Source organism: Linepithema humile, chromosome 4 (assembly GCF_040581485.1).
Source record: "Linepithema humile isolate Giens D197 chromosome 4, Lhum_UNIL_v1.0, whole genome shotgun sequence".
In the NCBI taxonomy this organism is placed as follows: Eukaryota; Metazoa; Arthropoda; class Insecta; order Hymenoptera; family Formicidae; genus Linepithema; species Linepithema humile.
The window spans coordinates 21043488-21968504 of NC_090131.1; the positions used below are offsets into that span (position 1 = coordinate 21043488).

The window sequence follows — 925017 nt, forward strand, 5'->3', positions numbered from 1 at the left end:
AGCCATACGAGACTTTGATTCATTATTGCACAACACTGATAAAACAGTTACGCAATTTGTAAATTGTTACATAAATTTATATTTTTATCAATTATATAATAATTTATCAATTCTATAATTAATCAATAATCTTTGTTGCACGCAGATACTAAATTCTAAAATTATTTCAATAGCAGTTTTATTTTACAAACTTTTGAATTTTTATTCAATTTGATTCGATTGCAATAGTTGCAACAAAATTTGCTCAATCCAGAGATTGTGTTCATTTTACTCGATTTTTTTAGTTTATATTACTGAAATACCGTAATAAAATAAAAAATTTTGTAATTGTTAATTTTTTTTATAGAAAGAATTTTTGTTAAAGATTAGAGGGAATAATCCCCGAGATAACATTCATCACACTCTTTCCAAAATATTCACAAACGAATGCGCGATGAATTTCTCCTGAAAGGGTATTCGCAACAACTCTCCAACTTATTTTTTATTAAAATTATGAGAAGTATGTCCTACATGGTATTAAAAACGTATCTGTTAATCAAAATCTTTTTCATATTATTTTACTAGCTTGATATATTATTCTTTTCAATAGAAATCACTTTATAACAGCGGAATTAGTTGCACATTTCGGGCCGATTTCCGAGACAACGCCTCCTGTTCCCCCATTACCGCCCGGCCACTGGCGACCGAGCCGGCGCGATAGTTCTGGCTCAGGAGCGTTTTATATTAGAAATAAGCTGGATTGTTTTTTTCAGGCATCTTTCAGGAAATTGTAACATTTTCTTCACTACATAAATAATGTTTATTTTTATTAATACATAATATATATATATATATATATATATATATATATATATATATATATATATTTAATTATTAATGAAAATAAACATTATTTATGTAGCAAAGAAAATATTACTATTTTCTGAGAGGTGTCTCAACAACCCAGCCTATTTCTTACATAAAACGCTCCTGCGCCAGAGCTATCGGTGGCTCGGCCGCCAGCGGCCGGGCGGTAGTGGGGGAACAGAAGGCGTCATTTCGGGAATCGGCCCGAAATGTGCAACTCATTCCGAGCGCTGCTTTACAGCATTCAACTTTAACGAAAGCTGAGTTTGACAATATACCCAGATAGTACCGAATGTTCCATGAATGTTCGTATATGATTTAAATGTTCTTTCTCAGGAATATTCGCATAGATGTTCCTTGAACTTTCTTGGAATGTCCTCAATATTCTATGAATATTCGTATAGAATGAACACAATAATATTTATTGATGGTGGAAAACGAGCTAATATATATACTAAATGATGAAGAAAAGTATAATTATTTATCAAAATAATAGAAACTTATATAAAAAAATTAACAGATTTGAATTTTTAGCCTGTCAGAGTATTATATATAAATAATAATTATTATATATTTATATATTTATTATATAATAAACAAAATAATGCATTTTTTAAAATAAAATAAAGTAAGTAATTTTTACATAATAATTTGTAAAAATTATATTACATATCTATATGCTTCTAGTGTTTTTTATGCTCGTACATCGTGATTTAATGAGACATTGTCGTAGTAAAAGAGTAATTACAAATTTTTATATTATTTTATTACCTTTTTGGAGTAACATATGGTATTACTTCTAATTATTTAAAATCCACGAAAATATTGCATAATTAAATAGAAAAGACTAAGAAATTATATTGCATATACCCAATAAACATTAGGACATTCTATGTACGTCCTATGTATATACATATATCGATATTGTATAATCTCTGTATATACAAAGAATGCAAAAAGTATGTACATCGCATATTCTATGTATGTGAAATAATTACCACATGTATGTACATAGGATGTCCATAGTACATACATAGGTATATTCCAAAGATATGCAGTGTACATTCGTGGTATATACATAAGGTATATTGTTTATCTATGATCTTCTAAGCGAAACATAGATAATTTGATACCGTCTCGAGATCGTAATAAAATATCATTTGTTAATTTGACATCTTTTACACTGCCAGTTGCTACAAAGCGAAACCGCCGCAATAAATTTACTATTGCTGCTCCCACGGACAGAAAAGTATATCGTTGACCTTAAACAAAAATATAAACAAAGTGTAAAAAAAAGTATAAAAAAGTTGTTAAAACAACATACTACAATATCTATACGTAAGTATAAGTATACTAAATATTCAATCAAACTCTTTTATTATTTATTGTAAAATATTCAAAATCTAATAATTTTAAAACATTGAAAATTTAAATTTAAAAAATTATAAACTTTAATAAAATAATAAACGTGTACGTTATATGTCACGTGTATCACCGATGGCCCACGCTGCTTTTCATTCAGACTGTTTGATATTTTAAGTATAAAGAAATACATTATTACAAAACATTTTACAACTTATTTCTCTTTGTTCTACATTATTTTAATAATACATCAATATTAAATTTATTACAATACATATGTTTTGAGCTCAAATAATAAATGCACCAGCGTGGGCCATCAATAGTCACGGAAAACCGGCTTGGTACGGACCGTGTTAAATATGTAAATATTTAAATATGTTATTGGTGTAATATTGATATTTTTTGAATTTTTCAAAATTAGTTTACATCATTTTCAAAGTAAAAAATTTTTAAAAATTTACCTGGGCAATCTCTAAGACCTGTGCCGAATGGAATGTAAGTGTACCGATGATGACTTGACGAGTTTTTGGGCGAGAATCGTTCAGGAATAAATTCCTCCGGTTTATTCCAATATGCAGGATCACGATGAATAGTAAACACTGGTATTATAACGTAACACCCATTCGGCAAGACGCATGATTCTGAAATCAACGCGTCTTCGTAACTCACAAACTTATTTTTCTTCATTGTGACTGTTGTGTTACAAAAAATATTGCACTATACAATACCCAGTTTAATATCTTCCGTAAGTTGTCGCGCAATTATAGGTGCTGGAGGAAACAATCTTAGTGTTTCTTGAATCACCATATTAAGATATCGAATGCTCGTGAGACGCTTGGCATCAATCTTGTCGTTTCCGAATGTAAGCAATATTTCTTTTCGCAACTTTTCCTAAATAATGAAATACATAATTAATAAAACGGATATCTGAAGTAACATTTAAAAAGTTGACTAACGTGTCTCATAAGAAATGTGAAAAATAAAATTAATAATTTTAATCTATATATTATACAATTATATATGTATATGTAAAATGATTTATCATTATAATGCAAAGACAAATACAATTTTTCTTGTTTTATGTTCTGCATATCACATTACAGTTTCACTAACTTGTATTTCTGTATGTATTCCCAACAATAGAAAAATAAAGGATGTCAATTCCATAACTGTATTTTGTATCTGTAAAAGATAAATTTATAGTAATCTAAATGTACTTGTACAATTTTTAACTATTTATACAATAAGTGACATTACAGCCGCATAGAGATTGCGAATATCGTCATTTACGTCTTCATCGCTCACCGCGCGGGATTTACCCGTAGCATCATCAGACAGTTGCTTTACATAGTTCAAATAATTGCTAGCAACGGATTTTGGCTTTTGGAGGATCTCATTATCATAATTTGGAGTATCGCGTTCCACTGATTTCTGCAATATTATCTATACATATATGAAATAATACAGTATATTAATTAATAATATGTGTTGACAAAAATTGCCATTATATGTAATATTATTAGAATTATCGTGCTTTAGTTAATAATATTCAGTGACATACGTACGCATATTTTTTTCATAAAAATAAAAAACATGATAATGTAATAAAATAAGTAATATACAATTATGTAATTCGCGAATCTTATCATCAACTTTTATATGTATTATTATATGCTTGTTGCTATGATAAAAAATAAAAATTTCAAAAATGTGTTATAATAAAATGAAATATAACATAAAAAATGTTGATTAATACCAAATGCACTAAATGTTTTATATGATTAAACAATTATACAAGAAATATTTGAAGCTTACTTTATGAACAAAGTTTTGTATCATTTTTTGACCAACGGATTGTTGTTTCGCGTTATCGCTCAGAGAAAAAATCCATTCCAATTGTAGCCATGGTGTTACCACTTTTTTATATACATATTTCATTAATCTGAAAAAATTATATATTAATAATTGAAATATAAATCACACGTCTTCAATAATATGAGATCTATATACCTTTCTTGCCAGTACAGTAGTTCATCATATTCACCTTTATACGCCGTTCCTTCTATACCTCCAATTGATGCTGTAATATTATTTAACTTTTATATTTAATTATAGCATTAATTGTAATTGTATCTATAATAGCAACTTGTTACAAAAATTTGTTATAAATCAACATATGTCATGTTTGCACAATTTTCACCTAAATATATATCAGTCACGTATCGCCCTATGTACGGCTTTATGTCAAACGTATGACCACCAACTTCTTTTTCCAAATAATCCCCACAATAATTGCTATAATTATCAAAAAATGTTATGTAATCAGACACTGACTTGGCATTCAAAGAGGATTGTATTATTTTGCGCCGTAACCTATGAGCTGCACCTACAAATATTAATTACAGTATTCAATAGTAAAAAGTATAGTATTGTATCAATATATTATTATAACTATATAAACAAATATATAAATAAATCAAATAAACATTCGTCATACTTGAACATAGGCGTAATACCTGAAACTCTGATAATTCCGTTCCCAAGAAGTGGAGAATACAGTTTCATAACTGAGCTTTTGTAATTGCCGTTCACGTTCGCAAGTACGACCTGCGTATTAAAATTCAATATATTATATTGTTAAAATAATTATTTTCTCTAAACTTACCTTATAATCCTCAGGTTTTGCGAGTAGTACAAATAAATCTGTTCCGAAACAAAAACGGCTAGGGCTTCCATATTTTTTAGTAAACGTTAACAAATAATTTACTAATTCTGCAACATTATATTTTACATTTGATATTGTTTACACAATTGTGATTGTTATTGTTTGAACATAAATTCTTTTTCTTTGCATTATAAAGTTACATTATTTAATTAGATAAATAAAAATATAATATTTAAATTATAAACATGAGAAAAAATATTTTATTATGTTGAAATATTAATATTGAATTCGGTTAATCTATTGAGAGCATTTTATTTACCTTCATATTTCCAAGCAATTTGCAGCGTTTTGATAAACACTGTCAATATAGATTCACCAGGCAACGAAAAGGCAAATTGCAAATTTCTTTTTAATTTGTAATATTTTTTCTTGTTAAGTTCGAAAAGATACACAAGAAACAATATTATGACTATTACAAAAAGCATATTTGTAAAGATGTGTGTGAAATAAATATATATTTTTTAAACTTAACTTGTAATATTCGTTGTATAAATTTGCAATAAATAAAAAATTGTTATTAATTATTTATTTTTCTTGTAAATTGTTCGATAATTCTTTATTTTTTAATTTTTAATAGACTAAAATATTCGTGTAGACTAATTTTCTAAACTATTAATTAATTAATTAAATGAATTAAAAACTAATTTAATTATCACATAGGTTTTATACGCGATTATTATTATTGCTTTTTGAAATTTACTGTTTAAAATGATAGTTTAAATGTGATAAGCAGATAGCGCACACCGCGGTAGTTACAATGCAACTGAAAATCCAGTTGTGAAACCAGTCTTTTATAAATAACAGTGAGTTCGTGTTAGTGTCTGATACAAGACACTTTTTTCGACTTTCTCGTATGATATTTTTTTATATTTCTGTTTTAATAAAAAAAAGTTTTCGCCAGACGTCTTTAAGTGACGAACGCGTCACAGTTCTTCGTCTTCAACAGAGCTCGGTATAAACTGCACATTTCAGCCGAATTTCATGAGTCCATGTCCACCGTCTACGTCGACTCCCCCTTCTATTTTAACAAAAAGTTGCTTGACAACTGCAATCAAGATGTGTATCCTGCTTTATATAGGGCGCATTTGGTGGTCACGTAATGCGGTTAACCGCCAAATATCAAATGCTTTAAACACGATCTTTAGATGTAATCTATCGAATATAATTTAATAATGTTTTAAGATTATTATATCATAAATAATATTTTAAGATTATTATATCATAAATAATATTTTAAGATTATTATATCATAAATGTAATAATAGAAACTTTATTATTGAATTAATTATTTAAAAAGAAAAAGATCTTAAAAATCGCGTTTAAAGCATTGATATTTGGCAGTCAAGAAATAAGGAACCTCTTCGCGTTACGGATGCGCCGTGCCTGAGGCAAAGCACCGCACACCTTTTATGGCTACAAGTTGTCAGACTACTTGTTGCCATTGAACTCTATAACATAGTAGAGAAAGTCCTTCCATAAGAATCAATTAGAAAGAGTCCTTCCATAAAAACCAATATAATTTTCGGGCCAAGGATAGCAATAGTAATTGTGAGGTGTCTGTCTTTTTTTACGTTTATTACGGTTATTAAAAACTTTTCCAGTAGCAGTTAATGGCTGTTCGTAATCTCATTCGTAAAAAGATTTACAAATTTTCTGTAGTTTGTTTATACTCATCACATCTTGGAAAAAGAAAATGTCTTCATTTTTAACTTTTAGTCTAATTTTTTTTAGTTTAATAAAAAGAAAAAAGTAAAATTTTGAACAGTTTCTGAATGTATCAGGGAATCAAAATGTACTTTTTTCAATTGATAAATTTGTGAAATAACTATAAAATAAAATGGTAAAAAATCAGAGAAATAATAGCTAATCTACGATGCAATAATTTTGCAAACTTTGAGTTATCGAAATGAATGCTCATGCCAGCACTGATATTCCGAGCAAAAGTGTTTGAAGATACGGAAAATTTTAATTTAAAAAAATCAAAAATATAGCAATTTAAAGATGTACAATGCAGATTAATGCTGGATTTTCAAATAAGTAACTTATTTGATTTGAATATAATTTAATGTATTTGTAATTAATAAATAACAATGTAATTTAAATCGGCAAAAAAAAATTCCTGAGAAAAAATGATATAATTGGTCAGATGTAAACATATATAATTATAATTATATATGTTTACATCTGATCAATTATACCATTTTTCCTCGGGTTGGTACATTAAATAATTAATTTCTCCAGCGCGCAATATTACTCTTATTCTTTCAATGCTTTGGTTAACGTTACAATTACGTTACATAACTCACTTGATAATGCTTTGATTAACGTTACATAACTCACTTGATAAACTTGAACTAAATCATGAATCAAATCAGAAGTTTTTTTTTGTTTGAATGTATGCATGATTTTTTCTTGAATTTTATGCCTTTACATAATAACAATGAGTCGTAAATATGGAAAAATATTGTGTGTATAAAGTATTAGCCCAGATAATAAGGTGTCGTTATTATAACGTCATTTTTTTAATCATTGGCTACGTCAAATTAACCTTTAAAATGACGAAAAAATGACGTTAAAATGACAAGTTACAAACCATTAACGTCATATCTATGACGACATTTCTGGAATATAAGATGACGTATATACAATATATAAAATTGGTGAACTTTGGCCATTTTTCAAAATTTATCATTTTTTCAGTACAAATCCATTAGATTCTTAACTCTTTGTCAATTTTTTTCTCGGGAGGAGAATTATTCGTATTTAGTGAAGAGTTTTCTGGAGAAGATCTCCTTAGTGGAAAAATTAAGAAAAAAGTAACAATAGTAATTTTTTATCATGTTTTAAAAGACATGCAGATTTCTTTATATACGTCCCTGATAGCACAGAAAGATCCCAGAGACATTTCAGAAACGTAACATTGAAACCTTTGAAACATTTAAGTAATGTTCCATAAAGTTTTTACAACGTTCCAGTAAAAATTCCACACAAAATTTTGTTTTTTTTTCAAAATTTAGAGGATTTACGTATTTAATTTGACTTACCCTACCTACACACGAGCAAACTTGCGGGAGCAATCAGACACCTTGTATATTATAATTATGCATTATTCTTTTAATTTCCTTATTTTACTTAAAATACAATCTAATTTAAATATCTTTGCATCTCTCATTTTACTAAAACTGTACATATTTATATATAGAGTAAAAATATTTGATATGTATTAATAGCTACAAATCTTTTAAGATGTTATTAAACATTAACACTTCCTACAGATTAATAATTGTCTTGTTTTTGTACGGGAGTTTTTGCAAGACAGAGATGAAAGTGAAATAACATTTTTTAAGTACTATAGGCAAAGTGTTTAAAAAATAATATCTTTTAGAGAGAAAGCAATCAGTACGAATAGAATTGTTTGTTTCTGCTATTCCACTGAGTTCGGACAATTTAACAATTAGTAAGCCGAATCGAAGATGCTATAAGGAGCCGCGCTTCTTTATCAACAAAGAGTAACGATAGTCATATTGCAGAAATTTTATCGTTACATATTGAGGCCATACGAAACTTTGATTCGTTATTGCACAACACTGATAAAGCAGTTAGGCAATTTGTAAGTTTTTACATAAATTTATATTTTTATCAATTATATAATAATTTATCATTTATATAATTAATCTTTGTTGCACGCAAATACTAAATTCTAAAATGATTTCAATAGCAGTTTTATTTTACAAACTGAATTTTTATTCAATTTGATTCGATTGCAATGGTTGCAACAAAATTTGCTCAATTCAGAGATTGTGTTCATTTTACTCGATTTTTTTAGTTTATATTACTGAAATACCGTAATAAAATAAAAAATTTTGTAATTGTTAATTTTTTTTTATAGAAAGAATTTTTGTTAAAGATTAGAGGGAATAATCCCCGAGATAACATTCATCACACTCTTTCCAAAATATTCACAAACGAATGCGCGATGAATTGCTCCTGAAAGGGTATTCGCAACAACTCTCCAACTTATTTTTTATTAAAATTATGAGAAGTATGTCCTACATGGTATTAAAAACGTATCTGTTAATCAAAATCTTTTTCATATTATTTTACTAGCTTGATATATTATTCTTTCCAATAGAAATCACTTTACAACAGCGGAATTAGTTGCACATTTCGGGCCGATTTCCGAGACGACGGCTCCTGTTCCCTCATTACCGCCCGGCCACTGGCGACCGAGCCGGCGCGATAGCTCTGGCTCAGGAGCGTTTTATATTAGAAATAAGCTGGATTGTTTCTTTCAGGCATCTTTCAGGAAATTGTAACATTTTCTTCACTACATAAATAATGTTTATTTTTATTAATACATAATATATATATATATATATATATATATATATATATATATATATATATATTAATTATTAATGAAAATAAACAATATTTATGTAGCAAAGAAAATATTACTATTTTCTGAGAGGTGTCTCAACACAACCCAGCCTATTTCTTACATAAAACGCTCCTGCGCCAGAGCTATCGGTGGCTCGGCCGCCAGCGGCCGGGCGGTAGTGGGGGAACAGAAGGCGTCATTTCGGGAATCGGCCCGAAATGTGCAACTCATTCCGAGCGCTCCTTTACAGCATTCAACTTTAACGAAAGCTGAGTTTGACAATATACCCAGATAGTACCGAATGTTCCATGAATGTTCGTATATGATTTAAATGTTCTTTCTCAGGAATATTCGCATAGATGTTCCTTGAACTTTCTTGGAATGTCCTCAATATTCTATGAATATTCGCATAGAATGTACACAATAATATTTATTGATGGTGGAAAACGAGCTAATATATATACTAAATGATAAAGAAAAGTGTAATTATTTATCAAAATAATAGAAACTTATATAAAGAAATTAACAGATTTGAATTTTTAGCCTGTCAGAGTATTATATATAAATAATAATTATTATATATTTATATATTTATTATATAATAAACAAAATAATGCATTTTTTTAAATAAAGTAAAGTAAGTAATGTTTACATAATAATTTGTAAAAATTATATTGCATATCTATATGCTTCTAGTGTTTTTTATGCTCGTACATCGTGATTTAATGAGACATTGTCGTAGTAAAAGAGTAATTACAAATTTTTATATTATTTTATTACCTTTTTGGAGTAACATATGGTATTACTTCTAATTATTTAAAATCCACGAAAATATTGCATAATTAAATAGAAAAGACTAAGAAATTATATTGCATATACCCAATAAACATTAGGACATTCTATGTACGTCCTATGTATATACATATATCGATATTGTATAATCTCTGTATATACAAAGAATGCAAAAAGTATGTACATCGCATATTCTATGTATGTGAAATAATTACCACATGTATGTACATAGGATGTCCATAGTACATACATAGGTATATTCCAAAGATATGCAGTGTACATTCGTGGTACATACATAAGGTATATTGTTTATCTATGATCTTCTAAGCGAAACATAGATAATTTGATACCGTCTCGAGATCGTAATAAAATATCATTTGTTAATTTGACATCTTTTACACTGCCAGTTGCTACAAAGCGAAACCGCCGCAATAAATTTACTATTGCTGCTCCCACGGACAGAAAAGTATATCGTTGACCTTAAACAAAAATATAAACAAAGTGTAAAAAAAAGTATAAAAAAGTTGTTAAAACAACATACTACAATATCTATACGTAAGTATAAGTATACTAAATATTCAATCAAACTCTTTTATTATTTATTGTAAAATATTCAAAATCTAATAATTTTAAAACATTGAAAATTTAAATTTAAAAAATTATAAACTTTAATAAAATAATAAACGTGTACGTTATATGTCACGTGTATCACCGATGGCCCACGCTGCTTTTCATTCAGACTGTTTGATATTTTAAGTATAAAGAAATACATTATTACAAAACATTTTACAACTTATTTCTTTTGTTCTACATTATTTTAATAATACATCAATATTAAATTTATTACAATACATATGTTTTGAGCTCAAATAATAAATGCACCAGCGTGGGCCATCAATAGTCACGGAAAACCGGCTTGGTACGGACCGTGTTAAATATGTAAATATTTAAATATGTTATTGGTGTAATATTGATATTTTTTGAATTTTTCAAAATTAGTTTACATCATTTTCAAAGTAAAAAATTTTTAAAAATTTACCTGGGCAATCTCTAAGACCTGTGCCGAATGGAATGTAAGTGTACCGATGATGACTTGACGAGTTTTTGGGCGAGAATCGTTCAGGAATAAATTCCTCCGGTTTATTCCAATATGCAGGATCACGATGAATAGTAAACACTGGTATTATAACGTAACACCCATTCGGCAAGACGCATGATTCTGAAATCAACGCGTCTTCGTAACTCACAAACTTATTTTTCTTCATTGTGACTGTTGTGTTACAAAAAATATTGCACTATACAATACCCAGTTTAATATCTTCCGTAAGTTGTCGCGCAATTATAGGTGCTGGAGGAAACAATCTTAGTGTTTCTTGAATCACCATATTAAGATATCGAATGCTCGTGAGACGCTTGGCATCAATCTTGTCGTTTCCGAATGTAAGCAATATTTCTTTTCGCAACTTTTCCTAAATAATGAAATACATAATTAATAAAACGGATATCTGAAGTAACATTTAAAAAGTTGACTAACGTGTCTCATAAGAAATGTGAAAAATAAAATTAATAATTTTAATCTATATATTATACAATTATATATGTATATGTAAAATGATTTATCATTATAATGCAAAGACAAATACAATTTTTCTTGTTTTATGTTCTGCATATCACATTACAGTTTCACTAACTTGTATTTCTGTATGTATTCCCAACAATAGAAAAATAAAGGATGTCAATTCCATAACTGTATTTTGTATCTGTAAAAGATAAATTTATAGTAATCTAAATGTACTTGTACAATTTTTAACTATTTATACAATAAGTGACATTACAGCCGCATAGAGATTGCGAATATCGTCATTTACGTCTTCATCGCTCACCGCGCGGGATTTACCCGTAGCATCATCAGACAGTTGCTTTACATAGTTCAAATAATTGCTAGCAACGGATTTTGGCTTTTGGAGGATCTCATTATCATAATTTGGAGTATCGCGTTCCACTGATTTCTGCAATATTATCTATACATATATGAAATAATACAGTATATTAATTAATAATATGTGTTGACAAAAATTGCCATTATATGTAATATTATTAGAATTATCGTGCTTTAGTTAATAATATTCAGTGACATACGTACGCATATTTTTTTCATAAAAATAAAAAACATGATAATGTAATAAAATAAGTAATATACAATTATGTAATTCGCGAATCTTATCATCAACTTTTATATGTATTATTATATGCTTGTTGCTATGATAAAAAATAAAAATTTCAAAAATGTGTTATAATAAAATGAAATATAACATAAAAAATGTTGATTAATACCAAATGCACTAAATGTTTTATATGATTAAACAATTATACAAGAAATATTTGAAGCTTACTTTATGAACAAAGTTTTGTATCATTTTTTGACCAACGGATTGTTGTTTCGCGTTATCGCTCAGAGAAAAAATCCATTCCAATTGTAGCCATGGTGTTACCACTTTTTTATATACATATTTCATTAATCTGAAAAAATTATATATTAATAATTGAAATATAAATCACACGTCTTCAATAATATGAGATCTATATACCTTTCTTGCCAGTACAGTAGTTCATCATATTCACCTTTATACGCCGTTCCTTCTATACCTCCAATTGATGCTGTAATATTATTTAACTTTTATATTTAATTATAGCATTAATTGTAATTGTATCTATAATAGCAACTTGTTACAAAAATTTGTTATAAATCAACATATGTCATGTTTGCACAATTTTCACCTAAATATATATCAGTCACGTATCGCCCTATGTACGGCTTTATGTCAAACGTATGACCACCAACTTCTTTTTCCAAATAATCCCCACAATAATTGCTATAATTATCAAAAAATGTTATGTAATCAGACACTGACTTGGCATTCAAAGAGGATTGTATTATTTTGCGCCGTAACCTATGAGCTGCACCTACAAATATTAATTACAGTATTCAATAGTAAAAAGTATAGTATTGTATCAATATATTATTATAACTATATAAACAAATATATAAATAAATCAAATAAACATTCGTCATACTTGAACATAGGCGTAATACCTGAAACTCTGATAATTCCGTTCCCAAGAAGTGGAGAATACAGTTTCATAACTGAGCTTTTGTAATTGCCGTTCACGTTCGCAAGTACGACCTGCGTATTAAAATTCAATATATTATATTGTTAAAATAATTATTTTCTCTAAACTTACCTTATAATCCTCAGGTTTTGCGAGTAGTACAAATAAATCTGTTCCGAAACAAAAACGGCTAGGGCTTCCATATTTTTTAGTAAACGTTAACAAATAATTTACTAATTCTGCAACATTATATTTTACATTTGATATTGTTTACACAATTGTGATTGTTATTGTTTGAACATAAATTCTTTTTCTTTGCATTATAAAGTTACATTATTTAATTAGATAAATAAAAATATAATATTTAAATTATAAACATGAGAAAAAATATTTTATTATGTTGAAATATTAATATTGAATTCGGTTAATCTATTGAGAGCATTTTATTTACCTTCATATTTCCAAGCAATTTGCAGCGTTTTGATAAACACTGTCAATATAGATTCACCAGGCAACGAAAAGGCAAATTGCAAATTTCTTTTTAATTTGTAATATTTTTTCTTGTTAAGTTCGAAAAGATACACAAGAAACAATATTATGACTATTACAAAAAGCATATTTGTAAAGATGTGTGTGAAATAAATATATATTTTTTAAACTTAACTTGTAATATTCGTTGTATAAATTTGCAATAAATAAAAAATTGTTATTAATTATTTATTTTTCTTGTAAATTGTTCGATAATTCTTTATTTTTTAATTTTTAATAGACTAAAATATTCGTGTAGACTAATTTTCTAAACTATTAATTAATTAATTAAATGAATTAAAAACTAATTTAATTATCACATAGGTTTTATACGCGATTATTATTATTGCTTTTTGAAATTTACTGTTTAAAATGATAGTTTAAATGTGATAAGCAGATAGCGCACACCGCGGTAGTTACAATGCAACTGAAAATCCAGTTGTGAAACCAGTCTTTTATAAATAACAGTGAGTTCGTGTTAGTGTCTGATACAAGACACTTTTTTCGACTTTCTCGTATGATATTTTTTTATATTTCTGTTTTAATAAAAAAAAGTTTTCGCCAGACGTCTTTAAGTGACGAACGCGTCACAGTTCTTCGTCTTCAACAGAGCTCGGTATAAACTGCACATTTCAGCCGAATTTCATGAGTCCATGTCCACCGTCTACGTCGACTCCCCCTTCTATTTTAACAAAAAGTTGCTTGACAACTGCAATCAAGATGTGTATCCTGCTTTATATAGGGCGCATTTGGTGGTCACGTAATGCGGTTAACCGCCAAATATCAAATGCTTTAAACACGATCTTTAGATGTAATCTATCGAATATAATTTAATAATGTTTTAAGATTATTATATCATAAATAATATTTTAAGATTATTATATCATAAATAATATTTTAAGATTATTATATCATAAATGTAATAATAGAAACTTTATTATTGAATTAATTATTTAAAAAGAAAAAGATCTTAAAAATCGCGTTTAAAGCATTGATATTTGGCAGTCAAGAAATAAGGAACCTCTTCGCGTTACGGATGCGCCGTGCCTGAGGCAAAGCACCGCACACCTTTTATGGCTACAAGTTGTCAGACTACTTGTTGCCATTGAACTCTATAACATAGTAGAGAAAGTCCTTCCATAAGAATCAATTAGAAAGAGTCCTTCCATAAAAACCAATATAATTTTCGGGCCAAGGATAGCAATAGTAATTGTGAGGTGTCTGTCTTTTTTTACGTTTATTACGGTTATTAAAAACTTTTCCAGTAGCAGTTAATGGCTGTTCGTAATCTCATTCGTAAAAAGATTTACAAATTTTCTGTAGTTTGTTTATACTCATCACATCTTGGAAAAAGAAAATGTCTTCATTTTTAACTTTTAGTCTAATTTTTTTTAGTTTAATAAAAAGAAAAAAGTAAAATTTTGAACAGTTTCTGAATGTATCAGGGAATCAAAATGTACTTTTTTCAATTGATAAATTTGTGAAATAACTATAAAATAAAATGGTAAAAAATCAGAGAAATAATAGCTAATCTACGATGCAATAATTTTGCAAACTTTGAGTTATCGAAATGAATGCTCATGCCAGCACTGATATTCCGAGCAAAAGTGTTTGAAGATACGGAAAATTTTAATTTAAAAAAATCAAAAATATAGCAATTTAAAGATGTACAATGCAGATTAATGCTGGATTTTCAAATAAGTAACTTATTTGATTTGAATATAATTTAATGTATTTGTAATTAATAAATAACAATGTAATTTAAATCGGCAAAAAAAAATTCCTGAGAAAAAATGATATAATTGGTCAGATGTAAACATATATAATTATAATTATATATGTTTACATCTGATCAATTATACCATTTTTCCTCGGGTTGGTACATTAAATAATTAATTTCTCCAGCGCGCAATATTACTCTTATTCTTTCAATGCTTTGGTTAACGTTACAATTACGTTACATAACTCACTTGATAATGCTTTGATTAACGTTACATAACTCACTTGATAAACTTGAACTAAATCATGAATCAAATCAGAAGTTTTTTTTTGTTTGAATGTATGCATGATTTTTTCTTGAATTTTATGCCTTTACATAATAACAATGAGTCGTAAATATGGAAAAATATTGTGTGTATAAAGTATTAGCCCAGATAATAAGGTGTCGTTATTATAACGTCATTTTTTTAATCATTGGCTACGTCAAATTAACCTTTAAAATGACGAAAAAATGACGTTAAAATGACAAGTTACAAACCATTAACGTCATATCTATGACGACATTTCTGGAATATAAGATGACGTATATACAATATATAAAATTGGTGAACTTTGGCCATTTTTCAAAATTTATCATTTTTTCAGTACAAATCCATTAGATTCTTAACTCTTTGTCAATTTTTTTCTCGGGAGGAGAATTATTCGTATTTAGTGAAGAGTTTTCTGGAGAAGATCTCCTTAGTGGAAAAATTAAGAAAAAAGTAACAATAGTAATTTTTTATCATGTTTTAAAAGACATGCAGATTTCTTTATATACGTCCCTGATAGCACAGAAAGATCCCAGAGACATTTCAGAAACGTAACATTGAAACCTTTGAAACATTTAAGTAATGTTCCATAAAGTTTTTACAACGTTCCAGTAAAAATTCCACACAAAATTTTGTTTTTTTTTCAAAATTTAGAGGATTTACGTATTTAATTTGACTTACCCTACCTACACACGAGCAAACTTGCGGGAGCAATCAGACACCTTGTATATTATAATTATGCATTATTCTTTTAATTTCCTTATTTTACTTAAAATACAATCTAATTTAAATATCTTTGCATCTCTCATTTTACTAAAACTGTACATATTTATATATAGAGTAAAAATATTTGATATGTATTAATAGCTACAAATCTTTTAAGATGTTATTAAACATTAACACTTCCTACAGATTAATAATTGTCTTGTTTTTGTACGGGAGTTTTTGCAAGACAGAGATGAAAGTGAAATAACATTTTTTAAGTACTATAGGCAAAGTGTTTAAAAAATAATATCTTTTAGAGAGAAAGCAATCAGTACGAATAGAATTGTTTGTTTCTGCTATTCCACTGAGTTCGGACAATTTAACAATTAGTAAGCCGAATCGAAGATGCTATAAGGAGCCGCGCTTCTTTATCAACAAAGAGTAACGATAGTCATATTGCAGAAATTTTATCGTTACATATTGAGGCCATACGAAACTTTGATTCGTTATTGCACAACACTGATAAAGCAGTTAGGCAATTTGTAAGTTTTTACATAAATTTATATTTTTATCAATTATATAATAATTTATCATTTATATAATTAATCTTTGTTGCACGCAAATACTAAATTCTAAAATGATTTCAATAGCAGTTTTATTTTACAAACTGAATTTTTATTCAATTTGATTCGATTGCAATGGTTGCAACAAAATTTGCTCAATTCAGAGATTGTGTTCATTTTACTCGATTTTTTTAGTTTATATTACTGAAATACCGTAATAAAATAAAAAATTTTGTAATTGTTAATTTTTTTTTATAGAAAGAATTTTTGTTAAAGATTAGAGGGAATAATCCCCGAGATAACATTCATCACACTCTTTCCAAAATATTCACAAACGAATGCGCGATGAATTGCTCCTGAAAGGGTATTCGCAACAACTCTCCAACTTATTTTTTATTAAAATTATGAGAAGTATGTCCTACATGGTATTAAAAACGTATCTGTTAATCAAAATCTTTTTCATATTATTTTACTAGCTTGATATATTATTCTTTCCAATAGAAATCACTTTACAACAGCGGAATTAGTTGCACATTTCGGGCCGATTTCCGAGACGACGGCTCCTGTTCCCTCATTACCGCCCGGCCACTGGCGACCGAGCCGGCGCGATAGCTCTGGCTCAGGAGCGTTTTATATTAGAAATAAGCTGGATTGTTTCTTTCAGGCATCTTTCAGGAAATTGTAACATTTTCTTCACTACATAAATAATGTTTATTTTTATTAATACATAATATATATATATATATATATATATATATATATATATATTTAATTATTAATGAAAATAAACATTATTTATGTAGCAAAGAAAATATTACTATTTTCTGAGAGGTGTCTCAACACAACCCAGCCTATTTCTTACATAAAACGCTCCTGAGCCAGAGCTATCGCGCCGGCTCGGTCGCCAGTGGCCGGGCGGTAGTGGGGGAACAGAAGGCGTCATTTCGGGAATCGGCCCGAAATGTGCAACTCATTCCGAGCGCTCCTTTACAGCATTCAACTTTAACGAAAGCTGAGTTTGACAATATACCCAGATAGTACCGAATGTTCCATGAATGTTCGTATATGATTTAAATGTTCTTTCTCAGGAATATTCGCATAGATGTTCCTTGAACTTTCTTGGAATGTCCTCAATATTCTATGAATATTCGCATAGAATGTACACAATAATATTTATTGATGGTGGAAAACGAGCTAATATATATACTAAATGATAAAGAAAAGTGTAATTATTTATCAAAATAATAGAAACTTATATAAAGAAATTAACAGATTTGAATTTTTAGCCTGTCAGAGTATTATATATAAATAATAATTATTATATATTTATATATTTATTATATAATAAACAAAATAATGCATTTTTTTAAATAAAGTAAAGTAAGTAATGTTTACATAATAATTTGTAAAAATTATATTGCATATCTATATGCTTCTAGTGTTTTTTATGCTCGTACATCGTGATTTAATGAGACATTGTCGTAGTAAAAGAGTAATTACAAATTTTTATATTATTTTATTACCTTTTTGGAGTAACATATGGTATTACTTCTAATTATTTAAAATCCACGAAAATATTGCAGAATTAAATAGAAAAGACTAAGAAATTATATTGCAATTACCCAATAAACATTAGGACATTCTATGTACGTCCTATGTATATACATATATCGATATTGTATATTCTCTGTATATACAGAGAATGCGAAAAGTATGTACATCGCATATCCTATGTATGTGAAATAATTACCACATGTATGTACATAGGATGTCCATAGTACATACATAGGTATATTCCAAAGATATGCAGTGTACATTCGTGGTATATACATAAGGTATATTGCAAGAATGTGCAATACACATTCGTGACATGTCATGAGGCATGTATATTCTATGTATATTTACGCTGTGATCTCGTTTGAACATACAAGTCATGTATATCCGTACGATGTCCTACGAATATCCCTAAATATACGTAAATTCATGTATATTCTATGTATGTACATAGTATATATGTACAGTACGTTTTTTTCACATTATAAATATTTCATGTATATAAGATATCGAATGTTTACTGGGCATGTGCAAACATCTTTTATTATTGTACAGTGATTGTAATACATCAATGTATAATAATACCGTTTAAAACTGAAAATTGAGCTACTAAGCCACTAAAAGAAATATCCATCAGTAATAATCCATCATTAATAGTAATCATGTTATCAGTTGTCATCAATGATCGTTTATCAATGATCTTCTAAGCGAAATACAGATAATTTGATACCGTCTCGAGATCGTAGTAAAATATCATTTGTTAATTTGACATCTTTTACACTGCCAGTTGCTACAAAGCGAAACCGCCGCAATAAATTTACTATTGCTGCTCCCACGGACAGAAAAGTATATCGTTGACCTGAAAGGAAGAATATAAACAAAGTATAAAAAAGGTGTTAAAACAACATATTACAATATCTATAAAGTATACTAAATATTCAATCAGACTCTTTTATTACTTGTTTAAAAATATTCTAAATCTAATAATTTTAAAACACTTAAAATTTAAATTTAAATTTAAAAAATCATAAACTTCAATAAGATACGCAAATATTTAAATATGCTATTGATGTAATATTGATATTTTTCTAGATTTTCGAAAGATTGGCTTGCATTATTTTCAAAATAAAAAACCAATTTAAAAAAATTTACCTAGGCAATCTCTAGGACCTGTGCCGAATGGAATGTACGTGTAACGATGACGAGTTGACGAGTTTTCGGACGAGAATCGTTCGGGAATAAATTCTTCTGGCTTATCCCAATACATGGGATTACGATGAATAGCAAATATTGGTATCATAACGAGACATCCATCCGGCAAAACGCACGATTCTACAATCAAAGTTTCTTTTGTAATTTGAAAGAATATATTATTGTCAACTTTATTTCTTTTATTGAATATTGTGTTTCAGAAAACGTCACGTTATATAAAAATACCAAGCTGGATGTCTCCCGTAAGTTGTCGCGAAATGATAGGTGACGCAGGAAATAATCTTAATGTCTCTTGAATCACCATATGAAGATATCGTATAGTCATGAGACGTTTGACATCTAAATTGTCATTTCCAAATATTGTTAATATTTCCTTTCGCAGTTTTTCCTAAAAAATTAAATGCATAAATAATAAAATAAATATTTAAGAAAATTGAATAACGTAGTATATAATAAAATTAAACAATAAACTAAGCAAATCCATATAATATAATTATATGTATAATATAGTTGATGTATTGTATAAATGAAATAGTCTTTGCAATACACACAGATAAGCAAAATACTTTTCTTTCATGATCTATTCTGTAGAATAAATATATATATATAGTAGAATAAATAAATATATATATATATAGTTAGTAATTTTACTAACTTGTATTTCTACATGCATTCCCAGCATAAGCAAAGTCATCGATGTCATTTCCATAATTGTATTTTGTATCTGTAAAAAATGTTAATTTACTGTAATGTAAATGTACTCGTATAATGTTAAGTTATTATATAATAAATGACATTACAGCAATATACAAACTGCGAACATCGTCTATAAAGTCTTCATCGCTTACAGCGCAGGATTTATTTGTTTCATCATCGAATAGTTGCTTCATATGGCTTGAATAATTGCCAATAACGGATTTTTCAAAATACTCACTATCATAATTTAGACCATTACATTCCATTGTCTTCTTCTGCATTGCTATCTACATATATATTAAATAGCAAATTGTATCAGTTAATAGTGTTGACATAAATTGCAATTATGATACTACAATTTTCTTTTGCACTACAAGTTTAGATAGAATAAGATATGAAAAAATAAATTTGTTTAATACTACATGCATTTAATGCTTTATATATGATTGAACAATTAATAAAAAAATGAGCTTTACATTATAAATAAAATCTTGTACAGTCTTTTGAGCAGTACACATTTTTTTTTTGTTATCGCTCAGGCAGAAAATCCATTCTATTTGTTGCCACGGTTTTATTATTGTCTTCCATACACATTTTATCAATCTAAAAAAATTATAAATTAACATCTGAAATATAAGTCACACAAACACGACAATATAAAAATGATATACCTGTCCTGCCAGTACAATATTTCATTGTATTCACCTTTATGGGCTGTTCCTTGAATACCCGCAATTGATGCTGTTAATATTTATTAAGTTAAGTTAATATTTATTAATTTTTATACACTACTCCACAAAAAAATAAGAAACATTTTTCAGATGCTCAAAATCGAGCAATTTTCAAACCGCTGAAACTCGGTAAAAAATTATTGCAGACAGAAAATAAAAAAAGCATTTTAAAGCATGAAACCTGTACTTTTACATGCTTTAAATCGTTTTCTAGAAATTTTTTATGTTTATGCTTCTTAGTCCAAAGAAAGAACACATTATTTCGTTGTTAATAAACAAATTTTTTCGCAAAATTTATGACATGTATCAAAAACTACAATATTTTATCTACAAACGCGTTTTTAAATTTTACTACAATTTTTTTGTCTGAGTTACGCGACTATAAAACCAACCATACATTTTGTGAAAAATAACATTTACCATCGGCAGTGTAGCATTAATGTAAAAAATATAGGTTTAGCTTCAAAGTCGTATAACTTAGCCAAAAAAATCGAGTAAAATTTAGAAACATACGTTTTCTAAGTAAAATGCTGCAGTTTTTAATACTTGTCATAAATTTTGAAAGAAAAATTATTTTATTTAACTGCAAAACGTATGTACGTAATTTTAAGAACAAAACAATATACCTTTTTAGGCTTAGAAATGTAAATATTAAAAATTTCAAATTTCAATAAAAAGATCTAAAGCATGTAAAAGTACAAACTTCAAGCTTTAAAATGCTTTTTTTTAATTTTTTGTCTGTAATAATTTTTTATCGAATTTCAGCGATTTGAAAATTGCTCGGTTATAAATGTTTAAAAAGTGTTCTTTATTTTTTGTGGAGTAGTGTATTTAATGAAAATTTTTAAATGGCAATTTAAAAGTAATTTTTATATTTAATTATATTATCAATTATAATTATATACATAATAGAAATTTGTAATTAAGGTTTATTGTAAATCAAACCATAAAGCTTTCAAAGTTTTTTAACATAATTTTTACCTAAGAATATATCAGCTGCATATTGTGCCATGTACGGCTTAATGTCAAATATATGACCACCGATTTCTTTTTCTAAAAGATCAGCACAGTTGTGGCTATAATTATCAAAGAATGTTACATAGTCGGTTAAATATTTGATATTTAAAAAAGGCTGTATTATTTTTCGTCGAAGCCTGTGAGTTGTACCTACAAATGTCAAGTATAATCTTGAATAAAGGGAGACAGAGATATTATGTAATCTTTTTATGTATTATTATTTTCATAATTATATAAAACTATATGTACATAAATCAAGTAAAGATTTATTATATTTGGACATGATCGCGTAATACCTGAAGCTCTGATAATTCCGTTTCCAAGAAGTGGATACCATTGCTTGGTGACTGAAGTTTTATTGTTGCCGTTTACGTTTGTGAGCACGAGCTGCGTATTTAACTCAATGTATTTTTGCAATAGTTTCAATATTTTTTAAAAACTTACCTTATAATCCTCGGGTTTTGTAAGTACTACGAAGACATCTGTTCCTAAGACAAGACGACTTAAAGTTCCATATTTTTTAGTAATTGTCATCAGATAGTCTATTAATTCTGTAAAATTGTGTGTATATTTTATATATAATATTATTTGTAAAACTACGAGATTGTCACTGTCAGAACGTAGATTATTTTTTCTTTTTTATATAACTTGTAAAAACAGATTTAAAAATAAAATTAAGAATTTGTAGTAAAATTATATTATTATGTAATTTTATAATTGTATATAAATTAATAATAGATAATTTTGTAATAATAATAAATAGATACATTCAAATTTTTGCAACATTTAATTTTTGCATCCTTGTGCAACTAATAAGATATAGGTTTCTTTATATAAGCCTGCATAAATGTATATTAATCAAAATTAATTTATACTTAATTAGTTATTTTCAATTATTGGCAGATTTAGTTGATTTATTCTGACATTATAATTACAGGTATGTTATTCACCTTCATGGTTGCAAGCTATTGCCAACGACTTAACAATAGATAATAATATAGGTGCACCAGGCAATGAAACAGCAAATTGTAAATTTCTTTTTGTTTTGTAATATTCTTTTTTGTTCAGTTCGGAAATAAACAAAAAAAGTAAGATTATGATTATTACAAAAAGCACATCTGTAAAAATATTGAATGTTTTGTAATTAATAAATTATGTTAAAATTTGTTTATACGTGTTCTTATGTATTGATGGGATTATACATTTTATACATGAATATACTCAGAGCTGAAAAAAATTCGATATTTGGACATATGATTTAAGGACATATGATATAACATAATTTTTAGTGTACAAAAGTAAAATTATGCAATAAGAAAAGTGTAACTATTATATAAGCAGATTCTCTTGTGTAAAAAAATACTGATACATTTAAAAATAAATTTAGTAAAAAATAATAATGAAGAAATAATAATTTATTGCAAATATATTATATTATAAAACATGTAAAAATTGCTTAGTCTATTTCAGAATAATTAGTTTGAATAAAAGCTTGTATCAAACATCTATAATTTCAAATCATCTATATAAATAAAGTATAAATCAAATATAGTATAAATTAAAAACTCAATATTAAAAAATTAATATTGATATGATCTTAAGTTGTATTTTTTATTCTTAAGCTTAACTTGTGTCATTTATAAGGACAAAAATTATAAATAATAAATTTCACATTAATTATTTTTCAATAATACTTACACATTTTATTTCAGTTCAATGGTTCCAGTTTTTAATTTTCAATAGACAAAGATATATATATCAGGAGACGCGGTAGTGTCTCCGGCCAAGTTCAAAAAACTTACTATATATATCTAGATCTAATTTAATAAAACAAAAAAATTTTAATTATTGTGTTTTTTACATTTATTATTGTGTTTTTTACATTTATTATTTTCTACTAATAAAACACTGTCAACACACAGTAATTGTATTGCAACAAAAAAATAATGTAAATCGCAGAACAGACTTGAGTATTATATAGGCAAAGAAGTGGCGCCAGTAGCGCCAATACAAAATCTAAATTAAATGTTGTAGATGAAAAAAGAAAACAGATTGGTTTAGCTTAGTTATAATGCTTAGTTAATAATGCTTTTGTGGCATTGTGGGGGAAGAAGAAAAAATGTCTATATCTGGTGGGGAGTTTCTGGAGAGGGTTTTTCAGCAGAGATTAAGAGAAGAAGGTCATAGTGATTCTGTTACTACATTTTGAACAAGGCAAAGTAATTTTATTCTATAGAAATTTGTTTTTCTATCAGGAAAGACCCAAATTTTCTTCTTGCCAAATTAAAAAAATTACCAATTGTTTTTATCAGAAACTAATTCTAATATGAACTGAATTTCATATCGTAACAATTCATAACAATTTAGTTCTTAAAATCTAAATTTAGAATTAAAATCTACAGACAACGCTGAATGTAATTTATTATTCACGTATGAATAATTAATAGTTAGATACATATAATAAGGTAATAAAAATAGAAGAAAATTGATTATTTTTTTCATTATCTCTTTATCATTATATTTTATAATCATTATTTTTCATAATTATCTTTATCTGCTTTTGTAATATTATGTTCATAAGATTGAATATAGAAAATTCAATTAAAAAATATGTATTGACTTATATTTAATAAAAATAATAAATCTACAACCAGATTAATTTTCAATAGCTCGTTTTAAAGAAGCGATTTTAATCTTCAAATTTATGTATATTTGCTTTGCGAAAAAAATTTTAACAACTCTATGCAGTCGTTTAAATTTGCAAATTTTTCGAAAAAAATCAACGATTTTCATTATCGTTTAAATCACATTTCAATTTTTCACCTTACTTTCTAGTGCATTTTCGAGGAAAATAGATTCATGAAGATGAAAGTAAAGGCTTCGTTCTTTAAAACAACTTTCCAAGAAAATTGTTGTATAATTTTTTTTCGCAAAGTTGTAAGTCCAAAGATCGTTAATTTCTCGGCAGAAATTTAGTGATCCTTTAATTTTGCTATTAAGTGATATAAGTATATATATATATATATATATATATATATATATATATATATATATATCATAAAAAATATATATATTATACCAATATATATATATCCAATATAAAAATATATCCAATATAAAAATATATATATCATACCAATATATATATATATATATATATATATATATATATATATATATATATATATATCATACCAAAACATATTTTAGGATAAAATTTGTTTGCAAGGTATAAATAAATTTTTCATTGGCGAATATGTTAATAAATGTAAAATAATCTGTCTGTTAACAATACTATACGATATAATATACATATAAAAAGAATATAAAAATAATATATAATGATTCGATTAGAGATGAAAGACCTTAATTACAGTATCGATTCAGTATAAAACTTTTATAAAACTTTTTTAATAGATATTTTGGTCAAAGCTGTACACACTTTATCAAAGCAGAACGCTCCCCATTTATATTACATTTTAAAGTATAATCATGAGATACAGATAAGCTTTATCGGCAAGCATATATATTTATGTTAATAAAACTCCATTAATAAATAAAAATGTTGAGAATTTATGAATATCTATATCTGTAATATGTGCATATATTTTCTTTGCTTAAAAATATATTATTTTTATAAAAATTACAATTTTGTTTACGTGTGTGCACAATTATGTGCGCTGTATACTCTATATACTATAAATCGTTTTAATGCTAAATGCAGCAACGGATAATTTGAATAACAATTAAAAAGTCCATTAAAATTTCTATAAGCTATTCAGTTGAAGAATTGTTACAAATTATCATTTTAACAATGTATATGTATAATTTGCATAATGTACTATTTAAAATAACGTTTTAGAGAAATTGTTTTAATTTATATAAGATTATATAAAAATTAAGTTTTCAAGAAATGTGTTACTTTTTTTAAATAAAGAAAAGAACATTTTTTTAAAGATACTTGTGATTTAATAGATATTCAACGAATAAAAGAATCGATTACATTAATTTTCGAGCCCAGTTTCTTTTTAGGTCAAAGTGTGTCGTAGGCATATTGCGAGGGCGCCAGTGCACGTTCATCGCAAGCACATGGTAGTAACAGAGGTCGCTCTGAGAATCGCGAGCTTTCAAACTCCACAGCAGTCAGTCGCCAGCCGCCCGTGCTGTATCAACCGGGAGTGGTATTCTCTTTCGGTCAAAAAGTTTATTTTTTTCATCATTATTATAAAGCTTGTCGTAATACCGGAAACATCAGATTTACACTGGTAAGTGATAAAAGCAATTAATTTGATGGATCAATAATTATACATCAAAATTTTTAGTCTATAAAAGCGAAAAGTAATAAACAAATAAACCGCTAAACTGACGCGTTTTATTTTTTGCAGAAAATCTTATAAACTTAAATAAATTTTTATATATATTTTTGAAAAAAAATAGAATTTATAATTATTAGATTTGTACAGTAATCAACAATAATCATACGTTCACGCAAGGATCAATAAAAGCGTTAGCCATATGCACTGCCTGATTACAACTTCTCTTTTTGTCCAGCTGTGGCTTGTTACGTACTAGTTAATTAGTTTGTTGGGCGTTAGCAAAAAGACGCGTAAGACGACTTAAATTGGAGTAATTACAATACATTTATCCATTACGTTTTTGCGAAAATCGTGTAGAAAAAAAATTTACATAATACTTTTATTACATATATGTATAATTTTATCATTTTAAGGAAAATCAAAACAAATCTTTAATATGCGATTAACGAATTTTGAAAAATAAATATTTTAATATTTTAATTTCTCTGAGCTTCTTTATGTGATTGCATGTAGAATGCTGATTATTTCTTTAATAAAAGGACATTCAGTCAAAACGGCATTTACCGTCTTATAGATTTTATTTTTTACCTTTGTTCTATTTATTCTGTTTTACAAATTTTTACAAATTATTTTTTATGCATTATTCAAAAAAATAGAATTTTTCGAAAATTCCGATTTAATAATGCTGTGTTTTTCCAATAAATGCATTGTAATATTAGCACGTGGACTCTGTATTATGCGATCGGCATTGATGCGATACTTTGCTGCATAAAATTTGTTGAATATTTAGAATAACATGTAATAATAATATAGTACATTTAAACTATAATATAAGTAAAAATTGTGTAAAATTTAATTGTTTAAATATGTACAATTTTTAAAGAACTGTGTTATATTAAAAGTGTATGTGTTCAGTAAAACCAATTTTCAGAAATCTATTAAATTTTTGGGTCACCATTATAGTTTAAATATGATGCAGTTGTATAATGCATCACATGTTGAGCTTGCGTAATGATATTAACAATGCATTTATCCGAGAAGCACAGCAAGTAATCATCAAATTGGAATTTTCGGAAAATTCTACCCTCTTGAATGATGCATATTTCTCGATAACGAACATTGCAGCTTCCTATAATCGATTTTATGTACCACGACGAATAATGGTTGACATGATCAGCGATCCGTCCTATCCGTCTTCCTATGTAAATGATTCGGTACAAGGAACGGAGATCACAAGCCGTTCTATTTCCATCATAGGTGTGCACGCCTACGAACGATTTGCATTAAATGACAACGATGAGAACAACGACGGCGTCGCGATTAAAATTCATCGACTTATAGATCCCTCGGCTAGCTCGTTAATCGAACGTCATTTGGAATAAATTCATACAAGCTCGCAAAAACTATGATAACCAATAAAATTTTTCATTCTATTAGACAGCAATATTTCCATTTCAAATTATATTACTTAGATTGTTCGTATTTTATTATTTAAATTCACGTTAATGACAAAAAAAGAACATAAAAACACATAAATGCGTTTATCTGCTAAATTATTGTCATGCTTCATTTTGTGTTAATGTTATGCGCCAATAACTGTATTATTTATTACGAATATATATCTCTTCCTCATCAGACTGTTCAGCTGGATATAGATTTTCAAATTGCTTCAAGGATTTCCGTATCTTCAAACTAATCTACATTAATGCGCTTAGGAAGAGGAAGTTCTTGCAGTTAAGTTGACGTAGTCTCATCTACAAAGTTGCATTGTTACTCGTTTAGATTAAGAAACGACGCCCCAATTTTACATACGAATGTGCAAGTAAAATATTCGTAAGCGAGTTAATGGTACATACAATAAAAGCTCTCATCACACGTATGCCTCGTAGACTTTTGTTTTTACATCGTTTTCTGGAGATGTGAGCGGAATTAAAGATAAATAAAGACGATGCTTAGCATTCTATCGTCCAAAAAATGGCTTACACGTAGTGAGCTTCGTGTACCTGATGATCTCAACGATAAATTCGATGTACTACGGAGGAGAAGAAGTACGTGCCAGCTTTGCTAAATGTCCAGCATACTCCGGTTACTGTCGAGCGAGTCGCTTTCTGGATACAGAACCGGTCGTATTTCGCCATGCTTTAAATGGCAACGAATTGATCTCGGCTAACCTTTTAAAATATTCCCCGATAAACTGTGCTCGAACAAAAGGTTGACCTGAGAAACAATCTCGCCGACTCGATTGCACACGCGAACAAGAGGTAAGAATTCGTAAGATTTCTTACGCCTTTCGCGATTTCTTTCAACTCTCCCTGCATACATCTCCATCGCGATATCCATTGTTCTTCCGTTTACTCGCTAGACTTTCATGATCTGACGTACGTATAGTTCGCTTTTAAATGTACGGCGCGTGAAGCACATCGATCAGACGGCTCAGCTTACGCGCAAATAATATCAAAAGTGGAGTTTTTCGATACATATTTCTTTACATCCGTATTGCAAAATCACCAGCTCTGTGTTTTTTATTACAAAATATAAATATTGTGATTATTTTTCTTTTATTGTAATAGAAACTATATTCGACATGAACCGTAACTAATGTGTATTTTTTAATAAATGTTTTTAATATTTACATTTATATTTATTTTATTCTATTTATCTTAGCTTTTTTATTTTATTTTTACAGAATTTAAAAAAAAATGCTTGACAAGAACAGAACAGATCTTGTTCTTGATGGATGTCAATGTACACAAGATATTTTAATATTTTTAAATTTTAAATAAATGAATATATTCTCACTCTTAACCTATAGGTAATGTTAACCAAAATTGCGAAACTATACTCGGAAACTAGGAACCATTAATACCAGGGATCATGTCATTAGTACAGAGTACAGAGACTTACGACTCTACGGTGGATTATCTGTAATACAATTCGCCGATAAATTCGTTAATCCTACCAACTTCTGCACTCGAGAAGAACACGGCTTTCATTAAGTCAATTTTATAATGTTTCCTTAAAAGGTGCTTATTACACACATGGGTGCTATGTATCTTTTATACATACATATGCGGATACTGTATATTCAAATAATGTAATTAACCGTGAGCTATAATTTTCCGTCGATTTACGTACATCGGGCGTGCAACAAGCTTCAGTCTCGCCCCAATCAGCTTGTGATCGATAGCGATCATGGTTAATCCGCGGCGAATACTACAACATACTACAATAGTTTATACGCGCTGGTAAATTGCGCGTAATCAAGTAAATAATCTTCGACATCGCAAATTGCAACAACATGAAATTCCACAATAATTTAAGGATCCGCATTGCTACAGGAGGATTAACATGACGAAGAATATCACGGTATTTTCATTAATTTGTAAATCGATGGCTCTACAATGATGACGTGTTCCATAATAACAGAGAAATTTTTGCAGCTTTTAAAAAACGGTAGTTTCTCTTTCCACGCTGCACGAAAAGCGGATATTGAATTATTCTTTCTTTCCTTTCTTTGTTAGAAAAAGGAAATTGCACTCGTCAGAAACAAATATAACAATTGTACTGAATTTGTAGACAGATACTTTGGTAACGTGAAGTTTTCATCGCGCTAATGCTCTTTGCCGATATTCAGTTGAATTACTCATATAATTTATCAATAAACTTTGAGCAATATTAATTTTGCTGATAAACAAATACAGGCAATCAGCTTAAAGTTAAATTAAGAAATTAAAGTTAAATATTGTTTTAATTCGCTCATTTTCTGTTAATGGTACTTTTAACATTTACATATGTGCGCGTAAAGAACATGTAAGAAACTTTGCAGACATTATGAAGGCATTATCTTTATACGTGTACTAACATTATAAGAAAAGATACATAGCACGTAGCAGAATCACCAAGCTAAATTTTAAACCGGGAATTTTTGTTAAAAACTTTTTTTCTCCTTTTTCCCCCTTCAAAAATGTTGATAAATGACTCTTTTGTGTTGGAGCGTGTTTGCGAAATACCAGAATATTTGCATTCCGCCATTATAAATATATAGCAATTAGTTGTCAGTTACGAGTGGAATAACATACGATCCAACCGTAATATATCCTCTTTCGTCTACGAGCTTCCCGTACCATTTCGCTCTTCCGTCATTGACCCTCTTCTCCCGCGTTTACTACCATCGATCGCGGCATTCGTGCTATTCGGCGTTTTAATCCCTGTTATTTTTTTTTTTTTTATTATTGCGGCGTCGAGCAGCGCGTGTCATCCGTGATGATTTATCGGCAGATCGGGAGTCGTTGCTTACGTGCATTTTTACAAGCTGTCTCATTAATGTAACTCACTTTGAGTGATTCTGATTATTCAGGATTTGTGCGAAGACCCGAGAGTTTAGTGGAGAACGTACAAACACTGCCAATTTCCCGCCGTAAATATTATAAAATTGCGTTTGCGCTTTGGAATTGTCAAACTAGCTCTTGTACGTGTCCGCGTAAATCTCTCGCATGGTTTCTCGCCGCGTTTCTTTCACGATATCGGTAACCCATCGGCAACGTGACATCACGAGCGGCGAACAAGATCGATCGATTCTGAGACGTGCCGCGAGTTAAACTCCCGCGAGATCCGACAGTCGAGTTCTCTCTACAGTCCCTTTGCTGGTTGGAGAACTCTTGTGGAACCTGAATCCCTCGAAGCGAATCTCGAAAAAGTGGATATAAAATGAGTCGAAAGACGAATGAAATGGTTGTCCTTTTACATTTCAAACCCTGTACATTATTTCATATTCGAGACATATCTCATTAGCGCGAGAGATTATTATTACATGAGGAAGGATAATAATTAATTTAGAGTAAAAATTTTCGATTTTTAGTTGCTCATTATCCTAAGTTAAAATTACGTGCGGAATTTGACCTACATTATATGCAGAAATACTGAAAGCTTTTAATTGCGATTTCCCCTCAGTGGCAGAGATTTGGTACTGTCTTGATTAATATAATTTAGTTTAAATTGTCTCATATTCTATAAAATATAGTTATAAAAAATATAACAATATAACGATGCCATTGTCATCATCTCCATTTATCCTATTATTAAATATGGCGACGACACATTGTTTTGAATATGTTTTGGCGTTGCACATTATAAAATGACGGTATAAAAAAAACGGCTTCGCGCAATAGTAACATCCTTTAAATTAAAATTGAAAAAAAGAACAAATAACAAAACAGGGAGATAAAATGTGTTAAAAGAAAAATATGTCAGATTATCCTTAGACACAAATTTTTTTCTATCGATCACAATTGCGAATGTGGTGTTTTCGAAAGTTACATGTGTCAAGAAACGCTGAATATGCTCTACCGGAAATGCTATACTAATAACAGAGAACGTGGCGAGCTACGTCGCGTATACCTCAACTGCGATTTCAGCAGTAGCTTATGTGATTCGTCGCGTCATAAATATCGGTGGGAAACGACTTCCGGGAACGTTGTAACGGATTCCGTGCTGCTTCCAAAGCCGAGAAGCAGTATCGTTACTCCAGGGAAAATCTTTGGAAGTCACACATATTGCAATGCCACTGCCATTGACACTGTCTTCCTCCATTCGACTGTTGTGTGCACGTAAATTACGAACTATCTAATCGTAAATATTTCATCCATCGTCTTTGAAAAGAATTATATTCTAGAACGCGTATGTTATAAAATTAAATTATAAATAATATTAATATTAAATTATATTAATATTAAATTATAAAAAATACGCAATACGCGACAAAGACGATACAAAGATGCAAATTTCCGAATATATAAAATTTTAATGCGTATTATAAAAAATTAATAATATTCAAAGTTACAATAGTTATTATAAAGAAATAGAATAAATTGTAAAATAAACAAATGCCTTGTTTCATAATAAATAGCAATTTTTGTCGCGGCCAAAATGAATGCGAGTAGAATTTCGAAAAAGTGCGCCGGCTATCACCCGCTCGATAGCAGTGAAGTTTGCATTGCAAATCTACTTACGTTGTTATTCGAACACAATAATCCAGCTATTTACTGGCCAGATTGAGTGCGCATATTTCAAGATGGAAATTGTGAAGGCGCCCGCTTGCCTGTACGCTTTTTTCGGGCGAGATCACAGTTTCTGCTCTACGACCGCAAACTGGCTGCAGCTAAATCCCTGAGAAACTGCAAAAGTTTCACTGCCGCTAGCTCTCCGGTGCTATGTGTTGCCGTTCTCTTCTAACCAACCGACATATTACTTCGTCTTCTCCGCTTCGTATTTCTTTCTCCCTTCCCTTCTGCTTGCGTTCTGCTTTTGTCCGTTCAATCTTTGCTCTTGATAATCGTCCTACATCTTTGCGGCAGGAATATGCCAATATTCTGTCGAAGAAATCTAACGAGCCAAACTTCATAACGTCGATTCCATTAGACGCGCGGACGCCTTCGAAAACAATATACCCAAAGTTTGCAGAGAGTTGGCTGTTGTCTGCTCCGATTCTCAGAGCTTACGGAACATCACCCGTAGGGCTTGCAGTTCAAATTCTTGCGGTGTGAATAGTCTTCTGCAAATTTTTCTGCCACGTTTTCGCGCAAATCTGTTAGCTCGAGAAAGCTATTCCTCTTCAATTTTCACGAAATGCACTAGATATTACATCGTATTTTTGTATCGTACAATAGCACATATTATTTGTCTGTATTTATCAAATAAATCAAATGTCGCATTATGATGAAAGATAATACTCTATATCATGGCATGTTTAGTTTAAACTAAACACTATCTAGTGCACGTTCTCGCGGCGATTTGCTAATGAACGCAAAATTACAGAACATTGTGAGCTCATATTGCATTTGCACTAAACTATGCTCATTATACGTCGAAGATTGTGTATAGGTAGCGCGAAATTTGATAAGCGATATTTGGTATTTGAAAATTTTATTAGGACAATATTAAACGCAACGTTCCGAAAATGATTGCGTAATTATTTCATAACAGCAATGTATATTTCTTCCCTTTTAACACGAATCCCCGAAATTGTATTTCGTATCTCGTTGCCATATTGATTTCTATTAACGTTCAATTTTTGTAATACACGTATCGCAAATTAAACGTAACAAACCAATATTAAATTTTTATTCGCAGAATGATACCTGGTTCTGAAAACCTAGTTACGCAAATTTTGACAAACGTTATTTTATTATCAATCTTTCTGTTTTTCTAAAAATCATATCAAGATACTAAGTTATTTTTCCATTTTAATTTTTAATTTAACTTTTCTAATTCTTTTAAATACTGAGCAATTTATTTTTAATAGCTACTGTAACTAATTGTTCTGCTAAACAGTTATACATTGTATATTTGAGATAATAACATCAATATTGCATTTCGACACTGGGGTGAATCTATCTGAAAGATCTATTTCACAACAGCACAGTATGCAAATTGTTGTTGAAATAAAATGCATTAAGCTTTCAACGTATCTTTGTTCTCTCGCTACTCCCCTTATCCGTTTTTTTTTGTCTTATCCATTATGTATCACAAAAAAAATCTGACACTTATGGATAAAATTGTACTCTTGAAACACGAGCAGAGCTAGGCGTGTCTCTAGTAAATTTTCCATGAAAGATGAATGGGTTTTTTCGGGAGACGAAATCGCGTTTCCTTCGCGCGTTTTCCTCCCCGTTTGTTATACCTGCCCCTCCCTTTGAATATGGGTTTAGAAAAAAGAAGGCGGATGCATCTCGCGGGGTAATAAAATAATAAATTTCTAGCTCGTACCTAAATTCTCACTTGTTACGGATGTCATCGCATTTTTCTTGTGCGTTGTCCACAGTAACTTCCATTTTCGTTTATTTCCGCGCGCCACTCCACGAAATGCACATATACGAACAAAAGCAATACAAAACAACGTACGCACTGCGGCAGCAACTATGAGAAATAACACAGTCGATATAAGTTCTGGTAGTTGACTAAATTTTAATAGAAAAATATAATTGTAATATATTCAATCGTACGGTTTTGACGACTCAAAAAGTCGAATTGTTCATTAATTGTCATTGGCTATTTTACAAAATATATTATACACGTAAATAGAAAATTTAAAAGAATGAAAAATTTATATAGAAAGATAATTTTGTATAAGTAAAAAAAAGTAACAGCGTTCTGCTTGAGAGAATTTTCTCTATTATTGATCTTTCTATTTCGAATCAATCATTTTTAATTAATCTATCCGTTTAATTTGATATTCAATGTATTGATGAATATTAAGCAGATCTAATTATTTGTCTATTAATAATTCAATTATGTTTTAATCAACATATCAATGGAACATTCAGGTCACACAGTGTTTGTATCCTTCAGCAATGTTTGGGTTTCAGATCGAGGAGGAAGGGAAAATAGGAAACTGTGTGGATAGCCTCTTCAACAACTCTGACGGCATCTCAAAAACCTCGGGGAATGCGAAATCCGATGGACAATGACAGGATCAGCGTGGGGGTCGAGGTTTCTCCTCGTACTGGCCGCGATTACGATCGTTATCAGCGGCAATTATCAGCGACATCGCGACAGATTTCATCTGCGCGAGCAGCTCGTTAACGGTCACAAAGTCACCAGGAATATCACTCAATTGCAAGGTGCGTTATGTGGTGATACGATGTAGTTCGTTGCTGATATAAATACCGCAATTATTTTTGTAGCGCATATCAAAACGAAACGTCAGTGAAATAAAATATTACCGGCAAATTATTTTACTTTTCAACATAGCAGCTCCTCCACTTCGCATTTCGCAACTTCTCGCGTTTTGATTTGCAAACTTAATTCTAACAATTATAAACAAAAAAAAATTAATTAGACTTGTATCACGCGACCGTGTAGAAAATTGGTGCAGACGTCATTTGATATAGACGTCATTTTGAGCATATTGAGATTCATGAATATATTTTGTCGCGTAGAACAATTCAAATTCAGAGCGTAGAGAACTTGAACTTTAATTACCCGTTCCAAAGTTAATCACGACGTGACTAAATCGAATGAGAAACTGAGCCGTAAAAGTGATACGTTTGGTGCAAAAGTTAGTTGAACTTTCATGTACCTCGCCCTGCGCCAAACTTGAGAGCATGGCCAAGTTTCGATACTGTATAAAATTTTACGATGCAACGCGATCTAAGGCGATTAGATTATTTCTAACACTGACAACTAAAAATACTTTAAAACACGTGAAAATACACTAATTTTTGACAATTCAAGGTGTGCCTATGATATTAAGATATTCGTATCATAAATAAAAACTGCGTCTGACAGTTTGACATCTCTAACTGTTTGATAAAAGATTAAACATGTAATTAAAATACGAATAATAGTTTACACAATAAGTAACCTAATCGTTAAAAATATTATTTAAATTTTCCCTCAACGATCATGTTGCGTAAATATCTAGATATGTTAAATGTTTCAAATTGTTCAAAATTAATGCAATTGTGATGTCGGAACGTTATAGTGAATTTTGCTAAAGCAAAAAGTCAGTGAATAAAAATAGAATCGCAAAAAAGGAGAAAATAGAATCATTAAGGTTAATATTGTAGATTCTCTTGTTCGTAGACGAAAAATTATTTTCTCCGTGAGTCTTGCTGCGATTGGTAAATTACACATCGAATGGCTACATCGTCGATTTCCGATAGACTACAATCTCGTATCTGTATTAGCTTGACCGTTCGGATATTTACTTTCTGTAGAAGCTTGCGCTAGCTTTCTCGCTCGAAAGCTAGTAAAGAGATGTACATCCGCCCTACATTGCTTTATAGTAGCTCCTGGATTTCAATGTTGAACCGATTAGACTTTAAGAGTCGTTCGCTACAGTCAACCGTTCTAGAACTCTCATGCAAGTGCAATTTCAGCTTTTCATAGCCGTATGTGAAAAAAAGTTGCGCGCGCTTGAAACGAGCGCGCATTTTAACATCATTTAAACTCTTTGTTCCTCTCGAAATTTATTACTTCAAAATATTAAAAATTTCGTATATAATAAAAAATATATTAAAGTGTATAAAAATACACAAAGAGCGTTCACATTTTCTTGTTTACTTTTACATTATTAGTTTTTAAATTAAAAGAGAAATACATTTTTTTCTAGGACTCTATACAAAAATATATAATATAACTCGCGTATTATTCTGTTTTATTATCACTCCGCTTCGTAATAGCGCTCGCATTATACTAAATCGTTTAGAATAACATGTACGGTTGTCATTCTTAAATCCTCATAAAAGTTTAACTCTGTCGTCGCTACGACGTTTTCTTAGAATCCGTACTTACGCTGATGTGGCGCAATTTTATCCAGGGCTTGAAAAGATTTATTATCACAATCACTGTATTAGAGTTAATATATTATGATATATAAATAAGCAAAAAATTGTTTTCTAAGAATGTTATATTTTTAAGAATGTTTTTAATATTTTTTAAGAATGTTTTTTAAGAATATTTAAAAAAATATTTTTTGCATTGAACAGCTTCTATTGTTTGTCGCACATTTTATGCATATTTTTCTCCTTTTGTCTGTATATATATATATTGTGTAACTATATAGATTGTATTCGATGTGTGTACGATACTGCCGCATCTGTCAAGACGAGAAAGTCGCATCGGGTAGTCCGGAAGTTGCTCGATGAAATATTCAATTCAAAATTCGTTTGGTAACTTGTCATTCGATTGTGCAAGTATGCGTGAGTGCTGACTACGTACATACAAACTGTCTCGAGCTATTTACAAAGTTTGCCGTTGCCAATCCGCGTCACACATTTTACAACTTCGACGCACAGAGAATCGGAAATGAAATCTTCCCATTCCCTCTCACTAGCACTTCCTTATTTATGAATTAGTAATAACTTAGAGAAGTTATAATCATTAACAGCATGCAAAACAATTTTTCCGATTTTGCCGCAACGAATAATAATTTTGTGAACATCAACGTAATCCGTGTAATAAAAAGTAGAACAAATTTTATACATGTGTATGAATAAATAATATTTTTGTGCTTTAACTATTTTGCTACGAAGGATGTATATAATCACAGCATTCTAAAATGGTTCACTGCTGCAATCAAGCGCAGTTATCTGTAAAATCTAAAAAATGTTAGAAGTATATACATGCCGTACTAATTTTGACATATTCTTGAATTCGGCCAATCGATCGGACTGTATTCTTATATTGGTGTATCAAAAAAATTAGTTTTATTTTTGGCGATTAGTTGACGATATCTCGCAAATCAATCACCCGAGATAAAAAATTCTGAACTTATGAGAAAACCTGGAGTCTCAATTTTCAAATAATACTTGGTTCAACTCACTGCGGCGTTCTCTTCCATGATTATATTTTTAATGATTCTAGTCCTGAGAGCAAATTCAACAAGAGGTTTACTCGGCTCTACTACCGGTCGACTAGTTGGCTGATTAGTTGATCGTAGTACGTACAAACTGTCTCATAATAGTATAATAATTACACAACACCCATATATACACGCGTGTTTATTCACCAATAATGTGCATGCGCCGGATTTTCAAAACGCTATAATAAATTAACGTAGCAACACGCGGCAAAAAAACATTCTCCGTGCTTTGCTTATACTCAATATGTTAGTATACATTACTCAATATATGTTACATGCAATGCATTTCTTCATATTATGACATAAATACACATATACATACGTATATAGATTCGTAAAATATAAAATAATGTATTATAAAATACTGTCTAATAAATATAAAATAATTATTTATTTGTAAATAATATTAATATTTAACTCGTGATAAATAGATTATTAAAAAAAAATAAATTTATTAAAGTTACTGATTGCAGAGCAAAAATATAAATGCACTAAATTCCACACACACACACAAGTTACTTCCTTTTAAAAACGTAAATATCATTTATATAAAAAAAAGTAAACTTCTATATTTAATTAGATATTTAAATTTTTGCAATACATCTACATTTTTAAAATTCTACTGCTTTTTGTATTCTATTATTGTTATATATTTATAAATATTATAAATTATTTATTCAATATTTATAAATATAAGTAAATAGATTGCATTGACATAACAATTGCATTAAAGTAATATCACTGACGTAAATTTCTTTGTAATATTTGACACATCAAACGAAACACAACGAGACATTACGAGGCACAGACAGTTATTGCACACGAAACTTCTGGTTTGTAATGAAGCGTACAGATACGAGACATGTGGAATGCGTAGCGGAAAATGGATCTGACCATATGAAGCACGTTTGACCTATTTGTCACACCACGGAATTACAAATTTAGTTCCATTATGCATACTTCGTGAACTAGATGTAGTGATAACATTGCATAAGAAACGATGCATAAAAATTCTTAGAAAGATGATACAAATTGATAAATAAAAATAGAATACTGCTAATATAACGCCAAGTTAAAATATCTTTTCAGTGGCTTTAAATTAAAAAATTATGCTTTTAATATTTCATATTCTACAAAATACGAGCAATTGTAAATATACTTAATTATAGAATGTAATTAAATTATCCGAGAATTAGCTCTTTCTTCCGTTCTTGCAACATTCGTGCAACATTTCGTGCAACATTGAAATTCTTCCTTCACCGTGGAAGTGGCAATCCAATTAAGCAACTAATTTTAACGGTACAAGTTGTATGAGGGAGAAATGAAATTGCATAAATACTCGGACGCACAACATCGTGGTAACGCAGTGATGGAGAAACGAGGAAAGGACGCGCGCGGAAATGCGGCCATGGTTGGGCCGCAATGGTTTAATATCGCGCATCGGCCGGAAGGATTACCCAGAGGATTACATGCAAAGTTCTATCGTTACGAGCAAGCATGTCATCTTGTCGGAATTGGCGTAGCGCCGCCTGTCCTGCGAGTATCTTTTGTCGCAGGATAAAACTTGTCGTCGCGAAAGGGACAACTTGTCACTTTAATAAAGTGTTGAATCCGGTGATATTGGTTTTCCGATGATTGATAGGTCATATCCTTCTTATTACTTACGAGAGTAATTACAACTTTTGCGACAGGATCCTTTGTAATCCGCAATTTAGGAACAACGTTGTTTCTCCGCACCGCAAAGTTTCTCAACATGGTACCTTGCCGTGTGCAGACAATATATAATTTCAGACGTCTCGGAAGAATTTTGTAAAACGATTTTGCCGGTGAAAATTGATACGTTGAAGTATATTAAGAAATATGATCGTGGAGCAAATACGTGATATACACAAGCGTGGTGTTCGAAATTCGAAAGCAAAAAAAGATTGCATTTTTCTCCACATAAAAAGTCTTCGCGCAACTTTCGGCTGCAGTCGAACACTGGTCCAAATTATACGGATTCCTTTGGCTTTCGTAATTGGATTTACGTCGGGCCTGTAGAGCAAAGTATGAGAAACTCCCAAACGTCGTCTCATCCGAAGGATCGCGGAAGCATCAACAGAGCCGGCACTGGCCGATGAAAAACGAGCGACAAGACGGATGGTAGCATCTTCGGCTATGCTAGCATCTTTGCCATAAGGCGATGTACGGAAACAAATGATCTTCTGGATGTATATTTATTACGTCGCCGTTGCACGACCTCAATTGTGTAGTAGAATCCGGTCGAAACCGCGCGCCTTGAATTCGCACGAAAGAGAAAGAACGAAAGAGTGAGAAAGCGAACGCGGAAGAAAAACGGGATGAAACAAACGGGATTGCAGACTTCATCTAAAGGTACATGTGAACGTAACGTGGCGCGCGCCGCTTCAGTTTTTGCGTAAAAGAGTCGACAATTTTCTTGAGGAGCGGATGAAAGACACGAGAGTGCATTTGTGTTATTTTATAAAGTTACCCTCTGCCTTACAATATTGTTATTTAGCAGCTTAGTGAACAATATCACAAGAGTGGAGTGGAGTATATTTTTATAGCATGCAAATGACACGCGAGAATTGGCGCAGACGGTACGTCAAATTAGTAATTCGGGCGTTAAATATTTTCAGAGATCTCATCATCTCTAATTATGATCCTCGCCCATAAATATCCGTATAATTCGAATAATGAAACTCAAACGTCGTTTGGAGACCTGATTCTCCCTCTGGATAACAGTAGAATTTAAATTCGGTCACTTTAAGCGGCACGTTCGTTCCGCGTCCCAATTAAGACAGTCTCGTCGCAATTAACGATTGCGAAGCAGGCGTCCATCTGAAATGAGATGGATTGCAATAATCGATGAGGAACTATACATAGATCGATAATAAAACACTTTGGCAAACACTCCGATCTCGGCGTGTCGTGAGAGAACGGATTTTCTGTTTGTGGGTTTAGTTGCTTGCCATTAGCGCTAATGAAAGGTACAGTGATTTCGAACTTTTTCCATTATACGTTAACTCCCGAATGCCTAATGGACACACTCTTGATTAAAATTGTTTTACACGATTGTGCAGACTGCACGTCCGTTTGTAACACGTCGTCAAGTGTATTTTGCGCATTATATTCAAATCTCGTCTTTGTAGGCGCATGTATAATACTACCGCAGGGTACACATGTGGTTTAGAACCTGCTCGAAAACATCGAACGCAGAGATCGTAACACAAAGGCGCATTGTGATGCACCAAGATATTACCGTATCTTCGAACGTTGTTCAGAAGCCTATAATGCTTTTTTAATGTCGTTCGCGATATGACTATCTCGCTTCTGTCTATCAAACTGTTTCGCAATCTTTAAAGTAGATTATGTGCAAAAATATCTTCATTTTACTTTCGTATAAAATATATTATTTATTAAATTAATAAATAACTATATGTGGCAAAAAATTACTATACTCATATAGAAGTATAATTTTCTTTCTTCAACAAGCAAAAATAATTTTTGAATGTATATAAATAATTGCATTTGGTAAAATATTCCAACTGGATAGCGTTAAATTTTACGGTAATCGTTAAGAAAATTGCCTGTTCGTGTCGCTCTACGCTTGGATTCTCAGAACTTTCGCTTATTCGTCTGTACTTTATGTACTTGTGTTTCGTCACAGACAATTAATATCGCGCATCGAGAGAAGCCGCGAAAATCGTCTCCTTTACAGAAACTCGCGCGAGCACGGTTTTATCAGGTCGCAGCTGCCGATTCGCATTTACGAACCAGATTATATACGTTGAACGCGTAACGCCGCGGCAGTCGTTTTAGTTAGTGGCACTAAAGTCTCGGAGCCGGCTTATACACATCGCACTCGAGCAGCAAAGCAGCACAATCTGCGCTTTTGCAGGAAGGGACTGTAATGCCCGGTCCAGAATACAATTAAAAACGAAGACCCGTTATTCTCAATTGAGAACAACGCGGTGCTAAGTGCTCGCACGGCAGAGAACGTAAATCACATGGATTCTTTCACGCGCTACATTTTCCCGATCTTTTTATTCACATATCGTACAGCGGCTGTACCTGAATTTCAAATAATCTCATCAATGTATATTTAAAATAAAATACATATTTGAGAGAATAAAATATTTCAATACAATATCAAATGTAAACGTTTACATTTTATTTCTTTTTAAGAGATAATGAGAAATTTCTTTATATTATTTATACAAATAAACAAATAATCAAACATTAACTAAATAGTAATTAATATTTGTGACACGTGAAAATCACGTGTAAAAATAAATTAAAGAGAAAATACTGGAGAATAAAGGCAAAGAAGACTAAAAAGAGATTTTAACGAATGTGAAATATCGCAGTTATTGCGAAAGACATTTAATTTTCTGCTCCGTTAAGCCTGATCGTCCTACTGTCTTGATTGGATGGTAATAAATTGATAGTGCTATGTAAACGTTCCGAAATGTACATTCTCCACGTTCGCTTAATCCGTCAGGTCGTCGATATATCTGCGTTATTTCAATCGATAGATTGAATTTACAGAATTGTAATCACAAACTCGTGAAGATGCATAAATAAATTCCGCTTGTGCTATTAGTAATATCAATTTGGAATACGCGATTTTACTAATAATTTGTGTGCACTGCATTGATAACAAATAAATTGCACAAATTACTAAAGGTGTATTAAATTAGCTTCAGCGAATCATGTAAATCCAATCAATATTATTTCTTGCTTAATGCTCTTCAGCCATTATCAATATAGTAGCAATTGCCATAATCTGATAATAAATCGATCAAATCTCGATAACACTAATTTAATTAAATTTAGTGTTGTTGATGGTTACATGATTTCCAATAAATTGCAGTCGCTTCAAGAATAGTAAACGGAGACACAAGATTTAGAACACTGCGAAGCAAACAGTCTAATCGGTATTCTTTAAGTGATAATCCTTTAAATTTGCTCATTTCATTAAGGCATGAGCTGCGAAATCTGTGAAAGAGACAAAGGTAGACGTTCCGAAGACATTTAGTCCTTTCCCGTTAACCTCGAGCGCTCCCACATAATCGAATCAATAATGGATGGGTGGCTTTCTTCGTCGACCGGAACAAATCGAATCACTTATAAAGTTTCGGTTTTAAAGATATACGTAACAATGAATGAATCATTCATTGTAATTATAATTTAATGTACATACAATGTACAATTTTCAATGCGATATATAATAATGATTGACATAAATTTTTTTCAAAGAAAAAATATTATTTCTCGATTTACATTAATTATTCATGAATACATTGTAAGCGATGTACCTAATTTCAACTTCAGAAACAAAAGAATTAAAAATAATCACAAAATGTATAAATTAAGAGAAAAATAAAGTTAATTGTTTGACTGACCTAGATTAATTCGAAAGAACTTTTGCCATATACTCCGTCAAGTAATTCAGTACTTATTTCTGTACTTATTTCTCAAGTTCTTCGGTCTTTTACATCGGCAATGTATTACCGTCCTAGTGTCGTCTTTGAACTTTCACGTCTTATCTCCTTTCAACTGCTATGAGATTATTACGAAAGTGCCCGGAATAAGGACGAATAGGTTTTCAATTTCCGCGATTTCGCAAAGGTGTGTACGACGGTGGACAATCTACTTTTAGCTACGTGTCTGACACAGAACAAGAGATGAGCTTGTACCGCGGCTGTGTAAAATCGTATAGCTCCGTCTCTCTACGCAAGCTCGTATTGGGTAACCAGGTTTTCGACAGCCACGAAGAAAATCAGGGATTGACCTCGGTGGACTTCGGGATCGTAAGAAAGCGCCGTTACGCGCTCACCAAGAAACATGTCGGTCGTTCGTGGAAATTCTCTCGCAAACGACTTTTCAGGGTTAGGTAAGAGATCGGAGAGCTATGGCTATTACTATTGTTTTAGTAGAAATTTTACAGATTTACGAATTTTTGTCGATACAAATTTTCGAAGATATCACAATCGCGCGCCTGACAGCGAAGTTACTGCTATTAAAAATAAGTGAGTACGCGATACGGAACGATTTTTATAAGAATAAAATAAACTTATAGTATTTAAGTGATTAATATCGTATGTTATTTTTAAAGAATACACTTCTTGCAATAATTTTAAATGCACATGGGCTATAAAACAATACACAGAGCGCAACGAAGAAAAGTGCAGCATCTAGATAAAATACCGCGGGTACCTTGCCCACAACTTTCCAACATTGTGTCGTTCGTCGCGGCGCAGCCACCTGCTCACCATTACAGGATAATTGTACCTTTTGTGTTTCAAGTATCCGTAAAATTTCTGAGTGCTTCGCGAACCACGAGCGAAACCTACACGCGGTTACGAAGCGTGCGAAATAAAAGGTCAAAAGGTTATTCGACTGCAACTTTATTTTGCGCCTCTTTATTTCTTTGCTCTTTGTCCCGTTTCTAAATTCTCCAGATATTTTCTCTTTTAAACGATCCCTTTATCGTGTCCGAGAACCACAGTACGAGTAACCGTTCATCCGGAATATCTAGTGTTATCGAATAATTAATAGGAAAAAAACTGAACCTATTATATTCTACTGAAAATGGTTCGTTTTACGACGTTTTTCTTTACCGTCCTTCTTTCCTCTGCTTTTTAATTGCAGCACATTCGCTTTGGAGCCAAGCTCAACTGCACCTCGCTTTACGCTGAAAAATCCAGATTACTTTAAAGTTCGGTTTTTGACAATAATCGAATAAGTATTACTCGGTTACCGCCATCTTACAAGTGTGACAAAATCGTGTTTTGAAGCAAACACGCTGTATATAGTGTACTATAAAACGTCGACATAAATTTGGTAAATAGCGGCAATAAGTAACAGCAAAGTACAGTGAATAATATCATTGTAAAAAAGAATAATACTAGACATTAAAATTAATCGCTCCGTACTCTTATCGGATAATATAGATGTGGCACGCAATATTGTTGGCAGGTAATTCGAAGAATTTTGATAAATGTTTCGATAATAAAGTTTACAATGCACCATGTGCGTAAAAATTTTACAATTTTTTTTGCAGCGTGTCGAAGATCATAAAAGATTAAATTCTTTTGTGATAACTAAATATGTTTTTTATAACTTATAATATATGTACGTTATAACTTACATGTGTGTTAGCGTATAATAAGATTGAGAAAAATAAAGGATAGAAAAGGGGAAATTTTTTACTTGCAAAACTTGACTCGTTTTAAGCTACAATATTGTACTTTTTGAAGAAAAAAACATGATTAAATAAACGACCTAAATTTAAAAGTATCTGAATATGCTACATTTTTCGTCCTAAGCATAGAGAAAAGTCACGGCGGATAGTAGATATTTTACCATCTGGTGGAGACACAAAACGATCAGCGGAGCGAATATGCAATTTATTTGAACTTACATGACGTACTCGCGTTTTTCGTGCTTTTCAACACGAATCTCGCGTTTTCATGAGAATCCCATTACACTCGCGCCATTCAAGCTAGATGCTCCGGCGGCTTACGCGAAAATCTTGTTGAGATTGTATCTTGGAAAACATAGATCGAATCTTTATCCACGCTTTCTACATAGCAAATCTCTCGCCACTTAAAAGCTAATATAAGAAAATTAAGTGCAGCAACATCAATGCTCAAATATTGTACCACCATCGATATTAGAAATATATTCCGATAGCTGTACAATTTAGAAATAAGACAATAATTGAATAATTCATTTCAGAAGAGATAATCGCCAATCTGCCCCCGTTACGAATTCCGCGTTTGAGACATCACCGTGTGACAGATTGGGATCCGTATTTCGAAAATGCAGATGGCCAGGGTATCAACGGCTCGCAAAATATAGCATTGCATCTTGGAGCAACAGCCTTTCTCGATTGTCGCGTTGCTATGCTCTCCGGGAAAAAGGTGCTTATCAAGTATCGGTGCTTGTCAATTATTCACAGTACTATAAAATCGATACTATTGTAAATGATTAATTTGCAACGTAATGTTCAAATATATTCAGGATTTAAAAATATTTTTTTATATATATTTCTACAGCTAAAATATTTTTTTATATATATTTCTACAACTTTAATATTTTATATAAAGAATTAATAAAGAATTATATAGAGAAACGTCTCTTGCTTGCCTCTACTTGCTTAGAAATCCCGTCTGACTATATTCGTGTCATAATCACTTATCGTATGTGTTATGCAATGCTGCCTAAGATAATAAATAAATATTTTGCGAACTACAGGTCATGTGGTTACGACGAAACACCGAGTGGGCATCTCTCCTAACTCTCGGTAATACTACCCACATATCGGATTCGAGATACAGTGTGAGCTTCCAGTATCCAAACAATTGGAGATTGGCCATCTCCGGCGTGCGGAGAGAAGATCACGGAGTTTACGTTTGCCAAGTGAATACGCATCCACCGAGAATGCTGATCACGAACGTTACCGTTCTTGGTAATGTTCAAATATGTTTTTACAAGAGAATAAAAAAAGATCCAAGCATGTGTGCAATTTTATAAATACAGAAACGGTTTAATCGATAAGAACATGAGCCAATAATGAGAAAAATGCCATAACAATACAGATATAGCCTGCAACTGATAGTCATGCGAACGCGAAAAGAGCTAACTACGTACACTGCCGACGTCGTATAAACTTTTATTGATCATATAACGTTCCGGAGGTTTTATTTTGTTTTTGCATTTGCAAGTGCTAATTGCAACATACGCCGCGCCATTTGTATATAAACAATTCTTTGACTCATCGATCGATCATTTATTTTGCGTCTTACTCCAAAAAGCAAAATATTTTAAATCCGTTTACTGTAGACGCTTGTAAAATATCTCCAACGGTACATCTGCATAACGAGAAATAAACATTTATTAGCCGTCGTGCGTAAATACGGTAGCAAATACAGTACAATGATGCAAGCATTGCTCGACGAAATTTTGCTTATAAAATTAAAATAAAATTTTGCAGTAAAAATAATTATAATTAAATATAAATTTTAATATTATATTTCTGTTAGATGTATCTGATAATTTAATTTCGAAACAGTTTCTAGTATTACGTTTATTTTTAAATTTGCTTCAAATAATTAAAATATTTTACGCACATGTATCATTTCTACAATATTTGCATGATAATAAGAGCGCAAAAATAAATCATAATGCTTTAACGCTTTGGAAGTTGAATATTTTAGATAACTTTCATCTGAATTCTACGTGTGGTGTCCGCGGATGGTTTTTTGAACGATATATCACAGAGCATTGGTGTAATCCCGTGATGTCGGTTGCCGCGTGCACATTGTTTTCCATTTCGCGACTCCAAATCCACGTCTATACATCGCAAATCGCTAGCACTCACAATGCGCCTAAACAGTAGCGTTGCGAATTTAAATTCCACCCTCGTAAAGATTCAATTACCGTGAGAAAATCTTACGGTATCCTACTCGGAACAAGCAACCCGCAGTTGTATCACGTAGTGCTACTTGTGCAACGATGCGACTTTATTTTATCTCGCTTCTCTCGCATCAGCAAATACGTCTGCGTGTGCCGCTACACGTATTTATAGTGTTTATTGTATTTACGTGTTTATAGTAACTTTTATCCAAACAAGTGTTCTCTTACGCTTAATTATAAAATAGAGATGTCGATTAAGTGAACGTGAAAGAAAATAAACGTATAAGAAATCAAAATCTTGTCCCAAAGTATGTTGTCGAATAAAGATTCGGATGAAAATTGCTAAAAATCTGATGTTTGTAGGTTTTACTTACAGCAATTAAATTATATCGTTTATTAGACGCAATAAATCAAGAAATAGAAAATATGTAAAATAAAGAAAATAGAAATATGAAATACGTGAAATAAAGAAAAGAAGTTTTCTCGTCAATCATAAATAGTATCCAATGATACGTCTGTGTCTTTGCAGCGCCGGATATTAGAATTATTGACGAAGCCAGACACGAGTTACGGGATCGGTACTACAAGACCGGAAGCGGAATCGAGCTAGCGTGCGTCGTCCAGCCGTCTTGCCCCGACTCGAGAGTACCGTATCCCGTCTGGCGGAAAAATGGCAAGATGTTGCCGGATCACGTCAACGTTTATCACATTAATGGGTGAGCATAAATCGTAAGTGGCAATGGATCGAAGAGAGCTTCCGAGGATGGGGGTGAATGGAGCTGCATCTCGATTTGCATGTATACTTGTGTAGGTGCGGGTGTTATCTATACATAGAGAGATACGCATATCGTCACTCTTATCCTCGCGCAATGCCAGGCATTACCTTCTAAAGCCCGGAGGGCGTACGCGTTGACGAGCTTCGAATATGCTTTATGCTGTACAAATGCCACGATTGAGCTTTCTTGAAACGCTGCGACACACATTGAACATTTATCTTTCTTTCGGTTGGACCGAACTGGAGCAATTTAGTCTTTCTGCGAATTTTATCAGTCACTAGTGCCAAAGTTAATTTAAAATCAAGCTCGGTTGAATTAGTGTTTAAGAGTTATCTTTTAGGCACGCGCGTGTTCGATTACGTGACTTGAGTAAAACAATATGTAAAGTTACCATGTAATTTACTTTGTAATTTTTTATTTAATATTCATATTCAATTAAATTGATTGTAACAGAGATATTTCATGAAATATTTATATACGTTTGAAGATTATATACTTTTAATGCATTTCCATCTTTTATTGTCAAAATTCGATAAACAATGGCTATTATTACAGATATCACATAAATGTCGCGTGTATGCTATGCGTATAACGACATATTGCATAATACCGATTTTTCAGGTCGAACGAGGACGTGGTGACGAGGCTCCATATCGAACGAGCGAAAAAGACTGACAGCGGGGAATATACGTGCTCAGTGAGCCAATTCAGCACGACCGCGGTGCACATTCACGTCCTAAATGGTAAATTAAATAAAAGCTCGCCGAATAGAATAGAAAAGAATGACGAAAATAAATGGTATTACACTCCATTCTTAACGTCATAAATATTTCTATTTTCCCTAAATAGATATTCTTCAACTATGTAATTTATAATAGTAATCTCTAAATGCAAAATAGTTCTCATCTTATAAATAAGAGAAAAAGTATTAAATTAGACATAATTGAAATAACATTTTTTGCTAGATATAGGTAAAACATTATTATAATTATAATGCTAACATTTTGTTATTATCTGCCTATGTTGTTATAGGAGAAAAACAAGCTGCTGTTCATCATGATCAATGGAATGCAGCATATAGCAATCATCATGTAATTTTTACTGAGTTTTGTGCTATGCTTGCGAATTTTCTTCTTTACATATGGAGAAATTATTCATTATAAATTTTATTTCTGCAATATAAATTAAATTTATATTGTGCGGAATTGCGTCAACTTATATTTCGATGGCTCTTCCGTAATTTGCAACGTTTGCAATATCCTTAACAATTATGTGTTCTTGATTACTATACGACAGTATTATTGTGAATGCAAATCATTAAATAAATCTGTATCAATATTGTAAGACCATAAATACAATAAATATTGATATTAAAATAAATATTGTATTTCTATACTTGTCTTTTATTCTATACTTTTAGCAGTCCTCTCTTTCCTAAAATATTAAAAGCATCATTTTCTAATAAAATGCTAATTTTGTAAATGTTTTAAATTATATATAAACTTTACAGGTACTACTGTTTTTGTATCATTATCCACTGTTTTTTTAATAAATAATCTTTTAAATACCGTAGAAAATATACTTAGCGATAACAGATTATACAGTTAAGAGTAAAAATCTTCCTGTACCGATTGATGTAAATAAAGGTCGCATAAACTTACAAGCTCTGACCGTTGCAAGCTCTGGTACCGGTTTACTGTACCAATAGTAGAAAACAATATTATCTAAAATAAATGATTTTTTATCAGCTTTAGGCAAAGTAGGGCCACTGTTATCTCTACACAAATATAAATATATACACTTATGCTTATTATATAACAAATATATTATTGAATAAGACTAAAATCGAATAAAATCGTAAAGAATTACGAATATTAAATTGACCAAAAATATTATCTTTATTACTAATGTACAACACGTAATATATCAGTAAATCGCTAAGAATATTTTTGCATTACATATAATCCGTTATATTGAAGAATGATGATACAATAAAAGCTTTGTTGCATTAGAATAAAGTTTGCAAAATGAGTGGCTTGTTAAAAGTTAATACTACGTTAAAAGTTTTACAATATCCATCATCATCAATATTGTTAATAGGAAAATATGCAGTAAAATCTATCTATCAAGTTATAGAATACATCGTCCATAAGTTGAATGCGTCTAAATTAGAAGAGTTGCGCGTGGCTCTCTCGCAATACTTCATTATATCCCCTAACGCGTCTTCGGTATGCTAGTATATTTCTTCGTATCCGTTATCCGCAACGCCTCATCGCACAAAACCTTAACCAAGTAAGTTCTACAAGTTCTTTGCAGTTAGGCACAGTCAGGTATCTCGCTCAGAAGCTTAAAGGTTTGCCGTACGGCCACAAACTTCTGCGAAATATTACGAAATAATTAATGTAATTTCGGCGAGTATTTGTACGCAAGGTTTTTTCTTGTTGATATAAATATTTCGATTAATTCTACGTATCTTTATAAATATAGTTGCACACTTTTTTTTATCAATTAAAATTCTTTTATGCCTAACAGAACGGACTTTATCTTTTTCAATATTCTGCAAAATCTTGTGACACGTTGAGCGCGAGCGTATCGATCTAAGATACGACGGCACTGCCCCACACTTTCCGCTGCCCATATTTTTAGCCTTTTAGCCTTAATGGTGCCTTTCAGATCCACTTAAAAGAATGTTTATAAAATATGATGGGCGCGGCAGAAAACTTGGACTGTAGTCGTTCGCTAGTTGGAAGGATAGAGTAAGGTGTATGCGACGCGGCGACACCCATAAGCCGGCTTCGTCAAAGTTATCGAAGAATTTATCGCGACGACGAGGTTGGATACAAACTTTTATAACGACATATAAATCGCTAGTCTTTGTGAGATCGATCGCTTGGTCGATGGCTTTTCGTGGCTTATGAATATTTCCAGAGGTCATTGTCTCTTGAGTCTAGGTTGCGCGTCTACGATCAAGTTTTCTAGCTTTTAGAAAATACGTTACACTAAAAGATTAATAACAGATTGAAAATAAATTCTAAATATTTCTTTAACAAAAAAAAACATTTATTTAAGAGTAATATGCGTGCTGCTTAAAGAATTTGAGCAGGTCAATTACAATGCAGCATATTGTATTTATGCATATGTATTTGTTAAATTCTTGCTTGATGGCTGAGTATCTCGAGATCCGTATTAAATTTTGTAAACAATATCAAATATATATAAAAATATACGTATATAACAACGTTTTAAGAAAAAAGATGTATATTAGAATATGTAAAATCTGTTGGTTTTTCGATCACAGTAGTACGAGTTAAGATTGGACCGACCGTCGTAGTAGTATAAGTCAAGATTGAACCGACTGTCGTCTTTTACAATCCGCTTTTCGAGAGTTGCCCATTAGGTTTTTCCTGTTTATTTTGAAGACTCCGGAATTTGCGTATATAATTCAAAAGATATCTAAACAATGATATAGAAAAAAATAAAAACTAGAAGCAAGATTGTCGGAATACGCGCCGCAAAAACTATTATTATAAACTAATATATAAAAAATACATTTCAGCTACAATTTTATTTTCTTTAGTTTGACAGAATATATAAAAGAAAGGAAAGACTTTAGATTACATAAAAAATATTAAAAATATATAAAAGTAATTTTAAAAAGTTTTTAAATGAAAAAATTAATCTAACAAGATATCTAAAATATAAACTTTTGCCTCTTGTAATCTTTAGTTACGAATCAAGGTAATTAGTTACCGAATTGTCGTGTAAAGCAATCACATCAGCTAACTAGCCGATTGCAACAAACAGAAATGCGGTAGACCAGTAAAGAGAGGGTATGCGCAATGATGGGGATTAGAGCAAATACATTGCCGCAAAACTTTCCGCCGGGTTTGTCTGCATCCGAAATGCGCATCCTATAATTAAATTCCGCTGGTCAATAGGAATCGACGAACAATCCAATCGGTAAGACGAAAATCGTTCTTTTAACTGAAGATAAAACCGTTGTGGGAATACCAAAAATTTCTCTTCGCCGCTTTCCGCAGGCAGAGAAAAATCGTCGGAACGGCAACGACAAATCTATTGCGAGGGGAATTCTACGTTTCTTTTTCGCTGACTTTTGCGCGAGTAACTCAAGTACAACGATTACATGTGCTGCACGGAATTATCGATCGCCGTTCGATGTTGGTAAAATATAAATAGAAAGCAAGTAACATAGCTTTTGAATTTTATTTGTTAACTCTCGAAATCGCAATTTTGTATCAAAATTTTATACGATATTATTCACAATATTTTGTGCATTTCCATATCGTCGTTTTTTTTTATAATAATTTTAATATAAAACATGATGCTGCTAGATTATCTGTCTATACAAATATTTTATCTGGTGAATTCATTTGCGTCTAGTGTCCTTTTTCTCGTAAATTGCTCATCAACACAATGTCTGCCGACGCGGACTACATTGCATCAGTTATCGCTCATTTAAACTGTTCTATTTTCTCTAAATTATTCCTCAATGCCCGGGGATTAGCGTAACCGGTTAGAATAAATTTCAATGCCGACAGACAGTTTTAATCGCCGTCTTTCAGCGCGTCAGTCTTCCCTCTTTGCAAGAGCGTAAACTCGTGGGACCAAAACTCCGAATATCTCATTGCACTCTTTATAACGGCGTTTATTCACGTTTCTTGCAAGTCATTGACGTAAGTAAAAATCTCTTTTAATATGTTTAATAAAATATGATTCCTGTACAATCAACAATATAATTTTTGTCATAACATTTTTAATATTTTCTTTGCGTATATTTTCAAGGATTTATCTGATATAATATTTATGATAAAAAATATAATTTAATTATTTAGTAAAAAATTTTAATGCAAATTTACGTACATATACGGCTATAATATGCCATGTTTTCATTAAAATAGAAAAATTTTAAAATTTATTTAACATTTTAGTAAATAGAAATGACAGACTTACAGTTATAATTGCGTACTCATAAAATTAGTTAAATGTTTTGAAAATTCTAGGAAATTTTTTAATAGAATTTTTAATAAGAAGTGAGAAAAGAGAGAATAGACATATAAAATAAATTAGATATGTAAATTATCAAAAGAAATAAATATATAAGTTCTTCTATCAAAAGAACGTAAATAAGTATGCGAATAATATATGTATTTCTAAAGTAATATATACGAAATAAGTTTTAAGAATTTTTAAAACGCTACATTTTTCTTTAAAATATTTTAATAAATTTTAAAACAGTTTTTTTATATTTAATAAATTTTGTGAATCATTGCACTTGTACCATTTATTCTTATCATTTATAAATCTCTATTATTTAAGGTTAGATCATTAAAATCAAGTATTTCGCGCAACGCAAACCAACTCATAATGCACAGCAATCACAATTATTGTGCATTATCAATATCGCTGCGGCAGTCACAAGGGAATACCTGTATCCTTTCTCGACATAGTGTAATGCGTACACAAACCACGTGATGCGATTTAATACATGAAATAGACACCCTCACATGCGGCAAACGTGTACACGATGCAATTGTAAATAGCCACTTTTTCTCGCCCGTATAATTATCTCTGTTTATATAAATTGTTTCCACCATAGCAATGAATCCTTCTTACTTTTTCTCGTTAAGTCTCGCATATGTATGCTAATCATAATGCAAATGAATGCACAAAAGTGTAATAAGCAGACCAAGTATCATTACATTTAAATTTAAATCACTATACATTATTAAACTACACTTTGTCGATGTAAACTTGAAAATTTTATCTTTCTTCTCTTATTTCCATTTTAAATATTATTACTTAAATTACATATTACAAATCACATTTTGAATATTATTATTTCATTTTAAATTTTACATTAATTCGGTAATAACTTTTCTTTTAATTATTATAAATGTTATTTGTGTTTCTAAAAAAATATCCAAATATATTTTATTGTTAATACTAACATTTCAGTATAGACAGCGTTTTGACGTGACGTTTTTTCACATAAGAAATTGAGTTGCAACTTTGCAACTTTAATTGTATATAGTTAGCGGCGCTGTAAGGATTCACAGGAAATTTTTGAAAAGCGAAAAGCTAAAAACTGCAAGAGGACGAAACGACCTGGTTCTACTTAAGTGCAAAAAGAAGGCCTCTTGTGTATGGCGCATCGCCTTGGGATAGGAATAAGAAAACGTTTGATTTATTGCAGCACGTCGAGGTTCAAAGACTTCCCCTCTGCTCACGCTATTAGGATCATGCTATCTCGCACGAATTCGCCAAAAACCTCTCGTGTAACCGAAGGGCCAAGGCTCCGTAGTTTCCGGTTTCCCGTTTCCTGACCCAAGGCCAACGGCAATTGCGATCCTTAATTCTCAGAATTCGCTTTGGCTCAGCCTTTGATTCCGAATGCGAGACTTCCAATGCAGAGCTTTCTTGCGCTCTGACAATCGGTGCTTTTCGCGCGCGAAGGGCCGCCGTATTTCATTTGACGGTTCTCTTCGGTCGAAGCTATCTCGTGATTTTCTGGTCGATTCGGTATCGACGCGATCGACCGAGTTGTGGTAGCAACTTCCTGCGTCCGGTTTCCTGCCCCGAAGGAGTTAATGACGGTCATTCGGCGTCTTATCACCGGAATATTCTAATAAGGCTCGCGAAGTCTGCTCTTAAGACAGCCTTTCGGAGGCGTAACGATCGATGCGAAGTCTTCGAATACTACTGTGAATAGTTAGCATTTCTCTAACCACAAATAACTGAGATTTATATTACGATTCGTCCGTTCTTTACATTTTGGTGTTTAATCAGGGTAAATCAGTACGCGTCGTTTACGTATCAAAGAATAATAGTTTTTCTGTTTAGTTTTCTCAAGAATATTATTTACTTTTATAAAAATATTTATTTATTTTATTATATGTATATTACAAATAATTCTAAAGATATTAGTTTTCTTAAAAGATATTTTTGATTGTAAAATTTTAATAACATGCACGAAAGCGTGCACAATTTCAAGAAAGAAATTTATCAATCCTGGTACATAATATACTGTATCTACATATCAGTATATTATCATATAACTTCAAGAATCTGCTTTCAAAAACATGCTTCTCAACTGATAACTCGCTGCAATTCCGTATCGATCCGAAGACCATCGCTTTTACAAAAGCTCCATACATTATAAAATTTAGATGTGTATGTCTGAGATAATGTAGTGGTAACGTGACTAGCTTATGTAACTGATTACAATATTCAAATTTTCCAATCTCCATATCTACGCATATTCACATGTCTACATATGAGTACGCGCCTATACGTGAATTCGTCTCGACAAAACGCTGTATATTCTAATATAGCTGAATAAAATGTCGGACTTCGAAATATGTTTGAATATAATATCTTTTTGTTGAAAATATTTTTAGCGTTCACGAGATACACTGGTTGCGAAAAATAATTTCCACTCTTTTCGAACCAAATGTTATTTGGCGAGATAATTCGTGATTAATTTAGATTTAATCCGCGGTTAATTTGTAGTTACAACAAAATCCTACAAAATCAATGACGACAATAAAGCAATCTAGATCTGAGATGCGGTAAGGGACAGAGGCTTTTGCAGGAAGACGAGCAGCTGGCGATGTGCGGATAACCTGCAATTAGCTGAGATATTATCGTGATTGGCGATGTGCTCGGGTAAAGATCTATCTATTACTGTCTGTGCCACGCCACTATCCATCGTTCAACCGTTTTCACGTGGTTGTGCTGCTTCAACCATTTTAATTGCTTTTATTCCGACGACCTGATCGGCCGGGCGATGCCCGCCCGAACAAGATACGTCCGCGTCATTTATCAGACGACCTTATTCGGGAAAGTTCGAAACTATTTCTCGACCCTGCCGACACCGAAGCCTTGCCATTCTTGCGTGGCAACCATGCGGTCTCCAATGTCGTCCGTGACATGAATTAAGTTTATTCGCAAAAGCGCGCACGTGCGCGAACGCGAACGCGTTTGTAAAACCCAACACCGGTTTTTCGCTTGGCGATCCACCCGCGCGGACAAAATCTGAATCTGATTCGCGTAGACATCGTTTATCAAGCTCACGTATATTAGATAAACTATTATCTCGTCCATTGGTATTCAAGTTAGAAAAGTTTATTCAATATCTCGAATTGTTAATAGTTTATGTACCAGAAACGAAGATAATATATTATAAGAATTCTAAAAGCATTTAAAATGCAAATTTTTCCGTGAAATTAAAATTTGTGATAGTTTCTGTGAATTCTAAACGCTCTATTCCGAAGATTCATTTACGTGCAAACAGATGCAGCGTACTTTGTTTTGTACAGTCAAGAGTATAACTGCACTGTATTCAACGTTCTCTATGGCATCACAAAGCAACGCAACTTTCTTTTGACGACCTGCGCTTCAGACGGGGAGATTCATTCGCACGTAGAAAATGCTTACCGGAAGGTAGTTTCGAATTGCGAGGCGCGTTATTAAAGTGTAAGCTTGAAAAATGACGGTGTGTAAAAGTCAAGACAAAAGGCGCCGCTGGCGATCGTCGCAGCGGATAATAGAGGAGCCGCGAGCATCGAGCAAAGAGAAGCAGCGAAAAGCGTGCGCACGAGACGTGACGGAAGCGCTCGGGAGAAAGAAGCGAGTCGAGCGAATGAAGAGAAGAGATACGATGTTGATAATCGAGATGAGAGAGCCGTTGTACCGCGAGATAAAAGTTATCTCGCAACAAGCTGGAAAAATGCACACGACCTCGTTCTAATCGTGGCGCGCATCGCTGCACATACGATCACTTCTCATATCATTCTACGCAAATGTATGCAGTTTCATTCTCCACAGATACATGCACTCCGGTCCTACAAAAGACAAACGGCAAGTAAAAAGAATGCTGCACAATTTTTGCGAAAACTATTTTTTGCTGTGCGACCGTCATTAAGATCCAGTCATCCGGTCTTGATTTACCGGCGCAGTTGAGACTTAATTAACGCCGGACTCCAGATGCATCTCCGCTATCGCGTGTAATTTGTCTTAACGCGAATCCGACTTAAGAGCGACTCTCTCTTTTTTGGGAATACGTTATTTTCTGCTTTCGCTAATGAACTTGAGCACAAATTGCTGCTAAAACGAAGGCCCGGGCATTCGAGACGATTCAAGACGCATTAAGCCTTATTCAAATGAAAAAGACTCCCTGAGAGAATTTAAAGATATTTTGCCAAGATACTCGAGTAACGAAAATCACGTGTGTTTGTTGCGAAGACGCTTTTTCAAGGATTTACTTGTCACAATGTCATTACAATATATTGAAACAATTTAAACAAATATGAAAAACTAGATCGATGTCAATACTGTGTCGCGAGTAACGTAAAAACATGTTACCGGATATGCATCATTCTTTGTACTCTAGATCGTTAGTATCTTTTAACAATGCACCCTTTCTATATCGTCGTTATTTCATAACAACGGTTGAAATAAAAGAGCATAGAAAACGCGACAAGTTTTCTGCAGAACGCATGAGAAGGTATGTATCAGCATTTCTGCGATGCGCCGCTGCGTGAAACATGACTTTTAACGAGCCCGTTGGACTAACCCCGTTTTAGAGTTTCCCCGTTTCCTACGAACAACCATAATTTTGTTGGCTTCGTTCAACTCTGTAAATTACGGTGTTCGCAACATGATTACCACGTGCGCTCACTTTTCAGGGAACTACGTTTAGCGAGGTATGTTTATCATGGCGGCAAAATGTTACCTAACATACACACCGCACCTTGTCTCGCTAATTAAATCTTTCATCATAGTTAAATTGATATGTCGAGTCATTTCAAAAGCCTTTGCATATTTTTCTCTAAGTTTTGTCACAAAAATAAATGTGCAACAGAATGGAATTATTTGTCAATGTAATTTTCCTTTTTTCCCCAATTTCTGTCCATTATTTTACTAATTGGTCTATGTCCTGCACCAAAAATTCAATAGAATTTCAATTAATCTTTCCACTGTTAATCTGTATCGGATCGATAAACATCGGCACCGTGGTGGCACTCATATACGGGCACTAATATAAAGCGATATTTTAATTCAGAAAATTTGATGAATCTCTCTCTCTCTCTCTCTCTCTCTCTCTCTCTCTCTCTCTCTATATATATATATAATCTTCTTTACTTATTAAATTAAATATAACTATATTAAATATATGTTTTTTTTCCATTCTATTATGACGTAAGAGTTGAACAAAATTTTTAAACACGCAAAGAACTATTGAAATGACCTGATATTAATTTGCAAATAGAATGACGATGTGATAAATCTTTAATTTCCACGGATTAATTTACGTATGTATCAATATAATCAGTATAAAAGATTTTCTCGCTTAAATATCTCTAATACGATCCCTCTTACAACTATGTTAGACACATTTTTTCCAGAAAAAATAGCGTTAAAGCGACGTTATGTATAAAGATTCATTCTTCCGTGACGCGGTCTGCGGATAAAGTTGGCGAACACGACGTAACACTCGGCCCGATGTTCTTTATTGCACGGTCACGTACAACCGCGATTAGCTTTGTGGTGTCGTCGCGGTTTAGTCAGTTACGTCGACAAAGCCCTCTTCCGAAATGGTCCAAGCCGCGCTCTTCAAAGGTACAGAGGAATTTAGCGAGATAAATGCACTCAGACGCGGGGTAAATGGCATGCCAATGTTCGTAGAGTTACACATGGCTCACTGATGAGAATCCTCGTGCGTTACATCCTTCTCGATCGTTATTTCGTACTAACACGCAAGGTGGTTGGCTGAGGGAGGGAGGGAAAATTTATTTACAAACTTCTACTTCCGAGCCGATTTTACAAATACCTGTTCGAGAGAGGTATCTCGTATTTACATCGCATTCAATTTATCTAGATTTATCTAATTATTTTCTAAAGCTTACATACGATGATTGCAATTAGGACTTGCGATCAAAAGAAATAGAATTTTTCAATAAAGTTCGTTTAAGTGCAGCTTGTAACGTATTGTCTTTAAATCGGTATTTATAAAATTTTACGCGTGATCCATTCTGCTGTTTTCACTGATAAAATAGCCTTTTTTAAAAATACTCTAAATCGCACAGAGCGTACAGAGTTTGCGGATTAAGAGCGCTCAAAGCTGGCAACATAAAACGAATGTTCTGGCTCGATTTCGCTTGATTCAAGCGCGTATGTCGGTGAGCTCGATGATTGCAACTAGGACTTGCGATCAAAAGAAACAGAATTTTCCAATAAAGTTCGTTTAGATACAGCTTTCAACGTATTGTCTTTAAATCGGTATTTACAAACGTATGCATGATTATATTCTGTTTCTCAAAGCACAAGTTAAATATTACATATTGATGCCAGTCTCTTTTTTGGCTCTCAGTGAAAACAACGGTAGATTAATTATACTGTGTAAGTATACATAAATGGCGGCACGCGATATTGATTCGTTCTAACCCATATTCAATTTAATGCATTTTGTAAGTAGCTTGCATGAAAGTTCGACTCACAATAAACAGTATTTGTGTTGAAATGTTTCATATGACATTATCAATATCAATATTTTAAACAGATCGATATAAAGTGAAATGAGATACAATCTGATAATATATTTTCGTTTATCTGTCGGAGAAAATTATACTGATGTGTTAATTCAGGAAACAAACAGTATTTTCAAGTTACACACTGCAGTATGCATATGCCGTTGTGCAAGAGTATCGTACAGTGAAACCATATATTTTCCGCACGTCTCGTTGGATACCGACGTTATTCCGTAAGCTCGCTAAGAAGCAACAAACATTACGAGCAAGGTGTCGCGAGCACGTGTCGCTACGCCAGTTTGACGTACCTACAGCTGGCCAAACACGCGACATCGCACTTCCATGTATAACCTCCGCCGGCGATCCATTTGCGCGGTCTGTAATTTAAACAGCACGCTGACGCTTGTATTAAGCGCAATGGCGGCACGGGGTGCTCTTGTTTGTCAATCGGGACGGGGGCATAGCGGTCTGCCGGAAATCGAATGCAAATTTGATAATTTCAGGTCCGCGTGTGCAACGCTCCTCACTTTACTTCGATCCGCGCATTATCGCTTAAACGCTATATGTAGCGTCCCGTGTTGCGTTGCAGGCTCTTCGGTTTCATATTGAGATGCATTTATGCTAGATAAACAATGTAATTTAGTCCGGGATTGAAATAGATCATGAGAGAAGAATCTCTACGAAAATAGATACTTTAACGTTTTCGACACTTCAACACTGTAATTGGAGAGTGTGTATGTGAACGAATAAATCTCTTTTAATATGAATCTAAATCTTAAGAACTAAAAGATCTAAAAATTTCTACCATCTTCAAGTTATAATTATTACGATATCATTATAATCACATTTAAAACTACATTAATAATCATTTAGATTTATCGATATATTAAATATTAATATGCGTTAAAACCTATTGCCTCGATCAAACAGACTTCATTTGACAAATTTGCGAACAGCAAACGCGATGACCTGGATTACTGATAAAAAAAACTCATTCGCATTAGTATAGGCAGTTTCTATTGGTAAAAAAAATGTACGAACGTTTGCATAGTATATAAATCTTTACATCTTCGAGCACAGTGCTGCGCACCTTTCTCTCATTAAACAATAACTTCCATTATGAAAATTTTCATCAGAGTGCTGTCGGGAATACGAGTCACGTGCGCTTGAACGATAACGCTAATTAGCGTATCGCGATCGGTCGAAAATAAATTTATCGAATTGCACAATCGAATACACGTATAATTTATAGATACTTTTTACGAAGCTATTGGGACCGCGTCGGTTGATTTCCTTTGACAAACTTTATAAATTAATTACGATTGAAGGATGGCAGTTCCAATTAATTTCTGAATAGACCGTCTCTCTCGTCTTGTTTTAAAGTACCTATTTAAAATGTTGGTAATATCGTGTAACTTCGTTACAGCTAACTCGTTGAACAGTTTTGTACAACATTGTAGTAACAATACTTGTCTATTAATTATTTTTATGTTTCCTTCTCTTTCAGGGCTAATTATTAATAATATTGTAAGAACTAAGAAGTATGTACGTGTATATCGTCAGTATATTAAAGATTTCACCGCTAATTCAAATTCTTCTTTAAACTAATCTACGAAAATAAGACTTATTAAATAAATGCATATTAAATTGCTTCATTGAGTATTCATCTGCGTGCAATACCTTACGCTTCTGGAAGCAGAAACAACTTCTTACGCAAATTGGATTTTCTGACCAAACTGTTTGGACCGCTCAGTAAGACCTAAACAGTCTGTTGACTTGCGTTCCAAAGCAACCTTAATACGTATTGAGCGATCTGACATTTCTTGGTAAGCTGATGTTTATTGTATATTGAGTTGAGAAGTTATTAGAGAAATTCGGGCTGCGGATAATTAATTTCGCAACGCCGTCTAAGGGTTTACAAGTTCTTCCCAGCTCTATATAATATAATTATATCGTTAATTCCATCAACGATATAACAATCATGAATTTATGGTGCACGATGTTTTTCACGCATTTATTAACTATATGTTTGAAAATTCTTTAAGAAAAACGTATACAGAAAATATGTCGTGTACTTAAGTAAATATGTTTATATTATTTTATACATAGTCTTTCAACTGTAAATTTCTTCATCGGAGTTTAAATTTAAATTTTGATTTGAGATCAAAAACGCTAATTAAGAAATTATTTGACCTATTTACAACTCTAGAAATTTTAAATCCGCAAACGACATGTGTTAAATTAGTATTATTTCATTAAGTGCATACATGAGTAACAAATACGAAAATTACTTAACAAAATAATTTTGTAATGCTTTGAAAGTGCCTCTCTTTGACAGTTCATTTAATCAAAATAATCTCTCTCTCTCGAATAAATCATAATAATCATAATAATCCTTCCAAAGCTCGTGTAAAAGAGCCAGTAAAATTACGAATATTATTGGTATAGAAAATATGATCAATTCTCTATATGTACTGCATCTATAAGTGCATTAACCATAATCTCTATATGTACTGCATCTATAAGTGCATTAACCAGAACAAATTACTGAATATCTGCAGAAGGTACGTAATATAATATATACGATACATGAATAATGTGCGTGTGGTGAAAGCGACATTTCTCTAATGCGTGAGTTTTTCGAGGACGCTCATAATTTACATTGTATAAATTTTCCCTCAAATGCACGTTATAATTACAAGTGACAAATGTTGCAAAGACTTTAATTACGTTAAACCATTAAAAGCATAGTTTTACGCAGTTTTCACAGAGAAAGAGGCGTCATGCTGACGTCTAGTCTTTTCAAAGAGATGTTTTTCTATCATGAAAACTGCCATTTAAAGGACAAAACAACTGCAAAAAGATCTGTGGATTGCTGTTAATTACGTCTAGGATTAAATATCTCTTTAGAGAGGAACGTTATATTAATCTCTGGAATAAACGTCAACAACAGCCAAAAAGGAAATTTTCCGTGTAATATTATATTCACGTTTTCAACTACTCATATCTTACTGCGAATCTATCATTGCCATTGATTGTTATCTCAGTTTTAACTCGTCTATATTGTTGCAAAACATTTTCAAAAAGAAAGCTCTTGTGAAAAAAAGACAAAGGTACTCAACACTTTTGAAACGACAGCGCACTTTGAACAAACGACAGAAGAAACACTTAGCGAAAGAATGTATTTGTGCCGAATAAAGTACTCAGTTTGCGACCATAATCCCATTTATCATTCCTTTGCGCATTCTACCGTGCCATCTAGCAGCCATTGCTCGCGGAAAACATCATCTCGTCGTGCGCGAAGCAATCTTCTCATCTCGCAAAGTTAATGTCGGCGCGTGTTTGTCGTGAAAGCAGGCTCGCGGGCGGAAGCCCAGCGTCTCGTAATTAATCCGGGTCGAATCAAGGATGCGCTGCTATTTAAATGCGCGTTCGATAAAACCCGGCGGGCACGAGGGAGAAGAGAGTAACGATGGCGGACCGTAACGCTTAGCGAATTGGTGAGAGCCGCCAACTGGAAGAAGTCGCCGCGCCGCCTAATTAATAATTAAAATATCCTGAAACACGAGCCGTATCGTTTCCCAAAACATGCCGAGCAAAACGAGCCAAGTGAGTTAATTACCTATATCTGAGGAGTTTTAATTAAAGTTTCCGGAACCGCTTACGGTATGGGCGTTGGGCGCGGAATGTAATGCAGGTATGTATGAGTATGTGTGTGCGCGCGCGCGCGCGTGTGTGTGTGTGTGTGTGTGTGTGTATGTGTGTATGCGCATGTTAAGTTGTTGAACGCGTATTTACCTGGCAACCCTTGCATTTAGTTGGCGATAGTTTCTACGTTTGTTTGTGCGGCTGATGCTGCCCGCTGAAAGCCAGCCATGTCAAACGGCGCTGCCACGGTAAGGAGAAATAGTCGACGTTTGCGTTGACACAGCGTTAGCGATACGTTGCGGTGCGTGCAATCGTTCGCGAGAGACGCTCCTCTCAACAATATTTTTAACGTTTTCATTAGCACTTTGTTTTCATAAACCCGATTTTCACGTCAACATCGCATTATACATGCATTAACGCTATAACGATCGTATACTTCGGCCATATGTGCCACAAGCGTTGTACAACACGTTATAATGTATTAACAATATGTTAACACGGACGATCCTGGAACGATCGATATTTTGTTGTCAATACCTCCATATATTGACGTTACACATTATCTTTATGTTCGTATCTTATAATGGCAAAATGGAGGCTCGTTTTGCAAATTGCAGAGCTCGGTAATTTTCAGGACGCGAAATAGCAAATAGAATGTATTATATAAAAGGCAAACTTGTAATATGAATGAGAACGGCGCGAGTCTGTGTAATATCTATGTAATGCCGCTTTAAAACTTGCGCAAACGTGATCTGAATACAATATTGCTATATGTATACGCTTGTTAATTAATGAGCATCGCACTGGAAAATTCTATTTCATTTGTATCGATTAATAACGATAATTGAACGAAGACGAGTCCATACCTCATGTACATGCACATGAAGCAAGGTACTGTTAATTAAGACAGCACGCAATATATCCCTCACTCTCGGACACGTAGCCGGTATTAATCGTTTTGCACTCGTGTTATTTCATGTCCCGCCACATGTCCTGTATTTAACGAGCGCTTATATCTTCATCCTCCTCGAGTTTTTCTTTCCCGGCTGTAATGGAACGTACATCTACCCGCCCTTCACATCTATGACCTATCTCTTCGCCCATCTCTTTCATCATATCGCAGGACTATATAAACTGCGAACTATTTTCCATCGCGTTTTGCATAATTCCATACACCGTCGACTCGATATGCAACGAGGATCTATATGCGTGCGTGATAAACCTTTAAATAAATACATGTATAAACATTGGTGTAACGCAATTTGCGAGAAGATTTCTGCAAAAACAGCATACGCGCGCAGGAAATAGCGCAGGAAAATACAAAAGTTCTAAAATAGAGATACAAAGCAGTGAATGGAAGCAAGTACCTGTGAACTCCAGAAACAGGTGGGCGAGCTGAGAGAAATAAAAAAACTAAAAAGAGATGAAATAGATAAATAGATACGTCGATGTACGGTTAGCAGACAAATGGATTCATAAATAAATATCGAATGACAGAAAATGAACCGAAGGAAACGTGCTCGCGCGCGTGAGAGAGACAAAGAGGGGTAGAAAAGAGAAATCATATTGCACTCGGATCGAAACAAAGCAAACTACATAAAATGATTTGCCAAGACTGCAAGAATGTCTATTTATGCATGCATAAATATATAGATATACGGATGCATGTGCACTTGTTCAATAATCGATTACCTTTTATTTTACGATATTCCGTGCATTTACACTCGTAGCAAACACGACGAAAAAAAAACTTCTCGACGTGTCGCAATAAAAATTTTTGCTTGCATATAATTTGTCGTTGCTTCTCTTCATGCAATTACTAAAGCACAGATATACAGGACCTCTAATTAATTCGCTCAATGAATAATTCAAGCCTGGCGAAGCATTGGAATCGTAAATTTGCCTACGTAATTTAATAAAAGTCGGTCATAAATCATAATGTATTTTCTTTTATACGAAAAATAAAGTTGCAAATTGTCTGAGGTTTTATAATATATTATATAAACGTTCTAAGAATAATAAAATTATACTGTTTATATAGTATTGTTAGCCTTCTGAGATTTATCGCGCTAAATCTCATCTGTCATGAATTTACAGTGTACAATTTCTTGACATAAATATCGACATCCTCTATCTTGTCATCTTAATTAGAAGCTACAACTAGTAGCACAGCAAAATTAGATACATTCTCCGGAGACTCGTATCTTATCGCCCACCCTGACGGTGGTTTGGTCTCTGCGTGAATTTTGCCAGAACGAGTTAGAAACTACATGTCAAATAGAATACATGTAATCTAAAAATACACTATCTAAAACCGTAATATACTGCTTATATTTTAATTTCTATAGAAAGAGATTTTAAGAAAGAACTTTATCTTCTCTATCTTTTTTCTCTTTTTCTGCAACATTTCTGCAAGTTGCGATTTTACATGTGTACGTAATTGTATTTACGCAGAATTATTATTATATTATAATACAAATGTAAAGTACTTTTTTATATAAATACACACTTTTTCTTTGTTTTTTTTTAATAAACTTCAATGCGTTCCACTTTAAAACAAGTGGCAGTTGCAAGCAAATATCAAAGTTTATTGTTATGCACAATGTGTCGGTTCGGCGTGATGGTTATTATATAGGAATGCAAAGCTTATTGAGTATAACACGCTCGTCTCACTCGTTCGTGACTTTTACATTCCCACTACAGAGAAATGAGATAAAGAGGAATATTAATTTGCGCGGCACGTTTCTTTCAACGAATCTGCTCTTGTTCCAGTTTAATATCTATACACCCATCGTGTCTAGAGAGAACGCGAACTTTTATCCAACCTGTCCGACAAACTTTTCTTTGCAAGTCTACTAGTCCTTTCCTCTTAGCGTTAATATTACCCTCGTTTCGCGGCTGCAATCGGGATTGTAGTTTCTCTATTCACGAGAAAACCATGCGCGCGTTACAATATCGACTATAGAAGAAAGAATAGTATAAAATATACAAAAGCAATGTTAATTTTATTTAAAAATTTGCAATATAATTAAAAAATTAAAAAATTTTCAGTTTTACTCGAATTTTATCTTTCAACAATAACCACTTATTTTATCTTTAAATAATATTGACAAAAAAATAAAGTTGACATTCAGTTTATGTATTACTTTTCTTGTATTTTTCTGACTGCTATTCACACACGGTATAAACGTAAACGGTGAAACTATATCCATTTCCATCAACGTATTTGTAATTTGTTTATGCAATCATATATTTATGCAGTTTGCATAGTTCTGTGCAAATACGATAAAATTTAATAATGTGCATATTACGATAAAATTTAGTAATTAACACGAAGAATATCGATACATTTTAAAGTTCAGCACACGTGATACTCGAAAGAAGCACGCGAACCATGCAGCGTTAATCATCCGAGACTGATTTAAACAGCATTTGCTCTCGTAATATAACGTGACGTAATAATGAGGAAGAAAATGTTCGAAGTATTTTGTTAAAAATGTTTTATAGCGCATTCATAAATCATATTAACGCATAAACATTGCGGAAATATTAAACAAGGTGCGAAGAATCCCATAATATAATCAAAAATACATTTCTACTGAAACATAATATCCCGTGGCGGCGCTACATCAATCTTTTTCGGGACAGTCTGATGTTGCGCGTGAGCCTCTTACCTCGTTTTCAAAGGTACGCGTGCATATCTAATGTCGGAAATCAGATTTACTTCGGAAATCAGCTTACAGCAAAACCCGTTCACCGTACAAATTCTCGTGCCCATGGCGATCGCGTGAATTAGTTAGGCGAGTTTACCGACCCTGGGCGTTTAACGATTTTGACGATACTAACTTCAATCGACGAGGGATGCGTCACGGCGTTTAATTGTTTCCAAAGATATATCGACTCTGACTATAAGCCAACGGTAATATTGTTCCGCGAATGGTGAGGAAGATAAATGTCCGGGCAGCCAAGAATAAAGAGAGAAAAGGGAGGAAAGGGCAAGTGAGGCGTGCCTGTGCAGATACGAAGAGAACGCAGCGGGAGTAAGCGTCTGCACGACCCTCCTGTGGCTTTACGGTTCTTCCACTCTGAAGCATAGAACAATGGCCCAGATATGCGGTCTCGTATCATGAATATTTAGCGTGCGAGACGCAGTGGACAGAGCAGTGGAACCGGACATACCACGCGGCTATCATATTTTCTTTTTCTTTCTTTCCTTTTTTATAATATTTTCCTTTCCACGCATATTGTCCGACGTGACCCACGGTTCGGTGGGTAGTGTAATGCTTGGGTAGCGGATAGCGACAAATATATATGCAATATGGCAGTATGGCAATTTTTTTATTGAACCGAAATGATGAAAAGATAATCCTATAATACTACTGTTGCGTCTACGCCGAGAATTTTTTTCATATAAAATGTTTGTTATACATAAGAAATTATAGAAAAATGCTAGTAAATAAAAGAAGGATCTGCTGACGCAACGAATGAAAGGAGAAAACAAGAGAGTCGAACCGTATATTTCCGAAGTATTCATAATTGTTCTTCCTGGTTTCTTTTTTGCACACTGTTGTTCAATTAAACGTTTACTTTTTTATATCGTTATATTATTCGCAAACGCGAGTGTGCAGTGTTAGTATTACACATATGTGCCGCCAGCACGACCGATTTCGGGCGCAATAAAAAATTAATACACAAATAAAAAAAAATTAATACTTTGTGTTTTATTTGTTAGAAAAATTTAGCTAAGAATATCTGGTTAAATATTGCTTTTTTTGCAATTGTGAATTATTTTAACAATATTTATAGCTTGTTTGTACTTCGCAGTTTTGATAAATGCGTAAACATTGTAAAAATTTGCGTGAAGTAGTCTCGTTTGCCATTGTACTATTATAAACAAAAGAATTTTTTATATATATATCAATGGACGCATTTTGCTTTATCTGTCGTTCGCAGTACAAATAAAAGTTAAATAGTATAAAAGCTTGCGCAGGAATAATGGAATTAATCTTGTACTGAATATTACATCTAAATGTCGCACACATGCTGTAACTTGCATTATTAAACCATACAAGAAGGAAGCTGAGACGGAAAACAAAAAAAAATTAGAGTAATTACCAAGTAATTACACCAGAAAATAGAAGAGCTTGGAATTTTTTGCAAAATCTCATTGGGTTACACGGAATTATTTTTGCTACTTATTAATAAAGGTATTATATCTTTCACTATTTCAGAGTTCTATCAGATTTGTCGATTTTAAGTTGAGAAAGTACGAAAGATTCAAAAAATTAAAATTCATGTCTCTCGTATTAATGAATATGCTTTGGATATACATAGAGTGTTCTAGACCAATCGTCCCTTAATAGCAGATTTCTGAGATTATTTGAAGACAAAAATCTTTATATCAAAATATCGAGGCTGTAATAGTGGTGTATATATCAAAGAGGCATAAGTATTATAATATAATTTTGCCAATAAACAATGGAAAAACAGAGAGAGAGAGAAAGAGACAAAGTTGCAGTAGATTTCCGCAAGAAGATCGAAGGTCGTAAGAAACACGTTTTTCGGGCCCGCGGTTCCCAAGAGGGTTGTTTGGCAACTGGCCAGCATAGCTCAGCTCCTGTCTCATCCCCCCTCCCCCGACTCTGTCCTTCCACTTTCCTATCTACCTTCGCGTCACCCTTTACCGTCGCACATCCGGCAGTGGCAGTACCGCAGTATGAGAAGACGCGCCCAAACTCGAAGGTACTTAATGGTAGTCGACGTTAGCGAATTTTAAACGAGACTGTCGATATGATGCACGACCGTTTGCGTCGTAACAACGACATCGAGTAGCTCTGGGATTAATGTTGCCCTTGATGACGAGGGTCATGAGAAACTGATCGATAATTCTCCAAGGGATAATTCTAAACGGGCGTGTGCACATCGCGTGTTATATCACGCACGTGTTATCCTGCAAGAAATTCTTCGTTTAATCATTTGAACATCACGAAGAATATCGATTTCAATAAGGAAGAAAAGGGCAAACAAGGTAACGTTAGGTGAATATGCGTTTAGCAATAAAATTTCATAAAATTTTCCGGAAGGGAATTGTTTACACACGCTTCAACTCGTTATTGCATTATCAGTCGATGTATGCAACGATTGATTGAATTAAAAATACAACAGCGATATTTGTAAACATAAAATTGCAAAATCAAAACATAATGGTACAAGACAATAACATGATAAAAATGTAGCGAAAAAATTATATGAACGCACGCTATCATATATAAGCTCGACGCTCACCTGAGAGTCGTTGAAAGAGAGTCGTTGAGATTTGGAGAAGATTATATAAAAGTTGGTTCCACTAAACCTCATCAAGCGTGTTAAATTGGATATCCAATTTGATCACAGTTCTCTCTTTCAACGACTCTCAGATATCCTGCCTTTATTTATTTTTTTTAACCGCTTAAAGTGAACAACTATGATCAAATTGGAAATTCAATCTAACATGCTTGATAAGGTTTAGTGGGATTAACTTTTATGCAATTTTTTCTAAATTTTAATTGCTCTCAGGTAAATTGAGATACACGACATGGATAATAACGTGCATTTACATAATTTTCGTTATGTTTACAAATATTTAAGTTGTATTATTAGATTTTGATTTTGCAACCTTATATTCACGAATATCACTTTTTAATTCGATCATTATATACATCACAGATAATAACAGTTTGTAAACTATTTTTTTTTGTAAAGGATCCCGCACGATTCTTATTTGTGATGTAATCAAAGACACAAGAACTATATGATATTATAAATTTATACAATTTCACCGAAAACGTTTTCCCAAAAGAATCGTATCCTTTTGAGACACAATGATAATTCAACAGAGTCGATAAAACATTAAAATTTTTCTAAATATTAAAACAAACTATTTGTATATATATAAGAATTAAATAATGAGATAAGGCTACACGTGCATTATAATTTCGAAAGAAAGTGAGTGAAAAGGTGGCTAGATAAGTAGGTGCTTTCGCTCGTCAAAAATGTCATTCGTACTAAAATGAGGTGAGACGCAAGACAAAAGCTTCGTGTAAACTCAACTAGTGGCGAAAATGGGGAATCTTTTGCAGAAGCTTTCCGGGTCGGTTGATGGGGAGACGCCTGCATGTAGTTGGTGCTGCTTTGAGGCACGATTTAATATGACGTGGCGGCTGAGGCATCCAAAAGTATCTTGAAATATTCAGTTAACGCTCGTGGCATCGTAATGGGAGAGAACTTTACTTCTGAGGGCTTTTATAGCACCCGACAATTCCGTCGCATGCTGAGAGATACATTCATTCCGAGACAGTTTCGCTCTCTTTATCTTTCACTCGGCTGTCTGCTGATTTTTCTAACTTTCTTATCCTCTCGTCCCACTTTCTCACACTCATATAGTGTCGGAATATTAGTCATGACAGTACACTTGCGTATTGAATCAATTTGCGGGAACTTTAGAAGGATGAAAAAGAAAACGAAGTGTATATTTCGATATTACTGATTAATCAGATTTTGTTTAAATTATTACATAAAAACGATTATATGAAATAACTTGTCATAATGTTTTAATAGCAAGATTGCTATGATGCTTTATAATGAGAGACCTTTCTTTTGTGCGCAAGCGATTTCTTTTTCATAAAATATTTTTAAAAAATTCAATAATGACTTGCTTTTGATATTTCTCGACATGTTATCGCCGTGTTTATCGTTTTATTCCATAACTTGTATATTGCTGCACTGTCACGTGTAACGTATGCACGATGACGCCATAAATTTCATCTCGTTCTCCCAACGGAAACCGAATTTTTCTCGCATTCGCGCACGTGCGTTTCCACTTGTATTTCTCCCGCTGTATTTCTCTTTATCGTTATTTTGCCTTGATACCGTTCCGCTCGGCCGTTCTTACGTCAATATTACGTAAATTGACCCTAAGCGACGTAGAAACTCCAGTGGGAGCCAAATGGGTCAGCAACGAATCGGGCAACGTGTATAGCTAACGGAATTTTGGTGCAAAAATTTAGTCCACTATCGCCGCGCGACAATTCTGCTTTTTTTCTCCCATTTTTTGTTGCGTTAAAAGGCTGGAAGAGAGCTGAATATAGAGATTTTGGTCAATTCACCCAGCGGAATAGCCAAAAGTTTATTTTTAATAAAACAAAAATCTACTGTGGTATTTACAAATTTGTAACATATTGATATAGCATTGATTTATTTATTTTGTGTTGATATATTTTGTTGGGAAAAATTATTATCAAAATTTGTAATTAATCTTGCGAATTCACGCCTGGGTGAACTAATTCGTCATGTACATCACGCGTGACGCTATTTTATTTATTTTAGCCGCTGTTGGGTTACGGCTCGTTTAATCGTTCCTTAATGTCGTATTTCGAGACACGAAACGGAGGATTGAATCGACCAACGAGCTACGAGCAAAGTCAGCGAAGAAAGGAGCGGGCGCCGTGTGCTGTGCTCGGCGACAGGATTGAAAGCGACGTGGTTTTGGGACTTGTGGAATGAGAGCAGGGTGCAACTAAACGGACGAGTTCCTGAGTCGCCGGGGCTGACCTCGGTTGCCTGTAACGGACCTACTGTTTGCACAGATAAGAGTAATTAATGTCTCCTCGGCTCCGACTTCGCAAACGGACGGGCGCCTTTTACCAACTGCGAACACACGCAGGATAGAGAAACCTTCCATTATTCGGGCAAGGGTAGGAATAGTTAACGTATTAACGCGCACTTTCATTCAAGCGAGTATATATTGCGAAAGTGAAATAAGTGTATACCGTGATTAAAACGGAAAAAATCACACCTACGATAAGCAAGCTTATTTCTTCGCTCAACATACAACGCATTATTGACATATTTTCTTTTTGCGGTGAACACGGCGACAAATGCAAAAACAAACTTGGTCACCTCAGTGGTTTACCCGGAAAACCGATGCAATGCGGATCTCGGTTGGCTTTACCCAGAATCTGAGACCACACTAATCGCGCAAGTTAATGTCGTTTAAGTGAGAGTCGAAACATTTACGATATCATGCAAAGGATTAAACTTACAATTTCATGGCGTCCACAAGGCTAAGCACGACTTGAATGGATTAATATTGCACGGTTGTCGGTTAAAGACAATGGTTCGAACTTAGTAACTTTCCTTTATTACGAGATCTTATGATACTGTTTTCGTTTTCTTAAAGTGGTTATTTAGATAAGCAAAGAAATAAAAAGAGTCAATTTTATAATATTACTGTATAGATATGTCATGCATAATTAGATTTGAAACATAAATATATTTTAAATTAATTAAAACGTTAATTAATAAAAATTATTTAATAAATATTTTAAATTAGATTAGATAAATTCGAAAAATTGCTGCTCAAAGATTTGCGCATTAGAAATTAAATGATTCTTATATTAATAATTGATAATAATTGACATAAATTTTTTATAAAATAAATCTCTCTCGTCTTTATATATTATTTATTTAATTATTTTAGTAAGAGTATAAGCAACGTCTTTAAATTGACTTTTACGGCTGAATAGTAGATGTGTAGTTGCCTGCGGCAACTCCAATCTACAGAGAATCCGGCAACCGACTTGACGTTAGCCCGTGACCGATCCTACCGGAGACACAAAACCGCGCTTGTCACGCGAAGCTAAATGCTACTCAAACAAGCAAGGGGCCGGTTCGCAATTCGCCGTAAAGGATTAACGTCCTCTTCTCTAAAGTAACTTGTAGTTTGACCTTTGTCAGATATCGCGGTTGTTAACCCTTGACATAGATATGCATCTAATAAATCACTATGTATTTATAATATGTATATCACATTTGAAGTGTCTACTTTTGTTATATTGTATTTAAAAAATTTGTTATAAAAATATCTACGTATCATTATATCAAATTATTTCAAAAGTCTACGTAATTTTCCGTGAACTATACTGCAAATATAGATATACAAAGGGAGGAAATTTAATCACTAATTTAATTTCTTTCTTTTTCAAAAATCTCTTTTTATCGTTTCTTTAATTAAAGTCTAAACCTTATTTAAACAAATTCAATAGAAATTGAGTATAAATAATTTTTAAAAAAGCAAAGATTTTTGAAATAATCTAGTATTATTTTAACAATTTTTATCGTATACCAAATAGCACTTATCTCTGTTTTTAATAATCAGATGCAATCAACTATCTATACAATAATTGTGTGGACAAAAATATGAATCTGTAAATGCTATCACGAATAACTTTCTAGAAAATTTAAAATATCAAAATAAAAAGTGGTTTACAAATTTTAAATTCTATTAACAAATTAATAGCAATACCATTGCGTAAAAATTGATTTTAACAGTGTCGAAGTAGCGCAGGTGGCAGAAAATTTAGGTAACCATTTGCCTATGAGCCAATAGCTAGCAAGTACGTGTATGAACCAAGCGACCTCACGCCTCTCGCGCTTTGTCATCGTTTATTCACGACGCGCAGAGAACCGCGCTAATGGCCTAACGAACAGAACATTTGGCGCGGGTATTGTTTTCGTTTCGATGAATTTGTATGCGACCAAAATAACGGACGTGAAAATAGTGGGCGGAGGATATCGGTGGTGCTACCACGTAAGCATTGTATGTACACTAAAATTTCGATATACTCAACAAATTATAACCAGTGGCAGGTTACGAGTTTTACGCACGTCGTGTCACGTTGCAAAATATAAAAAAAAAAATTTGTAGAGAAAGTTTTCCGGTGTATAATATATACATGTCATAATATATTATTTTTATTTTTAGTATTTTTAGAATTTCAAAAATTTATTAGCCGAATAAACTGATGCTGACAATATTGAGAATAGGCACGCACTTTTACATAGAGCTATGATTTTTCTGGCATAGCTGTCCAATCATATGCAATTTCTTTAAATTTAGTGCATCGAAGGTTTACCATTTAAAAGACTTTGGTCGTACGAAAAGATTATGTTTACGAGATTACATATATTTAAATACCTCAGTTAGCGTAAACGGAGCTCGTTGCATGGCGTCCGACGTGATGTGTAATATATTTGCACTCAGTATCATGTAACAGCGTTTAGTAATGCGAGGACGGCTGGGGAAATCCTCTCAACGCCAGTCAAGAGACGTTAAATAGTATACCCGCATGCACAGTCAATTTCAATTTTAGCATTTCAACCCCGCGAGTGACCCTAACATTAAATTCTATTCGATTGAAGATTTCAACGTTCAAAGAGCAAAATTATGATAATGTGGTGGAAATTAAATTTATAGCACGAAAATTTATAAACAAAAACTTTTGAATAATATATAATTTTCAGTGTTTATTGATGTGACACGGTAATATCAACTACGATGACTTGGGTACAATTAAAATTTCTGAAAATGAACCAGAAAGATCCGGACAGGTGCATTGTAGCGACGTATCACACCGTCAATAATTTGAATGAACATTTTGAGGAGATTAAACGTGACATTACGAAATGGATGGTACAAACCTATTGACTGGATAGGTCACCTATAGTCCAAATTGACGTGATGTGCATGTTTCACTGGGCAAGAGGGGACCGACAGGCTGATCCTGGCTTACTCGACCCAGTAGACCGAATGCAAGAGATGACGACACGTTAATTGTTTGAACGTTTTATTCATACGTACATCCACCACGGTTATTCAATGTCTACCAATGTTAAAAGATAACGTAACATGATACAACTTTCGTTTCTTTATTGCAACCTTATATTATGATATCAACGGAAATTATGTGAATTGTTTTAGGAATATATATATATATCCCATATATATATATTACCACGGCTATATAATTATAAAATATACCGGGAATTTTATTTTTTATTAGTAAATGAATACATAATCAATCGATTTTGTATGTAACATTTTTAAGAAAAATTGACCTTGTGACAATCGATCAAGATTTGCAGCTATAATATTTGTAAATCAAGAAATCGAAAAAAGAATGTATGGTACAATCCATAGTATTAAATATAAATGATGACACGCAAAAAAACATTTATTTAAAGAAAAAGTTTGACTCCATCTCTCGCTTCTACCATTTCAATTTAATATGAGATATATTCCAATGAGAAACCTCTTAGTTTTAATTTAAATATTAAACGTTCCATTAATAAATAATTATATGTAAATATTTTTATAATTTCTATAGAATCACAATTTTCACGCTTTCTTCAATTAAACATATTTAAATAAATTTACCTGTCTAACTCTTCCATTAATTTTACAGAAAATAGCGTTTATACGGTCGAAAATTTGCGATGAAATAAACCGGTATTTAAACATGTTTTCAGAGATATAAATTATGTCCGTTACATTTTTAATGTCATGTGTGGGAGGAAAATGTAAAAGTGCATACAAAACTTTACGCACCAAAATCTACCGCTCTCTAGCAAAGCAAAACTAATTTTGTTAACGATCTAAACGGCCCGCAAATGTTACGAAGTACTTGACATACTAACGCGTACCGTAAAATTCATCGAGTTTCGACGAATTAAAATATTCTTCATTCAACGTTTATCCCTTAATAGTCGCTATGGAATATTGACGTGAACTATTTCGTTAAAAGGAAATATGCAACATAAATCCCGGATCAGACTCTGAAGAGAAAAGAGAAGAGAGCGAGTGAGATGCCCTTACACCAAATGAAAGAAGACGCCTTGGACCGCTCAAAAAAAAATATCCTGGCGTATCTCATCTATCGCTATTTTATTTAAGTAGACAATTTGAAATCAGCAAAGGGTTCTCCTTTGATCTAGGATCTCTTTTTTAGTTGGTTAGATAACTTTGGATCGACTTGCTTGCTTCCTCTTTTTCTCTTTCTTTTTTTTAAAGGCGTGTAAAAGAAGATTGTACAATGGCACCAGAGGTGTTACGATCGATTCTGATAAATTCATTCTAAAAGGTTACAACATAGTGGAAATTTGTAGCGTGTAACGCGAGATAGCACCTCTTTCTCGAGTGTAAAACTTTCTTGCAAGAAGTCGATTTTTTGTCGTGAAAAGTGGTATCTTTAGTGTAATGCTTTACGCAAGAAACTCTTTTGTAATGTCGCGATTGTTAAAGTTGGTATAACGTTCTGCTATTAATTAAAAATGCTCATAAAGAATATTATGCAAAAGATGGGCACAAGGTAACGCAAAATTAATTTATTGCTTTAATGTATGCATCAAATGTAAAAATACTGAACACTACAAATTTCTTTATATCATAAATCGCAAATTTAAAATTTAAGTTCTATTTGATTTCAATGTAATAACATAAATTAATAAAATAGAAATTGTAAATACAACTCACAGATTCTACAATATGATTTAATAAATTTGTTTATTCTGAAACTTTGTTTATTTCCAATTTTATTATTTATTCTCATTTAAAAAAAAAAAAAAAAAAAAAATACTATTGCCTCTAAAATGTATTTTTTTCAAAAGTATTCTATTACCTGATTTTACGTATCGTGTTTTACACTGTAAGCTCGCTATTACATACTGTTTACATTATCATTATATCGTTACATATTATTTTGTTATCCATATTCTCTAATAATTCTCTAGAGAATTAATTCATTTCGCGTACGTCTCTTACTTCCAACAAACTATTTTCCGTTAAATCAATGTCTTCATTTTACTACTCATCGATTTACTGATTCGCTTTCCATTTATTCGCTCTAATATGTGCAAGCTATTATCATTGCTCTTCATCAATTCGTTCTTTGCCGAAGAAACCGGATTCGTATCCACTTCCATTATACATAATATCAACGTAGCTGACGTAACTGACGCTTTCATTATACCAAGTTTATCGCGCTTTTACTTTTAGCAAGACAGCGTAAAGTTTGTATGCTGCATATATGTATGATACAATTGCAATTTACTAAAATAATAGTTAAACTCGAGTGTGGTGGAAATGCAAGTGGTTAGATGCAGGGCGGGATTGAAGTCAATGAAAAGGAATGGATCGGTATAATGACCGTAATTTTTTTGCGTCGACTCCAGCGTACAAACCTACACATGTAATTACAACAAGAAAGTTAAAGTTCACGAATGTACCGTGATCTCAGATGGATCAACGTTGTTATTATGATACTCGGTTACTATTGCGATAAGTGAAAAGATAATTTCTTGAATTTTAGCATAAAATGGAAAAAACTGAGAAATGCCTAAATATATTTTAGTTTATTCTGTTTGGCAAACAGTTCTTGGGCAGATATGCAAACGACTACAAATACTCATATACCGGCATTTAAGCTAAAATATGGCAGAAAAAATAAACGATCCACCAGCCAAATCGTACTTGCAAATTTTGCCCACATAAACAAGCTGCAACTGAATACGAACACCTTCTGTATAGACCGTGTATTTCAAATTTATGAAATGCTTCTATTTAATCCCGCGCTTGCGGAACGTCCGTTTAATAGCTATCGTCGTATGCGGTCTCTAGTTAACTTTGAAGTTACGTTTGGATTTTTAGCGTTTTATATTCGAGATCTATGCACTCCATACAGTTCCATAATCCTCTTGTAAATCGCAGTAGAATAGAATTGATAATTTTGCAAATAACAATATTTAATTGCACGCACCTGTGCCTTCGTTTCTCGCGAGTCTTTGTAATTGAATTTAGAATTATCTCTCGGATGCGAAATGTCCCGATGTCTCCTTCCACCCATTATCGCGAAATTTATGGCGGGACAACGTATTCCGAGGCAGATGACAGAAAATATTCCAAGTGCCTACGGTCGCGCCTAAAGTTGACCTAACGGATGTGCAAACGACTACGAGAGCTCGTGTACGAGTTGAAAGGCGAGGGTGCGCAAAACGCATACCTCCGCCTGTTCGGTCGCGGGTATTGTCGGGACGCGCTCTCGACACCGCGACGCACGACGTCGCGCGTTATGCAACTGACTGCGGGCCAACGGTGTGCAGCCGTTAGCTTCATAAAGCAGCTTTATCTAGATCGCCCGTGGAGTTACGGACTGAAAGTACGGGCTATTAACTCGCAAAGCAGCGAGAGAGTGCCTGCCACTGTGTTGAGATAGATGCCAGTGCTTCTGACAACTGGCTGAGAAATGTTTATTCTCGCCCTACATATTGGCTTCTCAATGCTGATAATTATTTCAATAATATCGAGCTTATTATATTCGCAGCACGATTGTTTCACGTCGCCACGAATTTATGCATCTACAAACACGCACTTGCTTCATTTCGTTTTTTATCTTCAAATCGTACACTGTATACTTTGTTAAATGTTGTTGTCGACAAAATTACACGGTTGTGCTTTAAGATGTATATTCTTTAGAGAATACCGAGACTAATGATACGATGTAGTAAACGCGCATGACTATTATTGCTCTGGGCTATTTACAGTACTTGAGGATGATGCTATTCGTAGTGCTAGCTGTCTCTAGGGTAAACGCTACCGCGGAATAACTAATTCCCGTGACAATCTAAGCAGGACAAATATAAAGAGAGAATTCGTCAAATTGACACGACTCGATTTAATTATCTTCTTCTTCTTTTTTAATATATAATTATTTCGAAATAATATAACTACGTATTACGTATTACTCGCAATTTTGAATAAAGCTTGCTATTTCGATTAAAACATGATGCAATATGCAATAAATTATGTAAATAATTATTTAAGAATTTTAATAATCATGTATTAAATGAGTTGCATTGTAACACATTTAGCATAAATTGTAACGTGTGTGTGTGTGTGTGTGTGTGTGTGTGTGTGTGTGTGTGTGTGTGTGTGTCTGTCTGTCTGTCTATGTTAATACAATCATATTATACATATTGAGATAATGAACAAGTAATTATACTCATCAGCTAGAGTACAGTAGTTTGTTCCTCTCACTACGGATTCCGTAGACTATTATGCATCAGCTTTACCGCAGAATCGATGAATACTGGAAACTCGAATTTATTGCCAGTTACGTGCAATTTACTTTTCACGAATTTGCGACACGAATTTGTCACGCTGCAATACGTGAAACACAAACGCGAGATAAAACGCACTTTACTGCGAACCATTTGCACACATATGGAATTGTGACCCAATATTATAGGTATATTAAACTATTATCTAAGATAAGCTGATAAGCTAAGCTATCTAAAATAAGCTGATAACCTAAATTATCAGAATATAATAAATTATATATGAAAATAATTAGTTAATTTTTTGCTATTTTTTGCTTTAAAAAGTAATTTTTTTGCTCCAACTATTAAAAAGTTATGAAGGGCTAGATAACTTAAGATTAAACTACCAAAATCATTGTAAAAATAGCGTATACGCAAGTCAAAACAAACGATTAGTAATACCTACATTTTTTGCTATTTTTTTTCTACATTTTACTTCCAAAAATATTTTTTTGCTCCAACTTTTAAGGAATACCAAAAATACAAAATGTGGCGTTCAAGAATAAAGTGCATTAAAAATTAAAGCAAAAAAAAATATTTTTGAAAGTAAAATGTAGCAAAAAAAATAGCAAAAAAATAGCAAAAAAATTTGGTATTATTAATCTTTTGCTTTGACTTATGCATACGCTATTTTTACAATGACTTTGGTAACTTAATCTTAAATCTAGCGCTTCGTAACTTTTTAATAATTAGAGCAAAAAAATTACTTTAAAGCAAAATTACTTTTATTAAATTACTTTTTAAAGCAAAAAATTAGCAATATATTTTCATATATAATTTATTATATTCTGATAATTTGTCTTAAATAGCTTAATATATCATATTATTGTCATCTTACATATTCGGCGATCTATTCAACACTATACGTACATTTAAAATCAACGAGATAAATGATAATTATATTGGCAATAACGTAAAAGTCATTAGATATTTACACCTACATAACTATGTTTCATTCAATTCAATTCACGATAATTCAATTAAATATTTAATACGTAATAATACGTTCTTATTTTTTGCAATCGGCCGTTACTTTAGTCAGTACTCTTAATAAAAATTCACACTTGTTATACATTTATAATAAGTAAAATACTCAATTTATCGTAAAGCATTTCTCATTTTGCTGAGATAATGCAAAGCAATTTAAAAAGAAAATTATGTCCATCAGAAAAGGTTATTAACATATTGATAATCGATATCGATGTTACGTAAACTGTCTGGATGTATGAATAAAGATAAGATGTTTATTTTGACGTTTTCTAACACACAAGACACTTTATATATCATTGATCTCACATAAAAGACATATTTATTCCAATGTTCCACATTGCCGATCATATGTCTAATACAAACGATGCGTCTCTCAGATGATGCGGTTTGGCAATATTGAATTTATCAACAGATAAATTGATAATTAGTCTTTTATAGGTGTCTTTGCTGTATTGTTCTGTCATTAAAAATGTAATCATTGTTTGATAACGAATACAAATGCAACACTTATAATTGCAACATTAATTACTCCGCACAGAAAGAATACTTTTGCTGAAAGATCTAAAAATTGTGCCAGATACAGATCTAAAAATAAATTTTGTTGGACAATCAAAATTTATCAATAAAGCACTCGATCTTTTCTATATCGCAGCAAAAAGTTTCGAGTGCTCTATTGATAAATTTTGAATATCCGACAAAATTTATTTTCAGATCTGTATCTGGCACAATTTTTAAATCTTTCAGCAAACGTATTCTTTCTGTGCGCCGTAGGTAAGAATTAGGAAACGACAAACATATCTTTGTCTAATAAAAAGAATATTTTGGACAACCATATTGTCTGAGAAATTAAAAAAGCATATGTCAAAATTAAAACTTGCGATCTTTATTAATAAAAAAAAACATGAATATTACGACCAAAAAAATTTGAGTGCTTTATTTTTAACCGTTGTTTTTATACCAGCATTTATATGCATTGGAAAAAGCATGGCTAAAATACGTATTACAGATTAAATTTACGTAAACCAAGGGACGCTACAGCTTAATGTGGAGCGCGGTGCGCAAAACGTTAAGCGCGCTTCCGCTTATATACGGAAAACTTATACACTGAAAAATAATAAGATTAATTTTTTTTTTAATTAAAATTTTTTACGTAAGCGCCATTTACTGACAATTAGTGGCGTTTTGAACAAGTTCACTTTAATAAGTATTGGTATTTTATAAATATCGAACATTTATATTATACGAATTATAGTGGTCGAGGTGACAGTAGCATTTAGTGCACCTCGTAATGAAAATACAATAAAGTAACGAATCAATATCAAGTTGTTATTTGTTTCATCAAAAAGCCAATATCTTGATAAAAAAAGTTATGTAGAAGTAATATCAATATTTATTTCTGTATCATCTCTATATCTTTAAAATTCACGAAAACAATATCCAATGCCATCCAGAATGCATCGTTATCATGGCGTTCTCTTTGTTCAAAAAGCGCTTATTAGCGCTCACGTTTTCACTGCTCTATTCCAATAAAATAAGAGTTTGTAAACAATATTTGTCACAATAACGTTATAAATGGTTCTCTGAGCAAAAGCATACACACAGCTAAAGCGAACAAAATAAGCGACGCTTATAAGCGCTTAAAGCGCGTAAGCATTCAAAGCAGACTGTATCCATAGACTTAAAGAGATAAACTGCGCACTCTTACGTAAAGACTAATGATATATTGATAAAAATTTAATATACAAGTATACTCTCTCCGTCAATGTCTGAAGAGAACAATGGAGGATGAGCAACAAAGTGAAAACAGAAAGAGAGAAAAAGGAATGATGTGCACAAGAAAAGCAATTACTGCTTCTTCTCCCCATCGACCAATAATTGGATAATCGGACAAGAAAAGCATATGATACCTATGATATCTATTACCCTCTCTTACTAATGCTGACTGCTTCTCTCTAACAAAAATGCGCAATCTTGAATAGCAAATTCGACTTTATATAACATTTTTTCTCACTTGTTTTCGGTTGACCATTGTCGTTTGCATTTAGATTGTTGACAATTTCATACAAGTGTCTAGTTAACAAAAGTTTATTAACTATTGACATCGCACCAGTGCATGCCAACCAAATTCGCTGTAAATATGATCGATGATTGATGCTATACATTGATGCGCCAATTTGCGGCCGTGATAATAGCTTGGCGTCTATTCAGAACGCATATTAAAAATGTATAACAAGTGTGAATTTTTTTCATGTGTACTGATTAAAATAATGGACAATTGCCAGAACATATCATTTCTCGCGGATGATCGCGATTAATTGGCTGCACTATGGATCGAAGTCGATTCCAGAATATAAATTCCGATTCAATACATATCATGTTTGCGCGTATTTCTATTGTAGCATGTCGAAAATTCAACTTGTCAGAACATTTAATCTAAAACACAATTGTAAAACGTAGTCGGCGTTTGCTTCACGCTCTTACGACATATACATACATGCAGTTTGTTACAATGATGTGGGTGGTAACGTTGTGTCACAGAGAGTGTTTTATCTCGTGTTTTGTACTCGTAGAACGCAACGTGACACATTCACGACGCAAATCCATGTTATTCTTGTGCAAGTAAAATGCGCAGGTTAATTTTTATTCAATACTGCATATATAAGAGTTTCGAAGTTTATGCAGAGCTGTTTAAAGTGAAATCTACAATACTTTAGCTGGTATAATTATTATTTGTTCATTACCTAAAGATATACATAATTGCGATAACACATATAAATAATTATATTTATTAATTATTAATTTTTGTAAGACCTGTCTGAATGTACTTATTAAAATATTCATTAAATATTTATTAAAATTTTAAAATAATTATTCACACAATTTATTGTATATAATTATGCTTTAATCAAAATAAGAATAATTAAATATATCCATAAAATGTATGATAATTTATAATAATTAGTAAAATGTATATTAATTTTTCCAGTCAAAAGTGCACTTATTTAGGATACAACAATCGATGATTTTAAATCATCCATTCATTATTTTTTGTGCAATTACAAAATATGTTTATATTATCTATTGTGTTTTTGTTCGCTATATAATTGCTAATAATATCGGCTATATAATTGCTAATAATTGCGCTTTGATATCTTTTGTCTACAATTTTTACAAATCAATAATAAAATAAAAAATCACTCACCAGAACGATGCGCAGCAGCGGAGTTGTGATTTTATTGATCTGCAAAGCTGATCTCTATAACATACAAAAACAAATCCAGATTAAAGCTGCGTTCAAAATGATTAATAGTTATGAAATAATAATTGCGCACACTAAACTTTTTATTCGTTTATCTAAGCAAATATCTAATAAAATATTTATTGAAAAAAATTTAATTATTTAGAATAATATATATGTCAACAATTTCTAATAATCAAAAATGAATATTAAATATTGTAAATTCGTTTTCATTAAATATTTCTAATATTTTGTGCGAAACATTAATTAATACATTTCTTTTTACATGCATAAAACGCACAAAGCGTACCCAAGTAGTTTAGGCATAGCATAAACACGACACAGACGACGTAATGCGATACACAATTCCTTACGTTCAAAATATTAATTTCCATAACTAATTTATTATTGTATTTTTCGTCTTCTATCGTATCGTGTCTTTAACATTTTTACCTGCAGATTCGCTCTTGTATCTTTGTAGAGTAAAAAGTAGTGCATAATTATGTGGCTTGTTTAAGTTGTGCAATATTGAATAAGCGACCGGGCATATAAAGTAATAATAATTACTATATAATTAGATGAGCAAATTTGTTGTTTAAATTTTATTTTATAATTTCTTCGTCGTTTCAAATTTTTATTTTTATTTTTATATTGTACATAATTAAACCGCAGAGCAGTCTAGTTTATACTTACAAAGATGTTACGAAGTATAAAGCGCTGACGGTGTAATGAACAAGAAACGAAGAACGAAGTTTAACTATCTACATACATTCGACAAAATTAAATATTATTGTAAGCGAAACTTTATATTCTTATACTATATAAATAGAATTTTTCTTGTATGAAGAAAATTTTGGCTTTATTTACAGTTATGAAGTATTATAGTTAATAACAAAAGTAAAATTTCCAACCAAGCTTTGTAAGCTTTGTGAAAACAAAATAGAGTCTTATAAGATATTAAGGCAGAAATTTTAGATCACAATTTTTATGAACCGCTTTACTATCTTCGTTACAATAAATTTTATACAACGAAATATAAGTGTGTTTGTTAAATTTTTATTTCGAGCACCATAGGAATGAGTGTTATTTAGAAATAAACGCAATATCCGTAACGTCGTAAGAAGTTACGAGAAAGCGTGCAAAGAGGTATACGATCCGTGTTATTGGTATCGCGTGGCTTCATATCTTGTTTATCCTGCAATGGGATTGGAAATTGGATCACTCGCATACAATGCTCTCTTACGTCTTATCGGGCCTTAGATAGATCTTCTCCAAGTGTCGCTCGTCCACCTCATTCGATTCACACTATAATGAGCACTGAATACCTCTTGTTTCCGTCTCACTGAATCAAAGATGTTACAAAACTTCAAAATATTTTATATTTGCGATCTAGGTGCAAACTCACTGTCTTCAACAGTTTTCGAATTGGACTTGTATATTTTATCGCATTTTTTAGTTTGAAAAAAATTACAAGTATATACAAGTTAAATTAAAATAATTAAAAAAAAAAATTTAAGAAAATAAGTCCTGCATCTCTAAATCTTTATTTATGATTCGTCGTTCAATGAACTATGTAGAATTGTTTAAAAGAAGGAACGTATTACATTATGATTAAAATAAATAAAAAATTATTAATATAAAATATTGATATTTTTAATATTATTTTCTCAACTATTGATACATCACAATCAATACAGTTCAAAAATTAATAATAAAATCGTATATCAAATTTCAGCAAAAAATGTTTACGATAATCAGCAACATTTAACAAACAAAGAATGCCAGCATCGATAATTAATCGTTTGTCTTTGATCATGATCAAGACTGATGACATGCAAACACGGGCACTATTTTGCGTATTCTCGCACATCTAATATTTCACCCAATGCTCTTTACAACGCCTGCCGAGCCGTAGAATGCAATCGAAGTTATCCTGTGTGTATAGAGCTTCTGCGTTGCTTACCTTCTAATGGAATTGGAAATTGGATCACTTTGGTACAACGTCCTCTGGCGTAGCTCTATTCCTTGGATGGATCTTGTCGAGAGATCGTTCGACCACTCCATCGCGCTGACAGGATTGTACTTTATCCGTGTTCAATCACATAGGGTTTGAAAACTATCATAGTAGATCGCAGAACAGAGCGAAACGTAACGAATATGGGTGAACAGAGTAAATGTAAATATTAAAGCATTCTAGAACACACAATTTGAATACCTCGCACTAAAATAGAAATAGTTTTCAACAGTTCTTTGCTCTTTTCAGAAAAATGATTGTCTATCAAAATTGACGTTTAGTTTGTTGTATTCTGGTATAACATGTACAATACAGAAAGTGCAATAATAGCTGCAATATCAACAATAATCTAATTTTTTTTACACATAAAGAGATCTCGCGTAACAATCGACGGTATACACAAAGCAATTTTTCGCGGTTGCTAAACACATTTAAATTGAAACGTTCAATGATGTATGTGCAGAGCACTTGGCCCTTTGTGTAGGTTGCAAGAGGAATTGAAATTGAAGCGCTCGAGCACAATACTCCACCATGTTTCTCTGTTCTTTGAAAACATCTCATTGACAATTCGATCAACCTGGCGAACTCATGTCAAAACATTGTATGTATATGTCGAAGGTATAATGATTATTTGTCGAGATGAAGCAGCAATGAATTCGGACCGAAGAAAGACGCTCCTCTGTTCACAAATGATACTTTTCTTATAAACAATCATATTTTTGTACAATTACATTGTCATATAATACTTCTAATAGCGTCAAGTATAGGGAAACTAATTAGATAGATGTTTCAATTATGGCGCGAGATCATAACCAGATACAATTGGAGAAAGGGATCTGCAAAGATGTAGGAGGAGATAAGTGAGATAGTTCAATAAGAGAGAGTGACAGACAGGCCGTCGCGGATGCTTCCTTCGGCAACTCGACGGAACGCGCGGAAACTCAACGAGTCTCTGGAGCTGAGACTCGCCTTCGTACGAGTAAATGTACGAACAAAATGAAACGAGGACAGTTCTCGCATTCGTACATATGTCGCATACCGATGTACCTATGTATAAAGGAGCAACATATAGATGCATATGTGCGCGTATTTATGCAAGACTGTGAACGAATCGCAAGTACGATCATTAGGAGTTTACCCGAGTACGAAGGCGACATTGGATGAGACGCTTCCGCAGTGAGTTGCCGCGTTGGCAGTAATTTTCAAGCAGATAAGCTTCATGTCTCTCAGAAGATAGCTGCTCAGTGTAATCAGCGGAGCCTTAATCTATCATTTTTTTTTTCCTTTTTCTACTTAGGCCAGTTCATGTTATTGGATAACTAGAAGTCGCATTACTTAGATTCCCTATGATTTTGCAGCAATTTCTTTAATCAATCAAAAGATAACAATGTGTTTCAATATTTTAAACAAATTAGAAAATTAGATATTGATCTGTTTTGGCTTTATTTTTTTTATTACTAATAAAAAATAATTAATGTCTAAATCAATGATTCACATAAAAGAATAACAATGGTAATTTGAATAATTTAATACATTATCTCGCAAATAGACAAACTTGAAAATATATTAATTGAAAATTATTATTAATCAAATTTATGCGAATAAATTATATTCCTATTTTACAGTTGATGGATTATAAAGGATAGAAAATTTGTAAATGGCTATTGCGTTTTGGCAACGAAATTAATTTATAATATGTGCACTGGAAAGGCATTGTAACGATCTTTCTTACTCGAGAATAATTATTCCTGCGGGAATAATTAACATATATGTGCATATATATCTAGTCCAGACAATGACACGCATTAACGAATAATAATCCGCTTTGTGTCAAATTTGTCTCACATCGATAACAAGTGAAGCAAAGTTTCGTGAGATGTACGGCCGTTGCGATATAAGCAGATGTGTTAATCTTCTTATCGCCAGCGTTCAGCTGACGCTGGGTATCGAGTGAAATATAAGTACGCCTGACATATTTCGTTGCGCGAACGTTAGCAAATACGACATTAGTCGAATAAACCGTTTTAGCTTGACTTAATATCGCGCCGATATCTGGAATAAAGCTCAGCGAAGCTGTCGTTGTCGTTGAAATGTCGTTAGTCGACTGCCGTGAGCCTTTCTACTCCGATTTTAGATCTTCGATGCGATAAAAGTGCAAAATTTTGTCAGTCGATCGCTATACGACATTAACACATTTTCGTCTGTGAGCGCCGGCGGCGCATTTATCTCGAATGCTACTACTGAATATATTCGTAAGTAGTAGAAAGTAAAATGTATTCTCCATTTAACACGCATCTATGCGGCTGAAGTATTGAAAGTTAAGTAATTAGTAATTGTTAAATTAACGACATGTATATGAGTAAAAGATTGTTTAATTATGATCCGTTGTTAATGTTTATATAGTGCAATATTTGCAGATAAATTTTATGCGCAAAAAAAATACACGTATCAATTGGGGGTCTTTTTAAAAAAATTAATCGCAAAATAATTTGATATGCTCGAATTATGCATCTGCAGAACAATAATGATATCTTTATTATATAGTTTAATATTTAATGTTATCAAAATTTTTTTCTCAAAATTTTTTATCAAAATGCGAACACAGTTTCTTGGATTTTCCATCGTTTCAGAATGGCATTGCACAACATTGGCGGAGTTATAAAGTTACCAGTTTGAGAGAGAGAAAAAGAAATTTGAGTCGACCATTAAAGTTAAATTAAATACAAAGTTTATTGTATGCGACGTGGTTATTCAATAAACGAAAACACACGGAGTATAGAAAAAGTCCCGGACTTTTTAAATATCTCAAAAACTAAATAGTTTCGAACAAAATGTGAAATACTAAATTGGTGAACAAAGATTATAATTATGTTTTAAAAATTTTAATTACTATTTCAAAAATATCTTGTGATCAGTTAAAAAAATAAAAAATAGAATTTTTAGCATTTAAAATGAATAGAATTTAAAGCATTTAAAGTGACGTTACAGGTGTGTGTGTGTGTGTGTGTGTGTGTGTAAAACCTTGTTAATACTATCTAAATCAACTATTATTTCATAAACCACTTAAAACCTAAAAATGTTTATATGTAACATTTTTTCAAAAATACTCAATTTTCAGATATTTGGAAATTTTTTACACTGTGTATATGAATGTGTGTACGCGTATACTATTACTCACTTTTTTAATTGCTTTGTCAAGCGTTACATACATCAAATGTCATTCTAAAAATGTAGTATAAGTTAAAGAATATTTTTATAAAATATTGACTTTATATAAATTTATTTAAAGTGCATTGAGCGTTTATGCATTCAAATACGGTAGATTTCTACCGTCAAAGATAAGTCGTTAAAGACAAGTTATTAATTAATAAAGAGAAAAAGCGCAAGGAATACCAGAAAGAAAAAGAAGAGGAAAGGAGAGAGCGAGAAGAGAGATTTGCGACTCGGAAAAACGGTAAGACTACAAATAAAGAACTTTCAGAATAGTTTATCTGCACTCTGGCGAGTAAGTTAAATTTCGAATGACGATTCTTGTTTGTCAGTGCTCTTTCGAACGACGACAGAAGGTACACAAGGTATACAAGGAATGAACTCTGGGGAAGCTTGATAAATACCCACTAAGTTGTCTTGGTTCTTTTGATCGGAATTGTCCTGCGTCACAATCGTGCAAGATCCAAATCGTATCTATTTTCTGATTTGTACAATTAAACGGCTAATTTATAAAAATCTTTATAAAAGATCTTTCAACGGTTTCACGTAGAAAACATTTGATTCTGTTCAGTAACTTTACAGCGTTCATTTCATGAATGAAACAGACTTGCTGGATGAGAGATGATCGTTATGGAAGGTACTTAAAGCTTGCGTCGACAAATCTTTCTTACTCGCAATATATTCTTTAACCTCCTCTTTTCCTAGGGTAGAATAATATTTATAAAGTACTTGAAGGCTGGCTTTCGTTCAGTTTGAACTTCTCGCCAGAGATTTAATACTGCTTACGTGCTTTTTCGGGATCGTCAAACATGCACCGAATTTTCAAACAAAAATCGCATTATTTATAACAATAAGTTTTGTTTAATTATCGGAAACTTTATGTTAAAAAACTTACTTACTTTATGTTACTTTATGTTAAAAAAAAGCGTCTGAAAGATTAGAATTAAGTTAAATATATGTAACCTTGTGATTTAAAAGTATTACAAAAATAAAAACAACATAATTATTGCATTGTAATCTAATTGCAGAAAATCATATAATTATAATATTGTTTATATATGTATAATTATTAGTTTCATTATCTCTCTTTCTAAATTTTGTTAAGGTAATATAAATTCTATTCTTTCACAAGTGTTAATGCTAGATGGTAATCACTTAAAAATATTTGCGTAATACGTTCTTACCCGGTCATTAAAGACTCTTTAATTATATGAAAGAGAGCAGGAACAGTTATAATGTCTAAAGATAAAGACAGTTAAGAGAAAAGGGAAGGCAGTTGTAAAAGTTGGATGGTCAATAGGGATTTATCACGCATAATGTTCCCTAAGAGTTCGTATTTTTGCATAATGATGATATCGTGTAATTGACGATGTGATTGCAAATATCACAGCAGAGTATACTTAATTTTAAACAAATATGTATAAAGATAATAAAAAAATTTTATTTATTTACACAATATTTGCTGCAAATTGATAAAATAATTTGCAGCGAATAAAATTAAATGTTAATCAAATTAAAACGTCAATCGATTAAAATAATAAAAAATATTTTTCTCTTTGAATTGTATTAAGAGCAATTGACTTTACGAATGGAGATAAAACTTTCGTTAATAATTAAGAAGCCAGAAGTACGAATACGAAGAAAGCATATAAAGAAAAACATTGATTACAAGTTCTGTAAAAGTCTCATTCCTAAGAAGACTCTTTTACGAACAATGTCAAACAAAAATAAAATTTTTGCAACGACGTTAATTGTCCTTCAAAATGACTAATGATATATTTTCACGGTTGGCAATTATCGTTAACGTAATTAATTTATTATTACAAAATCTAAACAAGTGCTTTTCATTAATATCTTAATATCTTTTATGAGTTACAAACCGATTAAAAGTGTTTTGAAACAAGTAAAAAAAACTAGGATTTATAACAAAGATTTATAATAGCGTTGACATTTATATCGTGTTAACACTCGTGAATAAAAGAAATATTATATTTTCATCAAGTGTGTGTGATGTTTGCGGCGTTTAATTATGCTGCTACTTAATTATTCATAACTTCCATAATATTAATACATATATGCAGCTTGTTACCGGTAATTAAAATTTGCATTTCCGTCTATTTATACAGTTAATAAACTTTAATTGTTGTTGGATAAAAATCTAGGCTTATATCTAATCCATATCATAAGATATCATACAGATAAGAATTATATGTAACATTCTTACTTCTTTCTTTTAATTCAAGCATTTTATAAACACGACATTCAATAATATTGTTAATTAGTTAATATTATTTACAGATTAAACTTTTAAATTTTTAATGATTTAAAGAAATAAAAGATTCAAATTGTAATGCTAGAAACAATTATACAAATTAAGCAAGTCAAGTTATTTACAATCAACAAAAACAGAACAAAAATTATAATTAAGATTTACTTCATATCAAAATGCGGGAGCTAAAGCAAAACAAATAAAATACACGTTAAACGAACATAGCGCCTGTCACACGCCGCGCGAATAGTTAAACACGTTACAGTCGTAGCTACAGGTTGTTACAATATTTCGCGAAACTGAATCGGTCGGTTGCCGTATACACCTCGAATACACTGAACATCTTTCACGACAGAAGACTACGGACTTCGTCTCTCAAACTCTTATTGACACGTACCGTGATGTACGTGTCGATAGAGAATCGAGAAAAGGAGCAAAAGAAACATATATTCTCGGTGGACCAACTGCCTCGCCATCATCTTTAGTTTTCCTTCGTCTTATCCGACCTAATTTTCAAAATTGTTAAGTATAAAGTCATATCTATAAGCTCGATTATAAGCAAACTAGTAATTGCCTGTATTGTATGCTGTTTGAAAAGAGTTAGATAGTTAAAAAGTATTAAATCTACGAAATATTTCTAAAATACATAATTTATATCCTGAAATTTCGTATATTTTATTGTATATACAAAATTCAAATTCTACTTTTGTTATAAATTTTTTATTTAGCGATAAAAAATTATTAAGGCAATTGCTGGCATTCGTTTCTTCATATTGCACGTTGCCAGCATTTCCGCAAGAAACATAAAATATTTATGTAGACACACCTATTGAGGAGTAGTGAAATTTGAAATTTTACTATCGAAAGCAGCAAGTACTTTAGTTCTTGCAAACTAAAGTACGTATCCACTTTCTGCCAGGTGCAGCAGCTTGCGCATTAAATCAGGCAAAATAAAGAGATAAATGTTGGAAACAGTAAAATATGCATTTCGAGCATTATTCAGTCACGACATACGGACGGCAATTGGCAATATTTTTATACAAATGGCAATTTCCTTAAACAATCACCTGTTCTATATTACTTAATGAATTTAAGAAAAATCAATCTACAGCTTTGTAAATGACGATTGAAAAGTGGAAATCAATTTTATTACGCGGTACTATTTAAACGTATTTATAAGTGTAACATTTACGCGTAATATATTTTGTTAAGCTTTTTGAAAACGTTTTTATTCTATGCGTTATCAAAGAATTACATTTAATGTTATATAAGTAAATAATGTTGTTATCCTTGTGGATAATTTTGATTGCAAACCATGAGAGCATTTCGTGCATTAAAATTAATATCAAATCTAATTTGGCTTTATTTTCTATATTATATTATATTCGTAATTAATGTATGCAAATTCCACTATTATAACAATAATAGTTGTAACAGAAATTTGTTTATTTACGTATGGAATTACATTTTATCTGTATCTGTTTCAATTCTCATCTGGACAAAGATCAATCCCATTCTCGTAAAGATAATTTGTTGCCTATTAAAATCGAATCTATGCGCATGGATGGTACAATGCGTGGATTGTTCGTTTAACGATACAAATAAATAATAACCATTTTCGAATAGGTATAGGTAGTCGATATTATGTCGACGTATTCGCTGCCATACCGCACTCATAGCCATTATACTACATTATACTCTACTACGTACAGTCATCATTTTATGCACGCGACCATCATTTCAGGAATGCAATTGGAGATCGGTATTAGCGTTGATGCACGCCTGATTCGAATTGACGAATCTTGCGCTTGAATGAACATCAATCGAATTTGCGCTTAACAAATTTGCCAAATTACTTTTGTGCGTAACCATTATGACATCTCAAATTTTCATTGACTTGATAAGTCGTCAAAAGCCGAGAAGGACATATACACATGAATTAAAATAGTATTTGCATATTTTCTCTCTCAGTAAATTTACACAAAACGCGAATAATATTAGGTACATGAAACATGAATAATTTTACGGAACAGAAAGATATTACTGTAAAGACGTTTCAAATGAAATATATTGTTATTATTTGTACTAGAGTGTCACATAAAAAAATTTTATGATAACATTTTTCTTCATTGCGCAAAATATTAACCCACGAGAAGATGGGGTGTGCAAATACTTTTTTTTACCACATTTATATTTGCTCCCCGCAACGTTAGCTGAGCTAACATACGTAGTATGTTGGAGATTAATAGCTATGCGGTGACCAATAACTATACCGGTTTTATCCCATTTCTCTTCCCGCAGTCATACAAAGCGCGTTTATAGCGAAAACATTTATAGCGGAACAAGATTACGGGGAAACGAAACACTCAATCAACGATGTAATCTAATTTAAGCTAAATTGGAGATATATTGTATACATGGCAGCCTTTGCGTGCGTATTTAAATAGGTACGTTACATCGTTCGCAATATTCTCAGGAAGCATAAAATGAAAACCCATCTAATTAATTTTGTACGAATGTCTCGTGGACAAAGAATGATGTTATCAAAGGATCAAGCTAATTGTCAAAAGATGAATTAAGTTACTACATATCTATTCGATAGAAAATTATTAGTTTCTTTGATCAAAATTTGCCATTACAAATATATCGTGTAATTTGCAACAATTTTCAATGAGTCAAAAGAAAAGATTGACGGAATAAGAAAGTGAGTTTTGTGTGTAAGAACAAAAGACAGATTCGATTGACACGTCAAGTAAGAAAGAGGTGACACGGATCGCAGATCACAGAAAAGTATTCCGAACCGCCTACTGCTTCCGCGCGGCTCAACGATGGATTAGTATTAAAGAAAAAAAAAGAAGGAAGAGGATCGAAACTCTGAAGTCGCTGCATCGCGAAAAGGAAGAAGCCTACGTGTCGCAACTTGAGATCGAGCGAGGAAAAAAGCGAAGGAGACCGCGGAAGAGCGAGAGAAAGAAAAGGAACGAACGAGAAAAGCTGTGCAAGAGAGAAAGGACCGCGTTGGAAGAGGAGCGAAGGAGAGAGCACGGAGACTGCGTGAGAGTGGGAAAACTCGGCTGTACGGGGGTGAGGCAGAGAAGCGATAGAGCGAGGCCGGCGGAGGGGGAGGCACGACAGAGACAGAGGACGAGGGTTGGTTTGCCGAGCTCAGTTACGCCGCGCCCCTTGCGATGAGCGTTACACTACATGAGTGAGATCGCTGCGTCTCCACGAGAAAGCGATCCCTCCTTTCTTCTTCACTATCATTTTCTTCTTCTGCCACGGTAGTGCGAATAACACGACGCGGTTGATGCGTCGAGAAAAAAAAACTCTTGCTTCGTATAAAAATAGGTAGCGCGATAGATGCACGTGTTTCTCTGTCAAAGAATTAACACGCGATTTCGTCGACATACATCAATATCTGCAATCCTTCTTGCAATAAAAACCGTAATGTTACATAATTTTATCAAGCGTAAATATTTAGGATAAGGAGGATACAAAGGGACCGCAAGATTCCTGTGGTCTCACGCGGAAGGGTGTGTTAAACGCGAATAAATTGTTCGTGCGACCGAGAACACGCGACATGCGTTGACGGATAATATCGTTTTTCGCTGCTGTGTATAATGAACAATGTAATTTCTAATTAACAATGTTGATCGAGTGATGGCCATATTTATTTACTCGAAGGACATTCATCAACGTAAGACATTTTTCAAATCAAAATAGCTCAATCGTAAAGCTGTGCAAATCGTGTGCAATTCACGGAAAAGAACTTGAACTCTCGCCGTTTGAAGTCGAAGCCCATTTAAATTCCGAAAGCGGACGAATACTTGCAACGATGTAGAGGCGGTGTGCAAAGTTTTGATAGATAAGATACTTTTTTTAGAAAGTAAAGATAAACATGATTGAGTGATCGATGCGTGATTTCGCTTGAAAAGTTCTCCGTTAGCGGCTAGAAAGATATGAAGCAACTTTGAAAATCTCTGCTGGTTATGCAAATTCAGATTGGATGAAGCAAAATTAAAGCAGAGGTTCGATTTGGAGAATATTCATCAAAGGTGAGCAATTCATATATTTCCTACGCATGACTTTTAGTCATTTGTCTTATGATCAAAGAATTAATGTACTGTTTTTATGCGCGCTTTTTATTTTGACACAATATTAAATTTTTATTGTTAACGTATTATGTGTAAAAAATGAAATAAACAAATTTTTATATCTCTATATCGGGTTTTTCACAGCAATATTTTCTACCAAAATAAAAAACTTTATATAAGAGTGTGATATAATAGAATTTAATATATCTATGTGAGAGATACGTGATCGACGAGTATAGTTTTGATAGAATAGAAAACACAACGTTACGAATAAATCCGACAAAATTTTTAAAATTGTGCATGCGCGTAAAATTGCGCTAAAAATATATTATATAATTTTTTTCAAATATACATGTACTTGCTGTACAAGCATTGCCTTTTTAACAAATATACGTCGAAAAATATTTGCGCAATTGAAACCGCGAATAGAAAAAGAGCCTTTTCTTTGAAGTAACGAAAAGGATAACACCGAATTCCACATTTGCTCCTAAAACTTTTTTTCAGCCGCAGAAACTGCCTACAGTAAACTAGGTCAAAACACAAAGCGCATTGGCACACTGCATCTATTTACGAACTATGATACCGCAAAAAAAGTAACCGAATAAATCTAAGTTTTCTGGCATTATACGCCGATATTTATGTATAAATCCGGATTTGAATTATCCGCAAAACAGGTCAGTTGTAAGTAGATCTCGGGAAAGCAGTTTTCGCGGACAGTGAAGTATCTTTGTTGCGGCGAACAAATTATTACGGACAATCAATTGTATGTTCCGCGGCAGTCAACGCAAGGTAATGTGGACGGATGCGCAGGAAATCGAAGACGGAAACTTGAACGAGCTTTTAACCATCTGGACGGAAACGTCGAGAGCGCAGCAGCCAGTCGAATCTATTCTTTGTGACAGTTCGAACTTGCTCGATTTAGGCGGCCGGGCGAACGAGTTCGAGTTTTAAAAGTCAAGCGTGACTCAAGTTTTCCAGTCAAGTTAGTGGAAGAGAATCATCCTCATGTGTGCGTGTGCGCGACAGTTGTGTATGTCCCGCTATCGAATCATCTATGACGTCTAGGTCAGACGACCAAGACCGATAGAGGAACTTGAACTCGATCACCGACTTTGTCCCCAATTGCCGATTTCCGTCTACTAAACGCTTTATCCTTCCTGCAAAATCAGCCGCCAAACGCCAATAACTAGATGAATCAAATTAGAATTTAATTTAATTTTTTTCAACGCTACGTTATCGTTAACAATTTGTAAGCGTCATATATTTTTTAATAAACTCTGCAAAAATACGACACAAATTATATTTTAGTTAAATTAAATTTTATGATTATTTATTTATTATGAGAATATATTAAATTTCATGATTCTTTTGTCGTAAGAGAATAATGAATAATGTATATCACAAAAACAATTTTTTAGCAGCACACTCTAAATCCGGGATCAAAAGATTAATCATAACAAGTAGTCACAGTAAAAGAAATAATATAAAGATAATCCGCATGTTGAGTTGTCAAGTATTTTTGATACGTTAACGGCATATATTATGTAAATTTCGTTTGCTCAAAGTACGGAATTTCTCTCGAATGGCAGTCGAATAATTTCGATTTTAAACAAATTAAAATCGTTGCGGCTAAGCATTCTATCATCCGATTTGCAGTTTTTCGCGACAAACGGAGGAGACACCGACACTGTGAAAATCCGACGGGCTTTCCACTTTTTGTCAAAAGATTGGATGATTAATCATGCCGTCCTATATCCTCTTGTGCCCTTCTCTGCCTGTGTGTGTCTACACCTACGCAACACGCAGTTATTTCCGCGCGCACATGCGTCACCCGGTCGTGTACCTTTTAGCGAACGAGAATTCATCAATGTCTAAAACCGGAGTGAAGCCTTCGTGAGTGATTGGCCGCGGCTACACCTTGTCGCTCTCTGTGTTGTTTCATTCCCGAGTCTAATATTTCTGATCTAATAGTCCACTATTTCTGACACACATTTTTAGTTACTTCTGAACTGCGGCGCCTGAACCGAATAAAGATAAATAATCATCAGCGATATCAGTGCTAGTTTTGCATTTAATTTCTCTTGCAATTTATTTTCTGCTGCGTGCTTGACTTTCAAAGAATAATTTTACATTTAATCACACATAAATTATTTAAGTTTGTCATAACTTTATTATCTCCACAAGTTTTCGTCTACGCTTTCAGCTTTAATCAATGTTTCTTAACGAGTTTATGACTCTTTAACGTCACTCAAAACTGTCAATCAATTTTTGCATCAAAATTGCATCTTACCAAATAAAAGAATTCTGATTTTGAAAGAGCAAACTTTTATATTTAATGGCCTCTGCTAAAAGATTGAGTTATCGTCACATAGTCGACAGATTTTTTTTATCAGTGACGAAATGATCTTACAAGAACCAATCCTGCAATTACGCCGACTCTCTCCAATACGATTTATAGCTTTAAGCACATAGCTTTACCTGACACATCAACACTGACCCCGCTCAACGATTTCATCGTTTAATCCGCATGAGATAGGTACGTATGATTAGACGATTCGGCGGAAACGGAGAACCATTCAGTATCCCGTGTGCTTATCCGCGCGCTCGCTTAAATGCGCGGCTTCCGCAGCTCATGTTAGCCCGAATTCACTACGGCTGGTCGATGAGCTTATGAGCTTTTCGACACGCGGATCAACGGGATCGAGGTTCGCCGAACAAGAGGACGACATACCCCCAGCATATATGTATCGCGGACGATCGATTTCCGTACCTCAAATCGTTTCCCGATCTCTGATTGAACACTGCCGTGTAATGTCGTACGATATTTAAGTGAAAATACGTCTGCATGCGATTTTCGGTATTATTCGACAGCCGAATTTTCTAAATTTAATTATAATAATCGACATACTCTTTTTCTTTATTCCTCTGAAGAGTGTATGATTTGATAGTACGCAACTTTAAATCTGCTTTAGAAACGAGCGCTTACGAATTTGCACAAAACTGTTGAATTATTCACATTCGTATATTTGTTTTCAGAGAAGATAGTATCGCAACCGTAACTTGCTCAAAATTAATTATGTCGACTTACTTTTAATTAATTTCAGTCCTAACGACATTCGCCGTGAATAATATTTTATACGCGCACTGTATTATAATTGTAACTATATGTCGTTAGAGAATTTTGTATCAAGTTTGTAATACACTACATTCATCGACAAGATAAAATCGTCTAATAATCGAATCATTCAAAGACGATTTTTGCATCATACATTTATTAATTGTGCGAATTTAATAATGTTGAAGATTAGAAAACAATATGCTTTATGCTTATAAGCGTTGCCATTGAAATTACATAATATATGTTTGATAGAGACGTTCACAATGAACAACACATGCTATGCACATGTATAATAGATTAATCATATATCAGGCAGACAGCGTGAAATACAGAATATGTAGCGATCAAATATAGATGCAATTACGTGGAATCGATTGACCGACCGCGTAAAACGGCCACTAGCCATGCTTGTTCTAAGAATTTGCCAAAATATTGCCACTTTATAAATTGAAAAAAGAAACTAAAATTTATTCTACATAATAATCTATTCTAATTTATAATACGTTTTTTTCTTAAGGCAACTACAAGTATCAATGTTAAAGTTTATGTATAAAAGTAACCACTTTGTGATATCGTTTTACATTTTTTTACGTGATTACGTTCCAGTGACAAATTTTTGCATTGCTTGCGCGCGAAAAATTGACTGCGCCGTACTCGCGCGATTTCACGGTGACTGAGTAACATGAAATAGCTTCCCGAAATTACTTTCTCGCGGCGCAATCCGGCGTATCGTTCACTCTCTTTTCACTTAATACGATACAGTTTTGCATCTCTATAAAAGAGTTCAATCAACGAGTAATCAGATTATATCTTGCCGCTTATTCATTTCAGCCAATATTATTCTACAATGAATATTTTCTCGAAATCATGTGACTCGCTGTGTCAAAAAAATATACAAAACTGTAACAAAACTACATCGAGCATTGTTAGATCACAAAGCACACTAAGTTTAATCAATCATAAACAAATTTTGCACTTTATCTAAACAAACAATACAAAAAAGCTTTAATTCAATTTAACGCTATTCGATTAGATTATGCACACGTTCACAAGTATTACAGGCAATTTTTAGTTTCGCAAGTCTCTCATATTTCGTCGACTGAATAGGCGAGGTAATTACTAAATCCATCACAAAATATCGCAAAAATCAGCAGAACCGCGTTTCCAATATTTCCGCGTATGAGTAAATTGAAGTTGTCGCTTTCAACATATTAAGAGTTTTCTTTTCATTTCTTTCCGCTAAAAATCTGTCGCTTCCGTTCATCTGCGTGTTTGCGACAACGTTTATTCCTCTTATGCCCGATGGTACTTGCTCCAGGATGTTAATTTGCAAACAATTCAGTACAAATCACGAAAGGAAATGAGTTTACTAAAAAAAGGCAACAGAAAAATTCATTTTCCACGCTGTTTGTCCTGGACGTCGTACCGAGATTTCGAGCGCATGGCTGTTTTCTCTGCGTTCTGTGTTATGGGCGCGGGAATTGCGTCTCATGCTCGAATCAAGAGAGACGCGGCAAGTACCCTGGGAACGAGAACGACAAATGAATTTCAGCGTGATTTCAGCTTTGTAGTCTAATTTAAAAGATAATGAGCAGAGAATTCTGAAAATCGCTCGAAAATCTGTCCACTGCAGTAGGCTTGTTACGACTTGTATGTGTCAAGCTTGTAGCTTATATCATTAATTATCCTTTCTATGACTTTATAATCTTTGCGACATTGACATAGTTACGAAAAACTCATGATAAATTATGAAAATGTCAAAGAAGTGTTGAGAAGATAAAAAACTTTATAAATTTTATTAATTTTTGAAAATTATTTACTTAATTATGCAATTGTTTACAAATTAGTTACAATATCAAAGAACGTTTCATTAATTATAATCCGCTTTAACATTCAATTTTATTATACACAAATGCATACATTATATAAGCCACCATGAGTTTCTCGTTACTTCGCGGAAGTAGTAACGCACGCATGCGGTCGTAAGTGACAACTTATCGATGCAAACTTAATGGCACTGCGAGAATATTGAATAACGCAGGGCGCGTACACTATTAAACGTAAATCAACATTGTGAATGTATTAATTATCCCGCCCGCAACAGAAGCGCGTTTCCAGAATCTGACAGTTACTCGTGGGGCTGCAATTGGTTAATATGTTTGATGATATTATTTCTCCAATTAAAATGCAACACACCACAACATCCGTGATATTATTTCAATTTGTGTTCTGACATTAAAAAATATTGGAAATTGTTTAATTAATTAATTAAATGCATACAATTGATTTAGAAAGATGTTTAACATAAGACCGTTTAACTTTTTGTAAAAAAAATTTTCATTTTTGTGTAATTATTTGAATAAATCAAACAAATAACTAAACCATCTTCTTGAACGTTGATTTAAAAAATTTTAACTTCCGCGTTTATGCACCTGTCGATAACATATCCATATTTTACTCCCTTAATTGAAAAAGTTAATGTTATCGTACTATCTAACGTAACTGATGTAACGTTTTTTCAAAACGTCCTTTATAAAGAATTCTTACAATTGCCTGGAATAAATAGGAATCAGTTTTGTGTACAAATTGAAGAGGAAAAAATACAAATTAAAAGAGGGAAAAAATGTTGGAATGTGCAATTGTCGTCTGCATACCTATTTGTTTGGCACTGTACATTGAAAATGCTCTCAATGCGCGATTTATGCGAACTGGAATGTCTACTTCCGACCGTTGCTCGCAAAAAGCAGTTGTAAACATATAAACATAAGTAAATCGAGAGGAAAAATCTGCGGAATGTATTCTAACATTCGATAACAAATTTCACGGATTCTCGTAACTTCCTATCAAATATTGATTTCAAAGAGCTTCGAATTTTTTAAGCCACGTTGGCATTTTTTCATGTTTTTTATTTTTTATTTACGGTTTTTACAACAACGCAAGCAGTTTCTCTCTCTCCCCCTTTTCTCTATCTCTCTCTCTTTCTTTTTCTCTCACGTCAAACTCATAATTCTTTCCATGGTCAGAAATACGTGCCACACTCGTGCAGCTTCGTGCAACCGCGGCAGAATACATGCGAAAATTCACATTTCCACAATTCTGTTTCTTCCACTTTGAATAAGATAATAACGCGTTTAATGTAAGATGTTGTACTAGAGAATTCCGTGAAAATTAACAGCTTTTACGTGAAATTATATAAGCAAGAGTGGTTTAAACATATTTACATTGTCTTTTTATTTATGTTTGATGTAATCGTGACAATAAACGATAAGAAAATACGCTGGTGTTAAGGCAAACATATTATGTTTACTTAAATATGTTTTCACATAATGTGTTAATTGCATATTGTATTAATAATATAAGAACGCGTAGCACCACAAGTAAAAGATATGTAAAAATAAGATAAAAAATAATAAAATAAAAAATAAAAATTATATACTTATAATTTAGTCTAACAATAACTACAAGAAAATTAATGCGAAAGAGTGAAAAGCGAGGCATCAGAAAAATGTACAAACTGTCATCTGACAACATTTCACGTTCGGCTGTCAGAGTTTGTTCTGTCAGGAAACGAATAGGACAACGCGGGTCAAGAGTGACGTGTATATTATAACAGAATCTCGTATTCAGACGGGTTTACACATTGGAAGGGTGCGAGAGAATTGAAATGCTAAAGATGAGTAACACGAACAGAAAGATATGAATCTAAAAAAAATTCAGTATTATCTTGTTTATTCAAGCCATAATTCTGATATTTTTCAGATATAATTCGAATATAATTAGCGCTCGTTAGTCTATTTAAGTTTTATCAAGTTTTAATATTTTATATCTTATTACTTATGATTTTATTTATTTATGCATAGCCTGATAATATATTATTCGGATTACAAAAAAAAAACAGATTACTGATTTAGTTTTTTAATATCTTGGATTTAAAAAATTCTTAAATATATGAGGTAAATCTCTGATTTATTACTACTTTTTCCATAAGCCTGTTCATATTTATATGGGAAATGGTTGGGTTTAAAGTACTCGCTATCATCAAATGTGGAAAAAAGCATCTGATACTTCTCGTGATATGTTCTCCAAAAAAAAACGCTATATTTCCACTGGAATATTTTGAGATATCCTCGTATCTCAAATGATAAAGAGCCACGTTAAAACCTCTTCAGTCCTTCTGCCAGCTAAATATCACCAACATAAAGCAACTATATATAAGATGTGAAATCTCTAACACTTTTATAGTGTTAAATTTAAAAGTATTTTGCTATATATAATAGAGAAAACAAAATTATACTTGAAAATCGACCGCGTCGCATGTGACCATATTTCTCAATTATCCATAAAAAAGTTATTTGTTTTAATGATTTTACTTATTTTTTAAAAGAATTTTTACTAAATCCTTTTACTCATTTGCGCGTCGTATGTATTATGATATACATCTATGTGATATCAGTAGCAAACTCATTAACAGAGAAAGTATCATTTTGGTTAAAAAGAAAGCGTAAAGTATAATTATCTTTAAATGTTTTTAATCACAATGAATGATAAACAAGTCGATCAAGAAGCCATTATCGTTAAATATGCTAATCACGGCAGCGACAAAGCCGCTACGGACACATCCTCGTCTTAAGTTTCCACCGACAACATCCACTGAATTGCTAACCACCGTACGGACATCAGGCGCGGCAGGAGTTTGAAGAACTTTCGTGACGAATCTCGTTTCGACTCGTATTCGCATAATTTTACCATTGAACACGGCCGAAGTACGGTGTGCGCCGCATTCCATGTCGCTCCTTTACGAGCGTCTCCGTTTCCCGTGCAACCCTCGCTCAACCCCGTTATCAAGGTAACCTTGTCGCACTCACCCACACTTTATCGCATTCCCTATCGTTTAGTCTATCTCTCTTTCTGTCTCTCTCGATCTTTTCTCGCGCGCCAGTGGCTCTCTTCGCAGACTGGAATACAAATTACCCGATAGCGTGTCGCCTCACGAGTAAAGTAGATAACGGCAATTAGAACATCATCCAAGGCACAAGAGTGGCATGAGTCTGAATCGTTTAATCTCGACCCTTTTCTTGCTTGCGAATGGTTAAGACATATCGGCGCAACGAAATTTCGTCGGCTGTACATCGGCAATTATATTACGTCGTTTAAATGTCGTTGTATTAACGATAAAGATAATCAGATCGACCTACATCCGCTAGTAACGTCAGCGTTTAATGTAATCAATTTGCTGAAACAATGTTCAGTTATGGCTCTTGTCAATGGAAACAATATTTCGTAAAAAATATAAAACTTAATTTTTCTTATTTTTACTCTCATTTATAAAATTGAATTTACCTTCTATAGTTTTATTATTTTAACGAAATAAAGAATTTTGACTTTATTGATTAGAAAAAATTTTATTAAAATTTCTAAAATTAAAAATATTCTATTAATTACAATTATATAACAAAAAAGTTAAATTCAATAATATGGTAATATAAAAATTTATCTTCAAGTTACAAATAAAATTATTAAATTTGCATAAAAAAAATTATTTATTGTTTTACAATAATAAAAAAATATTTAAAATAGCACAACAATAAAATACATAAATAAAACAATAAAATGTACATAATTTTTTATTTTATTAATTGAATTAATTGATATTATTGAATGAAACTTGTTTGATATTATTGAATGAACTTGTTTGATAAGATTTATCTTGACGATAGAGATCGACTATTGTGAGATATAAATAAATGCTCAAACTTATACGTCGAAGAATAAACTTATTCGTAAAAATTCATGCGCATTGAGAGTAAACAGTATGTTCCTCTTTTACTATGCTCTTTCCAGTGAATATAAAATTACTCAAGCATTGCTATAATTCAAAAAAGTAGCAGTAGTAAAAAAGAATATATGGTCAGACTTGTTACGAATTGGTGCGACATATAACTATGTTTGTTTCATTAATAGATACATATATATAGATGTATATGTATATAAGATATAGATAGAGATCGTTAAAAATACAAAAAATGCATTATTTTTAAAAATAATATTTGTTTTTGTAATAATATCAGATTTGTAGCGTTGAACGCAGAAAATTTAATTAAAAATATATATCAGGAAATATACACAGTGTGTACAATAAATTTTTAGATTATTAAAAAAAAAACTTATTTTTTAGATGAAAATATATAAAAAAAACTTTTTAATAAATTTTGATTAAATTTTTCTTTAGTAAATATGTTAATGTCATCAAAAATATGCCTGTTACAACAATGTCCAGGCTTGCAAAGTGTGTCACGAATTTTTAAATATCTTTGATGTCTGCAAAACGTCTTTCTTTCAAAGACGTTTGAGTTTCGCGAACAAAAAATAGTCCTATGGCGCCAAATCAGGAGAATGTGATAGATAACAAAGCACGCAAACTTGTATACGGGCCAGAAATCCCAGTACAGTGGCCGTCAAAAACATCGAAGATGTCCAAAAGTTCATGGCACACTTTCTGCAGGCCAAAAAAAGACTTTCATAAGTCGTTCTAGTCGTTCGTTGACTCTGCTCTTTGTTGTACCGAAGCTGAAGGGATGTATTTCAAATAAAATAAATTGATTTTAAACATAACTTTTATAATTTTTCGAAATAAAATTAAAATTAATTAAAATTTATCTTAAAGGAAGAATATCTATTAGTCGAAGAATATCAATTGTGTAATTATATTTTTTGTACCCGTAAAACATGAATTTATTCAATGTAAATTTATGCAACGTAAATGTACTTGCATAATTTTAAGCTATTATATAATAAATGGCATGCCACATAAACTCTTATATCATCTGTCAAGTTTTTTCATTCATCGTGCAGAGTTTTATCAATAACATTATCAAAAAGTTGCTCTACATGATCAAAATAATTGTTAACAACAGATTTTGGCTTTTGGAGAATCTCATTATTGTATTCTAAAACAACAGTGTTTCGTTGAATTATGTATATGATGTACATATACATATAGCAAATAGCACAGCATGCCTCAATTAACAATGTTGACAAATTGCAATTATCTTACTAAAATTATCATGCTGCAAATAATATGTCGTACAGTTAATAATATCGCAATTGCATAAGCATAGTTTGAAATGACAAATGTAATACATACGCAAATGTCATTTATATCATAAAGAAATAAGATTATCAAAAAATTATAAACAAATATAATAAAAATGTCAGTGAAATCTGACTAAAGTTTACGAGTCTGCACCAAAAAAGCCAACGAATATCTTTGCTGAAATAGAATCCTTTCCAAAATAATTTTTCGGACTGCTATATTTAAATCTCAGCGTTTCTTTTACTCTTCGTAATTTTTCCCAAACTTACTTTGTGTTATAGCTTTTGTCGTTTTGTCTCTCATTAAATTTGTATTCTTTTCAAATATCAAAGTTTTTTCTGATCTGCGTAATATTTCACAAAGTTACTTTGTATTATCAATCATTTCCAAAACATTTTCTTTTGTTAAGAACAAGAAAAAGTCTCGACCTACAAAATATGATGTAGAAGAAATGTTCAAGCATATAATTTAAATAATTTAAAAAATATTCCAATAATTCTTATTAAAATTTATTGTTGTACTGCAAAATTTATTTGATTTAATAATACAAAATAACTTTGTGAAATATTACGAAGGTTGAAAAAAAACATTGAAATTTGTGTATCTCAAGAAGGTGGCTTGGAAAGGATGATACGTCAGCAATAAAATAGATACTGATGATATTGTGTCCGTTCTTGCACTATATCACCAAATCTTATCAAGAGACATGATCATGTCTCGTGCCAAGTTTACACGTCACATGCAGCAAGATCGACTATGTATACATATATATACACAAGTTAGCTCTTGCAGAGTATATCAAATTATCAGATCTCAGTAACGCCTGAGCCGATCAAGCTCTTTAGCCAATTAGGCTCAATTAACAATGTATTCAAATATTATGAACAAAATATATTATTATTTTAGACGATATATAAAGAGTAATAATGTAATGTAAAGAGTAGTAATGTAATAATACCAAATTCAAAATTAGAATTGGTACAGTAAGTCATCATAACTGTCGTCATCGTGCACTGTTCTCATCAAATTTCTGACACAAAGCTGCGCTGGCAACCTTCATAGTTGACATACTAACTGTTCTCGCAGTTGATTTAGCAAATTTGATAGCTTCATGTATCACGAAAGAGAAATAGATGACGATTAAAGATAATTACAGTTAATATTATAATTATAAAAATAAATAGTGTGAAAAATCCAAATTGACTAATTGTCACGAATTATAAATTATGAAAATTGATTTGTCACATTAACACAAAAGATTAAAACGGATTAGAAGATTATCTTATCGAATAAAAAAAAAATAGCTTCTGTTTTTCATATTATCGCATTTTTCGTGTGATAAATCTCATTGGATAGCTGAAATCTCTGCTTCGTCGCGACTAACAATGAATCTTATTGGAATTCACATTGCCGCGCGTGTTTGTAAGTTTGTCACACAAAGTTATTCGCTAACACACTTGTTGTTGCGTGCGGCTCGCTTAGGTACTCTCGTAGATCTTCGGAATACAAATGGGTTGAGCTATCTCGAAAATAAGGTAGATAACAGCAATTAAGGTCATCATTGCAACTGCAAATGTAATTCTAATTTTTGGTTGTATTAAATTATAATTAAATTCTATATATCTTTGCACTTTTAATATATAATTTGTAATTTAAAAAATAAAAAAAGTATATGAAAAAATGTGCATATATAAGCAATGTGTGGCGAAGCAATTTGAAATTCAAACTGCGCTGACCGAGTAGTCGCTATTACAATATGCGAACACTTCGTTAAATGACTTGGCAGTCAGAAAGTGTCATTCCGCTGTCTGACGAAGCAGAAGTTTCGCAAAAGCGGATATCCATGTCACGTATGTAACCAATCGAACGTTTTCGATAGAGTCGACTCGAAAATTGAACGTTCGCGGCACATAGAGGCACATAGAGGCGAAACTTTTGCGGACAAACTCGCGCTTAGAGAGTTTCGTCGATAGTTTTGATTTCGTGGCCCTTCGCAGTAACTAGCTGGCAAACGCAGCCGACACAACCACTCTCACATTCTCAGACGAAACTTCGACGGTGCCTTTTCCTAACGCGCGATTTTACGCTGCATACGTGTCGATTGGAATGAGAGATTTTCTTAAACCGATTAGATGCATATTTTACAGGCAATTTTACAGTCTTTTTGATCTGATATTTTTTCGATGAGTTTGCTCCATGCATTTAATTATATACCATTGAAAATATCATAATGTTTACGCGAAGCATTAATTTTTGTATTATTAATCCACGTAAAATGTAATCAGAATACCATAAAGAAACTTTTGATAGTTACTGCGTAGTTACTTCCAATAACGCTTTCGTCTTGTCTATTTTAAACAATCCGATTACAACTGAAAGCGATTAGAGAAAAAGAAAAAAGCGAACGCGTATAGATATTCGTATTATTGTAGTGTATTCGCGGCAAGCGGCGCAAATCGAAAAGAGGCAAGCGCATATTCGATAGTGTCAATTCAGCGATAGAAGGAGTCAGCTGTGAATTCATTCAATGGGAGGCAACCGTTGCAACCGCCTCGTGGTGCGCACCGGTGTGCACTCGGTCCCCGATCCATGTGCCGACGTAGCTATTCAGCGGGACCAAATCGCTGAGCAAAGCGATACTACAAGCAGGAGATTTTGGTAGATATATCGATATATGACTTCATTGATTCAATGCATCTGCTTTGTTCCGGAGCATTAAAGCAACGCTTAATGGTGCGCCACGAATCAGAGCTACATCTAATGATCTAATGATCGAAGACATTAGATGATGTGAATAAGATAATGCCCTTCCGTAAGAAAAGCAGAAATAAGAATCATTTAATTTAATTTTTGCAATATTATCATATTGTAACACACTTTCTCTCTCTACTTCTGCAAATAACGCATAACATTATCATAATCAAGTGATTAATTTTTATAATAGATTTGACGATTTATCCCGCAACATGCAAACGTTATTATAAATTTCATAGCGATTTGTGCGCGCGCAAGCACGTACGAACATGGGCTTCGTATGACACTGCATTTCATAAAATATCGAAATTCAATGCAATTCGTGCAATTTTTCTCTTCGCCAATATGATCTTCTTCCGCAAGATATTTTCATTGAACATGTATTATGATAGCAGTATGGACATTATCGTCCTACGTGAGATACAATATGCGGTTTCGCTAGCTGAAATTACGTAGCGGGTAGAGCAAGACACTGCATGTATGTATATAGAGACGAGATCTCATGCACGTGTGTAATAAGCCACGATGCGCATTATGCGGCGCTCTAATGCTAGAACCTGCCCGGCATACATTCTTTGAACACAAAATATGTGCACGCAAGCGCAGCGCATTATATAATTTGCGCACAGCCCCGCCGTGTTAAACAATGCAGAAACGAGATTCCGTAGGGTCGCATATTAATGCCTAATTGTTCTTATACCGGACGACGACCCCGCCGCGGATACGTTTTCCTCATAAAATGTTTCCACCGCAAAGTACAATCGTATTGTGCCGCCCATCGCAACCACGCGCGCATGCACAGGCAGCATTGCCATTCTCGTCATACGTAAACTATCACGATTGTAAATATTTCCCCGTTTAAAGCAAACGCTTTGAATCGCGAGTAGCGGGTCGTGAACCGCACGGGGCATGGAAACAAGTAGCCTATCTAATTGGATTAAACGTCGGAGTGCCTTCGGTAGGGCGATTAGAGGATAATCGACGCCAGCGCGCGAGGTATCCTCTTACTAGATTAGGCGTTAAATAGTGTTAAACTGTAATTTCCGACACTTATCGCCAGGTGTTGCATCTTGACGGTTTTTTCGACAGACATTAAAATAATTAATTGCATTTTGCAGTGCGGATGTTAATTCACATGTTAATATATTATTAATTCCGTGTATATCAATAACCTAATCCATTCTCTTTCAGTATAATGTACTAATTTTCGATTGGCCTCCGTACGCAAAAGCGACACGGGTGCCATTGAGTTCGCATACCCATCCTCTCTTCTCTCAATAACTCTTCTGAACGACTATTATGTATGCATTCTCTCCCACATCCGTTTTTGCCACTTTCCACTCCATTCAATCAACGTGCAACATCGCTCGTTTGTTTATCTATCTCTCTCTTCTTCAACAAGAATTCCGTAAGTTCTAATTACTCAAACAACTGATGTCGAGACAATCGATATCATTAAAAATTGCCGGTTCTTTGTTAGTTGCAAAAATCATTTACAACATTCATTCATCAACAACATTTAGACACAAAAATTTATTGTTATAAATTAATCATGTTACGTTATTTAATTTCATTATGTTAACATTGGGCGTTCTAAGAAACTGTTTCAATTTATAGGAGCAATCGAAAAAATTTAAGTGTCTCTTTTTAATTGCTCGACGCTATGCAGATTTTTTGCTTTGACTTCATTTGTTACGATCAAGGGAAACATTCGCTTTTACTTCTTTGAGACATTAATTTCCGATCGACTTTTCCAATGCAAATGCTCTTACCATAATTATTATGCCACGCTGAAACTCGCACAAAGTTCTCTCCTTCGCAACGTCACCCTTCACGCTTTCGGTATCGTCTAACCCTCCACTTTATTAGTTCACTTAACTGCGTGTGCCGTCTATTCATTCACGCACATACGCACACGTAAGCTGATACTCGCGTCAATTTACGCAAGAGCTTCATGAATATACGAATGTATGTCGTGTCACGTTTATGAACACGTATCTTTCGCGATATCTATCACATCTGCAGTTAGTTCAATAAAAGCGATTGATCTGTTCACGTTTAAACGATCTAATCGCAAGCTTTTCGCGGTTGACACGTGTCCAGGCACAAATTTATTACTCTTAGATGTCAATCCTTTAAGATGTATCAATATCAAGCATCATAACTTTTTTTGTAAACTGTTGTATTGTCAAATTTATTGAATTTTTGTTGAAAACTTTGTCAATAAAGAAAGTAACAGAAAAAAGAAAACAAGAATAACAAATTTAAGTATTTTAGGCAGGCTATAATTCGCCGCAGAATTTGAAATAGAAATATCTACTTATAATATTATATGTAATACAAAAAACATTTAAAGAATGACAAATACATATACGCAAAAAATATATCGCTAATATTATCAATATATGTTTCGTACATGTGTGTATTCTAATTCCACAAATGTTTTCTATATTACACACGGCATATAAAATTCCGAGTTGATTTCTATCTCTAATTCTGTCGCAAATTATAAATCGTCTAAATTGCGCTTTAAGAAGTGCGCGGTCGAAGGGTTTAAGACCATCTGTCGTCAATCTCTCGGTCTCGAGTGATCGCCTGGTAAGTGCCGGATAATCTCATTTCGCTATTGTCATTCGAGTACTCGGCATCCTATTGCTCGTGAGTGATATCTTATCGAAATTCCACTTCAACCATCGTGGCATTTCATTCCCATGAGAATAAATGTACGGCTATTAGCAGGTATCTGGCGGTAGTTTCGAAAGAGCGATGGATATCCATACATTGAGATTTCGACTTTACTGTAAATAACTCTGATCAATCGGTGCTCCAATTTTAGAAAAGGCTGCCATTAATATCTTTTGCAATAGATAATATTGATTATCATAAGATAAGAGAATTTGTCGCAGTTTTATGCGGCGCGGGCGCGTGCGCGGCAGATACAGATATTCATTTTACTTAATGTTCGTTATCAACATTAATGAGTAATGGGCAGGGTGTTATTTGAAGATGGTCGAAAATTTTGCGGTGATTTTTACCGTGATAAAACGAAGATAAATGCTGCCGGACCAATTAGGAAAACTGGGACGGGGCTGTCATAAAACAGAACTCGTTAAGCAAAAATATTAAATTTTACTTGAACTGGATCAGAGCCAGTATTTGAACGCGTATCGGTGTCCTCGAACCGCCACCGCGCCTGCCTATTTCCATTTTGCTCTAGGGCAATTCTACTATGAGTTTCAGCGCATACATCGGCAAAGTACGTTTTCCACTATAAACGATCGTAACGCAACATCGAAAAATCAAACATATCACATATATTCGTTAAATTCGAGTATTTAGACAATATTTACTTCAGTATTTGTGCAACTTTATGAATTATACTGCATCTTGTGTTATTAAGACGCAAATATTTTCTTATTTCAATGCAAAATGCATTTCATTTATAATATAATATATTATTGACAAAAAAAAATACAATTAATATTATATTAAAGATAATTTAAACTTTTAATTCACTTTCAAACTTAATTTATCATCGGCTAGTACTGCGCCGTGCATTTTTCACAAAAGAGCAGACAATTTGACAAATATGTCGCATAAAACAGTCTTCTTTTAAATAGATAATCTCCCTTTCTCTCTGGGAACAATGAGAGACGCGTAAGAGTGCGCGGTTACTGAAGTCTTCGTGAGTGAGCTTCACGAAACCTCGGAAAACTCGAAAGCTCGCCATCTCAAGACTACGTGAAACTTGAGAAGCATGTACATACGCACACAGTCGATGCTCGCACACAGAGGCGTTCCCACGTGTGCCCATAAGTATATGTTAGCGCTGAAATGTTAGGGCGCCACGCGTGTCTGTAGTTACCTATACGTGCGCCGCGCATCAAACATTCATTCGGCTGGTAGCACGAAATGGAGTCTCGGCTTCAAGCACGCCCGTGGTACTCGGGTGCCGAGCATTTACCGATCCTTTCGCCGACTATTTTGCACCCGCTCGGGATTCACGAGAATCCCGGACTGAGCACTCGGGCAGAGTCGATCGACCGATCTCCGCTGAGTGGTTTCTATCGGATTCTTACGTTACTCCGTAGCTTACGTTCGAACTCTCCTCGTATCCTATGTATCAGGCGGCGTTCATCTCCATCTTCTGGATATTTAAGAACATTGCCCTTTGCCTCGCGACGCATTAACGGCACCTTCGCGTAGAACGGAAAAGTGTTAGAAAACATGTACTCCAAGAAATAGAACACATTGAGCGATGTGCATTTATTTTACTTCGTAGATATTTTACTTTGAGCGGTCCGCATTTACAATTGTTAAATAATTTGCGGTCACCGTGCGAAATATCTTAGTTGATAAATATTCCTTATTCATACAGCGCGATCCATCTTCGGGAAATGACTTTTCAGTATTCGTTACGCGAACGTGCGAACAGCGAGCATTGGAATGATTTATAATTTCGGCCGCGTTTTCGAGAAGTCAGAATTGCAAATATTCAGATGAAAGTGATTAACAGCAGCTCCGACGCAATGGCACAGTTTACTTGAGAAATTTATAATAACTTTGACGGAAAGACTTTTAAAAAATATTACGTATTCTGTTAGATACTCCTCTGCACAGGCGAAGTACATAAATACTAAAAATAGCTGAACAATAAGTTGAATAAACAAATTATAACACTACTTTGTTTTAATCTTTTGGTATCTTTTTTGGAAATAATATAGGAGATAAATAAACAATTTGTTACTTAATTTGCATCTCTCTTGATCTTACATCTTCGATGTTAGCACCGTATCGTTTGATAATTTTAATCCTGATCAATGTTGACTTTGGCCTCAACTTCTTATTCCAGCAATATCACTTTAAACTTACCCGCGGATATTTACAAAAATGCAAGCTTGCAAATCTGTGAATACATGATCCTATCTCGTGGAAACGAGCTATGCCCGCGGCTGCGATCTAGTTCGTCTTCCGTGTCACCAGAGAGGCGGAATAGCATCACGAATGCAATAAAAGCATGCTCAATACGTTTAAAACGCGACCTCGTTGTTCATATAGATTTTTCTGTTCACCATAATATATTCTCGAATATGCCCATCGAGCAAAATTAAAATGCTAACTTGTGACGAAGTTTTATCTAACCAAATTTTTCGTACCAAAATGTGCATTTTGCGATACCTGCATATCGCGTCGGTTATTAACATATAATTTTCAACATAAAGCTTGATGAAAACCATCAAAATTGCGAGTTCGGTTAGAATACCGAGAATCAACGTTTCAAAATATGGAATAGAAGTTTCTGCGAGTAAACTTTTAAATAATTTAGTAGATACTGCGCTGATAAAACTGTCGCGGCGATTTCCATAACACTTGCAAATTCCGGGACTATATCGCAGTCGTGGATCGTAGCTGACCTAAAAACGCCATAGCGTAGATCCTGTGGCCCACACAGAAAATTAAGTCTGCAATATTAATTCTGGAAGCGGCTAGCAAGACAATACCGTACCTCTTTTATTATCTTTCGTAATAATTATTTCTTTTTCCTTTCTTTTTTTTGTTTTACTACTTATGTTTTAGTAATCTGCATCATTGCATAGTTTATTGTTTAAATTCAATGCAAAAAATGACAAATAGTTACTTAATGATAAATACAACAAGTTATTTATCAAGTAAACAATATGTGTCATTTATCCACTAATTGCTTATTGCTAATTGCTGAATAGACTCTCAAATTGCACGTCACATATTACATTCAGTCACGCGTTTGCCTTTTCCATGGAGATCTACCACATTTAATTGCAGATTTGACAGATATTGATACAGATTATACAGAAACACACGTACCAATTTTAATAAAACATTGTAATGAGAATGTCTGCGATAGTAGAGATATCCACGGGAATGGAATTTGAATTTTAAATCCATTAGAATGCATACCGGGAATTTTAATACCAGGTTAATGATAAATGTCCTAATATATATGCGAGAAAATGATTACCATCGTAACATTATAATTATTATTCGCTGTAGAGTGTTGCGTCATATATTATCCTCGCCGCTTCTACTTAATGTTATTGCAATCGTTTATAATTGATTTGATTACATACATATATGTATACATCGGCAAATGAAGAGAGTTTTCATGCAAATTATCGATGAAATAAAATGCGCGCATTTGGCATGAAGCTTGGCAAATATGACAAATACGAATAATATTGTGTATTAAAACAATACGCTCAATTATAATATATTGTGGAGTTATTAATAAACATAATTTTAAGAATTTTCAATAATGAATTAATGGGTAAAAACAGATATACGCGCACGTATAAAAATATAAAATTTCAAGAACTGTTGCATGTCAGAAAAAAAAAACGCAGATATAAAAATGAATCACGTGCTATTTTGATAATCATATTCATTTTTCATGTTTTAAATATTCGTAAAATTTGAGTACAATTGTTAATTAAATTGCTCTACTTGCAACGAATGAGTTCATTAGTATTCTACGCTAGTATTCCAGATATTCAACAAAAACAAATTAAACAAGTTTTTATTACGAATTTTTCTCAATAATACAGAATTTACGCCGACTATTTGACAGTGTTACTTCGTTAAACTTTTTTTAGAGAAAGATTTAATTTTCTTACAAATATACTCTCTTCTAAATCTTAATGAGATTAAGTATGGCGTGAATATGACGAGAAGAGGTATTACTTACTTTGAGGTCGATCAATAACCAACGTAAAGCAGTTCCAGCAAGCTGGTATCGTGTTAATGAATTTACTCACGTGTTATCTACCCATTATTTCGTCATCCAATTATGTATATATATATATATTAATTTCCTTAAACGTTTCAGTTAAATATATTCAGCCATAAGCACACTTTCTGTTATCGATAATTAAATGGTACAGATTTCGATCTATACTAAAACGAAGCCAAAGAATCGTATGGAATAATTTCGAAGCATCATTGATCCTAATAGTGACCGTTGGTCAGAATTGTAAGTTAGATTAGTAAAAGAGGTCGCAATTAGTATGCAAATACGGGCGCACAAGAGTGCTCCACTCCGCGCGCTGCAATCAAATGATCTCTATAGGCTGATGAATATATGACGCATCTACTAATGCGCCAGACACATACACGTGCGATATATATGTCTCTACGATTTGCTAGAAAACTGATGTTAATTACATTATTGCATTATCAATGTCATTAGACGATGTTTAATTCGTTGGCTAGAATGAAAATGAAAATGCAGTTAATTCTAGATTAGGACGCAAGCCAAGTCTCTTTCAGTAATATTGCCTCCTCATCCAGAATGAATTTTTTACACGCAAGCTTTCTAATTATTATTAAAAAATAGAAAATCTAAAACGACAAAAGCTCCGCAATAAATAATTTCAACAGAGCTAGTTTTATTTCTATTTGCATAATAAATTAAATGGAGGAAAAATATAGCGCATTGTCTTCGAGGACGCATCACACACTGTGATCGCAACAACACGCGTCGCGGCAGCTGGTCGGTTTCTGTTATAAAACAACTTATGAATAATCCTGCAATGCAAATGTCGCTATTTACTATGCCATACGTATGGTCACCGCCGTTACGTCGCGTGAATTAATTGGGACGACAAATCAAGTGGGAGGAAAGTGAGCGGTGGAGCAAGGCGAAATAATACTCGGAAGAAGAAGATAGAACGGGCACGCGCGCATAGCTAGGTCTCCGCGTTTTAATATACAAAAGTGCATGCTTTCCAGCTATATTGTGAATAGCCGGACTTCCGGATATTACCTCGGCGAGAAGAGCGGACTCGTGCAGTGCCGTTCGTTGTTCGAACCGCAAGCCTTAATTATAATAATGCGCATAAAACGGTCGCTCGAACATGTCGGGACTTAACCGCGTGACCTATGCCGTCAAAAGGATCAGCGGGAAGGATGCGGTAACGTCATAGTCGTTGTCTTCGTACTCTGCGTAACCATAGATTAATGCGACACAAATGTGAGGATAATCAGAGAGTTTCGCAATTAACACGTGCAGGCGCGCGGAATCGAGTTAACGCGCGGTTAACATCACGGTGGTTTGTAATCAATGACGAGACCGTCACGCTCCGCCCGTCTCTCTCAACCGCTGACTGCCTTCTATAGCTCGATCCATCTTCCGCAAATGTAAGTGCGGCATTTCAGTACTTTACGGACCACAACAACTTCCTCGTTCTGAGAATAACGTTCAAAGTTTGTAATGGACTTGGCGTTTCTTTACCAAGCGCGTCGCTTAGAGTAATCTGTCGCTTAAAGTAATCTGTCAGACCTGCGCACTTAAAGCACTTATTAAATGACGATTGTTAAACAAAAAAAAATAATTTTTGTCGCATTTTTAAATTTCAATTAAATGTACATTGTTTTTAAGAGTCATTATTGTCTTGTGATTTTTATATATTAATATTGTCTGATTAGTCGTTCTATTGGACAAAATATAACACGTTGCTGATTCGTTTTATTAATGCCATATTGCTATTCCACCGTCGAGATTGAATTACCACAACTTCAAAACACATTAGTTCTTATTCAGAACGAATAAATGCTTAGAGCACGGCCGCTTTTCAATGCATCATCAGCCATCGGCTGTCTAAAATTTAGGTAATAGATGCTCCATAGCAAGATTCATTTCGATAGTTATGCGAGATTAAACCTAATATTAATTCTATCGATATATTCTAATAAATGACATGAGTTAATGCACGCTGTTCATTAACTTTCTACATAAAATAATGCTGTTGATTAAAACCGATCGAAACTTATTCACCGTTCACAAAACCATATATATACACACATGTATGTAATATCGTCTATCCATTTAGTCGCATAAACTGCTCGTCCAACTGTCTACTCTACATACACATGTAGCCCATCTCTTTGAACTTCAACACCTCGCTTGTTGGGCTGGTCATAAACATAATCACTGCATCAGCATCGCAGGGTGGTAATCATGCGCAATTGTTAATAAGCGTAATTCGCGGTCTGACGTTTCGTGACAGGCTAATGGCATTGGTTTCCACGCAACCAATGTCACTTGTGAAAGCATCGCATTTAAAGACATGACTCTCGCATTATCTCATTTAAATTTAATAAATCCAACTAACTGTCATCGCTTGTCATTCCATTTTAACTCAAATCGCGCATGGTGTTCACTGTACATTCACAAAATTATAGGTAACATATTGAGGGACAAAAAAAAATGCTTACTCCCCAGGGGGCAACATAGCAAATTTTACAAATAGTGAAAGCACAACATATAAATTTCCATAAAAGTGGCAAGTGCTAAATTTCTTTTGTACGAACGTCATGAACAATTAGATAAAACATTGATCGCTAGTATACTATCTGTCAGACACGAATAACGAATAATTGAGATGAAAACGTTATGTCACTGTGAATGACATCACGATCGTAGGATTGGATGTCATGTCACTGTATCATATTGCAATGTGTGAAAAATATGAATACATATGCTACGAGGAAATGCATGGAAAAAGACAAATATTGTCGTGTTAAAATATTTTTTGCAATTTATGTCTTACAATTAGTTGTTAAAATTACGCATGTGTATTGTGCTACGTATGTATATATTCCGCGCACGTGTGTATATTTTTTACATTTTTTAAAATGCACGATCAGAAATTTAATTATATTATGTATATATACAGACATCAAATTCCAATTTTTTTGCGTTTATTTCAATTTCTAATGTACATAATTGCAAAATGTCCAGAAATTAAATCTGTTTTAATAGCATATTAATAAAATGTTACTCACTGATAGAAGAAATATGTTTAATGATGAACGAATGTCACAATTGATAACGTACGATTAATAAATATTAATAGTTTTATCGTTAGCTAATCAATAATAGAAATTCGTATACACAATCCTACGAATGGTGGATAAAATCAAGCTGCAAAAAATACGAAACTCGATTGAATTCTGCCATCGAGCAAGATAGCAGATCGTCTCCGCCGGTTTTTGAGAGATCCTCGACGATGAGATAGCAGAACTTGTACAACTTATAATTGGATCTTTGCGATCAGACAAGGTACAAATCAGGTAGTGTACAGCTCAGCACCCGCATTAACAATGAGATGACAGACAGATATAAGATTCGATTCGCCGGCGCTTAAAGAACTATTCACAACTTGAAGTGATCCCTCTTTCTCTTTCTTCCCCTGGCCCCTTTTTCACTACCTTTCTCTAACGCGTTCCATCGGTCCCTTCGTCCTTCCATCTCGTCGTCGTCGGCTCCGTTGTACTCGAAACTTTCTCTGAACTTTGTAAGCCCTTTGAATCGTCGAAATCGCGAAACTCGCCGTACTGTTTCTAACCCCTCGCCGTTGATCGTCGTCGTAGTTTTATCGAAATCCGCGAACGATGCGAAACTGTGAAAACCGCATGAAAAGCAACGTTGAGACAACTACCTCTGTGTGGTTTAATAGTCGAGTCCTTTTGCGAGGTGCCAAGTTGGTACATTTTGCTCTGGACAGTTCTACCGCAAAACGAGGTGGTTTTCAACTGCGAGATATTTTGAAAATTTCGTCCAACTTTATTTTACAGTTTAAAATCTTCCATCAGTTTATGAATTACGCGTATATCTCATCTTCTTGTTAAATATTCATATTATTGACGAGTTACGTAATATTATAATTTAATTAAAATGTATAAGTTTCTCTAAGAATAGCTCGATAATGCTATTTATTCACAAAAAAAAAAACTGCTAAGAGTAAGTATTGATTGCCAAGTCTCAGAGTCTAGGTCGACTCTGATTTGCCAATGGTTGGCAATCGGCCAAAGCTGTTTCCGTAGACAAATGTCCATTCAACCACGAGGATGTAATCCTGTTTACTTTTTGTTTTCTTTGCTACGCTTTCTCTTCTATTTTGCCCCACATCTTGGAAGTTAAAATTAATCACATATAGATAAGTATCTCTGCGCTATCTACTCAGTATATTTAAGATCTTTAAAAATCTCCACCATCTCTTCGTATCGCATGAGAAGTGCTCGCCCTCTTTTTTTCCCCTCACTTGTAGTTCTAGGTGCCAACATTTTCCGAGCAGAACAATTTCGCACGTAATTCTACTACAAAAACAGCATTGCGTTATACAAGTATACTTTTGTTACAGCGCTATCGTTGCGAACTAGAAATTCTTACCTACGTTTTTACTCACAAATGAAATACTTCTTGGAAATCTCTCTTTCTCGACTTATCCCGTCGCATTCGTAATCCTCGTTCAAACCGAGAGCTCAAAACTGTCCATGGAAAAATGAACTTTTTAAATTGCAAGTACTTGAACACGCTCGGGAGCATTCGACGCTTTATCGCTCAAGTTTACTTCGTTTATAGTTATTGTTTGAATATTCTCTTAATATAAGCTAATATAAAACGTGCGAGAGCAGAGAATAAAATGTAAAAATAGGTTTTTCCTACCCGGACTTAGATTGCATAGTCTCAAGCGTCAAGTACTTTTACCTAAATAAACATCAAGTGGCACAAATAACAACAAAAAAATGACACAGAATCGTAATTAAAAAGCGGCGTATACTGAAAACCGTGCCTCTCGCGGGCGTTATCGAGAAATTCCTCGGGAAAAGGGTGAGAAGCCCGGTGAAACACGGTAGGATGATCGTGGGTGCGGTCGCCTGTGGTTTTGCAGAAGGAGTCAGCGCGAAGGGGTCGTGGTATATGGCCGACTTTATCGAAACCTCAGATTTATGACATCGCCGGTGCAAGCGTGAGACACATCGGGCAAGGTTGAAACCCCCGGCGTGGAAAGAGAAACTGCATCTCTCGTTGGGGCTTTGTTCTCGTTTCTGCTGTCAATACAGCCTGGCCGCGTCATGTCGCGTTATATCTTTTTTTAGACTGGGTTAAACGTACACACAGCTGCGAAGTGTGCACACAGAAGTGCAACGAAGAGAAACAGCAACCGAGTCTCTCAAAACTCACTTCTCTTACGGTTTTATTCACTTTGTTATGCGTATGCGGGCTTTCATGACGCGATACGACGCGCGCTTATTGCGACAATACCGTGGTATTACCGTAGGTGTGCTCAATTGGATATATTTTTGTGCTCTATACATACGACGTCGTATTGTATAGTACGCTGCATTGCAAAGGTTCGTTGCAAAATCGTCTCTTGTAAGTATTCAATTTATCCAATATATTCTTTGACGCGTACAGACGCGCATGAAACACGAGAAAGCGGGCAATACGTTGATAAAATTACATTTCGCCTTTGAGAAAAAACCGGTAAAAATAAAGAAAAAAGTATAAGTAATTATTTATCGTTTGTTAGGATATCCTTTGACTTTCGCGATGTATGACATCTGATATACAGATTTAAACAAAGTTAAATCTCACGGTTGAATTTGATCAATAAAATGCAAAAATTAAATTTTTCAACAACGCGTATTGTATATTCGAGTCGTAAAGAGCATATTTGAAGAGTAAACTATTAAAATAAGTTAATACGATTTTAAATTTTAGTCCAGCATTAATTGAATGATATAGCATGGCGATAAAAAATAAAGAAGCGATTTAAACGCTGACAAAGATCCTTCATTCCTTCATCAAAATCTACAGAGTGCGACTCGAGAGCTCATCGAGAACTGTATTGTGCCAGGAATCTTGCATGGGACAAAAAGAGATAAATCGAACGTGAGCGAAATATCGGATTTCGTGATTCCTGGACTTTCATTACCCGCCACAGGCTATCCTCGCAGATCGCGTGTGGAATAAGGAAAAATCGAAGAGAAAGGGCCCTCGTCGCAGCATCTCGCGCGCGACTACAACCGCATCTTCTCTCCGAGCTCGTCGTCCGATAATTGGCGTCGCCGTTGGCGCTCCTTCCGAATTTCTCATGGGACGGTGTCACTTCTCATTTTCTTCCACCATCTCGATTTGCACTGTTTGTGGTTCTCCAGGCAGCATTTTCGCAGCTGTATATGTTGCGTTAAATACTTTAAAATATATTCAGTGCTTTCTGCTACACTGCATTATATTTTAATTGTTTAATCGTTCGTAAATTTTTGGCAAATTTTTTAATTTAGTCAATTCTTTTTTCAACAATGATCAAAGCATCGCTGACTATTGGATTGTGTTTCAATCGAATAATTTTACAATTTTCTTTTTTTATAGGCGTAGAAAATGTTTGAAAATGATGGATATGTTATTTTATCAATTTTTTTTATCGAGATCCGTTCGACCATTGTGCCATAGGTTTTCATCAACATGAATAACCGTAAAAAATACCGTTCTATATCAAAAGTCCTTTTGTGTATATGGGATAAAATTGTTCACAAGCATTGTCCTGAAATGGCTAAAACGATGTTCGGAGATGTAGGTATAGCTTACAAAACTATGTTGTAACCAAAGGCGCAATTTCGCCGGGAAATGACGGCAATCGTGCAACTCATCTTGCTCGCACTCGAAAGCTTTTCCTATTTTCCTCTCTACTTTATTTTCAACGCGGGCCCAAAGATCGTGCGCGCGATTTATGTACACGTCCTTCGAGAGATGTACAAACGACGTCGTTTATTTAAGCGCTCGAAAAGATTACTCGCGGCTCGTGTTCTCAAATCCTTTCTACGTCCGACCAATTCGTCTTCGTCTGATTTCTACGCACGTTAACATCCCTCTCGAAGGCTCGCTTCGTTTTTGCGCTCGTGAGGTAACTCCGACTCGTGTAGTTTCAATTTTAATGTTCCGCTATTGGACGAGATCGCGGAGCGCTTTAAGATTTGATTTCAAACTCTTCAGATGGCCACTCGACATCGGCTAGCAAACTTAAACTTTCCATTTGCTTTTACATCGAAGTTTAATGCGTTCGAACCATTTCGCTACGTTTGCATTTTCTGTTCAGACTGACACAATTTAGTTTAGTGATTATAAAGTAGCTGCTTGTCACTTTATCTGAGGTACATAATTCATGCCGCAATTCGTGGAATTTTTAATAAGATTAAAAACTTGCTACGAAGAACCGCGTTTTATTCGATGCAAAACTCGATGTCACAGCAAGTTCCGAGAATATACTTACGTTTTGTTTATCATTACATTTATTGCGCAGCAGTTATAATGCGTCGGGCATAATAAAAGTCTGAAATTATCATTAATTGTAGCGCTCATACTTTTACGTAAAATATAAATGTGATTTACGTAATTATACACGACATATGTATTCAGAATGAACCAGTTTTCAGCACTTTCATAAATATAATTAGTTACAATTTCAGCTGTTTTATCATTTCATTGAGATTTTTTTAATTCTTAGAATCATTACTTGCAAATAAAATACAAAAATCGTCTAATAAAATCATCATAAAATACTTTTACACATTTCAATTCCTCCAATATAGTATTAAAAGAGAAAAGAACAAACTGAATAGTAATAATAATCAGGATAGCATATATACATAATTGGCGCGAGACACGACCAAGTCTCTCGATACTTTTCGCACCGAGAGAATTAAGATTTAATCTCAATATTATTCTAAAATTATTAAAAAATTACAAAGTGCATATATTATAAATTTCTTCGCCAAAGATAAGTATTTGAAAAACTAGGTTAAAAAATTATTAGTGCAAATCGCGCTTGGTAGAACGAATGTCAATTTTGTATCTGGAAATTTCGTCGTTACATCAGGATCTGAATAAGAAAAAAGATCTTACAATATTTGTGCATTAATTTGAAAGCTTTCAGCATACGAAAGAAATAAAACCTTCTTGAACTTCTAATGGAAGATCTAGTGTTGGCCTTATCTTTATGCATAATAACAATTTCGTATGATAAGTTCACGAAATTTATTTCCGATTAGTCTCGTTTTCCCTATAAATATATCAATGGAATAAAACAATCAACATTTTTAAATAATCTCACTAAATATTCTAACAAGATTTAAAGAAGTTTGGAATAATTCTATTTTCTCGATACTCGATTCAGATTCGTCTATACATGAAAAGTAAAATAAAATATTGCTTCATGTATTGTAATCATTATTAACGTAGCCGGGAAAACATCAAATTTTATCCACGTTGTAAAAAAGGCAAAAGTTAAATAGAGAAGAGTTAAATAGGTTATTTAACTCTTCCGCGTGAGGCGAATGAAGACAGAACTTTTCATTTTCTTTTTATACTATAAAACGAACAATGGTGATGCCCCATAAATAGCTCATCCCAAAACGATTTTCTTGATTAAGATCGAACGACGCGAGTCTAAGCGAGCAACGCGCTATTTTACGGCGATCGGTCCTATTCGGCCGCAAACTTTCGTACTCAATTAAAAGTTATAAATGAGAATACTCTTCCGTAAGCCCGCCTTCTTGTCCAGTAGAGCATGCACCTGCTCCGATCCAGTTAGCCGATACTGTAGGACAGTAAAACTAGGCTAGATGTCTGCGCGCATCTGGAAATACTCTCTTCGAATCCCAGATATATAGTTACTACCTCGAAACACGATTAATGAAACGTTGTCGATGACACAATCGCAAGTGGAAATTAGTCGATCTGCCGAACCGTGTGCTCCGAATCGTGTGCACCAATCATTAACATAAATTTCCATGGAAATTTTCCACTTCATATTGAATTCCCCGATCGGCGTGTCTAATACAGTCTGATGAAATTTACTTTGTCTTCTCGACGCGGATTCGAATCTACCTTATTAAAACGTATGCCGCTCGATAGAACAAATGTTGGCAGGAACGAAGAAAAACTGATGGAATTTTAATGTCCATGTGAATTTTTGCACAAGTCTTTCTTCTGTCTATTTTTTTGTGGAATAAATAAATAACGATTATATCAATATATTATAACAAATAAATGTTTATAATAAGATAATTATGCGTACAATCGCGTGATCATAATTAAATCAAAACTTTCTTTTGTGAAAGTATATAATATATATATTAAAACTCATTTTTTAATTTTTTAATAAACACAAAAAATATTATATATAAAAAAAATTATATAAATAGAGGTAGAAAATCATTATAGTAATATAATGCATAGTTCTCTTTACAAACAATAATAACAGAAAATAATAAGAACCAGGATAAACAATAATAAAAGAAAATAATAAGAACAATAACCAAAAGTGCAGTTATCACAACGCAAAAACTGCTAATTACTATAAATTAATGCACAAAAATTACAAAATTACGTTTTGACTACAATTTCGACCTTTTCAATTTGACGGAATATAAGGAAAAAGATTAAGATTACATGGAAAATATTAAAAATATATGAAAGTGGCTACAAAATAAGAAAATAATGAAAATTTACTGTTTAAAATTTTTATAGATCAAAGCATAAAAGCAAACATGTAAAAAAATTTATTATTTTTTCCTACAAAAGAAAGGTTTATCATTTTATATTATTTTAGACAAAATCGGAAAATGATTCAAAAGGCAAAATTCGCCCTTAACCGGCTTAAGGTACAGTCGTATGCGTTTAAGAGTCTGTTAGAGAGAAAATGCTGCAAAATTGATTCCGAATAAACACAATTGTGTCGGTACAATCTAAAGATAAAATAAAAAACATGTTGGATTAAAGTATTTATATGCAACGAAAGGATAGCTTAATCAGTGAAAATGCATAGGTAGCTATGTAGTAGTGTAACGCATGTATGGTGATGAACGCGCGAAACTCGTTATTAACTCGCGGTAACACGGTCGGGAAAAAGGCGAGGGGTTGGCCTAATGAAATATTAACGACTTGGACGATACGGGTTTCCGCGAAATTTAAGCGACATAATAAACGTTCCCCGCTTGCGTAACTATCTATTCCACCATTATTTTTTACCGTGGTCTCATTCCACTCTAAGTCGTTGTATTAAAGAATTTTTGCGCCAGGCGTTGTATTTTTTTCATCCCAAGCAGCTACGGCTTCTTTCTCGACTTCTTCAAAGCTAACCTCCTCCTCTCTCTTTTTTCTCTTACATGCAAACTGAGTACCGTGATAATACGCTTCGTAAATTCGCGCTAAACGGATCTTCACCGCTCTGCACGATGTCGCAGATATGGTTAGTCTTCTCGTAATCTTGAACGGTAATTTGGAACAGAAAATTATTACTGATCTTCAAAGTTGCCGTTTATTCTCACAATTAATAAATCGTTGCCCCAAGAATTTATGGTTAATGGCATAATGGCGTAATAGCGTAGAGAACGTAATAGTTTTATATCTTTTTTTCACAGTAAACCACGATAAGCTCGTATATAATTCAGCTTCGCAAGATTAAAGCAATTAACAAAACTATGTAATAGCGAAATAATCGGTATTATGACACATTTATGTTTCATGGCTTTAATATAAGTTTCCAAAATACGAAAAACGCAAAAAATTGTTTATAAAATGTAAAAAGTACATATAATAATCTTCTTTTTCATTAAACTATAGCGCACGTTATTGAGATAAGTAATTTCAACGATACTATCAGTCTGCACAGAAAAGATAAAAATATTATCAAACTCAAGAATATTGTGAAATCTGGGATATCAACAAGCATTAATAAGGTCATTGTGATAAATCAAGTAAGCATAAGATTTTCGAGCAAATGCCAAGCCGATTTCAGTAATACAAGGCACATCGAATAAAAGTCTTAAAAGATTTATCCTGCGTTTCTTTTGGACATTGTGCAAAAAAGTGTGGACAGAGCGGCGATTGTACCATATCGAAAGATTCTGCTTTCTATTTAATCGATTGGAGACAAGCCAGTTATATAGTTAATCTTGAAGCATGTAACACATGTGTACATATATGATTAGTATGTGTAAAAAGCGTAAATGTGTTACGCTTTTTAATATTTCTAAAATTTAAGTATGTTAGAAAAATTTCAGATTTTCTTCAAAATCTGTGATTAATAATAGTTCAGATATAAACAACAAAACTTTTTAGACTAAATTCAAATTTTGTTTCGGATTTGTCGATATTCTATTTGTGTATCCTAAATTCTGGAATGTTTACGTAGTAGTTATAGAATTTTATTTACATTTCAACCCAGTCGCTATATACAAATTTTTTATCGACAGGCAATTTCGTTAATCGTATAATGGATTAATCTCTTTCCATGTGTGAACGGATTGAAAAAGATAATCCAATCCATCTGAGCAACATTCATAAAAATTTCGAAAATTGCCAGCGTGGAACAATCTAAATAGAAAACGCATACAGAGGATAATGTAGTTGGATTATACACGTGTTTTTAAGTCTGCCTTATGTGACGCATGCTAGTTAATTAAAATTTATCTGATTAAAAAAACCTGTGTTATGTAGCGGTCTTAATCCACTCTTAAAAAAGAACGTTAAAATATACTAATATTTTATTATGTACAATATAATTTTATGCTTTAGAATCATCTATCATAATCATATTTAATAGGCTTAGAATTTTAGAAGTCACATTTTCTTTATTGCGATGCATTGAAATCTTAAATAAAGAAGTAATCTAGAATGTAAAAATGTACATTTTATACATTTTCATATGTAACTCTCTAACTTAACAAATGTTAAGATATATCATTATAAGGCATAAAAATGAATAAAATGTACATTTTAACATTCTAGATCACATCTTTGTTTAAGATTTCAATGCATAACAGTAAAGAAAACGTGCATTCTCTAAAGTTCTAGGCCTACCCAATGTTATGTTTGATATTTAAATGTCACCTCTAGATTCTAGTCTATAAACTAATCACCTATAAACTAATCACTAGTTTGCTGCAACTTCCCTGCGAGAGACAGCGAGAGATCGACAATCTCATCGACCATTCTGATCACATGTATCACCTGAGTGATTCCGAACACAGGCCGACCGATTACCCTGCTGCATCGCAGGTCATGTGTGTGTTCTATGTAGGTCGATGCAGTACTACGGCGATAAGCTTACAATACCACATTCTTACGCATGCCGGCATGTGCCGCCACGAGCCGTACGCATTTTTTTCTGAATGTTTTTCCAATATGTACATCCGCATCTAATTAAAGTGATACGCCTGCCGGATTTTCAAAACGCTATAACTCAGCGAAAAATTGACGTAACGACATGCGATAAAAATTGATCTCGGTTTTTTATGCTGCAGATATTTATGCACACTACACATGCTCTTGATGCCCATGATATCCATATATGTATTAGGCTCAGATAAAACTCGAACATTTTATATATCCGAATTGAACATAAAAATGTATTTTTTTGACGATTGGTCAACTCAATTGATCTCAATATCGCTCGTGTATCTCGATGCATCTGTATATTGCGACATACAACGCCGCGACATTGTATTATCGGTATCTATACATATTATAAAAATATATTGTATAAGGAGAGATCTAAAATTCGAATTTTCATGATTATTTTGCCCTAAAAGCATGACGCGATGACGAGTTCTCCCGAAACAAAAATCCGGAAGTTAGCAGTCTAACTTTGCATTATATGCAGGGCCGCATTTATACTTTTGGAGGCCCCAGGCGCAACATCATTATGAGGCCTCAAAAGAACAAGTCTATTTCAATTAATCAAATTCATACGCATTTTTTTTTAAGTGTTTATTGAAAATAAAAGTCGACATGCATTACATGATGCAAAAAGGCGAAATTTAATAAACAATTACCGCTTACAAATATTTCAGCGGCCTCTAGTTTTTATATTATGAATTTAATATTTAAAAGTAAGTATTTTATTTTGCAACCATAACTAGGCTGTTTTTTATATTGTCATTAGTGAGCAGTAAGATTTCAAAATGAGGCCCCAGCTTGCGCCTAATGCGCCTTATGGTATATGCGGCCGTGATTATATGCACTCTCGCGTGTACGCAAATTATATTTCTCATTTGAGAAAAGTTCGAGAGTAACTATCTTAATGTTTTTCGCAAATGTTAGATAGAATTCGGCTCATTTTCCACTATTTGTAGCCATTTGTATTGATAATTGATCATTATTTCATGGTCAATTATTTTAACAAATTAAATTTAGTGTTTATGACCTATAAAATCATCGATACATAAATTCATATACACTTTATCATCGAGCATTATATGTCAGAATTTATTTAATATGCAATAAATTGATATAAAGTGACAGTAGTATAAACTGACAAAGCGATTTTTTCCGGTATATTTTCGACTAACCATGCTTGATTAGCCAATTGAAATAAATGCCACATCTATTACCTGAACGGAAAATAGAGAAACGGTAATCAAGTTTTATCCGGTAATATCATCATCTTTTATCAATATCTATTTGTAACCATTTTATGTCATATTTCCTTTCTCCCTCTTCACATTTATTTTATTGTATTTATTTTATTTATTGCATTACTTTTTTTATGATATTTTGTTAAAATCCTTATAAAAGACAAATTCAAAGTAAATTTTATTTATTTATTACGAACACTATAATATTCTTTACGATATTTAATGCATTACACTCGGATGCATGCTCGACAATTGCATCTACGTTTCGAAATACAGCATGTATACACATGCGTAATATATCCATCGCAGCCGCGAAAGCTTTTACACGACTTTGTATCGCTATGAATCCGGCGGTCAGAAAATTTTTCACACCGACGTTTTATTTCACTCGGCGTGTAATAAATTGATGCTGCATCCGAAAATGGGGGAAACACGCGGAATCACGGCCGTGCCGTAATTCACAGGTGACCCTCCCCGACGCACCAATGCGAAGTCGAGCGCGTTTTACAATTACACTCACGGTGACCTCGCACCCTCGTAGCTAACCGTATACCGCATTGCCATCGACACCTCGATCCGCTGCCCTCTCATCTAAAATCGAAGAGAATTAATGGAAATGACGCGACCCATAAATTTTGTGCGACAACCGCTTATTAACGCGCGATACGCCATCGAGTGTGCTTTATATATAAGATAATACGTCACGCATGTTGGAATTTATATCTTTGTACTCTTCTAGTGAAATTGAAATCTCTTTCAAAATAACCAAAAACACATAAAAAAATATTAACAATTTTAAAAGGTATATCAAATCGTTATCAGCAATTTTATTGTTCTTGAGTTAACATAGAAATTTTATTGATTATTACTGATATTATGTTGATTAACGAATAATTGTTTATAAAAATAATATAAAAAAAAGATATACATCTCGCGCAAAAAATGTTTATTTTATTACTTCATAAATTTACGATTTTGTTCAATCATTATGCAATTAAAATAAAAATAATGGAAATTCAATCATCTCTCTCAGCATTCGAAATATTTAATTATTTTAAAAGATTTTGTATATTTTTTAATAAATTCTATAAACAGAATGAAATTAATTAGTATAATTTCTCGATTTTCCGACAACATCATTCCATCGTTTTACAATTAGTTCATATTTGAATTTAAAAAATTAAGAGGTTTTGATTCAAAAAAACTTGTGATATACATAGCGTCTTGTTTGGCGTCAGCGGCGCGAGACCAATTATGTCAAGTTTGTGAATTGAATTATCACCTAGTAGACATATGCGATAAGGACTCTTTACCGCGACGTTTAACCGATAATAATAGATCGACGAAAGCGAGCTCTGTATGCGAATCTGACGGCCTGTACACGAACGCACACGAGCTACACGATCCTTCTTTCTAGCACCGTGGATCTCTCTATTCAATTTATCGGCACCTTCAATCGAGTTCCGAGGCATCTGGTACGTAGACGACGTCGATGACTCTTCGATGCCTCTCTTCCTCTCTCGAGGCTGACACACCAGACAGCACTCCGACCCCTCTACTTCTTCGCCACCTGCACGGTCATCGATACTCCATTAAACTTGGGTCGGCCGTCTTTTCCAAGGATTTGCGCACCATTGGCTGCTCGCACCACCGTACATATATGACCAACAAAGAAAAACGCTTTGTGGCGAGCGAAACGACTTCTTGTACAGTAGTTCCGTATACTCTCGACAAAGGAATTGCGATAGCGATTGACCTGGCAAGTGAGAGCAGCTCGGGTCTTGTTTGCTACAGATACATAAGGAGGCACATTTCAAGTTGTTTTCTGTGAGAACAAATCACTTATTGAATGAATTCTCATCTTTCCGAGAAAAATTTGCAAATAATTGTCGATCGCAAAAACACGCAACTATAATGACGACGATCACAAAAACGATCTATGATTTATAATGTTGCCCATCGCGATTATCGGATCGATATAAGTGGATTCGTCAGAAAGTCGCTTATGCGAAAATGTTCCGGAGCGTTGCCGCGACGAAATGAAATTACCGAGCAGACCGGAACGACCAGAGCGCCAATTAGCGTGGCATTAATTGAGTCGGGCGTCGCCGTTACCGTCGAATGACGTATACACACGCGGACTCGTACGTACATAGGTTGGTCCGCATAATAAATTTCCGCAGTGACGACCTTTCGGCCGCAAGAACGACGCTGACAATTCCATTATCGTGATTATCGCCAAGGAGAGCTGTCGTAACTAATACGCACATATGTATGCTCGCCTATGTGATAATTATAAAAAATTAATAAAAGAGAAGCAAACGTAAAAGTTTCTAAAAGTATTCGACTGGAAAAGCGACGTACTTGCGCAGTGTCAATAGCAAATTATTATATGTACAGTCGTGCACAAAAATTTATATTTTATCTTTATTCGAAAAATATAAAAAATATATAAACGTGATGTAGTAAAAATTGCAATTTATACAGTACGATTTTTTTTGCAGTTTAGATCACTTTTAAAATATTTCACACCCTGAAATTATATCTACCCACTGCAAATAAAAATATTTTTGCGGAAAATGTAGAAATGTGAAAATATTATTGTTAGTAATAAAACGTTATTCTTTTTATTAGAATTGTTTTCTACTAGGTCTTGCTTTCATATTGCATGAAGTGAACAATATAAACAAACAAAAATTAATTAGCTTATAGCAGTTATTCATGTTTCCGATGTAAAAGTCGAAAATATTTTTAAAATAAATTTCGTATATGTTTCTTATTATATTATATACTATACGTGTAATTGATACAAGGTTAGAACGACTAATACATATATCAATGTTGCTTTTAGCATTTCTTATGCATTATAAATAGAAAATTTTTTTATAATGTATGACTATATAAACAAATATAAAAGAAAATAGAATGAAAATCAGAATAAATTGCAAAGGAAGAACTAACCGAGGGCGCAGTTATGTATAAGCTTGCCAACTAACAGTGAGAAAAGTTTATGAATTAATCTCACCACAAAAATTTACTTTATTTACATCGCAGTAATCTATATCAAGGTTCATTAAAGGCACTTCTGCATGGAACAAAGTTAGACCGCAGGTAATACTCGCGCTGAAAATAATTGGACCGTTCTCAAAAGAAGCGTAACTCATAACTACATGAATCTTTCTTCTTCATTATGCACATTTTTTACTAAGTCAAGTGCGCCAAGTTTGCTCTAGCTGTTGGTATCTACGCAAGATTACTCGGACGTAATCGGGAAAGTCGCGATCTGGCAAGCCGCCAAATCGTTTAGACGTTACTTTCTTTTGCCGTAGCAATATTTCAATTTCCAGAATACTTACTAAAGAGTGTGGAGAAAAAGATGGAAAAATAGGAGCTGAGAAAGGAAATAGTATTGTAGGTGAAGTTGCATTTTCGAGACTTTTCAAGACATTTGTAAAAGCCGATAGGATGATCCGCCATGAAAATAGCAAAAGAGCAGCGAAGAAGACAGGAGAAAGAAAATAGGCACTATGCCATTAAGCTTTCGCGGGAGTTAGATTTTTACACATACCCATACATATGCGCGCGCATATATACATATATTACACATGTTAACATAATATATGATATAAAGCATAATTAAAAAAAAATATATATATGTATATTAATTAATATTGCTCTGTTTATCGCGTTTATATTTCGCGGTGTACTGTGTGAAATATCTGCAAAAAAATTATTTAACACCAACGCGACGAAATTATTTTCCATAATTAATTATTCCATATTTTTTTCGTATCATATTATAATATTATATGCACCATATTATAATGGTATGCACATTTAAGTAACGTAAATATTTATACGAGAGACGGGTCTCGCGGGAAGTTCACGTGTCACATGCAACGAGGTCGACCATGTATACTTATACGTGAGTCGGCTGTTTGAAAGTACCTCAAATTATTGCATCTCTCAGTAACGTCTGGACCAGTCGAGCTTCTAATAAATTTAACCGATAACGCATTTAAATATTATATAAGTTCTTTATTTTGATTCTGCATATTCTATAATGAAAGACGTAATAGTGTGAAGTCCGGATTTGCAAATTTCACAGTCGTCGTCGTTATCGTCTAGCTGTCATCGGACGCTTTACGGTTCGAATTTCCGTGACAAAGCCGTGCTGACGGCACTCAGAGCTAACATACGAGCCGCGCTCGCAGTTGATAGCGTATTTGACAATTTGATTTGACAAATGGGATTGCATGCAAATGTCAAGAAATAAAGGGCATACACATTACTTTCAATAGTGTAATATTTAAAAAAAACATATCTTTTAAAAAATTATCTTTTAAAAAAAAGTAAAAAAAGCCAAGTACATGAGCCTGTCGAAAAAACTGTTGTACATACATACAATATATATCCACCAAAAAAAAAATGACATCAGAATCTGGGATGAACGGAAAATGAAAATCAAGCGCAAACGCTTGTCAAAACAACTATTGTTCACACACAAAATAGTGTGGTCTATGGAAAAAAATGTATGTAAAATTGTTGTTCTATAATATATATATTTTTATATAATTATTGCAATAATTGTAAATATATAAATATAATATTGAATATGACATTAACTTTGATATTTACACATAAGTTAATTTCAGTAGGCAATTCATGTGAATTTAAGTGGAAAAACTAATGCGTTCAATATCAAAATTTTACATATATAATTGGATATTCTTTTGTGTCAAACGCTTAAAGAAGCTAGTGCGAAATATTTTACATAGAGAATTCTATCTAAAAGAGATTTTATCCGTAAGTTGCAGAAAAATTTAACGAAAGTAAGTTAAAGTAATTTAAAGAAAGTAAGATTAGAATATAAATTAGAAGATAAAACAAAATTTAGAATCTTACAAGTAAAGACAGAAAGAAAGAAAAGAGAAAAAGAGAAGAGCAAGTACAAAGTAATATGAAATAATTATTACAGATACCGTACTTCTGTATCAATAATAGATAGAAGAATCCCTTTCTATCAAAGCGCATAAACAATCATGCTATTACGAGCGAAATTCTAAAGACTACGGACGTGTATTTGATCGATGAAGTACAGGAACACCTGAGCTTTTCAAACTACACCCACGTCTTAACTACACGTTTGTGTCAAACTTCAACAATGTACACAAAGTAGATTCCGCGTGATAGAAGATGCCTATCAGAGAACTGATTCGGTCGGCCATAAGTTGCTGTAACTTGTACGACGGCGGATGCAGAATTTTGACTATCGATCTAAACGTTCTCCAAAGTTTGCTACGTGATTTCAACTTGCAATTATTCCTGACGTTTCCCCAACCCAATTGGCGCAAACCGCATAATCCCTATTTCATATGTCGTTGTAATCGAGCGAATTCTAACAGCCGATTACGTTGAATTGTTATCCGATAATAATTATGCAATTTATGCATGCTACATTTTGTATTAATTCTGCAAATGTTAATATGTATATGATTCTTTAAATATACATTATGAAAGCGTAAAAAAACTGGCTTCAATATACTGAATACATTAATATCATTATTATTTTACAATTGAATGTAACAAACATTTGTGAAAATTTTTAACATTATTTACGTTGTTCGACGCTGCACTATCTATTCAAGAATTCATCGCGCAATTCAGCATTGCTTTTGCGTATTTGCATCTACTAAGATTTGCCCGTCGATTTGTCAGGTCTGAAGTGAATGCGCAATTTTAACTCCTAGCTACCGCGGATGTCGCATCAATGTGCTGCGGTCCAGCCGCTGTCCAGACCGCTTGTGCATAATTTGCGCTTTATGTACAACGCTGTAATCAGCCGAATTTGAAAGGGCGTTCACAGTGTATCGTTATGTACATATCTTGACCATACATACGTACATTGGCAGATAGGCCATTACCAATGGTAGTGACCTGTGTGTATATAGACGCGAATTGCCCATTTCTGTGATTACAGATTGACCGCCGTTAGAACGGACGGTTTCTCAGCTGCCAATTCGGTATGGCGCATGGTAATCAAACAGAACTTTGATATTGGATATGTTAGATGCGTTTATCTATAAATTAAGTAATCCTACTTCAATTTATAAATGTACAAATAAAAAAAATTGGGCTATGAGAGTTTTGTATGAACAGTAATCTTATCGCAAACAAAAGTTCGGTTTTACAAGATTTAAAAGCATTTTTTCGATAAAATTAATAAGTGAAATACTCAATTAACATGTGTTTGTTTTTTCTCGAATACCAAATATTGTTTATCATATTTTAAAGGAGATTTAGAATTCTACTAAGAATCTATTGAAAACTATGAGTTTCATGTAATATATTTTCAAATTTTCGATTTGATTTACGTATACGTCATATGACTAAAGTATAATTTTTTAATATCATGATAATGTGCAAGTACATATACGTAATGCTAATGTTGCTATAAAAGAATAGTTGGTAAATCCATGGAAATATCGTTTGCGTTCTCTCATGTATGCGTATATCACAATTTGCGCGTAGAAATTCCAATTTGTCCTAACTTTCCGCATTCACGCATGCACGAGCCGAATACAAGGAAAATGTGCGTCGGAGAGAGATGTGGAATTTAGGTCGAAACTGAGAATCGCATCTGAGTGCGCTATGTCAAGGGGAACCCTCAGGTCGGAATGGCAATATACGCTTGGTCTAATCACTCGAAATTACCGGCTCTTGAATCTTGATATTAGGCACATGTGTGCCTTCAATCAAAGCAGCGGCACGAGAGAGTTGGGCACAATCTGCGCTTTCTGCCGGTTTCAATTCCCTGTATCGCTCTCGGAACCGTGGGACCACTTATTACTCATACAAACCACATATACACTATTGTAGTTTTGGATACGTTACATTATTCTGCAAACAAACATCATTTAAGATGTTTCCTCCTTAACTGCTAGGAACTTTCTATTACCCGATTAATAATAACAAATAAAAAATTACACGAAGAAATGCATGTATCAAAAATTTTGTCGACATTTGTATAAATTTATTTATAGTGTAATTTAAATAAGATTATCGTGTCGACATGTTGAAAAAGATCTTTGAGAGAAACTAAAGTTGAAATATGAGCAGCAAGAGAAGCGATAAAGATAATTCATGGCCAAAGTCATTTTCATCACACATTTGTAATCGCATATTCTCTGATAAGTTGCACACGTTGAAGTTTAGTAGCGAATAACAAGAATACAATGTTGAGAATCAAAGTTTCGACGATGACTAAGGCTCACATTGTTGGAGTAATAACCATCGTTAATGTAGCATGAAAACTGTCACTTCTGATGTATTCAGAAATATGCGGACTACTCGTGTATTCGGAGCATATGTCGCGCTCATGTCGCGCACGCAAACATAAAATAATTCCATAAACTTGAAAATTTCAATTTTCTCAACTTTTTATAATAGATTGATGATGATAAAAATATTATCCGGAACGTATCGCGTTTCTTTCGGTCAGACCTTCCATTGTTATTACTTACGGATGAACGAGGACTGTGACGCAACGTTACTAGCAAAAAGAAACCTTGTTTCCGGTCTTGAAACTCTATATATAAAAATGTAAGGCGATTTCCGCATTCCCCATCTTTCGTCTTCGGGATTTTTCTACTTTGGCCAGTTTCCAACCGCCGCTTTCTAAGATTGACGTAAAATCTGAGGTCTTTGCATGACTACGTTGTTACAATGCATTAAATTATTTATGTAAATAACTAAAGTAAATTTAACAAAATTTTTTTATTTTTATGCTTCACTGTAAGAACTGAAATCGATTTCTATTGATTATCCATGAAATAATATATGCAAATAAATAAAATTTTACAATGAAATAATTTGTAAAATATTTAATGCATACTTTGAAATTTTCTTACGTGTCATTTATTCGATCTAACTTAATTCCGCTAGAAATCGTTTGTCAGACTTAGTGAAAAGATTTAAATAATTCTAACAATGAATATCAAATCAATAAGTGTTAAAATCTCCTCTTATTATTAAGAAATTTTCAAAGATATAACTAAATCGAGTAATCAGAGTCTATTAAGATCTTTGCTCCTAGATGACGGCAGCATAGAATGTGTTTTGCTCATAAACACGCCTACGTACATACATTTGCATGTAAAATAGGCAGTGCGCCAACCATGCATTGTACCGCAACCATAGTTTGTCCTAAGTAAAGCTACGCCGTACGTCGTCTCGCACTCTCGTTATCTGAGATGCAGGCTCGCAGTTAGAAGAGTACGTCGCACAAGTTAAAAAAGTATTGCCTGCGAGGTGTGTCGGGCAGAAAAAAGTGGACGATAAGTACGCAGCGACGTAGACGGAAAAATGGCGAAAAGAAAGCCGACGAAGTTAAAAGTTGACCGTGCTAACCTACCCGTGACGTTCTCGGCTACTATCTTCTCTTATCCTGGCGTCCATCACGGCGAATACCTCTCCGAGTAATTGATCTCTATATTCCTTTTTTTCTTTTATGTTAAAAAAGTTCTGTGCGAAAAATAAAAGGGTACTTTTTGGATTTTCCTCTTTTCCTTCCGCCAATTTTTTTCTTTCCGATCCCTTAGTCGTCTCATACAACGAGTCTCGCCTTCAATCTTCCAGCTGCTCCCTTTGGACAATCAAATAAAGCTCAGGAGATAAAAGGAAGGATAAGTGGGCGGCGAAGAAACTCCACCTTCGGTGAAAAGAACCTTTGAAACACCTCTACGTCAACGCCGTTTGTCCACAGGAAAAAGATGCTTTCTCCTGGGAGTGCCGTCACTGACGAAAAAAACGGCTCGCGAATCCACATTGTTGCGATCCGCAAAACGTTTTATAGTCCCGGCGTAACGGAAGATATCCCTGTAGTGCCATCCGTATCCCCATTGTGTCATTATTCGCAAGTTAGATTGTGCAAAAAGGTACACGTGAACTAATTACAAAAAAACGTTTTAATTGCTACTAGAATAGACGATTTAGTGAACGGCCAGTTATGAACATATAACCATAAAATCTAATTTTATTTCTGCAATTACGTTAAATAATATAACCACTTTTCGATAGGAGAGTTCCCGTTGAATATGCTGAAGATAATGTTGAATGTACATTGAAGTCAGATCCTTGCAATTTTACGTTTACATACGATAAACGCCGCGGGAACAGAAATTTTCACAGAGAAAATATTGAACCCGACCGCTCGAGGAACAAATTTCAGCAATTTTGTGCGACAATTTTAGACTCCGCGTGACAGATAAACACGGCATGATATTTCTATCAGGAATATCCTTGTGAAAATTAGTTGGATCGTATATTTGGCGTCTTCGCAAGTAATTTTTAACAGCACAAGTTAGAATTTATATAATTCTAACGCAAACACTTTATTTTAATCAGTCCTCGGAATAAAAGCAAGTTACTTCGATATGCAACAGTTTCTCAAATTCATTTTTCAATTTTCATCAAGTTTGGCGAGTGTCTTCGTGTCTGCGTATTTCAGAACTCCCTTCTGTAAAATGATCTGAGTTGAAAGCAAAAGATCGCTCGGCGCCTTGATGTCGCGCCAGAAAGCACTCTACACTATACGTCTCGAATAAATTAAAATCAAAGCTAATACGGTGTTTCGTGCCGTTATGACTTTAAAAGACTATAGGTTGTTTATAATCGCAAGCGAGTGCAACAGTTTTAAAGAAATTGCCAAAATTATTTTGCGCAATTTTATTAAATTAATATAATTATTTCCCTGTGAATTTTCGATAGCCACTTTGCGAGATAATTGCATGCGTGTTGTTATGAGGATATAATTATTATGCCCTGTTACATTTTGTCATGAGGGAAATTGTTTTTACGAAACGAAGCAGCTCGATACTAATTTAGTTACGCATTATGTCACGGAACGGTTGCGTTATTTAAAATATATTATAAAAATTATGACGTTGCACGAGTCAAACTAAAATATTGCCCTGCGTTGCTAAAAAGACTTCAAAATATTATATAAACTGTGTATCGCATAAAGAATAAAAACATATTCATAAAAAATTGGTAATGTTAAGGACCAAAGGGTTAAGAAACTCATATATCTACAGCTTTCTGTATACCGAGATCGGTCGCGTTAGATGCACGTGAGTGTGTCAAACGCCGAGCGTCGATTGTATCTCTATGCAATATGTTACGTCAGAAGGCAACGCGCGGCGCGGATACCGTGCCGTGCGGTGAACCCCAACATCGAGCGTTGCTTCCTATCGTGCACTCTGCCAGTGCGATGACCGTTGTTTCGCACTGTGCCCGCTGTTATATCGCGTTTCGGGATCTAAATCAATGCTCGTCATTGCAATTAACACGCATCCTGCTGCAAGATGGTACAACATCCTTGCTCGACGAAATTGGCACGGTTGTGCATCACCGAAATAACGTCAACTGCGTAATTATATTATATCGCATTCATAAATACATAATTATAAGTAAAACGATAAATCAACAAATCATTAATCATTTATAACACAAATTCCACTTTTAATTGGATGCTTTTCATATGCTGTGTTTGCTTGAACGAAATCAGACTGTTAGCGCACCTTTTATAAAGATTTACATATGTTTTAAATTATGTTAAATCTACATTTTGTCTATGAATCATGGAACAAGAACAAATTAAATTTTATTCAACGTATATTGTTAGTTCCTCTATTTGCGGGGAACGAACGGGAATGCACAAAACGGACGAATCCGTGCAACGATTAAAGCGAAAGTGCACTCGCAGATAAATTTTCTCCTCTCACGCCTGCAGGCATTAAAGGGTAAATTAAAGTAAACTCTGCGGATTTAATTGGTTTCGAGCGCAAAATACTTTTATACGACGACGGTTGCTTCGCGTATAGTTATTCGTGAACGTTAAATATATCGTTGCCGTCAGGCTAGACAAACGGGCGTAAGAGATGTTGTCATAAAGTTGGACCGATAACACTAGCCTGACGTATGCAGTTAGCCGAAAAATTGGATCTACTCACGCGAACAAAAAATGCTCGGAAATTATCGGTTCATCGCGAGAAACGGCGCTTTTAAAGGTAATTCGATAGTTTTACGTTTGCCGGTCGATTCGGATGATATCTTAATGAAATTAACTCCGTTCAATGCACACGTTTCTTCCTGTTGAACTATTCTTGCTCTAACGAAGTAAATTCCAATAAGCGATATTTATTTCTCTTTTGTTTTTTTTGTTGAAAATATTGACACATCTCTTAATATTCCTAGAATTTCAAAATTTAAAGTTCAATAGATAAATTTTAACACATTGTGTGTGTAAAATGTTATTAATGAGAATAAGTAATCTTAATTTAACCTTAGTTTATACTTTCCAAAACCATACAAACTCGGATCAATAATTTTTCAATTTACAATTTATCGTTTTAAAAGCATTAAAATAATAAAGAGATAGCAATGATATTTCTGAAATAATAATAAATATCGTATATCACTTATTTGCCCTTTCGAGGTGTTTTAGAAGTAATGGGTTTAGTGATGTCTTAGAAATGATAGTATTACGACCGCAGTACTGATTGTGCATCTCAGGAGAAGCACAAACGGCTTATATAAACTATAGTGCGCGCAGTAACGTGTTCCCTTTGTAAGAGAACTCGAGATAATTATATCCGCGTCCCGCGACTACACTTTGCTCCATGGATAAATAGACTTTACACAGATATAGTTACCTGGGCAAGTTCAGGTGGGAATATCTTCATAGTTTCATTGTGTATTACAATACAACAGGATGCTAGAAATGCTTCCCTATATATAACAGATAAGTTTACTCGCGAGATGAGAGTATAGGCAGATGACTTTGGGCAGATAGTTTAACACGAATAGCCACTCTCAACTAATTGCAAGTAGCGGTATGTGTCGAAAATACCCAAACAAGATAAACAACTGTCAGATTACCTAATTTGCGGCATAAATTTTGCATAAAATAATTTCACCAGAATTTGATAAAAATAGAATCAAATCGAGATTGATGCGTATCAAATCGAGATTGATGCGTATCAAATCAAGATTGATACGTCAAAACTTTAATTAATTCTTTCAGATAAAAATCTGTTAATCAAATAATCCACGTATAAGTATAAAAACTGATTGAAATGCCGACCACTGCGGATACCTTTGTCGACAGTCTGTTTTATAATGATGATCCTGAAAACTTTACGTTCCGGCTACGAGGCTTTACATCTGCGAAATCTAATCGTGCATTTCGCCGCCATAGACATAAAACCGGCATTATTTCTCCCCTTCTTAGCAACAATTTTCTTTATTGCTAAATTTGCTTAATGTCGTCATGAAACTTCGAGAATCGAGATCCAAACACGAGTATGCACTTTTGGTGAAATAAAAAAAAAATCTGCTTGAAAGATATTCAAAATAAAATGGTTGGAGCGACACGCCTCGGGTTTTACGACACCATTACGCAGCGGACTATAGCTTTGTCAATTCTTGGAATAAAATACGGGTGTAATCGATAACATGGCAGTGAAAGAAATCGCGAACTGATCGCGATTCTAAAAACGAAATGGAATTAATGTAGCGTAAAGTCTGTCGAAGAATAGCTTAAGTTAAATAGCACTGTTGCCGTTTTGTGGACTGCCGCATAAGTTACAGTTAATTACTAAAGTTAAAAGCGCGATGTCCAGCGAAATCACGTCGACATTTCAGGCATTGTTTCAATGGATATTTTACTCTCGTTTTCCTTTTTTTTTCGTAAAGCATTTTCTTCGCTTTTTGTCGACAATTTGTTCGACGTGGCGCGATTATCTGAATGATTACCTAAATCTATCTTTAATGAAAGCAATTTAACCAAAGAACTTCGAAGCCAAAATTCGCTAATTACGAATGTCAAGTTTAGAATATAAAGAATCACCAGCTGGCAAACTTTTCTCTCTCACATTATGCGTTCCATGTCTTCGTGGATTCTTATATACATATTCCTCTAAGTTTTAATTAAATTAAAGTTTTCGCGGAATCTGTGAACATGCAATTCTTTCACTACAACATACAACAGCTTTCGCGAAGTGTGTCTCTTCCTTACTTTTTCGTGCACGCAAACTTTATGATAGGTCTACTAAATTCCTACAATTATATTAGCTTGGCAGTAGTATTTATTCTTTTTTATTTCTAGATTTCAAATTAAATATTTTATGACAGAAGTTAATTCAAGATTGCAATTTATATTTTTATGTAGAATTTATTAATATAATAAAATATGACATTAAATTAGCTATTTCTTATTTTCTCGTCGTACAATTTTTTTTTTTTTTTAATTGAAATGCTTGAGTATTTGAATCTTTTTTAAAGAGGAAGCATTTATGGAATGTGCTGACAATATAATAATTAGGCGCGGCCATTATTAACAACGAACAACGTCGTCGAGGGCATTGAAATTGAAATTCCACGACGACTGCCATTTTAAATGCTTGATTCGTGATGGTATTTCAATAAACTCGCGTTCGATGCGGAATGACTTGACGCGAACAACACGTTTCGCCGATAAATATCGACGTCACAATATGCTTATATGTATACATATATATTATACGCTATATATAATATACGCTTACAATTTTAATAGTGCAATGATTAATTTTTTATAAATAAAGCTATATAGCTCTTTAGAAGATCTATTTTAGTGTCATTCTATAGGTTTTCTAAAGAAACATAGTCCTTTTTCTCAAAAATTAGGCATTACACTTTATTAAAACTAATGCAAACGTGATTTATTTAATTAGTCAAGTCATTAAAAACTCATAATTTGTATATTTTTGCTCATTTGTATGCAAAATGACTTTTTACTTTTTAAAAGTTTTGTGTATATAATTATCTTTTTGCAGAGTTGCATAATCTAAACAGCGGTAAATATGTTTTTTAATAACATCAAATGAGTTTGTATACTCTCTTGTAGCTTTCTAAAAATGTTTTTATCGCTTCTCTCACAATGCGATTTGAAACATTTAAACAGGATATGTCGCAAACTGACATATTTTATGGTCTGTGTGTGACCACATTTGATGTATTATACATTAATAACTTAATAAAATGTTTCAACACTGTCAAAAATTTTTATTTTTACAAATGAATAATTAAGAGAAAATGTATGTGTACACAATGCAAAATTGATTAATGGACGGCTTTATTTTAAAAAATCAATACGGTCATCATTTCGACGTTTGGAAAAATTCAGAGAAAACTTGGCAAAATATAATAAAAAAAAACTCCATCTTCCAAAATAGTTAGTTATATTAAAAAGCTCTTCCAAGTTTCTTTCTCGTTATTCGTGTTACCAACAAGGTAAGGTCATCAGGATATAAATTCGAATTGATGGCGTTTACTTGGCGAAAAGGATAGTGTATACGAGCACGGAGGAAGGCGAGCTACGTGCGCGTTCGCGACACGTTCCGGTATTACAAGCCATGGTGCTTTCGATAGAGGAAAGGTTCTCAGGGAAGGCCCCTTACCATGTGCCGCATTACGGTTTAACGGCGCACAGGATAATGGCACCAGTTACTGCAAGTTATAAAAGCAGGACACTTTGAAAGCTTCTCGAAAGTCAGTATGCTTGGATATCTCGTCTTCTCTGTTCGCTTGTCCGTTTGCTTGTAAAGCTATATACGGTTTCGCTGGAACTTATTTAATGCGGAATGTTGCTCGCCGTGTAATAGCCGTAAACACACCTATACACGGAACCGCGGCTAGCATACTGACGCTCACATAAAGCCTGATTTTTTACGCAGTCGTTGAAGAAGCGAGAAACTGCAGCTTTTTACGTACGCATGCAGAAATACGTTCGCGAGAATATCTCTCGTTCAAACGTTTCGCGTAAACCAACCGAGATGATGCATAGTGTACTGCAGACACATTGCTATATGGAAATTTTCCGAGAAAACGCATCTTGATTAGATGCATAAAATATGACGGTTTGAATGTGACGGCAAAAATATAATGGTGATAAGAAAAAAAGATATTATCTCGTTTTTTTCCTATTTTTTCGTTCATCATATTTTAATCTGATTGTCAGACAAATAATAATCTTTGTACACACCTCACGTTTATTATGATAGATGCTCTGAAACAATTTTTGTGCAAAAATTGTTAAATTGAAATATTCTACATGAAAATAATTTGCTTAATCAGTGTAGCAAAAGCATTATATTTATGATACTTGATGTATCACTGTACGTATATCATTTTAAAAGTTTTCACGTATTTTTCTATAAATTTTATTGTCAAAATAGAATTAATCGTCAAAATAATTTTCCTCTTTTTGGACAATTTTTGACAAATAATTTTCAATTGCTACATTGATTGATCTATTATATGTTAATTCAAAAATTTCAATGGATCTTTAAGTAAAAAGGGCTTTGAAAACGCGACGATTTTTTAAATTATCTGATATTATTCTCGATCACACATCGAAGTTTCCTTTCGAAGAAGTTTTGCCTCGGTTTTCACGTCTGTAACGCGCTCACACTTTCCAAGATCGCGAGGAAGGATGTTTACGGCCATTCGCATCATAGCCGCTTGCCAGGTTTATCTACATTGCCTCCTGCGATTGGCATCCGACGCGCTCGAATGGTTCTCGATCGAGCTCCATGACACGTTATCCGCAACGCGGCCGTTCGCGGGTACGATTATGTCTCCCAAGGAATGGCCTCCAATTTCGTGGTGCTGCTTCGCGCGGCAAAGAAATGCCTTCAAGGGTTCACATGAAAAGCGCGGGAGGTCACAGATTTCCGACGGCGGAGAGCAAATATCTATTTCGGTATCACCGTACTACATCCATTGTCCTCGAAACACGATAGCGCGGACTACTTTCTCGGATGAGCGGCTATGAATTGCGTTTATCTTATAAGAACGCCCTTGTAATCTTTTTCTAAATCCTTTTCCAATTTGTCCCATCTTCATAATTTCATTTAATTTGATGTGCAATACGTGTATGATGATGTCACCAATTACAACTGATTAAAAAGCCAATTAACCAACCTATATTGCTGCAAAAGTAAGTTTTAAAGCTCCAGTGGCAACGCAAATTGCAAGAGAACAAAATTGCACTAACATTTACGTAAAACATAACGACGTACAGATATTCTTGAAAGTCGAATAGAACCCTAACTTGCACTTGGAATTCAAGTGAAACTGTTGACCCTTTAATCTTTTAACTCTATTATCTGTCTTAATAAAATCAAATGCATGGTGTATAAAACAAAAATTTGCAAGAACATGTTAAGTTCGCGAAAACGGATAAAAACGTTTATCGATCGCCTGTAACGTATGTGAATTTCGCCTAACTGTTGGAACGGTTAATCCGTTTACAAAGCAAGCAAAAGACAGAAGGCATGAAAGCCGTTGTGTTATCAAGGTGTACACATTGATCTTAATAAGAGGATAGTCAATGAAAGCATTCACTGAAGGTGAAGAATCATATTTTACCTTTAGAAAACAGGAAATGAATATTCTTCTATCTTAAAATAGAAACGTGAACAATGACGGCAAATATGAGAGTTTTCAAAAAGTTGTTATTCATAATACTTTTATTATATTTATTATAAAAAGTCAAATAATAGATTTTAAATTTGGTAAAAATTTAAATAACGGTTTTTATACAGATAGTTATTTCTTCTATAAAATTATTATATTTTTCGATATGTTTCTTTTAGCAGTCCGACAATTTTTTGATCTCGAAAAAAACAATTTTTTAGTTGTGTTTAAAACTAAGAGATTTTTTTGAAAATTTTAATTCGCCCTCATATATTAACGACTTAATGACAATATGAATTTTATTGCGATATTTATAACTTTGCATCAACTCTCAATGGCGTTATTCGCAAAAAAATTCCGCGTTGTCTTTAAATAAATATCGCACACATCCGTATAGATGAAAAGAAATTCTTCTATTGTTATAGTCGTCTCATGATACAAAATTGCGATAAGAATAGAAGAAAGTACGCGCGATGCGGAAAGCTACACAGATGTCTCGCGATCTCCTCTTCATTTTACAAGAACAATAGCCGAAAAGACGAAGTCATACTCCTACATAAAAGATCGTCGACTGGCGACAGAGATATCTATTCCCGAAGAAAAGAAAACTATCCGCAATGCGGTTCAATGTGAAATGTAGCATATACAATAAAGGAACTAGTGCAAACAATGTCAAAAATTCAGATGAGACAATTGTCGACATTTAACTCTTAAAGGTATAAATGGACCATACCTTTCGTATCCGTGCTATTTTGAACTTGTTTATGTACTAAAATAAAATATTGAATTGTATCTCTTTTCTTTTCAAACATGCAGTCATCTTTTAAAAATCTTAAACTAGGCGTATAATTTTTTTCAACATTTTTTGTAGTCTTTGATAATTAAAAAGTCTAGATTCAAATGACTCATAAATGTGCCACGTAAGGTATCAATAAAGCTAACAAGCTTGTATGTACATATACAAGATTTTCTTGCTATTAGTCTGCTGCAGAGGTGGGCGGAGACTATCGAAAGAACATCCCTTCAAGTATCGAGTTCTCTGTTTTCCCATCCCGTAACGCTGGAGCGCCAAGAAAGATATATTTTCCCCGAAGGTTTTCCATCTAGTCACCTTACCCTATCTCACCGCTATAGTGTCAACCATTTTCTAGGAGTCCTATCAAGGTGAGAGCTCTTAATCTCAGGACTCGCTAGGAGACAACGGCGAGCGTACCTTGCTTGTGTCGTGTACATTGTGTTTACGCGCGCAAAGAGGAAGGAGGCGGAAACGTTCCTTCCGCATTTGTCTCGTTCCCAGTTACCTTCGCGATAGCGCATAGGATAAAAAGAGCATACAGAAGGAACGCAACGAAGGAGAAGGCATTTGTAGACGGATTTCGCATCCGTGTTGCCACGTGAGTTTGACTCTAAGGCTCTAAGGAATAAATAAACAACTAACGACAAATCGAGCAGTCAGCGATGGAAATCGTTAAATAACTAACGGTCCAAATTCTTTAAGAAAAAATCGTACTACGTGTTTTAATGCAGAAGATAAAATTTATGGAACATACATCATTAAATTTTCCAATTGGAATAAACAACCAATTAACATTCTTTTCATTAAATTTTTATAAATTTTTATAAATATATACTCTTGATTTATTTATTCGTCAATTAGACAAGAACGAGTCATTGTTATATTTTCATAAAAGACACGCAAGAAGATGCGCTGAAAAGCAACGACCAGGAAACATTGTGTATAATGGTCGTGGCAGATCGCCGCAGCCAACTGGCCGAAGTAATATATGATATTTACATAGTTAAATTAGTTGACCCAACGAGCACAAAGCAACTATACTCTTCAACGACGACTTTCCGTCCTGAGACAAAAATAAAAAGATCGTTTAAATATTAAAATACGTTAAAAATTAACGGTTCTTAATAATTGTACCCGACTCCTCTCAAGATTGCGAGGTTTATCTCTTGTAAAATACTTTAAAAGCCAGTCGACAACACGGCAATGCCGGAATAGTTCTTGCATACCTTCAGCCGATCGACGCATGCCTCAACGAGACGATAAAACTATCCCGAATGCGTTAACGTCTTTTCATCGCGTCTTTCTACATGACGTACAGCTGTAATTATTTTCTACGGCTATAATTATTGAATCTCAAAAATTGTAAATCGTTCATTACACGATAATTTATTTTTTTATTTTATATTATTCGACTAAAACCGCGTTGCGTTGCACAATTCTTAACCGTTGCGTTCTGTGCGATCACGCATGTCAATCGTCGACACACCATTCTATTCATTCGCTTTTAACGAGTCTTGCTGGCAATCAAATGGACTTCCACGCTGAAAGACAGGTGCTTCCAGCTGATGCCCTTCACCAACGGTGAAGGGACACAATATGCTCGGAAAAACGCAGTCACTTTGAATGAACTTGGTACATAAAATTTCAATAACCGCTTTATTTGCGAGATTAAATAATTTTTACGATTGAAACATTGTTTATCGAAAAATAAACGATGTAATTCTACGTGATAATTAATAAAACATGTATGATTAATTATTTAGATTCACTCAATTTAAAGAAACATTATCGTTGTGCGATATTTTCGATAATCTATAATTTATGTTAGGCTAACCGTATACATTTTACATTTATTTAAAATCTATTCGCTCAATAATATTAAAGTAAAATAAATTACTCACCGGTACGATGCGCAGCAGCGGAGTTGTCGTTCTTTGACGGTGTTTAGATGCAAAGTTGATCTGCAAAATAAAAAAGTAAATCCAGATTAGTGTTCAAAATAATTAATATTTATAAAATAATTACTGCGCACATTGAACTTCATATTCGTTTATTTATGCACACGTCTAAAGAATTAAAATTTTCAAAAATATATTTTTTGAATACAAAAAAAAGTTTAATTAGTTGAAATAATATGTAAAAAATTTCTAAGAATGGTGAATATTTATTTACTATTATAAATATTTTACTAAATATTTAAAGTATTTTAAATATTTTATATTTGCTACATTATATAATATTTTATATGCAATATTTTGCGAATAACAAATAAATGAATTATTGCTTACCGTAAAGTTGCTCCGCCGGCGCCCGATGCTCCTCCTGAACCTCCTCCTCCTCTCAGTGATCCTTCGAAGCACTCACATTGAATCACACGCGTTCGCGGCGCATGCATTGCTCGCATGCGTACCTGAATACGAAAATCGCGCGATACTTAAAACGGCACTCCCGACATCACAGGCGAATCGAACCGAATTGTCCAAGCTGTGACGTTACGCGCGAATTCCGTCCGCGTTTCAGACGACCACATTTACCAATTGGGGCACGATTCTCTCAAAACAGAAGGCAAAAATAAGCTCGAAGAAGATGAGGTGATTAGTCATCCAATCAACCGACTAGATACAAGACATCTGAAAAGCAATCGGTAGCGTTTGACTAACTCCGGTAGCCGTCCTCGACTACCTTCGACAGTCCGGCTATCTGTACAACTAGCGCGCTGCACGTAGAACCGAAGATTGCCCTGCCGTAGTGGAGATTTTATGATTGAAACCGACCTTTCCCTCCCCCGAGCCAAGCCTAAAGTCAAAAAAAATCGTGTCCCAATATTTGTCATACAGCAAAAATGCGTTCATCTATAGATTCGCTACAACTCTCGGCATTAACGGCACTCCCGACGCGCATTTTGTTATACTATACGACGGAACGAATATATTTTGTAGCACCGATTACGCGCACAAAGTTGATCTGCAAAATAAAGAAGTAAATCCAGATTAGAGTACTGTTCAAAATGATTAATATTTGTGAAATAATTATTGCGCACATTGAATTTTATATTCGTTTATCTATGCATACAGAATTAAAATTTTTAAGAATTAAAATTTTCAAAAATATATTTTTTGAATAAAGAAAAAAGTTTAATTAGTTGAAATAATAATATGTAAAAAATTTCTAAAAATGGTGAATATTTATTTACTATTATAAATATTTTACTAAATATTTAAAGTATTTTAAATATTTTATATCCGCTACATTATATAATATTTTATATGCAATATTTTGCGAATAACAAATAAATGAATTATTATTTACCGTAAAGTTGCTCCGCCGGCGCCCGATGCTCCTCCTGAGCCTCCTCCTCCTCTCAGTGGTCCTTCGAAGCACTCACATTGAATCACACGCGTTCGCGGCGCATGCATTGCTCGCATGCGTACCTAAATACGAAAATCGCGCGATACTTAAAACGGCACTCCCGACATCACAGGCGAATCGAACCGAATTGTCCAAGCTGTGACGTTACGCGCGAATTCCGTCCGCGTTTCAGACGACCACATTTACCAATTGGGGCACGATTCTCTCAAAACAGAAGGCAAAAATAAGCTCGAAGAAGATGAGGTGATTAGTCATCCAATCAACCGACTAGATACAAGACATCTGAAAAGCAATCGGTAGCGTTTGACTAACTCCGGTAGCCGTCCTCGACTACCTTCGACAGTCCGGCTATCTGTACAACTAGCGCGCTGTACGTAGAACCGAAGATTGCCCTGCCGTAGTGGAGATTTTATGATTGAAACCGACCTTTCCCTCCCCCGAGCCAAGCCTAAAGTCAAAAAAAATCGTGTCCCAATATTTGTCATACAGCAAAAATGCGTTCATCTATAGATTCGCTATAACTCTCGGCATTAACGGCACTCCCGACGCGCATTTTGTTATACTATACGACGGAACAAATATATTTTGTAGCACCGATTACGCGCACAAAGTTGATCTGCAAAATAAAAAAGTAAATCCAGATTAGAGTACTGTTCAAAATGATTAATATTTGTGAAATAATTATTGCGCACATTGAATTTTATATTCGTTTATCTATGCATACAGAATTAAAATTTTTAAGAATTAAAATTTTCAAAAATATAATTTAAAAAAAAAACACATATTTGTTTAAAAAAAAATTTAATTAGTTAAATAATAATAAATATATAAAATATTTCTAAGAATGGTAAATATCAACTATTGTAAATATTTTACTAAATATATAAAGTATTTTAAGTATTTTATGGGCGCTACATTATATTAATATTTTATATGCAATATTTTGTGCAAATAAGAAATAAGAAATAAATGATTAATTACGCAAACGTTGTTCCCCCGCGCCCGATGCTCCTCCTGAGCCCCCTCCTCCTCTCGGTCCTCGCAGTGCAAGGCACTCACTCGCGTTTGCGTCGCACATGAAAATCGCCCGATATTTTAAGCGATACTCCCAACGCGTCCTTTGTCATTTTAAGACAAAGATGTAACTGAAATATTATTGCACGGACTACGTGTTCGACACTCTCCGCGATAGATTAGACAGAAAAACATGATACGGAAAACTGTGAGAAATAATAATGGTATTATTGAAGACGATAACGCGCCGATACACATTTACCTCGTATAAGTGCCGCCGTGCGAATAATAATGGTACAATGAGAAGGTCGTGCCGATTCCGACTTAAAGGAATGCGAGAAGTGGGGGCCACAATGTTTACATTGATACACGAACGCGCGCGCGAGAGAGAGAGAAAGAGGATGTGCGCGCATACCAAGCGTAACGACGAAAACAACCCCAACGCGTCGGTTTCGAATAAATAAATGTTTGATAATTGCTCTGTTTCGAAACCAACTATCGAAAGAAAATTAACCCGTATACTTTATGCGAATTAACATCACGAATTTGACACGCTACGGTACGTGAAACGAATACAAGTTAAACGTACTTTGTGTCGCAACACATCCATACATATAATTATAGTATAAAACGATATAAATTGACTCTACAATGTACACTCATAATGAATAAAACAAATAATGATAGTCTTGCCTAAAAATAAAAACCATTATGTACGCGGATACGTACGCGGATGTGTGTGTGCGTGTGCGTGTGTATGCACGATCATTACTCGATATAAATCCGACGTCCTGAGTTTTCTGCAAGTTACACCTAAAAAAATACATTACATTTTAATCTTTCTGAGCAATTGTAGCGATCATTTTGCATGTCTAAAATTGTTGTGCATTAAAATCTGTACTTACTGATATTCTAACCTGCTTCAATTCACGGACGACCAGACAATCAATGAAACGTAGTTAATTATGAATATTCGCGATAAATACATACCTCTCAACAATCACCCGTCACTTTAATCGACACTCCCGACAAAAGTTTGCGATTTTATGCACATTTATTACGTAATTATTACGGATAAAATATGCGATTAAATAATTTACGTTTTTACTTTGCATTCCGTTGGGCGCGAAAAGAGTGAGCGGAAAAGATGTCACTCACTCTAGCGGTCAATAGAGCAATACGCGTAACAGTCGGTAGGACACATGCTCCTCTACCGGCCGCTGCGAACTTTAAAAACATCGCAGAGCGTGAATGTTTCACGAAGTGAATGGCCGCAAGAGGGGAGACCCTTCGGAGCCATAACACATCTTACTTTCACGAAGTGTCGATTCTAATCGCGTTTTTTATCCGCAATAATTACATAATAAGAACGCATAATTATTACAAATTTTTGCCAGGAGTGCCGATTAAAGTAACGGGCGATTGTTGGAATGTATTATTTACCGCGGAAATTTGCGATCAACGATGTTTCCTCGATCGTTTAGCGGTCGATGGATTGAAAGAGGTTATGATTGCAGTGAGTAGAGATTTTAATATGTAAAATCATCTATAAATTCGCTCAAGAGAAATATAATGTATTTTCCATTAGAGATGTAGCGTCTATTCAAGAATTCATTTTGGGTAAATGTAATTTACCAGTCACGGGCGACCAGAGAGATGAATTGTCGTACAAAATTGCAAAAATTTTTGACAATTTGAAGCGTACGTATTACATCTAAATACCATACACATGTAGTTATATCTTTAATTATTAGAAATGTGCAAAAACTTAAACATATGATTAAAAAATTAAATAATGCCCTCTGCAATACATAAATTAATAAAAATATAACTGTTGCTTTTTTACTAACTCATAATTCGTTAATATATAGCTAACAACTATTATTCAGAGTATTAAAATATAATAAAATTGCATTATAAATATCACAAAATTTTTTTAACAAAGTTATTAAATTTTTAATTGTATACTGCACATATACATATATGTATATATGTATATATATATATGTATATATATATATATATATATATACATACATACATAATATATACATGCATAAATATATAATTAAACAAAAATAGATTTTGATTTTTTTAACACAAGGGATGATTCTTGTTTTATAATTTGGAATAAACAGTAAACTTTATCTTTTATTCAAACATTTTTGGAAATTGGGACATTTACGATAGATTTAATGTATTATTAATGTCTTAAAAAGTATTAAAATATCTAGCTTTAAAGATTTTAATAATTAATTTTATATTTTATATATAGCTAAGATTCAAACGCTAGAAAAATGAAACACATGCTCACTTAATCGAATTCGCAAAATAAATCTCGATCGAGAGTAACGTTCATGATCGTCCCATGGCAGAAATACAGTTTTAAAGAGCCATTATATTAGCAATAGCGGAATAAGTTCATCGAGATAAAATTTTATTTCGTATCGTACAGCGATAATTTCCACAAAATGTATTATACGAAATTACATGTAAGTACCGAGGGAAGGGCCTGGTTAATTCTTGTAATAAAATCCTGACAGGTATTTGAGTAAAGGAACTGAAAAGGCGTCGGTTGAGAATCTTCCCGTGTTACAGCAATCTAACTCGACTGTACTTCTACCACGGCGCCTAGATTCGATTTCATCCTGTCGAATCAAATGAGAAGTCGTGACTCTCGAGACTTTCATCGACTCTATTCTCGTCGAATTGGGCCGATAACTTTCTCAGGTTCCCCGAGTACCTTTTAATCACGTCTAAGAAATTTCGAGTTGTAATTCTAAAAAAAATATGTAAAAAATTTAAGAAAACAAAATAATTATTATTTACAATCTATATAACTATCTAGAACTCAATTGCGGTTTGTCTATTTAAACGGTAGACTGTGAAAGACTGTAGGTAGAAAAATATGGAAGAGAAAGAAGGTGCGGTTGTCAACAGTTTACTCTAGAGCGGACAAATCTCCTGCCTCTGGGACAAAATGCGTCTCGTAAATATATTTGCGATACCAACCACCTCTGATTCTAGTCACATATATATAGAGCTAAAAAAGATGTTGGAGTTTTGAATTAAATATTTGATTTTACAATTTAACAAAGAAGCGTAGAAAGTTAATGCTCTCGAGATGTTATTATTGACATATTATAAAAAAATTTCTGAATGCATATAATATTTAATCGATAATTGAAGTGTCAAAATCAATTAAATATAATACTTGGAATATTTATAATTTATGAAAATATTTATATAGTAAAATTGAGATGCAAAAATTATGATTGTAATAGTACTAGTTTTAATAAATTATTGAATGTTAGATTATTAGATTATAGATATATATTATGTTATCTGTTTATAGTTGCGTTAATAAAAGATGAAAACATTTGTTCCGATAAAGCTTTGCAATCTTTGCACAACTAATAATTAAATAAAAATAAAAAACTTAATAAAGATGAAATTAATTTTATCTAAAATTCTCGATTATTTCACGTAGGGATGAGAAGGAAAATTTTCTTAACGATGCTATTACTTATAAAGCAACCCGCAGCAAAAAATCTAAATGTGCTAGTATCTTTTAACGATCAATTTTTAAATCAAGAAGCCGCAAAAGTTTAGAATCTCCTACTTTTATTAATTTTACAGAGAAAACGTTACGACGTTAAGTTAAAAAAGCGTTAAGTTTTAAACATTAAGTTTAAATGTGAAAAAAAAAACATTTTCTTGAGTGCGCTAGTAAGAAGGCTAAAATAAAAATGTTGCCTCGAACTAGGCAACCGTCGGTCGCTCCTGATCTTTTCAAGCTTACCAATTACGCGAGATCGTCGTTTTTCTTACTTTGATCGAACAAGAGATCTTGAAATGGAAGGTGCGGAAGCGAATTTATATTCTTTTCCGACGTGGCGCAGGGGAAGTGCTTGGGGAAAAATAATTAACCCCTGATACTTTTCTCTCTCCCCTCTCTTCGAATCGGGCGTCTCGTTGACAACAAAAATTATGGCTCGCGCCGGAAAGTAGCGTCGTCCTGTCCGCGGGTCCTTTTCTTCTCTCGTTACCGTTCGATCGTACTACGCACGTCACGTTCTAGGTTTTTGTTTCGTGTGCCGCGCGCTAAGAAATTCCGCTCGTTCCAACACGTTTCCGCGCGCGTTCCAATCGTTCTTTATTAGAACGCACATATATAACGTCTTTCCAATAGTCCAATGAAAATAGCTTCGGCGGTTGCTTGCTATTCGCACGTTCGATTGGAAGATTCGTAGGAGAGAAGATTCTTCTCAGTTAAGAAGAGACGATTTCTTCTCGAGAATTTAATTCTAAATTGCCGCAGCCTAAAAGAGAAAATGGCTCTTCTATCTTTGTAGTAGAAAATTTATTTTGCAAAGCGATCACTCTTGTTCCTTTTTTCGAACATTTACATGAACGTTAATTTATCCTCTTCAAATTCTTCGAACGAGGCTAAAGTAAAACCCGCAAGGTGTATTCGCTAAATGCATTTTGATGCCAAAGAAATCAAACTCCATTTACTGAAAACAAGTTTCAATATGCTTTACTCTTTGTAAAGTTTTCACAATAAATTATTGTTATATTAACTATGTATACACGTCATGCAGTTTTATATCGCGGATATCTGTACGCATTTGCGAAGCACGACCAATATCGTTATCGAAACGACAGGGTTAATTAAAATTGCAATGGATATGTTGTTATTGTGTCGCATCATATGGCTGCAACGCTTTATGTGTGTAAAATTACACAAATAATTATCGCGCTTAAATTTCTAAATTTTATATTTCTTGCGAATTTTTCACTTCTTTTTGCACTTGCTACTTACTAACACACACACATTTCAGCTCGATTAATAAATCAGTCCTTTCAATACAGAATAAAATCGCAAGTCGCGTCAACATTGCGCTATCAAAAAACTGCTAGACTTTATTGATTTATTTTCCAGTATTTGTGTAACTGGGTTGAAAGATCAATCATTCGTGACAGTTACGACAATTATTTGCTTCAAAAATAGCGATCGCTGGTCTCGCTACTCTCGCAGTAGCGAGCTTTTTTCATCCCCGTGGCGAGATATATTCCTCTGCGCGTCTCGCCGCTGCGAAGACAGACTGAAAATGTAGGCGTCCCTATAGATTACGTCACCGCTTGTGAGCTGTTAGCGGGCAAGGGCATTTCCTATCTGCACGTGTGTAACTTTTCATACTCAAAAGCGGGATGAGCCGCAAGGCAGATACGCGCAACCCGCAACCGCTGTTGCACGAGCAGCAGCTACGTATTCGTTTTTTTTATCATCTCTTTTTCCCCAACTATTTTGCGAGATAATAACGATCTATAGTGGTGACCTCGCTACTTCCTCGCGAATCACGGTGCTCGTGTATCAAGCGTATCAAAATGTGATAGTTACATACACTGAATCACGTCGCGTCACAAAAGTGCGTCTGTGCACGCTGTATGAAAACATGTTGACCATTTTATCACTCTTCATATCCAGTATCAGCGAGCATTACAGGAACGTGTGAGGTCTCAATTTTTTTATTAACTAGCCAGCTCGGTCAGCGTGTACCAAAATGACGACGGACTCGACGTAGCGAAAACACTGTGCGGCTCTGTTGTGTTAGGTGAGAAAGTGGAGCAGCAACAGGGAGCATGTCAGACGTCGGATATACATCGGTGCAGTTGCGTGGCTGATTACAGCCGTTTCCCCACCTTCTCCTCACTCCTTCCCTCATCCGTACAAGGTTTTAACTACAGTGGAACGAAGTGCTTCATTGTTAAAAAAGAATCCGTACGGCAATTTATCGGGAAATTCAATTCACTGAATAGGATTCCATTCAAATATAACTGTTCAGTGTGGCGGAATATTCTTCGCCGACCACTTTCCTTATGTCTGTGGCTTAACGCAGAATAGCGAATGTCATTTTTCCGTCGCGCGAAACAGAATATCTTTCGTAACAAGTTCCAACAAGTACGATCCCTCGCGAGGGACTTAATTCTAACAATACGCAGAAATGGAAAAAAGCTATTTAAATATGAAATAATATAACGTCAGTATATGAGATCTATTGGAGTTATAAAATGTCTATTTGATGTTACACGACGTAAAGTTTACTCAACAATTATATTAGAGTTGGCCTGAAAATAAAACTGAAAATAAAGTAGTGACAATTCAGACTTTATTTTCTCTACAAAGTTTTTAACTTCTATAAAGAATCGCATTCGCTATAGCTATGAAGTACATCTTACTTCGACTCCAAAAAGTGATATTAATGATTCTTGCATTAAAAGATATGTAGAGATAATAAAATAAGAAGAACTTGATAATTATGCTAATCGGCAAGTCAAATTATCTTTATGAAGACCGACTTCAGACTTCTAATGGAAGCGATGGAAATGTGATATGATGGAAATTCTATCGTATCCGTCATTTACGCTTTTGAGAATGTTTACAGTAGTAACAGTAGATAAGGGCGCGTATGTTTCGTAACGGAGTTAATAGTTTCCAGAGAGCACGGCTAACAGAGAAATACAGTGAAACTTACGACCACATTTAGAATAACACATTTGTAATTTATATGGTTTGATAGAAGACTAACCACTGGATATTAAATACATTCGTTAAAGCAATAATGATATTAAAAATAACTCGACAAAAATATTTAATATTTTTATTTATTTATAAATCAAACAAATGACACATCTTTTGGAATTGGACAGGTTTCACTGTTTTTTGCGCGCTACATGTCTGCCTATTGACTTTGCATCAACGTGCAAGTTCTGCGAGTTTTATGAGTTATCAAAATTTCCCTCCATGATCGTTTGCTCGAATTAATGACTCAGAAACATATTCTAGCAGTAAAATATGATTGGTAATTACACGAATGAACGCAGAGATTGCAGCAGCACAACTTGTATCACGAAAGCGTGTACGGCCGGTGCACTAATGCAATTCCCTCGTTATCCCGCGGGTCTCTCGCGTTTCGTTCGATTCCAACGGGCTTTTTTCAAATCTCCGCTAAAGACATCGACTGAACTGGGATTGCGGCACGGATGTGGAAAAACAAATCGCGTTACGCTGATTATCTGTGCCAGGTTCTGGAAGCCAGAGGGAATATCGAACAGCGTAGCGATGGCCGAGTGGATGACGATATGCGAGACCGACGCGTAATACGCAGAAAGAGAGAAATATTTCAAAAGCTGCGTTTATCACGAGCGACTGGAAGAAAGAAATTTTCTCCGTCATCGCGGAACATCAAAGCCGGTTTTAAAAGTCGATTTTCGATTTGTCGGAAAAATACGTTTCCAAGGACTTATACAAGCGGGCAAAACGTATTCTCTGTATTAAAGAAGAATTTTCATACACGCGATCTCGCGGCCGAGTCTATTCATTTCTTTGTTTGTGAAAATATACTTGTTACGAATCATCCGTTCGTAAAATTCGCTTGCACGGCTCAATCTGAACAAGATTTCTTAAAGTCGACTCATGCGGAGTTGATTTCAACTCGACGCGTCAATTTGACTTGACTCGCGGGAAATGTTCTTTCCTATTTTGGATGATGGGTCGCCGAGCTTTCTTTCCGCCAACTCCGCCGCTTTCTAAAATGTTGAATCACTTACGGATCGGTGAATTCAATGCATTCCTCTTTACTCTTTCTGGAAGAGAAATTTCAATCGCTCGATATCGCAAATTCTCGTTCGAATCATCGCATCGAGAATAACGACTCGAAATACTAAATTTACTACAATCTTTTCCCGATTTATTATAATTCATTTACATTTTAGTAATCTTTATATTATTTCATATTTGGACTCAAGATCGTTTCGACAAACAAGAGAGAATAGATGAAAGAAAAATATTTCAATTTTTTTAAAATATTTTTTTAGAGATTATAATCACACACTTTATATATATATATATAATAAATTTTTACACGCAAATTATTCATCTTTATTCATGCAGTATACCCACGACATATTCACGCGCGTGTCCCGTGTATAATATTGTATTCTGAAATCTCAAAAACCGCGACGAATAAGCCTATTCCGAAAGACGAAGACTACACTGCACGAGTTTGAAGACACGATCCACGGAGAATATTTCCAATTCAGTGATCCGAGGATTACACAGCCAGTATAAGCAGAACGGTTCCGACTCCTAAAAACTGTCGTCAAAGCGCACAAGTAGCACAAGGCCTCCTCTGACCAGTGGACTGTGCAGTAGTACGACTCAACCGTTCGCGAATCGATTCATCCAACGTTTCTGCCCATCGTTCACCCGTCTTCGTTTATCTTGCGCACTCTTCTATTTACGCTATCGTTTACTTTGTGCCAGACAAAACACAAAACGCGATGCAATGAGTGAACGGAGGAACTCGCCTATTTTTCATGCTGCATAGTTCGACAATACGGATGTTCCACTATTTCGATTTCTGGTTTGCTTTGTATTCGGGAAAACTAATATCGCTTTTTTATACGCTGCACTCGCATCACCGATGACAAGTGAAGAGGATTAAAAAATGACACTGCAGATACATCAGAATCTTTAGTACGTAATTTTTATCTAGCTCCTCGTGGCAATATGTGGAATATCCTTTATATACTATTATATTTTGCAATATTATTGTTGATCAATCGAATGTTTTTGATAGCGCAGACGTATAGGAAAGAGACAAAAATGTCCAGAAATACAACTCGATTGGCTAGTGTCGATTGTCGCAAAAAATTTCTTGTGCACTTATTTTCATTTTTATTTTATTTATTTATTTATTTTTTGCAAAATAAACCGCAAAATTTATTGAATATTTAAAATAACAGTTAATTCGATATTTTATCGTAACTCAGTCAATAGTGTAAACTTATCCCATCGTTATCGATTCAATACCCTTTTCTTTACCCTTGCAAAACATCGCTTTTTAACGAATTTTGTATTTCAATTTTAGCTTGCTTTTTACTCGACTGAACAAAGCCAAAGTGAATAGTGAAAGCAATTTTTCCTTGCTATTCTTTGTACCTATACTTGCTGTTGTGGCTTTGTACCTTCTTTATATCAATAAGAGAAGACATTGATCTTTTTTACTAGCATAGTATACTCGCTCAAAAACAGCGCATATAATCATCGTATTACTAATTTTTACACCTATATTTCTCTTATCTATTTAACTTTATGTTATTTCACAAAAAAAATTTTTTCTCTCCTCCCCTTTTCATACAAAATATAATACACGTGGTTGCGTTAGGGTAGTCGTAAATATTATTAGCTACCAATCTTCCTCAATCAACTTCTGTTCCGCGCGTGCGAAGAAATAAAAAAGAATGAAATAGGATTGTGCTTTTACGACGCAGCAAGGAAAATAGTGCCAGAATATAGGTCACGGCCGAGGCAAATCAATTGGAATTGAATTAGTTCCAAGCAATAAGCTGAAATATGTGTTTTAATTAAAACGATTTGGTCTGTATTCCTAGAAAAAAGAGCGAAAAAAAAGCACATAATTTCTCTAGAATAGCAAATTTCAATAAAAAATCATAATAGATCTGACTTGTTTGACGAAGTTTTATAAAAATTTTATAAAAGTAATCATTGGTATAGTAATTTCAAGATGTGCTTTTGAATAGCAAATATAGTGGTTAATTACACAGTACGTCTCAAAAATAATGAGATTGACAATATATCAATTCAAACACTGATTGTATTGTAAAAGAATCGTTCATTTTATTTAAAATATTTTTTTCGGCATTAATACAGCGTAAAGCACGGTCAATCAAATAGATTTTTAGAAATCCGTTTTCGAAATCGTCTCAAGAATCTTTATTACGATTTGGTCATTGTAGCGAGTTTTTTTCAGCAATATTTTGAATTTTTTGAGATAGAAAATAATTGCGCGCGCGCGCGCGCGTGTGTGTGTGTGTGTGTAAATAGCCAAATCAGATAAATACGGTGAATAATAAATCGTTACTATTTGTTTTTTGGTTAAAAGCTTACGTACGACCACAGTACGATATGCAGGTGTATTATCATACAAAAGAAACCAATTTTCGGCTATCGATATTTGAACAAGGTTTCAAAATAACCAGATAAACGCTCCAAAATAACCAGAAAATAGTTATCGTTCATTTTATCTTCTGGAACGAATTTCCGAAGAACATTGCTCTCGGAATTATAAAAACAAATGAGCATTGTCTCAATTTATGACTTTTATAATAAAATCGCAATTTTTTTAGTGATGCTTAGTTTATAGATCAAGCACATACTAAAAGCACATCGCGTCTCGTCACCTGTTACGATAAAATTTAACGAGTTTGGGGTTTTCGGACTGTTTTAACGATGAACACTCGCGAGAGTGTTTCGCGCATTTTTTGATTCTCTAGTAATGAATGCGGTACAAATCGAGAATAGATCTCCCATTTGTTCAAATTGTAACGTAAAATGTTATAAATCGTAAATTTGATACGCTACATTTTACACCAGCATTCGCACAGTCAAGTCGACTGCCAATATTGACGCACCCTTTTCACGAAATCTTCTTCCATCAATGTCATTTTCGGACGCCCCAATCATTTATCGTTTTCTAAATCTTTCCTACCGTTTCTAAATCTCGCGAACCACTCAAAAACTCGTGCACGGGATAAACAATCGTCGTCGTAAACTTGTTTCGACATTTCATAGGTTTGCGTCGGAGTTTTACCGAGTTTAAAACAGAACTTGATATTGGCTCGTTGCTCCGAGCTTTTATTTTCGTGACGAGGTGCACTGTCATTTTGACCGCTATAATTCATATAAAATATGTTTGATACTTATGAAATAACAATGAGAGACTGTTAAAATAAGTATAAAGCTAAATGTAATTAATTTATTCTTAATAGGCAGCGTTTATACAAAAAATAAACCCCGATATTTTTCAAGCTATGCATATAATAATATCAATATTATAGAGTAGTGCGCGGATAATGCATCGCTGTTCAAAATTCGCCAGAAGGATTAACCGGTAGATAAAATTGTTTGTTTAGGCTGTCCCTTCGGTTGATCCTCTGGCTACTCCTCAAGAGACGAGAGAGACTGTGCAACATAAAACGGCCTTCTCACTCAGGTGCTAAGAACAATGTAGTAGATCCTAGGTTAATGGTATCCCCAAAGCGTGGGAAATATATCTACCCGAAAACGAAAATCCGGGAATCGGGAAAAGATGAGCGGTTGGACATGGGAATCTCAAGGGGATGAATTTTATGGATTAACCGAAATTGAAATGCGTTATCATTACTGTATTCGCTTGTGAACATAAACAGATGTGTTATATAATTGTATACGTTTGAGAATCTTTTTTTCTCTCTTTTAAGAAATAATCTTTGAGATAAAACCATATAAACGCGTGGACACGATTGGAAGTACAACGTGTCGCAACAGAAAGATATTGTATTTCCCGTTGAAGTTTTTACTACAAAGTACATGCATTTAAATTATACTAAAGCAGACAAGCAATCCGAGAGTAAGGATTACTTTCGCAAGAATATCCAATAAGTTTATGCAAAGACTGATTTATTCATCCCACAATTCTACTTACGGATAAATGTTCCAATTTATTAGTATTACAAGAGAGAATCGTACTGTATAAAAAATTGATTATCTTTCGGTAAAAATTGATATTAAATGTACTTTCAAAAAATTATGAAATCAAGACTCTTTTTAATTAGAAATTTTGCAAAACTCAGAAATACAAAATCCAAACATACAGATGAGTACTTTTAGTTGTAATAATATCATGAATCGAGATATTATGATAAAATCGCGAAATTTTCTAAGATATCGCGTTAGAATGACAATCAATATATGCAAGTTCATATCTTTACACTTTTATCTAGCTATATGTACAATAAGTTTATAAAAATAAAATTAAAAATAATTACAACATATAGTAGATAATTCAGTATTGTTTTTCAGTCCGCATTAACATGTTTGCGAGCGTACTGATATACTCGTACCTATGGCTACTCAGCGCTGCTCTTTAAAAGTAGTCCATCAGAGCACCAGAGTAAGTTTACGTTTCTCCGTCAACATGGCGGGTTAAAGTTTACGGAAGCCAGATGGGCGCGCTGTTAGAACGGTGCTTTCGGCTTAACGTAGTTTACTATCAAACACAATATGCAGTTATTTTAATGATTTATCACTAAACGCATACCGATCTTTCAGTTTAACAGTAAATTGGCTAAAGGCATTAGTGCGCCCTTTCTCCGTTATTTTTTTTTTGTGTTCGATTGACCTTGCTCGTCTGCACTTCGATTATTACGATCATACACGAATGATAAGTGATCAAAAGTTACTTGCCATTGATGCAGTGCATGCCAGCAATATTTGTTAATAATTAAGTACTTCCTTAAACACTTAGTGCGCATTAAAGGTAGCCTGTCAAATACGCCATGTACAACATTATTTCTGTAATTCCAAGATCTTGGCCTAGTAAAGCCGTAAAAGTAGTTTAACAACCCTTTAGACGACATCTGACTCGACGAAACCTCTCATCATAACGTCAGGCATGTCATTCTGCGTGATATCCCCAGCTTTAAAAGCGAGATATATCGAACGGTTCGTATAGCCGCATCGACGCGAAGGGAATACATGTAGCTTGCCAATAATTTTTGCTTGGAAGTATCTTGAAGTTGATATGTAAGCGACGTTGATTTATATCGAACGAAAGGTTTTGTTCTTCCTTTGAACTAGTTAGATAAAGTATATTTAGAATTAACTTTTTTCTCATATATTTACAGATATTATATAATTAAATACTTTTATTCAATCAAATGATGCGAGAGCCGAATATATAAAAACGTTTAATCATGCGATTGTATTCACAATATGAAAGTTGTAGCGTTTCTAAGTGATTATCTAAATTTTTTTTATTTTACCACGTTTCATTGCATACAACTTTACGCTAATTACCGATGTTTCTTATGTTGCAGTCAAATGGAATGAAGTATTACATATTACTATGCGTCGTTGAAGAACATACCAGGAAGTTGCACACTGTTCAGCATGCAGTGAGTAAAACTACATAAAGTATTCGATCAGCGTTCGCTTTTATCAAGAACTCACCGTAACATTTGCGCATCGTACAATGTGTTATCCAAATTTTCGGTACGCCGCTAATGTGCGTATGTACGAAAATACGAACGGCCGGGTGCATACAGATGCGCGCTACGTGATCGAAATTTCGTACGGCCTGGTAATCAATGCGAAAGCGACTAATCAGTTACCACGCGCACGCGACGCGCAAATTATCGCGTCTAGAGTGACGCAAATTGCCGTAGTTGGGGAAGGGTCGAATAAAAATAATGTGTTCTACCGACGGGATAATAAAGAAGGGCAGCGCCATAACTTTGTTAAATCTGTGAATTCTATTAAAATTCACGACGCGAAATTAGTACATTACGACTTACAAATTTATGAAATACGAGGTAATAAAAATAAATGTGTCTACAATGTTTGCACTTTTTCTCTTTCTCTCTCTTTTATACTGCGCGCAATTTCATGTGACTAATGTTCAAATGCGAATCTGTCCAATCAAGCTGAACGGGTGAACAGCCATTCGCGATTAATACAAACGATTCTTCCGCAATCGACTGTAACGCGCTTTGCGTGTTATTATCTTGATTGTTGATTTCATTAATGCATCGTGTACTTACAACGTTAATATGTACGCGACGGGAATATTTATGCGTATATACATACGTATATACATATACGTATGTATAAATATTTACAAGTGTGTTTGCAATCATTTCACTCGTGTACTTATGCATCGCCGCGTGTTCGCGGGTAACGCTTGATTGATTGCACCTGAACCTGCCGCTAATTACTCGACGTAACATTTCGATTACCACACGCAACCGGTTAACTACACCGATGTTTCAACTGATTAATATCAGTACACTTAGATTAATGTACGAAGAGAATGGCAACAATGCAGACCATTGAGTGTGATTAATTACCGTAGAAGATAATGGCGTTTTTTGTAACTTCTTCTAATATTACCAACGTGCGCGACATGTTTTCACATGTTGTATTAAAATATCTCGTCGATAACATTAGTAATTGTGGAATACTGGATGCAATTTTTGAAATTGTCGCGGAATATTGAGAAACCCTCTTGCAACACACACACGATCGTAGAAACCGATTAAGCTAATTGTCGGTCCTATTAACGCACGTGTACTCGTATCTGTAATGTTATACATCCGGTGACTCTATCTAGATGCATACTGCACGTGCGCAGCGTGATTCTGCATCTACATCAGCAGGCATCAATAATTCTAACGCTATCACGGTTCCAATCTATGCGAGGAACGAATCATAAAATAATCACGATCCATTACACACGACTCAATTAAGATGCGCGTTATGTTTCGCGTCGTCTACGGTGATATGTGCTAACGCAATAATATAATCGTTCGAATTGCAACAATTAGCTGGATCGCGCGGTATTAATTTAATATTAAATTAAAATAGAATCACAGCGATTCGTCAGCAATTTTCCGTACACCGCGAACGACGTGAATCGAAAATACCTTCCGTGTCATGCGGCATGAATCGAAAATACCTTCCCTGCAATCGACCGCGACGATTATCCGGCCATTACCTTAATTGCCGGCGCCGCTTAATGCGCGTATCCACGCGCGTATAGTTATTCGGATGGCCAACGCTCCACGCACCGGTCACCATATCCGGTATCGGTCTTGCACATCGGCGTTCGCCGTTGGTTTGGCTTCACCATCCCCGGGGAGGCGTAGCTCTCGCGAGTGTCAGGTCGAATTGCCCGGGCCAACAGGAACCCGGCGAGTTAAACGAGCAGAGATCCGTACTGGGACATCTACACGAACGCGATTGCGTAGAGAAGAGAACGAGAACTTTGTCTATAATCCGCAAATAGGGATTGTAACCGGAACACGAATCTCGTATCCAAAACGTGAGTTGCGTGAATGAGATAACAGCTACTGTCGCCTAAATTCAGGACTGTGAGAATTCTGATAAACAAGATGCATCCGATTCCTATCTCGCGACAAGACATAGTTGATAGAAATTGACATTTAAATAACTTTTATTAATATATAATAAGTTTACATGCGGTGTACATTTTCCAAAATTATTTGAAATTATTTTGCACATATATTTGTGCACTTTGCAGAATTGCAAATGCAGAATTTAGTATCACTAATTAGAAAGTCGTTATATTACGTATAAAAATATTAAAATAATGTTATCAAAAGAGGAATGCTTTACGAAATATTCCATATTTTATGTCAAAAAATATTACGATAAAATATGTAGAAATCTCAGAAAGTTTCTAATGAAAAAACATCCAGCGTTGCAAAAATACACAATAAAGAATAAGAAAAATTTAAAGTAACTTTTATGTGATCTTGACAATGCTACCCATTTTTTAAAATTATCTCTTTTACATCAATATTTTCATTTCATCTATCACTTAAAAAATTTTATAACTTTTGTATTTAACATTTCTCTCCAAAATACTTAGTGTTTGAGATATTTAAAAAATCCGAGATTTCTTCTACACTCTGTTTGTTAAATAGTCAGTGTAATTTGCAAAATGAGAGTAACAAGATTATATAAAAATTAAATAAAAATTACACAACATAAAAAATTTAATAAAAGCTATAAATTTTATACATATTGTAAAATTATATATCACGGAGAATGAGTTTGCATCTCTCTATGAGTTTAAATCTCTCATATAAAATCTGTATGTACCTATGTACTATAATATGCTGTAATATTTAATAAAAGCTTAAAATGCAATTTGTCTTGAATTTTGTAATAAAATTTACAATTGTAGAAGATATGCAGTAAATACGCAAAATGACTTTCAACTTTTATTACTATCAAAAATTATTCTGTGATTATTATGTGATTTTTCATTAAAAACAATATCTTTATTCCATGTTTAATTATTACTAAAACAAATTATTCTGGAAAATACAAAGAAATAAAGCAAATTTTACTAAAATGGCAAAAATTAATTGCTAAATGTTATTCCATTTGCAAGCTCACTACACATATAGACAACATTTGAACATTTGGATACCTCGCATTAATAATTGGCAAGTGTGATTAGATCAGATGCTTTGCCAGTAGAATTTACGCCAAGTATATCGCGTAGCGGTAACCAGGATCCGATTAGAAATTCCTGAAGGGTTATCCGCGAGTATGCCCGACCTGTAGAAAGGCATCTAATCGAATATGGTTGTGGCTTACGCGTAAATTATGCACTCCGACGCATACTACGCGTCGCATCGCTCGTCCATTATCGGGAACGCGCGACAACGAGCTACATGGTAAGATGCCAAGGCATGCAATAATATCACCGATGTGCAATAATATTGCCTTCAGAGATCGGTATACTTAATACCGTAACTCATTTTTTTCATAATCGCTGCAGTATTATTGTAGTACTATTATATTCAAAAAAAATTAGCGCTTTCTTTGTAAAAATTATTTTAAACACGAAATTGATTGAAATATAAGTAATACTAAAATATCACTTTGAATTATATAACAAAACAAAAGACCATAATATATTGCAAATGATTGATACGCTATATGTTTAATTCTAATAAATTATTGTAAACAATATACATAGCCTGTCAATTATCTGAAATCTGTTAATTATCCAAATAATAGCATTGTGATTTTATTCATACAAAATGTATATATAATAAATATAAAATTTGTCAACGGATAAAAAACTTATTTTATTCAAGAATATCGTATTTACTTCTAATTTGATATATAAAAATATTCTATTCAAAAATTATTATTTTATTTCAATTTATTTTAACATTATATTTTTACAAAAATAAGGATTGTATTGATTTATCCATTAAATTTAAATAAAACGTATTTCTCTTCTTTGCGGTATCGACTGCGGTATCGTCGCGACTGATATCCGCTCTGATCAAAATTTAACGAGTCCCATCGTGCGGAGAGCTCATCTTTTATTGAACACTGTCAGTATATATAATACTCAGCATTAGTAAAGTAGCATATTATATGAATGAGACAATGCGAAGCGAATGGATTCGCCACATATCACAAGTGTCAATAAATGAGGACATTGCAAAAAAAAGCGAGCAGGCTTGTTACAATAACTGCACTTTTATTAAATTTGAACTACAAAAGAAGTAGATCAAAGACAATTCGACCTGGGTGGCGTTGACATTGATAGGCATTGAGCGTGGGTTATTGCGAGATGCGCTAGGTAATAATAACACTAACCTCATGTGTCATCGTTAACCAATCACAATGACATTATCTTTATAGCAGTTGCAATACAAAGAGAAAAAGACAATCGCGAACGATCGAAGATTATTATTTGAGCGAACAATGTGTTCCACAAAGCGTGTAAACAGATTTTCCATAAAAGACCTATCCGAGCCAAGGACGAGTCTGCGACTTAAGAGCACCCACATATATTTACATGGTTTTACGTGGTAAACTATAAATTGGAATTAAAACCAGAGCACGAGGTGTGTGCAGCCGAGCGAGTTTTGGAAGCTTTCCAGAAGCGCCGCGTTATTGACGCTGCGGATCGAGTGAAATGCGGGACGCAGAAAAGTGCGGTTGCACATACGGTAGCGCAGGATGGAATCAAAATTTTGTCCAAACTTGTTAAAAATAGATAAATAAAAAAAAAAAAAGAGAGGAAAAAAGCGGGCAACGCAGACCGTATACTGCACCGATTCCGATGCGTACGCAGGTGCGACATAGTGCGGCGCTTAGCTCGAATGTGGTGTGCCATTACGTTGCGAGTTTATGGCGCTGTCTCGGTGTAACCGCCATATCCCGACTACTTCGCTAAAACGACAGAAAAATATAACCCAGTACGTCGTTATAATTAGTCCCCCATTACGCTTAACGTCCATTAATGTCGCGTAGTTTCGAAACGCCGCGACATATATGGATGGTGTGCGACGGACGGGCGGGGTTTCTATGTGAGAGGCACGCAAGCGTGAAATTTCGTCGATGCTAAATCGAGCGTATCTGCCATTTCGATGTCAATTAATATTCCACGCTCCGTTTGTACTAATCGCTCACACGAAAGTCCGTTCGTGCGAAGCGCAAACTTAAGCTAGGTTCAATGATTTTTCGAGTTTAAGTTTGTACGCCGCTATATCGAGATTATGTAATTAATACAATATTCATGAATCCTTTTATTTCAGAATGTAATTCCTATTTTGTTAAACTTGTGTGTGTGTGTGTGATGTGTGTAGAAATAAAATATAATATATCATATAATATGGGCTTGCCGAATTAATTCAGAAAGCAACGTATTATGAAACAATTAATATAAAATAAATTTTATGTTTTTGTTAACAAGCTTGATATTATATAGATTTCCCTTCGATAAATAATAACAGTCGAAACTTTAGGTATCAAACGGGATAGACTTTAAACGCCATGACTGCAATTAATGTGAGAATTAAATTTCTATATATTTTAAATGTTCGCTACTTAATTGGAATTATCTCTCAATTAAAGGTATCGTTAATAATTGTGACATATTTTTGGAAAGATTTTGAAATAGTAGAAATTGCAGAGATGGAATATCATTATACTTCGAATCCATTAACGTCCCAGTTTCGAAAAAGTAGCTCAGCGATCAGCTTTCCGTGAGATTCGCACACGCGCAAAGATTTCTTGCCCGTCTATTATCCTCAACCGCCATTAATGCTTCCGCATGCTTTTTACTGCAAGATTCAGAATAAAATAGAGGTTTGCAGGAAAAAAAGTATGGTTCTTGAATTCTCCTAACGCGCAAATTTTAATATTCACGAATCATTTCACACGTTTGTGAAAAATTGTTGACTAAGATTAAAAACAGATTGATTGTCTGATATTAGATTTATATTTCACTGCAATTTTAGAGATAACTAAGTATTGACAAAACCTTTGAAATATTGATAAAATATGTATAAGCAAAGATTACATTTTGAATCTTGTTACTGTATCTATTGCAAGTTATATCGAATTTATTGCATCTACCGCAAAAAAACGTGAAAGAGAATGAATTTTTCCTATCGTATATAATTTCCTAGAGCGCGAGATAGTGTGATTTATTACACTTCTCGGATACTCGCCTCGCTTGTCATGATTAGTCAGAAGAGCTTATCGCAACGATACCTTTTGCTTCAATCTCTTCGCTATAATTGAATATCTCGGAAATAAAAGTTGCTCACTCAAGGGCTACTTTATCAACAATCACCTCGTAATTTTGTCCGAAAACCCTTCATCTTGATTAACAAAATAGAGAATACTCTAACTTAGCTACCTAACGTTCAGCTACCTTCTCCTAAACTTTCTATTGACAAGTATCGCTGTGATTAACGAGAGAGAATACTTAGTTGCTGCAAAATCTTGGATGACTTAAGAAGGGTCATCCATAATGCTGGGGTTACACAAAACGCTTTCTTCGATTCGTAACAACTCTTAATGGTCGCGATTCATTCGGTATGCGTATACAAATTGCCAGGAAAGTCTGGCGTAATCTATCCTCGTTCTTCAAGTCTTTGCATGGATCCAAAGAACTCTTTCGAGTCAGTGTGAAAGCTTTTTCCTTCAATTTGAGAGCAGAAGGTTAGCAAGCAATTCGAAGGCGTTCGCGCAACGTGAAGAACTTTTTTGCCGACTAAACGCGCACAGATATTTAACGTCACTCGCTGGCCATGTGAAAATTCTGTTCATCAATAATGATTATTTTACATTATTTTGTAGGAATTTTATTTAATTTTATGATTATTTTATTTATTTCGAACGAAAGACGGCATATTTTCTAGATACAGTTCGAGAAACAAGTTTTGAAAGAACAGATATTGGTGTTTCTTTTAAATAGAATTCTGGTAAAATGTTCCCAAACGTTACCCGAGAACACTGACATATTTGGCAACGAAATTCAATCTGCTGACCGAATTTTCTACTCACGGATTTCCAGGGCGAATACCACACAATGTTGTGATGTGTACAATATGTGAAAGTTATCAAAAACATACATATGTATATTAGAATACAAACGTTTAACAAGTGATTTATTATTATGAGATATTATTATTTATTTTTTGTAAAATATAAAGGAATATGGCTTAAAAAATTAACTGTAATTGTTGATGCAAAAAAATTAAATTTCTTAAATTTTCATAATAAAATAATTGGTCTACATAGAACCTAATATATAATACATCGATCCCTCAGAATTTCTTATATATATATATATATATATATATATAAATGGAACTCTCAGAATATTATTTTATTTAAACATTAAATTATCTTTATGATTAAAAATTATGATTATGATTTTTATGATTTAAATAAAATAATCGCATATTGTATTCATATGTTATCATAAAATTTATAATAAAAGAGAATATTTTATAAGTACATCTTGAAATGGGAAATGAGAAATTTATTCAAAATGTTAAATATTACGTTACGCATTATGGGATTAAAGTTACATATAATTCGAATAAAAACAAAATCCAATTAAAGTTTTATGTCGGTTGTACATTAACATCCAAAGCTATCAAAAAATTATTATAATACAGTCAGTATCGAAAATTGTATACAACTGTACTATATAACTCCTTATTTTAACTGATACAATTTTCATTGTGTTAAGAGAAGCCAATAGTACATTACGTTTCATTGTCAATTTTATAATAAATAAGCAGAAAAAGAGATAGCGATAATCCTAATTCAGAATGCAAGAAATGTAATCCGCGAAATCAGTAAAAAGAGATAAAAATAAAAAAATATAAAAAAAGCATATTGAATTACTTTTTCTTTATTTGTTAATTTGTAATTACATTTTATTAAAAATTATTATTTGAAATCGATACACTATTGGCAGTTAAATATTAAATATTCATTTTATTGACAAAACTGCAATGGCTATGTTTAAAATTAACTTTTTCAAAATACGTTTTTGCAACTTTGGTACAACGAAAAGCAGAATCAACAAACAAATGGAACGATTTATGGAGATCTTTATGGCTTGCAGAGGGTGTGTCACGAACTTTTGAATATCTTCGATGTTTTCGACTGCCGCTGTATTGGGATTTTTGGCTTGAATACAAGTCCCGATGCTTTTCGTGATCTATCATATTTCCTCGATTTGGCAGTGTAGAATTATTTTCTGTCCTTAAAATTCAAATCTCACTAAACAGAACACGTCTTGAAGACAAAGCAGATACTCGAATGTCCGTGACATATTGTTTGCAAAGCACACAAAAAATCTGTATAATTAACTATACACTTATTATATCAACAACTGGCCGTATTTGAAATAAAATAAATTGAATTATTCACGCATAAATTGTAGTGAGTAGTCGAATATGATGACAAATCGCATTTTTGGAGAAAAAATAGTGCTTATTGTTAGATTTAAGCGATACAATCCTAAGCAGCTTTGCAAAACAATTCAAGAAGTCGACAGATCAGAGAAAATTCGGAGGAACAAATGATCAGACAAACTAAGCGGATTGGGCTGTGAAGACAAACTATCAGAAACATATTCTACGCACGGACTCAATAAATAACTTCTCGGTTATATTCGCATTATTTTTGTTCAATTGATATTTTTTATTTACTGGCCTTTTCCTTCTGCGCCAATTATGCAATACGAACAGGCAATATCAGACTATATCATCCTTAACAACCACTAAACAGTCAACAAAAATGCAAGAAGATGCTTTATAGATATTATGATACGTGTTTTATCGTATACATATAATTAAGCAAATTGTTTTCTATATACAGACATAAATTTAATTTCAAATTTAAGAATTATTGCCGAACAACTCAAAACAAGTATCACAAAAACAAGAATGTAATAAAAAATTAGTACCAACATTTCAAATAATATACATTAGTTGCATACTATAAAATACAGAATGAAATGCAGAAAAATCTATTTTTTAGAACTTTACTTGTATGTCATTCTAAAACCTTGTGTAATGGCAAAAAACAAAACAGATATAAATTTAATGAAAAATACTATTGACTTTATAGTACAATCTGTTTGAAAATTGCAAAAATCATGTATGTAGTTTAATACTATTAGTAACAAAAACATATAATATTATTAAAACTTACTTTATATATGCGTTATAGAAATCTATAAAAAGACAAATACTTCGCAAGTTAAATCATTCCAAAAATATGTATAATATATTGAATTAAAAATATTGAATGTATATGTGTGTGTTTGATAAAATAATGATTATGTAGAAATTATTTTAAGAAGAAACTCTTCTCTTTTTATTTGTCCAATAACATTTGCGTTTTAGTCTTTACGCATTTGGTTATTTCAATTTTTCCGTCGCATTCAGTTACGCGGTAACAGATCAAGATTGTCATACCAAATGTGCGTTCACAAATACATTTGCGTCTCCCAGCTGCCGCCATTTGGTTACATCCGTTTCAGGGATTCTTCTCTGGCATCGTACTCGAGAGCTTCATTCGGATCTCTCTCTCTCGTGCGACATTTAGTCGCTCCACGAAGTAACGAGAATGTAATTTTCCAGAATGCATATTATTATCACCGGCAGGACACATCGCTTGCCACGGCTTCATTCCTTGCTTCGTTCGCCGTTTTCACGATAAACGTACATTGCATTTCCACGCTGTTTTCCCGCCCTTTTATTCAACTGTACGCTACAGCTGGTTTTCTCGTTAGCCATTCATCTTTCTTTTGCATCAAAATCATATCGTTTCTTTCATACCTTTTCTCAGTCTATCTCTCAGTTGTTTTATTTCATATTTCTGCAAATTGCGACGGCATTTTGTGTGTTTTCTTATGATGCAATATGATCTAAGAAGAATGTGACCGATATTTCTTTATTTTATTTATTTTTAAAAATTAAAAAAAATTATACATATAAGTACAAACAAAAATATAATACGTATTACATCAGGATGTCGTGCAGCCTAACATTTTCATGGCATATTATATATTTATTAACATGAGACAACATATTTTTTACTAATAAGGCTATTTTTGAACATAAAGTACGTTTTAAAAAAAAAAGATTGTACGTTTTTATAGGCAATCTAAATACTTAAAAGATGGTAAAAATGCTTTATTTAAATCTATTAAAAAATGGTTTAAAGAAAATAATCAAAACTGTATTCTTCAAGAAGATAACGATTTCTTTAAGTATTCAATTATTCTGATAAAAACTGAACAAATAAAATTCAGGAATTACATTATTAGTAGTTTAACTATTTCCGAAAATTTTCTGCAATATTTTTTTTATTTAAAACAACATTATTTATTGCATCACGACAGTACGCGAAAGATTAATATCTGACTGGGCAAGGCATTCAAGAATAGATTACACACGATAGATAGCGATCATCTGTAGAACAATGCTACCGACACTAGATGTAATTTATCACAGTACATGATAACGCAAAGAGAGAGAGAGAGAGAGAGAGAGAGAGAGAGAAAGGGAGAAGAGAAAGGAGAGAGAGAGAGAGAGAGAGAGAGAGAGAGAGAGAGAGAGAGAGAGAGAGAGAGAGAGAGAGAGAGAGAGAGAGAGAGAGAGAGAGAGAGAGAGAGAGCGAACAAGTTTGCTTCTGTTAATTCGATAGTACACACTCTCGCCACTAAACTCATCATCATCTATCCAAAATGTATATATCGTCGTTCCGATATATCGATGTTCGATAGTTAACGCGGTCAATAATTTTAATACACTATTTCAGATTAAAATTCTGCTTATTTTCAATTATCAAGTTGCTGCATAAAGATATTATTGATGTATCATTTAATATTATAGAAACACTCAAAAAGATTAATATTCCACCCGCTAAAGTGCGAAAAGATGGATTGCAGAGATTAGCTAGATAGGTAGGATTGTTCCAACAGCAGTAAGTAATATCTCCATCAGTCGCAATTCATCATGGCTATGTTACGGAAGTGCGAGATAGTTCGTGTCTGGTAATGCGGCAAAGTTGCCGCCTCTGGCAATAGAAAATTAATCTGAATTTTCTCATAATCTTGTTCAACCTGTCATGATGTAGTTAAATCAACGTTTTCGATCGCAACTCAACTGTCAAATAAAATTACACGTGTGACTTTATAAAAATTGCAAATATTTACATTATATGAGATGATGCGTGTGCGTATGTGTTTTTATTCGCTGTTTAGATATCTCAGTGATCACACCTCAATAATATAATAAAATAGAATCAATAAAATCTCTATTCAACTTAATGAATTAAAAAAAATTTATATTTAATTCCCGTTTTATATAATATTTTATTTTATTGTATATTTATTTTTACTAAAATTTGTATAAAAATACGCAAAGATTTTTTTAAACGTTTCTAATTCAAGCGTCATGTTATAACATGTTTTATTCTATTCTATTTAGCAGTTACAGATATAACAGATTAATGCAAATTAGTTTCCAAAGTACCTTATTGACACTAAACCCGATTTTAAAATTGATAATGCAAATTGTACAACACAATACAGGATAAGAAATTATATATCATGTATTGTATTTCGATATGCATCATCCATATTAAATGAATAATACCTAACGGCCGTAACCGTACAAACTAGCAGTTCGTTAGTTCGGACTCGGGATCTCTCGGACCTGTCAGCTTAGTGTATCTATCTTTCAGCTATTCCATCTCCCTCCATCATCGGAGGTAGCTTTCTCGCGAGAACGAGCGTGCTCGAGTTTGTCCCGAGAGTTCCGCGATTTAATATTCGAGCGTGTCGCCTTGGTATTCAGTGGACAGATATTAGCATGTAGAGCAGCGCTACGGACCAAGTTTCACGATGGATTTGCTTCCGCTCCGTTGTACGGCGAGTGTCAAACTCTATAGAAAACTGACTAGAATTTTCACGCTTCTAACGAGGGACTGCTGAGATGCAACGTGAAAAAATATTCACTTGATATCGAAGGATGGGAAGCAACTACGGAGGACACGTGTTATAAAAATAATATTATATATAATATATAATATATAATAAATAATATTTATAAAAATAATATTACATCATCGCAATAAAACAGCTGCGCAATATTATATTTTATTATTAATATTAATAACAAAATTCTTACGTAAGATATTGATATTTTTAATTGATGTAAGATTCCAATTTTCGCAAAATTTTTTTAAACGCGTGTCTCTGCAAAATAACGCGTTATATACACATATTTTAATATAAGTATATTTCATCTCTTAAAATAAATTTTAAATCCTCAACGAAAGTCGATTGACGATGGATATACTTCATTTTCAGTATACCGATAAAATTTCACCGTAAAAGACATCGGCACGCCTTCATCAAATCGTCAATTCCATCTGTCAATTTCGCGTCCACCAATTTAAAATCGGAGAAGGTGAAACCTCTTTCATGGCCGTGCTTGTCGCCGCTCGACATTTCCGACTGCATTGCGTTCCGCCGGATTAAATGATCTCTTTTTCAACCCCGTCTCTCTCGTCGAGATTCACTTTTTCACTTGAACGTAGTTTTTTAAATACTTTTATGTCAACTCCCACTAAATTTTTATCTTACCCAATATGTTTAACCATGCTAAAAACATGCATGCAATCTGTTAACAATTGTCTACATTGTGTACATCTTTTTATTTATTTTGCCTTTATTATTATATAATAAACCGTGTGCTTTTCCTATATATTTTCCGCATTTAATTAAAGTACTAAATCCGATAACTTGTAAATCTTGATTCAGTGACATGATTATTAACTGTTCGGAATAATTCACATACGCTCTTAATCCCTTTTCAGTGAAGGATTTCCGACAAGTAAAAATATGTAATCTCATCAAATTGGTTCAGTGGTTACGCGTTTCAATCAAAATGAATGAATAATAATTGTACACAACATAATTTTCTTCAGATATTAAATCATTAATAATTTTACACAAAATTAATATTTTCTATTTTTTCCCCAAAACAAATTTTTTGCTACAACACTACATTAAAATATAAAATATTTTTGATATAAAATATACTGGGATGATATGACAGTGTCATTTCATTGATGCGCATATCGCGTTCGACACTCGTTCATAAATCGGAGACAATGATGAATCGACAATGCCAATGCGATACCTCTGCAGAAATATAACTTTCCAAAAAAGAATACGCGCTTTCTAAATTGGCACACAATGTATATAATACAAGGTGTCATATGTTTCACTGAACTCTTGTATTTTTATGATAATACACCGTATTTTATAGAAATTTTATTATTTTTATTATTGAAACTTTAGACAGAAAATCTTTCGTATTTCAATATTTCTATAATAATACGCTTTCATATACTTCTGCGTAGAATAATACTTTTTTATAATAATATTCCTTAATGCTATTGGTCTTAACATTCGTCATTGTACAAAAGCTATGGAAGTATAATATTCATAAAAAAGAAAAGCGTAGAGATACGAAGCGTCGCAATCGGCACGGTAGATAACCGAATTAACACGCGATAGGATAAACGTCGATTTATGAGTCTGTGCATTCTGCTGGAAAGCTCGACGGTGAAACTTTATCTACGGGTAATAAAAGTCGACCGCGCGCGGAAAACGATCGATACATTCCTGTTGTCGATGAACCGACAAAAGCTTTAGCCGCTCTCGGATTTTCAAAAGAGTAGGCGCACTCTCACTGTTCTCGTGCGAAAATTTTATAGGCCATTTTGCTACGACGGTTATTTATTACGTTCACGGTTAATGCGTCGCAGTTTCCAATCTGCAATATGCAGCCGTCGATTTTTAGCAACGTTCTAATAGAATAACTGCGAATACGGATGGCTGATCGCGACCGCTACCCTCTACTTTTGCCCCTTTCCTTCACCCTGCCATTTTTCGTTCTTTCGAACACCTTTTACATGCTAATGCTTCCGCTCGCTACTGCGAATATCATACGGGTTCTGAATATGAAATAGTTTGGAATTTGGAAAGGAAGAAACATTGTCCCGTTTCAACCCGATGTTCTTTTATCTTCCTCGCCCGTGACGTGCCGTCGACGGCACAGTTATCGTGATGCTAACAAATTGCGAAACTATCCCATGCCTATCCTGCTTCTGAAGATACGGAATAAAAAAAATGCGAAACTCGAATCGTACACACGGTAATCAGCGCTCACCGATATCAATCGGCATTATTTTCGCAGGAAGTTTTGCAAGACTGTAATTTAATGCCACTCGAAATATCACATGGCAGCTGTACTCGAGCGAGTAAAGTAATAATTAAACACGTAATTGCGCAAGGGATATTAATTATTTTCAAATTCGATTCGCAAACGCGACGCTAATTTTTACAAGACTGTAACATATAATTTAATATTTTAGGGACAACTTATATACACAGCTATCGGAACTGTCAGATATGCGCGCGTGTGCTCGATTGACGGTATATCGATAATTAAATGAAAATTTCGCTCGCTTCTGTTTTTAGACCGCTATATAGGATCACGTGCGACCGATCGACGTCACGAACACACGCTTGTACGGTAATAAATTAACGAGCAACCAAACCTCATCATAGCTAATCCCATATCGTATCCTATTCCCGCATTCCCCCTAATATACGCTGCAACGATGTAGCCTTGTCAATTGCCGTGACTTGATACTAAAATCCTGGATATGGTGTGCATGTTCATCGCACACGCTCATGAACAACATGTCAACGATTTGTGAATACGTCGTTGAAACAAAGACATCGATTAGAAATTTATTACAAGCTCATATCGCGTGCATATACTGCATTCTGCCTGATTTACAGGCGATTTAATTTACCTCAAATTGTGAAAAGCGCCATAATAATGTACAATGCATAAATGACTTGTACTGGAAATTAACGATCAAATTTCGTCATAAGCACCTTTTAAATACTAAAATTTAATGAGAAAAAAAACGAATGTTCTATATGATATTCTTTATATCTCTAACAGTAAGATAAATGGTGACTGCATAAATAGAATTCCATATTAATCAATCAACATCTTTGTTCTATTTATATTCATGCAAAAACTGATAAAGCATACTGGATGTGAAAATTACACAATTGATACATGGATGCAGTAATATTGCACTTATGGTTCCACAGTTGGATAAGATGGGCACTTATGCCAGCCATTTTCTGAATTTACATTTCAAACATCTTGCGACCAGGCGAATGCAAGCACGCTCCCGGCAATATTCACAATGAAAAATTACTAGGCGATGATCGGACACGCGCGCGTGGTATCACCACATGCATGCACAACGGCATGAGTCCGAGCAGCTGATTCGATTTTGACGAAGCTACCATCTACACGGCTGTACTAAAAATGGAGATTCTGGAAATTTATGGTTTTCATTTCTTGGACGGTGTGTCGGACGTGTTACTCGCGGTGTACGTGACGAAAATATTCAACTAGCCAAACGATGGCTACGTTCTTTTGAAAGAAAGCACGCGCGTTCCACGGCCGAGTACACAGGCATGTAAGTAGCATGTCGTAACGGCGGTAGTGATTTTATACCATAATGGGAAAGGCATTACGTTTGCCATTTTTCTTTCAGCTCGTGCAATGCGAATAAAAGTTCAATAAACAGCGAACCCGTTAATCGAAATGAACATTCAGAATCAACTGATAAACTATAATTGATAATTATTCAATAGGCATTTAATCGATTGCTCTACAGCTTTGCCTCTTTTATTACTATTCTGTTTTTATTTCTAAATGATTGATATGCTTTATTTTCTTTTTATTTTATTGCATTTATTCTTATTTTATTGAATTTTTTTCTAATTTTGAAATATTTACGTAAGAATTCTCCAATTTTCATTCTTTCGATTAAATATGTTTTATAAAAGCGAGTTTCAGATATCATTCGTGACTGCTCGTATTCATTATTACCTTCTTTTGCAGTCCTGAGTGAGATAAGAAACATTATTACTCCGCTATAATCATAAATATGACTCTCTTTTCACAATATAATGGGCTGTTTGCTGGAGGCCATCGAAATAGATCGAGGATAAAAGAAAACACGGTACCATGTGTGCCAGGTATCTAGATCCTATGCTGTTTGTACGCCAGAGTGAGAATCGACCGCAAAAATATCTGGTCTCGCGAAGGAGGCCCATTTCCCAAGACGACGTCCGACTGCTTTCGTCATAAGGAAGCGCCGACGAAGTGAATTGGGTCGGTGCTCTCTCGACGATCGATCCCTGGTTGTACCCAGGCGTCGTTGTCCTAAAGGAAGTTCAAAGTTCATCGCGGACATCGCGGACATTACGTCTTTGAAATCCGGCAGGATCCCTACAAAACAGTTGTCTTGTAGGGAGCTGCTACTGTTGCGATTCCAAAATCCCTTAAAAAAAAAACAGCAACCAATCGGCAATTAATCGAGGAATTCGACGATTTCCTTTTGCTTGAGAGAACGCGATTCCATCAGCTTAATGTAATAGTGATATATTTATAAAGATAAAAAATTATCGTCATTTATATACAAAGTGTAGAAAAAGTTCCAAATCTTTTAAATATCTAAAGCGTTTTCGAAAAAGATGTCAAATATAAAAGTTGTAATGGTTTAAATGGCGGAGAAAATGAGATATATATATATATATATATATATATATATATATATATATATATATATATATATATATATAATATTGATGTAAACTTTTGTATTTAATATTTTTCAAAGACTTTTAATTTTTAAGATATTAAAGGATTCTGAGACATTTTCTATACTTTGCACATATAGCGAGGTGAGAGAAGATATTAACAAATACCTTAAACACAATATATAGTATAATTTTTCCATTTTCCATTAAGAAATAATTTCCATATTAATTTAAGAAACAAAGTAAGCTGGTCGTATTAAAAACTAGAAATTGTGTAAAATAAATTTTCTCATTAGAAAGTCTCATCTCTGCTTTTAGTCAATTATAAATCTATTAAGAAAAGAAAATTTGTAATATAAATAAATAAATACTCTTTAATGTTTTTGTTTTTAAAATTTGTTTCTTTACATTTACTTTCATAAAGTAAGTTTAATCAATTCTCTTACACTCCTATGTGCATTTCTTTAAATTTATGACACCAAAGTCTGTTCTAAAAACAGACATAGTGATTACTATTAAAAAATAAAAATTCTACCAAAGACTACATTGGCTTAAAAAATCTTCGCTTTGACATTTCCGCGTTTTAAACTCGATTTTTCTGTCTCTCTGCCTGGACGATAAGATTTCATTTATTTCGCTTATTATATCTACGTAATAGCGAATATGCAGCTGTGTACGTGTCGACGAATATACAGATAACCTGTGTTCGCTCTTTCACACAGACGTGGAAAAGAGCCACGAAGAGACTCGTGGAATTCTCCTGGGAAGCTAGAAGTAAAAGCGATTGCCCCATGGTACGAAGAAGTTGCGTCTTATTTCTGCTGCAGGGGCACAACCGCGGAAAGTCGGACGACCCCCGAGAAGAGGTTATTATCCGTTACGAACCATCGCGACATGAACGAGTTGCGGCGGTGACGAAAAATGAAAGACGAAGAGAATGAAGGCGAGAGAACTAGAAAAGGAATGGCTCGAAAGAGAATAGAACAAAGAATGGAGACGGAGAAGTGGAAGGAAAGAAGGCAATGGGCGGAAAGGAAAGAGCAGAAGAACCCTCGACGTCGTTGTCGCCGCCCTTCTAGAAGCCGACCTATTCTACTTCGTCTTTCCCGAAATTCCCCGGATTCACACCATGGAATTCCAAGTTCCCGACACGAAGGCACACGTAATGCTAAGTGGCCTACTATTAAAGCTGAAAGACTATGACGCGAAAAAGAAGGGAATAGTGATGTAGACATGTACTTATGCGAAGCGTTATTTCTCATTGCGATGATGTGCATTTGGGAGACAAAAAACACGAGAGAGAATTCCAGAAGAATAAGAATTTAACTATCGAATATTTCTCATGTTGAAAATTGTAACATTTGTCTACGATATTTGTTAAAAATAGAGTAGAATTTTATCACATCGATTATGCAGATTGTTAAGTAAAAATATATGATATAAAAATAATGTATTGATAATTTGTTACAGATGATATAAAATCTACAGACCGCTTCATTGACAGATCATGAGATATTACTTATAAATATATTACTGTAGTTGTTATTTGCCAAATCAAAACATAAATCACGACTTTTTATCAAGTTTTTAACGAGAATTTTATTAGAATTTAATAAGAATTTTAAAAATAATATCTCCATAGTGTGTTGAGTATCATTAAATATTAATGTGCTTTCTCGCGTATTTCTCGCATCGAATAATCGAAGAGTAGGACCGTGATTATCTGGTCTTTTATATAGTCGAAACACATATTCTACAGAATCATGAGCAATTTTAATTCCGAGAATAACGGCGAAGTCGGTGTGATTAACATATCTGTAGCTGCAGGATAGAGAAAAAGGAAAGAATGGAAAAAGGAACGAGTTGGAAGATGAATACACCACCGATAGTTGAAGGAGCTAAAAGGAACAAAACTGCTCGTGAAGGCGAGTAAGAAATTGAAAGAAAAAAAGCTGCGGAGAATGAGACGGTAAAAAAGACGTGAGGACGCCTCGGTATCATTGCCGTAGTTCTTACAACCATAAAATACTCCATTCTTTCATCGTCGAAATTCCGCGATCTAAATTTTTGAAATATGTAAATGATCGCAATTATCCGAAATAAACAAAATATTGCTAAGATAATTTGTCAAAAAATATCGATGAAGATGTAATGTACATATGTACATTTTGGATTTCTAATGCCACACATGTTAAACATATCAATAATGCCTTACGTTTAAGATTTTTTAAATTCAACTTTGAATTTAGCTTTGGATTGATTACTTTTTAATGAATTAACAAGCTACATATTTGAATAGCTCTAGATTTTTTAACTGATAATTATTGTACGCAACTATTTAAATATTCATACATTTGATCCGGAAATATCTAACTAAAGGTCTATGACATTAATGACGCCGTGTGTACACACAATGGTAATATTTTATGAAAATCTCGGAATCAATGCATGACATATTATATTGTATTCAATTTCACAAATTCTGCGTACCATGTCAATGCCAGTTTGCAGATGGTCCTGATTGAGAAAGATAAATGGTCAAGAGTAGACGTGATATTGCCACAAATATATGTATAATATATAAATTTTAAAATACATATAATGGAAAGACAAATATCAATTTTATATATTCTTTCTACAAATCGTCTGTATTTTTTATATGTAGGATATTAATTATATTTTATCTTATGTACTTTCATTACTCAAACAAAACTTAATATAATTCCTCAATTTACGAAAATATTTTACATAAAGCAATTACCCAAAAAAACACCTATATCTAACTTCAGATTATATAGCGCTTAATTGAATTTTACACAAAAAGATCCGTTTGTTTTAATCTGCAATTAAACTACTATAGATTGTGTTTTCATCGCATAAAATCGAGAAATATCAGGAGCACGCTCCATCGTCGAGCTCGAAAATTATGGGCATTGTTGCATAGACGGATGCGAGGCGTGCGACCTGTAGTAAAAGAGCGAGTACAATGATGAACCGAAGACAGCGATCGTTTTTCATCGTATCCAAGGATATAGGAAAGCGTGCAATCTGTTCCGGTAGCGCGTGAGTAGAATCGATTGAGAGGGATACGATGAGGCCACGCTAACGCCAGGCTCTCGAGTTCCATTAGGCGCAGCGCTAACGCCCGGTGGTCCGTGCAGCGGAAACTCTCCATCGCGCAACGCACGCGACATGCACTCGCAAGCGGTTCGTGCTTTGATAACCGAGCGCGCAAAAAAGATTCAGTGATATTGATCATTGTCCATTAAATTATTATTGTCTTGTGATTTTCCGAGGCTCTCTTTAAAAACGGTATTACCTTTAATTGAACAAAATGTCCGAAGGTGTTTATGGCTGCTAGCTAAATGGGGAATTCAGGTTTTGGCGAAATACAAAAATATCTACCGAATTTTTCTCCTTTTTGAATGGATATAAACGTTCTGTAAGCTATGGAATGGCACGTGAGTGGAATCAACTGCGAGTTTTTAAAGCTACTCGACTATGATTCTCACAACGCGAATTCTTTTACTTTTTTCGTGATTAAAGCGCCCATTGCTCTTTGCTCATTGTAATTCCAGACATGTTCGTACAGAAATTTCGAGAGGCGCGACCAAACTTCTCGTTGTTATTTTAATTATAATTTAAAATATTATTTAACATATATATATATATATATATATATATATATTTATTTATTATATCTTATATGTATAATTTTTTAGTATAGCATTTTTCGATCACAAAGTCTATAGTTCCCTCTACTACCTTTTTCAGTTTTTCAATTGCAGCCGTAATTCAATTACTCGATCAATAGGGGATCTCCAGGCGTATTTTCTCTGACAATCCTTCTCTCTCTCTCTCTCTCTCTCTTCCTTTCATACATCTATCTGACTTTGATAATAAAATCACGCGATTTCCCAGCTGATTGAAAGCTCGTGATAAAACCATGAGGTGGTAAGAACGATAAGCAAAGATCGATTCTTTTTCCCCGAAGATAGTTAGAGCTATCGATACGAGCTATTTCGACGTGGCGCGTGAGTGGAATCAATCGGAAGATAGGAAAGCAACGCTGGCGGTGTTGTAGCGTCGAAGTAGAAGTTCCATTAAGCTTGAGCGACTCTAAGAGAGATGCAGCTCTCTTCGTACACTCGGGCAACCTCGCGACCGAGCAGCGCGTCCTTGCAGCTGCAAGACGATCAAGCCAAGTTTCCCAGAGCTCGGACTCTCGTGGTGTTCTTCGGGACAATGACTTGTAATTAAGGGTAAGATCGACCGTCTGATATTCCACGACGGTCCGGAAACTACGGGGCACCGAAACATTTTCTTCTTAATGGCCGGACAGCGATCGTCTGGTAAAAATAACGATTGAGTTATTTATTTTATGCGATTTTATCTCGCTCGCGCTAGCTCTGTTAGTTTCAAAGCACAAACAGATTTTCCAATGTAGAATTTGTTAGTTTAAAAGTCTATATTGCGTCACTAAACCCTAAGAATATTAATTTGAGAGTTATTCAAGCTTTTTCTCTAATTTAATTTTTTTTTCTCTCTTTAACTGCGGCTTCTGGTAAATAAGCTTGTTTTTTATTACAACCATGCTCTCTCAACACAAGTATAATAAAATAGATCTTTTTAAAATATTTCTCTTTCCCTATTTAAGAAATTCGATAATATTTCGAAAATTTTTCCAAAGTATTTCTGCAGACAGAAAACGCTCTGACACTACATCAATTGAGCAATAGTGCTTTATAGTGCAAAACTTTGTGCACACAATAGGAAATTCCACAGATGTTCCAACTTTCGATTCCTGACAAAGCGATTCTGGTTACACATCGTGCCTTTGGTACGCACAGAGATCCCGTCATACAAAATCGTGCGAATCGACTCGCTTATCGAAACAAGACACGAAGGCATGAAACGCGCTGCGAAGAGTGACGGCGAAATAAGGCAGCATAGACAACGTGAAGAGAGACGTCTCCTAAAGACGCTCGAGCGCGCGAGGTTCGGAAATTCTTCTGTTCGTGAAGCAGGGAATTGAGAGAGAAAATGCCTCGGCGAAACTGGATAGAAACGGCGCCGTCGGTTGTCCGACGCGTGACCGGAATACCCGGCGCGTGTCCTTCTCGAATTTCGCGTCTCTATTCCCGAGATGTCGCCGAGCCTCGTCGTTCTGCGTCTCTGCACAGCTTTCACTGCGAGAGACTTGGGATCAGAATCAAAGCGTCTGTTCGACAGAGACGACAAACTGAACTAAACCAGCGCCGAAATTTGGTGCAAACTGATAGATCCTTTACGACACCATCATCGATCGCATTCGGCGATATCACGATTTCCGTAGTCCCGATTCCGCAGTCTCGTTCTTGTTACACGCTCACGAATGAAATACAATATCGGTTGATATTGTTTCCGCAACGGAAACCAACTATGCTACGCGAGGTAAGCGCGTTGTGATATCGTGCACGGAAATAAGCGCAAGGGATTTTCCGGAATTCGAAGCAAACGAGCTATATGTAAAACATATGTAAAACACTGAGGTAGAAAATGCTATATCGTGAACATCGTAGTACGCGATGAACTACGCTTTTATTCGTATATTCTCGATAATTTAACAATTTGCATTGCATCACGCATTTGATCGAAATTCTGAAGAGTTAATTGCGATGTCAGGAAATGATGTTATCGGAATATCACATTATTTACGTATACGCGTATATCAGTGAAACCTGATAGTCTGTCACGAGAAAAATCAGTGAATCGATATAGGATCAGCATTATATCCCTTCGTAGCATTGTGTTCCTTCGTACATCCATCCCGAACCTACAATTTGTTTCCGCGTCTCCCGCGCCATCCTTCTTGCTCGGAGTCTCCGTTCTACGAAACTTTCACAATGTAGGAAAGTACTTCTGCGTCAGTAAAAAACTAGTAACGGAACAAAGTGCTTCGTGATCTGCCGATGTATTAGATAGCTGTGCGATGTCCGGTGACGTATCTATCGACGAATCGCAACGCGGCCTTCCGATGACTCAGCGAACCAAGATAATGATCAATCTACTATCGGCGATTTTGAGCTTATAAAAACGATGGTTACCGATAAAATATTTCAAGTGCTTTATTTATCATTTCCATGTAAATTAAGCTCGGTAATAATTTAAAAATAGCCAATATGAAACACGATGAATAACATTCGTCGATTATTTATAATTGGATCAATTATTTTATAATTGGACCGCACGGTTTGCATTATTGCGAGATTCACAATGGATCTTATTTTCTACAAGTATCTACTGCGGTATTACGTGCTTTGCATAGTACGTGCAGAAGATAAGACGCAAAAGACGATTGGCATAGCAAATTGTTATCGTTCGATTATAATATGATAGCAGTTTCTTACATGTAAAAGCGCGTATTACCTTGATTACAATTTTTATCTACTTTCTGAACTGAATTTAATATTCTAGCCCATATCGATTTAATTTTCCTATCAAAACAATTATATAAAACCCATCGTCTCTGAGAAAATAAAATGTAACAACAAAACGAGTTATGTTCGGTTTCGCCATAAAGTGTAGAGAAGACATTTTCAATTAACAATTGAAAGAATTCTTTGAGCATTCGATTAAAATCAGGCATCATAATAATTCTATTAAAAATTAATTATATAATTAATTGATTAAAATGTAATTATAAAAGCTAATGCAATTTTTCTATTTTATGTTATCTTTAATGTTTTTATTGATATGCAGTTAATGAAATAGCAGACAATATTAAGAATGTGAAAATACATTTATAAATTATATATTTATTTTCATTGTCGCAATCAAAACAATTTCTCGTTTATCATTACGTTCGCGAAAAAGCAGCAACGTAGAAATTGTACTGTATTGTTCATTATTATATTTTGTTTATTTTCCGTGCTTATGGGTCCTTTGTCATATTCGCAGGTCTTATTCGCATGGTAGAATTTCAAAAGGGGATTTAATTATTTTGTTAAGTACTCCGGAAATGTCCTAGCAACATGGCGGTAAGCGCGACCGGCTCTTGTATTTATTTCTAGCTGCAATTACGTCAAAAGAAACGCGTTCTCCTATAATCTCTCGTGATATCGATTGCACAGAGTACCAAAAGAATCATGTATTGAATTCACGAATCGGTGAAAACAAATTCTAAAATCCGAAAGCGTGAAATGAGGAGTATTCGAAGGTATGGCGTGTGAGAAAATCCAGTGGAAAAAACAGAGTTGGGAGAGACGAGAGTGTGAAAGGAGAAGCAAGAGGAATGAGATATAGAGAGGGGGGGAATGAGAAGTAAAAAAAGAGGTGCGAGGTAATTAGCTGCCTTTCTAAACTTGCGCAGCCGGTTGGATCAAGTACTTTTCTGGAAAAGTGCCTAATTCCACGCTCGACATACCCCACAGAGGTCGACGACCTCGCTCCACCACAGTCATAGCGCCTTCGACCCTCCGTTCATCTCTTCGATCGTGCCGATCACTTCGCTCTAACCCGAGCTGCTTTTTTTGTAAACAATCGAAACCTCTTCAAGGGAAATTCGAGGTTCTCTGGGCACACGATACTCTTTCCTTGTCCATTAAGAAGATCGCCCATCGTCAGAGTAAACAAACCTACATTGTACCGCAAAGTTGTTTTTACGTTGGTTTCTCTCGTGATAAAAGAAACATGACCAACTAAACGCAGATTTCGGTGAATGAATTCTTTACAAAGCGAGAATAAATAAGCAAATTTGAGAAGTGAATATTTTATCTTATTATGTAATTCTTTTTTTTTTCTATCCACGGCTTTCAATAGTTTGTCAGTGTTATTCGTTTTTGCTGCGTCGAAGGTATATCATGATGAAGCAAACAGAACGAAAATATTGTCTTTCGTTAGGCGAGAGCAGCAAATTCAATCAGTTTGTTAACTGATTACGCGGCACCGATGAAACGGGACACAATTTTTCGAGACCGCGAGGGAAAAAGGGGTTATATACCCGCATATTCGTGTATAAATTCGTCACAGAGTGCGGCATGTGCTGCAGTACACGCGTATGCAGCCAGGCAGTGTAATTCGGTCTCGTAAAAATGCGCACCGCCTATCGCAACCATGCCTGGATTTGCCCAGGGATTTAAAAGGTTGCTAATAACGCTGTAAACTCAATGTAGCTAAAAAGCAACCGTCTATTGCGACTGTTCTCAGTTCCATATTTTTTCACATTCAATGTCTCATCTCCTTCGTCCCACGAATATGATTTCGTGCTATTCTACGCACAGCATTTGTCCGAGTTAAATTGTTTTTTTTTTTTTTTTTAAATAACGTCGATATAATAACGAAATCCGGTTATTAATCATCGCAGAAGTAATTCCTATAACAACCTCAAAGATCTAATTTCATACGCTTGTTTTATTTTACAATATAATATTATGTCCGTTTGAAATATTTATTTTCTCTGATATTGCATGATCGCAAATGACACTTATATGTAAAAGAATTATTAATTTTTTCATCATCAGTATAAAAATGTTTTTATCGTGAGGTTAAAACTTAGTTAAATCTCAAAGTAAAGCCGTAATCTCGTCGAGGAACAATTATTTAAATTCTACACGCTCCAACAACATCGTCCGTAACGTTGTAAAAATAATGACATTTACATTGATTTACAGGGTAATATAATATCACAAAAACTAAGTGAAAGCTTTATTTTAGCGAGAGAAGAATCGCTTTCCATCGGTAGAAAATACTTGCTTTAATTCAGCACCAGGTTCTCCAATTGTGCACCAATAAAAAGCCAGCCTTATCACTTGGGAATTGAAGCGGTTAACTTAACTAGATCTCTTAAATCAGCACGCTGAGATTTTAATCAGTCCTAGAAGCTTCGGGTGCGGTCTCGACAGTCTCCTTCTTGGTAGATGGTATGTTTCTCTTTCATAAGCGCGACTAAAGAGTCGTAAAAAAGAAAATCAGCGGTCGCCCGCTAAGACTTCTTTCTAGTGCCAGACTTTTCCTCACCATTTTTCTTATTCCTCCGTCTCGTTCACGGTGTATTCCCGTAATTTTATTTATCATTCTGCAGAACGCTTCATTCCCATCTCTAGCTCTGTTCTTTCACGCCATTTTTAATAATAACTCTGATTTCTCGTAATTTTCGTAAACAGGTGCCAACTATTACTTTGCGACACTATAATGGTAGTACTACGACAGTACATTAAATTAACGTTTTATTTTACCGAGAAAGAAAAGAGATTCATATTTTGCAACTTTTTGATGCTGAGATGCATAAATTTAATAAATTTCAAAAGAGAGAGGTATATATAGAGAAAAAAAGAGAGAGGAAGAGAAAGAGAAAGAAAGAGAAAGAGAGAAGAGAGAGATTATGATATAAATTTTTCATCAAAATTTTTTATTTAATTTTTCAGCAAACAAACTGTTCTTTTTTGCTAGCATAAAAACTGAAGGGTTGAGAGTAAAAATCAGGTAAGTTACAATAGAAGCTACTCGTAACATTGACGGTAAAGTTAATAATGTTTTTAAAAATATTAAGAACAAAATTAAAAATAAATGTTTACGGCAAAGATAATTGAATTATATTACACAAAATAATTAAAGTTATTCTTAGTGAGAAATTTTTATTTTAAATAATAATGCATGTATTTGTATCCATTTTGCGAAAAAGATCATTAAATTAAAAGATCATTTCCTGCTTTTTGACTGTAATTTTCAATCTTTTAATTGATTTGGCAAGAGTTTATGAGACTATTTTATATTGTTACAAAATAATAAATAATAAAATTTTTTATATCGTAGCATGTATTATATCCATATTTTATGTATATAACAAAGCAGTTTTATACACTTTTATTTCACATTATTTGCGTGCAAATAACACTATAGTTTATGGTTCCTAATGTTATTTTCTTATCACTTTATCCCTGACTCCTCTGAACTGTAATAAACAGCAGTTTTTGAAACGTGGCCTTAAAGGATTACGATGGCAACCTTCAATAACTCTCGCGACGTTCACTTAGCCAAGTAACTCGGTTTCAAACACTCGGAAGCTTGTGCGCCGACATAGCCGACATAGCCAAGCATCACGAGCTAAACTTCGCTTTGTCCGACGCATTGATCCGAACGGTATTAAAAGACCCGCGCACAAAGTGGCAACATACACGACCGTGGCTTTTTCAGCATCTTCATTGCCTTCGTTACTCCGTGAAGAGCGAAGGCGGGGTGGAAAGGAGGAGAGTATCGGGAGGGAGAAAGAGAGAAGGCATTGTACCTCGAGACCGAGCAGCTTTGTAGCTGCGGACCAACTATTTAAAATCCAGCGACGCTACGCGATGCCGATAATCGCTATGCCCGCTGGGCGTAATTAGAGCGGACCAGACGAGTTTATTATCCCTCCTTTGAACATCCTAACGAACGCCTCAGAGCTACGCGAAACGCACGTTATATCGGACTGTCTTCGGTCCACTCAAGAACGCGAATTGCAATACGTCGTTGTTGTCCGCTTTAAGTGAAACTATGGACCGCGGAATGTCCTGTCAAAAGTGCAATCGCGGTAGTAATGAAACAATGCGTCATACAAACAATACAGTGATATACGTCTGTCGATATATGCTTCGTTCTTTTAGAACTATTGATGTGTCATCTCGTCTTTTCAGCGAGATTAATCCACGACTATGAAATGACGTTCGATAGAAGCAACGATATATCTTCCAGATATATAAATGCAAATTATTCTCAGTATTTGAATAACTTAATTGCACTCCTTTAACACTAAAATCGCGAACATGTCATTTTTCTCTCCTATTAAAATTTAAATCTTTGTCGCACTTTGAGGTTTGACTAAAAAGTCAATGATGTTTTTCATTTTTTATCAATTTGAATCTGTAATATTTACAAAAAAACTTCAATTCTGTCAAGCATATAATTTTGAATAAAAAATTATTTGTAAAAATATTACCTCACTTTTTTAAGATATATTGAAATTTCTACGGTTCTGATGTTAATTAAATTTTATTTATCAAGTTTTACATATATATATATATAGATTATAATATATTATTCACTTCTTTGTGCACAAATGTTTATCAAATTTGCAAAGAAACACCAATCATCTAACTGCGTTATTTTATGTAACAATAGATAGAAATAAACGCTATTTTCCTAAAATAAGATCAAATAAGAATTTGATACAGATATCTGTTCGCGAAATACAAGTATCCGTAAATACTGAAACTTTGGCTGCGTTCAACTATACATATGAAATATGAATAAATAAATTCCTGTAACTAAGTAAGAGCACAACTCCTCGCTTTTGCCTTTATTCATACGGCGCATTATCAAAAGTTTTAAAGTTACGATTCCTCGATGCCGACAAGGGGAAAACGCTGGTTGTAGAGAAATGAAGAAAAGAGGAAAAAGTATTTTTCTCTTTCTCTCTTTCTCACACCGTAAGAAAAAGCAGTAGAAGTCACAGACTTTCTTGATTTTCTGCGCATAAACGGAAGCAGATGTAATTTGGCCTGGCGCCGCAGGGTGAAGAAGATTAAACCGAAAAAGAACCAACGACCAGTTTAATCATAATAATTCTAATTACTCGACAAAGTCAGAGAAGAAATGAAGTTAACAGAGAGAAACAGATGTGAGAAGACGACGACAAAGTGCGATAGATTGCAAAAACGATGAGAAGAAAATCTAGCTAGCTAGCTAAGTGCGACTGACTTATTCGTAACGTCACACGACTACTGTTCCTTTTTTCGCGGATAAATCATTCGAAGACACGCAGACAGAAAAGCAAATCTTTTCTAAAGCCGCGTTAATTTCCTACTCGCGCAGAGGAAGCTATGCGATCCGACGAAATTATACTTTGCCTACGTTTCCTGTTCTTTGTCGCGATAATCAGACTCATCCCATCCGCTTTTCCCTTTCCCCTCACTGGCTCACCCATCATTCTTTTTCTTCCTGCTCGGCTACTTGATCCATTCTTTCAATTCCATCGACCTCATTTCTCGCAAAGTCATTAATTCTAATTTTCATTCACTCTTTCCGTACTGCCACTCTTTTTCGATAAAATGAGAAGTTTGCATCATCGCTAGTGACTATCAATTTTCTTCCCTATGAACAATTACGTCTAACGATTATTTTGACAATTTTTAATCATTTATTTAAGGTATCTTCCTTCGTTTTTTTTCTGCTTCACATAGATTTTATATATTGTATTAAATTATAAATTTTTTCATAGACAATTTTTGTGAATGATTATAGATTTTGATCGTTTTAAATTTATTACACACGCCTTTTATTTGTAAAAAAATATAGAACGCAACTGTAAGAATTCACGCTTATCTAATCACAAATTTACCGACATAAGACGAAACATAAAGACGACAGGTATTTCGCATATTTAAATGTGCTAAACAGAATCAGAGGAATCCTCCTTTTCCGACGCGCTCATGCAAACCAAATAATCGTAGAATACATTTGGACAGCGGTACCTTTTGGTTCGCTTATCTCGTTGTTCGTAAATATCATGGTTTTGCGATTCAATCCGCATGAATGCTCCGAGCAAGATGGTAGTAAGAATTCTTTGTGCAGCTTTGATCGTCGCTTTCATCATCAGTGCATCCGTGCAACTGACGAGTCGTAGCATTCGAAATTCGACAGAGTAATAAGAAATTACGAGCCACGACATAGATGAAACACTATTAAATATGCATAACAGATTTGAAAAATTTTGTAAAGTAACGTATATGACAAATATTTTTTAAACACATAGATTTATATAATACATTATATAAACATGTGACTTAGACAATTTTGTTGAAGTTAAAGATTATTAAATATTATAAAATTGGGATCTTGCTAAGCTTATATATATTATTATTCAATTTAAAATTTTTTTTTAAATATAATTTTATCTAACGATTTTATCTAACGATATGCACACGTAAAAAATTACTACTGGATAAATTCACAAAAAATACCAGTTATCAACCGTTGATTTTGCTGTCAAATATTTAATCATCAAAATAAATGACTGTTTGACGATAAAACATTTATGTAGAGTAATGCATTTGATGTTGCACCGACCAAAGAAATGTTTTGCAAGTCATAAAAAGTCCGTTTACAAAGAGTGTCAACTTTCAAATCTAGTTTGCACGAAAGCCACACTAAGTAAAAGAGACGAGTAACCATTGCGATCACAGTTGAGAGATGATAAATGTTCACACGAATCTCGTTAAGCTTTCAATTTTCTCGATTTACCAAAAGGACACATTAGCAAAGTGCACTTTTACGCAGACATAGAAATGCACAATGTATCTCTTTTATGAATTTGTAGGTTGTTATTTTCCAAGCTGCAAATATATATAGTGTGATGCGCAAAATTAAAAAATACAATAGGTTAAAAAATACAATATTTTAAAGTAAAATCGATTGCATATTTATGCTGAAGAACTTGTTCAAAATAATATTTTTGATATTTCGCTATAAAAAAACATTCTGCATTTTGATGTTATATCTTTTTAACTTTTGTTTTTCACACTCAAAATTTACAAAATTTAAGTAACACAAATACACGGGATGAAAAATAAATAGAAAAAAATTGCATTAAAGCTGCTTGAATGGTTGTCATCGTCGTTTTCAAAGAGAATGAATATCCTACGAAACGTCGAAGTTTCACCCCTACGATCTCGATAAAGAAGCATGCTTTATTTATGGTACATGTTCCCTTATGCATAATATTTTCTACTCGACGAATCATGCGATACGTATACAGAGCAACATCTGCGTAATAATAATGAAACTTGGTCCGCGCAGAGTCACAGAAAGCATCAGAAAAAAAGTTTTCCAGTCCTATGGGACTCGCACGTTTCTTTCTTTTTAAACGCGATATGACTTCTTGATATTGAACATGCCCCGAGCGAGGCATCGGTCACAAGAAAAGATATAAAATATCACATTAAAAAAAATCGTATTATTCTGAAAAAACAATAGATTGGATTTTGATTTCGATTCTCGGTAACCAAGAAAAAAGAAAAATGAATTTATTTAAAATATTTCATATTCAATGCTTCAATGTTTGTGCAATCTACTTTAAAAACAAATAATAACTTAAAATTGCCATTTGCCAATGACATTTTGTCAAATTATATTGTCTCTCTCTTATTTATTTCTAAAGTTAAGTAATTAAATAAATATATACGTTAAACAGTTTTATATTTCTGGTATTATTAAAGGTGGACTTCTAAATACATCATGTATTTGCAAGTGAAATTGTAAAGAATGGTAAATGTAAAAAAATATGAATGCATTGAATTTTATGTAGCGCTATTGGCGTCCCAACTGGCAAAATTCCATTCAAATTCAACGTATTTATATTTATTTACAGTGGTTGTTTACATATGCACACTGTAAAATGGCATGCGGCAAAACACAAATTTTATGAGATATTGATAAATATATTCAGCTTTTTCTATGCATATTTAATTCTATTTCAATCTAATTTATATTATTGTCCGAAGAAATCAAAAATTAACTTTGAATAAGTTTTTATGTGACCTGATGTGGAGAGAAATTCAAACGATGGTTTTGTGCAATAGTAATACCCTTTGAGTTTTGCTCTTCCTATAAGAATAAAAGCTAACATTAAAGACGATGACTTTCTACCCTCATAAACACCCCATTACCAAATCCAATTTTCACGAATGTTTCGGAACGGATAAAAGAATAGTAGGGGATTGATGTGATCTTGATCGACGCTTTTCTTTATATCAAGAATAGCAACTTTCTCATGTGATAAGTATAAAAAGTATTATGACACTGTATGATGCAATGCAATAAATATAAATATTACAGTATCACAACACTAAAGAATATTTTGTAAATACGATATACATATGTACAGCAATATCTTCTTGAAGGAAAGTATAAAGAGAAACTCAGGAATAAAACAACCTGATGTCTTTGAAATATCATATTTTTGAGCGATTTCTAAGATTTTTACTTTTGTAGCGAACTATTTTCAATTATAACTCAAAAACTAAACTTCGAACAAAATTGTACAAAAGAAAAAATCATCATAAAAATCGCTCCAGAATATGACATTTTAAAGACATCAGATTATTTTGAATCACTGCCTTTATAATATATAATAATTAAAACTATAATACTAAAATAAAATTAAACAAAAGTGAGCAAACAATAAATATAAGTGAGTTTTCCCGTAAAATAATATCCATAGGCATAAAATCAAGACTACTTTTGTAAAACACAGTTTTACTTCATAAAAAAATTATGAAGCTTTGTACGCTATGATTGTGATACTATTAGAAATTAAATCAAATAAAAGATATCTTTTTAGTGTGTGAAAACTAATTGAAAATTTAAACAAGTGATAATCTGTAAATTTTACAATGAATTTTTGACCTAACTATTTTCTGAAATATCATCAACAGATTTCGCAATGGCATTGTATCTCATTATATTCAATGAAGTTTCTATAAGATATTGTCATAAATTCTCGATTCTGATGTGTACGCGCGCGTGCGTGTGTGTGTGTGTGTGTGTGTGTGTATGTGTGTGAGACTTGAGAGACGTTTTCTCTTAAAAACTATTATCTTGCCTAAGCGAAAGCTGGAGGATTATACTAGAACCGACCTGCTGCCCTTATTATCCTTACAGTAGCTGCCACAGTATATTACATGGGCTACATTATGGTATATTGAATGGCATCGTAATGCGCATTAAACATATTAGATCGCTATACTGTAGCTATACCAGGTAAAAGCACGAATAAAAAGGGATGATTTATACACCGTCCCACGTGCAACGACGGGGATTTTTTTTATGTATAAAAATTTCTCATCTCCGTATTTTTAATTTTCTGCCACGCTCAGTCGTGTTGGCTTACGTGTATCATCGCGCACATAAATAAATCATTGCATTTAATCGTGTGTAACACGGTGAAACAGATTATCAAATACTATTCACGTGCCATTCGAACGTTACGATAGATGTAAATTTATACGTTAGCATGACATCAACGACACAATATACAATCGTCCGCGTTGCGTGAGCAATATGTGCCGATACACGTCTGACCGACCTTTTATTGTTTTGAAATGTTCTATTATTAAAATCAAGTTATTTGACCCGACGTTCTCATATTCATTTTATTTGAACAATGTAACTTTGTTCGTGCATCTCGCAAAAATAAACGATGCGATATTCTGACGATCGATTGGTTTTTTTTTTCTTTTCTTTTTTCTTTTTCTTTTTATGTAAACAGCATAAAACATATGATATGATCACTGTAGACCACAATTTTCTTCTGTGAGCAGTATTGGACAGCAACAATCAATAAAAAAATGAAATAAAGCAAGAAGCGTTGTATGTATAATCAATGCGATTTTTCGCATCATCGGACTATGTTGAATAATTAAATGCATGACATGCGTTAAATATCCATAATGGCTTGTAAGATCATCGTGCCTACATTATATGTCTATATACACTCAAAAAAATGATCTTGCAATAATAGCTAAAATTTTCTAGGTGTAAAAAATTAACTAAAACAGATAAATGATTAGCAACTGTTGTGATATTGCATATGTAATTACTTAATCAGTTTAGATGACAGAAACAGAATATATATCTGTATTGTTTGTGAACTTTAAAAAGAAAGTTTCTCTAAAGCGCCTATCTATATAAGATCAATCACGTGTTAGATTATGCAATGAATAACATTTAGCAATGGTACCTAAATTTTTCAGAAGCTATTGCTAGAACATTACTGCTATAAATTCTATATGTGACAAACAATGTTTTCACAGATACGAAAAATAGCGATACATTCTTGTTGCGATATCTAGAAATCTAACTACATCAGCGAAATATTTTTTTGAGTGTAAGACAGCGCACATAAGCTATTCGGTATTTTAGTAGACTGTGCTATGTTCGAAAGAAATATCAGCAATGCCTGCTTTTCGCGCAAGTACGGTTGAAACGTATTTTATCATGGCAAATAAAAATATTCCGCCTCGCCGCCGGGTACTCTTCGCATCCTGATGGGAGTCGCAGCGAACTGGCAGAAGCAGCGCAGCATTATGCAAAGTTCATTAAAACCGAGCTCCAAGAACGGCCGCGGCGCAGTCTCTCTCTCTCTCTCTTGCTCTTTCTTTCTCTTTCTCTCCTCCTCATATCGCTTCTGAAGTCACGGAAGTGACGTTCCATCCTCTACGTTAAACTTGGCCAACTTTACCTGCCGCCATCTTCGCTCTGCCTGTAAACTTACTTGCACCTCTTGACCTACTATATAGAGTGATTCGTAGCGCGACGACAAGTTGTACGTAAAATGCGGTCGCACAAGTTGGTTGGGCAGTAAAAGATTAACGAGATTACACGTCTCGGTCGCTTTAACGCGTACAAATACATCGCCGCATCTAGACGTTTAGACGTTTCTCATTTTTCTTTTCCTGCAAATTACTATGTACACTGTTAATTTCCGTCTGTAATTATTTGGTGAAAGAGTTTAACGAAAAATATTCAACAACATTTTCTATCATGATATATAATGTATAGATAAAAATTTTTATTTTTATTTGCTTCTATTTCTTTGATAAAATAAAATAAAATTTTACGTAATAAAAGCACTTTCATATAAAATTTTATGTCTTTTTTGATAACTCGTATCAATAACCTTGTATAAAAAATGATGAAAACATTTTACGAATAATTACAAATAATTTGGCAACTGATTTCTATTACGAGCGTGTTATTATATTTTATTGGAAATTTATTGGATTTAGGTGACTTAATCACGATAATCTCACGGACTTTCCGCATTCTACACACATAGTTTATCAAAATTATAAGTTAGCGCGTGGCACCTGGCGATCTGTCCTGTTATGGGAACATAATTATCGGGTAATATCACCGCACGGAATTTCGACCTGTACAGTGCGGTAGTAAAGTATTTGCATAAATCATGCGTTATAAAGAGCAGCAGTGCCGCTCGACATGGCTACAAAGAAGAATAAATCGAGAGACGTCGATACGCACATCTAAATATATCTCGCGTAAAAAGTCACGGGAAAATGAAAATTCGCACGATAAGAGTAAGGACAAATCTGCGAGAAAGTACGAGTTGGACAAAGTTTGCGTGCGCGCATGAATTTCCGCGAGTATTTCAAAATGTCGTTCTCGACTTCGCGACAAACTACCGACATGTGTTAAACGAGCGTACAAATGAAATTTTCGATATCGATTCAACCGTTGCCGCGGTCTAAGCCGTCTGTAACGATGTGCAATTGTGACGAGCGAAAATTCTAGCTGTTTATTTAGCCACGATATGACTGGCATTTTCAAAGTACGTTTCTGCATAGCAATTGAAGTCTAAAAATACAGCAATTTTGTAGAAATATTAACACAAATTGTATGAAAATGGAAGCGATTATACAAAATTGTATGTAATTATATAACCGATATGTATATATTAATTCACTTAATAAAATTTCCCGAGAAAGTATATCGCGTGCAAATAAACTCGGTGTTAAAGTCAAATATTCACTTATAAAGTTGTAATATATGCGAAGTACACGCAAGCAGGTGATAAATATATGAGTAGTGTAAACAAATTCGGATTTGCGTTTCAATATGACTCAATATAAAATCATCAAAATGAACATAAATCGATTTATCATTATAGGCGCAAAATGACGCGTCTGTAAAATCCAACGTGTATATCATGCATCGATTATTCACAACTAGCACACATTGATCCTATTTCCTCATTGAGCATGAATACATCAAAATCATTTGATTAAATTTTATTTAATTTGTGAAATAATTCCGACGAAACATTTTATATGCATTTATAATTTTAAATAATAAACATAGATATCGAGAAGTCATTGATTTTTATTTTAAAAGTGTCTTCTGTTTATTTAGAATCAATTAATTTTTAATTTAAATAGCAAAGTATCAATAGTAATCAATAGTAAATTTAGATGAACTTTATTTATTTTAAACTTTACTTCAAAATTTAATTATCAAAATGTAACGATGTTTCTCGAGGTTTTTTCTTAGAAAAAGTAGACTTCAAATTAAGGAATCACTACCGATAAAGTCAGGGATTTAAAACAACCTGTATATCTTTATAAATTAACAAGATAAGAGTTCTACAATGTAACCAATTAAATTTCGCGTGCTGCGCAGATCTTACGGTTCGAAAAAATTGTTGAATTCAGAACTGTAAAAGGAACGAATCGAAATTCAAAATCAATAGCTAATATAAAACGAAACGAATGTAGTGTATGTAGTAGAAATGGTACGTATGCACGTTTGGAAAATTTTGGCACAAGCTACGATTTTCAGTAGAATAAACTAACGACGAAACACTATCGACGGAATCGACGACGACGAGAATCGGTCCGGAGACAAATAAATTGCAATGATGGGGCAGTCCCTTTTCCTCTATTGGTGCACTCGCACACGTACCGAAATATATCGCTTGGAATTAATAGCGCGTCGTGACGGCGCATCGTCGCAAGGGAGATTTAAGTCCAGCGGTATATCGGTTCCTCGCATCGTCCTCGTTGCGCACCGATTCGCAGTGACTTGCGCTTCGCAACACGTCTACAAAGATATACTACCTTCTAACAAGAATCACGAAGTGATATAATCCAATTTTATTTAATTCCTCCTGTGTCTTGATAAAAAACTCAATAAAATATCTCGATCAAATTGATTATTCTACAATCAGTCTATTCTACAGAAGTCTACAATTAGATTATTTCATCCTGCATAAATACATTAGCTTGTATAACTCAACCCTATTCAACAATTGTTAGGATTATAAAAATTTTGGTACCAAAAATATGTTCCCTACTAAATAATAAAAACATTGCTTATTAGATTCATCATATATAATTAGAAAGTATATACAAATTCGATGCAGTTCTGAAGAAGCAACTAGTCGCGTTATTTAATGCAAACAGCTTTTAGTAAACGCCATACTAATAAGCAAGCTTATGTTAGCTTACGATGCGACTTGGAAACTGGTCAGTACTTGAAGTTGTTAACCGCCAGTTACATCGGTGTGAGCTTTGACGAAAGGGTCGATAAGCAAGCTGTGCAAAGGGCTACGTAACACGATACGTGATACGTCTTGCTCCGTGTTCTAAATTGCCGTTGCTTTTGATTCTGCTGCGTCGTCGAAATCGAAATTGGATGATACGTGAGAGCACAGATTTCTCGCTCGTGTTAAACGGATCTCTTGATCTAGTATCCTAAACCAATTTTGTAATTATTGTTTCACGTTACAATTATATAATTATATAATTTTTTGAATATTTCAAGATACGTAGAATATCAATCTGATAATATTCAGAATTTGTTGCAAAAAACATTGTGAGAAACATTATAAAAATTTAGAAAAATTTCTTGCTTCAAAATAATGTAAGATTTTTATTAGCCAAAATAATTAAAATGTATAAATTAATTAATTAACAGAAAAATAAAATGTATAATTAGTTTAATTTAATGAAAAATTAGAATAATAAAAATGACGTTCTTGCGATCACTGCAACTAATGCAAAAACTTCAGTTTCAATTCTCAGTTCGATCTTTACAGTTTTAAAAATTTCTACAATAATTTTTTAAAAGTTAAACTATACGACAGAGATATTTAAAATTCTCAAAAAATAAATATATCTAAGACTCAATAATCTGCGCGCGTCGAATACATAATAAATATGATGATGGATCACTTGTTTTATTCAATTGCTTTCGCAGTGTTCAATTATGCTTTAATTGAAAAGCAAAAACTCTTGCGCGCTAACCAGTAAGGAAAGTTTAGAAGTTAATACACGTAGAAACGGCGATACTTTTATATTAGCGCGCCCGACTTACGAGCGCTAGTGTAAAATGAGTTAATTATGTTATGGCAGCGACGACGCGCCACACTCTGTACCGCGCGCGCTGCTTCCTCCTTCGTCGTTGTTATATCTCGACGCACGGAAGCATCCCGCATATCCAGATCTTGCATTTTACGCGCGACATTCACTTTATAAGAGATTTCTTATCTTTATTATATGTCATTGTTCCATTTGTACGATTTATTTGCTTTAGGGCTAATTGCTTTGTTAATAATTATAGCCTTCATTAACATTTATAAACAAATATTGAATGTTTATTTGTTTCAACCAATTTTGGTAACATAAATTTTGGTATGACTAATCACGATTAATAATTTGTGCCCAATAATTATTAATTAAGCTCGGCGAATCACGTACTGTTGATTTTTAAACAAAATTGATTTATCGCTTAAAACTCGTGCTTCCGCATATTCTTGACTATTTTGTCCACGATTCAACGTCGAAATTCAACGTCGTAATAAAGGAAAATTTTTATGAAAATTTTAATGAAAATTTTTAATATACGGAACAGCGCTACGCCGGAATTTCTGATTCTCGAATTATTCAACACGACGAATTAGCAAAACGGAGCCGGAAAACCGTCCTAGTGTAACAAGCTCAACTACTTACTCACGATTTTCGCGCCTGTATTTCAGATGACGACAATGTCGAGGCCGTGGTACACAGGCCGCAGCAGCAGCGGGAATAGATAAGGGAGCGAGAGGCCGCGCCAGCCGAGCCAGTCATGTGTAGTGTCATGTGGCTCCTTCGACTCCTGACGATCTACCGTCTGGCTTACCTTTCGGCATCCGACACGCACACGGGTGAGTTTTAGAGACTCAGCATTGCGAATTGCGCGTCTATGTGTAAAGCAAAAATATATCCGTGTTATTTTCGCGATAAACATTCCTCCATGATTCACCGCAAGATTACCACAACACAAACCGATCGCATCGCGAAATAGATGAGCTAAAAATGAGATGAGAATAATTTCCACACTATAAAAGCAACAGAATTGAAGAGGGTTTTATGAAATCGATTTATAAATCACGTGTGAATCATATTTGTGACGTACGACTCGCGCCGTGATGTCGAAGTAATAACAAACGTTTCGCATTCCCAGTGCTTGCCCGCACACACTGACGTAGAGTGAGTTATGGTACACACAATGTCGATTGCCATAAAGATCGTATCGAACATTTTGAATTGGTCGTGCGACCTTTAACACGGAATGTGCGCGACAACAACCAGCAGTAAAATGCTATAATTTTGTTGCGCTACCACAATTGTTCGCAATATGAATCAGCGATGCGATCATTAAATTACAAAAAAAAATTCATTTGTTAGTTAAATTTCGAACAAAGTTAACTAGATTATAATCGAGCAAGCCCGCACTGGCTCAGCTCGAGAAACTCGAAAACTACATATATTACATTGTAATACGTGACACACTTTCGCTACCTTCATTTATATGTAAATTTTGTTCAAGCGAGCATATGGGAATATTGGAATAATATAAGATATCGTTGTTAAAAAGATATGCGAATAGAAAATTGTCGTAAGTAAGATTTATGACACATGCAGATGACTCCCATGCGTCGTAACATACTTTTGCAATTCTACATTTTCAGTCTAGAATTCCCACTTCTGTGTTGTGCATCCTTACCGTTCGCTATAATCCAACGCGAAACTAGAGACGATGCGATATTCACCGTGCTTCGTACACCGTTTGTTGATATCCAAGTATTATTCGATGAAAATAACGATAATACTGTGTCGTTTCGCAAAGAGCTTTTCGCGATGGACGTTCCTCTGTGATTCACCGTAAAACCATTGCGACTCAGAACGTGCAATAAATCATCGTTGTTTGTTGCGAATTGTCATTTCACTGAGATTCTTATCAAATATTGTATCAGTTTCTAATAATTTCTTGTGATAGAATTTCACAATTCTAACAGTATAAAATATCTATTCCTGCTTTGTCAATGCAATATTTTATTTATAGTCTATAATCTCGACACAAACAGTACCAAATAGTCAGTAGATATAGTTTGATCATCAGAGGAGATTGTGTACTATTTTATTGGTATATGAATTTCGACAACATGACCGGTCGAGTTTGCCGATACAACTTAGACATGTTGGAAACATTTGACATTATAATATTCAGATATCATACATATATATTTACGAGCACATGTAGCGTGGATGATTGGAGCGGAATCTACAAGGATTCTAAAATATACGTGCCGTGCCCGCGGAAGAGCCTATCTTCGCAGCGAGACGCGAGATGAATCTCCATGAAATTTAGATTACGCTCGAATATAAATCCTGGATGCGACAGTATGTAAATCCGAGAGACGATAATAACATCCGACCGTTTTCCCTTATTACCTCATAGCACCGCTATGTGACACGTTGTTTCGCGTTACGTCGTATCGTCACGGTTGATTAAGAGAATTAATTAAAGGTTTCATCGATAAATAATGTAGAAAATGCACCGTGTAAGTATGATATTTCGTTAGATGTTATTAAAATTTAGATGTTACCAAAAATTTCAAGAGTTTTCTTTTGACTGCCCGTAACACTGACGCTGCACATCGTGTTCGCGTACAGATACACAGACAATGATCAAATTCGATGAAAATCCGACTTTTTCAAATAGCCAAAAATATAATAAATAACATTTTTTAAAGAAAAATGGTTCAAAATTGCCACTAAAACATTTTTTTTTAAACTAATCCTAGGATGGAATATATAAACATATGTATGTATATTTATTACGACGGTGAACGTCGTCAAAAATATAACGTAAAGTATAAAGCTTCTTTGATATTTCACCTAAATAAAGTACCTTGTTCACTAGCGAAAAAAATGTAAAGTGGAAAAGAAATAAACTGTGTATCATTATGAATAACCAAGTATATTACAAGGGTAAGTAAGCTACAATTTTTTGGCTTCTGTTCCTTTTTACATCCTTGGCGTGGCAAGACAAATTTCTAAATACTTTTGTGGCTTCCAACACGCAATAATTTATTACAAAATATTAATAAATAAAAAATTAATTCTGTTATGAAAACATTCTTATATATTTTAGAGTAAACTATTTATTACAACCAAAACTTTACTCTTTAAAAAAAGGGGAAAAATGAGAATTAGAAAGACGATTGCATATATTTGCAATTATTACGTTTTGTTGAAAAGACAACCTTTGTGTCCTAAGCATTAATTAAAATGTATTGCACACATTAAATTAAATCATCATAAATTATCATAAGCCTTTCATCTTTGTCTATTTCTTCCGCGTGCGTCTACCTCGTTCATCGCAACGCGTATCCTATTTCGCTGCCTCTTCCCGAACTAACTATGCGATTTACTTCCGAGGTTGCAGCGTAATCGTTAATAGTTTATACAACGGCGTGCATGTGCGGCTGGAGAATTTCGTGACGATGCGGTCTCTTCTGCTGAAGACACGCTATCTCTCGATAGAAGCGGTTATTGTTCCCCGTAAGACGGAAATGTGCCGCGCGAGCCCTCGTTTCCATCTCGGCATTGTCAGATGCAACAGCGCCGGTTTGCATGATGCTGAGAATGAACGCGGAACGTAATTACTGAGAAATCCCATTAATATGAGAACGTAAAAAAGAAGACAAAGGACCTTTCTCGGATTATTGTTTTCATAACAAATATTTTACATCAATGCTGCGTCGATAACTGAATTCGAATACAAATTACATTCTATCGGATCGGGCGTTAATTATTTCGCAATGAATTTAGGATTATCGAAAATGTCAGATACAAAGTAATGTTTATCGAAATATTAGCTCACCCCGTGTACTCTAAATTGCAACGAATAAATTTATTACACATCGCAATTAAGCCTGGATCACACGGATGTATAACGCGACATTTGAATTTTGTACATCAACAATAATAAGATTATAGTTGTAATCTCCGTAATCTCGTATAAACAGCATACAATTCAATCGTTTCTTATTATTTCTGTTACTATGTGTTGTACCATGAATATTACACTATCCTATTATTATTATGGTATACAATATGATAATTTCTGTTACGTTCTGTAACTTTGTCAAATTATAAGAGTAATTGAAATTTCGAGCTTATCACGATGGATTATAATTATAAATTTCAACAGCAGCGCAGCTTTGTTTACCTTTTTAAAGCCAGCGAAATAAGAGAATGTTAATTTTACAATTAGCGTGACTCCCTTACTCTAAAGACTACGTAGTGACTACGTAGAGAAATTCTCCAAAGAGAATTGCTATAGTCGCAAATACTGCCGACCGACGCGTTCCTCTGCCAAGCATAGCGTCACACGGAAGCTTGGATGCGTCTGGCGTGGACGTTGAAGCGCGTGCAGAATTTCTAATCTGCTCGGTACACCGCGGACGTGGGCGCGTACGCAAATCATGAAAGTGACAAAGCGATCGGCGCGCCGACGTGGGCAATTAATTCGCTGGGAGATCGATGAGCAATCGTAGCGCCTATACGAGCATCGCGAATTGTAACTACCACGTACTTGCATACACCGTGTAAATGCATCTACGTCGAACATACCGAGGACGTTCGTGCGCGCGTATTCGTTAATGATACGATGGCCAGCAGCAGCAGCAACAGCAGCAACGCCGGCCATCCGTTCTCTTCCACGATCGTCCCGCTGTTCGTTGTGCGAACAATCTTTCTTTCTCTCACGTTCTCTCTTTCGCTACGTAGACAGACTAAATCCAAACGTTACGTCAAATCAATACGACACGTTTGTGTGCAGAACGTATTGACACGTCGCGTAATACACGCGCACGTCGCGTGCGTGGCTACATGACACATGCAATATTCGCACCAAGAGAACGTGCAACCGAACGTTCCGCCGTGAGTCCATCCGCATACCTGTGATTCTCGTAATTTATAGCATCTGCAACGCATTGCACCTGCAACACGTTTATCATAAAGCGGCCGATTCCACGAATCGGCCCCGCGAATGCTATCGAGAATGTAAGGTGCAATATGTTCTTTATATTTGTAGATATTGTACATGGAGATCAGATATAAGGGAAAACTTACAAAGCAAACGTTTTGTGACAAATTTAGGTTTATAGAAATCTAAGGAACAAGTAAGAATTTTAGAAACAGCTATTTGTTAACAGAAAAAAAAAACATTCTATATATGTTAAATCAGAATATCGTAAAGATCGAATCTATATCCCACTTTCTTGAGAAAACTGTAAGCGCGCACACTGCGAAAATCGAGAAAACGAGAACGAACGCGAGACGAGGTGGATACATAAAGAGTACTAGTGGACGACGTTGCTAATCAGAATTATTTATTGTGGGTTAGAACATACGATTGCACCATGTATTCGCAACAGTGGCTGTGTCGCCAGTCTCTGACCATGTTCTCGAATATAAAATGGAAAACATGGCACTTAGAAATAATCATAAAATAGTTGAAAACCACTGTTCTAAAAGAGATATTCTCGGATCCAACTCGAGGATTAAAGCTTATGATACACGCGCATTTCCCGAGTAAAACAAGATCCTTCGCTCATTTACGCAACATACGCGAAATATATGAGTGTTTGCAGACTACATACACTTAACTTTTTCGAATGCGTATTTCAATACAAAAGCATGTTGAAAGCATCCACTGGCTGAAACGAGAGAAATCCACTTCTTCACAAAAAAAGTACAATTTCTCAATTGTAATCGGCTTTAAAATTGTCGCTGGCTCTATCTACTTTTCTATCTACTATCCATTTTCAAGTACTTCAAAGCGCGTACGTCAACAATCGTACAAATGCAATTCTTCAATATCCGATTTATTTCGGAAACTTTAAACCCACAGCAGTTAAAGAAAGTCCAGCTTTTATCACGATTTTTATCTCGCATATTTTGTATCTATTTTATATTTTACATCATTATAAAATTCTATATAATTATACATAAGATAAATTAATATATATGTAAAAAAGATTAATATTTTTGTACAATTTTGTCAATAATTGCGTTTAAAATATAAATTATTTAGATAACGTTTAAATAAAATATATTTTCTCACTTTGGAGCGTGTTCTTTGCGCCAAGATTTCGCGAGTATCTAATGGAACAAACTCATGTAATTAGTCGCGCCGTGTAATCTAGTATCCTGTGATTGCAGAATGTACATCTCTTGCCAACAAATGGTTGCAATCAGCTGGTACCAGCGACATACCGACACGGCTATCTTTCTTCTGTTTAGTATCCGAATACCGGACTTCGAAAGTAAAATTACGCCGTACTCCTCTTGAATGTTCGGAGATTAACGATATTTCGCCATTTAGTTGTATTGTTTGTTTATAAATCGCTGTGTCTCAATCTTTCTTCAAAGTTTTCGAAGATGAATTTATTACGTGTATTATCTCTATCACAATTCTTCAGATTCCCTAATGTCCTGAATTTGAATCATTTCTCGTTAGTCAGATGCAACCCCACGCGACTTGCAAAGTAAAAGAACAGACAGTTACAAATTCGGGAAAGGACTGTGATTTATTGCGCCTCATCATCTTCTCCCCCATATATCTGTTGTAAGATTACGATGGAGAAAATGAGCCGAATATTGCTATGAGTAAAAATAACGTGACGAGTAAAAATATCATGCACGAGGACGTTCGTTTACGATTATTGAATGCGTGCACGCGTAGATTAACAGCCGTGAAATCTCGCATCGGAATATTTAATCCTTTGTATTTAATAATAAATTCAACATTTCATTCATATTCAATAATAAAATGGAAAATTCTCAATTGTGAAAAGTAAAGAAAACATTGAGTTTTATTATAAAACATCAAAATATACTTCCAAATTTAATAATATTTTATATTTTATACTGTCGACACCCGAACTGTTGGAATAAAATATTATTATATATTGATTCAACTCATAGCTCAACTTCCGAATTATTAAAGATCCGCACGTAATGTATAAATTGAGACATCGTTTTCCATAGCTATTTCCATTTTGAATTATATCTCAACTTTCATCGCAAATCAATCGAATGTGCACGAACGAAAATTACGTACATACCTGCACGTACCTACCGCACATTTTTAGATTCGTTGCGTTGCTTAACAACGCGACTACATCAAAGCGAAGTCTTCAATTTATGATACTAATGTCAATACAGCGTATAACGATTTTCATATCCAAAGATATGAGAGAGAGAAAGAGAGAGTGACGGGCCGCCAACTGGATAGATTCCTCTCAGTATCCGAGACACGCTTCCAACAGTTCCACCGGAATTTCCGATCAGTTCTTCTTCCCTGCGGCGGGGGAGAAATTTCCGTGATCCAGAGAACAGAATTGGCGCGGACGGCACGAGCAGGAAGGAAGAAGCGACCGAAAGCATACGAAGGCGAAGAGAACGAAGGAAAAATGCGTGCGAGAGAAAGAGAAAGAGAGGAAGCGTCAGAGATGCGACGAGGAAAAATCTTGCGCGCGCGCGCGCGCGCAGACGGAAAAGAAAATTTCGCGCTCCGCGGCATACTGATCCCTTTTGACGTGCGACTTCGTCGCGGGATTGCACGCCGCTCCCTATATTTCTTTCTTTTTCTGTCGCAACGCCGCGAATTCCATGTTCTGGATCTTTCGGGGGTTGCCGGAATTGTCGAAGGTTCGGGAAAATTCGCCCGCGCACCTATCGCTGACTCGATGAAAGTCAGGATTACCTGTGCAAGTGCTCCAATTCGTCTCTGGTCGTGGAACAATCGACTGCAGTGGGCTTTACGTCCACAGCGCTCTCAAATAGAACTTCTGTTGGAGTTACGTGATAGGACTCGTGAAAAGGAAGTCAGTATCCGGTACGTCAAATTTTTCGATATATCCTCCCTCTTTCTCACCCGCGGTTTCTTATATTTACAATGCTGTTGAGACTCGGACATTTCTTGAAATACGTCTATTTAAATTTATATTTCAAAGAAATCAGTTGTCGAAACTGCAAAAAACGTAATTTTTTTAAATTTGGAATTAAAAATTTTTATGAAAGTATTATAAGATGCTTTCACTAGATACAATGACACAATTACGTTGCAATGCAATACAACGATACAATTATGTAACATTGATGCATTATGTATCGATGATGCATTCGTTTTAGCATAAGCATTTAACAAAATACATAATAAATTGTGCAATTATACTTATAATTATGTATCAATATTCATTTGAATAAGAAAAAAGATGAAAATGTTGAAAATATATTCTGGAGAATATATTTTCCACCCTTTTCGTTTCCTAGACAAAATTTACGACTCTTTCAATATCACTCTTAAAATGAGGTGTGTATTATTCAAGACTGTACTGAAAAATGTGGGACGTATGTGATCACCGTTAGTAGCAGTAATATCAGCAGCGAGAATACCAGAACGAGAATATTGTGCGTTTGTTGCGGCCATAAATGCATATTTACGCCGATATTGCCCATTATTGGCAGGTTGGCTGACTCAATGTCGATAACCTGAGCGATGGTCCAAAACGGGAAAATGGCAGCGAATCGATTAAACAGAGTCACGAGTTACGATCGGAAACGACGAATTGAATGCAAAAAGCGGGATGGGAGAGAATCGCTATTATAATATGAAAATATATGCAAATATAACGCAGCATAGTGTCGTAAACAGTCATGACGATTCGAACAAATACGCGCCGTGTGTATTTAATATATGCATTATCTGTTTGCTAATGACTATAATAATATACAATGCTTGTCCTACATTATGAAATATATTTTTCACATTATGATATATATTTTTATTATATTATATCTCTTTGTTTTTATATTTATATAACGAAGCAATAACTAATCTCGTATCAAAACGGAATAATGCATTTCCTATTACTCATCAATAATTTCTGTTACTTTTGTGAAATAACTTTGCATTAAATAATATTCTCAAATTTTTAATTAAATCGCATATTCCGTTCACACATGTTACAGAATTGCCTCTGGTGACGGACTCGATTTCTACGAAATCGACGACGGCGGCGAAGCGATCTGTGCCAACGGATGCACCGATGTTGAACTACATCTTTGACACGCACAGCACTCTGAATAAGCATCAGCATCATCACGATCACAAATGGGGCCCTCACTTCGAAGGCGAGAGCTCCAACATCACGGTGCAGGCTGGCGCTAGCGTTACCCTCGACTGTAGGATATCGTTGCTGCAAGACAAAACCGTAAGCACGAAAGCGTACATGCTCGGTCATTTTGTTTGCTCCTTTCGCGTCGCCCCTCGTATCTGGTCGCCCACACCTTTTAATCACTGCTGCAAATTCATAGCGCAATAATTCACGACTAATCTCAGAATATTTTGCCTTGTTACACCCCGACGTAAGCTACGTTTAGCTTATTATGATTAATCTGTCGGAGCGCACGGGCGCGCGAGTGTTCGTACATTTTATACTTCAAGGAACGAATTTAAGGAGAAATTCACGTAATCTCTGCTAGTGACCCTGTTATATTCGTACGCGTAATCTGCACGTAATAATTCAACGGTAAACCTGAATGAGTTTAACTCTAAGTGCAAATAATTCTTCTTTCGTTAAATTGTACAAAGTTTTTGTTTTATTTTTATTCTTGCAATTGTTTGACCCGATATGGCATAATATAGTCATATTTTGTATTAGCCGTAAGATCTCGAAAGATAAATGTAAATATTTTTAATTGCAGTGATATCATATTGCACTTTGAAAAACTTAGCGTCATTTGTTAGAAAAAGATCGGCGAAACACTAATTCTGTTGCAAAGCTACCGTTAAGAGAACTTTATTCTCAAGTATTAGTATGTTCAATTGGAATGCATTTATTGCTGCCTGTAATACAGTTACACATCCGTTTTCCCATTATCCATGCTTTGAACTATAGAACAAATTATGCGGTTATGCCAGATATCGGTTATGTGCACATGAATCTCCCTATCGCTTGAACAGATAATATCCTGTTATCTGGCAGCAATTTATACTATAGCTAACCAATACCACAAGATTGCAAATTATATAAAATTAAATATTTGTGCATCACATACTAAATTCTTATCAAATTGAACAAAAAAATTTATTTTTTATTAAATTAGCTATTTGTTATTATTTTAATTGCGGAAATAGAAAATTTGAGTTTTCTGGTACAGAAATAAGAATATATTTAATTCTTGCGTTTTATCAGACTAATTTATTATTCTTCTAATTTATTATTCTAATCTAGAAATATTCAAAAAAATCAAATCTTCTTCATTCTTTAATTTTATCAGAATGGTAATTATTCTAACAAAAATTAAAGAATTAAATATTTTAATTATTGTGTCTAGTAATTCTATCTTTATTTTTATCAGAATAATTAATTATGTGTATATTTCAAACTCAGTACTCAATACAATTTTTAAAAAGATGTTAAACAAATCTATTAAATACATAAAGGGTTCAGAGAAAAAGTGAATCAAGTCCTTTTTTAAATCCATATGTAAATTAGAAAAAACTAAACAGTTTTCACTAAATGAATTAAAAGTGAGTGCAAATATTTAAGTTAAAATTTAGCACCTATAAAAAACAGTGTACGTTTTGCAAACAATTAGAACAACTTTAACTTTAGAACTAATTTTCCAACAATTAACAAAAATAGACTTGATCTACTTTTCCTCCAAATTTCTAATACGGCTCTGATATTAGAATTACTTATATATTCCTTAAAATATACATATCGCACATTCGCAAGAAAGCAACAGAAATAAAAAATATTGAATTATTCATGAGAGAGAAAAGAAGGAATTACGTTAATAATAATGTTTTCTATTAATAATATTATAAATTAGTTTTTATTTCAAATTCTGTCGCAAATTATAAATCGCCTGAAGCAAGCTTGATTTTACAGAAAATAATTTCACTTGTCTGTGCTTGGTTAAATAATAATTTTAAAGTTAATTATTTACGGCAGTATTAAACATAGCGAACTCACGCGGGAAGTGTTTGAATTTAACTTCTATCATTTTTCCCAAAGGCCGATATATTTAGAACATAATTCGCACATAAAACAAAATTCGAAAAATTTTATCCCGTGTCACTTTTTTTGCGGGTGTGCGATATATATGTAAAAACACATTAATACAGTTTTTCACGTTTTGGTACTATCTTTTACATTTGAATGAAATAAATAGACCTTTATTGAGGTAAGCGAAAGTCAAGAATCGATGATCATTATTCACGCCTTTGTCGATACTATGTTAAGCGTGATCATAAATGTGCACTCATCTTCAACCCTTCAGCAATAATATCCGATTAACTCCTGCACATACCAATCCATATAGAGAATGTATGATATCACATACATTTACTCGGTAATACATTATTCGATTCCAGTTACAGTATAGTGGATGGACTACAGTTACAGTATAGTGCATCCACTACTTCGTGACCGCCGTACTTCAACCTGCTGTTCACACAAAGTCATACAAATCTCGATTGATCGTCCGATTCATTGTGTGAATTTGTTTTATACAGATAATCCAATTTAATAACAAAGCGCGTGCTATTTCTTATCTAAAGAAAAAGTAAATTAAAAGGAGATATTTTTCATTAAAAAAATAGTCACATTACGTATTGTTAAGAGGATACATGTCGAGTTGATATTCACTATAGAGATATTCACTAGAAATACCGCGCTAGATTGATTCATTAACGGTATGAATACATGATCGATGACTGTCTATTAATCATGACATCAATGATTCCTATCGTCATTGAGAATTTAAGTGATTATTGATTATTATTGCAATATTACGATGGAAACATTCATCGGGGTCGAAGAGATAAAATAAAGGTTGCAATATTACGATGTAATATTACGAAGGTGCAATATTACGATTAAAATATTCATCAGAGTCGAAGAGATAAAATAAAGGTGCAGGTTATCATTGATTCTTTATTTTCGGTTTTCTTGAGAGAGACATAGATTTACTAATATTTATTATATAAATGCGCAAAAAATAGTACCAAATTAACTATACAAATTATCAGAAGAGAGAGAGAGAGAAAGAGAGATTGTGAAGAGATATTATCGTGGAAAAAACAGGATTAAAGAGTATTTATAAATTGTCCTCACAAAGTATAAATAATAAAATATGACAATTTTATAAGAGAGAATAGAGTATACAAAAGCAAAGTGAAAGCAAATATGACTGTGATATCGTACAGTGACTCTGTTTCGTTATGCGATACGAATTACAGTCAACGTTTGATATACTCTGCACGTTATTTTAATTTCTTTACTATCTTAATCTTAATTATCTTGTTCTTCATTCTTTATTTCCTTAATTTTAATTGTTTTAATATTTTATCTTTTCAAATCAATATAGCTTTCTCTATGTCTTGGTTCAGACTCTCTCATCTCGACTGGTCGGCATTAGCATTATTAAAAGATACTCCTAGAAATAAAAAGACTATGCGAACGACAGCACATTATCTTACAATTATACATATCAATCAGTATCTTTTTCTTTTTTTTAATTAATAAATATATAAGTAATTCCAATATCACAGCTATATATTTCATAGATTGTTTAATATTTTTAAAAGGTATAGTTTAATAAAATAATAAATTATTTTAATAAAACTAACGAATTAAATATATCAGTTCGACTTTCATATTCAAAAGAATCAAATTTTTTTACAAAAAAAATCGCGGCGTAGTAAATATTTGCATATATCGTAAGAGTTGTCTATACAATCGGAAAAAATCTGACAACGGAAACGATTATTTATACACCTGTTGATACTTTCATGCGTGATCCTTGGCGTTGATCTATAGCTAGATACATCTGGGTTGAAAAAATACACAAACCTGTTTCTTAAAGCCGATATACCGCGAGGAGATATCAAAATATTAATGACGATTATTAATAACATTTCAAAACAACTCATGAAAATAAATTAACCACGAAATTCTTTTCTCAAGAAAAGATCTTCCAGCACAGCAATCACGTTTTTTTTTTTTAGAAAAACTGCTTTGTACTCGCAGGTGTCCTGGTTGCGACGACAAGAAAGTAGCGAGAAGATGAGTCTGCTGACGGTGGGCCAGCATACGTACACGGGCGATTCGCGATACACTATCGAATTTCAGTACCCGGATAATTGGCGTCTGCGTATCAAGCGTGTTAACAGCAGTGACGAGGGCCAGTACGAATGTCAAATCAGCACTCATCCGCCAAAATTCATTCATGTCAATCTACACATCAACGGTAAGTGATAATGTGAACTAACTGACTTCTACCTAACGTCAACGAAATTGCAACGATATAATAATAATGATAATATTACACTAAAAGTCGTGCAACTTTGTGAAAGAAAAAGATTTATCTTTGCAAATTTCCACTTTGCTTTTGTTTTGGATAATGTTAATGTTCTTCGTACAGCGTGGATTTAAATTCCGTATTTAAAATGTCACTTGTGGATTATTCTAAATGAACTCTTTTTGAAGAATTTCGCACGATTGTTTTATTCTCTTGCAAGAAGTGGGGCAAAGAAGGAAAATCTCACCGCTGTTTACTTTCCCGAGTTTATATATGTCTCTTTTTTTCGTTTAACGCCTTTTTATTCTACCCGCACCGTGCCCGAGTTCGAAACGAATTTAATGTAGCATGACGTTACGCGACGAGTAGAAAGATATAAAAGAGATTAAAGATAGTAGAACGATTGTGATGTAGATTTTACTTCGTCTTTTAAACGAGAGATTATGTATGTATTTGATGGAACAACACAGGAAACTACATTCCTTGGAGCATAGTAAGGGCTCTTACTTAATAAAGTTAAAGTTACATGCGCATGCATATATGCACATATACATGTCTCGCATATATGAATAGATGTAAATTCAACAATTAAAATGGCACTGACATTACAATTAAAAAAAAAAAAACTTACTATTGAACCATATCTTTCTCCAATGTTATTTGCGCTCATTTAAATTAATAAGAGAAGAAAAAACAGATATGTCTTCAATAATATATTACGATTCAGAGCGACATGAAGAGTAGAAAGAAGAAGAGAAGCTCGAAGCAATCTGTCGATCGGAGCAAATTGACTTTGTTCGCAGTGTTCTTGCGGTAGAGATCGCTTAGAAGGATAATTGAAAACGAAGTGTCCCGTAGAACGTAAGATAGAAAGAAGAAAAAGACCATGGTCTATTTGGTTCAGAAGAAAGGCACAGTGCAAAGCGACAGAACTTCATCTCGTTGCGCAATCCGGAATGAAATCGAGATATGTCTTACCATTCGACGAAATGAAGGGATACGAAGGTAAAATGCCATTTGAAAACCAAGGATGAGAATGAGGCAATGGGAAATTGTAAACGGCGGAAGATTTTAATAAACGTGAAGGAAGAAATCTAATTTTAAAAGTTAACGATCGACAATAAGACCATAGAAACTAAGAACCGGCATCAGAGGACGATAATAAAGGTAGATAGCGGATACATTTATTAGAATCTCAAATTAAAGACTCAAAAAGACGCAGAAATTCCGTACATATCTGTATACCGAAATAAATTCTTGATATAATTATTTTGGGATTTTTTATAAAATGTTTTCATAAAATTTTTTATAAAAAATCCCAAGATACAATTTATAAAAAAAACAGCAAATCGAGTCATATAAAATCTGACTCAGACTTTCAGCTGAAGATGATACGAATAAAGATGCGGTAAAAATTCTAGTAAATTTATCCATACATAGCGTTATCACTTATTCGCTTTCGCCAAATCGCATAAAATTGATTCCTGATAAGAAAGAATCCCAAAATAAGAGCTTATAGAGAAGCATCCCGCATGAATTTGCGTATCAATCTGAAATAGACGATTAACGCGAGTATTTTGGGATTTTTAATTCAATTATGTAAAATATCAAGACTCTCAAAACGACAACACACAAAAAGAGATACGGCAAAAATTCTGGTAAATCTATTTATACAGATAGAAATGCGACATCGTGCTGGCGGCACCGGCTTTTTTCGTTTCCTCGAAATCGCATAAAATTGCAGACTTCACGATAAAAAGGATCGCGGAGCGGAGGTTTCCTCCTTTACTTATTTCCCGGTCCGTGCGCGCGCTTTTGCAGATGTGAGATTATATCGTAAGCCTTCGCCTCCATCGGATGAGATGGTGTAGCTCCCTCATGTTATAGCGGAGAAAATCTCCTAACGCGAGTTCAAAGAGATTATCTGCTTAAAATCCTCCTTGCACTTAATCTTGTAACACATTTCTCTATTCCTTATAATTTGTCGAAATAATTCCTGCGGTATGTACGATAATATATTCGCGTCAATTATGGAAAAATGCTATTTTTTATTGACAATTTGTAATACAATGGCGATGACGCTGTAGTGGTACTATTGACCATTTATTTTGCGCTCCCTATTATCAAGATATCATTTGGCGTTCGTACAATTAAAGTTTAATCGTTTCATGCCGCCGACACTTTTGTGCGCGGCCCCTCATGCGATCGTTTGTTACGCAGTTTGAAACGTCAAATACTGTTGAAAGAACGATATATAGTCGAATCGCGCGTTCTCATTGCCCCCAGCCAATCTGTTCTCTTTTTGTATCTGTTTAACTTTGAAAGTTAAATTACGGCAAGCACAATTGTCAATTGTTGTGTGAATCTTGCAATCGCGTTTTATCGATGGGTAAGCATTTGTAGGATAATTAACGCAAGATATATGAATGCATGCCGCCTGGTTATTATCACGCGTTCCAATTGGTTATTAATGCTACTTTTTTAGTCGAAATGAGAAAACAATGTTATTACAATAAATCGTTACGTACATGGATATAGACATTCATCAAAAAAACTTCATAAACGAGAAAGAGAAAAAAAAATGTCTTCTATCAAAAAGTGAATCGATTAATCTTTTAAATGTAATTATTCATAATTATTTATGAATGATGAAATATGATACGCGGAATGATGTAATTAAATGATAGAATGAAAATTAATATAACTATGCTACAATGAAATGTGATACAAAATATAAATAGCGCAGAATTAATGTCTGGGTGACTGTTAATATAATGGCATGAAAATGATTTACATATATTCGAGAGACAACCCAAAATATAATTACTATATAAATCGATAAATCGTCATATAATTAAATGCGCAGCATGTAATTCCATCCGTTTCTTTTGGGGGCGTTGTCGTTGCGCCGTTCTCGAGAAATGCTTTTGCTGGGGCGGACGCACGTAAGGCAAAGGATCAACACTTAATCCAAGAGAGAAGAGGCTGAGACTGCCACGAGATAAAGTAGCCGAAATTTTGGTATGCAGTCCTACTTCCTCGACCTTTACCTATCGTTCGTCTTCTCATACCGCCGCCACCGTCGCCGATTTCTTTGGCAATTTAGTCGACGCTTGTCCCCTTTCCGTCAAGATGTTAATAAAAAGAGAAGCGGAGGCGAATAAGAGCACGCGCCAGGACGGCGCACTTATATCACGGATAAAATATAACTTAATTTGCTTTCAACTTTTAAAAACTTCAACAGCGAAATGGATGTGCCTTACAGATTCATGCAACAGCGAGGAAGATACTTTGCCCAAGTTCCATCTCTCACGCATTTTACGATAATGCGATAAGCTGAAATGTGATGCACTGATAATGACTATGCGAAAAAAAGATATCCTTTTCAATAAACGTGATCGCACATAATTTTAATACTCTATTTTAATACTCTATTAAATTTTAATACTCTATTAAAAATGATTTCATCCGTCTATCTGACCTAATCTGATTTATTCAACGAATATAATTATAGATTATATATATACTTTGTATTATAGCGACGTTCAATACAGGCAAATATAAAAGATTTAAAAAGTAGCTCCTCTCCCATCTTTCCCTTGCATTTCTTTTTAAACTGCATTTGATCGAAGTTCCATTATTCGTACTAATTGCGAAAACATGTAGTACCTCGAAATTTGCAAGCGTTAACGCGGAATTATCGAGTAAAGGAAAAAACAAAGAAAATAAGCGAAAAGCATATTTTTCGGACATGGTGGCGGAGAATTTTGTATCGCCTCATGAAAAAGCGTGCGGAATAAAATGCGGCATACCTCAGAGAGAGAGAGAGAGAGAGAGAACATAAAGAGAAAAAAACGAAAGCACGTGAGGGAAGAAAAAAGGCGAGCGCGCGAGAGAGATTACATTTCGCGTGATATTCATGAGGTCGAGCACCGGGTCGGGAAGAACACTCTGATCTATCTCCGAAACGTTTCCCTTTTTCGTGATTTCTTTCGGTGGCCGTACGTTGCGCGGCGGACACGAGCTCGTAGGTAGAGCGTACCCCAGTTGGAAATGGTCCAGCCCAATGAAAAAGACGGCGATGCAGATATATACGAATGAATTGGGTAGTCTCTCTCTCCTCCTCCTCCTCCTCCTCCCCCCCCCCCCCGCCTGGCCACTCCACCTGATAGTGTTGGGTGCACGATCGTGTGGACAGGCCAATGACGTCAATATGAGAGATATTTATTGGGCCATAAAGTTAAATATTTGAAGCCGAGTTCGATGTAATCCAATATCACGTTTGTGTATACGGCCGAATTTCATGACGTGCAAATTGCTCCTCGGTGAATTCGACTTTACAAATAATGCTGATCGTGTTAGAATAAGGACCTTCCAAGTAATTGCCGGCAGGAATTGCAAGGCAGAATCGCATCGTAAGTACCATCGATAATGAGAGCGATATGCATCCCGTTGCGACATATATGTCATGGTGAATAAAAATCATTCCGCGTTTACGAAACTCGTCAATTTCGATGTTTTAAAATTATTTTTGCCGATTAATTAATTTTTTCCACGACAAATAATGAATAATTATGAAATATTTCTTCACTGTGATGCAAATTAACATTTGCAATTTAATTTACCGCATCATGTATACTTCAAGTTGCGGAAAAATACAATATGTAAATTTCTTGAAACAAAAAGGCGATTTTTTAATGGAAATTCATTGTTCATGAATTGGTTGCGACAATGTCGCAATATGTAATAAGATGACTTCTAAATACAAACTGCGATGATACTTGATGTATCATACGATACATATATAACTTTCGCGGAAGTTGCAGTATACTGTTTAAAGCAAAAGTAGTGAGTACTTTTACCTTAATATAGTGACTCGAAAACTTGAAGAAGATGCAAACTTTAGATCGTGAAAATACGCTTGGAAAGTAACTGACTGCATGTTCAATAATCTTTCTTTTGTTCATCAAAATTATATAATGTTCGGCACATGAAAAACGCGGATATGGATAGTTAAAGATGTTATTGTCAAAACAATAATATTATGTTAACACCGTTGCCGATTGAAAAATACAAATTGATAAGTCTTATCTTTAGGCCTAACACATTTAATCGGATTTCAGCGCCGTCCGTCCAAATAGTGGACGCCTTGGGCGAACCACTGCGGGACAAGTACTACGAAGCTGATAGTACTATCGAGCTACTATGTGTCGTGCGTCACATAGCGATGCAGGTGCAATACAGCGTCGTTCAGTGGCTCCATGGCAACAGAATCTTGAACTACGACACGACGAGAGGCGGAATCAGGTGACTCAAACTCTTAAATTAAATAAATTTTTTTCCTACTTAATATCAAAGAAATACTCACATAGCACAAAACATCCTGGAGACATCTTAGAGATATCCCGATATCCTGAGAATTGCCTCAGCATATCCTGAAGATATCCAGGATGTGCCCAGAATGTTTTTGTGCAATCTGAGTAGAAATCGCTTCTTGCTCAAGTTGCTCTTATTTCGTATTTAAATTGTCTCCTATTCGTCATTTATTGCGTCAAAGCTATTATATATTACGTAAACATCGTATTGTTATACAAATAACATAGATATTTACTGATTTAAACTGAAGTATCAATACATTTCACTTTATAATGCCACAAGCACATGGAAATATAAAATTAAACCAGTCTAATGAAATCTTACGACAATATGCTATACTGCGAAAGTCGCGTGGCGCGAAGAGATCTTTAAAGTTAATAGCTCTATTATACGAAATTTGCTTGCGCGAAGTCGTTTTAGCTCGAAATGCTTTTCGACAAATATGAGGAATGCATAATCTAAACGTCAGACAAACTTCAGATGCGGTTATGCGAGCAAAGTGTAATTAATTCACGAAACTTTTCCTTGTTTGACGAGCATTTACGCACGGTTGAAAGACTCTATGTCAACTGGCAGAAACGGCCGTAGGAAGTCAAATGTGTGTAGATCGCGCGCGCGTAATTCTCGCTCTTTGTATGTCTCGCAGGAACGTTTCACCGAGGCGTTGAAAAATACGAGTCGCTTCCATCTTGCGTCATGGATTATATATTATTATAGATTCCTACAACTTGGCTGGAACAGTAGAATGTCAAGGGACCGATTCTAGCGTAAGAATTCATTATCCGCGATCCGTATAATAGCGACGAGACTCTCGCCGGCTCGTTCAACTGTCACGCTGAATAAAACTCAGACAGAAATAAGAAAAAGACAAAAACGACACGCCGTCGTATTAAGCTTCGTTAATATATAGTTCATTCCACGTCGTAGGCCAATGAGACATGGATATAAAACAGTTCCATTATGCAACGCGTTCTGTTCGCACGCGTTTCGTTCAAATCTCGCGAAAGTAAAAAAAAACTCACGAAATTTCCCATTTATACGTTGTCGCGTATCCGCGTTTTTGCCGTCTCGTCCAGCATCGTTTTGTTAAGTATGATAAACGATGTAATTTATCACGTTGAATTATGCTCACAGCTGCAAATCTCAAAAATTAAAAAAAAAAAAAAAATAAAACAAGATGAAAGATTAACATTCACGAATAGCAGCGTTCTTCAGTCTTTTTTAAGAAACCTATTTATTTTTCTACTTATTTTTTATTTTATATTTCTGATAAGCATAAGTTACACGTTAATAAGAAAAGTTATAAATACCTCTATTTTTTATATTTCGAAAACTTTTGAGAAAATTTTCAGAAGATACTGTCAGTTTAAACTTACACAAAATTTTCGCGAAACCCTTACTCGCCCGAAATTTATCTGTGACAGAGCCCTGATGTAGAACGGTGAATGTCATCGCTTCCAATACACCTTTTCGCTCGCGATTTCCCGAGCCAGAATACGCGAATCCCCAAAGGAGTCGAAAATACGTGCCGGTGGAGTGCTCATACGGCGGCGTACACGGTGGTTGATGACAGCAGCCGCGAGAGTTAGGACGGTGGTGTGTCGACGAGAAAAGCATCAGCGCGGGTGAGGCCGGTTCTCGGTCGACGGGACCGATGCTTTTGTGGGCCCAGTCTAACAGTAAAGTTACGTTGCCGGTGAGACACGGTGGGACAGTAAATGAAATTAGTTTGCGTTGTGCGCTTCTGTACATACACAGACGACTTTACACACACGAGGTCGTGGATCTCGTTGCGAGAATAGAATAACGTCCCTCTGCGATCTACATACCTAGCAACCATGCCGCATCGGTACTAAATATTTTGTCACTCGAGACACATTAAAATATTAATTAACGTTTTTGTTTAATTCTTTTATTAAAAATAAAAGAATTAAAATTATTTTTGGTAGATTGATTAAAGTCAGTTTTTTACATCTTTCTCATTACTTTTGATAATTTTTGTCATCTTTAAATGTTGTTGCTGTCACGATAATTGTTTTAATTATATTTCATAAGTCGGACCTGACTATATCTTACGCAAACTGGCTTAAATACTGTTCTTTCTCTTTCTCTCTCTTTTGTTCATCCGTATGGAACACGACCCTGCGTGGACCGCAAACCGTAAACACGGTGCACATGAAGCCACTGCATGGCACTCGTTATTTTTCCCAACGTAACAGCGTCTACTGTGGCGAACGAGCGAGAATTATTGCTATCTCGCTTAATTTAACCTTTCGTTTAATTAATCACCCACCGTCGACCTGACCCTCCTATAATTTAACGACGCGTCGCTGATGGCCTCACGCTTTTAGATACCCCATTGTCGGTTCCAGTGCACCAAAGCAAAAAAGGTGAACAACGTTGCGGTATTCTCGTGAAGAGAAATTTTTATTAGAAACAAGAAGAAAAGTGATGAATTTAAGGAGATAAAATTCCTACCTTCGAAAATTATATATTTATTGATGGCAATACCAAAATTTAAGTAACAGCAAAAGACAATTACCAAAATTGTTATATCCTTTTTCATTGAATATACAGAGATATCCACGAAAACTGAATTTAGCACTTGTTCTGTGTTGAAGATAGAAAAAAATAGTAGAGGTAAAAATTAAATGGTATAACATGAAAAATTTTTCTATCAACTCACTTTTTTCTGTAAATGCAAACAGTGAATAAACGAAAAAGTCGATAACAAAAATTTTTCATGTTATACCATTTACAATTTTTGCCTCTACCGTTTTTTTGTAATCTTCAATAGAATAAGTATTAGAACTCGACCCAGTTCCGTGGTCCATTCTGTATATATTATTCTCACATTAGAGAGAGTTACAATAATTACTAAACGCGTGTCAAAAATATAATTATTTACCAATCATAATTTGGCTTTTTACCTTGAGCAAAATAGACTAGAAAATCTTCTGACATTATACATATACATATACTGAAATTACTCTTTTTCTAAATTATATTATTTCCAAATTATAGTTTAACTAATTTGTCTAAAGTATTGAAAAATATATTAAAACATAAAAATATAACAGTTCACAAAAATAATGTAATTGTAAGCTATGAAAACGCAGCGTTTCTTATATTCCACCTTCCGAAGTTTTTAGAAAAGAAATACGAGTATTATACTGATAAATAAATAGATATTAATTAAATTATATTAATACATATTAATCGTTGCTAAACTAGCAATATATTCCAAATTAATAATTAATCGAATTAGTTACAAATACTATTAAATTTGAAGAGAACGTGACAATGAATTTATTGCGCTTAACATTGCATTTAATCGCATTAAATTGCACTAAAACCCTTGACGGTGTAATGATCATGAAATAGAAGGGAAGTTCCGCACGACGGAAAATAGCATTTTATGCAGTGTCAAATTACATTAAATTTTCGGAATCGTAATTAAACCTCCTCGTTAGGACAGCGATAGTACAAAGCGTGGGCGTAGTTGACCGGCGTTAAATCTAATTTTCCACACCGTCGAATTAATGTTATATTTACGATCAATCTTAATTCATCCGCAATGTAGGTTTAGCTTGAGCCAATCTATGCCGTGACAAAAGACATATTGCTTGCTTGAATACATTAATGATTTTTCCGTACTTTTGTTTGTCAGGACAGCACAACGATCCATCAAGCGCTCGCTAGTCTTTACGCGCGATACGAAATTAAAGTAAAAAGGAAGACAACAAAAGAAAGAAATAAAATCGATACTTGTGACGGCGAAAGCATCTTGAAGAGAAAAGAATTTTGAAATATTATACATACATATTACATCACGTCAAATTTTACGGTGATATATTCATATATAAATATATTATAAATGGAAAGAAATGCTATATGAAAAACTATTTTTAGAATATTATGGAAAAATCGCTAAGTGCAGAAAAACATGTTAACTTTAATTAAGAAATTGGTATTTAACTTCACCATTTCTCACATGAAGAAGAATATCTTCTGCCATTTATACGTCAGTAAATTCATAGTATAAGCTTATTTTGATTTATTAATTAAATTAATAATAAAAAAGTAATTATTTTATTTAAAAAATTTAAATTTCTTTATATGAAGATTTAATTATATATATATATATATATATATATATATATATATATATATATATATATATAGAAATCGATACGCGTAAAAATAAAAAGTAGGATGTAATTAGTTTCGTAAGTTGCTATTTCCATGTCGTCTAGTTTCTCACGTTATCACATATGAAGGTGCTAACGGGTTGATTATTGAACTCATTTTACGCGGTGGACGCGTCCACGCTGCATCAGCAAAAAGAGTATCCGCTGTGCCGCGACACCACGTTGAATGATAAATTGCTAGTATTATACAGTACCGACGCGTTTTGGCTGATTTGCGTCGTGGACAGAGAAATGGCTAATCGCTTATACGGGGTTAACAGCCACGTCAATTCATCGATCAAAGTAATGTCCCGTGCGATTAATCATTGTCATTTCAGCTACGCTATACGGCGTTACGTATTGTCAATTTCGGGACATCACGAAAAGAGTAATCAAACTTCTGCGAACGTATTTGCACGAGACTATGTGAAAAACCCAGATTTTACGCTTGCTTGTTTTGGTAAGCTTATCGGTGAGAAATAAAAAAAAGCACAAGTTTAACGAGATTATAAAGAAATATAGTTTCTTCCTGCAAACAACGTTTAATTTAGTACGCGAGTCTCCCGATGCTGTAATTATCGTGCATTCCGCAACTTGCACCAATTGCCATTTATCATTGCATTAAAGTTACACGGACTATACATACAGTGGAATTTTCACCAGTGACATTAATCCTATTACTTAAGCTTGGTACGCAGCTCAACTTTATTCACAAACGCAGTAATTAGCAACGCCAGGCGAATAATTAGTAGCACTGTGAAATCTCTTAAAACTACTACTGAGAAATTAGAACTTCAAATCACTTAGAACACGATAATTATGATAGTATTCCAAAAAGTAAAGATATACAAACGTAATAAAAATTTTAAAAATATATGCAGAATTAATTTTTATTGTATTCTCATCGTTACTTTCTGAACTTCTTTACATAACAATAAATGTATGGTACATTTTATTTGTACCTATTTAAAAAACATAAAGGCAACCATGTCTAACTTTGCACTTGGTTCCGCATTTTTCTAAGCTAACTTTAAAATTTGCGATAATTATTTTCAAGTTTTATTTTATTACAACAGCATCGTATCTTGCGGCATCTTTGTATCAAACTAATTGTCAAGCTCTTTCACAAAGCCCTCTTACATTACTCGATTCAGGCGTGGATGCCCGGCGTTGCGGATAAACGAGCTGATCGTTCACCCTAGTGTTCAACCGGCCGGAGGTAACGAACGCGACAAATTGCAGTGTAGGAACTTTTTCGATTAAAGTCTCGCTTGTGCCGGCGCGATTCAAAACCTCTCTCGGTCACGACGAGTTTCAGCGTGACACGCAACCCGGCATAAATAAGGACGCTCCGCGAAGGGTAAAGGTGGAGAAGTGCTTGTAAAAGGAAGGCTTTGTCTCTCTGCGGGATTTCACGTTAAACGTTGTAGAACGTGAAAGCAACGACGACTGCTGAACAGCAATTGCGCGACACGTGGGATCGTTTCGTGAAAGCTGTATGGCAATGCTGTCGTATAACAGAACATTCCGAATAATCGCAATGCAACTAAATAAAACGATTACAGTAGCGATTATGAATCAAACCCCAAATTGGATTTGTTCGACGATTGTCAAGATCGTATTTAAATAATTTGTTGTAAATTTTGTCTTCCCCTTTTTCTCTTCCTATCCTGCCCTTCTTCTCTCTGTCTGTCTTTATTCTTTATAAACTCGAAAAAGTTGTCATAACAAAATACCGTAAATAATATCTATGGATTCCGCTCCAAATAAAGTTGCAACTAAATATAGTCTTTTAAAACAATTCGACGTAGTCGACCGTTAAAAAGCGTAAGGAGACAAGTTTCTGTTATCAAATAGCACTTTCAGAACTTGTATTGCTCTCACAGGACACATGACACAATGACAATACAACGGGACGGTAAAAGAGCGCATACTTTTGTCTAACGCGGTCGCATCTGACGTGTACAGAACACGAAAAGCAGATGCTAAAAATTCCTGCTGTAAAATATTTATCGTACGTTTACTACTCTAAATGTCAAGTAGCCTTTAAAAGGGCGAATTAGTAGTCCGTGTAACACGCAACTACAACGCAATCATCGTTAAGGCAAACGAGACTGTTAACAAAATCGTTCTAAGTTTTATTATTATAATTTAAAGAAAAAATCATATTTAACTAAACGCCATGGTAACTGCATTTATTTTGAAAAAGTATTTCGGGGAATTATAAAAATATAACATAATTAATACAGCTAACTATATTAGCTGCCACCTTCCTTCAATATCCGTTGCTCTACCACAACATGCCACTTACACCTCCCACATTCGTGAAATGTTCGCGTGAACGATTCTGTTTTTCTCCATCAGTTTCTCACAAAAATAGAAACGTCAAGTACGAGAGCAATTTTCCACAAGACATCTTTGCAACGTGGTTGCACGAGAGCTTTTCTACTGAAAGAAAAACCGAGTATACTTTTGCCTGCAATTAGCGCACTTGAACGGAGTCTCATTGCGTCATCGCTCTTCTTTTCAAAACGCAATCGTAAAAAAGACGAGATCCACATTTACTGCTACATTTAATAGTTTATGCAAATCTAATGTATACATCGTTCCCTGACGTATGCGTCAATGGAAAATGAATAAGATATTCGCGTGGAAATAATGCTCGATGAAATTGTATTGACAAATATAAAAGAACACAAAAGAAAATCATTAAATATAAAAGAATATTATTAAGCGCTGCATTTGCATCTGCATTATTTGGAATTTTTTCACTTTTTATCTTCAACAACTTAAGCAGAAAATTATATTTATTCTTCGATAAAACTTTCGTAAACGATACATTGTGATAACATTACTATATATCCAGCATCCAGAAAAATAGATTCGCAAATTGTTTGCATAAGATTAAAATATCCAACTCGACTCAACGGCAAAAAAGACCTATTTAAGCCAATATGAAACACACCATTTGATTCGCTGACTCTGCGCAAATATTTCTTCGACAGTCGGAGCTTATTATTCGGTTTATTGTTTGCACGAAGCAAAGTATAGACTAAACTATTCTTGCGGAGGCCGATAATTATGGCTCGATTTGCAATTAACTCACTTCCTCTACTGTAAAAAAAAGTTGACGTAAAAGCGTGCGAACACGAAGCGCAAGTGCGCCAGTGAGAGATGGAAAAAAGCAGGAAGAAGAAAAACGATTCGAGCAAAGTGATGGAACGTTGGCGATTAGTCAGGACAAAGAAAGCGTGGCGCAAAGACAGAGAAACTGGCGAAATTGAGGAGTTCTCGTTAGCCTTAGGAGATTCTCTTTCCCTTTGCGTCACAGCAAGAATCGCGATTTCGCATTCGCAATTTTGCTCGAAACATTTCCATCAAAATGTTATCGTGGTCGACATATATCTTCTATAGCAATCTGCTAATTATCACAGCAGATCATTCTTGTAATTGTTGAAAATACGTCAGTAAAAACTTGAAGTAAAAATTTGAAATATGCAAATTCTCACCGAGCATTAGTGCCAGGGAGAAAACACATATATATTTGTACTACTTTCAGCCATACACAAACGAAAAGTATTCCCAAAAGTATTTTTAAAAGTATTCTCAAAAGTATTCTCTTCTATAAACTCATGCCAATTTCAGATAATTCAGAGAATGCTCATTGTATCTAAATATTTGTGCATTATATTTCAAAACTATCTGATAATTCAACATTTTCAAATGTTTGGCAAATATAAATAATTCAACGTAAAGTTAAACAATAAATAATATTTTATACAATAAATAAATTGATCAATAAAAATATAATTTTTTTACTAGCATAAGATATCAGATTTTTTACTAACGGATGCATCCAAGCGTATGATCCACACATTCCATGTAAAGTTGTCTCTAAAATTCGCGCAATCTCATGTATGTAAGCATACCTGGTCGCCTGTGTATATGTACAAAACATGTACCTATGTCGTCACAGCACAGTACGAACTTTTCGTCAACGATCTTCCGAGATATTCAAATTTCAACATTGTGCATATATGTTATAGCGTGAAAACGGACCTAATGGAAGAGGGGGCCAATTCGACTCTCAGCATAGCTAAAGTCGGACCTACGGATAGCGGAAATTACACGTGCCAGCTTACCACCATGCCAGACCAACCTGCCACGGTTCACGTGCACGTTTTAAACGGTGAGCATACTTTTATACTTTGATATGATATATTGCTCCTGTCGTCCAAACACGCCAAACTAACAATGCTGTCTTTCAACAGTTTATTTGCGCTATTTAAGACATATCCAAATATCTTTTTTATTTACAATTGCTTTTATCAAATTAAAAATTAGTTGTTAAAATACTGCGCGGGCAATTATGGGATTATTTATAGAAGTTCGTCTAAAAAGATTCAATGACTGGCAAATAGAATAACAGGGTTATCGTACGAAGGAAATTGTTTCTGAAATAATTCGCAATTTCTCGACATCACCGATGTACAGCATTCACACTTGCTTCTTTGCGAAAACTGCAAACAAAACGTTCGTATATGCCTAGCTCTTTCGACATTACTGCAGACTCGTAGACTATTTATTACTTAAAGCACGTACTCTGAAAGCATCTAATATTTATCTTGAACCGTGCTTGTGCGGATGCGCCTAAAAGTCCTGTGATATTTGACTCCTATGAGAAAGTCTTGAAACTTGCTGTAAAGGATCTTCTTAAAATGCTTCCGCGCGACGAAGCTAAGTCGAATTTTCTAACTGCGCGGACAAACTTTACACGGTTACTTTGATGTTACAACCTACGTGTTATCGTTTCCAAGCTAATCTCTATTGAATTTTCGTTGCGTTCCCTGAGCTGATAGAATGTCTTTGTAAGAAAATCTGTATCTTTACGAAGCTTGTATCCATTTTTTTTTATATCAAATTTTTCAGATAGATATTTGCAATTTGAGAGACATTTATTATTTTTATAAAACTAAAATTTTTTTAAATTAAAAGTAGAAAATGAAACAATTTTATTTAATTTGATAAAGAAAATAAATCGTGGAGAATTGAAAATAGAAAATATAGAATTCTTCAACTCCTCGAAAAATAGTTTTGATTGAACAGAATAAAAAAAAAGAAAAAAAAATAAAGATATAAAAAAATACAGAAATACTCATAATCATAGGATATTTCTGTCTTGCAAGAAAGATATTCGCGTGATACGATCGTCGATGACGAATCGTTTCACGACGAAATTCGCGCCGCGCGCAAAATATGCGAAAAAGTTCTTTCACAAATTCAAATGCCTTCCGCATGACATACGATCGTGTCTACGTCTCAACTGTGTGAATTGTATGCCACGGGAAATTCGCGGTTCCTCAGGAATCTCATATACAAGATGACTCGCGCACAAATGTCACTTCGATTAACTTCCGCTATAGCTTGATACAAGCGCTGCACGTTCTCAGTTGGAATCGAATTATACAAGATGCTTCCTGATATTTACATTATATCGCTCGAGCTTGCATTATGACTGATGTTTGATGAACGCATGCAAATTCGATCAGATCTCGCGTTTAATACAGAAATGTTTGCGACTATTTGTCATCCATTTTGATCAGCTCCGAATATGTCGCAGACAATGCGAGACACTGTTGTATTTTTATCATAGTTCAACAAAATACTGTGCAAATATACGTATTCCGGCAGACCATTGACACCAGTTTTTAAATTTGCGATATGCGATATTTGCGGTGCACAAAGAGTAGTTCTCATTTCAGCCATTACTATTTCACAAAATATCCGAAAGTTACCGGAGGAAGGCCCACTCTCGCGAGCGTGTCCTTTCCTTGTGAGTGTGTTTGACGCTGTTTCAGGAGAAAGTTTAGCCGAACTACATCATAGCGGTGCACAGGTCACCCGAGCAGGTGCCGCGAGTTCACCGCTATTCTTCCTGGCCGCCGTTTTGGCCCGATCAGGTCAGGTGCTCAGATGAAGACACGACGAGTTTGCTCGAGTTCCACGAGAGAGCCTCGTGTTCGGCGACGACAGCGTGACAATGACAAAGACACAGTGCTCTACAATGTCGAGCGAGAGACGGTACCGCTTGTACATCGCATGGACTTTTCTATCATCGTGACACGAAAGTGGACACGAGGGCCAAAGAAGGAGTGTTACGTTAACATATTATGTTAACAGAAGGAACATAGAAGGAACGGTTGGCTGCGTTGCTTTTTTTCTTTTTTTTTTTTTAGTATGTTATTCTAAACGTAATATAAGCTATTTGATTTTCAGAATATGTGCGCGTCTATATCGCAGAAGAATATCTTTGTCAGTTTCTCTAACAGAATTTTATTCGCAAGTGACCGTTTATAATTTGTAAGATAGATACTTCAGTGAATGACCGGTTAACATTTCTATAATTAGTTAATTTAAGACCTTTAAATAATTTGTTTAAACATTATTAAAGTTCAAGTGATTTATCCGCTTTATATGAAAAAGAATTCGAGATAGAACTTTTACTTTTATATGCTGCATTAATATTTGAAGAATTGAAATACACATGTACGCATCGCTGATATATATTTTTGTATATGTACGTATTCCCTAAGTTTTTCAAATATATTTTGTATTAGCACATAAAATTATATGCATAAAATTCCATTTCAAATTCTGTCATGAATTATAAATTCTATGAAATTTAATTAAAACTAATTGCATACTTTTTTTGTTTTTAGAAACATTTTATATTGTTATTGTATATAGAAGAGAAAGAGTATGGATTTAACGTTTTAACTGCACATTAATTAGAAATAAGTCATTCACTAATGCGTCTATCACATTTAGCGACTCTCAGTTTGCTTTCTATACCTGTACGTTTTTATAAAGCGATCCCAGAAAACGACATATTATCACAAATATGACATGCTTATCAAATATATCCTCCCGAAGAATATTGTTTGTTTCATCGTAAAACGATACAACAACACGGTATCGTTATTTCAGCACAATTTGTTCTCGTGACCAAAAATGACCAAAAACTGTGGTAGAAAAAAAAGAGCACAAATCTGTATATCAAATAACCAATAACCGGTAAACGATAAAAGTGCGTAAATTGCTAATCAAACTACGTATTGGAGTGACCGGTTCGCGTATCACTATGACTGTGATAATCGAGACAAATTGCGCTGCTCAATTCGGCCTCTATCTCTATTGTTTCATTCACATCATATGAATTTACAAATTAAAAATCTCTGAGGATCTATCGAACTATTTTTAGCGCAAAATTTGCAAATTTTTCAATTAACAGGATCATGAATTTCCACCATTTCGTCCAGTAATGTTATTTTATAATTGATAATTTACAAGAGCGACAAAATTGCACCCAAGAACGGAAGACATCGGTTATCGATCCATCGTAATATTGCCTATGGATAAGGAGATTCGTCGACTATTTCGAAATTTAATTGGTTTGAATTAATAAATAATGTATTCAAATATGATAAATGAATATGTTAAATATCGTTATAAATTTTATGGACTTGTGACAATTTCTAGTGAGAAATGTAACGATTAAAACGGGTATTCAATCGATTGTGATTGCTTGCTAATATCGGTCCCCGTTCTTCGCGACAGGGTGTTTAATATTGTATGTTTACAATAAGTTTTATTTGTCAAAACACATTCAGATGTTGTCTTTTATCCCGTAGCACACGTGAAAACAAATGTCATTTCATATTTAGCAAAATTTAATTCCTCATATGTGCCTCATATTATATAATCTCACACAGCAGAAATTACAGCAGCATTTAAATCACGGCTTGTTAAGGCACCATCTGAATGTGCGTTATATAGTGAGAATGGTACACTTGTCTTTCAAGCAGCCAACTAAATCTCCATGAGAGATTGTGTGAGACAGAGAGAGAGAGAGAGAGAGAGAGAGAGAGAAAGAGAGAGAAAGAGAGAGATCACGTGTTATAATATATGAATTTAAACTAAATCTAACGTTTTTCGTGATAAAAACGAAATCACGTAATATATGACATGCATTTTACAAAAAATCGTCTTCTCTTATTGAATATCTCACGGCACTAATTGTAGAAACAACCTGGACGAGATTATCTTCGATGTAATACAGGTAAGTGTAACTTACGTCTTAAGGTAAATATAACTGAATAAGTTTATTTTAAAGAGCACACATAATTATTTTTCATGGTTGATATCATTTTGTTTCTCAAAAAATTGTGTCATGGACTATGTCAAACCGCTTTTTTCTTTTAGTGTGAAAAAATAGTATTGATAAAAAATAAATTATTATAATTATTATTATTATACAATTATAAAAGTAGTAGTATATACAAATGAGTAAAAAAAATCTAAAATTGAATAATAACTAATTAAAAATTTTTAATTTTAAAAAGATAAAATGTATAAAATAAGTTCAAAAATACAAAATATATGTCAAAAGAATATAATCAAAATATAAAGGACGAAGCTCTAAAATAGCGGTTTCACAAACTCCACGATATTCAATTAAGAATTATAGACACTCTGAAAACTCTTGAGATATAAAACTGCATAATATATTTTTAAAGCACTGTTTTGTGCTGCTTTTTTAGTTTCGCAAATTGTACGTATGTCGAAACTGATACCTCACGCTTACGACCCGCACTGATGCAAATTGATCACGTATATCATGCGTCACGTATTCGGTATAATTGAACAATTTTGCCGTGTTTCACGCGATAACTTACTCGAATCAGGAGAAGCATCGGACGTGATTTGACAACGGCTGTGCATCGCGCCACGCACGCAATGGGGTGAAGAATCGTTGCTGTAAAATCTCGCGCGAGAAGTTTCGCAAATCGAACCTGACGAATTAGAATTCCGCACGTATAGTTGACGGTGATGACATCAGTGCCTCCTCCTTTAGTTTGTATCGCGCGTCTCGTTCAAACGAGACATTTTCTCGCGCTCGGAACATATTCGATTCCGACGACAAGCGCCATGTAGAATATATACGTGAGATTTTCATTGATTTGAAAAGGAAGGAAGAAAAATCTTCAACATTACCTATTTTCTTATGAAAAATTTCGGATAAAAACTATTCCTCTAAAAACTTAAAGCTACCTAAAACTCCCAATGAAAGATTTGTGATAAAAAACGGACATGCGCGATTATTTAATCACAAGCACATTAAACAAAGAGAGAAACAGCAAAAGTAAAACAAAAATTTACTAGAGTTTTCAGACTATTTCACGAAGTCTGAAAACTGAAAAAAGCATCCTAGTTCAATGATCCAAGAGAACGAGAGGAAATAACAAGCATGGATAGCACTTACCTTTTATGGAAGATATGTACGATTTGGTCCATGTCCAGCTTCAACTGGCACACAAAAGCGTTCCGCATAAACGCACGGCTGCTTTCACGCCCGGCTGCGGTCAAGAGACGGGTAACTGTAAAAAAAGTAACAACCGCGTGTTAAATTCCAATGTTTACCGCTATCTTTATCCGGTCCCTAACAAAGATTTCACGTTTTATCAAAGTTTGAACGTTATTATTAAAAACCAAGACGAAGCCAGGCTCCGTTCTGTCGACGAGGCAAGATCTATTTCCGGAGCGACGTTTCGTATCCTTATCGTACCATCGTGTGCGCATAGTATAAAACACCGCATTCTCTGCGTCTCCATTCCATCGTCAGCGCACTTGTTTGCGAGATACACCGAGAATAAGTGTACGGGAATGCACGCAGGAAGTAGCTCGGGTCGCACCGACAGATTGAACGTGGCTCCATCGATCTCCTCGCGGTAGGACCTCCAGGAACTCTATTCATCCGTGCGCGTGGACTGCCGACACCCAAGAACGAGATACCTCCTCGTTCCTACGTTCTTCGTAACTTTTCACGTTCCCTTTCGACGGCTCGAAAGCGGCGCCATGGCATCACTTGGAAATCTTTCGCAGATGTTACGCAAACTCTGCCAAGAATTCTGTGGAAATAAATTCAATAATATTCGTCTGCGACGAAAGCTTTATGGCTTGACACTGGTCAAATAAAAGACCGACATTTGTGTTATTCGTGTGAAAATTGCAAAGAATATACGAAAAAAGAATATATCAGTTGTAAATAAGTAATTAAACAGATCATATTAGATTTGTATTAGTTTTGATAAAGTATAGTTTTAATACTCCAGTTTCGACATCTTTTTCGTCTACAATAATATTTGGAGTACTTTGTTTCAGCTGTAGCTGATAATAATTTACCAATTTTCATTAGACAATAATTTCAAAATTAATTTCGCTGTATATCCGCGTATAACGCTTCCAAGATAAGTGTATCCGAAAGCGATATGTTTTCCTTGTCTTTGGATTACCATTAAATCCGTGATTAGATCAAATTTATGCAAATCTTAATTAATTCCGAGCATATCGCGCGAACACCATAAAGGCAAGAAATATGGAAAAGAATTGATTATCACATTTTGAAAGTTTTATCGAATAAGTCTCTATATCTACGAGATGAGATTTTGCAGCGCGCACAACACGGATGTTTGCAACTTTTCGCGTTTGCCTTGAAAGAACGGTCGCATCGGGGCACGCGTTTCCAGATTTCCAAGCTAGCTGATCTAACACAGCCGGAGGAAAATATTCAATACGCAATAGTGTCGTTGCTAGTCGCGTAACTTGATTCTCATGCATTTTTCACGCCACACGTGTCTATGCTGCCACACAAGCCAAAGCATGAACAGTTTGCATAGAAAATCCGATACGCCAAAAAAATGTCGCGAATCTTTTTCGAAGAATAACTTTTATATCTCTGAAGTTATATCTGACCATGTGAAACCTCGCAAAAGTGTTAGATGTCGTTTATATTTTACACGATAAAAACTATTAAAAAGCGAGTGACTATTTAACAATTTTACCGACGATTTTCGAGACGGCGAATAAATCATTTGACCTACAACTATAAGCACAAACGGACGAATCTAACTAACTCCAAAAGATGATCGCGTGCCTGTCTATCCACATTTCTAATCAACTTCTGCATGTTGCACGCTCGTGTCTAGTGGATCTCAACAAGCACGAATTCGACGATTTTGTGGTATCTTTTTTATATGTAACATAACAGACATGACAAAATAGATTCTCGATAAAGATGAGTTTTTAATTGCACTAGACGCGCAATGTTGCAAGGATAACAAGACAGAGAAGAGAAATTCTCATTTTTAGAAAAATTGCAATATTATACGTAGATAACATACACCTATATACAAAATGCGGCGTGATGCGGCGTGATGCGGCGTGATGCGATGATCATCGTGATACATATAAATATAGAATGATTCCTTGTTAAAAAATAAGTCAAACTTTAGTAATTAAATGAGCAACAAAGTAAGTTGTTATTATCACTGTTGTAAGAAATAAATATACAGCACATATAGAAAAAAATTCTAAAGATATTTTCCAATAAAAATTATTTAAAATATAATTCATTATGTAGAGTATTGCAATAAAATTACAATTATCCTTTTAGGACTTTTATGAGCGAATAATATCAACGGGTGGTTCGCACCCGCACGCTTGGAACGCTTTAGCAATGGATGCGGAAAACATGCAACTTTACGATGCGACGCTCGCGTTGGCGGCGCGGAACAAAATTTATGAATCCCTCCGGTTCTTTAAAGAATTGATGACAAAGAACCATATTGTTCAAAATGCAATATCGAAGTTTTTAAGATCGGCGAGATGCCGGCACTAGAACTCCGCATAAAAGTAACGATAAAAAAACATTACAGTTAAAAAAATGATTCACTGTCGCAAACACGAATGCAAAGTCTAATAAAGCGATTAATATTAAAAGCGAAAAATTCTGATATTAGTAAATGCAACATTGCAATTTGTAAAATAAACTTCCTGAAATTAACACTTGCACTAATTGTGCATGAATTTCGATACGATAAATGATAGGATAAATGTGTATAGATAATAATTCAATAAAAAGATATGTAATTGTCTTCATGTGCTGTAGCGTGAATTTATGGTTGGAACGATTAATCCAATAAAACATAATTGCCTAAAATTATTATCTGACGCATAACGTACGAGCGTTTGTTTGTGTAAATTTCCATCTCTCGCGGCAAAAGGGTTAACGCTTGACAGACTCGAAGCGTGTTTTATTAATAGCGGAAAAATTTAATGAAGAATTTTTACACATCGTGCAGCATGCTGTCAATTTAGCTGCACACTGCACAGAGTAACAAGCTGTAAAATTTTCAACATACCAATCTAACATAAAACTGCTCACAACTTGCGCGAAATAAATAAATCGTTTTTTCATAGTGCTGTAAAAATCAGGTAAGTACGAGCGTTATATTGTTACGAATTAATTGTTATCTTTCTGCTGTGACATGGATATTTTAAAACTTTGATATTGTCATATTTCCGTTACAAGAAAATCCACTGTCACGTTGACAAAACTGAAAAATACTGCACAGCATGTATACGTTGAATTTCTAAAATTTAAATAAATATTTTACTTTTTAAATAATCTAATATATATATTCAAACTATGCAAGCTTTCTTCAATTATTTAATAAAAACGAAATAGAAAAAAAAAGAATCTAACAACACACGTGTAACTCAAAAAATAACTGGAGAAGAGCAGTGGGAATCATTTAATATTTCGTTGCCAGATGGAAATTTCTTAAAATATGCTTCGCCAAGAAGCCCAGTTTATAAGGAGAATAAAATACCAAAGCGTGAAAAAGACGTTACATACACCAGCAACGTTAAAGGCGTGTACAAAGTCACCAAGCAGCCTTACATCGTAAGAGAGCTACTCTCGCGGGAGCTGGACGCAGCGAGATAGCGCGTTGGCGTCGGTGTTATAAATCGCCGCGATTTCATCCTGTTCGCGTTGTATATGTCCGGAATGCATCTAACCGTGGTCGCGCACACCCATGCAGGTCCTGCATGCGTGTAGCTGCGGGTTCCGCACTCAACTAAGAGAGGGAAACCTGGAATTATTAAAGAGTGACGGTAAAACGCGCACCAATGTGACCCAATTAAGTGCCGCGACTGGTTTTACAGGCTATACTGCGGAACGAAGAGATTTATAAGTAAAATTTTCAATCGCAGTACACGAGAACAAAGATTGGTCTACCATTCATTCATTTATTTAAGATCCCTTAAAATATCCAGTTCAATGTGAGCAGTAAGTTTCGTGATCAGAGAGGATCGCGATAGAATTTTTGATTCAAGTTAAAAGAGACAATCTATGTGAAATAAGTATAATATTAAATTATTAAACTATAGTTAAACTGTAGTCTTAATCTTTTTATAAAAGATATAACGATTTTCAATATGAGAGTGTCTACACAATTCACGTGTATATTACTTAAATGCGCGTAAAATAGTTAGGTGGTAATCTTTAAATAAATCTTATAATACCTAAATACAAAAAAAGATATGACGAATGTGTGAACATGACAAATAGCATTTTGTGAAATTTGCAGAAGACATTTCACTGAGTCTTACTCACAGTAGAACAATTCTATAAATAAGATTGTCGAAGCAATGTCGACTCGCGATACGTCTCGAGTGCTCGCGGTCAGTGAGCTTTGATTAATGGCAACTGACACAGAGTGTATACGTCTTGCAGATGATATCACGCTTGCTACCTCCGGAAGAGGTTGTCTTGAAATGTCATCGATATCTCATTGGCACGTATATGCATTATACGACATAGTTACATGTAATGGAATATGTATAATCTGTAATCGATAATCTCAATTATATCCGGATAGTAGCTATAACAGTAAATGCTCTAGTTTAAGGATATTGTTAAATAATTCTACCTTTTGTCTATATTTAGTTCTACCTGAACAGAAAATCTCGAAAAAAATACGCGATGTTAATCGCGATTAGATGCTGATTATATTTTATTACTGGAATCTATATTGGAATTTTACATGTCTTTAATCCAAGCTTTGAAAAATCTCAATATAAAATAAGTATAAATTTAAATTATCAAATTGTAGTTCTAATTCTTTTTAGAAAATATAAGGATTTTAGATGTGAGATGAATTATATGCGCACGTGTGTATGTGTGCGTGCGATTGAGTGAGTAGTGAAAAAATATTTAGATCTTTTAATGCTGTTAAATTTGCGTAAAAGATATATGATATTTAAGATTAATGGCAAAGAAAAAAAAGTTGCTTGAATTTATAATTCATGCCTTATAAATTACACACCTATTTTTTTATACATATATATTATACAATAAAATGTATCAATGTTGAATTTATTTTTCACCGCATTCAAGTCGGTATTTTTCATCGCAGAGCGATTTAGTGCACACACGATCCATCAATCATATCGGTGATGTAGATATGGTTGACGCTCTGTTCACATGTGAAAACGTGTTTACACGGAACGCATGAAATGCGACATTTGTTTATATTCATTTATCACACATCGTCGACAAACGATAAAATATATGTAAAGTGTCTTATTATGCAGTTGAAGCGTCTAATTCGAGAATTTATTTCATCGTTTAATAAAACTGTAACGTGAAATAAGATTGAAATAAGATATTGTTTATAATAAGATATTATTTATAATATTGTAAGATAAAAAAGATTATTTAGATCTTTCAATTAAATTGTATCAAATATTAATTCTTACATTAGTTAATTTTCTTAATATTACATCAGCGCATAATAAAATAAAATAATAACAATAGAACTAGCTAGACATCATTTTAAAAGAATTAACACACTTTGCAATGATAGCTCTCAGAAATCAATTGTTGCGGTGTCGCTCTCTCATTCCTATTTTGAATAATTTGAAATAAATCTGGTATATATTACACGCGCCAGAAATTATACGATTCGGTAACAAGGGAATACTCTTCTATTCTATCATCGTAGCACACAAACGGCATTTCTGTCTTTATCTCGTTCTTTCATCCTGCCTGTTTCTGTATGACAAGTTCTCGAGAATAATTTCGCAACTATGAACTCAAATATTTTCACCACATTCACCGAATTGTTGCTTATAAACGATTCAAAGAGTCAGAGTATTCTTCTCATCGTAAAAGTAATAATATTACAATGAGTTAGTTTCAGTTATTTTTCACGTCTGCCTAGCTAGCCCCCCCCCCCTCCCCACTTTGTACAAATTTAATTAAAAAATTATATAAGTGTATATAAAAAAATTATATACACTCAGCCTCTCCATCTATTAATAACAAATAATGTCGAAAAACAAATACGCAGGATTTATGCACTAATTATGCGCTGTTATATACAGATGATTTTTATTTTTCGCTGCAACCCTTAAGGTACTTTCCTCTTGAAGCGAAGAGGAGATTATCGTATAACTCGTTAAAAATTTCAAAACTGGGGAAATTAATCAAGTACGATAAGTCTTAGAATCATCTCGATATAACAGCGCATAAATCGGAGACTTATCGTGTATAGTTAATTTTCTTAGTTTTGCAATTTTTAACGAGTTATATGAGAATCTCCCCTTTCGCTTCAAGAGGAAAGTCCCTTAAGGGTTATAGCGCAAAAATCAAAATCATCTGTATATAATAGCGCATAATTAGCGCATAAATCCTGCGTATTTGTTTTTCCCAGCCAGTGAGCTGTCCACTCAGCCTCTCCACAAAAAATTTCTTTTTACTAAATTAAAAGACCACAAAATTTTTTCTTTATAGATTTAGTGAGCGTATAATTAGTGCATAATTATATAATTTTTTTATTGTATTTGTACAAAGTAGAGGCTAGCTAGGCAGACGTCTATTTTTTGCAGTTTTAATGAAACTTAAAATTAAATTGTACTAGATTTTTAATCTCATTTTGTTTCTATTAAGAAAAACATTTTCGACACATATTTTATACGAGTCTCTATCAATATTTTGTGCTGTCAATATTTTGTACCATCAATGCATTGTTACTCGTTTATCAATTACAGTACATACTAGTTATAACGTGTGCATACGTCGACATTATTAATTCGCCTTCCAATTAAAGTGTCACGTCGTTAAGAGAAATTTACATGCGCACGAGTCAACGGTGGATGAAAAAGAGCCCACCGATATTCGCCGCAATATTTTTGCGCCCGCAACACTCCCACGAGCTCGATAAACAACGATACCGCAACGAAATGTATATAGGATCGAAAGGAAAAAGAATAAATGGAAATACAATAGGGGACGAAGGGCTTCCGCACGAATAAAGAGATGAGATCAATCACCGCAAACAGCTTCGTAAGGTAATAGATTCGGACTAGCACGTGTACGAATACTCCTTGGACAAATAAAAAAGAAGACAGATAGTAATATAAATTGCAATAGTAATATAAACTGAAAAAAATTTAAATAATTTTGATCTTTTTATTTCGAAGTATTCTCGCGAAATATATGGATTTGGCGTTATTCATAAAGCGAGGAGCACACAACTTCTTCTCTCCCCGCAGCAATCTGACTGCGCAATTCATCGTCTGTTTATTAATTGCGGGTAATATTTCGTAATTCTGGCGGATCATAAATATCATCGTCGACATCTCGTTATTCAATATGGAATATTACTCATCACTATGGCACTGAGTACTCGATTGCGGCAATCCGAACTATTGTCGTGTGCCGCTGAATTATGGAGTCAAGTTGCAAATTCGACCCACAAAAAATGTCATATTCGATATCAACAAGCCCATCGACCACTTGATTATTTTATATTTCAGTAAGATGAATATGTCATATTTTTGTCTGTCGTGATAAACAGGAACTTGTATTATTGATGTATCAAAAGATTTGTTTACTGTCGAATTAATGAATTTACACATAAAAAAGCCACCTTGATTTTCTGAAAATTTACACATATTTAACATGACACTAATAATCGATTAATTTGCTAAATTTGTCAAACTCTATCAAATGCAAATAATAAAACAATTTATGGAATTTGCAAAAGCATTCTGCATTGCAAAAAGCATTCTGCATATCTTATTGCAAACGCTTAATAAATCAAAGCATAAATACAAAACACAAATTGTATACTCAACATCATAATAGAGATTTATCTATACGTTTCATCTAGATCTTTTATCAACATGATTCAATGATTTTACACTTATCCAGCAATTCCTATATTCTGCACATGTCAGTGTCGTTTACCCACAAACAAGCTGTCGTAAAATATAATATCATCATACAGAATAATACAATTTCCCCCGCGATATGCATGTATACGTAATATTCTTTACGTGCTTCGTCCAGGCTTAAACGGCGAGATGTCTGATTTACGATTTGCCTTTACTACTCGAACGACTACTTGAAGAATCTGCAGAGGAACGCACCCAACCCCGAACCCAAGTTAAATTGAACCAGAGAGTGTATCGAGGTCGAAAATCGTTTCGGGATCGCGGCAGACCCTCGCAAGGATCGCAAAACTTCCTTCTGGTTCGTCAGCGGTACACCGCTGAACCAGCTACTGGACTGGACCATGTGAATCGGGTCAGCTCCTATTTGAAATGCATCGGAAAATCGAGCAGAATGAAAATAGTCTGCGTAAAGCATATTATAATTCATACAATAAATAGGTATGATTACATTTTCAAATTTTTCTCGAAAACTAGATTAATACTAAAACAACCGCAACGCTAGTTTCACCGCCAAGTAATTTTTCATCGTCGCAAAAATTAGCGATATTAAGATCGATCAACAAAGCGCGAAATGGCTCCAGACCCTATTCTCCTTCACTATTTATTTACATTCGAAAGTTGTTGCCACATAACGTCTAAGAACCCCAAAGATTCGAATTTACGTCCCGAACTTGTAAATCTCCCTTTGATAAATGGAATAAAATTTCTCGGTCTGTGTACTTTAAGTCACGCTGAATGCGGCGTAATTTATTCAGGCTAAATTTGCAGCAATTCCAAGTACGATAAAGGAAAGTTAAACCCCGCCGTTTCCCGCGAAGAAATTAGAAAGAAAAGCGGAACTTACAGCAAAACTTGGGTGACTTTACGGGAAAAGTTTTGTCTCTCCTTGCGCATCGACCAAATAAAAATAAATGCTCAACGAGACATATCAAAACGATGATTATAACGTCTGCATTGTAAACGATTCATAAATTGTGCTTTATATAATATTTCTATACTCTATTTTTCAAGGCGAACTACTGAACCGAAGCGGAAGAAGCTACATTTAACGGCGCAGAAAGTTTCGTAGAAAAATTTCAGTAGGAAGATTCACTCGCAATTTATTTTCTATTTCCAGCAAAACAACTTTTTCAACGATCGTTAATAAGTTCGAAAATTTAATTAAAAACAGTTACAACTTAGTTGAAGCTACCGAGTCATAAAGCCTTTTTCGTAAGAGACCTCGGTACAAATAAAAGTGCATATTTAATCTGCAAGCATGAGATTCCTTTTATTCGTAGGAGTACTAAAATAAATTAGAGACAAAAATAAAGCTCAGATTGTTAATTCTTTTTTATTGTTTTTTGCAAACTTTTCTTTTTGAATATGTAAAGTTTATTTTGTTAATCGCAATAAAACTATTGAGATCGAGCTACTTATGAAAAAATCAAATAATAATTTTAACTAATTTGACTTGAAAGCATTTAGAAAGTTCTCATATCTTAAAAAGATATATATTTACCTACATATATATTTTTAATCTTATTAAACACCAAAGCGCTATAATTTATAATTTAAAATACTAAATATAACATTTTAATTTTTATGATACTTTAAAAACTAACTATGATATAAGTATATTTAAATTAAATAAAAGTTAATTAGTTATAAACTTTTATGAATACTAAATGTATAAATGCAAAAAGTAATACAGAAAAATAAAAATACGATATATTATTTGCTAATAATGTATCTAGAACGAATAGTTATCTTTCTGAAGCTTCACTATGTGAATCTCAATATGTGATATATTTTTAAAAGGTTCAACTCTTAGATTGACACAGATAGTTCTTCAACTACTTATGATAAAGATACATGTGTATGCACATCTCGCGTATACGTAAGAAGAGCAGGGACATGTCCCAAGAGGCGCATTTACGAGCTGGATAACATTTTACACGGAACCGAGCAGTGAACGTCGAAGCGATGCTTTATCGGAAAATCCGTTACGTAAAATAAAAGCACCCCGAGACTTTGCGACGCGTAGCCGTCGCTCGCTATAGCAAGAGATCGAAATACGAGGCAGGCGGGCTACGCGGTTGGAGTAACACTCGTGTATAAATGGCATGCCGATTCGACAGTAACTTAGAAGAGATACTGTAAAAGGAAACAAATACAACAAGATCTTGTTGGAAAAATTTTGTCGACACTGCAAATGCAGAAAGCTCATGTGTGTATAGCGACATCTTAATTAATCCTTAAAAAAATGTATGATATATTTTTACGTTCTATAAAATATATTTCAGTCTTTTACTAATTAAATTACTAATTAAATTGTTTAAAAATATCACCTTCTCAATTTCGTACACTTTGTTCTGTCTCTGTTGTAATAATATTTGCTAAAATTATAACGTAGGCGACTGTTTACTACGTGTGTTTCGCTAACTCAAAAACTTGTGCCGTGAAACGAATAGAGAAACCGCAGAGAATCACAGACGACGGTCGTAGGATGAAAAAGCTTTGCGGAAATCCTGATTTATCGCTTCTTCTCGATCACTATTGATATCCTTGAGGGAGGCACAGACGCTGCATAATGACGTCGTCGAATAATAACGTCACTGCGGGATTCAGTTCACGTTCTCGCAATTTTATGTATCGTGGTAACAGATGAAAAGAGCGAAAAGCTTCGAGATAGATCCAAAAGTCGAATTATAGTACATTATTTGCGCGCTCTAAAGCAGAAATCCACTAAACACGAAAAACGATAATTACAATGCCTTGCAATAACACTGCCCCGAGTCTGTTGTTTGAAAAAAAAATAATAGTCTCAAATTTTTTATGTCTGAATCCAAATTTTTATATTTATAACTTCTTAAATTTATAATTACTGTTTTGATAATTTAATGTAATCTCAACTCTTTTTTTCTATTGTTAAACTGTTTTCATTTTGTCAGACTGTAGAGAACACGAAATTGGGCCAAAATGTTTTTGAATATTTTACTTTATATTAATTCGTAATATTTTTTATACCCGACATCCGCGTTTCTGGTTTTCATAATCTTTTTTTTTATATTTTTGTAATCAACATTACACTTCTCTTTTTTATATCTTGTTTTTATTTTTATAAAAATGCTTTAAGATAAAACGCTAGTTACTAAAAAATTTTTTTAATTGCATCGTAAATATGGCTAAAGCTATTATTTTTGTCATATTTTTCTTTGACTTTCAAATCTTGATATAATATGCATTTTTTGAGCTAAATTCAGATTCAGCACACTAAAAATTATTCTTATTTTAAAAAAAATAAAAAAATATCTAGTTTAACAAGACAGTGTAATAGATGTTAAGTCTATAATTCGTGTTCTCAAAGATATATCTGTTTATTATTTTTAATTTATATCATAAAGGCTCATTGCAGCATTATAGTCAAAGCATACATATAACAGTCGTACTAAAGAAAATGTAAGTCTGAAGATATTTCACGAGACAGAAAAAGAGAAAAACAAAAAAAGACAAAGAGAAAACAGTAAATCCTGAAATAAGTTCTTAGATAGTTTTATGTGTATTGTTACAAAGTTTTCATAGCTGTCCTGCGCGCCACAACGCAGTATCACTAATTGTGGCAGAATGATTTATCGGAGAACTAGTATATAAAATCACTTTACGCGCGCATTTCAGATTTTGAAACAGATTTTATGCTCACACGACTATGCTATTTTATTACCCATGACGGATCCGTTCTCAAATCGAAATACGAGAGCTTGCCAACACCATATTATGACGCAGCGAAAATATTATGCCACCAGAAGTAAACATCAAAGTATTCTATATATACCTATATATATTAGTGAAAGATACATATTCTAAAAATGTGTTATTTGATAATTAAAAAAAGACTCTTGATACCTTTTAGTTATTTTATAAATATATAAATATGTGATATTTTTCGTGATTTCAGAAAATTATTTTGCAATTATATTATTTTTATCTTTTTTTTTTTGTAGTATTAAACATAAAATATACAATTGCAGTTTTTATTATTCAGTGACATAATTAGAAGCCGCACATTTGATTTCTGAGTTTTTTAGATAATTTTAAATGATTGAGACACGCTATAGTTATATTATTATAAAATCCAAAAAACAAACTCATATACGACAATTCTGAAATAATGACAGAAAACGACACCAAAAAATACATACTTAAAGTATGTATATACTTAAAATATATTTCTTATAATAACATGATACCAAAACTAGTGTTTTCAATTGTGTCTACTTTATCCGATTAACAATGTAGTAATACAAATGAAAGATAAGTAAGAGTAATTTTAGCGTTTGTACAAGAGCAATATGTCGATCGAGATAACTCGATGACAATCGAGTTTTTACAACATATATGACTTGAACAACGGAGCCGTTTTTGAAAAGACACGTGTTATAGGTCACATAAAATCGCTGATTTAGCTAATTGATATGACAAGAAAAGAAAATAAAAGGAGTAACTCCTAAAAAAATAATTATTACATCTAAAATTAATTTACAGATTCATATTTTCTCTATTTATAATCTATGACATAACGTTACATAAAAAACACATACTAATCAGAGTAGATAAATTCGAATTTCCAGATCGTTCGAAGTGTGAAATGAAATTATATTGTTATGTCTGCGCCAATGGAAATCGACATATTTCTGTCGTGACACTATATCACGAATAATATTGAATCGATTAAAAATAGATATTAACCTTCGCCTGTGTATGGGGGCGGTTACCGAATTATTTGAGACCGAAGCGCCGCGGCGCGCCGTTTAATTTACAACGATAAGACGGACAGCGTCGAACTAGTATTTCTACAGTCAATATATACGCAGTATTGCGTAAAATTTCAGAGAGGAAAGATGTGTCTAAATCCAAAAGTATTACATATATAATTTCTACAGTCGGAATACACGTAAAAGTCGGTATAGTTCACGGCGGACCCGATTACCGCTTTCTCTATCCGCGATTCGCCATTCAAGGATAAAATAATTAAAGTTGCGTTTTAAAAAGACAAGAATTTTACACAAGCTTCGATAACATGAAGACATGATACAAGCGTACTGATTAATTGATTTTTCTATGTTAAATTGTGTTAAATTGAGTGTTAAATTGAGCAGTTCTTTCTATTAAACTTGTTTCTTTTCTAAATTGTGAAACTGATTTTGATAAGCGTTACTGAGTAAAAGCGTGTAAGTCGTTGACGTAATAGATTACAAGGCGCAATAATATTATATATAAAAAAAATGCAAATTTATGTCAAGATGCAAATAAGATGCAAACTAAGTTAAAGAAATGTGTTTATGTTAACATTATTGTGTCCCCTAATTAAGAGTCCCGCGTTGTATAAGTAATTTTTATATTTACTACATTCCATATCGAATGCGTAAATTCAAATTATTTCATGAGAAAATATACCTAATTATTTTGCCTATCAATAAAATTTAACACACTATAGATATCGCATAATTTACAAAAAACAACTTTAAAATAGTATTCAATGATCATTAAAATTCAACAAATTTACAACTTTGTTTCTCAATATTTTCTTTCATAGAATATAGCATGAAGAGGAATACATCACATAAATTTTACACATTTTAAATTAAAATTTGAAATTTTAAGAAATCGGAAATGTAATGAGTTTTATTAACATATGTTAATGTTTTGCCTATCAACAAAACACAACATTAAATTTCATAAGAGAACTCATAAAAGAGAAAAAAATATAATTTTAAACAAGGTAAAATCCAAACTTTTTTTATGTATCTTACATGGAACGTTACGGTAATTGAATCTTTTACATATAAAAGTAAATAAAATTAAAATTGTAATTTAAAAATGCATTATTATATAAGACACTTGGAGTATTTATACGTATAATATATGTAATGCACCAAAATTTGTACAATCGCAAAAAATTCGCAAATTCGATCATGCGACAAAAGAATGGAAAGTCTATTGAAAAAATCAAAATCTAAAACAATTAAATCATTTTCTACTATTTTGTACATTTCATATTTAATGATTTCTTATTTAATATTAATTACGTAATTCCAAAAGATCGTCATTATAATATCACAATTATAATGACAATTTTATTGTTACATCGAAATCTAATAGTCTGGCTGGATTTATTCAATCCAGATCGATTTCTACCTATGAAATTTAAAGCATATACATCTATACACTTTGTAAAAAAATTTGTTGTATTCGAAAAAGACTATATTAATAGCTATACTCAGAAAATAAAAATTGAAGAACATAGAAGCGCCTGCGGTAATAACATTGCACGATTATTATATTTTGCGATCGAATCAAGGAATTATCATTAGTTTTTACCGAAACAATAAAAAGAATTATTACATATTTATAATGGAATATATTACTATAAAATAATATAAATAAGCAAAAAAATAATAAATATTTATTTAAAATAAATGATTTCTCTTTTTTAGTTTTCTTTTTTAGTTTAGAATTAGCAATACTTAGTGGTTTTATAATTTTCAATTCATTTAAATTGCTCTTTCTAATAACAACTTTCTAAAACTTTTAATTTATTTCATTATATTTATTTAAAAAAATTTTTTTTTCCTCACAGATACGCTGTCTATATATTTTATATAGACTATACTTCTATATAGACTTCTATTTCTTGTTGCAATATAAAACAAATTATTGTTACCAATGTATGCAAAAAATCGAGTAATTGATCGATACTGAATATCGCTAATCGGCATCATTGACATAAATTCGCAATTTAACACGCAATATTTTTTTGTATACTAATACACAAGGATAAATTTATCAGCGAATATTTAATTGCTATCGATAGTAACAGAATGCTGAATGGAATGTCCAGCCGCGCGGAGAAAAGATCAAGGCGACGAAGGAAGACGACGCGAATAAACGAGTAAGATAGCGTCGCACTGATTTTTCATCGATCAGTCGAGTTTATGCAATGTGAATGAGTGAATGTCATTGCGTTCGCGTGCGTAAAGTAACTTGTAAATTCTATATGTCGGAGCAAAACTATCATCGCATTCATCTGTTTTAACAAGACACGTGTTGCTTTAAGTTCATCACGTTTATGTTCAAATGTCATGTTAAAGTTCCGAACTTAAAATGTTAAAATGCTAAAGAGAGAGAAGCTTTTGAGAATATTTTATAGAATATATATAAATATTTCTTTTAAAGTTTGTTTTAACAATTTAAACAATTAGTGACGTGTCAAAATGTTGAGAAAACATTTTCGAGTGTAAAAAAATCTATAAACTACAAGTTTTAAAAAATGTTTAAACAACCGGCAAAGTTGTGTAATTATATATCTAGGGAAAAAATTATTATCATGTGTGATTTTATGTGTATAACAAGTTTTTTACGCGATATATATTTATATATTGCGTAACATATAAAGTTCATCAAGGAAGAATCAGAAAGAATCCATGAAGAAACTGTCAGTTGCAATTGATATACTATTTGCAATTGTGTATGCAAAAGACAAGACGACTACAATAATGAGCTAATTGTTTATTATTTTCAAGTAAAGTATGTCTATAACTTAAAAATAAAATAATGCTAAGAATAATTATCAATACACACAATTAGATATAAATATTATACATAAAACAAATAAGCAGAAACATATGTATATAATTATCTATACGCGTAATTTTCTGAATATTATCAATAATATAAAAAAATATTAATAATAAAAATATAAATAAAATTTTATACTTGTACATCGAATTAGAAAAAAGATATCGATTACAGTGAATGATCTGGAAATCATTTTTCACAAACAACTGTATAAAAGATCAGAAAAATGTTCGAGGTTAATTTTTTGTCAGAACCAGTTCGTGTTTCTGTAGAAAAACTCATGCATAATTTAACATCGCTCGCAAGTTACTCTAAATTACTCGTTTGTTGTCAAAATGATAAAATATTAAGATCGATCTATTATTAATTTTTATCAATAATTGTTCCGTTTACTTATTTAACTTTATATAATATAATTATTCGATATAATAATTAATTTTTAAAAATTATTATTTTTTGGTAAAATTATAAATTATTTACACTTCTTTATAATAAAACGTCTCTCTTTCATATGTACATGTATTAAAAATTATTTAAATTAATATATTGAACAAAGAGTAATTTAATATAAGAAAGAGACATATAAATTAACTCAGACTACAACTAATTTTTCATGCTACTGACAGATTCTTCCAATGGCACAAAACTTGGAATATTCTCACAAAGTTTAACTTCCAATCAATTTAAATTGACAAAACATAACACTTAAAAAAATTTCTAAATTATTACAGTGTTTATAAGACTTCTGATAAATCACTGATGTTCTTCAGATATCTTAACAATGCTCGCAGGAGATTTTGGTTGGATGTTATTCCGATACAACTATAATACTTCCAAGGTAGAACAGAACTGGATTCGTTATCTCATATTATTTAAATATGTATAAAGTGACCAACCGCATTAAAATCGGAGGAACGAGTTTAACGAAGCCTAAAAAAAAAGAAGTATCAGCGCAAAAGACGTCAAATCGTCCGCGGACAAGAACCCTGAGAACATCCTTTCCTTCCACTTTGGAAGGCCTACGCGGAATATGCATCTCATTTCTTAAAGTGACCGCGTAGAAGACATAAGTGCTGCCAACATACAGCCGTCGTATCTTTCGATGAACCGAAAACATCGTCCAGGGAAACGAGGTGCGGCCGACGAGTCCGAGAATGAAGAAACTAATAATGATTATCAACAGCAACTCGTCGAACGCTATCGACAATTCCACCCTTTATCCCTGCGAGAACTTCACCGATTTCATCGATCAACGATATCTGCCGTCCAGGAACGTTACGTGTCTGCAACACGCGCCTAAACTGACCAAAGAAGTGTATCTCAGAGTGATCATATTGGCTGTCATGTCAATTCTAAGCTTGGTCTGCAACCTAGCGACGATCTACTCGATCAGGAAGAATCGTCGAAAACAGCGGAGCTACTCAGCGATCTACACGCTAATCCTTCATTTGTCCGTGGCTGACCTATTGGTTACCATTTTTTGCATGGCAGGCGACGCAATCTGGAGCTACAATGTCGCATGGTTGTGGGGCAATGCTGCATGCAAGATTTTCAAGTTCCTACAGATGTTCAGCCTATACCTGAGCACCTTTGTACTTGTGCTAATCGGTATCGATCGATTTGTCGCGGTGCGATATCCTATGAAAGGTTTCAACATGTCGCAAAAATTCTCGCGATGCGTTCTTCTCGTTTGGATGCTATCCTTCGTACTCGCCACTCCACAGGTAAAATATAATCACTTTATATATTTTCATTTTATAAGTCAATAGAAACGGAATAGAAATATAAAATATCTATTACGCATATGCTTTGCATATACAATTAGACATTTAATCTTATCAATTATTTAATTTGGATTTATTGTCTAATTATATTTATGTCTTGTATCTAATAACTTCTTTAGTAGTACATAAACGTAAATTATCCAATTTATCATATATTTCTTTATCTCAAATTTCTGTTCTATATTGTGGCTTAATGTAAAAACAATTAATGGGACTTTTTATCTCATAAGTAAGATGTGCTGTATAATGACCTTTTTAACAGATCTTTTATAATATAATGCAATCTTCTGCTTGTTATACAGCATATTTTGTTTAATCTAAAAAAAGACATTGGCTGTTTTTGGATTAAGTTATTCATATATAAAAATTTCTATTATCCAAAAACATTGAATTTTTATTTATAGAGAAAGAATATGATGTGCGCGCGTATGATGTGTACATATACATACATGCATTTCTTTTATAAAAATAAGAACTAATTATTTTTAAATAGCTTGTTGCTACAATAAAGTAGAATTAGATACTTCATGGAGTTTACTTTTTCAAAATTATGAAAATATGTCATTTTTCCACAATCATTGATTTTTATACAATTTAGCGACGACGATCACAATAAAAACATGTGTTAACGTGAACACTTTGTATAAAATGCATGGCTCGGACTTTCCTCTTATTTCATTAAATTGTACGCTACATATTCACATTGCATTTCATTATCTCAGACTTCATGCATAAAGTAAAGAAACGGTTTCATATTTTAATGCGACAATTATTACATTATTAATATATACATTATAATATATACATTTAAAATACTTTAGCAATGCACTCTCAACACATAATCATCATTAAAACAATTATTATAATGTTACATGCACTGATTTTCTTGAAAATCAGTTTTTTAGCGATAGTAATTTACAACGGCAAATTATGTTGTTGTGAATACATTCAATCGATTCAGATTAGAAAAAATAGACATTACCATATAATCAATAAATCAGTTTTGCTGTCTTAGATAGATACTGTCTTAGAAACAGACAATAGTAATTTTTTATTAAATTTTTTAGAAAAATTTTACTGCGTTTATGCGATTTTAAGTGATATAAAATACAAAATTACAAAGTGAAATTGATAGCAATTTAATAAGTCGTTATTTAACCTGAACTGTAGTTGTAAGAAGAGATTAAAGATTCTAGATAATTGGCAAATATCAAAGATCAAACAAACTTGACGCAGCAAACAAGTTTTTGCCTTAGGGTGCGACTCGATTAAAAAACTAAGTATTACATGCTTATTGCTCATCATTTTTTTAGAAAAATTAGTTTCCTGCATTATGGCATATTTTAAATCGTCTTTAATGTTTGCAATACATGATTGGCGTAAAGTACAAATACTTTTTCCTACAAACAAACATAAAATATCTACTTTTTCTTTTCTTTTTACACTTTGAAGATATTTAGAATATCGTTTCCATTATGTCAAAACTATGAATGTGCAAATTTTAACCTAATCTCGTTTTTCTTTGTAAAATTTATTTTGTGCTACTTGATCTTGTATTTACAAAGCTTCAGAGCCTAGATACTTAAAGTATTTAAAGTATCCTATGCTCTGAAGCTTTGTAAATACAAAATCAAATAGCACAAAATAAATTTTACAAAAAAAAATGAGGTTAAAGAAAATTTATACATTCATAGTTTTGCATAAGGGGGACTATATAAATTTAAGGTCTTTTGATTAACCTACCTGGATTAAATGTATTGTCAATATATATTTCTTAAACATATTTATTCATCACAACACGTGACAAATCAAGATTATTTCTAGATTATATCAAGATTATATTGCATAAGAATCTAGTTCAGTAAATATCTCACATTTCCAATATTAATTTTAATCATGACATAATTATGCTTTGATGATCAATAAAGAAATACGTTGGCGGCTGTACTTTTTCACCGTTAATAATCGCAGTGTCATGATATATCAATGCCGCACGATATAACTTGTAATTATTATAATAGATGCTTCAATAGAAAACTATAAGCCTTGATTCTGTCTTGGAAAATGTCTCATAAGTGGATTGAAACTGCAAGCTTCATATAAAACATGCATATAGAAATAATCAGTATAAGTTTTCTAAAGAATAAAAATGACATAAGTAAATCTCAATAAAATTTTATAGCAATAATCTGATTTGTCTGTCAAAATCGAAAAAACTACAATCTAAACTACTGACAACAACAATTTACATAAAGTTTCTGAGGAAAAAATGCAAAAATAGACATTCTGCATAATAAGTAAGAAAACAAATTAATTTATAATATATATTCTAGCACTTGTTCTGTGATAATAGAAAAAAAACGGTAAAGTTAAATAGCATAACATGAACATTTTTTTGTAAATGCAATGGTGTATCAGAAAAGTGCAATTGTAACTTTTTTTTAATGGAATTATATATTTCTTTTTGCATAAATAGATTCTTCTGAATAATCCATGTATAAAAATATCAGAGTAAGATGCTCGAAAAATAAATATTTCATGAAATATTAAAATTTTTAGGTGAGCTGCTTTATTCAAGATATTATTTAACTTTTGCCTCTACCACTTTTTTCTATCTTCAACAGAACAAATGCTAGAACCCGGCCCAGTTTCATGGACTACCCTATATATTTATATGATATTTCTCCAGATGTGCAGATGTGCCAGAAAAAAAAGTTAATATTCTGCTAATATGATATCAGTCATTATAAAAGAAAAAAAAAATATTTTTATGATCAAAATTAAATAACTTGAAAAGCTGTGATGAATAAAACATGCATAGGCATAGTAAATGTTAATTAAAAAAATAACATAAAATGATTTCATATTTTAATATTAATATTTTTAATTGTGATAAAAATAATGTGTTTTTTTTTAAACTTTTAATATACTTTTTTTTCTATTTTATCTTTATTCTATATGCATACTTACTAATTTGTTTTCAATTTTTTTTTTATTTTTTTTTTTTTTTTTTTATTATTATTATTATTGGTACAAGAAATATTAGCATTTCTTTTTAGGACATTTTACACATCTGTCCGCGCATATGCAAAAAATGCCATTAAATAACATAGCATTTGCATTAATTCCTAATCATTCGATAATATATCTATGTTTTTAACATAATTATTTTAGCGTAAAACAACTTTTTTATAAAATTTTTTATTTATACTTTGACATATTTTATTTAGTAAAGATACAACAGTAAAATGCACAGCTAGTTAAACAAATAATATTTATCACGTGAATTCTATTCTTTGTTCAACATATACAACAATGTATATGTATTCAAAATCATTAAATTTTAGAAAAATGGCTCAAATAGAAATAAAAATAAAAGTTATTTGATTATTGTTTAGAATATTAAAATTATATCATATATATTATTATAATTTAGATAAAGATATATTGCTATCTTATCGTTCCGCAGAGTCATATTCGAACAATTATTTTGTTCAATCTCGACAACCGCAATGTTTTTGTCAGTCTCTGTCGTAATCTGTTCTGATCTGGTTAAAATATCACCATCCAAGTTATGTTTGATCTTGGGCTCCCTCATTCCATCGTGATGGAACGTGAACGCATTTTCCAACGTCTCTGCACTTGCATCTTTTCTCATGCTTCTGTTCTCACTTTAGTCTATATTCTCGAGATTTCGTCAAGCACTTTTTCTTTTATATCTTCTTTGACTGATCCTAGCATCTGTACTACGTCGTACTCTGTGACCTCTCGATCGATGAGTTTTTCGCTGACGATACTGATCTAACAAACCGATTTCTTGAATAGCCACTTCCTGCCGTGCAATCTCGCTATCAGTCGGCAAACTGTAGTGACCGTCACTTTTCTTCAAGATACCATAAGTGACTCCGCGCTTTAAGGTATTCTGTATCTGTGATAGCAAATTCAAAGTGTTCGTGTACATAAAGCCTTTCTAAAATGAGTCTTTATGTATTAAGAGAGAGTTCCGAGCCTTGCACAAATTTTATAAAATTATAAACGCTGCATGACAATTTCTGATAAAATTCGTAAATTAGTCAATTTTGAAATTTGAACTATCGCATTGATCATGGAAAAATAACTAAAAAAACTTATTTTTATATTTTGCTTCTTCTCTATGAGATATTTCTATTTATTAAAATATTTATTTCATATCATATGTTATACATTTTTTATAAATATTTATATAATAAATAAAAACTTTTATCACATATAAAAAGTATGAAAAATAAACAGAAAATAAAAAAAAAGAACGCGCTTTATATACAATTTCTTTTTATAATAATTTTTACAAGATGCCATAACTTGTTTTTGTTCATGAATAATTGCAATTCAAAGTCACAGAAGTATTAAAAAATTTAAATAATGAAGACATTCATTAGCTGAAATAATGAGTAATTATAAAAATGTCATACTTGTAAGTCAAGCAACAGGACTTGTAAAAGATGTGTGATAAATTAGCTTTTCCAATTTTTAAAGAAAGATTTGTACGTTTTAGTGTCGAATGAAAAAAAATAGAATCAGATATCAAAATATTTTAAAAGTTAATTTAATCAATATGATAGCAAATAATCATCAACATGTATGCAAAAAAAATTCATTTATTTTAGTATATATTTATGTAAAAAAAAACATATTAATTAAATGCGTGTCATTTAATTACTATCATAGAAACGCAATAATAAATTTATATTAAATATTTCAGAATTTTAATACAGAAAAAATACAAACAAAAAGATATCAATAAAAGATGAGTCTTCTATTACTTCATCGACTGATTGATCTCATGTTGCTCGTATTTATTAATGTATAAGAATAATCCTTGAAAGTAAAACAGTGAAATATAAAAATTTCACATGTAAAAATAAAATATAAATAAATTGCATAAATAACACATACGTACACGCGCACGCACACGTATATGTATAAATAATTATATAATGTAAATTTGAATTTTTGAGATTAAAACACATAACTATGTATACCACAATGTTTCACTTAAAGATCATATTAAAAAATTGGAAAATATGATCAATGAATACTTGATATCGCGCTGTTGTAGTTGGGATATTATAAATAGAGGAAATATAGTGAAGAATTTCTCGCGACGTAGATCCTTTGAGTTCACAAATGTTCTTGATCGCAGAGATCACTAAACCAAGGATTTTCATAGATTCATGAACCATGATGACCGCACAATATAAATTTCTAATGTAAATTAATAAAATTGATAAAATGTTTTAAAAACTAAAAAGAGTACATACAATTTTTTTATTTTAAAATATATATGCAGTTTTTCGAGTAAACTTACCGGGGATTTTTTTATGACAGAGTTGATTCTTCAGAATGTCGATTATTTATTAGAAAAAATAATTTCTTAATCATTGAGCATTCTATAAGGATGAAATATTATAATTAATATGTTAGTATAACGGAGACGGATAATTTTATTCATTAATCCTTTTATCTTTTAAGAATATTGTAGTTTGCATTTTGACAATTAATTTGTAATACATCACATTCTGCGCTTTCTGTATAAAGTATTCATAATGATAACTCAATTAATTTCACAAAATAAATTGTCTTTAGTGGAATAAAGAAACGGGATGTGAAAAAGAGTAAGCTATATTCGCGTAATACACATATATCTATATATACATATATATACAAATAAGTGACATAGATGCTGTCAGACGCGATGTAGACGTTGCAACTTGATCGAATGCTATCTCGTTCTCAAGAAGACTGATTGCAGATAAGCTCGAAATTCGATTTAACAAGGTGTCAGGTGCACCGACCGAATAGCGAATGCAGATCAATTGTATTCTTGTCGAAGTTACCCGTTAGGATCGAAGAGAATAGAGATCGCGAGTCCCATCATTAAGTTAAAGAATAATGTCGTCGTCGCGACAAAAGAAAAGGACGCGGCGGAGATTGATGATAAACGTGTATCGTGACAGACCGAGACGCGAAGAACGGCTCGCTTAATCAATGCACTTCTCTTACTCCACGAGATTCTTTCACGACAGTTGTAACCTTCACCTCGCGTCTCATTCCAGTATTGTAATCTTACCGAGAAAAAACGATAAATTTAAAGACTCGATTAGTCTACCAAATGCAATCACATCTTCGGTCGAAAGGGCAAATCGATGAATGAATTTTAATATTTACAAATGAATGTTGAAAGTGATATTAGCTCTGTTTCTCTTACAATAAAGTTCGCAAATTCATTTTTTTCTTGTTTACATTACGACGATTTACTTGACAATTGGCTGTATCAACTATTTTCATCTTAAAGTCCTTTTATGATGCAATATATGAAATATCTTCACACTTGGAAGCTTTTCTGGAACTCTTTTGGCATTGCCTTTATGACTATCATTTCCGACACATCATCAATTATATTTTTTTCTCACAGCTTGACTCTTATAAACTATATCGTTTTATGTGTGTGGATTTCAAATCCAATTCTTTCTTTATTTCAAATTTAAGCTTTCTTAAAAATTTCACATTTATCTTTCGCTTTAACAATATCTCCATCGCATCCGCCAAAACGTAAGAACACATCACTACAATAATTTTCTCGAATTAATCAAAGTAAGTTATTGTACTAACAATTACTTTGAAGAGTTCATATTATAACGCGACATATATTTCCTCCATAAAGCTACCACATACTAAGGAAAAAAATGAGTTAGCGAAAGTTTTAATTCTCTTCCAAAAGTAAGTACTTGTCAGACCTCGTATACTTTCTTGCAATATTCAATTATCGTCCATAATTTATCGCTCGGAGTAAAAGCGTACATTGATTAGAACGTATATATATACGTTTTTATCGCATCCTGTTTATTTTTTATTAGAGATGTGTGTACTTTTCTCCGCCAAAGATAATTAATTTTGCAAAATTAATTAAGCTATTAATATTTTATTATTTTACGTCGAAAGCTCAGAATGTGATACATAACGAATGGTATTTATATACTCAGCCAACATTTTGCTCAGATTTACTTACTGGATATAATGATCATTTAATTGTCGAGATGCAAACTACAATTTTTTAAAAGATAAAATATTTAATAAATAAAATTATTTGTTTATATTACACTAATGTTTATATTGTTCCATCTTTATAAAATAACTCATCATTAAAAATTTGTTTTTCGCAACAAATAATTGACTCTAAATTAACTTTGTCATGCAAAGATCTCCGATATAAATCCATTAAAAAAATTACATATATTTTAAAATAACAAATTTTCATGTCTTTTCCTTCTCTTTCATATCTAAAAAATTTTGTCAATTTGTATTAAAAATTCATATTATGATTATCATACATTAATCTACAAAAATCTTCGATGGTTAATGATCTCTACAATTAACAACACCGGCTTACTTTCTCGATGTATTATAAATTCAATGATATGTGTCTACACTTTCATATATTTGTGCTTTGTGTCAACAGGTCGCAATATTTCATGTTGCACAAGGACCGTTCATTGAAGTATTTACACAATGTGTAACACACGGCTTTTACACTGAAGCCTGGCAGGAACAACTTTACGCTAGTTTTAGTCTATTTTTTATGTTCCTTTTGCCATTAGCAATTTTAATTATTACATACGTATCTACAGTGATCACTATCTCTCGTAAGTATTTTTTCTAGCATTCATTGCAAATTTATATTATGCATACACGCGTAAACACGTGAGCGCGTGCGTAAAACATACATTTTAAAATATATTTATTACGAGGATCATAGAAAATTTTTTTAACATTGTTCTTAAAAATAAATATATATTATAAAAATTCAAAGAATAACTCATTTTTCTATATAATTATTGTATTTTTTTAATAAAAATCTTTCAGCAACTCAACAGCTTTTTGATATCTCGAAAAAAAATTTCTTTTGGGAATCTTTTGAGAAATTATTCAGTTATGTATTACAACTTTAAGCTTGCTGTCATTAAAAATAGATTTTACTATATTTTAATGATAACTAGAATAATAAGTTTAATACTGCATAACTAACAATAAATTTTAATAATTAAGACCTAACTAAATAAAATTTTTTTCCAAGAAATTTAAAAGCTACCGGGATTGCTAAAAGAAATATATTAATAAAAATTGTAAACTATAATATTAAAAAATTATTGTTTGAATTGTTATAACAAATACATATTTTTTAATAACAATTCGCCAGAAATTTTTTAATCCATTATACATACACATGCAACACACATTTTTAAATAAATATGTGCATAGTAAAAGTTTATATAAAAGTAAATGTGTGGAGAATTTATTAGCATATTCGACAATTTTAAACTTAATTATGCAAAAATATAAAGTTTGCAATAATTTTCAAAATTAATTGGATGGAATTTGTGAAAAAATACATTAATATTTACAATTGAACAAATTGAATTGTGTGCGAGAGTAGTATTTTTTTCATTTTCAATAAATAAATTAATAAGCTTTAAAGATGAATAATAAGAACTCAATTCTAAATTATGATATTTTACAATATCACAATTATTATATGTACAATTTTACAATATGTATATTAAACTAAACTATCTAGCGTTTTTTCAGAAAGTCAGAGAAAGTTTAAAACGAAACCAGCGAGAAATGTCACATATATTAGAAATAGTTATATAAATAGGAAAAGAATAATGCACCGAGCAAAAACAAAGTCATTACGTATCAGTGTTGTCATCGTAGCAGCGTTCCTGATCTGGTGGACGCCGTATTACACGATGATGATAATATTTCTGTTTCTCAATCCCGATGAACACGTTAGTATATTTTAATTAAAGCAATAAATTATATGTCTACATTGAAAAGTCAATGACGTGATGTTTTCAGCTCAGCGACGAGTTACAGAGCGGAATATTTTTCTTCGGCATGAGTAACAGCTTGGTAAATCCCTTGATATATGGTGCGTTTCATCTTTGGCCGCAGAAGCAACGGCAAGGCTCTTATCAAAGGTGACTAAAATTTACGAGGATGTTCGATGTGTCATATCTCGAATTTCATCCTTTCGCTCTTTATGTCCGACATTCTGACATGTATATATAAACATGTTTATGTCACAACAAGATTAAATACAGGTTTTGGTTGGATGTACACGAGTGGCAAAGAAACTCACGGACACGGCATCAATTTGCTCTTACATTTAAACAAGGTAATAATAAAGCAATGCAAACATATCAATGACATTAGATCACTGTACATTTACAATACAATATATACGTTTGCATTGGCTTTACTACTTGAATAAAAAATTTGAATACTGTTTAAACGTGTCAAATTAACGCAGTGTCCACGCATCTTTTTGCCGCTCATGTACAGAAAGCGTTTAGAAAAAAATTGTGTTAACTTTGATTATAGTAATTATGCAAAGATTTAAAATATTATTGTTAAAAATAATAAATAATTTGCCATTTTATAAATGTCACAGATTTCCAATAATTTAGAAGCGATTCTAATTGCTGATATTGTTGCAAATTGTAGATCTGACTTTGCATTGCAACAGCGAAGTAGCAGTATTAGAAGGAAGTCACACGAAACGCAAATACCATTCCTCTCTCAAGACAGTGGCTCAAAAATTATTCCACAACAACAACAAGAGGTGTAATATTTTATCAGATTTGATTGTATTTTATATAAAAACAAAATGTATCAAATGTGTTGTGAAAATAGCATGGACTATACGAAATGACAGGTATCTGTGTGCATATCTTGATTTAGATCTAATAGCATAAATATATTGCGACATTAAGCAATGCATAAATTTCAATAAAAATTTTGCGAGTATTATTAACGATATTTTATGTTTTATATATAGATGTAGCATATTATCATCAAACTAATATCATATCTAATATACTATGTAATAAAACTATATTTTTATTATAATCCTTTTCATTAATTGTTTATGTTATTTTAAAAGCTCACAAGTAATAATGTGCATAAACATAAATATTTTACGTATATTGTAAATATCTTAAATAAAAAGTATATTTAATCTTTAAACAAAAAATTTCAGCAAATAATTTTCTTATCTAAATAATAAAATTATGTTAAAAAAGTATTTTTAAAGAAATGTATTAAATATATGAAAATTATTGTCATATTATTAATCTTGTCCTACAAATAACGGAATAAAATGTAAAATAAAGATTAACACTCACCGATATGTTGATGAAGACTCACACGAACCTGTAAGATAATAAAAAATATATCAAAATTATAGTTGCATTTAAAAGAAATAATTGAAAAGCAATTATTTTATGTACAGAATTTTTGATTTATCTTTTAAGCAGATATTTAATAAACAAATATCACATGTTAACAAGAAATAAGTTTTAATATTCATAACAAACCAATAATACAATATTTAGAAATATGAAATGTAATAAATAACTTTTTATCGAACGTTTTAAAAATTCAAAATATTTTATATGCAGTGTATTATACATAAAATACCATGAAAATGTTGACACAATAATAGAATTTTGCAAATAATAAATTATATACCTCGCGATCACAGGACATCTTCCAGGCCTTCTTCTCCCTTCCTATGATTCTCTCTTACTTGCACTTGCACACACACACACAAATACACTACACTACACATGCACAAATACACAAATACACTACACATTATACACATTATACGCATTATTAAATACACTTTCTCTTTCAAATCTAACTGGAGTACATATTATTAGGACAATCCAGCATTGCTTATGGCAAAGTTTCATCATTTTGTTCGCTTTATTAACACTCAAAACAAAATGCCGGCGACGCCGAATACCGCATTTTATCACATCATACGATACTTCCCAATGAGAAACACAGATCGAAAAAACACTGATAGATGTCTATTAGATGTCTACTGGACGTCTATAAACGTCTAATATAAGTCTTTTCGGCATTTCTCACTGGGTTTATATTTTCACCGTTACATTTCTCGACATTTTCGACCATTACATCCTGACGATTGCACTTTGCACGACACTTCGTACACTTTATCACGTCACAACAATTATACAATAACTTTTACAACACTCACGTTATTAATCACACTTACAACGCGTATTTCGTTACCTGGATTAAATAAATAATATTGAAAAATATGACCGCACGAAACACAACTTGTTTGACACTTACTCCATAATGACTTTCCATAAAGACTGAAAATAAGGCGCGCGCATATACATTTCATATATTCTTTCCTTGTCTATTTAATTTGTGAAATTAGTTATATTTCACACTTATATTTTCAACAAGCTATCAATTATAGTCAACTAGTCATTGACAATGAAATATATTTTAAAAAATCCTATTCTAATTAATATAAAATAAACGCCGTTAATTACAAGAAAAGGCTTTATTATCAATAATGTTAATAAAGAAGAGGAAGATAAAACATGTACGCGCGCGCGCTTTCAGTATTCGTCACGTGACCTATTTTAGTTCAAGCAACGTCCGAATCTAGATGTCGTTGAAATTGCGCGCGTTTTCCCTAACCTTTCAAGAGGAAATTGTATCTCTCATAACCTACCATAACCTGCTGCAGCCGGCACCATTATAAGCATGTTTTGTTAGAAGTATCTTGTATGTAAATCTTATAATTATTTATATTTATCAAAAAAATAAGATTGAGAGAGAGAAGAGGAAAAATCTGAGAAATGTGAAAGTATCGTAATATCAAATACAACAATGAGTAGTCAGATATGTGAAAATGAACAAAGTCTTTGTAATAATAACGTGTCGGACCATGTGGGATTACAAGTGACTATGCCTATGAAAACAGAAAATGTATCTCCTAACAAGACAGCTAATCTTCAAAATGATTGTAAAGATAAAAATTTGAATAGTCCTGTGTCTAATACTATTTTATCATTTAATGAAAGAGAATTACAAGATTTATTGAAGAGCCCATTTAAGAGTCCAAAATATAATAACCAAGAAAAATTCTTACAATCTAGCAACACAACTCCAATGAGCAAAGTAGGTTCACAAAAGAAAAGAAAAAATAACGCATGTGATGACAATGATATATTAAATTCAGAATTATATGCAGAACATTTTAATGACTTTGAGGCAATCGATATGTTACATGATTTAAATTTTGTAGCACATTTTGAGAATACCAAACCATCAGATATTTTGTTATCCACAATGATAGATGCTGATACAAATGCACAAGAAACTGATGAAAACCTGATAGAAATAAATAAGGACCCACTTAAAGATCCTCTTTCTATTAGTGATCACGAAGAAAGAGATAGTGATACAACACTTACAAAATCAAAATCAAAGTATTCAGTGCAAAAAAGAAGATCGATTCGTCTTTCTAATAAACGAACTAATAGTAATACTACCAATACTAATACTAATACTAACAAATCTTTTAAAAAATACAAAGGCAAATTAAATACAAAAGAGAAACATCTTTTAGAAGAGTTAGAAAATATTGCAGAACAAGAAGAATTCTCATTAACTGTCATAAAAGTTAGTTGGTTGTATCAAATGTTACATACATAGTTTAATTTATATGTCAACTAATTGACTTATTTTGTAATATAATATTTCCAGAAATTGCTGGTACTACATATAAAACTAATACATAAGGTGCCTCCACAACATAAAATAGAACTTACTGGAGCTCATGCACCAACAAAAGAAGAGAAAAGATTATTTCAAAAACATGGACCACTTCGAAGAGGTCCATACTCTCCAGCAGAGGACAAAATTATCAGGAAGAACTGGAACACATTTTGCGACGTATGTTTTAAATAATATATAATTTTATTACTAGATTAATATATTTTATTATAATAAATTATATTTTGTTTAGCTTCATAATTGGGATCCAAAAATGATTCAACCATTTTTATATTGGAGGCATAATATGAAATATTACATAGATAATGTGCAAGAAAGACAAAGATTTGTTCAATTTTTGGCAAATGGATTACCATGGCGGACTCTCTTTAGTGTTTACTCCAGATTTAAAACATTATATAACAATAAAATCACTTACACTCGGTATGTTTTAAATATTTTAAATTAAGCTTGAACTTACTCTGCTCATATGTAATTTATGTTTTAGATATACTTCAGAAGAAGATGAAAAGATTTTAATGTATATACAGAATAAACATCTTAACGTACGTAATACTAAATATATTGAACTGGAAAAATTATTAAAACGAACAAGAAGATCAATTATTAAACGATATCGATTTCTTAAAAAGACTAAAAATAAATCAAAAAATGAATGTAAGTAATTTATACTAAGATAATGATATTTTTCATTAAATATCATATTTCTTTATACCATTTTTCTAAAATTTTCTCTATAATATGTCCACATATGTATATAATAAAATTTATTTAATTTAATTGCAGCATCAGTAAACATTAACTGGACATTACCATTGATCAAGGAGTTCATAGAAAATTTACTCGATGTAACGTTAAGTGAGGATATAGAAGAACTTAAATATGCTACACTGCCTAAATCAGTGTGGCAGAAATTGGAAGAAAAACTAAATATACACGAAACTGTTTTAAAAACATTTTGGCAGCATCAATTGCATTTACAATTATTTAGTACGGGTCCTATCTACTTAAATGATATTAAGATAAAGTTAATTGAATAGTAAGTATCATACATAATCATATCCATGTATTCTTAACTAGCTAGGATTCTGTAATCTTGTCTTCTCCTTTTGTTGCTCACATTTACCAATAATAGCCTCAATCATACAAGCATAAGTAAAATAAGAATACACACGAGATTAAAACTATTTTATTCCATTATTAATATAAGTGAGAATTAAGAAAATTTATAAAAAGATTACATAAAGGGTTTGTTCAATTTTCATGAGATAAAAATAAGGATTAATTAAATTACATTTATTGCAAAAGAAATTAGTTTTAATACATTAATTTAATACATTACAAAATGTTATTGAGTCAATTTATAAAAATGCATTTAATATTACAGTATGTATGGAAAAGGAATATCAAATACTCGTGAGATTATTTGGCCCAATGTTGCACGGCATTTTGAAGGAACAACTGCGGCATTTCTCTGCAAAACTTTTTTCTATCTCGTCCAAGATTGTAATCTGAACAACGTGGACAATTTTGCAGGTAACAAAATTATTTTATTCATTTATTATATTCCTATAAACGCATTATGAACAAATTTGTATAAGAATTTTTGTGTTTACAGATGTTATAGAATATTTGTATCATACTAAAATTTCCGAAATTCAAAATGCTCTGATGGATAAATTCTTACCTAAAATTGTATATGAACAGGAAAACATTTATATACTAAATGAAAAAGGTGATGCAGTCACAACTGAGTGATTTTTATACTGATGATTAATTTGTATTTTATGTATTACTTGTATTACAGTTGATACATCTTTTAATACTATAAATTACAGTACACTATTTTTATATCTGAAATAATGTATACTAAAAATACAATTATGTCATTCTAAATTTACATACTATTTGAAATATATTTTTAGATTTGAATTTTTAGATAAGAAAAACACAAATGCTATTATTATGCAAATACCTGTTTAATTAAAAAAGTGATACAGTGACTGATAGAAAAGTCTCTGTAATAACATACAAATATCACATAAAGTGTAACTTTTATCCTTTTTCTCGTTGTCTTGAAATAAATTCACATTTTACTTTTTCTTTGATTCCTTCTCAAGTGCTTTTTCTTTTGCCTTTTGATATAATGGCACAAGCTTACCATCTTTAGCAAGAATCTTCAAAAGTTCCATAATAAGAGGTAAATAATTATGTTTTCTTCTAATATTCTCTATCTGATATCTTCTCGATTTTGTCATTTCTTCCTCGATTAGCGATTCTAAACGATCCAGTTCTGCAGGATCACAAATGTTGGCTTTTTGTCTTTCGTATACAGTTTTTCTGTCTGTTACTATAGCCATTAGATTGAAATGAATTTCATCTCCATTATACCTGTTCATAAATGTGTTTACTTGTATATTATACAGCTGACAAGCAAGCTATATATGTATGTTCATCTTTGCAAAAAATAATTACATAGAAGTATATGTCACAACTTACTTCTTTATCTGCTTCTCAATTATAGGCTTTGCAGCTTGTACCCATTGTTCTCCTACTGGGCATGGGCCTAAATCAATTGGTCCATCTTTTAATCCATCTAATTCATATAAACGTCCATCAATCGGAACATAACTTACAAAATGAAACACATCGTCATCCTTAGATGCTTGTTTTGAGTCATATTCAAATAAATTTTGCCTAAAATTTGAGTATACAAAATAAAATTATTATCATGGAATAATAATAATAATAACATTAATATTAAGATAATATTAATAATGTTAAGTAATTGATTGAAAAGAATATTACCTGGAGAAAGAATTATGCACTTCCCGTATAACATCAGAATTGCTAAGGGCAAGTCCACGCATATTTGCATCAAAACTTTGACAAAAATTTTTAAATTCCTCTAAATTTGGTCCTAAAGATATGTCCGCATGTTTACAATTTAATAAAACACTCAATATGGCTTGTGTCGCACAAGCGTTGTTTATTACCTAAACAAATCATCGTTATTTAAAATCATGCATATCATATATTACACGCATATTGTTACTTTAAATAAGATTTAAAACCCTTATTGTTATGATAAGCAAATAGTTATTTACATAAACCCATAAAATTGTCATAGTATAGATCTGATTAAATAATTACAAAATTAATTTTGTCCATATATCAAATACCAATTTTATTCATATACCATATACCAAAACATTTATTGTTTTACTATTATAAAGTATAAAGCTAATTGTTAACGATCATTTTTTATTTATTCATCTTTTCCCATTATAATTATTTTAGGTACCTGTTTTGCAAAAAATATTTTGTCCAATCTACTATCTTGCACAATACTTCCTGATAGTTCATCATCTTGTATCCATTTGAATAAAAATATCAAACCATGAATAGGCCTATGAGAAATGATTTATAACAGAATAAGTATATGATTTAAGAAATGATTTATAACAGAATAATAAAAAATGACACTACAAAAATCAATAGTCAATACAATCAATAAAGAACACTCTCTTCTAAATTACTGACATAAATTTTGTTTTTATATATTTTTTATATTTTACACTTAAAATCAAACAAGTACATATTATGGAGAACAATAGAAGCAATGTGAAAAGTGTAGTTTAAAAAATATTTAATTTGTCTTAAACTGTCTAATGAACTTTACACCGTCTTTTAAATAAAAATTATAGTTCTTATACAGAATAAACTTACTTCAATTCATCGAATTGCTTATCATCCAAACTCCATAATTCTTCCACTTGTGCTCCTTTGACTCCTATAGATATAAAATAATATATATTGATCTATTTACACAAAAATTTCAATTTTATAGGTTATAATCGCATTGGCATAAAGATAACGTTTAAGATCCGCTGCGATCAAATTGACCCTGTGTGTAATTGAATTGTAAATGAAAACTACTGAAGAAGTTTGAATTACCGAATTCTTTAATTAACTCTGTAAAGACGCCAGGATCACTTTCAATGAGACACCAATTTCCTGCTGAATCCGCCATATTTTATGAATTATAACTAAGCAAGCAGCAAGCAGCATGAGAAAGAGAATACACACATGCGCAAGCTACATATGCATGTGAGCTCCGCACTTCGGCTCCTTCGGCTAGCTACGGACATTAGAAAAGAGCAGACATGTAGAATGGCCCTATCTTATGGTCGATTCATATTATATCAAATGTCCTTTTTACATCCAATAAGAAAATGTATTTTCTAGAAACTTTAGGTAATAATATTTTTAATCCGTAAAAAATTACAGACTTTTTGTCACTAAATAATTCAATGTAAGTTCTCCCTTAATGTTTGTTCGCCATTTTATTTGTTTACGAAGTGTTACATTTATTATGATCTAAAAGATTCGACTTCTAATTGTCATCAGCATTTATTAACAACATAGATGATTCATGGTGTAATTGTTTAATATACTTGATGACAAATTTATGATGCTTGATATGAGATGTCAAATTATATCAGATTATAAATTTACAACATACGATAATAGTGCGAGTATATTTTGCAATTAGTGTCGTATCTACGCTTTCAACATTTTCCACAAAGGAAAATGTGGATTTATTTTATATTAGCCGTTTTCGGCATGTTTGACTTTGCAATGGCTTCCAGTGGATTTGATTTCGGCGACACCCTAGCATTAATTCTGGGCTTAATCATCGGGATTGTCGGATTTTTCGCTTGCATGGGGGCTTATGCAAGGAGGCGTAATCACTTTGAATCTTTGTAATGAATTGCAACATTATTGCAACATTTGTAAATATGTTTAATGGTAAGTACAATTCCATTTGTACGAATATTTATGACTTGCCAAATGATAAGATGTATGTCTTATGCTATGTAATAATGTAACATTACAAGAAAGATTTCTTATATCAGAGTTTAAAACTTTACATTAATATATTCAGAAGTTTACTTAGAAATTTACTTTTACTGATTTGTCTTCAAAGAAGTAACAATGCCATGCTTATTCTATTATATTTATATATATTATTACTATTGACATTAATTTGTTGAATAGTACATAATTTTTTCCTTTGGTATGTTTACTGAAATAAAATATGATACTTGTATAGTGACATTTGAAAATATTCTTGTTTTATCATTTCTCGCAGGTAGGTAAACAATATACACTCCTATAAATATGGAAAACAAGAAATCCAACCTGTCAAGAAACATAAACAAAAAAAAAACAATTTGAAATCTTTATGTATATTAAAGGATAATTCTAAGAAGATGCTTGTTAAAATATATTATAATAATTGCATTGAATTTATGTATCATAATTATCTCTGTTATAATAAAAAGTATATGAAATGAAAAACAGTACTATATTATTCCAACAGTGTTACATATATTATAAGAAAGTGGTAATTCATCTTTATTACATATCAGTTTATTTATTTCTTTTTATTAAGTTTACAATTTATTAGTAATTTTAACATTTAATGTCTTTTAATAAAACTCATTAGTAAAATTTCTACACGTTTCTTATAATATAATAATATTGTATTTTAATAACTGAAATGTATTGATTAAAAGTTTTTTAATTGGCAGTAAAACTTTCCAGCAGATCGTAGATATTTGAAAAAAATATTTTTGTATTTTATAATGTAATCAAACTGTTTTTTGATTAAAATGTGATTTTTTAAAAGTAATGATTAGTTAATATTATACTTTTTTAAATTCATTTCTTTGTGAAATCATTATTTTACGTAATTCTCTGTTTGAAATCTTGCATTTTCCTTATAACAGATATACATATTTAATAGAACTAAATTCTTAATTTTATATAATGTGACAGATTGTGTGTCATTATTAGTGTTGTGCAAATGTATATTAATAAAAGTTTTAACATTTTGTGTGAAAGTAAAATATTACAATTAATTTATCTCCTTGATAATATATGTATATCAATTTTTTCAAATATTTGACATCTCTTCTTCAATTTCAAATTCTCTTTTTGAAATTCAATCTTTCCTTTCTTGAATAAATATGCAGTTAAATATGAAGTAAATAATAAATTGATTGTGTAAAGAATAATAAAGAACAAGAGTTACTTTTCTTATATCATTTTTGATTTTACCTATAATCAGTCTTTCTTCACAAAAACTCTGTTCCATATGCTTAAAGACTCAAAACATTTAATCATTTAGCATGTAAGAAAACTATACCTTTTTTTATCAAGGTTTTGAAACAAAATTTATGACTGGTATAAGATTATTTTTAAGAACATTTGCATGAAAAAATACTTATTGATTTATAAAGATTTATAATTGATAATCAAATTAAAGAAAATTATACTTATGCCAAATTATTTTTTCAACTAGTGAAATCAAAGTGATGTAATGTATGTTCATTCAATTAATAATCTTAACCAACATTTCACTTATTTCTCTAGCATATAACATGTGCAATATCTACTAAAAAATGATTATATTTATTTCTAATTCGTTAGTCATTATTTATATAAATGTTGCTAACAATTCTGTATATTTACCATTAAATCAATCAATGCTGGGCATACAACTGTACATGCAAGCTGCAGAATGTAAAAAAATATCAGCTATTGTTTGTTTTGCTTCTTGCAGACAATATCCAAATAACAAGTTTATAATCAAACTTTATCAAGCTCAATTCTTCCTCAAGACAACTGATAATAAATTGACACTCATGATAAATTTAGTTAGCATAAAGTCCAGGAAACTTTGTTGCATTACTTTATGTATATATATTCTTTGGTAAAATCATAAAAAATATTTTATGACATAAGAAAAACCGAACAGTATTTTTGTTAATATATATCTGCATGTTTGTATGCATAGGGATAGTTAAAATTGCACTTACTCTCTGAAAATGTTTTTAAGTGCCATTCTCCAGATAAAGCTCCGTTTTTCAACTACTTACTCTCAGTTTCATATATGTATATCAACCGGGTTTGACGTAATAAGCAACTTTTCATATGAAATTGCACGACTGAGATTTGTTAGACATAACGCAACATCAATATCCGAAGAAAGAAAAATATGTAACCAGCTATATGTGCATGGACTACTGAAAAAACCTCCCAGCAAGTAAAGACTCAGTTAAGATTAATATCTATTAAACTCATACACTATATATAATCATGACAATTAGGTGAGTACATGCCTGCATCTGTCATCTTCTCTGATAAAATTATCGTGTAAGGTAATAATCTATGTCTCAAGTCAGTGTAATATAATAAACTATTGCAGTTCCTATAAGAACATTTCAACAGACTTTAACATAATATTGTGACATAAAAGCATCAAAAAGAAGCCTTGTATTTAAAAGGAAGTTTAATCTCAGCATCGTTCAAGATAGTCATGAGTATCAAAACGAATAACTTAAAGCACTTTTTTCTGAATATGATAATGTGTGTAGTATAAATATTTGACAACTGAAATAGTATTTAAAATATTAATAATTGTCATATTATTAAAGAATATCAATTAAGACAGTTTTTTTTTCAAAGAAAAATTGTATACATTATGTTTTGTTGGGTGTTTCAATAATATCCATAATAATGTAAAGAATTTTCACTGTAAATAAAAGATTTGTATGCAATTCAAAAAATCGATGATCGCGAATTTTTTGGTAAGGTATATATTCAGCAGTTATTACAATTAAAACTGCAATTGAATGTTTCACTGCCCGAAGTGACGTGTCACAGATCATTAAGAACTAAAAATTCTCTAATTCTATGTTGACAGTAATGTGTTAACCAGACCGATTAAAACGCTAATAGTCGAACTGCCAACAAACTGTCGTCGATGATCTACACAGATGGCATCGGATAATTTCTCAATTATTACATCGTATCAAAATAAACAACGGTAGTCAAAACGGCTACTACCAGCTTTAAAAGAAGATAATAATCATCAATAGTAAACGAGATATATGGGTTTGCTAACTAGTAACACATGACTTTTCTTCTTTAATTGAAATAGGCAAAATCGCTAGAAATACATTAAAGCATAACAGTGACTATATTAATCATATCTTTCTCTGCCTATTTACCTCCGATACGTATCCGCACAGTCATACTCATACACACAGCGCGCGCATTCGTGCATACATATTCATACTTGTATATACGTTGCACTCTATCTCTCTCGTTTCTCTTTCATTCTCTATCTTTCAACTCTTCTTCGAACCTTGTCATTCGATCTCTCTCGCTCACTCAGTCTCTAACAGTTTGTTTCTGACACATCCAGCATACAAAGTAACAGTTATACATATATATCGAGCAGAATGGCTGTGTGCCATTTCGATCGTAAGACTAGCGGAGGCCTGTACTAATGTGAGCTGTGCTACTAAAGGAATCGAGCAATAGTAGAATCCCTTAGAGGTCTCAGCGAAGGAAGATTTTTTTTTCATTTTTTTTCTTTCGTTTTCTCTTTAACGCATCGAAGCACAGTACATGTAAAGGCCTCTATCTCAAGTTCCTGCGTTACATTCGGAAAACTTGTATATACGCTTCTTTGCCCTTCCGCATTATTTCCGCTTTACTTCCGCTGCGAGGCACATATCAGAATAATATCATGCACACGCTCAGATAGCGAGAATATTTGATATCTTGTTTAATACATCCAAGTACGTCGTACATCGAAAAACATGACACTTCCACTCACGCTTTTTTTTTTTTTTTTTTAATCCGCCTTCACATCTTTATAATAATGTCTAGCAACGGCGCGCGCATTTTATAGCAAATTATACATTTGGATTACATTTGTGATGATAAAATGCGAAACTCCGAGTAGACGATACCGAGCATTAAACTAATGAGCACAGATCGATCGGAAAATATAGAAGCGTGTGAACCGAGTGTTACGTTATTGATCCGAATGCAAGGAAGGGACCGTCGAGTTCTCGACGGTGGTTGAGTGATGCGACTCCGTCGTTGGAGGCGTATCGTCGCGCGAATTTGCTATGTGAGACGCAGCGGGTGTCGCTGGCTGAGATTGAGTCGTCCCGGTGGGCGGTGCGTATATCAGCCGGTATCCAGCTGGTAGAAAGAAACCACCGTGGGGGGTGCAGCTAAAGGTTTGAAAATTCGATAACGGCTGACTCTCATGATATTGAATGTAGGCGCCCGTCGAACTAGGTATCGGTAAGGGCGCCGACGCAGGTAAAGATCCAGTCACCGACGTAATATTCGTCCCCTCCGATAATATAGGAGCGAATTGGTACTGTGTCGGATTACTAATCGCCGGACTGTGTGTCGAATCGATGCTTTCGCATAATATGTCATTCGAGCAGTTATTATTCTGCTGAGAAACTACACTTTGTATATTTTCGGAAGGCACTACTGGAATTGGAATAACATAAGCATGTGGTATTCCAGCTGATGCCTGCTGTGGCTGAAGCTGCAATGGCGTCTGCTTCAATTTCTGCATGGCCAGCCGTAAAGTCTCGTCAGTGTCCGGATAGTTGTTCGGACCTTTCTGCAATGGAGTCTGCGGCGCTGTGCTGAACATCAAATAGTCTTCCGTGCCTGGAATTCTAGGCCCTATAGAATGAACAAAATAATACAATATGCGTTATTGTACATGCATATATGCACACATGCATATGTATAATGGAATAAAATTAATTCATGCCGACCAGAGATATTTGTTGCAACAGTGTGATAAAGCAACGGATGGTGCTGATGCTGATGAAGGGCGCTTGCTTGTTGCTGCTGCTGAATAAGCAATTGTAACTGATGTTGTTGGAAACGTTCCAGCTCCTCCCTGTGTCTTCTTTGCAATGTTTCCAATTCCAGAGTTTGCCTATACACAATAAAAATATTGTTAAATACGCCTCATGAGTAGTAATTTCTGTAATTTACGTTCAATACATTTTGAACTTCACTTTGTATTACAGATATGTTCCGTCATATTCTGCATAAAAGATAAATTTATATTCTTTATTATTTTTATACATGTTTCCTACATTCTAAATAAATACTCTACCTTTTTATAAGCAGTTGGTATTCTTCACTCGGTGTAAGAGCTACAAATCTTTCTTCTTTTTCAATCTACAATATTAAATAACACAATGATAATTTTAAAATTATTAAATTACAAAGTTCTCTTTTATAGCACAGCATATTTTGTTACAATTAAAGTTACAAAATAACTTACTTCCATATTCGAAATATTAGTACCATGAGTTGCCTGTACAGTTGGCGGAACAGAATTCTCTCGACTATGAGGTACTTGTGCAGGTACACCTGTAATACGCGTAAATACGCGTAAATACGCATCATCCATTTCCATGAAAATATTCTTATTTAATAAGTTTAGTTATTATCTGATTTTTATTATTGAAATGATCTCTTACCATGCAGATCATCTGTATGGTAAGAAGGAACATTTTGCCGTTCTAAAATTTTTAATTCTTCCGCTTGTTGCAATTGAGCTCTCGTCGCATCAGTAGACTGTTGTTGATTAACAGTAGTGTTACTATGAGCAGGTGGGCCCGCAACTTTGGAAACCACAAATCTCGAAATTTTTCGGATAGGTTGTGTAGGATTCGCCTTCTATTCACATAAAATAATATCTCAATATTAAAAAAAATATACATAAAATAATTTCTCGTGATATTTTAATTTGATTATATTTCAGAAAGTAAAAAACATAACATTGACTTCGTCTAAATATCAAATAAATAATCGTAAGTAAATTTGTTAATTAAATTCGTACGTATAAAAGAATAAATATATCATTAAAAATATTGCAGAAAATAAAAATTACCTCGTTACCGTCCTGGAGTTCTGTTTGAATTGGAGTATTGGTACCAGATCGTGGTGTCACAATGTTGGGAGTGACAGTAGCCACTGGTACTGTTGAGCCTGGAGCGGTCGTCAGTAAATTTTGCGCGGATTGTTGCATTGCTACAGGATTAATCATCGATAATGGCTGCGTCGGAGCTGCTGCAAAAATTGATCCTCTATGGTGGATCTTTGCCAATTCCTGCTCCAATTCCTGCAAACGAGATCCCGGTCTTTGAGCTCGTATCTTTGCATTCTCTTTGCTTGGGCTCATAGTTTCAGACCCTGTAGGAGCTCCCGGCGTTGGACTATCGAGGGAGCATTCCACATTCTGTAAACGGATTGTTTTGTAAATACTTTCATGGTGATAAAAAAAAACTACTAGTGCATTAAGTACAATATTCCACGGAGAACTTACCGTTTGAGAAAATGCAAATGCACCAGAGTTCTCTTGGGTTATAACGGAGCCTTCGTTAGTCGCATCAACTTGCGTGTCAGGGAGAATAGTAGAAGAGTGTATTGTCGTTTGAGGAGATAATGGGCATACCGCATTCGCAGACGAAACTGGCATACCGATATTATACAATTTCTGCTGCAAAGAATGCATGTACGCGTCGTATCCTCCTACTATTTGATGATTATGAGGCGTAGCGGGATAGCTTATAGGTGGTGTACCGACGTTCAACGATTCCGACGGCTGACTAGTCAATTGCACGAGTTTCTGATGTAAGTCAGCTATGGTTTGCGGCCCTGTGCCATTTCCAATACTCCCCATGCTGCTCATATCTGACACTTTATCCAATGAATTCTGTTGACTGAGTTTGCGGTGTTGCTGCTGCTGTTGATATTGTTGTTGCGACAACTGTTGTTGTAACATTGATGTAGAATCGATAGATTCAACGAAAGTGTGTTCAGGCGTCACATCGTGACTGGAGTTCTCATTCTCGGACATAAGTAATTGGCAATCGGAACTAGTACGATGTATACTGAAATGAAAAATTGAAACTTAATACAAATTATGACACATTGCTATGACAAATTATTAGACCTTTTACGTACATTATCGAACAAAAATAGTAAATATGCATACCAATTTAAATTTGAAGAGTCCAAATTCTCGGTTTCCAAATATTTTACTGGATTCTGCTCTGGAAGTTTTAAATGTAAGTTTGATTGTTCTATTACAACGGAAGATTCGCTATGTTGCTGATCTTGTACAGTCTGTTGTTGCATTTGTGATTGCATCGGGATCTGTTGCAGATGCAATTGATTTTGAAGTGGTTGCAGCTGATTCGGTTGTATAAGTCGCATCGGTTGCTGGAGAGGAATTTGATTAGCAGTAACAATCCACTTTCCTTGAGCGATTGATTGTCCCGCTACAGTTTGAAGAGCCGACTGCATCATCTGTGTTTGCAGATCAATTTGTTGAGGGATTGTTAGCGGAATTGATTGCAATATTGGTATTTGACTCTGGTGAACCAACTGCTGATTTGGAAATGCTTGTTGAAAGTTTTGCTGCGATTGATATCCCTGATGAATAATCGGTCCTTGATAACTTTGTTGAATAGGCGGCTGAATCTGCAATTGGCTCGCTTCCGGTTGTATAGGTTGAAAATATTGTTCAGATTGCACAGGTTTGTAATCGATTAACGTAGAAGTGTTTGAGATGGACGTTGGCTCGTGGCTGGTTAAAGGATGAGGTGTGGCGGATTTGGATTTTGGATTTGAAAGTATGTTCGCCAAGTTTTGCGCGAGATCAGGGAGTGTCGAGGATACCTCTTTCGTTTTGATTGTGGCTTTGGGAATAGAAACGTCCGTAGCTACGGCCGAATGTACAGGAAGGGGTACTGGCATGGACGGGGGCACATTTCCCGAAACATGTTGCACATTCTGATGAGTAGTCTGAAATTGTTGAGCAGTTTCCACGCTCTGCGTCAACGGCATTGTACTCTGCTGGTCTTGCGCAACAACTTGTACATGCTGCATGTGCGCTACGGGCACATTAGCCACTGTCACACCTTGCCTTTTCTCTTCAGATATATTGGACGATTCCGACAATTGGGAGTCCACAGACACGTTCGACGCGGTAGATATACTCGATACTCTACGATTTCGATCGTCTACATTCGGTTGTATCGACTGCATGTGTCCCGACAGCATTACGTATTGCTGTGGTGGCTGCACTTGTTGCGGGACGAATTGCTGCACTGCTGGACGTTGGGCTTGCATCTGAGCTTGATGTTGATGCTCTGCTTGCACATTCTGATGCGGCTGTGTTATTACACTCTGCTGTATAGGAATCTGCTGCTGTATCACAACGCCAGGTTGCATTATCGCCTGGTTCGGATACTGCGCCTGTGCTTGAGCCATTCCGTTCGTGTGAAGCGGCTGCTGTATCTGCGGCATCTCTTTCTGCGAATTTACCGGCACAAAGTGCTGCACGCCAGTCTGAGGTATTTGCTGAGTCGCTTGCTGCGAAGTTATAGCGCCTTGTAAAATTATAGTGTGCTGCTTTGATTGTCCGAGTGTTGTAGTTTGTTGCACATGTCCCGTTACTTGTTGCAGCGTTTGCACTTGAATAATATTTTGCTGCATTCCGACCGATTGTTGCCCTTGCTGCAAAATCTGTTGAGTGTTGTCTGTTTGTTCCACGGTATATGGAACTGCTTGCACCACTTGATCATTATTGCTAGCTTGTTCGTGCACTGTTATATTTTGAGTATCCAACACATTCACTTCCACATGTTCCTCATTTTTTAATACAGGTTCTACAATCGCGGTAGGCGCGACAGATTGAACTGCTGATTGCGATGTTGCGATATTGGTACGATCCACGCTTTCGTTAACGGAAGATTCCTCTTCAGCCGCGATATTCTTCTGCTCAACTACAGGACTAACCAAGAAGCGAGAAACTTTACGCACTGGCTGTGGTACCGTCAAAGCGGATACCTCTGTAGCTACATCAGACGCACTTGTCTCCTTAGCCGTTCCAGATTCTTTCATATCCACTATATCTTGCTGTTCTTGAGATTCTTTCGGTGCGTCACTTACATTATTCGCACTCACCATAGCATCCTGAATTTGAGTTTGCGTTGCAGAACCTTGGTAAGATTGGAAAGGCGAATTACTAGTGTCGTCTTGAATATTGTGATGCGCTTCCACCACTGTTTCTGCAGACGTTGCAGAAACAATAGTTTCCTGGGTGTCTGTTGGATCACTCGGTATATTTGTAGGTGTTAAAGTATCGGTATTTTGCGTAGACGTAGATGACCTCCTAGAAGCCTCCGCTGACGTATTTTCGGCGCCTGCTTGATCAGGTGTTTGAACGGTTTGTTGCTTTTCCGAAGTAGCGCTGGCAATATGAGAAATAATTTGGTCGATCGGCAATAATTTCGTCGGAGTGGAAGTGTTTGAAGTTTCGTCTCTCTGAAATAGATAAAACATTCGTTATTATCTCAAACATATTTATTGGTAATAAATATAATAAAACAATAACTAATAATAAACAGATTAACAATTCTGCATCATCAGTTTTTAAATAAATATTCAATTTCACGATTAATACCATCCATTTTTAGAAATATTTTAAATAAATTTTATATAATTTTGTCTTATACAAAATACTTAAAAAATATCTACGAAGCAGCAATGTTATAGATTTTATGAAAACATTTTCTTTTTACTTTATATACATTGAAATATAACATATCTCACTAAAATATCATGCAATATTGTAATAGTGTGATGCACAATATGTTCATACATGAAAAAAGTGTCTTATTGCAATATTAATAAACTCAAATCAACATTTTTTATAGCATATTTCAATATGCTATCAGCAATCAACAATAAAATAAAAATACATAAGAATCTGATATAAATTGACACGTTCAATGAATACAGCACACAAAATAATTATTTTGATGCATATAACATTATAACACGCTATATAACACAATAATGTGAGATGATCTGCGAAAAAAAAGGATGTAAAAATATTTTGATACATAAATACATAGAACCTGAAAGAAAGTTCCGAATTTCAAAAGCTTTTTATGTGCATGGAAATCAATTTCTTAATTATGGCCTATTCAAAATATTTTCAAAATAATTTTTTCCCGTGTGGTGAGAAAAAAATTACTATCATAAAAAATTGAATTTTTTCCAAAGATATCAAAACTTTCTTAGGTTCGTAACATATATATAACGTAAACCTATAACAAAATTATAATGGCCTAAAACTGTGCAAATCTGGGCGTAATCCGTTGCTAGTGTAACAAAAACGAGATGCGTAAACGTCCACGATTGTACGATTCTGAAATACAAGAAAAACAGGAGAAAGGATGGTGGGATCGATGAACTCACCGAACGGTGCCTACGATGGACTTTGTACGACGATCGGTGGCTGCTTTGACGTGTTAGCGAGCCATGTCTCACCTGCTGCGTCCAAAACCATATACAACCAATTATATGCACACCCTTAACTCTATATTTGAAATATATGCTCCATACAAAGTCTCCTATATTATTCCCCTCTGCTAACACTACTGTCCTAGATCATGGTTTACTTTCTGATGGAAATGTAAATTGTTTGAAGAGAAAATGATCACACTAATTATACGAGTCATCACATTAAACCCATTTACATGATCAGAGAACACATAAAAGTTTTATACATAAAAGAGTGCCCAGTGAAAAATATTAATGGCAGAGAATTCTGTAAAATATGATGCAAGTACCGTTTATACCATCTATAGCGTTCTTAATAACGACATATTAATATTTAATTTATTTTTTAATTATTAGAGAAATTGTACCTTGGCTGTATCGAGACTGTGGTCACGGTCCCTAGGACGTCGACTTGTAACAGGACTTCCACCGGCGGATTGGTCGGGAGGACCGTGCGCTACCAAAGGTAGGGAACGTGTAGGGTCCAAGCGCAACTGCTTGACAATGTCTTCGATTAATTCTATAAATGTCTCGCATTGGGACTGTGGCAATAGATTTTCCGCTACCTGAATATCAAGAGAAAAAGAGATATGAGATAAAAAGTGACATGTCAGATAAATCAAATGTTAAGATTATCGTTCTTACCAAATTATTGGCAATGTCCGTAGGCACCATATCATCTCGATCAAATTTAAAAGTAACAGTCTTTTGTTTACTCGTATCTAACTGACACTCGACGGTCATTGATTGCCCCTCGCCACTACTAACAGACAGAACTGTCAGTTTAATGCCTGGCTTCTTACGTTTCGTTCCCGAACGCTTCACTCGACTTCTCTCGGAAGCGGCAACACTTTCAGAATTTTCAGGCGTAACTCTGGAAAATAAAATACTTGTGGTTAAATCTCGTTCTCTCAATTATTTCTTATTCATCTTTATATTCATTCTTTATTTTAACTCACCCATCATTTGACGTTGTAGGCTGCGGCTGCGGCTGCGGCTGCGGCTGCGGCTGCGGCTGCGGCTGCGGTTGCGACTGTGGCTGTGGCTGTGGCTGTTGCTGCTGTACAACGTTCGTTACGACTGCAGCAGAGGTGACAATTTGATCTTGCTGTAAATTCATCGGTGTGTCCGGTGGCAGAGATTGTATCGAATCCATCGTGTCCTGTTTCATCAAGGTAGACCTGTCGGTCGTCGGGCACTGATCTGTATTCGCAATGAAATGTTGTTGATGTTGCTGCTGCAGACTGGTGGACGTTTGCGCCGGGACATTTGTAACATTCGACGTCATTGAGAGAGAATTAGGTATAACATTCGCACTTTGCGAATATTGCATTTGTACGAGAATATTTTGCTGAGACTGAGGCTGATGATTGGTATTGCCAAGTAAAGCGGACGCACCCTGCATATTAGGGATCGTTGAAGTCGGTACATTCTGTATGTGAGTCACAGCAGACGAGCTATTGACACTCATGCCCGACGGTATGGGCGCTTGAACCTGCGCCGCTGGCTGGATATATTGCGACTGTGACGATGCAGCCACTGCAGCAGTCGGTAAACTCGCATGTGAGTAAATCTGCGTCGCGGTTTGCGTGGACGACAAGATCTCTATGTGGCCGGAAGGATTAGTGGACGTGGTGTATGTGTGAAATATTTGTTGCGGCATGGTTTGCTGATACAAAGGACCGGTTGACACATATCCCGAAGAGCCAGTAGCATTCTGCTGATAATATTGCTGATTTTGAACAGGCGGCGAACCAACGGGATGTTGATGCAGCTGCTGTACATGCTGGACTTGCGGTTGCGTCGCGTATTGCTGTTGTTGAAGCTGTTGGTGCATATGCTGCTGCTGCGACAGCATTTGCATTTGAGGTTGTATTTGTTGCTGTATCTGATGAGGGATCTGTTGCGGAACACCCATCTGATTCAATTGTATATATTGCTGTGGTTGATGTAATTGTTGCTGTGGCTGCTGTATTTGCTGTGGCACCTGAGAAAATGAAGGTTGACCCTGAACATTTTGCGGGGTGGAACACTGCGGAGAATTTGCATTCAAACTTTGCGGAACATGTTGAGGATACTGTTGCTGTTGCGATTGCTGATACTGCTGCTGCATTTGTTGTTGATATTGTATCTGCTGTGCTTGTTGAGGCTGCACGACTGACGTTTGCTGTTGAATTATCGGTTGCTGTTGAACCAACTGAACCTGCTGAGGTTGTAAACTGTGCTGTTGAGCTTGCTGAGCGTTCGATTGCAGTTGTTGTTGTTGAATGGGCATTTGAGACTGTTGTAATTGCATCGGAACTTGACTTTGCATCTGTATTCCGATATTGGACTGGATTTGTTGTGGCTGCTGCTGCTGTTGTTGCTGCTGCTGCTGCTGTTGTTGTTGCTGCTGCTGCTGCTGTTGTTGCAACTGCATTTGTTGAAGTAACAATTGCTGCTGTAATAAGCTTTCGGCACTCGCGGCATTGGCTGTGACATCTGTGGCCGTGGCAGTTTCCCTATCCAAACGCTCTTTCTCTTCCTTGGCTTTACGTTCCTCTCTTTCTCTTAACAAGGTGGTAATTTGCGATTTCAACATCTTGGCTACTGCTTTAGCGTCTTCCTCTAGTATAAGACTAGACTTTGCCATTTCTAACGCTACTTCCTCAGCATTATCCGCTTGTATGTCAAAATCGAATTGTATCGCCTCATTTTCTTTATGTTTGTTACTGCGCTTTTTAGGATCCAATACTCGCAATCTAAATTCAACACGTGATAGTTCAGTATCTGCAACTGCTGAATCGCGTGACACCATTTCCAATTTTAATCCAACGTCATCAGCGAAAAATTCATGATTGAGCAAGTCCTTAACAAGCGGTCGCTCTTCTTTCTTCAAACGTATACACATTTCTATAATATCACGTACTTCCGGATTTTCCACTTTATCATAACTCTGTGGCTTAACACCCTGTACGATAAAAGTAAATCGTCATTCAAAAAAGGTAAACATGTCTTCTATATAAATTCTATATAAATTCTATATAAATTCTATATAAATATGAATATTACCACTATTCTTGAATGCTTGAATTGTACATAAAAGTATTAATATGTACATATATTAACTCACCGATACGACACGTTTATATATTTGTGCTGGTCCTGTACATTCGGAATATGGATACTCGCTAGTAGCCATTTCAAGCATACACATTCCAAAAGCATAAACGTCAACTGACTCGTCATAATGCTCTTCGTACATTTCGGGTGCCATGAATTCCGGCGTACCGATAACGCTCTTCGCAAAACTGCGATTCTTCAGTGTTGCAAGACCTAAATCACCAATTTTTACGCTTCCGGTTGTACCCGTGATAAAAATATTATCACATTTTAAATCACGGTGGATAATGGGTGGTGATCTAGAATGAAGGAAGCTCAAGCCTTTCAAAATTTGCCGACACCAAGATTTCACAACTTTAGGATTGATCTTCTTAAATCTCCTCAGATACCTATTATAATGCAGTCAATTAAAATACATACATCTTAAAATAAGAAAGAAACAAACTTTAGAAAAAAACAAAAAAAAACTTACGTTTTTAATGTTCCTGATGTCATAAGTTCAGTGACTAGTACAATATATTTCCTACGAGTAAGTGTAACTTCCCAATAATCGTAAAATCTTACGATATTCGGATGTTGCAATCCTTTCAGCATTTCAGCTTCTTCCCTAAACCTTAATCTCTCTGTTTTATTCAACTTTTTCTCCTATAGAAAATAAAATACTTTTAATTCTCGGGTAAAAATATCTTATCTGATATTTAATTTTCAACTATGTAATAAATTAGTATTATATATTAATATCCAAAAAATCTCTTACTGACCTGCAATTCGCACCAAGCTACAGCCACACCTGTTTGAGTATCTAATCCGCGATAAACGGTCTTAAAACTGCCACGGCCAATTTCCTCTTCGAATTTCAAGAATCTATTGTCCGGCGAAATACCTACAGCTTTCTCTTCATCGTCATCATCCTCGACAGCTTGCACTTTAACTTTCATTAATAAATTTTGCACCTCTTCCATCGCCATTGTTTTCTGTGACAATTTCTCATCCGCTTTAAAGTTTTCATCGAGCAATGGACCGATAAAGCCTTCCACCGTTTCTTCCTGCACAACTATATCCTTTTCAGAATGCTCTTTCATTTTCGCCTCTTCTCGTAAATCCGTATTCTGCACTTCCTCCATCTCGGTATCTAATAGCGGAACTTTGCCTAATTTACTTAAAGATTCATGAAGCGCCTGTGCTGCCACTATATCGCTGATGCTGGTGCCATCATCATCATATATCGTCACTCTTTCTTCCTCCTCTTCTTTGTCTACTTCCACTGCTGTCTTGACATCCGCTTCCGTTATATCTTCCGGTACTTTTGATGTTACAAATCTCGAGCTCTTAATTACTTCCTCACTTAATCCTGCATTACTCTCAGTCTTCCTCTTATCGGTGGTTACAGTCTTCAGAGGATTTGCGGTTTCTTGATTTGCACTGACGTCATGCACACTATCTGTGTATCCTATAGGTTTTCTACTTTTCGTTTGTTGATTATTACTGTCTGTGGAATTCATTTCTGTGTCCGTTGATATCGTAGCATCATCTAAATCTTTTTCTACATTAACTGCTTCGATATCTTTACTACTATGATGCTCAATCATTTTCTCTGCAGAATTTGTATTTCTATGTTTCACAATTTTTTGATCGCTGTTACTACTAGATTTGGCGCCAACGTTAGAATTCGACAATGGTCTTTGCTTATTATTTGTGATACTTTCCTGATTAATAGATTGTGATTTATGTACTGTGGATGATCTTATTGATATAGAATTTTTTTGTTCAAATTCATTTGAAGTCACGTGTTGTACATCTGCAGCATTTTTTGATAAATCAGTACATTCTGCGAGGGTATTGTGTTCCACATCTGCTTCTTCATTCTTGCTGAATTTTTCTGATTTTACTTTATTAATTGGTGTAGAAGGTGTAGAACTAGATCCTGTAATATAAGAAATTTTTAATTAATGTCTGTAACACATATAATTTTATTTTAAAATGTTTAATCTAGAAAATTTTACCTGGTGTCGCAAACACATTCTCTGTTGCTGCAATTGCTTCTTCAGCATCACTAAAACTACGATCATTTTCATGATCTAAGGATGACGAATTTATACTTTGAGTAGATGACTTTTCGGAAATATGTAGAGCAGATAGTACTTTCTTTTTGGAAGATGGGGAGCTGGTTGCAAGACCGTTACTAGTTACAGACAAAGAATCAGCATTCTGATCATGTCGCTGCGATCGAGTTTGCTTTTTAGAGATACTAGCAGAGCGACTTATATTGGATAACACCTGCATAAAATAAAACAACATTAAATCGCACTTAATGTTATTAAAATACGTGACAGCAATTTGTTAATCATGGTATATTAAATTTTGTTAACTAGTGAATGCAATTTAAATCAAGTAAACGCAATTTAACTTACCTTTCTATCACCAGTAGCATTGGCACTAGGACCTGCCTGCGCGACAATAGATAGTTTTCTTTGGCGTCTATGATGTGCGTGGCTGTGGATCCTTTGAGTAGTGACAACTGCGCAAGGGCCTCCACTTTCCTGAGAGGCTAAGTGGCCCACTGACAAACTGATACCACTTTGGCTGCCACTACCTCCACTGGCCACCAACTTAGGACATAAACTAGACAAGCCACCACCAGTTCCACCCGAAGAACGTTGCCTATTTGTCTCATACCTGAAATTTCACACAGATCATATTTTATGTCAGTGGCATAGGATATATATTTTATTTCACACAAACGAGTTATTTAAATAATACCAATTTCAATCTAAATCTTTGGATTTTTATTTTATTTAAATCTTAAGAACATAAAATTTTACTCAAAAGTCAAAATTTACTCAAAATATTAAATCAATAATTAGTAAAATAAATTATTGAGTTAATAAAAAACTTGTTTTCATAAAAAAGCGTGATGTTTGCATGTACATAAACAACAAATATGATTAGATGAATTATTCATAAGTTATAGTAAGTTACTTAATATATATTTGTATCTAATATTTTTCTTGAGTACAATTTTATTTTTTGGAAGTACATAAAAATTCTGAGAAAGGAGATTGTAATATAAAAAGATATATCATATTTGTTATTTCTATATTTGCCATATATACATGTATATATAGCACATATTTCTATATAATTGTGCAGTTAGTGTTATTTGTAAAAGCATTTTTTTGGTAGCAGTGATATTAATATAGTGATAGTAAAAACAAACTTACTGTGTACCTATAATTATTTATGTGCATTCTCGATTATCTAAATAGGATTTAATCGTAAGAAGATTGAATTTGTGTATGTAAAAAACTATTTTTAATTTTGAATGTGATATTAATGTCTCTGATCTTGTCTTATAAATATTCATTTTACTTTGTTACAATCAAGAAACAATTTTGCACATATATAAACCATTTTTTTTTCTATTTGCATTCAGATTTTATTTAATTCATAATAATTTAAGTAAACTCACATATAAGTGAGCAGATTGTTTTCAAACAATCTAATATATAAAATATTTGTCAATAATTAATTAAAATTTTTTATTTTTTAGCATTAAAACTGAAATTTATTCAGAGTTTTCAGATGATTAATTTATAATATATACAGAAACTTACTTTTACTTTTTCTAAGATTATCAAGAAACAACTACTTAAAAAAAAATCACATATATGCACCATCAATAATAAGATTTTATAAAACAGCATTTCAAAACAGAAAAAAATCAATTGTAATTAGAAAAAAAATTGATCAATAATAACAAAGTGAATAAGAGGTTGTAACAAATGACAATGTAAAAAGCATGATTTTTGATACAGACATCATTATACCTGTCCTGCCTGTTGTGGCCAGAAGAGAGGAATCCACGCACTGTATTGCCTATAGCTGCTCTCTTTTTAGTCTCCCTATTTTTTTCTTTGTGCCCCCCAGATCCAGTGCTCACCTGATGATCCTGACGAATACTTTTATCACCCTAAACAATGAAAAAAAATAATACGAAAAATTATTTAGTAATATTGTAATGTAATATTATTTCTAATATCTGAAATATTAAATTGGAGTTTTTACAATTTAATTCAATAATATAAAATCTATTTCAAATATGCTTAAGTTAAGCAATAAAATTTATCAAAACAAGTTGCAAATTAGTATAAACATCTATAGTATATACATAACAATATATGTATAGTACATAATGAAAACATATAAGTACGAGCATCTATCTTAGAATCTCACCTTTAAACCGAGAAATTTTATGTTTAAATTAGTATTCGTGCTTGTTGGAACAGGACTTAAGTCACACCGAAGTCGTCTGTGCGATTTTTCAACTACTGGTGGATCTTCGTCTGCTTCCAACTGACTTCCAATCGAGAAAGTATTTGATTGTGTTAATACAATATCGTCTGTACTATGCTTATGATTGCTGTTCACTGAACTCACTGTCTTGCTGTCATTGTAGCATCTCGGCATTGCACATAACCAACTTTATTTAAGATTCTACTTCACAAAATTACTTCACCTATATTCCTTAGGTTTTTTTGCTTAACTTTGTTTCAATGTAAAGTTAATAAAACTCATACTACCATTGCCCCTACGAGATAATCAAATTAAAATTTTTCTGACCAAATTTGTTCTTTAACAAGCAGTCTTTGTTAAAAGATTTAAAATATCCGTATCTGTAACATTTTGAGTCTAGGCTATAGATCTTGCCATACTAACTGCTGGACTCTTAGTTAACAAATTTCTGGTACCCAAGAAGTTGAAAGAATCTGAAATCAGAAAACAATTCAATACAATTATTGCAAGTAAATTCAAGATTAAATTGATATTTATGTTTCAAGTATTTCATTCAAACAGTAAATTAAAAAAAATGTTTTAAGTACAAAGAGATTAAAAAAGAATTACTATTAATTAGAAATATATTATTTCAACTTTTCTAAAAATTTGAAGTAGCTTAATACAGTTCAATGGGAATCATTAAAACTATAATAAAGCATAAAATTTGACACATTTATTATTTCATAATAAAAAGAAAATCTATACTATAACCATAAAAGATATATATTTAATTTTATGCATTAACAAACTGGTGCTTTTAATTACAGATTTATCTATATTTTGTGCATATTGTATTAAAATATTTAATAAATTACATGACATACAAGTGCTGCAATTTATACAGAAATATTTCTAATCACTTACTACCTTACAATGTATAGATATTAACTGAGTTATATGAAAGCTATCTATTTGATAATAAAATAAAAAAATGATAGACTGTGCAATCGCGATGTCACGAACTGGACCTCATCCATAAATCAATTTGTTTCGAAACTATCAACACATTAATCAAGGAAATTGCAGAAACACTCAGTGTTTTGATCGAGAATCATACTCGTGAATGACGAAAGACATTTATGCCGTTAAAGCTAAAGAATGTTGTCAAGCACCGCGTTTGAAAAATATAACAATATACAGAAAAATCTCGAAGCACACATATGAAATGTGCGTGTTGCACATCTCACCGACAGTTTGACGGCACGCACCGTTTGATACGGGCGAGAAGAAGCCGCGTATACCAACGTATACGGCAATCAAGGGAGATTGCGTACACACACGTAGACACAGCGAGACGTACGCAATCAAATAAATGCAACACACATTCGTAACCACGCACACACAACGCAACGCACGACGACGTATGAGGCACGGCGCAAGAAAGAGATAATGTGACATCTATCCCAAAAATATCGCTTGTCGGCGACACATTTTGCGCATTCCACGAACGCGACGATCGGCTGGGCAGGCGAGGTGGCGCCGGGACCGCGACACTCCGTGGCACGTCATGCGGCGCGCCGTTATTTTTGACTGATAAAGCGATCCGTCGCCAAGATCGCCGCGCGCGATGTTACATGTCATGCGGAGAAGAGAGGAGAGAGAGGAAAGAGAGAGAGAGAGAGAGAGAAAGATGCACGAGAGAACCAACACAGTTACCTACTACTTCGGTCTCGAGCTTTCGTACGGGGTAAGAACGAGCACCCATCCGCTCTCACGTATTCTCATTACCTCCGGCACAGAGCCAGTCATACTAGCCGTGCGGTGTATCAACAAACAGCACTCGTAAATCCCTTTAGCCAGCCGGTACTCACATTTGTGTTGCAGAAAATTCGCCCCGACTACACCCAAATAACCACCATTTTTTTTTCCACTGAACCGCTACGCACTCTCACGGTGCTATGCGCAAAATGCGGCTGATATACACTAATCGACGTAGCTCGCGGCGGGTTTGCCGAGCGCCGGAGGAGGCTTTATCGCCTCATAAAGCCTCGCGCGCATGATGCTAGGTGGTGCCGCTGCACTTGTCCATAGGATACGAAAATAAGAGAATGTAAAATGTATATGTCATTTTAAGGGTCGACAAAAGTGACAGCTCGAGTCCAAATTGATTTTGGCGACCTCATGTGAGAAAACTAAGAAACTACGGATGACAAGGACAGACACTCTCGCGATCCTTGTCTCTCATGCAATTGCTCTGTCCGAGATACGAATACAAGCTGAAAATGCTTTTTAGACATCTTGTGACAGAAAATAATGGCGTAGTAAGGCTAGCGAGCGCTCGCTTATCATACATTTCGTATTTACATATGCATAAAATGCATGTATATATGTATTTAAATTCTTAATAAATAATACGTGCATATTAAAATAATTTATTGATTAATAATGATACTAAAATATATAGAAGAATAGAATTTATTATCAATAAAATACAGATGCTTGATAGATTTGCGTTTTTACTTATTCTATTTCATACAAAATCAAACATAATATAACATGTGACCAAAGACTATTGCAATGATTGGTTATTCTTAATCACGTGATGTCTTCTAACGCTGAAATTGAGCGTAAGCGTAAAAAGGTACCTTTAAGATAACCCTAAAGGTATATTCAGCAAACTTGCATAACTGCATAACACATATTCGTAAGAAGATCAACCAATCACTCGTCGATACAAGCCAGGCTCACGAATACACGAATACACGAAAATGAGACCAGTGAAATGAAATCGCTATATGCAGTCTCGCGATAACTCATGATTGCCTACGATAGTCTGTGTTGATCCGCGGACACGCGGATACGTCGGGATATATTCATTTGTTCGGGCCGTTTGCATCGTTATTATGTAGATGACACCATGAGAAAAATTCGGAGCTGAAAGTGATAACCTCGGTGGATACAGCGCAAATAGTGTCGCGGGGAAAATGACTCCTATCGTTTTGACGAAATTCTAGGAATTCATGAAACTGAAAAAGCGAAAGAGTCTGTGCGCGCAGTGCGTGAATATGCCAGCCAAGGTCTCTAAGAAGGTCGTCGGCATGATCATTCGAAGCCGAAAGTCCATTATGAAGGATGGAGTAATCACGGTACTAAAGATTTTCGTCACAAGCTTCACCTTAACATAACTTCGACACCTCTTCACTCTTGCAGTAGTTGGCTGCAGCCTAGCGCTCCCTCTCACTCTGACTACAATGCATCCATATATCCAAATCTCTGTTTTGTCTTATCCCGTTTTATCTTTACGTACTGTCGCTTAATTAGTACTACGAAAAATTTATTTATGTATAAACTTGCACCCTGTGTATGCTTAAATTAGTTAAATATTTGCACAAAAACATCCCACTCTGGCAATAATAAAACACTCTTCTAGTGATTAAATTAATATTCAATATTACAAATACATTTTAGCAAATTATAAAACCAGAACGTTAACATTCATAGGTATTCAATCTTTGATAACTGTATATATATTTCTATATTATCTAAAAATTATTCGAGAATATTAATTAGTTAATTCGCATTTTTTAAGTATTGTCTCAAATTTTTATCTTATTTAGAATTGTAACGTTACATTTAGGAGTTATAAAGATATGTACACGCACAACTTTACATATGTTTTACTTTATGTTATATATTTTTTATTACACGTAAAGTAAAATATAGTGTATATAGTGTACAATTATAAACGGATAGAGAGAGAATCACAACTTATATATATAATCTATTATAATATTTGTTCAGTTGATTATATATATATAACTCGCTTCAACTTTATTTTTGATCTGTGAAAATGCACATTTGTGTCAAAAATGATATATATACATCTATATATATCATGTATATGATATATATGGTACACATATATATATCATTTTTTACATAAATGTGCATTTTCACAGATCAAAAATAAAGTTGAAGCGAGTAAAATAATTTACCATATTTTAGCTATCATTTAGTTAGTGGTTAAAAAATAAGTTATTTTTTTATGTTATAAAGAATGATTTTTGAAATTATATAAAATCTATAATTTATATAAACCACAATAATCTTTCTTTGCTTGTCATTCTCTTATCTATTATGACGTAAGAATACAATCTGCTTTTCCTTAGCTGTGGGTTTGAAATGTGGTTTTTGTTAAATTAATATTCAACAAATCTATAGCTGAAAAAATAAGGACTATATCATGGTATGTTATTTTTTTATCACATTTAGTATCATATATATGTGTGTATATATATTATATATATATATATATATATATATATATATATATATAAGTATATAAGTATATATATATATATATATATATATATATATATAGCGCACAAAGCAGACGAGTGTCGCGCGCATCGATCAATTATTGCACACGATGCATTCCCAATAACATTCGATTAGAATATCATAGAGAATGCATTTTACTATAAAACACTGCGAGCTTAAAAGCTTTTTTTCGTGATTCATTTGTGAAAAAAATCGCAGATTTAAGTGTGCCGATTGCCAGCTGTTGGCGTCATTGTTAGGTTAGGACAAGTCTAAAGTTAGCTTGAAGAGATTGTAGGCTGTATCGCCAGGGGTTAAAAGAGAGGGGAGGGGATGAGTAGAAGCACAGTTGCAATGCGGAGGTTTGGTTTCTCGTGTAAATTGTCAAACGATATGAGTGGACCGCGCGAAGGATTGACAGTGTATCGAGGGATTTCGAATGGAAATATGTGATTGTTAGAGATTTCGTTCAACAGCCGCTGACAAACGGCTGTAATTTCAAGATACGACAGAGATACGGGAAAGGAAGCGAAAAACTCCGTCCGTAGCACGAAGCCGATGATCAGCCAGTCGCTTTTGGAAACTTCCAATGTTAAAGATCGCGCGCATCACGAAGACCGCTCGCGAGCCATGCAATATCGTTTGCGGACGGCTTCGTGAAAAACGCGCTTCATCGTTAACCAAGTAAATCCCTCGCGTTCGCGGAATTCTGTGACGTCACGCGTCGCGGCTGTGCGCGATCAAGTCAAGGCCGTGCGAATCCATTCGTCGATGGACTCGGAGGAAGAGCGGCGCGTGTTAACGATGCTGTTCGTTTAACGCATCTCTACTTGTCATGAGGAAAGATATGTCTACAAAGAGAGAAAATATTTGCGATGCATAAAAAGAAATACTCAGTTCTCCTAAGCTTCAGTTTATCAGCGATGTAATTTCTTCGTTGTGAATCGCTTTCCTCTGTGGATCTCGTAACTTGCCAAGAACCTAATGACGTACTGATTTGGCACTGTACACGAAATGACAGAGAGCATACGATGTTAATTATGTCATGTAATTAGATGATCATTGAGATCCTTCTAATATACTGTAAAATATATACATCAAAATCTAAATACTATTGAACAAATTTTAGAAGGACGCAACAGAAAAAATGTATTGGCTTGAGCTTTGCACTGCCATAATGAAGTTCAAACATTGATATAATTAATTGCCAGAAAGCTAAAAATCATGTCATGATCTTATAAATGTAATTAAAAATAAGAAAGCACATGACAACAGAGTGATTTATTGCATCTTCTGATTAATTAATGTTTCTTATTAAAACTCACTAAAACGGAGTGTATGTGTGTATGTATATAGATAATATATTTGCAGAAATTATAGCAGATAAATATAAAAACCGATGCATTATCAATCAAAGTTTTATATAGACATTGCTGATTTCGATATGTGTAAAAAACAAATTGCATATATAGTGAAGACAAGCAGCCTTGTTACAATTACCTCATTTGTATTGCAAATGTAACGTTGGTAAACCAAATAATAATGACAAAATAATTGTGTACGTGAAGAAATTTATAATATAATTAAGATAAAATATAATAAAATACATATACAGTGTATGCATCTCAATTACAGTGCAATATACTATTTATTTTGGACATTAAATGAAAAAAAAACTATGAAAAATGTAAACTTGATGATTAAAGGAAAGAAATTGAGAGTAATATTAAAGAACAAATTAAAATTTAATTTAGAACTGCAGAAATAGTACTAATATGACATTAAGAGAAGATCATCTATTTCTTTATTGCATATATGTAAACAGAATGATAACAAGAGCATCAATTAAGATGTGAATATGAAAGAAAATATATATAGTGACATTTCTTAGGGGTCATGCCCCCTGGGGCAAACAGTGGAACAGAGGGCTTGGGCCCGTCCTGTTCTGAGATACATAATAGTCAAGATCATGCTGTAGCTAAGCTCACACCTCCTCTTACATTTGTTCAACAATGCTACAGACATCTCAAGGTCAGCTGCTAAAACATCATAAATATTATGTATTGGGTAGAGAAGGCCATATCCATTTATCGAAATTTTACTTTATATCTGTGGTGTTGCGCTATATACATGTGTATATATATCTATATGTAGAACTGCTATAGAGTGTTACACATTGACACAATAATTATATAGCACATTACTTAAGGACTATCTCGTATTTATATCTCATATGTAATATATTATTTTATTGTTATTTTTCAGAGTTCCGGTATTGGCGAGGCAAGCGTGTATCATGCATTGGTTGTAATATTTTTGGAATTCTTTGCGTGGGGATTGTTAACCATGCCTATTATTTCGGTACTGAATGAAACATTTCCGGATCACACGTTCCTAATGAATGGCTTAATAATGGGAATTAAAGGAATCTTGTCTTTTCTTTCTGCGCCACTGATCGGTGCTCTCTCTGATGTATGGGGTCGAAAATTCTTTCTACTCATCACAGTGGCCTTCACATGTGCACCAATTCCCTTAATGAGCATTAATACATGGTGGTTTTTTGCCATGATTTCTATCAGTGGCGTATTTGCTTGCACATTTTCAGTAGTGTTTGCATATGTTGCGGATGTAACAGAAGAGAATCAAAGATCGCTGGCATATGGTTTGGTACGTGTAATTATACATTACTTGTGTATTGATAGAAATAATATCTATATTTGTATATACCAAGATTTTATATTAAAAATAATAAGAAATAAGATAATATTTAATAATGTTGAAATAACTATTTTGTTTATTAGGTATCGGCAACTTTTGCTGCAAGTATGGTGATAAGTCCAGCTTTAGGTGCTTATATCATGACAACATATGGAGAAAATCTTGCCGTAGCATTAGCAACAGCTATCGCAGTGTTGGATGTGTTTTTCATATTAGTGGCTGTACCTGAAAGTTTGCCTGAGAAAGCACGTCCACCAGCACCTATATCATGGGAGCAAGCTGATCCATTTGCAGCTCTTGGAAAGGTAAAAACTTGATATTGTATTTAATATTTTATATGTTATATTTTATAAATTTTATCAAAACAGGCAAATGTAATAATTATTTTATGTAATGCATAATTTTCAGGTATAAGAATGTCACATAATCGTAAAGTAAAAAAGATATATAATTTGCTTTACAGGTTGGAAAAGACCATACTATTTTAATGCTATGCGTTACTGTGTTCCTGAGCTACCTTCCTGAAGCGGGACAATATAGTTGTATATTTGTTTACTTAAAACTGGCTATGGGCTTCTCCGCTTTCATGGTGGCTATATTTATTGCGGTGGTGGGCATTCTGAGTGTGGGAGCGCAGATTATATTAGGACCCTTGATGAGAACACTTGGCAGCAAACACACTATAATGCTTGGTCTGTTATTTGAGATGTTACAACTCATGTGGTATGGATTCGGCTCAAAAATGTGGTAATAACATTTCTTTATTTGCACTAATAATAATATCAATATCAATAACTAATATAAGTACTTAAGCAATTAAAGTAATAATATAATTTTCTACATTTTGATGCCTACTTACATAATTTAAATAAATAATATATCAAAATATTTAAAAAAAGTAAACATTGGCTATTTTTACTTGGCTAATATAATAATATATTTTTATTTTATTAAGATATTTTGAAATGACTAGACAATATATATGTTATATATATGCTATATTTTATTGAATTAATTCAATTAATTATTTCAAGGATGATGTGGGCTGCGGGAGTGCTTGCTTCTGTATCAAGCATTACATATCCGGCAATTTCCGCATTTGTATCCATGCATTCTGATGCCGATAAACAAGGATTAGTACAAGGCATGGTAACCGGGATGCGTGGTCTCTGCAATGGACTTGGTCCTGCTATGTTCGGTGTCATATTCTATCTTTTCCATGTTGATCTTAACGATGATACGCCCAATCTTCCCTTAAAACCATCATTCTTGGATGAAACCAACAGGACAGGAACGAGTACACATCTAGATATAATGCCTCAGGTACATACATTATATTTACAGGTAAGAATAGTTTCTTTTTGTTAGTGTCTGTTTTGTATCTTATACATGCAGTATACTGACTCGCTAAAAGATATCTATGTATTTATGTGTGTATAAGTATACAAGTAAAATACTAATATTATTTAAATCGAAAATTGAAGCATTGATTAACTCGTATTTTCCAGCTTGTACCAGGGCCGCCGTTTGTATTTGGTGCATTACTCGTGATTTGTGCGCTATTGGTAGCTGCGTTTATTCCCGAATCAAATACGATGTCAACAGGATCGTTGCATCATCCATCTACTTCCCGGAGGCCCTCCGGTAAATACGCATATCAGAAATGTACGTTACAGGTTGTCAAATATGCTAAATGCCAAATATGTTTATGGTGATGGGATTCTTCAAAAATTATCGTAATGCAATTTTTTATGGATTTGTCGATTAATAGCGCATTGAGACTCGGCACATTATTACGTTTGTTCACGAAAGTTGTATTATATACAGATAGTGTATAAGGATATCAAGAATTTTCAATATTGTTAACCGTGCAATATAAGCCTTAAAAAAAATACTTTTTATTTCAGGTTTGTCTTTGGATGTTCAGTACGAAGCAGACCGAGTGGGAAGTGGAAGAGGAAAAATCGGTCCGCTATCACCACTAGTCGATAATTGTAATTCTGCCGCACTATAGTGTCTATTGAAACAAAAAAAGTGAGGCAAGCCATAATACTTGATGAGAATGTTCTAGCCAAGTGATAATACTCCATCTTTAATCGGAGATGGAAAGGTCGTCGCTATGAAGTGCACCTGACTCAAATCGGGACTGCAATAGAATTGTCTATATTGTATTATACTATTTGTTTAAGGCAGTAACTAAAGCTTGATTTTAGAACTATCGATGGAACTTAATGTTTAGGTTGTGACAAGTTTCCACAAGCAGTGCTTGTGCGATAATACGTGGGTTGATCTCAAAGTCGAGTATAATCGTATGACAAGCATGTTATGTTACAAAAGAAGAAAAATGTTAAATTAGCTCTTCCTTTTCAAGATTTTTGCGCCGACTATTAAAAATCAGACGTAACGACAGCTTATGCAAAGTATCAGTGACTCCTAATTTATGCAGCTTGCCGACGGCACAAAACGGCACATTATAAAAGTTATAATCAGTATTTTATTAGACTTATAACTTAATAATTCAGTGTTTACTTTTGATGTCGTATCTTTTCCTCTTGTGTATTTCGAATTTATGTTACCACTTTTTATATCAAATGCTAATGTAAATTGCAACGTATTTTTGCATCTCCATACATTTATAGCGCTAGAAATAGCTTTTACACATTCCTTATAAACAATAATTTTTGCACACGAAAAAAGAACATTACAATAATTGAAGAGGATAAAAATTGTTTCAGTCACCTTTTCTTTTTGTATAGATGCGATATAGTGATTACTTATCCTTTTTGTAAGTCACCTGATATAATTTAGCTGATATTTGTAGATCATGTAATCCGTCTCTTTTTGCACAAAGTATTTATTTTAATACGTAGAAATTATGAATATAACGAGAAAGGCCTCAACACATTAGGAGCAGATTATATAAAGTGATAGTTTGTCTCATTCTAAGGCAATGATAGACGTCAATACTATGAGTCATAAAACTGTATTATTAATCATTAATTGAAAATTGATAGTACTTTTAAATTATGCGTGTTAAAATCGGAGTCATTGATGTTAAAACGACAAAGTTGTATGATAGAATAGGGTCTTGTATATATTATACTTTATTTCTATTTTATAAGAATCAAGACCTTTAGGAAACATCTGTTTTCTCGCAGTGGCATTGATTTTAATAATTTAAATTATCATAGACACTCTAGTATATTTACGTAAGAAAATTGAATCATTGCAAAATAGCTTGTAGAAGACGAAAGCAATTTTAATTATTATACTGAATTGAATCTTAAAATCATTGTTTTCTTAAAATCGATTAATCTCCATTAAAACTAACGAGAGATTAATAATAACAAACATAAATTAGTTGAGAAATAACAATTAATCCAAAAATTTCTGTAGATACCCGCGTATAATATGCAATGCACTCCTACTTAAAAATCTTTAGTTGTTTTCATATCTTGTAAATTTTAATATTTTTTCGAAAAAGTTCAAAGATACATAAATGAATTAATGAATAATTTTATTATCTTTATGAATAAAAGTATTTTGATATATATATATATATTTATAATTTTAAATCATTTATACATTTGTTAAAAATAAATTGATTAGAATTGAAGGTTTCGATCAATACGGTAAAAGTACATGGCTTATGATCTTTGTCGATTGTATCAAAATTACGTGCGTTTTCTAGAATCTAGCTGTCAGTAAAGTATTACAGAATGAAATAGAAATTGTGGACAGATTAAACAGTGCAACTGCAGTTCTATAGTTTCAGTTCGTATTTCCTTAGAATTACTTACAAACTCGTTCTCATACAGTGGAGTAAATATACACGATTGTATTATAAATACAAAGCAGAAAACAGGAAGATTATAATATTAAGAATGGATATAAAGTTTAGAATAAGTCATGACTCTATCGTGAGTTAAATAATTGTATGTATAATGTACGATGAATGCATTAATAAAAAGTGATTATTTTTAAGATAAATAAAAGTCTCACATGAAAAACATCTGTAAAAATATAAAACAAAATATTCAATCACATTAACTGAAATAGTAAACTGGAAAGAGTTTTAAACATATTATGTAATCGAATAACTTCAAAATCAGACTTTATTCTGATATATATATATATATATTAATTCTACAATTATAAATTAAATAAATTAATTTTATATATATTGCTATCAATTGAATTTAATATCGCTTAAAATCAATCATCAATTTTCTATATCGAATTTAACCACAAAACCAATAAAGATTGTACAAATTCATTAGTATTAAAGTATTGATAAATAATAGTAATCATTTTCCGTTTTATACAGCACAATTGGTTGAGAAAGATTTATATTACATTGGATAGAATACTAACTGTGTTTTGTAAAATACATATCAACTTGTTGTGTTGTCCCACTTTGCTGCATAGATTCAATTGCTTTATTAACTATCATCTCTGATGTTTCTTCTGTTATCTAGAAAAAAATTTGTAAAATTTGGAAATATACAATGTACATATGTCATGCTATATTATCATGATTATTATCACGATTTAATTGTGATGGTCTTACATTATTAATAGTATCCAATACATTGTCTATATTTTCACACCTTAATAATAGCCGTCTCAAAGTGGTTAATGTAACCACAGCAACAAATACTAAAATTCGATATGCACCAACTGTTATTTTATCCCATATCCTATAATAAATAAAAATTTTAGTAATCATCCAAGTACTATGTAGTATTAAAGTTGCAGTATAATTTGCATATGATAATTTAGTACATATATACTTAGCAATAGATCCATCGCATATTATGCCAGCAAAACACGAATAAAACCATAAATCATATGGGAGATTATAAAGTGCATCAATTTTAACAAGATGCTTATATAATTCAGCATCATCTCTTTCTAACAATGTATATGTACATTCTTGTAATTTGCCCACTTCCTTTTTTAACTTTTCCACATGTACAAAGAGTCCAGATAATATCCAATACATATCGACTAGTTTCTCTTGTTCAGATTCAATATCAATCACATGCCATAGTGTCTCAGCCATTTTACTCATAGCTCTTAAAGTAAAAAAATTTTATTTTTATATGAAATTAAAGCAATATTAAATGGTAAACAACAAACCTGTGTAATGGCGATTCCAACTGAGCAGTCATGTCAACTTTTGCTCTTCTTGTACGCAGCAGCCACATTGCTAGAAATACTAGATGAGGTTTTGTACAATCATCTATGATTTTTGCAATCTTTAATGCTTTCTGTAGGTCTTGAAATTCTATTGTACGTTGAGTCATTATAAATTCATGACTTTCCACATAAACTGGTATAACATCAAGTAACACTTTCCATAAGAAATTTCTGTACATAGCAGGCACAGTAAATCTTAAACAAAACTGCTTCAGTTTTGTTTTGTCAAACGGTCGTTCTTTCAATAATATCTCCAAAGACTTTTTCTCTTCGACGCTACGAAAACCAACCTGTTATTGAAAAATAACATTAAAATATTTTGTTGTAATTGCACAACAATCTAATGGAGAAAAAGTTTTATCACAATAGTGTGTGTGTGTGTGTGTGTGTGTGTGTGTGTTTCATACTTTAATTGCAAAATTATATGTATTTATGTTTTAAAAATGCTTACTTTCTCATAATATGATGAACGAAAATTTCGTTCATCTGTCATTGTTGAGTGCCAATCTCGTCGAAAGTAGAAACAGAGGTAGAGATAAAATTGTATTAAAACTAAATAATTGGATTGGGAGCATTATATAATCTATCTACATGATAATAACTCGATGTCGTGCTCTTCTTTTTACATGAATTGCTATTTAAACATCCGACTCTGTGTAATATGTATATGAGCTATCTACTACACTTGTATATATGTATACGTAACACAGATACCTATGTCACATGCTTGTGCATGCCTGTGTTCATATAACCTGCAAATTCCAAAAATAAATTATTGTATTTTATATATGTAAGTTTCCGTGCTTTACTATTTTTGTGAAGAGTTTTAAATGACTTTTTGTATTACGTTTTCTCAAATTAAAAAGATTAACGTTTTTTATGCACATGATAATGATATTAATTACTCTATTCTTGTTATCATTACATCCACATGTTATTACATTATATACAGTCATAATTCTATAAATATTTGATATAATAAATATTATGATTTACCATATGACTTATTATTTTTATTTATTTATATATAATAGGTTTTTGAGTCTGCTATGATATAAACTTTACTTTTTTCCATAATTCTTGCTGTAAATTCTTTTGCATTATAGCAAAGTAGTAAGAAACAAAGTAAAATTTTGGAAATCGAATATTATAAAAGTGCCCCTATGCCGTTAATTGATATGAAATCTATAAATATATATTTCTTTTCAGTTAATATAATTATGTCTCAAGAAGAAAAGGATTTGGATGTAAATAAAGCTTTTGAAGATTTATTATTTGCAGAGGAAATTGCACAAGAATCAAGCTACGAAAAAGGTTACAAAAGTGGCAAAGAGCAATTATTAAAGGGATATCATCTCGGATATCATAGAGCTAGCATAATTGCTGCTCAATTAGGATATTACAGTGGAGTTTTAGAACACTATTTACAGAATAATGACACTAATTGTGAAAAAGCAGTGGTGATAGCCAAAAAGCTTTTAGAAGATATCCGCAGTACTTTTCCTGATCATCAAGACGACAATTTGGATATTCTAAAAGCTGTAGATAATATTAAATTGAAGTATGCCAAATTCTGTTCATTAGCCAAAATTTCTCCACTGTATCCTGAAGCAGAAAAACTTGAATTTTAATGTAATAATGGCGGAATACCACAATTATTTTGAAAAGACATTGGATTTTATTAATAGATATAAAAAATTAATAGATTGTCATTTGGTTGATTTTATTACTGAAAAATTATGGGACAAGTGTTTACCAGAAAAGCTTAAATCAGAGCTTGAAAGTATTGATACAAACGATGATATTTGGACAGAAAACAACATAAGCTCGGAATTAAATAATTTTATACAATTAACAAAATCACTTTCTTTAGAATCGTGTCCTGCTGTTATATGCGTAAACAATTTGCCAAAATTGTTACCACAATTTTTCAACCAAGAACAATTGGTTAAAAACCAATTTAACCATGCAACATCCGAATTTATGAGTACCAAGAAATCATATGAAATTGAAGTTCTTGGAAAAGTTATTGCTGAAATGGCACTTTCTACTAACAGTTTAGTAATAGATGCTGGAGCTGGAAAAGCATACTTGTCAACATATTTATCAGAACATTTCAATGTTCCTGTCTTAGCAATTGATTCATCGCAAGTTTGTCACAAAGGTGCAATAAATCGTCAAGAAAAGATTAAAAAAAAGAGACAATCGTCCCTAAAGGTTTGCATAAAAAAATATTCAATTATGTTGAATGTATAGAATTCATCATAATTTTACCAAATTTTCATATTTTTTTTCATATTCTTTTTAGGTTCGATACATAGTTCAAGAATTAAATGATATGACTAATTATAATGAAATGGTGAATACATATTATCCTAATTGGAGTTTAAACAAAAATCTCATTTTGACAGGATTACATACCTGTGGAGGACTTGTACATTCTGTAATTAAAACCTTCTTATGTTCAAAAGATATTAATTTGCTTTTTGTAGTCCCATGTTGTTACCATCTAGCAGATGAATCATTGAGTGGACGTTGGAATTTTTCTAAAAATGCTAGAATGTTGGCTCAACAATCTATTGAAAGGAGTAAACATAATAAACAACTTTCTCCTTCATTATTTTACAGAGCTGTGCTACAAGTTATCCTGCATTCTATGGGTCAGTTTTATTCAACAAATACATTTGTTATATATTTTAAGTGATCTAATTTTGTTGTTTTTAATAGGCTATTACAACACTAAAGTAGGTCGTAATGGTCCAGTGGATAATTTTGTGAATTATGCAAAATGGGCTCTATCCAAAATTGGAGTAGATAATAAACAGGTATGTGTTACAGAAATCATTTTGTAGATTACCATTTATTCATTTATTGACAAAAATTTTACAAAATATATATTTTTAGATACCTTCTATCACTGTTCTACAGGAAATATATGAGAACCATGTACATTTTGAACAAAAGTTGCATATCTTTCAAACGTTAAGAATATATATGAGTTCAGTGGTGGAGGCAGCTATTATGTTGGATAGAATAATATTTCTGCAAAATAATACCGAGAGTTCTAAGATTGCTATAGTACGCTTGTTTGATCCAACACTCTCACCCAGATGTTATGCAATAATGGCAACAAAGTAAATATAATAAATATAATAAAACGAAAATCATAATGTAAAATAAAAGTCATAATATAAAAATATAGAAAAGAGATATGCAAAATCTTAAAAAAATAAAAAATTTTACAAATTAACTTGATTCATTTTTTTCAATCTTAGTATAAGCATAAATAATTAAAATACGAGTAATTTAATATTAATAAAATATCAATAATTTAACATATATGCAAGCAAATTTAGTATAAATTTAGATGAATGAATTGTGTATAAAAATATTACTCTGTATCCTCAAATTCTCCTACTTGCAGATAATCCATGACAGATGAATATCCTTCTTCCTGTGCAGTGGGGGCTAAAATTCCTGTAGGGCGAAGTCCATTTCTGGTTCGACATATACTACAATTACATAAGCCTCTACAAGGTGGACAAGCCCAGTCCTAAAAAATTGCAAGTATTATGGGAAATGTTCATGAGTAATAAGATATAATTTTTATATAAAATACAATAAAATTGTATAAAATATAACCAAACTTACAGGATCTTTTAATGCATCTGCAGCATTTTCGCCATACCTTCCTAATAAGCATGGTCCACAAAATTGTCCTCTAACACCTACACATTCTCCTGATCTACAAATTGTTTTTGTATCTAAAGTCTTCTGTCTACATTGATGACAAGAAGTACCGTTGATTTTACAATATGTTTTCTGGGTACTTTTCTCTGCTACATTTTCTAACATTTCTTCTGTAATTTCATCCACTGATGGTATATTTTCTGAATCTGATGATTTTCTTGTTCTGTAACCTCTTCGTTTTCGTTTATTTTCCACATAGCTATCATCATCAGATGTGTCATCTTTTTCCTCTTCTTCCTCTTCATCCACATCACATACAATTTTCATCAAATCAATGGATCGTTGAAATGGCTTTGCCCATGGAAATAAAACTTTCAACTTTGGTCGATTGCTTTTAAATTTTGACAAATTGTTTTCATTATTCTCATCTTCGGAATCAGATTCACTGCCGTTGGATGTCATTTTTCTGCTTCTAGTGTTGTACTTCCGACGAAACTCCAGACGTATTCCATTGTTTCTAAAATCTTCCAAATCTTTAGTAGTTCTGCGTTTTTTCCTAGGTGGTTGATTTTTATTATAATTTTGCTCAATTGAATGTTTTTTCTCTAGTTTTTTAATTTCATCGGTTTGCTTCTTTATGTCTTTAAACAGCTCTGCAAACTATACGAGAAACATTATTAATATGAAGAAAACTGTAAAGATCGGTTAGTGAGGTTATTAATCATTTCATCGAGAGTGTAAAGTACTTACAAGAGTTTTTCTCTCTGCTTCATTTTTTGCCCGAAGGGCATCATAATCATTTTCATCCATATGTTAATTAAAAGGATATGAAAAGATATCAAAATGAGAAAATAACTCTTTTGTAAGGACAAGTTATATTCGTTTCGATACGTTTCAACAGTTAAATTTTTGAATCAGTTTAACGTAATTCCAATGAAGTGGCGTACGTGTTGTAGTTCTGACGGAAAAGAATCTATAGTCGATAAAAGAGAGCTTGAAAATGTCAGTATCATAGCTAGATAAATAAATCTTTATATAATTTTTAACACATATATACGTATATTTTGCACTATCATAATAAATCGATTCTTATTCCATTATTAAATAGCGCTAACAATTTCGCTGTAACGACAAAATTCGTCTTGCTGTGATTGCTTTGACTCTGTTTTAAACTACACATATATCTTGCTTTAATAACTTTAGCAGTAATTTCATGTTTCTGTGAACTTTTTTTATTTTGCAAAAAAAAAACAAGTTTTACTACTTATCAAAGTTAATTACGGTAGTGAAGTTTGAACGTTTTCACATTAAATGCATAGCAGGCGTGATAGCAATTACAGTTTTGCTGTGACAGCAAAAATCTTTCTTATCATGTAAGAAGTTAAATCGTCATCATTTATTTAAAGGATGTGATCGCAAAAATAATTCATCTCTATTTCACGTAAGTTGCGTATAAATTCATACACGTGATTCGTGTATAAATTCATACAAATTGATTTTAATTTCCATGCGTTTCTAACAGATTGTCTCTTTCATAAAATACGAAGATATATCATAAAAATGTTATTACTTCATTGAAAACGTTATCGGTGATAATATATATGACAAGAGTAAACGTATCACGGTGGGAAAGTAATAAGCTGGTGTGGCATACGTGTAAGCGAGAGACGTATAGCGTGATGTTATCCAGTGCTACTTCGACACTCTTGTACACGATTAAGATAAACAAAACTTGAACTAGAATCGCAGAGCACAATCATTCGTCAGTCCGAGTAGAGCCACTGGGGTAAGTTTATTGACGTATATAACCGTATATTATACGTATATTATATATAATATAATTTTAAGTGGTCTTTAAAAACTCTGACCGCTGGGAATATATTAAATAATGGCCTCTGAAAACATAATAAGAATTTATACATTTATTAATTTAGTAAATAATAAATAATTTTTCTCTTTTAACTTTTTGATAATTAATTTACAATTCTGTACAAACATAAAAATTTTTAAACTTTGAAAATCAGGAGCAAAAGAGTCAAGGCAAGATGTATGTGCAAAACATATATTATAGATATATGATAAGAAAGATATAAACATAATCGGTTCTGCATTATTAGACCATCTGCAATGTCATAACAATTAGAAATTGTATATACATATATTTTAATTTTTCAGATGCATGTGAAATTGGGATAGTTCTGTCATACTTACACTTTATCATAATCATCATTGAGAATAGCAGCTGTGAACACTTTGCTTCAATTTATGACAGACCACTTAGCTTATGGTCGAAGAACTTTAATATCCAATCTCTTAGTTGTGGTTCATCACCAGTTTATTGTCGTGCGTCTTGATTGACAAAGAAGTAACTCAACAATTCCTTCAATGGCTCCATTAGCGAGAATAGCGCTGCTAAATATCAAAGGACCGGCAAGAGCATTATTATGCGCCCAATCTCAGGTAACGTATTTAGTACTAATTATACTAATGTGAATATTAAAATGCAACTATTATTCAATTTTACTACGTAAAATAATTATATTTAGTATATTCTTAAACATATATATTAAAAATATTGTTTTTTAATAAAAAAATAATTTATATTTAATTTATTTACAATTAATTTTATTCAAATTTATTTAAATTTTAAATTTTTACATATATTTCTTTTTTAAAAATAATTTAAAATACTTACAAATGGTTTGAAAATGGATAACTCAAACATTTCTCTCTCTCTTTTTAGAGCATACAAAACAATTGCTGCAAAACAATTACATCGCAACAAGTGTTCGATCGTGAATCTAAATACGGTGCTCATAATTATCATCCACTTCCTGTGGCTTTGTGTAAAGCTCAGGGTGTTTTTATGTGGGACGTCGAAGGTAAAAGATACTTCGACTTTATGAGCGCTTATTCAGCAGTTAATCAAGGCCACTGTCATCCTAGAATCTACAAAGTAATGGTCGATCAAGCAAAAATTCTAACTCTAACATCTAGAGCGTTTTATTCTAACGTCTTGGGTGAATTCGAAGAATATATTACAAAACTTTTCGGGTACGCAGTGTTACTTTTGAATTCTGATATATTGATAAGATTAACTGATACGTTATGAAATCTAAAGTATGAGATTAGTGGAAGTAAATGTATTTGCATTACAGATAAGCTATATATATGTGATACATCTAGTGTTATATCTGAAAATTTATTAAAAATTAAGAATTACAAAACTCAAAATACTATATGAAATAAAATTAGATACTAAACTATAATGTAATTTGAAAGTTTCATTAAATAAAGACAGTTCCGATAAAAAGTATTGTAATTTATGTATCACGCAATAATTTATGTAGTTTTGTGCTTTTTTTAATACTTTGTTTCTGTTCATTTTACTGATAAATGTAAGATCTTTAGACAAAAAATTAAATACTTAAATAATTTTCCTGAAAAATTTGCAATACATTTTATTAATGCATAGAATTCATCAATACTTACTTAAAATACTTAAAATATTTCGTGCCTTAGATACGACAAATGGCTACCGATGAATACAGGCGTGGAAGGTGGCGAAACAGCATGCAAATTGGCACGCAAATGGGGATATTCCAGCAAAAATATACCACAAAATCAGGCCAAAATAGTATTCGCGGAGGGTAACTTTTGGGGAAGGACCATGAGCGCCGTTTCCTCGAGTACCGATCCGACCAGCTACAGTGGTTTCGGACCGTTCATGCCAGGCTTCGAGGTCATTCCCTATGATGATCTTGCGGCGCTTCAGCAAGCTCTCACCGATCCGACTGTCTGCGCCTTCATGGTGGAGCCTATCCAGGGTGAAGCTGGGGTTGTGGTTCCCAAGGTAACATCCTGTATGAATATTCAAATGTGAGAAAACCAGCAATGTCTAATCTTTATCCTTAAACTTGTTTTCATTTAAAAAAAGGAGGGATATTTGAGAGGAATCAGAGAACTTTGCACGAAACACAATGTCCTATGGATCGCAGATGAGGTGCAGACCGGTCTAGCTAGAACAGGCAAACGACTCGCCGTTGATCACGAAAATGTGAAACCGGACATTCTTATTCTCGGTAAGGCCTTATCCGGCGGGTTTTATCCCGTTTCCGGTGTGCTGGCGAACGATCCCGTCATGCTCGTCATCAAACCTGGCGAGCATGGATCAACCTACGGTGGAAATCCTCTGGCATGCAAGGTCGCCCTGGAGTCGCTTCACGTTTTGGAGGAAGAGAAACTCGCAGAAAACGCAGAGAAACTTGGTCACGTGCTTAGGAATGAACTTAACAAGCTACCGAAGGAAGTGGTCACCTTGGTGAGAGGAAAGGGTCTTTTAAACGCCATCGTCATTAACAAAAAACTCGACGCCATGAACGTCTGTTTAAAAATGAAAGAACACGGTCTTTTAGCAAAACCAACACATGGGCACATCATTCGGTTGGCACCACCATTAGTTATCACGGAAGACCAAATACGCGAGTGCGCGGATATTATTTCCAGAACTATTCTTACATATTGACAATTTAATCGTTACATGTCTCACTCAATTGCAATTGTTTTAACATAAATATATATTTTTACTAAATATATACTAAATATATTTTATGAAATAATTTTATATATTTCGAATACAAATGTCAAAATAATGATTTATTCTCGATACATTATATCTATATCATTCTCCTGAGTTACTCGGTATATGTGTGTCGTATGTAATTTAATAAGGCTTTAACTGAGTGCAATGTTCGCCTTGATCTTTATCTGCTATATAAAAAAAATTTGTTTTGTTGTTGCTTTTGATAGATCATGCAGTTATCAAGTAATATACTACAAGGATTAAACAGCTCACGATTGCATTGACGTATCTTCGTTAAAAATTGTGCTTATTTATGAAACGATTAAATGCTACATATAAATACAATGCATTCATTTGACTGGTCTCTCGCGACAATTTTCTGTTCCACAGAGAGAAGCTAAATATACCATGTTGGATGGAATCGTTATCTTCGTAAAACGTTAAAAACTAACATGGTGAATAAGTTATTCATTTACGTTCCTGCTATTAATAGCTTAATGTGATAACATTCATTCTCTACGTAAATAACGATGTATTTCTAGCGTAATGACATGGGGGATTAATGCAAGATAAAATGTATCGAGAAATATATACGTATAATGCACCAAATGTTGTAATTATATATCAAATGGTATTTTGAAATAAAATTTTATACTTTATTTCAATCAATTCATTATATCACTATTCTTCATTTTAATTCTCTTTTAAATATCTAATGATGTAAAAAAATGGTCTAACAAAAGTATTTGAAATTAAATTTTACTTTCTTAATATGTCATTAAAAGAGATTAAATTGTTCATTGTTACTTGTTTACTTTGGCACGCTGGCGCCTTTATTCCATTCTGTGTTTTTATCAGATACGTCTCCAATGGTATTTATTCTAAATCCTTCTGTCGCAATGCTTGTGTACAAATAAGCTCACCAGTAAATAAGCAGTCATATCCACCGTATCTTTTGCCATATCTTTCGCCTCTTTGATATAAAAGCAAGATCAGCGAAGTTGCCGTCAGACATCTTACATTCATACCTGTGTTAAAGAGGTAGTACTTCTTGTATAACAATAAAACTATTTTCTTTTTTATCTCTACTCTATTGAATATCTCTCGACGTTTTTTTATCTGCTGGTAAAATTTTGTTTAGCTAGAAATAGTCTTCACATTAAGATAAAAATAAAATGTAATATTTTCAGATAAAATAAATTGTTTTTAGTAACAAATGGCTTTCAAATTGTCAATTCCAATTTTATAATTACCATTATTCTTGAAGAATATCTCAATATTTTAATTGCTTTGATTGATCATATTCCAATAGTAGTAAAACAAAATAAAACAAATATTTGTACATTAATATTTATCGATTTTAAACAGGAACAAAGAGAAAAAACGTGACCATGCAATCTGTGCGACAAAGATTCTTCAATATTGTAAAAGAATCGGACAAAAGAAGATTTTTGAGTTCTCAGCAAATAATCGATCGTGATAATAAATACGGTGGCATTCATTTCAAACCATTACCGATTGTTTTATCCCGAGGGGAAGGTGTTTATCTGTGGGATATCGATGGAAAGCGTTACCTCGATTTTCTGGCGGGATTCTCAACCGTCAACCAGGGTCATTGTCACCCGCGTCTGGTGAAGATCATGAGAGAACAGGCTGGGAAGCTGACACACACATCAAGAGCCTTCTATTCGGAACCTCATGGCGAATTGGGAGAATATTTGACGAAACTTCTAGGATGGGATCGATTTTTACCCATGAATACAGGTATAAATTTGCTTAAGAATCACGATATTTCCTAAAAAATAAATATTAATTCGAATCTTAGTAATTATCGGAAGACATCTTAGTACCGTTTTTAAGAAAATAAAGAATTAAGAATTAAGAATAAAGAAAATTTTTATTACCAAACAACGCGAAGTTAAAGCATTTCTTTTTCTATAACAGGCGTCGAAGGTGGTGATACGGCTATAAAAATGGCCCGACGCTGGGGATATAGAATAAAGAAAGTGCCCAATAACAAAGCTACCATTGTGTTCGCTGAGGGAAACTTTTGGGGTCGTTCATTGGCGGCTTTGTCAGCCTCGACAGATCCGAACTGCTATACAGATTTCGGACCCTATGTGCCGCTCTTTGAGAAAGTACCGTACAATGATCCGGTTGCTCTGGAACAGAAATTCCAGGAAAACCCTAATATCTGTGCGTTTATGATGGAACCTATCCAGGGAGAAGCCGGTGTCGTTATACCTACTGTAAGTTAATGAGGAATAGATAAGTGCATATTGTGAATACATAGTTTAAGTGATTAAAATATTATTATTATTATTATTATTATTATTATTATTATTTGAAGTACCTTGCTTGTTTTACTGATAAACAGAAATACTGTTTTTATTATGAAAGATAGCGCAGCTTGAGGATTTCTTCTTATTATCAATACTTCATAATTATTTCTCTCAATTCTTTCGTGTTTTTGTTTTTCAGGATGATTATCTACAACGTGTAAGAGAACTGTGTACAAAGTACAACGTTCTATGGATCGCCGATGAGGTGCAGACTGGCCTTTGCAGAACTGGCAAGCGCTTGGCAGTTGATCATGAAGGTTACAGACCGGATATTCTTATTTTGGGAAAAGCACTCTCTGGCGGCATGTATCCGGTTTCTGGTGTTCTAGCAGATGATCAGGTACCTGAAAAAAATTCGTTTATCTGTTAAAACCATTCTACATTTCATATATTTCTTTTATAGATGCAACTTTATAAAATCTAAAATATGTTAATAATAATTATTTATATTTTAAATTTTAAATAAAAATCTTAAAATTTTATACAAGCGATAACGTATATTTACTCTTATGTAGAAGCTCCAAAGTACTGCTGTATCCGGTATTAATCGCTATCATTCAAAGCGATAAAGATCTTTTATCCACGCTGATCATTTTTCCAGATAATGCTTTGCTTGGAAACGGGTTCGCATGGAAGTACTTTCGGCGGGAGTCCGCTCGGAAACAGAGTTGCCTTGGAAGCAGTCAAAATCTTGGAAGAGGAGAACCTGGCAGAGAACGCGAAGAAACTCGGCAACATCCTGAAAGAAGAACTGATCAAGTTGCCAAAAGATATCGCGACGGAATTTCGTGGACGTGGTCTTTTAGCCGGCCTTGTAATTAATAAAGGTATTATACGATCATAAATCAATCTTTTGAGTTACTGATAAATTGTTAACAAATGAAATTTCATCGTGCGATATGAGCAAAGATAAAATATTTATTGATCCCGAATCATATCTTGCAATCTGCAATTTTATTTTATTTTTTTTTTTTTACTTACTTTAAGCTCTAGAGAATTGTGTACAAAAGACGAATAATATTTCTACTTTATGTAACGAAACATTGAATTTTATTACAACTGCATAATACACTCGATGAATTTTTTATTTGCAGAGTTTGCCAATGGTTGGGATATCTGTCTGAGGCTGAGAGACGCTGGATTGTTATCAAGACCTGCACATGGTCAAATCATTAGAATATCGCCTCCTTTAACGATCACGGAGGAGCAACTGCGCGAAGGAATAAATATTCTCACTACAGTCCTCAAAAGTTACAAATAAAGGACTTTGATTAACAAAGGATTTAAAAAATTTCACCAAAATTATACGAATCGAAAATAATTTTCTAGTTAACAGACAGAGATTACTTCTATTTTGATACTATTTTATTAATTCCAGACAATCTTGAGAGCTTAAATCTAGATTTCTATATTTTTGGGAATACATGGAAGTGATGATAAGAGAGTAAGAATAAGTCAAAACGAAATTTTAAAATTATAAAATATGTATTCGCAACGATTATTTACATTTATATATATATATATATATACAAATTATAATTTATATTTATCAAATAAATTATATATGTGACTCATTATGTTTCTTTAAATGCCTTGTTAAACTAAAAGATTGCGAAAACATTTGATTACACTGATTGCATTTATATGTCTTTGAACCGGTGTGTAAATTTAAATGCCTTTTTAGATGATTAGCTAGCTTGAATCTCTTCCCGCACAATCGACATTGATGTTGTCTCAAACTACCGTGCGAGGCTTCATGATTTTTAAGATGGCTCGATTGTGCAAATCTCTTGCCGCATAACTTACATGCGAAAGGTTTTACTTTGGTATGAATACGCAAATGTTCAACTAAATTACCTTTTTGGGCAAAACGCTTGTCGCAATATTCGCATTTATGCACTTTCGACGACTTGTGCGTTTGTAAATGCATCTTTAGATTATAATTATGGCTAAATTGTTTATCACAAATTTCGCATTGCACTAAACCTTTTCCAGTGTGAAGTCTTTCGTGAGCTTTCAAGTTTTTCAAAAGCCGAAAACGTTTATTGCAAGTGTTACATTCAAAGTCTTTGCTCTGTCGTGTATTATCAGTTTTATTGTGAACTTTTATATGTTCCTCTAAATACGATGGATATGGAAATATCTTATCACATACCTTACATTGATGTATATTGGTTTTCGTGTGTAATCTCATATGTGCATTGAGTTTGCTCTTCGATGTGTAAGCTTTACCACAGCTTAAGCATTTAAATGGTTGTTGGCCAGAGTGAGATAATTGATGAGCAAATAATTTCGATTTTTGTAAAAATTGTTTGGAACATATCTCACACTGATACTTCTTTGCATGAATATCTTCCGTATCTTTCATGTCCAAAGATTGCTTATAATTATTGTCAGTTGGACATCCTTGATATTCAATTATGAGTTGCTTATCTTTTTCCGATGCCTTTATAAAACTTAAATTTTCTGCAATTGATACATCATTTTCGGAATGTATCGTTATATTTTGTATGCGTTCCGAACTACTTTCCTGAACACCATCCAGATCAATATTCTCAGGAAAGTTTATATTCTGTATTCCGTCATTATCATCTACAGTGGACTTTTGATAAGATAAATTTTGAATAGGATTATCGACAGAATGAATAGATCTTTCGTAACTTAGATTTTGAGGAATGTGATTAGAATTTTCACAAATCTCTATATTTTCATTATCACACGATATGTCGACATTCTCCGTACTATGTGTTATATTGTGACTTATTAACTGTCTCCTATTAGTAAAAGTGTGATTGCATAAAGAGCAATGTAAGGCACAGGCAGCTCGACTAGAGCTTTCTTCATTCAACGACATGGTATGCATCATATTTGATCTAACTAGTGGAGACAATTGTGTGCTTGGTATACTATCATTAACAAAGTTTGAGCTGACATGAGTAAAGTTAAGATATGGATTTTGAGATTCTACGATGTGCATGTGTTGCATAGGTATGTTATCCTGCATAAAAGGCAAATGCAACCGATTGTGGGCACAAAGTTCTTGATAATTCATAAACACAGCACCACATTCCACACATTTTAATGTCTTATGAGAATTCTGCACAGGTACAAACCCTTGATTTTGTTGATTTTGATAGAGCTTACAGCCAGAAACAGTAGTATACGATGTTAGTCCAGATACCTGTTTGAACATATTCAAATATTATAATAATATAGCTACATGTGTATAGCATAAATTTGTACCGTACCTTTAATGCTGCTTGTCTCAAAGCTCTGTCTGCTGCACGACACTGTTCTCTGTATAAAAGGGCTGACTCTGCTCTGGTGACACAACGATCGCACATCTTTTCAGGTAAGCCATCTCCTTGCCAGACCTACAAACATCAGATGTAAGGTTAATCTTACATAAGTTTACATCAAATATAAAATAGAAAATGTACTTGCTTCCAGGCACGAGAGAGATCGCAATTTAGCGGCGAGTGAGGAACCAGCCGGACCCACGAATAAACACACCATTTTGTCACCGTCTTCTCTCAAGCATGTGCGACACAATTTACTAATGTTTTCACTGTCGATCTCCTTCGTGACTATAAACATTCTTTTATCGTTCAATAAACAGCTATCTCGAAAGATATTAGACGATCAGTCTTCATGACACACCGGGAAAGGTTATATTGTTTAGCATCTATGTACATCGCCATATTTCATTCGTTTCACTTTGTTGACACTAGATGTCGTCACTACATCGTAACCGTTACCGCAATGAAACTGCAAAATTGAGAAAAGCGCGAACGTTCAGTCAATCGGTCATTTGAAATGGCGGCGATGAATCGGCTAGACGAGCGGTAATCCCATCTCCAACAGATTAAAATCCACATTGATCACGTCCATCGAGGCTTTATCGCGGCGATGTGTGATGTGGGACACACGTATGCGCGATACATGACTATTAATTCGTGCCGAATTTGCATCCGTTTCAATACAGCCGGGATATTGACTCGTGCCGGAGGCTTTTGCTAGCTTTCACTACACAGCCAAGGTAAATTGTTTTCTTTTCATTTCATATTGGTATTTTGATGTTTGGTAAACACGCCAGCGCATCTAGGCGTTGCTTGCGAACGGACGTAATCCGTATTTTCCACTCCACTCTATTTCACTGTAACCTGATTCAATTGTCTCTCTTTTGAAATCATCGCAGGAAGTTTCAAGAAACTTCTATTTTCTAGCATATCTATGTACAGGTTATTTTATATATGAGTATACAAAATATTTTTATATATAGTTTATATAAATTTAATTTTATTATTTAAATCAATTCAGTTAATATTGTTTTATATAAGTTACATATTTCTACAAAATTATTAAATTTTTAATATTTATATATACATTAATTTTTTTATATTTAACACAAATGTTAAGAAATGAAATAAAGAACCAAGATATTACATTACTTACAATTTTTACAATAATATATGAATGAGACAAACGAGGAATTCTAAATATTGAATTTGTATTGATACAATCGTTTGACAATTCGTTTAACAGAAATGAAACCATTTATGAACAATTTCAACAATAATATATATAGTTCGTTTTATTCATAGTGATTTACGATGGTTTAAATGTATCCTTATGATCGCTGCTGACAATATTGATTCCATTAATGAAATCGGCGTTTAAATGGATAATATTGACAGAATAGTAATTGGATAAATAACATTATCAATAAATACATACATACCCGACTAATTTATATTGCCAAAAACGCGCCACTGAAATTTATTCCAAACAGTAGCGATCGATTGCTGTCGATCAATGCATATGTATTATGTGTTTGATAAAATAACTCATTGGCTTTTTTAATTTCAATTTAATTTTATAATATAAAATAACAAATATTGAAATCAATATATATTATCAATATTGATTTAAGTATTAGTCAAATTTTAATTTTAAACAGATAACTAAGATAATATTATCAAATCTCCTTTTTTTTCTAAGATACAAAAAAGCGACAAAAATACAAATCAATATATCTATATATAATAGTACAATATATAATTTTTAAATATTTTCTTTTAAATAGCTGTAATAAGATATTAAGATGCAATATCTGTTGCATAATAGTACTAAAATAGAGAAACAAAAAATATCTTTTTTTAATTGTGTCATAGAATTTTATATATGTTAAAATTAAACGAAAATATCGATTTGTAAAATTAATAATAAAACAATTTTTCTTAATTAAAATAAATGCTATACATTTTTTAAAAATATTAAAGAATATAAAAATATATTAAAGAATAAAAAAATTAGAGCGATAAATTTTTAATCAAGTATTCCCGAGAAAAATGGTATAATATGGTCAGATGTAAATATATATAATTAGTTATGAAAAGATCTGATAACATGTAATATTTTATATGATCATATAAAATTACATATGTTATCAAATATTTTCATAACTAATTATATATATTTACATCTGACCAATTATCATTTTTTCTCGGGTTTCCTGGATATTTTAATTGAAAATGATTAATAGGAAACATATATGTATATGACTGAAACGATGGCACGCGTAACAATAATCGATATATCACTGAAAAAAAATATGTTGCCAATAACTCGAATAGTCAGAATTTTGCAAAATAGCGTTTTAACAACACGCGTCAGTTTTTGGTAAAAGCGCTTGTGAATAATAGATTCAACAACTTCGTCCAATGATCTGAAAGTTCGCGGCAAATATTGGTGTTTTGCTCATGAAACGCATATCGTAAATATCAATGACCGAATTTTCCTCTAAAAAATTAATCTTTCCACGTAAATACGCAATTTCTGTAATTTCTAAAACAAAATTTACACAAGCATGTAAATATGCTGTATAATTATTATAAATACTTATAATATAATTTTTTAAATAAGTTGATAAAATTACAAGACTATTGTGTATTGCTGATAACTCTTTTTAACTTACAATTAGCGACAACAAAGTGACCGTAAAGAGAGCTTTGAATTAAATCTTCCATGAAGAAAAATTGCATGTAATCATCATTGATAAAAATATAATTTAGCATATAGAAAAAGTGCAAGGAGAGAATTCTCTGAGTGACTTTGATGGACGAGGCTAAATATATTATTTAATTACCTTTTGTTTAAACTGCTACTACGAATATAGCGAGATTTTCTACTCGGGAAGTATTTCAATCTTAATGTAGACTTAGGATCTCTATAAGCAAGTTTCGACACGGGATAAAATTCCGATAATTTCCTGATTGATTTATTAGAAAAGCGCATCTGATTTTTGCGTAAGATAGAACGTACTGTAGAGAGAGAAATCTTATCCGCATATAAAATGTACAATATATAAAAGTGATAGGTTTTACGGAAGTGATGCATGCGAACATGTAACCACACGTACGCGAATACAATTTATCATAAATTTACAAGTTGTTAGGATATTTTAAAAATAACATTTTCGTTAATATTTGTTATTTATTTCTAAGAAAATATAAGGAATAATCACCACAAATATATACAAAACTGAAAAAATGTAGCTATACATTTATATATATATATACATGGTTTCCATGTACATACATCCGTTAATAGTAGATTCCTGAGGTTATTTGAAGAGGAAAATCTTTATATTAAAATAGCGAGTTTACAATAGTTTTTAGATGGAAAGTGTTGAAAGTTGACCAGTCAGTTGTCAAAAATTTGCGCGCTTAAGCACGTCGCGTATTGATTTTAATATCCTTACCATGAGAAACCTCAAAAATTTGCTATTAACGGGTAATACGGTTAGTCTGAGACATTTTGTATAACTTATATTATTTTTAAATCTATTCTCTTAATGATATTAAAATCAAACAAATTGGATTAACGTACTGGCACGATATGCAGCAGCGGAGTTGTTCTTGTTTAAGTTGATCTTTAACATACAAAGTACCTTTAAATTATAGCAACGTTTAAAATCATTATTTAAGAAATAATTATTACGTATATTATACTTGTATTCATCTCTCTTTCTTTTTTTTTTATGCAAATATTTAATAAAAGAATTCTATGTTCTACCTAAAAACTGTAATTTGATAATTAATAATAAATATGTTAAAAAATCTAATAACCATAAATATTAAAAAATGCAAACTTTTTATTGAATATTTCAAAGCTTTTATGTGCGTTACATTATTGCGCTGTATAATATTTTACGTGCAATATTTGGCAAATAACAGATAACAAATAAGTGATTATTTACCCTAAAGTTTCTTCACTGATGCCTAATTCTTCCTAAGCCTCTATTTTCTCTCAGTTCTTCCTATTTGTTATCTGTTATTTGTCAAATATTACATGTAAAATATTATGTAATGTAACACACATAGAAACTTTGAAATATTCAGAAAAAATTTGCAATTTTTATAATATTTATGGTTATTAATTGATTATAGATTTTTTGATAAATATAGAATTATTTTATTAGCTATTTGCATAAAAAAAGAGAGATGAGTAAAAGTGTAATATGCGTAATAATTATTTCTTAAATGATGATTTTAAACGCTGGTATAGTTTGAATGTACTTTGTATGTTACAGATCAATTTGTGAACAACTCTGCTTTTGCGCATTATATCGGCAAGTCAATCCAATTTGTTTTATTTTAATATCATTAATATAAATTGATTTAAAAATAATACAAAATGTCTCATTGTCAGGCTAACTGTATCACCCGTTAATAACACATTTCTGAGGTTTTTCATTTAATAAGGATATAAAAATCAATATGCGATGTGCTTAAGCACATGAATTTTTTAATAATCAGACTGATTCCCCTTTAACATTTTCCATCTAAAAACTATTGTAGCCTCGACATGTTGGTATAAAAATTTTCGTCGCCAAATGACTTCAAAAATTTACTATTAACGGATGATACAATTGGTTTGGGACACTTTGTGTGTGTTTGTAAATTGTTCAATAATTTATTAAATTGCATAGATTGCAATTAAATTAGAACATAAAAATTAAAAAAATTAAGCTTGAAGCTTAAAGTCTTATTATCTATTCAGTTCAGAATTAATCCTAGAACACCAAAGTGTAACAAAACTTTTTTTAGTATTGTTAACATATTACTATTGTTATTAAATAAAAAAATAAATTTAAAATTTTAGAATGAAAGATCTAGCTATGAAAGATTTCTTTTTCTCTTGATGATGCAAACAAATAATAAAAGTTTGGTGTTCTTAGACTTAATTTGCGAAAAGCCTTTATTTTTGCATTGCTGTTCTTATACTTATAACAGATTGTGCGCTTACCTCGTTTTGACTAAGTTTTCTGCGAAAATATATCGGAGAAAGTTTTCAACAGGGATACCACTGATGATGATTTGGAAAAAGATTCTCGAGAGTTCTTTATTCTCGTCGCGAGACGCGATGATAGAGATTGAATTCCCTCGCTTCGAGACGACGGTAGATCCATACGTCTTTCGCGGAAGATTCGATCTCTTGTGCGTGCGTGCGCGGTATGTATTCGCGAGCCGTGATTTAGACGAGTAAGAGAACGGGAGAAATTTCTTTCGAGCATTTCTCGAACGAGTTTTCCAACAAATTCGATCGTCGAGCGACAAGAAAACTCGTGCATGTCTGTGCCATTATCCGCGAATGCGGATTATTGCGTATACGTTCAAGCACCCAACGTGACAAGTGCATCGCGTTCCTTTCTGTTTATTGAGAGTTTTTCTGAAATATAGAAACATTTTCATTTTATTCAATATACAAACAGATACTTTCATGTAAATTTGAAATTTTCGGGAAAATAATGATGGTAATTAAATTTACTAATATCAATAAATAAGCCATGTCATCAAACATTAACGAATTAGCATAGAAACTATTTTCAATTATTTACATTTATATATTTATGTACATTATATAATAATATATATAATTATATTCCATTTATTATTTTTTTATTCATGATTTTAAAGATCTAAAAATTATTTAACTGTTTTAAAGTTGGCTAATTTTTAAGAAAAACATAATTTTTTTCTTGTTTTTAACTGGTAAACATGTTTTTTTATGGTAGTGCTAAAATTTATAGAATTTATTATTAAAATGTTTAAAAAATCTATATTTTTTCTAAAAAAAGAGTGCTTTTTAATCTTTATTTGACTTTTTGTATCATTTTTGTTTGTCAAAATTATGAATCTTACATTATTGCAAAATTACACTTTGAAGTGAATGATATGTTATTCGTCTATTCGTTTAATCAGATCGACGAAGTTTAAAAATTAATTTTTATATTTTATTTTTATCGGTTAAACGTGGGTTAACGTGTTGATTTACAACACGGGAAACAACCAGTTAACAAAATTTCCGGCTAATTAAAACTTCCAGTTTCACCTGCCCTTTCAAAAGTTTGTGCTGAATGGTAGACGGAGCATGGGAAAAGAGTGATATAGAAGGACGAGTTGAATATTGTCGGTGTATAATTTTAATGGTTCATACAATGTGACTAGTTCTCTGGGGACAGTCGTGCTAATGCGTTTTATACGTACATGTTTCGATATTCCCCTTGATAGACTTCTCTCCGCGCGACCTTTCTGTATTCTTGTCGACGTATGTACAATACTAATACATATCTACATGGTACATAATTAACAATTCATATGCACAATAATTTGCGATTTCTATAACGTGTTTTATAGCCGCGTACAGCCGTCGAAAATTCCACCTAAAATATAAGATAAAATGCGTGAATAAAAGGTTCAAGGATTTTATTATTTATAGGATTTATTATTTATATTATCCGGCAAGAGCTAAAAACATGTTTTCATAAATGCAGGCAAGTTTAACATTGAATCAATTTTCACCAACAGAACACTGAACAAGTTTTAAGTATAATAATTCAAATCCTTTATTACTATTTTAAAATCTTTACTTTTGTTTAAATTGGCTCTTTCTTTGTTTTAATTGCATTGTTACATGTCCCATCGCGTGGTTATTCATATAGGCGTAATAGCTTGATTTTCCGCAACTCGATGTCGCGTAGACGCGCGAAAGCGACTCGTGCCGGTATCTTATATTCCTCAAACAGACGAAGTAAAACCCGCAGCATCGAATGCAATTTATTTTCCGGGAGATAATGTCCGTATCAGACGTCTTTTTCCTCGCGAGGCCAGGAATAAGCGTGCGCGACTGGGACAAAGTGACAAAGCAACAGAATGAGGGAGAAGAGCCAAGGGTCGGAGGAGATGAAGAGAAAGAACGAGAGACAGAGAATTGAATTTTCACATACACGCAAGCGCGGTTCTAAATAAACGTCATACTGAAAGCCGTTTGAAAACGCGAAGACCGGGTTCTCATTTCGCTTCTTCAAAGAGCCAGTCTAAAGACATTTTTTTTCTTAATGGTTAAAGAGCAATAGTCGTATATACGATAGCCAACTTTAAAGTTCACACCAACGTATCGTAAGTCTGTGACTGTTATTTTTAAATGAGATTTCCATTGAAATTCATCCGCTCGAATGGAGACGGCGCGACCTCGGACCTTTAAGCTTAAGCGCTAGTGAGCTATAAGGTATATTTTTAATTTCCATTAGTGACCTCCACTTCTCACATTTTTGACATTTAAATATTAGATTAGACATTTAAATATCCTCTAATATTTTCATGCAAATCCAACGTAAAATAAATTTAGTCCATTGTAATCGGCTTTAGAAAACGTTCTTAATACTTATAAATGTCACCGTAATTTGAAGACTATTTCCTTAAATCACATTAATATACATTCAAGATTCATTATCAAAGATATAAGTATCTACACGATATTATTATCGGTGAATACACATTTTATCGCGAATTGCTCTACTTAGGATACATTTACTAAACTACCGATAAGAAATCTTGTTTTTTCATCCAACATATTTGGCGGCTTTCGCCCTTTGGCCCGAACTGCGAGCAGCCAGTTAAATTTATCGGCGACAGGAAAATGGATGAAGCGCCTCAAGAGAATTTTCCGATAAACGAACAGAAAAATACGAGGAAATATGATTTAACGCGAAAATAGGAACTTAATCGACTTGCACTCACGATTATATCTACTAGCTGTAAATTATTGTAATAATAGATTTTTTTTTAGACATTCATGAACCGTTTACCTAAAAATATGTGACGAACATGTGCCATTTCTTCGAAATTTCGAAACTTTCACACATTTTATTATTTTATTTCAAATAAATGAACAACTTTAATATTATTTCAGCTAGACATGCATTAAATTTTATGAATCTTTAAAAGATTTAGAGAGCTATTATCTTGAAATCAGAAATAATGACGATCCACGATTGTTCGCGCCACAACTAATGCAATAAGCGAAAATTAACTTTAGAGAATACACACGAGTAATTCACATGTTTATCTATAGATCTTCTATGTAAAATATGCGGAAAATTTTTAAATCTATTTCACAGATGCCGGTTACGGCAAAGAGAATCCGATGCATAAAAGTCATACTCTTTGTTCGCGTTTTGAAAAACTATGAGCTGTTCGCCGTTTTTCGCAAACATAAAATGCAATTCGGGTGGCCGCGACATGGGTATAGGGAATAATGTACATTTTCACGCGACGCGACGTATCCTGGATGATTTTTTTTTTTTGTACGCAATGCGAGTACATGTGTGTAGCAGGGGTGAAGCCGGTAGTCGCACACATATATAACATGGAATAATAAATGGAGAATCCCGAAGGGGATTTGTTTGACACGCCGCAAGGTACTGGTGCGGTCACCCCGTAGTGCTATCCATAAATCATAATTCGCCCCGACAAAGTATAAGGCTTGAGCATCGTTACCGCGGACAGTGATGGAGTTTTTGTAGTACTTTGCACTACTTTTATTATCCGCGTATCGCGAGATTACTCAATGTCTTTTGCCATTCATCTAATTGTCCTCATACCGCTATATATGTAGCGTAGTAGAAGAAAGGAAACAAGGTGAAAGCCATAATCAGAATGACCGCGTCGTTCTATCTATCAAGAATTTTATATTCTGTTAGATCTGTCATCGCGAAAATATGTAAATGCTTTGCTATTCTTTGTTATGCCAACTTTAAAATCAAGCGAACGACCGTACATGTAGAAATAAATTTAACGTGACTAGATATTTTTCTTCTATAATAAACGTTAACAAATGTCAACAAAATAATAGTGAAATATGCAGAAGATAAATGCATAACATAAATAAAATCACGACGAGAACATAATGTTATAAATATATACAAATATAAGCTTATTGTTAGCCTGACGATTGAGAAATGAAAAAATTGTCTTGATAATTTATAAGCGTCAAATATTGCACATCGAATTGCAAAAATATCGACTTGCAGTAGCTCGCGGATAAAAATGGATGCAGTGTCATTGCAACCAAAAATAGAACAATGGATCCACTATCGGTTTCACCGTTCAGTCATGAAACTGAATGCAGATAGATCGGTTAACTCCACGCGCAAACTTCCGAGAATGGATTTCGGAAATGAAGATCACTTTCAATCACTAAAATATGCAGCTGTCATTGAGAAAACTGAAAAGTTCTAGCGGATAGAGATATCGAAATATATGCTGTCGATATGTAATTCCTTCGGGAACGAAGTTCCCTGATATCGATATGCGCCTTACGTGTGGGATTTGGCCCACGAGAAAAAGGGAAACAAACACACAGTCGCGGAAATACAAACGGGCTTGCGCCGTTATATCGTACAAGATGATCTCATAGGTATGCATGAAGCATAACGAGTGTCGAACTGAGCCAATTACGGGCCATAATTACGGGATTGGTCATGCGGGGGTGGCCGTGTCTCATTAGCCCGGTTCTTCCTTGCAACTAACTTGCCCGCGCACCGGTCGTCTAATTTGGAAAGTTGTTTAACCGAAAGCGCTTACCCATGCACCCAGATTGGGGACACTGCGCGCGCTCGATGTGTATACACACGCTGGAGGGTCCAGGATGGAGGAGAGCGTATCCCTCGGGAGACTGCGTCTGATATTCACGCTGCGGCACACGACCAGGCTACTGCAACTTGAGTTCACCGGGCAAACATTTATAATTTTGCTTACATGCTCCATTTTACTTTTTCTTTTTCGCGACGTAATGCTGTTACCCGCTATCCGGCATCTCATTATTCGATAAATATTTGCTATTCAAATATTTGACAGTGATAGGTAAGATAATACAAGAATGAGTCAAGAAATTTCCGAAAAATTATTATAAAAAACTAAGTAACAGTCTTTTTTTCTTTGCATAACTCTCGTGTTTATTAACACACCTTTTCCACGGTTTTAGATAGCTTTTTTATTTCTCAAAAAAAAAAATATTTTACTTAAAAAATTATCTAGTTATGTATTGCAGCTTTAAGCTCGTTATTATTAGGAAAGCGGCTTCCATTTCAATTCAAATCCTCTCAGATTTTTTTTAATAATCCAAATGGGTGGTAATTATAGATGATGCTAGACTTAAACTGTGGAGAGAATATGGTAAGACACTTTCCTAATTATGACGAGCTTAAAAGCTGCGATGCAGTTAGGTGACTAGATAATTTTTTAACAAAAAAAAAAAAAAAAAAAAAAAAAATTGCTGATGCACTAAAGAAATGTGTTGAAAAACATGGCAATGTATTATGTAAAAAAATATAGTAGCGTTTGAATTTTTATAATAAATACATATTTTTTAATAATAACTTTGCAGAAACTTGTTGACGCAAATGGTTTGCTTTAATATTCTAATGCTTTCACATTTTTTTTTAGTGTTGCACCAGTAATGCTAAAATTCAAGAAAAATGATATACGAGAGTGCGTTGCATTATCGAAATAAAGTTTGATCGCGAAAAAAGCGCAGGACTCGCGAAACATTCAACTAGTCGCGAATTTATGGTACAGGTCACATCGGGGCAAACAATGGCGCATCTATTTAACTTGCTTCTGTGCTTGCGCGCAAAATGGAAAGATAAGCGTGTAGGATTTATACGTCAGCGGCGTTTCATAGCGATGACCGACGCGCACATGTGCGATCGTGATACCGCGGACGCGTCGTGCTGTCCACCAAATTGACATGTTTCTGATCGAGTATGTTTTTCTACGTTTTAGAATCGGGATTGACTCGATTTTTACTCGTCTAAATAAGAGCCGTTTCCGTTCACTCGCGATATTCAAGTAAATGGTATGCTAACAGACAAGCTCGCGATTAGTTACCGCGGTGTCGGCGAATTGCGCTGCGGCAAATAGCGCTTGCAGGTCGTTCGATGGCACATTGCGGTCCCCATATGCAAATCAAAATAGGTACCGGAACCGCTTCCGAACGTAATTTACGGCAACGAAACGCTCGACCGTGCCATCCGCCCGGCTCTACTGCCAGAAAATGCATTACGACTTGAATAGCCCGACCGCTTGTTTTTCGATGTCGCGCGTAATTCGTTGGTGGCCTAAAGCTTAAAATATTATACAGGAAATTATTACAATGAAAGCCACAATAATGTGCAATACAAATTAGGCTGCTGTATTTTCGAAAACAAGATGTGCATTGATATTGCATTTATAATTAATTTTAAAAGTCTTTTGTGTTAAACATATTGCATTTTATCAATACTCCTGTGAAATTTTGTTTTTGACAAGGATTATGATTTTACGTAATTTATTACTACATATTATTAATGAAATTTATTTGTGAAATATCTTGACTACAGTTTGGCATAATTTTTACGATATTATGAGCTTACGCAGTCACGCAAATTACACGGTTAAAAGGATAAAAGTTTAGCAACTATCACTTTGATGAACAAGGAAAGTTTAATATTTTAAATTCAAATTCTGAAAATTTAAAAAGTAAAAATCAAAATTAGAACGATATAAAATTATAATTTAGCACGTAAAATAATATATTGTTGTATTTATATTATATATTGTCGTCTGTTGACCTACTTTACCAGAAATTCGTAAATAACATTGCTTGACTTCCGTTCGTATTATCTAGATAAATTTTCAATTAATTCGATCACGCGCGGTAGACGTGCCGTTTCGAAGAGACACGTAAATAAATAGATCAATATTGCGATATGTGACGTTTGCACACGCACACACGCGTATATAATTTTACATGGATATATTTATAAAGAATACCAAAATAAAAAAGTGACACGAAATGACGCGATACCATGGGAATTTACATACTATGTCACAATGGGTTACAATACCATTTAATTCATTTTTCACCAGAGTAATGGGGATGAACACTCACGGGGAATTATACTTTATCGTTTGTGCGGCATAAAAAGGCGCGGCCTATTACCGAGACCGCCTTGATGGCTGGGCTCTTAATATTCGCGCCAATTATTCCTTTCGATCGGCAGCAGCGCGCCGAAGAGGTTCTCTGTTAGCTCGATTGTGGCAATATTGATTCTTGCGCCTGACACAGGAGCCGAATCGGGCCGCAGCTCGTGGCGCGGCGTTATCGCCGTTTAAAACCACCGGTCGACGTTCTGATGAACCGCTCGGCAATGTTTGTCGAGCGCGCCAGAATAAAATTCGCACGATATTCATTTTTCCAAGCGGTTTCGCGAGTCACGCCAAATGAATCGGAAATATATATATTGCGTTATGTGGTCCGCTTATATTGCCGTGTTACATATTTTGTCAAGATACCGATATCAGCTTTAAACCGTTTCTTCGTCTACACTGCAAAATACGCTACGCTTGTGTGAGATACTGTAACGATAAACAACGCAAACCATTATTTATGACTACTACGTCACGATGTTATACATCGTATGATTATTTATAGCAAATGCAACGCCGCGAATCTGATAAGAGTCTGCGACACACAATGCAAATCTATATGTATAGAGTACGATTTTTATACCAATGGATTACATGATATCGCTTAAAAATCGTATATACGACGTAGAGACTCATTAGGAGTTAGTATGTCTCCATTATGGTATAGCCATTTCGTAAATTATGCTCGATTGTTCAACATATACTTACGGTACACAATTCATACACAGTATCTTCTTTCTGTTTACGCAATTATCGAGATGATATATTCGCATTCCATAATGAAAGTATACCTAAGATAATTAAAGATGCCTAGTGTATTTAAAAACTGTTCTGCTTACAAAAGTAATGGTATCAGAAAATTGCGCGTTTATGGAGAATAAATAACGCACGTATATAATAATATATTTGATACAATTCTATTATATTATTTTTTTAAGATTAAATATATATTATACGATATAATCGTAGAGTCTATTTTCATAAAAAGAGATTTTCAATGAATAATAAACGTTTTATCGGTTTCAAGCGGTTTCGTATGCCACATTTATTCTGTATGTATTCTTTCATCTGTTACCGCAACTCGATATTCCTAATTTTGGATCTATATATCACGGTTTAGTGCCATTAATCAAATGTGAACAATTCGCCTTTAGCGAAACGAAATGGGTCGGTAATCGATAACGATAAAAAACAAGTGTTGTTGAGTAGACTCTTTGTTTACCGTATTGCGATCTCGCTTCTGTTTTTGATAGTATAGGGCACGTTCGCTATATAGGTAATTTTGCAATAATTGATAGTATAGGGTACTTTCGCAATATACGTAATTTTGTAATAATTTTTAGTTTGTTTAGTATAGAAAAGAAGACTGAGAGGTAGCTTTCTTGATCGCAGTACGGTGACACTAATACTTGTATCGCTTGTATATAATACAAACTTTTACGAGGTAGATAATTCTGCGCTTCTCCTTTAAAAACTTATCGCAAAATTGCCTATATCAAGAAAATACTTTACTTTACCCTATATGTATAATCAGTAATATACAAGGTGGGTGAAAGAGAGGCGAAGGATGTTTGAAACACTTTTTTGTTCAATTATGATACAGAAACAAATAGCGATTGATCAAAGAATAATTAAGAAAAATATTAAGCTTTGATAGAATATCTCTCTATTATTTTTATGAACAGAACAAATCGTTACCTGTATATTTCATCTATTATTTTTATTAATCAAGAACAGCAGCGTTGCGGAATACAAATGTGATTATCGCAACTGCAGGGCTGTGAATCTGGTTAATGAGAGCATATTGAAAAATAAACATATGGGCTAAGCAAATACCAAACGTGCGATTATACCATGTTACATATTTACGCAAGAGCATTGAGATATGAACTGCAATTTCACGTCAATGTTGCAATGAATGAGCCTGCGGCAGCATTCGTGCATGCAGACGTTGTCGGTGTTGTGAGCGAATTTCACGAAATATTTCAAGTTCCCAGTTCCCAACAGCGATTAGCAAATTGTACTCTTGCTACTTATATGTCACAATTTTATGCAAATACGACATTATGTCATATCACTCTTTACGATACATGTTAAATTTATTCCGTCATTTTTATAGGACTCCGATAAAAGAGTCAAACATTTTACATGTCCAAACTGTTCGAACAAATTTGAAAGAAAAAATGTAAACATCAAATTCGAATATTTTTTAACATACCTTCAGCTCGAAAAGTTTATTATTTAATGTTTGATTTCGAGATTCAAATTGCTTGAAATTTTTGAGAGCTATAAGTAATAAATAAATAATAAATTTATTTTAAAAAGACAAGCAAGCGACAGGAAAAATCGAAAATTCTGCTGTTAATTTTTTATGCCATCCACCGTAGTTATATTAAATTCAAAATATTTTCCTAAGCTTTCGTTATTTCTAGATACAAAAAATAAGATATGTTCGCGTTTTAAAACATTTAAGGCATTTGATTATCTCGTATTATAGCAAATAAATAAAATATGTAAATTACACAATTAAAGATATATTATATATTCGCACGGGATGAAATGCCTGAGTCGCTAATCGCGGAAGCTGATTAATCCTGCGAATAATAAATCAGTAATTATTTGTCGGCAATAATCTTATAATATTTGTCGCAATTGCGATTTAAAATGTAATAACAAATATATGGAGCAATTTTCCGCTATCATTTATCCTGCTTGAGTGCCGTTATGCAAATGGTAGCAAGGTGATAACGCGTAGACAACAGCGCACGTATGCTGCATATGCCGTGTCGTAGATCACAAAAGACATATAAGCAACCACCGACATCGTGAGCTAGCACCAAAATACTTTAACACGCAGTGGTGTTTATGTTTTTTGCGACTACGCTTGGCGTACGTGCGCTGTTGACACACAAGCAGAGTAAACGATAGTGGAAATCGCTAACAAGTATTTTTCACATGTTTAAGATTTATAATTATTTCTAACATTCATTTAAAAGTTTTAGATTCTTTTAATTAATGTACCAAAGCTAGATTTTTTTATCATACGGAGAACTTTATATAAAAAGTTACTATGTACGGCAGTAGCCGCGGTCCATGGAGGCATTATAAAAATTTTTACTATGTTTTTCACACGTGAAACACAGTAAAAATTTTCGGTCCACGCGGCTACACTGCCGTACATAGTAATTTTTAATATAGAATTTTCTTCGTGTACATTGTGTATGTGTACATTAATCTTCGTTCACTTTTGCTTTATTTATCATTCTCAATTACCACAATATTATCGTGCATTGAATTAAATATTGTGAAAGATAAATAAAAATTAAAATTTATTGCGCGATTGATTATAATCGAAATAATTAAATAATAATAATTATTATTATTATAAACAAGGCTCTGCAATGAAACTCGATTATTAATTCATTTCGTGGAAAATGAAATGTATTTTTTTTAAACGTTTGATTATTTCGTTGGATTCGCGGCACATTGATGACGAGTGTTAAACGTAACGTCGGTGTAACATGAAATTGACAAAAAGGTTTTCTAGTACCTGGCGAGCAACCGGGACAATTGCTGCACGAGTGGTTCGTGCAACGAACGTTAGCCTGTCGAAAATTATTGTCCGCCTGGCAGCCTTGACGTAACTGTATGTTTTTTTTTGGTCCTTTTTTTATTACACAGGTGTAAGTCCTTCTCTTATCGATTAACAGATAAGTGTCGCGGCGCATCACATTAATACGCGCGACGAAACGATTTAACGGATAGTTAAATAGAATTAATTATAGTTTCGTGAAAATGCGGTAATTAACAGGCGTGAGAATGATATCACGACTCACCGCGCCGTACGTTCTATTTAACGCGAAATTCAGGGTTATTACTCGCCACCCTGCGGAAAAGTTACGCCACGCGCTATTAGCGTTTCGTTCACTTTCCTCGAAAACGAGCACTCTTTTTATTGATGAGAACATTCCGGGAGTTTTCTGCTCTGCAAATCTGCACTTCGGTCGTCTTGCGCGGTTTTGCCGCTAAAAAATGACACAACTCTTCGCGACATAAAAGCGCAAAGTTCGTGCTCAAGCTAATCGCTTGAACGTGGAAGTTTCGCTTTTGTTTTTACACCAGGTATTTTTATTGCATCGTGTAGTGGAAGATTACTTCCGCAGTTACGTGGTCGTTGCAACAGGTAGACACACCCCAAAAAAGAAACTTCTTGACAAGTATTCGATAAGATAAAGCTGTTTTAAACTCCTTATCCAATGAAATTCCCTTCGTCGCGTGACATTTGATTATGAGACGATCGCTAAGATTTGTACGTGATATATTATTTTCGTGCACTTCTACTACCGTGATATTCGATGAATACTACCGAATATCGCATAAATATTATCAATAAGAACGTTCGTTTTCATGTTGTAATGCTGTTTTATTGCCGAGTGCAACAATAGTTCATGCATTACTGATTGTTCTTTACCCCGGCATTGTAAACACGCGAAAGATGTGATTAAATGAAACAATGAACCGCGCAGCATAACAGCAGGTGTTCTAAAGAATAATTAACGTGACACGTGCGATCGACGAGCGGCGTATTGTACCTGCACAACGAGCGCTGTACAATTATTAAGAGGTCCAAATAACCAGCAACAAATTTTTCACCGCTTTAATAATGATTAATGCCTTGCGGAATTTTCAACATTGCCAGAATACGAGCCAGAATACGAGTCGATTTGTCCACCGACGACCACCAATGCAGTAGGTTTTCGCTAAAATAAATTTGATCAGATTTACGTAATTTGTTTAACATCTTGCTCAGCTTTTTAAAAAAAATTTATTTATTTGTTTTATACGTTTATTGTTCTATAATTTGTCTCATATGCTGTCAATTAGACCCGAATTGGTCTTAAGGGATTCTTCCGCAATCGTTGCTCGTAATGAATCCGGTTCAGAGCGCCGAGAGACTCAATTAGACTACGTCCAAAGAGAGTCGAATGACCACAGCTCTGAGATTCCAGGCAGTCACAAGGGTCAATTGCATAATTCGGCATAGCAGTGCAGTTGATCTATCCGCCCATTCGCATCGGTGCGTTATTCTCGAAAGAAGACACGAGCGACAGAATCTAATCTCGTTATCCGCCAACGCCCTAAACATTCTACCGTTCGAGAAAATTATTCGCTTAAACCGGTCTTCACCGGTTTAATTGATCGCGAACGGATTGTTGAGAAGTTTAATTGCAGGGATGCTGCTCTCCGAGACCCCACGGGGAAACGCGTGGAATTGAATTTCGTAGAGTGCCCCAGGGTCAACTGCGTTTTCCGTACCTTTGGTTTTCGGTCCTCCCGTTGGAAAAAAAATAAAATAAAATGACAAACGAAAGTGTCGGGTGAACCTCTAATTTGGTAGAAAACCGCGATAATTACGGTAATTCGTTGCGAATAAACGTGTACAGCATGCGACACCAAACGGCTATGGTCGAGCGGATCGTTAGCGACGCGCTTATCCTCGTAACAATATTCAGGTTTCCTTAGCAGCGTGTACTATATGTACAAGGACACTGCGTATTATTAATGAACGTACATGTTCATTTTTCAACTTTTCCAGTCAAATCGAAGAGAATTTTCCGTGGCTGGATTAATGAAAGCCACTTCTTTACATAGAACGACTGTGGAATTAATGTTAGATTAAGGAAAGCCATTTGCAAAATGTGAAACGACTTTAAGCATTTATGTCGTATACGTGTGCAGAGTAAAGTAGTATAATTGCGAGATACATAGTTTTTCTCCGTTGTAAAAATTGATTATTTATTTAATGATTATTTAATTGCTGCCGCACATGTACAAAATTGAGAATTTTTTTCTTTTTATTGCGGGATGTTGTCGCATTTATACATATATTTCACTATTATAATTATCTTGATTAAATTTACCTTCTATTTACAGTCGTGTAATATTTGTACATCTCTTGCAGTTTCATGTAACATATAATTTCCGTAGCAGTGCTTCACATGTGCGTCTGTACTGTCGAGCTTCACAGATTACAACGATTGTTGAACCTGCAGTATATTGCCTCCCATGTAAGAGGTCTAACTATAATTGAGATTCCGGGATACGTCTCAATACGAGTCACGAATTGGCTTGCGAATAACGTTGGATAATTGTGGAGAGATGGTGGAGATGTCTCTCTCTCTCTCTCTTCCTTCTTCCCCCTCTCTCTCCTTCTCTCTCCCTCTCTCTCTCTCTCTCTCTCTCTCTCTCTCTCTCGATGTGATGTTACATCGAGATAGCAGACGAAGGAGTAATAACAATGATGAATCTCTCGTGTATTCATGGTAAAGCAATCGATTTCGGCGCAAAATATGCTAGTCAATATTTATGAATGAAACAAAGATAGGTATTGCAATAATATTTTCCATTCTATAAATGTTGAAAGTGTAGGAACATAATAGAAAACGTGCAAAACACTTAAGACGTATTTTAATTGGCGCGACAAATCAATACATAAAATGTAAAAAGTCTTAAATAGAAGTGTTTGCATTTATTTTTCTTCCGAATTAAACCGGTATGATATGTAACAGGATACAATAACTCGCAGATCCGTACAACCAAATATTTCCAAGTCCCTTTCCAAATTTGTTATCGCGAGCTCAAGATCCTTTGGACCTCTCGTTTCAGCTGTCTCTTTAACTCTCTCGTTGCGATTTCGTCTCGCGATTCTTTTCCGAGAAATCGGGTCTCCCTTCTTCGAACTCCTGATGTCGCTTCTCATTAGAACAGCTGACTCGTCTATCCCTGTTTTTTAATGATTGTTTCGAGCCTATAGTTCGGCTGTCGTTCCTGACCTCGAAATCTGTTTACTTTTCATTTAGCTATACGTTTTCAGCTTGCTTCGTCGTTTGTACCAGCGTATTTTCGATAAAAGTAAGATTTTTATAAAAGTAAGAGCTACAACATTGATCCCAATGATCAAATCAATGATATTTAAATATGATAACATATTTTCTTCGCATTTCTTCGTATATTTTGATTAATTTTCTTCTAATGCTTGTAATAAAATATACATTTAATTAGTTTCTGGAAATAAAACACCAGTTTAATTATCTTAATGCTTAGGAAAAAACATGAATAATAAATTTACGTTGCATTCTATCGTTATATATATAAAGATTTTTTCATATTTTATTATTAGAATAATTACGTGTTAACAAATTGCAAGCGAGAATTTTAATTGCAAGCGATATATGAGGAATATGAGATATGTTACATTTATAAGAGATAAGTTAAATACGTAGCATTCATGTAATTATTAAAATGCAATAATACATGATCTATATTTTGAATATACATATAACTTGGAATATATGAAAGTTAATTATTCTTGCAACTTTTAAGCAATGTGCAATTACTTGAAAATGCAATTTGGTTGTATCATTGTAAATTAGAAATGATTAAACATGATAACAATTTATATCCAAACATACATATAATAAACCAACATATACTATTACGTAGACGCGCCTTTTTAATAGAATAAGTTGGATTATTTTATAATTATTATCTGCAGTATAGAGTTACAGGCTTCTAATTTTGAAACCTGTATATTAATTCCAAAATATATCAGACACACACGCACATTGCACTTATATTTTTTGCTTTGTTCTAATACATATAGCAATTTTATAATAATAATTTCAGGCTTGAGATATCAGACTTTAAACAAAATTAACTCTTATGCATTTATTTTCTGAAGCTTATTGTTCTGAGCTTATTGTACTGTCATAAGGACATAATAATAAGAAATATACATTGTAAAAAATATTTTTAATAACGTAATCTAAATCTAGAACTTAAAGAATTAAATATAACTAGTGACGGTATTTCTAGTAATCGTTAAATTTGTTTTACGCAATATTTTTTATAATATTACAGGAAAAAAAATCATATCTCCGCGTTTAGAATAAAAAGATACAGCTTGTGTTTCTTTCTTTCTAGGTTGAGAACAGAAATCGGGCACGGTATATTGGTCGCGCGTTCCTGGTGAAGATCAACAAGTAGTATGAACTGGTGGGAGAGATCTCTGTTGTGTTTCCCGGAGAGGGGCTTGCTGGTGCGGCCTGGCGCGGGTAGAGAGCGAGGTCGGATGAGTGGGGGTGCATACGGCACGGCGCTGTACGGGCGGAGGGGGAGAATTCCAGTCAGGCAAGCGAGTGAGAGCGAGCGGAGAGGGCGAAGTGTACGCGTTCTCTCGTAGCGTTCTCAGTCGGGTAGGCGCGTTTGCACGGCGTCGTTGGTATATACGGGCGTATCGTGTCCTTGTTTGCGGGACGGCGCGCTCGGTGCATTGACGGTGAAATATCGGCGCGAGTGTGACGTGTGTCTCTGGCTCGTTTTGTTTGATTTTCGCGAGAACGTCGGAAGAAAAATCAAAAGAAAAACACGATGAGAGGCGTGTGTGTAAGTGGTGTATAGTGATCGTTGAAACTGATCGCGCGTAGCAGAGTGAGAGCAGCCATCGGTTTCGCAAGAGGAGGACAATAGAGGAGGACTGCTGGTTCGCGGAAACGAAAACCGTTTGAGAGTGAAGACGACGGGACGACGGGGACCGTTGACGATGATCGAGAAATATGTCGGACGGCCCGGGGCGAGGCCCCGGTTTCTCCTCATGCAACCTGTCTTCGTCATCGCTGCCTATTTGCTGCTCCACGGAACTCTTGGTGAGTAAAACACATTTCTTTCTCGCGCGTTCCTCGTCTACGCGACGTGTCGGTGTACGTTGGTGTGTTTAAATCTGAGCTCACCGCGCATGCCCGAGCGAGATTTGTATTCGTGTTAGTGTACGGTTGCGCGAGAGGGGAGAGAGAAGCGGGAGGATGGTTCTTACAACGGGGCCTCAGGCCACGTTCGCTGGGACCTACGAGCCGCCGTCTCGATTCGCTGAAACGGAGCACGCACTGTTGTGAGCCACCGTGCTCCCTCTTCTTGTTAGACCGGCACGTCCGAGGCGAAGGAAAGGTGGAAGGTACTACGGAGAGAAGCCGGTGTAGTTGGCGGTACGCGTACCTTCGCTCGTGAGAAGAACGCGGACGCCATGGACGCCGATCGCGTACCGAAGCATAGAATGCCACGTTTATGGTTACTTTTCGGAAAATCAAAATGGAGTTCCGATTATTATCATCCGACGTAAATGAGACCAACAGACGCTTAGATGAAAATATTGGATGATATTGCGGACAATGGCAGATGTAAAATTAAAAAATTTCATATCAAATATGCTTAAAAATTTGTGTAACAAATTGAAATTCGTTTGTCAATACAGTGATTATTGGACAACCACTCTCTGCAACAAATATTTTTATAAGAATAATTTTATTATTATTTTTAAGATAATATACATTGATTAGTTAACTGGATAAAATTTAACATAGCATTTTAAATAAATTGCAACAATGCAATATACAAATCGATGTAAAAGACATTATTTGCGAAGGTTTATGATTGAAGTTCTCACTTTTGTTCTCATATCGCGGAATGTCGGATAATAGAGTCGGATAATTGGGGCTCTATTGTGCATGATTTTTTGAAACTTGATTGATACAAGTTTTGTAAGCTCATCATTTATCTAACAATAAGTAAAATTTCGTTATATTGGGTATATATATATATATCAATTATTGTAACTTATATATATCTTCGAGCGATCGTGGATGGTCGATCGCGAAAGCTGAAATCGCGGTTAATGGTTCTTTGCATTGCTTACGTAATCGTGTACGAGGATACGGGATTAATGTTTAATCCGCATATTTTTCTTAACACAATACACATTTAAAACAGTTTTTTATAACAATAAATTTGTTTAGCAATCGTTATAACCACAATTTTACGCTTCGCAATTTTGTTAATCATGATGCGCGTTGCAAACGACGCGTATGGTGCGGAAAAGTAGCGAAATTTTAGAAAAATCAAGTCGCCTTAGTGTAAGCTAGGTGAAAAGTTTAAAAAAAAAAAAAGAAGAGAATCGCCCGTCAGTCGATTTGCACTCAAAGAAAATGCACTCGAGCGAATAACGTTGTTTCGGCCGCACGTGACACTAGAAATGTAGGTTCGCGAAAAACTTTCCTGTCACGATTCCGAGACAACGATCGATCACCGGCGGAGGAATGTCAGAGGACAGTTACTAATTTTGGCCCTGCGATTCGAATCGTTAGTCTGTTTTCCTCTAGAATTACCTGATATAAAAAACTGAATTATTATTCGTATTGTTGTTTGACAAACTGTCTAATTGTCCGACCAATTACGCTCGTGATTCATGCAATGGTAAATTTTTGATGAAGGTTATAGAAGTTGATTGTTATAAGTCTCATTTTCCAAGAACTATTTTGCTTGCTATCTACTTAGAATCGCGTGTAAGCGCATTAAGTTCCTTTCAATTATACATAAATGATATAGTTGACATCAAACAAGAGAATTACTTTTTATTGACGTTTTGTATCGTGAATAAATTTCTTTTGATATGTGACATTACATTATACGCCCGGGATGACAATTTATGTCAGTCAATTTTTTTAACAAACAATCGTACAATTTTTTAGCGTAATTTAATTAAATATTTTTAACTAAACGTAAAAAATATATATTTTTCATCAACTTCTTACTTTTCTACCTAGTTCTCCGTTGTTTATAAAATATATCCTGCTCGTAATTGAAGTATTATATGTATACTTTTAACCCAAGCTACATGACCTTAATAACTTGAAGGGTCGCAAAACTAAAACAAAAAGTAAAATAAACGTAGAAAATATTTTACTGCAGAAAGTCAGTTTAAGATTTCTTCGAATATTACTTGGAAAAAAAGGGTAAAATTTATAAACAAAATCAAAATTTGATTTGAATGTAAATAAAAGCGTTACAGCGCGGATAAATATCACGGAGCCACAAGGATCTCTCTTATGCATCGCAGAGCTAAATGAGGTAAACTTGACAAACGGCCGGGGTGAGCGAAAGCGAATTGGATAGAAATTGACTCGCAGTCGCCGCTTGTTTACCTGTAAGGAGGAAACGAGCACAAAGGGTTTATACACAGAGAGGTTCTCGTCTCGATGACGTGGTCGATCCTTCTCTCGCTTTAACGAGATAGTTTACCGCCGTGCCAGGTGACGCGATACGACTTATCGCTGCGCGAATCGCGAGGGGGAGCGAAGAAAGGAGACGTGTACTCAGCTGTTGTAGGTGTGTCGTCTCTTTCCTCGTTGAAATTCTCGAACGCAAAATTAGTTTAGCCGACACGCCTAATGCGCGCGGTGTTTGTCAGCAGAGCGTAGCATATTGATGCGAGTCGTGGTAACCTAGTAAATTACAATGCGGTTGTAAGACGTTCATCTCAACTTTCGTCAAACTAACGAATTGGCGCGAGTACTAAAACATCGACGCCTGTCTTAAGAGATTTGATTGATAATTAACAAATATTATAATAATTTACATGCATTAAATTAGTCTTGCTCGACACTACGAAACATTTATGAGGAAAAAAGTGATTAAGAGTGATTAATTGTTAAAGGAATTTGCACTGCTTATAAATCAGTTAGTAAATGTATTATAGAATCTGTGAATCGATAATCTTAAAAATACTCTCATAATGAATTAAAGAACAGATAGAGATATATGGCAAATGATATTTTGACCTCTTAGATCAAAAAACGGTATTTCCAAATCTTGCATTATCTTATAACTAATATTGACTGTTCTTGCTAACTGTAATGTTCCGGAAGTTTTTTCACGACTTTAGCTTTTTTAAATTCAAGTTTTATTGTTCAAATAAGACATTGCTGCTATAAAAGAATTGTGACTTAAAATTGCATTTTGCAACATTTTTAGCAAAAGATTTTAATATACCAATACTGTTAAATTTTTCGTTTCTTTCCGGGAGATCTTTTTCCTGGAACCGTCATGTCGGGCACAAAGGGTTAAAAGGCCAAAGGCCACAGGCAGAAGCGGGCGAAGAAATGAGTCGCGACCATTATCGATCTCTCCGTACCGAGTACCTACTATAAATTGCGCCGATTCGGGCGGGCAGCGTTTCAGATCGTCACGCGCGTCGCGCGTGTATCGTCCGGGCGGAAATTTCGGCCGGGCGATTGGCAAAATTGGTAATTGGATAAAAGTTAGGACGTGCCGGGTCGTAAAAGCGGAGTGAAACGGCCTTTCTTTCGGCCGGAACTGCAGGAAAGCATCGTAAACGATTTGGAGGCGCTCGCACGCGGGCGAAGAATAACGGCGAAAGAGGGTTCTCGGAACCCCGGGTCTTGTACTGTGTTGCGGTTTTATTACCCCCCAAGCTTCGGCAGTATCCGCCCTATAATCCTCGAAAGGTATTCCGGTTGTCTTTGTCTCCATATTTGCGTGATTCCGATTTGCGGCAGCATCCTACCGGAAAGTAAAGCGTCTACAGGGTATTTCAGATCATCTTTCATCCGTAGATTCTTTGCTCAATGTCGATTTTTTTTTAATGAGAATATCGAGACAGATTATCGTTTATCGCATTTGTCATTTGTTTTTATTTTTCAACCTCACACATTTTTACAATTGATTCTCATATCAGAAATCTTTTAAAGTCAATTTAAAACTAGATATAAATAAGTTTTATGACATATTTCTGATATTTTTCATTATAAAGAGTTGTTGGGTTTTCAATATTTTTATCGAAAAAAAGTCAATAATACAAATTGATTGAAAAGAAGTGACTTTCTTTCTTGATGGATCTAAAATATTAATGATACAAATATATAATGGGACTGATTTTTTTTAAAGTAGTATAAAAAAACATTTATTTAGAAATATTATACCTATTATTTTACATATTTCCCCTGGAGTTCGAAACATTTTTCCTAAAATTTCTCGGAGTTTCTTTTTCGAAGATGGTTTTTGGGTACATATTCCAGTTTTGTACATTCTCGCCGTTATTTTTAAAATCTTGACCACTCAAGTCCGTTTTAAGTTTTGAAACTAGATGGTAATCACCTGGAACTAGTTCGGATTGTAAAGAGGATCAGAAAGTAAGTCCCAATCCAAATTGATGGTAGTTTCTATTGTTTTCTTAACAGTATGTGGTCGAGTGTTGCCTTGCAGAAAACAAACATTTTTTGGGTTTTCCTGTGCTTCAAATTCGAAAAAGGTATAAAAAAACTTCCAGAAATGTGAGAAAAATGTCTCAAACTTCAGGAGGAATATGTAAAATAATAGATATAATATTTCTAAATAAATGTTTTTATACTATAATATTAAAAAAAAAAAAAACAGTTTTATTAATATTTGAACAATCTAATATCTTGTATATTATTACATATACATTTTGCTTAAAATTTTTTGCGATTATGACGCGTAGCACACAATACATTAGAACAATATATAATAATATCATTCTATCGGCTGACAAATTAATATTTCAAAACAGAGAGAGTATTAAACGAACCAATGCCACTAAATTTATTGGTTTCGCGAAATGATTATCGTCAATTTACGGTCGTTTGTTGTCATTTCATCGATCGAATTGAAAGTTCAGTTGTCCGTTGTTGCGCTTCTCGGTTGCATGCTCAAGAAATAATCGGCTTAGCATTTCTTATGCTTGAGAATTGAAAGCGATATATGTATACCCGAGATCATATTTGTTGGCGCGCACACGTAGCTCTGTGAGCGACCGCGATTCCCAGACGGCCGTCTGGATCGGTGTTACTTTTATTAGTGCTAATTGACGCGAGATCCCATCTGAACATCTTCATTCAGCCAATCACAGGCCCGAACATTGTTTTGCACCAAGATTTGGCCCGAGTAAGCGAGAAGCCTTCGGTCTCGCTCGACTTCGCTCGACGTGATTTTAAGTGCCCTCAGGTAAAAGTTCGCAGTTTTCTTCCTTTAAGTTGAATTGTTCAGATTTTTCCGCATCTTTCCTGAAGCTTTGTTCGAAAGAGCGACGTAGCGCTTTTATTCAAATGCCTCCTATACATTTTATTGAAACAACGATGCTTCTGAGTTCCGTTTATTCGTATCCGGAGGTATCGTGCGCCGAGTGTAAGCAATGTCGGTGTAAAATATGGCACAGCTTTGAAACAATGGAGACGTTCCGCGCTGCTTCTTGAAAAGGGCGACATAAGTTAAAAAATTTGATTTTGCTTTTCATATTCGCACGCATTGCAAAAATAAATATACGTATACGGTATGTGCGCGCAACTCTCAAAAGAAATTACTATTATTCAAATAATATTATAAAAAATCTTTACAATAATTTTTTTTTTATCACAATTCACACTCTGGGATTTTATTATTTCTATTTCTTTGTATTATTTTTAAAACATAAGTTATCAAAAGTGTGACAAAAATCCCTTTGTAACCTACTGCCCTTATTTTATTGTTAGTCGATTGGAAGTTGTAAATGTCGGTACGTAAGCGACGTAAACAAGTGTACAATCTAGTGCGGATTATGCAAACACCGGGAAAACGCCCGGCCAATTCAACGAGTTACGTTAGCCATGGTCACTCGAACGGATACGGTACGGCTTGTCGACCGGAAGAGGAAGGGAGAACGGGGCGTACTTTTCGACCGATCTCACGAATCTCTCGGCCATATTTTAGGGTGCACCAAAGTCGCTTACTCCGTGAATCCCGGGAACATAGAAATCACGCGGTTGGAAGTTCGGGCTGACTTCGAAAATGGTGCGCGTAGATTCGCGCGAAGATGGATTCACGTGCCGAGAATGGTATTCATATCTGTCGCCTTTGTTCCGCGAAGTAATTGAAACTGAAACGATTTATTGTGTGATCAGATTGATAATGTAAATAAGTTATTAATTTTATTTTATAACGGATTTTGTATTCTAGTTATTAAGAAGCTATTTTTAATTTATAGTACGAATCATTTTTATAATTATTGCTTCATATATTTTTTGGTATGTTATTGCAAAAACATTCGCTAATAGTCACAAAATCGCTGCGTATAAAAATTTTTGAAATTTAGGAGCGATAAATATACGAGAGAGCGTCTTTCGTATAAGTTGATATTATTTATTAGATAATTTTTCTTCAGTTTTTGTACTTTTTTGGTTAAGATAAGCCAAAAAGTAGGCGACAAAATTTTGATACAATTAGTTTATTGTTGTTTAATTTTAAAAATTCTTATACATAGCAATTTTGTGGCGCGTGCAAATGTTATTACAAAGTTCTTCTAATAACATACCAACGAGTGTACATGTAAAACCAGTGTATTATTTCGTGGAAATTCATAAACTATTGAATTTTCAGAGTTTAGCTCCATATAACTCTTACAAAAATACTTAAATTATTATAAAACTACACGAAAACGTTTTCAAACTTAACAGAATTTAAAAATTTTTTAAGATAAACGGGAAATGAAAATAAAGGAAGAAAGTATATAGGAATTACGAAAGATAAAGGAATTTTTGTCCGATAAATCGAGATGTGTCAGTTTATCTTGAGTTATTTCTGATGATTTAATGATTAGAACTGTTTGTTTAAAAATAAAACCAATGAATAGTTTATGAGTTTCCACGAAATGATACGTTAGTCTCACACATACAGTGAAATCTTTCAAAAGTACATATTCTGACTACGACGTGCCGCGACAACCGCTAAATTGCACCGTTCTCTCAGTTAAATACGTCCGCGGATTAGCGGCTTAAGATTCCTTGCAGAACTTCAGCTCGGATTTAACGGCGCGAGTATGCTGATTTAATTGGCCAGTCGGGAATGAGAGCGGTGTGCGGTCTAAGAGGACCGGGGGAGGCACTTGAAATCCGCGATTGTTCGCGAAATATTCTGCGAATTTAATGGGTTCCGCTTCCTGCGTGCCTTCCTCGCCGATGAGACAGCGCGAAAGACGGTGTTAGTCACGATTTGCGTTGAATCATCTCTCGATTTCTCGATTTGAAGTGGGGCTTACCATCTTGTGGCATAACGGTACACGGTAATGCAAATCGGCGCCGCGGCCTTGTTCGTGCGGTTGGTATTTTAGTTTCGAGCAGTTAACTAAAATCACTGAACGTCAGTGGCGAAAATTCAATTAAACGCTCTATCCGCACTATACATCCATCCCATCTGTCGGTCAACTACGGACCGTACAAGAGCGCCTGCGTTATTAACTGCCTTTGCGAATTGACTCACTCGAATATATTTCTCTTGCCTATAGCAGATCGCTATATGTTTTCGGGCGAACATCAAGAATTGGAAATATCCGTATTTTCCTTCAACTCACGTTTTCACTTCGCATAACGAAATATACACTGCTCGTGTTATTTAGATACCAGAAAGATGAGAAATGTTTTACGTGTCGAATCCTTGTCTAATTTGTAATGCTAGAAAGATTACTTCATATATTTATTATATGCTATTATATTTAATAATATTCAGCGCATACAAACATTAAAAACACATTTAGGACAGAAGGAAAAATAAATTAAAATAGGAAATGACAAACTTATTGCTCCTGGTGTTAAAAAATCACACGGTGTGTTAAATTTTTTTTTCTCTCAAAACGATCTGAATACGTTTTTAGCCTGGAATCTTAGTCCGTTCCATCGAACGAATCGAAGGTACGGACGCGCGATGGCTGGAAGAAATAGTGAGAGTGAGACGGGACAAAGGTAGAAAAGAGAGAGACTAACGGTCTGAAAGACGAGGGAGAGGTAGAGAGGAGTCGAGAGGACAAAGAGCGCCTGGGGTCGCCGGCCGTTTGTTGTAGGTGCAGCGTGTGTAAGACAGTGTTTCTCAACGACCGGCCGATCGTGTAGGCTCTCTTGAGTTGTAGGAGGCGTGCGGGACAAGAACTTCGCTAATAGTTTGGCTCATTGTCAGTGATTTATACTATCCTTTCTAAGTTAGAATATTATTTTCCAATAAATATAGCGTGATTCACTTTAGTTATATTTTTATATAAAATATATTTTTTTAATTATATGAATTTGGTTCAATTCTTGCTCTGCACGTTTTATATGTTTTCGTATGCGAGTAAAATTAGAGTACAAATCAACTGTCGACGGCGACTCACGGTTGTACGCGGCTTTTCATTAATGAGTGCTGGATATATTTAATCTCAGCGTGAACGTATGTATTCGTGATGTTCTCGTGCAAAAACCGTCACAAAATACTCGCAAATGGTGATATACCTTTACTTCCTCAGTTCCTCGCGCGCGCACCACGAGTGGCTTAAATACTCAGCCTAGAAAGACCGGCGCTTTGCTCTTGACATCGCAGGATTATGAAATTAATGCCACGTATTATGGCACTTGTGAAATGTTTAGCTTTTCCAGTGTTGTATTACAACTGGGAGCGATCGTTAGCTTTTCGTGCGGCTCTCAGTTATTTCGTTTACGGTTAAAAATGTCATATTTTACACGAGTAAATTTCTTGTAGTCAAAACAATTTTTTCGATTAAATAAAATTTTTATTCAAATTTTCAAACAAAATTAAGAAAATATTTCTTCGCGCGTTTTAAAACATCACTTTTAAACATATATTCTTATCAGATAAAGCTTGAATTATTTTAATCTATTTTTTTTACTTTATTTTACTTTATTATATTTTAATCTGTTTGTGGGAGATAGTTTATATTTAATTCTAATATCTGCTTTTTTTAAAAATAGTTGTTATCGAGAATAAAATAATTCTATTTAATGAATTAAATGAAAAATGGGACGACTATATATAGTATTATATATATGTATGTGTGTGCATGATGCGGGCTTTGTGTAATGCAAAAGTGCATCGTGTTGAGAGACGCTGTCGCAAAACGTGCGGCTGCAAACGATAGACTTCTCGGCCACAGGGCTGCCTCAAGTCGTCGCGAGGCCCTACTGGTGATTCCACGATATCTATTATAGTCGGTTGTCAAATCATGAGTTCTGGCTTTTCAAACAAACTGCCATATCCGGCCTCACCTTCGAATCCGTGTAATCTCGTAAGATAAGCGTAATATCGATAACGTATCTACGATGATATGGAAAAGCATACGTTCTTGGCACATCATTTATATATATTTTTTTAAAATTCTATTTGCAATGTAATAGAAATAAAAACTGTTCCACTGTGGGCAATCGCATATCGATTTTATCCGGAATACTTCCGGAATACTCACGGAAATACGTGACCGGCCGCACTCACAGATATGTAATGCGGTAAACATGTCTTTCGACGCGAACATATGAGAAACTTTGCTCGCGATGTAACGCGCGTTGGGGAAAAATGGCATCCGTCAAATTTTATATGCGGCAAAAGTTTACGAGATCTCCGGCCGGCACGGCGGCCTTAATGGAATTTACCTACGGTGGGCGAAACGTTACGGGCGCGCGAATGATTTATAAGCCGGGTTCCCACTGTCTCGAGGAAACGCGTACCCTCCTCGGGGTCGTTAAGATTGATTTTTTTTACGGGGAAGATAGATCGCGCTATCTCTTTCAATTACAGCGAGTTTAGTCGTCCGACGTTCCGAATGATGCGACGCTCGCCCGCTCGCTTGCAGGGAAAACAAAGTACTCGAGCGAAAACTCGGGTGGAAAAAGAGGACGGATTTTTTCTCCTCGTTCTTACCGTCATTTCGCAGCAAGCACCTGTGCGCGAGGAAACTAAAAATGGACTAAAGTAGCTCGGCAAGTTTTCGCGGCGGTTTGAAGCGAGAGGCAAATAGGACGAAAAAAAAGACCCGATTGTCGAGAATTTAGTTGGGAGCTTCAGGTCGTGGCATGAAATATTTATTTTTTTTTTTTTTTTTTTTTCTTCTTATTTGTTCGTGCCGCTGTCTCTATTTCTGTCCCTTCTCCCAATATTCTTTCTTGCTCCGAGTGTCGCCAGGACGACTCGGCCTTGTGAGGTACTCGGTAGATGAAGAAAACCAGAGAAACTGGAGTTCGATGGAGGGGCAAAAGGGACTGTCGAGTGATTCAGCCTGCGACGTGTAACGTGCTCTCGTGACTTCACGTAGAATTCTACAGTAATGTAGCCGCGCGTTCCGGGATCCCCGTTTGTAACATAATTATCTTATTTGAAGAAAAATATCCAATGTAAATTCTGCTATTTTTCTCCGAATGATAAAAGGAAATAATCGCTAGCCGCCGTCCATTCTCGTTTTATTCTTATCTTTTATTTCTATTACAATTAAGTAGGATTCGTAAAGAAAATATATGTGGCCATTGCACAATATAAAAAAATGCGAACATATATTGAAATATAAAGCACAGATAGAATAATTTATAGCGGTATAATTTTTAACCTCTTTGTACATTGATAAAAATTTTTCTACTTAAGTAGAAAAATATTAAAAATAAAAATTTTTATATTTTTAATTCGCGTTAAATAATTAGGATAAAGTTAATTCTATGATATGATCGTGTAAATGCTACTTCACCATCCTGTTTTCTGAATATTCGGTTGCAATCGTTGTTGTCAAAGATGCTTTGCATACCGTGAGTATCGAAGGCGTTACGTTTCATCACGCGTTTCATGAAGCGTGACGCATAAACATATACAAAGCAAAGAGCCTGGATAAATCGCATTGCAAACATACCGAATGATAAATCACGGCGTAAAAATCGTCGGTTTATGTAGGAAATATCCGAAATACAAAGCGAATAATAACGCGAGAAAAGCGTAACTGAAACTTCACGTTTAATGTCGAGTTAGCGATTAACTACTCGGTACACCGCATTTAGTTTATTCAGTTAACCGCGTTGATCCCTCGCCGTGAAAATTTACGCAACGAACGAACTGGCAATCACCGCGTGTTTTAATGTTAGCGTGAATGTATTATCGCCATCCCGCTTGTTTTATCGATATTTCTGAAAATCCGCGAATATATGTGTAACACAATGTCCCGCGGCCGTGTATTCTTTCTCTCTCTCTCTCTCTCTCTCTCTCTCTCTCTCTTTCTTTCTCTCTTGCGTACGCGCAAACGATAAATTGATGGGGGATAATTTTGGCGCCAGTACGCTCACGGGACATTAGGAGAGGAGCCTTCGGTCCCTGATGCGGCAGCAGTAATTCATGTCGCAACCATTATCGTCGAATCCGTTCTAATTGGCTGGATTTAGCGGTTGCGCCGCGGAGAGTTTAGAAACCAGTGACCGTCCGTCAGAAATGACTGCCCGAAAGCGACGCCGACGTCCGTCCAATTGCGGGTGAAATACATTTGCATTCGAAAATCGCCTCCCCGCCGCCGCCGACGACTGTCAGTCGCTCATGATAGACGACGAAGCTCGTGACACGCGTGGACAGAGCAGCAATTTACATGCAGATTTTCTGAGCACGCGTTCGACGTCGTGTTCGATCGAGTACGTTATTCTTAAATCTGTTTCGTCGCAAAAATTTCTTGATGACTATTGATGAACTTATATGCCTCAAATTTATGTTGTAAATTTATGTTAATCGCACAGTTTTATTTATTAAAGTATGTATTATATATTAATAAGAGTCGCAAACGTGATTGATGATGCGTGATTCATTTAATTTACTCAAATTTGAAGTTTGCATCTAACAAATATTTTTTAAATTTATTTTTTAATATTAAATGTATGAAATATATTATGAATGTGTTAAAATTAATTACGCGCCGTCAATCATGTTTATGGTTTTTATAATCTATAATAAATATTTTAATAATTAAGTATGTGTAAAGAGAGATTGCATCATGTTCGTTTGTTAAATACATATTTAAAATATACATAATAATTATTACGCTAAGCCATATTTTTGAAAATATGTTTTGAGATGAGGATTTTAAACGACAATGATGAGAGAAGTAATAATTTTGTTCTAAAATTTTGTACAATTTTTTTCTATGGAGCGTATAAGATATGAAGCGCTACATGATACTGGTTTGACGATAATACATTTAATCATTTATATGATTCATCTTTAAGTATATATTCACATAATGATACGTTATCAACGTAGAATAGAATCGATGCTTTAACGTTTGTCATCGTCGTCGTTAGGCTTCATTAACGTACTTATGAAGACGACGAGCTCCTCGTGTTTTCTATGCAAAAGCGCGGAATTGACTTGTTTGCTTTGGCCGACTATAAACTATAAACGACGAAAAGATAAATCTATTACAAAAACTTGTGTGGTTTTCACTAATTTCTTTTTGCTCTACGAAATAGCCCTAAGAAATATTTAATTAGAAATATATAATCTTTGTTAATCTTCTTGATTAATCGTGTATAATAATCAATTTGATTAATACATGATTAATTCTCTATTGATTGATTTAATCTTATTAATTAATTTATTACTACTAGCTATTCTATTGCAATTTCTATTGCATCTGTTTGCGTCTCAATTTTTTCAAAACTTAAATTAAAAATTACCGTTGAACCTCAGAGAGAAAAATTTGTTGATTTGAATTTTAATTAGTCATATATTTTGATGAAAGCTTATTTGTAAGCCAAAATATTTTAATATTTATTAAAAAATATACAAATATGCGCACTGTAATGTAGCACAGATAGAAGCGAAAATATGATCTACTGCGATGTGGTGACCGAATGGTCGTAGAATTGCACAAAGGACGATCATTTGTTTTGATTAATGGGAAATGGCGTAAAGTGTACATATGCATAATACGCACTAGAGAGTAACAAATACTTGATCAAGATAAAAGCAACGATGGCAATTAAATCCTGTAAAATTTTCGCCCCAAATAATTCGACGTTTGTACGTGTAAATTTTGCCGTTTACCACAAAGTGAATTTATAGGAAACGCGAGAGGAGGCTTACTTTACTATCATTTAGTTATTGCAGTTGCCGGTATGCGCGCGTGTATTGCGTCGAGAATTTTGTCGGTTTTCTACCTGCTTCCGCGTTTTCTACTTCTATTTACAGAGATAATTCAGGTGAGAGAAGAAAAGAATCACTTTAACTGCCGTTACGAGATTTTTGGTGACGATAATCAGGTGAAATTGTAAATTGCTGCAAATGAGGCAGACTCACTCATGCAAATTTTAACTCGCTGCTCATCGCGGCGACTATTTTTCGTCTATATAACATTTTCTAGTTTTTTCGAACATAACGATTTGGTCGCCGCTCTTCTCGTGAAAATTATAATTAATATTGCATTCAGAACGGGCTACAATATTATCGTCCCGGAATTACATCTGACGCGTATCATTCTATATATTTTTTTTTCATCTTGAAATTAAAACAATGACAATACTGTCATTTCGGTCGAAAATTCTCAGCGTCGCAGAAACTTTGGTTGTAACAATGCCGGTTGTATGCAATATGGACTCTTGCGTTCGTAGTTCTAATTACCTGCGACTACTGCGAGAGGAAGATAGAGAGAGAAACTGAGAGAGAGGAAGAGTAGCGAAATTGCCTTTCCAGACTCTCGTCTGCCGGTGCTTGAATTAGCAACTTATGGTACGTCATGCCACGTTTAATTTACCGTTCTTCGCTAGTAATGCCGGCGCTCCCGGAATCCGAGGTAGCGCGTAAATAGTTTTTCGATCGTGACGCTTTAATTACAAGATACAGTCGAGATATTTCGCCGTTGTTGTCGGTCTGAATGCAGGCCCTGGCCGGCTGTTATTCAAAGAAAGAAGGAACGAAAGAAAGCGCGGTAAAGGCTGGAACTTATTGAAAGAGAGAAATTGCGCAAACTTTTGTTCCATTTTGCATTATGATAAAAGGAATTCTCTAAGAATGTACCAGCGAATGAAAAGTCTCTAGAAGTTAATAGTAAAAGGTCCACTTTTATGTTCATTACGTTTGTTCATTGTGACGTTCGTTATAATGTCAACTGTGTACTTCCTCTGTGACTCCTTTGTATATTAATTTTATTTTATAAATTATTACGCATATTACTTTTTACATTCAATTGCATAATATCAATTTTTCACATCATCTTTTGTATTAGTAGTATACGTAGAACAAGTCAGCTATCGTCGTTTCATTCTTTTTAACGTGTTAATAACAGTTTGCCAAATGCATATCACTGTGCTTATCGTAGCTCTGGAGAATTTCGCGACAATTTATCAAATTTATAAAATATAAATTGTACCTCGGGGGGCATTTTCCTTCGCGCGTCTACACTGCGCTGGATTATAAGCGCCACTGTGGGAAGACACTTATGATCTCGGTGCGTCGGAATACCGGAAACGCGGTGATATCGCTTGTTTCACCACACGACGATGCCTCGCTCGCGTTACATCACATTCTACGCTTCCGTTCGACTAATTCTAAATAGAGGCCACGGCGGCGGCGTAACACGGTTGGATAGAGATAAGATCACTGGTGTATGTGTGTCGTAAAATAAATATTCGTATCCCCGTACGGCGGTTACTGCCGTTCGTTTCGCTTCTTTTTTTTATTCTGCTTTTTTTTCGGTACGTTACGGAAATCGGGCTCGAGAACAAAAGCAAATGGAATCGGCCCGTTTCGCGCTCCACCAGCGGCAGAGCGTGTGTTTTGCTCGCGTTACTGACTGTTTACACCTTATTACCTTAGGAAATGGTTTCCGCGTGCGTGGCCGTCTATAAACGTATCTTCCATGTTTTTTTTATCTTTTTTTTTTTTTAAATGATGCGACCGTCGCTTGCAAAACTGAAGTTGATTCATTAGTTCCGCGTTGTTTTTGTACATTTGTGTGTTTCTCCTTTATTTTACTTTACAGTTTACGATTGTGGAATACAACGTAAATAAAAATATCACCAGATGCATCCATAATTTCTGGCTATTTTGCATTATGTGCGAGATCGCGGAGAGCTGACATACGGCCGAGCGGCGTCTACGATCCATTCATCTTTTTTACCACGTATCTGAATGGAATATCAGCGGTTATATTTAGGCTGCGTGTATGGCGCCTGCCGCTACAGTTGTTCAGAATAAACTTGGTACGCTTATGAAGATGCAACACGCGCGGCGAACTATAACTTAGTCAGGGGTCTATATTTGTATCTCTGTAGGATGATGAGGAAGCGAGAGGGGAAGCTAGAGATAGAGAAAGAGAGAGAAAGAGCAAAAGATGTTGCTTGCCGCAATCCGCGAATAATTGGGAGAAAAAAAAAATAATGTTAGTTAAGCGATAAAAAAGTCAGCGTTATACATCTGGTGACGATCGATATCGATGAATTTTTCGCGAAAAGAACTTGTTCGTAACAAGCGCATCGACCTGAGCCTCTTGAAATTTAAGAACCGATCCTGGATGGGCTCTATTTTCACCACGCTTGGCGTATGCCAAGCCCTTGTATGCTCGCTTTCGATTGGTGTTAAGTTTCCTGCACCTGTAAGAAGTATAATCTGCAGAGTCGACGACGATCGGAATGCGAGAAGTGCTGGATAATAAAAAGTGCTAAATTCTTTGTTGTAGTATTAAATTATAAAGACGAGCTGTTAAAAATACACTAAAACGTATTCGCATCGTGCAGAATTAACATTTTTGTTTAAAAAAAATGAAAAATATAAATCGTATAAAAAGATTTTATATTTCATTGATGTTGACATATGTCGCTTTGCATAGTACGAATGCTCCAAAGCAATCTGAGGCCTATATTCAGATTCTGAGCGCCTATTTACCCGCTTTAATATATACCGTGGATTGGAGACTAAGCATCAATTAAATCAGAGGATTATCATGCGTTTGCTTCGCATCTTCTAGTAGTCAGCCGGAATTCCGTTCGTCGCGTTAATACTCCTGAGGGTTTAAATGTATTCGGTGGAGACGCAAACGCGACGTCGACGTTATTAAAGCCCGGGTAAAGCCGGCGGCTGTCTCACGATGCAGAGAGAGTCGCCTCGTCGGCGTATATCTGTCACTAGGTGTATAGACGAAGTAAGAGCGGATAGCCGTCGCATAGCGGTAGCCGAGTCGAAAGGAGAACCGGATCTCCACCATGCGCACTACCGCCATTCGCCATGTCATTCGGGATACTTGTTTTTACGTTTCGGCAAGCTTGGCGAGCTCGGCGAGTAGCCGCGTGAGAAAAGAGGAAAGATTTGCGCGGGATCAGCGCGAGAGATAGACGACTAAGTAGCATCGTCCGACGCTAAGAGGAGAAGAAGCTTTACCCCGCTTTGCCGGGGCATCGTAACTAGGAATTTAAAAGTTCGCGCGAAAGAAGAGAAGCACGTAGGCGTTGGTGTTTTCTCCGCGGCGAAGTAGCTTTTAAACGAAAACTCATGACTGACTAGCCGAGATGAGCTCGGTTTTAAACGAAAATCGAGAAACTCGTTACTTCATCTGTCGATTTTAAATCTCATGCGAGAGAAAGAGGAAGAGAAAGAGAGAACACCTTTCGAACTTTTTGCGAAACTGTTACTTTCTTTCTGACAAATGTCTTTAATACGAGTATTATGTCACATTTATATCGAAAGTACACTTAAATATTGATATTGAAATCTTAACTTGTTTATTCTGTCAAGCTTTTGATAATATATCATAATATATTAAAAATTTTTATGCCATTATTTTTATATCAAGTTATTTGTTCACTCGCGAATAGACATATTCGATACGCAAAGCGTCTTTTTCTTATATTTCATTGCAAGCATTTATATAAATTAAAATTTTAATATTTCTACACGTAGAACATAATAGTACGGAGAGAAAGAATATCCAGCGTCATAAACAATATGGTTTTACAGCAATGTTGAGTACTTACTCCATATTCTCAGCACCGTATACATGACGATAAAGTACGGCACTTATACCTTTTAGTACAGTAATAACACAGCACATGCATCCTTTCATAAAGCTCAGATTCGTAATTTCGTGCATTTTAATGAGCGCAAACAAGCGCATGCATTAATATTCGGTGCGGGAGGTTAATTTGCGTAAATTTGCGTAGCGTTTTAATATCCTCGTGGAATTTTATATTTTTGTCGGGTTCTAAGCAAAAATTATAAACGTTTTAATACGTAAAAACCTATAATCTGAGAAATTTAAAACATGAAAGAATTTAGTACGCGCATTTCTCCGTTGCTCTTTTTATACACGAAAGTCGATAATAAAAAATCGCATGTTTGACGTCTAAAATGACGTTTCGCCTCTTAACGATTCGCTTCACATCAGGAACGTTGAATTTGGCGTCGTATTCGAGACGTGAACTTCGAACGAGTTTCATTAGGCGGATTTCGCGAATTAATTCCTCGGAAAGCGACAGGTGGATAAAACGTACGTTCGTGTAGTTCGCGTATTCCACGTATACACCGGGAGCGACGTGTAGTTACTAGAAATCGCGTGCATTCGTGTATATACGGTGACCTCTTATAATCAAAGTCGGAAAAACTGGTCCTGAAGCGGCGTAACTGGATTACACAAGTCGACTGTACCGGTTGGTTGGTTGCTCGGTCGGTCGGACTGCGATCATGGCTACGGCATCATGCTCTCGGCAATGAGATTCCCTCGTGATACAATCTCGAACATCACCCGTCTCCGTAAGATTTTCCTCGTCTTCCGTTTTGCTTACCGCCGGCAGTGAGAAATTCAGGCGGCGCGGCGTCGGCACCTTTCGCGAAAGGAAATAGGCCTCGTAATCGTGGCCCCGATGGAGCGAAGGGTGAATGGCGGTTGAGAAATGTGATTAATTATGCTCGTAGGTACTTAAAGTCCGACAAAAGCAGCAGTTTCATAGACGATGTCGAAGGAAATAGAGAGTAATTCGCGTAGACAGAGCACCATAAACGTTGCTGCGCGCGGTTTCAATAAATAATAAGGCGAGAAGGTCGTTTTCTTCTCTCTCTTTCTCTCTCTCTCTCTCTCTCTCTCTCTCTCTCTCTCCCTCCTTCTTCGCCGCTTTTCCTTGAAATGCGATGATGTCAGTGTTATTTTCTCGAGGAAAGCGAGAGACCGATATTTCAGTCCGGGCGTTACACACACCAGGCGTGACGCTGTACTCAGGGTACGATTCAATTCATCCTGGAAAGAGGAAATCTTGTGCCGCTTCCTTTTGTGCATCCGACGCCGTCGCAAACTCGTCTTTCGCTTGCGACACACTCGGTGCGCTAGTAACAGCGCGCCACTAGCCAGCAGCCAGCGGACATTCCGCTCGCGCTCGTCGAGTAACGTGTGGAAATGGAAGGTCAGCGAGCAGTCAACTCCCCGAGCTGTTGTACGTACGTACACGAATAACAGTCACTCCAGGGAGAATGGTTAAGTGGGAATATAAGCTGACAGATACTCTTGGCGACGTTGCCAACATCAGAGCCAGCACCGCGTGTACATATACCTCTCTCTCTCTCTCGCTCTTTCTCTCCTGCACACCGTTCCTCGGACAACAGCGACTACACGCTTGGGTGCGAGTGGTACGGCCATGCGTGTGTGTACACACAACTGTCCGCGCACTCGCTCGCATGGTTGCGCGTCATACTTTCCTACCGCGAGAGCGTGCACTTGGGAAAAATACAGTCGCAACGACGTGAGAGGTGCCCTAGAATCTGTTGCTCGCGAGTTTGCCGGCTTTCAATGGCGCCGCCGAGGCGCAGTTACGATTAATTGAATTACGCTTACGGTCGAAGTACACCGACAGGGATTTCTTTCCTACCGAAACTAAATAAAGTTACGAAGAGTTGCGTAGTTAACATACTGTTTTGAATTTTAATTTCAATTTCGAAAGCTTCACTGATGAAAATAATAATATTTTAATAATATTTTCATTAACATTTTTGCATGACTCGGGGAGATAGGGGCGTAATTTAGAATGGCGGATGTATATACCATGGGTAGACTTTATTGCTGCATATTACTCCGTGTTGGTTAGACACAGGTATCGTGCACACGCATATATTGCGCGCAATATACACCTCGTATAAAGTAGACTCGGGAGAGGATGGAGAAACGAAGAGCCGGTTGTGCAAGCCGGTCGCGACTCGCTCGGGATGCGATCTTCACGGACATTTACTCTCACACGTATCCGCGGCCTTCGTAGTGGCTTCGTCCGCGAGCATTGCGCGATACATATATATATATTTTTATTTAACGATTCTTTTTTCCGATTCTCTTTATTCTTTTTTCCACCGTTAATTGCGGACGATTTGCGGCTTTCTGACCATGGACGATTAGATCGCAAGCGCGGAAGCTCACGAAGATGGAAATGCTGCTCGTTTTTCACGAACATCGCCGCGCGATCTCGTGGATGTAAACGCCAGAGTTCCGCGAGCTCGACAGTATTTCCGTGCGGCATTTTTACATTCATAAATTCTCCCGAGAGGATACGCTGCAGGAAACTTTTGTCACGTGCGCGCTTTATAAGTGATTTATCGTCGATGGAAATCTTAATATCCGATACGGCCGCTATTCGTATGCCTCGCGCATCGCGTTTCACTTTGTGCGACTGATATCTGATATTAACTTTTCCGATGAAGATGTTAATTTTCAACATAAAGCCGAATGTGAAAACCTTTACGCGTTCCACCGATAAAAATTCTTTTACGCGCGGCGACTCCCGACTTTATTACAAAAACACAACCCGGCTTGTGATGCATGATTTATGATTTTATATACACATGATTTTTTCTAGTTCCACTTGAGTACACCTATTATTTTATTTATTTATTTGACTTTTTCAAAGTATTTTAGAACATTTTTGTCATCCTGATTGCAACCCCAATCCGTGATTCCATTTCTTTTTCTACTTCTCTTTCTCGAGCGCTTTTGTGACAAGTCGCGTAACCAGTCATTCGTTTGATCAAAGCTGCGTACACGAGAGGAGGGTGATTAGGGGGTCGAATTAGAGAGCACAATGTACCTTTAGATTCGCTGCTTTTTGCGTCGTCATTTCAAATGAATCCGGCTGTCCCGGATGCAAGAGATTTCCGATTGCATCGCCAAATGGTTCGCAAAATGGGCGGACCTTTTATTGTCGCGCATATGCGCGCGTAGCTCAATTTGCAGAACAAGATGTTATTATGTCTGACGATACTTTCATTCAGCGTGAAAATGCAAAATTTTATCCAATTTCCACCGTAATAATGATTATCTTTGACATTCGACATTTCCTAATGCATTTTACAATGTGTATAATATTGCGAAGCGCGCAATATATTTATTCATATATAAGCGGAAGTAAGAATAAGTAGATAAATAGATTAGACTCTCTGCTTTGAATCGACGGATTCATTTGCTCTGTAGAACAGCTTAACGCGTTGGGATGATGACGTCATCGAAAGCTGCGCATGAATGGTAGTCTTGGGTAATCTTGAGATCGCCCTGTCTTATTGAAGCGCTCGTATGGATATCGCATGATCCGCTTAAGCGCAAGAGATGGATAAAGCTGTCAGTCAATTTGGGAACCGTGAAACCCTTCTATGCATCTGAAATGCTTAATTAGCGATTCAAGGTAATTCTGAGCCGTGACGTGCGTGTTATACTATTTATTCCCTTGTATCTCTCGCGGAGAGCATCAAGTGGATCAACGCGAAGAAAATCACCTTCTTGTTAATTATTCCATAATTATACAAGCTATAATTATTCACATTTATATAGATGTGCGCTCCTTCAATTTCGTGGTTAGAAGTTAAGTTCAACAGATAATGAAATTTAATAGCATGTATTATATTTCGCATAATTTATTACATCGGTAGATCATATAAACGCAATTAGTTGTGTACTGTAATATATATACCTCTACCCTCGTAAAACTCGTATACATTGCTTTATGAGATTGGATCTGTTATGCTGCCGTTGATACACGCCATTAATCACTCTACGTCATGTCATTTTGTAGCCAGCAATAATTAGTGAAATTAGCCGAACTCTAGGAAACTTTGTAAAACAGAATTTTGGTCGTCCGGTTTCTTAGAAAACAGACTTTATTCGTGCCAGACGATATCGTACAATCTTGCTTAAATATAATATACTTAATAAAAAGATATAGTAGCGTATATCGTGCTAAGTACATATTTTATAGATTTACAAAATTTATTTATGAGAAATATATAAAATATGTATATATATATATAATGTTTGATATATTCAATATATAATTTATTTATATTTTTACAAACGTATATGAAGTGTATAAGCTGATTACAAGCATATTTAAACTGATATTATAAAAATAATATATAAAGTTTGAATGTTAATGAAAATATAATTTTAATTAAAAATGCATAAATGCAAATTATATTAAACTTTAAAGTTGCGTTATTATCTCTAATTTTTAAAGAAAGGTCGATACAACAAATTTACATAATTTAGCTGCAGCATATAGGATGCTTTAAATGAAATCATAACATGGTAACGAAAAAAATCAGGATTTTATTCACGCGGTAAATAAAGTGACGTTCTGCGAGACTTTATAAGACGAGAAGTTTATGCGAAAATACTGTTCGCGATGCAGTTGGCGGTCGTATTTTCGCTTTCTTCTCCATCTCAAACTTTTGAATACGAAAAATGTCACAGATTTCCGGACGAGAAAGCTTTCATTTTTACATACATCTTTCTTTTGACCTTTTGTCCTCGGTTCTCGACTTGATGTTTGCGCGCAATCAGGTCTTTGCGAGAATGTTTTTCTCGACGGTAATCAGTAGCACGGCCACTTTGTGCCGCTAATGCAGGTGTCGTTGCAGACATCCCGGCGGACCGCCAAGTTTGCAGTGCACAGCAGTACATTTCCCCGTCGTGTGAGAAAAATCGTTGCCTTCTACCGCGCGCGATATTCTCCGTAATCTTTCGGGCGCTCCAGTTGCGCCGGGCATCATCTGCTCTTGCAATTTTGCGGGCAGTCTCTATAGCGGTTCGTTAACGTTTCCCACACTGACGCTTGATTTTCACGACTCATCCTCATCCGTAACATTTTACCGACTGTGAAAATGCACGCTCTTCAATATGTAATGCAAATATTCGTGATTTTTGAACATTTCCATCGCGCGATTTCGACCGGATATATTTCTTGATTACAATCGATCGACCATCAACGGCAAAGGTGAGTTCTATTGTCTTCGATATTGCTTTCATGTTCATGCGCTGTCGATAATTTACAATACGCAAATTTCGCGAGTTACTTTGCATTGAACACGACGTCCGACTTTGCAACATATCTGAAATGGAATTCCTCTGATCTTCGATACGCGATACCTGAGAATTTGTATTGTCAAAATGCTTCGACTGTAAAACGATCCATAACGCCGGGCGCGGCACGTCGCGAAATAAGACGGAAGGGGGGAAACTCGCGTCGGAAAAACGGGGCGATTTGTTTCTGCCTGCTTTTCAATTTTAGACATCACCTGTCAAAGAGAGATATCGCAGATTTGTGAGGTTCGAAAGCCGGATCGAAGCCGAAACTGGGCCATATAACCGGGTGGCGCTTACATTTCGTCGTTTGCTCGTAGGGTTCACGTTACACCGCGCTATCCACCCCTTCTACCTCTCCTGCCCCTCGACGCGAATATGTCATGATAGATGAGAGGAAATTCAGGGAAGGCCGCTCTTGCCTGTGACAGTTAACTCTGTGTACGAATAGTTGCTTCCCAAAGGGGGATCCTTTCCCATGCTCGGGAAGTACTGTGTTTTCCGTTGCCTTTGTGTTAATTCTGTGCTTTGTCTGCGGAACGCGCGCGTGCAGAGATTCACAGGTCTCCGGGTTGGCAAAATTCTACCGATAAAATGGGCTCGTGAAAACGTTCCATCGGCAAGCCCGTATCGCAGTTTTTATTCCGGGATTAATTAGAGTTACGTTCGCGGCGGCAGTTTTTAGCATATGCTAATTTTTCGTTTGCGAATACGTTCTTCGCGCAAAATACCATATCTGTTCCAATTACTAATTATTAATATTGAATTTTACTTGTTTCATTATATTGCCAACGTAATCCTTTGATGCTGTGGGCACAGTTATATTATTATAATATTACAATATTGCTAGTTATTTCGTGTTTGTTCTAAATGCAATTAAATTAGCATAATTTATTAATTGAATATAATATTAATTCAAGATAGTTCTTTCTGACATTTGAATTAATGAGTCTTGTGGGGGTTTATTTGTATAGAAAAAACGTGAGGAAAAAAAAGCACGCAAAATAGCATCGCGCGCCATTACTTCGGAATTTCGAAAGCAAGAGAAACCGACCGAGTCTTTATAAAATCCGGTTAAAAGTGGGCGCTGGCCCTTCCTACAAAGGCTCTCAACTTGGGCTTTCAGCCCACCGCCTGCCGTTTATCGTCCGCGAGAAACTGCCTTTTCGCCGTTAAGTCCCGTGTTCTTTCTCTCTTCTTCCCTCTCTTTCCTCTCTGTCTCTCTCTCTTTGTCATTCACCCTCGGTCGGCTTCACCTTCGGCCTCGCCTTCGCCCTCGCCTTCGCCCCCATCCTTGTTCTTTTTCCCGCGGCTCTTTTTCGTGCCCACCAAAGCGCAACGAATACACGGGACGGCGGCTTTGCTCTCTGCCTTCTGTAACGCCGGCGAACGAGCGAGTATTCCTAGACCCCTACGTGATGACACGTCCCGCGTGTTTAGAACGCGAACGTGGCTCGCACACATAACGAATGCGAGCGTGCGATCCGGCCGCGACACCTAAATATTTTTTCATCGCAACTGCGCCATTCCGCGCGGCCGTGGCTCCGCCACCACTTGTCTCTTAATGCGACACATCGTTATATCGCTGCTACGGTTGAGATTCGCCGTTTAGTCACTCGTCCAAATAAAGAAGGAATTCGTTTTTGCGATCGTGAAACCGAATAAAGAATGGAATCCATCATCGTCAGCGAACGCGAACGAGCGCTCAGGGTGATATTCCTTGTTTCTCTATTATTATTTTGCTTATTATACGACGCCGTCAGACAGAGAATGGGTGCACCTGATGCAGTTTTACATTATGAATATTACAGGATTGCATCACAATAATGTACTGTTTCATCCAAGAAAATCTACGCTTTGCTTTGCGATGTCACAGTTTTTTCCCTTCTTTCTGTGTTTTTTTTTTTTTTTTTTTTTTTTTTTTGTTATTTCTTCCCCCTTTTTTTATGCGGCAGTGTTCTAATTTATTCCCCTTCTGTAGCCGTACTAATTTTTAGACTGACTCGGCACAGAAAGTTAATGCTAACTGATAGCAATTTCACGGAGTTCGCGTTGTGCGTTGGTAAATTGTAAAATCTGTGCGACGCTCGTTAAAATATTACAGCGTCTCAGCGCTCAGCGTGGTTTTCGCGGTATCGTGAAAGTTTTAATAAATCAGCGAGCGCGTTGTCACACCCCGTTCGAATCACTAATTAACGATAGCGGTTGCTAATACGACCCTACGTAAGTTTTCGCTTCATAAACGCGATTCCATTAGTGTTAGCTACGTAAATTCAAATTCATTAACATGCGCTACCTAACCGGGACACAAATTTCGTTCCGTAATCAGATATTTGTGATTAGTTTGTAATTATTCCATAATGAGACTTGCGTTTCCCACTATGTCGCTGATGCGTATATTCGCTCGGTAAAGTGGGAAATAATGCGCAAGAAACGGGGCGTTGGGAGCTTCCACAGTTTCAGAAAAAAAGGGGTAAAAGTTCAATCACCGGAAACTTACCGCACAGGTTTTCTCGTCGACATTACAGAAAAAAGTGTTGCGCATGATTATTTTTAGAGCGCATGAAATGGTTCGTGGAAAGAAGAGCAGATATTTCTCTGGTCTGGTCGAACGTATGCAGCGGTTCGCCGCGCAAAGTCTTTAGCCGCAATGCTAATCGTAAATCGATAACCGCGGATGTAGTTAGAGCAAACAACTTTGCGCCCAAATTAGATTTGCCGGAAAATGAAGTCGATACGCAGAGGCAGGAAGAAAGAGAGTCGTTTGAAGAAAAAGCACGCGAAATCTGCGGCGGCGGTCTTTATACTTAACATTTAATTTCACGATCGAGAAAATTGCGGCTGTATTCTAGAAGCACACAGCGTGCGAGATTGTATTATACATGCCGATGTTATGATCACATTCAACAATCGCGTTATATGTTGAGGATATTTAATCCATTTAATTTCATCATTTAATCCGGATGCTAAATATCGACGTTGTTTTGAACACACTTCGTTTAATTTTCAATATTTACCATTGTTTGATCTAAATGATATATGTAATGTAATGATGATGTAATGAGAATCACTAATGTGACAATCTCGTATATGCAAGTATTCTGTGAAATGAACGGAAGAAATATTAAAGCCAAATGATTAGAAGACGTGATCAAAACTTCCAAATGAGATCCCTGTGGTGCTACTGCCGACGTCAGTAATTCCACAGTCTCAAGAATCGCTCGTGGCCGCCACCGCGGCTTCTCCGCTTAATTATCGAGTGAAAGCCCTCTATTCGGTGGAATGAATCACAGGACCTACTCACGCTAATCGCCTGGCTATCGAGGATCGCTTCGTTTCGCGCTCAGTACTTATCGGGAGTGCGGGCGTGCGAGGGCGAGCTATGACCGATTCTCTCTCTCTTTCTCTCTCTCTCTCTCTCTCTCTCTCTCTCTCTCTCTCTCTTCTTTCTCTCCATTCGAATACTCGACGGATGTCAAGTACTTCGGTGCTTGGCACGTGTGGTAACTCCATGCTTCTCCTCTGCACTACGACTGCACTCAAACACGGAACGGTACGTTGTCATTCACGCGCAACACGTACGCAGGACTCGCTCATTGAATTTCCTTTGAAGTCCCGAAAGGGCAATAGCAGGAAAGAGGGACGGACGGGAGGGATGAGAACGGGAATATACCAATGCTGGTGGAGGCGTGAGACAGAGAGAGAAAGAGCGGGAAGAGCCAATTTGGCTTTTCCATTTGAATCTTTTTAACGCATCGCCGCTTCCAACGCCTCGTGTAGCGTATATATTAATGGCACTTTTAAATGCCGACTCTTTCCCAGTCTAGCGTTACATTTGCGCGACGCATATGCACACATGTGCTGTTCACTTCAATGCATTTTTAGAGTCTCGCCTTTACGTTGAATGTTTCTTATCGAAGAAAATGGATTGCGCCAGCAAACCAAAGAGCCGATATTGTTTGAACGCGCCTCGTTTATTTTTCAATATTCCATAATTCGGTACAAACAATATAATAATCAATAATGATATTATTATACATGAAGTTATTAATTTATACATAACGGACAAAAATGTGTAGACTGGATGATGTAGCACTGAGGAATCTGAAAACAAAATATTAAATATGGTATTTTAATGAATGTTTTTTGGTTTATATAAGCGTATCATGTTATGTTAAATTTAAAAATTTAATTTATAAATTACATGATAAAGAATATACGATTATACAAAAGAGAACAATTCTCTTATATGCATATATATATATATATATATAAAAGAGAACAATTCTCTTATATGCATATATATATATATATATCTCTCTCTCTCTCTCTCGTTATTTCAGCTTTAGTCTCTTATTGTAATTAGATACAACTATAATTAGTGCGTGAAGCGCCGGCTTCTGCGTACTGCGAAAATTTTACACCGCCATATGCGAAAATTGATTATCTCTCATGCTCCCGCGGCTACATATACCTATTCTACGCGTATACGCATCCCCATAATCGCGAGTATTTTATCCACATTCGCGTGTTACACGACGGATGTGCTCGCACACTGCGAACGCGATAAGCGACGCCGACGTAATGCTCTTCGTGGAAACGCCGAAGTTGACTCGTATCAGGTATACCTCGGTGCTGCGGTGAATGTGCCGCGGCGACTCCGATGACGTCATCCGCATTCTTGACTCTCGTGTCACACATTACGATCGTTAGTCAGGCTCTTGTATGGGTTCCTTCTCGCAGCCGAGGCGTTGTATTCATATATGGATTCATATAGGTTAAATGTCGCGTGAGTCGCCCTCGCTTCGTTTTACGAGGATCGAATTTTCATCGTCCTTTGACACGTCTCGAAAAAAGTCGCAATATGATCTATCTTAATGACAAAAGTCACAACATATCTATAAATATTTCCTTTTTTCCTGTAATGATTGCAAAGAGTTGCAACAATGTACAAGATATATGAAATATACAAACCATATAATGATATGGGAAAACTTTTTATTACAGTATATATGACTTTAAAATGGCAATTATATAATTTATATGAATAAATTGTATAATTATACAATAAATAAATACGGGTGTTTCAGTAAATTATAATTTTATAGATTGATTTATTTAAATAATTTTTGTAATCGCAATTATAAATGCGAATGCTTTTCTATTCTCGCGTCACGCACATATTGATAAGATTACTAGCGTGAGAATTTACGCACGACTTCCTGTTGCGCTGGGCACCAATATCGCTCCCACGAATTCTTTTATCGCCATTCAAGGGTATGATATGATTAGTCGCTATTGTTGTAATACTATATCTCCGATGAACTTCCGACGATCGGTTGTCGATTCTCGATGATAATGCAAAACGCGCAATAGATGGTTGATTTTTTTTCTCCGAAATCACTACAAATGTTTTATGCATCATTCGTGTAATTGGTTACTGGTCAGCGTTGAATCGGGGTGAAATTGTTTCTAAATCGTTGGCAGAGACCCGTTGCCGACATTTCACAGAGCATAGTGCACAAAACGTATCCAGCGCCCGTGGCCACGCGAATCCGCAGGGAATTATGCTGCGGCTGTACGGACGCGCCTCGTATTATTTATGGGGTCGCGTTCGGTTATACGGTGGGAATATCGCTATAGACACTTTATATACACGGGTCACTCCCGCCGGTTCTATCGCGTGACGTTTTCGAAGGCGAAAGATGACAAGAGCCGGAGACCGCGGTAACCTGCATAATGTAAGAGCTCCGACGTCCTATACAGAGAGGAGGAGTCCTGCCACGAGACAGGCGCAGCGGCCCGAAGTTTGTTACGCGAAACTTGCTGGAAACCAAATCTTAGGGTGAGTTTCCGTAGCCGATACTACTACCTCGTCCCTGTTGCTATTGCTAGCTCGTCGTCGTCTCCATCTCGTTCATTTCGATAGTTGATCTTCTCGCTTTCGCGAACAATACTGCGTGGCAGTCTATCGTGGGAAAACACGGGAGGGGGGCGGGGGGGAATAGGGCTATTGATTACTACCACGTTGCTTTATAATTAATGTTCCGCATCGACAAATCCAGTGCTCGCGGCTTCGAAAATGAGTACGTTTAAAATTTATGGAGACGATTTTTATTATTTAGCGTATTGCGCGCGGACGATTATCACTCGGACGTGTCTCGTGCTTTGCATATCGATATGCAATAATCATCGCCGGTGCGTAATTGTTGACTCATCATTCGTCGGAATGTATCGTCATTTCTGACAAATTGCGCACTCGTTTATTTCACTTTAAACACATCTGCGCATCAATTATAATTACATCTGCCAATATTTTCTCGATATCATATTTAACAATTTCTGTCTTTAATTTACGGTCGTATTTACATCACTGCAAGCTGATTTCCAGCTGCCATAACTTTTTGGAAAATTTTAGAATAGAATTTATAGGTTTATTTTGGAAGCAATAATTAAGAAAATCAAAAATAATTTATTCAATAGTTAAATAATAATTAAATTATAGTAAATTAAATTATAGAAAAACTTTAAAAATAAGTAAGAGCAGCAGCATCTATTTCTAGATATCGATACCTTAAATCCAAAGCATCGTGACTACAAATCCAAATTTTACAGGAGACATTAGAAACTGTTTATTTATAATATATTCCGATTAATTTGTCAAACTTTGAATTTAAAATTAAAATTTTAATAAACAAGTTTTTGGGATTATTTCAAAAAAATTGAAAAAGAATAACAATACTATTATAATAAGAGAGGAAGTGAAATTGATAAAAAATTCGAGATAAGGGATTTTGGACTTAAGGTATCGATATATTATACTTCTTGTACAGATTTATGTATTGCCTGTAGATGTGGCTTGCTCTCTGGACGATCAAACAAGGGGCGTTACCCCGTACTGTCATTTCTTAGTATGATAAATTACTACGATGGGGCGACGATGCTCTCTGCGACCTCGGTCTAAGGGGAGCAGTGTACGCGCACCTGTTACTACATCGGTTCGAGCGGTAATGAATGTAAACGTTCTCCCCCGGCGCGACGCATTAAAATTGAATATGCCGCAGAAAAAGTCACGGGCCCTCGCTCCCGTCCCACACAATCGCACGTGTATTGCGAGCCGCCCGCGAGCGCGGACTCTGGAACGCGATGGACGTAGGGGATTTTGCACTTAATTGTCCCTTCGCCATAACGTGAGAATAGCGAACAAAGGGCCGTCGCATTCGTGAGAAACGCGTCGGATGCACTTCAAGCGCGGGGTCGGATCGGCGCTACAAAGCCTCATCGCAAACGGTGAACGCATTCCGAGCATAAAATTGATCTAAGACCGTCGTCGTAGTCATTTTAACGATCGCAATAACGGAGTAGCGACGAATGGCGTGTAATTTTAAAAGGCATTCTCGACATTTCTTTTCTATACTTGTCGTACGTTCCTAAAGCTTAACACGCGAGCTTGTCAAATACCTCGTATAAATCGAATCGATCAGTCGATTAAAGACGAATTATCTACGACATTCATTTTTTAACACATCTACGAAGCAATATTGCAAATCGCAGAAATCCCGTTCGGAAACAGCGGGTCACCTCGTGACCCGCAATTGTGGAAAGGAAAAGCGACGGATTTCCGCCGTGCCAGAGATTGGATAATTTTCAGACCGTCGCGCGAAAGCGGAAAAGAGGAAGTTGGAAAGGCGATACATCGCTTTAGCGGGAGCTACTAATATGCCACACCGGTGTGGTAATGAGCTAAAGTAATGGAGATTGGTGCACCGTGAGGTCATGCGCTGGAGTCACTCGCTTCCCACTCCCTTCCAAGTCATACACACGTGTGTACTTGGAGGCAGGTGCAGGTCTTACATATATGTGCATGTCGCATATATCTTATATATATTCGCTAGCGACATATAATAGAACGTATATACATATATGTATGTACGTATACATATTTTGTATATGCATCTATATATTTTCGGCACACATATATGTATACGTATAATAGAATCCCATAATACCTCTTGCGCGACATAAGACGCGCCGGGAGTTGCAGCCGCTCGCTCGCTCGCTCGCGCGCGCGACTGTCGCGTAGGTGGCTAAGTTAACCACTAACTCATTAATGTAAGTAGCTGGAATAGCTTTCCCAAGGCGGAGACGGTGTGTGACAGTAGCGGCGCTAGAATTGCGACACTCTCCATCGGGTCGAGCTAGCCATTGTAAATTGTAAGGTAACTCAATTAGAGGAGAACGCTCGCGCGTTTGAGAGCTCCTCGTGGCAATGAACGAAAGGATGCTCTCTTTTATATACTCGATCTCGCTCGGACAACTTGAATTCACGGACGCACACGAATTCGCGTACTACTTTAAAGTATAAATCTGGTCTGAGAAGCGGAAATGCGGCCGATACGTCCGCGGAATATTCCATCGGATCGGAGTGCACGAAATGGCCCACGGATTCATCGCGCGTTAACGCGTTGGGGGAATTTTCCTCCAGTCTTAATTGAATTTCGTCCAATCCGATTTCCAGGTGGCGCGTTCGCTCGGTATTAGTTCTTTTGTTTATTTAGTTCCGCTGAGCGTGGAGCCCCGGAAGATGAAACGCACGCGCGGGCGACACGGTTTCATTTAATTCGAGATTAGGTATCCCTATCGACTCGGCGGTGTGAAATGTATGACTATGATTAAAAGTAAGTCTCGAAAAAAATTCTCAGCCGGCGCTCGCAACAGAGCACGTAGTAGCTTCGTAATAATACTCTCTTTTCCACTGAAATAGTCCGCGAAATTTTCCTACAAGTATATCTACTTACCAACGATTTTGCGCTCTCGTTGGAGAAATTCACTAATTTTATCTCATAGCAATGTGATTCCAGACGCACTAACTTAGTACGACTTTAGTGACTGACCAAATTACATCGCTTCCTCTATACGCTTGAAATTCCGCGCGCTTTCCCCGCGCCTGGAATTTCAAGCGGGGTATAGTGGAATGGGAACAAAGGCCCGATGTCGGTGAGCTTCAAAGTGAGTGACGGAACGTGAGTGGGAGGGCAGACACGCTTATTTAAATATTTACCATTAGCGATTGCACTCTTGACACTTAGCTCGAATAAAGGAGCAGTCGTGATGAAGCCGGGCTGTGATGTGGTTGACGTATCATTTCGCGACTTGTGGCTTCTAAATGTATTTCGCTTTGCGTCATATCCCCTCGAAATATCTCTTGTTCTGTATTAACTGCGTGAGTCATGGAAATTGCACAAGTCGATCTCTCGGCAATTTCCGGCTTTTGTACTTAATACGAATGCTTAACCCGTCGATTATTAGTTAAAATCTAATGCGCAGATGAAAGATGATTAACATTTGAACTTTTAAATTTTCTCAAATTAATTTACGAATGCATTTTAGAGAAGACCAATAAATTGATATAAATATTTAAACGTATAAAAGTATAAGAATTTGTAGAATAGTATTATTCGTCATTTTGGTAATAATTGATAATTCTTATCACGGTATGATGGAAAAAGAGAAAAAGATCACGGTGGATTATTATTAATATTTATCAATGTTCGAGTTAATATAGCGGACAGCTCGTTAAACTTATTAATCCTGCGAGTTATTACGGCCTTTCGATACCAACTAGGATGCACATTCATCTCGTATCGAAATTATTACATTGCGTGATCGAAATAGTATTCGACATCGCATGCCGCGGCGATTATCCTGCACCTGTTATATATTGACCCGCGCTGTATCTCGTAATACAGGTTACTAGATCATAATTATCATCGCATACGTGCCAGTATGTTGCAAGGCTTAATTAGTATGCTAATTTTCGTTCGTTCCCGCGATCGTGCGATGTTTTGTACTTGTATCCTCTATTTGGGATATACCCTTATTTAACACCTGATTTTAAAGGTAATTTATATGGTATTGTATCTGAGATACGTTCTTTTTTGGCAAAAATGTAATATTTATCACATTCTGTATCGATTTTTATGGTTTTAATATATTAAATATTTAAAATTAATTTAGCATTATTATATTAAATATTAATCCGAGCCAATAAATTGAATTTTTTATTTTTAATTGAAATAGATTAAAGTGAAAAAGGGGTTGAGTGCCAGAGCAGAAAACTACTAGCTGAAAAAAATATATGTCATGTGCAAAATATTTTGTTAATCTCGATATCATTGTTTTGTAGCACTTAGCCTAGTTTTTGTTTTAAATCTTCGAATTATTAAACTGCACGCAACTCAATCACGCTTTTTCGTTGCTGCGTGCGATGCATCGGGCATAGATATATAAAGCAAAAAACTGATTTAAAAATCCTTTTTTGATACAGTATCCGAACAAAATTATTTGTTACATTTTAGTCTCTTGGATTCTACGATTGTGTTTTAATACTGTATAGAGATTCCGAACGTTACAGAAATTTCCACATGCAAGAACTCTGAGTTTTTTCTTTTTTTTTGCGGCAGAATAAACTGAACCCGTTAGAATGATTGTGCGTGACGTAGAGTAAAATGTAACGGATTACCACGAGTGTATAAAATGACGCTGCCCTATCGAGCGCGCGAATTTTTATCGGAAGCGAACGAGCGATCGCGCGGGGGCACGTACAAACGCCGATAAAAACTTCACGCGGGCGTGAATCCTTTTCCAACTATTCGGGGGCCGGTTGTGCACGCGTGAAAAAGAGAGAAAGAGTCTCTCTCTGCATTGAATAAATATAGATGCGTCGGAGCAAGCGTGCGATGCTCGTCGTTAGAGCGTCAATACTCGGGGTCCGCCAAATTGCCTGTAAATCCCCACTTTTTTTCTCGCTTCGCAGATATTCGAGATTTATGCGGGACACCCTTTTAAGCGTTTTGAATACAAACCGGATTCGCAGATGGTGCGCATACAAACTAATACCGGGTGGCGAAGCGCGCGGACGACGCGCCGCAAAGCGGGCGGCGGTGCGTGTGCCGCTCGCGCGGAGAAATTGAAAGGCAACGAGCGCGCGCGCGATGTTTGCTAAATATTGAAAGTTAGCCGTTTTGTGTGCAAAGGCGGAATGGGGAACCTCGTTAAGCGCTCGTTATTCTGTAAAAAGCGCGGCTAAAAACCGGGAACGGTTGTCGTTTGTTGGGCTACGAAATAATTCGTCACTCACGCGTTAAAAGAGCGGCCAAATTAGTGAATACATAACCGCGCTGTTACACGACCCATTAAAAAGCGATTCAGTATTTTTTTCTCTTTTCTTATTTTATCGTCGACGGAACGCGCGTCATTATCGTCGGAACGCGCGTCTTCGACGACGTATATCCATTTCCGCGTTTACGAAGGAGCGCGTGACGGCCGATCGAGTCGATTCCCTTTGTTCGCCGTGGTCGCGCACGATGACGAGGACGAAGAGGCTTTCGTGAAGGCACACAGAAAGGAAATGGCCGCCCGAGGGAAGCGAGACGAGACGAGATGGCTGTTATTAGAAGCGGAAGACGTGCTTTTAAATATCTCGAATCACCGGACCTTTTATCTCCGTCGATACGTGACACATATGGTTGGGATATGAGCGCATTATACCCATGTACAATATTATGTAACGTCCATCAAATAATGAAAGGTCCAAATTTTTTTTATTAACAGAAATCGATTTTTAAAGAGAATTTGTTTTAAAATCATAATGCAATTAAAAAATTTTTGAACGCAGATATTAAAAATAATTGAAATTTTATTGTATAATAAAATTTTATATATACATATATATGTATTCATAAAATGCGTCACATATGTGCGCGCAATATTATTTACTAATGAACAATCCAACTAGCGTATAACGATTAGGTGCAAAAATAGTAGCGAAAAACATGTGGTTGAATAATTACTCGCGATAGCAGTTAACTCGTTAGTACAGTCGATAGAATGCTACACATTGGTATTTACATCGAAAGTGGCTTCATGCTGAAATTGCCCCAGAAATACCCGGATCTCATACGGAATTCGCAGTGTCGTTTCCAAAAAACGCTCAGCAATTCTTCCAATGCGCTTTTATCGTTTAAATGATTTTCGCACGTCGTATAAAAGACCGTGCAGCGAAACGTACATCCGCATATAAAATTGCGGTATCTAACGGACGCCGTGGACCAAATAAAATATTAAAAAAAAACAACGGAAAAAAAGGAAAAAGAAATAACAACGCAAACGTGAGCGACGTTATCTACTGGAGAACATTTTTACAAAAATACACGCGAGAACACGACAAACACGAACCCTACCCCCAAATTGAATTGCGCCGGTGACGCTGTAGTAAAAACCCGAGCGTAGTACGAGACTCTTTTATTTTTCGGCGATCGCTGGACCGAAAAGTTTGCTGTGTGATTTTCGGCCCCCTCGGCTCCTGAAGTCTCGGTTGGCCATTAGCATCCCCGTTGACCATTACTCTCCGCTTTGCTTTTTCTCCCCGAGCCGTTCTCCGCGCATTAGTATATTGCCCATACGCGTCTGATTATACTCGAGTGGATCGTAATTCGGCACGACAGTGACAACCATCCCGCGAAAGTCCATCTTTCGCGGTGTGGCCGAGCGCGCCGATACGGCGCAATTAACCCGCCTCAAAATGAATTTGCGACAGCCCGCTCGCCTGCGCTACTCAGGATAATTGGCTTGAAATATCCAGCGAATACTTTTATTCCATCTGCGCTCTTTCCATTTTTAACCCACGGGGAGCAATTACCGCTGCCAGCGGGCGAAATTATTCGCCGAATAATCTAACGCGAGAGACGAACTCGTTCTTGCGAAAACTCAGGACTTCGCGACGCTTACACCGACCGGGTAATTAAGTCGCTAGGTCGGCAGGTAGATAACAATAGCCGATGATGACGAGGTGCGGTTGTCCTTTTTCGTCCCGTTGTAATTCTATTGTGGGTGGTTGATTCGACGAGCGGCGATAGAGCGAAGCGGTTTATTAAATGCATGCAACGGGGCTCTTCGCTGTACTTTGTTATCTTTTTCACATAACGGATTGCAGTAAACATCTATTACGTTTCGTTTTAATTGCATCGTCAAGCCGACGTTGTTCTCGGACAATTACACAACAATTGCGTGCACAGTCACGGACTTCCAATTTTTTTTACTCGACATACTTATGACAATAAAAAGACTAGTTTATCATGCCCGCCGCGATAATAAGTCCACTTAGGAAATTATGCGATATCTCAATTTTCATAATAAATAAATTTTATGTGCAAAGTATTATCTCGCAAAGAATGAAAAAACTCGGACTGTTAATTTAGTCGCATAAATCACACAGCGGAGAGCGAAGTCATTGATTTTTCGTGATTCAGAATGCCGGACGTTACATTGTATTATTAAAAGAATGTTTTTTCAACATTTTTCGGGAGATCATAGAAGCGCGAAGTGGAGAGAAAGAGAGAGAAATGCGGATTCGGATGATCGAAGAACCGTATCCCTTATCGATAATCGCTAATTTAAATAACGCGATAGGTTGAAATATGCAAAAATTTCAAAAGAAAGAAATAATTTGGACGCCATCATGTAGATAGGAATGAAAAAGGAAGAAAAAGCGTTTCCTCGCGATAGAACGTACTCAAAATGCACGGAACGCCTGAAAGATCGATTACAATTTAAAAGTGGAACAAAAAGAGTTTTTTTCTTCTTTTAATGAAGGTATAAAAGTCAAAGTACGGCGCGTACATTCTCCTGCATATCGAAATATATCGACACAAAGATGAGAACAAATCTTAAAAATCGACACACATAAAGTAGCTTTTAGCTGGTAATATACATGAATAATGTGCACTTTCGCAATTTGTGGATAATACGCAATTTCCGTCGCATGCTTCATTATAATATTCATATTTGTAACAATCCGGCCGACATTCGCGTAAACCTTGTTTAGGTAACCTAATTTTTGCAAATTAGTAAACAGGATTCGTTATCGAGAGAATATAATTTTATGGCCCGCGAGACGGTATATTTAACGTTTTCGTCATTTCCGCTCTGTGGCCTGAAGCGAATTTCATATCACGTACCATAAACGAAATAGTCTGTAACAACGAAATTTTGTGTAATATACTGCTGTATCAACAATTTAGCGTTGGAATATATGAGAGAATTTTGTTACGAAGTTTTACACCGGCTCCCGAGTTCCTCCGCATTGTTCGCGATGAATTGTTCCTTACAAGTTGCGATAACAATAAGGATAAAGAAATGAGTAACATTGAGAAACGAACAATGATCCAATAAATATCGGAAATTGAAGAGAAAGAATAGTTAAAAATTACGTAATTAAAATTTAAAACTTTTACAATTAAAAACGAGAGAATTAAGCGTGAAACATATTTCCGATAGTAATACAACGTATCGATAAATGCAGAGCGTTGTTATCAATTGATATTAAAAAGTTTTTAAAATCAATTGATATTAAATTGATTTAAAAATTTTTTTTTTCAGTTATGTTTTTAAATATATGTTTTAATGTCTGCGCTAAACTTGGTGTCAATCCATCGTAAACTCACTCGTGGAAAGATTAGGATTTTTGATGCTATTTATATATAGGATAACGTGAATCAGCGCTATATAGCGCTATAACGCCATATCGTTTGCAGAAATTTTGGATTTACGTCCAACTGCAAACACATGATCTTAATGGTTCTCCTACGGCAATTGGCGGTGATCGTGCGACTGACGTCAGGGGATCGTCATTTCTCTCCCTCTCTGACAGCGGGATAATCTAACGCCATACCAAATATTATGATATAAGACGTATTACATTCCTGTTTCAAAATCGATTAGTTAGAAAACATAGAAAATCTAGAAAATAAAATAGTATATAATATTCCCACAACACTTGTTATCACATTGCTTTGATAAAAATAACACAATTTTTCTAGATCAAATGTAGGTTTTATTCCTTCGTGAAGTAAAATATAAAAATTGCAGTTTACGATTAACATTGCATTTGAAACGAGTCAATATTTCCAATGCCGCGGCGGCAAGATGTAAGTTCATCAATAAGTCTTATCGTACGCAATCATTGAACGAATACTACCAGCATTTAGCCCGCTAAATGATTCTTTATGTTCGGAGTCTTTCATCGCGTATCGGGCCCATATGGCGCAGCTGGAATTTTCCAGCGTTTCGATTGGAATGGAAGGAAATCGTCGCAGGAAATTGCTAAATCCGAATGAAACTACGCGGAACATTTACGCGCATTCGTGGGATGGGCGCGCGATATTGAAAGCGCGAAACCGATTGAGATAAATACGATTGTTGGGCGCGCGCACGCGAACACGACAGACTCGCTTTCGTCTTTATCATCTCCGCGTGTAGTCCAAGCGTCGTGAAAATCAATTTCTCAGATAGCGGAGCCCGAAAAGGAGCGAGCGATGTCTTCGAGGCTTCGATTCGCGGACGATTCATCCTCAATGGTCCTCTCGAGACGGATTTGAATGAGTCGCTCGCGATGCTTTTCGCTGAAAGGGACGCGCAGTGATCGTAGCGCGTATAGCGTACGGGTCTATAAATACTATCTGAAAAAAGGACTCCTTTAAACCCAGCTGACGACGCGACTCACGACGCGAAGTGCATGCATACGCGATAATTTATTTGTGTGTCCCGAGGCGTGTGTCGGGTGCACCATTGCACAGGCGTGCGTGTGTGTGCGTGCGTGCGAGCGAGCTTGAAACGAGTTCTTGATGCGGCCGGATACGTTACAGGATAACTAGCCGGAGTCTTCTAATGACGCTAAAAATAAATCCCGCGTGCAACGGGCGCGACCCGAAGGCCGTCTCCGCGTGTCTCGCTTGCACGCACAGCGGGCTCGGTCGTCGTGCGTGCGTTCCTACCATCCTGAGGAAGTCTGTCGAAATATACAACCTCGCTCGCTATAATGATAACTGGGAGCGAGGAGATAACCAATGTCCTTTCTTTTGTAAGCAAGAGAAAGGGAATGTTATGTGTGTGCACATAGCTATAAAATATTCGTCCTTCTACATTCAAGTCACGAAATGATATTACTTTTATCCCCTTCGAGAATATTGATATTAACCAGCTGAAAGGGATGGCACGGTACCATTTAGACCTTGTATCGTCGTGATATTCTTGGAAACGCGCAATTTCTGACATCGGTATGCCATTTTTTTTTTTTTTTTAGGGAAGAAGTTTAGGCAGCTTAATTAAGTTCTACTTTTCTTTCTTCTTTTTTTTGTGCTTCTTGCCGGGAATGAAATTCTTATCGACCGGACTTACTTGAGATCGTACGCTTTTTATTACTCTAGTATCGAGAAGGAAGAAAGTAGCGTGACGCTGCAGCGGAAATTCTTGGAGTGATGCGTCATCTTGCATAGCTGTTAGATATTCCCAAGGTTGTACGTGCAATTATGCTGAGAGAAGAAGATTCTAAGCAGCGACGTCGAGTTTGCGATAGAAACTATGTTAAGAATGAGTTTATAACTTACTTTATACATATTCGCGAGAAACCATGTTGGGTTGCCACGTTATATATTCATTTGCAAATCAGATCTGTCTCTGAAAGTTTTTAAAATCATGAAACTAAAAAAATCAGCGTAAAAATATCTGCAAAATTGCTCTTTCTCTCTTTCTTCCGGCACAGATTCTAAAAAATTGTAATTTCTCTTATGATAATTCTTGATATAGTGAGTAAGAGGAATGCCTTCTCCAATCTAAGTTTCTCGTTCCATTTTCGAATCGGGAAGTTTTATTATCCCCGATAATATTGTACGACACGTTGGGAAATGTCCGCGGCACGACTTCGCGAACTCAAGTCCACCGTCGGTCCGTCAATTTGAAATTCAAAAGCGCAAAAACATTTGTCGCGCAAGTTCGAAACTGCGTTTGCACCGGAATGGATTTCTATCATTGCAATTTCGTGATTCATCTCCTTAAGAAATCGCAGCGCTTGGTTATCACATTTGCCCGCAATTCCATTTATATCGTTTGGGTAAACTCTCGGGTGATCGATAAGAGGAACGCAAGCTGAAGTGTGTTTTCTATGAAATATTAAATCTATCTTCATCCGCTGTTGACTTAAATCGTTGTCATCCGACGACTTTATCAAATCTTGTTCTTTTGTAAAAAAAATTCTGTTACGGTAGGAGGGTCAGTCGGAAAGGCAAATTGTCGTGACGTTTTCCCGTTGCAACGATGCGACGCGAGTTATATTCGAGAGTGGGGGCGCTTTTCGCTCGCGTGCTCTTCCAAACGACGGGGAAAATTAGGCGAGTGCCCTGCACGGCACGGATTCGAGACATCTGGCAGGAAAATACACGGCGCGTAAAAAATACGTTCGTCAGGGGTGTAATCGCGAGGGTCAACTTGCCCGTGGGGAGGACCGTACGTGGTTGATCCGTGCTCAGACAAGACTCTTGATGGGCACATCAATGGCAATCCCCCCCCCCACGAACCGCGACATCATTCGTGTTATTTTCCAGGTGTTGTATATTATCCCTTTCATCGTTGCTCTTCGAATGTAATCGATTATTTTCACGGAATATTGTCATTTGTGCGTATTAAACAATCCGAGCGATGCGATATTGAAGCGAGGAAGGTAGGGAAATTTGTTCGAGTGCATTCTTATTTTTCCACAAGAACTAGTTGCATTAATAATTTAAATTAAACAAGTCCGATTCCGACAACTCGCTGTTCCTCTTCTATTAAAGTTTGTACTTATGACGTGAATAAAGAAGATTAACTTTAGCAAAGTTTGTTGCAAGTGATTACATCAGTGCAGTTCTTAAGGCAATTATTATTTAAGAATCTATACGGACAAGATTTGTCCCCCGAATCATTCTCCTTCCGCGATGTTGTTCAAATTTAGTGTTAGAGCTCCTTTTGTGTCCCACACTTGTATGCACGCATGCGATAGAACGGGAACTGCCCGTGAATGGGGGGAATAGGTCGAGCAGAAGAGGGGGAGGGGGAACCAATAGGACAAAGTGGATTCTCGGTCTATGAGTCACCGTTGCGTACACTCGAATATACGCGTACACGCAGACACCGGCGACTCGCTGAATGCACCATCGACCAGCTAAAGCAACGAAGGGAGAGAGATTGAGGGAGAGCAGGAGGGGAAACATTATTGTGGAAAATGCTATGTGTGGCAGCGAGATGGATAGAGAAGCGCGGGCAGAAGCGAGAATAGAGGTAGGTCTCTCAACGAGGGAGACAAGGGTCGGAGGTCCGTTCCGCGCGAGTTAGAAATAAGGACGGAAAAAGGGCCGAATCTCCGTGGGGATAGCTTATCGATCTGTATTCGTTAACTGGGGCCCTTCGCGAGAAGCCTACCGCCTCTCGATCACGAACACGACGGGGCAAATACACACCCTCTGTATAAGGGATACTATCTGCAATTACGACGTAACATCATTTAATGCCGAATGAAACTGTCTGATTCTTATCTCATCACGTCGAATGTATTTTTCACGCTACAGTACAAATTAAGGACTATTTTTGCAAAGCTAGACATTTAAAGAATTGAATATATTTCCGCAGCTGTGTGTAGAAAAAGAGAGAGAGAGAAATAATTTTGGAGTATGTAAACATTGAAAACATTAATGAAAGCATGAAAAATATATACTCATATTTAACATATTTAGCACAATTTCATCAAATTTCAAACAATTTGTTATATTTTAAAAGATATAAATTAAATATAAAAATATAAAATAAATGATTTAATTTTGAAAATGTTATAACTATTGAATTTTGTAAAAACAATTTTTGAAATTCAGCATGATCAGCGGATGAAATTCAGCGGATAATCGATTTATGGCGCAACCTGGTTTGTTGTCACGCATCGTGCTATCAATTTGATTTAATAAAGATGCAGGAATGTCTATTGTCACGCGACGCGTTGCGTTACCTGTCAGGTTGCTGGACGTTACTCGCGCCAGGAAACAACGGGCGATGGTTTTGTCAGGAGCGCCAAAATCAACGTGGCATATCGCCGTTCATCGCGCTGACATTGCGTCCGCGGACTACCGACGACTGTGAGTGATGAGGGGGAGGGGGGAGTTCTACCGAGATGGAATATTTCTTGAAATCTTATTCAAATAATTTCAAATAGAAACCCGCCGTCCATTCAGTGAAAAATTTGCGCAAAAACTTGCGCCATAAAATTTTTATGAGATCTATTCATTAAAAGTTTACAAAGTTCGAAGAGTTCCCGATAGTCTCGCCAAGTTATCGGTATACAGTAAAATGTAAGTTTTCTTCAAAATTAGATGTTATTTCGTCTCTACCCGGAACTGACCGCGTTTCTTAATGTTCCGTCCCGTTGCAGTGGTATGAAAAAGCGGTGGTTTTTGCGAGCACTACCGTCTCGAGTTGAATGACACTTGAAATAGGAATGCAATCTCTGCATATTTGATATTTTTACTGACTTCGACATTTTGCAGAAAGTATCCGATATTACTCGATATCTGCCTTTTAGCATCGAATTTATTTCTTCTAATGAAACATACGTTACATATCGTCGCTTATTCATTGGAAACTTGCAATGTTATTTTCCACGTATGATTCTATTTATTTTGTTACTGCGTAAAAGCTGTTAACAACAGGTGGAATAACCTAAACGGTAAAATAACATACGTTGTAGTGCAATTATAGGAAAACGTATTATTTTAAACAATTTTGCACTATTTATTTAACAATTTCATTATCCATGAATTTACGCAGACTCCTCGTACGCCAAGATGGAGTTCGGAAATAGAAGTTCTTACAAGTTTTATCCTCAGTTGAACCAGCTTCTGCTCTATATTACAATAGATCCGCGTTTCTCATAAAACCGGAGTTGTCTTCCATTTTCGCATAATTAACGCTTGTTTGAATTTCGCGAGCGCTAGATGTTGGGAGTTTACTACGCGAAGAAAACTAATTTCGATATTAATTAATGCACGCCGACAGTATTGCTAAGAAATACGTCTTTAATGCGCGGTACAGAAAGCGGAAAAATTTTTTGCGTTATCGCGCATGCAGTACATATACGTCCATCAAATTTTAAGGTTGTTTAAAGCATCCCGAGCGACAACATCAATGTTACGACCGCGAACAAGCGGCTCAGTGCATCATCATTCTTCATGACGTGCGTTCGCGGCATGTAAACGAGCGAGTGTCAATTACGAGTTTTAGCCTAGACTTCAGCGGTGTTCGTCAGCTCGACGCCAATATCGTCGTGCTATTCGTAATTATTGAAACACACTGTAATCGGTAAAACGCGCTATTTGAAATAAAGCATATATAAAGTTTATTTATATTTAGCACACAAGAGTGCGCTCGTTTAATATTCAACTTTAGCTGATTTATTGTACGAATTGAATATATTCTATCTCAAAATTTAAAATAAATTTTTAGATCAATACCTCATATTTTTTAGCAAAAATGTTCGAATTGACCTCGATTCGACAAAATTCTTTTACTGATTTTTATCGCTAAAAAAAGTGGAGTTCAACTTTTTTGTATTCAAACTGCTAATTTTTGTGCGCGAAATGTATTTTGGAATACGAGTGTCTGACAAATAAATAAGTATTTTTTTGTTTCTTTTTTGGTTTTTGAGAAATAGTATGTGTAGAATACATTTATTTTATTGAATTTTGGATGAAATATATTTGTGAATGAAAAAGGAAAATTGTAAATGGAAAAATGAGATATTTTTGAGGAGAGATAAAAAAACTTTCCGGAAAGTCATTATTAAAGAATATTTATTACAAAAATCCACTCATATTCCTACGTAATTATCATGTTTTTCATCGTATATCTTTCAACAGTCCGGTAGCTTTTTAGTTTCTCAAAAATATATTTTTGTTGGGGAATTATTCAGTTATGCATTGCAACTGGATTAAAGAAATCTCTTTAATATAATTAATATACTCACCCCTGCACACAGTCCATATTTGACATTGTCAGATTCGGATCATTAAAAGATTTAAGAGAACCGGGCTTGAATGCAGAATATCGTTACATATTTACATTACATAGTTATATTTTTTTAATTGAGTGCAAATTTACACCGCAGTGCGTAAAATATTTTCCTAAAAATAAAAGAATTTTTTTTTAAGAATCAAAAAGCTATCAGACAGTTGAAAAAGTACGCTATTGTTTGCATTTTGATATTAAACATGAAATAAAATTTTAATAACGACTTTTTGAAAATTTTTTTGGTTTATTCTTTTGTTTCACTGATCACAGAAAGGCTAATATTATATGATATAAATTTTGTTGTTACGAAAATCCTATTACTACGTAAATTCATATAATACACACACGAGTTTCTCGCGCACGATCTTCTCTGCTTACGCTTCTTTTGTCTCTCTTTTGTCACTGTCGTCTGGCTGATAACTCGCTCGGACTGTATAATTCATGCTTTTGTCGCGACGTCGACATTCCGACGACCGTGGGCTGCTATGATTATCGAGAATGTTAGTCTAGCGCGTTTATATACACAACTGCAATTGCGGCAACGGACTCTAAAATCGCGTATGCATAATAGCTCGATTTGCGACCGCCAGTAAATTAAGTAATTTGCCTATCTAATTCTAAAACGGCTCGGTTCATCGCCGTCGAATTCTGTCGATGAGCTGTCAACATAATTGATTATCGCAAATGGTGTATTAATTCTGTAGCAGAGAGCGAATTCATTTTTTATATAGAATTAAAAATTTCTACTATATTGAATAAAACTATTTCGAAATGTAACGTTGCACACGCGCGCGCGCGTGTGGTTGTTAACATGATCGTGTCACACATTTCCCTCGAGTGCTTGTACCCACTGAAACGATTTTTTATATCTCACATATATTAAATTTATAATGCTACTTTATGTCCCGCGTTTAATGTAAAAATGTCGTGTAAAGCATTAACCGATATACGTCACCGATAATATCGCGAGATCGCGCCGATGGAGAGTTTTAATTCGTTGCCAATTAAAATCCATCGTGTCTTGGGCGATGGTGGTAATTTGGCGTTTTGCGGTGTAGTCGGCAAGGCTCGACACGATATCCCATCGCCTTCCGCGATGCTCGAGTAGATTGTAGCAACGGGTGCAGTATAAGTCGAAGCTCGAAGCTCGTGCAAGTTCCGATATCGCGTGTTTCGTCCGACACAGTTAGTGTGCCTTGAAACTCGAGCAGCTGCATGTGCCCACGTATAGGAGCGCGGATATATAGTTCCGCACGTCCTCTCGCTCGATCGTAATTTTCGGCAGCGCGATAAAATGTTCCCGATACACTTCGCCACGGGCCTTTTTAATTTCGTTCTCGGCTCCCCGATTATTCATTGTTGTCGACCTCACCAGTTATCGTACGTACTCGAACTCTGCAATTGTTCGACTAAATTATAAACTGCGAAACTTGGGTAACGTCGGCTCCATAATAATCGGACTGTGTCATTTTCTTCACTTTCACTCGGCGTTTAATGTTCTAATCGGAATCTTGAGAAGAAATTGCGTGCTGATAACAGTAGTTGGAAGTTAAAGTCATTCTTGATCAGTTTCCCATTTCGACATTTCAATGTTTCCGAGATCTTATTATATTCTGGATATTTCCGTTACATTTCCGTTACATTTCCGTTACATTTCTGTTTGAAGATCTTGGCGCAATTAAATCTTGAAATAAGTTTACTTGTAATTGCTTGGAAAAAATAAAATTTTATTTTCTTAAATTTATTTCTTTACTTTTATTACTTATTTACGGTTTTAAAGCTTAAATGGGAAAAGAATTCTATAGTATGCGAACAGGTTGCTAATTTATTTTAGAATGAAATTTTATCATGGAAAAGATTGGAATAAAATTTACGAATGGAATAAAAATAAATACTTTGTTTTTAAACAAGATTACATACGCATGATCTCAATTTGATAACTGTCGTTTCTACTATCTCAGACAATCGCTTTATCTCGCGTAATTTAATCGCATTCTACGTTATCGAGATATCCGATAATGCAAATCACGATAATCGTGATGTGATATTATTAGAAATCCGCTAGAATGGTCATTTTCTTCGTCCTCGGGCTTAGGAGAAATTGCGTTTCTCCGAAGCGCGCGCGTTTCTTCCACGCCATCCTAATGATAATACAATTTGTCATTTAAGCGAGCCGGATAGCTCTGTTCTACTATTAGATAGCGACGGTTCAAGCGGAACGCGCTAAGGTTAGCGATTAAGAGAGGGGTTAAACGATGTACAGGTAGTCGAACGGAGTTATCGTCGGAATTAAATTGCAGCTGAAAAGCGCGGAACAGGACGGAATGAAATGCCCTTCATAGCGCGAGATGCATTTATGACCGGGCGACTTACGAGCGCCGCGGGATACTGCAGCGCGCGCTCACGGCGAGGAAATTGAGAAGACGCTTGACGCTGTAAAAAAAAAAAGAAAAAATACGCCAGTCGCACTGTATTCAAACAGCGCGAGGTTAGATGAATGACGCGAAACTCAATGTAAATAAATTACGCTTTTCCCGACTTCATTCATTTGCGATGTCTATCCCACGATACAGATTACAACTTTTGCACGCCTTTCTCCTCATACTTTCTATTCGTAATATTGTATTACATATTACATGCGCAGCTGAAGTGTACTCATTGATTTTCCATAAGTGCGTGGATACGCTCGATCCGTGTGTCGAGGCTTTCGGAATACAAAATCGCCAATACAAAGACGCGCGATTTTGTACGCGCGCGGGTAACGAATGCATCCGTATTTTCGTGCGATGCCGGCGGAAAATTTCATTTCTTCCCAATTTCAATCCCATACGAATTCACGATGTACTCGCGGATACGAGCGCATCGAAACCGGAAGATATCGTCGCGTATGTTTCTCTCGGTCGCAGAGCCAAATCGCGGCGGGAGACGAGCTTTCGAGATGCAACGGCGGGGCGTAACGGTGAAGAATAAACAAGCGGAAAGGGTATACGACACGATAGGGACGACAGATAAAAATGTTTCTTTTGCACATCTCGCGCGCACGCGCGCTCGCGATCTCTATCTCTCGCATAACGCGCGTCCAATCACTCCGCGCGCCCGTCTTTCGCGGCGGAGTCCGCGTCCGGAAAATTGCGGCGGAATAAAAGTTTATATTTCGCGTAAAATATACGCGCCGCCGCTCCGTGCGCCGTACCTATTTGACCGCGGAGCTTATGATCGCGTTCAGCATCGCGTGTATTTATGGCGGATCTCATTCCTTTCCTCGTGGAACATATTCCTCGGTATGATGCGGCGCATGCACGGATGAATCTCGATGCCGAGAGCCGAGAATCTCGAGGTGCCGCGCGTGTAAGCGCGCCCCAAGTTTCCTCCTCCAGTCGAAGTTTATAACTAAAGTTCAGGCCCTCTCTCGAGTATTCTCGACAACGCGAGGGAGGACTCTTCCGCGTCGTCTCGTTCACGAAGGTGGAGAGGTCTCTGGAATTTTTAGAGCGTGAAATGCGGCGTCCGAAATTCATCTTCACGTATTCACGGCCGCGCGCGCCCGCGCCGCGTGTGTGTCGATCCTCTCGTTTATAGATGGATCGGAATGGTCGCGGTGAGATTCGACGCGAGAGATGATGCGGGCCATACTCCAACGGGAAATTAGCCTGGAAAGCGGTGCTCGCAGCGGCGCTTCCGGTAATTCGTACGCTCGATAATAATTGACGTAACGAGGACGTCGGAGGCCGATCAATGGCACGATCGGTATACGCATATATTCCCGCGGGGCAGGATTATGGCACAGTACGGCCGGGCAATCGCTCGGGATCGACATGGGCTTCTGGGACGCCAAAACAGCACACGGGTATTATGTCTATTTCGTCTGCCGTTTTGGCGCATAGTGTTGTAGCGCTTACAGCTACTTATTATTTCATGGATTTTCGGTCATTTAATTCAATAAATTTGGCGTAATATTTCACTACTAAAATAGCTATTGTTTATAATTGTAGAAATGTAATTTACGTATATTGGTTTCCGATATATTTATCCGATAATGTTTACTAAGGCAAAATTAATTTTTGTATCGTACATCTAATTAACAAGAGTATGAACTGTATAAAGAGAGGATGTCTTTCTCATGGATGTTTTTATTAAGGTGACGTATACGATTATCATTGTATACGTCGCCGAAATAGCTTAGTTCGGCTTCAGTATTCCCGCCGGGTGGATCAAGAAGCGTTAGGTAGGACGGCATGAGCATCCAAGTCTTCCCCTTTGCCGCCCGTCGCGATTATATTGCACGGCGGCTCTATCTCCATTAGCACGAAGCACTCCTGCAGGATACGGAGACGGAAGCGACGTTATACAGGATGTCCTAGCGAACATTACATGTACAGAAATATATATATATATATATATAAAACGAGCATTGTAGAAATTAAGAGCTTCGCATTGTATAGAATATTTAGAATATAGAAATCTCAGCGAAATAGCAATATATTGCATCGAAAATTTATAGTTTAAAGTTTCGAGCATTTTTAAATACAAAATTTTTGGAGATTCAAGATTCCGAAATTTACTGCATCCTCTTCAATTAAATGAGCTCTTTAAAGTTAGAATGAGCTTCAAGAAGAAAGACTCGATTAATTTGGAGATAATGCAACGGAACTCGTAATTAAGATTCTTCCGGAAAAAAGAAAATGGTACAGTTACCTTGAATTACAGTTCTCTACCGGACTCCTGTACAACTTCGGGAACTCTCATGGCATATCTACATCGAGACATGCGTGTACATATGTGCGCGTAGATCACGGAAGGTCGAGCATATATACGTTATATCTATGGATGTGATTTATGAGACCGTGCTTGACTTCTGCAACATGTTTGCGCATGCTGCAGCTAATCCGTCGTCCCGTTTCGTCTCTTCCACTTTTCCTTTGAGAAATAGTTGAACCATTTCGGGCAACACGAGTTGCAAATATTGTCCCGTGTGCAATTTGTTGGCATTGTCTATACGTGTACATTAATTTCTCTCTCCACTTCTCTTTCTTCTCTTTCTTCTCTTTCTCTATCCCGTTCTTTCTTACGCCATTACTTCGTTAAAATGTGATATATCATTTGGCGAACGATGTAATCCGAGACCATTAAAGTGTGCTACAACTATAGAACACGTTAAGAAAGAGATTTGGATCGACAAACGTATACAAAGAAGTCTATAGAGAATTATCGCCGACACATTTATCGTCTTCTTTCAACACTCAGAAGTGCAGAAAAGCGTACAATAGATCGAGGAAATAAGATATACGTGTCTATTTTTCATAAGAGAGAATCGTATAACGATTTTCTGTACAGTGAACGATAAGAAAAGTATTTGCATGAGTGATTTCAATTTATTTACATATATAAAATTTATTTTATTGATTGTTTGATTTATTTATATCTTAATTGATACCATCTCATTTTTATGAATTATTTTCTACAATATGCCTTATTCATTGCGATATAAGATTGGTGTGATAAGTTATTATAATTTATTCTTTTTTCTCAACAATACCGTCGTTTTTCCGTGTGCCTTGTATCACATATCCGGCTCTCGTTTAATCTATTTCCTCAAGTCTTGAGATCTTCTCTGAGAACAATGTCAGAGAGTAGCGCTCTTGTCATGCTTACTTCCGTGAAATTTGATGCTTAGATGCGCGTTCGCGTAAACTTCATCTCGTTATCTCTACACAGAATATTCTAGACTTACCAGCAATTTTTTAGTGAAATGTCTAGTAATAAGACAATATAATATTTCTTCGTATCAATGTAAATATCATTCGTCATTTCTTTTATTAACGCTTTGAACCAAAATAATCCCAAGCGAGAAAACATTTCTCTTTCTCTCGTTTTCATCTCCCGTACAATATAATGACCTCGTTATCTAGATCGATTTGTGACTGTAATACGGCTGCTATATTTCATTACATCAATCTCTGTACCTTCGATAAGAATCGAATCATATTCGAATATCACGACATGTTACTTTCAAAAGTGGAACACGCTCATACGGAATGAACGCGCTCGTAGCGCGGAACGATATGAAATAAATAAGGGCGGGCTAAATTTGGAGCGCCGCGTTTCTCATGCAGTAAATGATTACGAAGAAGCCTCGCGCCGCAAGTGGATGGAGCTTTATCGGAAAACCTTTAGAGTAGTATATAATGGTTGCAAATTATCTCTCCGCGGGTTCCTCTAAAGGTATTCCGATTATTAATGACGTTCCCGAGTATTAGGTGAAATTAAAGCGGTCACAACGAGCGAGCGGGAGACACGCGCGGTTCCTGTAAATTATCATTGCAGTGTCATAGCTGCTTGCGTCCCACATGCCGTCGCCTAAAATATTTCCGTATGAGGCACGCAGACACACACCCCCTGAAAAACGGGCCGGTCGCAACGCGCCCGCCGACATTCGCAGCGCCGCATCGCCGTACGATCGGCCGTAAAATCAACATTGACATAAGCTCCGGCACAAAGGTACCACATTACGCGCCGGGATGCACATGCGCGCGATTTTTCCAGCCGTGTCTCCGACGTGCGATTACGTAGGGACGAAATTGGATTACGGACTTTTACGTGTTGCCTCGGCTCTTGCCCGCCAGACACGGATACATACCCTCGTTTACACGGTGTCGTACAGCGGCGACACTATTCGCTGATAACGATACCATAGTCGCGACAGCCGATGCCATGAATGTTTGCTGTTCGCGAGCGGAAACTTTATGCGAGTAAAAGCGTATTTTCTCGCTGTCGAAAAATATTACAATCTATTCGCAATTTTCACGTGAAAACTTTAAGTACTTGTTAGAATCGTCTCTATCGATGCTACATTCATTAAACATTTATTAAACAGTCAACATTTAGATATATCGATGAATATGCGTAATGAATATGTGTCATGTTTGATCAGATTACACTTTCGCATAATGTTTCAGCTATTTTTGATAACAAAGACCGTGAATCATTCTTCTGGTGTTTGCGTAGGTATGTGTATAGGTGTATATAGTAGTATATATATGATAGGATAATAGAGACGTAGGCACACGTTCTCTTATTCGACATCTCACTCGACGGGTTCGACGCTTTATTGATTGCGCGGCGTTTGCGAGAGGGCGATTTGAGCCTTGTCCGAAAGAATTGATATCCCGCGCGAGGCTGTGTTGCCTTGGACAACAGTAATTTGCAGAAGATTGATACGTACGTTACAAGTACACAATCCCTCGCGCGAAAATATCGGCGGCCGTCAGCCACGAACGACAGTGTATTGCCTCTCGACGTGGCGCGCGACGGGGAAATAACGAAATTCCGGGCTTGTGCAAGAATAAAAAGCTAATTGATAGATATTTCATAAAACATCAGCGGACGCATATTTTCGCGCGCAACGCCGTCCAATGGCGTTTTCTCGCCGTTCTCCAAGCGGAATCTCCGATAATATTTGCTCATTATTTCGCGAGTAATTTCATTGTTAATTTAATTTCACCGCCTGCGTTTCCGCGTCTCCGATCACCCCGTCTCGCCTTCGAGTTTGCTCTTTCTGCTTTCCGACTCGCGGTCCATCTACACGTTTCCCCTCGACGATGCCGCTCTAATATCGCGGTAGTTACGACGTTTGAATTGTTTGCGCAGTAGGTCGCACTAAATGGGACATCGGACATGAGAGAAGGCGCGCGCGAGCGAGGCACCGACGTACGCCCCGAAGGGGGCGCGCGAGGACGGGGAAGACGAGAGAAAAATAAGCCAGTAATAGGGAGATGGAAGTGGTGAGGAGCGTTCGCTGAAACTTTCTACTTCGCCAGATTGAAATTGTTTTTCATCGCCTCTCTCGGAGCCGAGGCGAATGTAGGCGCTACCGCGATTGCGCGCCGGGGCGAATTCGACCCTCCTTTCGCTCCCTTTGCCATTTCCTTCGCCCGTCACCATCGGTACCCGTCGTCTCTCGATCTATTCCATCCCTCTTCGCTAACGCCTCCTTCGAAATTATCGCCCAGTTTTAATCGCGTCGTTGACGGCCGTGTTATCTCGTCGGCGGGCGCGTTTGCGCCCTCGAGGAAGCGTCCTACATCGACGATGAGTGTGGCGTGCACGCTTCCGACTTGGATTACAGGCACGTCCACCAATCCCTCAGGAACCATATCGCCCGAAGGACACCGTTTCATTTTCGTAGCTTTCCAAAATGTCCGTTCTTCTCGCGCGAGAATATCCTCCGAGGAATTAGAACGGCGTTCGGCTATTAGCTGGTGAACACGAAAATAGAGCCCTGCTCTCGCTTTAAAATTATCGGCGCTGTGAGGCACTAACAGCTTCGCCAGTCGTACGTATAGTCACTGTTAAGTGGAAAATATCCTTCCCACGTGGAAACATTCGATCAGCAATCGTACTTACCCAGCGGAGCACTTGAATGCAAATAGTGATCAGCGTCCGCGCTCCGATCTACCGGTTAAGTTCGTTAAGCCTCGTTTTATCTTCATTCCTCATGAATTGCTCTTTGTCCGGATACCGACATGAGAGATTGTCAAAGACGGTCAAATCGGCTTTTAACGGTTGCGATTCATATATTTTATCGATAATTTTTTTTTATGTGCATTCGAATCAGCACATATTTAATTTTTTCCCCAATATTTTTTGCTTAGTATTTAATTTGATTTAAACATTTTACATATTATAACATTTCACACAAGAGAGATAATTAAGTATTATATAAAAGACAGTTATATTTTATTATATTTAATAAAAGCTTATAATTTCTAACTGATTCATTTGTCGGGTGATTACAGTTGTTTTTAGCGCAAAGCACATTGCATCGCGCCATGATCTGTAACTGTTTCAAACAAGAGCAAGCTGATGCAAGCGGAAGAGTTAAGTCAGAGAGAACAGTGTTGGGAAATTACCGTGGGTGTAAGGGGTCGGCGAGCTAAAAAAGCTCTCTTATGCCGCGTTGTCTTCTCATCAGAGGCAGCTACGGGATCCGTATAATTTTATACGAAACAAGCAGCGCTACATCATCGCGCTCATTTCGCGTGCAACTATTTTTACATTAATGTACAAGCCACCGGAGAAACAAATGACGGCCGTGACGTAGGAACACCCGGGAGGAATTTTACGATTATCATAAACACGTTGAGTGGGATCGTAAATATAGGAATACGTATAAGCTGCCTAACACAGCGTTTCTCGCTTGCGATGATGACACAAGAAAATACCGTAATAGTGATTATTATCGGCGGATTAGATATTTTAAAATTCACGGATGTCCTCTTCTTAATGACAAATTCTCTAACGAGTTTGAAGACGATTTTTTGTCATTGAAATCTATCATTGAAAAGGCGAGTTTTGAAATAGTAAATGTGTAATTCGTATCGATATACATATAGGTATGTAAATGTAGGCTATCGTCCAAATACTTCAAATTCCGAGATAACTATAGTTTGAACACAATTTGAAACAATGTTGATAAATTCTAATGGAATATTACAATACTGATCTATATTATTTGTAAATTACAGCCAACTGAATTTTTCCATAGACATTTTCGTACGCGAAAATATCTGTAACGATTTATGCGAATTATTGTTTTATTACAGCGATTATTGAATTAAAGGTTATTGCTTTTTAATTCTATGTTTCCAATTGGTTTTTAATTGAATTATAGATATATCTCCCGCGCCAAATCCTCTTTATTGTTCAAACCGTTTATTACCTCTCCTTTGCATTTCTCTCTTTATTATTCCGCTTCGTTTACGTTGGGATACGCGTATAAATTATGCCGCCATTCCGCGGTAAATTATCGATTTTACAGCATTCATGCCAACGTACATAATTACACGGATCGCAGCATTGTTGCGCGTAGTGGCTATTGCTGACGCAGTAGTATTTGTCAATAGCGTAATCGGGATTGAAAAAAAAATGTTATAAGGGTGATGGCGATATATGAATCCTTAGGGTACGTCGGCCGGTGTTGCGCAGAAAAGATGGGTGGGAATAAAAGCGCAGAACTACTAAGAGGAGGGAGGATCATGCGGACCCCACGTTGATCGAAATGAAATTTATGTTACAATATTGACCGGTTGCTTCACTCTGCAGCCGTTCCGTTTTCAAGATACACGAGCATGCATAAGCGTCGGCATGCTGCTACTCGAAAAAAAGCTGTAAAAATATTGATAACTGATGCTTTTTTTTATATCAATTAAAGCACAAATTTTTTTATGCTCCAATTAATTCGTATCGCTCCGTATTAATGTTTTAATACTACACGAACACTGTATTCGCGAGATTTGCAAATTAATGTCGCGAAAAATAAATTCCAGAGCGCTATGCAAGCTTTTATAATTTCAGTCATATTTAATAGAGAGAACCAACCTCTAACTAGGTGAGCTATCACTGTGATTACAGCGCAGCTGGACGTAAAATTTATATTTTGGCAAATATATCTCTCTGTAAATGTTTGAAATGTATATTTTTAAAGTAATTATGTCGAATTTTCGAGCGATGACATGCAGCCAATAAGGCTTTGATGCGACAAGCATAGAGTTTACAATTTTGCACAGTTTGACTTTGCAATTAAAATATTTCTGTCAAAAATAATTAAAAAAAAAAAATGTTTCGATTTTTATGTTTGCATATTATACGTTATGGCATTAATGAAAATATGACGCGTCTTAGATCGGCTTAGACGATGATTTTCCAAAGTCGGCGCCCGTGCATTCTCTGGCACACACTGGCTGTAATCTATGTATGCATATGCGCTAGACACAATATGCGGCGTTCGTATCCGAGGGCACGGCATGGATGTGCACACAGTCGTGCAGCAGTCGGCACGTGACCAGGTCGTGAGGGGAGAGAGAGAAGTTCGTTTTGCGGGGGGGGGGGGGGGGGGGGGGAAGGGAATTGAGCTTCGTCTCGTAGTTTGACGGTGGCGGGATCCCGAAGGGAACAACGCGGTAGGAGTCTCCCCATACCACTCGTGAAAACCAAAGTCGGATTCTGTGGGGTGTTACGGCCTGTTTTACGATATTAAATCACGCCGCGCGATCCTCTTCTCCTGCCGTGCCGGTAAACTTGTTTCGTCGACGGAGACACGAGCTAACGTAGTAAGATACAATGGGCGGGCTACTGGAGCAGACGGAAGGGTCGAGCCCCCGCAAAGTGACACCCTCGAGCTAGCAAATTGATTCCATTTGCATAGCGCAAGCCTATTGCACATTCAGCACGGTCGCGCCGCGTGGACGTCAAAACGCACATTGCCGGCTCGCGTTTCTGTACATACAACACGAACGTGTGATAACGGTCAGCGTGTCGGATAATTTTAATACGCAGGAAGTCCCTGTGCGAGAACAATAAAGCGAGTGCAGAAAGAGAAAGCTTCAACTCTGAATCCTTCTGTCGTCAACGCATTATCATATAAGTTAAGCGAGCTTGAAACGTTGCCTTAAACAGAATCTTTAAAGAGAGGAAAATACTTTTGCAGTTAATTATTATTTGACGAAGGAAAGAGCGCTTAGCTTATGTCAAAATATATCACTGCTTTCTATGTATTATATTTTACAATAAAACAAGCGCGTTTCACAGACTTGTATTATTGATGCTTTCACGATAGTGTATTTTAATGTTTTTCGGTTCTTGATTAAACATTAAACATTATTAATTGTCGAAATATTAATGAGAACATATTTCTGTTTTTTTCTTCCGATTTTTATTTTTCTCTAGAATAAAACATGTAAAAATATGGCTCTACATGAAATAATAGGATCATGAGTTAATTCTCACGCCGTATCACTCCAGTTTGGAAATGTATACATTGCATCGTGGATTTTCCATTGTTCTTTCATGATATTATTTTCGTGACGCCTACTAAAACGTTTCAGACAATGCAGTCAGAATAAAATAATATTTCAAATGAGAAAATTAATATCTAAATATATCCAGGGAAATTACATTGAAATTAATTCACTCGACGGTCAGAGAATATTATAAAAACTAATGGGTTTTTTCCATCTTTATATATATATATATATATATATATATATACGAATGTAATATATATATATATATATATATATATATATATTACATTCTAACTTTATGATGTTCATTAATTTTTATATTTTTAAATATCTTTAGAATCTTTTGCGATTCTTCATAATGCACCTGTACAAAGGGCCACGACTGCATCGCGAGATGTTATAAAGCATTCACGGCACCAATTAGGAGTCACTGCAGGAGGCGTCGATAACGATCGCTCTCTCGTTTTTCGTAACGAGTCGTGTACGCTCTATTACACTCTCATGCGTTTCTGTCACTAGATACGGGCGCGCTCTGCCTTCTCGCACGCGAGATCGCAGACGCAAATTGAACGTTCGCGCGATATTAGTGATACGCTACACATGTCTTCTGTGACACGCGCCACTCCGTTTGAAATTGTGTACGTATACGCGACAAGTCCGACGAACCCTTTGAACTGCGCTTACGTGCGACGTCTAATCGCGACCTTACTCTCTCGCATGAAAGCTCGATCAATTGCTTCCGTTGCGTTCTCGCAAGCGCGTCACATGCCCGCGTCCTATTAACATCTCTCCAACACCCGCTGCAACGATACGGTGCCTCGGTATAATAGATCTGCCGATCTCGTTTGCACCGGCAAACGGCGAGCGTGTGTCGCTTTTTGTTTGCTCTGCGAGCGTCGCGACGGGCGATCGCGCGATGCACGAACGAGGGATGCGACAAATTTCGCGATGAAAAACGCCGCTTCTTCAATCTGCTTTTTGCCATCGGGCCGCGTGACTGCGCGAGACTCACGAGCGTCGATGCGAAAAGGTACGCTTTATCGGCTGGATCTTTTCGTGTTACATGTAACAATTGTCGCATATATCGACGTATGCGTGCGGTCGGCTTTATGCGGGATCTCGTCGCTCGTATCGAAGCCACGCGCCTTCGCCGCGCTGGTCCGGCCACCCGGCCGGAAATGGAAACGGAATTTCGCCTCGATTTTATGCGGCAATAATACACATACACACACTCGCGCGACATCCCCACGGTCAGATTTAATCTGGCGCCGTAACAAACCCAATTGACATGCGGCAATTTGTTCTGTGTAGGATGAGCCGCGAAATGAAATTATTAAATTTGAGATTGCGCCGAGTGCTTTTTGCGGTGCTTATGCGATCGGCGAGCGAACGCCGCGTGTTTGAATCACTGCAAAAGCCGACGCCGCACCACCGCGCAGTTATTAAATTCGGAAAATGTACATTCGCCCCGGCATGGAGATTACACGATCGTAAAATATGATAGCGTTAAAAATCTTTATTGCAACTATCTTGATTCTTTTAATCAATTTTTTTTAACTTTTTTTTACAAGCGATATTAAGGATTATGCGTCGTGTCGGGATGGAGCGCCGAAAATCTGCTTGAATATACATTGTGAAAGTTTTTTTTTTTTGTTATCTGAAGACATTTTCTACGACATACATTAATCTGCAAATATTAATGTCTCGATGTTAATTGGTATAAAAGTCGAAGCTATAAAAATATTTAAATCTGTTTGGATCAAGCTCATCTATAATCCATTTGTCGTTTCCTGCTCCACTTACATTTACGTTCAAAATTCTCCTTGAGCACGCCGAAGAGCTGAATTACGCGGCGCACAGTTTTGGCATAATGTAGCAGCCGACATTCTCCAGAAATAACGTTAGCGACATCAATGAACGAGACTCACAATGTAATTCGTTCGAGCTTTCTTCCGTCGCGCGGAGACGTAATTTATTGTTCGCTTATAGATCGCCTTCGCTTCTTTCCGTGCGCTTTCTTTGCATCGCGTGAGCCAGCGGGCGAAGCAGCCGTAAAATGCGTTTGTACCGTGAAAACGGCGCTACGTGCAATGCATCCGCTGCGGAATTTTTAATTTACAGTTGGCATCACGTTTTGCCGTCGATTTGCCAAGACATAAAAACCTGCCCGAGCGCCTGTAAAATCAGCTGGTGCCGCTATAAAATTAGGATCGGCATCGCCGCGCCGTCTTTTTCGCGTATTGTACAGAGGGAGTGCACATGGGAGTTGCTCATTGCAACGAATTCACGCGACATTTGGTAAAATCTCTGTGAAGTTAGTTCCTCTCCCGACATTTGAAAAAAATTGGAATTCTGAGTGTCTCCGAAGAGTTTTCAGAGTTCTCAATTGATTTTGGAAAAAGTTTCGTCCTTTAAAGCCGTCCTTTAAAACGCCATTTGAAAAGCCGGGTGATCAATTCTGCAACACTCATTTTCTAAAAGTTGCACTTTTTTTTTTAAAGTTTGGCGGAAAAATTTGCAAAAAGTTTCACGAATAGTTCTAGCAAATCTATTCGAAGTTTTTCGCGTGATTTCCACACAGAAGAATGCACGTGATGCAGCGTCTGCGTACTCGTAACACATACGTTTTAGGTGCTCTCCAGTGGGAAAATGTGGAATTTTCAATTCTCTTAAAAAAACAAAAAACATGTTTTTTTTCTGAAAAAATTTAATCTTCCAATTAAAATTATACATTTATTTATATAACATATAGTTCTAATTGTCACACTTTATTAAAATCAAGAAGATACAAAAAAAAAGTACAAAAAGTAAAATTGAAAAATAACATTCGATACAATTTTCACAACACAACATTCATACAATTTTTACAAAAGTATAATAACACATATTTATCTATAGGTGTGTCGCTTGAGTATACGCGTGTGTGAGTTGAGTACATTCAATTTATTTTTTCTGCTATGCGATTAGAATTGGAATTTCTGTTTATTTAACTTTTTGTTTCTTTTAAATCGATAATAAGAAATATTGGAAAAATTCAATTCTCCATCGAGAAGTCTAGATATTGGAAGCTCTATAATTTTCTCTTTGAATTTTTTCGCTTTGCAGTTTCGCCACTGGTGGTATTAACGTTCCGCGATTAACGAATTTTTACGGCTGCCTGTGTCTACCGAATTTTACGCGACATCATTCCATTCTCTTGGCGAACGCTCTGTAAACCTACAAAACTTTTCTCGTGAAGACACGAATATTTAAACGCGCAAGCCGCGATAGATATAATTCAATGATTCGATATTTATGGCACAAAAATCGATAAAACTGTCTGAATTGCCAGATGTATCTTTAATCGGTTTTCTATCTTCCTTGATTCTGCGATTCCTTGAACAAGAAATGATTGGTATAAAATCATGAAGAAAAGATTAGAATTGAATACGATATCGAGTCAAACACTATCAAGACAGAGCATCGCGAACGACGGACATCGCGAACAAATTCAATTCCTTTTCGGGCTTACGGTTTTCCGCGACACACTTTGCACGATAAAGCAATGAAATGCTCTCGGATTAAGCGGAAGGATGATTCCACTTCTCCGAGTTTGAAACTGATCCGAGACGAGCGCGAAACTGGCGTTAACTTTCTCGCGAACTGTAAGCTGCAAATCAAGGGGGCGGACTGCGATTAAATCATAATTCCTTGAGGACGGTTTTTCGCATTGCTTCCGGTATAACGACGAAGGGAATATTACTGTGAATATTCAGTTGAATAGCTTGTAAAGAATCATGAGTTCTAGTTTCATCATTTCAACATGTTTTTTAATCTTTCTTGCTCTTCTTTTTTTTATGGTTTTTTTTTTGCTTTTTGTATAATTTATCACAACATCGCACACATACATGTACAAAGTACAGTAATTTGTATAACTTGACGGGAAATATCTACATACATTCTTTTCTCGGTGACCTCTGCCTTTCAACGATGTTTGCCATTTATCATTAAGACGGATCAAATTCCGTACATTCTGGGTAATCTTTTCATAGAATATTGGACAAATTCTTCGAGCATCAATATAATAATAAAGCATTGCCTGTTTACGTAATCGTCGTTTAGAGCTTTGATAAAAATTCTTTTGCAAATACTGAGAGCCACAAATCCGCACTAAATAGAATATCAATCATATTTGCATCGCCCTGGTCCAATGAACACATTCGCATCACATTCATGAAGCATTTCTTCAATCTGTGTCGCGTATAGCGTATATGGTGAACACGTTAATCGCGTCAGCCTGGGCAAAACCCTTTGTGTTTCCTCATTCGGCGCGCCGAGCGCCAATCCCATTTATCGACAGTCCCTTTTCGTTCTTCCCGAGCTCGCGGGAGTCTCTCTTTCGTTTCTCTACGCTCAGGAGCCCTTCCCGAAATTAAATTCTACTCTTTCACGCTTCCCCTGCCTCGTTACGTACAAGTTGCTTCGCTCCCCATCGTCTGGTTTTCCCTCTCCCTCTCAGCAACGTGAATAAAAAAATAGTCTGCGCCCTTTCATTCGCGTAATCTCTGATCGAATTATTTCGTTACGCGCTTATTCCTTTGTAAGACTATCGCTCATTAATTCTTCTACGCGCGTACACACAACGCATCTTGTTTGTATCGGAAAATTTTTTAGTTTTACTTTTTTTATCCGTATTTGTGTTTTTCTCAAAGTCGATTCGAAAAAGTACTTTGCGAATTAAAGTCAGAGCGCTGCTTTTACCACGCGCTCAGGCTTTTGTAGCCGTTTGTAAATCATGACCTCTCTGAAAGCTGCGCTTTTTTCACTAAATACGGAATGGAGTGATGTGTTCAAATCAATACTATTTTTTCGTAATTTATAAACGGACATCTTTCTAATGACAAACTATATCTTTGTTGTTCAAATGTGTTGTTGAAAATGTTAAAATAACAGTCGTTAAATTTTATAATATTACTTCTACCTTTCAGATTGAATTAATGAGCGTCAGCCAAGAGAGTTTATTTTTGTGAAAAAATATTTATTTATCTCTCTCTTCTCTACACATGTATATCGTAATATATGATGTAATATAATTTTCAACAGTTTTATGACTTCTGTTTTGTTTTAAGTTTTATTTTCTTTTTGTTTTCAGGTGAGTACAAATGATCCACTGCTCGAGAGCCAATTATATGCTGATGGATTGATTAATGCTGGAAACTGGTAATTAAACAATATTTCATATAACAGCAGCACAAATATTTTATTTTTTGATATTGCTGTATGGGATGTTTTTCCATCTCTTCGTATTTTGTTTATTTTTTGCTCCTCTTTTCTCGTTTAACGCTCTCTGATTTTATTATTTCTCCGATAAGCATCGCTCTTGATAACAGAGTACAAACTTGTTGTAACATAAACTATTTAACATAAATTATTAGCAAGTCGTTAAATCGAGAGTTAATCGAGATCGCGGTACGTATAATAATTATACGCGCATGTATATTACATGCGCTCATTACATGCGTTACGAGTCAACCGTAAGTTCACGAGGGCGAAAAGTGGCCTCGGGGGTATCATTTTAACGTCAATGAGCCGTCGCTGTGATAATTTGCATTTTGCTGCGCCAGGTACATCGTTTGATCGCAAACTGTAGAGGTGACTAATTGCTCGGCCTTATCTTAACAAACCGAATGAAAACCAATTCTGTTTTCTGTTGTAACATCCCGTTTAATGAGCGTGAATTAATTACCCCACTTAATGTTGTTTGACCATGTAGCTCATTACAAAGACGGCTAGTTCTTTCTATGCATTAAACGTACGTGACACGGCGCAAACAAAAGACGTGTAAAGTGGCCGTCGTGTGCAGCGGTGGAAAACGGAGGCAACGACGTTAGGGAAGAAGCGTAGATTTAAACAGTTAATGGCGCTCCTATAGCCGCGATAATCTTTTTCCGATTTGCACGTGCGCGCGCACGAGTTAATTCTTGCTGCGTGCGAATTTGCAATGTCGGCAAACGGAACTGAATCGTTCAGTTCTGCCGTACGTTTTCTCTCGTCTCCGGCGTTTTCTTTCTCCTTTGTTATATGAGACGGTTGTTACAGGTATTTCCGCGCGGTCGATAGTTGAAAAAGAAGCGTGCATACTATCGGAGCTATTTAACGACGCTTCTGCCGGCCGTTCGTTCTTTATAATAATAAGCGTTCCTTTAATAATGATTGAACCGAGAAAATTGCACCGCTGCAATTACCCATGTCGCTATCAACGAAAGCTCTCCACCTCGCAGGCGTTTTTAACAGACGTTAGGCGCGAGACTGTTAATATTAATGTTTGAAAATGTTTTACGTACCGTGAACGCAGAAAGATTTTCAATTTTTCACGAAATCTATCACAATGAAGAACAAGATTATAAGTTCGCTTTTGCGAGTCTTACATAAGCGCGCGCGGTACATATTTAAATTGCACTTAAACTTTTGTATCGGGTACCAGAGGTTAAAAAGTATGTCGCGCGTGGTAAAGTTCACTCGATTTACCTCATCGCAACGACACACACACCTATATACATATATACGCAATTTGTCTCTTGAAATTTTCAAACCTTTTCCACGAGGCTTTACACACGATATTGCCCGCGAAAATGGTGCCCATATCTCGGAATAGTCCTAAATAAAGAATGCGGTAACCGTGCCGACAAATCCACGGCGAAGCTGTTGCTCAATAAATTCTGTAGAGATAAGACGCGTAAGGGCCGAAGGCAACGATAATTTTCGAATTACTGGAAACTGCTTAAGAGTTGTTTGCGGTTTGTGAAATTCATTTTGAGAAGTTGCTCGTGGAGTTGAGGGAGTCTATCTACAATTAATTAAACCTTAATTAAGTGATTAAAGTGACTGACTGTCGACTACCAAAAATGGCTATTTTGCGAAATTTCTCTCTTATTTATGCATTATTATTCTGGCAGCGAGCAATTTATTGATCATAATTATGATCAATGAAAGAGATGTATTTTAAAAATAGCGTTTGACATAAATTCGTACGATTGTTCCTTCAACAATAATAACATCAATTTTCCATCTAATAATAGAAAAGGGTTTTTTTTTCAATTTTCTTTTAGAAGAATAATTTAATTTTTTTTAATAGCGCATACTTCATTGTACTATTCGAGTTTTTCTTACGAGTGGATGACACTATGCTAATTCAAGTCGATTAGTTTTCCTTCCGAGACTCGAACTTTAGGCAGATGGGGTTCTTCAAAGTGGAGGGATCTACACTGATTTACTCGTTCGAAGATCTTTCTTCCGCCTTGAAGGGAAATTTCCTCTACAGCGACTTTGCTTCGGGTCTACTTCATTCTTTCTTATTCGGCCGATCTTCTCTTCCGAGTCGGCTTATTGCTCGCAGTCACGGTTCTTATTTCTTCTCTATAGTACGTACAATCAAGCACGACGACCGATTTTCCTTTCATCCGCTCTCATTACTGCTTTCGAGATTCTCCGTAATTTTCCGAACGCTCCAGATACATTCGATATCGATGGTTTACAATCGGGGTGCAAGTATTTCGAGGAGAATCGGGCGAAAATTTTCCCCAACATAATACGAGCGGGGAATTACGTACGAGTGGTGCAGTCATTACCCAGAAAGTAATTTTAACATCCTCGTGTCGGCCGGGCTTCGCCTGACTTCATCCAAAGGTGGCGGCGGCTGGTGAGCTTCACGCGAGGCGGATCCCGTAGCTATTACATCGCGTCTGATCCCAGTTTAAAGCTCGCGGATGTAATCGCGGGAAATGGGCAATGGCGGGAGCTTGATCTGATAATCGCACGCCGTTGTTCGTGCCCGTTCGTATTCCCGTTCCCGTTCGCGTCCGCGCTCGCTCGCCAGCGGGTTTCGTCCGTACGTCTCGTGCTTTTATACATGCGGAAGTGCCGCCTCACGAGTGCACGATAATTGCCATGTGGTAACGTCAGTTCGCTTTGCCGGGGCGTTATTACGTGTACGGATCGTTTTTTTCTCTCATTCCCCCCCCCCACCTCCCCCCTTCGCCCCTCTTATATCTCGAACCCCCGTGGCTTACGCGAGAGAGCGCGCGGAGAAGTGACCGTCGACGGGAAATTACAACGGCGTGTTTGCCGCGCCGCGGACGAGATGTTCCATGTTTTGCGAAATAAAACGTCCCTCGTTCTATTGTACGATATAGTTCTCTTGATCGAGCGGTACCGACTATTGTGCCGCTATGAGGCTATTGTGTTGCCCTCGGGACGGCGGGCATGATTTTTCCAGAAATGAAATTTGTCGGTATTCCGTTCACGTCGCGCATGCAAATCATCCTACGGCATCGTAATGTCTTCTCTTTATATTGGATCAGTCTCTTGCCGAATAAAAATCACCGTCCATCGACATGACGCTGGCCGGCCGGTCGGCTTTGTGCGCTGCGCGTGTGCTTCCGGGGAATGTGAATCATGTAACGATCGCGAGTGCGGTATTTTTCCGAACACCGCGCTGCTCTGTGTCTTCTATCTTCCGCGGGAAATCTATTTTTCTCCCTGCGCTGCGTCAATCGCACGTTTATTCCTATCGAGAGAAAGTTTAATCGCGCATCTATTATTGTTTCTGGAATCTTTCGAACACTTTTCATCGCGGCACCACGTACAGCCACAATGCGGCGTACCCGCCGCGCGCAAGCGCCATTATTCTTTTCGTAGGGCAATGGGCTTTTCGCAACAACTGCTGCTACAAATAACAACGTATTAATTTTACAGCCTCGCGCGGCTCTGCTGCCGCCGCCACCGTCGACGTCTGAAAAGAATGGCGACGAATCTCAGTTTTTCCGCAATATCTCGCTGTCCCACGCGACCCCGTAAGGTAAAAAGAGTTATTGCAAAAATTCTACGAGAGATTCTTTCTCTCTCTCTCTCTGTCTTTACAAATTGCATTTTGCACATTTCTCTCGGTATATTCGCATTGGGGCGCTCTTTTGTCCTTTTTTTATTCCTTTTTTTTTTTTAAAGTGCAAAGTGAACAACGGGACGAGAGTGGTGGCATGCGAATACCAATGCGCGAATAAAGTGCGTCCCCGCGTTCGTCTTTCTCCGGCGGATACTTTTAACGAACACAGCCGGAATTATGTGCACGCGGGGGATGCAAATGTCGACCCTTGTCCAGCCGCGTGTCGCGCAATCCTGCCCGCTACGCCCCCCGCCACATCCCAGTTCTCGCGTGTACACGTGTTGCTCCGACATTCCCGGATACCACGCTTCCCTTCGTGTCGGGGAAATAAAAGTGACGTCGTGAGGTTAAAAACAGAGGCGATGCCGCTGTACGTGGAGCGTAAAAATAGGGTGTCGCGCCGTATCTAAAAGGGACTGAAAGCTCTGACCCGTTAAGCCAGCCACGGGGTCACCGGTTATCTGCGTCTTAATGCTGTGCTATTTAAGTAATCCGCGAGATAATCATCTATCTTGGCTAGCAAGCCGGTTAATGTCAGGGTGACACCGGGGATAATAACGACCCCCAAATACGTTACGCTAACGTTTCATTTTGATACGATTTAAGCCCCCAGAAATTGATTAATATACATTCTTTTTAATTTTAATCAAATCTCTGTAGATTTATTATTTTATTTAAAGAAATTAAAAAATTGTTATTGTATATAACACAGAAGAAAGTTGAGAGTATTTGTATACTTGATAAAATTACTTTGTAATAAAATTGAGTGAAATCAAGTAAAACTGATAAAATTATGCAAAAATGTGCGCCAAGACCATACCATGTTTTAACAATGTTGTCATAATGTATCGCGTTCGAAATGCCGCAACGATAAATCTGCGAGTTTCTATGTAGCGGTTTACGTCACGGTACATTGCGATAACATTGCGAAGTTATTCGCGGCAAAATTTATGCGACGTATTGCGTTTTAAACGGACCAGAGCGCTTTATTTTCAGCGAGTAACACGACAATTTAAAGTCGGCCCACACGGCATTAGCTATCGATGTAAAATGGAAATGCGATCGAGTAGAGGACGGGCCGCGTTGCAATAAATGATGCCGATAAGCGACACGGTTTTCAGGCAACGTCGTGTCTTTCCGCTGTCGCGCCATTACTTATGGCACCACCTGTTTTAAATTTCGCGGGTCTATAGTTACGGAGTCCAGCCGTGAGATTTATGTCGGAACTATATTTACACGACAATGCCGGGTATAACGATCGAATAATGCTGGCGACATTTGTGATTGTTTCGGAAAGAATCGACTTTCTCGCGGAGAATGACAAGAAACTGAAAAATACATTGAGGCGATATTTTCGTTCGCGATATGTATAAAGCGTACGAGGTATTGTAGCGAGGGGATAAATTTTTTGGAGATGAAGAACACTAAAAAAATTTTAATATAATGCACTCACGCGGAGCAAAGGACAGAGATTTTCCTCTTGAAAATGGCATGAAATTGCAGAGACAGAAATTAATTCGCTCGGTCAAAGTACGCCGCGATTCACGACGACGGTCCGCGAGTCGTTAGTCCAACGACTCGCGGACCGCTCGCTCTTTTTCGCCGTGCCTTTAGCAAATTGCAGAAACGAGTGCACGAAAGTGGAAAGTTTAAAGGGAAGATGTGCGCGTCGTGTACACGTCCGAGAGCTTGCTCGCGTCGCTCTGACGAGGGTTTGCGCTAAAGTTAGACGGGTCATATACGCGTGTAGAGCTAACGGGAGAGAAATAGGAAAGTTCCTTTGAGAGCCATGATGAAATCCGAGCAACATGGGTGCCGAGCACCCGCATATACGCGCCGGTCCGACCGCCGTGTTATCAACCGAAGGCTATCAAAAAGACGGCGCCGCACTGTATGTACCCGGTGTTCTGACCTCTCGACGTTGACGTCTCTTGCAGCGCAAGATCCTTTTTCCGACTGCGTGGCACGTCGTGACACGTAATCGGTGGCTTGACCGAGGCGGGCGGGCGGGCGGATACTCGCCGAAGACCCTCAGTAACGTTATGCTATTTAAACGGGGATACGGATTATCGGAAAAGAGATACGAACGTATCTCTCTCACTCGCGATATGGATACGAAGTTTTAGAATTGTAATGAGCGGGTCATGGAGAGAGAAACGTGAGGTACGGATCTTTTTGTTGCGCGCTTATGCGGGCGGGAAAAATAATGAGATGAACGTCGGTTAATCTTGGGCTTTTGTTTGTTTAGCTGAGAGAGAAGAGAGAGAGAGAGAGAGAGAGAGAGAAGAAAAAAGACAGAAATTGATATGACGTCGCGTTGTAAAAACGTTGCGGATAAATTACGGACGGCAAGTTCGTCGGCGGTTTAGGCTTTTACACACGCGAGGGCAGACATACCGCGAACGGAATGTTAGAATAGAAAAGTGAGTGTTTCTTTGAGAGAGGTACGTCCTGATGAAACTCGACACGCGAAAAGCATGAATGCCTGTACGCTCCGTCCGCTCGCATGTCGCTGGCCGGGCCGAACGCTCTCGTATTTGCCGCACCGTTATAAGTCAGGGCGCAAATATGTGTGTGTCTTTGTGTGTGTGTGTGTGAGTCTATGCGTGGATTTACACGGACATGTCGGTACCGACGCGCATTCACATCGTCAACGAGTGCATCATCGAGCAAAAGCGTTAGCTGCTCTAAAATTTCTGTAACAGCCGGCGCACAAACACACGCATCAATGCGCAAGTACGTAATCACGCTTGATCCGCAAAGCGCTGTTGCTTACGAATCGATTAACGTAACTTATTGCGTTCGTATATCACCGGAATTTTGTTTCAATGCGTTTACCTGTTATAACCGCACACGCAGATTTAATCATCAAATCTGCGTATTCTCAGATTAGATTTCCACATGTTCCGTAATATGTTAAACGATGGAAGTTTGTCATTCGAATTTAATGGGCGAATCAAGGAACATCTATAAATAACTAGTTTGTTAATTTACTTGTTTGTGATATTTATCTGTATTGGATGTATAGTGTTTTATCATTAATAAGACCTATTTCAGAGATGAATTTAACACTAAAAAATAATAAAAAATTTTTTTTATAAATCTGTAGTTATTTGATTTGTATAAATCTGTAGTTATTTGATTTGTATAAATCTGTAGTTATTTGATATTGTTCTTGTATTTAAATACAGGTTGTTAAAATTCTACATGTTCCGATATAAAATACACAATAATTTGAAAAATAATATGTCAAAATTTGCTTAGTCGAAAACAAAGGAGAAATTGGACGTACATAAAATTGTTGTCATTTAAATGGCAAATTCATTTCTGCAACGGGTCTCATTAATAACGAAACATGCTGTACAATCGTGATGTCCCGAGAAAAATAAAGAAAAAATAAACAATGACAAAACCGACATTCGCCGACGTTCGTTCATCGCTTCGTCTCGACCCGACATGTTCGATATGTATCGGCCACGTTTCTCGACGGAAAATCTGATGGCTGGTATTTCGAAGGGTTATCGGCCCCGTACGATCTTCCAGTTCTCATATATCTCGTATCTAGTTCGTATACCTTTTCCTAGCGGTGGTAACACCACCGCTCCTACTCGACTAAGTGTAGTGTCAGGAAAGTATAGAGCAGCGTAGTAACGGGCCTGTAATTATAAGCGAACCCTCTCTCTCTCTCTCTCTCTCTCTCTCTCTCTCTCTCTCTCTCTCTCTCTCTCTCTCTCTCTCTCTCTCTCTCTCTCTCTCTCTCTCTCTCTCCGCAGCCCCGGTCGGTCGACGGCCCTATCATTCGGTTACCTTTTGTACTTTGACTAGTACCTCCGGTATTACCCTCCCCCTTCCCTCCGGCCCATTCACCACCGTTGTTGGTCATCTATCGCCGCAAGCAGCGTCGTTGGGCGCCATCGCGCGACCATTGACCATCGACTACCGCAGATCCCTTTGCGGGCAACGTTCAGCCCGCGAAATAACACGATACCATCCCGCGGCGCGGTGAGAGGTTTGGCGGGACGAAAATGTGTTCCGGGTGTGTTCGACCGTTGATGAAATGGCACGGCGCGACGCGCGGCTCACATTTGACCGGACAAAAGAAATCCGCAATGATTACACGCCCATTAATCTGATCGCGCTCTTTGCGGCTTTTCGGTTTTTCCAAAGCCCATCGGCGGGGGGGACAAGAATCAGAATACTTCGCCCTGTTTTTCGGGTGCGCGTATTTTTATCACGGCTGGAATTCGTAACGCGATACTTTTATCGATCGATCAATCTGGCGCGCAAATAACATCGTTGGATAAACTTTTTAATCCCAAAACGCGAGAGGGACAATTGAAGCGCGCTTGAAGTTACAATATGCGAGCTGCAATAAAAATCGATACAATAATTGCGATTCATTTATGGAATTTTCTTTGCCGCGAGATCACGGGAAGAGTTAAAGCATTTCATTGCGTCCATAGAATAATTATACGTTGGATGTATCGACTGAAATATTCTATTACATCTCCAGCAAATTGTATCGGCAATTCTGTATAAGCTATATGTTTCTTAATTGTATATACTCTGGATAAAAATTGCTGGTCCCTTTTCCTGTGTCGCCCATTTTCTTCTTCTTTTTTTTTTTTTACATGAGCGCGCACGAACGAGCGATGGCCAACTGCGACAAAAGGAATTCATGATGATTGCGCAAATTATTTAACCTCGTTGCGAACGTTACATCTTTCACTATTGCTCTCGTCACCCGTTTTAAAAGGCAAATTGCGCGTGCGCCATATTTTTAAGGGGTTCTAGCGTTTACGCGGTATTTGTGTGTCGCTTCCACATTTGCGTATTTCGGTAATATTTCGCGTGCGACGGGATACAGTGAGGCCATTATAGAATCTCTGATTATCAGTATAATCCGATCATCCTTAATGGAATGGACATTCGATAACGTTGTGCAGTAATAAATTCCTGATCGCTCTCTCGATAATCGTTTTTGCAACTTTTATTATTTTATTCGCGGTGCAATGTAAATAAGCTCGTTAGTCGTCACAAGTACGACAGTGGAAATAACGTAGTATTTCATTTTTAATTCATGAGATATTAATGAAAATGCTATATTCAATGCAGCCGATCTGATCCGATCCGGCGCGGGAAGAATACAAAAGGAATCCGCTATGGAGCTTTATCGAGGAGCTTTGTTACGAGCCATTACTCCCTTCTCTCTTCTATCGCAACTATAAAATTGCGTCTTACGCTTGTTCGGAAAAATTTTCCCGCTTCTGTTACAAGCTGTGCAACTTTGTTATAAAGAGCGATCGTTATCCGTCCAACGAGTATACCTTCGATGTGTCGCCCAGGGCGCTATTTATCGTACTTTTACGTCAATTCACCCTTAATCATTGTACACTAGTCACGATGCGACATTCTCTTTGTACTCGCGACATAATCGACAATCGACCGCGGGCTGTCAGAGAAAATAATATCTGTCGCTTTAAATTGAATTGCGATATGCTTAGGCGCACAAAAGGCCGAGGGCGTTAAAATTCATCTAACGCGTTAAATTTTCTCAGAGAATGTTGCATGTTCTCTCAGCATATTCCCTTAATTGCAACGATGCAGATGCTTTAACTAGGGCAACATCGTTCTTAAACGAGATTTCGCTCAACGAGTCGCGGCAAATCTTCAGGAATATTTGACTTGATTGTCGATGTGCCGCTTCGCAATAGAACGGCGTGCTGTGCTGCAAGCAGCAGTAAGCTGCGCTGCATCGTTATTTTCCACTTTCTCTCAATTTCTTGCTGTTTTCTCAAGTCGACCCTTTCAATTAACCGCAATTCCGCACGAGATCCGCGCTTAACGAGCCGAGCCACTCGCAAAACAATGCGACAGCCGCGCGCGACGCCGTTACTTACACGAGTGTCGCGCGTCCGATCGAGCTGATCGAGCGAATTAAATGGACCAAAGCGAGAAGAAATGCGCGACCGCACATTTAACTTGGTTAGAGTCAGCTAACAGTGTTTTCTTCAAGATCTTGTCGCATCTCGTTTTGCGTGCATCGATCGCCAATTCGTTCCGATTCACGCGCATCGGGACAAAAATTGCATTCTCACCGGGACAGCCGGCTTGATGGATGGAATTCACGTTGAGTTATGATGTATCGCGGTTACTTAAGACGCGCATCCATAACGATCATTGACACGGAGCGCAGCGGCGAAGCGATAAGATAGAAAACGCGACGCGACGTCCGTCGGCCGCAAAAGTTCGCTCATAACCGGGCGCGATCGGGCGGCATACGAGCGCGCGCGCGCGCACAGATACGTTTACTATTTCACCTAGCTCTCCTCGCTGCATCGATCGTTTCGTATTTTTGCCGCGCTATTTGTGGGACGTAAATGTATTTATTTCGCATATTTACGATATTTAATACTTCGTTGTTCCACTCCGCGTGCTCTGCACCGCGGTGAACTTATATAACAATTTTCTGCGCGATAGCTCAGCGATTTATTAATTATTCCGCGTGGCTATTTCTCGCGCGAGATAGCTGCTGACGCGCGAGAGAAAGAAATACATTGTGCGCGCCGACTTGAGAATTTCAATTACTATCTGCAGAACTTACAATTAGCCTCGCGACTATAGCCGCGCACGCGGTCGATCCGCGATTTCGTAAGTGGGATGCACCAACAACCGGGAAGCGCCTACGTGTATATGTAACGATTATGCGGCGCTCGCAGTCGATACACCACGCGGCTAACACTTATAGTCTTTCACGTAAGCTGTACCCGGGGTGTGTTTCTGAAACGAACCACACAGCCCGTTATACGGTAGAACCGTGTAAAGTTCTGCTTGGTAGATCGCGACGGCGTAAAAGTTTCACGCGAACTTGCGCGTATAATCTTTTACAGCGCACTCTCGCTACTCGTATCTGTCTTATCATATTATTATCCTCGCGCTCGCTTTCTACTAGAACTCAGACAAAAGACCCCGAGTTGCTCGAAAACTTTGAAACAAAAATTGTTCGAGCTTTTTAGTTATCGGATAGTCGGAACAATTCGAGTGATCAGTAGTTTATCCAATCGATTTCTAATTTCTGAAGATTCAATTATTCAAACAATTCATCGGCATCGAAAAATATTCAAACGAATATGGTATTCATTAAAAACAGGAATAGCTTTTGTTCGGACTTTTTGCAATACAGTGCTTAACTTTACTTTGCTAATTTGATTTTTTCGTTCAACTTTGAATGAGACTCTTGCATATCTCTGCACCCGAACCTACTGCAGTTTCAATAGATCCGCCAATTTAAAATTTGAATGGAAAGTTAGATAGTTTGAATTATTCGACCACTGGAAAATTCTGAGCACTACTTCGTACGAAGAACTTGAGGCTCGATTGCTACTTGAGGCTACATTGCGTTCAATCTATCAGCTCGTAAATCCGGACGGGCGCGTGATGTTGCTCACGCCGTACGAGGCATTTCGTTCCGTAATTTCACGAAGGCGAGATTTGGTGGATAAGAGGATGGTGGTTTACGAATCGCCCGGTAGATTCATCCGGATAGATACGGTTTCGTAGGCCAGCGGTGTAAATGCCATCGGGGGCTGTGCGGACGGAACAAGCCGCGCGCGCGCATAGATATAACCGTATATCATTGTTCCCTGAAACTTCCGTGAGCTCCTGGCACGTCCTGCCGCGTGATTTCAGAACGAGCGTCGTCCACGTGTTTCAGCTTCGCCGCTAAACGAGAACTCGGCCGTAGATAGGATACGTATCGCGATTAAAATGCGCTTTTATGAGTTTCGCGTGTGTTCCTGGCCGTTGTTTCGGGAGCTCGCTCGCTCGCATCGCGTCGGTCAGCTTGCGAAGCAACTGCGAGAGCGAGAAAGAATAATTTGCAGCGCGTGAAATGAAATGGAAATTTCTTTCGCCTTTCCGGCATAAACTTCTGCACCTCGACACGCATGTATAGCGTCCGCTCGGCGTTTTTTGTCATCGCGAATAAAATCTCGACTCCCAACTCTCACTTCAAGGTGTTCGTTAACCCGCGGCAGGCGTGGTTCGTAATCTCCTTTCGTTATACTTGCAAAGCTCCAATAGGTCGTTAAGTTCCCCTCGCCTCCGTCCTGCCCCCCTATTGCCTCAGTCGATGGCTTTAGCTGTGTATAAAGAGAAGTCAGTTGCCGGTGACAATTAAAAGACCCCCTTTGCGCACCGTCGCGACGCGACGCGACGCGACACGCAGCTTTCAACGGCGGAATTTCGTTTGTGCTGAACGGCGCGGAAAAAAGCTTGCTGTAATTATCGAAACATTGGACGTGCCGCGCATAAAAGATGGTTTTCAATTACTCGCTAACTAGAAATGCGGGCTGTATCGCGTGACTCGTTCCAAAAACACAGAACGTCGGCGTGGTTGCTTTGAGCCGGAGGCCGGACCACGATACATTCCACAGAGAGATATTCTTTGCCGGTGGTACAGTTAAAGTGTCGCGATAGAATTTTTACGGGAAATGATTTCGGAGTGGATATTGCTGTGCAACGAGAGACAGCGAGCGTGCGATATATTTTGAATATCACATGCGTTTTCAATCGATGTAGAAAGAGAGAGGGAGAGGGAGAGAGAGAGAGAGAGAAAGAGAAAGAGAAAGAAGCGCGGTGAAGGAGTGAAGAACCTAAGCTTCTTAACCTGAGCTTAATTCGGCTCGCGTAATCCCTCGCCAGCGAATCTGGACATAAAGTCCGTTGCCAGCTTGCGAATGAACACGGAGGGCCGGCAAAGTTTCCTTCGTCCTTAAGACCCGTTGAATGCGCGCGCAAGTAATAGGTCCGCGGTCGGATAATACGACTTACGCGTCTTCGCTAATAGTAGCAGCGTGGCCCGGAAAATCTCCCTTCTATGTGTTCACAAAGTTTATTTTTAATTAAAAACGATGGTAAATTATCGTTATTGTATCACTCGGTATATATCGTGACTTTTCGTCTACAAACTAATTTATACCGTCGGTCTATATCGGCCATTCATAAGAGTGAGAGATATTTTTATATTATTTTTAATTAAAAATATGCTTCATTATTATTAGACCGTATATCACAAGGATCCAAGCGACGAATGTGAAATTTTGATGTTTGGCGTATAAAATATTGATCGTTTTGACAAGAGAGATACAGGCTGGTCTGAATACAGTTTTATATTCGTATATATCGAATATAACACGCGGCCGTCGATACGTATCGGCCGCCGCTGCGCGAGAAAACGACCGAGATTTTATCTCTCCCCCTCCATCTCTTCGATATTCAGCTCTTAAAATTATTCAAGCCGAACGAATCAACGTGCGGAAAAGCCTCTTCGCCGCAAAGGCAAAACTGCCTTTATCTGCAACGCCTGCGTAACGTCGAGATGCGACGTAAACTTGAAATAAATAACGCGGATTCGATGCGAGCTCGTATTTTTTTCTGCACTCTAGGCGATAAAAGCACCGATTGCGATAAAGATAATCTTTATAGAGCGACTCGCGTCGCACAAGCAAAACCGTAGAAAGTGTTTAGTCTTCGACGGAGAGCGCGTGGCACGATACGATCTCGGCATTGAACAATGTCGAAGCGACGACGGCAAACCGGCGGAAGAATATCGGAAAACGAGCGCCATCGGGACGCGCGCACTTTTGTGTTCGTCGACATAGACATAGAGCGAAATTGCAAGCGCGCGCTCTCTCGGTCTTCCTTTCCCCTATACGCCGCGAGAAAAAGGCAAGGTAAACCGTCGTTGCTTTTTTGCGGTTTCTATGTGTGTAATAAAACGGATAAGAGGAAAGTGTGGTTTATGGTTCACGAACACGTTACATGAAACGTTACACGCACATGAAAATATAAATCTTAATTATCTATAGAAAACACAACTATCTCCCCGTAAAACTCGTATTTTTATTGAGCGAAAAATTTTATTAATGTCGCTTCCTGCTGAAATTATAAATTTAGAATGCGCAATAAATAAAAAAATAATCTTACCGTTTGAATAGAAATGGTGTAACGTCTGACATATTAGATTAAACTCTTGTTCGTGCAAACTAGTATAAAAACTAGCGTTGTGTCGTTGATTCGAATCGAACGGGAATGAAATATCGGATAATCCCATTGGATTCATTACGATTCCTGAATAGTTATTCTCTTTTGTTTCTACTGGGAGAAACAGCGCTAGTATTATTATACTACAACTGGATGTTATCGGCTTTATCGTTGCACTTTATTATATGCACTACAAAGGGGCAAGATTCTTATCTGCCGCTTACCGATGATTCCTGTGTAACAACAAATCGAGAGATTCTCCAGAGTGCACTGGGAATTAATTTATATTCTCATTGCTGTAGAATTAACCGGCTTAACGGTCAGTTAGTTACAAAGTTGATTGTGCGAGTAAGTATCGAATGTGGGAAGGAAAGAAAGGCGTTGTTATTTATTGCTTTATTATTTCAAAGAATTATTGCTTTCACGAACAGTGTAGAGAAAATACCAATTTATGGGACCAACAATGTAAAATATTACGTTAAAAATATTCCGTCCGTTACGCGCGTGCACGAAAATATGCATTCGAATTATTTTCAGTATAATTTGTGAAACATAATTAAAATAATCATTATTATCTCGCGTTATTTTTGCCGAAGCGTCGAACAAATTCATTTCATCACTTATTGAAAATATCTGTAACCTGAAAACAAAGTAGTAGAATAATTAATAAATAATATATTATTTTAAGCATGAAAATTATATATTTTGTTTTCTAACGTGTTTCTTAAACTTTAACGTTAAAATTAATTAACCCAGTTAATCTCAGAGCCATACATGCATTTATCATAAATCCTGCTAATTTTGTACTCAGGATTAATATGGCAGGACGCAAGAAATTATTATTGATCGCTCACTGATGATATCAGACTAATGATAAACTGAGACAAATCCCATGACACATTCACCTACCAGATAGATAACTCGTACATGCATGTCCATGGCTGATCCTCAGCGGTATACTCGATTAGAAAAGCATCGATTCCATGGACGTTGATTTCTCCTATGAAAATATCGCAAATCGTAAATTTTGTTGCTCCGGAAATTCGACCGCGTCGGCCAAGACGGGGATAATCGATATGCTTTATCATGTTGAATTATTCAAACCTTACACAGCTTATTCCACTTTTGGCATTGGTCGAATGGGAGTGATCTTACCGCGTCCGGAAGAAAAATTTTATGCGCGCGCGAACGTATTGTTCGATCGTCAGCGCGCGACTGCGTGGCGAATGGATGCGTCATCTTGATGCCGTAAATTTACAACTTGAATAATCTTCTGTCTCTTCTTTATTTATGCTTCGCGCCGATCATGTACTTTTATATTTCGAGAAATATCTGATCGTTAAATTATTTTGGATAATATTCACAACAAAGTAAAATTATAAACCATTTTAAAATGGACATGTACGTTAAAACAAAGAAATTATTAATTAAGTCTGATAATTAAAATGAGATTTAAACAAGATTTTAATATAAAAATTATTTATTCTGGAAAAAATATCTCTCTGAAATATTTTTCAATATTGAAGCAACCGGAAAGCTGTGTACGAAATTGTTGTGGGTTGTTTGTATTTCTTAGCAGCTATATAGATATATACATGGGTAATTTTATAAGCAATTTTTATGCCGATCGATCTCTGGCGCGCTGAAGTAGCTCACGGATTCGTCCAGCAATCCCCGCATCCTGCGCTCAATTAACTTTTGCCGTTTTGAAAAAACAAACAGCGGAAGCGAGTTTCTGTCGCTCTCTTCCGTCTCCTTTATAAAACTTATAACTCGCTAAATCTACTTTAGGACTCGTAGTAACGATTGAATAACGAAGAAGAGGTCGAAGCGTCGTGTTTGTATCTGCTAGACTTAAGAAGATTTATTCCTATCTTCTCTATAAAGTTAACCAATTATTTTTATAAATACTGGAGAGAAAGTCTTTTCTATTTATAATTTGAAATCTTTTCGTTTTATAAGTTAAAAACTTAAATTATTTAATGTTTTGTCCGCTACTAAAAATTTTCTTTATGATTTATTTTCAACATTTCAAAGATATTGCAATGTATGATTAGACTTTATACATATATTAATATTAACTGGAAGATTAATATTTATTATTAAAAATTTATTTAAAAATTTAAAGACAGCGAATCACATATTAATGCGCTTTTCGATATCATTTAATAAATCCGTCGTTCACGTCGTTGAAAATCCATTTGCCGAAAACGCAGTAAGATGACGTTTCTTCGCAGGAAAGAATATACAGTCGTTTGAGATAGAAAATTATACTGCTACGCGACCTTCCGCTAATTGCCAAGCTCCGCCAAGCTTTTCGCTTATTAAACCGGCGACGATGTCTCGCGTACCGGCGAAACCGCGTTGGATAATTTACGAGCGAGCGTTGACAACGTAACCATCTGATTCACGTGGAAATTTGTCGACTCGCGAGGACAATTTGGCATCATAAATTCACGATTCGCGACGGTGCTTGGTTACGAGACTTCGACGTAGAGAGTTTTCCGGCTAAATGGTGCATCATCGTCACCGCTGGCGCGTTCACTTTCGCCCCACGTTATCTCTCCGACCCCTCTTTCGAGCCCTCTTTCCTGACGAGAGCGCGTGACTTCGGGAATTCTTGTTCCCCTAGAGGGACCGGGACAGTCACTCTCGTTCGTTCTCCGTGCTCTCGGGACGATCGTTTGGCTAAATAAATGATCGGCTGGAAAGTCATTTCGTTACTTACGATGTTTCCACCCAGGGTTTGAGAGCAGGAAAGCTGCGTCGGTGGATTGCGAACGTGGGGTGCTCGTAACTCATCCCTTTCCTCCGAAGTCATTCTCGCCTCTTATATCCGCGTTTCGCTCTTAATTCCCTCGCTTCGTGGCCGAAGCCTTCGAGTGCGAATCGATCGGGAGTTATTGTCCGCCGCGCCGCCGGTCGCCCGGCTAGCGTTCCCCGCGAACGCAGGACGATAAATTACGTTCGCAAGCCGCGGCGATAAATAACAGGGAGCAGCACGCGGATGGCGCGCGTTGCGGCAAGAACCGACGTTCCTGGACGACGGAAAGCCAGGAAGCGCGAGATGGGACCTCGCAACTGTCACGAACACGCTTACGAGTTATCAGCGGTTAAAGTTCTACGCGCTCTATTGCAATGCGATACGACACGAACTTGCGCCGAAGATCAACCGCACGGCGGCCGTTGTTTCCATTTGTGTTACTTCCATGAAGAGGAAGGGACGGTCTAATATGCCGCCCTTAATTTCCTGCTACGTCGCCCTCCAATTTGTAATCTTTCGTCACGTGCCGCTACTTGAACACGCACTTTCGTGCCTGCGTTCGTTTGTTCGGAAGATGAGACTAATTTCCCGTTTCTCGAGCGGTTGATAAGGGCGTGTAGTAACGAGATACGAAGACCGAGAGGGAGAGAGAGGGGAAAAATCGAGAACATTTGCGCCAAGATTGAAAAAATTCGTTTTTTTCCGTTTGGAGAAAAAAAGAGGGAGATAGAACGATAGAAGAGGAGAGAGAAGCCGAGCGAGATTCGAGTCGCTGCTTAATCCTCAGCCAGAGTTCTTTTGTAGAACGACTACTTCCGCCGGATGAGACGTTACTCGAAAGTAATCCGAGAAATGGAGCTGTGTGAGTGAGAGCACCGGAAGGGGATTTTAAATACAGCTGCAGTCGCAGTAATTGATGGATTAAATGCTATCGCGTCGCGCGGTTATGCGCAGTCCACGTCGCGATGCACGTCGTACATATCGTACTTTACTCGCCACTCTCTCACCGTCCGCTGATAAGCAAAGTTATTTAATTGCTCTCGATGCTGGTACTAGACCATCGGATTACACATATGGCGAATTGGCGTATTGCACGCAAATAAACCGTATATGAAACGATTTATAGACGTTTTCTGGTAATTATATGGCGGAGGATATCGCCGGAGTTATACCACCGTTCTTTTTAACGTCGGGTGTAAATCTTTTAAGCGCGCGGATGAACGCATGAACCAGGTTTGCAGGTTTACGAGGTATACGAGCAGATGCAGGTATTCCAGTCGAATTAAAAATAAATTGAGTGGTTTCCTTCTGGAAACTCGTCGATTCTCGAAATAGACTGGCGAATATATATACCTCGACTCCCCGACGAGAGGTATCTGTTGGTAAAATTTCTTCGTTCTCTTATCGCGGTTAACCCGTGTCGACGTAGACAAGTCGGCAATTTCACAGCATCATATTGGTATCTAACAAAAATCGCAATCATGTTTTATTGCCTGTTGAACGTCTTATTATGTAACAAATTGCTAAATTTATATCGCGCGCGCGCGGATGTGTAATTTAATATATATTTAAGAAAATACATTTTAAAATATAATAATTTTGGAATTATATATAATATTTTCAAGATTTGTTTGAATTTTTTTATTTTTTTTATTTTATTAAATTATAAAGCAAGAACGTAGTTTTTTATATTATTTATATTATTATATAATTACTTGTAATGGTAATTATATATTATTTTTTGATAAATAGATAAGGCTCTTTTAATATTCAATCAATTGGTTAATGTATGAATTAATAAAAACTGAACAAGAGGTTGACGACGCGAGATTATTTAAAGATACTTAAAAATGTTTTTAAATTAGTAACTTATAGATGACTAAAATAAAAGTGTCTTAAACAAGAGATATTTTTTCTTGCAGTTTTAAAAGTAGTCGAAAAGTGGATCAAATAAATCTTCGTTGGTTAATGGAAATCGAAATATATTTCTGAATATTTGCATCGCATTAGACTTTTTTTTTTTTTTTTAATTTGCACTGTTGCTAATTTATAAATTTAATGTCGTCTAATGTCACATTTTAATTGTTCTCAGATTAATATCGAAAGACTGACAAAGTAAGCTTTTCTCTCGGAATTCTTAACTCTACTTCCCCTTTAAGTGCATCTTCCCACGCTATAGCGTGCAATCGAGCGTTCGTCATGAAACTCGTAAATATCTTTATACGAGCAGGTGTATCGAAATATCGTATATGTTGCTAAACAAAGATGACGGATTTGCAGAATCATGAAGCTATATAGTGCAGCATCGCCTGTATACATTGGATAACAAAGCTATGTTTATTACCGCATTGCATTTATGATTTTTATACGCGCAGAGTTACGTGACAGCTGACCAATTTCGCAATAAACTCGAGAGAGTACCTTAATGCGCCAGTTTTCTTAAGGCAATCTATAACGAGTCGCAGTGATATTCTTCGTCATCGACCTCGACGACAATTTTATTTCCTTTCCGTGTCTCACGACTGTATTTTTACACGTCTAGGCAAGTTCCATTGATACAGTTCTTCCCCGAAGCGCACATACACACGAGAACTTAAGAAGAAATCGGAAATATTATGACACTTTGATGAACAAAGTATCATTTAATATCTCCGTGTCGTATAAATGTGTTTTCTCATATTCTACCGTTTTTCGCTGAATTGTTTCCCCCCCCCCCAAGCTTTTCTAGCTTTTGTACGTCCATTTGTTTAAAAATTTTAGCTTTTCAGAAAATATTTAAAACCTATTCGCATATGATTATCTTGAAATGCAGTTGTTAATATTTTGTGATGTATTTAAAGTGCTTTTAAATTGTAAAGTAATTAAAATGTAATTAACGAGCTTTTGCTCATTCTGCCGTAATATTGAAAATACAACAATGAAAAATATATCAAAGGTATTGATGTAAAATATATTTCTATTCTACGGTGCAATATTATTTGCTACAATTCAGATAGTCAAATGTCAGCAATGTTGACACCTTTGACAACAAGTGTGATCAAATTTATTACTCTTTTTTTTTGCCAATATTGCTAACGTCTATCTGAGAACATTAATCGTTATTAATTGTATTGTAACTTTTATGGCCAATTAAGCGATTATTGCATAATATGGTGAGAGTAATTTTACTTTGATTAAGTCACGTACAATTTTAATGTCTGTAGTTTAGAATTTTAAGAAATATATGTCAGTGCAACATACAGGTGTAATTTTTTCTCTTCGTTTTTTTTCCATTTTTTCCTCTAGTTTTATTTTTTCAGTAAAGTCAAGCATGATGATGAAAATAATCAACTGTAACACAAATCTCACTTCGCGACGCAGTTGATTACATCTCGTATTACGAGACATTCTTTTTTCTCTCTGCTCGCTTTACGTTCAATATAGTTTTTCTTCATCGCTACACACGCTGCGTCGTTCTTTCGCGCGCAAGGCACTCGGTAGCACGTTTTCACGCCGGCTGTAACCGCTCGACCAACCGAAAATTTACAGCCGCGCCTCTCTATTTCGAGAATCGCATTATGTTATCGGTCGAATTCGACGTGTACACGCGCTCGGAATATTCCTAACTAGCTTGGAACCGGCTGGAAAAGACAGAAAAAAGTTTAACCCAGTTTCAGCAGTGGCCATTTTGGCTCCGTGACAACAGTCCTCGTCCCCTCAGTACTTTCTACTTCCGTAACTAGGACCACCGACGCGGAATAACTTTCGTTGTTGCGAACTTTGCGATTAACGATTTCGTGAAGTATCGCCTGAAGCGGATCACGCGGAAGGATGGATGTGTCGGTCGAACAGCTAGGATTCAGCTGTCGGAAAAAATATTTCTTACCGTATCGTTTTCCCCGTAATTTCGTACCGTTGTTTTGTTGTGCGCACTAAAATCGCTGCAACGTTGTAGAATAAAATTTTTTTTCTCGCTCCGTTTTCGCAGAATCGCTGCAGGCAATTAATTATGCCCGGTTGATTTCTTTCTCTCTCGCTTAGCTTTTTCATAAATATCTATATATTGTGAATTCAAGATAATTTTCGAATTTATTTATTTTTTCTGTTATTTCTTTTACTGTCGATATTTGCTATTATTGCTATTAATTTTGTGTACTTTATTATATATTTTTCTTATTACTTTTATTAAGCAATGCTTGTTTGTTGTTGTTATTTTACAGTAGTTTTCAAATGGTGTATGTTATTTTGATTCTACTTGTGTAATTTTTGTATTTATTCATCGCACGTCTGAGTTTTTCTCATTGCAAAGCGTATAATCTTTCTTTCTCGTCATGCTTACGTACATCTTCACTTTGTGTGCTTTGCATTCGCAGCCGGCGTTATTCAGGAAGATTACCAGAGGCAGAGTGCCGCTGCACCTGGCCGCTTATGCGCTTCGATTCCTCAAGGCCAGGCTTATGCTATGCACGACGCCAGGCTACGGAGTCTTATTTTAGCCTCCAGGGTCGCGATTTCACCCATAAATCCGGGGATGAAGAGCCACGGCACGCGAGCTGCTCACATCGATCTCTTCGAGTTTACACTTCTACTTTTGCCGCGTCCGCTTCGTAACGATGTTCCAATCAAATTTCCAGTTCCCCTAGAACCCGAGGATGTTAATGCCACTCACTCAAGCATTTTGCATTACTTTCTCGTAACTTTGTATACGCTCACTTTATTATGCAAAACTCGTATCGATCTTCCTAGTGAAATATACGAAGTAAATTTCACGCGGTTCGGTTTTTTTTATGCAGTTTTTGATGCAAATATGCATACCCATCGAAACTTGATTATTTTATCAAAAGTGAAGCGTACAAATAGGATTGCGATATAATTTGAGTACTTATTTTATTTTATTAGGATATCTTTTACCGAACACGCTTTTCCATTATATTTTCGCTCTCAAACGTATCTTACTTTGTTAACGCGTGGTAGAACTATCCGGAAAGCGCCGGTATAATCGAGACTTAATGGCCCATGAAATAAAACGGATCGCGCGGGACGTTGACGGCGAAGGCGTGGGAACCGGTAATGACGTACTCGGATTTACCGAAAAATGAGAGCGTCGAGAACGGCAAAAAGGATATAAAAAAGAAGACAGACGCGGAGATTTGCGGAAGGAATACCGGTTTTGTGACTGCGAGCGTTTCCGGCTTCTTATTGAAAAATATCAGGAAGGAACAAGATATCGCCGAGTGTTGCGTTTCTGATTGACGAGAGGATATAAAAGGATGGTCAGGCCGGGCGAGAGCGGTGGTTGCGCTCGCCTGTTAGGGGTAGCGGTCGGTCGGTCGGTCGGTCGGTCGGTCGATCGGTCGGTCGGTCGGGTTGGTTGGTTGGCCGGTTGAAGGGAAAGCAGACAGCAGAGTATAATGGCGAGGCTAACGAATGGTCCCGAACGACCGCAATTGAGTTCTAAATTTAACTTGGTGTCAGAGGTGGATTCGCCGTATTCTAGGATTTCGCGGGAGCACCCGATCCGATTCAATCCGAATTCTGCTTCTCAGAAATCTCGTGGACCATCAAACCACTTATTCCCCATTCTCCAGCAGAGCCCCCGAGCGGGTGCACTCACTCGCGTCGCACAATGGTGCGGCGGTTCGATCGATCTTATTATTTGACCAAACGAGGGAGCGATTATTCGCCCTTAAGTATCGAACGGACTCGGTGTACCTTCTGCGAGCGCATACGTTAGGGCGTTCTTCGCGGCTAAATTACTTGCGGGGAAAGTTTCGCGGACCTTGCGCGAACGTAGACCGCAAAGCAAACAATGTTTAAAGGATTGACGTAACTTGGGAAGAGTCTCTCCGGAACTTTATGCTCCCGCTGAACTTGAAAGCACTCGCAATATTCGAACCGAGACCGTTTATAGTTTATTCAAATAAATGGGATAAAAAGAGTTTTTACTAGTTACGAAAGGTTTTCAATCGTGTATCAACGAATACTGCGAACTTGTTCGAACCTAAAGCGAAAATAAAACAGAATATTTATTGGAAGATATAAAAAAGTGAAGAAGAAACAGGATGTTACGGAGCGATATTAATATCTTCAACCAGAATGTTGATACGTGGACTTTGCTCAGGAACTTCAGGTTTCATGCTGATTCTTTATACACGCGCAGTGGGCAGAGTTGCGCAAATTACAGCGCCCAAGTTTCGCAAACTTTTCGACTGGAAAGACGAACTCTCCTAAGGCGCAAAGTTCATATTTCACCGAGAATGTATAAGTACGCACGTATACATATTGTTCATACGCATACGGGAAACATTGTGCGCGATAGGTAAAATAAGAATGGGGGAGCCGTATAGATCGCGAAAGTCACGTTCCTCTTTTCCTTCTCCTTTTCCGATAATAGGAATTGTATTCACGTTACGCAGTCACGGAGGAAACTGCAAGAGGACGAGCAGGGCATATCCTCGGTGCTTCCCGAAACGGGCCACGTCAACGAAATCGCGCAAACATCCGCGCCACGTACGGCATGGAGCGTTTTCTCTGTCCTGCGACTGACACATTTTCGCTCGGCGCATATCTCGGTATTCGTACAAACGCGTCCGGGATAATGGCGTTACGATGACATCGTATATTATTTCCGCGGGAGAGCGATTGTTCACGGTGTTTGACAGCATCATGAATCAGAAATCGATCAAAGGGCCGATGAACGCGCACCGTGCGATGAGCATCGAAACGTCTCTCTCTCTTTCTCTCTCTCTCTTTCTCTCTCTCTCTCTTTCTCTCTCTCTCTCTCTCCAGCGAAACTTTTTTCTCGCGGTTTTAATCCCGTTGTCGCGAGTGAACGCGCTCTCATTCGAGAATCGTTTCTCTCCGCGACAGCCGGATATGATTCCACGGCCGGATATCGGATATGTACACACATAGAATCGGGCGCACATCGGTGACTTTACTGTACGTGTAGCTGCGCCGAGGAGAAGGAAGCGGCAGGAAACCGGCAAAGGAGCGCCTGTACTTACTTCTCACGGGCCGCAAAAGGGCACAATAAAGCGCGATATTAACGCCGCGAGCCGTCGGGCTGCAACTAGGATGCAATCGCGTTTCCTCATCCTTCCCCCTCCCCCCTTCCATCCTCGTCATCATATTGCTTCCGCTTTTTTGGTCTGATAGAGACGCGTTGTTCGTCGCCTTTATTGCAAGCCACGTACCACGAAACCCACGACGCTTTCAACATTAAAGGTCCGAACGGCGCGGGCGAAATCGAGCATGCCGTTGGTACGCCGTAATGAAATTATCCTCCTTCCGAGGCTGCTAAATACAACTAACAGTGGATCCTGGCGGATCCTGGAACTCGCTGTGAAATTACTCGCGCTTCCGTTGCAGCTATAATCTCACATAACTTTCTTATAATCCCACGGTTAATCCGTAATTGCAGCCACTCGATTACGTAATTCTGTATTAAAATTATATCTAATGTTATTGTAACAGCAATAGAGAAATGATTTATTTCGCTGCGGAAGGCAACGATAACCGTCAGCATCTTCGTATTTAAGCCTAACCGAATGACTTTGACCTCGATTCGAACTGGCACACATTTGTCTCGCTCTTCGTCGACTATCTTGAATTTGATATCCTTTATTTCAATCGTCATTTCTCTCCGGATCTCGTATATAAAATTCATCCGTTTTCGACATGCCGAATATATCGATCAGCTCTCTCCACGTGGCAGGCGAACGTGACTGCAAAGCCAGCATTTATGACAGGTAAGATGCACTTTCATGAACGTCATACGTTTCGGTATTTTTCCCCCGTTCTCGAGTACATCGGTTACGATTCTATTGTATTTCCCGGCTCTCTCTTCGCTCCCCGGTCTTTTCTATTCCTCCGCGTTCTTCCCTTATTTGTGCTCGCACATGCACTGAAATCCTACTTTCGTCCTTCTCTTTCATAAATTTCTCGACGCGCGTTAGGTCGACCTTATTTGTCAACGGGACGGTCTCGTGACGCTCGACCTACCTACGCGGCTTATCTCAGCTGTTTGACTGGCGCATTTACTTACCCTCTCCCGTTCGAAGGGATCGGGGGATAAGACGCATTTGAAATAGACAATAAATATCTTGGGATAAATCCCCATCGATAAGGGCAGACACACGGATATTTATCGCGCCGTGCGGACTGTTCCGCTCGCGCCAAAGCACCGTTGGTTCTCTATCTTATTGTCGATTTCCGTGCACCGGACGTCCGATTCGCCGGGCGGCTTCGCACAGTCGGATTTGCGCTTCGTGTACACTCCGATCATGCAAACCCATGCAGATAAACACAGTTGCAGAAGAAGAGTTTTCTACATAAAACTTCCCGGATGCGCGCGCGAAACTGAATACTTGATTGCATGAAGCGGACGAGTCACTTTGAAATATTCCAGAAGAGTGGAAAACTATACGAAACATTGTGAAATCTCGTCCAACACTTTAACATGAAGAGTAGAATAATCAAGATTTTATTTTCACGATTTTGTTACAATTTTTTTATTCCTCTTCATCCGCTTATTCGCTGTGTGTCGATCAATCGATTAATGTTTCGAGGACGCTGAATTCATAAATAGTCCGTTTTTAAGATAAGCGTGTTTGATTCCAATGTATTTAATCACCGTCCATGCATATATCGGAAGAGTTGTGATTTAATTACGCTGCTACGGAATACGTATGAATATATATTTCTAGTGTGAGATACACAATGAAAAATGCAACATATTCAAATGATGGCGCGTATAATCTACAAATTACGCTTATATGTAGAATCGCTGTATTGTAATGGAGAGAGAGAGAGAGAGAGAGAGAGAGATTTTTTTTTGCGATTAATTTTTCACTGTATTCCATACACACCTCGCGGATATCAGCGAGGTTTGTATGTGTTTTTCCGTGTATCAGCGCTAAAACGGGAGGGTATCCCTTTTCGTCGTGCTCTCGTATATCTCGTCGGCGCACACACGCGACCGGCGGTTCACACGCGGGATATTAATTTCGATATCGAAATCAGATAGTGCAGCCACGGCGCGAAGTGCTGGGAGTTTGGACGAAGTTTCGATTCGCCCGCGATCCATGGAAATGAGATTCGCGCAGTAATACCGATATCGTTGCCGGGAGTATCTCTCGCTCTCCCCTCCCCCATTCGGCGTATAACGCTGGTAAGCGGCGACGGTTGGTGACGCGGTCGTGTCGAGTTATTTCACGGAGCTCGACAGCGAGCCGACGACAAAGTTGATATCAATTCTTCGCTGTGACTTGAGGCGATTCTCAGATTGTCGCGAGAAAGCACTCTTGATTTTCCTCAAAAGCGGTTTAATATCCGCCATGAAACTTTTCTCTGTTTTATAGTCGCAACTTTAAACACGATAGCCCGAAAAACCACTTTGCCGCGTGTAACCGACGAAGGATAGCCTCGGCAGTAGCATCGGGCTTGACGGTAACGTCAAGAGAACGTAGAGTTATGACATCTTGAATTTCAGACCATAAATGTGTGTGTAGGAGATGACACGTCAACTCGAATGATTCATTTAGTGACTGTGTTTCAACAAAGAGGCGCATCGATATCCACCGCTCTCGGTCGTTCTCGGTCATTCTTGTCGATATTCCTTCGTGTCATCTCGCAAGTAACGCGGCGTTATTGATGCCAAAATTGTTCGCTGCGGCAATAATCGACGCGCACTACTAATCCCATTCGCTTTTGCAGCGTTTCGATTGGACGCGATGCGAAAGATGATTAGCGGTTACCGTGGAAATGTCGGCGGTTGACAATTGACGCATTATTATCGACGACCTACGGAACGGATCATGTGATCTCCGCGATATGTAACCGCTATGAGATTTATTGTTTGTCCTTGGCAACGTCGCTTCAACGAGAAATTAAACATTGCGAAGTTAAAGACTCGCTTCGATGTAATCACACGGAGAGAATCATTCGCGTGACGCGGACGAAAGAGCGCGTAGGCGTGTAGGATTGCGATATAACAGTTTATAAGTCATCGCTACAAAGGTGAACTGAGCGGCAATTTGGCGGAATTGGATATTCGTGATGACACGCACGCAACTTGACGGCCTCATCACCCCTTCGGTAGTAGAATTTACGGGAGAGATCGATAGCTTGGAAAAGTCTGAGACGCATACGAAATAACGAGCGATCGCAAAAATTTACCAGACTTTTGTTAAACGGCTATTTTTCTTAGCAACAAGTGTCCCATTTCTCTTACGTCGTGGAAAAATCTTGAATATCTTTGTGTCGCGCAAGATGATCAATCATTCTTCCAATATAAATAAAACCGGATGGGATCAACCTTCATTCATTGTCAATGCGTGCGTGCGTGCATTTTTTTTTTTGGCATTTTAACTCTCGAGAAAGGCGGACGACGAAAGATGATAGTCAGGTTAATCTTGAATTGTACTATTATCGGGCGATTGAAAATACGTGACATGCTTAATGCACAAAATAGATTAATACGAAGAACTTTAACTTTCGTCAATCGAATTTTTATAGCGGTGGCGCGGGGTCTTTATCGAATTTCAATATGCTGCGCTGCCGTATCGATATTTCATCGAAAAGAGTTATTTCTTCGGTGTGAGAAAATACATCGCCGCTGCCAAGCGGTTACTCTGATTACGCCCTTTGCTTCGTGTTTTCAATCCGCAGTTACAAGAATATTTATTTGCAGGCTCGGGCTAAAACCCGCTCTATCGACAGGATTCCTCGCCGTTTGCGTGAGCGAGAGCGTGCAGGCAGGTGTGGAATAACGAGTTTTGAAATCGCACAGACCGGAAATCCGCGCAATCTTACTCTATTCGTATCTGACAGTGGCGTATTATTATCTCTCTGTCCGTCACTGCTGTAAATTCCGCCACTAAAAAATGTATCGGTATATATTTGAAATATAAACTTTTATTTATTCATTGTCACACAAATACGTGAAAACGGATTAATTCTTTGGCGCTGTCACATTCACGTTGAACTAGAAGGATAGATTTATCGATTTTTGAATAAAGCCGTGAATGTAATTGTCTGGAAACAATTTCATTTGATTAAGAATAGGTCATTTATGATTATGAATAGCGCTCGCTCGCATGACAGCATAATAAATCGGTAGAAAACTCATTTATCTGGGTCATTTGTCTAAAAGTGAATGTAAATTAATAACGCTTTCGTCTTTTTCTTTTTTCCATTTCGTAATACAGTTCGTCATCCGTAGGGATATATTGCGACAGAAGTAGAACCATCAATACGTTATCGTTGACGAAGTTTTTACTCTAAGCGAGATTGCAGCGTCACAGCACACGGACACTTCTGCCGGCGTTATTAATGTAATGACACGTCGAGCTATAACAGTTGTTCCATCGCTTGACCGAAAATCGATCAAGCTCGAGGATCTAAATTTAACATTTCGCTATTCCCACGTCGAATCTGTCGCCACATTTCCTACCGCAATGTTAATCACTGATTATTTTCAATTATGTCATTATTTCTCGTCAAACATAACATCTCATTTATTTTCCGGCAATTTACCTGTCGCCTGCTGTCGAAAGAGAGCCTCTCGAAAAAAAACAACGAAATAAATGTTTTCATAAAAGAAGTCACTGCATGCTGCACAATATTGTTCATACGTCAGAGAAGAAGCGATTCATTTCATTAGTAACAGTATTTCTGGCTCATCCGATAATTAAGTGAACGAATTACGAGTCGTTAAATAATCATCTAATATAATTTTCTTATTAAGTAATAAATATATGCAGCTAACGATAATTAAATGAGGAAAATTGTTAAATCAAAAACGTCAAGCGACGAACAGAGAACTTCTACTTTATTTGCGATGTCACATGTTTTGTTTTTGCTCGATATTGCAGGGAAATATTTTAAACCTTCAATGTTCTCTCGGCACCGTTCTTCTGTTCGTTAATTTTACACGCGTCTGTTAAGGATTACTGCATCGTTGCGTTATTAATTGTCTTAAAATCTATTACGGGAAGCTTAGGAAGAGGGGCAAGCGCCTCAAGCTGAGCGCCGAGCTGCTGTGTGTGTGTCACTACGGATAATGGAAGGCAGGCATCGTCAGAATACGAAGAATACATAATGCATATTTAAGTACGAAACGGAAATACGAAACAACACGGGTGCGGCGGTTTCGCTTGACATCCCGTCCGCGATATCATTTCGAGACAATTACGTTCCATCAAGTACGTGCCTTAGGTTGACCTAGCTTCTTGATTTGTCACGGATTAAAAACAATTTCACAAACATTCGATTACAAAACAGAAGCATCTACAATAATAATAATATTAATTATGAAATTAATTCATGGCTGCGCCTCTCGAATACGCAATTGTTTCACAGAAGCGTATCGGCTTTTACATATTTAGTCGACAGGCCGTTTATTACAGCCATAAAATCCACTCTGAAACATGCACGACAATTATGCTGCATGGCAGTATAAACGCTGAATTAATGCCTACTTTGGAATCAGATAGCTCGAAGCCCAATGCGGCGTAGTGTGTCGAAACGTTATCGAATATCATGCGAGCAATGCAGAAATGTGACGCGAGGAAATTTCGTCCTATTTCAGAAAGTTATGCTTCCGTGAAATTATAGAAAATTTCAAACTCTATAAAAAGTGTCAATAAGTGATTGATATTTGGATTTCAGAAAATATTTTTGTATTAAAAGAAAATTAAAAAAAAGAAAGAGAACGATATTCGATTGCGAATCTATACATTGTACTGGTTTTGTAGAAACATCGATATGACATTTAGATATTTCCGCAAAATTGTTTATTGCGATCCATTGTATTGGGACTCAACTTTAAATGAAATCAACGAGGATTTAATCGAGATGCGTAATCATCGGCATTGTTAATACCGCAAATGAAATCGCTTCCGTGGATGTGAGCCATCGATAATTATCGTAATTAAAATCATACGTGCGAAATGATACGAATCTGATATGATTAGTTCGTCGATGTAATCACGAATTTTTATTTATCCAATAATAATATTTGCGCAAAGTAAAATGCGATTTCTGCGATCGAATTCAAATCGCGGCGTAATTTTGATATCAATTTGTGTAAAGTGATTAGCGCAACGTTTTTCTCGAATAATGTTCGTATTTGTAAAATGAAGGAATTAATAGCGTTTTGTTTATTGAAGCGCAATAACGAACGTGGTAATCATAATCACTATTATGAATAAATTAAATAATAAGCTGTCATTTAATTTATTTATAATAGTGTTTGGGAGTTATGGGAGTATTAATTGAAATGTTCGAAATCAAATTTTTATTGAAAAGTAGGCTGAAAGAAAATATATTTAGAATCTTAAATTATCGCGAAATTTAAAAGACTTTCATCGTTTAATTATTTACCGCGTCTTATCGGGAACGACGATGTATTCTTGATCGCTTTTCGCAGTCCCCTTCTCTTTGCCCGCCTAAGTAACTTCTGTAATGCCTGCGGTAATTCAAGTAGAATGCGGTACACGAGTCAAGTTTCTATAAATAGGCTTTGTTCGATAAAGTCGGGACACGAGGGACTGCCAAGTTCGCCGATGTCGTCGGTTAAAAATCGTGACAAGTATCAAGGGCATGTTTTCCGTTACTCCGCGAGTGAAAAATAGCGCAAAATTACGGGATTGGGTTTAGAAACATTGCATGAACGATAATAAAATTTTATTCCTCCATCTTAGTAGCGGATTTTTCCACTGCATTATGGCTCATATTGCTTACATCAAGTTGGAAGAGAAACTGAACAAAAAAACGCAGTAAAACATTTTGCAAGAAATTTCGCGTTTACGTAATTCAAAGGAGATTCGCGTGATTTACGTCCTTATTGTAAGTGGGCGATAACTCAGGTGTAACTGCCGGCCATCACGAAATTAAGCGGCGCTTCCACTCGACGCCGCTATCAAAAGCCTTATCGAGCGATGGGCGGTGTCGAAAACGTGAAATTCCGTGCGATCGGCAGTCTTTATCCTAATCGATTTCACGCCAACGTCAAGATATCGATCCTGCAATGATATTCTACTCCATGGAAAAGGATGGACTCCTGTCGTAGAAAAGACTATTCAACGTTCGTCTCTTGGATTCGACAACAATGCTGCATATACAATAGACAATAGATCGTAGCGGGATAACAATGCCCTTCCGCGGAATGTATCGCACGAATCGTTACCGAATGTCCATGTACATATAGCTGATCGAGGGTGTTCCTTTCCGTTTCGAGGTTCGGCACAATATTTCAGATTACAAACGGCCTCGCGCGGCGAGATCCCGGAAGTATCCGCCTCGCGCAAACGCTCGACGCGAAGGAACGCCTCGGGCGCGCGATCGCGCAAGTTCGAGGAGCAGAGAGAAACCGAATGTGAGATATTCGCGCGTTAATCCTTCTACCGGCACGAAAATGACAATGAGCCGCGACGGACAATGGATCCGGAGAAGAAAACAATGCCGGAAGAGCGGGATGGCGGAGGGGTATATCGAGCGCGCGGGAGCGAGCCACCACGTCGTCGTTCCGACCCTCCTATATGGTCTCTTTGTGCGGACAATTATTCGACGTACAATACTCCGCTAATACGTTTCGAATGAAGTCGATGGGGTCTTTGCACTTGCGATAGTAACGCCAGCGTGAGCGTCGCGTCGCGTCGCCGTTCGGATATACTTAATTAATCGCACGCGCGAGGCTATATCGTTGAACGCTCGACGAAGCAGCCTTACTCTGGCTTCAATTCGCCTCGCTCAACTTTCATGAATGAGAACCTTTGTTCTTTGCGTACGCGGCATCCCATGTCTCGGCATCTCGTACGTTGGACAACGCGCCGACCGAATTGCGAGTGTTCCGTGTCTCACACGGAAAATATCGAAGATTCGTTTAAAACCGAGACCACGCTCAAAGAAAGTACTGTGCGGGCGTTCGCGTGCAGTATAGCAGCGGAGCAATTTCTTCGCGCTATCGCTGTGGTGAGTTCTAAGTGGCTTCTAGCACAAAATGGAAAAGTTTTAGCAGTCAGACCGTTGTGTAGATCAAACAGACCCACTATATTAACTCTTTGTTCCCCGGTGAAAGTATTAGTGGGCAAGCTCACGAGTTCTCGGATTTTTACGTGCTTACGGCGGACAACAATGGGGAATCTTGACTCCGCAGAAAATTAGTTTCGAACATTGTCGAAGGAGCAAGAAATTCGCCGGATCGTCGTCGTTGGATAATACGGTGTCGGGTAATGCGCTGTTAGAAATCCAGTTGAAAAATAGAAGTCGGGCAATCGCAAAGGAATTCGTCATAAAAATTCCACATCGCTGATTTTCTGTGGCTCAGGTATCATACGTAGCCGGAAATTTCTTCTTCCGCCACTTCCTACGTATCTCGCAGGTTTAAGTATTTATTGCCATCTCCGGCGGAGATCGAGCACTCTCGGTCGCGCGATACTTTATCTCGCGCTCGTTCGTAACGCGCGGCGGCATCATTATGGCTGTATTCGGGAAACGTATAGGTGTACTCGCGGCACACGCCTATATCGGGGGTGCACGACCGCGAGGCGCGCGCCCGTTGATTATTCTATATATCGAGGTGTCCTATACTCATCCGAGCGGCGGGATGCACAACGCGACCGTTGATAATGATAACCGCACACGCGATGACGACGACGTCGACGACTACAACGACGACGACGACGACGACGACGACGGTGGCGGCGGCAGCGTTTTACTATTTTTTACGACACACAAGAACGCCAGATGGAGAGGATGACGTAGAAAAAGAAGAGCGCAGGTGAGAGAGAACGATGAGAGGTAGTCGTGGCCCGACACGACAGGTCACGCGAAGCTAAAATTTCATCCGACGACACAAAAGCATTTCAGCCGTGATCTCCGCCGTCTCTCTTTGTGTTCACGTTCAAGCGGTGTTTTTGGGAATGCGGCATTCTCCGCTGGTCAGACACGTATTATGAAGCTGTTTCTCAGACATATTTTTTACCATAATGTTGCTGTAAAACGTTTATTCTTAAATAACACGATTCTTATTTTAGTATTACGAATATATTCGATTTTATAATAAATATAATCTTCGTCAATTTCTGTCGTAAAAGAGGCTACCGGAGAGGCTAAAGATAACTGCTATCTCTTAATCGAACTTGGAAAGTTCAATGATGTTTTCGACGTCTTCAGCTATTTGCGACGCAGAACATTAATACAAAAGGCCGGAGTTGTGGGAATAAGCAGCAATTCGCCCGCGCAACATGTACTAACGCTTTTATGGTGTGGAAATAAATCCGTTCCACGCGCCCGTTATAGCTTGTACACTTACAATCGTCGCCTGTTGGATTATCGTCGTGTCTGATTCTCAATATCAATTATTAATTTTGAGAAATATTTATTGACAGATCTATTGGCAGATGCCTTTTCTTGGAATTCTGATTAGAGAGACGTCCGATATGTTTGATAAGAGATCAATATCCGTTTTTGTAACGATCATTTCTCTACGCATTCGATGTAATCCGACTCCGTAATCTCGGTGTCAATCACTTTTACGGTGAGATGTCAATCAAGCGGCTATATTCCGTATCACGGGCAAGCGTGGGATGATACATATCTCTACATGCTCGCTCTTTATTGAGGCTACAAAAGTGACGACTTAAAATTTGCGTTTTATGAACGGGCGTTACTCTGCGCCTTGCTTCCAAAACCGCCCGGACACGCGTGGAAAACGCGCGGTTATACTACTAACACACATCTTTCAGCGCATTAAATGAGGCAGAGTCGACAACGCGTGCGGCTTGTAATAAATTATAAAACGTGGCAGTAATGTGCTAGTCTCGCGACCGTTACGACGCGTGAGTGCGCTCCGTGATTTCGACGCTTGTCTCGTAATTTGTTGACGCATGTTCCAAATGTTAACCGCGGCGTGTCACAACAAAATCTTGCGTTTCATGAGCTCGTGACAACCGCGAGAACCATTTGACAAAAATCAATCTCGACAACTTTGCCTTTATCTATAAAAACATAACACATGTCAATATCGCTTGTAGTCGGAAATTTATTTCATGTAGAATTTCTACCTTTGTTAATTAAAGATTAAATATGAAATACTAGAATATTCTATTTCATGAAATTGTTTTATCTTTAATTATTTCTCTAATTACTGAAATCTCGTTTACTCTATATTTAAGATTAAACTTTTCGGTTAGATTCGGATGTCGGCTAATGCATATATTTACTTTCTTTATGAGTAGCAAGACCTTTATCGGGATGAGGTGAATAATGAAGCGGATTTAGAGCTGTTTTTTCGTTCGTTAACTTCTAACAGTCCGTTTTAGCTTCAATGTTTCATACATTGTCTGTACCTCGACGCATATTTCGTGCTATTACTCTCGCACGTCTTCACGCCGACAAATGCGAATGCAAGGGGAGAGGTTCTTACACGGTGACTGTTTGCGCGACTGTTACATCGTGCAAATCCGCAGCAGCACGCACATATACGATTCGAAGTCTCAGCAATTTACGACGATAATTCCTGCTTTTCGTTGGCGCAGATAAGCGGCGATAAACCTTATAAATGCTTCAATATGTTCTCTTTTATGCTTAAATTTATGCGAGTTCTTATATTACATGTACATATCAGGAATCGTCAAAAAGTTTTGTAATTTAATATGATTCAAAGTATATATTAAATATTATTTTCATTACGATATCTCTAAAAATGTTATATATTTTCAAAATTGTTCAGACATTTTGATTCAATTATTTTAAAAGTTTCTGCGTTTTTAAAATTCTTTTATATTAAATTGTAGCGAATCTTCACAATAAAAAGACTAATTGATGAAACAATGAGAAAAAGTAATAGGAAAAATAAATGAAAATTACATTTTCAATTAATGCCATCTTTTTGTATATTTATTTTCACGATAAATTCGTAGAAAGAAAGGTATGCAAAGACTTTCGAAAGAACCCGAGTTTTCGATATATCGTCTTTAAAAGTTGGAGTCATACTGAATATCGAAGATGAATGTTTTACCGTATATATACCTATCAATCTGTAGAAGACATTATTGGCTCGTACAACATTGATAACGAAGATTTGAATATTTGATTTGATCACAACAATTCACTAATTGGATGTCGTTATTATTGAAGACCTTTAGATACCGTTCTGACCTGCGGTAGGAAAAAAAAGAACGAGAATTAGTCTTAAGAGGATGATGGAGCATAAGGATTGATTAAGTGGCTAAAGATCGACCTCGATATGCCGCGTGAGGAATATCAAGACTGCCACGGCGCACCGGGGAGCGCAACATATGATGGCGTGCTGCACAAGCGAGCGCGAGAGTGACTCGGGCCTTGCGAGGCCGCGAGGCAAAGTAGTCGGCAAGTTGGTTTAATTGAGTTAGGCGCGGCGACAGTAATCCATAACGGGCACACACAGGGGAGTCGAGCGAGCGGGCGAGCGAGCGAACGAACGAACGAACAAGCGTGGGCGAGAAGCGTTGAGAGACGACGGTCATCGGCGGCGCCAGGTTGGGGAGAGGGCGGAAAGGTGGAGAAATACCGCGGCGGTATTTCCCTCCCCTCGCGTGTAACGTGTGTGCGAGGCCTGGTTTAGCTTCGATTATCGATACGGAATGCACTTACGGTGCATAATGCACCCACGAGGCAGCACACGTTCGCCCGCAGTCAGGCGTATCCGGGTGTCCGCCCGCTCGTCCGCCCGCGGGCCCTTAACGCGTTATTTCACGTCGCGTATGTACGTCATTCCGCTCGCTTTTTACCCCTTTCGCAACTGACGTCGGCTATAATCGTCTATCGTGCTGTACATGCCGCATCAGCACGCCGGGGATTCTCGATTGAATCTTGCGCCGCAACACCGAATGAGGCACATCGTAATATTTTCGCTCTTGTCGAGTTTCTAAAATAAACTGCGATGCAGGGTAAAATAGGATATTCTCGTGATGCAAGTCATTTTGTAATAAGTTTTTTTTTTTTACTTAGGAAGAAAATAGATAGCTACGTTTTCCTCGACGCAGCACGGTTAACACGACGTGCCGTTTAGTATCACAAAAATCCGAACTTTTAGGAAATAAAATAACTCTGTGCTTTTTATTTAATTCTCAAACAATACTTGACATATCGATTTTATCAATCAATCAATGTTTATTAAGTTAAACTTTTTTCTGCATTTTTATGCTATTAAAAGTATCACTATTACTACTATTACCAAAAATACCTGAAATATAACGCAATATTCAGTTCACAATGGACCTGGATGCGGTATAAAATAGATTGCCCAAGAGGGCCAAAGTAGATTGACAAGGGTTGAAAAATTACGACAGTATTCTCTATATCACGAAAATACCTTATTTTATCCTGTATCTTCGTGCCCTATATATCGCGGTATTAAGGTTATATCTTTTATAGTGTTGTATAACAAGCGGTCGTGCAGAATGAAGATCGATGTTGCCCACCCCGGTGGGTGCAGCAATTTACAACTTTTTGAAACTCCGAAAGAATCCTTTTTTTCGAAACCTACTTGACGTAACGTAGAATCCTCAATTATCACGCGATCGTCGCTGATAACGGATCGCCTAGAAGCAGTATCGTTAGTATCGTTAGTGTTACTTTTATTACTCTCTATACTTCGTGTTTTTCAACTTTTTATTTATGTATCTCGTTTTAAATCGAGGAGGGCACGTCCGAGTTTCACATGCGTGCCGTTACTTATTGTCACGTTGGTGCATCAGCACCGTGACGCGATGACCTGATTATCGCGTATTAATTCTCTCTTTGGATAAACCTCGTGAACAATGGTAGGCGTGTGCCGCACCCTTCCGCGGGTGATCTTTTAAGAAATTAACTGACAACGATTCGCCGCGCGCCGTCCCCCCGCCGTTTTCTCGGCAACCGAGCGTCGCCGTCGAGGATATTGCGGAAAAAGATATGGGATTTGGGCACCCTCGAGGATTCGCAGCTACGAACGAACTGGGTCGCGAGCACGGAGCAATACGTCAAACATATTCACGCGACGTAGCTACGGCGCACGGAAATGCGTGCACAGGATAACCCGAATTTGCATAAGCGTTAAGCTAAACGAAACGTGCGCCCGCGCGCGACGTATAAATACCCTTCCGGGTTGTCGTCGCGTGTACAAGCTGGCTTTAGTCGCGCCGGCCTCGCGAGACTATTAGCCATCTTTCCCTCGAAAACTGCTGCATGTCGTTTCGCAAGAGATTAGCACGCGGAACTAATTCACTTTTCCGCATTACGCACATACGTTAACACATCTTTTCTCACAACGTTTTAATTAAATTGCAACTGGTCGAACAAGCGTGTCCATCTCTCGACATTTTGATTCTCGCGTTTGTATTTTTGGAAATTATTTAACGGGGAAGAGCAATCACTGACCGAATCTAATTAGCGAGCTAGCTCGTGACCCGCCGCTTTCCTACTCCATTTCTGCTCGGCGTGCATCTAACTTTGACAATAACCCGAGTGTAATACTCGCCCGGAATCAGGGACGGCGACGTGTTTCTCGGTATCTTCTTGGATCTGGCCCGCTTTCAGCCGGGCTGTTGTAATCTTCACCGCTCGTAATTGATCCAATAAATACGCGATTCTGGGCAAACAATCAGACAATATCCAAATCGGTCGCGCAGGAAATTTCGATGTTTCCCGATGCACGGTTATTGCGTAATGCGCGACAAAAGCTTCTTTTGCGCATGACATCACACTCGAATCGCGGGGCGATTTTTAATTCTTTTTTTTTTTTTTTTTTAATAAATTTGTCGGGCATTCGCGCGCACAACAAACGGCTGCGATTACGGGTTGAAAAAGTGGGGAATACAATTGGCTTCGTTTTTAATAATGAGCGCTCGATACTATCGGGATAAATTCGTTTTTTGCTATTCGTATTCCGACGCGGCGCGATTGTCCAGAGATGCGTATCAGCCGCTTCAGGAAATATCGCGCGCGGCTACGCCGCGACGCCCGGGCGAGATATGAAAAATGCGAAACGGCTCCCGGGCCGATGCGAATCCTTTTACAGTTGACGCTTTTCCGATGACGTCGCTGATAACGCCACGCCGACGATAATACCGGAAATGGCATCTCCCGGGGTCGATCCTGTTGTCGCCGCCGCGACTGGCCAATTCGCGAAACACGTTATTTGAACGCGCTCCGCGCGTGAGGGAAAATCCGCATTTTCATAAATTCTTTTTTCCCCCGCATCCGACGCGAATTCTCAATGGCACGTATGTATATATGTGCGCGAAACCGGGCGGAATTATGGGTTGCGACACGTCGCAGACGGGAACTCGTTCGTGCAATAACGCGGAGAAAAAACGATAAATTTGGAAAATGTTTTAACCCAATTAGATAAGTTAATGATACGTTTTATCGCGGGGGCACTCTCGCTGAGATAAACCTGCCATGGATACGAAAAATAATAATAATTATCCATACGTAGCGTATATTTAGGCGAAACTTTTCGCTGAAACGCGCTTTTCGGGTATTAGCGGAATAACTGGCGCGGCACGCTCTGCTCAAGTACGAACACACAACGCCGCGCAAACACAAGCCGCGTGGCTCTGAGCGGCTTCAATGTGCACTTAGTGAAATGAGAATTAATAATTTCCGCGACCCGTATATCGCCTGTGTGTGTGTGCGCTGGCGCAACGATGTCTCACCGAAAAAATTTGCGATATAGAGCGCCGGCGATAAGGACCGGACCGGACCGACGCCAGCTATACTTTTGCCGCTTTGGACTTATCGCGCCGGTTGTTATTCGCCGGTTTGGCGTGGTGGTCATTATCACGCTCGCGGAATGCGGATAAAGCGGGAAACAATGAACCGGCGCGGGATTTGTGGTGATTTCTGTATTGTAGTTTCTTTTTGTCAGCTTCGCCGGATATATGACTCGCGCATGCAATGAGCAAAGCGAGCGAAATTGCCTTCGAGAAATTTGTCAGAATCGTTCTGATGAATTAATTAACGAGTTTCATCGGTATATCTCTATAAATTTCTCGTATTCATGAGCAGTAAATAAACTGTGTCGATGTTTTCACAATTCTCAGCTGACGCCGGCGCGCGATCGATCGATTATCGAAGAGCAATTATCACAGCGCGAGCGATCAACTTCTCATTTACTCGACATCGTGGAGCAAAAAAAAAAAAGATTTGACCGGCGATTGATGAGATTGGACAGTACGGGCGCTACAGATATACGAATGGAGAATTTTTCGTAACTCTCGGATTAGTGAGCATCGCGCGTTGCCACCTCCGGAAAAAACGGGAGGTAGGAGAGGCACGGTGTGGTCGAATTCAATAAATCTCGCCCGGCGATAGTTTCGATAAATGGTTTTGATACGGAACACGGGCGGACTCCATCCCGTAATCCGCTATAACGTGCCTGGTTTTCGGCTTGTGACATCAATGTCGTTGAGCCTCTTCGAGCACAAAATAGAATATAGGACGGCGCGATTGACACGAATTCCTTTCAACGACACGCGAATACGCGAATACTGTCTCTTTCTTTCTTGTCTGCTTATCTGGATGAATTTCTCTTGTCATGTCTCTTATTTCATTACCCCTTCCTACGCGGCTAGCTAAATTAGACATAACTTTGTGATAATCATCCGCGTGATTGTAATGAACAAACTTTATTTTCTAACAAATATAATATGATAATGGCTTTCCGAATCGTCGCAGTTGTTGGTGCGAAAATACTTTATTTTTCATGTCGAAAACTATTCGTTTATGTCGAGACATTAAATATACACCGATCTCAAATTGAGATATTAATAATATACTAAAATTAAGTGCATTTATCTCACAACGGAGAATCAGAATGTACAAATTAGGCAAATATAAGAAGGAACAGCGAGAGAAAAAATATTAAGACTGAGACTTAAACCGGGCGAATGTTTTTATTAAATTACTATTTTCTAATCTTTATAACATTTTCTGCATAACAAGAATTAATTGTTACATTTATACAATTTTTTATTTATTCTGATAGTTTTAAAATAACGATGATACATTTAATATTTATTGAAACTTGTTAAAATTGATTCGGATCGCAAAACAATTAGTATTATGTTCTCTTTTCTCAATTTAGATTTACAATTCCTATTATTTCTTAATCCCAATTTTTTTATAAACTTTTTCAAAGTATCGTGGATTATTTATAATAAAAGACTCTTTACAATTTTACAATATCAGAAATTATGAAGCGTATGTCTGATACTTGCGGTATATAAAATATTAATACTAATTTGTAAAATATCTATTTTCTTACTTGATTATTTTATTAAATAATATTTTTGAAAGCATATGTGGGTCGCGCGGAGGGCATCGATCCGTACTTGCTGGATGGAGAATTAATATCCATAACTACCGCTGCGTTGTTCATGATAAATGTAATGAAAAATGGCAATCTTTGTTGAATATGTCAATGCATTTTCTCTCTGATATTTGAGCGCAACGTTAGAGAGAGAGAGTGGATCTCGTAAAAAAAATGTGCATCAACATTTATGTATATCACTCCATTGATGCGCACAGTCGAATGGGATTTGTGATCACTGGTGCTAGTCACTAGATTAATCCTTTTGATGAAGCAATAATTGGTATGCAATCCTGTCGCTGTTTGCCTTTTTTTTTAAATAATTTTGTTGCACAGAATTCACTACGAAAAGCGGTTATTGAAAATTGCGGTAAAATACAACGCGGAAGCTGATAAAAATTTTCCGCTAATACGCGAAGCTTGCGAGCGAAGTGCAATATCGAGCGGAAGTACTTAATGGATTTCTGGCGCACGAAAGAACTGGGCTAAGAGATGCTTTCTTCCGCCGAAGATATTTAAGGGAACGGACATCATCGCTGGATGAAGCGGTGATGCTTAACGCAGTGACTCTACCGCGGAAATACAAATCCCCTCTACAGATGTTGCTTTTAACTGGAGCGGAACATGATAATGGACGAAGTGTTAATTTCTATGTTTGAGAGGATGAATTGGTTTGCGGCACTGAGTGATGCGCTCGATCGAGTCCGAATGATGATAAACTCGTGTATGACGTCAACGATTTCAGATTGTTTCGAACGATTTCGAGACAGTGCGCGAGCAAGGGAGAGGACAATTTCCAATTCAATTATCGAGAGTTTCACGGGTCATTCTTCAATCGAGGAGTTATGTCCACGATCATGCCTACATTATACAGTTGTGTAACATTTTAATATATGCATAAATCAGATGCGTGTCGAGTTTCTACGAGAAACATAATTAGTCTGCAATGAATAATCATTAACGTCGCGTGGATTGATTTGCATGGATATGCGACTTTCGCCAATCAACATCGCGCGCAAAAGAGCGCGGTGGGAAAACAACTCAATGCACTCGGATAGAATGTTGGAAAAAATCTGCGCAAGCGATTTATGGTCGAAGATATCAGCCCTGGCTTCCCGCTCATTCTGTCGCGTGTTATTTATTTTGTCACTTTACCATATTTCGTAGTGGCGGAGCATGATTTGAGGGTGACCGTTCGCGAGCCCGGCGAAATTTTATGCAATTCCACCGGTCTCGCTTTTACGGCGGCACAAATTTACTTAAAATTCGGAATAGAGCCCGACATTAAGTGCGGTTAAACCGCATTGTGGCCTGGCCATACAAGCCGTAGGAATGGCAGCATTTCGTCGCCGTCACATACCGTGGTCGGCTGGTATTAACAAAAGAGTGACACGAAGCGTTTTCGTTTCCGCTTAAAAGTATTGACGTGAAGTGTTCGGTAAAACGAACGCCGCTTTTGACCCGCTTTTCTTTCGTGCGCTTTATTTTGGCCGAAGGCGACAAGTTATTGCCGATATTATTGTCATATTAATGTTGTTTGTTATTATATTAATTATTTAACATATTTCTCTCTTTTCTCAATCAACCATGCACTATGTAAGCAGTCGCTAACAAGGTGTCTCTGTGAATACTTTTGTGCGCTTAACGTCTGCATTTTCTTCTACGCGCCTTCCACTTCGCCTTTGTGCATTAACTTAAAGAGACTCTAATGCCACTTTAGCAACGCCTACTTTACGTAACTTACGAATAGTTTTGAGATAGCGTAAGCAGTTAATTCCGCCGTACATTCTTCGCTCTTCGGTGTTGTTAAAATATACATCTCTCCGCGAACGATGCATAAAGATCCTTACGCGAGGAGAATCGCCCAGAGCTATGTAATTTCTAATTCAGTTAACAATTTCGGCAGTTAGGATCTAAATTTAGTTAGAATCGTTTCACATTGCGAGTTATAAATTTTCTCACGGAAATATATTTTGCTTGCACTACACCGTTTTACGCGCGCACGAGTGTCATCGCAATTGTGGGAGTGAAATTTCGCAAAAATGCGTATCGGGGGAACACTTGATATTTTAAATCGCGCGTATGTAAAATGCATACCCGGGAGAAAATTCGCGCACAAAATAGACGCAACAGGACCAGTAATGCAAGCTGAAATAATTATTAAGCAGTTGAGTGTGCCATACATTAGCAAAAGCAACATTTATTTTAAACATTAGAAATTTAACATTTAGAAGAACATATATTATTGAATATATTTGCGTCCAGCGGAATATATTTTTATCGACTCAAATATCATACAATATCCGACGAAACACAGTACAGACGAAAATAGATATTTGAATTCTTCACACTACAATATTTTTATATATATTAAATGTATTAATTAACTATCTGTTGTGCAATATACCATGTTGCAATGTATCATGAAATAAATTCTGAATTACTGCTTTGATAATCTTGCCTTTGATAAATTCTCTTTGTGTACCGATAAATTCTCTTCGCGTGCCGTTATCATAAACATTATTGATAAGAAGGAGAGTTCATATTTATCCTAATTTGTAATCAAATTCTTCTCATATATGTGAAAACGGTGTCACGTGTAACGCGTTATTCCTAAAACTCGAACGAGGCTTTAGGCGATCCGCGCCTATCCGAGCGGCGCAATATCCCTAATGGGCGATATCGTCATTCACCTTCCTTTCTTTATGTTACAGCGACTGCAACGAGATTGAGGCACTCGAGACACCTGGACGTGAGATCGCAGTATCAGGGCGAGGAGGTATTAACGGTGAGTGCTTCTCGATTCGTTCTTGATTCGATTTCTCATCTTCCCCACCACTATCATCGTCTCGCACCACTTACACTCCCTTTCCTTCTGTCTCTCAGACATCAAGCCCGGTTCCTTTTACCACCACAGATCCCGGGGATGATCTACTAAGATCTCCGTATAAACCACCTTTCCAGCGCGTGGATAATGGATTCGTTCTCTTTCTACCTCGCTGATCTGCCGAACAGTTAAATATTTACCGCGCTCGTCAACAGTCGCCTCTACGTGACGCCGACGAGCGTGCCTGAATTTCTTGTCAGTCGCTGAATACGTACAGAGTATAAAAAAAGTCGCGATCGCGCAAATACGGCATTCTTACTTCGTCATTTAACGATATCTTAATCATTTTCACGAAATCTTGGATTCAACTGCAATTTGAATTGCGCACCAAATGTATTACCTTTTTATTTGTATTTAAAAAATGAATAGTACGATACAACTTTGTTTATTGTAAAATTTAATTTTTTTATTCTTTGGAACTCACGAAGGTAGCGACGGGAACATTAAATTCCGTTCAGAAAACAAATATTTTGTTTCAATCGATTTTACGGAAAAAAAGCCGCAAAAATAAATGGTTTCTGACGGTCTTCGGATATTTTTTTCGTCACTGTTAAAACATGAAACTGCAACAGCGAAAGCATCTTACGTTTGTAGTAACGTGGAGACGACGTGCTCGCCGGCACGACGCTATTCCGACCGATCGTCTTGCATAAATAATTTGTCGCAGACGGGCGAAATCACTCGTGATTCGATGAATAGGCGCGCTACGACGAATCGCGCCGTACGTTCACGCGGCGTGGAGACACTTCGGCGAGAAGTGCTTCGTTGGCGACCCCTGAGACTTGCTTACGAATCGCTCGTAAATCGTTGACGTTACACCGAAGTTCGCTCGGCAGAGCGTGGGATATTTAGGAACGCGAATTGCGGACGGAGAACTATAGAATCTATTTCATGTGCGAAATTCGTTAGACGGCACTTCGACAAATGGTAACCGAATGAGAATTCGAATTGCTGGAACTATAATCGTACGGAAAAGCTGTTTGAGACCTAATCTTGTCAATTCCAAACAGATAGGTATCGAAATTTCGCGCAACCGCAATGCAATTTGTGGTTTCCATGTGGCGCAGTACCATTTAAATTTTCAATGTTTTATTTGAACATCGTCCAACTCGCTGTGAAGCTGCGGAGGTTATAAATTAATATTATATTTGTAATGTCTCGTTAATTATAAATATCACATCCATATTATTGTATATTATTATTTAATAATGTTAATATTATAAGAGATTCTATATTAGAGATATGTTTTTAAATCATTAATAATGCAGCTCAGCCCGGTTATGTATATAAAGATTAATTTTCTATCACGATAAAATTCATTTACTGAAAAAAATGACACGCTTCATTACTTATTTATAGAAGCTTAATTGGTTACAATCTTTCAGCTTTCAATATAAAATGTCCTCTCGCTGTAACTTAACTCTGATTAAATTTTTCTTAAGAAAAGATCAAACACAAAGTACTTAAAGAATAATAAAAGCTCACTGCCGGTGCACTCTTTTTTTTTACCGTATTACGAAACACAATTTCCTTGTAAATATTACATTAATAGAGAGTAATGTTTAATGCTTGGCCTTTTTTAAGGAATTAAATTTCGTCGCTTTTCTTGCTTCCTAAATCCATCCGAATCGAAAGTGATAATCGCGGTCAAGCTCGTTAATCCTTTGTTCATATTGGTCGTAGCATAAGGATTTCGCGAATAATCGCGTGTAACAAGAGCTCTTTCGCTTTTAATATTAGTTAACAGTCGAGAATCTCGTGACCGTGCTGTGTGCGTATCGTCTTGGAATTCGGCGCAAATATCTTGGGCGAAAAGGGACAGTTTGTTCAAATATTATAATACAAAGATGTCAGTTATCTCAGCGATTTACTGCTGTGAATTCACTAAAATATCATAGCTAAATAGAACATCGGAAATTTAATTAATGCAACGACACATTTGTGTCTCGCTATCTCTCTACCGAAATAGCGATTTAGCTAGCACGTTTGCGCTAATTTACTTTTTCATTCTCGTTCGAGAGCTTTTTTCCTCTTTAACAGTCGGTCGATGCTCGAAAGCAATTATCAATTCCAATCGACGAGTTCTTTCTTCTCGGATAAGTCTGCACGAATCAACCGCGAATAGCATAACGGGGTTAATATGCTAAAACGCGGCTAACTTGTTTATCGTTAATGAGACTGGAAAGTACGAGAGCGAGCGCGCCGTGCCGCGCCGGTGTTATATCGAGGTAGCGCACGAAGCAGGCAGAGTACTGCACCAAATTCTAAACGATCTGATGAGAGAAAGAGGGGTTCGCTAGACACCGAGGCGTGCCTCGCTGCGCGAACAAACACACAGCACACGCGGATTATATTTCTTACCGAACGTTGTTTACCCGGGAGTATCGTTATCCCGTGAGACAGAAAATAGTAATGAATATTAATGCCGTGACCATTTAATTACATTGCAGATAACGGCCTAGTCGTGAACGCGTCTAGGGAGAGAGACTCAGGCGTTATTATAAGCGTTCACCCACACTTTCGCGCGATAAACGAATAAGTTCGCTTATCGAAATCCATGGATGAAAAAACGGTGAAAAAAAAACAAAACATCAATATGCTAAATATATCTATCAAACCCGTTTTAGATAATCTACATAATTTGCAATCAAATTTAAAATAGAAATTTTCTAATACACCGGAGTGTCGCGCGAAACTCGGAGCATTGAGAGGAGCAATTTTTGTCGCGTGTCAATTTTTCGCCGTGCTTGTAACATTTTAAAAATCCGACGCGCGTTCTTCGAAAATAAACGCGACGCACGTGTACGCGTTGCGTAATGTTACATAACTACGATACTACGATCAGCCTACGGTCAGCTGATCAGTAGTAGTGAGGTCGCGGTTTTGCAGGTCGCCGACCTATGTGGAATGCGTGGCTACTTCAACGATACCATTCGAGATGCAACACCAGTCGACACGGGTCGATACAACTGTCAATATCTTTGCGCGAAAAAGTCGCGGCGAAAAACAAGTTGCATTTGAAAGTTGAGATCACTTCTGACAAGAATTCTAGATTCCATCCAAAATTGTTATCTTGAATGAGTGGTTTGCGCGAGTATCGTCGCTTAATCGCGAGAATCAAATTAACCCTTTCGATACGCCAGTTTCGCAAGGCGCGAAATTGTCGCGCGGCAAGTTTATAAATTAGGATTACATGTATTGTTTGGCGTGCGTGATTTGCATCACTTGATGGCTTCGCAGTCGCAACGAACATTTCTCAGACAATGTATATACATACGCCCCGTGGCCGCAGCGATCTTCGTACATATGTGCTCTTCACTCAAAGGATTCGGAAGCTTTCAACTTCCGATATCATCATTGAGAGAAGCAACTGCGCGGGAATTCATCTAAAATGAGTTTTGTTTGTAAGATTATAAATTTTTAAACCGATCGTGCGCTTCGCACACGTTGTTATCGGCATTATTATTATTCGATGCGTATCATATCTTGGCAGTTTGAAAGTTAAACGCGACATCGGTCGATTGTATATTACATACGTTAAACGCCACTGGATCGATCCTAATCGCGATGAAATGGTAACACACCGGACTTACGAGGGTAGTTGCGGTCATAATTTATGAGAATATAGCTCTTACCGCAAGATGCAACAGACCGCGTAACGTTGTGCAAAGCCGTGGAACTTCACTAACCTTGCCACATGTTCTAGATCGCCAACATGCATGATTATTACAAAGTGCCTGTGGCAGGTACGGCGCCCCGTTTTTTCCACGCCCCTTCTTTCGCCCTCCATCTCTCTTCCTCTTTCTCCTTGTATTTCCACCCCTCTCGCGAGCTGTTGGATCTTTTATGAGAAAACGCGACATAATAGACCGCTGGAGTCCGCGCCGTGATTAATGGCGCTTGGTTTATGAGGAGCGCTTTGATTTATCGAGCGCCTTGTACTCTAAAGTCTCGCCCGCGCGCGCGCGGCGCCAAGTTTACCGATTAATCCCCCGGACATCTTTCGGGGGAGAGAGTCGAGCCTCGCAGCCGACTAACATTCGCGCTAATAGCCGTCCGTTTCTCTTGTGCTTTCAGTCCAATGGAAATCACAACCACAAGCCGCTGTTCTCCAACTGCTCGAATTATGCGCCCGTGGTAAAGGAGGAGGAACCGGCTGGCACAGTGGTGATCCAGGTGCAAGCCGAAGATAGAGATCCTGAGGACGAAGGAGGTACTGTAGCGTAACGCGACATCATCAAATATACCGCGTCACACAGCAAAGCGTCGGCGGTGAATTGTGCGCGCGGTGAAAAAAAAAAAATGCGCAAATTATTTTCACGATTCTCAAAGTTTCACGACCGCGAATCAGGACGAGCGGAAGAAGTTCGAGGAACGTGCTTTTCGTTTGAGCTTATTTTTAATTATGTGTCAACACGCGCGTGTATGCTGTATACGTTTCTAATGATTTATCGGGAAAAGTAATGTAACGGTATGATATAATAGGAACATCGAATATCGTTTTAGTCGGAAATAGATCGAATTAAGCGGGCGAAAATATCTTGCCGTACTATTGGTTGGTTAAGCATAAATATGTACTATTTTCAAACAGCGTAATATATGTCGAAGTAACAAGAACATAAGTCGTTAATCCGATTATCGGATGATTGTACACTCGTGAATTTTCAGGTACCATTACGTACAGTTTCGTGACTGCTCCCGACGAGAAGCTGAAATTCGAGATCAATAATAAGACAGGTCTCATCAGGACGACTCAGATGCTCGATAGGGACGAGCCCGCCAGAGAGAAAGAGGCTTACCTCACGGTACTCGCGACCGACAATGGAAGGCCGCAGCTGGATGACGTGTGCACATTTAAGGTCACTATCGAAGATGTCAACGACAATTCGCCCGTCTTCGATAAAGTGGTATGTCGCTAATCGTTCCAAGTTACGAACTCGTTAACAGATCGAATAAATTGATCGACTCTTTACGGTTCACATCCACGAATAAATCCGGATGCATGCGATACGAATATACGTTTACATTATGCATATGCCGCAATTACGCGGGTATAACAGTCACAATTGGTTTGTACTAGAAAAAGATTTACCTAACAGGTCAATATCTTACTTTTTTTATGATGTTATCGGAATAATAATTTCTTTTTTAAAAGATTGACAGTATTATTTGACAAAAATTGTTTTGAAATAAAAAAAGAATTTAAGTTTATGATACGTATGCTCCATTTATATATATATATATATATATATTATCAGACCGATATCTTTTTTTATATTACCATCAGAATAAAGAATTGATTTTTTTTGTAAATAATTATTTTTATTTGGCAGCATTAATTGGCAAGAATAATTCTGAAATAAAAACTGGATTTGAGCACATAATACGTATACTCTATACGTATTATCTACATATATATTATTATCTATAAGAAATTCTGAAATAAAATATTTTTAAAAATTTCACACGTTTGCGGAAAAAGATGGACAGAATTAATTGAGTCCATTGTATTGATGTATATTTAATATATATTTAATTTTATTCTCCACATGTTGCACGCATAATCAATGAGCTAAAGCCATAGATCGTGAATTGGTTCTCCTGCAGATTACATTTTTTTTTCATAGACTAACATATCGTTACTATCTATTACTAACAAATACTAACAAAACTAACAAATATCGTTACTATCCTACTAACAAACTCTGCTTGGATTTCTTTTTGTTTTATTTCGATCCCAGGTCTTCCGTGGATATGTGTGGAAGGTTGGTTTCGAATTTGTGCGGTGTAAATGTTGCTCGATGTAAATGAGAAAGATAAATGTATAATTTTGTTGTTTTACGTAGAACTTGTATATTTTATAATCTTAAGTAGAAAGAGTATTTAATTTTTACTGAATAAAAAATATTTTTTGATTTAATCGTCTGAATTTAAACACAAGATAAAAATTTGCATCAACATGAAAAACATATTATTCGCTGACTAACAATAACTGTGGCAAACTGTTTGCCATATTAAATATGACGAAATGCATCCCACATTCTTTTCTCTCGTGTTAAAAGAAATTATGCATGTATGTGATATTTTAGGTATGATAACGCACTGTGAGCACGATTAATGTGAAAATTGCATGGAATGCATCACGCTGAGTGCATTTTGAAGATCATGTTGCGCATATTGTGTCATAGTCGTTTCCCATTTAATGCATTTCGGCTTGTTATGCAGGCATATACGGAATCTGTGCCGCAAGATTTACCCATCGGCCGCGAAGTCATGAGAGTTTCCGCAACCGATATCGACGATGGCAACAATTCCGTCGTACGATATAAGCTGTCACCTAAGAGACAGGATGATGGTGTATACTTTCGGATCGACCACGAGACCGGTGTCATATTCCTCAACAAAGTTATAGACGTAAGTAACATGGAGGATGATGTTAACAGGAGAGCGCCTATGAATAATACTTAATGCTACTATTATTTATGTTCCCTCGAAAGTAGAATTTGTAATATTTTCACAATAATTTAAACAGTTATAATAAACGCTGTCTTTTTTTTTAGTATTGTTTGAATTTCTATATTGTTTCGTTGACCAATTTTGTTGTATAAATGTGTGCTTTTAAAATAATATTTTTACTAAATATTTAACATTTTACGCGTATAACGCCCGGAGTAACATTATTTGTAAAAAAAGTTGTCATTATCAGATAAAATTTGTTACTTGATTTATTAAAACTAAAACACAACATTGTGTGTGCTATATGCACGCATTTAAAAATATTAAATATAATATAAAAAGAAAAACAACTAATTAATATAAAATTTAAAATGCATTGCATTAAAGAAAATGTACATTCTAAAGTTTTAAGACTATTAAATGATATAAGATTCTAAGACATAAAAATGAACAAAATGTACCTTTTATTCATTTTTATGTTTTATGATATCATTTGGCAGGCCATTGAAATCTTATATTTTAAACAAAGGAATAATTTAGAATTCCAGAATATAAGATTTCAATGCATCGGAGTAAAGTTCTAGATTTAGCGAATAGTATGATATAAAATTTGAAAGTATAAATAAAGAATAAATAAAATGTACATTTTATTTATTTTTATGCCATAAAATCTTATTTCCTATTGATATAATACATAAATTTATATAATTTATTATATTATGATTATTATGGATTTGTGTAGCGGAGTCCAGATTATAAATTCAGTATGACGGCCACCGCTAATGATCTTGGCGAATATCCAAAACCCCAATTCAGTGTCATTGATCTTGACATACGGGTTGTTGAATCGCATAAGAAAGCGCCAGCTTTTATACCGAGGTCAATGGAGCCAATTAAACTGAAGGAGAATTTCAACGATTTTGATGCCAGCATTATCAGTTTAAAAGCAGTTTCCAACATTGACAACTCAACTAATTCAGACAATTCGTATCTACTCTTTGAGCTTGTTCCTGGTAGAACGGAACAGACCAACAAGGGGAACACTTTCAGGTAGCTGTGAATTGTACTTATTGCTTGTTGTTGTTTTCTCAAAGCAAAGTGAAACGTGTTCAAAATTGTGACACGACTGAATTTTATGTGAATATTTTTGTTTTGTACTTATTAGATTGGAATCCAACAAGGACACAGCGGATATCAAGCTCTCTCACACCCTGGATTACGAAAGTAACACCCAGTATTCGTTAATAGTACGAGTACAAAATAAGTATCAGTTGGCCGCCGAAACGGTAGTCGATATCGAAGTTCTCGATGTAAATGACAACATTCCAGTCTTCCGTGATATTAAAAAAGGAAGCGTGTTAGAGAACGAAGACCCAGGAGTTCCTGTGATGCAGGTGCGAGCAATCGACGCTGATGGAACGTCCGCCAATAATCAGGTATTGAAATCAATGTAAATGATGTTTTCCGTTTTAAGAGCATCTTTTATCTTTTTGCGATTGTGCGTCAAAGTTTTACTATATCCTACTGTAATAACACAATATCTCCACTTGATTGTTCAAAAGGTCAGCTACGAGTTGGATAACTTTAAGGACCTCTTCAAAATCGATTCCCGAACTGGCAATATTACGACATTAGTGACGTTCGATAGAGAGAAGGAGGACACATACAACGTCAAAGTAATAGCAACGGATAATTCTCCGAGTGCTTTGTTCAAAACTGGCGAACACAATAAAGGGCAACAGGTGTTCCGAATCGAAATTGCCGATAAGAATGACAATGCACCTAACTTCACTCGAAAGGTGTACACCCATAATTCGATTTATGAGAACGCAAATATTAATGCGCCCGTGACTGAAGTCAAGGCCATGGATGCCGATACAGCAAGTCCTGTCACGTACAGAATCATATCGGGGAACAGCGAAGATAGTTTCTACATCGAAGGCACAACGGGAAAGATTCGCGTGAAAAATTCGTTGGATTATGAAAAGATCACCAAATATAATTTGACTGTATTAGCGTACGACGGTGTGTACAACGATACGGCGCAAGTTGAGATTTTTATCGAAAATGTTAACGACAATCCTCCACTTTTCGGACAGTTCGAGAAAAATCCGGAAATAGATGAAGAAACATTAGTAGATGGTAAGATGTTAATTTTAATCATCTTCAAATGATAACTTGAAGAAATCAATATAACAAATTTATCATTATTGTTTGTTTAGGCTGTATCACCACTGTGAACGCTTACGATCCGGATATCGAAGATAGGAGTGCCGACCAGCATATCTCCTACTTTATCGTTAAAGACGATCAACTACCTTTTATAATGATCGACAAATCTGGTTGTATGAAGTTGAAGAAGCCATTAGATCGCGATCCGCCGAATGGTTATTCAATGTGGACTGTAAGTCAATTGTATTTATCACGCTAATATTTTTAAAAATTGACTTCTTTTCTTCATCTCTCATCGCTCTCTTTGCAGATTATCGTAATGGCAAGAGACGAAGACGGGTCGACCACCGCTTTACAAAGTTTGGTAATGGTTAACATCACTCTCCATGATATAAATGACAACGCACCATTTCTCGATATGCCTTACCCCGTTATTTGGGGTGAAAACAAGGATCCTAACAAAGTAACTAAGATAACCGAGCTGAAGGCACGAGATTACGATTCTGAGAAAAATGGACCACCATTCAAATTCCGAATTGACGATAGCGCGGATGATGAAATTCTATCCAAGTTCGAGATCCGCGAAATGAATCTCCATGCGCGAGTAAAATTTGATCGGGAAGAGCAGAAAAGCTACGATATACCGATAGCGATTACGGATAGCGGCATGCCACCAATGACTGGTACTTCAACACTCACTGTGATTATTGGCGACGAAAATGACAATGCCATGCAGGAGGGTTCGAGTTCTATATTCGTTTACAATTACAAAGGAGAAGCTCCTAATACAGAAATTGGACGCGTTTATGTTAATGATCCGGATGATTGGGACCTGCCAGATAAATCTTTCGACTGGGCTCCTCATGTTTATCATAATGAATTTTATCTAAATGCTAGTAACGGCATGATCACTTTACTGTCGGGCACATCAAATGGCACCTTCGCATTGAAGTTTATCGTTACTGAAAAAGCCTATCTTATCGATTCGCATCAGGTATACGCGTACGTGAACGTCACCGTTAAGGAACTTCCAGAAGAGGCTGTGGAGAAATCCGGTTCCGTGCGATTTTATGGAATAACTGCGGAACAGTTCGTAGAACCCGATGAGTCTGGCATTAGTAAGAAGGAAATATTCCAAGAGAAATTTGCTTCCATGCTAAACACATCGGTCGAAAATATCGATGTGTTCACTGTGCTTTATTCACCTCATTACAACAATAAAAGTTTGCTCGATGTCCGATTTTCGGCACACGGCAGTCCGTATTACGCTCCCGAGAAGCTAAATACCATTTTAGCGCAACATTCGAAGGAAATCGAAAAAGCGATAAAGGCGGATATTCTAATGGTGAACATTGACGAGTGTCTATTCGAGAAGATTCATTGTAACAATTCGTGCCGTAATTTCTTGAATACCAGTACTGTTCCATATCCCGTTTATACCAATACCAGCTCGTTTGTCAGTGTTAGAGCGGTTATAGATCCGCAGTGTACCTGCACCGTAGCGGAACCTATCGTCTGTTTGAACGGTGGTACACCTCTTGGAGAACGATGCGAATGTCCGCCTGGTTTAGAAGGACCGAGATGCGAACTATTGGGTATCGGTTTTCACGGAGACGGCTGGGCTATTATGCCGTCGCCCGGTCAAGCTTGTGACGAGTCACATTTGGGTAGGCGACTTAAGACTTGTCTATATTTGTCATTTCTCCATTGTTTGTTTGTATTTTTATTTATGTAAATAATTATTGCAGGGTTGGAAATAACGCCATACGTGGACAATGGGCTAGTATTTTATTTCGGTCCTATAAATTACAATCCTAAACTTGGAATTCAAGATTTTATGGCTTTAGAACTTCAGCAAGGCTTTGCTGTGTTATATATCGATTATGGAACGGGAACTGTAAGATTAGATCAGAAACAAATCAAATTAACAGACGGCAAGAGTCACAGAATAGACGTTTTTTGGAAGAAAACTGTAAGAATTCTCGTTATATTCGCGTATTGCCTTATTCAGAATCGAAATGTAACTATCTTATTATGCTTGTTTTTTCCAGTCTATAGAGATGCAGGTCGATAAGTGCACCATATCCGCTTGCATGAGTCTCACCGCACCGCAAGGAACCAATGAATTTTTAAATGTTAACGGCCCGATGCAAATCGGTGGTACATTGAGCAATTTAGCGCACTTGTCGTCACATTTAGGCTGGGATCATAAACCAACTAGTAAAGGATTTGTCGGCTGTATACGCAACATGACATTCAATGGAAACGTAAGTTAATGACAAAAAAATCGAATAGAAAAATTGAAGTTAAAGAGACTTAATTATTTTCTTTGATTCATTTTAGACGTACAATTTGGGTATGCCATCGCTATCTAGAAATGCAGATCCCGGTTGCAATCACGGCATGGCGAAAGCCATCTCATTCGGCATTGATACGAACTTCATAGTAGCCATATTAGTATGCGTGCTAATATTGTTAATATTACTCGTGGCGGTAGTTGTTCATAGAAGGAAAACGGACGATTTGTATAAGGATATGGATGACATTAGGGAAAATATTATTAATTACGAGGATGAAGGAGGCGGTGAGGTTGATACAGGATACGACTTAAATGTGTTGAGGGCTATTTACGATGCACCACCTATCGATTCGAAGATAGCTCCGGTTGGCCTGCAGGGTCGAGGTAGCAACAAATCTTTGTAAAAATATTATTTACATAGATTTTCGTATATAAAAACTAAACGACAAAATTTTTTAAAGGAGCCGATGAAGTTCCAGACATTTGTGGTTTCCTAGATGGTAAGAAAGAAAGCTGCGACAAAGATCCCGATACAAATCCATTCGATGATGTAAGGCACTACGCTTACGAGGGAGAGGGCAATTCGGAAGGCGATTTATCGTCGTTAGCATCCTGTTAGTATATTAAATATCAGAAGACATAAATAAAATAAATAAATATCGATGCATCTTGATTTCTCAATCGGACTTTTTTATTCAGGTACTGACGATGGAGATCTAAAGTTCAATTATCTGTCGAATTTTGGGCCAAGATTCAGAAAGTTGGCAGATATGTATGGAGAAGACCCAAGTGACGAAGAAAGTGACGGAGTCGGTGAACGAGAGAGTGAAAGTTGGTGTTGAGTTTTCTTAGCTGATAACTCCGTAGATATAAAATTTTAACGCAGGTAATTATTAATTATTAATATAGTAATATATATTAATAATTAATTATTTGGATTATTTATTTGCATAATTTATCATATTTCGCGGTCCAGCAGGAGCCTTCCCGCTCTTTTGTTTCAGTATATTAAAAGTTATACGTACTTAGCCACTCGCACGTTTCAATATTTTTTTATTATATAAATAGTGATAAAAAACTACCAAATTTAAAATACTTTTTTTTATTGTAATTCATATTTTTTTTATTAATAAACATCACAAACTTTTGCGTATGTTCTTTTTTTTGGACAGTCAACGATAACGATTTATTTCTAACTAAAAAAAAATAGAGGATACGTTTCGGAAAAAATAGTTGTGAAATTGTTGTTTTTTTTTTAATGTAGCATATCAAAATTCTCATATAAACGATCGTTGTTTTGTTATTAGAAGACGCACGTAGCTTGCAGATTCGCTCTAGCTCGTGTGATCCACGTAACCATAAGGACAGGACATACATGCCGCAGGATTTGCATCACGCAGATCTACGCGTTTCTACAGCCTTAAGTTCCAATAATGGGAAAGAAAGGAGGCTTTACTGTACTTAAGCGGCAATCGTGGTCTCATTCATCGCTTCAGTAGTTCATCAGACGAAGAGATGAAGAGCGTTTAATACGCCATCCTATCAATGCGACGTGTAATTACAAGCGTGATTTATTGGCAAACGGAATAAACTTTATCGTGAGTGACTATATAGACGCAATATAAATTCCGTTTGCTCGCGAAAGTGACACGTATCTCATATTGATCCTTAAAATGAATTTTTATATCGTGTCGATAAAACTTAGCGCTTTATGTTATAATTTTACACTAGAAGTGATATATGTGTATAAGTGGGGCGAGAGAAAATAGTGCGTTCACTGTACGTTGCGCGGATATGAACATTAAAAGTTCTCGATTATCGTGTTCTCGTTGTATGTATTTCGACGAGTTGTTGGACAATCGACATTTTCATGCACGGTTTTTTTTTTCATTTTGGATGTAATTATTTGAATATAATTGTGACGTATTGCAATTTGACATTTATAATAAACAATGCCGTATGAGTTAAAAGTATCAAAATAGATTCTGCAATATAAATGTTGTATTATGTAAATAATTTAATGCTTCGTCGACTACGTCCTGTTCGATGACTGAATCATTATTGTTGATTAACAGTAAATGATGTACGGAGATATTCTCGAGATTTGTTAAGATTTTCAAAATAAAAGACAGAGAACTCGCATAAGTTGATACAAATCTGTTTTTTTTCTCTCTCTCTTTTTATTTCGAACTTTTTGTTTTAAAAATTTTTTAAATGGAAGCATTATGCATGCAGATATAAAATATACAGTTCATTGATAATAATATATAAGTTTTTCCATTATATAAATGAGAAAGAAAATTGCTATAGCCGATAAAGTTGACGAAGTATTAAGCATATTTTTTAATTGTTTATTCATCATATCAGAGAGAAAGAGCTATTGTCTATTTTGTTAATATTTTTTTAACATTGCGTAATAGCGACGAAATGCTATGTGACTGACTTTAGAACTCGCCGTTTAAAGAAACTTAAGTAACTTCGTAAAATCGCACGTTGACTGCCAGATTCAAGAGATCGCCATTCGTCTGTGTGTTGTTTCTTAACATTACGTGCATTCCAAGTAGCAAAGAAAGCTGTAGTTTTGTAATGAAACTGCATGCTATTTAATAAAGCGTGAATAATATATTGCAGTTTTTGTAACTAACAATTTACAATAAAAATATGATTGCTGATTTGTATTCTTGAGTTTGGCAATCATCAAGTTACAAGGTTTCGGAACTATTTTTTATACGTACATTATATAAATAAATAAATATGCATATATATATGTATACATACACATACATATATATGTATATATATATGTGTGTATATAAAATACATGTACACACACACATATATGTATGTATATATATATATATACATATATGTGTGTGTGTGTGTACATGTACTTTATACACACATATATATATATACATATACGTGAAAGAAAAATGATAACTAATGTCAAAGCGATCAATGAAATAATTATAAAAGGACACCGATAACTCTTGTTATGAAAATAAAAAGAGGGTAGTGCGAATAAAAGAATAAAAGGGAAAATATAGGTAGCATTACTCTACTTTAATTTAATTTATATAGTATTTTAATAATTACATATGCGTGAGTGAGAACAAAAGTGTACATGATATATGCGTATCGATATTATCTGTATTATCAGATAAACACGTACGTACGCATACGAATATTACGTACGTATTGTTATATTCGATATAAATTTCAAACGCAAGTATATACACACATACATATATACCTTTTGTATGTATATATTTTTTGCGAGAATTGAAAACATTGTTCTCACTGCAAATTTGTCCGTAACGTTGTTCTGCCACTAAGATTTTATAAGCAGCAAATCCGAGTATTCCAAACAAACAATGCGATCGAATGTAGACAAAGCAGAGTACCGACGCATGGAGATCGAGTGCCATAGCGCGCTTTGGACGTTTATCTTTTTCCCTGACGGATAATTCCTATCAGACGGCTCATAAAATCTCTACGTATCGCGACTTACAAATAATTCTGGGATGATGAACTGTAGCCTCATCATGGAACTATTTGTCAGTGTCTTTCATCAATCAACCACTATTTCATAATACTAACTCGTCATCATTTTCACTATATCTTCATGCGTTTGATAAGTATTTATGTATATACACATGGATGCTCTTACTTTTAAGTTTTTTGTAAAGGCACGATGGTATATGTATTGTCTGCAAGTGGTTACGTTGAGCTGTACTCTGGAACAAATGCTCCTCGGTTATTCGTGTTCTTTAAGCTTTACCGTTTGTTTTTATAAATCAACGATTTATAAAAAATTTAATGGAAGTGGAATTATTTATTAAATATGTTTTGATACTTGCATGTAACATGATCATGAGCACATAACAGAACGAATATTTTAATATTAATTAGGAATTCATTAAGAAATTCACAATTATATTGACGAATTTTGTATAATTATATTTAGTAAATTTTTAATAATTCGCACATTCTGCAAAACTATGTATAATAAATAACTGTTAAATCATGTTCATGTACATAAAATATAAAATTGACTCTTGCTATTGCATATTTTATGTGTAATCGCTATAAACTGCCATAACTAGATCAAGAGATACTAAAAAAAAACATCAATGTCATCATGTTCTTTTCGTTAATTGGTTCTTAAAAATTACTCAACGTACCGTGCAGTCTTAATACATATCGTAAAATTCAACGCATATATGACATACATGATAAGAAATACAACTTAAGCGGACGTGATCTCAAGAGTTGGGAAGTGGATGTTGGACGTTCCTCTAGAAATATGTATGAGCTACTTAGGCGCTTGCCATTGAACAACGATTACAGCAAAAGATGGATAAAATGTAACAGACTCATAATTTAGTCATTTCTAGAGAAACATGAATTATTATATCTATATTTGTATTAAAATTTAATTTTTATGCATTGTCGCAATTTATCCTTTACTTTTTTCTTTCACTGAGGCAATATTTGTCAAACATTGTGAAAAAAATGTTACTTCAATATAAAGTTTGTATGATAAAATTAAAGGTAAAGATTAATCTATAGGATTAATGTATAAAAATAACTGTAATAGATTAAAATTCGTCAGTTGAGTCAAATTAACTAACGGTGATATTGCTCGAGTTTTCTTTATTATTTTGTTAATGATTAGCTAATTACATGTATACAAAAACATGAGAATTTTATTATTTTCTGCAAAGATAAGTTTTTAATATTTAATTAACCTTTTAAAATATCTTCGAATACTTGCCCATATTAACAAAATTTATATAATCATTGCTTCACTTCATAACACTGTAAAAAGTTAACACGAATCATTATTTTTCATCACTTTCATATGCCTATAATTGTCATTTCTATTATTATTCACAAAAACAATCAAATCATTACTTTTACTTTTATCGTAATAGATCATAAAATATAAAGAGTTTGTAAATGCTGTTGATAAATGTTTACTCAACACTGCCTTTAAGTGATAGACAAAGATCATGGATTCTTTGACGCGCGATCTAAATAATTATATCTTGATTGGGTCTTGATGTATTATGCACTTTAATAATATAACATACTGTAAAAAACATAAACATTAGATCTGAAGATATATATATTATATATATATCTTAAAAAATATATATATATTATATATATATATCTCGCATGAAGAAAATGCGCGCGCGTACACAGGCTTGTACATTATCTAGAAAAAATAAGAACTATTGCGAACCATTTAATATGTGATAATCGACGGCAACGCATATGAGCGCACCATTATCCTTTATCTTCGATCCACCTTTAGCTCGAGAAAATTGTGTAATTTCTTTTTTGTAGAAATAAAGTGAAATTCGAATATATATGCTTTGTTTTTTTATTTTTAATTATTTCGTCCATATCATACACAGTCGTCACAAATAATTCAAGAAATATAATATTTCAACTACAATAGTACTACGATACCTCGTCATGAGAATTTAATATAGCGTGTTAGATATGTAATATCACTGATTGGTGAAGTAATCGGTGAGGCTTCGCATCCTGCTATGTCCCTTGTTAGCAAATTAGTCGGAAACCTTTAAGCGTCATGGTCGCATGTACCAATTTCGTTTGGCAATATATGTTACAAATGACGCAAGTAATGCACAGTTTACTTTTCTGGACGTAAAATTGCCTTACCGTTAATTATGTATAAAATAATATTTTAAATAAAATATTATTTTTATAAATATGCTATTGTATAAAAAAAAAATAGATTTTTTGATTTTGTATCGATACGTAATTCCCTTCTTTTATCTATGGTAAAGTTTAAACGCAAAACGTTAAATATACTCAATTAGAGATATTTTTCTCTTCATTTACACAGGTGCAAATAAGTTAAATATAGCTTAGTAATTTTTGCCATGACATTCTTTTTATGAACAGTTAAGCAATTAGCAACATTGAACTTGATTTATTTTACTCAAAAAAAATATATAATCTTAGTTTTATAATTATAATAAAATCGTATAAATTAATCGCACGATGTAAAAGATTGTAAACATGTTACTAAAAGAAAAATAAATTTTATTTGTCAAGAAATAAAATAAATTTTATTTATGTTGACTTTTTCGAAATAGATTATATAAAAAATTTTATTCTACTTTATTCATTTTTTACATCATCAGTTATGGCACATATATGTATATAAAGTCTGAAGATCTGCTATATTAAAATTGTATAATTCTATATCTTGATGTTGCTGACATAGCAGGTGAATATTCAATACTTAATTGAAACACTTACAATTTCAATCAATTCTAATTATCCGTACTTGTTAAATGTATACTCATATATGCGTGCAAGATAACCGATGGCATCGAGATAATAAATTCGTAACTGTAAAGAAATATAAAAAAGAATCAACAAAATTATAAAAAACGTGTAATTATATCTCTAAGTATAACTCTCTGTACGAGATGTATATCACTTATGGATTCTCAATCAGTCTCAACTTCAGTACTAAAATAACGTGAAAGACAATCTCCAGATGACTTGCGAAGCGTAAGATTCAACGCCGGCGCAGAGCTTTCATTATCCCTCTAGGACAGTGATTGAATCTATTGAGATGTTGTAATGTGCGCGCGTTGAAACAAGGGGTCAGTAATGTATAAAAACAGCAAACGCATCTTAGATCTCTCATAAGTGAAATCTCTCGTACATCGGCGTTACGTTGTCTCGCGAAAAAATTATTGAATTCTATACATCTATTTATATAAGTGTTATCATGTGAGTCCTTTTTTTAACTTTTGTGGGTATAGTGCTATTTATTCTTTTTCGTTACAAAATTAAATTTGTTCATAATAAATGCAAATAATTATTTGCTATACAAAATGGTGATAAAAGAAATGCAATTAATGACTTAATCATATTTTACACATCAGATATTACGTACTCGTGTTATCATATCATTAATTATTCATTCTACGTGTATTCATTACGACGCAGGTGATATAATAATACCACCTATGATGCAGATATTTGTGTCAATATTTAAAAATATTTTATAAGCTCAAGCTTTTGTAATATTTCTGAATCGGTATATTTTTATCTTATATATTTATAGAAAGTACAATAATTTTCACTGTTACAATAATACAATGTATATTTATTGAAAAAACTTTTTTTAAGGTTTTGTAAAATGCCAATAAGCTTACTTGCTATAGCATTTCTCTTCTTAATCCTTATTTCGGATGGTGAAGCTCAGGTAAATTTTTCTACTGGATGGGGTCAGGGTAAAAGGAGCCAAGATATGCGGGTTAGATCCAGTAACACGGATTGTTTATCGCAAAACACGTCACTGGAACAGTTATTAAAATTATATTCATTTATTCAGGTATGAACTACGAAGGTGTGAAATTAATCAAAATATTTATTGTTATAGAGCACAATTGATATCGTTGCGTATATTTCTTGATGTTCATTTCACTTCTAGAGAAATTTCGAAGTGCAGTCTTGTGTGAGCTTTCGCAGGATACAAGTGAAAAAATCCAAATAGTTTCTACTTTATTTACATAAAACAACGTTTCAAAAAAAATTTTATGTGCGTTGAAAGAGATTTATAAAATAATATAATTTTTATGTCGTAATAATATTATATTTTATGACTTTTTCTTTTATCAACTATATTCTATTTATTTTGTTATTTGTCTAAATTCAACTATCTCTGTTGGAATTTGTTACTCATTAGCAGATCATCATTCAGATCTATTACAATGTTGAATTAACAATGAGATCAAAATAAAATTTAAAAAATATATAAATAAAAGATTATTTGAATTTATTCATTCGTACTCAATATATTTCGATGGCTTGCATAATCTTTACTTCAACTACTTAACTTGTTAATTTTTAAACTTTATTCTTTTAATTTTGATAAAATGTTGAACACGTAAATCATGAAAAATATGATTTTTGACATTTGCTTGTCACAAATATAGCAAATGTGCATTAGTACAAGTAAAATTGATATTGTTATTCATGATTTGTAATATTTACAGATCGAAGCGCAGAGGATCTTGGATTGTCAAAACTTGAACAAATGAATCAGGACAGCATCATTGTTCTTATGAAACAGATTTGTGCCAGACTATTCCCAGAGCCTAAACTAAGACAATGATATTTGAATAAATACATTATAACTGCACAGAATGTTATAATTTCTAATTTTCCTTTCACCGTCATTAATTAAGAACTGATGTACATGATACTAATGTTTTATTTTATTTATCTTATCGTATCATGACAAAATTTTCCTATTAAAAGGCATGAGCATCTGAAACTGATTATTGCCATCTGCTTGTTGCATGCTTTGTACATATTTATTTTAGTTAATATTGAAACAAGTGACGAACGACGTACAGCCGATCTTTTTGCAAAAAAACATTTATTATCGCAAAGTATCTATCTATTATAAACGTCGCATTATTGCAAATGTAGTCTTAAAGAATAAACGGATATTAATTGTAATCTGAAACTAACAATAAATATATTATATACATATATATTATACAATAAATATATTATATATATATATATAAATTAATAATAAATATATTAAAAAGTATTCTTTTACAAAGCTATAACTCCTTTTCCTTGTTTTATAAAAATACAAAAAACATCTTCCTTAGTATTTTTTGCCAGATTTATCACAATCCCATCGCTTAATATCAGAATCATCTGTAAAGCTTTATCGACCAGTCAGTACACAATCATAAATACACGTAAATTGTGCTTTCAATTGCACTCAATTGGAAACAATTCGAAATTTGTTATTGCTTTATCATATACGTGGATCAAATTAACAATCATATATATCTATATATATATATATATATATATATATATATATTAAAATCCTACACGCGTAATTTTTCCACAACTCTGTGGAATCTCATAGGATACAGATCGTGATCATCGGTTATTTCGCTACTATGCAGTCATCAAATGCTTGACAACGAGGTAAATAAAGTTTTGGCATTTTAATTTCGATAATTCTCTTCAGTTTGCTTTAAGTGAATAAATAATTATATCTTATTTAAGGATATTATCTTATACAATTTTTTAAATTTTATAATTTCATATTTTTTTAAATTTAATATATATTATTATTATTATTGTTTTATATTTAAAAAATTAAAATTGATGTATAAACTAGTATTCAGTTCTTTAAATAGATAGCAATGTTTTTCCACCATATAAAGTGGTAAAATATTATATAAATCTTTCACTTACAGATGAACTGGATTCCTATAATGCTGAAGATTATTGGTCTTCTAATCGCATTTTTAGCCTTTTCTCACGGTGATCTTAGTTCAGAAAATTTAAGCCTTCGACGGAAACTCTATAACATTAAAAATGGTAAACTATTACAGATTCTATTCCATAACTTTTGAAAAACATAGAATGACATAAATTGATAATGATTGTCCCTTTAAGTTACTAGCTTAACGTTTTCTTTATATTGTACTACGATTTTAGATTGAATAATAATATATAGAAAGATATGCACGCGCGCGCGTACATGTATATATTGCGCTGCCTCCACTAATAGAATATCAACTTCATTGATATATTATATGATAATTATGACAATAATAAATAAAATCCTTTATTTTTTACTATTTCAATTTTTGTTTTATAGAAACTCAAGTTGATAATAATGTTCTCGGACCATTGTATGCACGTTTTCGAAAACCGCAGTATTCTCAACAATCAAATGGCCGATACGAATGTGTGAAACCAGGTTTCTACGCTGATGTATACGATTGTAGAAAGTATTATGAATGTGTAAAGGTTGAAAACAACAGTCGCCATCAAAACTTTCGTCAATATGTTCACAAATGCAAGAGCGGTGAAGTTTTCTCGTATGCAAGTAGTACCTGCACGCAACCCCAAAAAAGTGGAAGGGCAGAATGCAGTGACTATCCGCGATCAAAGGAGCAAGACAGTACAGGTAATGATTCACTACATAAAACAACAGAAACACAGACAGAAATACAGACAGAAACATCGGAAGTATCAAATTTTTAACACTTAACAGAATTTTAAGCACCTCCGAATGAATAACAGAACAACGATAACAGAACAGAATTACATTAATTCCTTTGATAATTATACAAGCTTTTATTATGCAAATTAAAAAATATTAAAAAAATTATAAATTTATCAAAATATTATTAATTTAAATTGTTAGAAAAATAAATAAGATATGAACACTATTAAAATTCAATAAAAACATGAAAAAATAAGACAACACAAAAAAAATTATTTTAATTAAACAGTAGTACTAAAAAAACCATGAAACAATTAAGATAATTTATGATTCATCACAAATAATTAATTAAAATAAAAAATATTTAAAAAGTAATATTTCTTGCAGATTCAAATCGAAGACATAAAGAAAACCAGAGACGAAAAGAAAGAAACAGACACAGAAGTGAAAGTTCGCAAAGTAATAGTAACAGTGAAGAACATCACAAAAAAACACCAAAACCGACAACGAAAAAAGAAACCAACAGAGATATAGAAAGCACAACTCAAACAATTACCACACATCACACCACAACGAAAAAACATTCAAGAAGCAAAGAGGAAAGCCAAAGCAGTGAAAGCACTGAAGAATTGGAGAAGTCACAGATTTCTACAGAAAGTCAATCCAGCAGCAACGAAGATAATAAGAGCAAGAAAAAAGAAAATAAAAAAGAGCACCAAAAAGATAAAAAACATAAAGAAAAAAAAAAAAATAGTAGCGAAAGTAGTAGCAATAGTAGTGAAGAACGTCAAACAAAAAGACCAAAACCGACAACCAAAAAGGAAATAGAAAGCACAACTCAAACAATTACCACACATCATACCACAACGAAAAAACATTCAAGTAGCGAAGAAGAAAGCCGGAGCAGTGAAAGCACCGAAGAATTGGAGAAGCCACAGATTTCTACAGAAAGTCAATCTAGCAGCAACGAAGATAATAAGAGCAAGAAAAAAGAAAATAAAAAAAAACACCAGAAAGATAAAAAGCATAAAGAAAAAAATAAAAATAGTAGTGGAAGTAGTAGTAGTAGTGAAGAACGTCAAACGAAAAGACCAAAACCGACAACCAAAAAGGAAATAGAAAGCACAACTCAAACAATTACCCCAAATCATACCACAACGAAAAAACATTCAAGAAGCGAAGAAGAAAGTCAGAGCAGTGAAAGCACCGAAGAATTAGAGAAGCCACAAATTTCTACGGAAAGTCAATCTAGCAGCAACGAAGATAATAAGAGCAAGAAAAAAGAAAATAAAAAAGAGCACCAGAAAGATAAAAAGCATAAAGATAAAAATAAAAATAGTAGTGAAAGTAGTAGCAGTAGTAGTAAAGAACGTCAAACAAAAAGACCAAAACCGACAACCAAAAAGGAAATAGAAAGCACAACTCAAACAATTACCACACATCATACCACAACGAAAAAACATTCAAGAAGCGAAGAAGAAAGCCAGGGTAGTGAAAGCACAGAAGAATTGGAGAAGCCACAGATTTCTACAGAAAGTCAATCCAGCAGCAACGAAGATAATAAGAGCAAGAAAAAAGAAAATAAAAAAGAGCACCAGAAAGATAAAAAGCATAAAGATAAAAATAAAAATAGTAGTGAAAGTAATAGCAGTAGTAGTAAAGAACGTCAAACAAAAAGACCAAAACCGACAACCAAAAAGGAAATAGAAAGCACAACTCAAACAATTACCACACATCATACCACAACAAAAAAACATTCAAGAAGCGAAGAAGAAAGCCAGGGCAGTGAAAGCACAGAAGAATTAGAGAAGCCACAGATTTCTACAGAAAGTCAATCCAGCAGCAACGAAGATAATAAGAGCAAGAAAAAAGAAAATAAAAAAGAGCACCAGAAAGATAAAAAGCATAAAGATAAAAATAAAAATAGTAGTGAAAGTAGTAGCAGTAGTAGTAAAGAACGTCAAACAAAAAGACCAAAACCGACAACCAAAAAGGAAATAGAAAGCACAACTCAAACAATTACCACACATCATACCACAACGAAAAAACATTCAAGAAGCGAAGAAGAAAGCCAGGGCAGTGAAAGCACAGAAGAATTGGAGAAGCCACAGATTTCTACGGAAAGTCAATCTAACAGCAACGAAGATAATAAGAGCAAGAAAAAAGAAAATAAAAAAGAACACCAGAAAGATAAAAAGCATAAAGAAAAAAATAAAAATAGTAGTGGAAGTAGTAGCAGTAGTAGTGAAGAACGTCAAACAAAAAGACCAAAACCGACAACCAAAAAGGAAATAGAAAGTACAACTCAAACAATTACCACACATCATACCACAACAAAAAAACATTCAAGAAGCGAAGAAGAAAGCCAGAGCAGTGAGAGCCGCGAAAATCCAGGATCAACGCCACAGATTCCTACCGAAGGTCAGTCCGGAAGCAAAGAGGATAATCAAAGCAATGAGAGCCGCGAAAATCAAGGAACATCCCCGCAAGTTCCTACGGAACGTGAATCTGAAAGCAAAGAAGGCAATCAGAGCAGTGAGAGCCGCGAAAATCCAGGATCAACGCCACAGATTCCTACCGAAGGTCAATCCGGAAGCAAAGAGGATAGTCGGAGCAATGAGAACGGCGAAAATCAAGGAACATCCCCGCAAGTTCCTATGGAACGTGAATCTGGAAGCAAAGAAGGCAATCAGAGCAGTGAGAGCCGCGAAAATCCAGGATCAACGCCACAGATTCCTACCGAAGGTCAATCCGGAAGCAAAGAGAATAGTCGGAGCAATGAGAACAGCGAAAATCAAGGAACATCCCCGCAAGTTCCTACGGAACGTGAATCTGGAAGCAAAGAAGGCAATCAGAGCAGTGAGAGCAGCGAAAATCCAGGATCAACGCCACAGATTCCTACCGAAGGTCAATCCGGAAGCAAAGAGGATAGTCGGAGCAATGAGAACGGCGAAAATCAAGGAACATCCCCGCAAGTTCCTACCGAACGTGAATCTGGAAGCAAAGAAGGCAATCAGAGCAGTGAGAGCAGTGAAAATCCAGGATCAACGCCACAGATTCCTACCGAAGGTCAGTCCGGAAGTAAAGAGGATAATCAGAGCAATGAGAGCCGCGAAAATCAAGGAACATCCCCGCAAGTTCCTACGGAACGTGAATCTGGAAGCAAAGAAGGCAATCAGAGCAATGAGAGCCGCGAAAATCAAGGATCAACGCCACAGATTCCTACCGAAGGTCAATCCGGAAGCAAAGAGGATAGTCGGAGCAATGAGAACGGCGAAAATCAAGGAACATCCCCGCAAGTTCCTACCGAACGTGAATCTGGAAGCAAAGAAGGCAATCAGAGCAGTGAGAGCCGCGAAAATCAAGGATCAACGCCACAGATTCCTACCGAAGGTCAATCCGGAAGCAAAGAGGATAGTCAGAGCAATGAGAATGGCGAAAATCAAGGAACATCCCCGCAAGTTCCTACGGAACGTGAATCTGGAAGCAAAGAAGGCAATCAGAGCAGTGAAAGCAGTGAAAATCCAGGATCAACGCCACAGATTCCTACCGAAGGTCAGTCCGGAAGCAAAGAGGATAATCAGAGCAATGAGAGCCGCGAAAATCAAGGAACATCCCCGCAAGTTCCTACGGAACGTGAATCTGGAAGCAAAGAAGGCAATCAGAGCAGTGAGAGCCGCGAAAATCCAGGATCAACGCCACAGATTTCTACCGAAGGTCAATCCGGAAGCAAAGAGGATAGTCGGAGCAATGAGATCGGCGAAAATCAAGGAACATCCCCGCAAGTTCCTACCGAACGTGAATCTGGAAGCAAAGAAGGCAATCAGAGCAGTGAGAGCCGCGAAAATCCAGGATCAACGCCGCCGATTCCTACCGAAGGTCAATCCGGAAGCAAAGAGGATAGTCAGAGTAGTGAGAGCCGCGAAAATCAAGGATCAACGCCACAGATTCCTACCGAAGGCCAATCTGGGAGCAAAGAGAATAATCAGAGCGGTGAAAGCCGCGAGAATAAAGTAAGTACACCACAAATTTCAACAGAAAATCAATCCAGAAGTAAAGAGGATAGTCAAAGCAGTGAGAGTCGCGAGGACAGAGGGACGACGCCGCAGATTCCTACAGAAAATCAATCTGGAAGCGAAGAAGGCAACCAAAACAGTGAGAGCTGCGAAAATCAAGGATCAACGCCGCAGATTCCTACGGAAGATAAATCGAGAAGTAAAGAGGAAGGCCAAAGCAGTGAAGATGTCAAAGATATAACTACACAAGTTCCACATTGTCCAGATGGAAATAAGAATGATTCGGATAAACCTGTTTCAGAGTGTACTTCTCCTGGTTTTTTTCCAGATCTTCATGATTGTGCAAAGTATTATAGATGCGTTAAATTGGAATCCAATACCTTCAATAAGTTCGAATTTGTGTGTCCACCTGGAATGATATGGGATGAAGATAAGACAAGTTGTAATTTTGCATGGGCTGTTAAACGGTTATCATGCAAAAGTAAAGAGGGAAATATACCTGAAAAAAATAATGAAACCGACAAAAATGGAAAACAAACTACTACTGACTTTCCAACCTCTACCGAACTTTCGACTAAGTCAACTACTCCTACGGAATTCATTTGTCCTATTGGAAATTTGACTGGAGATCAAATTCTTCTTGTTTGTCCTACTGGTTTCCGACGTCATCCGAAATACTGCAATCTTTTCTATCAATGTACTATGACAAATAGTATAAATGGTAAAATTGTTGTATTTATGTGCCCTGAAGACAGGATTTTTGATGATAAGAAAATACGATGCGTGAAGGATATTCGTAAAATCCTTTGTGGGCATAATAGTTGTAAGAGATTTGATTCTTCAACTACAGATATGCCAAAATCAATCGTGAGTATAAAATATACATTATTTTATTATCAATACATATAAACATTTGAAGATGAAAGAACAAAGCTGAAGAATGTCAAAGTAACCAATTAAATACTGAAAAAAGGTCTTAATACCAGTAAAAAATCTACTGGATAAACATTTTCAAACCTAAAATGTACAAAAACATTTAAAAATTATAGTATTATTTATTATTTGATAAAATGTAAAAAATATGTATAGTATATATTATAGTTGCAATATTTAAAGATGATTGTGTGAAAGTTTGCAGATTTGTTTTGATTCTTCTTGTCTTCAAATTTTCATACATTAAGTTTAAATACATTTAGATAATTTTGTCATTGTGATTTCTGATTAGCACACTTTTCTAATTATTATTAAAATTATTAATATTAAAAAAGAATTTAACTGAGAATTTAGAAATTATGTTTAACTTTATAAAATTATTTGGATAGAACTTTTCCTTGTTTCTTACACCATAAATTTTTTCTTTTTACTTATTAATAATAAAGTACACATATATATGTTCTCTAATGTCCATTGAAAAGTATTTCATTCTTTTAAAACTTTGAATTTAAATATATTTTGATTCAAAGCTTCATTAAAAAAATAAAATAAATAATACTACCAAAACTTTTGATAGTTTTATTATTTATTGAGACTATTTCAATCAATGGTCTAGAATATATTGGAGGAAAAGTAAGAATCTTCTAATTACAACTGTCAAGTATTGATTGATATAAATTTCACACATATCATTGTATCTATTAATGCATCATTCAATTTGCAATAATTATGATATTGCAATTTCTTGTAAAAACATTTATAAAATTATTATTGTCTTACCTGTAAATTGTACTTATGATTAATTTTTATTTTCAGCTACATGTTTCCACAAGGAAATTATGTCCAGGAGAAGGTCATTTTCCTTATAGTAAAGGCTGTTCAAATGTATACTACAAATGCAAACGTGATTTACGTGGTGTACTTCAAGGATATCTCTTTAAATGTCCACATGGAAAGATATATTCATGCAGTTCACGACGTTGCGAACGCAGTAAATATCACTCAGGATGCAAATGGAGAGATAATAATAAAAAAGATAATGGACAATCTGCATTTTCCAAAGGATTGTATATTAGCCATCAAAAGATGTTTTATGTTCGTCCAAAACTACCTTATCTGGAAAAAAATTAATCGTTAATCGTATAAAGAATAGAATATCGTATAAAATCTAGCATTTTTGCATGTTTATTAATATACATAATAATATAAATCATCGTTCAATTTGACAAATGGTTATTGTTAATATGTTTCCAAAATAATATTTTATAAACTTTAATGCTTCCAATGGGTATTATGAAGCAAAATTATTATATATTATATTAAAAAAGATTGTTATAAAGAATTATTATTGATTAACAACAATGAAACTGTTTCCTTCCTATTCCCGCTTTGTCAGCTTTCGGAGATTCTGAGTAAAAAGGATTATATACAGTAGAAAGTCATACACAGAGAAAATTTTATATCAAAAATTACTATGTACGCCAATAGCCGCGGATCATAAAGAAATGATAAAAATTTTTACAATATATATGAATATATATGTAAATAAAAGAAGGTACTTCTTAATTTATTATTTTTTTATATATATATATATATATATATCTTCTTCACTACAATGGACATATAATACTATGAACAATAATAACATTAAAGTATATAATAATTTGAACAAAACTTAATCAGTGTTTATTGAAATATTTTTTTAGTTTAAATCTTATATATGGAATTACCGTAATTGCACTAAATTATTACCAAAATTATTACATATATGCAACAAAAGTGTATTGTTTTCTTTTCTTTGCGAAGGAGGGGAAAATCTTCGAGACATCCTGAGGCTCGTGCCCCATGCAGGATTTAACATACACCAAGTGCAATGTGCATGCCATCTACCTGCTAAACCCTCCCCCCTGCTGTTACCCCCCGACCTTAATGGGATAGACCCTGGAATACTTGTGGCACTACTTCAAGATCCATTATTCATATGACCTACCGCACCATGTGTTGACAACGTTCCCTATAATCTATAAAGATATTTACAAGCATTAGTATTGTAATAATATGTATAAGAATATTTATAACAAACATTATTGTAATTATATCTAGATAAAAATCGATTACTTACGAACAATTTCTATATTTCATAGTATTTACAGTCATGATATTCATAAAAAAATGTTGCATATAAAAATATTCCTTGCACCAGGAACAATGTGTTCTCATCACAATTCCATAATCTTTTCAAATATGCCTGTTTTAAAAGTGGCTACATCGAAGAACGGCCACCACAGTTTGAATCCAATAGATTTTTGTTTCTCCGGAAAAGGTACACAAGGAATACCATGCTGTTCCATATGTGGCGCAGCTGCTATATGTTGTTCCTGGTGCAAGAAATATTTTTGTATGCAACATTTCTTTGAGGAATATCATGATTGTAAATATTCTGAAATATAGGAATTGTTCGTAATATTGTGGATCCAGAAAATCACAACCAATATTTTTATCTAATAAAATATTATATTCTTCCGGAACATTCTAATAAGAGATCCGAAAGATAAAAGCGCTGACGATTTAGTCCAGCATTTCCAGCTCATACGAGTTATCGAAGAATCGTGCAGCATAGACACGAACAAAGTCCGGTCAAAAAGACCTTCAAAATTGCAAATGATTGCAATTTTGGAGAACCGGGGCTGTTGCTAGACATCCTCTCTATCTAAATTCTAACAAGTATAAAAACGCCGTCGCGAGACCACGACAGTGAGTTGTAACAAATCTTTGAAAGAGTGCGGACGTATGTCACTTTGAGTTCCGAATTCAATAACTTAGAAACTATCTGATACTTTAATATTTGGGATACACCTACATATCGGGACTTAGCTGTAAGACAGGAACTTGTAACAAAGAAGAACTTCAAATTTGGAAGAAAATAAAATATATATAAAAGTTCTAGAAATTGTAGTTATATAACATCTCTGGTCAAAGGTCCTCCTTGCGGATAATATGCAACAAAAAAATCCACAACGGTAAGTAAAAGATTTTTATCTAGATTACGATCTAATTACGATGTTTGTTATAAATATTCTTATACATATTATTACTAATGCTTGTAATGAATATCTTTATACATTATAGAGAACGCTGTCAACACATATAATGTGGTAGGTCATATGGATAATGGATCTCAAAATAGTGCCACAAGTATTCCAGGGTCTATCCCATTAAAGCCAGGGGGTAACAGCATGGGGGGAGGGGGGGGGGGGATTTTAGTAGGTAGACGGTGTGCACATTGCACTTTGTGTATGTCGAATCCTGCACTATCTTGGGGCAAGGGCCCTAGGGTGTCTTTCAAAGATTTTCCCTCCTCCGCAAAAAGAAGAAAAAAGCTCTTGTATCAGAGAATATCATCATAGATGTTCTCTTACAATGAAACTTTATACACTAAGGACACCTCTATTTAACCACATTAATTATTTTAAAATTAAATATTTAAAAAAAATAATTTTTTTTAATTTTGTTAAGGTGGTTAAATAGAGGTGTTCTTACTATAAAATTTTTGTATAAAACATTTTTTGATATCTCGAATAATTTTCGAGATATATCGTGAAAAGCAAAAAGCCATTTTACATATAAGAGGTGGTTTACCTCTTAAAACCATTTTTGGGCAGCAACTGAAAATTTTTTTAATTCATCTACTGACCTCCCCTACATGTGTGTAAAGTTTCATCAAAATTAGAATTTTCGGATTCGCGAGATTCCCTTGTAAGTAAAAATTTGTGACTATTTTCGTAATAGCATTTTTGTAATAGCATTATTGATATTAATTAATTAAATGGAGCACTTACGGATATCGAAGAAGTAATTAAAGAGCAACTTTTTGGTGTATGTTTCAACATAATTGTTCTTATTCCCAACGTCAACTTATTACTGGTCTCATTTTCCACTCTTATCTAAGGTCCTTTGTGCACTGTCGACTAGTTACCGGCGACTCGGTCGTCGGTGACCACTGAGCATATTGGAATTTATAGCGATTACATAGCCGCTAGCCGTCGCGACCAGCCTTTGTTTCTAGTCTCTCGGCGACCAAGTCGCCGACAACTTATTGTTAGTCGACAGTGTGTAAGAGGCCTTAGTCAACAGCGTCAAGAGTGCGCAAGGGATTCTGATACCGATAGCTGCCGATAAATATTCCTACAGCAGCATTTAGTTTGATCAGGTTAGTGGCGTTAGTGTCGTATATCGATATTAGCGCTTGCGATTCTCGAAGTAGTTAGTTAAATGTTTTCGCGGTGATTGCAAGGTTTTTATATACTCTCTTGTGTGCCTGCGTGTACTTTGCAATTGATGGCATAAATTACGAATTTTCACGTAATATTTAGTCAAGGAAGAAATACACATATATGGCATACATATACATATGTTTTTTGGTAAAAATGACACATGTAAGTAACTAATATTGCTAACACGATTGTCAGTAACGTGTAGAATTGTAACGTGTGAGAAACTACAGGATGAAAATATCAGTTTATTAATACAGAAATGATCATGAAGAGTATGTTGAGATAGTTTCTTGTTTTTTGTTATAATCTGATATTTGATATATTATTTTTTATACCAAACACCGTGTAGTTTCTTTCATATGATGTCTGCATGTAAGGTTACTACACATTTCACATTATTGCAACCACATGAATGTTGTGTTATTAAAAATTTATAATATTTTTATAGGTTCCATAATTTATGTATATCTATAATATTTTTACACAATTCAATTACAATGTGTGATAAAGCAGAGGACTTTATTGTACATTATAAATTTTCCTGAGAACATATGTCTTCAAAATAAGACTATGAGAAATTTTATTAATGTTTACAACGAGAGAATTATTTTAAAACTGATTTTTAAACAACATTAAACATTCAGTATATGTATTACTAATTAATAGAACAAAATGGAACATATGAAAGCAACACAAAGCCTAAATAACGAAAAATTTAAAATATTAAAACATCTTCCTATCTGTACAGTTGTACTACATGATATTATTTTAAATCCAGAATTAATTCCACAAATTTATCGTGGGCATTTATTAAGAAAGCCACTAAAACTGTTAAAACCATCATCATCATCATGTGTTAATACATCTAAACGGTCTAATAATATACAGTTAAAAGAAAAAGTACAGAAACAAAATACTGTAGAGAAAGAAAATTATATATTGACAAGAAGTCACTTCAAAAAGAGAACTCAAAGGAACATTGGAGGAAGAAATCGGAATAATAAAACTCAAGTGGATTTAGAAACAAACCAAGAGTCATCGTCATCAGACCAGTGTGAAACAATTCAACCAAAACGTGGAAGACGAAAGCAACGAGTAATAAGTAACAGCAGCAATGAATTATTTGCTATTAAAAATAGTAAAAGTTCTGATATATCTACATATTGTAGTCATGAATGTTGCAATATTGAGACATCAACTAAGAAGAAAAAAAGTAGATTAACTTGTAAGAAAATCCTATATTGTGATGAATCAGATGTGGCAAATGGTAAATTTATTTATATTATTTTATTGTGTAGTATAATACCCATAGTCTTATTTTATGAACTTATTTGTTACAAAATAGGGGATACAAGTGTGGAATCAGTTAAGGTGGGTCCTGATGATACAAATTGTTTGGATAAGAGAAACTTAACTTTTGTTAATTATAATAGAAAGATGGAAGGAATATTTACAGAATCTATCACACATATGGAGTGCAACAACAATTTACACCCAACTGATGTTACCAATGAAACAAATCATGTAGTAAGACAAAAACAATCCAAAAAGAAGCAAAACAAGAAAGGTATGTATATGTTATTGATCTCTTATGTCTATATAGTAATTTCATGAAAAAAAGATAATCTAATATTAAACTTTTTCAAAAATATTTTAATTTAATATTTTAGATGTATCCTTAAGTGTAGTTAACACGGAGTTAAGCAATAAAATTTATAAATATATGAATACATTAACCAAAGCTAATGAAAACATTAATGGAGATGCAAAATCGAAAAATTTATATCTTTCTAATAATGTTTCACCTACATGCAATGATAAGGATGAACAAAACAAAACACAACAAAATCAGCAAAAAGCAAAAACAAATTCAAAAAATAAAACTACAACTGTAAATAGTACAGTACCAAAAATAATTGGAAACAATATTTTACCAAAAGGAACAATAAAAATTATTAATAAAAATAAAACAAACATCAGCTCACAAAATAGTGCTTTTATCAATATTTTAAAACCATCAGACTCTTTATTAACACTTAACAATAATATGAATGAAGAAGATAAAAATAATGGACTTTGTAACAAAATTATTAATCACCATAACTTAAATTCTTTGAAGAAATCAAAGAAGAGCACTTGTAGTGATGTAGACATGTTTGATGCTGATAATGAAAAGACAGTAATATATGAAAACTTTGTTTCGTGCCAAAAACAATCAAGTGGCTTATCTACTGATGAAATACTTGAGAGCAAATCACAAGGCAGTTGTAGCACAGAAATAAATTATAATGAAGACACATTAAACAAGAATACTTCAAATCTTATGAATAAAAATGAAAATTGTGATACCAATGTAAACCAAATTGATACCAAATTAAACCTTATTAGGAAAGAGAGAGCTGTAAATAAAAATCTAAAACGTACCGCAGAAGAAGATGCAGATTTTAACTGCAATCAAAAAAAGAAATTAAATAGAAATAGTTGGATGGAATATAATGGAACATTGATTAAGCCAATAAATCAACAATGCAATGACCTTATAAATACTGATATGATTGCAACAGCACAACCAAATATTGTATCCAAAGATGAAGAACTTAATTGTAAGCAAGACAATGACTTACGTAACCAATTGAATTTAAAGAGATCAAAAAGAACTAACATTCAGGAGCTTACATTTGAAAGAGAATGTAATAATAAAGACAGTACAGAGTTGGTTGAGCAAATAAATGTAGAAAATAAGAATGATACAATTATGACAAAAGAGCAAACCAAAGAATATCACAAAAAACTCTCTGTTGAGAAAGAACCAACTCTTAACGAAACTTGCTGTGAAGAGGAAAATAATACCCAAGTGAATTCACATCATGATTCACATAATTCGCCTAACATGATACAAAACACAGAAAAAACCATGAATAAAAATACTAAAGAACAACATATAAATGACATTGATAATGGAGAGGATGGTGATTGCATTTTTCTTTTTACAGATGAATCATTTGATGAAAGTCTGTAAGTATAGACTAAAAAAATCTGACAGAGTTTGATAATATATAATGATATTATATATTATCAACTTAATTTCTAAAATTGTAATTGTAGTTGTATTTGTAATTTTTTGAATATTAATTTGAGTTATTAGAATAATAATTACACATATATATTGTGCAAATTTAATTATTTTTACAGATCTGAAGATCCAATTTCACATAAGAAAAACGAGCCACATAAATCTCTAGATTCCAATGAACCATACAAAATGAGTGCAAATAGTTTTGATAAATATGTAAAGCAGAATAAATGTGAGTTTAATCAAGAGTATGCAAAATGCAGAAATGATATAGAAAATAATGCAGAAATGAGTAAATCTAGTGAAGCAAAAGAACTGTCTAATAAGTGGGAAAAAACTTTGTGTACAAATTATATACCTAGAATTGCAACAAAAGTTACACCACCTATAATTGGAAACATTGATCAAACATATGATAAAGTTAAATCAGTTGTCAATGGATATTGCTTTTCAACATTGAGAAATGGTATATGTTGCTGGCCGTTGTGTAAATTTAATCACAATGTAAGTATAAATATCATATATATTAATCTATTATATTGTCTTTTTTCCTGGTCATTTTATGTAGTTACTTATGTTGTGTTTTAATTAAATTAATTTTAGTTCCAGTATCTTATTAAAGGAATTTGTTTAAATGAACCCAGAACAATTTTCGAAACATTACAAAATGTATCAGCTACAAATTTTAATTTTTTTTGTGAACAAATGTATATAACATCATTAACAAAATTATCTGTGGAGCAGATTTTAATGATATATACAATGCTATGTGATTACAATTTGAAAAGGGAAAACTTTACATTGTCAATAAAATGTATACGCCATATTGTCATGGAATTATTAAATAGAGAAGTATCATTAAAAACAATTGTGAAAAGGTTAGTGGAATACATGCCTGTTAAAAGTGCGGAAAAAATCAATAATATATTGAGTTGTGTAGATGAGCATGTAAAAGTTGGTGAATATTGGAACACAGTAAAAGTTTTAATTTTACAACCAAGTTTCCAACCAACTAAACATACTATCGAGAAGATATTAAAGGAATGCATAACCTATGAAAACTTAATGAATATTCAAGATGTTAATGATATCTTAATAGACAAACTTCATCCTACATTAATGTCAGCATTAGATAAACATTTAGTAGAATGTTTCAAAAATTTGACTAAGAAAACTATGAAGAATTCTCCTTTACCATTAATTCAAAATTTTGGAGAAAATTCAGCAGCGGAGAATATTGCTTCTCCAGATTCAAACGCAGATGAAACTTTATTACAAGTGGAAACTCCAAAAAAATACGATATCATTGCTGTCACAAGTAGTGATGTAAATACATCTTATATGATACAACGTATTGGTAATAATTCTATATATTTTTATTAATTTTTATGAGACATTTATATTGCTATTACATACGTCTTTTTCTGTTTTAGATAATTTACCCGATCCACGATCCATATACAGAGATCATGAACGTCTCTGGAAGTTTTATATGGATTTAGAAAGATTAAAAAAGGGACTTGCACATAAAGATTATGATTACGTTATTGATATCTTAAAAAGTTACAAAGAGAAAGAAGATGAAAACCACTTTTTTATTCAGTCGTGTTGTAATATATTTCGAACAGAAATAAAGCATTCAGAATATCACGTAGCAAACATCATACGTCGTACAGGTAATAAATATATTAATACTAAAGTACACTAATTAAAATATATAGAATATATGTACGTTAATATAAGTCTTTTACGTCGCAATATTTTTTTACTTTATTCCCTCTTTTATTTTGATGATCACATTGATGGTTACAATAAAAATATTCAACTTTTATATCTATAAATTCAACTATTAATACTGCACACATATAGAGATGCGATTAATTATAAGCTACTGCAATTCGTATGTATTATCTTGTAGATTCTAAGTAGAAAAATTACATATATAAATATATAAAAATTACATACACAAACATTATGATTTTATACTTGAGATAAATTAAAAATTTTTTACATTTTGATTTATTAACATTACACAATACACGATTTTTTTAAATAATGCATAAACTATAAAAGGATTCTTTATTAGTTTAATATTTTATGGTATAGTCATTAGACGTACTTTTTATGTATCATGTATTACAATAAAGTAAATAAAAACCATGATAAATAAACTTTAGACTACAATTCTTATTTATATAGTCTTACCTAATTAATTTTGGACATTTCAGTCCAAACAGGCACCTGCGGCATTCTAAGTGAAACCTTGTTTAACATAGGATTAAATATACTGGTCAGTTTAATAAATAAGGAGGCCTGGGGACTTGCACTCTCATTGATTCCATCACTTAATATATATGATTTATTGCATAACGCAGAATTTTTTCTGCTATCGGCTGAGGTTTATTTAGGTAACAAGAAGACTATAGAAGCATTTGATTTACTCAAATGTGAGTTTATCTTATATACATTTTTTAATTCTATTTTCTTTACAAATTTTAATATATACATATATATATATATATATAAACACAGGAAAATATCTTAACAAGAAAAACTAAAATATAAGATATATAAATTCTTAATACTTATATTTTTTCCATATTGAACGTAAGTTTTAATCTTTAACGAATACTATTGATTTATTAAGACAATAAGATTTGTTATAAAAAAGTAATAAAAGTAAAGTAGTAAAAAGTTATAAAAAAGTATAGCAGTTATATCCTAAATTATTATTTTAATATTTAATTCTTATTAACTTTTTAACTAATAATAAATCTTATTAACTAATTGTATTAATAAATTATTTATTTTTCTATATTAATATTTACAGACAAAAACATTATATGTACGAGTCGTGCTAAGTGGCATGTTAAAAGCACTATTAACGATGAACTTGTAAGAAACAAAATAATGTACATTCTCCTGGATTCATTTTGTAATGAATGTTTTGAACACGCCTTCTTTCTTTTTCAATTTTTGCTTAAAGATCAATCCAGTCAGTATTATCCAATAGGTAAGATAAAATTTTTATACGTACATATTTTTGTAGTTTATTATTTTATCATTTGCTTTATTATATATTTATAACTATAATATATATATATGCTATATTATACTCTCAATAACATAAGAATAAAGAATTATTTTACTATTTTTAGACTTATCCCGTTACGTGACCAAATTAATAATATTATCTTTATCAAAAATGAACACGACTTTGATCACAGAAATGAGCAACTTAATACTTAAATATAATTTTGCATTAAGTATAATAACGTGTCGTGCACTAATTTCAACATTAGTTCACATAAACGAAGCGTTAGCCAAACAGATCTATAATTATGCAGAAGGTATAGGTATCTATTCAGCAGTAAAGGTAAAATTATATTATTTTATTTTATTTATAGTTTCATATCTAATCAATTCATGAAAAGTGTATTTCTTTAAATAACTTTAAATAAGTTTTAAATTATTTTTTATATATATAATGTATTCATTATATACATTCAATATAGTTGTGGCCAGTAATATATGTCACTATAAGTACTGACTTAACAGAAGAAGAAGTGTATCTTATATTCCTGCAATTGGTAAAAAAACTTTTAATGAATTTTGGACCTGCGATTGAGTTTGCTAAACCTTATCAAATAAAAGTATACCTTATCTTAGAGGTAAGCATTCACTAAACATAAAATTGTTCTTAAAGAACAAAATTAAATTCAGAGCGTTTTATACATATCTGACATCCACACATGTCATGTATGTATATATCAGTAGCATTTTTTCTATTTTATGTTTTGTATTATTTCATATCTTGTCATTAATTTACAGATAAAATCAACGAATGAACAATTTTCTTGCGCCGACTCGCAGAACTGTTACAATAAGAAAGCTATTATAAATACAAAGGCATTGGTGGCAAAAGTTTTAAAAAAACGATTTGATCCACCTATATTATTAATGCGTAATGGTAGTCAAGGTAGAATACATAGATTACAAAGCACAAGTCTTATAAATTATTTGAAGTCAGAGCATTGTTAGAATTAAACTTTTAAGCAATGCAATCTAACAGATTAAAAAAGCAATCCCTATTTTTTTAAATTTCCAATTGAGAAATAAATTAAATTTATTTTACGTTCATATTTTATAAATACATTTGAATTTACATTAATTTTATAGTTAAAAAATTTTTGTTTATGCAAATTGATACAGATAAAATATTTAGAAATTATTACGTGAAGATTTTATTTTACTTACAACTTTTTGAAATAATTTTTTGATTTATCTTTTAATACTATGCAATTTTTATAAAATAACTTTTTGTTTCTCTATATTAGTTTTTTATATAGTTATATATGAATTGTGTTAAATTCATTAAGTTGTAGGTACATAATTTCTTCTATTAATTTTTATTTTTTATTACAGACGCATTAATTGTAACTTTATTCATTTTATTTCATACAAGGACATAAATGTTATATTGTAACATGTAATTTTATACATTAATTTTGATCCAGAAAGTTATAATTATTCATTTACTCTCTATGAAAATTATACAAAATATGCATAATAATAAACAAATATATAAATACTGTATTTAAACTAAAAAATTTTTGTATGCGTGATAATTTACATCGACAGTGCACATTTACTAGGTCTAAAATAATAGCATAAATACATAAACATTATATAATTTCAATATTTTATAGTGAATACACATATTTTGATATTGTTATAAATGTACAATCACAGCTCTTTTTTTTTAAGTACAAATAAAGTTATCTTGAAAATATTTTTATTATATTCCTAATAATTAAACATCCATTATAGGCTTCTGATACAGATATTTGTTTTTAAATGCAAAATAGATATTTTGAAAAGAGAGAAACATGATCATAATCATAGTCATGATCATAGTCGGAGAAATTCTTTTCTCTGTTTTAATTATATAAAATGCTTATATATATGAAAATCTTTATATTTAAATTTAAAATATTTTATAAAATAGTCATTAAATAGATATTATATTATTGTTATGTAATCTACATGACAGTTTCTCAAGAAGGATTCGTATTTAAATAAACATGTAAATGTTGTATGTAAGAGAAAAAAGCAATTTTCTTTACATTTCCATACGTGTAATTTCTCAATTCTTTTATATGCAAATTTTCATCATCATGGATGAATAAAAAATTTCTTATTACTAAATTAATTTTTCAATACAATAAAGATTAGAACTAATAAATAAGTACTATGTGCATACATACATAATATTCAATCAAACTCAGGTATATCATCAAAAGAATAACCAGGTACTTTCTGATATGCTAAAATAACTACCCTCATATGGTAAGCCCCTGGTATAAACATCAAGGCCCCTAAGATTATCACTGGCCACATCCGATCTGAATACTGCAACATAAAAAATATTTTTTTTACAATATATAACTTTGGCAGGTATTAAAATCATCATTTCATATATTTCCATATTTTTAATTTTGAAACAAAATTATTTTATACTTGCTTACTTGCCTACAAAAGACAATATAAAATTTTAAAATGCTAAGCTTTCTAAATTTTATAGTATAAAATACCAGTACTTAAAATTGAATAAAATATACATTTTAATATTCTGGATCATTTTTTTCTTTAAAATATAAGATTTTAATGCATCGTAGTAAAGAAAATATACATTCTAAAGTTCTAGATTTACCAAATGTTATAATATAAGACATAAAAACGAATAAAATGTATACTTTAACATTAATATACATTCACTTTTATGCTTTAGAATATTGTATCATTTGGCAGACATAGAACTTTACTGCAATGCACTAAGATCTTATATTTTAAAGAAAGAAAAGATTTAAAATGTTAAAATATACATTTTATACATTTTTATCCCTTATAATGTTATATCATAACATTGGTTAGTTAGGTTAGGTTAAAACTTTAGAATTTACATTTTCGTTACTGCAGTGTACTAAAATTTTATATTTTAAACAAAGAAATAGTCTAGAATTCTAGAATAAAAGATTTCAATGCATCGCTGTAAAGTTCTAAGCCTATCAAAATGATAGATATAAGATTCTAAAGCATAAAAATGAATAAAATGTATGTTTTAACATTAATGTACATTGTGGAAAAGTGGTAACAATGAACTTTGACATTACCAAGATATACTAGTTACAGGACAAGGACTAGTTGTCCTTTTTAAAGAGAAGAATAAAATAAATCTTACTTTTGAATCAATGTGTCCGCTCACGATCAAACTTCCCATAATAAGCATAACAGCTCCTCCAACAAATAGAAGGGCAGCTAATGTAATAGCCTTCCATGGTATCTTTACTGGTGGACTTACAAACTATCAAAGAATTATCTCTCTTAATTATGTTAAATATATATTTTATAATCAATAAAATATTAATATATTTAAGAATAAATAATTAAAAGTTCTTATTAAGAAATATAATATAAATAACACATTTAAAAAAAATTATACTGTTTATTTACTTGTGAATCAAAGAAACCATTATCGGTTTCTCTAAGTTGTGTGTAATCCACGTTGTCGAATTGTGTGTCACTTCGAACTTTCTTTCTGCACATACTCGCTTTATGGATATAATCTGGAAGAAGAATATTTATTAATCTCATTTGTTGAAAGTGATATTGTTACATATGATCCTATCTATATCACTCTAAATATATCATATATTGAATTTTATATATGTGTAATTATATTTCCTGAAAGTTAGATATGTTAACTGTCAATTCTATGCACATAAAGATATCAGCACATGTACATAGAAATATTAAGATGATACCTATATTATGTTAATTTTAATATATTAATATATGTTATGCTTTTTGCTCAAGTGTAATTAAGTTTATAGCTTGAAAATAATAAAATTATCATTAATCTGAAGCATATTAGAGTACATTATTAAATAAAATATAACTACATAATCATTAATATAGTTTTTACATCACATAGAAAACAAACTTACAAAATTAGTTGCACAATAATTAAATGTCATATTTAAAAAACTAACATTAATTAGATTTTTGGTGTATTTTCTTTTTAAAATTTTAATGTAACGTCCATGAGTACAGGATTTCTTTACTTACATATCTTATCTGTTATATTGACAGATAAATAATAAGCATACTATTACCAAATTATCTCGTGACACTCATGTTGGTGTGTTGAACATTAATCATACTTCCAGCAGGTAAAATTATACACTGTGTAAGTAAAAAAATTCCAAATAGTTTATGTCAAATGTATATATGACGCTTATGACTTTTTCTCTTTTTACTATTGCTATCATTTACACGACAACAAAGTTATGCGTCAGCAATAAGTTTTGTTTGACGAGCCACTCGAAGATGGTGTTACTATATTCCCTGTTCACCACTGCTACCTATACAGTAAAAGTGTAACTACTAAAAATCAGGCGGGAATTACATACAGAAAAATAATCGGAAGAAAATCTCAACAAATACAAAACAGAAAATTAAATAACAAATCGAGAAAAATGACATTTAAGGTACAAATTCGCTAACTAATTAGTGAGCTTCAGTTATTTCCAAATGATTAATATAATAAAAAATATATAAATCTCTATTGTTAATTGCGATTAATATGCGTTGCGTAAAAATCAAGACTTACTTTTTACAATTAGTATATTTTTATAATTAGAAAATTATGGAGGGCTAGATATTATATTTTTGTTAAATACTGTATATAAAAATTTGAATTTTCTTGCAACTTGTTTGTTTCATCAAAAATGTTTTTTTCTTTTTTTTAATTTGAGTGTATTGTATATACTTTTACCTGTTATATATTATATTCAAATAAAATTGATTTTTATTAATGTTACTCAGAGCGTTAATTTGATTATCAAATACACTCTTTCAGACTGAGTTTTTGCAAAATTTTCTATTCTCGATTCTAATGATTTATTTTATTAACTATATACATTACGTCAGAGTAATATCTGATTATATTATTTACGGGCACGATTATTACTTTCGTAGAAATAAATTGACAATCGATAAGAAACTGGAATAAGTGTTACTTTAAATATAAATGCCCGAAATAAATTCATTTTATAAGAACCAAAAGCACCCTGTGATTCACCGGAATAGAACAAGAATAGAACACGTATTATCCTTCCAAGGCAAAGAATCGATCACAGATATCAGACAAATAACGTATGTAAGTACAGCATACACAATAACGTTATACAACTTTTCGTCGATATTGCGGACACTTATCAAGAATTGCTCAGGTAGATTCGGCTATAGATTAGAAATATGATCACAGAAACGCCGTTTAGCACAATATCACTCACTAACAGAAATGAGGCTTGAGGTTATAGTCGTCGTGTACAAATTGATAACTGATCGCGTTTACTCATACCGAATATGGATCCACGATAGCCTGACATAGCGATCGACGTTGCACGTGCTGCTCGTTGACATAGCAAGCTCTAACTCGCTAGACTTTTTAGCGATTCTGTTTGTCAGTGAGACGAATCGATCTGGGAGAATACAGGAGGCTGTGCCTTTCCCTGTGTGTCGTGACGCCGATGACAGTGCTGTGCCAGGATGGAGGGGATGCGAGGGTGAATCACACCCCACGATGCGCAGTAAATGCTGAGCACATATGTCGACGATAAATGTCAACGAAAATTATCAATAAAATTGAGAATGATATGGCAATATTTGTTCCTCGTTGTTAGTGTGAATCCTTAACTGGTATTACTGGCATTTTTTTTTCAATTATTGTAATAAAAATATACTACTATATCGTTTTTTTAATTGAATTTAATTTGATAAAATAATTCCGCTAAAAAAATTATTAGAACTATTATTGTTATATGAAAGATAAAATATATGAAATTTAAAAATTTGCAAAATACAAAATATCAGAAGAGTACAATAGAAGTAAGCGTAAGTAATGAAGCGTGGCAGTGGGGTGGCAGATTCCAGTTAAGGATTAATAGCGCTTAGCTATTTAAATTGAGTTGTCACTTCTTACTACTTTCACATTAAACTTTAAATGAGAAACGAGGCGTATAGAACAAATAAATCACAGGTAAAGTCAAGTTCATAACAAGTAAAGCCAAATTTAGAACTTAATATAGAATAAATTCACTCAATTTTATACGGCAAATCTGATTACATAGTACATGAGCAAGTATCTTTAAAAAAAGCAAGACACATTATGGTCGTGTAATATGTTTTCCGTATCACCGCTAAATCACAGAGTTAGAAAATCAGATAATGTTTCCAAGATACCATATTCTTTAACGTTTCGTGACTCTGCACCGTAAAATGAATTTCTTCCGGCCGTATTTTGTGAAACAATAACGTTGCACCGCACGATCTTACGTGTATAACGCGCGTTGCCTTTTATACGCTTACTGTCTTGCGTTAACAAGTTACGGTAGTAACCAGAGCAACTAAGGGAAAAAAGTCGTAGGAGAGATGGTGGGTGCAAATGACAAACGTCCCTCTTCAGTTATATATAAAAAGATGATTTGATTGATAAATGTAACACATATCAATATTATTTTAGATACGCGCGCAATATCGTTCTTGAAATAGCACTGCTACGTTATTGCAGAAATTTACGAAGCCTTTTGGCCTTATTTTCGCTTTATGAGCAAATTGCTCAATTAAGATTGTGGCACAAGGATTTACATGAGGATATAAGCACACCGAATTATAAATATAATAGCACGATATAAGTCAAATTATTCTGCGGAGTTTATACAGAGTATTGCACTAATTGCTAAGTCAATTTATTATAGTTTTGTCTTCATATAAATATTCACACAATATTCTCTTCGCTAATGCAACATATATTATATATATAAACAGCTTTTATTTTACTCAACTTAATAATAAAAACCAATTAAAAAGTTTTGAAGATAAAATATCAAAAGAATACAAATTTTAGTGTTTCTATTGTTTGTAGTAATTTATGTGACTCAATTTTACTTGTGACAATAACGTATTATTAGCGAAAATTTATGTTATTGCGCGTCAGAACACAAACGGACGGTAATTAGTCGTATCTTCGACACTGGAATGGAAAATGTGCCGCGACATTGAAATATTTTCCACGTTGTATGCAAATGCAACGCCTTGAAATTCCACGATTATTATGGTTTCATCAGAACTCATCCAGAATTTTAATTTGTCGCTACTTCGTCTGGCTATTACATTACTTCGTGCTGCTTTCAAAATGTAATTAATCGTGGAGTTTCAATGCATTTACAGACACAAAATCTTTTCCTTTTAAAGTAGAGAGAGACGCGATATCAGTTTTAAAAGTGGTTTCGGACCATATATCAAGCACGTTAATTTGTCATAAACGTATGACGCATGCGACAACGAGATCTGCAATCCTAGTTTCTGCCGCAACTATACTTTTTTGGGGGTAGAGGCAATGCGGAAATTCAATGGTTCTGCGCAACGAAGGATGAGAATGCGCTACATCAAAATCTAGAAATTATGCTTTTCATTTAGTTGTCTTTAGTAATCTCATATTATCATGATTAATTCATACAAATTATCTGATTTGCGTTATTTATTTGTATTTTCTGAGTGACAATTGCCAAGTGTAACGAAAAATGGCTCTTTGATGCTCAATCGACAACAGTGAGAGTCAATGCGCAATTAGAGAATTCTTAATTTATATTGATTTTTTCATCATATTGTGTAGAAATGAAAAACTACTCAAGTATTTTGATGCTTCTTTGAATTTCTCCTGGTGGAAAAAACCGAATTAAAGTTTACGCTAAAAGACAATTGTTGCAAACGCAAGAAAAAAAAGACGAATTGCAAGTGCTTGCTCCGTTAATCCTGTAATTTATAGAACTACTACCGACGTGAACTTGACATTCGTGTGCGCGCCGCTTTTAACGATCCTTCGTGCCACCTTCGTACCTATAATTATGAACTATTTTGGCCCACCTTACACGAGCGATCGCTCGCACATCGCGTAAAAGTACGCCGTTCGTCGCGACGCGTTGTCACTCCCACGACAGAAATGACGGCTTTAAAGCAAGCCGGACTCAGCTGTCTGTCGGACTGTCGGACTACGTCATCAAGGGCCCTTTCCTGCGACAGAGAGGCCTTCCAAGGGCGCCGCCGGTTTGAACCGCGGCACTGCCGGCGTCGCGACGCCTGCGCGTCCACGTTCACCACGGCACGGGGGTGCATGGATAAACGACGGCTGCGTAGGGGCGGCAGTGCGGGTTCAGGGGGCAGCGAGGGTGGGTGCCTCCTCCGTTGGAACTATCCCCCTTGACAACAGAGAACCCGCGACCATTCTCTCTCACCCTCGGCGGCGAGCAAGCCCCGCTTTCCGCGCACGTTAATTCCTCGCAACGCGGAAACCGCGCGTCCGATCAATCGAGTCCAGGTGCTTGGTGCGATCAATCCGGCGATCTCGTGTACGAACGTCGTCGTCGTCGTCGTCGTCGTCGTCGTCCTCCTCTCAGGGAGGAGGAGGAGGATCCGCACGACGTGCTCGGACGACGTGAACGACAAGCCTCCCGTTCGTTCAGGTAAATCGATTAAGTGCACACACGTAAATTTACGCGAGACGGCCAACCGGCAATATCGTCCAGGACGATCCGAGAACGCGACGTGAGAATACGCAGGCGATTCATGTGCATCCTGATTCAGGACCAATCTTTAAAGAGTGAGAGAGTACGACACACAACCGGCTGTCCGACCGGCGCGGTATGTGTATATAGATACTGCCTGCGGTCTGATGTCGCACTGGCGGTATGTATCGAGAATCTATCTCCAACGCGAAGTGTCGATTTTCTCGTATCTCCGCATCTGATAACCGCGTTCGACAGATCATCTCTCTCTCCCCTCCCTCCCCCTGTCTCTCCCTCTTTGCTCTCCCCCTCCTCTCTCTCTCTCTCTCTCTCTCTCTCTCTCTCTCTCTCTCTCTCTCTCCCTCCCTCCCTCTGCCTCTGTCTCTGTCTCTCTTGCTAACGTAATTCGCGTGTTCGTTGTGAAAGTAATATTGGTAATCTCTTGCGTGTTACCGGTGACGCGTGTGTTACGACGCCGAAGATGCGCTTCCTATCCGGTACTTAACACAGTTTGACTCGTAACGATTATCATTAAGAGCGCTCGTTGCACACTTTCACCGCGACGTGAGTAAACTACCGTTCTTTTAATTCCCAACGATAAAGTATGCGGACAAGGTGCGAATAATTCGAGAGAGAGTAATTTTGAACGGTCGAGTGTACAATTTGGCGCAATTTCGCGTTAATAGTGGATGATGAACTCGAGAAGTGAAGAAGAGAAGTGAAAAATGTTGATTTGCCACAAAGATATAAAAAATAAATATCGTTCCGCAGCAATATTGATCATTCTGATTATATGTAAGCAATTATGCTCGCATAATCAATGATATTTTCTCTAATGAATGAATGCAGAATTGTTTATTAGCGCTCCATACTCCGTAAATTATTCGAGTTGCTCCGCGAACAAAATCCAATAAATTATAAATTTACGAAACTACGTAATCAATCTATCGGAATATTTGCCTGCGCGTATTTACTCGCGTCGCGATCACTGCAATTTTCGCTTCGTCCAAAGTAAATTTGCAAAGAGTAACGCGATATGGGCACCGATAATACACTTTTAATTTAGTAATCCAGCGAATTACGCAGCCTTCTGCCTTTTGATGTAAAGCTACAATGGCTATTTCGTTTTTTTTTCCTTTTCTTTATTTTACACTTCCTACGTAACCGCCAATTGAACATTCAATGTATCTTATGCAACATTAGCGTATCGGTTCGCGGATATCAGTCATAATCCTACGTATTTGAGATCACGCATCGTCGAAACACAAGAAACCTTATTGTTCAAGGAAGTTCCGCGAAGGTTTTGCTGACCTACATTGCACTAAACGTATAAACGGAGGTTTTCTTCCGCGTTCGGCGAAGATTTTCTCACTCTTCTATTATGAGTATATAAATATAATAAATCATTATTTACTACATTCAGAAATCGCTGTGTAGCTCTTACAATAATTAAACAAAAAGAACGGACTTTTCGATCGATTTAATATTTATTTTGAGCGCAGTTATTACCACAATATTTTGAGTTTGTTTACCATCGTTTCATACTAATAGATCTTATTAGTTTATAGATATCTTATAATAAGTTTGCAGAATTTTTGAAAATAATTAAGTATATCAAAAAATATAACATTTAGATAACGTAAATTCGTATCTGAATAAGTTTGCAGAATTTTTGCAAATAATTAAATATATCAAAAAATATAACATTTAGATAACGTAAATTCATATCTGAATAATAATCTGAATAATAAATAAGCCACTGAATCGCATTCTATCAGTAGCATCAAAAGCTCAACCGTTTAAACGTTAAAATAAAGATTAGCCTCTTCTCTTTTCTCTTAAATATACACTAGGAAAAATATTTAGTTGAAGAAACCAAATTTTTATTATAGTGACAAAAATATTTGGTTAAAATATGCACAATCAAATCTATTTAGTTATCCTAAATAAACAGTCTTTGTTTGCAACATTTTTTCATACAATTCCTTTTCTTGACATAACGACTAAAAATATTAATAAAACAAGTTTTATTAATTTAGACAAGAATGTTTTATTGTATTAATTTTAAGTTATTAATTTAATTAATTTGTTATATGTAATTTTAATCCTAACCCAGTGAGAAATGACAGGCCGAAAAGACATATATTAGATATCTAATAGACATTTAATGGATGTTTTTTCGATCTGCGAATTTAATTTTGCTTTATTAAAGTAACTTTATTAATCTGATTGTTCAAACTAAATAAAAAAATCTCAATTTTATTAAAAATTTTCTAAATTATTTTGTCAAGACAACATAATGTAAAAATTACTTTAGCAAAAACAAGGAAAGTTTTTATAATATAAAACAAAATAAACAAAAGCCTCAATTATAAAATTTTGTTAAAAACACTAAACATTTTTCCTAGTGTAGCAAGGCTTTTGTGTGTTTACACTACTGCGTACAATGAGTCAGGCCTTGAGAAAAGTTTAAGTTTTGTTGAGCTTTTATTTGTAATAACGCTCATTAATTCTCGTTAAATTGTTCACGATTATATGAAAACATTTCGCAGATTTGCATCGGCGCACAATCCACGGAAACTACAATCTACATGGCGATAATGAATAGGCGAGGCTACGTCGCGTGCCTTCATTAATATCACACGACCTTTTTCATGAGTTTTCGAAGTGTCACGAGCGAATAATTTAGCGTCCTCGAAATGTCACGTATTAATATTCCTCGCAACAAAATCAGATTTGTATCGATTGCATCGGTGTAGCGCCGCAAAAATTATTTATTTCCAAAATCAATATTGAGTTTATTTTCTCCGAAGCCAATATTTATAAAGAAAATCGAAAGTTTGCACGCCACTCACGCAATAATCTCTCGGTAATTAGTTTCAGCATGGAGTGCCCCGAAGCGGTAGAACGAGGTCGGAATTTTCGTCTACTTGCTGAAGAGGAGCTGTCGAAACTCTTAGATTTTCTTACGGGATATTTGCCTGAGTCGCTGAAGGTACGTACTATATTCTCTCGTCTGCAATTATTCACTTTCTACTACAGTTAAAAATGTAAATGTCCTGCTGCATGCAATTTGCGCAATTCGAAATTTTAAGACTGTGTTTTTCGCAAACGTTATTAAAATTCTATTGTCTCCGCTCGCGACAACAACAATACGACAGGAAAAATTATTAAGTTGCATTCCGTTCCTTTCCATTACGCAAATTCGTCATATATTTCATTCTTTGATTTTTATTGGGAAATAGTTCTATTTTTAGACATAGAATATTACATCTCTCCGCCGTCACCTACTCGACACAATTACCTTGCAAATTACCAGTCGTGTTCAATACGGAAGTTATAAAGCGTCGTCAACTTCTAATTTGATGTTGATGAAAGTGGGAAAAGTATTACGGAAGAGTAAAAATAAAAGTTCCTGACGTCCAGTAATGAGGGAGAATAGCGTAGCGTAAAATGTATATAGTACATAGTATATATATATATATATATATATATATATATATATATATATATAACTATAAATTTCTCTACTAGAATTATATCAGTCATGATAATACTACAACAATATCAATACAAATATTCATTCAGAGAGAGAACTGCGTTACATTTCTCACGAGAATGTTTACCAAAATTTCAAAATTGTTATGGTTTATGTATTTCATATTGCATTTAATCAATCGATATTGTTTATTCGACAATGTGTTGTACATCTGTTGTGTTTAATTTCCAGTTCAATTTCGTGTTTAATTTTGTTACTAAACATACATTTCCGGAAAACCATCTCATTAGAAGATTGACAGAATATTGGACGTTTTGACGTTCGTAATATCTAACGAGGAAGGGAGGGGGAGTACACTGCGCTTCTCGAAGATGGTTAATTACTCTATTGAGCGTGCAAATTGGCCTCCGTTTAGTCTGTAAACGATCTCAGCCTCCGCTACGAGTAATAAATTAAACTAATGATTATTTTGCCGATCAATAATCATTAAACAGCCGCAGAAAGCGACGCAAATTTGCAATGCAAGAGCCGGGCTAATGTCAAAACCATTGTTTTACACAAACCGTGTAATAAACGCTCCCGGTCTCGGTACTCCACCGCGTCCAGCGTTTTACTCGATTTAACAACAACGTCTGGAAATCGATATAACTCCGCATACACACAACGTGTACAGGCATACATAAACATCACGAATGCGTATATTTAGTAAACTTTTAGTCCAAGTTAAAACGCAACTTTTATAGATAGAAAAGACGTCTAACCTTAAGAGGGATAATACGGAGTCGGAAGTTGAATTTGACACTTGCGATTGTTGGCATCTCATTTGACACAAAGTTCATGGAAAATCGCGCTATCGTGACCGCGAGAGAGAGACTCGCTCTCTCGAGGGATCAACCCTACGCATCAGTGGGATAAAATTATCGTCATGAAGGAAGCAATGTTTAAATCGCGTCATAATCCTTGCCGTAATCTGAACCAAATGCCAATAATATTGTAGAGGGTCAGGGTTAAGATCGCGCGTGCTACAAATATCGCATTGCGTGTGCTATCATAAATCTTTTATGCCATGAAAATAATATGTCGACGTTACAGCATGGAAAACTCCTTAAATATTTGTAGAGCCTGATCGATCATCGTAGGCACAATGAAGTAAACAAAAAATCTATAGTGAATCCAACTGCTTATTAAATCGATCGGGAGATCTATTGACATTGCAGTGAGCAGCAATATTTTTAAATCTTTCAACAATTTGATACATAATGATAAATTCAGCCACTCAAATAATCAATTCATCAACCTATTCTATTTTAATAACAAAAAATATAGATTCTATGGCAACATATTTCTTTTTCACGATAAAAAGAGTCAGCTTGGTGAATAGATGCATATATATATTTATCATATATGTTATATATATTCTATATTTATATATATTTAACCTTTTATTCTACAATACAAAGTGCATATATTTAATGGATAGATAAGAATAATTGTATATAGTTTTTTTTAAACTTTTTGCCCGTTTTTATTTTTATTTGCGCTTCAATGTCAACTCAATTCAATCACGGAAACAAACTATGAAGCAACATATGATAAAAAACAACACTACATTTTTTAAATTCAGTATTTGAATACGGAATAATAAAATTTCAATCGCTAAAAATAATTTGCATAACTTTCTCATTTGTTTACTTCACTAAAATCGTTAAATATACTTCAGACGTGACGTTAAAGCAGTTCGTCCGCATTATCTCACGTTTCACCGTGCAACTGCCGGATTATGAAAGTATCCACGCGAAAAGCTTTGTTCGCTCCCGTTGTTACATGGATCAACATTATGACGTGCGACCACGCTATCTTAATCGAAAAACCGACAAGGTGCAAGGTGTGCCGGAATCAAGGCCAGGGTCGTTGCTTGCACACGTCGTCGCCGTACTATTCGCGAATCGCCGCCGCAGTGCCGATCTCGTGACCTCGCTCACGACTACGGTATCCACGACTTCCTATTAGCACCGAGTTTCCCCTTCCGGTATCGCGGAGAGGAGAATTCCGCCGCTATCGATGTCAATAATTGTGTGAACGCGACGGTGTTCCGTAGCTTCAACGTTATTATCAAAATTGAAATCGCATTTAAGTAAAAGCCGAAGGCATTACGTATCCCGGGAAAGACGATGGCTCGCATTATCAATTTATTGATTCGATTACATAAAACGGTCACGTTGAAACCGCGATATTTTCGTCTCACGGACAGCCGAGCACGCTTGTTTTCAACGTGAAAGGTCGTATTCGCTTTTCAATCGTCGCGAGAGTACGGCCGCGTCACAAAGAGATATTGTTCAATTGAACAGGCTGTCTCATGGCTTTTTCACCACCGCAAACACCCCGCTCGGCTCGCGCGCGGGTTAGACCAAATCGGTTAGCAGAAACCAATCGCGGTACACTCGACAAATTATTTATAGAAAAACAAGGAGTAGGTGGACAGTAGCGGTCAGGCACTGTACACGGAGGGGGGGGGGGGGAAGGGGCCAAAAAAAAAAAAAAAACAGAGGAGCTGCACGCCGCGTGTTGAAATATACAGTTGTCGTGATCGGTATCACGACAACAGTATTGTTACGGCGATCAATCATCAGTGAACTTTGACGATACACCGCATGCAAAGTGCATCGATTCCACTACGTGCAACGACGAAAAAGCACATGGCACACTACGTGTGCGTCAGGATACGACCTTGACCCTCGAACGCCTTTTCGCTGCTCGTGTTGTAGGGACCGGTGTGTGTCCGCGGTTTATTCCGAGATAAATTGCAGAGCTTGCGCACAATCAGTTTCGTAGCCGGCTCGATTTAATGGGGTACGGCACGGCGGCGCCGTTAAACTCTTCCGAATCACTCTCGACGAGGGTCTCAAAGCGATACAGACAGAGTCGTGCATATCGGTTGCATGCGATATCGCGCGCATTTTGCAGATTGCACGCGAGAATTCAAGCGGGGATATATATCTCGAACAATCCATCTCCTTTAACCATTCTTAAGAAACAATATGCGAGCCGGCGCTTGGCGGAGGAAATTGCAATGCGAGGTAGCAGAGGTACCGTGTATCAATGAAATGGAAATTTAGGCAATGTTTTAAGCTAGAGCATACTAGGGAGCAAGCAAAGAAAACTGAATTTTATAATACATTGCAGCGATCCAAAGAAAAACAAAATGGAAAACATGACAGAGTACAGTAGTTCTCGTCAGAATTTATTTATATATTGTAGACTCTACAGGATATTCTGAAACTCAAGAATATCCTTTTTACAATGAATTCTTTGACCAATTTGAAATTGATTTTTTCTCACTGACAATGTTAAAGGAGAACATTATTTATCGCTTTTTTTTAAATTAAAATTTTATTAAAATAAAATGCAATTAAAATTAATTGAAGAATATGATATAGTATTCATTTGTCTTTGTGAATCTTAGTTCCCGAAAAGCTCTTTTTAATTGGTTTTTAAATCGATGTTTCGACATTTTCGCTGAAGAAAAATTGACTTTGAATTGATCAGAAAATTTGTCATTAAATTGACATTGACAAGAGTATTGAGATATTTTATATGAATTAATAAATCGTCATATCGAGATTAATAAAATTTTTATTGACAGTGTGTTAGTATGAAATACGAGTCAGATTGTTACGGATCTCTTTCATCGTGCATTCGCAATAGATATGTATGGAATAATGACCTCGTATAATAATCTGTGACACGATATATTACCATATCGTCTTAACCTTTGTTTGTTTATGGTTCTCAAGGCGATTTAAGCACGAACATTACTTTGAATATACGCGTATTGAATATACAATACGATAAATAGTACACTTACATGTACATATTTCATAATATTATGTAATAATCGAGATTTTATTTAATCCATTTCATAATTTAAATTATGTAATATAAGATGCAAATAAATACATATAACATTTCTATAATTAATTCCGAAAATATATATATTCTTGTTTTTTAATTATACGTAAAAATAATTAATTGTACTTATAATTTTGAAATATAAAAATATAAAAGATCGCTAAGTTTTATTGTATAGTTTTTTTCTGTGTATTTACTGAATTTATTGAGTTTTTATCTGTAGATAATTCTGATGATAAAAAACAATTCTTTATTTATTTAACGATGCTAAACTTGTTGAATGAAAATGATATATTAATAAAAACATAGTATTATGTTACGGAAAATACGATTTTGTGTAGATTATATTCAGATCGATAAAGAGTATATGTATTGTACTGTGTCTATAATACTGTGCGTGTCCTACTATGCCGTTAATACACATCATAACAGGTAATGAGGAAACCTGCTCATGAATAATGTCAATATGTAAAGTTTCCGCATAAATGCCCTCTTTATTTGAGCTGTACACAGAGTTCAGAACTGTCAGCTAGAGTAACCAGCCTTCGAGGAAAATGCACAGTAATTTAAGCATTGCCACAGAGAGTGAATTGTTTCTCGTAAGATCTTGGAAGCAATGCACAGCGAGTATTGTTTGTCTTTTCTACATCTCATGTAACGTATTTCACATTGACGCATAGTTATTTCGAGAATATATTTTACTGCAGCTATTCTTTAAAATACCAAAGAGGGTCTTAAAAATGTTGCACATAACTTTTATAATCCATATAAAAATAAGTTGATATATAATTATCTGAATTGACGTCAACTCGATAATTTGGAAAGTCGAAAATAGCCGTCGTGCAAAATTGCAGTTACTTTTATCGATCTTTCCAATCTAAACTACTAAGCCGACTAAGTGTACTCTATTATGCTATTCTTGGGCGAGATTTATGTATGCTTCGTTTCGCTCGTTATTTTCACCCAGTGTACTCAATTAAGGAATCCTCCTCAATGCGACATAAATATACACAGTTCGATTTTTTGAAATTATATTTTTATATTAGTATCGTATAATTTAATTTATGAATGAAGTTTATGATCAAAATAAAATATCTTTTTCGCAACAGGATAAATCTTTTGTATGTTTTGTTTTATACATTGAGCGCAAATAAAAAAAGCACTTTATATAGAAAAATATCAAAAGCAAAAGAGTGATTATCATCTTAAGTTTCAACAAACCGGCCCAGCAGCAAGAAAGCACTGCCTACGGCTAGATTCTCTTTTATCCTGATTCCTCTTTTATCCTGATAACTTTCTCAAAAATACTTGCCCTTTTATTTCAAAGGACGTCTTTACTAAGACTGATATACAAGTCTAGACAAGTTCCCCTATTCGTCTCAATATAAATGCCACTCTTAATTCCATGTTTCACAAGGAATATATAAGTTAGCCTAATTCTCGTATCAATATTTTTTTATACAAATCATTATATAGATATTATAATAATCACAGTAGTTTAGATTGTTCAATTAAAAAAAAATATTTTGCTAAAATTGTAAATTTTTTGCAGTTTCATCAGACTGTATTAACTTACATGCGAAATAGAGTCTGGGAATTCCATTTCTACGTGGCTAACGATTGGCCTGAAGATGCAATCTGCTTACATTTTCCCGGAATGACGTTATCTGTAAGTATAAATTAAATTTCCGCTATTATTTAAGGCAAAAGTTAGTTTGATGTAATCTTAAAAGTTCCGATTTCTAATAGTTTACTTAAGATAACAATTCCACTTTCTTCCTTAACCACATTTTCTTCAAAAAGTTGTCCACATTAAATTTATCTAGCTCGCTCCGTAATCTACTTGTGACTCACGTCACGTACTTTGTAGAACGTATTTCTTTCCTACGAAATATAACAGATCGGAAGCGACCTTAAATAAATTATTTTGATCACAAGATGTAAACTCACCAATTACCGCGGCAGATTGTAGTAAATCGTTAATTCGCGAGATACCGCGGAGTCAAAAAAAGAAGCATCTTTTCCGCAAGTACTGGAAATTCATTATCATGCTTCCGAATGCGCCGTTTCTCCATGTAGAATGCAAAAAGACTGAGTTGGCCCATATTCTATAGGTTTGGCAATTCGCCAGATTATCGTCTTTCTCTCGTTCGCTGTTGTCCTCGCTGACGCGATTCGCGACTCATTTTATGCCAGCCCTCCAATTCGCCCCGAGACAATTTTTGTTTATGCTCTTTAGTTAATTACAACCTCTGCAGCACCATAAATTCAAATGACCGTTGGTTATTAAATTTGCATAAAAATAAAATATACTTTCTGAGAAATCTCCACGTGCCACCGCGGCAACAAGGATCTCGATGTAGCCTTTGACATTTAGCAACTATTTGTGTTGAGATTCGCATTCGTGTCGTCGATTCGACTGTTAAGTGGCTAATCCGCGCGGAATGTTTTTCGACATGGATGTAAACACAAGCCGAAATATAAACGCCGCGACGGGCCGTAATTTCACGTTTAAATATAAAACACGTGTGACGCGCGTGCGTCGGTACGTCAAATCTATTTCTAAGCTTCTAAATTCTAGAAAAAAGTCCCGCGTGTGGATTATGGCAGCAGGCATAAATAACTCGTAAAACGTTTCTCCATACTGTATATTATTTTTTCGTACTGAAGATACTACAGATGTGCTAATCGTATCCTCTGTCACATTTTCAGCCGCACGGTTTGGTATATGAGAGCGTCGGTGTCTTCTGCCCGAACGATCGGCTGGACCTGCTGCGTCTTTTCCGGGAGGAGGATATTCTCGTAGACTGGTCGAGACCTTTGTACATTAATTTCGCTCATTACGATATCGCCGAGGAGCTGACGCGCCTTTACGAAGGTACCGGCACTATCGAGACTGTCGTGGGCGATGTCTGCGCGTGCGAGGACTTTGAGCATGGCGCGGAAAGCGGGGAATTGTGTAAGGACGGCGATCCCGATGTCCAGGTGTTGCCTCTCAAGGCGGAACACGCCGAAGGAATTCACGAGTTGTATCCGGCGAACGACATGGAGTGTCATGAACTTTTTCTCCGTCTCATCAGGACTCTACCGGCGGCAGGCGTGTTCGTGAAGGGTAGCCTGGCCGCCTGGATGGTCCAGTCCTATTACGGAGCTATGTTCTCCATGCAAACCAAGCCGGAACACCGTAGAAAAGGTTACGGGACGAAATTAGTAAGGTAGACTAAGCTCGTGGTTATATATATTCTCGATAGTATTAACTGACATTGGCACATACAAGTAATTCATATCTAAATGGACCGTTGGCAATGTTAAACTGTTCAAAACATTTACACGTCTAATTTAAGCTTTCTAAAACAATTAAATATTTTATTTTATTTTAGCAAAGACTTTTTAAAATCGTAAAAATTTAACAAAACACAGGCGTATGAATGGCTCATGTGTGTCATATAAGTTGATAACGTTTCGTGCAGCGTTTGCAATTAACGATAATAACAATTTGAGAATTTAAAGGGTCGTTTTACTTTTATAAATACACCTAATTCGTGCTAATTAAGTGTTATGTCATATTACGAATTGTTATACACGCCAAAGTTAAAATATACGACGGAATGTGTGTGTCTGAAATTTCAGGTACCTGACAAAACGCGTAGCCGAGAAAGGATATTATCCATTTGTAGTTATACGTCCAGAGAACGAAGCTAGCCACAGTCTGTATAAGAAGCTGGGCTTCAGACGGCTTTACCAACTTGTACGAATGACTTTTACGCCTTCCATGTGGCAAGAGAGCGAAAACGACGCAAACATTCTTAGGGATAACTTGGAAAACGCCGTCAGGCAGCTTAGCCTCGAGCAGAGGGTAATAACGGCGCTGCGCGATCAGAAGGAGAGCGAAGAAACGATACAAGATCCCGCGGGAATCGCGTCAATTGTTGAAAAGGAGGGAGAAGAGGGTGAGGGGGGTGCCAACGAGGAGGATCTTCTCGAGACTATCGAGGAACAGTCTGAGGAGAGGATAGACACAGCGGGAGACAATGCAGATGACCCGGTGGCCGAAGAGGCATCGGAAACTGCGCAAATTGACGATTCTAATAACGACTGCGGGACGGACGTCGCGGGTGACGACGAATAAATTTATAGGGAACGTTTATACGATAAACAACGGTCCATAATTCACGTTTTTCTTGCTCGAAGATACGCTCTTCGCCACGAGGCGTTGATAAGCAGCGAGATAAATTGCGAGCGGAAGTTATGACTCGCGTTACTCATTCTTATGAGTCTATAAAGTTCTTAGAGACGGTAAGCCAAACTTCCTGTATATCTTTTGTAATAGTCATTCATGCCTGTTTACTTTGATAGTGATAAAAATTTGATGATTCGTATGAATTATATTCAATAATGATTTATAATTAATACCACATTACTTTCGAATTATTATCATATAAATTGGCAATTTTTTTTTTTATAAAATATAGTATAGCCGATATTGTATCGAACAAGTTTTCAATTGTATATACAAACGTCTGTGCGAGAGCAAATGTCTTCTTCGAGCGATAAAAACGCGCCGAAAGAGTCAAAGATAGAAAATATTTTAAGAGATTTTGACAATTACATAGCACCGCGTTCGTGCGAGGCTTCAATTCGCGTACGAAGAATCAAAATTCCTCGTATGATTCCTCATATCAGACTCTTTCCAAAAAAACATGAAAATCTCAGGTGTCGGATAGCTACGTACGTTTGGGTTGCCAGTGTTATATCTCGTCGAAGTCTATCCGATCGTGTATCGTTCTTCTTGTTGCGTTGGTACAAATACATAATTTGACATAAAGATCGTCAGTGTTATCAATTATTTGTTATATAAACGCGTTTAATATATTCAAATATTTCTGAATAAATTAAATAAAGTTGTCGTATAACAACAATTGTCATGTGATGGTTAACAATGTCTATATGCGTTTTATCTGTTTGTTCTAAGTGTTTCTCGTTTTCGCCACAATTATCAATAAACAATATACATTGATGTGGCGTATAATGATATATATATATTTATTAGAAGATTACGTATTATAGAATTTCAATAATATTATCCAGTTCTATAATTCAGAAATTTTATTATTGATTTCTAACTACTTAAATATAAATGTAAGTAAATAGACTTTGTAGATTTAGACTTGACTATTCTATGAATTTGTAAGTCTAAATCGACAGCGAAAAATGGAAAGCGCGCTAATTTTCACCAAACACAAAAGTTCGAAAGTCTGCGAGGTGATTCAAACTGTGATTATAATTTTCGTGTATAAAGTAGAATCTCGAGAGAAATTACGAAGCCTCGTGCGATCTCGACACGCTTTCATCGATATAATAGACGTAATTTGCTGTGCCGGTGTAATCATGGATAAAAATTATGGATGAGCCCCGTTTTTGATAAAAATTCATCCCGTCACATATATATTAGTCTTCGATATTTTTAAATTTATACATGTTACGCCATAAATGATAGATTATAAATACTGCGAAACCACACAATTTCGTTATAGAGAAACCTTGCTTCATAATTGCAGGAAACTGACGGGCACTATAATTTTCTGTACGTGTTGTGCACCGTCACAGCGATTACCTTAGCGTGCGAGTTAATAATAATAGTAATATTAATGATAACAAAATATGACATAATTAATATTATTATTAATAATAACCGTTATACATATATGATATAAATACCGCGCAAAAAGGAGGGAGTCCGGCCGGTTCAGTTCCGTTCCCGAGGAACCTCGAGATCTTAGATAGCTAAACTATTTGTATAATTTTTTCTACGTTTCATATAGATGACTTATCAACAATACAAGACGGGTAATGTGTAAGGGAATCGGTTCCGAGCGGGGACGGAGTCGGGGAGGCCACGTGACTCTTTTAAGGCCCCCCGCGAAAAGAAACCCTCGTTTATTTTTGATTTTAATATTATACTGGGGGCCAGCTGTGATACTTTACCCAATTCACTTACACCTGGTCGTGGTACCAAGTCTAATTTAGGCGAAGATCAATCGTTGTTAACGGTGCGCTAGAACTCGATAAATTCCACTTTCGCGCATTACGTTATTTCATATTCGATATATATCGATCAAACAAAAGCAAATATATTCGACATTTCGCGTTGTGCAACAGATGTATTATCGAACGTATAATTTCTACTTTTGTAATTCTTTTTTTTTTACAACAATTCTTTTTATATCAGTGCCATTTTATATCGAATTTGACATTTGACAAAATAGTTTGAATAGGAAGTTTCAGTTTAGAACATTACTTTGATTTTGTCCGCAAACGTTTTGCATACAAATTCAAGTGGAATTTGCGAGTATGATTGAAGAGGATTGGCCATTGCGGGAAACTCAAGGATTTCAGTCATACGTAATCGTGTCAATTAAAGTCTCAAGTGTGATAGAAGTTTGTATCTTGTTTCATCGTCACGCAACGACCTGACGTAAAAGCGTGGAAAAGCGACGACTTTTTGACCACTTCGCGCGCGCCTTTCGCTCGATGCGATTTTCAACCGCAATTATATAAAGCAAAGTAGCTCCTGTACAATCGTGGTCAATATAGTCTCTAAAGTGTTGCAATATCTAAGTTTATATAACGAGACGATAAAAAGCAAAGGTAGACGGTGGCTCTGTTTTCATTCCACTGTTAAGAGCAGCGTTCTGCAGCACGTATACGTGTTGCATAATTGAGTTTTTCGCAATGGCCTTATGTATCGGTATCTCCGTTGCGTAGGTTTAAGTGAACGAATCTCTTTAACTCCTTTCGCTTTAGCATCTCTCTCTAAATCAGTATACTTTCTCCAAGATGTAAAAATATTATTTTATACGCACAACATAATTAATTTACTAGAAATCATCTTTCGCCCAAGAAGGCTCTTTAAAGTTCCATTTCTCAAGATTAAAGAGAAAAGATTTCCAATTGTCAGTATTTAATAACGCCAGTGAATTTGTTTTATCCACTCTCTACGCTATCGCAACGGAATGTCACGAGAATCATTACAAAAGCACGGAAAAACAACAACGAACTTATTACTACAAACACTATTATGCGCCAGCCTGTACGTAGTATGTTAATCCTAGCGCTGTGTTAATCAGTGTCTCGCGAAAATTAGGCCTAAATCTAAAATCTGCCTGAGAAGAGGCACATCCCGATACGTATGTAAATATTAATATACATATATCCTTTCCTCTTTCCTTCTCATGCACGTTGCCTTCAATTGCAACAAAAAAAAAAAAAGAAATTTTGTCTAGAACAACTTCAGTCCTACGATCGACGATGAAAGTTACACGAAAAGTGAAATAATTACGTCGCCAATGTAAAACGTTTCGAATCTATTTGTTATACAGAGCAATTACGAAGAAGAGAATAATGTTCGATGACGTAGATTTTTTTTTGTTTACTTGGTTTAGTGGGTGGTACATGTAATCTATGAGCGAGAGGGAACCAGTGCGAGAATCAGTAATTTTGTGAGAAATGGATAATTGGAAACTGGATAAAAGAGCTTTGGATAATAAATGGGACAAACAAATATGATTTTTCAACGATAGTGTCGTTTATTATGCGCTCGACTCTGCTGTACATTCATTTATACAGCTTATCCCCATAGCATTTGCAAACAATGGATCCTGTGTACTTTTTGCAGAATATTAATTTATCTCGCGAACAATACACCAACTCACAATCAGCTAAATAAATCATTAAACATCCCTGATAAACGATGTTAATTTAATTCACAAACAGATTGACAGAATTGTTATTTTTATCCCTGAATAAACCTTTTAAAAGCTGGAATAGTCTCCTCAATATCTCTCTCTTTTTTTTTTTTTTTATTAAAACGTATCTACAATGATCGAATGAGAACACTGTTTCCATCGATTCCAGCACCGTGAAAAACGTCAAGCAGATTAATTAATACGATTTAAATTTACATATGCAACATGTTACTTTAGAAGGTAGAAATTTGACTTTCAAATTCAAAGTATTCGATGGAATTGAATAATTATGTGGTAAGAAATATTTTTCACTATTTTGCAACAGTATGTGTCCTTTTTACTTTGCAAAATATTATTAAGAAGTGTTTAATATAATTGACAATATACAGCAATGTTCTTCTTGATACACCGATATTTTTTTAATCGAGAACGAAACAGGAAACACGATAAGTAAGTTGAATCACTTTGAATGTTGAATGTGTGTGAGCATTATCTGGCATATTAATTTCTAACATTGCAATTTCAGTTACACGGATTTCATATTATTCAGTGACTAGAGAAAGTCCAATGCACGTAGTAACTATCACATTTTACAGTTTTGTATCACCACACTTACTTTCACCTGCACAATCGTGAGAACAACGAAAGATATATCGATAAATTATAAATTAACCGTAAGATTGAAGATATTATTAGCGAACGTATACGCACTCTGCGAGAAACGACACGAGGTTCACACAACTCACTTGAGATACTACAGAAAGTCTTGGAGAATCCTCACATCGCCTCCATGTTCTCGAAAAATGTTCCGTCATTCGCAACAGCACGGTTCGTACGTCGCACGGTTTTCAGGTAGGAGTACATCGCTCGAGTCGCTGCATCGCTGCATTATCATTCGTTCCAAAGTCGTCGGCGACTCTTACGACGGTGGTGAACGCGTACTTAGCGACTAGCGAGTTGAGGCGAAAATCGAATGGCGATACTGCGCGACGCGTGGTTGTACAACGACTGCGAATGACCGACGCGAACGACTGCCACGAACGGAGTCTCGGAAACGACAGGTGACTAGTAGTTGGCGGACTGGACGGCGCGCAGTGCGCGCCGTCGCCGCGGTCTCGGACGGGCTCGGTCATGCCCGCCGAGGCTCGGCTGCCTCCGTTGGGCATGGTGGGGCGAGCAGTGTATACGTGACGTCACATAATTAGAGTAAATACAAAGTAGTCTTGATGGGACAGCGGCGTGCGCCGCACCGTGAGTCGCTGGTCCGCGCGCGTCAAACCTATATCGCTCCGATACACGCACACCGCGCTCCCGTGAGTAGCTCGTGATATATACATACGTCCGCGCGCTATGTGCCGTCAGTGTGTGTGTGCGTCAAGGGATCCTAGATGACTGTGGGAACAGTGAGTGACACTTGTGCGGCGAAGAAATGGAAAAGATAGAGGTGAGAGAGTCACAAGGGGAAGCCGGGTGTGTAAAGCGCGAATTTCGTCCCGTCCCGTCTCGCGCGTCACGTCGCGCCGTTAATGCAGCGCTTGCAAACAAATTTCGCGCTTAACGCTCTCTCTTCTGCCTTTCTGTCTTGTCTTTCTTTTTTTAATTACCACTCCGCGCTCTTGTCCCTTGCCTCCTCCCCCTCTCCACCCCCGCATTTACCCCACCACCCCGTCACCCCCCTTCCATATAACCGTCAGATTTACCTCGGCGAATACTCGCTCGATCGTAATGCAGAAGTGACAGCGTGATGATGAGTGGGGAGGAAGGGGTAGCCGATGGTGGGGAGATCGTAGATGTTAGACATCTGGCAACGAATACCATTGTATGTATCTTCAATGTGCCATATTATTAGATAGACTTGGTACTTCTCTCTCTCTTCTCTCTCTTTTTCTCTCTTCTTTAAAGCCATCATCGTTCATCTTTGTTTCATTTTCGAACCTCTCTGTCAAGTTTATGGCTTCGTCCTTATCTCACACTCGCGCGTCTCCCGCAACTCTATCTTTTATTCGCTCTCTCTATCGGTCTCAGTACTTTTTCTCTCCCCTCTTTCTTTCTCTCCGTCTTTCTCCGCCTGTATCTTTCTCCGTTTGTCTCGCGTTCCTTCTTTGCCAACCACACTCCATACTTCTCTCTCTTTCTTTTTTCTATCTCTTTTACACCGCCTCTGTTCCATACCGTTCTCCCTCTCTTTCCCTCTCATTCTCGGTTAGTCAAGTATTTATAGATGTGCCTTAACCCGATTTAACGCAGCCACCTCAACTCACATTGTCCTAACGACTGTTTAATGAGAAATTGCATTGTTTTCGAAATCTCATTTTCTTCGTTCCGGATCAGCTTTCAGCTGAATAATATTGTGCGTTTTTTTTTTTGCGACAAATGTTTGCGTAATATAAAAATGAGAAAAAAATAAAGAAAAACGATGCAGAAGCGGTAACGACGCGTTATCCGTCATATGTCCGAGAATCGAATCGATAAACGGTTACGTTGTTATTACAGCGGAATATGGTTGTGTTTTGTGCGCCATACGATGCGTATATGCGAAATCCAATTTCGGAGCTTTTAAGATCATCTCGCGAATAAAGTCGCGGCTACGACGGCGCTGGCGAGGATGGAGAAAAGAAGAAGAAAAAAAAATGTTTTCGTAGTGCTTCGTTGAAAAAGGTGTGTACAGTCCGCGGAGAAAGTTCATTTTGTGGAAAGTGTTACTGTCGCGACATCATTTTCTTCTCGGCCATCTCGCCGAGCGCACAAATCCTGTTTATTTACATTATGCAAAATGTCGTCGGTAACGGTGATACAGTTATTTTATTTGCAATATGCACTAAATCATTGACGATATATGTATATGGATAAATATACTGCGCGCGCGCTTGACGGATTTTCTGGCGGGTGCAGTTTTTTCGGCGCGCTATTCCCCGTGTGTGGTGCTCTGCTTGAACTCTTCTCGCTCGCTCCCTCCTCCGTTTCTCCCCGTCGTTCGTTTCCGACTTCCCAGTACGCTCCCCACCCACCACTCGCGTTCTAGCGGACGAATTGAAAGTATACGTTTGAGAATTAAATCGATAAACGCGGAGTTGCGAATTACAACGAGTAATTATTGTATCAGCCATTTACATTTAGTTTTATTATTATTTAATTATTTTGAAAATAAATTAAATTTATTTTGAGTCATATTTTGTAAATCTTGTTAAGACTACTACATTGAATTAATTTTATAAATTGAATTAAATTAAATTAAATTACCTTATAAAATATTATTTAAGCCGCTTTTGAATACACAACTTATACGTTATACGAAACATCGCGTTTATATATATTTTGTTTTAACGATTTCTATATTCGTCGCTGTTATGATTACTCGTGTGTTTCACGCGGAACAATGAAGTAGCGCCGGCCTAAAACCATTTCTTGCGAATAAATTCTACGACGAAATCAAATTCCAAGGTGGAAGATGATCGTTGCGATTCAAGTTGTCCTTGCTTTCGCTCGCTTTTGCGCGATCGGAGCTACAAACGAATCGTGCGCGGAAATAAAATTCGCGCGTCGAAAACAATGGTGGTGATTTATATCATCGAGTCTAATTCGCGTGAATTCTTCGTGTCGTAAACAAATTTTTCGACAAAACTGAATAAGCGCGCAAAATAGGATTTTATTCGCACTCAATCTTCTCTTCAATTATTTTTACGTTTAATTCGCAAATGGATTGCGAGATGAAATAAAATGTTGCAAAGAAGGTCACGCAGCTGCATTTATAATGTCATGTATTTCCTAACATAACTGCATTGCTTTGTAAGCAAAATGGAATGATGAAAACATAAAACTGATGCGTAAAAAGTGATAGCGACTATTTGTATCGCTTTTGTCGTTTGTGGCAATCGATGCGCCTGCATAGTTTACGGCAGTAAAGATACTAAATTTAGTACATTGTGCATTTTGACGTACGCGACGAATGTGACACCGGCGTATCATGTCGCGATAAAAATCGGCATTTTTCCGGACGATCGGCGAGAAGAAATATCCGCGCACAAAATCGGTTCATTCATGATAAAAAATATATTTCTAAATTCGTGCAAGCGACACGGTAATTCTTCTCGAGAATAATAAAGTTTCCTCGCGGTTTATTTACGCGCAAGGTTACCTAACACTACTTTAATCGCAACGTCGATTTTGTTTTTGAAATTGTATCGAATACCGAGCTAAAGCGATATCACAACATTGACACTCAAATATCGCATTTCATCGTGATGTCGAATGTAAACGGAGATATTAAGTGCGACGTTTTGAATGCGAGTTTAATATTTTTGTTATGCCAATCATGCGAAAGAGACATGACTCTCTATACGATGATATGTTAACACGTGATTCTCTCTGGAGCTTCTCCCTTTTTTTTTTTTAATATTTTAGTTTTGTCACATGTACTCAATATGATGTATTGTATATATTATAGATACGCTGTGTATGACAAAATCAAATTATTATTTTCATAAATATTGACATTATTTAAACAATATTAATATAACGCCTACGTTTATTCAGTTATTCACGAATTATTATTGGTTCTAGCAAAATCATAAATTTTTTTCATTGTAAATTTCTATGAAATAAATTAAAATTACAATGTATAATTAAATGTTATCGTATTTAGCGTGCAAATATATTCAGCACGCGATAGCCAATAATGTTTCGTCTCTGTCAGAAAATCGTGAATTTTCGCTTAAATTTGTAATTATAATACGTCATAAGCGGGCGAGATACACATACGAGCGTGCACTCTCACATACACTCGTATTTACCTGCATATATTATTCTTCTTATTAGTATAAAGGCGGGACACGTAGATGAGTTTTTTTTTTTTATATCTCATTGTTTTACTAGTATCCTTTTTTATATTAATTTATCTAGTAATTGTGCATACGTAGCCTGTTACGTGGAGTCGCATATCCGACATGTTTACACGCCTGTATCTCTGTGTGAAATCATCGGGATCACGTTCATACGCGCGTGAGTGTGTGTGTGTGTGTGTGGTGTATCTGACAATGAGTATGTGTGCAGGCCGAGTTGTATACAGGGCGTATCAAACTTAACCGTCCGAGAATGGGACAGGTGCTCAACTGGCAATGACTGAGCGAGTGTTTGAAAACGTAATAAAAAATGCGCTCTACATAGTGGAAAACGGTATAAAGTGCCTCTTTCGTCGTGGAAAAATATTTTCCCTGAAACGTGATCACGTGCGGGTACTTTTTTTCGTATTAATTTATCATGCACTTAAAAAATCGTTGGTTGAAAAATTCACAGCGGCTCCACAGATCGTTCGTTTAAATTTAGTTTCAATTTATGCGTGACGCCACATTTTCAAATTGATTCCCGCTGATTTTATTACGTTAAACTACTGAATATATTATTATAAAGCTACGACTTTTTGATTGAAATACGGAGTAACCGAGAGCGAATAGAATAAAAACAAAATTAATCGCGTTGATGGAAAAAGTTTCACTGGCGTATTTATTCGAATTTATAGCTTGCGCGGACGTGCGTGCATTTATTGATCTTTTTGTGCCACCCATTATCCATCCATAGAATCTGCCTTGCTCTCCCCACCCTACCTTTCTCCTCGTCTCGCTTATCTCTCTCCAGTCTTTTCATCGTAGTACCGCGTCAATGTCTGTAAATATTAACGCTGTTAATCTAAATCCTCGACGTTGATTTGTCCCGTCTCTCCCGTCGTCTTTTTCGACCTCTTTTATTTTCCATTTCTCTTAGCTAACGACATTAAACGGAAGTACCCACTGCTGCCTTAATGAAATTTACTTTTGAAGCTTCCTAGAGTTCACCCATACTTACGGCCTGAATTGCATTATAAAAGAGCGAGAAAGAGAGAATGTAGGAGTGACGTGTTGCACGTCGACGCTAGTTAATTAATCAGAGATTAAGAATCGCATATTGCGAAATTGCATATTGTCGTTTGGACGACACTTAACTGCAATTTGGCGCATCGCGTTCGCGATGTAATTTTAGCAGTTGTGTAAACGTGGAATTTTTGGTAAGCCGTATCTCGTGTTCTTCGTCAAATTGTCGCTTCGACCGCCGGCGTCAAGGTTATCCCCCGTGTCCCTTCTAAACTGTTTAATCGGTGTAAAGTTCGGATTTCTCTTTCTGGACTTCTGTTCGTGCACACGTTAAATTCTCATCAAAATAAAAAGCGCGCGATAAGAATATTTTATTTCGTCGTGATAACATGCGCCAGCGCGACACGACCCAGCGTAATGATTCATCAGAAATCATCGTCATTGAACAATTCATAATACGCCTGGTATATTCGTCTATCCGGGATATTTTGATTTTACGGTCGTCACTTCTCGCGTATGAGAAATCGTCGTATTAAAATCAAAATTCACTTTCCGCGCTGATTCGCGCGGTCGTTATGATGTCATTGGAACCAATGTAATAGACTTAATGAGTACGTGCGATTAGATATCGTGCTGCGTGGCATTGCATAGCGAGGGAAAACTGCTAGCGAAGGAAGCCCGTTACACACTCGGAAATTCTACAGCGGACTGTACATCATGCTAAAATTCTAATCGGTAAAATTAGTCGGGAGGGGGTACAGTCACGTCGGAAAGTCTGCCTGACCGCGATTCTAAGCAAGAAAGTTATGAAATCAATTCAACGCAAGCGCAAGTTATAAGTTATATTATATCATGGTTTTTCCTAGAAATAAATAATTAATAGCTCATACAATTTTAATTTAATTAATTCTAAATTCATAAAATGTTTATTATAAAGTGTATAATATCAATTTGAGTAACAGCAAAAGTTATTCATAAATAATATTAACTAAATCGTTATTATTTCAACGGGAAGATGGTAAATAATTTTTTCGTCATTTTTAATGCGCATTAAAAACAAGCAAATTAATTATTAAATATTGTGTAATGTACGTATGTTAGATTTAGACATCAATAAATGCGTCTTGAAATATACAAGCACTTTATGCTTGTATTAGTATAAATATTTACATAATAATTTACATGAATGAGTGTAGTCTAAAGCGCGTTATCATGCGTATCATATTTTTTTCCTTTTTTTTTTTTTTTATTGATTCCACTTGAGAATGTTAAAATATTTTGCTGTTCGCGTAGTTTTGCGGATGTACTGCGCAAGGCCAACATTTGCGGGTGCAGTTATCATGATTATGGTCGCAAACATAACGGCGGCGCTGTGAATTTTACTACGACACAATTGCAGTGGCGGATGAGTAATCGTGAGTGTAGATATGAACATCGGTCATTTGCTAATAGTCGATTTAATCTAAATTAGATGGCTTCATTATTATGAAGAATTTTGTCATTGCGAAGATAAAGGTACCCGAATGCTTTTTCATTTTGAGCCATTAGTCACGTTAATTTGCTGTGATCGTCCTCGTAATTACACAGACGCGTCATTGCTATTTAAAGTCCGCCGCGCTGTTATTAGAGAATTATTATTTTCATTGCTTCTCTCGTATCTCTCGGCTCTATCGGTACTTGGATAATATTCACTTCGGTTCGAATCGCAATGTGGTATCGGGTTGAATAATATTTCGTCATTAATATTACGTCAGATTGTTTTTCTTTAATGGAACAATTAAGATGTAATTCCTGGCGCGGTCGATAGTCGCTCACCGAGATGAGAACGTAGGTTAGCGAATGTTATCTTCCATTTCTGCCCTGCATTGATATTCTACAGTTATAATTATGATATAATTCCTTTTACATTTCTCGTTAAATCTTTTTACGTTCCACTCCATATTACTTACTCCGTTCCACCTTCTTTTTCCGATTCGTTTGCTGCGTGCCTGCATTAGCGCGTTTATACGTTTCATAAAAGACCTTACTTCAAAAAGCGTAATATTCATTTTATTGCGCTGTAAAATACATATGCTTTTTATCTGCACTTATTAAATTTTATTCTACATTTATATATACAATTGAAGAATTTTAATATTTCTGTTATAATTTATTGCAAGCAAATTAATTTAATAATGTTTTGGAACTAACTCACAAAATATCTTTTAAAATGTTAATATCGAATTTATATGGATTTTTTAAATTCCTATTTATCACTTTTTTAATATTGTGGTTTTCAGCTGTAATACAATATTATGTACAATCGCTCTTCGTTATGAGCGGACGCTGCCCTGTGATATTTTTTATTTACGGCATTTCTTATCGATCAATAACAAATTACAGCTGCCTTGCACGTATGTACAGCTTATTTACTGATCGGACTGTACATCTATACACGAGTATACGTCCGTGCGATTACATTGCTCGTTTCAATCGGTCGAAACGAAAAAGTTAAAAAACGAGAGCCACCATGGCAATGTAAAAAGGAACACGCGCGCATGTCGATTTGATTCTTCTTTATCTACGTGAATTATAACTGTGCATCCGTTATCTGTGAAAGTTCTCGACTGCATTATCGGAATCACTGATAAATAATATAGGATCTAATTCCGTCGTAGTTACCAGATACTTTGCCCTAGGCATTTAAATGTTTATTGATCAGTCTTGCGTGGCGCTTTGATATAAATTATATACTTATAAATTATGATAAATTAAATTTCAAATATAATGTATATAACTTCAGCTTTCTCAAGCCTTAGAAACGCATTTTAATTCGTGTGAAATATTTTAAAATACATATTCTGCTTTCTTTTAGTAAAGAAGTGAATGTAATGAAGCCGCTACACTTTCATAGTTATTCCCATAAAACATTTACATTATTATTGATCCTAGGCATCTAATACTTTGTTCTCTTCTTTGTACACGCTATTTATACATGCCTGATCCCAGGGCCAATCGATAGCCTACTATTCTCAGAATTGGCTAAATTATATATCACCCATTTATAGAAAAAGATAAACTTTCGGTTTGACGATTGTCGTTAAGTATCTGTTTGTTTGAAAAGGCAACAAATTACAATTTATTTTTTATTCTTTTACTCTTAATGTCGCGTTAGGCGGCGCATTGTACAGTTGAATTAATGTTTATTCAGCCTTGACACGTACACTCTTATCGAGATGCTCTCTCTTTCTCACTTCAGTATCGTCACCCGCTCTAAAACGGCCTTAATGAGTCTCGGCAACATTCTCTCCTCGCGCTTTCTCACGAAATTCGTCGACGAATCTTCGGAGTTTATGTATATACGTAGGGGATACTTTACTCGACAAGTTGTATGATTATGCGCTTTAAGACCGAGGCATAATGGAATACAGGTATAAGCTATGACGAACACGGAATAAATATTAGAATTCAAGTTGCAATAAAATAGTATACTGCCACACGGTATTAGCATTTAATATTAATGCGATACTGAAATACTACAATTATATAATTGTGATATTTGTAATATTACAATTACATATATTTGTTTAACGTTAACATAATAAATAATATTAGAATATTATAAATAATATTTAATTACTGATATTATTATTATTAATATTATTTAATATCCATATTTCTAGTAATTTCATCGAAATTATTGTTAATATTTTTATAATTTATGTATAATTTATTTATATATGTATTAGTGATATTATATTTTATTGCTTATTTTTCATCTATTGTGCCTCAGTCTTTTTAAAATAAGACCGATGGACGACAGAAAGACGAGAAATGCATTTGATCGATGATGCTGTTACGAAATGCTATCTGTCGCGTGAAGCGCAAAGAAATGTGCTTGCGTAACATCCCTAAACATAAAATCAAGTGTTTTGCACCGAGAAACTAAACGAAACCTATGTATCTCGCTGTATAACTCCTTTGTATTCTGACGATTAATCGATACTTTTCGCACATGCCGAGAATTCAAGAGAAATCGATAAAACCGTGAGAAGTTCAGGAACGGTCGTTGCGTCATTGTCCGAGTTGAGATTTCGCCATTTCACTAAATGCGATATGAATGGTGCTCGCGGTAGATTATAATAATCTTCTCAACGATATATGTACCTTTCCACGAGTGGCTATGCGTTTATATAGGATGTTAAAAACGATACATGACGGTAGGAAATCTCTCTTCGTCTTGTGTAATCCGGATATTACAATTCTCGAAATGATTCTTAGTTGAAAATATAACCAAATCTCCTTCTTTCATTTGTTCACTTTAGAAAATTTTTATATTTGACGAATATTTAAATATTTAATATCCCAAAAATAAAAAATGTGAAATAAAAATTGGATTTATACGTTATACAATTGAAAAGATTTGAAATACTTTTTATAGATACGCCTGTTTTTCCGAACATTTTAGTCTGATATATTGTTTAAATCATTGAAATCATCGTGAACATTTATATCGCGCTCCGTATGCGCGTCGATCGACTCCTTTATTTCTTAGAATGCAATGCGCCGATGCAAAGAAAACATGGTGCATATCTAGCGGCCGAATATAGTCGATTGCTGTTAAGCGTTGCATCGTCGTCTCACCGGACCTACTTTGCCTTCAGTTTCTCTCTTTCCTTCTTACGCCCATCGTCTTTTTCCTTGTCAGCAGGTTCTAACGTGGTCCGGCAGGTAGTCGCAAGGGAGTAAGGTGTCCGTATACAAGACAAAAAGTAATTGGCATTAAATTTTCTCGTCCCTCGACCCTGGCTATCTCGTTGATGCTATCATGATCCATGAATTCGCAATACGATCTAAACATATTGACCGGTGAGGCTCCTGGCAAGGAGGTGTAATCACATGCATACAATAGAATGCACGCGTTTAATTGATATTTTTAAATATGAGCCAAAATCGATAGCCGCGCTGAGAGATGCATTGACGAATACATTGTTTTTCATTGTGTCGAGGTATTAGTTATATAAGCTCGCTAGGGGGAAATACATGCTGTGTCCTGATTGCGCGGTATCGACCTGCGACAGTGTACCATTATCTCATTCCATTTTGTATGTGATATTTAATTGGTGGAGTGAGAATGCGACGAGTGGCTTTTCAGGAAAACAGATTAATTCCGCGCCCATCGAACGCGCGCCGCTATCCAAGCTTCAAAAATTTCTGTTTGCTTACGCGTTATTTATAAAGAACAATTTTGCATATCAACGAATTTTAATCAGTTTTCTGGAATTTTGCATCATTTATTTTATTATATACTACAAATATTATTATTTAAAAATTTAAAAAAAAAATCTAATATTTACGTTGCGTATAAAATATTATTTTTTTATTGCTTGAAATTTTTCAAGCAAGAACTCTACATTGAGTCATCAGTGGATGACTAAGAAACTTTCTCGAACTACTTAAAGGACACTAAACTCTGACAAATGCATGGTCAAGAGATAGAAAGAGAGATAGAAAGAGAACCACATTTCACTATCCATATCACTATCCCAAAACTTAAAAGATTTAGTTACTTTGGAAAAACACGTTATTTAAATGGAAAAAAATCATTTATTATTCAAAGAACAAATATTGCAACTATTCTAAAAGCACAAATATATATTTTCCGAGTATTTGTAGCAATTACTATCGCAAGAGAATTCTTCGATCATCTATTACGAAATGATTGAATAAATTGTTTAGAGCAGTAGCTTTGTCTATCTTGTTAACATAATTATGGAAACGAAATCCAGCGAGACTGTGCGGCTGAATTGAATAATTTCAAGCTTCCCGGATTTGCATACAATTACAAAATTGCTCTGCAGTCGACCGCTCGACTGCATTGTGATCGCGACAATGCCGATTTCATCTCACTATTTTTCTTACTCATTTCCAAAGCGCGTTCCCTGTGTAAAGAATTGTCTGGAGCCTCGCCGAATCGGGGTTAAGTGGGAAAATTGTTCGACCGACGATAAGTATTCATACACGGGGGATCGACTGAGGCGAGAGTCCCTTGCACGTGTCGCTAAAATCGATACACTCCGCATCGACGAAACTACCGCTTCCTGCTTGTTAAATAATGCCTCTCGTATTAACCTTAATTAAGTCTTCGTCCTCGCTTTGCGTTGTATCACGGCGATGTCAATAAGAATACTCTAATCGATCCCGCTAATTAAACGTTTCAGTCCGACTTCCGAAAGCCTTGAAAGTACAGCTTTTTGATCCACGCCCGAAACAAATCTTTATTTTTATAACGAGTCCCGGGAAGCGGCGCGGTGCGAGAAAATCCACCGAAAATGTATACAGAAGCAATTTTTGCTTTGACGGCGACGTTCGGGACGGGATGGGGTGCGGGGCGGAAGCGGGAAAGATGCAGCGAGAGGATGGATGAGGGAAACTGAGAGAACGGAGGGCGATGCGCGACGGCAAAGCCGATAGAGATGCCCGATGTAATTACTGCTGGGAATTGGACAAATGGAAAATGCATTCTATTATTGCGTCAACCTAGCCCGAAAGGACGGTCCATCTGTCAAGATCGTGTCTTCGCCTCTTTCGTATTTGACAGATGATATTTTGTTAATGCCACAAATGGCGATAAACTTTAATAAATAATAAGGAACGGTGAAATATCTCATCACGATGCCGTGGTGACATTCGCCCGCGCATTTTTCTCGTCGATTCTCACACGATAGAAACCGGTTTTGTCTAAAGCGACACGTTGTATATTGGCCGATTGTGTTAGAGATTGTAATGCGCGTTTTATTGCGCGTGATGCGAGTTTATAAAACATATGTTTTTTCTTCCAATGAATAATCGAATTTTTATTGTTTACACGCCACATTTCGGGTTTGCGAGCTCGCAGATGGATTGTAATCGTGATCGATTGCGCGATTACTATCGCGAATGACGAAATTTCGTGTTTTGCTTCTTAATCTTGGAAGAAATGATGCCATAACTTTAATAACATGTCTGAATAATAAAAAATCAATATTTCAACAAAAACGCGTGTCTAATTAATTTATTGAACTCGATGTTGCGAATTAATTATGCGTTCTTGCTGATATAATCGTTAATTTAAAAAATAACGATAACGCAATGTACATTTGATATTTTTCGCAAGCATAAATCGCTCGATGCGATATTATCGTCTCCAAAATTATTTCAACGTTATAACATGTGATAAATTGCGACACGAGAATCACGGTGCCTTCTATCTGATGCGACTGTATACGTGTCAGTCTGCTTAACTTTGCCGCGAAACGGTGATTTATAATAATGTTGATTTATAAGATCGTAACGGCGGGCCTTGTCTCTCTCGCTCGTGGATTTTTAATCACATATGTACGTCAACGCGAACGACATTGAGAATTTTCGGTGCCAAGAGCGGCAATCAAATATTTATAATAGCGATATTTATATTTTCCGCCATATTATTAATTATCGTGTTGTAAAAAAAAATTGTTTGCCCACCTTCGCGGTACGGATGAACCGGGTAAAGCGGCGATAACGGCGTATCTGTTGCACGTTCATGATAGTTACGATAATCATTCCGCGCCGCGTGTCGCGGCTCGACGGATCACGATGCGACGACTGTATTTTCAGGATAATAAAACGTTCGATCACATTGCATTATTGCGTGCCTCCGAAAATTCCTGTCCGCCATTCTCGTTCATTCTATCGATCGCCCGCTCCTCCTGCCTGACGCGAGACCGAGTTGCAAAACAAGCAAACAAAAAAGTGATAAAATATCCGTCGTTTATTGTAAAAAAGAGAGAGAGAAAGAGAATGGTAAATTGAACCGTTCTGAAAAATAATACGCGCTCTGCGAGGGGTGGGCAAGAAGAGAGAAAGAGAAAGAGAGAGAGAGAGGGGGGAGAAAGTTTTTATCGATCTCGCGTCGCTTTGCAAAATGTAATATAAACGTAACCGCTCCTCTCTTGCGCGCGATATATCGCGCGTGATTGCGCGCGCGCTGATACACTCTTCGCGCAAGAGACAGTGCAAGAAAAACGCATGTACTATACGCATGCATACGTTTCATGAATGTGTGACTCTAAGCGGGCATCGTTTGCGCGACACGATGAGATACAATCGGCGTGTATACATCTACAAGGCGGGAAATCGCTCCTTGTCTCTCTTTCTCTTTCTCCCCCCCCCCCCTCTTTCACTCTTGCGCGCGCGCGCCGCTCTAACACACACGGAGAAAGGGTGAGTGACTCGCGTTGTTTCTTCGACTTAATAGAAACTGGGTGTACACACAATCCCGCGATTTTCCTCGAATGCATTATCGACGTTGACAGTCGGAGCGATGGAACAAAATACATTTGACCGAGTCCGCGTGTTTGCACTTTGTGCTGACTTGCGTCGGCGAATACTGTTAATTCGCTGCACAAATATCGTTATCTTTTTGATGATGGTGTATGTAAAAAATAAACAGCGCGGTAATTAGAAAATCGCTGATCCTCTCAAGATGCGAAATCAATATCGTCGTTTTCATACCGGCGAATCATTTTCCTTCGAACCGCACTCGAAACTGATTACAAAAGCGCCTCCCCAGAGATTTCTGATTTTCGCGTGCGCGCCTTCGAACTGTCAAGCCGCTTGCTTTTTGAGTGTCAGTTTATTTAACGCGACGTCCCTAGTGTGTCGCCAGGAATGCACGTACATAGCCACGCCATCCGTGGAACAGCTTTTTGTCTCTAACGCTCCCTTCGTGTTCGCATTTCCTCTCCTCTTTGCTACATTTTCTTGTTTCTTCCATTCATTCTTTCTCTCTCTCTCTCTCTCCAACTGTGTTTTAAAATATTCTCCAAGGAAAAAATTATGTTTGCTTACATTTTATTTCTAAACTCTTTGCATACAATACTGTGATCTCTTTCTCGACATTTTCAAATTACTACATTTTATGTAAATAACCACGCTTCTTAAATATTAATATTAATATTTATTTATATAATCTATATATATATATCTTTTTATTTTATAAATTAAAATGTTATATTTTATTTTATTAAAAATATTAATTTTTTAAATTTTATCATATCAATGTAATACCACTGTAATTTTAAAAACCAAAAATTCAGAAAATACACGTACAAATAAATCGATAAAATAAGTACGCAATATTTACGTACTTAAGGAAAAATTCAGATAGATTATAGATTTGTATTGCATTGTTCCTTATTACCGAATGCGAATCTGCTCATATTCGGAAACGCCTAGTACGACCCGGAAGAAGTAAATAAACGAGGCGAGAAGTCGCCCAGCGAGAGTTGCTCTTTGGAGAAAAGTGAATTGAATCCAGTCGATGGCGCGGGTAGGTGAGAGGAGAGAGAGGTTCGGAAAGAGTCGACCCGGGCCGTGCGGTAGGAGGAGAAAGGGAGGAATGGTCCGGGAGAGGGAGGTGGGCGCGGGGACGATGCGGGACGAGATTAATCTCTTCACGGAGAGCAGAATGAAAAATAACGAAGTATAATATAAATTAAAACAGCGCGACGCGACAGCAGATGGAACTACCAAAATGGAATATATAAAATTAAATTTTGAATTTTCTCTCTTACGTTACGCAGTAACGTAAACATTGTTATTTCAAGAGTTGTTGTTCACCAGTATTACCGTTAATGACACGAATTAATTCGAGTCGAGGCTCATGACGCGAGTTAAGCGTATTTTAAATTCATATAATCTCGCAGCCAAGTTTTTTACGTCTTACACATAGGGGACTTGCGAGAGCGAGAAAAAGGTAGGAAAAAGAAATTGGAGAAGATAATGATCTTCCCGTCTGAAAAAATTTCTTCATAGTGATTAAAATTCGTCGCGCATATTGGGACTTGTTAATTTTACAGCGCGACACGCTCTGATTTAATTTTGCAATTACGTGAGATAATGCGACGGCGAAAATATAAATGCGGCTCTCTCGAGCGGCCGTTCAATATTATTTCTCTTTTTTTCTTTGCGTTAGAATTTAATAATAATGCGATATCGGATCTATAACACGTATGTTATGCATGCCTGTGTATGCGTTTACAGGCGCATGCGTAAGTCGCGTGCGAGCGTGGCTATGCCCCTCTGTGTTCCCTCTTCTCTGCCTTCTTCCCCTCTGCCCTCCCTCTCTATACACACATATACAATCCCCCGCCGACAGTACATCCCTCCTCTCTCACTCCTCTACACGTTCACTTCCACGACCGTGCGCGATTGGGAAATCGTGACTGCAAGAGCGCGTTGCATTATCTGCGCGAAACTGCATGTAAATGCAAAAAATGAATCCGATGAGATAGCATTATGTACGCGATTGCTAATAAAGATTACATTTGTTACAACTTAAGAGTTTGATGATTTCATGCACGTGACAATAATCCTTACTCTTTTTATTTATGTTTTATTTTTAAATGAAACGCGACTAATGATGTAGGATTCACTTTTCGTTTGACATAAAAAATTATATTTGTCAATATATATTTGTCAATATTTGTAAAAAATTATATTTGTACCGATTTCAACTTCCAATCGAGAATTACAGTGAATGCATTGTTTAATACAATTCTTGTTTCTCTTCTTCCTTCGAAACATATCTACATTTTACTATCTTATCGGTATTTTAGTTGCACATAAGATCGGAACGCATGCTGTCGAACCGTAAAATCGTTTCGTTACATTCTTTAGCGTTGACAATTTCACGCGGCTAATACTTCACCGGCATTACAGTATTATTCTCTCGTCATGGACACCACGATACAGGGGAAGTCGCGTAATTTTTAAAATTCCTCACTCGTGCTGTAATTAGTTCCGTAGGCTTAGGCCGGCTGAAAGGGCGTCGTAAACTTTAATGAAGACAGCGATTCGCGATTTACGAACTCGCGCATCATTACGCCACGGCATGACGAAGCCGCTTTGTAACGTCGACGACCACCAGATGCGACTTGAGAAAAATTCCTTGTTCCGGAAATATGAAACTCTCGGTCACGTGGGGAGTGGTTTAAAAATCCCAGGAATGGTAAGCGATACTCGAGAGTACTACGTAAATATGTATTGATAATGCTCGCTTTCACACACATCTCCACGATTATTTTTAGACCAAAAATTAACTCAAATTACTGTTCACAAAATTATCTTTTTCGTTTAATAGTTTATGAATCCGCTGGGATGTAAAAAATTTTAAATTGTATATTTCGATACAAATGGGTTGACGTATATATATATATATATATATATATATATATATATATATATATATAAATGCATTTTCTTTATAAAAAAATTTTTTGTTTAGTTTACATTAATTGTTCAGTTTATCCAGATTCGCTGCGAGCGCTATCATGTGTAACATCGTTAAAGCGAGTGTTACGTAAATGAAACGGTTTTGTCCGCCTTTATAACTATTTTACAAGCATGACAACGTAAAGAGCATGCAAATTGGAAACGAAACAACATTTTTCTACTTTATTTTCGGATTGCATACGAGAAAAGAGCACATCGTATTTAGAACAAAATAAATTAACGACTAACGAATTGAAATGTTTTTCGACGAATAATATTTTTAGGTAAAAGAGATAATATCGCCGGGCAAAATATTTTCTCTCCGCGCAATTATATTAAGCTAGTTGGTCGGGAAGACTTATTTAGCCTGTGTATCATACATTTATCGTCCTCTAATGTAGATAATGAGCGAGCCGTAATCTACTGATAATGTCACGTAATGACATCGCATTCTTCCCCACACAAATGTAAAAATAAACATTGATTAAGACAAGCTCCTTCTTTATCCAAAACAAGGACCCAATTTCGTATACTCCGAGAACCGGTTTCATTTTGGATGCCATCGTCAAGGTGACTTCTGATCTGCAAGATGGGGATCTCCTTTTCGCGTGGACTCATTTGTATTTGCCCAAGTCCAGCATATATTCTTTTATTGCCGATCGACGCCTTTCCCGCGAATGAGAACCATCCGCGGGAGTAACGACGATAGTGACCCTATGCCGTGTAATAATAACTCGATGAGAACGATGCCAAGGGGCTTTAGCGGGGAAACGAGAAGGAACGGAAGGAAAGGAGGCAGGAAGAGGGATACGACGATACGGTCGGCAAGAAAACGAACGGTGCGAGCGTAACGCGTGTTTTTGAAAGATACGGTATACACTGTGTTCCACGCGTTCTTCATTTTTATGCACGAATCCTTTGAACAGTTTTCAGTAAATATTTAACTCGTTTAAAAGAGGATGGAATTAAAAGTTTGCAATTTATTTGAAAAATTCAGTCATTTTCTTTATTAATATTTCAAATATTTAATTACTGTAATAACATTTATTATTTTCAAATATTTAATTAACCAATAATGAAATTAGTTAATTAAAACATTAGTGAATTTATTATTTTCAAATATTTAATTAACCAATAACGAAATTAGTTAATTAAAACATGAAATAAAATATAAATTAAATTAAAATTTGCGTTAAGGACGTTATCGTTACGAAATACTAATAAATTTTGAATTAAAAATGAGAAACTGGTTTCCAAAATCTTCACATATCTTTACGAAATATTCATTATATTAATGCAGATGGGTTTTAACTCAATAACATTTTAAGTATCGATTAGAAAGATACTTAAAAACAGATGTTACAAAATTGTGAAGGAATGCAGCATTTAATTAAATGTTTGCTAAATAAATAAAGATTGACTGAATTAAAGAATTCATAGATGAAAGGAAGTTCGGGCAAGGCTGAATCACCCTATATAAGCCGAATCTCGATGCGCACGATGTTACATGTCTCTGGCAGCTTTCAACGAATTAGCTTTCAGTTGCGCTCATTATAACAGTCTTGATATTGAAGTACTCGCTTAATAGCTTTATTTAAATTCGATTTCGATGTTGCTGTTTTCTTTTGATATTTTTTTTCATTTATTTTCCATTTGAAAAGAGACGGAAGTGCAAGAGTTAATTTTGTTATCGATAAACGACTTATTTATCATGCAACGTTTGATGAATAATTCGGCTTATCGATTGATACAAGAACCAGACGGTTTCAGATAACGCACATACACATCGGTGAAATATATTTGCCGGATTCAATCGATTCCTGGATATACCAGGTTTCCACAACAATTGAAGTACATTGCGGATATAGTCACAAAAGAGTGCAACGCTTTCGTTATTAATTCTGCATTGAAATCTTTTGAACTGTTATGCAATTTTGCGCGCACAATAATCCACAATTTACAAACTTACGGGATTCAATTTAACTGAACTTAAATATAGCATAAATTTCGTTTAAATCTCTGCAAAACGCGTACCATTTGCGCAAGCTCTCTACAAACGTATATTACGTTTGTTATTAATATCGTATTGCAGTGCATTCGCTCCCTATCTTTCCCGTGTGTGTATGTGTGTATGTGTATGTGCTTTACTTGCTCGGAATATCTAATGTAACGTTTCTTAGTGGAATATCGTCCGGCCCGTGCCGTAATTGATTCATAGCACGCACAAGGGATGAGATATGGATCGGTAACGAATACAGATCAGCAAAAATCGGGAGTGGGCGAGCTAAACAAACTCGCGTGTATAATATGTCTCGGATATTTCTTTCTCGCGGCGTGATGCGATTTAAATGAAATCTTTAAATGCCTCGCGCGAGCGCTTTGTGATGTGCGTTGACGAGTCAAGTGTGCCTATCCGTTGATTCACGCACATTAGTATATGTGACGTACCTGAGTCAAATTCCACGTATATTGTGTCGACCGATTGTGTGCGTGCGCTTTTACAGTCACTGACACACGCGCGCGAGGGGAACACATACGGGGACCCTCCGCGTCGACTTGTGTGTGGATTAAAGGTCCGCTCACACGATACACCGGCCGGTGCATTTGAAAGTTTTTAATTAAAAACCGACAGCGAGATAGGAAATATATACGTTTACTTCATTTTTGAAAATTAAACGAAAATGGAACGCGCCAGTCGCACGTTCTAGTCTCTAGCCATATCTTTCGATCGTGTTCGTTATGCTAATTTGTGAAATACGAATTAATTACACTGAAACGAAAACATGAATAAAATATTTTATTTCAAAAATAAAATATTGCTCACATTAGTACGTATTTGATTTCAGTACTAAAAAATAATTATGTGTTTCAGCAATGTGTAATTAATGATTTCTGCTTTTTTATTACTATTGCGACATATCTTATCATTTATCTTTAGCAAAAATTAGGAATTGATAAAATAGTTGTTAAAAAGATTAACTCTCTATCGCGCACGCGCGACACACGCTTATCGCGACAAACGAACAATACAGCATTATTCGTCGAATACTAATCTAACTTTCTATTTGTTGAATTCCTGTACCTCAGTATTATCAGTGATGTCATCACTCCCATGTTCCTTAATCGTCCGGCCGCGGTGATTCATGCGATGTGATGGACGCTTTAAAGCGGTTAGTAAAACTCATTCGCTACGAGAGAAAGAGAAAGAGAGAGAGAGAGAGATAGAGAGAGAGAAAAAAAAGAGGGAGACGCAGCAAGCGGGCGATGCGAGAGCGCGAGGGAGACAAAGCGACGAGTTCTGGAGGAATATCATCGGAAAGAGAGACAGATGGGCAAGAATATAGACACAGTAACAAGGAGGGAAAATGGAAAAGAGAGATCGAAAAGGACGGCGCAACGAAGGGCTCGGACAGCTTCGTATATATGCGATTACACGCGGCGAGAGTATACAATGACGGGGGAATGAGCGGGGATGGGGAGCATTGCCCTATATCCCGTCCTTTTTTCGATCCTTTGGGTGCGCGACCACGTTTTTCCTCGCTGACCGCGTACACACGTGCGAGATCTTTCCGCTTGAGATGAGCGAAGCTATCCGATTCGCGCACCGACACGATGAGAAAGGTTAATTATGTAATGCAAACGTCGTTTCGCAATCACAGCCGACGTTCTCAAATGTCAGTCGACGTGGGATGTTAAATATTTTACGTTTGATGATTTTTCGATCGCATCGTGACGCGAAACAAAGCTTCTCGAGATGCAGTGATTGTATACTTATACATATATATATATGTATAAGTATACAATCACTGCATCTTGAATATATATATATATATATATATATATATATGTATTGTATACATATATATATATTATATATATATAAATTTCAATCAGATATACTGATATCACTCTGATTGAAATTTATTTGTTGTACGATTTAGTTTTTTATTTCCATACGTGCTCTTCGTCTTGTCGCGTTTACCGCCAATCGATTTTCCGTCAATGAAAACCGACAAATATTTTGATAGTCGACGTTTATGTTCGTTCCTTCGATAACGCGACACAATCGCGATATATTCGCCTTTGATGTATTGCTCGTTATGTTGTCGGCGATACAAGTTACATAAGAGCTATTAGCGATCGCCAGTGATTTACTCGCGTTATTCCGGTCGTTTGCATTCACTAATTTCGCGCCGCGCGATCGCACTCATCACCTTTTTACGCTCTCCACTTGCCCGCCCCTTTTTCTTGTAACGTTTAACGAATACCTGCAATACCGCCTAAATGGTACAGTGAGATTCAGTATTTTTATATCTTCTAGTCAACGAGCGTATCGGCGTAGCAGTGAGCGAACCTTTGAATATTTATAATATTTATCGCCCGTACACATATATCGATTAACCGGAAATTATAACAAAATTCAATTAATATTTCTCTTTTGCATACATTTTACGCGAAAGAAAAGAAATTCCGCGCAATATTTTAATTTTATGCAGTATTTTAATTTTTAATATGTGCAGCGCATGTTTATCTTCCTCAAAGCAATATCTATATGTACATTGTAAAAATGCGAGAAAGATACAGCTCGTCGTTATTTCAAGGAATAACTTAACAACAATATTTTTTGTTGTTGACTGCGTATTTTTAAATTCTTACATAATGTATGTTCTCTTTTAAATATAATCAATTTATATTTAATTATTTCTTTAAATTAAAATAATAAGACGTGTCGCTTTTAAATTTTGCTCCGTACTTATTTTCGTATTTCGGGCACATTTAAATATATATATGCAACATATAGATATTTAGAAAGGTAAAAAAAAGACACAAATATTGATTCGAGAGAAAACAGAAGATATACACTCATATTATTCTATTCGACGGTTTAAAATGTGTTGCATTTTCTTTTTCTTTCTTGAATTCAGTCAATTTGGATTCGATCAATATCGTCACATTGTTGACTCCTGTTCTATATGCATCTTTGTTGCGTTCATGCAGGAGCGATGAGAGAGACATAAACATCATTGCCTGAAGGAAAAACAGAGAGCTCACACTATATGTATATATAATATTATTCTACTCAGTGGCCTTAAAATGTTACGTGACGCATTTTTCTCTCTCTCTCTCTCTCTCTCTCTCTCTCTCTCTCTTTCTTCGACTCTTGCCGTCTTCTCCTCCCTCACTCTTTCTCCTCCCCTCCCACTATTTTAGCGAGCGTTTCTGTTGCGAGAGGAAAACAGACAACGATCATTATATAAAGCTGCAGAAGTTCCAAGCGCGTAATGTTACGGTATCCCCGACGGAGGAGCGGATAACGCATTATTAAGAAAGATAACAATTATCTTCGCGCCCGCGTATATGGCGGTGGAAAAGAATTCCGCGGACAACTTTGCGCTCGCAATACGCTTTTGAATTACCCCATTCTCTCCGAGGATGCAAAGATTTACAGACATTGCCCGCTCCCGTTTTATTCGCGCGATTAGCGTTGTCGTACCTGGGAACCAATTCCCCGAACGGCAATTACAGAAACTAGACAACGTTCCGCGTTTGTCGTTAACGCGCCGTTGCGTAGACTGCGGTTTCGGTGTTCCGCTGTTTTATGCCGTCCCATTTATTTTTAAACAATTCGCATCGATGTCATGGCACTTTGAGTATCGCGCGCATGTGTCGTGTTCACTCTCAGTTGTATTTTGCGCGCTCGCTTCTCTAGCATCGAAAAATAATCGACATTGAGAGAAACGGCAGCGTCACGACGTGCGGCCGCCGTCACCGCCGCCACCGCCACCGCCACCGCCACCGCCGCCGCTGTTGTGGCGATGGATATTTATTTACGCGATGGAAATGTTTTTACGAAAGAAAGAGCGTATACGTCGTCTGTTGAATAATGCATATACGCTATTGTGCATTGGCTGCGTGGTGAAATATTTAGCAATTCTCTGAGGTAGGGCAGTGTAATCGACACATTTCGATAAATAATAACGGCGAAAGAGCGGCATTCGAAAATTCGTTACTCAGTCGTGCATTTACATTTATCGCGTACACGTGCGTGTGCGTGCGTTTACGCATCTCGCGCCAATGCACTTGTCCGCGTAGATAAAAGAGCGTCGTAGATGCAATCGCGATATCAATGGCGGTAGGTTTCGCGTGCGGTGCAGCGGCGCGGTGGCGAAGAGAAACGAGATTAACTGCTATAAATACCATCGCCGGCTGATCTCCCGCGTGTTCGCGGCCGCAGTTCGGCGGGAACTCTTAGCTGCGACTGTACTCTTAAAACATTGGAAATAGTTATGGCAGCGGTGCTCATTCCACGGCAATTCGACACGCGGTAACATTATTGATTCAATTATGTAACGCACGATTGATAGCGACGACGGACACGCTCGTTGCCACACGCTCGTCGATTTGCGCGAATAATGAGCGACTTAGCGATAATTTTGCATATCGAAGCACACCCGCTTGTCTCCGCGTGTTCGTTCGGTTTGCCACGCGCGCGCGTGACTAACATGACCCAATATCGAATTCACTTAGTCGACAATTAAAGGACCTTGTTATTCGAGACGAGTCTTTCAGAATCATCTTTCCGCCGTGAAATCGATACATTGCTGAACCGTGCGCTCTCGCGTTACGCTACAATATAAAACAATAAATCACAAGTGAATTTTGTCGACTTGACTAAAAATGCTGGGCGTTTCGCGTGAATATGCGAGCATCGATCTTTGCGAACCTGTCTCTTTTACGTCCAAATCCGATCCATTTGAAATTTCGCCCGGATAAATAAAGCAAAGGGAGTAATGGACAAGTTTCCGCTGCAAAGCAGCAGACGCCCGTACAGTCCGCGCTACAAACACGAACGGACTACCTCGTTGTGTTTTTCCTCTCTTCGATTGTTCGTGTATCGAGTATTCTGAATTACGATGTCGATCCTTTTTCATAGCCGCGAAAGCTCTCGTACCATACCGCGCATTTGCCATTCCATACAAAGCGTTATTTGGCATTTGTACTCGATGAAAAAAAAAAAGGAAGAACGAAGGTGAAAAAACGCGCGTTTATCTTTTCGCGAGCTCGCGCGTAAAAGTGCTCGCAACGCAATTAGTGACGGTACGATGAAGCCGATTAATTCCTCTATTAGGATATTCTGAAGTTTCGCAATAACTTTCGGCACACCGTAGCGAGCTAACTCCAGAGTTCGCGTCGACAATTACAGAGTGATTTCCGGTGATTGATATGTACGCGCAACAAGACATATACACTCATACCGACATTCGTCAGCAGTGTCCGTGTATTCCCCAGTGCGAGAATCCTCGCGTATTCAGTGCCGCGCTGAACCGAACGTGTTGCTGCCCTCGCGTGCTTCGTTAATCACACGCGTTGACGGTTGAATCTTAGCGGAAAGAAAAAGCGGCAGGTCAACGTAAAAGATTCACAATGGTGAGTCGCTGCTGCCCCGCTTGTCAGTACACGCGTCAGAGATCCCGCCGAGAATTATGCGACAGACTGTACGTGCCGCGTGCACGGTTCGTTTGCTCTTTCGTTTGCGGAATTTTTTTCAGCAGTCGGATAATAAACATTTTTCTCATTGAATAATAAATAGTTTTTCTAGGGCAGCAGAAAGAAAGAGAGGGAGAACTCCGACGTGAAATCAACGTCACGTATACCAGTCGAGATTTCTTCTTGTTTTTTTTTTGTTTGTTTTTTAGATTGCTTTTTTCTCTTAACGAAATGCAAATTAATCGTCGGATTCTTTTTCCGAACGAGATTTGGATTCCTATCGAACGTTGTTCCGACGATGGTAATTGATAAATTTTTCACACGCACGTTTGCCGTTTTATTATTTACGATCACGCATCGGTCATGCCGTATCGATTTTAATCGCATTTGAGTCGGAAGCTCACGCCACTCTTAGCGCGAAGATTCCTCTCTATTCTGCGAACGCGCGTCTCGGATTTATCTCGCGTTACGTATGTGCGTGTTGTGCTCTGCGGTATGCTGCAAATACCCTCTAGAGAGACGTACCCTCGCTTCTCTGCGGGCTCATCCCCCGCAGCCGCACGAATCTCTCGCGGTACTCGTATTCGCGGGGAATGGTATTTTAAAAGCCGACTTGAACGAGCTTTTGCCGGATCGAAAAAAAAAAAAAAAAAATATGTCTTTTAACCGAATATTCCTCGGTTAAACTGCGCGAATATTTTACTATTATGCTGTTTGCTACGTTAATGTCGGTCGCGTTTTGATATATAAATATGCATCTGTTTATTGCCTGATTAATATTGCATCGTAATACGTTCTAATATTCAAACGCATTTCTCGTTCAATGTTAATACACGTTAATTATAATATTGATAATGATACGATAACACAATTATTAAATGGCGTATACCGCAGGCGTATTATTAAAAGCAATATTATAGGAAATTATGTAAAGAGAAAACATATTATCTACATGAAATATTCTTTTCCGGATGTAATAATATTAAGTTCGTGACATGTTTTCGAGGAAATAACGCAGATATAGATTTTCATGAATTATTTTCCGTGCTTTCAGTTACTGGGCGGTGCTTGCTTCAGCCACGGCCCTTACACATTTTATAAAGCGGTAAGGATAGGTAACGGACGTGTCCTTCGTCTCGGCAGTTTCTTCCTGACGAAACTGTGGAGCGATGCCGACCTCGTCAGCATCGGCGAGCTCCAACTGCTCTGGATGGACAGTCGCGGACCGAATCAGCCTCTGGCGTCCTTGCGGCTTTATTTCTTACCTGAGAACACGCCGGACGGCAGGAGGGACACGCATGGAGAGGTAAGTTTTTTTAAAAATATCCAAAAATATATGCAGCCGTCTAATTTTGATATATATATATATAAGGTTGTGAACAGGCGATTGCGTATTAATTTTCATTTGAAGAACTTATCTTCAAAATGTGTTTTAAATTCACATTTTTAACAAACACGATGTGTTACAAATTTTTTTTCCTAAGCTTTTTATAGCCTTGTGATACATAATCTTTGTTTTTTAATCACATTTAAAAAATGGAATAAACAATTAGATCTGTTTGATCAATGTTTTACTGCTGTGACACTCGTAAACTTTGTAGCTACGGTAATTCCTGTTTTGCCGACTATCGTTGATAACGGATGCATCGTGCGATACTTTGTCCTTATCATTTTCCCGTACCCCGTGTTATTTTAGCTCACTGCCGTTTCGATACATACGATCCATTGAAATGTCATAAAACGCCGGAATATGTCACTTTTTTTCTTTTAGTGAACGTATGACCGAGCTATAAGTTCAAATATTTTTCTATTCACACTGAATATATTTACAATGCACAATTGAATACAGGAAGGTGTGTCCAGTGTGCTATATTTTTATAGTTAAATTTCTTTGTGAAATTTAAGAAGCACTTCTAAAAAGTATATAACTTAAATTGAAAAAATATAAATAATTTGAAAACCTTTTTATTAATATAATTAATTATGTGTAGTTTAATTGCTTTGAATAATGTGATGAAAGGACAGGTCAAATATTCTTCTGAATGCGGGCGCTTTAGACACCATTAATGCATTCGATTGTACATTACATTGCATGTATCGTTAATTCGACCGGTTGTATCTGAATGCAATCGAAATTATCATGTAATCGCAATATCACGCATCAACGTAACTATTTTCGTGTGCACGATCAAATCAAAATGATTACGCGAATCACGAAAGAGGTATTATTCAAATATGCGGAAATACGTTGAATGCCCGTGGGCGGATAAGTAGAAGGAAAGGCCAGGCAAATGAAACTTGTGAAATATTGGCGTGGCCTTAAAGCCACTTCGAAGGTTGAAAGGATACACAACCGTTCGACTAACCCCTCGCCTGACGTTAGGGTGGCTTTTGGGGTCGTCACGCTCCCTCTCTGTTCTGTTGTTCCATTGAGACATCGTCAATTAAGCACACCCCTCCGCTCGTCATTTTCACTGTTTGCAGACCGATTATTTCGGAAGGGACAGCCAAAGCCGATGCTGTATCCGCTTTCGGAATTGCCGTCTTTGAATCTATCCACTTTTGTTTATTAACTGTAAATTAGTAGGAAATAAATTTCCTCGACAAAGCTGTCTATCAAATTTCAATCTCTCGCGCTTTACTTTTTATTTAAAGTCATAAAACAAAATCTCACTGTTTCCTCGGCGACGATCGATACGCGTTTGGCTCACAACGAGAGATAGGTCGATTTACCAAGGGAAGGGAAATATTATTTTTCTTGTTCGTGGCTCATGAGAGAAAAAATGCTGACAAAAGAATCGAGCAAAAAGAGGGTGCGCAAACTGTTCTTTGATAAGAGTGATATTATGAATGTCGATAGCGAATATCTCTTTATCGTCGTTGTCTTTGAGTTCGCATGCGAGTTTAGAAATTGTTCGTAATAACTGCTTTGCTAAAGAACACTCGGAATAACAGAGTGGAATATTATCCACAATCAAGTGAAAAAAGAAAGAGAGAGAGAGAGAGAGAGAGAGGAAGACTCGAAAGGAAAACTCGTAAAATTGCAGTCGCCACTTTTGACCCTTTTGTTCCTCGTAATTGCTCCAGAAGAAACTGAACATTTTCTTGCTGACAATTATGTCGAACAACGCGATAGAAATCATTATCTCAAGTCGGTGTCACCATTTTCTCTCCCCTGTTGTCCTGTCGCCAATGCGATGTCGCTGCAAATTATTTTACCGATTCTTTTTTTAATTCTATTGTATGCACTTTCTCTTTCTTTCTCCCTCTTTCTCACGGACTCTCATTCTCTCTCAAGCGCGCGCGCGCGCAATCGCATGTTATCGCGAATCGACCATGTCGTATGTAATTGACGTGATTGATGAGCGCGGCTGGGATGGGGACTACGCTTCATCTTGACTATCGAGGCAAAATATTTGTCCAACAGCTGCTGGCAATCCGGTTTTCGGTTACTTTGCAACGGGGCAAAGAGTTTTCATAAGATTATCCGGTGTACTTGTAACAGTTGAAGACAGTTTGTACAAATCTCAACAACTGCAATAATTTTCAGAATTGACAGAATGACACATATAAAGCCTTATATTTTAGATAAGATAAATTGATTGTCTTAATTGAATATTGTCGTTGTCGTGCAATTAAATTTATATAAAATAAAATACTATTTTTGTAATTCTCTCTCAGCAATGTATTTTTTGCACGAATAACTGATAAAATGTATTTTCTGAAAATTTTTATTTCCATCGACATAGTATTTTATGAAAAAAAGATATTTTGTGTTAATAATTTCTTTAATATTGATTGCATTATAATCTCTCATTTTAACCGTTGTTAATACTGAATTAATTTGAATAAATTTGGCAACTAATAAACGCACACTATTAAACGTACACTAATAAACATTATATACTATAATCTCGCGCAGAAATGTGTTAGCGCAGGTGCGATGTTCGCACGATACAGTTGATTATTGGAACGGAACCTTGTTGCATTAGCCAATAATTATACTGACGTATTATCGCAATCGACATCCGTTGTGTAGTAATACTTTTATATTATTCCATAATATTATTCCATCAACTCGATTCTAATTAAAATTTTATCGAAATTGTTTACTCCACAATTTGAAGTTGATTACATTGCGTTCTCTATTTTTATCCCGCAAAGCTGCCAGCTGAAAGTTGGCACAAACTCAGCGAGAATCCGTTTCGCGAAACTTGATTTTCGGATAACCACTATTAGTTTGCATGAGGTCATGAGAAATTCCAATCACGGTTAACATTTATCTATAAGTTACTAATCCGAATCTCTATAAACTCCAATCATGGAATATTCAAAAGATTAACCTAGTTCGTAAATGTGGATTTAATTGTCATAATCCAATCTTTTGATATTAAATTTGATGAAAAAGAACGTTATATTAATTATCTTACGTTTGCTGCATTTATATTACGGATTTATCTCAGTGTATTAACTTTATATCAAAATTATATATTTCACAGCGAGACTGTCGGGACTTAGTCAATTGACTTTAAAATCTAAAATATTTTACAAGAAAACTTGATTAAATTCTGCAAGAATACAAAGATTTAATTAAATTTCCAGACGAACATAAGATTTTATTAGCTCGCCGAATTGTTGCCGCGTTTGTTTCATAAAACATTTTATTGTAATGAGAAACTTCTTTGCGACCAGTTTAGTCGGCGATACATTTTTAACTCTGTCTAAGTAATGCAGAATAAGCTAATTAATTATTCGAGCGTGATTACGTGCAGCAGGTACAGCCGGTCCGCGTGGAATGCAGCGAACTTGTTTACCTGTGTTCAACACCAACACACTCGCGGTCGCGCACGGCGGCGCGTGCGCGCGCCCGCCTGGCCTTTATCAGATGCAACAACGATTTTACTTTCCTACCAACGAAAAAAGATAGCGCGCGCGTCCCGCCTCGTTACTTTGTAATAGTTCAAAGAACACCGCGCGCACCCACTCCTCCCGTAATTTTTGTAATTTTAATTCGCCTTGCTTGGCTCGGCCGAAAGTATGTATTTTTACTTGGTGTGCAAAATTTTAATTAAAATTCCCATTCTCTCGTCCGCTCTGATTCGTTCGATAAAGCAATTACGCGTGTCATTATCTCCGCCGTACAATTAGCAGACACGCGCGGAGAAGAAAAGTTCAATCTCCGAAGTAGATTCGCGAGACGAGATAATTTTTTATTACTCGTGTCTCGAGTTTGGGTTACGAGTCAAAAAAGCGAACGCATCATTTATTCTGAATTCCGTCAGCCCTGCCGCCAAATCGGGTTTACGACGTGTCTACCTTGCGCTTTCTACCATTCTATTTTTTTTCCCGTACGCGCGAATGCACGAGCCCAAGCACACTCGTCACGTTAGAATAATTCGATGTTCTAAATAAAACTCATGGAATTCGCGTGCACGCGGTTGTTGTTTGGCCGCTGGAGGACGGAGGAGAATCCGCGACGGGTGAATGTACTCTTAAGTCCGTCACACAACGAGAGAGATCGCGCGATTAAGATTCACCGGATCGTGTCCACTTCGATGATTTTTGTAAACTGTAATTGTCATTATGCCGTTTTTCTTTTACCAGATTTAAAAAATCTGTCAAATGCGTGTGTTTGTACATATTATATTTTATTCTATTACTTTAATTATAGAATTTTGTATTCCAAAAATATGGTAAATATATGACTAATAATTGTATTCCAAAAATATATTTACTGGAATATTATTCTACACTATATAATGAAATTCATTCAAATAGAGTTATTATATAATTAAGAGAACCATTGAATATTTTATGATTTAATTAAATGATGAAATATATTTTATATATATACATATATTATATGCATATATAATACCAAATTATATTAAATTTACATTTATTACAATTTTAAAATTACTCTTGTAGAAATTTTAATTTTAGATATTTTGTTTTACAGACAAGCGAAAGTATATTGAGTTTTACAAATAGAGAAGTAATTACATTAATGACATAGCAGTTTAAAGATCTGCACTAATTAAATTTGTAATTAAATTGCGAAAGCGTATTTGTGTAGTTATCAGTTTTTTCGTTATTTGTCAATTAAAAAATCAGATATTTTCATATCGCGCAGTTTCTTCATACCGTCGCAGTAAAAGCGACGGTAGAATCCAATATTTAATTTCATTATATTGTGAGATAATTTAGGATCCTGAATGTGCGAGGCGGAAAGCGCAAGTACGGAGATATTAAATACGATATGCGGGAATAAGTCAACATTATATAACGCTCCTCCTTGCGACATTATCATTAGCCAAGCTCTTCTCATTAACGACAACAATGTCGACGTAGTTGCCAGTATTATCATTATTATTGTCGCAACTTTCCTCATTAACGAGAAAATTGAAATACTTCGCCTGTGCATAGCGATGTAATATTACGAAAAAAGAACGGATCTCAAAAAAGAACGATTTAATAATATGAGCGATCACTCGTTAAAAAAAATGCTGGACGCGAGAAATGTCATCTATTTATATGTTAATTGTGTTATCAATCAGTAAATAACTAGATAAAAAAAAATTCATAATATGGTGATATACGTGTATTATAGATTGTTTTAATATGTTAAAACACATACAACGAATTATCATTTTGTTTTTTTTTTAATTGCACAATTAAAAATGCATTTTTGAAAAATTCTAAACAGTTGTCCGAAACTTTTAATTGAATCAAATTACATCATCGAACCATTCGTCTGACGATTTAATTAATCGACCAATTCAAGTGTTGTGTTTGCATCGGGAAAGCACAATAGAGTAGCGCACGTCGATAGAAGGTCAGTGAACGCGTAATTTCATCAGCCAGCCACGACTGTTGTGTTACAACAAGGCAATTAATATATTCATCGAGTCGATTTGATGAATTAGCAAAGCAACGAATAGTCGATCGTTATGAAGTTTCGGATTTGAACATCGAACATGTCGGTCATCGATTTTCGGCCGCGGCTGATGTCACATCAGAGAGATAGCGGAGATATCTCCGCCGATCTAATCATTTTATATGTTTTCAGTATATATTTACTACTGCTTCCACCGCAGCAGATTTGTTTTAAAACAAAATAGGAGGATATTTTTATATTTTTATTCCCTACACTTTGAAAATAAATAATTGTTTTATTGTCATTCAAAACATTAAGTTTGCTACGTGACCTCTTGGGATTTTTCATTTCACAATTACCGCTTGAAGTGAATTCATCGGGATGATAAAATAAAGCACAGATTTCCGCTTTTCTCTTTCGCGACCGGCATTTGGCGGGTATTAGGCATTCGAGTGGATTTATGCGAATGCAGTTCGGCGTGTGCGCTTTGCTATGATACAGTACAGCGTATGCGATAGTATTGGTGCGTTGCCGTTGCAACGTGGTTGGCATGGTTAGCAGAGTGGGCGACCGTGGGCATGGAAACGTGGGGAAGGGAAACGGGGATAGGGGGATAGGCCACGGGGGTGCTGAAGAGAACATATAGAAGGGAGGTGAAGGGGTTCCGAGCCACTGTATGGAAGCGGGAGCGCGAATGAGGAAGAGAGAGAGAGAGAGAGAGTGAGAGAGGTAGTGTTATTGGTTTTTGTTGCGCATGCCTACTGCCGGCGCCAATCTGGCGAATTATTAGCCAAGTTTAACCGGCCGGAGGTGAGATAGATTATGACAGGAGCTGGCAATTTAATACCTTCCTCCCACTCTGCACAAACCTCGAATCTGGAATCGGGGAGAAAAATCATTCGATAAGTTCCCGATGCGCTGGGAACGGGCGAGAATTCCACTTGCCTTTCCACTTGCCTTTCCACTTTTTCCGGGTCTTTCTTTCTTAATACAAGTTTCCGAACTTTTATAGAGTCTCAATTGATTTCGCAATAATTCCACAAACTTTAGGATACATTAATAATTACGTTTATTTGAATGGCAAAGTGCTTATATAATACACGCTGATAAAATATACGACGTACTATTTACATTTTAAGCACCGCAATTACTTGCATCTTATCAGCGTATTCCCGGTGAGCTTACTAAGCTTAATTTACACATCATTATGAGTTCTAATGCAGAGTCACGAAAGTTCATCTCGAATGCGATATTTTGTGTAATTCGATTTGTGACGAGGAGGCGAGAAGGGGAGAACGCTAATAGATAATTACGAGATGGAAAATAGAATTTTAATTTAATATGTATTAAGAATTTTTTTTTAAACTTGAAGATTTATTTTAAGCGTCGTGAGATGCAGCAGCAATATCAATGACGATATCGTGGAAGGCATCGCCACCCCTTCCCCCTTCCAGTGACGTTAACCTTTAAATTACTGCAGGTAGCATCCAAACGATCCAGACGAAGGATGTCTCGATGGTGTGCGCGTGTGTATATGTGTGCATACGTATACACATCTTAGCCGCTTTCACGGTGTGTATTTGATACCTGCGGCGGTTCCTTAAGGCGTATTCACAAGCATCTCGAACACATTTTACTTGCTTACGATCAACGAGATGAGTTTCTCGTGAAATTGTTGAAACTTGCTGTACGAACAGTATATTCGCCTCCTGTTTGCCTTACGTTCAACAATAACCGGTTTAATCGGTTCTATTTAATGTGCAATACGTTTTCAAGAGTACTGAAATATAAATGGAATAAAAAGCATTGAATGCTAATTGAATTTCTTTTCCAATTATATTATTGGATTATGTATTTCGAGGAATAAAAATCGAAGAACGCGATTAATTTAGAGAATTAATTTATTCACCGGATAGAATCAACGAATCTATTTATGTGATTTTCCTCGCGACTCGCTGGTAAACATCGTTCTTAATCATTAGCGCGACGCGCAAGTTTAATTCATAGGTATGATTAAATACAAGTAGTCGTGTATTTTGATGCTAGCAATCAGTAATTTTCGCAAGATGGACTAAAGTTTGTACCGTATACATTCTCCTAAGGTGGGAAGGGTTGAAGGACGCGTCGTTTCCTCGAAACGTAACGTAACTCCATCGAAGTTTGCGCGTAACATTACGCTAATAGCTTTATTACGTTGCCGTACCGCACGACCGACTTGCGCGCCCAAAACCATTTCCATCATTTTCAAGATTGTCTGATCGGGTAATTCCAACGAGACAAAGAGAAGGAGAGACAATAATTGTATGATGTACTGACGAATATATGCGTCAGTATATTGCGGTTAATTTATTGCAAATTATGATTATTCGATCGATCGGTTCAAGCGTGATTTTGCAAGCTCGCGTGTTGCGTAATCCTCTTGCTTATCACATCTCATTAAAACCGTTTCTCAGCGACGATAATAATTAGAAATTAAATTTATATAATAATTGGTTATCTTTGTTATTTTCTTTAACAGACATAGCGAGTCCGCAATTCAATTTTGTCTTTCGTCATGTTTATTTTAACTGTCATAAGACAATTCCCTTGTCAAATATCGTTTTTCAATAATATTCATAATAAAAATTTAATTTATATTTATGAGTTATTTGTATATTTATAAATATTTAGTTGGTAATAAAATTATTTTTTAACTGTTTTAATTTGTTATCGTTTTGCTTTATAAAGCATGCAACTCGAAATTAAGTGTAATGTTGCGAAAAAAATGCGTGATATGTCCGAATCTGGTTAACGAAAATGATTTTTGTACCATAAAATACCATTTCTACACATTTGCAGCTGAATGCGTATCGCACGGGCGTGGTAATAATTATTATACTAATATCATTAGCGCGGTGCTTGTTTAAAATTCGAATTTACAGCTCCCCGTGCGGCCTCCGGCGATCGATGCAGCATTAAATTACCCCGGAGTCGGGGCTAAAATTCCGCGCCGAACGAGTGCTTCGCGGAGTGCTTCGCTCCGTAATAAAGCCCGGCATTGTTACAAAACATTAAGCTCGCCGTTGTTCGGCCAAATTGTTACCCCCCCCCCCCCGTCTTTTCTCTCATAATTTCGCATCAAGACTGACAAACGCACGAAAGGGAAAAAGCACAATCCTTGACGCCGTTATTTTTATTACAACAAATCTATCGAATCAAAATTACATCGGTCTTATTGGTTTTATTGGTCGTATAATCAAGAGATTCGAAGGGAGGAAACGTAAGGGCATAGAGAGTATGCTGACGCAACAATGTAATTTTATGCGCTACTGTACATTATGCGTGTATAGTTTGCACAGTCCTTTGGCGAGAGAAATTGGATAATTCTAATACACAGTCGTGCACGTTTGGCAAGCTTTGACCAGTTTCAACAACTATACAGATTCTCCCCTTACAGGAATGTCGCAGGGATTTCTCTTTAGTCCCCCTTTACGTTTGTCATACCATCTCTGTCTTTCACTCTTTCCGCCAAGTTTCCTCATCTTTCTTAGCTTCTCCTTTTTACTCTAAATACGTGGACTCTGAATTTGTTCCAGCTGTCCTTTTTTTTCGTGTTCGCCGTTTCTCCCTTGTCAGAGAGGAGTGTTTCTTCCTTTCGTGTTCGAGAAAAAGATAGATTGATAGAGAGAAAAAAAGAAAAAAAAAATAGGGAAACGATTGATATATATATATATATATATATGTATACACACATATGTATGCATATGTATTGCAGAGAACACTAAAAGCACACCGAACGAAAAATTCTTAAATTAAACCGTCAATCTTTATGTTTTGTTGTGCTAAAATTATAGCTTTTCGTCACATTAACGAGATGAACAAAATAAAAATAAAATTACCATCTACTGAAAACGTTTCACGACGATTTCTTAATCGAAAAGAAAAGTTATATCATCAATTTTTGAAACGTTCTTAAGACAGCAAAAATAAAAAATGCATTAAGTTGATAATCTTGTTTCTTTTCTTTTCTCATAAAAATTCGCACAAAATTAACTATGAATATAAATTATTTCTAAATATTTATAATTAGTAGATAATAAATATTTTTCATGAAAAATATTATTTATTCACACGATACGTGAAACCATGTTTTAAAAATGTGTTTTTTATTATCTCAAATTATTTAAAGAATACTATTTTAAACATAATGGCAAAGCTCTTTGTCTTAAAACTTAATGTTGTTATTTATTTTCCGCACAAGCTAGAAAGTAAATTCGCGCATTCACTCTAATTGTGACAAACACATGAATGCCCGAAATATTGCGCTTTTTATCGTTTATCCGCGTTACATAAAATATATGCGCCAATTCCCGTAATCCTCAGCCAGCGGATCGACCGCCGCAACATTTTCGCGGTTGCAATTTTTCTCGCGCGGAGATTTTATTTAAAGCTCCGAGGCGCAAAGAGCGCCGGTTATTTTCGTTCTCCCAGTATTTTTAAAGCCGATGCTCTCCTTCACGGCGAAATGATTACTTGCAGCGGCAGTGTGGGCGGAGTGATAACAAATTCCGAAAGTCTATACCAACACCGGTGTCGCCAGTTTACTCTGCGTATTATCGGCAGAGTTACACACTCACTGTTACATTTTAACCGCGTACACACGTATACACACGTACTAACTACACTCGTTTGTGAGGATCGTTACCCTGTACCCGCCGAGAAGAGCAGCGGCTTTCCATCGTCTTTATCTTTTTTCTTAAAAGCATTACTCGCCGTTATGCTATTATTCCGAAATAACGTTTAATCGCCTACAAAAACCATTGCGCTAAAATACAATTTGTTGGTTTCTTTCATGAATATATTTTGCGTAAAATATTTTATTTTTAATGAAACGAACAATTAGCGCAAATTTATCCGGTTTTTTACATTCAAATTGATTGCAATCTCGCGATTAATTGCTTTTTGCTTGTTTTTAAAGTCATGTTTGAAACATTTGTGAGACGAATATTAGGTCATCGGATATTCTTTAGCAAAATGGAGCAATAGGATCTGTATTATTTTATATTGCAGTATCCCGCCCGGGGTGTGGCCTCATTTTCGTATCGAACCATTCGAACGAGCTCGAACACGCAAACGTGTTTCGAGCTTTGCTTTCGATAATCAGTTGCTGAATGAAAAGCACACATGCCGTTGCGCATTAACTTTTTATTTATTTATTTATTTTATATCAATTTTTTAACGAAAAATGTTAACAAACATGGAGAAATTACAAACGTAAATCAATTATTTAACGATATGAAACAACGAAAATTCTGAATAATAATTGATTTTGTTATACCCATTTTATGACGTCTATTTTTCAATAAACCGCAATTCGGAATTTTTGCATCGATTCCAATTGAAATAAAAACATCCTCGTAAATCTGGGAAATATTCTCTAACAAAATATGATAGCGTTTTTATAATACATTGCAAAATGGAGTAGTTACATCGGGTATGTATATTTTATTATTTTTATAATATATTGCAAAATGGAGTAGTTATATCGGGTATGTATATTTTAATAAAATATATTTTATTCAAATATACATACCCGATGTAACTACTCCATTTTGCAATATATTATAAAAAAATATATATGTATTTATCTATATATGAAGCAAGGGAATCATATCTATAATAACGTGAAAATCGCGAACGATATTTCTATGTCACTTTTATTCGCTCAAGGACAAACATTTCCATTTCATTTTTATCGCTGAGACTGAATCGCACCGTCCTAGAAAGTCTCATTCCATTTTCCAATCACGATATATATACAACTTTTATACCTTTTCCTTTAAACTTCGCTTTATTGAAAGATTACATTTATTTCTCCAGCATCCATAATCGAATGAAATGATAAAGTGAATAATATCAATGTGTGTATGTGGAAACTTTAATTTTATATCAAAAAATTCATTATTCGTGAAATAAATTGTTAATAATCATGAATGCGTAAAGCAAATTGGAATGTATTATGTGTACAAAATGGAAAAAGTCCTTTTGAATAATAAGCCCATTTTAATTGCACCAGAGGATTATCGCGTTATCACAATTAAGAATATGGGATATGTTCTTCATCGTCCTATGAATAAGGATAAAATCACAGTTATGCATACGCCTATGCAGTTCGCCCTGTCGTCCATTAAAAGTCGTCGGCCCTTGTCTCCCTCCGTGAGGAGCACAAAAACCAGAAAACGTAAAAGGCATGGCACTCGTTCGAAACCAGTTCACGCTCCGGGGGAAGCTGCGCGCGGCGCGGAGCAAAATAGATTGTTAACGAATAAGGCGCGGGAGGGGGTGGGGGCTCAACAATAAGATTAACATGTAAGGAAATAATCATGGTCCTCATTAACGATGCGTGTACTGAGCTGTAGATAATAAATTATCGATCGACCTCAAATACGATATCGATTCGACTTTTAATATTTAAAGTGGGACATATCATGAGACAATTATTCTATCAAAATTGGAAACAATTTTTATGTTAGTGACAAAATAACAAAATAATATAAGCATATGCCACATCAAGAAAAACAAATATATCTGTAGATTCACGGAATGAATAAAAGCTAGATAGATAAGTAATATGATTCATGAAAGATCTAAAATATTTGTATGTTTGAAAAATAATAAATTTTTAATTTGTTAAAGTTTATCACAATTTTATAATTTCTCGTGGACATTTATTTTGTGGTGAAAATTCGACGTTACACTACTTAAAGTTAAACTGCGATCCAACCTTTATCCGATGAGTTTCCAATAGAGCATTCTTTGACTATACCGTTTGTTTTCTTCGCCTTCGACCTGGGAGATCGATATACGTATATATACAGCGAATATTCAACGAATTGAAGTATTATGGCAAGGTTTTCTGCATGTTCCATTCACAAGTTTGCAAATTTAAAAGATGTTGCTAAATTTAATTTAGCATATATTAAATACTTTCATTATTATTCATGCTACACAATTATACGGTTTTTTGCAAACGCAAAGCACAGTCGTCAAATTGTTAATAATTAACTGTTTAAAAAATAATGGTTCAATCAGTTACAAATTTTTCACGCTTCGTAACAAATTAAAATCGTTGTACATTAATGTGATATCAATCACATGCACATGTTTTATATTGATAGATTTTCAAATAAGCTACGAATTATCTTAAATTATATTAAATTATACTAAATTTTATTATAAAAAACGTAAAACGTATAAAAATATGTACGTAAAATTGCGATTAGTATTATACCGTAAAAATACTCATTATTTTCATCTATATGAGAGATTAAAGGGATAATTCATGCCCGACGCGTGTCACACAATTGCTTTTATATTTATATCGTGTTTCTATTTTCATCATTGGTTTACGCCAATGCGCTCTCCCGGAGTCCAGCGGAGTACACGCGGTCCGGAAGACGGGGAACGCGGGTATTCCTCCTTGGATATATCCCTAAGGCCCCATTGACCTATGAATCGTTCATCTTTACACGCGACGCCTCTCTGATTTCCACCTTTGACAGGTAAATGAGGGGCTGATGAGATTCATCTTGAAAATTCTCGCGGGCAAACCGAATTATCTTACGGCGCGCTCGTGCAATTAACGCGATATAAGTCTGTCGTCGCGCGCGAAACGATCGGGGATGTACTTATTTTTCGTCTCAGCCGACGCGTTTCTAAATCCACGAGATTATTTCCGACGAGAATAATGGCTGTTCTCGAAAATCCACGACGTTAACTTTCGCAATTTTCGTTGCGCTAAGCAACGTCGCTAATTTATTGTTATTTGTAGTGATTTTGTTGTATTTCGTATGAGCGACGAGTTTTTAGCATACAGTTAATTGGGATAGAGTGGTAATTCCACCATGACGATTTCGCCACGACTCGAGAGCATTATGAGAACAAGGAAGGTTAATTTAATATAAATGCTAATGATGGCATCCGTGCGCGCGCGCACGCGTGCGCTCCCCGGCGCATCCAGCGCGTCGCATTCTGTTACACGTCGCCTAAGAGCGACTCGAGAATCGCAAGGAAAATAGAAAGCATGTCAGAAATCCGCGCCGATAATTTCCTTGAGCTGTCACTTCATCGGCGAGTGGCGAACAGATTTTCTTCAAGCATAAAATTACACGCTGGGCAGATGGATTCAGCTTATACACATATACACGTCCGGTTGTGTGATTGATAATTCTCTCTGTTTCAAAAATAAAAAAAAGAAAAATAAATGCAAATTAAATCCCGCGACACGTTGTAATGCAATCCCGTACGAGAAATCGCCTTATAAAATATGACTTCCCATATATATTTATACACGAATGCTTGGATACTTACACCGTGTTACAGTCCGACGTACGCGTATAATGCAAGCATGTGTAAACACGTACATCTATATATCCGTATCCGAGAGTCTAGATGGGAGAGAACGACGCGTTTCCATGGTAACTTACCCCTCCCCCCTCCCGCTCCTCCTTCCTCCCTATCAAATTTCTCTCTCCGTCTTTCGCTCGTCCGTTTCTCTCTCTCTCTCTCTCTCTCTCTCTATCCTCTCGCTTATGTTTCTCTCTCCTACTCTCCCTTTATTCTCGTCTACTAGTCTCATCTCCCGCTACTCCTCGCACCACTCGCTCGAGGCCGGTGTGCTCTCTTTCTCCATTTCTTTTTTTCTTCTTCATGCCCACCCCTCTTCGGCTTTTCGTCGTGGAAGAAAACTATTCATTGTCAATACTCGAGGCCCCGACATCCTCCGACCGTGAAACTAACTTTCTCTTTTTCTCCTTCCTTCTTTTCACGGCGACAAATTCCCTCACCGCCGATATCCTTCCTCTCTCCGTCCTCTTTCAATCGCTATTCTCCTTTTTTTTCTAACGACTCCACCTAAGGTCGATGATCTTTTATCATATGCTGTGTGAATTATCGGAAGGGGACGCCTACGCAAGATGGACCCAATACAAGATCCCGGCGAGATTACGCGTGCGGTGGGCATCGGGCGGGATAAATTCGCTCTCCTGGATTGATTTACCTCGAGGTAATTACGAGAACACGATTACGGCAACGTAATTGTAAACTATCCGACACGTGCGCACGCGCATCTTCTCGTTGATTTTCCGCCGTGCGGAAGTCATTTGTAAATTCATGCAAAGAAATTTTGTCGATCGGTCCCGTGTGTCAAACGAGGAATTTTAAAAGAGAAATATAAGCTTAAAAAAGATACAAGAAAGAGTGAGAGAGAACGAGAGAGTGGCATCCACGGTCTCGAATTCCATGTACCCACGTAATTCACATTAATTGGTATTCAGAAGGGTGAGTCGTTGTATAGTGTGTCTTTTGAAAACAGCCCGGATCTATGCTCCCTCTGACAGCCCTTAAACCTGACCCTCGACATCCCTCTCGGGAGTTACCACAGCGAGCAATTTCCCCCTTTCGCCAGTGGAAATCTTTTCCACTGCGTCGATGGTTGATTTACAGGCTATCTCACGCTGCGAATCGCGTCGAGAAAGCAGAGTAATAATTGTACGCGTCCGTTTGGACCGCGTCCAGGAGATACATATTTCGAGAGTCGCCTTTATTAAAACCGCAGGAGACGTGGGGGCATGCAGGGAGCGAATCTTCCGCGCACTATTGGTGGCGTTCTATCGTCGACTTGCGACACTTGTACGCTGGTGACAGAAATGCGAGTCATTCCGCTACGTACCACATAAATATGTGGATAATTATATTATTCGGATATGTGAAAAATACATCCAGTTGTACGGATATACGAGATCCTTCATTCGAAATATTCGCATCTCAAAATACGAGAATTACGAAAATCTTTGAATTTTAAAACCAAAATAATATGCAAATATTCTAATTGACGAATAATGCGATAGAAGCTCGAATACTTTAAATACTTCAAATATTCTCCATCCAGGATGTTGCTTCAATTTGACTTTCAGGTAATTCTGAATGTTTTGATAAAACCAGATTCTATCTACGAGTAAAATTAAACAAAGACTGCGTTACGAGTGGTACTCTGTACAGTATTTACCAAACACACACTTTCCAATTTTGAAACGTACGGATCTATTTAAGCTACCGTGAGCGAATCGACGGCGCAGATAAATTCACATGTCACGGATATGATCTCACGCGTTTACGCGGATAAAACCGCGGAGTGATTCAATCTCGAGATTGAAACGGCACAATTACGAAGATCGACAATGATTCGAAGCGTGCGAATTTTCTTCGTGGAAGTTTACATTTTCAAGAAGCAATTTAGTCGGAGTCGTTTTCTCGCCATTTGCCTTTCTAAAGCGCAAGTGCTTAGGAAAATGTTCTCGCGAGAATCCGGAATGCAAGTACCAAAATTTTCAGCGGCGACGCGAGACAAAAGGCGCGTCATTCGCGCAATTTAGCGTCGGCGGTAACGATCGATAATAATCTTGTATGCAGGGAGAAAGAGAGACGGGGAGCAAAATGCACGTAACGTTTTCTTTTGGGTGTCAAAACCACGCGCTCTTTCCCGCTGAAATACAACCAATAACTTTCATTGTCCGTTGATTAAATCGTCGCTTGTGTAATCGCGGCGGAGCGGGATGACAGATTAAATTCTCCGGCGTAACAATGCGTTCTTGTCGCGAAATGTTTTACACATGAATACACGAAGATGAGCATCAAAAGTGTCTTTTTTGGAAATTTTTGGGCAAACGCAAATTTTCAGCAAGATAGCACGTTCGAGAATAAAAACGAATAAGTTTGCGGAGCGTTCTGCAGAGAAAGAGAGAGAGAGATTTTCTAGAAAAGAATTTTTATTCACTGTCGCAAAGGAGTAAACGAAGTTTTTACGTCAAGTTTATCGCTGGCGCAGCTCCTTTTCGTTTTACACAAAATATCTAACGACCTTTTAAAATATTTAGATAACCACATCGATATATTGTTCTTACCATGAGAAAGCGGAAAAACTAGGAGCACGTAGAATATATTCATTTAAGTGGCCTGACAACGAAATGGCGGCGCCACGTCGGTGATACGGATCTTTTTCGTTGTATAAGCGTAATTTTAAACACAGTATCTCTACCCTCTTTCTTTATAATACACGAGACGAAAAACATTATCAGGATTAATATCTAATGCATATTTGAAAGTTGAAACGTTAGGATCGTATTGCTATCTTTCATCCACTATTTTTTTTCAATTGTAAACATGATGGCGAACGTTAGCGAAACATCCTTCATGTTTTAGCAAAGATTCTCCGGCGAAGTATACATCATTAAAAATACTATGAAATTTACCCGGCCGTTATGCGCCGGAAATATAACTTGCGCGCGTACGAGGCAGAATAAATATGCCAGCTAAAGAGATAACAGTTATGATAACGAAAATATGGAAAATGTAGAATACCGCGCGGCTTATTATGGAGTGCTTCGTCGAAAATACGAGCATATTTCTCCACGTACATTATTTTATATGTTATTTATGATTTATATTCATCTGCAATTTAATTAAGCAGTCGTAAAATATTTTTATATTAATATACATGCTACAAAAACACGGGAATAATACAAAATAAAATAATAAGAGAGACTTTTTTTTATTAAGAGTTATTAAGCTTTATGGAACATTATTTTGTTGCCAATCGTAAATGATGTAGCTGGACATTAACGAGATTTTATTCGGCGCAAATAATATTTGAATAAAAACAAAAAAATTGTAAAATATTTAAATAAAAATACAAATAGTTAAATATTTAATTTGTTATTTTGATAGAGATTTAGATTTTGGAGTTTGTGACAAAATCGATAGCGTTTATACCCGTATTGTTAAAATTCTAGTGTTCTAATTAGATTGCTACAGTTTTGAAATCGACTAGTCGTAAAATTTATTTGGTTACAAGAATATATAATGGTTAAACGAAAATAACGATTTCGATGGAGAATGATCGCAGTAAACGGGGGTAACGCGTTACGACGGCAAACACAGCAGCGATTAGCGGGACGTTATACGCCAATGGTGATACAGGCGAGGCTGCAGTCTGTTTAAAGTCATTGGCGTGGCGTTTTGGCGCTCTACATTCCGCAATTGTGGCGCACGTTTTACGATTTGCAAATCGACAAATCGCCGCTGGCAGTCAGCCCGCACCACCTTCGCCCTCCATTAATGTTTCTATTGCGCAAACCTCTTAGTCACATCGGCTCTTTAATCGCTCATCTTACAATCGATCGGCTGAGAAAGGATAATGCAGCCGGCGAATAATTAATTTCACGATTTTACGACCAACATTTATTATCGGAAAAGTATAGAAATGTGTATGCGTCATAAATGGCTTATTAACGATCTTCGAACCGTGGCGAAACATTTCGCTTAATAAATCTTCAATGTACCTGCGCTTTGCCATTGGCAAATATAGTGGTAACACGCGCGTTCAAAGGAATACCTCATTGCGTCTATTGCGAAGTACGTGTATTGTGTGAATCATTGCTTTGTGGATATATTTTCTGTATTTTATAAATGTTATAACAGAAAAGCTCGTTCTTATATCGGTGAAAAATATAAAATATACGCAATAAAATGCGACTCGCTGAAACATTTTTTTTCCTTTTTCTTTAAATAATTATCTATCTATATTTAATGATATTCTTTCTCTCTCTCTCTCTCTCTGTCTCTCCTCCTCTCTTCTCTCTCTTGCTCCCTTTCTGCTCCACCCCTTCGCTCTCTTCACATACCATACAATTGGTATTCGGTGATCGATAAATACAATTTCCGCCTCAGGTTCTATTACTGACAATATTGCAACATAAAATCTCGCGAAGAATCTTGCGTGAATCTTTCTAAAATTCCATTTACGTAAAAACTTCGCAACGGAGTACGTACTGAATGATTGCTCGTAATGTTTGTTTTTCTTTCCGGTGCGAGCATTTCTGTAGCACGCCAAAGTTTCAAAGGCCGTCGGCTTTTGTCGTACGAATTAAACGTAATCTGCGCCCAGCCGGCTCCTCATCTCCGAGTTTTCTGATTTTACGTGTGACTCGTCGAAAAATAGAGAAAGGCTCGTCGCGCGAGGCCACTAATGCAGACGCCTATGTACCGTCCTTGGTACTGCCACGTGGATCAAGTATTGTCCGTACATAAACCACTTGATGCGCTCACAGACGGACAAAATATCGTCGGTGCAGTCTGTGAGGGTTTCACAATAATAGGAAAAAAAGACGACCCTCTTGCTATTCAGACCCAAAGCGGTTATTTCTCACTATAATTTAATAACGCCCTGTATTTTGATAACGATATTATTTTACACTATTCGAAAGAAGATCATTTCTGAAATTTTGCAAACTATTCTCGTGGAATCGAAAAGTCGTATATCATGATCAGCCGCGGAGATAATGGAATCCATAAAGGATGCGATTACTCCTTTATGCGCGTCCTAATTTCGTCCTGTTCCGTAAATTCGAATGGAGAAGTTCAGTCAACAAAAAATTTATAACTCGTCTGACTATTAATTTACGTTTTATAATTAATGTAAACAACGCGGTAGTTTTTGACTTTTTATCCGCATTGCTTTGTTTTCCCAGGAGAAGATATTGGGTCGTAGAAATAAAAGTGGAGCAAATGCTTCTGGCAGAAGATAAAAGTAAAAGCAGTTGTTTTGAAGTAAAAGCATGAAGCGAGAGCGTATCCTACATTCCGCATAAATAATCTCTTGTTTTTACTGCAAAACATCAGCTTCGCATTTTGAAGTTATAAGTTTACAAACGTCAGATATTTATAATAACTTCACAAACATAATTGCAAAATATCCGATTTGCACTTTTCACTTTACCTATATTCCACTTACATTTTGCGCATTTTCTACGAAATGTTTTTATCTCAAATGCAAATAAACGCTCCAAGTTCCGTTCGCTTCGATAAACAGCAATAACATTTGTTCCGTTTTATTCATACGACCGGTTGCTCGAGAAACAGACTCGCTAATTCCGTTTGACCTCCGCAATTTCGCTCGTCTAATCAATTCCTTTATTGCCACGATCGTTGTAGGTTCAAGAACTCTTCTCGGCCGACGACGTATCGCTGCTGTAAAAGCGGTTTAGCGCCTCTGCACACGTTAGCCGTAAATGTAAACGCATACTTAACCGAATCCTCTCGTCGACGAACATCTTGCCTGTGCATCGCGCCATCGTATCACGATGCACAAGTGTTGTGGTGCATCGCTCGCACACGCGTGTGACAGTGACAAAACGGACGGTGACGCATTTGTGCATACCAGTGTATATACACTGGTAGGTACACGCACGTTCTCGCCGCGTGGGATAAAACGAAGAAAGCGATGGCGCTCGCCCGACAATAAGAGTTCGAAGATCTCTAAGCGGTTTTCTCTATTCGCGCGAGAGAAGCGCGATTATTATATTGTGCGTCGCGATTATGCATCACGCGACGAGGAGGAAAAAAAAGGAAAAATAAAACTGCTGAGAGAGACGAGACCGCGGCATGTAATTAAAGCAGGGGAGAGGGGAAAGAGCAAATAGCGAGCGACGGTTTAATTAATGCGCGGGGTCTTTGTACGGCGTATTTCTGTGTGTTAATTAAAATTAACTGATTAAACAATTCGGTGCTACGCGCTTTCGTTCTCTCTCTCTCCCCCTCTCTCTCTCTCTCTCTCTCTCTCTCTCCCCCTCTTTTGGTCCTTCCTCTGATAACGCGGTACGCAATCCTGTCGAACACTTGGTCCGCGCAAGGATGCCATACTATCCGAGCGGGAAAATAATTAATTAGCGATGCGCTATCGTATATCGCCTAGCAATATAGTAGATGCAATCATTCTTCGATGAGTCAGCCAACAACATGACCATGCGTTGCTTGGAAGAAAACATTGGCTATATTAAAGATAGGAAAAAAGGCAAATGGCTATTGTGTTTAGCATCAATCCACAAGAATGAATATCTAATTGAGCCGCTGCGTCATGCATCCGTACCCCGATGATCGAATGCACGCGATCTAAAAATTATCTTTGCGCATCACTTATTTCAGCGTGATGATTTAAATTATGACGTTCGTTTATAAAAAATTTCTACCTTTCTATTATAGAATTTTGTTACAGTCGGACGGTTTCAGGTTTTAAATTAAAATTTCAAATAAAAAAATGGTATCTTTTAAATAAAAATATCAATTCAATGAATTATTTAAAATAATTAAATTAATTTTTCAATAATTTAACATTTTAACATTACTACAAATATCTGTGTCGATAAAGCTGTAAATTTGCTTTTTGCTAATTTTTACCTTTTTTTATATATTTTATAATTTTTACATCGAATTCGACGGTGCATAGAATATCACGTTGCACTAAACTTTCACAAAAGAAGAAAAACTTGCCGATGCTCTAATTACGCGTTGCACATATAATTTCGCAATCACACTTTCGCAAATAAATATATTATACTATGCCATTCGAGATATCTATGCACATTGAAAACGCGTTATTCATGCATTTCCTAGGAGCAGCTAATTATTTGTTTTTAGTAATTACTGTACACGTCGGAGTGAAGTTTTTTAACGCCAGCCTTATACGCAAGCGCGCGCCAGCTCTGTATCCGCGATGCGGAAATCATTAATGCGCATAAGAGCAAGAGCAAGAACAAGTTATAAAACTATCAAATTTAATACGTCAAAACATGTTACATAGAAAAGGATGCAGCGGTGAGTATAATCGTGCATCGGAAACAGCAACAACAGATTTTACCACCGCGAATTCAAGAGTTCACTTATCTCGGTAGGCTATCTCGGGTCAGCGAATGATGGCTCATTCACTCAAAGTCCTATTCTGCCCTAAGAAAGCGAGTTATTTTAGATTGCGCGTAATATCAAGCAAAATAGTTTCTTTGTGTTAGATATTTTTCCACAACAAATTGGTTCACGTACAATTAAGAATTCTACTTTAGTAATTATTTTATTCAATAAATTTTGATATTATTTTGTAGATATATGTTTAAAACTTTAAATTTAGATAAGATAGCGTACCAAAAAAACATGCTTATCAAACGTTTAAAATAAGAAATGTAACAAAAATTTATTACATTTATTTATTATAATTATAATGGAAATAATGTATAGTAAAATAATTAACAAATTAATATAATATATATAAATAATATTTTTAATTTAATTATATTATATAATTAAAATAATTATATTATATAATCAATTATATTACATAATTAAAATAATTATATTATATAATTAATTATATTACATAATTAAAATAATTATCTATTACATAATTAAAATAATTATATATAATATAATTAATTTTAATTATATATTATATAATTAAAATAATTATATTTTAAATTACAATATTGAATTAAAATATAAATAGTGCAATCGTGAAATTACATTTTAAGAAAAGTATCATATAATAAATAAAAGCTTTTCGCTTTTCTTGAGTGGATTAAATTTTTACTGGAATTCTACTTTGCTCACGCTGCATCCTTAGAAGAATCGTTATCCGCGCATATTACGCACACATATGCGCGACGGCGGGAGGTGGAAAAGAACGAGAGAATGAGAAGGAAGAGAAATGCCGTGGGATCGGAATTTCTCAAGAACATTATTATCATTGGAAATAACGCGCACCAATTCGATTCAGTCGAAATGCGGTCGAATATATCTCTTCGAGTGCAAGCCAGCCATTTGCGTATGACGTAAAAAATTGCGATATTAAATACGTTAATTCTAGCCGAGAGAAAAATATGGAATGGAAAATATATGTTTTCAATATTTAACATTTTGTTACAATTTCCAGCATTTAATATAAACATTGAATTATAATTCTATTTTACAAATTTTTTGTATGCAGAATCCACGTTTTCCAAATTATTATAAAATAATAGTATTAGATTTTTGTTTTAAATGTGTACTACATTTTTATAATATTACTCTCTCTTTCTCTCTTAAGTAACGAGTTTAAAAAGTTATTTTAGCGTTTGCATAATTTTGTTTTTTTCTTTTTTTTTGCCTCAGTCCATTGTGTCACGGTTGAGATGATTCTGCGGGAATTAAATTAAAACACGCTTATCGCGCACGTAGGAATATGTCGGCGCGGGAAATAAACTAGCGTCAGTCAGTGTAGGTCAGGAACAGAAATTATTTCAAAGATTATTCACAATCTGAAATGCGCAATCTGAAATTCGCAATCGGTGATCAACACTGATCGCATTTTTTACACGGTTAGCTTCTTAAATTTTGTTTTCATAATTATGCGACGAGCGAGCAAGCGGTGGATGCAAATAGAGGACGTATCATCGGCTGACATTTAAATCGAAAATAGCTATTCGGCACACGCGCGTTTTCATCTTTCACTCTTTTTCTCTCTTCTCTGTCACTCTCTCAACTACTGCATATTTTTTCATTCTAATTACTATTCGATACGCAAGGAGAATGCGCATAATCTGCGTGCCTTAAGCTCGAGTTAATCAAAGAAATAAGATCGCCGAGTTTATCGCTGCTTGGAAATTAATAGAGCACCTTTTTCTTTCTCTTTTACTATCCCTCTTTTTTTCTCCCGTCTATTACGCTTTACTGCGTAACCATAATTTTGCAGAGTGTACGAGGAGAGGCCACGACATATTGTGCGTGCGCGAGCGACTACTCTTCGAGTGGTTACACATCACGATACCGAAAGTTATTTATAATGCACTGCAGCTCTCGCATCCGCGAGATGGTTCGGATTCGCGTAGTTCACGTCTAATGGAAACATGTATCATAACTGCGTCATCACGAATACATTAACTGTATTTGATACAGTGTACATATCTATTATCAAAATTATGTACATATATAGTTCGAAGCCTCGGAAAAATTACCGAACCTTCCGGAAACTTTCCCGGGGCTTCAAACTATATGTGCATATTTAAATAATGATTGAATAATGATAATCTATGCATCGCATTATAATTATGTATTATTGTTTCATAATAGAGATATCAATTTTAATAGCCTATTTATTTTCGATCAATATCGAGCAATCAATTGTTGTTAGTAAGTATAGATATTATAAATTATTTTAGTCATTATATAAAAGAGATCATTTTCGCGAAACATATCATATTCAAAAGTTCTCGAATTTATGATGTTTAGCAGAAAAAAAAATCATTCGGTCAAACGCGCATTATAAGAATGAATTAATTATATCAATTGCTGATTAGGCAATAGTATCAATTATCAATGTCTTTTTCGCATCAACGCGCATCCGATATCAAAGCGTGTACAGTGTATAAAAAAATTTAGTAAATTTACACAAATAAGATGAAATTATCTATACGATAAATGATAAAAATATACTAGATAAATATTGAAAAACTGATCAAATTATATAAATTTATAATATTTATGTAATGTATTTCTGTAATTTATCATGGAACTTTTAAATTTTATTTATATAAATTAATCGAATTTTTTAAATGTGTATTTGATACTTTGATAATTTCCCTTTTTAGCAAAAACATATAAGGATAAAACTTATTTTTAAATTAAATAAAAAAATATATTTATATTTATTAAGATTATATTATACATATTTTTAAAATAATATTTGTATTCTCAGAATTTTAGTTTCCACAAATTTAATTTTTTATTATTTTTATTTTTATTAAATTTTCCGTATGAAATATATGTTTAATTAATTCATATTTCCTCAAAATTTCATTATTTTACAATTTAAGAGTAATGAATTTCATGTGCAAAATTGAAATTTTTATTGTTAAAGTTCAGAAAAATTAAATTTATATTTTATTCTTCATTTGTGAAAATGGAAAGAGCATAAATAAGGACATAATTGTCTTTAACAATTATATGCATAAACATTAGTGAATGAAAGACAACGCATAATATCAATATTTTGTAATTTACGCAAATATAATATAATATATAATATAATATAATATAATATAATATAATATAATAAATGAATTCACTCACCGATCGTTGTACCTCAGCTACTAAATAAATACACCAGCTTTCAGCCTTACCTGGAAAAATCAATACATATTTTAGTTAGTTATGGATTTCCATATATTTTATATATATATTGATTATTACGTATTATTTAATAATTTTATTTTTATTAAAACATAATTGTATGCCGTAAACTGTGCGCATAATTAAAATAAAAATTTTAATAAATGTTTTATTAAATATTTTAATAAATTTTTAAATACCGTAACATATATTTAATAAATAGCGCGAACATATTTGCGTTATAATTGTTTAAATAAAATGTACATGTCAATCTGAAATTTGTATGCGAATATTCCATCTTTTTCACATTTTTATATTTTAAAAACATTATAAATTTTTAAAAAATACAGAACATGGCTGAACAGAATTTGACTGTACAGTGACTAGCAAAAGTGCGCTCGATTAACTCGTCCCGACCTTTTTGGCCTCGTTACACGGGGCTTTGCCATTATTATTGATGTCGTTGCTAATGCCCCGGCTTCTCTTTTTCCTCTCCGCTCGCCGTTAACTCGCGCTCTCATTGCAGTCTTTTATCGCCATGTTATTTCGCATGTATGCTAATTGTAATCACACGGGGTTCCTAATTAGAACCGTTCCTTTATGGTCCACTCCTTATTCTCGAGTTAGATCTGAGATGCCATCGTGATGAATCGGAGCAGTTGAGGAAGGAGAGCAAAATGGAGCAGATCACAGTCGAGAGTAATATGTTAGTGAGAAAGTCCAACGAGCTGAGCGCCGATTGTCAATTTCTATTAGGTTGGAACGCGCACGGAGAGAAGTTGATGTGCATGTTTATGTGTAGGTGGGCACATGCTATAGCTCGGCGTGTTGCACCTCGCATCGAGGTTACAACGCACAGCTAGGTCGAATCGATAATCCATTTAACCCAAAAAATATTACGTCCCCGATAGAAGAGAAATCATAAGTGTTACAAGTTAGTTTTCTTAAATTCGCGAGCGAAAGAGAAATTGCATTAAATTATGCATTAGATCGTCTCGCCCATAAATTGGTTGCTTTGAAAAGTTTTGTAAATAGTTTCCGCAAAGCACTATTAGCACGCGAAATTCAACGTATTCGCGATACAAAGATGCAATTATTTCTAATTTGCAATTTTCTTCTAATTAAAATGTTATTGAAGCCAAATGAAATTATTATTAACGCTCAGAAATTTTAAATGGCCCAGTTGTTCAGACAGTTCGGATCTCGAGATCGGACGTCAAATACTTCAGATCTTTCGAGTTGAAGGTATTTTCAAATAGTTTGAACTGTTTGAACTAACTTCAAGTCTAAAAATTCAGACATTTTTATAGTTTGAAATAAAAATTTATAAAATTTATGAAAGTGTGTACATATATGTATGAGCCAAGCGCGGTTGAAAGATGAGAATTTAAAATTACATAGAATTATATTTCTAAATTCTCATCAACGAGCAAACATATATTTTATCCGTTCAGTTTTAGTTTTTTTAATTAATAAGAACAATTTTCAAAAAGAACTCTTTTACATATATAAACTTTATGAAATATTTAATTTATAAGAATTTAATTCCTTTCCAAATATTGGAAATAATTTTAAATTTTAAATATATAAAACGTTTTTAACGTTTGCAAATTAAATAATGCAAATATTTTATTGAATATTCTAAGTAGTTTAAAGTTTTGTATGCATTATATTACAAAACAATGCGAAATGCTACGTGTCCACTGCAGAAATCAACAATTAATATCTCACAAGTAACACATAATAAATAAATGATAAATTACTCACCTTGAAGTTGTTTCGCTGATACTTGATATTTTCTCGAATCTCCTCCTCCTCTCAGTAGTTCATCGATAGCTGCTCCTTCACTCGCGAAAATTAATTACGATCGCGCGATATTTTATACGACACTTACCGATCTTCTGACGCGAACTTTGTCACATCATGACAAAGGAAAAACTTGAGAAAAGCACGAAATTGCACGGAATTATAATCCGCTCGATCGTGGCATCCGGACCAGGCAAGCAAGCGACAGAGGGAAATCGAAAATTGTGCAGTTTATTTTGCGTGACACCCGCCGCGGCAATGCTAAATCCAAAGTACTTTCGTAAGCTTTTCGGATTTGAAAAATAAGATATATCTGCGTTTAAGGCATTTGACTATCTCGTATTGAAATAAACCTGAGTCGTTAATCGCGAAAACTAGTTAATTGTGCAAACAGTAAAACGATTTTATTTGCAGGAAATAATCTTATAATATTTGTCGCAATCGCGCACGATTTGAGATGTAATAATGATACGGAAGGATTCCCGTTGCTGTCCACTTTGCTTGCGTGTTGCCGTGCGAAGCAAGGTGATAACGCGTAGACATCAACCGCGTACGCCGCGTTTTAGATCACAAAAAACATAAACAATCACCGAGCCACCGTCGAAATCCTTCAGCGCGCAATTCGGGGGTTGTTTTTATTTTTCTATGATGTACGCACGCTGATATTTACGCACTATTGCTTTGTTATCATTCGCACAACAACACTCGCATAGAGTAGACGGCAAAGGGAATTTTTATTTTCTTAAATTGTAATCTTTTATATTGCAATTGCGACAAATATTAGATTTCCTATAAATCATTACCGATTTTATCTGCGTAATTTTCGGTCTCCCTCCGTCGCTTGTTTGCTACTGACGTTGCGAATATCGAACGAATTATAGTTCCGTGCAATTTCGTACTTTTCTCGAAGTTTTCCTTTGTCATAATGTGACAAAGTTTGCGTCGGGAGATCGGTATTAGTATCGTATGGAAATATCGCGTGACCGAAATTATATTTTCGCGAGTGAAGGAACAGCCATTGATAGACCACTGAAAGGAAAAGAAAGTTTGGAAAACATTAGGCATCGGCGAAGCAACTTCAAGGTAAGTAATTTATCATTTATTTATTATTTATTACTTTTAATATTTTAATTGTTTATTGCTGTAGTAGTTACGTGAAATTTCACATTGTTGTGTAATACAATGCATTCAAAATAAAACTACAACATATTCAAATCTTTTATAATTAAATTTTCCAGTCTGTTATAATTATTTATATTTATTTTTTATTAAAAAAAATATGAAGAATATTATTGAAATAAATTTAATTATATTAATTAATTTAATTGATTAATTTAATTTAATTAATTCTTTTGATAAAAATTTTTTCAAATATTTCTTTCAAAATTATTTATAGGTCACTGATATAACGTTATTCCGTGCACAGCAGCTTGATAAATGACTCGGAAAAATGGTACTATTGCTCTCTGGAGCCCAGCAGTGATGTTATGTTTCCAGTCGGAAGCTCGATCACTGCCAGTACTTATGATACTTTTATCTGTAAAATGGCGATTTTGCAATTGTGATTCACTTTAAAAGTGTACAAAATATGTACGATGTTTACAAAACTTTTATTAAACGTTTGTAAAATAATTAGACAATATTCAAAATGGAAATATCAGAGCGATTACGATTATGACGTTCTATTATCTATGATCGATTTCCTGATAATGATATCGAGAATTTATAACGAAAAAACGATTTCTCGTCTACGCTTCTATTTATGCGTTTCTTTTTTTCTTCATCGGTTTTATCGTCAGAGTTAAACAAGCGAAACTATGTATTGTTGAGCAGCAATGCGGTTGATTTGCAGGATGCAACTTTGAGACCGCACTGAGAACTTGCAGAGAAGTCTAAACGATTCTCTTTGCAGTGTCCGTGATTTTACAGTGCACACGGAGATCAGCGACGCGTAAGCGTCATTTACAGTATATTCATTTAAAGCATCTCGCAAAAAGCTGGAGATCGAAAAAATTTCAAAACTGAGTGAATTTTTGTGATGGAGCAAAATGAATAAAGTTTTTCATTATTATCGCTGATTCCGAATTTATAATATCGATTATACGAACTAAAAAGAGACTTATTTAAATTAAAAACAAAAACTCATTTTTAAATAGCTTTCCTCTGACAAAGATAAAGTTGAAAAAAATATTTCAAAGTAATATTTTAGCTGTATTGAATTGCATGGTTTCGCAATGTGTATGTAACTTCAGTTGAAATTAAAGTCTAGTTGAAAACTGGGACAGGGTTAAATGCATCCAAGGTTTGTGCATCATTCACACTGATTGCATGCGAACACTGAATTTGTCCAGCCAGGCATCGTGCAAAATCACTCAAATCAGATTTACTGAAAAGGATGGGATTGAAGCAGCTAGTGCTCGCAATCTCACAGATGTATTAATCGGACGTATTAACTTAATTAGGCGCGTAGTCAGCTCTTTTGCTTGTGTTTGTCGTCACCGAGTTCCGTGGATCAATAAAGTCGCGCGTAGAATTCTTCCGCGTTTTCTCAACTTTGCCAGATAGTTCCTTTTATGAATTCGTAAGGAGTACTTTGGAAGAGTTTTCATAACTTGAGCGCTTTCAGTGCTTGTCGTTCCACTTCAGGAACGCTGGACAATAACTGTGTAGAACAACAATGTAAAATAGATACCGATATACTATCAATATCAGGCGTTGTGCAATGCGATAGAAGACAAATAATGCATAGAAAATGTTATTAACAATTGAATAAAATTAATACAAATAATGTGAATTAATTATTTAATTTCTAATAGGAACGCTATTCACAAAAATGATTTGTTATATATGCGTGTATATTTTTTACTAATTATTTAATCATTTTTTACTTTTTAATTATTATTCAACATTTGTAACGTAACAATTATTTAAATTTAACAATTACACTTCTCATCACTTTTGAATGAATTAGCTTTGCGTTGTAGATCGAAATAAGTAGTAGTATTAAAATGCTAACGCAATATAACGGTTTTCCAAGATTACCTTCAGTATAACGCGAAAGTAGGTAAAGTTGAGAATTACCTCTGAATAAGATTTTTTAGTATTAAATCTTGACTTTTTAACGAGTACGCCTTCGCGCGAATATGGCTAGAATCGATATTCTTGGAACGTTCTTATCGCACGGATGACACGCGTAATAAAATGATCGTGTCTATTTTCATTTCGTGTTGTAATTAAATTTCCGCAAATACTTGCGCCCGTTTAATTTATTCGGAATTTCGCGATTTCACTCATAAATGAGTCACGCATAATCTTTCGCGAGCACTTAGATGATACGGAATGTCCGAAGGACGTTGCTCATATACCACGACAAAAGGTGCAAATCATGCTGCAAACAAGCTTGCCCCCCCCGACGTTTCGTAATGAAGTCGAGGAGGAAAGGAAGGAGAGTGCAGAGTAGGAGTAGGAATGAGACGAGCGAGATTGCTGGTGCAGTACAATATGAAGAAGGGGGGGGGGGAGGGAAATGAAGAGGAGAGAAAGAGAAAGGGAAGGACCGAGAGAGGAGATGAAAGACGAACTAAAGAGGACAAGGTGCGAGCAGGAAGCCGAAATGAATAGTGCGAGAAATTTCCTTCGTGTTTGCGAGGCATTACGAATGTTGCATTCGTTTTTCGATTCCGGAGAAGGTTTGCGGAGCAATTAGACCGGAGAAGTCTCGCGCCAACTGTTAAATATGTACAGATTCGCGGTCGCGATGGAATTTGCCAACCGCATACGTATGCATCGTTCCATCGTAGATATGAAATCGGATGAGCTTGGAACGGAAAATGGCTAAAAAATAAGATCAATGTTTATTATACTCATGGATGAGACCGTGTTACAAACGCGCAGCATCGCCGACGCTTATCTCTAATTGCGCGGCTCCTAAGTCGCATTATGAATTAAAATATTACGACGCGTCGATCTCCGACGTTTGTTATATATACGCGATGAAACATATAAAACCGGCGAGCAAAGAGCGCCGAAGGCGCAATAATGTGCGTAATGGAAAATTGTTCTTTCTCGTCTACGCGCGTGGTTCATTATGAATCCTAATTTGAAAATTCTAATCCCCGCTATTATCGAGGCTAGTAACGAGTATTTACCGTGAAAATAGCCGGGAACGGTCAATAACGGACAATATAGATAATGCGGGCCGCGCTATAGCGCGCTGCGCGTAGCTTGTTCTAAATCTGAATTTCATGTTGCACGAGAGGACACTAAATTTGCACGTAATAATCTGAAAGTCAACTATCCCGTTAAAGGCGAAATAGAACAACAACAACAACACTGTGTATTGCTGGTCGTACGAGAATGTAACGTTTACGGTGAAATTCGAGAAATGTCCGGGATAAATTTATCTAAATTGTAAAAACTGTCCGCTACGTTTGCTGCGCGCTATGTGCATTTTTTCGCACACATTGCATTTGATTGTTGGCTCGATCTCGTTGAATGAATCATCCTTTGAAATCAATATTATTATTTGAGAGGTATTTGTGTGTTTGTTGTTTCGCGAATACTACGACTTTGATGCTAAAAGCTTTCTTGTTTTTCTGTTTCAGGTATGACGCATCAAGTTTAATGTTACTACTTTAAGAAAAATAGATCCCTCCCAGTGGCATGCGCAAAAGCCACCAGAAAGTAATGGGACTAACATAAATCAACAAAATGTTTAAGGGAAGTTGAAATACGTAAGCTTTCTCAAATTATAATTCCGCATATTTTACAATTAAGTCAATTTAATACTTTACCACCCCCCAGCTCCAATAATTAAATCGAAAATCTGATTGTATAATATATTATTATAAAAGTAATTTTACAAATTATTATGAGAGATAATAAAATAAAAGTTTCCGCGAATTTTTCATTACATTATGATTCATTACATCATAATTTATTACATTATAAATCTATACTTTTCTATAATAATATATGAAATATATTAAAAAGCAGAATTGAGCTGGAATGGAATATTATAATAATATAGAATGTAGGTAGAGTTCATTTGTGCGGAATAATTAGTTTATTAATCATCGAAATGTTTGCATAATTTAAACGGCACAATCGCAATGAGGTCGAAGTAAAGATTAAATGCAAGCAATTGCGTCATTCTCGATTAGTCACGTCGATGTCGACACATGAGTATTTTAATTACATTCATGAAAATCATTATCAATTGATCATCATACTTTTTGGAGCATACGTGCAACGATTTAACACACACTAATTTCGTATCGTATTAACTTTGATTTACAAAATGCACGCGCGCGCAATAATAATTTCCCTAAATACAAATTAATTATTCCATCTACGTGACGCTGTTTCCGTCGGAATATTCGCTGTATCGAGCTAGTTTATTCACAGACTGGCAGCATTATCAACCTGGGAACGGCGCACTACCGTTGATTGCATGTTGCATTTAAACTGCATTCAAATAATATCTTATTCGATTTCGAAAATAAACAGCGTGGCAATAATATGACATTATTAGAAAATAATAAAATAAAATAAAGTGCATAATGGGACAAAGCAATAATATATCTCCGCGTGCTTTTTAATTAGTAAATAGAATATTAATGTTTGTTATCGCGGCTGTCACATGCGTTATTATTCAAGTGTGTTCGACCTTGACTACAATCCTTCCGTGAATGTCTTCGTGAAGGATACTCGATGACTTCTTGTGGCAATTCAAGGCAACAGTTTCTCTTTTATTTCTTTGCAAAATTCTTTTTGCGAGGAAAAAAATAAAATGGGACTATAATCGGTAATGTATTAGAAGCTCGCTGCAAAACACAAAATTGCGACACGTCGGTTTTTATCGTTGCTAGTCCTTTCGGAAAATAACTCTTCAGCTCTCATACGTGATTGCACCTATAAGCGCACAAATCGCACACAATCGCGAGCGCACGTATTCAGCGACTCGTCTGCTTTTATTTCACGTGCATTCACGTAGCGAGTGAGCGCATCAATAGGCACACAGCTCCGATTCTCCATTCGCAAAGTATCATAATTTATGTACACGTTTCGGCCGAGTACATACGCTCCCAACTCTAGTAAACGGATCATTATTTAATACGACGGAACTTACGTCATATATATTTATTTCAATTTATTGCTACATAGCGTGCATCGCGTGTGCACGCTTTTTTGTTAGCGAACCTGAAGCAAGTCACGATTTGGCGCTGATTATATGGCGAGCGGTGTTCCCAGGGCGAAATTTTCAAAGTAAAACTAATTTCCCTCGTGTTATGTAATCGTTCTGACTACGGTACTCGCAATTATCTATCATACATGTTTCTCATCTCGACTAAATCAAATAAATCTCTCTAATAGCAATAAATGCTAGCTTATTTTAATGCTTTGATTAGCATCAATTACCTCACGTCGACTAATCGACAATTTATAAATTGCAATAATTCTTACCATTTTTGTGCAATGTTATATATATATATATATATATATATATATATTTTTTTTTGCGAGAATAAAATTTATACGATTTTTTTACTAATTAGACACGCGAAATGGCGACACTAATATATTACGATGTGCGGCGATTCGATCCCTTCGCCTGTAGCTACCAATCTAAAATAAGCAGCAAAAACCTGTTCTCTGCGTATGCGTATCAAAAGGTGTTAAGTATTCCAACAGGCGAATGAACGGGCGAATGAACGAATGCAAAGCAAGCGAAACGAAAGCGGACTGCACGTCACTATAATGGCTACGAAAGATCTTATTTCGTTCTTCTTCGTATTTTGCTATAAATATTCATAAGCGAGTATCACCGCCGCGATTCTCTCGCACTTTACAATTGCTGCAATACTGTATAAAAACTAAATTCAAATAATTTATTGTTTGCAACGATTTGCGTGAATTCGACTTTGACGGCGAATAAAAGAATTTATAAAATAATAAAACCGAAGTATTATTAATATAAATAATATATAAAATTAATTTTTTTAAAGCAAGAGTATAATCTAAGAAAATGCTTAAAACGATACTATTATCTTGTTATGAATATATTCAATTTAACCAAGAAAAGACCTTCAGTTTTATCCATTATTCATAACGCTATATTTATGTTCTTGAAATTTAATACAAATATATTTTACACCGACATATTGTATATAATTTAATGCTATTAGAAATACAATAAAATCTATTATTTAAAGATGAATAATATAGTGTAGCTGCATATATGTATATAAAATACGTATCTTCTTCCTATCGAAAGTATCCTCTTATGACAGTAACTATGATTTATCGCTTTTATGCTTACGCGATTAGGAGTGTCCGACTCGCATAAGCGTGCAGATACGTCGCACACGTTATCGGCATTGTAACTCGTGTTTGTTATATGTATGTACATACGCGATACAAACTAGATGTAAGGGTGACTGCAAACACGATATTTGTTTCTTCGCGCCGTAGACACGCTAATTATGCAAGTACGTTACGTCCGCGTGTAGATTAAAATCGACAAAATTGCACAACGGAGCGTACATATGTCTCATATATGGCGAATAAACTATGCAATCGGCTGCTTTCGGCGCGTATCGGTTATTCCGGGAACAACGGACGTCACATGTCGTGAATATTTCTCAATCATCGATTGTCGATGTTACGCCTCTTTTTTTTACCATTATTTTTTTTTTATGCAAACAAAAAATAAAAATGGAACATGCATATCGCGTGTTGCGCTATATTTTCTTTTTTACGAAGCAGCATTGGATCGGTAGTGCAATCTTTTTTTTTCTTTATTGTTGTGATTTTGTTATTGAATGTTTCACTGCGTTTATTTCTATCATTTATTTAATTATTATATCGCAGTTTTTAATTTGATTTTCAGTTATTATTATTTGTCAACATTTAATTGATATCCACTAGCGTCGTATCAGCGTAGTGGACACGAATAACCATAGATATGTGTTACGAGATTTTGCTTTTACATTTTATACAAAATTCGTACAAATGGATAATAATAGCACAGCACTTTGATTTTATTTGGAATATCACGCCATTAACAGCTAAAGCGTAATAAAAGTTAACGCTCTCCCGTCAATATTATCGATCTCTCTCACCTCGGATTTGTTCATTAGGAATTCGGCCTCATTAATCCTTCACTAAGCGGAGTCACGCTTATTCCCGCGTTCGCTCTTTATCGCTCTCGTGGCTCTTACTAATTTATAGCGTGAAATTAAGCGGCAAGGCGCAAAAGTCCTCGAAAAAAATCTCAAGGAAAAGTGGCGTGAAAGGAGACAAGATGAAAGCGAAGGCGCTAAGGGACGCGAGAAAACCGCCACGAAGGAGAGAGAAACTGTGCGAGAGATGCAAAGAGATTGCCCCGGCGGTTGGTTATCGGCGAGAAAAAGAGAGGAAGCGCGTGCAACGTAAAGAGAGAGCGAGGGGATTGGACGAGGGTAACGTACTCGGCCGGGAGGAAGAGGGTTGTAAGGATGGAAACTCGAGTTTATCGGGTTTTTCTATGCTCGCGGTTCATTACCGTCCTCCTTTGTCGTGCCGATCTTTTCTCTCTTTTTGATCATCCTCTGTTCTATCCGATGCCACGAATTTGCATCTGTTTTTGCGATCGGCGAATTTGCATCTGGCCGACAGCGGCGATCTTTAAGACGACGTAACGCAACCGAACTCTTTTTTTCACGTTTTTTCCGCTGTTTTCGTTAACTCTTCAATTGTCCCGTCATTAATTTCGACATTGTCTTGATATCGATCAGACGCCGCATTAATGTTTCACGCACGCGGTAATCAGGCGTAAGCGAACCGAGCGTCACGCGAGGGTAACCAAGTCGCACTTTGAGGCAGTTTTTCATTTTCCTAAATATCGTCGGCTTGATTGATGAGCCTACTGTTGCGCGCGCCGAAATAATAACCATCGCGAATTCTTCAAGTGTCAATTTTATGTTACTGACACGGGTATATTCTACTTAAAACGAAAGTTATTATCGGAGATAATAATGTAATCTACGATTATCAGATAAAGCTAATTACTCTGACAACAGATGTTCAAGCAACAAAGAAATTTAGATGGATACATTTTAACATAAGAAACACGTAGCTTCGCAGTCACGAAAGGAAAAGAAGTTATTTTATAGAAGTTTGCTTACGCCGCGGAAAAAATTCTTCGCCACGCTTTCTGAAATATGAATTTTAATGTCTTATCGCTTTACACACATTAATCGATACGTTGCGTTCTAACGAAGGTTAATCAGTTTTTCCACCTTTTATGAGTATGAAAATTAGCGAAACGCATGCGGTATTTATTATCTTACGAAACTCTAACAATCGCATTTTTACGATGATGGCGTTGAACAAAAAAAAAAGAGAATATGGGGATATCATAAACAAAGGATATTCCTTCAGGGAATGCTGAATCAAATCGATGCTACACCGATGCGGCAGATATGCGTTCAATTGTGTTTGATTGTACGCACAGCGATGCACCGCTTTATCGGTCGTGTGTCGCGCGTTTGATGCGTTTGTTTCATGCGAAAATGCAACCTCGCAAAAGCGCAATGTTGGTATTTGGTCTGTCGCGTCTGTCTCCGCGTTTACCGATCTAAGGCATATTTTTCGATTAAATCGATCGAGCCAAATTTAAAATAATATAAAATAATCTCGTGATTTTGAAATACAATATATCAGGAAAAAAACCAATATATTTCTTAAACATTAAATATTTAAAGAAAATATATAGATAACATATGAAATGTTTAACTTTCTTTTAAATGCGTCACTGCGTCTAACAATTATTATCGTTATCAGCATTTTTTGTCACGCTTCTCATCATTATTTATACTAACATCTCACTTGTCACTCGGCCGACACTCGGTCGAGATTCTCGAGACAGTTGCTCAACTTTACGAATGCATTAAGTCTTCTAAATGTTATATGTGCAGGCGAAACTGCTCGACGGATTTGTCGTACTCAACATACCTTCTATTCGATTTAATAATGCGCCGAGTGCTCTTGCGCGAGATAAAATCCGGCTAGCACGATAAGAGCGATAAACGCGTCGAATTTCATTATTTTCGTATGGTATTGCGGACGTGCCAGAATAAATTATTCGCGGCGCAACGTGGAATTAAAATAAAATTAACAGGAGCGGAAAATATTGCAACATGCCAATCCGAATATTCGGCATTGTGACCTAATGCATTGCTTTCGCAAAAAAATTAATTCACATTGCAATTACAAGCTTGATTGCATTGCAATTGCAATTAGCTGCGCAATAGCATTTTTTTTATGCTTCAAGCGTCGTTTATCTCTCGTCACTCCATTATAAGCTATGTATGATCTGTTTTACAAAAGTAGGGGCAATCGAAACATCCGATCTCTCTCTCTCTCTCTCTCTCGTTCATTAAATTGCATGCGGCAAAGATGCATTTTATGGGCTGACACGGATCGTAAATCTTAGCCTAGCTTCTCGCATTTACATACATCTTCATTCAGCGAACAATTTCTTCGAGCTATTATCTTCTTGACAGACAAGTAAGCGAGCATACTGGACGTGTCGTAACATATATTTCTATATTTTTATTCTTTTCTTGGAATCTCGTATACTCGATCGCGAATTAATAAACGATGAATTTGACGATTATGAATACTTTATATTTTTATATTCCGACACACGCGTATTTTGCGGAAGTTAATAATTTTTGCATTATTACACAAAATATGAGAAGCGGCCCTTCTGCTTCTCCACTCTGCAATTAACAACGATTAAACCGGGTGAATTAGTTCCCTTCTAGCCGCCATTACTTATTCACATGCGATTGTTTGAGAAACGTAATACTAGTCAACGTATCACTTTATCGCGTGTGGTATTATAAATTATGATGAAACGGACGTGCGTGGAACGATAACACGAAAAAGCAAAGGATTACCGCGGTATCGTCGTGAGGCAACGACCGAGGATTCAGGAAAAATGCATTACGAGTACGAATCGCAACTATGTCAGACGGATTATCCAGTCGCGACGGATTATTCGTCGGATTGCGTAGGGTCGCTGTGCAACTCGATTAAATTTCATTGCGACTTCCGTCGTTTCGCGGTATAATTAGTATCGTGAGTTATACTACAAATTGCGTACACGCGCCTCGCCCATCTTGCTTGTCGTATCTATTATTAACGAATGATCGAGCAGCGTCGAAACCGCGTGATATTATTAAGTATGACAATACGGGCGTGGTTTTTTCACGAAGCAATGACTAATATTATCGTTGAATATTTTAATACTGTTATGAGAAAGACGAAAGCTATATTAAATTCGTGTTAGCATAAAAATATTAGCGAAGCATCTGTTGAATGTTTAACATTAAAAATTTTAATGTTACAATTTGCAAAATTAATCAACGTATATAATATTTTCCGACACACATTTTTTAAATTATTGATAAATCCATCTTGTTTTTTGCAGCACAATATGCAGTATCTATTATCAATAGTTGAATTAAAATCTTATACATATATGCACGTATTAATAAAAAGTTATTATTTATCGGCGAATTGTATCACCATGCGTTAACGCATTGATGAATAATTAAGCAGTAGCGGCATTAAACGCAACTGTCGCCGAAACGAATATTTTATGAAAGCTCGTATACGCGCGATTATTACGCTTTGCGCTCGTTCGCTCATAATCGCCCACAGTCATATCGGTTCAATATATTTTATTCACATGCACCATATGAGCCTGTGTGAACTGTGTCCTCTACTAGCAAGTAATTCGTAGGTTTTAAACTCGATAAATAAATGAACGCGCCTCATCCTCCGAGCGTAATGGATGTAACTCGTTTTGAATTCACGCAGAAACTTGACTACGGTAAATGATGATCCGCGTATATGTTAGTAACATGTTGCATGGGAATATATATGGTTGCATAGGATATAGCGGAAGTCTTATTAATTTTAATGCGAGAGAAGCACGCATATTGAGCTATAATAAGGCATGAAAATTTAATATGCTTGTCTGCAATGGCTGGCTGTTAAATTAGCGCGATTATTGATTTTTACGCATGCCTTGGTACGCCAATAAATGTTATCATTGTAACAAAAGCGTCGATAAAATAGACATCGAGCTTGTCGGTGCCCCCTCGGTATCGAGAATCTCCTCGTTTCTCTCGACTCTAGAGAACAAAGTTACGTTAATATTTCGTGACGCGAGTATATTATAGAGAGACGATGATGATAGATTTAAAGGAATTTTTTTCATGTGCGTGGCCGTCACATATTTTCTGTAAGCCTTATAAGTTTTTTTTTCTATTTGCATGTCGCTGTATAATTGATGTATTACATGTCGTAATATAAAGCATCAATTATCAGTTTACTCCAATTAGCATAACATGTTTTCTACAGGCAGTGAATATCTCGACTTTTTTAAACACGTTTCGTAACAATTCCATTTTCTGAGAGATATCCAGAATATATAAATAATTTCGATAAATTTTAAAATAAATTTTTGTGATAAATATTCATACATTCGTTTGCATAATAAAACGACGTTGCATAGAAAATAACGATAAATAATAGAATTGTCCGTACTTTACAACTAATGAATCAATAGGCTGATTGTAGGTATCAATGTTTAGCCGTGAAGTAAACATCGTCGTTGTTTGCGACAAATCTCATAAATGTATAAAATAATCCTATGAAATGGCTCGCTGCAACGAGATGACTTTACTATGCTGAAGCGAATGCACATATATGCAAGAACAATAGGAAATAACAAAGCGATATTTCTAAAAAATACAATACACTTCGTCATTGACTCTCTTAATTAAAATTTGAATTTTATTCACCATTCCTCCTCTTTCATTTTGACAGTTGACACGTTGCATTAATTCACTATATCATGGCAATACATCGGACGCGAATATATGCATTTCCGCAATATATTGTACATGAACTGTTCAATCTCGACGACTTTTTGGTACCAGCATCATCGCGAACGGATATAAAACGCGAAATGTTATTTACATACAATTTTTTAATAAAAAATATAAACAAAATATAAAAACAATAATATAAACAATATAAATATATATGTATATAACAATATAGTTATTAAACATTTTTATTTGCACGTTTAGACATCGATAATCAAACCGATGTTCAAACAGTCGGTATTCAAATATTCAATTGGTATTTCACATTAGTGTTGATAAATTTGTTAATTTTATAAAACATTGATTTTGCAATCTTCTTTTTTATTCTTTTTTTTTTACATTTCTGTAGTGATAGTCACGCTGTTTGTCTTGCTGATTGAGTCGATCTATCACGTCGCCATGTAAAAATTTGGCAAGTGACAAATTGAAAGGACGCTGCATGCTCCCTTGCACAGAGAGACAAATATTATGAGCAGTCAATAGTTTTGCGATGGTAGTTGCGAATGCGCGTTTCCTACGAACGTGCAGAATGCAGCTCACGTCGAGAAATTGTCGACTGAAATAATGGAGTAACGATCGGGAGTGTGTTTGTGTGTGTTCGAGTCGAAATTAACCTGGTTTAGCAATGTCAGTTCGATGAAAATATAAACGCGACAGAAGAGAAAAGACGTTGCATGTTATATTGCCGAGGTCATGATAATCACTTTTTTCCTGCGCAGGGTCGAACGATTAAACAACACATGATGTATTGATGATCCGAGTTAATGAGCGAACTCTCGTGATATTAATGACCGATATTCGCCTTATAATAACTTTAAAATATATTTTTTTCTTCGAATAATACCTGTTAAAAATTTTTCAACAAGTTTTACATATCAATAAATTAAAAAGTATAAAAAGCAATTTGTTTTTTAAAAAGATATTTTTGTCACATATGTTTATCACACTGTAACTTTTGTAATAACAAAATTGTATTTAGCTCGAGAATACGAGAAAATACGAATATATTCAATCTAACAAAATACTCTTTTTAATTATAAAAATGCATTAATTTCTTAACGTGCGCTACATTGATTATCGTGGCATTCACATTCCGTTAATGGCTAATGTTAATCTACCAGGTACATGTTTCGTTAATCATGCTGTTAATCATTGTCGCCCAGCTAGTAATATCTTCACTTCCGACGCTTTTTCTGCGTCATTTCATACGGTCGAGTGTCAACGTCACCAATGAAATAAAACGCATGAGCGCGATGCAACGATAACAAAACACAGACGGTCACTGAAATTAATTTTGATATTCTTTCAATTTCGTTACAATGTTTCGTTACAATAGCTACGCCCTATCGATTAGTTATCAAAGATAATGGCTGGCAGTTTGACTAATTCGCATGGTCGCTGTTCGCGTAATTCGGTTTGTCAGTATTTAGTGATTCGGCGCTTCTAACTAACGCGATACGCGCAATTGTATTCTCTTAAACATTAGAGAATACAATTACGCGTATGTTTTTAATGTAAGTGTTTTTAATTTAAGAATCTCATACTTGTTACTGCCGCAAAATTATCAGCGTTAATTTTATAGTTCCATTACGCATTATCAAGAATCAAATTACATTAAAAACAATTTTTAATGCAATAATCTGGATACGCATTTAAAAGTAATTAATGAAGGATAAATTGAAAAATTTTTATGAAGAATTTTATCATTTTTTTTCTTTTTTAACTGCGGGGCAATTAAGTAAGTACTTTACAAAGACTCCTGAGGCACGAATATAAATTATTCAATCTTTATCTAATACATCCTTTAATCAGTTTCCTTTAAATCGCTAAATTTCAGTTAGAAATGAGATTATTCTATTTCCACTGATATTGTACGCGTCGCTCGTTTGTACGCGATAAATGTTGTAATAATATCCTATGTGTTTGTCGAGAGCTCTCGGCGAAATCGTAACTTTAATGAAATTGCATACCGACGGAGGTTCATATTGCAGCAGTTTCCAGAAATATTCAGTAGAAAAGGTCAGGCGACTTTTAATTTTAAATCGAATTGTAGAGAATTGCTCTTGTACATTTATTACGTAACGCTCGATGTGATTTTCCGCGGGAGTAAGTGAATTTCTGGTAGTGTTACAGGGAATTCGCATGTAACACTTAGAGCACGAGATAATGTCGTGAAGAGAGAAACAGGTTTTTTATTATCGGGCTATATACGCTGCGCTTTATCGTCGTTACGCTCAGACAGTGCAACCTCGTATAGTTGATTAATCACTGCGCCAAAAAAGTGTCACGCGCGCGTGTCGTCGGTGTACGATGTATGTGTGTGTGTGTGTGTGTGTGTGGGTGTGTGTCTGTGACAAGCACACTTTACATAATATATTTTGATCCCACGGCTTTATAGTTTTCGTTCAACAACTCTCTTCCCGTGGACCCAAAGAGCTTATTTAATACGTATATATTTGCTAGTTACGCGCGTAATTACGTCGTGTTAGCGCAATGGAAGTGTGCATGGCCATGTTTGAGTAAACGCATTAATCCAAGCCGTCGGGTCCCCGTTTTGATTATTTCCAAATGAACGGTGGGCGAATAATTACTTCCAACGTTGGCAGTTTACCTATTGGGAAGCAAACAACTATTCCTAATCAGGGCGTAAATGTTACCGCGCGTGTGGAATAGCGCGCGCGGTGATGCAGCTTTTGATTGTGGCTTGAGTGGACGTTATTGCAATATTAAATCCGCTGTTGAGTTATATAACAAGTTTTTAACGAACGAAAACACTCGTGCGATGTCGCTTTGAAATTCTGCAAATTTGCTTCCCGCGATCGTGCGACTGTAACAGAAATAACTGCTCCGAAAGAGTATTTGTCGCTTCTTCGAAAGTTCTAACAATAATATTCAACGGAGAGAAAAGAAAAATTCTGCCGAGCGGTATCAACGGTGCAGCGAGCGCAAATTGATAATATGAAATTTGTAATCTGGTATTGTACCAACTACGTGAGTTTATTTGCTCGCGAAAGGACACGATATATGTATAAAACTCATACAACTCTACTCGACCGCGATACTTCAGGAAATTGATAGGTAGCTAGCTCGGCTAGCTTTATTACATTCTGGTATAAATCCAATAAACGCGATATCGACAGAAATAAAAATAAGAACGGACGTTGATATTAATAATAGAAAAATATATGCGTATAAACAACCGCCTGACCCGGAGCGCGTATGTAAAGAACGCAGAATCAAATTGCAAACAAATTTAATAACGTCGCGCCTAGTGTTTTGAAAATTGTCGATTACGCATGAGTGTATTGCCGCTCGGCGGATTTTCCCGCGGGCGAACCGTGAAATTATTTTCGGCGTTTATCTGCCGTCAGCGGAAAAAGCAACAAGGCTCCCAATTTATTTTTAAACGGTATGCTCTCAACCCCTCTTTCGAAGATACTTCTAATGAATCCGATCACGTGTGAGCTTCAAAAAAAATTTTACCCGCTAAAGCCTGCCCCGTGCGATCAATCGCGCCGCAGCTCCGATTACATTTTCGGTAAATGACACGTTAGCGAGGATCGCGTAGGGGCTCACGACAAAGGGGGCGGAACGGTCCGGCCGTGCTCGTAAAAGCGATTTACCGTCCGTTTCTGTCTCTGTGTTTGACATATGCATACAGATACGCGTCATCGGCCGCGGCGCACCATGCGCAAGTCCGAGCGCAAAAGTGTGCGCGCAATATGCACGATCGAAACAGCATACCGAGTGTATTACGCGTGGATCGGTACATACACGGTGATGTCGTGGCCAGAAATTCGTTTGCACGGCCAATAAAACAAGTAATAATAATCGCGGTACATCCAATATTTGCTCGCTCGCGCGGACAAGCGTAAAATTGCGACGCGCCGTAAAAAAGATCATTACTTTTTCGTTTACGCGATATTATTGATATATATTTGTTTATTCTCTCCTTTATAAATATTGCGTAATATTTTTTCTCTCTTCTGTGTATAACGTGTATTTACAATTTTAGCATATTAAACTTTTCTGTACGCGATGCGTTGATTTTATAAAATATAATTTAACGACGATATTGATCGAATAAAAGAAATAATAAAAAAGAAAATAGATCCCGATGAGTTACTAAGTGCATTTTAATAATAATAATAATAAGTTTGGGAGGGATTTATGAGCATTCTTATGATTTCCTATTCATTATTGTAATAATCCTTGTTTTGAATATTATCGATCGGTATTTATTTCTCTCCCCTCACACAAATAATTGCCTGCACTATAATGAACAAATATAATGTGACAAATTGGGCGACGAACCGATCGTGCCGCTTGTAAGGACAATCGGCTAATAAGCCGTTCCACGTGGACGATTTAAATCTCTCAATACTCGCAGAAGTGTAGATAGCATCGCGGAGGTTATTGCGAGAGCGCTTAGAGATAACTCGATAAACAGGTTTGCGGACGGCGATGCAGATCGTTAAGGAGCCATTGAAATGTATATCGCATTGTTATCCATCACGCCGTGTATTACCAACGACTGTTCGCCTACACCTTTGGAATTTCATTTTTAACATAATGGAGACGCGCTCGCGCGGGAAAATCTGCGCGTTTCGCAGAACGGGATGGTTGAATGAACTGTTAATTACGCCTTGCTGACGTGGCGTGCGACACTTCTCTTGTAGCTTAACGCTTTGAAAAGGCTGGCCGTCAGTGATTATTTTGTTGTTGGAAAATGATTTGTGTGTGTGTGTGTGTACATTGTATAGGAGTTTCAAGACGCGTTTAAATAAAAAATAATAAATGTAATTCTAAATCAATTATAACTATTATCGAAGAAAATAACAATAACAATATTTTCAATTATTATTCTGATTACTATGAATAAATAAATAAATGAAAAATAAATAAATCGATCAACGTGTTCGTATAATATTACATTAAGTTAAAATTTTTTTATCATTTTGTTTCTACGTTTATATTCTCTATTTTTATTCTTATTTTTGAGAAAATGTTAACTCAGTGAATAATAATACTTTAAAAACTTTATAAAATAATTATACATTTAATTTAATAGAAAGTAATGCTAAATCGGGCAACACAATCGCTTTTCAACTTTGGGGCACATTAGTGATTCTTGGATATCATGTTACTTTGAATCGAGGCGAAAATAACGTTATTGATTTAAATGTTCAAAATCAGCATAAATTTTAATTTTTGCGATGGAATTATAATTTCTTGATATTATGCGATTTAATAAAATTTCAAAATCTATTATTAACCTCGCGATTGCGTAGATCTCCGCCGCTTCAGTAATAATTATTTTGCATTGTGTGCATAATAAGCAATAGCAACAGCAGCAGCAGCAGCCCCGCCATCGCGCAATCTGAACCAGCGACGCACACGTGGCACACAACGGACGTGGTTACACTCGAGAGCATGATTCATATGCCAATTATCGCGCATACACTTAAACGGGTTTCAACGCACACGTGTATATTGTCGGATTATAGTCTATCTCTTTTTGATTATCTACATTTGCGTGTTTCTTTTTACGTAAACTTAATCACTTCCTTTTTCTAATAATTTTATTATTTATATGATTATTTGAAATAGACTTACAACAGTATGGCAGATAAATCGATTGAACAAAGTTTTTTATTTTATCTTATTTTTATATTATTTTTTAATTTTTATTATATAAATGCTTTTCAAGAAAAACAAGACATCTTAGAAAAAGATATACTTATTTATCTATCGAACTTGATTTGTGTGACATTTGTGCAGTGTAATGTATATACAATGATTGAATTCTCGCAAGAAACGACTAACACAAATAGCTACGTAAACGCGATTGTACACGCCAGCATATTGGAATCTCCGTCTTCGATATAGCATTTATTTTACAGCACTACAGAGATCTAAGAAAAGTCACCGGGAAATATTACGTCGAGATTTCTGGTGATCTCACACGTTGCGCTCTCGCTCTCGTGAATTTTATGGATAATACATGAGCCCATAAAGTCAAAGTTTGCTTCCTCACGCGTATTTATTAAGTAATCACAATTTTCCACAAATGTATCTTTTTAACCGTTTAATTTATGCATTTTTAAATTTATATAATAATTTTTAATATATCTTCTGAAAAAAAAATAAAAGAAAAGAGAAGAGCATAGATAGAAAAAAATAACTTTACTATTATTCATCAAATCTTATTATTATTAGTCAATTAAAATTCTCATTAAAAAAGAATAATCCTCTCTAGTAGAATGTACAAGCAGGATCTTTATGATGCTATTTATTCATTTTCATGCTGTTGTATGTCTATATTTAAAAAATTTCTTCTTCTAGTATTAAAATAACTAAAACTACTTTTCTACAGTCTTTGAATTAAATTTTACAAAATAATTTCTCTTATATATAAATTTTTAAAATTTCTTTATTATAAAATCATGCATCTCATTAAAAAAGATTTTAAAAAGGTTTCGTAACCATTGCACTTCAAAGGATTGAATTACATAGAGAAATATGTTCGCGGAAAAATTTTACTTATTAGCGACACGTGGATGTACATTAAGAAAGAATAATTTATTCTTTGGCCGTGTTCATGGAAGAAATACACGCGATGGTGTACTTCGTTTTTCAAGTGAAGAGAGAGAAAGAAAAATTGCGTTGTCGTAAAAAATTTATATTCTCCGCGATATTGATTCGCCCCAGAAGGACACCCACGGAATTTAAAAAGAATCCACGGGGTATTTTGCCACAGCTACCATGTCGGAATTTAAATACCAAGAATTCAAGGATGGCACGACAGCTCGAGGTAATCAGCTGGGTGGCTTTATAAGTATAAGAATAAGAATTTAAGGAGAGTAATTTAGTAATCCATAAGCGAAGTTTACAAGCCCAACTGGAAAGCCTCTTAAGTAATTTGAAACTTTAGATATGTTCGTCATGGATTTCTCGACTGCTTGAAAATTAATTTTTAATTAATTTTTAATTAACCTTTAATTAATTAATATTCTCACACGGCGTCTTGAGAATACGCTGAGTAAAACAAAGTTATAAATACAGAATAACTTTTTATTACTTTGGATTAAACTAAAACCATGTAAGCTTATTATTTTCCAGTGTAGCAACCGCGACGTAGTAAAAACTATAATACGGTGAGTAATGACTCCGCGCAACTAATTACGGCCACGCGAGTTGACCGCGACTAAGAGTTAAATGATGAGCAAAATTCGGGATTTATTCGCGATGTGGCCACACGCTTCGTCATGCGTGACACGATAAATCGCGGTCGTCGCTCGCGCGGCTATCGTCCTCAAATATCGGACGGATGATGCTTGGGAAATAAATCTAAGCGAATCCGATTTTTTCCGCACTATCCAGCGATATTTCAAGGATTTTGCGAAAGTTCACGCGATCGTCGCCGAATTATTTTGTCGCGTCTAAAGGAAAGTGACTGTCCGATTAAAACAATCGCGGGATTTGAATAATCGGGACTCAAAAGTCGCCGCGCTCGATATGTCACGACGCACCGCGGCGTGTCCGCACGATTGATGGCCGTAGATCTATCGCGACGATAACTTTCCTGATACTCGACACATGGAGTGAAGAGGATAACCGCTTATTTATAGTGTTTCGAGAATATTTTCAAGTTTAAAATAAACAGGAATTGTATTTTTTTCATAAAATTTAATTATTTTCTGGTTTTCAGCGCAAAATGCGCGAGATGTCAAAATAGAGAGAACATGGTTAAACATTTTTTGGGGACGCGTCCAAGTAATAAAAAATAATTCTTTATTTATACACTACTATAATAAATAAAAGCTGCAAGTCATATGTACTACCAAACCTGAAAATTGTGTCTATCTCTGACGACATTTATGTCAATATTGATTAAGCATTATTTAATGCTCTCGAAATTCTGAATTTTTATTTTCAATACATATTGCAATTCGCTACATATTGCAATCTCTATACTTCAAAGAGTTAATATCAGCAAAATTATTAATTTTAAAGCAGTTCTATGAGCAGGAAGCGTATTCGTAATTAACATTGCTGCTTTTAGTACTCAATTCGAAATATTGCACTAACTAAACCGCACATAGGTTTTTATGCAATTAAAGTTGTTCGTTTAAAAGCCACGCGACCGCTAATCACCACGCCTCGTTAATGCGCGCGTTTGCCCTATAATGCCGCTTAGAAACGCAGAATCGAATGGCACGCGCAATCGACTCGCACTTTTACCGCTCACGTGGGAAATTTAATCGAGCATTAGGTGGAATGCACGGCGCCCCGTGGAAGGTAAAATGCTCTATTGTTTTATATGAAATCACCTCGTTGAGTGAAACACAGCGCGGATTTCCCACATCATTCGTCCGTATTAGTGGCAATATTGCGTTCTAAAATCATTATGTGCTCATTCTCGCAGGAATTTATTCAGTTCCTATTCCCTTTTATAAATTTTATCGCTTAATTAAAGTCGCTCTGCATGTAGTGCAGATTTTAGAAATTTTAGAAATCTTACCAGATTTAATTTCTTTACGAATTGTGTATCTATATACGTTGTTGACGAATCGAAGTCGAGCCATTTATTACGGAATAAACGGCTCATGCCACTTTTATTGCCGCTCCACGGAGAGAGAGAAATCTATCGCTATCTGGAAATACATCCTGAGTAGTTAATCGCTCGTAATCCACTTTGGCGTGATCTATGCCGCTTGGTCGTCGGTAACGCCACTGTTTAAAGTGCCGACCATCGCTACGACTCGACTGACTACAGTTTTGTCGCTATCGATTCGCACTGGCTCCCTCGCTGGCTATGTTTTTAATAATGCACTACACGCGAATTTTATATCTAATACATCGCGCGAATTGCTTGGAAATTTTTTCTTTGCCTGAACTATATTTAAATTATTAGATTATTTAATTAATTATTTGACGTATGAAAGTGATTAGAAATTTTCAAATTGCGAAGAAATTGGTACATGGAATGCGGCAGAATTGTCCCTGGCCTCATTTCCTGCCCGAAAGGCGCTCGGGAAACTAAATGTTACCGTTCAAAATAAGGGACTGCCGATTCACGGAGCTTGAAAACCACTGTACTTACACACACAATCTTAAGCGCGCACACACACACACACACACACACACACACACACACACACACACATGTTCCTGTAAATTTACGAAGGAAACCACACGATCTTAACGCACGGTCTTAAGCTTCTAATTAAAAGCCACGATGCCTGGCTTTAATTTGGCGTGCCTTCATTCACAGTTTCTCGCGACAAGTAAAGCGAAACATAGCTCACGCATTTGCTTCAACATCTCGAGAACTAATCTCGCTCAACAATTTCACGATTTTCATTAATGAGGATTTTACTCCGCGTTTAATGTTTCTGTCCGTTATAATTACACTAAAACAAATGGTACGATAAAAATTGTTTTCTCAGACTTTTTCGATCCATAAGTACATATACTTCCAGTTTCTATTTATTTTTCCAACTTTCGGTAAGTGTTTTATGTTCTTCAATCTGAAGTATATACGTGTGTATCTTTTAGCTTTCCATTTTCGCCACTTGTGTACCCAAGGTACACAAATGTGCATTACTTAACTCTGGCAGGAGAAAATTTATTAAAATTATGATTTGAGTTGTTTACTTTTTGCCAGTTTTTATAAGTATATTTTTATTACAAAATTTTAAGCAAATTACAATTTAAAGGTAAAAGATGAAAGATTTTCAGAGAATCGCTATTCCCTTGCTTTTATAATTGCTTGCTGATTGTGATCGATTCGAAGCGCATTTCATCTTCGATGACATATCCCGAGCGTCTTTTACTGATTAATTATGTAGAGATAGCTTTCCACGGCTTTTGTTCCTCCGGAGTGATTTATCGCTTGGTATTAAATGATGAGCGGGGTCGTGCTAAATATCGAGGTTGCATCGGCCGCGTATTTTAAACGAAACAACATTGCTAGTGACATTAAACGCCTGACAGATCGATATCTACATCGCGGCCTCCATGCTCACGTCGTAAAATGAATCCGGGAGTGAAGCAGCATTATTGCGGCTGCTGCGCGTAGGTTGGATATTACATATTACATATTATCAAGATTATGAATTGCATTGAGATTAAAAATTTCTTATATACTATATAAAAGTCAGATTTTGTAAGCATTTTGCACCGTGAGGTAATGATATTTACTTGGCAAATACTTTCAAATAAGTAAGAAATGTGAAAAGTTACGGAATGGAGAAATTTAGAACTTGGAGAATTTCTCGCAATACAGCGTATTTCGTGCGTGACTAACTTTGCTTTGGAAATATGCTTGGAAACCCCTTTCCGGGCGCGCCCCGTTATTACACACCATCCACCGCGGTTTAAGAAATCGCGCACAAAGGAACGTGCATATACGCGCGCTACATTTTGCGTTCCATATTTTGCCAATTTATAACGACAGCTTGGAGACGTTCAATCCTCCTTCCTCGGCGACACCCGGTAGGTCGAATGCATTGCACACTGTCAGACGTAACACACTCAAGTGCAGCGCCGGACTGTGGTAAAGGGGGGCAGCCACAAGCTAGGGCCGCGGGAGGTGGGGAGGGCGCGCGGAGCATCTGTTTTGTATGTGCAGCGTGAATTTGAACACGTGTTTCATTTAAATATTTGTACCTGAAACTCCTACGTCGCCAATTTACACAAGCGGTCACTATGTATATACGTGTGTGTCCGGTACGGGCTGTCTCCAGTAGCCCGCTCACGCCTAAACCGACGGCCTGAAGAATTTTATCCGAGCGAGCGGCCGAGGATGACGAAAACTATATAATTGCCTTCGTGGAAAACAGGTCATCGATTGTATCAATCCGATGTGTGTGGCGTTGCGTTTTGTTTTGCTGGAATATGATGTCACTTTCGACTAAAACCACGACATAGCTAAAAAAAACTCGATGACGCGAAATAAAATATAATACTTACTTTTGGAGATTTTTATACATGAGGTACATACGCGATAAATATTTTTATACGCGAAGTATATATACGATAAATATTCCAGAATGACAAAATATGTTACATTTCCGAGTTACTTTTTCTATTTTGCAGCATAAACTTTATTTCGCATTTCGTCTTGTCACAATTTTGATAAACGAGATGTTACAGATATATACTGCGATCTCTGCAAAATAAAGTATGCGTGATATTCCACAACACGTTATATTTTAAAGAAAAAAGAAGTATCGTAATTATTTCAAACATTTGTAAAATATAATATATATAATTTTATATATTAATATGCAACTGTATATACGATTATGAGTGAAATGCAATTTTGGATAAGTGGAATATTGTTTACTGTCACGGAAATTAATTCCGCGTCTGCGATGCGTCTGATATCATCGTGACTGGTACATAAGGGAGTGAATTGGAGCCACGCCAGCTGCCGGCGGGCTCCGGATTCGTTCCGTCGAATAAAATGGGTATGAATGAGCGATGAATTTGAAGAGCGGACGGCGCGGAAATCGTCGGCTGTGCGACAGCGAAAAAAGATTTTTTTACGAGCGTCCTGTTGTTGTGTTGTTGCCTCGTTTCGTTAGCCTCGAATGGTGGTCGTCCAACGTGACTAACGCGAAACCATTGTATCCGAATTTTTGATCCGTTTGTGTAAAAGTTTACTCGTTTATGTGTTGTCGAACGACGAAAATATTGAACTGGAATGGTTGCTTTGCATCGCGAGCACGAAATAAATTTCGTAAAATCAATTTTTCCTTCTGTTATGTAATAATTTTTCTCTTACTTTTCTGCTGAATTTTGTTTAACGCTGTTGTATTTAATAAAAAAAAAAAAAAAAAGAAAAAGCTTGCAAGATCGTAAATAATTTTTGTACAAATCGCTCTCCACATTTCTCGGCGATTTTTCTCTATTTATCACAATGACATAGACTCAATATAATAGACATTAGTTTTCTCTCCCTCTTTCTTTTCCCTTAGAGGTCGATGTCGCGCCACCACGATGCACATGCGTATTTGTGCATACTTTAGAAGGAGAACGAAAGAGGAGAGATGCCGTAGGTACGAAAAGGATAAAGTTAAAGAGAAATATACAACCATATGCCGATGCATACAATTTAAAAGACAAGTGATGGAAAGAAGGAGATGGAAAACGTTTGAGCGAGTATATCCGGTCGTTGCCACGTCTAGTTCACTTGATTTGCCCCTCCTTCTCCTATTCTGCGCACGCATTAGAAGGTATTCACACGGCAAAATGCTTATGGTGGATGGCATTTCCGTCTCGACATTTTGAACTTTGCCAATTCTTTTCACTTATATTATTCAAATAATTTTATTCGACATTTTTAATTGCTTGTTTAATTAATTAAAATAATAATAATAATAATATAATAAAATATGTATATAAATAATTATTATCTGCATAAAGTATAAATAAATATCAAGAATGCGCAATTCAGAAATAAAAGGAATAAGAAGATCTTTGATAATATTCATTTCCAGCCTGCAATGCAATTTAAACGCGTGACTATCGGGCTAATATATCTCGGCTGTCACTTTACTGTTAATTAACAGTTATTGCATAGCTGTTGTTCAAAAGAATGTTTTTTGACCGGTTATTACAAAGTAGCTTTTGTTGCTTTATAATAATGTTATTTTACATTTTAGCAATATTTAATTTATTATTCTCGATGTTCAAACTGAATAATTAATACCTCTCGCTTTGTGACGGTGCATTGATGTAATTAATAAACGCAGCGGACCGTAGAGAGAGAGTTGTTTATCGTGCGATATTATTTGGCTTCCGATATGAGGGAATATCGGATAACCCGAAGTTTTCATCATATAATAACGCTTTATTTTCCCAAGAAAGATGTACACGGCTGTAAAATATCTATTCACATATAAAGCGCTCTAAAATCTCTCTATCGTGTAACTTGATAACTATGTTGCCAAGTTAGAAAGAAACTATTCTAATTAAAAATTCACTGATTTTTGAAAAGAATATTTTGCAAATTATGTACTAAAAATAGAAGTGTATTTAATTTGTAAAATAATTTTCACTGATTATTAAATAAATTTAATTTATAATATTTGTACTAACAAAAATATAAGCAGTAGTTAGAACGCAGCACTTTTTCGCCCACTCGCAATCTCGTTATTTTCTTCTCCATGATCCGCAATTTCCACTTAAATACCTGAAGCTCAATGAAACGGCTTAACTATTGTCCGTATGCCAGCGTACGCGCGCGCAATGCCGCATTCCGCACGAAGAAACGAATTCGCAAGATATTATTCGTGCATGTTTTGCTTTGTATCGTTCCGATATTAAATTTCCATCGTAAACCAAAACGTTTGCATAGAATATCGGCTGTGATATTCTATCCCGAGATATTCTACACTTGTATACACACCGTCGAATATTATTACGCGTCAGGTTCGCGTCGCACGCTCTCTCGCCGCCATCCGTCATTATCTCCGCGCGGTAAAAGCTTTCAGTTATCCTGTATTGACCTAAATAATCAACGGATACAAATTGGTTTATCGACGATGACTGATAATGGTGAATGAATACCGCGCCCCGTCTCTATATCGGCTTCGGGTTTTATTTAATCCAGACATTCCATATTTTTTTATATTATTGAGGAGAATTTATTTATTTTTCTGCTTTCTACTTGAATTCTGTTTCCTGTAATTCTGTAATTTCCATACTTTCCTCTCTCTATTTCTGTAAGTTAATTAAATGAAAATAAGTTTTCACCAATTAAGATTTAAGTATTTTTAAATTGAATGGTTTTAAAATTAATATCTCACTCTCGATATAAAGCATTTAAAAACGAGTTACGTTGAATTTTTTGTTAGAATCGGTTATAACAGTTTGTTATGTACATATAAATAGCATTATTCCGAATTGGAATCCGAAAAAACATGATTTCCATATATACCGATATTCGCGCGACGCGGAAGTCAATTTTCTTCTTGATTTCCGAAATTCATTCGGACGGCATCTGCATTTTGCGGCTACATAAATATTTCACGTAACTTTTCCTTTCTTTAGCACGTTTCCGTCGCACTTGGCCGCCTTGACTCACCTCGGTCTTTCGTGCTTTGGCAACTGCCGTCGCCCTCAATGGCTTTCGCCATTGCTACTTCTTCCGCTTCGCCTTCGTTCGTCCTCGTCGACGGACAATATTTTATCAGTTCCTCTAACATGTTGCTATAGCAACCCGCTTGGCGACCGCCGAGTTCCCGAAAGCTCGAACTCCTTTTTCATCCATGAAACCCATATTCCTACCGATTTCTTTCGGCCATTATGCAGCAATTTGTCCTCATCACCGGTACTTGTCGACGAAATTTGTACAAAGCACCGAGGAGCGAGTGTTTTCAAAGAATTGGTGTAATCTTGAAAAAATCATCGGCTTGTCCCGGAACGTTTTGTCGTTTCGGGGCACTTTAAATCGACAAGTACATATTTGCCAAGAACTCTGCCAAGAAAACTTTCGCTCAATCCTTTCGGTTTTCCAGAAATACTTCTTTTAATCTTCCGACGTGCGCAACGAGGCAGCAGATTTCGAAAGAAATAATGCATGTTACATTGAGTATTTTTTCATTATTCCAAAAATGTGGACTAAATTAAATGCATAATTTATCCGATTCTATTAAAATTTAAATTATTCTGATATATTCTGGCGTATCTTGCTTTATTAATTGACATCGAACATGCCGTGATTAATCGATGAACATGATCGTCAAAATTATTTATCATTGCAATTGCCTTCATAATATTGGCGCAGCACTGCATACAACCTCCACATGCGTGTTTCTGCCAATCGCACTTTACCTTTGATAAATCGGAGCATTGCAAATCAGAGAGCGATGTACGAATGAGCGAACGCAACTTGCGTATTTCATTGTGCTGAAGAATGCGAAATAAAAAAAAAAAAAAAAGAGAATAAATGAAATCAAACGCTTGGGGAAACAGAAGAACAGATGAAGATTCTTGCTTGGCGCATCGATTTATACAACTTTTGTATTGTAGCTATTAAACTTTAAACAGTCGTCGATACGCGCATAAGCGCGCGGTTAAATGCTCCGCGCATTATTCACGAGTGAAATTTGTTGTTGATAAATTTTATATTAATATGTATAGAGCGCGAGAGGACGGATATTGTGCCCATAAATTATTTATGCGCGTTATGTGACCATTAATGCCCGTTGCAATTGGCCGCATAAAATAAACGCATTATCCGCGATCGGCGTTGTGTCAATATGTAGCTCCGCGTGTAATTTCGTCCGGCTGGCTGCGCACCGGTTACGCCCAAATTCACATTTGAAATTGGAGTTTCACGTTCAATATCGCTTTTGAAGATTACGGTTTATCTTTCGCGAGGGAACGCGAAGTGGTTAACGGCCTTCTCGCAGATTTGTCGGCAGCTGCTGCTGCGTCGTCGGTCGGTCGGTCGGTCGGTCGGTCGGTTAGCTTGTGCTCGCGTTCGTTCATCAACCCTTCCGACCCTCCGAATGCGCACCCCCTCCACCCTCCGTTATCTTATACAGGCTGCGCGAACAGACACACAAGTGTAACCACAATGCCCTCTGGCCCTCCCCACTCGACGTTACTTTGTACAGGTCGAATCAAGTTAAACCGGAGTTCGCGCCGCTATAATGAGGAACATTCCGCTAATCCGCTGGCGCTGCTAATGACACGACCGACGGACAAGTTTTCCGCCTCCTCATCGTACGTACGAAGTAATTGAATTTTGCATAATAAACGTCGTTGCGCGTTAAACGTCACATTCCGTTAAACTAAGAGAGATTTATGTTTTATTCGATAACATGAACGAGAAACGGAGAGAGAGCAGGTGCGGACATCCAGGATGTCGGTTCGAAATCCAGGATGTAGAGACAAGACGGCTCTTTCAGATTCTGTAGAAATTACTTTTTCCCATATTTCCCGCGCTTTCGATTAACCTTTTTTCCCTTAGATAATTGATGGACTAATCTCTCGATCCTTTTCAATCTTCAGGTCAGAACATGATAAATTTCTTTTAGCTATTCAATCCCCGCGACCGGACATCATAAATTTCCTCTTGCTATCGCATGTCGGAAATGTTTCGACGTGTTTTTCGTCCTTTCTGTTTTGAAATCTTTTAGCAATTTATATCAAATTTAGCAATTTATACACCGCGTGTAAAACCGCGCTTTTGAGGCTTGATTCGAGCGTAAAGATGCCGCGATGTTCTCGAGATGTTTACGGCACACGGCGACGATCATGCAATTCCGCGTCACGTGCAGCGCGCGCGCGTGCAGAGAGCGCGCGTCTGTCTTTCCCTCTTTCTCTCTCTCTCTCCCCCTCTCTTTCTCTCGCGTAGGAAATACAGGCACCGGTCTTTTCTGCCTCGTGTAATCGGGACTTTACACGCCGGTTATTCGTATGTGTGTCGTTCGCACATTCGTACGATTGCCATTCATACAGCGAAAGAGGTATAAATACGCATACGCACGGGACACGTAACGAGCCTGTAAATTTCCCGCTCTTCTTCCCCGCCATAGCTTTGTTGCCACTCGAGGGGCTTTTATTTATTTACGGAATACACCCCGAGATTCAATTTGGTACATGCATACTCGCACCGCTAGTTGTTTGTCCGTTTGTTTGTCCATTTTATTCGCTATTCTCTCCCCTATGCGAAATTTTTTCCTCTTCTTTTCTTGTTTTTAAATAATATTCATTCTTTACGCAACAGTGATCATGGAATATCTTCTCGAGTCAGCGGCGAGAGTTCTTTGCTTCGTTTTTCATCTGACGTCTATTACGTTCGTGTCATAAAATGGAAAAGTTTTGCGGAGAAAATCGGAGAGTGTACGATGAAAAATCGTGATAGAGTAATATCGGAGAAAACCGGACGGCTAAATCTTTTGGATGCTTGATTTGAAATTTCTAAAAAAGATTCAGCATTTATTTCGAAGATATTCTTTGAACACGCGATTGAATGTCACATCCTCCGTAAGAGCTTTTCACGTCGAGAGATAGATCTCTCGATTTTCTTACCACGGTCTTATCCTCCATCCGGCACGCTCTCTCATCCTCGTAACTTCAACGGCAGCTTTTCTTTTTACGGGCTGCGTGCTCGGTGACGTCTTCGCCGAATTTCCGTTCTCACTCTCGTTCTGCACTAATCCGTTTCTATTTCTTCTTTACCCGCAACACGGGAGACCTATTTCGAGAATCCCGAGTTTTGACACGATCATTACGAGTGCGGCATGCGCGTAGCGCGTATTTATATCGTATATTTAGATTTCATTCGGCTTCCTCATGTTTCGTGCGCACTGTTTAAAAAAGGCTTTGTAATTATACCGGATTTGATTGTTTTAATCAGAATTATTTTCTGCGATAGACGTGAGGGGAGTGCACGTCGCCTTCGGCTAATGCGAACCGTATACTCTATTGATTACTCCCCTTCATTTCACCCACGGCGCATGTATTAATGTGCAAACGAATAGAAAGGGCACGATAAAGAGAACGCGCGGCCTTCGGGAAATGCGGAAAATAGGATAGAGCAATTTGCGAGTGAAATGTAATTTCAGAATGATTTCTCCAGGGCGGCGCGCGGAGCAAAATTATAGACGAGTCACGACGACACGTATATAGTATATATATATATATATATATATTTTGTATTGCATTTTCCGTTATCACGCTTATACGCCGGACCTTTTTTATTCGGAGGTCTGTTTTATGCAAACATCCGGTTACCAGGAGCGCTCGCGACAGGTGCGGATAATTGTGTAACATTGCAGTCAATGGGCGTTTCCACGGAGAATATCCCCTTCTCGTTAAGACTTATTTTTGTAACGTTAGATGAGGAAGAAGCACTTTGTAAGATAAAAGAAGCTTTATACACACTTTAATGCACATAAGTGCATTTTATATTCTGCAGATCGAACGATATTATTATTTTATGATGCTGTTCTTTTTATCCAACATTTCCATAAATCTGATTTTATTATTTCTTATTGATTTCAAGAACATGCAAAGTGTTTCAAGAATGATTAAAGTAATTTACATTTATGCGATCTGTTTTTAGCAGAATGTTGCAGACGACGTTAGCAGAAATTTATTTAATGAGTTGTTTGAGTAATGAGTCAAGTAAAATTATAATAAATTTATAGCTGATATATATTGCTGTCGAACAACATAATTTAACTAACAAGCTTTTGATAGTTTTATATTATCTCGTTCAAAGTTCAAGATTATCTCTCTCTCTCTCTCTTTCTCTCTTTCTCTGTGTACGTGTGTGTGTGTATAGTAAGGCGATGGATTAAAGACAACTCCGATCTCCATGAAGTTTTCCTACTATTCAAGATTATTTTCCGCCTGGTATTACGAACATGGCATCTAACGACGCAAACGCGAACTCGCAACGTAATTAAAGTTCGTTTCGCGTCAGTCGAATGTCCTTTTATATGCAAAGCAAGTCAATTAGAATATCAAACGTGACCTCAAACGGGGACACACGATGCCTGTACTAGAATACCCCGTGGATACCCGCCGTCGCCGCTGCCGCCCCCACCCCCTTTATGACCGGCTGTAATCATAGCCCTGTTTAAAGCGATTTTTAAATTTATTCGCACTGATAGACAAAATGAACGGCTGATGCATAAACACTGCAGCTGTTGGCAGGTGTCCATCGTAATTGACTTCGCTGCGTTTTAGTGCGCTCACTTTGATTATGCAAACAAAACGCGTATGAATAAGAAAAATGAAAATTCATAGGCCATTGATTAAAGAAGTTCTCACGGCGTTCTCGCACCGATTTAACATTCAACGCTGTTTTGAATTGCTTATGATATCGGTCATATGACTGCATCGTGTCATTAATTTCATTTCAAAACAACTCCTAGTTACTCGAGGAAATTTTTGGAAAATTAAAAAAATAATTTTTCTAAATATAACGTAATTCTTACAAATCGCGACAGCTGCATATTGAGACAACTTTCATAAAGTAAAAAGTGGATAAGGTACGTTTTGAACCCTCTTCATTTCAGCGCTTTAATGTAAATGAGATACTGATAATTGTTTCCTGTTTGATACAAGTTTAATTACGGAGGAAATTATAAAAATTAATCCAGGAAAATTATTATTTTATCTCATAACATTAATCGAAGAGAATGATGTTTTGATACAAAGAAGAATAATTAATTAAATAATTAAGCAATTGCAATTTAACAATGAATGAGAAACCAAATGGCTTTGATGCAATAATTTAACAATTTTCAAGGAATCACGCAAGAATTCTCAGTCTTTCAATCTTTTAATACGAGATCAATCTCTGATATAACGAATAAATACGATCGCATTCAGTTTAAATTGAATCATGACGTTTTGAAGTGCATGCAATAGTGATAATAGCGTGTATCGTATTCGCAAAAGAGCGCAAAAAGTGGAAGATCACAGTGTGTCGGGTCTTTATCGAATCGCGGATAAAGTTAGTTAAACGCGGGGAATAAAATGTTGATAACGCGCGCGCTTTATGCGTCGTCGCTGGCCCCCGCACGCTTAAACCGAGCACGTACCGGCTTCTCGTTGCAATTTGCATGCTTTTATGCGGCGCGAAGTTTACAACACGCACGTACACGTGCTACCGACCGCCACTGCATCGCCGACGGCGGCAAAGTTTGTTGTTTTTTTGATGCCTGTCTCTATCATTACGGATAAATCGCGATGATATGAGCGACGATCCGAATTCGACACGGTACGCCGAGAGGAGTTTCAGATCTGAAATATGGTTGATATATTTACATCTCAACGCGACATAATAGATAGACATAATCGCGAATAGTTGGCATCCCGAATGTTAGAATCAATCCATTTATCCAGTTTGGTTCAGAAATAATTCACATTTCTGTCTGATAATTATTTCACGGATTCACAGATTTAAATGAAAAATTCGCGACTCTATACGCGACGCGCGCGAGGAGAGAGGTACTCTTCGTAATTAAACTCGTCAAACGCTAACTCAATTTCGGAGCGAGTTTCGAGTTTGTCCGCGCGGGACAAATAACGATGCACACGGAGACAGCGCGCTGATTTATACGATTTGACAAGCAATTTGCGAGCGTTATTAATATTATTCCCGTTCTATCGAACGATCGTCTATTGGAAAGCAAAATTCCCTCGTTCGTTCTCGAGAGTGCTCAACGTACTAATCTTGTCTCCGACGATAACGAGACTCGCCGTCACACATCGGAGCTGTTGTGCAGACTGTCCGGGCCCTGTTCGCATTAATTATTGCTATTGTGACTAATAACCTTTCGTTAATCTCGTGTTAATTAGCCACGTAGCGCCCAACCTGTTCCGGGCTCGTTCGAGCCAAATGTGATTTTGTGCAGCACAAATGCCGTTGACATTGCACGTACGATATGTAATTTTACGTGATTGCAGAGCGTTATCGCTGCGATACAAGTTCGAGAGAATTTGTTGCAGAAGTGCTCGTAAAAGCTATATTTAAGAGCTTCTCTTTTCACGATCGATCGTCGTGCTTAAACTGTTCGGGCAAACAATTTTGGAAAGATTTAATTTCAGCATAAACGCCGGACGAGAAATTATTCACCGCTGAATATCGATAATGATTATATCGCGCTTGAGAAAAGATTTTGAAGCGATGGGTATTCCGATAACGAAGAAAATCAAATGCTTGGAATTAATGAGTTCGCCAGTACTTAACCGCGAATCAAAGTTCGTATTATATCTTTTTTGCATTTAATGAGAAAGATTAATTAATCGGGCGGTGTTGATTCAATTTAATAAAAATAAATTGCACAATATTGTATGAGGTCTAAATTACGTAGCATGCTTCAAAAAATGCGAAATAAAGATAAGTATTACAAAATATCAGTATCAAGTAAGTAATCATCTTGTTTGAAAAACAAGAGGCTTATTGATTCTTATACACTCAATTTAGATCTCGAGTTTTGTGCGCGCGGAGACAGTCGGACGAGTTTTAAGAGAAGGTGATGTGGTTTGAGAGGGGCGGGGACAAGGTGGAAAGAAGTTGCAGTAAAATAAATTATGCAAAATACTTTCCTTCCTCGGAATATGAAATCGTGGCGGCGAGTTCACTTTACACGAGGCGGAAGCTGAATTTACTTTCCCGTGGCAAATTATAATTCACGTAAAAAGATTACTTCATTCTATTTAATGAATATTTTGCTAAACCAAGTAAATTGCGGAGAGAAGCTAAAATAAATTCACATTAGCGCTATTATTTTGTTTTAATTTAAAAATTTTCCATTAAATTTAATTAAACTACTTTCAATTAGTTCACAATGAAGTATATTCAATTATTATATATTTTCAAGCAACTGCTTTAATTTTGTGAGATATTTGAGATCTTCGTCTCTTTGTTATTAATACAATGTTTATCTGAAAACAAGATCTTTAGCAATCTACTATGCATTTCAGAAATATACTGAGAAAATATATTTTCCATCGTATATAATGTTTGTCTTTGTACTCGTAAATATGATTTTTATGTATACATAAAACATATGCGACATAAAGTTCTTCAATCGAGTTGTTAGAATATTTACAAGACTTCCGTGACCACTTGCCTTCCCACATAAATTTTCTGTCGACTTGCGGGAACGGAAGCATCATCGCGTCGTGACTCAACGGAGGAATCGGCATGTGGGATTCTTTAGTATTCAGGAGTGTATCATAAACGGGAGAATAATACTATCAATTTTTTAATAAAAGAGAGTGAGCAAATGACAAACCAGTTTCGATTAGTTTAAATGTAAATATTAAATAATATAAAAAAGTACAAATAGAGTGAATTTTTTATACGTTTTTTTTCGGCAAATAAAAATTTTTAACAAATAAAAATAATTTAACTCACCAACCGATGTTACAGCAGTAGAGTTGTAGCACACGCGTAATTGCTCTGTAAAAAATAAATAATAGCAAATTTTAAAATATTTGTTAAATTTATGCTAAAGTTTTAAATAAATTTATCGATTGTCGTTATCTTTTTTGCTAAAACATAAATTTTTTAAATTTATCAAATTTATTTCGCGCGGAGTTTTGTGTAATACGGATCGATGAAAAAAACATGCGGATAATAAGATTTAAGTTCTTGTTTTTCTTTCCTCTTGGAGATTATTTCTGTATTTTTCTCCTCTGAGTCGAACCAGAAATACTAAAAATATTTTACATCATAACTTATTTCTTGATAACTGATTTCGTCGTTCATTAATACGTAATGATGGTTGATCCTGTGCGACGTGAAAGATACAACTTTTTTTTAATAAACAAACAGAGTATCATCTCTTCCGTCTTCACATCTTTGTAATTGTGGCGAAATGAGTAAGATTGCAGGAATAATGAGCGCATGGAAAAGAGAAGTGGGAAGGGAAAATTCTCGGAATGAAACGAAGATCAACGTGGGTGGAGAAAATTAGCGATTAATAATACCGGCAGTCAGTCGCAAATTGGTTCCCGCGCAGGAACGATATTATGTTCCTTATTAGAAATGTATTCACTCCTATCATTATTTGTGCTGGTTCTCTTTAAGCCTATTGCACCTCGTCTAGGAGCGAAAGAACAGCTTATTTCCAAAGCATACTCGGAACGCGAACTTTGCAATTAATAAGGCTAGAAACGTGCGATTGCGGCGAAAGTTTATATTTCGAAATGAGAATTAGTTCTCTCTCCTCGTTTTAACATTAATGTTTGTATTTTACGGAGGAAACTTTCGTCGCTTGGAAAATTTACGAACTTTTCCCGCGTTTCTGTTCCCCTGCGTAAGCTCCTCTATGTGAAATCATGAATTGGGCATTGGGCGACTTTACGATCGTTTCGACGGAACTATTCGAGCAGAACAGCAGTCGTGGATTGAACTTTCTCTAAGTTCGACAATTATTTTTATACGTCAGACGTAGAGATCAATATGCCGGCGCGAGATGGTCGAGAACACGATAGTCGCAAGCGATCGATACATTCATCTCATCATAATTCTCATTTTTTTTTCTCTTGTTTTTATCGTCATTTATTTTATAGATACTCAGCGAATATTGAGAGATTGTAACAAATTGCTACTTTATACGTACAACTTTTCCTAACAAAAATTATAGGTACAGAAAATATTCTTTCGTTAAATATTTCATTATTCCACGGTACCTGTATTATACCGGATTACTTATTAAGACTCTGTAATGAATAAACTTTTCAAGTTTCACAGATTATTTTTGTTATCTGTAAATCAAGATGTTTTGCAACGATTTTGTTAGAGAAAAATTTAATTAAAAATTGGTAATTTTTGAAACTTTTAAATCTAAAATAAATTTAAAAAAAAAAACGTATTTTTTTTTCTATTTTCTATAGTCGGTTTTAACGTATCACACCAATTAATTATTATTTTTGATAAAAACTATATTATTCGAGGATGAGGAGTTTGCGCTACTCTTCCCGTGAGATTTTTCGCTGCGAAGAGATACGGGCCGCAAACAAGCCAGAAAATACTGCTACTCGCCGCCTGAAACTCGTTACTGCCGAAGAGCAGTGGGTGGGGTACAATGTTGTCCTTGCAACGAGATACGTCGTTAAAACTGTTTAGTAGTTGTCGAGATAAATTATAAATTTCTCGTTACTCGCAAAGGTGTGCCGTAATAGGATATGATATCGCACGCCAAAATGTAATGCAGGAATACTGGCGAGTGTTTGATAAGAACTTAACAAGGCGCATCGGGAAAATGTCTGTTTTACCTAATGATAAAAATGTTAATATTCAACCTGCAGCACCTGAAAAGCACATTGTGCCGCATTGTATCCGAATCACTATTATTTGCTCATTAGAGATTGCCTTTGATTAATTAATGCGATTATACAAATACATGTGATATTATGCAACATGCTGCAATATAATATCACATATAGTAATAGAATTTCAAATCCATTTTTCGGATTGAGAAAAGCTAAAACCATTTCATGATAAATAAAAGGAATAGTCTGTATCTACAAATATAATATTTCCTTTCTGCCGTTTCTCAAACTCAATAGCAGTGACTGTGCTTGTTTTGAAGTATCGATATTACGTACTACGTCGTAAGAAGATACAACTCTTTTACATTATAAATCTACTGTGTGTGTAATATTCTTCGTGATTAATCCGGATCGCTTAGTCGCGCTTGTCTACTATCCATGACAAGTCATCGCAAATTCTCGTCCGTCTGTGATAAGAAATCTCAAAGCGGTATTGAAATTCCATTCGGCTTCAAAGTGTCGCATTTGCATACGCAGTAAGCTTTACGCTCCTAGCTGAACTGTGTGACATACACACATACACACAGGCGTATGCGTCCGTGGACAGCGTGACGAATCCGCGAAGTAATCAGTCCAAACACATACACATACACATACCGCCTTCACCTCTTATTTATCATAGTATCGCAGTATTTTAATAAACTACTCGCTTCCCTTGTCTCTCGCTTACTTATGAAGCAATAAAAGCGAGTTTACGTCATTCTGCGCATCGTTAACGAACGCTTATCGTGCATGCGTTTCGCCATTCTTTTCCTCATTCCTAAAATGCACATGTGTATCTCTACGTCCGGTGCTTCCGAAGACAGGGTTTAATGCCCGGCGAAATTCAACGATACATCCGGTAAAAGGAGGAATCGCATTACAATGCGTATTTTTATCCGCTCAACATTTTTTGGATCTTCTTTGTTGTTGCATAATTATTTTTATCGTATTGCGACTGATATTTTTTCCGGCTATTGCATGCGTAAATTATTTACTATTAACTTGTTGATTAACTTTGATCGAGTTATTATTGAACGGTAACTGTGTAGTAACTTTGTCATTTAATGAACAAAAATTATTCTAGTATGCAATTTGTGAGATCAATGACGCACCACTTTATATGAAGAATATCATTAATATGATTCATGTTTTTCAATTACTGACAGTGATGTCACGATCATAAAAAGTGTCGAAGATAACAAATGATATCCGACGATAATATAGTTAGAAAGTTTTAAGTTTCAAACTACAAAAATTTAATTACGATAGTAACATTATAATATTGATATAAAGATGTAATAGAAAGAATAATTATACGAAAAAAAGTGTCTAACAAATGCTACAAGTATTTGTTAGTAGTATTAGCGAAAAACAGTCCATCAAAATCATCGAAAAAGACGAAACACAATAGGAGGGTTCGAATCTGTTTAACCTTCTTACAGCGTTCAAGTTCTATCCGACCTTATTTTCACTCGGCGTTCGTAACATCTCGTATACATGACCTCGGACAAGTGAGCTCGGCAAAGTGAAATCTACGTTACGTTGAATCGGAAACGCTCATTGCTTTCCGTGCTTCGTGAGAAGGTCGAAACGTGCGAATGTAAATGTCGAGTGGTTTAAAAATAGGTTTCGAGGAAAAATAATATTTTCACTGCGACAGTAATAATAAAATAAAATTTATAATAAAATAGAAATGAATAATTTATTTCGCCGGAGAATACGATTTTCACTACGTATGCATTTAAATTGCGAAAAATTGGGAAATTGCAAAAATTAATTAAAACTTTATTTAAATTAATTCATATTTAATTAACCTTTAAATTCTCATCAGCGAATTCATGTAATCTCTTTTCAGAGAATAAACATCTCCAAGTCTAATGCGAGGGAGGAACAGACGTGGGCGGGGTGAGGGAGGGAGAATGCTTATCGATTATTCGCGCCGCGTGTTTGGCCCACAAATAGATACATTTCATGTTCATCGATTGCTGTTGCATACACAACGCTTGTATGTCACCGCAAAGCGGAAACAGCGCGTAATAGACCGCCCATCAATATCGGAAAGGTTAAGTGGCGAGAAAGAATAAACAAACGCATGGCGCAAGATAAAGTCGCGTGAAGAGAGGGTGAGAGATCGAGCACTTGAGAATCTCGAACCCTACCCTCGCCTTCGGCTTTTCTTCTTCGACAATGGCTCACTTTCCCCGTGTACCTTCCCATAATCTCTTACACGACTTATTCGACCTTCTCTGGACCCGGAATGATACGTCCGCAGCTGCGTAAAGATCTACGAGGGTGAACTGCTGCGGAAAATTGGCAGGGAATATAGGGTGTTCGGAAACAACTGCTCACTATTACTTTATGATACAATTCTTGATATTGATTAAATGAATGAGACGTAGCGCATTGTGAAAAATTATATATCAAAAATCAGATTCTGAGTAATAATTAACAAAATATTAATCTTAATATTTATATCGTACGTAAAAATAAAGATTGGAAATAAATTTGTCATGAAAAACAAATTAATAAAATAGTAACGCAAATACTGAGAATATGAGTAATAATATTTATAATTAAAGCAAAATACTTTGTGTTTGAATAATTATATCTAGACTCTCATGATTCTCCACATTTCGTAATTATATCCGATTTAACATCAAATATTGATAGATAATTTGCCTATGTAGACTGCTCGCAGATTCAATTTACATTTGAGTATCGAACTAACAACGCAAAAAAGCCTTTCAATTAGCGGAAGAGACGTATTGAAATTATTATTTATTTTCCTCTGTCATTCGTATTGTAAAGAAAGAAACGTATAGTAGAGTGAAAAGTTCTTTGAATTTTCAATATATCGTGTTTCGAATTATTGATATCCGATAGTTTGGACTTTCCAGTAGCTGGCGGTATCAGATTTTCTTCGATGCACTCAATAGTGATTGACAGCTCGGTTATACACATAAAGTGATGGAGCTACAAAGGACTTTTGGATAATTCGAGAGAATGGATACGTGAATAAAAGTTTTTGAGTAATTGGAGATGTTTCTAATTGATTAAAACCTGAATATGTCCGTCCGTTGAAATTGATCACAGTAATTTCTCGAATTATGCCTTCCCTAGTCATACGTTAATATCGAGATCGACGCGGTCGACGATAACGTATGCGACATTTCTGAATTATGCCGTAGATATGTTAGTTAGTACATGCGGTCGATAAGAAGGAGATCCCTGCAGTTCACAGTCGGCTGCGCCACATTTTCTGCATTGAATATTTATTTATTGAATCGTTGCATAGAAAATATTATTCTATATTCAATTTTACAGATGCTCCTTTGTCAAATTCCTATTGTCTCTGAATTTATTATATCATTTAAAATTGCAAATTTTTCGCAAAAGCTGCAGTATATTTTTTTTCTGAAAAGAATTATTTGACATCACATGCAATATTTGATTGCCGAATTTTTTTTTTTTTATAAGAGCGTTTCATAAAACTGGAACTTTCAAACTGCAATGTTTCATATGCATTGACCTAGTATTAATGGAGCGAGAAGTTTCCAAGAATCATGATAATTGCGTGGTGTTAATATTCACAGAAAAACTTTGCGAAAAACTTCTTTTTCATTTTATTCAAGTGCATTTGTGATATTTGTTTGACGAGCTATGTCGATCATTTATTTTTGACGGCAGTATTTATTTAATGTTGTGACGACAGAACAATTATATACTTTACGTAACGCGGTAGATATTTTTAGAATTTATGAAAACGGGTATATATATGCCGCATAAGCGCGTTCCCGCTTTCTCCGCTTTTATGAAGTGTTTGATTTTAAGGTCGCCGCTTTGCTTGGTAATCGATAGTATTATCTTCTTGGAGAACGCGGAGAAACACGTAGACGATAATTATACAGAAATCTTAACTTACAGCTTGCCGTGAAAACCTATAGTTTTACTATCCCTGATTGCTGATAGCGTTATAGGCATTGTTTTATAGTTCAAGAACACTAATGTGTGCTGTTAAATACTTAACAAGCATGAATAATGCATGACTCTTCGCGTAAAACTATAAAATAAACCATAGTTGTTTAACTTATCGAGCCATCGAACGTAAAATTTGCGTTTAAAAATTGCAAAACTACCAATCGCGAAACAAAAGAGGGTTACGAATTAGAGTAATAAATTAATGCGAACATTTTGTACGAAGACATTCGCTTAGTTTATTTTAAATGGAGCCGTGGGCGTCGCGTTTATAAATTCCACGCAGCTTAATACAGCACCGGCTTACAAGAGGGTTTGCACTTACATGGATGAAAGTATTTATGGAAACACGATACGTATATATAACAGTCACGTAATTAATCACGAAACTTCATTCCGAGCATGACCGTGTCGCGATGAGTTTTATAAAGTAACAGATATGTATTTGTTTTATATGCAAAGCCCGTTGAAGAAATTTATGATTTTAAAAGAGAATATATATATACAGTATATATTTGAGTTATCGCTGTGCCATTTAACGTTGTGGCAATCATGATATAATTGGCTCTAATAGAGGCTTGGGGAATATCATTGAGCGCTGTTTGTTCGCTGCGACTTTCTCGTGAAAATTTTACGATTCATTGGCCACGGCACGCGCTTATATAACCGGACGCACACAATGAGAGAGGAAAGATGCAGTTCACCGTTGTGGTAAATGAGAACCGCTGCAGCGAGCAGGTTGACTGTCCCCTCTTCCTCTTTGTCCCCCTTATTCTGTGAAAGAGCGCGAACCACGTTACACGTTGCGAAGCGCCTTTCCGTCGGTCGATACGCATTTAATTAATTAAATCCGAATAGCAGCGCATGTTATTACTAATTATTAGTTTGCTGATAGAGACGCTTTTGCCTTCTTCTGTATAAATTTTGACCGCTAATTGATGCGCTTAATTGATCACACGGATTGATCGATAAAAATGAACATCAAGGAACACATGAAGTTCTCGCGAAAAAATCGAAAGTCTGACTTTTTATATAATTTACTTGATGCAATATATGTATAGCGGCGCTCTCGCGCGCAATAGATATTACATTTCCATGTTGCGTGCTTGCCTCCGATATTTCTTTACCGTAAACGTTTTATCGTACAAATAACTTCGTTTTGCGAGTAATTTGAAGTCTACTGCAGAGTTTGTCTTCATTGTTGGACGAGCTTAACTTTCTATCGAACTTCTCTTTAAAGAGCGCTCCGCGCGCGGCATTAAAGAGCCCGGGCTCGATTGTAAATCTTGCTTGTATCTTTTTTGTTCTCTCTCATTCAATTTAAAGGAGGACGGACCGCGCCGTTTGCTACCTCCTCTCCCGCTGGAGAGGGCCATTTCCAAGCGGCATTCTTAATGAAGCGTTATTATACAGATCGCGGAACAGTATACATGCATTTAGCGAATTTATATTTTCCAGCTAATGAAGCGCGTCGCTGAACGCGGTTTTCATTAATAAACGAACGTTAAAAACTGTAATTAAAGACAGTTGCAAAGAGGAATATTTTAAAGACCAGATTCCGGACTAATACACCGTTGACATTTTATCGCTATTGACTTTTATCGAAAATTATATTGCGCGTTATTTGGTCGAAGGCTACAAAGTAAATTTCCTTTATATAACATTTGTGAACATCAAACGGGCTCGTTAAAGATAAAATAAGTCATTAAAAATAAAATAATAACCATATTTTTTCTCTTTCGCGACAAGATGCAAGCTGTTAAAAATAATGGTTATTTTCTCTTTCCCAGATAAACCAAGAACGAAGCGTGTAGATTTAACTCATTTCTGAAGTTCCATAACATAATTTCTCGAATATCCAAACCTGCGACGGAAAATATCTACGGTTCTCGAAGAGACGAGGTACGGAGAAAGAAATCTTATTTCAGTGCCCGTAGTCCATAATACATCGCGGAAGGTATATTCCAGGGAGCATGTAGCACGGATTTTCTCAGCGGGAAAAAATCTGGCGAAAATGGTCGTTCCCTCTGATATTCTATCGAAGAAGCAAAGTCTCTCCTCTTTTTAGCGACAGAAGCGACATATACTAGGGATAGTAATATTTATAGTCTTGAGCATTAGGCGTGCAGGTATCGGTAATCGTCCGTATACGTACAGTGACTTAGAAAAGTTCCACACGAAATCGTGGCTGGCATTAATGTACCACGGTGTGAACTCGATTCAGGTCAAATCGTGCCGCCGCCGGCACTAACCCTTTCTTGTGTCACTCGCGCTGCTGGCGTCTATCAGGTGATTATGCAGCGCGCGAGATGCTGCGTTACGATACGGCTTTGTCCGTAAACTCCGCCTTGATAAGATACGATAACTCTATTTATATCGCATTCTGATGTATTTACATCGTATTACAATATATTAAATTTCCGAAAGTCTCCACGAGAAGCATTAAATTCTAAAAATCACTCAGTATTTTATTCGATCGAGTTTTTTTACATAATTTCACTGCATTTATGTTTCATTGGTATTACATTTTACTGGTATAATTAATTTAGGATATTCTTGTATAAAAAGTAAGCTTGACAAGTTTATTGGCCCGAAAAATTTTCAGCGACTAAAATTACGATATCAATTAATTTAAATTACACTCGCGTGTGTATGGATTATTATAATTTCGATACAATCGCGCTGTAATTAAATTCAAACGACGCGCAGTAGACGGCGTTGAAAAGTTTAAAGGCCACGATGTCGACACAATGTCGTTACGAGAATAAGCAAATTATGCCATCCGGCTCTGCTGGTGTGTAAGGCTATAATTAGCGCAAATTATAAATAGTTGGCTCGTAATTCGAATTTCGAATTTTTCCGACGCAGCCGTTTGATCTTTTTCCTCTCTTTCTACGTTTTTAGAGAAATTGGAACTGTCTACTATTCGTTAGAAATACCACGGCGAAGTTAAACTTGGTTAAATCGGACGAATCGATGATGATTCTATCCCCGTAATCAAAGACAATGTTATTCGCTGGCGTGACGGCATGCCGGTTATTAAAACTTTAATAATTTGTATTTCAAGGTACAATCTGCGCGATAAGCCAGCTGCCGACTTGGGACGGGTACAGTCGGTCGCAAGAATTTCGTCTGGCTTTCAGTTTCATCGATCCAGTTTCATTTACGTCTGTTTTTCCTCTACGTGCCTAAACTACCTAAAAAATGTTCGGCGATATATACGACAAATATGATCGTATATTTTACCCTTACGAGCCACGATATAAGCATGAATATAATAAAAGAGTATCAGAAATACGTTTTATGAGGCAAATATATTATCTGGGTCATGCGAATAAAGTGTAGCTATATCCATTATTTATTTTTCAAATTTTCATTTATATTAAGATAAGAGTATAATAATAATAATAATATCCTTCTGGCTTCTCGTAGAGATAGCTGCAAGATATAATGTAATGTTTTCTTATTTCAAGACTAAATAGTCGATTAAAAATATAAATTTATCCGCCTGCGTGCGCTTTGCTCTCTCTCTCTCTCTCTCTCTCTTATAAAACGACACGAAGGTCACGCTTAAAGGCACTTTTTCTTCGTTATGCCGTCGCAACTTTGTTGCACTATTTATATGGAGCTGAATGCATTTTATACGCCGTCTCTTACGCTTCTCATAAATCATTCCCGTCTGCCGGGCGGCTCGGTTAGGCTCGTAACGTAGTCACCTTAATGTTAACGACTATCGATCACAGTTCGCGCATTAAGTAGTTCCACCTCCTGTGTTCTAGCGCGTACGTTTACGTAATTACTAATTAGTGCACGAGTACACAGACGAATGTCGGGAAATTCGAATCTGGGACTCCGCGATTTCTTCATAGGAGTCGCCGCGACTTTAATTAAACCGCTTTTTTTTTGCGGATAAACTCGTTAAGAATGCTTCATCCCTGATATTTACTTCTTGCGCTCGCTCGTAAAATACTACGCCCGGAATCGGAAACACGCGAGTGTTATTGAATGATTGCAGCGAGTTCAGCGAGTTCAGCGAGTTCAGCATATTATCGATTCCACTTCCTTCCTTCAACGTCCAATCGTCATGAATTTAACAACGCTTAACTAATTAATTTCGGACCAACCCCGGATGGACTTCACAGCATTTGGGGAATGTGCTCGTGATGATTTTATTGAGCTCTTCACTAGAGAGACGCCTAACGATAGTCGATGACTCATTTCACCGGATTGCGCGGCGAAAGTACACGAGCGCAACAAATGAAACACGAAAAGCGAGATGTCCGCGATGAACTCCGTTTTGACGTATCAGGGGTTCTTAACGCGTGTTACGGACTGCTGATATACCGCGGAATAACGCGGAGTTTTCGATCGATAACGATTTTTCAGTGGCCACTCGGGCCGGATTGCCTCGCGAAATCGGACAGCGCCAATCCCACGTCTGCCAATATTAACGTCTCCCGTCGCGAGTCTATCCCATTTGTCAACATGTGTCGCCCACAACGGGAAACAATACTCGTTAACGGTCTATCGCGGCAGATACGACGGAGCGATCTGTGCATACATGTGAAACATACCGTGTTTTCAATAGCGTCAGCGGGGATACTTACGAATCGAATGAAACAGATGTGTGTGTCTCAATCATACCGCAATTATCTACGATAGACAACTCCAAATTCAATTGCGCGTTTCGTAATCGTATGGAAGCGGCACGTGTAATGCACAGGCGTTTCAATCTCGCATTAATTCCTTAAACGCGTGGCTATACCGTCATTCGTATTAATTCCATTCCACAAAATATAATTTTTCATCGAGTAACGAGCTGGATTTATGCAATGTGAGATAAAATATATTTTGCAATTATAATTTCTGGAATTAACGTTTTAATTATTCCTGTGTTAATTGTAATAAAAATTAAATAATGAAATATCGTCGGAAATGAGAATATAACAATACTCTTTATGAAGAAAAATATCTTACATTACTGTATTGTACATTGCGGTGCAATCCGAGTTATCTTTTCGATCGCAGTCCCGATAGCGTCGGGTATTTGTAAACGTCGTTTTATATTCTGCTTGATCGCATGTTGCATCAGATTTCGGTAGAGTTTGCTCCGAAGGACGCTATTGTTTAGTCATTCCTTCAGTTAGTTAACGCGAATAGACTAGAAAATAATTTTAAATAAACTAAATTTAAGATGTAAAATGTTACGCAACACTCGTGTAGTCGTAATTCAGTTTTTTAAATTTTGTTTGTTAATTATTTTCTACCGCAACGCTGTCTAATTATCATTTTTATCGCGGTCAACACTAAAAGGAAGAGCATCAACTATGCAAATGCGCACGCGTGAGTTCTCTCTGGGTTGAAGGCAAAGCTGCTTCTGCACTGCTTGTCAGACACGACGAAGGGCGAAGTCCCTTATGATTAATCTACGCCTCGCATCACGATATCAGAATTACCTCCGACTTTGTTCCCATCTATTATCCGAACGAATAATCTCTGTAATTTGGAGTGAGGGCCGCTCAAAAGGCGTCAAGCTCGCGGACCGGCCACGATATTGCTTTGAAATCGCGTGAGTCTGCTTGACTTAGAAACCACGGTGAATCACGAAATATTTCGTAATAACATGCAGCAACATCGCGCCTATACATATCACGCGTGCTCAAACTATTTTCAAATAAAACAATATCGAGGAAAAGAAGAAATTGGCTTTTTAATTGGACACGTAAAATTCCAATTAATACCATGCAAGTATTTCCGAGTTGTCAACACGACGTTTAGATGTGATTCATTCGCGCATTGAAATGAAAAATCTGTTATTCACTGCGTAAAGCAAGACACATTATAATCAATATAAAAGCGCTTCGCGTGTGCGCAGGTCGTTTGATTTATTCACATTTCGTTACCAACAGATAAAAAATACAGAGCGTACGAATTTTTTTTACATAGAAACCTCAATTTTTATCATTTCCAGAGTTCGAGTGCGTACAACGCGGATGTGGGAAAGCTGCCATTTATAAACAAAACCGTCGACGCGGTATAAATATTTGTCCGCGTAAACGCGCTCGACGCATGCCTGTCGCTCTGAAATACAATACAATTTTCCAATTTTGTTGTACCATTTGGGAAACTGGTATAAGCGCGCTTGGCGCTGCTGATTCTTTTTTCATCTCGCCTCGCGTAGTTGCAGTTGCAGCCGAAGCCCTCCAAAGTGCCGTTTGTTTCTGGTACGATAGAAATTCCCGTATTTCCGCTAGAATTCGATCTCCAATTCCTGTCATTCGTCGTCTTTGAGTGAACTCATTGCACGAATTCGAATGTCAATTCAATACGTATTTATTTCTATTTTTAACTTTGCTCGACCTTGTTAATTGTTTCGCCAATAATTTAATTAAATCTTATTTCAACAAATTTTTCCTTAAAAGGATAAACTAATTCCCGTGAGCGATTCTCTCTCTCTCTCTCTCTCTCTCTCTCTCTCTTTCTCTCTCTCTCTCTCTCTCTCTCCCCCCCCCCCTCCCTCCCTCTCTGTTTCTCTCCCTTTCGGGACATAGCTAGAGCTATAAAATAGATTAGGAACAGACAATTCGCGTTACTCACGGTTAGCTTTAACTGGGATTGGTGTAACCGGCCCTGAAACGCCTCGCGTGTTATCGACCCGACAGAGCTACATCAGGGCGATTTCATAGATTAGCGTTCTCACAAAGGCGAGGACTAAGTTAGCACTGGCTACGAGTATTTTGACAGCAACAGATGTCAAGCTAACCATGGCAGCGCCGGCCTCGGTTAATCAATGACCTAATTGGGCACGCTATTCAACCGAACGTGATGCTCCAAACGAAACGTACGTTCCACGCGCAGTTTGCACGTGCCAGTATTTTTTTCGCGCAAAGAGAAATGCAGAATACTTAAAATGAATGTTAAGCGATTAAATTACTCTCTTCCTCTTTTTCGATAACATCACGTCGCAATTCGACAGATTCTCTAGAATATGTTTTATGGCAACGTTCCAGGTCAAGTCGCGCCCCTCATTAAATATCTGCTCGCCGAGCGTCGGAAAATTGTTGAATTCAGAAGGCATAATTGAATGGAGAACGTGTTAGAATGTTAAAACGCTCACGGTAACATGAACGAAACCGACGAATTTTGTGGAAATGCAAGCCGGTCGAGTACCTAAAATCGCCCGGCATACACGCGCAAATTTTAATGCCCGTCAGTGTATAAAGATGTAAATGCGGCTGGCAGTGCGGATACATGCTTCCCTTATTTCTTATACGGGAGAAATTATATCTCGAGCATAATTATACCCGTGCTACATAGCAACGTATACAGCGATATTTCGTGAAATTCCGTAATACGAAGGCGAATAACTTGATTGATTCGCTTAAGCAATTTGATTAATTTGCAATTTCCTCTTTACTACGTAACAGTAAATAACGATATTGACGGGGATAATTTAGTTTCATCAAGATGTCCTAAGAGAGCAAATATGTTTTATGTTTAATTAAATATTATACCTAATTTATTATAATAGTATTGATGATTGTTCATTGTAATTTGTTTTTCGTCAAATGGTATTACTATTTATTCATATTTTTTACGATATTATATATATGTGTCTGTATTATGTATATCTGTACCCTTTTAAAATTTCCATTTTAATAGCTTATATCAAGAACGTTACGCTACATATAAAGTATAAAATATATGAAAGGGATTTTAACAATATCCTTCGCGGTGCGCCGCGAGAATCCTATATCGCTGAAGAATTTAATATGACCGAGATAATTCCGGAAGATCTTCGGTTCCGAAATTCGCCGAAAAGAGAACGATTACGCGCGATGGAAAATTGCTTGTCTAGAAGTTTCTCACAACGTCGGAAAACCCAGCGCGTCTCATAACGCGCGCGCCACTTCTTCGGTGCCTCGCAAACAAATTTCTAACTCGCCGATCGAAAGATTCTGCCCCGCCGTCCCCTAAAACTCCTACCCATCCCTTTCTTCTCGATCCAAAGCAATGTGTATAATAAATTTTCTTCCCTCGCTTTCTTTATTCTCACAAGATTTTATCGCGCGACGCTGTCACAGCCACATTGCCCGTCAATTTTATTTATTTTTTGAGATTGCTTCGCATTTTTCTGCGAGGCTACTCAGCACGAAAACTACATTCACCAGCCACAGCAGAGTGCACTTTGATTCACTAGTCATTTTGGGAATATTGTACGTTGAATGTAGACTGTAGATTTTATCTTAGAAAATACAGAAACTTGAGAGCTTCCTCTTTTATTCTCTTTTGAAAGTTACCAATGGAGTCTCGCTTGAAATATATAAGCGTTTTTAAGTAATTGACTTAAAGTAGTATTTGCTCTGGATACTAGCTCGAAACAGTTGGAAGTAAAAGAATATTGAGCAGCTTGTAATTTACGAGCTACACAGGACAATCAATATCCTTCATATTTGTCGACTCGCAACTTGATGATAGGAGCAAGAAAAGCCTCTCAATGTTATACTCGCTCGCGAGGGAATATTATAACGCGACATGTCGTAATATAATTAACGATGTTGGGGCCGATGAACGTGGCATGATCTAATCGCATCGCATTTCGCAAGATGCGAGATCAATTATCTAACGATATATCTAATTAATTGCACTTTGATCGAATCATGTACGCAAACCCGGTTGTATATTCAATTGTTTTTCTCTTATTACAGATATGCATAATGCATGGTATAAATAATGTACGTTTCAAAGAATACACATTGATATTAATTTGCACTTTCGCAAAGATTTACTTATTGGACCGCAATATACACGATTGAATATTTATTTGATAAATGTTTCATCGTATAGTAATTAAATGCATATTTAATGAATTAACGTAATATCGATATTTTATTTAATTCTCTCTCTTTCACACACACACACACACACACACACACACACACACACACACACACACACATACTCTCTCTCTCTCTCTCTTTTCGAGGAATTAATTTTCAGGCTAACAATAAGTAATGCATCAATTTCTATATTAATGATGACTGTAATATTGATTCTTTGCATTAAAAATACATTTATAATATTGAAATTGGTTATTCGTGGCAACACACATTAATAAGATATTATAATAGCGCTAGCAAATTATTAACCAATACGGTATAATACGATCGATATAGTAGTTAATATTGGATATTATTTCCAAAGAGATGAAAGCTTTTTCAGAAATTACTGTTAATATGTATATAATGTTTAGAATGGCGTCTATTATTTTTAAATGTTTTCCAAGTAAGCTTGTTCACAAAGCACTTTGGTTTTTGGTATTAATTCTAAACTATATAATTATGTTCAATTACATAGCACAGAGCAGGATCTTATGAACCAGCGCAAATTAACGCGAAGCATTAGCGTCGCTGCCACGCGTTTTGGCTTCGTTGGGCAAACTATTTGCACAATTTAGGAGAGAAAGATACGTATCTAGCGCGATGCCCTTTGTACATTAGTGTCGACTATGCGGAAGCTATTTCAAACGAGGTCTTTAACGAGTCACACACTCGTGCTACTACACACAGTTAGAATAGTCGGATTTCTTGGCTCCTCCTGTCCAAATCTTACCGGCCCTGTGGTATTAATTCGCCAGCGCAATCGGATCGAAACAGTTTAAAGTGCTTCGCTCCTTGAACGCTACCCTTCCTCCTCTCGTCGTCGCGCGATATTACGGCAATAAAACATTAGCAATTTATAGCCGGGTAAAGATCCTTTAGATCTTGCCTTTCATCGCTACGGTGGAGCACGGTGGAATCTTTTATGCGAACACGTCTCCGTCATCAATCAACGTCGCGAAAGAATAACTCGGGAACGTTTGAAAAATGATACTTGCAGGGGCGAAGGGGGGGGGGCGCGGTGGGTAACTGCTTTACCGATGCTCTTCTTCCAACCATCCGGAGGCGGCGTAGTCCGTTGACTGATAATAGGATAGATCTAACAATCGAGCGCACTTTACGTAAAATGCAATCGCCGTGACGTACCATTTAGCGTGACACATCGCGGTGGCGGCATAATTTAGTAAATTTACGTTCGGTCGCGCTCTTCTTTCCGACGCGCGTGCGTGCAAATCGATCCACTCAACGGAAGGAAATCTGTGGAATCTTGACAATATGTCTTACTGGGAAATCATAATATTCCTCAGATAGGCCTCATAAAAGCGGAATATCTAGAGAATATTTTTACTGATATAACCACTGTCATATCTACCGGTATATATTTTTACTATTGCGCTCAAGATATTCTCAGGATGTCACACGGATTTTCTTTATTTACATGTGTATGTGTGTCGTATTGAAACATTTTCTGAATATTCTATTCTGGCAAGAACAGTTCAATAATATTATAATTATATAATTTTATATATTTATATAGACACACATACAGGATGACTCCAGTATATCTTTGAAGATTTTTATTGCTGTGAGGGAAATCGCGTTCTCACGATTGATCAGTTATGGGACCATCGACCTGTGCTTCCGAAATAACACGGCAATCAAGACAAAGATATGTGTGATAGCATTTCCTTAACGTTAACGTTCTCTCGTTATCGCGAGAACCGGAGACGATGCGTACAACTCGTTATCTTTTCACCGGCCAATGTAATTTCAAACCGTGATTCTGCGATTTCCGTTACGTTTGAAAAAGCTATCTGTGTGATTATCACAAGTATCTTCTCGACAGCTTTTACATATAATGAACGAGGAGATTTGTACGATTACGGCAATACAAGATGCGGGGAACTCTATTGACATCAATTTCAATAATATAATCTTGAATAAAATCTTGAATAAAATCTTGAATAAAATTTTTAGAAAAATTAACATAAAAGTCAGAATTGCTCTGATATTTACTCTATATATTTATGTAATTTACATATTTTATTCAAGGACAGATTTATTCAAGAATTTGTTGCGCTTACAAATGTATACGTGGGTATTATGTTCTGAAAGTATTCTTTGCCCAATGAAACTGCTTCGAGAATGTTAGGGAAAACGGAAAGGAGTCGCGACAGCGACTTTAATGCGAATTTGTGACCCTTTTTGCCACGCTTTGTACGGCATAAGGGGACTGTGGTGGTGGCGCAAGAATCGTCCAAGGTGTGCTCAAAGGGTGGGTGAGGCGAATGCGGGTAAAGGGGCGGCGAGTCAGACCAGAATTTGCTTATTACTTTTACATCGCTACAAAGGAGGACTGACACGATCTTCCGCCTTATTCAGGTAAAATATTTTCTCCTTTGTCCTTGCGGTTGACACGTTATTAGCGATAAAACTTCCAAGTTTTTATATACACGTAAACTGGGAGAAACATATTTGAAATCAATAAACATGTGTCCATAATATAATACATAAATGCCGACACGCTATATAGATGCCTAAACCGTCGTTCCTAATTTTTCATTCAAACATTTTTGGCCAACTCAAATATTGAAAAATTATAGATTAGATATTTGATGCATTAATTATTCTGCCGTTGTTCTTAGCTTAATTATTTCAATTATTTAACCATTAAGTTCCGGTCAAAGCATAATATTGTCTTACAGGCTTTCAACATTTTTCTTTCGAGTTATATTTCAAAGTAAACTACTTGAATAAATAATTTCTTCTTGCAAAGCGCACCCATGGAGAACCGCTGGGACGAGTCATGCCACAGGAATAGCACCGTGGCGATGTTGCATGACTGCGTTATGCATGTAGTCTATTATGTTTGAGACTTATAGAATAGCTTTCAACTTAGTGGGGAATGTAAAGGTTCGGTCACTATACCGCCAGTGCAAGAACTTCCCTCATCTTGTGCTCGAAGCACGTTCGATATTCCGATTGAGCATTAGCCTCATTAATTCCCACGCTCATTAACCGCTTCCTAATTGGCGCTCGGTAGAACGTATCCGCCAGCCATGCGGTCACCGAAGCTTCATTGTGAGAATATAACTAAACCTCCGTATTATTCTAATCATAAATTTACTTATGATAGTGTCTCTAATTAAATTACTATCGAGAATAGTATGGCATTCTGCGTTATTTACGTAAAATATAATACCGTATAAAAATTCATAATATTTCTCTCTCTCTCTCTCTCTCTCTCTCTCTCTCTCTCTCTCTCTCTCTCTCTCTCTCTCTCTCTCTCTCTCTCTCTCTCTCTCTCTCTCTCTCTCTCTCTCTCTCTCTCTCTCTCTCTCTCTCTCTCTCTCTCTCTCTCTCTCTCTCTCTCTCTCTCTCTCTCTCTCTCTCTCTCTCTCTCTCTTTCTCTCTAATGTTCAATTCATTATTTTAGAAGATAAGTATAACATATATTGAAATTTTTCTTAAAAAATCTTATATATTTGCGTTATGACGTTGGAGCTATAAATGAATCGCCTTTGGCGCGTAAGAGTCAGGATCATTTCATCATTGGCTCATTAGCGGAACTTCCGCACGCAATTAGTGATCGGTCTGTACCGATTTGCCCTCTACGGAATTTAAGACAAGAAACAAAGTGGTTCTCACGCGGCCCGTTGCGCTTTTCCGCAATGTCGTGGTCGCTGAAGCATTTTTAATTGCCCCGAAGACGAGACATCCTGGCATTACGCGGTTTCCGGCATTGCTCACAATGGGATGATTATCGCGCGTATACACGAGTGAAAAGGGCGAGTTACGGTAATGGCGTCACGACAGGCATTGTTTCGGCCGTAGCAGAAGATTTTTAATTTAAATAAGCGGCATAATCGCATCCTCGAAAGGGTTCTCTTTTTCGTCTGCTCTTCACGCGAATTATTCGCCTTTCTCCGTAGCAGCCACAAGCATAACGCGCTGCCAAGTTGCTAAATAATTCATTTTACTAAAGAGATGTGTAAAGTCATTACAATGCAGGCGAAGTTGAAAGTTGCATAGACGCTAACGAGCATATTGCGGTTGTCGATTTTTTATGAACATTAAATTTGACGTTTAACGCGATGCATATTTTCTTATGATTTTTATTGCAATTACAATGTCTAACATTGTTAAACAAATAATGATTTTATGCGCGGCGATTAGAACAAGTGAGATACTCCACATTCCCGTAATGCTTTCATACACTTTCATTAATATTCATGAGGTGGATCGTCGTCGGTAAGACAATTCGACTGTCATAGGTAAAATATCTTTCACATATGTCACTTACATAATTTACATAATTCTCTACTTAATTATTTTATGATAATTATGAAATGGTAAAAGATTATTGCATTATTTCTATAAATTTACATTTATCTTATATCATTATAATTTATATTTCTAATTTCAAATTCCTTTCTGCGTTAATTCATAATGAATAATTTCTGCATTGAAGCCAAAAGTGCTGAGTAATAATAATAACAGCGCTGAATTTTTGTGTCATCATATTTTTAGAACCAAATTCCACGTTTAAAATTTCCTCGAAGTATTATTAAGATGATAGTTTCGTATGTGGGAAGATTCTACTGATTCTTAGCACCTACTATTCTTTTCGCATCATACCCGTCATACGATATCATTTATTAAAATATTCTTAGTACCTTCGTGAAAAGAAAAGAGAAAACGCGCGCGCGCCTCGCCGAAACCTGTTCTAGACGGCCTTACAATGTCGAGATTACCAACGAGCGAGATGGATTCCACGATCAGCAAAATGCTCAGTACAACTATACGCGATAAGATACATGCTGGTTTACATTAACCCCGCGTAAAGCTTCGTTATACGATGAACATTGCTCGAAAAGTGCTGGAAATAATCCAAAAGTCGCGTTTGAAGCCGTAGCCGTATATTACTGCGCTTCTACGCCCATAGGCTCGTACTTGAAACGACGTTTCACGACGTGACGGTAACGAAAGCCATAAAAGAATATGATCAATCGGATACACGAATCATCTTGACCTTGCTTGAGCACCAACACGCATGTATCGATAAATACGTGCATTAACCGCAACACGCTTGCTCGTTTCTCTCGTCCGGCTGCGGGCAAGGCCTTCACATTTACATCGTTTCAGTCTCGCCAATAATGATGATAATATCGCGCGGAATACGTATTTCGAGAGCATATGAGTTTTATTGCATTTTCAAAACGACCATTTTATTAAAAATAAAAACGTATACGTATATAAATTCACAATTTTTAAAATCTTTTTTGCCAAATAATCTCTCATTTAATAATTGCGATTTTGTCATATTTAAAGATATTTTAATTTTATTTAGGATTTTTTTTTTACAAAAGCAATAAGTGAGCATGCTCTATTTAATTTCACGTTGTTTTTATTCTATCCTGTTTTATATTTATTTTACTTTTAAAATTACAATTATTAATTATGTTTTCAAATTTAAACTATTACGTTCAAATATAAATTTATTTAAAATTAAATTGTTTAGAAGAAGAATTAAATAATTATTTATGATGCTCCGAATTAATGTGTATATTTGCCGAGATACGTATTTCACTATTAAAATACACTTTGATGTAGATAATTAAAGCGTTAGTATTATAATTCACTCGCCCTCAGAAGTCCCATGGTTACGACAATCTACGACGAAGAAGGGAATGAGAGGACGACGGTCGACAATCGCTGCGCGCAGTTGAATATACTCGTTTGCATTTGATATAGTCAGACATTTCGCTCGAGTGCAAATTCAAAGGTATTCGCCTAAATTTATTTTCAAATTGAATCCCCACTAAAGTCGCGTTTTATTTACGTCTGAATAACTAGTGCTGTGAATCTACTCTCTCTGTGAATCATTAATAACAATTTATAAAGAAATATCCTGATATCTATTATATAATCTTTTCATGATAAATTTTCTGTTGGAAACAGTGGAATAAAATTTATTAAAATACATTATTTCGTGATACGGATAATTTATATCATTCTTTTAACAATTCAAAATATGTATAATTTTTGAAAAAAATGCGTTATTAAATTATTCATTGAGAAAATATAGAAACAAAACTTCTCAATTTTAATTTGTAATGCCGGATAAGTATAGACTGTTGAACCCGCTGCTACAATTTTCAATGTGAACGTTTTGTATCAATTTCACAAGGTTATTGAATTGAAGAAGCAACCGTTCCACCCCTTTGTTATTGTAGACTTGGTCAGACTTTCACGGGAACGAACGATCGGCCGTTGAATACTCTATCTAGCAGTGTAAAAAGATCGAAATAAAATTTGTACGAATTTGACAATTATTTTATTCTTAATTTATACAATATGGCGGATGTTTAATTAAGTTAAATTATTAATTTAATTAATTTCGGAAGCGCAATTCAATCGAGAATTTATTAGTAAATGTCTGTGTGATTTTAATAATTTAATGGCATACTACAAACTGGCCTTTGTGGCGCGTCGTGTACACGAATTAATCGATAAAGCTCAGCGTTGGATTAAGTTTGTGAAAAGAGATGAAAAATTTGATAAAAGTGACAGACATATTTCGTTTTATTTCAATCGCGATATAATTTGAGTGTATCATCACAGTAACGCATATAATATTTCGATGAATATTAATTTAATTAATTTCGGGAGCGCAATCCGATCGTACCGAGGATTTATTAGCAAATGTCTGTGTGATTTTAATAATTTGATGGCATACTATAAACTGGCCTTTGTGGCGCGTCGTGTACACGAATTAATCGATAAAGCTCGGCGTTGGATTAAGGGTATAGCGAAGGACTGCAATCAATTATGTTTAATCATCCAATGCTTCCTACGGTTTAATGAAATACATCTCCAGTTACTTCGTTAATCCTTCGTATTATACAATACAAAGGATTGTGCATGCACCGTGTTGAAACGCGCGTTGAAACGAAAAGAACGATTTTCCTCTTATCATCATCTTCTTAGCATGCTATATTGCCGGCAAATCGTGTTTGCTGTTTAACGCTTATTGGATCACCGGCGAGAATGACGTTATCGTGTTATCTACATGTAGGAAATGGCGCGTCGTATAAATTTAAAGTAAAATAAAAGATATACGGTTAAATATTTTTGTATGCACGCCCGTGTGCATATTTGCATACTACACGGCAATACTTGGAGCTATATATAATATGCAGAGGACGAAAAAGGCGAAAGGGCAAATAGTGCGAAAGAGACGAACGGAAGGGAGACGAGAGTTAGAAAGAGAGAGTCGGAAAGAGGAGGAGAAGGGAGGCTACGAGGCTGCATCGATCCAGAAGCGCCGTGTGTAAACCATCGAGCATAATCAAATTCCTTTTAGCCCGAAGTCGTGCACGATATACCAAGGTGGTTCTGTTTTTATTCAGAATAGTTGAATTGTGCAAAAACCCGTTTATTACTCTCGAATTAAAGTTCTACTTTTGCCATGGCAAGAGGTCTTCGTTATGCGCGCTCTAATTGCTGGCCTGGTTTAATTGCCTCATTTAATAGTAATTTTATAGTCTCTGAGATACATTTCGTGCGCACGAAAAACTACAAAACTACACCAATGTGAATTAAGAAGCAATCAATCGTTAGTTTTCTACTTTTTGCTACTTTAGAATTATCTTTCAGGCAACTTGTAGATTTTTACTGAAAAAGTATGTTTACACATTTTAAAGAACTGTTAATTAATTGATAATTGGAGATGTTTTTCTCTCTCATACACGTACAACCTAATGATGCACGGAATAATCAGCTTAAGAGTCCGAGATGATTAATCATAAAAGTACTTAGCAAATAATCGATAATTAATCGATTATATATTTATAACTTTTTATAAAAATATTATTTTAATAAATAATGAAATATTCTTAAATATAACAATTTTGAAATTAAAATTATGTTATTTCGAAATTGGAGAAATTACTAACTCTGTTGCATTAATAAATTAATAGTCATGTATTCCTTGACATTAGCGAGTCAGTGAATAGCTCGTACACGTGGATCGATGAAATATGGATCGGAACTTTTGGGTCACCCTATATTTCCTGAAAGCATACCATTGGCCCATCTACTACTGCGTGCTCCAGGGTTTAATCTAACAGTGATTTATGCTTCCCAGCGGCTCTCAATAACGCTGATTCACATTACTTGCCGTTGATTCAGATTAATTCTATCGATCCTGTCAACGCATTTATTTTTTCAGTTTTGCGACAAACCCATTTTGCCCGACAACGGTTTATTATTATCTCTAATTGTGTTTGCTCACCTCGGCGCGGCGTATTGAATTTACGCTGGTATTGTTACGATCGCGAAAATGTTTGATTTACATTTTGTCTCGTACTGTTAGCTTTTAAAAGAACAAATGTGCGACGGGGATAAATATATGCAAACTTTCGACATTCGTATTTGCATGTGTCGAAAAATACATTACGCCGAGTATGTTATTTGTTTCGCGCTGCATGATTCCATTTGATTCCAATGTTATAATTCTACTATCGAAGTTGAAAATACAATTGTAGAAATTTTGAAAGTTTTTATTCGCATTGTTTTAATTTTACTGTTTTATTAATCTCTACTTTGTGTACCTACATAAGATTTCTGATGCAATACAAATTTTATTGAAAATGGACCCCCCTTTTTATTTTATCTAAAAACTTCGTTTTTGATACACACAGTCATTTATTATTTTTCACTGTGCAATGTACAGTGCTTATCAAGAAATTGACCACCACTGCATCGAGACGCTACATATCCCGTTCTGCGTATGAATGTGTTATATGCGCTTGGCGAATATGTCAACTGCAGTATCGCGGATTTATATTCGGTTCTGATATTCTTCGTTTGTTTTTTTTTTTTTTTATATTGCAATTACTCGTTTGCATGGTAAATTTTATACGCTTCGTAATGGACATTGGAATATAATTTAAGCAGTAAAATCAATGAAGGTTATTATTTAATCGATAATGCTTTATAGAAATGTACTCATTATTGATGGTCGAGTGGTCAACATAAATTTTAATCGGTGATTATTATTTTGTAACTGTAGTTGCATTTATATATGGATTAACTGCAAACAATTGGAAACTGATAAGGATACAGACGCGTCGCGATACAAAAACATTTTTTTATCGTCAGCCGAAATTCGAGCTCTCTTGGTATTGTACGCACATGTCACTCGAGACGCACCTTGAAATCCATTTTAATTTAAGTTACAAAAGACCGCTTAAAAGTTTCGTGAGAGACGCGAGATAAAGGAGAAGTGCTGGGTATGAGATGATATTACGCAGATAGGAACTTTCGCGGCTATGCTAATAATATGGCGAACATATCTCTCTCTCTCACACGCACACACATTCACACACACACACATACACATCTTTGTTTATACATGATAACTTGTGTTTGTAAAATTAGATCTACTGGCTGCATATAATGCAAAAGGTCATTTGCTAAAAGGTAGTATTATTTCATTATTAAAATATTTATTATTTTATTAAAAAGAAGAGAAAATAAATATTAATTTGCGTATGAAGTTAAAAATATAATAATATAATACTGATAATTATTAAATGGAATAACATCATATCCAGTAACGTGATATCAAATTAAAATAAGATTTCCCTTTGCATTTGCACAAATTAAAATATAAATTTTATATAATTATTTATAATATAAATCTCCACGAATGTTTCAGATATTTCTAGATTTTTTCCAATATTTTTAACTTCCTTTGAAAGTTAACGATGCAGTTTGCATCTCCCTGCTCGTCCCTATCCGTTCCTCTCGTATTGATAATTAACCCCACCCAAGCTTGGTCTAAGCCCTCCGACTTCATCCCCTCCTCTTTACTGCGTCTAGTGGTACGAAACATTGCTTGTGATATCTCACCCACTAGCCTCTCAGTATTAGTGAATTGCAGTGGCGTAGTTAGTATTTTGCAAAATTCACTACCAAACTTCTTTGGTTTTAATAAGGTCCAATATCGTATTTTTCAACAGCATAAATGTGTATCATTATCAATCGTTATTATCGTTTTAATCAAATTCGAATTTCAAATGCTTTAAATAAATATAAATATTAAAATAGGCAAATTATTAATATTTTCCAACAATTTATTAATTGTATCGATACTAAATTAAAATCATACTGTTGAAATTATTCTTTTTACATTCTTGGTTTCTCTTTCTACAATGAAAAAGATGAGCTTGATCTTTCTGCATACTAGTTACGCCGCTGGCAGATTGACAGGATATCGGTGTGTTTAGGATGCGAATGAATCGCCATAGTAACGTCGGAATACATTTCCACTCTGATTCGATGCACGGCGTCGCGTCGATGTCGCAACACGTCCGTGTACGAGCATCACCGCAGGACTGAACTGCAGCCAGCGTGGCGCATCGTTGCATTCGACCGCACGGATGCATCCGCGTGAGGACAATCGTAACGACACTACGCGTCTGCACTTAGCAGCGAATTCATCCGCTTTTCACGCGAAATACGGAAGTCGAAAGATGCGAGTCAGGAAAGTGAAAGCTTTCGCACGGTTCGACATTTATTGAAATTCGCACATCGCAATAATTCTTTAATGTAAAAAAAAATAAAGAATTATTTCTTTTATAAAAAATTATTGTTATTATTTGATAAGAATATTGCAAAATTTTTTAATATAAAAATATATAATTTTATTGCACGGATTTCTTTTATTTTGTGAAAAAAACGTAACGATAGCAATTAATCGAATTCTGCATAAGTTGATGATTGAAAATCAATGAGTCGTAAAGCACTCGACAGATGCTTGATAGTAAAATGAAATTTGATCGTTAAGTTTCGATGATGTAGTTATCTATTTTTATTGAGATTTTCAACAAACTATTGAAAGTGTAACGATAAATAATTAAATGACGATAAAACAACATTTAAGTTTAAGAGTAAAAATTGAAGACTACAGCCTGTTCAATATGATTTGCCATTTAATATACTTTAATGATGTGTGTAAGTATTTATTACATGCTCATAAAAATATACCTTGATATGAATGCTTATTCAGCAATAATGTCGGATCTTACGTATTGCTGCCATCTCATGCTACATGCTTACGTTTGCACAAATACAAACGTCTAACGTAACTAAAAGAGTGATTTAATTTTCTCTATTAAAAATGATTGTCCATATTTATGTTACTCATCGATTTTGCTACGTAAAAATTCAGTTATGCAACAACGTCAAATGTCTTATTGTCGCTATTGTCTAGCATTTTGTTCATTACAGTCGCGAAGCAATTTAATCTGAATGTTACAGAGATTTTACAGCACAGTGGAATATATACACCGTAGCGCAAAATGCGTCGCACTTTGAGCGAAGAAGTTTCATACAATGAACCCAACTTCTCTCGCGAAGTGTTCTAACTTTGTACCGATACATTTGTTTCGCATGCACGGTTTTGCCGTTGACAACGTTGTTCCCGTTAAATCCACGACTTTTGCGCGAAAAGTTGTGAACTTTAAAATTGAATTACACTGGGTCTTGGCGAAAAATCACGGTTGCCGTCGTCGCAAACGCGGACAAAAACAATCGATCAGCGAAATCGTGCTCGGCAAGTCGAACAGCCGTCTCGTAAAATCCGGTATCTTCTGCGGGCACTCTCGGGAAATCGCCCGTAATAAATCGACCAAAAGCGGAGAAAATTCGCCTTGCGTCGGCTGGAATAATGATGTAATCGATGTAACTTTCCCTCCCAAAACGGAAAATTTTCCATCTAATGGGAAAAAATTAGGACTGGGGTAAACGTAATAAAATTTTTAATAGCAATTTTCAATAGTAATCACTAGGAATGAAAGAAGAAAAGCGATAATTGAGACATGTCAATCAGACATGTACTTGTACAAATTTTTGTAAAAACTTCTAAATATACAGAACATCCTAAATGTAAGAAATTTTAACAAAGAGAAGAGATTTTAACTTAGAGAAGAGTTTGTTTCCTGTCGAGTCGCGTCTCACGCGATATCTTCCGTGTTTCAATCGTACTTTTTCGCGTGTCCTTCGCGTTTAAGATAGAAAGTTTGTTTTCAGTATCAAGATTCGCCTAGATGCGAAAGAGACAGGACGAGTCGGTGCGCGCGCACAGGATAACGTAGGATACGTAGCGATGGGATCAAGCATGATTCAAACGGTACTGATACTTTTTTCGTCGAGGTATCGATACGGAAGGTCAATCACGGCTTCAGAGGTCGCGACCTTTTCTTCCCCTGGAATTAACCCCTCGGAATTGCTTTATAAGCAAAGAGCTTACTGTGAGTTATTCTAACGTCAGCAAAGAGCATTGAAGCCTTGCTAGACATGTAATTTCACGACCATGTGCATTCGTTTAATTAAACGCTTGTAAAATTACGATCTTTCGTAGAATAATTCTCGAATAACAATATAATTAAATATGCAAACAAGTAAATTAGTTTAATCCGCACAATAATATTTTTAATATAATTAATATTTTAATATAATTAATATTTTTAATGCAATCTCATAAAACTTTTAACAGATTTCCATAAATTAAAATTAAATTCCATTAAATTAATGAGAATAAAATGTAATGCATGAAACTTGTTGTGTTTCGTACAGTAAATTCCACATTTAATCTTTTTAAAGAAATTACAATATTATAAGCATTTTTGGAATTAATATCGCTCTAATATGATGATAGTAGAAAAGTAAGTAACATAATTTTTTAAACAAATAACATTTGGTGATAAATTTGTGGAATGTTTCACACCGTGTAAGGAATTAACGTGAAATAATGAAATGTGATGCAAGCGTGATTGGATTATTAGATTGAACGACGATTATCCTAACATCCGTCGATAGCTCTCGACGAGAGAAAGAGAGAGAGAGAGAGAGAGAGAGAGAGGGAGAGAGAGAGAGAGAGAGAGCGAGAGAACCGCTTGTGAATCGATTGAAAATTACAGCTCGGGAATTGGATCGGGCCCATCGCTAACGTTACTCGCCGGTTGAGAGGGAAAGAGATGAGAAACACACGTTGGGGAGAAGCACAGCGAGCGAATAAGTGGGGACGACGGAATGAGGCGTGTGGTGGGATGGCAGCAGAGTACGCGCGGGGAAGAACGGTGTGAGGGAAGGGTGGGATGAGACAAAGATGGGTGGCGGGGAAGGGTGAGAAAGGGGTTGAGATGGAGAAAACGAAAGGGAGGACGGCGATAGAGAGAGATGACAGAAGCCGACCGGCAGAAAGGTTATAGTAGAAGGGAAACTACTATTGGAAGAACTCTCGGACGAGGGAGGGCGGGAGGAAGGGTGAAACGGAGAGAAGAGGGTGAACTGCGAGGGTTGGGGGGAAATACGGACGAACACACAGAGAGCTAAAAGATGAAAGTATAACCCGGGCAACAGTGGCTCCCAAGCCAAATAGAACATTATGTCACGTATAAATAAAGTCGTTTCCGAACTTCGGCCCGATAGATATTGCAACGCCAATAAATTATCTTCCGCTAGTCGCCGTATAAAATCGCTCTGGGCGTATACGAGGTAAATCACGCTTCGCTTGGCGCGTTGCACAATTACCGAAAGAGTGTGTCTTTCTTACGGCGCGCGGGTTTTCACCCGTGTGGAAAATTTATCGAATTATATAGAGTCAGTGGCTGTACAGAAGCCATGCTCGGAAATGTGAGAAAAATTATTTTGTTGCTTTTAAAGCTGCAAGATTCGACAAACTGTTTTTTATTTATATAATAATTGCTGTTGTTTTTACGAAAGATAAAAAACGATCGCTAAATGGATCGATAAATAATTAATTAGATGGTTGTTAGTAAGCATTAAAGATAGAGAAATGAGAGTATATGTACGATCATTTACATAATAGGCACATTACTTTGTGGCAGAAATAAACAAATAAATAAATGCACTAATAATCAATCAAACGTACTTGCGCAAATGTTACAAAGTCATTCGGATACGCACGATATCATGATGAGATTGCGTAAGCGTTTGAACTCTGTTCGCGAATCGATGATAATAGTTTATGCGTTTAATGCGGAAAGCGAAGACATACGGGGCAAGCGGTAAGTCAAACCCGGCGAAAATGACGTCGCTCTGCAAGCGCCGGCGAACAATTAAATTATCGTGGAGGTGGAGGAGATAACGATGCACTCGAGGTGCAGCATAAACCACAGGTTATGTCGCATGGATTATGTGCATATATAACATTTCGCGTACTTGGGGTGGGAGAAGAGAGAGAGAAAGAGAAAGACTATACACACTCATCCCGACACAGTTACGTCTCTTCGCGAAAGCTTGCGCGGAAGTTCCTGGCATTCTCATGTAGGGTCGCTACCTCTCAATCGAAAGTCGGCAAACACACGTTGTGTAGGTAAACGGAGGTCCTGTCGGGAAAATTCCTTCCGAGGTTTCCACCAAAATCGTGAACTTGTACGAATTACAACTTGCAAACTCGCGTTCCCTCGACATTGATTTATTTACGCGCTTATCGCGTGAGAGCGATAAAAAGAAAGTCGCAATTTTTTTTTTCTTTAAGATATGTTATATAAATTATATTAATATATTATATATATATAAATAATATATAGCAGTATTGCCATATATTTTTAGAATATTTATATAATATTAATTTTGTCAATTGTTGATATTTTGTTACATTCACTGTCAAAATAAAATTTTATCATACCGTTGCAATAAACATGAGATAGCTTCGGGTTCTCTGCATGTCATATTTTTAATCATTATTAATATTACATTTTATCTGTAAAATAAAGCTCTACCTTGTTTTAATATAATCTGTATAGACGATCAGATTTTATCAGTAGACATTGATAATAAATTTAATTTTTATTAATACTGCTTTCGGTTCAATTTATCAGCGCAACAAATCATGAATGGAGATAAATATTTTCCAAACGATTCATTTTGTCTGTAATTCAATCTATATATTGATAAATATTTTTGTTTGTTCGTAGGACGAAGTGCTGACGATTTCGGAAAAGGTGGTCGTCCGTGTCCACGATTTGGTCACGTGGCTCTCGCCTACATTGGAGTGGTCATGGGGTCGAGAGGTATCCTATCCGACGACCCCGATGTCGTCCCCGGAGACTAGCCCGCTTAGATACGAAATGCCGCAGCCGCAAGTGCTGACTGATCCGGGAATCGATTTCTCGGACGTCGATAAACAGCAGAAGGAATATGAGAGCAACCTAAATTCTACTAAGAAGTCGGACTGCAACTTTCAAACGAAGGTGGTGGTGCTCTCGTATCCGAGGTATTGTCGGTACCGGGCACTCTTACGTAGGCTCGAAGGCGCCGAACCCTCCTGGCTTTGCTCATCTATCGCGGCCGCGTTAGGAGGTTTCACCGCGACGCCGGGCACCAGGGTGCTCTTCTGCAGAGACACATTCGACTACCCCGATCTCGAGACTCACGAGCTGTTATGCAATCATTTAGGTATGTATGTACGACTGTTTTTTATTTATTTTGAATCGAAACACGGTTTAATGGAAGATTCCGTAAGGATATTTACTTAAATTTGCTGCATCTTTATTTATACAGCAGATAATATGAATGTGTCCAATAAATACCATACCATCAACTGAAAGATAATTCTCATGAAAAGACGAGTAAAAAATATAGAATAAATTATCATTAATTGCGTAATTTTCTTACAAGAAAATTTATTTTGAATATGAAAATATTCTTATTCGACACTAATAGATATTGAAAACTTGTGTGTGCGTCTAACTTGTAAGATGTTTATAACGCGTGACCTAAGAAGGTATTTATACGACACTATCTATCCTATATATAAATATGTTATTATGTATAGTACGCTATCTATTTATACTAGGCAGTGAATCGTTATTAATTTTCACTTATCTTTTGAAATGGTAAAATGCAGCAATCGTGAAAACATTTGCATCAGCATAAGTTACAATTATTTACTACGTATAACTGTAAACTTTAATCGACATACAATATGGTAGTGAAATAGACACGTAATATTTTCATATACAAAATAATTTTTCTCGTGTGAAAACTGAGCAATCAATAAAAAATTTATTCAATATTATTTGTTTTCTTTTTATATTTTATCTCTTTGCCGATTGTTATGAGATTAACTAAATAATGTAATATAATTTTTATTTGGAAAGTTTTTGTGCGTGAATAAAGTGCTACATTTTTAAAAGATCGATGATTGATTCAATGTAAAAAAAGAAGATAAATAAATAAAAATATAGAACGCTGTTACGCAAGTCGTTAATTGCGTTATATGCAGAATAAAATCATAAAGCGAAGGATATTTCAAAACGTTTTGATCAAATATTTCAAACTTTTCCAACTCATTGCAAATTAATACAAAAAATTTAATATTCTCGTACATCGCAATAATGAATAAATAATTCAATAAAGTTATATTTGATTTTTCATAATATAATAGACGCTGTTAACATAAAACTTTTCCAATAATATATTTTAAGGTTTCGGTATAAATTCTGTGATAATAAATTTGATTTATAAATAATGAAAAAAAATGCAAAGAAATGTAAAACGATTGAAAAGCGAGGAATATTATTTTTGATTCGTTTTCTTTCATATTTCTCAAAGCACAATAATTCAATGCATGTGTGTCAATGGTACACAAATGCCGCGGACTCACTAGATGGTAAACAAGCTTTTGAAGGGCCGTTCCGCTCGAAAGAAAAAACAAAAAAAAACTGTTTACGGTAAGCTGTTTTATTGGACTGGATGCCGTGAGAACAATCCCGAAAGATGTATTAAACGAGATAACGCCTGACTTGTTATGGCACAAACACTACCGACGGCTAGGTGTCATCGTACGAAACGCTGGGAAATCCGTCATCGTTCGCTTTCGTCGCTGTTTGCCAACGCATTGGTCGTACGTAATTCGGTGGGCGAGCGGCGCGACGCACGCATGATCCTGCGCTCGTGACTACACTCGCGTGCATTTGTTCGACGTGCGTTCTAATCGCCTGATCGAAAAATCGCGGGACACTGCCACGAGAGACGCATCGTAGGCAGCGTGTGTTTATTCGACGCTCAACTTCGCTCATTGCGATCGGATTGCGGTTTTCGTTGCGCGATTTACGTTTGTCGCGTTTGAAGTGCCTCTTCGGCATACTTCATCGAGACATGCTTTATTGTCATACGATATTGTTGATCGCGTTTCAACCAACATAATGTATTGTGTGCATGTTTGGGCAGTCGTGTAAATTGTATAGTCTGACGAAGATAACGCAAGCTTACATCGCGCGATCTAATTGATTCCTGTTGTTGACTATGCGCAATTGGCCGCGGAAAATATGCGAGAATAGACTGATTAGTAGTCACGAATCACAAGCTTACGCGAATTTGTCGGTGCCTACACGCTGCCGTATTCGACAGTGCAATTCGTGGCTCGATTTAAGGCTTTGATTTATTTTGGACTTTGTCGCGCTCTTCATGTTTTTTCGACGAAAATGATTGTTCTCGAAAGAAACTCTTATTATTGTTATTGAAGACGATTACAATTATTGTGTGCTTGTAACAATTGCGTAATTGCGAGTGTTCCTTGAGACCGTGTCCACGACGAATACTATGGCTATTGTGATGAAAATACGGAATAATGAAGTGGTTTATCTAAATATACTTGGTAAGACAACAAAATATACTTTGTAAGAAAAATTGCCTAATTCGGAATAATGAAGATCTTGCATTCTGAAATCGATTCTGTTGAACATGCATATTGTGTTACATTGCATACACGTGTTATCGCCACGATAAATGTGGTCGAATCATTCTAGCATTCAGCAAATTAAAATAATTATCTTAGTATTAGATAAAAGATACAGGTATTTTTTTTGTTTTTTTTTTTTACAAAAAGCCATAAATTATTATTTCCGATTGAATCTCGATAATTGCTGATATAAAATTTCAGTCTGCACTTATTGCCCGATTAAAAAAAAGAAAATAGATACTATTATGCAATATTTTGTGACAAATACATCGTATATAAACATATTATCGGATATTAATATAAATTGAAGCGAGGATTGTTTTTGTAAATATTGTTTATAGATAACTGAATATTTGTGCAATTCGTGGACAAAGGAAGAAATTTGTAACATATTTATCATGATGAACAATATTAAATGCTTAACAAAGTTGAAAATGGCTGACCGTGTTGTAAACCTGCTTACTACGAACTTTCAAGCTATTTCGACGCCCTGATCTGTTTATCAATAACATAGTTTCCCCATCTAGATAAATAAATACTTTCTCGACCTTGTATCACTACGATATGGTCAATCGATCACGTGGACTTACTACTGGACTAAATTTTCACATGAGATATATTTGTTTAATTCTAAATATTATGTGTCTATTAAATATAATTTTATATACATAATATATATATTCTAATTTAAAGATGTATTATTAAAACTGATTCTTCAAGCAAGCATTCGAATAATATGCAACATATGTGTGTGCAATTAAACATCATTTAAAATTATATTTAGATTTATTTAGCTGAATATGATATAAAAATATTTTTTGATAACCTAATCCAGTCTAATTTCCAACTCAATTGGATTTTTGCGAATTCAATATGCCAATATAAGAAGTAAATATTTGTGCCAACAGATTCTTTTGTACAACGATTGTATAAATGATAAAGTATTTAAGTATTTAAGTTGTATCGATAGAATTTCAAAATATTTGATGTTTTTCCATCTGTTATTTTTATCATTATTATTATGAGATAAATAATTTTGATATTCTCATGACATTATTGCATCAGTGACGTAAATAATATATTAGCATTCTTACAGTTATCGAAATGATCTTTGTGACAAATATTTACTCATCAATATGTGTATTCTAATTTATTTTTTCCTTTGTATCGAAATTTACAGAATATGTGGATGCTCATTTGTTTTCGAATTCACGAACAAAAAGTGTTATATGTGAATAGAATACAGAAAGTAATATTAAACTTGTAAAATTTGGATAAATCTTAATGATAATTAATACGTTTCTCTGTTATTTTCAGCACCAAAATTAAAAGGTAGACCGCGAAGAAAACGCAAAAAGCGCAGCACTTCGCCGGGTGAATCCTCGAACGAGAGCGAAGCTTCGGTAGCGTCGACGTCGAAGAGCACGCCGGCGACTACCAGCACCAGTCTGGTGATACCCACGGTCGGGAGGCCACCTTCGTCCGCAATACGGCGGAGCGAGAGGAAAACTAGCGTTGAGGAAAAGAAGTTTATCACGGACGTGCAGAGTTTTATGAACTCTCGGGGTACGCCGGTCGGAAAGATGCCACTGCTGGGCTACAGGCAGAGTCAGTATCATGTTCTTTTTCTTCGGTATCCGATGACCGGTCTTGCCACCGGAAGACCGGGCCGATTTTTCCGATTTTTCGATTTTTATTTCTCGCGATTCTCGGCGGCAACTCGGCTGCCGGACTGCAAAGAGCTAACACACAGCAGGGTTTCCTTCTCGTAAAATTATAATCGTCCCGTGTTTATCTGACAATACTTTAACGAGTTTGCTTTATATCCGCAGTCGACCTGTACCTGTTCTACACAAAAGTGCAAATGCTCGGTGGTTACGACTCTGTCAGTGCTGGTCGCCTTTGGAAGACCATTTACGACGATATCGGCGGCAACACGGGTTCCACTAGTGCAGCAACTATCACACGTAGACATTACGAAAAGTGAGTGCCGCTACAGATCTTTATTACGATTATTTCTACTCGATCGTTAACATTTCTCTGCGATATTTATCATATTTGTTTTTGTTTCTAATAACAATTCTCGATATCCGAACTGTGCTTATGCAACAATCAAATTCTGTGCAGATTGTTATTACCTTACGAGAGGTATCAGCGAGGCGAAGAGACAACAGTGAGACTGAATCACGGACGACGTATTAAGAATATAAGCACGTCCGAGGATTTGGAAATCAAGGAAGAACCTAGCGATCCGTATTCGTCGGAGACACCTCCGCCTGTAGAAGCAATTTCTGCGACCACGACACCACCCTTGCAGCCAATAATGTCAGCAGCAGCGACGGTAAATAATAATTCAATTAACAAGAAACTTTTCTGTGTAAATAAATTATTTCAAATTATTCATGTCGTATCTCTCGAATTTGCAGACTTTGCTTTCGAATGAGAAACCCAAGACAGAGACGGGCAAAATATCCTCGTTGCGTAGTGTACGAGTGAAGCCGGAACGCCTCAAGTCCCTGAATACAATGATCGCTAATAGCGCAACACCTTCCAGCCAAGCTAGCCAACTGCCAAGTCCACCGCCATCCTCCAACACGTCCACCTCGACACCCAACAGCACACCCTCCACAACGCCTACCAACGGTACGGGCAATAATCAGAGCGTCTTGGAGAGGCAACTCAACAGTCCTTTGATATCCCAACAAGTACCACCATCGTGTTCGCCACCGGGCTTGCCCGTGACCAGCGTAGCGACGAACGCGTCAACCGTCGTCACTCTAACTCCACCGCCGGAGAAAGATATGAAAGAGATTAAGCTAGATTCGAAGCAGACAACCATACTGGCTCAGGGCAAGGAGAACATACCATTGTTCGGCGGTGAGAAACCTTTTTTTACGGAAAAGACGATGGTACCGCCTGTCTCTAGGTCGCCCGAGGTGATTGATCTCGAGAATGAGAGCGATACGAGTCGGGACAAAATAATCATTCCCAGCTTTAAAAAACGCAAACTTGAGATATTGCGAGAAGGTGGGCTAGAGGTTACCGCTGTCGATCTAGACACGCGGCCGAGTGTTATTCAGAGCAGCGTCACCGCGTCATCGCAGCAACAGCAACAGCAGCAGCAGCAGCAGCAACCGCCACCAGCCACGATGAGGTCCGTCGAGGAGAAACAGCCGTCGATCTTGCCGTATCCCCATCCGGTCACGCCTAACTCTATTCCGAAACTAATATCCGTCACCGTGACACCGGACATAGGACACATGTTGCCATCGCCGCAAGAACATCAAACTCATCAGTCGCGAATTTCAGCGGTTAAGCAACCAGCTCATCATAATAACAACAACAACAGCACGATGAACAACAATAACGTGATGAATAGTCGGGTGATAAATCTCGGTAGTTCGAATAACGCCGCGCTGCTTCAACTGTATGCGAACGCGAATGTCGTACCGCCTACCGCGGCGACGATTCCGCAGCAATCGCACAATCGCTTCCTTCCGCCAAACGTTCCGAACGGCAGATTGCTACCGCCGAAAGTGACGCAGTCGAGGTCGATATTCGTGCACAACGAAAGGACCGTTTATGGAAATCCGAAAGAAATCCTCATCCCTCCAAAGTATCATCGTTCGTTGCATCCACATCAGCAGCAGCAACGCTCGCAGCATCCGCAGATGAGTGGCGGCAACGATAGCGGACAAGGAGGTGTACTCGATCTGACGCAGAAACCTAACGAGAAACCGACGTTCCCCAGGCCCAGCCTGGAAATAGTAAGAGTACCTGTAGTGCCGAGGCCTAATCTTTTGAATATGGAAATGCGGAATTCACCCGTGGCCAAGGACAAACCGTCGGATAGACCTGCAGTCGACTGCACGAAGCGAATACCTTTCCCCGCCTATCAGAACGTAATCGATAGTCGAACAATTGCTTCGAATAACCTCGAAATCACACTGGTGAATCCAAAGCAAAAGAATAATCACCACCTGAATACGGCACCGTCTCACGTTCAGATACCGAGTCCACCTAACAAGAGTAGTCTGATGGGAACGATAAATAACGCGCATAGGAGGCACCCGCAACCGCATCAAATGAACGGGAAGTATCCGACAAGAAACGAACCGGTCTCGCCATATACACCGAGGAAGTCGAATCATCCTGTCATACCCAACATACCTAATTTAAATCACCTGAATCATAGTGGAAGTCCGTCGTACCCTAGGATGCAGGCGACGACGATGCAGCAACAACAGCAGATGAGCATCGACAGGAGGAAAGCGGCCGCAGAAGCCGCCAGGGATCATCAACAACGTAGGATCAGCGAGGGTGAGAAATCCTTGGCGGCGCAGCATCAGCAGCAACAGCAACAGGATTGCAGAAGCGAAGTCGGCCGACGACACAGTTTACCAAGCATACCGTCCGGCTTCGTGCCGACAGTACCACAAAACAATTCCGCCGCTTTTCCGTTTGCGCAAATGCCAAACGTGCCCGGCAAGTTCCTACCGATGCTGGACCCTATGTACTACTCGTTTTACAACGGCTTACTCCCACCGCCGATTCCGCCCACGCCCACAGCCGCGGCCGCCGCTGCGACGTCGTTTTTGTCGCCAGAACTTAGCGCGTATTACAATGAACTATTCGCTTCCTCGCAACCAAGACTGACGGGGATGACGGGGCAGCCGCCGCCGCCGCATCAGCAGCCGGCTGCCCCAACGTCTAAGTAGACAATGGGATCTCAACATGTAGGGTTTCCGGTATAGCGAAGGATGCTTTGATTACTAGAGAGAGACAAGGATCCGTCGGACTTCGCTGATAATGATAAGAGTGAAAGAGAGCGCATTGAGATTACCTATGTTCAGTTATTTGGTTTTTATTCGATTAGTTGTAACGATGGCGACGAAATTATTCACAGTGTTCGTTCATGGTAGAACAAAAATAGTCCCATAGAATCTCGCACGAAGAAAATGGAATTTTGATAGGCTGGAACTTCAGAAGATAAGATATCTTCAAAATTATGTCTTGCGTTTTTCATAATTGCGGATATTTTCCGCAATAGATTACGTGGTTTATGAGTTGCAATAATACGTTAATCATATTTTTAATGTTTTATCCATTTACTTGAGATTCTATAGAGAGGATTATCTATATTTAAAAAACCCTGTGATAAAAATACGACAATGTATTACCATTCAAGCAGGCAGTTGATGGAATATTGCCACAGAAAATCGTTATTTTTATATGTTTATTTTATGTAAATCGTTTACGCGTGTTTTTGAGTTTCAATTGGTGTTGCGAGACAAAAGAATCTAATTTACACTTTAAGTTTACACTTTCAGTGTCATATTAGAATTTTCAAGCATTTTGTTAGATTCTAAAAATAATTAGTTTTTTCTTTTTTTTAACGCGTACAAACACAGATTCTCGTATGTATCGTTATTGCTGATTCCAAACCCGTGGGTTTTTATTTTCACTTTTTGTTTTGTAAGATATATTTTGATTTATTTTGGATATATATATTATGTGATAAATCAACTCAAAGGAAAAACAAATTTAAAGAAATATAGCGAATGTTCAGCCGGCGGATCATCGGAACGTATAACTGTTTACTGTGTAATGGTAAATCTTATGTAGTAACGCTCGCGAAAACCCTATGTACTGTATAAGTTAGACAATTTTCATTATAATAAAAAAGGAACATTCGTACACAATCACATACACACCGATCTGTAGTCACCTTTAACAATATAAGCGCACGCTTGCAATGTTGTAGCAGCGACATGTATATAGTGTATATAATCACATAAATCATTAAGCTAGATAAATCCTGCATTATCTTTCAATATTACGTAAGGAAGTTAAGTTTAGTAAGTGTACAGGCTGTCTTACTCGTGTGGCCAACGATTGTCGTATCGCTGTTTCTCTAGAGAGACAAAAACGATATATTTTACAGAATATTTCCGATGGTCTCTTTTTTTTCACTTGAAAACGTTCGTTCGGTTCCTCGTTTTTTTTTAACTAGCTATGTCGACGCGCCGTATCTTTCATTTCGTTTTGACATAAACTAACGAAATCGTACAATCGACTAATTATTACGTAATCGCTGCCGAATGTGATCGAACATCGCGGGCCACAATACTTTGAAAACAGATTTTAAAAAAATTACCAATGGTATATCAATGTTAAATGTAGACATATTGATAGAATTTGTTCGTTTTAGGATATTCTGATCAAAAAAATAAATATGAGAATAACGTTAAAGCATTCGTAATCCTACGACGTACAAGAGGAAAGAGAAAGATCCATTCTGGATCGTTTTGGCGAAAAAAAAATCAGATTTCTATATTGATGTCTTTCAAGAGTAATGAATTGTTCACGTTTTTCGAATGGTTCTTTCGTGATGATAAATTAGGTGTTTCTGCGCCAATTTGCGAGACCGCGGCTGATTAACAACAGCCTTCCAGTGGTATTCAACGAGTCAAGAAAAACGGAATTATCGCGAATGCAGATTTTCAGACACAAGACGACACAAAAATGCTACCACTGTTGTTATTTTTGTAAGACCGCGGCTGACTTCTGGCGACCGGAGCGATGCGACGACAAAATCACATCGCTTTCCAAAATGGTGCTATGCGGCGAGAAATTCTATTGTAAGTCTTTTTCGAAAATTTTAACGGGCGTTGTTGGGTACCAGTGGATCTCCGGCGCGATCGCCCGAAAGAACTATGATCTTAAGATAGATCTTCACGTCCAAGTCTGATAACCGTATACAAAAAAAAAGCTAAAAGGACTCCTACCGAGTTCTAGCGTATGTATAAAAGAAAAAAATCGAATATACGGGTTCGTTATAATTGCGATTCGGTGTGTTATATCGCGGGGTTCGTACAGCGGCGAGAAAGCGAACGCTGGCGAAACAGACAGCAAAGCGGATATTGTCGAATCTCTGCAAGAGGAAAAAGGCTTGTACGAGAATACGTGCCATAAAAAACTGATTAGATAGCGACTACGAAATCGAACAATGGCGACGGTCATTTGTATATGCTTTTGACGAGCCCCTTAACAGTTAGAGAAACTAAGAAGGTAGACGCGAATCGAAAAAATAAAGAGAAATAATAACAATGTGCAAAATTCCACGTGAAAAGTTTTATATAATTTTTCTTTTATATTTCTGTTACCGAAATTGTTTTATAAATCTAGAGTCCTTTTTTAGCGCGTGTGTGAGTGTACAGGGTAAACGTGCCGATGAATGAATGAAACATGGGAGAATATTAAAGAATGATTCAAAGAAAAATCTATGATTGTTTTCGTTTTTTGCGAGTTTTTCTTCATTTTGTATACTTAGAGCGATTTTAGTATAACTCTCGTTTTCTCACTTTAATAATAATTATTATTATTATGATATAAATATTTTTTATTATATGGGCATTTCAGTTCCTAAGTTGGAAATAAAATATCTACTATAAACGGGCTTTTTTCATTGTATAAACATTTACCAAGTGAAAGTGATTTTTATGTAGCATCAAAAAGCACGTTTATAGATTTTTTCCCTGAAGATTTACTGAAAGAAAGAGAGAGAGAAAAAGATGTTTATATACGGTAGGTACATATTTTCAGTTTGACAATATCTTTCTAAAATCTTTAAACTTTTTTCATTGTAGCATTCACTATTTTTCGCTAAAAGTAGTAAACAATCAAGAAAATAATAAATAATAATTTTTATCAATGATTACAATTGTTGAGAAAATGTGGAGAAATTTAGTGATATTATGTATATTGAAAAGTATATCAAATATTTGAGTAGTCTAAATAACCATCTATATAATAACAAGAATAATAATAATAATATCTTGTTAATACACCCTGTTACATTCAATTTTATTATGTATAAATTTAATTGTTAATGTGTGCTTTTATAATTATACACATATTTAAATAATAAGCAAGTAATAACAATTGCGTACGAGTTGCACTATTAATTAATGTGCATTGTACTTGCTATATCAATCATTTAAAAAAGATTTAAACTTATTATAATAATAAAATTAAATCAAAAATTCATGTATACACATGAATATATACATTAGAATTACATTGATTTCAAAATTTTTTAATCTTTAAATTTCAGTTTCTTAATTAAATGTTTATAATTTATAATTGTGTGCAATTTTTTTCTGCACTTAAATTTATATAATTCATATTTCAAAAATTTTGTAATTTTTTAAGATTTAAGAATAATACATTGCTTCTATAATTTGTGCGAAATTTGAAATTAACAAATTAAAATTTTTTAAGAAGGTAATTTTATATTCCGTTATTTAAATTATAAAAATGCAAATAATGATTATGCAAGAATGATTATTAAAACACCATCTTTAGTAATTATATGAAATAGATACACATAAATACAAATAAATGATGAAACAGCGAATAATATCAGTATTTTGTGCAATTACACAACATAATAAAAATTAATTTGACTCACCGATCGTTGTACTGTCGTATTAGTTACAGCAACTTGCACATTAGCTTTGTTGTATCTGCAGCCAGCAACTGTATCTAGAAAAATTAATATATATTTAAATTAATTAGGAATTATACATTATATTTAATTGTTATATATTATTTAATTATTTCAATTTTTATCGTAACATAATTATATGTGATTAGGTAAATAACTATTAAAAAATTTCAATAAACATTTTAACAAATATTTTAATAAATACTTTTAAACATTTTAATAAATATTTAATAAATATAAATCGTATATACATAAATATTGTATGTCCGTGTTATCATAAATTATGAACATGTTTAAATAATGAAGAAATAATTATACTCACCAATTAAAGTATTGTAGTTTGCTCTTTTTGCTGCAGATTCTGCTTTGTTGTTCAGTACTATCGAAGAATTGTTGAATATCGGAAACCCGCACTTATTAACGCGCACAACACTTAATAACGCGCACAACCAAACGAAAATCAACTCGCGCCTTCGAAAATCACGGATTAATATCGCAAATTCACCACAACGCGGTACACAAAATGAAATCGCGAGATAAAATTTCATGTCACAACGCGTTCTCACGTACACGATAGATTATAAACGTTATTCAACGGTTATTTAATACTATACATATGCTCACGGCTAGCGAGACAAACGACAATTATTTTGGTAATCAGGCGGAAATTGTGTTATAAATATGCACGCAATAATCGATTTAATTACAACGAGCTAAATTTTCTTACCTTGACGAAAAATTTGTTTCTCTTAAGAGACCGTTACGTTCAAATAACATATAAGCACAAAGTTGGCTCTAGAATCTGATTGGTTTAGCCTAAAACTATCCACAAATCAAAAGCAAGTATTGTTCATTAGGTACACAGTTAGATTGTTTTCTGAACACATTTCGCGGTATCAAAAATTTATACTCACTGATTGTAACCCGAATCTACGGCGCGGATGTCAATCGATTAAAAAAATTGATATTAATCGCGAACGTTCACGGTTATTAATATATTCCGACAATCCCGTTACCTTAATCATCACTCCCGATTGAAACTCGCATTTGTTGTATACTTCTAACACAAGTAAAACACTGATCGTAAAATATTCGCGCTCCGTATTCTAAGCGACGCCACGAAAAAGACTAACTGCGGCCGGTACGGTAGAATGCGTGATGATCACAAGAGTGACTCATGTACTACCCTATCTGCCGCAGTTAGTCTTTTTCGGCGCGTCGGTTTGGAACACGGAGTGTAAGTGTACAATTAATTGCGTATTTTGTTTTGTTAGAAATGCATAATGAGTGAGTTGTAGCAGAAGTGTTGACTAAAGCAACGAGCAGTTACCAGAATGTATTATTTGTCGTGGTTACTCGTTATCAATGGTGATTTCGTCGATCGATTGACGGCCGGGCTGTGGATACGGTCAATGAGTATGAGAATTTTTTTCATGCTATGAATGCGTTCAGAAAACAACCCATTCTACAGCCGATAAGTAATAATTACATATGATTGGTGTATAGATTGATGTATTGACCAATTAAAACCAATTGGAAAAGCCGTTGAATTTTAGAACAGATTTAGGAAATAGTTTCTTTTTGTACATCGGTTTGTAACGCGTAGCGCGGGAATATTTTCGCGCGAGAATATTTTTTGCGCGGGATTAATTATACGTATTTTATTTATATTAGAAGTATATAATGAGTGCGAGTTTTTCTCACGAATATCGATAAAAGCAACGGGGATTGTCGGAACATTATATTTATCGCAGATATTTACAATCAGCGGTGTTTCGCTGATTGTCTGACGACCAGGCAGTGAATTCAACGAGGTTAGGTTAGGTTATCTCATTGTCAGTAAATACAAACTTTCATGAACACACAATATATGTTTGTTTTCACTCAAGAAAACTAAAGCGTCTTGACTTTCTTTCAGATTGTCGACGAAAGATAGCCCAGTAGGCCACTGAATATGTAAACAGTTAAACGGCGATATAATACTACGTGCAGGCTATGGAACGTTATGTTCGGTTATGGAACAAATTTTATTCGGTTTTTAGAAGCTTCGATATTTTTTAATCCTTATGCAAATATGGACAACTATGCACTATATGCAGCCATGTACGACTATGTACAAATGATGAATCATGTTCCATTTCATCCATTATTTAATCATCATATGAGACATACAATGCATCCAAGTAACAACTACTTTCTTCATGGTGAGTACAATTGATTGTTTATTATTTAAATTTATACATAATTGTGTGTGATATACGCACACGATTATGATTACACATATCACACATTGGCAATTCGTATATCTATGTTACTGTTGTCTTAGATTTGTAGAAGTTAATTGTTAATTGTTACGTAAAAGATACAGTATTGTGGTTTTAATGTCATACAAAATAGAAATCCCAAAAGTGTCGGTAATCCGATTAGAAATTGAGATGCATACATAAAGTTTTACTCATGAGAAAGTACGCTGTTCCCACGAAATTATACGTCAACTTGCTACAATAGAGCAACCGCTTCTGGTTGGTCCAGTCGTCGGCGTCGGCGTCGGTATCAGCGCGCAACGCTATGAACTCGGTAAAACGACCGCAAAACGAAGAAGAAGGACGTCGAGCACCGCGGCGCGGAATGTATAGGCATGTGCCGCAAAATTTAAAATCTCTTTACGGCGGCTATAAACTGATAACCTGTTTAACCAGTCTCGTGATGGTGAACGCCGGACATTTTACCTTCGCAAAATCGTTCCTATTCTATTTTTTCATCGTTATCCCTTTCCTGTTTTTTTTTCGCTCCGAGACAGGTCGACTTCTTTGTTTTACATATCGTGGTATCTCAGACTTATGCGTTCGCTAATCAGTTTTATTCCATTTGCAATGAAACAGCAGACATGTACGAAAACAAATTGCTTTATAGGCAATCATCAAACGGTTCTAAATTATAAAAGATCATTGCTGCAAACGATAGTTCATCATGAAGGTTCGAGCGACAGCACGATAATACTTATTATCCGGAAAACTTTTCACTTCAATCTCATACCTTACATTTGATCGATTTTAGTACATATCACATGTACTAGTACAGTAATTAGGAATTAAGCAACATTTTCTTTATAACATAGAATGAATAAGACAAACAAGTAAATTATCTCTCTTTAATTTACTGATTTTTGGCTTTACTTCTTATAACGATCAAAATATACGTCGGTATCTAAATATAAACAAATGTGTTGCGTATAATACTGACACACGCGTGCGCTCGTTCGCTCGCATGCCGAGCCGATGATTAAGATGGTGGGGCAAAATTGTGTTTACCTCTCTATCCCCCCGGTGACAATCGGCAAACACGTGGTCGTTGTAGTATTGTCGCGCATCGCCACATGCCAAACCGCCCCTATGTACACTGCGGGATCGCAGTTAGACTCGCATTCGCATACGGGAATTCGCTGGGCGAGCCGCGTGTCTGCATCGCGCGCGGTTAAGGTAAGAGCGCCGTCGTCGTCGAGGCGACGGCGAGTCTCGTGCAGGGAACGGTTTAATTTCTTCGTCGATACAGACCGAGCTTGCGCATCCAGCAAGCGAGCAAGCTGGGTCGCCGATCGTAGATGATGTCTCTTGGAAAATTTTTTTACGTAACCATGCTCGATCTGCCACGCGCAAATCGGCCGGTCGCGATTAATCTGACGCAATGACATGGGATCATATAATTATATGACGTAAATTTTTTATGGCACTTAAAAAGAATTGGGGAATTATGCGAGAGCGGTGTTCTCTGTCACTGTACATTTTTGCAGTTTGTGTGTTTTGTTATACTTGAGAAATTAATACAATGAACAGTAAATTCTTTAAAATTGTCAGAGAAAAATAAAATAATTTTAAAAGTAAAAAATGAAGAATACGCAAGAATAAATAGTTGTATTTTAAATGCAAATAGCAAAAATATTCTTAACTTTATTCTTTAATTGTAAGCTCAACACTAAAACTGCAAGGACGTAACAACGCGGTGTTGTACAAATTTAATCCAAAAAGATAGTAGCACTCACGGAGCAAAGTAGTGGGTCGGATAGAAGAATATTTTCACGATTTTTTTTATGTTAGGATCTCATGTAATATAAACAATATCTTTCTGGTAAGATTTGTATTAAAATTAGATGTTAAATCAAATATTTGATTGAAAGTATTCGAAGTATGCATGTATAGGATATTAAAATGAATTAATTCCTGCTAAACAAGAAAACAACGGTAGTTTGATTGCTGGAGAAAAAATAGAAAAATCAGCATGATTCGTTATCAATGAATCACGAAATTTAGGCAATCTCTTTAGGCAATCTTCTGCATTAGGCAATCAGCGGTCCCCTTTTCCAAGCCCTATACACATCTTCTCGAATAATATTAAGGTGCTTCCTGATCTGTAACTTTATTATCTATTGTAATTGTAATTGTTTGGTGACAATTTGAAGATCTGTGAGGACGAAAAATGAGTCCAACATATGATTATAGTATTGTAACGCATTATTATTTTTATGTTTCGCCGGTATGAATAATGATAATGTTATGTCATTATAAATTTGGCACGCACCTTTACCAACTTCGTCCACCTCAGTTTATGATGCCGCCTGAACAATGGCAAAACTTTTCTCTGAATGTTGTCGAAGCATGGAAGGTCGCAATCGAGCTAACTACTTCCTAGGTACTTTTGTCTTCAATGACTTCAAAAACCAAAATCGATGCGATCGTATTGAAGCTATTTTCAGAAAAGTATCAATGTATGAAATTAAGTTGAGTATAGAATTGCAGAACAACGAGTATAATTAAAATCATATCAACAGATATATAATTACATGAAAATTAGGTATGGGAATAAAAATAAAAAACAAAATGCCATTACAAAAATTTAAAAAATTTAATACAATTAGAAATGACAAAGGTACATTAGACTAATTAATTGAATAATTTATACGGAAGTCTCTTTGTCAATGCTTGTCACAAAGTACTGGAATAATAATCATTTCTGGTTCGCGTACGTTACCGAAGTGCAAGAGACTATCGATCGAGAGCGGCATCGAAAGATCCCGTGGACAGAGATGCGGCTTTCTTAACCGCACAAGCTGGTCCAGCGTGATGAGTGTGTCGCGTCTTTGCATTTCGTACGAAATTGGTGACTGCGCGCGAAGCCGAAGCGTCGTCTCTTCGCTCGCTTCTCATGAGCACTTCACCCGCCAGACAATAGTTTACCGTATCGACCTATTCCCCACTCCTCCTCCTCCTCCGCCCCGGCCCTGTCGTGCTTGTTCACATCTACCTCCTCGTGCCACTTCGCTCCAGCCAACCACGAACTTGCTTCTTCTGGTCTTCCCTTCGTGCCTTTCCGCGGATCCAACTTGCTTCTGTGTATCGTGAACTCCGAGGCTTCCGAGTTCAGTTAGGAAAGGCTGTGAGTTGCTTTCGAAAATTGGATAGTTTTCTGATTTTTGCGCGATAATTGCAGTAATGAATTTAGTGTGCAATATATAAAATGCGTAAATAATTATATATTAATACTAATTGCATTTTTTATTGCAATCTGTAATTGCAATTTAATTTTTTATTAAAAATATTTGACATTGAGGAAAGAATTTAATTATACAGTTTATATTGTTCTCAAATAATGACTGTAGCAAATTTAATTCAAAATATAAATAAATTCTATTCAATATTTTTAATTTTGTCAATATAATTTTTTATAATAATTCTTATACTTTTTACATTATCACGATTTGCATAGTTATTTTTTGTATGTTGAAATAATCTTGTTTGCTTCGAGAGTAGCTCACGTACTTTGCCACCGTGCGCGGCCGGCAGTTCCCGAAGGTCGAGATTTGTTCCAAAGTTTGTATGAATGAAACTTATCCTAATATCTCTGAACGGTGTGCGGCTTTCTTCGGCCATTCCGCTTGTAGAATAGCGACCATGAGAGGTGCGGAAAGCCGGCGAAAGAGCACGTGCGAGTTCAACGAGAGAGAGAGCCCTGGGGGTCGGCCGGCGCTGTCCGCGTCGCACCGCGCCGCGCCACGCCGGATCGCTCGTTCGAGCAGGGTCACTGGAACGTGCTTGTGTATGAACTGTCTGCAACTGTCATTCACCTCGCGGCACGCCACGTGTGCCGGCGAGGAGATATTTCTGCCCACGCCATCTCTTCCCCGTGTGCGAGGAAAATGACGAGGGAAGACGGGCGAAAGTCCGGAAAACTTCGGTGAAGAGATTTTCGTGCGGAGATTTTTATCGACGTCGCCGCGGACGTCCTAGAACCGCCGTCATCTCAGATCATATGTCGGATTTTACTCGGGTCTTTTCAGATATGTGAATCATTTAATGCGTGTGCCGATACAGTTTGTATCGAAGTACTTATAGCGTTTCGAGCAAAAATAAGCCGCGTATCGTCACATGTCGATTAAACTGCGATGTATTGAGGAACTTGTAGTATTGAGGAACAATTCGTAACGAGGAAAAGTATCACGCTAGGGACAACGGATGACACGTAGCCACATTTCCAATTTTACGTTTCCTATTTTTTTTCCGACGAAGGTAAAGACAAAGTTCGAGTTCAAACCGCAGATCGATAATGTTTATCGGAATTAGGTTCAAACTAGTTAACTCGGCTAAGGCTTAGTCTTTTGGGAAACAGCTTGTGTGAAAAAAAATGTATGAAATCATTCAAAAAATCATACAAATTATACGCATTACTTTCTCGAACTATCTGCTTACGCAACGAATCGAGTTAATGCGTATTATTTTCTATATAATGTTAAAATTATTCATTATAAGCGCTGACATCATACATCGCGTAAAAAGCAGAAGCATAAATCAATAAATAAATCTCGTAGTCGAGAATTTGTTGATGTGGTCGACGTGTCATATCGCTCGCCGACTGCGATTGCTTTATCGGAACATAATTGTCAAAGTACAAGGGGACACGGCTGACGCATCGACCATCACCCGGAGGCGACTTTCCTTCGTCTCCGAAGCGTATAAAAGGCGATCATGCTGACCTCAAATCGCGGGTTATCGAGCTCGCGCTTCCACGCGCGACGGCGTTTTGTCGACAGATACGCATCAGGATGCTGCCGCGTTGTGCACTGACAACTTAGTGCGTAAACATGATAGTAAGCGAATTACGCTAGTATTCCGAAATATATTTCCGAAATGACCTTAAATAATTTCCGACAACAATTTCACGACGCGTGTATCGTCAGAGCAGAAAAGATCGCGCGATAAAAAGACGTATCAATTAATCATACTTCCTTTGATTTCTGCGAATATTTTAGCTCAATTTTCAGTCAATATTTCATTCATGAATTGTAATAATTTTTCTGATATTTTCTAAAGTATCCTATGTAGCTGGTTACAATGTACCCAGCGCTAGCACCTTGCAACAGAGTTCTGAATGTAAACTAAAAATTCTTTTTTATATCTGTTTTTTTTTTCGTAAATGAAAAAGTTTTGGAGTTGAATGCGTCTACTCTGAATGATCATAAGTGTGAAACGTATTCTCTCCGTTTTATGATTAAACCTTAGTGACTTCCACATGGTAATTTCGCCAAATTTCTCAGATAGTGAGGTAGGTCGGCATCTTCCGACGTAGCGCCGTGTTTCTATATGTACTAACGGCTCATAGAAGGAGCAAGGAACCATAACAGTGTGACAGTAGCTGCCTTGATGTAAATATATACACACGCGGCGCGTTTCCTCGCGCATATAGCAGTTCCTGCATATTTTTCGATAATTTTACTCAAGCTATCGTGCAGACTAAATCTTTCAGGAGGAGCTACAACATTGAGTTTTCGCAATTTTACATGAAAGTACTTGAGTACGTCGTCATCTGAATCTTATGGATTTTCTTCATTATAATAAAATCTCACGAAGAAGTGAGTTGAATGCATAATCTGAAAAACCTTCTTCAGAAAGATTCTAAGTGGTTTTTATATTTGAAATACGAAAATTCTACATTTTCACAAGTATAAAGAAATTAAATCGATTTGGTCCTTTGCACAAAATGCACACTGTGCGATACAAGCTTGTCACTGTTTGACAAGTGCGACGACAAACCCTTTTATTTTTTGAGTGATATTTTAAAGATTATCTTAGGTTCTTCCGGGATAAAAGGGTTTCTTAATTCCAGATATAAAATATTTGCACGCGACATCGCTGGGCGACCTGCAAGCCCACAAGTTTGGCAGGTTAGCGGGTCTCTTGCCGTTGCATCATCGTTTGATAGAATGACGTGCCGTCCAGCCGCTATAACCTTCGCGACCGGTCGACCCGCGCAGTCGACGTTCCTGGAACAGGGGGATAGGAAACGAACGAGCGAGCGAGAACGCATGGAAGAGCGGAGAGGAGTCGCGTTGGAAGAGGAGGAGGTGGAGAACGAAGAGGAGGAGGAGGAGGAGGAGGAGGAGGAAGAGGGCGGGTAGGGCCGGGGGTGAACCCCTTATTGATTTTTAGGGTGACACTGTCAACCGGCGGCGAGTGTCGAGTCCCCCGCGACGGGCGACTTTGAAACGACAGCGAGCGAGGAAAAAAATGCGCCGGCCGGCGGCGCGCCATTGCACGCTCACGTAGAGAAAGTCTTTTCATCTCCCGGGTGGCGAGTAGGCGACAATTGCCCATTGACAACGCCACGCATCGGTCGAACGCTTGATGCCGACGATGAGATAAGGGACGACGTTACTAGGGTCTACCCGACCATCGGCTTAGTTGATACGCACGCCGGGCGAGGCCGTGCGACGTTTTTTCGCCGCGCGTCGCGGCGGTTGGCGTCGGCGTCAGCGGCGGCGACGGCGACGGCAACGGCGACGCCGACGGGAGGAAAGAGTAACCGCGACGCAGTCCCGTTGCGGTCGGGGGTGCAGCTCTCTCTCGGCGCGCAGGACCGTACGCGTCCGTGGGAGACGCTCCACGTGGGGGCGAGCTCTCTCGGCCGCCTCTCTCGCGATCGCACACGCGTTCGTCTTTGACGTCTTTGTCGCGGCGACGGATATATATCTATACCCTATCTAACGGGGGTGGTTACCACCTCGGAAACGCGAGGGGAACACTGCATACCGGGGGGAGGGGTGCGAACCTCCGTACTCACAAGCGAGCGAGCGAGCGAGCGAGCGACAACGGCGAGTCCTCGTAGTAGTGATCGTCGTTGCTCTTTCTCTGTCTGTTTCACGTTCTCTCTGTCTCCTATCTCTTTTTTAGCTTCTTTTTTATTTCTTCTATTCCCACCCCGCATTTTTCCGCTCTCCCGGCTTCGAGGTAGGCGTCGCGCTGGCGGACGCGAGTGATGCACGAGTTGCACGGGAAACGTGGCTTCTCGGAGCGCAACGCGGAGTCAATGATACTCGTTCGCGATTACGAGAAATTGTTTCCGAAAGTATACGGTGTGATTGACAGAAAGTTTAAATCGACACGCGTGGGATTATAATTACGAATCCTGAGACGATCTTACGCGCTGCGTGCCCGAAGTGAAGTGCGCGAAAAGAAAATCGCTCCTCGAAGCGTAGTGCAATCAAGACGCGGAATCACTGTGAGATACCTCAGAAACGCGATTTAACGTTCATCTGTCGGGTAAAATTCTCATATTGTTTGCAAATTTGAACGCGTGACTTTGCTGTCACGCGTATATACACGGCGCTGCTCGCATGCAACAGGCGACACCGCGTTGCCAAAGTTTCCTCTTGATTAATCGATCGGAAATTACCACATCGAAGTAACATAAGCGTTTCGCGGACTCGAATTACGCAATCGTTAATTTAACGCGACCTGATATGCAAAGAGCGATGTCAGGTCATACTGTTTTCTTTTATTCAGAATATAATTAATTAAGCGACAGAGAAAAAGAGCAATACATCGCACTCACGCGACAGAGTGACATTGTGAAAGAACGACCGCGCCGTCGAGGACGTTAGCCGCGAAATTACGCGAAGTGCGGCGCACGCGAGTCACAATCGATACCGGTGAGAGAGAGCGCGAGGTGTGCAGCGGTGTGGCAGCGGGCGGTTTCGACGACAACGGCCGACGATTTGACGACAGTTCGGAAAAAAGCGTGGACGGAGGTACGCTTTCGACGTAACGCGACATCATAACGTAACGCGATCGCCGACCGGAGAGATACAAGCTCGTTGCGCGACGCCTGGCGGTGACGCGAACCGGCGCGGCGCGTCGCCATTCGCGTGAAACCGGCGGCGAGGTGGTCGCGCAAAACAACAAACCACGCGGTGGAGGAAGGGTGAACGGAGAAGGGGTTGGACGGAGGAAGAGCGGACGATTTTCTCTTCGGGGAGGTGCGTACATCGTGTCGTGAGGAGGTGTACGCGACGAAGCTTCTCAATCGCCGCTGCACTTCGTCTCTCTCTCTTTCTCTCTCCCTTCGCGGCCGTCGAAACGTTTGAAAAGCGGAGGAAAATAGCGGAAAAATGGCAGTCCTCTTCGGCATCCGCGCGTGGAATAGCAATTATCGTCTGCGGCCTAGGAAGAAATCCAGTTGACACCCGGGCGTGAGTGGCGAGACCGAGAAGAGAGGAACGGAGAGGCGAACGACAGGAGAAGGGAGGATAAAGAGAGAGCGAGAAGGAGGGTGAAACACGTGGTCCGTGAGGGAGCAGTTAAGGGGCGAGGTGCGTGTGTGACTTAGTTACGTTCCTGGTACACGTGTGTATATGCATTTCTATTGAGTATCTCCGTAATGATAACGTGTGATAGAAATTGATAATCGGTGAGCGAATTTATGAGTTTACGGCATTTATGAGTACAGCGATCAACGCGGTGACACACATGGACTAATTTTTTCACAATTGTGATAGATTCGACGTATACATCTCAATTTCTAATTTAAGTGATTGCTCCAAAGACCCTAAAAACGTCTGAATCGAGGACGAGTAATTTGTAAAAATTTTTACTTCATTGAGAAGTCAATCGAGTGTATTTGCATGAACATCGTTCTAGCTCTTGGCGCCATCCGGCAGGCTACATTCCTGGACGTGAAGTTCGTCTGTTGACTCCGGTGGTGTTTATTCGCGCTCGGTCCGATTCGTTCTCTCTCATTTGCGTACGTCCAGCATTCTCCGTCTCTTTCTCGCCATCGGACATCGTCGGACGAGAGAGCGCGCGCGCGTGCGGGCGGGCGCACTCGCGGGGTCGCTTGTGTTTGGAACGTCGTGAACTTTTCTGCAATGTGACGACGCGGGTGATGAATGGTTACTAGCGTTATGTCGCAGCAGTGCATGCGTCTGAAAACGGACGCGCGACCGGAGCACAAGCAAGCATCAGTTGAGATGTCCTGAGTCGGCGATACACGCGACAGCGGAGCGACGACCGTTGGAAAAATGCCGGCGACGCGACCACTGCACGACAGGCCCTTGTTGTTGTTGCCGCTGTTGCTCCTAGACGACCCCGCGACCGTGCGCGGTGTGCTGCGACGAACGATCGACGCAATTACGAACTCTTGAACTGTGCCCGACGGTTAGTGTGCCTTCGCCGCGAATCGGCTGGACGTCGTGAGTTTCGCGTACTGTGTGTACTGGTTTAGGTTAGGTGTACCGGCACATAACCTTAAAGCCTAAGCGGCACAGAAAGCAAGAGCCTCGCGTGTTGCTATCCCGAAATTATTACTCCTGGGAACGATCGAGACAAATTTACCATTCGTCCTTGAAGCTGCATACCGGCTTCCTACTGATACTGGATGATCGGTAGGATGGTATGAATACGGCGGTTTCGAGAAAATGAAGGCGAATGGGACAAATAATGGTGATTTTCTCTTGTATATGTTTATGTCTATGATATCTGCTATTGTATATTGAATTTGTGAGTTTATTCTGTATAGAAGCATTAGCCTCCAATAATAATATTTAATTGTATTGTAATGTTTGCGTAGGATACATTCATTTCTCGATACTGTTACAGTTATCAAAGAATATAAAATACAATCATGTTTGTAGTATGCGGAGAGCTTATTCTTGTGACAATTAGTACATAGTGCTTTTGATGTCATGACTTTTTCTGTCATGAATATGATATAAATAGTGTTGTTCAAGCATCATTAACTATAAATGTAGAGCTTTCTTCCATTCTTGTGCTTACTTTGGAACAGTGGACAAACTAGTTTATGTATGCTATCGCAAACATACGTTACAACTAAATTATATGTAATAGTACATATATTATCATTGTGTGCGTGTGAAGAATGTATCTTTTTATTATTTCTTGTTATTCTTCTACATTGAATCATTAGAACCATAGCAAATCTATATCATCAGTAATTTGTTCCATATTAAATGACTTACATTATATATTATTTTCAGGCTGTAGCCGCCTGAACACACCATTGGCAGCCACCACCACACTGGAGGATCCAGGTACGCCAGCCTCTTGGAAGGGCCCGCCGCCCGGTTCGGAGGCATCGCCCTTTACACCTAATTCCGTCGGCCAGGGCGGTGGTCCTGGTTCAGGTCCATATAATAGTACAGGCGGTCCACCCAGTAATGCGGGCTTCCAAGGGCCAAGTCCATTTCCCGGCAGCGCCGGCAGTCCAGCCGGAGCACCGCCGTATCAGGGTCCGCCGCCCGGTTCAGCAACACCACAGTACACCGCCTCTCCTGCACCGAGCGGTTCGTCGACACCCGGTCCTGGACCGCCGCCTAATTCCACCGGTTTTCCGCCACCTCCGAACAACTCCGGGCCGCCGTACAATGGCCCTGGACCCAGTCCGTTCGGCTCACCTTCAGGTGCACCGCCGCAGTTCGTCGGTCGACCCGGTTCCTCGGGACCGCCATTTGTACCACCAGGTGCCGGTAATCCGCACTTCCCGTCGCATGGTCAGCCGTTCGGTGGCCCGCAGTATGGTATACCACCAGGAAGCCCGTTCGGACCTGGAGGACATCCTATGGCGGGACCCATGGGTCCAGGACATCCGGCGATAATGGGACCCGGCGGACCTGTCGACAGATTGGATCAAGGGTAAGTTTTGACTTTAATTATACTGCATGCCTTGTATATACGAAGCGAGGTAATGGTTCTATGTCAATATCTGAATACCTACGTGATATAATTATTACGATTGAATATGTAATATTGTGATATATAATGTTTGTAGAGAAGGTTCATGCTTTTGCTGCGCAGACACCAAGAGATTGTAGATATTGAGATAGCGCGTTACTCGCTTCTGTTTTGCATGTATAATTTATGTTGAGATAACGGACATGATCGACACTGCGCTTACGGATCGAAGCGAACGATTACAGTTTGCTAAGAAGAATAACACACAAATATTGTCCCTGTCGCGAATGCAAATTGCGATAAACTTTATTATGAATATTCGCGGGCGTTATAACGTTAAAACGTTATTACTTTTAATTAAAAGTCGCGCGTTTTCTAATTATATAGAAAACTTTGGAAAGATTTTATGCACCGAGAAATGGAGCGCGATTTGTAGAGAAAGTTGCACGCAGTAGAAGCGGTTACGCTAATGATTATTAATCGTGGTGAAAGTTACTATTATTCTGATTTGCAGTAATTTTGGGTTAGGGAATGCAAAATGTTTAGGAAACATGAACGTTAAATTTTACGACCTACGTTTTAACGTAGGAAATCAACGGGAACGCGCTATCTTTTCGCGTTCATTTGCGATATATTTACTGGAAAAATATTCAGTATCTAGAACGCATATTTTTCGTAAATAATAATTTATAATGAATTCAACTGTTATTAAACGCTTGTCAATTATTATAACTTTGAAATTATGGTACTTATCCAATTCATTTCTGGATTCTGTATCTTCAGAATGATAGATTTTATCTTTTTTTAGTTGATTTACTTCAATTGATTTTTTTTCAAATTTCCTAAAATAAAAAAATGGAAACATGAAGAAGGAAAAAATTGCTGATTTACTTAAAATATTATACTATTTTTTTACACAAACCTCTGATATCTCTAAAAACATTCGAGCTTAGATACGCCAGATATTTCAGTATAGTCGAAAAATAACAGCTAAGAGAAAATTGAACTCAAATTCGTTAGAAGTATTTTCTGAAGGGCTGGAAAAATAGTTCGGACGAGTTCGTTCTTATCAAAATAATTCGTTAAATAGATATTATCTATTTCGTTTGCAAGTAAAAAGGTTGAAGGCGTCAACGGCGACGATACGTGAGAAGACAAGAGAATAGCGTGTGAGTCTCGGTGTGTCATCACGCTGACATTCCTAGATAATACGGTTCACAGGTAGCCTGTGTTATTTATTACTCGTTTTCCTGTCGGTCCGCATTCTTGCTGATAATGCTACTCGAGCACGCTCGCATTTACGCCCTTTAGGATCCGTCTTAATCGTTTGCATCGTCGTCGTTGTCCGCGATAAACTCGTACGCTCTACTAACTTATCATGTGCTTCGGGCACCCATACACAAACCGCAGCGGTTGAGACCCTAACGCACGCATGCACGCATACGCGGAGAACCGCGCGGGGTTGGTTGGTCGAACGGCGGAAACCAGTTTTTCGAATAGTTTTGTAACAAGCGTCCGGGGCTGTTATGCGCCCCGATTCGATCGGTCGAATCGGAGAATGAGGCGGAACGTATTATTCGAAACTTTCACGATGAGACCGGAATGTGAGATGGATTCGTACGGAAAAAATCCGTTACGAGTCTAATAGTTATCGGTATGTGTATATTGTACGTCGGGTTAGTACAACGATATAACCGGGATCATTTTTAGATACGGGCATATTCGTGGTCGTGATATGTAGATCGTGGTACTCGCTGCACAGTGTACTGCTTGTATATGTATGTATGCGTAGGTGCGTGGATGAGAACACACGGTGTGTGCTCGTCGGTGTATGGAATATTCTAAATTCCGGCAAACCGCCGAACCGATTGCGTCAAACATGTGGACGCGAGTAACGCAAAGGAACGCGACCTTTTGCATTTTACCGTGCGAGAATCATGAATCGCCGAAATTGCACAAAAAAAAAATCTTTTATTCGTCGATATGCAAGAAACAGAGGCTGGACAAATTCTGTGGATAAGTTATATTTAATGGTGATTTTGAGAGAATTTAGAATCGTTAATTATGTATATATTTAATATGAAAAAAATTGAAAATTTTTGAAATATTAAACTCTAAAAAATATAAATGTATGATAATTTTGTTATTCGCTTTTATTCGGAGTTTCGTAAAATAAAACATTAATTTGATGTTTGATTTTAAAGTTACATTTTTTCATATTTTTCCGAAAAAGAGAGTTGGTACAAAATTCTACAAATTTAAAAGAATAGAATCATCATGGAATATACAGTATATTGATATGACATTTTATATAACCTTTGACATTTTATATTGATATGAATGTATTCATATGTGCTTTAATGTTCGATAATGATACCCGATATCAGTGCGCTCCGAAAACGTAATCCGACTTTAAAGGATCGTGTTCGACAGTACGTCGATGAAGAATGCGACGGAAGTAGAACAACATCATTAACGAACCGCGTTATAAGCTCTCCGCTGTTTTCCCGAGAGAATTGAAACGAGGTGAGCACGAGCCGCAAATAAACGTAACTTAAAAAGGAAGTTTTGCTAGCGAGGCGTGCCACGTGGGTGGCGCATGCATTCATTTTCTGTGCCATTGAGAGGCCTTAGGAAATTAATATTCCGAGTCAAACACCGTTTTGTTCTTTCTGGATTAAAATAAACTCGAAACGGTCGACCGGTTTTCCGTTGAAAATTAATATCTTATACTCCAATGGTGCTATTATGCATCGCGAGATAAATAACGTCCGTGTTAAGATTTTAAACGAACGTCACCACAAAAGATTGCGTTGAAAAATATTGGAGCTTTCTTAACGCACATAACAGAAAGCACATTTACAACATTAAGTTTATGATAGAAACATTTTGCGTCTTTATGGAAATAATTTTCTTGATTTTGTCGTTGTTTTACATTGTTGTTATATTTGTGCGAACTTTGGTGGTAACGAGAGACGGGGAGTTGTTGAGTAGCGTTAAATTAGCATTTAATCACGAGAAATTTTTTTGAGGATGAAGATTACCGCATTGCGAACATAATCGGCGCGGGCGTGCGTCTAGATGGAATTTATTATAGCTCCGCGGTGCACATGGGAGTCGCGTGTGTCATTAATCAGTTCCGTCACATCTCGGAGACACGATAGATTGCCTTTAATCATTCTAATTAGCAATATATTCGAAGATTATAAAGTAGCCAAGGCGGTGCGAGACGGTGGCGCGGAGATACGCTATTGCGGAGGATTTATGAAATTGAAACGACAAAGTCGGGCGATGCAGTTCCGCTAACATGAATTTTAATTCCTGTCCACTCTTAATTAACTTACATAAATTATAGGATAGCCCTATAATTTCGTCGACGTTGAATAATCGTCCACCTGTCACAACTTAGTTAACACTTCTCTCCCGCTCTCCTCCTGACCGAGGGAACATATACACGCGCTCGGCCGAAGGAGCGGAGAAATTGCAGTAAGATAAATTAGCCGGAATAAAGTATATTTCTTTTTCTTTTTTTTTTTTCCATTATAAGTACCCCCAACGCGCATTGTTCGGGGGCGAGACCGAAATAAAATAAGTGGACGCGCGAGCTTTTGGCACGGAGTGTACCGCGCGAGGTGACGCGAACTTTTGTACAATGTTGTACGCGACCCACCTCCCTCCTCCTTCCCTACTCTGCCCCCTTCCACCCTAAACCCTCCTAGCCACCCCGTGTTACGGAGGGTGGGTCGGGGTATGAGGGAGGCAGGGGGGCGGGAGAAGGGGAAAGAGTGAACGGAGGTTCTCATATTTCCAGTGTTTTAATTTTTCACGATATCTCTCCGCACTGCTGTCTGCAAATTATTTGTCATCCTCCGTTCTACGCCCTTCGCCTTTTAGCACGGTCGGGTGCCGTTCTTTTGTTGATTCCTTCAGAGGACGAGATGCAGAGGCGGACGAAGGACTCGATTGTCGCGACGTGACGCTCGGATCGATAGTTAACGCGTGTTAAAGATGGCACAAAAATTGCAGCAATTTCACAAACCTCGCGAAAACGCTCTCTTTTTCCGCCTCGTTGTATCTTCTTTGTACGTGTAAGGAAATCATTTATTCTTTATTGTACTCGCGGGTGATATCATCATATAGGTGAAATTTTTATAATGATTGCCGTAGTTATACGACAACTGTTCCAGAGTTTGAATTACTGTACATAGAATGAAACATAGAGAACTTTGCAGAACGTAAAAACACGTTAACAGTTAATATTACAACAAGACTTAACTTTTAATTATTTTGTAATTACATATTAAATATGCAATTATAATTATACATTAATTATAATTTTAGAATTAAATGCATACATAATTATTAAATATTAAATTATAAAAATATTAAAACAACGAATCGTTAAGAATAAAATATAAACAATATAATATAATAAATTATGTCGGGTTTACTCTGAGATATTTTAGCAACTATTGCGATATGTCAAATTTCTTTTCAATTATTAGAAGAAACGTTACTTATTCTTATTTGTCAAATGTGAAACAACATGTTAAAGGTATTCGCGCGCGAATCTCGATATTCGCTAAAGTTCTCGACAATATTAGGCAGACAGGATAAAAAGCTTGTTTTTCTACAAGGCACTCGTTGAGAACCACTTCGGTTTCCTTCTCCTTTTTACTTCTCCTTCGGTGGTAGGGACAGAGAGAAGGGACGAGAAGTGAGAGAGAGAGGAAGAACGCGACGGCAGGAGGAGGCGTTGGTTGGTCGGTCGGTCGCTCGGTCGGACCCTCGGTCTCGGGCCGAAGCAGCTCTCCGCTCGTGCGTCCGCCACCGCCGTTTACACTTTCGCGTGCAAAGGGATCCCTTCGGAACGTCGGGGATCTCCGGCGGCAGCGGCAGCAGGCGCGTTTTGTTACCGTTTGTCTCAGGTCGTGGTTGAGCCCGCGGTTCCACGCCGTTACTCCCGCCACGTTTCAGAAAACAACGAGCAGAAATTCGGATCGCTGTGAAACGATTTTTCCTCTTTCTTTTTTTCTCTTTTGATTTCTCTCGGAAGATGCAGCGAGAGAAGCGAGCAGCCGTTTCGTTTCGTATCACGCCAACTGCTGCGGTGACACGTAAATCGCGCAAGCACTCGAAGAAATATCTGATATACACGGCCAGAGAAATTTTGCCACACGTGAAATGGATTGTTTTCGGGAGATTTACGCGAAGATAGCTTGCTGATGAACCTTCGTCGTAATCTTTTATTTTCGAGGGATATGTAAAGTTCTGCGCGAATCTCTTTGGTAAGATAAGTCAAGCTTGGGACTCGTTTCGCAGTTGGCTCGCAAAAAAAATATAATAGTTAATATTTTTGCAAGAATGACTATTTATTTGGTTTCATTGATAAGTGAGTTAAAGCCAAGAATAATGAGACAAAGACTAATTAAAAAAAATGGATAGATTTTTATTTGTATCGAGCTATTTAAATTACAAAATTATTTAATTTTTCGTATAGTTTTTGACAATGAGTTATTAACGAAGAATATTTGGAAATTATGTAATTACAAGGAGCACTTGATTTTCTTATTTGATATTTAAATAATAATATTTCTACATGTAAAATATAGAGTACGGATGGTGTTTTTACAGGGTCATTTAATACTGTACAGCGTCACCGAGATGCAGCTGCATAGAAAACGCGTATAAGTTGCATCGCACTTGGAAATGGCAACGAGGCGCCATGTATCAGACAGTGTCTCGACCTGCCTTGAATTTATGGTTGATAATTTTCTCGGGCTGCAACTTGTTTCCCCTGGCTCGAATATCTCGCCCTTCTTACGCGGGTATTTCCTTGCTTGCTGCCTTGGTAGCAACTTGTTCGTACTATACGGCAGTCGTATTGGTATTCGTCCGCTTACGACCAACTTCCTCCGCTGCATTGAAATCACTCCTGACTTCCAAACTGTCGCGTTACAGGCTCAAAGTTGATAAAGATTACCCTGTATACTCCTGTATATACGTAGTATCGTTTAAACAGCACAGGTACCCGCAATGTGTGCCGAATCTTTTTGATTTAAGATTTTTTCACGGCACGGATAAGCTTTTTAAATAATATACTCTCGCAAGTAACGTCGTTCGGAGAAATTATTTTTTAATGCAAACAGCAATGCAAATTTCCACCCCTGTAATCTCGCCGATGACGAATGTTTTCGCCGACGATGTTGGACGTTATCGAGAGAAATGCATTTTGCGCGAGGGAATTCTCGCGATAGGAGCGCGCGTGGCCCACGATCGATGCATGGAAAATCGTTGAGAAATGATTTATTGATCGTCCTTTAGATTCGCGCTCTTTGCGTGCATTATTAGCTGCGACGGCAGTGCGTCGAGGAAAAGAGATAGTATTGATTTTTACCGATATTTAGCCGTGGAATTATCCCCTCTCCCCCTCCCCCGTTTCTCTTTCTCGCTCTTTCTCTTTCGCTCTTTATGGCTGCCGCCTTCCTTTCCCTTACTCCCCTACGCCTCCTTTCTACCTCACCCCGCCGTTTCGCTCACCTTCCCCTTCGCTTCGCGCGTCCTGGCTCCATCGTTCCTTTCGAGCCACCCTCCGCAGGCAGCACCCTTCGCGTATCTCGAAGGAGAGAGAAAGAGAGAAGGAGAGAGAGAGAGAGAGAGGAGCTGGGTGCCAGAGATAGAAAATCTGAATACCTATGACCCGGAAGGAACGTTTCTATGCTAAGTGCGCGTTGAGCAACGACGAAAAAACTAGGTTTCTTCTCTCGAACGTGGTTCCGCTTAACAACATCCATACCACTTCTTGGAGTTTCCAACTTTCCGAAGTGCTGTTGTGAGATAAATTTGTTCCGGAAATTATAAACAATAAAGAGAGATCTCTTTATTATTTGGGGTCTCTCGTATGGGTTCCGCTTTCTTGTTTTATTTTCATGCTTTTCAACGAGCCGTCGGCGCGATTCTAATAGAACTTCAACTATCGCATAGAAATTTAGGAAATAATTATTAATCAACGTAAAATTATCATTAAATTATTAATAGTTCAGTCAGAAGGAGTTTTGTGTTTAATTTATTAAATTAAATATTTTAATGATCTTTTTTTGTTCCGTAATGATACAAGTTGACGTTTGACTGAAACTCAGCGGTGCATCGGCACTCTGCGTTAACGATAAATTATTGACTCCTCGCGCTCGGGTGCATTATATCGCCACTTGGTGGGGGATGTGAACCCCTTCAGGATCACCTTTCTTTCTTTCTTTCTTTTTTTTTTTTTTTTTTTTTTTGTTACCTCTGGCGACCTCTGCCGACCCTGATGGAGAACTCCGCAAGGATCTCCACGGATATGGCAGCTCCGCCACGGTGTAATCGGCGTTGGTATACGAGCGTAGGTAGCAGAGTCGCAGAGGGGGAGAAACCCCTAATTTATAGAGCTAAGAGAGAAAGAGAGAGAGCGAGGACGAGAGAAAGAGGGGACGAAACGGCACCAGCCGGAATCGGGGTGAGAAGGGAAGGGGTGAACGGGCGCCTCTTACTAAAATTCAAAAGTTCCTCGTCGGAGTTTACGATGCCGTCTAGCCGGCGCGTCGCTGAGATTCTCCATCTCCACCGTTTTCTCCGGCTTCTTTCTCGCTCTTTCTCTTTCTCTCGTATCTTTTCTAAATGTTCTTCTCGTCTGCATGTATATACATTATGTACATTATGTACGTTACATGAATGAATGTATGTATGATGCGAGCAAATCTTAATTTAGGATAAAGTACGTCACTCCATGAGCTTTCTTTTCTTGAATTTAGCAACGAACGTTTGCCATTTGGGTATTTTTGGAGAGCGCGCGATTTTTTCTGGCCTCGGTTGAAGAACTTTATTTACAGGAATTGAAAAAATATTGGACCATTTTGTCGCGTTTATACGGTTATGGTTTATCGCGGGAAATTCGCGCGCAACTTGCGGCCCAGGTTTGTGGCGATTGTCAGAAACGCGGTTCAATTCATTTGCTGTATTGCGAGGTAACGCTATTTTTCGCAATAGTGCGCGGTTTTGGTTTGTTTCCGAAGTTATTTCAATTGCTCGAACCTCTCAGTTTTCTCCAACTATATATTTGTACAGGCGAAGCATTCTACACGCCGGATGAAGTTGCAAATTGGCAGTATAAGATCGAGAGAGATATTTAATTTTCTCTCTTTTTTTCCACTCCATTTTACGGCGACATTTTGCTGTAACTTGAAATAATCTATGTATTGTAAAATTGTCAAAATCATGTAAAGTGTTTAAGCAATGGAAGAAGTTCAGGCTTATGTTGCTGTCACATTGTCCGCTGTTACATTGTCAGTCACCTTAACGCTCTTTCTAAAGAAGAGATTAATCGCTTTATTCGACTGAAAGGCCAGAGGCGCGCAAAGCATCCGCATTAGTATACATTTATGTCGAGCACCTTTTGTACATCTTAAAGGAAATTACGCCAGTGACGCCGTCGCTAATTCAACTTGAGAGGCCCGTCTCGTTAGAACGACATTACCTGGTCGCCAACCGAAAGGGGAAGGGACTATCATAAACCTATATCGACCATCATAAACCGTTTTACTCCCGTTGACCCGTCAGAGGGTTCTCGGCGAATTTTAATCTTGGTATGAAACAATGATAGCCCGGACTTGACTAACGAGCCATTAAGACTTGAACATTAACTGTGGTCGCGTAATTACTTCATCACGTAATTATGTAGAGCGTTAGGAAAATTTTGTCGTATATATATATATCTTTATATATCTAAGAAAAGATTATACGATCAGTCGAAAAACAAAATTTAATTGCTGTCAGAATCAGCGTCGATGCGATGTTGAGAGATGATCAGTCGCAACGCAATACCTATGCTGCGACGCAATATGCGTCGATAGGTAGCCATGTGCGCGCCATAGGTCCTCCAACGTCTGTTGCCCCCTTTATGTCGACGCCGTCACTAAGGCATGAGTCACTCCGCGATTCCGCGCACAATCGCACATCTGGTCACGCACGGATTGTCCTGATTCCCAGGACGCGCTGCACCCAGCTTCTTACTTCCGCATATGCGACTCACGCGGTGCACCAAGGTGTCTCGCTGCGGGATACACCTCGTTATGTCGGTTTAGGTCCCTTAGATATTTGCACGACGGAAAGTTACGCAGATATTTGCGATGCTTTTTATTAATCCGCTCAGTCCGATCTACAAATGACGATGTTTTCTTTCCGCTGCAATCAAGAGTAAATTGTATGAAAATCAAGCTGCATTATAACGAGTGCAAACATCTTATTTTCTTATATATTACCCTGATTTTTATTTCAAATAAATTTCTTCATCGTGATACAGCCATTTTTACCAACAGAATATTTTCTTGCTTTATTGCTAATACTTAATTTTATAAACTTCATAATTGTGATTATTGATAAGACCCGACCAGTGTACAAGCGGAGAAACCGAGGATAATAATAGACATTTACTAAATTGTAAATAATAATGAGAGACTAATGATAATAGTAAATTAATAATGTATCTAGATAATACGCGCCTTTCCTCCACTGTAATTTTCTAGTGCGATTTGTTCCGGCATCTTTTAAAAAAATGCAGACTACTCGCCTTAATTGCCGCGCCTTTCACGAGGAATTACTCGCTCGCTTAAAAATTTCTCTGTTCTATCAGATAATTGGTAATACGTACTTTAGACCGTATCATTGCAATCGAATGTCAAATATGCAACCTTTGTATGTTTTTTAACATTTTATTATTGAATATTGCATAGCTCGCTTCAGTAGCTCGCGACCGTGTTAAGAAAAATTTGAGAAATTGAAATAATTGAGAGCGGTTCGCTGTCTTCGAAAACACCGCAGCGTGTGCTAATTGTCTCCACGGTTGTTTTCGTCAATATACTTTCGATCATTTTCTTTTTAATTGGCACTTAGCTGTTGTATTTATTGACGCGAGACGTAATACGTATTGTCCTCGAGATCGCGAGTACAACGAGCCACGGCCTTTTGTCATTAATTTGTTTTTCATTTATTGGACAACAACACAAAAAATATAGCCACTTCAGAAATATCGACTTCAGAAATATAGTTATAAAAAAATAAAAACACAATAAATAATTTACTCAGTTTTTCAGTTCGCAACTGACTGTTTGCGAATTGAGAGGTAGTATCGCTTGTCAAATCAGGAAATACAAGTTTGCAAAATAAAATTAAAATGTTGATTTTTGTAAGGAGAACATGTTTATTCCAGAGTTTGCGCTAAAAACTCTTTTGTTCAGAATTTCCACATATTATATATATTTTTTTTAATGGAAGCGCTATACATATAAAATATAGAGAAAGCGAGAGTGAAAGAAATGCTGTAATGCGTTATCTGTGACACGAATACAATGGTATTTGTGCTAATTGCGCACGAAGCCGGTCGAGGGGATGATCCCGAGGGAGGAAGAGGACGCAGGTGGGATAAGCGACAATGACAAACACCTTTTTTTCGTGATTCGAAAAGTTACGAGGTTATTAGCGCGTGTTCTTAGGTTTTGAGAAATATACACACGTAGTCTTCGCGTAATTTCTTCGTCTCACACTTTGTACTTAAGAATAGCGCTTAACGCATCGTTACGCACGTTTCATCGGTTTTTCGTCTTCCCGGACATCTCTTCTTCATCGAGTGGCCGTAGTCTCCCTTTCTCAACGAATGCGACGTGAGCCATTAGCGCAGGTCACGGCGTTATTAAAGACAATGAAGCAAACTTTATACGGGCGGGGGTACGGGGCCAATTACTTGGCAATTAGTCGAGCGAGCAACAAGTGAGCATCGCCACGGACCTCTCTCTTTCTCTCCCTCTATCTCTCTTCCTCTCGCGACTCCTTCCTCCGCTCTCTTCGTCTTCTCGGCCCACCTTCTCCGTTCGTTTCTCCGTCGTGGGCCGACATCGCCTTCCTCGAGATAGGTCGCGAAATACGCGGGAAAGCGTGTTTTCCGATTGTCGATCGACTTGTTCAACTCTCGTGTCGATCCCGTCATCTCAATCACATCCTTCGCACTCGCACCTGATGAAAGAAATTATTTTCAAAATCAAATAATGTATTTTTAGTCTTTTCATTTATAATTTATAAATGCGATTTATAAAAGAAAAATTTTTTGTATTAAAAGAATTTTTATACACATTTTTTTATAAACATTCTGAGATATTTGTTAAGTTCGTTATTCATTTTCTCATTATTGCTATTACAATGATTTATTTTTATGCTTCCTATTTATTGAAGAAATTGATCGATACAATCTACTTTTACTTTTTATTATTTTCTATATCTATAATTTGGCAAAAATTATAGAGAATTTTAAGCATTAAAACGAAATCCGTTCGTGCTATTTAAAGGATCGAGTGATTTATGAAGGATATTTTCCTTTCTTCTTATCCAATGATAACGCATCTTGGAAAGTTGAGATATAAATAAAGCGGGGTGACAATCCTTTTCGCTGAATAAGAGGGTTGCACGTAGCGGTGACGGGCCGAGGGCGCATAATTCTAATTATAATTTTTAGCAGGTCACACCTACTTCTCCTACGCGGTGCTTGACGAGGTGGCCAAGCGTGGGCGAGAGTCGCGGTACACCTCGAAAAGCTCATCCTGCGCACTTTCGCGTTCGCGATTTTTGACCCACACTCCGACTACCGCGTTATATACATCCTTGAGCATTCACGTACGTAGACACCGGAGGGGGTGGTAAAGGGTTGCGGGTACACTCCAGCTCAGAAGTTGTCGCGTCTTCTAATTGGAGATAGTTGTGCAATTTAGATTTTACTTTTTAAAAATTATCTCTTTAACTGCTGCTTCTTTAAATTACAGTTACATATTTTACTCCGAATATTCTATTCTGGTTGTGACAAAAGTAATCAATGCATTTTAAGTCGATTCAAATTTTATATAGTAATGTATGCTTTTGATAATATCAAAATGCAAATTTGCAATTATACAGCATCAAATATAGAGAAATAATGCATTAAAACTTTTGTAAAATAAAAGAGAGCATTATACGAAAAGCATACATCTAAAATCATTTCTTAATGATTGGTTTTTAAATGCTTACTTGTGAATATATTGTTTACCTTCGAGACGCGCTTCATCAGCAGAGTTTCATTACGCTGAAATAGGCAATTAGTAGCGATTAGCGTTGCAAGTATACGTTACGTCAATCGTTCTGACATTTCTGCGAAATCGCTGTGAAACGTTGTTTTTTTTTACTGAATGTCAAGTTAAAAATTAACGGCATATTTTTATTTTTAATTTTCTTCTTTTTTTCTAAAAAGAACAATTTTCTACCGCTAATACAATAAACATTTACCACTCTACATAATCGCTTGTTTCTCGCACTTTTTGTTTGCTCATGAATTTTTTCTGACAAATATTCAACATGAGTACTCGACGACTTGAAAAAGCCAGCCCCTTTCGGGATACATGAATTAATAATACGAGTTTTTCGTGTTTGGGATTTCGTGCGTTAACTTTTCAATTTGAAATAACATTTATTTAAAAATTGCTACCGGAAATCTTGGCACAAAAAATCTTGAAAGCAAAACAAGATATGTTAATTTTAATAAAAATTTTATAAAAATTTTTCTAGACTAAAATAAATTTAAAAAATATATATTTTATACATACCCGCTGTTGGATCGTTAAATTCCGTATGTTACGTGGACGGTAATAATTGCATATATGTAGGTAGCAACCGTTTTAATATTATTACGATTGATTACAAACGTAACGGATTTATATTGCGATACTTGTATATTATGCACTCGTACATTATGAACGTCAAAATTGCGCTAAATCGAAGAACGCCATTGCGTAATAATCGTCGAGTGGATTCCGTTCGTCACATTCCAATCACATATCTACCAGAAAAGGCCAGAATCCGAAACGTATGAGCGTATGTGCGTGCATGCGCCGCAGTTAAACCGCTGAACCGATCGACGGGAAAATTGGCCGAAAAATTCAGAATCCAATACGGGCGCGATACGCGGATTTACGGATTGCCACATTGTGGATCTCGCGACCGAATCCCGCGAGTTGAATTTTCGCCCGAAAATAGTCGCTACTCTCGACGGATCTCTCGCGGAGATCGCAAAAAATTCGCGAATAAAATTTCGCTATCTCAAAAAGCGGCGGGAAATTTCGCATTTAATTATTTCGAGCGAACCAATTTACGAAGCGGAAGCCCGCATATTTATTGTACAGTCCGGAACAGAATCCGGAAGTCAGTGCCCGGTGCTGCTTCGTGCGATAAAAAATTCTCACGACACGATCGCAGCGGGGTTACTTCTGAAGTGCGTGTTACACCGGAAATTGATAGAACGTCCGCGAGTTGTCGTAAATTCTTGACCGAATCTCTTCTCGTCGAAAATGTTTCGTATTACTGGTTCGTGGGCTCGATGCGAGGTGAATCACGAGGAAGTAGTGTGACATTGATCATACCTCCGGCACACGGATGCAAAAGTCCACCCGGCTACTTTTGCATCGCTCTGTACCCGGCAACCCCCGGGGGTGGTGGGCGGAGGGATGGGGCTGCGGCGGGCGTTTTTCAAATAATTACATCGGGCTGCGGTGGTGGTGGGTCGCCATGGCAACCGCAGTGCCTTCAGCATCCTACGACTGAAGGCAACCGAGCAACCGAGCGGCGCAACCCGGTTCTCTTGCTGCGGACTTCGGAATCCGGGTGCGCGCACAGATCGGTCGGGGACGGTTTTCGCGGACATTAACGGTGCGCGTTCGCACCGTCGCTGATGGAATTGAATAAACAACCGAGGATTGGTAATCCGCGAATGTACTTTCCGCGTTTTTTGCGAACTCTCTAATAAAATATCTCTTCTCTTGTGATTATTTCATTTTGGTAATATTTCTCGTTTGTTAAGTATCTCTTGTTTAATTAATTAATGATTGGGAGGTGGTAAGTGACGTTGCTACATTTACATTTTTAATACATGTACAATATTTTATTATCGATTCTAAAGTTCAATTGATGGTCGCGCGGTAGCGCATTCTAATATTGCATACGAACCTTTTACTCACTGAGCTAATTTCGCTAATTATCATAGTATAATTTATGGATAATAATTAAACATCTTGCTAATTAAGCGTGAAATTAAATTTCTGTTTCAATTTTCTCCCATTTGTAGTTAAAAAATTATTAACATTACAATTTAGAAATAACCGCCATTTTTTAACTTGGACTTTTACTATGTAACTAGAGTGCGTTAAATCTAAGACGACCTACTTGTATTACACGGTGAAACGCATCATAGTGCGTAGTAAGAGTTTTTTATTTGGAGATAGCGCTTTTGGGAACGTCATTTCTAAAATATATATGGAATATTATATTTCCAGATGCATATATGTAATTTGTATTATTACGATTTTGATGCAAGCGAGAAATATGCGAGAATAATTATTAAGAGAATTATACGAGAATAAATATTAAATTGATATAATGTAATTTAATTAACAATAAAACTCACATAAATTTTGCGGGAATTATATTTCGCAAGGATTTTTTTCTCGTTATACAATTTATCATTTGTATCAGAAGATTTATCATTCGTATCAGAAGATTTGCTTCGGTGAATAGCTCTTATGTCGCCTAGTGCGATACAGAATTGTATATCTGAGACTTCGACATAACACGGCCTTGACTTCTTCGTGAAGTTTGCCAGGCCACTTCACGCGCACGCAACTTGTTCTGACACGAGGGCCTCGTGGCTATTTCGCGATCATAAATACTAAATGCGGTTGACTCACGGGGGCAGCGCACTGTACGAAGATAACTTCTATCTACTAGATAATACTGAAATTAGGTCGTGTAAAAATTATGGTGGATATGTAAAACTTTTCGAGGAAAAATCTCGAAGTCTACCTTATTCGTGGAAATAAGTTTTTGAATACATTTTTAAATATATTTTTCTTTTTTTATGTATTTTAAGTAAACAATTAAATAAGTATAGTACATCATTGCTGTTTAAATAAACTATTACTTAATTAAAAATAAAATAATTTTTCGGGACTTAAATCTTGCCGTATTAACATTTTTGTTATGTGGTTTTGTCATTAAATATAAAAAAATACTTGCGCGTGAAATAACGATGCGTTATTTATATATACATCTATTAATGCTCATCGGATATTCCGAGTGTACTTTGTAGGAGAGACTTTGTAGCAAATCAGAGCTGTTGCTTAGTCCGTAACTTAGTGTAGAAACTTAGCCGAAACGTCGGGAGGACTTTACGGTACGTCAGCGTTACGAATGCTAGGTACTCATGGCGTCACCTTCTCCTACCTTCGACGGCTCACTCGACCTACTATGTACCTACACATCTAAACTAACGTGCTATGGGTCAAGCGGAACTCGAGTGAGCTTCGACAGTGAAGGAGAGAGAAGGAGAGTAAAGAGAAATACATAAAAAGAGACAAACAGAGAGCAAAACGAACGAGAGCGTTGAGATAAGAACGCAAGGTAGAAATAGCAAGAGAGGCGTGTAGAAAATGCGAGAAGAAGAGATTGCTGAGAAGGAAAACGTGAGGATGCAATAGAGAGGGAGAAAAAGGGAGATTAGAGTAAGGGAAAGAGACAGAGAGCGAGAGAGAAAGAGAGAGAGAGAAGGGTGGGCCGATGGAGTGGGGTCAGTTCGTGACCCGACCACCTGTGGAAGCAGCCGGTAGCTACTACTTCTTGTTTGCCGTTTGTGCGCATACCTCTACCCACCACTTATACGTAGTACGTATTACGTAGGCGAACCGCCAACCGATGACCGCGGTCACGGCTACCTCCGAAATTACGTTCTTGGTTCCCTCTGAATCCGCGCTTCGCGCCGTAATCCTGACGAGACACCGCGGTATTCGGCGCGTCGGGCAGCTTAGGTGTTACAGGCGCATAGATAACATAACATTCTCCTGATATTCAATCTTCTGGATACAATTCAGCGGTCGTCGGCTCCATCCGGACAGCGTTAATTCACTGTGCAAACTAAAAGTACGTCTATGATACATCACAACTGGAATTCGAATTCATTAGACTCGCATTTTAATATTAGACTTTACTATTTACACTTTGCGATTCGAGGAACAATAGAGTTGAGTAGAATGTTATTCATTTCGCGTTTCGAAATTGTTTTTTTTTTTTTAAGTATCAAAATTAAGTGGGGAATATATACAATACTGAAAATACAGTCTACAATTTTAAACACAATAAAAATAAAAAAATATACTGAAGAAAGAAATAATTTGATATAATTAGCGTTTACATTTATAACATGGATCTATTATTAGTTTATACACGTCGTCTAACAGTGCGTTTGACAACAGCGCAAAAAAACAGTTATAAAATTGCACGAGGGCATTGAAGGATTAAGTAATCGTGCAGCGTATGATTCGGGGTTACTTATTTCGCGATAAATATATTTATCAACGTCGAAGGACCAAATGGACCGGTGGATCAGATAACATTGGACGAGGTGCACCTTTGCACCTCGTCGCACCGACAAAATTAGCCATGTGTCTGGACACAACAACCGTGCCCGGGTTCTCTCTCTCCACGCTCGCTCGCGTATCACCATAGGTGTAATATAGCCGCCGCTTAATAGTACTACGGCCATTCATGCGGCGGGCGCGCCACCGCCGCCGGCTTAGCACTCTATTAATCACGGATTATTATTCACGCGGTCGCGTGGCGCTTTTAACGTCCGCCGTGCCTTTTAGCGACTTACGTCGCTCTCTCGCGCCTCTCGCTTTTCTCTCCTCTTTCTGTGCGCAACCGTCGTTTTCTTCTTCTTCTGGCCGCCCCTGAAAACCAGACCACTGATTCTTTCCGGTTCCTCTCTCGGTCGCGCCTCATTAATCGGCACGTGGGCAGAGGCACAAGATCGAGCGGCGCGCATGTCGCCGGCAAAAAAGATTGGCGATAAAAGCGGCGAGAGAGCAAGGGAAGGAGAAAGAGAGAGACGCACCGGCGCGGTCTCCGCTTAATTGGTTTCACGGCGGTATTTATCGCGCAACATTGTCGGAGATAATGGCCGGTATGAATAAGGAAAAGCATTTGCTCTCTCGCCACTCGCTTCGAGAGTGTTTCCTTTCGAGTGAGAGACCCTTACCCGCCGGGCAAGCGCGAAAAAATGGAGTAATGAGTCACGGACAAAGGCTTCCGTGGCGGGAATTGAGCTTCTTGACCGCAACCACGTGTTTGCTAATTGACACCGCCGCTCAGTACACACATCGCCGCGGAATATTTAGAATAAATTTAGAATATGTTCCGATCGTACAGCATCATTACGTTTTATTTATATACGGTATTACACATGATACACGGGTATTAATGCGGAATATTTCGCCACATGGTTTCTCTGTGACATATATTATTTATATATACATTTTTTTTTATTTTAAAATATACACATATCGCAGCTTCCCAGCTCGATCCGGTAATATATATGATTTCGCAGCATTCGCTTCATGTCAAAAGTATTAGCGATTTTTATTGGTGCGCTCTTCGAGCGTGCATATCCAGAGCGAGATTTCATTTCGACCATTTGCTTTATTTACCGTGCGATTCACATTTGGTTGGATTTTTGCTACTTATTGAACGGACTGTTTTTCTTCGGGTTTGGAAACTTTCGTATTTATCGGACAATAGATCTCATTTCTTGCTGGCTTTCCGGTATGCAGTTCAAATTTGTTCGCAGAGTCGAAGTTTCTGCAAAGTTGGCCGTTGTACGAATGGAGATACTAATTGTAAGACGGCAAATCGAGTGATTGGTTTTCGCGCGTATTTTATCGTCCCGTAATTTCTTCATTGTGCACCCTCTCGACGACGTTCGAATCTCGTTGTTATGCGCGATATCTGTTTTGTTCCGGCATCTTAATTCGGCTAATTGGCGCGGCGTGACTATATCGCGCGGTATCGCGTATTTTTATCTGCCGATTATTATTCAAGACGCGCCCGTCTTCGCACTCCGAACGAGCACGGATGATAGCTTTATTTCTGGAACGACATGTAGCGTCCGCATTCTGTTCTCGGCGAAGCGATCAACTTTTTGCGAAGAATTCGACGAGTGTCATTAATTATTGCGGCGACTCGTCGTCTCGTGAGCGCCGCCGATATCGGCGCTGCCCGATACAACATTTTTGACATAAAAGAAAAGAACTCGACGTGAATAATATTGATGCGAGATGTTTGCAAGTAAGTGCTTAATTAAATTGCGCAGTCCGACATTTATTATAAGATTCTTCGAAAGCATTGCTGCTTTAGTGAAATATACCACCGATGTGTTCGATAAATTTGTTAACGCTTTCAACAAATTCGGACAACGTTTTTTTCTCTTTGAACAAATTTGCATAAAACGCTTTTATTAGCAGAGTCGGATTCAAAGTTGCGAATAATTTTCCGCCGCATCGCGTTCGATGTTTCACGCAACTGTTTTTTTTTCGCTCGTTTGTGATTTCAACACATTGCGCATTTCTCTTCGTGCCTGAGCACCATTTCACGAAGGCTGACTGTTTGCGACTCGCGGAATCTTTAAAGAACCGTGTCGCGGTAATTAATTCGTACGCTTCCGTCGCTCCATTTCCGTGGAAGGAAGGAGAGATCCGCATTTGACGTCTTGAGATAGCCTGGTCGTGCGTCACTGCTGCGTCTCATTAATTTAACGAATACAGTCGTATGTATGTACGGAATGGACGGACGCGTGCCACTCGGTTAATTGACGCTTAATTGGCCGTAATTAAGTTAACTCTGGCGACATATGGGCGCGGTCCCCGCGGAGATTGGCCGGCCGCACGCGCGCGCTCGCAAGCAGACTTAAGCAATTAGCGCGGGCAAAACTGAAACGCGGTCAAGTTTCTATGCCGCGTGAATGCGATTCGGTATGTGCCGCTAGATCATCGTTTCTCTTCCGTCTCGAAAAGTCTGTCTTTTGTATCGTGGCGTTGCAATTCCTCGTACAAGAGCTTTACATGCCTTTGCTTCCACAGCTGCGAAATTGCGGTCGGAATAATCAGGTATTGCTATTTTTAATTCATTATACATACAATGGTATATATGTATTCGTGTGAGCACGGTGAATAGTTATTAACTGAAATAGAAGAATATTGTAGACACGCAACTTTCTAAGTCGCTTGTTCTTTCTAGTATTGGAGTGCTTCACAAAATGCAGCTACAGGCTTAGGAATTACATTAGCACAAAAGTAAAAGAAATTTAAATGAACATTTGGCTTCATTCCTTCTGATTTTTAAATAAGAAATATATTTCAGTAATTCTCAGTAATATATGGAGATATTATACAAATGAAGAAAAGATACATTTTGTGAAACAATTTAATTTTCTGCAGTTTTTTTCTCCTCATTTTCATATCAGTGTAAAGTTGTTTTTTAAATTACATTTTTATTTAATTTTTCATTATACATTTTAAACGTTAAACTAACATAACTTACGCAAATAATTCTTGCGCATTACAATTAATGTACGTACAACAATAGGCAATTATGGTTGACGTATTTGAACGATATAATGTTATATAATGAGACGTATACATATAACAGACACATGCAGGATTTAAAATTACGAAAATAAGTCGAATATGCATCGTTGTATCAAAACACGTCCTTATATTGTCGGCGACACGCATGAAGTTTGCGTGAGACGTAATCGTACCTGTGGGGCCACGCGTGATCGATCGTCGAACCGTGGATATTTCGGGCAACACGCTCGCGCGTCGCATCGATCAAGGATACGAATGTAGTGGGATACTTGGAACGAAGGGGGAGGGGGGGTGAGGACTCGGCGAGTCAGGGTCACTCGGGAAGGTGGCGACCTAGCCTTAAATCCCGGCCAGGTAATTCACCTCCACCTTGAATTCCGCCTTCGTGCGTATACGTGTGATCACCTGCCGCTGACGGAGACTGACCTTCTGCACACTTTCGCCCCGTTGACTTCGCCGTGAAGCGAATATATTTGCATCTCGTCCGCCATTTTTCGCGTATCTTTCTTTTTTTTTCTTCTTTTTCCTTTCCTTGACAAAAGACCGGGTATTCGATGTCCTTGGGAGTCCGCCGGCTCTCTCACGGAGAATAGCCGCGCGCGGAATAATTCCGTGTCCTTGCGCGTACGGAATCCGTTCTTCTCTTTTCTTTCTTTCTTTTTTGTGTGTTTTTTTTCCTCAAGGTATTGCCGTTGACTATTGATACGCGATTCTAGCTCGGTTCTTTCATATATTTTGATTATTGTCTCCTAGATGATTGATTGCTTTGTGAAGTGACTGAGTGTATATCGATAAAACAAGTGTCCCTTCCCTTCCTGTTTATGAAAAAGTAATATTTCTTAGTCGGATAATAAGTTGTTAATTTAAGGAAGAAACTTCCTACTTGAAAAATTAATTGCAATCATTAATTTCATTATTATATTTTATAGCAGCATGTTAATTATGTTACTATATTTACCTCCGAGAATGAACAAGGACGCATAATATAAAATATTGATTTTAAAGATAATTTCGGCATATTTTATTTTCGTTATTTTATGTTGGAACAGTTATGTTCGAGAAGTTTATCTTGTATGACTATAAAAAAGCTCTTTGTGACGGTTATCGTATATTAGTCTCTGCTTCGAGGAAGTCTTGGAACAAGGAAATGAATCATGCTCGTCTATCTTATAATTGATAAGCTTCGGTAAAGATTGGTCGATATATTATCTGCTAAGTACTTTTATGTATTACAATAAGTATATTGCGTTAGTATGCCGATTAATTTGCGATTAAATTTCCGTGGTTGAAATTCGAAGGATGGAAGATCCGAACAATATCTTATACAAATGATAAGACATTACTTAACTGATTATAAATCTCGGCTCTTCTTTTACCGTGACGCTGGGTAATCATTAATGTTAAAAATACAAACATTACAACAGGAAGAAATTAGAGTCATTAGTCGATATTATCTTCTAAGTAATGAATTTTTAATACCGTACATTGCTGTTGTGTATGCGTTCATGATAACGAAATAACACTTTAGCGGCCACGCTCAAAGTGAAGGAAATTCGCCCGAGTACCGGAAGGCCGTTCGTTATACTCGGCCGCTTTTCGGCCGGTGAGAATTCGCGCGTTTTCCTCGTTCACCACGAATACGTCGGATAAAAAGTCGCGGATAATGTCTCTCCGCAACTATTTAATGCGGTCGCCGTGCCGTCGCCAAAGAGGATTTAATCAGCATTTCTCGGCGCGCGCAAACCTACGTTTTCACCCCTCGGGGGTTCCTTTTAGATCCCTCCGACAGCTAACCGAACCCACTCTCTCTCTCTCTCCCTCTCTCTTTCTCCTTGGCAACGTGTATACATAAATGCGAGGGATCATCAGGCCTCCGTCGCCGACGTCACCGCCGCAAAAGTCGAGTAGTACGCCCGGTCGAGATTCTTGGCTGGAAATTTCCAACGGATGCCGGATTATTACTTTGCCGGGCGGTGGCGGGGGTGCGATGCGGCACGGCGTGTCAACCACGTCTTCGTCTTCAAAGACGCGCGGGATTCGACGGCGTTGAACTCGCGGCTTTGCCCGCTCGAAGAGACGACATCGGAAGCCGCGAGCGGACGCTAACTGGGAGGAAATTCTCAAATCCGCTTAACAACTCTCGATAATCGCAGTCGCCACTTCCGTTTCGAAACTTCTCTGACCCCCTTTCCCCGGCCCGGTCCGCTGTCCTTTTTTTTTTTTTTTTCATCCTGTTGTTGACGCGCTTAATTCCCACACGCTCCCACGAGAGAACCCTCGTCTTTCTCATTCTCTGTCGCCATCCTGCCGTCTCTCTTGCTCTTTCAAACTGTTTGTCTTCTCATCTTCCGCCCGCGCACCGCGCTCCCGATAATTGGCAGGAAAGCAGACGTTTTGTTTCGGGTCCGCACCGTCTAGCGGTATAAAAATTCGGCCGGTTTCTCGAGATGTAGATGCGTTCTCGGAAGCGAGCTGTGAGCCTCTCGCCCGGCATCGGGGGGGCATCGCGGGCACTCAGCCCAGGTGAGGGAGAACGCGGCGGGTTAGCGTAGCGCGGGGGCGGGTGGGAGAGGGAGATCTCGCGGAGGACCAGCCGATCCTCATGTAAAACCGGGCAAAGTTTTGTCGCGCGGCGTTCCGCGCCCGGCGGCAATAGCATTGTCCGATGGTGCAAAAGTTCACGTCGCCCTCCGGCGGAGCAACTATTGTCCTTTGTTGCGGCATCGTCTGTCTCCCTCTTTTTCTCTCATTCTCTCCTCGGAAAAGAGAAGAGATCCTTTCTATCCTCCGCATCCACCGTTCTCCTTTCTCCTCCTCTTTCCCCTTCTCTTTGCAGCCCTTTCTTTTTCTTTCTTGTCTCTCCGTATTTCTACCTACTCTTCGCCGCCTCTTACGCTTGTTTGTTTCCACGCGCTTTAACGAATTCCGACCTTCGCGAGACGTAACGGCGTTACGTCGTTCATCGCGGTTGGCCCTGCTCGGTCTCGCCGATCGATCCCGCGCGAATAATGCAAACGCTTGGATCCAGACACGCTCCGGGATGACCCGCGGTCGATCTTCCGGGCGTCGCCGACGCGACGCCGTTTATGATCGCCGGTGCTTTATCGCGGCGGACGCCATGCCGGGAAAATATAATTATCGGCGATGCTTAATGCACGCGCGAAGCGTGACCCACATTCGGATTCGGGTTCGGCGTTATCGGGAAAGTCGTCGCGAGTGGAAGCGCGTAAAGCGTGGTCGCGTGGAAACGCATACGAGATTATTGCGTCGCGATAGCACTAAAGAACTGGGTGCGGACGTTGTAATCTGTCTGTCCCTTCGTAATAACAATAATGAAAATTTATACTAATGATAAATGTGTAAATAGATTGCATGTCGATGTATCACAACGAAGATATTTAATTAATTTTACAAAGTTAGTATTTTACAAAGATAGTTTTACAAAATCTCGGACGATTCTATAGAATCGCTATGTTGACGAACGCAAAAACTTTAAATGTTTTATAATCATCTGTGATTATATAAAATCTTAAGTGGGTAAGCTCTTCAAATAGCTACATCTTGCAATATCGAAGTTTCTACAGCAAGGAGTTTCTATTACAACAAATGTCGCAATAAAGTTGGAGAGATTCAATCACCGATTCATACATCGTAGTTCTGAGAATTCAGTGAATCCTGTTTCACGCGAGTTCTTCAGCCGCAAACTATTTTCTAATTTAATTTATACGATTACGCTCGTCACAGATGCAGCATCGTGTTGCAAACACAATTTAATTGCACTTTGTCTAACGACCGACTAGCGGACAAGTATCGCCTCTTAATTTAAAACTACTGCGATTACTTAACGCCCGTAATTGTAACGCGTGTAATACTCTTTCTTTTTTTGTCTGCATTTCCATCTAGCTTTTTTTATTGCCGCCTGGGTAGGCGGGTGCTAGCACCAGGTTTAGAAACAGTTTAATTTATATAAATCATAATTTAGAAGCGTAGCGCTCATTAAAAGATGTCATTTTGAAGTGAAAAAGTTCTTCTCGATGAAAAATATTGAAATTAATATAAAGTACACACACGTTCCTTGTTCCGAGGAATGCAGCGAAACGGATGGAGAAAAGCGCGCGGGAAATTCGAGAGCTGGTATCGCTACTGCTTTTTCGAAGCTTTAATTCCGCTCTCCGCGGCGCCGCCGGTAAGGAAAATATGGAAAATCGTTATAAGAAACGCGGGAAATATAGGACTTCCATCTAGCTCGGGCGGCGATGATATTGTCCGCTCTCGTGAGCCAACCGTGAAACTATTGTCCCGCGATCTTTCGTTCTCTCCGTAGTGGTTTCCGTCGTTTGTGCGCCGTTTGCGCGTCGCCCGTCGCAATATTTTACCCACCTCCGTTAAAGGGCAACGCGGTACGGGCAGCCGCCCACCCCGAGCGGATCCGCATCGCGCGAGCCCCGGATAAATAAATGAAAAATGGAAATAATTAAAAAGCCTTTTTAACATTCGCAAAGGATTCTCCTCCGTGTCTTTTGATTACTCGGTTGCGTATCCGCGTGTCCATTCGCGAGTCTCGTTTTTGCTACGTATGGTACCGCCATCGCGCGCGATTCGTAGAGTAAACTAGTTTTCTCGGAGCTTTCCATTTCCTCTTCCTCTCTCTCTATTCTATTTTAATATTTTGTCCGTTTCCAATTCCGCGCTTGTTCCGCGAGATGAGAAAGAGTTACGTCAAAGGGCACGGTCGCATCGGCGGAGTTCATTTTTTTGCGATAATTAGCAGCAAATAGCCTTTTATGGTGCTTATTTGCACGTATTCGCATCGCAGAAACATGTTTGCATGTTATATATATATGATCCGCAATATACATTTTTTATATTCTCTTTCAACAATTATTACGGATTTGGTAGATATGCTTCAAACGCATTGCGATTAAACTATTATATTTTTATTACGGTCTGTGTTCTGCACAAATTTTAATATATTTTTAACATTTTGTATTCCTTTTATTATATTTTAAAATATTCAATATTATTTTTAAATTATTTTTCTAATTTTTTATTTTTTCCAATCTTCTTATTTTTAATATCACGACTTGACGTTCGAATTTACGCGAGCAGCGATTGATTCGCGCTCGACGGTTCCCGCTTCACCCCTTCTTGTTACAACGACGCTCCCGCTTTTTTTCCACGGAGAAATTCGGTCAACCGTATTCATGTCCGCGCTTTTTCGATGCCTCCGAGGATCTATTGCGTCGCCGGCGGTTTTTTGTCTCCCTTTTTCCCGATGTTCGGACCGATCCCTTGTCAATAGCATTGCTGCTCGTTAATACCTCGTCCGGCCAATAGTTCCTCTGCGGCTTTTCGCCCTTCTCTTCCTCTCTCTCTTTCTCTTTCTCTTTCTGTCCTCCCCTATCTCTCTTTTCCCCCGTTACTAACTTCTCTTCCCCCCTTTCTTCTCTCTCTCTCTCTCTCTCTCTCTCTCTCTCTCACCCACACCTACGCGCCGACACCATGTACATGCCCCATCGGATACGTGTGTTTATATATAACATTATATACGGGCGCGTGTTGGTCCACATATCTATGGCTTATGTATGAAATATGCACGTTATATATACACGGTGTACTCGCTTCGGATGTGTACCCCCGGTGGTGGTGAAGAAAGTAAACGACACGCGTACTTCGACCCTTTACGCGGGCGTCCCGCACGCAGAAACACGTTGGGAGATCTTTCTTTGGTGTACCTGATTAAATTTAATTGCGCACCCCCGCGAGTCTTATATCGAGCGAAACGGGTGTAATTTACCGGAGCGCGGAGCACCCTCTTTACGTTACATTGTGCGTCGCCCGGGTCTCCCGCTTCCGCGATTTCACGTGTCTCGCTTTATCGAAGCTGTTCGATCAGTCTGGATCGCGAAGTGTCGTCGCGCGATTGTTCTTCTATGCGATTTTTGACGACGTAGGCGTGTCTTTGCGGAAGGAGAGAGAAAGAGAGAAAGAGAGAGAGAGAGAGAGAGAGAGAACGAGAACGAAGAGACAAGAGACAGATATCTTCCGTCGAATTTTTTTTCGGGGACACCCTGTTTGTGAACGCCTTTCCCTTTTACTACATCCTCCTCCTCCTTCTCTTCCTTTATGTAACGCGCTTATGTACTACATTATGTGCAGAATACTTTTGTACATGGCCAGTTAGGTATACGAACGGAAGGAGGACGCGGGCGGAGCTGTCGGTGGCTACACGTTCACGCTCACACTGCGTTCGCGTGCACGGAAACGACGTTGACGACGTACATAAGCGCCGTACGCTCACATATATATGTATATGTACATGCACACGTCGATCGGTGCACTTGTCCGTGCTGCGCGCGTCCCGCAGTGACGCTCAACTGATCCGCCGGCGAAATGGCTAGCGGGATTTTTTTTTGAGAAGTCGAGATTTTCGAGAGTGATCTCTTCCACTAATTTTCCGCAATGCGCATTTCTGGAAAAGGGATGTTTTTAGTAATAAGTAGAATCAATTGTGTGACAAAAGTAGGAAATGTGACATATGAATATTTTGAATGATGAACTAATAACTTATAGAACATCAATCAGGAATTACAGAAATATTACGTTTGTTACTCAAATATCATAATAGTCTTGATTAACTTTTGAAAAACGTATATTCTGTATTTTCATTTCCGCATGTTGTATATGTTTTATAGAAGAGTACTTTTTTTTTTTTTTATTGCTACGCAAAATACAAATTTTGATGTCTTTTAAATTTTTATTTTGCAATTTTCGATCTTATTATCAATTATACAATTTGTTTGCTAAATTGTTTGCGCGCAAATATGTTAATTTAGCGCAAATGAGATTCTGTTAATTTTGAGCTTACAATTTTCTACTTAACTGAACAATCTAATATTTATTGCAACGAATCTTTGCAATTGCATAACGATGGGCTACGTATAAAAGCTAACATTTGCTTCCGAGTACTTTTGCTTTTGCGATAATTTTTCCACGTGCCTCGTGATATATGATTACATAATGTCGTGAGGTTTATCGCTTACACATATACTTGCGAACGCGAACGCGTACAGACGCGTGTAAAAATACTTTGACCGTCGTGAAAAAATACTTCGCTTCACGGTAAATATTGTACCGCAGATGGATAAACAATCGATGTTGATTTATACCGTATCGACTCCTACCTAAATATTACGCGATCGTAACGTACACATATACATGTGTGCGCATATATGCAGCGTTTAATTTTTTAGTGAAAGACTATCGAAACGCAAGAAAAACGCTCGCCGTTTCGCCGTTGCTTCTTTTGTTATCGTTACGCGCGCACTGTTGCATTCCGTTGAAACAATACCGTTGCACTTTTGTCCGCCCGCCTTAATATAACGACGACTTTCGTCACACCAGGACCCGTTACGTCTAGCTTCCCCGCAATTAGCGAGTTCCTCGAGTGGCGACGGGCCATCGCCTCAGGCGGCACCCCGCGCGCTTACAGCCCTGTGTGTTGCCCCGTAAACTCGGATCGAGATTTAAGCGATGTATGCTAATACGGGACTTAGTATGCGCCGCGGTGGCCCCGCATTATGAAGATTTTCAATTTTACGCCGCCGCAACGACGAATAAATATTTGCCGCGCGCGCGGTACAACGAGGAGGCCCCCATGTTACGACGACTGCGATCCCGCCGCTGATCGTTTGGCTAATGCCATTAACACTTCCCCGGTCACCCTTTCTCGTTCTTCTTCTCGGACAGCAGCAGCGCGAGATTAATGATCGTCTCTACTGCGGATTTAATTTATTGCGCTTTCCGGAAATGTGAATCGCGAAAGGATTTAGCTTTCTAGTTGTACGAAGGTTTAAAACGTCGAAAGATAAAATATTAATACTTTGCGTGATTAAAAGTCGCTAAACATATTTTTTTGTAGAGTTTTTGATATTATCTTTTTCATCATCATTTGACTGAATTATAAGATTATGGTACTTCCTCTAATTTAATACAAGCGCAAGCTTTGGTCGACAGTGCGCGACGACGCATGTCGTTGATGACGATAAATGCGGAAAACAGCGTCCTTGGCCGAGGATTGACTTTACCGACGTTATATAATATCGCGTGGTGTCGCATGTTGTTGCACAGGTTGGTCATGTTAATTATTCATCGAATGTGTCTTTATTTTTTGCTGTCAAAGACGAGATTTCTTAGTCGGAAGGCTCAAGGAGATCGTTTGAGTCGATAATTCTTTTTAATTATCATCATTAAAATTATGAAGTTGCTTGAATCGAAACTCGTCCTTTGGACGATGCTGAACGCTTTTATCACAATTTCATCACAGTTATTTTTCTGTTTAAATGTGAAAGCATTCTGATATCACTTTCTATGCTAACGAATATTTATAAAAGTAAAAAAATTTTGTAATTGTTCGAGTGACTTTCACGCTGAAAACGAGGATAATTCGCGACAGAGTATTTGCAAACATTCGACGTGCGATCAGAAAGGAGCAACATTCCAACATGATAAAATCTTCGAAGCGGAATATTTCGGTTTCATTTGATCGTATCAGTCAAGTTCTCTGCTGCTTGTTAGAATCGCGGCGCGCCGAGTAACATCCTCACGAAACAATGTGACTTAATAACGAAGAATCTGCGCGTGGTAATATCGCCTGAGAAAACTTCTCATTCACCTCGTCGCGACCTTGACGAGGGCGTTTCCGTGAAAATGGTACGCCGCGCGCGTATCCATCCTCCGCCGTGCGTATCCTTTCTCGCGCCCGCTATTCTCTCCCCTAGGGACACTCGCGTTCGTGTACACAGCGCGAGATACCTATCTCGACGGCGAATCTATTGGCTAAGAAGTGGGTGTAGCCAGCAAGTTGTAAAACCACAACGACGAAGCCCGCGTGTTCACGAGGAGAGGCCGGTTGTGTTTCACGAAAGGCGCTCGGGACCGTTCGCGACCCGTCGTCTCGTTCTCATTCATCGTTTTATGCAACTCCGTGCTTAATCGCCCCGCCCTTTGCCTATGCATAAGTTAACTCCCGAGTATTTGTATGGTCGTGTCAAATCGCCGAGTTATGGCGCACGCCCATAAACGTCTCTTCGACAATTGTTTCGCACGATTCGTCTTCGTGCTATTTTTAATAGCCGCGCAATTTTTATCCTACCGATGGACGCGAACGTTGCCGGTATTTTTAAACGCCATACAAAGTCATGCGTTTCTTAACGTGCGAGTAAAATATTAATTGTGTCTTGAATTAACTTACTTGAAAATTAGTCATTAATAAATGATGAATATTTAGCGAATTACTTCTCGTCGATATCATCGTATTCCGTCTCGGCTAGCTGATAGTATTATCGGGTGTCGCGTAACGCTGATACGGTCAATCGACGTGGACCCAAATTAGGGGGTTGTGACATCCTCGTTATCATTACTGCGAAGCGGTAACTTAGTTAGTCTTCGCAATTACGCGCGATGTCGATGAAAAGGCCGGCGTTCTCGCTGCACATCGGACCTCTTTTGCCTACGCGAGTCTCACGAATGCACTGAACGTTATTACATTAAGGCTCCCTTTGCGAAATGCCACGCTTTGCAATTACGAAAAACTCGCCTCCGACGATGACTTGTAATATGGAGTTGGAATTTCAATTAGAAAAATATCGAAGATATTTCCGGCGCGGAACCGCAATGAGCTTCAAAATATCACAGTGATCTAGGTTGCTGCAAATTATGTATTAATTTGCATAAAAATTGTATTTATTCAATAATTCTGAAATCAAATAAGTCACTTAAAAGAAAAATAGAGGACAGAAGAAAATGTTACATCTTGGAGTTATTTCTTGAATCGCAAGACGATGTCGTTCTCGTTTCAAGCTATCAATAAAGCTGGATATTAATTTCCGAGTAAATCGACCGTATCTCAATGACGCGCTGCGCTTTCACTTTTGCTTTACGAAACTGAATGAAACCTATGAAATTGTTCGGTAAGCTTTCGCCGTTGCTTTCCCGCAAATTGGAACGAGCTCGCTCGCTCGCTCGCTCGCACGGGGTTGCACTTTGCGCTGCGACCGGTTCTAATTAAGAAACAGAGCGGCACGGTAATTGGCTTCCGCGATGTGCTCGTGATGAATGGAATGTTTTTGTCCTGGACGAAAGGAGCAGCTATAAGTACCACCCGTCGTAAGTGCCTTTGATTCGAGAGGAGGCGCGCTGGCTGCCGCGTAGCCTCGCTTTCTGCGAAGCTAGTGGCCTGTTGCATGCCACCGCTGCTTACCAGCCCTCCGGCTATGCACCGGGCGTGTTTCTTGAGCCGCTCCTGCGCTCACGATGATCGATTTAAGCCCGGTTCACACTCGTTCGCGGGGGCTTAACGCGCGCTCGTGCGTCCCGCAGTCTCTCTCTTTCTCCCAGACGTCGACAAAGTACTCTCAACAAGTCACCGCGCCTTCCTCTCGCGCCTTGTCTACCGCGCGCGCTCGTAATCCGTCATGGAGCGGCGAAATTGATTAATCGAACATTTCGCCGATATTCCTCCCTAACGAACGTGTAACGCGAGCGTGAGACGGATTACCTCCGAGAGGCTTACCTGCTTACGTACGAGCATCGGTGTATTACACGGTCTGACTGAATGTTAATACGAACGCATATACATTTTTTACATAACGAGTATATTTCTCCATTTTTTAGTATACATATTAAATGAGTATCGTGTATTTTGGAAAAATCGTAAAACTACTCGACCGCATGAGAAATAGATCGCGCGAGAGAATTTCGACACTTGCACATTTATTTCCGTTGAGTTTCCTGTGGCTGATATTTTTAACAGACACTTCTGTTTGGGTTCCCGCGAATAACTTCGCACGAAGGCGGGCTCGAAAGTGTCGAAAGGTCGTGTCGAACGATGGAAGAGCGAAATTAATGCGCTCGTGGGCGAAAATGTCGATCATGGCGCAGAGTCGTGAGAGCGTGGGCCACACGGAGCCCAGGCTCCGAACGTAGCTTAACCACGACATTTCCTATCTAAAATAACATTGTACCTATCGTTGTACCCGATACGCGACAAAACGAGCGACGGAGCACTCGCGCGCCCGATGGATCGAGATTAAAACAGTGCGTTCCATTAAAATCAGTCGTTGGGTGGAAAAGTTCGAGAGAACATTTCGACACGCCGTGCTTCACGGCGCTCAATCCAGCCGCGAATAACTGGCGTGATTTGCGTACCTCGCGAGACTTTGCGATTCGAGTTATGCAAGAACATTTTTTTAAATTGGTTCCAGAGCGATAAACTGCTTAGAGCAAGTGTCATCGACTTCAATAGACGATCTTTTAGATTTATTTTGAGTAGAATTTCGAATACAATCTATTTTAAAAGTATTGTATTTCGTGCGTCGAAATGGTATGCTAATAACATGTTAATGCTATTCCATCGCGCCGCGGCGCTAACACGTACGGCACGGTGCATCCTTATTTTGCCGGCGAATAATGTCGGTCAAGGGTCGTAGGAACCATTTAAACTCGCACCGGAGTCTAGGAGAATCTTGCTCCAAATATAACGAAGTTCCAGCGACAACGACATGTACTACACGATAGTTTCATGGCGTCATCTCTCCTTCTCTTTCTCTTTCTCTCGCCATTTCTCTCGTTCGTCTCCCTCGCTCGAGTCGCGTCTACGGACAAGAGGTGGAATCGCAGGGTGGTTGAGACCCCGCGGGGAGCGGGACGCGAGGGCGCAGCGACCAGAGGGGAAGCGTACGGACAATACTATCCCCGCTGATTCAGTTTATGGCTGATCATTCGACCCTGGACTCTCTCTCTCTCTCTCTCTCTCTCTCTCTCTCTCTCTCTCTCTCTCTCTCTCTCTCTCTCTCATCTTCTGCTTCTCTTCCTCCTCCTCCTCTCATTCTTCCTCTCGCGTTCTCTCCATCTCTCCGTCGTATATACGTACGTACATATATATATATATATATATACCATATATATATATATATATATATATATGTATGTATGTATGTCTGTATGTATATATATATATATATATATATATATATATATATATATATACATATATAAGCACCCATACATGGTCGCATACATAGTATATCCGTGTAAATACTCTGGTGTGCGGGCAAATATGTAGATACTCGTGAGCACATAGCCGGGCATGTACCGCGAGATACCTAGCTCTATGTGCAACTCGCTCTCCGGCATACGCGGACACGAGCCGTGTGTGCGCATACGATGCGCCGCACCGCGCTGCATCGCGTCATTGCACGTAGGTACCATACATGTAACCGCATCTCCCGTCGTCCATAGGGCGCACGTGTTCATCTCGCGCTCGCGTGTCTCGCGCCGCAAAAGCGCGCGTTGCCGCGCTTCTTCGCGCTCGCGAATGCCTGGTATGCGTTTGCCGCGTTCCGCGGCGAATCGACGCGGCGAACTGACAAGAGAGAGACTGCACTCCGTTTTCGTTTCGAGATGATGCTCGTTCCCGTAATCTGTTCGTTATCTCATTTCGCCCGCGACAGCCGCGTCGAGAGTGCGACGGAGTATTCGATACCAGTCGGCCACGATCGTTCGCGAATAAATTACGCGGCACCTATTATCGGGCAGCAGCGAGTCGCGCGCGTTTTGCCGGTACGCGGAATTACGTTGTTTTCATGAAGTCTCGAGAACCGGTTTTCCGCCGCGTCTCCACGTCGAATTTAAGCGAAACGCGAGAGCATAAATTCGGTCGGTGATCGCCCGCGCTTTGACGCTAAGCCACACTTTAAATTCCATTTTGATCTTAACTAGCAGTCGTGCGACAAGTACAATCAGTATTAGCTTTGCTCGCTTTTATTTGCCGGTTACAGTAACAGACTTTACAACCGCGCTATTTCAACGCTTATATTTTCTCAGCGACGGTGCTTAATTTAGGAAACCATAATTAGCGACTCGAACTAAAATCTCTCGCTAAACTCAATGTTGCGATAACTTACTTTAGATCGGCGTAATATTTAGCAATTTTTCTCATATTACATAAGCAATTCAGAACCGCGTTGCGGTAGAAATTTATGCTCTTGTACTTTAATAACGATATATGAAAGCAATCGGATAAATCTTCGAAAGGAATAAGAAGATAGATCGAGATATTGATAAGTAACATGGGTTTTATGCTGACATAATATTTGCCAAATCTCGTTACACAACATGTGCACAACAATTTTATATGTATCCTCGTTTCTTTTCACGTAAACCGTCTGATAACCCCGGGGCGAAGTGTCCCGGGACGGTAGAGCTCCAATTCTGTCCTTTCGATGTAAGCTCCTTGTAGCGGAGCTTCTTTCGCGGCTCATTCCGACTTTTTTCCTTCGCGTGATTGCTCACGAGCCGGTGTCAAAATATTCCGCTGGATTAGGCCGGGCCAACCGCGTCAAAGCCGGCTAAGAGTGCCGCCGCCGTCGGATTATACACAGGGTGTCCCAATCCCGCTGAATTAAATTTCAGTAATGTGATTTCTTATTCATTTTAATTCAATTTCATTCTATTAGAATTACATAATTTAGAGATACTAAAATATTAAGAACTTGCAACAAAATAACTACAATAAAAGATTTTATCGATATCAATACTTTTAGAATTCTTCTACAGTCAGAATTCTTGTTTAAAATTTCCGTCGAGTTGCAACTGCAAAAATTGATCAAAGGCGTTAAAATTGAATGCGGTTGGAATTGAAACGTTATGTTGCAGTTATACTCAAATCTCGCAATTCTGTCAGCTTCTGTTTTTCCCTCGATCTTTCTGCCTCCTCGACCTCCAACGACGGCGCGACGCGTCGCGACGCACCGCACCGCACCGCACCGCACCGCCCATCCGCTGTGGGCGGCCGCGTACAATCCGGCGCTAATCCGGTTGATCGCCGCGGCGACACGGGAATCCGTCAAAGAGAACACGTCGTTGTCATTTTCAGGATCTCTGATCGATTCTAGTTGTCCTTGTTCGTTTTTACAGTCGCCTCTTTTTCGAAATATCGCTATCGGCATCGCGTTAGCAAAGGGAATAGTTGGCGCTTAACGGATTATGCATCGATAGTTTATCTCGATTTTTTGATTTATTTGAAATTGATTTTTTTAGCAAAAACATTGAAGCACTAATAATATTTAGAATTTTTTAAAATAAAGTTTCAGCGATGTAAAATGGAGCTCTATTTTTCAACGCTGGTCAACGGTTATACGATTCATATTCGGATTTAAGAACGCTTATTATTTCCAGTTGTCGAATGTAAACTTGGATCGTTTATTCGCGTTGATTTACGCTGGCGCTGTAATAATTATTGCTAATGGCATCCGCGAGAAGATACGTACGATATCGCTAAAAGCCACTGAAACATTGATATCGCATGCGAGGAATACGGTTAATATCGACGCAAGCAAGCGAATCGAGAGAAACTTACCAAACACCATGACTAATGTCGCATCGTATACATAAAAAAGATAGAGAACAGAGAGAGAGAGAGAGAGAGATGAGTAGCAGGGATAAATTCCACTCGTAAATACTTGGGGAAAATCGTTGTTAGCGTGCTTGACGGTACGCGCAGAAGCGCGTTTCCATTTCCTTTGCACGCGCCATCTAATTTAGTCGCTCGGGTCTCGCGGAATTAGAATACGGTTTATCCGGCGCATCAAAGGCTAATGAGCCGTTTCTCTAAAATACTTAACGTCTCTTATTTACATTTCCCGCCTCTCGCGGCCGAGCGGCAGAGTCTCGCGCGCGCGAAGTACAATTACCAACTCTCGCAGGGCTCATCCTCAAACTTGTTAAGGACACCTTACCCGCCGGTGACTCGACAGGTGGAACGCACCGCTCCTCTCTTTTCCTTCCTCGTTCCCAAGATATTAACGCTCTTTCTCGGATCGCTAACACACGAATGTCGGTCCGCTTCGGCGTCGCGCGCTAGGAAGCGCATTATGAAAAATTATTAGGCAAACGGCGACGGTTTTGCCATTGTATCCCTCGCGTTCCTTAATCGTGGGACTTTCCTTCTTGCGCAGCTCCGAGGATTAAACGCGGATACCCCCGGATATAGAAGATACGCGAAATTTCCAACCTCCACGTTCTCCTCTTTCTCTCTTCTCCGCGTCTCTGCCCTCCGCGTCTCTCTTTCTCGGCAACGTTATTCCGCGCACTCTTTTCCTCTTTCTCTCTTTCTCTTTCTCCGGCTCGTATCCCCCCCGGTTCCTCTCATCCTCCTCTTATTTTTTTCTCCCACTCCCCGACGCCCACCCTCTTGCTCTTGCATTTTTTGTTGCCTTCTACAACCGCGTACAACGGCGCAGCGCGGGTCAATTCCATTGCGGCCTCGACGTCCGCGCGTCTCCGTCGCGACGCGCAGTTGCCACGGGCAACTCTCCGCCGCGGCTGCGAAATTGTTGTCCACCGGGATGCCAGGGGATGGTGGCGGACGGGTTGGAGGCTGAGGGGGGCAGCGGGAACAACTCGGGTGTGGGTTGCGCGCGGAAGAGGGAGGCAAGCGCGGGGCTGTGAGGGAGGAGGGCGGCAGAGTCGTGCGCACCCTGTGCCAGGAGCTCTCCGCGTCGGGGAAAAATTCAATCCCCCGGTTAAAGGGGATGACGCGTTCTCTTCAGGGCCGTACAGCCGAGGCGGTAATTTTCGCGAGAGTCTTCGTGTGCCTACCCTCTCTTTCTCTCTCTCTCTCTCTTTCTCTTTATCTCTGCCTCGCCTTTCCCTGCCTGCCCGTAGGCCCCCCGCCGGCCCGCCTTCTTCGTTGCTCCTGTGTAGGAAGGAATGAATGGGCATGGATATCGTACGACGGTGCCCTTCTCGAGAAGAAGCGCGCGCGAGAGGGATGCGCGGTCGCGTGCTTCTTCTTGCCCTTTCGCGCGAAAGAGACTCCCGCTCGCTGCCAGTCTGAGTGTCATAAAACTAATGTAGTCCGGAATAGCGCGCGGAAATTTTGAGAGAGAGAAAGAGCATTCTCTATCTAGAAAGATTTGTGAAATCCTCGAAAGTTGAAGGAAGGACCGGATTTTCCGGTGAGATTTATTCATCCGATGTAATTGCGCGGAACATTTCGCAAGTGCAAGATGCATTCTTAGTTATCGAATGTTCCGATTGAAGTAATTTTAGACGTGGTTATGATTAATTGATGAATTCGTCCACGACGATATCAGGTTTAGAAAAAGTTTGCGTGTTGACGCCAAGTCGAAATGCAAATGTTCTTTTCTCTCGATTAATAGCTGTAAGCTGATGTCAATCGCAAACCGATGCGCTCGCGCATCGGCAACAATGTTACAATTGTCAAACAAAAGACTGCAGTTTGACTTGCAGTCAAACAAAGACTGGCTATTAATTAATTGTTAAAAGCCTCGCGCAAAAAGTTGATCGCTTACGCTTACGGTCGGCGTGTAGGGTCGACGATCTCAGGGCGCGATATTTTATGCTGTTTGTTGCGCCATTTCAAGATTACGAATGCGGCCAGGGCCATAAGAGCGGAGATTAATCGGCGGAACGGTGAAAAGGTCCTGGGAGAGGGTCTGATTCAACCTGTGTCGTTCTTAATGTTTAATCGCGATTCCGAGCCGATGCCTTTCGAGAGCCACGCGGGATTCCGGTGGGGCCAGCAGCCCTCCCGCACGACAGTAAAACGAACGACCGAGCAGCGGGTTTACGACGCCGCTGTTCGCCCCGTTTCAGGGTCGGACATTGACGAGCACCTGGGGTGAATCCGTGGGATGGGTTAAGGGGGTCAATCTCCATCGGCGCTTAATTCACAGTCTTGCCCCGCTGACACCCTTCCGCGATTGTTCGCCGATCATTAAGTGGTCCCTCCCCCCCACACTTTACGAACGTAAACGAGAATGATGTAATATCCGATTCATTTATGGCCCCTATGTAGCGGTAAGTTAGTCGTTAGTTGGCAATAAACCGTGGATTTTTGTTGTAATTAATTGTGTGCGATAATATTTATTTATGACACACGAAAACACAGAAATAGTATTATTAAAGAGAAAATATAGTATACGAGGAGAAGGGAAATATTTACATTCATACAATTCATAACTTCGTAACTTCTCTTCATAACTTGGTTCGTTAATATGTCCAGTTGACAGAAAAAGTGACTGAGACATCAAGCTGTAAGAGGATAATAATTTCCGACGTTTTTATAAAAGATTTTTTCATCTAGTTTTAATCTACTTGATAAGCCTTATCTCCAATGTGTCTACGTTTGCCAACTAACGAACGTGCTGCATCTGTTTATTTATATTATTAAGGTACTTTATACATTTAGAATGCGCAATATGTTCCATTTTGCTGAGTTATTGCTCAGAACTGCACAAATAACGGGCAATTTCAGATTTTTTTCGTTATAATTCCGTTACACACGTGCTGGCTTTAACTGTTCATGCATCACCAGCACACTGGCCGTTCTTATCGCCGATAAATAAGTATACATTCGCGAATATATATGCACTCCCGTCCTTTTCTACGCACTGACATTTATCTCTTTTTGTCTTATCACCTGTCTGCTTATCTTACTCACTTCTTTTGCCACGCTTGCCTCAAGGCTACTTTGATAACACTTTTGACTTGTTGGGACACGGTAAATCAAAAAGCTACTATTTTTTTTATATTGAGTTTACTCAATAATGAAAATTTTTATGTAGAATAACATCGGTCAGTGTCCAAATTATATGAGATAACACTCGACTGATTCTGGAGAGTGATATGTAAATATTAAATTAAAGTATTGGAAATTTGAAATGAAAATACGTAAATATAAAAAATGTAAATTTTTTCATACAAAATATATTTTTATAAGTAAAATCTTAAAAAAATGTGTTTTGCGTGTAAAAAAGCAAATATAAAAAAAATTATGTGCGATTGTTTTGATTTCAACTACGACAAATTTTGATTATAGTTATTACGATTATTTGAAGTTTCACGTATTCGAAGGTTCGATGCTTTGATATTCGCATCGTAAATAACACTCATTTATATTCGAGCATTATGAATAGTGCATACACATTTTCTGTTAGCGCCAGATACAATGGGCGCGTATACAGTACAGTAAAATTAGAATGTTTAACCGGCTGCAAATGCAGAATTTGAATACTGGATACGTAGAACGTTGACGATCCTGCAATAATTGTTTTCACTGCACTCGTCGTAGCCATCATGCAAAATTGTATTATTATATATTTCAGGTTTGTTATACACCTCCGTTTGTTATGTAAATTACATTATGAATAATTGCACGCATACATATAGCGAACGTGAATTTATTCGTTATTTATATTAGCGCGCAAGCACAATATTTGCTTATATTTTTGCATTTTCAGTAAATGCAGGGGTTTATTTAACAACAAGAAATACAAGCGATTCTTTATCTTCTCTCGCAGATTTGACACATACTGAGCGTATTGTGTCATATTAAACGTGATTACACTTGCTGTACGACACAAGCGCAAGATTGTAGTCTCTTTATCGATTTGTCCTTGTCTCTCGCCGTTTACGAGCGTAGATCTTACAACTCAAACGTCATCGAGCTTGGCGATATTGATGGTTTACGCGGAATTTGATATGCGGCTTTCAGAACTATAATTGCGCGATGCATATACGCCACGTAAATACTTAGATTCAAACGCGAACACGAGCTTGTCCATCTATCTCAGTTAGTATACATAAGTGTGATACAATTATCTAATTTCCTGATTTCCTCGTATCTCGCCAGATTTACCGATAATGTGTACAAACAAAGTCGCTAAAGGTCTATCGCTAGGCAACGATAATTCAGTGGAGCTGGATACTTGTGCTTTGTTTACGTTTTAGATATATTCCATATTCAGATATTTTAAGAATTATTTCAATATTGATTAAAATTGTATTATTTATACAAGATTGTCAATATAAAAGGAAGTCACTTTAGGACACACGCACACACACACACACACACACACACGCACACGCGCGCGCGCGCGCGCACACACACACACACACACACTCGATTCTTTGCTTGCAAATCTTAAGGAAATATTGAGAGAGCAAAAAATAGCACAAAGTATTTCTCCTTCATGCAACAGGTACGATTTTTGTGTCCGTGGAACGTCGATGCTAGTTATCGTTTTATTATTCCCGTAAATCGGCGATCTCGCTTGCGTGCGAGCGCGCGCGCCGTCATTCTCGTGTCACCGCGATGACTCGCGGCGGTAACCGTGTGCGATCATCGGCGTTCCGGGGGGAGCGCGCGTCGGCAGAGCGAAGAAGGCAGGGAAAAAGATTCGCGAGAGAGATCGAAGATGTATAAAGAGGGAGAGGGCGAAAGGGGGAGGAGAGAAGCGAGGTAAAAAACCTGCGGAAAACGCCAGCGTGGTCATCTCGCTCGATCCTCTCTTCGCATCGCGCCCCCTTAACCTGCTGGCTTCGACTTCTTCGCCTTCTTCTTCACATCGTCATCTTCTTGTTCTTATCGTATTCTTCTTCTCTTGTTCTTCTTATCGTTTTCTTCTTTCTTTTCTTGGCGTCCCGTGATCGCCTCTCGCACGATCGGGAGAGGAAGACCTCTCCCTCTTCTCTCTCTCTTTCCCTCTTTTCTCTCTCTCTCTCTCTCTCTCTCTCGCTCGCTCGCTCGCTTCTCCTCTCTACTCTCCTGCCGCGCGATTCTCGCTTCGTCCATTGGCGCCAAACAAGCGCACCCGCTCAAAAGATACGCGACAAGCTTATCGACACACGGCGAACGCGAACGCTTTACACGCCGACAATATTGGTCGAATGTAAAACCAGTTTGAAAGCCGGCGCAAAAAAGAGAAGGTCCACTCTACTCTGCGTATGTGCTCGCTCCTCTCCGAAGGGCCTTGCTCCCGTATTCTGATCACACATTTAACATGAAATATAAACTGTCTTCTAGTTTTCTTTAAAATTTTTTAGAATTTTTAGAAAATTGCGTTCGATCGCGCCAAGATGAGAATCGAATATCTCCATTTAGCTGTTCAAATATAGACGATCTTGAGTTTCCTTCTTTCGATGCGAAGATCGCACTCAATGTAAACGTATGCCACATTTAGCGATAAATGTACGAAGCGAGGAATACGGACCTTGGTGTCTCGTCGGTCAAGAGATGAGTGCAGACTCATGCGTCTCTCTACGGCGCGGAGAGAGAAAGAAAGAGAAGGAGCGAGGCGTATGAAAACTGGTTTACAAGATGTATCTACGCAGATGAAAAGACGCGGGATTCTCCGCTGCTGTTCTCTTCGCCGTATCCCTTCTGACGATTTGCTACGAATGCCGGAATTATGATTCTGACCGAATTCTGTATAAATTGTCACCGCGACAATTCCAACCGAAAACTGGATCGACTGTTCGCAATCGGGTCGTACGACGGAAACCGTTTCATCCTTGTCGCCCTATCGTCCTCGTTAACGTCGCGCCGGCTTTCTCGTCGAAGAGAAACGTTCCGTTATGATCGTTCGCTGTTTCCGTTCGGCCGTGCTCGAAATCGTTTCACGGTTCCGCCGTGAAGTCGCTGAAAATGTTCATTGACCGCCTCGCGCCCGCCTCAGATTTTATAGCGCGTGGGTTATTCGCGGTGGCGAAAAATCACGGCTCTGTTTACGTCACATCATTGACCTTTATAAGAAGGTTCCGAGAGGGGTTTGAAAAGGGAGTCCGAGGGAGGATGCGATCAAGATTCTCACTCAAAGTTTCTCCAAGTTTGTGTTCTCAAAACCTCGAAACATACGAAACAAAATTGCGAATACCAGCGTTTCGTGTCGCGGCGGGATCGATCGGTCGGGGCCCGGGAGAAAAAAAATCCTACTACCCGAAGATCATCGTCCTGGTAACGTCTCTCCTCGGCGTCGAATCTCCCGTAGCGTCGGCGAGAACGCGACGAAGGAGGGTGAGCCAGGGAGAACGAAAGAGTAGCGGCGAGGGGACGCGATGCCGGGAGGAGGTGCTGTGCAGGGCCGGGGCAGAAGCTGCGAGGAGGGCCAGAGGGAGGGGGAGCGAAAGGGACAGAGCAGAGACACGTCTGTTCGTCGTGGACAAAAAGCTCAGCGCCTTCGCGCAAGAAAGGTCGCGCGCGCGAGAAGTCTCGGGGTTTCTCTCTCCGGGAGGATCATCGCCCCAGTTACGTCCTTCTTCCAGTAACCTTGCGTCCTCCCACTCTGCGCCGCGTCTCGCTCGCTCTTCTCCGTTCACCGATCTATCGACACTCTCTCTCTCTCATCTCTCCCTTCGCTGTTCTCGCTTTTTCTCCACCTCTCTCTCTTTCTTTCTCTCTTTTTCTTTCTTTCTCTCTCTCTCTCTCTCTCTCTCTCTCTCTCTCTCTCACTTTTCGCGCCTTATGAGAGAACCACTCTCAGGCAAACGTGGTTGCATTTGAGGCCCCGTAGGCAAAAATTGTACCGTTCCGAAAAAAGGACCTGCAGCAGCGCTGCGAGGTGGCAAGGATAGAAGAAACACGATAGAAGAACACTTCGAAAAAATCGAGACGCACAGAATGCCAAGAAAGAGAGAGACAGAGAAAGAGACAGAAGTAGTGACGAAAAGGACGGTGGGAAAGAAAGAAACACACGTCAGAGAGACACACGCTGCAAACAATGGAAGCGCGTGCACGATGTACTTCTCTCTCTCTCTCTCTCTCTCTCTCTCTCTCTCTCTCTCTCGTCGCATCTCGGTTTCTGCTTCATTATCTCTCTCTCCATCTTCTGCACCTCGGCACCTCTCTTTCTCTTTCTTCTCTTTTCTCTGTCACTCGCCGGCATATATATGTGCATACGCTCACATATATACTCATCTCTGTTTCTCTCTTTGCTCCTCTCTCTCCTTGTTCTGTCTTTCTCTCACATGCTTCCTGTCCTATTCTGTCTTTGTCTCTCTTGCCATCGCACACGCCAGAGAAATACAGCCGAGGTAGCAGCCGCAGCAGCAGCAGCAGCAGCGGCAGCAGCAGCCAGATACGTGAGGGAGAGAGAGACGGAGTGAGAGAGAAAGGCAGACGGAAAAAGAGCGAGAGAAGCGTAGAGCGAGAGAACGACAGGAGAGGCGAGAGGGGAAGGGCGGAACAGGTTCCAGCTAAAGGTGGGTGGGGTTGCCGGAGGGCGCGGGGTTCGGATCTGGAATCAGAGGGGGTTAGGAGGGAGGGCACGGGGGTTCGGACGGGGGGCGAGGGGATGGGAGAACTGGAATCCTGAGTAGCAACGGCGTAGCCGCGAACCAACGTACCTGGGCACAAGCTTAAAGCGATGGATCACTTATGTTCACCGGCGCGATACCAAAACTACGCTACCTGGAGAACGTGTTTTTCAGGGTAATTGAAGGTAATTCGAACACCGAGTTGCGCCGACTTGACTGAAGAAACCGTGTCGGAGTGAATGTTACGCGGGATCGCGCGCGATCGAATTTCGCGGTCACGATCATTCTTTATATTATCTCGAGGGGCGAGATTCATTGACGATCGATTAGATGCATAAGGAATCTCAAGCGGTTTTACGAACTGATCGGCTGAGCGTCTGATCGACAGTAATTCGCAAAAGTTACGACACGGATGATCTAGGGCGGCATTATATCACTTGAAAATCTGGAAGAAAGTTTTTTGATGAATACGCGTAATTAATCAGCGTTTATTTCATACATTTCGCGTGGAATACATTTCCAATTGACCATTTTAACATCACTATCTTTGTTTAAAATCTCTTTGAAACTTTCAGTGTATTGTTAGAGAATTTTGGAGGAGCAACTTATTTTTACATTGATCGAAAGTCAAATATGGCATTTTATGGACGCATCTTTTTGTTTTTGTCTAACATGAGATATATTCAAATTGAGAAAAACAAATTTAAAATCTTTTATTTAAAAACTTTATTATAATTACATGATAAAATTTTGAAAATTTCCAGAAAATAATAAAAGGCAGGGAAAATTTTTTTTAATAATTGCCAAAGTTAATTTTTAACTTCTCATAGTGGAAATAATTTTCTGGTTTCTTTTTGCTGTTCAAATAACTAGAATCTACAATTTGCCTGAGGAACTCCAACTTTCGCAAAGCTAGCGGCGAGATTTGACGCGTACCTAAGCGAAATTGATACAGTCAGATTATTCGTTCGGCGAGCGCGCGTTTAGTCGTCCTTCAGCATCCGATCATGAATACTTGCAGGCACAAGAACGGATGAAGTATTCCAATAATCGTGTACAAACCGAGTTAGCTCGATCAAAGGGTGGCAGCGCAGGACGCCAAGAATGTCCGGAAGATAAACGGCAATGCATCTTCGTGGTTAATTACTAACTACGAGGAAAGTTTGAAAAATTATTGTCGTCAAATTCTTAACTCAGAATACCGTTTTACATTGAACTCTTTACTTTAGGAATCATATTTTTCGTTTCTTTTTCTTTTAATTTTCTAAAGACGAAATGAATCATTGAATCGTGCAAATCTATGAAAAATTATGGTGAAATTATATTCAGATTAAACCGCGGCTCTGGGGATTGTTCTCCAACTGCTAATGTTCAGACACTTAGTCGCTAATGCTCGACACCGGTAGTAGATTACAGGCTAACTGCGAGGGCAGCGTACTTCATTAGTTTCGAAGATGATAACAAAACGGCATTATTACTTAGCACCGTAGGGTCACGCGGGTAACGAAACCGGGCTGCGTAGCGTGTCGATTGCGCAAATACGTACGTTAGCCAGCAAAAACCATATCATCAGCCAGTAATTAACATCACCGCTCGTGCTGCCGCTCATTGAAATGCTAATACTTAGCACACATTGTTTATACTTGATTTATGCCTCCGTGCGAGTCGACCATCCGCCCGCACGCATTTACACGCGTTACTACACACAGTAGTAAAACGGTAAAACGAGTCAACGTTATGAAGTGAAACTCTCTCTACGTATTGCGACGAGGAAAGGAAAAACGGAGTTGATAACGACTGTTTTATTAGGAAACGTTTAGATCGGCAAATGCGTTATCTCGGGCCGAATCGATCTCGAAACGCCCGCTTCACCGATTCGATTCGACTCGTGGTTTTGGAAACGAGACAGAATGGCGGCAGCGTCCGGCAACGCCGTAAATATGTTCACGCGCGTGCATTTTCCCCGGCTTAGCATAACATTCGTGTTTTCCATCCGTCCGTTTCTCTATGGCAGAAAATTCTGTTTGCCTCGTGTAGCATATTTTTGCTGCGCGATAAAAGTGCCCCGCGGCTCGCGCGAACGGCAGCGCGGCGCGGCGCGGAGATTGTTTTTAAATCCGTGAACGAAAAAAAAAAAGAAAAAAAAAACGTGCGCGCGCTACGGCTTTGCGGTTTTAATAGTAAGTCGAACCGATCGTATTTTAGGTAAATATTGCGGAGGATTTATGCGACGTGAATAGATAGATCGTTAGCAACGTATTAGGTAACATATTCATAACTGCGTTTCTTTTCTTTCCTAGGCATTTGATTTTGTACTCGTGGATTTGTAAAAAGGGAACTTATCTCATTTCCAGCATTATATTTATATTGATTTTTTTCGAATACGCGAAATATAATTGTTAATTAAATGTATTATTTCCATGATTGCAGAATTGTTATTAAACATATCTAGAGGATCTTAATATATATTTAAATTTATTCGTTGTAGTAAAACTATACGAACTATAATTCTCCCCCTACGATATGATGATACAGAAAAATGTTATAAAATCAATAATTTTTTAACTAAAATAAAATACGAGGAAACCAAATCGAAATTTCGCTCGGTTGCCTCAATTTAGATCTCAAAGAAACTGCGATGTAGCGATCCTTCTGGCCAGAACCAGTATCGTCCCCAGAGACCCCTTTCATTCCTCGCAACCCTGCGCAGCTTACAACTAAATTAGCGCCTAATAGCGAACTGTCAAGCTGCCGACCCGACACGTATAACCGATTATTTTCAGGTACCAATGTTTATCGCGCTCTTTGAGATTGTCACAATCCCGACAGTCGCTCGAATTCGACGCACGGAAAAATTAATTTTGGTATTTTCATATTTGCGAATAAACACAAATATTATTTTTGTACGATTATCGCGCTGAGATTTGAATCGGAAATTGTACTATAGAAATCCCTAAATTCATCGCGCTTCTCAATTCATCGTTGGTTCTAATTCTTCTAAGACTGCACGCGAAACAGTGTCAACAATAGCTAGTCGCATTTTATTTCTTCGCCGGATCGGCGCATCGATTTAGACGTAACGCCGTCTCGTAACATCTCACCGATGTCGATGTAATCACGCGCTTCGGCGCGTATACTGTTCTAAGTTTTCTCCTTTTTTTTTTTTCCACTTTCTCCGCAACTGCAAAGGATTCGTTCACGATCGGCGGTGTTGCAAAACGCTCCCCGGGGGGACGTTGTCCTTGTACGCTTGTACGAGGTCTCGCGGGAAAACGTGAGATCGGAATGCGGAGGAAAAGGGGGTTTTCGGTGCACACACGTACATCCAGGTTATACACGGCACCCACCCCCGCCTTCTCGGTATCTCTTTCTCCCTTTCTCCTCCCGCTCTCTATCTTTCTCTTCTCCGTCTACCCCTTTCAGGCCGGTGGTGCGGCAAATCAGTCGTTCTTACGGGAACACGATGGTCGACGACGTTGAAAGCGGCGGTGGCTGTTAAAGAGGAGGGTTGTAGGTTGGGGGGAAAGAGGTGGGTGGACAGGGTGCGCGAGAGGGAGGGGGTGGTTTGATCGTATGGTACCACGATGTATTTAATCTGCAGGCCGCTATATGGTCTTGGTTATTCATGGTGGTCGGGTGATGGGGTTCTGGTGGGGGCATGGTGTACCGCTACGAAGGGTAGTGGTGTGGTGGTGTGGGGTGGGGGCGAGATATTGATCAAAACCTACCCTGGCACCAACCCCTGCCGCCTCTCCCCCTCACCCCCTCGCTTCATCCAACCCCACAGCACCCCCGTTCCTCTCCGCGTCTCTCTCGCCTCCTCTCTCGACTGAGCCGAGCGCAGCCAGTGACTCTCATACGGAAATATTTCGACCGATATTTCGCTTGTTGCAAATTACGCCGGCTGTGTGCAATTTTGTATTCTCCGCGAAATAATTTTGAATAAAATAATAAAATAAATAATTTTGCTAAACAATACGTATTTCACGAAATGTTTATTTAAGCCTGAAAAATTCAACAGAAAATTCGACGAGAAAATTAATTTTCTATAGAAAATGTATTTGAAAAACAAAAATAATAACGTTAAATTTATATGATGAAGTAATACATATACAAATAATAGTAGATATAATAAAAATGCATCGTAGTTGCAAATGTAAATATATTTAATCAAAATCAAGTAAGGAATATTTATAACTTACTAAGATAGATATTAACTGGTTTACAATTTTTTTTTTTTCAAAATATTTTCATAATATCAAATGCCGTATTTATTTAGCAAAATCGAAGCTGGAATGGTAAATTATTAATTCGTAAAAACCCGGGTATTCCGAAAACGCAGTTTGATTTCGCTTGAATTTTTCAAAGCTATTTTACGTTCTATAACGACAGCGTTAATTTACCATTAACGCGTTCGAACATGGTTTTAGGCGTGGTGTTAGTGTGTGAATCCACGAACTACATTTACATTGGTTTCGTTGCGGCCCGCGCGACTGTACTCATATTTACGTAAGTTTAACTTTAATGACGTCTACGAGTTATAATAACTTTCATTCAAATGCCATAAAAGTTATATATATTTTTCTAGTATTATGATTTTGTTATAATTATATGACTGACGATATGATAGACCAAAGAAATTTTTTTTTAAGTAATAAAATACAACATTATTTATAAAAATAGTATATTAGCTAATTTTAAATTACACTTATTATTCCCATTTTTATACAATTATGATCGTGTACATTGTATAATTATATGTACATATAGTGTAATTAAATTTGCCTCTTCTACTATTTGGAAATAAAAACTTTTATTTTGTATGTCGGTTCTCTCTGTCAAAAAAAAAAAAAAATAAATAAATTGCCACTTAATTTGTGCTATGTCGAACATTTAAACCTTCGAAATAACGGAGATAAGAATTCGAGACATTGATCTCCGGCCGACAAATTTTAACTCGGTTCGCAGTTGCTCGCGCAAAACCTCGAAATTACAGGCGAGCCCACGTATCGTGTACGCTCGTGTGTGTGGGCGGATATTCGAGTGGATTTACCGGCGCAATGGCGGGATTTTTTTCATCCGCGGAACGATTTTTAAAGGCTGAGCAAAAAGAGATACGAAGTGCGGAACGAAGAGGGAGGGAGGGAGAGAGAGAAGCGCGGCGAGCGGGGCAGAACGAACGAAATAAAAGAGATAGGCGTGATTTCGGCGTGATATCCCGGCCGACGCGACGTGCTGGTTTTAATCCGACCTTATTCGCTTGCTACGAAAGTATATCCGTGACTACAAAATTTCATGTACGCTGCAACATCACTTTTCTCTTAACACCGCTGACCCGATGCCTTAAAAATTCTAACGGAATGATCGCGATCATGTGTCCAATGGAAAAATGTTTCAATTGCAAAATTTTTAACTAGAAAAAAATTTAATTATCTTTTCGTCATCTAAATATAATTCCACCGAATATTATTACTTTTTTATCTGATATGCGTATTTGTAAAATAATTTCTTTTGATTTGAGGTAGTATCTTAATTTTCTGATTATTTCAATGTACCTCTTTAAACAGTTACATTAAAATTTTGTAGACGTTACTATGTTCTTGTTAAATCTCCAAGTTTTGTGAATGTCACTGCAACATTAAAGTTTATCTGATAGTTTTTTTCAACCAGTTCGAAATCGATATGGCATTCTTGAGGCGGTGCGGTGCCGCAAAGCGCGCAAATGTTACCTTTGTCGCCCATCGGCGACGATTGATCGTGCCGATGGACATCAGCCGTGTGCTAATGGCCGGGAATGTTAATTACGATTGCGAGGCGCGCGCGTGCCTGATTTCGCGGTTCGAGGCTCGCGCGTTTCCGGAAACGCTTTCGTGAGGGTAAGCTATCGCCGCGCCGCTCGCCTTTACGTGCGAGGACCATACGTGACTTTGCATCCCCTGAGGGATGAAGGGCGAGTAGCAATCGCGACCCCAAATCTCCCAAAAGAGACGTCTTCCGTGTCGTTCTTCGTGTCCGCGCCGTGTGTCAGGATAATCTATGTCGCTTAGGGGATTCGCCGCGTGGAAAATTAAAACAAATGTATCTACGCAAGCTTTCGTAGCTTTTTTCCTTTTACACCTACTATTATGACGCGACGCGCAACATTATCGCAATAATTTTTTTTTTATTAGTAAGATACAGCAACTAGTAATTTGAGGAGTTTATGAAATTCCGCGCTATAATCATTTGCAGTTGCTACGAAAGGAAATTTCCTTTAAAGCCATTCGCGCGTAGTTTTCACTTCACGAGATTTTCTTGATTTTTCTCCACTCGGTGTTGTTCGCGATATATAATATTTTATCGACGCACGCTGTAAACTATAAATATTTATATTTTGTATTACGTATATACTCCTACGTTAATTTTTCTTTGCGCAATTTTTTAAAATATTTGTAATATTGTAAATTTTGCTATAATGTACTTTGGTTAGGTCAAATATCTCACTTAATCATTTTACTTCAAATTATTCGCGTAGTGAAGAAGCTAATATCTGAAAAAACACAATTTATAAAAAACAACATTGCAAGACTGCAGGATGAGATTATATAATTTTTATCGAGCCGTTTTTATAGCTTTTCTTTGCTTACCTTGTCAGGCCAGTGTTCTTTTAGCTGTTTTACATTTTGTGAATTTATTTTGGTATATTATATTCCTAGAACTATTTATATATATATCGTCAATAAGAATCTAACTTTTTAAACATAAAAAATTTATTAAGTATTTAGGTATGATATTTTCGTATGATAACTATTGTCGTGAATATGCATCACTAAGAAATATTCGGTGTATTAGACATCACCGTAAGTTTTAAAACATTTTTTATGTAAAATGTTAATTAATCGAAACAGTCAAAAGAATTATCTTGGAATGCACATACACGTGCTAACCGCGACCGTGAGGAGAATTTCAAGCGTAATCTTGCGCGAAGAAGAACGGTTACGATATAGGAATATTCATATCGCTCGGAGGTAAAGGTTATTCTGTCCGGCATTAACGAAGAGCTCGCAACGAGGTCCTACACGCTGATTGCGCGATCGCACGCTTACCATTCCAAGGCGCATTCCAAGCCGCGCGCGTAGACTTTTCATAGTTTCACTTGACCATTTTTGTAGTGGAAATTCCGAACTGCATGGCAATCATTCGTTGGAGAGAGAAATTCTGTTTGGAGCAAAAATTAATTTATTGTACACATCTTATTACTTTTTCTCGCTCGGTGCTAAATGTTAATTTTTTTTATATATTTACAAATTTTAATGTAGCACTCTTGTTGGTACAAACAATTCATATCTGAAATTATTCTTTCACGGAATAGTGAACAAAGTTGGCAGTTGTGTAGTTCGAGGTCTGCCGGTCGCGGAGCGAATTGCGCCCTTGTAGCACCCGGTAGAGCGGCGCGGTAAATAAGATTCATAACGCCAGAGTCGCATCTATTATTTCCGGAATTTCCGGCGGGAAGCGGAGGCGGCGGCGCGTTGTATAGGAAGTTGGTCGGAGGGAAGTTTTTCATCCGTTTCTCGCCACGCCGTTGACTGTAACTAATTGGACCGCCGTGCGGATAAGGATGAGACCTATTCCGCGCGAGAGCGTATCTATGTATACGTGCACATCAACGCGAGGCTTGGCGGCGCGCGATTTCGGTGTTCGATGTTGATGATGATATTTGCGCGAAAATTATGCGGCGCACCGGGGAGATCCGATGCGCGTGATTGTGCGTTTAGCCATTTTGGTATGCGTTTCCCGGTTGCGACGCGCGTGGATGGGAACGGGTGCGGTGTTCCAAAACTCAAGCTTCTCGAAACTTCGCGGTGAGAGTTTTGCGGCAGCTGTCCTCTTACGCATCCACTTTCGCCAATATGCATTAAATTTACTCACATTTGGTAGTATATCTCTTGAAAGTATAACGCGATATCTCCCTGCCATCTTTATATTTTACGTTTCAGATATGATGAGAAATTCAGATCATTTATGCTTCCGCTTGTTTTATTCGCCATGCGAATTTTAAATTCTGCGTGACAGATTAGTGTCACGGATTCTTTGAAGTACCTGATCAAGTGACCTCTGCCCCCTTCCACTGTACCGCTGCGGGTTTTAATTACGCGCCAATTAATTAACATGGTTCCAGCGGTTTTCTTTTTTTGCCCACCCACCCACTGGGCACTCGGATGTAGCCACGCGGAGCTATTAGAGACTCTAACGCAACCGCGGCACGACGTCTCCCCCCTTTTACCTTAGCGGGAGGCGGCGTTATCTCGTTAAGAAATTAACCGCGAATTAACGCCGTTTTGCCACATAATTAGATGACCTCTAAAGATTACATGGTTTTAAGTTAATTCCCTAATAGCTTGAATATTGCCTTCGGGCACAAGACGCTCGCTGCCTTATCGCTAATGTTTGTTGGCTTGTCAAATCTTTTTTTTTTCTGTGTGTTAAAACATACCTGATGTAAAAATTTATAGTCACGAGAATCTCTTAAAAATGTCAGACTTTTGAGAGAATTTTGATTCGTTTGATAGAAATGTAGGCACCATAACAATATAATTAGCGCTCTTCTCGTCTTTTTCGACAGTTTCGAAGGAAGAAGAGATTAATAATATTGCCGTTATTTAAATATATTACACGTTGTGCCGGTGTGTGAAGTAAGTCAAGGTAACGGGATATCTCACTCAGGAGTCTCACTTGTCAAAGTAACCTAATGGATTAAGTAGCTTCCACCGTCCGCAGATGTCCGCAATTAATTTATGTGGAAAGGAACGTCGTCGCGGTGTATTAACCGCGGCCTGGAGATAAGCGGGAGTTTTTCATCTTGTCAGATGTCCATTTAAATCCTCTAATATTTTTTTTGAAATTCTCATTCCTGCGTGTGATATTATGTACACTTTATATTGAGAATACATTGAGAATAGCAATCTTATAGAGGGATGGATTGAAAGCAAATATACGTAGTATAGATTTTGCATCATCGCGACGAATTCCTTTCATAACTTGTAACGCAAATATTCGTTCATAACATACATTCAGCGCATTACCGTTATTCGATTTGATAAAGGTCAAAGGGGAAACGCGCTAATCAGTTCCGGGGGACAAGCCGAATTGTCGATTAGAAGATATCTATTACAAGCTCGATGAATGAGCAAAACACGCGCGCGTGGAATTCGATCGCATTTAACGAAATTTAATCCGAGCCGCAGATCGATCAACTAATTGGCGTTTGTTGTTGTAGAAATCCGGGTCGCTATACCGCGTTACTATCGTCGGTAATATCATTGTGCCGCCGACTGCAGATGTAACTTCATTCATCGGCGGCGACGCGCGTCAATTTCGCGCTGCGTGGGTCCGTTTGCACTACTAACCGAAGATGCGACCGATCTGTCGTCCGACGCGAAACACAGTTGTCAGGTGGAAACAAAAGCTCGAGACCGAGATCACGTGTCGCGATAATGCGATCGGGTGGCGCGCGCTGGTTAACGTGACTGCGATCAATTATCTCATCAGTCTCATTAATTGGGATCACGGTAAGACTCGGGATACACGGTTGATTCGTTCAGTAACCAGATTGTACATACGTACTATGAATATCCGAGAGAGTCAAAAGCACAAGCGATACAAACACGCGGTACGGGAAGTGTAAGTCAAAAACGAACATTTCGAATCATTTGACGTATATTCTCTCGCAAGAAATTGCACACATCTTTGGGCGGCCTTGTGAAGAATTTATTAGTTACATTTTATTAGCTACATTCACCAGCCGGGAATGAAGATGAGACTGTAACAGTAACTCGTAATGTTGCAATGCATACTTTATATTACGAAAAAGCCAATTATTTTATTATGAGTTAATTTGTATAGAATTTTCTAAAAGTATGTCACATTTAAAACAGCTTGCTTTTTACGAAAATGTTATTTTAGTCCATTCATTAGCATCTTTCGTAATTAATTAGGAGTTTATAAATATTTTATATTTCAGGTTTTAAATTGATACTTAAGAAAAATAGAACCGACAAAAATATCTTTTATAATTTTCGTTAAATATAGATATTTAAATAATATTATGCAATACGTCGCTTAGTTTTTGCGCTCGACGTGCATGCGGTTCGAAAGTCGTCTCGACAAACCGATCGCTCGTTCGTCTCTCGCAAAGAAGCAAGTTGGAATCTGTAATGAGATCGCCTTCAGCGTCGCGACCATGAACTCGAAGTTCGGTTGCATCCTTCACGAATACACCCGACGCAACGCGTACAACGGTGTCACCAAGGAGTTAGTAGATAGTTGCGGGCTAGATTGAGGGTGATTGGGTAACCGCTAAGTATATCGAACTTAGAGTACTTCTCGTCCTTCGGACAAGGACGTGGTACTTGTTTGCTCAATGACGACGCGCCACAGAAATCTAGAATTTACTATTGCGGTAGACGAGAATGCTTTGCAGCGTTTACCTATTTAAACTGTTGAATTATTTTATGAAGTGAGGTTTATTCTTTGAATAACATAGAAAAAATATGAAATAGTTATAAAGTGATTACGAATTTATAGATTTTCCCAACAAATCTGTAAATAAAAAGCTGCAAATAGAATTTTTTTTATGTTAAATTACAGCGCAAATTAAAATACACATTTAAATGCATTATTCGAGTTCACTTGCTGGTGAAAAGTTCACACTGACACGATGATTGGGGATTTATAGCAGTGAAGTATACTACACTGTTTTTGTAATCTTTATCCACTTGGTCTTGCCGATATTTGAACAATTTTGAACCAGTGCTGGTGCGCGGAAATATGATGCACGACGAACGATATTTTTTTTGATTATTTGATTTGACCCAACCGCCAAGTTGCATGTCACGTCACTGTGAATTAATATCAGTAGTATGTACTTTGTCTGGCAAAAGTGGTTTTGCCAGTAATTGATGCCACGTAAATGACAGAAAACATAATTTTGCATATTAGAAAACGATCAACGGTGATTATGTCAGCAAAGATAACGGGAGATAAAAGATTTACATCCGTATTTTTAGCGTCGCATTTTATTTGCGAGAGCAACCGATCGTATAGCACACACGCGAAGACCTTCTGAAGGTAAACGGAGCGAACCGCGATATCTTGATAAAGGAAATATCGCCTTTTCGTACGTTGACTCGGCATCGATGCGTGTAATCGTTCGGTAATGCCGCAAGCCGCGCTTACCGGTCTGCTTCTTACGACGATGCTATGTTGCGGTCTCGCATTCTTCCTCGCTGCTTCATCAATGGTGATGCAACGCAATTTTCTAGCGTGCCGTTTACACAATATCTTGCAAAAATTATTAATTTGTCAACAACTCTTATCACATTCCACACACATTGCATATATTTTCTATTATTAGCATTATTGTTATTTTATTTTTTAGTTTAATAATTTGCGGTTGCCATAAACAATTTACCGGCTTACAAGTCGGTGCGTGAAAAATTCATAGCAAGTAAACACGTGCTTAATGTAATATCTACTTCAAGCTAGACATTTCATAAATATCTGTTATAACATAGACATTAAAAACACGTATTTGCGCGTGATTAATTTATCCTGATATCTATCTTGTGTTGCAGCTATTTATCATCTCTTTTAAAACTAACTATCTTGTCTGTCACTAATACGTCTTGTAAGCGTGCTATGCGCAACGATGTAATCTGCTTATACGAAAATGATCGTCTCGCCGTCCCCTATCTTAGTCCTCGCAAAAAGGAACGTTACTATTAGTGACACGGTGGCCGTGCAATCTTGCTAAGTACGCGCCGCGTTTTCCGAGAGAACATTCTCCTCCGGTTTAAATCTCATCTCGCCCCGAGATCCCCGCGAAGTTCGTCTTCGCGTAAACAATCTTGGCCACCCGTGGTACAGCATTTTTCAACGACGGCAACGACTGCTTTTCCGGCATCGGCAACAAAGTTTCTCCGACTGTTCATGGGTGTACATCATCGAACACGGAGAATGAACCCCTCTCTCCCTTCCTTCTCTCTCTCTCTCTCTCTCTCTCTCTCTCTGTCTCTCTCGCTACCTGCATACACAGAAGCGTGTGTACGCCGGTGCTGCTCGGTCTCTCGAAGAGTGAGTTCTCAGCCTCCTCGACGCACCCCCTCCGTCCCGCTCGCACCGCTCCGCTTCGGCCGCCTTGCGCTCTCTCGCAATATCTCTCTTTTTCTCTCACTGTCTTCTTGTCTTTTCTCTCTTGTCCGCGTTCCGTCTCTTTTTCTCTGTCTGTCTCTCCGATGGTGGCAACGAGCGAGTTCGAATCGAGGCGAGTCGAAGGGCTCTCTTGGCTGGGAAGAGGAAGGAACGAACGCTGAGTAAATGCTATCCTCTCGTTCCCTCCGTTTCTCCACCTCGCCTCTCTCTTTCTCTTTTCCTCTTTTCGCTCCCTGGGTCTCTCTGTTCCTCCTGTCGTGCGGAGGTCAACGTACAGGCGCACGGCGTGACCGAAATCACACACACGCTCGTTGCGAACCCGCTCGACTGTGACTCTCCTCGTCTTTATTTGGCTTCTAATTGTTCCTTCTTCTTCTCAGCCCGCTGGTCTACTTGCCTGCTCCGTTTTCGGGTGCGCACGCGTGCGCGCGATCACAGCGACGAACTTTCGAAGAGGTCTCGTAAGGATTCACTTCGGCGAACCGTCGATAGGTCCGATGAGATTTGGCGCGTGGCATTTTGATGGATTCGGCACGAAACGTGTGTGTATGGTTCCCGCGGGAAGATCCATTCTGTCGAAGTAATCTATAGAATAACTGTTCTTTCTCATTTATTGTAGCTTATACTATGAAACATAGAATTTATAGAAAATGCAATATAACAGATTTTATAAATTTTCCGCTACATTCAGATTCTTTTCACAATTTTCTTATTTATCAAATCCTAAATAATTTTCAAGAATTTTATTCCTTAGACATTTATTGCCTAATACATTTAAGGACATTAATATAATTTGGAGTATATATTTCATGATAATAATTTTCTTCACTCATTAATATTCTTTTTCGAACGATAATACGATTTTCATATCAATTAATGTGCATTTGATTTTTTTTGACAAATTTTTCTATAATAAATCGTCTGTAAATTCTTTTTCAATAGCGTATATATATCCACGGCAGCTCCTGAAGAAGCCGTCAGGCATTAACTCGTCGCGGAACGCGAAGGTAAATACACGCCGTACGTCATGTATAGACGTGATACGTGAGCGGTTCGCTCCGCGAAGGGAGAGATAATCGACTCCCACCGCACCGCTTGCTCGGCCAACCTGCGTGCGGGGTGCAAACCACAAATCAGCGTGAAAGAGGCACAAAGTACCACATCGCTCTTACGCAGGCGCTTGCTCGCTGTCCGTGATCAATTATACCGCTGTATAGATCCATCCAGGTCGATCCACCTTGTAGAAAAAAGAAGCTTCTCTCGCTCGAGGCGCAACACGTTTTTGCGATCACAGGTGAAACAGGTGCTTGTCCGGCGAATCTACTCAAATTCTACGCGACTGACGACAAGTGTGTCTTTCGCCGACGGTTGTCGTCAGTTTACGTCGAAACGTAAGAATTCCTCAACGACGCTCGCTTTCGGGCAATGAGTGGAAAGCATTGGTCATCGGCTTCGCTGAGTCGAGACTGCTGGGTCCATGACGGTCTTCCGCCGTATGATTGGCTCAGTTTAGGTTGGGCCTGGGTCGGTAGGTATACCTGTTCTGCCCCGAACGTGCCTAGGACCGTGTGCGGGGGAGCCGCGGGGGACGTAAGAGGGCGAGAGAGGGCTTCGGATGTCACACGGAACAGATTAATGGTCCCAGAGAATTCCTGGTAGTCCATCCAAACCAGACCGGGTTCTTTCTTCCACCAACCAGCTCGCAGCCGAGAGGGAGAAAGAGAAGGAGAAGGCCGCCAGAGGGGCCGTACGTGATGTGTGGATCAGAAACACCACCCACGTTCAGAAAATTTCATTCGAATTTCGCGAGCGTCGCCCCGCTCGTTCGCTCGCTCGCGGCTCCCAAAACGGTAGGGCGGGGCAGAAAAGGCCGCTGGGGTCGAAATTGCCCTGCGGAGAGCTAAAAGTCTGCCGATGTCGAGGATCTTTTTACCTATCGGACAAAACGACGGTAGCCAGCAGCTAATTGACGTCGGAGATCGCGAAGAGATTTGTAGAAGAACGAAGGGAAATCAGCGGGGGGAACGTGCAGAGTTCAATGAACTCGGGTTCGAGAGAAGTAGAATGTTATTATGGTAACGGGTTCTAGGCAGCGGCGCAATTCTGATTCTGAAAGAGGAAAAAAGCGCCTCGTGATCGCGTTTTATGCCCGAACGCCAAGTCATTCTATTTTCAACGCTGATACGTTTGGTTGTGAAGACGAGTTAAATATACATTAAATATATCGGTGACACTTCTCTCTCTCTCTCTCTCTCTCTCTCTCTCTCTCTCTCTCTCTCTCTTCTTCTCTCTCTTTGTTTCGCCAGTAAATGGGTGAATGAATTTTTCAGGTGTGAGTCGAAAAGGTGAAGGTCAAAGAATTTATGCCTTATTTTCCGTTAAACGGCAAGAAGTATCCGAAAGAAGTATTCGAGTGGAATCCCCCAACGTTTTGTAAGATCGTCTTTCCCGCTTCTCCGCACACGGACAATGATATCTCTTGTCTCAAACTCTCTACCTACGTAGCAACCCGGGTAAGTTTTACCTGAGTTTCCTACTCCTCGCTCGGACCGTAGTGGTCGGACTTTTGTTGTTGTTGGCATTTCGAGACTGTTTCCTTCAATTTCCAAGATCTGCAGTATTTGCTGCGTCATTGAGGATCATTCATATATATATCTCTGATATATTTATTTTTTAAATCGTAATATAATTGAACATTCTTAAACATGTATTCAGGATATTTTTCACACTAGTTTTAATTATATTATTCTACATTAAGGGAATTGTTTATCGGAACGGTTATTCTATATTACTTTTCGCCAACTACGTCGATTGTTTATTAACGACACATACTAATCGCGTTGCGCGTTAGATGGCGAAATAAACGCGGTGCAATGTAATCGAATAAATCCGGTGATATTTGAATTTCCAACCACGGATTTTTACAATCTTCCGCCTTTCCCATCTTTCTTCATCTACCTTAATCTGCTATCCACTGGACGACAATTCGCAGATTATTCTCTTAAGCGAACTCGTAACCGCAAGAACGGCAATAGCACGGGTCGATTACTTTTTAATCCGAAATTACTTCGTCGATAATCCAGTTAGTAAGCTGCCACGGTTCTTTTGGCATTTAGGCACTCAGAAATAACGGTGTAAAGGATGAATATTGAGGGTTGGGCTTATGTCGATATTGCCCGAATCGCTAGACTTTGAATCCGCTGATATCTTGGAAACATTAATTAATTTTATTAATTTCATATCTCTATGCGCGTGACCTACCGCAAAATAAATCGTGCGAACTTTGCGGTCGATCGGGACACGCAATATCGCGTATCTTCTGACTTTGTTTACTACTCGTCCGCAGTTGAAATGCAACGATGATTTTTTGCCACGACTTTAATTTTTTTACTATATTTTAAAACGATTGAATTATATATGCACTTCGTCATTAATTTCGTCTAGAATAAATTTATAATAAAAATGTGCAACTAGCAGAAAAATAATTTTCACTATTTAAACTATAGATCGAAAAAATTAATATTCCAACTTTGATAGAATTTTGTCGCGATCTTAAATTGCGAGAAATATTTGGACATTATTAGCTCGTGCCATAAGCATTGAATCATTGTATTGTTCATTTTATACTATCGCTATACGCTCATACGAACTGATATCGCGTGCAAGTTTGGTATTCGATGAACTCCGAAACTTTCCCCGCGGCAACTGCGAAAAAGAAATCGAGATGGTGTGCGGAAATCGACTCGTGTTCTCGAGAGAATGGCCTTCCGGTTTGCGGATGACACGGCTTGTCAGTAAGGACAAGAATTTTCGTTGTATCAGGAAAATATCCGGCGCTCATCGCTTCAAAATGTGATTTTCCTGTCACAAATCAGCAGATTTCCGATGGTTAAATTTATACCTACCACGTGTATCATATAATAAATTTTAGTTCAGGGTCTAACCACTTTCCAAAAATTATTTTTTATGTACTTTTTCTGATTCTAAGCTCAAGGAAAGAGTAAATAGGCTATTGTTATTAAATCCGATCAAATAGTCATCTTAATGTCTGCATTAAATTGGATAATATGATATCCAATACATGCGGATATTTAAAAAAGTTAATTATAAATATACTGTTTTAGATTTTTATCATTTTTTTTTTATACTTTCATGGAAAAAATAATGTCGAAGTGTGACGAATCGCTGGGCAAATATAGTTGTGCGTGTTTACATTTGTGGATCGATTGGTCAATTCGGCATGTCGGTGCATGTCAAGACGACGAAGGGTCATTCTTCTTCTTCGTACCGTACAAATACGTTCAACTTGACCCCGATTACGATGAATCGGATTTCCGGACTACGGTGATCCTAGCGGACACCCTCAAATCAATCCTTGCGAGGAGGTAGAAAGCGTGAGGGAGGAGGGGTCTCTCTCGAGCGATTCGAATCGCACGGAAAGTGAAACTTCGTATCCTCGCCGACTTTGACCGTAGATACTGGCTTCCTCCTTCACGAGCAATAATTTACCAAACGGAATCGGACACCGGCATTTCCGGATCTCGTTACGCGCACACATCCTATGTGTACGTTCGAATTTCTTCAATATCGTCGCATTAAATACAACTCACGACTTGATTGGGAAACGCGTTATATATATTTCTCATAACACGTGCAATCTACTTACTCATAATAAATTGAAAGAAAAAAAATACATACATTATCTATGAATATACATCAAGAAGGAATCAGATTACACAGTCTCAAAATATGTGCATATGCATATAAAATTGATAGGTTTTAGACACACACGATATACTGGATTAAATAATAATCCCGCTTCGAGCAAAGAAATTATACAACTTTCTACAATTATATAATTTCAATTAAATTCGTCAGCTGCTTTTGCATTAATTTTTGTACGTAAACTCGTATCCTCACGGAACGAAATTTCGAAATACTTTCTACTCCGAAATTTCGTGTGTGCATAGAAATTCGTAGGCGGAAGAATAATGTCGCGTTGCCGCCACAATTCTCGGAATCTTCGCGGTGTCTCGAAAGGGTCGTCGGGAATGACATGTGAGGATAAGACCGCGCGTCCGTTGCGTGGACGCTGAGCGTCGGGCGCTCACGTGGCACCCTTCCACCTCTTTCATTCTCGCGAGCATCGTGCATGAGGTTCCCCTTCAGCCAGCAGCAGCCCCCCTTGCCGTACCGGCGCTCCCTCCAACAGTCCCACGATCTTCTTCTCCCACTCTCTCGTCTACCGCGCGTCGCTTTCCCCCTTCACCTCGCCCCGCTACTCTCCAGTAACGTTCTCGAGAGTAGCCGAAGAGTGCCGACCGAAGCGCCGTTGCGTTCGTCGTTCCTCAGTAACGCGAGCGCCTTCACAGAGTGTGGTGCTTCGTTTCGTGCCGCTCGTATCGTTCGTTGTTCTGTGACACGTAGCGCGCGGCGGTAACGCGTTTATCGTTTCTCTTTCTTTGTCCGTCGATCGTGTGGATACATAACAGTGCTACGCTCTCAGTGTTTGTACCGAGCGCGCTTCCATCGCGCGTACGTAAACAACGCAACGAGACGAGTGTTGAGTGATCGAGAGTAGGCGTCTTATTGCCGCGCGTCGCACATACAGTTACGTGATAAACAGAGATCGAACGAATCAGTGGGAAAAACGGTGTTTATTCGGAAGTATCGCGGAGTGGAATCACCGGCGTCGGCAAAGTTTTTCATATTGCCGAAGCGCGCGCCGCGCGACGAGAATGCCGAGGCGCGTAACGCAGTCGGTCGGGGAGCAGCGGCGTGCTCGCGCCGGCTTGGTTTTCGGGTCGCCGAGCGGCGACTGAGGGGGGCCCACGGAGAGGGAGAGAAGGGATGCGAAGGATCCCGCGGGAGCAGCAGCAGCAGCAGCAGCCGGCGCGGAGTGTGAAGGTAACAACGGGCTGCGTGGGTGGAATAGAGGAATAGGGAGAAAATTGGCGAATCCAGGTGCGAGGATGGCCGGCTGGCGAACAGCGCTGATCTGCGACGTAGGTGCTGCTGCGCGTCGCGACGCCGACCACCACGACGTGACGGCCACGTGCCGCAGCGGACGCGTCGTCGACGGCCAGTGGTATTAACTCTCTCTCCCCCTCTTTTTGTGTTGGGTGATTGCGTGCCGCGAGTATGTCGTAACCGCGCGTTCGGGGAACACGCGATCCGGAGTGTACTCGTCGTTATATTCAGGTTTTGACGTATAAACAGCGCGCGCGCACTCACGCCTATAGATTAGGAGCGGCTTGAAGTGAGGAGCGAGAGGTGTGACCGGCGAATTGCAGCCGACCGATGTAAGTGTGCAATCGCAATATTGCGCGGGAGTGAGAAGCGCGCTAGGGAAGAGAGATTCGTCTCGGAAAAGTTTCGCGGGAAGGAGGCTGGTCGCGGAAGGACGCGAACAGGTGGCCGTTTCTTCATACGTGGGATAATATATAAGAGACTTTTCGTGTGACTGGCTGGTCTCTCCGTTATCGCTCGCGAATTCAGGACGAGACGAATTCTTCGACAGTGAAGGTGATCGTGTAACGTGCAACACGATAAGAAAGTTCGAAACGTCCGCCACGACATCGTCCGTCCGGTGTGCATACTGAGATAACACGTGCTTGCTCCTCGTTCATCTTTGCCCCCAGGGGCATACTCATGCTTCCTACAATGTGCAGTGATACATAACATCCCCTTCGCAGTGATCGTGACAGAAAGATCGAGTTGATGTAACTTAAAGTCGTCGATACTTGAATAGTTTTAAAAGTGTATTCAGTTTTGCAGCGCTTCGAAGACTAAACATTCGAAAGTGACACATGTGAAAGACGCAAGAAACGCGGTGCAGTGGCTGGCACGTGGTGCGGTTAAGACGTGATCAGATCAAACTCTGTCGCTCGAGATCGAAGAAGAACGGGAGCGAGAGCCCGTTCGGAGGAGAAGAGGAGTGCGAAAGAAAGCAAAACACGGAGGCATTGTGCGACTACCGAAAGCAGGGCAGAAGGAAGAAAGAAGGGTGAAAGAGAAAGCGGGATATCATCGAGAAGATAGGGAAAGAGACAGAGAGGGAAGAGAAGAAGGAACGCGCTTCGCACTCTAGTCTAAACCCCGGCGGGAGTTCGAGGAGAGGGTGAAGGGCGTCGTGGAGGGGGGAGTAATGCCGGCGGTGAGCGTGGCACAGCGCCCTCCAGGTGGAATCTCACTCCACGCCGGCGTGCCGGTAGCGCCCAGCAGCGTAACCGCCCCCGGTCCGTCGGGCCGGTGCCTCGGGGGCCCGGCAGCACCCCCCGCCGGCTCGCCACCGCTGCCGCCGTCCTTGCAATCCCTCGGCGGCGGCGTCGCCACTAATAGCAACAGCAACATCAACCCCAACAGCATCAACCACAGCAACAATAATACCGTACTCGGTGGCGGCAATCTCAACAACAATCACCATCTCGGCAACAACGCTCTAGGTATCAATACGGCGAGCGGCGCCACGAATCCTTTACAGGCGATGGCGTCGGCGGCGGCGTCGCTTACCCAACTCAACAACATGGCAAACGGCCCGCTGCCGCCGCTCGCGGGTACAGGCCCGACCGGGCCCCCGAGTCTACCGCCGCCGCAGCCGGCGACAACGCCGACGCACGGCGGACCGCCAACCCCGCACGGCGTAAGCGCGGCGCCCCATCTGAACGGCGCGTCGCCGAGCCCTCATCCGTTGCCACCTCATGGCATGATGAGCGGGTCACCGCACACGCCTCATCCGCACATGGGAGGTGGCGGACCCTCGCCCCATCCCCATCATCCGGGACCCCACATGGTCGGTTCGCCGCATCACCCAGCAGCGCCCCATCCGATGGGCCCGGCCGGTATGATGGGACCGGCCGGTATGCAGCCCCAAGGTGCACCTGGCATGTGCGGACCGGGACCCAGCGGTCCGATGGGTCCGCACGCGCATCCTCAGGGACCGGGAGTACCTGGACAGCCACACATGCACACGAATGATCCATTTTTCTGTTCGCCTTTCGGATCTCATTACTTCAGGTAAATTCGAAAGACAACTGATGATACCGCGCATACTTTCCGAGGTGGTGGCAACAATTTTTCACGAATAATTTTGTTGATTGATGTCGCAAAGTTCTGAGGGGCGATGAAAGCTATTGTAATAGAAGATTATTTTATTAGACTTGACGTCAGTCACGAGAGAAATGCTTCATAATTTCTGTATCACTTAATATTTAATATTTTTCTTTTTATATTTATGCATTTGATAAACTTTATATATTTGACAATTGTTAAATCATATTACAATATTTTCATTGCCCTCTCTTAAAAACTCTTAAATTAATTAAAAACTTATTGAGAGCTGATATTTGAACGCACAGCCCGTAACGATTAATTGATTTCAAGATTTCTCTGTTAATTACACGAGAGATTGATATTTCGCATTGTCAATGTCAATGCAGAATGAATTTTATTATTTTATTTCTAATTCTCTGAAAATCGCGATCCACTTCGTGGCTGATTCACATCGTTTGAAGCAAATAAGATTTTATGACAACTGTCTGACTTGGCGAATGTTTCTAAAAAAGTTAATTTTATGCAATCTGCGTTGCGACTTTTTCTCACAGTTTTTTACTGGTAGATAGACTTAGTCGATGTAACTTTGTAAGATTTTTTTTTACTTAATTATCGCACTACGAGTTCAAAGTTGATTACGGGATTATGCTGCAAAAAACATAACTCAAGGACTCGGGCGCGTAAAATCGATGCTGGGTTCTAGTTGCTAAGAAATTTGCCGTTAGCATCAAGTCGCGTTCGGTAGGAGCAATTTTCATAAGATCGATACGGTTAATAGTGCTTCCCTGCTGTGGCAACTGTAATAAGCGCGCTATAATGTTGAAATTACGACAGGAGGAATAATTTGCATACTCGATCATACGTGAAAATAAATACGTACGTTGTTGATATCGCGCTCGCCATCGAGAAAGCCACGTGTTTTCCGCTTATTTCTCTCCGAAATCTTCGTCGTATTTTAAAGCAATTCCGCAGATTACTGCGGAAGACATTCGAATTCTACAGACTTATCAGAAATGACATAATTTCTTTTGATTACAGATTTCGTACCGAATACTATCTATATCTATCTATTTACATTTATTTTTTATACATTTGATTATTACTTTGTTAGATTATTCTTGAGCATATCATTGAATATTTTTACATAAATTTTTTATCTTTGATAATTTACATCTAATGTAATGTTTTAAATCGAATAGTTCTAACCTAAGATATTTTTAAAAGTATCTGATGCTTAATATCGTTAATTTAAAAAAAAATCTATTTCTTTGTTGTATAGGAAGTGCAAAATTTCCAAACTGCCAATTATAAAGATACAAATAAATAATCTGTTGTAACAATTTGCCGTCACGCGAAAGAACGCTCGCACGTGTGTCTCTCGGATCGAGGCGGAACTTTGTATGAAGGCATATGTAAACTTTTTCTCGGGTCTGCGCGAGAAAGGATTGGAGTTGGAGGGAAAGAAGGTGGTTGGCGGGCAGTCACGCGAGGTTTTACGGAAAACTGTATCGCGTGGTCGAAGATATCTCCCGCGAAGCTCAGCTCTTGTCGTCACTTATGCACTGTCTTATTTTTGCTTGTTGTCATTGATAATGACATGACATACTTAGCTGTTTGTACGGAGAATAGTTTTTCTAATCAATGATTAATTCTTTATGTGTCAAAGATTTGTTTTTACATTCTTATTTTAGAACGCAAACATTGATGTATATTTGATATGCAGTAATACTGTTGATAGATGGCAATATTAAAGAATTCGCATATTAATCGATTATTTCTAGATTTTTTTTTGCAATTGTTTGCATTCTGCAATTTTATATAACAGATTGTAATGGGAATATATTAGCATATGATTTATGTGATAAAAAATGAAAAGATACAGAGTCAATTGTAATTGAAAGCGGGGTCAGCGCGACAATATTTCGTAACATTTAATAATAAAATTATTGAAATTGAAATGCTTAAATAACTATTAACGAGTAACTATATAATTAATGATTTCATAATGTCTGTTAAATTCATCATTAGAAGGTATTTGATTTTTGTCCCGAATGAGAGGAAAAGAAATGAATTAAAGTAGGGAATATAAAAATTGTCGTCAATGTTAAAATTATTCACGGCCGGTCTTCGATTAATTCGAAAGTATTCTTTATCGGACCAACGTGTGTTGTTTTGCGGATATTTTTAGACAATTTTTTTACGACTTATTTAATACTTCGTTCCGTGTCAATCGTCCGGTAGTCGCTCACTAGTATGTTCTCTCAGGCGTAGTAACAGTATACTCCGAGAATCCGTTATCGTACCTTGACGAGGATCTTCCTGGTCACTTGCACAGTCAACTCCAGCAGTGTAGTTGAGAATAGTATAATATAGGTAGCGCCAAAAATCTGCAAAGTTCTCTGATGCGATTGCCAATTGCCAATTTCGAAGCAGGTTCGCCAAGATTAGATCGGCAATAACTATTAAAAAGAACAATTAAAACTGACCGATTGGTCTATCGAAAGTTCACTCGTTAACACAATATGTCTGTACTTTTTGCGTCCATCAAACATATAAAAGCTCTATTTGTTTCTCGCGAAAATAATGGAAAATAATACAGAGAACATCGTTTTCACGGGCGAAATTTCGTCGTCGTGCATCGCGCCACGATTCAAGAGGGATAATTATCAGTTATGCGAGATACGCTGTGCCTGTCAGGTGCGTCGAAAGTCGTCGTCTTCGTCGGGATATCTCTCGGTGCCTCAGGTGTCCCGCAGGTGGGAGGTGCGCTCCCGGCGCAGGTGTGCATACATGTTCGTCCGCGACTTCCTTCTTCATCGGAGCTCGCCTCGCGAAGAAAAATAGTCAGGGGTTAAGAACGTCGATATGCGCACGATGACGATTATCCTGTACTTCTCTTCTTCGGCCTTCTTCGTATCCGGTCTGAACGTCTCTATCGCTTCGACATCATCTCTCCGCTCGCCGTCCCCGTCTGATAATCGTATGGGCTCATTAACATAAGCGTTCCACCCTGCTACATTCGTACGAATGACGATGCTACTTTGCTGGCGAAGCATTGTGGCAAAAGCTTTCTTTTTAACGTACTCGACAATCCCATTTAACGTCCGTTCGAAATGCTTAACTCATCCGCCGGTTGTAACATTTAATTGACTATCGACGAGAATTTATTGATTACAATTTTCTTTTATTGTACAGCATTCAAAATTATTTCCGAATATTTTGTGTGAGAAATTTCGAGTAAAGTGCCAGGGATGTAAGTGAAAAATAAAATTTTATTTATTATAATATTTCTTTCGGCATGCCTTGCGACATATGTAAAAGTGATTTTTGAGTGGATTTGTGTTTAGTTGAACTAAGCTTCGGCTAATATCATTTCATAAGATTACAGTCGCGATATGTTACGCGTGCCGACAGATAAGAAAGCCTCCGTTTATGTACTGTCGTTGAATTACTTTGACTTTGTAACACTCAACTGAGTTTCTCAGTATATAACTTCGTAGCTTGGGAAAATCCGGTATCATTTATCATCAGTGGATATTGCTTCAATACCATAGCATTTCTTCCATAGATTTCTGATGTTTTCTCTGAATAAACTTTGAATTGCTGATTTTTTCTACTGCGGCGAATTGTGCAACTTTAGAGAATTTTCCATTATTTACATACGTACATTATTGACACATGGCACGCAGTACGCGAGATTATGGTTAAAATATGCAACATTTTATATAATAGAATATAGTTACACAAGTATGCGTCACTGTTATATAAACTCTCTATCTCTTGAATAACGTACCATCATTTCCTACATAAAGATAAGTTTTCGTTTTGTCGTTTCTCGAGAGCAATTTCGATAATTTCAAAGCACAATACTTAATTCTTATTTTAAAATTCATCGGTATACCGTGGCATTACATCATTCAAATATTTGCACCGACTGCATACTGAGATTATGCGTGCTCGTGAGAGATGTGTTTCGCATTCGCTCGGAAAAAAGCACACACGTTATCGCGAAGCGAGCGATGACGCATCGGATAGCTTAACCGTGCTCTCGAAATTTGTAATCGCTGCAAAACGTTCTGAGCACGTGTGCAAACATATTCTAGGACAACGAAGGTGACAGTCAGCTTGAGCTGTCGTGACAGCGCGTTGGTCTCGCACGATGTTAATATCATCGTTAAAAAAAAATTTATTGCATCGGACTCGTGACGCGTGTATGATACGCTGGGGAAAAAGCAAAAAAAAAAACGCGAGAGTGCCGAATCGCAACGCAGAATAAAATAAAGTTAATTAATTTGCGCGATCGTGAATAGTGACGGAGAATACCAAAGTGCGGATGAAAAGTGTTTAAAGCGCGATCGGAAGTAACAGCGCTGCCGGTGGCCTTATCTTATCGCGGGCCTCTTGGTAGGATAAGAAGGACCTTGATCGCTTCGCAACGAAAGCGAATCGGCACCTTGCTTTACTTCGAGGGTCTCGAAACATCGATTTTCTTTACGCAACACATCTTTTCTCTTTCTCTCTTTTTTTTTAAGTTTTTTTTTAAAAGAAACTTTAAGCTTTTCTTTGGTGGAAATTTATATCGATTTTAATTACGCAATGAGTTAATATTAGAGATAAAATGATGTGTCCTACTTATCACTGTACTTAATTTAAAATAAAATTTATCTTTAAAATTTTTATTTACTTTTCTTTATACGATATTTATAAAATATTCAATCTTTGATTTTGTAACTGAGAAAAAAGTGGCAATTGAATTTGCACTAAAATGATTTTCAAATTTATCGAAGCGTGTATTTCTGAAATTTGAGGTGCAAATTTTATTATAAATTGGGGTCGTGAAATAGATTGGCACTGAATATAGACCATCATAGATATCCATGAGAGAGATCGCGTTATTTAGTATCAGCGACGATGCAGCTATCTCCAGTTACCAGAACGCTTTGTACAATTAAGCGCGTACAATAATAACAGCCGTGCTCTTCGATGCAAGGCGATTCTCCTCTTGTTTTTGCAACACAGTCGTTTCTCGTTTCGCGCGAGACACCGCGGGCTGTCTTTCCAGCGGCTTTCCCTTAGCGCGACTAGAGCGGGATTAGCGAGTGGCACGTACTATGTTTCTAGTTAGTTACAGGGTGTATAAAGTGAGCGTCGGTACGGATGTAACCCGCGCACGTGCGGGAATCAGCGAGACTATTCGAGAACTCTACGATCGCGATTTACTTTTGCATCGGGCAAGAACTCGAATAATTATCGTTGGACGGAAGCGTAGATTTATCACGATTCGTTCGATTAAATCGGCATATTTAATCATTCGGAGAATTCTTCTCACCGTTCGAAAAAGAACTGTGTAATATCATTTTTCACGTTTGCAATATAGCAACTTCTTGGATATTAGACTAATGTTAAAATATCTCAAGCGAAATATTGCAATCTAGGGTGATTAATCTAATGCATTTCTATTGTATTTCTTTTGTTTTGTTATCCTGCAAGATCATCAATGAATTTTCAATCGCCCTCTGTCTAGACAATTGGTTATTTTCATTGGATTTTCTGCATGCAGTCGATTTATCTACCATAGTCCTTTAAATGATTAAAACACAGGAAATATCGGGGAATTTTTTTCTTTGTTGCTTTCCGGAGAACAATGACTTTAAAGGATGAGAATTTTTCAAATTGCACGTATTAAAATCGTAACATTATATTGTTACAAATCTACAATTTTCTGATAGTATCAAATCTGCGATTGTCGAGCAAAAGTTTCACTGTTGTCAGTAATACAATAGAGCGAAGTGAGAAAAGGCTACAAAACTTTTTTTTTCGATGGTCAACTCGAAGGGAATCGAGGGTGCGAGGGGGGGAATCGTTGAAAGAGGAAAGACTCGTTCTGCCGAGGACGCATGTGAGGATAGACACGACGCCGGTCGTCATCGTTGTGCATAAAGCCGTGCGCAGAGAGCGTATCAGGCCGTATCGTCGGTCGGTTCCAGTTTCACGTGAAACTTCTTCGCGCGCGGCAGGTTCAAGGCGAGCATTCGCGGTGCGCACACCTCCCCGTCGCCTGGCAAGGGGGAGCGTATATACACACGTGCATGATGCATATGGATCGCGCGCCGGAAGTCGCCGGGGCGGCGAAAGAATTATCGAGCCGGTGAAATGATTTTGTTGCTATACCGCGCGCAATGTTTCTTCTCGCTCCGGCGAGGTTAATTTCCATGCAATCAGCGATTCGTATCGGTTACATTGATGTAAATTTTTTTAATAAACAGTCCGTCCGTTCGTCCGTCCGTCAGGTACGTTCAATCTGTATAATTGGATGGCCAATTACGGATGAGAAACAGAACTTTGTATGGTGAGTGTACGTAAATTCTTTGAGTCGTATTACGTTTTATCGTAATGGAGAGAGGTATTAATGCCGCAGTTTGAAACAAAATTTTAATTTAAATTTTTTTTCGAAAAGTTATATTTTGCATCTTTATTCTTTTCAATTTATAAATTGTATAATGCGTATATATTTTAAGTAGATAACATGGATATAATAATTCCGTTTTAATTTCTTCGCAACGCAAAAATCTACATTTTAAAAATTTCTCTCGGTTCTCGTATAAATATTAGTATTGCACATTATAGTCAGTATTGATTGAAAAGAAGTTTTTGAAAATATTAGTTTAAGCCAAATTCTCTCTTTTCTAAAGAAACAAACATTTATTTAAGTCGACACAAGAGTTTGCTGGATAGATGAATGTTAGGTAGCACAGTTGACGTCGGGAATTATCGAAAGGAGAAAAGGTGGGAGTAGTACAAGTTCACGACAGGACGACAATAAAGAAGAGAAAGGCCTCTGTGAGTCATGGTTTATCCAGAAACATCGATGCAGGTGTTTCTTGGGACAGGTGTAATTTGGCAAACGTCTCCCCGGATTGTCAAGCTTTTCTTCTCGCAAGGATTGCATCCGTCCAGGCGCAACGTTAGACTTAGCAAACGAAGCTGTGTTTATTTTAATTAGAAACCTCGGTGTAATAGCACACCAAATGTAAATTACTAGGACTCGCCGGGCAATTAGTTTTAATTTAATTAATACGGCCGTGTCCAAAATTTCTGTTGACGATATGAATTTCTTAAGGGTAGCCACGTACCGCGTATTAAAAATCTGCATTAATTAACCGACGAAATATTTTACTGCACTATAAAGTACTTTCGCGTGAGACGAGTGAATGGCGTTACGCAATCAATTTTATATTGCGTGCATTTTTTACGGCTTTTTAAAATTAATGGGACATAATTCTAGCACGGGCGAGATACTTTCTAGCGAAATTAATATGGATGTAGTCTCGAGGCCGATAAAACTCGCGGACGATGCGCGGCCTCTTCAGCGGGTCGATCACGCCTTATGAATCGATACGTGCTGAGCGTATCGATTATGATTTCAACGTGCATAATCACCTCGCGTGAGGGGATTCACCGTGAAACGACGATAGCCACCACTCGCGCGCGCCGGGATCAATGGCGTTACGAGATTCCCTTGATTTACCCGACCCGCTCATTTACTCCCTTATCTCGGCTCGATACTCGATAGCCGATCTATACACACACACGTACGTCAGACCCGTTAAGTTTTATGGGTCAGGTTGCCCCGAGAGGTTCCTCGATTACACCCACTTAAAGAAGATCCCTCACGAATCGCTGCAGCGCCGGCGCGTGTTTACACGTAGGCTGCATTTCTCGGACGTCAGTGTAAACAGCCCCTTATCTACGGGCGTTCACGAATCGCTATCGGGTGTCGTCGATGCGAAGGGACTTCCCCTCGAGCTCTGTGCACGATCGGCTGGCTTGCAGCGCGCCTGTCGGGATCACGCTGGCTGACGGCGTGCCCGACGACGCGTAACGATACGCTTGGTATTATTCGCTTGATTATTTTTCGACCGGCACCCTTGTTCGGTTCTTTATGCCCCACTATCTTTGTCCGTCATTTCAATTTAAATTGATTACATAAAGTAATATGAGCTCTTATTCATTTAGAGTTAAACACCGCGTTACGTGGAAGCAAAAATACCGGTCATTTGTCTTCATTTGTTACGATTTATTTGGCGCGGAGTGCAGCAGCCCCGCATAAATAAAGTCCAAGAATTTATCCCCGAAATACCTTCGTAAAGTTTGAGACAGTTCGCACGGGATCGAGGTTGCAAAAAATATTAGCGTCTCTCCTTGAATTGAAGACGCCGCGAATTTGATAATCTGCCCAGAAACGGTAACGTTGATTAAATCGCCGTGACAGCTTCTCTTTTGTCTTGCATTTAACGGCAGCGTGACGATCGTGCGTCGCGCGCGCGTGTCGCGCTTATTTATAAAATGCCGTCGCGTTCCGGGCGCGAAAGCGCGCGTGCGAGTTCGCGCTCGACATGAACGTTCGTTAGCCCACTCACGAAACGTTTACGACAAAGCGCCATTTATTCATTCACTCGTTCATTCAGAGTTTCGGCAACAACGTTTATCCGGATCCCGGCCACGCGAATGTGTGGCCTAACGATCTGTCTCCGGCTCGGGCGATTAACATCGTCACCTTCATCGTCGGTGGTGCGCGTCGGAAAGAAACGAGTTCGTGACTGTTTAACGACGGACACTGTCACGGCCTCGGCGATTCGGACCGTTTATTTTTATACAGGCGGCTATTTCGATTTGACGATACCCCATAAATAAAGGAGCACTTCTGCTCGATTTTATCGCGCCAACAAATAGTTCATTCTCGAGTCGCAGTATTCTCATATTTAAACAAAGACAGAAGTTTACATGTACCATTTAATGAACGGAAAAATAAATTCTTCGTTAGAAAATAAATTATATAAATGTCTTCTTGTAACAGAAGTCACGTAATAGATTTATTATTGTTGCAATCCATCATTCTCGCAAAGCGATGATTAATAGCGTATCTCGCAGTATGCCGACTGAATGCAAAATTTGAAAGTAGTTGTGAAAACTCACAGAATTGTCCAATTTTGTGCTATTAGCAAAATTAGATGCAAGCATCGCGATGATTTAGATTGGAGGCGGTTTCGGCGTCGAATCATGTGTGTCGCGCGAAAATAACGAGCGATCGGCAAATCAAATAGTACACTATAAATAATGAGATTAACGCTAGCCGTCCAAATGCAGCGCACGCGACCTCACGAACCTCGCCAAGTGTCTGTATATTCCGTAGAGAGCCGTGGGTTCAAGCGACCTACCTGCGCCGAAGAGCGCGCGTTCTGACTACGTATCAGCGGTTCTCATCGCGAACGCGCAAAGTCAATGCACGACCAAGTGCGAGGTCGAACGGGAGCGTCTTTCAACATTTATGACATAAAGAACCGGTTTCATCAACATTCTTCAACGTCGATCGCAGTTTCGCTGATTCTCTTTTGCTCCTTTCTGTTATTCTTTAGTCACAATCGATAAAAATACATAATACAAATTTGAGTCACGTTGGCAAGGAATTGGTTTTACAAATTTATCCGATATTTATATTATTTGTAATCTGTCGCTAGTTGGACGTTCGACAAATTTGTTGTATAACGCGAGAGATATTAGCCTAAATCACGTCGGCTACTCTCGCGTCATGCGGCAGGACGTACGTCGAGTTGCATATCGACGTGCGTTCGCCGTGTCGCCGTTCTTGCATCATCGTGATTGCATAACGCGTCCCGCGTATTGCGTAGGTGCGCGAGATTTTAAAATGTCAAGAATCCGCTGGCACGTCCAGATCGACGCGCTGTCCGTCACGCCGATCCGATCCGATCGTATCTCCGATCCCACCTTTTCGTGGTACTCGAAGAAAGTTCTGCGGAATACCGCTGCGGCTCCGTGGATCGCGGAGCCGGTCCGATGACTCGGACGACTCCGACGATGACTCGAGGGTTTCTCCATCTCGCTTCTCTCCCGCCACTCGATTTCGAAAAGAATCACAACGCGGGATGAGAACCGCGAATGATTTGCCAGTGAAGCAGTTCGTTCGCGTTGGAGAGTTGGCTCGGCTGGTCTCTCCCGTCTCCGACTCTCTCGCTCTCTCTTATTCTCTCTCTCTCTCCGTTTCTTTCTCTGTCTTCCCTTCTATTTCCCTTCTTCTTCCCTCGCACTTTGCCTCCGCGCTGGTCTCTCCGTGGTCCGTGTTCTCAAGGCCGCCTCCTCGAATCCTCCTCCCTCGCCTCTCGCCTTCTCTCTACGTTCTCGTCTCCTCCTCCAACTCGGCCTCTTCCTCCTCCGCTCTCTCGTCGCCTCCTTCGTAGCTTCCATCTCACCTCGCTCTACCTCTATCCTCCGATACTGCCGTCCCTCTTTCGCCTTCTCTCTCGCTGCGTCTGTTTCTCTCTTTTCTACTCTAGCATCTTCTCTCTCGGCTTCTGTGAGAGAACTTAGCTACGCGCGCTACGGCGCATCGAAGTTTCGAGCGAGCTCAAAGTCGATCGTAGTTTGAGTTTACCGCCGAGCCATCGTGGCATCGGCGGGATGCATCTTCTCCCGTAGAAATTGCAGGCACCTTGCAACGTGGAAAATGTCGTTTGACCAGTTCGCGCTCTACGACCGGGTTGCTCGGATCTGGTAGTAGGTCCGGTTGCGAATCTTCCGAACAGCTTCGAAAGTCACTTCAATCGTTCTTCTTTTCTACCTGCTTTTTTTCCTCTTCTTTTTTTTTCTGAATATGATGCCGAAAATAACAGTTTCGATATTTCAATCTGCTCGCGCCTTTCCGCGGACTTCGTAATTGATTTCGAGCTGGACGAGCTTACGGTAATTGTGAAAATCAATTGTTTATTTTCTTTTTTTTTTGTGCAATTTATAAAATAATGATTTAAAAAATATCGTAGTGTCGCTGAATGATTGAACTGATTATTTCGCAGCTTATGTTGCGAAAGTTACATTATTAATTATTTAATTAAAAACTTGAATTATTATTTTTTTTTATTACAACACACGCTAGATATTTATGATAAGATAAATAAAAAAAATTAAACAATTACTACCATTTTGTAGCGAAGTGCATCACGTGTGTATTTATATATGTTTCTTGTTGTTCCTTGCTTTCACATGTAGGAACGAAACGGAGGCAGGTATCTCCCCTTCTTCCTGTCTACATATCATTTTAACATATCACAATTCACAATTCCTATACACCATGAAAGACTTCGTGGTGGTGGGTTCTCGAAGAGCTCTTTTTTCTTTTTACCGGGCGAGCGATCTCGACCGCCAAGATAAGAGCTGTCGCATTAACAATGCAATCAGAACGTCGAATCACATTGCGCGTCGTGCGTTTTAGCAAAAATTAAATCAGGAGCTAAATGTGGAATTATGAAATGTGAAGTTACGAAGCATAACCATAATACAAACTAAGCCTTACACATTTCGTATCGCTGCGTAAAATCAATTTTTCTGTCCGTTCATTGAAATGTTTTTTTTCCTTCAGCTCTTCGAGAAAATTATTCTGCGATATAAAATCTTATATTCTGCATGATAAAAACTTTGTACACATCAGTGTTCGGATTACTTGAAGCACACAGACTGAGAGAGGAAGAGAGAGAGAGAGAGAGAGAGAGAGAGAGAGAATGAGAGATCTTCGCCGGTCTATTCGTCGATGTTTTTTTTCGGAAGACGAATCCCGCTCACCTTGAAAGGTACGTCGCGTGGCTCGTCGTTCGGGCCGTTCGTCGGATAAGCCCTTCGAGCGACGCGCGCAGGAAACTTCGAAAAGTCAGTCCCGGGTTTCGTGTTTCGATGCACTTTTCCCTCCGCGGTGTGGCGAGGACGCGCGCATGCATTTTCAAGGCGATCGTGAACGGCGGCCGCCGTCGCCGCCACCGCTTGTGTGCCCACCTTCGCGCATAAATTTCAGAGACACTGACTCCGGTATAAATTATACGCGCGCAATTATTCTTGCAAAACGTCGGTTGGGTATGAGCGCGCGCGCGCGGGAAAAAAAAGGACGATTTTCGGTACCGCTTGCCGCTCGCCGCTTCGAAGCTGAATATTGTTTTGAAACTGAAACTGTGCAAGCGGGCGCGTTTTGTTCGACTGTAATTTTTCCTCGAGTCCTGCGCTTTTTCCCGTTCCGAACTAATAACAGCGATACGCCGTTATTCGGTGCGCCGAGCGTGTTTGATCTGAAACTTCGCGTTGTGCTTATTAACCGAGATCCGATATTTTTTTACGCGCCAACTCATATATCACAGCTGCAGTAGCGAAAAGTCACAATTGCGAAACGCGAGGTGGAAGCATTGCAAGTTTCGGTAGAGCAATCGATTCTTCGATCGCAAGATTATCATCGGGATCGCAGAATCGTTTGACTTGAAACAGCAATAGCCTTACTTTCCGTTCGATCGTCTTTTAATCGTAATTCACAGAGAATTAATTTAGGGTCATTGTGCTATTTTTGACAATGGAGGTGTGAATATCTGTTACGTCGTTGTCACTTCGAGCTGGGGGATCGAGAAGCAACCGATATTTCGTTACCACGCGACCCGCTGGGGGCCGATTTTGTTATTTCCGCCCTAAGCCGGATTTAGTCAGTGCCTCTTATCCGCGGAATTATGGCACGCGATGGACGCGAGTCACGTACTGATGCGAGTTCTTTCTCCGCGCGAAGAACGTTCGTGTCATCGCACAGGCGAGACGGTCCGTTTCGTCCCTGGTCTGTGTGGGTCGAGTCGGGATCATTTCGGAAACCAGTTCCAAGCGATCCACGGGTCGAAGCGCCTCGTTGTTGAGTCCCAGTCCATGTGTGATCATGCAGCAAGGATTAATCCTTCCAGCGTGCTCGGGGTCACGGCGGAGCGATTCACGAGGCTCTACATCTTCATTCTGCTTTTTGCGTTCTGCCCTCCGATCGTTCTGCCCTCGAAAGGAATGAAGCTTTCCGTTTTTGAGTTACGCGATATTCGTGCGACTTGCTGCCGTGAAAGCGTTGTAAAACGTTGGTTTTACGAGTGTCTTGAAATTGAAAGATTGTGACCGCGCTGAACGCGCTCCTGTGAAACGTGATGGTCAATTTTCAGAAAAGACATAATGTATATTTGAAAAAATAATTGTTTCGACAAGCGATTTTGGAAATACGACGACAGTCTAATCTTTCAATTAGTGATACAATATTTAGAAATTTTATTTTACAACGGCAAATTAAGGTGCAGGAATAAATCAAAGATAAAGAAAGACGGGGTTTGAGAAATATGCTTCGCTCTCGGAGAATAAAATAATAAATAATCTGTGTTGTTGTATCTCTTGTTATGAGAAATTTCCTATTTGCAATACTTTTTTTTGTTTGAATAATCACGAGTAAATCTGCGCGAGTGGCACAATTGAAAATGCTCCCTGGAAATTAATACACGTGGCGTGGACGCGGAAAGTTTATAAACTTCGTGACAGCCGAGTCCATCCTATTGTACCAATTAGAACGTATTTCCATTGGAAGCGTGTACCCGTGATTGGCCCACCGATGGAATAAACCTATCGAGAGATGGAGCGACCCGATTCTAGTCATGCAAATTTATTCCAATAATTACGTTTGTAGCTAACTCGCGGAATACCGCGGTACACAATTTTGATATTATTGACAGGTCGATATGGGCGTCAGTCGTTTCTATTAAATATGCGCGGGTCGACGATATGTCTACGCGAAAATACGAGAGGCGAGCGAGAGCGAGTGAACGGGGGTAACGCGAGTTAACCGGCGTCCGATAAATGCCGACGGATTCTCTCCTCATTACGAAGTAATCAGGAATCTCGGGTCAATTGCGTTCATTCCACTTACGTGCCTGACAAATGGCGAAACTTACGCGATCATTTGTCTTCGCCTGATCAATTTCGCCGCGCTCGCAACCACGACTTCAGGAATCGTATTGAAATCGGTTCATTAGCAATTACAAGCGCATTGTATAATGTCTTGTTCGTATAATCATATGGATACGGTGATGCATAATAATGTAATATGTCGTGTGCCGCGCATATCGGCGGCATCTCGTTTGATTTGGATTTAATATAATACAAGTAAGGAGTTGAATCGTATAGGTATCTCGATTATTCCGTTTTGAGGGTGGCGCCGTTTTGTTTGGAAAAAATGCCATTTGTAATTAGCGCGATTATGTCGCTATTATATCACGAATTAGTTATGCGGTGACATCAAACGGAACGTAACAATTTATGCTCGCAAGTTGAATTGAGAGCCACCAACGCATATCCTATTTGTAGATAATGTGTTGAGATTAAATTTAAACATAAATTGCCGTAGATCAATAATTTCTTGATTACGCACGCTCATGTATTATTCTGCATTATTGAACATATATTTTTCTTTCTTCTAAACAATCTTTTTTATATCTTAATCTTAAGCCACTCTTTCTTGTTGTCAAAATTAATCTTATTTTTTTATTTTAATCTTACATAAACCTTTATTATAATGCTACGTATTAAACGGATACGACTTTTTCAGACGGCTCTTGCGCATTACTGAGGCCGCGCCGCACAATAAGAATTTAACCAGGCGGTTATGGTTGCTGCATTTTTCTCGACGCGTATCGTTTTGTTGTAGTACACGCTAAGAGCACAAGATCGTTTCAAGTGCTCCGAGTACCGTGCGCGTACTAAAGTCTTTCCTCCACTTTCTACGATATAGGGATTAAAGCTTCTAGCTGAGGCGGTGGAGGCCACGTGGAGCTAGCTTAGCGCGCGAAATAGTTCTCTAAGTGCGGCCAGCTTTTCAAACTTTCATACCTTCGAAGCCCCTCCCAGTCATTTTGCTCTCGGATGTTTTCCGCAAGAGACGAATCGTGAATTATACGTGCGATAGTCGTTTGTGTCACATTAGCCTTCATTAATTGCTCTCGTTTCCGCGAACGGGAATGTGGCGTGCAGCCGGTATATTAGATCGCTGATTAATCCATTTATTGTCTCCGTATATTGTTACTTTATGCCTCATGCCGGTGTACATTAGTGCCAGCAAATTTAGAAATACGACTCAAATAAGCAGTTCTACGAACACGAGATTTTGTCAAATTGAAAACATAAAAGTTTTATATATTTGCAATTGAGCACAGTTATTTTTTTTTTGTTATTTAGTTAACTTACTGATCTTCCACAGACATATTAAATGTTTCCTAGTTTTTCATACATTTTTCAACTATCAAATTTCAACAATTTGTTATACTTTTTCCAAAATAACATTTTTTCAAACTTTTTGCTATTTTTATTTTGAGTTTTTCGCTATTTTATTTTTAGTTGGATACTATTGGACATGTTTCAAAATGATGTAAAAGTCCAAACTGCCTCTCTGGCGTAAGTTAGTTTTCCAACTAAACTCCGGAGTTATCGGGAGCGATCAATGTTAGCAAGGACATAACAATTTTCCGCGTTTCCGTATGAAACTGACATTTTCATTGGCGGATTAAGAAAAACACGGAAAGGATTTATCGATGCGCTTTCGGAGCTTTGGCTTACTCTACGTTTCCTGCATTGTTTCACATGGCGTTGTATATGTACGAACTGCTAGAGAGTCTGATGATTCTCATAAAGTCTGATAGTTCTACTAAACAATATATGAGAACGGAAAAGTATCGAAAAAAACTCGTTACCGATTGAAAATTCCGCGGATCTCGAAAATTCCGCGATCAAAGAAATATTCGTAGGGATACAGCAATATTTTTTGCGTTAGCTCGTAAAACCGGCGTCCCTGTCAGCACGGGGAAAAAATAGCGGGGGATTTATCGAAGCCTCCGCGCGTGGACGTGTCGATCGCTTTGCCGCAACCTGCGTCGCATTCCACACGAGATTATGGCGAATACAAGCTATTTTTTATGTAATAAGCAAGCTGCCGCGAAAAGTTTATTCTGGTTTTAGGAGTTTTGTATCTGCTTAGAGAATCGATCAACAGCGCCTTTTCGGTTGAACGACAGTAATCTTACCGGATAACGATGAACTGTAGGGTAAATTATACAGGGAAATACGAAGGAAAATACTTTTCTCAAAAATAAGAATAATATTTTATATAATGTACATTTTACATTTTTATTATATTTTTTACATTTTTTGTTATTATGTTATTTTCTATAATATTTTAATGCAAGTATGATGTAAACAATGTTATGTTGCTTTGTGAAAGCAACTTTTTGACGAATCCCGCGAATAAGTCCACAATTCTTGTAATCCGGAGCGATCGCAGGCGACCGATCGACGAAATTCACGAATCGAAGGACGTCGGTTTCCACGTAGCGTCGTAAAACTGCGTCCCTCGGGCGGCGTAGGAGGAAAAACACGGAAAAAGGGATTTATTCGGGGGTCCACACCGCGGTCGGATAGGATCCGCTTTTGTGTCGCTCTCCTCGACTCTCTCTCCCCCTCTCTTTCTTTCTCGCTTCGCGCAGGGGTATGGATTCCCACGGGACGTTGCGCGCACACTATGCAACGCCGACACGTATGCACGCGCGCGCACCCGCTGATACGTACAAAGGTAGAGGAACTCTCCTCTCCCTCGGGTTCCCACGTGTTTCCGACCGCAAGCCGCAGTTATAACGGCGCAGTCGCAAGTCGTCGACCAGAAGGACGACGCGAAGAGAAGCGCGCGGTGCAGCGCGCAGCGCTTCTGCCGCTCCGGAGTTCGTCGTCCTGTGCCGGCGAGGCAGTCTCCTCCTGCAGCGTGCCTTCCACCGATGCGCTATTCTCCCGGAAGCTCTTCGTGGAACGTCGGCCGCGACCTCGAGGTTGAGGAAGTGGAGAAATGCCAATAGTCAGCGATTCTCTTCTTGCATATCTCCCTTCCTCTCCATCACGTTTCGTTTTGCTTTTCTTTGCCCGATCTTTATTTATTTATTTTTTTTTTTTTTTTTTTTTCTAAAGAGGAGAAAGAGATTCAATTTGCGCAATTCGCAAAGGAATATTTGACATATTGGACATGCTTTCACATGGTCTTTAAAACTCGACTGGCTTGAGTTGCGAGATAACATATATTTTGTTTATCGATATTTATTTGGTATATTTGAGAAAATCAAACATTTTTTTATATAATTGCGTCAGTGGCCTGTCTTACTTGGATTATCAGAATCTTAAATGTCTTCATCAATTCTGTCATGCTACCTGTGAAATTTTCTTTCTTTAGAAAAAAGACATGTATTTTCTCAAATTTACATGCACATTGATATGATTAATCGATGTTTAATTTGATATTTACATTCTCTGCAGTATTTCGCATGGTTGATAAATGGCATTCTAACTCATTAATTAAATGCACTAACTCAACATTTTGTCGTATCACTTTCAAATCTATGCATAATGTGTCTGCTCGCGTCGGAATGTTCCCAGAACAAATTACTCTCTTTCTCTCTCCCGCACTCTCACGCACATCAGCGTATACACACGTATCCACTCTCTTATTTTCCGTGAAGTGGCTTGAAGTGACTCACCCTGCCTCACATGGGTGAGTTCGCATGTACCGCGTGCCGGGCAAGGCCGCGTTTTTACTCTCCGGCTCTCCTTTGCGAAGGCGAGACAAGAGAAACAGCGAGAGTGAGAGGGAGTATTGGTAAACGCTCGCACTTAGGACGCTTTTGTACAGGCAGTCTATTTTTATTGTCGCGCCTGTCGCGCGCGAAACATGTCGATTTTCGTGTCGACCACGCGGCACGAGGAAACGCGCACCCGCGTAAAATAAACGTCGCGCCGCTGCATCGGATGCTCGCCCAGTGTCGAATTTATGACGATCGACCGATTCCCCGCCGGCGATTCCCATTCCATCGCGTTTGAAACATTCCCTTGCCAGCAAGATTAACCTTAGAAATAGCTAACCGTTGCAAAAACTGCTCGTAGCTGCTTTTAAAGAGCAACAAAAATTATTTGAAGGATATATGTGTTTTTTAAATAATAACAGTATCGGTTATCTACTTTTTACTTTATTTTAGTAGCGAAATGGAAATAAGTAAAAGTATCGATTTTTAAAAACACCTTTCTGCGATGCGGAACATAAAAGCTTGATGTGTTAGAGTTAACATTTGTTGGTCTAAGAATAAACGTGGTACAACGTGGAGCAAAATTAAATAGATAACGAAGAAGATTTGCACAGAGATAGAATATACAGAGTACCTCAGTTTGTTGGAAAATCTCTGGAAATTACGAAATTACTTGAATGTAAATATATAATTAAAATATTACTTTACAGTTAAATTTCAGCAAATTGAACTTTATCTAGAAATAAAAATCGCGATGGATCATGGTCTTTTATCAAATTTTTCAAAAATTATCTTTTCTGATTCTTACATCATGCGTCTCTAGGATGTACGATACGCACTGGCGACAAATGTATAAGCGGTAAACATCACTGAAATTAAGAAACTATTTTTTATTAGACTATTTCTCCTTAGCGACGTTTATAACAGCCGAGAGGATGAAATAGAGCAAATCGCATTTTATTCTCGCATCCGTCACATTCGTTTGGCGCGCAGGTCCCGCATTTCATCGCGTACGACGTTCGTACGACGTTAATTCCTCGGGACACCGGTATTGAGAGGATGAACGAAAACTATGTTTAACACCACGACCGCGATAGATTTCGTCTTGCCGAGCAGCGAAAGACGTGCGCTTAACCCAGTTCCATATTCGGCGCGTCTTGCGCATCGCGCACACTCGCCTACACTCTGCGGCACATTTAATTCGTGATCCACTACTACGCAGTGGCGGTCAGACGAAAGTCTCGCGAAACGATCTTATCGGCGCTTTATGCCGCCGCCAGTATCGCGTGGTAATATCGCGGCGGGAGAAACGTCACGAGACACTTCAGCTCGCGATGTAACGGAACATCCGATCGGGTCGTCAGATTAAACGCAAGCCCGCTGTCTCTCTCTGATCTTGACATTACAGTCGTTTGTCGGGAAATCTGGTATGACTGAATAAAAAAGTGGAACCATGATAGCAAGGTGATTAGTTGCGAATACTGATTACGTTGCATAAAATTATCGGCGGCTATTTTAGTGACGTATACGGTGACATACTTCCTTTTCCTCACTCTTCCATTTTGTCCCTTCCCTTTTCTTTTTTTTTGTGTGTTATCTTTGACGAGCGGAAGCGCGGTATTGGGTCACTCTCAAATCAAACAGAGACCATGATAACATGGTCTTGATTACAGTCGTTTGACATATTTTAACATGCTAAAAAATATAGCGTTAAAATATATATATAAAAAAATATACCTCTTTATGTGATTTATTTTCCGCTGTTGGTTCATTCTTTGCGAGTCGCTGCGAGCAATGACAATTAAACATCTGTAATTGTAATTATTTGATTAATTATAATATGTAAAATTGATTCACATATATAGCAATTGCATGACAATCAAAATGACTATATTGCGTGTGTGCTATCTTTAGCATACTGATTAACCATTTTTATCAGTCACGTCCAAACTTAATAATGAAATTCAAATTTTAACTTTATTTTTAATCGTATTACTTCGAATTTTTAGTAACTTGATTATCTCAGTGGAAAAATTTTTATGAGATTTAGAGATCGATATTACCTATAACAAAATGCAAATGCAATCGTCGAATTTCTTTCTTCGCTTATATTGCGCGAACGTAAAACAGGGTCAATGAAATGATTCGCTTTTTTCCGTACTTCTTTCAACTCGCGCCCTTCAACCCTGCGCCTCTAATCCAAAATTAAAGTCTCGAGACGGTTGGCATGCAGACGAGGTCGAGGCAGAAGAAACGTTGCGAAGAATTCGAGGAACGTGACCATCTTGGTTGCAGGGATGATTTATTGTGTGTCATGCCGAAAAAAAGAGGCCTAACATATTCAATTTACTATAAATACATTGTAAAAAAAGTTATGAGTTAAAGATGAGACTAAATATTTAGAAATTACGATCGCAAATTTTGTTCTTATATGCACGTAAGCGAACAGTTTTTCTACACAATCACACATTTTATATCGTCTACCTATAAAATTGAATTGTTATCTTTCATTCGATAACTTTGTCATCGGCATCGACAATGTTACTCGTGGCAGAAAAGACGCGCAATTGATGTTTGTTTAGATACAAGAGAGGCGAAAATGAAATCACACGCATATATCATATCATTAAACATAGGAGTGGTAAATAATGCAGGCGATGAATGAAAATATCTCGGCGCAAGGCACTATGATCTTTCATTATACTGAACGAAATGGCATATATACTTAGCATCGAGCAATACCTGGCCATCCACCAGGTTTTGTAGCTGTTTCTTAGAAGGTTGTTTTCTCATGACCGATAGGCTGTACATTCTGTCTCTGGCTGTACGTTCTGTCGATATAAATCTTGAACACTTTGACTACTTACAGTAGAAATTCTTACGAAGATACAACAAATATTTACATAAGATAACAATGCACTGGAAATATTGGGAGCATCTTAGAATAAGAGAATTTATATTTTCATTTTACAACTATTATTTTTTATTTAATAATTTTTATGTGTGTATTTTATCTGCACTGGATTGCAGTAGATTATTGAGGAAAATATGAATAATGTTTATATTTTTTCTCTCTATTATTAGAAACTGATTAATTAATAATCAAGACATGCAATTTTATTCATCCTTGTATTTACTAAAAAATTATTTTTAATTTCAAGTTTAAATAAAATTTCTATAGATATATTAATGAACTATCAAATAGCGGCGATTGTTAATGGAAGTATCATTTACTACGATTTTGTGTGTCGAGTTTTTCAATATGAGAGGAGAATCGGACAACCGTATTTTAGTACTACACGTGTAGCGGTATTCAGGAAGCAATATGTAGACCAAAGCGACTACGAATGTCCGCAGTTGTAGAGAAAGAGGCAACACATTGGCAGAACACAGGAGTTTTTACGCGAATCTGTGTCGACCAGCGGCGGCGGTGTGGAGCTTTACTCTACTGTGCGCCGGGTGATTCGCCCTCGAATCGAATTCAAATTACATTCCCTCCATCTCCCTCTGCGGAAGCTCTTTGCGGTCATGGGACACCGCCCTATGGTAGTACGATTATATTGTACGGTTCGCTAAAAGCGACTAGGAGCCGGACCGTTCGTCCGAAAAATCTGGCCGCGTTATCGCCGCAATACAAACGATTGGTGTAAACAACGGCGAGCACTGTTAACAAAGCACCGCACGAAACAGTAATAGCTAGTATAGTGGAATCGATCGTAACGGCTCATTTCGACTTATACATCTCATATAACTTTTAATATAGCGTATATACGCACGCTTTTGATAAAATTTCTCCTAATTTTGCAATAGTTTGCAAATGGTTTTCGGTAAAATAAATATAGAATTTATATGGTTTATCGCGTTTATTAATATTTGATGAAAGGCACGCCACCATCGTGCCGTTTGTTTATTATTGTTACACAGCAAACTACAGTTTTTGTTTTCAAATTTCACGAGATATTTAGCAGAGAAATTTCATATACCAAATTTGTATCGTTCTTTGAATTTTGCTGTATGAAAAATTTGTTCCATTTGCCATGAGAAGTTTTATAATATTGTTATAAGTATTATAATATTCTCTTTAGAGGTGTTAAAGCATCTATAATACTCCTGCATATCGTTTTGCCTTTTTTCTGGAAATCAGTTCTATAATTTATTGATACGCGATTTCTCGCGATAAACGCTAATGTCCGCGCTGTTGCTAGCATTTCGCGTATCAAGAACGATCTGAACTGTTATTATAGTTTACGTTCTCGCGATAAAGACGCCACGATTGCCGCGAGGATCAATCGTACGTAGCGGCAATCACGATTGCCACGATAGCGCGCTTCCGCGGTAGAAGAGCCACCCGTTTATACGGTATTAATCAAGGGGTCTCGCCCACCTCTCTTATCCTGAAGCTCCTTTGCGGTCACGGGACACCCCGGGGTACCCGGTGAAGAGTCAGCCGGCTACGCGCGCGTTGCGGCCCGTTAACGAGTAGTTGCGCCCCGGATCTTCTCTCTCCCTCTCTCTTTCTCTCTCTTTCGCTCTTTTTCCCTCTCCCGCGGCTCTCTCCGACGCACCGGAGCGGCGGTGCTGGTATGGCGTTCCGTATAGGAGGTTTACCTATATTTAGCTCGATAAAAATACCATCGCGCCTCCCGCATGACGGCCTCCCGGCCCGCCATTCCCGATTTAAACTTATACCGACGACTGCGAGACCGAGAGAGAAAGAGAGAACGCGAAATCGAGTCTCTCAGCTCCTTGGCTCGTGCCTCGTCGACCGTAAATCCACGAAACAAATCGGTGCAGCCGTGACAAAAGGCCTAAACGCCCGTGGCGACTGGCTGATAGGTGTCTAAACCTTTCCCGGATGGATCTGCTCGCGAGTTGAGTAATGTTTTTGTCCGGATCTTTAACGATCAAATGTTGCGTAGAGACTACGCGCACGCGACAGAAAGTTGCCGATTGTTTGCAATTTTTTTAGAACATTTGTAAGCATCTCTATTTTCTGTGAGTTTATTTCAGTTGTTTATGTGACACTCTGTGTTGCTTATTACGGTTGTAATTTCAAAACAGTTAATTACTATTTTTTCACGCGTAAAATTGATGCGAGGATATATTTACATTGTATACACACAGTTTTGGCATTTTTCTGCGGGAATATATTTGTTTCTATTAATCTATTTTCGCGTGAACCATAGAGCGATAAACTGGCTCGAGATAAACCGCGTTGCCGCATCAGCGAATAAAGACGTGCCGTTATATTTTGAGAGACGTCACGGTTGAAAGATTACTATTTACTATTTTCTTGACTGAGATTTAATATCACCTTCGACCGCACACGTCCAAATTGGCTTTTGCTACGACAAAACTGTAAATCCACGGCGAGAGACAGATTATTGTCTCGGTAGCGGAAAATTCGAAGAGATCATGTAACGTCCAAATGCGATTAACGAACGATCATTAATCTTCTGCGACGAATCGAAAAATTCGATCTCGCGATAGAATCATCAGAAACAATCTGGCGCTTGTTTTTTCCATTTAAATCTAAATATTGAAATCGATTTTAAAACGTATTGATTTTTTTAACAGCGTGAGAAATAAGTGTAACTCGGTTTGAGTGACATTTCTGTCACAGACAATCAGCACGCGTCAGCGACGCGTTCCGCGCTCAACCCGCCGGTGATCTGTGTATCGGATTCTGGAATTAGACGTCGAATTCGAACATCGATTGCGTGTTTTTCGTGCTGAGACAACCGTGAATTCGCGAAGCAAATCGCCGCGAGATAAACTCCCCGCGATCGTTCTTGCCTAACTCGGTGAGACGGCGATTGTCAATCTGTCGCGCGACGTCTCTGTAGATATTTCTTCGCGCATACTTTTGCGGAACTTTAATCGTTGGCCAAGATCGATGGCTTCTTAATGGCTAAGTCGGTACAAATCTCTGGCGCGAGACATAATGGGTCGCTATTTCGTTGGTTTCGAATTTACAGTGGAGCGCACACCGAATACTTCCGAGTCATCTTTTTGGCGCGTGCCGCGCCGACCGTAAATCCAGGAAACAAATCGGTGTTTCCACGACGAAAGGGCTAAAGACCTCGGCGATCTAACATGGGAAGCAAAAGATTTCCGACGCTCCGTAAGGAAGGCATTTATATCTTCGAATATAAATCTCTTGAGAAACATTTACTTTTTATCAAATAAAAAGCAGATAAGAAACGAATAAATCGCAAGAAACGTATCAGTGAGGAATGAGATCGATTAGTGAACGAATTATTATTATTAGTTACATATTATTATTGTATTGTACCTTGGTGTACGAAATAGTAAATCACAGTTTGCATAAGCACTAAGAAGAGAGAGAGAGAGAGAGAGAGAGAGAGAGAGAGAGAGAGAAAGAGAGAGAAGAGAGAAGAGAGACTTTAATTGGCGGACGTCGATCTGCGGTTGGTTACAACTACGAATCGAAATGATAATAATATATTTTATGTCATTATCTAGAAATAATTACATGTCGGTAACTTCTATTAGCGAAATTAATGGAACAATTGGCGTATACTGCGGCCACTACATCGCATCAGAAATCGATTATCGAAATACTAAAGTATTTCGTATCAATTATAATTAAAACGAGGCTATTTACGACTCCATCTCGTATAGCCCGAATAAATGAGCATTCTACTGATATGCTTGCATATAATATAACACATAATTTTTCGCCAGTGTTAACAATGTAGGAATAATTTTACATATATTTTTTATTATTAAAAAAATATACTATCTTTTATTGAAGAGAAAATAAATTTTTAACTCCATTAAATTAAATTAATATTACATTTTGCTGTCACTTTTTGAAACACCTGATAATTGATGCATTTCGTCGATGGTCGTAATGCAATTTTTTTATTAACGTGAATTAGCGCGGAAACTTATTTTGGGGAGAGATATGTAAATTGCTCTCACTCGCGCTGCGAGATTGCGCGTCGTCACGACGATTATGCGCGAATGCGTCCTCGGTGGTCTCAGTTGCGCAATGATAACGATGACAAAGGCTCCAGCGACACAACAGCGCGATAATGACGACGGTAATGAGCGATGCTCTTTCGCGGAACAAGCCCAGGATCGTACAGTCTCGTCTTTGATGTTTGGGCTCTCGATTACTCGAGTTATCGCGTCGTCTTATACCGATTCAGCGTATTCTTTTTGGATCCAGTCGAGCAAAGTATATCAATCCGTTCCGTATACGCGTCGTATCTATTTTATTGTCGGTTTTCTGCATGTGTCACATTTCGAAAGCTTCTTCCGCGCCGCCACGTGGGAAAAGAGAAATTTCTCATGTACACGCAACAAGCGCCGCTGTGTAACGGGTGCACACCGTTACTCTCTGATCTGCGCTGTCGTGTATTGCGTAAACGAATGATTGACGTGCCGCTGTTTACACCGACATTTCGCCGTCCGCACCTATGCTACCATATGACAGACGTAATGAGCTACTATGCTCACAAGCGAGAACCAGTCACGAAACATGATCGAAATTTGCGGCTGCCGTTGAGCCTTCCTCCTTTTCCTTCGCAGTGTAACATTTTGTGAATTTTGCAATAAATCTTCTTGAGAGGAAACATTTTCGTCGTCCTCGGTGATTTGCATTAAACATATTTATATCTTATTTACATCAATATCAAATATTGTATTTTTTTACTCTCTATTTATATTTTTTTTAAATAAGTCTAACGTATTTAAATATGGAATCTGTTATAATAACGCTTGTACAATACTTTGATGTATAAAATTAGTAGCCCCAATTTTCGAATCATGTTTCGTAGCTGTTGCGCTTGTTTTGCGCTCACGGTGGAGTGTGTATGTGGCTGACACGCATCTACATAACGCGCAGCTCGAGATTTTTGGTTGAAGATTGCGTAAACGATTGACTGACGTTCTAGAGACGCTGTTTTCTAAAGCTGTCGGTGGTCTGTAGCGATGTTACACCACGGACGGAGAACGTTTACTCGTATATAACTCGCATTTATGTGCGCCGCTCAAGTATTTGTGTGTACGCGCGCGTCATCAGTGCCGATAAGCGTGGCGTTCAAAACTTTACCTATTTTTCAACGGCGCGGCGCGCGCTTCCGAGTTAAATTCACTTGGTTCGATTTGATTAAGTATGATTCTATCGTGCGAGTTCCGTCAAGCGTATATTCTCATGTCGGTTGAATTAGTCGGAATTGAATTAATTCATAACCCCTAACTGTCCGTGATTCGATTACACCCCTCGGTTACGTCACATTCCGATTTATCTGGATCACGTGTCAACGAGTGCGAACAGGACAAGCAGAAATCAAAATATTCGGTAACATACGCGCAGAAGATTTCTATTTCTTTATATACCATATTTGCAGTGTAACATATATTTGTGATAATGTTTTATTTTATTCGTGTCAAGAAATTAGATTTAGTCTCGTATCTTTGACAAATCCGTCGGTTGATTGAGAAAACTGAAAACTTTTCTCGAGAATATCGCACATTTGCATACACTGTAGATTCTTCTTTCCAGTGCGCATTGTGAAAGATAAAATTGATGCGAAAGCGGTCGCGTGACTCGGCCAGTGGGTTTTATTGTTGCCGCGCGGAGAAAATCTGCCGCGCTGTAACGATTGCGTATAACTCTTGACGTCGGGATTTAATTGAGCGAATTTGCGACGTTCGGGAAATGTGAAAGTACCTCTTACGGCCCGGCGTCGTGCAACGGTCGCTCATTGCCCGGCGTCGTAAAATTTTCAAGCATTTATCACCGCCGACTCATCTCGCGGTACAAACGAGAGACGGTCGCGGGGGAAGGGAAAGAGAATGTGCGAAGCTTATCTTAGCATCGTGCGTACGCACAACGTATATCAAGGGGTTACGCGTGTATGGGTGGCGTACCAGCAAAACGCAACCGCGTATATAGAAATTATTTTTAGATCCGTCCCGGCCTCGGCCAGCGATTATTCCTCGCTAAATCATAACTTTCGCGGCGCGATCTCGTAGCTCGCACAAGCCGGCCCGAATAAATCGCCCCGCGAACCACCGCTCTTCAATATGCTACCAGGGCCAGGGTCCCTCCTCTGCTTCGGCTGTTCATTAGCGACTGTTGGACAAGCAAAAGCACACAGTAGTTCCTTAAAGTTTTCTAATTAATCTAATTAATTTTTAGTTGATTACGTTTAACGTCTCACAAATTGGAGATTCATATTTTAATGAATCTTCGGAATAATGCTGAGCTCGATCGATTAAGATTTTATTAAATTAAATAAAAATCTATCGATCAGCGAAGAGCGTGTCACGAATCGTTGATGAATTATCTCTCACAGTCAATATTACGCTCGGTATACGAGAGTAAGGCTTGAAAGTTATTTTTCTGTGTATTGTTTATCTTATCAAATCTCTTTCTCTCTCTCTCTCTCATTCACTCATAATCTGTCTCTGGCGGATATCTGACCTTGTGTTCGATTTTTATCGCTTGAGGATGACACTCGAATCGTGAACGAAATACGCGCCGTGAATCTTTCTTCGCGCACTTTTTGGATCACAACGTCATTTCCGCGTATATATACGGGCGGGCTGACCGAGAGAGTGAAAGAAGTCGACGTGTCGTTGACGCACCTGCTCTATACACGTGTTCGCGAAAGGCACGTGCCTCTTGGCGCAACGTCGCGGCTCTCTTGTCGGCCGTGTCTCATGTTCCAACGGTGTCAGGTGAGGCGGTGCTCTTGTTCGCTTTATCATCCAGATCTTGATGAAATTAATCCCAAAATGCGATTATTCGATCGTGACTAATGTGCGGCTATCTCAAAGTATATTCGTCCTTGTTACATTTTTGGAATATAAAATATTTTATTTTATTTTAATTAAAAATATTTTATTTTAATTAAAAATAAAATACATATATTCTCTATTACCAGACTTTGAAAGAAAATTTATGTCTTTGATTAATAAAAAAGTGCAAATTAATATGGGGAAAAAAACTACACTAAACTAGATCCACAGATTTAATTTTAGCTTTTGAAAACAGCGTATTTTTGCAGTGATGTATTTTTCGCAGAATGAATGACTTTTTAACAATGTTTAGAAGTATATCTGTTACGTTGTTTTTTATTGTAAAATCGCCGGTAATTCTAGAATTATTTGCCATGTTGTGAATGTAGGAAAAATGCGAAATTAAGTACATTTTTATTGGTGATTTTATCTCTAACCATTTGCGGTGAAATAAATGCTGTTATAAAGTTATCAAGGAGAGTGCTTTCTAAAATTACAGGCAATTTTGTAAAAAAAAATTTTATTTTGTTAAAATCGCCAATAAATACCTAATACCTTTATAAAATTAATTTTATAAGATCGAAATTACTAAGAGAAATATTTTTGCTTACATCGATTTGTAATTTATTGATTGTCTCTAAAATTAATTTAATTATTTTTACTGCGTTCACAATAATATATCAAATACGACATTTTATTTTTACGCCAACTATAATTATCATGTACTCAACATGTATTAAACGATCATTGATGTTGTGAACGACAGACCATAAATGTCCCATCAAAAAAGCCATTAAACTTTTCCGTGTGGAATTTCCTACATGCCGTACAGTTTGACCGGATCGCACCTTACTTCTCCCAACATCTTCGATCGGCGCTTGGCAGTCGCGAGCCGCGATCGATAAATCAGTCGCGACGACGTTTACAAGTCCCGGCGCGAAATCTCACCGCCGTTACTACGCCGCACACGTGGCACGCGCGCTTCGGCCACGCGCACGCGATATCGTGACGCTTCTTCCTTCCTCGTCGTTTCATCTTCTGAGGGACGACACCTTGTTTCGCCTTAACGGCAGATCGCGCTTCTTCACGCCTGTCACGCCTCGCCATGGCGGTGGATAATGTAAAGCAGCCACCTCGGTTGGATGATCCGACGTTTTTCAAGCTACGATTCTCTCGCAAACGTCGCTCTCGAGAGTCGACGCGATGGCGGCGACCTTCTCTTCTCTTCTTCGCGCGCAGTTGAGCGCCGCCGGCTAGATTCCACTCTCGTCCGCCTCCCCGTTCTTTTTCTCACGCGCCTTCTTGTGTCGCACCACGCGGCCCGTTTCCACTACCTGCGGACACGTGTCGGCCGATCTTCTTCTGGACGGTGACGCACGCGGAATAAGGAAGGCTTTCTTGCGAAACCGGAGAGGATAATGAGGCGCGACGAGCCGATCGGCCGACGTGATTTTACTGGAGGTGTGTGTCGTTTCTGAAACCAGCCCAAGCTCGTATTGTCGTCGTATGTCCATCATCCGTGTAGTTATCTGGATTCTGATGTCATGTCAGCACAAGATGCAACCTTGATATCAACTGAATAAAATCTCGGAATCGGAATGGCTAACCGTGTGGTTTCGTTTTAAAATTGTACAAAATTTCAAGGAGAAATTTTTGAGAAATTTTTAAAAAATACAGACGAAATTTTGTGCATACAGAGATTACATTTTGTCGTACAAAAAAATATCTACGAAAAAAAAAAACAAATATATGAAGAATTAGAATTTTAGATAAAAGTATTTATGACGATAAATGGAAAAAAGTATTTTGTATTGTTTACTTTGTCCGATAATATAATGTATTAAAGAGATAGTCTTTCTAGAAAGATTTAATTTTCTCAGAAAGAAACTGTGGTTTAAAGCAGATAAAAACAACAGCATGCCTTATTCTAGTAACTTTCTAACACAGCAGTTTTGTAATCTTCGGAAGGGACAAATATAGTAAAAGAAGGAAAGCGAGAGATTTTAGAATTCTACGTAATGCCAGTTGAGAAAAGGGATATCAATTGTACTAGTTTTATTTATCATTTAACATGACAAATTGAAATAACATGTGTTCTGCATTAAAAATTATTTTTTCTCTTTTATGGTTATATATGGTTATATATGGTTATCTCAAAAATTTTGTTTTATTTTACACAAGCTATTTTTAGATTCTCTATTTGAGACACGGTTAAAATTTTATTTTAAATATTCGAAATACATCACGAATAAAGACAAATAAGGCAATATTAATGAGAAAATGTAGATTTTTTTTGGGATATGTTTGAATTTTTTAAGAAATTTAGCACGAATAGGTATTGACGCATTGTTTGTTATGTAAAATAACTGGAACTCTCTTTTGTCCATTTTTCAGCAAACTGAATATATTCATCGCTGTATTATATTTTAAGTTTATTCAACAGCAACCAAAAAATAATGAATCCGAGATATGTACCTGAAACATGAGATTTTTTTTCTATCAATAAATTAAACATGAGATTCTTCCCGTTATAGAATCCCGGTTTTACATTTATCTTATAGGTGATCGCATTTTTCATAGAAATTTAGCTTTTGACGAATCGCGTTACAAAAGTACAATTTCGTAGCCGCTGTTTTTATCGAAATAATGACTTGCGTTTTATTAAATTAGTCTTTGTTCATCTACTTTTTATATTCGTTCGTTGAACAATTACAATTTAAAATTGTAATGTTGTGATGTTAGTTCATCAGACGCTCGTAGCTCGTTCGAGTTACGAGTTTCACATCAGCACGGAATGAAATATTAAATAAGAGAACTGAATAATATGTCACTCATGCATCCGCTATTCAGGGTTAAGGATCACAATGAATTTCTTCAGACAATTCTTTTAAACTCGTCATATCTTTTTTACATTGGGAAATTCCCAATAATTGCGCGTCAAAGCGATACTATTCAGAATCCTTAGAATTAATGGAGCTCCCCGGGCAGACGGAGAATCGGTAACAGCTGCGACGGAAGTCCCTCTTTCTCTCTTTCTCTTCTTCTTTCTCTCTACCCTTTTTTTCCTCCGTTCGCACCCCCGATTTTTATCCCCGAAGTTTCCGGCAGACGATTGATAGAGACATCGGTCTTGGGTTGCGCGAGACAAAACGTCGTTTCTAAAATTGGCCGCCATGCGCGCCATGCACGACCTATGTTTACACGCATCATCGGGAGAGGGAGGATTGCAGGCCTGGGGAGGGCTGGAAGGGGAAGTACGGAGGAAAGACGGGGAAAACGGCGGCAGAGGGACGACTTCCATAGCCTGGAAACGGTTCGGGAAACCGACGAAAAAGGGATGAGAGGGAAGAGGATGAGGAGGGGAAAGGGGGTGTCGGCTAATTTCATCCTCGCACGTGCGATGCCAGCGGCGGAGCCAGCGAGCGAGCAAGCGAGCGAGCAAGCGAGCTCCTTACGCAATGCGCACACACTTACGCGTGGACGATCCCAAAATTCATCCACGGCGACACGCGATTCTACACGCGCTGTACAGTAGAAGGCGATGGTTAACCGATCATCATTAATAATAGAACCGGCCGAAGTCATGTACATTCCGACACGTCGTGATTCTCCACGTACAACGTTTTTAACCAGCATCTGTGTTTACCTTCGTAATCGATCGATGCATTTGCGAAATCAAGTTTTACCTTTTTTTTTTTTTTTCTTCATAGATGGATCTAATCCGTATGTTTTTATTTTGTAATAATTAATTTTTGCTATCTTGAATATTTTATAAATTTTATTATAAATATTAGTCTTGTACACATTTATCGCAAATTATTATGTCGATTTTGTCTAAACAGAGAATGCTGATTTAATTTCTTTGACCGCAGCGCGTCTCGCAGCGACAGAGTTCAGAGTTCTCGCATCTCTTGTGCAGATTAAAAAAATTTTTATTTCGTGCTTTCCATTTGTCCGTTGCGCGATCGCGTCCGAAATGATGCGAACGATGACACCTTCACAATCAAGATAAGCACCTCATTAATTTTACATCGGTCGCCACGCCAGAGAGTGCACGTAAATATGCAAAACGCGTAGAAAGCGGGTTGACGATAGAAAAACCTCGAGAGAGAGAGAGAGAGAGAGAGAGATCGGTTAATGGCGTAGCCGCCGTTATTATCGACGGGGGCGGATTGTTTGAAACGAAGACGGAAGTACCCCTTGACAATACGTCGAACACGAGAGCGAATGAAGGAGAACCGTCGGGTGCTCTCCTCCGATTGCACTTACGTACGGATAGAACGGCGACGAAGGGCAGGGAGATCGTGTAAGAACGAAGTTATGGAAGCGCCCGGAGGCGCATTGCGCGGGAACAGACGTTGGGACGGCGGTGCGGAGAAGTGCCACTCTTCCTCTCTCGTAATGCACGCGAGAGAGTCCCGTGTCCTCAGCATCGCATTGTCAGCGATGTCGTGTAACGATACCCTCGACTGATAATCGTTCCTTGCCGTCGCATTCGCGATCAAAACGAATCACTACGATATAATATTTTTCATCTATTATTTTTAATCAGATTATTTTTTGTCGAAGTGAAATTTATTTTTAATTACTTTTTAATTAGCTCCGGCTAGATTATCTTTCAATATTTTTAATTAAAAAATACAGGAAGTTAGCTAAATCTTTAATTCGTGCATACATTTGCGGACTTTTCGATATGTGGCATCGCTTCCATTTCGATGTTAAATTTAACAAAATTGACTCTCGTTTGCGGCGTTAAATTTCATCGACTAGTAACAACAGCTTCCGCCTTGCATCACCGATCGTTCTCGATTTCTAGTTTCGCCGTCCGCGGGATTGTTGATCTTGGCCGCAGCTTTGCTAATTCGGCGACCGTGTGTTAGTTTCTGTCGCGATCATTCTGCGATCTGTTTATCCGTACTTAAGTAACGCATACCGCGTTACCGCGAGCGATAACGGATTGCGAGCTATCTAACGGTGCCATCGAGAGGCTGACCAAGTCTCGGAAGCTTCGCGAGCCACATTGTGCGTAGACGTAGCAAATATAGACGGCTACAGCGAAATACTTCTTGCAACAGCACCTCTGATCTCGCGCTCGCGATATCGTTGACGCCTCTACGCGCAACCGCACCTCCTGCTCTCAAATTATATTGCTCTGCGCGAGATAATCGCCGATCTTCTATCCGATCAGGATGATCCATCTTGTCATCTTATTGCATCGGAAAGCAATAAGAGTTAGCTTAAAAGTTATGCAGTCATACGATATCGTGGTATTAAATTCTGCGTGTAGTATGTATAACATATTCACCGTCACGTATTTATCATACATTTACCACATGTTATAAACATATGAATATTATTTATAAACCTTGTGGTGCCTGTCAAATTGAAGGGAATTGATTGATCGATCAAATTATGTCTGATTTTGTTGCGTAAATATTCCAATCGAACGCAAACATGCGCGCAAAAGGATATTTTTTGATTCTGCGATTCTGAAAATGCGCAACAATAACTTTTCACTTGGCAATTATCGCCAACGCGATTAAAGATTCATTAATCGTCAATCTCCATTGTGCTCGCAAATGAATGAAAAATATTTCTGAACGTCATAAATCACTGTGCAAATTAACATTTGTGATCGAGTGCGACAGTTGTAAACGTCGCGACGTTGCATTTTCTGACGACTTCGGAAATCGCTTTAAATGTCTAAACATTCTATATAGCGCATCCGCCTTGCGTCAGCTTATATATAAGCCGACGCAGATGTAATCCGCTCTCGGGGCGCGGCTTTGCACTTTAGTGCCGTAGGCAAGGCCTTGCCCTCTTTAAGACAATTAATGACTCAATCGGGATCAGACTGATTGAGCCTTTATAAGGGCCTGTTGGGGTAACGCGCGCGTGGCGCGTGGCTGGACTTGGCGATGCGCAGAATGTACTTGCCTGGCCGCATTTATTAACGCCGCGGCGGCGCATGAACCCAATTAAAGACGACATGGCTCTCCGGCCGAGGAAACCAGGGATTCCTCGTCGTCATCGCGTGCTGCTGCTGCTACGCTCGCTTAGCAGCTGGCTGCGATACCGAAGTTCGCGATTTTCTCGTGGTTGCGTGAAAAGTCACGAACCGCGTCCGCGGCGAAAAACGGTTGCTTTTGGTGCCAACCTTCCCGTCCTTCGTCTCGAATTACCGCGCCAAGAATAGCGAATACAATAGCGGACCGCGCTAACTCGTGCCGCGAGCGCGAAATTTCAACTTTGTTATTTTCACATTGACGCATTAGACTTCTCCCGGTGCATCAGCCTCCGCGGATATATCTGCGGTCAGATTTGCATGTATATTAAGACTAGTGTTTTCATACACAATATACGGCGTAACAATTGTCACGGACCGCGGCATTTTGATATTACTATATAAATTTGGTTACTTCAACATATATGAAAACAATCTCCGACGTAATTGCTATATGTAGATATGTAAAGAGTTAAAATTAGATGTCGCGATGTATGCAAATTGCAAATTTATATTTCAATGCTTGCAGTGAACGATCATTTATTTTTAACAATAAAATCTCTCGATACTTTGGGCATGAAGTTCATTTTTTTTTTGGTACAATGTCAGAAAAAAATTAAACTGAATAATAGTGTAGCAGTTCTTGACTGAAAGCTCGCCTTTTATCAGCAAGGTCGTATTCCGACCGTGTCGTGCTTTGCAATAACTTTCCAAGTTACGTTTCCTCGGTAACTCATGCGTTTGTCTGCGCCGCCGCGAGACGGGCGGCAGATTAAAACGGTAATGGCGTGATTCACCGTCTCCTCGTTGGAACATTTTATCGTCTTATGTGTCGCCGACGCTTTGGCAAGAGTCTCTCCTCGCGCTTAGGCCAAAATTTCACGTGTTGCTCGCCGGCTAAACTCGCTGGCTCGAGACGTATGCAAAGACGCAACACGCGAGTGGTTTCCCTACTCGTGTTCGCTCGCTCGGTCAGACGCAAGTGACGTTAATGTGCAATAAATTAGCAGCCTCCCACGCGACGCGCCGAGGTCCGAGCGTTCTCCCGAGCGCGAGCATCTCACGGCGTGCTTCTCATCTGTGCGAAAAAAGTCACGGGGATACCGTAATCTTTCTCTCTCCGTCTGCGGTCATTGCTCGTTTCGTTATTCTTTCGTGCCAAAATGACACACATCTCAGCTTTTTGGCAGTTAAAGTTACAAAGATGTGTTTTTAGCGTAAACCATCACTTTTGCTCCTCGGCTCGACAAGTAATTTTGCGTATCGGAGTTTCTGACAAAAATTATGCGGGTGTTCGAGAGGGTGTTCTAATAATGAAAAGAAATTAGTTTCGCCGAGTGCACTTGATTTGAATCATCTAATGGTAACGGTGCGTCATCGCGTCGTGCGCCGTTCTGCACGATTGTCGCCGGATGCAGCCAGAAATGCATCAGGCCGCGCGTTATATATGAATATACATAAATCTCGCTGTATTAATGGAATGTGTTTCCCTGCTTGGCTATGAATTAGATGCAAACTATATTCAAATATATTCAACATATTTTATATGTTATATCGTATGATGTATTATGAATACAAATATATTTCTTACGTGGAAAATAAGAGCTGGGGCGTTTTGTATAACAAAAGGATTCTATTTGTTACTCGTAACCGGTTTTCAAATTAAATCACATTGTTGAAAAATAATAGCGTCGCTATGACTGCGATGATGTTTTCGCATGTTTGATGGCAACCATGGCCGTTCAATGCTCTCTCAAGCTTTCTCAACAGTCGTATCGTTTGGAACCGAAACCGCGTTAACGCTAATCCGTCACGATGTCGTCGGCCGATAATTATTTTATCAATAATAGAGCGGCGCGACGTGGCGGGGCGCGCAATTATCGCGCGCGCGTACGCAGTAATCACGCTCGCGGAAACGCGCGCACGGCACGCGTGAATTTATTCGCGAATCAATCCCGGCGGTTGATTGGGCCCGTCTAAATCACCGAGGATCGCCGAATAAACATCGGAGGAAGTGGTTTATCGGCGTAAAGCCGCCGGATTCACCTCTCGCATAAACCGGTATAAGCCATCCCAGGCCGCGTGAACAACGATGGACTGTGACACCGCGGATTTATCGTGTCGTCATTTCCGTGTAAACAGTGCTAACGCGCCGGTAATAATGCCGCGAGACGGCCGCGCGATGCCTTTCGCGCTTCCTTTATCGCGAGCGAGCCTTACGGCGTATAAATTACCGTTGCCATTCTAATCGTGCGATATGTCGCGGACGCGCCGCGTAATCGCATCGTTCTGTTCGAGCGCGAAACGATGAGCCGCTCGACCGGATTTTAAGCCGCGACTCTGTCTGCGACATGCGTTACTTCATTAATTTTATGGCTGCAGTCTGTCGGTTTATTACGTTACGTCAAAACTTCTGCCACTTTTCTCACGTAATCGAAAAAAAAATGCACAAAATAATCAATGCATAATTTTGCACTTTTACATTGCACACTCTTGTGGATTGAAAAGTCTGGCAACCAGCGAAAGGTCGAGATCGATGTACGGCAATAATGATATGTTTGCAATGATGAAACTTGATACTGTGATTACAGTACCGCGAATCTTCGCGGTTTCTTCGTGAATTGTAGAGATCACGGCGGCGTTGACCGCGTCATAACCCGTGATTTATTTCAATTAAAGCATACGGTTACACGCAAAATATTCTGTTTTAATGCGGTAAGTATTAATCATCGCGCATTGTTTACGTTAACGGTGAATTTTTCGCCAGGTCTGCGTGTACGCGGAGATTTTATTAGCGCGAGACTGGTCAGAGAAGGTGTGCGCGCGAACTGGAAACGAAGGTGAAAACGAAGTTTAAAACGGGGTTGACACGAAGGGGGGTAAACGATCCGCGAGGTCTTTTTTTGAGCGAACCGGTTCCTCAAGATCGTGTAACATCTTCAAACCCGGTAATCCCACGGCAATTTAGTCCGAACAGATGTGTCACCGTTTTCCGACACTTTGCTCCAGCGCGTGGAAGATCGCACCGTATCCGCGCGACGGGCGTGTCCTTCCTTTTTCCCAATTTATCGCAGGAGCGCATATATTATGACGAACAAATAACGAGTTGTTTTGTTGTTTCAAGTCGCCTAGCATCGAGAAGATATACCGGTCTTCGCTATTACGCGCCATCCTACAAACCGAATTTTTAAATGTGTCATCGTGGCGGAGTTAAAAGGCACCGGCCGGCAATTTCGCGGAGCAAAAGCGGTAACGCAATTTTCGATGTACGTCGCGAAAATCTCATTAGCAGCAAAAATTCAATCTAACACGCTCGCCAAACACTACTTGTGTCCTGTATATTTACTACAGTTAAAATATCGCGTCTACCAATTTTCGCGGAGCAAAGCAAGCGATAATACGATTTTCAATGTGCGCCGGGCAAAACCTCGTTACTAGCAGCAGAAATTTAACGTAATATTTTCATTAAACTACTTATATACAGTATATATCTGCACGTGTATATTGTTTTGTATGTCGACCGTAATTATATAATGTGCTATCGCCAATTTTACGAAGCGACGTCAGCGATAACATGATTTTCGATGGATATCGCAAAAAATTTTATTAAAGTTAAAAATTATCATAGCTACAAATTTGTTGAAAATTACAGAAATAGATGTAATTTTTCGCAAAAATATATAGATATTAATAAATTGAAACGTAAGTCTCGCAACACGTAAATAACCACATTTTCTATATTAATACAAATATTGTTTAAATCTAATAGATATAATGGATGGTTTGGATTATTCATCATATTTAGCATATTCATCATCGTACACGTATTCATCAATCACGAAGAACACGAACGCGAGAAATTCTACGGTGAAGGTAAAAATGTCGGATCGCGCACCGCTCCATCTTTTTTATCGCTCGGTGTTAATTATCAATTTTTCGCGGCTTGCCTTTTGGACTCTCGTTAAAAGAGGGCTTGCACCGTTAATTGATAGCTCTAATCGTCGAGGGTCAGGGGCCAAGCGGACCAAAACAGTAGCCGAACGAACTGCGAAGTGTATTTTTTTTCCCGCTTCTCTGTGCCTCTTGCTCGCATCGAGAAGCGCCGCTTTATCGAGTCGCATATAAATCAAGAGAAAACGGCGAGTTTGTATATCTCACGGTTTGTGCAACTGAAATAAATTTAGTTTTTTTATTCTCTATTGTCACTGATCGATGGTTTGCGCATCCGTTAACTCTAATAATAATGACGCGATGACTCTCTGTTAAAACAATTATACAAGAGAATGAGGTGTTAGCGTTGAATTTGTATACTCTTTATCGTCTCGCATAATGTAAAACGATGACGAAATATGAATGACGCCGTTATAAGGCGATATTTGCTCGCATTGAAATTACCGAATTAACCGAGCAAATGTTCTTTATACGCCGCTAGAAATGGCCGTTTTAAGAGCGCGGTACGATACAACGAGAATGCGCCGGTAATTTCTAAAGCAGTTTATAAGCGAGCACCTCGTATATCCTACGTGAATGACGAAATAAGGATCCCTCCTTTCTGTCCCAATGGTGTTTCGCCTGCCTCCGTGATTTCGACACGGCGTATGACGAAATATCTCGCGCCGGCATCTCTCTTGCCAAGTATTTTGCGCCACTGAGCAATATCTGTATCTGTATCACGACATTTAATACACCTTCGCATAAGATATAAAATCATAATATCAGAGATAATTGCTACGAAAAAAACTGAAAATAAATAAGTTACCACTTTAGAGAATTAAATATAAAAATATAATGGTCAGAAAGCGAAGTCTTGTATAATCGCTATTGAGAAGAATTCATGAATTTTTATTTGAACACAACGTTCGCAGCGCGTATCGGGAGTTTCTCGCGATTCGGGGCCGTTTCTTCCTGTCCGCACGCGATAGCTCAACTCCGAAGTCCATCGCGCGCGCCGTGATTTCGTCACGGAGAGGCTCACGCCGTTCACTTTTCCAGCAATGGCCAGCCCGAGAATGCCCGAGTTCGAAGCGAGCCTCGTGCCGTGATTATTGCTCTTTTATGGCTGCGACGCGGCGCGGTTTTCTCTTCGGTCGACTAGGACGACCGCTTTTCGTTCGTTCCCACGACACGTCCGTCACGTCAGTTCGTCAATAGCTGCGGGGAACCCAAGTCGCACACCGACGATGGGGAACCGTACGGTGACCTCTCACTCGGAGCTAGTTATATCGGCTGCAGTCGGATTGCGGCGACCTAACCTGGCTATCGGGTGCCAAGAAAATATGCCTGGGAGAAATCGTCGTTCGCCCCCGCCCGTTTTCGCGCAAAGGGCAGAGAGAAGGAGGAGGACGAGCGGGAGCGAGCCGGGTCTCCGGGTCCACGTGAATTACCCGGAGTTCGGGCTGAAAAAAGGACGAATATCGCCGATAAAACGCCGTCACGGGCAGCGATAAATTGCTGGCGCGGCGGCACGATTACTGCTGCGCCAGCGACGGAAAGTCCTTGCGAGAGTGTAAGGTGGTGGCTCAACGGCCGTCGCTGCTGCTGCTGCTGCTGCTGCTACTGCGGCGTCGGCGTCGGCGGCGGCAGCGTCGGCGGAGCTGAGTCGGCTGTTATTCCGTACCTGGATCGGCAAGTGAATTTCTGCGTGTAATTAAGAGAAGCGAGCCCCCATGCGCGATGCCGTTATCTACGATCCGAAAGATTTTATTTATCATTCTCTCTGCTCGTGGTGGCGTTCGAAATATCTGGTAATTGAAAAGAGTCGTTTTGATATTCGTCCTTAAGAGATGATAATTATAATGATGGTTTTTTATAATTTAACTTTATATATGCGAGGATTGTCGTAAAAATTGTATGTTCTTCGAAGGATGAAATTGAATCTTTAATTGTCGATTGCATGAATATACTATTTTGCTCATTTGTGGGATCAGATTATTGATTTTTGCTTAGAATCTAATTAATAAAATATAAAACATTGTGGATTCTGATGCATCATTGATTTATTATTTACTTACTACGGTGGATATATGTGGTATAAAATTTTTGGTTTTCCGCTACAGTTGTCTTTTTATTGTACTACATATTCGATTGAGCCATATTACACAAAAATACATTGAAGATAAAGATCGAAGGAAATCTCGATCGAGTCTACATTATTCTCAGTGTCCGGTTTGGTTTGTTTTTTTTAAATCCTACATTTTATATTGCATATTTGACAAGAACATATTTAAATGCTGACGATAAAATGTGAATGCTATTATGTGCGTTTGGATACTAAATTAGGCAGAGATTCTCTCTCAGACAGCAGCGGTTGTGATGACGCGATTTTAGATTTGGCAGTACCACCGTCCCTTCGATCAATACGAAAGGTTCGTTAATAGCGAATGCTGCTGTCGCGCCGTCCTTCGACAGTTAGGCCACACCAGATTGCACCACGTGTGTGCACGAGCTAAAGCTCGTGATAATGTCCCCGAACGAGCTCGCTCGTGCCTTTCGCTGTTATTATCCTTATGACATGCAGATTGCGCATTACACACGGTACATCACTTTGAGGTGCATAATACATTGTGTGGACGCGTGTGCGCTGTTTGCATCTCCCAGACTCAACTTAACGTATCATTCACAACAATTAGTTTCCGCCATTCTTTTCCCGAAAGGATAAAAAGGACAGAAAATATTGAAAAATCGCACGATACATGCAGATTGTACTGTAAACACCTCACACTTTCTCTTTGCTGTAAAAAAAAAAAAAGGATTCTTACACTAGAAATCTCTGGAAATGTCAGTTTTCTCAATGCAAAGAGAACGATGCGGCGTGACGTGTTATTAGCGGCTGAAAATTAGAAAATTTCAAACATCAGCGTCGGAGCGTAAATAAACAACCGAACTTGAATAATTATTTTCTTGGTTGGCGATCAGTTTAAAGCGGACTCCGCCTAAACTAATCCCACTTCCCTTGTTTAAAACTCAATAATTGTTGAGCGGACGATTTGCACGCGGAATATCGCGCCGCGAGACATTATTACGGCGGAACAATTCGCCGGGTCCGCGCGCGCCTATCAATGGAACCGATGTCGTTGTCGTCGTTAGTAACCTGCCGTCGAACTCGCGGAACAACACGCGGAAAACACGCCGGCGTGCAGGGCGGATAATGCCCCGAGAGTCCGCGGCAGTTCAAAATATCCGTCCACACACGTGCGTTTACGCGCTTCGCGCTCTTCATTCTTCTTCCCTCTCCGTCTGTCCTTCCTTTCCTCTCTATCTGGTTGAGTAACCAGTGTATGTGTATGTGTGTAACTGTGTAATATATATATATATATATATATATATATATATATATATATATATATTTACACACACACATACACATTATATATCCAACTTGGTGCTTTCGACACACTCACCCCGCTCTACGTGCGAGCTTCCATACGTGTGTACTCGCGCGCTATATATAGACTTTGGGGGAGGGGTTTAGGGGCTAGCATGACTCTCTGGCATTGATCGTACTGCCACCCCATGAGCAACCCCTAATAACACCCTCCTGCTGCCCCCCGTCTCTCCATTCTCCTTCCTCTTTCTCTCTCGCTCTCGATCTTGCGCTCTCTCTCTCTCTCTCTCTCTCGACACTGCCGCCCCCTCGCTCCAAACTGCGCCCTTTGCTAACCCAATCTGAGACGACTCCTGCAGACGACGGCTCTCAACCGGCGGTTCCGGGCGATACGGCGCGACGCGACGCGTCGAGCCGCTCCGAGCCACGACGCCAGCGGGCCAGCTGGCCGGTCAGCTGATTCCCAGCGGCACGGAGCGGAGCGGTGCGGAGCGGCGCGTCGGGACGCCCATTAGCCACGCGAACTAAACTAAAGCCATTAACTCCCGCGGCTTAATAACGGGCGAAGCCACCCACGGCGACCTGTTTGCAAATCCCGCGGACTCCGACGGGCTGCGACGAGATATCGGCCACGCCGCGCCGCACCGCGCCGATGCCGCTTCCGGCGCGAGCACGTGGGGCCGTCGTACGTGCTGACCGGCGTAATCGGACGCGGCTAACCCTTTACCTTAACCCTTTTGAGCAACGGCGGTTGATGCGGTCAGTAAAGGTGCGCTGTGTAACTGAAGTAAGAAAATCTCGAGAACCGGGCAGTCACGCTAGGAAATTTGATCTTCCGAACTTGATTTGGGTGAAAATGAATGCTTCGGAGTTCGAGAAACTGGTTGGGAAGTTGTTCGGAGAATTTCACATATTTGTTCGTTATATTTTAACTATTTTTCTGACGGGGAGTAGCAGTAAAAAGAATGCGGTGAAAAGAACGCTTTTCTCAAGTAAAAAGAATGTTAGAATTTGTCAGAACTTTCTCTTTAGGTTACAGCACAGTCGTCATTGTTGTTAACTTAGAAAAAGAACTAGAAATAGAAATGTTCTATGTGTTGCGCATTAATAAGTTGTCAAGTTAGTGAGCCAAACAGATTTTCCGAAAATCCGAAGCGTGTAAATTTTCAGGAGAGGTCGTGGACTTATCAGGCAACCGATGCCATAACCAAGTATCGATGGGAACGAGTTGTCGCGCAAGATAACCGCATGGCGATCGATACCCGCGCCAATGTTATTTTAGTAACTAACGATGAATTATGTCCGTCTATCGCGAACACAATCACGAAGAGTATATATTGCCTCAGCGAAGACATGAAGTTAATATAAAATTTATTATGTGTTACGCATTCTGCGTGTGTAAATTTCACGGTTGGGAATTTACGGCTTACAGAATTTGTTTTTTCTACTGCCTATCAATAATTATTTAAGAGTAAACGTGGAAAATATAAAGAACAAATCAGCGCATACTTGACAAAGCGCATACTTTACAACTTTGTTTGTAACGAAAATGTAGAATTAAATAGTTTGTTAAAAAAAAAATTGAAAATTGATAAAGCACTGATAAAATCTCTTGTCTTTTTGAAAGGGCGTAGCCTTGAAAAATTCCAGACTGCATGCCGACTTGAGCGCGCGCGTGCGAGGCGCTAGTTTTTCACTCAGCGGATTAGTTCCGTATCGGCGAAATGATCTGTCACGATTCTCTCCGGATCCGAGAAAGAAAGAACGAGAATGTGGAGGAAGGCGGGCAAAAATTCTGGCGTGGCTCGCGACCTGTCCGCCGTGCCGTGCGACGAATTAATTAGTTCGATCGTGCGGCACGTCTTGAATGAAAAGCCGGGGCGTTACATGCGCGCACGCCGGGGTTATTGCACGACGCGTTACTGTACGGCCGCTACGTGCCTCGCGTGAAATTACATTATCGGACTAAATTAGCGCGATTCAGTTCTGTCTTGTGAAGTCGTGGTCGATTCGTCAAGCGCCGCCCGGCTTGTTTCCGATAATTCCGGAAACGGCCGCATCTCTTTTATCTTAGCAGATCAGTTCTTGGATCGTCATTCGGCGCAACAAATGGCAAACGATATTATATAAAGTAGACGAGTGGATGATTCCTTAAGATAAGAGCCTGATTCTGTTTTGGAATAAAGTAGAAGTGCTTTATGACTAGCTTTCAGGAATTTTTGAGAAACATAGAAATAACTTGCCAGCTTTTCACACGGGATTAAAATGATAAAACTCTCGAGTTGCCGATAAGATCTCATTTTTCTTTCACAACTTTTGTTCAATAATTAGAATTATCACGATACCTCACGTCGAAGAATTGTTCTCGATCGTGCGGTGTATCGAATGAGACGAAAGCGCGTCTCGTCACCCTTAGTAAACCGTACACTACACTGGGTTACCCTTGCAACCCTTGAGTTCTCGACCCACCCCTGGTAAATTTGTTCCGCACACATACGTGTATATGTGTACATTCGCGCGCGCATGTACATCCGTACGACAGTGACGTGTCGCCGGAGTCCCATGGCGTCGATTCTCCAGAGACGGGAAAGTCCGAGTTCTTTCTCGGGCATTATCGATCTTAGGACGGTGTATTTTCTCGCGTGAAGGAAGAAAATCGCGTCTAATTTCCCTTTATATCTTGATCCGTCCTGTCCGATTATTTATAATTAATTATTTCGTGATTGACATCATTTATCAGTTCGATCAGTTATCAAAAAACGTATCTCTCATTTACCTAAGAATTCTGCTTAAATTTGTTTTTGTTTTAGAACTAAATTCACGCGTCTATCCGTCTATGAATTGATCTAGTATGTAGATTACAAGGTTAGACAGTTATCTATTGATATGCGGTTTTTCAATGTTTTCTTGCGACGTTATTTTGAAAAATTTTTATTTTATTATCTTATCCGCAATGAAGAAAGATTCAAAGAAACCGTCTTATCTTACTCATTCGCGAAGGTCACTTTTTACTGAAATCTTGACCTCCAGCGACTTCGTTTGAGCGGAATGTTAGTTGTATTAAAGTTAATTCTAAGTAGCTTAACTCTCGGCAAGAAGCTATCGTTCCTTCACGTGCCAAACGTTACACCGGATGTTTGTAGCACTGATAACGCGGTAACGCCACAATAAATTGGTGGAAAATCACAGATGATATTCTTTCTCGCGATACTCTATAGGATCTAAATAAAGCGTTAATTTGCACTTTTACGAGGTTATCTGTCGAGGAATGTAGAGTCCATCTCCTTATGTGCGACACGTGTACAATCCGCGTAATTATTATTTTTTGCGTTATCACGGCGCTTATGTCTACTTTGTTTGTCTCTTTCGCAACCTCGTGCAACTAAGCACGTTATAATTAGCATAGCGATTTTACAAGGTCGGCTGATACGGAAGAAACTGCGGTGCGTATATCATCAAGGTCGATATCTCGAGTTCGAGGGGAAAGTCCGACTTTGCGTTACACCATGCAGTAAGGGGTCTTGTTACAAAAAAAAAAACGGTCCTTCGATGTATACACGCACGGAAATGATGTAATTCTCAAAGCTATATTTCATGGCGGAATTTTTTTGCGGAAATGTGATATCGTGAATTTTTATAAACGCGGAATTGCGCGTTACAGCTGATCGCTTATCATTTTTTTTCTCTTAATGCTGATTGTAATATTAATATTGCATATACATGTATAGATTATAGTACATGTTTTATAATAATAACGAATGATTAACTGGAGAAATTTTTATATAATAATAGATAAAAGAGATCATTTTATTAAGGTTTTATTTAATATTACATTAAATACAAGCTCTGTACATTCACGACTATTATATTTTTTTGCAAATATGAAAATTAGTAGGAAATGTTCAGAAATGCATATAGAAAGATTAATGAGAATTGTATAATAAAATTTAAAACAAAATACGATTTTTAATATGCTTCTCATTAATTTTATTTTAAAATAAAAGTTACAACTAATTTTTCAGACCACTTAAGAGTAAAATAAGAGTTTTAAGAATTGTTTTTTTTTTCTTGAATTCTTCTGTTAAATTAGTATTTTTTATTCACCTCAAAATTTAGTGAATTCAACGTTTCCAGTTGCTTCCCGAAGATTCGTTCAATTTTGATTTTCTCGTCCCATTTAATATTATGTTACGTGATTCGCACATCATACGAAGCATCGCGGGAGAATATGTAACGTGCTAAACGTCGTATCGATCGTAGATCGAATGGTTCCGAAATTCGTTACCGGAAGTGGCGACGCTCTGAACTCTCTGTTACTGGAATATTCTGCGTACTCTTGTTATTAATCACCGCACCGCGTTCGCTTCTTAATGATCGCCCGTCCAGCCTCGGGGCGCGAATATGCGCGTGGCACACCAACCCGGTCATTTTGAGCACCAAATATTATCAATGCGACGTTAATTACCCGCCGGTTAACCAAGTGCTACTTCACAACCGAGAATTTGATCCTCGATGATTTGAAAGCCGTCAATTAAGATATTTAATAACGCTTCTATTCAAGCCTTTCTGTTCGTTAATCGGAAATTATGTGCAAAAGTGAAAAGGAAAATTCATGGCAAATGATAGAGATTTTTTGCAATGCTTATTTTGATCTAGGATCAATATTTTCAGAGTTGAGAAATGTTGATTTTTTTTACAATCGAGATTCGATCTGTTGACGAATCGTTTTTCTAAACGAACAACTAAGGTAGGCGTGAAATGAATTAAGTAATATCGGAGAATTATCACACGTTATTGTCATATACGGAAATTAATTCGCATTTATGTCCACTATTGCGATCGTTGTACGGGGTTAATTCGTGAAAATTGTGTCACGTAATATGTTTCTGGTAATTTATTCAAAATATTAGTATTTGGCAGATCGTCGACAAACAGATTGACAGCATAAATACGCAATGGCCTTCGCATTATTATTGATTTTGATATAGCGTTATTTCACCAAACAGCTGAGTGTCTAACGTATCACTCTCCATACATAATAAGTATGTACTCGCGCTATTGGAGATTTTAAAAGTCTTCAGTCAAACTTTATTGAAATATTCTCTTTTTCAGATTTGAAAGATTACTTAATTTTTGCGACAATGTACAGTAAAAGTTGAAAATATATTTCTGCATATTATGATTTTTGCTGCACTTTATGCAATCAGCTCTCATGTTTAATTAGAACTTTGCGACTGATATAATTATACTGTCGGCCAATTTTATGGAGCATGCTCACGAATTGCATATATGCCATGAAATCATGCGACAATGTTCAAAATCCAAAATTTAATATATCACTAATAGAATTAATTAGTACCATTAACATTAATAATAATACATTTAATACTCTAATCTCAACATTTCTAAATATATATTTTCAATTCCAATTTTTTTTTAAACTTTGAAATTTGTTAAAAATTAATGAGCAATAAAAAAAAATCGTAAAATACGACGCGATGGAAAGCGATCCCTATTTCGGGACATATTCTTGGCTGGCGTTTTGCATTTGCGATATAAGAAAAAAAAAACGCTAATGACGTTTTAATTATGCGCCTCGCAACAACGACGATTATCGTGACTAATCGTCTCTTTTACTTTTAGAATTGCATTTGTTATGATTAGTACTTGTTTCTAGATGAGGATAATTCCGAAGAGATAAATTTTTCTAAAATTGCATACTATGTTAATCGATACGATTATTGTTATCACAAATAATTGTAGCAAATGTAATAAATATCCATGGTTTATAACATCGAAATTTAAGTTCGTCAAAATTATTATAACAACTGAAATTGGGAATTAAGTCTGTTAATAAGAACATAATTTTGTTATATTGTAATATTATTAGCATTAGGTCATATGTTAACATTCATTTTCTGAAGAACGCATCCAACAAAATGAAAACGTATTAAAATTATACAAACAAAAGGTTCATCGCAAAAGAGCGATCCAGCCGTCTCTTTGAAGAAAATCAATCGAGCGAATGTAAAATTGAAATCAGTTTTCCGAGGTTTTTTTTTTCACAGAAGTGAATTAGAGATCGCCGTTGCGCCGAACCCTTCGCAAACCGTTCAAATCCTCTGTACCGCGTTCCGTTAAAAAGATCGAAAATGGCGCGGTCGTGGTGAAAGTCGTAAACTACATTTCGCGAATCTGTGCCACGTCCGAGCGCGTTTTGCGGCGTGCTCGCGCCCGAGAGAGTCGGCACGGTAGTATGCCGTACCCCTCGGGGCGCCTTACGAAAATTCGCGCGACGGACGGGGAACGTATGTGTTGTATGCATGAAACATTTCGCGGCACATAGCGCACATATATATGTACACAAACACACATACACGCACACATACACGCCAGAGTAACACGCTGTACACAGCACACCTAACATGACCGATCGGTCTGATCTGACAGATCGTTGCCTGTCCCCAGGAGGCATACCCCAGGTTATGGCTACAGCCAGCCGGACTACAGGCTCCACGAGTTGAACAAGAGGTTATCGCAGCGCACGGAGGTGAGTACCGCTTTCAAATTCATTTCTCTTTTCTCTTCGCACGTCTTGCGTCTCGCGCGCGTCTCGTAGTATTCGCGCGCGAGCAAGTGTCCCGCTCTCTTGTTCTTTGCTGGCCCTTCGCATTCGATCGTTCGTCTGCCGCACACGCGGCAACGTGTGACGTAATAATTCAGACGCTTTGTCTCCAAATAAACTTTTTACTTAATCGTCCTTTTTTAGGAGAAATTTCGAAAGTACAGCAAATCACATTATTTCTCTGAAACGTTAATCTAATTTGTATATGCAATGATGGGATTATTTGTCTTAAACTCGTGGACCGAATTTTTCGTCAGCATTTGATGATGTATAATTATTAAAAACTACCATTTACGAGGAGCACATACATAAGTTTGTATGTTTTAAAAAATATTAATGTAACTTTAATTATTAACGAACTTTGTAATATTAACGTTCGATATATTTCGTGTAGGAAATATATAATGAGCTTTTAACCATTTTCGATTTAAATTTATTTTAGAAAAATGTAGGATAATGTGTTTATTTACATTATCTTGCATAATTTGGTATTTTACATCGATTTGACATTAATAGTAAATTGGTTTGATAATGTGAGTGATTACTCCACGAGAACGTGTGCCTGTTTTGAATCTTGATTGTTGACTTGACGCGTGTCTAATGACAGAGAAAAAATCGAACGAAACCAGGTGGATAACAGACGCGAGACTTGATTATGCGAAATACATTGTTTTTAACACGAGCTCTTATCACTCGCCTGAACATATATATTTCTTTTATACTACAAATTATTATACAATGGTTTTGCCAATTTTTCAATATTGTGTAAACAAAGGAAATATCTCTTTATTTGATAAAATCAAGAAAATAAATGTCCCTTTGAAACGTTAAAAAAAAATTTTAATACCGAAACGGTCAGCGCCACGAAATTTACGACATGCTTAATCGAACACGCTGTTTATCGCAATTCGAGATATCGTTATTTTGATAAAGGTTATTGTATGTCGTTTTGTTTAATTGCGTTTGCCAAAACTGCTCGCAATTTTCATTTGTTCCTTCCATTTGAGTTACGCACACCAAAGGTTCAGGTAATTGTAAAGTTATCAATGCTTTGTGTTTCTATACAAAAGACACAAAAGTTCTAAATCATGTTTATTTGATATTAATATTGTATATTCTAAACAAATTTCAATTGTAAAGTTATTCTGTTTCATGAAATTTTTATAAAAGTCTTGTTATTATATACTGAGCATTATTTAAATAATATTTAATATTCTATAAAAAATGCCTTTTGATTTTGAATCATGCTTTTAGGTGCTTTAATTGATAACTTTTTAAGTTACTGACTACAAATAATACAATTAGAGAGATAATATTTTTACACATATATTTAATTTTATTTGTAATAAAGAATATTTTAAGAGATAAAAATTGGAAAATATTTTACATTTATAGTTCGAATTTACATAAAAAAAGTGTATGCACGAAAAAATTAATATATTAGAACAGTATAACGTGCTGATTTGATTACGGTTTAATTCTTTATCAATGCACATAGTGAATGATAACTTGTTTACACAAGATGGAAAATGCTTCCATTTAAAATATGATATGTCATATGGGAAATTATATGTATCCGTTTGGCTTTTCTACATTATAAAATTATCTGGGCCATACACTGTCGGCAAATAAACCTGCCTCTTCTGAGAGATTCACGATAATAGCGATAAGATATGATCCGGGGAACGCATTATTGTTCGCGCACATGTTCTATTCGTCGGGTCGATTTCGGACTGCTGACGCTTAATCAGGGCTCTATAACAGAAAACTACGTTTATATTATCGTGATATCGCATATCGTAGTGATTTTTACGAGTATTCGGGAATAAATTATGATTATGATAATCGGAAGCGCGCGCGGATGTAATAACAAAAGCATTTCATTGAAGCTATTATATAATAAAAATGGAATTAAAAATATCAAATATTTTATATGATTATAAAAATTTTATACGCGACGTTATGACAGTTTTAAATAGAAGTTTTTCGAGTAAAAATTATTTTCTGTATCTTCGTATCTTTAATAAAACGAAGAATATTAAAATGAAATTTTGCATTGGTTTTTAATACTTAGTTTCGAGTAGTTTTTTCATGTATGCCATCTGCATACATTCATAAAACGCTCGCACACCGAAGATTAATCCTCCAAGGATGTGCAATTTGCGACAAGTAGAGCAGTCGCCGTATTCCTTTTAAAGATTGATTTTGTAGAGTAGTGGTCAATATGTCATTAGGATTGAGTAATGCAAAGAAAAAAAAAAGAGGAAAGTGCCTGAGGTTAATGCGTTCTAATGAGCCTCCGCGCTCCTAGTACAGCGTTCATTAATCTTCGAGCCGCAAGGATGGACAACCGGTCTTCTTTCCTGGGAGGTCCCGATAAACGGCCCGAATAAATTCTTCGGTTTCTGTCGTTAACGTCGCGTAAGAGGAGCGAGGAGAGGCGAAGCGGCGGCGAGCTGTCAACGCTCCGAGATTGTACACGTGCCAACACGGAAAAACTTTTCCACGTGCTTAGCTCTTGTCCGAGAAGTTTTCGAGCAGATTTTTCGCGACGAATACTCGCGCGATTTCTTTTACGCTCTCGCGTTTCTTACTCCTTCAAGTTATACTTTTATCATTACAAATAGATATTATTTCATCAAGATAATTGAAACAAATCTGAGAACGGATTTTCATCGAGTTAACAATTTTTGTCGCTTTTCCAGTGTTATCTAAAATCATGTCCGTTTTAAAAAGTATCCTATAAATCGTGTGTACGAAAGGAGGAGGGACAAAAGAGTTTTTCAAAATCTCCAACATATCTTTCTCGACATGTTTGCTCGCTGCGTTTTTCGCAATCGTGAATGCATAAGTCAGCTTCGTTCGGACCGTGTTTAAAAACTACCCGCGAGACCGCACTTTGTAATGAAAGGAGACATTTTTTTCCCCTGAAACCGTTTTCGTACACCACAACAATCATCTCGGCGAGCGCACAGAGAGCTCTATATTCGGGAAATTCTGCTTCTCTCTCTCTTTGGTCATTCTCGCGCGCGGCGCACAGGGGACTGGGCGTGTGCGAATTATATTTCGCAGCACAAGCATATATGGGAGAGCGTATATATCAATATGTACGCATGTATACATGTGAACCGCATCGATCGGCTGCGAGGGGAGAAAGAAAAGGTCAGAATCGAACTGGCGTATTGCAATTGCTTTTACTTATGCATAGTCAGGCTGTATATTCTGCGTGCTTGTGGATCTCCCGCGATGACCCGAATTTGCGTTAAACTGCTGACCGTAAATGACTCGTCGGTTTTTCGCTAAGAATAGCATGAGAAAAACGGACTCATCGCCTTTACATCGCGTAGGCACTATTTCAATGAAAACACGATAAGCGCTATATTGCTCGAGGATTAATATAAAAGTAGTGTTTTATTTAAATTATTACTTGAGACAATTTTATTATTTTTTTTTTTTTAGTCACTCTGGAATTATTAATAAATTTATCCATTTATCAATGTTTGTATTCGTAAAATAAAACAAGCTGTAGATGATTCTTTTGAACAAGAAGCACACTGCTTTTTAAAAAATTGTGTGTTTCTTCTTTCTTTTTCTTATAAAGAGAAATATATCTTTTGTTTGACATTTTGCTGGAACGACAAACAAACGGCGGTTTTATCGCAAAAAGATTACACGATCAATGGATTCGACAACGTTTGCGCGTGTTCAACAAGCGGAACAAAATCGTGTGCGCCGATAGATTAAAACGAAATAAATTCTTTGTTAAAAAATTCACATATGCCATCGGGATATTAGTGTACGCGTGAAAGCGGCGCTTCTCGGTGAAATTACGGCGTGTCGTTATAAAGGCTGAAATGAGCGCAAAGAGAGTTAAACACGCTTGCTTGCACCGCGCGTATTTACGCCGCCTTTTAATGTCGCGGCGCATTTCGATAAGCCGACCGGACACTTGCGTGGCTCCAGTTTTATTTTATGAATCGCGCCGCCGGCGACTCCGAATGAGGAGCGTAAAAAAGCTTTTCATCGCGGCAGTGTAACCGAGGCGTCATTAAGCCGCAAAACCATCGGCAAAGATTGCGAGTCCCGTGCAATCTCTTTGCCCGAACCGTCCGACGATACCGACCACTTCTGCAGTAAACGTGTTTAATTGTAAACCATTGACCTACGGCTGCGGTTGAACTCGTCTGTCGGAAAAATTGCCAGCGAATCGGTCGATATATCGTATTAATTTCGAGGACTTGGCAAATTTTGTCGGAAAAAAAAAAGGATTTTAACAAAACCTACATTTAAACAAGTATTTTACAATTAAATACAACGCAAAGTTCCGAAACAAAGAACGTTTTTTTTTCTCCCCCCAGCAAACGTATAAAGTCAGAGAAAGAAATATATGTGAATTTCTCTCGGAAATGTCGCGGGCTTTTCGTTTGATCCAACACGCGATCTCAATGAGCGCCTCATAAACTGCAGTTGTAATGACCATGCCCGTGATTCCCGTGCGTTTTAACCTGCACGTACAGACAGGTGCGTGTACATGGCGCGCTTTTAAACGCGGTCGCATAAAGTCGTCTGAGCTAACGAGGCGTGGAACCTCGTAAGGCAGCGATCCAAATTTCAACGTTACAACCCTGCCGAACCGTGGTGGATTCGCTTTGGCATCGCTTTACCTTTCCCTCTCCCCCGTTCGTTTCCTCTCGATCGTTCACTTATGTATATCTCCGCACACACGCACATACACATACATATATACAAATTCCAAAATCAATTGAGTTCAATTTTCTGTGGCTAATCCGAACAAAGTCAAATTTTTCTAAAGAAATATTGAATTCGATAAATTTTCCGTCTTTTTTTTCGATATTCGGAATTAAACGTTTTAATCATTAAGCTAGATAATTTCCCTTTAAGGAATGTCCACTTGATATCCATTAAAAATACAATTTTATATCCACTAGTAGATAGCTCAGTTTGTCAGCAAATTTTTGTTTAGATTCTAGATTTATAAACGAGTGCATATGTGTGTTTGAACAATATTGATTTCGATTTAGTTGCTGTGATTAAATCACGATAAATTATGACTATAACTATATTATTCTTGTATGCAACTGAATATAGTTCTGTATTTTTAGCTCTCTATTCGGTCACAAGTCAGTACTTTTCATTTTATATTACTTTCTTGTAACGTACATATTGTTATCTACTTTTACCTCCTTTTTTTTCTTTTTCTTTGTAGGTTTTTCTTTATATTTACTATCCGTTCTGTATATTCATATATCATGTATAGTGCTCTGAGAGGGCTTACTGCTCTCCAGATCTCTCTTTCTCTCTCTCTCTTTCTCTCCCTCTCTCTCTTTCTCTCCCTCTCTCTCTTTCTCTCCCTCTCTCTCTTTCTCTCCTTCCTCTCTCTCTCCCTCTTCTTCTCTCTCCTTTTCTCCCGCCTCCCCTTTCTCTCTCTTACACAAAATAAATTCTACTCTATTCTACTTTCTGCTCTGCCTTGTCTCTTCCCGCTCTTCGTGTTTTTCGTCCACTTTCTACTCCCCTGCGTACGTGAACACGCGCGTACACACACCCGCGCACCCGTTCGCGAAGTTTAGCGAACGACATGGCGTGTCCTACGGTCATAAATCATCTTTCCTCGCGCTATCGTCGCATCTCGTGCGTTGTCAGCATGCGTTTGCAAGGTTCACCGCCGTTTCTTCCGCCACTTCCGTCAGGCTGGCTAGCGCCGCCACAAAGCGTCTTACACGTAAAAGAATGTCCGAAGTCAGGCTACCGTTGATCGCCCTTTAATTTTAAGTAATAGTATATAATTAATTAATAACGATGCAAACGGAGAGATGTTGTAATAACGAAGAACCGATCGATTAAAATCGCGATTAAAATCTAATCCGAAAGAATGAGGTCGATTCAAATATTTGACGGGCGGAATAATAATAATGCATTGTATGTATGTATTCGCAGACATGGTGAATAATACATAATCGCCTTTCCAGTGATGGTTGATTGTACGAAAATCAGGTCAGTGATTAAATGCACGCAGTTTAGCCGGCTGGTTCCTTGAATAAATATCTAGAAATGATTGATGTGGAAGGTAAAGAAAAAACGGGGAAGTTAAGAAGGAGGAGGTGAATAAATGAAGATAAGGGATAGATTCTAATTATTCCGTACTATTAATTATATACGTTATAATACTGCTTAGCGGGAGATCTATTAAATAAAAGTAGAAAACGGAACACGAGCAACGACAGAGGGGAATAAAAGATTGAATGACATTTCTGTCGTTTCGGAAAACAAGAGAACTTAGAAAAGCGAGGAATTGGAAGTTGTGTTCTATTAAATGAGAGAACTTGTACTGGCTGAAAGATGCAACATCTAACTTGCCAGATGATCATAAATAAGTTGTGTTGCCCAGCTCGTTCAACTTGCACCAAAATGTGTCATTTCACGGCTGTTCGATATATTCATGCCGCGTGATTAATCAGTGCGTCGTGCAATCGCAGGTAAAATTTTGTGTATTATTTCAAGCAGCGCCGCACAAAGTGTCAATGAATCATTGACAATTCGCCTCGAATCGCTCGCGAGACCAGTTCGACGTTGATCCGATTCAACACCTCGCTCTAATCCGGCCGCATTGACCTCGGCGCCGAATGCTGCGCGCGATATATTAATAATAATCATAATATTATAAATATTATATAGTACTAATGATATGATGTTAATAATAATGACCAAAACTATAATTACAATTATACGAGCGCTCGTCGTTATTTTTAGATGTTATCGGCGATCGCCGGTCGGCGGCAGCTAGGAAATATTAATTTCGATGCGTAAGAGGATTACTAACGATCGCGCCGGAATACTATCCGCGGTGGATCTTTATGCTGCGGTTGACGCTGCGAAAGAGCGAGTGAGAGACGGTCCGGGAGCTGCTAAGTGTACCGTTATACTACAAAGTTTGGCGTAGTTCTGCCTACGCCGGGAGTTACCTAGACGAAGATGAGGCGGGGCGAGAGAGAAACAGGGGGAGGAAGAAGGGAGATAGAGATAGAAAGAGAGAGCGAGGAAGCTGGCGAGGAACAAAACGAGGGAAAGGACCGAGCTCTGGCGCGCATAGGAAGAAGCAGCGACTAGTCAGCGACGGAACGACGACCGCTTTTACGACTCGGTGTGGCGAGAACGCGCCCAGGAATTCATATTCATATTCCTCCGTTCGTTTTCGCGGTGCGACGAGTCTACGTTAATTTAGCAGACCGCCGCGAACGAATGACATCGACGATTAACTCGGGCCGATCCGCGGACATTTGATTATCTAGATCAATAACAATGAGATGGTTGTTCGCGAGAAACTCGAGAGACTTTCTGCACGCGATCCGCACGCAAAAGAAGTGAGCACACGAGATCGACGAAATTTGAATCGAGATGGATGAGTCCATTCTTCTGGACAAATGCGATAGCGCGTAAGAGGGAGATCCAGTTTCTCTGTCTTCCGTCCTCGTCCCGCATCTATTCGTCTGTACCGGTTAGAGCTAAATCGATTTCCGAATGCGCTGCTTCGAATCGACGGGATCTAAGCTTGAAAGAAGCTTATAGTACAATCCGATAGAATGTGGCATCACCGCGAAGCGTGGGTCCGTAGTTGACGACAAGCAATGTTCGAAGCAACCAGAATTAACGCGTATTACGGCGGGATGCGTGGAGCGCGAAATGGCGAGTGGACTGCGGCGATAGAATTAGCTTTGAATAATGTTTCGGTCGGGGAGGGAAAAAAAATCTCACACAGAAGTCGGAGTGAATATGGAGGCTAATTTCGCGCGCAAATTCGTTAGATTGCATTAAGAGGCGGAATGGAACTCCGGAACGGGCCAAGTTTCAAAGTGGGCAAGAGTGTCTAATAATAAAATCGGAGCGGAATCTCAACGAATGGAACGAAGCCTCAAAGCGGTGTAACGATTTACTAAGGATACTTCGGATGCATCGTGGTACTTCGGGTTCAATAAGAAACACTATCTCTACGATAAGACCGACCTCGAGATGTATATTACATCGATTTTATCTCAGGAACTGAGAAAAAGATTTAATGGCTGGGGATGCAGCCGGAAGCCGGGACTGTGAATGCGCATAATGACTTAATAGGAAGGCTCCGGGAAATTGGGAGGCGAAGTAATTATTTCGATGTCTGAACGTACAACGTCGGTACGTAACTGCTCGCTGCTACGAATTTCATATTTTGAATACGCGTTAAAGCAACTATTGTTTGCTGTAAATTTATAATACCGCTAGATTTCGATAATATAGTGCAACATACTTATTCAAAAAATTGCGAGCGAGAATAACGTCACGGTATAGATGTATCGTGTAATACAAAATGTTTCAAATGTTTTATTTGTAGTGATGTCTTTGAGAAATGAAAGGAATCTCCAAATGAATAGAACGCGTAGGCGGCAATCGTCCTCTTTATACAATTTTTCACGAGAGAATTCACTGGTTTTTTTGTTCCTCTGCTCATCGCTCGTTGCGGCGGAGTTAGTTACGTAGTTTCGAAATAAGTATTACGCGAAGAATGTGTAATAATGAAGCCGATAGGGTCTTAATGGACGGAAGGGCACATCGAAAGGAGCTTCCGACAACGGCTAAAAATAAAGAACGATTTTCGGGTGCTCTCCGCTCGCTCGCGTCCTGGAATCGAACCGAACGGTATGGAACTCCACGTGCTTTCACCTCGATACTTTCTCGGAAGTGGCAGCCTCTTCTCTTCGCGGCGCGACGTGCCGCCTTTCCCGATAAACCATACGCGAGAGCTGTCGTCGCATACGTCGCCTAGGATCATATGATATAAATGGTCCTTCGACACGGCAAAGACGTCGGTCTGGCTTTGTCTATAGATGATGATCTGAACTTTGCTACGAATATCAATTAGCTATGGCCTAATTAATCGGGAAATCAGGACGAAGCGAGAGAGCGACGGACATATATTCGGCGTGGCCGCGATCTTGGACGCTGCTTTACGTGAAGCTGGAGGCGATAAACGTAAATAAAAGCGAATGGCGGGGGAGGCAAAAAGAGAAGAGAAAATAATAAAGAAGAAATAGGAACGTATTACCTCGCGCGCATCTCGGGAATGATACGAGCGACGAGCGGAGCGATGGGCAAAAATGAAAAGAGTGAGAAAGAGGAAGAGGGAAAAAGTGAGAGGTGCTGCGTGTAAGGAAGACGCGTTACAAAAACCGGCGATGATGACTATAGCCGCGGGACGAAAGACGAAACTCCGCCGTGTACAATGCGAACGTTTAAACGAGTTCCGATACACTCGGAGAAGGCCAAGCATATTCGTGTACGCCGAACGGTAATTAACGGTCCAAGAAGAAGAAGAAGTTTGTTAACCGGTTCGCCGCCGATATGGAAACGAGTTTCTCAGCAGATTATGCATTTTCTCTATGTAACTCTTTGCACGGGGTTTTATCGGCGCGATACACGGCCTGATCGTGATAATACGCGCATTTTTTATGTCACGTTGAATTAATGAAGCCATCCAAGATATTTATGTATGTTTCCGACCGCCCGTAAATTCCGCGCCACGGAACTAATCTCCTTACTATTAACCGTAATATATTCGTTACGATATATCAGTATCTTGGAGCGATAGCGATCTGCGCGAACGAAATTCTGCGTTATTCAAACGTGAAAAATGTTTTATATCTGCTTATGTAATCGACTTCTTCTTTCCGCTTCCAGGCCAGAGAGTCTGTCTTTAAAATTAAGGTCGCGAATTCCGGGATTTTGCGTATTCCATATATGATTTATATTTCGGAGTCGGAACGATCAGTGCGAGTAATCTAAAACATCTGAAACATGCGTGTCTGCGCACAAATTTGTTAAAAATAAGTTACGAGATAGATACGATAAAAGAAGAAGGCACAAATAAATGGCATTCTATCGCAGAACCTGCATAACGATATCACGTATTGATATTGCCGCGAATATCATGAAGATATTCGCGCGATTATACTTTCTTCGGAATATCGACATATTTGTATTTAATAATTTCGCGGACAAAGTTTCTCTCAATTTTTCTACATACTTTACAAGAAATTAATAAAATATAAATAATGGAGAAATGATTTAATATCACATGTTTTAACGTAAAATCATATTTAACGTATTTTACACATAGTATGTAGACGTAAAATAAAAAAATACCAATAACGTATAAATATGTATTCAGAAAAGAGGAAAATAAAATGGATTTAAAATTGATTCACCAATATTTGAGGAAAACAATGAAAGGAAAGCAGGAAAATATTAAAGTATTGTACAATATTTTTGTTTCTGATTCTGTAGGAAATATGGTGCTAAATAATGTTTGAGAAGCGTCGTGTTATCCTTTGTAATGACTTTTCGTTTTTGACGACAAGCTAACAATATTTTTACGCACGGTCTTATCACAAATCTTTTCGCGAAATGTATCGCGGTTGTTTTGAACGAGAGAGGGAAAGAGAGAGGGCAGAGATTTTTTTCTCACGTGATCGCGGACATTCCGTTTCGGCACTCGTTACTCAGCGAAAGAAAGTGCATTAATTTCCATCGCTGGACTTTGACGTACGCGAGAGAGATCCACTCCCGACTATGACGCGGAGCATTTTGACTGTGACTGATGGCGCCTCATTTACCCTCCGCGTATTTCCTACACGCTTGCTGTACTATTCTACACACGCACGCATTTCTTTTGCTAACGCGCTCTTTTTTGCCCCCTCTTTTTGTATTCGCGACGTTCGCGTATCTCATTGTCATGCGGACACGATAATTTCACAATTACGATAAGACAGCGTAAGAAATGTCGCTGGGACAGCGTTTTATTTATTATTAACTTATTAATAATTTATAAAGTGCAATTCTTTGAACTTTCACGCGAGTTTCTGACGAAGATCGACCAGTTGAATTTATCTTTATTTTACGTGACTCGGGTCTTCCTACATTTGACGCGGCCGTCAAATTTATAGTGCATCTTGATTTATATTAAATTTTTGAAACAATTATGTTTGTTAATATATCACGCGGAAATAATTATTTTTGAACAAGTAACTTTTAACGAGGAAGCGGAGAGAAATTAATTTGGATTTTCACGAAATATACGATTGGGAATGAAAATTCATACAGAATATATTTATACAGATGGATGACAAGGAAACGGATGCTGCTTGTAAATAATATGTACAATATATTTCAAACTTATCGAGAGAGAGAGAGAGAGAGAAAGAGAGCTTTCTATAGACAGATTTGGCGAACTCGGATTTTATTAGTAAAAATATCGAAGAAAGTCATCGTTTGTGATGAGTTTTCAATATTTTAACATCACCTTTCAACATTCAATTTCTCAGCGAATACATCTTAAATAAAATATCTCAAAGGTGACAAAAAATGATCCGAAACACAGACTTTTCTAATTTATTTCTTCTCTTAAATTAGAGGAAATCTTTCTGACGAGTTTCTTTCGAAGGAAAATTGGCTCATCAAACAATTTGTCTCTGAAACTTGCCTGAATCGTCCTGTATAACCGTGCGAAATAATAAGCAGCATTGATATATTAATGCATCGCACACGACATAATATAGCGTTGGCGAAATGTTCTGTAGAAATGGCGAATTTCTGCGAAAAATTGGTTTTTTCCGCGAGCGAACTTGAGACCTCGGGGGAGAGAGTGAACGAACGAGCGAGCGAGCGGGCGCGCGCGCGCGCGCGCGCGGGTGTCGGCGCGGTGACGTCGTTGCGCGAGATGACGTTATCGAATGCAAAAGCCTCCCGTTACACGGTTATCGAACACTTTTCACATTTTCCATCGCGCACATCCGTCACGTTGCGCTCGCTCGCTCGTTCGCTCGCTCGCTCGTGCTACTGTACTCTCGCGCGGGATAAAAATAGAAGCAAATATTGTCGCTGTTGTTCTTCCGCTGACGCGCTCGCGAGCCCGCATGCACACACCCATGTCCAAGGATGTAAAACGTATACGCACACGTGCATGTGTGCGCTGATTCGGTACCTCTTCGACCTGACGAGACCGCGGATGAGTGCAGCAGGGCGGTCCTGCGCGGATGTTTACGCAAAACTTTCGCCCGACGAAACGCGCGAACTAGCATCGCGCGTATGAGAGAGAATCAAGTTCGGCCAAGGTTGAGAACCGTCATGGGAGCCTGGGTAATAAAATGAGGGCCCCTGCTCTCCCCTGGGGGTGGGGCCCCCTCGATAACCCATATTGTACCCCCCATCCCCTCGTTCTTCCCCCCCTCACGTTCGTCCCTCGCGCCGCCGCCCCTGGCCGTATATACTCCGATCGGCCGGAAGAGTTTTGTCCGGGCTTGTCGCGCTAGAGAGAAATCCCATCGAATCTATCTGCCAGCGAACCGCGTGTCCGAAATTTCTCAAAAATGGTGGTCATGCGGCGCGGAATTTTTGCGAATTTTTGATATAGCGCGCGTCCACCTAGCCCACGGACTTCAATGCGAAAAGGATTTTCGCGAGAAAATCGAGAGGTGGAGCGCGCCGACAATACTTTCGCGGCGGCGTATATACACGATCATATACCACCCCTAGTCTCCCCACACCCCCCTAACAACAGTGGGGTGGTACAGTCTCGGCGAAGAGCCGACGGCAACCCCGGCGTATAGTCCGCGCTGCCAGTCGGGACGCGCGAAAAATCACAAAAGTGAAGAATGGACGGATGGGATGAAAAAGGCGGATTTTGCCGATCGATTCGCGAGGAGCGAGTTGAAAAAATTAAGAATTGAAACCGGTATAATTCCGCTCTGTTTGGACTTCACTGTCGCGAATAAGCGGGAGTATCCTCTGTGTGTTCATTCGCGATTATAGAAACGCATCGATTAAACGATATTACGTAAAAATAAATTAGATCATTGAATTATATTTTCGGCTAAATGAACCGTATTATAGTTTTATTATCGATTAAATATGAATTTATTTTTGAATACTATACTTCGTGCAATCACAACGCAAACTCATATATTTTTGCGTACTTGTAGAATCCTTTGAAATTAAAGTGAAAATCCTTTGAAATTATATCCAATAATTATATTGATTTTCCTTGAAAAATCACGGCAAGCACTAACATCTTTTTTGCGAAGAAAAATATCGAAATCCGTGTTTCTCTCTGCATATTTAACGCTAGATAGATCATTCTTTTCGCGTCTCGCTCCAAGTCTAACACAAGTATTGGAGTTTTTCGCGTCAGTGTAAGATGAAAATCAGATAGTCGTGTGCAACAGCCATATATTTAGTACGAAATGGGAATAGTGAAGAATTCGGGGACAAGGGCTAGAATTTTGGTAGTCCTTGGGATAAAGGGCGCAAAGACGCATCGGTCGCGGGCAGTCTCGAGAGCGGTCGACGCGGCCGAATCGATGGAAAGAAATTTATTCGTCGCGAGCGCCGGCGGCGGGTTTAAAATACGGCGTCGACGTCGAGACGCCGCTGCCGCCGCCGCCGCCGTCGCGTCCTCGGGGTAACGCCACATCGTGTCGCGCTACCTGGTAGCGCCGTGGAATTACATCGGATTCTTTCTCGTCGCTGCCGGTATGCCGGAATCGGACTGGAATTCAGGGAGACTCGACGCCGAGCATTTTTTGGCGGCCACGCCGGGCCGAGCCGGGCTGAGCCCGGTGTAAACGCGCCGCCACCCGGTTATTACATACGTTGAGCGTCCGAACGGACAGGGCGACTCAACTCGACCGTGGACCTTTGCTTCTTTCCGTCCGCGGCTCTGCCTCGGACAAATTGAATTTAATTCTGACGCTAATACGGCCGCCGAAAAACGCGCGCGCCGGGGACGCGCGAAAATCACGCCGCCGATTTATGTCCGCGCCCTTTTTCCTTACTCGACGATTATGAAATCTTCGTCGGCCCCTTTGAGCGTGATATTACGGATACTGCAGTGCGCTAATATAGCAGTTCATTTTAATGAATAAAAGCACGTCGCGTGTAGAAGCTTAATTTACGTTTTGTTATCAAATTATTGAGCTTATTAAATTGTACGGCGCGCAGGATAATCGGAAACTTGCTGAAAAATATTGAAGACAGCAAATTTTTCCTTGGCCAGATTTACAGCGGCGAATCGTGGAGTGATAGAACTTTAGAAAAATCAAAAATGCATATTACAAAGAATTCTGTACATTTTGTTAATATTTTAATACTGAAAGCACGTATTACCTTTTTATGGACGGTTTTTGCGAGCGTGGATTCGAGCGCTATGCTCATCGCACTTCTCGTACGTTGCACCGCGATCATCGCAATTTTCACTGTTATTAACTTGGGTGAATGAAAGTATACGATGTGTATGTATGTGCGAATGTCGCTTTTTGTTATTTCCTTGTCACTCGCGCGGTTTATGCTGGGGAGAGCCAATTTTTATTGCGGGAATAATATTGAATTTCGACAGTCCATAGCGAGAACGACGCGAATACGAATTTCTTGCGTACCGTCGGAATGGTGGTTTTGTTCAAGATGAGAGAATTATCGGATAGAATATGTATAAAATACAATAGAATAGCCAATATGGCGAATCGAATTAGAACAGAATTGCAAAAATAGTATTATTTCGCATGTATGTTATTCGCTTATTGATTGCATAACTCTTGAACTAGCGTTATAAGAATATTCGAAAAATGCTATTGAATTAAATTTTGCATTTTTTGATAATTTTTATGTTTAAAAAATATAAAATAAAACGAAATTGAACAATAGCAGTATAGCCGTATGTAGGTTTACTATTTACTCACTTATTTTATAGCTTTTTTAAGAAATAGATAAGAAATGCGAATGATAGAAAGATAATTATTAAAATTATTAAAGTTACTTCGTTTTTCAGCTCTGAAATACAGAAGGCCATGTTAGAGCGCAAGTAAAACAATTTAACATGACTAGCGCGAATTAAAAATTCACTCGCGTGCAGCCGTCGTGTCACAACATGAACTTTATCATAGTTATAAGCCGTCACTGTCAGTCAATGTGTTAACAAGTAGGTATATATTCTTTCCTGACAAAAGGTTTCGTAAGTCAATAACATAAAAGGATATAACATTCTTCGTATTTGCAGGACATCTTAATGAAATAGGCATCTTAATAAAATATATAAATAGATAAAAATTATTGTTAACTTATTACGCAACTGCGTATGAGAATTTTCATGCGTATTTATAAAAAGCAGAATGTAACAGAAATCTTGAAAAGTATTTAGTGTATTTTCTAAATAAATTTTTCAGGCATTGCACAGTGCGCTGTGTATAGCCTGTGTGTAGCTGCGAATTGTTCTCGTATTGTTATTTTGAAGTTGTTAATCAATTTCGCTAAATCGGGAGTACGAAGTACTACACATTCTACACATTTTATTTCGTTGCTAAAAATTTTGACAATCGATCTGCGAACATTCGATAACGTGACGCTGTGTTTAGAATGCTAAAAAATATATAAGTACTGACGTGACGTCGGTATATTAAGAAAACTATTAAATTCATATTGTGTCGGCCGGAAGACCGAATGATTAACGAGCAGTTAATTACCCTACTGAAATATGTATGACAAACGTTAAACTTCCGCGACATTCGGCAGTTTTGAGAATCGCGAGACTAACTGAAAGGCGTTAATTATGTGACTCATAAAACTTCCTCGATTTTTCACTCGCGCGACAAGCTCGAAGTTAATTCGAGACAAATTCGATTCTTATTCACTGACAAGATTAACATGAAACAAGAAAACATTGATTAAATGCTCCACGGAGCTTATCTTCCTAGAGAGTTCTCGCGAGCGATCATCCGGTGTGTTGTTGAAAATATTTGCACATTGTTGCATCCGGCAAATATGGATTGTATGCAACCAAGTTTTGACACAAAACACATTCAAGATGCAAATTTATGCGGAGTAATTCAAAAATTGGGCTTATACCAACATTACGCATGTTACACGTACGTCGGAATAGATCACACGATATATCGAAATACTTGTCACTCACATTAGATTCATGACAGAGCACGTAATGCACATTATGCATGCGCAAGCGCTGATTTCTCGTCGCGTCGCTCTCGAATGACTTCCCGAAATATATGGTCTCGTAGTACACGGTTCGCGCTTCGGCGACAGGCATTTTTCTCCCTCGCCCGCTTTTCGTATTATTGAATATCGCCTATTTGTCGAGCAACGTCTTCTCGCTCGTTCGGTCACACTTATCGTGTCACTGTTTCGACGACTTTTCCCTCCCGCTCTATCTCGGCCTCCCGCCGTCCGGGGCCGCGCTTGCCAGAAATATCAATTTGCGCGGGAGTGGTAACAGTTTGCTTGATTTGGCACGGTGCAGCTTACGTCCGAAATAAATCTTCGCGAATGTGATGTCGGTGCCCGCCCCGGAAACCGATTGTCTATGTGGATTTGACATGAGTAGTGCACTCGTCCCGGCTTTGTGGACGATATTCTTATTCTTGCGACTCGGTTTCGCGTCTTATTTATATACTTTCAAACCGATCAAAATAATGCTGCTTTTAATGCGCAAAGAAAAATGTTTATTTAATTGTTTGCCTTAATGTCAAATGTGGCTGCACAATTCTATCGTTACGCTAAAGCTGAATTTACCTCTCGATGCAATATTAAAAGGTACCTATTGACAAGTGCGGCGGCGGAAGCTCATAATAAATTATAACGGCAAACACAGTAATTGTTGTTCCGACAATGAGTCTTTTGTAATGAAAGTAAATACTCAGAAAACAATCGGAATATGTAAGTATTTCGGAATGCGTTACGGACTATTTAGACAATCTATAATTCGCGAGAGATACGAGGTAAAAATTTATTTATAATTTTACGTAATAAAAATTGAAATACATACATACAAAATTATACCGTTGATATTTATTTTATACATGTATGTATTCTGATTTTTTAAAAATATTTTTTTATCTAACTTTTTAACATGCTTTTTAACAAAGCATATAAAATTATAAGTAGAATTTTATCTCGAATTCTGTCTGTCTAAAATGGACTTCAGTTATTTTTGCATTTGTCGGCAAAAATCTTTTAATATTAAATCTTTTAATATAATTAATTATAAAAATAAGCACTATAATGGAAAAAGAAGATACAAGATAAACATAGTTCTGTGCAAAATGATAATTCGTGCGAAATGATAATGTAACATTATTAGAGATAACGTAACATTATTAAATATTTAATAATAATTTAATAATTCAATGATGTAACATTATTGGGAATAACGAATCAGTAAGCGTTTAAATTATCTATTTTTTTCCTCCTCAAGTTTTGCATATTTTATCATATAAAAAAAAAAAAATAAAATTATGGAATGTTTCTCTTTAATTCATCATATTTCAGTGCACTTCGAAATGTAAATCTGTAGAGTAATATTACCGAAGAATTTTCTTATACATTATTTTATTAAAAATTTAATTAACTGTTATCAGATTATGTTGCGCAACAAATACAAAAATGTCACTTTTCCACGTTACGCCCAGCTGTCAGATCACATACAACACTAGAATCGCGCAACCAAAGAATCCTCGTCACTCGAGACTCGCGAGTGAACGATCGCGGTCGCGAGCGAAGCAATTCGCGGTCTTTCGCATCGCGATCCTTGCGAGTGGCAGCGATGACAGCGGTTTTTCGCGCGCAAGAAAAACCGACGGGAGACCGAGAGCCACACGCGGGAAAATAATAATAAGAGGAACGCCCGCGGGGTTTGGGGTAGGTGGACCTAGGCGGGAGGAAGCGCGGGGGGATGCTGCATAATTGAATGAAAGCGTGGTGAACAGAGTCAAGGGGTAGTTCCTACGACTGGGAGGGAATGCTATAATTTCAAGCCAGACAGTCATGCGTTATTCAGCGCGGAGATACAGGTACTCTCTCTTTCTCTCTCCCTTCCTCTCTTTCTCTCATCTCTCCTCTGCCTTTTCCGCGCCCTTCGTGTGTTCCTTTGGAGGGGGGAGGAGCACCACCTCTTCATTCTCTTCTCTCCTTTTCATTCCGCTATATCATATCACTTCTATCCTCTGCCTAACCTCTTCAGCCCTTCGCTGCTCCCCCCCCCCCTCCCCCACCGTTTCCGACTCGCGAGATAAGTCGACGCGACGATAATCGGCGACGATGGCGGGATACACGTGCCGCGGATGAAATTTGCAGGATGCGATGCAAACTCACGTTTTCTGTTTTTCTGTTTTATTCAGGAGAGTGACAACCTTTGGTGGGAGTCCTTCGCGAACGAATTCTTCGAGGAGGACGCCACGCTCACCCTCCACTTCTGCTTAGAGGATGGACCGAAACGATACTGTAAGTATTGCTGATTATTCTTTCGCAACTTCTCACTTAACGGTGACACGGATTCGGGAAAAGCTTTAAAAATGTGTTACGCACAACAAAAGACCAATTATCATGCATCAGAAATAAAACGATAAAATATATGAGATAAGACGAATTGTTTGACGTTTAACAACGCCGTGTTATTTTACTTGTCTATCAAAATCTTCTAAAATATCTGCATCTGAAAAATTGCAGAATTTCTTTCGGCACAACAATGTCCGATTGTTCGAACAATATGTCCCTACAAATAATGCAGTGAAAGCGACGCATTTTTAATTGATAAAACTTGGTGAAAGGAGAGCAGGGGAATTGAGTTGCAAAGAAAATATCTTTTTGGAAAGCAACGTGACGTTTCTTGAATGGATTACTCCGATATCAGCTTTCGTTATCTGCGTTAATGCACTCGTTTCTGCCAGCGCGAGATAATTTCTTACAGCCTAGCGATATCGCGATCCGTTGTCACCGATACTTAATCGTCGGCGTGTTCGTCGGGCACCGCCTCTGTTCTAAATAATGACGTGCCACCGCGCGGCAATTTTGCAGTTGGTGGATTTTAATGTCTGTTCTCGCACCGTCGCGAGAATATACGACGACAACGTGATTACATGTCGTGCGGATGCATGTCGTCGTTATCCGGGTATAAACGACAGGCCCGCCCGTGCAGTAAGACGCGTCCGAACAGGCGCGCTAATGCTAAATGCATTTTGCAATTAAAAAGGAAAAAAAAAACGCTTCTTATTTTATTAATAAATTCGAAATTTTGAAAACAAAGTGTTAATTTCATAAAAGAAGCAATTGTATAGGAAGACATGTTTGTCTTTAGCATTCCGGATCAGACAGAGTTGTTTTTTTTTTTTTTTTTTTTTTTGCGGAATCGTCTACAAGTCAAGCTACTGATAAATCGTGCGAATGAGATAATCGCTTGATAATTAATATTTTATGAATTATTTATTTACTCTGACCTTAATCTCTACAATATTTAACACAGAAACAAGATCGATCGAGCTGTCAATCTTAATCATCGCCCCCGTCTTTCTCGCATTCGTTGAATTTATTTCTAATCGTTTCCACGCTTATCCTTTCAGCGATAGGAAGGACGTTAATACCAAGGTACTTCCGCTCGATATTTGACGGCGGAGTGACGGAACTTTATTACACACTGAAGAATCAGAAAGAGTCGTTTCATAACACCAGCATAACTTTGGACTGTGATCAGTGCACGCAGGTCACACAGTACGGAAAGCCGATGTTCACCAAGGTACGAACAGTAAAACTTATTACACATCTGATTATCGATATTTTTACTGCATAATTATTGAGCCAAAGTAATTAAAATGAATAAAGTAAATTGGAAAAGAGAATGGCAAAAAATTGTAATTTAAAATAAACGTATAATCCGAAATATTCATTATAACGTACGTCACGTCGTTATGAAAATTGTCATATGCGTCGTATTCCAATGTGACACAATTAGAAAAATCGATTTTTTTTCTTTATTAAAAAAATTTATCACAAAGGTAAAAAGGGATCAAAATTTAATTGGATCTCCGCAATTCCTGCAAAAACTATTTCCTAGCTTATGTTCTACGAACTCTCGATGGTGACGCGCGGAATCAAGCACTCTTGAAATAGACGAGGCAGATATTGTTACCCGAAACTCGTTTTAGGTGTTAACGGAGGGCAGGTTAGTATTGGAGTTCACCTTCGATGACCTCATGAGGATAAAGTCGTGGCACATGTCGGTGAGGGCGCATCGGGAAATGATACCGAAAAATGCGCTTGTCAGCATACAGCAGGACCCGGCGATGATGGAGCAGCTCACCAAAAACATCACCAGGCAGGGCATGTCTAACGCTACCCTTAACTACCTTAGAGTACGTATTCTCCACAATGCAAATGCTATCTTAATTTAGCATTTCAAATAAAATTTTCAAATTTTTTACACGCATTAAATGTTTTTACATGACAGAAAATTATTAACACAGCAATCAAATTACGAAGAATAGATACAAATCAAGTCGCTTCTTTTACGATTTTAATAAATAATTTAAAAATTTTCTAAAATATTTACGCTTTGTAAATTTAAAACAAAAAAACTTGTACGATTTTCCCAAATTTAGTGCGTGAACGCGCGTGATTGTGCTAGTCATCGTATGTACCGAAACCAAACAGAGCACCAAGGAGAGCGCGAGAGAAGAATAATTTATTATCGATCTAAAAAAGAAATTATATCGATAGTAATCAATTGCGGGCACAATAATTGTTACAGCAAGAAGGTGTGTCAGCGCGGGGTTAAATCGAGCTATCTCGGGACACGGCGTATGTCTGCCTTCTCGAAAGTATCCGCGACTATCCGGGTTACGATCCACCTTCTTTCCGCTCTCGGAAGCGCTTTCACCGGGGCGCCCGCGCATACCGTCGTGTATCGTCTCGAGCCGGTTGAAAAGCCCGTCGATTGTTACGTCGCGGGAAAGTCCTCGTCTCTATTGTCGGACCGGTACACACGATCGGAAACGCGTGAAACACATCCGTGTTTCGAATAATTTCTCCTTGCCGATGACGAAAGCGAGCTTCGATTGATTAATGACGCGCTGTCTTCGGTACTTGAGTCGTTCTTTGAATGTCAGCTCATCTATTTTACATTCATTGCACAAAGTAACAATGTTTTTGGTCAAAGATTTATATACTGTAAATTATTAATGTCAAGTATATAATATTACAAAACACTTTATTTTAACGAAAGCTTTATGTGGAATCAATTTTCTCTCAATGTTGAAAAATAAAGAAGTTATTTTATATGATTTGTATTAAATATTAAAATATTGAAAACCATCTTCTTAGCAGGGATTTATTTTGTACATAATGGCGATTTTTTTACAGCTGTGCGTGATCTTGGAACCAATGCAGGAACTCATGTCGAGGCATAAGGCGTATGCTTTGTCACCTCGTGATTGTCTGAAGACTACCTTGTTCCAGAAATGGCAGAGGATAGTTGCCCCGCCGGGTAAGAGAGGTAGACGAACAGTTGCTTTACATGAGAAGCACCAGCCAGTGAAGCCAAACAGTCGGCTGATTCTGACCGACAACTAGTGAAATTGGTTTTTGCCATACGCACTATTATCCGGTTTCCTTTGTAGCTTTGTCGCGATTGCTTGGTTCCGTCGGTTTCTCCCCGTTGAGTGTGATTCTTAAAGATTTTGTTCTCAATTAAATCCACATCTTACGTCATCTGTCTTGTTAACAAATAATAATAAAAGAGATAATGATATTAAGCATTATTGTGATATCAATGTTTTATTCTGCAAATACATGTCGGTAGATGGCAGTTCCGTAACTACTCGATTGCTTTGCGTTATATACTATGGATTTTAATATCTGTTCCTTTATTGCCCATTTTGATCGTGTTTATCGTCATTGCGTTTCGTGTTTCTTGTTTTATGATTTTGTGTGTGATAATTCGAGTGTATTCACCTTTTCCTCTCGATATTCCTGTAAGGCCAATAAAACCGTGGAACCAAGCGCGCGCGAAGCACTAAGTACTACCATGCCAAGCGTGTTTCTCTGTAAAGATCGCTCGAGAGTGCGAAGCATAAGTAGCTGGAGAGAAAGATAGAAGCAGACCTGACATATGTCTACATACCTGTTTGTCTATCGATGCATGTTTGTGCTTGTTCGTGTCAGAGACCTTTGATAATGAGAAAGGTCCACAACTGGGTAGTGCTCTTAAGTTTATCAGTGTGTAGCTACACACGTGGCCAAACATGGCCATTGAGTGCGCGCAAGCGCTTGTGTTTACGACATGTCTCTTACTATTCAGAATCGCAGCGACCAGCTAGCAAAAGAAGAAAGCGAAAGGGTAGTACCTCAGGACCGGGTAACAACGCTCCACCCGCACCCAGTAAAAAACGTTCCCCAGGGCCAAATTTTTCCTTAGCGTCGCAGGTAGATACATCAACTAGTTTACTCAGCCGGTCGCGCCGATCGCGCAACGTTGCGAGGAAACGGGCACTAATTAGAGGTTCCTTCCAGGATGTGATGGTCGTTGGAGAACCATCTTTGATGGGAGGTGAGTTTGGAGACGAAGACGAACGGTTAATCACAAGGTTGGAGAACACGCAATATGACGCTGCAAACAATCTGGATCCTCATAGTCACGACGCATCTGGTGGTCCACCGCCCCATCCTCATCAGTTCCACTCGGAACCGACACCGGGCAATTCCTGGCCGCCAGATCGCGGTCCTGGTCCACCACAGGGTGGTCCTGGCAGTCAGGTAACTTACTGCAACCAAACTGACACATCAGACAATTGCGCGCATACAATGATGATGTACATTCCCTCGGAACTTACCACATCAATGCAAGCATTCATTAGCTAACTGATTTTGAAACTCGGCACTTCTGGATTTAATGTCTCGAAAGAATCACTTATTTGACTCACGTTGGAAAAATCAATATTGAAGACACTTGGCTCAGCAAAAAGTTAAGACAAATAGATCTTAACTTAGAAATAAATTTAACGACAAGGTATTGATTCTAGCGAATACTACTTGAACATTACAAAATGTTGTACTATAATTCGTAACGTGTCAACACCTTTAAGGTTACGTTTCACATTCGTACTCTTTCAGGGAGTGCAAGGAGGTCAAGCGGGTGCAGCTGCAGGTGTTCAGGGAACGCAAGACGCCAGTCAACAACAGCAAGACAAGAAGAGCCCCGCAGTGAGCCAGTGAGGCCAGGAGTCCCCGCGCCCCCCCACCAGGGGGCGACGGGGGCGCAGGCCCAAGAACGTGGCTCCCTAGCGGGGCGAGAATCCTAGCCTCCCCACTGCCGCCGCCTATTTGGCCTCCGCAGCCGGTCCCACGGTTGGCAGATTGTCGTCGCACGTCGGCATGCTGCCGGGGCTGACCTGTCAGCCCGGTTTGCCGGCAGCAACGACGGTAGCAGCGGGCCATCATCATCCGGAGCAGCATCCGCAGTTGGGTCATGTAGCTGCCGCTGCCGCCGCCGCCGCTGCTGCCGCCGCCTCGATGGGCATGGATTCCTCGGAGCTGATGGCGGTGGCTCATTACCAGGCTCAACAGTTGCAACGGCAATTGCTGGCCGAGCAGTCTGGTCCAGGCGCCACGATGCTGCCGCCTACGTCTGCTCAGTCGACTGGTGGAGGCTTGACGCAGCCGCAGGGACTCCAGGGGCAGCAGCACGGTCAACTCCAACCGGGCCAGGATCCGCTACAGAGCCTGGTGCAGCAACTGCTTTGCTTACAGCAGATCGAGTATTTTCTCGCGCAGCGCGGTCACAAGTAATTTCATTTGAGAGAGGGAATCTCTCACGTGGAAACGAGACAGCACAGACGGACCAGAAAAACAACGTTTGTAATTCAAATTGGGACTTGGACGAGAAATGCATTTTGTGTTGGTGAAGTGCTGATTTATCGATAAATAAATTCCGCGTCAATGAGTGACCATCCGCCGCTGCCGCCGTCGATTCTGCGGCGTTGTTGAGAATGAATGCGAGGATAAATCTATTTCGGCGGTGTCTGCTCTCGAATTCGTAAGATTTCTCCAATTTTCGGACGGAGGGGAGGCGCGGTGTCTTGGAGTCCGCTACGACGATACGGGAAGGTTGTGGAGAATCCGAATGAGCGGCAAATGAAAGAGAGGAGAGCGAAAGTTGCGCCTTGGATCTCGTTTCTCGTGGATCAAATATATCTCTTTGGGACACCGTGCGGATGGACGGTGATCTCCAGGATAGAGGGAGGTCGAGCGTTTTAGCGTGTGATAAAAAAACTTTATGTCAAAAATTATATTAAATATGAAAGGTGGAGTGGTATGACTGTGCGGTCAAATGGTCGCTGTCGAAGAAAGAAGAAGAGAAAAAGAAAGAACGTTAACGCCACACGCGTCAGGGACGATTATCCGCTTTGGCGTGAGCTGTGAATGAATCTCTATCCGTCACCAGTATTTAATAGAATAAATAAATATAAAATATTGTAAGAATTATATCGTAAGTATTTGTGCAAACGGTAGTGTGCAAGTTCAAGAATGGACGTTGTGACAGTGATCCGAGATGTGTGTGGGAGAGAGAAAGAGAAAAGGAAAAAATGTGTGTGCGAATGAGCGAATAAGTGAGAGATAGAAAGAATGAGGGAGAGAGAGAGCGAGACGGAAAGTAATATTTAACTTGAAAATTTTTTTTGCGCGCGGACAGATCGAACGAGAGAACAGCACTGATGCTTTGCTGATTTCTCAGGTCTCGTAGAATAATTTTATTATTCGTTATATATTTAACATTTCGCTTTGCGTATTATTACATAATTATAAATATATAATAATAAAATTCTACAACGAGTATGTTCTGGAATCAGCGGGACATTGGTATTTGGTCTGTTCTCGCATTTAAAAAATCTTTACGTCGAATGTGACTTTACAGTATATCGCGGTACGACACGTAGCATAGCACGTACCCACGTCTTACGAATTATATGTAACTTTTAACTTTTTATGGAATATACCTAAGTGAATAATTTACGTTCACACTGATCTGATCGTGCTTCTATTTTTAATGCCAAGATGGTGACATTAGGACTTTTATGATTTTATTTGACACATTAATAATGCGCGGTGATTCGATACTTAGTACAATGTACGTCAGATGAAGATACATACATGCGCATACAAACACGTACGTTAATGTACACGTAAATCTTTATTGAGTAAAGTTCCTTGCGCGTTACATATTATCATCATGTATGTTCCTCATTAATATGTTTATATGCGTCGCATTTGTTCCTATTTTTATATTACTCTTTGTGATTCGTCATGTTCCCTTTTTTTATTTAAATGACTTTTGAAAGACATCAAATTTTTAATCATTGATTATCAAATTAATCGATGTTTTGCTCTTTTAATCTGATTTGTTTGTGAATCTTTTTAATAACTTGTTTTTTAACACGTTCAAAATCAAAATAAACTTTTATCTAAGTTTATTATTTGGACATTTACTTAACATTTTAATAAACTTATGTGAACTTTTTTAAAATTTTTTGAGCTTATTAACATTATTTAATAAAGCACGGAAAAAATAGACCAATGAGTGTGGTTTACGTTCACGGAAAACAACAGTCCGTTTTGGATGTTAATTATTCACTAGTTACACTTGACTTCAAGTCTCGTCAACGCAAATGTTTTCTTCGAGAGTAATTATATATACAAATTAGCTACATGTGAATTCAATTTTACGAACATTTGATTTTATGTACTCTTTAAATCTTTAATTGGTTTTTTAATTTTTTAAATGTTGTATGATTCGTCAATGCGTATAATTTAACTGAAAATTTAAATTATTTAGTATTGATATTATATGTATATCCACGATCCAAAGAGCAAGACATTAATGACTTAAAAATTTGAAATTAAACTAGCGTCGAAATGAAAGAAAAGGGAACATCGTTTTAGTTGTAACAATCATACATCACACGAACTGCGATTTCCGTATGACTAACGTCATTAATTACTAACACGACGTTGGTACGAGCTCTGCTTCGACTTCGGAATTTAAGCTCCAGTACATACACACGAACACAAGTACATAAACAATTTGCGTATCATAAATCTCTCTGTTCTCGCGAATATTTCGTAATGATGTAGATCGTGACTTATGAATATCATTTTCACATCAGATTATTAACCGATTAACCGAATCAGCATATCTTTGCCATCTCTGGTTCTGGACAGCAAAATTCGATAAATAGAACGCGTTGATCTATTCATTCTCAAACCATCAAGAATAGTTAAATTCGAAAATCTTCTGGACTCTTTATATTGCTCATTATATTCTCTTGAAACGTGCTTTCTGATTACATTTAAAATCCGAACTAATGAGTGGTATATAATGTTTATAGAATTTTTTTATTTGATCATATTCGGAAGTTTGGAAAGAGATGGTCCAACGTTCACAATAAATTACATCTTATACGAAAGAATACGAACAGAAGAAGAAGAGAATATATAAATGACAGCAGTTTGTCATGATTATATGGACATATAAACATGTAAACTGTGAACATGATAAAATAGTCGATATTTATATATTTTTTTAATTTTTCTTGCTGGTTTTTAATGCAGTCACATTATCGTGCATTGATTTTGACTTCTTTCTCTTTTAATTGAAACGAAGCAGAAGCTGTACATTGAAAGCGGACATAGTTTTCATATAAAATGTATACCCAGAACGAGAGAAGAGTCGCGTGTAATTTTAAAGGAAAAAAAAGGGGGACATCCGCGTGCCAATGCGCACGCAGTACATACTAACATACACATATACACGCTCTAAAATCACATACAATCATGAATTAGTTAGATAAGCCACGTGTGAAGCCAGTACAGTCCCACGGCGTGAGAGTGTGCGAAAGTAGGAGAAAGGTGTATTTCGTACATACACTTGTGTTTGTAGAGAGAGAATGAGAGAAAGCTAAACAAAGTCAGAAAGAGAGGGAGAGAGTGAGAGAGAAAGAAAGAAAGAGAGAGAGAGAGAGAGAAAGCAAAAAAGAGATAGAAAGAGAGAGAGAGAGAGAGAGTGTATGTATGTATGTTAGATGCGTGTGCGAGAGAATAGAAAAAGCGCGAATGATTTCGACACGAGCATGCAGTGGGTTTTAGCATAAATGAACTATTGACAAATGTTGTATATTATTACGAATTATAATGACACTATTATAATTAATTAATTAATTAATTAATTATTATACCCTAATAATGTGAATTGAATTTAAACGACAAAAAATACACGAAATGATAAGTAATAGGCGAACAAATTTTTAATTGTTAGCGAAGCACACACGAAGCCGGAATTAATAATACCCCGCGGGCCTAGGCCGAAACTCGAAAGTAGCAGGTCGATCCGCACGACGAAGTCGAAGTGCGCGGCGGAGTCGAACGTATGGAACTTAAAATCCTTGCCGGGAGAAAGTGCATCGCCCAGCCTCGAGCGGCACGACTCGCCCTCCATATAAGGAAAAGGACGCATTCTCGGTGATGTTCGTTGCGGTCTCGGATCCGTAATGCGTTCGCGCGGTTAACGGCGCTTCGCCGCGAAGCGGCGTCTCGACATTCCGCAGTATCGAACTAGTCACATTTCACCAGAGAAGCACAATTGTAAAAGTCGACCGATGAACACTTGCCGGCCGGTTTTACCGATGATTAACTTTAATCGCAATGATATTTTTAATCGATTTTTCGCTTCTTTCCAGCTCGAGTCTTCGAAAGAGACGAGGAATCGCATAAATGGAATTAATTCTGAATGAGATCGGTCCTCGGACATTGGAACAGACTGATAAAGGTTTTTAGTAAGTTTCGTCGAGAATATTTTCGTTCAGTATGCGTTGGATACTTTTCTCCATAAAAAAAATATGTATCACCTGCGCATAAATTACTTTTCTATCTCTAGAGTGTAAACGTTTATTCGGATAAATCCCAGCTGCCCCGTTCGAATAATCGGCGATGCACTTCGAAACAGTGTTCAGAGTAAGCCACGACGCGAGAGGCGAGGTATAGTTCACGCATGCAAGCTCGGCCGCATCCTCACCGAGAGAGCTATTTTAGCTTCGAAGGTCCTGCGAGAGAGTCGTCGCGCTATGGGGAACATCTCGACCGATACTTTGTGATCGTTCGTCGTCGTATGTGGTCATAGTCGTACGAGTCGAGTTTTGAGTTATACGCGCAAGGAGGAACGGAGGGACTGCAAGCTCGACGGGCTCAGTGAAAGTATCGATCATAATAGAGTGAGAGTTGGTCGCAAGCGGATGACCCGGGGTCGTGCATTAATCTGCGAGGAAGCGGCTTTTGGTTTTGGTCGCACGTTTCATTTCTTTCTCTTTTTTTTTTTTTTGTTCTACTTTTCCTGTCCTTTTCTACGAATGTGCGAGATGCGGAACTTGGTTTCTCGTACGAGAAAGAATATATATTTTGCCGATACTGAGACAAAGTAATATGAATCCTAGTGCTGGCGGTTGGAAAGAATTGCTAACAAAGAGCCACAAGTGCGAGAGGCACGTAATGTATTCCGGAAAGGCGTTAACACGACGGCGTATGCCATTCTTAATTAATTATCGCAATTTTGCGTTAATTCCGATCTTTGTTGCGTGATTCTCGATGATTTTACGAGCAGTTAGGGGCAGGTGCAATTTCATTCATGAATTCTTTATTTTTTAATTCGATTGAGACTTTGATTCGCGTTTTGCGCAATGTAATGCAGCTTTGATGAACGAATGGAACACTTATCACGAATAAAAAATTACTCGATTAACACTTTATATATTTTTTTTTCAAATTTAAAATCAGAAAGCAAATAAAATTCATATTTTGACACATTGACGAAAAAGTCATGAGATTTTTTTCAAATTGGAAAAGCTAATCAAGTTGAACTTGCGTACTTTGAATCAGTTTCAATTTTCTGAATGTAAATTGCTTTAATTGATAAATTAATCAAATTTATTAACGTCAAATATTTTTACTTTTTAATGATTTTATCTAATGATTAAAACATGTACTTCATAGTTTACATAATTACATATGATTGGGAAATTGAATGTACTCACACTAGATTCTCGTTATAAGCAGCATTATTAAACGCATTAAAATGATAATGTTCAATTAAACCTTTTGCGATTATATATAAGCCGCCAACTGATAAACAGCAAGTGCTTGATTAGCTTAATTTCTATTCATCAACAAGATTTGGCACGAATGACATTTGTCGAGCGTGTTACCGCTCTATCGTTGTAATTTATGATTAATATTTGATAGATTGTTAAGCGAATTGTTCGTTTATCGTTCACGAGTATACCGCAAGCCTCATTTAATTGATTCATTCGCCTAAATATCAATGCAATCTGCTTGATTAGTGTACATAATTTACATATAAACATGGGAACAATTGGCGTTTTGTCAGAAATTAATCGGGAGAGCAACGTGATCATATTGTCAAAGATTTTTGCGATATATTTTTTCTCGCACGGTGAATCATCGAACCGTATCTTTATAATCTTGGAAAGTATGATTTTTCTTTACCGATATACGGCGTATTTTGATTAGGATTATCGTTGGGGAAGGTGATTGATCGTAATTATACGCGCGCGACGCCAATCTCGCGCACGAGAATCTTTGTCGCACGACGATTCGGTTCTGAGTCGGGAGGATCTAAAGTACATTTTGGCTCAGGGATAGGAAGGGTGTGTCGTATTCAAAAGCGTTACTTGCGAGCTTCGGACTGAGCAGCCGAATGGCCACTGCGATTACCGCCACTTCCTTCTCGTCTACTCGATCTGCGTCGAGCAATTCTCCGAGTCGTAGGACTGATCTTCGCAGTCAAAGTTCCTCATTTAGCACTCTAGTGGTTCGACAAATTTTACTTTTAGCGGTTCTGCTTTTTATTTTTGTACAGAGAACGCGAAAGAAACATATGAGAAGACTCAAGTGTGCAATATTCAGATCCTTTATCTCAATAAAATTTATCTCAAGTAAACTTTCGCCGGGTTTTCAGCCATTTGCATAAGACGACCGCATATGTGCGTTTGGAAAAATCGTCCCTCGATGATTAATTACTGGGTATAATTTGTATCGTCTGGAAAAAAAAAGCTCCGATCATTACGCACCGTGTGGTCTACGCAGGATTTTAAATTCTCTACGAATCAAATTTGCATATCACCGACCGAATCTCAGGAGAAGCAGATTAGTATTATAACGAAAGCGATGTGCGGAAGTCGAATAATCACGTAGCCGCGATCCTAGACCGATTAGTGTCTCGCCCTGTTGTCGACCCGATGCTGTTTACCTAAAGGATGATATTCCAAATAATTGTTGATAAATGGTCAGTCCTGTGTATAATGGTAAAGAGGAAAAAAAAAAGAAAAAAGACGTGCCACTCGTCGCTGCACGACGAACACGCGCGAAGGCAACCCATTGTCGTTCCAAGTTCAGAGGACCCTTTCTCATTTGCGTCGGCGATCGTCGAAGCTGCGCCTCGTCCTTGTACATTCGTGTATATGTCTGATTATGATCATAATTCAAATTGTACACGAGAAGAAACACGCAATTCTATCCAAATGTGGGGACGCATTTCCTTTCTTCATTCGTATTAGAATTATGATTCAGTGTTATATTTGCGCGGATCACTTGATCGAAAATGTCGGTATGATTGTTGCTAATTTCTGTATAAAATCTTTTCTTTCTGTATTAGATAATTAATTAATTAAGGCTATTGAGATGTTATTTTTTCTCAAAATGTATAAAAGTCTAAAGGACATCCTAATTTTTCAAATGTTCTTTAGGCTCATGTTGGTGATTTTTCTAACGTTCTATAAGCAACATATGGACAAACAAAATACAAGGAACGTATTAATGTTGATATGACCGCAATATTCTCCCAAGACCGAGCTCGGCTGCTATTTGTACTTCTGTAAATACCGTCCTCTGAATTTGGCACTGGACCCGTGCCTCTGTCGGTGTGAAAAACAGTCCTAAGATCGGCGGGTCGGTCAGATCGTTAACACCGGACCTGTCTTGAGCGACGATTGCGCATCGATAGTGTGTAAAATATTAGCGAATTAGGGACGATTTAATTGCGATCAAGGATATTACATACCTTACCCACTTAGTGGACATGGGCCAAACTCGGTATATTATATTAATATACATTCAAAGTTGGCCCATCGCCATGACCAATGAAGTAATAAAAAAAAGAAAAGAAAAATAAAAACAAAAATGAATTGTCATCTAATTACATTTTTACGCACTCCAAATTTTTATCCTCGTCATTTGTATCATAGCAACCATGTGTTTAAAGAAGAATCCACATTATATGTATGTAATCAAAATTGTAACTGATAAAACGTTAATAAAAAAACGATATCCGAAATCTCGCCTGTGCTAATGTCGCCAATCTTTATTTCTGCCTGTACACAATGGCTTTATTTAATAGTAGTATTTTAATTTAATATGTAAACATGAAAAAACATGAGAATTAACTACATAAAATCTAATTATTGCTTCTAATAAATTCAGCACGCGTTATTTTAAATTTTATTTCTGTTTTTATCGATATACATATAATTCAAAGATTTAAATATATTGACTACAAGTCTTGGTTGACAGTTTCACACACAACCGGCGATATTAAAAGCTATCGAATTATTTGTATTACGACATAGTGGGTTGAAATATTTTTGTATGCAGAGGATAATTAGAGAAATTTTAAAATTGAGGAGTATTCTTCATTAAAGCATTGTTCGAATTATTTCAAATTTTTCGAAATTTATCTAAAATAGATCAATTTAATGAGAAATTTTTTTTTATTTAATAATGCAAGTAAATACATAAATTAATCCATAGATAATAATCGACATAGATACCGAATTATTTATATTGTGATATAGTCATATTAATTGCTATTTATTAACAGTTTGCGTTTTTATATGTAGGGCAATGTTTCATGTTGATAATTATCTTTTATATAATCTCTAAGCTTTTATCATATGTTTACAATTCTATTAATATTTGCTCAACTTTTATTCAGATTTATTCAGGAATTAAAAATGCAATACATTATTGTTTAGATTACATTTTGCTATTGATTTTATAATTATTCGATTGGCATCGTTTCTTATAGAAAATGAGACAAACACATGGATCGTTTAATTTCTATAAATCCATCAGCAAAATTTGTAAATTATTCTGCTTTCGTTAAACAATATTCTGCTCGAAATCGTTGCTCGGACGATATACAGAGAATTGTTTGCATAGTGGCTCGATTCGGTTTGCATAAACGGGAGAGCAAATACGCGAAAGGAGCAAACATATAATTTATTCAAACCTCACGGAATCGAAATGTGTCGATCACATTTACTTAGAACTCGGTTTAATACTTGATATTCAAATTTTGTCCTTGTCTAAACGCAATCCTTTATTTTGTAAAATCGGTCGTTTTTAATTCGCTTACATATCGATAATTGTACAATTATTACACGGTTGTTAAAATGCTCGAAATGACTGTTTTTTTTTTAATCGATAAAACGCGATCTTTGTTATGCTTTAACATCAACTAGGCAACTATCGTGCGGATAATAATGTTAATAGGAGCAAATGTGTACTTTGCTTTTATCTAGTATCTGTGTACACTAAATTGACTACTTTTTCTATCGCAGTCAATATAAAACGCAGTGCGAGCGCGGCGGCAAAATGTATCAGATCTGGAAACTTGGAAATCGAACTGTGACTCGTGAGATCGATCGAATTTTTACTATCGACGCTTATTAATTCGCGCGACGCAATCGACGAAGGATGTCTTGGCGCAAATTTAATCTCTCCTTGATATTAAGAAGTTTAATCGTTTTCGTGTGGATGACGATGATGTTCGAATTCACGCGGGGTCAACTGATTAGGCCGGTTTACGTGTACGAGGGTTTAATTAAGAGTATACATGATTACTTTAACAACACGTGCATCTTACTCTTGCATACCAATCCGAATCCTATCGAGACACAGGGTGAGAATCGCATAAATTCGAGATAAAAAAATTGTATTAATTAGGATTAGTGTAATCATCCAAGTTTGTACTATTCTTGATTGCAATGAAAGCTGCCGCCTTGCAGGACTCATGGAAGCTGAACGCTTGCTACGTCTTCAGAAATACCTGAGTTCGACGCTTCACATACGCACCGCGCTCATGGATTTTAATATGTTCAAAGCACGAGTGAGCGCATAGACTCTATATCTATTCTAACTTATAATCTACATCTTTTTATTATTGGATATAAATGGATTAAATGCCAAAGTAAAATAAAGATTGCTTAGTTGCTGTATCTCTGAAAAATTTACGAGTCGATATCAAGTAGCATATCGACAAATAATGTATTTATCTTTCATTAAAAAAGAAAAGATCTGTTTGCTTGTAGGTTGGGCAAAGCTATTATCACATCAAGAGACCGTTGTTCGTCATATTAAACGACCATGAAGATACGAGGAATAGTTTTGCGAGTGTAATTACCTCTTAAAAATTCAAAGAATGCTATGAAATTTTATGAATCGTTATTGCATTGTTGCAATAATGTTATTTTGTTTATTATGCTTACAATATATAAAGTAAATGCAAATAAGGATACAAAAAAATTTTTTCTTTTCGAATTTTTGTTGTAAGAAATATATTTACAAGTCAAATAAAGAGAGTGGCCAAGATGTGCCCTAATTTTTTTGTATTCTTGTTTGTATCATTTTGTACTCAAATGTGGTATCAGAAGAAAGTACTCATCAAGCTGATTACAGATATGTAAGTCTTAAAGTGTAGCCTTCTACCGATCCAGAGAAAATGGATGTGTTACTTGCAACAATCGTTAGCCAACAGATATAATAATGTATATTTATTCTAATAATTGTTAACAAACAGTGTTATATTGTGTAAGTGCTTATCTGGGATTACAAAAGGATGGCAATGGAAGATACCAAACGATGACAGAAATGGAAAATGTATTATTGCAAATATCACTTCTTTGGATCATTTGAAACTTTGGGAGGCCATTTTCTTTGGATCGGTAGAAGGCTACACCTTAAGATTTACATATTTGTAATCAGCTTGATGAGTACTTTCTTTTAATACCACATGTGAGTACAAAATCGAATACAAAAGAAATTGAAGCACATTGCCTATGGACATTTGGCCGCACTCTTTAACATAATTTATCTTTATTTATTAATTTATCTTCGCACAAATTAGTTTATTTTTATTTCTATGTAGTTCCATATCAAAGCTTTTCAAAACGAATTTTTATCATAAAATGCAGATTTTGTACTCATTAAGTGTCACAATCCGGGAAGTTTGAAGTAGACTGGCATGAACGTTTATTTATCAAAATGCAGCAGGTATCGACATGGATCGCAATGGCTTATCCTACTTGGCTGGTCTTCTTCAATAACGAGACTAAAATCGAAGATTTTTTATTTGATATTTACGTGCCGTTTGATTGTAAATTTATGGTAGCTCGAAGCAGTGTCAATGAAGTCGGCAAAGAAATCATCACTGAAGTTTATCAAGTTGACAAAGAAAAAGAACTAAGATCGATGCAGTTTGGTGTGTGGGATGTGGCAAAGGGTCTGAAGGGTCCTACACGCGGCCTATTTTTACGAAGAAACGATCTTTTCGGCCAGAATATACGCGTTACATCGGTGCACGTAAGGTCGCTTGTCCTATTTTCCGCAAGAGAGTTGTGACTATAATGATAAATAACAGTAGGATAATCAGTTAATTATCAAAAGGATAATGAATGTCATTTAATAATAATTAATGAGTTAGCAATAAAATTCTATGATTTTTTTCTTACACTGTTTTGTGACATAACAATATTTTTAAGTGTTGTTTATTAATCGATTTCTTTAAAAGAAGAAAGTTTGTCATATTACGAGATTTGACAAAATAATGTTTAATATCTACTTCAGCATACTTTAGCATAAATTTCACGGCCGTAGGATCCCCCTATTAGTCTGTTTCATCGTAATGAACAGAACGAGATAACAGGAATGAGCGGCTTTTTCGGAGAAGTAATTTTACTGTTGCAGGAAGGGATGAATTGCACGTAAGTATTACACTAGAAATTGTATTGAACAGAAAGTTTCTTCGTCGAAAGTTTGATTTTGCCTTTTATTTTTATCGAAAAAGAAACTTTCCGATCGATCTAATATATGAAAAAGATATTATTCCAATTGCTATCCATATAATAGCCACTATAAGATAATCTCTAAACAAAAAATGATTTATCAAATTTATGACAAATTAATAATTGTAATCAATTTATTGCATTTGGTTTTCCGTATGTTTCCATTTCTAATCAGATTTAGTTTTGTCTACTTTTCTTGCTTTTTGTCCTTTTCTTCTTCTTTGTCTTTTTTTTCTGCTATTTTATTTTCCTTCTCTTCTTTAAGTCGTTTTTGCTGCTCTCTAAGCTCTTCCAGTTGCCTGGCAGATTCCTTTCGGAAGTATTCTGCCTCACTAGCTGCTCCTCTTTCCTCGAAAATATCTTTCTTTCGGCCGATGCCGGTTCTTCGACGTCTTTCCGAATATGTTCTTGCATTTTGTAGATAGTTCCTAATTATACGATTGTATTTAAAAAATATTAAAATTTTATTTATCAAGATCAGTTTTTGTGTGTGATATAATTATCGATTCCGAATTAACACAACTTATGAATTTTTAAGCTCAATAAGAAAAATTAATATTAATTGTTAAAAGAGGTTACATCATTGACTTCATCCTTTGTGAATTAATCCATTTTGTAGCAAAATTACGCAGCATGATGTCGTCACCGTTCCATCATTTTGTGTCCCTTTTTTTCTCACCCGCGTTCTAAAATTATTGACTTTCCCTAATATTGAAAGAGGCCATAAATAATTATGACATAATTTTGCTTATCATTTTTAATTTTGATTTTGACAGCCATGAAGTTCTTCCAAAAATAGTATAGAGTTTTTTTTATTGTTTTATGTGATATATTTTTATATATATATAATTGGTTGCCAAGAATTATAAATTTAGATATTTTATTGATATATAATTGTGACAAATAGAAAATTTATTTAGTTTGAAAAAAATTGACTATTTTTTACATATAAAATAAATTGTTTTACCTTTACCGTTTTATTGAGAACTCAATAGCTGAAATGTTCTGATATGGACTTGAAAATGTGCTTATGAATGTTATACATTAATAATACTGCATTGTTAAGAATAGTTGTGTCATCAATATTGATGATAAAGCTATGTTTTGATAAGATGTAAAACATTGATAAACAAGATTGAAGCGGATCTTGAAAGTAGGAATATTTTAATAAGTTTGAAATATTTATTTTTTTTGTATTACATAATTGTTATCTGAAACGAATTGAATGCTTCTTTAAACAGGTTGTGGCAAGATATTATCTATAAAAATAGCTCTCATGCTAAATTTGCTTCAGATTTACATACACGGAGGCCAAAACGTGGGGCAGATGTCTACCAAACGGGTCGTGTACAGGTGCCGTCGGGATGTTAATGAATAATGATGTCGACTTCGCGGCGACAGAATTCATGATGACCTCGGATAGATTAGACGTCATCAGTTTTACTTCACCCATTTATACAACCAGGTATCTAATAAAAATTTCCACTTAACAACAAATTCTGTGCACACACAAAAAAGATGTCTCATTATCAAGTAAAATTTTAGCAACAGGTTTAAGATATCCAGACAATTTATAAAAAAGTAAACATAATTGTGTCAATCTGATCCGAGAAATAATTTATATAGCAAGACATGAATATTTTATGCAAAATTAATGGAGTTTAAGAGACATCTTTCTTAGTTTGACATATTAAATATTCAGTGAGTTTGTTAAATTATTATTTAACATTCGTGAGTCTGTGAATCAAAAGAGTAATAAAATTAAAATCTTTTATTCATCTGTTGAGATGCCGTGCATACATTAAACGGCCAGCAGCGGCGAATGTAAAATGGGATGCTTATTCGGCACCGTTCTCCGTAAGCATCTGGGGTGTCATCGCTCTTTTCATAATAATTATGAGTGGATCGATCGTATTCATTCAGAAGCTATTTGCGTTCGCATCGATATATCGACAACATGATCGTTCATCGTCGAGATTTACGGAGATTTTGTTTTTTGTCATAGGAGCGTTTTGCAGCCAAGGTAATTTCGGGTTCTATCCGCTGTTCTCTTTTCAAACAATTGCTTTTTAACTGCTTACAATCTTTCCCCTTTTAAAAATTATAATTTATTAGAGGCTCAAATAATTTAAAATTTAAAGGAGCAAAAAAAGTTTAAATTGTGTTGTACAACACAAATTATTGACTTATATACAATTACAATTTAAATCATTGCGTGCGTTTTTTTTTAATTGTAACAATGAGAAAGGCTTGATGGCAGGCTGAAACGTTTGTTTTTATATGTTTTTATAATCTCAATACACATGTTCTGTCTCACGAAAAACCGGCGCATTGTCTCTTTTCGCTCTTGTAAATTTTAATTTGGTTTTTTCTTTTAATTTATGAATATTATTGTGGATATTATTAGGTATGGAGCAATCTACACTGGATCCTGAAAGAATGATGCATTTCGTAATTCATTTAACAGCCGTCGTGATCATAGCCGCATATTCTGCTGCCCTGATTAGTTTTCTTACTGTTAATACATTTATTATGCCTTTTACGACCATGGATGGTCTTCTGAAAGATGGAACTTATCGTTTCGGTGTGGTTGGCGATTCGGCTGACTTTAGTTTCTTTCAGGTACTCAAATTAGTTTTGCCGTAAAATTATGCGATTAAAGAAGAAACATACTGTATATTTGAAATAATATACGCTATATAATTATCAATTTATGAAATTATTTTTTCGATTTTGTTACAATAGAATACATCAGATAAAATAATGAACGTATTGTTCGATAAACTGTTGATGAAAGAAACTAATTTACCAAGTAATTATTTGGACGGCTTAGACCGTGTTTGCAAGGAGGACAAGTACGCCTTTATGATTTTAGACAATATGGCAGCGTTGTTACAACAGAAAGTTAATTGCAAATTGGAGCCACTGGACGCGATTACGCAAACTACTATAGCAATGGCTTTGCAACCCAACAGTCCGTACCGTGGTATTATTAATACAAAGTGTGTACAAATTTCGTTAATTAAGTACAAATTGATATATAATTTTAGTAAAAGTGATTCACATTTTATATTATTGCAGTATTCTTTTGTTGAGAGACAGCGGAATCATGCAGCGTTTGATGCAAACACAATGGTCCGTTCAGCTAAGTGGAGTGAGTATGCATTTATAAATTTTGCAGATTAAATTTGCGGTCGAAAAACAATATGCTTGACAGAATTTGATTGAGTATTTTATAATTTTTAATAACTTTTCGTTTAAAAATGATCTAATGATAATAAATTGGAATAATTTGCTTGAAAATGATTTTAATAATTATCAAAACGTGCTAAAATATTTTTTAACGTAATAATTGTACAAGAAATGTCCATTATATTTGTTATTAATTGTAGGCACAATCATCGTGGAAGTCGGTCGAGATTGGTGATATAGTGCCATTGCTGCTTCTTATAATCGCCGCTTTGATTATTAGTTACTTTGTTTATATTATAGAACGCGTTGCGTATAAAAATCTTCTTAAACGAATGAAAGTAGAAATGAATGTACCGCGATGAACTGAGGATGTAAATCGAGTGTTACATTGTTACATCTTTATTTAATAAAACACGATGAGTCTTCTAGTCTAATATTGTCAATTTATCTTCCAATATCCACTTTCTTTATTTTCGATAGCTCGGAATAGAAAACTGTTAGATTGTTTCGGATTTCTAAAATATTATATTTTGCACGTGTTACAGTTACAATCTCCAATTTATAGCACTTTTATCAGTAGGGCAACCGCAAGGTGATAAACAGTTAGGCCAGAATTCATATATTCTAAGATCTGTTTATTTTCTTGACAGTCACTTTGAAGCAACCTACCGAGCAATCTATCGAGCAACTTGTCGAGTGAAATCGTTTGAGAGAAATAAAAGTACGTATTACAATTGCAATACATTCACTTAGTTTGCCTAAAATTTTTCACGGATTTTCGTGAAATTTTTGATGATTGTAAATGAGCAAAATGCGATTTTTTTCTTTTTTTTCTTAAGTCATGTCGGAGAATAAAGAGAATACATGTTTGGGTGTACGAAAAGGCAAATTTGTCGAATTAAAAAATAACGTCGAAAGAAAAAAAGGACTGAGCTTAAATGCCGAAACTCGTGCAACAACGACACATGCTTCGATGCAAAAATCTTTCGGGAGTGCGAAATTTAGCGTGCACTCCGATAATGAGCAAGACTGTTCAGGCTCACGGCCGCGAAAACACGTAAGCAGAAAGGAAATTAGAGAAAAACGAACACGAAACAGTGAAGCGACCGCAATAACATCAACATTATTAACGGCGGAAACATTGGAAATAAAAAAAGATGCTGCTGTTGTACGTGGCCCATATAGGTACGAAATCTCGAAAAATTTATTTTATTTAAAAGTACAAACTGAATTATATTTTATCAATGCATTTTTAATTAATATTTTTGAATAAATAGAAATTATACGTATATATATATATATATAAAGATATATTTATTTATTATTTATGGTAGATCCCGTTCTTCGGCTAACTGGAATAGATATTTAGGTTTTTTGGATGATAAGAATAAAATGAAAAATTTTCCACGGAGGTACACATTTTCATATAAATAAATTTTTAACAAATATGCAGAATATAATATAAATTATTTGTTTACAATAGTGCGGATTATATGTTGATACATTTAATATTCACTTATACATACTTATACATACTATACAAAATTTATTATGAATTAATTACATTTTATCTAGAGCCTATTCTGAAACAAGAAGGATTCCGTCTACACATTTAATCGTAACACCAAAAACCAAAAACCAAGAGCAAAAATCAACTCCAAAAACCAAATCTTCTCTTACAGATGATGTTAAAAAGCGAACACTTGCGAGTATTGAAAGGTGGAAAAAAAAGATGAGAAAACGTTGTTAGTATTTTTAGAGTATAATAAAAATGGTGTATAGTAATTCATAAAAAATTTTTTATGACAGTTTTTTTATTCGCCGATTTTTTAGCTGATATTGTGCCCAGCTATGCAAATAAACATTCCAACGTATTAAATATAGACAGAGGAAATAAAACCAAGTTACAAGACAACATTATCACAGATATCTGCAAAATTCAGAAATGTAGCGCAACGTCAAGCAATGCATTGAATGTTGAGGTATTACAAAGACAGACGATTAATTCGCAGAAAAATATTCAAAAATTGATGCCAGCAGTTGATTTTTTAACTACACGATATTCATCAAATGAAGTCACAACAAATGTGCAAGATGACAGTTTTTCAAGCATACAAGAAGATATTAATAAAACGTAAGTAATAAAACAGACAATTTATACAAATAAAATAAATAGACATCAGTAAGTAATTGATTATCAATGTTTCATTTTTTAATTATTATCGCAATCAAAATTATAATCCTATATGTTAAGTTAAATAATTGAAACATATCTTATTTTGGATTGTTGGAAATATGCTGTGTAAAATGAATTATGTTTCTAACAATAATCAAGATAATAGTTAATTAGAATTTACAGTAGCAATTAATTTTAGAAGTGCAACATCTCCGATTAACTCTGTTGCCGGACAATTGGCTGAAATAAAGGTAGAAAAACACAATTTATATAATTAAAGTCTACTCAAATGTGTGTGTTGATATTTATTAAATAGATTAGCATGTTGTTTTTATTATAAATTAATATTATCATAAATGTAATTTTACTATTAGCAAAAATATAGATGATTGAATTTAATTATATACCACTTTATTGTATCTGAAAATAATGTTTGTATTTATTGAAAAAAAACAGTGTAAAAAATGTATGATGGAGGATGATTATTTAGAAGATACGCCGGATGTAGAACGCATGAGAGAGGAGATTTCTCCTAGTCTTTCTTCTCGTTTTCTGCGTGGAAGTGTAAACGCACAACAAAGAAGAATCATCGTAAGGTATCTGATTCATCTTGCCGTAAGTACATGACACAATCAGAAATATAAACACTTGATATGAATATAGTATAATTTTATTAAAAATAGTATAATTTTAACTCATATTTTAAAGTTATAAATATACAAAAATAAGTTTTATAATTTTTGATAATAATAAAAATAATTTTTCTCACGTTGTGTAATAATGAAAAATAACCATGCTAATTTCGGCCTTAATCTCTGTTCTTATAATTCTGATCATTTTTAGATACGCTGTAATTATTCGTCACATATCATTTATCAGACTGTTAAACTGTTTGATTTGGCTATTGATAGAATTTTAGTGAATATGAATAATATACAATTAATGTCTCTAGCATGCCTCTGGATAACCCTCAAGCGAGAAATAATCGGACATCAAATACCATCAGTAAGAAAATTTTATTTGAAATATAAATACTATAGTTTTATAGTATTTTTTCAATGTAGATTTGTTAAACATCTAACGTGTCTTCTCAAGATGCACTTTTGTATCCTTTTTTTAGGCGACTGCAATACTGCGACTGGCAAAAGATATGTATATTAATCAAGAGAAAAATTTATTAATGTATGAGAAAAAAATTCTTTTAACTCTCAAATTCAGCATACGATTTGCTGATCCTTATTCTGTGCTTTTTTATTATATCAAAAGTGTGAAGAAGTATGTCATCAATTCAAACGATATCCCACACATTTATTTTTGCGGCAGTTATCTGGTAAGAATATATAAAGTTTATATTTTAATATTTGATGTGCAAACTATATATAAATACATGATGATAAATACTTCTTTGTAGATCGATCTATCTATGTTGGATGAAAGTTTATGTGATATTTTGGAATCTATCCGCGCATTAGCTGCGGTGAATTTATCATTGAATTCTATATATTTGAATAATGTTAATGTGGCTCAGGCATATCGCGAATTTCAGAAAAGCCGAAATTTGACTGAGTAAGTAAATTAGTGAATGGACAAAATAAACATATTTTTAGAAATATTAATATAATAGTTTTGCAATTTTTTTTCTACCGTTGCAATACATTGCAAAAATTTAATTTGTAATATGTACCGAAAAGATTAATTTTAAATATTGCGTATATCGAATTCGTTGCGTTAATTCAAAGTGAATATTTTTCAGATGGGAAGAAAGAGAGTTAAAATCTGTAAAAAAGAGTGTGCTATCACAGATTCTGGATTCCGAGAATGAAAATTCGGATTTATATATTGTATACAAGAAATATGTAAATTGTCAGCATATTAACATTTCCAACTTTTTTCTCAATAAAGTGAAAAAGTTATTACAACAAGAAATGCAACACAAGTTTTAAAGTGTTTAAAAATACTTAAAAATATATAAGAAGATAAAGGAGTAGATAAAAAAATTTAATGATATTAGAAACGTCTGACTTCAATGTAAAGATATTTGATATCTTTCAGACTTTTTTAATATCAGCAAATTTTTTTATCTACGTCATTATCTTCTTGTATATTTTTAAGTATTTTGAAAGATATTTTATAGATATTTTATAGATATTTTATATTTTTAACATTAATGTTGATATTTTGTTTATTGATATATATTATTATTTTTCGTCATTTTACGTGCGGGATAGAAAATTTATTTTTTTATATTAATATGTATTTTTAAAAGTTACAAAGAATGTGATAGTAATGGAATAAAATAATATAATATGCATGTATGCTTGAAAGAATATATTTTATTATTGAAAATTTAAAAAAAAAACAAGCGTTTGATTTAAATATGCTCTTTCTATATGACTTCTTAAAATAATGTTGAAATACATAATTTTTATAATAGCAATGTGCTATTTGTTAATGCATAACATAAGCGAGGTTATCGAGAGTGATAGCAGTTTATTTCTCTAACAGTTCTCTTGCGGATTATTGATATATGATCTAACAGCAATAATTTCTTAGCGCTGATAATAGCAGCAATATCACATGTAGACATCCATTAAGGACGATCAGATAGTTTTAAATTGTTGAGTATCAAGTTTTAATTGCCGTTATTCTGTTGAATATTTGCCCAGGCATTCCATTTGTCCCATGTATTGTCGATGGATATCAATTCTTTCACGTCGTCCTAAAAATAATGATATATTTTATTTATTCATACCGCTTGTAATTCATACAGACAAATAATTTAATTAAATAAAGGAAGACCAATTTACTTACCTTGAATAATACGTTACGTTTGTCATCCCAAGCGCCGAAGAGACGCAGAAGTTCCGGCCGCTTGGAATATAAAGAAGTTGCGGACAAAACACCATGTTTCAACTCTTCCAGGGCGTTCGGCGATTTTCCGGCCGAGCTGACGATTATTCTCGGCGGCTCTAATCCTAAATTGCAATTCTCCCACGCATCGATAGCTGCTTGACTATCATTCGGGCAGAGCAACATGTATTCGTCGCTTTTGCCTGCATCGTCCTTGTCATCTAAAATGTGACGTAGAAACGTTTCGTGAAGCAACAAGCGTGATCAGATGTAATTCAGTCAAGAAAATTGCACTTACCGAGCTGCTGCAAAGCCGTCAAAGGTACGAATGCAACGTCTCCTTTACCATCTTTCAAACATCTGGAAAAAGATGTAAATTATATTCTCGAAAATTAATAGAATCTCTTGCAATGCATATTTCTATTGCCAGATTCGAAAAATTTTGTAATAAATTGTGTTTTATAGTAACGGAAATCTCCGATTAGATTTATTGAATTAATTGTAGACACGTATAAAGACACCACATGTATGTAGTATTTGTATGAAACTATGACGTTACCTAAGTGCTCCTTTTCCGCCGTTGTAATGTTCAGCATTCGACGGTCTGCATTTCGTGGCTTCTTTCGTTCGTTCATCGGCCTTGATATTGCCGACGCAAAGTTGACAGGATTTCGAGTTGTGAGGTGCGCCAGGTGCACAGGATTCAGCGAAGAAAGCATCCATTTCGTTCGGTTCATTAATAAGTCCTTTCTGTTTCAGGATATGAGCCGGTGCGGAGTAGCCCGCGAAGTCACCCTCGTAACCGCTATGACAAGACTTCTTGCCTCTGAGATCAGCTGCGAGCAAAAACATTGGCAGTAGCGATAATGCGTAATGAAAGCTTGTGATCTTTCAATCACATATAATTTCTTATAAATGTTTATTCATTCGAATATTTTCCATAAAAAATTTAGTTAATAAAGATATATTGATATTTTAGTTGAAAACTAATATTTAAGAAAAAATCAAAATTAATTCATCTAATTTTGCCTATAATAATTTATTGATTAATTTATAGATTTATAGATTACAGATTTACATACCTAAGTTATTTATGGGAGAACCTCTTTTGATAACAGCGACTGCAGGTCGCTCGCTGAATTTCGTCGATCCCTTGCCATAAGTTTCAGCAATGATCGGCTTTGCATTGTAATTATCGATTGCGAGTTTTACTGATCCGCCGTCAATCACTGCCATGTCAGCTCCGTTATCCCTAATAGCTTGCAAGCAGGCAGCTTCGTCCTTTTCCAGTATGCAATCAAATCTGGGTCTGGCGTCTCTGCGTAGATTGTAACGTAATATAATGCGTTATGTGTGTAAAAAAAACAAAAGCGCTTATACATATTTTTAACGTGACTGCAAAGTAAGATTTATATATATTTTGCATGTAATTACCTGGAGAACGCGGCTCTAGCGAGATTGCGACACTTGCTCAGCGCCTTCTCATCCCAAACACACGCGCGGGCGTCTCTCTCTGGTGCTCCGGAGTTTCTCTCGATCACGTCCATGTATTTCGCAATCTTTAAGTGTTCATCCGGCGATACTGGCGGTGCGGCAACAGCCAAGGTTTTTTCATCGAGCAGCATAATGTCTTTCCACCAATTTGCCTTCTCGTTCTCGCCGAGTTGACCTAACTGCGTCAATTCCTAAAAATATTCCGCAATTAAATTACAATATCCTGTCAGATAGCCGACATCGCTAACATTTTGCTCACTGAGTCTACATTTAAGCTATATATTTTCTGAGATTTCTTATTAAATAAGCATAAAAATACTTCTGTTCGCAATATCATGTTGTTCTATGCAATATTTAATTAGTCATTGAAAACTCGTCCAAATAAGTTAAAAATACGCACTCTTTGGATAGCTTCCGCATTGTTACGGTCGTCTCCGTTGGTCATGTATCCTTGCCACGGTCGGGCCGCCCATGTGCATGGTTTCGTATCAGCATCGATAGGCACTTTGCTACCGTCTGGACAGAAGTATCGGAAATTGGCCGGATTTTCGGATGTCGGCACTGCCGGGGTGACGCCGACTGGCAGACCGAAGAAACGCTTCACGTAGATGACCTTCGTCCAGGCGACATCACCGCCGTTATGTGCCAAACAGCGCAATGCGCCTTCGTATCCGGAATATATGTCTGGGTAATCGCACACGTCTGGTTTTTCGCAGAGAGCGCACATGTTGCTGTATGTCTCCTCTGAAAAATAAAAAGAATATTGAATATCTGTGCAAATTCTTTGTACAATCAAAATTGATTTCGGCTTACAATATTTAAAATTCTATATAAATATCAAAATTTACGAACAATAAAATAAATAGACTCAAATATTATAACACCTGCTGTTAATTTAATTCTTTTAAACATGCAACATGATTCTGCTTTCTATTTAATGCGCGCAATTTGTTCATTTGTATTGCAGTTTGCTTAACTAGAGTGTTTTAATTTACGCGTGTGATCGTAATTTATCCTACAAACAGAAAACATTTAAAATTAAACTGTATCAAAAACAGAGTATCAACTTATGCACAGATTGTTTTGCAGCTAAAGATGTTTTTGCCAGCAATTTATCTATATCACGTAATTGACGCAAGTTTTGATGATTGCTACCACTTACTGAGTCTTTGATTAATGTCGGGATCGGGTGACCACCTGCCAACCAGGCAGCCTTTGTCGAACAGCGTGCTTAAAGCGCGAAGCTCATTCTCGCGAGCGGAATATTCCGGATTGTTGATATCAGTAAGCACTCCCATCGCGGTGAGCTTTGTGATAGGAATTTTGTAACCGACATTACGACCCACACCGGTGTGACAGGACTTAAGACCTCTCAGGCCTTGAACGTTGTTAATGTCCAGGTCCTTGTGTATCACGGCTACTGCTTCATAACGATAAATCGCCTCGGGTTCCTCCTTCGTCCTCACCTAAACAAATAAAAAAAAAAATAGTTTACATTATGCATACTAATAGAAAAATAAAAAAAAATTGCATCATGCACGCTGCACGCAGAGAAGTAAAATAATTGCGAATGCTCTGTTCTTAAAAGATTATAAAACATTTAAATGTTTCTTGAGAAGTCTCGAAATAAATGAACAGCAGTTATTTTAAACGATTTTTTGAAATCAATTTTATCAATCATCTTTATAAATTCTATCCTACATGTTTCTATTTTTTATTATAATATAAAATTTATTTTTTAGCTTCGGTAGATGTGAGACTAAGAATTTAATTTTTACTTGAAATTTGATTTCTGCTACATTACCTGTTCAATGACATTGTATCCGGCCGTTTCAGCAAGCTTATTCTTCGCTGCGAGATACATGTCTTCCGGATCCACGGCAACGATGTCCGCTTCCTTCCGGCCGACTCTTTCGATACAGTCGTATCGATCACGTCCGGAAATGCACGATATAGGGAAGCCTTTGCTGGCGGAGTCCTCAATCATCTTTGCGCATTCTTTTGAGTATATCTCCGGGATACACATCGTGACTGCACACATAACAAACATATTTTATAATATGTCATGTTAATGATTCAAGACTTGTATTTATTTTATTAAACAATACACTTTTGGATGCATCTGTGCTTCAAACTTCGAGACTAAATTCGAAACGATTTTGCTTATTAACCAAAGAAGTATTGAAAATAATTGTATCTTTATATTTTACAGGGGTGGTTTTACTATTTTTGTTTAACAATTGGAAAATTACGAATATATTCAGAAGAGATAGCAGCTTTTAAATTTTTACTCGATTCTCAATAACTTATTCCAGTTTCTCCACCATGTTTTTAGAAATTAACTATCAATTTCGACGGGGTACTACTTACACACTCGTGGCGGGCTTGTGGCGGACACAGCCGCCACCGCGAAAACCGCGAACACCGTGAATTTGTGCAGCATCTTGACTATGGCACTACGCGGGTTACAGTACCGCGCGATTTTCTCCCAAAAAAAAATCGAGTGAAAAGTACGGAGAAGCGCAGCAGAGTCAGATGAAAATCCAGACAAATAGTCGGCGACAACTTGTCAAGTGCGGAGTAGCAAACAACGATCGTCTTTATATGGATGCGTCTTTTTCTTCCTCGGATTTCAACTTGGAGAGGGGAGTTTACGCTCTTTACACTCCGTCTCCCTTCTTCTCTTACTTAATGATTCCTAACGTCGCTCTTTCTCCATTCGCTTTGCGTAATGACTCCATAGTCATCATTATCTATTCGATTTCGCGGTTCTTTTGCTATGATGGCATTTTCCACTTTTGTCGTGTCTTGAGCTCTGAGAAAAAATATGTTTTTTTTGTGTTTCAAAACATCTCAAGTTATAAAAATTATTATCAAAACGCTGATGGAAATCCCAAGAACAAAATGGGTCTCCTTTAAAGTTTAAAAGTTTAAAATTCACATCGGTTCAGATTATGTTGTTGACATACGGAAATTATCTTTATGTCTAAACGTAACGATAATGCAATAAAAACATATTCGATATAAAATTTATTTTAATAACAATTAACACTGAAAGGAAATACATACATAACAAAGTTAATTTTAATTAAAATTTCTTTAATAATATCTTAATTTCAAATTCAGATATCAACAAATCTAATATCCAATTTCAAGTGTCAGAAAGGCGTATAATTAATTTACGGTAAAAAAATTGTTTCAATTTTCTACAAAAAATGCTGCTATCAAGTATTCCTCTTACAATATCGAAGAGCTAGATATCATTAAATCGGATTTCGGTTTAATGATACTTGTGGTCTTTGCAAGCGCGGTCATTAACACTCCCGGTAACTTTCCAGGATGGGTTCGTTCATCGCTGATGGGATCATGGTGGAAAATCCTTGAAGGAATTTTTCTTCACTGAACCAGTCCTTATCCACCTCTTCCAGCGCGTTTCAAGTCTCATGTTCTCTGCTTTGTTTGGCGAATTCTTGCGTCCTTGGTTCCGGTTGCTCTTCAAATGCGACGCACGTATGCAGACACGTACGATACGCACATACGCATACATATTATTATCCGTGTAATGTGCAGCGACGAAGTTGGAGCTGTGTGGACCTTTATTGGCACCAGGAAAGTATCGGTGGTAATTCCCGTGCTAAGGTCACGCGACGGTGATTCCACAGCTCTCTCTCTTTTCCTCTTGAACACAGATCACAAGCTGAATAAATAAGTCATATAACGCGTGCATACTCATATATGTTGTTACAAAACAGCGGTTGATAAGTTGTATATAATCTCGGGGCTCGATATAAATAATGTCAGAAATACTCGATGACGTATTGACGCGATATATACAGTTGCTATGCGCTTATAAAAATTAATTTTTTAAAGACATCACATTACATCAGGATAAGTTAATTCATTGTCCGCTAGGTAATACATTACTCATTGCATTTTGTAATGAATTGATTACTTTATTGGAATAATAATCAATAATAAAAATATAAGGAAAAATTTACACAATTATCAATACTCTTACAATTAGATAAAGCTATGCTCAAAAAATCTTAATTAAGCTAATTTTGAAAATTATATTTTTTGAAATTTTGATCTTTAGAATTATAAAATTCTAGAATTTTAGTAATATTGCAAAGATTTTTTTGTGAGTATACAATTTGTAAATTTTTATTGATAAACTCTACTTTCTTTAATAAGTTTAATAATTACAATTTAAATAATATTATTTCTCTGTATTTTTTATTTATATAACGTATAATTTTTGTATTTCTACAGTAATGCTCCGCGAAGAAACATTTTTTAGTGAAATAATTCAGTTTAATCGAATATAATGTTTATAACATGCTTATCTATACTTATCAATTGCATTGTCAATGTTTACCTATAAAAAAATTAAAATATTAATGTGGAAATTTTTTAAGGAACTAATATTTTATTGATTAATCATTATTCAACGAGCAAAATCGATAACGTAAAAACACAAACTGTGCTTGATTAATGTCCTCAAATACTATCACGATGCGCTTACCTGGTAGGTTTTTGGTACGTGCCGAGATAACAAACTATTATGACGGGCAATGAACCGTTGATAGGAAACACTATAAATCGTTACAAACAATAAAGGATTCTCATAATACCTAATAAAGAAGTGGAAATTCCAATGCTGTAATATCGTTATCGTAATTTATCTCGTGAATAGAGATCACGAGTACTAAATACGATAGTCAGCAAAAAATGCCAATTATAATCTATTTTGATGACCATGCTAACAACATATGTTATCAGAATTATTTATATCACAAACATTTTTAAAAAATTGATAGTGTTGACTACGAGTAAACACGATAAGGTACAAATATCGAGTATTTTTTTATACAATAAATGAGTATAATTATTTATTTCAGAATTTTTATTTAAAATTTTGACAAAATCTTCTCAAATAAACATATTATATTATTATTTCAATGTGGAAAAATTATATTCTATTAAATATATCACTCCTAATTATTTAGAAAAATGAATATCTTTTTGCGGCGCGCTTTCAAATAAAAGAAAGAATCATATCTTTAAACATACTGCATGTGGTTTTATCTTTGAGTTATTAAGACATGTTGATCGTGTATGTGTGTTTTCATATAGTGAAAAATAATGGAAATTTACATAATGATGTAGTAATATCACTTTCCTCATTCTCTTCTTAAAATAAGTATGTAATTTTCCTTTATTGATAATTTACGAGATTGAGATCGAAAAAAATAAATATTTATGAAAAATGTAACATGGTAATATAATATCATGTACACACGAATCTGCAATTCTGCAACTAATTAAAGAGCATCCGATGTATTTGATGCACGTATTCGATGTATTTGTTTTTGTACGTATAATGCATAAGTAGCACAAATTTATTATCAATATTTATTATCAATAAAAAAAAGACAGTTCTCTAACAAATTTATAAATTTATAAAACAAGTTAATAAATATCCAATATTGCTGCGATTTATGTTATGGACAGTTTTTCCTCGATACATGAATCATGCGGTTTTAAGTTGCAAGGTCGGATACGTTCGTAATTTCAAGACTTCCAGTCGAGCATGCAAGATCAACAATTGCTCATAATTGTTCTCCAGTTTCATAATCAGTTTGGTTCGTCTCGCGATCGCCGCGAGTCTCATCTTTCGGGCCTCTTTGTCCTTTTTACGACGAGGATCATCGAATAATCTACGACGCTCCTCGACTTCCGATGACTTCCTTTTGATTTCCTTTGTCAATTTGTCGTTCTTTTTCTTCCATTTTGCTATTTGCCGCTTCGTTTCATTCAGACGCGCTTGTTCCACTTTCAACAGCTCTCGACATTTCTGAAACACGTTTAAAGTTTAAATATTAAGTTATCTGCGTAAACAATTTCTTTCTTAAAAAAGGCATGTTATTTAGATTCATTTTTATGCCTTAGAATATATATCTCTTTCTTATATTATAACATTTGGTAAACCTAGAATTTTAGAAATGGTCTAGAATTTTAAAATGTACATTTTATTATTTATTATTAGACACTGGAATTTTATATTGTAAAAATTATTGGGCATAACAATTTAGAATTTACATTTAATATCTTCTTCATTATAATGCATTGCAATATTTTAAAGAAAGAAATAGTCTAGAATGTTAATCAACTGATATTATAAAAAGTTGATTACTATAAAGAAATGTTTTAAGTTTTTCCATAAATTTACTAATTAATTAATTTCTATTATTACCCAAATATTTGCCGATAATTGAATAGATATAATTATTAATGTAAGGATCATTGAATTAAATGTGATAAAATGTAAATTTTTAATTTTATTTTGCTTAGTTACTTTTTTATATTATATTTAATATTTTTAAGGCTTAATAAACAATTGATGCTTACGTTTTGAAATATTTGTAAATTGGTATGCATTTTCTCGTAATCCTGTTCCATATTTGTACTGCAAGGATAACGCCTCAAAAATTCGAGCACGTTTCTCGTAATCTGAAACATGCAAAAACGATGATTATTTTGTAAAATTCAATGGCTGTAACATAAAACAATCTTGTTAATAACAATATAACAATATTATCAAATTGTATAATTGAGAAAACCACACTTCCTTGCGAATCTTCACGAAACTCTACCTTGAACTCTCGAACATCCTTTAGCTCCTGCTGCAAATCGTCCAATATCATCTTCGCGCAAGTATGTCTCCATTCATGCTGCGCCACGACTTTCCGCAAATGTATGGATTTATGTATTGCCGCTAACTTGCGTTTTCCAGCTTCGACGATACAGTTGTTGATGCGCAAAAGTTCCTCGTGCGGCACAAGAACGGTGTTCTCGTAATCGGAGAAGCAACCTCGCAGCGGAACCTCAATCTGACCCATCTTCAAGACGAGTTGAACTTTCATCTCCTCCGCAAGTTGCGCCAAGGATTTCTCCATGTTATCCAAACTGATCTTTTTGCACGCCACGACGTTATCAGCCGATTGCATCGCTTTCTGGTAAAACGACAGCGTTTGCTCCGCTTCGGCCATCTCCACCGCGCAGCATTTCACCTTCAACATATTACCCACCTTTTTAGCAAAGAAGTAGTTAAAAATAAGTCGATTTTAGTCCATAGTATGGAACCAAAACTACAAATGGTTTCTTATAAATTTTGTACCGTAGAATCACGTAGTAAAGTCCGTTTTCCTCTAGATAGCAGGAAAAGTACGGAAAAATTGAAAAAAAGATGAAAAATGCAATTTCCTGTATAAAAACACATGTACTTATGGATGTACTTGAGTGAACACAAGTGTTTTGTAGTTTTGGTTCCACACCATGGGCCAAAATCGACCTATTTTTAATATCCTCCTTATAATATCTAATTATCAATATGGCAGAGTTGTCAGAGCAATCATTGACGTCGTACGGTCAGAGAATAGCCACCCAATGATCTCCTTGCTCAGTATAAACTTCAAGCAATTCTTCTATCTCTTCCAGAGACACCCCTCTCCTCCAAGACAAATTATAATATCTAATTGTTTATATAGCAGCCCTCTCACAGCCATCATTGACATCGTACGGTCAGAGAATAGCCGCCCAATGATCTCCTTGCTCAGTATAAACTTCAACAATTCTGATATCTCTTCTAGAGACTTTGGTTTCTACTCAGCAATTAGATCATTGAGCGGCTATTCTCTGACTGTACGACGTCAATGATCGCTGTGAGAGAGCTGCTATATAAACAATTAGATATTATAATTTGTTTTGGAGGAGAGGGGTCTCTCTGGAATAGATATAAGAATTGCTTAGAGTTTATACAGAAGAAGGAGATTATTGGGCGGCTATTCTCTGACTGTACGACGTCAATGATCGCTGCTGCCATATTGAGAATTAGATATTATAATTTGTTTTGGAGGAGAGGGGTGTCTCTGGAAGAGATATAAGAATTGCTTGGAGTTTATACTAAGCAAGGAGATCATTGGGCGGCTATTCTCTGACTGTACGACATCAATGATCGCTGTGAGAGGGCTGCTATATAAACAATTACATATTATAATTCGTTTTGGAGGAGAGGGGTCTCTCTGGAATAGATATAAGAATTGCTTGGAGTTTATACTAAGGAAGGAGATTATTGGGCGGCTATTCTCTGACTGTACGACGTCAATGATCGCTGTGAGAAGGCTGCAATATAAACAATTAGATATTATAATTTGTTTTGGAGGAGAGGGGTCTCTCTGGAAGAGATATAAGAATTGCTAGGAGTTTATACTAAGCAAGGAGATCATTGGGCGGCTATTCTCTGACTGTACGACATCAATGATCGCTGCTGCCATATTGAGAATTAGATATTATAATTTGTCTTGGAGGAGAGGGGTCTCTCTGGAATAGATATAAGAATTGCTTGGAGTTTATACTAAGGAAGGAGATTATTGGGCGGCTATTCTCTGACTGTACGACGTCAATGATCGCTGTGAGAAGGCTGCAATATAAACAATTAGATATTATAATTTGTTTTGGAGGAGAGGGGTCTCTCTGGAAGAGATATAAGAATTGCTAGGAGTTTATACTAAGCAAGGAGATCATTGGGCGGCTATTCTCTGACTGTACGACATCAATGATCGCTGCTGCCATATTGAGAATTAGATATTATAATTTGTCTTGGAGGAGAGGGGTCTCTCTGGAATAGATATAAGAATTGCTTGGAGTTTATACTAAGAAAGGAGATTATTGGGCGGCTATTCTCTGACCGTACGACGTCAATGATCGCTGTGAGAGGGCTGCTATATAAACAATTACATATTATAATTCGTTTTGAAGGAGAGGGGTCTCTCTGGAATAGATATAAGAATTGCTTGGAGTTTATACAGAAGAAGGAGATTATTGGGTGGCTATTCTCTGACTGTACGACGTCAATGATCGCTGTGAGAGGGCTGCTATATAAACAATTACATATTATAATTCGTTTTGAAGGAGAGGGGTCTCTCTGGAATAGATATAAGAATTGCTTGGAGTTTATAGAGAAGAAGGAGATTATTGGGTGGCTATTCTCTGACTGTACGACATCAATGATTGCTGTGAGAGGGCTGCTATATAAACAATTACATATTATAATTCGTTTTGGAGGAGAGGGGTCTCTCTGGAATAGATATAAGAATTGCTTGAAGTTTATACTAAGCAAGGAGATCATTGGGCGGCTATTCTCTGACTGTACGACATCAATGATCGCTGCTGCCATATTGAAAATTAGATATTATAATTTGTCTTGGAGGAGAGGGGTCTCTCTGGAATAGATATAAGAATTGCTTGGAGTTTATACTAAGAAAGGAGATTATTGGGCGGCTATTCTCTGACCGTACGACGTCAATGATCGCTGTGAGAGGGCTGCTATATAAACAATTACATATTATAATTCGTTTTGAAGGAGAGGGGTCTCTCTGGAATAGATATAAGAATTGCTTGGAGTTTATACAGAAGAAGGAGATTATTGGGTGGCTATTCTCTGACTGTACGACGTCAATGATCGCTGTGAGAGGGCTGCTATATAAACAATTACATATTATAATTCGTTTTGAAGGAGAGGGGTCTCTCTGGAATAGATATAAGAATTGCTTGGAGTTTATAGAGAAGAAGGAGATTATTGGGTGGCTATTCTCTGACTGTACGACGTCAATGATCGCTGTGAGAGGGCTGCTATATAAACAATTACATATTATAATTTGTTTTGAAGGAGAGGGGTCTCTCTGGAATAGATATAAGAATTGCTTGGAGTTTATACTAAGCAAGGAGATCATTGGGCGGCTATTCTCTGACTGTACGACATCAATGATCGCTGCTGCCATATTGAAAATTAGATATTATAATTTGTCTTGGAGGAGAGGGGTCTCTCTGGAATAGATATAAGAATTGCTTGGAGTTTATACTAAGAAAGGAGATTATTGGGCGGCTATTCTCTGACCGTACGACGTCAATGATCGCTGTGAGAGGGCTGCTATATAAACAATTACATATTATAATTCGTTTTGGAGGAGAGGGGTCTCTCTGGAAGAGATATAAGAATTGCTTGAAGTTTATACTAAGCAAGGAGATCATTGGGCGGCTATTCTCTGACTGTACGACATCAATGATCGCTGCTGCCATATTGAAAATTAGATATTATAATTTGTCTTGGAGGAGAGGGGTCTCTCTGGAATAGATATAAGAATTGCTTGGAGTTTATACTAAGAAAGGAGATTATTGGGCGGCTATTCTCTGACCGTACGACGTCAATGATTGCTGTGAGAGGGCTGCTATATAAACAATTACATATTATAATTCGTTTTGGAGGAGAGGGGTCTCTCTGGAAGAGATATAAGAATTGCTTGAAGTTTATACTAAGCAAGGAGATCATTGGGCGGCTATTCTCTGACTGTACGACGTCAATGATCGCTGTGAGAGGGCTGCTATATAAACAATTACATATTATAATTCGTTTTGGAGGAGAGGGGTCTCTCTGGAAGAGATATAAGAATTGCTTGGAGTTTATACTAAGCAAGGAGATCATTGGGCGGCTATTCTCTGACTGTACGACATCAATGATCGCTGCTGCCATATTGAGAATTAGATATTATAATTTGTCTTGGAGGAGAGGGGTCTCTCTGGAATAGATATAAGAATTGCTTGGAGTTTATACAGAAGAAGGAGATTATTGGGTGGCTATTCTCTGACTGTACGACGTCAATGATCGCTGTGAGAGGGCTGCTATATAAACAATTACATATTATAATTTGTTTTGGAGGAGAGGGGTCTCTCTGGAATAGATATAAGAATTGCTTGGAGTTTATACAGAAGAAGGAGATTATTGGGCGGCTATTCTCTGACTGTATGACGTCAATGATTGCTCTGACAGCGCTGCCATATTGATAATTAGATATTATAAGGAGGATGTTAAAAATAGGTTGATTTTGGCCCATGGTGTGGAACCAAAACTACAACACACTTGTGTTCACTCAAGTACATCCATAAGTACATGTATTTTTATACGGAAAATTCAATTTTTTATAGTTTTTTTTTTCTATTTTTCCGTACTCTCCCCGCTGTCTAGAGGAAAACGGACTTTACCACGTGATTTTACGGTACAAAATTTATAAGAAACCATTTGTAGTTTTGGTTCCACACCATGGGCCAAAATCGACCTATTTTTAACATCCTCCTTTGTGACTATTATATTAAAGTTTTGTAAAATTCATACATAATTTCTGAATTATTTGCGATTTTCGTAACATATGTATTGAAAAAAGTATATCACAAAATTGTTTTCGCAATAAATTGAATATTTTTAAAGAAATGCAATAGTAGCATGGTTTTGCTCTTCTTTTTTTTCTCTTTACCTTTGTCTCTACTTCAACTTTTGCTCTCCTCAACTTGCACATCGTTCGCCAGTGATGAATGTTGATTTGCGACGGTAAATTTCCGGGCATTGTGTCCAACGTGTCCATACCTCTGAGAAAGTCTAGGCATTCGCGTGGTAAGATGTCCGATTTTTCGTTGTTCGCGACGCATCTGGCCACCTCTGTCAGATACGTGACGGACGTGGTAATGAGTCGGCCGATCCTGGGTCGCTTCTTGTAATGTCTGAGCAAATGTTCCACTATCGGTTGCTTCAAGTCCGCAAATTCGCTGCGGAACTTAGTTTCCTGGCGCTTTTCCGCCTTGCAAAGATTGTCATATCGAGTTTTTAATTCTGACACGACTGTTTCGTGCGAATTGCATTCTTCGGCGAGCTTGTGTGCCTTCAGCGTCGACGGTGTTAGCTCTTCCTCGGTGAAACGAGCAATTTCTTGTTTTCCGTTGACTTCGACCCGATATCGTTGGATCTCGTGTATCCTCATCAATCTTTCCTGGAGAATCGCGCATTCGATCTGCATCTTTTTCAATTCCAGATCCTTTAACTTGTCATTGAATGCTACAATATCTCTTTGTAAGGCTTCTAAAATGCATTTTTTTTTTAAATTATTTTGATCAAGAGCCTGGAATGCTTGAAGAATAATTCCAGTTCTGTAAACAATTATTTTATTCATTCTTTTAAATGCTTCAACTGACCTTTCGTTTCCACAATCTCGACCTGCAGTGTCGATTTATACTTTTCTCGTTCTTTTTGCAACACTTGCACTTTGAACTTATATAATGCGATAGCTGCGATGTCTTCGTCAGTATATTTCGAAGAATCTTTCATTAAACATTCCGGCATAGGTATCTCCTTTTTCACTTCGTCTTCCCACCTTGAAAAAAATATTGATAATTTATTTTCAAAGTAAGTTTTAAAATTATATTGATAAAACTGCAAAAGCTTATTTGTATCAATTTTCATGCAATTATTTGGTAACTTTAAATTGACTCACTTGGGTTCCAATACACCGTCCATTGTTTTCTCAAGAATTTTGTCATAAAAATCATTATTTTCTCCAGTTTTCTGTTTATTTTCTCCATTCTTATCGACTATTACGTTTTCAGGCTCTTCTCGTCGCGATTGTTTCTCAAGTACTTCTTGATCTTTTACAGTGACTACATAATCGGGTATCTCTTCGACACTCCAGATTGGCGTTTCGATTGGTTCCAGAAGTGAATCTATCCCGAACATCGTTTTTAACTCAGAAGCGCAATGTCGAAGTCTGTCGATGCGTTCTTTTGCGCGCTTTAATTCATGTTCCTTTGCGCGTCTCATTTTCTCGAAGAGATCGTTAAAATGCATCTGTTCAAAAAAACCTTAATTTATAAAAATTGAAATGTGACACATACGCTAGTGAATAATTAGAACAAAATTTTAATATTATCTACGTTTAAAGAAATCGTTGAATATTGTTATATTCTTAGCTTATCGTAGAGTATACTTTCTGATAATTATACTATCGAACAAATTACATCACCTTTAATTTACGCTCTCGATTTTCGATGATGATGTCTTTCTTTAGAATAATTTCAAAATCGCTGTCATATGAAACTAACAATTGATGCGTTGCAGCTATGCTTTCATCCTCTATCCATTTATGCGTTGTGATCCCCGATATACATAATTTCTCATCGTCATCCGCCAGTTCATACCACTTTTTAGCCACTTCGTGTACTTTGGCTTCGCTGTTGTTACTCGTTGATCTTTCTTCGCAATCAAGCTCTGTGGATCCTCGTCTCGAATCGTCTTCTTTATCTATTAACTCATCATTATACACCTCGCAACTAGAAACAATATTTTACATCTACGTTAAAAGTATTTTTATAATAACAATTAATAAAAAGATGCGGACATAAATAATTACCTGTACAAAAATTCGCCAGTGTCCGCGGAAAGTTTATCCCATACTTTAAAGTCATCCTTTTTCCGATTCGACGCGACGAGAGGATAATTTCGGACTATCGTGTCGCCACTAATAGATCTGAGGGCGCATGGTTTAACTTCCAGAGGCTCCCAGAATATTTCACGCAGATATAACGCTATCTGATCTCGTTGGGCGCATTTCTCCTCGAGTTCTCGACGCACCTTATCTCGTTCAAGTTTCGCATCTGCTATTTTCCGTTGTCGAGACTCGCGATCCAAGTCGAAAGCCGAGATTGGCAATCGAGCGTCTGGTGGCTTGCTCTCATTTGCATCGAGAAGCTTGCATATCTGTTGCAAAACTTGCGCTATCAATGTTGCGACTACATCTCTAAGAAATAATGGAAAAAGACATACTTGATTTTTTATTTTTTCCAGATCGGCTTTGATAAAAACTCGTAAAGATAGAGCTTTGTTACGCTCGGCTTTCAATTTAACAGCGGTTATACTATCCAGCCAGGTCTCTTCTTGTAGATCGTAAAGTTCATTTGAATCAGAAATAAAATCTTCAATCGATAAATGTCTATTTACAGCCTCGGTTTCCACCAAGTTTATTTTTGCTTGTTGCCTGTTTATCTCCGGTAAGCTGTTTGTATAATTAAATTGGTTTATACATATTTACTTCTGTTATGAATGATTTAAGTATGCAACGGCAAATAAAGACAAAATACCGGATTCGGCTGGCAACGAGATCTCCGTTCCTACCAAGGGAAATAATCAGCTCCCCAAAGTGAGAAGAAATTGCATACTTTATGCCTGCTTCGCTACGGTGATGCGGCATAAAAGCCGCGATCGCTTTATGAAGCTCTGTACTATTTCTGACTATGATTAAACCATCGTATCCATACGTTATGATTCGAGAGTCCGTCACATATATTCCGAAATCTCTCATTTGATGCATCTCAGAGAGTGCTTCCGCAAGAACAATATTTTGAAAATCATCCTGCGAAAAAAAGTTTGATCAATTTCTTCTTTTCTAAATCGGAATGAAAAATACGGGTTAAAATACAGATTACTGTAATTTTTTAAAACTTTGGATACAGAATAAATAATATAATTCAAATATTTAATAATTAAATAATATAAGAGAGAATAAGATAAATAAAATTTATCTTATGTAATTAAGCAGCAAATTAACGTGACTTACACACCTCTATTTCCATTCGATGCAACTGTTTAGATAAAGAGGGTGTAGCTAATATGTCGAAAGGCTTATTTGATCCATGATAGAGCATCTTGTAAGTTTTTGACAAATCTATCACGCACACGGGATTCGCGCAGAAGTCCATCGACATTTTGCAAGTGTATACGATCACTTTGTCACCGCCGATCGAAACTGTGGAAGGATTAGCCGTTGCAAGAACTAAGATTTCGAAGCAATCGTTATTTCTCTCATATATTAGAAAATTAGCGATCTACAAAAAGGAAGAAGAAAATTAAATTCTTCTTATTTACATTTTTCTACGAAGATTATATAGTTTTACGTCTCCTTTTTATACGATTTGTTATACGAAAAATTGTCTTACGCATTCACCAACTTCCATAAATCCAAGAACATCTACACGCTGTTGTTTAGACCGTTTACCAATAATAAACATTTTGCCAGTTTGAGAATTAGCAATTCCTAAAAACGAGCCGTAGAGCGAAAATTTTATTCTGTCCAAAGAATCTCCGTGTAGATGAAAGCAATTTACAATTTTAGGCGATGAGATATTTGTGACGTCAATAAATATGCAATTGCCAGCAATGGTGCATGATGCAAGCACCGATAAAGTGGGATGCGAATCTGTATGCAGAACTGAAATAGAAATGTCACTCACATTAGCGATGCATTGATTAATTGTTGCAAAATAGTAAGAAATTATTTCATCAAATATTTTAAATATTAATTAAACTACAAATTAAATAAAACAGTAAAAAAAAATAGATCACACATATGTATATCAACTTAATTATATGTACAATACGTTTCATAAAGAATAACTGTTCTTTTTTTAGGTTTCTCTTATTTTACCTTCACCGTGATGTTTTAGAAATAATTTCGCTGTAAGTTTACCGGTCAGTAACTCGAAAATGCATAAGCGATCTAACCGGTCTAGCGCCGCGACGTGATCTGTGCGTTGAGATATAGAAAACAGTGCTTTGTATTCTATTTCATCCGTATAAATAACTTCCATCTGGGGAATGTTGTCGTATTGCGTACTGATCTCAAAAATTTCTCCGCTTTTGGAGTGGAACAGGACCCCATTTTTGAAACAATGTTGTTTTCCCGCTTGTATGGAATAGAAAGTTGAAATCGACCACGCAAATTGCCATGACACGTTCCAGTCCGCCGACGATTTTTTATAAAACTGTAAGATATTGACAAATTATATTTAATTAAATTATACATATTATTATTACAAGTATAATATTTAAAATAATAAAATTATACGAGGATATTATATTTTTTATAATAAAGATTAATGATTAAAATTGTTCTGTTGTTGCAAAAATTTATATTTAAATCAAATTTAATTGAATCAATACGCACTGCAATTTCATTATTGGTGTTTACGACTATTACGCCATTCTTATATGAGACGACGATTGATTTGTTCGTCGACAGTTTGTGAGATTCTGATTTTACGACCGAATACAGCTTGTTAGCATCTATCGCCACGAGCCATACATTGCCAAATTTGTCCGAGACAAATAGGTTTCCTTCCGGAGTCCAAGACGAAGACACGATTTTATGTTCCGGAACTGGCACGTCCACGTGATGTATGGTTACGATTTTCGAGCACGTGCGCACTTGATAAATTGAGAGTGCGCCATCGATGACTCCAAATTGCGATATTAAATGCGGAAGATTCGGTGAACAACTAATATGATCAAAAAGCATTAATTTTATTGTAAAAAAATATAAAAAATTAATATTATATTAAAAATAAATATATTCTATTATATAAAAAGATATTATATAGATTAAGATACTGTTGTTTTACAGATTTCACTTTTTTTTATGACATTTCCACAGAAAAAATTACAAAAGAGAAGAGTCGGAGATTAGATTATCGATTAGATAAATAGAGTGTTGGAATCTGAACAAACTGAAGACGTTATCCTAAAAGAATTTGTAAATAGACGAAAAAAGTGAAAGTATCTAAAAAGAAAAAAACCAAAAACTATATTATTTATAGAAATAATAAAAATTCAACCAAATACATGAGAAAATTAAATTTTCTGGAAAAACCAGAAAATAAGATTAAAATTTTCCTAACAAAAAATTATTAGCAACACAATGAAAAAACATATCAGTCATAAAAATCATGTGCTAATAAGTAAGATATACTCTTATTAATTTATTTATAAATATTATTATTTGCTCTATTCGACGATCAGATCTTTTACTGACCTGTGAGAGACATGTTTTATTACAGCCTTTCCGACTTTTCCACTTTTAAAAATGTGTAACAATATGTTATATTATTTAAAAAAAAAGGAAATAGAATGTTATTGTAGATTATAAAAAATATAGAAGAAATATAATAGAAATGTTACTTACCAAATTTCTTGAACGAGATTATTTATTTTCGTGTTAAGAGTAGCGATGTGCTTGCCGCTTTTCCAAAGCCATACGATCAGTCGAAAATCGGGAAAGCTAGTCAGGCTTATCAAATATTCTGTACCCGCGAAAGAACACGATAAGTAACTATGAATTTTGTCAGGCAACTTACATACGGAAATCCTTTGTAGTGTTGGATACATAAATATCGATATCTTGGGATTAAGTTTTCTTTCAACGACGGAAAACATGGAAACTGTCTGCACACAAAAGTCGAAGCACTAATATTATCAAAAAATAAATAGCAACAATTGCAGTAATATGTGTTATTTTTTGGACATTAAATAATTTAAAAAATTAATAAATATTATAAATAATATACCGGATGTCCAGCCAAACACGATGCGCCATCGCCTCTTTCTATGTTGTCGAAACGCTCGATCCGTCTTTCTTTCGTATTCAAATTCAAAAAACTCACGTAAATGCCGGAAGCAGTTGCAACAGTTTCTTTTCCAATGAAGACAAAGTCGTGAGATTTACCAAATTTTGTCCATCTGTAATAACAACCATAGTTAATAAATAAACGTGTTTATTTGCTAAGTTTTTGAAGATAAAAAGACGCACTTTGTTTCGGATATTGAAAAATTCATTTTGTTGTATCTTTCACTTTGCTAATGTATTTTAAAATCTTTATTGTTTTGGTCTATTTTAATTAAAGCTCTACTTTTGCATAGCAAGCCAACCTCGCACATGTAACCACCACCATCCCGTTTGGTTGCTCAGAGACCCAAATAAGCTAGCATATTGATCGGGGTGGTCGTAGAGACTGTGTTTGTCAATCTCTTCTTTTCGAATGCATTTGTAACGCGTCATAAATTCTTTGTTATTTATGATTTTATAATTTATAACTTTGCAATTTTGTAATTTATAAATTAATAAAAATGATATATAGAGATACATTTTTAATTAATAATGATTTATCTATTCTAGAATTTTTAATATAAATATGAAAATTAATAAACTATCTTAAAATATTGTACAGAAAAATACTTCTCTCATTTTGCTCGTGTTTTAATTACCCAGGAAATACAAACGTACGCACTTTTATATCAGGCGTTTTCTTATAACCCCGGAAGACAATGGAATCACCGAAAGAATGCCACTAATGCCGTTAAAAGTGTGCCACTGGATCAAAGTATTGTAGGTGGTTCGAAGGACAGTAACACCGTTATCGACTGCATCATCCACTACATAATAATGGGCCTACGCCTTTACGCTTCCTAGTAGAATTTTTATAATTTTCACAATTTTGCGAAATTAATGCCGAAAAACAAAAAAGTCTTATTAACAGACACAAGTCATGTCTAAACGTGTTTGCTAAAAGCAATTTGAAAGCTTTTATATATTTTTCTTTTTTTATAAAATTATTGCGTAAAGTATCAAATCTTACGGATACTTTTCTATTTATTAATAGTAATATTAGAATATTGTCGTCTTATTACAAAAAATAAATATATAGAGATATTTAATAGTATTAATCATCATTCAATAATAATAATAACTCATTTATTATAATATCTACTTTGTAATGTAATTTTTTTGTAAACTAGTAAAACTTTCTTTGAATCAAAAAGCAATGGAAAAATGTTAGCATGTTTTTTGGTAGACGGTCGACGACAATGCTAGAAGTGTCGCAGAAGCATGGTGGAATAGTAACCCAATAACGTGGAATCTCATACCCCTTCCGCTTGCGAACGGCATATATAGACGAAGCAAAGCGATGATTTTTTATTCTCAAGCAGTGATAGACATGAGAGTGACTGTCAAGAAATGATGAGCATTTCGTAAGTTCGTCACTTATTAGAACAGTTTTGCAGCGAATAGATTTTTGTGTTTAGTGTAACAGTAAGCAGATTTATGGAGAAGAAATATTTGAAGTCAGATTCTTGGAGAACAACTAAAAGCTTCCAAACTGTGAAGCTGGATACCAGCGTTATTCTCTGTCAAAAGTGGAAACTTTACTTTTAAGTGGAATTAGTCAATGTACGTATATTCATTGGGAGATTATATTGTAGCATTTGTAACGCTTTTGCTTACTTATTTTTAATTTAGCAGATGTTATGGAAACTTTTGTAAAATAAAACGTAAAAAGTAATTAAAAACATTATGTTATTAATGATCAAAAATAAATTGCACACACATATAAAATAACATAATTAAAATCATTTTTTTAAATGTATAATTCATGGTGAAATCTTAACGAAATTGATATACAATTATTGATAATTGCTAAAAATTAAAACTATCCATATTTTAGATCCAATTTAATTTTGTTAATAATAGTTATTATGCTTATATTGTCGCAAGCTTAAAATTACTATTATTTTGTAACGCCTCAGTTTTAGTCCATTTTTATAAAGAAAAATATTGGCAATTAAATTAGTAGTGTGGATAGTGATAACAATTTCAGATCATATTGCAAGAATTCATTGTAGAGCTGTGTAAATTACAGCTACTTTGCACTTCTACAGTCGTGAATTAGGGTCACTGTTGAAATGACCGACAGACCACTAAAAAGGGGCGAAGACCGCTACTTGCTTAGTATGCGCGGCAGTTTGCATTTTGTATTCAAGAGGGATCTTCTGCATTCATCTAGAAGGCGTCTCATGTCGCGTTGCTTGATCGTACTACTTGTTTCTCCTTTCTTTCTTAATTAAAGTAACATCGATAATCAGAAGAGCACTCTTGGGATCTCGGAGAAGTCTGTTTATTATCTCTATTTAAAAAGATTCATAGAGAGTTCAATAAATATAATAATATATAAATTTCTTAACTAAAATAAATGTTTTAATTAAAATTTGTAATAAAATAAACGATTAAAACTTAGTATTTTTGAAAAAATCAATTTATTAAAATGTTACTTATACATAAAAGACAATATAAAATTGTGAAGTTTTAAAAATAAAATTTTTACAAAATATAGGATAGTATATGCCTTATTTTCATTGCAAAGCATTAGCTATAAAAAATTATGTTGTATAATTTAAGTATATTATTTATAATTTATTTTCTTCTTTCAGATTATTATATTTTTTTTCAACGATAATCTGTTCTTAAGATGAAATCTCATTATCAAGTACGAAAACATCGATCCGGCTGTATCGTAGGAATTTTCCTACTCTTTCTCGGTTTAGTGTCATCTCACGAAGTTATAGCTTCGAATTATCAGAATACACCAGATGCCTCGACCTTAAAGATCGAGGCGAAGGAATCCGAGGCATCGATAATTCTCGGGAAAGATCTCGTTCTCGGTCCATCTTTGTCGACGAAAGCACCGATCGTTGTCAATTCTAGCAATTTCTACGACATAGCGCCGACAAAGCTCGATTCCTTTGGAACACCTACGATTGTCGGCCGAGTGTCTTCCGGCGAACATAGCGGAGGAAATATTCTTCGGAGAGCCGGTTCAAAGAATACAGGTTCTCGAGGATCTCATATCGTCGATAGCCACCACTCGGCCAGTAAAGGCAGCTCGAAAGCTGCTTGGAAAAAAGACACCTATCTTGAGGCACTGAGACACTCGCACAATAGCAACGATCCACGCGAGGGAATCGTACAAGCAGAATCCAAGACAACGGCAAATAGGAGAGAGTACGTGCAGGAGCCTATTTACAAGCAGGAAACGGAGTACGATTCGCCCGGACCGACGTACCCGTCGAAGAGTCCGCGGATTACTTACGGCGGGCCCAGCGATTCTTACTCTCAAGCCTTCAAGCCGTCGGTGGACTACAACAGCGTTGTTCCGCAAAACCCTTATGGTTCGCTGCAGAATTCGTACGGGCCGCCGCGTGACGGACCCTCATTCTATCCTCCGACTTCTTCGTACGGACCGCCCGGAAATTCCTATTTGCAACCCCAACAAGGTGAGGTCATACTGTAAAAAAAATTAACGTGAAGAATTACAATTATTATGATCCGTAATTTTAGGACTATTATGTCTAGTTGCAAATATTATGCTAATAAAATCAATTGAGAAGCTTTTATTTGCCCGATAAAAATTTATTTTTCCCTTAAAATTTAGATACAATTATTGCTGTAAATATTTTTAGTATTTCTTCTAATCATCTGATTTATTTCTTATTTTGTTTTTGCAGGATACGGTCCTTCCATTCACACTTCCGCTCCAACCGCGGTCTACGGCGCGCCTTACTCACTTCCGGATGTATCTCACATTCCCTTTCTGCCGAACATCGATCTAGGATTGCCGTTCGCCCTCAAACTGAATGCGTTCACTATTGCAAAAATTTTATTGAAATTAGTAATTTTCAAGATGATCGTAAAATTCATCGCGATAATTTGTTTACTGCTTTTTATACCGAAGCTCGAGATCATCAAGAAGAAGGTTTCTAATAAAGACGACGACGACAATGAAGAACGAAGTCTATCATCGCGTAAGTTTTTATGAGACAAATCTACAGTGTCCTTGAACTCTGGACTTTGATTATAATAAGAATTTCCGTGCTGAATGAGGTTTTTTGAACGAAAACGTTTGATACAATTAGAATTATTATCTCCTTAACTTATTATCTAGTTAACTCATTTTAGCTAATGGTTTTATACTTTTTAGCTTATGCCAGTTCAGAGATGTTAAACAACCTCGAAGACGTAGTAAAAAGCTCCGTCGAAAAGTACGAGACGCAAAACAGTACTCATTCGAATTCAACGGAGAAATGCACGACATCCGCATGTCGCATCACCGATGCACTCTCGTTCCACGAATCTTGGAATGATTATTTGAATTTATTCAAGAACTACATGGAGGAAGAGAGGCACTTTACAAAACGGGAGGAACACTGATTTGTATTACCATAAAATTTCACATTGTCGTATCATCTCTCTATTTGTAATCATTTATTTATTTATTTCATAAAAAAATTTCTATCAACATTTGTGAAATATTTTATTCATCTTCCTGATTTTCCACTGCAAATGATGAAACACAATTAAATGGACGATCCAGGCGTGATACGTCCTACTCTCAATTTCTGTCTCAGGTGGGGATAGATGTAACCGCACTCTCAGTTTATAAACGTAGCATGGTGACATGATATGTCAGTTCCCTCTTGATAACCATTCGTTGTGCCCAGAAAGTGTTCATCGACTTTTGACCTAGCTATATCGCCAATCAGCCAGAACAATGGAGGTAGCAATTGTAGTTGGTACGCAAACAGCACCGACTTTATTTAAGATTTTATAGCGCAAATTGATTTTTTGCAATCAACTAATATATTATTTTCACTAACCGAGTTTAATTATATGATCTACGTAATACCGAGTGATTTCGAGTTACCATTAATTTTTTTGTAACTACATTTTAATATATATTTAAATAAATATTTGGTAGTTTTATTAAATTGTTAATAGTTTATGCATTTATGCCTTTGATTGCATTTTAGTGTAAAAATTTTAAATTTGCTATTTCAATTCCTTCTCTGTAACTTTTGTGTCGGAGAGTTTGTATAAAATTTTTAAATAATTTATATTAATTATAATAAGGTTTGAAAGATCATGAAAAGTTTTGATATTATTTCAATAAATGTACGTTCACTTTTCAACTCATTGATACATTGATATAAAATCCAGTTCAGCTCGATCTCGCTTAATATTACATCATAAAATTATGCAAGCATGTTTTCATTCCAATCAATTATTTATAAAATTAAATATTTATGTATTTCTTCACGAGATACTGGAAGATACCTGATTGCAAAAAGAAAGACTGAAGAACCTGTTTTTGAATGGGCGTGGGCGTAAGTGGCCTTGAGTGAAGAAACGTCGCAATCGCCGCAAGGAGCGGGCTGATCTCGATTCAAAATAAACCTTGATTTCAATAAAGCTGCAATCATCCAATAAAGACGTGTATTAAGGCCGCGTAGCATCCCAATGAGATACTAAGCCACGTTCAATGAATTTACGCAATACCGTCTCATGCAATTCGCCAATAAAACTTTCAAAAAAGTCACATTTATTTAAAATTACGTACTAATAATTTCTTACGATTTTAGGAAATGTTATCAACTATCATTTTTGTGTTAAAAGAAATGTTGTATAATTTATAATTTGCAAATTGCTATTATGTTTTAAATAAAATGTATTCTACCACTTTTTACAGAACAAAATTTTATTTAAAAACTACGAGAAAAATATCGTATTAAAATTGTGTAATTAAAATTAAATTCATATTGAATAATTTTTTATTTATCTCGTCTTCTTTTAATTTTGTTCTTAGCGTTGGCGTTTCTCAGCATGTTTGCGTTTTGCGAGAACACGTACGCTTTTCCCGATGAGACAGGGGCAACTAACTTGAAGGATGTAAAAGGACCTAAGGATATCAAAGAAGCGGCGACCGCGTCGAAGGACGTAAAGGATGCTATCAAGGCTGCTAAAGAGGCGAAGAAGAGTAAGAAGGATTGCGCACGGGATTGTGGGATTAATGTTGATCCTGTTTGCGCTCACGACCCTGCCGATTCCAATTTCAAACCAAGGACTTTCGGCACGCAGTGCGCTCTGGATGTTTACAATTGCGAAATGGGAGCGAGTGAGTATAGAAAAAAATTTTGTAAATTTTAAAGAAACGTAATCATGTTATAATAATTAATTCTCTCAAATATTTGCACAAGTTCGGTAACGAATAAAATACTGAAATCGCTAATTTTTGTATAATTGTAATGTAATTCTGTATAATTAATGTGAAATTTAATTGATATTATTAATAACATTGTAGAATTGGCTGTGAAGAGCAAAGGCGAGTGTCCCGGATCCGGCGGAGTAAGACTGTCCTAAGCAATTACTCGATTCTATAAAACCATCCATGAAACGCGAAGTAGAATATTAATCCTCGAGTCAGCCGTTAGACTATCATTGCGAATTTATTCAGCTTGAGAGCAAACACCTGAATACATTATAATGCAATGTGACGCTGCATTTGTATAGATGATGGTATACTGGAAACCTAGATGTAACGACGCGAGAAAGTCTGACAATAATTGGCCGCTAAACTATACGCTACGTACGATTGTACAATGTAAAACCCGAGCACCTATCTAATAAATATTAATAATGAGCAACTATTGATTCTGTTTCTCATAATCACTTCCTGCCACATTATGACACAGTCGTTTCTGGTAGTTTCTAACTTATGTACATATGTTGAATATGTATCCTCGATATGCAAATTTGTGAATTGACTTTCTAATCGCGTCTATGTGATTATTTTTGACACAAACGCGAGGCTAACAAAATGTATCCTTGACTTTGAAGCGGATAATGTAACTCTTTGGCATACAAATCTGTTTTTATTATTGCATATGCAATTCTACAAGCGTTTGAATGTTATAATTATTTTTTTAGAAACTTTATAAATGTCTTTTATAAATTCTATAAACGTCAGACTTCGCTAAGTATGTGCACGCCGCGTGTACGTGAAAGGCAAGCAACATATAATTTGTACGCGCGGGGCTATTGTCCGTCAATCTTCGTTGTAACGAGTTTACGTACCAAATCAATGTTCAACATAATGAGGATGCGACCGTGGGCAATGAAGGATGACAGCCCGCCATAAGCCGCATCCTCAGTTTGGCGCACATTGTTCTACAATGTGCCGTCTCGTTCGGCTCGTCTGTGACATGATCGACTTATCTTCAAGGATCATCTACTGTGTAATTGTTCTCTTTTCGTTATGCGAGACAAGAACGTGCTGTCTAGGCTCGTATGCCTGCACGACCGCAAGTACGCAAACTCCAACAGGTAATTAATCACGCCAATCAAATAATTATCGGCGATCTGATAGTGGAAACTGATAATACGCAACAAAAACCTATTGTACAAAAATTACCCTAATTGCAATCTTAATAATTGTATGCTGTACGATGAAATAGTAGAATGAGATTTTAGAATATTATTTATGCTTTATCTGAAAATCCGAGATCGCATATTTTTAAAAGAATATCGCAAAAAAAACTTATGTGTAAAAAAAAATGTTAAACCAAATGCATACAATTCTCGAAACTGTGATAAATTTTTGTGTATTGTCTTGTTTAACTCCGATACGATTTAAGATGCGCGATCTCAAAACTCGAGATGAAACATCCTTGAAATATTTCGTACAAGCACAGATACAGAACGTTCCACAGTGCTGGACTCGATGTCAATCTTCGAGGAGATGGAAAACCGACTGTCGAGTCTCGAACGGAGGCTGCGAGCCGTCGAGCAACCGGGTAAGAGTCTCGTGATTTGCGACGGATATACAAAAGCACACCCATGCTCTCGCAGTTTGGCAGATCGGCCTGAGAGAGGAGGACTGGGAGATTTGTGCCGAGGGACCGTGCAAATGCATACCTGAAATCAAATCGGTGTCCTGCTGGAGATACGATCTACTGAGTCTGCCTCCCACGCAACTGGTTCCCGCCGACGTGCTGAGGCTGTGAGCGATTTAAAAGCTATCCCATCTTTGATGGAAAAATATTACAGCTGAAAGCATCGTCATTTTTTAGAAACGATTTAGAAAGTTTTCAAGAATGGATTTGAAAAAAATAATCTAAAGTATCCATTGTTGGATTCTAAAGTTCAAAAAAATTACTTTTTGATTCGATTTTAACTTCCATTAAAATTTAAGCACTTTTCTTATTAAATTACGTATTTTAAAATGGTTATATTTCACTTCCTTTCAATTGCAATTTCTCGAATGACAAACTTTGTTAAGAAATATTATGAGAGTGGAAATTATTTGTTTGACATATCGTTGCAGAGATCTCGGGAATAATCGGCTGCACGCTCTGCACAGAGATACATTTAAGAACATGACGCGGTTACACCATCTGTAAGTGATTTTACGACTAAGATATGCGTGAATCCTAAGAAGATTACGTATTACAGAGATCTCAGCGGCAATCTGGTCGAGCATTTAGCACCAAATTTGTTCCTGCCGCTGCACAGTGTCGCAAATGTCAGACTGAGTAACAATCTCTTAAAGGAGATCCAACGTAATCAGTTTCTCGGACTGAGAAATCTTCGAATACTGTACGTCAGACATCTAGTAAACATAAAGAAGAACGCTGTTTATAATTATATACAACTTAATTTTTACTGTAAGAATATTAATTGCAAGATTTAACATTATATTTTATTTAGCGATTTATCGTCAAACAGACTCCGCACTTTGCCGGAGGGTCCTTTCCTAAGTAACAGCCTTTCGGCTTTGCTTGATCTCTCTTCCAATCGCATCTCCTCGTTACCTTCCGACACGTTTCATGATCTCGGGAATCTCGAGGAACTGTTGCTGAGTAAAAACCGACTAGGTGGATTACCTCTGCCAATTTTTCGAGACACAATTAATCTTAGGCGCCTCGCACTCGAAGAAAATCGTTTTAGAGAGCTGCCTAACGGCATATTCGAGGGTCTGACATCTCTCAGAGAGTTAGATATGAGAGACAATCGTTTGGCGGAAGTGCCCAAGGGACTGCTGTCCACTCTTGTACGACTGGAAATCCTGGAAATGTCGAGCAATAAAATAATTCGTGTACATATCGTAAATTTATTTTTGCATTAATTTTATGTTTTCAAATTATCATAAAAGAATATTGTCTTATAAAAAAAATTATATCTTATAATTTTATTAACTTTTTGAAAAATTAACTCCTTAGATATTAATAAATAATATTGATCTTTGTGATTAGATCGATGCAAGAGCCTTTCACGATATGGTAGCACTTCGAGAACTTCGACTAGGACATAATCAAATCAAATACCTGTCGCCTGGATTATTCAACAATTCTAAATCCTTGGAACGTCTTATTCTCTACGGCAATCGTATAGAAATCTTAACGAGAGGCGTTTTCCACGGCTTGTCCAATCTCACTTCTCTTTTCCTGCAATCCAATCGATTGAAAGTGATGCAATCAGGAGTTTTTGACGATACGCCGAATTTGCGGAAACTGTAAGTTTGATAAGTGTATTATAAGTTTTTATACTGAACTGTAAATAAAATTTCTACAAATTAAAGATTCTTCTAGCTCAATCATGCTTAACAGTGTTCAATATTAATTTTATTCACGTACATTTTCATTTACTATTTTGATAAATACTATCAAAAATGGAGTTATTTCTGTATCAAATATAATTTACGGATAAAATTTTAATCAAGAAGAAAACTATGCTATTTTTCACGCACAATTTTATCATATCACGATTTTTAGGCAATTGGAATCAAATCAACTCTCGTTCTTGCCAGCTGGAAGCATGGACGCTATATCGACGATTCCACAAGTACGCTTAAGCCGGAATCCCTGGCATTGTGATTGCCGTGCCTCTTATGTCGCCTCTTGGCTACGTAAGAGATTCGCCAGCTTCGCGAATTTGACCAATCAATTACAGATACAACAGGCTTTGATCCTTACGGGCAATTGGAGTGTCTGGGAATTTGGAGCTGGCGCAATATGCAGAGGTCCAGGTATATTGGGCGGCCAGTCATTATTGCGTCTGACCTTTCATGAGCTCTGCGATGGTCAATGGGCCTCCATGAAGGGTATTGTGCCTCGATTACCCCTCGATGTCATAGCGCCGTCCGTCGCGTCGCATACAGTCAAGAGAGACACGATTTTGGTAATTATAAATCGCATTTTACTAAATACAATATTTCCAAATAAAATATTGCATTTTCCTCCAGCAATTTCTCCTACAACAAAAATCTGTGCAATTGCAGAGATTATTTTTTGGCTCTTAATATCACATTAATATTAACTGAAATAAAAATAATTTTCTTGAATAATATTGTATCTCATTTTTTATTCATATTGTTACAGGTATAAAAGATGCGAGACTCAAATTTGCGAAAATATCACGTGATGTTGAGAAAACATTTGATGCTAATTAGACTAATTAGCGCATCTTTTAAAATGATTTTTTCGTTGCCATAAAAAATGCAGCGTGTATAAATAAATAAATTGTACAAATTATTTTAAACATTTGTGCACTATATATTGCGTGCACTGTATGATAATGCAATTCACAATACTTACAATAATAGCATAGAGCAAAATGACATGATATGAAATAAAAAACCATTTAATTGCAAAAATATTTTGCTTCAAGCGTGTGTTATCCGCCCATCGTTTCCAATCTCAATTTCTTACGCTCATAAACGATTATGTTGACTTGCAGTTGTTAGATAGGATTATAACGTAATCAGTTGCGCTTATCGCAAAGTCCAATTTGCTATCGCCGAGCAAAATGATAAAAAACGTAAGATATCGATCATACAACTCTTCTCCAAGAATAAAACTAGAATCTTTCCATAATTTCTCATGACTAACGACCAGAACGAAACACGCGACGTCATAGAAATTACACGAGAGTATTAAAATTATTGATAACACACACACTGCTCAGTCGACCGTCAGATATACAATAAGTCCAGTCACGTGTAAATTATTTAGAACATTTAGCACGCGCTAATAGCACTTCGATAAATCGCGGAGAAGGAAAATGCACGAACTGTAACTCGTGCGTAACAGATGCGTGAAGAACACGCGCAGAACACGTGGAGAACGGCAGACGTAAACTGCGCAACCAAACGATGAACCACCGAGATTTATGCACGCATGATGCGCTTTTAACAACCGTGACAAAGAACGATTCGTTCGTCTTGGTAAGTCGAAATGGAAGGGGTCCAACAAGCGAGTCGACGGATTTGTCGACTGGTCAGTTGGCGGATATCCTTGCTTCGTTTCAGTATACTATTCACGATGGCTGCGACAGGTAGTAATGGTACTGTCGATTTACTGGAGAAACTCTTGCAGATCTTTAAAGAGGAACGAGTGTTCGATCGATCTGGCGATCAACCCGTCGTGCAATTTGTTCAACCCAAAGATTTGCAGGTGAATTAGCAATTTCTGTCTCTTATTTTCTTTTGATGTACTGTTTATTTACTTTTGATGTATCTGTTTAATGTTGAAAATGTCTCTACATTAAAATTTTTTCTATTTTTATTATATTACAGTTAAATAATAATTAATAATATAATATATCGCATATCGTATAATATCATGGCATTGTTTATTTTGTCTATTTTATTGTTTTATATCGAACTGTATCTAATGTCTGTATCACTTTCTAATATTGCGCACACTAATGTTGAATCCTGATGGAAAAAAACATAAAATATTTATTCATAAAATAATTATTAACATAGCATGAATGAAACGGAATACAGATAATTGCAATATATAGGTGTGTGAGGTCAACGTTTGCAGTTTTTATAACGTAATTACCAACCGATGTTTACCAGACAGATTGTCGCTTTCTTCGAGGAACTTTGACATGCATGATAACATGTCGTTTTTTTTCAAGAAGTTCCTCAGTTGATTATGGTAATATGTTGAAGCAGAAATCGTTTTGGATCTGCATTAATAAACATGCAAATTCGGACAGATATATATATATATATATATATATATATATATATATATATATAAGAACCTCCAGATAATCCAAATAATAATTAATAATATAACATATCGCATATCGTATATCATGGTATCGCGATAGTCGGATTTAAATATTGTTTTTAAATACCGTTTAGTTGCTGATAATCTGCAGCCAAAAATTCTTTTAACATTCAAAAAGAAAATATTCTTAAAGTGAAAGGGAAAATTCCTCTACAGATATACTCTCACAATTTCCTCTCTAGCGAAGAGGATTTCTCTTAATTTTAGTTTGTTCATACATTTTGTTTCTGAGTAAAGCGTGTGAAAAGGCAGACAGCATCGTTTCCTCTAAAAACAAGCACACATTAAAAGAAGAATAAACATTAGAGGAATAGAAAGTGGAGCATCATAGAGGTTGTCAAAGGTTATATGTATCGCAAATCTTTTCGTGATAAACTTGAAATCGTAAAATAACGTTTCCTCTCCTCGAGTGTGTCTTCTGTTCACATTTGCTTGCGCAAAATCTATTACAGATTACAACGCATTACATTGGTTCGATCTTTGATTAATATTTTGTCATCGATAACTATTAGACGATTTAATCACCGTCGCACGATCAATCGCTAATTTCTATAAATTTCCTTTCCATTACAGAAAATTGTGCTAATTTCGTAGAATATTCATCGTCCTTTTCTCATTTAACGTTATTTCTGTCTTCAGGAAAAGATTTCATGCTCTTTGAATGATAAACCAGCGAGCGATGAGCAAATCGAAGCGGTAATACGACAAGCCATACGATATTCTGTGAAGACGTCCAGTCCTCATTTTCATAATCAGCTATATGCTGGCGTTGATGAATTCGGACTGGCTGGCTCCTGGTTAACGGAAACCTTGAACACTAGCCAGTAAGAATAGTTTCAAATTTCTAAAAAAAACATTTAAAAACATTTAGGAATAATTAAAAGTTCTAGGAAGAAATGTATTTAACATTTTCTTTTCGTAATACAATAATGCTGTCTCGAAGAAACATTAGATAATCAAAATCATTTCGTTATCGTATCTCGTAGAAATACTAGACACATAATATTGTTAACCCAGTTCGCGTGGCAGACAACACATGAACCCATCGCAATTTTAATTAACACACACCGAAGTTCTTATCATCATTAAGAAAGTTTGCTTTCATTAGGAAAATAAAGAGCCCACGTGTTTTCTTTGATAACGACTTCAGAAATACAAACAGCTTTAGCGATCGCAACGATGCTATTACTACCATCTAACCAAAGAAAAAAAAAAAAATATAATAGCGAGTCATAATTGCGAACATTCCTGCCAGGTACACCTACGAAGTCGCCCCCGTATTTACTTTAATGGAGCGAGAAGTGATACGAATGTCATTGACACTGGTAGACTACCCGCTGATGCCGGATGCCGATGGTATAATGAGTCCGGGTGGCACCATATCAAACATGTATGGAATGGTGCTGGCCAGATACAAAAAAGCGCCAGAAGTAAAGAAAAAAGGAGTTAACCATTTACCACCGCTAGTGTGTTTTACGAGCGAGGATGGTCATTATTCGATTATAAAAGCAGCTCACTGGTTGGGTTTGGGCACCGACAATGTTTACAAGGTATTTTCAAGGATTACACAAATATTTATTTTTTACCGTCCATATGAGCTTGCCACGTTAACAGTCCAGTCAACAAAATATTAACAATATTGACAGATTGACAACAAATATGATGAAATTTGCTGTCAATCTAGCAATCTGTTAATATTGCTAACATTTGGCTATCTGGGAATCTTCATTTATAATTTTTATTTATCATATGTTTATCATATATGTAATAAATTAAGTATTTAATTATCAATATATAAAAAAGAGCAACAAGAGCCGCTGCTAGATGTACGTGTAGAAAAACACATTTCAATACAAATCAGAACATACGTTTCGGCTTGATATTCAAATATTTAATTTATTAAATACTTCTCTTTTTCGACTTTAAAAATATATTGATATATGAAATAAATTTTATCTCTAAGCTAATAATTAAAATTATTAATCATTGCAATTTGCAAACATTAATTGTGCAAACTTGCGTTCTTTCGTTCCAGGTGAAAACGGACGAGCTTGGTCGCATGAAACCGGATGATCTAAAGAGACTCATAGCGAAAGCGAGGGCTGCGGGATGCACACCGTTCTTTGTGAACGCTACCGCTGGCACTACAGTGCTCGGAGCTATCGATCCTTTGCCAGAAATTGCCAGAATTTGTCAGGATGAAGGCCTCTGGCTACACGTTGATGTATGTATATGACAGTTGTTAATTTGGGAACAGACATAATTCGAAAAAGAAAACCTATTGTAGGCTTGTCTCGGCGGTACTCTGCTGCTCTCGAAGAAGTATCGGCCTCTGCTGCAAGGCATCGAATTGTTCGTAATTATTTTTTCACTAATGCTGTCGAGAAAGGAAAAATATATAATTCAAAGTAATTATTTGCAATTGATTGAGTAAATAATCGTCATGTCAATCCTGAATGATTGTTATTTACATTATTTTACTCGAAACATTGTTTAAAAGAACGCTAAACGACGTTTGTCCAAATAAAATGGAGATTTAAAAGATAAAAACTTTCCTTTCTGCGACGTTAGAAGTATTTTAACGCGAAGCAACGCGGATTCGCAGTTTTCTCTGACCGATTTTCCTTTTACAATCCGGTTGATTCAGATCAGACTCGGTGGCATGGAATCCGCACAAGATGCTCGGAGCACCGTTGCAGTGCTCCTTGTTTCTAGTTAAAGGCAAGAATGCGTTGCACAACGCAAACAACGCCAGTGCAACTTACCTTTTTCAGCAGGACAAATTTTATGACGTCAGTTGGGATACGGGAGATAAGAGCGTGCAGTGCGGCAGAAAGGTAACTGCAAGTCGTATGGAATATTCATTATTGCATTAATGCAGATTTTATTCGTAAAAATTTTAAATTAAATAATAGTAAACTCTACGAGGCATTTAAAAGACTTCTAAAAAAAAGACATCCAAATCAAAATATTGTTTATACATCTTTACAATGTTGAAAAAAAATTATAAAATTATTATTCCATTTTTAACATTTGACAACACGCTTCAAGGTCGACGCAATGAAATTTTGGTTAATGTGGAAAGCTCGCGGCACGAGTGGTTTTCGGCAATCAGTGGACCACGCGATGTCCTGCGCGGATTATTTTCTAAAACGAATCAAGGAAACCACTGGCTTCCGATTGGTGCTGCCTGCTTATCAGTGTTGCAACGTTTGTTTCTGGTAAGTGATCTCGTTATTGAAAAATCGGTGATTTCTCGATAACGTTTATCGTGACGTGAATCGTTTTAGGTACATACCTCCGAGTATGCGCGAAAAGGAAGAGAATGAAGACTGGTGGCACAAATTGTACGTGATCACAACTACGATAAAGAAACGTTTGACGTTGGAAGGATCTCTTTTGATCGGCTACACGCCTTTGCCGCAGAAGAACATTGGCAATTTCTTTCGCATGGTCGTGAACTGCCAACCTCCGCCCACAGAATCGTCCATGGATTACGTTATCAGACAGATCGAAAAATCTGCGGCCGATTTGTAGATAAATATTTATCTCGATCTTTCTTTCGCTCGCGAATATAAAAGTCCGTTCTTATCAAAGAAGATAGGCATTCGAAGCAACAACTTGTAGAATCTAAAAAAAAGAATATTGTCTTTATTGCAAACGAGTGCGTTGGGTATAAGATGCATCGGATATAATAATTCTTACTCTTATATATACACGATCTTGATATAATAAGACTTCGTACTCATGTAAAAAAATCAAACGTCGCAGTTTTACATCTTTTTTTCTTCATGTATCATCTTACATGCTGCGAATTACATAAATTCGTACTTAAGAGGTAACTTATACGATCAAATTCTTTTAATTAGTCGTTTTGGAAGACCTCAATTTTCCCTCTAACAATAAGTGTCTAAATGAAAAATTTGGCTCACCGTATAGACGCGGCAAGTAATAAGGCAATTTATTTTAGGGGATTGCGTAAACGTGATTCGCGAGCGCGACTCAATGTGAGCCAATGTAAACGCAATCGTCGCGCAACGTATGTGTGTTCATCGTTACACATTCATTATATAGTATATACTCCATCATCGTAAAGCTACGTTTAAGAAGACGCATTTTTACGTATATACAACTCCGTATCATGGCACTACGTTACTCAGTATAAAATTCGATACTTCTTCTATGAATAAAATATAAAAGAGGCAAACTTTCTTTCCAAAAATGCATACTTGTGTAACACATTTTTTGTATTTGTACAAAGACTATCAATCGATTCTCGGCAACCCGAGCGTCTGCGTGATCGCGGTTTAATAGACGCACTTCTTCATATTTCTCACTTGTTATCTCGCTCAAATAATAATATTAACGGAGAAAAAAGATAATAAGAACGCGCGAGAGTGTCAATGCGCAAAAAATATGTTTCGTATTGCCTTTTTCGCCTCATTAATATTTTTATTGTTATAAAACTATTCTGCCGCACGAATAATGTTATAAATGTATGAAATATGTGTGAAAATGCATTCACAAATAAAAGATCAAATGAAACTTTATACAGATGAAAAAAAATGAATGCCCAGGCGTGTGCGGGATTAAATCTCTATCTCTCTTTCTCACGGATATGTACAGAAACAAAAATAAACTCTTAAAAACTCTCTTGAAACAACGGCTTTTCTCTCGGGGGTACGTTGAGTTATTGCACCGCTCGACAAACGACATCGCAAAGTACCACTCTACAACTATGTGTATGCTGTAGAGCCTAAGACATTAAGGCAATTGGAGTAATATCGCTGCGTCTCTTTCGAAATGTATATCTCATCTTTATTGCTCAGTATTGAGCAACGTTGTCAGTGGAGTTGTGTCGTTAAGCGCAACGTTATCATTAACTAAACGAACACGCCGGAGAATGTGTACATCGGGTACTTAATACTAAGAATGTATAGTCTTGCAGACAGGCGTTTGCTTAATCGATCGTATGTATGCATGTATCGTCGAAGATATTGTCGCCTTAATTTAATTAAGTAAATACTCTCAAACCTTTTTCTCACAGACTCCTTCCGTCCTCTTCATCATTGTTTGCACTTTCCTGATTGCAAAACACGATCACTCTTCCGGAAGTCCGTTCTCAAGTCTCACATGTTAATGTCGACCGAGCGTTAATCGATCAGCACTATTTATATGCAGCTGCCAAGTGCGTGGAATGAGTTAGTATTCGCGATCAGCAACATCACAATTTGCTGTACGAATAAATCACTCGAAAATCACGTGGCTGGAAAGACCAGCTGGCCATCCACATGACGTTGATACACGATTCCATGCGGATCGCTCGTTCAGTAGTATTTGTCCTGATCGAGATCGGCACGGATATGTTGCTGGCCGTGACTGTTGCGCTTCAGGGTGGCGGATTCATAATCGAGACTCTTCGGATACAGCTTGGGACTCCCGAGACCGTTGACATTGGGATTGTTCTTACCGCGCAGAGTGCCATTTCCGTTGGTGCTGCCCGAGAAACTGGGCTGTCGCTTCGCGTTCACCTGTAAAATTAGTCCCTTCAAAGCATCTGTGTCAAGGACGCGCTAGTACGCCCGCGTACGCGCGCTCCTTCTTACCTCTTTCAGCGGCACGGTGACGTAAGGATTCTGTTTGCTGATATAATGCGGACTCCCTGGAATGCGCGGCTTGCGTCGCTTCAAATAGCAGAAGCACAACACCGCGGTTAAGGCCAAGCCGATGATAAAACTTGTCACGCAGCTGCCCACCACCGCGCCCACCGTGACGCCCGAGCTCTCCACGCTCGAGGGCAGCGCATTAACATCTGGAAAAATGTGTGCGGTGTGCACAATAAGTTTATCTTCCAGAGATTTATCGTGTGTGACGTCTAACGAAATATAAAGAGATCTATCAGCCAACTCACCGTTGTCTGTGCAATCCAGAAGACAATCGCGTATCTCATGATTCAGACCTTGACACATGCCGGGTCCGTGATGGAGACACGTTCGCTTTCGGTGCTGCTGACGATCGCCGTCGCACGGAGTCCACTGCGACCACGTGTCCCAACCGATCAGCGATTCGCAACTGGGCGTCTCGCAGGTCTCCCTGACCAGTCTGGGACCGTTGCAGCTCTCCGGGCCAAGGCACTCCCTTGTTCTCGTACGCACGCCGACGCCGCAGCTCACCGAGCACTCGGACCATTCTGTCCAACACGACCATTGACCCTCCGTCACGATACTGGCGGAATTACTGCGGCACGCGTGTAAATTGCAGGCTCTGCTCTGAGAGGCGACGCCGGTCTTGCAAACCGGCGAGTCGCATTGCCTTATCTGCAAAAGAGTAACACATGTTAAATCGTGCGGGTGATTTTTCAAAGCGCCGCGTAAAGAGGTACATTTGTACGTCCACCGCTGTGTAAACACTTACTCTACGTTGAATACCCCGTCCGCAAGGACGGTCGCACGGCCCCCAGGCGGACCATTCGCCCCAGCCACTCTCCACGGGTTCCGTGTATTCGTCCTTTCCTCGCAAGCAAGACCCGTCGTTTCTGCAATAACGCTCCTCCTCCTTGGCGAGCTGCACTCGCACGCTCGAAGGATCGCTTGTCTGCGCGCGACAGCTAAATCGGAAACGCTTCTCCACGTAACCCGCACTGGCGCTTTGCAGACTGGCGTTCACGGCCAACCAAGGAGTCCATCCGGAATACCGTTTCGTCTCGGTGCACTCGTGAGTGTTACAGTCCTCATACTGAAATACGCTTGCTGTTATTAAGCGAATCTTTTATTTGATTATAAAAAAAAATATTTAAACATATTTTTTACTAAAACTTGCCTGAGTATCGCATCCAAAACATTCGACAGGCGATCCTTTCTTCGGCGATGTACTCTCGCAGATTCTCTTTCTTAAACGTATTCCTGTAAAGTAAGAATTGGATTTTGTAAACGCATGGATTATTTTTGTATTATAGATGAAACAAACATCTAAAATGTATCGTGAATATTTTCTCAAATATTTCTCAGCTTTTGTCATTTATTAGGATGCTACTGTAATTATACTCGGATACTCACCACCGTTGCACGGCCGCGAACATGCGTGCCAATTGCCCCAGGACGTCCACTGGCCGGCCTGAGGCAGGGTGGTTTTAACAAGGGCAGGACAGGGCGGCCGATCGATGCACACGGTGTCATCGTGATCGTGGCCGACACAAACGCGCCCACCAAAGGCGGGTGCCGGATTTGTGCAGGTACGCCGGCGGGTTTTCATTGCGAAACCGCAAGTCTGAGAGCATTCCGACCAAGCTGACCAAGCGGTCCAACCGCCGTGAACGGTACAATTTGTTACTCTGACACGCGCACCCGTGCAACTCTCGCCACCGTGTTGCGGCGGGGGATTGTTGCATTCTCTAGTCTGACACTGACACGTGTCACTTTTCTGTGGGTCAAATGTAAATATTACTTTTTCGATACCATCACGATAAACAAATCCAAGCTGTTTATTTAAAACGAAACACGAGACTGCGTTAAAAGTATAGGCTCTCAAATTTTCGTCTTGCATATTTTACGATAAAAAGAGCTGCTCACTTGTTGCCAAATATATATTTAACTTTATCAACTGCTTATGATTAATCTTATTAAGCAAGCAAAAATGGAGCAAACTCCATGGCGATGAATAATAAGCAAACATATATATCAACCTCCGAGTATTCGTTGTGCGAATGCGAGTGAGCGTGACCGTGTCCGGCCGATTGTTCCCCCTGGCCATGTTGACAGGGCGACCAAGGACTCCACGCGCTCCAGCCACCGTCAACAGGGTCGGTGAGCACCGGGCACTTGGTGACCTCCTGATGCCAATGATTCGCCAGGTAATTCTGCTTCGGTGCCTGCGCACACTTCATGAGATGCTCGTTCCATCCACAATACGGCTCCTGGGCGTTCAAGCACGCTTGGCGGCTCCGATGACGATAACATTGAACGGCGGGCACGCTGCATAGCAGAAGGCATTACGATGCGATTTAGCGGAGCATTTAGAAGCGAGCGCGAGTTATTTATTATCGAAGACAACTGTTGTGCATAATTTGCGCGATTACGTAATACCGGTTATTTAAAAACGTAATTTGCAATTAAACGACATTTATCACATTCACAGCGTGATATCAATCGTGATTAATAACAAACGTTCGTGGAAATCCGCGGCTAATGATGGTTATCGTCTTACCGCAAGAGACCGATCTCCATGCCGACGTAAAGACTCTGCGTGTCCTTGAGAAATTGCAAGGTCATCGGCGACGAGGGCAACGGTCCCCAAATCTCGACGATGCAGGTCTCGTGCGTTCTGGGCAAGACGGAGATCTTCTTGATCAGTCCGGTCGCCGTGGCGACGTAGAGGACGGTGACGCTGCGGTGCAGCTTGGTCGGCGTCACGTCCACCGCGATGTGAGTGAATCGCTCGAGGGTCGCGGTGTGCAGCGGCTCCAGCGTCGTGCTTTGCACCGCCTCGTCCATCAACTGGTAACGCTGATTGTCCATGATCTGATGCGACGCGGTGCTCGACGGCGAGCCGCAGCGTTGTCGATTATGATGCGCGACCGGTCTCCTCTCCCAGGCAGCGCCCGCGTTTTCCTGATACTTGAAAGGCCCGTTAAAACTAGCGGTGATCGCTGACATGTTGAACGCGCAGATCGCCGAGCCCGCGATGCCGTTACTGCGGTAGGGAGAGGAAAAAAAAAAGAATTCCATTAAACCCAGTCGCTCTTACCGGAGAAATTACGTATCCAAAAAAATAAAAGAAAGGTTCTGCTAATTTGATCGACGATGCGACAAAGAACATAAGATGGAGAAATTAATGACCATGCGTAACGCCGAGGAAATGACTTCGGATAATTTCGGATATTAGAGATAAACGAAGGATGTAAATTTCTACATAAATATGCAAATCGATAAAACCCGACGAGTCGTATAAAATAGAAATAAAATTGTTGATTTTGTAATCATAGCAATTAACTCATCGTTTGATTAAAATCAACGAAAATCATTTATCGTGGCCGGTTAATATTGGTTAAATTTAATGTGTAAATCAAACAGAGGCAACGAAATAAAATCCTATTCACGTATCGCATAATCAATTTGTCATTTACCATCTCTTGCGTCCCCCTGAAGTTTGTGCGCAGACATAAACACAGACGATAATTAATGCGCCTTCGGATTAATCGGACTGATGAACGGATACTCACATAGGAGTCGTAAAGGTCGCGTAAACAATTCCCTCTTCCGGATGATAGGCAGCGCCTTGGATCTCATCGTAATAGAATGGGAACTCGCCGGGAAGCGAGCAATTCAATCGGGCTTTACTGAAGGTCGTCCATACGTCTTTCATCATGATCTGCCCACCTCGATCGTTCTTACAGACCCTCGCTATCCTCGAATATATTTTCTGCAACCATGCGTCGCAGCGTACGGTTAAGCCTTTTCGTGATAAGCACAAGCTTTAATGGCGCGTAATAGACCGTACATTATCATCGTGCTAATCTGCTTAATGGAACAACACCGAGGCTCGAAAGACATTTCAAAGGTATATAAAGTCCTCTTGATGGCGTTTTAAATATCCTCTCGGACTTTTGCGTCGCACGTGGTGCCGAATAAATTAATCCACCGCGTGCGAAGCAGAGTTCAACCTCGCGTTTGTTCACGATCAAGACGCGATCCGCGCAACCGGATGCAGAATGTTTCATTAAAGCTATCCCTAGGCCGGCAATTTGAGCGGCGATAGGCTGAGAAAATGATAAACATCGCCGCGAACTAAGATCACGTCGGAGATGGCATTTTTTTGCCGCGAGGAGGGAAAATCCGCGACGCGTCTCTCGTTTCGACCAGCACCGTAAGCGGCTAATTATACGCCTGACGCAAGTCAGCGGAGACGAGATCGCTAATCGCGCGAGCGGCTCCTCGCGTGTTCCTCGCGAGGATGATGGAGGACGCGCGCGCGCGATCACGGTGGATTACCGTACGGGCATCGATCTTACCTTGCCGCAGTTGATGTATTCCACGGCGGACTCGCGAAATAGAAAGTACACGTGATCCTCCGTCTCGAAGCTGCCGACGAACTGCGGGTCGTTCAGCCACCTAAAAAGGAAAGCGCAAGCTAGAGAAAACGGGTTCCACAGTGCGATGAATATTCAGACGCGAATAAGTGAGACGCGCAAATTTCGGAATGCAGTTACTACGACGAAATTCGTCTCGTCTGTTCTCGTCAGCGAATGTAGAAATCGTGAAGACGGATTGTGCGTATGAAAGCATATGGGCGTCTCACTTTTCAAGATTGATCGATGGACTTGTCGATGTAACGGTGTTTGTTAGCAATCTCCAAGTCTCGTGCTAAACATACTTGGAATCGTATTGTCGTGTCCTGAGGTTCGGCGACGCCAGCGTTCTGTAGATCGCGGGATCGGCTCCGGAGAAATCGGTCGGCGCGCCGGCGAAGAGCCCGCCGGTGGAACCCCTCGACAAAAGTGCCGTGACGTTCGCATGCGGCGAGTACGGACACATGGCCACGCCCGACATCTCGCTGGTTACGCTCGTTATATTCTCGATCTGCAAACATAATTGCTACTGTATAGAACTGGGCTCGCTAAATGGCGCAATCCCGTCGTCGCTTAAATTCAGCTTTACGCGGCTAATGATGACAACCTCCTCTCATCGACAGCCGTAACGATTCACAAGAACCAACGAAAAGTAATTTAAAAAAAAACAAAAAAAAAACATAGAATTCATTATTGTGGACGAGATTCGGGATCCGTTCGGACGAAATTCTTTCAAAGTCCTCACCTCTCGCCACGCGCACCACGGGCTGAAGGCGTAAGTGCCGCAAGTGAAGAGACTCTTGCCATTGCTGAGGAGCACCTTGACGTAATTACGACAATCCTCGACGCTCTGGCCCTTATTCTGACAGGTGTTGACCTTGTCCTCCGGCGCGGACCACGTAGCGTGCTCCAGGTCTGTGAGTGACGTCAGCGTCAAGCGGTACAAATTATCCCTGAAAAGACACGCTTTATTTACATTTTCATCAACGCTCCTCGCGTGTCATTAAGCGCGTCCCATATACAGCCGGACACTATTAATTCGTTCGAGCTCTCCGGTCCAATCACAACTGTCTGCCGCTTGTCACATTTGTAACACTTTTGGCACATCTTCGAAATGAACGGAGGTCTCTCAGCAAATATTCTACGATAAATAAAAATAAAGTGATTCCGAATCTCAAATTTATTTCCCTCCAGTTCGTAAAAATCTCTCATAGACTTTAAAAGAATCGCCGTTCGTCGCGTTTGCCAGGCTTTTAGTAGCACACTCTCAAAATCGGCAGAAGTTTCTCCGCGAATATTCTTTGAATAATGAAATTAATTAATTCCGGATCTCTAGCTTCTTTCGGTTCCTCGAAAAAAAACAAGTATCTCGAAGAATTATGAGCTTCAATGGATTCATAAGAGACTTGTCGCGTTCGCAATGCTCTTAGCGGCCTCAAAATCAGCGGAAGTTTCTCGACAAATATTCTATGACTAATGAAATTAATCAATTTCGGATCTCGGATCTTCCTTTCGCTTGGAAAACTTTTGAAAAATTATGAGCTTTAATGGATTCATAAAAGATCGTCTCGGACGTTCGCAACTCTATAAATGGATTTTATTAAAAAATTATTAGAACGTCTCGTTGAAAGTCGCGTAGTAACTGATAATAAAGGATGTCGACGGCGATATAAAATGCGTATCTCAATTTTTAATTGAGAAGATATAACTAACGATTGACAATGATGACGACGAGTAACGACCACGGTTTCTCTCAAGCTACGACGCGTATCATATTCAACGAGGTCGCCGTAAGCCAGCTAGAATACTGGACGATGTTGCCCGTCTCGCATCTTTCCTCGAGATATTTGTACAAGGTTCGCGCGTGATTTCCGGCCATATTCATGAATTTCTCGACGGCACGCTTGATTGCGCCGCTTCAATTATCCGTTAATAAACACGTATCACGCATCATGTTTTGCATATTTGAACGAGAGCACGAATACGTTTATAAACTATCGGCGTTTGATGCTGCTTATCATGTTACGCGACCCGAGGAAGGTTTCTGATTTTCCGCATTAAACATATCGCGGTATGCTTAACGGTAAATATCGACCGGTAAAGATAAATAATAATCATAAATAATAATAATCAATATTCAAGATATAAATAACGGCTTATTGAATAAAAATTCGCTTGAAACAAGAAAAGGAGTTGAGGAGCAATGTTTCACATCCGTTTAGCTTGAAATAATAAAGAAATTGCAATCATCTTTCTCAGCTGAATTTTTTACCCTTCGGTATTTGTGTGGTAGAAAGCTATACAGATGCACGCTAGCGTGACTCTTCGAATACATAAAAGAAAATAATTTCTTTTTTATACGTGAAAGAAAAATTCGGTTGGATCCAACTGAATCAGCGCAGGGTTAACGATCTGCGAGCGAACGGTAAAGGTCTAGGACGTCTTAGAGAGAGCCAAACGGAAGAGTGGATTCCCGTAAAACAAACCTGTAGCTACCTTTCGAGGAATGCGACGCTTGCGAAAGATGAGGTGCCGAGGTGCTTGGTATCTCGAGAGAAAAAGCCTTGAGAGAAGCGCTCATTCTCTGTGCGTTCATTCCGCGGATTGTTACAGCCGGCTCGCGGCCGATCTCGAGGCGCGCTCGCATGAAGCACTTGTGGCAGTCACCGAAGGCGTACTCGGGTTTGACAGCGGCTTCGAGGAGCCCTCGAAAACTCCTCGGACGACATTCCACGGCAGCCCACTTGACTCCGATGCGACGTACACTCACGCATACGTTTGCGAGTGCGTACGGCACTTTGTCGCCGAGTACGCGAGATCGAGTGATCAAGTGATCGCACGATGCACGCATTCTGTCCAATGCGATCGGTAGATAAGAGTTTTTTTCATATAAAATCGAGAACTAACGCAACTGAAAATTTTCGAGCAAATTTGAACGCGTGCAATATTTTGCAGATGTGCAAAATTTTTATTTGCATGAAAAATTGTAGAAAAAAATTGTATGTCGTTCAACAATATTTTCCTCTCTTAAAAAATATAACGTTTTAATGCATCGCACTAAAGTTCTAAACCTGCCAAATGATATAAGATTCTAAGGCAGAAAAATGAATAAAATGTACATTTTAACATTAATGTTTTATTGCTTTAGAATCTTATATCATATCATTAGGTAGATTTACTGCGATGCATGATATTTTATATTCTAGAATTCTAGACTATTATTTTTTTCTTTAAAATACAAGATTTCAATGCATCGTAATAAAGTTCTGAGCCTGCTAAATGATATGATATAAGATTCTAAAGCATAAAAATAAATACGTGAATGTTAAAATGTAATGTATAGTACGCGCGATGTTATGTTTTAGTTTGTTTAAAAAAATCGACTTATCTAAGAATCTGAAAGTTTAAGGTTTCATTTTACAAAGTTATTACCTTCATCATTACAGCATTATCGATATGATCGATGCACATGCTGCCGATGGAAGAAAAATCGTGAATGTACGTGCACGTATGTAAACGAACGGCATCAGAGCGGCCTGGTGCGAGAAAACTGCCGGAAGACAGCGATCAGCGATATCGCCTCGAGAAGTTCGATAAGTAAATTATTATCAGCTTATAAATAACCGCGGAGATATGGTTCATGCGCGATCGTCCGCCTGTTTGTCCCCGGCAAGCAGGACGACAACGACGACGACTACTACGACCGGTGGATCAAACAGGAAGTGCAGGCGGTGGTTGAAGTGGCCGCAGATAACTGGCGAATAACTCGATACTCGCCTATGTCCCTTTAAGTAGCGTCGCAGGCGACCGCGCGCGCCTTCTTTTTCTCCGCTCCGGTGACGATCGCGATATATGTAAATGGAAGCAGCACGCGATTACGATAGCGATTCCGGTCACGATTTCGTAACAAAAAAAAAGAGAAATTATCATCGCGTGTAAACGCTACGTGGATATCAAAATTGACTCCGTTCATCACAAAAATTAAAATCGAGCATACGAGAACAGAATCTGTAGATCCAATAAATCTCTTTGTTGTAACATTATTTTATCGAAAATTGTAGCAAAGCTGCATTTAAAAAAATCATATCAATTTATTTAAGAGGATAAAAATGAACCATGAAAAAAACTTCTGGTTGTTGAGCAGCTGCTTTCGCAAGCAGCCTACAAATGCTTTCTCATTTTGCAAGGGACACCGCTTTCACACGTATGCATCGCCACGGATATAAATGCTCGAATACTTGTTCATTAGACTGCTCGATAATTGCGCGCCCGAGCACTCTGTATAGACCTTTTGTCAAAACGATGAACTTTAATCTATTCATGATTGCCACGCTACAGCTCGCAATCCACCGCGCCTTAGCTCCGACGTATATGCATAACCGTCCGAGTTGCATTCTGTTCGATGCTTCGGGGGGACCGCGTCCCGCGGCATTCATTAGACTTCTCTATCAATTCCATTCAGCCGCCGGGTTAATAGTCTCGATTTGCAGCACACAAAGATCACGCCAAACGCGCCTGTATAATACAGAGTAATCCCACACTTCCTTTCATCTCGAGTTTCTCCGAAAATTCGATTTAACACCGGGCAAAGTTAAGTTTAATGCATAACTTGAATATTCATGCAATACATACTCAAGTTGCAATATTGTCGAGGTGAAATTCCGGTAAAGTCTTGAAAGTCGGGTAAAAGACAAATTTATATTACTTGCAATTTTATTCATTTCTGAAAATGTCTAATCTTTGATCATATCGATAAAATTGTCCGATGTCTTCGTTGATGAAAGATTTATTTCGGATTAATCAAGAAATGCGGAAAACTTGGAACACACCGCGCACGTCGATTCATATTCCGCGGTGTGAAATTCTTTCTTTCTTCGTAGCTTCGAGTGTGAGAGCGGCGAGCGCGGACAGAAACGCGCCGACGAAACTCGCAACGAAGCAGAAACGGCGCCTACGTGGGCGCCCGCGTCGCGGCACCGCGTGATAGTTCGAATAGGTAATTATTATTTAAGTGGAGTATAAGCGCGGGCAGGGCGCTGGTTGTGCATGCCAATTAATAAGTCGCGCGTACCCGATCGCACGTCTAGCTATTCGTATCGGCAAACCTACGTGAGGTACCCGCGGCATGTGTGCCGCGGACCAGGGCACACCCGCCGAAGGGATATCGCTATTTCTCGTACGTCTTTGGCGACACCACAAGGCCGTCGGGCGCGACACGAGTGAATTATATCACGCAGAAAAGAAGCCGGAGTCTTTCGAAGCCGAGCGACGGAGATTGCGTGGTCGCACTTTCGATAAAACAAAGTTACGCTCGCTAAATCGTGTTCCTTAAGTCATAAATGTCACGAAATCGATTCAGCAATCGATTGTCTTTTCTCATTGAAGCAATGACATGACATTATTGCTAAATGTTAGAGCAATGTCATATTTCTTGTCAGCTATTTGTGTCGTTCAAAATAAATTTATTTATGTTATAAGTGGAATTGCTTAAAAGACATCTCTTGGATGTAGCTATTGTAACATTCTCTCCGACTAAGCATTTCGAAGATGCGGTACATTGTAATCAATCTGGTATTGTATTGCTGGATCACGTACAACGGGATTCGCGCGAGACTCGATTTTATGGTAACAGCGCGGTCGGATACAGAGTTGTACAAACGTCAATCAACGTCTTTCATATTTTCCTGTTAGAACATGGCCCGCGTGCGCGGTAGGCGGGCAGTAAAGCGAACCCGATGTTACTGTCGTCGTATGACACGTTAAAATACTTCGATCCCGAGAACGTAACGAGACACAAGTATTGTCATATGCATCGTTTATTCCGAGAGCGCGCGTTGAATTTAGTAATATAAATGCATTACAAATACGATGCACGCATAAACTTTTATGAATCTATCTCGACGAGATTTCACAAAGTTTGATTTATGTCGCTTTTTTCAAGCAAACAAGTCGTGCATCAATTTTACGATATTTTCTCAGGAAAAAAATTAACAAAATTTAAAAATAACCAATTTAAAATTCAGCTTCCGCAATATTCCTTCTCAATTTTGCAAAGCGCAAAATTTTAAACTTGTGCAAAGTTTAATTTAACGTATCTAAAAGCCCTCACTGCTTACAAGAAATGCTCTTTTGCGTCTGATTGAAATGGCATTCCTTTAATTTAATTTGTTCAATTTGAAAAACAGCGTTGCCTCTCTAGCCGCATGGATAAGCATAAGTGAGTCGTGAACGTAAGTAGGTACACTCAATACGACGTACGTTGTTTATTGGCCGAGTGGCCACATTGAAACAGATTACTTCCTGCTCAGTGGACAAATACCCCTTTGGCCCCCCGCCGTGTAGACGAGCGCAATGATGACCGCGCCATTGTGCCGCGGATCCTGCTTGTTGCGCGACCGTAATTCGCGCCTCGCGCCTTGAGAAAACTATGAGAGACAGTTCCAGCTCGTTGTCTCATAATAATCGGTTCATTATGCGGCGTAACAATCACAAGAATGGACATGCGCGCTCCTGCGACGATTAACGCAGTTTCCCCGATTGATTTTCCACCGCCCTCGTTGCACTCCCGCCAATCTCCTCGTTCCATTTGACATCTCTCGCAATATTCAAAGAACAATTAATTCTCGCCGGACGATTTAATTCAGCAATAGCTGTAATAAACCAGTTTAAAAAAATCGCAAATCGCTAGGTTTTACATTCACCGCTCGATTTATATAAATCAGTGAGATATCTTAATAAGTTATTAAATCATAAATATAAAAAAAACAAACGCGACAATTGAATAGATAAACAATCATTTCATTGATTTATACTAACGGAAAATATTAAACGCACGACAATAATATTCTACATGACCTTATCTTGTCTTATTTAAACATTATAAATGAATACATCTATATTCATTCATGCTTATGTAGATAGTTAAGGGGCTATTTAAGCAGCGGGTATCTGGCGAAATCGGGTTGATTAAATGGTAATTTGTGTACTTTCCAATGTGTATGAGTTAAGGATGCTGTGGACCAGTCTGTCGATAAATCGCGACTCGATTCGATGAAATGCTAATTGCCGCGTACACACCGTCACGATAAAATCGCTTGCGAACCAGTAAGTGCGCGGAACGCTCAAAATATTACATGATAAATAACCAGATAAATAAAGCGGTTTTCACTTTTATTTTATTCATAAAATATCGAAGCAGCCCGCAACCGCCTCCTAATAACGTTAACTATCGTAATTTCGGCTGAAGAACTTAATTTACATTACAACCTGTCATAATTAACGTAAGATACTTTCACTTGTTTCACAATATTCTTGAAGCTGTTACGGCCATCGAGAAAACGGTACATCATTATTGTTATAAATTATTAGTTTGCTGAAATAATTGAAAAATACTTTAAAACGTGCTTTGTTAAAAATACGAAATTTTAAATATATGTTCAAACTGTAATATATATTAAATGACGTAACTTTCGATCGAGGCTCAAGAATTTATTACGAAACATTGATCACTCGGAATTCTTGTGAAGATTAAACTTTAATTCTGATCTCCAAGCGTACAAATTGCTAAAGTTGCTGATCGAAAGCGCGTGTGTTAACAATTTCTAAAATTGCGTACACGTCTCACGCGAGTATCAAGCTCTCGCAGCGATGTATACGAGAATGTCAAGCCGACTTTGTCCTTCTTGCAAGATTTCTGCGAGCACGAGATACACTCGGGTCGCGCAAGTTTTTCCGACGCGCGCCGCGAAGAATGCGAAATCGCGATCGCGCCGACGACGCCGAGCTAACTAATGTTCGGCGAAAAAGATACGTGCCGGCGATATGTCAGCGTGGAAATATCGTCCGGAGAAGCTAGAGGTGACCTAGCGATAAACATAATTATTTACGAGAGACCAGATGCCGCACGCGTCCGCGCATAAACCTCTTTTTATCGCGCGATCCGGGAAAGGTGCCCTCGACGACCACCAACGGCACGCCAATCCATCGATACGCCTCTCTGTTACCTGTCAGCGCTCGAGAGTGTGCCTGATAAGCTTTGGGATCTAGTGACGTCACGGTTGGCGCACACGGAAATTAAGTAGGAATGCAAATCGTGGCGCCGAGCGAGTCGCCGTCGTGCCGCGCTCGGGACAAACGACCGCGGTAAGACCGAGTGTGTGCACGCACGCACGCACGCACGCCCGCACGCGCACTTAATATCCACTTATGGAAAAAGCGATCGCGAAGGGTGGCCGGAGGGAGCAAGCTAGAAATGGTGCGTAACTATGACGGGTGAACGGGATCGAAAGGGCGAATCCAAGTTTTGATCTCGGCACGCTGAATAATCTCTGTCCATTTCTCTTCGTTAATTTTAATATTTTTAAGTATTTTGTTTTGAATAAATATACAATTTTAATAAATAATCCTCTATTTACGTATATATACACATTTTATCCAATCCTACTTTTCTTCCAGATTAATAATGCATTGCCCTAAAATTCTAGAAACTAATTTGAATGAAATCTTTTTCAATTTTCCACGCTTGTGCGATTGCCGATATCGATGCAACATATTTTTCTTGTGTTTTGCAATCCTTCAAGGACTCGAGAGTGCACTTTGGTATCTATAAGATACTGCGAAATTCGTAGGCTGGCACGTATACAGCCCACGGTTACACATGCCGCCAGGCCTCGTATAGATAGGAGACGATATTCCCACTGATCACATCGAGTGAACGTGAATTTCAGTCACTAAATCGAGCTAACGTTATCAGCAGCACTCGCAAGTAGTTCAACACACTCTGGGGATTCCGCCTGCGGTCGCATGCGTTAAAATTCCGTGAAATATTCGATGATATATTTTGCCCAGGAATTTAACGAGTATGCAGGGAGATTTAATGATATACACAAGGGTCGTATTTATATCTGTGCCAGGCATAACTTTAGCGACTTTTGAATATAATTCACGAAATATTTCATGACATGAATTCCAAAGAAAGATATACATTTTTATTAACTTATTAAGTCTTATTTTAATACGTTATCCACTGAAAAAAAAAAAACAATGTTTTTGTACGCTAAGAAATATTTTGCATTTATCTGCATTAGAATTTGCGCATACTACGAATACGTAAAGTACATTTTTTCCATAACATAATAATCCGCTTCTCGAGAATCTCATTATCCTGCGCTTGATGGAAAAAAAATTATAGTCGTTCCACATTATCCTGCTTAAGGATACAAAAGCTTTGGAGAGAGTAATATGCGGTGCAATATTAAACTGCTTTCGTTCCTCTGCAAGCCCGCTTTCTTCGGCACGAAGGACAAGTACAAAATTGGATGTCCAGCTCGGCGAGAACTCGGCACCAGAGAGAGATTCCGCTACGGTAATTCTACCAATCGCAAACGTACAATATTTGCCGAGGGCCCGCGGACAGGTCGTGCTTCCCCGCTTGTGAAGAAGTTAACAACAGCATCCGAGACTTGATCTCTCGCGATTTCATCATCGCAACAGCATTCGAGACACGTCGAATGCATCAAGCACATCGGGAGTGCAGCAAACGCGACGCGGCTCAGCGCGACGGCGTTACACCGCTAGACGAGTTTCTTCGTGGATCGTGACGCGTCGCGACGACGGTATACAACTGCGCGGCGGAATAATAAATTCTATCGTCGTTTACACGAGAACGAGGCGCGCGCATCCCGCACTCGCTTCGTGATCTCGAATCGGAATCTGTGATTTTGCCGCGTCGCAAACGTGAACGGCGTTACAACGAAAACTCGTTGTTACCCGTCCTTTTCTTCCTTCGCCCGTTTGCCTCCTCCCCCCTCCCCCCCCCTCCTGCTTCGGTGCAGATATATGAGTGCCACGCGGTCGTTTTTCCCCGAGAAGAAAAAGCAGGCATCGTGATAAGGGACATCTTCTGCCGCGCTCGTGAATCTTTCCAGAACGTTCTCTACTCCGGAAAGATGATGGAAAAAGTTAAATAAAACGCGCGCTACTGTATCGGTTTAATGAGTAAAATAACTTTCAAACACAGGTATGATCGTTTATCATTAAAACGAGGTCGGTCGCCACCGCTCCTTCGAACAATAAAGTTTTGTTCTTTTCGATGCGACGTTGGCGCGTAGTATTTCCTCGTGATTAATGAAAGGATAATTAAGCTTGGCACGCTCTTAGAAACCGATTCCGAGCGAACGAGTTGTGGCGAACAAGTATTATTTCCTTTGGGACTTATAAATCGTAATGCTTTATGTAAAAATCGGCAGCCTTTTAATAATAACACTTTAACAATGGAAAAAACAAATACTTATTTTATTTTAATAAAATAAAAAATATATAAATAAGAGATTTCACGAATTCTTTATTCAATGACGATTCAACCGCTTAAGATTTTCTAATATTTGATTCCTCATTGCAGGTATAAAAACTTTTGCGGAAAACGCACCGTGAAATTATAATCGTAAGTAATAAAAATATCTTTGACTCGCTGAAAACGTTTCCGTTCAGAAATATCCCTATATATTTTCCTCAGCGCGGAATTGACTCGTGTGGAAGCTAGAGCCTCATCTATTATGCATCAAAGATTTAGATGGTGAACACTTTTACTCGATGCTGCGGGTGAACAGCCTTTTACCGCGTTTATAAAGACTTATATTTGCGATTTGCAGCTACAGAGAGCGGAATAATTCCGCGATCACAATTGATCGACGCAATCGAGCTAAGTCGTAATATTTCACGCCCGTTTTCTGTCGCCGGCCGGCGTTGCGCGCATTACATAAACATATGCATTCTGCGCGTGTAAACGCAGATATACGATCGAACGGCTGTTGGCGGACAGCGAGAGCTATTGCGTATACGCGCAGGACATGCTGGCGCCGCCTGTGACATTCTCCACTTTCCATCCCCGTGGGTCCCTCTAGTACCCTCCCCCCCTTCCGCCCCCCTCGGTCTCCTCTCGCCATCCTTTTCCTTCCAGTGAGCAGTCTCAAACGTGCGGGAGCACCGTCTCGGAAATGGCGTGTGTTCGAAAAAATCGCAACCTACAATTATTATGCTTTAATCGCGATGGAGTAACAGAGACGTTACTCCTTGCGTCTTTTTTGTTTTTTTGCAATTCAAACTGCCAAACTTTTACTTCGCTCTAAATTTGGCAACTTGGCTGAAGAAGTAAGATTGAAGTAATATTATGATAAAAGAAAGTAAAACTCTCAAATATGAGAGAAGAAAAAAATGTGATCTTTTGCAATTTTTGTAGAATATCTTGTTTAAAAATAGAGGGAAATAGTAATAAATCATAAGAGATATGTAAATATAATTTATGCAAGTCTTACGAACGTGAAAACAGATTTTAGCGGTAAACAAGCGCATGCAAATGCTGGGCAGTGCTACATAAATTTTACGCAATTGTCCAGAAAGTATTATATATCTTGATTTGACTTCAAATAGATACACATGTCGACTACCATCGGTTGCCATCAGTTATTTCGTAAATATTCAGTCGTCCCCAATATCACCCCCCCAACCTCCGCGACGCGCACACTGAAATGCGTGCAGTCCGTTATCGGAGGACTGCTACGTCCTCGAGTAATGTTTGTGGTTTGCGTCGAATAATAAAAGGAAGACACGATTGCAGTTGTGTGGCATGCAAAAAACGCAAGGCTGCCGACGCGACATGCCAAAATCAGGTTCCGTAGGCGTAACGGTAGGCCGCGTGCACTCGATCTCTCGCGACAACCTGCACCGACGGACACGTCGATCGACGGTCCTATAAATAAGACTGCTTATTTGCTACAAGATAAATCTCCCGGTAACGATTTGTCACGGCGTTGGCTGCGATACGCACGAAAATCTTTTACACAACTTTCCGAATGATCGGCGATCGGGATTGTATTGGCGCGTGATATCAGCCGCGGTGAAATCGTTCCGTCGCTCTTACCGGAAAAGTCTTGGGTACTTCTGTTAGATACTCGTAGTACTTTGTATCTAAATGGATATTTTCACTCGATAAAATATTGATAAGAATTTATTAGCAAATGTAGAAATTGAAAAAATTTAATTTAAAAAAGGACATTAAGCAAGAGCTATATTGCATAAAAAATTTTTATCTCAATCAACAGTAAATAAGAAAAATTATAAATGGAAAAAAAATATAGGACTCGAGATATCTTGTGCGTCTGCTGTGCGTTTAAAATTAAATTGAATGACGGTGAAGGTCGAGCGTACTTTGCAGATATTCAAATAAAGCAAAAAACAGTTCAATAGATTGTCAGAGAAAAATGTTCGGAGGAATGTTTCTCTTTGAGAAGTATCGATATGAGAACAACAGATAGAACTGGCAATATGGAGAGACAGGAAAGGTCTCGCGTAGTTTGCACTTCGAGCAACATCGTAAATACGATACGACCACGTTGGCGGCCATATATGAAATTCCTAACACCTGCAGCTGGTTGTCGCGAGTAATCTCACGCACATAAACCCGAAAACTTTTACTCGCGTCGCGAATACATCCCACTGTCGTCGTTTCATCCGGATAAAATGAGAATCTACGGCAGAAATAATTCCTCAGTTAGAAATTTTCTGATGACAGACTTTTCGCCGCAAAACCACGATGAGAGCCATGCAAAGCAGTCGTATTTCTCTTTGTGTATCAACTATAATATATCCGAAAAGTTTTGAAAGCTAAACAAATACGAAATCATAGAGTGTATTTTGAAATGCTCAAGTTGTTTAGAAAGTTAGATAAAAATTTCAACATCCGCAATAAATTCAAGCAGGTAAAATAAGAAATAAAGTTCGCTACACTCAATCAAAAATTAAAAAAAAAAATGTTGAAAGAGCTTAACATTTCTTGCAAACTTTTAATGCCTAGCGTTATAAATATATTCATAATTAAATCTCAAATATTTTTTAAATTCTGCAAAAGAAATTCAAGCTAATAAAGCTAATTATTTATCTAAATGGTTCATGTATAATTTTAGAAATTATTCAGGTTTGACTTTTAAATCGAGAAAATTGCTAACCGCAAATTGATAAAGAAGTCCGACATTAAAATTAAAGTTTTTTTTGGAATCATATCATACGTCCATAGATTTTCGAGTTCTTACTTTTCCGTGCTCGACATTTTGCTAGAAACCGCACGAACGTAGCTACGTGGGCAGCGACTAATAACCGACGTTCTATTAATAGAAAGCGTACGGGGGCGTACTCTCTTTTCCACGGATAGATCGAACGAACGAACGATCGATCGATCGATCGCGGCCGGCTCCGATCTCGCGATGTTCGTGTGTCGTGCGTGCACGTATGCTCGATCGCACTTATCTCGCGTGGGTGGACCACATTTTTCGCAGCATTGACTGCTCGTTACACTTACGCGCGCACAGCTGCATCAACAGCGCCGATAACGCTAATTTTAGATCCATTCATCAGCTCGACTCATATGTCATCCCACCGGTAGCGGAAGATCGACGACAATCCGCAATCGCTATCAACATCGCGTCCGGAATCAAAATCATCGTAAATCAAGTTCATCTGTGGCTTTTGCTTTTATATATAATTAAATTAAATCGCTGTATCTAGCGCGTCATGCTTAGAAAAATAGAAAAGCGAGGAAAGAAACTCCAACATCCGCAATTAAAGATGAGGGAAAGGAATACTTCGAGTTTCACGCGCTCCACAATTTTTCTTTTTTGTTGCGAAGAGTACCCATATATTAGCCACTTAAGTTAAGTTAACCACTTAACTTATTGTCAATCGCGAGATGTAGATAAGGCCCGACCAGTCCCGAGAGGCCAGTCGCGCACTTCAAGTATCCTTTCGATACTTCATATCGCGAAGCCCGCGGGCGTGGGCCCGCGGGGCGTAGAGCAAGGCACGAAGCAGCGAGGCGATATCGAAGACCACATCTCCTTTCGCGCATCTCCTTAGCCGAGGCACGATCGAGATAACCGGTAGTAGCTCGGTCACTCTATTTCGCTGCCACTCGCTGTCTCCTACGCGAACTGGTTCTCGGGAACACGCCGCCGTCGTTTTCTGAACTCCGGTTATTCGTTGCTCATTAAAACGCTGTATATACAAATATTATTAATGACAAGTGTGCTAGAATAAGTTTTCGTGGGACAGGTATCGCCTATTTGATATGCGCGTCACTCAGCGCGCCCGGTGTGTCCTTTTTTTCTTTCAATTTTTTTTTCCCTTCTCGTCGAAATATATCGAGCGTCATTTCCTGCTTGTAACGAAGCGGTGCTTATCGAGAACTAGAGAAAGTGGCGCAAAAAGTTTCCCACCGATCCGGGAAGCGTCGTTAGTCTCGCCTCCGAGCCTGTGTAATTTGTGTATCGTATAAGTTTCGTTTGGGATAGTTTCGCGCAAATACGATTCGCGCTAACGCGGTGTAACGAGTGCGAGCACAACCGGCGGATAACGCTTGAAACGCGCTCTCGCGCCGCGATCCTTCGATCCCGCCGCGGATAAACGAATCGCGTGAAACGTGTTTGCCTAAGCACGCATCGGCACCGGCAATCATTTTCAGAAGTAATTTCGTCGTCGTAATTCTCGCGCCGCCGTTTGTAGCCCGATCTCATGCGGCGTAATTTAATCAGTACATAATATCGCGCGCGTATCGCCAAGTCGAAAATTACGAGATCTATCCCGCCGTCTCTCGATATTGCGACACCGCGGTGCGCTATATCTTTGTCGATTAAAATTTTATGCGAGACGGGATGAAATATATAACGATTCGCACATACTTTGGGGGCAAAATACACGCGGAATAGTTAGGGTGTCCGGTTATCTTAATCGCGTTACAATCTCAGTTATTTGCGAATGTTCAGCGGATATAAATGTGAGTCGTTGAATGGCGAAAGAATGGGCGATAATGTAGTTAACTTAGTCGAGTAATAAAATCGCGAAATTTGTCGTGGCAATTAGTCTTGGCAATTTATACGCTACGGCAAGGCTGCCGTCGTACTTATAATGCTTAAGGACATCGTATCGTGAGTCGGCGATTCGACTTTTTGGTCCGGCTTGATTAATGAGCGGCACGTAGGCTGACTCGTTACAAGGATCGTGTGTTCACCGTGTAAAGATTATATTGGCGAGGCGCGCCGTTATGTTTTCCCCATTTCTCCCGCGAATCGTTTCGCACAATGAGACGATGAACCGATCTGGCACGAACCCCGTCTGGCGCAAAATGTGAAAATGGATCGGTGCCTCCGAGAGACGTCGTATGTCAGCCAATTTGGCGCGCCGCCAGAACATCCCGCTGGAACACGCCGGATGGAAGAGGCCAGTGCGTTGCACCCTTCAATAGGTCGTGTTGCGTCTGTGGCGTTGTAACGCGTCAAAGAATACGTCGACGTCCTACAACGCGCGACCCTAAACCAACGCGACTCGCGAAATTGTTCGTCTACCACCTTCTCTCCTTTCTTCTTCCGTCTATTTCCTTTCGTCGCGTGCTCCGACGTTTATTTTCGGTTTATATGTGAAAAGCTGTCGAAAAGGCTTTCGCCGCCTTTGACTCGAGTCGGCTCTCAAGGCATCACGGTCAAAAGTGTACCGTGTATATTTTACGTGTAAAGAAATTTCAGTTCTAAAAGGAGACGGTTGAATCTTTTTGCTGAAGTTAGTCGATGCTCGCGAGACTAATAATAGGTGGATCAGATAGGCTTTAAAATTTTAATTCGAGTATTCTGATCATTAAAACTCGGCTAAAAGGTTTGCGATTACAAGCTTCGAGCACATTATACAACAACACATAGAAATCGACAGGCTCATTAAATTCTGATGTGTCATTTAAAGCAATAACATCGTGATTATCGCGTCAATATATGGCAATCATGTGCAGTTGAATTTTTTATCGAGACGATTGAGAGGAGATGATGTTTATCGAAGCCAGTGGGTCACTTGAGAATACCTGCTCTTTAAATTCTCTCTGATCTCTTACGAAATGCTTTCTAGAACTCGTTATTGTCGAGAAGATCACTCTGATGAGCTGAATCGGAGAACTTCATCGTTTATTCTAACGTCAGCAATACTCGTAATAGGTTCGATTTTATTAAGAGAAGCTAGATTTTCGGAGAACTCAGCTGTTTATTATTACATCGAGACTTGAACGTCCAATTTGAAGAATGTGCAGTCGTAAATTATTTTAACCTAATTTTCCAATCTACCTTTGAATGTGTGTGTGTTAGACAAAATGGTTTCATTCACATTTGTTATTATAATAATCAATAATTATAATAACTTGCTTAACTTCTTCATAAATTTTTAAATTTTTTCTAATCACGGGTATGCGATCAGAGATTTGATTAATATTTATAAAATTTATTTAAATATTTAATTGAAGTTTTCAAAAAATAGCTGTAAAGATATTTTCAACAAAGTGGCGTTAATACGTAGCTGCAGCTATCTTGGGGATCAACTTAGTAATTGAAAACAAGCATACGATGTGTGAAAATACTTACCGCGCTCCGACAACGACTTGCTGTCGCGCCACGTCGAAAAGCAGCTGCGAATAAGTCGTGACTCCTTCTTGTTGAAACATACTGCTGTTCGCTAAATCTGTAACATATAACAAGAGATTGATTAAGCTCAAGAATATTTCATGAAACTTGTCAAAACCGATAAAAAGTGCTTCAACTTTGATTATGTATATTTGATGTGCTTCGCATTTTAATATTAAAATCGTGGATATTCTATTTTCATTGTTTTTAAATAGAAAACGTGCATCAAGAAATTGATGGTGACGAAAGATAGTATTATAAAGCAACTATTGTATAATAAAACTAAGCTACAATAGCGCTTAGACAACAGCAGACGCTCAACCCTCAATTTAAAAGGTGAGAACCAGTGCGTGGCAGGTGCGAAAAGTCGGAGCGAAGTGTCATAATTACCGAATCGAGCGTGTCGAAAGCGGCTTTCCTTTTCCGCTCGAATATTTACCGGTAGCAACTCGTAATTCAACCTAAACGATCTAAACATGGACACCGCCAGAATTATTCTTAGAAAGCCCGCTGGGCATCAGCATTCCAGCTGACAAGGAACAAAATCAGATTTCAAGACAAGTTAAATTAAAATACATATTTAAAGCTTCGCAATAAATGATTAAAAAATCAACCATTTATTGGTTAAACAAATAATACATTTATTTGATTATTCGCTTGATCTATTTATATTTGATACTGTTATGAAATTTATTTGGATACAAACGCTGTTGCTGTTGATGCAACATTAATTTTTTCCCCATAGAGCAGGACTCAGCTCAATTCTCCTTTATGTCATATGGTTGAGTAGAGAAGAGATGACTTTACGTGCGTTCCGCGATGTCACGCCATAATATTCTATACACGCCTTACACGCGTACTCGTGTACGTGCACTATCGAGGCGTAACGATCGACTTACAAGACCGTCTCGTAAAGCAGGCTTCGATCTTCCGGCGAAGGAGAGGCAAAGGGCGAGGCAAAAATATGGAGAATGATGAGAGAAAGAAAGACCGCGGAGAACATGCCGGGCGTTCTTTCTTTGGTTAACGATCCCAAAGGATTCTTCCTCTTCCCTGCAGCTCTCCTCGTCGTTTTCCTCGCGCTCCCATCTACCTTTCCTTGTCTTTGCTTCTCTACTCAACGTTATTTTCGCTAGCCACGCCCTACGCATCTATCTTTACGAAAGCGTGATTTTACGGCGCATTTTTGACGGGAAGTGAATAACGCGGGATTGTAATAGACCTCATGCGAAAGTTCTGCGGGCAATCTTCTGGATATTAAATTCGTAACGTTAGTCTTCGCCGTGATCGCTCTTCCATTAATAAAAGAAATTGATGGTTTTATTTTGCCACCACGGAGTCTTAAAGTCCGAGAAATCCCTTCCTCCACCTCTCAAATTTCAAAGCTGATTAATTTCCGAGTTGGGGATCGATTTCACTCGAGATGCGAGATGTGTGTCACGTTAGCCGAGGCGTTATTATTTCGCGTCATTATTCACCTATCATTAAGTAAAGCATTTCTCCTGATCGCTATCACCTTGCGTCGCGCGATGAACGATGGGAAATATCAATTACTCGACGCCCATCACTTACGACGAACACTGTGTTCAATCTTTCAGAGGCGACTTCTATGATCCCACCACGCTGGCCGGCGCAAGTAGCGCTCATTCTACTTTATCAATTTTCCGTCGCACGCCGCGTGGGGATAATACGCTCCAGGACGAAATTGCATCGTTGCGAGGATCGGGGCGCGATCGTGCCGTCTGCCGTGCTTACATCTTACACTACCTGAAGGTACCACTACATCAAAGTGATCCCCGTGCGTCTTACCGAGCGCGCGCGTGATGCCCGTTACGCTACCACCGATGCGGACCACCGGGCCAGCTATGTTAATACGGATAATTGCGTTATGCGAACTCTCGCTTTGCGACCGCAATCGAGCGCCACGTGTGCGGGCAGGGACGCGATTCGTCATGCGGGTATTGCGGATACGAAATTTCGTCCGTAATGCGCGATTAAAATAAAATATTTAATTCTTAGTCTCTTATAAAATTCGAAAGAGATAATGGCCGTAAGATTGTGCTGTAAAAGTATAAAGCAGGATGTATCTCGTTATTATACTGTATAAAAAACTGTGATAAAAAAGTGGTCTCACTTATTTTTATGATATTATAAAGAAGCCAGCATAGACGAAATGAACTTGATACGCATTTCTTGAACACGTATATTCTTTTAATTGTTTTAACATCAATAAAAAAAAAAAAATTTTTTTAGTTACGATGAGAGAAAATATAGTGTAAACTGAAAGAATATAATTCTCGCATTTAGAACCGGCTTAAACGTTATAATTATCGTACTTAAAGCCGACTTAGCGGCTTTACGACTATAATTCAAAAATTAAGGACGCGCTAAATATTTTGCTCCTGGAATGCTTTAATAGTGATTAAAATTTATACATCGTTAATAAAGGTGTTAAAGGCCGACTGCATCGATCGTCACATCTTGTTCGGCTCATTTAATTCTGTTTCCAATGAGCGGATTACGCGTTGCGCTTAATACCGCCGCCTCTGCGCCCGTGAAACACGTCCTGTTCCGCAAGAACCGAGGCGCTAATCCAAGATCTACGCGGAGATTCCGCGGAGTTCTCGATCTCCGATAATGGAGATTACGCGAAAAATATAAGTTACTACAAAAGCGGCAAAGTTGTAGCGATAAATTGCGGGATCTGATAAAGTTCCTCCGCTAGGAGCGAGGATTCATGGCTGCACGCTCACGCGTCCGAGAGAGGGATGCACCGGAAGGTGCGGCGGCGGGAGAGGGGGACGTGGCGGACGAGACTTTTGCTTAAAGCCTCCGAGTTCGCGCGTGTGCAATTTCGTGCATGCTCGATGCATCTAATTACTTACTCGGTCGGAGATCAAAGACGAGTCACGCGCGTATTAAAATACGTTAGCGTCGCCGACTTCAAAGGACAAAATAATGGCTCGTCGGGCTTGTCGTACGAGAGACGTACACCGTGTTTCGCACAGCTACTTTAAATTTCTGAAATTTTCCCCGAGTTTCCGCCGAGTTGCGGCGACGTGTCGACGTCCCATACGCTCTTTCTGTCACGTAAACCAAATGCACTTATCTATTTATCTAAATCGGAATGCGCGCGAGATCGATTGCGTCGGCGAAGCCTGGGTGGTCGGCGAGCGCTGCTCGATATCGGAGCACACCGTTACAACATCGGGCAGGGCTCGCCGATCGGCAGAATATTAATATTAATCGCTCTTTAGTCTTTATCGCTACGCGATCTCTTAATTGCGTCTGTAGTCGCTATATGTTGAATCGCCCGAGTTGGCTCGCTCGCTCGCTCAGCCGCCGTCTGGCCGTCTCTATGCCGTTATTTAGCTCTGATACAACTTGCGTCAGCGTGAGCTGACCTTTTTATAAACCATGATGATGCACAGCCCCGGACGAATCGATTACTTCTGCCACGTGGCAATCCGGGAAGATTAGATTAAGGAGGGAAAGCTGCTCGGGAGACAACAATATAAAGTGTCATGTATTATTTCGAACCGCTCCGCGATAGAAATAGCGAGTATTATTGACCTTCTTTTATTTCTCGACGGAATGTTATATCCTTTATCCTTATCGTTCGTGAGCTCAGAAGTTATTTAGATTAAAGAAAATAGATGCAGGTTTATGTTCCAGCTGTGCAGTGATCCTTATTAGATATCCAATAAAGTATAGTGTAAATAAATTGATAACATCTTCCGTGTAATACCGATATTCATTAATGCTCGCCTACTTTCTACATCATAAAGAGTCGTGATCTATGTATAAATGCATAGTATCTCAGCAGATAGCATAAAACTTTTCAGACCCACGGTGGCATAAAAACATAAAATTAATGATACAAGATAAAGTATCTTTTACATTCAATTAAAAAAAAATTCTCTTCCAGGTCTTTTAATTTTAACAGATTCTCTCAATATTCGAGAACCCCATCGCGTGAAAGGCTTAACCAAATTTATAGTACCCGCAAGATTAATGAACACCAGTCACTAATTTTCTCATCACAAAGGACAATTTACGTGACGTAGACGGATCGTGTCGCGTGAAATCATTGCCTAATAAATCTTGTAATTTTAATGAATCTTCTTAAATGGGATCATGCAAAGCCGTTCCCTCACTCATTCAGAAGCCTCGCGAAATTTATGGTGCCTCGGAGGGTTTAATATACACCAAGTCACGCGCGCCAGGTCTACCGAAATCTCCTTCGCGAGCGACAATTTAGGCGGCGTAGGTGGGTCGTCGCGTCGCGAAGAATCATCGCGTGCGCATTATCAGATCGCCACGCGATGCGAGCGCGTCTCCCATTATCCACGTGCGCAGACGGCCGTTTAGCCGCGACCACGTGGGTGGCTCGACTTTGTCCCGCGATAATCCCCGTCGATTGCCCCCTACCATCCGCCCCCTTCTCCCCGCTTGTCGCCCTTTTTTCTCTCGCTCGGATAGCCGCGAAATTGCCCTCTGCAAATAAGGACGCATCGATGGTCTGGGCGGCCCCGCTATTGCATAATGCGCCCCTTCCTCCGCTTTCTCCCTTTGCCATCGGCCTCTTCTTCTTTTACCTCGCGAACTTTTTCCTTCGCGTTCACGCCGCCCGAGCAACACGTGGGTGGTTTATGGGCAACCGATAATTTTCGAAATTGGCCGCGAGGAGGCGGTGAAATGTGAAATCGCGCGTAAGTCGTCGTCGTTGTAAAGCACGATCAAGCGGTCGATTTAGCGAGTAAAGCGTGTCGTGACGAAAAAAGAAGTTACAGCCGAAGAGAGAAGAGAAAAAATGGGGGAGAGAGAAAGAGAGATTCTGGATTACTTTCTCCCAAGATGAAGAGAAAATGTTTTCCTCGTCTCTCTTTCATGGTTGCGATGTCAACGAAAATTCGAATTACGCGAACGGGCACGAATTACGAGCGGCGTAATTGCGAAGTGCAACGGCGTTTCTCTGCATACGCGGCGCCGGTGCACACTCTATTTAGCTGCAAACGAGCTGCGAGCGCTTTTACGATCATCCGTAATAAATTAGATGATTAACGAAGCGAGGTGCTGAAATTTACGGCCGTCGCGCTCGTAAAAATCGACCGATATCGCGCCGCCGTTGCGATCGCGACAGCCTAGAAGACCGCTGTCGCTGCCGCAGCCGCGCGCGCGATCCACTTGCATCCGATTTGCTTTGCATAACTTCGGGGCGGGAACGACCTCAGACTGTACTGTGCATAAGCGGGTTCCAATTGACGCGCGACTGTGTGCGAGAACGTCACTACGATAATGCAATTCTGTGAAGAAAGGGCCGGCGCGCGCTGTCTCGCGTGTGTAACCGACAGAGCGTGTGCACGTCTCGCGTTTATCACCATCAGAGATATGCCTCTCTTAATCGCGCGCAGATAAGACGCGACAGTGTTTACTCAAGCGCCGCACGTTGGTCTCTTATGTATCTGCGTTTATAACGCGTCGTCTTCACGAGACGTTTCGTTGAATTTATTTTCGCTTCTCGAAAGGTTGACGGACGAATTACAGAATGCGCACACCGCTTAGTTATCTCGACGCTGCACCAGAGTGTTCCTTCGTTTCAACGGTGAAACCTTTCACAAAATCAGTGTTCGAAAAATTATAACTCTCCGTGAAATTAATGCCGCAATCACTCGGTATTCGATTCCCGCCGTTTCAACGCGAGATTTCCAGAATTTTGCGCTGCGGTATTTACTAAAATATGACGAACATGTAAAGTTCGGCGCAATAAGAGAGCCGAGAAATATCGCAACCAAACTCAATAATGCTTCGCACGAAAAATTCCACGTTACCAGCCTGGAATTTTGCTGCACGTCACGTGTGCACGCGGAATGCACGTTTCGCCAGGTCCAATATCCGGAATAATCGTATCACGTCTGAGTTTCCCGACCGTCCGATATGACTCAATCTCCGGCAGCGAGGAAAGCGAATCGTGAGATCGTCCTCTTAAGAAGTATTCTCTCGGCGTGCCAACAGATACTTTCTAAACGACCGCTTCCGCATCTCCGAAGCCCAGTGAAGTCTTCTTCGATAATTTCATCAATATCCTCATTTCTGAGAATCTCGAGCGAGCATCTCAAACGACTTTGTCACGTTCTCACATTAAAATTTATCGAGATACCGCAGACTTTGGCTGTAGTAAGTTTCGATCTTATCGAAAGAATATTTTTTACATTGTTAATCTAAAATATAGTGCATAATTTTATATCTAACAAATTTTTCAGTTACTTTTTCCCAATTTTTTCTGCTTTGTCCTTAAAATTATCCAAATATATTTAAAAAATTACGGTTTTCTTAAAACACTAAAATTGCATATTTTAAACGTGAACGGAATGTTGAATATATTGTAAAAAAAACTCATTCTCTTCGACACTTTACATCATGAAAAATAATACTAGATTAGAAGTAGAATCTTTTATATCAAGAAACCATTTCTTAAAGAGGTGCACAAAGAACTTATAAATAATGCGAATGAAAGATGATCGGGCGTTCTTGATCCTGCTAAGATTACTCTCGCAGCGATCTATTAAACTCGCCGGCTCTTACTCAAGACGGCTCAAGGTCGCGTCGCGTTGCTGAAAGTGCGAATAACACGCGTAGGAAATGCGCCGTTATCCTCCTTTAATCTCTTTTTAAAGCTTGCGTGAGTTATGCCAGCCGGTCTCATCTCTGAAAGACGCTGTGGAACCACCTACCTAAAACCGACGGTCTTTCGGAAACTCGGTCTTTCAACTGTCTAAACATACATTCTCGAAAGCTGAAGCACTATACAGAGATAGACGAAGTGGTTGAGCTTTTTGTATAGCGAGACCAAGTTCCGCGTGCGCGTGTTTTAATCCGTGTTTTAGGGATTCATAAAAGATATTTACGTTGTGCTGAAAATAGTCAAGTCAATTATTGAAGCGTGAACGTGAAATTTTTAAACACCGGACTTTAATCTCGTATATAAAATATAAATCTGCAAATCAAAGAAATAAAAAGATCCACAAAAACGCATATACTTAGCACCGGTGAATAATCCTCAATAACATTCCTTGCTGCTATTTGCTCTCAGATAATGGTGCTTCGATAAAAAAAAAAGAAAGAGTACTTTTAATCTCTTCTCTCTACTTTCATTCCGTTACTTCGCTCTCAACGAATGCACTCGAAATGCGCAGGTAAACTTTCTCTCAAGATTTTCCTTCATGCTTTCCTCCTAAACGCACTCGAGTGCTCTTAAATTTTTAGACTTTGACTTAGAAGATTTAAATACACACTTAAATACATTTAAATACACAAGAGAACACTAATGTCGCCGTTTCATCAGCATTCTTAACATATCCGTTCAAGAATTCAAATACCACTGCAACTTAGCTTTACATCGGATCCATTATTACTTTGCGAAACTGTTTGCGAATAATTTTATGCGCGCAACTTTAGTCGCATCAAGACCTCGGATCGCAAATTTCTCGACGCTTCAGATATTCTTCCCGCGCCGCTCTTCTCGCGGAGCTTCAATTATCTCGCGCAGCCTTCGAGATTGCTCGATATCGCGATTTGTGATTCAGAACGTCGCTCATCAGTACGCGCTCGGAACGCCGGCAAGGCCGCTTAGAGCGCATCGTGGAACGCATTGCGCGTCGAGTGCATCGGCTGCGCGCAACCGGTGCGTCAGTCCTTGTCCCTCGACTGCCCGCTTCAACTTTGCTCTTTTTCTCGACGCACTCGCGCACGAACGCGTATGTACGAGTACGCGCACACGTCGGCGAAGAAGGCACCCTTATACGCTCGCGATAGTTGAGCTGCTCGCATATCGTCGTCCTTCTACTTCTTCTCCGTCTTCTTCTCGCGGAGAACCGATTCCGCAAAAGCGACTCCATGCATTTCCACGTACTGATGTCGTGCACGATATGCGTGCATGTGTGGAAGGAAGACACACACATGCGTCAGTTGTAAGGACCTATGCTTATAAGCGGATACGTGTGGGACAAGGGGAGCCCCAGTTAGCATAACCTGATCTCGAAGGCCCCTCTGGTTATCTTCCGTCTCCTTCTGCTTCCACGAGTTCCCTCCTATCGTTCGTCCCGCGGCTTGAGCAAAGAGAGATAAAGAAGAAAGCACGGGGAGGGGGGAAAAAGAGATTGATGGCCGAGTAATGGAGCTACTATTCGCTCATTTTTGCAAAAGGACGCACAAGAGAAACGCCGCGAAAGAAATAGACTAGAGAAACGCGGTCCATTGGTGCTCGGCCTCCACGACGGCATTCAGAATTAACGAGTCACCGGGTATACTCGCATAATTGCAAGAAGAAAGAACGTACTGCACCGGCGTGAAATGTGCGCGCCATGTAAATAGCTTGTTTCCGGTGTTACGATAAGGTATGCGAGCACAAGCGGTGTTACGGAATAAACAAACACAATTTACGTTTTCTTATACATTTCGCGCATAATCTACACAGGATATACTTATATAAGTCATTATAAGATTGAAAAACTGGTTATGACTAATTCATGTAATTTTAAACTAAGTATATTTCGAGTGGCGACAAAATATAATTATGTCAGAATTAATCATGATTATTTCCTATTAATCCTAAAAAGAATATAACGATGAATTCGCCGGCATAATTTGTAGTCGTAAAAATTATAACATACGTAAGTAATATTTTGTAAAGAAATAAAGCCGAGTGTTGAGCTTACTTCGTACTTTTCTAATCGATAAAATAAATTTTACGCACATTTTTCTTGATTGCTGCGAGTTTTTCGCTCAGACTGAAAATCTGAACCGGCATTTTTCCACGCAACGCGAGAGTAACGAAGCGCTTCTACCGTGCCGAGGTAAAAACAAAGCCTTTGCCGACTTTACGATCGGAATCGCTGATCGGCGATCTTCGATATCAACGGAGAAACGAAGGGGCTTTATTGTGCACCACAGATATCCGATGAAAATGCCGTCCGGTTTCTCGGAACGTGAGCGCGGTGGCTTTGCTGAGAATAAGAAGAGGCCACGGACAACGGCGACAACGGCGATGGCTGCAATAACTGCAGCAGCGTTGGAGAGATTAAGGAAGAAAGGAAGGGAGAAGATCGAGAATGAGGATGACGACGAGGACATGAACGAAGAGGGAAGCGAGGCGGGAGGGGGGGGAGGGGGGGGGACGCAATGAGAAAAAGCAGAGTCGATGAGCGGAGAGGACTCGTCCGCGGAATAGCGAGTTGGATAAGAAATAAGTACGTGGAGTAACGCGTCCTCGTCGATCGCTCCGAGGATCATTGACCGAAAAGTAATTCCGCGATCCTGAAAAGGCGAGACTCCCAATCGCATTCTGACACGATGCGTACAATATATCTCGGCGACGCTTTAACGAAGAAGAGATAACTCGCATCTTTCTCCTCATTGTTTTTTTTTTATTCTTGATTCCCTTCGTTTTATTTTCATTTTATTCTCTATTTAAAATAATGTTACCTATCGATGCGCGAAATAGTAAGAGAATCCCCCGAAAGTCATGAAAACCTCATTGCACTGCAACGTTTTTGGAACATCGAATTTATACGAACTCGGCGAATATATAAGGTAAGTCATCATAAATTTCATTCATCTTGACACCGCCGTCGGTCCCTCGATCGAAGATCTGGCGTCTTCGATGGGAAGGTCGCCTCTGTAATGGGCGCATGTGTGCGGCTGACGAAACGAACCTCCCAGGACGAGGCGTGTTCGCATATTCATAAGCAGGCACCGCCGCTGTGACCACAATCATTGTGCCTTCGATATCCTCAGAACGCCGACGAATTGCGAGAGGTCTCTCGCGGGATCGTAATTATGGACAAAATCTGCCACCTCCGGTCTTTCCCCTCCATATTTCTTCCCCTCGTTTTCTTTTTCTTTCCTCGACGCCGCTACGCATTGCGTGACGTGTACTTTGTGCACACGTGACGCTACTCTCGGTGGCCGCGCGTTCTCGTTCTCGTCTCATCTCCCTCCTTCGTTCCGAGGGTGCGTGACGCTAATGGACGCCTTTCACGGATCCCGCGTCACCCGCGAGATCGCGGTTCCGCGCGAGAAATTATTTCTCGCCGTCTCCCGCGATCTTTTCACAACTAACGCGCGTAAAGTCTTCCCGGCAGTGAGAGAGACTCCGCGCGAAGACACGAGTCGTAACGTGGGAAAGGCGGCCGTTCCTTATCGCGTCTCTCCGCGCGATCCGCATTAATCCTCCGCCGCCGCGCTCCGTAAACGCTTTTCGGTGTTCACAATACTTATTCACGGTGGCGGAGATATGAGGACGGGCGATTCACCGTTTCTGCCTCGTGCGAGGCAGCTCATCGCGAATCCGCTAGATAATCCACACATCGACAGCTTCGTCATTATTTCAGAAATGTGTACATTCGATGTTAAATTTTTGTTCCAAGAGGGATTTAATGAGCAGGGTTACGACACACTTCTTCGCCATAAGCCTTTTTTTATTATTCCTACGGTTCGTGACGGTAATGGACGCTTTTACAGTCATACGTTCTCGTGGGACTCGGGGCGGTCAAGGGCTCCCCATATAATTCTCGGGATTAAACCGCGGAATGTTTCTTGTCCGCGTTCGGATCGCCAGAAGCGGCAAAAGTATCGTGACGATGAGCGTATCGATCGGCCTTCCAGCCTCATGTTTTTCTACGATCCCCTAGAAGCGCTAATCCACAAGCGGATCAGATCGAATCTCGTTGGTCTTAATTTCGCGGCTTAACGAGACAGAATCCTGCATCGTAATTCTTATCGGAACAAGTGGCGAATCCGCCTACAGACGGAAGATTTTATCGAAAAGAAAATCTCCCGATCGAAGGAAGTAAATAAAAGAGCGAAGAATGAAGTGGCTAAAGGATTACACGCTATTAATTCGGTGTATCAATTAAAAGATGTTCGATTCCCACAATCCAGTTATGATATAAAACGCGATTTTTATCAAATTAAATACTTTTATCATTTTATTGTTCAAAATATCAATTCTTGTATATATTTTTGCACACCTGTCTGTGCATTTGTATATCGAAAATAAAAATATAAAAAAGTGAGAATCTCGTTGGCAGATTGAATCTTGATTAACTGTCAATTAAAACTTTTTGTCATACAACACTATTGAATTTTCTCCAGTCGATTCAAACGTGCGCTCACAATTCTGCAGTAATTGGCTTTCCATCTTTCCGCAATTTGATCGTAGTGAGGATGGTTTCGCGTAATGAAATTAGACTGAACATAACATTCCATTCTGTCAGATCCAAGTCGTCGACAGTTCATACAAGGACGATACTTCGCCGACGCATTGTCCGCGGATATATCGTGTTTCGTTCCACTAGTCGAGCTCTCGCTCCGCGGGGAGCGCGTTTTATTCTGAAAACCCAGCTGACACTTCTGAGATACGAGTCGGCGTGCTTTTAAATCAATAATACGCGTCGTAAACTTAATTGTGGGGTCTTTTAATAGCGCGTCTCGGTGCGCAGCTACGAATTATGACTCTCGCTCCGATCGCGTATAAATTTTCCCTGTAAAGTATGCAAGTTTCGACCGTCAATCGCATAGGAACGCAGTTATGGGCAGGAAATTACTGTCATTGACCCGCAGCCCCCGCTAAAATAAAAATCTATGTTAATAGTAATTAATATCAAGACAAATTTTATGTTAGAACATTTTTCTCGAGAAATTTACTTCGCAAACAAAGCTGTTATTATTATGTTGTTTCCAAGAATTAAAGATTTTAAGAGAGAAGATAAAAATTCTAAAATACTTTGTTCTACTAAATAATCTTAAAATTTGAAGGACATTTGCTTCGCTTTGTAGAAAATTGTGAATTGCTTTTGCTATCCCGAGCTCTCAATCTTTGACTTTCGCGAATAATCGACGATACTTCAAACAAAGTGAATTGGTATTGCGATGTATGGTGCAGCGTCTGCCAGAAACCGCGGGGGTCTTCGACCTCTCTTCGCGTGCGCGCCCGAAGAAATGCATCGCACGTACGCGGCTTGTTCTTGCGCGTAGGTAGCGCGCGCGGCTCCTTACTGGAAAACCGCCGGTTGCCAGCTTGTAAACGTGCAGGACCATTCGAACGTTGCCCCGCTGCTGATGAGGAAAACACTGCGACACGGTACATACGACAGGTACTTATCAGAACAGAGAGAGAGAAAGAGAGAGAGAGAGAGAGCAATCTTTCTCTCGGAAACGCAAAAGGAAGCTCGTCACCGCGGTCCATAAGAGTATAAATCGTCGATACGATCTAGTTATAATAATGTTTATGATTTATTATTATTGTTGCATTGAAAGTTTGCGCATTACGAGAGCTAACACGAATTATTAACGCGTATACGCGTCGCGACTAATCAGAAATTTTTCATGCGCGACCTTTGATCTAGATCAGTATATTTTATGTCGTGTTATTATAGCGTGTCACGTGAAGTTTAATAATTACGAATTAATATACAAGTCGAGATTTATTAGTGCTTACAGGCGTAAATATCTACAACCGTTCGCACAAATTTGCCATCTTATCTAAGCGATCCGCGCAGCGTGAAAACGGAACATACGAGCGTTTAACACGTTTCAGCTTACTCCGTCAACTGAACAAGCCGAGAACCAGATTACGCACAGCAATTAATTAAGTGGCGTAATTGGTTGCAGCACGGGCGGCTGGAAAACGCGGCGTTTTTTTTTTCTCGTCGGTTGCATCAAAGTCAACGATGCCTCCAACAGAAGTCGATCCGTCATCGACGCTCAAAAGCGAACTTAAAAACGACGAATTTTTGACTAAATTTTCGCCATAAACAAATTAAAACAGTAGCAAAATTTTTCTGATATCATCGCTTCAAACAACAAAACAAAGAATATATTATTAAAATTAAAATCACGATTTGAAATAAGTTTTACAATTTCTATTCCAAGAATTGATAAATATTTTTTTCGCAATTTTAAAGACATTTATATTATTAATATTCGTATTGCGCAACATTCGCACATTGTTTTCTCAATAAGAATTCAAAACAGATTATTTCAAATCGTGGGTGACTTATTCTTAATAGTGACTGGATGATTTATACGTAAGATCTAATCAGCTTCCTGCTTACGGTTACGACAAGTGACGTTTCTCAATAATTAAGAACATCGATAAATATTAACACAGTCCATAATATCGTAACAGGTTATTCGCAGCGACGGAAAATATGCGTATTCACGGCGGGAAGAAAAATCGCCAGGCGCCACTTTGGCCGCGCATAGATATTTGCGAATATAAATAGCGCTCTCATTTTGCATGGACCGGCGCTGATTGAAAATTGATCTAAAGATAGATCACGGTTGGCTGAAAATAGCGCCAGAAATTTATGTAGTAATAGAGCACGAATCCTGTGTCTACTGGTTTACGCCGGACGCTCGATCGTTAGATAAACGCCGAAGTTGTTGGCAATAGGCGCCGGTTCTCCCAGGAAAGCGTGATGAATGTGTTCATGCGCGGCAAGTCTTGGCGTTTTTTTTTTACAAGCGTAGTTGTTCATTAGCGGCGTTTCCACTTTGTACTCGTTATGTCGCTGAGTGAAACTAAAGATCGTGACTGTACGAAACCCTTTATCTCGCAATCGCTGAATCGCGAAAAGCGACACGTTTATTATAATTATTCACAGATTGTAGGATGTTGACCGGCCGACGTGCTACATCGCGACGGCCAATTGTCGGATGGATCGATCGATCAAATGATACGCAAGACTGTCAAGGTGAGGATGATTGTAGTCAATTCATACCGATTTTTTACTTGCCACCGGCAGTGAGTCGTTTATAGAGAGAAAGCGACAAAAATTAACGAGAATAAAAGCGCATTGCCTTGCAATTTCTGTTAAATAAAAAAAAAATAAATAAATAAACAAGATTAATCGTTAGAGAAATATATAATAATTGTTTCGCATTATATGTATTCATTTATATTCACAAATGACCCTGCAATGTTTCATCGTCAACGTTCCACCACTTAACAAAATGGGAAAACTTTACCGTAATTAATGCTTCGATGAAAACTACTTCTGAATATTGTCTCTATACCGCGGCGATTTCCCTTCCGACACGGTTCTTTTTCGCGGCAGATGCAAACACTATATGAACGTAAGAAAATGTGTGCGCGACGTGCGGTGCTGCTGCCGCAAGAAAACTTCGAAAACAAAAGCAAGAACTCTGGCGAGAGCAGACGAAATATCTCGGCGAACGCGTGCGCGCGTAAAGCAATAAATGGAACGCTCGTTAATTTTACGAGCGCGCAGGTTCGCAATGATTGTAACGCTATCAATACGTGAAAGAAATTTATAGTTCTATATTCTCGAGGTAGGTCAGTTTAGCAGCTAACCATCGCTCGGAGACAGAAGAAAAAAAAAGCGGAAGGATGACATCGTCATCCTTTGATGCTGCATTCTTTATAGCTTTAGCAGTTTGGCGTTGCGCTAAGAAAATAAACTGGAGTGAAAGTTAAACAATGAATTATGAACTAACTAACTTTCGCAGTAATTAAATCTTGCTTTCCACTTTCCGCGCCATTAAATATTTATTTTTTTGTAGTAAATATAAATTATTTCAAGATCTACTTTGTTCCAATGTAATTAAGAAAAAACTAATCACTGTTCCATACAATCAGAAAATTGTTAGAGAAATTTGATGTTAAAAGTTTCGGCCTAAAAGCGTGCAAAGATAAACGCAAAGATTATGCATTTAATACGTACAGAAATTTTTAATATGCATTAAGCTAGCACTCACATTTCTGTTACGTCCCCTCTTCGTTTCTCTGTTCTTTTTTTTCCGAATTTGCCGCTTGCGAGGAAGCGCGGCTGCAATTGCACGTCTGGCATTAACTCGGAACTCGTCGGAGATAAAGTTATTAAGGCGCGTAATGATGCCGTGACAGCTCGGTAATTAAATAAAAACCTGGTTAATATATTATACCCGCTTGTGCGCTTGCGTGCGCGCTTGCTTGTCGCGATTTCAGCCTGCCTTTCTTGTACGGAGCCGCCGTCGATACGACGCGATGTGCTTTCGATTCCCACGATTTAATAGGAAAGGTATGCACACGTTCTATCACAGTTGCGGCCTGTTACCCGCCATTCGCTGCCGATGTTGCGCCGCTTTTTAATCGGATGACTTATAGACAGTGCAGCAAATTATGCCATCGTCGTACGCGTATCTCACTATAAATACGCACACGCGTCTCGGCCGCGTATTGGCGCGTCCACAAACGCACATGTATACGGCGTTTACACGCATATACATCCGATTAAAAATACACACATTCATTATAAGCGTGCACGTAAGCGATATAAGCCATAATTTCTCGTCACGAAGTAAATTTACTCACGTCCACAATTTTTCCTTAATACCTTACGATGCGACTTTCCTCAGTTCGTATTCACGACAGTCGCGAATTATAGCCGCTGCTCTCAAAAGCGTCAATTACGAGCGTCTTAATTACCGCGCCGTTGCTTCCCGTATGTTTCATTTATATTTTCTCGCGCGAAGTCCATCAGTCCGTGAGCTGAAAACCGAAGAATGCATTCGCGTTTGCACGCCGCGCGCGCGTATCCGTGTTGACATTCCGCCCGCGTAATTACGGTAAACCCCGTCCGCTTATCTCTCTTTCCTGCCGCGCATCGCAAGCACGTATTGCAACAATTGCGATCGATTTTACTACCTGCGGCGATCGCTGCTACGACGATCATGCGATCGCTTCAAGCTGGCTACAATCCATGTAAGCCTTTAATGTGCGTGGGTAGCGTTTAAATGGATTAAGATATTGCCTGTTAAGGTGAGTAATATATTGAGCAAAGGAACAACGTACGCGAAATTAAATTTATTTCGAACTTTCTTTGACATACTGTCTAACGAGTATTTCTTCAGATCGCTCAATTTTAAGAGCGAACATTCATTATTTGCTCGATCAGCATATTTACAGTCATATTTATCTTTTACTATTATATGCAAAATCATGCGATTGTTCTATCGGGATTGTCATGTAAGTACATATCTCAAACGGACATGACGTTTACATCTAACAATAAGTCAAATTAATGTCAGTAATTTGTAAGTATTATTGCAAGCATATTCGTACAATCATGCACGAGGCATAGTACGATTGCAGTAATATTACACTTTTTGCTATAAACTGTCGAAACATTGTTAAAATATTATCAATTAATTTTGCGCGGTCAGGATTGAAAGACAATGTTGCAAACTCTGCAGGATAATTTATCAAAAAGGAAGATAATTGGCAATCTTGACTTTATATTTCAACACGTATGCAGTTCGCTTGCAAATTTATTCCAGCTGCCGCTGTTAGATTAAGCGCCGTTCTTATTCGATGGACATTATTATATATGAAGATCTTTTCGAAGGCGAGTTTCGACAATTTATCTTGGTCATGAGTTTAGACAGTTAAGAATGATTAATTGCGGCGTGTAATAGGATCCACAGAGGAATCCCGAAAAGTAGCACGCACGGTTACGCGTGCACAAAGCGTAAATCTCAAACCACATGTTCTCATTATTGCGCTGCAATCTCCGCAACGCGGCGGCATTTACTATAACACGCTATGACAAAGCAACACTATGGTTGTCGGCGACGTAATTGAATAGGTTAATTGCCGGGGCGCATTGACGCTCGTGCCGGGAACCACTGCAGGCTTCTGGGAACAAGAGCGAGAATGGCGAATGGGCAGACAGAAGGAAATCGAGGAGCGTAAGGACGAGGCGGTGAAGAGGGGGGGAGCAGGAGTAATCGCGAAACGATAGGTAAGCAAAAACAAGAAGAGCGACCGAAGAAGAAACGGTTGTCTAAGATGCACTGTTTCACCGAAGCAGAAACGGCGATCATGCAAGCAAACAGTTTCCAGTCCAGAGATTTCTCTCTCTCTCTCTCTCTCTCTCTCTCTCTCTCTCTCTCTCTTTCTCTCTGCGCTTCGCGAAGAATAAGATAGGTTCTTGTTAACCGCAGGCGAGTTACCGTCGACCTTGTTATTGGAAATTTAACGACGATTGAAGGTTCAGGTGGATGAAATAGTATTCGTAGAGTTTGAAACTGCCAACTTTGAAATTCAATTAATGATCGCAGCAATATTGCGTCCGGCTCATTCATAAGCTAAGTTTATTAAAACTTCACGCTTAAATTGACGATATATATACTCTACAAGTGATGCATAATAAGAACTGCGAATTAATATTTAATCTTGAGCTATACAAGTGATCAAGTTTTATAAAACGGATTTAATTCGATTCTAAATTGAACGAGCGAAAATGAGAAAATAAACGCGAAGCTTCTCAAATATTCTTTCTCGTGTGAGATACAACTCTCATAACGATATACGTCAAGCAATGGATTACAAAAACAAGAAAATACGCATCTAAAATTCATAAGAACAAACTACATCTCCTCCACTCCATTTGCGCCTTCCATTTTCGCGGAACACGCGTAAATCTTCCTTCCCTTCCTGTAATCGCGAGGGAGGAGCAAGTGTCAAGTATTACGTATGTAGCACAATCCGTCACCTCGCACCACCATGCGCCGAGAGAAATCGGCACAGACGACACTTCAGATATCGCGGAGCCAGCGGATTTCGCGACCTTGGTGTGTCGTTTGTGATATCGTTAACCACCAGATATTACAAACGCGATCATGCGATTATTATGGTCTTACGACGCACGGCGTATCATATACCGCTGACGAAGTCAGCATACGTGTCAGCTCGATTGCACCTTGTTATTAGCAACGCGCGTTAATTGAGCCCTCGGCCATAAAAGTTTTCGGATACGTTTACGATACTCATCGACATGCCGGACTTTCTCCGCGCGGCTCATACGTGGCGTAATGATACCTCATATGAAGATATCGACAGATCAAACCGGTACGTATCGTAATCAGCGGCGTAATCATTGTAATCAGTGATCAGCAGCGATATTAACGGACGAATGTTGTCGATGTATCGAGATGTCCGATATTAAATATTAATTTGTGAATGCTCACACAAAAATTTTAAACAAACCAAAGTAGCTTTTTATGAGCCAAATTATTCATACCAAATAATCTCTTTCAATTAAAAAATATTTCTAATTATTCTTAAACATTTATTTTTACTTAATTTATATTTAAAAATATGTATATTTTGTTGAGTTAATAAAAAAAAAATTATCTCTTTCTTTTATTTAAAATTACATTTCCAAGTGTAAATGTTATTAGTTTTAATTTATTAATAAATGTATATATATAATGCTTTTTTATCACATATATAGAGCGTTTTTTATAATAAACTTATTAAAGAATTGGAGATTTAAAAAAAATCAAGCCTTTAAAACTCACACTGAACCACTTACATTATTCGATGCATTTTTAATACGACATCGGCTGCTAATTCAAGAATCTCACAGAATCGTAGGAAGCATTAACGAAAAAAAAGGGAGCGTATAAAGAGGTGCTACTTTTACAAGTGTAGCAAAGAATCGCCGGTTGAAAGCAGAGCACTGCTTGCTTGAAAATGCAGCGTAATTAATTAATGCTCTAAAGTACATGATGTTTTTTAACAGAACGCTGCTTGCTAACAAGAGCACTATGTAATTCAGACTCTTAAGTGCCGACGAAAAAAAAAGAAGGTACATAAAAGAGTAACAGAAATGGTGCGTTCGTATAACACACATGCATACACGCGCAGGAAAATGGATGAGAAAATAGATGAGGGCGATAGAGAGCGGTAGCTGGCTCTCCGCAAAGAGATCTGACCATTCATTGTGGTCGGCCGCGTACATAATGCCCTTACAGGGTCAGACTGTGGGGTGCCACGCGCAGGGGTCCTTTAGTGCGCACCACGCGAAAAACGCTGCGCACGGCAACGATTTATCGCGGCTGAGATGTTACTCTCGCAAGACGAAGTTGAATCGCGTGGGCAGATTATTCTCGTAAGTCGCATAAAGGTGGACGGACGACGTCCATGTTGAACGTGGACACGCCTCACGATGGACGGACGATACCGCGAGAATATCTGTGGTAAAAACGCGCGGAAGATCGCTTTTATGGTCATAACGACTCTGCAATATGGCCATCGGTATACAAGCCGGCGCGTAATGTAATTCTGTCTTCCATAAAAAGACCACGAGCTGACGAAAGCAAAGCTAGTTATTGATCCATGCGGCAAAAATATTATTGAAATCAAACAATTGTAACTCGCACTTCGCTGATATACCGCGTTTAAAAATTTGTAAAGATATCCAAGTGTCACGATTTCTCACAAGATTAAATCATTATCGCGTCTTATTAATGGCTCTTCTAACACAAATGATTTGAAGTGTTTCCTCACTCGCACTTTCATTTGCATTCGCAAATAGCGTTGAAAGATTTTTTCACATATGCTATTATCCGCTGATCTCTAAGCTGCATTGAAATTTACGCCACTGCATTTCGTAAAGCCTAGACGTTAATAGATGTGACCTCGGTACCTCATACGTCTTCAAGTAGCTTAATCAAGCTGCGAACGCGAAGGTGTTGCTTGCGGCAACGATCGACGTTTGTCCACGTTACGCGGCGTTTCGTATGTACATAAAGAATTCGAGGCTAAGTCGAGACTCGCGTGCGAGGGCGTCATCAGCAGAGTTACGTGATAACTCAATACACGCTTGATAGCATTAGCGCATCCGAGAGAATCGCTTCGAGCGATTGGATGAATATCGATTTGCGCCACGTGCGATAATGGATAATCATTGTCCTTGTTCAGCGAACGATGGCCTCTTTTGACTTCTTCTCCCTCGCTTCCGGTTCGAATTCTCTTCGCGGGAACGTTTCAAGGTGTTAACATTATAAGTTGACGTGGAGTGGCTCGTAACTTGACGTGAAAGATACACGCTTGCATCCTCTCCAAAGGTCTTACGAGAAAAACAAGAAAGATCTTATGCACTTTTCTAGTAGAACGTATTCTTTGTCCGATATTCGGAAAAAATTAATAAATGTTAAAAATTTGGAAAGTCAGAATAATGATTTTAAAAATATTACTTCTATTTTCGCGCGTAAATACATTTTTTTAATTAAAAAAAAAAACACAAGAAAAGTATGAAACATTTTAAAGTATATATTAAAAAATGAATAAAATTAAAAACAAAAAATGTGCCCGCAAAATTTTGTCATACAAAATAATGGATAATTATCGTTTCAAGAACAGAAATTATTTCCAGCTTTAATGTTCCAAGTTTAAACTCGAGAGAGTTTAGAGAGGCTCGAAGATGTTGACGAAGCCTTTTCGTGCAACATATTACGATCATCTGAGTTTGCACCTGAGCTCGCACCTGAGACTGCGCTTGAGAGAAAAAATTTCGCCGATATCATCAAAAACCTGACGTAACGCGATTAAAACGCGCAATTAGATGCTTTTGTACGCGGTGACGTAGGTGGATTCCGAAGGCTACGAAAGCCACTTTTAACGCGCGGTGAATACGCGATCCTAGCGGATCCTAGAAGATAGAAAGGTACGATCGTAATCACGAGGCGTGCCGAACAAAGGATCTTCGACAGCTTGCCTGCTTGTGCGCCATTATTGCGTTACAAACATTTTTTGTAACCCAAGGGTCGCCCCCGGTGTTCGTTACTTTCATTAAGTTGTTGGATGCTCGTGACACCGAGCACAGCGAAACCCGACGAAAACTTGGACGCATGGCGAAATTAAATTACGGGCTGCGGTGCGCTACGATGTTCACGTTCTCGTAATTTTCGCTTTAACCTTTGCACATTTTTGAGGCTTCTCACAAGCAGAATAGAAATACAAAATATATGCCATATATCAAAATAATACGCCACTCAATCATTTTGATATCAATTTGGTCAAAAAGCAATTAAACAATTTAAAAATAATAATTTGTAATATATGTAATAGTTATTATACATGTCATCGATTGTTTAAAAGAACTTTTTGCTATTTTACATTTCACTAGCACAAATGTCATTGTGAATTGAATTGTGTTTTCATCGCGGAAATTATGACATCTCGAAAATAAAGAATAAACTTGCTGATGGGCGCTATGGCGATCGAACGATATCAAATCACAATTATTGCCCGATATCGCTCATCGTGATGACACACATCGGAGAAGAGATCTGTCTTCGAATTCTAGTACGGCATCTATCGCACCGAGGCACGAGCGCACTGATACAACAAATTTATCAACTCGCTTTCCCACCGCGCCACCCGTGGCGATTATAAATCCACCCACTGAAAGGAAGTGCCTGCCCTCGAGCTCGTGTTCGGGCGCAGGACATTGGTAGTCATTATACCAAGCCAAGCAATAACACCCAGAAGAAAAGAATATTGTCAGGAAAAAAATGGGAGGCTTACATCTCGCTTTAATATATGCAATTTATCCTGCGTAGTTATTTATGAAACTCGCAAGTTTTGTCATCCGAAAAGAAAGAATTAACGATTAAGCTGCACTGGGGACAAAAATTGCGGAATATCCTTTTCAAATTGCATTATTAAATTAATCAAAATTATGATGAGCTGGGATATGAAAAACGATGCCAGGCGAGCATTAATTAAGCCATAAAGAGGATTTCACTTTTTTTCTCTTTGTGTTTCTACAACAAAATTATAAACTGCACTCCGGCACAAACCTGTCCAAGAATCTCGAGGCATTCTCCTCGTTTTATTTGATCCTGGGAACAGTAAAGGGGGGAAAGAGAAGACGGATCAGAGAAGACCGTGGCGGGAAAATTCAGCATCGCCGTAACGGCACCGTTACGAGCATGCGGCATCCGAGAAAGCGACTATGACGAAGACGGCGTCGCGCGTGCAGCCACAAAACAGAGCCGGCATGCGATCATCGCGAGAACGATCATGGTGCGATACGAAGAATACCTTTCCCCGGTGTAACATGCACAGGCAAGACGCGGGGAGGCAAAGAGAGAAACTCGCGTACGCGCGCGTCGGCGCGTGCCATAAGCGTCGCCCACGCGCGACACGCGCGGAAAGATTTTCTGCCTTCGACTCTGCGTGTTTCCCTCTTTCTCCTTCTATTTCTCGCCAGTGAGACAAAAAAGTTACGCCATTGCAAATAGAGCTAGCCCGTAAAATCGCAATTATCTCTGCCGCAAGATTTGAAAAGACGCTTTTTTACAATCTCGATATACATTTTCTGGTATTAGATTTCTCTAATATATATATTCTAATTGAATGATATATCAAAATTATATCTTTTACGAGATATCTCAATGGTCTCTTTTGATATGCGAAACGATAAATGTGCTCCTAATGCAATTGCAGCGTTCGATCCCGTCGGGTCGACCATGACTATAACTGCATCATTGTGAGCGCATAACGTTGTGCATGTCGTGAAGGATAGAAACGAGAATTCTACACGGTTCGAATCGACCGACGGCGGTGCGGTTAGCGCGAATTAATTCTGAATCAACAGCACATTTGCAGCGCGTGCCAAACTTCCTGTCCACGCGCGCGAACTGCGGTACTTTTTACGCTGAGTCCAGCGGAATAGAATCGATAACACTCAGTCGTATGTTCTCCCGCAATGGTTTAAGCACAGCATAAATTATCGGTATAGCTTCTATTACGAAACGCAATCAACGCAGTTACATACAGTTTATCTTCTTGTACCTTTTACAACGCTCTGCGCTACACTGTTTTCTTTACGCATGTTATACGAATACAGATCGCTATCGCTCTTGTTCCTTCAAACCTTTAATTGATCAAAGTGCAGCGTGATGGCATGAGATGTTCGTCTCTTTACAGCGCACGCCGCACGGTTGATATGTAAATAAGCGCGTCGTTAGCGGGGAATTATATTAAATAAGCCTCGGCCGGTTTAAAAGGCATATCGCGATCGCGGATGAACGTACTTAAAAGTTAATGCAAAATGAGCGTAACGATATCGAGCCCCGTTCGAGAAACCCGTTCCTCGAAAGTAAATAATTGTCGCAATTTTCTCTCGCGCACACTCGCAGGCCGGTCGCGAGAGGTTGCTTCGTCAACAACGCTAAAATGTAATAAAATATAAAAGCAAGATACAGGGCATGATATAATCATTAAATATTATTAATATTATACTGAAAAATAAATATTAATAATACCTACGTTTCTTTATGTACGATCATTATTAGTATTAAAATTAAATCATTCATATTCCCAGGTAGAAATCTGCCTCGATTTGCCGAGATTAAGTACAGGACCTGCGTAGAAAAATCTAGTTTGAAATATCTAGGTCCAGAATACACCCTAGAAATTTACCTTGATTTTACCGAGAGAAAAAATAATCGGGAAAATCTACATGGATCCTAGATTGCTACTGATTTTTCCCAAGTTAGATATGAAACTATTGAGCCTAGATTGGATAATCTAGCTTTAAATAGGTCCAGAATATAATTCTGAAATTTACCTAGTTTTCCCCAAGAAAATTTACGTTGTACTTTATACTATAAAGCGAGTGACTGAGCGCTACACGGACGAATGACGTAGCGATTCTCGCTTGTGTGATGCCCGCATGGTAGGGGCTCCACCCATCATGTTGCTCTGTTGCATGCTCGAGTTGGCATCTCTGGTGACAGTTTTCCTGAATTGTCTTGTACAAATTGTCTTCTTAATTAGTGGTCAATTGTGGTTTTGAGACACTTGAGATAATGAGTGATATCGAAGATACATGGATGTCCTCACAATTGTTGAGGAAACGAAAATATTACGGGAGAAAAAAATAGGAAAAAAGAATGTGTCTAATATAATATAATCATAAATAATTGTCACACTACCAGTAATTACTGTGCATACAAAGAAGCCGAAGACATGGAAATTCTGAGTCCGAGGGTGATTTACACATGGTACAAAATGATAAAATTAGCGTTATGAAAATGAACGAGAAAATGAAGTCGAAGCCGAGCTGGGGATTTCCCTATTCCAGGGAATATTTTAGGAAAAAATTTTAGATTTAAGCCTGGATCAGACTGGATTATAGAAATAATTATGGTACAAACCAAACAAATATCTAGGAAAATTATAAGTCCCAGTTAGATTCCAGATAATTTTTCTGAACAAATTCCGGGCGTAATCTCGGACTAATCTGGATTCAGCAATAGGGCCAGTTCGATTTAGGTGTCCCAAACTTTGCACAGAGCCTAACTAGATTTTCCACCTAGATCCCAGAAATATTTTTCAAAAAATATATAGAGCCCTGATTGTTTCCAGATAAATTTCTACCTGGGTTAACATAATATAATATTGCCAACAAAGAGACACGAAAGGTCTGCAAGAAGCGAGCGATCAGAAGGCAGACGTGACTGAAGAAAGAAGCAGATAAGCGATATCTTATGCCTACGTTAACATAATATGTGCAATTGCCAGTAAGAAACATGCGAGCTGTCGTTCGATAAATGTTCCTTTCCTACGCAATACTACGTTTTCACAACTCGAGGGACTCATCGCTGTACCGTTTATCCTGCCCGGAGGATTCGAGAACATGGAGGATCGTCGTGGTCGCTGCTGCGCGCGTAATGAGGCTCATATGAACAGCTCATATGAACACCAGGTATACAACAGTCTCCTCTGGAAAATCTCATGAGCTTCCTCGAGAGACGCGGAGCGAGAATAAATGCGTGATTTACCGCGCTGCGCCGAGATTTACGGCACTTGTTCGTCAGTCCATTTCTGTGTATTAGCCACTCCCTTCTTCGACCGCGAAGAGAACAGGAATAGCACGTATATCAGTGATCGTTTGGTTCACTTTCTTAACTTTCATTTCCTAAGTGTACGAAATCTCACGAGAAAATGGCCACTAAAAACGAAGAAAGCAGCACGTGATTGTAGATGGAGAGATAATTGCTGCTTTACATAATTCGCTCCTGCAGAATTCGAACTCGAGATGCGGAGCTGTGATTAGGTTAACCGACGGATTATATTTAAAATATAAGAGTGCTAAAAGTGTTTATGTTAACCCTTTACCCTGGGAAAGATTAAGGAAAGCGGATTTACAGTTGTGCTATGAGAGAAAATAAAGAATTATCCTGGAATTTGCGCATAGATGACAAAACATTTGAAACTTTTAAAATAATTCTTCTGTCGTAAAGAATTGCTGCTGCTGACATAAAACAAAAAGTAATTATAATAGATAAAAAATGTTTTTAATTATAAATCTAAATAATGATAAATAAATATTTGATATTTTAAATTATATAATTATCATAAATGTGAAATTAATATTACGTAATATTTTTTCTATACTAACTCTATTTTATCTTTTCAAAAAACAACTAAAAATAGCAAAAACGCCACAATATGTTACTTGTATATTTGTAGACGGAAACAAATTCTAGATTTGCGTCGTCTACGTGATGTTTTGGCGTCTTGCAAATCGCACCGTCCGCGCCTTCTCCGTACGAATATTCATTCTCTCAGAGACGAAGCCTTCGTGAATATATATTTCACGACGTGTGTTTTGTCGGCGAGGCTTCACGCGCACGTACGGTTATATTTTCGAGAAGCCGGCGAACAGACGTGTACTGATTTTCCACCATAAATTTCTACTGTATTTTATACGTATATCTTGTAAAGATTTAGTAGGCAATTTGTAAACTCTTAAAATAAAAAAAATAGAATAAGAATAAATATAAAAAAAGACATGCAAGATTTAACTCATGAATAATCGCGTAAGCGATGTAGCGAATATGCTAATTTCACGAGAGTGTCAACAATATATTGCGCAATAAGAAGGATATATTTTTGCTGAAGTCATAGAAAACGTTAAAAGTAATATAAGGTTGACTCAATACACACGATTGCATTCTTCCAAGCGCCATCGGCCAAAAATGAATTCTCTTTTTGATATCGACGTGACGAAAAACATTTCCTATTTTGTTTCCAGCAGCCTTCGGCCACCTACGAGGGCGGCATATAAAATGCCTTTTTATTCACGCCTGAATAATCAACACATCTCCGCGCTTTCGAGTCGCCATCAACGAAAATAAAGGAATGAAGAAAGCGAGGATTTCATCTCGCATCGTAGGCGTGATCCGATAGCCTCGATCGCCGCCAATCATCGCACGGCAATTAAAGGAGAGAAAAGCGTGCGGGAAAAACAGACTTACTGCGAGAGCTCCATCCTGATCGATAATGTCCGGCGTTGTCAGGCTTCACGTTAGCGAAAATAATTACAAACTCTGTTACAATCGCGCTTTACGTCGCCGCAAGGAGCGTAGTGACGGCAAAAACTAGTGCAGGTAATCCGGCGCGAAACGCAGCTGCGAAAAGGCAAAACGGTAATTATCGGCGGCGCCAATCGCGCAGCGCGCCACGCGACACAGAACAGCTAGTAGAAATTTATGTGGTATAAAGCTCAAGGCGACGTGGCGCGACGGCAAAACGCAGAAAAAGGGCGCGAGTGGGAGTGACGGGAAAATCTCGACGACCCGATGGAAATTCCAGTTGGGAAATTGGCCTTCGAGGCGCCTTTGAGAACCGGCGAAAATTACGGGGCATGCAATTCTCGCGCTTTTATTGCATCAAATTATTCTCTCTACTAGCATTATCAATATTCTCTTTACAACGCTTCATTCCCTTTCTACGATCACTATAATCGCCATTTTATATTCCGTTTACATCGCCACGAAGAGATCGCTCGCGATCGAGGCACACCTTTTATAGACTCGGCTAAAACTTATATCTCGGGACAAGCGGTTGTTAATTTTGCGAAATGTGCATTATCTCGAGATAACAAAAATCTCTCGTTGCATACCGCGCGCGCCATAAACGCGTCTGTTCCCGTACAAACCCTCGTATGTTTGCACGAGAAATGGACGCGCGTTACGAAAGACGTGCGATTGCGCAATCGCTACTTAAACGGATAGCTTTCCGTAATCGAGACATTACGTTCGATACTCGGGGGACCTCCACGGCCAACTGAAAACCGTTTTCCTCGCGGATCGACCCGATCGGACGAGCGAACGGCAAACAATCGCTGCTGGTTCTCAAGAGCGGAACGAAAGCAAACCTTTCAAAGTACAATGTACCCTCGACCAGCCTTATACCAGGATAATTAGAGGAGAATTGCTTTGTCATTTTCGACGTGCAATAGGGCGCTTAACGAGCTCGTTCGCAATCTGCACACGGTGTCTGTTGCCCTTGTATTCGGAATTTAATTATGTTCGATGTAATAGCCTCGCGTCTCCTTGTGAAGGAGACCCGTGTCGTTCTCCGACGTAATTGTATTTCGCATTGAGAAATAATATAATTTTTATCGATTTCTACGTGATTTCAATATTAAGGTTTCTCTTTGAAAAAAAAAAAAACCTAATTTTTAAGCTTGATGAAAATCTGTATGCTACAAAAATACGATGGTTATCAGATTTTGGCAGAGTCAATTTTTATGTAAGTTTGTTTTCAATTTAAAAAAAATATAAATATTTTTATTCAATCACCGATAGATTTTAATACTGTAAATAAAGAGAAAAAAAATGGAGAAATATCGGATAAACTCTTTTTGGATATTTTTCCATAAAATAAGACAAAATGAAAGAAGAGGCTAAAATATTGAAAATTAACAACTTATATAATGCACTAATATACGAAATCGATAATATCCCGTATACATGTATTTATAACACACGACGCGGAGAAATTTTGAAGAGGTCAACTTGCGGTATCTCTAGTGTTAAGTAATGATATGAATATAATCTTTAGGTGATATATATATATTTTGGTGATATACATATATATATATATGACAATTATCTGGCTTTCTCCGCGTTGATATTTTTCATTAATTATAAAGGAAGGAATATTTAACTCTTCAGTTTCCCCTATTCAGCTGTAACCGCTAGTCCGACACTGTGCAAATAATACCGTTACGGGAACACGCGTATAGGCATATCGCATACTCGCAGCGTCAATGCTTTCCGACGCCAACCGTGTGAGACGTTTCAACAAACAAACGAACTTTTATTTGCGATTTCTTTCGCGCAGTCTTCTTTCGCTAGATGTTCCCGAGATCTGATATCGAGCTGTCGATGTTCGCCGCACATTAGCAACTCGATACCGTTATAAATAACGTTCGTTACTTTCGTGCAATAATGTGGGCAATTACATCGCCTAACCGTGCGACGGTACTCACACAATGACAAATCCATCGCCGAGGCGAGAGAAAGAGAGAGGAGACCGTAGCGGTATCACGGCTATTATACGCGTACCGATCGTGGCGAGTGGGAGAATTTATTGTAGTCCAAGATTTAAAACTCTCGACAATCGAATCGCTTGGAAAAGTGCACAAGTCAGTACAATTGAATTTCATAAGAGCGAAACAAAGAACTATAATCAAGAATAAATAATGTTCTGTCCGTATTCGTGTGTCTGTTTAATTAGTCAACATCGATTAATATTTTCTTAACGCTTCGCGAACTTTTTCAAATCAATTGCTTTAACGTTTCAGCATTTTCTTTCTACAGTTCATCCCTTTTTGTTGAATAAAGAAAGATATATTTTACATAATTATCGTAATCATAATTTATATAAATATAAAATAAAATTAGATAATATTTATCAAAAGCTGACTATTTAATCTCATTTCATTAGTTCAATAATCGCAACATCCATGCAAATGCCGCTTTCGCAGATAGTATTAAATATTGATATCTCGGCGTGCATCCATCGCATTATTGCTAAATAGCCAGGAATTCAGAGTGCGTAGAGAGCAATCATGTATTCGCGGAAAAGGAAATATCTCGTACATTACGTAGGTATTATCAGTGCATATGTGTCACATCCGTTGTTTTGCAGACAATCCGTCTCTCTCTAACAAAACGATTTGCCGCGGAATCACAAATTATCATAATGACATTCCGAGATATTCTATCGTTAATGCTATGCGTTTGCATGCGGGAATTAAACACGACAATAAATAGTTTAGTTTTACGACGGAAAAAACCATGCGACGCTTGATTCCGTGCCGACAAAATCTTTACTCAATATTGCAGCAAAGCATTCTTATATACGTTATTAAATGAGTAAGTTAATTATAAATTACGACTGACTTTATGCGTCATTAAAATCGACTCGGTACATGAATTTTTAATTCTTGGCATTTGCAGACACATTTCGCATTCCGCGTTTCATCCGGGCGCAGCTCAAAAACGTGACGACGCCGCGAGAAGCGCGGGAAACCGTAACAAAATCGTGATCCGGCCTAATGCATACCGCACGACTGTTGCGAGACTGTCGCAGCGTCGTCCGGAGGCCGCGGGCTCTAAAGCCATCGTCGAACGACCAGCGGAGTACTTTACGTGCAAATGGAAATCACGGATTGCATGCCCGCAATATATTCCCGTGCCATCCTTCTCGCGCGCTCCTGACACATGCGTATTATTAGGGGAAAAGGAGAGAGACGACGGAGTGCCGAGAAAGAGGCTACTGCGCGTGTCGGGAGCTAGAAACGATCCATTAAGCTCATTAGGATTTAAGTCGGGGAGGAAGAGGGGGGGCTGAGGCGGCGCACAGGGTTTTCCGTGCGGTTTCCGTTTGACGGGCGTGGCGTCTGTTCTCCATATAGGCGACCACACGTTCCACATCTCCGACACGATCTGCGTTTTCTCTCCGGGGGCCGCGAGCGCGCCGATAATCGAGCCGCGAGCTCGCCTACGTGTAACTGTACATTGTGGGTCATTGCTTGTGATAAGTGCCCTGAATGTCCGACATTTTTGCCAGATGTTTAATGGGCCGGCCGGCCCGATTGTCGCGGACATCGTGTGCGCGCGACACACACACACGCCAAACGCGCGGGGATATGTTTTCTTTATCGATTAGCCATGCCTGTCCGACACATAGTCGACAGTAGTGGAGAGAAGCGGTTATAGGCGACATTAAACTTGCATAAATGTTTCCGGATGCGCGGCCGGCCGTGTGATTTACTCGAATTGACTCGCCACGAATTTATTTATGGTTTTATTTTCCGCGGCGGAAACTATGCGGAAGACTGTTAACTCTCCCGGAAAGGATTCCTCTACTTTTTATGATTAAGCGATTTCGCGCCGTGATTTCGATCGCTTCGTCGCCGATCCGTCATTATCGATACGTAAAATGTCCCTGTCTGACTTTTTCCCATTAATGACATTCGTTGATGTATTTAACTTTTTTTTTCTTAAACTTATAATGGACAGCATAATTGTAAAGTTATTTAGTGCCGGAAATTATTCTCTTTTTGAATTAGACTAAAGAATGCGAAGTGCGAGAGAACTTTACCTTTCAGTTATCTCAGGCAAACTTTGCCTTAACTCGGAGTGCAATTACGATGGTAATTTAATGTTGAAAACCGTGAAATTCTATTGAATGTTTTCATTGCCGAATTTCCACCGGCGAGCAGAAACAAAAAAAAAAAATAAATGAGTAAATAATTTCATTGAAGCGATTAGCAAAGGAAGCGATAAGATTTTCGATATTAATGAGCAGATCGATATCTTTGCGTCAAGCTGAAGTGGAAAATCTTTGCGAATCACAATTGACGATCTCAATTTCGTTGCAGTTACGTGCGCGAGCGCATGTTCGCCTTACGCAGAGAATGGCACGGCATTTTTAACGGCGCCGATAACGCACCTGGCGCAATAATACACGCCATGATGAATGAAAGTATATTTCTGTCGTCCCGTAGGAGTGCTCCCGTTTCGAGAGATAATCAAAGCGGGTTAGAAAACTCGTCGGTCCTGTTCGCCAAGCGATGGAAACTCGACGGGATCGCTGCACGGCCGTCTTCGTCACGCACGTCTTATCGCGCCACGGATTGTTGGAACTGCGCGTAATCGGCTCGCGGTTACTCGAATTAACCGTGATAAAGCAATCAACGGGGATCGTGAGATCATCTGCGGGCGCGGTTATCGTATCCGGAATGGCGTACATCGCGTCTGAGACCGTGTGATGGCTCTTGCAAATTATGCGCCAGTCGCTCGATAAGCTACCGCAGCGGTTAGTTAATCATCCACCAGATTTTATACGGCGATATATGAATCAATTAGGTCGCTCAAATAATAAGATAAGAGATTCCCCTCGGATGTTGATTAGAGGACTTATAATTTCAAGATAACATATCGTAAATAAGATTGTGCGTAATAATATCAATTGATAATAAAGCATTAATCAATATTCTTATCGATTATTTTTGCCTTCTGGAAACTATAATTAGTTCTTACCTTCGTACGAGATGTGCCGAAAGTCCTCGGCGGCGCGAGCGATAGCAGCGAAAATCTGCAGCGTCACCGTATACACCAGCCACCGCTCCATATTGGCCGCGTGATATCCTCGCTCCTGTAACACACAAAGGATGGACTTTTATTTTTACGTGTCCTTTTTCACAGATCACAGGTGGAAGCGAAGAGGAATCGTTTATCGGGCTTCTAATTGGAACGCGACGCGATGGTGTCTCGGATGACAGGCATTTTACGTGGGAGTCGATGAGAAAGTCTGACTAATGGACGTTGGAAAAAAAGCGAAACGAGCAAAAGGGTAGCCCAGAAGAGGGAAAAAAGAGAATCGGTACAAAATGGAGTGAGAGCGAAACGCTTCATCTTCGTTCATTTCCTTGACATTTGCATGTCCATGCCGTTACGCCGTGTCGAACGAGCGGCCTTGAACATTTTCCACGCGCGACAGCGGGCGTGCTGGCAATTAATTGCGCGGTGATAAACCGCGCGGTTATCGATGGCGCGATTAAGATCGATCGATCGTTTCGAGCGAACCGCGCGATGGGCGACGATTCCACTAACGGCGACCGCTTCGGCGATTCCCGCGGCGCAACTAATCGTAGCTCACGTGCGTCACGTAATGTTCGCCAATTAAGTCAGCGACGACTCGTTCAGTTGATCCGGAAGAAGCTCCGAGATAATTTTCACCGTCCCATTTACCGCTAATGCGAATCACATCGCGATGATTAAGTTCGCGAGCCATGCTGCCGATTTGATTGCCACAGTTTAAGGGACTGGATGAGTCAATAAAATCGAATTAATTCTAGTGGCTAACTAGGAGATAAGTTAGAAACTATGTTAAATAATAATGCAAAAAATTGCGCGAAAGCTTATAATTATAATCAAGTGATCGTGTTTGTCATAAATTAAAGTTTGTCATAATAAATTCAACATTAATTGGCATAACTGTTGCTCCCGCATAAAACTTCCGAATACATTTGCGAAGTGCGAGATAATGGCAGTAAACTTGTTCGGATTAAGCTGCTTCCTCTTTTTTATTGCAGTTAAAAATTGCCTCCGCTGATGGTGTATTTAAGTGAAAGAAACCTGATAGTCTTAGAGTTAATCGACGACATAAGCGTGGCGGAACGACGAATAGCCCAACACACATTCAATTATCGCGAGACTATTTAAAGGCTGGGCGAGTTAATGCGGCAGTTGTAGAGCTGGCTTCTTACGACGTACCATTACGTCGAATGACCGGATCGCCTTGGGATCGGTCAAAAATCGCGACCAACCGGCCGGGGTGAAGAAGCGTTATATCTCCTTGACGGCACTACCACCCTTCTCGATGGCCGGTAATTAATTATGCGACTCGGACCTTTCAAATCGACAACGACGCTTCTGTTCTGTCAATTAACGTTCGCCTTTGTTACTCGCTCCAGCCCGCCCGTAAAAAGTTATCGTGACTGTCCGGCGAAGCGAACGTGTATTCGATATAATATGCAAAGACATCGCTTCCTTTGTGTAGCAGCGTACCGTGAAGAGAAACAGATAGTATCGATGGGTAAACACACTGCACTCATCTCATTTGATTGTATATCATTGAAAGGATTGCGAATAAAAATGCCGAATCTTTTTACAAGATTATTTCCGGAATTATTTTCTCTTTTATTCGCGTCGGAAGCGCGAATAGAGCGTCCGAAAAATAAAGCAGAAAAAGTTACCGCGATCTCGATTGCCCGCTAAAAAGAGAGTTACACGTAACGTTATTATTAACCTTGAAATTTCCGAGGCGATTCTATTCATCCCCCCCCCCCCTCGTTCCGCGATGATAGCCGCGTAAAAACGGTCGCGGATTATCCGATAATTCGGTCGATCTCTCCTTTTACGCTCTCCGTTACAACGGTCAGCCGCGATTATCGCGTCCCAATTCGTTTCAGGCCTGGCGGCGAGAAAAAAAGGCGCAGGCGGGTATGCGCGCACATTCACACCCCGGCAGCGATCGAAACGACCTTAATGCACGCGAGGCTCCCGAGGAATGCAGATGCGCGTACATACCGCGCGCTCACGCGCGGTCGAGATGATTTATCCGTCCTGGCGTGTGTCGTGAGATCCGCCTGAGACGCGGGAGAATACTCGATGGCGAAATCGCGCGCGCGCGAGCGCGCCTGTTGCACGTCACGCATCGATATTCATAAATGTCACACCACGTGATTCTGACAGATTGACCTTACGTCTTGTCTGTCCTGACGTTATTACTCGCTCAGACGCGATGACTTAGTGGATTAGATAGCGGCAAAGCCGCTTACAAGCCGACGTAGGCAATTTTCAACTCTAAAAATTGATATCTTTATATATTCAAGTATCGTCAAGCCTCTACTTTAGTGCCATGGCAAATAGAATATCGATACCTGAGCAATATCGGACAGATATTGTTTTAGTTTCTGACGTGGTGAATTGATTTTGATTGATTGAATAATATCCTATATATATTGAAGGAGTTGGCGCTTCTTGCAAACCGTGCGAACGTTTATTTATTGCGGATATCAGTGGCGCCGTAAGTTTATAAGTTATCGAAAATGTATCTGAGAATTTATCGTACGTGCACACTCGCGCGATGATGAATGGATTAACGAAATATCCGACGGGGGATATTCTCAAAGTAATTCTCAAAGTAATTCTCAAAGTGCATCCATAGCAAATAAGAAATATCTAGCTAATTAAGCTGATAAATGTGTACACAGGGTAATTTGTTAGTTTGCGCTCGGCATTTCAGGTGCTAATGTCACGTGAAAACCATGTTTCTGTGCTTTTGTCTATCGCATGAATCCCATGAATCGGTGCGAGATATCAAAGTGCACATGACTATCTAGTATAATTTATTTACCCCACAGAATGCAATTCACTTAATCTTGTCTAATGATACTTTATCTGAAAAGGAATATTCACTCCTCGAAAGTGTTTTCTCTTCTCTTCATTTTAATACCAAGTTTTGGAATTTTATTTTTACATTATTTGTATTATCTTAAATTTATATAATGATAGTTTCAGTTACTTGTAATGAATAAAGCAATTTTTTTTTTAATCGTTATGTATACTGTGTGCTACATTAGATCTCACAAAATTAATTTCTAATATCCTTTAAGCCATTCAAGATTCACGATCATCTATGAATGAATATCGCTACTGATAACTAACGAGCTTCAATGTTGCGTCATTTCGAATCTCTTAGAATTTTCTGCGCGTATCTATGCTAAACGTTGTTGCCTATTCTGAGAACTCGGCTTGTAAACTCGCTGAAGGACGCGTCGACTAGAGTAATCACTGTATTCTTTGTTCTCGCAATCTAATCGCGCTTTCATTTTCGCTATCGCCGTGCCATAATCATTCCTTTATCGTTTGTTTACGGGGCCACGTGTGAATGTTTATGGACACTCGACCATCCTCTATGCCCTCCGTATCTTACGACACGGATTCACCCGTTACTTCGCTTGCATCCGCCTTTATCGCGCTCGGATCTCGGCGTCCGAGTAGCAGAAGTACACGTATCTATCCATCCGCGTTTCCATTCGCCTATCTAAGGACTGCCGTTGCGCGCGACGTTACTCTATTCGCCGCGGAACCACGGCAATGCGGACATTTACGCTGCGCCATTAGTCTTTTATACTCGGCATCCCGCGACATACCGAGATCTATTGCTATTTTGTATTCAGATTTTCGCCCCGCTCGACTGCACCCATCTATCCCGGCAACCTATTTAAATGCATATATGTATATATATGTATATCTTTTAGATAGAATACCGCGTAACTTATTTTACTCCGACGTGAAGTAAAACGCGACGTTACCCTCCGACCGAGGTAAGCCCGTAAAAACTTTATCTCCGGTCAAAGAGTCGCGTGTGGACCACACAGAGCGATGTGACGCGGTACCGAAGCCAGGCGCATGCACAAGGTAATACAATGGACGATCGGTATAAACCATTCGACGGAGCAGAGCGTGTAAACGAGTTTGAACGGTGCCACTTCTTGTGCCACCCCATGCAACGATATCGTTTGCCGTTGCATACACGACGTCTTGCGCGAACGCTTTTAATCATACTTTCTTTCAAAAATTACGCTTTTACGTATAAGCTTTTTTAAATCATTATTTTCGTCGATCTTCTAATTTAGACAAGAAATACCGTCTTACACTATTTATTTTACTTTTCTACTAGTATTCTACATACTATTCTACCTTTCTACATACATACTTTTCTACACTTTTTCTACTTTTCTAACACAGTATTCATTTACGTGAATGATTATGTAAATAGTGTAATAATATTCGCAATATTTTAAAATCCACCGATAGTACAGATGTGCTAAATCGATATTACAGTCGCATATCATGCGACTGTAAAAATAACGCTACAATATGCTCGCACGAAGACAACATTACCATCCCGATCGCACGAAAATAATTCACCGTGAGTATGACTGTAATTATTTCCCATTCAAACACACCCATTGCATTTGTTCAAACACTTTCAATTGCTTGTAAGAGATCTAAAGCCAGAAGAGAGTGCGGTTGGTCGTGGACGCCCTGTGTACAGTAATCCAGGTGTATAATGCGATAGACTATGGACACAGACCGCTACAGGAGTCGTCGTGATCCACGAGAAACAGACGGCGTCAGACGACAGCGAGTGGCGGAGACTGGCAAGGTCGACGACCTCGCCTACGACTTGGTACCACCAACAGTTGCTCCTTCAGTCCAGGATCGGGACTCCGGGACTGACGTTGCACAAACGATCGCGATAGCGTCGATTTATCCTCTCTGCTTTTCCCACCGCGACATGCGCCGCGCTTGGCGCTAAAAATGTTCGATTGCGGAAAAAAGTGTGCTAACACACGTGGCAATCGAAGTTCTACTTCAAGAAATAGGATCGATCGAGTAATAATACCCGATGCTAGTGTTTTTTTTTTACGCGGATACCTTTTAGATAGAAGCAACAAATTAAAGTGTGTATATTTTTATCTTGTAACTTTTACGTATTTGACGAATTTTTCTATTCTTCAGTTCTACATTGAACAAAGTATAAAAAATAGTTGAGAATTCTTTATATTTATATCTGTATTCAACATGTTTTTAAATAAAAGAGAATTGTGACAATCACGACTCCCCGTAAAAAAAAATCCATTTCGGCTTGCGAAAGAACCGGATTCCGCAATCTTTTACGATAAGTTCAAGGTATACTATGTAACAAATGGAGAAACAGTGCAATTGTCAAAAATGCAACTACATGACACGCTAGCGTTCGTCTTTCCGCGTCCCTTTTGTCTTTCGACGTCCGTCACTGTGACAGCTTGCTTTCTCATCTATGAATAGATAGCGGCATAAAGGAGGACACGAGACGAGAGGGAATAGGCGGACCCACGTGGTTAAAGCGGCGGTATATGCGTGTCTACCTACCTATTCCGAGTGCAACGCGTGAGGGAGAAGACTTTCAATACCTTCTTTTACGTTTATTTACACAGACGGATCTATCGACGGCTCCAAATCGATATGCGATAATTCCTTAAATGAAAGCCATCAGCATCGTTGAAGATTTCTCGGAATAGATATTTAACGATAAATATGCTGTCATTTTAACGACTCAATTAACACACGTACGATAATTAAAAGTCAGATCACATATATTAAATTATAAATTATTTTAGATATTAATTAGATGATAAATTAATAATAATGATGACTAAAATATATCTATGCGAGATATACGTCGCATACACGAGTACAGGAAAAAGTTACAGTTTTCTATCGCAAAATTAATTGTAAAATAAATCTTAAGTTATATAATTATTTAAAAAAACAGATAAGCTTAATTGGTGGAATATTTTTTACTTCAGTCCTCAACTATAAATCCTAAATATGGTTGCAAGTAAAATGATTTAATGTCTGTCTGACAAAATGAAGGGAGAGAATTGGCTCGTTTTTTCGCAAGGCGAGGGGAGCCGGCGGAATTCCGTGTTTTTCTTATCCTCCATGTCCTTCCTTCCTACGTAAGATATTCCGGACGACGTCGCGGTGGTCCCTGTAGGACGAATCTTTTAAAAGATCCGTGCAATAATACACGAACGCTACAGTGGTCCCGAAACATTTAAAGGAAGATCCGGCGACCCCGTCGAATATTAATATCCCGCCTTGGCGTGTACTTTTTCACATTTATTCTTTTCGAAGAATAAACAGAGCCGAATAAAAGGTTTTCAATCGGAGAATATTTTCGAATAAATGCTGCATTACAAGCGAAGATATTATCACGTTACGTGCTCGGGAATATTTTTGAATAAAACTTCACAAATAGAATAAAATAAAATTGCGGAGTGAAAGATCACAAGTCTGCATCAATTTTTAAATGTCCAACTTTTAAGATTTTTTTATCGATTTTGTTATTCTATTTTCTATTTCTATTTCTAATTTCCGATGTAGCACAAGTTTTATTGGAGCAAACACGATTTTTCATGATTATTCGAAAATATTTATTTTGCTATGTAATCTCTTATAATGTTGCACTCCACATTGCGCGCAACGTCACGTCCTGTTTTTATGAAATCTAGCAAGCCTCGAATATCCATCTATATTTACCACCTGATCCTAGCTCTGCTGCAATCTGGCAATTGATCCGGGGAGTATCTTTCGGTTTGAGTGCTTGAAAGCATATCAATAATTCAAGTGCCGGATGTAACGTGTCTGTTGACCCAAAAAATGAAGAGCGTCATCGAGAAACTCCCGATAGAATTTAATGCGGCTTCCTCAGCAGAGATCTGTTTTGCTTCGCACGATCGAGCATTTCGAGCTCGACAATAAGCGCATAAAACACTGCGTAATATCTGGCATAAACAAGCGTGCAAACTCTAATATCAGCTTTGCATATGCACAAATACACATACATATGTAAATATATTTGCGTATCTCTAGCGACAGGATAAATCTAAGAAAATAAATTAGCCGGATACGAGTTTCCGCGAGGACAGATATTAACAATTAGAAAAATGAAAACTCCATCTTAATCCGGTTGGTCGCGGGAATTAGCTTGCGTGAAAAATGCAAGATTACGTACGTATAAGCGCGCTATCCGTTAGATCGCTGTAGTTAACGTAAGTCGCATTGCCATTTATCTCTAATTTGCTTCGACAGTCTCTTCGAGTATCTATCAGCGATGGAGAAATCACAATTATACAGTGTGCCAATTACAGGCGATAGAGAAGACAGCCGAACTGACAATCGAATTAATTGGCGTGGCGGAAAATTTGCCCGATAAAATCCGAGTGTCGTGTTAAGTTCCGACATTAGAGAGAAGCAGTCGGTTCACGGTTGCAATCGTGCAAAATGCGAAACACGTTGAAGGAAGATGTGGGACTATCAAGCGCCCGAGTGTCGACAAGGATAAAAGGATCGCAATCGCTCACGGGAGTCGACAGCCGATTTCGCGGCGCGAGTGTTAAGTGCGATTGCATTAATGACGTTTCTTTTTGCGGCAACGTGTGCGCGCCACCGGTTTCCCAAGCGCGCCGCAAATCGACGTCCGGGTGCAAACCGACGCCGGAGAACCCGAGTCTCTCTCGAAGCGCTCGAGCGAATTCTTCCGCGTGACAGCCGCGACATAATAATTGCACCGCTCAACCTCGATAGAGTCTGTCGTTTAGAGACACTGTAATTCTCGCTCCCGTGGCAGATAATTTGGCGGTCGGGCCGCATTAACGTTACCATCTCGTGAACCACGCGTGTCTCTTACGCGACCGCGGCGGAGGATTCCGAACTTCCGCCGCCTACATTAATTTACGGGGGGCCTGACGTTGATACGAATGTCCCGGAAGCCTCAATCTTCATTTTAATGAAAAGTTCTTCCATCAATATTCAAAGGCGATGCCTTTTTTAATTAAAACGTCGAATCGACCATTTTTTTAATTCATCCACGCTTGATGTATATAGCGTCGCAGAAGTTACGCTTCTTCAATTAACAAACCCGCCGTTGTAATATAAGATGTGGTAAGCGGTCGATCGCGATTATGTGGGTGTCCGGTGTCGCGCGTCTCGCGGTGTGGGCATCGCCACGAAACGCTTTATCGTAATATACGCAAGAGAGGTGCTTTCGTAACGCGAGTGACGAACGGCGAGAAAGAGAGAGAGGGGTAAAGCGAGGAACTCTCGAGGCGGTGGGTAGCACTGTCCGCAGCTCCAAACCAGCCGGTTTTCACAATGGAGAAAGAACTCCCGCGGAAAGTTGCGTGCGCGCGCGCGCGCGCGCGCCACGGAAGACACGTTCTCCGATGGCTGCTGCTGCTGCTGCTGCTGTTGCTGCTGCCGCTACTTCTCAGAAGCAGGCTTCATCGGTGAAAAATACCGGCAGTGAGTGGAAAGGAAAGAAAATGAGGGAGAAAGAGAGAAGGATGTACAGAGTCCGAGAAAGGATGAGCAAGTGGAGGGGCTAGTTTGCACGCGAGACACACGCGAACGCTCGCCCACGCGAACTACAGAGAGATACGACGTCGATGGTCAACGCTGCTCGCAATTGTGATGCGTTCGACAACCACGCAAAAGACTACTTTTCGCGTTGCGTCAAACATGTTTACTACTAAATTTTTATATCAGAAAACAAAACAAAATTACTTAATTGAAAAAATAATTCGGGAAAAATAATTCTAATATTAATTTGACTAAATTAAAAAAAAAAAAGATAAATATATAAAGAGAAAGTAAACTTGTAATATCCGTTTTTTATTTGGAGAGATAACTTCGTGTGTGCTCATGTGGCGAAAAATGATTCATGAGGCAAGACAAAAATCTGCTGTAGCAAATTAAGATTTCTAAATGATTGTAGTCACTTCACGATACATGGTCTAAACGGATAATCCGTCCGCGAGACGTATTGTCGCTTTCACTCGCTGTAAAATCAGTTTGTCAAAACACGAACGCGCGTTAATGTCAAAACTGCGCAAATCGAAGATTCATCGGCTGCGCGCGGCGGAGTGATTTAAAGGTGCGTGCGCTATTCGTTATCAATACCAATCTGTTACGAACAAGTCGGGGATCGTTACTTGGAGAAAATAAATCGCCTCGGCAACGCGCGACATAATAAATCGTCGGGAAAGAAGGAGGATCACCGAGCGGCGGTTGATTTAATTCGCGCCGAGAGGAGTCGTTAATTTTCGAAATGGAGTGAAAATACGCACGGAAAGAACAGTGGTCGAAAAGTACTTAATATGGACCGGTAGCTTTCTCGCAACGACCGGAAGTGTCGGGGATGCAAAGGAAGATATCTCGTCACACACGTGACAGGAAAGAGACCCTTGTAGCGAAACGCTATGAAAATGACAATGAGGCTCAGTACCGTTAAGCGATAGATTTTATTCTAGCAACGACAAAGATTTCAGTCTTTCCGCTGACTTAGATAAAAAAAAACCAACGACAGCGATAATCAAAAACGAACGAGATAACGCGAAATCAAGCAGCTTCGTTAGATACTGCCATATATTCATGATATCAAGGTTTTAGGTCAATAACGTACATATAAATAAGATATAGCAGCAAATTAGACCGATAAGTAAAAAATTATAAATCATCAAAGTTTCCGTATTTCTCTCTATAATTTTTAAATTAAAATTCAAAAAAGAGCTCCTAAATATAAAAATCTGCAGAAAAAATCGATTTTTCAAAATTTACTGAAAATCAATAGCAGTATTATAGGCATACAATCGTTATAAATATCAAATATAGCTTAGAAAAGAATAAATCTTTCAAGAAAAGGTACAAGCAATTTTACAGTTACACGTGAGCAGGGACGTAAGTGTAAACGATATGCCATGACCGATACTTGGGCACGATCGAGTCGGGCTTAGAGAGGAAGAAAACGAGACGACAACGGTCCGTGCGGTATGAAAAGACCGTATCCGTATGCTTATTATGTAATTGAATGAACGTCGATAAGGGTCGAAAATTATCCGCCGTCTTTCCTCGCGCCGCGCGCGTTCAAGTGACGAGAGAAACCTGAAACTCGTGGGCGCTGTTTTATCGGAATTATCTATTTTGTGTATTACGATACGACCGCAAAATTGATTCGACGATAAAAGCGCCTAAGCGCAAACAAACATATAACATTATCATAAATAAGTGATACTCTAGCCTGGAAATTCGCGCAGTACAATTAAGTGGATGCTGTAATCTTCCTATTATAAAAGATACTTTATCACCTAAGAGGAGTAGGTTTCACGTGGAGTATATTTCAGCTATGCGCGATTAATTACAGTAAAGGCTCCGTGCAGCGAAACACTAAGCAAAATAATGAGTCGCCTGCGCCTGATGAGTCGGTACATATTACGCATTACGACCACCGCCAGCGCGTTAACCGCCGAACAAAGGACCGACTATAAACCGGGCACGGCTATAAACCAGGCCTGCCAAGCAGAACGCGCCAAATTCGCGACCGCGTCTAAAATAACACGTAGGGAGAAAGAGGAAGGAATGAAAATGCGCGCGCCGTTACGGCAACGAGCGAGCGCGACGAATTTGGGTTAACTAAATGGTTAAATCCACCTCAAACAAAGCTTCTGTTTGAAGTTTTTTTTCTCCAAATCTTCTTGTTTTAACTTCTATCGAGAAAAGACATTAAGAAAGACATTGAGAAATTTATCGAATTTTTTACAATATATATATTTTGCTTAACACGCGCCGCCTGCGTCTTGAATTCTGATCGGAAGATAGAATTGCAATGAGGATTTCAAAATTTCAATGTTAGTTTCTCAGAGCTGTCGGATGATAAATAGAAACGACACGCCATCAATTCACCAAGTAATTTGTCATTAATCAGTAGTCGGACGACAAGCTGATACGAAAGCACACGCGAGCGGACGTTCCCATCGCAGCCTTCGAAAACGCATAGATATAATGATACGCTCGTAGGTCGCGAAGAGCGCGTGATTAATCGCATACGCGGTATCGCCGGTTTCGATCTACGCACGCGGCACGATGTTGCATACACACATACGCATAATTAGGTAAACCGATAATTGGCAACAAGGCCAAGGAGGGCAAGCGACCTTGATCGCGAGGAAGGTTTCACCCGAGGTTCGGCCGGGCGATTTCTCGTCGGCGCTTTATTCGTGGGCCGAATTGTTAACCCTACCCCGCGGACATAATATTTTGGCTGGGCCCGTAGGCGTGTGCGAGAGTGTGTCAGGCTGTAATCACGCGCTCGATTAATTCCAACGTCGACGCGAGGAGCGACGAAGCTGCGAGAGTGTGCGAGTACGTGCGCCAAGTGTATGCACAACGTGACCACTACACACGATTGAGTAAATAAGGCTCTCTTTTTTGGTTGGAGAGTAATAAACTCTCCAAAAGGCGCGATAATGTATTGTGCATTTTAAAATAATTGAATTAATTACTGCGAGATAAGAAAAAGAAAGAAAAATCTCATTTGCTCAGTCGTCTGCAATCACGAGAGAAAGAGAGAGAGAGATTACGCCTTTTTTTGAAAGTATAAGATAGTTTTGTAAAATAATTTTAAGAAAGAAATTCAAGCATGGAGTAATAGAGTATTAATTATAAAAAAGGAAAGAGATGTTGTTTTGTCTCTGTTTATAATATTCTGAATAAATTTTATGATTAAACTTATTAATATGAAAACAGATGTTGGATCGATCGAAATTTTGAGAATACAAATTGTATGTACTTCGAGAAAAAAGTGAGAGATTTGTATTCCGAGGCATATTCACGCGTCGGTGTTCATCGGACGAGTTTTGCGGAGGGTAGAATTTATTTTTGGTGCACCGTGCAAAAGTATCTATAAATACCAGGGGAGGGCGCGTCGTCGGCATGTCTTCGAGCTCGTTTTTTTGCTTGCATCTTTCTGCACGGACCCTCGTTCTATGGACCCTGAAAACGTATTTATTCTTCGGCTCTACGAGGAGGAACGAGGCGCGTCGAGACGTCGCGCAGCGATATCTGTTTCTCGCAAGCTATTTTTTCAACACATAATTCGAAGAAATTAACTGCCCGGTTAAGAGGCTTAAGGTCATTTCTTTTCTTTTTATTGAAAGAATGGCTAGAGATGGCTAGAGATGGCTAGAGATAGCCAACATTTAAAAGAATGCTTCCACCTTTCCATTTATGGGCTAAAAGGTTGCCTAAAAGCCTTTCTATACCTAAAATCAAAAGACACGGTAGTGTCTCGCGCCAGGTAAATATTTACAGCAAAATATCGAAAAACTTTTACAATCAGAAACTAATGAAAATTGGTATAAGTAATTAATATCGTGAAGATATACAGTAAATTTCATATTTACCAAGCACGAGAGACAAATACATCAAAATCGTAATTTAGTTCAGTATCGTAATAACTTCCGTGTGTGTTTTATACTATCTTCTAAATACTTAAGCCAAAATAAAATAAAAAAAAAATAAAAAAAATGGAGATCGTTCAGTTGCTATTGTCACGACATCGTAAACATCCCTAATGGTACCTGCCTTTTGGCTGAAAAGTCCACATCTTTAAAACCACCTGCATCGTTGGCACTAAAGCCATAATAAAAAACGACCCGGGCAGTGAAACCGTAGCATTCTTTAAAACCGGCATTATAGTTTACGACTTCCTCGTCTCCGACAGCCGCGGTATACTGCTTTGGAACGCTTTATCGTCGTTCCCTTTGTCGTCCGTTTCGATTCGCGCGGATAGATCAGCTCGCACGGCATCGACCCATCGGGCGAATAAATTTACCTATTCAGTTGTCCGCCGAACTAACTCGACTCACTTCCTCCGCCTAGCGATTCGACATAGAGCCGTTGCGGTCATCGAATGTCCTCGCGGTTGCAGCGCGCAGAATGAAGCCGCAGATAGATGTACGCGTCATGCGCGAACCGGCATAGACCGTGGAACATCGTAAATCTCTACGATTGTCCGGCTTTTCTTATATTTAAGTTATATCTCCGTCGAGATGTCCACTCTCTTAAATCTCTCCCGGTATCTTGCCAGCTGGTTCCACCCGCGGATAAGCCGACGGATAATCAATCTTCGCTGCTGCGTGGCTGATTAAGCTTCGCTGGAAACTCACCGTGCGTTATATTGAACACGCCTGACGACGGTATGTAATTGATTCATGATCGCAGTCGCACAATATTAGCCGTGACATAAGTTATAGGAGAAGTATGAACCAATTGCGTTCTCGAGGGGATATCGATGGACTTTAGATAATTCGCGACTCGCCATTAAAAACCTGCTTATCTCGCCATGGTCACCTTTATCGGTTATTATACCGACCAGGTAACACGTATGTATTGATATTTATAAGAATCAACTGGCCTTAAAAATTATATCATACCTGAAACGCTACTAATCAGCAAAACAAATCTGTTTTTAAAACAAATAAATGCGTTTCCATTTAATATAATTAACTAATTTATAATCAATTTAAAAGAAGTAATCGACCGCGCTGTACTTTTCCTAACTTTCTAACGTGAGATATTTCGCGCTTCTCTTCCGAGCTCATCGCACACACATCCGGATAAATAGAGATACCACTATCCCTACAGTGTTCTCCTCGCGGGGTGTGGCAGCCGCGGTTGCACTCGACTCATGACTACGTTAACTTCGACACGCTCGGCTCGCTCGGCCCGCTTCGTTTGCGTTAACTTCGCCGCGATTTATCTTACCCACGGCGAGTAGGCTGGAAATACGGCGAGAGCACGCGCGGCGGTGTGCGTGCCATGGCCGGCGTGCACGTGCACGCGTTAGAACGTGTGCGGGAAGTTTTATGGGAGCGGGTCGCCAAACATGGTAACATGCCCGCGATTCACCTCTCGCAGAGGCAGAATCTTCCTCCGGCTCGTTCTTGAGAGAAACGCGCGCGTGTCTACGACCATGGACCATAGCGGACACCCGTGCAAGCTTCCGTAGTTGCTAAAACGCATTCTGCTTACTTGACAGCATTCAATAATCACTACACAACATAGTTGTCCAACTTCTTTTTTTTTAATTATATAAATTTATCATTAAAATAATTCATTAATAATAATTAAATATAACAAAAATTAGCAAACTATTTCTACATTATTCAAAATATTTTTCTCATTTTATTATTAAAAAATTTTAAAAATTATTAATATTTAATATTCTAATGTATCTTCTATATCAATTTGTTCTAATTAATTCAAGTTTAACAAACTTTTCCATCAGATAACGTAAAAGATTAGATAACAGTACATGAGTTTCCGGCAAAACTAAATATGCGAAAGAAGTTTCGACGGAAATCTCAGATAGCCGGAAAATTTGTCGAGAGATGCAGAGTGCTCGCAATTTGTCCCGAGTAAACAAGCGAGGAAGAAGCCTCGTCCTCGAACTTCCGCTCTTACATCAGCGTCGAAAAACTTTTCGGGGGGAGATGGCGATAAAATGGTGAACCGGCGAGCGATGTCGACTGCGAGCGATTTATGAGTCTCGGCGGATTGGAGGTGAGAATTACAGTCGGTGGGACGGTTAAAGGAGGACGGGATAAGAAACGCGTACGTCCGATGAAAACTGATCGGGAAAAGAAACGACGGATCTCGCGCTTTCGCGCCGCGCGCGTTTGGCACGCATAATTACTGTTATTAATTTGCGTGCGGCTTAGAGAGTAAAGTGCGTGTAATCGCGGATGGCTAACGATGTCTCGCAATTTACCGCCGCGCGCGGGAAACACGGCGCACCGCACCTGTGCGCGGCCGCCAGGCATCGCGGATATTAAAATAACTCCGCCGGCGGTTTCGCATGAGAGATCATCGTGTAAACCGTACACTCGCTGGTGGTTGAAAGATGTCCGGTAACAGCCGCGAAGGGACCGGCCGAAGTTTCGCGTCGGAATGCGATAAAAACGTTTGGAATGCTCAGTGTTTAAAGCAGTCGGGAAAACAGGTGGTTGGCGGATCGCTCGTTTGTGTTTCCCCCTCTTCTTACACCGCGGCTGATAACAGGGCTATCTCCCGGCTTGACCTCCGCCTCGGAACTTCGCGGCGACGATTGCACCATCGCAAGCGGGGTCGGAGTTTTGATCTCGAATAAAACCGCGCGAGACACGCCCGCAGAGGAGCAAGGATCAACACGGCCAGCGAACGTGACCAACGAGATACGTTTTTTGAGCTTCCCCGCGCACACTTAGAACTTCAACGCGCGATAATGTTGATGTTTCACGTAAATCAAGCACCAGAGACGACTAATAGTTTCTCGTTTGGCCGAAGTCAACCTCAGCTATACAGCGATCGATATGCGTATGCATATAGAAGCTCGGTGTGACTTCAAGAAAGTTTGTACCAAGTTATACACTTTGAGAGAATACATACCATTTGCTTCAATTTGTGAACACAGTGAGTTTCTCCGTTTCGAATTTAGCGATATTATATTCCACTTGAAGTTATGAAACTTTGAAGTGTTGGCGCAGTATCGTAAAACGCAGCTTTATTACATCAACAAGGAAGCAATTTCACGGAATAAAGAAAATTTTTGATATTACGTTTCTGCAAATAATTATCATAAAAACTAACATTAACGAAATATTCTTTTGAACAATCCAACGTTATTTTTCGATCGCGACTCCATCGTTTAAAAACACATTTCAGAAATTAATGTAGAATGGTAAATTAAAACAAATTATATACAAGCGGAGTTTCACAAATTGATAACTCGTCAAAGGGAGAATAACGTTTCCGACTTCTGCCGTCGCATATTATGCTAACTCAACATACATTTCGTGTCAGCCACTCAGATTCGTTTGCCGATCATCTTATATCCGATCTGGTACAATTCTCTTTTGCTACGTGTAAACATCGCGTCAATATATCGAGCCGCAGCTAGTGGACTCTTTTACAAGAGCGCGAAGAACAGAAAAAAAGAAGGACGACTCCTGATTTATGGTGGTAATAACTTGAGCATGCGAGTCATGGGTGAGGCCAACATCTGTTTGGATCCTATCTCTAAATTCTCGACACGGACGATCTCGGTAGCAGTCGCGATAATGAGCACGCAAATATTACAAAGTGGACCGAAAACATCGAAAAGAAACGTAATCTTTTCGTTCATAGAAATGATAGATGAATAAAACTTCAAAATATATTATATTCTTTTGCCGAGTAAAAAGTAATTAAAATTTAAATGTATTCTATAAAGTTTAGGAAGATAAAAATGGAAAACAAAATCGTAATTATTAGTTAATTAGAAGTAAAGTATATCACACATTAGAAAATTAAAGAATTAATTTTTTTCAATTATTTATGTCGAAAGTAAAAAAGTCGTTAGAAGTAGATTTCCATGAAATTTTCTGTTATCAAACATTTTAGAAGATTGTACATTGTATATATGTCACGCTGTTCAACATTCCTGAGCTACTAGATTGTTTGCAGTGCACTAGGAAAATATTCGCTATCTCCCCCTTTGCTAAGCTTCAATTCTCTCTCGCAGATTCTCTTCCAATCCTCTCAACCGCTCAATCTATCGCATCTTTCACGCCAACGAAGCGCAATGATTCATTCGCATGCGAGTAATCGTACATCGAGGAGGGATCATAGACGAACCTGCTGGTGCTGTTTCGCGTATCGCCGTAAATAAATTACGATCTCTCGGTTAACGCCGAGAACCTCGACATATGGTCGAGATTGTTTGCGCTAATTAATAACATCGTGCATCCGCGAGATTGTGCGCGCGCGCGCGGCTTCTTCCTCGTGTGTTTTCTCGATCTGTTATCACTGATAATCTGATGAAATTTGTGAACTTGCTCATGTGCCATTTGCACAAAAGAGCGGTTCATAGATAATCTCTCAAGAATATATCGTAATCACAAATTTCTTTAATAAAAATATAATATTAAAAAATTTAAAGAAATATGTATGTTTATCTCAATATTTCAATTTATCATCAATGTTTATCTCATTACTTCGATATGTTTATCCTTTCATTTTCATTAAGTTATATACTCAATAAATCAAGCTATTGATTACACAATATGTAAGCTTTTATAAATCGTGACAGAACGTATGATGCAAGAACTGCTGGTGAAAATAGCCTACCGTCGATGTTTGTGGATCAAATTCTGTTCCGCGAAATAATGAGCAAATGTATAGCGCGCAATCGATCAACGCTAAACGCGCGCGCGACGATATGCTTGTTTGAGATTGAAACGGATTATTCAAACACCGGATATGCGTTCAAACACAGCTTATTTTACCGTCGTCTATGACACACAGAGTGCATACAAAATGCTTTACGATGAACACAAAACGAGCACTTAACAGCTTCATGCGAGCGCTATAATACGCAAACGAGAGGTATTCTGTTGTGTTGAAAAGGGATAAGAACATCCCGAGAGTTCTAAACACAACGCACGAATTCCTAAAGGGTGTCGAAAATAGATGGACAAACAATCGGAGTGATGAACTTTCTGACAGCAAATGTCAATAGCTTACAATTAGATAAAACTAAACTTGAAGAGATAATACTGTCGTTAAATACTACGCAATGCAGTCAGTAAACAAATATAGTAAGAGGAATCAGATTACATCAGCAAACACAACTTTGCAGCAGAATAAAATTTAAGTGTCAAGAAAATTTATTGAGCAAAAAAAAAGTGTCTAAAGTATGAAGATAAATCGTAGTAATATTAAATATCAATTTAATAATAGTTATTAAATAGTTTCCAAAATGAAATGTTTAATTTGTTGCCAAGTTATCTCTGGTTAATTCAATAAAATTTCGATCTGATTTTTCAAATAACTCACTTAGCTCCCTCCAGACAGAACGTCTCGCAATTTACTACCGCAATCAACTACGTGGCGAATATATTGCGCATGTACCATCGATATCAGCCCCCGATATATACGTAAAAATACATACGGTAGCAATCACGCGATAGCGTTAATCTCGCCAATTTTTATAACGGGACAATTTACAGAGAACATCCCACGCCTTCGTGGTGCCGCGTGCAACACGCCGTGCGCGTGCAAATACTCCCGGTGTGTACATATACGTACGCGCTCGCGGCAGGCCGGCAAACATACGTTTGTACGTGCGGCATATGCGCGAGGTCGACCTGACCGAAGAGCGCGAAATCCAGATAACAAAAGTGGCGTCGTGCGGTCTCGCGCGTACGTCACGCATCGGCGCGAATCACCACACATTCTTCACGACAATACACAAACCTGTAGATCGTGTGATACAGCAAAGTGTACGTGCATCACAAAAAGCAATCTCCCTGCCAGTCGCGGCAAGGAGCGGAAAATGATGCGTTTGCGTGTGAAACGTCGACGAATGAATGGAGAACTTTGCAGTAAATATCGCGATGATATTTCAAGCCGATAAAAATCAGCAAGGCGCGGAAAATCATTAACGTAAACACACCTGGATTTATTAACGAATTAACTTGAAAAGTAGAAGCAATAAAGCACTGGGAAGAAACAGAGCGAGAGAAAAAGAGAAGATATCTGATACAAATTTGAATAAAATATAAAGTTATAAATACCATTTTCCGCGTAGTTTTAATTCAGTAAAAAATAAAGTTTATTTATGTCTAACCATGATTGATGATGATGTCATATTCTACGATAGAGTTAAGACGAATAATCGTCTCCGTAAAACAAGGCCCGCTGCAAATAAATATATCTTCCGTTATTCGATATATTCAGGAAATGGCAAAATAATCGTGTTACGCGATCCGCCACGTCGGTTGAAAATGATCGATGAATCAGCAACAAGGATGAGTGATATGTAATTTCAGCGCTGAACACGGAACAAAATAATGAGATACAGTGCAATTATGCGACGCAAGATAATCGCCTATTTCTGCTTACGTTTTGTCACGCTTAAGTGCGTCGCTATTATTAAATCCGCGACGCTACTCTTATCGCTTATTGACACTAACTTTTTTTTTGTAACTAGGATTTTTACACTAAACGGCACTAATAACCCGTTATCGAAGGTTTCACGATGAAAACGAATTGATAAGCGAATTTTTTCGAAGGTCGACGGTTTGCTTAGCTATAGAGAGAGGAGATAGCGCAAGTGTGCGAGATATATGCATCTTCAACTCTTATCCATGCAGTATGAAGTCTATTGAACATAAAATTGAAGGTAAAATTGCCGGCTAGAATAACTACGCAAGATTACGATTTTTAATTATATAAAAGCAAATATATTTATTTACGTCTAATATTCTTATATAATTTGATAAACTTTTTGTACAGGAGAATAATATTGCACGTTTAGTGGGTAGATTTGCTGGATAAGAATCGAATAGACTTCAAAAGTACGCACACAAAATTTCCCCGTTTCCTCTTTGCGACGTGCAAACTTGCCGGACCGTGCATAACTCCGCGAAAGTCGTTACCTAATCGCTTAAGCTGTTGCACAGCCTTGGCAAAAGACATTAAACGTTTCGTTTGTCCGTGGGAGAGGAAAGAGAACGCGGCAAAAGGTACAAATCGTTTCCTATGCTCATTGCCGGTTTATACGCTAACGGTGCGCGACCGGTATAAAGGGCGTATTCATGCGACCGTTCCCCTTCCCGTAAAACGTAATAAGCTAACCACTGTTTCCCGCGCGCCGCGACCGCGGATCGCGTAGCCGAGAGAAACCGAATGCCAACAAATTAGGATCTCGCCTGTATTTCCTGTCAGCGGGCGCACATTAAGCGTAACGCGGGATGCCTGTTGGAAAGCAACCTAGAGATAAACCGATACATATAACGTGGCGGAGGCTTGGGAGCATCAAGCCGGAACCTGTTTGGGTCAAACGAGCTAATGGGATAATTGCATGACGATGTAACTGTAATATGAGCTGCCCCAAGGATGAAAATCTAAGAGAGAGTATGATCGTAATAACATTTATATAAATATTCGAATTTTGCACGACAGACAAGTTTTGTGCTTTATATCATTGCGTCGACATCGATAAACGAACGGTGTAAAGAGCTGAACGTTGAAGTACGTAGATCTAGACATCGATAAGTTATTATCAGGATTAAGATGCCCCTATCGTGCCATTATCTTCGGTAATCAAGAATATCTATGGAAAAAATATCCCATGTTTACGCAAGATACGTTGCGAACAATTTTCGACGCGACTTATTACTAGAAAATAGAACGAACTTGGAAAATAATCGACGTATAATTAATTAAGAAGCGCAAAATCGATGCTACGAGAATCATTATCGTAACATTATGCTAATGATTTTGTCGCGCCCGGGAGAGCTAACTCGCAGAAAAAAATGCTGAGATCGCGCATAGGCCGAGTTCGCATAGGCGCAGCAACGGCAAGGTGGCTGCCTTGCCGCAGGCGAGAAAGTATCCTGGTGCATATGCATACATCGAAGTCGCATGTAGTACGGGCGCTATAAGGATATGGCGAGAACGCCACATTCCACACACACACAAGCCATTTATTTTAATCTTCGTCCCTTTAACTCGCTCATATCAGGACATTATAGAGCTATTAAACATTTTCACTCGATTTACCATTTGACTCTTCGGAAATGATATGTTGATTACGTGCGCTAGTTGTTTTAACTGCAATAATGAAAATTAATTACTGATAGAATTGAGAAATGGTTTGTTCGCTATTTGCATAGAGTTCTTAAAAGCATTAGGAAACACGACATTATATAACATCTGAGAAACGAGATTGCCATTTTAAAAATAAATTGTATGGATTTACAATTGGTATTCGAAGTGACTGTTCTATTCATCTGTCAAATATAGAAAATGCAAGAAATAAAAATTGAGCTTATCCAGAAAATGCGCGATAAAGATATGGAATATTAAATCCAAGTGAAATACGAGTATAAATTATCCATATTCATTTGTGGCGTGATAAAACGTGCTGCCTTAACCTTCGCATAAATACACCTGCATCTAACTGCATAACGACAAAATAACATAATGGGATGTTACATGATGTGTGTAAGCATTGCATTTAGAATTACACGCGTTGATGGTATCTGATAGATTTTCACGTGCAAAGTGCCGTGTTCAGCTGTTAACGTCCTTAAGAAGATACATACATTAACGGTGCATATATTAACGATAAAGCAATAGCAAATATGATAATCTGTAATATGAGCAAGTCATAGAGTTTTGCACACCGTTATGTCGTTTATAAACACCTAATGCACAATGGGCAGTATATCTATGCGCAAATCGGACTGACTGAGAGGAACAGCACGTACAAACGCGAACTTAAATCTTCCAATTTATATACTTTCAAGAGTCTGAGATGAGATAAATATGAATACTTGGATTTTCTTCAATAAACTTCGTTAAGCGACACTGCTTATCAGGCAATATTACTCGAATTGCGAGCCAACTTTTTCACGCGTACGAATACCGCGATACGCATTTTTCACACGCAGCTATATAAGTGTGAATAAACGGTCCTTATCCAACCAAGCAGAAGAAACCGTTATCTGTTAAGACACCTTCGTTTAGAGCTTAACTAACTTGAATGCTGCATTTAACGAGCGTGCGGCTTCACGTTTCTGCCATTCGTATATTATATAACATAAATTGGTAACAATATCCTCTGCAATTCTACATTAATAATAAAAAAATTCACGTTAATTGCGTGCAAGACTTTGTATAAAATCTATATAAATTATTCTTGTACAATTAGATTAAATTGCAAATTATATTAAGTGTAATCGTTCTTAAGAAAAATTTATCTCAAGGTAAATTTATTTCCCTCACAATTTCAAGTAAATGCATCGAGTTTGTTCTGCTTGGCAGATGTGTATTGCTCCGGACCGATCGATGATCGTCCCGAGAGAAGCTCCTGTCACCGATAACTTCGTGCTGTTATCCCCATATAGCGACGCGCACGTACACAGAGCGCATCGGTGTGTGTGCTGGAGAGGTAGTAGGCCAGCACCATATACGGATCCTTCGTTCGTACCGCGGACCGCAGAGAGGAGAGGCTGCTCTGACCATTGCTCGAGCCAAAAGAGAGAAACCCGAGGACCGGGACAGGTTCGCCGCATTTGTGCGACGTTCGAAATGTCCTATATGCGAGCGATGTCAGTCCGCGAGGAATGACAAACTACACATTCCACAGTTCTTTTTTATTTCCCAAATAAGCGACATGTGAATTCTAGCATCTGGAGTGAAGTTGAATGCGCTGTTCGCGCGATGGCTAATCTAAATTGAAGATACATAATAGAATAAACGAGAAAAAATATAATGTTACGAATGAAATAAAAATTGAGAGAAACAATTAATCAGAAAAAAATATAAAACGCCAACTTGTTTCATTGATAGAGAAAACACCGACGGAAGATGAATGTTATCAATTCGATGTCATAATCAAGACTGCAAGATGAGTTAGTTTGAGGTCATTACACCGCGTGTCACGCATTCTATCAATACATTAATCAAAACAATCAGGCATAACATGAAAACTAATTGAGACATGACAGTACTAGTTTACAAATGAACGAGCATCTCGATAGTGTCGGATGTGAAAGAAAGGAAAACGGAGAGAAAATGGTTAATGTTAAAAAAGAAAAAAAAAATATTTTAAAAAAACAGAAAAGGTTTCCCGTTTCGTTCTTTCCGCTCCCTGCCGACGCGTGCGTGGAACTCTACCAGATGTAAAGCATGTGTACCGCGCTTCTCGATCTCCTCATCTCCTCTTTCGCACTGATCTCTTCCTTTTCTCTCTCTCTTTTTTCTCCCACCCTCGTCATAGTTCGCTCGTCCGACCTTCGAAAATTTAAATCACGGACTCCCTCGCTCGTGTGCACACACGGCAATACATATGCGAAGTATTGGGCGCGCTTGAGGGTGCGAGTGAATCCGAGAAAACTGGTTTCTGACTCTTCTCCACGTCTCATAAATCGAAAGAGACGAGCCGGAATCGGGACATCATTGCGAATGTTCTGTCGTAGCAAATGATAACGGCTGAACGATAAGATTATGTGAAAGATATTATTCTAGAGAGGAAAATCTCTGCGATAATTATCTCGACACTTCATACACCAACACTCTCCTCCATCTTGATATTTATCGGTTTAAATTTAACTCTCAGTGTAGATATATGTATCGTGTTCCGCGAAAAAGTAAATTTCGATAGTAAAAAATATGTTTCGTAATTCTTAAAAAAACAAATATATATATATATAGAATTTAACTGATTTCATTGCAAGTCGTATTTCATTATTTTATTATCGATTTTATGACAACCCAATATATAAATATACACACATAAGTATATATAGTTGAGGAGCAATTTAAGACGATGCAATTTTAAACGTTCAACATTGGACTGGAGATGGCCTTAAGAAAACTTAAACCCGCATGAGTTATCGGAGCCGCGACAAACGAGCATTCCGCAGGGAGTTTCGAGTTCCTCGTGACTAGGGGAAACGATTTACGAGCGTTCGGACGGAGGCGTGACCGAACAACGACGATTTCGACGACGTAAATACGCCGGTCGTTCGCACACGAAAATCCGATAATAGATTCCTCTTCGCGTGCCGTGTGCGCGCGATGGAGAAACATCAGCGAAAAAAATCGCCGTGAATACGTAATCCCAGACGTGCCCGTCCACCCCAGATGCGCGTCGCTGCTCGCTAAACAAACACAATGCGCGGCAGCCGTCTTGAAGGGACTGGATGTGCACGTCGTAAACAATAAGCAGTATTTCCGGACCTACCGCAGATGCAATTGGCGCCGGTAATGTTATTATAGGTCGTCGTTCACTGCTGTTAAGAACTGCTATTTCAGTGCTATAAGCAGCGAAAGGCTTTCAGCCTTTAAAAGTAAGATTAAGCTTCTCGCGAATAGATTCGGATCTGACCTGAGTAGATTCGACTATTTCGAGAAACGAAAGTGGATAATGTTTCCAAGGATCGAAAACGGATCGGACCATTTACCTAGATTCGTACTTTTCGGTTCGCACCGAACAATCGGTAATGGTCTTCCGTTTTACTATTGTTGTACGATCATGGTGTCGTCTTCCTGAATTTCAGGTTCTGGATCCTATTCGTGAAAGTGTGGCTCTTTGTAACATCGAGGCACTTCTACATTTAAGCTTCTACTTCTAAATTTCGTACATTCTTTAATATTGCAAATACTGTGCACTCTACAAAATTTAAAAAAAAAAAATAACTCGTAAGAATTTTACATAAATTTTAGTACAATAAAATGATTTACTAGAATCTCAAATTTAATTTTTTATTGATATTATTAGACTTATCGCCTTTATATCTTTTTCAATAAGAAACCATGTAAATGCAGTTAATATAAAAAAATCCTAAAAAATCTTGTCTCCTAAAACCTCAAATCTTTTGTCCGAGTGTTATTTTCACGCCTTTTAAAAAGAAAAGACTAAGCTCGTACCAGGCAGCAATCCTTGGGGATATTAGAGTTGCAAGGAAATTGACACGTCGGCAGGAGCGAAAAGACACATTACAAAGAAGGAAGCCACAAAGTGCACGAAAATCAAACGACGATGAAATTATAGTGATTCACCGAAATATTCGCTGGTTAGCGTGTTTCGAGGCGAGAATTTTTTTTAACGAGTTTCTCGCGTTGAACGTGTTTCTTATACAAAATTTTTGGAGGGCGTACCAGTGTACATAGTATTTTATGAACTTTCTCTTTCTTGGCGGAAACCACGTGGCGAAGAAAATTAAATGATGTTTTTAAAATTTAGTTTTGCATCGAACAGCTCTCGACAATAATTAACCGCGGGGGTTCTCGAACAGCAAAGATTTCATGCCGCTCGAGCTCTCGTCCTCGACAAAAAGTGGCCCTTTGGTAAAGTCTGGATATCTCCTTGCAGACAAGAACTCAATGGCGTAGACGCCGCGCAGAAGGTCACAGACACTAAATCACCTTTTGGCAGCGGATCGATATATCGATAGCATTTCGAAAACGAGTTCGACAAAGGTTTACAGCTCGCCCCGCGGCTTTATGAAAATACATCGAATAATATATTTACGACGATTTTTACGACAAACTCCTGACTGACGTTGCTAATAAAATTAGATTCTAGACGATCGTGCGTCAAACGAAAATCTATATATAGAAATGTCTAACTTTTACAGCATTCATAAATATTCATATTATTCTATACCTCTGTAGTGGAAACGAAATCTCACGTAGATACAGTGTGTGTGTGTTACACCGTTATAAATTTCTTTCTTTATCTTCAAATCACAGAGAGCCACTGCTTATTCTTCAACCTGACATCCCAAAAGATATTGATATAAATCAAGAAAGTACAACAAACCGATTTTCCGACTTCACCTACTTCACACGATTTCTTCGTCCAAAAACGAATATAACAACACCGTGATGGTCAGCGAAATTAACATTGAAACGAATGAGAACGTGAGTTCCGTACGATTTTTAGATTTACATGACACCATGGAATTCGAGCGAGCGCTCAAATATGAGAATCGTCACCACGGGGGAATATAATACCTATCCGCCACGACATCGGCTTCCCTTTGATCGTCTCGAATTCGTCATTCCGTCAGCGCGGACGCGCGTCTAATCTAGGCGGGGCAGATAAAACTTTACGCAAGTGAGCACGGAGAGGTCTGCTCAGGGGATTTCGAGAAACCAGATATTTTCCTCGGCCCCGAGGAAACGCAGCGGGTTGTAATTACGACCTCCACGATCCGGAGCTAGATAGATACGACCGGGATTAAAGCTTTGTACGGGTCGTAATTCTATATAATATCGAAACTTTAATTGCGCGGCCTCAAAATGTAAAATTAGAGAAGATTAAAAACACAAAAATGTAAAAGAGATAAATGTTTTCATGCAGAAAATAATGAAATTTTAAAAATTTGACGACTGTGACAACGTTAACTCCGTATTATTGGGACAAAAGATGAACGAGTCTAGATTAACATCGTTAAATAATAGAAATTACAATTAGTTATTAAAATCAATTGTTAGAATAAGCCATTAAGTAAAATGAATAGTATTCAAAGTTTATAATATAATAATGTAATAATAAATTATAAATTTGTCCTATCATTCGCGTAAACGTAATCGTTCTGCGAAGCAGCGAAATAGCAAGACAGGAAGTGCTTAGGCGACACTGTCCTTACGATGCCCGGGCTTAATACCGTGTATAATCCTATTACGATACCGAAATGTTCCTATAATGTCTGCTCGCCGGAGATTAGGATCGGCGCGAGAATCAACGGCGGTCGAGTTGTATATAGCGCGGCGTTCGCGATCATAAAACTTAGAGCAGTAGGTAGGCAGGTAAGCTCCGACTCGTGCCAGATTTTAATTTATGTCGTGAGAACGGCACGTTGCGAAAGTCTTTCTTCGGCACAACGATAAGCTCGGGCACGCCTGGTCTCTCTCTCATCACGTCGCTCTCTTACCGTTACTTTTTCTGCGATAAGTATGCTGTCTGATTAGTGCGCGTCGTCGATAGAAATTTATGTACGCATGGCACTGTACTGACAGTGACAAACTATCGTCGGTTTAAATCCCGTCGTAAAGTTACTTATATTAACATCTACGATCTATCGAATATAGTTAACAAAATTCATACAAATATTATCACTTATTTTGATATTTTTTACAATCTCGTATGCTAAATGAATTTTATTTTGTAATTTTTTGACGTAATTTCTATCTTATTTTTTTTTATTGTGTGTAGTTTCTTTTCCTGTATATATATATATATATATATATATATATATATATATATATATATAGTTAATTTATATAATTTAATATATATAATTTAATATATATAATTAATTTGAGATATAATTAAGATACATAAAATGTTAAATTGCAAAATATATATATATATATATATATTTTGCAATTTAACATTTTATGTATCTTAATTATATCTCAAATTAATTACAAATATTAGCAATGTAAGAAAATATAATCACAACTAAATTAAACAGTATTAGATTTTTTCATAAATTAAGATTTTTTATCTATTTTCTATAATATTTTTATAGAAAAAAGTTTTCTATAAGGCTTTACAGAAAATGGTAGAAATATTTTATAAAATACAGCTTACATATATTGAGTTATTATAAAACTTTGTGTGAGTATACCTTTTCAGGTCACTTGAGTACCTGTCTGGATACCTGCTTGAGTTCAACATACATCAATATAGTGGCCTCATTTTCACTAAACCCTCAAATCTGAAAATCTCACAAGACTATCTCTCTCACGGGAGCTAAATAAAATAACCGTTCTGTTCTTTAGAAAATAAACTACACACAATACACGGAAAGGCTAACAAGCTATTGTCCCGATCTCCGTCCGTTCAATTTTACGTACGAATTATTCTAGATTCTCCTCGTTCAAATTCAATACAGGCAGAAATACGCGCGTTAATAAACGGATGCATAAAGCAAATCGCATAAATTGTAGTTTTATCCCCCGCTATGCCGTTATGTGTACCCATCAAACGGACAGTCCATTACATCTAGACAGCCGGGTATACTAAAACAGCGCAACGTACAAGAGTGCGACGCGATGTGCAGCGTGTTCCGAACACGTTACACGCGAATTGTGCATGTATCTCGGTACGGATTTCGCGTTAGGCCGCATCACATTGTATCTGCCTCACGTGTCCGATGTTTGCATCCACGAGATATCCCTAAGATTAACACGTAAACGTTCCAGTAAACGATGCACGCGCAGAATCAAAATCGCGAAGCCTTTGATACGCTTACGACGTAAAAGTGAATTTTAATCAGAAATAATTAATTAAATTATGCATTATTTATCAGTTATTTATATCGCTTCGATTCGTTGAAATTCTCATTTATTTCTTTCCAGGTAAAACAAAAAATAGAAATAAAATTTTAATTGTCAGACAAAATTATCCAATAATTGATACGCTATAATTATACGTTGGATATTTAAACATCCAACTATAATTAGATGTACATTGAATATGTTAAATATTTTCATAATTTAAAAACTTAATTTGCACCTTGCACACATTTCCTATCTTTCTTGTTCAAATAGTTAAGAAAATATCTGTTCATAGTATATTTTATAATTAATATTATTGAAATAATGCATGCATGAGAATTAAGGGTGGACATATTCTGTAATCTGTGGCATCAATTCATCACTAAACCATTATTGTTATTAAACGATAAAAAGGGATCCTAACATACGGAAGGGCCAAATTCAGACCTCCGATCATAAATAGCACGTCTTTCACCCCATCTTCTCTCGAGGCACGAAACGACGGGAACGCGCTCCGATAAATTATTCATGCCCGCACGACGAGTCGCGCTGCGCTCGAGACTTTTATATAAATTTTTATAGGTCGTGCGGAGAGCGAGATTGCATTTTTATAAACGACTTGCACTTTTCTCGTATCGATTAATCGACATGCAATGCTGAAATTGCATGCGTATAATTTTCTATTATCAATAAATAATATAGAAATAAAGGCTTCTGATACATCTTGCTACAATATTATTTATGCCTGACAATTCTTTTTCATATCACATTCATGCATATTTTATAATATGAATAATACATGAGACAAAAAAGCAAGAGGACATTTTCAGTTGCTTTGAAAATCGTAAAAGTCCTTTATTTTTAAATTTAATTGCCCTCTTTTACTGTGAGGAGTACGTCAATCATATACATATACCATATGTATAAATATTGCCTCAAAATTATAGCTTTCATTCATCATCTACTTCAAAGTTTAATTGATGATCATAGTAGTGTAATATGATACTCATAGATCATCTATTCTCCTACCGTTAAATTAATAATACACCTGATACGACAGAAAACAATCATTTATCTGAGGAATAACTCAACTTTCGTAAGAGCGTGATCTTATCATCCTTATCGTCTTTCCACGTGAGATAACGAGTGAGATCGATATTTCTATTTAAATAAAAATATAACATCATAATATATAATGACACTATTATTATTACTTGGCTGTACTCCTCGATCTTAGAATAACACGCTCGGCGGATAGCGCGAACGTCCTCTCGTATATACCGCGTGCCTCGAATACAACGTATACACGAGTGTACACAACACGCACGCAGCGATTCGGCCATAGCACGGCCATTGTAGCCGGTAACTTTGTCGCTTCCCTTTTTGTGGCGGAAAGTGCGATTTCAATTGAGATTAATGAGACGCGCGCACGTGCACATAATCCGCGACGAATATCGGTTTTGTACTTGCAAATCGCGCGCACCCCCCGGCCGGCTATAATTCCCCGTTTGTTTAGAGTAAAGCGAACGTGAATATAGATGTGCCGTCATCGCGAATCGCAATCTCGGGAGTCAAGGTTAGAGTTTTTCCTCTGTGCATCTCAAATCCAAACAACATGTGTAAAGCCGATAATTATTATCGTTGTCTGTACTTTTTATAGATAATATAATGCAATTCCGCATGTATTATTTCAATAGTATCAACTGTGAAATAGACTATGAGATACAATTATGAAATATACTATAAACAAATACTTTTTTAACTATTTGAAATTGAATAGTGTTATTCATACGCATTATTATGAATATATTTAATTGTACGAATCTATGCCACCGTGGTTGATGATTGATTCATGAATGTTACAATGTAAATCAAATTTACATTATAAATTATGTTTGTGGTTAATATTGCTGTTAACAATGATATTTTTTATTGATATGCGTTGTTAATATTTTTTATCGATTGCAAATTTGTAACATGCATTTGTAGTATAATTTTATGTTCTTACAAATGAGTGTGTGTTAAGATTTTTTTATTAATATCAAATATTTGGCATTATCGCAAACGTGCGCATTAGTAATAATAATGTTAATCAACGTTACTCAGCATGCTTTTTAATAATATTATCAATATTAGTTGACTTTCCGCATTATGATTCTGTGAATCTTATTAACGTTCATAATATTTTCGTACACAATTAAATACATTCATAATAATGTGTATGAATAACATCGGTCAAGAGAGAAAAAAAGTATTATTTCCGTTTCTCATCATTCGGACATGAGACGTTTGTATTCCCTCGTCAACGCCGTTCTTGAGTAAACATTCCGGGCGACGAATAGACCGTTTTTACATACATCGTATCTTTCATTAGCGCTTTAACATCCTTCGACGCGTTGCCGTTCACATCTCGCGCGGCACGAGATTCCGTCGTATACCGGGTGTCCAGTACTCGCAGAGCGATATCGTGAAAGAGAAGGAGGGAGAGAGAAATCTGGGCGGCGTTCTCGCAACTGACATTTAATGATCCAGTTAGTCCGATTCCCTTCGGTCACTTTGTTTATGCCAGTATATTAGAGTCGCCGCTGTATATCTCCTTCTTTCTCTCTCTCGTTCCCTCCTTCGCATCAAACCGGGCCGCCTTCGTAGTACAAATCACGAGCAGCGACAGAGGTCATAATCCCGAGTGCGGATCTCGGCAATACGAGAGTCCAACGAGCAATATATATTTCCTCGCTACACCGTGAGGCGTGGTGATTAGCGCGATTAGTAATAATTTTGATAAGTCATAGTTAGGCGTATACACTCGACGCTATCGAGACCGGCGCGTTGCCAATTCATGTATGTATGTATGTGTGTATGTATGTATGTATGTATGTATGTACGTTACTCACCGGCTTCGAAGAAGTACGTGGATTAGCAGTCCTGTGGTTCCATAGCGCTGATCCTCTGTGCTCGATGCATGATTGAGTCCTGTGTTAAGTCCGGCGAACGGTATTCACACGCACCATGAACGCGACAAGCCGCTGTTGGTGTCACTGCGCCGAAACGTGCCGGATATCCATAGAAACGTCTTCGATGAACGACGATCGATGAATATTCCGCAATGAACGGATGCGCAAATGTCCTGCGAGGATGAACGCGATGTAATTACACTCGAAGAATAGACGCGACGCGCGCGAAACTTCGTTTGTTTACACGATCAAGAAAGATGATCCAAATCTCCGTTAGACGAAGCCTTGGCAGCTAAACGCTGACTGAATGCGAGGCCCGTACGACGCCGCTACCGCACGACTTCACGCGTCTTCCATCTCCCTCACTCTCGCGGAAGCCAGTTTGAAAGTTCGCTCAATCGCCGCTAGGCGCCAGTCAACGTAACAATATTTGAGAACAACCGAAGCGAGATCGAAAATTCATTGACTCTGTTAATTGCCGCAAACATACCTGTAACAAACATTTTAATTAATTTGATTCGCTCATGCGACACACTCAAGTTTTACGCTTTTAAATACATTATACGAACAACAATTTCGAATCTCGATCGTTATAAACACAAAACAATTTTGCCTGCTGAAAAATTTGTTATAAAGACAACATGCGATAGAGTAATAAATTGTAAATAAAAAAGTGTAAAACATGAATATCGTAGCAAAATGTAATTGTTTTCACTTGTTTTTGTCATTATCTTAACCGGCAATGCATTCTCGAACAAATAAATAACGCGATACAAATATTATCCATAATAATTATACTTATACATACTAATTAACACTCCGTGATGATTATTTGTTTCTTACGTATATGTACAATGTTTGAAAAACGTTTTGTTGCGATTACGAAGTCTTTTCAAGAGACACAATGATGTTTAATGCTAAATCACGCGCAACACCAATGTTATCCTAACTCATAAATTCGATGCATCAGCCGATAGCGACTTTGTCGCGCTTTTATACTGTTGTGTTGAAAAAATTAATTCTTTTGTAATTAAACAATTATATCTCGTAAATTACTCACCTGAGATAATTGAGAGCTTATCGGAAATGGTCTTGAGCTTTACAATAAAACTTGTTTTTTGCTGCTACCTTTCTGTGTAAAAATATCGAATTGTATCGATTAACGAATTATAGTGACATATTTTGTATAAATACCAATCGCACATTTTTTATAAGTTAGTGATCTACTGAATCCTGACCTACCTTACTACTACTGGTCAGCTGATCAGCTGATCGTAGTAATGTAGTTACATAACATTACGCATACGCGCGCAACACGTTTGTAATGATTGTGCGCCTTTTAAAACGTAACTCAGTGAAAAATTGATGCAGAGCAAAAATAAAATAAATCTGTGTTTCACGTTCCGCAGATCATGACATAGTGTGTACTTTAATATCGCTTTTTCACTCCAGCTCTTACATAATATTTAAGCCAGCAAATTTCATGAAAGTTACACACTTATCTTAATTTAGAGACGTTTAAGGAAGAGGAAAGATTATGATTGTATTAAAAATTGCTCCTAAAAACTTAACATTTTTCCACTCATATTTCACGGATATCAATTCAGTTTTATTTTACATAAAAGGCACACGCTATAAACGTTTTACTTCAATCTTCAAGATTTAGAACATATATGGCCGAGAAAAGGTTCTAAAAGTCAAATTCTTATAGAATCGAGGAAATCCGTTCAAAATTGAACATAAAGAGGAAATATATTGAAATATATTGAAATATATATATCAATATATATATTGAAATACGCAGAATAATATTTTTTTATTTCTCCACTCATATCCGTCATGTGGAAAATTGTTTCTCTACCGATCTCCGCGTACAAGAGACGTCGCGCACCTCTTCTCTCCTTCATACCATCGGTAAACAGGAGCGAGATAAGGGATAAGGGACCTGTCATCCGTGACGGAGTACGTCCCGTACCCAAGGCTCGCTTCAAGGACGATAACCCTACGCGAACTGCAGTCGCCTTAAACTGGATCCGATCGAGAAAGAGAAAAAGAAGAGGAGGGCCTCCTCTCTTTCCCTCCGACTCTCTCCGTATCTTTCCTCGTCTTTCTCTCCGATCTTGCCCTTATGCGTCTTATTTCGAGAACGGGATGATTACGCGTTTACGATCTAGGTTCCCCGCGCTACCTGCTCCCGCTTCGGTGAAGTCGAAGGTGAATATATATTATCGGAAGAGGTTCCGTGGAGGCACTCCAGCGTAGCCGCTCTTGCGTGAGCTACCTCGGGGGCAGAGACGAGAGAGGAGGGTTCAAGGACGAAGAAGGAGAATCGGAGCCGGAGGAGCGCTTTTACTATATGGAAAGGTTGCGTGGGGGGTCGGTGCACACGCACACACACACACACACACACGCGCGCGCGCGCGCGCACATCGTGGCGAACGGTTGTAAAGAGAACGGGCTGCGAAGGAGCGCTTTCGGGTCGGCATAATCCGAATTCGAAACCTGTTCCTGCCCCATGGGTCAACAACAACATCCTCCTACATCCTGCTCTTCCCCCTGCAATCCCCCGATCCGCCCTCTTCGATCCGGTCCGGACCAGATGTACAAGCCACTTCCATCGAGAGTCCCCCGCGTGTACCCCGGTGTCAAGTGCTCAGTCGGTGGTTACATACTATTTTCCAGGGTTTTATAGCTCTATCCTGCGTACTCGAGTGCCGTTCGAAACGCCGCGAACTGCAACTCGTATCAGAAGTGTTGCGTAAAGATGTGACTGCATCATGTGTTTACACATCTGGGATCTTGTGGACCTTCGGTCTACGATTTTGACAAGATATGATAGATCCGCAAATCGATCGAAAGTAGGGATATTTTCTTTTCCGCGATAGGTCTGTAAATCTGAGCTGTACGAGATGAAAAATATTTTCTTTACAAAAGTCATGTTATTTTTACATAGTAGACACTCTAAAGTGGTAGAAATGTTATTCTGTAGATTTGCATTAATTTTTTAAAAAAAAACACGCACGCGAGGCTCGAGGGCTGCAGTCGTGCAAGAAAAGCGTACCGAGCGCAACGTAGCTAGTCCACTTTCTCTCAAAGCGTAAATTGCAATCACGCCCCGCGGGATGCATCTTGTACATCTCTTGCGTGCCGAGACTTATGCCGCGACGAATCAATTAGGAGCACCCATACGTGTAATTATTTGGTTCTAGAGGAAGCGGTGCGCACAAGTCGGCGTTCGACAGGCTTGTCTATCTCGCGCTTCGCAGGAGGTATCGTAATTTCCGCCGCGAATACATTCTATCTAATGCAAAATACTGAAATGAACCGTTAAATCGCTTTATCGCGAGCCTCTGGCTGTGATCTTATACTGTGATTCATTTTTTTGTATCTCTATAATATCGTTGATTGCTGATTAGTAATCGACCAAGATGCATTTTTATATGCATTCTCTCTTAAGTCTCTCTTTCAACGTTCACAATTCAATGAACAGCGTTTCAAATACGAATAATCGCTTTAAAATATTTTTAACGGAGAATCGCGCTTTGATAGATAAAGGAAAAAAAACAACGAGTAGCTTTGATTTGCTTACAATAAGCTCGTTAGCACGGTAAAATTTTAGACAAAAGCCGGGAATAAAGAGCTGGTTTAAATGTCTTATAAAGTGTCATTCAAATAATGCGGGTCATTGCGCGTATCGTGTTTACAATTCATAAGCAGTAACAATCGTAAAAACCGTATTATAGCTCATTACTGCATCAATTTGTATATTTGTAAATTTGTATTGTATAAAGATTAAATTATATAATAATTAACAACACTACAGAAATTTCTAAAAATAAATAGCAAACAGAAATAAAAGCAAATGGGAAAATAAAAGAATTATTATTTTAATATGAAAATAATTGTGCACAATTTTATGCATATTTTATTTTAAAAATTCATCGATAATTCTAATAATAATCCTAAATCCAAACAGCCAAAATCACGAAAACGATCAATCTCGCGGCTATGAATGTAACAGCTCAAATAAGCGATCAGTCTGAGTCACTTTTATCCCCGAATTATTCTGATAATTTAGCGTGATTGAATGAAGGTAGACCGATGTCACATTAGTCTCAACAGTGCGCTCAAATTTGATTGAAGATAACAGCTAGCGGTACCAGTGATGCAAACTGGTAGGCTTAATCTTGAACGGCCGATTTAGAAATATCGTGCATGTCGTAGACAGCTCCGTAATGAAGATTAATATCTGCTAGAACTCCGGCGTGAAGTGTATCCTCAAATCTATTAGACTTCGCGGGACGCGGATAGTGCCCACCTGAGAAAAGGTCCGTGTCGGACAAGCAACAAAAAAAGGACAAAGAGAAGAGAGAAATAATTACAGGGAAGGCCGCGTCCGCAAGGCCGAGGACGTTGGAAGACGAAGTCGGCCGATATAATAACGTTTTTGGTACTACAGCTAAAGTAGTTCGAACGTAAAATTGAATCAAGACGATTCAGGCGCCAGCTCGCAATTCCCGAACAAAGGTTCGTCTGAAGTCTCTTCGACAAAATTTCGAGAACATATTCAGATACTGCTACAATAATTCGAGATCTAATATCTTTTCAGAAATATTGTTCTCTTTTGAAGATGACTCCGCGAAAATTATATTACCGCAATTTTTATTTTGTCTCTCAATAAAAATGAGTATATTAAATATAGCAAGTATTATGTCTGCGTTTTATATACATTTATATAAAATTTATATATTTGTTTTGATTATGATGTTTTTCTTATAAAAACCTGATGATAAAATGTTATAAATAAAATATACATAACGTGTTGAGATATTTTTTTCCTCAACGAAGACAGGCAGCACAAAATGAGAATGCATACGTGTTAGCAAGATGCAGCCCGCAGTTGTGCGGATCGCACATAACGAGGCTGCGAAAAATATCAATAATGATGAATGGATAAGCGATTAGAGTTCCCGTCATTGAAAGTAATTTTCTTAGAACTTTATTTTACGCGTCGAATGAGAGTAAAGACAAATTTCGTACTGTTGCAGATTGATTGGAGCGCGTTGCAATCTTGCGAGTCATCATCTTACGGCATCATGCGTGTATATACAGTAAAGGAGCATGTAAGAGAATGTGCAAAAAGTATATTAAGAGGATACATTAAGCGCATCACTCTTCAAGAGTAATGATTTAAACTTTTATCGAAGTCTTTTATGGATTTAATAAATCGATGGCGGAACTTCCTCGATGCTGTTAATGCGCGTTGCATAAACAGATTATTAGCAGTCACGATTTATCGTTAAAATATTGGTTTTTTTCACTTTTGTTGGCTATTTTTACAGATATGAATAATGAATCTCTAACAATATTATCGTATCGTACTTATCAAATTACTTATCGTAACTCTCTGTAATAGCATTATCAGCTACTTAATTGCGTATAAGTAAATATGCAATATAACATTATAACAAATGCATAAAATCAAATATAAAATCTATTAATAATTAATAATATTAATTGCTTAATGAACTCTATGGAAAACTCGAAGTAAATTATTCGATGCATCTATAAATAATAAAATATTTCCAACAAATGTATGTTCGTATAAATAAAATTCAGTTAAATTTAATTTAATTAATCTCAAAAAAAGTTTCGTAATTCAGTATGTGTTGAAAATTACATTCTGACCACAAAAATTCAACCATTTTTATGTATTGTAATCAAATATTATAAATAATTACATTATCATTAATAATGTTGAAATGTAAAAAGAAGATGCGACTTTATCATGTGTGACGTATGATAAAAAAATTAAAAAAATGCATACACGAGCGAAAAAGCTGACGTCTATCCGAAACAAATCGCCCGTACTTTTTCTTGCGACCGCCTCTGTCCGATCCTCTTACGTTCATTCTTAATCGGCTTCACGACGCGCATCTCGTTACCTTGTGCGACCCATAACGTTTAGGACGATTAGGGCGCAGCGACCATGTAAGACGATAAAAAAGGAACATCGTGTAGCAATCTCGCACGATTCAAGCTGGGGATTGGAACCGGTATAATTTCGATGACTGCAGATTCCGCGACGATACAGACACGCAGAAATGATCTGTGTTTATTCGCGTCAATCGGAAACATGGACAACTGGAATAAAGTCGAGTTTCCAGACGATGCGATCATACTTCTTTGCTCAACGTATAGCGTATGTTTGTTAAATAAATTTATTGTTGGGAAATATTGTATGTATTAAAAATTGAACTCACCAATTTCATATAGGTTGCAATCCTCAATTTCCGCTTGCGAAACAGTGACTTATCGAACGGTCACGTAATGCTTCTCATTAGAACACGCGCGGGATACGTGCTCGAGCGCGATTCGTCGATCGTCGGCGCAGAAATTTTTTTTTCTACTGCGAGAAATATAACGAGAGCTCGTATATCAAGCGGCTGCGGCTTTAGCTCGACGATCGTTCCTCGGAATTACAGTGATTCGAAAAAGCGACGTGATAAATCTCACCGACGCATTCGATCTTCCGCACTGCGATCGCTGGGGGCCGCAAAATTCGGCAGAAATTTGATATACGAGATTTATTCGGCTCGACACTTCGCGTTACTCACTTAGCTTACGTGATTGATGCACCGGATTGCAGCTCTCTGTGGAAAAAAAAACAAAAAAAAACATTAAAATCGACATGTTCTAATAAAAAAACAATATCGCAATTTAAAAACAGTAACACGCTCTTCATTATGACATTAAAAAATTTTTATAAAACACAAGAGCATAATAAAATATTGAAATATGTTATATTAACGAGTTAATATTAGTAAAAAATTTAAATTAAAAATAATAATTGTTCTTAAATTAAAATTTAAATATTATTCCTGCTTATTGATATTGCTAGTAGCGAAAGTATAAAAAAAATCTAGTGAGAGTGTTTTTCCAAGTTTTTACTTTGATATTCTTCAGCATTGATATTCTTAAGAGAACATACCTTAAAAACCTTGAAAACAAAAAAAAGAACGATTCTATTAGTATCGATAACGTCCTGTCTATGACGGTCGCGCGTCTATTGGCACTCGCGCCAATTCTCCTTCACCTGACTTCGCTCATGGAAACATATACGTGTTGATGCGTGGCCGCGTAGAGAAATCTAGCCACGGCTAGTCGCGGCGCATGAACACGTATATGTATAACTATAGCGATCGCGATAACATCGTAACCGATGTATATAAGTTCAGAGAAACGGTGGGGCACGGACAGAACGTTAACTGCGCTGCAATATGCCTTGCCAATTGCCGTTGCGCGCGGAGTAAGGCATATTCCGTATCCAATTGTGGACGCTGTGATCTCACCGGGATTATTACGCAATCAGTAACGAAATTGAGGTACACGCGAAAAAAAATTTTTTGTCTCATATCTCGCAAACTAGCCACTGGCGAAGAATCTAGAGAGAAGAACGTGGACGAAAATGGCGAGAAAAATCAGCCACGTCGTACTGATTAGTGCATTGTTGGTCAGGTCAGTTCAGCAGCATATTTTATTATTTTCGAAAGTAATATTAATCAGATCGCATTCAGCAAATATCAATTATTCAATTATTAGATCGCAATTGAATTGATGTCTATTCCATTGTCAATGTCCATCCCACAAATTCGACGTAAAAGTTAAGGAAAACTTATGTGCTGAATTCGCTATTAATATTTCCCGGTGAACTCTGTCACTCGCATATCACACAAATAATAATATTTTTATAATCGTTGTATTACGTCATGCAGACGCTTTTATTCACAGTGGTTGCATATGAATCATCACGTCGCATAGGTGTCACGGGAGCTATTGTTTGTTGCTGATGCATAAAACGCGTACGCGCCAACGAATAAAATGTATGATGTATTGTTTCTATTTGCTAATTCTTCTCATACAATTTTATATTGCAGCACATGTCTGACAGCTAGCGGACAACCGGACTGGACAAGCGATTTAACTAGCAATATTCATCGTATGACCGAAAATATTAATCGACAGGTGCAACAGTTCACTGAGCAGCTTCAAACGCGAATACAACATAACTTAGAGAGTTCATTGCGACCCGCACTCGAAGAAGTCAATAGAACAATTCAGAATCTGCCGAGAGGTAATCACACATATTCGCAAAATATTTTACAAATTCCGATGCTGATTGGTATTCGTCCAATATAAGGATCGTGCTCGGAATATCCGTGCGAAATGAAAAGAGAACAACCACATTTAATATCTTAATGCGTAATCCAATTTTCATTACAAATAGAAAATAGATAAGATAATTTAAAATATTAATCAAATTCTTGCATTGTTTGTACAATCAAATCTGATAAAAATGGGAAATAATAAAATTTGCTGCGAATCGATATTTTTGTGCACGCTGAGATGCGGAACAAATAGGATATCGTTTTTATTTTATTTCTCTCATTATTTGTAAGTTTTTTTTCAAATAATATATATTATTTTTCAAAATGTCACTTTAATATTTGTTCAAGCCGATATTCCCGATTTGATCGTACTTATTTCTCCGTTGCATGTCAAGAAAATCTCAAAACATTGATATTTTAATATGTAAATATGCAATTTCTTTCCTGTCGCATGCGGAAAAGAGGTCGACATGTTTGCGCAATGGCTTGTGCACGAATTGTGCCTAGCGATATTCTTTATCGTTATGAGAGATATGAGAAGCGTTCGGAATAAAATGCAGATTCCAAAATCGCATCTCATTCGCCGTGCAGTCGACGTTCCTTTCACTATCGACCAAGATACCGAGCAGACATTCGCATTCCCTCCTAAGTCTCAAGGCAGCCGGAGTCCTTTTTCCGCTCGGTCGGCCCGTTAATTCGATACTGATTCAATTCCGCACTGACCGTTTACCTATGCAATTAGCGCTATATCCTTAAGCGTATCGAATCGTGTTATCAGCGATTAGTATCAATAAAAATTAATTTCCCGTAGTACTCGCTTCGAGCACTGACAGTTGATGACATTGTAATTTAAAAGCAATTAGTTAGGAATTGTGCCAACCGGTTCAGATTAAAATCAACTCCGATATTATATAAAAATTATTGATTTACTAAATCTACCTGAAATAATCTTATCGAATATTACGTTTCACTAAATTTTGATAAATATAACAGGTGTTGAAGTGCAAAATGGAAAATCTAAAAAAATAACAATTGCATTTTGCATAACAGTGACGTTCAATTTAAAGAAGACATTTTTTATAACGCGGGATTTTGAACTTTTCGTAAATGTAGACAAGTTTTGAATTATGTAGCACGCGTAAATAATTTAGGCTTGGTCACGCGAATGTCACGCGATATTTATACAGTTGTGATCAATACAGCGGGAAAACTTGACATATTATGGAAATTTGTTCACAGATGCAAACGGACAAATAATAACAAATAGTGGTAGTACCATTATCGTTAATTCTGGAAATGGTGTATCAAGATCCATCTTATCCGGGCGCACGCCGGGAGGAGAATCGTACGTCCGTGATATCGAAGAACGACAAGAAGGAAATTTCCTTTATCACAATGAAATTATTTATAAACCCCAAACCAACTCCAGTGAGACGATTCGCTGGAAATTGGACCTCGCGACTCCGGGAGCCAAACCTGAAATCATTACGGAATAAAAATTAAAACAATATTAATTTTTAATAGTATACTCAACATATGCAATATATACTGCATAAACTTTACATAAAGAAGGGAACGCAAGTCAATCGTAAAATGCAACCGTAAAATCATGAGTTACACGACAAAAGTCACAATTATCGAATTGCGTAAATCGGCAAAGCGAGCGTGGTGAATTTTTAATTATGGTCTTGTGAAAGCGTCACATAATAAATATTCTTTCAATTGAAGTATGTGCAGACATTATCGGTTCTGTGATATTAAAATCGATACGCGTACGTTGCACACTGTGATTTCATGTACGTCGATATTATGTACGTTCAGTTGAATAAGCTTGTTAATAAACAATTTGTCAATAGATAATTCTCTCCAACTTATTTTTTAATAATATGAATAAAGTGCTTATTAATGAAGATGAGCTCACTAATATTTTTATCTGCTTTTCAATGAAACTGATCACCATTTATCATATCGCTACAAATATTTTGTGTTAAAAGAAACACGCCTAATCATGACAAATCACACGAATGACAAGTGATTTGACTGGCTATTTTTTTTTGTCATTGCATACAGAATGATAATTCAAGGCATGTGTTTAGAGGAAATTTTTTATGCTTTTTGTGTACCGATACAACACTGAAAATATTAAAAGAACGAATTAGTGTATCATTTAATATACAAGACCCTATCATTTAACCATTATAAATTTAACCATTTCAATTGAGCGAGGCGCGTGAGGAAAAGGTTGAATAAGAAATCGGCATAAATTTGCACGAGAAAGAGATCTGACCAATGAAGTATCATTTGTTACGATATACGACCACGAAATTTTAAGGAGAGTAAGGATGGGGTAACCGTTCGTGATTTCGAGGCACATGCAGAATGTATATACATATAGGATACAAACTCGATGCGTGTATTGTCACACAATGGCGTCGAAGCACTTTCTATTCGACAATAAAAATACTTTAATTTTATAGCTATAATCATATTTCTGCATATAAACGCCTGTATTAATAATAATAAAAATATACATCAAATCTCCATTTTTGATGTTTCTATAATCGGTGGACGAGAGTGCTTTATTCCAGTGAGACTATACCATTTCCATATTTATAGAATTTTTTAACTTTCTTGCTAAGGGCAAAAACATTGCATTACTCATCTTTGTGTTCTGTCATAAAATAATAGCCATCACGGCACGATTTTCACATTTTTGTTTTCATGCAAATGAGCTTGTTTTAGCTTTAATTCTTAAATAACGAGAATAAATAGCTCACAGTCAAAAGTACGGAATTACAGAATATAAAATTATAAATAACAATATGCATAGACATATGAGCACTGAAAATTCATGCCTTATGAATAATGTATTATTCAAATAAAAATGAAAGAGCCAGCGTTTTATGCGCGTTGAACGTAAGCTCTTGAGGTGACATGCACTTTCTTCCAACTTTCTCCTCTTTTCGTTGTTCGTTTCTACGCCGTTGCCAGCAGATTTACATGCGCATACAAAGGGATACGTAATACGAGACTCCTCGGAACGAAGGGATACTCCCACACGAATTTTGGTGCGTGTGAGATCGGTTGGTCGCTTTTTTTCTTCTTAATGATGTGGGATCATTGTCTACGCGTGACCACAAGACACGTGGGTGTAAAGTGGAAGAGACCATCGAACATCAGATTGGCCCTTAAAATTTGATTATTCTATAGCGCGTAAAAAAAACCGAGTGAAGTTGCGAGTGTGTGCGATAATAATACGTATGTAATTAATTGTCCCACACTTTCTCGCCAGTAAATGATTTGAAGAAGTAAATAACAATAAAAAATAGAATAAAAATTCAGAACAATTTTTAAACAACGGCACTATAATAATTTATGTAGACTGTTGTAATTTATGTATGTATTTAAAGGAGGTAATATTTATGAAAATTTTATATGTCGCAATTTTGTCTTCATTTTTACATGGTTCTTCAGAAAAATTCAATGAATATTCAATGAGGCATTCTATAATCTAGACAAAATTAATCTGTTTTTTTTTTTAAATAAAGACAAGAAAATTGTGTAACACTTACGTTATTATGTTAGAAGTTTAATTTTTAAAAAGATATCAAATATTATTTAATACGTAATTTCTGCAAATATAAATAATAAATCATATCACATCAGCGTTTTACAGGATCGAGAAGTAGAACGACCGATGGTGCGTTCAGGTAGTTTCTGATCGAACGATGTATCCTTGGGCGACGCAGAAAATAGTTATCCTTTCGCCCGAACATCGGCGATGTGCTTTCTTGCCGTGAGCAAGACGTCTTTTGCAAAGTGAAACCTCCATCTTTAATCGACCGGAATGCTTTGGAATAGTAGACGAACAAATAAAATAACGATCGTAAGACGGAAAAATTGTTGTTCAAATAAAATCAGTAAAAGTCGCGAAATATATCAGTGATATGTAAGTGATTCCATACTTCTATATTATATGTTCTATTAAAGTTCAAGTCTCGCGGTGAAGTCATTAAAATGCATGACTCTCGTGGGGCAAAAAGTTTGGATGAGATGAGATCTCTATGATAAGTGTCTTGTTAAATTATTAATTTGTCAGCGGTAGTGACATCGGCTTCTTGAAATACATCGTAAAAATACAGATAATAATCGACAGAAGGTCGGGAAACAGGTCCTTTCGTACGTTTATGGAAACTACGTCGGCTGGGAGAAGAAGATCACGCGAGACGGCAGATTCTGATTTACGAACAGAAAGAAACCCAAGGGAAGTATTTTTCCTGCAGAAAAAGAGGGCTTCTTGAAAAAAACGGCGTTTGAAATATAGCTTTTTTATCGGCTTTTTAAAAGCTTGCAGAAAATGTCGTTTTCTGTCCTCAATGCATAAGAACATAATAATTTTTTGCAAACGAAAACCATCAACAAAAAACATTTCAAATACCAAAAATAAAATAAAGTAAAATAAATAATTTAATTTTGTTACCTTTATATATCTTGACTTTTTCTTTTGACATCTATCGCTGTGCAGACAATTTCAAATATTTTGTAACATTTTGCAATATAAATTCTGTAATAAAATAATATGTATTATTTTAAATAAAATCTTAACTGTGTTTTGAGACAAAAATCTCAAAAGAAAATAGAAGCAACCTGAGATCTAATTACTAATGGAACGATCTTTTACTTACGCTAATTCTAATATTACTATCATTGATATTATTACGATGCGATGTGTGCGATAATGATCCGGTTCGACATCTTCATTCCTGCGTTTCACATAGAAGTGCTTCGATAACGGCGCTAATTACTACAAGGTATGGTAAGGAAATTTATGTATCCTTCCCTCATCCTCGCGCATACAAGCATGCGCGTGTATGTCATCGCGAACATAAGATAATTTGAAGATAATAATCGTGCATAATCTTTTATTTAGTCCTTTTTTGCATCTTCAGATGAGAATTTTTTCGAATTTTTACCAAGACTCCGGCTTCTGCTGCTATATTAATTTCTACTTTATACACCGATTCCTACGAAGCGCAACAGTAAGTATGGGCGCGCATCTCGTAAGTTATCGGAAATTAAGCAGCACGTTACGAAGCTTCGTTACTTTACAAGGGTGTAGTCTCGGCGCTCTTTTTCCTCTGCTTTTCTCATTGCGTTTTTTGGATCGCGTGAGATTGCGTATGGCCGAAAAGAAATTGGGCTCAAGGCAAGACGAAAATTGAAAAGAAATTCATAATTTCAGTATCCGATTACTGATTCTTGTAGATACGATATAACGTATTTTATTTGATCTTATTTCTCGTACATTTAAATAAATACGAATAAACACGCATATAGTTTTTGTTGCAATTGCCATCTTGGTGCATTAAGGTGTTAAAATCTGAATTTATCAAAATGTATACCGCTTTTCTCCAATAAAGCCATATTAAATTTCAAAAAGTATTTAAGAATTAATTAAGTAAAGCTTCATCAAAAATAAATCATAAGTAAATTTAAATATACTTGAAAAACAAAGAAATATTCAAAAAGTTTACTTGTTAACTACAAAACAATTCTTTAAATAGCAAAATACCGTGAATTTTTTTTTAAATTCCACAATGATTGATATTTTGAATGTTTTAATAAATAAAGTGTAGTTGCGTACATGTTTTGGCAAAATTTTTAGCGCACAATACGCGACGGGTAACACGATGGAAAACCAATTTAAAATTATTTTCGAGTAATATCTCAGTACGGATTCACTTTAAAATTCGGAATTAATCCAAAGTATGGGCGACTGGAGTATTCACGAAAATTACAAACATGCAATTATCGATTATTGTAAATTTCGTGCTTACTGGTTGTGACGCGTGCGTGATAATTACAATCGATATTTCTCCCGGTACTTATTAACACCGTTGTTATTATTGGACGTGCATACACACTCGACCGTATTTTTTGCGATTTTATTCACGTGCTCATCTGGATTTTATAGTGTCGTAATTTAAACGGAAAACACATGCGCGTAGCAACAAAAATACATGGTAATGACCCAATGTGCGATTCCGGAGCGCTCTTTTCACGAGTCTCAGCTTGGAATTTCACTCGCGGCGCGCGCGGCTTCCAAGTTAATTTCTACTTTATATACCAATTATGCCATTTCGAAGCGCACGACAACGCGATGCGACTGTTCGCTTCGTAACTCGCCGCAAATTATGGTCGGCATTACCGCTTCGACGTTTCGATAGTTTATGGCAGCGAGTTCTCTGCTCCTCCTTGGTCAACTTTGATCACACTTTCCCATTTCGCCGGCGGCTGTTCGTGCACACTTCGTTTATTCTTCCGAAACGTGACGGTCGAATGGGCGCTATTAAGCATTAATAAGCATAATAGGTGTTTGCTTTTGTCCATTTACGATAATAATATCAGTTATTTACTTCAAAATATAAGAAAAAAACTACAAAAAATAAAATAAATAAATATTTTAATGAATTTTTTATATTTACTTCATTATCCTTATTGCAATTTATAACTTTTTCCCAACTTTATAATTCATGTTTGTTTGAGAAATATAAAAGTAAAATAGATTTTTTTAAGATTTCTTGCTGCAAAGAAATTATATTTAATGTATACATGCAAAATATTTTGATAAATATATTTTGATATATTTACCTTGAGTTGAAAAAATTAAACTTTTTAAAGCATGTATGCAAAAATTTAAAAAACAGCATACCTGAGCGTATCAGAAAACAAATGTCGCAGAAAAAAATTGTTACACGCTGGAAATATTCTACAAAAATGGACGGGCTTGAAGCGCTGAGGAAAAATTGTTTTTTATTCTCGCGATAAGGCGAGAATTCGAGGGCGTTACCACTGCATATACGTTCTTATCTGCAATGGCACAATGGAGTTATAAACTCTCAAGACAGTAAAAATTCGTGGCATCGATTTTACGGTTTATAGCTTAAATTCTTTACGACTCTCCATTTGCAGGTATTCTACTTTTGAGTGATATTTTGCTCGCAGAGCTCTATCTTTTGCGTCATTTTTTAATGAATTGTTGCAGATGAAATCTAGCCAAACAAAAATAACTTATAGATAAACAAGTTCATTGAAAGCATCTTTTAGTCTGACATGCGAACGTCAATCTAAAATGAAAAAAGTCAGATGCTTTTTACAAACGATTCATCTCCTTGCAATAATTGCTCTTTTGATTGCCTGTAATACTAAATAATTTTATCGAACAAAATTAAATTATTATAAGTTTAACTTTTTTCACATTCTTCTATATTTAACAATTTTGTATTCACTTATGCTGAAGTTATCCTGAAATATTGCAAGGTGATAAAATTCGACAGCAATTATAAGAAATCGGAAATAATAACAATTATCCAACTGAAACATGATATTGTTTCTTATATTCCAAAGCAATCTCTCGTCTTGTTAGCCTTGTTGATTTATCTTTAGTTCCTTGTTCGCATTTGATTATCATTAGGCCCGTAATCATGAAAACGCCGTGACAGGTAGAAGCCGAAATCTCGTTAGCGCGTGCTTCCTTCTCGACTATTATTCCATCTCCCGCTCTCCTCTTTAATCTTCCTATGGGTGCGGTGATTCCTAGGAACTCTTTGATTAGCCATTTCTCACATTAAGGCAAAACTTTTTTAATTTTTCGTGGTGAATTTTAAACACCCTCTTTATTTACAATCCGTGTTTTGCCAGTTAATTGTCAGCAATTCGATCTCTATTTACACCGTATACAAAAGTAGCAATTATCGTGCTAATTGCCGTCACAGTAATATCCTATCCGTTATGTAAATCGAAATTATGTGTCGCCTGAGGACAAGCAATTCTATTACAAGCCGGTATAACCGAATAATTCGTTATAAAGATGATTATGCACTAAACGAACAAACAAGTAGCAAATTCAAAGTTTCGCTGCTAAAGTAATTTTTGAAAAGTATTTGTTAGTGCTCGATTTTTGAACCCGATTATAATCGATAAAAGAATCAATTAAAAAGAAATTTAATTTAAAATGACTTATTTTATTACAATTGTATTATGCTTGTTTTTGTTATAAATTTTATATTATTATTTTACTATTAATCTTTACAACTTCGCGTAGAAATGAGATAAAAGACTAATAATATAAATATGCTCGTAATTTACAGGCAGCTATTTTTATCTTCTCGTGATACAACGCGTAGTAACTTTTCTTTTACTACGATCGCGTGAGCTAAAGCAAGTCGTAATTAAGAATCGATCCTAGGTCATTCTGTTTGTTTCTTAGGGTCGCCGACTGTTGTACTTGGCTTCTTATTGCACCGGCCGTACCTTATTAGAACATATCGGCATGGCCATTTAAATTCCAGCGGATCGTACACGTGTATTCTAATCTATCTGAAAAGAGCAGAGCTTTCATGCTTCTGTGTAATTGTCAACGTCGGTATTAAATCTTCCGACTTTGTCGATTTCGCCGATTAAAAGTGTGTACTTGTCGCTTATTTTTATTTTTTTGTCATTAAAATGCTTGACAATCTTTAAAGCGTCGGCATTGCGATCGATAAAAGCCTGCCGATTATTCCAGTGTTTCCTTTTTGAATATCTAACACTTACTTTCAAGATTAAAACAGGGACGTATTGCTCTGATTCTTCTAAATTTAAAGTTATTAATTTCTTAAAGCTTTCAAAAAAAAATAAGCAAGACAGCAAATAAATAATATGTCTTCTTTT

General features: G+C 37.1%; 34 protein-coding genes and 4 long non-coding RNA genes across 85 annotated transcripts; 22 read left to right on the forward strand and 16 right to left on the reverse strand.

The window, feature by feature from the left end:
* Positions 1 to 876: 876 nt before the first annotated feature.
* Positions 877 to 6098, reverse strand: LOC136999615 (cytochrome P450 4c3-like). Its single transcript, XM_067353994.1, has 11 exons — positions 5193 to 6098; positions 4874 to 4980; positions 4725 to 4815; positions 4409 to 4594; positions 4219 to 4288; positions 4024 to 4150; positions 3466 to 3651; positions 3322 to 3390; positions 2937 to 3099; positions 2670 to 2849; positions 877 to 2108 (listed from the first exon to the last, which is right to left on the reverse strand). Exons 1-11 carry the CDS (start codon positions 5356 to 5358, stop codon positions 1939 to 1941), a joined length of 1515 nt encoding a protein of 504 aa, XP_067210095.1. The 5' UTR covers positions 5359 to 6098; the 3' UTR covers positions 877 to 1938.
* Positions 6099 to 9392: 3294 nt separating this feature from the next.
* Positions 9393 to 14575, reverse strand: LOC136999621 (cytochrome P450 4c3-like). The gene is made up of 11 exons (XM_067354003.1): positions 13669 to 14575; positions 13350 to 13456; positions 13201 to 13291; positions 12885 to 13070; positions 12695 to 12764; positions 12500 to 12626; positions 11942 to 12127; positions 11798 to 11866; positions 11413 to 11575; positions 11146 to 11325; positions 9393 to 10585 (listed from the first exon to the last, which is right to left on the reverse strand). Exons 1-11 carry the CDS (start codon positions 13832 to 13834, stop codon positions 10416 to 10418), a joined length of 1515 nt encoding a protein of 504 aa, XP_067210104.1. The 5' UTR covers positions 13835 to 14575; the 3' UTR covers positions 9393 to 10415.
* A 4215-nt stretch (positions 14576 to 18790) lies between these two features.
* Positions 18791 to 23669, reverse strand: LOC105672095 (cytochrome P450 4C1-like). Its single transcript, XM_012366807.2, has 11 exons — positions 23201 to 23669; positions 22695 to 22801; positions 22547 to 22637; positions 22215 to 22400; positions 21174 to 21243; positions 20979 to 21105; positions 20607 to 20789; positions 20462 to 20530; positions 20032 to 20194; positions 19747 to 19926; positions 18791 to 19453 (listed from the first exon to the last, which is right to left on the reverse strand). Exons 2-11 carry the CDS (start codon positions 22782 to 22784, stop codon positions 19287 to 19289), a joined length of 1326 nt encoding a protein of 441 aa, XP_012222230.2. The 5' UTR covers positions 22785 to 22801; positions 23201 to 23669; the 3' UTR covers positions 18791 to 19286.
* A 2690-nt stretch (positions 23670 to 26359) lies between these two features.
* Positions 26360 to 49510, forward strand: LOC105672138 (zwei Ig domain protein zig-8-like). Of its 2 annotated transcripts, none has more exons than XM_012366864.2 (7): positions 26360 to 26515; positions 34930 to 35184; positions 45675 to 45859; positions 46194 to 46407; positions 47884 to 48070; positions 48752 to 48873; positions 49163 to 49510. In XM_012366864.2, the coding sequence occupies exons 2-7, from the start codon at positions 35028 to 35030 to the stop codon at positions 49291 to 49293; spliced, it is 996 nt and encodes a 331-aa protein (XP_012222287.1). In that variant the 5' UTR covers positions 26360 to 26515; positions 34930 to 35027; the 3' UTR covers positions 49294 to 49510. The 2 variants fall into 2 exon arrangements, with proteins under 2 accessions (XP_012222287.1, XP_012222288.1); XM_012366865.2 differs by having other exon boundaries at positions 45678 to 45859.
* Positions 49511 to 81615: 32105 nt separating this feature from the next.
* Positions 81616 to 150234, reverse strand: LOC105672327 (uncharacterized). The gene is made up of 3 exons (XR_001100793.2): positions 147920 to 150234; positions 147533 to 147592; positions 81616 to 83542 (listed from the first exon to the last, which is right to left on the reverse strand). It is a non-coding gene; the product is annotated as an uncharacterized lncRNA (long non-coding RNA).
* LOC105672326 (defective proboscis extension response 20) lies at positions 94165 to 231947 on the forward strand. 2 transcript variants are annotated; one of them, XM_012367204.2, is made up of 8 exons: positions 94165 to 95072; positions 162960 to 163037; positions 201231 to 201398; positions 209563 to 209804; positions 213633 to 213852; positions 219027 to 219210; positions 227516 to 227658; positions 229328 to 231947. In XM_012367204.2, the coding sequence occupies exons 3-8, from the start codon at positions 201320 to 201322 to the stop codon at positions 229444 to 229446; spliced, it is 987 nt and encodes a 328-aa protein (XP_012222627.1). In that variant the 5' UTR covers positions 94165 to 95072; positions 162960 to 163037; positions 201231 to 201319; the 3' UTR covers positions 229447 to 231947. The 2 variants fall into 2 exon arrangements, with proteins under 2 accessions (XP_012222627.1, XP_012222628.1); XM_012367205.2 differs by having other exon boundaries at positions 229331 to 231947.
* A 15627-nt stretch (positions 231948 to 247574) lies between these two features.
* On the forward strand, positions 247575 to 259876 carry LOC105672317 (gonadotropin-releasing hormone receptor). 3 transcript variants are annotated; one of them, XM_012367185.2, is made up of 6 exons: positions 247575 to 248180; positions 248963 to 249955; positions 257514 to 257697; positions 258641 to 258843; positions 258914 to 259035; positions 259562 to 259876. In XM_012367185.2, exons 2-6 carry the CDS (start codon positions 249386 to 249388, stop codon positions 259683 to 259685), a joined length of 1203 nt encoding a protein of 400 aa, XP_012222608.1. In that variant the 5' UTR covers positions 247575 to 248180; positions 248963 to 249385; the 3' UTR covers positions 259686 to 259876. The 3 variants fall into 3 exon arrangements, with proteins under 3 accessions (XP_012222608.1, XP_012222605.1, XP_012222610.1); XM_012367182.2 differs by having other exon boundaries at positions 249002 to 249955; XM_012367187.2 differs by having other exon boundaries at positions 247575 to 248175; positions 249002 to 249955.
* LOC136999274 (uncharacterized) lies at positions 254683 to 256226 on the reverse strand. The gene is made up of 3 exons (XR_010889653.1): positions 256125 to 256226; positions 255363 to 255444; positions 254683 to 255203 (listed from the first exon to the last, which is right to left on the reverse strand). It is a non-coding gene; the product is annotated as an uncharacterized lncRNA (long non-coding RNA).
* Positions 259877 to 261567: 1691 nt separating the features above from the next.
* Positions 261568 to 264792, forward strand: LOC105672309 (transcription termination factor 1-like). 2 transcript variants are annotated; one of them, XM_012367170.2, is made up of 8 exons: positions 261925 to 262066; positions 262194 to 262570; positions 262655 to 262843; positions 262917 to 263107; positions 263172 to 263341; positions 263471 to 263723; positions 264072 to 264220; positions 264303 to 264792. In XM_012367170.2, exons 2-8 carry the CDS (start codon positions 262238 to 262240, stop codon positions 264440 to 264442), a joined length of 1425 nt encoding a protein of 474 aa, XP_012222593.1. In that variant the 5' UTR covers positions 261925 to 262066; positions 262194 to 262237; the 3' UTR covers positions 264443 to 264792. The 2 variants fall into 2 exon arrangements, with proteins under 2 accessions (XP_012222592.1, XP_012222593.1); XM_012367169.2 differs by having other exon boundaries at positions 261568 to 262570.
* On the reverse strand, positions 264645 to 266802 carry Uch-L5 (ubiquitin carboxy-terminal hydrolase L5). The gene is made up of 6 exons (XM_012367171.2): positions 266642 to 266802; positions 266414 to 266477; positions 265989 to 266094; positions 265493 to 265680; positions 265184 to 265381; positions 264645 to 265075 (listed from the first exon to the last, which is right to left on the reverse strand). Exons 1-6 carry the CDS (start codon positions 266715 to 266717, stop codon positions 264778 to 264780), a joined length of 930 nt encoding a protein of 309 aa, XP_012222594.1. The 5' UTR covers positions 266718 to 266802; the 3' UTR covers positions 264645 to 264777.
* A 123-nt stretch (positions 266803 to 266925) lies between these two features.
* Positions 266926 to 268048, forward strand: LOC105672136 (uncharacterized). The gene is made up of 2 exons (XR_001100761.2): positions 266926 to 267496; positions 267840 to 268048. It is a non-coding gene; the product is annotated as an uncharacterized lncRNA (long non-coding RNA).
* A 2596-nt stretch (positions 268049 to 270644) lies between these two features.
* On the reverse strand, positions 270645 to 287362 carry LOC105672207 (serine/threonine-protein kinase Wnk). 10 transcript variants are annotated; one of them, XM_067352842.1, is made up of 21 exons: positions 287200 to 287362; positions 285491 to 285819; positions 285287 to 285410; positions 284881 to 285023; positions 283465 to 283729; positions 283057 to 283330; positions 281815 to 282977; positions 281526 to 281698; positions 281064 to 281442; positions 278911 to 280901; positions 278597 to 278825; positions 278320 to 278517; positions 277868 to 277942; positions 274593 to 276928; positions 273921 to 274488; positions 273486 to 273833; positions 273073 to 273271; positions 272874 to 272962; positions 272703 to 272767; positions 272353 to 272519; positions 270645 to 272257 (listed from the first exon to the last, which is right to left on the reverse strand). In XM_067352842.1, exons 2-21 carry the CDS (start codon positions 285502 to 285504, stop codon positions 271581 to 271583), a joined length of 9477 nt encoding a protein of 3158 aa, XP_067208943.1. In that variant the 5' UTR covers positions 285505 to 285819; positions 287200 to 287362; the 3' UTR covers positions 270645 to 271580. The 10 variants fall into 10 exon arrangements, with proteins under 10 accessions (XP_067208943.1, XP_067208941.1, XP_067208936.1 ...); XM_067352840.1 differs by having other exon boundaries at positions 277868 to 277939; positions 285287 to 285819; XM_067352835.1 differs by having other exon boundaries at positions 285287 to 285819.
* Positions 287363 to 288123: 761 nt separating this feature from the next.
* LOC105672156 (hippocampus abundant transcript 1 protein) lies at positions 288124 to 296361 on the forward strand. 4 transcript variants are annotated; one of them, XM_012366891.2, is made up of 7 exons: positions 288124 to 288474; positions 291914 to 292315; positions 292450 to 292671; positions 292830 to 293113; positions 293401 to 293710; positions 293875 to 294031; positions 294274 to 296361. In XM_012366891.2, the coding sequence occupies exons 1-7, from the start codon at positions 288349 to 288351 to the stop codon at positions 294378 to 294380; spliced, it is 1608 nt and encodes a 535-aa protein (XP_012222314.1). In that variant the 5' UTR covers positions 288124 to 288348; the 3' UTR covers positions 294381 to 296361. The 4 variants fall into 4 exon arrangements, with proteins under 4 accessions (XP_012222314.1, XP_012222316.1, XP_012222313.1 ...); XM_012366893.2 differs by lacking the exon at positions 288124 to 288474 and adding an exon at positions 289742 to 291679 and having other exon boundaries at positions 293875 to 294010; XM_012366890.2 differs by lacking the exon at positions 288124 to 288474 and adding an exon at positions 289744 to 291679.
* TBC1d7 (TBC1 domain family member 7) lies at positions 294751 to 298332 on the reverse strand. Its single transcript, XM_012366896.2, has 6 exons — positions 298020 to 298332; positions 297509 to 297858; positions 297160 to 297444; positions 296937 to 297066; positions 296741 to 296840; positions 294751 to 296379 (listed from the first exon to the last, which is right to left on the reverse strand). The coding sequence occupies exons 1-6, from the start codon at positions 298059 to 298061 to the stop codon at positions 296327 to 296329; spliced, it is 960 nt and encodes a 319-aa protein (XP_012222319.1). The 5' UTR covers positions 298062 to 298332; the 3' UTR covers positions 294751 to 296326.
* A 732-nt stretch (positions 298333 to 299064) lies between these two features.
* LOC105672158 (probable methyltransferase-like protein 25) lies at positions 299065 to 301214 on the forward strand. Its single transcript, XM_012366895.2, has 5 exons — positions 299065 to 299785; positions 299877 to 300228; positions 300296 to 300393; positions 300473 to 300702; positions 300993 to 301214. Exons 1-5 carry the CDS (start codon positions 299207 to 299209, stop codon positions 300994 to 300996), a joined length of 1263 nt encoding a protein of 420 aa, XP_012222318.1. The 5' UTR covers positions 299065 to 299206; the 3' UTR covers positions 300997 to 301214.
* On the reverse strand, positions 300410 to 303605 carry LOC105672160 (cell division cycle-associated protein 7-like). Its single transcript, XM_012366897.2, has 4 exons — positions 303470 to 303605; positions 302009 to 302231; positions 301220 to 301918; positions 300410 to 301121 (listed from the first exon to the last, which is right to left on the reverse strand). Exons 2-4 carry the CDS (start codon positions 302066 to 302068, stop codon positions 300960 to 300962), a joined length of 921 nt encoding a protein of 306 aa, XP_012222320.1. The 5' UTR covers positions 302069 to 302231; positions 303470 to 303605; the 3' UTR covers positions 300410 to 300959.
* Positions 303576 to 306499, forward strand: Oat (Ornithine aminotransferase precursor). The gene is made up of 4 exons (XM_067352874.1): positions 303576 to 303718; positions 304002 to 304312; positions 304781 to 305111; positions 305196 to 306499. The coding sequence occupies exons 1-4, from the start codon at positions 303644 to 303646 to the stop codon at positions 305781 to 305783; spliced, it is 1305 nt and encodes a 434-aa protein (XP_067208975.1). The 5' UTR covers positions 303576 to 303643; the 3' UTR covers positions 305784 to 306499.
* LOC105672161 (zinc finger protein ZFP2-like) lies at positions 304928 to 311903 on the reverse strand. 5 transcript variants are annotated; one of them, XM_067352863.1, is made up of 6 exons: positions 311627 to 311903; positions 311431 to 311556; positions 307745 to 311363; positions 307415 to 307635; positions 306764 to 306868; positions 304928 to 305119 (listed from the first exon to the last, which is right to left on the reverse strand). In XM_067352863.1, exons 1-3 carry the CDS (start codon positions 311777 to 311779, stop codon positions 309741 to 309743), a joined length of 1902 nt encoding a protein of 633 aa, XP_067208964.1. In that variant the 5' UTR covers positions 311780 to 311903; the 3' UTR covers positions 304928 to 305119; positions 306764 to 306868; positions 307415 to 307635; positions 307745 to 309740. The 5 variants fall into 5 exon arrangements, with proteins under 5 accessions (XP_067208964.1, XP_067208963.1, XP_067208965.1 ...); XM_067352862.1 differs by having other exon boundaries at positions 306656 to 306868; XM_067352864.1 differs by lacking the exon at positions 306764 to 306868.
* LOC105672097 (Ornithine aminotransferase precursor) lies at positions 307232 to 309756 on the forward strand. Its single transcript, XM_012366809.2, has 5 exons — positions 307232 to 307604; positions 307785 to 308089; positions 308322 to 308522; positions 308784 to 309009; positions 309277 to 309756. The coding sequence occupies exons 1-5, from the start codon at positions 307232 to 307234 to the stop codon at positions 309441 to 309443; spliced, it is 1272 nt and encodes a 423-aa protein (XP_012222232.2). The 3' UTR covers positions 309444 to 309756.
* A 162-nt stretch (positions 311904 to 312065) lies between the features above and the next one.
* shg (shotgun) lies at positions 312066 to 451450 on the forward strand. Its single transcript, XM_012366889.2, has 17 exons — positions 312066 to 312221; positions 331480 to 332201; positions 434973 to 435046; positions 439223 to 439358; positions 439814 to 440052; positions 441371 to 441559; positions 442344 to 442651; positions 442767 to 443037; positions 443164 to 443743; positions 443824 to 444005; positions 444084 to 445440; positions 445522 to 445745; positions 445825 to 446040; positions 446117 to 446456; positions 446534 to 446686; positions 446772 to 446958; positions 447380 to 451450. Exons 2-16 carry the CDS (start codon positions 332099 to 332101, stop codon positions 446912 to 446914), a joined length of 4515 nt encoding a protein of 1504 aa, XP_012222312.1. The 5' UTR covers positions 312066 to 312221; positions 331480 to 332098; the 3' UTR covers positions 446915 to 446958; positions 447380 to 451450.
* Positions 406686 to 407416, reverse strand: LOC105672162 (uncharacterized). Its single transcript, XR_001100767.2, has 3 exons — positions 407284 to 407416; positions 407084 to 407174; positions 406686 to 406814 (listed from the first exon to the last, which is right to left on the reverse strand). It is a non-coding gene; the product is annotated as an uncharacterized lncRNA (long non-coding RNA).
* A 3625-nt stretch (positions 451451 to 455075) lies between the features above and the next one.
* LOC105672098 (dentin sialophosphoprotein-like) lies at positions 455076 to 462203 on the forward strand. Its single transcript, XM_067353903.1, has 5 exons — positions 455076 to 455090; positions 455366 to 455489; positions 455773 to 456084; positions 456496 to 461006; positions 461889 to 462203. Exons 1-5 carry the CDS (start codon positions 455076 to 455078, stop codon positions 462201 to 462203), a joined length of 5277 nt encoding a protein of 1758 aa, XP_067210004.1.
* A 2783-nt stretch (positions 462204 to 464986) lies between these two features.
* On the forward strand, positions 464987 to 473085 carry LOC105672270 (uncharacterized protein MAL13P1.336-like). 4 transcript variants are annotated; one of them, XM_067352845.1, is made up of 12 exons: positions 464987 to 465508; positions 465795 to 466613; positions 466692 to 466913; positions 467017 to 468361; positions 468539 to 468923; positions 469023 to 469776; positions 469853 to 470095; positions 470648 to 470866; positions 471250 to 471432; positions 471578 to 471795; positions 471935 to 472090; positions 472251 to 473085. In XM_067352845.1, exons 2-12 carry the CDS (start codon positions 466019 to 466021, stop codon positions 472458 to 472460), a joined length of 4530 nt encoding a protein of 1509 aa, XP_067208946.1. In that variant the 5' UTR covers positions 464987 to 465508; positions 465795 to 466018; the 3' UTR covers positions 472461 to 473085. The 4 variants fall into 4 exon arrangements, with proteins under 4 accessions (XP_067208946.1, XP_067208947.1, XP_067208949.1 ...); XM_067352847.1 differs by lacking the exon at positions 464987 to 465508 and having other exon boundaries at positions 466515 to 466613; positions 466692 to 466717; positions 466803 to 466913; XM_067352846.1 differs by lacking the exons at positions 471578 to 471795; positions 471935 to 472090; positions 472251 to 473085 and having other exon boundaries at positions 464988 to 465508; positions 471250 to 471520.
* Positions 472854 to 477052, reverse strand: LOC105672189 (transmembrane protein 230). 3 transcript variants are annotated; one of them, XM_067352882.1, is made up of 5 exons: positions 476845 to 477052; positions 475595 to 475843; positions 474933 to 475045; positions 474661 to 474783; positions 472854 to 473831 (listed from the first exon to the last, which is right to left on the reverse strand). In XM_067352882.1, exons 3-5 carry the CDS (start codon positions 475023 to 475025, stop codon positions 473694 to 473696), a joined length of 354 nt encoding a protein of 117 aa, XP_067208983.1. In that variant the 5' UTR covers positions 475026 to 475045; positions 475595 to 475843; positions 476845 to 477052; the 3' UTR covers positions 472854 to 473693. The 3 variants fall into 3 exon arrangements, with proteins under 3 accessions (XP_067208983.1, XP_012222373.1, XP_012222375.1); XM_012366950.2 differs by lacking the exon at positions 475595 to 475843; XM_012366952.2 differs by lacking the exons at positions 475595 to 475843; positions 476845 to 477052 and adding an exon at positions 475548 to 475571.
* A 2670-nt stretch (positions 477053 to 479722) lies between these two features.
* Positions 479723 to 495028, forward strand: LOC105672188 (uncharacterized). Of its 2 annotated transcripts, none has more exons than XM_012366949.2 (5): positions 479723 to 480004; positions 482924 to 483041; positions 489007 to 489123; positions 490167 to 490669; positions 491085 to 495028. In XM_012366949.2, exons 2-5 carry the CDS (start codon positions 482931 to 482933, stop codon positions 491581 to 491583), a joined length of 1230 nt encoding a protein of 409 aa, XP_012222372.1. In that variant the 5' UTR covers positions 479723 to 480004; positions 482924 to 482930; the 3' UTR covers positions 491584 to 495028. The 2 variants fall into 2 exon arrangements, with proteins under 2 accessions (XP_012222372.1, XP_012222371.1); XM_012366948.2 differs by lacking the exon at positions 479723 to 480004 and adding an exon at positions 480072 to 480227.
* A 1368-nt stretch (positions 495029 to 496396) lies between these two features.
* LOC105672187 (proline-rich protein 36-like) lies at positions 496397 to 622335 on the forward strand. Of its 8 annotated transcripts, XM_012366946.2 has the most exons (8): positions 511859 to 512053; positions 520859 to 521110; positions 590013 to 590124; positions 612113 to 612593; positions 616198 to 616488; positions 616713 to 616863; positions 617008 to 617221; positions 617307 to 622335. In XM_012366946.2, exons 4-8 carry the CDS (start codon positions 612230 to 612232, stop codon positions 619596 to 619598), a joined length of 3312 nt encoding a protein of 1103 aa, XP_012222369.1. In that variant the 5' UTR covers positions 511859 to 512053; positions 520859 to 521110; positions 590013 to 590124; positions 612113 to 612229; the 3' UTR covers positions 619599 to 622335. The 8 variants fall into 8 exon arrangements, with proteins under 8 accessions (XP_012222368.1, XP_012222367.1, XP_012222365.1 ...); XM_012366945.2 differs by lacking the exons at positions 511859 to 512053; positions 590013 to 590124 and adding an exon at positions 496397 to 496602; XM_012366944.2 differs by lacking the exons at positions 511859 to 512053; positions 590013 to 590124 and adding an exon at positions 496398 to 496643.
* A 2269-nt stretch (positions 622336 to 624604) lies between these two features.
* Positions 624605 to 768773, forward strand: Chi (LIM domain-binding protein 2 Chi). Of its 12 annotated transcripts, XR_010889626.1 has the most exons (12): positions 624606 to 625224; positions 625308 to 625593; positions 634354 to 635154; positions 635709 to 636363; positions 745288 to 745387; positions 763690 to 763792; positions 764908 to 765080; positions 765490 to 765696; positions 766703 to 766835; positions 767640 to 767764; positions 767852 to 768347; positions 768452 to 768773. XR_010889626.1 is itself a non-coding variant. In XM_067352857.1 (9 exons), exons 1-9 carry the CDS (start codon positions 697378 to 697380, stop codon positions 768551 to 768553), a joined length of 2055 nt encoding a protein of 684 aa, XP_067208958.1. In that variant the 5' UTR covers positions 695517 to 697377; the 3' UTR covers positions 768554 to 768773. The 12 variants fall into 12 exon arrangements, 2 of the variants coding, with proteins under 2 accessions (XP_067208958.1, XP_067208959.1); XR_010889619.1 differs by lacking the exon at positions 634354 to 635154 and having other exon boundaries at positions 624605 to 625224; XR_010889620.1 differs by lacking the exon at positions 634354 to 635154 and having other exon boundaries at positions 624605 to 625203.
* Positions 768774 to 769121: 348 nt separating this feature from the next.
* On the forward strand, positions 769122 to 784078 carry LOC105672139 (glutamate receptor U1-like). The gene is made up of 11 exons (XM_012366866.2): positions 769122 to 778361; positions 778468 to 778568; positions 778771 to 778854; positions 779729 to 780040; positions 780335 to 780441; positions 781817 to 781987; positions 782310 to 782545; positions 782930 to 783144; positions 783268 to 783524; positions 783604 to 783676; positions 783915 to 784078. The coding sequence occupies exons 1-11, from the start codon at positions 778157 to 778159 to the stop codon at positions 784074 to 784076; spliced, it is 1923 nt and encodes a 640-aa protein (XP_012222289.2). The 5' UTR covers positions 769122 to 778156; the 3' UTR covers positions 784077 to 784078.
* LOC136999271 (DDRGK domain-containing protein 1-like) lies at positions 780652 to 781299 on the reverse strand. Its single transcript, XM_067352883.1, has 2 exons — positions 781102 to 781299; positions 780652 to 780950 (listed from the first exon to the last, which is right to left on the reverse strand). Exons 1-2 carry the CDS (start codon positions 781155 to 781157, stop codon positions 780710 to 780712), a joined length of 297 nt encoding a protein of 98 aa, XP_067208984.1. The 5' UTR covers positions 781158 to 781299; the 3' UTR covers positions 780652 to 780709.
* Positions 784079 to 784353: 275 nt separating the features above from the next.
* LOC105672131 (uncharacterized) lies at positions 784354 to 788452 on the forward strand. 2 transcript variants are annotated; one of them, XM_012366857.2, is made up of 11 exons: positions 784354 to 784435; positions 784554 to 784899; positions 785049 to 785126; positions 785290 to 785459; positions 785548 to 785848; positions 786090 to 786141; positions 786347 to 786505; positions 786734 to 786895; positions 787011 to 787220; positions 787302 to 787456; positions 787644 to 788452. In XM_012366857.2, exons 2-11 carry the CDS (start codon positions 784556 to 784558, stop codon positions 787831 to 787833), a joined length of 1821 nt encoding a protein of 606 aa, XP_012222280.2. In that variant the 5' UTR covers positions 784354 to 784435; positions 784554 to 784555; the 3' UTR covers positions 787834 to 788452. The 2 variants fall into 2 exon arrangements, with proteins under 2 accessions (XP_012222280.2, XP_012222281.2); XM_012366858.2 differs by having other exon boundaries at positions 786093 to 786141.
* Tsf1 (Transferrin 1) lies at positions 788204 to 792826 on the reverse strand. Its single transcript, XM_012367119.2, has 10 exons — positions 792605 to 792826; positions 792039 to 792265; positions 791397 to 791700; positions 790635 to 790978; positions 790175 to 790425; positions 789823 to 790058; positions 789300 to 789576; positions 789039 to 789100; positions 788702 to 788961; positions 788204 to 788609 (listed from the first exon to the last, which is right to left on the reverse strand). Exons 1-10 carry the CDS (start codon positions 792675 to 792677, stop codon positions 788523 to 788525), a joined length of 2121 nt encoding a protein of 706 aa, XP_012222542.1. The 5' UTR covers positions 792678 to 792826; the 3' UTR covers positions 788204 to 788522.
* Positions 792827 to 795635: 2809 nt separating this feature from the next.
* LOC105672100 (cilia- and flagella-associated protein 43-like) lies at positions 795636 to 810972 on the reverse strand. Its single transcript, XM_067352844.1, has 17 exons — positions 810869 to 810972; positions 807512 to 807683; positions 807130 to 807389; positions 806116 to 806446; positions 805597 to 805933; positions 805109 to 805380; positions 804734 to 804997; positions 804254 to 804525; positions 803940 to 804168; positions 803527 to 803873; positions 803140 to 803446; positions 802615 to 802964; positions 802316 to 802494; positions 801604 to 802202; positions 796891 to 797307; positions 796646 to 796747; positions 795636 to 796091 (listed from the first exon to the last, which is right to left on the reverse strand). Exons 3-17 carry the CDS (start codon positions 807378 to 807380, stop codon positions 795768 to 795770), a joined length of 4581 nt encoding a protein of 1526 aa, XP_067208945.1. The 5' UTR covers positions 807381 to 807389; positions 807512 to 807683; positions 810869 to 810972; the 3' UTR covers positions 795636 to 795767.
* Positions 808619 to 812348, forward strand: LOC105672101 (uncharacterized). Its single transcript, XM_067352873.1, has 4 exons — positions 808619 to 809172; positions 810210 to 811052; positions 811284 to 811580; positions 811757 to 812348. Exons 2-4 carry the CDS (start codon positions 810248 to 810250, stop codon positions 811984 to 811986), a joined length of 1332 nt encoding a protein of 443 aa, XP_067208974.1. The 5' UTR covers positions 808619 to 809172; positions 810210 to 810247; the 3' UTR covers positions 811987 to 812348.
* LOC105672204 (uncharacterized) lies at positions 812190 to 814256 on the forward strand. The gene is made up of 3 exons (XM_012366974.2): positions 812190 to 812348; positions 813419 to 813727; positions 813914 to 814256. Exons 1-3 carry the CDS (start codon positions 812327 to 812329, stop codon positions 813970 to 813972), a joined length of 390 nt encoding a protein of 129 aa, XP_012222397.1. The 5' UTR covers positions 812190 to 812326; the 3' UTR covers positions 813973 to 814256.
* A 454-nt stretch (positions 814257 to 814710) lies between these two features.
* LOC105672200 (leucine-rich repeat-containing protein 15-like) lies at positions 814711 to 818128 on the forward strand. Its single transcript, XM_012366971.2, has 9 exons — positions 814711 to 814935; positions 815304 to 815405; positions 815461 to 815611; positions 815936 to 816007; positions 816064 to 816207; positions 816319 to 816706; positions 816864 to 817123; positions 817383 to 817788; positions 817989 to 818128. Exons 1-9 carry the CDS (start codon positions 814734 to 814736, stop codon positions 817992 to 817994), a joined length of 1731 nt encoding a protein of 576 aa, XP_012222394.1. The 5' UTR covers positions 814711 to 814733; the 3' UTR covers positions 817995 to 818128.
* A 507-nt stretch (positions 818129 to 818635) lies between these two features.
* Positions 818636 to 824242, forward strand: LOC105672201 (cysteine sulfinic acid decarboxylase). Its single transcript, XM_012366972.2, has 8 exons — positions 818636 to 819062; positions 820332 to 820516; positions 820948 to 821242; positions 821728 to 821916; positions 821980 to 822044; positions 822340 to 822529; positions 822744 to 822913; positions 822983 to 824242. The coding sequence occupies exons 1-8, from the start codon at positions 818844 to 818846 to the stop codon at positions 823227 to 823229; spliced, it is 1560 nt and encodes a 519-aa protein (XP_012222395.1). The 5' UTR covers positions 818636 to 818843; the 3' UTR covers positions 823230 to 824242.
* Sema5c (Semaphorin 5c) lies at positions 823324 to 915223 on the reverse strand. Of its 2 annotated transcripts, XM_012366969.2 has the most exons (18): positions 915129 to 915223; positions 914401 to 914790; positions 909198 to 909269; positions 908078 to 908627; positions 877443 to 877557; positions 846198 to 846294; positions 830501 to 830708; positions 830061 to 830266; positions 829699 to 829798; positions 828910 to 829109; positions 827895 to 828380; positions 827374 to 827662; positions 826748 to 827111; positions 826512 to 826594; positions 826107 to 826427; positions 825604 to 826009; positions 825299 to 825504; positions 823324 to 825223 (listed from the first exon to the last, which is right to left on the reverse strand). In XM_012366969.2, the coding sequence occupies exons 5-18, from the start codon at positions 877531 to 877533 to the stop codon at positions 825020 to 825022; spliced, it is 3261 nt and encodes a 1086-aa protein (XP_012222392.1). In that variant the 5' UTR covers positions 877534 to 877557; positions 908078 to 908627; positions 909198 to 909269; positions 914401 to 914790; positions 915129 to 915223; the 3' UTR covers positions 823324 to 825019. The 2 variants fall into 2 exon arrangements, with proteins under 2 accessions (XP_012222392.1, XP_067208956.1); XM_067352855.1 differs by lacking the exons at positions 914401 to 914790; positions 915129 to 915223 and having other exon boundaries at positions 909198 to 909281.
* A 160-nt stretch (positions 915224 to 915383) lies between these two features.
* LOC105672202 (uncharacterized) lies at positions 915384 to 918165 on the forward strand. The gene is made up of 3 exons (XM_012366973.2): positions 915384 to 915655; positions 916075 to 916271; positions 917545 to 918165. The coding sequence occupies exons 1-3, from the start codon at positions 915606 to 915608 to the stop codon at positions 917799 to 917801; spliced, it is 504 nt and encodes a 167-aa protein (XP_012222396.1). The 5' UTR covers positions 915384 to 915605; the 3' UTR covers positions 917802 to 918165.
* Positions 918166 to 925017: the final 6852 nt, after the last annotated feature.

Bases quoted from the DNA above. Each gene is read 5' to 3' on its own strand.
- LOC136999615 (XM_067353994.1), bottom strand. From the start codon at position 5,358: ATGCTTTTTGTAATAGTCATAATATTGTTTCTTGTGTATCTTTTCGAA. The intron at 4,151-4,218 runs GTATATAGATCT...TAATTTTTTCAG, and splicing joins CTACTGTACTGGCAAGAAAG to ATTAATGAAATATGTATATA. The intron at 3,652-4,023 runs GTAAGCTTCAAA...ATATATGTATAG, and splicing joins TACAAAACTTTGTTCATAAA to ATAATATTGCAGAAATCAGT.
- LOC136999621 (XM_067354003.1), bottom strand. From the start codon at position 13,834: ATGCTTTTTGTAATAGTCATAATATTGTTTCTTGTGTATCTTTTCGAA. The intron at 13,457-13,668 runs GTAAATAAAATG...ATAATGTTGCAG, and splicing joins AATTGCTTGGAAATATGAAG to AATTAGTAAATTATTTGTTA. The intron at 11,326-11,412 runs GTATTGTATAGT...CGTTGATTTCAG, and splicing joins TACGGAAGATATTAAACTGG to AATCATGCGTCTTGCCGAAT.
- LOC105672095 (XM_012366807.2), bottom strand. From the start codon at position 22,784: ATGACAATTACTAAAAAATATGGAACTTTAAGTCGTCTTGTCTTAGGA. The intron at 20,790-20,978 runs GTAAAGCTCATT...ATATATATGTAG, and splicing joins TACAAGATTTTATTTATAAT to ATAGCAATGCAGAAGAAGAC. The intron at 19,454-19,746 runs GTAAATTTTTTT...TCTTCCTTTCAG, and splicing joins AGGTCCTAGAGATTGCCTAG to GTCAACGATATACTTTTCTG.
- LOC105672138 (XM_012366864.2), top strand. From the start codon at position 35,028: ATGACAGGATCAGCGTGGGGGTCGAGGTTTCTCCTCGTACTGGCCGCG. The intron at 35,185-45,674 runs GTGCGTTATGTG...AATTCATTTCAG, and splicing joins GAATATCACTCAATTGCAAG to AAGAGATAATCGCCAATCTG. The intron at 48,071-48,751 runs GTGAGCATAAAT...CCGATTTTTCAG, and splicing joins AACGTTTATCACATTAATGG to GTCGAACGAGGACGTGGTGA.
- LOC105672326 (XM_012367204.2), top strand. From the start codon at position 201,320: ATGTGTAGTGTCATGTGGCTCCTTCGACTCCTGACGATCTACCGTCTG. The intron at 209,805-213,632 runs GTAAGCACGAAA...TTGTACTCGCAG, and splicing joins CGTTGCTGCAAGACAAAACC to GTGTCCTGGTTGCGACGACA. The intron at 213,853-219,026 runs GTAAGTGATAAT...ATCGGATTTCAG, and splicing joins TGTCAATCTACACATCAACG to CGCCGTCCGTCCAAATAGTG.
- LOC105672317 (XM_012367185.2), top strand. From the start codon at position 249,386: ATGAAGAAACTAATAATGATTATCAACAGCAACTCGTCGAACGCTATC. The intron at 258,844-258,913 runs GTTAGTATATTT...TGATGTTTTCAG, and splicing joins TTCTCAATCCCGATGAACAC to CTCAGCGACGAGTTACAGAG. The intron at 259,036-259,561 runs GTGACTAAAATT...TGCAAATTGTAG, and splicing joins CGGCAAGGCTCTTATCAAAG to ATCTGACTTTGCATTGCAAC.
- LOC105672309 (XM_012367169.2), top strand. From the start codon at position 261,776: ATGAGTAGTCAGATATGTGAAAATGAACAAAGTCTTTGTAATAATAAC. The intron at 262,844-262,916 runs GTATGTTTTAAA...TATTTTGTTTAG, and splicing joins ACTGGAACACATTTTGCGAC to CTTCATAATTGGGATCCAAA. The intron at 264,221-264,302 runs GTAACAAAATTA...TTGTGTTTACAG, and splicing joins CAACGTGGACAATTTTGCAG to ATGTTATAGAATATTTGTAT.
- Uch-L5 (XM_012367171.2), bottom strand. From the start codon at position 266,717: ATGGCGGATTCAGCAGGAAATTGGTGTCTCATTGAAAGTGATCCTGGC. The intron at 266,478-266,641 runs GTAATTCAAACT...TTATATCTATAG, and splicing joins AGAGTTAATTAAAGAATTCG to GAGTCAAAGGAGCACAAGTG. The intron at 265,681-265,988 runs GTACCTAAAATA...TGATTTGTTTAG, and splicing joins AAATATTTTTTGCAAAACAG to GTAATAAACAACGCTTGTGC.
- LOC105672207 (XM_067352835.1), bottom strand. From the start codon at position 285,520: ATGCCGAGATGCTACAATGACAGCAAGACAGTGAGTTCAGTGAACAGC. The intron at 278,518-278,596 runs GTAAGAACGATA...CTTGATATTCAG, and splicing joins CGGACATTGCCAATAATTTG to GTAGCGGAAAATCTATTGCC. The intron at 272,258-272,352 runs GTCGGCATGAAT...TTCATTCTATAG, and splicing joins TGTTGCAACAAATATCTCTG to GGCCTAGAATTCCAGGCACG.
- LOC105672156 (XM_012366890.2), top strand. From the start codon at position 291,545: ATGCCCCCTGGGGCAAACAGTGGAACAGAGGGCTTGGGCCCGTCCTGT. The intron at 291,680-291,913 runs GTCAGCTGCTAA...GTTATTTTTCAG, and splicing joins AATGCTACAGACATCTCAAG to AGTTCCGGTATTGGCGAGGC. The intron at 294,032-294,273 runs GTACGTTACAGG...TTTTTATTTCAG, and splicing joins TAAATACGCATATCAGAAAT to GTTTGTCTTTGGATGTTCAG.
- TBC1d7 (XM_012366896.2), bottom strand. From the start codon at position 298,061: ATGACAGATGAACGAAATTTTCGTTCATCATATTATGAGAAA. The intron at 297,859-298,019 runs GTAAGCATTTTT...TTTCAATAACAG, and splicing joins GTTCATCATATTATGAGAAA to GTTGGTTTTCGTAGCGTCGA. The intron at 296,841-296,936 runs GTAAGACCATCA...ATTTTTTTCTAG, and splicing joins TATTGGATACTATTAATAAT to ATAACAGAAGAAACATCAGA.
- LOC105672158 (XM_012366895.2), top strand. From the start codon at position 299,207: ATGGCGGAATACCACAATTATTTTGAAAAGACATTGGATTTTATTAAT. The intron at 299,786-299,876 runs GTTTGCATAAAA...TATTCTTTTTAG, and splicing joins AGAGACAATCGTCCCTAAAG to GTTCGATACATAGTTCAAGA. The intron at 300,394-300,472 runs GTATGTGTTACA...ATATATTTTTAG, and splicing joins TTGGAGTAGATAATAAACAG to ATACCTTCTATCACTGTTCT.
- LOC105672160 (XM_012366897.2), bottom strand. From the start codon at position 302,068: ATGGATGAAAATGATTATGATGCCCTTCGGGCAAAAAATGAAGCAGAG. The intron at 301,919-302,008 runs GTAAGTACTTTA...TTTCTCGTATAG, and splicing joins AAGCAGAGAGAAAAACTCTT to TTTGCAGAGCTGTTTAAAGA. The intron at 301,122-301,219 runs GTAAGTTTGGTT...GCAATTTTTTAG, and splicing joins CAGATGCATTAAAAGATCCT to GACTGGGCTTGTCCACCTTG.
- Oat (XM_067352874.1), top strand. From the start codon at position 303,644: ATGGCTCCATTAGCGAGAATAGCGCTGCTAAATATCAAAGGACCGGCA. The intron at 303,719-304,001 runs GTAACGTATTTA...CTCTCTTTTTAG, and splicing joins TATTATGCGCCCAATCTCAG to AGCATACAAAACAATTGCTG. The intron at 305,112-305,195 runs GTAACATCCTGT...ATTTAAAAAAAG, and splicing joins CTGGGGTTGTGGTTCCCAAG to GAGGGATATTTGAGAGGAAT.
- LOC105672097 (XM_012366809.2), top strand. From the start codon at position 307,232: ATGCAATCTGTGCGACAAAGATTCTTCAATATTGTAAAAGAATCGGAC. The intron at 308,090-308,321 runs GTAAGTTAATGA...TTTGTTTTTCAG, and splicing joins CCGGTGTCGTTATACCTACT to GATGATTATCTACAACGTGT. The intron at 309,010-309,276 runs GTATTATACGAT...TTTTATTTGCAG, and splicing joins CGGCCTTGTAATTAATAAAG to AGTTTGCCAATGGTTGGGAT.
- LOC105672161 (XM_067352864.1), bottom strand. From the start codon at position 311,779: ATGTTTATAGTCACGAAGGAGATCGACAGTGAAAACATTAGTAAATTG. The intron at 311,557-311,626 runs GCAAGTACATTT...TGATGTTTGTAG, and splicing joins GATCTCTCTCGTGCCTGGAA to GTCTGGCAAGGAGATGGCTT. The intron at 311,364-311,430 runs GTACGGTACAAA...ATGTTCAAACAG, and splicing joins TGAGACAAGCAGCATTAAAG to GTATCTGGACTAACATCGTA.
- shg (XM_012366889.2), top strand. From the start codon at position 332,099: ATGATCGAGAAATATGTCGGACGGCCCGGGGCGAGGCCCCGGTTTCTC. The intron at 440,053-441,370 runs GTATGTCGCTAA...CTTGTTATGCAG, and splicing joins CGCCCGTCTTCGATAAAGTG to GCATATACGGAATCTGTGCC. The intron at 441,560-442,343 runs GTAAGTAACATG...GGATTTGTGTAG, and splicing joins TCCTCAACAAAGTTATAGAC to CGGAGTCCAGATTATAAATT.
- LOC105672098 (XM_067353903.1), top strand. The intron at 455,490-455,772 runs GTAAACTATTAC...TTTGTTTTATAG, and splicing joins ACTCTATAACATTAAAAATG to AAACTCAAGTTGATAATAAT. The intron at 456,085-456,495 runs GTAATGATTCAC...ATATTTAAAAAG, and splicing joins AAAGGAGCAAGACAGTACAG to TAATATTTCTTGCAGATTCA.
- LOC105672270 (XM_067352845.1), top strand. From the start codon at position 466,019: ATGGAACATATGAAAGCAACACAAAGCCTAAATAACGAAAAATTTAAA. The intron at 470,096-470,647 runs GTAATAAATATA...TGGACATTTCAG, and splicing joins AAACATCATACGTCGTACAG to TCCAAACAGGCACCTGCGGC. The intron at 471,796-471,934 runs GTAAAATTATAT...CATTCAATATAG, and splicing joins GTATCTATTCAGCAGTAAAG to TTGTGGCCAGTAATATATGT.
- LOC105672189 (XM_012366950.2), bottom strand. From the start codon at position 476,872: ATGTCAGGCTATCGTGGATCCATATTCG. The intron at 475,046-476,844 runs GTATGAGTAAAC...TTCTTCTTCCAG, and splicing joins CTATCGTGGATCCATATTCG to ATTATATCCATAAAGCGAGT. The intron at 473,832-474,660 runs GTAAGATTTATT...TTTATGTTGCAG, and splicing joins GCGGACACATTGATTCAAAA to TATTCAGATCGGATGTGGCC.
- LOC105672188 (XM_012366948.2), top strand. The intron at 483,042-489,006 runs GTACGTACTATA...AATTTTTTGCAG, and splicing joins ATTTGCCTGAGTCGCTGAAG to TTTCATCAGACTGTATTAAC. The intron at 489,124-490,166 runs GTAAGTATAAAT...TCACATTTTCAG, and splicing joins TTCCCGGAATGACGTTATCT to CCGCACGGTTTGGTATATGA.
- LOC105672187 (XM_067352853.1), top strand. From the start codon at position 511,886: ATGAAGACAGCGATTCGCGATTTACGAACTCGCGCATCATTACGCCAC. The intron at 512,054-520,858 runs GTAAGCGATACT...CCGTGCTTTCAG, and splicing joins GTTTAAAAATCCCAGGAATG to TTACTGGGCGGTGCTTGCTT. The intron at 616,864-617,007 runs GTGAGTGCCGCT...AATTCTGTGCAG, and splicing joins ACACGTAGACATTACGAAAA to ATTGTTATTACCTTACGAGA.
- Chi (XM_067352857.1), top strand. From the start codon at position 697,378: ATGCCGGCGGTGAGCGTGGCACAGCGCCCTCCAGGTGGAATCTCACTC. The intron at 767,765-767,851 runs GTAGATACATCA...GGTTCCTTCCAG, and splicing joins ATTTTTCCTTAGCGTCGCAG to GATGTGATGGTCGTTGGAGA. The intron at 768,095-768,451 runs GTAACTTACTGC...GTACTCTTTCAG, and splicing joins AGGGTGGTCCTGGCAGTCAG to GGAGTGCAAGGAGGTCAAGC.
- LOC105672139 (XM_012366866.2), top strand. From the start codon at position 778,157: ATGTCTTGGCGCAAATTTAATCTCTCCTTGATATTAAGAAGTTTAATC. The intron at 780,442-781,816 runs GTAAGTATTACA...AATTTGCTTCAG, and splicing joins CAGGAAGGGATGAATTGCAC to ATTTACATACACGGAGGCCA. The intron at 783,145-783,267 runs GTACTCAAATTA...TTGTTACAATAG, and splicing joins CTGACTTTAGTTTCTTTCAG to AATACATCAGATAAAATAAT.
- LOC136999271 (XM_067352883.1), bottom strand. From the start codon at position 781,157: ATGCTGCGTAATTTTGCTACAAAATGGATTAATTCACAAAGGATGAAG. The intron at 780,951-781,101 runs GTAACCTCTTTT...TCGTATAATTAG, and splicing joins CAAAGGATGAAGTCAATGAT to GAACTATCTACAAAATGCAA.
- LOC105672131 (XM_012366857.2), top strand. From the start codon at position 784,556: ATGTCGGAGAATAAAGAGAATACATGTTTGGGTGTACGAAAAGGCAAA. The intron at 784,900-785,048 runs GTACGAAATCTC...TATTTATGGTAG, and splicing joins GTTGTACGTGGCCCATATAG to ATCCCGTTCTTCGGCTAACT. The intron at 787,221-787,301 runs GTAAGAATATAT...ACTTCTTTGTAG, and splicing joins ATTTTTGCGGCAGTTATCTG to ATCGATCTATCTATGTTGGA.
- Tsf1 (XM_012367119.2), bottom strand. From the start codon at position 792,677: ATGCTGCACAAATTCACGGTGTTCGCGGTTTTCGCGGTGGCGGCTGTG. The intron at 791,701-792,038 runs GTAATGTAGCAG...TTATTTGTTTAG, and splicing joins GATACAATGTCATTGAACAG to GTGAGGACGAAGGAGGAACC. The intron at 790,426-790,634 runs GTGCGTATTTTT...GAATATTTTTAG, and splicing joins ATGCGGAAGCTATCCAAAGA to GAATTGACGCAGTTAGGTCA.
- LOC105672100 (XM_067352844.1), bottom strand. From the start codon at position 807,380: ATGTTTTCCGTCGTTGAAAGAAAACTTAATCCCAAGATATCGATATTT. The intron at 804,169-804,253 runs GTATTTTGTCTT...TTATACAAACAG, and splicing joins CTCGTTGCCAGCCGAATCCG to CTTACCGGAGATAAACAGGC. The intron at 802,495-802,614 runs GTGAGTCAATTT...ATTTTTTTCAAG, and splicing joins GACGGTGTATTGGAACCCAA to GTGGGAAGACGAAGTGAAAA.
- LOC105672101 (XM_067352873.1), top strand. From the start codon at position 810,248: ATGAAATCTCATTATCAAGTACGAAAACATCGATCCGGCTGTATCGTA. The intron at 811,053-811,283 runs GTGAGGTCATAC...TTGTTTTTGCAG, and splicing joins CTATTTGCAACCCCAACAAG to GATACGGTCCTTCCATTCAC. The intron at 811,581-811,756 runs GTAAGTTTTTAT...TATACTTTTTAG, and splicing joins AGAACGAAGTCTATCATCGC to CTTATGCCAGTTCAGAGATG.
- LOC105672204 (XM_012366974.2), top strand. From the start codon at position 812,327: ATGGAGGTAGCAATTGTAGTTG. The intron at 812,349-813,418 runs GTACGCAAACAG...TTTTGTTCTTAG, and splicing joins GGAGGTAGCAATTGTAGTTG to CGTTGGCGTTTCTCAGCATG. The intron at 813,728-813,913 runs GTGAGTATAGAA...ATAACATTGTAG, and splicing joins CAATTGCGAAATGGGAGCGA to AATTGGCTGTGAAGAGCAAA.
- LOC105672200 (XM_012366971.2), top strand. From the start codon at position 814,734: ATGACAGCCCGCCATAAGCCGCATCCTCAGTTTGGCGCACATTGTTCT. The intron at 816,008-816,063 runs GTAAGTGATTTT...TACGTATTACAG, and splicing joins ATGACGCGGTTACACCATCT to AGATCTCAGCGGCAATCTGG. The intron at 816,707-816,863 runs GTACATATCGTA...CTTTGTGATTAG, and splicing joins CGAGCAATAAAATAATTCGT to ATCGATGCAAGAGCCTTTCA.
- LOC105672201 (XM_012366972.2), top strand. From the start codon at position 818,844: ATGGAAGGGGTCCAACAAGCGAGTCGACGGATTTGTCGACTGGTCAGT. The intron at 819,063-820,331 runs GTGAATTAGCAA...TTCTGTCTTCAG, and splicing joins TTCAACCCAAAGATTTGCAG to GAAAAGATTTCATGCTCTTT. The intron at 822,530-822,743 runs GTAACTGCAAGT...ACACGCTTCAAG, and splicing joins GCGTGCAGTGCGGCAGAAAG to GTCGACGCAATGAAATTTTG.
- Sema5c (XM_012366969.2), bottom strand. From the start codon at position 877,533: ATGGAGCGGTGGCTGGTGTATACGGTGACGCTGCAGATTTTCGCTGCT. The intron at 846,295-877,442 runs GTAAGAACTAAT...TATATGTTACAG, and splicing joins TCGGCACATCTCGTACGAAG to ATTTAGCGAACAGCAGTATG. The intron at 830,267-830,500 runs GTGAGGACTTTG...TTATGTTTGCAG, and splicing joins CGTGGTGCGCGTGGCGAGAG to ATCGAGAATATAACGAGCGT.
- LOC105672202 (XM_012366973.2), top strand. From the start codon at position 915,606: ATGGCGAGAAAAATCAGCCACGTCGTACTGATTAGTGCATTGTTGGTC. The intron at 915,656-916,074 runs GTCAGTTCAGCA...TTTATATTGCAG, and splicing joins ATTAGTGCATTGTTGGTCAG to CACATGTCTGACAGCTAGCG. The intron at 916,272-917,544 runs GTAATCACACAT...ATTTGTTCACAG, and splicing joins AATTCAGAATCTGCCGAGAG to ATGCAAACGGACAAATAATA.